At 46.1% G+C, this 1084547-nt stretch overlaps 13 protein-coding genes, 9 long non-coding RNA genes, 14 other non-coding genes and 4 pseudogenes across 214 annotated transcripts, besides 104 other annotated features; 22 read left to right on the plus strand and 18 right to left on the minus strand.

Moving 5' to 3' along the window:
- Positions 1–3635: 3635 nt before the first annotated feature.
- Positions 3636–3707, minus strand: TRC-GCA11-1 (tRNA-Cys (anticodon GCA) 11-1). Its single transcript has one exon. It is a non-coding gene; the product is annotated as a tRNA-Cys (tRNA).
- Positions 3830–4049: an enhancer, noted in NCBI's record as "active region_26814". NCBI's record gives its function as "activates an Ori minimal core promoter by ATAC-STARR-seq in GM12878 lymphoblastoid cells {active_cell/tissue: GM12878}" and the evidence as "EXISTENCE:reporter gene assay evidence [ECO:0000049][PMID:35858748]".
- Positions 10286–10785: an enhancer, noted in NCBI's record as "H3K4me1 hESC enhancer chr7:149118879-149119378 (GRCh37/hg19 assembly coordinates)". NCBI's record gives its function as "activates a minimal SCP1, AML or CMV promoter by ChIP-STARR-seq in naive H9 embryonic stem cells {active_cell/tissue: H9 hESC(naive)}" and the evidence as "EXISTENCE:reporter gene assay evidence [ECO:0000049][PMID:30033119]".
- Positions 10917–11166: a silencer, noted in NCBI's record as "silent region_18755". NCBI's record gives its function as "represses an Ori minimal core promoter by ATAC-STARR-seq in GM12878 lymphoblastoid cells {active_cell/tissue: GM12878}" and the evidence as "EXISTENCE:reporter gene assay evidence [ECO:0000049][PMID:35858748]".
- ZNF777 (zinc finger protein 777) lies at positions 19861–49560 on the minus strand. 2 transcript variants are annotated; one of them, NM_015694.3, is made up of 6 exons: positions 49313–49560; positions 43675–44535; positions 42609–42735; positions 39497–39610; positions 25073–25324; positions 19861–21430 (listed from the first exon to the last, which is right to left on the minus strand). In NM_015694.3, the coding sequence occupies exons 2-6, from the start codon at positions 44518–44520 to the stop codon at positions 20274–20276; spliced, it is 2496 nt and encodes an 831-aa protein (NP_056509.2). In that variant the 5' UTR covers positions 44521–44535; positions 49313–49560; the 3' UTR covers positions 19861–20273. The 2 variants fall into 2 exon arrangements, with proteins under 2 accessions (NP_056509.2, XP_005250037.1); XM_005249980.4 differs by lacking the exon at positions 49313–49560 and adding an exon at positions 48528–49086.
- Positions 48221–48580: a silencer, noted in NCBI's record as "silent region_18756". NCBI's record gives its function as "represses an Ori minimal core promoter by ATAC-STARR-seq in GM12878 lymphoblastoid cells {active_cell/tissue: GM12878}" and the evidence as "EXISTENCE:reporter gene assay evidence [ECO:0000049][PMID:35858748]".
- Positions 48591–48670: a silencer, noted in NCBI's record as "silent region_18757". NCBI's record gives its function as "represses an Ori minimal core promoter by ATAC-STARR-seq in GM12878 lymphoblastoid cells {active_cell/tissue: GM12878}" and the evidence as "EXISTENCE:reporter gene assay evidence [ECO:0000049][PMID:35858748]".
- Positions 48961–49030: a silencer, noted in NCBI's record as "silent region_18758". NCBI's record gives its function as "represses an Ori minimal core promoter by ATAC-STARR-seq in GM12878 lymphoblastoid cells {active_cell/tissue: GM12878}" and the evidence as "EXISTENCE:reporter gene assay evidence [ECO:0000049][PMID:35858748]".
- Positions 49201–49540: a silencer, noted in NCBI's record as "silent region_18759". NCBI's record gives its function as "represses an Ori minimal core promoter by ATAC-STARR-seq in GM12878 lymphoblastoid cells {active_cell/tissue: GM12878}" and the evidence as "EXISTENCE:reporter gene assay evidence [ECO:0000049][PMID:35858748]".
- On the minus strand, positions 61194–86307 carry ZNF746 (zinc finger protein 746). Of its 5 annotated transcripts, none has more exons than NM_152557.5 (7): positions 86011–86307; positions 82702–83001; positions 82487–82568; positions 81357–81470; positions 66062–66253; positions 65420–65545; positions 61194–63978 (listed from the first exon to the last, which is right to left on the minus strand). In NM_152557.5, the coding sequence occupies exons 1-7, from the start codon at positions 86032–86034 to the stop codon at positions 62882–62884; spliced, it is 1935 nt and encodes a 644-aa protein (NP_689770.3). In that variant the 5' UTR covers positions 86035–86307; the 3' UTR covers positions 61194–62881. The 5 variants fall into 5 exon arrangements, with proteins under 5 accessions (NP_689770.3, NP_001350446.1, NP_001156946.1 ...); NM_001363517.2 differs by having other exon boundaries at positions 82487–82613; NM_001163474.2 differs by having other exon boundaries at positions 61292–63981.
- Positions 82631–83830: an enhancer, noted in NCBI's record as "MED14-independent group 3 enhancer chr7:149191224-149192423 (GRCh37/hg19 assembly coordinates)". NCBI's record gives its function as "activates an origin of replication core promoter dependent on BRD2, BRD4, P300/CBP and CDK7 cofactors, and independent of MED14, by STARR-seq in HCT116 cells {active_cell/tissue: HCT116}" and the evidence as "EXISTENCE:reporter gene assay evidence [ECO:0000049][PMID:35650434]".
- Positions 84625–85568: an enhancer, noted in NCBI's record as "H3K27ac-H3K4me1 hESC enhancer chr7:149193218-149194161 (GRCh37/hg19 assembly coordinates)". NCBI's record gives its function as "activates a minimal SCP1, AML or CMV promoter by ChIP-STARR-seq in naive H9 embryonic stem cells {active_cell/tissue: H9 hESC(naive)}" and the evidence as "EXISTENCE:reporter gene assay evidence [ECO:0000049][PMID:30033119]".
- Positions 85702–85761: a silencer, noted in NCBI's record as "silent region_18760". NCBI's record gives its function as "represses an Ori minimal core promoter by ATAC-STARR-seq in GM12878 lymphoblastoid cells {active_cell/tissue: GM12878}" and the evidence as "EXISTENCE:reporter gene assay evidence [ECO:0000049][PMID:35858748]".
- Positions 86002–86671: a silencer, noted in NCBI's record as "silent region_18761". NCBI's record gives its function as "represses an Ori minimal core promoter by ATAC-STARR-seq in GM12878 lymphoblastoid cells {active_cell/tissue: GM12878}" and the evidence as "EXISTENCE:reporter gene assay evidence [ECO:0000049][PMID:35858748]".
- Positions 123491–123680: an enhancer, noted in NCBI's record as "active region_26815". NCBI's record gives its function as "activates an Ori minimal core promoter by ATAC-STARR-seq in GM12878 lymphoblastoid cells {active_cell/tissue: GM12878}" and the evidence as "EXISTENCE:reporter gene assay evidence [ECO:0000049][PMID:35858748]".
- Positions 123841–123900: an enhancer, noted in NCBI's record as "active region_26816". NCBI's record gives its function as "activates an Ori minimal core promoter by ATAC-STARR-seq in GM12878 lymphoblastoid cells {active_cell/tissue: GM12878}" and the evidence as "EXISTENCE:reporter gene assay evidence [ECO:0000049][PMID:35858748]".
- On the plus strand, positions 135038–135109 carry TRC-GCA16-1 (tRNA-Cys (anticodon GCA) 16-1). The gene has a single exon. It is a non-coding gene; the product is annotated as a tRNA-Cys (tRNA).
- A 542-nt stretch (positions 135110–135651) lies between these two features.
- ZNF767P (zinc finger family member 767, pseudogene) lies at positions 135652–213288 on the minus strand (annotated as a pseudogene). 2 transcript variants are annotated; one of them, NR_027789.1, is made up of 9 exons: positions 213040–213288; positions 209758–210057; positions 209544–209670; positions 208422–208535; positions 141299–141514; positions 140072–140324; positions 139366–139444; positions 137691–137872; positions 135652–136274 (listed from the first exon to the last, which is right to left on the minus strand). The product of NR_027789.1 is annotated as a zinc finger family member 767, pseudogene, transcript variant 2 (transcript). The 2 variants fall into 2 exon arrangements; NR_027788.1 differs by lacking the exon at positions 209544–209670 and adding an exon at positions 147106–147337 and having other exon boundaries at positions 135652–137872; positions 140153–140324.
- On the plus strand, positions 145209–145278 carry TRC-GCA22-1 (tRNA-Cys (anticodon GCA) 22-1). The gene has a single exon. It is a non-coding gene; the product is annotated as a tRNA-Cys (tRNA).
- Positions 173223–173294, plus strand: TRC-GCA15-1 (tRNA-Cys (anticodon GCA) 15-1). The gene has a single exon. It is a non-coding gene; the product is annotated as a tRNA-Cys (tRNA).
- Positions 177571–177642, minus strand: TRC-GCA3-1 (tRNA-Cys (anticodon GCA) 3-1). Its single transcript has one exon. It is a non-coding gene; the product is annotated as a tRNA-Cys (tRNA).
- On the minus strand, positions 183712–183783 carry TRC-GCA23-1 (tRNA-Cys (anticodon GCA) 23-1). The gene has a single exon. It is a non-coding gene; the product is annotated as a tRNA-Cys (tRNA).
- On the plus strand, positions 186453–186524 carry TRC-GCA20-1 (tRNA-Cys (anticodon GCA) 20-1). Its single transcript has one exon. It is a non-coding gene; the product is annotated as a tRNA-Cys (tRNA).
- Positions 188463–188663: a silencer, noted in NCBI's record as "peak6839 fragment used in MPRA reporter construct". NCBI's record gives its function as "represses an SCP1 promoter by STARR-seq MPRAs in K562 erythroleukemia cells {active_cell/tissue: K562}" and the evidence as "EXISTENCE:reporter gene assay evidence [ECO:0000049][PMID:32103011]".
- Positions 189103–189303: a silencer, noted in NCBI's record as "peak6840 fragment used in MPRA reporter construct". NCBI's record gives its function as "represses an SCP1 promoter by STARR-seq MPRAs in K562 erythroleukemia cells {active_cell/tissue: K562}" and the evidence as "EXISTENCE:reporter gene assay evidence [ECO:0000049][PMID:32103011]".
- Positions 189412–189571: an enhancer, noted in NCBI's record as "active region_26817". NCBI's record gives its function as "activates an Ori minimal core promoter by ATAC-STARR-seq in GM12878 lymphoblastoid cells {active_cell/tissue: GM12878}" and the evidence as "EXISTENCE:reporter gene assay evidence [ECO:0000049][PMID:35858748]".
- Positions 196874–196945, plus strand: TRS-AGA5-1 (tRNA-Ser (AGA) 5-1). The gene has a single exon. It is a non-coding gene; the product is annotated as a tRNA-Ser (tRNA).
- Positions 201563–201634, minus strand: TRC-GCA19-1 (tRNA-Cys (anticodon GCA) 19-1). The gene has a single exon. It is a non-coding gene; the product is annotated as a tRNA-Cys (tRNA).
- Positions 209264–209403: an enhancer, noted in NCBI's record as "active region_26818". NCBI's record gives its function as "activates an Ori minimal core promoter by ATAC-STARR-seq in GM12878 lymphoblastoid cells {active_cell/tissue: GM12878}" and the evidence as "EXISTENCE:reporter gene assay evidence [ECO:0000049][PMID:35858748]".
- Positions 212776–212875: a silencer, noted in NCBI's record as "silent region_18762". NCBI's record gives its function as "represses an Ori minimal core promoter by ATAC-STARR-seq in GM12878 lymphoblastoid cells {active_cell/tissue: GM12878}" and the evidence as "EXISTENCE:reporter gene assay evidence [ECO:0000049][PMID:35858748]".
- Positions 212896–213645: a silencer, noted in NCBI's record as "silent region_18763". NCBI's record gives its function as "represses an Ori minimal core promoter by ATAC-STARR-seq in GM12878 lymphoblastoid cells {active_cell/tissue: GM12878}" and the evidence as "EXISTENCE:reporter gene assay evidence [ECO:0000049][PMID:35858748]".
- On the plus strand, positions 224185–224256 carry TRC-GCA9-3 (tRNA-Cys (anticodon GCA) 9-3). The gene has a single exon. It is a non-coding gene; the product is annotated as a tRNA-Cys (tRNA).
- An 11196-nt stretch (positions 224257–235452) lies between these two features.
- Positions 235453–235524, minus strand: TRC-GCA12-1 (tRNA-Cys (anticodon GCA) 12-1). Its single transcript has one exon. It is a non-coding gene; the product is annotated as a tRNA-Cys (tRNA).
- Positions 235525–253321: 17797 nt separating this feature from the next.
- On the plus strand, positions 253322–253393 carry TRC-GCA21-1 (tRNA-Cys (anticodon GCA) 21-1). The gene has a single exon. It is a non-coding gene; the product is annotated as a tRNA-Cys (tRNA).
- Positions 253394–279678: 26285 nt separating this feature from the next.
- Positions 279679–279750, minus strand: TRC-GCA17-1 (tRNA-Cys (anticodon GCA) 17-1). Its single transcript has one exon. It is a non-coding gene; the product is annotated as a tRNA-Cys (tRNA).
- A 16416-nt stretch (positions 279751–296166) lies between these two features.
- On the plus strand, positions 296167–296238 carry TRC-GCA9-4 (tRNA-Cys (anticodon GCA) 9-4). The gene has a single exon. It is a non-coding gene; the product is annotated as a tRNA-Cys (tRNA).
- Positions 301976–302270: a silencer, noted in NCBI's record as "tiled region #9729; HepG2 Repressive non-DNase unmatched - State 23:Low". NCBI's record gives its function as "represses a minimal TATA promoter and a strong SV40 promoter by Sharpr-MPRA in HepG2 cells {active_cell/tissue: HepG2}" and the evidence as "EXISTENCE:reporter gene assay evidence [ECO:0000049][PMID:27701403]".
- Positions 302602–303101: an enhancer, noted in NCBI's record as "H3K4me1 hESC enhancer chr7:149411195-149411694 (GRCh37/hg19 assembly coordinates)". NCBI's record gives its function as "activates a minimal SCP1, AML or CMV promoter by ChIP-STARR-seq in primed H9 embryonic stem cells {active_cell/tissue: H9 hESC(primed)}" and the evidence as "EXISTENCE:reporter gene assay evidence [ECO:0000049][PMID:30033119]".
- Positions 303097–303536: a silencer, noted in NCBI's record as "silent region_18764". NCBI's record gives its function as "represses an Ori minimal core promoter by ATAC-STARR-seq in GM12878 lymphoblastoid cells {active_cell/tissue: GM12878}" and the evidence as "EXISTENCE:reporter gene assay evidence [ECO:0000049][PMID:35858748]".
- Positions 303449–323073, plus strand: KRABD3 (KRAB domain containing 3). Of its 36 annotated transcripts, none has more exons than NM_001394483.1 (18): positions 303449–303564; positions 303737–303847; positions 308031–308170; positions 308506–308625; positions 309333–309488; positions 309881–310033; positions 310920–311051; positions 311281–311454; positions 312232–312387; positions 313150–313347; positions 313813–313986; positions 314385–314558; positions 317021–317173; positions 317686–317868; positions 318645–318839; positions 318926–319066; positions 320170–320274; positions 321704–323073. In NM_001394483.1, the coding sequence occupies exons 3-18, from the start codon at positions 308137–308139 to the stop codon at positions 322543–322545; spliced, it is 3090 nt and encodes a 1029-aa protein (NP_001381412.1). In that variant the 5' UTR covers positions 303449–303564; positions 303737–303847; positions 308031–308136; the 3' UTR covers positions 322546–323073. The 36 variants fall into 36 exon arrangements, 30 of the variants coding, with proteins under 30 accessions (NP_001381412.1, NP_001381420.1, NP_115923.2 ...); NM_001394491.1 differs by having other exon boundaries at positions 308044–308170; positions 308551–308625; XR_007060163.1 differs by having other exon boundaries at positions 303449–303847; positions 308044–308170; positions 309878–310033; positions 318926–319043.
- Positions 303739–304371: an enhancer, noted in NCBI's record as "H3K4me1 hESC enhancer chr7:149412332-149412964 (GRCh37/hg19 assembly coordinates)". NCBI's record gives its function as "activates a minimal SCP1, AML or CMV promoter by ChIP-STARR-seq in primed H9 embryonic stem cells {active_cell/tissue: H9 hESC(primed)}" and the evidence as "EXISTENCE:reporter gene assay evidence [ECO:0000049][PMID:30033119]".
- Positions 308757–309651: an enhancer, noted in NCBI's record as "H3K4me1 hESC enhancer chr7:149417350-149418244 (GRCh37/hg19 assembly coordinates)". NCBI's record gives its function as "activates a minimal SCP1, AML or CMV promoter by ChIP-STARR-seq in naive H9 embryonic stem cells {active_cell/tissue: H9 hESC(naive)}" and the evidence as "EXISTENCE:reporter gene assay evidence [ECO:0000049][PMID:30033119]".
- Positions 323559–324475: an enhancer, noted in NCBI's record as "H3K4me1 hESC enhancer chr7:149432150-149433066 (GRCh37/hg19 assembly coordinates)". NCBI's record gives its function as "activates a minimal SCP1, AML or CMV promoter by ChIP-STARR-seq in naive H9 embryonic stem cells {active_cell/tissue: H9 hESC(naive)}" and the evidence as "EXISTENCE:reporter gene assay evidence [ECO:0000049][PMID:30033119]".
- On the minus strand, positions 328372–330798 carry LOC124901771 (uncharacterized). Its single transcript, XR_007060585.1, has 2 exons — positions 330605–330798; positions 328372–328510 (listed from the first exon to the last, which is right to left on the minus strand). It is a non-coding gene; the product is annotated as an uncharacterized LOC124901771 (long non-coding RNA).
- Positions 330404–330933: an enhancer, noted in NCBI's record as "H3K4me1 hESC enhancer chr7:149438995-149439524 (GRCh37/hg19 assembly coordinates)". NCBI's record gives its function as "activates a minimal SCP1, AML or CMV promoter by ChIP-STARR-seq in naive H9 embryonic stem cells {active_cell/tissue: H9 hESC(naive)}" and the evidence as "EXISTENCE:reporter gene assay evidence [ECO:0000049][PMID:30033119]".
- Positions 352680–365028, minus strand: ZNF467 (zinc finger protein 467). 10 transcript variants are annotated; one of them, XM_006715864.5, is made up of 6 exons: positions 361606–362086; positions 359883–359994; positions 359497–359572; positions 358938–359054; positions 357588–357698; positions 352680–354737 (listed from the first exon to the last, which is right to left on the minus strand). In XM_006715864.5, the coding sequence occupies exons 2-6, from the start codon at positions 359961–359963 to the stop codon at positions 353212–353214; spliced, it is 1911 nt and encodes a 636-aa protein (XP_006715927.1). In that variant the 5' UTR covers positions 359964–359994; positions 361606–362086; the 3' UTR covers positions 352680–353211. The 10 variants fall into 10 exon arrangements, with proteins under 10 accessions (XP_006715927.1, XP_047275892.1, NP_001316785.1 ...); XM_047419936.1 differs by lacking the exons at positions 359883–359994; positions 361606–362086 and adding an exon at positions 364734–365028; NM_001329856.2 differs by lacking the exon at positions 359883–359994 and having other exon boundaries at positions 352680–353176.
- Positions 354712–355387: an enhancer, noted in NCBI's record as "H3K27ac-H3K4me1 hESC enhancer chr7:149463303-149463978 (GRCh37/hg19 assembly coordinates)". NCBI's record gives its function as "activates a minimal SCP1, AML or CMV promoter by ChIP-STARR-seq in naive H9 embryonic stem cells {active_cell/tissue: H9 hESC(naive)}" and the evidence as "EXISTENCE:reporter gene assay evidence [ECO:0000049][PMID:30033119]".
- Positions 360013–360102: a silencer, noted in NCBI's record as "silent region_18765". NCBI's record gives its function as "represses an Ori minimal core promoter by ATAC-STARR-seq in GM12878 lymphoblastoid cells {active_cell/tissue: GM12878}" and the evidence as "EXISTENCE:reporter gene assay evidence [ECO:0000049][PMID:35858748]".
- Positions 360113–360432: a silencer, noted in NCBI's record as "silent region_18766". NCBI's record gives its function as "represses an Ori minimal core promoter by ATAC-STARR-seq in GM12878 lymphoblastoid cells {active_cell/tissue: GM12878}" and the evidence as "EXISTENCE:reporter gene assay evidence [ECO:0000049][PMID:35858748]".
- Positions 360443–360592: a silencer, noted in NCBI's record as "silent region_18767". NCBI's record gives its function as "represses an Ori minimal core promoter by ATAC-STARR-seq in GM12878 lymphoblastoid cells {active_cell/tissue: GM12878}" and the evidence as "EXISTENCE:reporter gene assay evidence [ECO:0000049][PMID:35858748]".
- Positions 361529–361708: a silencer, noted in NCBI's record as "silent region_18768". NCBI's record gives its function as "represses an Ori minimal core promoter by ATAC-STARR-seq in GM12878 lymphoblastoid cells {active_cell/tissue: GM12878}" and the evidence as "EXISTENCE:reporter gene assay evidence [ECO:0000049][PMID:35858748]".
- SSPOP (SCO-spondin, pseudogene) lies at positions 364540–422463 on the plus strand (annotated as a pseudogene). The gene is made up of 103 exons (NR_163594.1): positions 364540–364589; positions 364844–365026; positions 365433–365515; positions 365682–365861; positions 366107–366351; positions 366444–366543; positions 367279–367437; positions 367526–367605; positions 368032–368184; positions 368458–368629; positions 368736–368976; positions 369277–369421; positions 370680–370797; positions 371345–371520; positions 371605–371832; positions 372009–372174; positions 372399–372633; positions 373326–373514; positions 373629–373723; positions 373982–374238; positions 374587–374721; positions 375867–376063; positions 376165–376292; positions 376360–376469; positions 376819–376968; positions 377065–377158; positions 377250–377419; positions 377663–377896; positions 378099–378320; positions 378781–379118; positions 379517–379700; positions 379800–379891; positions 379973–380204; positions 380315–380467; positions 380564–380704; positions 380797–380979; positions 381077–381227; positions 381808–381961; positions 382064–382118; positions 383292–383396; positions 383709–383927; positions 384037–384164; positions 384869–385013; positions 385094–385244; positions 385770–385842; positions 386566–386623; positions 388332–388502; positions 388785–388928; positions 390235–390453; positions 390538–390702; positions 391445–391624; positions 391725–391847; positions 391973–392102; positions 392186–392311; positions 392494–392585; positions 393909–394082; positions 394392–394556; positions 395233–395489; positions 396756–396802; positions 396982–397152; positions 397540–397670; positions 397887–398032; positions 399413–399507; positions 400163–400215; positions 400764–400934; positions 401059–401138; positions 402128–402297; positions 402832–402878; positions 402970–403161; positions 403272–403442; positions 403673–403873; positions 404187–404283; positions 404388–404587; positions 404870–405036; positions 406116–406246; positions 406399–406622; positions 406954–406995; positions 407150–407305; positions 407804–408013; positions 408215–408382; positions 409148–409279; positions 409374–409620; positions 409895–410047; positions 410123–410169; positions 410360–410695; positions 411010–411177; positions 411850–411980; positions 412222–412346; positions 412584–412630; positions 412892–413170; positions 413463–413622; positions 413773–413889; positions 414298–414436; positions 414573–414775; positions 414948–415075; positions 415177–415319; positions 415411–415457; positions 416267–416483; positions 417136–417231; positions 417434–417494; positions 419633–419763; positions 421266–421416; positions 422305–422463. The product of NR_163594.1 is annotated as an SCO-spondin, pseudogene (transcript).
- Positions 370538–371114: an enhancer, noted in NCBI's record as "H3K27ac-H3K4me1 hESC enhancer chr7:149479128-149479704 (GRCh37/hg19 assembly coordinates)". NCBI's record gives its function as "activates a minimal SCP1, AML or CMV promoter by ChIP-STARR-seq in naive H9 embryonic stem cells {active_cell/tissue: H9 hESC(naive)}" and the evidence as "EXISTENCE:reporter gene assay evidence [ECO:0000049][PMID:30033119]".
- Positions 371692–372268: an enhancer, noted in NCBI's record as "H3K27ac-H3K4me1 hESC enhancer chr7:149480282-149480858 (GRCh37/hg19 assembly coordinates)". NCBI's record gives its function as "activates a minimal SCP1, AML or CMV promoter by ChIP-STARR-seq in primed H9 embryonic stem cells {active_cell/tissue: H9 hESC(primed)}" and the evidence as "EXISTENCE:reporter gene assay evidence [ECO:0000049][PMID:30033119]".
- Positions 372269–372844: an enhancer, noted in NCBI's record as "H3K4me1 hESC enhancer chr7:149480859-149481434 (GRCh37/hg19 assembly coordinates)". NCBI's record gives its function as "activates a minimal SCP1, AML or CMV promoter by ChIP-STARR-seq in primed H9 embryonic stem cells {active_cell/tissue: H9 hESC(primed)}" and the evidence as "EXISTENCE:reporter gene assay evidence [ECO:0000049][PMID:30033119]".
- Positions 374031–374530: an enhancer, noted in NCBI's record as "H3K4me1 hESC enhancer chr7:149482621-149483120 (GRCh37/hg19 assembly coordinates)". NCBI's record gives its function as "activates a minimal SCP1, AML or CMV promoter by ChIP-STARR-seq in primed H9 embryonic stem cells {active_cell/tissue: H9 hESC(primed)}" and the evidence as "EXISTENCE:reporter gene assay evidence [ECO:0000049][PMID:30033119]".
- Positions 375999–376293: a silencer, noted in NCBI's record as "tiled region #4172; HepG2 Repressive non-DNase unmatched - State 12:CtcfO". NCBI's record gives its function as "represses a minimal TATA promoter and a strong SV40 promoter by Sharpr-MPRA in HepG2 cells {active_cell/tissue: HepG2}" and the evidence as "EXISTENCE:reporter gene assay evidence [ECO:0000049][PMID:27701403]".
- Positions 376267–376856: an enhancer, noted in NCBI's record as "H3K27ac-H3K4me1 hESC enhancer chr7:149484857-149485446 (GRCh37/hg19 assembly coordinates)". NCBI's record gives its function as "activates a minimal SCP1, AML or CMV promoter by ChIP-STARR-seq in primed H9 embryonic stem cells {active_cell/tissue: H9 hESC(primed)}" and the evidence as "EXISTENCE:reporter gene assay evidence [ECO:0000049][PMID:30033119]".
- Positions 379036–379824: an enhancer, noted in NCBI's record as "H3K4me1 hESC enhancer chr7:149487626-149488414 (GRCh37/hg19 assembly coordinates)". NCBI's record gives its function as "activates a minimal SCP1, AML or CMV promoter by ChIP-STARR-seq in naive H9 embryonic stem cells {active_cell/tissue: H9 hESC(naive)}" and the evidence as "EXISTENCE:reporter gene assay evidence [ECO:0000049][PMID:30033119]".
- Positions 388323–388824: an enhancer, noted in NCBI's record as "H3K4me1 hESC enhancer chr7:149496913-149497414 (GRCh37/hg19 assembly coordinates)". NCBI's record gives its function as "activates a minimal SCP1, AML or CMV promoter by ChIP-STARR-seq in naive H9 embryonic stem cells {active_cell/tissue: H9 hESC(naive)}" and the evidence as "EXISTENCE:reporter gene assay evidence [ECO:0000049][PMID:30033119]".
- Positions 388825–389324: an enhancer, noted in NCBI's record as "H3K4me1 hESC enhancer chr7:149497415-149497914 (GRCh37/hg19 assembly coordinates)". NCBI's record gives its function as "activates a minimal SCP1, AML or CMV promoter by ChIP-STARR-seq in naive H9 embryonic stem cells {active_cell/tissue: H9 hESC(naive)}" and the evidence as "EXISTENCE:reporter gene assay evidence [ECO:0000049][PMID:30033119]".
- Positions 426873–455977, plus strand: ZNF862 (zinc finger protein 862). Of its 8 annotated transcripts, XM_006716085.4 has the most exons (9): positions 429066–429105; positions 430014–430209; positions 433123–433234; positions 434649–434753; positions 436233–436930; positions 438659–438836; positions 447920–448024; positions 448881–450992; positions 452607–455977. In XM_006716085.4, the coding sequence occupies exons 2-9, from the start codon at positions 430144–430146 to the stop codon at positions 452780–452782; spliced, it is 3552 nt and encodes a 1183-aa protein (XP_006716148.1). In that variant the 5' UTR covers positions 429066–429105; positions 430014–430143; the 3' UTR covers positions 452783–455977. The 8 variants fall into 8 exon arrangements, with proteins under 8 accessions (XP_011514766.1, XP_016868008.1, NP_001092690.1 ...); XM_011516464.2 differs by having other exon boundaries at positions 426873–432392; XM_017012519.2 differs by lacking the exon at positions 430014–430209 and having other exon boundaries at positions 426873–429105.
- Positions 426949–427408: a silencer, noted in NCBI's record as "silent region_18769". NCBI's record gives its function as "represses an Ori minimal core promoter by ATAC-STARR-seq in GM12878 lymphoblastoid cells {active_cell/tissue: GM12878}" and the evidence as "EXISTENCE:reporter gene assay evidence [ECO:0000049][PMID:35858748]".
- Positions 443814–444367: an enhancer, noted in NCBI's record as "H3K27ac-H3K4me1 hESC enhancer chr7:149552405-149552958 (GRCh37/hg19 assembly coordinates)". NCBI's record gives its function as "activates a minimal SCP1, AML or CMV promoter by ChIP-STARR-seq in primed H9 embryonic stem cells {active_cell/tissue: H9 hESC(primed)}" and the evidence as "EXISTENCE:reporter gene assay evidence [ECO:0000049][PMID:30033119]".
- Positions 444368–444919: an enhancer, noted in NCBI's record as "H3K27ac-H3K4me1 hESC enhancer chr7:149552959-149553510 (GRCh37/hg19 assembly coordinates)". NCBI's record gives its function as "activates a minimal SCP1, AML or CMV promoter by ChIP-STARR-seq in primed H9 embryonic stem cells {active_cell/tissue: H9 hESC(primed)}" and the evidence as "EXISTENCE:reporter gene assay evidence [ECO:0000049][PMID:30033119]".
- On the minus strand, positions 456192–462360 carry ATP6V0E2-AS1 (ATP6V0E2 antisense RNA 1). The gene is made up of 4 exons (NR_027040.1): positions 461722–462360; positions 460140–460294; positions 458740–458849; positions 456192–458356 (listed from the first exon to the last, which is right to left on the minus strand). It is a non-coding gene; the product is annotated as an ATP6V0E2 antisense RNA 1 (long non-coding RNA).
- Positions 461462–469211, plus strand: ATP6V0E2 (ATPase H+ transporting V0 subunit e2). Of its 13 annotated transcripts, none has more exons than NM_001367791.1 (5): positions 461462–462667; positions 463459–463531; positions 464096–464143; positions 467176–467288; positions 467833–469193. In NM_001367791.1, the coding sequence occupies exon 5, from the start codon at positions 467849–467851 to the stop codon at positions 468173–468175; it is 327 nt and encodes a 108-aa protein (NP_001354720.1). In that variant the 5' UTR covers positions 461462–462667; positions 463459–463531; positions 464096–464143; positions 467176–467288; positions 467833–467848; the 3' UTR covers positions 468176–469193. The 13 variants fall into 13 exon arrangements, 12 of the variants coding, with proteins under 12 accessions (NP_001354720.1, NP_001354721.1, NP_001354722.1 ...); NR_110612.1 differs by lacking the exon at positions 463459–463531 and adding an exon at positions 467664–467723 and having other exon boundaries at positions 461466–462667; positions 467833–469211; NM_001367792.1 differs by lacking the exon at positions 463459–463531 and having other exon boundaries at positions 466924–467288.
- Positions 461994–462203: a silencer, noted in NCBI's record as "silent region_18770". NCBI's record gives its function as "represses an Ori minimal core promoter by ATAC-STARR-seq in GM12878 lymphoblastoid cells {active_cell/tissue: GM12878}" and the evidence as "EXISTENCE:reporter gene assay evidence [ECO:0000049][PMID:35858748]".
- Positions 462234–462313: a silencer, noted in NCBI's record as "silent region_18771". NCBI's record gives its function as "represses an Ori minimal core promoter by ATAC-STARR-seq in GM12878 lymphoblastoid cells {active_cell/tissue: GM12878}" and the evidence as "EXISTENCE:reporter gene assay evidence [ECO:0000049][PMID:35858748]".
- Positions 462234–463234: a biological region, named in NCBI's record as "H3K4me1 hESC enhancer GRCh37_chr7:149570857-149571825".
- Positions 462266–463234: an enhancer, noted in NCBI's record as "H3K4me1 hESC enhancer chr7:149570857-149571825 (GRCh37/hg19 assembly coordinates)". NCBI's record gives its function as "activates a minimal SCP1, AML or CMV promoter by ChIP-STARR-seq in primed H9 embryonic stem cells {active_cell/tissue: H9 hESC(primed)}" and the evidence as "EXISTENCE:reporter gene assay evidence [ECO:0000049][PMID:30033119]".
- Positions 462564–462703: an enhancer, noted in NCBI's record as "active region_26819". NCBI's record gives its function as "activates an Ori minimal core promoter by ATAC-STARR-seq in GM12878 lymphoblastoid cells {active_cell/tissue: GM12878}" and the evidence as "EXISTENCE:reporter gene assay evidence [ECO:0000049][PMID:35858748]".
- Positions 462724–462903: a silencer, noted in NCBI's record as "silent region_18772". NCBI's record gives its function as "represses an Ori minimal core promoter by ATAC-STARR-seq in GM12878 lymphoblastoid cells {active_cell/tissue: GM12878}" and the evidence as "EXISTENCE:reporter gene assay evidence [ECO:0000049][PMID:35858748]".
- A 646-nt stretch (positions 469212–469857) lies between the features above and the next one.
- ACTR3C (actin related protein 3C) lies at positions 469858–912043 on the minus strand. 32 transcript variants are annotated; one of them, NR_147012.2, is made up of 11 exons: positions 911967–912043; positions 883750–883845; positions 881810–881917; positions 878043–878087; positions 874865–875038; positions 873251–873343; positions 837446–837552; positions 498148–498203; positions 480772–480896; positions 479689–479799; positions 469858–477503 (listed from the first exon to the last, which is right to left on the minus strand). NR_147012.2 is itself a non-coding variant. In NM_001351028.2 (10 exons), exons 6-10 carry the CDS (start codon positions 873271–873273, stop codon positions 477459–477461), a joined length of 360 nt encoding a protein of 119 aa, NP_001337957.1. In that variant the 5' UTR covers positions 873274–873343; positions 874865–875038; positions 877948–878091; positions 881810–881917; positions 883750–883845; positions 911967–912043; the 3' UTR covers positions 469858–477458. The 32 variants fall into 32 exon arrangements, 16 of the variants coding, with proteins under 16 accessions (NP_001337957.1, NP_001337956.1, NP_001337958.1 ...); XR_007060145.1 differs by lacking the exons at positions 480772–480896; positions 837446–837552 and having other exon boundaries at positions 469858–472788; positions 475869–476105; positions 877948–878091; NM_001351028.2 differs by lacking the exon at positions 837446–837552 and having other exon boundaries at positions 877948–878091.
- Positions 495522–496021: an enhancer, noted in NCBI's record as "H3K27ac hESC enhancer chr7:149604113-149604612 (GRCh37/hg19 assembly coordinates)". NCBI's record gives its function as "activates a minimal SCP1, AML or CMV promoter by ChIP-STARR-seq in naive H9 embryonic stem cells {active_cell/tissue: H9 hESC(naive)}" and the evidence as "EXISTENCE:reporter gene assay evidence [ECO:0000049][PMID:30033119]".
- On the minus strand, positions 519635–539043 carry LOC124901772 (uncharacterized). The gene is made up of 3 exons (XR_007060586.1): positions 539033–539043; positions 533978–533980; positions 519635–520456 (listed from the first exon to the last, which is right to left on the minus strand). It is a non-coding gene; the product is annotated as an uncharacterized LOC124901772 (long non-coding RNA).
- Positions 589318–589505: a silencer, noted in NCBI's record as "fragment chr7:149697909-149698096 (GRCh37/hg19 assembly coordinates)". NCBI's record gives its function as "represses an EF-1alpha promoter that drives an FKBP-Casp9 reporter gene in an ReSE screen in HepG2 liver carcinoma cells, and both phorbol 12-myristate 13-acetate-treated (for megakaryocytic differentiation) and untreated K562 erythroleukemia cells {active_cell/tissue: HepG2 | K562 | K562(+PMA)}" and the evidence as "EXISTENCE:reporter gene assay evidence [ECO:0000049][PMID:32094911]".
- Positions 613100–613624: an enhancer, noted in NCBI's record as "NANOG hESC enhancer chr7:149721691-149722215 (GRCh37/hg19 assembly coordinates)". NCBI's record gives its function as "activates a minimal SCP1, AML or CMV promoter by ChIP-STARR-seq in primed H9 embryonic stem cells {active_cell/tissue: H9 hESC(primed)}" and the evidence as "EXISTENCE:reporter gene assay evidence [ECO:0000049][PMID:30033119]".
- Positions 620183–620684: an enhancer, noted in NCBI's record as "NANOG hESC enhancer chr7:149728774-149729275 (GRCh37/hg19 assembly coordinates)". NCBI's record gives its function as "activates a minimal SCP1, AML or CMV promoter by ChIP-STARR-seq in primed H9 embryonic stem cells {active_cell/tissue: H9 hESC(primed)}" and the evidence as "EXISTENCE:reporter gene assay evidence [ECO:0000049][PMID:30033119]".
- Positions 624064–624579: an enhancer, noted in NCBI's record as "H3K27ac-H3K4me1 hESC enhancer chr7:149732655-149733170 (GRCh37/hg19 assembly coordinates)". NCBI's record gives its function as "activates a minimal SCP1, AML or CMV promoter by ChIP-STARR-seq in primed H9 embryonic stem cells {active_cell/tissue: H9 hESC(primed)}" and the evidence as "EXISTENCE:reporter gene assay evidence [ECO:0000049][PMID:30033119]".
- On the plus strand, positions 629853–633870 carry LOC100134040 (uncharacterized). The gene is made up of 2 exons (NR_148939.1): positions 629853–629959; positions 633248–633870. It is a non-coding gene; the product is annotated as an uncharacterized LOC100134040 (long non-coding RNA).
- Positions 637265–637899: an enhancer, noted in NCBI's record as "H3K4me1 hESC enhancer chr7:149745856-149746490 (GRCh37/hg19 assembly coordinates)". NCBI's record gives its function as "activates a minimal SCP1, AML or CMV promoter by ChIP-STARR-seq in primed H9 embryonic stem cells {active_cell/tissue: H9 hESC(primed)}" and the evidence as "EXISTENCE:reporter gene assay evidence [ECO:0000049][PMID:30033119]".
- Positions 637900–638533: an enhancer, noted in NCBI's record as "H3K4me1 hESC enhancer chr7:149746491-149747124 (GRCh37/hg19 assembly coordinates)". NCBI's record gives its function as "activates a minimal SCP1, AML or CMV promoter by ChIP-STARR-seq in primed H9 embryonic stem cells {active_cell/tissue: H9 hESC(primed)}" and the evidence as "EXISTENCE:reporter gene assay evidence [ECO:0000049][PMID:30033119]".
- Positions 641918–642212: a silencer, noted in NCBI's record as "tiled region #3139; K562 Repressive non-DNase unmatched - State 21:Repr". NCBI's record gives its function as "represses a minimal TATA promoter and a strong SV40 promoter by Sharpr-MPRA in K562 cells {active_cell/tissue: K562}" and the evidence as "EXISTENCE:reporter gene assay evidence [ECO:0000049][PMID:27701403]".
- Positions 808847–809381: an enhancer, noted in NCBI's record as "H3K27ac-H3K4me1 hESC enhancer chr7:149917438-149917972 (GRCh37/hg19 assembly coordinates)". NCBI's record gives its function as "activates a minimal SCP1, AML or CMV promoter by ChIP-STARR-seq in naive H9 embryonic stem cells {active_cell/tissue: H9 hESC(naive)}" and the evidence as "EXISTENCE:reporter gene assay evidence [ECO:0000049][PMID:30033119]".
- Positions 809382–809916: an enhancer, noted in NCBI's record as "H3K27ac-H3K4me1 hESC enhancer chr7:149917973-149918507 (GRCh37/hg19 assembly coordinates)". NCBI's record gives its function as "activates a minimal SCP1, AML or CMV promoter by ChIP-STARR-seq in naive H9 embryonic stem cells {active_cell/tissue: H9 hESC(naive)}" and the evidence as "EXISTENCE:reporter gene assay evidence [ECO:0000049][PMID:30033119]".
- Positions 857412–857912: an enhancer, noted in NCBI's record as "H3K4me1 hESC enhancer chr7:149966003-149966503 (GRCh37/hg19 assembly coordinates)". NCBI's record gives its function as "activates a minimal SCP1, AML or CMV promoter by ChIP-STARR-seq in naive H9 embryonic stem cells {active_cell/tissue: H9 hESC(naive)}" and the evidence as "EXISTENCE:reporter gene assay evidence [ECO:0000049][PMID:30033119]".
- Positions 868158–868742: an enhancer, noted in NCBI's record as "NANOG hESC enhancer chr7:149976749-149977333 (GRCh37/hg19 assembly coordinates)". NCBI's record gives its function as "activates a minimal SCP1, AML or CMV promoter by ChIP-STARR-seq in naive H9 embryonic stem cells {active_cell/tissue: H9 hESC(naive)}" and the evidence as "EXISTENCE:reporter gene assay evidence [ECO:0000049][PMID:30033119]".
- Positions 874998–875499: an enhancer, noted in NCBI's record as "H3K4me1 hESC enhancer chr7:149983589-149984090 (GRCh37/hg19 assembly coordinates)". NCBI's record gives its function as "activates a minimal SCP1, AML or CMV promoter by ChIP-STARR-seq in naive H9 embryonic stem cells {active_cell/tissue: H9 hESC(naive)}" and the evidence as "EXISTENCE:reporter gene assay evidence [ECO:0000049][PMID:30033119]".
- Positions 875500–875999: an enhancer, noted in NCBI's record as "H3K4me1 hESC enhancer chr7:149984091-149984590 (GRCh37/hg19 assembly coordinates)". NCBI's record gives its function as "activates a minimal SCP1, AML or CMV promoter by ChIP-STARR-seq in naive H9 embryonic stem cells {active_cell/tissue: H9 hESC(naive)}" and the evidence as "EXISTENCE:reporter gene assay evidence [ECO:0000049][PMID:30033119]".
- Positions 897997–926654, plus strand: LRRC61 (leucine rich repeat containing 61). 4 transcript variants are annotated; one of them, NM_001363434.1, is made up of 3 exons: positions 897997–898398; positions 914339–914508; positions 925216–926654. In NM_001363434.1, exon 3 carries the CDS (start codon positions 925360–925362, stop codon positions 926137–926139), a length of 780 nt encoding a protein of 259 aa, NP_001350363.1. In that variant the 5' UTR covers positions 897997–898398; positions 914339–914508; positions 925216–925359; the 3' UTR covers positions 926140–926654. The 4 variants fall into 4 exon arrangements, with proteins under 4 accessions (NP_001350363.1, NP_001350362.1, NP_001136400.1 ...); NM_001363433.1 differs by lacking the exon at positions 897997–898398 and adding an exon at positions 911159–911710; NM_001142928.2 differs by lacking the exon at positions 897997–898398 and adding an exon at positions 911853–912058.
- Positions 911073–911182: an enhancer, noted in NCBI's record as "active region_26820". NCBI's record gives its function as "activates an Ori minimal core promoter by ATAC-STARR-seq in GM12878 lymphoblastoid cells {active_cell/tissue: GM12878}" and the evidence as "EXISTENCE:reporter gene assay evidence [ECO:0000049][PMID:35858748]".
- Positions 911233–911292: an enhancer, noted in NCBI's record as "active region_26821". NCBI's record gives its function as "activates an Ori minimal core promoter by ATAC-STARR-seq in GM12878 lymphoblastoid cells {active_cell/tissue: GM12878}" and the evidence as "EXISTENCE:reporter gene assay evidence [ECO:0000049][PMID:35858748]".
- Positions 911903–912222: a silencer, noted in NCBI's record as "silent region_18773". NCBI's record gives its function as "represses an Ori minimal core promoter by ATAC-STARR-seq in GM12878 lymphoblastoid cells {active_cell/tissue: GM12878}" and the evidence as "EXISTENCE:reporter gene assay evidence [ECO:0000049][PMID:35858748]".
- Positions 912613–912682: an enhancer, noted in NCBI's record as "active region_26822". NCBI's record gives its function as "activates an Ori minimal core promoter by ATAC-STARR-seq in GM12878 lymphoblastoid cells {active_cell/tissue: GM12878}" and the evidence as "EXISTENCE:reporter gene assay evidence [ECO:0000049][PMID:35858748]".
- Positions 918681–921219, plus strand: ZBED10P (zinc finger BED-type containing 10, pseudogene; annotated as a pseudogene). The gene has a single exon (NR_173326.1). The product of NR_173326.1 is annotated as a zinc finger BED-type containing 10, pseudogene (transcript).
- Positions 924958–925252: a silencer, noted in NCBI's record as "tiled region #1750; K562 Repressive non-DNase unmatched - State 15:Elon". NCBI's record gives its function as "represses a minimal TATA promoter and a strong SV40 promoter by Sharpr-MPRA in K562 cells {active_cell/tissue: K562}" and the evidence as "EXISTENCE:reporter gene assay evidence [ECO:0000049][PMID:27701403]".
- Positions 926655–926826: 172 nt separating the features above from the next.
- Positions 926827–930127, minus strand: RARRES2 (retinoic acid receptor responder 2). Of its 2 annotated transcripts, none has more exons than XR_007060121.1 (6): positions 930076–930127; positions 928934–929127; positions 928598–928702; positions 927484–927579; positions 927113–927255; positions 926827–926937 (listed from the first exon to the last, which is right to left on the minus strand). XR_007060121.1 is itself a non-coding variant. In NM_002889.4 (6 exons), exons 2-5 carry the CDS (start codon positions 929105–929107, stop codon positions 927123–927125), a joined length of 492 nt encoding a protein of 163 aa, NP_002880.1. In that variant the 5' UTR covers positions 929108–929127; positions 930076–930127; the 3' UTR covers positions 926827–926937; positions 927113–927122. The 2 variants fall into 2 exon arrangements, 1 of the variants encoding a protein (NP_002880.1); NM_002889.4 differs by having other exon boundaries at positions 927113–927239.
- Positions 929166–929235: a silencer, noted in NCBI's record as "silent region_18774". NCBI's record gives its function as "represses an Ori minimal core promoter by ATAC-STARR-seq in GM12878 lymphoblastoid cells {active_cell/tissue: GM12878}" and the evidence as "EXISTENCE:reporter gene assay evidence [ECO:0000049][PMID:35858748]".
- Positions 930128–930342: 215 nt separating the features above from the next.
- Positions 930343–946644, plus strand: LOC107986858 (uncharacterized). The gene is made up of 3 exons (XR_001745420.3): positions 930343–930835; positions 932026–932139; positions 945797–946644. It is a non-coding gene; the product is annotated as an uncharacterized LOC107986858 (long non-coding RNA).
- Positions 936133–936365: a silencer, noted in NCBI's record as "fragment chr7:150044724-150044956 (GRCh37/hg19 assembly coordinates)". NCBI's record gives its function as "represses an EF-1alpha promoter that drives an FKBP-Casp9 reporter gene in an ReSE screen in K562 erythroleukemia cells {active_cell/tissue: K562}" and the evidence as "EXISTENCE:reporter gene assay evidence [ECO:0000049][PMID:32094911]".
- A 4511-nt stretch (positions 946645–951155) lies between the features above and the next one.
- Positions 951156–961441, minus strand: REPIN1-AS1 (REPIN1 antisense RNA 1). 12 transcript variants are annotated; one of them, NR_183429.1, is made up of 4 exons: positions 961339–961441; positions 959576–959653; positions 959203–959354; positions 951156–952675 (listed from the first exon to the last, which is right to left on the minus strand). It is a non-coding gene; the product is annotated as an REPIN1 antisense RNA 1 (long non-coding RNA). The 12 variants fall into 12 exon arrangements; NR_183428.1 differs by having other exon boundaries at positions 951156–952564; positions 959195–959354; NR_183434.1 differs by lacking the exon at positions 961339–961441 and adding an exon at positions 960991–961079 and having other exon boundaries at positions 959203–959389.
- Positions 952629–952678: a silencer, noted in NCBI's record as "silent region_18775". NCBI's record gives its function as "represses an Ori minimal core promoter by ATAC-STARR-seq in GM12878 lymphoblastoid cells {active_cell/tissue: GM12878}" and the evidence as "EXISTENCE:reporter gene assay evidence [ECO:0000049][PMID:35858748]".
- Positions 956594–962537, plus strand: REPIN1 (replication initiator 1). Of its 39 annotated transcripts, none has more exons than NM_001362746.2 (4): positions 956594–956816; positions 958169–958366; positions 959258–959382; positions 959726–962537. In NM_001362746.2, exon 4 carries the CDS (start codon positions 959740–959742, stop codon positions 961441–961443), a length of 1704 nt encoding a protein of 567 aa, NP_001349675.1. In that variant the 5' UTR covers positions 956594–956816; positions 958169–958366; positions 959258–959382; positions 959726–959739; the 3' UTR covers positions 961444–962537. The 39 variants fall into 39 exon arrangements, with proteins under 39 accessions (NP_001349675.1, NP_001374976.1, NP_001374967.1 ...); NM_001388047.1 differs by having other exon boundaries at positions 959729–962537; NM_001388054.1 differs by lacking the exon at positions 956594–956816 and adding an exon at positions 957320–957531.
- Positions 956794–956853: an enhancer, noted in NCBI's record as "active region_26823". NCBI's record gives its function as "activates an Ori minimal core promoter by ATAC-STARR-seq in GM12878 lymphoblastoid cells {active_cell/tissue: GM12878}" and the evidence as "EXISTENCE:reporter gene assay evidence [ECO:0000049][PMID:35858748]".
- Positions 956893–957697: an enhancer, noted in NCBI's record as "H3K27ac-H3K4me1 hESC enhancer chr7:150065484-150066288 (GRCh37/hg19 assembly coordinates)". NCBI's record gives its function as "activates a minimal SCP1, AML or CMV promoter by ChIP-STARR-seq in naive H9 embryonic stem cells {active_cell/tissue: H9 hESC(naive)}" and the evidence as "EXISTENCE:reporter gene assay evidence [ECO:0000049][PMID:30033119]".
- Positions 957104–957573: a silencer, noted in NCBI's record as "silent region_18776". NCBI's record gives its function as "represses an Ori minimal core promoter by ATAC-STARR-seq in GM12878 lymphoblastoid cells {active_cell/tissue: GM12878}" and the evidence as "EXISTENCE:reporter gene assay evidence [ECO:0000049][PMID:35858748]".
- Positions 957698–958503: an enhancer, noted in NCBI's record as "H3K27ac-H3K4me1 hESC enhancer chr7:150066289-150067094 (GRCh37/hg19 assembly coordinates)". NCBI's record gives its function as "activates a minimal SCP1, AML or CMV promoter by ChIP-STARR-seq in naive and primed H9 embryonic stem cells {active_cell/tissue: H9 hESC(naive and primed)}" and the evidence as "EXISTENCE:reporter gene assay evidence [ECO:0000049][PMID:30033119]".
- Positions 958084–958233: a silencer, noted in NCBI's record as "silent region_18777". NCBI's record gives its function as "represses an Ori minimal core promoter by ATAC-STARR-seq in GM12878 lymphoblastoid cells {active_cell/tissue: GM12878}" and the evidence as "EXISTENCE:reporter gene assay evidence [ECO:0000049][PMID:35858748]".
- Positions 958504–959308: an enhancer, noted in NCBI's record as "H3K27ac-H3K4me1 hESC enhancer chr7:150067095-150067899 (GRCh37/hg19 assembly coordinates)". NCBI's record gives its function as "activates a minimal SCP1, AML or CMV promoter by ChIP-STARR-seq in naive H9 embryonic stem cells {active_cell/tissue: H9 hESC(naive)}" and the evidence as "EXISTENCE:reporter gene assay evidence [ECO:0000049][PMID:30033119]".
- Positions 961836–961955: an enhancer, noted in NCBI's record as "active region_26824". NCBI's record gives its function as "activates an Ori minimal core promoter by ATAC-STARR-seq in GM12878 lymphoblastoid cells {active_cell/tissue: GM12878}" and the evidence as "EXISTENCE:reporter gene assay evidence [ECO:0000049][PMID:35858748]".
- Positions 962016–962165: an enhancer, noted in NCBI's record as "active region_26825". NCBI's record gives its function as "activates an Ori minimal core promoter by ATAC-STARR-seq in GM12878 lymphoblastoid cells {active_cell/tissue: GM12878}" and the evidence as "EXISTENCE:reporter gene assay evidence [ECO:0000049][PMID:35858748]".
- Positions 966817–966976: an enhancer, noted in NCBI's record as "active region_26826". NCBI's record gives its function as "activates an Ori minimal core promoter by ATAC-STARR-seq in GM12878 lymphoblastoid cells {active_cell/tissue: GM12878}" and the evidence as "EXISTENCE:reporter gene assay evidence [ECO:0000049][PMID:35858748]".
- Positions 967387–968196: a silencer, noted in NCBI's record as "silent region_18778". NCBI's record gives its function as "represses an Ori minimal core promoter by ATAC-STARR-seq in GM12878 lymphoblastoid cells {active_cell/tissue: GM12878}" and the evidence as "EXISTENCE:reporter gene assay evidence [ECO:0000049][PMID:35858748]".
- ZNF775 (zinc finger protein 775) lies at positions 967828–987128 on the plus strand. Of its 7 annotated transcripts, none has more exons than XM_047420222.1 (5): positions 967828–970843; positions 971205–971321; positions 976920–976999; positions 982964–982996; positions 985011–987128. In XM_047420222.1, the coding sequence occupies exons 3-5, from the start codon at positions 976969–976971 to the stop codon at positions 986591–986593; spliced, it is 1647 nt and encodes a 548-aa protein (XP_047276178.1). In that variant the 5' UTR covers positions 967828–970843; positions 971205–971321; positions 976920–976968; the 3' UTR covers positions 986594–987128. The 7 variants fall into 7 exon arrangements, with proteins under 7 accessions (XP_047276178.1, XP_047276179.1, XP_047276177.1 ...); XM_047420223.1 differs by having other exon boundaries at positions 971236–971321; XM_047420221.1 differs by having other exon boundaries at positions 967828–971321.
- ZNF775-AS1 (ZNF775 antisense RNA 1) lies at positions 968343–972489 on the minus strand. Its single transcript, NR_183445.1, has 2 exons — positions 972299–972489; positions 968343–968686 (listed from the first exon to the last, which is right to left on the minus strand). It is a non-coding gene; the product is annotated as a ZNF775 antisense RNA 1 (long non-coding RNA).
- Positions 968987–969046: an enhancer, noted in NCBI's record as "active region_26827". NCBI's record gives its function as "activates an Ori minimal core promoter by ATAC-STARR-seq in GM12878 lymphoblastoid cells {active_cell/tissue: GM12878}" and the evidence as "EXISTENCE:reporter gene assay evidence [ECO:0000049][PMID:35858748]".
- Positions 970340–971298: an enhancer, noted in NCBI's record as "H3K27ac-H3K4me1 hESC enhancer chr7:150078931-150079888 (GRCh37/hg19 assembly coordinates)". NCBI's record gives its function as "activates a minimal SCP1, AML or CMV promoter by ChIP-STARR-seq in naive H9 embryonic stem cells {active_cell/tissue: H9 hESC(naive)}" and the evidence as "EXISTENCE:reporter gene assay evidence [ECO:0000049][PMID:30033119]".
- Positions 972255–973210: an enhancer, noted in NCBI's record as "OCT4-NANOG-H3K27ac-H3K4me1 hESC enhancer chr7:150080845-150081800 (GRCh37/hg19 assembly coordinates)". NCBI's record gives its function as "activates a minimal SCP1, AML or CMV promoter by ChIP-STARR-seq in naive and primed H9 embryonic stem cells {active_cell/tissue: H9 hESC(naive and primed)}" and the evidence as "EXISTENCE:reporter gene assay evidence [ECO:0000049][PMID:30033119]".
- Positions 974680–975252: an enhancer, noted in NCBI's record as "H3K27ac-H3K4me1 hESC enhancer chr7:150083270-150083842 (GRCh37/hg19 assembly coordinates)". NCBI's record gives its function as "activates a minimal SCP1, AML or CMV promoter by ChIP-STARR-seq in naive H9 embryonic stem cells {active_cell/tissue: H9 hESC(naive)}" and the evidence as "EXISTENCE:reporter gene assay evidence [ECO:0000049][PMID:30033119]".
- Positions 975253–975823: an enhancer, noted in NCBI's record as "H3K27ac-H3K4me1 hESC enhancer chr7:150083843-150084413 (GRCh37/hg19 assembly coordinates)". NCBI's record gives its function as "activates a minimal SCP1, AML or CMV promoter by ChIP-STARR-seq in naive and primed H9 embryonic stem cells {active_cell/tissue: H9 hESC(naive and primed)}" and the evidence as "EXISTENCE:reporter gene assay evidence [ECO:0000049][PMID:30033119]".
- Positions 977058–977656: an enhancer, noted in NCBI's record as "H3K27ac-H3K4me1 hESC enhancer chr7:150085648-150086246 (GRCh37/hg19 assembly coordinates)". NCBI's record gives its function as "activates a minimal SCP1, AML or CMV promoter by ChIP-STARR-seq in naive H9 embryonic stem cells {active_cell/tissue: H9 hESC(naive)}" and the evidence as "EXISTENCE:reporter gene assay evidence [ECO:0000049][PMID:30033119]".
- Positions 987691–988278: an enhancer, noted in NCBI's record as "H3K27ac-H3K4me1 hESC enhancer chr7:150096281-150096868 (GRCh37/hg19 assembly coordinates)". NCBI's record gives its function as "activates a minimal SCP1, AML or CMV promoter by ChIP-STARR-seq in primed H9 embryonic stem cells {active_cell/tissue: H9 hESC(primed)}" and the evidence as "EXISTENCE:reporter gene assay evidence [ECO:0000049][PMID:30033119]".
- Positions 988279–988866: an enhancer, noted in NCBI's record as "H3K27ac-H3K4me1 hESC enhancer chr7:150096869-150097456 (GRCh37/hg19 assembly coordinates)". NCBI's record gives its function as "activates a minimal SCP1, AML or CMV promoter by ChIP-STARR-seq in primed H9 embryonic stem cells {active_cell/tissue: H9 hESC(primed)}" and the evidence as "EXISTENCE:reporter gene assay evidence [ECO:0000049][PMID:30033119]".
- Positions 989197–989721: an enhancer, noted in NCBI's record as "NANOG-H3K27ac-H3K4me1 hESC enhancer chr7:150097787-150098311 (GRCh37/hg19 assembly coordinates)". NCBI's record gives its function as "activates a minimal SCP1, AML or CMV promoter by ChIP-STARR-seq in primed H9 embryonic stem cells {active_cell/tissue: H9 hESC(primed)}" and the evidence as "EXISTENCE:reporter gene assay evidence [ECO:0000049][PMID:30033119]".
- On the plus strand, positions 989200–1000968 carry LOC728743 (zinc finger domain-containing protein LOC728743). 16 transcript variants are annotated; one of them, XM_047420789.1, is made up of 4 exons: positions 994174–994402; positions 996082–996986; positions 997140–997282; positions 997769–998556. In XM_047420789.1, exon 2 carries the CDS (start codon positions 996110–996112, stop codon positions 996719–996721), a length of 612 nt encoding a protein of 203 aa, XP_047276745.1. In that variant the 5' UTR covers positions 994174–994402; positions 996082–996109; the 3' UTR covers positions 996722–996986; positions 997140–997282; positions 997769–998556. The 16 variants fall into 16 exon arrangements, 12 of the variants coding, with proteins under 12 accessions (NP_001382903.1, XP_047276748.1, XP_047276743.1 ...); NM_001395974.1 differs by lacking the exons at positions 994174–994402; positions 997140–997282; positions 997769–998556 and adding exons at positions 993685–993815; positions 998658–1000968; XM_047420792.1 differs by lacking the exons at positions 994174–994402; positions 997140–997282; positions 997769–998556 and adding exons at positions 993685–993815; positions 998658–1000968 and having other exon boundaries at positions 996082–996361.
- Positions 989722–990245: an enhancer, noted in NCBI's record as "NANOG-H3K27ac-H3K4me1 hESC enhancer chr7:150098312-150098835 (GRCh37/hg19 assembly coordinates)". NCBI's record gives its function as "activates a minimal SCP1, AML or CMV promoter by ChIP-STARR-seq in primed H9 embryonic stem cells {active_cell/tissue: H9 hESC(primed)}" and the evidence as "EXISTENCE:reporter gene assay evidence [ECO:0000049][PMID:30033119]".
- Positions 990252–990927: an enhancer, noted in NCBI's record as "OCT4-NANOG-H3K27ac hESC enhancer chr7:150098842-150099517 (GRCh37/hg19 assembly coordinates)". NCBI's record gives its function as "activates a minimal SCP1, AML or CMV promoter by ChIP-STARR-seq in naive and primed H9 embryonic stem cells {active_cell/tissue: H9 hESC(naive and primed)}" and the evidence as "EXISTENCE:reporter gene assay evidence [ECO:0000049][PMID:30033119]".
- Positions 990928–991602: an enhancer, noted in NCBI's record as "OCT4-NANOG-H3K27ac-H3K4me1 hESC enhancer chr7:150099518-150100192 (GRCh37/hg19 assembly coordinates)". NCBI's record gives its function as "activates a minimal SCP1, AML or CMV promoter by ChIP-STARR-seq in naive H9 embryonic stem cells {active_cell/tissue: H9 hESC(naive)}" and the evidence as "EXISTENCE:reporter gene assay evidence [ECO:0000049][PMID:30033119]".
- Positions 991603–992277: an enhancer, noted in NCBI's record as "NANOG-H3K27ac-H3K4me1 hESC enhancer chr7:150100193-150100867 (GRCh37/hg19 assembly coordinates)". NCBI's record gives its function as "activates a minimal SCP1, AML or CMV promoter by ChIP-STARR-seq in naive H9 embryonic stem cells {active_cell/tissue: H9 hESC(naive)}" and the evidence as "EXISTENCE:reporter gene assay evidence [ECO:0000049][PMID:30033119]".
- Positions 993477–993936: a silencer, noted in NCBI's record as "silent region_18779". NCBI's record gives its function as "represses an Ori minimal core promoter by ATAC-STARR-seq in GM12878 lymphoblastoid cells {active_cell/tissue: GM12878}" and the evidence as "EXISTENCE:reporter gene assay evidence [ECO:0000049][PMID:35858748]".
- Positions 994645–995153: an enhancer, noted in NCBI's record as "H3K4me1 hESC enhancer chr7:150103235-150103743 (GRCh37/hg19 assembly coordinates)". NCBI's record gives its function as "activates a minimal SCP1, AML or CMV promoter by ChIP-STARR-seq in naive H9 embryonic stem cells {active_cell/tissue: H9 hESC(naive)}" and the evidence as "EXISTENCE:reporter gene assay evidence [ECO:0000049][PMID:30033119]".
- Positions 995447–995496: an enhancer, noted in NCBI's record as "active region_26828". NCBI's record gives its function as "activates an Ori minimal core promoter by ATAC-STARR-seq in GM12878 lymphoblastoid cells {active_cell/tissue: GM12878}" and the evidence as "EXISTENCE:reporter gene assay evidence [ECO:0000049][PMID:35858748]".
- A 2866-nt stretch (positions 1000969–1003834) lies between the features above and the next one.
- LOC124901773 (uncharacterized) lies at positions 1003835–1009604 on the plus strand. Its single transcript, XR_007060587.1, has 2 exons — positions 1003835–1004143; positions 1006361–1009604. It is a non-coding gene; the product is annotated as an uncharacterized LOC124901773 (long non-coding RNA).
- Positions 1009584–1009643: a silencer, noted in NCBI's record as "silent region_18780". NCBI's record gives its function as "represses an Ori minimal core promoter by ATAC-STARR-seq in GM12878 lymphoblastoid cells {active_cell/tissue: GM12878}" and the evidence as "EXISTENCE:reporter gene assay evidence [ECO:0000049][PMID:35858748]".
- Positions 1017324–1017493: an enhancer, noted in NCBI's record as "active region_26829". NCBI's record gives its function as "activates an Ori minimal core promoter by ATAC-STARR-seq in GM12878 lymphoblastoid cells {active_cell/tissue: GM12878}" and the evidence as "EXISTENCE:reporter gene assay evidence [ECO:0000049][PMID:35858748]".
- Positions 1022152–1036638, plus strand: LINC00996 (long intergenic non-protein coding RNA 996). The gene is made up of 4 exons (NR_034033.1): positions 1022152–1022327; positions 1031047–1031658; positions 1035198–1035387; positions 1035574–1036638. It is a non-coding gene; the product is annotated as a long intergenic non-protein coding RNA 996 (long non-coding RNA).
- Positions 1022293–1022392: an enhancer, noted in NCBI's record as "active region_26830". NCBI's record gives its function as "activates an Ori minimal core promoter by ATAC-STARR-seq in GM12878 lymphoblastoid cells {active_cell/tissue: GM12878}" and the evidence as "EXISTENCE:reporter gene assay evidence [ECO:0000049][PMID:35858748]".
- Positions 1024044–1024263: an enhancer, noted in NCBI's record as "active region_26831". NCBI's record gives its function as "activates an Ori minimal core promoter by ATAC-STARR-seq in GM12878 lymphoblastoid cells {active_cell/tissue: GM12878}" and the evidence as "EXISTENCE:reporter gene assay evidence [ECO:0000049][PMID:35858748]".
- Positions 1024484–1024583: an enhancer, noted in NCBI's record as "active region_26832". NCBI's record gives its function as "activates an Ori minimal core promoter by ATAC-STARR-seq in GM12878 lymphoblastoid cells {active_cell/tissue: GM12878}" and the evidence as "EXISTENCE:reporter gene assay evidence [ECO:0000049][PMID:35858748]".
- Positions 1036639–1039127: 2489 nt separating the features above from the next.
- GIMAP8 (GTPase, IMAP family member 8) lies at positions 1039128–1067891 on the plus strand. Of its 2 annotated transcripts, XM_005249950.5 has the most exons (6): positions 1040126–1040465; positions 1040632–1040707; positions 1055169–1055832; positions 1059327–1059372; positions 1062510–1063136; positions 1065590–1067891. In XM_005249950.5, exons 3-6 carry the CDS (start codon positions 1055197–1055199, stop codon positions 1066276–1066278), a joined length of 1998 nt encoding a protein of 665 aa, XP_005250007.1. In that variant the 5' UTR covers positions 1040126–1040465; positions 1040632–1040707; positions 1055169–1055196; the 3' UTR covers positions 1066279–1067891. The 2 variants fall into 2 exon arrangements, with proteins under 2 accessions (NP_783161.1, XP_005250007.1); NM_175571.4 differs by lacking the exons at positions 1040126–1040465; positions 1040632–1040707 and adding an exon at positions 1039128–1039673.
- Positions 1065393–1066592: an enhancer, noted in NCBI's record as "CDK7 strongly-dependent group 2 enhancer chr7:150173983-150175182 (GRCh37/hg19 assembly coordinates)". NCBI's record gives its function as "activates an origin of replication core promoter dependent on BRD2, BRD4, P300/CBP, MED14 and CDK7 cofactors, with strong dependence on CDK7, by STARR-seq in HCT116 cells {active_cell/tissue: HCT116}" and the evidence as "EXISTENCE:reporter gene assay evidence [ECO:0000049][PMID:35650434]".
- Positions 1068043–1068277: a silencer, noted in NCBI's record as "fragment chr7:150176633-150176867 (GRCh37/hg19 assembly coordinates)". NCBI's record gives its function as "represses an EF-1alpha promoter that drives an FKBP-Casp9 reporter gene in an ReSE screen in phorbol 12-myristate 13-acetate-treated (for megakaryocytic differentiation) K562 erythroleukemia cells {active_cell/tissue: K562(+PMA)}" and the evidence as "EXISTENCE:reporter gene assay evidence [ECO:0000049][PMID:32094911]".
- On the minus strand, positions 1072557–1073642 carry EIF2AP1 (eukaryotic translation initiation factor 2A pseudogene 1; annotated as a pseudogene).

A 1084547-nucleotide genomic window follows, 5' to 3' on the forward strand; every position in this document is an offset into this window, starting at 1 on the left:
TTTTGGAGCTCCTTATTGTTCTGTTCAGGGAATTAATTTCTTCCTGGCTCAGTCTTAGGAGAGTGTAAATGTCTGGGAATTTTTCTATCTCTTATAGCTAACCAGGGAGGTGAAACATCTCTACAATGAGAATTACAAAACACTGATCAAAAGAGATCAGAGAACACAGAAACAAATAGAAAAACATCTCATGCTCATGGATAGGAAGAATCAATATTATTAATATGGCTATACTGCCCAAAGCAATTTATAGATTCAATGCTATTCCTACTAAACTACCAATGACGTTCTTCAGAAAACTAGAAAAAATACTTTAAAATTTATATGGAACCAAAAAAGGGACTGAATTGCCAAGGCAACCCTAAGCAAAAAGAACAAAGCTAGAGGAATCACATTACCCAACTTCAAACTATACTATAAGGCTACAGTGACAAAAACAGCACGGTACTGTTACTAAAACAGGCACATAGATCAGTGGAACAGAACAGAGAGCCCAGAAATAAGGCTGCACATCTATGACCATGTGATCTTTGACAAAGTTGACAAAAACAAACAAGGGGGAAAGGACTCTCTATTAAATAAATGGTGCTGGGATAATTGGCTAGCAATATGCAGAAGATTGAAGCTGGATCCCTTCCTTACACCATATACAAAAATCAACTCAAAATGGATTAAGGACTTAAATGTAAAAAAAAAAAAAAAAAAAAAAAAAGACTTAAATGTAAAACTGAAAATTATAAAAACCCTGAAAGACAACCTAGGAAATACCATCTTGGACATGGGAATGGGCAAAGATTTCATGAGAAAGACACCAAAAGCCATCACAACAAAAGCAAAAATTGGCAAATGGGATCTAATTAAACTTAAGAGCTTCTGCACAGCAAACCATCAACAGGGTAAACAGACAACCTACAGAACGGGATAAAATATTTGCAAACTATGCATCCATCAAAGGTCTATAAGGAACTTAAACAAATTTACAAGAGAAAAACAAACAACCCCATTAAAAAGCGGGCAAAGGTCAGTCGGGCACGGTGGCTCAAGCCTGTAATCCCAGCACTTTGGGAGGCCGAGGCGGGCAGATCACGAGGTCAGGAGATCAAGACCATCCTGGCTAACACGTGAAACCCCGTCTCTACTAAAAATACAAAAAAAATTAGCCAGGTGTGGCGGCGTGCGCCTGTAGTCCCAGCTGCTGGGGAGGCTGAGGCAGCAGAATGGCGTGAACCCAGGAGGCGGAGCTTGCAGTGAGCCGAGATGGCGCCACTGCACTCCAGCCTGGGTGACAGAGCAAGACTCCGTCTCAAAAAAAAAAAAAAAAAAAAAAAAGTGGGCAAAGGGCATGAACAGACATGAACACATGGACAGGTCTCAAAAGAAGACATACATGCGGCCAACAAGTATGGGCAAAAAAGCTGAATATCATCACTGATCATTAGAAGAATGCAAATCAAAACCACAATGAGATACCATCTCACACCAGTCAGAATGGCTATTACTAAAAAGTCAAAAAATAACACATGCTGGTGAGGTTGCGGAGAAAAGGAACCCTTATATACTGTTGGTGGGAGTGTAAATTAGTTCAACCATTGTGGAAAGCAGTATGGCGATTCCTCAAAGAGCTAAAAGCAGAACTACCATTTGATCCCACTACCGAGAATATAGCTAGAGCAATGTATAGCATTCTACCATAAAGACACATGCACACAAATGTTTATTGCAGCACTGCTCACAATAGCAAACACATGGAAACAACCTAAATGCCCATCAATGATAGAGTGGATAAAGAAAATGTGGTACATATGCACCATGGAATATTATGCAGTCAAAAAAAGAATGAGATCATGTCTTTTGCAGGAACATGGATGGAGCTGGAGGCCATCATCCTTAGCAAGGTAATGCAGGAATGGAAAACCAAATCCGCATGTTCTCACTTATAGGTAGGAGCTAAATGATAAGAACTTATGAAGACAAAGAAGGAAACAACAGACACTGCGGTCTACCTGGGGGGGAGGGGGGAGGGGGGAGGAGGGGGAGGGGGGGAGGAGGGGGAGGAGCAGAAAAGATCGCTATTGAATACTGAGCTTAATACCTGGGTGATGTGATAATATGTACAACAAACCCCTGTGAAATGTGTTTATGTATGTAACAAACCTTCACATGTACCCCCAACCCTAAAATAAAAAAAAATTTTAAACCGTCCTTGAAAAAGAAAAAGAAATCGCCTGTAGTTTCAGGTACTCTGGAGACTCAGGTGGGAGGACTGTTTGAACCCAGGTGGTTGAGGCTGCAGCGAGCCATGATTGTGCTGTTGCACTCCTGCCTGGGCAACAGAGCAAGACCCTGTCTCAAAAGAAAAAAAAAAAAAAGACTATGACTCCAAGGTTTTGATTTCTGCTCCAGAATCTCAATCTCACACCTCAGGAGGAGCATGGACCACCCTACTTTGACTTTCTCCTCCTTCCAGTGCACCCTCCCCACCAGCCAATGGAGATAAACCTTTCTGAGGAAAACATTATCCTGGGGAATAATGAGTTGGTAAGCTGGTGATTAATGAAGTTGAGAAACTACAAAGCCATTATTAAAAAGGTGAACATCAGTCTGTTATTGAGGACAATCCCCTTTCAGGTCTGTAGTCCTGGCATCTAATTAATGGAACCAAAGCTTTTGGAAGTTCACTTTATAAAAGATGAAACAGTTGCCATTATTGTGAATACTGGTGTACTCCGTTTAAAAGTGCAATATTGAAGGTAGAACTCTTTGTGCAGCAACGATACAAGGGTGCGATTTGGGGAGCACAGCACTGTGATAAAAACAATGTTCTTGGCAAGGAAGTCTTTAGTAAATCCCAAGAAGATTCAGCAGGATGTCGTTGGAACCGGATGTGGTGTACACACAACTCACAAGTCCATCCAAACAGGCTGGGATAGTCTACCAATTCAGATAAAGTGTGAGGTGTTTTTTTAGGTGGTATATATGCAAATAAACTAAATTATTTTTTTGTAACAGCTGATTTAGTATAATAAAATATTTAGTTATGGTAGTATGTATGCACTTTCTGCAAGTGTTTTTGAAAATAGCTGTTGAGCACTTTCTGCGAGTGTTTTTGAAAATAGCTATTGAATAGAATCGCTATTCAATATTTGGTCTACCAAAATACTAAAACAAATCATACTCAGAATTATACTCCTCTCCAAATCATCCTTACTTGAACAATATATGTGGCTGGGAACCTGACTGTGGCTCCAGGGGCGCAGGTGTGTGAGATGCGAGGTACTGCTGAAGCCCGGAAACCCGCGGGGCTTTTCTACACCTTTCCAGGAGCAGCCGCTGGAGATCCTGCCTCTCCAAGAGAACCTGGCTAACCCCCACACTTAGGTCAGAAGAAATGTGTGATGGGAAACCAGCCCTCTCTGGGAGTGTGAAGGTAAAGACGGTCCTATATTTCAGTTCCAGTGGGGCTGCAGGGTCTTTTGCTATCGGTGTGCTATGTATGCAGGTCTTGCTAGAGACTGAGAACCTCTAAAAGTCATTGCGCAGAGGGAACGCGGATTTACCCGGCATGGTCTTTGGAAATCAGTGTGCTGTGGAAGCAGGTCTTGCTAGAGCCAAGAAACCTCTAAAAGCCACTATTCAGGGGGCACCCGGATTTGAACCGGGGACCTCTTGATCTGCAGTCAAATGCTCTACCGCTAAGCTATACCCCCGTCACACGGGAGGAAAGCGTCACTCACGTCTTCGTAGTCAGCCGCACGCAAGCCGCGTACAGCACTGCAGGGTCCGCGCTTTGGGCGGCGCTTTTCTCCGGCGGCCAGTTCGGACCTTTGCGCTTTTACCGTCACACTCCAACGCACTTTCTTCCCCGAGTTTGGGAAGAAACCCCGGGGTGACAGCCCCGGCTCACGGCGTTTACTCCTTCGGCCGCCGTCACCTCGAACCTTTTCTTTATCCGTCCCTTTTGGGCTCTTTCCCTTTTTGCTCTCATCTTTATTCTCCACCTCTGTCCTCTTCCCAAGATCCTCTGACGTCACTCATGGCCCTTCCCCACACCAATTCTTCTCCCCGCAAACCACGAAGACCTTCTTAGGCCTTTATCTGATGCAAGCATTGTCTTTTTCAACTAACTGCTTATCTGCGATGAAAATGGAGGGCCCGGAGCAGTGAAGAAAAGGTAGGCCATTTATTTCCTAAAGCAAAATAGGAGATGGAGGCCAAGAAAACCAAAAAGTGACAGCAGCGGGAGAGAGCCTGCCCCACTACACATCAGCATCTGCCAGGACACAAGAATGGACTCGGTGCGGGGACAGAACACCTGGAACGCAGACCTGGGAGCACACCATAGTCCACGCACGAACTGAATGAAAGAGCGTCACTCACTTTTACAGAGCAGTTGTGTTCACAGCGACTCCGTAAGGCTGGCGCTATGACTGGTGTCCCAATTTTACAAATGAGAAAGCTGAGACACCAGGCGCTATGACTGGTGTCCCAATTTTACAAATGAGAAAAATGAGAAACGTTGAAAAAGCTGTCCAACGTCAAATGGTTGGTAAGTGGAAATGCAGACTTAAGTGGTCTGGCAACAGAGTCCATACACTCAACCACCGTGTTTTACACATCACAAATTCATAGGGGAAAGGAAGCGTCATTTACATATATTCTACTGGGAGACTTAGTTGGCCATTTGGGAAAATTAAAGTGGCAACTAAACTTCATATTATATACCAAAATAAAGTCCAAGTGGATTAAATTATTACATATAAAATATCAAATAAAAGCATAAGACAGTATAAATTGCATCTAACTGATTTCTGAAGGACTTTCTAATACACAATGGAACAAATCCCAACAGAAAATACCAATAGATTCGGCTATATAAACATTAAAGGTTCAGGTATGTAAACAAAATCAAAAGGTTAATACCAAGTTGGGAAAATATTTCTGTCATGTAGGACAGTCAAAATATTACAAATTAATATCCTTAATAAGTAAAGAGCCCACATGTAATAGCAAAGGCCATCAAAAGACAATTCACAAAAGGAAATAGTATAATAGTAGTTGATAGAAAAGTATAAGTGTTAGTAAGTCAAAATAAATCTTAGTAAAACCAAAGACATGCAAATGAAAACAACACCATTTAACATTTTTCCTGTATTGAAATGGACAAAAATTAAAGTAGCAATCCTCATACTGGCAAGGGTATGGTAAGTCCATACTATTTTAGGCCTGTAAACTGGTACAATTTTTTATTTTTATTTTTATTTTTTGAGATGGAGTCTTGCTCTATCGCCCAGGCTAGAGCGCAGTGTCGCAGTCTTGGCTTATTGCAACCTCCACCACCTGGGTTGCAGTGAGCTGAGATCCTCAGCCTCAGCCTCCCAAAGTAGCTGGGATTACAGGTGCCCGCCACCATGCCCGGCGAATTTTTGTATTTTAGTGGAGAAAGGGTTTCACCATGTTGGCCAGGCTGGTCTCCAACTCTTGACCTCAAGCAATCCACCTGTTTTGGCCTCCCAAAGTTCTGGGATTACAGGCCTGAGCCACCATGCCTGGGCTTGGTATAATCTCTCTCGAGAGGAAAGGCAGTATAAAATAAGAGATAAGTTCAAACAATTCCCTTTGACCTAGTAGTAATTCTGTTTCTATGAACCCAGCCCAGAAAAAGCGTGAAACATGAACAAATGTTGGCTCAAAGATATTTAAGTGCTCTTAAGTGTTATTTAAAATATTTAAGCAAATAGATGGCAGGGCGCAGTGGCTCATGCCTGTAATCCCAGCACTTTGGGAGGCCGAGGCGGCTAGATCACCTGAGGTCGGGAGTTTGACACCAGCCTGACCAATATGGTGAAACCCCCGTCTCTACTAAAAATACAAACATTAGCCGGCCTGTGGTGGTGCGTGCCTGTGATCCCAGCTACTCAGGAGGCTGAGGTGGGAGAATAGCTTGAACCCGGGAGGCAGAGGTTGCAGTGAGCCAAGATTGCACCACTGCACTCTAGCCTGGGCCACAGAGGAAGACCCTGTCTCAAAAAATAATAATAATAATAATAATAATAATAATTAAACAAATAGAAGCAGAAATGCCTAATATTAGAGAGGTGGTTAAGAAACTGGCATATCTACATGATAGAAAACTAGCTATTTAAAATGTTTGATATAATTCACAAGAAAATGTGAATTACATCTTAAGTCAGTGGTTCTCGATTCTGACTACCTTAGAATCACCTAGGGAGGTTTTAAAAGTACTAATGCAGGTACGAGGGGGCAGATCAGTTGAATCAGAATATCTAGAGTGATACCCAGACACTGATAGTTTGTGCTGTCAGGGGATTCCAGTGTGCAGCCACGGTTGGGAATCACGATGTTAAATGAGAGTGGGTATTATCTCAAAGGTAAAAATAAGTAGAATCAACCAAACAAAAAGGTAAAAAGAAATATTTTGAGATCCTAATATCTCCTAGCTCCATGGTGAGATTGTTAGTGACTATTTCTTCTTTATACTTTTTGGTATTTTCAGTAATTGTTTTATTTTCCTAAACCACTAAGAAATTATTTTTTAAGTTTAAGGGCCCCCAGAAGCACCTCAATTCAAATTGGAAGCTCTTAATCTATAGTTAAATGCCCTATTTAGGGCCATAGCCCCTTCTTGTGCCCTCCCTCCCATCCAGCCACTCCCAGGACTCAGTCAAACAAGCATCAGTGCGTGGAACTGGCACAGGTCCTCTCCGTGGCCTTCTAGGAAGCCACCTACCTGTCAGCTTCCTGGATCACCCACCTAAGGGCATCTCAGTTCGGTGAGGATGCCCTTCACGTGCACTGTTTGCTCCAGGGCACACATGTGAAGACTAAAGCATGAATATAGGGGTTATGGGTGATTTCAGAATGTTTTTCTTTATATTCCTCTATATTCTTCACATTTTCTGCAATAAAATGTATCACTTTGAAAATCAGAAAAACCCATAAATATTACAAATTTAAGCATATCTCTTCTAGTAATTACAAGCAATATCATTTCCTTTTGACATAATTAGTACGTAATTGCCTAGATAAGACAAAAAAGACTCCAAGGAATGCTAATTTGGGAAATAAGTGCATTATAATTTACACATAACGTACTCATTCAAGTGCCTTTTTTTTTTTTTTTTTTTTTAAAGAACCAAGGTCTTGCCCCGTTGCTCAGGAATGCAGTGGCGTGATCATGGCTCACTGTAACCTCAAACTCCTAGGCTCAAGCGACCCTCCCATCTCAGCCTCTCAAGTAGCTGGGACTACAGGCCTGCTGCACCACCACATCATCTGGATTTGTTGTTGTTGTTGTTGGAGACAGGGTCTCGCTCTGTTGACCAGGCTGGTCTTGAACTCCTGGGCTCAAGCAGTCCTCCTGCCTCAGTCTCCCAAAGTGCCAGGATTACAGGTGTGAGCCACCATGCCTGGCCTCATTTATGCTTCTATAGGAATAATTAATTCCATTTTGCACATGAGGACACAGCCTCAGAAAATTTCCAAGGAACTCAATTTCAAGACCTCTCTGTCCAAGTCCAGGGCTGTTTCCACAATACTATATTTTTTCCATCTTTTCTAGTAAAGGTTGGATAACTGGAAGAACAGAGAGCTGAACACTGGGATCTGAAAGAGTTACCACCTCATTCCCAGTCCTGCCCTCTCCATGTGAGGACGGGTGAATCTGAGATAGAAATAATGGCTCATGTGTGCTGAGTGTTTATGTTGGAGGCTCATATACACTATCCTACAGAATCCTCATAGCTGTCTGAGGCAGGTACAATTGTTATATCCTAGGAAATAGTTAAGACTGCTCCCATTTTATAGCTGAAGAAACAGATTCAGGGGGACTAAGTGACTCATTCAGTCATTTAACAAATACACTACGTTCCAGGGTCTAGTCTAGGCACTGAGGACTCAGCAGTGAACGAGGCCAAGAAACACAGCCCTGGCCCCATGGAGCTATATTCCCAGAGGTGCAGTGTGACAGACAAGCAAACTAATGCATGAATGAAAACATCACAGATATTGAAAACACTACAGGAAAATAAAGCATGGTATTCTGATGGAAGACAACAGGGATGGTCAGGAAACGATGATTGGAGCTGAAATCCGAATGATAAGAAGCCAGTGAGGAAAAATCTGGATGCATGTCCGGGCTCACACCTGCAATCCCAGCACTGTGGGAGGCTGAGGTGGGCAGATTGCTTGAGCACAGGAGTTCAAGACCATTCCTGGGCAACATAACGAAAACTCATTTGTACAAAAGATTTTTTAAAAAATTAGCCAGGCGTGGTGGCATGCACCTGTAGTCTCAGCTACTTGGGAAGCTGAGGCCAGAGGATCAGTTGAGCCTGGAGAGTCGAGGCTGCAGTGCCACTGCACTCCAGTCTAGGTGACAGAATGAGACCCTGTCTCAAAAAATAAGTAGATAAAAATAACTAAAATTCTGGATGCAGTGGATCCCAGGCCTTGGGTAGAGTGACCCACTTGGAAGTGGCTTGGCAGGATGAAGCAAGAATGAGGCCAGTGTGGGGCAGCAGAGGGGGCAGAGCAGGACAGTGATTTGAGGTGGAGGTGAGGTGGGGTCAGGCCACAGAGGGCCCTGTGAGCTGGGTCAGGAGGTGGCATTTATTTACTGTGCCATCCCAGGGAGAGTGGAGCCTGGATTTGGATCTCCCTCCCATGTGCAGGGGCCACATCTCTGAGCCCTTCCTCAGAGACTCTGTGCTGGGCTTGGCACAGGTCTTCATCACCTCGGGCCTGTCCTGTGGAGACAGGCTTCCCAGGTCAGTCTGTAAGCCTCCTCGGCCATGCAATTAAGGTTCTTGTTCATCCAGCCGACCTGGTTTCTGCCCCTGAGGAGCAGATTTAGGTAGAGGAGGCACACATGAACATCCACTGTCACTCGGTGTCACTTCAATGATAACTGTCTTAAGCTCTGTGAACCTAGAAAGGGGAAGGGGGAGAGTGGGCACCACAGTTACCCTAAGCTGGGGTGTTCCAGAGGCCTTTTCTGAGGGAGTGACATTTCCACAACACCGTGCAGGAGGAAGGAACGTTAGTTGGGAGATGAGCAGCCCAGGAAGTTGGGCGGCATGGGTGAAGCCTGAGGCAGTGGGGTGCCAAGAGCAGAGAGAAGGTCAGGGTGCTGGAGTCTGGGAGGCAGCCTGTGTGGACTGAGTAGGGTCTTCCCAAAGTTCATGTCCTTCCAAGAACCTCAGGAGGTGACCTTCTTTGGAAATAGGGTCATTGCCAATGTAATAGTTAATTAAGACCAGGTCATCCTGGCGCAGGGTGGGCACTCAGTGCAATATGACTGTTATCCTCATCAGAAGAGAGGAGACAAAGGGAGCAGGCCAAGTGCCCGCTGGCGCACTGCATCCAATGCTGAAGCCAGGAGAGAGGCATGGGACGGTGTCCCTCAGAGCCTCCAGTAAGAACCAAGCCAGACCACACATTGATCTTGGACCTCTGGCCTCCAGAACTGCAAGAATCCATTTCTGTTGTTTAAAGCCAACCAGTTTGTGGCACTTTGTTACAGCAACCCCGGACAGGGCCGAGAAGGCAGGCAGGGCCTAGTGGGTCCTGAAAGATTTTGGACCTTACCCTAAGAGCAATGGGGAACCTCCCAAGCAAGAGAGGACTATGATCAAATTTGCCTTTTCAAAAGATTCCCTGGCCGCCCAGTGCTCCCACAGCATTCAAATCCGTTAAGAGTGAGGCCCCACAATAGGACAGAGGCCCTGCCGCCTGCACATCACTCACACGGAGGCACACGTCACTCAAATACACCGGGTGCTTGCCAGCCTTCCCACCGGCCCACAGAGCGGGGCTTCCTTGCCTGCTCCCCACACAGAACTAGGGGAGACGGCCGACCTGCGGGAGGATCGTCTGGCCCTATGCCTCAAACGCCTTAGAAAACGCTCGTACCCTGGACCAGGCAGTTCCACTCCAGGAGGTTAGTCTTTGCATGGCATTTGTTTTATTAGGGGGCCACCGCAGCCTGGGCTAAAGAATTTAGTCTTCGGAAAAAACTAGGCAGACATTTGAAAATATATCAAGGAAAAAAAGTGCAGGCCGGGCGCTGTGGCTCACGCCTGTAATCCCAGCACTTTGGGAGGCCGAGGCGGGCGGATGACGAGGTCAGGAGATCGAGACCAGCCTGGCTAACACGGTGAAACCCCGTCTCTACTAAAAATATAAAAAATTAGCCAGGCGTGGTGGCGGGCGCCTGTAGTCCCAGCTACTCGAGAGGCTGAGGCAGGAGAACGGCGTGAACCCGGGAGGCAGAGTTTGCAGTGAGCCGAGATCCTGCCACCGCACTCCAGCTTGGGCGACAGAGCGAGACTCCGTCTCAAAAAAAAAAAAAAAAAAAAGTGCAGCCTATCATGAGAGAGCGCCTCCAGGTCCACCTCCGCATGGGACAAACACAGCGAGCGGCCAGGAGCTGGGCCTCAGCCTTGGTTTCCTCATCTGCACAACGAGAAAAGTGGGTAGAATGCAGGCTGCCCGGGAAGAAGCTTGAGCAACCCTAAAGCTCGGGGTCAATTCACGGAGTCCCCTCTCCTTCTGGGACCCAAGGCCCTCCGGGTCTTCTGTGCTGTTTTGTGCCGTGGGTTGAGCCTTCGAGGTGGGGTAGGTCTCATATTTCCTGTGCTCTCAGATTCCTGCGGCCGCACCTTTGTTTGCACTAACTGTGTTTGCACCAACTGTGTTTGCACGGGGATTTGCTGGGGCCTTGGCCGGCAGGCCAGTGTGTGCAAGAAAAGCAACCTGACAGCGGCTCCTGCTAACCAGGGCTGGTTCGGGGCTGCGGCCGGGCGGCTCCCGCACTGCGACTAAGGGCCAGCCGGCTGGCAGGCGGGGCTGGGGCTCGGATGTCGGGACTAGCGGGTCTCTGGCGCGAGGCGGCCGCCACCACCGAGAAGGCCGCGCGCATTCCTAGAGCGGCCGCCAGCGGCCAGGTGAGGGCGCCGCGGCCTCCGGGGCCTCCTCGCCTCTGGCCGGCAGGGGGCAGCGCGCGGCCCCGCGCGGCCCGACGTGGCGCTGGCCCGGGAGGCAGCCCGTGGGCCGCCGGCGCGCCCTGCCGGGCACCCAGCAGCGCGCTCCCGTTCTCATCAGACGGGAGAAAAAACGCCCAGGCAGAGGAACGTCTAAAAGTCAAGTCATCAAAATTAATGTAATCGAGAAAATGTGCATATTTAAAATATGGATAGAGACGCATAAATACATCTTTAAAATAAAAATATAATCGTTTGTGTTAAGTCCTTGCTCCATTGGCTCTCAGCTGCACTCACAGCACCAGTGAGACCGACACGGTTGTGCCCCATCCCACAGGCGCCAAATGGAGGGCGCAGGGTTTTAGGAGCTCGCGTAGGGCCTCTCGGGCGGCAGCAATGGAGCCGCGAGGCCGGCGGGGAGACCGAGGACGGGACCCGCTGAGCTCTGGGTGAGCTGGGGGGACTCGAGGGGACCTGGATGGGCCAGAGGCCTGGCTTGGGGAAGGGCCCCTTCCCGGTTCCCCAAGGTCCCGGTGTGCCGCTGCCGTAGGGAAGCAGGAAGGCACGGCCGCGCCAGGCGACCTGAACGAGAGGAAGCCCGGGGTCGCCGCCCGCGGGCGCGGCTGGTGTTCATACCCAGCCAGGAAGGGCGGGCGGGCCTCGGGTGCCACGCGGCGTGCCCGGCGCTTTCCCCGCAGTCCCGCTTGCTGCCCGTCCCTGGACTCCTTATCAGGCAGCTGGGTGACCTTGCTGCAAAGGGCAGGGCCGTGGAGCAGGATTTCTGCCGCACACCAGCCACCTGCAACGGTGGTAAGAGGATTTGGCAGTGATCCGGGTACTCTACCTAATATTGGGGCTGAAATATCAGAAGGAATGATAAAATCCATTTTTAAGTGATAGCGTTTAAAGGTGTTGGATCAGGTTTAATGAAGAAAATCATCTCCATCCCAGCTGGGCAGAGATTTGGGATTGTACCCGTGTTTCTTCCCGCACATTGTCACCTGTGGCTTGTTCATCCGTTCATTTCGCGTGCACTGAGGACCTCTGAGGACCTTGCGCCAGACTCTGGAGCAAGCGCGAAATGAACAAAAGCCGGCCCTGCCCTTGGGAAAAATCAAACACACAATGGCCGCTGAGTGCACGCTCCGAGCACGCGCCAAGCCCTGGAAAGCCCGGTAGAGGGGACCCTCCAACCTCCCGCAGTGATGCGTGTGTGGCCAGGGGTCTTGCTAGGCTGCACCTTGCACCTGAATCTCCCGTTGCCTTCACCGTGGAAGCGTTTGCTGTAAAAATAACATGGGGGTTGGGGCGGGGGAGACGTCTTTGTAGCTTTCTCACAGGGCTTAAGACATCTGTCCTGCTATCTTCCCCGGCCTTCCAGGGATTCTCAGTGGATGTTAGCTCTCTGGATTTCACTGGCAAGGTTATAGAGACTTACCATTTTCTGATATGAACATCTGCCAAGTAACGCATAGAGAATAGGAAAGCATGCATATCCCACAAGGAAAAAAAATAAAACTAAGAAACTGTTCTATCAAAGAATTAAGTAAGCATGGAGTGTGTCACTGGATAAATTAAACATACAGAGTTTGGATTGAGGCTAGGAAAGGTTGAAGCAAGAGAAAAGGAGCCCTGGTGACTTGCCCAGGGCAGAGGTTTTTGAAGTGAGCTTCCTCCTTGGAGACCCCTCAGCGCAGGGGGAGTTTGGGAAGACGGGGGCGCCAGAGCAGGTAGGCTTGGCTCCCTCTCCAGCCTCTTAAGGCACGAGTTATTTTACATATTTAGCTTCTGAAAATTGTTTTATTTAAACAAGGGATTCCGGAGGCTACAAACGAAAGCTTGAAAACACTGACAGATGAAGTGCAAAAAATTTGGCTGACCATTATAAATTTGATAAAGATTTCATGTCCTGAATCTGAAAGAGATTCTAAAATATATTACAGATTTAGTTCTACAGAGAAGGGATGAACTCTTCCAAGTAATTTCACAGGTGGAGATGGTTAGAAGTCCTCATACTGGGTGGTTAAAATTGATTTCTTCCATAGTTATGGAAAAGACTTGATACCTTCTCTTGGAGAAATAAGGGACTCATTCAATTGTAAGTTTTTATTGTTTAGAACATAGAAATTCCTTCTACAACCAGAAAAAAACGCTATTTTCATTTGGGGGCAAAGAATTTTAAATAAGATTCTGGAATTCTGTTATGTGATTACTACATACTAATAAGAGTTCATCTTTTTGGTAAAATGAACACCCAAGCATGTTTGTATGCAATTAACGTTTGTTTCAAGACTCTGAAGAGCTGGCAACAATTTGGGCAAGGAAAATGTGTCTATTTCTCTCAATTTGTCTACTGTATGAATTAAACACACCAGAGACTGGCTTAAATTGGTCTGAATATTGACTTGCTTTTTTAGCAGCACTCTGAAACATTTGAGGTTTTTTTTTTTTCCCAAACTTATTTCAGAATGCATCACTGGATAAATTGGCTTGGTAAGGCATTGATTAATTCAAGACACAGTAAGGAACCACTGGGTTAAAGTGGGAAAGAAATAATACAAATTTTAGTTGGACAGTCATTATTATTAAATTGTTCAGGGGGTAACTATGGGAACCAACTTAGTGTCTTTACTTTTTGACAAAATTAATGTGATTTATAGTGATGACTATCATCCAAATCGAAAAATATATACAGAATTTTTTTTAAGAGACAGATTCTCACTATGTTGCTCAGGGTGGTCTCAAACTCCTGGGCTCAAGCGATCCTCCTCCTTAGACCTCCCGAAGTGCTGGGATTACAGGTGTGAACCACCACACCTAGCAGAAATTTTTTTGTATACGCCAGACGCGGTGGTTCACACCTATAATCCCAGCACTTTGGGAGGCCTATGGAGGATTGCTTGAGTCCAGGAGTTTGGGACCAGCCTAGACAACGTAGTGAGATGAGACCATGTCTCTACTAAAAATAAGAAAATTAGGCTTGGTGGCTCATGCCTGTGGTCCCAGCTACTCAGGAGGCTGAGGCGGGAGGATCACCTGAATGTGGGAGGTCCAGGCTGTAGTGAGCCATGATGTCACCATCGTACTCCAGCCTGAGACAGAGCAAGACCCTGTCTCAAAAATAAATAAATAAATTTTTTTAATCTTAAATTTTAGAATTTGCATAATTTACCTGCAGCAAATTTGATCATGGGACCATGTAGTTCTTGGCTGGTACCTTCTGTGGAAAAATGGCAAGTTTCACCTTTCATACTTGTTTACTTTTCTTAATTGAGTTTAGCTTAAATCCAAGCTATTTCAATCCTTTGAGGGCATAATTTGATTATTTGTGTATCAGGTAAATGAAGAGCTGATTGCATTTAATTTTTAAAAAGATTTTATACTTATTAGACTATACTGATTTTAAGAAGAAACAGTCTGTTGTCCTGATAATCATTCTTTAAATAAAATTACCAGCAGGGATAGACATTTTCACTGATACATTTTGTCATTAAAATTCAACTTTCCATTACCTGAATTAATAGACAGCAGTGATGCTCCTGTCTTATAATACTTGAGTTATTTTGAGATATTATTTTACAAAGAGAAGCAGTGAGTTTCATTCATGCGGTAGTGGCGGGGAGGGAATGGTGAGAACTTAGAGGTAGCACTGAGCCGGCAGGATTAGAGTCAAGGGTGTATTTTGTGTTATTAGGGAGCAGGTATTTCTTCCTTATAATAATCTCCTTCATGCAACTACTCCTCTGACTGATAAACAAATGGCTTCTTAGGTCCCAACGTCAGAAATAAACAGAGAAAGGTGGCCTCTTGCCATAACAGTGCTCTCCCCAAAGTCCCTAAGGTATAGAGGACTCAGTCTAAAACGGGGGCTGGATTGGTGTTCTAACCACCAGTGTGCCCAGGAACACCTATTCTACCCTGGTCAGGTGAACCTCAGGACGTCTCCCAATGTCGCCTGGGCTTGGCTGGCCAGGCAGCCAGGGAACTGTGCTTTCAGGCAGGTCCAGACTCACATGCTGTGCCCATAGACAGTGAGAGCTGCAAATCAAAGAGAAATAGTCATGTTTTGCCCTTTTTATTAAGGATCCATGTTGAAATTGGGAGGCAGTATGTAACAGTGGTTAATAGCACACAGCTGGGGTTCCCACCCACTTAGGTTTAAATTCTGGCCGTGTGACCTTGGCTGCTGATGGCTGAACCTCTCTGAACTTCATCTGTTCAAGGGGACACAGATACCAATTTCACAGGTTGTTGCAAGATAAAATGAAAGGAAAGCGTTTATGATCTGGCACAGTGACTGCAACATGGTAAAACTCAATGAATTGTAGTGATTTTAGTTATTATCCTTAATAAACTTATGGCTAGTTCTGACTTCTGAACAGAACTTTTCATGTAAGGTTGCGATCAATAGTACTATGTTTAATGTTTTCTTTTCTTTCTTTCTATCCTGGTCTTTTCCCCTTTTTTCCTTCCTTTCACCTTCCTTTTCTTTCTTTTTTTTAGAGAAATCATTTAACCTGGAGCTGTCCTTTGTAGAAAACAGAAATAAAAGGGCTAAAGTCTATATTTTAACTAAAATTCCTCATTTCAAGGAAACCAACTAGAAATGGTAGATGCAAAGTTGATTTTTTTTTTTTTTTTTTTTTACAAATTGTCATCTAGAAGTTGCCAGTATGACTGGGAAGCAACAAGAGGCTTCAGCAGCAGTAATGCTTTCCAGAGCGCTGGAGGAGAGGCCCTGGCCTGACTCAATGTTGCCCTGGCAACAGTAGGGCCTGGAGGGCCTCTGTCCCTGATCCCTTAATCTGAGGAGCTGCCACCACAGTGCTTCAGGAAAGGTCTCCCACAGACACCTGGCTGGTTCAGGCTACATCCACTGAAGAGGAATGAAGAAAAGCTGGGGATGCGGTCCTTTATCAGAGACAGCCGCCTAAAGGCCTCTCTGATGGTCCCAGCTTTCCAGATCCCCAGAGGCTTAACCAGGCTGCCAGTCTCCACCAGATGCTAAGTGCTGTCTAGGCAGCCAGGGATTCCTAATCCTCTTGTGTTTCTCCACAGAGCCCAGCACAATTCTTTGCACACAAGTGGTGATTAATAAATACTGGGGGGGGGGTGCAGGGCTGTAAGACAGTGAGCATCCCCTCGGCACCAGCCCTGCCTGTCCCACCTGTGACCTTGGAGGACCCAACTCCTCTCCTCTTCATTTCTCAGCTATAAAATGCTAGGGCTCAGCGCTAAGGGTTTTTTCCTGCCTCAAACATTCTTTTTTATCCTCTTACTGTGTTCATCATTTTGGCAAATGCACAGAGCATGTTCTGTTTAATATATTTTGTTTCCCCCAATTTTATCTTCAGTCAAAAAATCCGGAGGCAAAATGGAATAATTTAAAAGAGGTGCTGGCTTTTCTTTTTTCAACAACGATACTGGCCCCAGGAAAACAACTTTTTGGCCAAGCACATGGGCTTTGGAGTCAAAGAACTGAGTTCAAATCCTGGCTCTACTATTTGGTTGCTGTGTGACTTTGGGCCTACTTAACCTCCCTGAGCCTGGAGCTTTCCACCTATAAAATGGGTGTAATGAAACATACATCAGAGTTATGAAGGGATGTATGTAAAGTCTTCCAAAGTAAGAAGCTCTCAATAAATGGTAGTTATTCCTTCTGCTACACAGCTTTATGGGGCCAACAGCAACAGGCAACTTAGGAGTTCACAAGTCTAATTAAATTAAGGGCACCCAAGAAAAGCACTGTGAAAGAGGACCAGAAAACTCAGCGAGGTGGGGTACTACCTCCTGCAAACTCTGGAGTGTGGCCAAGGGGTGAACTGAAACCCTGTCCACTCCTAGATAAGGACCATGATATAGTTGTGGTTTAATTTGTACTTTCTCACACCAAAATAATCTACATTTGCCTACTGAAATTTCCTTCTCAAAGATTCATTCTTTTAGGATATAACACTAGCCCACTACCAACTTGAACTTCTGTTTGAAATTAGTAATCTCTTATTGAGACCTTAGTATCTGCCAGTGTCTTTGCTATGTATCTATTGTGATTTAAGCCTCAGAACAATGGGAACTTTATTATCCCTATTTGACAGATGAGGAAATTGATGTTCTGTTAATTAACTTGTTCAAGGCCATACAACTATGAAGTTTAAAGCCACGTCTTTTTGACACCAAAGGCTATCTACACTTTAGGAACCAATAGCAGAGATTAGGGCAAATGGAAAGTGAGATTCAAGATGGTGGCAAGAAGTCAGAACAAGGGGAGAGACGATGGGGGGCACAGGGTGCTGGGCACTTAGGAAGAGGCATGAGGAGGGAGTCAGAGCCAAGGAAGGGGAGGTAGAAGTCAGGGAAGTCATGGCAGCCCAGCTACGTGTAAGATGAACCAATCTTGACATACTATGACGTGTTCTGAAAGACTTTAAATGGTATCCCAATAGACAGAGACGTAAGGATGCACGAACCAGGCTGTTCTAGTTGGTGCAATAAATTGTCAGTTAAAAGAAAAAGAAATACCAATCTTTGACTATATTTGGTTTAATCCTTTTAAAAAACAAATTTCAGATGGGAGCTATGGCTCATACCTGTAATCCCAGCACTTTGGGAGGCTGAGGTGGGAAGATGGCTTAAGGCCAGGAGTTTTGAGACCAGCCTGGGCAACACAGAAAGACTCCCCCATCTCCAAAAAAGTTAAAAAAAAAATTAGCTGGGTGTGGTGGTGCACACCTGTAGTCCCCCAGCTACTCGAGAGGCTGAGGCAGGAGGACTGCTTGAGCCTAAGAGGTTGAGGTCAGAGTGAGCCATGATGGTGCCACCACATGCCAGCCTAGGTGACAGTGCAAGACCCTGTCTCAGAAAACAAGCAAAACGAAACAAAAACCACCCAGATTTCCTAGAAAAAGAAAGCCTCTCAAGCACCATTCTCATTTGACCCCATAATGTCCTGCTAACTTCATGTAACAAATGAAGTTCCTCTCTGAGTCTCCCACATGGATTCTACCCCACAGCACCTCCGTCTCCACTCAGGGTGGATATTTCCAGCACTCTTTGGTCCTCCAATTCCAGAGCTAGTAAAAATTTAGGGCAGCAACAGCCCTCTACCAAATACCTCCCCAAATTCCTCCACTAACAACTCTTTGAGACTTCAAATATCCTCACGTTCAAAAGAACCATTTCCCCTGCCATCCCTTCAACCTCCACCCACGGGTTCTGTTATCTGCAACCCGTCCGTGGAACTGAGCTGGTTCTCCCACACCTGACTGTTAGATTTCTTTGCCTTCTACCAGATTCAGTCCCTGGATAGCTATTTGTATCATCTCTCTCTCCTACTCAGCAATCTTCAATGGTTTTTCCTACAAGATCCAATTCAAAGTCTGCAGCCTTGAAGTCTTAGATCCTTTCTGCACCCCTAGTCTACTCCAAACCAACATTTGGCCCTGTTTTTCCTAGACAGGCCCTTTCATCCAGCTGAGGTTTAATCCATCACTGCTTACATCCTGATCTTACATGCAGCCTACTCTCCACACTTTTCCTTTTATGACCACCCCCACCAAGAAAGCTTTCCTCATTTTTCTCATGTATGGAAATCCTCTCCATCCCGCAGGCCCAGCTCAGATTCCACCTCCTGGGGGAAGCTGTCCTCCTGCAGGCCCCCTCTGCCTGGCAACTGGTGAAGCTGGCTGCACACTACGGAACTACCTGCCCACGTATCTGCACCAGCCTCGCAGCTGATGCTTCAGGTCTTGGTGGAAACTGCCCCTCAGTCCTTTACACCAGCCCAGACCTCTGCTCCCTCCTCTGGCCACCATCCCTATATGTCCTATCATCGACTTAGAAATTCAGTCTAAATGGAGAAGCTTCACATGTGAGATCTTGTGCTATCAATCACTTCCCCTTTCTGTGCTTAGCTTACAAACTCTTTATACAAAGCAGAGGGAGTTGATGATCTCTATGGTCTCCTGAAAGTCAAGAGTGTATCACCTTCTTCCTCCAAATCCCCTTTTTTGAACCCCCTTCAAGTATCTTGTCACAACTTGACAGGCCTGGCTTCAGCAGTGCTCTCCTCTCAGGCCAGTCTCTCTGCTTTCAGCCCAGCTTCCCCAGTGTGCGAGGCTGAGCTGTGCACTCTGCTAGCCTCCATGAATTATCCCTTCGAATGGCCTGAATTCTCTCTGGGCCACTGCCAAACCCATCAGCAGAGTAAATCGCTCTGTGGGCAACGTAATAAATATTCCTGCAGTTTCTCTTTCTATAAGAGAGAGCTGGAGGGAGATGGGAAATGAATGAATACCTAGAGAAACCAGGGTTCGTCAGTGCGTTCAGCAAGTCCAGAGTAGCTTTGGTGCAACATTCAAATAAAAAATGTTCTGACTGGTGCCTTTTGTGGCTTCCGCAAAGACTGGCACCAGGGGCCTCTGCACCTCTTCCCTAGGCTTCCCTCCCGCCACCCTACTCCTCAGCCAGCTGCATTTCAAGCTACGCAGGAACGCCTGGGCACTGAAGGCAGCGCCCAGCTTTTGCTACAGGACCTTCTTTCCAGCTCATTCCAAACCTGACCGTCACTCTCCTTGACCACGCTAGTCAACTGGGACCTATTCAGTCCTGAGCTCCCAGCAACCTCATGGACTCCAGGGCAGACGCGATGGTCTGGGGTTCCCGTGGTCCCTTAGACGTCAGTCCTGCCTCTCCTCCTCCATTTCAGAACCGGCGGGATCAGCGTCTCCCTCACCACCCAAATGGAGAAGGAACACAAAAAAGGGTCCCAACAGAACCTGTCAACTGACACTAGCGTATGTCCCTCCGGCCTTCTCAATCCCTCCCCTTCAAACCAAACAAAAACGGCAAACAGGAAACGCTCTTCTTTTAAAAATTACTCTATTATTATCAAATAGAACCACAGTATCCAAAAGGTAATTATAAAGTTCTATCCCCAACTAGATGGGCCCTACACCGCCCCTCTGAGTGGCCGGCGGCCAAATCACGCCCCCCGTGCTGATTGGTTTCATCCATTTTATTGTCAAGGAAATTAACAGCCCGAAAGGGTTCCCCAGGTCCGCGCCCTCCCCCCTGGGGCCCCCGGGGAAACGCGGCAGCAAGGGACCTGGTCTCACTGCCCCCATGTCCTTGGGAGGAGGGACGAGAGGAGAGGGGGAGCTCACGGCAAAGGGGCTGGGGGGCGCCCCGCCCCCGCCCGCTGGGCTCGGGCCTGGCGGTGTCCGAGGGGGGGCACGGCCCGCGCACCTGGCCGGGCGGCGGCGGCGGGGCGCGCGCTCACTCGCCCGTGTGGGTCCGCAGGTGGTACTTGAGCGACTGCTTGTAGCGGAAGCACTTGGCGCAGTGCGTGCAGGGGTAGGGCCGCTCGCCCGTGTGCGCGCGCTGGTGCTCCAGCAGGTGATGCTTCTGCGTGAAGCGCTTGCCGCACTCGGCGCAGTGGTAGGGCCGCTCGCCTGTGTGGATGCGCCGGTGTTCCAGGAGGTGGTGCTTGCGGATGAAGCTCTTGCCGCACTCGGGGCAGGCGTGCGGCCGCTCGCGCGAGTGCACGCGGCAGTGGTTGGTGAGCTTGGACTTCTCGCTGAAGCTCTTCTCGCACTCGGGGCACTTGAAGGGCCGCTCGCCTGTGTGAGTCCGCTGGTGGCGCAGCAGGTGCGAGGGGCGGCTGAAGCTCTTGCCGCACAGGCTGCAGATGAAGGAGACCTCATGCTTGCCCGCGTGCACGCGCTGATGGATCACCAAGCTGATGTGCAGGCGGAAGCTCTTCTTGCACTCGGGGCACGTGTAGGGCCGCTCACCCGTGTGCGTGATCTGGTGTTTGGTCAGGCTGGACTTGTGGCTGAAGCTGCTGTCGCACTCGGGGCACTTGTAGGGCTTAGGGCCACCGCCGCCGCTACCAGAGCTGGGTGACTTGGGACGCGGCTTGAGCGCGTGCTTGGGGTTGAACGTGGGCCCGCGTTCGGGTGAGACGCAGCCTCCGCGCACGCGGTGGATGCGCTGGTGCAGCGTGAGCTGTTGCTTGTGCCGGAAGCTGATCTCGCATTCGGCGCACTCGTAGGGCCCCTCCTTGATGTGGTTGCGCTGGTGGATGATGAGGTTGATCTTCAGGCGGAAGCTCTTGCCGCACTCCATGCATGTGAAGGGCCGCTCGCCGCGCCGGTTCCGCTGCTGCTGGCTCGAGGCCCCGCGGTTCTCGCTCAGGTGCCGCTCACCGTGCACGGAGGGCGCCAGCCTTTTCACTGCGGGGTTTCCTAGCTGCAGGGGCGGGGGGCTCTCCTCGCCCTCGGGGGACATCTCCCCGGGCAGCGGGGTCTGGTACATACTGGCCTCATATCTCCCGGACAGCTGCCCAAGGGATTGCAAGTGCTGCGGCAGCTCATCCTCCTCCTCCTCTTCTTCCTCCTCGTCTTGTTCCTCTGTCTTGATCACGATCCCCTCTGCTCCAGGGACAGAGAGAGAAAGTCGTTAGCTGCTGCCTGGCGCCCCTAACCTACCTGGATGGAGGTACAGCACTGCTTCACCCTCACCAAAACATTGCATTATTGGCCCAAATTCCTTCTTTTGGGAAAAGTCCCCTCATTGCGTCCCCTGGTCCGCTCCCCTCCCCCAACGGGGTAGACGCGTAACCCAGACTGGCCTTGCTGTTTGCTTCAGGAATGAGTCCAGACTTAAAAGGGGCTAAAAAGAGTCCTCTTTGGATTTTATACAGAGGACCGCAGGGGAAATCGCTTCCTGTTGGTTATGATGCGAAACTGCTGGTACAGCCGGACCCAGCAGGAAAGAAGGAAACCAGTACACAGAGCCGATGTGGGAACACCTGGATCCAGCCATGCCTGATGCTGGAATACTCACGATTCTCTAATTATATGAGCGATACACACCCCTTTTTCCATTAGGCTACTTAAAGGTTGGGTTTCTACCAGCTGTACCAAAGGGTCTCCACTCCTAAGGTTCTCAGTCTTTGCCCCTCTGAGGACATCTCTGCCTGAACTCTGCTCAGACCGGCCCACTTCTTTCTTAATCCACTTGGAGATTTCTCCTCTTGGTGCCTTTCCTCACCTTCCTCCAGAAATTTCCCTCTCCTCTCCATGTCTGCCTTGGTGATCAAAACCTACAGCACTCCACCCCTCCTTGGAGCCCACAGTACTCACTGGTGCCCACCCCAGGGATCAGGAACCCAGCCTTTTGCAGCCTCTCATGGGTGGAAGATGCACCGGCACAGTCAGACTCGACCACCCTTGAATCTGGATCAGGTGCAGGCAGTGCATGCCCCACCCGGGGATGCCCCCTCAACTCTCTAGCCTGGTCCTTTATGATAATGTAAGTTTTAGAGAAAAGAAGTGGCTCCCGACTCCTGTTTGAGTTTTCTCAAGTGCCTTGTACTTATTTGGCACTAACTGGTGAGTTCTATTTTTAGTCACCAGCTTTGTGTGACATAAGAAAGTCACTTCTCTGGACCCATCTGTGACAGAAGACACAAAAATTCTGTGTTTGCAGAATAATTAAAAACCAACAAGACCTTTTCAGAGTACTCATACCTGTCCTTTTTTTTTCATGAGCACAGTATCTTATTATAGGACGAGTCAAGCAAGAATTCTCCCCATTTTACAGATGGGTCATCCAAGCCCAGAGATATCAAGTGATGTTTCCAAATAGAAAATGAAGTCCTAGGCCTTTCTAGAGTTTGCAGGTTGGGACCCACCTGGTCTACCTCCTCAAGTAACATGGACTGAAGCTAGCAATGTTTGTGACCCAGCCAACGTCTTGTAAGGTTGCTAGTGACTCCCTGTCCTTAGCACTTCCTTGGCCTCCTCTACAGCCAGTGAACTACAGTGGTAAAATTAGGACACAGGTGTGCTGAGTCAAGGCTGCCTCAGTAGTGTTAGGATTCTCAGCAAGAAGCGACCCAGAACATCCTTGGAGCGTGATGCCTAAAAGATCAAGGAGCAGGCAGCTGCAGAGTGTGGTAACTAGTTGCCCTGGTGTTTATCCTGAAAATACTGAGTATGTCTGAAAGGCAAAGGGGAAAATAGATCCTGAGAAGCACTAAACTCTCCTTGAGCATCAAAGGTGCTTATTTCTTTTTTTCTTTTAATTTATTTTTTGAGACTGAGTCTGGCTCTATCGCTCAGGCTGGAGTGCAGTGGCACGATCTCGGTTGACTGCAACCTCTGCCTCCTGGGTTCAAGCGATTCTCGTGCCTCAGCCTCCCGAGTAGCTGGGATTACAGGTGCCTGCTACCATGCCCAGCTAATTTTTATACTTTTAGTAGAGATGGGGTTTCACCACATTGGACAGGCTGCTCTCGAACTCCTAACCTCAAGTGATCCGATCCGCCTGCCCCAGCTTCCCAAACTGCTGGGATTATAGGCATGAGCCACCGCTCCTGGCCGAAGGTGCTTTTTTCTTCATGGAATGGTAAACGCCAAACATTTGGCCCTAAAACTCAAGACTCAAAACTCCACAAACTACTGTTTAGTAGTTTTCTAAAGTTCTACTACAATTAATGGGGACTGCTCAAAAGGCAATAGAGTTTATACGATGATGGTCCCAATTTAGCATATACTCAGAATTTACCTTATGTCTTTTCACTATTCTGTTATGAAAGACAGCATGGTATGTCAAAAACACTTCTGAAATACCATGGAGTTACTTAAAAATAAGGTGGTAGATCCATATATGTACATATTTTTGAGACAGTGTCTTGCTCTGTCACCCAGGCTGGAGTGCAGTGATACAATCATGGCTCACTGCAGCCTCAGCCTCTCAGCTTCAACCAATCCTCCCACCTCAGCCTCCCAAGGAGCTGAGACTACAGGCATGCGCCACCATTCCCGGCTAATTTTTAATTTTTTTGTAGAGATGGGGTCTTCCTATGTTGCCTGGGCTGGCCATGAACTCCTGGGCTCAAGCAATCCTCCTGCTTTTGCTTCCCAAAGTGCTGGGATTACAGGTGTGAGTCACTGCCCTGGGCCTAGATCCATATCTTTTGACCAACGAGATGGTCATTAATAAAATACCATGGGTATTTTATTAAGTGCAAAAAGGCAAATTATAGAGGAATTATCTACAGATAATTTTTAAACACTTTACATCAATATAATACTTTTAAAAACAGAAATGGATGTGGATCTATTTCTAAATATGAAAATACAATACAAACGTAATGGTGAATGACTCACACATAAACGAAACATCCAGACAAAAACAAAAGTCCATGTGGGTTCTACCAATTTTTCAAGGAACACACTCAATTCCTATTTTTTTTTCAGAATACAGAACAACAGCAAAAGCTGCCCAGTTCATCTGATATGTCCAGTATAATACTGTTTCCAAAATTAGATGAGAATAATTCAAGAAAAGGTTCATTTCATTTATGAATACAGTTGTCTAACTTGAGTAAAATATTTATTACCTAAGTCCAATAGTGAATTCAAAAAATACATCATGATGATCAAGTAGGGCTTTTCCCGGGCCTGCCAGGATGGCTCAGCATCAGAAAATCCATCACGAAAGATGTCCTGGGATCAGGCCACCGTGAGCCCCAGTGCCTTACTGTTCTTGAACTCAGAAGGAGCAAGAGTGAGCAGCATGGTGATAAAGTTTTATAATTAAACAAAAATGAAGACTAGGTTCGACCACAGAATGCCGGTGCTATTGTTATTTGAAAACCATGCTCTCCAGGGCTGAAATCTTCAAGGTAGTTGAGGCTTCTAGGGTGATATGAGATGATCAAGGACACGTTGGGAGAGTTCTAGCTTTGCCACTCTCTGTGTGGCCTTGCCCCATCTATTTAACCTCTGTCTGTAAAATGAGGGGTGGGATAGGTGAGCTCTGAGATCCCTTTGCCTGAACCAGTCTTTAGATGTAACCACTTCTTTCCTAGGTTGGAGACGGATTCTTACAAGTCCCGCGTCACGGAGCCTATACTCGAGGCCGTGCTTGGTAATTCTTTCCCACCTGTTGCCCCATCAGTGTCCAGCTACCTCTCTGAAGGAACCACAGCTTTCCCAGGGGGCAGGGGCCCTCTGGGAGGCCTCATGGCAACCCTTCCCCGGCCGTCCCCGCCCAGCACTCACCCGTGCAGTTCCTCTGCTGCACCAGCATCTGCTTCAGTTCGCTGAACTCGCTGGAGCCTTCCGTGGACTCCTCCAGCGTGTTCTCTGGCTCCTGCATGTCCAGGTCTGGCTGTTCCCCACAGGGGTCACCCAGCTCTGAGTCCTGGAAGCCGTGCTCTTCCACCTGTCCCATCAGGGGCTCAGGTGTCTCCAAACTTTCTGAGCCCTCGTCGTTGGTCTGTACCTCGATCTTAATCACGATCCCATCGTGCGCTGAGAGAGGGTGGGCAGGGGTGAGGAGGAGAAAAGAACCCAGAATGTTCATGCCAACTGCCCAGGTTTCTGCAGCCCTACAATTTACATCTCAATAAGTCTTATCTTAGAGACCCTGAAGAAATGTAATATTGAGTTGGAAATGAGTAGACACAGAATTTTCTGGACACCTTGTAGCTTTGAATACCAATACAAACTGTAGTCAAGTTAAAATAGATGCAAAGTTTGTTTTCCATGAGCTCCATAATTAAAAAAAAATATTCAGCATTGTCAGGGTTTATTTTTACTCTTATTTTTTCAATAGAGAAAGGTCTCACTCTGTCACCCAGGCTCGAGTGCTGTGGTGTGATCATAGCTCACTGCAGCCTTGAACTCCTGGGCTTACATGATCCTCCCATCTCAGCCTCCCAAAGTGCTGGGATGACAGGCATGAATGAGTCACTGCGCCCAGCCAGGGTTTATTTTAAAGAGATGCTCATTCCCTTTCTCAGTCAGACCAGCCAACCGGTACAGTTAACACAGTTTCTCTCTCATCTGCTCACTCACAATCAGGTCGATGAAGAAAAGGCTACCTCCTGACCACTCCCACCCTTCGGCCCCATACCCTGAGGTGTCCAAAAAACACTCACATTCCCAAGCACGTATGCATGTACACCATGGGCATTTGGGTTTGTTTTTAGTTAAATAGCATCCTGTTACGCACTGCCCTGAAATTTGTTTCTAAACTTGCCTATAGGTCTGTAGATTAATTTCAAATGTATCATTACATACATAGGTGTCATTTTACATAAATGGGATTATAACATTTTTGGTTTTTAGTGCAGTATTTTTTTCCATCTAATCTGCCTTCCCCTTCCCTTACTTCCCATTTCACCGCTATGACTTCCCAGGTAACTCCTATAATTTACCAGGACTTTTCTCTGTGCTTATGTTGTTATTCTAAACAACACATACACATTTATATGTTTGTTTCTTTTTCTTTTTTTTTTTTTTTTGTCACTATTGGCCTCTTCTGTGTTCCTCTACTCAAATATCTTGTAGAAATCCCTTCAAACCAATTTCTTTTTTTTTTAGACGGAGTCTCGCTCTGTTGCCCAGGCTGGAGTGCAATGGTGTGGTCTCGGTTCACTGCAAGCTCCGCCTCCCAACTTCAAGCGATTCTCCTGCCTCAGCCTCCCGAGCAGCTGGGATTACAGGCACCCGCCACCACACCCGGCTAATTTTTTGTATTTTTAGTAGAGACGGGGTTTCACCGTGTTAGCCAGGCTGGTCTTGATCTCCTGACCTCGTGATCCGCCCGCCTCAGCCTCCCAAAGTGCTGGGATTACAGGCGTGAATTTTTTGTATTTTTAGTAGCGATGGGGTTTCACTATGTTGGCCAGGCTGGTCTCGAACTCCTGGCCTCAAGTGATCTGCCCACCTCAGCCTCCCAAAGTGCTGGAATTACAGGCATGAGCCACCACACCTGGCTTCAAATCAATTTCTACAGTGCTAATACACTGTTAAAAATGCTGTATATATTCCATGGTCAGGATAATACCGTGGCTTATTCATTCTTTCCCTAACAGAAGAACATTCACGTTTTGTTCCCAGAGTTTTGCTATGGTGAACAAATGTTTACTGCAATGACAATAGAATATGTCATGTACACACATATTCATTCATTCATCGAATGTTTACTAGCAGACACTGAGCACCAACTACATGTCATGTGGTCTAACGGCTTTTGATATATCCAGTGAAAAAAACATAGACCTTACATAAGGTGGTAGACACAATAAATAAATTACTTTGTATGTTAGAAGGTGACAAGTGCTGTGAGAAAAAGAGAAAAGAAGCCAGGAGATAAATGAACCAAGCAGCCTCAGTCCTGCCCTCCTGAGGCTCTTCATGCTCCTCTGCCAAATCCATTCATTCCCTTACTAAGAAATCAGACAAACTCATCAGGCTGAAAATGGGTGCTAGATGACCTAAGCTGGATTCCTTCGGATGCGCGGCACTCCTTTAATGCCTCTCTGATTCACCAACTCAACTGGTTTGGAAGTGGATGGAATATAAAGCAGCTCTAATGTTCTCATTTACCCCCCCGCCACAGCCTTAAATGAAGACCTTTGATTCCCTCAGAACTGTGGAACTCTCCCACTCTCTCCAAAGATGTCTGTGTCCTATTCTCTATTAAAAGGAAAAGAAAAAGTCATCCATACCTCCATCCCCTACTTCCTACACTGGCTCAAAGTCACCATCTTTACCTCCCTTTTCTCTCCAATCTCAGGGAAAGTAATGTCTCTCTTCCCTCCTCCTGTCACTGAACTCCTCTGCTTGTTTCCTTAGCCCTGCCCATTTCTTTCTCCCTGGAGTTTTGCTCCATTAGTTGTGTGCCTTTTCCCATCTGTCTTCAATCCTTGTCTCTGCGCTAAATTGTTATGATCCCTCCACAAACATGACCACGACTCTAGCATCAGGAAAACTTCCCTGACTTCACAAACTACTTAAAATATTTTGCTTGCTTACACCTTAAAATGATTTTTAAAACTATGTACTCCTTTGCACCTTTTTGAATAAACATATAAAATGCATCAGTAACTGCAAAAGATGTAATTTCTGGAGTATTGTAAATATTGATACTTTGAAATAAACTCTTCCATCACCCTTTAATGTCACCAATGGAATCTAAGAACCCCGGCAATTTTAAACCCACCATTATTCACTTAAAAATACATGAACAAATTCTTCTTTGATAGCTGGAATTTTTATATCATTCCTTTTCACCTTGAACTTCTATTTCTATTCCCACTTTGCCCACAGAATTTTATCCTAATAGAACATATTTGTATGTTTAGAAGCCTTTTACTGATCACTTCCTCTGCCACTCTGCCACAAAAATGTGTATGTAAGTTGAAAGTTTAATTTTGCTTTCATTTCTAATAACCACAGGTCTCTAAGTGTTCATTTTTTTTCTGGCTTAAGTTATCCTTAGTGATTATCACTATAGAATGATAAATAATTATCCAAGATAGAAAATAAAGAAACTTTGGGAAATGTATCTCTTATAAGGATGAATAGAAATTTTTTCTAATTAGTTTACTTATCTAGAAATCAATATTCTTATTGTAGAATGTACAGTTCAGAATCAATTTTAGTCTTTTTCATTTTTATATATGAAACCTCATTTACATTGGGAAACCTCATTTACATAAATATGTAGATGGGCTGGAAGAAGCTTTGTTATGGAACTGTCACTCAATTCTGAACTTCTGAATTATATGCCACGAAGATCACATGGTCAACATGATCATCAAAAACTGTTTCTAATGACCTATTAGCTCACAACATGATTAGGTTCTTTCAATTTTGTTAAAGGTAAAATATTGCTAACAACCTAAGCTGCAAGAGAACTTGCCATCCAGGCCCCAGAGTGACACGCTGCAGGACATGTATCTTAAAATTCTGAATGTTTTCTGTTTGGTGACCTGGGGGCTTTATGCCTCTGAGAAATGCTTTATAGTAAGATGGAGATGGGCAGGAAGTGACTGTTTTGTTTTGTTTTTTAAGAGATGAGGCCTTGCTCTGTTGCGTAGGCTGGAGTACAGTGGTGAGATCATGGCTCACTGCAGCCTCAACCTCCTGGCTCAAACCACCTGCCACCTCAGCCTCTAGAGTAGCTGGGTCTACAGGCAAGTGCTACCATGCCCAGCTAATTTTTAAAGTTTTTGTAGAGACGAGGTCTCCCTATGTTGCCCAGGTTGGTCTCAAACACCTGGACTCAAGTGATCTTCCCATCTCGGCCTCCCACAGAGCTACGATTACAGGCATGAGCCACCATGCCCAGCAGCCTGTTGTTTTTTTGTTTTTTTTTTTTTTTTTTTAAATAATGGGAGATGTAGATGAGAAGCCACATTTCAGGGACCACATGCATTGTGTGCTTTTGGCTGATCAGTTGGACAAGAAGAGATGGACTAAGGACTGGAAATTGTGCCCTCAAAGCCACCTGTATTATGTCCCTCTTGGGGAGTACCCTTGTCCCCTCAAGAGCATGGGTACCTCAGCTTGAAGACGAGTGCCTTCAATACCTGGCCCTACTTCAAGACCCAACTCGGGTGTCCACCACTCCATCAAGCCTCTTCAGTGCTCTCAGCTGGACGTAGCTGTGCTCCTCCCTGAGCTCTAGGCATTCGCCTGCTCCTCTTTGTGGCACATACTCTACTCTTCCTCCCTCAAAACAGGCAGTATGTACACACTTTCACCTCCCCTCCACTTGCTAAACAGCAGGGAACGCCAGCGTTTCCCACCAAAAATGTCTCCCCACCCCGAACAACTTTTCAAAGAGTATTGACAACCAAGCTGCATTCATTTATAAGCAGGAATTTGTTCTCCCATTTAAAAAATTAATCGAAGACACATACATTGTGGGAATATAGTTTATGAAAAAGGTAACATTTCAATCCAGTGGGGAAGAGTTTAAAAGGAATGGAGACAACTGGCTTCCTGATTAGAAAGGGAAAAAAGCTACTTCACATATTTCACATCAAACTCCTGATGAACAAAAAAATTTATGTATAAATAAGAAATTCATACCTAAGTTTTACAACTTTAAGCTGAGGAACAGGCTATCTGTAACCCTATGGCACTTCAGATATTCCTTCTGGAGGATGTTCGGTTATTCGTGCCAAACATATTAAATGTGCCCAACTCTTATCAACTATAAATTTTGCTATAAATTGTTTTGAAAGGATTCTTGTAGCTTGCTGTTGCCATCATTTGGCTATAAGAAACTTATTTAATCTGTGATTGGTTTTTAATCTTTGTAATAATTCGTGTTCATAAGAACTCCTGTGGGGTGGGGGAAATCCTATAAGTTGTTTTCAAATGTATTAAACCTTTGTGAAGACTGAATTTATTAGTTACTGAAAGTGATATAATGCTATATTTTTAGACATTTAGTTAAAATAAGCATTTAATTACTTAGACTTAGCAATTTTCTTTTTGTTTTCTAGGGCAAAAAATATTTTATTTTGTGTTTCAAATATTTTTATAGGTTTTTTTTGAGATGCTCACAGACCTAAGATCTGTGATCATAGTGTTTACTAAATAAAATAGCTTGAGTAAATATTTCTACACTTGATACGAAACCCAGATTGGGAGGCTGAGGCGGGTAACGTCAGGACAAACTCCTGACGTCAGGAGTTCGAGACCAGCCTGGCCATCGTGGTGAAACTTCGTCTCTACTAAAAAATACAAAAATTAGCTGGGCCTGGTGGCAGGGGCCTGTGATCCCAGCTACTCGGGAGGCTAAGGCAGGAGAATCGCTTGAACCCGGGAGGCGGAGGTTGCAGTGAGCCGAGATTGCGCCACTGCACTCCAGCTTGGGCGACAGAGTGAGACTCTGTCTCAAAAAAAAAAAAAAAAAAAGTGATAAATTTGAATACATAAAAGTTAAAAACTGCTATTACACACACACACACACACACACACACACAGACACACACACAAAATATAAAAGTAAACCACAGGCCAGGCGTGGTGGCTCACGCCTGTAATCCTAGCACTTTGGGAGGCCAAGGTAGGTGGATCACCAGAGGTCAGGAGTTTGAAACCAGCCTGGCCAAAATGGTGAAACTCCGTCTCTACTAAAAATACAAAAAAATTAGCCATGCATGGTGGTGGGCACCTGTAACCCCAGCTACTCAGGAGGCTGAGGCAGGAGAATAGCCTGAACCCAGGAGGTGGAGGTTGCAGTGAGCTGAGATAGCGCCACTGCACTCCAGCCTGGGCAACAGAGTGAGACTCTGTCTAAAAAAAAAAAAAAAGTAAACCACAAACTAGGAAAAGTATTCACATACATACTGTTAGACAAGAGCTAATATCCTTAATATTTTAAAAGCTTTTTACAAATCAATAATAAAAAGACGAGTAATCCAAAAGAATAACAACAAAGATTATTCACAGAGTAGTAAGACATACTAGTAATCAATAAAGGTATGAAAATATGCTCAACATCACCCTTATGGAAAGTCAAATAAAAACATCCAAATATTGTGTTTTTTCTACTTATTACTTTGGCAAATGATAAAAAGATAAATAATACCTATTACTGGTAAGAGTGTGTAGAAACAAACATTCTCATGCTTAGAAGGGTGAAGGCATGTAAATTGGCACAAGTGATTTGAAGGGATTTGCCAGGATCTATTAAATTTTTAAGTGGGTGTATCCTTTGACCCAGAAAATCCATTTCTAAATAAATTCCAGACAAGTGCATGAAGATCTATTTATAATAATCTTTACTGAGGCGCTGAAACTTGTGAACACCCTAAATGCACATCAATGGCAGAGTATTTAAATAAATTATGAAATCAATACACAGAATACTACTGTCAGCTATGAAAAAGAACACGACAAATTTATATATTCTGACGTAAAAATGTCAATGATATAGTATTGAAAAAAGAAACTTGCCAATACTTCTATATTGTCTGATTTTTTTACAATGATAATGTGTATATGTATTACTTATATAATTAAGGCCATGTGTATGTAATCACATGCACATAAAATTGGAATGAATAAACTGCTGACTCTTGAGAGAAAACTATGGGGGACTTTCACTCTCTCTGTACTTTTTCTTTGTGAAATTAAAAACCAGTATTGCCACATTAACTCTCTCTACCAGCTCAAAGTAAATAAATATTGGTTGACACTGACTTTCCAATCTTCGCATGGCTATACTGTTAGGTTTTTTTAATTAAAAAAAATTTTTTTTAAAGTTATACATGCACATAGGCTAGTGGAACATAGTTGAACAGTTCTTCAAAACTTCTTTTTTTTGAGACGGGGCTGCATCTTCCACCCCTTGGATTCAAGTGATTCTCCTGCCTTAGCCTCCTGAGTAGCCGGGATTACAGGCATGGGCCACCACACCCAGCTATATATACATATTTTGTGTACTTTTAGTAGAGATGGGGTTTTACCATGTTGCCCAGGCTAATCTCAAACTCCTGACCTCAAGTGATCCACCTGCCTCGGCCTCCCAAACTGTTGGGATTAGAGGCGCGAGCCACCACACCCGGCCCAAAACTTATTTTTTAAAAAGTTCTTTTCCACTCCTCTGCCCCCATTTCCTGCTCCCCGAAGCAATCACTTCAATGATTCCAGCTGACTCTTTGGTCATTTACCTCCATAACTCTAAGTAACACACTTATATTGCTACTCCTTGAGTTTTCAATTTTAAGCATCATCCATTGACTTCCAAGGGATGACGGTCAGAACCATCTCCTCCGAACTGATCCTGCCAATACAGTTTTGTTGTAATTTTAGTTGGATCAATACTGGGTGTTTACCTCGCTAGATTATATCAATGTTATTTATAACTAAACTCTGTAGTATTCAGTGAGTGCCTCCTACGCCTGTAAACCTTCTTGCTTTCCCTAGATCTGACACTTATTTCTTTTGCCCAGCTTACGACTAATTATCATGAACTTAGCCCCAAACTCCCCCAACCTTACCTTGCTGTGTAACTCTCCTTTCCAAACATTCAAATATATTGGGTATTTATCCATTTCATCTACTTGAAGACAAATTTCTGGGACCTGCGGAGGTGCCCCACTCGACTGGCTGCCTCTAGGTGCACAGCTGACCTCTCGGAATGCCCCTGGGCCGTGTGCCTGGAGTGCCTCCACCTCTCTCTCAAGTTGGGGTTTGTAATGCCTCCTTCTTGGTTTACTTCCTCATTTTGGCAAAGCGCCTGCCCCAGTTTGATAAAGGATTTGTGGAGACTTGAATATCTCAAAATGACTCAGTTTCACTCATATTTAATCGAAATAGTCTGGCTAGACATTGAATTATAAGTTGGAAAATATTTTCCTTTGGAATTTGAAAGGCACTACTCTACTGTCTTCTAGCTCCCAATGTGGTTACAAATGTCTGAGGCCATTCTAATTCTCATTTCTTCGCATGACTCTGTTTCTCTTCCCTGGAAGCTCGTAGGATTTCCTTTGTTCTCAGTTGCTCTGAAATTCCGTGCTGAAAGTGTAGGTCTATTTTCTTCCAGTGCTCTGGGCAGCTGGCTCTTTCAATCTAGAAAATTACGGCTTTAATTGGCGGGACCTTTTCTTGAATTATTTTGTTGATAATTCCCACCTGTTTCTGCTACTCTTTTTCTGGATATTCCTATTATCTGGATGTTGGACTTCCATCCTTCAGTTTTCTTATTCTTTCCCTATTCCCTTCCATCCTTTATTTTTATTTTTTTCCCTATTTTCTTTTCTTTTAGCTTTATTTTCTGGGATGTGTGCTTATCCTCCAACACTGCTCCTGAGTCTCTAATTTGTACTATTACATTTTTTATTTCCAAGAGTTCCTTTCTATTCCTTTTTTAAAAAACAAGCATTACACTTTTGTGTCATGAATGCATTCACTTATTTGATTTAAGGATTTTACATGTGAGTATTCATATATACATTTTTCCCTCTCTGCATGGTCTCTGTTCCTCTAAATGTATTTTTTCTGATTTCTTTACTTGTCTCTGTACACCACAGAGTTTTCCCAAATGTCTTCTCATTCTTGGTTGTCCCCGGAGACTTAAAAGGGGACACTCAAGAGAACAGGGAGCTCAGTGCATTTGGGTGAGGCCTGCTAACTATGGGACTCTGTTTGGCCCATAGGGTGCTTTGGCCAAGTCATTTTACCCAGAAACCTCTTGGGCTGGTCCCAAAAGTCTCCAGATAAGCCTCTTCAAATATCCTGCCCAGTGGGTTTAATTCTGGGTGTTGGCAACATTTCGGGAGTCGAGTTAGGGAAGAAGGCTGGAGGTCTCAACATCTGCACGTCAAGTCTCCTTCTTCCCGTTTTCAATATGGTGCCCCACCCTCAACTGTGCCTGGTGCCCATGTCCAGAGAGCCTCCTTTGCACCCTCCCCAGAGAATAAGCCTGTCACATATCAGGGCTAGGGAAAGGCAGATGCCTGCAGTAGGGACTGAGGGAGGCAATGGGAGCTGAGGGGAGCTTTAAGCGGTCTCTTTAAAAGATGTTCAGCCAGCTGTCTGTGTTTAGCCTCACTTCATTCCTATTTCCAGGGATCCCTAGAGTCTCTGGTACTATTAACTCTTGAGCCCCAAGCAGGTGTGGGGGTGCAAATTGGGTTTCTTCTCAGTTTTCCCCAGTACCAATTTCAGATTCAGCTCACCACATCTATCCACCTGCTTCAGGGCTGAAAAACTTCGTTGCTGTTTCTCCTTTCTTTTTAAAAGTTTCTTCACTCTTGTTTTAGAAGGATTTGGGAGGCCGGATGTGGTGGCCTGTAATCCAAGCACTTTGGGAGTCCGAGGCGGGCAGATTACCTGAGGTTGGGAGTTCAAGACCAGCCTGACCAACATGGATAAACCCCATCTCTACTAAAATACAAAATTAGCCAGGTGTGGTGGCACATGCCTGAAATCCCAGCTACTGGGGAGGCCGAGGCGGGAAAATCACTTGTATCCTGGAGGCGGAGGTTGCAGTGAGCCAAGATCGCGCCATTGCACTCCGGCCTGGCAACAAGAGCGAAACTCCATCTCAAAAAAAAAAGGAAGGATTTGGGAAGGTGGGAATAAATACATGTTCAATCTGCCCTGCTCAACTCAATCTTTCATTGTGTACTGTTTTAAAAAATATATTTTTACTGAATAAGGAGTAATACATGCTCACATCAGAACATTTTAAAAAACATAGAGAAATATGGCTTTGGTATGTTTCCATCCAGTTTTTTTTTAATCTACTTTTGCTTACATCACTGACCTCACTATAGTTACATTTCCCACTTCTACATCCTTAATCCTCCTATCAACTGGATCATTCCCATCAACATTTCAAACAAGCTTTAGCAATCCCCATCTTAGGCAAACAAGAATCCCCCCAACTGTCCCATATTTCCACTCCCCCACAGCTACACTTCTTGAAATGACTGTCAGCACCTGCCATCTCTACTTCCTCGCCTCCCACCTGCTCCTCACCCACTGACTATCAGGCTGCCACCTCCACTAAGGTACCAACGTTTGTCTTCCTAAGGTCACTGATGACTTTTAGCTTGCAATCCAATGGACCCTTTTTAGTCTTCCTGTTCCTAAACCACACAGCAGAATACGACACGGTTGGGCATACTCTCTCCTTCTGGAAGCATCCTTCTCTAGAAATACCCAACAAGGCAGTATCCTAATTCTCCTGCTACCTTTCTGGCCACTCTTTCTGTTTCCCGTGATTCCTCTGGCTCCTTCTTTTTCCACAACAGTGGTTTTCCACCCTGGCTGCAGATGAAAATCACCTTGGAAGCTAAAAAATACTAACATCCGGGCCCCATCATGAACAACATATTCCAAATCCCCGAATCTGCCCCAAAAGCCAGGGTTCTGCAGGGCATGGCTTGTGTTCTCCTCTCTTCCCCCTCTACAGACTGAGCAACCTAATCTAACTCTGCTGCCGACACCCAAATGTCCAAATGTGCCAAGGCCAGATGTCTCTAGCTCAGACCTCGGTTCTGAACTCCAGACTCCTTTATTCAGCTGCTTTCTCAACACCTGCTCTTTGATGTCTCACAGGGATCTCAAACCTAATGTGTTCAAAACGGAATTCTCAGTGTTTCTCCAAATCTGAACCTTACATTACCCTCCCTCTACTCTTACTTAAGCCAGAGGCCTGGGGGCCACCCTTAGCACCTCCCCAGCCCTCCTATTCAACACCCACCAATCCCTAAGGCCTTCCTAGTCCACTGCCAGAATATATCTTGACAACAGCCACTTCTCTCTCAGGGCGATGCCAAGGTTTCCTACCTGGAAGACGGAAAGAACCTGCAAGTAGTCTCCTAGCTTCCAGACCATCCCCCCTGCAGTGAGTTCTCTACGGAGCAACCAGAGCCCTACTTAGTCTTCAGGTTTCCACTAGAAATTCCACATCCTCCAAGAGGCCTTTCTGACTTCCCAAACTCAAGGGCACCTTCCCTGTCGTGTGTCTCGCAGCCCTGGATGCTCTGCGTCTCAGCTTTGTCACAGCTGGTGCCCGTGCTTTCATCTGTGGGGGGTGTTTTGGTTGTTAATGTCAGTCGCTCCACAGGAGTTAAGTCTGAGGGCAAGGGCCTCAGGGTTAATATAGTTCTTGACACAGTACCTGCTACCAAAGAGATCTGATGAACTAAATAAACATATGAGTGAAACTTATGGTTTCAAAACTCTTCATAAATGTGATTTTAGTGTGTAACAGTCTATCATACTGTGATTTATATTTGTACATCTTAATCTATATTTTGGATTCTTTTTCCTGCTAGACTCTCAGGAAGTAAATTATTAGGTCAAATGTAAGAACATTTAAAATATTTAAAATATACTTAAAAATAAGCCAGGTGCAGTGGTTCATGCCTTTAATCCCAACACTTTGGGAGGCTGAGGCAGGTGGATCACTTAAGATTAGGAGTTCATGAGCAGCCTGACCAACATGGTGAAACGTCATCTCTACTAAAGAAAAGTAAAAAAATTAGCTGGGCGTGGTGGCACACACCTGTAATCCCAGCTACTCAGGAGGCTGAGGCAAGAGAATTGCTTGAACCAGGAGGTGGGAGGTTGCAGTGAGCAGAGATCACGCCACTGCACTCCAGCCTGGGCAACAAAGTGAGGCTCCATCTCAAAAACAAAACAAAACTATATATATATATATATATATATATAACTATATATAGTTATACATATAGTTATATATATAGTTATACATATAGTTATATAGTTATACATATAACTATATATATATATATATATATATATATATATAGTAAAGAATACATATATATTTTAAGACTAGAAAGCATCAAATTGCTTTCTCGAGAGACTGAAATGATGAACCCTCTGAGTGGCAATGTCTGAGCACACAGATTTCAGCCATGCCTTCTGGTTCGCTTTACTCTTTGCCAACTTGCTAGGTGAAGATGGTGCCTGGCTTCTCTGGCCTCCATGGCCACCCTTTCAAGGCCGTGAATGAATGGGAGCCCCTGTTCTGAGTATTTGGAGGGTTGACATCTGAATCATCTTTACATCTCTTTGCCCTTGGGAAGCCAACCATTAAATGATAGTTTATTGAATGAATTTACTTAGCCAATTCATAAAATTGTCATGTTTGGTATATTTGGAATTATGAGAAGTCTCAATTTTCTGGACTTTTACCCCTTTGTCTCATACTTTTGGTCTGGCCCATGGCTGGATTTGCTGCCATTCTGCAAAAGGAGAAGGCGCTTGGATGGACAGGTTACCACTGGAGTGCTACGGCTCTGATACCTGCAGTTTTGCAGAACCAGCCTGCAATGGCGAGGCCGGGGCCTTTGGTTTAGCACAGAGGTGCGAGTGTGCGGCCCACTCTGAGGGGCAGCGGTACCTATGTCCTCCCCTTTCCTCCCACTGCAGACTCCCAGGGCCTGGAGATGGTGACTGGAACAAATGACACATTTCAGCCACACAAGGAGGCCTCTGTGAGGCCGCTTCTTCCAGCAGAAGCTCCTGTGGATGTGCATGTGTCAGAACAAACCCAGCCCAGGACCGAATGGATTTGGGTTATTTGCTTTTCAATTCTGGCCCCATTCTGTGGGAGGCCATCTGTGATGAGGCAGGGAAAAGCAGACAGAGAAAGGGGATCCATGCTCTTGCATCCAGCCCTTCCAAGAAAATTCTATGAGAGCAGCACCTGAACCGCAAGGCCCCGTTGGGACAGCAGATTGTATTTTAGGATTTTAACCACAAATCATCTCTCCTGACTTCTCATTCTCTGCCTCGCAACACTTCTTTCTCATTTCTTCCACCTAGAATCTCTCTATTTCTACTTGACCTTTGCTTTTGGATGTGGCCACTCAAACCTTTAAGGTTCAGACTGATTTTCCTCAACCAAAAGTTCACCCTGCCATGTGCCACACTGTCACCAATCCCTCATCCTCATCAATTTTTAAATTCCTCTTTTCTGTCTGCAGGAAGGAACTCAGGATTAGCCCCTCTCCTCGAGTTAAATTTTAGGCAAATCCATAGAAAGTGACACCACTGGATTTCTCTGGGACATGCCAGCACTTGTATTTTTACAGGGTTCTGTCTCTCCCAGAAGTCACCTTCCCACTCAGTACATGGGGCCAACATTACTCCCATGTTCCTAGAACATCTGCTTGGAGCCAGTTGATAGGTCCCCAAATCAACGACATTAGTTCCTAACAAGACCTGGCTGTTGGCCCCAAACAGAGTTCTCCAGGTGGATCATCCTCTTTCAGCAGACATGATCGCCAGTAACTCTCAGCTATGTTCACACGCCACACCTGCCCACGAAGGACAAGGATCAGCTTCTGCTGATGACCATCAAGATAAGTGATGCAAGTCCAAAGGCAGTTCCAAAGCAGGGGCTTCAGAGAGCAACCATGCACCACAAGAGCGCCTGCAGTGTGAGTGTGTGAGCCACTGACCCAGCTGCTGTGAATGGGGCGACCTCCAGGCACACCAACAGCGGCTGGTGTATACTGAGCCACTGCTATGTGCCAATCACTGTGCCAGGCCCTACGGTTAGATATTAGTGCCAGTTCTATTTTATAGATGAGGAAACTGAGACTCTGAAAAGATCAAGCAACTGAAATCCCACCCCCAGTAAGCAGAAAAACTATACTCAGATACAGTCAGCCTCACACCAGAGTGTGCACATGAGCCACACGGCCTCTGGTCAGTCTCGCTGGGTGCATATCTGCTGACTCCACCTACATGCTGTCCTGCTGAAGCTGTGCATGTAGGATGTTTCTGGTAAACTCCATGCCTGCCCCTTATCCCTCCACTGACCACCTGCAGGACTCAGGGATGTGGCCCTTTTCTCGGAAGTTCCAGGAATTTTAAGCACTAATGACTGCTTGACAAGGGACTGCCTTTCTTTGAGTTTCTTGCTTTATTTCCTACAGAGAGTGAGGTGACACTTGGTCATGTCAAAAAATTCCTGAGACAGTGAACCCAACGGCATTCCCATTAATCAACAAGTTGGGCCACTGGTGATCATGGCACTCCAAAGCAGGTCCTGGCACCTGCGGGCCTCCTTCCTGCTAACATATCCTGGCAGGGCCTACCTTGGATTGTGCTGCCTCATGCTGGCGCTTCCTGAGTACTGAAAGATCTAGAATGCAGAGCTGCAGATCACCCTTAGCCACTCACCAGCACTGGGATCTGTCGGCGTTTCGCCCTCCTCAGAGTCTTCCTGCTCCTGCATGGTGGGCCGCTCCCCGCGCTCCATCTGTGACATGAGGTCTGGTTTGGAAATTGCATAGTCTAGGCAGAAGAAAGGGAAAAAAATATGCTCTGGGATGAGGTTGCACTGGATGTTGTTAAGGTATCATCTGTGGGCACGTGATTCCAGGAGCAGCTCCTCGACTGGAGACCACAATGGAAAACCGCCAAGTCTCCCCTTCTTTTCCCAAGAGCCCACTGTGGGTGTGGGGGTGTGGGTGTGTGTGTGTGGCGGGGGGTAGAGGGATCGTGTTGCTCAGAGGTAGTCAAAACCTGCCCAGGTTTTCATGATAAAGGCAGAAGATATTTGAAATTTTGTAAGGTAAAAAACTAATCCTGGCCGGGTGCAGTGGCTCACACCTGTAATCCCAGCACATTGGGAGGCTGAGGCAGACGCATCACCTGAGGTCAGGAGTTCGGGACCAGCCTGGTCAACATGGTGAAACCCCATCTCTACTAAAAATGCAAAAAATTAGCCAGGCGTGGTGGCGGATGCCTGTAATCCCAGCTACTCGGGAGGCTGAGGCAGGAGAATCACTTGAACCTGGGAGGCAGAGGTTGCAGTGAGCCAAGATCACACACTGCACTCCAGCCTGGGCAACAAGAGTGAAACTCCGTCTCAAAAAAAGAAAAAAACAAAAAACTAATCCTGATAAAAATCTAAAAGCCATAAAATATCGATAGATTTTCTTACATAAAATAAGTCTGCAGTTCTTTGGAAATAAAGTTAAAAGATGAAGAAACTTGGAGGAAATATTATACATATATATACATGTTTGACATATGGCAAAGGGTTAATATCCATAGTTATACATAAAGAACTTCTATAACTAGTAAAATTGCAAAGCTATAAATAGGTAATTCATAGAAGAAATATGAATGGCCAATAAATATATAAAAAGATGCACAAGTTCACTGGGCACAGTGGCTCACGCCTGTAATCCCAGCACTTTGGGAGGCCGAGGCGGGCGGATCACAAGGTCAGGAGATCGAGACCATCCTGGCTAACATGGTGAAACCCCGTCTCTACTAAAAATACAAAAAATTAGCTGGGCACGGTGGTGGGCACCTGTAGTCCCAGCTACTCGGGAGGCTGAGGCAGGAGAATAGTGTGAACCCGGGAGGCGGAGCGTGCAGTGAGCCGAGATCGCGCCACTGCACTCTAGCCTGGGCAACAGAGCGAGACTCCGTCTCAAAAACAAACAAACAAACAAACAAACAAAAAAAGATGCACAAGTTCACTAATCATCAAAGAATACATATTTAAATAAATGAAGTAGGCTGGGCGTGTGGCTCACGCCTGTAATCCCAGCACTTTGGGAGGCCGAGGTGGCTGGATCACAAGGTCAGGAAATCAAGACCATCCTGGCTGACACGGTAAAACCCTGTCTCTACTAAAAATACAAAAAAAAATTAGCCAGGAGCAGTGGAAGGTGCCTGTAGTCCCAGCTACTCGGGAGGCTGAGGTAGGAGAATGGCATGAACCTGGGAGGCGGAGCTTGCAGTGAGCCCAGATCGTGCCACTGCACTCCAGCCTGGGCAACAGAGCGAGACTCTGTCTCAAAAAAAAAAAAAAAAAGTAAATAAATAAATAAATAAGGTATCATTTTTCACCTATAAAAAAGGCTAATATTTAAAATAGAAGAACATCAGCTCAGGCCAGGGTATGAAGTGGCATTTTCACACACCCTTGCAGAAATATCAACTGGCTCAGCCTTCTGGAGGGCACCAGGCAGTAGCCATAAAACTATAAATGTGCATCCTGTTTACTTGGCAATCCCACTTCTTAGTATCTGTCCTACTGTAACACACAGAAGTGCACAAATACACAGAAATGTTTATCATAACACTTTGTAACAGTCAACCTACTCTTCAGCAACAGCAGACAGGTCAAAAGCCCTAATGGTTCACGTGGAACACTGCACTGTCTTTCCAAGGAGTCCTACGTGTGCTGACATGGAACACTCTCTATCCCCCTACATTAGGTAAAATAAGTAAACGGGCCCCTCTGTGCAAACCCCAAACTGCATGTGCCTCAGTGCATGTATCATGCTTATATCTGCACATGCAAAAAAAGATGAGAGAGAACACAGGCCAAAGTGTTCATGGTGGTTACCTCTGGGGAGTGGTACTGGTGAATGGGTGGTGGTTGCTCTTAATTATATAAATCATTTAAATTGTTGAATTTTCACAATTAAAAAACACAATTAAAAAAAGAAAAAAGAATTTTAAAAGGAAGGGAATGTATCCTATGGAAAGGTATGTATAAAATTATCAATTCTAGCTGGAATCAAAGTTTCTATGTGACAACACATTTAAATGTTTAAGATAACGTTTTTTTGTATATACCCAAAAAGTTCTCCATATCAGAGAAACAGATATATATACACACACACATATATATATGTAAGTAAAGTATATTTTTCCAGGTTTTCATCGTTAAATATTCTTAATTAAAATCACAAGAATCTACAGACTTCGGGGTAAGGCAGATCTCCATGAAATAAGCATTTAACCTCCCTGATCACAGCCTCAGTGTTCAGGCACCTGAATCATCGAACAGGAGTGTGAACACCTGTCTTAGCCTCCGCAACATCTTGGCTGTGCAGGTCCAAGGAGATGATACTTGTACAGCACCTCAAATGTGGCTGGTACACAGGAGACACTCAGCACACTTTCCTTTCATTCTTTTTTCCTTCCTTAATAATAGTTTGCTGGACAAACTAATTTATTTAAAAAGGGGTCCCCATGGGGAAAAATATGATGACGGAGAGACCACTGATGTCTAGGTCTTTCTCCTCCTCCTTGCCCCAGCAGCTTCTCTGAGAGTGGGGTCTCAATTTACAAGCCATTCTGGCCTGGGCCGCACTGATGTGTGTGGGTATATGAGGGCGTTTGCTTTAATTTGTTGTGATCTCTACAACTCTGTTCTCCTTGCTTGCAACTATTGGCTCTGCTGGGGTTCAGAACTCCCTAAGTTTATGAATGCACTTTGAGCTGGCGTCCAGGCAGCCCCCAGCGAGCGAAGGCTTCTCCTTACCCATGGAAACCAGGGACTCGTAGTTGCCCCTCATCACGTTCTTGTAGAGCTCCTTCTGCCACTCAGACAGGTTTCCCCACTCCTGCTCCGAGAAGTGCACAGCAACATCATCAAATGTGACAGGGACCTGAAACCACACAATAACTCGGCTCAGACCCGCTGGAAGGCAGTGACAGGCCCACGGCTGGCCAATCCCAAGGCCCAAACTCCTGGCTCTGGGCCTTCACCTAGGACTTTTCTAGAAGTCTGGCCACTGTCCTGGCCCCAAAGAGTGAGGGGCCTGTCTTGTCGGATCCTTTTCCTCCCCTTCAGGATATAATTCTTGCAGCTCTAAAGCATGGTCTGTGGACCAGCAGCAATGGTGCTACCAGGTAACTTGCTCAGACCCCACCTTAGACCTACTAAATAGCTTCTGCATTCAGTAAGATCCCGGGGAGATCCATGTGCACAGTAACATTTGAGACATACCGGGCTAGAGAACAGAGTCTGTTTTCTCCCTACATATGGCTGTGAAAGGGGGCAGCAGCACTGAAGAAGAGAAAGCAAGCCAGTCCACACTCAAGCTCTTTCAGAACCTTCTGGAAAATAATATGGAAACCTAACTTCTCTAGCTTTTGAAAGGAAACATCTTGAAATCAGTTTTCCTGGCACTAACATGGCTTATAAGTGAACTCATAAAAATGTGGAGTGGGACAGATCCTTGTGATGTTTAACCCAAGCTCCTTCCTCTGCTGCAATTGTGAAGCTAATGCACCCTCAGTGACTGATGGTAAAGCCTCTCCACGGCTCTCATCGGCCTTCGCTTTGCCTTCGTAGTCTCTCACACCATGGACAGCTCTGCTGAACACCCTTCCAAACTGACAATCCCCGATCCCAGGGGCATTTCTGTACTAGCCTATACTCTCATCAACAGGAGAAATAATTTGATTTTGGCATGTCCTAGCAACTGGGATCACTGTATTTTTTCCTTTATCAACCACCCCTTTCTTTCATATTACACTACATTCCTAAACCACACTCCAATTCAGATCACTTCCTTGGGAAGCCCCAGTTGGGATGTGCTTACCTTGGGAACTTCTCCATTGCTGCCGGGGGGCAGCCGCAGGATCCAGAAATTTCTGTTTTTCAGCAGGTTCTCCATGTTCTCCAGCCGCCTCTGCAGCAGCCCATACTCCTGCAGCAGGGTCCCCAACACGACCCACTTGCTCTCCAGATGGTTCGCGAACTCCACGGCTGTCTTCTCGCAGTCGGCTATCTTCTTTTCATTTGTCCCCGTCCTGCCTTCCAGGGTCAGTAGCCTCATGGCCTGGGCCTCCAGCTTCCTCTCCACTGCTTGGACGGCAGCCCACACAGCCAAGCGGGTGATCTCTGCCGTGGGGAGCGGCTGTTCCTTCTGGACTGCAGAAGAGATCTGGAAAGGGGTGTCCTTTTGGGAAACCGGGCTCTGGAGCAGCGGGTCCATGTCAGTCTCGGGAACTGTTGGGGAAAGGGTCAGGGGGTCTTTCTCAGGAGCTTCAGGGGAGTGAACGGGGGCTTCCTGGTGGTGGGGGGAGTGGGAGAGAAGGGAGACTTCTTGTTCAGCAGCAGCTGGGGGTGGATACTGGGTCCCTTCCTGGGAAGCCAGGGGGCCCTGGAGAGAAGTCTCTTGCTCAGAAGCGGCAGAACACAGGAGTGAGGGTCCCTTCTGGAGCACATGTGGCATCCGGCCAGAAGTCTCTTGCTTGGGAGCACTGGAAGTTTGGGGCAGGGAGCCTTGACGGGGAATGGTGGGAGACAAAGAAGGAATTTCTTTGGGAGGAAGAACGCGGGATTGGAACAGAGTTTCTCGGGGGAGTCCAGCAGGGGCCTGACGTAAGGTTTCTTCTTGTGGAACACTGGGGAACGACAGAGGTGATGAGCGTTGGTTCTCCATGTCCAGCTGCTGAACCTGTGTTCATGGAAGAAAGGAAAAGAGGATTAAAGGCCACAGTCTCCAGCTAGCAAAATAAAACCCAAAGACAAGTATACACATAAAAAGTGCTTCCGTTTGGTAGCAATAATATGTGCCCCTCATATGTGAATCTCTTCTAGAGACCACAGCACCAATTTAGACATCAATTATACCACTATTATGAACCGCAAATGAAAGATGATTATGCTACCTTTTGTTTCTCACAGAGCCATCTCCTTTTTCACAACATACATTGCACGGGTACCTTACGAACAGCAGTGTGGGAGAGCGGAAGGGTGCTGGACTCCTGTTAGAGCTTTTGGCCCTGTCTACACCTATTGCCACCTGTGTCACTCTGGATCGGTCGTTTGACCTCTCTGTTCTTAGTGTCCTGTGTCCTCATCCATAAAACGAGGATAATAATATCTGACACACACACTACCTGAGTTGTTGAAGCACTGAACATAAAACTTTGAGAAACAAAAGAGCAGAATTTTGTAAAAGCCAAGCACTTACTATCCCACATCTCCCAGCAGGGGTGGGGGGCTCACCAGCAGGGGCCAGAACTGTTAATGTTCTTAACTGGAAGGTGGACTTGGCATCCAGCCACCACCACTTCTACCAGCATTAGGCCTTTGTGGTGCCCTGGGTTCCTTCCTTCGCTTGGTCCAAAAGTGAGGACATGACATTATCTGAAGTTTCCCAGACTCTTACTCTTTGATAACAGTTGCATTGCAGACTCATATCAATGAGTCAGTATGGTATATGTATGTTTGACTTGGAAACATCTTCTATGTGCCCGGCCCCTGCTGTAGAGGCTGAACGGGCTTCTGGGTATTCTGGCCTGGCTTCTGCTATAAGCAGAGCGAGACATCGAGGCAGGTGAAGGCAGGCAATTCAACCACTCCTAGGAGTGGGCAGCAGTCCATTGCAGCAGGTGTGCTCAGGTGGTCTGGGTTCCACCCTGGGGTTTCCGACATGGGGAATGAGGAAGTAGTGAGGCCTGGAAGGATGGGGAAGTAGAGCAGAAGTCAGCTGGACTGGTGACTTGTATCCAGATTTGGGGGGACTAGACCAACATAAAGACTTGGAGTCCTTCTGGGATCTCAATGACCCACGCTCTCCTTGTTCCTCACCCTGCCATACTCACATCGAGAGAATTCCTGAATCACTGGGGAGGCGAAGCCACGATCTTCTGTGAGTAACTAGTTATGTATTTACCTAGATCATCAGTATCTTTATTGGAACCTAACACAATTTCTCCTGTAACAATTTCTGTCCACTCCCTCATCATCTTCCTTCAGTCAATCTGCTCAGTCACTATGCTCTATATCCAAGTGGTCTTTAATTAAAATTTCAATTTTCTTCCGTTGAAAATTGGCATAGCCCCAGTGTTCAGTCTGACATATAGTATGTGTTTGATAAATGCCGGCTGAAGAGTAAATTGTTGAGTTACAAAAAAATTATTAGGATAAACAATGACGTTCCTTTAGTCACCTATCAGAGACTTATCTAAAGCAATTCCATATCTTCTACAGCTTTTTTCTTTTATTGGTTCATTTATAGGTGACTTAACTGTGACAGCATCACACTTTTAAGCCACGGATTGAATATTCAAGATCCTATTCACAAAAGGTTTTTGAGATAGTATCGTCTAATAGCCTCTGCCGCGAACCAGACATGAGCGCTAATCAGCTGAGAATGGCTAACAATTATCCAGCATTTATTATGTGCCATGAGCTGTGTTAAGCATTTTAAAGGATTATCTCATTTAATCCTCACAAAATCTATGAAACAGGTACTACTAGAGTTACTATCCATACTTAGTACAGGAAGACACTGGGGACAGGAGAGACTAAGCAACTTGCCCCAGGTCACCCAGTGGTCTGGTTCCACAGCCTGCAGGCTACCTTGAGGCCTTAACTGTCAACTGAGGCAGCTGGCCAGGCAGGTGTGTGCTCTGAATCCTTTTTACCTCTAAAATCCCGAGGCCTGGATATTATTTATACACAAAGACCTGTGGCAGGTTTGATAGGGTTGGGAGAGGTGGGGAGGAAGGCCTTGCCTTTAGAGATATTATCATTTAAGTTGGGGTCAGGGACCTCTTTGAAAACCTAATGAAAGTTTTGGGTTCTTGTCCTCAAAAAAGACAAAAGGGCACATACACAGAATTTTGCAGACATCTTCAAGGAGCTCACAGACCCCTAAACCTGCAGGCTCATCAACAGCTAAGCCACCTCTGAACTCTTCATTCCCTGTGAAGGAAGCGCTGGGGGCCCTGGAGGCTAGGCGCCTGGCTCTCAGGGAAAGTGACTGCCTAACGCAACACAATAGGCACATTACAGCCCTTGCCTTAGAGGGAGATTAGGGTATCTGCCTAGCACTAGAAAGAAGAAGAGGAAAAAATCCCTGGGGAGCAAGTTAGTCTCTCTGAGTAATGCAGAGGTTTAACTGAAACAATGAAACAAAACAAAACAAAACAAAACAAAACAAAACAAAACAAAACCCTCCAGTATAGTAAACAGAGCCAGCAGACCAAGGCATCTTTACCAGCTAGACAAATCAGAGCTCAAAGGAAAATACTATTTCTTTGCTATTATTAGACTGTCTCTCTCCATTTCCGGATTTGGAGGACTGTAGAGGGGCCACAGGAGGGTGTTCCCTCCCTCGCCTCCCAAATAAAAGCCCTTTGCTATAATTTAATCCATCCCGGTAAACCTGCCGCTTATCTTACCCTAAGCAGAAAGAAATGACCAAAGAGAGGGAGGGAGCTGTAAATATACCTAAAACGAATAAGCTCAAATTCTCAAATTCCTGGTAGGGGGTTGGAGGGAGAATTCTTCTGAACCATATTTGTAGGATTTAACGGTCCCTCCTTCCCCGACGGATCAGGAGTGGATGGATTCTCCAGGATTCATGCCACATTAGCAGAAGCATCCATAACCACAGTATCTGACTTATTAAGAAAGTCATGGCATTTTTTTGAATGACCCAGTATGGTTCACCCAGCATTATATACCATTCAAGGGCCCCGAAGGCCTGAGCCCAGAGTAAGGCATGTAAACATCTTCGTTTGATTTTATTTTCTCATGAGTTTTTTTTTGATTAAAGAATTGGGATGCTTTTTAGAAAGCTATATATCCTGCCTCCTTCCTGTGTACACAATAGGAAACTGAGGCTCAAAGGCACTGACTCCCATGCAGTAATCCTCTCACTAGCACGGCCAGGGCGTCTCAAAGAGCAGGTCTGCGGGAGGATCTGAGGGATGATTTTTTAAGAGTGTCTTCCTGAAGAGGAACATCAGCCCCCAACCCCTGAGAAGCTTACTCCCCAGACACCATCTGTCAGGGCACTCAAAGTTTAGCCTACGACCTTCCAGACGCAGAGGCCGGAGGCAGAGGCTGGAGCTCAGAGGGTCACCTGCTCCCACCGCGGAGATGCCCAGCTGGGCGCTGCCCGGCCTCCCCCGCCGCCCCCGACGGGCCGCGTCCGCTGCCAGGGCGGCCCAGCCCCTCACCCAGGGGCGGCCGCCGCCAGAGCCACCCCCTCCCCGTCCAGGCCCGCAGCCCTCTGGGCAGGCCTTTCTGGGGCTGCCGCACCGTGCCACGGATGCCTTGCTACGTGACCTTGGGGCCGGCAGGGCGGGTCGCCGCCAGGTGTCTGTGCCTCAGTGTCTCCGTTCTGCGAAATGGGAGAGCCGCGTCAGCGCCGCGCCCGGGCCGGGGAAGGCTCCGCGGGGCCGAGCTCTGCGGAAAACGTGCCGGCGGCTACCCCGACGGACGCAGCGCGGGCCCCGCAGGGAGCGAGCGCGCCTCCGGGCGCCCCACCTCGGGGCCGCGTGTGTGCCGGGCCGGGCGTGAGAGCAGCCTCCCTCGCACGGACGGCGGCGAGGCCCGTAGCCCTCCCCCACCGCCCGGGTCAAGACGCGCGGGCCCCCTCCAGGGCGCCCCCACCCCCCGCGCCAACGTCGTAGCGTTTCTGCCCCTTACCGAGATCCCAGGCCGGGCCGCCGAGCCCGGGACACGCAGGCCGTCCCCGGGGCCCCGAGGCCGCGCGTCCGTGCGCGCGCGGGCCGCCCTCACAGGAGCCGGGGCCGCCTCGGCCATGGCCCTGCGCTGTCCGGCCCGGGCCCCCGGAGTCGCCGCCGCTACTGCCGCCGCCGCTACTGCGCGCGGCCCCACGCAGGCCCGGCCGCCCGGCGCTCTCCGCAGGCGGCGCCGGCCCAGCCCTGTCTTCCCCGCCGGGGCTCGCGCGCGGCCGTCGGGCCCCGGCCTGCTCGGGGCGCGCGGGGCGAGCGGGCGCGGGGTCGCGGAGCCCGAGCGGCGGCGTCGGAGCTGGGCGCGCGGCTGTGCGGGCGGCCCGGCCGGCTGCGTCCCGGCGGCGAGCTGGGCCCCGGCCCTCAACGGCGGCCCCCGGCCCGCGCGCCGCCCCTCTGCGGCCGCGGCTGGGACCCCAGCTCCGGCCCCGGCCCCGGCTGCGAGCTGCGCTGCCGTCCCGGCGCCTCTTTAGCAGGGGAGCTGCACAGCAGCTGCCATGTTGCTACAAACTGCATCCTGGGAGGCATGTCCCTCTCAGGCCGTTTAAAGAGAAACACTCCGAGGCTCGTCGGAGGCTGCCGGAACCCAGACAGCTCCATCTACAGCCGGTAGGAGCGAACAGTGTCGAGCGAGCCGCCCGGCGGCGACGGACACGCCCTGAGCCCGGGCCAGCCCGTCGTGGAGCCCGGGCCGAACCGCCGGGGCCTCCCACCCTCCAGGACCCTCCGGCCTCTCACCTGGGGTCCTCGCCTGCCCAGGCACCCTCGGGCGAGGCCGGGAGGCGCGCGGGCGGAGGCGCAGTCGGAGCGCGCAGCCCAGGCGACGTGCTGGGGTCTGGAGGCGGCTTGATTGGCTCCGACAGCCTTCCTCCCGCCGATCCCCTGCGCCTCTCACACCCAGAACCCGGGGTCGTTCCCTTTCAAAACCTGCGCTCACAAAGGGATCTAAGAAACCCGTCACACCAGAGAAAGCCCGGAGTTCATGTGACCAGCTCAGTGCAGCCCGGGTTCCAGGGACGCGGGCTGTGCTTCCAAGGGGAGCCAGGGGGTTGGGTGCTTTTGTGAAATGCCCGAGTGTTGTTTTCGACATGAAAGGACCGAATTCCTAGAATCAGACCCTGCTGGGGCTGGAAGTGGCCAGACGGGTCATTTAGGAGGAAACTGAGGCCGAGTGGGCAGCGACTTGTTTACCCTCAGTCACAGTATGAATGAATGCTCTTTGTAACCATGAGAAGTCCCAAAAGAAATGCAGGAGCTTAGAGTTGAGAACTCCCCTTCCTGGACAGGTCCACTTAAACATGTATTAATTGAATACCTACGAGGTGGCGAGAACTGGGGATGAATTGAAAAGGAAAAAAAAAGAAGAAACTATAGGCAGGCGTCCTGGTTACTAGCGATGAAGCCCAACTGGAACTAACTTAAGTGAGGGAAGACGGCGGGGGGGAGCAGAGGACATTGTGTTTACCTAATGGAACCCCAGGAGTGGAGCTGGTCTTGGAAGGCAACAGGACTCAGTATGCTGGCAGCTCAGATAATGGAAAGTTATGGCCAGACGTGGTGGCTCATGCCTGTAATCCCAGCACTTTGGGAGGCTGAGGTGGGCAGATCACGAGGTCAAGAGATCGAGACCAACCTGGCTAACGTGATGAAACCCTGTCTCTACTAAAAATACCAAAATTAGCTGGACGTGGTGGCGCGGCCCTGTAGTCCCAGCTACTTGGGAGGCTGAGGCAGGAGAATCTCTTGAACCCGGGAGGCAGAGGTTGCAGTGAGCCGAGATCGCCCCACTGCACTCCAGCCTAGGGGACAGATCAAGACTCCGTCTCAAAAAACAAAAAAAAGGAAAGTTACAGATAGAGGTAAGGCCAGAGCTATGCATCCTGTCCCCTCCCTTCCCGGAGGCTAGAGTTCTCACCCAGGTCTTTATGCATTAACTAACATGTGTGCATTCGTAAACAATGCACACTACTGGTTTTGGTATTTTTACATTTTATGTGAATGATATTATCCAGTCCCTATCCTGTTGCAACTTGCTTTTTTCCATGGGTCATTTTGTTTTTGAGATACAGACATGTTTAAACAAGAATATCTGGTTCATTCATTTTACCCACAATATAGTATTTCATTGAATACATAAACTACAGTTTACGTTCCATTCCCCCTAGAGGAATGAGAACAAACCTGCTGCCAGCGACATCTGCATGCATGTCTCATTGTGCACTGCTAAAGTGCGTCTCTAGAGACGCCTAGACATGGGACTCTGGATGGCAAGAGCACCTTCATCTTTCCCCGGCTTCCCGAACTGCTCACTGAAGGGATGGTGCCTACTTACACACCCACTATCGTGTGATTTTCTCTTTCCCCATCCTGGCTCATACTTACTGATAATGGACTCAGAACGTTTGCCGACATGATGACTGTGAAATGGTAGCTCATTATTTTAATTTGTATTTGTATTTCCCTGATTAATGAAGTTGGACATCTTTTCATGTTTACTGACATTTGGTTTCTTCCTCTGTGAATTTCCTCTTCATATCATTTGCCAATGTTTCTGTTGTGAGATCTTTTTCTTATTGGCTTATAGGTATTTCATTAAAAATCTATTCTGGATCTTAATCATATCACCAAACATTTAATGTGATTACTAATACGATTGCATTTAAATCTACCATCTTACTAGTTATTTTCTGTGTGTTCCAGGTGTTCAGTGATACCTCTCTCTCTCTCTCTCTCTCTCCCCAACTGCCTGCTTTGAGGTTGAGGTTTTTTTTTTTAATTCTATTTTTATATTAGTATTCTATTTCTTAGTAATTTCTATTTTTCACCATTCTCTTACTAGTTACATATAATTTTAAATGGTTGTCCTCAGTTTTACAATATACATCTTTAATTTTCTAACAGTCTACATAAATTATGCCACTTCACATATGGTGTGATAACCTTACAACAGGTTATCCCTACCATCTTTTATACTGTTGTTAGCATACATTTTATGTTTATGTATATAATCTCCACAATACCTTGTTAGATGGGCAGATGGCAAATATCTTCTCCCAGCCTGTCTTTTAACATGTTTCATGGTAAGTGTTGCACAAACATTAAAATTATTTAAAGTATTATTTATATGCAGTGTAATGCACAGATTTCAAGTTTATGGCTTTTCTAGCTTTGACAAATGCAAAGACTTAAGTACTCCATACCTGCCATCAAGATATAAAACATTTCAGTCGGGCATGGTGGCTCATGCCTGTAATCCTAGCACTTTGGGAGGCCGAGGCAGGTGGATCACCTGAGGTCAGGAGTTCGAGACCAGCCTGGCCAACATGGTGAAACCCCATCTCTACTAAAAATACAAAAACTAGCTGGGCATGGTGGCGGGCGCCTGTAGTCCCAGCTACTCTGGAGGCTGAGGCAGGAGAATTGCTTGAACCTGGGAGGTGGAGGTTGCAGTGAGCCGAGATCATGCCACTGCTCTCCAGACTGGGCAAGAGAGCAAAAAGTGTCTCAAAAAAAAAAAAAAAAAAAAAAGATATAAAGCATTTCATTACTGAAGAAAGTTCCTTATGTTTTTTTTCAGTCTTTGAGTTCTGATGAATCCATGCATCTGTGTTCTGCCATGGTAGATTACTTTTGCCTTTTCATAGAAATGGAATCATACATATACACTCTTCTGTATGTAGGTTCCTTTAGTCAGCATACTGTTTTTGAGATTCAGTCATGCTGTTGCATTTTCAGTAGTTCAGTCCTTTGTGTTTCTCAGTAGTACATATTTCATTTCATAAAATGACATGCTTAATATGAATTTACTCCTATAATTGTGTATACTCTTGGTTTATTTTCCCCTCACAAGATTACCAACTATATATTTGCACATTAATACTGAATATTGTGTAATCAGCTGCAGATTTTTGTTATGAATTTATCACAATAGGAATTGTTTCAAAAACAGTATTAAATTGTTAGCAAAAAGTGTTTTGTATTTTCTTCAGTAAATGGTTCTTCTTTTTAAAAACATTTTGTATATTATTTTATTATTTCTTTCTGATTACTGCATTGTGGTTTTAAAGAGTAGCCTGAGTAAAATAGGTTATTTGGAATTTGTTGTGATTTGCTTTGCAATCTATTTTTGTAAATATTCCATGTATACTTGAAAAGAACAAAATCTCTAATTATTTGGATAAGACTAGTTGAATATGCTTTTGAAATTTTCTATATCCTAATTTTTGTTTATCAATTACAGAGAGAAGTATGTAGAAATCTCCCATTGCGATTTTTCCTTTTTTTCTTTGTAATTCTGCCGTTTTTTGCATTATGTATTTTGAGTCCACGTTGTTAGAAACATAGAACCTCATTTTTTTCATAACATTGTGATCTTATTTATCCTAGTAATGCTTTTTGCATTAAAGCCTGTTTTGTCCAGTAATATTAATGCTCCAGCTTTCTTTTGGTTAATGTTTGCTGGTATGTCTTTTTCTGTCCAGTGAGTTACTTTGAACTATTTTGTGCCCTCAAGTTTTAGGTCTATCGCTTGCAAACATCATGTGACAGGATGTCAAGCATCATTTTGCCTGTGTCTGGGAATTGAGGCTAAGGCTCAATACTAAGGACAAAAGATGTGAGGAACCCCGCATTTTAACTTCATGTGGCCAAAAGGAGTTGAGACAGTCACTCACAGAGCTGACCAGGAGGTACCACCTCAGGACTGGCCCACCACTGACACCCTCCCCGCTATACACAGAAAAAGAAGACTTCAAGAGAGGGAGATTGTTGGCTATTCCTTCCCTTTCTACCACATGAGAGTCTTGGTCTCCTTTTGTGGGAGCCCAGGACATGGCTCATGAGCCTTTTCAGTCTCCATGTTCCACTGTAGGGAAGAAGAGGAGGCCTTTGATATGTGTCTCCTGAAGTGTGTGGATGTACTGAATCATGGAAACAGACAGTATTTCATGTCGATTTCTGAAGAAGTAACTCATCAGAGTAGGGCTTAAGGCAACATAGGGGGCAGGCGGGGCTATTCCCACTCCATCCCAGTTCCTCTCAACCCGATGGTGCGATGAGACCTCATCAGCTTCCTTGCCTCCCTGGGACAGAGCACACAGATGAACGGGAGGGGCAGGGACTCTGCGGCTGCTGTGGGCCACAGGCCACAGGATGAGATGTCTGCCCCTGAGAAAGAGTTAGGGTCAATACTTTCCAGATCCCTCTCTTAGGAGTGATTCTCAGTGTCAGAGGGGGTGAGGGTGAAGCTGAGCCCTACCCCACTTACCTGGACACCACCATACCAGCAGATGCCTGCAGTCACAGGTGGAACCAAGCTGAATGAAGGTTCTCCATCAACAGATGTAAGCACATTCTCCTCTATCTCCTTTTTGACCTTATAAAGCCAAAAGTGAAGCTTTGTGAAGGCCTAGGCTAGTGTCTGTATGAAGGAAGCATGACAGGGTCTGAAGAGCAGACCACATGTTCTCTTCACCCCAAGCTGTTAGTGCTCTAGGTAGATCTAGCCTGAACCGGAGTTGAGGGGACCTGAGTTCTGTGTTGAGCTTCACTCAAAGTTCAAATGCGCCTCACACTAAGACTGAAATGAGACTTTTCTTAGAAAGTGATGAAATATAGTATTAGAATTTTGACAAGATGTCATATGGTATCAAATAGCTGGAAAGCAAGGAAGGGTTGACGTAGCACAACTACAGGGTAGTCATGAAGAAAAAGGAAAGCTATTTTATGGTTATGCTCCTATGAATTAGTACTCCTCCTAAAACTTAAAAGCATAGAACTGGATTTTTGTTTTCTTTTATAATCTGACAACTTGTTTTTAAACTAGAAAGCTTATTTTGTTTATATTTGTAGTGAATACGATGTATTTAGATTTTTTTCATCATTTTATTTTGTGATCTTTTCATCACTTCTTTCTCCCTTTCCCTACCTTCTATTAGATTAATGAAACTTTCTTCAATCAAATTTTCTCCCTCTGCTAGGCAACATTCTATTTCTATTTATCTAGCAGTTTTAATGAACATTTTAAACATGTGTGTTTGACTCACAAAGTCTATATGTAATTGATATCTCTGCCCTTTTCTTGAAGTCACAAGGACCATAGAATGCTTTCATTTTAATCATACTCCATCCACCTTACATGTGATTGTTTCCTAGTATTTTAGTTCCATTTTTTTGGTATCCCTAAAATTTGTATTGTTTTATAAAGTCAATGCGTGTTAAGATTTACTCACATTTACTGATCTTTTTTCTCACCATTGTTTCTTCTTATATCCTTCTCCTACAGGATTTACCTACTGAGTTCAAGTTTCTTCTTCCCAAAAGATAGTCCTTAGTAGTTTTTTTTCAGTGAGGGTCTATGAATGGAATATCTCAGTTTTTATTTTCTGAAAACATATTTGTTTGGTTTTGCTGTTGTATAATAGTTGATCAGGGTATAAAATCTTCATTGACAGTTATTTTCTCTTACCACTTTGTAGATGTTAGTCCATTGTCTTCTGACTTCCATGTTTACCATAGAAGAGTCTATTGTTAATCTAGTAGTTTTCCTTAGAAGCCAATCTGGTTATTTCCTCTGGTTGTTTTCAGGATGTCCTCTTTGTTTTTGGTGTTTGATAGTTTTATCACAATATTTTTACATGTGACTTTACCTTTTGTTGATGAAAATAGTCAACCTATAAAATATTTGAAGAGATTTTTTTCTGAGCCAAATATGAGTGACCAAGAAGTAAACAAAGAAAAAAAAATGAGTGACCAATGACCCATGACACAGCCCCAGGGGATCCAAAGTGGCTGGGCTACAGCTTGGTTTTTTATATTTTAGGGAGACACAAGACATCAACCAATACATGTAAGATATACATTGGTTTGGTCTGGAAAGGCAGGAAAACTGGAAGCAGGGCCTTCCAGGACATAGGTGGATTCAAAGATTTTCTGATTGGCAATTGGCTGAAAGAGTTATTATCTAAAGACCTGGAATCAATAGGAAGGAATGTCTAGGTTAAGATAAGGGGTTGTGAAGACTGAGGTTTTATCATGCAGATGAAACCTCCAGCTAGCAGGCTTCAGAGCTTTTATGAGACCTAAAAAGATGCCAGACTCTTAGTTAATTGTCTCCTGGATCAGGGAAAAGACCTGGAAAGAAACAGATTTTCTATAGAATGTAGATTTTTCCCCTCAAGAGACAGCTTGGCAGGGCCATTTCAAAATATGTCAAAGCAATATGTTTTGGGATAAAATACTACAATTTTTTCAGGGCCTGCTATTTTTCATGTGATGCCATACTAGAGTCAGGCTAGAATTTGTGTCTTATTGCTACAAAAAGTCTTTTCTGGCAGTCTTAGGATCTCCATTTTAATGTTAATGCTAGTCAGCTGTGCCTGGATTCCAAAAGAAGGAGGGTATAATGAGGCATGTCCAACCTCCACTTCCCATCATGGCCTGAACTAGTTTTTCAGGTTAGCTTTGGAATGCCCTTGGCCGAGGGAAGGGTCCATCAGTTAGTTGGGGAGCTTAGAATTTTATTTTTGGTTTACATTCTATTTACCTTATTCAGGACTTGTGCCTCTTAAATTTGAGGATTTATATCTTTCATCAAATTTTGAAAATTGTTAGCCATTTTTTTTTTTAAAGTTTCTTTTCTCCAGATTTCCTAATCATTGCTTTCTAGATGAGAGCATCTGATTAGATAGAGGCATGGTAAATATTCCTAGCCTATGCTTTTAACATGTCATGTTTCTGTCTATGATTTTCTCTCTGTGCCCTTCATTCTGGGTACTTTTCTTGTCTATCTTTGATTTAACTGATTCTTTTCAGCTGTATCTAGTTCTGCAGTTTCACCAGTCCATTAAAATTTTTCAATGAGTATATATTTTATTTCTAGAAATTCTGTTGGTTTCTTTTTCTTTTTCAAATGTTACTTTCTTTTTTATAATATCTTGATTTTTTAAAAAATTAAAGACTTTTGCACTCCTAGTATCTTGATTCATGTTAGTGTTTGGTGATTTCTATGCTTTTCCCACTCTGCTCTTTCTACTTTGTGCCATCTATTAGTCTTATACATTACAAAAATACGCATGTTATATTATCTTCTGAATTATCTTTACATGAATTCTAGCTCTTGGATTTTAATCCGCTGCTTGTGTTCTCACTGATGGTGGATTGTTTCCTTGTGGATTTTGCAACGTGTGACTTATGAGCTTACACTGAGCAGGGCTTGTGGTCTGGATTGTGGGATGGTTCCTCCTGTTTTTGAATTTGCTTCAGCCGGAAACCTCAAGTGCAATCATTGGGCTAAGGCCAATTTTTACGTCAATTTATTAGCCCAGTGGATAATGTACATTTGAATCACAAACCTGTATGAGGTACTAGCTGTGGTTTTGAATTCTCAAGGAAGATACTGCCCCCTCTGGTGCCATCACCCAGAGTCCGGCCTGAAACAGATAAACTCTCTGTCATCTGTGGCAGCCGTGGAGCTATGCCACTCACATCTCCATTCAAGAACTTACCATTCAGCTGCAAGGAGCCCTGCTAACTGACAGCTCAAGTAGTGAACCCCTTCAGGAAATGCCTTGGTTTTCATGCTTTTCTTGGGCAGCCCCAGCCCATGGCTGAGCAGGTGGGGTCCTAGGGCCTGATTATTTCTGCCCAACACAGGACTTCTCTGAGAGACAATATTTGCTCTAGAGCCCCTCATCGGGTTGGCTGAAACTCAGATCCACATCCTGCTCTGTTCCTGCTTCCTTGCCTCTTTCCTTTCACAGGTATTGGCCCTGCCTTGTGGCCTAAGACTTGCCTGAAAGATCCTGCTTCCTCCTCTGTTTATCTTCTACAGGCAGTATTCCCCAGTAGACCTCCTGAACTCCAAGCCATGTCTCAGTGTCTGCTTCCCAGAGATGCAACTAACACATCATCCTTTGGTGTTGGGATGCATTTTTTTCTGAACCATGTATTTAATGAAGACGAGGCCCTCGAAAATGAGGCCTTCAAGGGGCTTCATGAGGAGGTGCCAGTTTTTACCTGTCGGCCCAAGGCCTACATATCCTTCTCCTCACCCCACTCCAGGTAGGCCCAGCAGCGACCCATGTGCTGACAACTTGGGGGTACAGTTTTGCCTTCATTTGGGGCACACTGGAGTTTCCTTTTATTTCATTCTATCTTAGCTCTATATTTAAAGTTATGTTTATTAGGTCCTATCTGGAACTTCCAGATGTAATTGGGTCATACAATCCATAATATTTGCATTTATGACTCTTTGACCAAATTTTTTATAAAACATAATTATTTAAGTGTATGTATTTCATGTCTAAACTGTATTTTTAATGTTTTTAAATAATCAGGTACAATTGTACAACTCTGGGCTAAAAGAAACTTGACAATTACAACAAAATTAGAAACTTCATTTTATAGCTGTCAGGGAATGAAGGCCTCCTTGTGACTTCTAAGTTTCTTGCCTTATTTTTTAATTTAATTCCTTTTTAAAATTTTTATTTTTTGAGACAGAGTTTCACTCTTGTTGCCCAGACTGGAGTGCAATGGCATGATCTTGGCTCATTGTAACCTCCACCTCCTGGGTTCAAGCGATTCTCCTGCCCAGCCTCCCAAGTAGCTGGGACCACAGGCGCCTGCCACCACACCTGGCTAATTTTTCGTATTTTTAGTAGAGACGGGGTTTCACCATGTTGGCTAGGCTGGTCTCAAACTCCTGTTCTGCCCGTTTCAGCCTCCCAAAGTGCCAGGATTACAGGCATGAGCCACCGCGCCCGGCCTCTTGCCTCATTTTTAAACAGACAACTTTTACACACAAAGGGAGAGATGGTCTCATGAGGTGACGGATGGAGCCTGAGCAGGGGTCTGTGGGAAAAACAGGGGAGGTATCAGTTCCACCTGGAGAGATCAGGGAAGGCTGGGTGTTGCCTTGGGCCAAGACCTTGGGGAAAGTGGGAGTGCACCAAGTGGGCCACGAGGAGGGGAAGGAGGACACGACATGCAGTGGGAACGGCATGGTGCTCAGGGAAAGGCTGGCAGTTCGGTTTGTCTAGAGGGTGAGATGCAAGTGGAGGAGTGGATGAGGAGAACAAGGAAGGAGTACCCTCATGAGAGGCTGGATGTGCTGTGCTGAAGTATGGATTTCAGCCAGCAGATGACGGGGAGCCACTGGAGTACTTTAGATCAGGGAGCCTCAGTAAGCAGACTTCCCAGTTAAAAAGGCCCCCCTGGGTCAGTATGAAGGATGGACTTGTGCAGGGTGGGGGTAGGAGTTATAGACCTAAAGCCCAGAGACCTCTAACATGGCTTCAATGTGGAAAAATGATCGATGAATGTCAGAGGAATGCCAGCGTAATACTTACAAGTGGTCAGGGCAATCTTCAAAGATCTTGATGCTACTGAGATGGTTAAAGTGCAGCTTAACTCATCTTGTCTTCAATCTGCCTGTGAACATGACAATGATGCAGCATTGCAACCTAACAATGGAAAGAGTTGGAGGGAGGGGGCCATCTTCAGAAGCATCAGGAATAAGAGAACAAAACTGTAAAAAGATGAAGGAAAAGATGACAAGAGGAGGTAACAGCAAATGAGCACCTTTTGATGGGCAACAGAGGGTGGCCAAGATGAGGGAATGGCTGGAATGATGAACCTCAAATGTTCTCATTTTGGCACAAGTTATTTCAGTACCAGAACATATATGAATGTCCCAGGGAGTATTTGGCCTGGCCTCAGAGAAGCAATGAGGGTTGCCCTGACTCTTGGGAGGTGTGGTAAGTTGAATAATGCACCCGCCCCCCCCCACCCAGGATGTCCACATCCTAGTCCCCAGAACCGGTGAATGTGTTAACCTTATATAGCAAAAGGGACTTTGCAGACGTCGTTAAATTTGGATCTTGAGAGGGAGAGAGTATCTGAGTGAGCCCAATGTAATTCCAAGGGTCTTTAATGAAAGAAAGGCAGGACAGTGACAGTCAGAAAAGATGTGACAATAAAAACAGAGGTCAGAGTGATTCCTGTAGGAGGAAGGGGCCACAAGCCAAGGAATGGAGGGAGCCTTAAAGGTTGGAAAAGGGAAGGAAATGAATTTTCCTCTGAAGCCTCTGCCTCGGGAAGCAATTCTGCCCTCATGATACCTTGATTTTGGCTCCAGAACTCATTCTGGACTCTGATCACCACAACTGTAAGATAAACGTGTGCTGGTTTCAGCCACTAGGTTCGTTATCATTTGTTACAGCAGCAGCAGCAGCAGCAGCAGCAGCAGCAGGAAACTACTAGAGGAAGGGAACCCTGTGCTTGGCCAAGCATGATGCTTTGGGACAATAGTAGTGCAAGGGTTCCCAAGAAGTCCGTGGGGAGTGGTGGCCCCCTCATTCACTGGTACTTATCTGGTCTCCCTCACAACTGACTGGGCGCCTCCTCTGGGTGTATGAAGCAGAACTCAACTCCCCTGCCCAAACCTGCTCCTCCCTGTGTTCTGTCTTGGTGAGTGGTACCCAAACCAGAGACCAAGGAGTCCTTCATTTAGGAAACCACACGCCAGGATTCTGGCCATGACACTCAAGATTTCTGCATTTGGTGTGTGAATGAGAGGGAGTGTGAGAGCACACAAGATCACTGGGGAGGGTATGGGGTGAAGAGGTGCCCCAAGCTGGACAGACACCAGAGGCTACCCCAGCCAGCTTCCATGTGCTGGAGACCCATCCAGGGGGCAGGTGGACCAGAAGCACAGCAGAGAGGTCAGGGCTGGCGAGGAGGGCAGCGTGTTCCCATCCCCAGCTATCCTCATAGCAGCCAGGGCAGATCTTCTCCCATGCCCGCTGTGGCAAAAATTAAGGTGGATTTGACATTTTCATTTTCTTAAAAAGGCTATCACCAAAACAGAAGACTGAAAACATGAGATAAAAGGGTAATGATTATTAACTCTGGCTGATGGGAATATGGGTGCTAGCCTGGCTCAACTGCTATTGGCTAGACTTTGCTCTAAGACCTGGATTACAACTACAGGCATCACGGTCCTTTCTTCACCTCCTGCCCAGCCAAGAAAAGATGCAAGAAGAGGCCGGGTGTGGTGGCTCACACCTGTAATCTCAGCACTTTGGGAGGCCAAGGTGGGTGGATCACCTGAGATCATGAGTTTGAGACTATCCTGGCCAACATAGTAAAACCCTGTCTCTACTAAAAATACAAAAATTAGCCCGGTGTGGTAGTGGGCACCTGTAATCCCAGCTACTCGGGAGGCTGAGGCAGGAGAATCACTTGAACCCAGGAGGTGGAGGTTGCAGTGAGCCAGGATTGCACCACTAAACTCCAGCCTGGGCAACAGAGTGAGACTCTGTCTCAAAACAAAACAAAACCCCGAAAAGATGCAAGAAGAAAGCATCCAACATCCATTTATCTTGGATACTCTGCAATTTTTCTCCCAGACTTTCCTGTCTTCATGTATGTCATCTCAAATCATATACAACGTAATGACGTAAACCATGTTTATATCCTGTTGGAAAGTGATTTGATGTGTTTTGATTCTCTCTCTAAATGTCAGTTTTTCTTCACAGAGTCAAATTTCTCTGGAATCTTCCATTCTTAGATCTCAAGGTCAGTTACCTGTCTGGGTCCAAGGTGACCAAGCCTAGGAGGAGGGCACTAAGAAAGCTGACCAGACAGCCCCTTGGAGGGCATGTTTGGGGGCATCAGTGACAAAGACACATGCCTAGGAATGGAACCCAACAAACTGCCTTGGTGCTGGTTAGGTTTTATTTTAACAGGATGTTTTCTCTTATTTTTCAAAATATCAGTTATATCAATATTAGAAGTGTAAACAGGTACAAAATATACAGTACATAGAAACAATTTTCTTAACTAGTCTATCGCCTAATAAAAGTATGCATGAGGGGGCTGAATGAATGGGCACTGCCAGGTCCCTCCGTCTGCAGGGGAAACAAGAGGACCAGTGGCTGCTTCAACAAAACAGGAATGGATATTTGTGTGGTAGGAACAGCACTGTGGTCGAATCAAGAAATCTGGGCCCACCTTTATGATGTTAGATGCTGGAATGAACAAGCCACTTGGCCCCCAAACCCAGCCTCGCGAGCTGTGCCCTCTGAGAGTGCACACATTAAGGAGGCTGGGGCACAGGGGAGGCGGCTGCTACAAGCAGAAGTTCCTTTGAGGCCTGGTGACTGGACTCTTGTCGGTGTGGGACAAATATTTTAAGAGGGAAAACCTGGAAATCTCTGTTCACCCACAGTGATGTTCCAGTAGAATGAGGCATCTCGCCTGTTGCTCTTCCCCACTCATGGCACGCCACGTGTACCCACAGTGAGAGGCTGAGGTGTGTCCCCTCTGAGCAGTTTGCACCTCTAAAAAGAAATCCCTGTCCTGCTGCTTCCCAAGGTCACAGTAATGATCAAATGAGATGCATTTTGAAAATAAGAAACTACCACACAAAGTGAACAGGAGACAGAAGCATCTCACGGAGTGGGAGGCAGCCCCAGGTTGGGGTGGGCGGCCAGGCTTTGCTCCCAGCTCTGCTGAGAGCTAGACGTTTGTGGTGCAGCTCCCCAGTTTCAGCTTCTCCATCTCCCCAGACCTAACGCTGGGATTTCAGACAACTCGTCCTTATGAGGCCAGGGAGTCACACACTAGGGGACACCACCAAGTGCCCTTGGGACGGGTACCACAGATGGCCCAAAATAGAGAAAAGTTGGGGCCAGCACTTTTGGGGGGCCTTTTCAGGAGAGGCAAGCTGGGAAATGCAACCGCTACTCCCGGAGGGGTCCTTCCTGCTGCACTGAGGTGTGCTCCAAGGGACCCAATGGCCCTCACTGCCCAGGGGCTTGGTGCGCTAGGCCCACTCAGCCCAACTGGGCAGAGCAGGGGCACACACAGGACCCCATCCCCAGGAGTCAGTGGGCCAGGGGTCCCCAACTGGCCAACCTTCCAACACACTATCAGACTCAGTGAGATAGTGACAGAAATGCACGCCCTGAAAACCAAAAGTACCTACAAAATTTAAATAGCCCTATTACTATTTTCCAGCTTTTTCCTCAAGAATTAAAAAAAAACAAAAAACAAAAAACAAAACAGGTTTGCAATTAAATTACTTAAAATTCTACGGCGCTCCCATTTCACAGAGAATTCTACTTGGTTTAGAGGTGGCAGCTGTCCTGGTGGATAGTTTCTCTTTCTCCAGTGATCATCAGTTCAGCAACTTGGACATTTGGTTCTCCCCGTCCCGCGTCTGCCTGAAGCTTCCACGCCGCCCTGCTGCCTGCACACGGGGCTTTTTACACGTGCGGCCGGCAGGGGCTATGGGGCTGGAGGCGCTCACATGTCCCCGCCATCGGTGGGTCCCAGGACGCTGAGGCCACAAGTCCAGTCGGTCACAAGGTCTGTGGAGGCCAAAGGTCCTTTGGAGGCGGGGCTCTTGAAGGGATCAGGAGGTGCGGGCGGCGTCGGGAGTGGCTGGCCTCGGGCCGGGGTCTTGGCGCCCGCTGCATGGTTGCGCTGGTGCTTGCGGAGGTGGTCCTTGCGGATGAAGCTTTTGCCGCAGACGGTGCAGGTGAAGGGCCGCACGCCCGTGTGCGTTCGGTAGTGGTCGATGAGCTTGGAGCGTTCGGTGAAGCGCTTCTCACACTCGGTGCAGGGGAAGGGCCGCTCGCCGGTGTGCAGCATGCGATGGCGGATGAGGTGCGCGGGGCGCGTGAAGCAACGGCCGCACTCCCCACACCGAAGGGCGCTGCCATCCCGTGCGCTGCCCCCACCGCTGCCGCCACCGCCGCCGCCACTGCCGCTGCCGCCACCGCCTGTGCCCGGGCCCGACCCGTCGGGCGCCCCACAGCTGCGCTGGTGCGCGCTCAGGCTGACTTGCAGCTGGAAGCTCTTCCCACACGTGGCGCAGGTGAAGGGCCGGCCCCCGGGGGGCGCCGCGGGGTGCTTCTTCAGCCCTGGCTTGTGGCCAAAGCCTTTGGTCCGGCCAGGGTATTTACAGGGTTCGTTGAATGGCCTTGGGGCCTGGCTGGGGTCCAAGATGGCCTCTCCGTTGTCCGGGGAGGAGTAAGGAAGCCCCTCGGGCCCCGTCCTCGGGTTCAGGCCCACTGGCGGTTTACACCGGAAATTCCAGCCCCACCGGACCCCTCCGAAGAGCCAGTCCCCAGGAGGGGTCTCCTCCTGGGCCACAGCAGGACTGAGCTCACCCATGTCCCTCTCAGGCCGGGCGGGCTCTCGCAGCCCCAGCACAGGGTCCTGGCTGGGGAAGGAGCTGCCCTGGCTTTCCCAGGCTCCTTCCTGGGCAGGACTAGGGAAGAACCGTGTGGCTTGGCCTGGTCCAAACAGGGTCCCGTGAGCCTCTAGGTCAGTAGGATGTACGGGTGTGGCCACCACCTCCTCTTCCTGGACTTCTGTTTTTATTACAATTTTTACATCTGCTGAGAAAGACAGAAAGACAGATACTGACCTGTCCCTTAACTGCTGAGCGAGCCACGATCTGCCACCATCACCTGCTCAGCAGCTGCCTGGCCAGACAAACTCCACCCAGGCCCTCGTGGCTGAGCCCAGAGGGCAGCTCAGCAGAGCAGCCTGGTGGCTGTGAGGCTGCCTCCCCCTCGAGGACACCAGTGTTCTGGCACCTTCACCACAGGACAAGCCACCATATCTGCTCCCCAGGCTCCATTTTTCAGTTTGGCTGTTAAGGCTAAGCATGAATTGATCCTCAGAAAGGAATTCGAACTGCTGCAGGCACTGTGCCCCACCACAGTGCAGGGAATGGGGGTTCAGACAGCTCGGCCACACACCAGCTGTGGGCTGCAGGCAGTTTCTAACCCACAGCTCATCTGTGAATGCCCACTTCACAGGTGTGAGGATTAAACCAGACAACATGTCTGAAAGCACCTTAGTGAGCTATTTGACATGCAGCAGCATTCAATAAATGGACCCACCAGCTAATGATAAAAATATTAGTGAATAAGAATGTGTTTGGCCAGGCGCGGTGGCTCACGCCTATAATCCCAGCACTTTGGGAGGCCAAGGCGGGGGGATCATGAGGTCAGGAGATTGAGACCATCCTGGCTAACATGGTGAAACGCCGTCTCTACTAAAAATACGAAAAATTAGCTGGGCGTGGTGGCGGGCACCTGTAGTCCCAGCTACTTGGGAGGCTGAGCAGGAGAATGGCGTGAACCCGGAAGGCGGAGCGTGCAGTGAGCAGAGATCGCCCCACTGCACTCCAAGCCTGGGGGACAGAGTGAGACTCCGCCTCAAAAAAAAAAAAAAAAAAAAAAAAAAAAAAGAATGTGTTTGATTTTATATAAGCGTACTTCAACTTCACATTCTGAGGTTTCACATCAGGGATCTTGGCTATTAGCACGTTTTTTGGGTGCTAAAATATGACGTTATTATAGTAACAGGTGACTGGTCTTCAAAACAGAAGTAAACAGAAAGCTAACAGATAAATTTGGTGGTGGTTCTTCTGAAATCGGCCTTCAGACACCTGTCTTTGGTAGTACCAATATCTAAGAAGTGGTTTCAGTTCAATTTTGTTTTCCTCCATGCCAGAGAGAAGCCACAGTTTCCTAAGCTGGGGAGGAGGTATATCCTTCAAGAGATAGGCTTGTTAGAATAGACCACTTAACACCATATGAAAAAGCAACAGACTGAAACATGGATGTCCTCAAGAAGGGCTGCTGACACCTATGATTTGGCAAGGAGATAAATAACAGAATGTGCAAAGGGTCATAAGAGTGCAGACACCCTAATGTCTGTTGGCTGGAAGGTCAGAGCAGTTCACCAGTGAAAATGGGATGCCTGGACCGAGGTACTCCCCACAGGCAAGCATGGCCCTTCCCTTCCTCCTCTCGCCACCTGTACCTTCCGTGGAGGCTGCTGTGTTGAGCTTCAGGGTCCCGTCCGAGCATGCTGAAGAGGGATGGTGGGGAGGGAGATCCGTTTGCCAGGAGGTGGGCGGGATGGTGGTGGAAAAGTTGGAATGGACACCTGCGGTAAGGGGAGAGCAGAGCCGGTGGGTTAGGGGACGGACGGGGAGGACAGAAGACTGTTGGGGAGGAGAGCAGGCTAAACTCTGAGGTCCCCCCACTGGGGGCTTTTCTGAGTGGGCACGAGGACCCAACCTCTCTGAACCCAGTGTCTTTTGTCCCCCTTTCTGAGGCACTGGGAAGCTCAGACATCATCAGTATGTTTCCCACGGGCCCCTCTCGAATAGAGGCAGCCAGTGACTTCAATGCCCAATGCTGGGGCAAGAGAAGCGGCCTCACGGTGATATAGGGGCCACTGGAACAGGGCCAGAGAGACACCCAGGGACAGCATCAGCCACCCGAGAGAGGCTCGAGACAAGTCCTTTAGTACAGTCCTACCTCGAGACGGGAAAATTTCTAAAGTTGTCAGGCCGGAAGTGTTGAGGGCCCACAGCTCCCCCATGCTGCCACGAGCCCTCCCCTGTCCCTCCTGTGATCCCTGCAACTTGTTCCTTATGTCCCCGTCTCAGCCACTTACCAGAGGTGGCATCCGTGGAGATGTCTCCTGCTCCGGAATCCAGCTGGCTGAGGCCCCAGGGCTCCTCCCCAATATCTGGCTGCCCGGCTGCCCACGCCTCCACGCCCAGGGCCTGCTGCTCCTGGAGCTGGAGCTCACCCTCCTGCTTGATCTGCATCAAGAGGTCTGGGGCGGGAACTGGGGGCCCCGAGCCTAGGAAAGGGAGTGAGTGTGAGGATACAGCATCACGGCCCCTCAGCCCTGGGGCATACACGCATCCAGCCGGAGAGATAGACACAGGGGCCTTACAAGGGTCCAACAGCAAAAGAGCCTGGTGGGAAGGGAGGCAGCAGCAAACAGGATGGGAGCCTAGGGCAGAGCCTGAGGTCACATGGTATTGGGAATGCGGGTAGGGTAGGAAAGGCTGAGGCGGGGGAGGGGAAGAATACACAAGCACATTCTCAGGGCTAGGCTGGTGGTCCAGAGGGAGACTAAGTTGCCCTGGGGATGGCCTGCCCTCACTTGAAACACAAGAAATGCTGAACAAAAGTGAACCCCAAGTCCCCCCAAAACCTTCCCCCCTCATATATTTAAGTGAGTGCAAAAGAAAAGATCCCAGAGGCAAGAATGACAGAGAACACACAGAGTCAATCACGAGTTACAGTGGAAGGCAAGTGACCTAGAGAGTTGTTGGAGTAGGATACAGGCCTTAGGGGCTGGGCTTTCATGTCCATGTGAGGTTGGGAGTGTGGCCGAGCCGCCTGCCTGAAGCCAGGAGTCATAGGCTCTGGCCTGTCTGTGAGATGGGGACTAGGAAAACTCTGTCTGCCTGCGGGAGCCACCAGGAAGCAGCCTACTTGTCCAGGGCTATGTGTGGGAAAGAAACCCATAAAAACTTGGAATCCCATGTCCACACAGAATTCACACTACCCACACGGGCAGACACCATAAACTGAGAAATTCACAGAAAAATTGGCTGAGAGCCATGGCAACTCAGGAGGCCCCAGCATGGGCAAATGCAGATCTGCCTCAGAGGGGCACCCACACAATGCAGTCCACAGGGGGCTCCTAAGGGAAAACTAAAACCAGAAGAAAAACTAAAACTTACAAAACAGAAGAGGTGCCAAATGGCCATGAGAGTCATGGCAGAGTTCACTCCCAAGAACTAATGAAAAAAAGGAGAGGCTGAATGATACAGTAACCTAAGTATGTCTAAGATCATCAAAGAGATAAAGAACAGAATCTTTAAGGCAAGAACAGCAAATTATTTTGAAAAAGGCAGATTTGAAAAAGAACTCAACATTCTAGAAACGACAGAGGCAGCTGTGGAAATGAAAAACTCAAATGGATGGCTCTGGCTCAACAACAACAGACTGAACACAGCTAGAGAGAATATTAGTGACTTGGGAGAGAGATCCAGGGAAATAACCCAGAGTACAACACTGAGAGATAAAGAATGAAAAATATGAAAAAGTTAAGAGACCTGGAGGACAGAATGAGAAATTCCAACACATGCTGGTAGAAATCCCAGAAGAAGAGAATGGAGAAATGAGTAATGGCAATAGGTAAAGAAATAATGGTTGAGAATTTTCCAAAACTGAAGGCATTGTTAAGTCCACAGTTTGAAGGAACAGACCAATTCCCAAGTAGGTAATAAAACAAACAAACAAACCTAGACAACATTCATGTGAAATGGAACCACAGCAAAGACAAAGAGAAAAACCTTAAAAGGTACCCAAGAGAAAATAATGACATTCAGACTACAGGAGATTTTCTTCAGCAACTAGGATATCAGAAGACAATGGAATATCTTCAAATGTTGAGAGAAAACATCTGTCAACTCATTTTATGAGGCTAAGACAATTTTTATTGCACAAACTAGAGGGGTAGTATATGAACAAATTTAAAAAATAATCTCATATATGAACAGATATGCAAAGATTCTAAATGAAAGAATTACAAATCAAACTCAGCAATATATTTTCAAAAAAGAAAAAGACATATTATGAACACATTGGGTTTATTCTGAGAGCTCAAGGATAACACTAGAAAATATAACGAACAAAGTTAAGATTAATAGCAAAAACAATATAATCATCTCAACAGATGTAAAAACAGCATTTAGCTCTTCTATTTCTGACATATGGCTGGCTAGATGTGCAGAGAAACAGAAATTCCTCCCAATGTGGAATATCTAAAATTGCTGAGTAGGCTGGGTACAGTGGCTCATGTCTGTAATCTCAGCAGTCTGGGAGGCTGAGGTGGGAGGAGCTCTTGAGCCCAGGAGTTTGAGGCTGCAGTGAGCCATGTTTGTGCCACTACACTTCAGGCTGGGTGACAAGGTGAGACCCTGTTTCAAATAAACAAACAAAAAAAGCCAGCCTAGGCAACATAGAAGACCCTGTCTCCACAGAGGGGAAAAAAAAAAGTTTTTAAAAAAAGTTAGCCAGGCATGGTGGCATCCCCTGTGGTCCCAGCTACTCAGGAGGCCCATTGTGGCCCAAAAACTTCCAGGTCAAGACTGTAGCTTGAAGTGGTCCTAAGTCTGCATTGGCATCAGATGACCAGCTGAGGAACACACACACATTCTCAGGAGGAAAGCATTTTAAACATAGCTTTCAAATAATCAATGAGCTCACAATTACACATCACCATCTCGAGAAAATCAGCACCACAAACTCAGCAGAAATCATGAACTGGAGAATATGACCAATGACTTTGGATATTAAAATTATCATATAAGGAATATAAAGTTCAATTATTTACAGAAATAAAAAGGGGGAATGAAAGTATGGAGAAATAAGACTATCAAAACTGACCAAATTTTGAAAAAGAATCAAATGTAACATTCTTTAGAATGGTGAGAAAAAATAACTGTTGTTTTGTTTGTTTGTTTGTTTGTTTGTTTGAGATGGAGTCTCGCTCTGTTGCCCAGGCTGGAGTGCAGTGGCGCGATCTTGGCTCACTGCAACCTCTGCCTCCCGGGTTCAAGCAATTCTCCTGCCTCAGCCTCCCCAGTAGCACTGGGACTACAGGTGCATGCCTCTAGGCCCAGCTAATTTTTATGTATTTTAGTAGAGATGGAGTTTCACTGTGTTGCCCAGGCTGGTCTTGAACTCCTGAGCTCAGGCAATCTGCCAGCCTCGGCCTCCCCAAGTGCTAGGATTACAGGCGTGAGCTACCGCGCCTGGCTAATAACTGAAATTTTAAAATCCAATGTGTAGGTTAAACAACAGAATGGAAATGATTGAATGGTGAATAGTGAACTAACTAGAAGATAGAAGAAATTATTCCAACCTTAACATAGAGACTGAGCTAAAAATATAAAGAGGGGTTCGAAGTTATAAAGGATAATATGAAAAAGTTCCAGAATAAAAGGTTAGAAAGGGGGCAAGGCAAAATTCAAAGAGGGAAGATAACACATTTTCCCAAATTGGTGAAACATTTCAGTGATTAAAGCAGGATAAAAGAAAATAAATCCACATCTAGACACATTGTATTAAAACTGCAGATCACCCAAGAGACCTAAAAGCAGGGAAAGAAAAAATGCAGATCATCCACAAAGGAATCCTGATTGGACTGATGGCAGATTCTCAATAGCAACAACAAAAGCCAGAAAAAAGGGGCAAATTATCTTCAAAAGCTAAGAGAAAATAACACTCAAGCTAAAATTATGTCTTTCCACTACAGTTGTCCCTTGGTGTCAGTGGGGGATTGGTTCTAGGGCACCCCATGGATACCAAAATCCCACAATACTCAAGTCCCTTGTATAAATTGGTGTAGTATTTGCATATAACCCACACACATCCTCCTGTATACTTTAAATCACCTCTAGATTACTTATAATACCTAATACGACGTAAATGCTATGTAGATAGTTGCTACACTGTATTGTTCAGAGAATAATGACAAGAAAAAAGTCTGTATATGTTTAGTAGACACCTTTTTTCCTGAATATTTCAAATGTGCAGTTACCTGAATCCACAAATGTGGAATACATAAATACAGAGGACTCACTGTATAGGGATGAAATAAAGATATTTTCACACATATAAACACATATAAACTCATATACACACACAAACTGAGGGCTCATTACCATCAGACCCACAAAAAATAACTTCTAAAGGAAGAAAAAATTTCTAAAGATTCCTCTATAACAATAGAAATAGAATACATAACTGTCAAATTAATTTAAAATAACAATAGTTTGAAAAGGAAAATACCTAAATGAATAATTCCCAAAGGAGAGGCAGGAAAAATACAGAAAAGGCAGAACTAAAGATTAACAGCACAATTTAAGATGGTAAAAAGAATCCAAATAAACTAATAACCATAATCAATGTAAATGGTCTAGACCAGAGCTAAGAAGAAAAAAGAATGTGAACCACATATCTAATTTTAAGTACTCTGGTAGTCATGTTAAAAAAGTAAGAACAGGTGAAATAAATGTTAACAGTACATTTTATTTAGCCCAAGATATAAAAAATGTTACTTCAACGTATAATCAATATAAAATGATTTATATTATTTTATACATGCATATTTTGTACTCACGGCTTGTTTTTGTACACGGTTTTTGAAATACGGTATGTATTTTATCCTTACAGCACATTTCAAGTGCTCAGTAGCTACAGGTGGATAGTGGCTACTGTTTGGATATTTAAAAGGTAAAGGTAAAGATTTTCAGACTAAAACCAAACAAATCCCCCAGCTATCTGCTGTTTACAAGAGACATACCTAAACAGAAGGACGCAGAAAGCAATGTAAAAGAATGAAAGATGTACTAAGCCAGAACAATGTAAAGAAATGATGTAGCTATACCATATCACATGAAATAAACTTTGAAAGTAAAAATATTCATAGAAATAAAAAGAATTACTGCATAATAGTAAACTAACCAGGAAGATAAAGTAATTCTAAGGTTTTTTTTTTTTTTTGAGATGGAGCCTTGCTCTGCTGCACTGGCTGGAGTGCAATGGTGCAATCTCGGCTCACTACAACCTCCACTTGCCAGGTTAAAGCAGTTCTCCTGCCTCAGCCTCCCGAGTAGCTGGGATTACAGATGTGTGCCACCACGCCTGGCTATTTTTTATATCTTTAGTAGAGACAGAGTTTTACCATGTTGGCCAGGCTGGCCTCAAACTCCTGACCTCAGGTGATCCACTCGTCTCAGCCTCCCAAAGTGTTAGGATTACAGGCGTGAGCCACTACACCCAGCCAATAACTCTAATTTTTTAAGCTTATCATATAGCTTCAAAATAATAAAGCAAAACTGATAAAACTCTAGGGAGAAATGAACAAATCCATCTTTACAGTAGGGGATTTTGATATATCTCTCTGTAATTGATAAATCTAGCCAACTAAAGGTTATATAAAATTTGAGCAACTCTACTAACAAACCTGATTAAAGGGACCTAAGCAGATTCCAAACACAGAGAAAACACAAGCTTTTTAAGCTACAGAGCGTTAAGGAAAAATGAACACTTTCTAGGTCATAAAACAGACTTCAGCAAAATTTAAACGACTAGTATTTTACACACTGCATTTTCTAGCTACAACACAATTAAGTTTGAAATCAATAACTCCCATACATACTAAAATTTTAAAATATACCGCTTTCTAAATAATCTGAGTCTAAGAAAAAAATCACAATGAAAATTAGAAGGTATCTGGAACCCAATATTAATGAAAATATTATCTATCAAAATGTATGGGCTACAGCTACAATGGTACTTAGAGGAAATTTTATAGCCTTGTATGTTTATATTAAAAAAGATAACACAGGGGCTGGGCGCAGTGGCTCACACCTGTAATCCTAGCACTTTGGGAAGCTGAGGTGGATCACGAGGTCAGGAGATCGAGATGATCCTGGCCAACATGGTGAAACCCCATCCCTACTAAAAATACAAAAATTAGCTGGGTGTGGTGGCATGTGCCTGTAGTCCCAGCTACTCGGGAGGCTGAGGCAGGAGAATGGCTTGAACCCGGCAAGTGGAGATTGCAGTAAGCCAAGATCGCGCCACTGTACTCCAGCCTGGCGACAGAGCGAGACTCCGTGTAAAAAAATAAAAAAAAAAACAAAAACACAGGTCAAAAATTAATGGGTTAAGCGTCAATGCAAGACATTAGAAAATAAATAACATTTAAGAACCTTTTCAAAAGTAGAAGGAAATAATACATATAAGAGTATCATAAATTAATAAAAGAGAAGACAAAGATAGAATATAGTTAGTCAAAGTTGGTTATTTGAAGAGACTGTTAAACCAATTCACCTCTAGCAAGGTTATCAAGAGAATGGGAGAGACAGCACCAATAACCAATTGGAAGAATGAAAAAGGGAACATAATGATAAATGCAGCAGAGATTTAAAAGATATAGAGGATATTATGAATGTTATTCCAAGTAATTTGAAAACTCTGGGGAAATGGACAAATTCCTAGGAAAATTTCAACCTGCCAAAACTAAAGAAGAAATAGAAAACCTGAATAGTCCTGTAACTAAAATAAATTACATCGGTAGTAAAAAATCTTCCCCACAAAGAAAACTTAAGGCTCAGGTGGCCCCACTGGTGTTTTCTACTAAATGTTGAAGGAATAGATAATTCCAACATTACAAAAACTCTCTGAAAATTAAAAACAGAATGAATACATCATAGCTCATATTTTTAATACCGAAACCAGACAAAAACAGTCTGAGAAAAGAAAATTACAAGCCCATCTCATCCATGAACAAAGATTCAAAAATCCTAAACAAAATAATTAGCATACAGCAATGTTCATAAAGGATCATGACAAAGTTAGGTTTATTCCAAGACTGCAAGGTTGGTTCAACATTAGAAAGTAACATAATTTACCTTACTAGCAGGTTAAGGAGAAAAAAATGTATAATCATCTCAATGGATACCAAAAGAAATTATATAAAATTCAAGTCATTACTGTTAGAAACACCTAGCCAAACACAGACATAGGAAACTTCTTTAGCCAGATAAAGGATATTTGTAAACAAAATCTTTAGCAAATATTATACTCAATGTGAAAAGTTAAAAAGTGTCCTCTTTAAAATCATGAACCAATAGGACACCTGTTATCATCATTTCTATTTAAGGATTTTCTGGGAGTTCTCAGTCAACACAATAAAACAAGAAAAAAAACCCATAAATATTTAAAAAGAAAAAAATTATTACTCATAGATATGATTAACTTTTCAGAAAAACTGAGAATGATTAGACAATTAATAGAAAGGTTATTAGCATTAATGAAAATTTTAGTAGGGTTCCTAGATCGTTATCAATAAATGAAAGACAACTACATTTTTATATATTAATACTGTGAGGTTTTTGAGAAAGCCTATCAGTTACAATTTTTCTTCCTTATCAAGGGTCTTAACAAACACAGAAAGAAAACAAAAGAGGAAGACAGGTGAGGCTAATCTATTTTTATTACTGATAATTCAGGGCATAATTCTGCATAAAGGGCAGGGACATTGGAATGCGCTCTTGTGATAGGAGAAAAAGCATTTGAAGAGGGGTATTCTCTGCCCTCAAGTCCCCAACAGCAACAAACAGAAAATGCAAGTTAAAAAAAGATACCACTGACAAAAGTGATTTAAAAAAAAAAAAAAAAGAACCTAGGAATAGATCTAACAAAATATGTGCAAGACCTTAATATAAAACTTCATTGCGACACTATAGACAAACCAAATGGAGTGACTTAGGACATTCACAGATAACATGACTGAATATAGTAAAAGTGTCAATTCTCTCCAAAATGTTAATAGATGGAATGCAATTGCAACCATAACCCCAACTGGAATTTTTCATGGAACTTGATAAGGCAGTTTGAGGGGCTATCTGAAAGAGCAAAGGAAAAGAAGAACCAAAGTGCAGTGAAAAAGAAGCAGGGTCTCCACCTCATAGCACCACAAAAGTCCATTTCTGAAGGATGAAGAACTTGAACATGAAAGACGAACTCTGAAAACCTTTAGTAGGAAATATGAGAAGGTGCACTGGTGTACTACAACATTGAAGAACGTAAACATTTCTTAATTGCTTAAGACACAAAAAGGACAAACCATAAAGGAAAGACTAGTAAATCCAAGTACATTAAAATGAAAAGCATCTGTTCTTTAAAATATACCACAAATGGAGAAGATAACGGCAACACACATAGTTGACAAAAAGGTTAATATTTAGAATACGTAAAGAACACTAACAGGCCAGGCACAGTGGTTCACGCCTGTAATCCCAGCACTTTGGGAGGCCGAGGCAGCAGATCACTTGAGGTCAGGAGTTTGAGACCAGTCTGGCCAACATGGTGAAACACTGTCTCTACTAAAAATACAAAAATTAGCTGGGCGTGGTGGTGCACACCTGTAGTCCCAGCTACTTGGGAGGCTGAGTTAGGAGAATTACTTGAACCCAGGAGGCGGAGGTTGCAGTGAGCCAAGATTGCACCACTGCACTCTAGCCTGAGCAACAGAGCAAGACTCTGTCAACAAAAAACAACTTAAAAAAATGCAAAGAAGACATAAACACGCATTTCACAGAAGAGGAAGGACAAACGGCTCACCAGTAGAGGATGTAATGTTCAATCTTATTAATTAGGAAAATCCAAGTTTTAAACCATAAATTTTAAACCATTTCACTCCCACCAAACGGGCAGAAATAAAAACAGCATTTCCCAGGGTGGTGAGGATGAGGTGTGATTGGAACCCCCAGGCCCTCCTGGGAATACCAGTTGGTATCCCCACTTGACATCACCTGGAAAAATTTGAATACATGTCTTTTCTTTCCTATGACCCAGCAGTTCCGCTCCTGGATCTACACCTACAGAAGCTTTTACATATGCATAAGAATGTTCACACCAGCAAAAAAAAAAAAAAGAAAAGAAAAGAGACAACACAAGCACCCACCAACAGTAGAAGGAATAAATACATTGTATTATGGTCACAAAATACAAAACTGTAAAGTGGTGAAAATCATGAAAATGAATGAGCTACAGCTATACTACATTAACATGGATGGCTCTCAAAAACATAACGGCAAATGAGAAAAGCAGGTTAAGGAAGAACATATGTGGTATGATTCCATTTACAAAAAGTTCCAAAGCAGATAAAACTAAATGTGTTACTTAGGATACATACTGAGGGAATAAAAATGTAAAGAAAGGCAAGGGACTCTATTTCTGAATTTTCAGTTTATGTATACTATAAGAGGAAGGAAGGGGTGTGATCAGGGGAGGACGGGGGTCCAAGAGGTTCAAGCTGTGGTCTCTCTCATGCTGGGTGTTGGGAATATGGGGTTTACTACTAATCTCTAAATGTCACACGAATTTTGTTCTGTATGTATTTTGTTTGTTATGTATAATACACAGTAACAATGTTGTAAAACAGGGGTCCCCATGCCCCGGGGAACCTGGACTGCACAGCAGGGGGTGGGTGGAAGACGAGCAAGTGAAGCTTCATCTGTAATTACAGCCACTCCCTGTCGCTGGCATTACTGACTGAGCTACGCCTCCTGCCAGATCAGTGGTGGCATTAGAGTCTAACAGCAGCGCGAACCCTATTGTGAACTGTGCATGCGAGGGGTCTGGGTCACACTCCCTTCTTATGAGATGGAACAGTTTCATCCCCAAACCATGCTCCCGGTCCCCCATTGGTGGAAAAATTGTCTTCCATGAAACTGGTCCCTGGTGCCAAAAAGGTTCCGGACTGCTATTTTAAAAGAAACAAAACACAATATTTTTAAAAAGGAGAAAAACAGCATTTGATACAATATAACACTTGTTCACAATAAAAACTTTTGGGTAGCATGGTTAGAAGGAAATGTCTTTAACAATATTTTCAAAAGCCAAAGGCAAAAATCATACTTAAGGCTGAAACTCTAGAAATGTATCTTGTCCACAGACAGGATGCTACTATCACTGCTGCTATTCAACGATGTCCTAGTCAAACTGCTAAATAAGAAAAATAAAGTTACAAAAAGTTAAAAAACAGACACAATCTTTGTGTGATTTGTAGAGGATATAATTATCTACATAAAAAATCCAAGAGAATATAAAGAAACAAACCATTAGACATGAGAGCAAGATTTTTTTTAATAAACAAAAGTCAACAGCATACCTGTACACCTGAAATAACTAATACATCTAATAAACTGTAAAAATCCCATTTATAATGAAAAACAACTATCAGAAGAAAACTGTAAAATCTTATTCAAGCACATAGAAGCCTTCAATAAATGAGTGTTCCAATGAGTAGAAAGGCTAATGTTGTCATGAGAGCAATTCTCCAGAAATTAGACTGTAAAGTCAATGCAATTCCAATCAAATTTCCAACAGGATTTTCTTAGGAACTTGACATACAGATCCCAAAATTCATATAAAAGAACAAATATCCAAGAATAGCCAAGACAGTTTTTTGAAGAACAAGCAGAGAAGGATTAGTCTACTAGATATCAAGGCTTATTATGAAGCTAAAAGAGCAAGCTGTTGGTGCAGAGACTGACAAAGAGACCAATGACACAGAAGCAAGCACCCAGAAACAGACTTGTGCACATGCAGAAACCAGCTCAGGACAGAATCGCATCACAAATCAGTGGAGAAAAGCTAACACATTCAGCAAACTTTGTTGGAAAATGAGACCATCGTTGTGGGAGAAAAAACTGAAACCCTCCCTTGCAAGCTACACAAATTTTAATTCTAGATAAATTAAAGACTTAAATTTGAAAAGCAAAACTTTTAAAAATTTATAAAAAAAATAGAGAAGAGTATCTTTCTGACCTTGAGTGAGGTAAGCAAGGATATCTCACTACAGAAAAAGCACAGATCATAAAGGAAAAGACTGACATGTTTGACTCTTTCAACAGTGAAAACTTCCATACAAGAACTACAACGTTAAAGACCTGCCACCGACACGGAGAAAATGTTTGTAACACAAATAATAGACAAAGGATTTGTATCTAGAACACATACAAAGAAGCCCTGAATCAAGAAGAAAATGAAGAATATCTCAATAGAAAAACAGAAGACAACTCACTGGAGAAGCAGCCAAATAATCGTATAAAAAGGGCGTGCAACTTAAGGGGGAAAATACAAGTTGAAACGAGAGGCCATCTCACCCCCATCAGGTCGGCAAAAATGTAATTATGGAAACTGGGCAGACGTTAGGAAGCAAGTTCTAGGAGCACCCGCTGGCACTGGGTACCCCTGGGGAGGGCCATACAGTAACGGAAGAGATGAAATCAAGCCTACGACGTGGTGAGGCCACCGCTGGGTCTACTCCCTGGAGCAGCATCCCCACAGGGCCACAAAAAAACAGGCGCAAGAACGCTCACTACAGTATTGCTTGTGAGAGTGAACAATCAGAAAAAGCTTAAGTGCCAATCAGTGGAGGAATGGAAAATAAGTTACAATATAGTTGCTTCTGGAATATTAAGCATCTGTTAAAAGGAATGAACTTGATCTACATGTATCAACATGGATAAGTCTGAAATACAGAATAATGAGTGATAAATATAATGACATCTATGTAATTTTTCAGAACACAAAAAACCGTATTATATATTGTTTACAGCTACCAAAGTACACAGCAGACGTTTTAAAATGTGGATAGAAAGAATAAACAGAAAATTCCTAGGGAGGCCTGGGAGACCTAAAAAGGAATTTAAATGCTATCAGAAATACATTATTTCACACACACACACACACACACACACACACACACACACACACGTTTTAAATTTTGAAACAGCATACATTCAGCAAATAGTTATTGAATTCCTACTCTGTACTAGGCAATACTCTAGGTTCCTAAAATGATTAAACAGGTAAAAATTTTTATACTTTTGAAATTGACATTCTAATGGAGGAGACCTGACATACGATGAATCTATAAATAGGAAACATATATATTATGTGACACTGTCTAACACGGAAGACCCAAAGCAGGAAAGTAGGCCTGGAGTCCTGGGTGGGGAGGGCCTGCAGTGCCGATGACACGAAAGGCCTGCAGGTGGGACCTGCCTGAGGAGGATTCCCAGTAGAGGGCACTGCGAAGGCCCTGGCACAGGGCGGAGGGAACAGCACCAGGGAACAGCACTCTGCAGCTGGGCAGAGTGAGAGAAAAGTGGAGGTGGTGAGCTGACGGTGCGGGTCAGATGGAAAGCCAGGACTTGGGTCTAAAAGGGATTACTCTGCTGGGCTGAGGCAAGACTGGGGGATCAGGGCAGGAGGAGAGGGGCTGGCAGGAGATGACGGGCCTACGTGGCAGAGTAGAGGGGACAAGGCCAAGTAAGAAGACAGACCATTCAGGACCACGGAGGGCCCTGGTAACCGAGGTTGGAGAGGTTTTGGTGGAAGGGGTAACAGAGTGGGGGGGAAGGTGCAGGAGACAGCAAGCGCAGATGTCCCCAAGGGCTCTGCCACAAAGGGGAACAGACAAGCGGGCAGTGGCTGCCGGGGTAGAGGTCAAGGCAGGATTGCTTGTATTGCCCTTGAGAAGATGGCATGAGGTGGGATCTGGTGCCAGATCGAAGTGGGGCTTTGGCTGGAGGGTTGACAGTTTAGCAGTCACAGAAGTGAAGGCAGAGAAGGGGGCACTGGTGCAGGCAGATGGCGTGGAGAGGGCTGTGTGAGTGGTGCGTTTCTCTTTTAAAAAACGGGTTAAAATATAAAACTGTTCTCAGCTGTGCACCATACAGAAACAGATGAGCTAGGTTTGGCCCTCAGCCACAGTTTGCTGGCCCCTGGGCTAAGGAGACACGGTGTGACTGTGTGGCAGAGCGCCCACTGAAGTCGCTGGTCATGAATGTCACGTGACACCAGCAGCCAGCTTACCTGGTTCTCTGCAGCCACGTGCAGCTGCTTGGCTGCAGGTGCAGAACACCGATGGATTTCACTAAGTGGATACAATGAACAAAACAGGGGCAAGAGTGCTGAGGGTGTGTGTAAGGGGGGACCACAATGGTGGGCATGGAGGGAAATGAGGATGAGTCAGGGCAGTGAAAAGGCAGCAGGGTCGATGGCTTGCAGGTCTTGAAGGACTGGAAAACTGCTGGAATCAGGACACCAGACGGAATTGAAGGGACGGCAGGAGGCGGCCAGGGAGTGGTGTGCTGGAGATGGAGATGGTGGGTATGGTAAAGTCACTGTCGTCACAGTCACGGATGGCTGTGGGATGGGTTGGGGGGGCACAGGACAATCAACAAGGAGGCTGCCATGGCCAAGACTGAGGGCAGGAAGAGTGTTGAGAAGAGAGGGAAGGTCTGCAGAAGTAGCAAAAAGACAAGGCCTGGGACCCAAAGGCAAGGTCTCTAGAGAGGGATTGAGGCTGGCAGAGGCACAATCTGAGGGGTGAGGACCCTGTCCCAGTGGGCCTGGGCTCAAGACAGAGGCAGGGAAGAGGATGACAAGCACTCAGAGGGCTGCAGTCCCCTGGAGCTCAGTCCGAGCAGGGAACACTCAGGACCTGGCGGGTCTGCTGAGCCCTGAGTCCCACAAGGCTCAGTGGAGGGATGTGCAGGAGGTGAGGAGAAGGGGAGGTGAGGTCTCACAAGGGGATGGGTCAGGCCAAATGTGGCAAGGGATGAGCTGGGAGTCCTGGCTTCTCAGACAAAGGGGACAGGGATAAACGCCACACAGATCCCTGCCAACAGGCTCAGGATGGACAGTGGAGTTTGTGTCTACTCATCTTGTCTACTGGTGGGTAGAGGCCACGGATGCTGCTGAACATCATACGGTGCAGCTAGAGAGTGTTACAGGGTCTTACCAGCAACCAGCGTATTTCCAGCCCCTCTTTACTCTCATTGAATGATGCTGTGGAAGTGAGGGAAGCCTCCACACATGGTGTAAATACAACGAAACCCACCCACCCAGAACCTCCCACCCAGGCTAGGAAGCTGGGGACGCGCACGGGTTGTAACCCTCTTTTCCAGCCCAATAGTATCTGTTCTCAGCCATCTTTCTGTCCTCTAGTGTTCAGCACTGTCCTTGACGCCTAGAAGATTCTTAAAAATGCATCTGTAGAGCTAAACTGTCAATGTCCCGATGACGACTGGCAAAGCGGCCAGCCCGGAACATGCTTCTGCCCTTAGGAAAGTGCAAATCTGACTGAGATGAGATGACGAACATGGGGGATGCATTTAATTTCACACAAGTGGCGCACAGGAGGGCCTCTGCGGACCACCACCTTTCTCAGTGTCAGACGAAAGGGAAAACCAAGGCAGGTGGGACGGTCAAGGGCGGGTCTTCTGGAGGAATCAGGGGTCGAGCCTTGCAGAGATGTGGTCTCCCTAGTCAAATGACCCAGCAGGTCTTCACTTTAGGAATTTGGTTTTTCTCCTGTGTCCACCTGTCCTTCCCTTAACTTTCAAAGGTGCTGACTGGCTCCAGGGAAATCTGAGACGCTGATATCTGGTAACAAGATTCACCTTAAATAAATGTGTGCTTCTAATAATACCAAACCATAAGGCTGACCAATGTAGACCAAAGTAGCTCTACAACTGCTACTGGTTTAAATTAAGGTTGGTTCTTGGAGGCAAGGCTGACTCTTTGCAAAGCTTTGGATTAATTTTGTTGTCAATATACAGCTGACCTTGAACAACATGGGTTTGAACTATGCAGGCCCACTTATAAATGGATTTTCTTCTGCTTCTGTCACCCCTGAGACAGCTAGACCAACCACTCCTCTTTCTCCTCAGCCTACTCAATCTGAAGAAGACAATGAGGAGGATGACCTTTATGATGCTCCACTTCCACTTAATGAGTAATAAATATATTTTCTCTTCCTTATGATTTTCCTAGTAACATTTTCTTTTCCCTAGCTTATTGTAAGTATCACTATGTAACACACAGAACATACAAAATATGTGTTATTGACTGTTCATAGTATCAATAAGGCTTCTGGTTAATAGGAGACTACTAGCAGTTAACTTTTTAGAGAGTCAAAAGTTATACATAGATTTTTGGCTGCGTGGGACTGGGGGCTGGTGCCCCTGGCCCCTGCGTTAAGGGTCAACTATGCTCCTGCCTTCCCTCTCAGCGTTCTCCTCTCCCTCCCCTCAACCTGTGCCCTGCCTTTGTCTCTTCCTAAAAGATTAGGTTTGCCACCTGTTTCCCTGACAGAAAGTGTTCATTTCTGGAGCATTAGCTGACTAAGTTAGAGATTAAAACTCAACTATAAAAAACTCAAGACATAAAACCTGTAAGTTTCATGTTTCTCCTCGACTCTCTCTGGAAAGATCACACCCTTTCTGGCCTTTCCGTCTCTGTTTCCTGCACAATACCTGATGCCTCCCTGGCCTTCTCCCAGCCCTTACCTGGACTGGGGTCCACAGGAACATCTGGAATCTTGGGGCCAGGGCGGCGCCAGTTGCAGGGCTCCTTCCCTTGTTCAATCTGGGAGAGGACCTCGGGCTTGGAGATGGCGTAGTCTGAGGAAAGACAGAAGGTTAGTTTTTGCCACGTTCCAGTCAAAGCTGGGGACAGTCATCCCGGAAAACCAACAATGGTCTAGAAATGAAATCTCTTGATTGTCACAAAGCAGTAGCTCTCAACCACAGGCAATTTTGCTCCCTGGGGGCATCTGGCAAAGTCTGGAGACAATTCTGGTTGTCATGCCCAGGGCTGGGGGAGAGGTGACTGGCATCTGGAGATGCCCTGAGAGGCCAGGGCTGCTGCTCAACATCCTACAATGCAGAGGATGCCGCCGACACACAGAATCACCTGGTCCCAAATGTCCACAGTGCCGGGGTGAAGAAACTGCCACAGAGCGTGCACGTTAAACAGCAGTGCACTTGTGCTGACGAAACAACCTCACGTCTGCACCTGCTCCTGCCCTCTCTAACAGGTCTCACTGCCCTCGGCTCCGGGGTCACACAGAAACCATTAGGAAGAGAAAACCAGCCCAGGAAGAAACAGAGTCCAGGCCCTTCCTGGGCAGGATTAAACAAGGAGAAGAGCAGTAGCCCCAGGGGCTGAGGGAAGCAAAGTTTTGAGGCATGAAGAAAATGTCTGCTGCAAGCAGCACCGTCTGCCCATGTTCTCCACTGACCTCGAGGCATGTTGCCGTAAGGGCCACGCATGTTTGTAGGAGAAGGCTGAAGGAAAGAGTCTTTCTCAAATGTGAGTCAATTACATACTGGATCTGAGAGCAGATGGGGCCTTCCCCGCTCCAAGTCAGCAAGAACAGAAAGGTCCACATCCCGGGCCTGCGTAGGAGAGAAGCCACCGCCGTTCCCAGACTGGCATTCTGGGAAACTCAACACAGGGAGAAGGGAGCTTTTAACTCCATCACCCAGGGCTCATCCTTCACAAAAGGTAACAACTTGCAAGGTCAACAATGTTTCTGGTGATTTATATAACACTGACATGAAAACAACTATGTGGAGGGAGAATTCTGAGGACTTGCAAAATCCCATTTAACAGAGAAATGAGTGTCAGGCCTTACCCAGGGAGACCAGCGTCTCGTAGTTGCCCCTCATCACGTGCTTGTAGAGCTCCTTCTGCCAGTCCTCCAGCTTGCCCCACTCCTGCTCGGAGAAATACACGGCCACATCATCAAAGGTCACGGGCACCTGGAACCACAAGTGTCACACTCGCTCACCCACACGCTCACGGGTTTGGCCGCTTGGGCTCCCACACCCCAAGGCGTCCCAGGGCTACCTTAGGGGACTCCCCCTTGCTGCCCGGGGGCAGCCGCAGGATCCAGAAGTTCCTGTTGCGCAGCAGGTTCTCCACGTTCTCCAGCCGCCTCTGCAGCAGCCCGTACTCCTGCAGCAGGGTCCCCAGCACGGCCCACTTGCCCTCCAGCTGGTTCCCGAACTCCACGGCTGTCTTCTCGCAATCAGCCAGCTTCTTCTCGGCCATCCCGGTTCGACCTTCTAGGGAAAGCAGGCGAGCAGCCTGCGATTCAATCTTCCTCTCCATGGCCTGAATCGTGGCTGCCATCGTCCACGGAGAAATCTTTCAGAAACAAAAGAGAAACTGGCATCACTCATTCCATCCACTGTCTTCATTGAGCCCCTCTCTCCCTAGGCACGGGGGAGTTGGGCTGGGAGTCCATATGTGTGGACAAGTGGGGCTATCCTATACCACATGCCAGATCTCAGGTTGGCCATCACCTGCTTGGGTATGTTAGGTCTATGTCTGGGTGGGTGCCTTTACTCCAGGCCTCTGCAGCACAATGCAGACCCTTATCACGGTGCTTATCACCCTACACAATAATTTCCTACCCACACCTACACTGTGGGCTCCCTGAACATGGTATTGCATCTTTTCATACCACTGTCCTTGACACATGGCAGGTACCCAGTGCAATTTTGTTACGTAAACAGTGACTTAGCATTGCTGGGCATTTTAGTGGAGAAATGGTAAACTGCAGATTTACTAGAGCGCAGCCTGCACCTCCCCTCATGATTACACAGGAACTGTCTACTGATGATGACCCAGCAAAAAAAACAGCTGGTTCACTGAAACGGCACAAACAAGAGTATTGCTCAATTTCTTTTTTCTTTTTTTGTTTTTTAAAGCATCTCATGTCCCCTTTTAACAAACATAAAAATCTAATGGCCAGTTCCTCTTCCCCCAGGACAGTCTCATTTTGTCACCTTCCCATCTGCCCCTCCCCCACAAGCTAAAATCCCCATGACTGCAAATCTCCATCAGTCCAGAGTTAGGCTTTTTGACACTGCCTGAGCCCTACAAGATTCTTTCTCTTTCCCAATTCCCACCCCCTCAAGGTAAAAATGACGGCCTCCGACATTTTTGTAGCTGTACCAGGAGCAGTGACATACCCTGCAGTCTGGTGAGGAAAGTACATATATGCCACAGTTAGACTTGTATATGGACAGCAACCATCTTAATTAGAGACGGGGGCCTTCCCTGTCATTGGAAATGTTCACATGGCGTATCAGTGACCGGCAGCTGGGACAAGGAAGAATGGGCACATTTTGCGGTGGGTAGGGAGCTGGACTGTTTGAGCCACCCACATCTGAATGTGGGACCTACAGGGCACAGAGGAGCTCCTGGTATCGGGACCTGAGGATCAACGCCTCCTTACAACATTCTGCAAAATAATTCCTCAACAAAAGGTTGGTGATTATTTCCAAAATGAAGAAGTAGCTACTAGAAACCAGTGTGGATTCACTTAGAGAAAGTCACTGAGAACTAGAATGCGGATGGACAGCTCAAAAAATAGAGACAAAAGGAGAGTTTGAGCAGAGGGAGAAACAAACTTGTCTAGGACAGTGCTTAAGATACTATCTATTTGGAAGGAAGCAGGACCCAAAGAAGGTAGGACTCTAAGGGGTCTTCAAGGCTGGGAGATTCTGGACAAGCTGAACTGTTTCTAGGCGAAAACCCCAATGCGGGTGGGAGTCTTGCTCTCAAGGAGTAGGTGGTCCTACAGCACCTGGGTGGGCCAGCGTGGTTCTGGGCTTGAGTCCACCCTCCACCTAAGGCCACTGTTCCTTCCCTCACCTCTCCTTTCTCAGATCAATCCCTGTCACGTGATCCCAGACGCCAAGAGTTTACTCCAGAAGCTTCCTTTCAACTGGTCACCAGCTCCTTATCCACTGAAATCCTACCCATCCTCCACGTGCATTATTATGGGCTTTGTGTGGCATGAAAGGGACCTCTGCTAAACTACTTTATTAAGAAAATATTAGTCTTTTACTCATGGACAACAAGGTGCATGGTTTTCTTACAGTTCTGATGGGGCCAGGAAACCCTGTGTAAGGTCTTCACACTATGTGGTGGGAGGTGGCGACTGTGCGCTGCTCACTCCAGCCCAGCTTCTTACTGACAAGTGGCTGGAATATGTGGGGCTGTCCTTGGACTCCTGCCAGGGGAGCTGAAACTCTTTGCTTGAGAGGAGCTGATGGTAAGAGGAGCCGGATCCCTCATCCACTGCCCACCCGCAGGATGAAGTCCAGGCATGCAAACCCCTTCTTAGTCTCTCTCTGCAGACTCCTTTCCCACTGCCTCCAAACCAAAACCATCTTCTCCAGGCTCATGGACTCCTTTCTGTGCCTGCACACGCCCTGCACTGTCCCGTCTCTCTGCGCCTTTGCCCAGGCACTCCTCCCTCCCTGAAAGCACCACCGGTCTAGCTGGGCCTGAAATCCTAGCCTTCCCTAAAAGCCCGGCTCAAATCACAGAGGCGCAGAGCATCAGGCCAGGAGGGGTGGACAGCGGTACCAAGAGGCCCCCTGACACTCCTTCCCCCGGAGCCCACCGCAAGCTTCCACCTGGGCGCCAGCACTCACCCCTTTCTGTTTTGCACGATTATTGCCCGCGTACCTGCCTGCCTGGTCCTTGAACACACAGCCACTGTGTGTCTTTTCACACTTTCCAGCTGGGTAAGCCTGGGCAAGTTAAGTTCTCTAGGCCCCGGGTTTTTCTTTTGTATGACAGAGATTAACACCAGTACCCATCCCACAGGCTTGCTGTGAGGACAGACTAACGCCTCAACAGGGCTTGTGGAAGTGCGTGGCTCTATATTCCCTTCCGCGCCGACCCCGGGAAGCTGGGCACGTAGTGGGAGTCGGTGTATGCGGATTCGAAGCCGGACACCTCCCAGGTGCCACCAGGCCGCTGCGGGGGAGATGGAGAGGGACCTACAGGCCGAGCGCCAGGCAGAGAAAGGAGCCGCGGGTGGGGGGGCACCCAGAAGGAGGGGACAGCGGCTGGGGCGGGGGCAGGAAGCCCCGGAGGGCCCAAAGAACTTGGCGTGGGGCGGCCCGGGGCGGGGACAACCGTTCCGCCAGCGCTCGGGTTCGGCTCGGAGTGGGGGCCCGGCCGACGGGCGCAGTAGGCCCCGGCGGACCCCGCGCCCCATTCGCGGGAGCCCCAGGCCCGGTGGTCCGGCCCGGACCCCGGAACCCCTCCCCAGGGCCTGCGGCGCCGTGTGCCGGGGCCGGGCCGCCTGGGGCCCCCAGGCCGCGAGTCCCTGCGCGCGCGGGTCGCCCTTACCGGAGCCGCGACCGCCTCGGCCATGGCCCTGCGCTGTCCCGCCCGGCCCGGAGGAAGTCGTCGTCGCCGCCGCCGCGCGCGGCACCACGCAGGCCCGGCCGCCCGGTGCTCTCCGCAGGCGGCGCCTGCCTGGCCTTTCCTCTGCCGCCGCTCCTCGCTGGCTGCCCCTGCGCCGCGCCGCCCGCAGTCGCGCCGCCTCCGTCAGCGCCCGGCCGGTCCACACTGCATCCTGGGAGCCGGCGCCGCGGCCCGGCAGACGAAGGCCCGTGAGGCTTCCTGGAGGCAGCGCGGCCGCACAGCCCCACCTGCAGCCTGAGAGGCGAACGGCAGGCGCTGCGCCCGCCTGCCCGCGGCCCCGCCCCGCCCCGCCCAGCCCCGCCCGCGGGGCCCGACGGGAGGACCTAGCGACCCCGGGCCGACCCCGCGACCCCGCGACCCCGCGACCCCGGCCGGACTGCCGAGCGCGGGGGGAGTCACTGCGCTGGCCCCGCGGCCCAGCCCGAGGACTCGGTTATTGAAAGGGTCCCCCTCATGGGACCCGCCTGGCCGCGCCCGCGGGCGAGCACGGGCTTCCGGGCAGGGCGTCCCCCGGGTGACCGCGGCCAGGGCGGCCCCCTCGCCCTGGGATGCCCGGCTCCCCTTCCCCCGCCCCACGGGCACTTCTGCTGCCCGAGGTCCTGGGTCTGGAGGTTTAGGCTATTTTGGGGAGGACAGATGTAACTCATGCCCACCTGTGTTTGAAATGGAATAAATACTTCCAACAACAGGAATATAGTTCGGTAAACCCCGGTAGGCAACCACTTAGCATTTTCTGTAATGGGTTTATTACAGTAAATTTTTTTAATGGCATGAGCAATGGGACGCAATACCATCATTTAAAATGATTTCGGTGAAGGTCTTGGTAGGAACAGATGTTCATGATGTTTTAAGAGAAAAAGCCTGTCCAGGACGATCCTGTCTTTGTTTTAAAAATAACATTTTAAAACAATATAGGACATATGTAGCGTCATATACTGCGTACATGTATAATTACAGTTTTGAAAAGTTTGGAAGCATATATATCAACATGGCCTCAGTAGTTCTATTAAAGGTCTATTCCTTTAATAGACCACGGGCCGTTTTTATGCCTTTTCTAATTTTTTCCAATTCATGTTTTTATTTTTCCATGACAAGGATAGTATTTTTAAACAAGGAGAGAAAAATAAAAATTTAAATGTTCTCAAAGAGGCCAACCAGAGCAGGGGAAGGAGGGCGCCTTGGACGGGCCCCCACGTAGTTTCAGAGGCTCATTGCCTTTCAGGAACACGACTTGCTCATCTGTGTATTCCCCAAGACTAACTAGCCAACTGCCTAGCACACACTGATAAGAAAATATGTGAGAGATCTGTAATCTTTTTCAAAGAAGGCAGACCTTACAGAATAGATAAAATTTGAGCTGGATCTTGAAGAATTGGCAAAATATTGATAGGCAGAGAGCATTTCAGACCAGAGGGTGGTAGTAGAGGTGTGAGCTGGATGACAGCCCAAAAAAAAATTGATGTAGGAAGATATAAAGCATTTTAGGGCCGGGCGCAGTGGCTCACGCCCGTAATTCTAACACTTTGGGAGGCCAAGATGGGTGGATTGCCTGAGCTCAGGAGTTTGATACCAGCCTGAGCAACATGACAAAACCCCGTCTCTACTAAAAATAGAAAAAATTAGCGAGGCGTGGTGGCACGCACCTGTAATCCCAACTACTGGGGAGGCTGAGGTACGAGAATCGCTTGAACCCGGGAGGCAGAGGTTGCAGTGAGTGGAGATCACACCACTGGGTGACAGAAATACAGTGCATTAGAAATAAAGAGACATTTTTAGTGTGCAATTTAAAAAGTTCCCTTTTGACAGGCTGAGTCGGATATGCCAGGGTCATCTCTAGGTAGTAATTTCCAAGCCTGGCTCTCAGAGCAGCTGCATCAGTCTCTGGGGAAGCTTGTGAAGGATATGGATTTCTGGATCCCATCTCATATCTACTGAATCAAAATGTCTTTGGGATGGGTCCTGAGTAATGTGGAGAAAACTTATTTTAAAAGAAGGTCTCTTTTTAACAAGTTCCTTGTAGGGGTTGAGGTAAGGGTGAAGCTGGGGCTCTGCAGACAGCCAAGTTAGGGTAATGATGACTTGCTCTGTCCTCCACTGAAGACAGGCATCTATTGCAGAGCATCTCTGGTGCTGGTTTTCCAGCCTCTATTTGTAAAAAGAACGAAGATAAACCTCCTTGGATTGATATATGAGGCTTCCAAAGCCTTTCCCTCCATTTTGGGCACAGGTGTCAAAAGCAGGCATGAGAGTTTCCACTCCTGTGCCTTTCCTCATGCTTTTCCCCTCTCCTCTTGCCCACCCGAAGTTCTCACACCTTTTCCAGACCAGCATATGCCCTAATTCTTCCAGTTAAGTCTCTCCATGCCAATCACGGCTGCAGCAAGCTCTGCATTGTCCCAACTCTAATAATTTTTATTCTCGGTGCCATTCATATGGCACTGAGAAAAAAATTACAATACAAGGTAGTAGTTCCTAACTCACCTCTTGGATTATAAGTTCCCTGAGAGCAGGGACTATATCTTATTTCTCTTGTCTCTCCTGCAGTGCCTAATACTGGGCAGGTTTAGGCAACATAAAGTAATGATTTAGTACAAGTCTTAATTGATTGCTCTGTGTGGTGTGATCAACTGTGGTCCAAAGAATCATCCCCTCCTCTGCTCTAATACTTCTGCAGCCCCTACCATCTCCACCTTCCTGCTGAGTATTCCTAGAAGAAAAATCATAAAGCATTTTCAACACACCCAGAAGGAGCCTGGAAGGGCTAGAGAACATGAGACCACATGTCAACTCAAGGTGTCAGGGAGGCAGGAAGTGTGTGGTTCATACTGCACATAGACTGTGTAGATGTAGGGACTATGGACCCATGCACCCCTATGAGTGCTTCCTATACTCCAGCAGGTACAGCAGAACAGGTGGACCTCTATTTTTCCAGCTGCTCCCTTAGGCCTGAGCTTTTCCCCTGGGACCAGGCACACAGCCTAAAAGTTCAGGCTTGGGGTTTTCAAAAAGACTGTGGTAATCATTGCTGCCCACTAAATATTTCCAGCTGGTTTCTCTTGAAGACCATGGCTGGATGGCACTTCCTGGTTTCTTCTGGCTGGGTTGGACCATGTGACAAGTTCTGGCTGATGTTTTTTCTTTCCCTCTACTATGGTAACCCAGCAATATTTGAGGAGGTGGGTGCTGTATTTGCCTGCATCCTGGAGGTGGGGGACATTGAGTAGACTCCCCAGCCATCCCATGATGAGCTACTTACAGCATGAACATGAAACTTTTTGTTGTAACATGGTTTGGGGGTTGCTTGTTCCACAGTTTAACCTAGCCTATCCTGACAGATACAAAGGCATGGTGAAAGTTGGCCAGGCATTGCAGCAGGCATCCTTGGGCTCCAGGTGGTGTCTGCTCGAGCTTAACTTCCCTTACATTGTCTGAGTGCTCTCACATTGAGCGTTACCCTGCAGCGGTTAGATGTGGTGAAGTGCTGGAGAACTTGCAGCTGGCCCTGGAGTCTCTCCCATGGAGCCAGTGCCAAGTTCCTGCCTCAAATCCCTCAGTGAAATTTGCAGATGCGGATGGTCAGGGCCATGGCTCTGAGAAGCTACCTCCTTTCCTTCTGCTGGGAGCTGGGAGACTCACAGTCCTCTGGGGTTGGCTGGCTGGAGGCCAGTGCCTCAAAAATATTCTATACCAGAGCCCTTGAGTACAGAGAAAAGTGAATGTATGTCCTGTGGGTCTGGACGCTGCCTGAAATGGCCCTTGGTGAGCCAGAAGGTGTGATAAATTGTCATACTTTAACAATCCATTAAATCTTGTCTCCTTTATAAAACTTCTGTGCTTGTTTTAATTTTAAAAGATTATTTTGATTTATTGACCAGAGTAAAAAATTTATTTGATGTTTCAAAACCCCTCTCTTGCTCCTGAAATGGGAACAATTCCCTCATCCGCCTCTCAGGGTGTGAGATGGGGGCTGCAGCTCACTTTGTCAGTGCCCCGCTGCTCAAACCTCTAGCGGGAGCATGTAGGCAGGCAGGCTGTGGGGCTTATCACAAGGACAGAGGGCTTTCTGTATCCTGGGGTTCTTGCCTTAGTGTGCCAGAAAAATTAGATCACGCGTGGGCTTGGGGGATGGGTGCAAGGCTTTTTATTAAGTGGTGGCAGCTCTCAGTGAGGTGGATGGAGAGGCCAGAAGGAGGATGGAGTGGGAAGGTGGCCTTTCCCTGGAGTCAGGCCACCCAGTGGCCGGGCCCTCCTCCGACTGGCCTCTGCTGAACTCCGTGTCGTCCCGTCATAGATGGCCTGCCGGCGTCTGCTGGTGTCTGCCCGTGTGTTCTTCTGCTGTTGAGTTCCTCTCGATGTCCAGCTGCTCGTGTCCGTGCCCACTAGGGTCTCAGGATGTTTAAAGGCACAGGATGGGGTGTGTGGCAGGCCAGGGTGGTCTTGGAAATGCCACATTTAGCCACAGAAACAGAAATACCTGTCCTCACCTAGGTCAGTGGGCACAGGCCTGAGGGTAGAGCCTTTGCCAGGGACCCTGCCTTTCTCTACCCAGCACTTTCCTGCCTCCCTCCTGTATCACTCCCACATCCCTCCTCACCCTGGACCTCCCTTTCAGGGGGTCCGTGCCTCCGTCTGAGAAGCATAGCTCCAGGCATCTCAGGTGTTGCTGAGTTTCCACCATGATGGCATCACCCTCTGCCAACCTGGAGGTAAGATCCTGATGTGGCATTAGAAAGCCAGGGGCAAGGTGGGCAAGTGGCAGATGTGTGGAGGAAGTTTCAGTGCCCTGGCATCCATGATTGCCTTTCAAGTTTTCTAGAAGCGTCCATAGCCTCAGTTATTCTGATATGGTGATGTTAAAACCTGCCTACACCTAGGGTGTTTATGACTGACAACAGCTTAGAGAGTGACCCGTCCCAGGGCCCTGGCATCTTCTCTGGGGTCAGAACTTTGAGCGACAGGAATGAACAACAGGGCATTCCAGACGCCCTCAGCAGAGTGCAAGTCTCTGCACCTGAGCTCTCCAGGGCAGGAGTGAGGTCACCTTGCGCCAGTGGAGGTGAGGTGGATGGTAAAAGAATATAGGAGGCCCTTCCATATTTGGAGCAAACTCCAAATATGGAAATATGGAAAAATCCAGACATAAGAAACAAGCATCAGAGTTTTGTTTTTAGATTCATTAAAAATTTTTAATAACTAAAGTTATTGAATTCTCCCATAACTAAAATCTCCACAGCTTTTGAAAATAGTGTTCTAGGTACAAAAATTAGATTTCTCAAGGAGTACTTACTGTGCAGAACATGGCCCACCCCAGCAATATTATTAATTATAATAGAAACAAGCTTATTACTCAGGTGCTGACTCATATTTACAAGAGATTTTGAAGTTTTATAGGTCTGACCTTTGAGTTGTCAATTTTTGAGGACCTCACAATAGTCTCTCATGGCTTTCAGAGTGGGGGAAGCCTGTCACATCAAAGCCTAGCCAGATGAAATGAAGAATATTTTATAGGGACACTGAGTCCTTTTGAGCTTGGCTAGGGACAAAACCCACTCAGTAGAAATTAGTCAACAAGTCTATACTGAGTACTTACTGGGTCCTCAGCCAGATTATATATGTGAAACGTATATAATCAAGGTGACAGTATTTTCTAAACAGAAAACTCACGGTTTTTAGTATAACAAAAGATCTTTATGTCATTTATTGGTGCTAAGAGATAGTCTGGGAGATGCAATTTGGACCTCAAATATAGAAAAATATGGGCCAATTTATGCATTCATTTGAATAAAAGAGAATATGTGAAATTATGATTGTCCAAGTATGCATGGTCCTTTGTTCAACAAAAACTGCCCAGGGTTCAGCACAAAGATGAAAGCTGCAGTCCTTGCCTCAAAGAGCTCACTGTCTAGTCAGAGATGGATGTGCAAATCAACAACAATCAGGGGATAGATGTGAAAACAAAATTCAGGAGAGTGAATAAGGAGTGCTAAGTCTTGTCTGGGACTCAGGGATCGCTTCTCAAAGCAGGTAACTTGAACTGAACAGAGAAGGATCAGTAGACGTTTGCTAAGCAAACTTGGGTCAAGAAATATTCCAGACAGGAAATAGAATGTCTGAAATATGGGGGAATTGGACCATGCATAGAGAATGACAAGAAAATTCAGTATGGTTAGAATGGTGGGTGGCCATAGGATGGGGTGAGGGATGAGAGGCGAGAAATAAGACTGAGGTGAGATCATAAGTAGTTCTGTATACCATGTTCATAATTTATTGTAATTTTTATGTTTTTTTTGAGACAGGGTCTCACTTTGTCTCCTGGGCTGGAATGCAGTGGCATGATCTCGGCTCACTGTAGCCTCAACCTTCTGGGCTCAAGCAATCCTCTTGCCTCAGCTTCCTGAATAGCTGGGACTACAGGTATACGCCACCACACCTGGCTAATTTTGTTTGTTGGTGGAGATGGGTTTTTGCCATGTTGCTCAGGCTGGTCTTGAACTCCTGAGCTCAAGCAGTCTACCTGTCTTGGCCTTCCAAAGTGTTAGGATTACAGGTGTGAACCACTGTACCCGGCCTCATGTACGTAATTTAGATGCTATTATCTAAGTCAAGTGCTATCAAATCATTTTAGCTCCAAGCCCCGTTCTTCAAATAAAAATCTGAGAAGTGCAATATAGAAATCGGATCAATGAGAAACTGCCCTGTGGGAGTCTCTCTCTCTGTCTCTCTGTGTGTGTGTGTGTGTGTGTGTGTGTATGTGTGTGTGAAGGGGGAGTTCACAAGCCCCCTGGCAGCTTGACCACTTCCACATCCCTACTGGAAGTTCTAGAAGAATTTCCACAGAAAACACTTTGGAAACCACTGATTTAGGAATTGGAGAGTAGCTGATAAATTCTGAGGAGGGAGAATTAGGTATTTTGAAAGATTACTCTTGAGGTTTTATGACTGGTTGCTGTAAAAGGAGTGTGGCTGATACCAAGAGATAAGCACAAAAGTTCAGGTGAGATAGCAAGAGGACAAATTGGAGCTCTCATTGTTGAGAAAAGAGGCCTTGATAAACACACCACCCTTTCAGCTTTGACCCTTGCAGGGCTAGATCAGCTTCATAAACACTCACATCCAATTTGGAATCATATCATTCCCAGACTGATCTATGATAATCTGCTTCTACTCTAACTGCCTGACAGGAGGAAAAGCAAATTTCTCTGAAAGAAGAGAACATCTTGTACAACCTCAAAATATTACATTTTCAAATATAGTATCTGTCACTCAATCAAAGACAACCAAACATGCAAAAAGATAAAATTGAGTGAGAATCAAGAGAAACACAGATGATAGATACAAATTCATGAAAAAGCCACATAGTAAAGTTACCAGACATAGACTTTAGGTTAACTGTTATTTATAAGTTTAAATGTGATTAATAAATGACCTGATGGATAATTTCAATGGAGAATTAGATATGATAAAAAGAATCAAACAGTCATTCTATAATGTAAATAAATAACTTAGTAGATGAGTTTAACAGCACAGTGGGCACAGCTGAAGCAAGAATTAGTAAACCAGAATGCAGGTCAGAAGAAAATATCCAGACTGATGCACAGCGAGACAAATAGTGAAAAATGTATAAAATCTAAAAGAGAATATGGGACATGGAGAAATGGCCTCTAACATATGCATAATCGGAAACCCAGAAAGACAGGAGAAAGAGAAAAGAGGTAGGAGTAATACATAAAGAGATATTGACCAATAATTTTTGGAGACAAATGAAATGAGACAAGCGCAACTTGCATGAGTTACAAATTCCAATTAGAATAAATAAAAAGGGAATGATATGAACTGATAAACATACTATGGTTTATTTATCATGGGAACTCTCTGTACCTTCTGTTTAATTTTGCTGTTAACCTAAAACTGTTCTTAAAAGTAGTCTATTAAAAAAAAAGATCCCTCACTTACGAAAAAGGAAACTAGGCCTACACTCACAGACAAACAACTGAAAACCAAAGGACAAAAGGAAATATTATATGTAGCCAGATAAAAAGGACATATTCATTTCAAAATAACATAAATAAGACCTATCACTAACTTTCAACAGAAAAATGGAAGCCAAAGGACAACAGAATGACACTTTGAAAGGACTGAAAGAAAATAGCTGACAATCTACAATTCTATACCCAACAAAAGTATCCTTCAAACACAAACATAAAATAAAGACACTTCCAAAAAGCAAAAACAGATAATTTGTTAGCAGCATATCCTTACTAAAGAAAATAAAGAGGGGGAGTTTTTAAGGCAAAAGAAAGATGAGTCAGATGAAAGAAGGTGTAAATGCAGAAAGGAATAAAGAGCAACAAAAAAAGTAAATATCCATGTAAGTCTGCATTAATTTTGACTATGTAAAGCAATAATAATAATTAATAATAATAATAATAACGTGTCTCATCTTTAAATTATATGTTGGGTTTTTCAAAATATGATAATAATAATAGAAAAGGCAAGATAGAGAGTAAATGGACTTAAAATGTTGTAACATCCTATATTGTCCAAGAGGCGTTAAGAGTAGTAACTTAAATAAGATTTTAATAAGTCATGGTTGTGTATTGTAACATCTAAAACACTGAAGGAATAGTAAAAGAATATATAACTTAATTAGTTTTGTAGGGACACTATAACAGATTACCACAAACTGGCTGGCTTAAAACAACAGAAATTTACTCTCTTATGGCTCAGGAGGCCAGAAGACCAAAATCAGGGCATTTTGGGAGCAGGGCCACGCTCCCATCAAAGGTTCTGGAGAGGGTGCTTCCTTGCCTTTTCCAGCTTCTGGTGGCTTCTGGCATTCCTTGGCTTGTGGCTGCATCACTCCAATCCCTGCCTTTGCCTTCACATGGCCTTACCTATGTGTCTGTGCAGTCTGTGTGTCCTTTTCTGTCTCTTATAAGGGCATTATCATCATTTGACTTATAGCCCACTCTAAGCTCTAATTTAATTGCATCTATAAAAACTGTATTTCCAAATAAGGTAACATTCTGAGGTTCTGGATGGACATGAATTTTGGGGGAACACTATTTAGCTCACTACAATAACTAGCAAAGAAGATTTTAAAAAGTAGAGAAAAAGGAATATAGAAGAGTTGAGAACATGAAAAAACAAATAATAATAATAATAACGTATAAAAGCAAATATATCAGTAATTAAGTGAAATGAAGTAATTAAAAACAAAAATTTCTAAAATTAGAATTAATATAATCTCCAAACAATGAAATTATAAGAGCCATACTTTGAAGCTGAAGATATGTAACATAAAATGACAGGGAAAATATGTACCATGCAAACCTAACAAAAAGAAACTACGTAAAGTTATAGTCCACAAATTATATTTTAAACAAGAAGCATTCCTACAGATAGAGATATTTCATAATGATACCAAGGTCAACTCATCAGAAACATTAAAACAAATTTAAATTTTAGTGCACAGAATATCACAGTCTCAAAATAGATAAAGCAATAATTAAGAGAACTAACAGAAAAAGTGTTTTGATATATAATCATAGTGGGTGATTTTATTTTATTTGTTTTAAAATTAAACATTCAAAGCCAATTGTTCTGAAGAGTGGGTGACTTCAATAACCTCTTTCCATAACTGATAGAAAAAGTGGGGAAAATTAGAAAAGATGGGGGGCCTGAAAAATCTCAATTAATAATTTTTTTCTAAGCTGGGCACAGCGATGCATGCCTGTAGTCCAGCTACTTCAGAGGCTGAGGTGGGAGGATCACTTGAGCTTAGGAGCCTGAGAACAGCCCGGGCAACATAGCAAGACTCTGTCTCAAATAAAAAATTTTGATTTACTTTACAAGTATAAAACAGTATGCAACGATTGAAGAATAAACTTTCATTTAAGTGCACATGGAAAATTTACCAAAATTCACCATATGTTAGGTCATCAAGCGAGCTTCAACAAATTTTGGAAGACTGAACTAATAAACTATATTCTTGGCCACAGTAGAATAGGCTTGAAATCCATAACAAAAACATGATGAGATAATCCTCAAATGTTTGGAAATCAAACAATACGCTTCTAAATAACTCATAGAAATTAGAAAATACTTTGAAGAGAATGATAAAATGAAAATCGAACATATGTAAAGTTTGCATGTTACAGCTTAAGCCATGCTTAGAGGGAAATTTAAATCCTTAAATTCACATATTAGGAAGAAAGGCTAAAAAACCATATATGTAGCCATACCACAAAATTAGAAAAAGAAACAAATTAAACCTGATCAATGCAGAAGAAATGAAATAATAAAGACAAAAACAGAGCGACATTACCAAGATGGCAGAACAGAAGGTAGTCTGCTCATATACCCGCACAACAAAAACAACAACAATTCTATATGCATCAACAGTCAGAAATCTGTCTGTGGGAGCCTCAGGATTCAGGTAGGTGTTTGTGAAACTTCAGTGGAGTCCAAGACCTTGGAGGGTCATTTTGAGAGTACAGATTAACACCCAGGTGACTGATTCATCAAACTTGCTCTTGGGTTCAAGCTCCGAAATGACAGTCCTCCGAGATCCTGGCTACAGCTCCGTTTGGCTTTGAGCTTGTAACAGAAACCATCTGCCAAGGGGGCCACGAGGAACTGCGTACACTACTGCCTTGGTGGAAAAGCTCATCTGCCCACTGACATTGGTCATGGCAGTGAACCTGAAAGTTGCCCTGTAACTCAGCTACAGCTCTCCTTAGCTAAGATCCCAGCTCAGAGCTGCTCACACAAGGATCTGAAGGGAGACTTGCCCATATCTCACAACTCAGGAGTCTGGGCCTCCTTATTGGGCCTGCCAACTTCCATCTCACCACAGATCCCAAGGGGATCCAGCTTCAGTTCTGGCCCTCCTGCTGCAATCAGAGAATGATCCTCTCTGTGCTTAGATCTGCTGGGAAACCTATACTTGTCTGGGCCAATGAGACAGGCTCTCCAGCTTCTGTCTCACAGCACATCCCAAGGGGGCCCAGTCCTAGCCCCAGCAACTCCTGCTGCAATCAAGGAACCATCTTGTCTGTGCAGGGACTTGCCAGGACACACATACTCCTCTAAGCCAGTGACGGTGGGCTCTCCAGCTTTTGCCATACAACAGATCTTCAGGGGGCCTGGTCTCATCTCTATCCCCTCCTGCTGCAGTTGAGAAACTATCCTGTCTATGCAGGGACCTGCTGGGAGATGCCTGCCTCTATGAGCCAATGTGATAGCCTCTGTTCCACTGTAGATCCTGAGGGGAGCAAGTCTCAGCTCTGGTCCCTCCTGTTGTAGTCAAGGAATAACCCTGGTTGTGCAGGGACCTGCTGGGTGATGCATGCCCACCTGAGCCAATGAGACAGGCCGGTCTGTCCCACAGCAGATCCTGAGCGGGGGGCAGTCTCAACTTCAGCCCATCTCACTATTTTTGGGGACCCATCCTACCCATGCAGAGGCCTGCTGGGAAGCATGCCCATCTGGGCCACCAGGACAGTCTTGTGGACTCAGGTTCCTGGCCAGCATTCCAGGAATGCTGGCTCTTACCCAGGTTTATCGGACCTGGAAAGCCACATCAACCTAGAAGTCCTTGTGAGACTTGTGGTAAGCCTGAGTTTAGAGTATCCTCTGTTGCTGAGATGGCTGCAGTGGTCATAGTCTGAGGAAATTCAACAGTTCATTCTTAGAATCCCTGGAAGAACTTCTGAAGGACAGGCACAAACAAAGCCAGGCTGTAAAGACTAAAATAAATACCTAACCCCTCAATCCAAAGACATTGTCACACATGCACAAGCATCAAGAACATTCAGGGAAATATGACCTTACTAACATACAAAATAAGGTGCCAGAGACTGACCCTAAAGTGATGGAGATGTGTAATCTCTCAGCCAAAGAATTTAAAACAGCTATTTAGGCCAGGTGCAGTGGCTCACGTCAGTAATCCCAGCACTTTGGGAGGCCGAGGCGGGCGGATCACGAGGTCAGGAATTTGAGACCAGCCTGGTCAACATAGTGAAACCCTGTCTCTACTAACAATACAAAAATTAGCTGGGCATGGTGGTGTGTGCCTGTAGTCCCAGCTGCTTGGGAGGCTGAGGCAGGAGAATTGCTTGAACCCGGGAGGCAGAGGTTGCAGTGAGCCGAGATTGCACCACTGCACTCCAGCTTGGGCGACAGAGTGAGACTTCATCTAAAATACAAACAAACAACAACAACAAAAAAACCCCAGCTATTTAAAAGAAGCTCAGTGAACTTTAAGAAAGCACATAGAGCCAATTCAGAAAATTATCAGAGATTGAAATAATTTTAAAAAACAAACAGAAATCCTGGAGCTGAAAAACACAGTGAATAAAATGAAAAATGCAATAGAGATCATCAATAACAGAATTGATGAAACTGAAGAAAGAATCAAGCTCAAAGATCAACTATTTGAAAGTACACATCAGAGGAGCAAAAAGTTTGAAAAAATGAAGAAAGCTGACAGGTCCCATGGGACAATATCAAAAGAGCAAGCATTCAGGTTGTTGAAGCTAAGGAGGAAACTGAGAAAGACAAAGGTGTAGAAAGGTTATTCAAAGAAATAGCAGAAAACTTTCCAAACCTGGAGAATGATATAACTACTCAGGTACAGTAAGGTCAAAGGTCATCAGTGAGATTCAACCCAAATAAGAATATCCTAAGACTTGTTATAATCAAACACTCAAAGGTCAAAGACAAAGAGAAGATCCTGAAAGTAGTGAGAGAAAAGAAGCAAGTAACAGGTAAGGGAGATCCAGTATGCATGGAAGCACACTTCTCAGCAGAAAACTTACAGGCCAGAAAGGGGTGGAATGATATATTCAGAATGCTGAAGAAAAAAGGCTGCAAACTAAGAATATTATACCCAGGAATGCTGTCCTTTAGAAATGAAGAGGAGAGAAATACTTTCCCAAACAAAAGCTGAGGAAATGTATCATTACCAGAACTGTCCTGTAAGAAATGCTAAAGGAAGTTCTTCAAACTGAAAGGAAAGGATGCTAATGTAACTGTTATACTAATATTGTAATTGTGATGTATAAACCATTTATATCTTTACTAAGTAGACTAAAAGACAAAACTATTAAAAGCAATAATTACTAGGCCGGGTATGGTGGCTCATGCCTGTAATCCCAGCACTTTGGGAGGCCAAGGTGGGTAGATCCCCTGAGGTCAGGAGTTCAAGACTAGCCTGGCCAACATGGTGAAACTTGTCTCTACTAAAAATACAAAAATTAGCCAGGCATGGTAGCAGGTGGCTCTAATCTCAGCTACTCAGGAGGGTGAAGCAGGAGAATCACTTGAACCCAGGAGGTGGAGGTTGCAGTGAGCCGAGATCACACCACTGCACTCCAACCTGGGCAACAGAGTGAGACTCTGCCTCAAAAAAAAAAAAAGGTATCTACTACATGTTGTTGAGAAATAGGCAATATGAAAGGGCAAATTGTGACATCACAAATTCAAAATGTGGGGCAAGAAGGAAGAAAGTTAATGTGTATCGTTTTTTTTCTTTATAAAAGGTAAGTTGGTATTTCATGTACTTTGCTTCTTTCTCCCTACCGAAATCTCACCTTGAATTGTAATCCCCATAATACTCACATGTCAAGGGTGGGACCCGGTTGGAGGTAATTGAGTCATGGGGGCAGTTTCTCCCATGCTGTTCTCATGATAATGACTGAGTCTCACAAGATTTGATGGTTTTATAAGTGTCTGGCATTTCCCCTGCTAGCACTCATTCTCTCTCCTGCCACCCTGTGAAGAGGTGTCTTTCTCCATGATTGTGTTTCCTGAGGCCTCCCCAGAGCTGCAGAACTGTGAGTCAATTAAACCTCTTTTCTTTATAAATTACCCAGTCTTGGGTAGAATGAACTAATAGAGTATTAGTTTTTTTTTTCACTTTAAAAAAAAAGTCTTTATTGAGATTAAATTCACATACCCTACAATTCACTCACTTAAAGTATACAATGGTTTTAGTATATTCACAGACTTGTGCATCTGTCACACAATCAAGTTTAGAACATTTTCATTACTCCCAAAAGTAACCCATACCTTGTAGCCATCACCGTATGTTACCCAAATCCCCCAGTCCTACACAATCACTAATCTACTTTCTATCTCTACAGATTTGCCTATTTGGAACATTTTCTGTGAATGAAATTGTGTAATATGTGGTACTTTGTGAATGGCTTCTTTTACTTAGCATAATTTTCAAGGTTCATGTCATTTGTTTTTTCAGATTTCCAAATTCTGTCCTGGATCAAGTTAGACAACCAGATGTCTACATGCTAGGATGATAATAGTTTATCTCAGACGTTTTATTTATTTACTTATTTTATTTTTATTTTTTAAATTTATTTTTAAATTTTTTAAATTTTTATATTTCAATAGGTTTTGGGGGGAATAGGTGGTGTTTGGTTACATGAATAAGATCTTTAGTGGTGATTTCTGAGTTTTTAGTGTACCCATCACCTGAACAGTGTACACTGTACCCAATGTGTAGTTTTTTATCTATCACCACCTGTCACCCTTTCCCCCAAGTCCCCAAAGTCCAATGTTTCATTCTTATGTTTTTGTGTCCTAATACCTTAGCTCCCACATATGAGTGAGAACATACAATGTTTGGTTTTCCATTCCTGAATTGCTTCACTTAGAATAATAGTCTCCAATTCCATCCAGGTTGCTGCAAATGCCATTATTTTTTCCTTTTTATGGCTGAGTAGTATTCTATGGTATATATATGCCACATTTTCTTTATCTACTTGTTGATTGATGGACATTTGGGCTGATTCCATATTTTTGCAATTGCAAATTGTGCTGCTATAAATATCTGTGTGCAAGTATTTTTTTCTTGTGTAATGACTTCTTTTCCTCTGAGTAGATACCTAGCAGTGGGATTGCTGGATCAAACAGTAGATCTACTTTTAGTTCTTTAAGGAATCTCCACAATGTTTTCCAGAGTGGTTGCACTAGTTTACATTCCCACCAACAGTGTAAAAGTGTTCCCTTTTCACTGCATTCATGCCAACATCTTTTATTTTTTTTGATTGTGGCCATTCTTACAGCAGTGAGGTGGTATTGCATTGTGGTTTTGATTTGCATTTCCCTGATAATTAGTGATGTTGAACATTTTTCCATATGCTTGTTGGCCACTTGCATATCTTCTTTTGAGAATTGTGTATTCATGCCTTAGCCCATTTTCTGATGGGAGTATTTGTTTTTTTCTTGCTGATTTGTTTGAGTTCTTTGTAGATTCTGGATATAGCCCTTTGTCAGATGTGTAGATTGTGAAGAGTTTTTTCCCATTCTGTGGGGTGTCTGTTAACTCTGCTGATTATTTCTTTTGCTGTGCAGAAGCTTTTCAGTTTAATTAAGTCCCATCTATTTATTTTTGTTTTTGTTGCATTTGCTTTTGGGTTGTTGGTCATAAAGTCTTTGCCTAAGCCAATGTGTAAAAGGGTTTTTCCAATGTCATCTTCTAGAATCTTTATGGTTTCAGGTCTTAGATTTAAGTCTTTGATCCATCTTGAGTTGATTTTTTTATAAGGTGAGAGATGAGGATCCAGTTTCATTCTTCTACATGTGGCTTGCCAATTATCCCAGCACCATTTGTTGAAAAGGGTGTCCTTGTTCCACTTTATGGTTTTGTTTGCTTTGTCGAAGATCAGTTGGCTGTAAGTATTTGGCTTTATTTCTGGGTTCTCTATTCTGTTCCATTGGTCTATGTGCCTTTATACCAGTACCATGCTGTTTTGGTGAATGTGGCCTTATAGTATAGTTTGGAGTCAGGTAATGTGATGCCTCCAGGTTTGTTCCTTTTGCTTAGTCTTACTTTGGCTATGCGGGCACTTTTTTGGGTCCATATGAATTTTAGGATGGTTTTTTCTAGCTCTGTGAAGTATGGTGGCAGTATTTTGATGGGAATTGTGTTGAATTTTTATGTTGCTTTTGTCAGTGTGGTCATTTTCACAATATTAATTCTACCCATCTATGAGCATGAGATGTGTTTCCATTTGTTTGTGTCGTCTATTATTTCTTTCAGAAGTGTTTTGCAATTTTCCTTGCAGAGGTCTTTCATGTCCTTGGTTAGGCGTATTTCTAAGTACTTTATTTTATTTTATTTTTTTGCAGCTGTGGTGAAAGGAGTTGAGTTCTTGATTTGTTTCTCAGCTTGGTCGCTGTTGGTGTATAGCAGAGCTACTGATTTGTGTACATTAATTTTGTATCCTGAAACTTTGCTGAATTCACTTACCAGTTCTAGGAGCTTTTTGAATGAGTCTTTAGTGTTTTCTAGGTATACAAATATATCATCGGCAAACAGCAACAGTTTGACTTATTCTTTACCAATCTGGATGACCTTTATTTCTTCCTCTTGTCTGATTGCTCTGGCTAGGACTTCCAGTATTATGTTGAAGAAAATTGGTGAAAGTGCTATCCTTGTCTTGTTCCAATTATCAGGGGGAATGCTTTCAGATTTTCCCTGTTTAGTATAATGTTGACTGTGGGTTTGTCATAGATGGCTTTAATTACATTAAGTTATGTCCCATCTATGCCAATTTTGCTGAGCATTTTAATCCTACAGGGATGCTGGATTTTATCAAATGCTTTGTTTTTGCATCTATTGAGATGATCATGTGATTTTTGTTTTTTATTCTGCTTATGTGGTGTATCACATTTATTGACTTATGTATGTTAAACCATCCCTGCATCCCTGGTATGAAACCCACCTGGTCATGGTGGATTATCTTTTTGGTATGCTGTTGGATTTGGTTCGCTAGTATTTTGTTGAGGATTTTTGCATCTATGTTCATCAGGGATATTGGTTGTTTCCTTTCCTTGTTATGTCCTTTCCTTTTTTTAGTATTAGGGTGATACTGACTTCATAGAATGATTTAGGGAGGGGTCCCTCTTTCTCTGTCTTTTGGAATGGTGTCAATAGGATTAGTACCAATTCTTTGAATGTCTGCTAGAATTCTGATGTGAATCCATCTGGTCCTGGACTTTTTTTTGTGTTGGCAAGTTTTAAAATTACCATTTCAATCTTGCTGCTTGTTGTTGGTCTGCTCAGAGATTCTATATCTTCCTGGTTTAATCTAGGAGGGTTGTACATTTCCAGGAATTTATCTGTCTCCTCAAGGTTTTCTAGTTTATGCACGTAAAGGTGTTCATAGTAGCCTTGAATAATCCTTTGTATTTCTGTGCTATCAGTTATAATGTATCCCATTTTGTTTCTACTGAGCTTATTTAGATCTTCTTTCTTCTTTTCTTAGTTAATCTTGCTAATGGACTGTCAATTTTATTTATCTTTCCAAAGAACCAGCTTCTTGTTTCATTTATCTTTTATATTTTTGTTGTTGCTGTTGTTTCAATTTCATTTAGTTCTGCTCTGATCTTTGTTATCTCTTTTCTTCTCCTGGGTTTGGGTTTGAGTTGTTCTTGTTTCTCCATTTCCATGAGGTGTGACCTTAGATGTCTATGTGTGCTCCTTCAGACTTTTTGATGTAGGCATTTAATGCTATGAACTTTCCTCTTAGCATCACTTTTGCGGTATCCCAGAGGTTTTGATAGGTTGTGTTACTATTATTGTTCAGTTCAAAGAATTTTTAAATTTCCATCTTGATTTCATTGTTGACCCAAATTCAGGTGCAGGTTATTTAATTTCCATGTTTTTGCATGGTTTTGAAGGTTTCTTGTGGAGTTGATTTCCAATTTTATTCCACTGTAGTCTCAGAGAGTACTTGAAATAATTTTCATTTTCTTAAATTTAATGAGACTTGTTTTGTGGCCTATAATATGGTCTATCTTGGAGAATGTTCCATGTGGTGATGAAAAGAATGTATATTCTTTAATTGTTGAGTAGAATGGTTTGTAAATATCTGTTAAGTCCACTTGTCGTAGGGTATAGATTAACTCCATTGTTTGTTGATTTTCTGTCTTGATGACGTATCTAGTGCTGTCAGTGGAGTATCAAAGTCCTGCACTATTATTGTGTTGCTGTCTATCTCACTTCTTAAGTCCAGTAGTAATTCTTTTGTAAATTTAGGAGTGCCAGCATTATGTGTATATATATTTAGAGTTGTGATATTTTCCTGTTGAACTAGTCCTTTTATCATTATATAATGTCCCTCTTTGTCTCTTTTAACTGCTGTTGCTTTAAGGTTTGTTTTGTCTAAGAATAGTTGCTCTTGATTGCATTTGGTGCCCATTTGCATGGAATATCTTTTTCCACCCCTTTACCTTATGTGAGTTTTTATGTGTCAGGTGAGTCTCCTAAAGACAGCAGAAACTTGAGTGGTGGATTTTGATCAATTCTGCCATTCTGTATCTTTTAAGTGGAGCATGTTGGCCATTCACATTCAATGTTAGTATTGAGATGTGAGGTACTATTCTATTCATTGTGCTATTAGTTACCTTAATACCTTGTTAGGTTTTTTTAAATTGTGCTATTGTTTTATAAGTCCTGTGAAATTTATGCTTTAAGAGGTTATATTTTGGTGTATTTTGAGGTTTTGTTTTAAGATTTAGAGCTACATTTAGCAGTTCTTCTAGTGCTGGCTTGGTAATGGCAAATTCTCTCAGCATTCTCTCAGCAGTCACAGGCCTCACCCTGCACCCTGCTCCCATGCAGCCTGCAGTCCTAAAGGTCAGTCTCACTCCCATCGTGCCCCCCAATAGCACCAAGTCTATTTCAAGGCAGCCAGTGACCAGGGGCTGAGAACTTTCCCCAGAACACAAGCCTCCCTGTTGAGAAAGCAAGCGTGCTCACAGTTTTTTGGCATCTCAGGGAGTCTGCGGCACTGATTCAGTTCCTTCAATGGGCTTGTGGATTCTCTTGGCTTTCTTGGTATGTTTATGTGGTAGCTCTTGGAGCAAAAGTTCACAAGGTGATTCTCCACGTGCTGCTCTGTCCATCCAAGTGGGAGCTGCAAGCTAGTCTCACTTCCTATCTGCCAACTTCAACCCCCATTCTGGTATTAGTTTTAAATAACTTGTTATAACTATAGAATTTTTTGTAAGCTTCATTGTAATCACAAAACAAAAATGTATACTAGACACATTAAAAATAAAAAGCAGGCCAGGCGCGGTGGCTCACACCTGTAATCCCAGCACTTTGGGAGGCTGAGGCGGGCGGACCATGAGGTCAGGAGATTGAGGCCATCCTGGCTAACATGGTGAAACCCCGTCTCTACTAAAAATACAAAAAAATTAGCCAGGCATGGTGGCAGGCACCCGTAGTCCCAGCTACTCAGGAGGCTGAGGCAGGAGAATGGCATGAACCCGGGAGGTGGAGCTTGCAGTGAGCCGAGATCCTGCCACTGCACTCCAGCCTGGGCAATACAGTGAGACTCCATCTCAATAAATAAATAAATAAATAAATAAAAATAAATAAATAAAAAGCAACAAATTAAAACATAATACTAGAGAAAATCACTTAACCACAAAGGAAGACAGGAGTTACAAAACAACTAGAAAACAAGTAACAAAATAGCAGCAGTAAGTCCTTAATAATAACACTGAAAGTAAAAGCACTAAATTCTCCAATTAAAAGACAGAGAGTGGCTGAATAGATTTAACAACAAGACTTAAGTATATATTGCTTACAAGAAATTTACTTCACCTATAAAAGCCCAGATAGAATGAAAGTGAAGGGTTGGAAAAAGATATTCCATGGAAACAAACAAACAAAAAAGAGCAGCAGTAACTAAAGTGTATATCATATATTTGTATCAGATATAATAGACTTTAAATCAAAAACTGTAAGAAGAAACAAGGATGGTCATTACATAATGATAAAGGTATCAATTCAGCAGGAGGATATACCCATAATAAACACATATGCATTCAACAGTGGATCACCCAGATATATAAAACAAGTATTAAAATATCTAAAGGGAGAGACAGACTGTGATACAACAATAGTAAGGGACTTCAACACCCCTCTTTTGGCAATGGGTATATAATCAAGGCAGAAAATCAACAAAGAAACATTGGAGTTAAATTTTGCTGTAGACCAAGTGGACCTAACAGACATTTATAAAACATTGAAACCAACTGCTGCAGAATACATTTATCTCATCAATCCACAGGACATTCTCCAGAATAGACCATGTGTTAGGCCACACAACAAATCTCAACAAATTCAAAACAGTGAAGATCATATCAAGTATTTCTTCTGACCACAATGGAATAAAACTAGAAATCAATAACAAGAGGCACCTTGTAAACTGTACAGATACATGGAAATTACACAACATACTCCTGAATGACCAGTGGGCCAATGAAGAAACTAAGAAGGAAATTGTTAAGGAATTTGAAATAAATGAAAATGGAAATACAACATACCAAAATCTATGGGATACAGCAAAAGCAGTATTGAGGGTGAAGTTTATAGCCATAAGCACTTACATTAAAAAATGGAAAGACTTCAAATAAACAACCTAACAGTGCACCTCAAGAAACTAGAAAAGAGGAAACCCCAAAGTAGTAGAAGGAAAGAAATAATAACGATCAGAGCAAAAAAAAAATGATATTAAGACTAAAAAGAAATATTTAAAAAAATCAATGAAACAAAAAGTTGTGTTTTTTTTGCAAAGATAAAATTGACAAACCTTTAGCTAGACTACAAAAAGAAGAGTGAAAACCCAGATAAATAAATTAAAATATTACAAGGGATACCACAGAAATAGAAAAGATCATTAGAGACTACTATGGACAAATATATGCCAATAAATTGGAAAACTTAGAAGAAAAGGATAAATTCCTGGGCACATACAACTACCAAAGTTGAACCATGAAGATACAAAAGAACCTGACCATACCAATAATAGGTAATGAGATCAAAACAGTAGTAAAAACTCTTTAATTGAAGAAAATCCCAGGACATGATGAATTCACGGCTGAACTCTACCAACAATTTAATGAAGAACTAATACCAATTATTCTCAAACTATTTCAACAAATTTAAGAGGTGAGAATACTTCCAGACTCATTCTAGGAGGCCAGCATTACCCTGATACCAAAACCAGACAAGGTCACAACAACAACAAAAGAAAACAATAGGCCAATATCACTGATAAATATAGATGCAAGAACACTCAACAAAATACTTGCAAATGGAATTCAACAACACATTAAAAAAATCATTCACCAGGGATGCAAGGATGGTTCAACATATGTAAATGAATAAATGTAACACATTGCATTAACAAAACTGGGGATAAAACCATATGATAATTTCAATAGATGTCAAAAAGCATTCAATAAAATTCAACATCTCTTCATGATAAAATCTATTGGATATAGAGAAACGTACCTCAACATGATAGAGGCCATATGTAACAAACACACAGCTAATGTCATACTTAATAGTGAAAAGTTGAGAGCCTTTCCACTAAGATCTGGGACAAGACAAGGATGCCCACTTTCTCTACTTCTATTCAACATAGTACTGTAAGTCCTAGGCATAGCAAGTTAGGAAGATAAAGAAAGAAAGGGCATCAAAATTGGAAACGAAGAAGTCAAATTATCCTTTCTTGAAGATGATATAATCTTACATTTAGAAACACCTACAGTCTCCACTAAAAACTCTTAGAAATGATGAACAAATTCAGTACAGTTGCAAAATACAAAATCAACATACAAAAGTCAGGAATATTTTTATGCACTGACAGTAATCAATTTGAAAAATAAATCAAGAAAACAGTCCAATTTACAACAGCTTACAAAAATAATAAAATACTTGGAACTCAATTTAACCAAAGAAGTAAAAGACTACAACAAGGAAAACTGTAAAACACTGATGAAATCAATTGAAGAGGACACCAAAAAATGAAAAGAAATCCCATACTCATGAATTAGAAGAATCAATATTGTTAAAATGTCTATGCTACCCAAAGCAATATACAGATTCAATGCAATCCCCATCAAAATACCAATGCCATTTTCACATAAATAACAAAAATATCCTATAATTTGTGTGGAACCAAAAAAGATCCTGAACATGATACTGGCATAAAAACAGACATATAAACCAATGAAAAGAATAGAGAACCCAGAAATAAATCCATGCACTTACAGCCAACTCATTTTAGACAAACGCACCAAAACATACATTGAGGAAAGGATAGTCTCTTTAATACATGGTGCTGGGGAAACTGTATATACGTATGCAGAAGAATGAAAATATATTCCCATCTTTCACCATGTGCAAAAGTCAAATCAAAATGGATTAAATTCTTAAAGGTAAGACCAAAAACTATGAAACTACTGAAAGCAAACATTGGGGAAACATTACAAAGACATTGGTATGGGCAAAGATGTTTTTGGGTTAGACCTCAAAAACATGGGCAACAAAAGGAAAAATAGATAAATGGGTTTACATCAAGCTAAAAAGCTTCTGCGCAGCAAAGGAAACAATCAACAAAGTGAAGAAACAACATACAGAATGGGAAAAAATATTTGCAAACTACCAATCTGACTATATATATATAGATATAGATATATAGATATAGATATATCTCAGAATATATAAGAACCTTAAACAAAATAGCAAAAAAACCAAATGACCTAACTAAAAATCACGCAAAAGACCTGAATAGACATTTCTTACAAGAAGACATAAAAATGGTACAAATGGCCAAAGGTATATGAAAAACTGCTCAACATCACTAATAATTAGGAAAATGCAATTCAAAAGCACAATAAAATATTATCTCACCCCAGTTAAAATGGCTATCATAAAAAAGACAAAAGGGCTGGGCGTGGTGGCTCATGCCTGTAATCCCAACACTTTGGGAGGCCGAGGCAGGCAGATCACGAGGTCAAGAGATTGAGACCATCCTGACCAACATGGTGAAATCCCGTCTCTACTAAAAATACAAAAATTAGTTGGGCATGGTGGCCTGTGCCTGTAGTCCCAGCTACTCGGGAGGCTGAGGCAGGAGAATCACTTGAACCCGGGAGGTGGAGGTTGCAGTGAGCCGAGACCATGCCACTGCACTCCAGCCTGGCGACAGAGCGAGACTCCGTCTCAAAAAACAAACAAAAAACAAAAAAATTCTGGCAAGGCTGTGGAGAAGGGGGAATCCTCATCCGCTATTGGTGGGAGTGTGAAGCCGTATAGCCATTATGGAGAACAGTGTGGAGATTCCTCTAAAACTTACAAATTGAACTATCATATGATCCAGCAATCCCACTTCTGTATATATATCTAAAAGAAGGGATATCAGTATATTGAAGAGATACCCGCATTCTTATCTTTATTGCAGCAAAATTCACAATAGCCAAGATATGGAATCAACCTAAGTGGCCATTAACATATGAATGGATAAAGAAAATGTGGTCTATATACACAACGTAATTATTATTCAGCCATAAAAAAAGAATAAAATCCTATCATTTGCAGCAGGATGGATGGAACTGGAGGTCATTATGTTAAGTAAAATAAGCCAAGCACAGAAAGACAAATATTGCATCTTCTCACTCATATGTGGGAGCTAAAATAGTGAATCTCATGGAGGTAGAGAGTAGGGTGGTGCTGACCAGAGGCCAGGGAGGGATGAAGGAAGGGAAGGCTGAATAGAAGTTTGTTAAGGAGTATAAAAATACACTTAGATCAAAAGAATAAGATCTAGTGTCTGATAGTACAATAGGGAAACTATAATAAACAATAATTATTATAGATTTCAAAATAGCTATGAGAGAAGAATTGTAATGTTCCCAAGATAAGTGTTTGAGGCGATGGATAGTGAAATTACCCAGGTTTGATCATTATACATTATATATAGGTGTCAAAATATCACATGTACCCCAAAATATGTACAACTATTATATATCTGTAAAAAAGATTTAGAAGGTAAATAAATAATGAAGATAAGAACAGAAACAAAACATTTATAGATAGAATCAACAAAGCCAATGTTCATCAGTGAAAAAGACTAACAAAATTGATAAGTCATTAGCAAGACTGATAAAGAGAGAAAAAAACAAGGCATATATAGCCAATATCAGTAATAATAAAATGGAAGAGCACTTCAGATCCTGGAGACAACAAAGAGATAAAAGAGGGATTTTATGAACAAGTTGATGCCAATACATCTGAAAAAATAGATGTAATTTTCAAGGAATTTTCAAATTCCTAACAACATAATTTATTAAAACTGACCAAGAAGAAATAAAAAATTGAATTCACTTATATCTGTTAAATAAGTTCTCTACTAAAAGCCTTCCCAGAAAGAAAACTTGATTCTCAGATGGCTTCACTGGTGAATTCTTCTAAATATGTAAGGAAGAACTAATATTAATCTTATGTACAACCTTTCAGGGAATTAGAAACATACGACATACTTCTTAACATATTATATAAGGCCAAAATACATTGATATTAAAACCTGATAAAGACAAGAGAAGAAAATTGTAGGCAAATCTATCTTGTGAACTAGATGAAAATATCCTAAACAAAATATTAACAGATGAATCCAACAATATTTAAAAGGATAAAGCATTATGACTGATCAGATTTATTCCAGGAATTAAAGGTTAACATTTGAAAATCAATATAATTCATTACATTAACAGAATAAAGGAGAAGAATCACAAAATCATCTTAATCAATGCACAAACAGCATTTGAAAAACTCAACATCTGTTTATGAGTAAAAACTATTAGCATAATATGGATAGAAGTTGTAGTTTCCTATGGCTGCTGTGACAAATAACCAGACTAGGTGGCTTAAAAGTATACATTTATTATTTTACAGGTTCTGTAGGCCAGAAGTCCAAAATGAGTTTCACCAGGCCTAAATCAAGTCAGCAGGCTGCACTCCCACCATAGTCCCTAGGGGAAAGACCACTCTTTGCTTCTTTTAGCTTCTGGTGGCTGTTGGCATTTCTTGGCTTGTGCTCACATCCCTTCAATCTTAGCCTCTGTGGTCATATTGCCTTCTTCTCTGTAAATCTCTCTTTGCCTGTCTTTTATACAGATACTCTTGATTTATTGCATTTAGGGTCTATCCAAATAACCTAGAATAATCTCCCCATCTCAAGATCTTTAACTTAATCACATTTGCAAAGACCCGTTATCTGTGTTAAGGTGACAGTTAGAGGTTCCAGAGATTAGGACCTGATATTTTTTGGGGCCATTACTCAGCCTACCATTGAAGGCAACATTATTAGTCTGATAAAGGGTGTTATAAAACTTCGATAGTAAGTACCACATTCAAGGAGGAAATATTGGAAAGGTTTTCTTTGAGAATGGGAAAAAGGAACTGATACCTGGGGTTACGATTTATATTCAAAAGGGAATGTAAAGCAAGAATGATAAGAATAGAAGAAATAAGATTGTCATTATTCATAGATGATATTGTGCATGCAGAAAATCCAAAATAATATACAGATCAACTATCAGAATTAATAAGTGAACATAGCAGGTCATTAGATACAAGATGAAGCCACAAAAATTAGTCCTATTTCTGTATGACAGAAATATGAAAGTTAGAAAAATTTCAAACAATTCTATTTACAACATAAAAATCCACTACAGAGGAATGAAAGTGAAGTTGTGCAAGATTTCTACACAGAAAACTATAAAATGTCATTGAACATGATATTTTATTTAAAAAAATGATAGGATATACTAAATTAGTGGAATGATGGACTAAGTGTGGTAACAATATCAGTTGCTCCCTCATCTTTATAGACTCAGAGTGATTTCAACCAAAATCACATTCTTTTTGTGGATATTGACATGCTAATTCTAAAATTTTAATGGACATTTCAAAGGCCAAGGACAGTAACACACTCATGAAGAAGGAGAACAAAGTTGGAAGAGTTTATTAGATACACTCTATATAGTAACTAAGACTACAATAATTGGTGTGGCATTGGTGGTTGTGTAAATACATAGGTCAGTGGAACAGACGAAAAGGTCCAGACACAGACCCACACCTATGTGGGCACCTGATTTATAACAAGCTTTGTGCTGCAGTTTGGTGAGAAGGAATGGTTCTTCCAGTCACTGATGCAGAGTTAGCTAGATAACTGTATAGAAAAAAGGTTTAGACTTTCACTCTGTACAATAAAATTGATTCCTAATAGATTGTAGCTTGAATATAAAAAATAAAACAATGTGCTCCTGGAAGAAAGCATAAAATAATATCCTTGTGTCCTGGTGTAAAGGTAAAGATTTACTAAAGAGAACATAAAAAACACTAAACATAAATGAAAAGATTGATTCATGAGACCATTATAATTAAGAATTCTGGTCATTAAAGGACACCACTCAGAAAGCTAAAGGTCAAAGAAGATATTTGGGCTGGGTGCAGTGGCTCATGCCTGTAATCCCAGCACTTTGGGAGGCCGAGGCAGGCGGATCACGAGGTCAGGAGTTCGAGACCAACCTGGCCAACATGGTGAAACCTTGTCTCTACTAAAAATACAAAAAATTAGCCAGGCATGGTGGCACACGCCTGTAGTCCCAGCTACTCAGTAGGCTGATGCAGAAGAATCGCTTGAACCCGGGAGGTGGAGGTTGCAGTGAGCCGAGATTGTGCCACTGTACTCCAGCCTGGGTGACAGAGTGAGACTCCATCTCAGTAAATAAATAAATAAAGATATTTGAAGTGCACATAATTAAGAGAAAACTTACATTCAAATATGAAGGTAATACCTACAAGCCATTAAGAAAAACGACAGAAAACCCAATAGAAAAATGAGACTGGAATAGAAAAATCATATCCAAATGGCCCATAAATTGGTACACACAACCACTTTGGAAAATTGTATTTTATTAACTACCAAAACAGAACAATTGCATATCTATGATCCAGCAATTCTACTACTAGGCATATATTTAATAGAAATGTGTACATGTGTTTCTCAAAGACACATATGAACACATTAATAGCTGCTATGAATAGCCTTAATATTCCTAATAGCCACAAGTTGGCAACAACCCAAACACTCTTCAACAGGATGTTAGGTGAATAAGTCATGATGCATTTGCATAGTAGGATACTATACAGCAAACAAAATGAGTCAACCATTCTTACATACATTAGTATGGCTGGATATCACAAAAATAATATGAGGAAAAAGATACATAAAATTCAAAAATAGTGTTAGAAGTTAGAACAGTGGTTACTTTAGGAGAGAGAGATTATAAATGGGAGGAGGCACAAGAGTGGTTTCTGGGGTGCTGGTAATGGTTTTTCTGTTTTTAGTTTTAAAAATAATTTTTAGACCAGGTGCAATGGCTTATACTTGTAATCCCTACACTTTGGGATGCTGAGATGGGAGGATAGCTAAAGCTCAGGAATTTGAGACCAGCCTGTGCAAGATGGTCAGCCCTCGTCTCTACAAAATTTTTAAAAATTTAGCCAGGCATGGTGATGTGTACCTATAGTCTCAGCTACTCACGAGGCTGAGACAGGAGGATTGTTTGAGCTAGGAGGTCAAGGCTGCAGTGAGATGTGACCACTCCACTGCATTCTAGCCTAGGCAACAGAACAAGACCCTGTCTCGAAAACATAAATAAAAACAAATAAAAATACAATTTTTTATTTTTATTTTGAAAATCTTAAACCTGTAGAAAAGTTATAAAAATAGTATAACGAAAATCCTTACACTTTTTACCAGGATCACCAATTGTTAACATTTTGCTACATTTGCTATTTCTCTTTCTTTCTATATACACACGTGTGTGTGTACATATAGATATACATATGTTTTTTCTGAATCATTTGAAAGTTAGTTGGAGAAATCCTGGAACCCCTAAATATTTCTACATATATCTTCTAAGAACAAAGGCATTCTCCTATATAATCACAATATACTCAGAAAGTTTATGAATTACACAATCAGCTGTTATGCAATGCACATTCTATATTTCTTAATTATCCCAATAATATCATTGACAGTCTTTTATTTCTAATGCAGGACCCAATCAACGCTTTTGTTTGTATATGGTTTCCATGCATTTTAAGATCACTTTAATCTAGACTAGTTCTCTAGACTTCTGTTTTCTTTCACGATGTTGACATTTTTGAGGAGCCTGAGCCAGCTGTTTTGCAGAATGTCCCTGTATTCAATATCTATACAGCAGCATGACTGGATCTCACAAACATAAAAGTATGTAAAGTCAAAAATAGGCCCAAAATATGCTAAAATTAGTATATTGGTTTCTTTGGAGAGGATTTGTCTAATTGTTTTCTCATTATTTAAATAAAGTTCAATATTTTGGTAAAATTACTACAGAGGTGGGGTTGTGCTCTTCTCAGTGTATCACATCAGGAGGCAAGGAAGTCAGTTTGTCCCATGACTGGTGGAGTTGAATTTGATTATTTAACTTAAATGGTGTTTGACATATTTTTAAAAATTCTGTTCTCCAACAATATTCAACTAACAAATTTAGCATCTGATAATGATTGTTACCCAAATCAATTACTACAATGATGTTTATAAAATGATGTTTTATATTTCCATCATTCCATCTATATTTGTTAGTTAATTTTTTTGGTAAGGAAGAGATTTTCTCTCTTTACATTAAATAAAAAAATAAATTTACTAATATGGATTCACAGACTCTTTAATGAGCTATAAAATATTCCTATCTTTATTTGTTGCAATGCTTAAATTGCCCTAAATTTAGCTAGGAGTGAGTCTCTTCAGGCTGGCTCCTGTGTTCTGTTGACATAACTCTATCAGTTTTTAAGCACTTTCTTCTGGCACAAGATGTTCCATTGTTTACCTTTTAGGTTTCCTGTCCAGCCCTGGAATCAGACATTTCTTCAGGAGTTCCTGACTTCCCTTTCTTTCTTTCTCTTTCTTTCTTTTTCTTTCTCTTTTCTTTTTTCTTTCTTTTTTTCTTTTCTTTCTCCTTCCTTCCTTCCTTTCTTTTCTTTTTCTTTCTTTTCTTTCTTTCTCTCTCTTTTCTTTTTTTTTTTTCAGAGTCTCGCTCTGTCACCCAGGCTGAAGTGCAGTGGCGTGATCTCGGCTCACTGCAAGCTCCACCTCCCGGGTTCACGCCTCTGCCTCCCGAGTAGCTGGGACTACAGGTGCCCGCCACCACACCCGGCTAATTTTTATTTATTTATTTATTTTTTTAGTAGAGACAGGTTTTCACCATGTTAGCCAGGATGGTCTTGATCTCCTGACCTCGTGATCCACCTGCCTTGGCCTCCCAAAGTGCTGGGATTACAGGCGTGAGCCACCACGTCTGGTCTCCTGATTCCTCTTAAGGGAATTTAATTCTAAATTATGGGCATTAAGAGTGCTCAATGCAACTAAATGATTGTTTCTGGTCCCTTTCAGAAGGCAGTTATGAAATTCTGTGTGTGTGTGTGTGTGTGTGTGTGTGTGTATTTACACCACTACTTACAATGTCAGTCCAACACTGTGGTACTTCCTTGCCTCCCTCTGAGAGAGGAGAAAGGAAAAAAACCCAGTTGAGCTGACAGTTAAGGCAGGTACTAAGTAGAATTTTTTCAAACAGAGAAACAGCCTGAAAAATAAAGCTGCAGGCCAGGCGTGGTGGATCATGCTTGTAATCCCAGCACTCTGGGAGGCCAAGGCAGGCGGATCACAAGGTCAGGAGATCAAGACCATCCTGGCTAGCATGGTGAAACCCTGTCTCTACTGAAAATACAAAAAAATTAGCCAGGTGTGGCGGGTGCCTGTAGTCCCAGCTATTCAGGAGGCTAAGGCAGGAGAATGGCGTGAACCTGGGAGGCAGAGCTTGCAGTGAGCTGAGATTGCACCACTGCACTCCAGCCTGGGCAGCAGAGTGAGACTCCGTCTCAAAAAAAAAAAAAAAAAAAAAAAATCAAGCTGCAGCTGCACAGATATGGGAGCAAGCCCCAATAAAGAAATGCCTTTGTTCTTTGTATGATCAACAGGCTCCCAAGAAAAGGTTTCCTCCCTTTCTATGAACATGCAAATGGTGGGCTCCGTGGAAACTTGCATGTTGGGGGAGGCTTACCTGAGACATGCTGCAGCTGCACAGATAAGGGCAGTTACACAGACAGCTACACAGATAGGGAAAGTTTCTTAAAAAACCCTTTGTATTCAACTGAAAAAATGGCAATGCTTCTGGGCCCCCTGCTGTGGAGAGCTTTCCTCTTTTGCTTATTAAACTTTTGCTCCAACCTCACCCTTGGTGTCCACACTCCTTAATGTTCTTGGTTGTGAGACAAAGAGCTTGGGTAATACCTCAGACAACAAGACTGCAACACTGTGGCGTGTTGGCCAGGAAACGACATATTGGAATGGTGAGCAGGAGCTGACCTCCAACTCTTTACTTTCATTTCTGAGACTTCTCATTCTCAGTTTTTAAAAATTAAACAAAACACTGGAACCCTGTCAGCCAGTTAAAGATGAATAATGTGGCTGCCAGCCTTACAAGACTAAGGGGACAGACATGCTGGAGAGGACTTTGTCAATCCCCGATCACCCTCAGGTAGTGGGAATGTTGGCTCTGTTCCAATCCAGTTTCCTTTCATGGAGGGCCTAGCAATTGCGTGGGGCTGGAAGGAGGTCCTGGGGCAACTGAAGGTTTCTTGCCAAGGCTACACCTCAGTGTTACCTGAAGGCCCCTGGACTAACTCCAGTCCTCAGCAGGCCATCAGGGTATTGGCACCAGGACTTCCAGATTTTCTTATCACATTTTCTTCCTTTCTTTTTTGTAGCTTTCATGTCTCCTATCCCTTTTTTGTATGCTATATTAAGGGAGTTTTTACAGCCTGGGGAGATAATCTTGTTGGGTAAAGTTAGCAAATGTCTTAGTAACCAGGAATGTAACTCAAAGAATTGCTGCTTCTGTGATTTTCTTGGGATGGGGTGATTTCAAGATTTCAGTCTAAAAGTAAGGGCCTTTTTGTCAACCAGTGGTAGTCATTCATCGCACTGTATAGGGGGATATTTCACCCTGAGTGAATACTCTTTTCTCCATTTGGGTTGTTTTTTTTCCTCCATGTAAGAACTCAGCACTGCCCAATGAATTCAAAAAGTTCCTCCATGAGACAAATCAATTTTTTTCCTGCCAGTAGGCATATTGTGGGGACAGCCTACCAAGCCTCACACCTCTCTAACCTCTGCCTGGAAATAATTTGGAGTCAAAGTTTTAACCAAACATTTCAGTCTCTGCCATGCCACCTAGTGAAATGGAATTTTTCTTCATAGGGGGATTTATCGTCCCTTTGTCCCAAACCTCTAGTTCCCCAAATCCTTTCCCTCCTGCATCCCTCTATCAGTAGTCAGACCCCATGCCCTATTTATAGGCAGGTAAACTCCACTTTCAATAGTTGGGAGGAAACCACCCTAAAGAGACAAATTCTAGCTTAGTACTGTCCCCATAGAAGGCATGACAGCCATTTAATCCTTATGTTCTTTTGAGACACCTGTTCTACATCCAGCTACATTGCCATTTAAACAAAAGGGATTTTATGCTTAGAAATCCATTGGTTCCATTCTCTGTGAATTCAGTAGTCCATCAGAGCCATAGTAAGAGAAGCCAGGTATAGAGTCAGGACACTCCCTCCATTAAAGAGTCTTGCCCAAATCCAGTTACTGCACAATCTCTCCTGGGCTCATGGGGTACCTTGGAAGCCTTTTGGGTCGAGTAGGTTTGGGAAACCCAGAGACAGACAGAGAGCTAAGGCATCAAGTAGGTAAGCATGACTACTCCTGCTGACTAGCTCTTACAGATCGATGGGCGAAGGTCATGCTTGCATCAATGGGCAGCACCTATGATGGTTGCTGGGACCCAGAGGAGACAAAAGGAAAGAGGAGAAGGGAGACACCCTTTCTATCTTCCTCTCTACCCTGGGTCACTCTAATGGGAGGGAGAAGACTAAGGGACACCTTTCCCCCCCTCCCTTTCTAGATCTTCAAGCCTTCACTCCACTTGAGTGTAGCCTGGATCTCCTCTAACCCTCAGACCCTGAAGTTCGCTCTGGGAAAGCCCCAAATTCACTCATGTTATAGAGGTCTTCTAGGATTTAACCCAAGTATTTACACTCTCCTGGAAGGATGTTATATTACTCTAAATCAAACCCTAACTGCTGCTGTGAAACAGGAAGCCCTGCAAGCAACAGAGAAATTTGGAGATAAACTTTCTGTCTCATACAGTGCCAGGGAAGGGGAAGAGCCTTAATCAATTGGGAGAGTAGTAATGCCTTTGGAGGACCCTCAATGGGACCATGATAATAGCATCAGAGATGGAGAGGGAAGTTCTTTCAAATGTGTATTTTGGAAGACTTGCAAAAGACTAGAGCCAAACCTATTAACTACCTCAAGCTTTCCATAATAGATCAAAACTAGATGAAAATCCCTCAGCCTGTCTGGAAAAGCTGAGAGAAACGTTAGTGAAACATACCGCCCTGTCTCCCAATTCAACTGAAGGACACCTAATCTTAAATAACATATTTATTACTCAGGCAGCCCCTGATATCACAAGGAAATTGCAAAAACAGGCCCTGTCCAAAGATCTCTCTGATTTTTCTGACCGTCAAGTTGAAGTGTTGCAGTATGTCAATAACATTCTCCTCTGTGCCCCAACCAAGAAAGTCTCAGGAAGGCACTGAGGCTGTCCTCAATTTCTTAGCTAAAAGGAGATATAGGGTTTCAATATCTAAGACTCAGATTTCAGTAAAGTACCTAGGACTAGTCTTATCAGAAGGGACCAGAGCACTAGGTGAGGAAAAGATTAGGCCCATTTTCTCCTTTCCCCTACCCCAAATTCTTAAACACCTGAGGGGATTCTTAGGCATTACTGGATTTTGCAAACTATGGATACCTGGGTATGGTGAGATAGCTCACCTTTTATACTGTCTTATAAAAGAAACTGAAGCAGCTGAGATTCACTACCTGACTTGGAAACTTGGGGCTAAAGAAGCCTTTAACCAGTTAAAACAAACCTTAGGTAAACCATCAGCCCACAGTCTTCCCATAGGGAAGGCATTCGGTCTCTGTGTATCAAAAAGGAAGGGAATGGCCATGGAAGTTTTGACTCAGGCTCAAGGTCCAGCTTAACAGCCAGTAGGTTACCTAAGCAAGGATCTAGACTTGGTGGCTAAAGGATGGCCAGCCTGCTTCTGAGCAGTTGCTGTGGTGGCTTTGCTGGTGCCAGAAGTCACCAAGTTAACCATTGGGAATAAATGTATATACCCAACATAATGTGGTTAGAATTGCTGTTCTCTAAGGGAAGTCTCTGGCTAACAAATAATTGCCTCCTCAAATATCAGGCTCTGCTATTAGAGGGATCACAGTCCAGTTAAAAACCTGTCCTTGTCTGAACCCAGCCACTTTCCTCCCAAAGGAAACTGGAGAACCTGAACATGACTGTGAACAGGTAGTGGTGCAAACTTATGCAGCCAAGGAGGACCTCAAAGAAACTCCCCTAGAAAATCCAGAAGCCGGACATGCCAGCAAAAGGATAAAAGTTTTTTTTTTTTTTTTAACCAGTCGGACTTTTGTCTTCTTTCTCCCTGTGCAAACTGGTAAAAGGAGAGATAAGGATCACTGTTTATATTCTCTGCAAAGTTTTAATTAATGAAAAAGGATGTTCTTAAAGAGTACTCAGCTTAATTAAAAGTGGATATCCTTGGGAGGCTGAGGTGGGCAGATCATGAGGTGAGGAGAACGAGACCATCCTGGCTAACATGGTAAAACTGTCTCTACTAAAAAAAAAAAACAAAAAAAATTAGCCGGGCATAGTGGCAGGAGCCTGTAGTCCCAGCTACACAGGAAGCTGAGGCAGGAGAATGACATGAGCCTGGGAGGTGGAGCTTGCAGTAAGCCAAGATCACGCCACTGCACTCCAGCCTGGGAGACAGAGCGAGACTCTGCCCCCCACCCCCCCCAAAAAAAGTAGATATCCAAGTTATAGGTATATTTTAAAAAGCCTTGGCTGGGCACGGTGGCTCACACCTGTAATCCCAACACATTGAGATGCCAAGGCGGGTGGATTGCCTGAGGCCAGGAGTTTGAGATTACCCTGGCCAACGTGACAAAACCTTGTCTCTACCAAAAATGCCAAAAAAATTAGCTGGGCATGGTAGCGTGTGCCTGTAGTCCCAGCTACTCAGGATGCTGAGGCAGGAGAATCACTTGAACTTGGGAGCGGGGATTGCACTGAGCCAAGATTGCACCACTGCCCTCCAGCCTAGGTGAGACAGCAAGACTTTCTGTCAAAAAAAAAAAAAAGGGCTTTATGTTTTTTTCTTCTTGGATCTTGTTTTTCTGGAAAGGTTTTCTTTTCTTCTTTTTTTTTCCCTCAGTCAACTAAATTACTTTTCTCCACTGTTTCTTGCCACTCTTAATGCATGCATAAAAAGCCCTAGGACAACTTCTAATGGCCTGGGACTCCTTGGAAAAAAGAAAAGACGCCATGGATTCCATTTTGGGAGAAATCTCTATTTTCCTCATGGAACACCAGGAATTGGAGGTAAATAGATTCCTCTCAAAATCTGTTTTTGTATACCAGGTATGCCTGTTTATTAGGCCCTAGAAACTGCATGATTTCCTAGCCCTTCTCTTTAAGGGCTTCACCCTGAGGCTGGTAATCTAATATGGAGATTGATAAACAAACAAACAAAAAACCCTTATAACTGCTGCATCTTCTGTCTGTCTGTGTAGTCATATGTATTATGTGTATAATGTTTATATTTAAAAAGCTCTAATCAATTGGCTTAAAAAATAAGCACTTAGATCAAATATTTTTTGAAGGAAAAATAAAAGCTATAATGCATTTAGTTATGTCACTTTAATCTTTAAGAAATAAGACCAGTCTTAAAGACTATTAGTAAAATACAAATGTCTTCATATGTAAATATGTGGTTTAAATTATGCAGGTCAGATACTAGGTTTGCTAAATGTTTTAAGGTTGTAAACTGCTTCTTTGGTCTTTGAGAACTATTTGACTTGGCTGCTTCACAATTAATAAGCCCTGGGTACATATCAAATTTACCATGCCCTTAACTATGCTGGAAGGGGTCAGACTTTATCTGTGCCTAGTATATAATTAAAACAACTTACCAGGTTTTACATTAAAGTTAAAAATTGCTAAGAGTTACCATTATAACATGTAATTAAGATTACTGAAAATAGATTTACATGCAATGTATGTAAAAACAGTAAACTGTTTTTTAGTAAAAGATTATAAGAAGGTATGGAAATGTAAATTTCTGTCTAGGGTTAAAGGGTTGTTTTAGATTACAGTCATCATTTTGACTAAAATAAATAGCTTATAGTCATCTGGAATTGTATTTTGTAATGTCAAGTGCTTTGAACCTCTAACATATTTAACAGGCTTCCCAAAATCAAACTTCAGTTTCAAGGTTGTCTTTTCTAACCCCTAAGCTTTTGGATGCTACAGAGGGCCCCTGGAGCACCTAACAGGGAGGTAAACAGGATTATTTGTCATGTCTGGGTACGTAGAATTGTCTTTTTTTTTGAGACACAGTTTCACTCTTGTTGCCCAGGCTGGAGTGCAATGGCACGACTTCGGCTCACTGCAACCTCCACCTCCCAGGTTCAAGCAATTCTCCTGCCTCAGCCTCCCAAGTAGCTGGAATTACAGGCATGCACCACCACTCCTGGCTAGTTTTGTATTTTTAGTACAGACGGGGTTTCTCCATGTTGGTCAGGCTGGTCTTGAACTCCTGACCTCAGGTGATCCATCTGCCTTGACCTCCCAAAGTGCTGGGATTACAGGCGTGAGCCACCGTGCCCAGCTGGGATTGTCAAAATGATGTTTAGTATTCTTCAGGTTATATTTTAGTAAATAATATCAACATATATTCCAACATTGTATGGGATTTTAAAAATTATAATGTCTGAATATATGCTACCAACTATAATTAAGGATATTATGTTAAGTTATTGAAAACCACAGAAATAACCAAATTTGTCAATCATGTTCTTAACTGTAAATAACCAGGACATTTCGTCATTTCACAGACAATTGATGTCTTGTTTTGATCCTCTTCAAAAGATGGTTATAATCAGCTATAGGACTCTGACAGGTGCTCTCAAATGCAAGTATCTGATAACTTTGGAGATTATAAACATTGGAATAAAGTAAAAATGTACAGGACTAATGATGAGCTGAAATGTTCATGAATATTAACAAGAGTTAACAAAATGGACTGAACTAACAGAAAACTGAAGTAACCTTTTTAGCCTTTTTGCTTAAAACGTTACTGATCCTTGTTTTGTTTTTCAGTCAAGAAAACTTACCTTGAGCTATTTACTGCCTTCAATAATTGAGTAAGGTATATTCCTGTAAACAAAATTCGAAGCATGTTTGTTTATCTCTGCCTGGCATCTCCAGAATTTGGAAACTATTTGTGAGTATTCCTAAATTATGGCAATATACTTATTTGCATCAGTGCAATAAGAATCCATTTTCTTTTGCAACAAGACACAACTGGAGATACTGGTCATTTTACCAAGGCTTTGACCAGAATGGTGTGCTTCCCTTTAAGGAATCAAGCTTCACTTGCAGAGTCAATAAAAGCCCCTTGGAAAAACTAACCTCATACCTTGTCTACCTAGTCCCTGTACAGGGTTCCTAACCTGTGGTGAGTAAAGAATGTCACTTTCTAACAGGCCCAGGAGCCCCATATTCTTGGGACCTCAAGAAGAGAGGAATTTACCCAACTCATAGATATTTAAGGGTACAAACCCATGGGTGGGCTCAGGTTTAAAAGGTCTCATCTTAGATTTTTTTGTGGAGCACAGTTCCATCAAGGCCAATTTAAAAGCCTCTGTGAAGGATTGGTATTCTTGCTGCACTTTACACAAATAATCAGGCCAAGTATAAAACTAAAGTTTATTTTGCAAACAACTAAGCCTTATCATGATTTGTTTTAGAAAAAATGAGGACTGAACAGAGAGAAATTATGTTTCAAGACATATACACTTGTCAATTAATTCTAATCTCAGTTGTTTTTAAGTTTTTGTCTACATTATAGATTCACCTTGCTTATTCCTGTAAACCAACCAGTGATCTATGGCTGCAGCTCAGAAGAAACAAAAGGGATAGGGAATATAAATAATCTGGATCAATATTTTAATTCTGAGCAATTATCCTGCAAATCCTACCAGGTGATGGGAATAGATAGGGTGCCCATAACTCAGAGGTTTGTTTGTTTGGGAGAATAAGACCAAGAAACCTAACCAAAGTCAAGTCCCATGCACCCAAATCTTAACAGGCATAACTATAGCCACCAGTTACTTGGGAGTGTTGACAGCCTTGGGATTTTTGAGCTGTCCTTACCCCCACCTTGTTTTGTTTTGATACATGTCCTCTAATAATCCAAACTGTTTCTTCTCACTTAGAGGCCATTGAACTTCAAATGGTAATGTAAATGGAACCACACATGGCCACACCATTCTTCTGGGGACCCTTAAATTAACCTCAAGAGGAGCCTTGACTGTTATAGTCCCCCACACGATGCCACTATTTAGCCAGAATTAGCTAGAAAGATCATCACCCAACCTCCCTAACAGCAGCTGGGGTCTCCAGTCCTGAGTGGGGAAATGAGAGCAGAAAAAGGAAAAAAACACCCAGGTAAGCAGACAGTTAAGGCCAGTCCTCAGTAGAATTCTTTTAAACAGAGAAAAAAACCTGAAAAATCAAGCTGCAGCTGCACAGATAAGGGAGCAAGGCCCAATATAGAAACAACTTTGTTCTCTGTGTAATTGGTGGGCTCCCAGGGAAAAGTTTCCTCCTCTTCTATGAACATGCACACAGTGGGATCCGTGGAAACTTGCATGGTAAGGAGGCTTGCCTGAGACATGCCTGCAGCTGCACCGGTAAGGGCAATTACACAGACAGCTACACAGATAGGGGAAGTGGTTTTTTTTTTTTTTTTTTTTTTTTTTTTTTTTTTTTTTTTTTTTTTAATAAAAGCACCTGTATTCAACTGAAAAAAAGGCAACCCTCTCAGGTCCCCCTTCTACTGCAAAGAGCTTTCCTATTTTGCTTATTAAACCTTTGCCCCAGCTTCACCTTTGGTGTCCATGGTCCTTAATTTTCTTGGTCATTAGACAAAGAGCTCGGGTAATACCTCAGACAACAAGACTGCAACACCTCCATCCCATGTTTATATTTCCTGTCTTCCACAAATGGAACACTAGCACCCCCAAATATCAACATACAGGTTTTGTAAGCTATACCAAATTAACTTAAGTTCAATATCTAATTTTTTCCAATATCTTACTTTTTTCCTTAGAATATACACCACTGAGAGTTTTTTAATTCTTTGTAGGCATTGAATCAATGTAATATATCATTAGATTTATTGGTTTTATTTATATTTATTTTTAGGTTTATCTCCTCATACTTATTTTTTGGAAATGTAAAATATTAAAATGATTCAACTGTCAAGGCTACATAAAAATGTATACTTAGAGAATAGTCATTCCCTGCTCCATTCCTTGCATTTCATTGGCATCTACCCATGAGTAATGTTCTATTTCTTGATCTGGATGTGAGATTACACAGGTATATTTAATTCTTCTTATTCTTAGAGCTGATCACTTATTATTTGTGATTTTTTGTATGCTTCACAGTGAAAAAGTTTAAAAATACCAATGAGATGTGTCAGTCAGTATTCAATTAGGGAAGCAGAATCACTTAAGTATTATTGAATGAGAAATTGTTATAGGACTAAGACCATGCACAATTATAGGATGAGTTAGGGAAGATGGAGGATCAAAGAGCAGTCATTATCCAACCTTCCTAAAGCATGGCAAGGTGGACAAATTGAGATTGCAGGGAGCCCTGAGAATCCAAGCACATTCAGCTGCTGAAGTGGGGCTACAAAGAGTCTAGAGAAAAACTCCAAAGAAATTTAGCTACCATTTCTGTAGGTCCTCAGACAAGTATCTGGTGGTGGCTACTGGGGCTACTGCTAATGGACAGGGCTGGCCACTGGGAAGAGCTGAGCACAGAGCGAGGGAGAGCAGAATGAGCTGGAATCCACTGGTAACTGTCTGTATGTTGCAACAACAGCTGTCAGAGGGTAATGGCTGTGGCTTCTCTTCTACCTCCCAAATATCACTCAAATTCTTTTGTCCAACTCTAACCTGAATTTCGACGAGGAAATAATTCTGGGAAAGTAGTTTTAGCTATACCAAACGGACACGGTACAAACTGCCACTAGAGAGATGATAACAGTCTTAGGGCAGTGATTGTTGACGTGGAGAAAAGGAGAAAGACTAGGGAGATGTATATGAGTTAGAATTGATCAGATTAGTTAATAAATTAGATGCGAATAGTGAGGGAAAGCGAAATCTAAAATGACTCTCAGGCTCTAACTTAGACAGCTGTGTGGGTGATGGTGTCATTGACTGAGGCAAAGACTCCAGATGGAGAACGTGGAGATGATGGCTGCAGGGAGATAGGGCATTTAGTTTTGCCCATGTTGATTCTGAGAAGGTGGTGGGGCTTCCAAGTGAAGATATGCATTAGGACCCAAAGATATTACTATGTTTTTTAAATGGGCTTTTGCTTATGATGACGATTTATCCTCATTGTGACTGGATTTATCCTCCTATCTAAAATAGCCAAAAAACTGAAAAATATAGGAAACAACAGTTTCAAGACATTGGACATCAAGCAGCAAGGGACAGTGATCCCTGAGCAATGGAAAATAAATCCTATGAATGCTGCAATTGACTGCCTTGGGAAAGCTTCTAGGATACAGCACAGAGAAGAGAAACCCAGGCCAAGCCCTATGGACTCCAGGAATTAAATAGATGGAGCTCTGAGCCTTGAGAGATAAAGGCAGTCAGAGTTTGCTAAAGAGAATACTGGAGAGAAGAGAGATGCCCAGAGATAGAGAACTCTGGAGCTCTGCAGAGGATCATACTCAAATGCTCAGCTAGGCACTGATCAGCACATGCACATGAGGAAACTCTCCAGGGCCAAGGAAAGAACCATCTGAAAGGATAAGTGGTAACAATGCATGGTGTTCACACTGGAAATAGTACCTATTTTCACCAGCCAGACTGGAAAACCTCATGATTCATGGGGCACTGGGTAGAGAATACAGAAGTGCCTTGCCCTGTTTTCAAGCAGCTTGACTGAATTCCAGAACAAAGCTCAAGAATATCTATGCAAGTATTAAAATATCCAGCTGCCAACAAGATAAAATTCACAATGTCTGCAGCCAAAAATTACTAGGTATGAAAGAAGTAGGAAAACACCACCTACAATTAGGAGAAAAGTCAACCAATAGAAACTGACCCAAAGTGACACAGATGTTAGAATTAGAGGGAAGAACATTTAAAGTCATTATAAGTGCATTCTATATGTTCAAAAAGTAGTGGTATAGACTGAATATTTGTATCCCCCTCAAATTTGTATGTTGAAATTTTAAATCCAAAGGTGATGGTATTAGGAGGTGGGAATTTTGGGAGGTGATTAGATCATGAGGGCAGAGCCCTCGTGAACAGAATTTATGCCCTTATAGAAGAGGCCTGAGAGAGGACCCTTGTGCCTTCTGTGATGTAAGGTTACAGCAAGAAGATGGCTGTCTATGAACCAGGAAATGGGCCCTCACCAGACATGGAATCTGCTGGGGACTTGATCTTGAACTTCCCAGCCTCCAGAACTGTGAGAAATAAATTTCTTTATAAACTACTCTGTCTCTAGTAGTTTGTTGTAGAAATCAAGCAGTTTCATTGAAGCTTTAAAAAAATAGTATATAATAGGGGAAAAAACCAAACTATTTTCTTCTACTATACTCTCAACACTCCACATAAAACACTTCTGGTTAGGAAAATGCGGGGCTGTTTTTCCCCATAAAGCATTCTCCAATTTTCTACAAACACCAGCTAGGTGTTCTACAATTCAACTAATCTGACTCTATTTAAGTGGAGTTAGAATGAGATGCCACAGGTTAAGGGCTTAGTCACACGTCTGACCTCACTTCAGTTGCCGATTTTAAGTGCAAACTTCCAGTACTTCTGACAGGCTGGCTATAAATTGGGAGTTCCTATGACCTCCTTCTCATATTTGGTCTTTTGCTAGAATGGCTCACAAAACTCAGGGAAGTACTTACTTAAACTTACCACTTTATTTTAAGGGACATTACAAGGGATGTGGATAAACAGCCAGATGAAGAGGTACATGGAGCAAGGTACATGGGAATTGGCATGGGGTTTCCATGCCTTCTCCAGGCATACCACCTTTCCAGCACCTTCACATGTTCAGCAATCTGAAAACTCTTTGAAGGCCATCCTTTTGGGGTTTTATGCAGGTATATTTAAAGAGGCTTCACTGTTAAATCATTGGTCAATAGTAATCTATTCAACCTTCAGTCCCTCTCCCCTCCCTGGAGGTAGGGGGATTGGGCTAAAATTTCCAACCCTTTAATCACAGTTGATTCTCCTGGCAACTATCCCTGATCCTGAGGCTACCCAGGACCCCCCAGCCATCAGTCCTCTTACTACCATATTCACCAGACACTCATCACTTCAGAGATCCCAAGGATTTCAGGAGCTGTGTGCCAGGAAATGGAGGCAGAAACCAAATATGTATTTTTTTTTATTACGTCACAAAGACTAAAAGTGAATGAAAGAGATGAAAACTACAATGGTGAGTAAAAAAGACACTGTTTGATTAACAAAAGATTAGACATTGTAGAAGAATCATTAGCTTGAAACCATAGCAACAGAACTATTCAAAGTGAAATACCTACTTTTAAAAGAGAATTTTAAAAGAAAGAAAAAAGAACACAGCATAGTGAGCAGAAAAGAATTTCTGAAAGTTGGGGTGTAGGGCAGAAAAATATCTGAAAAAATAATGCTCCCCAAATTCCAAATTTTAGACCAACTCTACACCCACATATTCAAGAAGCTTAATGAAACCTGGGCACAAGAGATGTGAAGAAAATAACACCAAATTACATTACAGTCAAATTACTCAAAACCAGTAATAAAGCAAATCTTAAAAGCAGCCAAGGGCCGGGCGCAGTGGCTCACGCCTGTAATCCCAGCACTTTGGGAGGCCGAGGCGGGTGGATCATGAGGTCAGGAGATCGAGACCATCCTGGCTAACAAGGTGAAACCCCGTCTCTACTAAAAATACAAAAAATTAGCCGGGCGCGGTGGCGGGCGCCTGTAGTCCCAGCTACTCGGGAGGCTGAGGCAGGAGAATGGCGTGAACCCGGGAAGCGGAGCTTGCAGTGAGCCGAGATTGCGCCACTGCAGTCCGCAGTCCGGCCTGGGCGACAGAGCGAGACTCCGTCTCAAAAAAAAAAAAAAAAAAGCAGCCAAAGGGGGGAAAATGCTATGTACGGAAGAACCAAAATAATGACAAATATTTTATTGGAAACAATGCAAGCAAGAAAACAGTAGAGCAACATCTTTAGAATAGTGAAAGAAAAAGAAATCTCAACCTCATTCTATACTGAGTGGAAACACTTTTTTTTTTTTTTGGTGGAGCCTCGCTCTGTGGCCCAGGCTGGAGTGCAGTGGCACGATCTCGGCTCACTGCAACCTCCGCCTCCTGGGTTCACGCCATTCTCCTGCCTCAGCCTCCCAAGTAGCTGGGACTACAGGCGCCTGCCATCATGCCCGGCTTATTTTTTGTATTTCTTTTAGTAGAGATGGGGTTTCACCATGTTAGCCAGGATGGTCTCAATCTCCTGACCTCGTGATCTGCCTGCCTCAGCCTCCCAAAGTGACACCCTTTCAAAACAAATGTGAAATAAAAGCATGTTAGACATAATAAAGTTGAAAGAATTCACCACCAGGAGACTCACAGTGAGACAAATGTTAAATAAGTTCTTTAGGCAGAATAAAAATGATACCAGGCCAGGCACGGTGGCTCATGCCTGTAATCGCAGCATTTTGGGAGGCTGAGGCAGGTGGATCACGAGGTCAGGAGATCAAGACCATCCTTGCCAACATGGTGAAACCCCGTCTCTACTAAAAATACAAAAACAAGCTGGGCGTGATGGTGTGTGCCTGTAGTCCCAGCTACTCAGGAGGCTGAGCCAGGAGAATCTCTTGAAAGGAGGTGGAGGTTGCAGTGAGCCGAGATTGCACCACTGCACTACAGCCTGGGTGACAGAGCAAGACTCCCTCTCAAAAAAAAGATACCAGGTGGAAATGTGAATCTATAAAAGAAATACAGAGCATCAGAAATGGTAACTATGTGGGTACATCTATATACTTTTTCTTAAACTTTAGATCTGTTGAAAGATAACCAACTGTTTAAGCAAAAATAATAACAATGTAGTGTAATATTTGTAGCACATATCAAAGTATAATACACAACAACAATAACACAAAGTTTGGGAGGGGAGAAATTGAAGTATAACATTGTGAAGTTCCCAAACGTGCAATGGTATCATATCACTGGAAGATAGTCTGAGATAAGTTAAAGGTGTATAGTATAAACCATAAAACAATACTAAAATAACACAACAAAAAGTTGTAGCTAATAAGATAACAAAGGAGGGAACGTGAAATCATTTAAAAATAATAAATATAAAAGAAGGTAGAAATGAGGAAAAGCGGAATTAAAAAACACATGAAACACACAGAAAGTACAAAGATAATATATTTAAATTTAACTATGTCATAAATCTCATTAAATGTAAATGGTTTAAACTCATATAAATGACAGAGATTGTCAGATTTGATTTTAAAAAATCAAACATCTACATGCTGCTCCAAAGAAATACACTTTTAATATAAAAACATAAACTAAAATATATAGCATGCTAACAGTAATCAAAAGAAAGCTGGATTATCTACATTAGCATTACAAAAATTGGTTTTTAGACGAACAAATATTACCATAGATGAAGATAGTAATTCCATACTGATAAGGGGTCAATTGATCAAGAGAACATAACAATCCTAAAAGTTGATGCCCCTTATTAACAGAGATTCTAAACACATGCAGTAAAAAAGTTTCTGTATTAATTTGATTAGGATAATGGCCTCCAGCTGCATCCATGTTGCTGCAAAGGACTAGATTTTATTCTTTTTATGGCGGTGTAGTATTTCATGCTGTGTATGTAGCACATTTCCTTCATCCAATCCACCATTGATGAGCACCTACATTGATTCCATTTCTTTGTTAAATAGGCTACTTTCAAGAAATGCATTTTATTTATTTGAGACAAGGTCTCGCTCTGTCACTCAAGCTGGAGTGCAGTGGCATGATCATAGCTCACTGCAGCCTCAACCTCCCAGGCTCAAGCAATCCTCCTGCATCAGCCTCCTGAGTAGCTGGGACTACAGGGGCAAGCCACCACATCTGGCTAATTTTTGTTCTGTTTTGTTTTGTTTTGTTTTGTTTTTGAGATGGAGTCTTGCTCTGTCACCCAGGCTGGAGCACAGTGGCGTGATCTCGGCTCACTGCAAGCTCCACCTCCTGGGTTCACACTATTTTCCTGCCTCAGCTTCCCAAGTAGCTGGGACTACAGGCACCTGCCACCACACCCGGCTAATTTTTTTGTATTTTTAGTAGAGATGGGGTTTCACCGTGTTAGCCAGGATGGTCTCGATCTCCTGACCTCGTGATCCGCCCGCCTCGGGCTCCTAAAGTGCTGGGATTACAGGCGTGAGCCACTCTTCCCGGCCTAATTTTTGTATTTTTTAAGAGACAGGGTCTCACTATGTTGTCCAGGCTGAGATGCATTTTAAACATAAAAATACAGATAAGTTAAAAGTAAACAAATACAAAAATAAAGACTATACAAACACTAATTATAAGAAAGCTAGAGAGGCTATATTATCAGACAAAGTAGACTTTATAATAAGAAATATTGGCCGGGCGCGGTGGCTCACGCCTGTAATCCCAGCACTTTGGGAGGCCGAGGCAGGCGGATCACGAGGTCAGGAGATTGAGACCATCCTGGCTAACATGGTGAAACCCAGTCTCTACCAAAAATACAAAAAAAAAATTAGCCGGGCATGGTGGTGGGCGCCTGTAGTCCTAGCTACTCGGGAGGCTGAGGCAGGAGAATGGCATGAACCCGGGAGGCAGAGCTTGCAGTGAGCCGAGATCGCGCCACTGCACTCCAGCCTGGGTGATGCAGCGAGACTCCGTCTCAAAAAAAAAAAAAAAAAAAAAAAAGAAATATTTCCAGTGATAAAGATGGACATTTCATAATGATAAAAGGGTTAATTTATTAAGAAGATGTAAGAATCTTAAGTGTGTACATGCCTAATTACAGAGTTCCAAAACACATAAAGCAAAAACAAAGGGAAGCATAAAGAAAATTGACAAATTCACAATTATAACTGGAGATTTTAGTACTTTCCTTAGTAACAAGTAACACAAACAAGCAAAAAAGTCAGTAAGAATATAGATTTAAACCACACTATTAACCAACTTATTTAAATTGCACTTATGTAACACAACATCCAACAACTACACAATACACATTTTTTTCAAGTGCATATCGAATATTTACCAACATAGACCATATGTTGGGCCATAAAACAAGTCTGAATCAATTTTAAAAGCTTTGGATCATACAGAGTATGAACATCTATGAATGTGTCTCCTGGTGCACATGTAGCAGAGTTTCTATAGGGCATATGCCCGAGAGAGAAATGAGAGTATATGCATGAGTAGCTTTACTAAATAATACTAAACTGTTTTTCAAAGAAGTTATACAGGTGTATGATATGCTCTTACCAGCAGTGTAGAAGAGCTCTCATTGGTTTACATCATTGGAGTAGAAAATGTACTCTGACACCATGGAGTGCCAGGAAATTTAATTTCTTACTAATTTGGTGACGGCTGTAACATGGTATTCCATTTTAAATTGCATTTACCTGATTACCACTGAGGTTAAGCATTTTGTATATGTCTAGTAGTCTTTCCTGTTACTTCTAAGAAATGCTTGTCAAGTTCTTTGCTTATTTTTCTCCTCTCCTTTTGGCTATTTTCTTATCAAGATAGTCTGTATTCTGGATAGAAGTCCTTTGTTGACTACCTGGTTGTGCCAGAAATTAAACTATACTGTCTCTTAGCTCTGAGCCCACCCTTCTTGACCCTGCTTACTGAGGCTGTGGCACTCTGCAAACTACATTTCTCATCTACCTGCTGGCTTCCTGCAGATTCTGCTGATTGAAGCAATAGATGAGGATGGGACGGCAGAAAGAGAAGAATGGGACATGCTTTTGTTCCATTTGTTGTTCCCATCAGCGCAGCCCCAGCAATGACCCTTAATGCTGGAAGCACTGGGTCTTGTGCCAGCTTTCTTATGGCACTCCTGGAACCACCCTCATTGGCAGCGCTCTACCTTGGAAGACCCACCTTCTGAGCTCCTGAGTTACTGGCACCAGCTGGGCAGCACCCCATCCTCACAAGTGTGAGGTCCAATTCCTCAGAGCCCCTGCTCCACAATTCTCTATTCTGATAACTGCAGCCTCTTCACTTTTTCTCTCAAAACTAGCAGGAGAAAGCTGCTTCCAGACGTTATTATCTCTGCATCACCTTGGGGTTCTCTTTGCCTTTCCATTTCATGAATGCCTATTTAACCAATACTTTATAATCAATTCTTTCTGTTGAAATGCCGAGTGTAGTTTCTGATTTCTTACTCTACCTTGGCTGATACAATGATTCACAAACCTCTCTTCCTGCTATGTGACTCACCTTTTCACTATCTGAGGGCTTTCAGAACAGAGACGTTTCTTAACTGCAATGAACCAGAATGGATTAATACATGGATTAATAAATCTTTTTTTATATTGTCTTAATTTGAAAATCCTTCTTCTACTCCAATATCATAAGAATTTTCTCATATTTTCTAAATTTGTTAAAAAGATTTTTTTATATTTAGGTCTTGAATCCTCTTGGAATTTATTTTGTGAATGAATATCTAATTGTCCTAGCACTCTTTTATCAGAGAGTACACCCTTTCTTCACTGGTCTACAATGCTGCCTCTCTCATATATCAGGTTTCTATCTATGGATAGTCAATTTTTAGAATCCCCATTCTCTTCATTAGTTTTGTTTGTGTACCCTTATGTCAATACTACACGGTCTTATAACATTATAAGTCTTCATATCTGGTAGCGCTGGTTTCCTTGCCTAATTATTTTTCTTCAGATAAACTCTACCTATTCCCAACTCTTTATTTTCCCACATAATTTTTAACATTAGTGTGTCAATTACTATAAAAATCACTATTAGGATTTTGATTGCAATTGCATTAAATCTGTAAATTTGGAGAGCAGTATCTTTACAAAATTGTCTTGTCCTATCCAAAAACAAAGCATACTTCTCTACTTATTTAAGTACCCTTTAAATATTTCAATGAAGCTTTAAAATAGTCTAAACAAAGGTCTTGTACAACTTGTATTTATTCCTAGGGAGCCTGTATTTTTGTTACTCTGTTAAGAAATTTCATTTCTGTTACAGGTGTGTGGAAATATATTTGATTTAAAATAAGTTTATTGTATAACTTATTTGAATTTATTAAAATTAATAATTCAGATAATTTGTAGATTACTTTGTGTTTTCTATATAACCACAGTGTCACTGAAATAATGGGTGTTTTGTTTCTTCTATTCCACTGAAAAACCCTACTTTTTTGGTCTTAAATGCACTACCTCTAGCTTTTGGTGGTTTTAAATAGAAACAAAGCTACCACGCATCTTTGTCATTTCCAGTTTTTAAGAGAATGCTTCTAACGTTGCACCATTAAGTATGACGGTTGCTGGTTGTAGACTTTTGGACTTTTTAGAGTCTTATTGTTTAACAAGAAGAATTTTAACATGAGGATTTCTTTTAATTCCTTCCTTGCCTTTTCCCTTTCCAATAAGAGAGGACCATTGTTGGGGGAGCCAGAAGACCGAGAGAGTAGCCAGTGACAGAGCTCCACGTGTCTGTGAATTGGCTCATCTCCTCCAGCAAGAAAGATGGAATCTGAGCTCAGAAGAGTATGCATGCTCAGGTTTGGAGAACTGAACACCAAATAGCAACAGAGTTCATTTGACTGGTGCTACCTCAAGTAATTTATATTAACTCTATTCTTAGTTATTAACCTTGCCAATTTTGCTGTCTTTACTTCCCCCAATAAATATTTATTGCATCCCAACTTTTATGCTCAATATTGTGTTTGGCACTGTAGAAAGACACAAAGAGATTGCATTTTCCTTTGTGAGCCTCTGTGCATTCTGAGCTTTGGTCTCCGTGACAGTTATCACAGGCACTGCCACCATCTCATGTGACCCTTTGGGTGGGTGTCCTTTCTCTACATTTTTGAGATCTGTATGGCCTTTTAATGTCAGAAGTGGCCTTAATGTAGGATGTTGGCCAAGGGCCAGGTTCACTTTGCAGGACCTGTGGTGCTGTGCCTCAGGGCAGGGGTCTGCCCAGCAGAGGAGACATTTCTGGTCCTTGCTGCTTCAGTTGTGCTTCTAGCCTGAGGCCCCTTGGGACAGCTGGGGAAGCTTCCTGAGCTCCATGATGGGATTCAAATAATTCGAATTATTGGTATGGGCTTTCCTGGGTTCAGTCAAGACCATGCAAAAAACCAAGAATAGTTGACATGAGAATAAAAAGAGAGGAGATGAGCAGAAAAGCCCCCAATTCTATCCACTGGGGTAGGGGTGAGGGTGGAAAGAAGGGACGTGGGGACACATTCAAGTTAGTGGACTTTAAGGAGGAGATGAAGGAAGAAAGGAGTGGCCCTGCTCTTGGCAATGATTCTTCAAGCAGGTGTCTTGGAAGTGGTCCTAAGACGAGATGGAAGTGAGCTGAGGAGGCTTCTAGGGGACCAAGTAGGGAGGGATTAATAAGGAAGAAGAGGGCCAAAAGGGCTAATTTGCTGTGAGGCAAAATGTCCAAATCTCTAAAACTTTCTAAGAGTCAACGTAAATTTCAGTGCATAGATGTGAGTGTTGCAACATAGGTGAAAAGGTATTTAGTAGAAACTCCTAGAAGCTGAGGGGGTATAGCTCAGGGGTAGAGCACTTGACTGCAGATCAAGAAGTCCTTGGTTCAAATCCAGGTGCCCCCTGGAAAGAGTCTCTTTTTAGTACCACATACCAATTGGTACCTTTAGGTTGCCCCAGGTCCTATGGCAGGTTGAGGGGAGGTTCCTGGGAAGGAAGTGGAGGGAGAAGAGATGGAAAGGAATCTAGTCATCCTTTGGGCTGCGGCAATGGAAAGTCCCAAAACTAGGAATGTGGTTCTAGCTATGATCTTGTTATTAAGGTGATGTGTGAACTCATGCAGGCCTTTAGTCTTTGTTTTTTCTTTCAGGCATATAACATGCAAGTATAGACTAAAATCAAAGTTGCCAAACATGTCTGAGAACCAGAATGACCTGGGAGGGTGGTCAAGTATACAGATGCCTTGGGTCCCACCTTGAGATTCTGATTTGTTAGGTGTGAGGTTTGATTTTTCTTTCTTTTAATCTTCCCACATCACAGAAACACCAGATGATCTCCTGGGCCGCAAAATTCAGCAAACACTTAGGAAGCAGATTCACCACGTACCAGTTATTAATCTGCAGTTTGTACCACTTGCTCGAGTCCAGTGATGCAGAACACTCACACAGCAAGTTAAGCAAAGCAACTTTATTCCTTACAGGCAGGCAAGGGACAACAGAAGCCTGGGATGTAGGGTGAACTGGTCCCCCAAGGCTCAGGAACCTGCCCAGGGCAGATGGAGTCTCACCTGTGTGTCCCACTTCACACTGCAGCTGAGGGACCCTGAACGCCCTCTGCTGTCAAGTTTTATACCCCAAGGGCAACTTGGATCATTGGGCTAAAGCGTTGCAGGACATCCTGTTCTAGGTGTGATGGGAACAGAGTCCAGGTTTAGGACAGTTCCTCCTTATCTCAGGACAACACTCCCAGTACATTCTCTAGTTATTCTGAGAACTACAACCAAGAAAAGAGGGAAGCACCGGGTTGGCCAAGGCCATCCGGAGACTTGTCCTGCTGGGTCATTTAAAAAGCTTTTCTAGGATAACGTTGGCTTTCCAAGTGGTTTTCCAAGCTGATGTCTTTCCCACTGAGGAGAAGCTGTAGGCCTGTGGACTGCCAGGTAGGAGGAGGTTGAGGTTTAGAGGAAAGAGGAGAGCAGGAATGGGTTGTTTGCAGTGGGGCTGTTCCCATGGACTCACCAAGAAGAAATCGAGGTGCTGATGGGGCTGCACAAGTGCTTATCAGAAACAGCTGTAACAAGTGAGGGGTGCAACTGAAGGTACAGCATTTGCCTGCAGGCCAAGCGGTCTCTGGTTCAAATCCATGTGCCTCCCACCCCCCTTCAGTTTTCTACTTATTGAACAAAAGCCTTTTCACCTCGGGTCTATTATACTGGAATCTTCCTGCAAGGAGAGAAGAGAGGATAGACAGCATAGAGCTTTGCCAGGAAGCCTCTCTAGTTTCTTGTAGGCCCCAGTGAACTTCTCCAGGCGACTCTGTCCCCTCATTAACCCTTATCCTCAGAGCCTTGAAATGGGCCCAATTGTCCCATAGAACTGATGTTTATGGTTTTTCTTGAATAAACCTAGAAATTGACCCTCTCAGTCTTGAAACCCAAGGAGAAATTTACATTTATGTCATCTGAATTCCTTTCTCAGGAAACCAGCCAGCAATCCTCCCAGACGGTATCAAGAAACTGAAATTTACCAGATCCCCACATCTGGAAAGTGAGAAGCCAGACCCCTCACCCATCATGATTCCCCAGGTGACCACCTGCTGCCTGTTGGCCAACTCCTCTTCCTTGCCCCTCGTTAATCCCTGTTTTCCCACATGTAGTTACATTTCTTCCCTGCTATATAAACCCCTAATTTTAGTCAGTTGATGATGATGGATTTGAGACTGATCTCTTGTTCACCCTGTCTGTAGCACCTGGATAAAGCCTTCTTCCCTGACAATACTTGTCTCAGTGACTGGCTTTCTGTGAGATGAGCAGCAAGACCTAGATGGAACCCCTGGTGTTTCCGCAACAGCCTTGCAACTTTCACTTTCCCTGTGGGAACGCTCATCTCGGCCATCCCCTGGAAGGGCGGGTAGGGAATTGACTCCTCTGGAATCCTCACCCCCAGGGACTGTGTAGCATAGGGCCTTGCCTGGAGCAGGTCCCATGGCTGCAGCTGCTCCACCCTGAGCTGCTCTGGCAGGGTCTATACAGAGTGAAGGAACTAAAGGAAGAGCGGTGAGGAGGGCTCCTAAGTGGCACAATGACTGCCAGGAAGTGGCTGTTATAGGCAGGGGTTTGCAAGCTACTTTTAGTCAGGAGGCCCCACACTATGCCCTGGGGCTACTTCCCTGCCCCTTCTGTGTTTATGAAGCCCCAGTATCTGCTTCATAAACACCAGATGTGCATGTGGGGGGCATCTGTCTCCCACCTGAGCAGAGGCTCCCAGTGCCCACTGGGGTGAGTGAGCTGCAACGTCTTCTCAGGGAGGTGAACAAGGTGAAATGCTGTAACACTGACTGTTGGAATCTGGGAGAAAGACTGAAAGAGGCAGTGGTTTCCCCTGTGTCTGAATGAGTGCTCAATTATTCCTTGTGGCAGCATCCCGCGGATGATCAGTTGTTGCTTGCGGGCTTTGTTATTTCAAGTCAATAAAACCACATCCTTACCAATAGGGAGACATCTATTCAATTCCCTTCTGCAAGCGGTATCAGACTTCCACGTGTGGGTTCGCTGCCTCGTTTTATACTAGTTGAAATTCTTATTTGGGACTCGGGGGACCTCTCTTGCCCAGCATGCCCTGCTGGGCTCACTCCATTCGGTCTCTCCATGGAGTTAAAAGCAACAACAGCTAAAAGCAAAGATCCGAAACAAACAAAAAATAATAATTACTTTTTAAACAAAGAAAAAAAAAGCAAAGATGTGAACCCAATTCTGCTTAATCCCTAGCAGATTTTTTCTCCCTGAACAAGAGTATAACAGTCCATAATAACATAATTGTAGCTGCAATCTGCTTACTCCCATAAAATATTAGCCTAAGAGACAAACACTGCCACTTTCTAAGGTGCAAGTCAATTTCTTTTCAAGTTTTGAAGAGTGTAGAAGTTGGAGCCTCATGTAGGAAGCCTGGCCTTGCTCTTGCAGTGCTACAGGCAGGAGCCGTGCAGGCAGAAGGAGCCTCAGCAGAGGCCAGCATCAAGTGCGGGTCCTGGAGTGCCTGAGGACGGGGAGCGTGGGGAGTGGAGCAGGGAAGGTGGTGCAGGGAGTAGCAGGGGAACAGGATGCTAAAGATGGAAGGGCTTTATAGTCACCACACAGAATTTGGTTCCATGCAATGCAGCTCAGAGCTACCCTCCGTCCTTTTTCAGCTCTCCAGACTTCTTTTTCCCCTATGACTTCTACCCACCAACTTGCAGTCAGAAATGCGGATATAACTTTTGACTCCCCTGAAATGTAACTACTAATAGCCTACTGTTGACTGGAAGCCTTTCTGATAACATAAACAGTCAATGAACACATATTTTATATGTTCTATGTGTTATATACTGTATTCTTAAAATAAAGCTAGAGAAAAGAAAATATTAAGAAAATCATAAGGGAAAATTTATTTCCTATGGAATAAGTAGAAGTGAAGTGAATCATCATAGAAGTCCTAATCTTTGTCATCTTCACAGAGTAGGCTGAAGAAGAAAAGAGGGGTTGGTCTTACTGTCTTGGGGGCAGCAAAGATAGAAGACAATCTGTCTGTTAAGTGGACCCACAGTTCAAACCTGTGTTGTTCAAAGTCAACTGTAGTTTTACTTATAGACTTTACAGATTCAGGACCAGGCTTCCTGGGTCAAAGTAATGGGAAGTGCAGAACCACCTTTGCTGACTAATGCAAGCCCAGATGAAGGGCGCTTGAACTGGAAGCAAGGCCTCCTAGTCTGCACTCAGCTACTGCACCCTGGCACTGGCACCTGGGCTGGCTGAGCAGTATCTCTGACTCTGGAAGCTGAGTCCCACGCTCTTGTTGCCTGCGGCTCTTTCTTCACACCCAGAGTGGCTCTGGTTTACTAGCAGGCCTGCTCCCCTACTAAGAGGACACCTTGCTTCCCTTTCAGTCCCCTCTTCTGGCCATTTCAGCCAGCCCTCCTCAGCCTGAAGTCTTCAGCTCCTTGGAGGGCAGGTGGATAGAGAAGCTAGAACCACTTCCTCAGATCTCACTTGGGCTTTTCTGGTAGCTAGGGAGCTACTGTAATTTAAAAATCAGCTCACCCTCTGGGCGTGTCTCTCTGCAGAAGGTACGTGCTCTAAGAGGCGGTTTGTGCATGTGTTGCTGAAGGGGACTTAGGAAGTGCTTACCTTTATTCGAGATGATGGGGAATCTTCCAGACCAGGTATGACCACTGGGAAAAGTGACTGTCTGGAAAGCTGGGGTTGCCTAGAAACATATATGAAGGGGAAAGGTACTGTGACTTGGTGTTTGTTCCTCCCAGCAGGACCTGAATAATCCCTGGGGAGGGGGCTCTGCTGTTGGGCAGGCAGAGGACAGGACGCTCTGGCCCAGTGCAGCAAACACTCCAGGGGCTGCAGGCCACCTCCACCCTAACATCAGCCTTGCTGCAGAGCCCCCTGCCTGTGCTGATGTGGGAAGGGGTCCTGATTAGGGAGTGTGAATAGTCCTGTAATTGGGAAGATCTAGAGTTGTGAAATAATGTTCATTTTTTGAAATTGTGGCTTTGGGTGAAATTCAAACATTGCAGAAAGGTGAGACCTAAACATGGTACTTATGCTGAGACTCTGCTTGGGGGGCCCACCTGAGCAGCCAGCCAGCCCCCACCCTGATGATATTGCCACTGGATTACAAGGCATGGAGTGTCTCAGGCTTATCACAGGTAGGGGTGAGAATAAAACAGGAGTCATGGGCTTTGCATGGAGATACAGAAATAATCAGACAACTGAGGTCTCTGAAGCCTCAAAAGGACTGTGACTTTTGACATCACTAACGAAGTTTTAGGACTCAGGCCTAGACCACCCCTTCTCTAGCAGGAGTTCATTGATAGCTGACCTGATCAATGGCTTTACTGTTCTTCTACAAACACCTGTACCATATCACTCGTAGTTTCCGATCACTAATCACTCAACATACTCATATCTTTTATGGCCATTCTTTGTGCGTCTTTTCAGCTTCCCCCTCTGCTGTCGGCTCCTCTTCCCTTTCTTGGTGTCTGTTATGTTAACCATCTTGAAAAGAGAGAATCTGATTGGTTATTAACCCTGTGTGGGCAGAACTGCAGGTCACTGGTTCACTTGCATATTAGCTGGAAAGAGAGGAAAACGTCAAAGAAACTAATTAATATTCTGAGAGAAATATGAGAAAATATTCCATCTGTTAAACAAGACACATAAAAGGGTCAATTATAGAACAGATAACTTAGAAATTAAGAAAAAAGGATAGAAGATATAAAAAATTAAATAGAAAGTTTGAAAAATAAAGCTGAGGCAGCTTCCCAGAAAGTAAAATAAAACAAAAAGACAAAGGAAAAGATAGTAAGAGAGATAAAAATAAGAAAGTTAGAGGTTAAAACCAAGATGTGTAAAAACCAACTAACAGGCTTGGCACTGTGGCTCACACCTATAATCCCAGCACTTTGGGAGTTCCAGGTAGGAGGATCACTTGAGGCCAAGAGTTGAAGACCAGCCTGGACAACATGGTGAGATCCCTGTTGCTACAAAGAAAAAAAAAATCAGCTGGTCATCGTGGGGTGTGTCAGTAAGCCTAGCCATTCAGGAGGCTAAGGTGGGAGGATTGCTTGAGGTCAGAGGTTCAAGTTTATCGTGAGCAAGACACTGTCTCGAAACAAACAAAAACTAATAAAAGTCCCAGAAAGAGAACATGATGGAAAGGACATTATACAAGAACATTACTCGTAATGAAAGGACTTGGCTATGCATTAGAAAAGATACTTCAAATGCCCAACAAAATGAATAAAAAATTATCTTCATCGAGTACATCATAGTGTGATTACAGAATACCAGGACAAAAGGGAAGATCTTCAAAACTTAAAGAGTGAAAGAAACAGGTGATATACAAAAGATAGAGGATCACAATGGCACTTGACTTTTCTATAGCAATACTAGACACCAGAAGATAACAGAAACAATCCTTCACAATATGAAGGATTATAAGTTGAAACTAGAAATCTATGTCTGTCCAGACTGCTAATCAAGTGTGTAGGTGGAATTATGGACATTTCGAGGCATGCCAGGTCTTAAAAAATTCACCTCTACTCACCATTCCCAGAAAACAACTGGAGGACATCCTCTGCCAAAATGAGGAAGTAAATTAAGAAACATTCAAGACATGGAATCCAGGAGAAAGGGACTTGCACACAGGAGACAAGAGATGGAAAGAATGTCCTGGTGAGGGTGGAGGAAGTCCCGGGGCATGGGCTGAGCAGCAGGCTTTCCAGGGCAACCAGAACAAACAGAGCAGGAAGCCAGAGATCTACTGGAAAACAAGAAGTGAAAATGTTAATTATGTAACAGCTTTTACAGTGTGGTAAACTGACTTGACAGGCATTTCATGGAGCAATGAAAGGTTGTGGAAAACCGTAGATATTCCAAGAAAACCAAGCCGTTGAAAATGTGAGGCTATCAGTAACTTGAGGGGAAAAAAAGTTCCATCAGAACTCTTAGTTCAGCTTAGGATTATGTACATTGGGCATAAACACTATTAACTAATCATAATAATTAAAACATGGAAGATAAAATTGAACAGAAAGTAAATATATAGCATTTTATCTGAGAAGTTGATATATAGTAGGTATATTGGAAAACAGAAAAGAAGGCACATGGGTGATAATCCTCACCTACAAAAATAAGTCAGCTCTCCCTCTCCCTCTCCCTCTCGGTCTCCCTCTCCCTCTCCCTCTCCCTCTGGTCTCCCTCTCCCTCTCCCTCTCCCTCTCGGTCTCCCTCTCCCTCTCGGTCTCCCTCTCCCCACGGTCTCCCTCTCCCTCTCTTTCCACGGTCTCCCTCCCTTTCCACGGTCTCCCTCCCTTTCCACGGTCTCCCTCTGATGCCGAGCCGAAGCTGGACTGTACTGCTGCCACCTTGGCTCACTGCAACCTCCCTGCCTGATTCTCCTGCCTCAGCCTGCCGAGTGCCTGCGATTACAGGCGCGCGCCGCCACGCCTGACTGGTTTTCGTACTTTTTTGGTGGAGACGGGGTTTCGCTGTGTTGGCCCGGCTGGTCTCCAGCTCCTAACCGCGAGTGATCCGCCAGCCTTGGCCTCCCGAGGTGCCGGGATTGCAGACGGAGTCTGGTTCACTCAGTGCTCAATGGTGCCCAGGCTGGAGTGCAGTGGCATGATCGCGGCTCGCTACAACCTCCACCTCCCAGCCGCCTGCCTTGGCCTCCCAAAGTGCCGAGATTGCAGCCTCTGCCCGGCCGCCACCCCGTCTGGGAAGTGAGGAGCGTCTCTGCCCGGCCACCCATCGTCTGGGACGTGAGGAGCCCCTCTGCCTGTCTGCCCAGTCTGGAAAGTGAGGAGCGTCTCTGCCCGGCCGCCATCTCATCTAGGAAGTAAGGAGCGCCTCTTCCTGGCCGCCATCCCATCTAGGAACTGAGGAGCGTCTCTGCCCGGCCGCCCATTGTCTGAGATGTGGGGAGCACCTCTGCCCCGCCGCCCCATCTGGGAGGTGAGGAGCGTCTCTGCCCCGCCGCCCCGTCTGAGAAGTGAGGAGGTCCTCCGCCTGGCAACCGCCCCGTCTGAGAAGTGAGGAGCTCCTCCGCCCGGCAGCCACCCCGTCTGGGAAGTGAGGAGCGTCTCCGCCCGGCAGCCACCCCATCAGGGAGGGAGGTGGGGGTCAGCCCCCGCCAGGCCAGCCACCCCATCCGGGAGGGAGGTGGGGGGGTCAGCCCCCACCGCCCGGCCAGCCGCCCCATCCGGGAGGGAGGTGGGGGGATCAGCCCCCCACCCGGCCAGCCGCCCCGTCCTGGAGGGAGGTGGGGGAGTCAGCCCCCCACCCGGCCAGCCGCCCCGTCCTGGAGGGAGGTGGGGGGGTCAGCCCCCCGCCCGGCCAGCCGCCCCGTCCAGGAGGTGAGGGGCGCCTCTGCCCAGCTGCCCCTACTGGGAAGTGAGGAGCCCCTCTGCCTGGCCAGCCGCCCCGTCCAGGAGGGAGGTGGGGGGGTCAGCCCCCCGCCCGGCCAGCCGCGCCGTCCGGGAGGGAGGTGGGGGGACAGCCCCCTGCCCGGCCAGCCACCCCGTCCGGGAGGGAGGTGGGGGGGGTCAGCGCCCCGCCCGGCCAGCCGCCCCGTCCGGGAGGTGAGGGGCGCCTCTGCCCAGCTGCCCCTACTGGGAAGTGAGGAGCCCCTCTGCCTGGCCAGCCGCCCCGTCCGGGAGGGAGGTGGGGGGGGTCAGCCCCGAGCCCGGCCAGCCGCCCCGTCCAGGAGGGAGGTGGGGGGGTCAGCCCCCCGCCCGGCCGGCCGGCCCGTCCGGGAGGTGAGGGGCGCCTCTGCCTGGCCGCCCCTACTGGGAAATGAGGGGCCCCTCTGCCTGGCCAGCCGCCCCGTCCGGGAGGGAGGTGGGGGGGTTGGCCCCCCTCCCGGCCAGCCGCCCCGTCCGGGAGGTGAGGGGCGCCTCTGCCTGGCTGCCCCTGCTGGGAAGTGAGGAGCCCCTCTGCCCGGCCAGCCGCCCCGTCCGGGAGGGAGGTGGGGGGGTCAGCCCCCTGCCCGCCAGCCGCCCGTCTGGGAGGTGAGGGGCGCCTCTGCCTGGCCGCCCCTACAGGGATGTGAGGAGCCCCTCTGCCCGGCCACCACCCCGTCTGGGAGGTGTACCCAACAGCTCATTGAGAACGGGCCGGGATGACAATGGCGGTTTTGTGGAATAGAAAGGGGGGAAAGGTGGGGAAAAGATTGAGAAATCGGATGGTTGCTGTGTCTGTGTAGAAAGAAGTAGACATGGGAGACTTTTCATTTTGTTCTGTACTAAGAAAAATTCTTCTGCCTTGGGATCCTGTTGATCGGTGACCTTTTACCCCCAACCCTGTGCTCTCTGAAACATGTGCTGTGTCCACTCAGGGTTAAATGGATTAAGGGCGGTGCAAGATGTGCTTTGTTAAACAGATGCTTGAAGGCAGCATGCTCCTTAAGAATCATCACCACTCCCTAATCTCAAGTACCCAGGGACACAAACACTGCGGAAGGCCGCAGGGTCCTCTGCCTAGGAAAACCAGAGACCTTTGTTCACTTGTTTATCTGCTGACCTTCCCTCCACTATTGTCCTATGACCCTGCCGAATCCCCCTCTGCGAGAAACACCCAAGAATGATCAATACAAATAAAAATAAAATAAAATAAAATAAAAAAAGGGGGAAAAAAAATAAGTCAGCTAATGATGTCTAAATTTGATTAAATTAGACATACCATATTATGACATATTTATATTACTTAAAATTATAGAGGCAAATAGACTAGAAGAAACAGCCAAAAGGGTGGAGAGTGGCTGCCTCTGGGTGGCAAGAGGAAAATACAAAAGACTGAGGTTTCTTTTATTATAAGCTTTAAAAGCAATATTTGACTTTCAAAAATAGTTGCACAAGATACTTAGATGAAAACAAAAATATGTATAAGGTTTAAAATAGCCATGCACTGAGAATGGGGGTGTAGTTCAGGGTAGAGCTTTCCACACTAGCAGCGGAGTTTTCTGGCCAAAACCTGGAGGAGCTGTGTGGTCCTCATGCTATGTTGTCTCCATGATGCTTCCCAGGACTACTCTCTGATCCATGTCAGGGCCTGGGAACTTCCCTGTTTCATGAACTGGATTTAATGGACAGATTCCAGATTGAGAGATCTTCAGATGTCGGTATTGCATGTCTCAATTTGTGTCTCCAAACTGCTATTTTGTAGTGTAACAAGAAGAAATCAGACATGTAGACCTAAAGGCTGTTCCAGCAGTAAACGGAAACACTCCTCCCAGCTGCTCCTGTCACCACAAACTGAGGGAGGGCAAGGAGATGTGCCGGCATGTGAGCAGGGTCCAGGGTTTGGGAATTGGGGATGGACTTTTCTGGGGTGAGTTTATGGTAAAATCAGTTGCTGGTCTTACTCTCTAAAAGTAAGCAGGAACTTTCAATGTGCTATAGGACTGCTGGGTGCGATTACCAACATGAAAGGTGCTTATTAGACACTTATGACAAGCAGGGCGTATAGCTCAGGGGTAGAGCATTTGACTGCAGATCAAGAGGTCCCCAGTTCAAATCTGGGTGCCCACTGCACTTTTTCTATTCATACAAGCTGTTATGTTCTTCACAGAAGCTGTTGGTCATATTCCAGTTTCTTTTCATCCATTCCGCCTATGATTTTCCCTGGAACTGGAAGCTACAGCTCAGGCCTACCCAGCTGCAACCTGCCTCCATGCATAACTTCTTTTCATCTCTTCCAGCACCAGTTCCACGGGTATCCCTCATATTATTGGTATTCATGGTATCTAGCTCCCTGCTCCCCCTATAGATGTAATTTCTCAAGCTGTGATGCAGTATGCTTCTGGGTTTTTCCAGGGCAGACCAGAGAGTAGTACTGCAGCAGGCTCCCCCAGAAACAGATGGGGAATGGTACCCCAAGCTATCACTCTCCTGGCTCCTTCCCACAGCAGCAGTTTGGTGCACTGGAGTGGTGGCCAGACCTGGGGAGACACATCACAGCACACAGCATTCCCATGGAGGGCAGATGTTTCCCCTGGAGAATTGCTCCCACGCAGGGCTCACTCACACCCTTGCTTCAACCTTGTAGGCCAAAAGCCTGGCTCAGCTACTCTAACAAGGGAGACAGAGGCTCTGCAGTGCTGCCCCTACGACCAAACTCCTGTAGCTCTGCGGCTGCACGTGAATTACAGCCCACTCTGTGACTGTGGCCCAAGGCTTGGAGGTGGGGGATTAGACTCAAGAGTCTGTTCGTATGAGATGATTGGGAATTCCAACTTTGTTCTGTGGGCCACAGGGAGTCCTGTGTGCTGCAATGAAGAACCAGGTCAGGTCCTTTGTCTAAGGAGGTCATTTAGGAGACATTACAGATACTGGTTTGGAGTTTGCCGAAAGACAAGAACAGGAACTGGTGTTATTTTTTGAACACCTACTATGCCCTACTATGTGCTAATATCATGCTAGGCAGTTTATCATCAGTCATCATATTTGTCCACTCTGTCTTTACTGCAGGAAAAAGGAATTTGGGCTGGGAGGTCAGATTGGAATCTGTGGACTGTTTTGGAGACCAGTGGCCGGCTCTTGGGTTAACCCCAAAAAACAATGGGAAATGGCTGGGGGTTCCACAGGCAGCCTCCATCCTTTTCTCCTGTTCACGGCTCCACCAGAGACAGGACTGGTGAGCTGCAGAGCTGAGGGAAGGTGTCTAGCTGTGAATCAGGTCTGGCAGCTTCCAGAAAGTCAGTCCTAGAGGGAAGCCATTATTTAATTTTACAAAGCTGAGTGCTCCCACACTGATGAAAGGTATTAACTAGGTAACCTCAGTGTGCCATGGGGGTATAGCTCAGGGCTAGAGCTTTTTGACTGTAGAGCAAGAGGTCCCTGGTTCAAATCCAGGTTCTCCCTTCTGTTAAGTTTAATTTTGGTAGCGAACTTTATCCACATACAGCTTAGATTGGCATGGGCCACACTGATGTTCCTTCTATCTGTATAGGGTTTACCTCAATCCATTATAATCATCCAGATGCCCTGAAGGCTGCCTCGTCTTGGAATCCCCCACCTCATTAGTACAGTGCACTCAAAGCAGGTCTCAGGAATTGCTCAGTAGATAGCACTTCCAACCTCCCTAGCCACTCCCTCCATGCTCCTCCCCTCCAGACCCTCTCTCTACCTTCCATCCCATACTCCTGGTCAAGGAGAAATGGTGCTTGTTTTGGTCCAGAGCCAGCCACAGAGTGCAGAGCTGCATTTCTGAATTCTTAGAATTGGCAAGCTAAGGTTTGAGGGGTAGGGACTTCAGTCTCATGAGGCTGTGCTAACAAGGACAAGTACAACCTGGAGGGGAATACTTGAGGAGGCTGAGGCTGTCAGGAGAGTCACAGTAGTCACAGTCACTTACTCATTGAATGTCACCTATTGAAGAGGTGCCAAGCAGTTTGCCCCGCTCTGGAATTACGAAGATCACGTGTTCCTTGCATACATCTGGCAGCAGTGGGAAAACCTCAGAGTTCCTGTGGGATGTCTGATTTCTATTCCAAGAGGCAGGCTCTCCTGGATGCTTGCTGGGGCGTGTGAGGTGAGTGACAACTCGCATAAGTTACTCAATCTCTGCTGGGCCTCAGTTTCTGCATCTGTCAAATGGAAGACAATAATCGTACCACCTCAGAGGTTTTCTTGGTGAGGGTTTAGAGCACACAGAACAATGCCTGGCTGTGTCTGGTGGCTCATGCCTATAATCCCAGCACTTTGGAAGGCCGAGGCAGGCGGATCACCTGAGGCCAGGAGTCTGAGAGCAGCCTGGCCAACATGGCGAAACCCCGTCTCTAATAAAAATACAAAAGTTAGCCAGGCATGGTGGCGGGTGCCTGTAATAACAGCTACTCAGGAGGCTGAGGCATGAGAATCACTCAAACCCAGGAGGCGGAGGTTGCAGTGAGCCAAGACTGTGCCACTGCCCTCCAGCCTGGTTGACAGAGGGAGACTCTGTCTCAAAAACAAAACAAACAAACAAACAAACAAAAAAACCACTAAAAAAACAGTAAGGAGTCGGCATGGAGATTTGAAACAGAGAGATTTTTTAGTCTGTAGTCTCATGCACTAGATCCAAGCCATTGACATGTCACTCAACAGGTGAATGACTGTATTTTTCTGACTAGTCCCTTCCCTCCCTTCCCCTCCTCTCCCTTGTCTTCCCTTTCCTTTTTCCTTACATCTCCTTTTCTTCTTTCAAGAGTCTCACACTCAGCTCAGGTCCAGCTCAGACTGGAGTACAGTGCCATGATCACAGCTCACTGCAGCCTCCAACTCCTGGGCTCCAGCAATCCTGCCACCTCAGCCTCCTGAATAGCTAGGACTACAGGCACGAGCAACCATGCCCAGCGAATTGTTTTTAATTTTTAATTTTTTATAGAGACAGAGGTCTCACTCTGTCACCCAAACTACAGTGCAGTGGTATAGGTCACGGCTTACTGTACCCTCAAACTTTTGGGCTCAAGCAATCCTCCTGCCTCAATCTCCCTAGTAGGTAGGACTACAAGCCCGTGCCACATGTTCAGCTCATTTTTTTATTTTTTAATTAATAGAGATGGGGTCCTGCTGTTTCCCAGGCTAGTCTAGACCTAGCCATCTCAAGCAATCCTCCCGTCTCAGCTTCCCAACAGCTGGGATTACAGGCATGAGAAACCACGCCCAGCCATAACTAGTATTTCTTCAGTGTTGAAACCACAGCTATGACATTGCCATCTTACATCAGCAGGGTTGACCCACCCCATTGAAAATGTGTCTCTCTTCCTGCTGCCTACTCCCCTTCCACCAAGGCCACGGAACCCTCAGCCAGCAGCCTTGCAGCCTCCTCTCCCTCATCTTTCTCCCTCTGGGTGAGAACAAAACTCCAGAGAGCTATTGACCTATACAGAGTCAGCAGTCAATCCCCTCAATTAAATTTCTCAAATATTTAGTAATCAGGAGGCCAGTCTTTGTGGGAGGATACAGAGATGAGTGAAATCTAGCACAAGTCATCCCTGTTCTCTCTTAGAAGCTCTCGATTTAGTGAGAAAAAGTGATGTGCAACAAAAAATGATATTAGCTGTGATAGAAAGCAGTGTGGACTACAGCCGGGATACCTCCGGGTGTGGACTTAGTGACAGCTCTGCAGACAGTGAGCGTCAGTGGGGTCTTGAAGGTGAGTGTGTGGGAAGGGCATGCCAGCCAGAAAACGCAGAGGAACAAAGATGCAACGTTGTTGCAGTGCTTTCTGGGTCTAAAAGAAAGACCCAGGTGTGTGTGCCTGGGTGTGTGTGCACCTGTATGTGTTCATGCTTGCAGGTGTGCCTGCTTGCATATGGAGTAGATTGGAAGTGTTTGTGTGATGAGTGTGCAGAGCAGGGGGTGGGAAGACTGTGACTGCAGCCTAAGGCTTGGAAGCGGGTGACTAGACTCAAGACTCTGCATGTATGAGATGTTTTGGAATTCCAACCGTTCTTTTTTTGAGATGGAGTCTCACTCTGTCACCCAGGCTGGAGTTCACTGGTGCATTCTCAACTCACTGCAACCTCCGCCTCCCGGGTTCAAGTGATTCTCCTGCCTCAGCCTCCCGAGTAGCTGGGATCACAGGCTTGTGCCACCACACACGGCAAATTTTTATATTTTTAGTAGAGACGGGGTTTCACCATGTTGGCCAGGTTGGTCTCGAACTCCTGACCTCAGGTGATCTACCCACCTCGGCCTCCAAAGTGCTGGGATTACAGGCGTGAACCACCGTGACCGGCTGAATTCTGAGTTTGTTCTGTGGGCTACAGGAGTCCTGTGCCCTAAAATGAAGCAACCAGGTCAGGTCATTTGTTTCAGAAGGTCATTTTGGAGACACTACAGAGAATGATTTGGAGTTTCCCAAAAGACAAGGACAGGAAATGGTGTTATTTTCGGAACCCCTGTTATGTGCTAATATCACACTAGGCAGTTTATCGTAAGTTATATTTGTCATAAGAAATGTTATCTGTGTTTAAGAAGAAGAAACTGAAGCTTATAGAGTTAATTACCCTGCCCAGTGACACAGAGTAAGGAAAGGAATGCAGAGGAGAAAAAGGGATTCCAGAGAAACTTTCAAGATAAAATATGTAGGACTTGGTGACTGATCAGATGTAAAGGCTGAGGAAAATGTGAGAAAGAAGAGTCGAGAAATAAAAATTTCTTTTTTCCAGAGAGAAATATAGCAGTAGCTACAAGGGAAAGTGGGCAATCTAACCTAACTTAGGATAGAGACTGAGCATGCTTTGGGTGGGGGAAGCAGAGATTGAGAAAGAACACAATCAATTCAGTTATAGAGACAAGAGTACAGATGGGGTGATTTGCTTTGGAAGGAAAGAGGAGAATGTTTTCTCTGAGACAGAAGGGAAGGGACTGAGAACAGATGAAGAGAGATGTCTCCGTGGTAGGGTGGGAAGCCGAGGAGCTGAGGTGTGGCAGCTTTGATTCTCTCTGTAAAGCAGAGGGAACGCATCGCAAGGACAGAGTGTGGGGAGACAGCAGGTCACTGATGAGCCTGCAGTCCGAGCAGAGGGACTTGGACAGTGCGAAGAGGAGGAGTGTCATTTTGTTGGAGCTGGAATTGGGTGCCGCTCCTCTCTGGAGTCCACCTCTCAATGGGCACTGAGAACACTGATGTCCCCAGATACACTTGTCCCTGCCTAGGTTAACACAAAGAGAGTGCCAATGATTGTACTCTCCAGCTCTTTATGTTTTCATTCTATGCAGATCCTGGCCCAAGGTGTCTAGGTCACTCTCAGGAGTAGACCAGGTTACTGGTTTCCTCGTGTACAGCCCAGTTCTACCTTCTGTCAGTCACACATTAACCATCTTTTGGGTGATCCCCTCAGCAGAGGAATCCATTCGCTCAGGGGACTCTTGCAGATTTTTACTAGTTAATTCCAGGCTTGGCTGTGGTAGGAATCTCACCTCTAAACTGTGAGGATCTCTTTCTACAGTGTCCACAAGAAGACCGTAAAGGAGATAAAAAGAAACTAGAACTTGCCGGACCAAGATAGGAAATTTAATCAAAAGTGTTACCAGTATGAACATGGAATATAATCCATTAAATTCCCTACTTAAAACACAAAAAAATTCACTGGATTAAAAAAAATTGTATCTTGTTCACAAGAGAGGATACAGAAATGTTAAAAATAAAAGAACAGGAAAAGATATCTGTATCTATAACAACTACATATAATGTAGCTATAGTAAGTAATAGAGAAAATAGTTTTTGAGGCCTGAATCATTACCAGGGATAAAGAGAGTCATTTTGCATTGACAGAAAGTTCAATTCACCAAAAAGAGTAATTCTAAATTTGGTATACCTAATAACATAGCCTCAAAATATAATAAGCAAAAATAAACAAAATTGAAAAAGAGAAATGGATAAACCTCTGCTGGATCTTTCAAGTGAGAGATCTTAAAAACCCTCGTGAATTTGTAAACAAGCACACATAGTATCAAAAGGACACAGACGATTTGGACAACATGACTAACAAAACTGACCTGTTTAACATGTAAAGAATCTTGCACTTAAATGCAGAATATGCATTTTTTTCCAAGCACACGTGGAACACTGACAAACATGAGTTGTATACTGAACCACAAAGCGAGTCTTAACAAATTCCAAAGTATTGAAATCATAAACAGCATGTTTTCTGACAAAAATAAAATTAAGCTAGAAATTAATAACATCAAATAACTAACAAATCCAACAAATATTAGAAAATCTTTGTGTTTAGAAACTAAAAATTCTACATATAAATAACCCATGGGTCAAAGAATAAATTGTAATAGGAATTATAAAATATTTTGAACTAAATGATGAAAATACTAGATATTAAAATTTATCAGTTGCAGCTCTAGAGTACTTACATGGCAATTTACAGTCTTAATGCATCTCTAGTATTATAGAAAGAAAAGGTTAAAATGAACAAACTAAGCATCTCTCCCAAAAGGCATGAATAATAGTAAAATGAATCCAAGGAAAAAATAAGGGAGAAAGTAATACATTAATTAATGAAAGCACAAATTAATTAAGTAGAAAACACACAAGAGAGAGGGTCAATGAAGCTAAAGTTGTTTTTTGAAACAAACAATAAAAGTAATAACCCAGACAAGATTGACAAAGTAACACTAATAACCAATATCAGGAGAGAAAAGGATGCATTATTATAGTTCCCCCAAAATTAAAAAGATTGTAAGATATTATTATGAGCAATTTTATGCCAATGAAATGTAATATTTACATGGCATGGAAAAGTTTCTAGAAAAGTAAAACTTACATGAAGAGAGAAATTCTTTGTCTGCTTGATGGTCTTGGCTCTCTCTCCCTTCTCATTAATCTACTTTAGTTTAGCAGTACTAAACTGGTTCAAAGGAAAAAAATACAATTTTTTAGCTGATACAGGTACCATTATGCCAACCTCATAAGCACTTGGTGGCAATGCTCCACATTCTCCTGTCTACCAGCAAGGCTGATTCTTTTGCCAAGAAGCTTCTACTATTAAGTATTCCCTCCAAACTTCCCTGTAAATATCTGATGTGGCACAGAGAAAGAACGTCTCTTCTGGAGTACTTGCTACCGTGTGTCTAACTGTGTCCAGCTCAAGAACATGTTTCCTTGAAATAAAGAGAGTTTGGGAAGTTGCAGACATTCTGATGCATTGTTTGTAACTTTTCCCAAATAAATCTTACTTTATGCTTATACTAGTGGTATTTGTCCTCGACATCTGGCTTAATTTTATCAAAATTGACACAAGAAGAAGTAAAAATCATGACTAATCATGGAACAATTAAGGAACTTGTATTTTCAATGAAACATTCTGCCATTAAAAAAGTAACAAAAAACTTCCAGGCACAGATAGTTTAAACACTTGTTATACCAAACACTTGTTATACCAATCACTTCAGAATGAAACGATGTAAGTCTTACACAGACACTTCTGGAGAATAGAAAACTAAAAGCAGCAGTCCCTTTCCCACCTCATTTTATGAGGTTAAACTTATTATAAAAAATAACAAAGACAATGTAAGAAAACAGGCCAATCTCACATATTAATATAGAATAGACTTTAAAAACCATAAGCAAAACTATTAATAAATCAAAGCCAGCATTACATAAAAAATAACACATAACCAAATTAAGATCATTTCAGAATGTAAGCTTGACTTAACATTAGAAAAATCTATTACTGTAATTCACCACACTATAGGATATAGCAAATGCTGTTGCTGCCCCACTGATATTCCTTCAGAACTTATCAGTTCTGTGCATGCAGGCCCCAATTTCAACTGTCAGCACCTGTAACTTTATGTCTGAGGGCATTCTCAGGCTGCCCAAACATGTAACAGGCTGAAAGTACCAAATAATTAGGACCCAACCTTCGAAAGCAACCCTCTACCGATGACTGATAGCAGTAGATGGAGAAATACACAAGTTGCCTTGTTCTTTTGGAGAGGATAACCCTCAAGCATGTTATACATCTTACAAAGTCCCCAACGGTATTAAGCTCCAGTTGCCTATAATGGTAACTTGTCCAATATCCCACTGTGAAAGTTGTCAGAATGAAAATGGAGTCACTTGTGTTAAAACCCGGCAAATGGAGCCAGGGAAGGCCACAAAGGTAGAGCTTTTATATATGAATTCCTGATAACAAGAACTATCACAAAAGACTGTAAAAACCACAACCTTGCACAAAGGCCATTGTAACCTTACACACTCACAAAAAATACTTCTGCAAGGACATCTGCCCAGCAAAAGCCTGACTAGCCTTGGACTGTTGCCACCCTTGTTACTGATTGCTAGAGCCAAGAATTATTTCTCCAAAACAATTTATATAATCCTTCTCATTTTGCCTTTAAAAACTTTCCCTTACCATGACCTCCTCAAAAACACACATAGTTTACTGTGACACCTGTATTCCCATTGCCAATGCTCATTCCCTAAATAAATATAATTTCCTTTCAGAGAGCTTCCGTCTGTTATTTAGGTTAACACCACCTTTTATTGGCTTCTTTCCTTTCTCTGACTTCCCACTCCTTACTGGTGTTTCCTGAACTTACCTCCCAAATAAACTACTTGCTCTTAAATTCTAGCTTCAGGGTCTGCTTCTAAGGAAATCCAAGCTAAGACAACAGATTAAAGGAAAAAAATCATGTCATTAAAATAGATGAAGAAAAACATCCAATCAAATCCAACACATCTTCATGATGTGTCTACCTAAAACATAAAAAGAAATCTTATTTAATGGTGGGATGGTGAAAGCTTTCAATTGAAAACTGAAAGCAAGACAAAAGTGTTCTTAAAGGAGAAATGGAAACTGAATTGAGGAGCAAAAGGCTATCAAAATTCACCAAATATATTTTTAAAATAAATCAACTAAGACATTCCAGAAATGAAAAGTATCAATGTTTTCCTTTTTATTTACTTTTAATTGAAATACAACTCACAGTAAGGTACAGAAATCTTCAACGTACAGCTCAATTAATTTGTACACATACATACCTATGTACCCACCTCCCAAATCAAGATACAGAAAATTTCTAGCACCTCAGAGGGCCCCCTGGGTCCCCTTCCCAATTACCCTCTCTCCCGAAAAGGTAACACTATTGTATCACCATGGACTAGTCTTGCCTGTTCTTGATTTTATATACTGGAATCATACATAGTTACTCCTTTGAAACTGTTTTCTTTCACTCAATCTTATGTCTATAGGATTTATCTGTGTTTTTCCACTGTAGTGGTACTCTGTCCTTTTAAAAACTCTGTTTGGGATTCCATTGTATGACTAGACCATGACTTATTTACCTATCCTACTGTTCATGGACATTTGTTTCCAGTTTGGGACTATTAAAAGAAATGCTGCCATGAACATTCTTGCATGTACATATACATTCTCTGATGTCTGTATCAAGGAATATAACTGTTGAGGAAGAGGGTGTTTCTATTTTTACTTTTAGCCAATAATGTCAGATGGTTTTCTAAAGTGGATACAGCAAATGACACTACCACTAGCAGGGGATGAGAGTTACTATGGTTCCACATACCATCACTGAGTAACATCAGTCTCTTTCATTTTAACCAACCTAGCAACAATTCTAGCAATAGTTCACTGTGGTTTAACTTGCACCTTTCTAGACTCATGAGGTTTGAGCATCTTTTAATAGGCTTATTGGTCGCTTGGATGTCCAGTTGTATGAAGTAACTGCTCGAGTCTCTTCGTCATTTTTCTACTGAGTTGTGTATTTTTAATTGTCTTGTGCAATTCTTTACATATTTTGGGTATAAACCCTTCATCAGTTATGTGCAATAGATACCCTCTCCTGCTGTATGAGGTTTTATTTTCTTACTTGTGTTTATTGGCTCTCATGAATGTCAGCTGATTTCCCTGCGAACTTTTTAACTGTTCAGCAAACAGTATACAGAAGTTACTACGTGCCAGTCCTGTCTTCAGTGCTTTACACAGATTAACTCATTCAATCTACACAACAATCCATCAAGTAGACACTCTTATTACCCACATTTCACAGTAACAAAGTTGAAGAAAGGGAAGGGCAGTAATCTGCCCAAGGTCTTCTAGTGGGGTAGGCCTTGAAGCCAGGCTGTCTGACTTCAGAATCCACACCATTGGTATCCACGCTGCACTGTTTCTCCCAGGCTTATTGTACTTGTCCAAACTCTATCGATAGGCATTCTTTGAAGCATAGTTCCTGATGCAGTCTGGGGAGGATTTTCATTTGGCCAGGAGCCTATAGCACTACACATCCAACTGCAACATGAAATAAGTTGCCTGTAGTTTTTCAGACCCAATAAAGACTGTGAATTCAGGGCCCATTAAACCCCAGTCACTCAGCCCGTGGCTAGGGATTCTCGGGACTGGTTTTCTTTTTCCTGTCTTCTCTTCACTCCTTCTGGAAGAGCTCAGCCCTTCTTGTATCCTGTCTTTGTGCAAGGCAGTCTCCTTCCTGATTCCTCACCATGTGTGGGGCCTAAGACTTCTTCCTAGAAATGCCCGTTCATCACTGTACTACTGACACCTGGCCTCCAGAATCCAAACAAGTCCCAGCCTTCCTGGACTCAGGCTGCTGCCCAGCCCTGCCAGCAGAGCGTTCTGTGCTCCTGCAGGCTCATCAATTCTTTGCATCTTCCCTGGCAGTCCACCCTACTGCCAAAAAGGAAAAGCAAGAGGATTTTAACATTATCATAGAAATCATGGTGGAAGTCAGTGTTTCCCCAGGCTCTTGGGCCTGCAGCAGAGAGAAGTGGCTGGCTGTTGACTGCCTTCTGAGAAGGCTGCCAGGACTACAAGGCAAAGTCCTGTGGGTAAAGGAGAAAATTCCAGTAGCAGGGAAAGGCCGTTTACAGAAGAAGAGTTTGCCAGCTCCTGTGACAAGAGCAGAAGTAGGGCCTTGGCACAGCTGAGGAGGTGAAAAGGTATAACCCAAGTGTTACTCCAAGTATTCTTTCTAGGTGGGATGGGGCTCTGTCTGTCATCAGAAAAGGTCACATGGGATGCTGGAAGCAGTGGCTCATGCCTGTCACTCCAGCACTTTGGGAGGCCAAGGAAGAAGGGTCACTTGAGGCCAGGAGTTTCAGACCAGCCTAGGCAACATAGTGAGACTTCATCTCTACAAAAAAATAAAAAAGATTAGCTGGGTATGGGGGCACCCACCTGTGGTCCCAGCTACTTAGGAGGTTGAGGTGGGAGTATTGCTTCAGCCCGGGAGTTAGAGGCTGCAGTAAGCTATGATTGTTTCACTGCACTCCAGCCTGGATGACAGAAAAATACCCTGTCACTTAAGAAAAACAATGCAAGCCAAGTGGAGTTGTTCTGTAGCAACAGTTTTTGGTCATGAAACTATGGTAACACTGGCCCTATTAATGCTTTTGGGAAATCTACTCAGCTACACACTTCTCACTATTTCTTGGAGTTGCTCCTTCTCTATCATTCTTCATTTGTATTAACTGAAGAAGTAAAAGTTGAAAGAATCATCTTTTGTCCTAGACTGCAGTTGTGCTGAATCTGCCCTGAATGGAATACTGGGCTAGGAGAGCCAGACCTAACTCTGTCATTAAGTGTGTTAGGATAGACACCTCGGTCACACAGTTTCTCTTGTACATGCCCACCATAACAGGTACTGGAGGTTGACTCTCAAGGCCATTCTAGCAGCCACTGGCAGTGCTTTTCCAGGCTGCTGCCCGCAACCAAGGACTCAAGGCAGCGAAGACACAAGATCCAGGGTATTTGAGAAGGGGACACTGCCTCTTGTTATGCACAAGGTCAATGAGTTTTCACTGAGGTAGGCCTGGCAGCTCCTAGGAGCTTCCATTGCGAAGTGGCAACGCATAGGTCATCTGGGTGTGACTGTACAAGTCAAAGACATTAATTGAACCCCACAATAGCAGGAGGGGGCATAGCTCAGGGGTGGGGTGTTAGACTACAAACCAAGAGGCCACCACTTCGATTCCAGATACCCCCTCCGCATTTTCTATTTTGACATTTGTAGAAAGTAAAAAGTTTTGTTTTCAAAGTTTCTCTTTTTATTAAAAAATAAATCATAAGTGTTAAAAGTAATAGTTTCTTTTAAAAAACTAACTTCTTTCAAGCCTCTTTGCTTTGTGCCGATAACTCTTTATTAAACCTTATCTTATGTAGCTGTTACATATAAAAGAATAAGTACATTCTATGTTTTGTACTTTAACCAAGATATTTGTGCTAAACATGCTTACAAGCACATTCTAGCTCGCATCCTGTGTCCCTTCCTCATTAAAGAATGTTATTACTTTTCTAAGTCTTTTCATAAGCAACTTCCTCTTTTCCTTTCTTCTCCATTACTTTTACCTATTTTAAAAAGTTTTAAATTGGAAGCTAATCAAATTTAGTTTAAATTATAAAGTCTAGCTCCAGCCAATAGAGACAAGACACAGTAGAAAAGACAAGCTACATAAAACATAAATGTGCTCTGGCCATTATTCCATCTGCAAAGAGCCCCCTTTCTACACAAAGTAAAATTGCCTTGCTGAGAAAACTTTTTGTCTAAATGCAAATTTTTCCTTGCAGTACCAAAAAACAAACATTTTATTTCTAAATAAACATTTTACTTATAACAAAATGGTGGCCCGTACGGGGATACATTCTCTTCCTCTCTCATGAAGACACGCCCCACTGCCTCATTGCAGTGGCCTCAGGGGTAAGGAATTGAGTCACACCCGGTGCAACAAATAAACCTAGACTCTCAGCAAGGCAGAAAGAAACCAGCCGGCAACCTAGAGTAAAAGATCTTCACATACCACATGGACCAGGTAACCTCATGCATGAGCCAAGGAAGGAAACACCAGAAAAGCTGGTAAAGAATTTCACTGGTGGTCAAGACTAAAGAAAGAAAAGCTGCAGGACAGTGAAGCATTCCTTGGTTAAGACATACCAAGGAAAGAGAAACCACAGGGGCGATAAAGCATTCCTTAGTCAGGACTAAGGAAAGAAAAGCTGCAGGAGGCGAGTGAAGTATTCTTTAGTCGGGGTGTCTTGGAGGTTAAAAAGAGGTGAAAAATCCCCATTAGGGGGAGATTGAACCTCACACAAACCTCTGGTAGTAGGAAAAAATATTTAGAACTTCCCTTTCCCGTCTTCTCAGGGGAAGAAAGAGGCTAAGCTCCACTCCCGCCAGCCACTCCCTAGCGGGAGGGGAAGGAGAGAGGAGAACAGCAGTGTAGGTGGCTGGCAGAGGCATGGAAAGACCAGCAGAGAGAGAAAGAGAAAGAGAAAGGCAGAGACAGAAAGCAAAAATCTTTTGGCAAAGTTTTAAAGTTTTCTAGAAGAGGTGAAAGAAGAAAGGGAACTCAGGAATGCAAAGAGAAAGAAAGCAAAGTCAGTACTTTAAAGGAGAAGGTCAAAGTAAGTGTGTAACGGCTACGGATGTGAAGGTAAGGAGGAAAGACAAAGGGGCCCTCTAGCCCAGGGTTAATTACTTGTGCAATTTGCGCCGGGCATCTGCTGAGCCTCTGGGCTGGCGTGGCCTGGGCCCAGACTGCGGCCACACAAATCCCACCCAACCCAAAAGACTAAGTAGAAAAGAAAAAGGAAACGGGATGACAGAGAGAGAGAGAGCAGCAAATGAGAGAGAGACAGAGGGAGAGAATAAGTGAAAGAGAGGCTGAAAGAGACAGAGATTACAGAAAGACACAGAAGGTGTGACTGGGGAAAGAAATAGTGTTAAAAGAAGTCAGAAAGTTGAGGCACGTCAAAGATGGCCTATGAAAGTTGTAAAAAATGTTATAATAGGGAATTTATGCAAGGAATATTGTATAAAAGTAATTAGGTGTCCTAAATGTAAAACTATTAAAGAAACAGTTTATGTGCAAAGCATGTAAGGAAAGTGAAATATACTTTTACTAAAAGAATTATAAGGAGGCATAAAAATATGGATTTTTACCTACATTAAAAGGTTAAAAAAATAGGTGCTAATGAAAATTCAAAAAGAAAATAAATATTGCTAAACCAAAGAGAAATATTATCCAAACCCCTTATAAAGGAAATCTTGCTCCAACTGCATCAAAAAACCCATTAAGGGCCCTCAAGCGCAAAGTTATTAACAACAAGTTTCCACCTCCAGTGGCTCCTAGAGAGGCTGCAGCACAAGCTGATGGGGGAACCTAACCTTGAACAGACATTTCCTGTGCAGGGGAGGGGGTCAAGTGGCCATTAGACAGCACAGCCCAGCCCAAGGCCGGGGCCAGACAGCGAGGGCTCGGACAGGAGCAAAGTCTGAAGGCGGCCAGGTGAGGCACAAAGCCCCTCATTCCCAAAGCCGCAACGCACAGGAGCAGTGAAGGCCACGGGGAGGTGGAGACCTTAAGAGTGGGCAGGGCTGTCGCATCCCCTAGGCGACGCTAAGTGGGGATGAAGCAAGGGGTGTCACCATGGGGCCTTAAGCCCCAAGATATGCAGAGTTCTGACAAAATAAGGAGCCCCAGAGAGTCCCTCAGATGTAAGTAAAAATAAAAAAAGAAAATTTCTCAGCAAAAAGGCACTAGAGACTATAAAATCAAAGAGACACCTATAAATTGCCTTACTTACATTCCACTGCTAATGTCCCCACATTTAAAACAAAAAAAGCAGCTTCTCAGAAATTATAGACTTAGTTTATCTTCCACTTTCCCTTCCCTCAGAACTAAAAGTCTTTTAACACAAGTACCACCCCTAAAATTTCTGGTAAACCAGCACCAGCCTGGAGACCATGTCATCATCAAAAGATAAAAAAAAAAACAAAACCAAAAACTCAAGCCAGTCTCGGGATGACCCTGCCTCATGCTGCTAACCACTGAGACTGTCATTCGCACAGCAGAAAAAAGACAGACACATCACACCCAAGTCAAGAAAGCATCATCACCGTCAGAATCATGAGCCATTGTTCCAAGGTTAAGCCCTATCAAATTAAAGCTAAGAAAAACTCAATCTATCTTTTCTTTTTCTTTTCTTCCCTTTACTCCCCATCTTATTATTAATGAACTAGATCTAACTCATCTCAAGTTATTACTTTTGATGCCTGTTTAGTTATACCTTATAGAGATTAACATAACCAAAGACAGCTTACTACTTCAAAAAAAATATCTCTGTCCCTCTTGGACTTCCTCAGATTGGGAAGACATAATGAGTTCCTGTAAGTATTTATAGTATAAGAGCCAACATTTCAAAAAAAAAAAAAATCCTAGAGAAATTTTTGAAATGCGCTTTATTGCTACTTCAACTTCTCCATCAATCACTCCTCCCAAACACAGTGACAAAACCAAAGTCTCTATAGTAAAAGAAAATCTAAATCAAACAATAGCAATTAAAACAGGGTATCAGGATATAAATGCCTGGCTAAAATAGATTAAATATTCTATCTGCACTCTAAAAAAAAGCAATTGTCATGCTTGTGTGCATGGTAGGCCAAAGGCCCAGCTAGTCCCCTTTCCACTCAGATGGTCCTCTACAAGACATCGACTGCATGGTAGCTCCTTTTCAAAATCCTACAGCCTGGGATAGTGAACTGTGCCAAACTCTCTCTCTGCTATTTCCTGAAGTGCAATACCCTGTGGGTCAGCTGCCGAGGGCCATCCAGCCTCCATATTCCAAGACCAATTTTACCTCGTGTCTCCAACAACAAGAGAATAATTTGGTGATCCTTAGAGACTAAACAGGAGGCAGTGAGGTCAAGCACTTCCAAGAGCTGATGCATCAGTATGCCCTTATTCATCCCAAAGCAGATGTATAGTAGTATTATAGAACACCTTTACTAGACACCCTGACAAATAATTAGAGCAGTACTTGTGCTCTAGTTCAATTAGCTATCCTTTTACCCTAGTATTTCATCAACCAAAAAAACTTTTTCTTTTAAAAACTCAAGCAAAACAGCTAACCCAAGACATGTTAAGAAAGTTTAAAGAGAAAAAAACTATAAAATCAAGAGGAGCAAATTGTAGAAAGTAAAAAGTTCCCTCTTCAAAGTTTCCCTCCTTGTTAAAGAATAAATCATGTGTTAAAAAATAATAGTTTCTTTTAAAACCTAACTTCCTTCAAGCCTCCTTGCTTTGTGCTAATAACTCTTCATTAAGCCTAATCCTATGTAGTGGTTAAATAAAAAAGAATAAGTACATTCTATGTCCTTGTACTTTAACCAAGATATTTCTGCTAAACTTGCTTACAAGCATGTTCCAGCTTGCAGCCTATGCCCCTTCCTCATAAAATCATGCTGCTATAAAGACACATGCACACGTATGTTTATTGCGGCACTATTCACAATAGCAAAGACTTGGAACCAACCCAAATGTCCAACGATAGACTGGATTAAGAAAATGTGGCACATATACACCACGGAATACTATGCAGCCATAAAAAATGATGAGTTCGTGTCCTTTGTAGGGACGTGGATAAAACTGGAAACCATCATTCTCAGAAAACTATTGCAAGGACAAAAAACCAAACACCGCATGTTCTCACTCATAGGTGGGAACTGAACAATGAGAACACATGGACACAGGAAGGGGAACATCACACACTGGGGACTGTTGTGGGGTGCGGGGAGTGGGGAGGGATAGCATTAGGAGATATACCTAATGCTAAATGACGAGTTAATGGGTGCAGCACACCAACATGGCACATGTATACGTATGTAACAAACCTGCACGTTGTGCACCTGTACCCTAAAACTTAAAGTATAATAATAATAAAATCAAAAAAAAGAATGTTGTTATTTTCTAATATTTCATAAGCAACTTCCTCTTTTCCTTTCTTCTCCATTACTTTTACCTATTTTAAAAAGTTTTAAATTGGAAGCCAATCAAGTTTAGTTTAAATTATAAAGTCTAGCTCCAGCCAATAGACAAGACACAGTAGCAAAAACAAGCTACGTAAAAGATAAAAATTGCTTCCCTCCATTGTTCAAGTGTGCTCTGGCCATTATTCCATCTGCAAAGAGCACCCTTTCTACACAAAGTAAAATTGCCTTGCTGAGAATACTTCTTGTCTAAATGCAAATTTTTCCTTGCAGTACCAAAAGACAAACATTCTATTTCTAAATAAGCATTTTACTTATAACAACTTTTTTTTATTATACTTTAAGTTCTACAGTACATGTGTACAACGTGGTTTGTTACATACGTACACATGTGGCATGTTGGTGTGCTGCACCCATTAACTCGTCATTTACATTAGGTATATCTCCTAATGCTATCCCTCCCCACTCCCCCCACCCCATGACAGGTCCTGGTGTGTGATGTTTCCCTTCCTGTGTCCATGTGTTCTCATTGTTCAATTCCCACCTATGAGTGAGAACATGTGGTGTTTCGTTTTTTGTCCTTGTGATAGTTTGCTGAAAATTATGGTTTCCAGCTTCATCCATGTCCCTACAAAGGACATGAACTCATCCTTTTTTATGGCTGCATATAGTATTTCATGGTATATATGTGCCACATTTTCTTAATCCAGTGTATCATTGATGGACACGTGGGTTGGTTCCAAGTCTTTGCTATTGTGAATAGTGCCGCAATAAACATACATGTGCATGTGTCTTTATAGCAGCATGATCCATAATCCTTTGGGTATATACCCAGTAATGGGATGGCTGGGTCAAATGGTATTTCTGGTTCTAGATCCTTGAGGAATTGCCACAATGTCTTCCACAATGGTTGAATTAGTTTACAGTGCCACCGACAGTGTAAAAGTGTTCCTATTTCTCCACATCCTCTGCAGCACCTGTTGTTTCCTGACTTTTTAAGGATTGCCATTCTAACTGGTGTGAGATGGTATCTCATTGTGGTTTTGATTTCCATTTCTTTGATGGCCAGTGATGATGAGCATTTTTTCATGTGTCTGTTGGCTGCATAAATGTCTTCTTTTGAGAAGTGTCTGTTCATATCCTTCACCCACTTTGTGATGGGGTTTTTTTTTCTTGTAAATTTGTTTGAGTTCTTTGTAGATTCTGGATATTAGTCCCAGTCAGATGAGTAGACTGCAAAAATTTTCTCCCCTTCTGTAGGTTGCCTGTTCACTCTGACGGTAGTTTCTTTTGCTGTGCAGAAGCTCTTTAGTTTAATTAGATCCCATTTGTCAATGTTGGCTTTCGTTGCCATTGCTTTTGGTGTTTTAGACATGAAGTCCTTGCCCATGCCTATGTCTTGAATGGTATTGCCTAGGTTTTCTTCTAGGGTTTTTATGGTTTTAGGTCTAACATTTAAGTCTTGAATCCATCTCGAATTAATTTTTCTATAAGGTGTAAGGAAGGGATCCAGTTTCAGCTTTCTACATATGGCTAGCCAGTTTTCCCAGCACCATTTATTAAATAGGGAATCCTTTCCCCATTTCTTGTTTTTGTCAGGTTTGTCAAAGATCAGTTGGTTGTAGATGTGTGATATTATTTCTGAGGGCTCTGTTCTGTTCCATTGGTCTATATCTCTGTTTTGGCACCAGTACCATGCTGTTTTGGTTACTGTAGCCTTGTAGTATAGTTTGAAGTCAGGTAGCATGATGCCTCCAGCTTTGTTCTTTTGACTTAGGATTGCCTTGGCAATACGGGCTCTGTTTTGGTTCCATATGAACTTTAAAGTAGATTTTTCCAATTCTGTGAAGAAAGTCATTGGTAGCTTGATGGGGATGGCAATGAATCTATAAATTACTTTGGGCAGTATGGCCATTTTCACGATATTGATTCTTCCTATCCATGAGCATGGAATGTTCTTCCATTTGTTTGTGTCCTCTTTTATTTCATTGAGCAGTGGTTTGCAGTTCTTCTTGAAGAGGTCCTTCACATCCCTTGTAAGTGGGATTGCTAGGTACTTTATTCTCTTTGAAGCAATAGTGAATGGGAGTTCACTCATGATTTGGCTCTCTGTTTGTCTGCTATTGATGTATAAGAATGCTTGTGATTTTTGCACATTGATTTTGTATCTTGAGACTTTGCTGAAGTTGCTTATCAGTGTAAGGAGATTTTTGGCTGAGACGATGGGGTTTTCTAAATATACAATCATGTCATCTGCAAACAGGGACAATTTGACTTCCTCTTTTCCTAATTGAATACCCTTTATTTCTTTCTCCTGCCTGATTGCCCTGGCCAGAACTTCCAACACTATGTTGAATAGGAGTGGTGAGAGAGGGCATCCCTGACTTGTGCCAGTTTTCAAAGGGAATGCTTCCAGTTTTTGCCCATTCAGTATGATATTGGCTGTGGGTTTGTCATAAATAGCTCTTATTGAGATATGTCCCATTAATACCTAATTTATTGAGAGTTTTTAGCATGAAGGGCTGTTGAATTTTGTCAAAGGCCTTTTCTGCATCTATTGAGATAACCATGTGGTTTTTGTCTTTGGTTCTGCTTATGTGCTGGATTACGTTTACTGTTTTGCGTATGTTGAACCAGCCTTGCATCGCAGGGATGAAGCCCACTTGATCATGGTGGATAAGCGTTTTGATGTGCTGCTGGATTCAGTTTGCCAGTATTTTATTGAGGATTTTTGCATCAATATTCATCAGGGATATTGGTCTAAAATTCTCTTTTTTTGTTGTGTCTCTGTCAGGCTTTGGTATCAGGATGATGCTGGCCTCATAAAATGAGTTAGGGAGGACTCTCTTTTTCTATTGATTGGAATAGTTTCAGAAAGAATGGTACCAGCTCCTCCTTGTACATCTGGTAGAATTCGGCTGTGAATCCATCTGGTCCTGGACTTTTTTGGGTTGGCAAGCTATTAATTATTGCCTCAATTTCAGAGGTTGTTATTGGTCAATTCAGAGATTCAACTTCTTCCTGGTTTAGTCTTGGGAGGGTGTATGTGTCCAGGAATTTATCCATTTCTTCTAGATTTTCTAGTTTATTTGCGTAGAGATGTTTACAGTATTCTCTGATGGTAGTTTGTATTTCTGTGGGATTGGTGGTGATATCCCCTTTATCATTTTTTATTCCATCTATTTGATTCTTCTCTCTTTTCTTCTTTATTAGTCTTGCTAGCGGTCTATCCATTTTGTTGATCTTTTCAAAAAACCACCTCCTGGATTCATTGATTTTTTGAAGGGCTTTTTGTGTCTCTATCTCCTTCAATTCTGCTCTGATCTTAGTTATTTCTTGCCTTCTGCTAGCTTTTGAATGTGTTTGCTCTTGCTTCTCTAGTTCTTTTAATTGTGATGTTAGGGTGTCAATTTTTGATCTTTCCTGCTTTCTCCTGTGGGCATTTAGTACTATAAATTTCTCTCTACACACTGCTTTAAATGTGTCCCAGAGATTCTGGTATGTTGTGCTTTTGGTCTCATTGATTTCAAAGAACATCTTTATTTCTGCCTTCATTTTGTTATGTACCCAGTAGTCATTCAGGAGCAGGTTGTTCAGTTTCCATGTAGTTGAGCAGTTTTGAGTGAGTTTCTTAATCCTGCGTTCTAGTTTGATTGCACTGTGGTCTGAGAGACAGTTTGTTATAATTTCTGTTCTTTTACATTTGCTAAGTGCTTTACTTCCAACTATGTGGTCAATTTTGGAATAAGTGTCATGTGGTGCTGAGAAGAATGTATATTCTGTTGATTTCGGGTGGAGAGTTCTGTAGATGTCTATTAGGTCTGCTTGGTGCAGAGCTGAGTTCAATTCCTGGATATCCTTGTTAACTTTCTGTCTCGTTGATCTGTCTAATGTTGACAGTGGGGTGTTAAAGTCTCCCATTATTATTGTGTGGGAGTCTAAGTCTCTTTGTAGGTCTCTAAGGACTTGCTTTATGAATCTGGGTGCTCCTGTATTGGGTGCATATATATTTAGGATAGTTAGCTCTTCTTGTTGAATTGATCCCTTTACCACTATGTAATGGCCTTCTTTGTCTCTTTTGAATTTTGTTGGTTTAAAGTCTGCTTTATCAGAGACTAGGATTGCAAACCCTGCCTTTTTTTTTGTTTTCCATTTACTTGGTAGATCTTCCTCCATCCCTTTATTTTGAGCCTATGTGTGTCTCTGCACGTCAGATGGGTCTCTTGAATACAGCACACTGATGGGTCTTGACTCTTTATCCAATTTGCCAGTCTGTGTCTTTTAATTGGAGCATTTAGCCCATTTACATTTAAGGTTAATACTGTTATGTGTGAATTTGATCCTGTCATTATGATGTCAGTTGGTTATTTTGCTCGTTAGTTGATGCAATTTCTTCCCAGCATCGATGGTCTTTATAATGTGGCATGTTTTTGCAGTGGCTGGTACCAGTTGTTCCTTTCCATGTTTAGTGCTTCCTTCAGGAGCTCTTGTAGGGCAGGCTTGGTGGTGACAAAATCTCTCAGCATTTGCTTGTCTGTAAAGGATTTTATTTCCCCTTCACTTATGAAGCTTAGTTTGGCTGGATATGAAATTCTCGGTTGAAAAGTCTTTTCTTTAAGAATGTTGAATATTGGCCCCCACTCTCTTCTGGCTTGCAGAGTTTCTGCCGAGAGATCTGTTGTTAGTCTGATGGGCTTCCCTTTGTGGGTAACCCGATCTTTCTCTCTGGCTGCCCTTAACATTTTTTCCTTCATTTCAACTTCGGTGAATCTGACAATTATGTGTCTTGGAGTTGTTCTTCTCAAGGAGTATCTTTGTGGCATTCTCTGTATTTCCTGATTTTGAATGTTGGCCTGCCTTGCTAGGCTGGGGAAGTTCTCCTGGATAATATTCTGCACAGTGTTTTCCAACTTGGTTCCATTCTCTCTGTCACTTTCGGGTACACCAATCAGACGTAGATTCGGTCTTTTCACATAGTTCCGTATTTCTTGGGGGCTTTGTTCATTTCTTTTTACTCTTTTTTCTCTAAACTTCTCTTCTTGCTTCATTTCATTCATTGGATCTTCAATCACTGATACCCTTTCTTACAGTTGATTGAATCGGCTACTGAAGCTTGTGCATTCGTCACGTAGTTCTTGTGCCATGGTTTTCAGCTCCATGAGGTCATTGAAGAACTTCTCTACACTGGTTATTCTAGTTAGCCATTCGTCTAATCTTTTTCCAAGGTTTTTAGCTTCTTTGCGATGGGTTTGAACTTCCTCCCTTAGCTCGGAGAAGTCTGATCATCTGAAACCTTCTTCTCTCAACTTGTCAAAGTCATTCTCCATCCAGCTTCGTTCCGTTGCTGGCAAGGAGCTGCGTTCCTTTGGAGGGGGAGTAGTGTTCTGATTTTAAAAATTTTCACCTTTTCTGCTCTGTTTTTTCCCCATCTTTGTTGTTTTATCTACTTTTGGTCTTTGTTGATGGTGACGTACAGATGGGGTTTTGGTGTGGATGTCCTTTCTGTTAGTTTTCCTTCTAACAGTCAAGCCCCTCAGCTGCAGGTCTGTTGGAGTTTGCTGGAGGTCCACTCTAGACCCTGTTTGCCTGGGTAAAACCAGCGGAGGCTGCAGAAGAGCCAATATTGCTGAACAGCAAATGTTGCTCCCTGATCACTCCTCTGGAAGCTTCATCTCAGAGGGGTACCTGGCCGTGTGAGGTGTCAGTCAGCCCCTACTGGAGGGTGCCTCCCAGTTAGGCTACTCAGGGGTCAGGGACCTACATGAGGGGGCAGTCTGTCCATTCTCAGATCTCAAACTCCGTGCTGGGAGAACCACTGCTCACTTCAAAGCTGTCAGACAGGGACATTTAAGTCTGCAGAGGTTTCTGCTACCTTTTATTTGGCTATGCCCTGCCCCCAGAGGTGGAGTCTACAGAGGCAAGCAGGCCTCCTTGAGCTGCGGTGGGCTCCACCCAGTTCGAGCTTCCCAGCTGCTTTGTTTACCTACTCAAGCCTCAGCAATGGTGGGCGCCCCTACCCCAGCCTCGCTGCCGCCTTGCAGATCGATCTCGGACTGCTGTGCTAGCAATGAGCGAGGCTCCGTGGGCGTGGGGCCCTCCGAGCCAGGTGCGGGATATAATCTCCTGGTGTGCCGTTTGCTAAGACCGTTGGAAAAGCGCAGTATTGGGGTGGGAGTGACCCGATTTTCCAGGTGGCGTCTGTCACCGCTTCCCTTGGCTAGGAAAGGGAATTCCCTGACCCCTTGAGCTTCCCAGGTGAGGCGATGCCTCAACCTGCTTTGGCTCATGCTCGGTGGGCTGCACCCACTGTCCTGCCCCCACTGTCCAACAAGCCCCAGTGAGATGAACCCGGTACCTCAGATGGAAATGCAGAAATCACCAGTCTTCTGTGTTGCTCACGCTGGGAGCTGTAGACTGGAGCTGTTCCTATTTGGCCATCTTGGAACCGCCCCCCACTACGACATTTTAAATAGGTGTCTACGTTTTAACTTCTTCCTTATTAGACACTAGGGTAAAGGTTTCATTATTTTCTGAAATCAGCAAATGCTGAGGCTAGAAAGTGGTGGTTCTTAACCCCAGATATAAATTAGAATCACTTGAAGAGTCCATGAAAGTGCCATTTCCCAGGCCTCACACCAGACCAATTAAATCAGAGCATCCAGGGTGGGGCCCAGGCATGATAAAAGCTCCCAGGAGGCTCTAGACTGTAGCAAAGGGCAAGACCCCACTTTAGCAGAGCTTCCAAGAAGCCTCCGTAGCCCAAGTCTCCCTGTTCCCACTCTGCCTCTTCTTATTCATCCTTAGGTGAACCCCAAATATCTAGAGAAAGGTCTCCATTAATTATGAAAGTGTATTTTGCCAAGGACGCAGATGCGTGTCTGTGACACTGACTCAGGGCGTCCTGACAACCTGTTCCAAAGGTGGTAGGGGCACAGCTTGGTTTTATACATTTTAGGGACACATGAGCTATTAATCAATACGTGTAAGATGTACACTCGTTCCATCCAGAAAGGTGGGACAACACCAGGCGAAGGTGGGACAACTGGAAGCTGGGAGGGGGCTTCCAGGTCATAGGTAGAGAAGAGACAAAAGGTTGCACTCTTTTGCATTTCTGATGAGCCTCTCTAAAGGAGGCAATCTGATAGAGATTTATCTCATAATCAGAGGGGTGACTTTGAATAAAATGGGAGGCAGGTTTGCCCTAAGCAGGTCTCAGCTGGACTTTTCCATTTAGCTTAGTGATTTGGGGCCCCCAAGATTGAATTTCATTTCACACTTATGTAGACAGCACTTAAAACTGGACCAGAGGCCGGGCGCAGTGGCTCACACCTGTAATCCCAGCACTTTGGGTGGCCAAGGCGGGCAGATCACGAGGTCAGGACATCGAGATCATCCTGGCTAACACGGTGAAACCTCGTCTGTACTAAAAATACAAAAAATTAGCCAGGCGTGGGGGTGGGTGGCTGTAGTCCCAGCTACTCAGGAGGCTGAGGCAGGAGAATGGCGTGAACCCGGGAGGCGGAGCTTGCAGTGAGCCAAGATCATGCCACTGCACTCCAGCCTGGGCGACAGAGTGAGACTGCGTCTCAAAAAACCAAAACCAAAACCAAAACCAAAACCAAAACCAAAACCAAAACCAAAACCAAAAACAAAACGAAACAAAACAAAAAAACTGGACCAGAACAGCATCTTCCAGGAACAAAGGCTGTTTCAACATTTCCTAGTTGTCTTAATTTTTCCCTTGCCTGATCCAGACATTCTCTCTGGGATGGGGTGGTATTGGTCTTCTATTTCCAAGACAAACCACCAGGATCTATAGCTCAATCAGTAAGCCCTTATAAGGCCAAGACAGTTTGCAGAGGATGAAATGTCAACATGTTAAAGTGTAAGTAAAGTTCTACGTTGTGTTCAGATGTTCCAATTATCAACGGCAATTTTACATCATAGTTAAGCTTTAAAGGTGAACTTCTGCAGAAGGGATCACTGAATTACATCAACCATCTCAAAAACTAGAGGATGTCATGGCGTTCTATGCTTTAGAGAACAAACAGCTTTTTTGACACAAATCTTAAAATTCATAGAGGTTCAACTATACAGCATAGAATTCTGAAGCACAATTCATGATTTTTAGTATCCCTTATACTAATCATGTTTTATGAACCTTTTTAAAAACTACCTTATATTTAATAATTCTTCAGATTTATATAAACAACATAAGTTTATACTTTAGATAGGTTGAAAACATGTTCTGGTAATAAAAGTATTTGAAAGCAGCAAAGTCTTACTATCTTTACATTGAATGGCAGGAAAACACAACAGAGAAGCAGGCACTGAAGACAGAGCCTGGTCAAGTGTAGTGTCACTTGAGGCTCTGTCTAATTTGATCATTTTGCAAATGACACTTTGCTCTACTCCTCTGAGTTGAAAATATTCTGCATCCTGTGACTCTCCTTATTAGTATAAGATGTATGGCCTGAAAAACAGAACTTCTTTTATTTTCAATGATATGTTTCATAATTTCTTACTCATTAAAGCGGATTCTTTTAACAAGAGATGTGAACTTTTTATTTAGTATTTTTTTCCCTCCAAAAAGTGGCACTGGTAACTCAAACGATAAATGCTAGAGGGGATGGATACCCCATTCCCCATGGTGAGCTTATTTCACATTGCATGCCTGTTTCCCAATAGCTCATGTACCCCATCAATATATACCACTATGTACCTACAAAAACTTAAATTTTTAAGAGGTAGCTTTTGCTGTTTCAGTTCCACACTTAGAGCTTTGGCCTAGAACTTGGGTACTTGCCCCTTTCCTGTCCCTGCCCTCCAATACCTTCTGTTAGTAGAAATGGTCTCTTGGGGCAGCCTCCTTCCTGTATCCCCATTACTGTTTCAGCTCCTCTACCCAAGCCCGCCAGCCCTCCAGCTACTCTATAAACAGTCTTCTTCCACCTTAACCTTGCCCTGCAAGTCTGCCTTTTTATGACTCCTTGTACATTTGAAGGCCAGCTTTCCCCTAAAGCCATCCCTCCCCTTCAACTCCCAGAACAGAGGGTGGGGTCACCTTCTCAGTCACATTCTCCATGTTGCCCCCAAGCCCCAGCTCCTCCGCCATCCCTCCCTGCTTCCCTCTCTCAAAGACATCTCCTTCCACCACTCTCTCACCATTCATGTCTTCTCTGATATTTTACACTCCAGAAACATTGGACATTTTTAGAACCAGACTAACAAACCTATTTTCCTCACCGCCCTCTCCTTTTGTCCTCAGGAATGTCAAACACCACGACAGAATAACAATCCTATTTTCCTCACCACCTTCTCCTTTTGTCCCCAGGAATGTCAAACACCATGACAATGTGCTTCCAATGCTAAGGACTTCCAGTGCTAAGAGATTTCCATCTTCACAGCTCTACAAATGTTCACAAACTCTACTCACTGCAGCTCTCAAGGTGTGTGGTGAGACAGAGATTCAGCATTTTCCACCAGTGTCTTCTACCCTGCTTCTTGGTTATCAGCTGGGCACATGGCTTCCCCAAAGGAAAACTGCATTTCCCAGACCCTCTTGGAGCTGTGAGGCCACAGGCATAAGGCTGGTCAATGAGATGCAGGTGAAAGTGATGGATGTCCTTACAGGAAAGACTTGTCTTTTCCATCTTCCTGCTGCCTGGGAGGTTGATGAGATGCTAATGTGGGTGATGTCATGCTGGAATGAAAGCCAAGCCGGCCAGACAGCCAGAAAGAAGAACTTGAGTTCTTGACCCTATGGAAAGCCATGCCTGGACCACCTAACTGTGGACTTTTAAGTGGCAGATAAGGAAGCTTCTGGTTTGTTTGCTGCTTCTGGTTTTACTTTAATCGTTCAGTATTCATAGCCAAATGTGATCATTGCTCAAACTATTCTCTTTCAAGATCTTAGAATCAGAAAGTACTTTAATGACACCACTTCTGATGTTTACCTGTTCTCCTTACTGTGACTCTCTGCTAATAAGCAATAATTCTGTTCCTTTCTAATTCACCTTTTCTCCGTTTCCCACCATGCCTGGTTCACGCTTTGCCCTTCTTCCCAAGTAATGATTCCCACCCTACCTCCTTTATTCTCTTTGGATGACCTGTTTTCTACCTGACTGAGAAGACCAAGATATAGAGTTCCCTGAGCATCCTCTGCTTCTCTGCATCTTCACCTTCTCCTCAACCCCTCCAGGGTAAGAGAGAAAGCCTGGTTTTAACCAATTCCCTGCCAATGGATATTTTGATGGTCTCCAGTGTTTGCTGTGAGGAATTAAAAAACCGCTATCATGAATCTCCACATACATGTGTCTTCATGCAATTATAGGAATATTTTTGAAGGATAAATTACCACAAGTGATACTCTGTAGAGAATCATCTTTTCTATGTTTTCTTTTTTTTTTTGTTTTTATTTTAGGTTCAGGGGTACATATGCAGGTTTGTCATATAGGTAAGCTCATGTCATGTAGGCTTGGTGTACAGATTATTTCATCAGCCACGTACTATGCATATGTATTTTTTCTGATCTTCTCTCCTTCCACCATCCACCCTCAAGTAGGTGCCAGTGTGTGGCATTCCCCTCTCTGTGTCCATGTGTTCTCATCATTTAGTTCCCACTTGTAAGTGAGAACATGCATTATTTGATTTTCTGTTCCTGTGTTAGTGGCTAAGGCTAATGCCCTTACAGGTCCATCCATGTTGCTCCAAAGGAAATGATCTCATTCTTTTTTATGGCTGCGTAGTATTCCACAGTGAATATGTGCCACATTTTTAAAAGACTAAGTATTATTTTTTGAGTATTTTTTTTTAACAAAAGCAATTTGCTTTTCCCTTGACAAATTATCATGAACAGTATTCTACGTCAAATACAAGTCTCCAGACACAGGCTCTGGTTTCCTTTCAGTGCTGGAGAAGGTGGTGTCACCTAGTTAGAGTTCCATCCCCAGCCTAGCACACCTCACATGATGCTCAACAATTGCTACTGTCTAAGAGAATTATCTGGATGACTTGAAGGGTCTCTCCATTTATAAAGCTCAACAAGGCTACCAGGGTGTCCTTAACCAGGTACACACAAAAGTGATGGAGAAAGAAGTATCAGTGACAGGAGGGAGGCCAGAATTCAGAGAAACAACCGGCGTAGACATCCAAGCCGGAAGAGCTCGGTCTTGCTCTTGCTGTGCTGACACATGAAAAGGGTGTTAATTACACTGTCTACCTATGACTGGGGGTATAGCTCAGGGGTAGAGCATTTGACTGCAGATCAAGAGGTCTCTGGTTCAAATCCAGGTGCCCCCTACACTGTTCTACTTTTTAATCACCAAAGTGGGTCCTGGGTCATAAGCTCCACCCAATCCACCCTGCAAAAAAAATGACACAGCCTATCTAATCTCTGACCCACAGCATCTCTGAAGTGCAGACTCAATAGCCCTCAGGTGATTTCATGGGTTTTAAAGTTTGTAAGGCACATCTGTCTCCTGCAGCCCTCTGGATACCACTCCAGGACTTTTGCAGAGTTCTCCAGAATCTCCCCAGGCACATCCATGTGATTCCCAAGAGAGGGCTGGGCCATGTCTCTAAGTCCTGCTGTATTCTCCACAGCACCCAGCTTCCACTGTGGCACAGGAGAACCTGAACCAGCCACAGTTTCATGCCCGCCTCCAACAGGTATGAGAAATCTAATGAGCTTAGATTTCTAAGTGTGCTGCACCCTGGACTTTGGCTCTGGGCCCTCAGGTTCTGGATTTCCCATCTGGGGCTGCTGCAGACTCACACCCTGGCCTACCCAGACCAAGGACTGGGGAAAAGCAGGATTCTGGGAGGCTCTGTGAGACTGTGGGCAAGGAGCGAGATGATAGAGGAAGTCAGCTGGGACTACCCAGAGGACTGACCTGATCCCATCAACCTCTTCTCTCTCCTCCATGCAGACAGATACAGATCATGGGCTCCAGCAAGGGAAAGGAAGCTGGTGTCAGATTCCAAAATCAGTAAATAAAAATAAGAATCCGTAAAGGGCACCCTGATTGGAACCTTTTGGTCTGTCCCCTAAGGCTCATCTCATTATTATGTGATGAAAACCTTGCAGTCTGTAGCCTTTTGGGTGAGAGGAGCACACCATGGGTAGTAACTGTGGTCTCTCGAGCCCCCTCTGATGGTGGTGGTAGCTGAACAAAGCAAGATGCAGGATGTGGTCTTTTCTGGAATATTCTGATGTTCCCAAAAATACCAAACCTCCAGGAGCTTCACAGATGCAGCAGAGCCACCAATAATCCCCAATTATGTGGATATTTCCCACTCCTCAGTGCAGTTTCCAGGCAAATGGCTGAAGGGGCTATTATGGGAAATCTGGCAGGAGGATTCACTGTCCATGACTGGGTATTTTGGCAGAGTACTTTTCTCAAGCTTGGCTTTCTCGTCATCAGGGGAGGCAGGTTCTTTGAGCAGATTCAGACCTGGGGAATGGGTCAGAGGCCAGGAACCTCCATTGTGCCGGCTATGGTGGTAGCTCAGGTCTACACGTCTAGGGGACCATGATGGGCTCCCCATTGTCAGGCCTAGAATCCTCCCACTGATGAGTCACAGCCAAGACCTGTGTGGCAGAGACCATGGAATAACATTCTGTGGTAAAGTGTCCACTGCTTGGCCTCTGACACCCTACGATCCTCCTAGCCCCACTGAAATCAGGAGCTTCCTTTCCGCTATCATCACTCCCACCAGCATTTTTGTCTACAGAGAACAGCTACCAGGATTCTTTTCATGAATGTAGAAGCTCCACACACCTAGGTATTTTTCAAGCCAGGGCAAGTCACGTGTGATAAATCCACTCCAGCTTACCTACCCCCTGAAGCCAATGTATTCTTTCTACATTATAGCAAGAAATTCCTAGTATCTCAAATGCATTTAGAATTGGCCTCCTGTGGCTGGGCGCGGTGGCTCATGCCTGTAATCCCAGCACTTTGGGATGCCGAGGCGGGCAGATCACGAGGTCAGGAGATCGAGACCATGCTGGCTAACATGGTGAAACCCCGTCTCTACTAAAATTACAAAAAATAAGCCGGGCATGGTGGCGGGCCCCTGTAGTCCCAGCTACTCGGGAGGCTGAGGCAGGAGAATGGCGTGAACCCGGGAGGCAGAGCTTGCAGTGAGCCGAGATCGCGCCACTGCACTCCAGCCTGGGAGACAGAGCGTGACTCCGTCTCAAAAAAAAAAAAAAAAAAAGAATTGGCCTTCTGTGAATCCAGGCTTAGGTCCACCAACTGAGCAAACAGGTTTATCCCAGCTGCTCCAGCTATGGTATCTTAAATAGAATTTTAATTGGGAACACTCCTAATAAAAAAATTCAGACTCATTTAAAGTTATACCCTTTCTACTTTATAAAGTATTCCAAGAATCTACATCCACACATGCTCTTTAAGTTTTTGCTGACAGACATTAGCCAGTTGGAAATGATTTTGGTGTGTGAGTCTTTGCCTCCCAGCAACTGGTGCCCAGGCTCAACTGAGATCTTACTCTCACTGTAAGTCAAGGGACAATGAGGATGGGGAAACCAATCTCTTGCAGTGAAAACCCTTCCATCTGGGCTGGTCGGCTTTTGCGGGAAGAAGGGGCAGGCTTGGAGATTAGGGAGAGCTGGTGATTTGGGATAAACTGAGTTTTCCAAATGCTTCCATAAACCTACCTTAAAATTCCTGAAGTTCCACTCTCTTAATCACTGACCTATTTTCAGCTGGGAGACCGGGGGAAGCTGCAGATTCCATGGACATCAAAGTTTGGTAAGCCACAGGGATCAGACTTGGCTTTCATTTTCACCTAGTTCAGTTATTCGGGGGCAGGAGATCAGAGAGTTTTGTTATACAGTCAGAAAAAGCCCTGTGTTTTCAGTCCATGGGAATGGATCATACAGGGTGACAAGTGAGCTACTTGCTTTGTTTAAACTGGTAGGACCAGTCATCCTGCCCAGAGGCCACTTATAAACTGGGAACTACAAATTGGTCCTGATGGGACTGCAGGCAAAGTTACTCAACTTTTCTACAGCCTGATATGGGCTTCTGGATTTCTATCCCCTCAAACTGCGTAGATTTTCATTACCTTCAAGTTTAATGAGGCCAGATTCCCAATCCACATTCCCTTTATGTTTCTGTAATCATTTATTATACATCCCTGGTACCAGCAAGGGCACTTTGATTAAAGAAGACATCATCTAAGGTGAGTGGAGACACAGAGGGCAATTGCTGACAGGATGGCGAGGAGCTCACGCACTTCAGAGAAGCCTGCAGAGCCAGGCTCATCAAACAGGCAGGACCTCAGCCCACCCTGGCTAGGGAGCCACCACTGCCACCACAACAGACACTAGCTGCAGCCTCTGGCCCTACTGCCATTGCCAGAGCTCTGCCATCTCCAGAATGAATTCCAAATTCACCCCGCCTCCATGTATGATTTAATCAACATTCATAGTCTTGTTTAGGGGAATATAATTGGCTAAACTGAAGCCATTACCAATTGTGCTGGTTAATTTTACATGTCAGCAGGGCACAGTGGCTCATGCCTGTAATTCCAGCAGTTTGGTAGGCTGAGGCACGTGGATCGCTTAAGCCCAGAAGTTTGAGACCAGCCTGGGCAACATGGCAGAATCCCATCTCTACAAAAAATACAAAAATTAGCTGGGCGTGGTGGTGCACACCTGTGGTCCCAGCTACTCTGGAGGTTGGGGTAGGAGGATCTCTTGAGCCCAGAAGACGAAGGTTGCAGTGAGTGGAGATAGTGCCACTGCACTCCAGCTTGGGTGACAGAGGGAGCTTCTGTCTGCCTCAACAGTTTTTTTTTTTTTCTTTAAATGTGTCAACTTGGCTAGGCCATGCTGGCCAGATGTTTGTCCATACCAATCTGGATGTTGCTGTGAAAGTATTTTTTAGATGTGATTAACATTCAATCTATAGACTTTGACTAAAGCAGATTACCCTCCAAAATGTGAGTGGGCCTCATGCGATCAGATGAAAACCTTATGAGGAAATATCTGCTGTCCCCCAAGAAAGGAATTTTGCCTCCATGCTGTCTTCAGGCTGGAGCTGCAACCTCAACTCTTCCCTGCTTCTCCAGATTGCTGCCATGCCCTGAAGACATCACACTTGCCAGCCCCCACAATGGCATGATCCAGTTCCTAAAAATCTGTCTATGTACACACACGTGCACACGTGCACACACACACAAGCCCCTATTGGTTCTATTTTCTCTGAGGAACCCTGATTCACACACCAACGTTCAGGGAGACAACATATCTGACCTTGTATTTTCCTTGACCAGAAACAGGATCCTGTCTTCCACCAAGACTTACACAATTGTGAATTCCCCAAATGAAGAGGGTTGAGATGTGCAAGAAAAAAAGAGTTCTCCCCAGACCTGTGGACAATGACAGCCTTCTAGAAACTGGGTTTCTCTACAGCTTCTGGTGTCAGGTGAGGCTTTCTAGTGAAGACCTGACCTGCCTCCTCTCTCTCCTGCTTTGCAGAATGAATCCATGTGTTGAAGAAAGGCTAGGAATAGAACATCATATCATGTTCAGTGAGTGAAAACAGGGAGGGGGCACCTGGATTTGAACCAGGGACCTCTTGATCTGCAGTCAAGTGCTCTACCCCTGAGCTATACCCCCATTTGACTACCTATCTCTAATAACTACTATAAACCTGTATGGCCATATCCTGTCACCGTCATGAGATGTGTACTTGCTTTGCCATGATACACCCCCTTCCCACTCCACACCTGCCTGCTAGCTCTACTTACAACCAGCATCCTTCTTCCTCCAGTGTGTGACTGAAGGCAGGGACATTAAAATCACTGAGGTTTGCAGCCAAAACATCCTTCAGACTCGCCTAGAACAGAGGGACTCAAAAGAATTGGTTGTTCAGCAGACCCGCTGGAGGTGAGGATGGGCTGGGCTGGGCAGGGCAGGGCAGAGCTGGGTAAAATCGAAAGTTCTTGGGCCCCACTTGAGGACTCCTAAGCCAGACTCTCTGGGAAGGGACCTAGGGACATGTGTGCTTCTAAAAAACCTGCAACATTCTAACTCATGGTTTGGAGATACTCGTTTAATCTGTTCCCTTCCATGGTATAGATCTGGAAAAAATGACAGTAATTAAAATCATACCCAAACAAAACACACCTGATTAATGACCAAGTCAAGACTAGAATCCACATTCATGATAAAGGGCCTCTTTGCACTGAACACTCTGAGGCAGGAGTTGAACTGCCTTTTCCTTTCCTCTTTTCCATTTGCTGAATCCCACAATGTGTCAGATAAAAGTAGTGACCAGAAGACAGGATCCAATCCATGGAAAGTGGAGAAGTGGAGAATCAGAGAAATCTGTGGTCACTGGGACATGACACAGGACGGAGTGACTGCAAACACATGGGCAGAGTGAAAGGAAGGGCCAATACGTGACACCATCTTGAAACAGGGACTACTTGATATGCAGCCAGATGCTCTGCCCTCAAAATATGCCCTCTCAACTGTTTAGACTTTCCTGATTGACACTGTTTCACCTATGTTCCCACGCCCAAGGATCTAATAGACATTGTAATTTCTCATCATTTTCAGTGAACCACTGGCAACTGACCTCCTTCAGACAGACCTCTATCTGGCTTTGAACTTACCCTGTCCTTCCCTATGGACCTATCAGAGGACTTCTAGAAATCTTTCCTGCCTAGAATCCTGCAGCCTCCTCCTCAGTCCCTGTGTGGGGCAACAATTTGGAGAACTGCTGTTTAGAGCTGGAAGCTTCCTCTCTCCTTCTCTCCTGCTTTAGTTTTATCTTCTTTAACCTACATCCCATACTCCCTCTCCACTTCACTTTCACCCTCTGCACAGTGGGGTACTTTGGGCCTTGGCCTACATTTTTTCGACTGTCTTCTCTTCTTCCCTCTCCTCACTTACTAGTCCTTCCCTTTAAAAGGGAGACACCACCTTAACAGAGGGGACCCAGCCCCATGCTAGCTCCAAACCATTAGCTCAGCACAACTGGCAGAGCCAGGACCAGGCACAAAGGCTGGCTATTTGAGCCCTGAAGCTCAGGCCTCCAGTGTCCCCTGTATTAGGACCAGGATCTCTCCCCCATTAGGTTGGCAGAAATGTAATTATAGAAACTGGGCAAAGATGTACGGAAACAGGTTCCTCATAGCTGCTGGAGCACCCGGTGGCACTGGGGTACTTCTGGGGACAGCAATATGGCAATGGCAGAGATGAAATCAAGCAAGCCTATGATATGGTGAGGCCACCGCTGGGTCTGTTTTCTGGAGTAGCATCCCAACAGGGGCACAAAGAGACAGGCCCAAGAACGCTCACTACGGTATTGCTTGTGTGAAAAATCAGAAAAAGCTTAAGTGCCAATCAGTGGAGGAATGGAAAATAAGTTACAATATAGTTGCTTCTGGAATATTAAGCATCTGTTAAAAGGAATGAACTTGATCTACATGTATCAACATGGATAAGTCTGAAATACAGAATAATGAGTGATAAATATAATAACATCCATGTAATTTTTCAAAACACAAAAAACCATATAATATACTGTTTACAACTACAAATGCACATGGCAGATGTTTTAAAATGTGGATAGAGGCCAGGCGCAGTGATTCAACGCCTGTAATCCAGCACTTTGGGAGGGTGATGCAGGCGGATCATGAGGTCAGGAGATCGAGACTATCCTGGCTAACACGGTAAAACCCCGTCTGTACTAAAAATACAAATATTTGCCAGTCGTGGTGGTACACGCCTGTAGTCCCAGCTACTCAGGAGGCTGAGCTAGGAGGATCGCTTGAACCTGGGAGGCAGAGGTTGAGGTTGAGCCGAGATCACGCCACTGCACTCCAGCCTGGGTGACAGAGTGAGACTCTGTGTCAAATTAAAAAAAAAAAAAAAAGTGGATAGAAAGGATAAACACAGACAATTCAGGACAAGTGGTTGCTCCAGGGAGGCATGGGAGACCTTAAAAGAAATTTAAATGGTATCAGAAATCCATTATTTCACACACACACATCACACACACTTTTTAAATTATGAAGCATGGCATACATTCAGCAAATAATTATTGAATTCCTACTCTGTGTTAGGCAATATTCTAGGTGCCTAGAATGATTATATGAAGAAAACAGATTAAAAATTTTTGTACTTTTGAAATTGACATTCTAATGGGGAAGACCTGACATACGATGAATCTATAAATAGGAAACATACATATACATGATGCTGTCTGACAGGCAAGACCCAAAGCAGGAAAGCAGGTCCAGTGTCCTGGGTGACGAGAAGATAGGGAAGGTCTGCAGAAGCAGCAAAAAGACGAGGCCTGAGACCCAAAGGCAGGGTCTCTAGAGAAGGAGTGAAGCTGGCAGAAGCGCAATCATGAGGGGCAAGGACCCTGTCCCCGGTGGGCCTGGGCTCAGAGGGAGGCAAGGAAGAGGATGACAAACACTCAGAGGGCTGCAGTCCCCTGGAGCTCAGCCCGAGCAGGGAACGCTCAGGACCTGGCAGGTCTGCTAAGCCCTGAGTCCGATAAGGCTCAGTGGAGGGATGTGCAGGAGGTGAGGAGAAGGGGAGGTGAGGTCTCACAGGGGGATGGGCCAGGCCAGATGTGGCGAGGGATGAGCTGGGAGTCCTGGCTTCTCAGACAGAGGACAGAGATAAAGGCCACACAGGATCCCTGCCAACAGGCTCAGGATGGACAGTGCAGTTTGTGTCTACTCATCTTGTCTACTGGTGGGTAGAAGCCAAGGATGCTGCTGAACATCGTATGATGCAGACAGAGAGTGCTGTGGAGTCTTACCATCTACTACCATATTTCCAGACCCCTCTTTACTCTAATTTAACAATGGTGTGAATGCGAGGGAAGCCTCCATACACAATGTAAATACAATGAAACCCAGTCACCCACAACTTCCCACCCAGCCTAGGAAGCTGGATGCACCTGGATTGTAACCTATTGCAGCCCAAAAGTATCTGTTCTCGACCATCTTTATGTCCTCTAGCACTCAGCACTGTCCTTGACACCTAGAAGATTCTCAAAATGCATCTGTAGAACTAAACTGTCAATGTCCTGATGACGACTGGCAAAGCGGCCAGCCCGGAACATGCTTCTGCCCTTAGGGAAGTGCAAACCTGACTGAGATGAGATGACGGACATGGGGGATGCATTTAATTTCACACAAGTGGCGCACAGGAGGGCCTCTGCGGAACACCACCTTTCTCAGTGTCAGACGAAAGGGAAAACCAAAGTAGGTGGGACGGTCAAGGGCGGGTCTTCTGGAAGAATCAGGGGTCGAGCCTTGCAGAGATGTGGTCTCCCTAGTCAAATGACCCAGCAGGTCTCCACTTCAGAAATTTGGTTTTTCTCGTGTCCACCCGTCCTTCCCTTAACTTTCAAAGGTGCTGACTGGCTCCAGGGAAATCTGAGACACTGATATCTGGTAACCAGATTCACCTTAAATAAATGTGTGCTTTTAATCATACCGAACCATAAGGCTGACCAATGGGTTTATGTTCTACAACTGCTACAGGTTTAAATTAAGGTTAAGGCCAGCCGCGGTGGCTCACACCTGTAATCCCAGCACTTTGGGTGGCCGAGGCGAGCGGATGGCCTGAGGTCAGGAGTTGAAATCCAGCCTGGCCAACATGGTGAAACCTCATCTCTATAAAAACACAAAACTCAGCTGGGCATGATGGCGAGTACCCGTAATTCCAGCTACTGAGGAAGCTGAGGCAGGAGAATAGCTTGAACTCGGGAGGTGAAGGTTACAGTGAGCCGATAACGCGCCACTGTACTCCAGCCTGGATGACAGAGCGAGACTCTGTCTCAAATAAACAAATTAATTAATTCATCAATTAACGTTAGTCATCGGAGGCAAGGTGGACTCTTTGCAAAGCTTTGAATTAACTTTGTCTTCAATCCACAGCTGCCCCTTGAACAACATGGGTTTGAACTACGCAGACCCACTTATAAGTGAATTTCCTTCTCCTCTGCGACCTGAGACAGCAAGAACAACCCCTCATCCTCCTCCTCAGCCTACTCAATCTGAAGCTAATGATGAGGATGATGACCTTTACTATGACTCACTTCCACTTAAAGAGTAATAAACATATTTTCTTTTCCTTATGATTTTCTTAATAAAAAGTTTCTCTAGCTTATTGTAAATATATAATATATAATACATAGAGCATACAATATACATGTTATTGATTATTCATATTGTCAATAAGGCTTCTAGTCAATAGGAGACTATCACTAGTTAACTTTTTGGAGAGTCAAAAGTTAGATGTAGACCTTCCGCTGCATGGGATTGGGGGCTTGCACCCCTGGCCCCTGTGTTGTTCAAGGGTCAACCATGCTCCTGCCTTCCCTCTCAGTGTCCTCCTCTTCCTCCCCTCATCCTGTGCCCTGCCTTTGTCTCTTCCTAAAAGATTAGGTTTGCCACTTGTTTCCCTGATAGAAAGTGTTCGGTTCTGGAGCATTAGCTGAGTAAGTAGCAGTCAGGGCCACTTGAGTGGCCAGAAGTGCCAGGAAGACAAAGAGAGAAAGAGGCTTTTTCCTTCCTTGCAGCTTCGAGGGCTACAAGCAGAGCCATGTCTTCCACTGTGCCTCACACAACTGGGGATCCTCAAAATGTGGACAGAGGGTTCACAGGGTGGGGAAGAATAGGAAGAAAAACAAAAAAGAAAACACAAGAGAAATGCTCACCAAAGCAAAGCAAGACAAGACTGAATCAGGCGTGCAGAGCAGATCTGGGCAGGTCACGTGGGGCAGCAGGAAAGTAGAGAGGAGCATGGGACAAACCAACCTCCTTACCCTCTCGTCCTCTTTGCAGGAAGAGTCAGGTGCAGGGGCCTCAGGAGGTGAAACGAAACTATTTTTGAATACTCTGGTCAGTATGGGAAGAAATTAGTGTAGGTAGGGAACACATGAATTTGAGTCAGGGACCTGTGGATCATCAATCAAATGCTTTACTCAAAAACAACTACTGAAGCCTGAGTACACTTTAATTCTGAACTTCAATGCAGGGAGTCGAGTAATCACTCATGGCCTGCCACCACCCCTAGCTGACTGTGCCATTGCAATTGGTCACCCTCCTACCATGCCCACAGCTTCATTCTGACATCCCCCACCTTCCCACACTCTCCCACCTCTACATACCTGGCCACTTGCCTATGCCTGCAGCTCAGCACCCTACATGCCCTCAGTGATGGACTGAAGGCAGGCACTAGCTTGAACATCACTGATGCTTCCCACTGGGATGTTGTTTAGAATGACAAGTTGTTGTAAGTTCCAAAACAATTTTCCAGCCACTTGGAATTATTGGATGTTAGAACAGGTATTAACAGGGGATTATGCCCCAGACAACCCCCAAAAGTAGAAGTTCTCTGATTCCTCCTCAGTCCTACTAAATTGGAATTTCTAGGAAGTAATCTGTATCTTTGACATGTTCTGTCAGTAATGCTGATGCAAAGTCAGACTACATAACCTCTAATTCAGGCTGTCCTGCCATAATATAAACTTCAAAGAAGAGCAGCTAATTAGAACTTTTGAAGCACATGCAGATTATTACTGACTTGATCATGACTTGTGCCAGAAAAATGAAGTCATGAGAAAACTGACACGAACTATAGGAAGAACAGTGGTGAGGATGACTAGCAAGCTCAACATCAGGAAAAGAGAACCCACAGGTAAGTGGCAGCAGGGAGTAACCGGATTTGAACCGGGGACCTCTTGATCTGCAGTCAAATGCTCTACCTGTGAGCTATACCCCCTTGCCTGGTGGACATTCCTCCTTAGCATATTTCACCTGTGTTGCCACACCCAAGGATTCTACAGTGCACTATAAATTGTATTCATTCCCAGCCAGCTTATGGAAACTGGCAACTCTACCACAACTGACTAGAGACCGCCCTTCTGGTCATGAGTTCACCCCTCCATTTCCCAGAGACCCTTCACTGGTCTAATGGTACTTTCCTACTCTGTAGCCACAACCTGAACTCCTTCAACTATCTCCTCCCATTCCCTTACTCAGTACCTGATGGGAATAGGGGATGAGGGTTGGGGGAGAGGCAGGTGTAAGAATCAAGGCTGTATTAGTCAGCTATTTCCACAACAATGTGTCACAACAAATCATCCCAAAATTAGGCTGTATGAAACCATAAGCATGTCTCGTGCTGATAGGTCAGCAGCATGGATGCCAATCAGCTGATGTAGGCTGGGTCTGCTTCAAGCTGTGGGTCCATCTGTGCTTGGTTTCTGTCTGAGCCGGGCTCAAGTTTGCTCCATGTGTGTTCCTTCCACAATCCCAGCTGGAGGAGTAGCAGCTAGCAAGGGGACACTCTTCTGGTGGTGACAGCAGAAATGCAAAGGGGGAGGCCCAACTATGCAAGCAGCTTTCAAGCCTCTGTTTGCATCACATGTGCTAACATCTCATTGATCAAATCAAGTCAGAGAAGCAAGCCCTAACTCAAGAGCAGGGAAGCATGTTCCACCTCTAGTGGGAAGATCTGCAAAGTCTCATGGTGAAGGTCACAGATGCAAAAATAAGTGAAGATCCAGGGCCACTTCCAAGTGGTTCACTTGTGCCTTGTAACCCCTGAGCCCCCAAGGCCGGTTGTTTCCTGCTTGCCTTCAAATGGAGGGATTAATCTGATCAGGCCCAACTGCCCTGCTTGCTTTTTGTTGTTATTATTTCCCTATTTCCACGAAGCTGAAGGCCACCGTACCTGAAAGCCTCAATGCTCAATGCAGAAACTTAACTTTCATGGGAGGCTTTATAGAACTTACGTAGGTCACATGGTGATGGTCACTTCAGTTGTTTTTCAGGCACTTGGGCCAGCTCCTGTCCAGCTAAAACTGGTTTAGACAACTGACTCTTCAACTGGTCTGAGCAAGTGCCTGAGAGGTGGCCTTTTGATATAAGAGGGCCAAAAATCTCACCCTCAAATCATGCTAATGCCACAATTTTCTGTGGATATGTCCTGTGAAATGTCATGGCATGTACCTGGAGTCCCAGCTATAGAGCAGGCTAAGGTGGGATGGCTTGAGGCTGTAGTGAGCTATGATCATGCCACTGCATTTCAGCCTGCGTGACAGAGCAACACCTTGTCTCAAAAGAAAAAAAAGAGAAGGAAGAAGGGAAGGAGGGAGGGAGTGAAAGAAGGGAAAGAAAGAGAAATAGAGAAATGCCTTTGGTCTTTGATGTTGGTAACCTTCAGATGGGGTTTTTGTGTGGTCGTCCTTTTCGTTTATTTGATGCTATTGCTTTCTGTTTGTTAGTTTTCCTTCTAACAGTCAGGCCCCTCTTCTGCAGGTCTGCTAAGAGTTTGCTGGTGGTCCACTCCAGACACTGTTTTCCTGGGTATCACCAGCAGAGGCTGCAGAACAGCAAAGACTGCTGACTGCTCCTTCCTCTGGAAGCTTCGTCTCAGAGGGGCACACGCCAGATGCCAGCCAGCGCTCTCCTACATGAGGTGTCTGTTGATCCCTGCTGGGAGGTGTCTCCCCATCAGGAGGCACGGGGGTCAGGAACCCACTTGAGGAGGCAGTCTGTCCCTTAGCAGAGCTTGAGCACTGTGCTGGGAGATCCACTGCTCTCTTCAGAGCCGGCAGGCAGAAAAGTTTAAGTCTGATGAAGCTGTGCCCACAGCCACCCCTTTCCCCCAGGTGCTCTGTCCCAGGGATATGGGAGTTTTATCTACAAGGCCCTGAATGAGGCTACTGCCTTTCTTTCAGAGATACCCTGCCCAGAGAGGAGGAATCTAGAAAGGCAGTCTGGCTACGGAGGCTTTGTGGCGCTGTGGTGGGCTCCAACCAGTCCAAACTTCTGATAAATTATAAAAATATATGTAACGTTAAAAACAGCCATGCACTGGGAATGGAGGTGTAGTTCAGGGTAGAGCTTTCCACACTAGCAGCGGAGTTTTCTGGCCAAAACCTGGAGGAGCTGTGTGGTCCTCATGCTATGTTGTCTCCATGATGCTTCCCAGGACTACTCTCTGATCCATGTCAGGGCCTAGGAACTCCCCCAACTTCACCAAGTCTTTCATGAACTGGATTTAATGCAAAGATCCCAGACTGAGAGATATCTATATATGTCAGTACTGCATGTGTCTCAATTTGTGTCTCCAAACTGCTATTTTGTAGTGTAAACAAGAAGACATCAAACATGGAGACCTAAAGGCTGTTCCAGCAGTAAACGGAAACACTCCTCTCAGCTGCTCCTGTCACCACGGACTGAGGGAAAGCGGGGAGATTGTGCAGGCATGTGAGCAGGGGCCAGGGTTTGGCAACTGGGGATGGACTTTTCTGGGGTGAGTTTGTGGTAAAATCAGTTGCTGGTCTTACTCTCTAAAAGTAAGCAGGAACTTTCAATGTGCTGTAGGACTCCTGGGTGCGATTACCAACATGAAAAGTGGTTATTAGACACTTATGACAAGCAGGGCGTATAGCTCAGGGGTAGAGCATTTGACTGCAGATCAAGAGGTCCCCAGTTCAAATCTGGGTGCCCCCTACTGCACTTTTTCTATTCATACAAGCTGTTATATTCTTCACAGAAGCTGTTGGTCACATTCCAGTTTCTTTTCATCCATTCCACCTATGATTTTCCCTGGAACTGGAAGCTACAGCTCAGGCCTACCCAGCTGCAACCTGGCTGGATAACTTCTCCCAGCACCAGTTCCACGGGTATCCCTCATATTCTTGGTATTCTTGGTATCTAGCTCCCTGCTCCCCCTATAGATGTAATTTCTCAAGCTGTGATGCAGTATGCTTCTGGGTTTTTCCAGGGCAGACCAGAGAGTAGTACTGCAGCAGGCTCCCCAGAAACAGATGGGGAATGGTACCCCAAGTTATCACTCTCCTGGCTCCTTCCCACAGCAGCAGTTTGGTGCACTGGAGTGGTGGCCAGACCTGGGGAGACACATCACAGCACACAGCATTCCCATGGAGGGCAGATGTTTCCCCTGGAGAATTGCTCCCACGCAGGGCTCACTCACACCCTTGCTTCAACCTTATAGGCCAAAAGCCTGGCTCAGCTACTCTAACAAGGGAGACAGAGGCTCTGCAGTGCTGCCCCTACGACCAAACTCCTGTAGCTCTGCGGCTGCACGTGAATTACAGCCCACTCTGTGACTGTGGCCCAAGGCTTGGAGGTGGGGGATTAGACTCAAGAGTCTGTTCGTATGAGATGATTGGGAATTCCAACTTTGTTCTGTGGGCCACAGGGAGTCCTGTGTGCTGCAATGAAGAACCAGTGAGGTCCTTTGTCTAAGGAGGTCATTTAGGAGACATTACAGATACTGGTTTGGAGTTTGCCAAAAGACAAGAACAGGAACTGGTGTTATTTTTTTAATGCTTACTATGCCCTACTATGTGCTAATATCATGCTAGGCAGTTTATCATCAGTTATCATATTTGTCCACTCTGTCTTCACTGCAGGAAAAAGGGAGCCGGGCTGGGAGCTTGGGTTAGTCTGTGGACTGTTTTGGACACCAGTGGCCAGCTCTTGGGTTAACCCCAAAAAACAATGGGAAATGGCTCTGAGTTCTGCAGACAGCCTCCATCCTTTTCTCCTGCTCATGGCTCCACCCAGAGACAGACCTGGTGAACTGCAGAGCTGAGGGAAGGTGTCTAGCTGTGAATCAGGTCTGGCAGCTTCCAGAAAGTCAGTCCTGGAGGGAAGCCATCATTTAATTTTACAAAGCTGAGTGTTCCCATACTGATAAAAGGTACTAACTAGGTAACCTCAGTGTGCCATGGGGGTAAAGCTCTGGGCTAGAGCTTTTGACTGTAGAGCAAGAGGTCCCTCGCTCAGATCCAGGTTCTCCATTCTTTATGTTCAATGTTGGTAGATAACTTTATCCACATACAACTTAGACTGGCATAGGCCACACAGAGGGTAGGGTCACCTTCTCAGTCTCATTCTCCACGTTGCCCCCAAACAACAGCTCCTCCACTATCCCTCCACGCTTCTCCTCTCTCAAAACCATCTCCTTCCACCACTCTCTCCTCTCACCATTCATGTCTTCTCTGACATATGGGACTCCACAAACAGTGGACACTTTTAGAACCAGGCTAACAATCTTATTTTCCTCACCGCCCTCTCCTTCTGTCCTCAGGAATGTCAAACACCATGGCAATGTGCGTCCAATGCTAAGGCCTCCAGAGATTTCCATCCTGCTGCCTCTACGAATGTTCACAAACTCCACTCACTGAGGCTCTCAAGGGGTGTGGTGAGGCAGAGTCAGCGTTTTCCACTAGTGTCTTTTACCCTGCTTCTTGAGGCAGGAGAATCGCTTGAACCCAGGAGGCAGAGGTTGCAGTAAGCCGAGATCTTGCCATTGCACTCCAGCCAGGGCAACAAGAGCAAAACTCCGTCCCCCAAGCAAAAAAAAAAAAAAAAAAAAAAAAACCAACCAAACAAAAAAAAACACAAAACTTTCCCTTACCACAACTTCCTCAAACATAGTTTACTCTGACACCTGTATAACCACTGCCAATGCTCGTTCCCTAATTAAGTTACATTACTTTTCAGAGAGATTCTGCCTGTTATTTAGATTGACACCACCTTTTATTGGCTTCTTTGCTTTCTCTGTCTGACTTCCCACTCCCTACTGGTGTTTCCTGAACTTATCTTCCAAATAAACTACCTGCTCTTACATTTTAGTTTCAGAGTCTCTTTCTAAAGAAATCTAAACTAAGACAACAGATTAAAGGAGAAAAATCACGTCATTCAAATAGATGAAGAAAAACATCCAATCAAATCCAACACACCTTCGTGATTCAAAAAAAATTCTTGGAAGCGAGGATAAATATTCTACCTTCTTAATATGTCACTAGCTGTCTACCTGAAATATAAAAAGAAATATTATTTAACGGTGGGGTCGTGAAAGCTTTAAATTGAAAAATGAAAGAAAGACAAATATGCTCTTAAAGGGAAATGGAAACTGAATTGAGGAGCAAAAGACTCTAAAAAAATCACCAAATATATTTTTTAAATGAATCAACTAAGACATTCCAGAAATGAAAAAAAGTATCAACATCTTCCTTTTTATTTACTTTTAACTGAAATATAACTAACAATAAGGTATAGAAATCTTTAACGTACAGCTCAATTAATTTGTACACATACACACAAATGTACCCACCTCCTAAATCAAGATATAGAAGACTGAAAGGAATGCTGCTATGAACAAGAATCTTGCATGTACACAGACACACTCTACTCTCCGTATCTAGGAATACAATTGTTGAGGAAGTGGGTGTTTCTATTTTTGGCTTTAGCCAGTAAGGTCGGACGGTTTTCTAAAGTGGTTCCAGCAAATCACACTACCACTAGCAGGGGATGAGAGTTACTATGGCTCCACGTACCATCACTGAGTAACATCAGTCTCTTTCATTTTAACCAACCTAGCAACAATTCTAGCAATAGTTCACTGCGGTTTAACTTGCACCTTTCTTTTCTTTTCGTTTTGAGATGGAGTTTCGCTCTCGTTGCCCAGGCTGGAGTACAGTGGCACGATCTTGGCTCGCCACAACCTCCGCTTCCCGGGTTCAAGCAATGCTCCTACCTCAGCTTCCTGAGTGGCTGGGATTACAGGCATGCGCCACCAAGCCTGGCTAATTTTGTATTTTTAGTAGAGATGGGGTTTCTCCATGTTGGTCAGGCTGGTCTTGAACTCCCGACCTCAGGTGATCCGGCCGCCTCGGCCTCCCCAAGTGCTGGGATTACAGGTGTGAGCCACCGCGCCCGGCCTAATTTGCACCTTTCTAGACTCATGAGGTTTGAGCATCTTTTCATAGGCTTATTGGTCGCTTGGATGTCCTCTTCTGTGAAGTGACTGCTCAAGTCTCTTCTTCATTTTTCTACTAAGTTGTCCATTTTTTAATTGTCTTGTGCAATACTTTATATATTTTGGGAATAAACCCTTCATCACTTATGTGCAACAGATACCTTCTCCTGCCATGTGGGTTCTTATTCTCTTACTTGTGTTTATTGGCTCTCATGAATGTTAGCTGATTTCTCTGTGAGCTTTTTATCTGTTCAGCAAACGGTATATAGAATTTACTACCTGCCAGTCCTGTTTTATGTGCTTTACGCAGATTAACTCATTCAATCTACACAACAATCCATGAAACATACGCTCTTTTTTTTTTTTTTTTGAGATGGAATCTCGATTTGTTGCCCAGGCTGGAGAGCAGCTGCGCGATCTGGACTCACTGCAACCTCCACGTTCCTATTTTAAGCGATTCTCCTGCCTCAGCCTCCCGAGTAGCTGAGATTATAGGTGCCCGCCACCACACCCGGCTAATTTTTGTATTTTTAGTAGAGACGGGGTTTCACCACATTGGCCAGGCTGGTCTCCAACTCCTGACCTGGTGATCTGCCCACCTCAGCCACCCAAAGTGCTGGGATTACAGGAATGAGCCACTGCGCCCGGCCACTGCTTAGCCCTTCTCGTATCCTGCCTTAGTGCAAGACTGTCTCCTTCCTGATTCCTCACCATGGGTGGGGCCTAAGACTTCTTCTTGGAAATGCCCATTCATCATTGTACTACTGACATCCGGGCCTCCAGAATCCAGCGATGTCCAGGGTCTTCTGCGACTTCCTGGACTTCGCTCTTGTTGCCCAGGCTGGAGTGTGATGGCGCGATCTTGGCTCACCGCAACCTCCGCCTCACGGGTTTAAGCAATTCTCCTGCCTCAGCCTCCCGAGTAGCTGGGATTACAGGCAAGAGTCACCAGGCCCGGCTAATTTTGTATTTTCAGTAGAGATGGGGTTTCTCCATGTTGCTCGGGCCGGTCTCAAACTCCCGACCTCAGGTGATCTGCCTGCCAGGCTGCTGCCCAGGCCCTGCCAGTGGGGAGTTCTGTGCTCTTGCAGGCTCATCAATCCTCCGCATCTTCCTTGGCAGTCCACCCTACTGCCGAAAAGGGAAACCCAGAGGATTTTAACGTTATCATATAAATCACTGCGGAAGTCAGTGTTTCCCGAGGCTGTCAGGCCAGGAGCGGAGAGGAGTGGCTGGCTGCTGGCTGCCTTCTGAGAAGGTGCCCAGGGCTACAAGGCAAAGGCCTGTGGGTAAAGGAGAAAATTCCAGCAGGAAAGAAAGGCAGTTTGAAGAAGAGACAGTTTACCAGCTCCTATGACAAGAGCAGAGGCGGGGCCTTGGCACAGCTGAGGAGGTGAAAAGGAGTTAACCCAAGTGTTCCTCCAAGTCTTCCTTCTAGAAAGGACAGGGTTCTGCCTGCCATCAGGAAGGTCACGTGGGAGGCTGGACACAGTGGCTCATGTCTCTCATCCCAGCACTTTGGGAGGTCAAGGCAGGAGGATCGCTTGAGACCAGGAGTTTAAGACCAGCCTGGGCAACATAGTGAGACTTCACCTCTACAAAAAATAAAATACATTAGCTGGGTATGATGGTACACACCTGTGGTCCCACCTACTTGGGAAGCTGAAGTGAGCTATAATTGTTTCACTGCACTCCACTCTGGATGACAGGAAAACACCCTGTTACTTAAAGACAAAAATGAATCAAGTGGGGTTGTTGTCTAGCAACATATTCTGGTCCTTGAAACTATGTTAACGCTGGCCCTCTTAAGGCTTTCGGGGATTCCAAAATCTACTCAGCTACCGCCTTCTCACTATTTCTTGGAGTCGCTCCTTCTCTATCATTCTCCATTAATATTAATTGAAGAAGTGAAAGCTGGAAGAATCACCTTCTGTCCTAGATTGTAGTTGTGTTGGAACACTGGACCAGGAGAGCCAGGCCCAACTCTGTCATTAAGTGTTTTAGAACAGACACCTCAGTCACACAAAGTTTCTCTTGTATGTGCCCACCATAAACAGTTACTGGAGGATGACTCTCAAGGCCATTCTAGTGGCTGCTGGCAGTGCTTTTCCAGCCTGCTGCCCATAACTAAGGACTCAAGGCAGGGAAGACACAGGCACGGGGGTTATCTGAGGAGCGGGGACTGCCTCTTGCTATGCACAAGGTCAATGAGTTTTCACTGAGGTAGACCTGGCAGCTCCTAGGAGCTTCCATTGTGAAGTGGCAACACACAGGTGACTGGTCATCTGGGTGTGACCGCACAAGTCAAAGGCATTAATTGACCCCCACAGCAGCAGGAAGGGGTATAGCTCAGGGTTAGAGCATAAGACTGCAGACCGAGAGGCCACCAGTTTGATTCCAGATGCCCCCTCCGCATTTTCAATTTTGACATTTTTACATAGGTGCCCACATTTTAAGTTCTTCCTTATTAGACACTTAGACACTAGGGTAAATGTTTCATTTTTCTTTTTTTTTTTTTTCTTCTGAAACCAGCAAATGGTGAGGCTAGAATGTGGTGGTTCTTAACCCCAGGTATAAACTAGAATCACCTGAAGAGTCCGTAAAAGTGCCACTTCCCGGGCCCCACCCCAGACCAATTAAATCGGAACATCTAGAGTGGGGCCCAGGCTGGTGAAAGCTTCCCAGGGGGCTCTAGACTGCAGCTAAGGGCAAGACCCCGCTTTAGCAGAGCTTCCAAGAAGCCTCCTTAGCCCAAGACTGCATTGTTCCCACTCTGCCTCTTCTTATTCATCCTTATTTGAACCCCGAATATCTAGAGAAAGGTCTCAGTTAATTAGGAAAGTGAATTTTGCCAAGGCTGCGGATGCACGTCTGTGACACCGCCTCAGGCGAGTCCTGACCACCTGTGCCCAAGGTGGTAGGGGCACAGCTTGGTTTTATACATTTTAGGGACACACGAGCCATCAATCAATATGTATAAGATGTACACTGGTTCCATCTGGAAAGGTGGGACAATGCCAGGTGAAGGTGGGACAACTGGAAGGTGGGAGGGGGCTTCCAGGTCATAGGTAGAGACGAAAGGTTGCATTCTTTTGCGTTTCTAATGAGCCTCTCTAAAAGAGGCAATCTGATACAGATTTATCTCATAAGCAAGCAGAGCGGTGACTTTGAATAAAATCAGGTTTGCCCTAAGCAGTTCCCAGCTTGACTTTTGCCTTTAGCTTAGTGATTTGGGGGCCCCAAGATTGATTTTCATTTCACACTTATGTGGACAGCACTTAAAACTAGACCAGAACAGCATCTTCCAGGAACAAAGCCTCTTTCTGCATTTCCTAGTTGTACCCCTTCTGGATCCAGTCATTCTGCCTGGGATGGGGTAGTACCGGTCTTCTATTTCCAAGGCAAACCACCAAGATCTATTGCTCAATGAGTAAGCCCTTATAAGGCCAAGACAGTTTGCAGAGGATGAAATGTCAACATGTTAAAGTATAAGTAAAAGTTCTACGTTGTGTTCAGATGTTCCAATTATCAACGGCAATTTTATGTCACAGTTAAGCTTTAAAGGCGAACTTCTGCAGAAGGGATCACTGAATTATATCAACCATCTCAAAAACTAGAGGATGTCATGGCGTTCTATGCTTTAGAGAACAAATAGCTTTTTTGACACAAATCTTAAAATTCATGGAGGTTCAGCTATACAGCATAGAATTCAGAAGCACAATTCATGATTTTTAGTATCCCTTATACTAATCATGTTTTATGAACCTTTTTAAAAAGTATCTAAAATACATTTAATAATTCAGATTTATGTACACAACAGAAGTTTATATTTTAGATAGGTTAAAAACATGTTCCTGTAATAAAACTATCTCAAAGCAAGAAAGTCTTACTATCTTTACATTGAATGGCAGGAAAACACAACAGAGAAGCAGGCATTGAAGACAGAGCCTGGTCAAGTGTAGTGTCACTTGAGGCTCTGTCTAATTTGATCATTTAGCAAATGGCGCTTTGCTCTACTCCTCTGAGTTGAAAATATTCTGCATCCTGTGACTCTCCTTATTAGTATAAGATGTAGTGGCCTGAAAAACAGAGCTTCTTTTATTTTCAATGATGTGCTGCATAATTTCCTATTCATTAAAGTAGATTCCTTTTGTTAACAAGAGATGTGAACTTTTTATTTAGTACTCCCTGCCAACCCCTCCAAAAAAAAGTGGCATTGGTAACTCAAAGGATAAATGCTAGAGGGGATGGGCACCCATTCCCCATGATGAGCTTATTTCACATTGCATGCCTGTTTCACAACAGTTCATATACCCCGTAAATATATACGCTCACTAGATACCCACAAAATCTTAAGGTTTTTAAGAAGTAGCTTTTGCTGTTCCAGTTTCACAAACACTTAGAGCTTTGGCCTAGAACTTGGGTACTTGCCCTTTTCCCGTCCCTGCCCTCCAATGCCTTCTATTAGTGGAAACGGTCTCTCGGGGCAGTCTCCTTCCTGTATCCCCATTACTGTTTCAGCTCCTCCACCCAAGCCCGCCAGCCCTCCAGCTACTCTGTAAACAGTCTCCTTCCTCCTTAGCCTTTCCCTGCAAGTCTGCCTTTTTATCCATCCTTGTACACCTGAAGGCCAGCTTTCCCCTGAAGCCATCCCTCCCCTTCAACCTCTGGAAGGGACAGGGCAGGGTCACCTTCTCAGCCTCGTTCTCCACGTTGCCCCCAAACTCCAGCTCCTCCACCATCTCTCCATGCTTCTCCTCTCTCAAAGCCATCTTCTTTCACCACTCCCTCCTCTCACCATTCATGTCTTCTCTGACATACGGGACTCCACAAACAGTGGACACTTTTAGAACCAGGCTAACAATCTTATTTTCCTCACCGCCCTCTCCTTCTGTCCTCAGGAATGTCAAAACACCATGGCAATATGCTTCCAATGATAAGGCCTCTTGAGATTTCCATCCTGTTGCCTCTAAGAATGTTCACAAACTCCACTCACGGCGGCTCTCAAGGGGTGTAGTGAGGCACAGATTCAGCATTTTCCACTAGTGTCTTCTACCGTGCTTCTTGGTTATCAGCTGGGCACACGGCTTCCCAGAAGGAAATCTGCATTTCCCAGACCCTCTTGGAGCTGTGAGGCTACAGGCAGTAGTCTGGTCAATGAGATGCAGGTGAAAGTGATGGGTGTCCTTACAGGAAAGACTTGTCTTTTCCATCTTTCTGCTGCCTGGGAGGTCGATGAGATGCCAATGTGGGTGATGGCATGCTGGAATGAAAGCCAAGCCGGCCAGACAGCCAGAAAGAAGAACTCGGGTTCTTGACCCTATGGAAAGCCATGCCTGGACCACCTAGCTGTGGACTTTTAAGTGGTAGCTTTTAAGCTTCTAGTTTGTTTGCTTCTTTCCATTTTGCTATAATCCTTTGTTATTTTGGTTGTTCAACGTTCATTGCCAAACTTGATCATCACTTGTTCCCTTTCCAGATCTTAGAAAACTCCTTCAATGACACCTCTTTTGATGTTTACATGTACTTACTGTTACAGAAAACGGTTCATTATCCTCATTTTGACCTTAATCTTGTCTACCTCTCTCTGTTCCCAAGACCCCAGAGCCACCTTGGGGCTCAGCTATCTGCTTGCCTATTATGGACCCCATGTTTGGCCTCTCAGCATGATTCCAGCTCCTTTGAGGGCTTGGCCTGTGGTCTGTATACCCTCATGGGCCCTTCTGCTTCCGCAGATACACTCGCCATTGGCCTTTCCCACCTTTGCTCTGGGGGCGCCAGTCTTTGGTGGAGTAAATTGTACAGCCAGGCAAATGGTCCCACTGCAAGTCTACACCAGTTTCACCTCAACCAGTGCCTCTCTCTAATGAGCAATGATTCTATTCCTTTCTAATTCACCTCTTCTCCATTTCCCACAGTGCCTGGTTCACGCTTTGCCCTTCTTCCCAAGTAATGATTCCCACCCTACCTCCTTTATTCTCTTTGGATGACCTGTTTTCTACCTGACTGAGAAGACCAAGGTACACAGTCCCCTCAGCATCCTCTGCTTCTCTGCATCTTCACCTTCTCCTCAACCCCTCCAGGGTAAGAGACAAAGCCTGGTTTTAACCAATTCCCTGCCAATGGATATTTAGATGGTCTCCAGTGTTTGCTGTTAGGAATTTAAAAACTGCATTCCATGAATCTCCACATATATGTGTCTTCACGCAATTATAGGAATATTTTTGAAGGACAAATTCCTATAAGTGGTACTCTGTAGAGAATCTTTTTGTTTCTAACTTTATTTTAGGTTCAGGGGTACACGTGCAGGTTTGTCATATTGGTAAACTCATGTCATGGAGATTTGGCGTACAGATTATTTCGTCAGCCATGTACTATGCATATGTATTTTTTCTGATCTTCTCTCCTGTCACCCTCAAGTGCAAGTGTGTAGTGTTCCCCTTCTGTGTCCATGTGTTCTCATCATTTAGCTTCCACTTGTGAGAACATGCAGTATTTGGTTTTCTGTTCTTGTGTTAGTTTGCTAAGGATAACGCCCTGCAGCTCCATCCATGTTGCTCCAAAGGACATGATCTCGTTATTTTTTACGGCTGCATAGTATTCCATGGTGTGTATGTGCCACATTTTTAAAAGACTATTATTTTTTGAGTATCTTTTTTTTTAACAAAAGAAATTTGCTTTTCATTTGACAAATTATCACGAACAGTATTCTATGTCAAATACAAGTCTCCAGACATAGCCACTGGGTCTCCTTTCAGTGCAGGGAAAGGTGGTGTCACCTAGTTACAGTTCTGTCCCCAGCCTAGCACACCTCACATGATGTTCAACAATTGCTACTAAGAGAATTATCTGGATGACTTGAAGGGTCTCTCCATTTATAAAGGTCAACAAGCCCACCAGGGTGACCTTAGCCAGAAGTGATGATGGAGAAAGAAGTATTAGTGACAGGAGGGAGGCCAGAGTTCAGAGAAACAGAACTGGCCTGGACATCCAAACCGGCAGAGCTGGGTCTTGGTCTTGGTGTGTCGACACATGAAAATGGTGTTAATTACACTGTCCTCCTATGACTGGGTGTATGGCTCAGGGGTAGAGAATTTGACTAGAGATCAAGAGGTCCCTGGTTCAAATCCAGGTGCCCCCTACCCTGTTTTACTTTTAATCACCAAAGTGGGTCCTGGGTCATAAGCTCCACCCAATCCACCCACTTGGGGAAAAATGACACAGCCTATCTAATCCCTGATGCACAGCATCTCTGAAGTGCAGACTCAATAGTCCTCAAATGATTTTATGGACTTTAAAGTTTGTAAGACACAGACCTCTGCCTACTGCAGCCCTCTGGGTACCACTCCAGCACTTTTGCAGAGTAGTCCAAAATCTCCCTAGGGACATCCACGTGATCCCGAAGAGGGCTGGGCCATGTCTCTAAGTCCTGCTGTATTTTCCACAGCACCCAGCTTCCACTGTGGCACAGGAGAACCTGAAACAGCCACAGTCTCATGCCCGCCTTCAATGGGCATGAGAAATCTAATGAGCTTAGATTTCTGAGCTTAGTGTGCTGCACCCTGGACTTTGGCTCTGGGCCCTCAGGTTCTGGATTTCCCATCTGGGGCTGCTGCAGACTCACACCCTGGCCTACCCAGACCAAGGACTGGGGAAAAGCAGGATTCTGGGAGGCTCTGTGAGACTGTGGGCAAGGAGCGAGATGATAGAGGAAGTCAGCTGGGACTACCCAGAGGACTGACCTGAAACCATCAACCTCTTCTCTCTCCTCCACGCAGACAGATACAGATCATGGGCTCCAGCAAGGGAAAGGAAGCTGGAGTCAGATTCCAAAATCAGTAAATAAAAATAAGAATAGGTAACGGGCAAGCCGATTGGAACCTTTTGGTCTGTCCCCTAAGGCTCATCTCATTATTATGTGATGAAAACCTTGCAGTCTGTAGCCTTTTGGGTGAAAGGAGCACACCGCGCGTAGTAACTGTGGTCTCTCGAGCCCCCTCTGATGGTGGTAGCTAAACAAAGCAAGATGCAGGATGTGTTCTTTTCTGGGATATTCTGATGTTACCCAAATTACTGGATCTCCAGAAGCTTCACAGATGCAGCAGAGCCACCAATAATCCCAAATTATGTGGATATTTCCCACTCCTCCATGTAGTTTCCAGGCAAATAGCTGAAGGGCCTAATATGGGAAATCGGGCAGAAGGATTCACTGTCCGTGACTGGATATTTTGGCAGAGTCCTTTTCTCAAGCTTGGCTTCCCTATCATCAAGGGAGGCAGGTTCTTTGAGCAGATTCAGACCTGGGGAATGGGTCAGAGGTCAGGAACCTCCATTGTGCCAGCTATGGTGGTAGTTCAGGTCTACACGTCTAGGGGACCACGATGGGCTCCCCATTCTCAGGCCGAAAATCCTTACCACTGATGAGTCACAGCCAAGACCTGTGTGGCACAGACCACGGAATAACACCCAAACTTCACTTTGGGTTAAAATATCACAGTGCTTGGCCTCTGACACCCTAGAATCCTCCCAGCCCCACTGAAATCAGGGGCTCCCTTTCCACTATCATCCCTCCCACCAGCATCTCTGTCCACAGACAACAGCTACCAGAACTCTTTTTACGAATGTAGAAGCTCCACACACCTACGTATTTTTCAAGCCAGGTTAAGTCACACGTGATAAATCCACTCTAACTTACCTACCCCCTGAAGCGTATGGATTCTTTCTACATTATAGCAAGAAATTCCTAGTATCTCAAATGCATTTAGAATTGGCCTCCTGTGAATCCAGGGTTAGATCCACCAATGGAGCAAACAGTTTTATCCCAGCTGCTCTAGCTATGGTATCTTAAATAGAATTTTAACTGGGTACACTCCTAATAAAAAATTCAGGCTCATTTAAAATTACAGTCTTTCTACTTTATGAAGTACTCCAACAATCTGTATCCACACATGGTCTTGAAGTTTTTGCTGACATACATTAGCCAGTTGAAAATGATTTTGGTATCTGAGTCTTTGCCTCCCAGCAACTGGTGCCCAGGCTCAACTGAGATCTTACTCTCACTGTAGGTCAAGAGACCATGAGGGTGGGGAACCCAATCTCTTGCAGTGAAAACCCTTCCATCTGGGCTGGTCGGCTTTCAGGCAGGAAGAAGCGGCAGGCTTGGAGATTAGGTAGGGTTGGTGATTTGGGATAAATCAAGTTTTCCAAATGCTCCCATCAATCCATCTTACAATTCCTGAAGTTCTACCCTGAAGTTCTACCCTCTTAATCACTGACCTATTTTCAGCTGGGAGACTGGGGGAAGCTGCCAATTCCATGGACATCAAAGTTTGGCAAGCCACAGGGATCAGCCCTGGCTCTCATTTTCAGCTGTTTCACTTATTCGGTGGCAGGAGATCAGAGAGTTTTGTTATACAGTCAGAAAAAGGCCTGTGTTTTTGTCCATGTAGAACACATCATACAGGGTGACACGTGAGCTATTTGCCTTAAAACTGGTAGGACCAGCCATCCTGCCCAGAGGCCACTTATAATCTGGGAACTACAAATTGGTCCTGATGGAACTGCAGGCAAAAGTTACTCAACTTTTCTACAGTCTGATATAGGCTTCTGGATTTCTATCCCCATAAACTACCTAGATTATCATTACCTTCAAGTTTAATGAGGCCAGATTTCCAATTCACATTCCCTTCACGTTTCTGTAATCACTTGTTACACATCCCTGGTACCAGCAAGGGCACTTTGATTAAAGAAGACGTCATCTAAGGTTACTGTAGACACGGGGGCAATTGCTCACAGGATGGCAAGAAGCTCATGCACCTTAGGGAAGCCTGCAGAGCCAGGCTCGTCAAATAGGCAGGACCGGCTGGGTGCGGTGGCTCACGCCTGTAATCCCAGCACTTTGAGGCAGATGAGGGCGGATCACGAGGTCAGGTGTTTCAGACCAGCCTGGCCAAGGTGGCGAAACCTCGTCTCTACTAAAAATGGAAAAATTAGCTGGGTGTGGTGGTGGGTGTCTGTAGTCCCAACTACTCGGGAGGCTGAGGCAGGAGCATCGCTTGAACCCCAGAAGCAGAGGTTACAGTGAGCCAAGATTGTGCTGCTGCACTCCATCGTGGGCAAGAGAGCGAGACTCTGTCTCAAAACAAACAAACAAACAAACAAACAAACAAACAAAAAAACCAGGCAGGACCTCAGCCCACCCTGGCTTGGGAGCAGCCACTGCCACCACAACAGACGCTGGCTGCAGCCTCTGGCCCTACTGCCATTGCCAGAGCTCTGCCATCTCCAGAATGAATTCCAAATTAACCCTGCCTCTATGCAGGATTTATTCAACATTCACAGTCTTGTTTAGGAGAATATAGTTGGCCAAACTGAAGCCATTACCAATTGTGCTGGTTAGTTTTATGTGTCAGCTACGCACAGTGGCTCACGCCTATAATTCGAGCAGTTTGGTAGGCTGAGGCATGTGGATCACTTGAGGTCAGAAGACTGAGACCAACCTAGACAACATGGCGAAACCCCATCTCTACAAAAAATACAAAAATTAGCTGGGCGTGGTGATGCACACCTGTGGTCCCAGCTACTCGGGAGGCTGTGAGCCCAGGAGATGGAGACTGCAGTGAGTTGCGACCACGCCACGACACTCCAGCTTGGGTGACAGAGGGAGACCCTGTTTGTCTTAAAAAATTTTTTTTTTTCCTTTAATGTGTGAACTTGGCTAGGCCATGGTGGCCAGGCGTTTGTCCATAGCAATCTGGATGCTGCTGTGAAAGTATCTTTTAGATGTGATTAACATTCAATCTATCGACTTTGAGTAAAGCAGATTACCCTCCAAAATGTGGGTGGGCCTCATCCGATCAGATGAAAGCCTTATGAGGAAATGTCTGCTGTCTTCTAAGAAAGAAACTTTACCTCCATGCTGTCTTCAGGCTCGAGCTGCAACCTCAACTCTTCCCTGCGTCTCCAGATTGCTGCCATGCCCTGCAGACATCAGACTTGCAAGCTCCCACAATGGCATGATCCAATTCCTTAAAATCTCTATGTGCACACACACACACACACACATACAGCCCCTATTGGTTCTGTTTTTTCTGAGGAACCCTCATTCACACACCAACATTCAGAGGGAGGACACATCTGACCTCGATTTTTCCTTAACCAGAGACAGGATCCTGTCTTCCACCAAGACTTACACAATTGTGAATTCCCCAAATGAGGCTTGAGATGTGCAAGAAAAAAAGAGTTCTCCCCAGACCTGTGAGCACTGACTTAGCCTTCAAGAAACTGGTCTTCTCTAGAGCTTCCGGTGTCAGGCGAGGTTTTCTAGTGAAGACCTGACCTGCTTCCTCTCTCTCCTGCTTTGCAGAATGAATCCATGTGTGTTGAAGAACAGCTAAGAGTAGAACATCCTATCATGATCAGTGAGTGAAAAGATGTTGGGAGGGAAGCTGAGGCAGGGCTTGCATGTCTGGCTAGACTTGCTGGCTCCTTGCTTCTAGCACTCCCACTATGCTAATGTTTCTCATTCACTTGATACACTGTTTCCTTTCAATCCCCACATCCTCACCACCTGTTTGAGCACCAATAAATAGCGTGTGCTCCCAATGCTTGGGGCCTTTGCAGCCTCCAGACTCGCCATGGCCCTCTGGTCCCACTTTCTCTTTCAAACTGTCTTTTTCTCATTCCTTTGACTCTGCTGGACTTCGTCACCCCCATGACCTGGTGTTGGGTCTGATCACCCCAACAAAAGAAAACAGGAAGGGGGCACCTGGATTTGAATCAGGGACCTCTTGATTTGCAGTCAAATGCTCTACCCCTGAGCTATACCCCCATGTAATTGCCTGTCTCCAATAAGAACTATAAACCTGTATGGCCACACCCTGACTGTCACCATTATGAGATATGTACTTGCTTCGTCACGATATACCCCCTTCCTACTCCACACCTGCCTGCCAGCTCTACTTACAACCAGCATCCTTCCTTCTCCAGTGTGTGACTGAAGGCAGGGACATTAAAATCACTGCGGTTTGCAGCCAGAACATCCTTCAGACTCGCCTAGAACAGAGGGACTCAAAAGAACTGGTTGCTCAACAGACCCTTTAAAGGTGAGGCTGGGCTGGGCAGAGCTGGGTAAAAGCAAAAGTTCTTGAGCCCCACTTGAGGACTCCTAAGCCACACTATCTGGGAAAGGACCTAGGGACATGTGTGCTTCTAACCAACTCCCTGCACCATTCTGACTTACAGTTTGGAAACACTGGTTTAATCTGTTCCCTTCCATGGTATAGATCTAGAAAAAATGACAGTAATTAAAATCATGCCCAAACAAAACACACTTGATTAATGACCAAGTCATGACTAGAATCCACATTCATGATAAAGGGCCTCTTTGCACTGAACACTCTGAGGCAGGAGTTGAACTGCCTTTTCCTTTCCTCTTCTTTCCTCTTCTCCTCCATTCGCTGAATCCCACAATGTGTCAGATAAAAGTAGTGACCAGAAGACAAGATCCAATCCATGGAAAAGTGGAGAAGTGGAGAATCAGAGAAATCTGTGGTCACAGACATGACACAGGACGGAGTGACTGCAAACACGTGGGCAGAGTGAAAGGAAGGGCCAACAAGTGACACCATCTTGAACCAGGGACTAGATATGCAGCCAGATGCTCTGCCCCCAAAAGGTGCCCTCTCAACTGTTTAGACTTTCCTGATTGACACTGTTTCACCTATGTTCCCACGCCCAAGGATCTAATAGACATTGTAATTTCTCATCATTTTCAGTGAACCACTGGCAACTGACCTCCTTCAGACAGACCTCTATCTGGCTTTGAACTTACCCTGTCCTTCCCCATGGACCTATCAGAGGACTTCTAGAAATCTTTCCTGCCTAGAATCCTGCAGCCTCCTCCTCAGTCCCTGTGTGGGGCAACAATTTGGAGAACTCCTGTTTAGAGCTGGAAGCTTCCTCTCTCCTTCTCTCCTACTTTAGTTTTATCTTCTCTTACCTACATCCCATACTCTCTCTCCACTTCACTTTCACCCTCTGCACAGTGGGGTTACTTTGGGCCCTGGCCTACATTTTTTGACTGTCTTCTCTTCTTCCCTCTCCTCACTTACTAGTCCTTCCCTTTAAAAGGGAGACACCACCTTAACAGAGGGGACCCAGCCCCATGCTAGCCCCAAACCATTAGCTCAGCACAACTGGCAGAGCCAGGACCAGGCACGAAGGCTATTTGAGCTCTGAAGCTCAGGCCTCCAGTATCCTGAATTAAGACAAGGATCTCTCCCCATCAGGTTGGCAGAAATGTAATTATAGAAACTGGGCAGACATAAAGAAACAGGTTCTTCATAGCTAGCTGCTGCTAGGCGCACCTGGTGGCACTGGGGTACTTCTGGGGACAGCAATATGGCAATGGCAGAGACAAAATCAAGCAAGCCTATGATATGGTGAGGCCACCGCTGGGTCTGTTTTCTGGAGTAGCATCCCCACAGGGGCACAAAAAGAGACAGGCCCAAGAATGATCACTACGGTATCGCTTGTGAGTGTGAAAAATCAAAAAAAGCTTAAGTGCCAATCAGTGGAGGAATGGAAAATAAGTTACAATATAGTTGCTTCTGGAATATTAAGCATCTGTTAAAAGGAATAAACTTGATCTACATGTATCAACATGGATAGGTCTGAAATACAGAATAATGAGTGATAAATATAATGACATCTATGTAATGTTTCAAAACACAAAAATCCATATATTGTTCACAACTACCAATGCACACAGTAGACATTTTAAAATGTGGATAGAGGGTGAGCACGGTGGCTCACGCCTGTAATCCAGCACTTTGGGGAGGCCGAGGCAGGTGGATCACGAGGTTACGAGATCAAGACCATCCTGGCTAACATGGTGAAACCCTGTCTCTAATAAAAATACAAAAAATTAGCCAGGCTTGGTGGCATGCGCCTGTAGTCTCAGGTACTCCAGAGGCTGAGGCAGGAGGATTGCTTGGACCTGGGAGGCGGAGGTTGCCGTGAGCCAAGATCGTGCCACTGCACTCTAGCCTGGGCGACAAAGAGAGACTCCGGCTCAAAAAAAAAAAAATGTGGATAGAAAGGATAAACAGACAATTCAGGACAAGCGGCTGCCCTACAGAGGTCTGGGAGACCTAAATGATATCAAAAATCCATTATTTCGCACACACACATCACACACATACACACACACACATTTTGAATTACAAAGCATGGCATACATTCAGCAAATAGTTACTGAATTCCTACTCTATGCTCAGCAATATCTCAGGTGCCTAGAATGAATATATGAAGAAAACAGTTAAAAAGTCTTTGTACTTTGAAACTGACATTCTAATGAGGTAGACCTGACATACGATGAAATCTATAAATAGGAAATATATATATTATGTGACGCTGTCTGACACGGAAGACCGAAAGCAGGAAAGTAGGCCCGGAGTCCTGGGTGGGGAGGGGCTGCAGTGCCGATGACAGGAAAGGCCTGCAGGTGGGACCTGCCTGAGGAGCACTCCCAGCAGAGGGCACTGCGAAGGTCCTGGCACAGGGTGGAGGGGACACCACCAGGGATGGTGCAGCTGGGCAGAGTGAGAGAAAAGTGGAGGAGGTGAGCCAATAGTGCGGGTCAGATGGAAAGCCAGGACTTGCGTCTAAAAGGGATTACTCTGCTGGGCTGAGATGAGACTCTGGGGGATCAGGGCAGGGGCTGGCAACAACCTCAGCAAGAGACGATAAGCCTGGGTGTCAGAGTGGAGGGGATGAGGCGTGGACAGACTCTGGGCAAACCTGGCAGGGAGGGCCAGTAGGGTTTCTGGTGGAGTGGATGCGGATGTGGAGGAGGAGGTCAGAGAGGACTCGTGGGGTTTTGCCTGTAAATGGAAGGATGGAGCGGCCATTTACTGGGTTGGGGAGAATGTGGGAGGAGCAGGCTATTCAGAGAAGACAGGAGCTCAGCGCTGGGAATGTTTGGGGGGAGTTTATGAGACACTGAGGTGGAGATACAGGCCAAGCAGCTAGATGTGCGGAATTTGGGGCAAAAACCCAGGTTTGAGGCACACATTCCTAGATGGTATGTGTGGCCCCAAGACCCTGGGAGACGATGGGAATGAGGAAATGCAAGTAGAGAGCGGGTGTGAGAACCAAGGGCGCTCTAGGGCTGAGAGGCTCCACAGGGCAACAGGAACCAGCGAAGAAAGAGCAGTGAAGGTGGGTGGCAGGTGAGAGGAAAGTGAGCAACATGGCAAGTGTTACGAACAGGCCAAGTAAGAAGACAGACCATTTAACACCACGGAGGGCCCTGGTAACCGAGGCTGGAGAGGTTTTGGCGGAAGGGGTAAAAGAGTGGGAGGGAAGAGGCAAGAGACAGCAAGCACAGATGTACCCAAGGGGCTCTGCCACGAAGCGGAGCAGAGAAGCAGGCCGTGGCTGTAGGGGTAGAGGTCAAGGTAGGATTGACTGTGTTGCCCTTGAGAAGCTGGCATGGGGTGGGATGCAGCACCAGGTGGAAGTGGGGCTTTGGCTGGAGAGTCGACAGTTTAGCAGTCACAGGACTGAAGGCAGAGAAGGGGGCACAGGTGCAGGCAGATGGCATGGGGAGAGCTGTGCAAGTGAGTGGTGTATTTCTCTTTAATTAAAAAAAGGGGGTTAAAATATAAAACCAATCGCAGCTGTGGGCCATACAGAAACAGATGAGCTAAATTTGGCCCTCAGCCACAGTTGGCCGGCCCCTAGGCTAGGGAAACACAGTGTGACTGCGTGGCAGAGCGCCCACTGAAGTCGCTGGGCGTGGATGTCACGTGACACCAGCAGCCAGCTTACCTGGTTCTCTGCACCACGTGCAGCTGTTTGGCTGCAGGCACAGAACACTGATGGATTTCACCAGGTGGATACAATGAACAAAACAAGGGCAAGGGCACTGGGGCTGTGTGCAAAGGGAGACCACAATGGTGGGCATGGAGGGAAATGAGAGAGGGCAGTGAAAAGGCGGCAAGATCGATGGCTTGCAGGTCTTGAAAGACTGGAAACTGCTGGAATCAGGACACCAGAGAGGGAATTGAAGGGACAGCAGGAGGCGGTTGGGGAGTGGTGTGCTGGAGATGGAGATGGTGGTTGTGGTGCAGTCACTGTCATCATAGTCATGGATGGCCGTGGGATGGGTGGAGGGGGCACAGGACCATCCACAAGAAGGCTGCCATGGCCAAGACTGAGGGCCGGAAGAGTGACGAGAAGAGAGGGAAGGTCTGCAGAAGCAGCAAAAAAGACGAGGCCTGAGACCCAAAGGCAGGGTCTCTACAGAGGGAGTGAGGCTGGCAGAGACGCAATCATGAGAGGCGAGGACCCTGTCCCTGGTGGGCCTGGGCTCAGATGGAGGCAGGGAAGAGGATGACAAGCACTCAGAGGGCTGCAGTCCCCTGGAGCTCAGTCTGAGCAGGGAACACTCAGGACCTGGCGGGTCTGCTGAGCCCTAAGTCCCACAAGGCTCAGTGGAGGGATGTGCAGGAGGTGAGGAGAAGGGGAGGTGAGGTCTCACAAGGGGATGGGTCAGACCAAATGTGGCAAGGGATGAGCCATGATTCCCGGCTCCTTGGAAAAACAGGACAGGGATAAAGGCTACACAGGATCCCTGCCAACAGGCTCAGGATGGACAGTGGAGTTTGTGTCTACTCATCTTGTCTACTGGTGGGTAGAGGCCACGGATGCTGCTGAACATCATACGATGCAGCTAGAGAGTGTTACAGGGTCTTACCAGCAACCAACATATTTCCAGCCCCTCTTTACTCTCATTGAATGATGCCGTGGAAGTGAGAGAAGCCTCCACATACGGTGTAAATACAACGAAACCCACCCACCCAGAACCTCCCACCCAGGCTAAGAAGCTGGACGCGCATGGGTTGTAACCCTCTTTTCCAGCCCAAAAGTATCTGTCCTCGGCCATCTTTACATCCTCCAGCGCTTAGCACTGTCCTTGATACCTAGAAGATTCTCAAAAATGCATCTGTAGAACTAAACTGTCAATGTCCTGATGACGACTGGCAAAGCGGCCAGCCCGGAACATGCTTCTGCCCTTAGGAAAGTGCAAATCTGACTGAGATAGATGACGAACATGGGGGATGCATTTAATTTCACACAAGTGGCGCACAGGAGGGCCTCTGCGGACCACCACCTTTCTCAGTGTCAGACGAAAGGGAAAACCAAAGCAGGTGGGACGGTCAAGGGCAGGTCTTCTGGAGGAATCAGGGGTCGAGCCTTGCAGAGATGTGGTCTCTGTGGTCAAATGACCAGCAGGTCTCCAATTCAGAAATGTGGTTTTTCTCCTGTGTCCATCTGTCCTTCCCTTAACTTTCAAAGGTGCTGACTGGCTCCAGGGAAATCTGAGACACTGATATCTGGTAACCAGATTCACCTTAAATAAATGTATGCCTCTAATCATACTGAACCATAAGGCTGACCAATGGGTTTATGTTCTACAACTGCTACTGGCTTAAATTAAGGTTGAGTTTGGACGCGGTGGCTCATATCTGCAATCCCAGCACTTTGGGTGGCCGAGGCGGGCAGATGGCCTAAGGTCAGGAGTTCAAGACCTGCCTGGCTAACATCGGGGGTGAAACCCTGTCTCTACAAAAATACAAAAATTAGCTGGGCACGATGGCAGGTACCCGTAATCCCAGCTACTCGGGAAGCTGAGGCAGGAGAAATGCTTGAACCCAGGAGGCGGAGGTTGCCAGTGAGCTGAGATCGTGCCACTGCACTCCAGCCTGGGTGACAGAGCAAGATTCCGTCTCAAAAATAAATAAATGAATAAATAAATAGACACTGGTTCTCGGAAGCAAGACTGACTCTTTGCAAAGCTTTGAATTAATTTTGTTTTCAATACACAGCTGCCCCTTGAACAACATGGGTTTGAACTATGCAGGGCCACTTATAAGTGAATTTCCTTCTGCCTCTGTCACCCCTGAGACAGTAAGACCAACCCCTCCTCTTCCTCCTCAGTCTACTCAATCTGAAGATGACAGTGAGGATGATGACCTTTATGACCCACTTCCACTTAATGAGTAGTAAATATATTTTCTTTTCCTTATGATTTTCCCAATAACATTTTTTCTCTAGCTTACTGTAAATATACTATACATAACATATAGAGCATACAAAATATGTGTTATTCCCTGTTCATAGTATCAAGGCTTCTGGTCAATAGGAGACTATCTGTTAACTTTCTGGAGAGTCAAAAGTTAGACGTAGATCTTCAGCTGCGTGGGACTGGGGGCTGGCGCCCCTGGCCCCTGTGTTGTTCAAGGGTCCACTATGCTCCTGCCTTCCCTCTCAGTGTCCTCCTCTCCCTCCCCTCAACCTGTGCCCTGCCTTTGTCTCTTCCTAAAAGAATAGGTTTGTCACCTGTTTCCCTGATAGAAAGTGTTCGTTTCTGGAGCATTAGCTGACTAAGTTAGAGATTAAAACTCAACTATAAAAAATTCAAGACATAAAACCTGTAAGTTTCATGTTTCTCCTCGACTCTCTCTGGAAAGATCACACCCTTCCTGGCCTTTCCATCTCTGTTTCCCACAAAATACCTGATGCCTCCCTGGCCTTCTCCCAGCCCTTACCTGGACTGGGGTCCACAGGAACATCTGGAATCTTGGGGTCAGGGCGGCGCCAGTTGCAGGGCTCCTTCCCTTGTTCAATCTGGGAGAGGACCTCGGACTTGGAGATGGCGTAGTCTGAGGAAAGACAGAAGGTTAGTTTTTGTCACGTTCCAGTCAGAGCTGAGGACAGTCAGCCCTGAAAACCAACAATGGTCTAGAAACAAAATCTCCTGATTGTCTCCTGAGAGCAGTAGCTCTCAACCACAGGCAATTTTCCTCCCCGGGGACATTTGGCAAAGTCTGGAGACAATTCTGGTTGTCATGCCCAGGGCTGGGGGAGAGGTGACTGGCATCTGGAGATGCCCTGAGAGGCCAGGGCTGCTGCTCAACATCCTACGATGCAGAGGATGCCGCCGACACACAGAATCACCTGGTCCCAAATGTCCACAGTGCCGGGATGAAGAAACTGCCACAGAGCGTGCACGTTAAACAGCAGTGCACTTGTGCTGATGAAACAACCTCACGTCTGCACCTGCTCCTGCCCTCTCTAACAGGTCTCACTGCCCTTGGCTCCAGGATCACACAGAAACCATCAGGAAGAGGAAATCAGCCCGGGAAGAAACAGAGTCCAGGCCCTTCCTGGGCAGGATCAAACAAGGAGAGCAGCAGTAGCCCAAGAAAATGAGGGAAGTAAAGTTTTGAGGCATGAAGAAAATGTCAGCTGCAAGCAGCACCGCTGGCCCATGTTCTCCACTGACCTCAAAGCATGTTGCCGTAAGGGCCACACGTATCTGTAGAAGAAGGCCGAATTAGAAAGAGTCTTTCTCAAATGTGAGTCAATTACTTACTGGATCTGAGAACAGAAGGGGTCCTCCCCGCTCCAAGTAAGCACCAATAGAAAGGTCCATACCCTGGACCTGTGTAGGAGACAAGCCACCACCTTTCCCAGCTTGGTATTCTGGGGCCCTGCACACAGGGCGAAGGGAGCTTTTAACTCCATCACCCAGGGCTCATCTTTCACAGGAGGTAACAACTCTCAAGGTCAACGCTTCTGGTGATTTACATATCACTGTCATGAAAACAACCACGTGCAGAGAGAAGTACACGGACTTCCAAAATCCAATAATGAGTGTCAGGCCTTACCCAAAGAGACCAGCATCTCGCAGTTGCCCCTCATCACGTGCTTGCAGAGCTCCTTCTGCCAGTCCTCCAGCTTGCCCCACACTTGCTCAGAGAACTACACAGCCACATCATCAAATGTCATAGGCACCTGAAACCACAAGCGTCACACTCGCTCACCCACACGCTCACAGGCTTGGCCCGCGGCCTCCCCAACCCCAGGGCGCCCCAGGGCTACCTTAGGGGACTCCCCCTTGCTGCCCGGGGGCAGCCGCAGGATCCAGAAGTTCCTGTTGTGCAGCAGGTTCTCCACGTTCTCCAGCCGCCTCTGCAGCAGCCCGTACTCCTGCAGCAGGGTCCCCAGCACGGCCCACTTGCCCTCCAGCTGGTTCCCGAACTCCACGGCTGTCTTCTCGCAATCAGCCAGCTTCTTCTCGGCCATCCCGGTTTGACCTTCTAGGGAAAGCAGGTGAGCAGCCTGCGATTCAATCTTCCTCTCCATGGCCTGAATCGTGGCTGCCATCGTCCACGGAGAAATCTTTCAGAAACAAAAGAGAAACTGGCATCATTCATTCCATCCACTGTCTTCACTGAGCCCCTCTCTCCCTAGGCACGGGGGAGTTGGGCTGGGAGTCCATATGTGTGGACAAGTGGGGCTATCCTATACCACATGCCAGATCTCAGGTTGGCCATCACCTGCTTGGGTATGTTAGGTCTATGTCTGGGTGGGTGCCTTTACTCCAGGCCTCTGCAGCACAATGCAGACCCTTATCACGGTGCTTATCACCCTACACAGTAATTTCCTACCCACGCCTACACTGTTGGCTCCCTGAACATGGTATTGCACCTTTTCACACCACGGTCCTTGACACATGCCTGGCACTCAGTGCAGTTTTGCTACGTATAGTGTGACTTAGCATTGCTCGGTATTTTAGTGGGGAAATGGTAAACTGCAGATTTACTAGAGCCCAGCCTGCACCTCCCCTCATGATTACACAGGAACTGTCTACTGATGATGACCCAGCCAAAAAAAAAAAAAACCACAGCTCGTTCACTGAAACCGCACAAACAAGAGTACTGCTCATTTTTTTTAAAGCATCTTATGTCCCCTTTTAATAAACATAAAAATCTAATGGCCAGTTCCTCTTCCCCCAGGACAGTCTCATTTTGTCCCCTTCCCATCTGCCCCTCCCCACAAGCTAAAATCCCCATGACTGCAAATCTCCATCAGTCCAGAGTTTTTTGACACTGCATGAGCCCTACAAGATTCTTTCTCTTTCCCAATTCCCATCTCCTCAAGGTAAAAATGATGGCTTCAATCATTTTTGTAGCTGTACTAGGAGTGGTGACATACACTCTGGTGAGGAAAATGGACATATGCCACAAACTTACACTTATATATGGGCAAAAACCATCTTAATTCGAGATGAGGGGCTTCCCTGTCCTTGGAAACATTCACATGGTGTATCAGTGACTGGCAGCTGGGGACAAGGAAGAATGAGCACATTTTGCCTTGGGTGGGGAGCTGGACTATTTGAGCCACCCACATCTGAATGTGGGACCTATAGGGCAGAGAGAAGCTCCTGGTATCCATGCCCAAGGATCGACGCCCCCTTACAACATTCTGCAAAATAATTCCTCAACAAAAGGTTGGTGATTGTTTGCAAAATGAAGAAGTGGCTACTAGAAACCAGTGTGGATGCACTCAGGGAAAGTCACTGAGAACTACAATGTGAATAGATACCTCAAAAAATAGAGACAAAAGGAGAGTTTGAGCAGAAGCAGAAAAAAACTTCTCCAGGACAGTACTCAAGGGCCTGTCTGGCTGTTTGGAGGGAAACAGGACCCAAAGAAGGTAGGACTCTAAAAGGTCTTCAAGGCTGGGAGGTTCTGGACAAGCTGAACTGTTTCTAGGCGAAAACCCCAATGTGGATGGCGAGTCTTGCTCTCAAGGAGTAGGTGGTCCTACAAGTACCTGGGTGGGCCCGCTTGGTTCTGGGTTTGAGTCTGCCCTCCACCTAAGGCCACTGTTCCCTCACCTCTCCTTTCTTAGATCAATCCCTGCCACGTGAAGTCGAACGCCAAGAGTTTACTCCAGAAGCTTCCTTTCAACTGGTCACCAGCTCCCCATCCACTGAAATCCTACCCATCCTCCACGTGCATTATTACAGTCTTTGTGTGGCATGAAAGGGACCTCTGCATAAACTACTTTATTAAGAAAATATTAGTCTTTTACTCATGGATAATAAAGTACATGGTTTTCTCACAATTCTGATGGGGCCAGGAAACCCTGTGTAAGGCCTTCACACTATGTGGTGGGAGGTGTCGACTGTGCGCTGCTCACTCCAGCCCAGCTTCTTACTGACAAGTGGCTGGAATATGTGGGGCTGTCCTTGGACTCCTGCCAGGAAGCCGAAACTCTTTGCTTGAGAGGAGCTGATGGTAAGAGGAGCCCGATCCCTCACTGGCCGCCCACCCGCAGGATGAAGTCCTGGCATGCAAGCCCCTTCCTAGTCTCTCTCTGCAGACTCCTTTCCCACTGCCTCCAAACCAAAACCATCTTCTCCAGGCTCATGGACTCCTTTCTGTGCCTGCACACGCCCTGCACTGTCCCGTCTCTCTGCGCCTTTGCCCAGGCACTCCTCCCTCCCTGAAAGCACCACCGGTCTAGCTGGGCCTGAAATCCTAGCCGTCCCTAAAAGCCCGGCTCAAATCACAGAGGCGCAGAGCATCAGGCCAGGAGGGGTGGACAGCGGTACCAAGAGGCCCCCTGACACTCCTTCCCCCGGAGCCCACCGCAAGCTTCCACCTGGGCGCCAACACTCACCCCTTCCTATTTTGCACAATTATTGCCCGCGTACCTGCCTGCCTGGTCCTTGAACACACAGCCACTGTGTGTCTTTTCACACTTCCAGGTGTGCAAGCCTGGGCAAGTTAACTTCTCTAAGCCCCAGGTTTTTCTTTTGCATGACAGAGATAACACCAGTACCCATCCCACAGGCTTGCTGTGAGGACAGAAGGACAGACTAAGGCCTCAACAGGACTTGGTGCAGTACCTGGCTCTATATTCCCTTCCGCGCCGACCCTGGGGAGCTGGGCACGTAAGGGGTGTCGGTATACGCGGATTCGAAGCCTCACAACTCCCAGGTACCACTAAGCCGCTGGGGGGAGCTGGGGGAGGGACCCACAGGCCGAGCGCCAAGCAGAGAAAAGAGCCTCGGGTGGGGGGACGCAGATGTAGGGTTCAGCGGCTGGGGCGGGGGCAGGAAGCCCCGGAGGGGCCAAGGATCTTGGCGTGGGGCGGCCCGGGGCGGGGACAACCGTTCCGCCAGCGCTCGGGCTCGGCCCGGAGTGGGGGGCCCGGCTGGCAAGCGCAGTAGGCCCCGGCAGACGCCGCGGCCCTGTTCCCCGGAGCCCCAGGCGCGGTAGTACGGCTCGGCTCCCGCAGCCCCCGTGTGCCGGGCCCGGGTCGCCCGGGGAATCCAGGCCGCGAGTTCGTGCGCGCGCTGGTCGCCCTTACCGGAGCTGCGGCCGCCTCCTCCATGGCCCTGCGCTGTCCCCCGCGGCCCAGATAAAGTCGTCGCCGCTGCTGCGCGCGGCCCCACGCAGGGCCCGCCTCCCGGTGCTCTCCGCAGGCGGCGCCCGCCCAGCCCTGTCTCTGCCGCCGCTGCTCCCTGACTGCCCCTGCCCTGCGCCGCCCGCAGTTGCGTCAACGCCTTTAGCGCCCGGCCGGTCCGCACTGTATCCTGGGAGCCGGCGCGGCCGACGAAGGCACATGAGGCTTCCTGGAGGCAGGCAGCCGCACAGCCCCACCTGCAGCTCCGGAGGCGAACTGCAGGCGCGACCCCGCCTGGCCCGCGCCCGGGAGCTGACCCCGCGACCCCTGGCCGACCCCTCGCCCCTTCCCCGACTGCCGCGTGTGCGCGCGCAGTCACTGCGCTGGCCCCGCGACCCAGGCCGAGGGACTCGGTTACCGAAAGAGTCCCCCTCATAAGACCCGCCTGGCCGCGCCCGCGGGCAAGCAGGGGCTTCCAGGCAGGGCCCTCCCCGGTGACCGCGGGCAGTGTGGCCCCCTCGCCCAGCTGGGCCCCGGCGCGGCCGAACAGGCACTTCTGCCGCCCGAGGTCCTGGGCCTGGAGGTTTGGGCTGTTTTCGGGGGGCAGCTGTAACTCATCCCCATCTGTGTTTGAAGTGGAATAAATACTTCGAACAATAGGAATATACCGGTAGATGCTACTTAGCATTTTCTACCATGTGTTTATTACAGTAAATATTTTTTAATGGCATGAGCAATGGAACGCAATACCATCATTGAACATTATTTTGGGGAAGAAATTGGTATGGACAGATGTTCATGATATTTTAAGAGAAAAAGCCTGTCCAGAACGATCCTGTCTTTGTTTTAAAATTAACACTTTAAAACAATATATGACATCATATGTAGTATTATATACCGTGTATATGTGTATCTATAGTTTTGAAAGTTTGGAAGCATACAAATGTCAACATAGACTAAGTAGTTTTCTTTAATAGAGCACAGGCCGTTTTTACGCATTTTATTTTCCCAATTCATGTTTTTATTTTTCAATAACAAGGATAGTATTTTTAAACGAGAGAAAAATAAACATTTAAAAGTCCTTAAGAGGCTGAGGATGGAGGGCGCCTTGGACGGGGGCCCCCACGTGGTTACAGAGGCGCATTGCCTTTCAGATTCCTGGGCTGAGTGGGGCTCTTTCCAGCTGGGGAACCTGCGACATGTGATGTGGGGTCTATGGGGCTTGCCAGGCCTAGGGACCGGGATCTGAACATTCTCCCCTAGTTTCTCTTCATCAGCGTGGGCTGTACGTTCAGTGTATAAAAATGGAATTGCCCCAGGAGTCGTGTGGGCGAAGACCTTACTCATAGTGTTGCCGATGCTCCTGCGTCCGACTTGCTTCTTTGGGTCGCAGGCACAACCTAGCTATTCTCTGATGCCTCTCATCTCTGGGCGATTGTCCCTCAAATGAGGGGGTTTAGAGATTTCCTGCCTGGAGCCTTTGGCATCATTTTGTCTTTTGGAGTAAATCCGACAAAGGGTAAAATCACCCTACTCACCCCGTGAGCTGTAGGAGAATGTCCCTGGACCTGCCCCAGGTTTTTCCTGTTTTTTTTTTTTTTTCCCTTCAGCTCTTCCACGTGATTCCTTCCCCTCTCAAGTAACACATCTCCTCTCCTAGGGGTGGACTCGTGTTTTATGGGTCTGCAGCTTGTGTAATCAGGAAGAACATTATTAAGTAAAAGCCTCATAAAATTACAAATTTAGAAGGAGGCACAGAGCTGGTGCAGGAAAGGCACTCTGAAGCTTCCTTAGCTTCACTGTAATGTCCTGGATTAAAAAAAAAAAAAAGCCAGCCTTGTCTAGGCTGGGACATGTGCACCACGGAGATTGTAGGGGGAACTGGGAATCAGGAGACCTGTCAGTTCTGTCATTAACCAGTCGAGACCCTTGGGCAAGTCAGTCAGCCCTTGCCTCACATGTAAAGTGAGGAGATTGGAGTAGATCATTCTGCAAATGTCCCTGAGTCCAGCCTTCCTTTCACCACTTGATACGGGACCCAGTAGAAGACCACCGCTTCCTCTCTCACTGTGGCCTTTTTGCGGGTCACCCTGCATGATAATTTACCTCTATTATCAAGACAACAATGTGTTGGCAAGTCCCTGCCATGTTGCCTGGAAGAGCTACTCCCGGATTACCTTGGAAAAGGGCCTTATTCCTGTTTGAGGAGACAGAGGTGTCATCTCCATGGCAATATGGCCCCTAGGGGAACTAGTGCTTTCATGGTGTGTCCCATGGTGTGTGCTGGAGGATGTGAGCAGTGGGGCAAAGTGCGGTCTGGACTTAAGTGACCATCTGTGTGTCCCTTGAAGGAATTTAACATCATAGAAATCACTGTGGAATTCAGTGTTTCCCAGGTCCTCGGACCAGAAGTGGAGAGGAGTGGCTGGCTTTGCTGCCTTCTGAGAAGGCTGCCAGGGCTACAAGGCAAAAGGCCTGTGGGTAAAGGAGAAAATTCCAGTAGAAGGAAAAGACAGTTCACAGGAAGGGACAGTTTACCAGCTCCTGTGACAAGAGAAGAGGCGGGGCCTTGGCACAGCTGAGGAGGTGAAAACGAGCTTACCCAAGTGTTACTCCACGTGTTCCTTCTAAGAGGGACAGGGCTCTGCTTGCCATCGGAAAGGTCACGTGGGAGGCTGGACGCAGTGGCTCATCCCAGAGCTTTGGGAGGCCAAGGCAGGAGGATCGCTTGAGGCCCCGAGTTTCAGACCAGCCTGGGCAACATAGTGAGACGTCTGCTCTACAAAAAAATAAAAATAAAAAGTATTAACTGGGTATGGTGGCACACACCTGTGGTCCCAGTTAGTTGAGAGGCTGAGGCGGGAGGCTTGCTTGAGCCCAAGAGTTGGAGGCTGCAGTGAGCTATAATTGTTTCACTGCACTCCAGCCTGGGTAACAGTAGAATACCCTGCCGCTTAAAAAACAATGAAAGAGTCAAGTGGGGTTGTTCTCCTGCAACATTTTTTGGTCCTTGAAACTAGGTTAACATTGGTCCTTTTAAGGCTTTTGGGGATTCCAAAATCTACTCAGCTACCACCTTCTCACTATTTCTTGGAGTTGCTTCTTCTCCATCATTCTCCATGTATATTAACTGAAGAAGTAGAGCTGGAAGAATCATCTTTTGTCGTAGATTGCAGTTGTGTTGAAAGTGCCCTGAATGGAATACTGGGCCAGGAGAGCCAGACGCAACTCTGTCATTAAGTGTGTTAGAAAAGACACCTCAGTCACATGGAGTTTCTTTTGTAGGTGCCCACCGTGACAGGCACTAGAGGTTGACTCTGAAGGTCATTCTAGCAGTGCTTTTCCAGGCTGCTGCCCCAACCCAGGGACTCACGGCAGGGAAGACACAGGATCCGGGGTACCTGAGGAGGAGACACTGCCTCTTGTTATGCACAAGGTCAATGAGTTCTCACTCAGGCGGGTCTGGCAGCTCCTATGAGCTTCTATTTTGAAGTGGCAACTCATAGGTTCCTGGTAATCTGGGTATGGCTATAAAAGTCAAAGATATTAACTAACCCACACAATAGCAGGACACAGTATAGCTCAGGGGTAGAGTATTGGACTGCAGATCCAACAGGACACCAGTTCAAATACAGATAACCCCTCTGGCTTTTCAATTTTGACATTTTAAATAGGTGCCTACATTTTAACTTCTTTTCTATTAGACACTAGGGTAAAGATTTCATTTTTTCTGGAACCAGCAAATGGTGAGGGTAGAATGTGGTGGTTTTATACATTTTAGGGAGACATGAGACATCAGTCAATATGTGTAAGATGTACATTGGTTAGTTCTGGAAATGTGGGACAACTTGAGGTGAAGGCAGGACAACTGAAAGCAAGGAGGGGGCTTCCAGGTCACAGGTATATAAGAGACAAATGGTTGCATTCTTTTGAGTTTCTGATGAGCCTCTCCAAAGGAGGCAATCAGATATGCACTTATCTCAGTGAGCAGAGGGGTGACTTTGAATAAAATGGGAGGCAGCTTTGCCCTAAGCAGTTCCCAGCTTGACTTTTCCCTTCAGGTTAGTGATTTGGGGGCCCCAAGATTTATTTTCCTTTCACATTTAAGTGTACAGTACTTGAAACTGGACCTGGGGCTGGGTGCGTTGGCTCACACCTGTAATCCCAGCACTTTGGGAAGCCAAGGTGGGCGGATCACGAGGTCAAGAGTTCGAGACCAGCCTGGACAACATGGTGAAACCCCATCTCTACTAAGAATACAAAAATTAGCCGGGCGTGGTGGCACGTGCCTGTAATGCCAGGTACCGTGGAGGCTGAGCAGGAGCATCTCTTGAATCTGGGAGGCAGAGGTTGCAGTGAGGTGGAGGTTGCAGTGAACCAAGATTGCGCCATTGCACTCCAGCCTGGGCAACAGAGCGTGACTCCGTCTTGGAGAGAAAAAAAACAAACAAACAAAAACTGGACCAGAACAGCATCTTCCAGGAACAAAGGCTGTTTCAGCATTTCCTAGTTGTCTTAATTTGTCCCCTTTTTCATCCAGGCATTCCCCCTGGGATGGGGTGGTATTGGTCTTCTAATTCCAAACAAACCACGAGGATTTATAGCTCAGTGAGTGAGCCCATATAAGGCCAAGAGAGTCTGCAGAGGATGAAATGTCAACAGGTTAAAATATAAGTAAAGTTCCATGTTGTGTTTAAGTTTTGTAACTATCAAAAGCAATTTTATGTCATATTTAAGCTTTAAAAGCAAACTTCTGCAGAAGGGATTATTGAATTATATCAACCATCTCAAAAGCTAAAGGATGTGATGGCATTCTATGCTTTGGAGAACAAACAGCTTTTTTGGTACAAAATGTCAAAATTCATGGAGGTTCAGCTATACAGCATAGAATTCAGAAGCACAATTCATGATTTTTAGTATCCCTTACACTAATCACCTTTTATGAATCTTTTTCAGAACTACCTAAAATATGTTTATTAATTCTTCTGATTTATATGAACAACAGAAGTTTCTACTTTAGATAGGTTAAAAAGAGGTTCTTGTAATAAAACTATGTGACAGCAAGAAAGTCTTACTATCTTTACACTGAATGGCAGGAAAACACAACAGAGAAGCAGGCATTGAAGACAGAGCCTGGTCAAGTGTAGTGTCACTTGAGGCTCTGCCTAATTTGACCATTTAGCAAATGGTGCTTTGCTCTACTCCCCTGAGTTGAAAATATTCTGTATCCTGTGACCTTTCTTTTTAGTATAAGATGTAGGAGCCTGAATAACAGAACTTCTTTTATCTTTGGTGACGTGCTTTATAATTTTCTTTTCCTTAAAGCAGATTCCTTTTGTTAACAAAATATTCGAATTTTTTATTTAGTACTTTTTTTTTCCTCCAAAAAGTGGCATTGGTAACTCAAACAAGAAATGCTAGAGGGGATGGACACCCCAATCCCCATGATGAGCTTATTTCGCATCGCATGCCTCTTCCAAAACAGCTCATGTGCCCCGTAAATATATATACCACTTTGTACTCACAAAAGCTTACATTTTTTAAGAAGTGGCTTTTGCTGTTCCAGTTTCACACTTAGAGCTTTGGCCTAGAACTTGGGTACTTGCCCCTTTCCCGTCCCTGCCCTCCAATGCCTTCTGATAGTGAAAATGGTCTCTTGGGGCAGCCTCCTTCCTGTATCCCCATTACTGTTTTAGCTCCTCCACCCAAGCCCGCCAGCCCTCCAGCTACTCTATAAACAGTCTCCTTCCTCCTTAACCTTGCCCTGGGAGTCTGCCTTTTTATCCCTCCTTGTACATCTGAAGGCCAGCTTTCCCGTGAAGCCATCCCTCCCCTTCAACCTCCAGAACTGAGAGGGTGGGGTCACCTTCTCAGCCTCATTCTCCATGTTGCCCCCAAACCCCAGCTCCTCCACCATCCCTCCCTGCTTCTCTCTCAAAGCCATCTCCTTTCACCACGCTCTCCTCTCCACATTCATGTCTTCTCCACAAACCTAGTGGAAATTTTTAGAACTAGGCTAACAATCGTATTTTCCTCACCTCCTCCTGCTTTCATTCTCGGGAATGTCAAACTCCAAGGTAATGTGCTTCCAATGCTAAGGCCTCCCAAGATTTCCATCTTCCTGGCTCTAGGAATGTTCACAAACTCCGTTCACTGCGGCCTTCAAGGTGTGTGGTGAGGCAGAGATTCAGAGTTTTCCACCAGTGTCTTCTACCCTGCCTTTTGGTTATCAGCTGAGCACATGGCTTCCCAGAAGAAAAACTGCATTTCCCAGACCCCCTTGGAGCTGTGAGGCCATAGGCATAAGGCTGGTCAATGAGATGCAGGTGAAAGTGATGGGTGTTCTTATATGGAGAGGCTTGTCTTTCCTCCTTCCTACTGGCTGGGAGGTCGATGAGATGCTAATGTGGGTGATGGCATGCTGGAATGAAAGCCAAGCCAGCCAGACAGCCACAAAGAAGAAATCGGGTTCTTGACCCTATGGAAAGCCATGCCTGGACCACCTAGCTGTGGACTTTTATGTGGGAGAAAAGGAAGCTTCTGGTTTGTTTGCTTGTTTTTGTTTTGCTTCCATCCTTTGTTATTTTGGGTGTTCAGCATTCATAGCCAAACCTGATCATCACTTAAACTATTCCCTTTCAAGATCTTAGAATCAGAAAAGTCCTTTTATGACACGTTTTCTGATGTTTACATGTTCTTACTGTTACCAAAAATGTTTCATTATCCTCATTTTGACCTTAATCTTGTCTACCTCTCTCTGTTCCCATGACCGCAGGGCCACCTTGGGGCTCAGCTATCTGCCTGCCCATTATTGATCCCATGTTTGGCCTCTCAGTCATGATTCCAGCTCCTTTGAGAGCTTGGTCTGTGGTCTATCTACCTCTCTCATGAGCCCTTCTGCTTCCGCGGATACACACGCCTTTGGCCTTTCCCACCTTTGCTCTGGGGAAGCCAGTCTTTGATGGAGTAAATTGTAGAGCCAGGCAAATGGTCCCACTGCAAATCTACACCAGTTTGACCTCAACCAGTGCCTCTCTCTAATGAGCAATGATTCTATTCCTTTCTAATTCACTTCTTCTCCATTTCCCACAGTGCCTGATTCACACTTTGCCCTTCTTCCCAAGTAATGATTCCCACCCTACCTCCTTTATTCTCTTTGGAAGACTTTGTTTTCTATCTGACTGAGAAGACCAAGGCCATGGAGGCCCCCCAGCATCCTCTGCTCTGCATCTTCACCTTCTCCTCATCCCCTCCAGGCTAAGAGGAAAAGCCTGCCTGCTCCTCTCTAGAGCACATCCTGTGTTCTTTATCCACCCTTTGGCTTTCCCTGGGATCTCCTTCCATTAATATATCCTCTCTTTTTTATTGACACATTTGAGCATATTCATATATGTACTGGCCATTCATGATATACAGGGAACCCTACAGGCACATCTTTGCAGCAATTATGGTGAACTGTGTGTGCTTTGATAGACATACAGGAGCCATGGAGCATGTGGCAGGGGTCCCACCCATCAGGAGGGTCAGGAGGGCTTCCCAGGAGAACACCCACCCAAGTGCTCCACTTCACTGAGACTGTGCTTGTCACAGTCCTTGGTGACCATGTGTCATGGGTGATTCTCATCTTTAATTCAAGCCCTCAGTAGCATTTTTTTTTCAATCGACATTGGGGCTGTCACTCTTTTTCTGTTGTTTTCTTTGTACTTCTCTGCCACTTTTCCTCAATCTCTTTTGCTGGTTTCTCCTTAACATCCCCATTTTTAAACATTCGAGGGCCCAGGTCTTAGTTCCTAGACCACTTTTCTTTTCACTCCCACTTCCTCAGTGCTCTCATTCCATCCTGCGGCTTTAATGGGATGATGACCCTCAAATTTATATCTTTAGCCAACACCTCCCCTTCGAACTCCAGCTTCATTTTTGACATCTCCATTAGACCATTTAACAGATGGATTCAATTTAATACATCACAGATTGAACTCCTGACTTCCACCACCCCCTCAAATTTCATTTCTGCTGCAATGAAAATGGCCATCTCAGAGAATGGCCCCCCCATCCCGCCGGGTGCTCAGGACAGAAAACCTTGGCATTATCCTTGACTTTTCCCTTTCTCTCACACCCTGCTCTCAAATCATCAGCAAATCCTGTTCACACTGCTTCAAAATATATCCAAAATCTGACCACTTCTCATTGCCTCCACCATCAGACAAAGCTGAAATCATCTCTCATCCAGGTTATGGTGACAACTTCCTGAACTTGTGTCCCGGCTTCCATACATGTCCTCTAGTGCCCTCAGGCCAGCCAGAGGACGAAATCAGCTTATGTTATTCCTCTGCAAGAAATCCTCCAATCACTCCCATCTAATCCAGAGTGGAAGCCCATGTCCGTACACAACCTATCCCAATGGTGACTGAAACAGACATGGGCTCTTGAAACTAGAGGAATAGATCAAGATGTACAAATGTTCACAGAAGTTAAAAATGGAAAATATGAGAAATACTAGATGGTAAGATGCAGGGATATTATAAGACTATTACTGGGATATCAAAGCGATTGCAGGAGGTAAGGACACTTTCCTTGAGGAAGTGATGTTTCATTCATGGCGTACTGGTAAGGTGAAATATTTGTGGTAGTTATTATGCATAAGTAGTGTGTATACCATTGGGGCTGATGTGAAAAATTCTCTCTCTTGGGTAGTGTGGCCATCCTGCTGGCTTTTTCCAGGGCACCTACTGTCCATTTTAGCCATAGAAGCTGGTGCTGGAGTTCACCTCCTTTGCCCAGCTAAGGCTTCTGCACAGTGAGATGAGGCAGGTAGTGACTCCCGCCCCAGGAAACTCTCACTGATCCCTGTGGTCTCCTTGGGCTGCCTCTGTCTGTGCCTTGTGTGTGTTTCACTCTCCCAGCCCCTTTTAGGACCCCCTGAGAGTCCACATTGGGACACCTGGAGCCAGTCTTCACCACATCATGCCCACCAGAGGAGACAAGTTCTCTTTTATGAAGATGGAATTTGCCATCACAAAAGAGGCTTGCCCATCTGCTCTCTTCTTCCTTGCTGAGGGCAATATTGCATAGTTTCCGGAAGGTGGGGCAGGGAAATTTGAGAGGAAAATTTGCCCAACTGACTTCTTTTCATCTATACTTTTACTTCCTTGGGCTCTTAGGTCTCTTACTACCTCTGGTTTTGTGAAGAGCCACCCCCTGGCAAGGTCAGTCATGCCTGGAGTTCCCATGCCATGTAAAATTGTCTGTATGCTGGTACAAGGACTCCAACTATTGCTAACCTTCTAGTCTCCTTACAGTTAGCACATTGGTCTGAGTAATTTATGTAATTTCCCTATTGGAAGCTTAGGGCAGTTTCCGAGGGGAATTCTAATGTAGGAGGAAGAGGGGACTCTGGGGTAGGGTGGCCACAGTGTGCAGTTGATTCCTTGTTGATGTTCGCTCCAGCATGAGCTGCACACCAGCTGGCTACTTCCACAGGCACACTCAATGCAGGAAGCCATCTCCTAAGGACAGTCACTGACTCTTTTTAGGGCCACCACAGTGAGATCCAGACTGAGAAGACAGGAGCTCGCCTGGTACTTGGGGTCGTAGGACCATTTCAGGCAGAGAGGGCTTCAGATTCCTCCTTCTTCATGCAGGGGCCATTGGATTCGTACAAGAGCTGCATTAGTTGCTCTCTTTCTTGCTCTTCAGGAGGGCTTCCTAGCAACTGCCCTGCTGCCCCCACCCCAACTCAGCCATCTCTCTCATACAGGGAAGACGACTTGTCTATTTCTCTTGCTGTATATGTGGTTTTATCACTGAGCAGGGGACTTGTCCCTTCCTTGATCGTCTTCCTCGAGGTATGACTAGAAAGACCTTTCTCTGCCTTTAATAATGCTGACACCATCATTTTGACCTGATTGTAAGCCCCAGCTGACTCGGGAGGGCAGCATTGGCATTTTTATTTTTACTGATTCCTGCACAGTTTATACACCTCCTTGGGCATGGTACTACCTGACTATACTAGGTCCTCACCATCCGAGAGGCCTCTGGGGAGGCAGTAGGTCAGGGTGGAGAAGGCACGTGTGGAAGGGGGTGCTGTGGGACTCAACTCAAGTGTGGCTGAGGGACAGGGGGTCAGGGCCTGGGTGCTGGGCACAGGACACAGGCAGCAGGGATGCCCCGGCCCATTGTGGGTGCCTTTTGCCCTCAGACTCACCACCCCCATGGTGATGTTCCAGCCGGGTGGACAGTGGACAACTGCTGTGTGAAAAAAGAGTGACAGCATCAGAGGGGAGGGGCTGAACACTGGGAGGGATGAGAGCTGCCTGGAAGGAACGGGGCAGAGGAACTGGATGAGAGAAAGCCTGGGAGGATCTGAAGAAGGAGGAGGAATTAGGACAATGCCAGCTGCAGGAGGCAGAGAAGACTTCCTGGGGAATATTTTATCAATTTCTCTCTTTTATTTTTAACCACCCAGAAGGCTCAGTACCTGGAAGGCTGGAAACATGGACATTGAGTTATCACATGTAAATCGGAAAAGAGAAGATTCCCCCACCCGCTCCCTGGTTTCTTCACCTGCTCCCAGGGGGTTACCATTAACTATTGGTCTATTATCATTCTTTTTTTATGGCCACACAGTATTCTATGGTATATATGTGCCATGGTTTTGTAATACTGAGTATTATTATTTAAGTAACTTTCTTTTACAAAAGCAATTTGCTTATCACTTGGAAAATTATCATGAACAGTATTGTATGTCAAATACAAGTCCCAGACACAGGCACTGGGCCTCCTTGCAGTGCATGGGAAGGTGGTGTCACCCAGTTAGAGTTCTGTCCCCAGTCTAGCACACCTCACATGATGCTCAACAACTGCTACTGTCAAAGAGGATTATCTGGATGACTTGAAGGGTCTTTCCAGTCATAAAGGTCAACAAGGCCACCAGGGTGTCCTCAGCCAGGTCCACACAGAAGCGATGGGAAAAGAAGTGTTAGTGACAGGAGGGAGGCCAGAATTCAGAGAGACAGAACTGGCCTGGACATCCCAACCTGCAGAGCTGAGTCGTGTTCTTGGTGTGTCGACACATGAAAAGGGTGTTAATTACACCCTCTCCCTGGGCCTGGGGGTATAGCTCAGGGGTAGAGCATTTGACTGCAGATCAAGAGGTCCCTGGTTCAAATCCAGGTGCCCCCTACCCTGTTTCACTTTTAATCACCAAAGTGGGTCCTGGATCACATGCTCCTCTCGGGCTCTCTCTATTAACTCAACCCTGGGCAAGATATGACCAGGCCTGCTGCCCCCTCTGCTCCTACTCCCCATCTGCTGAGCCCTCAACAGGCCCAACGAGATGCCCGCCTGCACCCCCTCCCCCGCCCACCCCGGTCCCCGGAAATCACCCAACTGACTTCCAGTTGAAAGTCTAGCACTAAGAGGCACTAAATTTGCACCATGGACCTCTTGACCTGCAGGCAAATGCTCTTCCTCTGAGCTAGAAACCCACTTCAGATGAGTTCCCAATGGACACTGCTTAAGGATGTCGCCTGCCCAAGGGAGGGATCCTCCTGAAACCCACAATAGTTTCTGTTTACTCCAGGTCAGGTCCCATGTCCTAGCAGACCTATCTCATACCAACCAACCCTCTCTGGCCATTGGCTCTATCCCTCTCCCACTGACCCCTCATTTGAGTCCCAGAGCCTCCTTTGTACTGTGTGGTCCATTCTCCTCCTTCTGTCTCAAGCTGAGTGCGTAAGCTTTGACATCACTTCTTGCTGGAATGATCATCCACTACATCTCTCCTTCCTTTGCCTCTTCCTCATGGACATTTATTCTAAAATCAACCCCATCCACCCCACCCTCACCCTCACCCTTTAGACAATGGCTGGATTTTGCTTCTTTTCTTTTTTTTTTTTCTTTTTTTTTTTGATGGAGCTCATTCTGTAGCCCAGGATGGAGTGCAATGGCACGATCTCTGTTCACTGCAACCTCCACCTCCTGGGCTCAAGCTATTCTCCTGCCTTAGCCTCCCAGGTAGCTGAGATTACAGGCATGCGCCACCACGCCCGGCTAATTTTTGTATTTTTAGTAGAGACGGGGTTTTGCCATGTTGGCCGGGCTGGTCTCAAACTCCTGACCTCAGGTGATCCGCCCGCCTCGGCCTCCCAAAGTGCTGGGATTACAGACGCGAGCCACCCCCCTGGCCCTTTTTTTCTATTTTCTACCTTTTCCTCCTCTTTTATCCCAAGGCCAAATTCAAGGCCTTGGACTGCAGGGCTGACCCTAGGGGAGGTGGAAGCTGCCCTCCTGGTGAGCAGCCCAGTTGTCTCAGAAGGTGTCACTCAGCAGGTCAGCACATATGAGGGATAGGGATTGGGCGTAAGCCTGTCTGTCTGGGGGTCCAAAGCCCAGGCCCAAAGGGGCTTCTGAACTGGGATGAGGAATCCCTCCCTCCAGTGGCTGAGCCACGGCCCCAGGCACGTGAGAACACAGGCAAACCGGGCACCTTCCCTGGCAAGACACATCCACAGGGACACGTGGTGCTGTCCCTTGCTGTAGTCAAAGGCCACGTAGATTCCAGACTTGTGGCACAGGGGTCCCGATTGGTGGGAAAGCCCCTAGATATTTTCTGTTACTACAGTGAGTGGGCAGCTTTGGCACTTGGTGGGCAGCGGCCAGGGCTACTGGGAGTTCTATGAGACACTTCATCAGCTGGGAGAGGAGGCTGCTTTTGCTGTCATGGAGATTTGGCAGAGTTTAGAGTTTGTTTGGATGTTTGTTGTGAATTCTCCACATCTTCTCGTAAATTCTCTCTACAGTTCTTGGATTGGTGTTCTTTCCTGAAAAATGCCCCAGCCTTCACATGAGAGCCCAGGGAGGCTGTGCATTTAACTGAATGCAGCAACTGCAAGATCCAATTTTGCCTCTGGTTTTCTGCTATGACACACGGGAGCCTTAGAAAAGATTCTCTCAGCATAATGCTGGAAGCTCTAGGAACCCTTCTGCGCGTTGCATGGAGAAGCTGGGCCTTTGCTCTAGCCTAGTAGTTCTCCATGCATTAGAATCGGCTCCCTACCTGTAGCTTCTCCTGTTTTATGGCAGCTGGATCTCTTGCCCTCAATGGGCTCCATTGCAGCCAATCACAGGCACCAGTGTATGTAGCTCTTCCGCTGTTGTGAGCCCTGGTCTGCTGGATTCCCATCCAGGAAGAACCAGCTGGATTTTTATTGACTTCAGTACAACTAGATCTGGCAACTCCAGTGTCCTCCCACATACCCATTTCTCTGAGGATCTCTTGCTTGCAAATCACACCTGGTACCAATTTCTGTTCTAGGCACAGACACAGGCACAAAACTAGAACCTGACTTTGTCTAATGGAAACAGATGAAACCATCGCTGACAGCACCAGGAGCTCACAGCACTGATGGGAAGGTGTGAACCTAGAATCACGGCAAGGTCACAGCAGAGAGTGTGCTGGCCAGGGGTCACTGCAGCCCTGCCGGATGCTGGATGCAGCTGCTAGCCCTGTTGCTAGACCAGAGCTCTGCCATCTTGGGATGCAGCTTATCAGCCTTGCTCTGCACATCGTCCAGTCCACATTCAACATCTGAGCAGGTCCTTACCACCCGAGGTCGAAGCGGGAGTATTTGGCACACCTATTTGATGTAGCATGTTGCAGAGCTATGCTTTCCCCCAAGACTCACATTATTTTGGGTTCCTAAAGTCATATAATAATACAAACATCCACCTCAAGCCACAAGAGAGGGACTGAGTCAGCACCAGAGGGCTGGGTGGCAGCGCCCGTTGCCTTCCTCCTAAGTTTTCAGAACAACAGCTGGCTCAGGGGATAAAAGCATCAGAGCTAGGGGACAGCTGGATTTGAGCCAGGGACCTCTTGATCTGAGTCAAATACTCTACTCCTGAGCTACACTTTCTCTCTGCTGTAACTTAGGTTTAGCATATTGACCACTGTGGCCTCACCCACAGACTCCAGCACACTGTAACTTCCATTTGCTGCTCTTAGTCTACCCCTGGCACCCAGCAGATTGATCTCACTACACACTGCCTCTTTGGGCCATGAGCTCACCCTGTCCTGTGCTTCTTGTGAACTCCAGAAGTCTCCTCCGCCCTGACCTAAGGTTTCCCTCCCTCAGTACCCATCTGGGGTCACCACCACTTCCCTCACCCCAGGACCACTGGATGTGCTTTTGGGTTTCTCTACCATATACTCCTCTGCGGTCTTCTTCCCTCATCCTATGGCCAAGACTTGGCAGGGTCTGCAGAGACTTGCTTGACACTGTGGGAGACATTTGTCCAGAAAGGCTGCCATCTCCATGCTAGGCCAAGATGCAGCCCCATCTCTCACAGGAGGCCCCACACTGGCAGGTCAGCACAGCTGGGGAGGCACCAAGCCTGGATATCTGGAGGACTTAAAGACCAGGCCCTAAGGGCCTCTGAACTAGGACTAAGGACTCTCTCTTTGTCCTGCCCAAGCCCTGGCCTCCCTGGCAGCAGGACAGACTACACTGAAGAGTGTGCACCTTTTCTCTGTCAGGCAAACCTGTAGTGAGGGATGCCACTGCCAGACCATCCGAGCACCTAAGACGCCTCATGGATGCCAGGATCTCAGCCACCCCGGGGGCTACTGATGATGTGGCAAAGATCTGTTAGGAATGGATTCAATAATTCTTATTACACAGACAAGTTCCATGTGAGAAAGAAAGAAGGAGTGAGAGAGAGAGAAAGAAAAAGAAAGAGGAGAGACAGAAAAGATGAAAGAAAGAAGAGAAAAAGAGAAAGAAAGAAGAAAGGGAGAGAGAAAGAAAAAAGAAAAAGAAAAGAAGACAGAAAGAAGAAAAGAAAAAATACTAGTTTTCTTGAAAATCTCATGTCAGTACCTCCTGGCCTCTTCTTGAGTACATTATAGATTCTCAACAAATGCTTGTTGACTTAAAAATACATAGAACATTTAGGAAACACAAATAAAAATCAGGAAGAAAACAAATACTCCTATAATCACACCAGCAAAATAACTCCTGTTCAGAGGTCTGTTTCTATTCTTCCAAACTTAAAATGCACAGCCTTGGGCAGAGGACTGAAGTGCTTGCTGCCACAGGGTTGACCCAGGCCCAGCTCCTTGGTGCTGTCCCGTCAGCTCCCTTTCTGTTGGGAGCTGCCTTTCTCCCTTAGCAGTTGTCCCCTGTCCTGTTCTGTAAGCATAAGAATTTTGAATTTAACAGCAGGCATATCCCTGAATTTATCTTCCTTTTATATCAAAATTATTGTAATTCTTTAAAAGGTGGTAGGTACTTTCATACGGGGCTGCTGGGATGAATTGCAATTGGGGTATCTTTTCTGGAAGGCTGCTTGGCAATAAAAATGTTTAAATATCTGCATTTGCTTTGTCTCATATGAGTGTGCAAAAATGTACATACATGGTTGGTCATTGTAGTGCTCTTTGTAAAAACGAAAAAAGCTGTGCCGGGCGTGGTGGCTCACGCCTGTAATCCCAGCACTTTGGGAGGCTGAGGCGGGCGGATCACGAGGTCAGGAGATCCAGACCATCCTGGCTAACACGATGAAACCCCGTCTTTACTAAAAATACAAAAAATTAGCCGGGCGCTGTGGCGGGCGCCTGTAGTCCCAGCTACTCGGGAGGCTGAGGCAGGAGAATGGCGTGAACCCGAGAGGCAGAGCTTGCGTAAGCGGAGATCGCGCCCCTGCACTCCAGCCTGGGTGACAGAGCAAGACTCCATCTCAAAAAAAAAAAAAGCTGCATAGACACACATTCTGTATAGGTGCTGAGAACTCCATGAGAAGACCATTTGAACGGACACTGTGTGTGGCTCTGCAAGCTATGAAGGCAGCCACTGCCACCCAACATGTGGTGGTCAAGGGCAACTTCTAGCCTCTTCCCCTTCATCCTCAATTTGAAGTAGAGAATTCATTTTAGCTATAGCGTCTGTCACTGGTTGACAAAGACATGCAATTAAAATGGTTCTCAAAGATGCCAGAGCTCCAGTAAATAAAGTGCTTCTAAATAATGTATTGAAGGGGTTTTCTCCTAGCCATTGTGTTGGTGGAAGCTATGGGGCTGGGAGTGATGGCATGTCACATGAATTTAGTACATTTGACCTTTCCAGTCTCTTCAACTCTAGAGTTGGCTAGGCATAGTGGCTCACTGGCTGTAATCCCAACACTTTAGGAGGATGAGGCGGACGAATCACGAGGTCAGGAATTGGAGACCAGCCTGGCCAATAGGGTGAAACCCTGCCTCTACTAAAAAATACAAAAATTAGCCAGGCATGGTGGTATGCACCTGTAGTCCCAGCTACTTGGGAGGCTGAGGCAGGAGAATCGCTTCAACCTTGGAGGCGGAGGTTGTAGTGAGCCGAGATCGCGCCACTGCACTCCAGCCTGGGTGACAGAGTAAGACTCCCTCTCAAAAAAAAAAAAAAAAAAAAAAAGTCTAGAGTTACTGTTCAGGGGTTTGCTGGCATCTCAATTTCATCTGTCTTTGAACAATTTTGATTTCTGATTTTAATCAGCAAGTTGAGCAAATAATAAAATAATCCCCAGCTGCTCCAAGTAAGACATCAAATGCAGAATTCAACAGCACTAAATGCAGTAGAATTTAACTGTTTCCACCCTCCTTAGACAAGTGCTGTCGAGAAATCACTTCTGCACACATTCCCCAGATTTTTGGTGCTATAAATCAGAATAGTCGTGATTATTTTTGTGTTGAAGCCTCTACCTTCAAGGTGTGACTTTGTAATTGACTCTGTTGGTATGCTAAGATTTTCTCAAATTATAGATCAAAAGAAAAACAGAGGGTGTGGTGAGGTAAGAGGCGGAGCAGCGCTGGAACAGGGGCAGCAGGAGAAGCAGGGCTGTCTTTAGCTGGCAGAGGAGGTGCAGAAGACTTCATGTTAGGTATAGTTTGGGTTCTACAAATCTTCCATGGATCCCCGTGACCATTCCTGGGGGTCTCACTCTTTCCAGATCAAAGCCCTAGATGTTCTTTTTAATTAATTAAATAATTAATTTGAGACACAGTCTTGCTCTGTCACCCAGGCTGGAGTGCAATGGCATGATCTCGGCTCACTGCAACCTCTGCCTCCTGGGGTCAAGCAATTCTCCTGCCTCAGCCTCCTGAATAGCTGAGATTACAGGTGTCCATCACCACACTCAGCTAATTTTTGTATTTTTACTAGAAACAGAGTTTCACCATGTTGTTCAGGCTAATCTCAAACTCCTGACCTCAAGGATCCACCTTGGCCTCCTAAAGTGCTGGGATTACACGCATGAGCCACCGCACCCGGCCCAGAGTCCTAGATGTTCACACTAGGAAGGCTGTAATTGAGCAATCTTGCAGAATCAAACACTGCCTTTGGCTCTCTGCTAAGCCTCATGGCTGCTAGAAAGGAGAGATTTTGGTTCTTTTCATTGGACTTTTTGTTGTTTCTTTCTCTAAGCTATCCCAGTACATCAGCTACACTGCCAGCTTCCAGTTCAATAACAAGAAGCAAATGTGTATCTGGAAGCCTGGTCCCTAGTGGGCACTTCATTCCAGATGACCACTAGCAGTAATTTTCTTAGTTATTTTGCCAGTGTGGGCTATAGGTTATACCATATTCCCAGGCCCAAAGATTAACTGGATTGCCTCCAAATTTAGCCTCAGCCAGTCTGGATAATCAATACCATTTTCATAATGGTCTGTTGCCTGAAACCCACTCCTAACACCAACTTATGTAGCAGGTAGAAAATCTGGGTACACAGCCAGGTGCGGTGGCTCACGCCTGTAATCCCAGCACTTTGGGAGGCCAAGGTGGGCGGATCATGAGGTCAGGAGATTGAGACCATCCTGGCTAACATGGTGAAACCCTGTCTCTACTAAAAATACAAAAAATTAGCCGGGCATGGTTGCAGGCACCTGTAGTCCCAGAGTACTCGGGAGGCTGAGGCAGGAGAATGGTGTGAACCCTGGAGGCGGAGATTGCAGTGAGCCGAGATCGTGCCACTGCATTCCAGGCTGGGCGACAGAGCGAGATTCATCTCAAAAAAAAAAAAAAGAAAGAAAGAAAAGAAAATTTGGGTACAAAACCAGAAGCTAGCTTTGACTACCTGAAACAGACAAGGTGACTGTTGTCAGGCAGTTCCTAACACTGAAAGAAAGCCTGGAACAAGAGGCTTAGGAGTTGGGCAGGATCCCAGAGGCACTTGGCAGCCAGGCTTTAGTCAGAATCACACCGGCACAACGGGCTGTGAAGAGAGACTTCACACTGTTCTGAGCATTAAGGTGTAGGGGAAAAAAGAGAGTGACTCCATACTGGATCCATGCCAGAGCTACCGCACCAGCAAAATAAACTCTAAACTCTTTTCATTTCTGTGTCTCACTCACTTGATTACCAAAGTCTGAGTGATGAATTCCCCTACGCAAGCTCGCTGGAGATGTCAGACAGCATCTCCATCTGCCGGAGACCCTCCATGCACCCAAGACCAGCTGTGTCAGAACAGCCAGGTGGCAGGGCTGCTTGCACTGCCCCTGCCACCAGCTGGAGGGGTTTCTCTTGCCCTAGGCCCTATACAAAGCCTTTCGGGTGGGAGCAGCACACCATGGGTAGTAACTGTGGTCTCTCAAGCCACCTCTGATGGTGGTGGCAACCAGGGCAAGGTGCAGGATGTGGTCTTTTCTGGGATATTCTGATGTTACTCAAATTACTGGATCTCCAGGAGCTTCACAGATGCAGCAGAGCCACCAATAATCCCAAATTATGTGGATATTTCCCACTCCTCCATGTAGTTTCCAGGCAAATAGCTGAAGGGCCTAATATGGGAAATCGGGCAGAAGGATTCACTGTCCGTGACTGGATATTTTGGCAGAGTCCTTTTCTCAAGCTTGGCTTCCCTATCATCAAGGGAGGCAGGTTCTTTGAGCAGATTCAGACCTGGGGAATGGGTCAGAGGTCAGGAACCTCCATTGTGCCAGCTATGGTGGTAGTTCAGGTCTACACGTCTAGGGGACCACGATGGGCTCCCCATTCTCCGGCCGAAAATCCTTACCACTGATGAGTCACAGCCAAGACCTGTGTGGCACAGACCACGGAATAACACCCAAACTTCACTTCGGGGTAAAGTATCACAGTGCTTGGCCTCTGACACCCTAGAATCCTCCCAGCCCCACTGAAATCAGGGGCTCCCTTTCCACTATCATCCCTCTCACTAGCATCTCTGTCCACACAGAATGGCTACCAAAATTATTTTCAAGAATGTAGAAGTGCTGCCAGGTGTGGTGGCTCATGCCTGTAATCCCAGCACTTTGGGAGGCCGAGGCGGGCAGATCACGAGGTCAGGAGATCGAGACCATCCTGGCTAACATGGTGAAACCCCGTCTCTACTAAAAATACAAAAAATTAGCCGGGCGTGGTAGCGGGCACCTGTAGTCTTAGCTACTTAGGAGGCTGAGGCAGGAGAATGGCATGAACCCAGGAGGCGGAGCTTGCAGTGAGCCAAGATTGTGCCACTGCACTCCAGCCTGGGCAACAGAGTGAGACTCCGTCCCAAAAAAAAAAGAATGTAGAAGTGCCACACATCTATGTATTTTTCAAGCCAGGGCAAGTTACATGTGATAAATCCACTCCAGCTTACCTACCCCCTGAAGTCTATGGATTCTTTCTACATTATAGCAAGAAATCCCTAGTATCTCAAATGCATTTAGAATTGGCCTCCTGTGAATCCAGGCTTAGGTCCACCAATTGAGCAAACAGGTTTATCCCAGCTGCTCCAGCTATGGTGTTTTAAATAGAATTTTAATTGGGTACCCTCCTAATAAAAAAATTCAGACTCATTTAAAATTATACTCTTTCTACTTTATAAAATACTCCAAGAATCCACATCTACATATGTTCTTGAGGTTTTTGCTGACATACATTAGTCAGTTGGAAATCATTTTGGTGTGTGAATCTTCGTCTCTCAGCAACAGGTGCCCAGGCTCAGCTGAGATCTTACTCTCACCGTAGGTCAAGAGACAATGAGGGGTGGGGAAATTGATCTCCTGCAGTGAAAACCCTTCCCTCTGGGCTGGTCGGCTTTCAGGCAGGAAGAAGGGGCAGCCTTGGACATTAGGTAGAGTTGGTGATTTGGGATAAATCAAGTCTTCCAAATGTTCCCATAAGTCCACCTTACAATTCCTGAAGTTCCACTCTCTTAATCACTGACCTGTTTTCAGCTGGGAGAGTGAGGGAAGCTGCCAATTCCACGGACATCAAAGTTTGGCACCCACAGGGATCAGCCTTGGCTCTCATTTTCAGCTGTTTCGCTTATTCGGTGGCAAGAGATCAGACAGTTTTGTGATACAGACAGAAAAAGGCCTGTGTTTCAGTCTACGTGGAACAGATCATACAGGGTGACAGGTGAGCTGACTATTTGCTTTGTTTAAACTGGTAGGACCAGCCACCCTGCCCAAAGGCCACTTATAATCTGGGAACTACAAATTGGCCCTGAGGGAACTGCAGGCAAAAGTTACTCAACTTTTCTACAATCTGATATGGGCTTCTGGATTTCTATCCCCCCAAACTACCTAGATTTTCATTACCTTCAAGTTTAATGAGGCCAGATTCCCAATCCACATTCCCTTCATTTCCCTGAAATCACTTTTTACACATCCCTGGTACCAGCCAGGGCACTTTGATTAAAGAAGAAGCCATCTAAGGTGAGTGGAGACAGGGACATCGCTGACAGGATGGCAAGAAGCTCATGCACTTCAGAGAAGCCTGCAGAGCCAGGCTCATCAAGTAAGCAGGACCTCAGCCCACCCTGGCTAGGGAGCCGCCACTGTCTCCACGATGGATGCTGGCTGCAGCCTCTGGCCCTATTGCCATTGCCAGAGCTCTGCCATCTCCAGAATGGATTCCAAATTCGCCCTGCCTTTTATGTACAATTTACTCAACATTCATAGTCTAATGTTTAGGGGCATATAGTTGGCCAAACATTAGCCATTACCAATTGTGCTGGTTAATTTTATGTCTTGGCAGGGCACAGTGGCTCATGCCTGTAATTCCAACAGTTTGGAAGGCCGAGGTGTGCAGATTGCTTGAGCCCAGAAGTTTGAGACCAGCCTGGGCAACATGGAGAAACTCCATCTGTACAAAAAATACAAAAATTAGCTGGGCGTGGTGGTGCGCACCTGTGGTCCCAGCTACTCCGGAGGCTGGGGTAGGAGGATTTCTTGAGCCCCAGGAGGCGGAGGTTGCAGTGAGCAGAGATCATGCCACTGCACTCCAGCCTGGGTGACAGAGCAGGACCCTGTCTCAAAAAAAAAAAGTTTTTAAATGTGTCAACTTGGCTAGGCCATGGTTCCCAGATATTTGTCCAAACCAATCTAGATGCTGCTATGAAAGTATTTTTTAGAGGTGATTAACACTAAATCCATAGACTTTGAGTAAAGCAGATTACCCTCCAAATTGTGGGTGGGCCTCATCCAATCAGATAAAGGACTTACGAAGAAATGTCTGCTGTCCCCTGAGAAGGAATTCTGCCTCCATGCTGTCTTTGGACTCGAGCTGCAACCTCAACTCTTTCCTGCAAGTCCAGCCTGCTGCCATGTCCTGTATCAGACTTGCCAGCCCCCACAATTGCATGATCCAACTCCTTAAAATCTCTACGTATACACACACACACACAAACACACACACACACACGCATGCACCCTATTGGTTCTATTTTCTCTGAAGAACCCCGACTCACACACCAACAATCGGGGGGAGGAAATATCTGATCTTATTGTTTTCCTTAACCAGAGACAGGATCTTGTCTTCCACCAAGAGTTACACAATTGTGAATTCCCCAAATGAAATTAAGAGGGTTGAGATATGCAAGAAAAAAAAAAAGTTCACCCCAGACCTATGAGCACTGATTTAGCTCTCAAGAAACTGGGTTTCTCTGGAGCTTCAGGTGTCAGGGGGAGCTTTCTAGTGAAGACCTGACCTGCCTCCTCTCTCTCCTGCTTTGCAGAATGGATCCATGTGTTGAAGAAAAGCTAAGAGTAGAACATCCTATCATGTTCAGTGAGTGAAAAGGAAATAGGGGGCCAGGTGTGGTGGCTCATGCCTGTAATCTCATGATTTTGAGGGGGCGAAGGGGGGCGGATCACCTGAGGTCAGGAGTTCAAGACCAGCCTGGCCAACATGGTGAAACTCCATCTCTACTAAAAATACAAAAATTAGCCGAGCATGGTGGTACGCGCCTGTAATCCCAACTACTCAGGAGGCTGGGGCAGGAGAATCGCTTGAACCCAGGAGAGGAGGTTGCAGTGAGCCGAGATCGCACCACTGCACTCCAGCCTGGGCAACAGAGTGAGACTCTATCTCAAAAAGAAAAAAAAAAAGTGAACTAGAGAAGGGGCACCTGGATTTGAACCAGGGACCTTTTGATCTGCAGTCAAATGCTCTACCCCTAAGCTATACCCCCACCCACTTACTTGTCTCTACTAACCACTATAAACCTGTATGGCCACACCCCTGGCTGTCACCATCATGAGATGCATACTTGCTCTGTCACCATATACCCCTTTCCTATTTTACACCTGCCTGCCAGCTCTACTTGTAACCAGCATTCTTCCTTCTTTAATTCTATTAAAATCACAGGTTTGCAGACAGAACATCCTTCAGACTCACCTAGAGAAGCAGGACTCAAAGAACTGGTTGCTCAACAGACCCTTTGGAGGTGAAGCTGGTCTGGGCAGAGCTGGGTAAAAGCAAAAGTTATTGGGCCCCACTTGAGGACTCCTAAGCCAGACTCTCTGGGAACAGAACTTGGATGACATGATTCTAACAAACCTCCTATACCACTCTGACACATGGTTTGAGGCTCCTGGTTTAAACTGTTCCCTTCCACGGTACAGATCTGGAAAAACTGATAGTAATTCAAATTGTGCCCAAACAAAACGCACCTGATTAATGACCAAGTCATGACTAGAATCCACATTCATGATAAAGGGCCTCTTTGCACTGAACACTCTGAGGCAGGAGTTGAATTGCCTTTTCCTTTCCTCTTCTTTCCTCTTCTCCCCCATTCGCTGAATCCCACGATGTGTCAGATAAAAGTAGTGACCAGAAGACAGGATCCAATCCATGGAAAAGTGGAGAAGTGGAGAATCAGAGAAATCTGTGGTCACTGGGACATGACACAGGACGCAGTGATTGCAAACACGTGGGCAGAGTGAAAGGAAGGGTCAACAAGTGACACCATCTTGAACCAGGGACTACTTGATATGCAGCCAGATGCTCTGCCCCCAAAAGGTGCCCTCTCAACTGTTTAGACTTTCCTGATTGACACTGTTTCACCTATGTTCCCACACCCAAGGATCTAATAGACATTGTAATTTCTCATCATTTTCAGTGAACCACTGGCAAATGACCTCATTCAGACAGACCTCTATCTGGCTTTGAATTTACCCTGTTCTTCCCCATGGACCTATCAGAGGACTTCTAGAAATCTTTCCTGCCTAGAATCCTGCAGCCTCCTCCTCAGTCCCTGTGTGGGGCAACCATTTGCACAATTGTTTAGAGTTGGAAGCTTCCTCTCTGTCTCCTAAATTTCACTTTCTCTAACAAACTTCCCATACTCTCTCTCCACTTCACTTTCATCCTCTGCACAGTGAGGTACTTTGGGCTTAGTCCTACATTTTTTTTAACTTTTGGCTCTTCTTCCAGCTCCTCATTTACTAGTCCTTGTCTTTAAAAGGAAGACACCTTACCAGAGGGGTCCCAGCCTCATGCAGGCCACAAACTAGTAGCTCAACACAACTGGAAGAGTCAGGGCCAGGCACAAAGGCTGGCTGTATGAGCCCCAAAACTCAGGCCTCCAGTATCCTCTGTATTAGGACCAGGATCTCTGTCTCTGTGGACCTTTTCCCTGGAAATTTCTACTATAAGACCCAAAGACCACACAGATCCTGAGGATGCAGGGAAAGGACGATCATCTAAAAGGGTGTAGCAGATGAAGGCAAGGAACTGTGGGAGTGATGACAGCAAGGCTGAAGCCAAACATTCACTGGGACTGCAAAGGATCATCAGGGCACTATGCAGTGTTTTTCTTTTTCTTTCTGCCTTTCTTTCTTTCTTTCTCTTTCTTTTTTGCAGTTGCAAGATTTAATAGAGTGAAAACACAGCTCCCAAAGTGGGTTGCCCCCAAATGGGGTTTTGCCACCCCCAGCTTGAATGCCTGGGTTTTATATCCCAATCATTGTCCCTCCCCCTGTGCTCTCAGGCGATATATGATTTGACTATTTCTTTACCTCCTGCTTTTAGCCTAATTTGTATTTTAGTGAGCCCTCTTTACTACCTGATTGGTCGGGTGTTAGCTGAGTTACAAGCCCTGTGTTTAAAGGTAGGTGCGGTCACCTTCCCCAGCTAGGCTCAAGAATTCTTAGTCAGCCTAGGAAATCCAGCTAGTCTTGTCTCTCACTTTTTCTAATTGTTCATTAACTAAGTCCTCTAAAGCCTCCAGTTTCTCTTTACTTAGCGGCCACTGTTCTATCCAAATTGGCTTATCTGTTAACCATTTTAAAGGTATAGGTTCTGGAGGCTTAACAATAGCCACCACCAAAAATAATATCCTAAACCTTGGTGGGAACTTTGTCTTTCTGCTTGAAGTGGTTCCTTCAAACCTTGCAAATTTTTTTCCTTGTCCCATACCGGGGACATACCCCATTTCATGCATCATATGTTGACTTTGAGGGCTGTATAATTGCTCTGGAATTAGAACTTGTGCTTCCCATTGTTGTAGTAATAAATCTCTTTCCCATAAATTTATAGGTACAGAAGTTAGAATTGGTTCAATAGTCCCAGGTTGTCCATCAGGCCCTTCACAATGCAAAATATAACTACTTTGGTATACTTCAGGGGCTTTACCAACTCCAGCTATGTTAAATTGAGCAGGTTGAATTGACCATGCAGATGGCCAGTGAGAATTGATTGAAATGTCCGCTCCTATATCTACCAAAACTTTAAATTTCTTTCCCTGAATAGTTATTTCACAGGTAGGACGTTTATCAGTAATTTGATTCACCCAATAAGCTGCTTTGCCTTGTTTATTTGTGCTTCCAAATCCTCCTGTTTGTTTAATTTCACTTTTCCCCATTTCCACATATGGCACAATTAGGAGCTGTGCTATACACTTTCCTGGCTCTGCTTTCCAGGGAACAGAAATAGATATAACAGTTTGAATTTCCCCATTGTAATCTGAATCAACGACTCCTGTATGTATTTGTACTCCTTTTAAATTTAAACTAGACCTTCCTAGAAGTAATCCTATCATCCCTGCTGGCAAGGGTCCACCGACTCCTGTTGGGACCTTCTGCAGGGGTTCCCCAGGTAGAAGGCTCACAGCTTTTGTGCAGCATTAATCTACTGTGGCACTACCAGCTGTGGTGGGGGACAGACATTGTACAGGGGTGAGGAAATGGCCTGAGCCGGAAATGCCCCAGTTTGGAATGGGGATCGGGATGGGCCCCTCATGGCGTTTCCCGAAATCAGATTCCCATCTTTATCAAACTTAGAGTGACACTGATTAGCCATTGTTTTCCTTTTTTACATTTTGGACATATTTCAGGCTCAGCAGTTTTCTTTTTTCTCCTATCTGGTGGTCTGACTTGCTGATTTTTTCTACATTCTTTTTTAGTATGACCATGCTTCCCACAGTTAAAACAAGCTCCAGGAAACGGAGTATTTCCTTTACCCATTCTCAGTCCTGCCATTGCCTGGGCTAGCAGAGTAGCCTTATGCAGTTTATCTCTGATACCATCACAGACCTTGGTATAATCAACTAAATGTGCTTTCCCTCTGATAGGTCGCAGAGCAGCCTGGCACTCAGGATTAGCATTGTCAAAAGCTAATAACCACAACACTATATCCTGAGCAGCCAAATCTGCAATCACCTTTTTAAGAGACTCCTGTAACCGAGCTATAAAATCTGCATATGGTTCTTTAGGTCCCTGTTTTATAGCACTAAAGGAAGGGTATTGTTCTCCACCTGAAGTGATTTTTTCCCAAGCTCAAATGCACACTCCTGCATAACCACTTGTGCATCTAAACCAGCCCAGCCACTGACCCCCAAAAGTTGGTCTGCAGTTATATTAATTTGAGGTTGGGCCTGGGCATTGTGAGCAGCCTGAATGGAAGCCTCATCTACCCACCAAATTTTAAACTGTAAGAACTGGGAAGGAGTTAGGCAAGCTCGAGTAAGAGCATCCCAGTCAGTAGGAATCATCCAACTGGAAACAGCAACATTCTTTAACAGTCCCATTATAAAATGAGAACCTGGTCCATATTGATTAATAGCTTGTTTAAATTCTTTGAGTAATTTAAAAGGAAAAAGCTCAATGTAGCTATAATATTTCCTTGTTGATCTGGGGGGTATATTCTAACAGGAAACTGCCAGGCCTCTATATCACCCTCTCTTCTAGCTTGCTGAATTCCTGCCTCAATAGAACTGAGAGCGGTTGCTCGAGGTGCTGCTCGAACAGTCACTGGGGCAACTACTTTTCAACCAGTGTCCTCTGGAAAAGAAAGATCTGGAGGGTCACACCACTCTTTTTCTTCAAAATAAGGAGGGGGTGCAGAAGGGTAGGGATGAACCTCTTCCTCCTTTGCCACTTTACCTTTAGCTGGCAAACAAATCTGCTCTGTTACTTAATTATACTCTTCTTCTTCCTGATCATCAGTGTGGAAAGGTTTCAAGGTAGAATGAACCAGAGCCCACACTTGTCCCATTGTTACCCTGATGCTCCCAAGCTCCCCTTCTTCCTCACCACAGGGATTGCTTAAGAGTACTCAGGTGTCCTCCAGCTTAGTTCCACGCTCTCCAACCATCGCTCTGGTGACTCTTCCACCTGGGTTCGAGCCCCACATATGGGCGCCACTTGCCGAGAACAGCTCAGTTGTGGAGACCCTAACCCAGTGGCTCTAGAGGAATTAAAGATGCACACACAGAAATATAGAGTGTGGGGTGGGAAATCAGGGGTCTCACAGCCTTCAGAGCTGAGAGCCTCGAACAGAGATCTACCCACATATTTATTGACAGCAAGCCAGTGATAAGCATTGTTTCTATAGATTATAGATTAACTAAAAGCATTTCTTATGGGAAATAAAGGGATGGGCCGAAATAAAGGGATGATCTCTGGCTAGTTATCTGCAGCAGGAACATGTCCTTAAGGCACAGATTGCTCATGCTATTGTTTGTGGTTTAAGAATGCCTTAAGTGGTTTTCTGTTCTGGGTGGGCCAGGTGTTCCTTGCCCTCATTCTGGTAAACCAACAACCTTCGGCGTGGGTGTCATGGCCATCACGAACATGTCACAGTGCTGCAGAGATTTTGTTTATGGCCAGTTTATGGCCAGATTTGAGGGCCTGTTGTCAACACTAAGAAAAATAATAGGGAAGATCTAAATAAATAAACTCAGAGATGAAAAAGGAGACATTGCAATTGATACTGTAGAACTCCAAAGGATCATAAAGGCTACTATGAGCCTAACCCTAACCTAACCCTATATGCCAATAAATTGGAAAACCTAGAAGAAATGGATAAATTCCTAGACACATACAACATACCAAGATTGAACCAAGAAGAAATCCAAAACCTGAACAGACCAATAATAAGTAACGAGATTGAAGCTGTAATAAAATCTTCCAGGAAAAAAAATCTCAGGACCTGATGGCTTCATTGCTGAATTTTACCTAACATTTAAAGAAGAATTAATATGAATCATGCTCAAACTATTCAAAAAAAATAGAGGAGGGAATACATCCAAACTAATTCTATGAGGCCAGAATTACCCTGATACCAAAATCAAAGGCACATTAAAAAAAAAGAAAGAAAACTACAGGCCAAGATCTCTGATGAACATTGATTTAAAAAATCTTCAACAAAATACTGCAAATCGAATTCAACAACACATTAGAAAGATCATTCAGGCCAGGCGTAATGACTTGTGCCTGTAATCCCAGCACTTTGGGAGGCCAAGGTCGGTCGATCACTTTGAGCTCAGGAGTTGGAGACCAGCCTGCACAACATGGTGAAACCCTGTCTCTAAAACAACATAAAAATTAGTTGGGCTTTGGTGGCACATGCCTGTAGTCCCAACTACTTGGGATGCTGAGGCTGGAGAATCACTTGAGCCTGGGAAGCCTAGTTTGCAGTGAGCAGAGGTCATGCCACTGCACTACTGCCTGGGTAACAAAGTGACCACCATCTCAAATAAATAAATAAATAAATCATTCATTATGACCAAGTGGGATTCATCTCAGGGATGCAAGGATGGTTCAACATATTGCAAATCAGTCAATGTGATACATCATATCTACAGTGAAGGACAAAAAACATATGATCATTTCAATTGATGCTGAAAAAGCATTTGATAAAATTCAACATCTCTTCATGATAAAATCCCTCAAAAAACTGAGTATAGAAGGAACATACCTCAACACCATAAAAGCCATACGCAACAGACCCACAGCTACTATCATACTGAATGAGGAAATCTGAAAGCCTTTCCTCTAAGATCTGGAACAAGACAAGGATGCCCACCTTCACACTGTTATTCAAATAGTACTGGAAGTCCTAGCTAGAGCAATCACACAAGAGAAAGAAATAAAGGGCATCCAAATTAGAAAGGAAGAAGTCAAATTATCCTTATTTGTAGATGATATGATCTCGCATTTTGAAAATCCTAAAGACTCCACCAAAACCTATTAGAACACATAAATTCAGTAAAGTTGCAGGGTACAAAATCAACATACAAAAATTAGTAGCATTTCTATATGCCAACAGTGAACAATCTGAAAAAGAAATTAAGAAAGTAATCTCATTTACAATAGCTACAAGTAAAATAAAATATCTAGGAATAACATTTACTAAAGAAGTGAAAGATCTCTATGATGAAAACTATTTAAAACATTGATATAAGAAATGGACAAAGACACAAAAGTTGAAAGATATTCTATGTTCATGGATTGAAAGAATCAATACTGTTAAAATGTCAATGCTACCCAAAGCAATCTACAAATTTAATGCAATCCCTACCAAATACCAATGACATTCTTCATGGAAATAGAAAAATTAGTTATAAAATTGATATGGAACCACAGAAGACCCAGAATAGCCAAAGCTGTCCTGAGCAAAAAGAACAAAACTAAAGGAATCATATTATCTGACTTCAAATTATACTATAGAGCTATAGTAACCAAAAAAGCATGGTACTGGCATAAGAACAGACACATAGACCAATGGAACAGAACAGAGAACCCAGAAATAAATCCATACATCTACAGTGAGCTCTTTTTTGACAAAGGTGCCAAGAACATATATCAGGGAAAGGACAGTCTCTTTAGTAAATGATGCTGGGAAAACTGGATGTCCACATGCAGAAGATGTCCCCTATCTTTTGCCATATACAAGAATCAAATCAAAATAGATTAAAGTCCTAACTCTAAGACCTTAAACTATGCAACTACTATAAGAAAACATTGAGGAAACTCTCCAGAACATTGGACTGGGCAAAGACATCTTAAGTAACACTGCACAAGTACAGGCAATCAAAGCAAAAATGGACAAATGGGATCACATCAGGTTAAAAACCTTCTGCCAGCAAAGGAAAAAATCAACAAGTGAAGAGACAACCCACAGAATGGGAGAAAATATCTGCAAACTACCCATCTAACAAGTGATCGATAACCAAAATTTATAAGAAACTAAAACAACTCAATTAAAAAATTTAATCATCCAATTGAAAAATGGGCAAAAGTTCTGAATAGTCATTTCTCTAAAGAAGACATACAAATGGCAAACAGGTATGTGAAAAGATACAGCTCAACATCATTGATCATCAGAAAAATGAAAATCAAAACTACAATGAGGTATTATCTTACCCCAGTTAAAATGTCTATAAGCCATTTTAACTGGGGTAAGATAATACCTCATTGTAGTTTTGAAAGGCAAAAGACAGGCAATAACAAATGCTTCTGAGGATGTGGAGAAAAGGGCACACTTGTACAACCACTATGGAGAACAGTTTGGAGGTTTCTCAGGAACCCAAAAATAGAACTACTATATGACCCAGCAATATACACAATAGACAAGATTTGGAAGCAACCTAGGTGTCCATCATCAGATGAATGGATTAAGAAAATGTGGCATGTATACACAATGGAGTACTATTCAGCCATGAAAAAGAATGAGATCCTGTCATTTGCAACAACTCAGATGGAACTGGAGGTCAATATGTTAAGTGAAATAAGCCAGGCACAGAAAGACAAACTTTGCATGTTCTCAATTATTTGTGAGACCTAAAAAAATTTAAAATCATTAAATTCATGGAGACAGAGAGTAAAGTGATGGATACCGAGGCTAGGAATGATAGTGGGGGCAGGGGGAGTGGGATAGTTAATGGATACAAAAATATAGTTAGATGGAATGAATAAGATCTAGTATTTGATAGTACAACAGACTGCAATCAATAATAATTTGTTGTACACTTTAAAATAACTAGAAGAGTATAATAGGGTTGTTTGAAACACAAAGAAATGATAAATGCTTGAGGTGATGTTTATCCCATTTACCCTGATGTGATTATTGTGCATTGAATGCCTGTATCACAATATCTCATGTATCTCATGAATATATACACCTACTGTGTACCCACAAATTTTTAAACTAAAAAATAATAAAAAGAAAATCAATATAATAAATCATATACATACAACAAAACAAAAATATCACATGATCATCTCAATAGATGCAGAAAAAGCATTTAGCAAAATCAAACAGCCTTTCATGGTAAAAATACTCAAAAACTAGGAATAAGAAAACTTCCTCAACCTGACAAAGGGCATCTTTGGAAAATCCCACAGCTAACATTGTACTTAGTGGTGAAAGACTGGATGCTTTCCTCCTAAGATCAGGAATAAAACAAGGATATCTGCTCTTACCATTTCTATTCAACATTTTACTGCAAATTCTAGCCAGGGCAATAAGCAAGAAAAATAAAAGTCATTCACAGTGGAGAAGAAGGAAAACTATACCTATGCACAGATAATATGATTTTATATATAGCAAATCCTAAGGAATTCACTAAAAACTTTTTAAACTAATAAATCAGTTCAACAATGTTGCAGGATATAAAGTTAATATACAAAAATAAGTCTATTTATATAAACTTACAATGAACAATCCAAAAATGAAATTAACAAGACAATTTCATTTACAATAGCATCAAAAATAATAAAATACTTAAGAATACATTTTACAAAAAACTTACCTGGAGCTAAAACACTGTTCAAAGAGATTAAATAAGATCTAAATAAAAGAAAAACATTCCATGTTTGTGGATTGGAAGACTTTATATTGTTAAGATGATGCAATAGACTGAAGGTTTGTGTCCCCCTCCCCACCCCCCAAAAAAATCATATGTTGAAACCAAATCCTTAGTGTGATGGTATTTGAGGTAGGACATTTGGGAGGTGCTTAGATTACGAGGATGGAACCCTCATGAAGGGGATTAGTGCCCTCATAAGAGACCCCAAAGAACTCCCTGTGCCTCTTTTGCCCCTTCTGTAGCATGAGGACACAGTGAGAAGATAGCCATCTATGAACCAGGAAGTGGGCCCTCACAGACATTAAATCTGCCAGCGCCTTGATCTTGGACTTCCCAGGCTCCAGAACTGCTAGAAATAATTTTTTGTTATTTATAAGCCACCCAGTCTATGTTAGTTTGTTACAGCAGCCACAACAGACTAAGATAATGATACTACTCATCAAAGTGATCTACAGATTCAGTGCAATTACTATCGGAATCTCAGTTGACTTTGTAGAAATTGGCATGCTGATTCTAAAATTTGTATGGAATTACAAGGAACCCAGAATAACCAAAACAATTTTGTAACACTCAAGAGAAATGAAAACAAATATTCACACAAAGACCTGTACATAAAAGTTTATAGCAGGCCGGGTGTGGTGGCTCACGCCTGTAATCCCAGCACTTTGGGAGACCACGGCGGGCAGATCACAAGGTCAGGAGCTCAAGACCAGCCTGGCCAATATGGTGAAACCCTGTCTCTAGTAAAAATACAAAAATCAGCCAACCGTGGTTGGGGGGGCGCCTGTAGTCTCAGCTACTCAGGAGGCTGAGGCAGGAGAATCGCTTGAACCCGGGAGACGGAAGTTGCAGTGAGCCGAGAATGCGCCACTGCACTCCAGCCTGGGCAATAGAGCAAGACTCTGTACCCCACCCCCCAAAAAAAGTTTATGGCAGCAATATTCATAATAGCCAAAAGGTGGAAAAATCCTAAATGTTCATCAACTGATGAATGGATAAACCAAATGTAATATATCCATATATTCACACAATGGAATATTATTTGGCCACAAGGGGAGTGAAGTCCTGCTACATACTACAATATGGATCAATCATGGAAACACTATGTTTAAGTGAAAGAAGGCAGTCACAAAAGACCATGTATTTTATTATCCCATTCATAGGAGATGTACAGAATCAGGAAATATATAGAGACAGAAAGTAGATATGTGATGGCCTAGGCTTGGGGGTGGGGAGTATGGGAGGATAGGATTATAGCTGAAGAGTATGGGTTTTGGTTATTTTTTTATTTTTTTTGAGGTGATAAAAATACTCTGAAATTGTCATGATGGTTGCACATACCTGTGAATATACCAAAAAACCTATTAAATTGTGTACTTTAAATGGGTGAATTGCATAGGATGTGAATTATATCTCCGTAACCCTTTTCAAACCTTTATTTACAAATCCAGGTAGAAGGTGGGATTTGGCTCTCAAGCTATGGTTTTACTTCTTTATATATATATATATATATATATAAATTTTTTTTTTTTTTTTTTGAGACAGGGTCTCACTCTGTCACCCACGCTGAAGTGCAGTGGCACAATCTCGGCTCACTGCAACCTCCGCCTCCTTCCTAACCAAGGAAGTGAGAGATCTTTACAAAACACTGCTGAAACAAATCATAGGTGACACAAACAAATGAAACACATCCCATGCTCATGGATGGGTAGAGTCAATATTGTGAAAATGACCATACCGCCAATAGCAATCTATACATTCAATACAATTCCCATGAAAATACCATCATCATTTTCCACAGAACTAGAAAAAAAATCAGCAGTGTTTTGTGGAGATATTTCGCTTCCTTGGTTAGGTATATTCCTAAGTTATTTATTTATTTATTTATTTATTTATTTTGCAGTTGTTGTTAAAGAGGTTGAGTTCTTGATTTGATTCTCAGTTTGGTCACTGTTGGTGTATAGCAGTGCTACTGATTTGTGTACATTGATTTTGTATCCCAAAACTTGACTGAATTCATTTATCAGATCTAGGAGCTTTTTGGATGAGTCTTTAGAGTTTTCTAGTTATATGATCATATTATCGGTAAAAAGTGATGTTTTGACTTCCTCTTTACTGATTTGGATGCCCTTTATTTCTTTCTCTTCTCTGATTGCGCTGGCTAGGACTTCCAGCACTATGTTGAATAGAAGTGGTGAAAGTGGGCATCCTTGTCTTGTTCAGGTTTGCAAGGGGAATGCTTTCAACTTTTCCCCATTCAGTATAATGTTGGCTGTGGGTTTGTCACAGATTGCTTTTATTACCTTAAAGTCCCTTCTATGCTGATTTTTTTTTTTTTTGAGATGGAGTCTTGCTCTGTTGCCCAGGCTAGAGAGCAGTGGCATGATCTTGGCTCACTGCAAACTCCGCCTCCCGGGTTCCCACCATTCTCCTGCCTCAGCCTCCCGAGTAGCTGGGACTACGGGCGCCTGCCACCACATCTGGCTTATTTTTTGTATTTTTAGTAGAGATGAAGTTTCATCGTGTTAGCCAGGATGGTCTCGATCTCCTGACCTTGTGATCTACCCACCTCGGCCTCCCAAAGTGTCTATGCTGATTTTGCTGAGGATTTTAATCATAAAGATGCTGGATTTTGTCAAATGCTTTTTCTTCATCTATTGAGATGATCATGCAATTTTTGTTTTTAATTCTATTTATGTGGGGTATCATATTTATTGACTTGTGTATGTTAAACCATCCCTGCATCCCTGGTATAAAACCCACTTGTTCATGGTTTATTATCTTTTTGATATGCTGTTGGATTCAGTTAGCTAGTATTTTGTTGAGAATTTTTGCATCTATGTTCATCAGGGATATTGATCTGTAGTTTTCTTTTTCTGTTATGCTCTTTCCTGATTTTGGCATTACAGTAATACTGGTTTCGTAGAATGACTTAGGGAAGATTCTCTCTTTTTATATCTTTTGGAATAGTTTCAGTAGGATTGGTACCAATTCTTCTTTGAATGTCTGAGAGAATTCAGCTGTAAATCCATCTAGTCCTGGACATTTTTTGTTGGAAATTATTTTTATTACTGTTTCAATCTCACTACTCATTATTAGTCTGTTCAGAGTTTCTATTTCCTCCTCGCATAATCTAGGAGGGCTACATATTTTCAGGATTGTCCACATTCCTCTAGGTTTTCTAGTTTGTGCACATAAAGGTGTTCATAGCAGCCTTGGATGGTCTTTTGTATTTCTGTGGTATCAGTTGTAATATCTTCCATTCCATTTCTAATTGGGCTTATTTGGATCTTCTCTCTTCTTTTCTTGTTTAATCTCAACCATGGTCTATCAATTTTGTTTACCTTTTCAAAGATCCAGCTTTTTGTTTCATTTTATTTATTTATTTATTTAGACAGAGTCTCACTGTGTTACCCAGGCTAGAGTGCAGTGGCACAATCTCAGCTCACTCTGACTTCTGCCTCCCAGGTTCAAGTGATTCTCGTGCCTCAGCCTCCTGTGTGGCTGGGATTACAGGCATGTGCCACCATGCCCAGCTAATTTTTGTATTTTTAGTAGAGACGGAGATTCACCATGTTGGCCAGGCTGGTCTTGAACTTGTGACCTCATGTGATCCACCTGCCTTGGCCTTTCAAAGTGTTGGAATTACAGACGTGAGCCACTGCAACCAGCTTCATTTATCTTTTGTATTTTTTTGTTTGTTTGTTTCAATTTCATTTAGTTCTGCTATGATCTTTGTTATTTATTTTCTTCTGCTGGGTTTGTCTTTGGTTTGTTCTTGTTTCTCTAGTTCCTTGAGGCGTGACCTTAGATTGTCTATTTGTGCTGTTTCAGACTTTTTGATGTAGACATTTAATGCTACGAATTTTCTTCTTAGCATCACTTTTTTTTGTATTTCAGAGGATTTCATAAGTCACTATTATCATCCAATTCAAAGAATTTTTAATTTCTATCTTGATTTCATTGTTCATCCAATGATCATTCAGGAGCAGATTGTTTAATTTCCATGTATCTGTACTGTTTTGGGGGTTCCTTTTGGAGTTAATTTCCAATTTTATTCCACTGCGATCTGAGCGAGTACTTGACTGATATAATTTCAATTTTCTTAAATTTATTGAGACTTGTTTTGTGGCCTATCATATGGTCTATCTTGGAGAATGTTCCATGTGCTGATGAGAAGAATGTATATTCTGCAGTTGTTGGGTAGAATGTTCTGTAAATATCTGTTAAGTTCATTTGTTGTAGGGTATAGTTTAAGTCTATTGTTTCTTTGTTGACTTTCTCTCCTGACGACTGGTCTAGTGCTGTCAGTGGAGTATTGAAGTCCCCCACTATTATTGTGTTACCAGCTATCTCATTTCTTAGGTCTAGTAGTAATGTTTTGTACATTTGGGAGCTCTGGTGTAGGTGCATATATAATTAGGATTGTGATATTTTCCTGTTGGGCTAGTCCTTTTATCATTATATAATGTCCTTCTTTGTCTTTTTTAACCATTGTTTCTTTAAGGTCTGTTTTGTCTGATGTAAGAATAGCTACTCCTGCTTGCATTTGGTGTCCATTTGCATGGAATGTCTTTTTCCACCTTTTACCTTAAGCTTATGTGAATCCTTATGTGTCAGGTGAGTCTCTTGAAGACAGCAGATACTTGGTTTGTGGATTTTGATCCATTCTGCCATTCTGTATCTTTTAAGTGGAGCATTTAGGTCATTTATATTAAACATTAGTACTGAGATGTGAGGTACTGTTCTATTCATTGTGTTAGTTGTTGCCTGAATACCTTTTTTTTCTTCATTGTGTTATTGTTTTATAGGACCTATAAGATGTATGCTTTCAGGAGGTTCTATTTTGATGTGTATTTCAAGATTTTGTTTCAAGATTTAGAACTCCTTTTAGCATTTCTTGTAGTGCTGGCTTAGTAGCGGCAAATTCATTCAGCATTTGTTTGTCTGAAAAAGACTTTATCACTCCTTCATGTATGGAGCTTAGTTTTGCTGGATACAAAATTCTTATTTTGTTTAATGAGGCTAAAGATGGGACCCCAATCCCTCTGGTTTGCAAGGTTCCTGCTGAGAAATCTGCTGTTAATCTGATAGGCTTTCCTTTATAGTTTACCTGATGGTTTTGCCTCACAGCTCTTCAGATTCTTCCCTTTGTCTTGATGTAGACAAGTCAAGACTTTAGATATGTGCCTTGGTGATGATTTTTCTGTGATGAATTTCCTGGGTGCTATTTGAGCTTCTTATATTTGGATGTCTAGATCTCTAGCAAGGCCAGGGAAGTTTTCCCTGATTATTCCCTCAAATCGGTTTTCCAAACTTTTAGATTTCTCTTCTTCCTCAGGAACACCAATTATTCTTAAGCTTGGTTGTTTAACATAATCCTAACTTTCTTGGAAGTTTTGTTCTTTTCTTTCCTTTTTTTTTTTTTGAGATGGAGTCTCACTCTGTCACTCAGGCTGGCTGGAGTGCAGTGGCATGATCTTGGCTCACTGCAACCTCTGCCTCCCAGGTTCAAGCGATTCTCCTTCCTCAGCCTCCTGAGTAGCTGGGTCTACAGGTGCACACCACCACACCCAGCTAATTTTTGTATTTTTAGTAGAGGCGGGGTTTCACCATGTTTCACTCCTGACCTCAGGTAATCCACCCGCCTCAGCCTCCCAATGTGCTGGGATTACAGGCATGAACCACCATGCCCAGACTGTTCATATTTTAAAATACTTTTTTCTTTGTCTTTGTCACAGTGGGTTAATTCCAAAGCCTTGTCTTTGACCTCTGAAGTTCTTTCTTCTACTTGTTCTAGTCTACTGTTGAACCTTCCCAGTGTATTTTGTATTTCTCTAAGTGTGTCTTTCATTTTCAGAAGTTGTCATTATTTTTTCTTCATGATACCTATTTCTCTTGGAGACTTTTTCATTCTTATCCTGTAGGGTTTTTTAAAAATTTCTTTAAGTTGGTTTTTACCTTTCTCTGGTACCATCTTAAGTAACTTAATAATTAATCTTCTGAATTCTTTATTTGGCAATTCATAGATTTATTCTTGGTTTAGATCCATTGCTGGAGAGCTAGTGTGATCTTTGCAGGGTGTTATACAACCTTGTTTTGTCATATTCCCAGAATTACTTTTCATTTGGATAGCCAGTTTCAGTGGAAAGATTTGGAACTCAAGGGCTTCTGTCCAGATTTTTTTGTCCCATGGGGTGATCCCTTGATGTGGTGCTCTCCTCCCCTCCCTACGGATGGGGTTTCCTGAGAGCTGGACTGCAGTGATTGTTATTGCCCTTCTGGGTCTAGCCACCCAGTGGGGCTACCAGGCTCTGGGCTGGTGCTGAGGAATGTCTGCAAAGAGTCCTGTGATGTGAGCCATCTTCAGGTCTCCCAGCTGCGGATACCAGCACGCTGCTCTGGTGGAGGTGGCAGGGGAGTGAAATGGACTCTGTGAGAGTCCTCGGTTGTAGTTTCATTTAATGCACTGATTTTCTTAAATGTTGGTTGTGCTAGCAGTAAAGCTGTCATGTGGACAGACTCAGGACCTCTGGTTAGGCAGGATGTTACTGGCAGTGGAATTAACTGTTGTTTTTGCCTTTGGTGAGGGATGCTCTGTTATACATTGCTGTAATGGCTTGAGTTAGTTGGCATTTAGGTAGGAGGTGGTGCTTTCAATAGAGCACCAGCTGTGATAGTAGAATGGGAATATAAGCTTGCCCTAAATTGGCCAGGATAAGTATTCAAGTTTCCCAGGTGATTGGTGGGGCTATAGAGCTCCCAAGAGCTTGTCTTTTGTCTTCGGCTACCAGGGTGGGTAGAGGAAAGCCACCAGGTGGGGGCAGTGTTTAGCGGGTCTAAGCTCTGGTACTTCTTGGGCGGGGCTTGCTGCAGTCACTGTAGGGCATAGGGTGAGTGGTTCTCAGGCCAACAGAGCTATGTTCCAAGGGGGATTATGGCTGTCTCTGCTGCATTATACAGGCTGCCAGGGAAGTGGTAGAAAGCCAGCAGTGACAGGCCTCGCCCAGCTCCCAAGCAGTCAGCAAGGCCAGTCTCACTCCCTCCATGCCCTGCCAACAGCACCGAGTTTATATCCAGGCAGCTGACACACAGGGCTGCAATCCTGCTTCAGGCTACAAGCCTCCCCACTGAGAAAGCAAGCAGGGTTTTCAGGCCTCATCCCTCCCTGTCTGCCCATGATGTCAGCTGCAGCTCCTGTACTCATACCTACACATCTCATTCATCCACTGGATTCTGCTCAGGAAAATTCGTGCTCAGTTGAAATTATTACAAAGCTCAACTAGAAGCTTCTTTTACCCTGTAGCCCCTCCCTAATTCTGCTCTCTGCCTTCCCCAAGGACCCCTGTGAGATAAAGTCAGGAATGGCTTCCCTGGGCTTGAGCTGGAGTCTGGGAGTACCTACGGGGCCCTTCTTACTGCTTCTTCTACTTTTATATTTTGCTCAGCTCCCTAAATCCATTTCAGCTGTACATAAGGTTAAATCCTACTCCTATGATCTGGGTTTTTAGGTTCCACAGTGAAGATGTGTGTTCAGAGGCAAACCTTCCCCACTCATACATTGGGAACTCACAGTTTTTTGTCTATCTCATAGAGTTTGCAGCAGCAAGCTGCTTCTTTAAAAGGGTCTGTGAGTTCTTTTGGTTTTTCTGGTGTGATCCTATGGTGGTTCTTGGAGCAAAAGTTCATGATGTGAATTTCCACATGCTGTTCTGTTTGTCCAGGTGGGAGCTGCACATTGGTCTTCTCTTCCATCCATCATTTTCTACACTCTCAGCATTTTAGTTTCCATGAACCAGTTTCTGTGACTGTGCATGCTTTCCATTTTGTCCAATTTTTGAATGTAAATGTTTATTGCAATAATTCTGTTCTTGTACCATCATTGTACTTGAGGTGTTCAATGGGTACAAATTTTCTCTTTTGAGTTCATAGATCTTTGAATCAAGAGTAGCCTCATCTGATTTAATATGGATCACAAGAGCTTGGACTTTGTCTAATTGAATGAGGCTTTGAGAACCTTGGGATAGAGGTGAGTATATTTTGCACATGGGAGAGATGTAAGTAATTATGACCAAGAGGGCAGTTCATGGTAGATGAAACTGTTGGCCCTGAATTTTGATTTATTTCTGCATCTGTGGCCTTTACCTTCTTTTCAGATCTTCCCACTGGAGGTGAAACATGCTTTCTTGCTCTTGAGTTACAGTTTGGTCTTGTGACTGGCCGCCTTGATCATTGAGGTGTTCTCACATGTAATGCAAATAGGGGCTTGAAAGCTGCTTTCATAGTTGGGCCTACCCCTTTGCATTTCTGCTGTCACCATAAGAAAAGTGCCCCTTGCTAGCTGCTACTCCTCCATCCGGGATCATAGAAGGAACACACATGGAGCAGATCTAAGCCCAGCTCAGACAGAAACCAAGCACAGATGGACCCACAGCTTGAAGCGGATACACGAGGTCGAGCCCAGCCTGCATCAGCTGATTGGCATCCATGCTGCTGACCTATGAGCATGAGAATACATGCTTATTGTTTCAAGCAGCCAATTTTGGGATGATTTATTATGACACATTGTTGTGAAAATAGCCTTGATACTTAGACCTGCCTCTCCCCCAACCCCTACTCCCATCAGGTACTGAGTAAGGGAACGGGAGGAGACCTCAGTTGAAGGAGTTCAGGTTGTGGCTACAAGGTAGAAAGATGCCATTAGACAAGTGACAGGAGGTTATTTGGGGAGTGAAGGAGTGAACTCATGGCCTGAAGAGCAGTCTCTAGTCATTTGTGGTAGGGCTGCCAATTTCCATAAGCTGGCCAGGAATTAATACAATTTACAGTGCACTATAGAATCCTTGGGTGTGGTGACACAGGTGAAATATGCTAAGGAGGAATGTCCACCAGGCAAGGGGGTATAGCTCACAGGTAGAGCATTTGACTGCAGATCAAGAGGTCCCCGGTTCAAATCTGGGTGCCCCCTGATGCCACTTAGCTGTGGGTTCTCTTTTTCTGATGTTAGGCTTGCTTGTCATCCTCACCACTGTCCTTCCTATAGCTTGTGTCAGTTTTCTCAGATGACTTCATTTTTCTGGCACAAGTCATGGTCAAGTCACTAATAATCTGCATGTGTTTCAGAAGTTCTAATGAGCTGCTCTTCTTTGAAGTTTATATTATGGCAGGACAGCCTGAATCAGAGGTCACCCAGTCTGACTTTGCATCAGAATTACTGATAGATCTTATAAAAAATACAGATTACTCCCTAGAAGTTCCAATTTAGTAGGACTGAGGAGGAATCAGAGAACTTCTACTTTTGGGGGTCATTTGGGGCATAATCCCCTGTTAATACCTGTTCTAACATCCAATAATTCTAAGTGGCTGGAAAATTGTTTTGGAACTTACAACAACTTGTCATTCTAAACAACATCCCAGTGGGAAGCATCAGTGATGTTCAAGCTAGTGCCTGCCTTCAGTCCATCACTGAGGGCATGTGGGGTGCTGAGCTGCAGGCATAGGCAGTGGCCAGGTGTGTAGAGGTGGGAGAGTGTGGGAAGGTGGGGGATGTCTGAATGAAGCTGTGGGCATGGTAGGAGGGTGACCAATTGCAATGGCACAGTCAGCTAGGGGTGGTGGCAGGCCATGAGTGATTACTCGACTCCCTGCATTGAAGTTCAGAATTGAAGCATGCTCAAGGCAACACTAGTTGTTTTTGAGTAAAGCATTTGATTGATGATCCACAGGTCCCTGACTCAAATTCATGTGTTCCCTACCTACACTAATTTCTTCCCATACTGACCAGAGTATTAAAAAACAATTTCCTTTCACCTCCTGAGGCCCCTGCACCTGACTCTTCCTGCAAGGTGGACGAGAGGGTAAGGAGGTTGGTTTGTCCCATGCTCCTCTCTACTTTCCTGCTGCCCCACGTGACCTGCCCAGATCTGCTCTGCATGCCTGATTCAGTCTTGTCTTGCTTTGCTTTGGTGAGCATTTCTCTTGTGTTTTCTTTTTTTTCTTCCTATTCTTCCCCATCCTGTGAACCCTCTGTCCACATTTTGAGGTTCCCCAGTTGTGTGAGGCACAGTGGAAGACATGGCTCTGCTTGCAGCACCCGAAGCTGAAGGAAAAAGCCTCTTTCTCTCTGTCTTCCTGGCACTTCTGGCCACCCAGTGCCACCGACTGACACAATGCATGCAGACTGAGTGACTTGTACAGGCAGAGACAGCTTAGCATTCATTCCTGGGCTGGCAGAGCTCAGGCACAGTCTGACACCTTCCTAACCAGTGTGACTTCCTGAAAGCCAGGCTGCCTGGGTCCCCCTGGATCCCCCGTTTCAAAAGCCCAGGCTTCCTGACACATGGACAATGGCCATCTCATCTGTTTCACTGGACAGAACCAGTTTCTGTAACGATGTACCTAGGCAGATATAAAAATTGCAATTGGAGAGGGGTGCAGAAAAAGGATCCTAAAGAAAATGGAGTGTAGGATGGACTTTCTGTCATGATTGGGATTGCAGAAAGTAGAAATCTAGTTGATTGTTCAAAGTTGACAATCTGGGAGCCCAAGGGTCTCAGGGATAAAGTAACTGAGTAACTGGTCACCTGGATTCAAGGCTGCTTACTCACCTGGTAGGTATTCAATGGTTGCTTATGGCTGGCATTCATTCTGATTGGTCAGTGTCTCTGCTGTAGCTGTTGTTAAATATTTCAAGTGTCACTTCTTCTTGGAATAAAGTTCCCACTGGAGGACAAAACTTTTAGAGACCAGCTGTTGTTACATAGCAGTAAAAAGGGCCCAGCCAAGTCTGACAGCATTAGGAAGCTCAAAGACATACAATGGAAAGCTCAGATGTCTACGCCTTCTCCAGACACAGATGGAATGTGCAGATGTCCCCACAACTACACCAAAACACTCAGCTCTTGATGCTGAATAACTGAGATTGCTGAAAAATGAAAAGGCAGAATTGCCAATCTGCAATTCTTGTTGATTTCACATTTCCCCATCTCTTGTGTTATGAATTGCTACTTCAGTGATAGCTGCAGGGAATTTTTGGAAGATGTCAGGAGAACTTCTCAAACTTGGAAGAAATTGCTACACTCTACTCTCACATTAGCCTTTGTTGGGATATTTTTCTGTTCCTGAGATAATGGTGCCAGGGAGGATAAAATGCTGAAGTTCAATGGTTCTCCCTGATTAGTTAACAAGAACACCAGGGAATGGGTTCTACTTACCAAATTCTACCTACGTGTGTGTGTGTGTGTGTGTGTGTGTGTATATATATATATATATATTTCTATATTTCCAATAATCCAGAAAGTTTTTTTCTAACAGTTAACTCATGTGCACACACGCACATTTGATATTGCTCATTTTGAGTGTCTATGGTGGCCTATCCTTTCTGCTTGTTATCTAAAAATAAGTTGAACTTTGTGATAAGAGAAACAGCCTTGGCACTAAGTGTTTCTAGAGTTTATTGGTTTTATTATTTCCAATAAATCAACTTTTGGCTTTGTTGCTTTTCTCTGATTGTATGATTGTTTTTTATTCCATTGATTTCTCCTCTGATGTTTGTTATGTATTTCTTTTTAATTTAGGGTTAAATTGCTGGTTTTTTTCTTGATATTTAGATATAAGCATAGATATAATGCTTGTTAAAACTCATACTCTTAGTTGAAGATATAAGAAAAGAAAAAAGGCTGAATATCAGATATCTGATACTCAGTTATCAGTTATATGAAATAAGAAAAATAAGGCTAAATATCAGATAATCTGATCAGTTAAGTGTATGAGTTTGGGCCAGGTGTGGTGGCTCATGCCTGTAATCCTAGCACTTTGGGAGGCTGAGGCAGGTGAATCATCTGAGGTCAGGAGTTCGAGACCATCCTGGCCAACATGGCGAAACCCCGTCTCTACTAAAAATACAAAAATTAGCCAGGCGTGGTGGCGCATGCCTGTAATCCCAGCTACTCAGGAGGCTGAGGAAGGAAAATCACTTAAACCCGGGAGGTGGAGGTTGCAGTGAGCCAAGATCACACCACTGCACGATGGGAGCGAGACTCCATCTCAAAAAGCAAACAAACAAACAAAAAAGAGCGTGAATTCATGACTTTACCTGTACCACATGAATTTTGATTTGTTATATCTTTGTTAACATTTGGTTCAAGATACTTTCTAATTTCTATTTTGATCTCTTCTTTTGCTTATAGGTTATTTGGAAGTGTATTGTTTGGCTTCCAAGAGGCTGGGGATTTCTAGTTATTTCTGTTTCTCATAACTTAGCCTAATTCAGCTATAATATGGTCCGAAAACATTCTCTATGATTTCAATCCTCAAATTTGTGGCAACTTACTTTATATCACCAAATATTGTTAACTTTGATAAATGTACTGTGCGCATTAAAATATATAAAATGTGCTATTGAATGGTGCACTGTTCATTATATATCAAATAGGTCATATTTTCTGGTTGTGTTATTCAGATTCTTCATATGCTTAGCAACATTTTATTTGCCTTTTCTATTAGCTACAGAAAAAGGTGTGTTAAAATCTGCCACTATGATTAAGGATATGTCTATTTCTATTTTTAGTTCTATCCATTTTTGTTTATTTTCACACTATATTTTTAGGTGCATTCAGATTTGGGATTATAATAGCTTCCTGCTAGATTGACCTCCTTATCATTTTTAAATATCCCCTCTATCTGTAGAAACTCTTATCAAGTTAAAGTCTATTTTGCATCATATTAATATTGCTATACTAGCCTCTTTGGTTATTGTTTGTACGGTGTGTTTTTATTTATACTTTCACCTGCTATATGTGACCCTACGCTTAAGTTTCAACTAAGCAACTTATAGTGTGGTTTTGTTTTCTCATTCAGTCTGAAAATTTTATATTTTAATTGGAGTTTTAAATACTTTTATATTATTTAAAGTAATTGGGTTATTTACTTTCAGCACTGTAAAAATATTGTTTCATGTCACCTGGCTCCCATAATTTCTTTTGGCAAATCATCTGTTAATTGTAAAATTTGATTTTTTTCCCTACTGATTGCTTTTTCAGATTTCTCTTCCTCTCTCTCTCTTTTTTTTTTTTATTTTTTCTTTGAGACGGAGTCTCGTTCTGTCACCCAGGCTGGAGTGCAGTGGCACAATCTTGGCTCACTGCAACCTCCACCTCCTGTGTTCAAGTGATTCTCCTGCCTCAGCCTCTCAAGTAGCTGGGATTATAGGCACATGCCACCAGGCCTGGCTAATTTTTGTATTTTAAGTAGAGATGGGGTTTCACCATGTTGGCCAGTCTGGTCTTGAACTCCTGACGTCAAGTGATCCGCCCACCTCAGCCCTACCAAAATGCTAGGATTACAGACGTGAGCCACCGTGCCTGGCCTCTTCCTCACTCTTTAAAAACATGGTTTCTTTTGGTTTTGTTTGTATGTTTTGTCCTCTGTCTTTTCCTCCATCACCTACAGATGGCGTTAATATTCTCCTTTGTTTTTATTTCCTTTTGACTAACTGAATTTCTTAAATAAGTGGGTTGATGTTTTCCATTAGTTTTGGAAAATGCTTGTCAATTATCCTTTCACATCTTGGTTTTGCTTCATTCACTTTCTTACCTCCTTTTGGAATTTCAATGACATGTAAGAACTTTTAACTGTTTCCCATTTATATCCTATTTTCCTTTTCTTTTCATCCATTCTTTACCTTTCTGTGCTTCAGTTTAGATATTTTTCTATTGATTTGTTTTTCTGTTCACTAATCCAGTGGTCCACTGTGACTAAGTTTCTGTTAAATGCACGTATTACAATTTTAATGTTAAATATTATAATTTTTGTTTTAGAATTTCCTTTGAATTTTTTCTTACAAATTAGAACGTGAAATTCACACTTTTCTCACATTTTTTCTATGTTCCTGTTTTCCTAAATATATTATCAAAGTTATTTTAAATTCTATGATATCTAGATCACTTGCTTCGACTGTCTGTTTTTCTTTTGGTTTTGTTCATATTTCTCTGACTGTTGATATACCTAGTAATCTTTATTGAATGCCAGACATTGTGTATTAAAAGAATAAAGGCTCTCAATAAAATTATTTTCTACTAGACAAAATTCACCCTCCTCCTCCTCTTCCTGCTCTTCCTGCTCCCTCCTCCTCCTCCTTCTTCTGCTTCTTCTTTTTTGAAAGAAGATAGAGTGGAGGGCTGATGATTTTAAACCAATAAGGAAATGAGTGGTCTTTTCTGCTAAGAAAAATGAAAATGTAATTTTGGTAATGCTCCTTCTATCTGTGACTTGTCCCACTTTTTGAGCGTTGCCCTACCAGGTTTGCAATAAAAAACCTGGCAGGTCTTTCTCTTCTCAACCGAAAAATCCACTCTTGTTTTTAGAGTTTGGGCTTATATTTCTGGATTCTTCCTTCATGGAGCTTCACAACTCAGCAATTTTCTTGAGGAGTGAAACCAGCTATGTATTTAAGGACTCTAAAGTCTCCATTTTCATGCTCCAGCATTGTACATCTGTTCAAAAGCTCCCTTGGTGTTCCTATTTCCTGACACATGTATGCTGGTGCCAACATTGGGAGCTCAGCCTCTAGCTGGGCTTAGAATTGGCAAGTGTCCCAGAGAAACAGTGGCTGCAGATCCTCAGTGTCAATTCACTACTTTCTTCAGGGCTTTCACTTTCTCCTGGCGTGTTCTTTCCCCTTTCTCTACCCCAGGAATTTTCATCTTCTTAGTACCATGAAATTGTTATAAATTCTGTTCTTTTTCCCAGAGATTTTCCTTAATTTTATAACCTCTTGCCCCACATAGTTTTAGAATTCTGAAAATGTCTAGAGGTAAAAAACAGCTATATGTTTAATGTCCCCCAAGTCTACAGTCTTGTCACAGCAACCCTGAGTGACCAACAAAAGTTTCATTGGGTTCCCAGTACCTCAGCAGCAGCCCTATGCTTGGACCTAAGGCAGATTATCAGCCTGCACCCAAGACTGGAAAATGCTCTCAGGTAAAATGTGACTGCAGTCCGTCAACTCACTTCCAAAAGGTTCTCTCCTCTCTGGAATTTTAGTTCTTCTAGTCCTTGCTGCTTCTGCAACTCTCTGATGCTTTTAAAATGTGAATTGCCTTTTTAAACTGGCTTTTCTAGCTTTCTTTGGCATGACACAAACTCCTTCATCCTATCTGAAAGAAAATTATACAAATGTGGTTTTAAGAATTATTTTGGGTAGAAACAGGAGAGCAACAAGTGAAAATGTCTGATGATAAAACTGAATTCCTTAGCTCCTATTTCCTTTCTTATTTTTAGGAAAGGAGTAGGATTATTTCTAAGTGAATACAGGAGGGCAAAGAGATGGAAAGCCTGATAGGACACCACCAAGCGGCTAGTGATTAGCTGAACTTTTCCCCCAGGAAGAGATTTGGTTCTTAACTATAAGTTTGGATGAATAGGCATCAAAATATCAACATTTGTTTAGCTTGTGGCATTATAGGTAATTTTACTTTTTTCTTGATGCTTATTTGTGTTTCCTAAGTTTTTAATCTTTGTAATATGTAATTTTACATATTGTTAAATCCTGTGAGGCACATTAGACAGATTCAAATAAGTTATATTATTAGTATTTACATTGAAAATATATTTCCTTGATAATCCAAATAATAAATTATTGCCCCAAGAATAAAACACTCCAGGGCAAAACCCCTTTTCGTATGGGAGCTGTTTTCACCCTATTAAATCTTGCAACTGCACACTCTTCTGGTCCGTGTTTGCTATGGCTTGAGCTGAGCTTTCACTTGCCGTCCACCACTGCTGTTTGCCGCCATCGCAGACCTGCCACTGACTTCCACCCCTCTGGATCTGGCAGGGTATCCATTGTGTTCCTGATCCAGTGAGGCACCCATTGCCACTCCTGACTGGGCTAAAGGCTCGCCATTGTTCCTTCACGCCTAAGTGCCCGGGTTCATCCTAATCGAGCTGAACACTACTCACTGGGTTCCACGTTCTCTTCCGTGACCCATGGCTTCTAATAGAGCTATAACACTCACCACATGGCCCAGGGTTCCATTCCTTGGAATCTGTGAGGCCAAGAACCCCAGGTCAGAGAACAAAAGGCTTGCTGCCATCTTGGGAGCAGCCTGCCCCATCTTGGGAGCTCTAAGAACAAAGACCCACCGGTAACATTTGGTGGCCTGTATGGGGATTCACCAAAGCGGTGAGTAATATCAGACCACTTTTGCTTGCTATTCTATCCTATCCTTCCTTAGAATTGGAGGAAAATGCCGGGCACCTGTCAGCTGGTTAAAAATGATTAGCATGGCCACCAGACTAAAGACTCAGGTGTGAGGCTTCCTGGGAAAAGGCTTTCTAACAACCCCCAACCCTTCTGGATTGGGAGCACTGGTCTGCCTGGAACCAGCTTCTGTTTTCACAATTTTCCTGGGGAAGCCGAGGGTTGACTAGAGGCAGAAAGCTGTCGTCCCGAACTCCCGCATTGGCCGATCGAGATCATGGTGCAGCCAGAAGTCTCTACTCAACAGTTGCCCATGCATGGGCCCCTACCTCTCCTTCTGACCCATACCTCCTGGGTCCTGACCACGACTTTCTTGAAAGTGTAGCCCCAAAATTCTCCTTATCTCTGATTCTACTTCTTCCGATCCCTGCCTCCTAGATACTAATGCTTCAGACTTCACTTCCTCTCCCGAGTATTAGAGCAGGTTGTATCTCCAAAGGGATCTAAGGAAGCTCTACACTGTGTCCTTAGGCACCTAGGCTATGAACCCAGGGAGTCTTGTCCCAATTTAGGCATACAGCTCTTGACATGGGCAGTTATGTGGGACCCATTCCCCACCACCCTTTCCAGGGCCTTAGAACTGACAACCCAGTACTTTAACAACTGGAACTGGATCTACAACAACATAATAGATCAGGATGAAAATGAATTGAGTAAATTAAAGGGAGGCGCATATTCCTATAGTGGCAAATGGGGGCAACGAGCCAATGTCCTTCCACTGTGTTTCCAAAATCCATCTACAAAGACAGAGAGGAGAGACAGAGAGGAGAGAAAGAGAGAGGAAAGAGAAGAGAGAGACAGAGAGGAGAGAGACAAAAAAACAGAGAGGGAGTCAGAGAAAGTCAAAGAGAGAGACAGAAAGTCAAGGAGAGAAAGAAAGAGAAAAATAGAAGTAGTAAAGAAAAAAAACAGTGTACCCTATTCCGTTAAAAGCCAGGGTAAATTTAAAACCTATAGTTAATAATTGAAGGTCTTCTCGGTGACCCTGTAACACTCCAATACCACCTTGTTGTCAGTGTAAACAAGGGCATAGCTCGAAAGCACTGAGGCCACTGACAACCCATAGCCTTCCTATCAAATATCCTTAACCCAGTAACCCATGGATGGGCTAAATGCATTCAGTCCGTAGCGGCAACTGCTTTGTTAAAAGTAGAAAAATAACCTTTAGAGGAAACCTCATTGTGAGCACACCTCACCAGTTTAGAGCTATCCTAAGTCAAAAAAAGCAAAAAGTTATCTTACTAACTCAAAAATCTTAAAGTATGGGGCTACTCTGTTAGAAAAAGGTGATTTAACACTAACCACTGAAAATTCCCTTAACCCAGCAGATTTCCTAACAGGGGATTTAAATCTTAATTACCATACAAAGGTCCAACCGGAACTAGGAGGAACTCCCTTCAGGACAGGACATAGATGGTTTCTCCCAGGTGACTGAGAAAAAAAATCACAATGGGTATTCAGTAATTGATAGGGAGATGCTTGTGGAAGCAGAGTTAGGAGAATTGCCCAATAATTGGTCTGTGCAAGCTGTTTGCACTCAGCCTAGCCTTAAAGTACTTACAGAATCAAAAAAAACCTCTCTCAATCCTGCCTCAAAAGTTTACCTACACCCTCTCTGAAAAGAATTGTTGTTTATGGGAATGCATCTTGATGGGGCAGCTGGGTTGTTACAAAATACTCAGGAACCCATCCCAGCTCTAGGACTCACCCCGAGCACACAGGCAATGCTGGACACGCTGGTAAAGGATCACTAGAATCCAGCAGCCCGGACCCCTTTCTTTGTAGTCAAGAAAGGCAGGAAAAGGGGTGCAGACTGCTACATCCGTGAGCGTAACTAATCTGATAAGCAGAGGCCCATGAGTGGCTACGTACCTTGGAAAGGAATAAGCAATAGGACCATAGAGGACACTGTAGGACTAATGCTCATCAGAAAATGACTAGGGGTGCTGGCATCCCTATGTTCTTTTTTCAGATAGGAAACTTTCCCCCCAAAGGAAAAACGCCCCTAAGATGCATTCTGGAGAACTTGGCCCAGTCAGAGTGCATGTACCTTTTTCCCTCTCAGACTTGAGGAAAATTAAAATAGACCTAGGTAAATTCTCAGATAACCCTGATGGCTATATTGATGTTTTACAAGGGTTAAGACAATCCTTTGATCTGACATGGAGAGATATAATGTTACTGCTAGATCAGTCACTAACCCCAAATGAGAAAAGTGCCGCCAAAACTGCAGCCCGAGAGTTTGGCGATCTCTGGTATCTCAGTCAGGTCGAGGATAAGATGACAACACAGGAAAGAGAACAATTCCCTACAGGCCAGCAGGCAGTTCCCAGTGTAGACCCTCACTGGGATGCAGAATCAGAACACGGAGATTGGTGCCACAGACATTTGCTAACTTGCATGCTAGAAGGACTAAAGAAAACTAGGAAGAAGACTATGAATTACTCAATGATGTCCACTATAACACAAGGAAAGAATGAAAATCCTACTGCCTTTCTGGAGAGACTAAGGGAGTCATTGAGGAAGCATACCTCTCTGTCACCTGACTCTATTGAAGGCCAACTAATCTTAAAGGATAAATTTATCAGTCAGTCAGTTGTAGACATTAGAAAAAAACTTCAAAAGTCTGCCTTAGGCCCAGAGCAAAACTTAGAAACCCTATTGAACTTGGCAACCTCGGTTTTTTATAATAGAGATCAGGAGGAGCAGGTGGAACAGGACAAACGGGATAAAAAGAAGGCCACCGCTTTAGTCATGGCCTTCAGGCAAGCGGACTTTGGAGACTCTGGAACAGGGAAAGGCTGGGCAAATCAAATGCCTAATAGGGCTTGCTTCCAGTGCAGTTTGCAAGGACACTTTAAAAAAGATTGTCAGAATAGAAATAAGCCGCCCCCTCGTCCATGCCCCTTATGTCAAGGGAATCACTGGAAGGTCCACTGCCCCAGGGGACAAAGGTCCTCTGAGTCAGAAGCCACTAACCAGAAGATCCAGCAGCAGGACTGAGGGTGCCCGGGGCAATGGCGCCAGCCCATGCCATCACCCTCACAGAGCCCCGGGTATGCTTGACCATTGAGGGCCAGGAGGTTAACTGTCTCCTGGACACTGGTGTGACCTTCTTAGTCTTACTCTCCTGTCCCGGACAACTGTCTTCCAGATCTGTCACTATCTGAGGGGTCCTAGGACAAGCAGTCACTAGATACTTCTCCCAGCCCCTAAGTTGTGACTGGGGAACTTTACTCTTTTCACATGCCTTTCTGATTATGCCTGAAAGCCCCACTCCTTTGTTAGGGAGAGACATTCTAGCAAAAACAGGGGCCACTATACACCTGAACATAGGAGAAGGAAAAAGGGTAAATATATATACAGACTCTAAGTATGTTTACCTAGTCCTCCATGCCCACGCAGCAATATGGAGAGAAAGGGAATTCCTAACTTCCAAGGGAACACCTATCAAACATCAGGAAGCCATTAAGAGATTATTATTGGCTGTACAGAAACCTAAAGAGGTGGCAGTCTTACACTGCTGGGATCATCAGAAAGGAAAGGAAAGGGAAATAGAAGGGAACCACCAAGCGGATATTGAAACTAAAAGAGCTGCAAGGTGGGACCTTCCATTAGAAATGCTTATAGAAGGACCCCTACTATGGGGTAATCCCCTCCAGGAAACCAAGCCCCAGTACTCAGCAGAAGAAACAGAATGGGGAACCTCACGAGGACAAAGTTTCCTCCCCTCACGATGGCTACCCACCGAAGAAGGAAAAATACTTTTGCCTGCAGCTAACCAATGGAAATTACTTAAAACCCTTCACCAGACCTTTCACTTAGGCATTGATAGCACCCATTGGATGGCCAAATCATGATTTACTGGACCAGGACTTTTCAAAACTGTCAAGCAGATAGTCAGGGCCTGTGAAGTGTGCCAAAGAAATAATCCCCTGCACTTCAGGCCATACATTTCAATCCCTGTATCTTTAACTTCCTTGTTAGGTTTGTCTATTCCAGAATTGAAGCTGTAAAACTACAAATCGTTCTTCAAATGGAGCCCCAGATGCAGTCCATGACTAAGATCTACTGCGGACCCCTGGACCGGCCCACTAGCCCATGCTTTGATGTTGATGACATTGAAGGCACCCCTCACGAGGAAATCTCAACTGCACGACCCCTACTATGCCCCAATTCAGCAGGAAGCAGTTAAGAGCTGTCGTTGGCCAACGTCCCCAACAGCACTTGGGTTTTCCTGTTGAGAGGGGGTACTGAGAGACAGGACTAGCTGGATTTCCGGGGCCAACTAAGAATTCCTAAGCCTAGCTGGGGAGTGTGACTGCATCTACCTTTAAACACGGAGCTTGTAACTCAGCTCACACCCGACCAATCAGGTAGTAAAGAGGGCTCACTAAAATACAAATTAGGCTAAAAGCAGGAGGTAAAGAGTCATATCATATATCACCTGAGAGCACAGGGGGAGGGACAATGATTGGGATATAAACCAAGGCAGTCTAGCAGGGAGCGGCAACCCCCTTTGGGTCACCTCCCTTATATGGGAGATCTGTTTTCACTCTATTAAATCTTGCAACTGCACACTCTTCAGGTCCGTGTTTGTTATGGCTCAAGCTGAGCTTTCGCTCGCCATCCACCACTGCTGTTTGCCGCCGTCCCAGACCCGCCGTTGACTTCCACCCTTCTGGATCCAGCAGGGTGTCCATTGCACTCCTGATCCAGCGAGGTGCCCATTGCCGCTCCTGATTGGGCTAAAGGCTCACCATTGTTCCTGCACAGGTAAGTGCCCGGCTTTGACCTAGTTGAGCTGAACACTAGTCGGTGGCTTCCATGGTTCTCTTCTGTGACCCACAGCTTCTAATAGAGCTATAACACTCACCACATGGCCCAAGCTTCTATTCCTTGGAATCTGTGAGGCCAAGAACCTTAGGTCAGAGAACAAAAGGTTTGCCGCCATCTTGGGAGCCGCTTGCCCCATCTTGGGAGCCGCCCGCCACCATCTTGGGAGCTCTAAGAATAAGGACCCTCCCGTAACACTGGTTCCAATCCAAGATCTACCTGGTCTAATTTCAAGATAAAAACTCTTTCTCTGAAGGAGAATTGCCACTTGCTGAATAAGGCATTGATTTGCACCAAGAATTTGCAATCCTCCCTGGTGATTGTCCTGTCCTGGCTTGTCACAGGCCCCTTTCAGTATCCTGAGTGGCCATAGACACTGAACACTGAGATCTATTGGGTATTAGAGTCAAATGGCAGAAGTGACCCAGCTAGAGTCTTCCCCTGTTCTTGGCCCCACTTAATTCTGGCACGCAAAGGCTCCAATTTCTCCATATCCTCTCCAAAACCTATAAATGGGCTGAGAAAGTACAAACAAATGTAGTGTAGGCAATTTCCCCCCACTCCACCAAAGCAAAGCGGCTTATCAAATACTATGCCTCTCTCTTAGTGTTAATGATGGCTGTGGGAAGGGTTAGGGCAATGTTTACCAATTCATCATTCACATGAGAAGAGTAACCTGACAATCCCCAAACCACTAGATACCCAGAAACCTCACTGAGGTGTCAGGTACTTGTTATTTTATGCAATTTTTCTCCCATTCCCTTGCACTCTTGTGACTTATCAGGGCATCTAGACTACTTTATATTTGGTATTCTCTGGGTCCTAGAAGAATACTATCAACATGTGGGCACACTGTGGTGTCCTATGGGATAATGGCTAAGTTCCCTGTGGACCAAATTGTGGCACTAAGCTAGAGTCAATGTAACTCAGGGCAAGACAGTGAAGATGCACCTAAAAAGCAAAAACAAATTGCTTCTAATGCCTTCTGCTGACTAGTATTCAGACAATATACATTAAATCAATATTTAATTTGGCAGACAGAATTGGGATTACCACACAACTATTCATTATAAACCATCCCCATTCTCTAAGGCCCATCTATTTTCACCACTAAGTGGTAGACACAAATTGACAGGTGTTTGAAATATCCATCCTTGCAACTTTCAACTCTTTAATGGTAGCTCCCATTTCTGAGACTTCTTCAGGAATGTGGCATTGATTTTCTTTTTCAATTTTTTTATTGTGGTAAATTACATTTACCATTTTAACTGTAAGTTCAGTGATATTAAATATGTTCATAATGCTGTGCAACTACAACTATCCATCTTCAAAACTCTTTTCATCTTGTAAAACTGAAACCCTACATCCATTAAATAATAACTTCTCATTTCCTCCTCCTCTGAACCCCTAGCAACCACCATTCTACTTTGTTTCTATGACTTTGACTACTCTAAGCAGCTCACGTATGTGGAATAATAAAGTATTTGTATTTTTGTGACTGTTGTATTTTACTTAGCATAATGTCCTTGAGGTTCATCCATGTTGTAGCATATGTCAGAATTTCCATCTTTTTAAAGGCTGAGTAGTATTCCATTGTATGTATTTACTACATTTTGCTTATTGATTCATCCATCAATGGACAGTTGGGTTGCTTCCACATATTAGCTATTGTAAATAATGATGCTATAAACATGAGTGTACAAACATCTCTTCAAGACCCTGCTTTCAATTCTTTTGGGTATTACTCAGAAATGAATTGCTTGATCATATAGTAATTCAATTTTTAATTATTATAGGAACCATCATACTGTTTTCCACAGTGGCTTTACCATTTTACATTCCCAAAGACGGTACACAAAGGCTCCAATTTCTCCATATCCTCTCCAACACTTGTTATTTTCTGTTTTTGTAATAGTAGCCATCTTAACGGGTGTGAGGTGGTATTTCATGGTGATATTTCATGCATTTCTCTAATGATTACTGATGTTGAGTGTCTTCATGTGATTATTGGCCATCTGTATATCTGTTTTGTAGAAATATCTATTCAAGTCCTGTGTCTATTTTTTAATTGGGTTGTTTTGTTGTTGAGCTTTAGGAGCTATCTACATACTCTAGATATTAATCCCTTACCAGACTTATAATTTGCAAATATTTTATTTTATCCCATTCTGTGAGTTGACTTTTTACTCTATGGATAGGTGTTTTGTTTTGAGATGGAGTCTTGTTCTTGTTGCCCAGGCTGGAGTGCAATGGCACAATCCTGGCTCACTGCAACCTCTGCTTCCCAGATTCAAGTGATTCTCCTGCCTCAGCCTCCCAAGTATCTGGGATTACAGGCACTTGCCACCAAGCCCGGCTAATTTTTGTATTTTTAGTAGAGATGGGGTTTCGCCACATTGACCAGGCTGGTCTCGAACTCCTGACCTCATGATTTGCCTGTCTCAGCCTCCCAAAGTGCTGGGATTACAGGCATGAGCCACCGCGCCCAGCCTGGATAGTGTCTTTTGATGCACACAATTTCAAATTTTTCATGCAGTTCAAATTTGTCTATTTCTTTTGTTGTCTGTGCCTTTGTTATCATATCCAAGAAATCACTGCCAAATCTAATGTTGTAAAGTTTTTGTCCCATATGTGCTTCTAAGAGTTGTATTCTTTTAGTTTTACATTTAGGTCTTTAATCCATTTTGAGCTAATTTTTGTATATGATGTAATAATGAAGTTAATAACTTCTAGGCTATCTATTCTATTCCATTGGTCTACATGTCTATCTTTTTGCCATTACCACAATTTTTGATTATTGTAGATTTGCAGCAAGTTTTGTCATGAAGTATGAATCCTCCAACTTTGTTCTTTTTCAAGATCATTATAGCTATTTGGGGTCCCTTGAGATTTCATAGGAACTTTAGGACACATTTTTCTATTTGTGAAAAACAAAAGCTTTTGGGATTTTGATGGGATTTTTGGTGATTTTAATCTACAGATAATTGCATTGTATCTGTAGATTTTTGGGGGTAGTATTAACATCTTAACAATATTAAGTCTTCCAATCTATAAACATGGGATGAGTGTTTCCATTTACTTACATCATCTTTAACTACTTTCAGCAAAGTTTTTGTAGTTGTTTTTTCTAAAATTCTAAAACTTCCAAGGCCATGTCTTTTGCCACCTTGGTTAATTCCTATTTTATTCTTTTTGAAACTATTATAAATGGAATTGTTTTCATAATTTCCTTTCCAGATTGCTCATTGTTAGTGTATAGAAACGCAAGTGATTATTGTATGCTGGCTTTGTATCCTGCTATTTTGCTGAATTCATTTATTAGTTCTAACAGTTTTTTGTGGAATCTTTAGGATTTTCTACATATAGATCATACCATCTTTAAGCAGAGATAATTTTATTTCTTCTTTTCCAACTTGGATGCCTTTTATTCCTTTTCCATGACTAATTGCTCTGGCTAGGACTTCCAGGACTATGTTGAATAGAAGTGGTGAAAGTGAGCATTCTTTTCTTATTGCTGATCTTAGAGGAAAAGCTTTCAGTCTTTTAACATTGAATATGATGTTTGCTGTGGGTTTTTCACATATGGCTTTTATTGTGCTGAAGTAGTTTCCTTCTATTCCTAGTTTGTTGAGTGTTTTTTAAATCATGAAAGCATGCTGAATTTTGTCAAATGCTTTTTCTGCATTAATCAAGATGATCACATGCGTTTTTTTTCCTTCATTCTGTTAATATGATATAATGATTGATTTTCATATGTTGAACCATCTTTGCATTCCAAAAATAAATCCCCCTTTGTCACTTTGTCACGGTGTGCAATCCTTTTAATAGGCTGCTGAATGTAATTTGCTAGTATTTTGTTGAGGATATTTGCATTAATGTTCATAAGGCATATTGTATGTAGATTTCTTTTCTCATAGTGCTTTGTCTGGCTTTCCTAACAAGGGCCACACTATTCTACCTGGAGATAGTATCAGATTTCACAGGGTAAGGGCTCAGTCTCATGAGACTGACCCCACTTCACATGCTAATGTAAAGTCCCAGATTGTGAACTGTGCTTCCGACTGCCAGCTATAAATCAGGATTCAATAATTTGCTAGGATGGCTAACAGAGATCAGATAAATGCTTTACTTACGTTTTCCCATTTATTATAAAGGATACAACTCAGGAACAGCCAAATAGAAGAGATGCAAAGGGCTAGATATAGGCATGAGCTTCCATGCCCTCTCCAGATGTGCCATCCTCCAGGCACTTACAGGTGTTCAGCAATCCAGAAGCTCTCTGAACTCTGTCCTTTGGGGTTTTTATGTAGGCTTCATTACATAGGCATGATTGATTAAATCATTGGCCATTGGTTACCAACTCAACCTTCAACCCCTCTCCCCTTTCTGGAGGTCAGGGGGTGGGGCTGACAGTTCCCACTCTCAAATGACATAATTGGTCCCCTGGCAATCAACCCCCAGACTGAGGCTATCCGTGAGCCCCAAACAACCAGTCATCTTATTAGCATACAAAAAGACACACATTACTTCAGAGATTCCAAGGGTTTTAGGAGCTTTATGCCAGGAAGGGGAAAAGTGGACCAAGTATGTATTTTTAATTTTGTCACAGTCCTTATAAGAAGAGAAAAAGACTAGAGCTCACTCTCTCTGCCAGGTAAGGATACAGCAACAAAGTGTCCCTCTGTAAGCCAAGAGAGGGCCCACATCAAGAACTGAATTGGGCAGCACCTTTGTTACTAGAAAAAGATCCCAATCCAGACCCCAAGAAATGGTTTTTGGCTCTCACACAAGAAAGAATTCAGGGTAAGTCCACAGAGTAAAGTGAAAGTGAGTTTCTCAGAGAAGGAAGAAACAAAACAAAAGAATGGCTACTCCATAGGCAGAGCAGCCCCAAGGGCTGCTGGTTGGTTATTTTTATGGTTATTTCTTGATTATATGCTAAACAAGGGGTGAATTATTCATGAGTTTTCCAAAAGAGGGGTGGGCAATTCCCAGAACTAAGGGTTTCTCCCATTTTTAAACAATATAGGGTAACTTCCAGACATTGCCATAGCATTTGTAAACTGTGATGGTGCTAGTGGGAGTGTCTTTTAACATGCTCATGCATTATAATAAGCACATAATGAGCAGTGAGGACCACCAGAGGTCACTTTCATTACTATCTTGGTTTTGGCAGGTTTTGGCTGGCTTCTTCACTGCATTCTGTTTTATCAGCAGGGTCTTTGTGACCTGTATCTTGTGTTGACCTCCTCTCTCATCCTGTGATAAGAATTCCCAGGAATGCAGCCCAGCAGTTCTCAGTCTCATTTTACCCAGCCCCTATTCAAGAATCACTCTGGTTTGAACTCCTCTGCCATATTTCCCCCTCTCCCTTTTATAAGGGAACCTTTAATTTTAAGGGTTGCAGAGGGATGAAGCTCCATATTCTATAGCTTCTTCAAGCTGAATCGGGGTGGTGATACTTCTTTCTATTAGGTCTCTTGTATTCAGAGTAGGGAGGAATTCAGTCAGAAAACATCAGTATGGTGAAGGTCATTCATAACTCTGAATCCCAACAAAAGATGGTATCTGGAAGCTTAATATGTGTTCAATTTAAGAAAACATTGACTAAGGTTATCCTGCATTCTTACACGAAGAGTAAAGCAGTAATATAAGTCAATAAGAAGACTTTTCATGAACTGGAAAATTGTTGGAACCACGCTGATATAAGGTTGCTAGCCAATTCTAATACATGCCCAGAATAAGAATACTTATCCAGATTTTTACATTACCCATCCTTCTTGTTTCCTCTGAGCAGCAGCCAGAGATCACTGATTGGTTCACAGGGGATAAGCAGGGTCAGTCTTAATTGCAGAAAAAAACTCAAAAACAATAGATGAGACTAGAATCTAATAAGAGGTGTACCATAGTTTTTGAAACATAGTTTTTCTCTATCTAGTCCCCATTTTTATTTTTAAAAAATCATGGCAAGACTGATTCATTTACAAAATAAGCTTTAGTCTGATTATACTTGGGCTGATTATTTGCATAAAGAACAGCAAGACTAATTATTTGCCATATATGCTCCTTTTAAATTGACTTTGGTGGAACTTTGTTCTATCAAAAAAAGAGAAAAGAAAATCTCTTATTAGACTTTTCAAAGCCATGAGCACAACCATGGGTTTGTGTCTGCAAGTACCTGCATGAGTTGGGTAAATTCTCCTTCTCTTGAGGTACCAAAATAACTTGGGGGCTACTGAGCCTGTCAGAAATTGACATTCTTTACTTACTACAGGTCAGGAAACTTGTACAGGGATTTCATATGCAAAGTATGAGACCAGTTTTCCCAAGGGGCTTTTACTGGCTCTATAAGCCAACTTTGATTCCTTAAAGCAGTATGTTTGTATCTGAAAGCATGCCATTCCAGTCAAAGCCTCGTAAAATAACCAGCGTCTCCAATTGTGTCCTGTTATAAAAGAAAACAGATTCTTATAGCCCTTATGTAAAAAACTACATTGTCATACACTGAAGGTTTTAACATGAAGCTTTACCTATCTAACTTAAAACAACATTTTAACCCTCTAAACTAGGCAAAACAACAATGACAACAACAACCCACATTCCTATGCCTTATTATAATCTTTTACCAAAAACACATTTTACTTTCCTTATACACCTTGCATGTAAAACTATTTCTCCAGTAGTCTTAATTATATATGTTACAATATTTACTCTTAGCAACTTTTATTTTTGGTGAGAAACCTGTTAAGTAAGCAATTTTCATTATGTACCAGGTGTGGAGCCCAGGACACCAGACAGAAGTGCAGGAAAAATCTGACTCTTTCCATCCCATAGTGGGCATAGCCAACTCCACATGTCCCCAGGCCTTAGCTAGAATCTAATGGGTCCAAAGCAGGAATTTGAACAATTATCAAAAGTCAAAGAAGTAGTTTATGTAGCTTAGTAAACACAGTATATGACCTGCCTAATCTAGACCAAATATCTAAATTTTGAAGACATTTTAATTTTACCAATAATTTTTAAAACTCTTTATTTCTTAAAGATTACTAAAGTCACGTGAATTAAAAGGCATTAAATTTTCTATTTTTTCTGACAAGATATTTAAGTGCTTATTATTTTTAAGTCAATTAATCAGAGCTCTTTCATATTTTCAATAGTAAAACATCACACACAACACATAAATACATAGACAGACAGACAGAAGCAGATCTGGTATTGTTTCAAAGCTTTTCTTTCCTATTTTCATGCTGAATTCTGGGTCCCCCGAAAGAGGGAAGTGCTACAGGACCAGAAAGTGCAATGCTTTTACTATGCATTTTACTTCCAGTCCATTCCCCTGAAGCTGGTGGGCAACCCAAAGCCAATCAGCCCATCTCCTGTAGGACTTTTACCTCTCTGGGGGTGGGGGTGGGAATGTTTTCATACTTTCTAGGTGGCCAAAAGTACGCTCCCCTGATCCAAACATGCAAAGAGCCAAGTATCCCCCCATAACTGCCATTATCCATCTCTAAAAGTATATTTTCTACCTAGCTATTACATACTAAAACTAAAAGCTCTCTCATAGTGCTAAGTAATTTCTGATACCCCCAAAAGTAAAAAAATGCTAGGTAGCACAATGCAAAACAGAACGGAGCTTTAGATTTTGAGAGGCATCTATCCACTTTCAATTTCTGGGGTTCCAGGAGGAAACTAGAGGTTTTTCCAAAAACAGGGACTGTGGCACCTCCTCTGTTTTTCCCAAGAGTCCCAGGCTGTTAGAAATTATCTTAGTTCCCTTCATATGAGCATCAAGAGTGGCAAGATGACAAAATGGAGAAAAATAATTCAGTGTACTCAGAAAAAAAAAACCTTTTTTCAGAAAAACAAGATCCAAGAAGAGAACATAAATGCCTCTTAAATATATGTATAGCTTGGATATCTGTTTTTAATTAAGCCGACTTTTAACCAAATCTGTTATTCCCAGACTCCATCTGGGACAAAGAGCCAATATTTCTGGCTTTTCAATTTTACTAAAGGTAACCTCTGAGGTGAAACCAATAAGCCTAAGGTATATAAGTTATACCTTAAGTTATACCGTAAGTTATGACTTAACCATGGTATAAAAGATATTTTGTAAGAAGTGGTAAGCAGTTTTTACAAGATCTAGAATCTCCAAAGGTAGCTCAGAGAAAAGAAAATTCAAGATAGGAAGTTAGAAGTTGTTCACACAGGGGAAAATAATCAATAAATGGCAAAAATCACACACGTAGGCCGGGTGTGGTAGCTCACGCCTGTAATCCTGACACTTTGGGAGGCCGAGGCAGGCAGATCACCTGAGGTCGGGAGTTCGAGACCAGCCTGACCAACATGGAGAAACCCCACCTCTACTAAAAATACAAAATTAGCGAGGCGTGGTGGCACATGCCTGTAATCCCAGCTTCTCGGGAGGCTGAGGCAGGAGAATCACTTGAACCCAGGAGGCGGAGGTTGCAGTGAGTCAAGATCGCCCCATTGCACTCCAGCCTGGGCAACAAGAGCAAAACTCAATCTAAAAAAAAAAAAAAAATCACACATATGTCAAACCAGAAATGACTCATTCCCTAAGCTGGGAGTTGAACCTGGGATACCATTGTAAAAAGACAAAGCCTTAGCTACTGAGCTATAGCATTCGGTTGTTTCTAGTGTACTTCCCAGAAGGAGCCTAGAGCAGCCAATCTTGAGCTTGCAAAGGTTTTTTACTGTTCAAGATAATTTTTAGGGCTATGACATGAACCCCCAAAGTCCCATCCTCCAGTTGGTGGAAGTCAAAAGAAAGTACTTCCACATAGTCACAGGGTCAAGCTCCCAAGGACATAAAACAAAACAAGAGGAAAATCTCATCCAGTTTTTGTTTCAGGGACCTGCAGCAAAGTTTGTAACTGACCAGTTTGCTAGGTTGGCTTGAACAGTGGGCTTGGGTCCTACACCCACATTTTATCCTTTGGTATCCCTTTTTATGATAGAACAACACAGAAAAATTCATAGCACAAAGTACACCAGATTTGCTACAGCCTAAGAATAGCTTCACAAACCCTTTTTCCCATTAGTCAAAATCTTGCAGAGGAGACAGTGACTTTTATCATTCTTTCAGCTGGTTTACATAGAAAGAGAGAGGCCAGAAGTCTGATTCATAAGAAATTCTTGCCCTATTGCCAGCATGCTAGGTTTCTGGGTTCCCTTTCTCTAAGCGGCGCTGATGGCCTTGCTTGTTGCACCATAGCTATGGGGGTTAAGCCACATTACAAAGGAACCATAGGCAAAAAGCCTCTCAATTTTGCAAGACACCGCCCAACTGGCTGCATAGGGAAACCAAATTAACATTTTCCTTTCCAGCTGGAGCAAAATATGTGTGACAAAACAGACACTAGCCACCCTGCTCAGTGCCCAAAATCAACCTAGCAAGGCTCAAACTTGCCCCCATTGGTCCATGTTGTCTTTGATCCACTCAAAGTGGAGTGGAATGATCTCTTACTAGGAGTTTCAACGTGGGTCTCTGGGCAAGATGGAACAGCAGACAGTCGCCCTGAGTGAAAGAAAAGATAGAAAAGGGAAAGGTGAAACAGAGAGAGGGAGGAAAGGGAAAGGAAGAAAGTGCTGCTTGCAGTGAGGCAGGGGAGGTGAGGAGCTCAGGAAGGCTAGAGAAAGACCCACTCATCGCAGCTATACTGAATCAAAAGTTCAGGAAGCTGCTTATCAGTCATGAAGGAATATTTTCCAGTAGTTCCATCAGCTCTCAAGTTTCCCCCTTTCAGGAGAAAAAAGCTCCCCATGTCTCGTGATCCTGCATGTGCTCAGTCCTGTCACCCACAGCTGTCAGCAGAGAGTGCAAGGTGAATTAATCCAAAGAGAATAGCAATTAACATCCTGTAGAGCCAAATCCATTCTTTATTTTTGAGACAGGGTCTCACTCTGTCACCCAGGATGGCGTGCAAGTGGTGCAACTACATCTTACTGCAGCCTCAACTTCTCAAGCTCAGATAATTCTCCCACCTCAGCCTCCCAAGTAGCTGAGACCACAGGCATGCACCACCACACCTGGCTAACATTTTTTTTGGTAGAGATGGGGTTTCACTATATTTCCCGGGCTGGTCTCAAGCTCCTGGTCTCAAGAAATCCGCCTACCTCACCCTCCCAAAGTGCTGGTATTACAGGTATGAGCCACCATGCCCAGACTAAATTCATTCTCAACCAAGAGGGGCCTTACCAAGGGGGACCATATAGGGTATCTTCCAACATTGCCATGGCATTTGTAAACTGTCATGGTGCTGGTGGGAGTGTCTTTTAGCATGCTAATGCATGATTAACATACAGTAAGCAGTGAGGACCACCAAAGGTCACTTTCATCGCCATTTTGGTTTTGGTGGGTTTTGGCCAGCTTCTTGACTACATCCTGTTCTATCAGCAGGGTCTTTATGACCTATATCTTCTGTCGACCTCCTATCTCATCTTGTGACTAAGAATGCCCAGCCTCCTGGGATTGCAGCTCAGCAGGTCTCAGCCTCATTTTACCCAGCCCTTATTCAAGATGGAGTCACTCTGATTTGAATGCCTCCAACACCTTGATCTTGAACTTCCCACCCATCACAACTGTGAGGAATAAATAAAGTCCTATCGTTTAAGCCACTCATTCTATGGGATTTTTGTTACAGCAGTCTGAAGACACAAGGACTCCCTCAAGTTTACCCAAGATCCTCTTTATTCCAGGAAAATTAAGTCTGGGAATGAACTCAGTTTAGGCAATTTGGTCAGAGGCAAAGATGCTCCACCTTGTTGGCTCTTGTCCAACCTCTATTCACCATACCTGGGATTATCTACAAGTAGGATTCTAGTGGCAGGACCAGGATGAGGGGGACTCCAGGTAACCATGCAGGTTGCCCCTTTTTCTTTTTTCATTTCTAAGGACTTGTTGACCTAGAGAAATAAGCTGAGTCACAAAATATAATATTAAGTTTACTTGAGCCAAAGCGAGCACAGCTGTCCGGGAAGTGCTTCCAAGTTGCCTTGGGATATGCTCCATTAGGCCTTTGTAATAAGCAGGTGTTTTGTTTCTTTTTTTTGAGACGGAGTTTCGTTCTTGTTGCCCAGGCTGGAGTGCAATGGTGCAATCTCAGCTCACCACAACCTCCGCCTCCCGGGTTCAAGTGATTCTCCTGCCTCAGTCTCCCGAGTAGCTGGGATGACAGGCATATGCCAACATGCCCGGATAATTTTGTATTTTAGTTGAGATGGGTTTTCTCCATGTTGGTCAGGCTGGTCTCGAACCCCCGCTCTCAGGTGATCTGCCCGCCTCGGCCTCCCAAAGTGCTGGGATTTCAGGCGTGAGCCACCGAACAAGCAGGTTTTTAAAGGTGAAGGAAATAAGGAGTGGGCTGATAAAAAAAAAATTGTTTGACAGGAATTCTCATTGGTTTACAGAAATAACATTGATTAGTGATTGGCTATACATTGTTGAACTACTGGATATGAGTTAGGGTGTCCAGCCTATGGCATTGTTAGGTTAACTCATGGATGGTTCGCATCAGTCAATCTAGAACCCACATAGTAAGTGGCTTCAAATGCTGGCATTACAAGCATGAGCCACTGTACCTAGCCAATGCAAGCTTTTTTAAAATAGCAACATTCATCCATTCATGAGGGCAGAGGCCTCATGACCTAAACACCTCCCATTAGGCCCCACCTCCCACACTGTTGCATTGGGGATTAAGTTTCCAGTACATGAATTTTGGGAGACACATGCAGACCATTGCAAATACCAAGAGATTTAGCCGCCCTACTCCACAGTGCTTCATGCAGTTCTACAGTAACTTAGTACACCAAAACCAAAGTGCCCCCGTGGGCACTTCATTCCAAGTGACTCGTGATATTCAGATCACCTATTTTGTTACTGTGTATCAATGACTGTCAGGTTCTAATTCCTGAATAACTAGCCAGATGCTCACTGCTTTTGGTCCCAATAAAAGCAGGTATCCAGTGTCATATTCCTCTTACTTTCTTCACCCCACTCCTAGTACTAGTTTTCATACTCTCAGCATTCTGTCTCAAAAATAGAAACTGGCAATGGCTACTTGAATCAAATAAGGCAATTATTGGCAGGATGTCGGGAAAAAATCTCATAGCACTAAAAGAAGCCTAGAGATCTACACTCAGAAAATGCCTAGGACTAAAAGGCAGCCAAGGGGTCAGAATAATTTACCCCCACACAACGTCCTGGTTAGGGAGCTGATAGTACCCCCACTGAAAGCTGGCTGCAGCCACCAGCCCCGCTGCCAATGACAGAGCTCCGCATTCCCTGGAGTGCGTTCCAAACTCTTCCTGCTTCCATGTACCTCATTCCACATTCCAAGTCTCACATGTACATGTGACTGGGCAGGCTTAGGGCACTTCTAGGGCCTATGGGAAGAAAAACATCTGGTGCTTTTGGCTTTTGTAGTGTAGTTAGGTCCTGGTTTCTACTCAGAGTCACATATAGATTTGGATTTGCCCCAAACATAGAAAAGAGTTTCAAATGTTGGGGGTGTAAAAAAGACAACTACAAATACCTTCCACAAGCAACGTAAGTGGGACTGAGCCTATGCCAGAATAAAAAATCGTGGAAATTGCTTGAGGCTGCCAGAGCCTGGGGTGGTTTTCTGGCAAAGGCCTCATCTGCTTCTTGTCTCTCTCTTTGCAGGAAGATGCAGTCTAGCTAGAATGCTAACTCCAAGCCTGAGTAAGAATGACAGGAAGTCCACAGAGTGGAATAGTATTTAGCAATAAGAAGAAATGAACTACCAAGCCACAAAAAAGACATAGAAAGACCTTAAATGCTTATTGTTAAGTGAAAGAAGCCAATCCCAAAAGGCCACATAGTGTATAATTCCAACTCTAAATACTCTGGAAAAGGCAGAAGACAGAGATAGTGAAAAGGTCAGTGGTTGCCGGGGGTTTGTAGGGAGGGAGAGATGAACAGGCAGGGCATGGGGTGGGGGGTTTCAGGGCAGGGAAGCACTTCTGTATGATACTGTAATAGTGGATACAAGACGTTATGCATTTGTCAAAACCCATAAAACTGTGCAGTGCAAAGAGTGAACCGTGATGTAAACTATAGATGTCAGGTAATGATAATGTATCAATATTCATTCCTTAATTTTAACAAATACCACACTAATCCAAGATGTTAATGAAGGGGAAATGGGTGGAGGGAACTGTCTGTACTTTATGCTTTCTGTACTTTCTGTACCTTTTTCTGTAAACCTAAAACTGCTCTGAAAAATAAAATCTTAATTAAAAAAATGACAGCACGTTGGGGCTACCTGGATTATGAATCAAAGACCATGTGATCTGTATTCAAATGATTGACCTATGAGCCATTGTTGTTCTCTGACGACCACCTTTTCACCCAGTAGTGATATTCAGAGCTCTCACACAGTAAGTCACCAACGTTTTTGTGGTCTTCCATGAAACCTAGGAGGTCTCCATGGCAGACAGACACACCTTTCCTACCAGTCTCCTTCCCACCCTCTCCGTCCTCTGCCCACCAGGCAGCTGTCTGCGCCTGTGGCTCTCAGTCCCCTGCAGAGGACATCAGCTTTGATAATCAGGCCAGTTTGCGTGAAATGTCCTTTAGAACCATCCAGCATAGTTTTCCCCGAAATGTCCCTGTCAGAATCATCTAGTGTGTGCTGGGTGGGAGGAGGCAGGAGGAAGACTGGAGGTACGCGTTGTTTTTAAAACAAAATATCCAGTGCTCTCCTCAGACCTACACATCGGAGCCTCGCGCTGAGGTCCAGGTACACTGTGCAGGAGCAGCGCCCAGGTGGTTCTGGTGCCGTCAGTGCAGTCTGGTGCAGTCATTCAGCCTGCTCCCCCGACTTCCTGCCTATGCTTCTCCCTTGGAAAGATAAACAGTAAACGAGAGCTCCCAAAGCACAAATGGCCACCCTGGGTCATGATGAAAGCCTCCCACAGCCACTTCCTGAGCCAGATTACCTTGGAGCCTCCTTCGCTCCTTTTCCTTCCTCTTCCCCTACCAGTCCACAAGCCACTTGGGTGAAATTAGCCACCTGAAAAACTCACCTAATACGCGGTCTGATGGTGACTTGAGTGGCCTCAGAATAGTCGAGTTCATAGAGTATTCTGAAGCAGAAAGAAAACCAGCGGGGGGGCACCCGGATTTGAACCGGGGACCTCTTGATCTGCAGTCAAATGCTCTACCCCTGAGCTATATCCCCATGGGCCACAAAGTTTTCCAGCTGGCATTATTTCATGGTGTTGCAATGCTCGGGTGTCCTACAGTGTACAGAGATCCTTGTTCATTCCCACTGAGCCCGCGAGGATCTGCTGGCTGCATCCCTCACACCCACGCCTTCTGCCCTCATTTCCCCTAGGGGCTGTTTCCCCCCGGTAGGATGATTCCTCCGCAGGCTCTTGCAGTCGCCGCCTTTTCTTTCTTCTGTGTGAAATCAGTTATCGCTCGCCCATCTGCTTTTTGTCCTGTGGGTTTATACTTTTTTAAAAATTGCTTTCTTTTTATTAGGAAAATATTCTTATTTTAAAAAGTTGTATAGTTAAGTAAAATCTTCACATAAACAAAATAAAATAGAGTAAAATAAAATGATACAACACTACCGTATTTTAGTAGGAAAAAAAGTTTTAGAAAAAAACTCTAACCATAACTCAAATTCCACGACCTCAAATCTAATACATGCACTGTTATACATAGTTTAAAAAAATTAATATTCTCAGATTCAATCCAGGATGGTCACAATTACTAAGAATTTTTTTGTTTTGTTTTTATTTTTCATTTTTAATTGCATTTTTATTATTTTATTTTTATTTACTTCCTTTACTTGTAACATTTCCCTCCTCAAGAAGGATTGTTCAAAATGTATATTTTCTCGTTTTTAAATTATGTAATTTTGGCTGGACGTGGTGGTTTACGCCTGTAATTCCAGCATTTTGGGAGGCCGAGGCGGGTGGATCATCTGAGGTCAGGAGTTCGAGACCAGCCTGGCCAAAATGGTGAAACCCCGTCTGTACTAAAAATACAAAAAAGTAGCCGGGAGTGGTGGCCGGCGCCTGTAATCCCAACTACTCGGGAGGCTGAGGCAAGAGAATCACTTGCACCCGGAGGGCAGAGGTTGCAGTGAGCTAAGATCACGCCACTGCACTCCAGCCTGGGAGACAGAGGAAGACGCCGTCTCAAAAATAAATAAATAAATAAATAAATAAATTAATTAATTAATTAATTCTTCCTTTACTGTGTGTGTGTTAGTTAAAAAAAAAAAAGTTTAAGGCCTGGTAGACATATCCTTTTGGCTGTCAGGGCCCTCGAACCATGTCATTTCAAAATAAAATAATGTCATGATGCTTTGATGAGATGAGAATTGAATAATAAAGTTGTGTTACTGACACTGTACTGTTAGGAAATGCTTTTTGAGGGCTGAAGAAAAATAACCTCCGACTTAGAATTCTGAACCCAGGTAAACCGACAGCCAAACGTGCGGGAGAAATAAAGCCGTTCGGGATGCACACCACCTAGGCGCGTGTATTAGAGCGGAGCCTCCCTGAAGGAGCAGCCAGGGAGAGCGAAGGGGAAGCCGGGGGCACCCCGCGCCGCCGCAGCCTCCCCTGGCCTCGGCGGAAGGGGCCCTCGGTCACTAAGTCCTTCCTCGCGAAGCCCGCAGGCATCTCCAGCCGCGCGCAGTCCTGGGCGCTCCCGCCGCCGCCCACCGAGGCACAGGCACCTTCTCCGTGAGCCGGGCCCCAGGCACCGCCACTCAGCTCTGCGACGGCCGGCCCCGTGCGGCCCCAGCCCGCCCTCGCCTCCGCACCCTGGGGAGCCACCTGTCCACTTCGGAGCCGCTGTCACAGCCCCCACCAGCTCCGGCGCTGGGATTACAGGCGTGAGCCACCGCGCCCATCCCCCCATCACTTGTTATTCCCTCGCTCAGTTTTCGTAACAGTCCTTATTAGGTCTGCATTAGAGTAATGCCGATTTTTGTTAATGATCCTCACCCTCCCTATGATGGAGGCCCCATGAAGGCAGACACTTCATCTGTCTTGTTCTATGTGCTGGGTGCTTACTCACCAATCAAAAGTATTTGTTGAATAAATGGATGAATAAACAGTAAACAAAGAAAGAGATAAATATGTAGATAAATTTAAACATAAATGTTATGTATAAAAATGATAAATAACTACAGTTTCTTGGGGTTTAAAAACATGTGGTGGTGAAGGGGTGTAGTATTCCAGGTAATAATACAACAAATATGAGAGTTCTGAGAGAAGTTAAAATACTCCAAATTCCCTATCTTAGTTTACAAGTGAGAAAATATATTATTAGAAAAATTGGGCTGGGTGAGGTGGCTCACGCCTGTAATCCCAGCACTTTGGGAGGCCGAGGCGGGTGGATCACCTGAGGTCAGGAGTTCTAAACCAGCCTGACCAACATGGAGAAACCCCATCTCTACTAAAAATACAAAATTAGCTGGGCGTGGTGGTGCATGCCTGTAATCCCAGCTGCTCGGGAGGCTGAGGTAGGAGAATCACTTGAACCTGGGAGGCAGAGGTTGCGATGAGCTGAGATCAGGTCATTGCACTCCAGCCTGGGCAATGGGAGCGAAACTCACTCTAAAAAAAGAAAGAAAGAAAGAAGAAAGAAAGGAAGGAAGGAAGGAAGAAAGAAAAAGGAAAGAAAGAAAGAAGAAAGAAAGGTTAAGTATACACATTAAAAAGTACTGGGCAACCACTAAAAAAATAAAATAAAATAAAATAAAATAAAATAAAAATACATAACTTACAAACCAGTAGGGATGGGAGTAGATTTTTCTTCAAGTAATCCAAAACAAAATAGAAAGAAGGATGAAGAAGAAGGTATAGAAGGTAGAAGAAGGAAAAAAGAAGAAAATGAAAAAGGCAAAATGATAGGAACAAGTTTAAATCTATTAGTAATCACAAAAAAAGATGAATTAAACTCAAATATATCCACGGCTAGACATTCATAAGAGATTTTCTCAAAATATAAAAATAAAGGTTAAAAATAAAGTAACTGAAAATGACTGACCAAGAAAAGGTATCAGAATATTTATATGAGAAATAAAAATTTATAGAAAAAAAATCATTAATGGAAACAGAGATTTTACATTATAATAAAAGAAAAAAAGTCCTTCAAGGTATGACAATCATGCCAAGTCTTGAACTATCTAAAGCAAAAATTGACAAAATTATGCCAAAACATTATAAATCCCTAATCAGAGATTTCTATACAACTCTGTCAGAAACAGATCAAATAGGTGAAAATATAAGTAAGGCTAAAGGATATTTTTAAAAATAATCAAATTACCAAGAATATATATGTATAAATACGTTAAAATCTCTCTTGCCCTCTCTAGAGGACAAGAAAGATGAGAGAGAGAGAACTACAATCAACAAATACAGCAAATATACTGTTAAAGCACTCACAGAATATTTACAAAAACTGAGCAAATACTAAGATAGAAAATAAGTCTTTAAAAAATTCTGCCAGGCACAGTAGTGCAACCCTGTAATCAATCTCAGCACTTTGGGAGGCCACGGCAGGAGGATCACTCGACTCCAGGAGTTTGAGACCAGCCTGGGCAACATGGCAAGACCCACAACAAAAACACAAAAACTAGTTGGGCTTGGTGGCACGTACCTGTAGTCCCAGCTACTTGGGAGGCTGAAGAGGGAGGATCACTTGAGCCTAGGAGTTCCAGGCTGCAGTGAGCCGTGCTTGCACCCTGCCTGGGCAGCAGAGTAATACCCTATCTCAAAAAAAATAAAAAATCTAAGGAATCACAATTGTATGACCACAATGCAGAAACATCAGGAAACTCTAATAATATAAAAATGCCACATATGTTCAGAAACACACTACCAAAAAATGACAATATAAACACAACAAAATACTGTATATGAAAGATTTCTTTAATGCAGCAATCAAATAGATATGTTTGAAGATGAAAGAATATTAATGAGCTGATCATTCAATATAAGATTATAGAAAAATAACAATAAAGCCTAAAAATACTAGGAAGGAAACTTAGAAGATACAAGGAGAAAAAAAGATACAAATCAAGATACAAAACAACAGAGAAGGACAAATCCAAGAGTTAGTTATTGAAACAAATCATAAATCAGACAAAGCTCGGGCAAAACTGCTCAAGAAAAAGAACATACAAATAAAAAACAAGAAGAGGCCGGGCGTGGTGGCTCATGCCTGTAATCCTAGCACTTTAGGAGGCTGAGGCAGGCGGATCACGAGGTCAAGAGATCGAGACCATCCTGGCCAACATGGTGAAACCTCGTCTATACTAAAAATAAAAAAAATTAGCTGGGCATGGTGGTGCGTGCCTGTAATGCCAGCTACTCCAGAGGCTGAGGCAGGAGAATTGCTTGAACCCAGGAGGTGGAGGTTGCAGTGAGCCAAGATTGTGCCATTGCACTCTAGCCTGGTGACAGAGCAAGACTGTCTCAAAAAAAAAAAAAAAAAAAAAGAAGAAGAAGAAGAAAGGCAAAGGGATACAAATACAGATATTGTAGAAATGCAAAAAATCATGAGCTGCTATAAATGAGTTTATAACAACCATTAAATATGTATAACTATAAAATAAATTGTTACATAATTTCATCTTATGTACTCAGATGAAATGTATATCTTTTAAATAAATTTAATAAATGATCAAAAATTTCATTTAAAAATGGACAAAGATTGCTTTATAGATGATTTCTACAAAACTTTTGTGAACAAATGTGAACCTGGGCTGAGTGCAGTGGCTCACACCTGTAATCCCTGCATTTTGGGAGGCTGATGGAGGTGGATGGCTTGAGCCCAGGAGTTGAAGACCAGTCTGGGCAACATAACGGGACCCTGTATCTACTAAAAGTACAAAAACTTAGCTGGGCATAATGGCGCACACTGTGGTCCCAGCTACTCTGGAGGCTGAGGCAGGAGGATAGCTTGAACCCTGAGAGGTGGAGGCTACAGTAAGCCATGATCACACCACTGCACTTCAGCATGGGTGACAGTGAGACCTGTCTCAACAAGAAACAAAACAAAAACATCAAATGTGAACCCGAAACAGCCAAACTTCAAGATAGATACTGAGTGGCTAACTGGAACTAAATTTAACATGGAGCCAAGGCACCATTTGCCGACTAGGGGGTCATGCAAAACCCTTAACTTTTCTCCCAAAGCCCACATCTTTTTATCTTTGTGGCTTTTCTGCCAAAAGCCCACATCGTTTTATCTTTGGGACTTTCAGAGCTCATGTGCCTCAGCCATTCAGGGCTGAGCCATATCAACCAATCAAAGCTCAGCTCTATTGACAAAACAGAATTCCTCTGTATCAACCAATCAGTACTCAGCTGGGCAACATAACAGGACCCTGTATCTACAAAAAATACAAAAAATTAGCTGGGCGTCATGGTGTATTGCCCAATCAAAACTCAGCTGCCTCAATCAGAACTATGCAAGTTTCAAGCCTTCATTTGCATAAACGGACCTTATAGAGAACCTGGGTAGAAACTTTTGCTGTAAAACTCAGCCTTCCTTTTGGTCTCTGGAAGGCATCTTCATTTTACATCAGAGGGTGTGCCTCCCTGGTTTGCAAACTGTTCCTGGAATAAAATCTGTTTCCTCCAAAGTCCTTTTTCAGAGAACTTTTGTTCACACTTTCAAGAAACAGATCATTCCTGTCTCTCCCCGATGGTAGGAAAAGAACTACCCAATTTATTTTATAAGGCTAGTATAATATCATCTCCAAAGTCAGACAAAGACTGTGCAAGAACATACAGATACAGATGCAGATAAACTCCACTTACAAAATTAAATGTAAAAATCCTTAATAAATATTAGCAAATTAAACCTAACAACGTTTTTTAGAAATAATTTATTATCAAGAAGGGTTTATTCTAGGAATACAAGGATGTTTCTTCACTAGGAAATTGGTTAATGTAATCCATCACATTAATATATTACAGGAGAATAATTATATGATATCAATAGATGAGGATTTGATAACAATCAATATGTATTCATGTTTTATTTTTTAAAAAAAGCTCATAGCAAATTAAGAATATCAATAAATTTCCTTCACCTGATAAGCAGAATTCACCATGAACCAATAGCAAACATAATATATGAGAAGCTATCCTGTTAAATTCAAAAACAAGGATGCCCACCATCACTCTTACTATTCAACATCATACTAGACATCCTAACCTCTACAATAAGAAAGATACATTGAAAGAATAAGGATTGAAGAGACCAATTGCCCTTTTTACAGATATTATGATTGCCAACACTTAACATGTAAACAAATTATTAGAACAACATTGTTCAGCAAGATTACCGAGTGCAAAATTGACCTACAATGTTGCGGGAAGTCAGGGATCCCAAACAGAGGGACTGGCTGGAGCCACAGCAGAGGAACATAAATTGTGGAAGATTTCATGGACATTTATCAGTTCCCAAATAATACTTTTATAATTTCTTATGCCTGTCTTTACTTTAATCTCTTAATCCTGTTAGCTTCGTAAGCTGAGGATGTACGTCACCTCAGGACAACTGTGAAAATTGTGTTAACTGTACAAATTGATTGTAAAACATGTGTGTTTGAACAATATGAAATCAGTGCACCTTGAAAAAGAACAGAATAACAGTGATTTTTAGGGAACAAGGAAAGACAACCGTAAGGTCTGACTGCCTGTGGGGTCAGGCAAAAAGAGCCACATTTTTCTTCTTGCAGAGAGCCTATAAATGGACGTGCAAGTAGGAGAGATATCACTAAATTCTTTTCCTAGCAAGGAATATTAATATTAATACCCTGGGAAAAGAATGCATTCCTGGGGGGAGGTCTATAAACGGCCACTCTGGGAATGTCTGTCTTATGTGGTTGAGATAAGGACTGAGATACGCCCCGGTCTCCTGCAGCACCCTCAGGCTTACTAGGGTGGGGAAAAACTCTGCCCTGGTAAATTTGTGGTCAGACTGGTTCTCTGCTGTTGAGCCCTGTTTTCTGTTGTTTAAGATGTTTATCAAGACAATATGTGCACCGCTGAACATAGACCCTTATCAGTAGTTCTGCTTTTTGCCCTTTGAAGCATGTGATCTTTGTACCTACTCCCTGTTCTTACACCCCCTCCCCTTTTGAAACCCTTAATAAAAACTTGCTGGTCTGAGACTCAGGCAGATATCACGGTCCTACTGATATGTGATGTCACCCCCGGTGGCCCAGCTGTAAAATTCCTCTCTTTGTACTGTCTCTCTTTATTTCTCAGCCAGCCAACACTTATGAAAAATAGAAAGAACCTATGTTGAAATATTGGGGATGGGTTCCCCCAATACAACAATGAATATCATTCCTCATAAACCCACAGTAATCAACTAGATAATGAATTACAGTAAAACTCCTAATAACAAAAACAAAAACTATAAGGTAACTAAAAATAAAGTAATATATGTGTAAGCTCTTTACAGACAAAATGATAAAATATTACTGAAGGATATAAAAGAAACCTGAATGAATGGAGATGATACCATATTCACAGATAAGGAACTCAATATTATAAAGATGTCAGTCCTCTTCAATTTTATTATTTTGTTTGATGTAATTAAAGCAAAAGTTAAAAAGGATTTTAGTAGAACTTGAAAAAACAATATAAAATAAAGAACAGCAGCAGTTTAAGACTTGCCATGACAATTTCGGATATGAAAACAAGAAGGTAGGACTTGTTGTACCAGATGATGCGACTTATAAAGGGAATTAAACTGGTGAAGCATAGCAACAGACAGACAAACAAATGGAACAGAAAATGTGCCCTGTGCATAGGTGGGAACTTGGTATTTGAAAAGGGTGAATGTATGTCCTGCTTTACTTGGGACAGTCCCAGTTTATGCTTGTTGTCCCAGCACAAATGTGAAGAGCATTCCCTTTCATTCTTTAAAGTTTCAGGTTGGGGTCGGGTTTGGCGGCTCATGCCTATAATCTCAGCACTTTGGGAGGCTGAGGCAGGTGGGTCACTTGAGGTCAGGAGTTCAAGACCAGCCTGGCCAACATGGTGAAACCCCATCTCTACTAAATATACAAAAATTAGCTGGGTATGATACTGGGTGCCTGTAATCCAAGCTACTCAGGAGGCTGAGTCAGGAGAATCACTTAAACCCAGGAGGCAGAAGTTGCAGTGAGCCGAGATTGCACCATTGCACTCCAGCCTAGGAAACAGAATGAGACTCCATCACAAAAAATAAAATAAAAAATAAAAAAAAAAGTTTCAGGTTGGATGATTAATATACGGTCCTCCTATATATGATTAAAGTGGAATTACAAACTAGTGGGGAAAATACTGAATTGTTCAACAAATGGCATTGAAATAACTAGTTTTCCATACTAAAACAACAACAACACAACAAAAAAAACCTTAGAATCCTCACCATATAGAAAGGTAGATTCTGGGTGAATTACATAACTAAATGTGGGAAAAAACTTTTAAAATTAAACAACACAAAAGGCACAAAATATTTTTAAAAAGATAAATCAATTTGTCTTCATCAAAATAAAAAGTAAAATATGATATTTAAAATGAGTAATGATTGTTTCTCAATCGTTAGAGGCAAGATATCATTTGTAGTGTTTCACCAAATTATCTTTATCTGGCTTAAAGACAGCTAGATTGAACCATAGGTTAAATTTCCAAAACTGTTGATTTCATTTCATATTCTTTATTTCTGCTAAACTTAAGAATCATAACTTTTTAAACTTTTATTTTTTATTTATTTTGGAGACAGGGTCTCACTCTGTTGCCCAAGCTGGAGTGCAGTGGCATGATCTCGGCTCACTGCAACCTCCACCTCCCAGGGTTCAGGTAATTCTCATGCCTCAGCCTCCTGAATAGCTGGGATTACAGGGGTGCACCACCATGCCTGGCTAATTTTTGTATTTTTAGTAGAGACGGGGTTTCACCATGTTGTCCAGGCTGGTCTCAAACTCCTGACCTCAAGTGATCCACCTGTCTTGGCCTCCCAAAGTGCTGGGATTACAAGCGTGAGCCACCACACCCAGCCAAGAATCATAACTTAAAGGTCAGAAGGAATGGCAGCAAATGTTTGGGGACTCTGGCAGATAGTCATGAATATTCCTATTAAATGAACCCAGAAATTAAATATCTCACTAAAGACTGCTTTCAGCATTCACTCGGATAATACAGTGACAAGTCCTTAAGTCCAGAGAGGTGAATATTCCAACATGGGAGACACTAGTGTATGAATTTCTAGTTCACTCTTTGGCTCTGGGAGGTATTTCTTTAGACTCAATTGTAGCATTCAAATGTGGTTTCAAAATATGCCCAGTAATACACCATTGATTCCTTTCTATACCATGGATGAAGAAAATCATCAAGCATAGAGAATAAGCTAGATACTTAACTAACAAATTGTGTGCACCACAGACAGGTCTTCTTAACCAAACAAAGCATGGTACTGAAGCCCTGGTGCGATAAATTCTGGGTATTCAAAATACATGTATGCCTGAGATATTCCTCTTGACCATGCCTCTCCATGTCACAGAAATGGTCCTTATCAGCATTTTGAAGAAATGTTTTCATCTCCTCTCTCATTTCTAACACTCGTGAAAGCACTCTTAGTGACACAGGATTTATTTTTTTGGTGCCAGTTCCCTAACCAGAAACCTCTGTGGCCCGTGGCTCGGGCCACTCGGCCCAGCAGGCTGCACTCAGTCCATACTACTGTCCTAGATCCCATGCCTCCAAGGGCGATCCAGGTGCAGAGTGGCCAGGGGTAGGTGAGCAAGTGAGTGTGGGGTCTGGCCACTGTGCACAGCCAGGCATGCCAGCTGCTGTGGTAGTGGGCAGCTCCAGGCACCAGCACTGGCACCAGCTCTGGTTCCATGCAAGGCTATGGCTGGACCAGACATAAGGCAAGCAGCTTCCACTGTGGGCACTGAGGTCTGGACAGGGGAGACGCCATGGCACCCAAAAGCTTGGAGATGCCATAAGCCACAGAGCCCCAAAAAGGGTGTTACAGCCCTGGCTCTGGGAGCCCCTAGGTCTGAGCTCCCTTAAGGGCCACTGCTCTTCTCTCCTGTTGCCTGCAACCTGGTGAGCTGGAAGGCATGTTTCAGCCCTGTTTATGTCACAGCTCTTTCAGTCCTGCCATTCAGTGGGTCCCCAGTTCTTGTCCCATGTCCAGGAAGATTGAGGTACATGGACAACTGGAGGGTGAGCAAGGTGAAGAGGAGCTTCATTGAGCGAGAGAACAGCTCAATGAAGACCCGAAGGGCATAGCTCCTTCCTGTAGCTGGTAGTCCAGCCATCTGTCTAAGTCTGGCTGAGTCCAGGGTTTTCATGGGCTCAGAAGGGAGGAAGTATGTGCTGACTGGTCCATGGGTGGCCATGGGCGGCCCAGGAAAGCACCGTAAGTTCTCACTCCCTGCCGAGTGCTGCACCCGGAACCGACAGCCTGGCTTCAGGCCATCCCTGGCTTGAAGGTGGGTGAGGACCTGCCCCTTTCTACCCAAAAGCCTGTCTGCCTCCTGCCATTGACATGCCATCCATGGCACCCAGGCTGTTCATGCCAAGGGCACCTGACAGGCCCACAATGAGCCGCCCCCAGTCCCCGTGGTGTGCTCCTCAGTGCCCAAAGTCTGGAGGGGGCCAAGGCGGCAAGGACCTGGCGTGTCAGCACCACCCCAAGTGCATGCATACACACCTGGCCAGGTCATGACAGCACCCAGGCTCAGTCACAACTTTGCTCTGCACTGGAGCAGCAGGCACTGGGAGTCAGGAGAGGCCTGGGAGTTGGGAGAGGCCTGGGAGTGGGGGCAGGCAGCTCTTTCAAGCCTGAGGGTACATGGCATTTCCAGGGCCCCTGAGACTGCAGGGATGCCTAGGTCCAGAGCCGTGGCTGGGTGGCTGCACCTGTACCTGGGAGGGTGGGGCTCCCACCCCGTCAACTCAGTAGGAGGCAGGGCTCCCACCTGTTCCTGGCCCCCCAACAGGCTCTGCAGAGTGTGCGCCTGGGATGCGCCTACCCCACTGCAGCTGGCGTCTTTGTAGCAGCCGCTCCAGACGGGCCACTGCTGCCATCACTAGTGGCCAGCACACATCAAAAAGCAGAATCCTGTACTCTTGCCCTGTTGCTTTGGCCAGGAGGCTAAAACAACATATGTTGTTGTTGAGACCACATATGTTGAGACCACAGGGATGCCTAGGTCCAACAATGGCAGCCTAGGCTGCCATTTTGTCAGTGCTAGTTTTCCCTATTTCCTTCCACAGTGATCAAGAAACATATTTTATCTGCAAATGAAGCAGTGGGTGGATTAATGTTTAGGAGCAGGCTCTTCCGTGTGGCACTGCCCTTGGTGACTGCACCCAGTTGGGCCTAGTGAAACTGATGCCCACACACTTTTTCAACATACCTCATCAGATAAGTATTAATCACATGGAAAGTATCTTCTCCAGAGCAGAGGTTGTCAGTGATGAGCAGAACAAAGATTTGAGAAGCACTTTCCCTGCATCTGGTTCAGACTCTGCTCATCAATAATTTCATCCAGAATTAAGCAAAGTATTTGTTACTGCACACACAGATCATAAGTGCTCTGCTGCACTGTACATCTGAAATGCAACAACCACTGGTTTGCTCTGTCTCTCTCTCAACTTGATCTCTATCATTAACTTCACACCTGATTTATCATCTTCTTGGGGAAAACGCATTTATAATAACTTTTGCTATTCCTGGAATATAGTAGCATCCACTCTTGGCCCCTGCCAACCATGTCTCTGCGCTACAGTCAGAGAAATGGAGGCTGCATTTCTGCCCAAACTTTCCATGAGATATTACTGGTTGTGACAATAAATTCTCCCTTTTGGGTTCCGCTACCCTCAGGTTAATTGTGTTACTTGCAGCACAGTTCATTCCTTGCGTGAGATGAATCTGCCTTAGCACATTTCTATGGAGAGAGAGGCATTGAAGATAGAGGAGAGAGAGCTAGGAGGAGGTTTGCTGAACCAGGAGCTAAAGTCAGGAGCTGGTGTGCATAGAAGCAACAGCATGACAGAGGGGTGACCTTTAAGAAAGAAAGGACAGTAGAGCGGAGGGAAGATGGAGTGTGGATGGGGAAAGACAGGGAGTCTTTTGATGGTGTGAGATGTTGAGGGAGCGGAGGCCAAAACCAGTTTAATCTGGTCATTGCTGTATCCCAGCATCTAGCACAATGTCTGGAGCATGACATACACTGAAATGTTAGTTAAAGAAATGAAGGAGGTCAGGCCAAGTGGCTCCTTATTTTTTCTGACATAGAAGGCGAGGTCAAGCACTGCTTCCTGTGAGAGTAAGTGATGAGGGGGAGGGGGCTGGAGGAGGGTAGAGGGCTGGGGGCGTTGCTAGAGAGTCCCCTGCCCCATAATAATGCTTCCCCTGACGCTGACTGCACATCTGTGTCCCTGCAGTAGAGGATCCCTTTCCAGGGCAGTTCTAGAAAAACATGGATGACTTTGACTTTGGCTTTTTTGTTTTTTTTTTTTTTGAGACAGAGTCTTGATCTGTCGCCCAGGCTGGAGTGGTGCAGCAGCGTGGTCTCAGCTCACTGCAACCTCTGCCACCCAGGTTCCAGTGATTCTCCTGCCTCAGCCCCCTGAGTAGCTGGGATTACAGGCATGCGCCACCATGCTCGGTTAATTTTTGTATTTTTACTACAGACAGGGTTTCACCATGTTGGTCAGGCTGGTGTAGAATTCCTGACCTCAGGTGATCCGCCTGCCTTGGCCTCCCAAAGTGCTGGGATTACAGGCATGAGCCAGCGCACCCAGCCGCTCCTCCTCTTCCTATAAGGATGTTAGTCTTATTAAAGCCCACTTAATCCAGTGTGACTCAACTTGATTACATCTGCAAAGACCCTCATTCTAACTAGGTCACACTCACAGGTACTGGGGGTAGGACTTGAACATCCCTACATGGAAGGCCTGCCCTCTGCTGGGACATGCAGAACCAGCAGCGGAGTCTTGGATGTGGTGCCAAGAGCTAAAAGGTGCCAATTAAGTATGTTAATACGCTTGGGGCAGCATTCAGCTGCAGATCCAGAGATCTCTGGTTCAAAGTCACATCCACCTTGTTTACTTGCTATTTTTATTCACAAAAAGGTGGCTGACAAAGTAAAACTGAGCTAAGAGAGAGAATAAAAATTGCTCAGATAACACCGGGTGGGACTAAAGACAGCTATAAAGTCAACAGGAAAGACCATCTCTCCCGGGCATAGCACAGCTCTAAAACGTCATGACAGTCTCCTTCTTTGAGAGATTACTATTTTCTTATTTGCTGAGAAACCTTGTTCTCTAAAATCATAGACTGTCAGAAACTTTGAAATATTATCAGGAAGAAAGAAACAGCCCACTTAAAAATTGTTTAAATTAATACAGCTCAAATTTATTCTCATACAGTTCTGGAGACCTGGAATCCAAAATCTATTTCAGTGGTCCGAAATCAAGGTGTCAGTGGGGACATACTCCCTCCAAAGGCTCCAGAGGAGAATTGTTTCCTTTCCTTTTCCAACCTCTAGAGCTGAAACAGTATACTTTTGCCTGAAGGACACAAGTTGCTTTGAGGCAGAGAAGCAGCCTCAACTTCTGACTCATGTACAAAACTTCAGATAAGAGGCTTCTGGACACAGCATCTCATGTCTATTTCCCAGGCCCATGGTGCAGCCCACACCCAAGGCCCATCTCCACAGCCAAGGCCACAGCCTTGCTTTGCTTAGAGCCCGCTTCACTGAAATCTCCCCAAGCCTCCAGCCTTGCCCAAAAGCCTACCTGTTCCTTTGTTTGATGAAGCCCCCCAGGGTTCCTTGGTGCACACTCTCCCTCAGTGCAGAGGTGAATAAACTTGACTTAGTCTACTGTGATGCTAAGAGGCTGGGGCTGGCACAGTGATGCGACATCACCACCTCATCTGCTGCTGGGCTGCATGAGTTTGGATGAAGACAGAGCCCCAAGCAATCTTCTGGTCCTGACCACTGCCCACCCCCAGCAAGGGCTCTGGGACTTTGCCCTGCTCAGTCCTCTACTGGGATTTAACTCTTTGTGATTTTTTTCCCCTCTTTTTCTCAAATAGACACGTACCCTTTCTTTAACCTGTGTCCCTTTTTCTCTTTCCTTTCCCAGGCACTCTTTTTATTTATTTATTTTAATTTTTAATTTTGTTTAGAGACAGGGTCTCGCTCTGCCACCCAGGCTGGAGTACAGTGGTGCAATCACGGCTCACTACAGCCTCGAACTCCTGGGCTCAAGCGATCCTCCTGCCTCAGCCTCCCAAGTAGCTAGGACTACAGGTGCATACCACCATGCCAGGCTAAATTTTTCATCTTTATTTTTGTAGAGGTGGGGTCTTGCTACATTGCCTAGGCTGGTCTCAAACTCCTGGCCTCAAGCAATCCTGCCTTGACCCTCCAAAGTGATGGGATGACAGGCTTGAGCCACTGCGCCCAGCCCACGCATTTCTTCATCAAGGTGAGGTCTATTTCAGAGGTCAGGAAAAGATAGCCCACAGCCAAATCCTGTCTGCTTCCTGTTTTTGTAAATAAAGTTTTACTGAAATGCAGCCACACTCATTCATTTACTTATTGTCTATAGCTGTTCTCAAACAACAGCAGAGCTGAGCAGTCATGACAGAGGCCATCTGGGCCAGTGAGCCAAAACGGTTACTATCCAAGCTCCTGGAAGAAAAGTCTCCTCACCCAGCTCTGTCTTCACAACTCTGTCAATTCCATTCATTCCTCAGCTCGAGGCCAGCTGTCTTCCCTGCCCACATGCTACCTCTCTTCTATCAAAACTGCCTTCCAATGATAATACTCAGTTGCCAATAAATATATATAAACACTTAGACCAATGCCTGGCACAGAATATGCATTGCGTAACAGGTATTATTAGTTTTTTCTTTTTTTTTTTTTTTGAGATGGAGTCTTCATCTGTCGCCCAGGCTGGAGTGCAGTAGCATGGTCTCGGCTCACTGCAAACTCTGCCTCCTGGGTTTAAGCAATTCTCCTGCCTCAGCCTCCCAAGTAGCTGGGATTACAGGCATGCACCACCATGCCCAGCTCATTTTTGTATTTTTAGTAGAGACAGGGTTTTGCCATGTTGGCCAGGCTGGTCTTGAATTCCTGATCTCAGGTGACCCACCCACCTTGGCCTCCCAAAGTGCTGGGATTACAGGCATGAGCCACTGTGCCTGGCCTATTATTATTGTTTTTTAAAATTATTATTGTCCCCTTCCTCCCCCTTCATAGAACTCTCTTCTCCTCCCTTTGCTTTCAGGACACTGCTCCTTCCCCCTCATCCTCCCGCCTGGCTGGCCACTCTTTCCTCTGCCTGTGTAAAACAAAACCCTCTTCTTCTCATTCCACAGTTCTTGCAGAAAAGTCACACTCAGGAAGTCCACACTCAAACTCCGCCTCCTCCTCCCTCCTGTCTTCTCCCTTTCCTCTTACTCCTTCCCTCTCCTCTCCTTCCCCCCCTTTCTCTCCCTCCTCTTCCTCTTCCCTATTCTTTCCCTCTCCTCTACTTCTCTCTTCCCCTCCTCCCTCTCCTCCTCTCCTTCCTCCCTTGTCCCCTCCCCCTCCTCTTCTTCCCCCTAAGTGCTGCGTCAGTGATTGGCACTGCTAACTCTCCAAATCCCCAAACCAGACACCTAGGAGTGAACCCAGCCTGCCCTCAGCGGGACTGCCCCTGTATGCCACCTGCAGAGGTAGCATCCGCACTCCTAGTGCCTAGCCAGGTCTGCTCTCCTTCAGCCCAGTTCCTCCTGTACTCACTCGTCCTCTGGAATGCCCCCATCTCCTGCCAGTTCCATTCCCTAAGCCTCAGCTCTCTGTATCCTATGCCCCTCCAAAATAAGGAGCCACTGAACTACAGCATAGTCAGAGGACAAGCAGCTTGCTATGGTCCGTGGTTTAAATTCTGGTGCCCGCCATCTGCTCTGGCTGATCCCTGGGGCTGGGGCATGGAGTGTGAGGACTGGCTCCAGGGGTCCAGTTCATGCACGAGTTCAAATCTTGGAGTTCCCCATTAGCTTTTCCTTGCAGAAAGTGCTTCCCATGTAGCACATTCCTGCTCTTCTAAGTCCATATTCTAGCCCCCTCCATGGTCTTGGATGTATATAAATCTATTCATATGGCTCTGTCTATAAAGTCTTTACCATTTTGAGCCAATAGAAGACAAGGACAAGAGAAGATAAGAGAGTCTCTTTTAGTAACAGGGTCCTGAACCCAAAGTCAGAAAGAGTAGACTGAATCTGTCAATAAGGAGTGTGTGTGCCTGGGAAGAACATTAATGTTGAATCTCTGTTGTCAAACGTGCACTACGAAGGGCACAGATGAGTGACTCTGAAGGCCCTTCCAGCTATAAATGCCGGTGTCAGTCCTCTTCCTGAAAGTACAAGGAAGCTGCTACAGGAAGAGGAACTGTCACTTGTTTTGCATCAGGGAGATAAAATTGCAGTTAGGGAGGTTTGGCAGCTTTGAGGAGGCCCAGCTGGAATGAGCATCTGTGGTAAAATTTTATAGGAATGTTGGGCATGACTGCACAGTTAAAAGGTCTTGCTTAGGCTTACACTTCCATCAGGGGGTATAGCTCAGGGGTAGAGCATTTGACTGCAGATCAAGAGGTCCCTGGTTCAAATCCAGGTGCCCCCTGCTGTGTTCTTATTTTTACCCTCTGGAGCTGGTGTTGAAGATTCAGCACCCTTCTCCAATCCTAAATCTCAGGATACTGAGCCTCCCTAAATCTGTGAAAAAGCCAGTAGCAACTTTAAACCCTGTCACTGTCTCAGACTGATAAATTCCTTCAACTTGGACTTTTTATTTCACTTACCAAAGGCTTTGTTCTACCTTGCCTGGTTTTGTTTCACTTTTTCTACACGTTTTCATGACCCCAAGTCAGTGAAGTGCAGGTAAATGTTTAACGACCAGCTCTGAAGGGGGTGATTTGTAGTGTTTTCCAGTTTCACAGAGTGAAAAATAATCCCACCATGGCAAATTTCAAGCTACAAATATGAGATGATGAACATGGAGTTGGGAAGGTGTGCTAACAAATGGCTGTCTGCTGCAAGCTAGCTCAAGCATAACACTGCCCCAATCCACCTTCCCGACAGAGGCCTGGGCTCTCTGGCCGTGCTCTATCTTCGCGATGCCTACTGACATGAGGGCAGTGGTTCTCACTCACCCATTCATCCATGGAATCATTCATTCATTCGTCATCTGATTCCTTCTCAATGCCAGACACAGGAAAGACAGAGATAAGCAAGAACTGTCTGTGGTAAGCAAAATAGTCCGATGAAGAAATGATCCAAACAACGACAAGGACAGCTGAACAAAAAAAAGAAGGGGCGCTATTTTTAAATGAAATGTTCTATTACCATTAACATTCTCAACTAGATAATCTAAAACGCCTCCTACCTCAAAACACCCAGAAATGAAAGACAAGATATAGTAAATATATATTCTTATATATAGCTGAGCTCTCATAACAGTAAAGGATATCTCCGGGGTGGCAGTTGGGGATGAACTAAGACCCTGAGAGGTAATATGAGCTGATCCTGGGAATGCCTGTGGTGGTTGTGGTGAGCTAGCCAAGGTGCTTCAGTTTTCACAGCCATTTGGGTACAGGAGATTTGGCCTAAGACCTGAGTCTCCCTTCTCTTGTACCAAGTCAAACTCTTAGAGAGCCATAATATTAGTAAAAGCATAGGAAAAAAAAAAAAAGCATCCACTAGCATAAGAACACAAGACATCTTTCTCTTCCTAGGGAGGCAGAGGGCATCACCCCTGAGAATCCATAACCATACATCTATCCTCACACTTGTTATGGCTTTGAATTTACACCACCTACATGGTTCAGAAATTCCTCAACCTGAAAGTTAACATACAAAGTACTCAGGCTAACAATGATTCTAGAGTATCCCCTGGTGGCTCACACCTGTAATCCCAGGACTTCGGGAGGCTGAGGTGGGTGGATCACCTGAGGTCAGAAGTTCAAGACTAGCCTGGTCAACATGGTGAAACCCCGTCTCTACTAAATATAGAAAAATTAGCCAGGTGTGGTGGCGGGCGCCTGTAATCCCAGCTACTCAGGAGGCTGAGGCAGGAGAATCGCTTGAACCCGGGAGGCGGAGGTTGCAGTGAGCCGAGATTGCGCCATTGTGCTCCAGCCCGGGCAACAAGAGTGAAACTTCGTCTCAAAAAAAAAAAAAGTACTCAGGCTGACAATGATTCTAGAGTATCCAAAAGAAGCAAACACAAACCATGAAGGACATACCCTCAAGCCAGGCTGCACAGGATTCCTACTGATAAAGCCTGGCTTAAGACGGCCTCACAATTCAAAGTAATAAAATATACAAGGAACCAGCCTATTATGAGTGAGAGCCACCAAACAAAATAAAGTCATAAAGTCAGGCCATAGAGTTACCAGATAGATACTATAAAGTAAGGATACTTAAAAATCTTTAAGACATGAGGAATTGAAAGCGTGGACACCTATGCTTTTTTTTTTTAAAGATAAAGCAGATACATCTAAAACGAAAAGTGCAGTCACTAAAATTGATCATTTAATTAACAGATTAAACACACATTAGACAAAACTAAAGAGAGATTTAGGAATGAAAGAATGTAAATCTTTTAAAAATCACTAAGAATGAAGCACAAAGGCCTAAAAAAATGAAAAATATCTAGCTAAAAGAGATGGTGCAGAATAAAGGGGTCCAACAAAGGTCAAATACAAATTCCACAAGAAGAAAGTGTAATGGGGAAGAGGCAATATTTATTTTATTATTATTTATTTATTTTTTGAGACAGAGTCTCGCTCTGTTGCCCAGGCTGGAGTGCAGTGGCGTGATCTCAGCTCACTGCAACCTCTGCTTCCTGGGTTCAAGCAACTCTCCTGCCTCAGCCTCCTGAGAAGCTGGGATTACAGGTGTGTGTCACCATGCCTGGCTAATTTTTTGTATTTCAGTAGAAGCAGGGTTTCACCATATTAGCCAGGCTGGTCTCAAACTCCTGACCTCAGATGATCTGCCCACTGTGGCCTCCCAAAGTGCTGGGATTACAGGCGGGAGACACCACACCTGGCCTAAATTTTTTTTTTTTTTAGACGGAGTCTCTGTTGCCCAGGCTGTCGTGCAGTGACACGATCTCAGCTCACTGCAAGCTCCGCCTCCTGGGTTCATGCCATTCTCCTGCCTCAGCCTCCTGAGTAGCTGGGACTACAGGCACCCACCACCACACCCAGCTAATTTTTAAAATTTTGTATTTTTAGTAGAGACGGGGTTTCACCATGTTGGCCAGGCTGGTCTCGAACTCCTCACCTCGTGATCCACTTGCCTCGGCCTCCCAAAGTGCTGGGATTCCAGGTATGAGCCACCATGCCCAGCTTGGGAAGAGGCAATATTAAAAGATATAATAGCTGAGAATTTTCCAGACTTGTACAAAGATGTGACACCTCAGATTTAGGACTCACGAGTTCCAAGAAAGATAAATAAAAGATCCATACCTAGCCACATTGCAGTGAAACTTCATGATACCACAGATAAAGAGATTTTTTTTTTTTTTTAGATGGAGTTTTGCTCTTGTTGCCCAGGCTAGAGTGCAATGGTACGATCTCTGCTCACTGCAACCTCTGCCTCCTGGATTCAAGTGATTCTCCTGCCTTAGCCTCCGAGTAGCTGGTATTACAAGCATGCACCACCATGCCTGGCTAATTTTTTTTGTATTTTTAGTAGAGTCGGGGTTTCTCCAGGTTGGTCAGGCTGGTCTCAAACTCCTGACCTCAGGTGATCCTCCCGCTTCAGCCTCCCAAAATGCTGGGATTACAGGTGTGAGCCACCATGCCCGGCCAAACAGATGATTTTAAATGAAGCCAGAGAAGTTAAATCATATGCAAAGGAATAATTAGACTGACAGCAGACTTTTCAATAGCAACAATGAAAGTCAGGAGACAATGGAATAAAATATTAGAAGTGTGAAACAGTTCTCTCCCTGGCTAAAGTATCATTCAGGAGTGAGAAAAATGTAAGACATTTTATATAACTGAAAGTATCCACTTCTAAAATATCCTTGCTGAAATAAATTTTAAAAGTTCTGCTTCAGGAAGAACATTGAACCCAGAAGGAAGAAGAAAGAGGCAAGAAAAAAGAGTGAACAAAGATAGTGGTAAGCACATTGGTAAATCTAAACAGCATAGATTGTATAAAACAAAAACAATGACTTCAAATATCAGGAGAGAGTCTTAAAAACAAGATGTAACTAAAAAGAACAATAATTACACACAAGACAGAAGGGGAAGAGTGTGATTAAACTCATATTCAAAAAGCTTTCTATCATTTGCGAGAAGATCAGAAGTAGTAATATTAGATTCTATTAAACCAAATATGTGTGTAAAATTACAGAGTAACCCCCAAATGAATAAAAAAGGAAAGCATAACTTTCAAATCAGTAGATTCATGATTATGATAGAGATTGTCAGACTGGATTCAGCAGCAACAACAAAATCTAGCTACATGCTCTTATATGACACACATCTGAAACATAAATATACACAAAGTTTGAAAGTAAAAGGACAGGAAAAGATATATCAAAGAAATACTTGCCAAAATAAAGTTAGTGTAGCTGCAGCAATATCAAACAAAATGGATTATAGACAAAGACTATTATTAGGGATAGTGTTACTTTCTAATAATAGAATGAACAATTCTCCAGGAAAATACTACAATTCTAAATTTGTAAGCACACAGCCTCCAAACACATGAAGCGAAAATTCTCACAAATTCAGGGAGAAATTGACAAATGCACAAACTTGATATGAGATTTTAACACCTCTTTAGTAACTGATAGTTCCAAATGCAAAAAGATGATAAACTATAGAAGGCATAAACCACATGATTGATAAGCTTGATTTTACAGCTCTAACTAGATCCTACACCAATATTAGAATATATGTACTCTTTTAGGCAAACATGGAACATTTTCAAACATCTATTGCACACTTGGCCACAAAGCAGTCTCAGAAAATTCTAAAAAATCAACATCACTTACTACATTCTCTGACTATAAGGCAAAACTCAAAAACAAAATAACTCATAAAAAGATTCGTATTTGGAAATTAAAAAGTACTTTTAAATAATCTCATGGATGGAAAAAGAAATAATAATGAAAATCAGAAAATATTTTAAAGTTGCAGCCATTTTCACATGGAGGACTGGCCAGCACAATTTGCCTTTAGATTCATTTGGGAAAAGTGCCGACTAGTTCACCAAAAGTCAATTCACAGAATGACCAGATAGCCAAAAGCCAAATATGGTAAAAGCTAAACCACTGAATATCAACTTGCTAAACAACCAATCTGAATTATTGAAATTTTTTTTTTTTTTTTTTGAGACAGGGTCTTGCTCTGTCACCCAGGCTGGAGTGCTGTGGTGTGATCTTGGCTCACTGCAACCCCCCTCTGCCTCCTGGGCTCAAGAGATTCTCCCACCTCAGCCTTCCAAGCAGCTGGGACTACAGGGGTACACCACTGCACCTGGCTAATTTTTGCATTTTTTGTAGAGATGGGGTTTCATCATGTTGCCTAGGCTGGTTTGGAACTCCCAGGCCCAAGCAATTCACCAGCCTTGGCCTCCCAAAGTGCTGGGATTACAGGTGTGAGCCACCGTGCCTGGCCCCAGCCAAGGAATTTTTAAAGATGTGTTTCAGCTCCACTCCTGCCTTTGTCTGTGTCCAGAGCCATCCAATAAACCTGGTTCAGGACAGGTCTTCACAACTATTTTTTAACGCACACACACGGGCTGAGGTAAATACAGGTCTACAGGGTCAAAGGCGCAACTAAAATTTGGGGGATAGGGGTGCCAGGAAGTGTCTCCATAATTTAAATAATTGGCCATGCAGCAAATTTCATGTTGGTGAACTGCTTTTAGCGACTGATGGTCCACAAATGGGGCAGGAAGCCTAGCCAGGAAGTGGACGTTTGAGTCAAAGAGGTGCCAAGAATCTGCACAGCTTAAAACAAAGGTGCATCTTACTTGGATAGAGATTTCTTTCTACAGGTGTTTAAGTTTAAGGCAGGGGTCCCCAGTCCCTGGGCTATGGACCAGTACCAGTCCTGGCCTGTTAGGAGCTGGGCAGTGCAGCAGGAGGTGAGCTGCGGGCAAGCCAGGGAAAGCTTTATCTGTAGTTACAGCCACTCCCCCTTGCTCGCATTACCCCTGAGCTCTGCCTCCTGTCAGATCTGCAGGTGCTGGATTCTCATAGGAGCCAGAACCCTGTTGTGAATGCGGGATCCAGGTTGCGGGCTCCTTAGGAGAATCTAATGCCTGGTGATCTGAGTTGGAACAGTTTCATCCCAAAACAACCCCCCTCCCAGTCCATGCAAAAATTCCCTTCCACAAAACCGGGCTCTGGCCCAAAAGGTTGGGGACCCCTGATTTAGGGGGTTTTAACGTTTAGGGATCCCGGGCCGGAGGGTGGGCGGTGGAGAGGAGCTGGGAGCAGGAACACATTACTGTAAGGAGCCCGCCTCACCTCGGCACGGAGGTGGGACCCGGCCTAAAGCCCAGGAGGCGACTTACCCTGAGGGCTGTGGCCTGTAGGGCTCTTGAAAAGTTGGACTTTTAAGTTTTCCCTTTCCGCGAGGTGGGGCCTTGTGATATCTTCAAATCCTTGTTCAGCAGGCTGCGCACACGCCGGTCCTGTGTCTAAGGTGTCTCGGGTATGACCGAGGGGGCTTTGCCCGAGTGGGCGTGCGCCTTTCCTCGGAGGCCGGGACGAGGGGTTGTCGGCATCGTACCCGAGTCCGTGATCATGGCCGGCGCGGCTGCAAGGGCCAGCCCCGGGCGACTGGGCGAGGAATTCCCTTTCCTTCCCTCCGATATTGCCCAGGCAGAGCGCTGTCTGGGCCGCAAGGTCTGGACGGGGCTTCCAAACTCAGAGCAGAGTCTCCTCTGCGTGGGACCACAGCCTCCCCTTCCCCTCCAAGCTTCTGTCTGGCACAGCAGGCTTAGCCCCGCAGGCCCCCTTCCAGCAGCCTTCTATAAAAATGACGGGGTCCTTCTCCAGACAGGAAAACCAGGCTCGCTGCGCCTCGCCCGCACCCCCGGAGCGCTCTCGCAGCGCCCGCCCAGACCAGGCCTTCGAACTCGTGAAGCGCAGGGGGAGGCAGAGGAGAGTGGGCCGCGCTTCCTTCCCGCATCACACGTTTATTTGAGGCCTACTATGTGCCAGGAACAACTGGGGTTACCACCCCAGCAAACAGGCACGCAAAATGTGACACGAAGGTAGGTCATGGCTGCGGCGAGCGGGGGCGCGGGCGAAAGACGTGAGGATGTACGGGGGCCTGGCAGCTGCTCTGTCCCACCCACGCCCGGCCGGACCCTCGACCCCTTTCACTCCAGGTCGGGTTTCCCCGACCGCGGCCTCTGGGAAAGATGGGTCCCTCTTCATCCCCACCATCAGCCCCTGGCACATGGGACGCGCTGAGTGGTGGCTGCGGGAATGAATGAGTGATAAGCGGCGCGTACCCGCGGGCTTGCACGCCCACAGCCGCCCCGGCTGGTCTCGGCGCGCAACCTCTACCCGCAGCTGGGGGCGGGGACGAGGGGAGGGGGCGGGGACGAGGCCCGAGCCAGGTCCGCCCCGCCCTGTCTCCGCCCCCCGCTTCCGAGCCGGCGCCGCGGCGCCTTCTGGGAAGTGTAGTCCGCGTCTGCGCCGGCCGGCCGGGCCGCCGAAGCCGGGGGCTCCGGGCGGAAACGGCACCACCCACCAAGGGATGCGAGGCGCTCGGGGCGGGCTCAACGAGGCCGGGGGCGGGCCCGGGCGCGCCCACCCCCGCCCCTCCCCCTCGGCCCAGGCCCCCGGCCCCGCCTTCTCCTGCGCGGACCTGGGCCGCCGCCGACGAGGGTCGCGTGCGCCCGCGCCAGGGCCCGCGCCGGAAACCGAGGAGTGGCGGGGAGGCTGAGCCCGGGGATGGCGCGCCAGGTAAGGCAGGCGGACGCGCGGACCCCTCGGCGCAGTGCGGCCCCGAAGGCGGTAGGGCGAGAAAGAGCTGGGACCCCCCCGCAACTTCGGGATCGGCTGGGTGAGGCTGGGCAGGCCTGATGCTCAGGGGTTCGTGCCGGGAAGTTCAGGTCCTCGGACAACCTCTCTCCAGCTCTCCGCCGCCGGTACCCACGGCCCAGTCTCCACCTGGGGAAACCCCCTTGGCGTGGCTTGTTTCGTTACAAGTTATCCTGGTAGAGTGGGCATGAAGGCCTCGGAGGCAGTGAGTAAATCTCATACTTCTGTTCTTGGTGGAATCCTGGATCCCGGGGGCTGGGGACGTGGAAATGGGGAGAAACAAAGATAGAACAAACCCCAAGTTTTGTCTTGGGAAGCCTGCAGGTAAGGCGTTTAGATCTGAGAACTGGAGGGAGAGCCCCAGGCCGTGACAGCCTGGGCACCGTTTGGGCTAGGTTGTGTGTGGGCTGTGACGATGCTGGGAAACTCTGGTGCTGATATCAGTGAGGTATCAGGTATCTGGTGCTGATACCAGCAACTGCTCCACGTTCTTCTGGATGGGCACCTGGAGCCAGTTCTGCAACCGTGGTGGCTCCTGAGCTTTGGCCAGTCCGAGGCAGCCATGGATGGGGGGCAGCGTGTGACTAGGCAGAGCAAACACTGTGCCAGGCCCTTGGCGTCATTAGTGCCCCCAAGCATTTGGGGAGAAGGGAGAGGCTAGGCAAATTGGATGTTGTTGGGCAGGGACAGTCAAGTGTCCTTTTCAGGTCTGGCTGCACAGTTAAGTAGCCTAGGGACACCCTGGTTCAGACATGCCCATGGCCCCATCCTAAGGCCTCCTCATACCACAGTTTCCTGTTCTGTAAAGTGAGGAGTTTGGGCCATTGACCTTTCAGATCTGATGAGGGGAATATCCTCACACTACGTAGCTTCATGGAGAAGGTGGCCAGGAGTGACCTTGGGGAGTGGTAGGTCACTGTAAGGTGGAGAGGAGCAGGGAGGGTTCCCAGAAGCCCAGGGCAATGTGAGCACAGCCTCCAGGTTGAGAGGTCCTGTGGCAGGGTCTGATCAGGGAGCCCGAGCCTGAGGCCCACTGGGAGAGCAGGTCTAGGTTGGGAAGGACTGTGAGAGAGGGGCAGGTCCAGCAGGCACTGAAGCTGCAGTTTTTGTGCTGGGCTAGTGACACGGTGGAAGGGTGATGTTAGGAGGACCAGTGTGCAGCTATGAGCTAGGAGGCTGCCCAGTTACAAGAGTCCTGGGTCAGCCCAGAAAGCTTTTCTCCATTGGTTGGGGGAAGGAGGTGAAGTGGGGCCCGAGGAGGAAGGCCGGTGGTGTGTGGGCAGAGCCAGCCAGTGGTGGCCTTCCTCCTCCCGAAGATGAGTTTTGTAGCCCAGGTGTTTGCACACTCACACTTGCTCACTCCCTCACACACAAAACCCTCACTCTTTGCTTTTTCTGGGGAGAGGGAGGCCACTGGCAGAAGCGCCTACCCTGGCCACAGTCAGTTCCCATTCTCATTTTCTAAGAATTTTATCACAAAACAGTTTGTCTTGAGGCTGAGATGGTGAGAGGCCTGGAAAGCATCTCTTACAGATTCCTGGAAGAGCTGGGATATATTTAGTCTGGAGCGAGAGAGACACCGGTGGTCAGGAGCAGTATGTGGAAGAGCTCAGCTGGCAGGCTCAGACCTGCAAGCGGGCATTAGGCAGACAGGTCTGGCTGCAGTATTACTAATCATAGCACTTAATATTCATAGTCCCCGCATTTGTTCTAGGCACTATTCCTGTATTTGTTTTGTCTTCACAATACCTCTATGAGGTAGGTTGTTATGATCCCAGTATTACAGATGAGTTCACTGAGGCCCAAATAGGTTAGGTTTGGCTGAGGTCTCATAACTAGTATGAAACAAGGCAGGGATTGGAATTCTGGCAGCCTGGCTCCTGAGGCTAGGCCCCAGTCACCGTGCTCTGCCCCGGTCTCTGGGTCCGGAACCTCTTAATGGCCACATCAGGTCAGCAGTGGTACCAGTGCAACCAACATAGCTGGTATCATGTTCTTACCTAGAGCTCAGACCTGCCTTGCCAGCTCTGTGTTGAGCCATCAGAATGTCATGTGGGAACCCTCTGCCTGCCATGAACCAAAATTCCAGACTCCCAGAAGGAAAGCAGGGGTGTGGCACACACCACGTCATTTGCTCAGCCTAGGCACCTTGAGCCACTCCCATCATTTAGGGAATGGTGGGAAGCCTCCTGACACCTAAATACCTGGAAGCCAGCCTGAGCCCTCCTGGCAAGCAGGCCTTCCTAAGGACAGCGGTCTAGGGCTGCTCTGCACGCTCTTCTGCATAGACCCTGATGTTGGCTACATTTTCTCTGTTCCAAGATGCTAGGAAGAAATGTAAATAACTCTTTGAGAGAAGTTTTGGAGGGTGTCTGAGACTGTTCCTGAGAGGGAGTGACCATACCTGGGCCAGAGCCACAGAGGTTTGCTCAGGGAGAGTCTGCACATCGAGGCAGGAGGCAAAGGCTGCAGCATCTCACTGCCCATCAGCCTCTGGGCCTCCGGGCCTCAGGCAGGCAGTCACGGGAGGGGCTGCCCCTTGCCAGGGGTGTAGATGCAGCCTGGCCAGAGGGGAGCACTGGTAAGTGTGACTGCATGGGACAAGTTATCAGCTGTTCAGGGAGAACAGGCAGAGAGCCCGGCAGTAAGTGGACAACAAGGCTGCCGGTTAGTGGCAGGGACAGTTTTTTGTTTTTCTTGAAACAGGGGCTGGAGTACAATGTTGTGACCTTGGCACACTGCAAATTCTGCCTTCCAGGTTCTCCTGCCTCAGCCTCCCAAGTAGCTGTGATTACAGACACCCACCACCATGCCTGGCTAATTTTTGTATTTTATTAGAGATGGGGTTTCACCATGTTGGCCAGGCTGGTCTTGAACTCCTGACCTCAGGTGATCCACCCACCTGGGCCTCCCAAAGTGCTGGGATTACAGGCGTGAACCATCACACCCAGCCTGGGACAGTTTTTAGAATCACTGACTTGGGTGGGTGCAGGGGCTCACGCCTGTAATCCTAGCACTTTGGGAGACCAATGTGGGAGAACCACTTGAGCCCAGGAGTTCAAGACTGGCCTGGGCAACATAGTAAGGTCCTGTCTTTTTTAATTAATTAATTAAAATAACTGCCCTGAGCAGATGAAACAAGCGGTGAATTGTCTTTGCTTTATTAGGGGCGTGTTCATTTTCTTTAATAATTTGTTCTCACAAATAAACAGTTTAACATTCATTTCTCAACAGGAAGGACCCTTCCCATAATTTACCTTCTGTTTGCTTAATTTGCACAGTTAATTTTTGCCATAATTTTAAATTCAAGCCTATTGATGCTGGTCATTTTCTAGTGTCTGATGGCCACTTTAAAGTCCACTGAAGGACTTTTTTTTTTTTTTTTTTTTTTTGAGATGGAGTCTCGCCATATTGCCCAGACTGGAGTGCAATGGCGTGATCTCGGCTCACTGCAACCTCTGCCTTCCGAGGTCAAGCAATTCTCCTGCCTCAGCCTCCTGAGTAGCTGAGATTACAGGCGCCCACCACCACACCTAATTTTTGCATTTTTAGTAGAGACAAGGTTTCACCATATTGGCCAGCCTGGTCTCGAACTCCTGATCTCAGGTGATCTGTCTGCCTTGGCCCCCCGAAGTGCTGGGATTACAGGCGTGAGCCACCACACCCAGCCGAAGGATTATTTTGTAAAGAAACATAGACAAAAATGCTCGTGTTATTTTAAAAAGCCACAGGGTAGGAGGAGATGAGTACAGAGAATAGGAGATAGGAGTACAGGGTGTAAAGGAGCCTGGTGACCCAAAGCTTCCAAGGGCAACCCCAGGTTTCTTCTGAGCACTTCTCTAAACCCAGCACACAAACTAGGTGGACAGCAAGAATGTCTTCTCTCACAGCCCTGCAGACCCGAAGCCCTACGTCACAGTGTGGGCAGGCCACACTCCCTCTGAAGGCTCTGGGCCAGGATCCTTCTTGCCTCTTGTGGCTTCTGGTGGCCCTGGGCATTCCTTGGCTTGTGGCTGCATGACTGTAGTCTCTGCCTGTCTTCACACAGCTTTCTTCTTTTGTGTCTGTCTCTGTGTCTCTTCTGATAAGGAATGAGTCATACTGGACTAAGGGTCCCCCCTACTTAGGAGTATGACCTCATCTTAAGTAATTCCATCTGCAGGGACTCTGTTTCTAAATAAGGTCCTACTTACAGGCGTGAGGGTTAGGACTTCAGCGTGTCTCTGCAGAGACACAGCTCACCCCCAGCACTGTCTCTTGAGGGGATTCCTGCATGTCAGACCCTGGCTATTATCCTGGAGTGTGCGCCTGGAGGCCTAGGTGGGGTTACCAAGTGCAGGGACAGCTAGGCTGTCCCCTCTGGGATGGAACAACCAACCCCCCCGGAGACTGTGCCTGCAGGTGTCCATCACCTTCAAGGACTTGGCCGTGCGGTTCTCGGAGGAGGAGTGGCGGCTCCTGGAGGAGGGGCAGAGGGAGTTCTACCGAGACGTGATGCGGGAGAACTACGAGACGCTGGTCTCTGTGGGTAAGGACGGGAGGGAGCAGCACGTGTGGCAGGAGCCTGGTGGGCGGTGGAAGGGAGGCCGGAGTCCCTGGACCCGGCAGCCTTAGTCTTTCCACCTGAGAAATGAACACGGGGATCGTTCACGCTGCTGCTATTCTATGTCCCGGGACCGGGTTCTAGGTACAATTCGGTGGGGGTATGCGGCGGCCTCTGAGGTTCCGACCACTCTGCGGTTCTTTGAGTTTAAGTGGTCACATGAATGTGCACAGACCTGCAGGGGCCTGGGCTGCTATGCAACTGTGTGCGAAGCGGAGACCACTCCATTCCCAGGGCCACAGTTCCCTCTTCTTTCCCAGGGACAGCTGAGCTGCTCCCCCTCTCTGCTTTCCTGTCACCCTCAGAGCCTGGAAGAGCTGTTGGGGGAGGGAGCCACGCTGATGAGGGGCAGGAGCCTGCTGGTTGTGGAGATCCCCAGGGTAAGTTATCTGTCAGACTTTGGGTGTCTCCTCCCACTCATCGGTCCTCAGCCCCAGGCAATGCGTGACCTCAGCCTACTCAGTCCAGCCTCTCACCTCCCTGCCTCCCCTACTGCAACCTCCCAAGCTTTCACCCCTCATCCCTCTGGGCTGGAAGCCTGTTATGCAGAGAAGCACTCAGAGAAAGCCTGGGGTCACCCTGGAGAGTACCTCCTGCCTCAGGCCCCCCACCCACCACCACCCTGAAGCCTTATCACAGCCACCCCTGCAGAACCTGCTCCAGCTCCCAAAAGTCCTGCCACGAGGCTTACATCCCAAGACCTCAGATGGTGGATGTGCTCCACCGGCCCAGACTGGGCAAGGCCAGGCATTTAGGGGGTGCCAGGAAAGGCAGAGGGCCCAGATGGTGGAAGAAGTGTAGCGGCAGCCCGCCTGGGCATTCCCCTGGGAGGCATGGAGATTAATGAGTAACGTAGAACAGAGGAGCCCTGTTACCCAGGCCCCGCCCCCATGCCCTGGCTGTCCCTTGGCCAGAGCGCCTGGCCTGAGCCCAGGTCCTCTATATCTCATGGGACATGGTGTCTCCTCTGGCTGCTCCTCATGTGGCTGGGAGGATTACGTGAGATGCTGGGTGTGAAAACACGCACGTAGGTGTGAGTGCTGAGCAGCCGCAGGGGTGCGGGGGGGTCACTGTGGCCTCTCTGCAGGGGGACAGCCCCGGCACAGCCTGCACCTCACAGCCCTGGTGCAGCTGGTGAAGGAGATCCCAGAGTTCTTGTTTGGAGAAGTCAAGGGCGCTATGGACAGCCCCGAGAGCGAGAGCCGGGGAGCCAGCCTGGATGGAGAGAGAGCGAGCCCCGAGGGTAAGTCAGACAGTGGGGCAGTGCACGCAGCCTCCTCTGCACTCCGCATGATGAAGCACAAGTCCACGGCACTGCACTGCATGTGGGCTTGCAGGCACAGGCCGGGAGGCAGAGTCACCTGCTGTTCCTCGTGGCTAGGCCGTGTGCCGCCCTCTGAGCACATGCCCATAGCTGGCGAGAGGGCAGCTCTGACTTTCGCATGGTGGTTTCTGTGTGGCTTTGTCACCCTCCACCCACCATGGCCCCATTCAGAGCCCAGTGATGACAACACATAGGTGGCTGACATCCTGGTCATTGTTAGTACATGGCAAGGAAAGGACCCAGAATGTGACAGTGTGACAATGTTAGGGGCATCTTACCAGTTGTTGATTCTCCCTCTTTCCCGACAGCAGCTGCGGCAAGAGAGCCCTGCCCTCTCCGAGGCCTGCTCAGCTGCCTTCCAGACGGCCCTACCAGCCAGCCCCACCTGGCCACCACGCCCACCGACAGCTCGTGTTCCAGTGGCCCAACTGGTGACGGGGTCCAGGGAAGTCCTCTCCCCATCAGTGAGTCTGACACAGCAGGGACAGGGAGAACCAGCATTTCAAAAGCCCTGATCGTGGCGTCAGAGGACCTGGACCCTGTGCCCTCTTCATTTTTTTCTAGGACTCAGTTCCCCTGTTGTGCTGTTCTTTTGTTAACAAAGTACGCCAGGGAGCAGGACAACATATTTAGCCTCTGGTGTAACCACCAAAGAGGAGGCATGATGCTCAGCCCCTGGGGAGCCTGTCATCCCGCCCCGATCACTGAGCACTTTGTACACAGAAAGTCTCCGGCAGTTTCTAACATGCAGGCCCACGGCCAGCAGCATTGACCTACCTGTGTGCACTGGTCTGATCCTTAGACCGTCTCATCACAGCAACCCTAACTGCAGAGCAGGGCAAGGGGAGCTCCTAGGATTTCTCTGGGGTCTCATTTTATTTTTAAAACTTCTCACAAATTTTGCATGTCTGTTTTTATAAAAAAGTACTTCAAATTTATATGGAATAAAATTGGCACTCCCAAAGAGCATACCCCATTTAGCTGTGGTTTCATCTGGTGTTCAGGGGTCGTCGGGCACACTTGCTCTGGGGTTCTGTGTGCCCTGTGTGTGCCCTGGTTTGAGAAGCGTGAGTGTGAGATTGTGGCCTACATGTCAAGGCTGCCGGCATCACTTCCTGAGCCAAATTCCGAGGCTGGGCTCAGGGGGAAGGGTCTGGGAGTGTTCACAGTGAACCAACAGTCTTGCTGTTTCCAGTTAAACCAGAAAGAAACGGTAAAGGCCCTCAGCCCACCTCGAACAGGGACTTGGGTGGCTGGAGAGGGCTGTCCTCTATGGGAACCAGATCTGGTGTGATTTTCCAGAGTCTGGAGCTGGGGCTAGAAAGGCCCTCTTGTCTTCTCCTGCAACAGAAACTGCCGACAAACCGTGGCCTACAAGGAAGGAAGGCCCAGGAGCCCTGGGCGGGGAGCCCAGCCCTCCCACCCATAGCCCCAGCAGGAGGAAGAGCCACAGAGGACAGGAGAGAGGGACCTCAGAGGCCGGTGAGAGGCGGGCTTTCCTTAGTGGGGTAGCGATGGGGAAGTGTGTTTAGTTCACACGAGGAGGTCATGCTGCTCCGCCGCCTGGGCCTGGTGGCAGCTCCACCGGGCAGGCCTTGTCTGCATTCTCACGGGTGGGAATCTCAGCCGCCCGGAGACCTGAATGCCTGCCAGCGCTCCCGGTGTCCCGTCAGGACTGCACTGACCCAGGCCCACCTTGCATGTGCCACAGGAATTTCTCCTGGGAACAGCCCCTTGCAAGGCCTCATCAACTGTCTGAAGGAAATCCTTGTGCCTGGGCCCCGGCACCCCGAGACATCCCCAAGCTTCTTGCCACCTCTCCCTAGCCTGGGCACGTCCAGGCTAACCAGAGCAGACCTGGGGCCTGGGAGCCCGCCCTGGGCAGGTGAGTTCTGGGGCCTCAGGCTGAGGTCTCTGAAGCTTGGTTTGCATTTCAACAGCGATTCCTCCTGCTCCAAACTGTCTCCCTTAGGGATCGTTACCAGCTTGGTCGCTGCTGTGTTGCCAGTGTCACCTTTCTGGAGCCAGGTGGCTCTCTTAAGGGCAGCGTTTGGTCAGCTGGGAAAAGGAAACTCGGAAGCAGGCTTTGCCCTGGTTTCTTCATGTCTCTTCCTCCTCCTGACTTGGGACCCGAGGGGAAGAGCTGCAGAGCTCATGTGTTGCTTTGCATTGACGCCAGGCATGATGCATGGGGTGGGCTTGGGCTCTGGACAGCATGGTGGAGGGGCCGGGGCACAGGTCTTGGAGTCAGACCCGGAGAGGCTCCTGATGCCTTGAGCCTAGGCTGTTCCCACTCACAGGGCCGCAGTGAGCTTAGCTGCAGTAATGTACTTACTGTACAACTCCATTTTCCTCAAATGTAAGTTCTGTTCAGGACCCCAGAGCTGTCTCAAACAGTGACCCTGACAGCCCACTTCCTTCAATTTGTCCTCAGAGTGATGCCACTTGTCTGCCTGCAGGGCGAATTCCATGGCTTCCCTCTTTGCCCTGTCCGGTTCTGGCAGGTGTGTGGACCCAGGCACTGGGAAGACTCAGCGAGCCACTGGAAGAGCCTCATCTTCAGAGTTGGCCCCACGCCCTTCTAACTTGTCCCCTGTTTGTTGTTTGTCATGAAGGCTGAGGACACTGAGCTCCAGGTGAAAACATGTTCCTTTTTCCTTAGTGAAGACCGAGGCGGTTTCAGGGGATTGTCCCCTCCAGGGTCTGCTACACTGTCTGAAGGAGCTCCCCGAGGCCCAGGACAGGCATCCCAGTCCCTCAGGAGTGGGGAACCGACGGCTACAGGAGAATCCAGGAGCCTGGAAAAGGGGTTCTGGAGGTAAAGGCTTCTCGCTGGGCTGGGAGGGCCCCCAGACATCCTACATTACCCTGCCCCAGGCAGGGCTGTAGGTGGCCCCCACCACAAACACTCAGGCCCCCATATTGGCCTGTCGGGAAGAGGATCCGGATGCGGGGGATCCCCACTGTGTAAGTGGAGCGAGCTGTGTGGGAGGGGCTCGGTCAGCGCTTGATAATTCTCAGGCTGGCTCTTAGAGGAGGAGCTGGACATTCTGAAAGGAAAGTGGGGAGGGAGCGAGATCAAGAAATAGAGGATGGAGCTCTAGCCCAGCACACACGCAGCTCCTCATTGTGGCTTGGGGTCCTGTGTGTTTGGGTCAGGTTTCTGCCATGTGTGTGAGAGCTGGGAACCCCAAATCCTAATTATACCCACCCAGCCCACACAGGGGTTCGTGTTCCGTGCATGTCACCTCAGCTTGTTAGCTTCTCAGAACAAAGCCCTGAGCAGCTGGGTTGAGTCAGGTGTGCTGGCCATGGAGAAAGACATGATTGGTGCTGTCTGGGGAGGGCTGACTTCATGCCTGGTAGAAACCTTGGAGGCACCCCAAGGGGCCATGGTAGGGGAGGAGGCGTGTGACTCAGGTCTCTGCTGGTGATTGACAAGTGACAGCAGTCTGAGCCGGTGACTGCCGTGGAGGCACAGGGGCTTTGGAAGCCCCTCCTAACCCTATAAAGGCCTCAAGGGATTCTCAGGGTGAGTCCAGGCCTGAACCTTGGGCTTCCCAATGGCCTCCTCCCGCAGGGCCTGGATACCTCCTGACCCCTCCTCCCCATCCTGATCTTGGAGCTGGCGGTCTGCTCTCTGTGAAGATGGAGAACAGCTGGGTCCAGAGCCCCCCAGGACCTGCATCCTGTCAGCCTGGCAGGCAGCCCCTCAGTCCCTCAGCCACTGGAGACACCAGAGGGGTCCCCCAACCCAGCTGGGGCCCTGAGGCTCAAGGTGAGGCCTGAGATTGGCTGCTCTGGTGGTCTTCCCCATGGGCTTGTCAGTCCCTGGCAAGGTTCCACTAACCCCAGGGAAGCAGCTCTCAGCAGGGAGCCGCCCCCTGGCCTTTCTTCCCAAGCAGTGAATCCCTTCATCCACAGCCTCCTCAGCCCAGGCCTTTGTCCAAGCCCCCGCTGCCTCGGGGCCTTCGTTTTGCAGTGATTCCTGGCCCTGAAAGCTACCCCTGCTGACATGTGGCCCTCCTCACTCCCCTCCTGTCTTCATGCCTTCCAGGGAGCAGGGTGGGGGGCGAGAGCCGATCAGTCTCCCACAGAAGGGTTTCCTGCCTGGCAGGTGCCAGAGCCTGGTACAGGACTCGTCACCCCTGTAGAAAGCACGTCGGGTAGAGCCAGCCAGGGGTCTGATGGGCAAGGCTGGAATGTGTGGGAGATGGTAACAGGGTGCTCTCTCCTGTTCCAGCTGCCAGTGCCTCAAGCTCACCGCTGGAAGCCCTGGAAGCCTGTCTGAAGGGCATTCCCCCAAATGGGTCGTCACCTTCCCAGCTGCCACCCACTTCTTGTTCCCAGAACCCCCAGCCAGGAGACTCTAGGTCTCAGAAGCCTGAACTGCAACCCCACAGATCACACAGTGAAGGTAGATTGTGGCCATGGGCGCGGGGTGGCATGTCCCTGAGCGTGGCAGCGGAGGCAGATGCTGAGGACTGTCGGGTCATTGTGTTCCCCGGCCTCCTGAGACACAGGCCCGTTCCCCCAGGCTGCCTTTCATACTCACTCCCAAACAGCCGCCCGCATGTGCTGAAAGCCAGTGCAGATCTTCCTGCCCTACTTCCTTCTCTCAGAACTCTCTCCAGTCACGAGACTCACTGTGGGGTTTCTGTGGGTCACGTGCTATGGGAGTTGAATCAGTGCCACAGGGAAACCCTAGTGGGAGATACTTTGGGGCAGGGTCTTCTGGTGCCCGTGCACCCCATGGCCCAGGAGTCTCTTCTCCAGTGAGCCTCCTGGTGACCACAACTGTGCTGTTCCCTACAGAAGCGACCAGAGAGCCTGTTCTGCCTCTGGGTCTGCAGAGCTGTGTGAGAGATGGCCCCAGCAGGCCCCTGGCCCCCCGAGGAACCCCCACCAGCTTCTCCTCATCCAGCAGCACCGACTGGGACCTGGATTTTGGGAGTCCTGTGGGGAACCAGGGGCAGCATCCTGGAAAAGGTGAGCTGGGCCAGCCCGAGGCTGGGGTTCATCCTGGGAGAGGACTCAAGGCCCCTTGCCCAGTCCCTCTGGCTTGACTGGGTCAGACCCCCATGCCCGTGCTGGGAGCAGAGCCAGGGATACTGAGGCAGGAGCAGATGCGGGACTTATCTTGGGTGGGTTGTGGGAGCCTAGGGTGGAGAGGGGGCTCCGTTTTAGTGACTTGTCTTAGAAGGGACAGGACAATGTCTAAGATTTCTTTTAAAATCTTTTTGGGCTGGGCACAGTGGCTCACGCCTGTACTCCCAGCACTTTGGGAGGCTGAGGCAGGAAGATCAGTTGAGGCCAGGAGTTTGAGACCAGCCTGGGCAACATAGTAAGACTCCGTCTATACAGAATTTTTTTTTTTTTTTTTTGAGACGAGTCTAACTCCTGTTGCCTAGGCTGGAGTGCAGTGGCACAATCTCGGCTCACTGCAACCTCCACCTCCTGGGTTCAAGCGATTCTCCTGCCACAGTCTCCCGAGTAGCTGGGGTTATAGGTGTCCGCCACCGTGCCCAGCTAATCTTTGTGTTTTTAGTAGAGAAGAAGTTTCGCCATGTTGGCCAGGCTGGTCTCGAACTCCTGACCACAGGCAATCTGCCCGCCTCAGCCTCCCAAAGTGCTGGGATTATGGGGATGAGCCACCGCGCCCAGCCTGTACAGAAGATTTAAAAAATTATCTGGGTGGAGTAGCACCTGTAGTCTGTAGTCCAGCTACTCAGGAGGCTGAGGCAGGGGATCACTTGAGCCCCAGCGTTTGAGGCTGCAGTGAGCTATGTTCACACCACTGCACTCCAGCATGGGTGACAGAGTGAGACCCCCATCTCAAAAATAAATACATAAAAATTTCCTTTTTGCATTGAATTCCTTACCCCAGCCACAAAGAATTGCCTGTAATATCAAACTGACCCCCAACTTAGGAAAACATACAGTGAGGTTCATGTCAGAAACATTTCAGCGTGTGCTTGGTGACCTGTGCCTCCCCGGCTCACTCCAGTCGAGTTGCTCCTGCAGACTTGGGGATCTTGCAGGACTCCAGCATCCCCTCTTGGCCTTTTTATTTCCCCCACCTGGTTAATCCGAGTCCTCTTGGTCTGTGTTGTCCTGCCGACACCACTCCCTCCGTGCTCACCTGTGTCCTGACTGCCAATGTATTTACTGAACAGGCCTCTCACAGCAGCCACAGCTCTGGCCAGGCCTGTGGGGCCTGTAGAACAGGCCTGGGGCCTGCCAGTGTCCACAGCAGCCTGAATTCCCAAGCCCCACTATGGGTTAGCCGCTTGGGTGTGGGGCTTTTCCCCTATAGTGCAACTGACTTCATAGGTAATATGATCACATAGCTTTGTTCAAAAGCTATAAAAGGTTATGTAGGGAAAATGAAGCCTTCGGCACTCCAGCCCCTCCTGCCACTGCTGTGAGTTCACTCCCCTCCTCCTCCTCACACAGAGGGCAGCATCTATACATGCCCCCTCCAGGCTGCCTTTGTCGTCAGCATTTGTCTTTGACCCCTTTCTATACTTTTCATGTTCCTTGGCCACTAGCACCAGTTTCTTCTTTTGGACAGCAGCGTGGTATTCGGTAGCATGCTTCATGTGTTCTGCCTGGGCAGACTTTGTTTACTAAGTAACCCAAACTGCAGGATATTTCACACTGCCTGTCAGAAGCTTCCAGCCAACTCCCGGCTCCCTCTGTTGCCCCAGAACTCAGCGAACGTGCTGTGGAGAAAATGCATGTGGGGGTCCTCTGGTTTCCAGCCCTTCCTGGTCTGGAAGGGCTGGTCTCTGCCCTTCCAGCCTGTGGACATTCAGAAGTTCTGAGGTTGCCCTCCCGCCCTGTGCCTGGGCCCAGAGTCGTCAGCAAATGCTGTCGGGAAAGAGAGTGGCAGCACTGTCTGCTTTATTAGGAAGGGCTCTCCTCACTCTAGAGTTTCAGTCCATCTAGTTCCTGTTACTCGCACAGCTGTCACTGGAAATAGGATGTTTGCAGTGTGTTTAGTTCTTTCCTAGTTGAAATTGCATGCATGTTGGCCCGCCATGGCCCAGAGGCCAGGGGGCCTGTGTTGTTGCCCTGCTGTGAGTGGTGAAGGAAGTCTTAGCACATTCCATCTGTGGGACCATCCCCTGTGCTGGGGACACAGGATGTGTCATCCCTCACGGTGGTGGCAGCTGGGTGTGCTGAGGAGGACTAGAGCCCACACCTGTGGCCAACGCCCTCATGACAGCCGCAGGCCAGGCTTCTATGTGGGTGGCCAGGACAGGCCAGGCTTCTTCCACGGCAGCCAAAGCAGGGCCGCGCCAGAGCCAGGACTGACACGTCCAGTGCTCTGTGCCCAGCACCCCTGTGACCCCCCTTCCCTGGACACAGCAGAAGACAGGGGGCTTCTGCAGTTTGCAGAGATTGAGCTACAGTCCCCCTCATCTGTGAATGTTTGATCTTCACAGGAAGCCCACCAGGAAGCTCCCCACTGCAGGGTCTGGAGAATTGTCTCAAGGAGATACCTGTGCCTGTGCTGCGGCCTGCCTGGCCCTGCTCCTCAGCAGCAGACAGGGGACCGAGGAGAGCAGAGCCCAGGAACTGGACAGCAGACAAGGAAGGTAATAGTGGCTGCCGGGGCCCTGGGTGTAGACAGGGCTGCTCTGAGGATGCCCTAGGCGCTGCACCTGTGGGCTCAGATCTGCTCCTGAGCCAACATGGTGCTCTGGAAACAGACCTGGGCAGAGCCTTGTTGGAGGCCAGAAAGCCAGATAGTCTGCAGCACACACGTGTAGACCTGCTGGCACCTTAGTGCCACTGTCTGCGGTTCCACCATCCCAGCTGGAGCTGGCTCCTTGTGGCTGGGTGTCCTTGTCCCGGCCGTGCCAGCCCCACGAGCCTTGGTGTCTGGGCACCAGTCTCCAAGCCCAGGGGTCCACGCAGCTGGGTCTGGGAATAGAGATGTTCTGGAGGGTTCAGGCGCTCCCTGGAACATGACAGATGGGTGTTTCCCACACCTGATGCTGGTGTGCCTGAGAGCCCAGCAATGGCAGAAACTGTTCCCTGTCCCTTCTTCTGTGGCAGCACGAGGCCCCGTGGGGCTGACAGGCCTTCTGATTTCTCATTAAAACAGGACTGAGGGCTGAGGCCTGCGAGTCAGCCCGTCTCGGGCAGGGTAGGGGAGAAGCGCCCACCCGGAGCCTCCATCTGGTCAGCCCACAGGTGTTCACCTCCAGCTGCGTCCCCGCCTGCCACCAGCGGGGGTTCAAAGACCCTGGGGCCACCAGGCCAGGAGTGTGGAGGTGGCTCCCAGAGGGTGAGCTGGCACCTGCCCTCGGTACTGACAGCCCCACTTCAGTTAAAGTGTTTGACAAGGAAATAGACTTCCCTCTCTGTCCCTCTGTTTCTTCCCCATCTCTCATCCTTTCCCCAGAGGACAGAAGCTGGTGCCAAACAGAAACTGAGGTTCGCTAAACAAGAAGATAAAGTGTCACAAAGTGCTGACAAGGAGCGGGGTCGGGAAGATCATTGTTTGTGTCCATCCATTGGGTTTCTCCAGTGGAGAAGCTTCTTGAGGGGGCTCCCGCCGTCCACTGCTGCTGCTTGGTTTAACTTCCAGCAGAATTCCTTCCTAGATCTGCTGCAGGGCCTGCTGGGATGCCTTTGCTGAATAAATGCGGTTTTGCTGACCCTCCCATCAGACGAGGATGGGCCCTAACTGAGCCCCACCCTTGGGCTGCTGGCCCCTGTGAGATACTGGGGTGCAGGGATGGCACCTGCCTGGTGGGAGAAGCCGCCTGGCCTGTGAGACCTAGGCCTGGCTAGAACCTGACTGCTAATGGCTTCCAAGGACTGGAGACTTCCAGAAAGTTCCCCAGCAGACTTTCCAAAGCTGCTGGGGTCCTGGCCAGGCTCTGGCTTCACTTTTGTCCTCTTTCTCTGGCAAGAGAGGCAGCCATTTAGGGTCCACTAGAACGCATGCTGATCGTGGGCTGAGCTGAAAAGGGGACCGGTTCTGTGTGCCCAGACACTAAGGCAGAGACCTGGCTCTCTTCAGGCTGATGACAGAGCACTCTCTGGTCCCCTGCCCAGGGTCTGCCCCCAAGCCCTCCCCGCTGCACTGCCTGGAGAGCGCCCTGAGGGGGATCTTGCCTGTAAGGCCCTTGCGCTTCGCCTGCGTGGGAGGCCCCAGCCCCAGCCCCAGCCCCGGCTCCAGCTCGAGCTTCAGCGGCTCTGAAGGAGAAGACCCGAGGCCAGAGCCTGATCTCTGGAAGCCGCTCCCCCAGGGTGAGCCTGTGCGGAGAGGGAGGATAGCGGGATGTGTGCCAGGGCGCCAGTCACCACTCTGATGCCAGCTTTGTTTGTGACGTTAGAGAGGGACCGCCTTCCCAGCTGTAAGCCTCCTGTCCCTCTGTCCCCATGTCCTGGTGGGACCCCTGCTGGCAGCAGTGGCGGCAGCCCTGGTGAAGACCCCAGGAGAACAGAGCCCAGGTACTGCAGCGGCCTCGGTGCAGGTGAGCCTGGGGTCTCCTGAGGGGGCGCCCATGCGTTCCCCAGAGGACCAGGAGTCCAGACTGGATCCTTTGAGTCCTGCCTGTCGCTTTGCCTGGCTCTTGCCAGGGAGTCCTGCACATTGGCCGTGCTTTAGTTCCCTGTAAGGTGAGCTGTGTCCGAGAAGGAGGGCGGGGCTGCTGGGGGTGCTGGTGAGCAGCTGCAGGGAGGTCTGAGCCACTCACTTGATGCCACGTACACGGTGTTTGCGCTTGCTAATATACACGTGTGCATGTAGACAGATGTGGATGTATTTATACAATAATAGCGTATGCTTTTAAAACTTGGCAATCAATAACAAAAGTCTCAAAAGTGAGATTTCCCCAGCTGGGGGTACTTCTTGGAGAGTGTCCCATTAGGAAAGCTAGAATGCTGCCTATTGCCCCAGGCCACCTTGCTTCTCAATCTCACTGTGACCCACTGTTTGCTCCTAGCAGAAAAAGCAGATGGGACAGGAGACAGGTCCCAGTTGCCTGGGAGAAAAGAGAGTTTAGAGAGTACCTGCTGTCCTGGCCCCCTCAGGAGTGCTGGAGGACGAGGACGAGGAGGGAGAAGCAGTGGTAGAAGGAGGGAGAAGCAGGGGAGAAGGAGGAAGAGGCCAGAAATGGTCAGGGGAGGGAGCTCTCCCCAACTCCTGCAGCTGGCTCCATTTACAGGCATTGGCCCTGGTCTGTGTAGACCCAGGCTGCACCACATTCTTCACTCCGCAGTGGGCCTAGTGGAAAATGGCAGAGTGGGCTGGGTGTGGACCACAGGATGCCCCAGCACGCCCTTGGAAGTCTCACTGGGGCAGGACCCGCAGATGAGAGTCCTTTTTCCCAGCTGCCTCCCCAGCCGCCTCCTCCTGCCGGAGCCCCCTGCATACAGGGCAGGAACACCACACACACACGCACCGCGGCGGGCCCTGCCACCAGAATTAGGCTCCCTCATGGGCCAAGTTTCCGTCTTCTATCTCATTTAATCATTGTTTAAAAGTTGAGAGTTTGATATTGTTTTAGGGTATGTCAGAATGGCTCTGGCCAAACGATCGTCTCCCTGCCCCAAGGTCTCTGTGCTCTTTCTATAGGTACAGCTCAGGATCCCTGCCCGGTTTCTCAGCTGGAGAAAAGGCCCAGGGTTAGTGAAGCATCCAGAGGCCTGGAGCTTGGACATGGAAGACCCAGAGTTGCAGGTGAACTGGTGGCTTCCCCCATTCCCTCTGCACGGGCCAGGACCCAGAGCCCCAGCTTGGGGAAAACAGCCTTCCAGGGTCAGTGTTTGAGTGATGGGTAGGAAGTCTCACCTGTAATGCACTTCAGGTTGCATATTTCCTTTCAGTGTTTTATCACAGAAGCAGTTGGGATTTTCATAAAAGCAGACACACCTTTTAGAGGTGGAAATTGAGAAGTGAAGGATCAAAGTTTGGGGCTTGAGGGGACTTTAGAGAATAGGTGAGGAAACTGAGGCTAGGATGACCTGGCCATGGTCACTGTGAGAGGGTTGGCTCCATGTCACACACGTGCCCCTACGGACTCATGGTGGAGACATGCAGGGGGCCTGGCACCTAGTGCCCTGGGTCACTTGGGGACAGCCCCACACCAGGAACTTTGAGTGTGGCCTGCGGCAGGTTCTCTTACTGGCTCAGGGTGTTGGCTTCTGTCCAGGCGCCACCACTTTGCTGTGAGCTCTGAGCTGCCTGGGGCCACCGAGCCTTGCCTGTCCTCTGTAGAAGTCCTAGCTGGGGTCTCCAGGCCGAGATCCTTATTGATGAACTTGACCAAACAGCGGTTGGGTCCTTTAGCTACTCCAGTCTTCACTTTTTCCTCGGTTTAAAGCCCTGGAGGTGCCGAAAAGAGCAGGGCAGAGCCACAGCTGGGGGCCCAGAGAAACAGGGAAGAAACCATCTCTGCGCCCGGCCTGGGGCTGAACAGGTTAGGAATGGCAGGTGCCTGGCCAAGCCTTTCCTGTGGTTTGCCCAGGGTTGGGACCAATTCCAAGGGAATTTAGGGCGAAGGATTAGGTGATCTTTTTTTAAAAAAAACAAAAAGCTTATGACTCCTATGAATCTGTAACTTCTCAATAGGGAGAGTAAAAGCAGAAGGGGGTGGGAACCCTTGTGGTTTGCCTGTAACGAAGAGCACTGAGTTCTGGAGTGGCCCCAGGGTCACCCCACAAAAAATGCGCAGAAGGCCCTTGGCTTGCCTGGCCCTCCTGGCCCATCTCCTGGTGCTCCCACGGCCTTGGCCTCATGCTGTCTCGGGGGCTCTGGACCCTTCTCACTGACTCCTAGGGCAGGGTGCCATTTGGTCTCATCAACAACACAAAGACCCACCGATTCCTAGAAGGTGGGAAGACCGCAGTTTAGGAAAGCCTGGTTACCACGGAAACCCAACCTGTGGTTGATCCTGCCCATCAGTTTGGGGAACAGCCAGGAGACATAGCCAGTTTTCATGCCATAAGCATTGGCATCTGCGTTCTCAGGCCTCACCCACCTTCCTTCCTTTCTGGAAGCTGGGCCTTGGAGGAGGCAGAGTACTGAGCGCCCTTGGTTCATGGGACCTCTGGGGAGAGAAAGGTCCTTACAAACCAGGAACTCTGACCGGTCCTTGCTCTGGTTTTAGCCAAGACCCATGAGAGGCTGCTCCCCCAGGGCCCGCCTGAGCTGCCCAGTGAGTCTCCCCCTCCGGAGCTGCCCCCTCCGGAAGCTGCGCCTCCTGTGTTGCCAGCCTCCTCCCTGCAGCCGCCATGCCACTGTGGGAAGCCCCTGCAGCAGGAGCTGCACAGCCTCGGTGCTGCCCTTGCGGAGAAGCTGGATCGGCTCGCCACAGCGCTGGCAGGCCTGGCTCAGGAAGTGGCCACCATGAGGACCCAGGTGAATCGGCTGGGGAGGCGCCCCCAAGGCCCTGGGCCAATGGGCCAAGCTTCCTGGATGTGGACCCTCCCACGGGGACCTCGCTGGGCTCATGGCCCTGGTCACAGACATCTGCCCTACTGGAGGCAGAAGGGACCCACGAGGCCTAAACCAAAGATCCTGCGTGGCCAGGGAGAGAGCTGCAGGGCTGGTGACCTGCAAGGACTCTCCAGAGGGACCGCTCGCCGGGCACGTCCGCTGCCTCCAGACGCTCCCCCGGCAGAACCTCCTGGGCTCCACTGCAGCTCTTCCCAGCAGCTGCTGTCCTCTACACCCAGCTGCCATGCTGCGCCGCCTGCACACCCCCTCCTCGCACATACCGGGGGCCACCAGAGCCCCCTTCCCCCTTTAGTGCCTGCTGCCTTACCCCTGCAGGGAGCCTCTCCTCCTGCAGCCAGTGCAGATGCAGACGTGCCGACCTCAGGAGTGGCACCAGACGGGATCCCAGAGCGGCCCAAGGAGCCGAGCAGCCTGCTGGGAGGAGTGCAGAGGGCCCTCCAGGAAGAACTGTGGGGTGGGGAGCACAGGGACCCGAGATGGGGGGCGCATTGATGGCATTCCTCTTCTCCACATCTGCTCGTTCTTGCCGAGGGTGCAGTGGTGGCGTGGAAGCCCTGTCACCCCACCCCAGGCCACCCTCTCCCAGAGGACGCCATCTCCCTTACTGTTGCTGGGAGCCTCGCCCTTTGTCCCAACTGGGTAGAGCCCCCAGGTGCTGTTTGCTCAGGAGGCTGCTGTGGGGGTGCCTTCCTCAGCCTCTGGCCCTCTTGGCTCAGATTCAATCAAATGTTGCTTCCCTCTCCTGTCTTTCCCACTGGAGCCGCCCAAGCTTGTAGGTGGGTGGTGTGCATAGGCCACGTGTGCCCCACATATGCAGGGGGTGCCCCACACAGCTAGAGCGGCCAGGAGAGCGCCTCCTAACCACCAGCCGTTCCTGATCTCAGGAGCCTTGAAGGGCTGGGCTCTTGCCTTCCTGGAGTAAATATTGGCACAGATTTCATTTGAGAGAACTCAGCCCCCTGGTCTAAGCTGGACTTACCTCTGTGGATTCTGAAATTAAAGAAGTGAGTTGCTAAGGAAGGCCCTGACTCCTATAGAAGGGAGGTCCATGTGGGCCCACGCTGGGGCGGGGCTGGTTGTGCCACCAGCACGCTGCCTCGTCTCCCAGACATCCTCGAGAACATTCAGGAGTGTGCCAGGAAGGGTGGGGCAATTCCCACAGGACTCCTGGGGCACACTCTGAGTCCCCTGGGGCTGCCTCACAGAGGAACCCTGCCTGGGCAGCTTCAACAGCAGCACATATTGTCTCTGTCCTGGAGGCCAGAAGTCTACAATCCAGGTGTCAGGTTCAGTTCCTGCTTTGGGCTGGGAGGGAGGATCGGTCCCGGACCTCTCCCCTTGACCTGTAGATGGCTGTCTTCCTGTTCAGATGGTGTTTTCTACACAGCTGTCTCCAGATTTCCCCTTCATATCAGGGCAGCAGTTGTATGGGGTTATGACCCACCCTAATGACTTCATTTTAACCTGATTACCTCTCTAAACACCCCCTCTCCAAGTGAGGTCACATTTGGAGGTACTGGAGGTTAGGCCTTCACCATACACATTTGGGGAGGGGCACAGTTCAGCCTGTAACACACCAAACGGGCTGGGCCAGTCTTCCTGGTTTTGTCTTGGGAAAAGACATGACCAGGTATCACTAGCCCACTTCTGTCCTGGTTACCGGAATGTGCCTGCTCCCAGCCCGCTCAGCTGGCGCTTGGCAATGCGTTGGAACCAGCCTGCCTGTCATTCCCTTGCATCATCTTCCCAAGAGGCAGAATGCAACCTGTGTGCCCCCAAATCCCTTATTTGACCTGAGGTGGTTTCAGGACCTGTATGTGCACCTGTTGACTGGCAGGGCCAGCCTGGTGTGGACTGGCAGGGCCAGCCTGGTGTGGACTGGCACACTTGGCCCTGTCCTCAGGTCCCTGAGGAGCCTGGGACACCAGCACTGTGGCCTGGGGCAATGCTGGCTGCCCACCATGACTACAGGAGCAGTGCCTTGTGGCTGCAGCGCCCAGTGTGTCCCTCAAGTCAGGGTCACTGGGGACACACTCGGGGCCTAAGTGCCCTGCAGCTGAGCTTGGGAGCTGAAGCCCTTGCTCTTTGCCACCCTGTAGAAGCAGCAGGGCAAGGACACCTGTCAGAGGGGAATGCCCGCAACAGACTGAACATCACAAAGGGATGGGAAGATGCTTTCAGGACTAGAGTGAGCCCCGAGGTGACTGTCTGGAAACAGATCCTAAGACCATACAAGTAGGATGTTTGTTGAAATACGGAGGCTGTTCGCTCACAGCCGTGCTTGCACAGAATCAGGAAGGGAAAGTTTCTAGGTTGCTCCTGCCTGAGGAGCTCTCCTTCTAATAAGCAGGGAGCAGTGCCGGGCACGTTTCAGAGCCACGGCAAGGGGTGGGACACAGTTTCAGAGGGGGGTTGAGAAGCGAAACTGCCCCTGCCCTGACTCTGGCTGTGAGGAGAGGACTCTTGCCCACCCCTGCTGCAGCTGGTGCAGTCCCATCGTGCCTGCCTGTCCTCCCATTCTCCTTTCCCTTCTAAGCAGGGGTCACTGGGCTGTCGACTCAATGGGAGGGGGGGTCACCTTACACTTCTGTGTGGCACATTAAGGTGGTTTTGCTTTGCTGGCTTCCGAAACAGCCACCACGCAAACCCTAGTTGACAGGCACGACTGAACAAATGAGCATGGTGGCTGTAAGTGACTGTCACAGTTAGGCAGCCTTCAACCAGCAGAGCTAGGAAGAGAGCTCGAGCCCTCACCAGTGCCGCCAGCACTCGGCGCATCCTCACCCTGGGCACAGATGCCCCCTCCCAGCCTTTGCCTGCTGGGACAGACCAGGGTATTCAGGACTGAGCCTGGTCTAGGTGGTCCAGACCCAGTTGGACCATATAATAAGTTTAAAGTTGTTTTAAGAATGTGGATTCTAAGTAATAAGTGGTAAGAAGTTCCATGGTCTGCAGCTGCGTTCCTCCTGCAGAAGCAGTTCCCTAGGTCTAGGTCTCCAGGACCTGTCCACAGTCACTGAAACGCCTTCTAGAATTGATCTAGTGGAAAATCTAGATGCAGTTTAGGTCTTTGGCACTGTGCCCATCTCCTTTAAGAACTGTGCAGTGTGGCTTGGAAGAGGAAATGTGGTCCCTTTGATGGGAGAAACTGAAGGACCTTTTTGAACTCAAAGGAGCTCCAGGGTTTGGAATTGGGGGCAGAGAAGGCTCCAGGCTGCTCATTCCATCCTGGGTGAGCCGAACGGGTCCTGGCTGATCTGAGTGCGACCTTCCCAGTCTGCCAGCCAGAGTCCCCCAGCAGGCAGGAACATGTGAAGGTTCCGCTTCAAAATATGAATGAATGGGCTCCTCGTGCCCCTATTATTTTCTGGCCACCCCCAGGGGTCCTGATGGAAGGGAGGCTGGCCTGCGGGGTGCAAGAACCACGATTCACTGCTCCCCGCTGAAGGTGCTTGGTCAAGAGCAGCAGGCATGCTGTTAACCTTTGTGCGGGTTTGTGTTTTGGATGTGGCTCCTATGCACAACCTATGGATTTTATCTCATAAACCATCTTGACAGATTTTGCTCGTCAACTGGGAGCCCTTAATCCATTTAAATGTAATTGACTGACTGATTTATTGAGGCTTTAACAGACTTTCTTACTTTGTGCTTTTTGTTTGTCCCACCTCTTCCGAGGGGGCTTCTCTTCCCTGCCTTATTTTGTATTAACACTGTTGTGGGTTAAAAAAAAAATCCATTTTTTCCTCTGCTGGCCTCAAAATGTAAAGAACTAAAAGGAGAAACACCCAAATTCACAATCATATTTGGGAGGTTTTAGCATATCTTTCTCTGAAAATGATGGAACAAATTGGGAGGGATGTAGAAGATTCGAACAAACTCCTTAACAAAATTGGCCTGATTGAGGCCCGTATAGGACAGTACACCATGGGGCCGGGTGCGGTGGCTCACACATGTAATCCCAGCACTTTGGGAGGCCGAGGCGGATGGATCACTTGAGGCCAGGAGTTCCAGACCAGCCTGGCCAACACAGTGAAACTCTGTCTCTACAAAAAATACAAAAATTAGCTGGGCATGGTAGCATGCACCTGTAATCCCAGCTACTTGGGAGGCTGAGACACGAGAATCGCTTGAACCCGGGAGGCAGAGGTTGCAGTGAGCTGAGATCATGCAACTGCACTGCAGCCTGTGTAAAGAGTGAAACTCCATCTCAAACAAGCAAACAAAAACTGTGTGCCATGGGACTGCTTAATATACATTCTCTTCAAGCATACACAGGACATTTACAAAAATTGACCATATATTAAGCCCTACAGTAAGTGTAAATAAATTTAAAATATTGAAATTATATAGGGTATGTTCTCTGACAATACTTTTACCTTTTAAGCTAGAATTAAATAATAACCAGAAATTCTTATATATTCAAAAATGAGAATTATGCTGCTAAAATAACCCATGTGTCAATGAAGAAATCATAATGGAAATTAAAAATGTTTCCCACCATGAAGGAAGTACCACAGGCCAGGTGTGGTGGCTCACGGCTGTTGTCCCAAAACTTTGGGAGGCTGAGGCAGGCAGATCACTTGAGTCCAGGAGTTCGAGACTAGCCCGGGCAACATGGTAAAACCCCATCTCTACTTAAAAAAAAAAAAAAAAAAAATATATATATATATATATATATATATATATATACACATACATACACATACACACAAACACACACACACACACACACACAGACAAAAATTAGCCAGGTGTGGTGGCATGTGCCTTTAGTCACAGCTACACAGGAGGCTGAGGTGGGAGAATCACTTGAGCCTAGGAGGTGGAGGTTGCAGTGAGCCGAGATCGTGCCACTGCACTCCAGCCTGGGTGACAGAGTGAAACCCCGTCTCAAAAAAAAGAAAACAAGGAAGGAAGGAGAGGAGAGGAAAGGAAAGGAACCATATCAAAATGTGTAGCATAAAGCAATATCAGTACTTAGAAATGTATAGACATAAGTGAGTATGTGGAAAAGGAAGGACAGAATTCACAAGGAGAAACAGAACAGCAAAGGAAATCCAAAGAAAAGTTAAAAAGGGCACACAAATATAAGAGCAGAAATTACTGAAATAGCATACATATAAATGATATAATCAACAAAGCCAAAAATCATTTCTTTACAAAGCTAATAACATTGACTACTAGCCTGTGATGAAATCATCAATGAAAAAAGAAAGCACAAATAACCAGTCTCAGAATGAAAAAGGTGACATTACTGCAGATGCCGCAGGCTATAGAAAGACAATAAGATGATATTATAAGCAACTTTTTGCCAAAAGTTTGAAAATTCAATGAAAATAACTCCCATAAGAATGCAACTTAGACTCAAAAACAAAACAAAACAAAACCTGAATAGTCCCATACCATTGAAAAAAAAATGCATTAGTGATCAAACATCTTACAAAAGAAACTGTAGGGCCAGGTACTGTGGCTCAGGCCTGTAATCCCAGCACTTTGGGAGGCCAAGGCAGGCAGATGGCCTGAGGTCAGAAGTTCAAGACCGTCCTGGGCAACATGATGAAACCCTGTCTCTACTAAAAAATACAAAAAATTAGCCAGGTGTGGTGGCGTACGCCTGTAATCCCAGCTACCTGGGAGGCTGAGGCAGGATAACCACTTGAACCCGGGAGGTGGAGGTTGCAGTGAGCCAAGATCACGTCCCTGCACTCCAGCCTGGGCAACAAGAGAAAACTCCATCTAAAAAAGAAAAAAGAAAAGAAACTGTAGGCCCAAAAGGCCTCACTAGTAAGTTCTATCTCACATTTAAAAAGGAAATTATTTCAATAATATACAAACTATTCCAGAGAATGGAAAAATATGGGACACTCTCTGACTCGTTTTACGAGACTGGCATAATCTTGAAATTTCCAAAACTTGAGGACAGTACAAGAGAACAAAATTACAGGCTAATCTCAAAAAATGTACATAGGAAAAATACTCAACAAAATATTAGCCAAAGAGAATCTAGCAATACACAAAATGTTTTACTGAGTAAAACATCATTACCCAGTTGGCTTCATCTTGTCGATCAAGAATGGTTTCAACGTTTGAAAATCACCAGTGGTAACCCACAATAATAGATTAAAGGGGAAAAGTCACATGATCATCTCAATAGCTGCAGAAAGATCACTTGATAAGAGCCAGCACCCATCAATATTCCAAGTGAACTGGGATGAGAAAGGAAATTTCTTAATTTGATGAGGATTATATACCAAAAAAAAGATGATAGCTGTATTAGCCTATTTTCATGGTGCTAATAAAGACAGACCCAAGACTGAGTAATTTATAAAGAAAAGAGGTTTAATGGACTCACAGTTCCACGTGGCTGAGGAGGCCTCACAATCATGGCGGAAGGTGAAGAAGGAACAAAGGCATGTCTTACATGGTGGCAGGCAAGAGACTGTAGGGGAACTGCCCTCTGTAAAACCATCAGATCTCATGAGACTTATTCACTATCATGAGAAAAGCAAGGGAAAAACCCACCCCCATGATTCAGTTACCTCCAACTGAGTCCCTTCCATAATGTGGGGATTATGGGAGCTACAATTCAAGATGAGATTTGGGTGGGGACACAGCCAAACCATATCAATAGCTAATATGCTTAATGGTGACATATTGAAGTGTTAAAAACCAGTATACCAAAACTAAGTTATATTTACATATACCCACAGCCAACAGTTAGAAAGTATTACTTTAAAGATTTTATTTGTAGTAACAAAAAACTCAAGAGCCCAGGAATCAATCTAAAAAAGATTTATGTGGAGAGAACTATTGAGCACTTTTTGTGATTTCCTTGAAGCACAGAAATTAAGAAACTTGCTCAAAGCTACACAGTTGCTAGGTGAGTTTGAGCTGGGATTCTCTGGCTTCAGAGCTAAGGAAGGCCCCAAAACATGCAGGGCGAGAGGCACACTGAACTCTGGACCTTCACATTAGATTCGTCAGTGTCTGAGGCAAATCAGGGAGGAAGAAATAGATTGTTATAAAAATTAGTAATCTGCAGCATCTATTTGTGTGTTACTTTGTTGAATGTCTGCCCCCCACACCCACCAGCCCCCAACTGTAAGCTCTGTGGATGAGGCAAATACATATGGTATATCTGGCATCAACACTGGATCAGCTACATAGTGGGGGTTCAATAAACCTGGATTGAATCTCTGAATAACACTCTTTTTTGGGTTTAAGACAGAGAGTGGGCTGGGCGCGGTGGGTCACACCTGTAATCTCAGCACTTTGGAAGGCTGAGGTGGGTGGATCACTTGAGGCCAGGATCGAGAGCAGCCTGGCCAACATGGTGAAACCCCATCTCTACTAAAAATACAAAAAATTAGCTGGGCATGGTGGTGTGCATCTGTAATCCCAGCTACTTGGGAGATTGAGGCAGGAGAATCGCTTGAACCTAGGAGGTGGAGGTTGCAGCAAGCTGTGATTGTGCCACTGCACTCCAGCCCAGGCGACAGAGTGTGACTCTGTCTCAAAAAAAAAAAAAAGAAAAAAAAGGCAGTGAAGGCGTTGGAATAAATGCATCGAAATTTTCCAAGTGTTTATTATTGGACCCTTGGATTCTAGTAGAAACCATGAGCTGGTACCATCAACACCTCAGGCTCAGCACCATGCTTCAGTTTCCCGTGTTAACAGGCCAGTCACACTTTGTTACAGAAGACAGGGCATTGCCCTAGGGCATCTCTGTTGACCCTGCATGTCCTCAGACACTCCTTCATCCCCTCCATTTAAAATTTTTAAAAATGATTCTGGCTTGGTGGTAATCTGGACATGGATCTTTAAGATGATGGAGAAGTTCATAGAGCAACAGTTCTCTTCCCTGAGTGCAAACTGGGGTCACTTGAGAGAGATTTAAAAAATCAGGTTTAGGCCCCACCTGTACAGATTCTCATTCATGGAGAATGAGATGATTGATAGATGGAGTTGGCATCTATCATCTATCTAGCCATATGTATGCGTGTATAAACTTTTTATTAAAATACAATATACAAAAACGTACACATTCAATTGGTATATTTATAAATTGCTGGAGATTCTGCCATGCAGCCCGTATTGAGAACCATTCTTGTTGGCAAAACTGTAGAACAATCAGAGTTTACCACTGCTGCCTCCCAGCCATTCCCCCTGCTAACCACAGAGAACTTCTGCATCTGTCTGCCTTCCACAGGCAGCATGCGTTTATTGCATGCCAGATTTCAGAGTGCCAGGAGCCCGGGAGCAGCCACTGTACGTCTCAGCAGGCTGGTGGCACTGCATTAGGCGGCCGCAGTTCGCCAGAACAGTGGGCCAGGCAGGGACCACAGGCCCCCAAAGATAAGCGGGCGGAGGTCTCCAGAAGGAGCTGTGAGTGTGTGCAAGCCCCGCCACAGTCCCGGGTCGCAGCTGAGAATAATCGAGCCAGACTTTCCTTTACCTCCCCTCCCCACCAATAATGACACATCTGCTCTGAGTCCCAGTACCTTGGGAAATTCTCAACTAGGAAACTAAGTAAATTAATCCATTCTCTTACCTCCTCCCAGGAAATAATTTGTATTTTGCCAGAAACTTTCAATCGACTTTGAGGCTGCTGTGAGCAGAACAGGAAGCTGTTCTGAATCTGGAATGCCTTTGCTCCTCCATCAAACCACACTGAGACCACCTGCTCTGCCAGACCTCGGGCAGAGAGGCAGGAACCTGCGTTTCTGGAATCCCTATTTCGGAGGGGAGAGCTGGTCAAGGAAAGGGGCTTCCGTTCCAGCGCCTCGGCGCCATCTGCTGGGAAAGAGAGGCAATGACAATTCAGGGCTGCAACTGGTCCCCGTAGGGGGCTGAAGGGAAAACAGAAGTCGTGAAGCCCACCTTCCTACTCCCGAACATTACCTTAAGGGCTTCCTCAGAGATCCCACGCTGCCTTGTATATGAAGCCACCTTGTGTGTATTACTGGACAGAGGGTGAAGAGACGCCTTGCTACCAGCTCTCTTTCTACAGCAGAGCTTGGTTCTGCAGTCACCATGCTGGAAGGTGGGGGAAGGGCAGCCTCCTTCGGAGGTTCCCCACTGCCGAGAGAATCAGGTGTGTGCCTAATCCTGGCACAGGCTTCCAGAGAGGCAGCCACGAGCAGCGGTGCTGGGTTCAGATGAGGACATCACCTGTGGGGCTGTGGAAGGGACTCCTACTTGGAGGGAGTGAATGATGAGAGCCAGATGAACTTTAACATCACGTCCCAATTTAGGATTTCATATACCTGTCAGGTCTGATGTGAGATTTTTTTTTTTTGAGACAGGGTCTCACTCTGTCACCCACGCTGGAGTGCAGTGACATGGTCATACCTCACTGCAGCCTGGAACTCCTGGGTTCAAGCAATCCTCCCACCTCAGCCTCCCAAGTAGGTGGGACTACAGGTGTGCACCACCACGCACAGCCGGGTTTTTTTTTTTTTTTTTTTTTTTTTAAAGAGACAGGGTCTTGCTATGTTGCTCAGGTCTGTCTCAAACTTCTGGGCTCAAGTGATCCTTCCACGCTGGCCTCCCAAAGTGCTGGGATTACAGGTGTGAGCCATCATGCCTGGCCAAGATGAATTTGTACCTTGAAAATATTGTGGCCAGGCGCGGTGGCTCATCCTGTAATCACAGCACTTTGGGAAGACAAAGCGGGCAGATCACTTGAGGTCAGGAGTTCAAGACCAGCCTGGTCAACTTGGTGAAACCCCGTCTCTACTAAAAATACAAAAATTAGGTGGGCGTGGCGGCACATGCCTGTAATCCCAGCTACTTGGGAGGCTGAAGCAGGAGAATCACTTAAACCCGGGAGGTGGAGGTTGCAGTGAGCCGAGATCGCGCCATTGCACTCCAGCCTGGGCAACAAGAGCGAAACTCCGTCACAAAAAAAAAAAAGAAAAGAAAAAAAAGAAAGAAAATATCGTTTGAATGTGTGGCTCAAATAAGACCATTGAAAGCATAATTGTAAAATGTTGAAGTTTTGTGCCAATGTGTGCAAATATTTGGAGAGAGAGACCACATTCTCATTTAGACTCTTAAAGCAAACCATGTATTTTCCAGGAATGTTTCCTTGACATTGGCTTGACTTCGTGCCAGATCCCTTACTTCTCCCTGGCAGTGGCGAGTCCCTAACTTGACCCAACATTGCCTGAGCTGTTCTGTTTACTAACTACAGCAACAGCAACTAACACTTACTGAGAATTTATTATATGCTAATCACAAGAATGACATTTAATAAGGACCTGTGTTGGAAAGATTTGAGAACAGTCCTGCCCTTGACCACTTTTATAAATTAAGGTTTAGTGTTTTTCAACTGACTTTAGCTAATATTTACATCCAGAATGTGCCAGGCACTATGCCATATTATTTCATTATTATGCATTATTTCACTTTATTCTAGCACCAACCAAAGGAAGTATAATTTTATCTTGATTTTGCAGAGGAGGAAATTGAAGCTTAGATCAGTCAGTCAACTACTCAACATGGTGAGGGGGAGGGATGGTAGACAAGTCGCCCCTGAGCATCCTGCTGGTCTCTCTAGCTATAATATGTACTTGTTTTCCTCAGAATCTCTTACAGTCTTACAATGTCTGAGTTGGTGCATGTTGCAACTTTGTATAAGAATAAATGCAGACCCAGAGTCTAGGCAGTAAAAACATATATCATTGACCCAATAACTTTTTCCCATAAAAACTTCTGACACCCCACTCTTTCCCAGCATTGCACCCTGGATTTTATTGGCAGAGATTTACAGTAGCTTCCTAGGCTGGCTTGTGTGCACGTGGTCAGCTGAGAGCCAGATCTGGGCCTTCTCTATTGCTGCTCATCTCCCTGGCATGAGTGAGGGACTCGATGAGAGAAACATCTAATGGGGTGCACCAGAGAACTCACACTCTTGGCCCATCTCCTACTTCCCACCCGAATTCAACTGTCGACCCATTTCTGAGAGACATGTGACCAGAATTTCTTCAGGCAGGAAAGCTGACATGGAAACATGAACGGGTGGGGAGAAAGTAAGAGGGACACGGCCCAACCTGCAGATCTCCCTGTCTGGGCACCTGTAGTGAAGACACCAGGAGCTGGGTCCCTCACCTGGAAGAAACCATGCCTGCAGCCCTTCTCTCCTCCAGGATCTGAAAGCAAGGTGCCAGCTGGGCCTGGTGACTCAAGCCTGTAATCCTAGCACTTTGGGAGGCTGAGGCAGGAGCATTGCTTGAGGACAGAAGTTCGAGACCAACCTGGGCAACATAGCAAGCCCCCATCTCTACAAAAAAAAATTAAAAATAAAAGCAAGGTGCAGAAGTAACCAAAACCCCTTGTCACCCCATCCACCTCGTGGCAGTCCTGAGACAAGGATCTAAGAAAGGAAAGTAAGTTTACATGAAAGGATAATTTGGAGAATGTCCACTATTTACATGGGCCCTGGGTCAGTCAACAAAGTAGAGGAGAGACTGCTGGTCCCTCTGCCCTCTTAGCCTTGTTCTGTGGTTTCTATCCCTTCATTCCTGGCAGGGAGCACAGAGGAATCAGAGCCTCTTGGGGTGCTCAAGGCGGGGCAAAGACCTAGGGCCGGGTCTTGCTGCTTGCCAAGGCCCAGTGGCAATTCAGGGTGACTTCCTGTCTTGGCACAGGCAGGAAAGGTGACACCACAAGGAGTTCGACTGCCACAAGGAGTCGAACAGCCCTGGCTGCTGTTCTCCCAGAGGATGCAGGGGCTGCACTGCTCCTAGGACTGCATAGCCACCCAAGTGCTCCAAATATCGAGCATCGTGAGCAGCAAGGGAAGGGCCGGGCTGGGTGGGGACAGCTGCTGGAGCCATGGTTGGTCCGCCAGGCAGGGGAACAGCCTTCCAGCAGGGTCTTGGTGACACTCTTATTGATCAGATCCAGAGCCAGACCTTCTGTTAGGGGCTAGCTCAAGGCCAGAAACCTGTAGCTCAGGAGAGCTTGGCTTTAGATTTCTAGAAATAATGGGAACAGTTGCCAAGTCACTAACACAGCCCCAGGAAAGAGCATCTCCTTAAATGTTGTGCCCTGGCACCTTGCTTTCCTCACTCTAGTCTCAGCTTTGGCTGAAGGGGTCAGAGGCAAGGTTAAGGGCTCTCTGTTGAGGGGCTGGTGGATCTAGTCAAAGAGAGGCCACTTCGGTGGAGTAGTGCTGAGATCTGTCAGCCTGGGAAGTTTGGCAGGAGGCCATAGGCACTCTGGGGGCTCATACTGGGCTGAAATCCTCATGATTGGGCTGGAGTATGAGCCCCAGGAGTCCAGGATCATGGAGAAGATGGCTTTGCTTGGGATGGAGGAATTGAGCAGCTTCTTGGACACCTCCTCAATGGATGTCTAAAAGGGTTCTTCCTCCTGCTGGGAGAAGCCAAGCTTGGAGGTGGGCTCCAAAACCTTGTCTGGAGGTGCTGAGGCCCTGAGAATTGCAGGTTGGGCTCTTTCAGGCCAGGAGAAAACAAGATCTGTTTCTACCAGACCTGAATTTCCTCCGTCTCTCCCTCTGCTAACCATCAGTATTTCAAAGACTCCTGGGTTGGGGATGTAAACCCAGTATAGGAGGTCTTTGTCCTTGAAATGAGAGGCTGGGACAAGTCCCTCTAGGACTGGACTGACTCCTCTTGGAGATCTGGGATGGGAAGATGCATCTTTGCAAGGTGGGCACTCCAATTTGATGGCCTCTAGGAGAGGCACTGCCTCCCCTGGCTGGATTCCTCTAAGAGAGGTTTCTGCTTTTGTCCAGTCCCGAAGCAGGAAAAGGGGTTTCTCCTTCCTCAGCTAGGATCACCTGGGGGCTTGTGAACTCTCTGGCAGGGATGACTGAATCTGAGCTCATTAGTTTATGGGTGTAGCCCCCAGGGAAAGTTGGATCTTCACTGAGGGCTGCAACACCAAGGCCTGTTCACAGGGAATTAAGTGGGCCAAGGTGTGAGTGGGCATCAGGGAGTCCAGGTTGGATGCACAGATTCCTGACAAGTTCTGCAGTGGGTCATCCCTGCTATTTAAATACCTGGGGCACCCCCCAAGTAGCCACTGGCATTGAAGCAGATGGCCCAGAAGAAGACCTTGCCATTGGTGGATATTTCGCTAAAAACATATTAGGGAGGAGGCTTGGCAGATGGAATACTTCCAGCCTGATGTAGAATGAGCTTCAATTAGGGGAAATGTTTCTCCATCCTTGTATAGATGTCTTCCAGTCACGTGTTCCCATCCATGTTGAAGGCAAATTGAATCATATCCAGTTAGGCTGGGGCACCTCATTATTAGCGGGCTCTGATCCCAGGGTGGTTCTCTGTCTCCATTGCTTGCTGCTGCTGCTGGAGCCCAACCCATCAGAACTCATCTTTCCAAGTCAAGAGTGAAGCACAGCTGCCTTGTGTCTGCCTGGAATGGGCTCCAGTGGTTTGGAGGATGAGTTCTGGAGAGCGAGTTTGGAGAATAAACTTCTAGGACCGCCTGTTGCTACTGTCTTTTCCTTTAGTGGTCAAGAACGAGACATTGTTCAGACTATTGCCATCTTTGGGGACAGCCATTATCTGGGTGTTGGGTGGGGGTGGGGGTGATTAATAACCTTGATTCCAGTTGGAAACTTTCAAGGGTCAGCACTGCTGCCTCTCAGGAGCCCTGCACCCGACCAGGATCAGGTCAAAGCCCTGAGAACAGTCTGAGGTCAAAGCCCTGAGAACAGTAAGGGGAGGGGAGCAACCAACATTAGTGTAAACCCCAGAATCTGAGCCTGAGAACAGAAGCTCTGATGTCCGAGAGCAAACGATGACGTCCCAACTCTAGAACAGAGAGCAAATTCACTTTTCCTCTGCCTTTTTGTTCTAGCAGGGCCCTCAATGGATCGGATGGCACCCACTCACTTTGGTGAGGGCAGATTTTCTTTCAGTTGACTGATTGAAATGCCAGTCTCTCTCAGTAACACCCTCACACACACCCAGAAGTGGTCTTTTACCAACTATCTGGACATCCCTTGGCCCAGTGAAGTTGACACATAAAATTACCCATCACAGAAGCTCAACTCAACTAGCCAAGACAAAAGGAGAAATAGGCCGGGCATGGTAGCTCGCACCTGTAATCCCAGCACTTTGGGAGGCCGAGGCAGGTGGATCACTTCAGGTCAGGAGTTCAAGACCAGCCTGGCCAACATGGTGAAATTCCATCTCTACTGAAAATACAAAAAATAGCCGGGTGTGGTGGTGCTGTAGTGGTGGTGCACCTGTAGTCCCAGCTACTTGGGAGGCTGAGGCACGAGAATCATTTGAACCCAGGAGGCAGAGGTTGCAGTGAGCCAAGATCATGTAACTGCGCTCCAGCCTGGGTAACAGAGAAAGACCTTGTCTCAAAAAAAAAAAAAAAAAAAAAAAAAGAAAGAAAAGAAATATACTGGCTCAATGAAGTCATGGGAATGATTGCTTCAAGAAGCAGGCAGAATTACAGGGATAAGAGATTTATTGGGAAGTATAGCTCCCATCAGAGGTGAAAAAGGGAGAAAGCAGTCTCAGGCATGATGAGCATCCGACCCCTCTGCAAAGAGAGCTGGGGGCGGGGGGAACAGGATTGTGCAGCTGGAGCCTCAGACCCTGATGCACAAAGTCTCAGACACCCTGACAGAGAGCTCTGGCCCAGAGAGCTTATTCACCGGCTTATTAGACGACTTCCACTTTGGGTAGAAATAGCCCGGCATGGTCACTGGCTGGGGACTTCCTGGGAGGAGCATGGCCTTGGCTCACAAGCTGGGGTGGACCCTGGGTACACTGACAGCAGCCAGCTGTCAGCTCACCATCCTCTTCACAGAGGAGCAGCATTGGGTTTGGAAGGGAAATCCAAGGGTGCATCTCCATGGTTGCCACAGAAACAAGGGATACGGTTTGGCCTAAGGAATGCCAAGAATCTGAGGCTCATCTGATACAAAGACCTTCTTCGCACCTCATTCCTACTTTACTCTGCGGTCAGCTCCATTCTCCCTCACTGAAAACCAATCTCATTCACATGATAAGAAATATGGCCTATGGAAGCTTCCATGTGTTACTTCCTACAGCTTTTGTTACCCAGGAGGGTCTGACTCACACGGTCACTGGTCCAAAGTTCAAAATCCTGGGGAAGGCCAACTGGCCCAGCTTGGGCTGGGTTCCCTCTCCTGGACCAATCACCTGGTGCCAGGGCCAGGACCATGCAGAAATACAGCAGCTCCATCTCACCAAGCAGCTCCATCTCACTGTTTTTTAGAAAAACAGCAGCACTGACTACATACAATTAGATATCTGTTCCAAATGGTCTACACATCTTGTCTCCATTTCCTCACTCCAATTCACCCTTCAGACATTTGCAGTCGAACTTTTGCCACCATCATTCTACTGAAGCAGCTTTCTAAGTGACCGCCCATGAGTTTATAGTTAATAAATCTGATGGTCCTCTTGAACTGTCAATATAACAGTTGCTGACATAGGACTGGCTCTAGCTATTGTGCCCACTGCAGTAGATACTTGGGCCTGACTGTCCAGCCTGGGGGCCAGCATTTCCCTGGGAACTCCCATTTCTTCCATAAACGGGTAGGACATGACATCCATAGGACAACGATCATAGCTGAACAACCCTGGGATCAACTTGACCTTAGCTTAGCTAGATTCTTTCTTCCAGGAGTCTGGAATTGAGAAAGTTAGTCAATTGTTTGAATGACTACACCAGTAACTGGTCAATGTGGAAGCTATGGAGAGGCCACCTTTGCTGTGCTCTATGAGTGAAGAAGCAGGAAAGCTGGTCCACAGAGAAGGAAGGAAGGAATGCACAGAGAAGCAGGGGAGAAAATAGCGCATCTGGTGAGTAACCCTGGAAGAAAGCAGTTGTGTGGGGTACACAGCAGAGCAGAAGCTGAAGCGTGGTCATTTAGAGGGTGCATTGCCCTCATTAGGGAGTCCCTAATGAGGAGCCCCATACAGGGAGCAAGTGACCTAGAAGAACTCAGCAAAGGACCTCATGAGAGACAAAGTCACTATTCCAGCAGCATCCTGCCACACAGAGGACACCTGGGTTGGGTGACAACAACACTGGTCAGATGGGAGGCATTCTCCTTCCCCTCCTTCCTGTCATCCCCCTGGGGGAGCCAACTGGGGCCCAGGGTGTGAGGAAGAGCAGTGAAAGAACAAGATGGAGATCACTGAGACCTGGGCCCCTTTTCCCATCACAGCAGTCCCCAGTGAGATTGGAGAGATGCTTCAGAGTGGATGAGATATAGAAGTTGTGGGTTAGATGGTGCTAGACTTTTTAGTAACTGAAAATGAGACTATTCTAACTTCCAAGATATATTAGGATCCACCAAACATATGGTCCAGGAGTGGGTGTGACCAGAACTTCTCCTGCCCCTGTACACTCACTACCGTGCCATGGGTCTTGGCTGCTGTTCCCACCAAAGACGGTTTTCCCACCTCTTAAACCTTGGGGGGCTTTGTAACTTGATTTGATCAAGAGAATATGGCTGAAGTGACACTGTGTGAGTGCTGCAGCCATGGCTTCAGGAAGCCCTTACAGATTCTGCACCAGCCCCCTTGGAATACAGAGCTGGCATGTCGGAGGCCCGGGTCAGCCTCCTGGAGGAGGAGAGAGAGGCCTAGCCAATAGCTAGCACCAACCACTGGATATGAGAATAGGACCATTTTGGACCACCCAGATCCAGTTGGGCCACAAGAGCCACAAGGTAACTGTACCTGCAAGGAGGAACCCAGGTGAGACCAGCCAAAAACCACTCTGCTGAACCCAGTCCAAACTGCTAACCCACAGAACTGTAAGCAAATAAAAGGTTGTTTTAAGTGGCTCAATTTCGGAGTGATTTGTTACACACAATAAAAAAGTGATATAGCGAAGAAGGCAGATACAACAGAATGGGTTTGAATGCGACGATGAAAGAAGAAAATAAAGTTGTTTCTTGCCACTTCCCAAGTCCAGCTCATTTAATTTACAAGCAATATTTGCAAAAGGCAGATCCGGGCAGCGATGTGAGATTTTTCCCCTGGGTATTCTCAAGTGCCTAAATACCTACTTGGTTTAAAATAGATAATTCTCAGCTGGGCACAGTGGCTCAGGCCTGTAATCTGAGCACTTTGGGAGGCCAAGGCAGACAGATCACTTGAGGTCAAGAGGTTGAGACCAGCCTGACCAACATGGTAAAATCCTGTCTCTACTAAAAATACAGAAAAAAAAAATTAGCCAAGCGTGGTGGCAGGTGCCTGTAATCCCAGCTACCCAGGAGGCTGAGGCAGGAGAATCACTTGAATCCAAGAGGCAGAGGCTGCAGTGAGCCAAGATCGTGCCACTGTGCTCCAGCTTGGGCGACAGAGTGAGACTCTGTCTCAAAAAAAAAAAAAACAAAACAACATAGATAATTCTTATCTCTGGACTCTCCCCTTGTCCCACTCTGCAATGTTTCCCTTCGGACATCTCCTCACAGAGCTGTGGAAAGCTCAGAAGGCCCCTCTCTGAAGCCTGACTGCTGGTCACCAGCATTGGCCCTCAGAAGGCTGCTGCCAATCAGGGCTGAGGAGAAGCCGTGACCTTCACTGGGAATAGAAGTGGGGGCGAGGGGTGAGCAAGCTCTGCTTTCTTTCCTGAAACAGCAAAATGAGACAAGTGTGTGCACGCTGTGCTGCTGCAGCTGCGAAATGAAAAGCTTCTCATTAGCATCCTTTGCACAGGGGTAGGGGTGGGGGATAACTCAGGGACAGCTCTCAGAGTGCAGAGCTGGGGCTTCTGTTCCCAACCCAGGCCCCCGGCAGGCCCCCTAGGTGTGTCATCTGCCTCCAGCCCAGCTAGGCAAGTGTGCTTCCATCTGGGTTGGGGAGAGGGATGGGTGGAAGTCTCCTGTGGGGTAATTGTGAGTCCTGATCTGGTCCCAGAATGTGAGCCCACCTTAGTTGTGGGACCCTGGGACCTCCACCCTCCCCAGCCCGCTGAGCAGGGAGGGGCATGCAGAGCTGGGTGGAGGGGAAGCAGGTTCCTCTGGCCACACAGGCTCTTCCTGTGCCAGGGGCAGCCCAGGCACAAGATGACAAGGAGAACCGGAAACTAGCCAGCAGGGCCTGCCCTGCAAAATCATGGATTTCCTCTTTCCCTCCCTCCCACCCTTCAGGCCCCAGCAGAACCTCTCTCCTCCAGGCCTCCGTTCTGTCATGCAGGATGAGAGCAGAGGTTCTTAAACCAGCTCTGCGGACCATGTGGGCCCACAGAGGGGCTTAAAGAGGGTGTCCACATACCCTCTAAAATTACGTGCAAATCATTGTTTCTATGCACATTACTCTGAAGGGAGCTTTAAACAACTAAATGCTTGGTGGTTTGCTAAAGGTTAGGAACCGACAGCCTAGAAAATTCTCAGGCCTCTCCAACACTGACATTCCTGCTTTCCCCTTTCTGTCTGCTTTCCTGAGTGTGGTTCTCAGCTCTCTTCTTAGTTCAGGTAGCTCTCTTCTCATCTAATACATATACTTTGCAGTAACGGCCAACGAAGGTGGTATATTACAGTGAGGCTTTAAATGGGACATGCAGAGTATGTGAAACATACCAGATATCTAACTCACATAATTGCATTTGAGCAGTAAGTTTAGCTTTAACCATCTCAGCAGCCACATGAAAAAATAGATCGCTGAATTTATTAACTTTGGGATTTGTGTTTGCTGTCACCCTGTCTTAGTTCACAGCTATAACTCTGCAGGGGTGGATTTTAGGCACTCAGATTATCCGGTAGGGGAGGGATTTTGAGATGGGTAGGCCTTGTAAAGGCTCCTCTTCCACCTGTACAATTCAACATACGTGTTGTGAGTGTTCAAATGTGCCAGGTCCTGGAAATACCAAGACAAAAAAACACGACTTCCGCCCTCGAGATGTTCCCAGTGGGCCTGGAGAGATGAGGCTCCTACAAGGGTGTAACCTTTCTAAACCCCGGTTTCCTTACCTGAGAAGTGAGGACAGCAACCCCGTACCAAAGGGGGCTTAGGGGAATTAAGTAGGAGCCTCAGTCACAGGAGGCACTCACACATTTTAGGCACACGCGGACACACCCAACAACTGCAGGCGACATCTGGTAAGGTGGGAAGCAGAGGAACCATGACAGCTTAAAGGAGGAGATTGTTGTGTGCTGGGATCATTGGGGAAGGACACCCCCAGGAGGTGGCCCCCATCTGTGCTCGAAAAATAGGTAGGATTTAAAAGGGAAGTCAGGGCAGTAGGCACTTTGTGATGGGGAAGCCCAGGGAGGCCGGGGCAGGAGGCAGGAAGGACCACACGGCCCGGAGACAGGAACAAGACCGCTTGGTGTAAGGGAGGGTGTGTACCCAGGAGGTTTGGAAAATAAGTTTCAAAAGTTTGTTGGGGCCAACTGTAGAGAGCCTTGAGTTAGAACAGACATGTATTGCACACTGGCTAGGTGGGCACTCTGCTCTGTGCCAGGGAAGCTTGCCACCCCCAGAGGGACACACAGAATAATGTGGCACAATGTGTCAACCGCTAAGGCCTCTGGATATTCAGATGAGCAGAAGTTTCTAAGCTGGGGCGTAATAAGTTATAAGGAAGATCAGCCTGACAGTTGGAGGATAGATGGGGAAGCAGGAGTTGGGGAGAAGTCAGAGGGGGACCTGATAGGAGAAGGTTGCCCACTGGCCTGGGCTTGGGGGGACAGTACTGGGAGGGTCAGGGGCAGCAGGGGCAGCAGGGCAGGCATCTGCAAAGGATGAGCGTGCTATGACGCGAGCTCCATCATTCTGGAGAAAGAGGATCCTGAGGCCTTAGGAGTTCTCCTGGAAGCCCCACAGTGAAATCTCAAGAGAGAAAATCCCAGCGAGGACAGGGACACTGGGCCCACGGGAATCCTGTCTTGCTGGGCCGGAGGGGAGCCCTGGGTCTGGCTCCTGTAGAGCCTGAAATAGAATCCGATTTGCGATGCCCCTAATGATGTTATGTAATGACATTGCATAAGCCCGTTACGTAAATCAAAGTCCTGCTATTGACCAAGAATGTCCCCTGCCCCAAGGCTGACCTAATCCCACGCCTGAAGGCTCAGTCCTTTGTGGCAGTTGGATAAATCTGTTTCCTAAAGCCTCTGTGAAACCCTCCCGACCTTAAAGTCTCTGTCTTTAGGGTTCCTGGGGCCTCCTTCTCCGTTGCTGCTTCTCCACTGTGGGAGGCCTCAGTGTGACACTCACTCATCCTTCCCCAGGTGAGGGTTCCCAGGGAAGGACAGGATTCCAGTCCTTCCACCAGCGTGGAATTGTGGCCGTGCGCCCTCTTCTGGGGGTCTTGCATACTCCCTCTGACTGTGAAATACAAGACTTGTCTCTGGTTAAAAGACATTTCAAGGATCAGTAAGTGAGTGAAGAAGTTTTCTTCCCTGTGGGGCATGGGTGGCCTCCCCAGGACCCTGGAGTTAACAACTACGAGCAGGTTCTTGAGTCCCAGGAGCAGAAAGAATCTTTCACTACTGGAAACCAGCATGTCCCGTGAACGCACTCACCAACCTGTCTGCCTTCAGTCGGCCCATCTGTCTCCCTGAACATACTAGCAGAAGCCCTCCCACCCTCAACCCACCTCGCCAACCCCCACCCCGGCTCCCCTTCAAGCCCTCTCCCCAGCATAGGCAACATCTTCCTCGGGAGGCTGTCTCCTTCCTTCATCTATGTCTCTCTACAAGTAAATCCTGGTGTGCACACCACCACCCCCGACACATAAACACAGTTTACAGAAACACCAAACAAAACAGTCATGTTTGATGGAAAAAGGCTGAGTTCCCAGTTGCTCTTAGTGTCTCCTAAAAGTCAACTGTTTACTGTCCTATCAAAGCTATTTTACTGTTATAGGACTAGGAAAAATTTAAATTTAAAAATCACACGAAGAATAAAGTAACACAAAGCAAAACTGTTTATGTTTTATCTTTTTTTTTTTTTTTTTCAGACAAGTTCTTGCTCTGTCACCCGGGCTGGAGTGCAGTGATACAATCTTGGTTTACTGTAACCTCAAACTCCTGGGCTCAAGGCATCCTCCTACCTCAGCCTCTTGAGTCACTAGGACTACAGGCCTGCTACCATGCCTGGGTAATTAAATTTTTTTTTTTTTTTAGAAATGGAGTCTCCCTATGTTGCCCAGGCTGGTCTTGAACTCTTGGCCTCAAGTGATTCTCCCACCTCGGCCTCCCAAAGTGCTGGGATTACAGGTGTCAGCCACAGTGCCCAGCCTCTTTTGGCTTTTTTGAATGATATGACACATCTCCAAAACATAGCACAGGGTGGATCCAAGAGCTCCTGGGGTAAGAGCTGCCTGGACCCACAGGTCCACTCTCATGGGCTCTGATTAGAGCTGCACTGCCCCATTCCCTCCCAATACCAGGAGCCCTCATTTCAGCCTCAGCTCCCCCAACTTTGACACAGTATTTTACTCAAGGTCTCTGTTATGAATTGAATTGCGCCCCCCAAGAAGTCCAAAAAGTTGTGTTGAAGTCCTAGCCCTGGCCCCAACCTATGAATATAGCCTCTTGAAAATAGGATCTTTGCGGATAAAATCAGGATGAGGTCATTAGGGTGGGCCGTTCTCCAATATGACTGTTGTCCTTATAGGAAGAGGAGGGACACAGACATGCCCAGAGTGGAGGAGACCCAGGAAGAAGGTGATGGGAGGATGGAGGTAGAGATTGAAGTGCTGTGTCTATAAGTCAAGAAATGGCCAGGAGAAAGGCCTGGAACAGAGTCTTCCCTTGAGCCTTCAGAGGGAGTGTAACACCTGATTTCACACTCATAGCCTCCAGACCGTGAAGGAATAGATTTCTGCTGTTTTGAAGCTATGCAGTGTGTAGCACTTTGTAAAGGAGGCCTCAGGAAGCGAACACAGCAGCTTCGGTGAACGCAGTGCCACATGGCACAGCTCCCCCCTTGCCTGTGTGCAGGGGGCAGCAATGTCAGCAGGACAATTTTCAGGCAATTCACAGAGACTGTGGCTTGGAGTTGGGCCCAGGCTGGCCAGTGTCTTGGGAGTCTGTGAGGCCTCGACCCTCTTCCCAGGTTGCTATCTGCCTGCCCCATAAACACATCCTGAGACTTTGCTACCTTCCTTTCCCCCTTCCTTCCTGGTGTTCTCTCAGAGCTGTACCTGTCTGCACTGCCTGGTCTCCTTGGTACATCACCTGCTTGGACATCAGCCACCCTTTCTCAGTGCCTCGATTCAGGATGCCATAATATATGTTTTCTATGAAAATGAAGCTTCATTCTGCCTGCCGATTCCTACCTATTTTAAATCACAGCTGACATCCACGCCTCAACAAAGATTCCCATAGCTGTAGCTCCATGATTCATGATCGCGTCTAGAAAGGGAACATTTTGCAACAGATAGCCAGGCCCAACTTCCATGGCTTCATGCTTCTTCCCAGGTCTCTGCCACCCAGCACTGTCCTCTCCCAGGAGACAGATGCATGCTAATGCCACGTGTGTGTGTAACAGGTTTCCCGGCTGGCTGGAAGCCTGGTCCCCAGTTGCTTACAGTCTTGGCAAGTTAATTCACCTCCTCAGAGATGCCCTCCTGATCTCCAGGTGTGAGTCCCTGCTCCTTGCTCCTTGTTCCATGATCCTTTGCACATACTTCTCTTACCAACCCACTAGGTCCAACCGCGAGTCTGTGAGTGCCCTGAAGACCTTGAATGTGTGTCCTGAAGACCCCTCTCTGCAAGGGGACAGTGGAGCTTGGTGTTTAAAAGTACAGGTCCTAGGAAAATGCAAACCAAAATCACTCTGAGATGTCGCCTCAAAGCCATGAGGATGGCCAGTATCAAAAACCAGAAAATAACAATTGTTGGCAAGGATGTGGCGTCATTGGAAGCCTCATGCATGGCTGGTGAGAATGTGAAATGGTGCAGATGCTGTGGAAGACAGTATGTCAGCTCCTCAAGAAATTAAAAATAGAATGACCATATGATCCAGCAATTCCATATCTGGGTATATACCCAAAAGAGCTGAAAACAGGCACTCAAACAGACATATGTACACTCCTGTTCACAGCAGCATGATTCACAATACCATAAGGTGGAGGCAACCAAGTGTTCATTGGTGGATGATTGGATAAACAATGTAGTGTAGACATGCAATGGAATATTCAGCCTTAAGAAGGAAGGAAATTCTAAGACCTGCTACAGCATGGATGAACCTTGAGAACATCATGCTAAGTGAAATAAGCCAGTCACAAAAGACAAACACTATGTTATTCCACTTATAGGAGGTCCCTAGAGTAGTCAGATTCATAGAGATAGAAAGTAGAATGATGGTTGCCAGGGATTTGGAGAGGGGAGAATAGGGTTTAATAGGCACAGAGTTTCAGCTTTGCAAGGTGTATTAGTCAGGATTCTCTAGAGAAAGACAACCTTGGGGTGTGTGTATATACATGTAGAAAGAGATTTGTTTTAAGGAATGGGCTCATGTGATTACAGGGGCTGGCAAGTCCAAAATCTATAGGGTGGCTTTGGCTGGCTGGAGACCTAGGGAAGAGCCGATGCTTCTGCTGGCTGAATTCCCTCTTCCTTGGGGGAGGTCAGTCTTCTGTTCTGTTCAACTGATTGGGTAAGGCCTACCCACATTATGGAGGATAATCTGTTTACTCCAAGTCCACCAATTTAAATGTTAATATCATCCATAAACCCTCATATAAACATATAAAGATAATGTTTGGTCACATATCTGGGCACCATGGTCTAGCCAAGTTGACACAGAAAATTAACCATGACACAAGTTGAAAAGAGTTCTGGAGATGGATGGTGGTGATGGTCACATAACGTGAATGTTCTTTATGCCACTAAACTGCAAACTTAAAAATGGTAAAGATGTTACATTTTATGTTCTGTGTATTTTGCCACAATTTAAAATAATGTAATTTTTTAAAAAGCACAAGCTCTAGAGTCAGACCACCAGGTTGCTTTCTTGCGTCACGTATGGCCTCATGTCTGTGCACAGGTCATGGAGACTGTCTGAGTTTCCTTCACCTCATCAGAATAACCAGACTGGGGCGGGCACAGTGGCTCACGCCTGTAATCCAAGCACTTTGGGAGGCAGGCGGATCCGCTTGAGGCCAGGAGTTCAAGACCAGCCTGGCCAACATGGTGAAACCCCGTCTCTACTAAAATACAGAAAAATTAGCTGGACATGGTGGCACGTGCCTATAGTCCCAGCTACTCCGGAGGCTGAGGCACAACAATTCCTTGAGTGCGGGAGGCAGAGGTTTCAGTGAGCCGAGATCGTGCCACTGCACTCCAGCCTGTGCAACAGAGCAAGACTTGTCTCAAAAAAAAAAAAAAAAAAAAAAAAAAAAAGAATAATTGGACCAGGGACAACGATGCCCCATAATAGGGAGGTGGTCAGAATAAACAAAGCAACACTTGTAAACCCTTAATTTGTATAGTATCTAGCAGAAAGTAGGTGTTGATAAATTTTGGTTTATTATTATTATTTGAGGCAGAGTCTCACTCTGTTGCCCAGGCTGGAGTGCAGTGGCGCAATCTTGGCTCACTGCAACCTTTGCTTCCCAGGTTCAAGCGATTTTCATACCTCAGCCACCTGAGTAGCTGGGATTACAGGCACGTGTCACCACGCTCAGCTAATTTTTTTGTATTTTTAGTAGAGACAGAGTTTCGCCATGTTGGCCAGGCTGGTCTCAAACTCCTGACCTCAACTGATCCGCCCGTCTCAGCCTCCCAAAGTGCTGGGATTACAGCGTGAGCCACCGCGCCCGGCCTAGTTTATTAGTATCATTATTCCCGGGGTCCAACAATGCCAGACACACGGCAGGTACTCAGTGCATGGTTTTTGTTTTGTTTTGTTTGTTTTGTTTTGTTTTTGAGGCCAAGTCTCGCTCTTGTCACCCAGGCTGGAGTGCAATGGCGTGATCTCGGCTCTCTGCAACCTTTATCTCCCAGGTTCAAGCGATTCTCCTGCCTCAGCCTCCCGAGTAGCTGGGATTACAGGCGCCTGCCACCATGCCTCGCTAATTTGTGTATTTTTAGTAGAGATGGGGTTTCATCATGTTGGCCAGGCTAGTCTCGAACTCCTGACCTCAGGTGATCTGCCCGCCTTGGCCTCCCAAAGTGCTGGGATTACGGGCGTGAGCCACCGCGCCCAGCCCCAGTGCATGTTTGTTGAATATGTGACTGAATAAATGACCTTGTTCAAATGACTTAATTGCTCTGTGCCTCAGTTTCCTCATCTAAAAAAACTTGGGGATAATAATGATTACCATGAAGATTGACTGTGGAAATATATATGACATGTGTATATATATATGTGTGTGTGTGTGTGTGTGTGTGTGCGTGAAGAACTCAGGTTGGAGAGCCTGATACAGCAAGTATTAGACAAATATTGGCTACCATTATTATTAGTGGTAATAATGGCAAACACTTTTCCTATTGCCTACCCCTTTCTTTGGAGCACTGACTGGCGGAGATGTCATGCAGCTGTGGCTCTGTGAAGGGCTATGGAAGAAGGAAGAGTTCTATTCATCCAGTGCCTCAATGGCACAGGAACTAGAGTAGGGGACACCGCAGAGGTGGATTTTCCCTGCACTGACATTAAGGAAGATGACCCCTTCTCACCTCTAACTTAGTATTGCAAATAGCTGACTTCCTGCAGCCAGCATAGTTGAGCACTTACTTGCACTTTTGTCTTGCGTTGTCTTGCATTGATCTTTTGTTCCTCCGCCTCCTCTTTGTTCCAGTCCTAGCTCCAGTCAAAACTCAACCAGGATCCTCCTCCCTCAGAAACCCCCTGACTGCTCCAGCCCATGCCCTCTCCTGAAGAATAGGATACCATACCTGGGTTGAGTTTTAGGCGTGCCGTGAAACTCCAGCCTTCTCTCCCAGCTAAGGGTTAGGTTTGTGGGTCAGGAACCACGCATGATATTTATATTTACTTCTCTGGAGTCTCCCAAAGCACCCAGCGCCCAGGGCCATGAGTGATCCTTAATTAAACTTGCCTTACATCTGAACTATCAACTCCATGAGGGCGAGAGCTGTCATTCTATTCCTACCATGTCTGCACAAGGCTGGGTAGATTTTAAAGCTCAGCCAATGTTTATGGAGGATTAAAATGCTGGACTCGCCCTGGATGCCTGAGGCAGTCAAGCCTGGGGAACATAACCAGAGCACTCTACTAGCAGCTCTTGGTGTCCGACCCTGCAGATGGAGAAGGAGAAGATACAGGAGGCCAGGCTGCGCAAAAGATTCTTGTGTCTTACCAGTCCTGTGATAGGCAAGATTCACTAAAGCCCGAATGAAGTATATATGTCTTTAGTCTCCTCCCTTCACTATGCTCTGACTCTACCCTGCCAAACCCAGTCTTGATGATTAATTTCATTTCCCCAGCATGGACAAGAGGAACAGTCCAGGCACCTGAGAATCTTCCAATATAAAGCAATACACTGGCCATGTGGCACTCTGGCTGTTTACTGACCATTTCCCCTGCTCCTCAAATTGAAAAGGCAGCAGCAACTTGGGAACTAAGCGCTTGGATGCACTCGGTACTTGTTAATTGGTGCTCATGCTCTAAGGAGCTGAGTCTTGGGGTTAGGCTTGAAATCCTAAGCAGATGAGAAACCCTGCCCTCTTTAACCACTGCTCTGCTCTCCTCTTGGGTGCCTAACCTCGCCTGTGGGAGGGCAGCCCTGTTCTTTGTCTTTCTCCACCTCCTTCCAGCAAGATCGTCATCAGAATGGCTGTGGACTGGGTTCCATTTAAGATTCCCCAGGTTGGCCAGGCGCGGTGGCTCATGCCTATAATCCCAGCATTTTGGGAGGCCAAGGCGGGTGGATCATGAGGTCAGGAGTTCAAGGCCAGCCTGACCAACATGGTGAAACCTTGTCTCTACTAAAAATACAAAAATTAGCTGGGCATGGTGGTGCGTGCCTGCAATCCCAGCTATTCGGGAGGCTGCGGCAGGAGAATTGCTTGAACCCGGGAGGCAGAAGTGGCAGTGAGCTGAGATCGCGCCACTCTAGTTTGGGTGACAGAGTGAGATTCCGTCTCCAAAAAAAAAAACAAAAAACCAAAAAAAAAAAACAAATTCTTCAGGTCTCAGGTATCTATCAGTTGGAGGTTCTAAGAATGGGATAGATTAGCAGTGGAGGGAGGAGATAGGAACCCACTGAAAGGACTGAGAGGAAGATGAAGGGTTAACTGGACACAAGTGTGTAAAGATTATCTGAGTCAACGGCTGCCGAAAATTCTGGTATGAGATAGCAATGAGATAGTTTGAGCTCAAAAGCTCAAACTTTTGAGATGGGGTGGAGGTAGGGTACAGAGAACTGAGGGCTCTGATAAAGGCTAAGCCATGGGCCCAACTGAGGCATCGCTAGGTTGATGCCTGGTGGGGTTAAGGCCTCCATGGTGTTTCTTCTATTAACCATCACAATCCAGGGAACTTGGATATTGTCATTCTTGTGACAAATGAATATGTCCCATCTCCCTCACAAACAAGAATTCGGGTCTGTGACATGGAACAGAGCTCTCCAACGTGTTGGGAGTTCCAGGGATATGGAGGTCATTCTCTCAGCTATCAGGACCACCAGGTGTGGGGCTGGGGCGGCCCCAGCCATCACCACAGGCCTCCAGTGGACTCCCCAGTGACCCTAATATTATCCTTACCTAAATGTGCCAACCCATTAAAAAGATTGGGAAGAGTTTCTGTTTGGGATGATGAAAAAGTCCTGGATATAGACAGTGGTGATGGTGACGCACCATTGTGAGAGTGCTTAAGCCACTGAATTGTACATGTAAACATGGTTAAAAGGGTAAATTTCATGTTATTTATGTTTTACCACAATCAAAAATTTTTTAAAGATTGGGAAGCACAGGCTCCATGGAGATTAGAGAAGGAGGAGGGGCTGCTGACTAGGGGTAGATAAGAGTTGGGAGGACAGAGAATCGAGGGAGAAATATGCTGCAAGAAGGGGAGGTTGGGGCCTTCTCTCTCCTTCTCCCCGGGCGATCCACAAATCCTGTCTATGCAGCTCCATGTTCAGCCCCACCCCCTCTCCACAGCTTTCTCTGTCCCCTCAGGTCTTTAGAGCCCACAGAATGCCACCTAGCACTTAGATTCTCTGCTTCATGGACATCGATGTCTCATCTCCAGTCAGACTGCAGGTTCCTTACAGACAGGTGGCATATGCTAGACATCTCTGTGCTACTCACAGGGACTGGCACATTCTGGGCACATACTGGGGACATTCTGGGCACATACTGGGTACTCAATACCCGTTATACAGTAAGTCTCTTTTTTTGAACAGGATTGGGGAGAAGTAAATAAATTTTAGCTAACTAATAAAACCTTTCTCTTTTAGATATAGAACTAGGAAATGAGTGCTTTACTTCTCTGAGCATTTTCACACACCAGGATGTGGTTCTAAAGTCAACAATTTGGTGCCTTATCAAGGTAGTTGTACCTGGGGTGGCTCAGACCTGGGGTGACATAGGGGTGGTGATGGTAGGTATTGATTTTAGTGAGGCCACCACTTTCTGAGTCTAGAACTCTTCCTTGGGAAGAGCCTTCAGAAACCTCAGTCTTCCATCACACGGTGCATTTGTTGAGCAGACGTCTTCTGAGTTGGCTATTGCCAGACTGGATGCTAAACAAATTTTGACTATTTGCAAACAAGCTAAAAAATAAGGACAAAGATATGCATGCCTTGTAGAGAATCTTTAAAATAATGTGAAATCCTGAAAACGTCTGGCACATGGTAGGCCTCACCAAATATGCTGTAAGATCTAAAAGCTGTTCTTACACGAGAATTCCAGAATGTTTCAAGAAAGGAAAACATTGGTCTAACCAACACAAACATTGTTTTTATGTGTTTGATTTTAAAAGTCTGTGAAATGACTTTTTTTTTAGCTGGAATCACAAGCTCTGTGCCTAAGAGGCTGGGTAGGGAACCTTGGAGAAGCCCAGTTGGGCTTTAAGACGAGGGGGAGTGCTGAGGACTCCGATCCCTTAGTCCAAAGAGGACAACTTCCACTCAGCTCCAGCCACCAGTTGCCAAACCTTTTGCTTTTTTCACAACAGAAGATGGAAGTCCAGATTTTTATGTGACATTTCAAGATATTTAAAATAACCTGGAGTCACCAACTCATTCTTGGCCACGAAACTTATAAACACGCCTGCATTCATGCATCCTCTGACAGGCCTCCCAGCCAACGCCCCTCCCTCACCTGTGTCCAGGTCTCATTGTCTCCTACCTTCTCTGGGATTTTGCTTTTGTAGTTCACCATTGTGATCTGAATTCTGACCCAGCTGCTCCTGATGCTGCTGTCACCGAGACTGGATTTGCTTGCAGCGACATCCAAAGGGTTTGGAAGCCCTTCGCCTAGGTGACCTCTCTCTAGCCTCCAGCGGCCTCCTCCTCCCTGAAGCGCGTCTTTCCTCGGCTCCTCTATCACCTCTACCTGGGGCTTTCCTGTCCAGTCCTTGCACCTGCACTCTCCAATCTTGTTTACAGGCCTCTCTCGGTGCCATCCCCTAATGTTGGTGTCCCAGAGGCTTCTGTCCCAGGCCCCCAATTTCTCACTCCACACTCAGTTCTTTGGGAAGATCATCCGCTCCCCCATAGCTTCAGAAGCACATGCGGATAGTTCTCAGCTGTATGTCTGCAGCCTGGCCCTCTCCTGAGCTCTCCACCCACACAGCCTCCTTCCTGCTGGGCACACACTGCTCACAACTCAGGAGACCCAGGACTACTCCCCCAGCACAAAGCTGCCCCCAACACCGAGTCTCCCTTCTGGGAGTATGCCACTGTCATCCAGTCAGTGTCAAACAGAAATCGGGCTGAGCTCATTGATTCCCCGACCCACACTAGTCAACAGGTCCTGTATCCTCTGCCTATTAAGTGTCTCTTGAATCCATCACTTCTCTGTCTCCTCTGACACAACTATGGTCCCAGGTCACCACAACCTGTCACCAGGACAACTGATGCGCAGGCCTCCAATTTCGCTCCCGAGTTGTCTAGCCAAACATCTTTCCAAACTTCAGGAATGTGAGCGTGGCCCTGTTCCTGCCCCGCCTAACCTTGCCATGGTTCCCCCTCCCTTGGACACGGTCTAAACTGCTTCACAGGTGTGAAAGACCCCTTCATCTCTCAGGCCACTGCTCTGGCCTCTCATCCCCGCTCACTGGGAAATGAATAATGCTGCGCTCCAAGTCCCACGAGAGGCAGAGGGGGGTCAAACCCAAGACTACTCACTGCAAGCTCCATAGGCTCCCCATCGTCCTACCCTCCCCGTTCACGGCCAGGCAGCCCTAGCTCTCATACCTGCGTGGGCTGGAGAAGGGCAATACAGAGACTTCTGGACCCAGCAGCCTTAAGAAAGGACTTGTTGCAAGTGCGATGTGAAAGCAACCTTCATCTGCAGTGGATGTGCCACCTCCTTCCTCACGCCACCGAGCTCCGAATCCCCCAGGAGAGTTGCGGAGACCACACAGAGCTCCCAAGCCCACGCCAAAGGACGGCCTGCCCCCCTTCAGCTCTAGTCGGTGACACGTGGCGTGAGAGAAATGCACCCCAATCTTCCTTCCTTATACTTCCGAGCTAGAAGCAGGAGCCAGGATGGTGGCTTAGTGAATAAATATATTACATTTTTATTTGGGAGAACCAATTAACAGCAGCTGGCTAAATGTAACTCACCCAGGACAGAAGGGGAAGTGGAGGGGGGTGGTCTGTGTGTGGATGGAGGTGGGACAGTGGCTAAGGAGAGTCAGGTGTTCCCTCCCCCAATTCATTTAGCAGCCCCAGAACTTTCCGATTTTAACTTTAATGAAACTTTAAGTACATAAATAACCACTCTTTCCTGCCCTGGTTGAGGCCGCGCTGGGTCCGGGAAATATCTGCTTTCCAACGGGGCACCTGGGTGGGAGCCTTCCAAGAACTTCAGCTCAGCGGTTCCCAGCAAGGGTTCGCTGAGTCTCTGTCCTAGGAGGTCCGAGCTGGGTATGCTGTGCGGACGCAGACACTGCGGGAAGGAAACAGGTGTCCCGCGGCGGCCAAACCTTCGGGCAGCAGCCCAGGTCGCCTTGCTCACCCCAGGCGGTCTCATGGCACGGGCCTCTCGAAACTGTGGGCAAGAAAGGGTCCTCGTGAGAACTAGGCTCAGAAGAAGAGCGGGGGCGGCGCCACCTCGGGGGGAGCGGACCAGGCTGGGGCCGCAAGGGCGGCGTCCGGGGCCGCGTGGGCGGCTTCGCCGTGAATGAGCTGGTGCCGCACCAGGTGGGTCTTGCGGCTGAAGCTCTTTCCGCACTGCGGGCAGGAGAAGGGGCGGGAGCCTGTGTGGATCGCCTGGTGGCGGACTAGGTTGGTTTTGGAGCTGAAGCTGCGGGCGCAGACGGCGCAGGCGTGGGGGCGGCTGCCAGTGTGCACCGCCTGGTGGCGGCCCAGGTGCGACTTGCGGCTGAAGCGGCGGCCGCACTGAGCGCAGGCGAAAGGCCTGGCGCCGCTGTGGGCCCTGGAGTGGGCGACCAGATTAGGCCGCGAGCCGAAGCGGCGGTCACACTGCGTGCAGGCGAAGGGCCGTTCGCCCGTGTGCACGCGCGGGTGCCGCGCCAGGTGCTGCCCATGGGAGAAGCCGCGCCCGCAGTCCGGGCAGAAGAAGGACCGCTCGCCCGAGGGGGCGCGCTGGGGCACCACGGGATCGGATCCTGGGCCGCAGCCCGGTCCGCCAGGCGCGCTGGCCAGGGGCTTGGCGGCGGGGGCATCCACGGTGGCGCCCAGTGCGCACTCATCGCACCCAAAGGGGCGACCCTCGCTGCGGTGCAGACACTGGTGCGTGGCGAGGTTCTTTTTCCAGCCGAAGCTCAAGCCGCAGTCGGAGCACGCGAAAGGCTTTGGCCCGGGAAAGGATGGGGTCGGGGACGGGGCAGTGGAATGAGGAGAAGCGGACGAGTCGGGAGAGGGCCTGGCCGGGCCGGCCGTCTGGTGCACCCTTTGGTGCCGCACCAAGTGCTGCTTGTGCGTGAAGCTGCGTGCGCACTGTGCGCACTGGTAGGGCCTCTCGCCCGTATGGATGCGCTGGTGCCGAATCAAGTGCGTCTTCTTGCGAAAGCGCTTCTCGCATTCCGTGCAGGGGAAGGGCCGCTCGCCGGTGTGGGTCTTTTGGTGCGAGCCCAGGTGGATCTTCTGGCTGAAGCGCTTGCCGCACTCCGCGCACGGGTAGGGCCGCTCGCCCGTGTGCGTGCGCAGGTGGCGGGTCAGATGGGCCTTCTTGCTGAAGCGCTTGTCGCACTCGGAGCACGGGAAAGGCCGCTCGCCGCGGTGGCTGCGCTGATGCAGTAGCATGTGGGCGCGCTGCGTGAAGCTGCGGCCGCAGTCCGGGCAGGCGCAGGGGCCCTCGCCCCGGTGCAGCCGCTGGTGCAGTCGCAACGTCAGCTGGTCCCGGAAGCGCCGCTCACACTCCCCGCAGCCGTAGGGCTTCTCCGGCATCGGACCCCACCCAGACAGCGCGAGCCCACTCAGTGCCCCCGGGGCCCCTGGCTCCAGTTTGTACGCGGCAGCCAGATGCCCCAGGTCAGGCGCGGGAAAGGGGCTGGGAAGTAACGATAGATGCTGGGGCCATTCGACCTCCTCTTCTGCCTCCTGATCTTCGTCCTCCACCTTCACCTTCCGAATCATCCACTCCTCTCCTGGAAAGTCAAAACAAGAATTGTCTATTGAGCTCCACGTGCGGCAACGTCTATTTAACCACAGGATCTCCACTTCCTGGAGCCCCGCGGTCTGGCTCTGCTCTCCACTCTACCTAACGCTTCCCGGGAGTGACCAAATCCGCAGCTCTTCTCAGGCCCCCTCCTGCATTCTCCTGAACCTGTGATGCGTGTGAACACCACACGGCTCCCGGGGGCTTCTTCCCCGGCCTGGATGTGCCCAGGAGCCCTCCAGCACCCCTGAAGAGGAAGGTTGCCCAAGTTTCAGTCCTCCTGCTTCGCTCCAGGTTCACATCCCTTTGGTGGCTGGCCCAGATCTTCCTGCTCCAGCAGTGCCTTTCTGGGACCTCAGTCTCCATCTCTGGTCCAGCAGCTCTCCTTGGTACTGCAAACTGGCCGCAGCTCAGCAGCTTTCTCACCACACACCTGAGCTTCCCAAACTGAGCCCTGGCTGACTTTAACCTTAGGACTAGAGCCTCCTTCCCTGGTGGCCTTGAAAACTTGATCTTTGACATCTCACCTGGGCTGCTTCTCTTGCTCTCTAACCCCTACCCCCAGCCCACCTTACCTCTAGTGGCCACGGAACCAGGGTACCCACGTATTCCTGCTACTCCCTTCTTTCCTGCTGGACAGCCTGAGGAGAAGTCCCATTTAGGAAGACCACGATGGAGTTTACAGGGTCTGGGGAACTAGTGAACACTGGCTCTGGAGAAACAGGGAAGGCCCTCTAGGGAAGCCTCAGCCTAAGGGCAGGTTGCAGGGGATTCCGCTGGAGTGTTGCCCCTGTCGGGTGCTGCAATGGTCCAGCCTAGAGGAAGGAGCCCGGGGTCCAGACGGGAGGGTCCAACTTAGGTTCTCCTCTGTCACTAACTAGGAGTGTGACTTTGGTTCAGTCACTTAACCTCTTTGAGTTACATTTCTTAGTCCGCTAAGAAAATTTGCCCTTTGTGTAAGAGTTGGACTAGTTTAAAGCTCCCACGCCTGTGCTGCATCATCAGCTCCTGGGAAACGTTGAGAAAATGCACAAATGGGGGCAAGGCCCACGAACGTGTTCTCATCTTTAAAGCTCCCAAAGTGATTCTCATTTGTGAATCATTTAAGCAGATAATTTGGGTTCCTGTCTGGCCTGAGCCTTGATTCCATCACACGTGGACTTCCACAATCAGAGGTACTCCCAGTTTCTTCTATCAGTCCATTGATTCCAGACCCCTGTCTACTTATCACACTGTGATACTGCTTTCACCTTCATTGTGGCACTCTTTACTTTTCTACTCAAGAACCATCAATAGCTCCTATTTATTTATTTTTAATTGAGTCAGGGTCTTGCTCTGTCTCCCAGGCTGGAGTGCAATGGGACGATAATGACTCATTGCAGCCTCAAACACCTGGGCCCAAGTGATCCTCTTACCTCAGCCTCCCAAGCAGCTGTGACTATGGGTGTGCACCAACATGCCCAGCTAATATTTCTTACTTTTTCAGAGATGGGGTCTCGCTGTGTTGCCCAGGCTGGTCTTGAAATCCTGGCCTCAAGCAGTTCTCCCACCCCAGCTTCCTGAGTCGCTGGGATTACAGGCATGAGCCACAGTGCCCAGCCCAGCACCCTATTATTTGAAGATAAAACAGGTTCTAGCTGCATCTGAGGCTCACCCCACCCTAGTCCAACTTTCTTTCTCCCAGGCATGGACCTTCCACTTCAGCCAAGCTGCTCTCCTCCCCTTTCCTGCTTCAAGATCTTCTCAGCCTAGAACGTCTTCCCATCCTCCACCCCACCCCTTTCAGAACTGAAGTCTACACCTTTCTTAAAATGCAGCACAAATTAATGTTTTTTGACAAATTCCCAGTGCATGCGGATCTTTTGGCATAAACTCCTATAGCACTTACTGTTAACACTTTTGTGCTTATTTGTGACTTGCCTTTATACTGTTCTTTTAATTCTTTGTTCTAGCTCATATTAAGGTCATCTCAACCAGATTTTCTCTTCTGAGGTATGGACATTTTGTGTTCCATTTCTTTTGTGTCTAATAAGAAAGGTGTCTTTATGTGTCTGATAAAAATGGGGACTGCTGCCACTTCTCGAGGACCAACTGTAGATGAAGTGTTGTACACACACTGTCACAAACCTTCACAAACCGAAGCTCCTGGAGGCAAGGTGGCCTATCCAAGGGCACTCAGCTAGTAAATGCAGAACAAAGATTCAAACCAGGTCCAGGTAACTCTACAGTTCATCTCTTTCCACTGTACTTAACACAGCCTGTATGTAGTCGGCACTCAATAAATCCTTGCTGAATAAATGATATCCCTCAGGCAAAAGGTAGTAAGGATGGTGGCAGTGGAAGGAAGTCATGGTGGGATTGTTGAGAGAGAGTGAGCAGTTTGATCACCCTGGGTATGAGGAGATGAGTTGAATACAGCAGATGTGGAGCATCTGGGTACCCTCACGATCAGTGGAAGCTGGGGAAGGCGGCATGTCAGGGGAGAGGCAGTGAAAATGTTGATCAAAGCCATGTATCTTCATGGCAACTGTAATTAGACTTAGACTGGGAGAAATAAAGAGGGGGAGGTAGGATTTCTAGAAGGCATTTGAGGGGAGGCTGTGTTTCTCTTTGGTGACCAGCCTCTCTGACTCCTGCCATCTACAGATGTGAAATTCCCTTTCGGCATTGAAGCTCCACAGCAGAAAGGTGCCAGGGCCTGAACTCAACTTGGGTTAGAAGGGCCTGGACTGCCTGTCTTGGGGGATTACCTGCCTCATGAGATAGCAGCTCCGGAGCTTGCTGGGCCCCGTTCCCTTGGCCTGAGCCCGTGGTGGGATGAAGTGATGGGAAGACTCACCTGGGCAGGTACCCACAGGCTGAGCCTTCTGTGCTGAGCACGCCTGGCCTCTGCAGGGAGCCTCGGCTTGTTCTGTGTGGGCACCTTCCTCCGGTGTAGGGGCCTCGTGCCCTGGCAGAGAATAGGATACCTCAAGGACTCTGGAGACATCACAGATGGCCAAAGGGCCCCACTGGTGCTGGGAAGCAGGAGCATTTGAAACCCTGGCTCCAGCAGGGCCCACAGGGTTCCTCCCACATCCTACCTGAATTAAGGGGCTGAGTTCCCAGCTTCCCTGGGGCTGCCTCAGACTCCTTCAAGCAGGGCGGCTGCTAAGGGTATGTAATGAGATGGACTACAAGGTTACAAGAGCCACCACTGTGAAGAGTTCCTGGAATATGTGTATGTAAGACAGTGGAAGCAAGGAAGTCCCCTGACCTGATGCCCCTAGGAGAAGGGCTGGGGACTTCCCAGCCCCCAGATGGACCCTGGTTCCAAGCAAATCACTGGGGAGAATCAGGATGTCAAAAGCCAGGCACATTCCTGCCTTAGTGCTCTGTCCTGGCTGTACTCCTGCCTGAAGCACTTTTCCCAAATCTGCTGAGCTGCCGCCTTCACCTCTTTTATTTTTCTTTTTTTAGAGAAAGGTCCTCTCTGTCACCCAGGCTGGAGTGCAGTGGCACGATCATACCTCACTGCAGCCTGGGCTTCAAGGGATCCTCCTGCCCCAGCCTCCCAAGTAGCTGGGAACACAGGCATGAGCCACCACATCCAGCTAACTTTTAATTTTTTGTGGAGACAGGGTCTTGCCATGTTGCCTAGGCTGGTCTCGAATGGGGCTCAAGCAATCCTTCCACCTTGGCCTCCCAAAGGGCTGAGAATACAGGCATAAGCCACCATGCCCGGCTTCCCCAAGCTCCTTCAAATCCTGCACAAATCTTACCTTCCCAAAGAAACCCAGTCTCCTCACCCTATTTAATCCTATAACATGCCCCACCCACCCCCACCTGCAGCTGTCTCGGCCCCCTTCAACCTGCTTCACTGGACATTATCCTCTCCCCCAGAGCTCTTATCACCTTTGAACATAGTTTAGAAATTTCCTTATTTATTGTTTGCTGACTCTCTGCACTCATTAGGATTAAGCTCTTGAAGGTAGGGATCTTTGACTATTTGGTCACTGAGGTATTCCAAATGTTTAGAATAGCATCCCACACATAATAGGTGCTCAATAAATATTTGATGAATGGAAGGAAGGAAGGAAAGAAGGAAGGGAGGGAGGGAGGGGGGAGGGAAGAAGGGAGAGAGGTAGGGAGGGCAGGAGGAAAGCAGGGGGACTCCTCCCTGAGCCTTTCCAGGGTTCCTGTTACCTACCTGAGCACACCCCCAGTGCTCTCTCTTCCCTAGAAGAGGACATCTGCTCCTGGGCATTATGGGATCCTTCCCTGGGCTCACTTTGGGGGGCCATCTCTGGCTGTCCCACAGAGAATCCTGTTACAGGCAGAAGGATGGGTCCAAGTAAAGCATCCAGTACAGAACAAGTAATCAGAGGCGGGGGCTGTTCCCCTTCCCAGCCTGCCCAAGAGACTTTTCCCAACCTGCTCAGGAAGGACAGGGTCTCTCACCACATGGACAGGGACAGGTATCAACCTCAGTCCCTTTGAGTTGAGTCAAAAAGGACAGAAGGAAGAGATGGCATAGATGTAAATATGACTGTGCTCTGTGAGTGCTCAAGTGCACATATGGTCTAGAGCGCAGCCTCCACCATGTTCCAGGCATTCAGACACCCCGTGCTACAGAAAAGGAGGCTGACCTACAGGCCCCTGGGGCCTCAGGGTTGCAGCCTCCTGAGGGTGGCTCTGCTGTCTGAGTTGTAGATGCCCCTGAATCCTCCTAAGCTTTTCCCCAAGTCCCTTCATTTCTGCCAGCTCACCCAGGGAGCTGAGGGCCTCCAAGGTCTCTCTCATGGTAACCCAGAGTAGCTCCTCCTGGGGATCAGGCCACAGAACCTATGGAGAAAAGACAGCCTTGTTCAGATTTTTCCCACGCCAGCTTCCACCTGGGCCCTGGCTCTGCCCAACCTCTCCCTATGGGCTCTTCCAGGAGCTCCAAAGGTGACATCCCCAGGTACAGCTGGGGGAAATTTGGGAAACTGGGTTTAGAAAGCCAAGCCAAGAGATCTTTGAAGGTGGCCCAAGAAGGCCTTGAAACGATTTCTGTCAGCTCTGGAAACCAGCCGCGCCACCCCCTCACCTGGCAGGTCTGTCACCGCCAACCCCGGCCCATCAGCACCGCAACTCCACGCCCCAGCGTCCTTGCCTGGGAAAGTGCAGGCAAGATTCGATTCTCTGGGGAGAGGCTTGAGGGTGGGAGCCCAGGGTGGGGAGTGGGAAACTTCATCTCCCAGGTCCTCCAGCTGTCACTGCCCGAGCTGGTGAAATAGGAGCCAGCCCAGGGGCGGGAGTGAGTGTCACTTTAGGGGTACTGCTTGGGGAGGTCCTCGAGAGGATCCTCTTGTAGCTAGAAAATGATCGCCTCTTCCTAAACCCCTACCACAAAACCACCTCTCACCCGTGCCGGGCTGCCCAAGGCCCGGACACCGCCCCTGCTGCCCCTTCCCTGCTCCGCCTTCCGCGGCTCCCCCGCCCCTCCCCCAGCAGACTCCCCTCCCCCATCTCCCCGGCAGCCTTCCCTCTGCCCCGCCCCTCCCGCTCCCTCTGCCTTCCGCCCTCTCTCCCCTGCGAATCGGGCCGGCGCCTCGGCTCCGCCCCCGGCCCCGCCCCTCAGGCTCCGCCCGCCCGAGCCCGGCAGGGCCAACCCCTCGAGGCCCCGTCCGGGTCGGCCCTCCGCTGCCACCGCCTCCCCTGACCCTACGCTCCGGGCCGCCTCGGCGGCAGCGCTCCCCTCCCCCTCTCAGACTCCAGGCTGCCTTTCCCTACCCTCCCGGTTCTCCCCCGCTCCATCTCCCTCCCCGGCTGCACACCCTCTCCCTTCCTTTCCCCCTCCTCTTTTCCTTCCTCGCCAACCCCCGCCCTCCTCCTCTCAGCTCTTTTCCCCAACCCAGTTCTCCTCTCCCCTCCCTCCTCTCCTCCCCCACCCCGGTTTCCCTTCCTTCTCCTTTCCTCGCCTCACCTCGGTTCCCTTCCCCTCCCCCTTTCCAGCCCTCCCCCACGTCTCCCCACCGCCCTCCCCCTCCCCCCTCCCTTCTGCAGCTCTCCTTCCCCTCCGAGGCCCCCGCCTCCCTTCCCCCTCTGTCTCCCCAGCAGGCTCCAGCTTCGCTTCCCTCCCCGTCCCCAGTCCCCAGAACCGCTCTTCCCCTCCCCCCTCCCAGGCTGCTTCCCAGCTCCCGGGTCCTCCGGCCCCCAAGCCTGGGGGTCTAGGGCTGACCCGCTCTCTCGGGACCTTCCCGCGGGCCCTGCCCTCCCCACTCCGTCTCCCCTCCGAACACCCCTCCGCGCCTCTCTTCTCCGCCGCGGCGCCCCCTCCCTATTTCTGCTCCCCTCGGACTTCTCACCCCTCCCAAGTTTTCCTCCCGACGGGACCCTCAGCTCCACCTCCCTGCCCCGCCGCCCTCCCAAGCAGCTCCGATCGCCGACTTCATTCCAGGTCCCGGCCCCCTCCCCAGCTCCGGGGCTCACCTGTCAGCGCCCTCCTCTCCCGCCCCTACCGAGTGGCCCGGTCCCCAGCGCCCGCTTCTTCCTCCCCTTCCCCCTCGGCCCCCTCCCACACTCCCTCTCTCCTCCCCTCGGGGCCCGTCGTCCCCCTTCCCACCTGCCTCCCGCCCGACCCCCTCCCAGCCCCCGCCCTTCCCTCCAGCCCCCCCGGTCTCCTCTACCCCCACAGCCCTCACCCTGCCCGCGCCGGCCTTGCCCTCCCTTCCCCCCAGCCCCCGACCTCCCCGGACCCGCGCCCCTCCCCCACGCCCGCCGTCCGCGCCCCTACCCCCGGGGCTGTCACCTGCGCGGAGCCGGCCGTGACCCAACCGCGGCGCTGAGGGAGACGCGGGCGGGGCCGCCTGCAGAGGAGCCTCCCCGGCCCTTACCTGGCTGGCCGGCCGCTCCGCCCGCGCCGCGGGGACCCAGGCGCCCGGGCCTCCTGCCCCGCCGGCTCTGCTCACAATGGCGCTCGCCGCCTGCAGCTCGGGTGCTGACGGCCTGAAAGACTGACAGACTGACAGCCCCGAAACTTCGCGGGGAGGAGAGGGATAGACGCGCGGGGAGTCGAAGCCGGGAAACGGCGCCTGCAAGGGAGGAGGGACCGAGGGAGCGGGCGGAGAGCCCCGGCGCACCGGGCTGGGGGAGGCAGGGGCAGGGGGTTTCAGGAGTGGGGTCCCAGGAGGGAGCACCGTGGGCTTAGGTGGGCAGGTGATGGTCCTAAGGCTCCGAGCCTGGAGTAGGTGTGGAAGTGGGAGCTCAGGACGGGGGAGGGGAGGGGAGGGGAGGGGAGGGTGATGGGAGAGGGGGTGGAGGAGGGCGAGGAGGCTGGGGAGGACAGGCACTCGGGCTGCGGGGAAGGGTGCCAAGGGAGGGTGCTCGCGGCCGCGGAGGGAGGAGCCGGGGAAAGGTGGAGCGCGAACGGGTGGGGGGGTGGCGGGGAGGAGTTGGGGGAACGAGGAGGGGCCGTGTCGGGGGGGAGCCAGCGAGTCGTGCGCTGCCGTCTCTAAGTCGCCGGTGCCAGCCGGGTGTGCAGCGCCGCGCTCCCGCGGGAGGACGGCCCGGGGGGTCGGTCTGGGAAACTCCGGCCCCGCCCCCATTCTCCACCCGGATTCCACCCCGATCCACCCAGACCCGCAGCCCCTCGCCTGGAGTCCCGAGGACCCGATTCGAAACCAGCCGCGGGAGCCGTGGGGGCAGGCGGGAGAGAGGGCTGGGCCCCTGTGCTTGCGAGAACGGGTCCTTCGAAGTAGAAACTGGGGAGAGGACTTTAAGCCAGGTCCCCTGGGAGAAGGCCGGGCCAGGTCGGGAGCTCCAGGGGGCAAGGCTGGGACGGGGCTGGGCGGAGATTCTGAGGGCGGGGTCCGGGGGAGGGTCTGGGAGGGGGCTGCAGAGAGGGGAGGGCTCTATGGGCGGGAGACGATTGCTGGGGGGCCTGCTGGCCCGGACACCACCTGGAGTTAGATGTGGAGGGCAGCCCTCAGCCCTCAGCCCTCAGCCCCAGCTCCTCAGGGGACTCCACTCGCCCTCCCTGCCCAGGTTACGAGGTTTCTCCTTGGCCTTGTTCCCGCTGCGCCCACTCCTGAAAGCTCCGGAGATGCTGAAGTCTGGACTGTTAGTTCCCGGTCTCCTCTCCATGAACTTTCTCCAAACCCCTGGGTTCCAGCTTCCTCCCTTCTGCCCCTTTACGGGAAAGGGTGACTGCAACTCGGGTCTCTTCCCAATCCCAGTGCTGCCTGATCAGCCCCGGTTTGAATCCAGAGCTGAGTGAGGCTGGGAAGGGGAGGGTGTGAATGGCCCTTGAGCTCCTGCTACCACAGCCCACCACAAGGATGAGTGCCTGGAAGAGCGCCCATCACTCGGGCTCAGCTGTGAAGGCTCCTCTGCCTCCAGGATGAAGGGAGCACCTGGAGTAGCATGTGTCACTGTGCGTGCTGGGGTGTGGCCGAGCACCTGTGCCGGTGTTGTGAGACTTACAGTGAGAGTGTGCATGTGTGTAAAACAGGAAAGGGGGGTGTCTGGGTGTGCGTGTGGCTCTTTCTGAGGACTCCAGAGCAGGAGTTGATCCCAGTCATCCGTGACCCCCTGAGAGACTCACTCTGGGCCCTTTTTTGGCCCTGGGACCAATGGTGAACCCAGGAGAAGGAGAGCCCGGCCCAGCTCTGGTTAACAGCAGCCCCCTTCCTCCCCTAGGTGGAATGACTCTACAGGATACTCGGAGGGATATCAGGTTTAGGAGACCGAGGGGTGTGGAGTCGGAGCCAGGCTGCATTCCAGCCCGGGTGTCCGGGTGTGCTCAGAGCTCTGCTGGGACCAGGGTGGACCCCGGATTCCCCTGTGGAGCCTGTCACTGCCCCTCCCAGCCGGATTCTCGGATTATTTCATCCGGCTTAGCTCTGCCCCAGGGCTGGGGGAGCTGGCTCCCCCGCCCACTCCTTCCAGAGGGTCCTCTCATTCCTCAGCATAGGCTCCCCAGTTCTAGACCCCAGAGACTCTAGGAGACCCTCGAAGAAGGAGACAGGGTGGGCCCAACCAGCCACACATAATCATCCCCAGCAAGAAACTGGACCCTGGAGAAAAGGGTACATGTTGCCCACGCATCTCCACACACTCAGGAACCCCAGCTACCCTAGAAGTGCTCCCACTCACTGCCCCCGACTCCTCAGTTTGGGCAAGAGAGGGGCGGGAGGCAGGGGAGCATCATCCAGGCAGAAGTTCAAGGCTGGAAGACCCCATCAGTCGTTTAGCCCAGGAGCTCTTAACCTTTTCATGGGGTCATGGCCCTCTTGAGAATCTAATAAAAGTATAGAACTGTCTTCAGAAAAATGTGCACATACAATTTCAAAGAATTACTGGAGTCTGAGACCTATTTGTGCATCCCTGGGAAGTCCCTGAAATTTTTACTGGGAAGGAAATTGAGGCCCAGAAATGGAGGGTGGCTTGCCCAGAGCCCCATGTTAATTTGTGGTAGTGCCTGAGAGTGTGAAAATACACACACACACACACACACACACACACACACACACACACACACACAAAGGGAAACAGATGCACTGGAAGGGGACAGGAAGGAGACTGTTTCCAGGGAGAGCTGGCCTCTGAGGGGCTGGTGTGGCAGGTCCAATCCGGTTGTGGGCAGCTGGTGCCCTGGGGCATGAGACTGGAATAAAGCCCCCCACAGCCCCCAGAACTGGCCACTGGGCTGCGGGGAGGCTGCGTGGGGCAGGAGAGAGCACCGCTGGCCTCTCTGCCCTCTCTGCAGCATTGCCTCTCTTGAGCCCAAGCCTCACGTTCCCCAAAGGTGCCCTGGGGGTGAGGGCACCATGCTACTCCCTGCCCTCCTCTTTGGGATGGCGTGGGCCCTGGCTGACGGGTAAGCAGCCCACCCTGGACCCCTCTGACAAGGGTCCTCCTTCTGCCGCATGCCCAGGGACCCTCTGGGGCATCAGACTCCGTGCCCCCCACCCCCGGGATCCTCCCTCCACCCCCGCCACTTCCCATGAGTGTCTCTCCCTACCTTAGCATCCTCCTTACTTCAATAACCACCCCTGGGAGTGGTGTCATAGGACAGGGCTTTTGGTGACAGAGGGAATGGTGGCAGCAGCTGTGGTTCCCCATCATGGGCAGGCGGTGGTGTGAGTGGACAGAGACCATCCGTGTGGAGGAGGAAGTGGCACCCCGTCAGGAGGACCTGGTACCCTGTGCCAGCCTCGACCATTACAGCCGCCTGGGCTGGCGGCTGGACCTGCCCTGGAGTGGCCGCTCGGGGCTTACCCGGTCCCCAGCGCCTGGGCTCTGTCCTATCTACAAGTGAGTAAGGGTGAGAGCCTGGGCTGTCTGCCAGGCAGGAAAGGAGTGACAGGCCGGACATCCTGAGAGTGGGGAGGCTCTGGAGGAAGCAGGCATTTGGGAAGTAGGTTTGCAGTGGGCCTGGAGAAGGGTGGAGCGTGTGAGATTAGGGTGGGGGGTGAGTGCGCGCTACGGTGGGCAGGACAGGGAGAGGCCCGAAGCCTGCTCCTTCTACCCAACCCCCGCTCCCAATCCCCGTGGTCTGCCCTCCCAACATTATTCTCACTTTGTATGTGGGGAAATTAAGGCCGGGGAAATGATGTGATTAGAGTAGCTGACAAAACTGAATGTCCCCAGGCCTCCCCAGGGTGGGACTGGGCTGAACGCTAACATCTCCTCCCCGTTTCCACCTGCTTGGTGGGTGCAGACCTCCAGAAACCCGGCCTGCCAAGTGGAACCGGACAGTGAGGACTTGTTGCCCAGGCTGGGGGGGCGCCCACTGCACTGAGGGTAAGCACCTGAGTGCGTTTGGGGACGCGGTACCTTCTGGGAGTCCTGGGCAGGGGATGCTAGCTCAGATCTGTGGTTTCAGGCAGAGAACCAGGGCTGGGCTGAGAGCTCCAGGCTACCCCATATTCACTGCCTGGGTCTGCCCCATCCTCCCCACCTACCGCAGCCCTTGCCAAAGCCAGTCCTGAAGGCCACTGCTTTGCCATGTGGCAGTGCCAGCTACAGGCAGGCTCAGCTAATGCCTCAGCAGGAAGCCTGGAGGAGTGCTGCGCCCGGCCCTGGGGACAAAGCTGGTGGGATGGCAGCTCCCAGGCCTGCCGCAGCTGCTCCAGCCGACACCTGCCAGGTGGGTCCACAGACTCCAGCCTGCCAGACAGGCACAGTCCTGGCCATCACCCCTTCCGCCTCCCCAGGCACTCCCATGTGGAGTTCTTGTGCTCTGGGCCCTTCTACAGGGCCCATACTGGCTCCCTGGCCCACTAGAGTGACCATGTCCTGTCTGCCTGCCTCCCGCTGTGCCGGGAGCCCTGTGTCCTCACCCTTCACCTCTGCCTCACACTCAGAGGCTCACAGTTGGTGTGTCTCTCCCAGGCAGTGCCTCTTCTCCAGCCCTCCTGCAGCCCCTGGCAGGGGCTGTGGGCCAGCTCTGGAGCCAGCACCAGCGTCCCTCGGCCACCTGTGCCTCCTGGTCGGGCTTCCACTACCGCACCTTTGATGGCCGCCACTATCACTTCCTGGGCCGCTGCACCTACCTGCTGGCGGGTGCTGCGGACTCCACCTGGGCTGTCCACCTAACACCCGGGGACCGCTGCCCCCAGCCTGGACACTGTCAGCGGGTGAGGGAGGGAGATGGGGCAGCCACAGGGAGGAGGCTGGACAGGGGAGGAAGAGAGCCCCAGCCCCCTTTTCCACTCTGCATCTCCTCAAGGTCCAGGTGACTATGGGACCCGAGGAGGTGCTGATCCAGGCTGGAAATGTGTCTGTGAAGGGGCAGCTGGTACCTGAAGGGCAGTCTTGGCTGCTCCACGGTGAGAGCACTGGGAGAGCAAGAGGCTGCCCAGGCCCCCACGTGCTCCTCTGACAGTCTCTCCACCCTCCAGGCAGGGTCAGAAAAGGAGCAGGGGGCTGTTTGGGAATGATCCCGCAGTGGGCCCCCAGTCATTGCTGTTGGGAGGCACTGAAGCGCAGATCCAGTGAGGGGCCGGGAGGAACCAGGCCTAGTCCCGACCCTCTGCAACTACCCCCACCAAACTCTCACAGCACCAGCTCAGACAAGTCCCTCTACCTAACTGCCCGAGCCTCAGTTTCCCCGCCAGCCTCAGAGGAGTGCTGTGAGGTAGCACTTTGGTGCTAAGCAATGGGAAGCTCTCCTAACAGAACCTTTGTCTTGGCTGGGCTGCAGGGTGAGGTGGGGGTGAGCTTCCTGCGTGTATGCCTGTGTGTGCATGGGTGCAGTGTGTGCATGTATGTGTGCATGCATGTGTGTGCACGTGCACGTGTGTTTCATAGTTCACTTGAAGTTTACTCTCTCCAGAGAGCGTCTGCAGCTTTCATGAGCTCCTCAAAGGGAGCTGTGATGGAAATCAATCACTCTGCTGTAAAGCATATACTTTTGGTATAAAGTGCAGAGCTCTCTAGAATGTGAGAATTGTGTGAGTTATTTCCCTTCTCCTTTCCATCCCTGGGTAGCTGAGCCCAGCTGTGGTAGTGGGAAGGGTGAGAATTGTGGCTGCAGGGGGCAAGTGACCTCTTTCTGTGCCCAGGGCTGAGCCTGCAATGGCTGGGGGACTGGCTGGTGCTGTCAGGAGGCCTGGGGGTCGTGGTGCGGCTGGACAGGACTGGCTCCATCTCCATCTCTGTGGACCACGAGCTCTGGGGACAGACACAAGGCCTCTGTGGGCTCTACAATGGCTGGCCAGAGGGTAAGTGGGGTGTGGTTTGTTGCTGGTGTAGCAGGGAAGGGAAGACCGGAGACCCTAGACCCAGCACCCCTGCCTCACCCCTTCTCAGATGACTTCATGGAGCCAGGCGGAGGGCTGGCCATGTTAGCAGCCACCTTTGGAAATTCCTGGAGGCTCCCTGGCTCGGAGGTGAGGCTGCCACTGGGGCCCCTCCCTCCCAGCTGCCTGCCCATTCCCAGCTTTTCAGGCTGGCTTCTGACTCCTGCACCTCCAAGCCCTTGTCCCAGTTTCATTGCTGGCCTGTTCCCTAGGACAGGGACTGGCCCTCTCCCAGATCCTCAGGGCAGAGGGCAGGCCTTGGGGTCCCACAGAAAGCCCGGCTGCCTGCTGTGAACTAGCCATCTGAGGCCAGCATTGGTGAACCAGTTAGTCATTTATCCCCACCACTGCAGCCCAGCGTGGGGCTGCCACCTCGCCTCTCTCCCCAGCCCCAGGATGTGGGCGGTGGGCCTGAAGGTGGGGCCCTGGTGCTGTGTGAGAGCAGGAGGCATTTTTCTGGGGTCCTGGTTAACGTCCCTCATCACTGCCACCTGACCTGATGGCCTTTGTCTGCAGTCTGGGTGTCTGGATGCAGTGGAGGTGGCCCAGGGCTGTGACAGCCCCCTGGGGCTCATAGACGCAGATGTAGAACCTGGCCACCTGCGGGCTGAAGCCCAGGACGTGTGCCATCAGCTGCTGGAAGGTCCATTCGGGCAGTGCCATGCCCAGGTATGGGTGGGGTAGGGGTGGTGTCTGGCACCCAAGGGAAGGTGATAGAGAAGTGTCAGCAAGCTGGTCTGGCCCTGCCTGTGGGTTACTTTGGGCCATCTGTCAAACCCCCACCTCTCCATCCTTGGCTTTATCTCTGGGAAATGGCCCGCTCATATATGTGATCTCTGAGGTTCCTTTTGGGGCTGATCCATTTGGTTATAAGTTATGGAGTGATGGAAGCAGGAGGTAGGGGGTGCTGGCTGTTTGCTGAGGGGCCGTCCTTTCCTGCAGGTTTCCCCTGCTGAGTACCACGAGGCCTGTCTCTTTGCCTACTGCGCAGGGGCCATGGCAGGCAGTGGGCAAGAGGGGCGGCAGCAGGCTGTTTGTGCCACCTTTGCCAGCTATGTCCAGGCCTGTGCCAGGCGGCACATCCACATTCGCTGGAGGAAGCCTGGCTTCTGCGGTACTGCTCGGGCCTCCCCCCGCTGCAGGATTGACTGAGGGGCTCCCCACCCTGTGGGATTGACTGGGGTCTGGCGGGGGACTACAGCTCACTCCTGTGCCCACAGAGCGCCTGTGCCCCGGGGGCCAGCTCTACTCCGACTGCGTCTCCCTCTGCCCACCCAGCTGCGAGGCGGTGGGTCAGGGAGAGGAGGAGTCCTGCAGGGAAGAGTGTGTGAGTGGCTGTGAGTGCCCGCGAGGCCTCTTCTGGAATGGCACCCTCTGTGTGCCTGCTGCCCACTGCCCCTGCTACTACTGCCGCCAGCGCTATGTACCCGGTGACACCGTGCGCCAGCTGTGTAACCCCTGGTGGGTCCTTGAGCCATGCTGGGGGTTGGTGGCCAGGTGGTGCCCTTGGATCCCTCCCTTCTCTTCAACCTGCTTCCCCTAAGCCTCCAGCCCATTCTGGGTCTTCCTCTCAGAGACTGGGACTGCTGCTGGCATGGCTGATGGCCTTGCTGGCTGACCTCTACCCCTTCAGCAGGAGGGGCTTCCACGGGAGGGGAGGAACAGGGGTTTTTGGGGGGTCACCTCCAGCTCAGGGGTCATCTCCACCCCCTCAGGGTGGAGCTGATGCCAGAGCTCACTGTCTCACCCATGTGCCCACAGCGTGTGCAGGGATGGCCGCTGGCACTGTGCCCAGGCACTGTGCCCCGCCGAGTGTGCAGTGGGTGGGGACGGGCACTACCTCACCTTCGATGGGCGGAGCTACTCCTTCTGGGGTGGTCAAGGTTGCCGCTACAGCCTGGTGCAGGTGGGCAGAGGACGGTCTGCTGGGGTGGCACTCTGCCACAGTAGGGGCCCTCCTAGAGGGCACAGTGGGGCTGACTGTAAGGAAACCCCTAAATAAATAAGCGAAACCCAGAGTCTTCCCAGGAAAGGCCAAGGGAGAACCAACACTGGGGGCATGGCTGTTACAGGCCTCGAGGCCTCCCGCTGGGTTCTCACCTCCTCCCCAGCTTCCCTGTGAAAGTCCCTCTGTCATCACCACTCAGCCCAGGGCCACTAACCAAAACCCATCTTCAGTCCTGTCTCTCACAGATGGGATGGGCTGAGTTTGTTATAGACTACTTCATGCAAAACAACCTCAGGGGAAATAAGAGGCCCTGCTCCCGCCCTAAACCTCCCCCAATGAAGTGAGCTCACTTCTCAAGTTCAGGTGCAGGCCACGATTTTCGCAATCATCTGGGGTCCCCTGAGTGATCTCTCCATTGAACTATTGGACCATTCCCACTCCTCTCATAAGTAGTGATGGGGTGAGGAGGTCCTGGGAGCACAGTCCTCACAGAGGCTGTGCCTGTCCATGGGGAGGGAAGAGGACAGCCATCTCCCCCAGCAAACACAGTCAAAGATGCATGTGTGTACACACACTCACACACACACAGGCTGCACACCAAAACACAGCAATCTGCATGTGAGCGCGCACATGTGCATGCAAACACACACACACACACACACACACACAGGCTACAAACCAACACAGAGATCTGCATGTGTACACACAGACACATACAGGCTATACACCAACACACAGAGACTTGTATGCATCCACACACATATACATGCACCCATGTACACACTTACAGACAGACACAGACATACACATGACACACACTCATGTATGTGCATGTAGATTTAGCATGTGTGTATACATGCACACAAACATGGGAGAACATACATATCCATAAGGAGGAAAGAGAGGAGTCATCTCACCCCAACATGCAGACACGCACTTACCTACACACACTCGTGAACATACAAACATGCACACACACCTCCACATGACACCTATGTGCACCTCCATGGCCCTGCACACACATACACACAGACATCCACGCATGCGGCCCATGGTGAGGACGAAGCCCCTTACCTGGCAGAGAGTCTGCCTGGCCGGAAGGTGGGCAGCTGCCTCCAGGTGCGTGCTGAAGGTGTTCTGTAGGGAAGGTCTCCAGAAGCCTCTCCGGAGAGGGTTGGCCCGCCGGGCCCCACTGAATTCCCCCTGCCCGCCCCAGGACTATGTGAAGGGACAGCTACTGATCCTACTGGAGCATGGGGCCTGCGACGCTGGGAGCTGCCTGCACGCCATCTCCGTCTCCCTGGAGGACACCCACATCCAGCTCAGGGACTCAGGTAGCCTCTGCTCTGCACTCTTGAGGCAGTCTCAGGCCTCCTGTCACTGCTCCTCCTCCACACTACCCTATGGCTTTGGAGTCCAAACACTCTTCCCCAGCCTCCTACACCTAAGCACACTGCCTCAACTTCCCCGGCCCTCTCATCTCTGAAGCAGACATACAGAGTCCTGAGGAGATGTTCCGAGGCATCTTCTGCCCCGTCCTGGGGTCAGATACAAGTCATGCAGCTATGAGAGCTTGAAAGGCCTTAAGGCATGACCAGACCGGGCAGGCCACTCAGCAGGGTCCCTCCAACCCTCCCCAACCAGCTCCTGGCTTGCCATCTAGCTCCTCCCACACACTGATCATGAGGGTGAGGGACTGGAAAATCTGTGTGCCAAGGGTAGTCCTTGGGCCGCAGGGGTAGGGAGCTCAGGTGGACACTCTAGTTGTCCCCAGCAGCCCATCCTGACATGGGACTTTCTACTTCCCATCCAAGCTCCTTCCCTTATCGCAGCCCTATCCTTCCACGTGCCCCACCCCCACCATCAGACCCCCTGTTCCAGGAGCTGTGCTGGTCAATGGGCAGGATGTGGGCTTGCCCTGGATTGGCGCTGAGGGCCTCAGTGTGCGCCGAGCTTCCTCTGCCTTTCTGCTGCTGCGCTGGCCTGGGGCCCAGGTGCTCTGGGGACTGTCTGACCCTGTAGCCTACATCACCCTGGACCCCCGCCATGCCCACCAGGTGTGCCAGTGAGGCGGCTGTGTGGGGGAGCAAGGGTGCGGTGGGACTGCATTCAGCTGTCTTACATGCGTGCTTGTGGCCCAGGTGCAGGGTCTGTGTGGCACCTTCACCCAGAACCAGCAGGACGACTTCCTGACACCAGCCGGAGATGTGGAAACTAGCATTGCTGCCTTTGCTAGCAAGTTCCAGGTGGCCGGCAAGGGAAGATGCCCCTCTGAGGACAGTGCCCTGCTGTCTCCCTGCACCACCCACTCCCAGCGCCACGCCTTCGCAGAGGCGGCCTGTGCCATCCTGCACAGCTCTGTCTTCCAGGTAGCTGGGTTGGGCTCCTCCCACATCTGTAAGATGGGCCGACACCTGCCCTGCCCTCCACCTGGGCTCTTGGGAGGATCAAGGGAGACCAGACAAGCCCAGAGGTGGTATTGGGGACCAAGGGGACGTAGACTCCGTGGAGGAGAAGTTGACCCATTTCCCCATCTCCTCCCAAGGAATGCCACAGGCTGGTGGACAAAGAGCCATTCTATCTGCGCTGCCTGGCAGCCGTGTGTGGCTGTGATCCCGGCAGTGACTGCCTGTGCCCGGTGCTGTCTGCCTATGCGCGTCGCTGTGCCCAGGAAGGTGCCTCACCTCCCTGGAGGAACCAGACCCTCTGCCGTAAGTTTGCTCAGCCCAGCCAACCCCACCCAGGCTCCTCCCCTCCTCCCTAGCCCATCCCCCTTCCAGGAATGGCTAGGGGCCCAGGGTGCATCTCTACCCTTGGCAGACTGCCGGGCTTTTCTTCCTGCAAAGGCACAGGGGGTGTGGGCTGTGGGGTTCCGAGGGGGTGGAGAGAGCCAGTGGTGGCTATGCCCCTGACCTGTGTGTGTCCCTGTGCCCAGCTGTTATGTGTCCTGGTGGCCAGGAGTACCGAGAGTGTGCCCCAGCATGCGGTCAACACTGCGGGAAACCAGAGGACTGTGGAGAGCTGGGCAGCTGTGTGGCTGGTTGTAACTGTCCTCTGGGGCTGCTGTGGGACCCTGAGGGCCAGTGTGTGCCCCCCAGCTTGTGCCCCTGCCAGCTCGGAGCCCGTCGCTATGCCCCTGGCAGTGCCACCATGAAGGAGTGCAACCGCTGGTGAGGGCAGCGACCTTTGGGGCAAGAGGAAGAATGTGGGGGTGAAGAGGTAGCTTGGGAGATAACGGGTGGGGTGCAGCCTTGTTGGTTGCAGCGTGCATGCTGGGGGTGACAGAGTGCTGATCACTTCCCCTCGGTCGTGGGGCACTTTAGGGTCCATAAAGCACTTTCGTGTGCATCATTTTATCTAGTTTTACTTTCCTATCATAACCTCATAAAGTAAGAAGTGGAAAAATTGTTCCCATTTTGCAGATGAGGAAACTGAGGCTCAGATAGGCTAAACAGCTTGCAGGGTCACACAGCTTGTTCACGAGAAGTGAAGTGAAGGCAGATTATGGATCTGCAGGCTTCAATGCAATCCCTCTCCTACCTGGGCTGGGAGTAGGGTGGTTCAATATCTCTGTCCTGCTCCAGAGCCTGGAGGATGGACCTATTGGAGCCGGGACAGAAAGGGTGACAATGTCTATCCCAGGCATGTCAGGGTGCTGGAAACAGCCCAACTCCCTGTGCTGATGACTGAGTGTTGGGAGCTGAGATGCTCAGGTCTCCAGCATCAGGGCTGGGTTTTCACTCAACGTGATGGGATCTGGACACCTGGGTACCCAGTGTCTGGGTTCCTGAGATTCTCACCAGGTCAGACCAGGTTCCTGGAAGCTCGGACTTGCCTCTTACTCCTTCTCAACCTCCTGCAGCATCTGCCAGGAAAGGGGCCTCTGGAATTGCACGGCTCGCCACTGCCCTTCACAGGGGCATTCTGCCCCAGGGAGCTTGTCTATGCCCCTGGTGCCTGTCTCCTCACCTGTGACAGCCCCAGCGCCAATCACTCCTGCCCTGCAGGCAGTACTGATGGCTGTGTCTGTCCACCAGGCACGGTGCTGCTGGTGAGTCCAAGAAGGAGCTGCGTGGGGGAACAGGATGGCCTTCCTTAAGCCAGGGCACTGCCCTGCTCCCCTCGCACCCCTACATGGTGCCCTTTGTCCCTGCCCTCTGCCCAGGACGAGCGCTGTGTGCCTCCTGACCTCTGTCCCTGCCGTCACAGTGGGCAGTGGTACCTGCCCAACGCCACCATCCAGGAAGACTGCAACGTTTGGTATGCCCAGCTGCCGTGACCTCTAACCCTTTGACCTTGTGGCCCATGGCTCCCCACACATCATCCTTCCCTCCACCAGAAGGGGTCGGGGTGGTGGGGGCTGGGGTATCCAGACTGGCCTGGGCCAAGGGAACCCTGCAGGACCCCACCACGCTGAGGGCTGCTGAGATTGCCTGGAACCTGGACCAGCTGCCTTCCCTGGATCCAGCCCCCAGGGCCCTATCCTCGGTGACTCTGTTTCCCCCACCTTGCCCATAGCGTGTGCCGGGGCCGGCAGTGGCACTGCACAGGCCAGCGGCGCAGTGGGCGGTGCCAGGCATCAGGCGCCCCCCACTATGTGACATTTGACGGACTGGCCTTCACCTATCCTGGGGCCTGCGAGTATCTGCTGGTGCGAGAGGCCAGTGGCCTATTCACAGTCTCTGCCCAGAACCTGCCCTGTGGGGCCAGCGGTCTCACCTGCACCAAAGCGCTGGCCGTGCGTCTGGAGGGCACTGTTGTGCACATGCTCAGAGGTGGCTGCAACATTGAAGGGTGACATTGCCAGGGAGGGGCACACCTGTATGGCTTCCCAGCTGTGCAAGGTGGGAGGGGGCGGGGTTCCCTGTGTCTGCTCACTGCTGGCCAGCTCCTTACTGGGCTTGGCTGCCCTCCATGCCATGGGGTTGGTGCCTCTCCTCTTGGTTGGGACTCAATACCAGAAGCCTCCCAGAAATTAAGTCCCAGAGAAGTCTAATGATGTGCCCAAGGTCACACAGGTAGAGAAGCAAAAGAAGGGCTGGACAGGGGAGCTAGAGAGCCTCATGAGGATCTGGAGGACCCTTTCCTCCAGGCTGGGCCTGAATGCCTTTCTTCCTCTACAGGCCGGGCAGTGACGGTGAATGGGGTGAGCGTGACGCCCCCCAAGGTCTACACAGGCCCTGGGCTGAGCCTGCGTCGTGCTGGCCTCTTCCTGCTGCTCTCGACCCACCTGGGCCTCACCCTGCTCTGGGATGGAGATCAGGCCCCTGCCCTCCCTCAACCATTGGACCTGTGCCCCGCCTTAGCACCATAGGGTTGAACTCACCCCAACTTCTTTCTCCCAACGCCTGACCCTCCCTCCTCCTGGTCTCCCTCCACTGAGCCCCTGACACCTCCACAGGGCAGATTTCCAGGCTGAGAGCTAAGCTGACAGCCAGGCTAGGACCCTGAGCTCTCACCTTACTTCCCTGCCTGGCTGGCACTTGCCCTGCCCCATGCCCAACCCAGTGCCACCCCTACCTCCCAGTCCATGCAAGAGGTCCGAGTTTCCAAATTAGGTTTTTGGCCAGGTGCAGTGGCTCACAACTGTAATCCCAGCACTTTGGGAGGCTGAGGCGAGCAGATCCCTTGAGCCCAGGGCTTTGAGACTAGCCTGGGTTGAACATGGCAAGACTCCCTGTCTACAAAAAATACAAAAATTAGCTGGGCACGGTGGTGCGCATCTGAAATCTCAGCTACCTGGGAGCTAAGATGGGAAGATTGCTTGAGCCTGGGACGTCAAGGCTGCAGTGAGCTGTGATCACCCCACTGCACTCTGCCTGGGCAATAGAGCGAGAAAAAAATTTTTTTTAAATTAGGTTTTCATAATTATCTTTTTCATCATTATGAAAGCAATCCTTCCACACCAAGGGAAACATTGAGAAAATACCAAGTTTTAGAAAGGCGAAATGAAAATAAATCTCCTAACTTCCCATCACCCATATAAGCAGTTGGCTTATATGTTATATCTAACTGCTTCTGTGGAACTGAGGGAAACCCAGATAACCCCCATATGGACTTGGCTCTGAGCCGCTGGGCCACCCTCCCAGCCTGCCGCCACCGAGGCTGGTGCTGCTGGGCCTCACAGTCCATCCTGGAGTCTGGTTTCCCAGAATCTGACCTGATGGAGAATTTCTCTCCCCCTCAGCCCTTGGCTTGGTGTTAGTTAGGAAAATAGGCTCCTAATTCCTACCTTGAGCCCCCTAAATATAGGTCTCTTCATTTATCATCACCAATCATCCCCCCACAAAAGAGGTAACCATACCCCCTGGTGGGGGTGGCACCTGGTGGTGGTAAAACAGACCCTGGGTCTTCTGGCCCAGATAAGGGCTGGTGAGGTCACTTTTAACCATGCTGCCACCAGGGACTCGGGTCCTGGTGCAACTGTCCCCTCAGTTCCGTGGTCGCGTGGCTGGGCTGTGTGGTGACTTTGATGGAGATGCCAGTAATGATCTGCGGAGCCGCCAGGGCGTCCTGGAGCCCACAGCTGAACTGGCTGCCCACTCCTGGCGCCTCAGCCCCCTCTGCCCTGAGCCAGGAGACCTGCCACACCCCTGCACGGTGAGTGCAGGCGGGAAAGCAGGAAGGGAGGTTCCCAGAGGCAGGGCTGGGGAGGGTGTCCGCTGGTCCACTGTGCTGGAGACGCCACCCTGTGCCTGCAGATGAACACACACCGGGCTGGTTGGGCTCGGGCCCGCTGTGGGGCGCTGCTGCAGCCGCTCTTCACATTATGCCACGCGGAGGTCCCCCCGCAGCAGCACTATGAGTGGTGCCTGTATGACGCCTGCGGGTAAGGAGAGGCCAACCTGGAGTGGGGTAGAGGTGGGGGTGCCGGGACTGAATGCTTCCTCCCACAGCTGCGACTCGGGGGGTGACTGTGAGTGCCTCTGCTCGGCCATTGCCACCTATGCAGATGAGTGTGCCCGGCATGGGCACCACGTGCGCTGGCGTAGCCAGGAGCTCTGCTGTGAGTGTGCCCCGCCCTCAGTCCCCAATGCTAAATCCTGCCACTGCCACAGGCTCAGCTTCTTGAAAGAGCTTCTCCTGTCCCACAAGACGGCCGTTCATTCATTCAAGGGCAAGCTGTGCATCGAGTGCTTACTCTGTGCCAGACACTTTTCTAGATAAGCCATATATGCAAGAACGGCTGCCGAGTAGAGCTGACATGGTACACGTCGGCCCGGGGGGTCTTGCCCAAGGTCTACACCAGACACCCTGTGCCCTCCATGGTGGTCACCTTGGCCAGCCAGCCTGGTGTGGTTGCATCCTTTTGCCCTTGTGCCTCAGTGATCCAAGGCTCTCTCCTCTCCACCCAGCCCTGCAGTGTGAAGGGGGACAGGTATATGAGGCCTGTGGCCCCACGTGTCCCCCCACCTGCCATGAGCAGCATCCTGAGCCCGGGTGGCACTGCCAGGTGGTGGCCTGTGTGGAGGGCTGCTTCTGCCCCGAGGGGACTCTGCTGCACGGTGTGTAGAGTGACAAAGGGCAGAGGGGAGGGGCACTGAGACTGGGAAGGGGCCACTGTGCCCTTTTGCTCTGAGCCCTGCACTCTGTGACCTCAGGAGGAGCCTGCTTGGAGCCAGCTTCCTGCCCCTGTGAGTGGGGCCGCAACTCCTTCCCGCCGGGGTCTGTGCTGCAAAAGGACTGCGGGAACTGGTGAGTGGGGAGGTCATCTTGGGGGGGACCTATTGAAGGAGCACTGGGCCAAGCCCAGCCTGTGGCTGATCCCAGGACGCTGTGTGCTCAGCACGTGCCAGGAAGGTCAATGGCATTGTGGGGGTGACGGTGGCCACTGTGAGGAGCTTGTGCCTGCCTGTGCAGAGGGAGAGGCCCTGTGCCAAGAGAATGGGCACTGTGTGCCCCATGGGTGGCTTTGTGACAACCAGGACGACTGTGGCGATGGCTCTGATGAGGAGGGTGAGTGTCTTTGCCCATGCGTGGAAGCGACAGGGTTGGTCAGTCCTTGCACATGTAACTGAATTTCCTGGGGCCAAGGCAGCTGTCCTGGAGTGGCTTCTTTAGCTGCTGCTCCCATTGCCAGGGGCTGCCTGTGGCCTGGAGGGATGAGGGGAAGGGAGGGTGTTCTGGTCCCTCTGGGGTTCAGGGCTTCTCTGGGCCCCTACAGCAGCGTCCTGAGCCTGCCTGTTTGCCCCATGCTAGGTTGTGCCGCCCCAGGCTGTGGGGAGGGGCAGATGACTTGCAGCTCCGGCCACTGCCTGCCCCTGGCCCTGCTCTGTGACCGCCAGGATGACTGTGGAGATGGCACGGATGAGCCGAGCTATCCGTGCCCCCAGGGCTTGCTGGCCTGTGCCGATGGACGCTGCCTGCCGCCGGCCCTGCTCTGCGATGGGCATCCTGACTGTCTGGATGCCGCCGACGAGGAGTCCTGTCTGGGTGAGTTGTCCCTGCCCTGGACGCCAGCCCACCCAGCACTCCCTCCCGCAAGGCCCATCTCCTCAAGAGCCCCGACTTCACCTCCCCGCTCCTTTGCCAGGTTCCTGCTATGAAGTTGGTCCTGAGGGTGTGGGAGTTGGGGCACCCCAAACAGTAAGAGTACAGGGCAGTGCCCCAGAGCCAGTTCTTCTTTTCTGTGCAGGGCAGGTGACCTGCGTCCCCGGGGAGGTGTCCTGTGTTGATGGCACCTGCCTGGGGGCCATCCAGCTGTGTGACGGAGTCTGGGACTGCCCAGATGGAGCCGATGAGGGGCCGGGACACTGCCCCCTACCTTCTCTGCCCACACCTCCTGCCAGCACCTTGCCTGGCCCCTCCCCAGGCTCCCTGGACACTGCGTCAAGTCCCCTGGCCAGCGCCAGCCCTGGTGAGTCTCCTGGAGGGAAGAGGTGGGAAAGCTGGTGGCCAGAAGCCTGGGGGAGAGGGGCATGGAAGCCTCAGAGAGAGGCATTTGTGGCGCTGCTCTGGGATGGGAAGGAGCAGGGCGCAGTGGGAGACACCCGAAGACGCTGGAATGAATGAAGTGGAGGGCGTTTGAAAGAGTCTACACTCTTTCCTGGCGTTCAAGGCCTCCCTCCCAGCTGCAGGGAGTCTCATGGAAATTCTTGGCCCAGGGGAGAGCTTTGGGAAAACCAACCGGGCAGCAAAATGCAGAGGGATTGTTCTCGGGAAGGGGCTGCAGGTGGGTTAGGGCCAGGCCCAGGAAATGGCCAAGGGACTTGGACCAGGGAGGGGAGCAGCGGCGGAGGTGGAAGGACTGACCCGGGCGCGGTTGCGGGTGGGAGGGCGCTCGCCGGCAGAGGATCCAGCGCGGACGCTCCCTGCAGCGCCACCCTGCGGCCCCTTCGAGTTTCGGTGCGGCAGCGGCGAGTGCACCCCGCGGGGCTGGCGCTGCGACCAGGAGGAAGACTGCGCCGACGGCAGCGACGAGCGCGGCTGCGGAGGGCCCTGCGCGCCGCACCACGCGCCCTGCGCCCGCGGCCCTCACTGCGTGTCCCCCGAGCAGCTGTGCGACGGCGTGCGGCAGTGTCCCGACGGCTCGGACGAGGGCCCCGACGCCTGCGTTGAGGCTCCCGCGCCCCCGGCCATGCGCGGCCCCCCTGGCCAAGCCGGCGGGCCCACCTCTTCCCGAGCGCCATCCCCACCTTCGCCTCCTGAGGCACAGGTGGGCGCGGCAGCTAGAGTGATTTAGGTTTGGGGGCATCCGAGGCTGGGCCACGTTTGCGTTCCTTTGATCTTTTTCGTGAAACTTTATTTGAAAAGTTTTTACCCTCCCACCTAGGCCCAGGAGAGCGAAGAAAGGGGCTTTGTCTTTCCCCACACTTGGCCAAGAAGGGATAAGAGGGTGGGCAGAGGCTCTGCGGGGATGAGGAGTGTGTCTGTTTGGAGGGATCCCGCCCTCAGCATTTCCCCACCAGACCTGAGCAGACCCTCTGTGTCACTGCAAGCCAGCCCTTCAGGTCCTGTCTACCTCCCCCTATAGCGAGCTGTCCACAGGCCCCCCAGCTCCTCCCAGGCTGGCCTGTCTGGCCGCCTCCCACCCGCCTTTCTGCCCCTCTGCAGGGAGAGGGCAGGAAGGGACAGGAGCGGAGCAGGACACATCTCACAGTGCCCGCAGGCTCCACCCAGCTGCCTCTGTGCCCTGGCCTCTTTCCCTGTGGTGTGGCTCCGGGGCTGTGCCTGACCCCTGAGCAGCTCTGTGATGGGATCCCAGACTGTCCCCAGGGCGAGGACGAGCTGGACTGCGGTGAGGATGCTTTGTTCCCTGAGGGAGGCCCCGCTGGCTGGGCCCGGGACACAGCTCACACCCCCCGCTCACTGTGTTTTTTCTCCTCTTCTTTCCCAGGGGGGCTGCCAGCCCTGGGAGGCCCCAACAGGACAGGGCTTCCCTGCCCAGAATACACCTGCCCCAATGGCACCTGCATAGGCTTCCAGCTGGTGAGGGTGGGAGTGGGTGGAGGAGGCGGCAGTGCCATGTTGCCTCCCAGCACAAGAGCCCTGACCCCACTCCCTCCCCAGGTGTGTGATGGGCAGCCTGACTGTGGAAGGCCAGGGCAGGTGGGCCCCTCCCCAGAAGAGCAGGGTTGTGGGGCCTGGGGCCCCTGGAGCCCATGGGGGCCCTGCAGCCGGACGTGTGGGCCCTGGGGCCAGGGCCGGAGCCGCCGCTGCTCCCCACTCGGCCTCCTGGTGCTACAGAACTGCCCAGGGCCTGAGCACCAGTCTCAGGCCTGCTTCACGGCAGCCTGCCCAGGTGAGGGGCTGGGGTGGTGGGGCCTGGATAGAGGAAGGGAGAAGAAGGCCACTAGGCCTTCAGCCCTCCCCCATGGTCCTCACTGCCTGCCCTGTCCCCCTGCCTCACAGTGGACGGTGAATGGAGCACCTGGTCCCCCTGGTCTGTGTGCTCTGAGCCGTGCAGGGGCACCATGACGCGGCAACGGCAGTGCCACTCACCCCAGAATGGGGGCCGCACCTGTGCTGCACTGCCCGGAGGCCTGCACAGCACCCGCCAGACCAGTGAGTTGAAGAGAGGATGGTGCTGCTGGTGGGAGGCCATCCTCTCTGCAGAGCTCCCTTCCCTGACCTCTGACCTCTGCTTCCGGCTTCTCTCAGAGCCTTGCCCTCAGGACGGCTGCCCCAATGCCACTTGCTCTGGGGAGCTGATGTTCCAGCCCTGTGCCCCCTGCCCACTGACCTGTGATGACATCTCTGGCCAGGTCACGTGCCCACCTGATTGGCCCTGCGGCAGCCCGGGTAAGGGGGCTCTGGGCCCAGGTGCTGGCTCCAGGGTGTGGGTCTGTGGCAACAGCCCTCTGCATGGAAGCCTCACCCTGGGCCCCCTCTAGGCTGCTGGTGCCCAGAAGGGCAGGTGCTGGGCAGCGAGGGGTGGTGTGTGTGGCCCCGGCAGTGCCCCTGCCTGGTGGACGGTGCCCGCTACTGGCCTGGGCAACGCATCAAGGCCGACTGCCAGCTCTGCATCTGCCAAGACGGACGGCCCCGACGCTGCCGACTCAACCCGGACTGCGCTGGTGAGGCCCTTCCCTCGGGGTCCCTAGTCCTCTCCCTGGACCGCCCAGCTGCACATCCACCACCTCCTTCAGGCTCTGACTGTTGGCCCTCCCTCAGTGGACTGTGGCTGGTCCTCCTGGTCACCCTGGGCCAAGTGCCTGGGCCCCTGTGGAAGCCAGAGCATCCAGTGGTCCTTCCGGAGCTCCAACAACCCCCGCCCCTCCGGCCGAGGTCGCCAGTGCCGTGGCATCCACCGCAAGGCACGCAGGTGCTCTGTTCCCCACCCACCGGGGGACCTGCAGGGACCTTGGCCCGCACCCCACCTCCCACTTAGGAAGCTTCCTGTGTGCCCCTTCCACATCCACCACACATCCCCAATTCGGAACCCCTGCCCTGTGCCCCTACCCGTCTAAATCCCGGGAGTCCCGGAACCTCTTTGGGGACCCCTGGCCTTTCCCTTCTCTAGTTTTATGCCCTCTAGGTCTTGAAGGTGGGTAGACGGAGCCCGCAGATGCAGCTTCACAAACTCAGCTTGAATTCCTGGGCTGAGGCTTGCGGGGGGCTCTTGCCATAGCTGCCTCCCCAGCCCCCTCTGGGACCCACGGCGCTGGCTGCAGTGCTGGTACAAATTGCTTCCCTGGCCTTCTTCTGGGCCAGTTGCAATGTCTCAGGTGTAGGGGCAGAGTGGGCTGATAGGGTGACCAAATGTCTCAGTTTGCCCAGGACTTCCTCAGTTTTATCACAGAAAGTCCCAAGTCCTGGGAAAGTCCTCAGTCCAGGCGAACCAGGAGAGTTGTTTACCCCAAGCAAGCCCCGTCACCAGGCCAGGGACATCCCTCCCTTCTCAGGTGCCAGACGGAGCCCTGTGAGGGGTGTGAGCATCAGGGCCAGGTCCACCGTGTCGGGGAACGCTGGCATGGGGGCCCCTGCAGGGTGTGCCAGTGTCTGCACAACCTCACCGCACACTGCTCACCCTACTGCCCGCTCGGCAGCTGCCCCCAGGTGAGGGCACTGGAGTGTGTGGTGGGCAGAGCTGGAGGGGATGGGGAGGCTGGTGGAATGGGTTGGAGATAGGCAGGCGGCCTGACCTCTGTGCCTCTGCAGGGCTGGGTCTTGGTGGAGGGGACGGGAGAATCATGCTGCCACTGTGCCCTACCTGGTGAGTGTGCCTGGGGCATGACAGGGAAGTCCCAGGGGGAGGACAATCGGCAGGGTCTCTGAGAGGGAACCAGGGGCACTGAGCGGGGGTGGCTGGATACCCCAGCCTCAGGGTGGCAGGAAGCCTGAGTTCTGCATGCCAAGGGAAGGAGGGGACCTCGGGGTGCGAAGGCTTCTCTCTGCCCTCCCTCTCCGTCCGCCCTGCCTTCCTGTGCTTTGGGGGCTTTCTGCCTCCCCCATGGTGCCACCTTTGAGGTGCTCTCTTTCCTCTGTTTCTGCTCAGATCTGGTTGCTCTGGTTGCTTTTCTTTCCCTCTTAGAATAGCCAAGACAAAGTTAAGTTGGACTTTTCAAAAGTATCTTTGCCTGGAAAGGAGTTATAAGTGAAACGGGAAAATACAAAGGCTTGAAATGGATGCATTTATGGGTCCAGGTTTTCCGTCTTGTCTTGTCTTGTCCTGTCCTGTCCTGTCCTGTCCTGTCCTGTCCTGTCCTGTCCTGTCTCCTCTTCTTTTCTTTCTGACAGGGTCTCACTCTGACCCCCAGGCTGGAGTGTAGTGGTGTGATCTCGGCTCACTGCAACCTCTGCTTCCTGGCTTCAAGCGATTCTTATGCTTCATCCTCCCGAGTAGCTGGGGTTAGACATGCACCACCATGCCCAGCTAATTTTTGTATTTTTAGCAGAGACAGAGTTTTGCCATGTTGATCAGGCTGCCCCATTCTTATCCTAAAAGTGCATCCACAGGTTGCTGAGGTTAAAACAGAACCAGCATACTCAGCTGCACAGGTTGTTCACTGTACAAGTTAGCTGGTGATTGGGACCCAGACTCCAGCCCACAGAGCTGCTTTCATCCAGAGGCAGCCCCTTTCTAATGCCCATGAAGGTGCCTTTTTGGTGTCAGCACCCCTGGATTAGGAACTGCAGTTGCTGGGTCCTGGGCTGAAAGTAGTTTCAGGCTGGCAGTTTTACTCTATGTTCTCTAAATATTCAGTAGATGTGAAAGCCCCCAATTCACACCAAGGGAAGGAGGAGGGACCTTTCCCAGCTAGGAGGTTGTTCCTGGGAAGTCAGCAGGGAGAAAATGCTCTAAGAAGTGGGGAGAGGCCTGAGTGCTGGGCTGGGGACTGTGAGCCTCTCGGTCTCTGTCTCCTGACCCTGAAGTCTCCTCCCACAGGAGAGAACCAGACGGTCCAGCCCATGGCCACTCCTGCCGCAGCTCCGGCTCCCAGTCCCCAGATCAGATTCCCTTTGGCCACTTACATTCTGCCTCCGTCAGGAGGTAAGGGCCATGTGCTATGGAGTGCAGTGCTGAGAGGGGCCATGCTGCCCAGGGGTTGTCCAACCTGGGAGGGGAAACAGGCCCTCGGGGACATCCTCCTTGCCCTGCACACTGTGGATGGTTGTCCTAAGGATCTGGGAGTCATCCTATCTTAAGTTGCCTCTCTTGACTCTTCCCTCCCTGGGCTAAAGTCACCCATGTGGACGTTTCACATCCCCTAGCTCCCCATGCGACTTCCTAACCGTGTCCCTGCAGGCTCCTGCCGCCCTCTGTCCTCCCCTACTCCAGCCTGTCTCTCTCTTCTGCACCCAGACCCCTGCTATTCTCCCCTGGGGCTGGCCGGACTGGCTGAGGGGAGTCTGCATGCATCGTCCCAGCAGCTGGAACACCCCACCCAGGCTGCCCTCCTGGGGGCTCCCACCCAGGGGCCCAGCCCTCAGGGATGGCACGCTGGAGGGGATGCTTATGCCAAGTGGCACACTCGGCCCCATTACCTGCAGCTGGACCTGCTTCAGCCTCGGAACCTCACTGGTCAGTGAGGAGGGCAGTGCTTGAGGGGGAGGCAGTGATGATGGGCGGGGGGCCGGTGTAGCTCCTTCAGCTCTGACCTCTGCTCTTGCCCTGGCCCCTCCCTCCCCAGGCATCCTAGTGCCGGAGACTGGCTCCTCCAACGCATATGCCAGCAGCTTCTCACTCCAGTTCAGCAGCAATGGTCTACACTGGCATGACTATCGTGACCTCCTGCCTGGCATCTTGCCCCTGCCCAAGGTATCACCCGCCCAAGGCCGATGGGGCCAGCAGCCCACCATGCCCTTTTGTGGGTTCCATAGTCTTTGTCCCCAAGGGCCTTCCAGTGTCCCCGAGGGGCATGGCCTGCATTCGATGCTTGTTGAATACCTGGTGAGTAGCAGGGACTGTGCTCTGTGGAGCCGAGGCTTGGGTGCCACTGTCACATGGATGCTGGAAACCATCCAAGTGGCTCAGACTCAGGGCAGGTATGTGAAGCCTGCAAGGGAGAGAGGATGGGGAGACACCAAGTTCACTGAGGGCCTCCGGGAGCCCAGACCCACGCACGTCTTCGTGGAGAGCAGCCTGGGCACAGCCCTGCCCTCAGGGGGTTTGCATCCTTCCCGGAGACAAACCGCACGAAGCGGTAGGAATCAGTCCGTGCTGTGTTAAGTCTTAACTGTTTCAGGAGCACCTGCTCTGTGCCAGGTGCCGAGCCAGGCCCTGGGGACACAGCAGTGAACAGGACCTGGCCTTTGCCCTAGGGGCACCTCCAGCTTAGCGAGAGGAGCTCAGTCCAGGACCAGCCCCCTCCAGCCTTGAGAGGCCCAAATGCCTACTGCCAGGGTGGGGGGCATGGCTCTGGGAGGGGCCGTGAAAACTGGGGAAAAAGTGGGGTCACTCAAAGTCATGAGGTCAGCCTGAAAAAGAGGTGAAGCTCAGTCATCCGCATCCTCTGCTGGCAGCTTTTCCCCAGAAACTGGGATGACCTGGACCCTGCCGTATGGACTTTCGGCCGCATGGTGCAGGCGAGGTTTGTCAGGGTGTGGCCCCACGATGTCCACCACAGCGATGTCCCCCTGCAGGTGGAGCTGCTGGGCTGCGAGCCAGGTACAGGTTGCGCAGGGGTGGGCAGGGCAGGAGAGAGAGGGGCCATGGGAGGAGCCCTCAGCCATACGTCCTCCACACAGGGTCCCCACCGGCACCTCTGTGCCCAGGGGTTGGACTCCGCTGTGCCAGTGGTGAGTGTGTCCTGAGAGGGGGCCCTTGTGACGGTGTTCTGGACTGCGAGGATGGCTCGGATGAGGAGGGCTGTGTGTTGCTGCCTGAGGGCACTGGCAGGTATACTGTGGCCGGCCGTGCAGCTCACGCCCTTGGCCTGGCCTTTGAGGGGACAGCCATGTGGGAGGGGCCCGGCACTGCCTTCACCCCCAAGGTGCCCAGACCCTGCATGCTGAGGAGCTGCAGCCGGGTGCCTTCAAGGCCCTTTCCCACCTGGATTCTAGGATTCCCTGCCTTTCTCATAGTTGAGTCAGGGGTTCTCCAGGTGTGGGCCCTGGACCAGCAGCATCGGCAGCACCTGGAGCTTGTTAGAAGGGCAGGTTCTCGGGCCCGCCCAGACCTGCAGGGGTGGGGTGCAGCAATGTGTGTCTTACAAGCCCCTCAGGTGATTCTAACCCATGGTCAAGTTGGGAGCTACTGTTGGGAACATCGCCTTTGTCCAGCCTCAGTGGGCAGAGTCCTTCCTGAATGCTCACTCCCGCAAAGACCCCAGGCCCAGCAAAAGCACACTGACGCCCCTGCCTGGAAGGGGGGCACTGGTGCTGGGAGGGCCCCTGGAGTCCTTTTGGCTATTTTTCTCCCCAGATTCCATTCCACAGCCAAGACCCTGGCCCTCTCCTCTGCCCAGCCGGGGCAGCTGCTGCACTGGCCCAGGGAGGTGAGTGTAGAGCCTTGGGCCCAGAGGGTGGAGTGGGGGGACGGGGACCTCGCCTCACAGCCTCACCAGCCCTGCTCCTGCACCAGCTGGCGGCGTCTCCCCTCTCCGCAGCATTTCCTCCTGTGTGTTCCCTGGTACTGCTCTCAGGAGCCTTGCCGGTGCCTGGCTGCAGAGACGTGCAGGCAGAGCGAGGGCCCAGAGGGGTTTGGGGACAAGAGAAGCCTGCACCCCTGATAGGGAGCTTATGCCCACGGGGCAGGCACCAGGGCATCTGGTGCTCAGAGCCGAAAAGAGCCCTGTGCCCGGGTCCCCAGGGGCTTCCCGGACAAGACTTGAGGGCTGGAGAGGGGTGTCTATAGTGTGGAGAAGGCGCGGAGCACCTTCCCACCTGGAATGGCCTGGTCAGCAACCCAGAGTGTGTGGGTGGGGTAGGGGGTAGGGGGTGGACATGTGCATTGGGTGGGGGAAGGGGAGTTTGAGGGGCAAGAGCTGAAATGGATCACCCTGGTGGGCTGCTGAGAATAAGGTCCCTGAGCTCCTTGAGGGCAGTGGGCTGGTGCCTGGAAGCGCAGTTGCGTGCTCAGCTCTGCCCTGGGCTGCGGGGGAGGAAGATGGACAGGAAGCAGTGCTGGGACTGTGAGCGCCCAGGCTGTATCCTCAGGGGATGGGAGCTGCCCTCAGGGCCGGGGGCTGTGCAGGGTGCTGAGCCCTCTCCCTCTGCAGGGCCTGGCAGAGACTGAGCACTGGCCCCCTGGGCAGGAATCCCCCACGTCCCCGACAGGTGTGTGCACAGACTCCAGGCCTCCTCCCCAAACTCTTGTCCCACCTGTTCTTCCAGAGCCAGGGGCCGTTACATCTCAGGGGTTCAAATCCCATGACCCCTGACTTCCCCACAACCAAGAGAGTCACGGGGTTGGCTCAGGGAGGAGACACTGGTCACTTTGGACATGGCCAGGTCCTGCCCCTGCCCACCCCCTGGGATTCCAAGGTATGTGGCTGTAGGTTGGCGGGGCAGGTAGCTCCAGGCCAGCTCCCAGGACTGAGCCTGTGCCCTGTAATGTGGCTGCCTCTCCAGATGCCTGGTCAGGACAGGTCTCCCCCATGGGGGTGGGAGGCCACTTGGCTCCAGCCTGCACTCTCTCTGCTCACCATCCATGGAGCCAGGCCCCCCTTTCTGAAGCGTTTGCTGGCATCAAATGTCTCTTAAGTGGGCACGGGGGTTGGATGTGGTCACCAAGTTGGCATGCTCCTATATAAGGAAGGAAGAGGCTCTGCCTGGTTGTGAACCGGCCTCCCTGGAGCTACCTGATTATTCACCTGTGTGCTAGCCAGCAGAGAGCTGCCTCCTGGAGGGCCTGCTGTCCTGCGGGGATGAGGGGGTGGTAAGAGGGCTTTTGGTGTGGGTGAATTCTTGCCCTCATTTCTAGCCCCTATGGGAGGGATCTGGGTGAGGCTTGGGGCAGCAGGGGCTGGAGAGGAAGGAGGGTGAGGGCACCAGGTCTGCTCTTTCATTCTGGCTCATCCTCCCCTGGGCCTCAGCTTTTCCCCATCTGTGACACTAGGAGGCCTTATAGACAACTGTGGCCCCTCCCTGTGAGTTCTGATGGAAGTTATTCAGAACCTGGCCGGACTGTTTCTGTGTCTTTTGTGAAAAGCAGACAAAGCAATTGATGCCACCCCTCAGATCCATAACATGCAGACCCATGGGATACATTATAATTTCATTCTCAGTCTGGTTAAAAAAAAAAAAAAAAGGCTGTCTTTGAATGCATCTCTTGCCAGAAAATGAGACTTTTAACCCTTTTCACTGTAGCTGCCAGGAAGCCCAAAATCAGTTTGTTGTTGTTGTTGTTGTTGTTGTTGTTTGTTTACAACAGAAACAATGAACTCACCCTGGGTCTCTGGTAGTGTTTACTCCCTCTGCTGCTGTGTTAAAATGACCTCAGTTCTTTGTCTCCCTAAATATCGTATTTTATGGTGAGTTTGAACTTGAAAGTTGCCATGTGTTTCTTCTTGGGAATAGAATAAAAATCTCAGATCAAAACAAGTCTTCTACTTTCAGCCAAAGCCCTTCCTGTGCTCCTTGGATTTTTTTGATGCAAGGCCTCTCAGAAGGCATCAATTGCTTTGTCTGCTTTTCACAAAAGACACAGAAACAGTCCGGCCAGGTTCTGAATAACCTCCATCAGAACTCACAGGGAGGGGCCACAGTTGTCTATAAGGCCTCCTAGTGTCACAGATGGGGAAAAGCTGAGGCCCAGGCAGGTGGCACGGTGAGGCCCAGGGGAGGATGAGCCAGAATGAAAGAGCAGCCCTGGCACCCTCACCCTCCTTTCTCTCCAGCCCCTGCTGCCCCAAGCCTGGTCCGCAGCACCTGTGATTTACTCTGCACCACCCAGAAGCCTGGGATACCCTCTCGAGGGCCCCCACCTTCCTTTCCTGGGAAGGGGAGCTGGGCAAGCCTCACCTCCCTCTACCTACACCCACAGAGACAAGGCCCGTGAGTCCTGGCCCAGCCTCCGGGGTGCCTCACCATGGGGAATCTGTGCAGATGGTGACCACCACCCCCATACCCCAGATGGAGGCCAGGACCCTGCCACCAGGTATGGCAGCTGTGACGGTGGTGCCCCCACACCCTGTGACTCCAGCGACCCCTGCTGGTAAGATGCCAAGCCCTTCTACCTGTGTGCAAGGCCTCTGTAAGCCCACCTTCCTTGTGAGGGGGACAGAGGCCCTTTGTTCAAGGTCACACAGCTCAAGGTCATTTTGGGGAGGACTGAGTTTCCTAGCCCAGTTTACCCTTTTTCTATTATCCCAAGATAGGCAGAGTGAGGCATAGCAGATGCCAAGAGGAGGGAGCTTGGGGGCTTCAGGGAGGTGACGAAGGAGAAAGGACAGGGCAGGCCAAGTGACTGGTCAGCCGGCTGTGGTGGTGCCCACAGGCCAGAGCGTCGCCCCAGGACCCTTCCCACCTGTGCAGTGTGGCCCCGGCCAGACGCCCTGTGAGGTGCTGGGCTGCGTGGAACAGGCGCAGGTGTGTGATGGCAGGGAGGATTGCCTCGACGGCTCCGACGAGAGGCACTGCGGTGAGCTGCTGGAGGGCCTGCTGTCCTGTGGGTAGGGGGTGGCACTTATCCTTCAGTGTAGGAAAGTGTCTGCCCTCATTTGTAGCTCATATTGGAAAGGATCTGGGGGAGGCTTGGGCAGCAGGGAATGGAGAAAATGGGTAAAAACAGGAGTGTGTGTGTCTTTGGGGGTGGTCAAGACCGGGAATAGGATAGGCCTTGGGTCTCAGCCTATTTTATAAAACCTGTTTGACCTTTGAAGAGACTCATCTACTCACTCACCCATCCAACATTCTACCTATCCCTCTATCTATCCATCCATCAACCACCCATCCATCCGTCTACCCATCCTCCCATCCACTAATCCACCCACTCACCCACCCATCCATCCATCCACCCACCCACCCACACTCCCACCCCCCACCCCCCACCCCCCACCCCTCTATCCATGTATTCATCAGCCACCTATCAACCATCTGTCTACTCACAAATCTATCCATCAATCCATCCACCCATCCAGCCAGCCACCATGCATCTATCTACCCATCCATCCATCTATTCACCCGTCCATCCATCAATCCATCCATCCATCTCAATCCACCTACCTACCCCTCTATCCATGTACTCATCAGCCACCCATCCATCCATCCATCCACCCACCCATCCATCCACCCATCCATCCATTCATCTATCCACCGACCCCTCTATCCATTCATCTATCAGCCACCCATCCATCCACCCATCCATTCATCCATCCATCCGACACCCACCCATGCATCTATCAGCCACCCATCCATCCACCCATGGATTCATCTACCCACCCCTCTATTCATCCATTCATCAGCTACCCATGCATCCACCTACTCACTCATCTACCCATCCATCCATCCACCCATCCATCCATTCACTCACCTACCCATACACCCATCCATGCATGCATTCATCCACCTATCTATCCACCCATCTATCCATCTACCCACCCATATATCCATCCATTCATTTATTCATCCATCCATCCATGCAAAGTAGATCACTATGATCAAAGCTTAGTCTTCCAATCATGACCAAAGAAATCCAATGTTAATCAGTCACAAGAAGAGCCACCCCAGGGAGTATGCATTCAGGAATAAGGTACCTAAGCATCTAGAATCTCTGTGTGAGAGCTTGTGTAGACCCAAGACTCCATGATCTCACCAACACATAGTGGAAGGAAGCCTGCTCTGGGCATGGGATGCAGGAGGCATCAGGAGGAAGGGGAGGCCAGGGGCTCCAGTCAGCAAGCTCACTTTGGCTCTTGGCTTGAGAAGGGGCTGAGTGTATCATTCAGCCAGGAATCTACTTATGTGGCTCCCTTCTCTCCCTGCCTTGTGGGCAGCGAGCACTGTGCCCTTCATGATGCCTACCATGGCCCTGCCTGGGCTTCCAGCCTCAAGGGCCCTCTGTTCCCCGAGCCAGCTGAGCTGTGGCAGCGGGGAGTGTCTGTCTGCTGAGCGGCGCTGTGACCTGCGGCCTGACTGCCAGGATGGCTCGGACGAGGATGGCTGTGGTATGTGCCAGCCAGGGCAGGGGTAGCCCTGAGGGCCCCCTCCTGCATGAGCCCCTCTGAGCCCCGGCCCCCATGCCCCTGCAGTGGACTGCGTGCTGGCCCCCTGGTCTGTCTGGAGCAGCTGCAGCCGCAGCTGTGGCCTGGGCCTCACCTTCCAGCGCCAGGAGCTGCTGCGGCCTCCTCTGCCAGGGGGCAGCTGCCCGCGTGACCGGTTCCGAAGCCAGTCCTGCTTTGTGCAGGCCTGCCCAGGTAATCCTGCACTCCAGCCTTCCCTCGGGAAAGCCCCTGCTCCCAGAGGGAGGTGGGGAACCCCCCACCCAGTCTCCTCAGGAACCTTCAGGTGTGAAACCTGGGGTGGGTTTCCATCTGAGAGCCTCCCGGCTGGCCCTGCCCTCCTTTCCTACCTGAGCCAAGACTCAGGTTCTTGTGTATAGCCTGGAAATAATGGTCATTCCTGCCTCAGAAGGCACTGGAAGGATTAAGGGAGATGGTGTGTGGGGGTGTTTGGAGCCAGGCCTCATGTGTCAGCCAGCTGTGCCACTTGTCCCTGGGTGCCATGCGGAAGGCCTTGTCACTCTTTTATTCCATCGATCCAAGGGAGTGGCCCTCACCTACTTCTGTGCATGGCAGAGAGGGGCTTCCCACACAGGGGCCTCTTTCAGTCCCACCCTGGCTCCTCCCTGGCTGTGGTGGCCCTACAGCTGCCATCAGGGCTGCTCTCCCCAGGATCCCTGCAGTCCCGGCCCCTTCCCAGGGAGCAGAGCTTTTGTCCTGGGAGGCACCTAGAGCCCTTTCTCCAGGCACCTGCCACCTAGGGGAGGTTTCCTGGGACAGAAGAGGAGCTGTGGAACACCCAGGGCAGGGCCCTTGGCTGCCTCACTGGCTGCTGCCCAGGCCGGGGGAGGAGGGGAGCGCTGGCTCTGGCCACTCTCTCATAGCCTGTGTCTCCTGGACCCCTCCTGGTGGACCCACATGCTACCTTCCCCAACAGTGGCTGGGGCATGGGCCATGTGGGAGGCCTGGGGACCCTGCAGCGTCTCCTGCGGGGGTGGCCATCAGAGTCGCCAGAGAAGCTGTGTGGACCCCCCACCCAAGAATGGCGGTGCCCCCTGCCCCGGGGCCTCCCAAGAGAGGGCACCCTGCGGCTTGCAGCCCTGCTCAGGTGGCACAGGTAAGGGGGTGCTGGGCTGGGGACACGGAGGGAGCACTGTGGGCACGGGGCGATTGGGCCTCCCAGCACCTAGGCTCACCTGGTGCCCATCCCCCACCAGACTGCGAGCTGGGCCGTGTGTATGTGAGTGCCGATCTGTGCCAGAAGGGGCTGGTGCCCCCATGCCCACCCTCCTGCCTGGATCCCAAGGCCAACAGAAGCTGCAGTGGGCATTGTGTGGAAGGTGAGGCAGACCTGGCCTGCAGGGGGACTGTGGGATGCCCACACAGGCCCACCAGCCCCCAGTCTCCAGCCTCCCCTCCCTGCTGTGCCCCTTGGGGCTGAGTGCCCTCTTCCACATACTCCCAGGATGCCGCTGTCCCCCGGGGCTCCTTCTGCATGACACTCGCTGCCTGCCCCTCTCTGAGTGCCCCTGCCTGGTGGGCGAAGAGCTGAAGTGGCCAGGGGTGTCCTTCCTCCTGGGCAACTGCAGCCAATGGTGAGGGCGGCTGCACCAGGGAGGGCACTGTACCGGGGTCTCCCCAGCCCTGACCGGTTCCTCAGCCTCTCCCTCCCCTGCAGCGTGTGTGAGAAGGGGGAGTTGCTGTGCCAACCAGGGGGCTGCCCCCTGCCCTGCGGCTGGTCAGCCTGGTCCTCCTGGGCTCCCTGCGACCGCTCCTGTGGCTCTGGAGTGAGGGCCAGGTTCAGGTGTGCGACAGGGGTGGACGGCAGTGTGAGAAGGAGTGGTGGGGCCCAGGGAGGCGAGGAGCCAGGCCAGCCCTGAGGGGGCGATAGTGGAAAGATGGTGGACAGGGGATGAAGGATGAAGAAGGCGGGAGTGAGGGCAGGGAGAGAGCAGAGCGGGTGCTCAGGGCTGCCTCTCTCCCCAGGTCTCCCTCCAACCCTCCGGCAGCCTGGGGGGGTGCCCCGTGTGAAGGTGACCGGCAGGAACTGCAGGGCTGCCACACAGTGTGTGGGACAGGTATAGCCGGGAGCCTGGGTGCAGGAGTCCCCCCTTCCTCCTCCCAATTCTGTACCCTGAGAACACATGGGATGGGACCCACTGACCACTCTACGTGGGGGATTGGTAACACCTCCGCAGTCTGAGAGGCAGCCCTTGAACTGGCCTCGGTGGAGGGGCTTTGATGGGGAGAGGCAGAGACTCCCGCCCAGACTGCCTGGGCGCCAGGAGCAGGCTGGCCTGGGTGGAGCAGGCAACTGCAGAGCCGGGCGAGAGAGGTGAGGCTGGTGGGTTGAGGGAGGCCAGCAGCAACATTTAGAGGCCAGATGAAGGTGCCAGATGGTTTCCCTCTTTCCACCTACCGGGTGCTTCTCAGACAGTGCCTGTGCCAGTGGAGGTCTCTGCAGAGCAGGCGCAGCCTCACTGTTGTGCAGGGCAATGGGACGAGGTGGGCAATGGGACGAGGTGGGCAATGGGACGAGGTGGGCAATGGGATGAGGTGGGCAAGGGAGAGGTGGGCAATGGGGAAGAAAGAGGAGTGGGGGAGGGGAGGGGGAGAGAGGCAGGGTGCATCCAGGGGGTCTGGGCCAGGCTCTTGCAGTAGGAGGGAAAGAGGGGCCAGTGGAGAGTGGCCGGTGGGACACTGACAGTTTCCACAGGGACTCTTAATCAGTTTCTGGCATAGAAGGATCAGGAAGCGTTGATCTGGGGGAAACATGAGGATTGGTGGTGGTCCTGCTGAGGTGCTGTCCGAGTCCAGGAGAGAGATGTGGGAATGTAGTTGAGCCCAGGTTCACAGGAGGCTCTGTGCCTGGCTCCTGAGGGTGAGAAGTGGGGCTGGAGGCCAGGTGCAGTGGCCCACGCCGATAATTCCAGCACCTTGGGAGGCCAAGGTGGGAGGATTGCTTGAGGCCAGGAGTTCAAGACCAGCCTGGGCAACATAGAGAGACCCCATCTCTTAAAAAAAAAAATTAAAAATGTAGCTGGGCATGGTGGCGCATGCCTGTGGTCCCAGCTCCTCGGGAGGCTGCGATAGGAGATCACGTAAGCTTAGGAGGTAGAGGCTGCAGCAAGCTATAAGCATGCCACTGCACTCCAGCTGACAGATCCTGTCCTCAGCCCCCCAGAAAAGCAGAAAAAAGATGGGGCTGGAGAGTGGGGGTCCCAGCAAGTGAGCTGAGAAGGGGCAGAGGCTGCACCCTGAGCCCAGAGCAGCCTCCCTCCTCCTTGTGAGCCCTCTTCTGCCCACCTAGTTTCTCAGACCTAACCCAGGCTCCTCGACCCTCCCCAGCCCTGCCAGTAAAGGCCTTTGCACAAATGGCCTGTCCTGTTCCCCCTCCACAGAGGTGTTCGGCTGGACGCCCTGGACTTCCTGGTCCTCCTGCTCCCAAAGCTGCCTTGCCCCGGGAGGGGGCCCTGGCTGGCGCAGTCGTTCCCGACTCTGCCCCAGCCCTGGGGATTCATCCTGCCCAGGAGATGCCACCCAGGAGGAGCCCTGCAGCCCCCCTGTATGCCCAGGTATTCTCCCTTGGGCCCAGGGGTGGCTCGGATGCTGGGGTGGGATGAGGAGCAAAGAAGAATGCCCCCTTGAGCCGGTTCTAGACATCTGGGAGGGGCCAAGGGTTGGAGCAAACCTGGCTGTTGTCCTTAAGCCTCTCCCACCCCAGCCATCGCGCAGGAAGCCAGCCTGAGTGGTAGACGTAGGTGGGGGCTGGAGGCTGCAGTTAAGACCCTGCAAGCTACACAGCTCCAGCCACACGATGCCCTATCCTGGACTGTTTCTGCCATGCCGGTGTCTGTGACTCTGGATTGGGCTCTTCCTGGCAGTGCCAAGCATCTGGGGTCTGTGGGCTCCCTGGTCCACTTGCTCAGCCCCCTGTGATGGAGGCATCCAGACACGTGGGCGCAGCTGCTCCAGCTTGGCTCCAGGGGACACCACGTGCCCAGGACCCCACAGTCAGACCAGGGACTGCAACACGCAGCCCTGCACAGGTACCAGACTCCCTGCCTATTTTCCAGCAGGCCTCCCTGGCCCAGCTCCTGGGGATTTTGACCTTTTCCCCACCCTCACCTTCGCCCATCACTGCCCTCTGACTCCAGGCCAGGTAATGCCTGGAGCTAAGGGAGCCTGGGATTTCCTGTGTCTCCTCTAGCTCCCTGCCTCTCCCACCTGCCACTGGGGACCAGGTCCCAGCAGCTGTGGCCCCTCAGCCCTTTGCTCTTCTTTGGTGGAGGCAGGCCTCCTTCCCCAGAGAACAGGCTCCCCGAGGGAGGCAGACTGGCCTTCCTCAGGGCAGAACACACTCAGGGCCAGAATCGTGGGGGAGCAGAGCTCGCACTTTGAAGCCCCTGGCCCCTTCCTTACTCTCCCTTGTCCTCTGAGGGCTCCTCCTATCCCAGATGACTGGAGTCCTCATGGTCTGTTCTCAAGAATATTTGTATTAAAGTAGAGCAAAGCCATGGCTGTGTCCTGGTGCCATCCCAGACACTGGAGCAAAGCTGTGAGGGTAGGGGCAGGAGGGGTGGCTTCTCTGGCACAGTCCTGCCCAGTAGCCTGCCGCCCCATGCCCTGCTTGCAGGTTCCCTTCTGCCCCTCTGCCTCCCTTCCCTTCCCATCCCTTCCCGTCCTTCCTGCCCTTGCTGAGACCTGCTTTGTCTTCCTATCCAGCCCAGTGCCCAGAGAACATGTTGTTCCGCTCAGCAGAGCAGTGTCACCAGGAGGGGGGTCCTTGCCCTCGGCTATGCCTGACGCAGGGCCCCGGGATAGATAGAGTGTACGGGCTTCTGCGCCCCCGGCTGCACCTGCCCCCCTGGTCTTTTCCTGCACAATGCTAGCTGCCTGCCCCGCAGCCAGTGCCCCTGCCAGCTGCACGGGCAGCTCTATGCATCAGGAGCAATGGCTCGCCTGGACTCCTGCAACAACTGGTGGGTCACAGCGTGGGGGCAGTGTGGGAGAGGGGCCGGGGATCTAGAGGTGGGCAGGCGTGGGCTCCCTTTCACAAGCACACCCCGTGGTGGGGTGCTCCGTTCCCCAAACACAACACAGCAGCCACGGGTGCCGGGCAGGGTCCTGAGAATATTAGAGCGAGTGGTCATCCCCATTTGACTTATGGGAATATTGGGTCTCAGATCGATGGAGCGATTTATGATAGAACTAGAGATGGCAGAGGGTCTAACCTCTCATCACAGCTTTCTCTGGTTCTCTTTCCTGAATGTAATTTCATACCTGGGATCCACTTGATTTCTGTTCAGAAACATTCAAGTGCCCAGTACCCAAAGCTGACATCAGGATCTGCCAGCAGAGGGTGCTCCAAGCGATTTCCCTCTTTTTTCTTTTTCTTCACTTCATTTCCTTCATTCTTTTTTTGTTTGTTTGTTTGGTTTTTTTGAGATGGAGTCTCACTCTGTCGCCCAGGCTGGAGTGCAGTGGTGCAATCTCAGCTCACTGCAACCTCCGCCTCTCAGCTCACTGCAACCTCCACTTCCCGGGTTCAAGCAATTCTCCTGCCTCAGCCTCCCTAGTAGCTGGGATGACAGGAACCTACCACCATGCCAGGCTAATTTTTGTATTTTTAGTAGAGACGGGGTTTCACCATTTGGCCAGGCTGGTCTCCAACTCCTGACTTCAAGTGATCCACCTGCCTCAGCCTCCCAAATTGCTGGGATTACAGGCGTGAGCCACCGCGCCCGGGCCATTCTTCATTTCCCTCTTACTTTTTACTTTATATACCCTGCCCCTCCTTCGATTTCCTCCTTCTTTATTCTTCCTCCCGCCTGTGCTTTCTTTCTCACTTTTCGTCTCTCCGATCTTTTTCTGGGACCTCCAGTATTTAATAAATAGGCTTTAAAACATGTATTGGAGAGAACAGCAAGTGTGCAGAAGTACCCAGTTCTCCCTCCTAGGAGAACTCCAGCTGTCTCTAAATCCCTCCTACCTGGCCCTGGCCCTCGAGGTCATTTCCCAATAAATACAAATGGATGAGACCTTGGGACAAAGGACAGCGCAGCGCCTGGGCGCTGTGGGGCTCACTGAGGGTGCATCGTGAACTTCGCAGGGGACCTGGGCAGCAAGCTTCACACCCCAGACCCTCGGGTTTGTCTTCTGCAGTGGTCTCAGCTGCTTCCCTGGGGGTAAGGGCTGACTGTGGCCGTGATGGCCAGGTAAAGCCTCACTACCCCCTTTCTCTGCAGCACCTGTGTCTCTGGTAAGATGGCATGCACCTCGGAGCGCTGCCCAGGTACCCCCATGCTTGGGGCACGGGAATTGGGCAGTGGTGGGTCCTCAGGGACCATAGGGGACTTAGGACCCTCCTGAGTTAAACTCCTGGGAGCTCGGTGGTGCCCAGGGAAGTTAGGGTATGAGAAGACTGACCTGGTTTCACACACACTGCCCTCCGCCCCCAACACGCCCTGGCAGTGGCCTGTGGCTGGAGTCCCTGGACCCTGTGGAGTCTCTGTAGCTGCAGCTGCAACGTGGGCATTCGGCGCCGCTTCCGGGCAGGCACTGCACCCCCAGCTGCCTTTGGGGGTGCTGAGTGCCAAGGCCCCACCATGGAGGCTGAATTCTGCAGCCTGCGGCCATGTCCAGGTGAGAGCTGGGACTGAGGTCCTGAGACCTCCTTAACCTTCCAGAGAGAAGCCAAGAAGACTCCCATCACCCCCCACCCTGAACCTCTAGAAAAGTGCAAGAGACTTCATTAAGAGATGCTGCTAAGAGGTTGTCCCCAGAGACTCCTTGAGGGTCCATTCCCTAACAGGGCCCCTCCTCAGAATAGCCCCAGCTTCTCCCTAGAGACCAGCCCAGTTCTAGGCTGAATCCTGGAGCCCCCCACAAGCAGGTGTGAGGCACCTTAAGTGGGATATGACGCTGCAGGTGAAGCGGTGGAGGGGTCCCCAGGGGTGTCTGGGTGGGAGGAGGAGAAGGTGGGGTGGGCATGGGAGGCAGGGCCTGCAGTGACCTGGGCACCACCCCCAGGTCCTGGTGGGGAGTGGGGCCCTTGGTCTCCGTGCTCCGTGCCCTGTGGTGGTGGCTACAGGAACCGCACCCGAGGCAGCAGCTGCGCAGCCTCATGGAGTTTTCCACCTGTGGCCTGCAGCCCTGCGCAGGTGAGGCCTGCCCTGGGGACCCTCCAGTTCTCATTCTTACCAACCCAGGGCACTGTCAACCCCCTGTCTGCCACCCCAGCACAGCCCTGTCCCTCGGCCCTTGTGCAGTCCCCATGACCACCCCACCCATACCCAGAGCTGGTGCCTCTCCCAGGTTGGGAGCTCAGGGGAGAGCTGAGTGCTCTGGGGCTGGGCTGTCAATTTCTATGTCCCCAGGGCCAGTGCCTGGCATGTGTCCCAGGGACAAGCAGTGGCTGGACTGTGCCCAGGGCCCTGCCTCTTGTGCAGAGCTCAGCGCCCCAAGAGGGACTAACCAGACCTGCCACCCTGGCTGCCACTGCCCCTCTGGGATGCTTCTGCTGGTGAGTGTCCCCCTGCCTGGCCCCAGAGAGGCCTCTGTACAGCCTGGGGACCATGGGGTGGCAGGGAAGGGACAGGCAGGATCTGGACAGCGAAGAACATAGGGTATGGGGCTAGAGACAGGGAGACCCTGCAAGGTTGAGGAAAGGGTACTAAACTCATGGGTTACAACTCAGCTCCGGCAGGAACCAGCAGGGGATCCTGGGCAGGTCTCATCCCTCTCCCCCTAATCTCTGTTTCCTCACTGGTAAAAATGGTGATAGGTCTAGAAGATCTTTGTGAATTGTCCCTGCTCAACTGCTCTGTCCACTATGTTATCACCAGTTATTTATCGAGCACCTACAGTATGTTAGTCTCTGGCTGAGCTATTCTGTAGGGAAGGAGTAGTCTCTGCCCTCAAGAAGCATCCAGTCTGGGGAAACCAGACCCAGAGTCCCTAAAATGAAGCTAGAACCATCAGACGGGCAGGAAGTGAGCTTTGCACATTGTGGAGTGGAGTGGAGTGGGCTGGGTCAGCCATGGAGGGCTCCCTGTAGGAGGTGATCCTGACTTGAATATCAGAGATTGGAGGGTGTGGAGAGTAGGGAGGCATGGAGGGCTTCCTGAAGGAGGGGGTCCTGCACTTGAAGATCCAAGATTGGAGAGCAGAGAGGTGGCCACTCTAGTCAGAGGGTGGTAGGAATTGGGGCTAGGAAATGCCGGCTGTGTGGTGGGATTGAACAAAGCCGTGGGGTGTGGTTAAGGGACACGTTGTAATCATATCTGAGTCCAAATCAGGCTCTTTTACTGGTAGCCCTGCGAGCTTGGGGATAGTATTCCCGTGCCTCAGTTCCTTCCTTTGTAAAATTGGGGTAAAATTACAGCCAGTCACAGGAGTCAGTGAGACGGTGCAGGGAAAGGGTTTCCCAGGCCCTGGCCCGTAAACTTCAGTGCGTTCGACTTTGAATCATGCGCCACAAGACAGTTGTTTCTTTTAAATCTGAAGGACTTCTGTCCAGATTCCCTGTGCACAATGTTTTTCTGTTTTTATTTTGTTGATGAAAATGTGTCTTTTCCTACCATTGCTGTACAAATTGCATATTTCATGTTTTCATGGCTGACTTCATGGGGATTCGACAGTTCAGTCTCATGTCCTGCAATTTTTAAGATGGTCTTTTTCTCCTAGAAATTGGAGGGTCCACGTCCCCACGTCCCCACGGCCCCCAAGCCGATGGTCCGCATTTGCCTGGCAGGAGGGCAGAGGGGAGAGCTGCATGTCTGTGGAAGGAGAGTGGCTGGGTTTTAAGGGGGAGCTTGAGGATTGCATGCTGGCTCTGACCAGGGTGGGGAGCCCAGGCCCAGCCCATCTGGAGCCAGAAGATGATAGAGGGTTTCGATTCCAGAACAACGTGTGTGTGCCCACCCAGGACTGCCCCTGTGCCCACGAGGGGCACCTCTACCCCCCGGGCAGCACTGTGGTTCGTCCATGTGAAAACTGGTGAGACACCGCCCCCATCCCATTATGGCCCTGTGACCTCTGACGACCTGCTGTCCCTCCTCAGAGGCAGGGATTTTGGCTCCAGTCGGGGACAGAGACACATGTGCCCCCCACCCCCAGCCCCTCGGCACAGCCGTCCAGCCCTCTGAGGCTGCACCCTCCTGCGCCCCTCCCTCCCCCTGTCCCCCACCTGTTTTCCCTCTCCCCACCTGTGTTAGCCTCCTGGGGCTGCTGCCACCGAGTGCCATGCACTGGGGAGCTAGAGCAGCGGCCCCTGATGGTCTCACAGATCCTGGAAGCCCAGGATCAAGGTGTTGGTGGGTGGGCTCCTTCTGAGGGCTGCAAGGGAGACTGTTCAAGGCCTTACTCCTCTTCTGGGAGTTTGCTGGAAATCGTTGGCACTCCTTGGCCTGTAGGTGGCCTTCTCCCTATCTCTTCATGTCATCTTCCCTCATTTTCTCTTTTATAAAGGACATAAGATGCATTAAAACTAGGGCCACCTCAGTGACCTCCTTTTAACCTGATCACCTCTGTACAGACCTCATCTCCAAATAAGCTCCCATTCCCAGGGACTGGGGGCCAGGACTTGAACTTGAGGGTTTGGGGGGCCACAATGCAGCCCATAGACCAACCAACCCTCTGCTGCTCCCCACAGCTCCTGTGTCTCCGGGCTCATCGCCAACTGCAGCTCCTGGCCTTGTGCGGAGGGTAAGGAAGCGTCCCCACTTCTGACTTGCACCTCGGCTCCCCCATCCCTCAGCTGCAGGAGTGGGCCAGGGCTGAGACTGGGGGAGGAAAGCCATCAGGAGAGATGGGGGGCAGAGGCACCATGCTCCATCTTCAGCCTGTCCAGCCTGTGCCTGTCCCCCTCCTGCCTGCCCGCCTCCTGGATATCCCCTAGGTGAGCCCACGTGGTCACCCTGGACCCCTTGGAGCCAGTGTTCAGCCTCCTGTGGCCCTGCCCGGTGCCATCGGCACCGGTTCTGTGCCAGGTCCCCCAGTGCAGTGCCATCCACCGTGGCTCCGCTGCCCCTGCCAGCCACCCCCACACCTCTCTGCTCAGGCCCCGAGGCTGAAGAGGAGCCATGTCTCCTGCAGGGGTGTGATCTTGAGTGCCTGCCTGCCCTGCCCGCCTGGACCCTCCTGGGGAGCCCAGGGTGGTGCCCACTGTACGCTGTGGATGCTGCTGCCTTGTACCAGCTGTGCCCTGGCCCCAGCCAAGCCCCTCCTCACTCCTTCCTCTGCTGTGTCCCCAGGAGCTGGGGGATGGGGTCCATGGGGGCCCTGGTCCCACTGTAGCCGGAGCTGTGGGGGAGGCCTGCGGAGCCGGACCCGGGCCTGTGACCAGCCCCCACCCCAGGGCCTGGGGGATTACTGCGAGGGGCCACGGGCACAGGGGGAGGTCTGCCAGGCTCTGCCCTGCCCAGGTACCTGCCAGGGATGGGGGTGGGGGTCAGGGACAGAGGAAGGGGAGTTAGAGGAAGCATTCCAGGGAGAGAGGCCAGGGTGGATGGCCCCACACAGTTCTCAGCCCATCCTGTTTGCCCTCAGTGACCAACTGCACTGCCATTGAAGGGGCCGAGTATAGCCCCTGTGGCCCTCCGTGCCCTCGCTCCTGTGATGACCTAGTGGTGAGTCCCAGCTCCCTTGGCACTGCCACCTGACCCAAGGCCCACTTTGCGGGAGGGCAGGGTGTGGATTTGGGCTCACGGCCTCTTTGGCTGGGGCCTGGACAGCCCAGCACAGGAAGGCACGGGTGGGGGCCCTGGTTTCAGTTCACAGAGCATGCCAGGCCACCCCAGAGAGACACCAGCCTCTCTCCGCACAGAGCCAGCCTCACCTGACAGCCTTTGTCTGTAGATCAGACATTTCTCACATTAAAGTGTTATGACAAAAATGGCATAAACACAAAGGAAGGGGGAAATCATCTCCTGAACCCCATGAGCACGTTGGTGTCTAGACCTGCATCTGTGTGTGGGTGGGGGAGTGGCGGGGGGTGGGAGAAGCAAACACAGGGTCACCACGGAGCCCACATTCTGGGCTGAGCAAGACAGACACACGTGAAAGAGTGGTCACAGTAGGGGCCATGAAGAATGAGGTGGGGCTTCGAGGCCTTGGGTGTGGAGGTGCTGAGGGAGGTGGGGAGAGGGAGGAGAAAGAGGAGGATCTCGAAGAGAAGAGAAGGTCGTTGCGGGCAGTGCCTGCTCCCAGCCGCCCCAGGACCTCCCAGCTCCTTCCCAAACTGCCCCCTTGCCCAGCCAGCTCCCCACGTTCTAGAGGTCTGGGGCATGCCCCAGCTTCCAGGCCATGAGTCCAGGTCACCCGCTGGAATTGGGGTTTTACATCTGGGAACACCTAGCTCCAAATCCCTGCCCCAGGGGGCCAAAGGGAACCTCCTCAGCTGCTCCTCCCTCCCCTCCACCCTCAGGGAGGGGCCAACCTCAGTGCAAACTGCAGGGCTAGCTGGGTCCCCTTCCTGCCTTTCTCATCTGCACTACCAGGCGTACTCTGTTGAAAACGTGAGGCCTCTGTCACACCTTCCTCCCCAGCCCCTTGTTCCGTCGTCTTCCCTGCACAGCTTTCCTTTTTCTGCTGATGGCCCCCACTTACTGTCCCCCAGCACTGCGTGTGGCGCTGCCAGCCTGGCTGCTACTGCCCACCAGGCCAGGTACTGAGTTCCAACGGGGCCATCTGCGTGCAGCCGGGTCACTGCAGCTGCCTGGACCTGCTGACCGGGCAGCGGCACCATCCGGGTGCTCGGCTGGCAAGGCCTGACGGCTGCAACCACTGGTAAGGGGCCCTCGCCGTGGTGGGAGGCAGGGATGCCAGCAGGAGTTGCCCCACTTCATCCCATTCTCTCGAGCTCTCTGGAGTCTCCGCGGATGGTCACATTTGCCCCCCACAATCCCTGAGCAGATGTGGGGCAGGCACCAAGACCCGCGTCTGATAGGCGAGGACGCTGAAGCTGACCCTGTGTGTCTGCGGGGGCTGGGCACGTGCTCAGCGGCAGGAGGGGTCTGGGCAGGAGGAGTGACAGATATGGCATTCACAACCCATCTGACCACAGAGTTGGCTCCAGGGTACCTGCAGTCCTTCCCCAAGAGTAGGCATCATCTGGTGACCCCGAGAGGGCCAGCTAAGTGGGACAGGAAACAGGATAGGGAGGCACTGGAGAGCTGGGAGATGGGGCACTATCTGGCAGAAAACTGAGGATCAATCATAAGGATGAGGGGAGGGGAGAGGCAGCTGGGGGGGTGCAGAGTTAGGGTTTGGGGTAGGACTAAGCTGCTGCCTCTTCCTTCTGTGTCTGCACCCCCTGCCCAGCACCTGCCTGGAGGGGAGGCTGAACTGCACAGACCTGCCCTGCCCAGGTATGTGCCTAGCTTGGAGGGAGGTGAGGAGGGGGGCCTGGGACCGGGCAAGGGACGGGCTGCACCCCAGTGCCCACCATTCTCCTTGTAGTGCCCGGAGGCTGGTGCCCGTGGTCGGAGTGGACAATGTGCTCCCAGCCCTGCAGGGGCCAGACCAGGAGCCGCTCCAGGGCCTGTGCCTGCCCCACTCCTCAGCACGGTGGTGCCCCGTGCACTGGAGAGGCTGGGGAGGCAGGGGCCCAGCATCAGAGGGAGGCCTGCCCCAGCTACGCCACGTGCCCAGGTGTAATGCCCCACGAGGCCCATGCCCCTCCCCCAAAAGGCCCTAAAGCCCTGCTCCAGCCCCGCTAACCTGGGGCCTCCTAATGCGGATGATCTGTCTTCCTGCCACAGTGGACGGAGCCTGGGGCCCATGGGGGCCATGGTCTCCCTGCGACATGTGCTTGGGGCAGTCCCACCGGAGCCGGGCGTGCAGCCGGCCCCCCACCCCTGAGGGAGGGAGGCCCTGCCCTGGGAACCACACGCAGAGTCGCCCTTGCCAGGAAAATTCCACCCAGTGCACAGGTCAGGCTTCAGTGAGGTCTGAGAGGGCCCCTCTAAGTCCAGGGAGATGCCGACTCTGGCCTCTGACCTCCACACACATCATGTCACTATCTCAAGGGACAGTTCCCAGGCCATCAGTCATGGACCTGGTCAAGGTGGCGGGTCCGAATGGGCGCCAGGCATGGCAGGAGGGTTGAAAATGCCTCAGGATGCCCTTCGGTGACCACCCTCTCTGCTTTCTTCCTGCGTAGACTGCGGGGGTGGCCAGAGTCTGCATCCCTGTGGGCAGCCCTGCCCCCGCTCCTGCCAGGACCTGTCCCCTGGGAGTGTGTGCCAGCCAGGCTCTGTGGGCTGCCAGCCCACTTGTGGGTGCCCCCTGGGCCAGCTCTCCCAGGACGGGCTGTGCGTGCCCCCAGCCCACTGCCGCTGCCAGTACCAGCCTGGAGCCATGGGTGAGTGCCTCCCCTCTCCCCCAGCCCCCAGCACTGCAGTGCCACCTGTCTGGCCCCTGTGCCGCTGCCCCGGGGACCCAGCCTGGGGCTGCAGAACAAAAATGAGCGATTACCAGCTCTCCAGGCCTTCGTGTCCCTCGACTCCCCTCCCAGGGCTGGTCTGGTTGGAGTGTCCACCTCCCTTGTTCAGGACACAGGGTGCCATGCGGTGGAGGCAAGAGGGTGGGGAGTAGAAGGCCATGGGGTGGGAGGAGGGATGGATGGGGGGAGCTGAGCTGTCTGGAGCCCCCACCCTCCCTCCTGTGCCCCTCAGGGATCCCTGAGAACCAGAGCCGCTCAGCAGGGTCTAGGTTTAGCTCCTGGGAGAGCCTGGAACCCGGAGAGGTGGTCACTGGGCCATGTGACAACTGGTAAGCCAAGAGAAGTGGGGGCGGGGAGGCGCATAGAACCCAGGAGGGGAGCCCTCAGGGGATGGGGCTGGTCCTGTCTCTGAAGCCCCCTCCTTTGTCCCCAGCACCTGTGTGGCAGGCATTCTGCAATGCCAGGAGGTGCCTGACTGCCCGGACCCTGGGGTGTGGAGCTCTTGGGGCCCTTGGGAAGACTGCAGTGTTTCGTGTGGGGGCGGGGAGCAGCTGCGCTCCCGGCGCTGTGCTCGTCCTCCCTGCCCAGGGCCTGCCCGCCAGAGCCGCACATGCAGCACACAGGTCTGCAGAGGTGAGCGCCAGCCCGGGGCTAACCCCACTCTGACCTTTGAGTCCCATCCTGGCCTTTGACCCTGACTCATGGGTGCCTTTTGGCCTCTCCCTCCCCACCCCCACCTGTCCTCCAGTGCCCTCCCACCAGCGATGGACAAGTGAAGGAGGACTCAGCCAGGCTGTGGGAGCCTGTGGGAGGGGGCGCTGCCCAGGGCGGGGGGATGGGCAGGTGAAAGGCACTCCCTGAGGTGGTCAGTGAGGGCCGGGGCCGGAGCAGGTGCTGATGTGGCTGCTGCCTCAGAGGCAGGCTGCCCGGCTGGCCGCCTGTACCGTGAATGCCAGCCCGGCGAGGGATGCCCCTTCTCCTGCGCCCACGTCACGCAGCAGGTGGGCTGCTTCTCTGAGGGCTGCGAGGAGGGCTGCCACTGCCCCGAGGGCACCTTCCAGCACCGCCTGGCCTGTGTGCAGGTCAGAACCTGTCCACCCCACAGCCCTCCCTGCCCTCCCTTCGCCTGTCCCCTCTGTCATGTCTGTCACTTTTGCAGACCCTGTCATCCCTGGGCAGGCCCCTAAGCAGCACACAGGCTGGTGAGGCCAGCCGAGGCCTCTGCTGACAGCGTCAGGGGCAGGCAGAGTTAGACGCAGCCTCCCGGGGTCCCTGGTTCCCCGGGATGGGGAACACCTGCCACCTCTGGACTTGCCTGTCCTCTGTTCCTGACTGGTACATGTCCCAGCCCTGCTGGAGCTCACACCCACCCCTGTATTCCCCGCCCACCCCTCACCCTGGCAGGGAGGGGCAGTTTCCTGCCAGGTTCCCATGTTCCCCAACCTCACTGGCCCAGCCTCACCTCCCTGTCCTCCACTGTGGGTCATGGGTCTTCACTGCCCCTCTCTTGCCTGTCACATGCTTGTGGGGACAGTGCCCCTCACCTTCACTCCCCTTGGCCCCACCTGGTCCCTGCTGGGCATCCCAGCGGCAGCCGGGGCCCAGCTCTGCTCTGGGGAGCCTGACAGGCACACAGGGATCCCTTTCCTAATCCTAAAGCCGGCTGCCCAGTGGCCACTCCTGAGCCAGAGTTCCAGGATGCCATGTTCAGGAGGGACCAGAGCAGCCACCTGGTCTCACCTCCTAGACCTAGAGATGGTGACAGTGAGCCCCAGAGAGGGGAGGGGACACACCGAGGTCACACACAGCAGCAGAGCCAGACCCAAACCTAACGTCCCGATTCCTGGCTGAAGCTCTTTCTGCCCCCCGCATCATGTGTGAGCCTGTGAGGGTCTGTGTTGGTGCCTCCTTGTGTCCTGCTGGGCGCTCTGTGTGGGGAAGCCAGCTCAGGCCAAGCCCCGGCCATGCCCCTCTCATGGTGTGCTCATGCCCCTGATGGGGGTGAACAGCCCCCTGCTCCTGGAAATGCTTTCCTGGAGCCTGGAGCCCTTTTCCGGGTCCTCACACTGTCCCTCCCCAAGTCTCTCCAGGGGATGCGCACAGCCCCGGGTGGGTGGCTGGCCTGTGCTGTGATGCTGCCTCCTCTGCCCCACTCTCCCAGGAGTGCCCTTGTGTGCTGACAGCCTGGCTGCTGCAGGAGCTGGGAGCCACCATAGGTGACCCTGGTCAGCCCCTCGGGCCTGGAGATGAGCTGGACTCAGGCCAGACACTTCGTACAAGCTGTGGCAACTGGTGAGGGGGATGGTGAGGGTGGGGACTGGGCTGGGGAGGGTCAGGGAGATTTTCAGTGGAGGGAGGGGTTAGAGGGTAAGAGGACAGGGACCGGGAACCCCAGTCTACCCTCTGGCCCCACCTGGGCTGGGCTAACCTGGCTCTTCCCCCAGCTCGTGTGCACACGGGAAGCTGTCTTGCTCCCTGGACGACTGCTTCGAGGCCGATGGTGGTTTCGGTCCCTGGAGCCCGTGGGGCCCGTGCTCCCGCTCCTGTGGAGGGCTGGGCACCCGTACCCGCAGCCGCCAGTGTGTGCTCACCATGCCCACCCTCAGTGGTCAGGGCTGCCGTGGGCCCCGCCAGGACCTCGAGTACTGCCCCAGCCCAGACTGCCCTGGTAAGGACAGGCAGAAGGTGGTGGGCAGGGCTGGGGTCAGGATGGCACTGGACAGACGTCTAGGAGGCCTTATTGGAGGAGGCAGTATCTGAGGGGTTTTGAGGGAGGGAGGGAACTTTGACCAGCATTGGAAGGAAAGGAACAGCTTGAGCAAAGGCCTTGAGCCTGCAAGGAAGTGCTGTGCTTGGGGCCTGGGTGTCCGCAGGAGCTCAAGCTGAGGAAGGCTGGACTAGATAGCCATGAGCCCGCAGTGCCAGCTGCCAGCCTTAGGCGTGGTCCCGGTGCGCTGTGGGTACCAAAACATTTCTGAGTGGGGTTTCCTTTGGCACAGGGGCTGAAGGGTCCACGGTGGAGCCAGTAACAGGCCTTCCAGGTAGCTCCAGACTCCCTGTACCTCTGCCTCATGGCCTCCCTGTGGGAAGAGCAAGCCCAGGGACCCCTCCCCGCTTCCCCCTCCCCTGCTTCCTGGAGAGGCTGAAACTCAGGGCCGACTCAGCACAAGGCACCCTCCCCAATCCCTCCCCCAGGTGGCTGGGGCCCATGGTCCTCCTGGTCCCCCTGCTCCAGAAGCTGCACGGACCCCGCTCGCCCTGCATGGCGCAGCCGCACCCGCCTCTGCCTGGCTAACTGCACCATGGGGGACCCATTACAGGAGCGCCCCTGCAACCTGCCCTCATGCACAGGTGTGCCTTCCAGCCTCAACTTCTGATCCCAGCCACCACCCTCAGACAACTCATTGTAACCCCCAATTCCCAATATCTAATACCCCTCAGGTAATCATTGGTTTCTAGTGTTGACATCTCATTTCAAATCAGTGTCTGACTCCGGGCTCTGGATCCTCTTTGCCAACCCCAGCAGATGCTGGGGAGCCCAACTTCCAGCACATTCCTTGTTCTCTGGTGTGTGTGCTGAACTCTCCACCCGCCCCAAGGTCCCGCCCAAATCCCTCCATAGCCCTGTAGTCTGGGATTACTGTCCCTGATGAGAAAAGGGGATAGTGAGGCCCAGTTGTCAAAGCCACACAGCAGTCAGTGTCAGATCCAGAATGAGAGCCCAGAGCTCTGGACGAGGCCACTGCTGGCCTGGGTGGTGGAGGTCCACCGTTGAGCTGGGAGCAGAGAGGAAAGGCTGGGCAGGTGTCATGCAGCCGGGACTGGCTCCAGCTCCGCTTTGTGTCACAGAGCTGCCCGTGTGCCCTGGCCCTGGCTGTGGGGCTGGGAACTGTTCCTGGACCTCCTGGGCCCCGTGGGAACCTTGCTCCCGCAGCTGCGGAGTGGGCCAGCAGCGCCGCCTGCGGGCATACCGTCCCCCTGGGCCCGGCGGGCACTGGTGCCCCAACATCCTTACTGCCTACCAAGAGCGCCGCTTCTGCAACCTGCGAGCCTGCCCAGGTGAGGCGGCTGGGGGAGACCAGGGCATGCCCCAGGCTCTGCCCCTGGAAGGCCCCTGGCATCAGTGCCCCCTCCCAGGCACCCAGCCTACCTGAGTGTGGCACTTTCATCTCTCACACCAGACCCTGACCTGGGCTCGTGGGATAGGTGGGGGCCCCCTGCCTGAGCCGACCCCTCAGGTGGCCGTTCTCTTTCCCACAGTGCCCGGGGGCTGGTCACGCTGGAGTCCCTGGTCCTGGTGTGACCGCAGCTGTGGGGGAGGCCAATCCCTGAGAAGCCGCAGCTGCTCAAGCCCCCCATCCAAGAACGGGGGAGCCCCCTGTGCTGGGGAGCGGCACCAGGCCCGCCTCTGCAATCCCATGCCTTGTGGTATGGCAATGGTGACAGTCCTGTCCTACCCTTATTGGGCTCCACTCTGCATGGGGCCTGGCTGCTACCTCATGGGCCAGTTTGGAAACTGAGCCCTCTGGGGTGGAGGGCTGGGCCTGGCGTTGGGCAAGGATACCCTGAGCATGTCTGTTGTCTGTGCCAAGGCCCAAGGATCCACCCTGGCCACCCCAACCCACAGGAGAGCTCCTCCTTTCAGCTTTCCCACCCCCGAGGTGGGAAAGAGCCACCAGCCCTGTCACAATTTTTGGAGGCTTTGACAGTGGCACTTTTAGGAGCGGCTGTGGCACTCGTGGGTGGTGGATGGAGCCAGCGGCTGTAGCTGAGCCTGTGCCTCCTCCCGTCACCCCCAAGCTTCAGCTCCTTCTTTAATTGGCCCTCAACAGCCCCATGGCATGGGTTCCCCCGGGGCTCCCCTCCTCTATCCCCACCCATCCTCTGGGTGGACACAAAAGAGGCTCCAGGTGACATTATTGGCTTTTGAGACCCACAAATTTAGTCCAGCTCCACAAACATTTACTGGGTACCGGGTAGGTGCTGAGAACTCACAGGAGGTGAGAGGAACTCACTGTCTACCTAGAATGTCCCAATTCCAGAGTCTTCCCGAGTCTCCCGTGTTTCAGTGAGCACCAGTGTGGGGGATGGGATGGGTCCTGTAGCTTTATGGAGGTAGGGAGTCCCCAGTAGGGCAGAGGGAGGGTTTCTGAGCCCTGGGCCCTCCTGACTCTGGGCCCTCCATCTGCTCAGAGGCCGGCTGCCCAGCAGGCATGGAGGTGGTCACCTGTGCCAACCGCTGCCCCCGCCGCTGCTCAGACCTCCAGGAGGGAATTGTGTGTCAGGACGACCAGGTCTGCCAGAAGGGCTGCCGCTGCCCAAAGGGTAGGTGCTGCCCTATCCTTCAGGAGTGTCAGGGTGGCTGAGTGGGAAGGTGTGGGTGGGGCCAGGGGTGCAAGCTCCAGCCCTTGCCCCACAGGGTCCCTGGAGCAGGATGGTGGCTGCGTGCCAATTGGGCACTGTGACTGCACCGATGCCCAGGGCCACAGCTGGGCCCCGGGGAGCCAGCACCAGGATGCCTGCAACAACTGCTCATGCCAAGCTGGGCAGCTCTCCTGCACGGCTCAGCCCTGCCCGCCTCCCACCCACTGTGCCTGGAGCCACTGGTCGGCCTGGAGTCCCTGCAGCCACTCATGCGGGCCCAGAGGGCAGCAGAGCCGCTTCCGGTACGGGGCTGGCAGGGCTAGATGTCCCTTCTGCCACCCAGGGCCTCACTCTGCAAGGCGCAGTCTCCCTTCTGACAGAGTTCCTGGGTCCTGCTCTCACCAGCGACAGCACCACCCCAGGCCCTGGGCCAGCTCTGTCCCTGGTTACCCTGGCTTTTCCTCAGCTACCCCCATGCCCACCCTGAGGTGTCCCGTCAGGGTGTCTCATCAGGAGACAGAGAAGGGATGACGGGCCTGAGCTATCTCTCACCTCCTCTGCCCTGGCCCCACCCAGGTCCTCCACGTCGGGCTCGTGGGCCCCAGAGTGTCGGGAGGAGCAGTCCCAGAGCCAGCCCTGCCCTCAGCCCTCGTGCCCACCCCTGTGCCTGCAGGGCACTCGCTCCCGCACCCTGGGGGACAGCTGGCTGCAGGGGGAGTGCCAGCGGTGGTGAGTGCAGGGCAGGGAGGGGGGCTGGAACCGCCCTGCTGGAGAGCAGAGTCCTGAGTCCCGGCTCTTTCCCAGCTCCTGCACCCCGGAGGGTGTGATCTGCGAAGATACGGAGTGTGCAGGTCTGGGCTGCCTCCGGATCCCCGCCTCAGCCACCCTTCTAGCCTCATGCCTTGCCTGCCATGTGCTCTGTGTCTCATTTTCTCCCACCTTACTTAACTGCCACTCCCTTGGCCACCATGCAGGTCCCCACCCAGTCCTTTGGCCTTTGCTCCCTCCGCCTCCTCTGACCTCACCTGTGCCCTCCCACAGTGCCTGAGGCTTGGACGCTGTGGTCCTCCTGGTCCGACTGCCCTGTCTCCTGTGGAGGTGGAAACCAGGTCCGAACCCGGGCCTGCAGGGCCGCAGCCCCTCACCACAGGAGCCCACCCTGCCTGGGCCCTGACACCCAGACCAGGCAGCAGCCTTGCCCAGGGCTGCTGGAGGCCTGCTCCTGGGGCCCGTGGGGGCCCTGTTCCCGCAGCTGCGGCCCGGGCCTGGCCTCTCGCTCTGGGTCCTGCCCCTGCCTGATGGCCAAGGCCGACCCCACCTGCAACAGCACCTTCCTCCACCTGGACACCCAGGGCTGCTACTCAGGGCCCTGCCCAGGTGAGTGTTCAGGGGAAGTGAAATCACCTCTCTACTTTTCCTACCTTGGGAGATTCAGAAAATAAATGTTCCTAGTTCCCGGATCATCCCTTAAAATAAGCCTGCCCTGTCTGTGCCCCCATGTTTTGCTCAGTTCCTTTCCTCTTCCCACCATCTCTTCCCTCGGGGCCCTCCTTGTAGGGTGAGAGGGCGTCCAGCCAGCTGGGCCTTTCAGGCCCCTCTTGCCTGTTTCCTGTGCAGGGTCTCGGCAGGGCTGGGGTGAGAGGGAGGGCAGGCAGGGGAGAGGTGGGCTGACACACCCCTCCGGTCCCTAGAGGAGTGTGTGTGGAGCAGCTGGAGCAGCTGGACGCGCTGCTCTTGCCGGGTGCTGGTGCAGCAGCGCTACCGACACCAGGGCCCGGCGTCCCGAGGGGCCAGGGCAGGCGCCCCCTGCACGCGGCTGGATGGCCACTTCCGGCCTTGCCTTATCAGCAACTGCTCTGGTGAGGCTCCAGCAGCAAGTTAACCAGGGAGCTGCGCAGGGCAGCAGCCACCAAGGGTCCCTGCTGGAACTCCCTGCTCCCCTCCCCTCACAGCCAATGTAGTGCCCCAAGACCTCAGAGCAGCTGCCTGCGCCCGTGCCTGCCCTCAAACCCAGCTGCTCCCCTGCTCCCCCCAGATACTCCCTCATCACAGCTGCGACCCCAATCCCTCACCACAATTTGTCCACCCTGCAGCTGCCGGCCCGCCTGTGGCTTTGGCCCATGTAGCTGCCCTCTAGGAGGGTGTCTTACCCAGCTCCTGCTGCGGCTGCCCTCCATCTCTGCCCCTCTGTCTCCCATCTCTGCCCCTCTGTCTCCCATCTGCCAATTTCTGGAGCACCTGCCAAGGCCCCTCACTCCTGCAGCCCCCTCCTCAGCTGCCTCCTCCAGGCATCTTCCTGGCTCTCCAAGGCCCAACCCATCCTGATCCTTCCCTGGAGGTGCCCACAGGTGCTGAGTGGATGCCAGATGGGGGATACTGGTCTGTTCCAACTTGCGGAGGGTGGGCATCTTGTACTCTCACCAGGTGACCCCAAGGGCCTCAGTAGAGCCACGCGGCATGTGCTCTGGGCTTTGGGAGTGATGTCTCTGGGCTGTTCCCCCACAAGCCTGCCTCTCCCCCATCTCCCCCAGAGGACAGCTGCACGCCTCCCTTTGAGTTCCATGCCTGCGGCTCCCCCTGTGCTGGGCTCTGTGCCACACACCTGAGCCATCAGCTCTGCCAGGACCTGCCACCCTGCCAGCCGGGCTGCTACTGCCCCAAGGTGAGAGCTGGGAGCTGGAGCAACTTCCAAGGAGAAGGGGGTCTTCTGCCCACACTCCTGCTCCTCCTTCTTTCTGTGATGTCCATGGCGGCCCCACCTCCTTCAAACCCCTTGGAACTCGGTGCCTCCTCCCAGCTTGCCATTCACTCGGCATCATGCATATGCACCTGCTGCAGGCGGGGCACAGTGCTGGGTGCTGGGATGACACGATGATCACTGCCCCATCTCTCCTTCCACCCAGGGGCTGCTGGAGCAGGCTGGGGGCTGCATTCCCCCAGAGGAGTGTAACTGCTGGCATACCTCAGCAGCAGGAGCCGGGATGACCCTGGCCCCTGGGGACCGCCTGCAGCTGGGCTGTAAGGAGTGGTGAGTGATGGTGGAAGGGAGACAGAGGGCTGGGGCCAGGGAATAGGGCAGGGAGGCCTGGGGGGCCCAGTCCAGCCTCAGGACAGAGGACCCTGAGATGCTAGAGTTTGCAGCTCCCTCATCTTGCCCCAAATGTGCCTAGGGGTCAGGTTACCCTTGCATGACCACCCCCACCCCCCGGAGGTCCTGGACTGGGTCCTGCCTCCCTTAGTCTACCCTGACTACCCCCTCCCACAGTGAATGCCGGCGTGGGGAGCTGCACTGCACCAGCCAGGGCTGTCAAGGTAACCCTGACCTATGGAGACAACAGTCCCCATTGCTTGGGACTGGGGGAGTTTCTGGGATGCAGAACTTTCAGTGCTAAGACGGGGACAGTCCCAGGCAAACTGGGATGGTGGGTCACCTTACCCTGCCCCCACACCACCCTCAGCCTTTCTGTTTCCAGCACTTCCTGGTCATGACCCTGAGCCCCTCCTGCCTGTCCACCAGGGTCTCTGGGCCCAGGGGTGGTCACTGGGAAGGGCACCCACACCCTGTCCTTCCAGGTCTTCTGCCTCTGAGTGAGTGGTCCGAGTGGTCGCCCTGTGGGCCCTGCCTGCCGCCCAGCGCCCTGGCCCCTGCCTCCAGGACTGCCCTAGAGGAGCACTGGCTCCGAGACCCAACTGGCCTCTCCCCCACCTTGGCCCCGCTGCTGGCTTCAGAGCAGCACCGCCACCGGCTCTGTCTGGATCCTGCGACAGGGAGGCCCTGGACTGGAGCCCCTCACCTCTGCACCGCACCCCTCAGCCAGCAGCGCCTCTGCCCTGACCCTGGAGCCTGCCCTGGTAATGGGGAGAGGCAGAGGCCAGGGGACAGGACGGGCCTGGAGTGCAGGTTGGGGGGACCTGGCCGGGAGGGGCTAGGCTATAGAGCACATTGACCTGCTACCCCTCCTGCTTGTCTCTAAGGCCTGCAGGATTTGAAGCTGGGGGTGGGGTCCAGGCAGCAGCTAGAAAGAGAAGCGGGAGAGCCTAGAGGGCTTTAAGGCCTGCCGGAGCGTTTGCGACGACAGAGCTCAAGGCTTGAGGGGGAGGCAAGAGGTGGGCCTGGGTACTGACTCCATCATACCTTCCCCAGACTCATGCCAGTGGAGTCTGTGGGGGCCATGGAGCCCCTGCCAGGTGCCCTGCAGTGGGGGGTTCAGGCTACGCTGGAGAGAGGCAGAGGCCCTCTGTGGAGGAGGCTGCCGGGAGCCATGGGCTCAAGACAGAAAGCTGCAACGGAGGGCCCTGCCCAGGTAACTCCCATCCCCGATCCAGAGGAGAGCCTGGGACAGGAACATCTGAGACCAAACCTGAGGGGAGAGTTGGCTCTGCCCCAGAGCCGTGCAGTGGAAGCGGGGGCCCAAGAGCGTCCCCAACACAGACTCCTATCATCTGGTCGTCAGGTTAGAGCTGCGAGGCCCAAGACACTGTATTCACCCTGGACTGTGCCAACCAGTGCCCACACAGCTGTGCCGACCTCTGGGACCGCGTTCAGTGTCTGCAGGGACCCTGCCGCCCAGGTAGCCAGCAGGCCCCACCACCTAGCTGGGAGTTCCAGGAAAGCCTGGGCCTCCCCCAGCTGCCTCCTGCTCCCAGAGAGTGTGTGATCTCGGGCAGGGGTGGGGGAGGTTCAGACTGCTGGGTCATGAGTGACAGGGCAGGAAAGTGGTCACTTTCAGCAGCCAGCTCTGAGTCCTGCAAGGAGTGAGGGTCACTCAGGGCCACTGTTCCATGTGGATGCTCAGGTGGCTGTCAGGGTTACTCGGGTGGTGCCCACACAGGCTAGAGCAGCCCGTTCCTGTGCATGGGCAGTGGGAGATACTGTGGAAACTAGGCTTTGGACTCGATCTGATTGCTGGGGGAGGATCCATTGTGTGAGCCCTGCCCGAGCACCCAATCTTGTTCCGCCTCTTTACCCACACCCCTAGGCTGCCGCTGTCCCCCTGGCCAGCTGGTCCAGGATGGGCGCTGTGTGCCGATCTCCTCTTGCCGCTGTGGCCTCCCCAGTGCCAATGCCTCTTGGGAGCTGGCCCCGGCCCAGGCGGTGCAGCTGGACTGCCAAAACTGGTATGGCTGCAGCCACGCCAGGGCTAAGGGAGCTTTGGGTGGAGGCATGGGGCAGGTCAGCCTTCGTCAGCATTGTTGGGGAGTGAGGGTTCTGTTCACCCTGACTGGAGCCCTTTGTGCTTACCCCTGTCCACAGCACCTGTGTCAACGAGTCCCTGGTGTGCCCACACCAGGAGTGTCCAGTCCTTGGGCCTTGGTCAGCCTGGAGCAGTTGCTCGGCCCCCTGTGGTGGGGGCACTATGGAGCGACATCGGACTTGTGAGGGGGGTCCTGGGGTGGCACCATGCCAGGCCCAGGACACAGAGCAACGGCAGGAGTGTAACCTGCAGCCCTGCCCTGGTAAGTGCCCTGGGCGGCAGGTGACTGACTCCCTCCATTGCTGCTGAGCCCAGGCCCTGCCCCAGCTGTGGGGGGTAGGTGTGGGGAGAGGAGGTCGGACCCAGGGCAGCTCCCTCCCTGGGACTGGAGATGCTGGGTCCCTCCCATCTCCCTACCTGTGTGCTCCCCACAGAGTGCCCCCCTGGCCAGGTGCTTAGTGCCTGTGCCACCTCATGCCCGTGCCTCTGCTGGCATCTGCAGCCTGGTGCCATCTGTGTGCAGGAGCCCTGCCAGCCTGGCTGTGGCTGCCCTGGAGGGCAGGTGGGTACGGGGTGCTGTGTCCTGACTCCCTGTGGGGGAAGCCGGCAGGTGGGGAGGGAAGAGGCGGTGGTCTGAGTGTCACTGAGCCTGCCCTGCTGCAGCTGCTGCACAATGGCACGTGTGTGCCTCCCACTGCCTGCCCCTGCACCCAGCATTCTCTGCCCTGGGGCCTCACCCTGACCCTGGAAGAGCAGGCCCAGGAGCTGCCCCCAGGGACTGTGCTCACCCGGAACTGCACCCGCTGGTGAGGGCCTGGCCCTGGGGTGGGGAGCAGGGATGAGGAAGGGTAGGGAGGAGGACATGGGAGGCATCTGAGTGTGCTTCTGTCTTCTCAGTGTCTGCCACGGTGGAGCCTTCAGCTGCTCCCTCGTTGACTGTCAGGGTGAGATGTGGCTGTCCATGCCCTGCTGCACCTCCAAAGTCAAGGCCCGGGACTGGCACTGAGGAGGAGAGACGGGCCCTGCTCACAGACTAGACAGAGCTTCAGAAAGCCCTCCCCTGTCTGTCCACACTGACCTCTCTCTAACTGGAGACCCAGCACCCCCTGCCGAGGGCTCCCTGGGCACTCAGTGTGGTCTGCCCCACTTGTGGGGGCATTCCCTAGCACACAGTATACACAGAGCCAGGGCTGTGATGCCAGGAAGTGGAAGGTTCTTTCCCTGCCAGTGAGGAAACTGAGGTCTGGAGGGGTGAGCGGAAATGAGGGGCCTGGCCTGGCAGCCCCCGGGCTGATAGCATTTGCCCTGTGGGGTGCAGTGTTACCCCCATCTGATCAAGACCAAGGGCCCACCCACCGTGTTCCCAGCTCTGCCACGCTGGGCTCTGTGAATGCAGACATGCAGCATGGCCAGCCTCCGGGCAGACCACCCACCCCCAGAACAGGCAGAGACAGGGCACAGTCTCTAGGTCTCTGACAGGCAGGTAGAACCCCAGAGGGTGAGACATCAGTGCTGAGAATAGAGGCCGAGTGGACAGGATTGGTCAGGGAGCCTTTTCTGGAGGAGGTGAGACCTGGCCTGGGTCCAGCTAGTGTTTGGGTGGGTGGATAAGAAAGATCAGGAGGTGTGGTTGGAGGCTGCTGTGGCTGAGAAGGCAAGATGGGGACGTGTGGGTGCTCAGCTTGGGAGGGGAGGAATCGAGGCTGGATCCAGGGCTGACCTGAAAGCTGGGTTGGATGGTCTTCCCTGGCAGAGTGCCCCCTGGGGAAACGTGGCAGCAGGTGGCCCCGGGGGAGCTGGGGCTCTGCGAGCAGACGTGCCTGGAGATGAACGCCACAAAGACCCAGAGTAACTGCAGTTCAGCTCGAGCCTCGGGCTGCGTGTGCCAGCCCGGGCACTTCCGCAGCCAGGCAGGCCCCTGCGTCCCCGAAGACCACTGCGAGTGCTGGCACCTTGGGCGTCCCCACCTGGTGAGACACCGAACCCCCTCTGCTACCACTCACCCATTCCTGACCCCAAGCCTCCCCATCTGTCTGTAACTCCACTGGCTCCTCCCCCTACTCCAGGCCCTGCAGCAGCCGGCAGGGCTCCGCTCTCCCCCTGGGACAGTCTCTGGCCCCAACAGTTCATCTCCTTCCTGGGTCTCTTGTTGCCTGACTCCATCCAAGCCCATTGCCCCGGCTAGGCACTCACAGGCTGGGCTTGGGGATCAGGGATACTATTATAGAAAAGTCTGCAAGTTGGAGCCGGGCACGGTGGCTCATGCCTGTAATCCCAGCACTTTGGGAGGCTGAGGTAGGCGGATCATGAGGTCGAGAGATCAAGACCATCCTGGCCAACATGGTGAAACCCCATCTCTACTAAAAATACAAACATTAGCTGAGAGTGCTGGTGCGTGCCTGTAGTCCCAGCTACTCGGGAGGCTGAGGCGGGAGAATCACTTGAACTGGGGAGGTGGAGGTTGCAGTGAGCCGAGATTGTGCCACTGCACTCCAGCCTGGCGACAGAGTGAGACTCCGTCTCAAAAAACAAAACAAAACAATACAAAACAAAACAAAACAAAACAAAACAAATCTGCAAGTTGGGAGAGACCAAGAGGAGGCTCTCCCCTACTCTCCCCAGCCTGGATCTGAATGGCAGGAGGCCTGTGAGAGCTGCCTCTGCCTCAGTGGGAGGCCTGTCTGCACCCAGCACTGCTCCCCACTCACCTGTGCTCAGGTACGCCCTGCATCCCTGCTACTCTCCGGGGTGGTTCCCCCCTTACCTGGGCTCCGGTACCCCCTGCAGCCCTACCACCCTCCCTGGTTCCTCGGGCTCCTTCCTGGGACCCTCCTCCGAGGTTGGTCTTAGGGTCTCTGAGTGGGGAGGGCGGGCCGGGCTCCAGGTGTCAAGACCACCTTGGGACTCTCTCCCTCTGCAGGGCGAGGAGATGGTGCTGGAGCCAGGGAGCTGCTGTCCCTCTTGCCGCAGGGAGGCTCCGGGTATGGAGGGAACCTGGGTGCATTGTGGGGTGCCTCTCCCTGGTCTAGACCCTTCTCCCCTGCCACCCCACACCTGGCCTTTGCAGCCTGGCAGCTGCCTGACTCCCCCAGGCCAACCCACCATGGGGATTTGAGGAGTGAAGACCCCAGCACATATCATAGCGCCTGGTCACCTCGCCCCACACGCTTCCCTCAGACCCAGGCCCTGCCCCTCTTCCCACAGTCCCCTCAGTCCCCTCCTCCTCCTGTGCTCTGTCCCCCCCCCCACAGTCTCCTCAGTCATCCCCTCCTCCTGTGTCCCCTCCACAGTCCCCTCAGTCATCCCCTCCTCCTCCTGTGCTCTGTCCCCCCCACAGTCCCCTCTGCCATCTCCTCCTCCTGTGTCCTCTACAGTCCCCTTAGTCCCCTCCTCCTCCTGTGTCCCCCTCCACAGTCCCTCAGTCACCTCCTCCTGTGCCTTCCCGCACAGTCCCCTCAGTCACCTCCTCCTCTGTCCCCCCCACAGTCCCCTCAGTCCCCTCCTCCTCCTGTGCTGTCCCCCACAGTCCCCTCCATCATCCCCTCCACCTGTGTCCCCTCCACAGTCCCCTCAGTCCCCTCCACCTCCTGTGTCCTCCCACAGTCCCCTCAGTCCCCTCCTCCTGTGTCCTCCCACAGTCTCCTCAGTCATCCCCTCCTCCTGTGTCCCCTCAGTCATCCCCTCCTCCTGTGTCCCCTCCACAGTCCCCGCAGTCATCCCCTCCTCCTGTGTCCTCCTCCACAGTCTCCTCAGTCCCCTCCTCCTGTGTCCCCCCCACAGTCCCCTCAGTCACCTCCTCCTCCTGTGCCCTCCCCCACAGTCCCCTCCATCATCCCCTCCTCCTGTGTCCCCCCCACAGTCCCCTCAGTCACCTCCTCCTCTGTCCCCCCGCACAGTCCCCTCAGTCACCTCCTCCTCCTGTGCCTTCCCGCACAGTCCCCTCAGTCACCTCCTCCTCTGTCCCCCCACAGTCCCCTCAGTCCCCTCCTCCTCCTGTGCTGTCCCCCACAGTCCCCTCCATCATCCCCTCCACCTGTGTCCCCTCCACAGTCCCCTCAGTCCCCTCCACCTCCTATGTCCTCCCACAGTCCCCTCAGTCCCCTCCTCCTGTGTCCTCCCACAGTCTCCTCAGTCATCCCCTCCTCCTGTGTCCCCTCCACAGTCCCCTCAGTCATCCCCTCCTCCTGTGTCCCCTCCACAGTCCCCTCAGTCCCCTCCTCCTCCTGTGTCCTCCCACAGTCCCCTCAGTCCCCTCCTCCTGTGTCCTCCCACAGTCTCCTCAGTCATCCCCTCCTCCTGTGTCCCCTCCACAGTCCCCTTAGTCACCTCCTCCTCCTGTGCCTTCCCGCACAGTCCCCTCAGTCACCTCCTCCTCTGTCCCCCCCCACAGTCCCCTCAGTCACCTCCTCCTCCTGTGCCCTCCACAACAGTCCCCTCAGTCATCCCCTCCTCCTGTGTCCTCCTCCACAGTCCTCTCAGTCATCTCCTCCTCCTGTGTCCTCCCACAACAGTCCCCTCAGTCATCCCCTCCTCCTGTGTCCCCTCCACAGTCCCCTCCTCCTCTGTCCCCCCCACAGTCCCCAGTCCCCTCCTCCTCCTGTGCCTCCCCTCCACAGTCCCCTCAGTCACCTCCTCCTCCTGTGTCCTCCCACAACAGTCCCCTCAGTCATCCCCTCCTCCTGTGTCCTCCCACAGTCCCCTCAGTCACCTCCTCCTCCTGTGCCGTCCCCCACAGTCCCCTCAGTCACCTCCTTCTCCTGTGCCTCCCCTCCACAGTCCCCTCAGTCACCTCCTCCTGTGTCCTTCCACAGTCTCCTCTGTCACCTCCTCCTCCTGTGCCTCCCCTCCACAGTCCCCTCAGTCATCCCCTCCTCCTGTGTCCTCCCACAGTCCCCTCAGTCACCTCCTCCTCCTATGCCTCCCCTCCACAGTCCCCTCTGTCACCTCCTTCTCCTGTGCCCTCCCCACAGTCTCCTCTGTCACCTCCTCCTCCTGTTTCCCCCTGCATTCCCCCTGTCACCTCGTTCTCCTGTGCCTCCCCACCCCCACAGTCCCCTCAGTCACCTCTGCCTCCTGTGCCCCACCCCCACCTCCTGCCACTCAATGCCCCTCCCCACAGAGGAGCAGTCGCCCTCCTGCCAGCTCCTCACGGAGCTTCGAAACTTCACCAAAGGGACCTGTTACCTGGACCAGGTAGAAGTGAGCTACTGCAGTGGGTACTGCCCATCCAGCACCCATGTCATGCCAGAGGTGAGCCAGGGACCTGCTGTCCAGGCCAGGGGAATCACGTTGGCCAGTGGCCACCGAGGGCTGCCCTGAGCCTGGGACCTGGGCAGAACCAGAGTCCATGAGGCACAAGGTGCTTCTGATGGAGATAACAGTGGAGTTGGGGAGGCAGATGGTCAGAGCTTTCCCCAAGGCAGTGGTGTGCACCTGCAGGTTGGCCCAGAGGTTTCACTGGGTGCCTGACCCCCTCCCACAGAGGTCTTCTGTGGCCCCACACCATTCCCAGAGTGTGCCCGCTGTGCCCTTCAAGGCAATGAGCCAGGAGCCCAGCAAAGAAAGGCATGGAGGAGCTAAGCTAGCCTCTGACATCAGAACCCATCACACGGTGCATGAGAGCATGAGAGCTCTGCCGGAATGCACTTTCTACAGAGAGGATCACCGCACACATTTCCTGCAAGCTGTCCGAGCCAGGCTGGCTCTGAGTCTTGGGCAGGTGGCTCCGCTCTGCGTTTGCCCTCTGTGGACCCAGAAGCCCCTGATCCTTCTTAGGATCTTCCAAGGGGCTCTGTGCCCACCCTGACTCCCCTCAGCCTGATGAGCTGTAACCTGAGCTGCCTCCTGCCAGGGTCCTCTCTCCAGCTTCACTCACACTACTCCTGCCTGCCCCTAGGCCCACCTCCCAGCACTCTGCGGCCATCCCTTCTGCTTCAGCCTACCTGGTTTACCTCATCCTGGAAGACAAGGATACTTTCCTACCTGGTCCCCAAAGACACAGCCCCTCAACCCTCGGCCGCTCTACGGCTCCCCCAGGCGCGCCCTGGACCTCCTGGAAATACTTTCCCAAATCACTTTCGGAATTTTTTTTCACACTTTTAGAATTTTTAAAACATAGAGTGAGAAAAGAGAGAAAGTAATTAAGAGATGCTTTTTTTTTTTTCCTGAGGAAAGAAATTGATAGTGGGATACAAATTGGAGGGAAATTTTTTCGCTGAAAAACCTCTTGCAGTTTTTGAACCTGGCATTGTATGAATGTACTACCCATTTAAAAGTAAAATTATAAATAGAATTATACATAAAATTAAATGATATGCTTATAGGACTCTGATATAGGTGCTTTAACCACAGTGCACAGGGATCTGCTTTGGAGTGAAAACTCACTTTGCACTTGGGATCAGAACTATGCAGTTAGAACTGACTTATTTGTAGTTTCATAGATTATAACTCTGTCTGTCCAACTAGACTCTAAGCCCCTTGCGGTAGAAGTATGTCCTTCCCCCTGCAGCCAGGAGGCACTGATGGGAACGTTAAAAGTATTCGTTTAACCTGTAGGTTGTTGGACATTCAGACAGTGGGGGTGAAGGAGGTGGGCTTCTTGCAAAAGGGGCTTGGCAGTGGCCCAGCCACCCTGCTCAGTGAAGAGGGTGGGATCTGGCCCTCCCACCATCCCACCCTGCCTAAGATGGGAAAGGCCAAGGGAGGGGAGGAAACTCCATTTGGCCCTAGTTCACCCGCTCCCTCTCGCCCAGGAGCCATACCTGCAGAGCCAGTGTGACTGCTGCAGCTACCGTCTAGACCCGGAGAGCCCTGTGCGGATCCTGAACCTGCGCTGTCTGGGTGGCCACACAGAGCCCGTGGTGCTGCCGGTCATCCACAGCTGCCAGTGCAGCTCCTGCCAGGGTGGGTCTGGGCAGGGAGGGGACGGGGCAGGAGCCTGGGCAAGGACCCAGTGTTGTGAACCAGACCCAGGAACACACGTGTAGCTCCTCACTCCATCCTTCTTCCTTGAGTCCTTCCAGTCCACGTTTTTCCTTCTTCTCGGTGTTCTTGTTAATTTCATCTCCTATCATGCATACTTGTGGGTGTCTGGGGTAGTTGCACCTAGTTCAAACCCCAGCTCATCTGTTTCCTTTGTTTCCTTGCTCAGCCTCCCTGACATCATCTTTTTTTTTTTTTTTTTTTGTGATGGGGTCTCACTCTGTCACCCAGGCTGGAGTGCAGTGGTGTGATCTCGGCTCACTGCAGCCTGGAACTCCTGGTCTCAGGTGATCCTTCCGCCTCAGCCTCCTGAGTAGCCGGGACCACAGGTCACAGGTGTGAGCCACCATGCCGGGCTAATTTTTCTTTTCCTTTTTTTTTTTTTTTTTTTTTTCTGTAGGGACGGGGTTTCGCCATGTTGCCCAGGCTGTTCTTGAACTCCTGGGCTCGAGTGATCCACCTGCCTCAGCCTCCCAATGCGCTGGGGTTACAGGCAGGAACCACTGCACCCAGCCCCCTGACCTCATCTTTTAAGCAAGGCTGACATTGCTATGCAGGCTTGTTGGGTGGACTTGGTGAGGGCACGCGTGTGAAGTGGCTGGCAGGTGCCTAGTTCTGTTAAGCACCTGCCATATGATAACCTGAGGTCCCACTGTGTGGCAGATGAAGGGGAAACAGAGGTGGAAGGCACCCGTGCCACCTGGGTGGAGCACAGTGGAAGGCCTGGTGTTGGCTCTGGGCGTCCTCCTGGCACCAGCCTGACCACTCTGCCTCTCTTACTAACCCATCTCTCCCTCACGTGTCCCCTAGGAGGTGACTTCTCAAAGCGCTAACAGGCTCCGCTGGGTGAGTCCACAGCTGTCCCTCTTGTGATCATGGGACTCAGCAGCACTGACCACGTCCTTCCACGCTCTCTCACCTGCCCCCAACTGGGGGCCCATGACTTGGCATTAGCATGTTCCAAATAAAGTGATACTGGCAACAAATCCCTGTGCAGCGTCTCCATCCTGGGGCTCGAGGGAAGAGGGAGGGAGGGCCTGAGTCCTGGCCTGGACCCATGTGAGGACTTTGTCTCCTGGAGACCTCTGCGCATCTACTATGGACTCAAGATGGCATTCCCCATGACTGGTGAACCTGGACAAATCATTCCCATATCTGAGCCTCAGTTCCATCTGTAGCTGGACAGGGTTGAATGGAGCCTGAAGACCTCCTGTTATTAGACACCGCTGTGTCCCAGGTCATATTCCTCCACCCAATATGATTTCAGCTGCAGCTGTGGAGGACAGTCCGCTACATGTGGGCTGATGTCTGCTTCTCCCTCTCCTTTTTATAACCTCGTTTTTTACAACACTACTCTGCCCACCTCCCAATTGCTTTCCTTGTTTTATTCACCCCAAAGTCCTATCCTACCCTGTGAAGCCAGAGATAGCTAGCTAGAAGCACACTATTGAGCTAAGTACTGGGGACAAAAATTAAAAGAGGCCCACTGTGCTGCAAAAGACTAGCTCATCCTGTTCCATGTCTCCATGGTCTCCATTCCTCCTCAGGAGACCAAGCCTCCCCGTTTGTCCCTCAACATCACCACCTCTCATGCCATCCTCTTGTAAATCCCACAGTCTCACCTGATCCCCCACACCGCCTCTCCCTCCCAGATACCCACTGGGGCCTCTGAGACTCCACATCTGTCTTCCGTAGACTCTGCTCCATCGTCCCCATCTCCAAAGGCTTCTTCCACCTTCATGTCATGACTGACACTAGCTCGCCCATGCCTTGAAGGCTTCACTTCACCTGGAAGCTGAGACGTCATCCCACCTCCAGGCCAGGAAAAGAGATACTTGTCTTCTGTGACGTTCATGTTTATTGTTTCTGTTGGGCCAGTTCTCCCTGTTCCTCCTGCAAAGAGCCGTCTTCCCGGGTTGTCTGAGCCACTCTGTAGTGACACCACCCTCCCTGACTCCCACCTGCCACCCTGGTCACTCCCTATCATCCACAGAAGAATTTAACTCATGGCCCAGCATTGCTTTCCACCCATTTTCAGTGTCCATGTGGATACTCCACTCAAAATTCTGGCCTCACATTCTTTGCCTGCTCACTTACAATGACCTTCTTCACTCTGTCTTGGGAATCCACTCCCACGACTAGACCATTTTCAAAACCTCGCAAATATTTACTTACCAATCATGACTTCCCATCCCTCCAGCTGACTTGCTCTAATACTCCACTGCTATAATTTATGGCTGCTTTTGTGATTTCAATTTCATTGACCCACCACTTTCTCACTTTTTTATTAGTTTCCTATCTTCCCTCGTGACACAGCTTAGATTCATGGTCTATATAGTGATTCTCAACACCAACTGCACGTGAGAAGCACATGACATGAGGAGCTCTTAAAAAATATCAATGCCAGCTGGGCATGGTGGCTCATGCCTATAATCCCAGCACTTTGGGAGGCGGGTTGATCACTTGAGCCTGGAAGTTTGAGATCAGCCTGGGCAACATAGTGAGAACCCATCTCTACAAAAAGTAAAAAAACAGCTAGCCAGGCGTGATGGCACACTCCTGTAGTCCTAGCTACTCGGAAGGGTGAGGTGGGAGGATACCTTAAGCCCAGGAGGTCAAGACTGCAGTCAGCCAAGATCACGCAACTGCCCTCCAGTCTGGGTGACAGAGTGAGACCCTGTCTCTTAAAAAACAAAAACAAACAAAAAAATTAAACAAATTAAAAAAATCAGTGCCCATGCCCCATCCTAGGCCTATTAAATCAGGATGTTTGAAAGGTCCATGGGTGATTCCAATGTGCAGCTGGAATTGAGAATCACTTTCCTACCATCATAATTACTCCTGCAAGTACTGTTCATTCCCTTGCTTTTCTGTGCCTCCTTCATACCTACCTGGCAATACTCCAAGCCAGGATGAAGCCAAATATCTACCCAACTTTCTGCTTCTAAACAGAATTTCGCAGCCAGGCTTTTTTTAAACTGAAATTTGTGATCATAAACTTCAAATTGGCCTTTAATTCAAGGTTTGAGGTAAGCTCTATTTCCCATTCTCCAAGATGACTTGGTATACCTTCTATTCCCCACTTCATTTTCATGAGATGATCTTGTCTCAAAGAGACATCATCGGATGGAAATTCCCTCAGTAAATCTACAAACAAATGTACATCTACTCCATCTTCTTCTTCCCTCCTGGCATAACCAAAAGTGTTGCTATCCCGGCCAGACGCGGTGGTTCAGGCTTGTAATCCCAGCACTTTGGGAGGCCAATGCAGGTGAATCACTTGAGGTCAGGAGTTCGAGACCAGCCTGGCCAACATGGTGAAATCCTGTCTCTACTAAAAATACAAAAATTAGCAGGGTGTGATGGTGCACGCCTGTAGTCCCAGCTACTCAGGAGGCTGACACAGGGGAATTGTTTGAACCTGGGAGGTGGAGGTTGCAGTGAGCCAAGATTGAGCCACTGCACTCCAGCCTGGGTGACAGAGAGAGACTCCATCTCAAAAAAAAAAAAAAAAAAAAAAGTGTTCCTATCCCTAGGAAGGGCCCTCGATACCCTGTTCCTAGACCCTCCTGATTTCTCAAGGACTTGGTTCCTTGCACTATCCCCCTTTGAATCATCAGTTTCCTTCCCATCAACACAGAAACAAGATCTTGTGACTCATATCTTAGTCCTACTGCTTTGATTCCCCATTTCCCCCTAGATACTGCTCCATTTTTCTTGGAAAGATGGAAAACCTTTTATGGAAAAATGTGTCAAAAGAATGATTTACCCTAGCTGTCCTCCAGTTTTTTAACCCCTAAAAGAGAATCTGTTATAAAGACATGGATAACTCATGGGCAGAAATATAGCTCTTCAAGGTAGTGATATAGTCGAGGTGGTGAGTGGCAGGCCACTTGGAATCCACAGAGTCCTCACTCTCTGCCTTCTCCTCCACATTTCTTGTGTCTCATTCTTTTTTTCAGTAATGCAGACTCCCCTACACTCCTCGAACGGAATTTAGGTCTATTCAACCTTGGCCAGAAGAGCAGAGCTGGATAATGGAAAACGCTTACTTGAAGCCTGTGTAACATGGTGAAACCCTGTCTCTACTAAAAATACAAAAAAATTAGTTGACCATTGTCTTAATCTCTATGTGCTTCTGTAACAAAATCCCTGGAACTAGGTAATTTATAAATTATGGATACTTATTTCTTATGATTCTGGAGGCTGGGAAATCCAAGATCAAAGCACCAGCAGTGTCTGTGTCTGGTGAGAGCCTGGTCTCTGCTTCCAGGAGGGCACCTTTTTGCTCTGTCCTCACATGGCAGAAGGCAGAGGGGCAGAAGGGCAAAGGGCCTAGCTAGTTCCCCCAGCACGCATGTGGTCACTAACACCTTCATGAAGGCACATCCCTGCCCTGGCCCCCTAAAAGTCTTTTTTTTTTTTGAGACATGGTCTTGCTCTGTCACCCAGGCTGGAGTGCAGAAGCGCCATCCCGGCTTACTGCAGCCTCGACCACCCAGGCTCAAGTGATCCTTCCACCTCACAAAATTATTTTATTTTTATAGAGATGGGATCTCTCACTGTGTTGCACAGGCTGGTCTCAAACTACTGGGCTCAAGTGATCCTCCTGTCTCAGCCTCCCAAAGAGTTGGGATTAGAGGTGTGAGCCACCGCACTTGGACAAAACTTCTTATAAGGACACTAATCCCACCATAAGGGCCTGACCCTCACGACTTCATCTAAACCTCCCAAACGCCCCATCTCCTGGGAGGGGAACACCGGTCAGTCCATTGCACCTCCTTTACCTGGCAGACCCTACCTCTTGCTTTAATTCTGCTGAGGCATCACTTCCGCAGGAAATCCTTGACTAAGCACCTCATATCCCCCACCGCTTCACTCTAAGGTGACAACGCGGGCTTTAATTCATGTTTTGTGCTTACCTCTTTCATAGCCCTTGTCTCTGTTTTGTAATTATCTGTTTCTGGTCTGATTCCCTAATAGATCGTGAGTTCCTTGAAGGCAAGGCCTTTGTCTCATTCAACTGTGTTCTCCCAAACCCTAGAACACGGCCTGACCCATGGTAGGCAACCAATGATACTTTTTGAGTGAATAGAACAAAAAGTATTGCCCTCCTTAATAAAAGAAAACCTAGAACTTCAAGGCTGACATTGGCCTTCGCGTAGCCCAATCAGAGCGCTTTGCCCTTGCTGCAGAGGACTAAAGGACGCCACGCCGCCGTTGCCTAGTAACTGTCGCCGGAGGGAGGCGGGGAGGGTCGCAAGCGCGCCGCCGGCGTCCAATCAGGACCTGCGTTCCGGGAGCCAATAGCAGCTTCGAGAGCCGCTCACCTAGAGCGGACTACACTTCCCGTCACGCCCCGCCGCCTGGGGCTGGGCAGTGACCGTAAAGCTGTTCGCTCGGTGCGACGCAAGTCTCAGCTCAGCGCGCTTATCCTGGGTCCACCGGCGCTACCGCCCCCCGACGTGAGAGAGCGAAGTTCTTGGGCCGCGCTCCCTCCCTACCTGGGTGCCCTCCCCCTCCGGGAGCCTGGGTCCCCGGGGCGGTCGCGGCGGCTGCATCCTCAGGCCAGGCCGCGGGGGGAGGGGGCGGCACGGGCCTCCGAAAGCGGGGCCATGGAGCCCAGAGAGTCGGGGAAGGTAGGACTGGAAGGCCCGGGGGCCGCCCGCTCCCTCCCGAGGATCCCCGAGCCGGGCTCGGGCGAGGCGGGGCGGCTCGGGCGGAGGCCCCGCAGATGAGCCAGGCTTGCAGGGAAGGACTCGCCGGCCCGCCCTCTCTTCCCGCACTTCGGCGCCCGACCCCGGGAGGGTGGCGGAGAGGAGCGGACGCTTCCGTTCGGTGTCCGCGCATCCTCCCCGAGCTGCCGAGCGTCCGCTGGGTCGATGCTGGGTTGGGTGACCCCCGAGTGGAGCGATGCGAAGGTGCTTCCTGTTTTCCCCACCACCTTCGGCGTTTTGAAGAGGCCCTGCTAAGGCTTGGAGTCTGGATCGGACGCCAGTGGGAGCTGCAGGGTGGGACGCTTGAGGGCTTGACCCTGCCTAGATCCTCCTTACCAAGAAAGGGCTGAAAAGAGAGGGCATCTGGCATGCTTTTTGCCACTTCTGTTTCTAGGTTATGTACTTCATGGAATATCTGGGCATTGCTTAGAAACCTGTGTCATAAATTGGCTTTGGGCAAGAGGCTTTGAGTTGGAAGAAAAGGTGGAAAGAAAGTGCTTGGGGGCGGAGTTCAGGGATTTGACGGGATTGCCAGCGCTTCCAGGCCGTGTCATCCAAGACCAGTGTGGTTGTGGGCACATTAGCTTGGAGACAGTGGCAGCCTCTTGGGACTAACATCTTTCTGGATGTTGTTTGCTGCCAGTTCTTGAGTATTGTTTCTTATTTGGCACAGAGGAGAATTCTCTCAACAAACGTTTTCGACTGTTTATTGAGTCCCTTAAAAAACTGTCCATTTAATAAACATTTGTGATCTGTGATTTGCATTGAACGAGATGCTGGAAGTATGAGGATAAATAGGAAATGATCACCTTTCTCAAGGAGCTCTCCTGCAGTTTTCACTTCAATAACTTGGACACGCCTGAAAGGGTTGTCCCACACGAAAAGAGAGAAAAGGATAATGAGGTTCTTTTGATGCTGTAGTTTTTCCTGGGAAGACTAGGAAGGACTCTGAATTTCAAAAGAGGTGATTTCTCGCATGAGCATCTCTTCCATCCTCCCTCCCTCCACAAGCTACAGTGATGCATGTAGCAGACACGGCACCTACAGAGTACGTGGTCCAAGCCAATAAAGCTCAACAAAACCCAAGCAAAGATGGAGCTTATGGCCCTTACCCTTTGGAAATATCCCCAGATTGGTTTAGATTGAACCTGAATTTGAATAAAGAGAAGCAAAATGTAGGGGGAAGAAGGATTATAAAATATTGGGATTGATATTGGTATCAGTGATTTGAAGTTGATTTCCAAGCTATTCTGTTCAGTCAGAGGCTTTCTTAGCCTTTAACGGGAGAAGAGAAATACGGTCATGCGCTGTATAACAAGGTTTCCATCAACACCGCTCTCACGTACAATCCCCTGAGACTACAGTGGGGCTGAGAAATTCCTATCACCTGGTGACATCTTCATGATCCTGACCCTGTGTAGGCTTAGGCTAATGTGTGTGTTTGTGTCTTAGGTTTTAAGAAAGCTTAAAAAGTAAAAAAAAAAAAAAAAAAAAAAAAAAAAAAAATTTAAAAATACAAAACCTCATAGAATTAGAATATAAAGAAAAATACTTTTTGTTGATGGAATGGTTTGCTGGAAAATAAAAATACAAAAATATTTAAAGAAAAATATTGTACAGGTGTACAATGTGTGTTAAGCTAAGTGTTATTACAAAAGAGTCAAAAGTTTAAAAAATTAAGTTTATAAAGTAAAACAGTTACAATAAGCTAGGGTTAATTTATTATTGAAGAAAGAAAAATTTTTGATAAATTCGGCGTAGCCTTAGTGTGCAGTGTTTATAAAGTCTACAGAAGTGTTCAGTCATGTCCTAGGCCTTCACATTCTCTCACCACTCACTCACTCACTCACTCACTCACCCAGAGCAACTTCCAGTCCTGCAAGCTCCATTCATGGTAAGTGCCCAATACAGATGGACCTTTTTTTTTTTTTTGTCTTTTCTACCATATTCTTACTGTACCTTTTCTATGTTTAGATACGCAAATACTTACCATGTGTTACAGTGGCCTACAGTTTTCAGTACAGTAACATACTGTGTAGGATTGTAGCCTAGGGGGCAAAAGGCTATATACCATATAGCCTAGATATGTAGTAGGCTGTACCATGTAGTTTTGTATAAGTACACTCTGTGATGTTCCACAATGACAGAACTGCCTAAGGACACATTTCCTAGAACTTATCCCTGTTGTTAAGCAACACATGACTGTACAAACATTTTGGGAGGTAGAGGAGAAACCTGATTCCGTGTCCTGTCCAACCACTAAGTGAAACCTCAGAGACTGGAAATTTCACCCTTGATTATAATCTTGATTTTAGGGTATCTCAGAAAGGTGCTCACCCTTCCCAAAGATAGTTGTTTTCTAATATGGGAAATGAGAACTTCATACAAGAATGAAATAAAGTAATTACAAAACCAACTGTCAGTGTAAGATGTGTTGCAAATGAGTGACAAGGAATAGCGGTGCTGTTCTACAACTCCACTCCGAACAGCATTCTTATGGCTCAGAACTGGGAGACTACCTCGTGAGATAGTGGTTTGGTCTATTACTAGACTCTTCCTTGGGTGCTGTTTTGTGGTCTTTATTAACTGACAGCCATCTTGGGCCATTGGATTGATATCCCACATTGAATGTAGGACATCTTGCCTGTCATTGACAGAATAATGGATAAGGGTCAGACTTTTCCCCATCATGTTCTATCCCATGATCCTGTTTTATTTTCTTCCTAACCCTTATCACTAAATAAAATTCTCATGTTCATTTATTTATTTACGTATTTGTTGACTTGACTCTTACATCCCCAGCTAGAACAGTGGAGCAGTTCCTGGCATTTAATAGGGTCTCAGGAAGGAATGCTCATAAAATAGCATCACTACAGGAGCCCTTTTGCTGCAAGGTGTGGGTGCTCTGAAGAACACTGCAGCCCGCCACCTCATGTGCCTCCTAGGAGACTGTGCTGTTGGTGCCCCGAAAGAGAAGTCTATATGTGTACTTGTTGCTGTATGTATTTGTTGCCTCAACGTTTCTGTTTCTTGGCCCTCTCTATCTTTCCTGTACAAGTGACTGATACTCCTTTCTCATTTTTTTCTGAACATGGTTCTATTATTGCACTTATATCTTAGTTGTCTGCCACCTCCTGATAGATTTTAATCTCATATCTTTGAATTACCATGCATCAAGCACATAGAAACACTTAAGTAATAAATGTGTGTTGAATGAAAAAATGAATTAAATGCCTATAAAATACTTTCCATATAGCATGGTTGTGGGGGGAAGGGTGGTGTTGATGAAGGAAGTTATAAAATCAAGCAGCATAGATTTCCTTAACACTGGACTCCAGGGGGGATATAAAGCCTTCCTTGCTCAGGAGAAGGATAAATGCTTGGGCCAGGTGGTTAGGAAATCCTTCCTGAAAGAGAACGTGAATCGCGACTTTATGGGTGGGTAGATTCTAAGTTGGTGGGAGGAAGTGTGCAGTCAGGATCTAAAGACTGGGAATGTAGAGAGAGGAAAGGTGCGAGATAGGCTGGGTGATTAAAATGATATGAATCTGGCTGGAGGAGACATTCCAAGCGAGGCAATGCACAGAGCTAAAGTTAGAAAGTGGGTTAGATTCAGACTGAGGGGACTTTGGTGCTAGACTGAGAAGTCAGACAGCTTTACCTTGTAGAGAGTGACTGGGAACCGCTAAAATAGAACATCGAGAGAGATTCTTTGCATTACACATAGGTGAGGAGCTCCTCTTATTCACGCAGATTTGTGTTTTCTTTACATTGCAGTCACCTGGAATCAGAAGGCTCTTGCTATAATATTGCTTAAGAGAGATACCAGGTGTTAGTGTTATCACTCTTGTTAGGAAGACACTATTATCCAAATGGACAGTCCTAGCCATGTTCCTCCTCAGGTGGAGCTAACGTGATGGGCTCCTTGGCCCTTATGCTCACCTGTGCATGCCCGGGAAGGATGGGCATGAAGAGGGATCCTGGCTGTCCTGAATCACAAGTGTTTTAACCTGCCCCAATCTGGACAGGCTGCCCTCCCGTCCTGGGATACAGCAGTCATCCTGAATCTGCCTTCAGCCTAATCTTGGGGTTGTCTTCAATGCTTCCCCACGTTGGCTGTCCCTAGGTTGTATCTCATGGTGACTCCTGTTTGACCACTTTCTTTGAGTGGAGCTTGTCTTCCAATCGGTTTTTGGAAATATTTCATTTTGCTTTGGAAGCCACTCGAGCAAACAGTTATTTAAATGTACACATTTGGCAGTACAATTCCATTTTTGTTTTTAAAACTGTTCATACATATTCATAGACTAAAGACTGGGAGGTTATATACCAAATGTTAACAGATTCTCAGGAAAGAAGGGTAATGAAAAGTAATTATTTTTCAATAAAGGGAATGTAGGTGATCTTAATACATTTTTTTCTGCTTATTTCTATTGTCCAAATTTTCTGCAGTCAACATGAGAAAAATCTATTATAATAGTGACCGGTAAGAATGATTGATATCATTTTCCTCAAGAAATGTCTACTGTTGAGGTTAAAATCGATATTCCACCTATTTTAAATGGCATGCTGTTATTTCCCAATGTTATTTTTCTTTGGAGTGAGAAGTTTGTTTTTTGTTGATAATTTGATTTATTTCTTTTTAAAATTTCTTTAACTAGGTAATGTTTTCATGGCACAAAACTTAAAATGATAAACATTTCTACTTCTTTTTCTGTTGATTTCTTTTATAACACTTTGTTGCGTGGCTGTGGTACCTTAAACCTCTTTGATGGTGTAGCTTGATGATAGTTTTTTTTAAGTTTTTTTCTCCATGCCTTCCCTCCATTTTCTTAGCAACCTGCCCCCCAAACCCCAACACCTCCCATCTATTTTGGTCTCTATAGTCCCTGTTAGATCCTTTCCCCGAGTGTCTGGTAGTCCAGTCTGCTGACATTTAGTGGTGGAAGACCGAAAATGTAATAGCTCTGTGCTTGTGCGAGGGAGGACGGGCTTATCAGCTGGAGCCTCATGTAAAGGAACCTGGGGAGGCATTTGTTGGGGCACAGCCCTCCCCTAGTTCTTGTTCCATTGGGCTGCCTGCCCGCCCTCCCATGCTGGAGGTTTCCGGTGCTGGAAGATGCCAAGCCTTTGAGGATGCAGAGTGTACCTTGGGTGGTTCTCCGCTTTGCCCGCTGCCGGGTGAGGGTTTGATTTTCTTGGATCTGCTGAAGTGACTGCTTTTGCATCTGCTTCTTGGTTTTCAAGAGTGTATTGCTGTCATCTCCTTGTTGCGCCCCCTATTATAGTGGGGGTTTTGTTTTGGGGAGGGGGTCTTTTAAATTCACGGGGAATAAACAAAATTAAATGGGCTTGTTTAATCTGCCATCTTAATCTGGAACTCCTCCAAACACTTTCTGAACTCCCTACCCCTCAGAGCCCCTTTACAAGCCACACGGGATGTAGATCTCAGCCCCAAAGCATTGCCTGTTTTCATCATCGACTTCATTCACAGACATAGTTCTAAATGACTTTCAGCTATTTCTAGAAATTAGACACATCTTCCTAAGCGAAGGTTTACCATGTTTAAGGTTCCATGAAAGAATGTGCCCTAAGTTGTTGCCCAGCCCCTGGCTGAGAAGAAACGGGCGTGTGGGAGGCGGGTGAAGAGCACACAGGGAGGGGACGGAGAAGCTCCTGAGCCAGCCTCCTTCATGGCTCAGTTTCATTTCAGTGCGTGGCACTTCCCAGAAGAAACGAGTCTCGTTGTCACTGTGATCTGTACCCAGGTGGGGAGAGATGGGGTGTGGGCCATGCATGTAAATTGACAACACCCCTCCCCGTGTAGGGTGCCCTCAGGTGGTCAGGAACACTTTTGGAAGATAAATCTAAGGAAGAGAGTGGTACTTAGCAGCTGTCATTTTCCTTTCAGGCTCCTGTGACGTTTGATGACATCACTGTGTACTTACTCCAGGAGGAATGGGTGCTGCTGAGCCAGCAACAGAAGGAGCTCTGTGGTTCCAACAAGCTGGTGGCACCACTGGGTATGGGTGCCCATCCACATCCCTGCCACTGTCAATTTAGATCGGCATTCCCAACCTCATCTGCGTCAGGAACACTGGAGAGAGTTTTCTGGAATCCAAGCATTTGTCTAGGCATCTTTACTCCACCTGTCTGCTCGATCCCGTATCTACCTTAATTGCATGCAAATTCACACATCACCCTTTCTCTTCTCCCCTTAAAATGGTCAAGAGAAGTGGGGCAATCTGGCAGGCCTGGGCTAGACTCCTGGGTCTGTCTCCTGGTGCCTCAGAATGCCCCAAGGGGCCGGGAGGGAAACTCGGAAACTAGGCCTGTGGATCTGTGGAGCCCGTAGGACACTGGAGGTAGGAAGCAGTGGTGGCAAGAGCATCACATTTGTGATGTGGAAATCTGGTCTCAATCCCAGCTCTCCACTGGATACTTGAATGCCCTTGGCCTTTTTAAGCCTGAATTTCCATCGTCTTAGAGATGAGTGAGATAAAACAGTTTAAGAGTTTGCACAAGTGTAGGTATTTTCATCTCATCTATTTTTGAATGCTCTTTCCTTTGATTCTTTGGGTAGACTTTCTGTGCGAAGGACAGAGGTGGTTGGTTGTATTTCAACATGTGTGTACACATATGCACTGTTTGCTGATTGCAAGTTGATGACTGTCTACCATGCCTGTCTTTTCTTATTTCATCTTGGCCCCTGTGTAAGGCACGGTAGAAGCAACAATCAGCATTTTATGGGTGGAAGGATTGCAGCTGGGGTGAGTCTTCCTGTGCCGGCTAAAAGAGTTTGAAAACCACTGATTCTTCCAAACAAGAAGTTGCAAAATAGCAGCTCATGGGCCAGATATGGCTCACTGCTTGGAGTTTTGTTTTGCTTTGTTTTTTGGCTTTCATTTCTTTTGTTTGGCTTCTTAAAAATATTAAGTAAATTGCCAATATTTAGTTATTAGGAGTTTTCACATAAGAATATGGATTTCTGGCATCTCTTGACAAACGGGATGGTGTGGCAGGGCTGAGCCTGCATCCTGAGTGGCAGCCCTTCTGCAGCTGAGTAGCTGCTGTTCCCTTACGTCTTGCAGGTTGCCACAGCCCCTGCACTTGGCCTGGTTTCTTCTGTTATATTACCAGGCTGGCCCCTCTCAGTATTTGGGTTTCTGACCCATAGTTTGTATACCTGTTTAGCCTCCTTGTGCCCTCATTCCTTTCTCCTAGTCTCCTATTCTATTAGGGGCCTCACAGATAAGAGTTTCTAAACCACTGAACCACTGTGCTGAACCACCAAGACTCCTACTTTCCTCCTTGGCCCCTTATCTCACCATGCCGAGAGATGTCGCAGACAGATACCTCCTTCGTGTTGTGACCCGGAGCCAGGTCTTCATAGTGCTTTTCTCTCTCTCTCGCTCTCTTTTTTTTTTTTGGACTCAGGACCAACTGTTGCCAATCCTGAGCTGTTCCGCAAGTTCGGACGAGGGCCAGAGCCATGGCTTGGCAGCGTCCAGGGCCAGAGGAGCCTTCTGGAGCATCACCCAGGTGAGTGTGGAACTGCACTCAGGGGCAGATGCTTGGCTGGAGAGGGAGCATGGGCAGCCCCAGGACTCCAGGCTCATCCTCTGCCCTTCCTGTTCTCCACCAACTGACACTGCTGTTCTCCTCCCAGGTGCCATCTGATTAATACCTAAATATACACACTGCCCCTAATGTCCTTCTCCAACCTCTCATCTCCCATTGTCTTATTTCTACCCAGGAGAATATGTTTATTTATAATTATTATAAGTTCCATGAAGGCATGACTTTGTCTTATTTACAACCATATTTCTAGTGCTTAGAACAATACCTGGCACCCAGCTGTTGCACAGTAGATAATCACTGAATGAATGAATGAATGAATGAACAGCTGTCTGCTAAGTTCTAGGGATTTATCTTTTCTTTCCTCTTTTGATAAGACCCTCCTGTTCAGGGGTTGGCTTAGCCAGGCCAGATGACATCTTGGCATTACGTAAAATAACTGCGTTAACCCAGCCCCTACTGTGGGAGAAGAGGGAGGTGGGGAACAAGATCCTGTATGAATCAAATCACAGAAGTTTGTTTTCCCTTGTGATTTCTCTCAGACCACAAAGAGCTCTAGACAGCTTTGTGACTCTGGAAAGTATCATAGAGACAAATTTGTTTCATTTCCCCTTGCTTGGCTCTTATTTTGAGCCTTCTGACTCTTACTAACAGCTTCATGCCCTTACAGTGTTGTAGACCAGTCTGTTGGCCTGGCACAAAAATGTTGCGTCCTCAGCCACTGGGCATTGGAACTTATGTTGGTACATAAGAAGTGGTTCCACAGGAGTTAGAGTCTTTTGAGTTGCATTTCATCTAAGTGAATAAAGAAACTTCTAGTTCAGCTTGAAGAAGAAAGATGTGAGGTCATGAGAGTCCTCATCTGTTCGAAGGTTTATGTTATAAGAGAGGAATTAGACTTGAGTTTCTCTTGAGAACTGGGTCAGCATCCAGTACTTTGAGGTAGAAGTATTCGAAGATAGATTACAGCTTAAGGAAAACTACCTGGGGACCAAAACTGCCTGCCCAGGAGATAGGTAGCTTTCTTCCCCTGGAGTTGCGGTGTGTGGCTTTAGTGATCTTTTTTAAATCCTATATTCTATTATGTCAGTGTTCTTATCCATAAATAAATTTTGACTCCTGAAGATTGTACGTTTCATAGATCAGATTGCAAAGACTTCCTTTTGGCCGGTTGTATCTGTCCTTTAAATTCAAAAAACAAAAAGGAGGGGGAGGGTTCCGTAAAGCCCATCCCTTTGGCTTTATTCTGGATAGGTGAGGGAAGGGCCTGCAGACTTGGCCAGGACTAGAAGAAAATTCAGGTGTGTGTGTGTGTGTGTGTGTGTGTGTGTGTGTGTGTGTGCTTTCCGTCTTTCATATTTGGTGTACCTCAGAGCCCCTGTGAGTTGCAGTGGCTCTAACTATAGGATTTTAAAGCCAATCCCTTCTGTCTCTTCTCTAAAGGAAAAAAACAGATGGGCTACATGGGAGAAATGGAGGTGCAAGGTCCCACCAGGGAGAGTGGACAGTCCCTCCCGCCTCAGAAGAAAGCCTACCTTTCCCACCTCAGTACAGGCAGTGGACACATCGAGGGAGACTGGGCCGGAAGAAACAGGAAACTTCTGAAGCCCCGGTCCATCCAGAAGTCGTGGTTTGTGCAGTTTCCGTGGCTGATCATGAATGAGGAGCAGACGGCTCTGTTCTGCTCTGCTTGCCGAGAATACCCCTCCATCAGGGACAAACGGTCAAGACTAATAGAAGGTTATACAGGACCATTCAAGGTGGAGACTCTCAAATACCACGCGAAGAGCAAGGCCCACATGTTCTGTGTCAATGCCTTGGCAGCGAGGGACCCCATCTGGGCAGCCCGGTTCCGGAGCATCAGAGACCCACCTGGAGATGTTCTGGCCAGCCCGGAGCCGCTCTTCACTGCAGATTGCCCCATATTCTACCCCCCAGGGCCTCTGGGAGGATTTGATAGCATGGCTGAGCTCCTGCCAAGTTCAAGAGCTGAACTAGAGGACCCTGGGGGGGATGGAGCAATTCCTGCAATGTATCTAGACTGCATTTCAGATTTGAGGCAAAAAGAAATCACTGATGGCATCCACAGCTCCTCAGACATTAATATTTTATATAATGATGCAGTAGAATCCTGCATTCAGGTAATACGTTTATAATGATTGCTGTATCTTACAGAGAAGGATTCTATACTGAGAACGATGTATATCCATGCTGATGATGGAAAAAAGAATACTAGTGATAACCCACTGCTAACATCATAATGTTGGCATATACCAACATGCTTATCATGGACTAGGCATTGTTTTAGACGCGTTCCATGTATTATCTCATTTAATTTGGACAACAACCCTATTATCATCTCCTTTTTGCAAATAACGTAATTAGTGAGATAGAACATTTCTACTTCTGGTATAAAGGAAACAATCATCTTTATTCAGAATCCAAAATAAACACAGATCTCAAGAAATAGCCTACAACCACAAAATCACAGAGCTCTTAAGTAGTCAATATTTAAATTTGTTTTGTTTAAGAGACAGGGTATGGCCCTGTCACCCAGGCTGGACTGTGGTGTGATCATAGCTCACTGCAGCCTTTACCTCCAAGGCTCAAGCAATCCTTCCCACTCAGCCTCCCAAGTAGCTGGGACCACAGGTGTGTGCCCCCACACCTGGATAATTTTTTATTTTTCGTAGAGATGGGAATCTCACTATATTGCCCAGGCTGGTCTTGAACTCCTGGACTCAACCAGTCCTCCTACCTCATCCTCCCAAAATGCTAGGATTACAGGTATGATCTACCACTCCTGGCTAGTATTTTTTAAATTTTAAGTTTGGAGTCATGTTGCACTTGTAAACATTGCAGTTTTTTCACACATGTTGTTTGATGTAATGTTTCTGATGTTGCTGTGAGGCCGGTAGAGCAGGTGCTATTAAACTCATCTTGTTGGAAGAACACAGACTTTGGAGGAAGTGACATGTCCAGGGTCCTAGAGCTCTTGTAGTCAGTGCCAGAATCTGCCCAGAGTCCTGAGCTGCCAGCCCATGCTTTCCTTCCACTCCCCGCAGCACTGCTGGGCACTAAAGTACTCTAGCGCCCACCTTAGGTTTCCTTTGTAGTTACCGAATGCTTTGGAAAGTTGTCCTGTAAGGAAACTACGTTCATTGGAAGCTTCCCCATTTCTCACCTATTGCATAGAAGTAGAATTTTACAACAAATCATTTTTAACTCCCCTCCAGGAGTCTGGTGAGAATAGCTCGGAGGTTCCTCCTAGAGCTGACATCATAAGGAATCCAGTTCAACTTCGTAAACTCTCATTTTTCCAAAATCCAGAAAAACAGCATAGCTCATTTCTTTTCCTGTTCCTGATATTTTTTAGTATTAGAAGCTAATGAACCGATGTAACCTTTTATCATCTGAATTCAGCAGTGAGGCGTGTGTAAACCAGTCACTGGTCATAAGCATCTTTAGCTTTTTTGACCACCTCTTTGTTCCCATCCCATTGGGAAATCTTAGGTGCTCCTAGAGGCACACAGTCACCTTTTAGTTGTAGGTGACCAGGAGGCAGCTCTCAGGACTCTGAGGACAGCATGCAGTGAGAGGCTCTGCCCAGCTGCCTGTTCTTTCCACACGCTTTCATTTCCGCCCAGGAGATCCTAGGATCTGACCAAGTCTCACTTGGCTTTTACCTACTAATTCTGGCCTCCTGAATTTGATTCTTTGACTTTCAGTGGATAAATTAATTCCTCTGAGTGCATCTGGGCCTCTTGGTGAGCTTCCCAGGAGAAATAGGGCTTCCAAAGGCCCCAGAAGTGTCACGTGGGAGTCTGGCTCGGCAGGCGGTGCTGAGTGGCCGCTGCTCTTTGTTCCAGGACCCTTCTGCAGAGGGGCTGTCGGAGGAGGTTCCTGTGGTGTTTGAGGAGCTGCCGGTGGTGTTCGAGGATGTGGCAGTGTATTTCACCCGGGAGGAGTGGGGCATGCTAGACAAGCGGCAGAAGGAGCTGTACAGAGACGTGATGCGGATGAACTACGAGCTGTTGGCATCCTTGGGTAAAGACGCACCGAGCCTCTTATTCACCACCCTCCTTTGACTTGGGAAGCCCACAAGGGGAGCTGTGGCTTGTGGTTATCTTCCCATTCCTGCCCCCTCCCTGTGTGTAGGCAGAGACCGATCCTGTCTTTTGCACCTCATAACTCCCCTGCTTGGGGTAACTGTGCTTTATCACCTTCTCATCCACCCACCTGTTCATCCATTCGTCCCCCACCAAACATTTTGGAGTACCTACTATGTGCCAGATGAACACAGCTGATCCATGGTCTCTGCTTTCAAGGGCCTAGCACGTTTGTGGGAGAGACAGACATTTTAATAAGAAACTATAAAATAATACAGTCTCCCATAAAAGAGCTTCCAGAAGAGTACCCGGGGCTACTGAAGAAGAGGGATTTGATTTCCTGGGCATTGGTGGGAGGAATCAGGAAGCCTTTATAGAGTAGGAAATGTTTTAATTGAGTTCAAAACCAGGTGGATCAGAAGGAGGAAGGGCATTGAGCCATGATGGAGGGGACGGCCTGGCAGAGCCACCCCTATCTGTGCAGCCCAGGGCTAAGGCTCCTGCATCCTGGCCAGGCGCCGGCAAGGGTTGGCAGCCTTCAGCACGGGAGTCATGGGGTTTGGACCTTGGCAGATTAGGAAGAGGGCAGTGCTTCTTGCTCCTCAGGATGGTGCTCTCCTCTCCTGCATCTGCTGTTTTATCTTCTCTTTGCCTCTTTCTGGCAGATTAGCAAGGTTCTTATGAAGCATCAAGATGGAAAGACAACTTTTTTTGTTGGAGACAGTCTCACTCTGTCGCCCAAGCTGGAGTGCAGTGGCGTGATCTTGGTTCACTGCAACCTCTGCCTCCCAGGCTAATTTTTGTTTTTTGAGTAGAGACGGGGTTTCACCATGTTGGCCAGGCTGGTGTCGAACTCCTGACCTCAGGTGATCCACCTGCCTTGGCCTCTCAAAGTGCTAGGATTACAGGTATGAGCCAGCACACCTGGCCAACATGTTTTTGTCATTGTTCGTAATTTTTAAATGGCTTCCCAAACATTCAGAAGTGACTAAAATTATTTATTTTGTGGTGACAGAGGTTTTGTTGTCATGCCCTAGGTTAGGTGTATCCCCTCAGAGTATCACTGCCCGTGCTGTGCTGAAGAGCAGTGAGAGTGAGGGCGAAATTCACACCTGTCTTAAAAATGCATACCCTCTGCAAAAAGTTGGGTTTTCCTTTAATGTAATCGGCACTAGCGACTCAGTTTCACTGTGAGGCCCCCGGGCGATTGTGAAGGTACCAGGCGATGGTGTTGCTGGCCCAGGGCAGCTTCTGCAGCAGTGCAGGGAGGGCTGGCCAGGATTGTTTAGCCTGTGCCTGTTTCCTCACGTTTTGTGTGTTGACAGAGCATGATCTAAACATTTTATCAGTTTCTTTTTCATTTACGTAAATTAGGCAGTAGGGAAATCTCAGCTAACTAAGGTCTTTAAATTTTATTTGGATGAACAAAAAATGTAATCAGAGGGAAGGGAACTCATTTTCCTCGAGGGTCAGAGGCAGGAATCAGAAAGGCTTTCTAGGGGGTGGGCCTGGCCTCTCCGGTTGTCTGTGAAATTGAGACAGGTATGGGAGTCTAGAAACGGAGTTGCATGTGTGTGATTCCTTTCAGTTACTTTAATTGGATCTCTGGTTATCCTTGAACTATCCCCGAATTTAAACAGTTCTTCATGTTTGAGATATAGAAGCATCTTAAGGAGCCTGGGGACTATGGGCAGGGCCTGGCATAAGCTATTTGTATGTTTAAAAGTGGTATATAATAGTATTAAATTGGGATATAAAGTAGTGTTAAAACATAGTGGAGATTCTTTAATTGTTATTATTATTTTTACTTTGGCTTGTTTTTTTTTTTATTTCCCACACTTTACCCTCCATAACAAATGCTCTAAGAGTTGAAAACCAAATATTATTTTGCATTATCTTTTAATACACAAAACAACTTCTTGGGGTGAACTCAGTTTTGTGTGTGTGTGTGTGTGTGTGTGTGTGTGTGTGTGAGAGAGAGAGAGAGAGACAGGCTGTCACTCTGTCACCCAGGCTGGAGTGCAGTGGTGCCATCATAGCTCACTGTAACCTTGAACTCCTGGGCTCAAGCAATCCTCCTGCCTTAGCCTCCCAAGTAGCTGGGACTACAGGCGCATGCCACAACACCTGGCTAATGTTTAAATTTTTTTGTAGAGATGGAGTCTCACTTTGCTGCCCAGGCTGGTCTCAAACTGCTGGACTCAAGTGATCCTGCTGACTTAGCCCCCAAAGTGTTGGATTACGGCGTGAGCCACTGCACCTGGCTTGCCATATCTGATGAAGTCTGTTGCTTCTTCCCAAAAAGCAGCCAGAAATCTCAATTACATCCCACTGTTAAGAAACTAATATTTGTCATTAATGGAAATAGACAGGCCAACATAGGGACTATGTGGGTAGCCCTTGCTTTTATTTGTAAAGGTGTCATCGTATGCTGAGTGGCCACTCACTGCAGGCGGGCAGTTTCTTGTCCACAGGAGAAGTCGGTAACTACAGCCAGGCCTTACAGAGCTGGGGGAAGGCGTTGTGTCACTCATGGAAAACAACACTGAGTGGGAGGGCCCTAAAGAAGATGAGCAGGGGAGTTCGAGTCCCCCAGCTTCTCCACGGCAGGACATGTGATGATGGCCTCCAAGTGGGGGCAGCCGGAGCTAGAGAAAGAAGAACCAAGGTGAGGGGCTAGAGTGGCATCTATTTATTTGTTTGTTTGAGATGGGGTCTCTCTATATTGCCCAGTCAGGACTGAAACTCCCGGGCCCAGGCGATCCTCCTGCCTCCATCTCCGGAGTATCTGGGATTACAGGCACACGCACTGCACCTGGCTAGAGTGGCTTTTGCAGAATGGATTCATGGGATAGGGCCTGCTGGCCCTTGGTGAAGTTAGCCTGGAAGGATGAGGAGTCCTTTGTAGGCCAAACCATTGTTATGGACTGTTATGGAATGTGGGTGTTTGTGGGTGTGTGCACGCACTCGCCACAGTTATGTGCCCTCCTTCTTTTTCCATTACTAAGTCATAGAAAACGCTGAAAATTCCCCTCCATTTCATTTGTTTGGAAGGGAACAAAAAGAAGAGGTTTTGATAAGATGTAGGCTGCAGCTTCAGAGAGGTACCATCAGGGTACGGTATTCCTGGGGCCAGGGTAGTGGCGCCAGCGGCAGTCAAAGGTGGACAGTACCCAAAAGGAATATAAATGGAGGCAAACAGATTTGGGAACATTTGGTCCCTGTTTGTTTTCAATTATTCTTTAAAAATATTTCTGCCGGGTGCGGTGGCTCACGCCTGTAATCCCAGCACTTTGGGAGACTGAGGCAGGTGGATCACCTGAGGTCGGGAGTTCGAGACCAGCCTGGCCAACATGGCGAGACCCCATCTCTACTAAAAATACAAAAATTAGCCGAGCGTAGTGGCACACACCCTTAGTTCCAGCTACTCGGGAGGCTGAGGCAGGAGAATCGCTTGAACCTGGGAGGTGGAGGTTGCAGTGAGCCAAGATCGTGCCACTGTACTCCAGCCTGGGCGACAGAGCCAGACTCCATCTCAAAAAAAAAAAAAAAAGAAAAATGACAGTCCCCTGTCCCACCTTTCTCTTTTACAAAGTCCTGTTCCCCAGAATCTTGTAGCTGTTTCTTCCAGTAATTTGCCGCATTATTTCTAAATAACGTATGTGGACATTATCTTAGGAGGGACGGACTCCAGCAGGACGCGCTTATAAAACAATTGCATCCTCCCGTTCACCGCTGAGCGTGTCAGCTCTGGGGGCCTTTTCTTTCTCACCCTCTGGGTTAAATCTAGGCAGGGCCTGGAACTTTTTCTTATCACACTCAAATAACATGAAATCTTCCTGTTCTAATTTCAGTGAGTGCAATGCCTGGTACAAAACTCTTCAAAAGTGTCCCGATCAAAAAAAAGACAGAGAAAGGCTGGCAAACTACCTCAATTAAAGGAGACTGAAGAGGTGTGACAACTTGAGTGCATGATGCTAGGACAGATGCTGGGCTATAGAGACATTTTGGGGACAAGTGAAGAAATTTAGTATGAACTTAGATTAGATAATAGTATGATATCAGGGTTGAGTTTCCTGGTTTTGATCATTATAACTCTGGTTATATTATAACTTTGCTTTCTGCTGCCCCATTTCAAAGGACTGCAGACTCATGTATTATCTCACAACTCTGCAGGTGGGGAGTCCAGGTGGGCCTGATCAGGTTCTCTGCTTAGAGTCTTAGCCCAAACCAAGGGGCCGGCCAGGCAGGCTCCTGTCTGGAGGCTCTGAGCTCACTTATGCTGTTGCCAGAATCTAGCTCCTTGCGGTTCTCCTGCTGCCTGCCAGCGGGGAGCACTTTCAGCCCAGGAGCTGCTCTCAGGTGCTTCCCTGTGGCCCCCTCCGTGCTCAGGCCGGCAGCAGTGTTTGGAATCGTCACGTGCCCTGAAGCTCTGACTTCCTGGGCTGCTGCCAGCTGAGAACAGCACCAGCTTTTAAAGAGCTGTGTAATTAGGTCGGCTCCACTGGCTAATCTCCCTTTGCTGTGCAAGGTAACGTGATGACAGTGTGACCTCTCATCCTGTTCAGAGTCCCCTAACCTCAAGGGGTAAAGGTTAGGCCAGGGTGAGGGCCCTGGAGCCCATGTTCGAATCCCACCTACTACCTATGAAAGGGTCCTTTTTTGTTGGGTAATACACATGAAGTATTTAGGAATAAAGGGACATGCAAACAATTTACTCTCAAATGGTTCAGAAAAATATTGTAGCTATACGTATAGACCCAGCAGGAGAGCGTGCCTGTGAGCTCACAAGCATGCTGGAACACATGGGGCAGAATGTCAATGATTGGAGTTCCTTGTGTTATTCAATCTTTTCTGTAAATTTGAAATTATATCAGAGATTTACCAAAAGGAAAATGTAGGAAACAAAAGCCCCGTCTCTGTGTAGTAGTAGAAAATCTGGACTTCATTTAACACTCAATTCTTGCCTTTCCCTCCTCAACCTGCTGCGGCTGTAGAATCTGGACCCATGCCATAGGAAGAAAGGGGCTCCTCTTCTCCCACCCCCTGCTGGTTTCAGAATTTCTGACTCATCCTCAGTGGGAATGGCGTTGGTGGGTGGGAGAGGTATAAGAAAGGTTTCATTTGACATGTAATCTGACACCAGCTACTTAGAGCTGTAGTCCTTTAAAGCTGGTTCTCTTCTTTGGGTGTTTGTGGGTTCTGCAGTACCCCCAACAGGCACTGAGACCCTCTCGCTTGCAGTTGCCTGGACATGGGTGAATGTCTGCCCTGGCAGCCTGTCTATATAGGCGCCTTCACAGGGGAGTATCACACTGGTAGCCAACCGTCACGGGCAGGCCCCACAGACAACGCCAGGCCTCTTCTCATTCCCCATGTGGCCCACATCTGAACCATAGAAGCACTTCCAGACCCTGTGCTCTCCCAGACCTGGGATTGTAGGCCTTTCTCGACATGGCCACCTCCAAGGCACCCCATGGCTACCTTAGTCTTATCCAAGGCTGGACTCGTGGCCATTCACGGCTCCCAGAGATACAGGTCAGGTTAAGGGAAAGGGCGCACCCACCACTCCCCACAGTCAGAGAGGCTCACAATATCCTTGACAATGCTTTCCAGAAACATCCCTGGTGCCCAACTTCCTGGCTCCTTCAGTCTCAGCTCTGTGACTCCTCTCGATGGGCGCAGGCTGGAGCCACAGCCCCTGGCCCTCAGCCATTCTCTTTCCAGGTCATGTGTCCGTGTCTGGCTTTGGAATGAGGAAGAGCTGGCTCCTGCTCTGGGGGCTTTCAGCCGGAGCAGGCAGCCGGAATCACACTTTCATATCCTGTGGCTTATGTTTATTGTATTCCTGATTTATTGATTTTAGATATTCTCTATTGATTCCTACTGTGGAAGATGGAGATACGGCCCTGTTACATCACCTGGGCCCCCGCTTCTCTTCCCTCCATCCTCTCAGAACAGGTACATCACACTTTGTTGGTTACATTGGTATAAATTATTTGCCCAGTTATGATTATGTGTGATTTACTGCTGAACAAGGTGGTGTATTGTGATGGTGTTGCCTTCATTGTCGGACTCTTCCCCCTCGAATTGGAAAATTTTTTCTTCTTTTTCATTTTTCTCACTTTCTTTACCCTCATCAGTTCTTCCCAGACTGTCCAGTGGAATTATAAAACTCCTCCGAAGAGTCTTTTCCACGTGACGGGACATCCTGTGATCTCTCCATTTCATTCTTTCTCTGGAGACTTCGCTCCGGGGCCTTCTCCTCCCCTGCTCTGTCTGACCCAGGCAGCTGTTAGGCCTGCGGCACACCTGTGGTCTGAGATGTGCCTTTGTCTCTCCCCCATTTCCCGAGTCTGTCTCTTCTTTTGTGGTTGACGTCTTCATCTTCTTAGTGTACATCCTCCAGTGGCTTCCTAAGGAAGGGTGCAGGGGAGGCCTTCTTTCTGTGACGCATCCTGTCTAAAAACATCATATTCTTCCCTCATGATTCAGTGATAACTTGTTTGGGCATATAGGATTCTAGGTTGGAAATACTTTTCCTCAGCATTTTGAAAGCATTGCCCTTTTAGGTTTTACTGGTGCTATTGAGAGGTCTAGTGCCTTCTTATTCCAGAATCTTTGAACATGACATATTTGTTCTACTCTGAAAGCTTTTGAAATTGATTTCAATTTTCTCAAATTTTTAATGATATGCCTTGATGTTTTATATAAAGTGTGTTTTTAATCTTTTTTTTTGGGTATCTGGTGTTTCCCTTCCATGTGGAAACTGGTCTTTCCCTGTTTGGGAAAATTTTCTTGTATGATTTCTTCCTATTTTCTCTTTTCTTTCTTCCAGAAATTCCTTCCTATTAGTTTGATATTGGACTTCCTGGATTGAGTCTCTGGTTTTCTGTTTGTGTCTTTTTCTCCTATTTTCTGCTTTTATCTTTTTTATACTACTTTCTTGGACATTTCCTCCATTTTATTTTCTAACAATGCTATTTTTTTTATTCTATTGGGTTTTTTAGTTGCTAAACACTGTTATTTCCTCTTTCATGAATGGCTATCATGAGTTTTCTTTCTAGGAATATTAATTCTCATTATTTTGAAGTTTTGTTTTGCTTCCTGCTGTATTTCAAGTTTTTCCAAATCTTTTCCTACTTGTTTTGGTTTCTCTCTTTCATGTTAGAGGCTTTTCTTAAATAATTATCTCTCGGTTCATTCCTGTGTACGAGTAAGCCTTAGAAACGGACTGGAAGCCCTGTGCATGGCTGCAGACCTGTGCATGGCTGGGAAGCATCAAGAGTAGGTTTCACTTTTCACTGTAGGATGACCAGTTCTTCTTACTGAAGAACCCACAAAAGTCAGTGTCCATAGATCTTTTGAGGGGAGAGGGAAGGGCAATTCCATTTTTCCAAAGAAAACGCTTCCCGTCTCCTGTTTGGAGGGTATGATAAGCCCAGCCAACATTCTTGGAGTCGAGCAGTGCACCCCTTGGTCCATAGACATGACTCGATCTCCCTGCTTTCAGTACCGCACCACCCCTTCACCTTTCTGTGTACGTGGTATATGGGGTCTGGAGCCTTTCTGGATAAGTTTTTCTGTAGGCCAAACCTCTGTTCTCCTCTGGGGTGTGGTGGTGGTGTTTCCTGGTTTCCCGGAATAGGTGAGAGGACCTGGGATTGATCAGATCTCTGTCAGATTTGAGCCAGTCCACTGCTCCCACCCATTCCCCATCCACCACGTTCTCCCATACCTGTTGCCTGCAGTTTCTGAATCTTTCTGGGATTCTCTGGTACCAACCAGCTTGCTTCTCCTTGTTAACCCCTCTGCAGGCATTTGGTGTTCAGCTCTGTTTGTTTCTCTTTCTTTTGTCTCCTTCCCTTCCAAAAATGGACTTGCATTCCTAATCCAATTTATCTTGGGCTTATACCTCATTTTGTTATTTTTATTCCTTTGCCCTCATTTTAGAGATATTTTAAGAAGGATATATGTTCAATTTAACACACTTTAGTAATTTACTTATTTATATTTTTATTAGTAGTAAATATGTAGATATTGACACACACATATATGTATCATTATATATATAAGTATATTCAAGCGATCCAAAGATGAGTAGTGGAAACCAATCTCCCTTTTCCTTTGTCCTTCACTTCCTCCCCAGGAGCACCCACAGGCCCAGTTGCTTGTGTGGCTCTCCACAGAAAGTTTATGCACACATTCACATAGACACACACAAAAGCATGATGTAGATAGTGATGGATTTTATTTTCAATAGAGGAAATGGTTTATCTGCATACCCCTGAACAATATTCCTATTTTAAGTAAAGGTTAGTGCTTAATCCAAAGACACAAATCTCCTTTAGTCAGATTTCAGGCTCCATTGCAGGTGGTAGGTATTTCAGGGGGCCCTCCAAGTGCCCCTTTCAAAAACCCATGTAGTTGGTCACCTTCACAAAGGCCAGCTGTGGGGGCAGAGGGGCACACGCATGGGCCAGCTGTGGGGGCAGAGGGGCACACGCATGGGCCAGCTGTGGGGGCAGAGGGGCACACGCGTGGGCCAGCTGTGGGGGCAGAGGGGCACACGCGTGGGCCAGCTGTGGGGGCAGAGGGGCACACGCGTGGGCCAGCTGTGGGGGCAGAGGGGCACACGCGTGGGCCAGCTGTGGGGGCAGAGGGGCACACGCGTGGGCCAGCTGTGGGTGGCACCTTCCACTTCTCATATGGCTGCTGTTTCCCCCTGCCTCTCTCTCCTGCTTAGTCCCTATGTTTCTTCCTGTTTCCACCCTTCCCCCTCTGGTGTGTATGGCTGGCCCATGGATCTGAGGAAGCCCTATCCTAGCTGAGGGCTGCCCCTCCCCTTACTGCCTCTTTGGCACTCTGGGTTTGCGCTCAGCCTGCCCCTGGCCGACTAGACTTTATAAGGACAGAACCCAGAGACACCTCTGTGTACTTCAGGGACTGGGTCTAGCTTGAGGGGGCTACTCGATTTGGCCACAGCAGTGACATCAGCATGATTCTTCATCCTTACAACAGGACCTGCCGCTGCCAAGCCAGACTTGATCTCCAAACTGGAGCGGAGGGCTGCACCCTGGATCAAGGACCCAAATGGGCCAAAGTGGGGGAAAGGTCGTCCTCCAGGTGAGTGTAAACCTACAGCATTCTGAAGGACATGTGCCAGGGCCCAGGCGGCTATGATGAGTCAAACAGCATGAGCTCAGCTGTGCTCATCTGATGGGGGCCGATTGGGCACCAAGCCTGGCAGGAGGCCCTGGGTAGACAAGATGAATAAGCAACTAACCCTGCCCACAGAGTGTAGAGTAGTCTGGGAAACAGGGAAAAAACAGGTCCTTTTGTAAGCAGAAGTACTGATGGAGGCTGTGGCAGAGCTGGTGGGAGCAGGTACGTGGGGACACTGGTCTCGAGGAGCCAGGGGACCCAGAGATCTGTGAGCCTCTCATCCCTTCTCCCTCCTTCTCCAGTGCTCGGTGACAGCACTATTGGTTTGTGAGAATTCGTTGTCTTGCCTATCTCAATCAGTAATTTCTTGGCTTGTAGTTGCTACACTTACTTCTGTACCTACTTCCTTCTGAGGCTTGTAAAAGCCTTGGCAGGTGTTTAACCTATTCTATTGTGGAGCCTCACACGAGAGTGAAAGCCACCTGCTTATCCAACAGTCTCTGTGGCCAAGGGGGTTAATTGAACTTATTGGTATCTGGTGTCACATGATCCCAGGGTAGCTGTGTGGATAGGGTGGTTGGGGCGCTGGTGAAAGAACCCACAAGGATTAGCAACAACTCTGGGGGAGCCAGATGAACTTTCACAGATGAGAATGGGTGAGGGTTTAAGTGGACGCCACTTTCTCTAGAAAGAAGGATTGCATTCATCTTCTCTGCCTTGCTTAAGGGATACTTATTAAATTTGGGGGTGTCTTAGCTGATAGAAGATGGCAGAGTTCTGGGTAGCAGAACCAAGCATGATTCAATTTTCTCCAAAGGGAACAAGAAGATGGTGGCAGTGAGAGAGGCAGACACACAGGCCTCGGCTGCAGACTCCGCGTTGCTTCCAGGCTCTCCCGTGGAGGCCCGTGCCTCCTGCTGCAGTTCCAGCATTTGTGAGGAAGGAGATGGACCTAGGAGAATCAAGAGGACATACAGGCCCCGTTCCATTCAGAGGTCATGGTTTGGGCAGTTCCCATGGTTAGTAATTGACCCCAAAGAGACCAAACTCTTCTGCTCAGCCTGCATAGAAAGACCTAATCTCCATGATAAATCATCTCGGTTAGTCAGAGGTTACACGGGGCCTTTTAAAGTGGAGACTTTAAAATACCATGAAGTCAGCAAAGCGCACAGGCTCTGTGTCAACACGGTTGAAATCAAGGAAGACACCCCTCACACTGCCCTCGTTCCAGAGATCTCCAGCGACCTCATGGCCAACATGGAGCACTTTTTCAATGCCGCCTACTCCATTGCATACCACTCAAGGCCCCTGAATGACTTTGAGAAGATCCTGCAGCTCCTCCAAAGCACGGGGACCGTGATATTAGGCAAGTACCGCAATCGCACGGCGTGCACTCAGTTCATCAAGTACATCTCAGAGACCCTGAAGAGGGAGATCCTGGAGGACGTGCGGAACTCGCCCTGTGTGAGCGTGCTGCTGGACAGCTCCACCGACGCCTCCGAGCAGGCCTGCGTGGGGATTTACATCCGCTACTTCAAGCAGATGGAGGTGAAAGAGTCCTACATCACTCTGGCCCCTCTCTACAGTGAGACAGCAGATGGGTACTTCGAGACCATCGTTTCTGCCCTGGATGAGCTGGACATCCCCTTCCGGAAGCCTGGCTGGGTGGTGGGGCTGGGGACGGATGGCTCAGCCATGTTGAGCTGCAGAGGAGGCCTTGTGGAAAAGTTCCAGGAGGTCATCCCGCAGCTGCTGCCTGTCCACTGCGTGGCCCACCGGCTGCACCTGGCTGTGGTGGACGCCTGCGGGAGCATCGATCTGGTGAAGAAGTGTGACCGGCACATCCGCACCGTCTTCAAGTTTTATCAGTCCTCAAACAAGAGGCTGAACGAGCTGCAGGAAGGTGCGGCGCCTCTGGAGCAGGAGATCATCCGCCTGAAGGATCTGAATGCGGTCCGCTGGGTGGCCAGCAGGAGGCGCACGCTGCACGCGCTGCTCGTGAGCTGGCCCGCCCTGGCCAGGCACCTCCAGAGGGTGGCAGAGGCTGGGGGCCAGATTGGGCACCGGGCCAAAGGGATGCTGAAGCTCATGCGCGGCTTCCACTTTGTCAAGTTCTGCCACTTCCTGTTGGACTTCCTGAGCATCTACAGGCCTCTGTCCGAGGTGTGCCAGAAGGAGATCGTGCTGATTACAGAGGTGAACGCCACGCTGGGCCGCGCCTACGTGGCACTGGAGAGCCTCCGTCACCAGGCAGGGCCCAAAGAGGAAGAATTCAACGCCAGCTTCAAGGATGGGCGGCTCCACGGCATCTGCTTGGACAAACTGGAGGTAGCGGAACAGCGGTTCCAGGCGGATAGGGAGAGGACAGTCCTGACGGGGATTGAGTACCTCCAGCAGAGGTTTGACGCAGACCGACCCCCACAGCTGAAGAACATGGAGGTGTTTGACACCATGGCCTGGCCAAGTGGGATTGAACTTGCCAGTTTTGGGAATGATGACATTCTCAACCTGGCCAGGTATTTCGAGTGCTCCCTCCCAACAGGATACAGTGAGGAAGCTCTGCTGGAGGAGTGGCTGGGCCTGAAAACCATTGCCCAGCACCTCCCGTTCTCCATGCTCTGCAAAAACGCCCTGGCCCAGCACTGCCGCTTCCCCCTGCTAAGCAAGCTCATGGCCGTGGTGGTCTGTGTGCCCATCTCCACCTCTTGCTGTGAGCGGGGGTTCAAGGCCATGAACCGAATCAGGACCGATGAGAGGACCAAGCTCTCCAACGAGGTGCTCAACATGCTCATGATGACAGCTGTGAACGGCGTGGCCGTCACGGAGTACGACCCCCAGCCCGCCATCCAGCACTGGTACCTGACCTCCTCAGGCCGGCGTTTCAGCCATGTCTACACCTGTGCCCAGGTGCCAGCCCGCTCCCCTGCAAGTAAGTACACGTGGCAGAGCTCCCCCAAGGCAGCCTCATGCTGAGCCAGAGGCCAATAAGACAGGACTGCAGGTGCCTGTGGAGCTTCTGTCATGCACCCACCCATTTGCTAGGCCAGTGGGTACTCGATGCGTGACATCCACCCTCCAGGAGCTTGCACCCCTGCCAGGGAGATGACGCACATGTGCTCTAGGCAGCAGGGCTTAGTGCAGAGAGCGTGCATTTCTAGAGCCTGTCTGCCCTGGTGACAGTGCTGTGCTGGCTCTGCCCCCAACTGGCTGTGTGGCCTTGGGCAAGTCTGTCCTTTGATGCCTTGGTTTCTCATCTGCCGAATGAGTTGTGTGTGGAAAACACTCAGGACAATGCCTGGCAGGTGGTGCAAATGGTACTAGTTAAAGGTCAAGACCACTGCTGGGAGTAAGGAGAGGGCTGACCAGCCCCAGGCAGCGCCATCACATTCTAAGTGGGGCTGTATAGACTCTGGACCGTGCAGGAATTTTCAAGAGGGAAGAGGTCCATGTGGCTGTGGAGGAGGTGAGATGCGGAGGAGATGGTGGGGCTTTCAGGCAGAAATCTCACGGGGCAGGGGAGAACAGAAACAGCCTCTCTGGACCGGAGGGCTGGGGTCAAGAACTTGCTTGAGGGGGAAGCTGTATTAGAAGGGAGGGCAAGTTACTGAAAGCCACAGACAGGAAATTTTTCTCTTCAAGTAGTCACTGAAAACCAAAGAAAATATGCCCATTGTTGGGGTTCTCCAGACCACTCGCGACCACTTGACAAGGATGGAGCAGTGCTCTCTCTCCTCGCGTCTCTAGCTGGCCTCCTTCCGGCTGTTGCTGCTCCCAGTGCTCTCTCTCCTCGCGTCTCTAGCTGGCCTCCTTCCGGCTGTTGCTGCTCCCAGTTTTCACCTCTGAGTCTGTGGTCACCAGAAATGGGACTGGATCTCATGGCTGACAGAGGCTCTGTAGGAAGCAAGGTGGCCCTGAAGCCACAGTAGGGCAGGTGGGGATAAGAAAAGAGACCCCTCACTGATAAGAGAAAGGGAAAGCCGAGAGAGGGCTGGGTGAGTTGCTCTGTGTCCAGCCCTGTGGGTGCTAAGGAGAAAAAAATGATGTCAGGTGTGCCCTGATGCGAGTTACTCTTTCCACAGGGACAACAGGACCAGCACAGATTGGTCCAAACACTGCCAAACTACGCACCGCTGCCTCCTTCCAGGCAGGGCTCTCAGCCTTGGCATTGTTGATGCTGGGGCTGGGTAATCTCTGTTGGGGGCCCTTCCTGTTCACTGTGGGAACTTGAGCAGCATCCATGGCCTCTACCTATTAGATAACCACTGGATACCAGTAGCACACACCCCATTTGTGACCACAAAAATCATCTCCAGACATTGGCAAATGGCCCCTGGGGGACAAAATCGCCCCCAGTTGAGATCCCCTATCTCAGGATAAAAGAATGAACAGAGTAGCAACAGATGAGGGCTGCAAAGAGCAGTCGTGGTCCTGACTTCAGTCTGTTCTGCCAAGCTTTCCTCACCAAACAGCCCCTGGGCGAAGCTGGATGTGGAAGGCGGTCACTGTCAGTCAGTCTAATTGTATTCTCCTTCCTCCCTCACAGGCGCCAGGCTCAGGAAGGAGGAGATGGGAGCCCTCTATGTGGAGGAGCCCAGGACCCAGAAGCCACCCATCCTGCCCTCCAGGGAAGCAGCGGAGGTTCTGAAGGACTGCATCATGGAGCCTCCCGAGAGACTCCTGTATCCCCACACCAGCCAGGAGGCCCCCGGGATGTCCTGAGGGACAGGGAGTCCTTGGGACTGCCTTGGAGACGCCTCTGTGATCACTGGGACAGGCTCTGCAGATTCTAGGCTGCCCTAGGATCTTCTGCTGGTGGCGATGGTCTCTAAGCACCAGGAAGTGGGCAGTGGCATCCCAGAGCAGCAGGGGTATCAGGAGGTGCATGACCTGTTTCCTGAGGCCCCACTCAGCACAGCCATGCCTCACAGCACACAAATGTGCCAGAAGGTTCTATATCTCAAGTTCATTTTTAAGGTGCTGCAGAAAATAACCCCATCATGAAAGGTTTCAGCCCCTGAGTTTTGGTGGCAAGAGGAGTGTCCTGGTAGGGGAGACTGTTGGACATCCCTGGGGAATGTTCCAGGGAGGCTGCCCACAGTCTAAGTGGGAATGGGAAAGACCACCTTGTTAGAGGGGGAGGTTGCCCCTGCTCTAGGGACAGCTGGCCTGGCTGCAAGAGCCCCCAGAGGCATTGTTCTGGGACTTCCTACCCTGGCTCCCACAGCAGAAGCAGTGAGGCCGTGGTCTCGTGCGGAACTCTACCTCTTCCCAGGGCTTCCTTTAGGGCGAAACAATCACAAGCCCTTTGCACAGAGCACCCAAGAAAGTTCTCTTCCTGCAGCTCCAGATGGTGGAGCTGGGCTCTTCTGGCAGGGGGTCTGGTGCTTCCCGGAGAGCCGAGCCGCGTTTAACCCGTGGCATGCCCGGCCCGGTTTACCCAGGAGAGGATGGGACGAAGTTGGAGTTGGGAGGCTTGGGATGCAGCCCCAGCTCTGCTGCAGGCAGTGGTCTGATTAATCCCTTCCTCTTTGTGCCTCAGTTTCCCTCTCCATGAAGTGGCAGCAGAGATCCAAGTGCCTGCTGACTCCCCATCTGCCCTAGGATTAGTGAATGAGAGCCTCGAGCTCCCTCAAAGACCTCTGGCTGCAGTGTGGACTTAGCTGCCATCTGCCCCATCCTCGTCCTTAGTGGGACAGGTAGGAATTTGTCTCCAAAGTCCTTGTTGTAGGAGTTGCTCTCTGAATGCACCATCTGCACGACAGGCTAGTCCACTCTTCTCTGAGCTGCCCTGGGGACTCTGCACCAGGATCTCCAGGGCCCACTGAGACATCCCCGAATGGGCGCTCAGTGACAAGGGCTTTGAACAACCTCCTCCAGGGACTTTGGGCCTGCTCTAGCTTCAGAACCACAGAACCACCGCCCTAGAGGCACAGAGGGGCTTCTGGCACTGCTAGGTTCACACCCTCCTCGCCCCGATCTTCCTTCCACCTAAAGTGAAGCACTTTTCCTTCCAAGGGCAGCTCCGTCTTGGCAGGCTCAGGAGGCCGCTTATCAGGAGGAGGATGATTTTGTCTAGGTTCTGCCTTCCTTAACCATGGGCAGGAAATGAGGCAAGTCAGCAGGCAGGGTTTCTCTGCCCTGCCTGATACTTGTTTTAAACAGGCAGGAAGTGGGCGCCATCCATCCCAGCTTGCTTGCTGCCTGGCTCAGGCAGGTCCTGTGCTGTGCTGCAGGCCCCTGTGGGTGGGCCCTTTCTCCATAGTCTGCCGCTTCCCATTCCCAGGGTAGATGCTGGCATCTGAGCACCTGAGTACCCTTCCTATTCCCAGGGTAGAAGCTGCTGTCTGAGTACCCTTCCCATTCCCAGGGTAGATGCTGGCATCTGAGCACCTGAGTACCCTTCCTATTCCCAGGGTAGAAGCTGCTGTCTGAGTACCCTTCCCATTCCCAGGGTAGATGCTGGCGTCCGAGCCCCTCCCTGGTACCGCAGGTACCCTGGTACCCCACCTGCCCTTTCATCCCCACCCCAGTACTTAGCCTTAGCACTGTTGCTTTCGTGTCATTTTCAGTTCTAGTCAGGAATTCCTTTCTTGCTTTCTGCCTTTGACCTGTGGAAATGTCTCCCAGCCCTGTGGGTCTGGCGGTCAGAGGGACCCCACAGGCCTGTGGTGCGGGAGCTCTGGGAGGTGTTACTATCTGCGTGGCTAAGGCACACACAGGCCTCCTTCTCCCCATCACCGTCTCCATGGGCGTTCAGGAACTTGCCCAGGTCAGGCACTGTGGATGTGAACTCGTGGAAAGGGAGGGAGAAAGGCTTTTTTAGGTGGGGCTATAGCCTCTGCCCTACCCACAGGGATTCCACATCAAGGTGCTGTTCCAGCACACATGCTTCCTGCGGCCTCTTCATCCTTGAAGAATCCCTCAGAGCAGGAGGCCATCCTGTGAGCAGCCGTGAGTGGGTCTCTGTGGGAGTAGTTCTGGAGCTGAGGTGGAAGCTAGGGGAAGCAACTCGCCCTCTCCACGTCAGCATCAGCGTGCTCCGAGGACACCGGCCAGTGCCTTCCTTAGGTGGTGGGAAAGGGGGGTCCCTGTGCAGCGGGGCCACTGAGAATGCTGTTTGTCATAAAATTTGCACTACCCGATTTCTCAAGGGGCACAGGCCTGCTCCGTTCCCCTTTGTCAGCCAATGGCCAAGAAGGAAGAAGATGACTGCCATCTTATTCCTGAACTTCCTCATTCAGGACCCCCGTGGAAACACAGTGAGCATCCTTATCAGAGGCCCTGGCCCAGGCTGGCCCCTTTGCTTTGTTTGGAGAGGCTGGCTGAGTTTCAGCCCCTAGTGCTGGAGACCCCCTTGTTGGAGAGGCTTCCTGTTTATGCCTCACAAGAAGAAAAACCACAGGGCTCTGGGAGGGGAAGAAGCATGCACTCCCGCTTTGGCTGGAGTCCCAGCGCTTGTCGCCACCCTCCTCCTTGCCTGTAGTCTTGACAGCATCCGTATGTACGTGTCCTGGCATTTCCCCTCCCTCTCCCTGATGACTGATACCCACCGGGTCTGACATTCCAAGTAACCAGTATGTAACTGGTAGTTTGATCCCAATAGCCATAGCGACTCCAGGTGGGAGTGAGGGAGCCCAGCCCCCTGTCCTGGAAGATACCTTAGAGTATGTGACCGCGCTCCAGACCCTTGCTTCTCTCTCCTGCAGAGGATGAGTTTCTAGGGTGCTAAGTACCTATCAGAACAGTGTGGAGGGGCGGGTCCCTCATACAGGTGTGTGCTTAGCCAAATACAGTAACTGTGACTGGCCCAGGGATGTTCTCTCCTCTATTTTCAAAGATGAAAGGAGGTTTTAAAAACCATGTTTGATTCCTAACCTTTTGCTACCTGAATAAAGCAGAGTCTATTTCAACACATCTCTGTCTTGTGTGTCCCTAAGCGAGGACCAGGAGCTCAGAGAAGCTGACAGAACGAGCTCTGCTCTCACTCACGAGGGGACAGGGCCAGGAACAGAGGTGGGCAGGGGAAGTGCCTGTGTATTCACCTGATTTTTGTCTTTCAGTTTCTTTCCTCTCTAGTCCTTCAAAGTGAGCTCAATCATTTTTGCCAGTTAGAAGGTAAAGATGAGAGTTGGCTGTTTGGTGAGTTATAATTAAGGGCTTGGCTGCCTTTTCTGGAGTACTGCATAGTTTACAAAGTGCTTTCACATACATGATCTAATTTGGTTTACTGAACTTAGAAAGGTAGACTTTCAAGGAAAAAACATCGATTTCCACCAATAGTAAAAGCTACTGCATCAGACCTGTCACTCAACAGCGCTCCTTGAGGCCTAGCTCCTGAGATCCCTCTGGCGAGCCCTTGCGGCTCCACATCCTCGGGACGGCACGCTCCCACGGGACTGGAGCAAAGGTTTCAGAGACTCGGGATACAGCCAGATCTCTTCGGTGAGGAGACTCAGTCTTACTCGAGTGTATGTGATTTTTAAAAAAGACATTGAAACAACTATGGAAACAGAGGCAAAGGCAGCAAGGCTTTGGGTTTGCGACTGGGAATCCGTGCGGCCTCCCTTTGGTGAAGACCTGACCCCGTGGTGGGGGTGAACAGGGTTTCCTTGACCCCGTCCCAGGGTTCCCTTCAGGACAGATGGATTTCACTAGGGGAAGCGTGATGCTGGTAGCCTCCACTCTCAGGCTGGGCAGGGTAGGCTCCCAGGGAGGCAGCTCCCAGCGCAGCCTCTTCCATCACTCCGGCTGGAGCTAGAAGGAGAGAAGTGAGCTGAGGCTCTAGAAAGTGCTGCACTCCTGCCTTTCTTTTTCCCAAGGGTGCTCTTGACATCTGGAGTGCAGTCAGCAGGCCTTTCCGAGTGGGCTGGCTGCCTCAGATGCCTCAGTCCCTGTTGCTGGGGATGCTTCGGTGGGGCCTCCTCACTGTGGGCCTTCTCTTGGGTCAGTGTGATCCTCGTGTCCCTTCCCTGTGCCAGCGACACTCGTGGGCTTCACGTGGCTGGCCCCTGCTCCCAGGGCTCTTGAGATGCTGCCTCTGACTGCAGCTCCTGCCACACTGGCACCTGTGTGGCCGCTGCTCCCCTCTGCACCTGGGAATAGCTGCCCAGAGACTTCCTGTTTTGAACCTTTTGCCTTGCTCAGGCAGCCAGCAAGGGCCCTGGCACTCACAACAGAAGGGCCCTGCAGTGCTGCGGCTCTGCTGGCGGGCCAGGACAAGCTGTGGGGCGCAGACACACTGGGCACACTCCAGACAGGCACAGGGCCTCTGGGCAGTGAGTTTGCAAGTGTTTTGTGGTCCTGGATCATGCACAGGCTTCTTGGCAGCCAGGAGAGGCTGTCTCTGCATTTAGTGTGCACACCTGAAAGAGCGGCCCCTCACCCACTAGGCAGTGTCCTCCCACATCCCCAGGAGGGTCTTCCTGTGCCATCTGAGGTCCACTTAGTGGAAAGCCTTTGCCACACCAGGACACTTTCAGGACTACTCCCCCACGTGGCTGTGCTCATGGTGGCCAGGGCTATATGGCTCTTGAAGCTCTCCACACACTTGGCACAGATGGATGGCTTTTCCAGTGGAATCAAAAGGACTCAGGCATTCTGAGGCCAGTCTGGCCTTGGGGTTTTTCAGCTTCCCAGAAGCCTGCAGAATCGTTCTGGGGGGTTCCCAGTTGCCTCCAGAATCATCTTCAGTCTTGTTTCTGACTGTGTTACCAAATACTGTGGAAGAAACTCAGATGTTAGCCTAGTGATGGGGACACACTTCTTTTGTTCAGTGTGACCTGCTCAGCCTCTAGCCCCCAGCCCCAGCGAGATGACGGATAAGGCAGCGTCCTGTGGATGCCAGAGCCGGGGCCAAGTGTGGGTCAGCATCCCAGCTCAGAGGAGCGGCCCAGTTTGTCTGAGAACACTGAAGTCCCAGAGCCCTGGGGAGGGGCTTCTGACCAGCACTCCTCCTGCTCTCATTCCAACACACACAAAGGGAATGTCCTGGTCCAGGGAGCCAGGGCTCTCTTGCTGCCATGTGAATAATTCCCTGTAGCAGCCACTGCTAGACAGCAAGCTTGGGAAGCCTTCTTATGCAGAAATCAAAGTCATTTTTATAAAAAGTGTCACAGAGTCCCTTATGAAGACAGCTGGACAGAGCAGGAGCCGACCCTTCCCTGACTGCCCAGTTCAGTGAGCCCGGTAAAATATCTGCCGTCAGCAGCCTGCCATGAGGTGCAGTGAGGACCTTCTACTTCATCCCTCCAAGCTGAGTCGTATCATAAAATGCATACTTTATGTTCCTTCTGCCTGTAGAGAATCAGAAAGCACATGATGGAGGTTTCAGAAAAGGGCTTGTGAGATCGAGCATGTCAGAGCTGAAGATCTGTGTCTGTGAGACATGTCCTCCTGAAAGAGCACACATGAGCTGACATAGCCACGGCGCCGGATTGCCCTCACCCTGATTGTCCCATCAGTGTAGCTTGTCTCAAGAGGTTTACACTGTGGCTGTGTTTCTCACAGGTTACCCAAACTCCTATCATAAAGGCAGGAAACAGAAGTAAAAAACCTGAATCCAAACCACAGGAAGTGCTGCGGAGATACTGATTCGTGGGTTGATCAGAGCCCAGGAGGCACTAAAGGCTCAATGAACATGGTGATCTTTGTGCAAGAGATGTTCCATCAAGGCTTACCTGGCTGGGTGGTAGCTTTTTGGCCTCTGTTGGGGGCTGGGAATCCTTCACCCAAAGCTCATGTTCCCTTTCAAGTCTACAAGTGATCTCTGGTTTGGCAGCAGCATGCACTGTAGGGAGAAAGACAGCCCAGTGCCCCTCAACCCACACTGAGCGCACATAGACCCGTGTCAGTCCTGAAGCCTGACTTGCACCACCCATTTAATGCCCTGGGCTCACCCTATCAATTTGGGACAGCGGGGGTAGGTTGTAAACCTAAGAGAGCTCCAGAAGTAGGCAGGGCCTGGCATACAGGTAGGGATGTTTATTTCAGGGCAACTTCAGGAGTGCCAAGGGCTGATAAAACAGTGCAATTGTCATAATATGTTTTCCCACTGCCAGGGCCCTTGAAGGAGAAACAGGCTCAACTAGTCACAGAGACAACCATGCTCTGGGTCTAGTTCTCCCTGACCCCACAGGCCAGGAGTGCCCCTATTAGATGGCAAGCAAGCAAGGGGCCAAGGTCCTCACCCAGCAAGACTCCCAGCTCCTAATTCCTTCTTATCACATCCTGGTATAATTCCTTCTACTCATGGCCACCAGAACAATGGGTGGAAGGTAGGTGGTTACATCATTAAATGTCACAGGCCTTATTTGCAAAGACAGAGACATCTGGAGCTGTTGTTCTCACCTCCGACACGTGCCCCGTCTGCAGAGAGCATTAGGATGCATCTGTGGCTCTGAGGTGTGATTTCCTAGGGCCTTCAAGTGTCCTGGGGCTCCTGTTCATTTGCACTGGGGGACACTCAGGGAAGTTTTAAAGAGCCTCTTTCAGTGGCTCCTTCTCCTTCTACCCTTTCTAGGAATTCATCAGCCCCATGAAAAGATGAACGATAGAGATGTCACCAACATCAGGACCCCACTCCCTGGGAGATGTCATGGAAACTTGTCAATCACACCCAAAGCACTCACTGAGGAGCCATGGCAGAGCAGTCGGTGGCGCCAATACCAACCAGAAGCCGCCAGGGCAGAGGGGAACCGTGAAGCCAGTGGAATGCACAGCTCCACCTCAGGGGACCGGGGTAGGCGGGGCTGTGTCTGGTAACATGCCCTTTGCCTCACATTAGTGCCTCTGAAAATAGTGTCCTCAGCCTGGGCACAAACCCTAGGGGTGAGCTGGGAGTGTGGAGGAGACGCTGGATTAGGGAGAAGTCTCGGCCATGTGTTCTGGCTCTTTTACTGATGAGCTGTGTGGGCCTAGGCAAGTTACTTCACTTCTCTGGGCCTCAGTTTTATCACCTGTAAAGTGATAGGATTGCCTTAGCCTCTAAGATCCCTTTCAGCTAAAAACAAAGTTCTAGAAAATAAATATGTGGTACTGTGGAACTCTGGGGAGCTGTTTGATCAGGTGAACAGTTTACCCATGGAAATGGGGCTCCAGCACAAAGCTGCTCACATCTTCCAGTCACGCTCCAGGGAACAGCCAGGGCTTGTGGGCCCAGATGAGGCTTTAGTGGTTGGAGAAGGAGCCAGTTCCTGGTTTTAATCCCTTCATGGACCTCAGACCATCACAAAGCTGCCAAACAAATGACACAGGCAATCACATGCAAATTAGGACAGAAATGAAACATCAAAGACATTAAAGGAAAAGAGTAAGAGCTGCAGGCTGCTAATATGAGTGGCTGCTCAGACTCAGCAATGTTTTTGGTTCTGGCCAAAGCCAAGACAAAGGAGCAGAGGCAAAGAAGGAAATACATTTCACTTTACAGCTGTCATTTTCTACAGAGGATTTTTTTTTTTCCAGAACAAAATTCAAAAAGTCCGTCTTTTTTGAGCTATAGAACTTTCGTGGTGATTTTTTTTTTTTTTTTTTTTTTGAGACGGAGTCTCACTCTGTCCCCCAGGCTGGAGTGCAGGGGCACAATCTCGGCTCACTGCAAGTGCAAGCTCTGCCTCCCGGGTTCACGCCATTCTCCTTTCAGCCTCCAAAGTAGCTAGGACTACAGGTGCCCGCCACCATGCCCAGCTAATTTTTTTATATTTTTAGTAGAGACGGGGTTTCACCGTGTTAGCCAGGATGGTCTCGATCTCCTGACCTCGTGATCCGCCCGCCTCTGCCTCCCATAGTGCTGGGATTACAGGTGTGAGCCACTGCGCTCAGCCCTCGTGGTGATTTTTTGAAGGCCTGTATGGACATACTCTTAACTCTATCTCCTGGATGCCAAGTGCACCCTTATCCTAGGCCAGTGTTCTCAACAATGTACACACTCTGGATGAGAAAAATAACCATTGTTTACAATCCAGCTAAAATCTCACCTCCTCCAGGGAGTCTTCCTGGATTTCTCCACCCTCTGAATTCTCATAATGGGCATTTGGCTACTTTGATCACAGGGCTCTTAGAACTGCGCTGTCCAGCATTATGATTTTACCAGAATATATCACTCCTCAACTACTTTAGAAACCCCTCGAAGGCTAGGATGGTATTTTATACCTAACAGTTTGGTGTCATCCCACGCCCACCTCCAACTTACATGAATGTTGGAAGGATGGATAGGGAGGTTTCAACTAGAGAACGGAGAAGGGCGGATGTAACTGGTTCTTGATTTCAGAAAACAGCCAGGAGCACACATGGCTGACGGGGTCAGTGCAAGGACAGGCACATTTCCCTTCTGCATCACGTGGGGACTGCGCCTCCCTATGTCATGAAGCCAGGGAATATGTGTGGCCGGCCGCTTGGGGTAGCACTTGTTGCTAGAGATACCGCCTGGAGGCCACTGATCTGTAAAAGGGATCTCTACAGAAGATAGGGATTTTTGATCGCCAGAGAAGAAGGGATATGTGAGATCCAAACGCCGAAGGAGGAAAGCAGGCTCCGTGGTCTCTTCCAGCCCTGATGGAAGAAACTACCGAGCCTTATTATACTAGGTGCTTTCCACATGCCTATTCATTTAATCCTCCAGCAACCTTGTAAGAAGGGCCATCCCATTTTATATTTAAACAAACCTTAACTACTGACGCAAGGAGTCAAGGATCTAATCCCAAAGCCTCTGCCTGGTTCGCTGCAGATGGATGTCCGCGAGGACGCCAGCCCTCCGCCTCCCGCCGGGTCCCTGAACGCCGGCCCGGCCGGTCCAACCTCATTCCGCTTCCCGCCATCGAAACGCGAAGCCCCCGCCTTCCCCCAAACGTCTCAGCGCCGCTGGGGCCTTTCTGGCTGCGCCGCCTCCGACCCCAGGCCCCGGTCCGCGCCCGCCGCTCGCTAGTCCTGGGAGTGAGGAGAACGCGTGCTGAGGACCCGGCCAGAGGGACAGCGGGGACCGCCCTCCCGCTGCGTCTCTGAAAGCGAGGCCGTTCCTCCCGCGTCCGACCCCCGCGGGGCCGTCAGGTTCGGGGCGGCCCAGGCTGCGGGTCCGCAGGGCGCTTCGGGCCGAGCCGGCGCGGCGCGTGAAGGGCAGGGGACGCCCCGAAAGACCGCTGGGGTGGGACCCCAAGCTCCAGGGGTCTTTGGAAATAAGAATGCGGCGTGACGTTGGCTGTGCGGGCGCGGGGCTGACGCGGACCCTATAACCCATCGCCGAAACCGGGCGGCCGCGCCCCTATTCCTCGGCATTTCTCTCTGTCCGCGGCCCTGCTCAGCCAATCAGCGAGTGGGCTCCTAGGCAGGTCCTGAGTGACAGCGCGGCGGGCTGGATCAGGAGATGCGCGTGCGCGGCCCGGCCCGGCTGATCGCTTCGGGTGCTCGACTCCTGTTGCGCATGCTCAGCGCGCTGCCCGGCTGGGGACCCGCGCACCTGCAGCGCCCGCTGCTCGGCCCTGCATCCTGCCTGGGCATCCTGCGCCCGGCCATGACGGCGCACTCATTCGCCCTCCCGGTCATCATCTTCACCACGTTCTGGGGCCTCGTCGGCATCGCCGGGCCCTGGTTCGTGCCGAAGGGACCCAACCGCGGGTAAGGAAAGCGCGCAGGCCCTGCAGACCTCTCCACCCCGGCCCCCTGGCCCGGCTCGCCCCTCCGCCCCGGGGCGGCGGCTTCCTGCTCTGCAGCGAGCGTCCGCAGGAGGGACGCCAGGACCCCGGACGCCACCTCTGAGGTCTCTCTGCACCTGGGTCTCTGACAGCCGGGAACAGGCAGGAGGTGGGGCGAGAGGGCATATCCAGAAGGTAAAGAGGAGAGTGACATTGGAGATGTCTGTCACCCCTCCTGCAGCCAGTAAAGGGCACAAGTGGGCACTGACGCAGTTTCTCCACTCCTTGCTAGCTGTGTGACCTAGAGCCAATATCAAGTCTCAGTTTCTTCATGGGTAAAATGGAGATAATGTCGACTCCTGCCTTAAAAGGCTGCTGTGAGGATGACCTGCGGTAACGCATTTAAAACACCTACCAGTGCGTGACACTTTGTAGGTATGGGATAAGTTTAGCTGGCGTTATTTTTCGAAGGTCCTCTAGCAGATTGCTGCGCCATTCACCAGTTTCTGCTTCATATTATCTTCAGTTACAAAGCACCCTTCCCTTGACTGCATGTTCCCAGGGGCTGGAGTTTGTCCAGTTCACCATTGTCTACTCAGTGCCCAGCCAGGACTGGCACAACCTGCTTAGTAATGTTGAAAAAGGGATCGCGTGCTCCTGTGTCCAGCACCAGCTTGCAGTGCTTTAGATCAAAGATCAAGGGCCTCGTTTGGATTAGAGTTAGCTTTGCCCAAAGGCCGTTTGGACATGTGAGTGCTGCCTTTGTTCTTAAAGACAGGCAGGGTTTGGGATCCCACAGCTTCACTTTGTAAACCATTTTCGTGTCTTGCGTCTCCTGCTATTCTTGGTGAGTTCTTGCTTCAGTTTGACTGAAATTTCTTTTGCTGCACTTGAAGCATCTGTCTCTGGTCTTCTCTGAGTACACGCAAAGTGGCTAGTCCCTGTTCTCTTTGTAACAACTCACTGGGCCTCAGAACTGGCTCACAGTCTGCCTGCTTCTTGCCCTGTCTTCTAGCCTATTGTTTTCCTTCCCCTTGCTCCATGAATTTTGAATTCTACAGACCACTCCCTGTTGGGTTGCCACAAATGCAGCTCTGTGCAGTGCCTTTCCACAACACGTCTGCATTAAGATGGAGCAATATTGGGTGGTAGAGAAGGGAAATGAAGGGAAGGATTCTTAAGGCAACTTGGATGTGGTCAAGGTTGGCCTCTCTGTGAGGTGACACTTTCAGTTTTTATTTTCTGCCTTGCTATTCTTACCCTGAGTAGAACTCAGCCTCCTGTGTCCAGGAGGCATCAGGAAGGCCAATGGAAAAGAGCTCACACCAGGAGCTCTTCTTGCTCTGGTCCTGGCCAGGCCTTGTGAGGTGCTGGCTGCATTTGTTCTGACCCGTGTCCTCTTCTGCTGCAGAGTGATCATCACCATGCTGGTCGCCACCGCCGTCTGCTGTTACCTCTTGTAAGTACTACTCTCCCCAGCTCAAAGTCAGCCAGTTCCTTTGTCCTCCCTCCTTTCCTCCTCACCCTAGCCTGCTCTTCCTTCTGTCCTGGTAGTAAATGCCTCTTGAAAGGCTGAACCTATAAAACAACAGGAGTGGAGGTGGTGTGGAATGGGAAAGAGAGCAGTGGGCCAGAAGTCATGAACCCTGGGCTCTGGATCTGGCTCTGCCCCCAGAGTTCTGGCCCCCATGGGCTGTAGTTTTCTCACCTGGGCAAGGAAGGAGGCAGGCCACCTCAGTGCTGTCTGTGCCTGACTGGGTCACCTGGAGTGATTGTTCAAACACAGTTTTCAGGCTGCACCCTACACCCATGAAATTACAACTCTCGAGATCTGCACTTGGGAATTCCTGTTGTTCATGAATGCCCCCAGGTGACTGGAATGCAGCCATCTTAGAACCACTAGGTGAGAGGCCAGACGTGGCGGCTCACGCCTGTAATCCCAGCACTTTGGGAGGCTGAGGTGGGTGGATCACGAGGTCAGGAGTTCGAGACCAGTCTGGCCAACATAGTGAAACTCCGTCTCTACTAAAAATACAAAAATTAGCCAGGCCTGGTGGCGCGTGCCTGTAGTCCCAGCTACTCAGGAGGCTGAGGCAGGAGAATCGCTTGAACCCGGGAGACGGAGGTTGCGGTGAGCCAAGATCTTACCACTGCACTCCAGCCTGGGCAACAGAGTGAGACTCCGACTCTAAAAAAAGAACCACTAGGTGAGAGTAAGTCATCAAACTTGGAATAGGTACCCTGGGGATATAGAAGAACATTCCAAGGGACTTGAATACCTGGAGAGTGTGAGGAAATCAGTTTGCAGATCCTCAGTGTCTATTGTTTAGTCTCTTGCTAAAACTGCCATTCACAATAGCCAATCCCTCTTTATTAAAAAAATTTTTTAAAAGGAAAAAGAAAAAGACCCTGCCCCCGCATCCATCCCAAACCTGCGGTTACATTGCTCCATGTTTAGATGATCCTGGCTGCCAACCAAGAGATAAGTTCAAGTTCTAGTTTGTTGGGAGGCCTGTCTCATGGTTAATCAAGCTGCATTAAGGCTGTTGGGTTTCCCATCTTCCTATGTCTTGTACATTATTTTTATGGGTTAAGCTTGGCATCGTTGGGTGTTCTTAATTCAGAATAATCAAAACAGGACAGGTAAAGTGATGAGATGCTCATTCTTTAAGAGGTAACAGATTCTTTTGAAACAACTGGAATATTTTCCAGGGTTGCCAAATTTTTCAAAATACATAGGACAAAACCCACTTTCAAAAAATTTACTTCATTGATTTAAGATTTGATGTTATCATAGTTAAAATTGTTTTATCTGATTAGGTCATGGATTCTTTATTCCTATTAACCAATTCTCTTAATTTACCTTATGTTTTATTGATTGATTGATTGAAATGGGGTCTTGAGACCAGGCCAGTATGGTCTCAAACTCCTGGGCTCAAATGATCCTTCTGCCTCAGCCTCCCCAAGGAGCTGGGATGACAGGTGCACACCATTGCACCCGGCTGTTAACTAATTAGATAATTGACAGGGTCTTACTCTGTTGCCCAGGCTAGAGTGCAGTGGTGGGATCATAGCTCACTGCAGCCTCAACCTTCTGGGCTCAAGCCATCCTCCCACCTCAGCCTAGCTTTGACCACAGGCATGTGCCACCATGCCTGGCTGATTTTTAAATTTTCTGTAGGACAGGGTCTTGCCATGTTGCTAAGGCTGTGCTTGAACTCCTTGGCTTAAGTGATCCTTCCACCTCAGCCTCCTGAGTAGCTAGGATTACAGGTACACGCCACTGCACCCAGAAATGTATAAGCCCTCCTACTGACAAAAACTAAACTTGTTAGAAATAATGATGACTATTAACACATGGTTTAACTTAAACCCACTTTTTTTTTTTTTTTCAAAATTCTTCCTGGACAGAGCATTCTCTGAGGTCCTTTCTCTAATGCTATTTCTAGGTCCTTCAGGGCTTGAGAAAAGATCCTCATCTGCCCATGGCAGGGCCTCAGAGGGGCTTGTGTTTGGTGGCTGGGAGGGTGGGGGAGACGGGGCCTACACAAGATGCGGGGTAATCCCAAATACCAACTGAATCAACATACGGGAAACAGAAAACACACTGCAAATTGGATGCATACAGGTAGAAAGGTGGGGTCATTCTAAGAAAATGTTACGCCTAGAAATTATATTTACAAAACATAAACTCGGAGAGAATGCTGATGTAAAGGAGGTAACAATTTCTGATGGCTTCCTGGGCGTTAGGTCCTCCTACCTACTGTGAGGGATTCAAAGAGGGAAAATACCGATCCTTCCTGCAGAAACAGACAAAGCAGTGTGGATGTGGTCGTGGGGGGCCCTTCCAGGTCAGGCACTGACAGAGCGTGGGGACCTACTAACTACTGTGGCAAATGAAGTTGGGAGCTTTGTCATGAATGATGGGGCCAGACAGCCACCCACACGCCCAGCAGTGATGACAGGTGGGGCAGGTCCCTGAGGGTTTTCTGGCCTGAAGAACAGAGGTGGCCTGGCAGCAGCCTGAACAGGAGGCCCCTGACCCGTCAGCTCCTCACGTCTTGGGGTAGTTCCTTCTCTCATAAGAGGAGGTGATTCTGACGTGCTGCCCGCCAGGCCTGCCCTGTTCGCTCCCTGGTGCATGGAGCCGGGGGAGCCTGGACAGAGGTGTGTGAGGGCACAGCTGGGAGTCGCTCCCAAAGCGCCCCTGAGGCTGCCTCCCCTCTTCTCTAACCCCAGGTTCAGCCCCAACTCGGGGATCCTGCAGATCTACCGAACATCAAATGAAACCAAAACCAAACCCAGAAGTGCCATACCAACCCCATGTGCCTGCCGGAGTGTGGATGGCTCCCTGGGCCCTTCTTCACCCTGGGAACACAGGCCCTGCCATCTGCTGGGTTGGCCGCATCCAAAATAATATGACCGAGGCCTCCCCTGGGTGTGGGAGGACCCTCCTGTGCCAGGCTCACCATGCTTTGCTGTCCCTGGCAGCTGGCTCATCGCCATCCTGGCGCAGCTGAACCCCCTGTTCGGGCCCCAGCTGAAGAATGAGACCATCTGGTACGTGCGCTTCCTGTGGGAGTGACCCGCCGCCCCCGACCCAGGTACTGTGTGGGCGAGGGGTGTGGGTGGGGAAGAGGGGAAAGACAAGGCTTTCCCACACCCAGGGCAGGCCTCGGTCATATTATTTTGGATGCGGCCAACCCAGCAGATGGCAGGGCCTGTGTTCCCAGGGTGACGAAGGGCCCAGGGAGCCATCCACACTCCGGCAGGCACATGGGGTTGGTATGGCACTTCTGGGTTTGGTTTTGATTTCATTTGGTTAGAGTTCTTGTTGGGATTCAGGCATCTATTTATTTCATGAAAAGAAAAGGTGGGGAGGGGACTGAACATCAACTCCCTTCCTGCCTGGCCTGTGTTGGCCGCCAGGGATGAAATGGGAACCATGCTCCCAGCACCCCCCTCCCCCATCCTCACAGCGCTTCACCCCAAGGCAAGACCCTAACCTGGGCCCTAACCTGGACGGAGGGAGGGAAAGGGTAAGCTGAGGACTATCTGGGCAGGGGTGAGGGGGCTTTCCAGGGAGGGTTGGGGGCAGTGGAGTCTCCACTGCAAGGCCGGGACCCTTCCATGTGATGTGCTTTTCAGGTGCCCAGCTCTCGGAATGACTGTGGCTCCACTGTCCCTGACAACCCCTTCGTCCGGACCCTCCCCCACACAACTATGTCTGGTCACCAGCTCCCTCCTGCTGGCACCCAGAGACCCGGACCCGCAGGGCCTGCCTGGTTCCTGGAAGTCTTCCCAGTCTTCCCAGCCAGCCCGGGCCCTGGGGAGCCCTGGGCACAGCAGCGGCCGAGGGGATGTCCTGCTCCAATACCCGCACTGCTCTGGAGTTTGCCCTCTTTCCCAAGGAGATGCTGCTGGGGAGCTGGTATGGGTGGGGTCTTTCCCTTTACAGACGGGGCAGATGCCAGGACTCAGCCCATCCTGAGGAGGACACGTGTCCTCATGGAGAGGGTGCTCCGGCCCAGGCGGGGGAGTCAGTGCCCAGTCAGCAGCTCTGCCACCATCCTGCTGGGAACTGGGGGGGCCTCTATTGGGTTATAGGCAAGGCCTTTTCTCTGGCATGGAATTGTTAATTTTCTGACACGTCTAGATGTGAAATTTCTGAAAATGTTGAAGCAGAGAAACATTCACACACAAAAAGCAACATAGTCATGTGGGTCCAGATGGCCTCAGTCCTAGATGTTGGCACCCTTTGCTGTGTCTCCTCAGAGTATCCTGTTCCGCCTCCTGCCACCTGGACCTCCCTCAGTGGATGTCTTCCCTCCCCCGACCCCAGCCTGTCAGTCCGAGCACAGTGCAGGTTTGGCTCTGACTTGGGCTTTTGGCTGCAGTGGGGGTGGATTTCAGAGCCTCTCATGGCAGCATCTAAGTGACCAGAGCTGGGATGAGAGAGGGGAAGGGGCAATGTGAGTGGCGCTATGGGACGGGCCAGCCCTGCTCCTGAGCCAGCCCCGCCCTCTGCCCCCTGGCCCTGGGCTCTGTGCTAGGGATGGTGAAGAATGGGGGCGTGCCAGCCTGGCAGGAGTGGGAAGCAACACGCAGGGGTCCCGGACCTCTCCAGCCTTGCCCTCACGCTTACCCGAGCTCCCAGTGTGGTTAGCACAGAGCTCACCCACCTTGCCTGGCTCCCAGCTGGGGCCTGTCCTCACTGGTGCTCCAGGGGAAGAAACGACAGCCTCACTTCTGTATGGACTGCTGATGTGGCCTGCCATCCTGTTCAGCGGGCATTGTCTTTGGAGCAGCAGGAGAATAGGATGCCTCTCACTCACATGCCAGTTCCTGGCTGGCCAGCTGCTCAGGGCTCAGGCTGGGGCCTCCCATTGACATCCTCCCCCTACACTCCCTCTCTGAGCCTCCGTCGCCCCTCCTGTTGGGTAAGGGTGTTGAGTGTGACTTGTGCTGAAAACCTGGTTCATATATAATAAATAATGGTGATGAAAAGATTACTGTTTGGTGACAAAGCCCTGGCCTCTGCCTGTGTGCAGGTCCCCTGCCCCGCCCACCTGATTCTTGTTTCTCCAGTGGGTGGGTCTGGGGAGGGGAGCAGGGAAGGATTCTGGGAGCTGCAGTTATGAACACAGATATCCAGGACTACTTTCCTGAGATCTGGAGGAAAATCCGGCCCCCTGCTGACTGCCCGGATTCGGCGGAGAACCAGGCCTGGCAGGAAGACCGAGGACTTGTTCAAGTGCAGCTTTGAGCACCACTCGTCTGGGCCCCAGAGGACACAGTGCAGGACTCCTGCAGTGAAGCAGGTCGCCAGAGGCTTCAAAGCCTCCTTCATGAAATAGCCTAGGGCTGGGATCTGCCAGCACATCTCGCTGCAGGTCCAGTGGGGAAGTGGGCAGAGGGAGCCCAGCCCTCCAGCCCAGCCTGTAGCCCAGGGCAGAGCTGAAAGAACTTCCCTGGAGGGACAGGAGGGTGGGGCGGGACTGGAAGACGCACAATGGAGGCACCAGAGCACTGAGGGCGGAAAGCCAGCTGAGGAGCTTGGATGGATCCCAAGGGCCATGGGAGCCGTGAAAGGGATTTAAAGCAGGGCCGTGACATGGCCAACTGGATTTCTAGCATTATCTATCTCTACAAGCTGCACAGTGGACGGCAGGCTGGTTTGACATCTTTATTAGGGCCCCTGGTGGAAGTGGTGAGGACAGAGAAGCGAGGGGGGAGCTGCTTGGCTGTGACCCATAGAGACCGAGGCTGCCCGTGGTGGGGAGTGCAGCAGGGGCAGGTCTGAGAGTGGCTGTGGGAGCTGAGGTGTTCCTTTGTTTCCTGGTGAGTCGTGTGTGTCCAGGGCACCCCGTGGAAGTGTAGGTAGTGGCTGGCTGGGCGGTGGGGCGGATGGTCAGGAGGAAGATGAGGCTGCAGGAGGCAGAGTTGGAGCCATCGGCATAAATAACCGGTGATCCCTGAGGGGTGCAGGTTGCTCAGGGGGTTCAGAGTGAGAAAAACCCAGAAGAGAACCCCAAGGAGTGTGAGTTCACGGGGTGGGTGGGTGAAGGTGGCCTGTGGAGGATGCCGGGAGGTTGCAGGTAGCCGGAAGACAACCAGGTGAGTGTCACTCAGGAGGATGAGAGGTTCAACAGGAGAGAGTGGTTGAGGTAACACAGACCCCCATTGTCCTCTACCCCCAAGAAGTCAAGGTCAGCTGGCATCTTTGGTGATGGGCAGTAAAGTCAGACTGCAGTGGGCTGGGAGCGAGTGGGCAGGTGGGGGGTGAGAAACACAGTGACCTCAGGATGGGGACCCCGTGGACCCAGTGAAGCTGGACCTGGAAAGACCAAAGGGAGCTAAACAAGGAGGGACCTACTGGGCCCATTTTCCCATGTCGCTGTGGGTCAGCCCTGGGCCTGGGGGAACCACTCTGCCAGTTCCTGCCGCTGCACCTCTGAAGCCACACCCAGCCCGCCACAGGCCCACCATGGGGGCTTCAGGTTCAGGATGCTGAAGATCCACGTTGGCCCAGGATTGGGGTGGGGGGCATGTATCCAAAATGGCTACTTCCTTGTCTCGGCTTCTGCTCTTTGGGTTCTTGCCTTCTGTGATATTGGATTGGTGGCATCTTTAGACACTCTCCCGGGATGTGTGTGGCTGTGGCTGAATTCTCACTGAGCCCCCTGGGTGGCATCCTCTGGGCCTGGGAGGTGGAGTCCTGGAGAGCTGCTCGCTGCTCTCTGGGCAGCCTCTGGACTGCTGAGGGCTGGTAGCTCCTTCCCAGGCAGGGTGGCCTTTCTCACATCTTCCATCCTTCCTTCCTGTGCAGCCATTCCGGGAGAGAGGAGAGGGTCCCAGAGCTCATGTCCACTCCACTCCCTGGCACGATCTGGTCTCCCACCCTTTGGTGAGGACCGTGTTCCTCCCAGAGGCTTTCCCTCCAGGCCCGAGGTGGGAACCTGCAGGGTAAGTAGGTCTGTCAAAGATAAACTAAGCTGGACCTTAGTTAAAGCTACGAAAACAGACCTTATTCATTAACCACTGACAGGGGAGAAGCTGAGCTCCATTCAGATCTGTGCAGGGGGACTGGACAGTTTAATGGGAGAACGTAGGAGTCGGGAAAGGGCATTCCAGGGCTCAGGAATCATGGGAGTGAAAAATTACAAAGGGCTGTCTGTGTTATTGTGGCCGGGCCAGCTGTGTGTGCCAGCTGGCAGTGATGGAAGTTAGGTTCTGGCCTCCCCCAGAGCCTGGGAGACAGGCCCCATCCTTCCTGATGATGCCATTTCAAAGGACTGGCTCTCAGGCTCTTGAGAAAGACACTCCTGGACACACATGCATGTACATCTCAAAGGGACAAGGGAAGGAGGTACGACTCTAAGTGTTTTTAACGTAAATGCTCTAAGAAAGTGAGGGGGTGGTCAGAGGCCTGTTGTCAGGTGTTGGTAGGAACAAACACTAAATGATTTTGACGGCCTTGAGCTTTTTCAGACAGGAACTCAAAGGGTGGCCAGGTGGTCCCAGGGATGCCGCTTTGGGCTGCCAGAAGCCATGCTAGGGTTGGTCCAGTCTCTTGGTGCAGGGGTTTGGACACAGTCACTATGTACCCAACTTCTGTTAGAGTTATCAGTTTCAAACCCCACCCGTGCCCCCAACACCATCCCCAATGTGGGAGGCACATCAGTAAATATCAGCCTCTGACACAGATGCTCACGGACCTACACGATGCAAAAAAGCTCTAAAAATGGGCCGTGACTGAGAGCAGGGCAGCCCTGAACCATACCAAGTGGCAGAGCAGGAAGTGGCCTTGGAGGCCACGCTGAGACAGAGGACAAAGCCACTGAGAAAAAAAAGTAAAGGTAACCAAGAAAAGTTAAGCTGCACACAAAGAGTATGGCCAACAGAGGGCAGCGCCTGCGTGCAGGATGAAGTCTCTAGCGAGCCCTCGTCCAATCTGCGCATTGCTGGGGGTGGATGGTGCCGAGGTCAGAGATGGTGGCCCTAGAGTCATAGGCTTGAGCAGGGAGCCACGATAATTCTCCAGACAGTACCACAGCCTGGAGGAAACGCCCTTCAGGAATATTTCATAGTGGCAATGAATGACGAGCATTGAGCCATCATGAGGTGCCAGGCACTGCTTCGGAAACCAAAGGACCATGCTGAAGAGCTCTGTCGTTCTCCACTCTGATCCCAGGCTTCCCGAACCGTCTTCTGGTTCTGTCTTCCCGAACTGTTTCGTACCTCAGCATCCCTGAGAGATCTAGCACATTCCATTCTGTAACAGGGACGCCACAGGTTTTTAGTGGAGGGAGGGAGGGAGGGAGGTGCTGCTCCTGCTGGCCATAGGGTCCACGCTCCCTGCAGAAGCCCTCAAAGAGCAGCCCTCAGTTAATTTTGGCTGCTTTGAACAGAAATAGGATAGTTGGTAATTCTGGAACAGTGAGGAGCTGGAGGTGAAGTGAGAGGCGTGGCTAATCTCCTTATCTGTGTGCTGGAAGTGACCTGCTGGTAAAGCTTTGGGCTTCCGGGAATGAAATCAGCTGGCAGGCACCACAGTTTTGCTTGACTTGTAGCACTGGAAGATGAGGGCAGATGACCAGAGTCCTGTGTGGATTTAGGCCACATACTGGGTTAGCAAATCTAAATACGAATCTCTCATTGGGGAAATGTTGGTCAAAAGATAGAGAATTTCAGTTAGACAAGAGGAATAAGTCCAAGAGACCTAGTGTGCAGCCCATGGTGACAAAGTGCTCAACAGTGTGTTGTATGCTGGAAATTGATGAGAGTAGATTTCACAAAATGAAAAGTGAGGTAATGCATTTGTTATTAGCTCAATTTAGCCATTTCACAATGTATACACATTTCCAAACATGGTATATACCTACATGTATGCAATTTTTGTCAACTTAAAAAAAAAAAAGGAATCACTTAAGCCAAACAAAACAACCCATGGAATTCTGGGATGGAAGCCATGTCTATTACAAGAGAACCTCCAGGGATGAAGGAGGCTGGGGCTTTAGCCAGCTCTCCAGCTGCCTCTGCCCCAGGCAGACCCACACAGGGCCAGAGTTTGGGAATCATGCGCCGGGTGCAGCCTGCAGTGCTACTTGTCAATGTGGAGTATGGTCTACCTGTAACAGAATAATCTGGAATGCTTGAAAGTACAGGTTCCTGGGTCTCACACTGCACCCTATGGGTTTAGGGGATTCTAGACTCCACATTTTAAACCAGCTCCCAAGGGTTTTGGTGCTAACTGAAGCCCTCGAAGACAGGATGTCCAAGCCCTGACACTGTTGACAATTTGGGCTAGATAATTCTTTGGGTTTTTTTGTGGGGGAGGGGGAGCACGGGAGGGCACTGTTCTTTGCATCCTATGATGCTTAGCAGTACCGCCTCCCTTTACCCACCAGATGCTAGCAGAACCCCTCTCCCTGCTCCTGGCCATGACAACTATAAATGTCTCCAGCCATTTTGAAATGTTCCCTAGGGAAACACCCCTACCATTGAAACCACTGCCCTAGAACCTCAACCCCTCAAGGGATTTCCAAACTTAGTTATCAACCCAGACCCTCGGGAAAGGAGCCTGGGAGGCCCTGAGGGGAGCCGAGTGCCTTCAGCTGGCTTCCCCAGCAGGACTGGAGCTTCTGACCAGGAGACCACACCCCAGCAAGAAGTAAGCCCCCAAGCCGCCAGGGACTTCCAGGTATCAGAGCAGGCACTGATCCCAGCATGAGCTGGTCCCTCTGCGAGCTGGTGCTTCCCAGGAGGCCGGGGGCAGGGAGCTCCGGCACTGCCCCGAGCCCAGTGGAACTTTGTGTTCTCCCCGCAGGCGGCTTCCTGAGCAGGGTGGGCGGACACAGTTGGGATGGATGTTCTCACCCCTACAGGACCTCCGCCTTGGCTCCCTAACCTCAGGATTAAGGGCCATGATAGCAGCAAGGGTCTTCCTCCCTCCTGAAATGTCAGCATTTTGTCCTCTGACAAAGACCTGGGACACACTGGGGTGGTGACTTCATCTTCCCATTCTGTGTCCCACACAGCAGGAGCCCCAGGCTCTGAATTCCTGCGGATTCTGCAGCTTCAGTCAGCTGTGATGCCAGGTGCAAAGGCCTGGCCCTTGGCCGGCAGCAATTGATTCAGCAAACATATTTCTCTTTTTTCTCTCTACCCAGACTCCCAGAAGCAGTTTAACTTTACTTAGCAGCTCAGCTCAGCTTGGAGGTTGAGAGTGCAGAGTCTACAACTGGATCAAATTCCAGCTCTGATGATGATTAGTTGAGTGAAAGTGACTTAATCTTTCTGAGCTTCATTTTTATTGATGAATCAGGATAATATTAGTAGCACCTGCCTCATAGAAGTTGTGCATATGAACTGAGATAATGGACTAAAGTGCTCAACTGGTCGATAAATGCTATTAATTTCATTATATTTACATATTAACTATTTAATTCCATGCCACATTTTATTCTGCCAGGATCTCAGCTTCCTTCCCCTTTTCTGTTCCTGTCATGGTCACCACACTGATGCACTTTGCGGAAGAGAAGGTGGCAAGTGCCCTGTGTGCTTTTATATGTGAGACAGGACCTGACAAATAAGTACTATGAAAAATACCTGGGGCCTGCTTATGTATCTGCATTTTTGTGTTTCCTGTCGAATGTCTTTAATGTATAAATGTAGCATCTTCTCAGTAAAAACACAAATGCTTTTGGAGGACGGGGGGAGGAAGCAGATACTAGAATTGGCATGCTGTTTCTAAAGCCCTCTGGGAAAAACAAACATGTAAGAAATAACCAAGATATTCCTGGAAAAGCAGAGTATTGAGAGGGACACTGGCACTCCAGATACTAAAAAGTCTAAGATAAAGATACCATTTGCAAGGCTACAGAAATGCAAACAGTGGGGCTGGCACATGAACACACAGACGACTCAAGGGGAGAAAATAAGTCCAGAAATAAATTTACAATCAGGAATTAAGAATATGATAAACAGCCAGACACAGTTTCTCACACCTGTAATCCTAGCATTTTGGGAAGCCAAGGCGGGCGGATCCCTTGAGCCCAGGAGTTCGAGACCAGGCTGGGCGTCATAGTGAAACCCTGTCTCCACTAAAAATACAAAAAGTAGTCGAGTGTGTGTAGAGGTGTGAGCCTGTAGTCCCAGCTACTCAGGAAGGCGAGGTAGGGGAAATACTTGAGCCCAGGAGGTTGAGGCTACAGTGAGCAGAGATTGTGCTCCTGCATTCTGGCCTGGGCGACAGAGCGAGACTGACTCAAAAAAAAAAAAAAAATGAATATGATAAACATAGCAAACCAAATACATAAGGAAGAGATGAGTAGGGCAATGAACAGTGTCCAGAGTCCCAGCAGCAAAACACATACAAAATGGAAAGAAACTATAAATGTACTAGAAAAAAATTGGAGAATTTTTAAAATTATCATGTAATAGGGAAGGTCTATCTCAGGGGAAGAAAGAAAAAAAGAAATCCAGAGGCTATGAAGATAAAACTTTATACATTTAACTAAGTTAAAATTTACATTTTCTTCAAGGCAAAAACCATACAAGTAGATAAATGAGCAAATGACACAAAAGAATTCACAGAAGAAGACATGTAAAAGACTTTTGAGCATGAAGAGATGCTTAGTCAAGGAAAGCAAATTCAAACAGCAATGTAACCTCCTTATTACCTTATTAACCTGCTTATTACAGAGAGCGAGACTGTGATAACAGACTGTAGGTCTGTGCTGCCTGCTGCAGTGCATCTCCCCATGCTCTTGGTGCTCCCATACACGCCAGGCGCCTTCCAGGTGCCAGCACTGGCTTCCTTCCTGGGCAGCAGGCTGGACGTACCATCAGGAGTTGGTATATAAACTGGCTCCCAGAGCTGCCCATAGTGTCGCTGGCTTGCACATGTCCTGGATGGCCTACTGGGCCCAGAAAAGGTGAAATGTGAGGAGCACACTAATCACAAAATGACCCGAGCCAAGTCGAGCCAATCCTGGGCTAGACTGGCCAAACCCCATGATATGATTTGGCTGTGCCCCCACCCAAATCTCAACTTGAATTGTATCTCCCAGAATTCCCCTGTGTTGTGGGAGGGACCAGGGGAGGTAATTGAATCATGGGGGCTGGTCTTTCCCATGCTATTCTTGTGATAGTGAATACGTCTCAAGAGATCTGTTGGATTTATCAGGGATTTCTGCTTTTGCTTCTTCATTTTTCTCTTGCCGCTGCCATGTAAGAAGTGCCTTTTGCCTCCTGCCATGATTCTGAGACCTCCTCAACCTTGTGGAACTGTAAGACCAATTAAATCTTTTTTTTTCCCCCCAGTTTCAGGTGTGTCTTTATCACCAGTGTGAAAACAGACTAATACAGGCCAGCTGATGCAGACATACTAGCCAAAATTAAATGCCTGTTGTTATAAGTCAGTTTTAGGGTGTTTTGTCATGCAGCATTATTGCGGCACACCTGACTGATACAATACTGTTACATACAGATCTAGTTCATTAGTGACATACACTTTCTTTGTCCACCCCCCTATTAATGACCCCTGTGTTACTTCCAGATTAACAAATAGTAAGCATCTTTTATATGTCTTTGTGCACATTTGCTGGAACTTCTCTAGGATATATATCTAGGAGTCAAAGAGCTTTTAATATTACAAGAGATTGCCAAATTTCTCTCCAAAATGATTGTTTCAATTTACACTCAACCAACCTTGTGGCATGAGCCACAGCACCTGGATGGTAGTTGGTTTTAACTTGCATTTCCCTAATAGCTGCTAAGCTTGACTCTTCACCTGTTTATTGGACATTTCGGTTTCCACTTCTCTAATTTGCCTACTCAAATCATTGGCTTGCTTTTCTATGACTTTTTTTGGTCTTTTCCCTATTGATTTATAGAAGTTCTTTATATATTCTTGGCTACAAGTTCCCCTAATCCTAGTGAATCTAGTGCCAGGAACAGGGAAGGAAGGAGGAAGTGGGGAGAGAGGGCAAGATCAGACAGCCTCATTTCTCCTTCTGCTCTTCAAAACCATTGTTGCTGGGCGTGGTGGCTCACACCTGTAATCCCAGCACTTTGGGAGGCCAAGGCGGGTGGATCACCTGAGGTCAGGAGTTCGAGAACAGTCTGGCCAACGTGGTGAAACCCCGTCTCTACTAAAAATACAAAAAGTAGCCGGACGTGGTGGTGAGCGCCTGTAATCCCAGCTACTTGGGAGGCTGAGGCAGGAGAATCGCTTGAACCTGGGAGGCGGAGGTTGCAGTGAGCTGAGATCACGCCACTGCACTCCAGCCTGGGCGACAAGAGTGAAACTCCACCTGAAAAAAAAATAAAAAATAATAAAAAGAAATTAAAAAAAAACCATTGTTAAAAAAATGAAAAGCAAACCACAAACTGGAAGAAACTATTTGTAAAGCATATATCTGTCAAGACTTGTATCTTGAATATATAAAGAACTCATACTTAAACAACATGACAAACCTAAGTTTTAAAAGTGGGCAAATTTGAACTCTTACTTCACAAAAGAAGAACTGCAGCCCTACCTTAGATCATGCACAGAAACAAATTTCAGGAAGGTCAAAGACCTAACCCCAAAGAGCAAAATGTCAAAGTGTTTAAAGTAAATCATAAGAAAATGACTTCCTGACATCAGAAAAGGGAAAAATTTTCTAAATCAGGCTGGGAAAAGATCGCTGTGGTACATATTTATGAAAGATTGGCATCCAGATTATATAAACAACACTGACAAATTAATCTAAAAAATACAGTTGAAAAATTGGCATGTATATTCCCAGCAACTCACAAGGAGGGAAACTTGAGAGGCCAGTCAGTAGGTGAAAAATATACTTAGCCCCATTAGTAATCAGGGAAATGTACATTAAAGTCACAATGAGACATTTCATACTCATCAGATGGGCAAGTTATGTCTGCCAGCACAAAAGGCTGGAGAGGATGGGGGAAATGTAAGTAGGGGTGCAAATGGAGGCAACCCCACCCCATCTCCACAAAAAATTTTTAAAAATTAGCCAGGCTAGTGGCTTCTACCTGTGGTCCGAGCTACTCAGGAGGTTGAAGCGGGAGGATCAACTGAGTCCAGAGTCCGAGGCTGCAGTGAGCTAGGATTGTGCCACAGAACTCTAACCTGGACAACAGAGCAAGATCCCATTTCTAGAAAAATAAAATACAGAGCAAAACAGTAAAATAAAATAAACCACTGTGGATGTACAGAGAAAACAGAGTGGCCTGTGAAACGCAGTGGCCATACTTGGCAATTTCAGCTGTGAAGACACAGCCAGGGAAAAAAAATCAAAGACTGGCTTTAATATACATTAAATACATATATTCGTTATAGAGTTATTCCATATTTAATAGTTATTCCAATAACTATTAGCCTTATAGTTCAAATATTTCTTATACCAGATAATTCTTAAAAACACTTCATATCCTAACATCAGAAAGAATTTTATAATTGGATCTGGGACCATTTGACAATGTACTTGCATGAAAAAAAATCCAAACCTAAATTATGCAGGTTTAATACGCAGCTTACGTCACATGAAACTGCCCTCTATAAAGCAAGCATTCTGTACATATAATTAATTTTAACTTGATGAAAAGAGCATCTCACGGAAGAAAACATGTAATGTTGAGTAGAACCACTAGAGAACGAGGAGATATTTCTTCTCATTTATCTGTGATGTTTCATTTCATTTGAATGAAATCAGTTAAGTATATAATTAGGGCCCATAACTCAGTTCAGTTTTATTTTACAGTAACATTTAAACCCTAGAAAAAAACAACATCTTGACCTGGTTTCCTCTGCTATAAGTGGCAATAATTACAATCATCTTGCTATGTCTCAAGAAAACTAAAGTAGGCAGTTGGTTTATCCAAATCCATTCCTCCTTCTATTGTCCTTGCTTTTGGAGGCCTGTTTAGCTACTTACCCTCCTCCAGGGTCCAGAACATCAGACAAGTTCTCCTGGTCCCCACACCAAGGAGAAAGTCTTCAAGAATCTAAACCAGTCACAGTAAATCCATTCCTATTGCTCTAACCAGGTTAGGCATAGGCAGATGGGGCAAATGTGCTGGGAAGGTTTCTGGGAAAGGGTCTCTAAATTCTTAAAAAGTGCAAGGGAAATCTTCTATCTCTGTATAGAAATGTCCAAAGAGGTGATCTAGGAATTTGGCAGCCACCCTGGACCCAGGGGGAACAAACAGAAGAGCTCCAGCTAGTGCCCTAGGCTGCATGTGCAATTCCATCACTGAGCTGCTAAAACAACAGCCCTAGAGCTGCCTCACTTGGGCTTCCTGTTTGGTGAGCTAACAAGCCCCTTTTTGTTCTGAACGTTTTTATTGAGCTTTATTTTCAAAAAAGCAGCCTGATTCATGCACATATCTTTAGAAGAAATTTAAAACGCCCTAGAAAAGAATATCTTCAGTTTAAAATCTAAGCAATTTGGAATTTACAGGAATATATTCCTCTTAGTTCCAGTTACTCACCATTAAAAAATAATGGTCCTCAGGTTCAGCTCGAAGATATTTAAAAACCACTTGCTCCATGAACCTTTCCATAAGATCCCAGTCTTCAATGATTCCATGTCGTATCGGCCACTGGAGGAAGAGACACCAGAGTTGTCAAGCCTCAGTTCGCAACAATAAGAGCAACAGTTTAACAGTGGCACAGAAGAAACTGTATTATTAAGAATAAAGGTCTCCTTCTCATTGCAGTTGTTGTTAATTCTTGTAAAGAAACAACAGCATTTGGAAAAAAAAGATTAAGTTACATTATTGTTCATATTCTCCTCCACTCATTTCCACAAACAAAGAATCACCTTAACAATGACACGGAGGCAGGCCAGGCACAGTGGCTCACGCCTCTAATCCAACGCTTTGGGAGGCCAAGGCAGGAGGCTCACCCGAGCCCAGGAGTTCGAGACCAGCCTGGGCAACATAGCAAGACACTGTCTCTACAAAAAATTAAAAAATCAGCCAGGCATGGTGGTGCGTGCCTGTAGTCCCACCTACTTGGGAAGTTGAGGTGAGAGGATTGCTTGAGCTCAGGAGGTCGAGGCTGCAGTGAGCCAAGACGGCATCACAGCACTCCAGCCTGGATGACAGAGTAAGACCTATCTCTAAAAAAACAACAAAAAATACAATGAGGAACCGATAGAAAACTGCAGCTAATTATCATACAATTGGATCTGGAGCTTTAAAAAAAAAAAAGTCTGCTTAAATAACGTTAGTGTTTCTTTTTAATTAACCAATCTGCAATTTTCCCTCATCTGACAGGTTAGTCAACCTGTCAACAATTTTCCAGGGGAGGGGATCTTGCTTTCATGTGTGACCTGGTGTTTCCTGAGTCTATTCTGCATTCCAGGGATCTGTTAATTCCCTTAATTCTCCAATCAAAAATACCCCCATTCAAAACCAACCATCACCACCACCTCTATTCAAACATAAGAATTCAAACATAAGAATAGAAACACATTCTACAACTCGCAAATACAACTTCTAGATGACCATTTTGCATTACTCATCCTACTGCTCTACACTTAGAGAAGCAGACACCTGTCGGAAATTTACCTTTGTAGCATATGTAGGTTTATCGATGGCTTCATCTCCTATGAAAAAGTCAAGGTCATCAACTCCCCTCAACACTCTCCTTTGGGCTTGGTCAACTACCTTTGCTGACTCTCTGATGGCAATACCTTAAAAAAACACACACACACACAGATTTCTATCACTATCCATATCTATTTAAATGATCAAAAGGGATAATATCCTAATATACACACAAGTAAATTTTCATTGTTAGGGCTCCATGTGGGGTGAAGGGTGCTCACAGAAAAGACAATGTCAATGAGTACATAAAATAATACAGAAACAGGTTATTCTATTCTGGTATGATTTTCAGAATGGGACAAAGGAAATGAGCTGCTCTACTTTTATACTGACAGAAGGTCCATTGCAAAATTTCTCAGTTTTATCTGGAAAAATCCCTCAAGATAGTAAGTGAAATGCCTATACATCAGTAGGTTCCAAATTTAAAATACAATATGGAAGGGGACAAAATTCTGTACAATACAGAAAAGGAGAGTAAACTGAAAAATAATGTCTATAATAAGACTCTACATCACATAGCCTTAAAATGTACTTTTAGTCTTGTTACAGGAAGAAAAAAAGCCGTTAAAATTTATCCCATTAAAAGGATAAATTAGAATGTTATTGGTTAATATCTGTAGCCAAAAAAAGTACCATAATCAAATAACTATTACATAAAAATTCCAAATATTAATGGCTTTATAATTCATTATTTTAATAAGATCTTAACCTTAAATATTTGGGAATATACTTAGCAGTAAATAATCATATCAAACTTCACTCCAGAATTTAACAGCTAATGAAATGTGGAGGGCATCACAAAGATTCCATTTTCCATTCAAATTTCTAACTCCTGCTCACACTCTCGAGCTCTCCCATGAGCTATTTTCATCCATCAGGTCTCGACATCAACACCATCTCCTCACTTGAGGGCTTCCTTGACAACCTGCAGTTCTGTACACGTGTTTGATGCTTCCACTGGCCCTTTTATTCCTGCATTAAGGCATTTTTCTGGATGAATTACAATTGTTTAAGATCAGTCTACCAAACTGTAGATTCCTTGATGTCAGATAACATCCATCTTTTACTGTCTCTCCAGTGGGAGGCTCAGATGTCAATAACTAATAATAATAATAAAAGTTTACATTTATTGAACACTCTGCTAAGTGTTTCCTTTTGCACACTATTTTATTAAATCCTCACAATAGCTTATGAGACAGGTACTATTATCTGCATTTCACAGAAATGGAAGCTTAACAATCTATCAAGGTCACACAGCTTCTAAGACACAGACAGGATTTGCACCTAAGCAGGCCGCTGGCTATCAGAATAGACATTAGAGAAATATTTGTTAAATTAACATTTTACTCCACTAAAATATTTATTGTGGGTTTGAAAAATGGTCAAACTATACCTAAATAATTCTAACATAAACCTAATTCCATAAATATACTAATGGCTTCTCACTGTCCTTAATGTATTTCTGATGAAAGTACGACTCTGTAGCTATACAAATGTAAGTGCTAGATAAAATTTCTCTGAATCAAAATCTTTGTGACTTACTACACAAAGTGATGTACAGAGTCAGTACAGTCCTTATCAAAATACCAATGGCATCCTTCACAGAAATAGAAAAAATAATCCTAAGTTCACATGGAACCACAAGAGACCCCAAACAGTCAAGGGAATCTTAAGCAAAAAGAAGAAAGCTGGAGGGATCACACTACCTGACTTCAAAGTACACTATAAAGCTACAGTAATCAAAACAGCTTGGTACTGGTATAAAAACAGACATATAAACCAGTGGAACAAAGAGCCCAGAAATGAATCCATGTATTTACACTCAACTGATTTTACACAACGGGCAAAGTGTAAATGTTACTGGGGAAACTGGATATCCACATGCAGAAGAATGAAAATGAATGCTTATCTCTCAACCATATACAAAAATTAACTCAAAATGGATTAAAGACTTCAATGTAAGACCTGAAACTGTGGAACTATTAGAAGAAAACGGTAAAATGCTTTATGACATTGGTCTGGGCAAGGATTTTTTTGGACAAGACCTCAAGAGCACAGGTAACAAAAATAGATAACTGGAATTACATCAAACTAAAAGTCTTCTGCACAGCAAAGAAAACAATCAACAGAGTGAAGAGACAATCTATAGAATGGGAGAAACTATTTGCAAACTATCTACCTGACAAAAGATTAATAATCAAAATATATAAAGAACTCAAACAGCAATAAAAAAAACAAATAACCCAAGTGAAAAATGAGCAAGAGACCTGAATGGACATTTCTCAAAAGAAGACATACAAATGGCCAACAGGTATATGAAAAAATGCTCAATATCACTAATCATCGGGGAAATGCAAATCAAACCCACAATATCAATCACCTCACCCCACTGAGAATGGCAATTATCAAAAAAGCAAAAGATAATAAGTGTTGGTGATGGTGTGACAAAAAGAGAACCTTTATACACTATAGGTGGGAATGCAAATCAGTAGAGCCATTATGGAAAACAGTATAGAGGCTCCTCAAACAATTAAAAATAGAACTACCATACGATCCAACAATCCCACTACTGGGCATATATCCAAAGGAAATGAAATCAGTATGTTAAAGAGCTATCTGCACTCCCATGTTTACTGTAGCACTATTCACAATAACCAAGATCTGGAATCAACCTACGTGTCCATTAACGGATGAACAGATAAAGAAAATGTGGCTTTATAAACAGTGGAATACTATTCAGCCATTTAAAAAAAAAAAGGAAATTCTGCCATCTGCCCACAACATGGATGAACCTCGAGGGCATTATGTTAAGTAAAATAAGCCAGGCACAGAAAGACAAATATCACATGGTCTCATTCATATGCAGGATCTTAAAAAGTTGATCTCATAGAGGTAGGCTATAGAATGGTGGTTACAGGGGGCTGAGGCTGTTCGGGGATGGGAAGGACAAGATGTTGGTCAAAAAATACGTAACTACAGTTAGATAGGAGAAATAAATTACAAGAGATCTAGCATACAACGAGGAGACAACGGTTAATGACGATATATTGCATTCTTAAAAAATGTAGAGTACATGTTATGTGCTCTCACCACAAAAATGATGACTATATGAGGTAATGCATTTGTTAATTAGCTAGATTTAACCATTCACAATGTATATAGACTTCAAAACATCATATTATACACGATAAAAACACACAATGTTATCTGTCAATTTAAAAAAATAAAATCAGAGCCAGCTGTGGTGGCTCATGGCTCATGCATGTAATCCCAGAGACTCACGAGGCTAAGGCAGGAGGATAGCTTGAGCTCAGGAGTTTCAGAACAGCCTGGGAAACATAGCAAGACCCCATCTCTAAAAAAGCTAAAAAATTAGCCAGGCACAATGGCACACATGCCTGTAGTCCTAGCTACTTGGAAGGATCACTTGAGCCCAGGAGGTTGAGGCTGCAATGAGCTATGATAGCCCCACTGCACTCCAGCCTGAGCAACAGAGTGAGACCCTATATCAAAAAAGTTTAAATTTTTAAAAACTGTTTTTAATTAAAAAAATTTTTAAAATCCTTGTGACTGAATTTCAGGAGAGAGTAAATAATGTTTCTAGGCCAGGCACAGTGGCTCACACCTGTAATCCCAGCACTTTGGGTGGTCGAGACAGGCAGATTGCTTAAGTCTGGGAGTTTGAGACCAGTCTGGGCAACATGGTGAAAACCTGTCTCTACAAAAAAAAAAAAAAAAAAAAAACACAAAAACTAGCCGGGAGTCCCAACTACTTGGGAGCCTGAGACAAGGGGATTGGGAAATTGAGGCTGCAGTGAGCCATGATCACGCCACCACACTCCAGCCTGGGTAACAGAACAAGACCCAGTCACAGACAAAACAAACAAAGAAAAAACAGTTTCTGATATGAACTAATTTCTTCAAACAGTCCAGCCAAGTTAATTTTTCTGCACAGCTACTACATGAATGAGCACACAGACTCTGAAGTTATGAAAACCTAGGTTTGAGCACTTACTAGTTAGCTGACTTGAGGAAAGTTATTATTAACCCTCAGTGCTCTCTCCTCCAAAATGCATATACCACTACCTATCAGGGTGGTGAGTATTAAATGGAACAATGTTTACAAAGTGTTTAGCAGAGACTGTGGTAGAGAATAGTACTCAATAAACAATATTATCTATACTAAATTGGAGACCAAATTTGTGACTGGCGGAACTGAACAGGTACCCAGATACAACCATTCCAGAGAAGAACTGAGAAAAATATTATAATATGTTTATCCAGCAATTCCACTTCTAGAATTTCATTCTAAAGAAATAATCATTGAGTAAATAAAAGTATATACATAACAACACTCTTTGTAGAACTAATTATAATAGCAACAAATTGAAGGAGGAAAGTTAACTGACCTGAAATCAGAGATCAGGTAAATAAATTATATCAAATCCTTAGAAAGAGCTGCTAAGGCTGGGCGCGGTGGCTCACGCCTGTAATCCCAGCACTTTAGGAGGTCGAGGCGGGTAGATCACCTGAGGTCAGGAGTTCAAGACCAGCCTGACCAACATGGTGAAACCTCATCTCTCCTTAAAAATACAAAAATTAGCCAGGCATGGGGGCAGGCACCTATAATCCCAGCTACTTGGGAGGCTGAGGCAGGAGAATCACTTGAACTTGGGAGGTGGAGGTTGCAGTGAGCTGAGATCGCGCCACTGCACTCCAGCCTGGGTGACAGAGCAAGACACCGTCTCCAAAAAAAAAAAAAAAAAAAAACAAGAGCTACTAAGTTGCCTTTCAGAATATCCACAGTATGACTCCACTTCAGACAGAGTTTGCACGGGTGTGTTTAATGTAAATTCAGAAAAATAAGATGGCCAGACAAAGGATTAATACTGGTTAACCATGGATGGTAGAGCTACTGGTGACTTTTGCTGCTTCTACTGGGTATATTGGTTTTTCAGCTATTAAAAAGAAGCTAAACAAACATAATAAAAGTAAAAGCTAATCTTTGGTTTGTGAGCGAAAGCATTTAACCTGTTACCTCTCAAAATCATTTACCTTTAATGCCTCATTTCCAAATGAAAAGTTTTCAAGGTAAGTCAGGCTATAGAATTTTCTCAAACAGAGAGCTATTAAGCTAGCTAGAAATTTATATTAAAATTTGTTCCAAGACAAATTAGTAAACATATACAATTATTTCTAAAAGTAGATTATCTGGAACCTCCAATTTACTACAAATGAAGAATAACAACACAGCTATAAGAGTGAATTTGAGGCCAGGAGCAGTGGCTCACGCCTGTAATCCCAGCACTGTGGGAGGCCAAGGTGGGCAGATCACCTGAGGTCAAGAATTCAAGACCACCCTGGCCAACATGGTGAAACCCCATCTGTTCTTAAAATAAAATAAAAAATACAAAAATTAGCTGGGCGTGGTGGCCCATGCCTGTAATCCCAGCTACTCAGGAGGCTGAGGCAGGAGAATTGCTTGAACTCAGGTGGCAGGGGTTGCAGTGAGCTGAGATCATGCCACTGCACTCCAGCCTGGGTGACAAAGTGAGACTCCATCTCAAAAAAAAAATAAAAAAGAGTGAAACTGAAGCCTTTTTCTCAGAAGGGCATCTTGAGGTAACAGGATAAAAAGGTGAAAAGAAAAAGACACAGGGCAGAAATCACTTTCCCCACCTCCTTTTCTCATTGCAACTCACTGCCACATTTAAAGTCTCAAAGATATCAAATTATAAACAGTGGCACACAAGTAAAGGACAGAACTTCAGCAGAACTGAAGAAAGCACGAGTGAAGTGGAAACACGGGCTGAAATGAGAAGTGAAGAGGACATTGGAGATCTTGGGCTGAACATGGGCTAGAAAAGTCTTGTGGGCCACGACGACTGAGGTGATCTGTAGAAATAGATAACATCCATCTCTGACCACACCATTCAATGGCACACTGACTGACACCACACAGAACCATCTGATGTACAAGTCTGGTATTCCAAAGGGCCACTGCCAATGTGCCAACACAAGTGACAGATACTATCCTCTAGGCAAGATCAAACTTAATTGTGTGTGAATCCAGAATTAAACTGTCAAGTCAATATAAAAGATTGTAAAGATAGCCGGGCGCAGTGGCTCACGCCTGTAATCCCAACACTGTGGGAGGCTGAGGTGGGCAGATCACAAGGTCAAGAGATCGAGACCATCCTGGCCAACATGATGAAACCACAACTCTACTAAAAATACAAAAATTAGCTGGGCATGGTGGTGCGCACCTGTAGTCCCAGCTACTCAGGAGGCTGAGTGAGACAGGAGAATTGCTTGAACCCAGGAGGTGGAGGTTGCAGTGAGCCGAGATCACGCCACTGCACTCCAGCCTGGCAACAGAGCAAGACTCTGTGTAAAAAAAAATAATAATCAAAAAGAATAAAAATAAAAATAAATTAAAACACATCACACACACACACAAAGTATACTTCTTTTAACAACTATACAGGAAGCAACTGTATCCATACAAGAGAATAAAAGTATATAGAGCTTATATTCCAAATATTTTGTCTATACCTATGGAACAAGATGTGGCCCAAACAGTTCTTATGAACACAATGGAGAAATCTGTCTAAATAATCTATGTCACCCAAGCTATCTCTAGTACAGCACAACATACCACAGTCCCCACTTCCACCCCGGCCCAGCAGTAACATGGAGCTCCTCCCCAAGTGAGTGTCAACAAAGGCCAAAAGGAGAACCTCAACTTTGACCCCCACACTGGCAATAATGAAGTGGTATCCCCATTCCCCTGCTGGAGTAGTGTCAGAAAAGACTTGCTAAAACACAAAATTAAAATAAGAACCTCATAACATAATACCCAAAGTATCTAGGTTTCCACTTTAAAACTCTCACCGTGGCAAAAACCAGTAACATCTCAACTGAAAAGAGAAAAGACAATGAATAGACAATGCCACCGAGATAACACAGACATTATAATTATCAAACAAGGATTTTAGGAGCCATCACAAAATGCCTCAATGAGCAATCTCAAATACTCTTGACTCTTGAAACAAATGGAAAATAAAAGGAAGTCTCAGCAAGCAAATACAAAGCCACAGCAAAGAAACAAGATATAAAGACAAAACCATATGGAAATTCTAGAATTAAAAATCACAATAACTGAAATAAAAATCTTAAGAGATGGCCTCAACAGAAGAAAAGGACAGAGGAAAGAAACACTGAACTTGAAGACAGAATAACAGACATTACCCAGTCCAAACAAAAGACAGAAAATAGACTGGAAGAAGTAAAAAAAAAAAACAGAGCCCAGAGCCTCAGGGACATCTGGGATATATAAGAAAAGATTTAGCATTTGTGGATTACAATTCCCAGAAGGAAAAGAGAAAGAAGGCAGGACCAGAAGGTATGCAAAGAAACAATGGCTAAAACTGCCAAATTTGGCAAGAAAAAAAAAAGGGAAGAGAAAAAGAAATAAACTAATAGATTCAATACTGAACAAACCCCAAATAAGTTAACCCGAAACAAAACAAAACAAAAAAAATCCATTCCAAAACACATTATACTCAAACTTCTAAAAACTAAAGACCAAAAAAAAAAAAAAATTCAGCTTCCAAGGACATTTCTCATCAGAAATCTTGACACACACACACCAAAAAAAAAGGTACCACAACATTTTTGTGCTGAAAGAACTGTCCATCCAGAATTCTATGTTCAGCAAAAATATCCCCTGAGAATAGAGCAAATCAAGACTTTCCGTTGAAATAAAACTAACACAATTTGTCAACAGCACACCTACTTCAAAAGAATGGCTTGGGATGTTCAGGCAGTCCATTATTTTTGTTGTTGTTGTTTTTGTTTTTGTTTTTTTGGTTTGTTTTTGAGATGGAGTATCGCTCTGTCACCCAGGCTGGAGTGCAGTGGCGCGATCTCAGCTCACTGCAACCTCCACCTCCCGGGTTTAAGCGATTCTCCTGCCTCAGCCTCCCGAAATAGCTGGGACTACAGGTGCACGCCACCACGCCCAGCTAATTTTTGTATTTTTAGTAGAGACAGGGTTTCACCATGTTGGCCAGGATGGTCTCAATCTCTTGACCTCATGACCCGCCTGCCTCTGCCTCCCAAAGTGCTGAGATTACAGGCATAAGCCACCGTGCCCTGCCTATGTTTCTTTAATTAAGAATAAATAAATAAATATTAAAAAGAATGGCTAAAGGAAGTTCTCTAAAGAGAAAAGAAATGATAAAAGAAGGAATTTGGGTACATCAAGAAAAAAGAAAGAACAATGGAAAGATCAAAAATATGGATCATAATTATTTTCCTTTTCCTCTTGCGTTTTCTAAATTATGTCTGGCAGTTGAAGCAAAAATTATAACTGATGTGAATCTCATGAGATTCAATGTATATCAAGGAAAGATTTAAGACAATTATATTAGAAATGGGGGGCCAGGCACAGTGGCTCACACCTGTAATCCCAGCACTTTGGAAGGCCGAGGCAGGTGGATCACTTGAGGAGTTTGAGACCAGCCTGGCCAACATGGTGAAAACCCATCTCTACTAAAAATACAAAAATTAGCCGGGCGTGGTGGTGGGCACCTGTAATCCCAGCTACTCAGGAGGCTGAGGCAGGAGAATCGCTTGAACTCAGAAGGCAGAGGTCACAGTAAGCCGACATCACACCACTGCACTCCAGCCTGGGCAACAAAGCGAGATTCTGTCTCAAAAAAAGGCACACACTGTATGAGTAGTAGCATTACTGCTGAGTAGTATTTAGTGTATGATGTAGCACCGTCAGTTTAAATATTAATCTATTGAAGAACATATATTATGCAGATGATAAAATTATAGAGATGAAAACAGAGTAGTGGTTAAGAACAGTGGAGGGAGAGGAGTAAGTGTAATTATATAGGAATAGCACCAGAGAGATCTTGGTAGTGAGAAAATAATTCTGTAACTTTATTACAGTGGTAGTTCAAGGAATCTACAGGTAGAATTACAATGACATAGAACTATACACACACATTGTACCAACATCCGTTTCCTGGGGCTGGTCTGTTTTTGTTTTTATTTTTTAGAGACAGGGTCTCACTTCTGGTTATAACATTGCACTACAATTTGTAAGATGTAACCTTTGGGGGCAAAATAGGAAAAGTGTACACAGGATCTCTCTAAACTATCTTTGCAACTTCCTATTAATCTATAATTATTTCAAAATAAAATATTTTAAATACAGAGTTTATAAATGACTTAAACTAGAAAATAAAACACTTCAGCTATAATGATGAATCAAAACTAATAAGATTAAACTTAATAATAAAGAACAATGGGCCGGCACAGTGGCTCACGCCTGTAATCACTTTGACAGACTGAGGCAGGTGGATAGCTTGAGGCCAGGAGTTCAAGACTAGACTGGGCAACACAGTGAAACCCTGTCTCTATTAAAATTACAAAAATCAGCCAGGCATGGTGGCACATGTCGGTAATCCCAGCTACTTGGGAGGCTGAGGCAGAATTGCTTGAACCCAGGAGGTGAAGGTTGCAGTGAGCCAAGATCGTGCCACTGTACTCCAGCCTGGGCGACAGAGCAAGACTCTGTCTCAAAAAAAAAAAAAAAAAAAAAAAAAAAAAAGAACAATTCTTTTTTCCAACAAGCTCTGCAGTTGAAAAAAAATGTGTTTGGGTATAGGATTATAGGATGTGGGTAACCAGAAAAGACATGACTACTTTCCTAAATGCCAAAAAAGTCATCTGAGGGCAATCTAAGGAAGGTTATCAAGAAGAGTGTATCTAAGGACTTAAGACACAGATACTTTAGAACATTTGCTACAACAGTTGAGAGACACAACAATAGTAATTTTTTTAATCCAGTATATTTCTCAAAAGACTGTTAGATATTTTTACTAAAGCTTGAAGGAATAAACAATTCCTATCTTATGCAAACTGTTCCAGAGAATAAAAAAAGAAAGCTAACAAACTCATTTTATGAAGCCCATATAATCCTGATACACAACCAGACAAAAACAAGAAATCAAAATTACAGTCCAATCTCACTTTTGAATATTGATGCAAAGTTCTCAAGTAAATATTTGCAATTACAGTTCAGCATGTACTTCATATTTCATAGCCAAGTAGGATTTATCCCAAAAATGAAATAATTGTTCAAGCTGGACAAGGTGGCTCATTCCTGTAATCCCAGTGCTCTGGGAGGCTGAGGCAGGAGGATCACTTGAGGCCAGGAGTTTGAGACCAGCCTGGGCAACAAGAGAGACCCCCATCTCTACAAGAAGAAAAAAAAGAAAAGAAATAACTGTTCAATATTTGAAAATGTATTAAAGTAACTCCTCCTATTAAGAGTAGGTGGGGTGGCTCACACCTATAATTTCAACACTTTGAGAGACCAAGGTGGGAGGATTGCATGAGCCCACAAGTTCGAGACCAGGACAGGCAATATAATGAGACCCCATCTCTATGAAAAATTTAAAAATTAGCCAGACATGATGGCTCCCACGTGTGGTCCCAGCTACTTGGGAGGCTGAGGTGGGAGGATCTCTTGAACCTGGAAAGTCAAGGCTGCAGTGAGTCATGATCAAGCCACTACACTCCAGCCTTAAAGTACAGTGTCTCAAAAAAAAAAAAAAAAAGAAAGAAAGAGTACAAATGTCCAAAACCATATGATCATCTCAATAACAGAAAAGCTTTGACTAAATGTCAATACTCACTGTCATTCATGATTTTTTTAATTAAAAAAAACCCTCAGATTAAACTAGGAATAGAAGAGCACTGTTTTAATCTGAAAAAGCATCTCCACAAAAACCTACAGTTATCACTAGTAGAGTACTATAATAAAATCCCATTCTCTTTAAAGTCAGAAAGTCAAAAAAGCACCTGCTGTCTGCAGTTCTGATCACTATTTTAATAGAAGTTCTAGCCAACACAGCAAGACCAAGAAAAGAAACACGAAGTGTTAGAATTGGAAGAGACAAAATAACCACTATTTGAAGGCAATACAATAGTCTGCATAGAAAACTTTAAAGAATGTGCAGACTGTTAAATAAGAGAGGTCAATAAAGGTTGCCGGATTAAAAAAAAATCTTACAAACCTCAGTAACATTCCCATATGCTGGCAATAATGAATTAGAAAATAGAATTTTTTAAATATTTTGACGACAGCAACGAAAACTTAAAGGTACCTAAAAATAAAGCTAGCAAAAACTATGGAAGAGTTGTCTTGGGGTTTTGCTTGTTTTTGAGACAAAGTCTCACTATGTCACCCAGGCAGGAGTGTAGTGGCGCAATCACAACTCACTCCAGCCTCGATCTCCTGGGCTCAAGCAATCATCCCACCTCAGCCTCCCGAGTAGCTGGGACCACAGGTGAGTGTCACTACACGTAGCTAATTTATTTTTATTTCTGGTAGAGACAGGGTCTCACTATGTTGCCAAGGCTGGTCTCAAACTCCTGGGCTCAAGCAATCCTCCCACCTCGGCCTACCAAAGTGCTGCAATTACAGGTGTGAGCCACTGTGTCCAGCCCTCTGTGTACGAGTGTAAGGGCGTTGTTGTTGTTGTTGTTGTTGTTGTTTGTTGTTGCTGGTTGTTGTTGTTGTTGTTGTTGTTGTTGTTGTTTTGAGACAGCGTCTGGTTCTGCTGCCCAGGCTGGAGTGCGGTGACGCAATCTCAGCTCACTGCAACCTCCACTCCCAGGCTCAAGCAATTCTCATGCCTCAGCCTTCCAAGTAGCTGGGATTACAGGTGTGAGCCACCACATCCGGCTAATTTTTGTATTTTTTAGTAGAGACAAGGTTTCACCATGTTGGTTGGGCTGGTCTCTAACTCGTGGCCTCAAGTGATCCACCCACCTTAGCCCTCCCAAAATGCTGGAATTACAGGTGTGAACCACTGCGCCTGGCCTGTAAGAGCTTTTTAAAGAATACTTTAAGGCCAGGCGCAGTGGCTCACTCCTGTAATCCCAGCACGCTGGGGAGCTGAGGTGGGTGAATCACAAGGTCAGGAGTTCAAGACCAGCCTGGCCAACATAGTGAAATCCCGTCTCTACTAAAAATACAAAAATTAGCTGAGCATGGTGGCGTGCACCTGTAGTCCCAACTACTCGGGAGGCTGAGGGCAGGAGAATCGCTTGAACCCGGGAGGCAGAGGTTGCAGTGAGCTGAGACTGTGCCACTGCACTCCAGCCTGGGCAACAGAGCAAGACTCCATCTCAAAAAACAACAACAACAACAAAAAAAACTTTAGAACATTAGAACACTACTGAAAAACACAAGAGACATGAATAAACAATAAAACACATATACCATCTTCAAGGATAGGAATACTCAATTCGTATCCACGAAAGTCAAATTTGATGTCAAATTTTTTCCCAATTAATCTATAAATAATAATCAAGGGCGGGCACAGTGGCTCACACCTGTAATTCCAGCACTTTGGGAGGCCAAGGCAGGAGGATCATGAGGTCAGGAGTTCCAGACCAGCCTGGCCAACATGGTGAAACCCCATCTCTACTAAAAATACAAAAATTAGCTGGATGTCTCTACTAAAAATACAAAAATTAGCTGGACGTGGTGGTGGGCGCCTGTAATTCCAGCTACTCGGGAGGCTGAGGCAGGAGAATCATTTGAACCTGGGAGGCGGAGGTTGCAATGAGCCGAGATCATGCCATTGCACTCCAGCCTGGGCAACAAGAGCGAAACTCCATCTCAAAAAAATAAAAATAAAAATAAAAATAATAATAATAATCAAAACCCCATTATAATTTTCATGGAACTTAAGCTGATTCTAAAATGAACACTAAAGAGTAAGAGCCAAAGCTATTCTGAGAAAAAAAATGAGTAGGAATCGAACCCACTAGATTAAAACATGATAAAGTAATAGTGTTTAACACTGTGAGTATGGAACGTATGGAACACAGATAAATACATCAAAGAAACAAAAGACACCGAAAACATTCCCAAGCATAAATGGTACCTCCATATGATCAAAGAGGTGTGCCAAATGGGAATGCACTCTTTAATAAATAGTGTTGGGACAACTAGCCTTCCGCATGGAAAACAAAATTACCTATCTCCTTCACACCATACTCACAAATTAACTTAAAATTTTCTTAGAAAAAATATAGAAAGTCTTTATGACTTTGGAGTAGAAATGCATTTTTTAAACAGAAACAAATTATAAAAGAAAAAGACTGAAAAGTATTACTATATCAAAATTTTAAATTTCTAGATGATAAAAGATAATTTTTAAAAATGTCATAGAATAAAAAAGTATCTGCGAAAAATTCATATTTAACCTCTACAAAGAGTTCCTATAATTCCACTTAAAAATGCAATAGAAAAATGGGCAAAGATATGAACAGGTAATGAAAGGTGCTCAACCTTACCAGTAATCTGAGAAATAGAAATTTTTTGAATGAGCCATCATTTTACATTCATTAGACTGACCAAAATGTGAGTCACACAATACCAATTATCAAGGATCTACGAAACAGAAACTCTCACACACTGCTGATGGGATATCCATCAGAACAGCCTCCTGGAGGAGTAACGTGGCAATACCTAATTAGGTGTTGCCTAAGGATGAAGGGGTGTACGCTCTGTGACAAAACAATTTCTGATTATTTCCTCTCAGGAAACTAGCAGATACGCATAAGGAAATTTTTACTGCACCATTTTATATAACAGAGAAGTGAAAAATGCCCAAAAGGAAAAAAATCGTTGTATATTCGCGTTAGAATTCTGATGTGGATCTGTATGTGTCAGCACTGATACATGACAAAAACATAATATTGAGGGTTTTTCTTTTTAAAGACCAGGCAGAAAGTTATTTACGATGTGATACCATATTGGAAATGTTTGAACTCACAAAACGATGTATCTTTGTACATGTAATATACGGATAAAAATGGAGTAGAAACACAACCAGAAACTATCCACCAGAGGAAAGAAAAGAGGAAAAGAAGAGAGGGCTGATACTCAACCTATAATGTGCCATTTATTCATTTACTCTGATACAGAGATGAAATATGCAGTAATGACGTGTTCATTCTTGGTGGTGAGTCCATGGGGTTTTTGTGTGTGGGGTTTGTTTCTTTTTTTTTTTTTTTTTTTTTTTTTTTTTTTTTTTTTTAGATGGAGCCTCACTCTGTCCCCCAGGCTGGAGTGCAGTGGTGCAATTTCGGCTCACTGCAACCTCCACCTCCCGGATTCAAGTGAGTCTCCTGCCTCAGCCTCCCGAGTAGCTGGGATTACAGGCACCCGCCACCATCCCGGGTTAATTTTTGTATTTTTAGTAGAGATGGGGTGTTGCCATTTTGGCCAGGCTGGTCTCAAATCCCTGACCTCAGGTGATTCGCCCACCTTGGCCTCCCAAAGTGTTAGGATTACAGGCGTGAGCCACCGCGCCCAGCCCACTGTTATATTTTCTAGCTGCAGCCTAACTCTCTTCCCTAGGCCTTAAACCTCTTCACACCTGAACTCTTCCAATATTGAATGTCTAAAATGTGTGCCCTTTTTCTCAGCCCCTCGCTGCTCCTCCTCTAGCCTCTTTCTACACCACACATTCTCTGATCACCACACATTCTCCGCCTGAAGCTGCGGCAGGACCACCAATATCCTCCAACGACTTAAGAAAAAAAAGTAGGGAATAACTTTCTTCAAGCAACCAAGCAAATTCTGCACAGAAGCTCCAACAAACCAGACATAAGCAGAGCTGCCCCTGGAGGCAGGGACGGGGCTTGAGGATTCTCTAGTCCAGTGGGCCAGGCCCCAGAGAGAAGCCTCAAAAACAGTCTGAAAATTCCTGGTATGCAAAATAAAAACAGAATTCCTTAAGAGGACACTTGCAAGTCCCTTGCCACCCAGTCCTTCCCCACAGGTCTCCACCTCCTGGCGCTCTCCCCACCATCCCACAGCACCCCTGCTTCTCCACACCCCCACAGCACCTCACCTCCATGCCACGCAGAGAAAGTCTTGCTCCAGCACTCAGCACACACATCCACACACTTGCACAAAATGGTTCCACTCCCAGCCCCAAGACACGCAGCAGGCCAACTGTCCACGGTGACCCAGGGCCTCACTTCCACATCTCAGTATCCTCACTTCTGCCCGAACATCTTCTAACCTTGACTCCTGGGGCCTCTCTTGCCTCTCTTCTCTTCTCTCTCTCTCTCTCTCTCTCTCTCTCTCTCTCTCAACAAACTCAGCCCAACAATGTAACTGTTCTTTTACTCCCACCTCTTTGACATTTGTATTATCCTCCTAGCTTCTGCGACTGCTAAGGTTCTGATAGCTGCAGTCTGAGAGCTCTCCTGCTTTTTGACAGTGAATGAAATCCTGATAATAACTGTCTTCGCTTCCCGTCTCTATTAATGATGACAGGTTAAATGGGGCAGCCAACTGAATGCTACCAACAGCTTTAAATGGCAACACATTAAAGCAAAAGGTGCAAGGTCAGCCTTTTATAGCTGTCACACTTAACAAGGTTAAAATCTAATTTTCTGCTTTGAAAAGTCAGGGAGTTCAATTTATCAACTCAGCATGGAATGATCGGGTTCTGGGGCATTCACATTAATGAAATTCACAAAAGACTGATTCATCCTACAGAACACCAATTGTCATGGACTGAACCATGTCCCCACAGAATTCACTACGCAGAAGCCCTAACCCTCAATGTGACTGTATTTGGAGATGAAACTTTTAGAGAGGTGGTTGGGGTAAATGTGGGGTCCCCATCAATAAGAGTGGTGGCCTTATCAGCAGAGAAAGAGACACCAGCGAGGTCCCCAGCAACCCCACACACTGACACAGAGATGAGACCATGGGAGGACACAGAGAGAAGGCAGCCCTCTGCAGGCCGTGGGGAGAGGCCTCACGGGAAACCAACCCTGACAGCACCTTGATCTTGGACTTCCAACCTCCAGACTATGATAACATTAATTTCCCCAGTCTTTAGTATTTTTTATGGCAGCCCAAGCACACTAAGACACTCGTTTCTGAATTCAAAATGAGGACACAGCAGACCAATCATGCCTGTCATCAGGATAACCCATTCATGGCAGCAGAGCGTTTAGATCTAGAAAATCACATTCATGGCCAGTTTTTCAGCAAGCAAGGAACCGGAATGAGGTTACTTAAATGTTCTCAAAGAATCTGGAGTCCGCTTTCTAGTGATGTGAATACCCACATTCACCAAATACAGCTTTAGCCCTCCCCTGAATAAGCACTAATCAAGCACCTTCTCTCCAGCTGTTTTTTCCCTGTCGACATTCCCCACTGTTCACAAAGCCTGTTATTACAACATCGTGGCCCCCTAAAAACTTACAATTTCTAAAATCACAACTTATCTTATTAGAGCTACATGTAGAGAACAGACTTTCACTTTCTCTTGATTAATACATCCTACTCTTTAGAAAACTGTTTCCAAATAATAACCTGAAATATAGATAGTTCCAGGGAATCCTATCTTTTTTTTTTTTTGAGACGGAGTTTCACTCTTGTCACTCAGGCTGGAGTGCAGTGGCACGATCCCGGCTCACTGCAACCTCCACCCCCCAGCTTCAAGTGATTCTCCTGCCTCAGCCTCCCGAGTAGCTGGGATTACAGGCACGCACCACCACACCCAACTAATTTTTGTATTTTTGATAGAGACGGGGTTCCAACATGTTGGTCAGGCTGGTCTCGAACTCCTGACCTCAGCTGATCCACCCGCCTCAGCCTCCCAAAGTGCTGCGATTACATGCGTGAGCCACCACGCCCAGCCAAGAATCCTATCCTTTAACAACCGACTAACCTCGGGAAGACTCCTACAGGAAATAAAGAGTGAGTAGAACGCCCCATGCCAAACTGCAAGGACACTTCTGTTATTCTCTACCGATTAAAACTTAAACAAAAACAGAATACTACTAAACACAATAAAAACAGTCATCAGGCCTATCATTTCCACCAAAAAAAAAAAAAAGAATCTTTCAATAGAGTGAATAGTGTAGTACAAGAGATATTCAGTCCATTAAGTTACTAAGCTAACAGACTGTATGTACTTAAAATTACAAATTTACCTTAAAGACCAGATATACTTTTTCTAGGCAGTTCAGGCATTTATAATTGAATAAATGGACCCTGCTGACTATCCAAGCTGAGATTCCAACGACAGTGACAAGGGGCTTTATCAGAATGGAACAGAAGGACTAGAAAGTTGTGGGGTAACCAGAACGGTCTTCTAAAAGAAGATGGTAAGTACATTAATATATCTTGAAAAACAGAATCAGAACACTTAGAACAATTCTGAGAAACACAAACCTTTATAAACCCAAGGATAGAGCTTTACTTACATGAAGGAATAATGAACTGGGGCTCAGTGTTGCCTGCGTAGCCAAGCTTGGTATACCTAAAAGCACAAAGTCATCAACACATGTTTAGATAATAATACTCTCGTCTATATTGGATTAATGTCTTTTATTATAAGCTCTCCAAGTCCTAAAATAGCAAGCCTCAGAATACTCCTTGAAATTAAAAAAAAAAAACAAACTTGTGATCACTGAGAATCAAACACTAACTTCAAAGAAAGCAGTTTTGCAAAAACTTAAAATATTATGCTTGTTTCTAGTAGAAAAAAAGAAACACATATATACTAACATATAAATTACATTTATGCATCCCTAATAACTTTAAAAGTGCCTTTACACTCTATCTTTACAAAAACCTTGTGAAGAAAGTAGAAATTATCCCTGTTTTGCAAATGAGAAAAGGGAGGCACTGAGAAGTTGATTAAACTGCCCACATTAGTGAACTGCAGAAAAAGAACTCCCATCTACATATGCAGGCTAATTCCAACACTGGCTCTCTAAGAAGTGTACTTACTTCCTAGAACTTTTATACAAACTTCCTGAACTTTGCGGGGTGGGGGGCGGCGGTTAGAAAATGATTATATAATTTTCTTAAAATGTCATGGCATATGTCTAAGAAACAGCTACTGCCGTCTCCTGAGAATCATCTGACAAGAGCATCTCTTCATCATCTCATTTCAGAAGGAGCCCATTTTCTGTCAAGACACTGCATGATAGATTCCAAAAGTCTTAACTAAAACAAATGCCAAAATACTACTATCTGTTCCAAAAGCATTTGCTAGTCTCCTAAATATAAAAGGGGGGGTGGTGGGAAAAAAACCACCACTCAGAACCATCTGCTGGAAATAAAGTTGAAACGCGGTAAGTAAATCGAGAAGACTCATCAGCGCTTCCTTTCTTATTAGGACTACTCTAATTAACAGTAACGTCTGGACAACCAAGCCGTCATTCTGTAATAATGCTTATTATTATTATTTCAACACTGCTAACACTAGCAGTGTTGAAACTAACTTTATTCATTCAATTTTAAAAATTATTTCAATATGCTTAATATTAAATTTTTGATCCGGTAATATTTCTAAATTCTAATAAATTAATTTTACAATTTTTAAGTATGGTTTACCATATGCTAATTTTACTATTTTTGAACACACGGTGAATGGATAAGGTCTGGGGAAACCAAAAAAAAAACAAGTCAGCTCCCCTCAAATCACACATTGCTGCTCAACTTCCACAGGACCTGAGGTCTTCGTGCCACAGGAGCCAGGGCAATGCCAAGTCCTGAGACTCCTCAGGCCTACAAGGAGCTTCTGGAGGCAAGACCCAGGTGAAGTCCTCTCCAGCTCCACAACTCAAGAGCTGGAAACAGAGTACAAGGCCAAGTGGACCTACCACAACTCCACTCCGGGGTTCCACCTACAAGGTAGAATTCAGAGCCAACCAAGAGCCAACCCAGGATGGAGGCAATAGAGAGCCTGACCTTTAGAATTCCAGATCCTTCCCAATTTTAACATATTTCTGGAATTATATTCCAGAAAATAAATATAAATAAGTGAATTACTAACCCAAGGCTAAAGATGCCTATGGAATCCAACAAGCAGACCAGAAATCACTAAAATCATCAAATCTGTGTCTTTAACAAGCTACCTCAGCTACTTCCCACAAAATGATGCACCTTATGCTTAAATAAATCCACCTTCCCACACTGTTAGACTATGAGTTCCACACGCTGCCCAGAACAGGGTCCTTTCTCATGGTTATATCTACACCCCCGGCACAGTGACTGGCACATGGCAAATACTCCAGAAATAACTGCTGAATGTATTCTCACCAGTTGTAAAAAAGGTAATCATTGTCAAACTGCTAGCGGAAGGACCAATATTTGCAAGAGGGATGCTGAAAGTCAGAAAAAGAATCTGATGGAACCAGAAAAAAAAATCACAGACATCATCTCCTACAATCTCCTATTTAAGAGGAGCAGTGGCCTATGTGTAATGGGTTTCAGAAAAAAAAAAAACACTGAAACGAATATGGTAAAAATTAACATTTATTAAAATTAGGTGCTAAGTTTCATTCAGGCTATTATATCATTTTCGTATTTTGAGTATACTATACTGGTTAAGATCATGCACTTTGGCACCACACTGAGTTCAAATCCCAGCCCCACTATTTGACAAATGTGTATCTTTGGGCAAGTTACTTTACCTATCTGTATGTCAGTTACTGTAAAATGGGGATAATAGACTGAGGCAAGAGGACCCGTTAAGCCCAGGAGTTCGAGGTTGCAGTGAACTATGACTGCACCACTGCCCTGTAGCCCGGGTGACAGAGCGAGACCCTGTCTCGAAAAAAAAAAAAAAAATCTGAAAAGTTTAAAAAAACAAACAAAAAGCAATTTGTTCTGTATCCCAAGTGATAGCATTCATTCTTCCCACTGTGCACCATGGACAGTTTAATTTGTATAGTGGTGAGAATGAAATGTATGAAACAAATGGTAAATCTAGTAGATACCTGATAGGCCTTCAACAACTATGCCTCATTTCCATCCCAAAGTTTTGTACCCTGAAATCATAACTATGGCCCACAGCAGGAAAAGGTCAGACTACAAAAACAGACTTGAGCACTGTTAGGCTCACAGCTCTAAAATTCAACTAAACACTGATGATATGACTCAGCGACAGCTGCTGGAATGTTCAGATTCTTAAGTCACAACATTCTTTTAGACAGTATAGTCTTGGAAGGAGGTCTCTGTCAAAGTCACACGGGTACCTTAAGTATCAATGACATTAAGCCAACAATGATTTTCGTGACCGAGGCAAACTAACATGAAGATATATTAATTTTTTTTTTTTTTGAGACAGAGTTTCGCTCTTTCGAGCAGGCTAGAGAGTGCAGTGGCGCGATCTCGGCTCACTGCAACCTCCGCCTTTCTGTTTCAAGCGATTCTCCTGCCTCAGCCTCCTCAGTAGCTGGAATTACAGGCGCCTGCCACCACACCCGGCTAATTTTTGTATTTTTAGTAGAGATGGGGTTTCACCATGTTGGCCAGGCTGGTCTCGAACTCCTGACCTTGTGATCTGCCTGCCTCGGCCTCCCAAAGTGCTGGGTTACAGGCGTGAGCCACAGTGCCTGGCCCTAATATTCTTATGTGTTAACAACTTACTATGAGATCATTACCCTCCTAGCAGAACTGACGTTATTTTTAAAAACACTGGCAAAAGCACAAATTCTTCAGATCACTTTATTCTAATATAATATCTTTCCATTTTCCTGGGCTATTCCTTATATATTAATAGTATCAAATACACTTGAAGTTTTGTTACTTTGAATAATCATAATGTAACAAACATCAAACCAAATTTGAGACATTCAAATTTAAAATTTTAATAAAATCTGCACCAACATAGGCTCATCCATCACTAACTTCAATGACAATCTATTAAATATAACTCAGTAGATGTCATCTAAAAAGTACGCATCCTCAAATTCTTTCCCAGGAGGAGAACTCAATGCTAGACTGGCCTGCCCCATTAGAGATGTTAACATCACAGCTCAATGCCATGAAGAGCAGGACCAAAAAAACAAAAGCAAAACATAATTCTTAAATATGGCAAGTGCTCAAGACACCATTTACCAAAAAAAGAAACGTTCCCTATTTCAACCAGTTTACTAGCTAGTAACAATGTAGCAGGCACTGTACTAGTCACTGAGCCGTACTCAGACTGAGGATAGGGGAGGCGGGTGGACATGGCCCAGGTCCTCAAAGTGTTCCTCAAAATGTTTACCTATTAGTTACAGGACTTCAGATTGAGCTTTCCAGTTGTAGCATGGCTTACTTTACCTGGAAGGCAAGTTTAAGATCTGGGTAGGCATCAAGGAAGAATAAGCCACATGTGGCTGACCAGATCACCTGGGAAACTCCGGAAACAGATTCCCAGGGGCCGTGCGCGATTCACTAAATGGGAATCTCCAGAGAAGGCTGGGCATCTGTGTTCTTAACACCCCTCGCTCACCCGCATGGTTCTGGCGGTCAACCAGCTTAGAACTCACTGACCTCAACTACGCCACATGAAGTCACCTTTAGCATTTTTATATAATGCAAGCTTCCTCACTGTCACATTATACCACAACCTTCTTCCACCCACCACATTTAGCACGATATATCTATAATACTGAAGTTTAATACTGGTCAGAAGTTCAGAAGAAATAACTCATATGTCCCTTTTTTTTTTTTTTTTTTTGAGACAGTCTCACTCTGTCACCCAAGCTGGAGTACAGTGGTGTGATCACGGCTCACTGCAGCCTCAACCTCCTGGGCTCAAGTGATCCTCCCACTTCAGCCTCCCAAGTAGCTGGGACCACAGGCACATGCCATCACACCCGGCTAAGTTTTTTTTTATTTTTTTGTAGAGAGGGGTCTTCCTATGTTGCCCAGATTGGTCTCAAACTCTTGGGCTCAAGGGATCCTCCCACCTTGGCCTCCCAAAGTGCTAGGATTATAGGTGTGAGCCACCGAGCCCAGCTACCAAATGCAGCAATTTTGTCTTATTATTTAAAACACTGTGTGTTTAGGTACTCTATGAAAAAAAATAATGTAGGAAATGCTTTCCAATTCAAACTATGCAATTAAGAAGTAGTGAAAAAAGGCCAGGCACAGTGGCTCACACCTGTAATCCTAGCACTTTGGGAGTCTGAGGTGTTGGATCACCTGAGCTCAGGAGATCAAGACCACCCTGGGCAACATGGTAAAACCCCATCTTTATACTAAAATACAAAAAATTAGCTGGGCATGGTGGCACGTGCCTGCAGTCCCAGCTACTCAGGAGGCTGAGGCACAAGAATCGCGTGAGCCCTGGCGCCACTGCACTCCAACCTGGGCAACAGAGTGAGACTTTATCTCAAAAATAAATAAATAAATAAATAAACAAACAGAAGTAGTAAAAAAAAAAAAAATCTAGGCTCAATCCAGGAAAGTAAAAAACTTAAGCTAAAAAGGGAAAGATTCCTTAGGAACAGATGATGGGAGAAAAAAAAAATCTCAAACCAAAATAAAATGAAACACTAGAAGAATCCTTATTGAAGCCAGAATTAAGCCAAGGAGATCTACTATCATTATTCTGATTTTACACTGTTTAGGAAGAATTAGATATTACAAATCAAAAAGAACAGAGTAAAGGAAAAGGATTTTGGGAAGAAGGAGGAGATTAAAATTTAATTCTTTTTTTTTTTTTTTTGGACGGAGTCTTGCTCTGTCACCCAGGCTGGAGTGCAGTGGCACAATCTCGGCTCACTGCAACCTCCACCTCCCATGTTTGAGCGATTCTTCTGCCTCAGCCTCCTGAGTAGCTGGGACTACAGGCGTGTACCACCACGCCCTGCTAATTTTTGTATTTTTAGTAAAAACGGGGTTTCACCATGTTGGCCAGGCTAGTCTGGAACTCCTGGCCTCAGGCGATCCACCTCGGCCTCCCAAAGTGCTAGGATTGCAGGCATGAGCCACCGCGCATGGCAAATTTCATTCTTTATAGATGATAACTGTATACCTTGAATAACTAAGGAAATTAAGTGAAAAACTAAAGCAATAAGGGAATTAAAAAAGATGACCAGTTACTAAATGAATAGACAGAAATCAACAACTACCCTGTCTAACAATAAGAACATATAATGGATGAAAACATCCCACTCAGAATGGCAACAGCAATAGAATGTTACCCTTAAGAATACACTACATAACTACATGAATAAGCTATTACTCCTACCCTTAAAAATAATATTGCTCTTTAAATAAACTCTCTATGTACAAGCAGACAAATAGAGACATGCCTTAATCTTACACAGGAAGAGTCCATTTTGTTTTTTTTGTTTTTTGTTTTCTGGTCAATTGGTTCAGGATGAGGAAGAGTCAATATTTTTAAAAGAAATATTGAATATCACTAAATCTACCTACAAATTTAATGCAAAGCCATTCAAAACTGGTGCCAATACTGAAGGTGGTGGTAAATTATACACAGGTGATAGTAAAGGGTTAAAGAGCCATTATAAAGTGTCACATTAGCTATCAAAAATTTTAATGCACATACCCTATTAGCCAAATAGTGCCTTTCTAGGAACCTACCCCACATAAGTATTTGTACATGTATGCAAAGATATACACACACAAAAATGTTCGGTGAAGCACTATAATAGCAAAACCACCACCAGAACCTGGAAACACTCAAAATAGAGGATATATTAAATAAATTATATTACATCCATTCAATAAAATTCTATACAACCATCAAAAATGAAGATGTATACTTACTGCCATAAACGGATATATAATATAGCTTGAAAGTGCTTGAAAACAGTATATATTTATAATGTGAGGCCAGCTTAATAGGGACACAATGCTAGGTTCAAATCCCAGCACCAGCTATGTGATTTCAGGCAAGTAAATTAATCCCTTCATTCCTTGGTTTCTTCATCTCTAAAACGTGGGTAATAATCCCTACCTCAGTGTTAAATGTTGCCATTTTTGGATAATATTTCCTAATTCAAAAGAAGTAGGATTTCATGGTGCAGTGATTTATTTACTTATTACTGAATATTATTTTTTGTATACTAGTGATCTCTATTTCTCTCATGAATTGTCCTTGGATAACTTTTCTACTGGAGTTTTAGTGCTTCTTATCAATTTGTGTGAATGCTTATACACTGAGGATATTTGTGCTTGCTCATTACATTGCTAATTTTTCCCAGCTTGTTGTTTACCTTGTTATACATTTTCTGCAATATAAGTATTTAAACAGTCTAGGTGATCAAATCTACCAATTATTTTCCTGAATAATTTCCTTTATTATGTTTCTACTTTGAAAGTCCCTCTATATGCTAAAATGTCATATCATTTCTCTTCCACTTTTATATATATATATTTTATCCCAAATGGGAAGAACTACACTAATCCAATTTTCCCAAACATATGTATATAAGCATTCAAGACCATCAACTTTGCATTAAAAGCCCTTGGTTTTTTTAACACTACCTTCCCAAAGCTAGCATGATGGAGGTAGGCACTACTCTCAAAAATACATAAACTATACTTACAGATTGCCAGCCATGTTCTCAAACTCACACCACCTTCCATGAGTCCCTTAACTTGTCTGAGACCTTTTCTCATACAGAAATCAGGAAAGACAGAAGAGGAAGCTATGGAAGCAGACCCAATCAATAGCTGCATAAAGCACTACCAATAGTTACATGTCTGCCTTTTAAGCAAAGAATATGTTATAGCTCAAAATTCAAAGCAATATAAAAAGGTATCCTTTAAGAAGTCTTACACTACCCCATTTCTGCCTTCTATCCACCTTCTATTCCTGTGTATCTTTCCGATGCTTCTCTCTGTACATACAATATATTATTATTTGCCCCAAATATTTTTTTTTTTTTTTTGAGATGGAGTTCCGCTCTTGTTGCCCAGGCTGGAGTGCAATGGCGCGATCTTGGCTCACTGAAACCTCCGCCTCCTGGGTTCAAGCGATTCTCCTGCCTCAGCCTCCCGAGTAGCTGGGATTACAGGCATGCGCCACTACGCCCAGCTAATTTTGTATTTCTAGTAGAGACAGGGTTTCTCCATGTTGGTCAGGCTGGTCTCAAACTCCCAACCTTAGGTGATCTGCCCGCCTCGGCCTCCCAAAGTGCTGGGATTACAGGCTGAGCTATCACACCCAGCCTGCCCCAAACATTTTAAACAGTTCTTGCACGAAGACTCTTTCACTTTACTTGTTAAATGCTCCTATCTTTTGACAGCAGTAATATGTAGACTTTTCAGTTCTGCAAAGTCAGGAAAATTAACCTATTGTTGACTCAACATATTTATATATAATTGAAACTCCTCTTCCAACCATGTGTCTTAAGCAGAAGGTAATGAACCTAAGGTCAATTAATTTATGTTTGAAAGTAGAAATGTTACATCTTAAAACAGTGTTTTACATCTTTTTTTTTTTTTTTTTTTGAGACAGGGTCTCACTCTGTCACCCAGGCTGGAGTGCAGTGGTGCAATCATAGCTCATTGCAGCATTGACCTCCTGGCCTCAAGCAATCATCTGCCTCAACTTCCTGAGTGGCCGAGACTATAGGTGCACGACACCATGCCTGGCTAGTGTTCTCAAACTGTGTCCTGTGAGAAGTTCTTTTGATTGAGACCCCTGGTGAGGTCCAGTCTCAAACCCCAAACTTCAATCAGAATAGCTCTACTCCCTCTTAAGATTTTTCACAGTTTAAACATGGTTTTGATAAAAGTAAAATTGTTCCCAGACGCTAACAATAGTTTTAAAGCAACGCACAATCTCCATATTGTGCAATGTAAATTACATGACCAATTTTTTTAATGTTCCTTGGCTTGCTGCATAGAAAAGCATAGTCTCTATAGAACGAAGAATTCAATATATAAAGTTCAAACTTAAATATTTTATCCAGATCCAGTATCTTTGCCCGTCCTTAAATTTTCTATTTCTCCTTCTGAGTACTTTTTTTTTCTCTATGTTACTTCGTATATATAAGATCATAAAGCACACTGCCCTTTTGTGAATTCTGAACATTGTTGTAAGGTAAACTCTGACTTCCAGTTAAAGTGTTTTAAAAGTGTTTTAACTGTTTAAATGATGGACTAAACATATTATCTAATTTCACTCTTTCCCAAAGCCCCACTAAAACCAAAGCAAAAAAAATTTTTAAGCAATTATTTTAAAAATTAAAAAAAAAATTTAGGCCAGGCGCAGTGGCTCACACCTGTAATCCCAACACTTCGGGAGGCCGAGGCAGGCGGATCACCTGAGGTCGGGAGTTCGAGACCAGGCTGGCCAACAGGGAGAAACCCCATCTCTACTAAAAATACAAAACTAGTCAGGTGCGGTGGCGCATGCCTGTAATCCCAGCTACTCGGGAGGCTGAGACAGGAGAATTGCTTGAACCCAGGAGGCGGAGGTTGCAGTGAGTTGAGATCACGCCATTGCACTCCAGCCTGGGCAACAAGAGCAAAACTCCATCTCAAAAAACAACAACAACAAAAAATTTAAAGCAATATTAAACCATGAGGATGTGGAGAAAAGAAAAGGTGACAACAGCAAGATTTTGGCCCTGAAAAGCTGAGGACCCATCGTGCCTGACTTTAGAGATATAAGAAAGACAGCAGGGGCAAGAGCTGAGAACGAGCCCAACACACTCCCTAGATCCTTAAAGGCTCTGGAACTTGTTGGTGCCCATGTACCTGTGGGACTGGAATAGGAGGGCTGAGGAGCAAGTGCGGACAGCCCAAAATACTCAGGCCATGGTGAGACCCTCTGCCGCCCCACACTGCTGGGCACTTGCTCCTCCCTGGCTTCAGCCTTCTCTACAAGTTTTCCGGAATGTGTAAAGCAAAGGTTCTCTGCACCCACAGTTAACTGGCAGGGTCGGAGTACAATGATAAAATCAAACATTTTTAAATAAACCAAAAAAATAATAATTAAACCCTTGTTTCATTTAATTTTTTTTGTTTTGCAATCAAATAATACTCACGCTTTCTTTTACTGTGCATTTGTTTGGCTTATTTTTGAACCATCCTTTTGCTTTTTTTTTTTGAGACAGAGTCACTCTGTTGCCCAGGCTGGAGTGCAGTATCATGATCTCCACTCCCTGCAACTGCCACCTCCCGGGTTCAAGCGATTCTCCTGCCTCAGCCTCCTGAGTAGCTGGTATTACAGGCATCCACCACCATGCCCAGCTAATTTTTGTATTTTTAGTAGAGACGGGGTTTCACCATGTTGGCCAGGCTGGTCTCGAACTCTGACCTCAAGTGATCCACCCACCTCGGCCTCTCAAAGTGCTGGGATTACAGGCGTGAGCCACCGCGTCTGGCCCCTTTTACTTTCTTTTTTGAATTTTTTTCCAACCTTTTACTTTCTGAATGAATGACTTATATGTAACTACCATAGTTTTTGTTTAGTACAGAAAGTGAATTTAGTTGAGTCCATGCCAGGTGAGGTCATCTCAGGTGCAACAGTCTTACTCGTTTTAACTTTTGTACTATTCCTTGTTGTTGCCTGTTTCCTTTTACTCTGTAATCTATTTTATTTGGTTGCTTTTCTTCCTCTCAATTTTACTTTTACTTTTACATTTCAAAGGTATACAAAGTCTGTTTTTAGCATAATAGCCTTCTCAATTTATCAATTTCAAAAAAATGAAACAGTATTCCTTAACCACATATTCTGAAAGATACGACAATTAGCACAGTGGTATCTCCCACTCCCCAGCCCAAACCTAACCTAATCCCCCATGATATTGTTGACTTCCAGGAAATTTTGCTATGGCATGTTATCATTGTGTTGACATTTTTAAGGTTGAGTCGGTATTTATTCAATTGTTTTTGCCTTCTGGCTTATTTCTCCAAGAAAGATTATTCAATTATTGAAGCTGGTATCTTTATACTTCAACCTCTCTATTTCTGGAGCCCTCACTGATTCATCTTTCAGTTGGCTGGGTTATATCTGCAAGTAGATTTTTCAGTGAGGTTTATGAATGCCATTAATTCCTGAGCTTTTGCCCATTTGCAAATGTCTTATTATGCTGCATTTTAATGACATTTCAATCCAATCACATTGTCTTCCTTCTTGCCCTAACTCCCCTACTCTTGTTTTTTCCTTTTGAGCCAGAGTCTCGCTTTGTCACCCAGGCTGGAGTGCAGTGGCGCAGTCACAACTCACGGTAACCTCGAACTCTTAGATTCACACTATCCTCCCACCTCTGCCTCCCAGGTTACTGACACCACAGGCACGCATCACCACACCTGGCTTTTTCTTTTAGGGGGCAGGGGGACAGAGACAGGGTCTTGCTATGTTCCCCAGGCTGGTCTCCAACTCCTGGGCTCAAGCAATCCTCCTGCCTTGGCCTCCCAAAGTGCTGGGATTACAGGCATTAGCCACTGTGCCCAGTCCCCCTACATTCTTAAGCATTGCTTCATCATCTTTTGGCACATTACACTGTTGAAAACCCCAAGACTAAGGTGATTTTATTTTTTCCATTATAGGTGGCCTGTTGGCTTTTTTCCTGCTTAAATATGTGTAGTATTCTTTTATCTTTTAGGGGTTTGTTTTGTTTTGTTTTTGAGATGGAGTTTCACTCTCGTTGCCCAGGCTGAAGTGCAATGTCATGATCTTGGCTCACCTCAACCTCTGCCTCCCAGGTTCAAGCGATTCTCCTGCCTCAGCTTCCCAAGTAGCTGGATTTACAGGCATGCACCACCACACCTGGCTAATTTTGTATTTTTAGTAGAGATGGGGTTTCTCCATGTTGGTCAGCTGGTCTGACCCCAGGTGATCTGCCCACCTCGGCTTCCCAAAGTGCTGGGATTACAGGCGTGAGCCACCGTGCCCGGCCTATCTTTCAGGTTTTATAAATTAACCAGGATACGCTTCCATTTTAATGACTCTGAATTTTTTCCAGTTCACAGTGAGTCCTTATATTAATATTATATGATCTTTCATTATATTCCAGGAAAACTTTGTCTTTTATTTATTAATGTTACATCTGTTCCACACACTCTGTTCTCTTCAGCAGGAACACCAGCTCTGACTACAGTAGATGCCTTCTGGACTCTTCTCCCACAGCTTCCATCTTCTTTCTAATCACCATGACCTCTTTGTTCTTTCCTACCGTGGTCTACGTAATTTCAGGAAGTTGATCCTCACATCAGTGATTTCAGAACCACTGGTACTACCTCATGTAACCTCCAACATGCTTTTAATTCCTGAAATGATTTTAGTTTTCTATTTCTTTCCTTATGGATGTCAGCTGACCTCCATCTCCTCCTTTTAGCTTTCTTTAATCTTTTAAAATTACTTCTTTGTTCTTTTGTTTTATTGAGCTCGTGTTGTCTAAATTTAAGAGCAAAGTGGCTTTATCTAAAATTCCATTCTAGCTGGGCACAGTGGCTCACACTAGTAATCCCAGCACTTTGGGAGGCTGAGGCAGGCAGATCACCTGAAGTCAAGAGTTCAAGACCAGCCTGGCCAACATGGTGAAACCCCATCTCTACTAAAAATACAAAAATTAGCCAGGCATGGTAGCAGGCACCTGTAATCCTAGCTACTCGGGAGGCTGAGGCAGGAGAATGGCTTGAACCCAGGAGGCAGAGGTTGCAGTAAGCCGAGATCAAGCCACTGCACTCCAGCCTGGGTGTCAGAGCGAGACTCTGTCTCAAAAAATGAAAAAAAAAATAAAATTCCATTCTAATTACTGAAGTACTCTTTCCAAAGTATACTTTTTCATCTATTTTTGCTTGTTATGTTTCCTTCCTTATTTTCTGTGCGTAGTCCCATGATGGGTCCTTTCTGCTTCACACTCAGCTTTGAATGGGTGCAGGTCTCCCTGGACTTGCTTGCTCAGTAACAACTCTTCGCCATGCTTACAATGACACTGAATACAATGTCTTGAAATCTCTGTGTAGTCCTCTGGTTGTTTAGAAGAATTGGCTGAACAGTGAGCAATCAGAGCCTGAACTTGGGTATACTTTCCCACTAATTCTACTAAATCCTTTGTTCTGGGTGTATATCTAATTCCAAAGTTCATTGTGGAGGACAGGCGGGTTTAAGGGGAAATGCCTTATCTTAGATATTAGCAATTCCTGATCAGATATAAGCTGGTCATCCTCACAGATTTTCTCCTTTAGTCAAACAAAGTCAAAGAACATAATGACACCATTACTACATGATCCCTCTTTCAGCCCAGCATGCCCTGCTATATTTTAGGATGGAAAGGAGCTGCTGCCAGAATATGCTTCTTTGGCAATGGTCTATTCATCCATCAGCTCCTAGCTCTGCTGTAACGACTGTGAGTAGTACCTTCAGATACGTATGCTTAGACACCTGCAACCAGCCAGAGATGGGCGGGGATGCCACATCTCAGTATCCTCCTGCAAATGGATCCACACTTCACTGGAAATTTCATAAAATGTGATATGAATTTTAGCTGTTTTCTTCTCTATTTTTGGTTAGTTTTGTTCATTTTTAGGAGGTTCCAGGAAGTAGTGTTACATGAATGTATATTTATAGCACCATATGCCCAATAAACTATTAAAGAATCTTTTAGTATGAAAAGGATATAAGACATATGGTAAAATCAATGCTACAGAGAACTTTTCCTAAATGAAGCTTTTATGGCAGTTGTAAGGGGAAGAGTATAGTAATTTATGGCTCTGTCCTCTGTCAATACAGGTCCAATGCAACATGAAAAGAATGCACATAAAATAAATTTGTTGACTACTAATAATTTTTATTAATTAGAAATAAAAGGCTTTTTTTTTTTTTTTTTTTTTTTTTACAAATCAGATGCTGAAAGGGAGAAAGGGGGAGGGGAAGAAGAGATGCAAGCTAATTTCATAATTACTCATAGTTGGGAGCCAACAGAAAACAGCCACAAATAAAAGGACTATATATAATGATAACAATTAGACAAAAATACAGTCTGCCCTAAAGTGCACCAAAAAAGATATTAATAAAATAAAGTGGACTACATGGCAAAAGATTATGTTTAAATACATATATATGTAAATATTGCAAAACTGAGGCCAAATATATCAATCATATCAATACATATAAATATGCTTAAATCACCTATCTATGAGTATAAATGAGCTTAAGTCATCCAATAAAAGGCAACATTTTCATATTGACTAAAAAGCAAAACAATATTTTGGGTACAGACAATTCAGAAAGAATAATAAAAGGATGGACAAATATATATATATCTATATCAGATAAACACAAGGAGAAGCAAGCAGGGATCACACATCTTGATATCTGACAAAGTAGAACTTGGCTGAGAAAACAATTAGAAGGCTACTTGATATGCTAAATCAACAACTCTAGTGAAGAGACAAGTTATTTCTATCTAGATAACCAATATGGCAGCAACAACTTTCATAAAGCAGAACCCACAGAAAATGCAAGGAGACCTTAATAGGTTACTAAAAATAGGAGGCCTTAGTATGCCATTCTCAGTCCATGACAGACTAGGTACACACACACACACAAATGTGAGCCCAGGCATGGTGGCTCACCCCTGTAATCCCAGCACTTTAGGAGGCAGGGGCGGGTGGATCACCTGAGGTCACGAGTTCGAGACCAGCCTAGCCAACATGGAGAAACCCCGTCTCTACTAAAAACACAAAAATTAGCCAGGCATGGTGGTGGGTGCCTATAATCCCAGCTCCTCGGGAGGCTGAGGCAAAGAACTGCCTGAACCCAGGAGGTGGAGGTTGCAGTGAGTCGACATCACGCCACTGCACTCCAGCCTGTACGACAGAGGGAGACTCAGTCTCAATTAAAAAAAAAAAATTGGAAGCCCTAAATAACATAATTAATAAGGTAGTTCATATAGACACATTAAACTCAGAACTTATAAAGATTGTATCTCCTAGCCAGGCACGGTGGCTCATGCCTGTAATCCCAGCACTTTGAGGGGCCAAGGTGGGTGGCTCACCTGAGGTCAGGGGTTTGAGACCAGCCTGGCCAACATGGTGGAAGCCCGTCTCTACTAAATATAAAAAATTAGCTGGGTGTGATGGCGGGCGCCTGTAATTGCAGCTACTTGAGAGGCTGAGGCAGGAGGATTGCTTGAATCCAGGAGGTGGAGGTTGCAGTGAGCCAAGATCGCTCCATTGCACTCCAGCCTGGGCAACAAGAGTGAAACTCTGACTCAAAAAAATGAATACAAAGAACATTCGCAAACCCTCTTAGACCACAATAAGTGAAAACAAACAAACAAACAAACACCAGAACTATCCCACTAAAAATCAGGAATAAAATAATAATGCCCACTAACTCCACTCTGATTTAAATTAACATTGCTTTGGAGGTAATGGCCTCTGCACTGTGTCAATAAAAAAGCGGTTAAGAGTCCCTAAAAATGGAAAGGAAGAGGTAAAACAATCTCTTTTGCCAATAACACGTTTTGGTTTTTATTTTTGAGACAGCGTCTGGCTCTGTTGCCCAGGCTGGAGTACAGTGGCTCAATCTCAGCTCACTGCAACCTCCACCTCCCAGGTTCAAACGAGTCTCCTGCCTCAACCTCCCATGTAGCTGGGATTACAGGCGTGTGCCACCACGCCCAGCTAATTTTTTTGTATTTTTAGAAGAGACAGGGTTTTGCCATGTTGGCCAAGCTGGTCTCAAATTCCTGGCCTCAAGTGATCTGCCTGCTTCGGCCTCCCAAAGTGCTTGCAATTACAGGTGTGAGCCACTGCGCCGGGCCCAGTGACAAGTTTTTATATCTGAAAATCCCTAGGGATCAAGGGAAAAATTTATACAAATAATGTGAGCATTCTGTAAAGCAGCACGTTATAAAATGAGTAACTACCATGAAAAACCACCATGTAATCTAGGAATGAAAAAACTAACAATCTTCATATATTCAAGAAAAACAAGATAAAATCGAAGAGAAGGCACCATTTATGATAGCAAAAAAAAATCAAATACATAAAGTTAACAAGAAATCTACCTGCAGAAACACCACAATATTCCTAAAAGACACAAAATAGAATTGAACTAATGGAGAGATAAACCATGTTCTTTGATGGGAAGACTCAGTATTATAAAGATGATGATGTTCATTAAATTAATTTTTAAGTTTAATAAAATCCCAATAAAAATGCCATCAGGCTTTCTCTCCCGGAACTAGAGAAACTGATTACAAAGATCACTTGGAGGAACAACAATCGAAAACACATGGGAAAGCCCTAAAAAGGAATTAGATGGGCAGGGGAAGCCGGCACCATTAGAAATGAAATCATTCTAAAGAGCCTAATTAAAACTGTGTGGTGCTGCTATTATGAACAGACCAATAGACTAACACAACACAATACAAAATCCAGAAAGAAACACAATTGCATAGACAAATGCAGCATATGATAAAGGCAGCATCTCCAGTCATTGGGTTTTTTCCATAAATTATGTTGAGATAAACAGGACAGCCATAGCCACACACACACAAAAGTGGATCCCACTGGGTCCATTCTTCATACCTTATCTCAGGATAAATTCCAAATGAATTAGAGATTTAAATGAAAAAAATGAAACCATTAAAAAAAAGAAAAAAAACCTACCAGCTGGGCACAGTGGCTCACATCTATAATCCCAGCACTTTGGGAGGCCGAGGCAGGTGGATCACCTGAGGTCAGGAGTTTGAGATCAGCCTGACCAATATGGTGAAACCCCCTTCTCTACTAAAAATACAAAAATTAGCCCGATGTGGTGGCATGCACCTGTAGTCCCAGCTACTCGGGAGGCTGCAGCAGGAGAATCGCTTGAATCCAGGAGGTGGAGGTTGCACTGAGTGGAGACTGTGCCGCCGCACTCTAGCATGGGCAACAGAGTGAGACTCTGTCTCAAAAAAACAGAAAAGAAAAAGAAGAAAAGAAACCACCATGTAATCTGGGAATGAAAAAAACCTTTCTTATGACTCAAAATCTAGAAACAATAAAGAAAAGATGAATAAATCCGATTGCCTAAAGAAAACAAACTTTGCATGGTAAAAGACAAATGATAAATAGGGGAAATATATTTGCAACGTATATCATTAAGGGTTAATATTCCCTATGTGCAGAAGAAAGTTAATGGGCCTGAGACTGCTGTCTCTTAGAAAGTCCTGCTTGGAGGAATGGCCTTTAATTGGTATCTAGGATCTTGGAGTTCAGGTGTTCCCACCATTCCCTAAATGCTAAAAGTAGTTCACTGCTCCTAGAGTGGCAAACAACGTGGTTTATGCCAATGCCTTGCTTTCCTTCTGGGACTCTGGAATTCTGGCATGTGCTATGCACAGGGTGTCTGCATGACAAGTCCCCAGTGAAAACCTTGGGCCCTGAGTCTCTGAGGAGCTTCCCTGGTACGGAGCATTGCACACATGTTGTCACAGCCTGATGCTGGAGGAATTAACTGCATCCTGCACGGCTGCACTGGGTGAGGACTCGGGAAGCTTGCCCCGGTTTCCTGTAGGCTCCACCCCACATCTTTTCCCTTGGCTGTTTTTGCTTTGTACATTTTCACCGTAGTCCTGATTCCTCCCAGCAAGTCACTGGAACTGGGAGTGGTCTGCGGAACCCCTGAACAGACCTTAATACATGAAGAGCTTCTAAAAATGAAGAAGCAAAAGACCAAAACCCCAGAGAAAAGTTAGAGAAATGAAGAGACCGAAAAAAATAAATGCGAAGATTATCATAATCATGAAAGTGGGTTGTTAAAATATGAAGTTCAGCCTTCTCTCGTGCTCACAATCTCACCCACTCTTGCCCTTCCTTCTTCCGCCATGGGATGACACAGCACGCAGGGCCTCATTAGATGCTGGCACCATGCTCTAAGACTCTGCAGCCTCCAGAACTATGAGCCAAATAAACTTTTTTTTTTCTTTTTTTAAGGTGTGCACTTTTACCGAACTGGTCTCAAGTCAGTGTACAGGTATGCCCTGGCTGCCTCCACACTTCCACCCACTCCCAGGGAGACCAAGAGCCTTCTTACATCTCAAGGTAGGAACAAAAATGGGGACCATGATGGCTGATTATTCAAAATAAAACAAAAAGTATTAAGGTGAAGATTTTTTAAAATGCTGCATTACATAATTTACATGAAAGCAATCCTGTAACCTCCCCTTTGTGGACTCAGGAGAGAACTGGGCCGTTCTCCTGAGAGAAGTGGGGTGGCTTTTGGGAGGGCAAGGGACTTCCTGTAACAATGCATCTCACAATATGTGGAATGACTATTTAAAAAAAAAAAAAAAAAGCCAGGCGCAGTGGCTCATGGCTGTAATCTCAGCACTTTGGGACGCCGAGGCAGGCAGATCACCTGAGGTCAGGAGTTCAAGACCGGCCTGACCAACATGGAGAAACCCCGTCTCTATTAAAAATACAAAATTAGCCGGGCATAGTGGCGCATGCCTGTAATCCCAGCTACTTGGGAGGCTGAGGCAGGAGAATCACTTGAACCCGGGAGGCGGAGGTTGTGGTGAGCCAAGATCACGCCATTCTACTCCAGTCTGAACAATGAAAGCAAAACTCTGTCTCCGAAAGAAAAAAAAAAAGGGCCAGGGTAAGACCCAGTCTCAAAACAAAAATAAAAATAAGTAAGCAAAATAAAGAACGATGTACAATCAAGGTCCTCGGCCACACTGTAGAACTTTGGGGGATGCTCACGCCAACTAACTGCTGTCACCTTCACCATTCTATTCTTTTCTTTATAAATTACCCGGTGTGTGGTATTCTGTTACAGCAACACAAAACAAAGACATTAAGATATCATTTATTCTAGGTTGGTAATTTTACAAATTGGCAATAGGCTCTATTGGTGAGTCTGTAAGACAGAGGCATCCTCACACATTACTGGTGAGAATGCACACTAATGAGTGTAATTTGACACTGCCTAGCAAAATTACATATGCATTTTCCCTTTGACCCAGAAATCCCATTTCTAAAAATCTAAGCCACAGATACTCAGGCAAAAAATACAAAAAGATATCCTTGCTTTCTTTTTTTCTTTTCTTTTTTTTTTTTTTGAGATGGAGTCTCACTCTGTTGCCAGGCTGGAGTGCAGTGGCGCGATCTCAGCTCACTGCAACCTCCGCCTCCTGGTTCAAGCGATCCTCCTGCCTCAGCCTCCTGAGTAGCTGGGACTACTAAAATTAGCCCGCCAGTGTGCCCGGCTAATTTTTTTGTATTTCTTTTTTTTTTTTTTTTTTTTAGTAGAGACGGGGTTTCACTGTGTTAGCCAGGATGGTCTCGATCTCCTGACCTCATGATCCACCTCCTCGGCCTCCCAAAGTGCTGGGACTACAGGTGTGAGCCACTGCGCCTGGCCAGAATGCTCAAAAAATGAAGACATATCTAAAGAATATGGAAGGCCAGGTGCAGTGCCTCATGCCTGTAATCCCAACACCTTGGGAGGCAGAGGTGGGCAGATCACCTGAGGTTAGGAGTTCAAGACCAGCCTGGCCAACATGACAAAACCCCATCTCTACTAAAAATACAAAAAAACAGCCATGCGTGGTGGTGTACACCTATAATCCCAGCTACTCAGGAGGCTGGGGCAGGAGAATCGCTTGAACCCGGGAGGCAGAGGTTGTAGTGAGCTGAAGTCACACCACTGCACTTCAGCCTGGGCAACACAGCAAGACTCCGTCTCAAAAAATAAATAAATAAAAAATAAAGAACATGGGAGTCAGCCTGAATGAGCTTCACTTGGCAAAATCTGGGACAATTTAAGCAATAGATAATAACCCACTGACAACAATGAGGACGGCATAATGGATTATCATTCTTTGAACAGAACGACAACTCCTACAGACAATAAACAAATGAGGCCTATGGATAAGTTCTCCCTTAAAATAAAATGTTAACTAATAAATGGAGACAGAATAATAGAGTTCAAAAATCACCATTTTGCAACCATCACCATAATTAGTAATTCAGGCAAGAATCACCAATGGACCAGGCACAGTGGCTCACGCCTGTAATCACAGCACTTTGGGAGGCCAAGGCGGGTGGATTGCTTGAGATCAGGATTCAAGACCAGCTTGGGCAACATGATGAAATCCCGTCTCTACCAAAAATACAAAAAGTTAGCTGGGCATGGTGGCTCATGCCTGTAATCCCAGCTACCCATGAGGCTGAAGCAGGAGAATTCCTTGAACCTGGGAGACAGAGGTTGCACTGAGCAGAGATTGTGCCACTGCACTCCAGCCTAGGAAACAGAACAAGATTCTGTCAAAAAAAAAAAAAAAAAAAAAAAAGAGTCACCAATGGATACTTAAACTAATGGGTGAAAGTTGAAGAATAGAGTACTTACGTAAAATATTTCCCCACAAATGACTTTTTTTTTTTTTTTTTTTTTGAGACGGAGTCTCGCTCTGTCACCAGGCTGGAGTGCAGTGGCCCGATCTCGGCTCACTGCAACCTCCGCCTCTCGGGTTCAAGCGATTCTCCTGAGCAGCCTCCAAAGCAGCTGGGACTACAGGCACGCACCACCACACCCAGCTAATTTTTGTATTTTTAGTAGAGACGGGGTTTCACCATGTTGGCCAGGTTGGTCTCGAACTCCTGCCCTCAGGTGATCCGCCCGCCTCAGCCTCCCAAAGTGCTGGGATTACAGGCATGAGCCACCGCGCCCAGCCAAATGACTTATTAATTACAAAGAAAAATAGTAACTGAACAGTGAAGAAACCTCGTGGACATCACCCTCTCCAAATGATCCAAGTGAACTTCATCAAGAGTGAGGCGCGTCCCTATCTTAAGTCTTTCGATGGGATGCACTAAGAAGGATCAACAGGACTTCTGTGGTAGTCCTGACAAATATGCATATCCTGTATCTATCACAGAGAAACACTAGGTAACAACTGGCTGTCAAAAATGCCAACATCTTGAAAGACAAAAAAAGGTTAAGAAATTATTCCAGATTAAATTAGACTTAAAAGACATGACATCCACCAGATGCAATGTATGCCGCTGATGGGGAGGTCTTTCATGGGTGACATTCCATAAAAGACATGAATCCGTACTGTATGTAGGATACTACTGTATGTATGTTAAATTTTCTGATTTTGATGATTGGAATGTGATTCTAGAAGGGAAAATGTGTCCTCAGAAAGTACGCATTCAAGTATTTTGATATAAAAGGATATGATCTCTGCAACTTACTCTCAAACAGTGCAGGAAAGTAATAATAATATGTATGGACATACAGAGAGTGACAAAGCAAATGTTAACAGTTGGTAAAACTGGAAGAAGAGTATACAGTAGTTTTTTGTTCTCTTCCAGCTTTCAGTAGCAGTTCAGTAGCTTTCAGTAGCTGTTCTCTTCCAGCTTAACTTCTATTTGCCTACCCACCCTCTCCTCAATGCAGCACATACCACGCCTGGTCCCTCTGAGCCACCATATGGTTTCCATTTGTTAATCATCTGACAGGTCAGCAGCCTGAGACCAAGATAAAATGTGGCAACAGGGAAAGATGAATGGTCTGTTCGCTGGTGTTTTCTTGAAGATTGTTTTCATATTGTAGACAGTTGTGGGGGTGCATGGAAAGATTTCCCCCACCAAACTCAGCACATGAGCCCCACACATACTTAAAATTTTTGTATTGTTTTGTTTTGTTTTTTGAGACAGTCACCCAGGCTGGAGTGCAGTGGTGTGATCTCGGTTCACTGCAACCTCTGCCTTTTTATTTTTTTAAGATGGAATCTCACTCTGTCGCTCAGGCTAGAGTGTAGTGATGCAATCTCAGCTCACTGCAACCTCCGCCTCCTGGGTTCAAACAATTCTTCTGCCTCAGCCTCCCAAGTAGCTGGGATTACAGGCACCCGCCACCATGCCTGGCTAATTTTTGTATTTTTAGTAGAGACAGGGTTTCGCCATGTTGGCCAGGCTGGTCTTGAACTCCTGACCTCAGGTGATCCACCTGCCTCAGACTCCCAAATTGCTGGGATTATAGGCATGAGCCACTGAGCCCGGCCATATGAAAACTTTTCTAAACGTACATACTGTGCTCCCACACTGGGGTTTTGGCTTCTGTAGGTCAGGGAGGGTGCCCTGGGTCTGTACAATATTTTCAAAAGTTCTTCGGGGGAGGATTGTTTCTGTATTCCACGCCTCAGTTTACTAGCACTCCCTGCCAGGTGCCCGTCTTTGTCGGTTTCATCCTCCCCTCTTATGATGCACAGTGCTCCCGCAATGCTCCCTTGCAACTCCTGAGCTCTTATCCACTCTCTCATCCTCTGAGAAGGATGGCTCACAGGTGAGATGCAGGGGTGGGCCCTCCAAGATGACCCTTCACAGCCCTCCCTCCCCAAGAATGTCACAGCTCCAGAAGCAGGTTTGCACCCACAGTGACACGCCATGGCTTTGCATTTCCCCCAGCACTAAGGAGCTGCTTCATGGAGCACCTCTGATTGACAAATCTAAAATAGAGAATGAAAGAAAGTGTCAACCTGGAGGAGTTTAATAACGCTGTAATTAAAAGAAGGAAGAAGGGGCCACATCCCAGTGAGGAAGCAGCTCCTTTAAACTATTGAAGAATATATTGTTCTGGGGGTGCCAACAGCAGAAGAAATTTTAATAACAAAAATAAATTGACAAAAAAAAAGGCAGGAGAGGTATTAGTTGGAACAAAACCAAGTATCTTAAAACTGCTCATTTTAAACTGAGTGTTTTATGGTAGGATAAGGAAGCTCCAATATTTTCAAACACAATTTATGTTTAGAAGTTCGAGTCTCCTCTTTCATTCTGAGGAATAAAATACCCAGTTTCCTTTAAAAGTACAAAATGGCTAATTAGAATGATTATAAATCTAACAGTTATATCCACATAAAAACTTGAGCATAACAGTTCATAGCAGCCTCATTCATACCAGCTGAATAGTGAAAACCAGCCAGGAAGTGTCCAGCAACTGATGGATGGATGAACAGTGTGACAGGTGCATACAGTGGAATATTATTGGCCATAAAAAGGAATGGAGTTTAGATATATTCTATAACACGGATGAATCTTGAAAACAGTACCCTCCATGAAAGAAGCCATTCACAAAAGTCCAAATGACTCCATTTATATGACACGGCCAGAGTAGGCAAATCCACAGAGACAGAAAGCAGAGTAGAGGCTGCTGAAGGCTGGGGGAAGGATGAATGGGAAGTGACTGCTAATGGATACGGGATTTCTATTTTGGATGATGAAAATATTCTAAAATTAGACTGGGGTGATGGTTCCACAATTCTCTGAAAATACTAAAAACCATCTAATCATACCCTTTAAAAGGGTAGATTTTATGGTATGTAAATTATACGTCAAGGAAGCAGTAAAACAAACGTCATGGTCAAGATGAAGGACCACATCAAGTCAAACACAACGACAATGTTTTAAACAGGATGGTGGAGATAATCGCACAGTCATTTGCTGGCTCTTTTGGCACTGTTTGAAAAATCATGGAAATGAGACAGAATGTTCAATGTCTTAATTCCTGGAGGAAGGAGGGAGGGAGCGGGGGAGAGAGAGAAAGAGAAGGAGGGGAGTGGAGGGGAGGGGAGGGAAGGGGACAGCAGGGCGAGACAGGGCAGGGCAGGGCAGGGAAGACTCTTAGACCATAGTCAGAACAACCCAGGCACCTATTCTGAGAAGGAAAATACACGATGGCCCAAGACCTGAACCTGAGCAGAGGCCAGACCTTGGGTGCCTGGAAGAGGTTTGGCGGGGCCAGGCAGAACACCACACTTACGGGTGGTAGCCAAACCAGGCATCGAGTGGAGGAAAGGGATGAGGATCTTTGGGGTGTTTCCACTTGGAAGTCCAGGTGGAAGGCTCAGTAGAGAGCGGGCCTGAGCTGAAGCTGAGTGAGACTCTTGTCTCTGAGGACAGCTGGCAGGAAGAAGGCGTGCCCTGTAGTGAGAGGGGCCAAGCACAGGGAGCCATCCTCACTCACACACCTGCACAGTAGTGGCCCAGGTACTTCCCACCCCTATAGCTCCACCCAGCCCCAGAGATCCTGGAACCTTCTCCAGAGGCTAATTAACTTTCCAAACCTGCTCTTATAGGATAAATCACCTCCAAATCCATCTCCCCACCATCCCCATAGGAAAAATAATTTGCTGTATAAGGAAGCATCATTGCACTAGCAAATCTGGCGATCTTATTGATACATCTGCCTCAGTAATCAGGACACTGATGATTTACATTTGAACTACAGTGCGTATACATCTTGCAAATTAGTTTTGAAAAAATTTGAGGGCTAAAAATATTTTTCAGAACAGATATGTCTCTCTAACACATAATTGTGGACTATCTGGTTAAGCCAGCGAATGAAATTGAAGATACTAAAGATAATTAAAGGATGATTTTTAAATAAAAAAGAAACAAAAAACAATTACAACAAAAAGCCATGAGCAAGTAAAATAATTGAAGTACAAACCCCAAACATGAGCAACACACAGATTCTAGGTGTCCAGCTCGACTCAACACTAGCAACACACAGAGTCTGGGTGTTGAGTTCTACTCAACACTAGCAACGCATAAATTCTGGATGTCAAGTTCCATTCAACACTAGCAAGTTCCACTCAACGCTAGTCAGACTCCAGGTGTAGAGTTCCACTCAACACTAGCAACGCATAAATTCTGGGTGTCAAGTTCCATACAACACTAGCAAGTTCCATTCAACACTAGTCAGACTCCAGGTGTAGAGTTCCACTCAACACTAGCAATGATCAGATTCCAGGTGTCAAGTTCGACTCAATGCTAGCAATGCAGATTCCAAGTGTAGAGTTCCACTCGACCCTAGCAATGCACAGATTCCGGTGTTAAGTTCCACTCAATGCCAGCAACGCATAAATTCTGGGTGTCAAGTTCCTTACAGCACTAGCAATGCATGCATTCTGGGTGTCAAGTTCCACACAACACTAGCAAGTTCCACTCAATGCTAGTCAGACTCCAGGTGTAGAGTTCCACTCAACACCAGCAATGATCAGATTCCAGGTGTCAAGTTTGACTCAATGCTAGCAATGCAGATTCCAGGTGTCAAGTTCCACTCGACCCTAGCAATGCACAGATTCCAGGTGTTAAATTCCACTCAATGTTAGCAATGCAGATCCCAGGTGTTGAGCTCCACTCAACACTAGCAACACACAGATTCCAGGTGTCGAGTTTGACTCCGTACCTGCTGGGTGAAGCAAAAGCTCCAGAGTGTGCCAGGCTCTTGGTGCAAGCTGGATTCCAGGGAATACAGAATGGATCCTGGGAAAACTGTAACTGCAGTCTAATTTTATATATTCAAGAGGTTATTCACATTTAATAACTCCTTTTGTAACCCTTAAGTGTATAGAAAAATGAATGTCTATGGAATTGTGGGTTATTCACTTCATAAGAACCAAAGAGTTGAACTTCATCTTTGGATTAGTTTGGTTCCCATTCCCAAGACACTCCTGGTCCACAAGCAGACTGGGGAGCTTATATGGTGAATCTCAGTTCTAGACCAAGGCCTCCCTCCACTCAGATGAGGCCCTGGCCACAGGCTGGTCAGTGCGGGTTCCCGGGCCAACACCAGGCCTCCCACCTCCCATGCTAGCCCTCTGCCCCACACCACGCTGCCTCTGAGTTTCGAGATGAACCCAAGTGCATTTTCCTACTTTATTCTACCCTTTTGGAAGAGGTGAAAAACAAAATATAGATATTTATAATTAAATAAAACCTTCTTTAGAATACATTTTTAACCAGAGTATGTTTGCTAAAATAATTGTTTAGAGATACACCATACTTTTAATTTTCAGATTATTTTGTCACTTGAGTATTTCAACTCAACTGAGACTTAAATGGTTCAACTTGGTTTTCTCTTCCTTCTTCTCATGGAGAAACCAATATTTTCTTATTCTAAGCCTTATCTTATTCTATGGCTTTTCAGGTGACTAAGAAAACAGACTACTTCCCTTTCAGATGACTTCTCTGAGAAGATCTATGATCAACTCAAGCGCTGGTCTTTGACCTGGAAAATTAAATATGATGTCCCACTCTTAGGAAAAAAAGGTAAATCTGAAGCCTAAAGATTTGGCTTCTGTTTCTGTCCTGGTAGCAAAATAAGACTTGAAGCTTCTGAGCCTCCATCTTCTGAAATGTCACACAGCAGAAGAGGGCTGTTCTCTTTGCAAACTCACAGAGGTGTGCTTTCTGCATGTGCTATGAAAAGGTGAACTTGCTCTACACAGGTGTTTTTTTGTTTTGTTTTGTTTTTGAGATGGAGTTTCACTCTTGTCACCCAGGCTGGGGTGCGATGGTATGATCTCGGCTCACTGCAACCTCTGCCTCCTGGGTTCAAGCGATTCTCCCGCCTCAGCCTCCCAAGTAGCTGGGATTACAGGCATGAGCCACCATGCCCAGCTAATTTTTGTATTTTTAGTAGAGACAGGGTTTCACCATGTTGGCCAGGCTGGTCTCAAACTCCTGACCTCACGTGATCCACCTGCCTCAGCCTCCCAAAGTGCTGGGATTACAAAGGTAATGTGTTCTTATCAGCAGCAATCATGTTACCCTAAACATAACACCAAAAGCAAACAAATAAAACCAACAAGGATACAGCTTTATCTGCTGTTGTTTTTATGACCTCTACATTTTTGGATATATCTATTATATAAAACCTTTTCTATTTGAGAAAAGAGAAAGGTGTGGTGCAGTGCTGGACAGCTGCACTTGTGGGAGCCTCCTGACTGCCCCTGAGTAGACCTGCCACTGCTGGTTGTAAAGGAACTGGAATTTTTAATTTGGGAATTGTAGGCACTTAGTTATGCACAGTCACCCCCAAAAGTATGGAAACTTCTTGCTGTCAGCGGTTTTGCATGTTTCTGGCATTCCCTCCCCGCACCTGCCTGGCTGATTATTAAGTCCTCTTCTGACTGTATTAGGATAGTCATTTCATCGCCAAGGTGACAGAACGAGGTAGGTTTAGGATTAACTAACTCTCTGCTAAGCTAGTTTTCAAGTCCCCCATCTCTGTCTTCTGGAAGTGAGTCGAATGTACATATTAGAAACACCAAAGCTTCAATCTAAGCTAAACATTTGGGTATACCGGGTTTGGCTACTGGCTTCTATAACTTTTCCCACCCACTCCTCACCATGCATGAATGAGGGCCAAGCAAGTGATGAAGGGAGCTTCTAAGCGCCACATCCTCTCACGGCCATGTGTCCTCCAGATAACCCAAGTGTCCCATGAGTTGAACTTTCCATGATAGTTGTATACAATGTAGACCACACAAGCACTTCCTGCCCATCCTGCTCATTTTAGCATAGTTTGTTAGGGGAAAATAATTTACTCTACATGATGACTTTAGAAAGCCTGCATTGGGGAAGCACTTCTGGAAACAGGTGACTTTTCAGCACAATAAAACACTGTACTGAATGGCCTGCAGTGGCCTACAAGCAGTTAGTGTTTATCCTTGAGGACTGTGGCTCCATTTATACATGATACTTGACTATTGATTCAGGATGGAGGAACTCAAAGAACACCCAGAAACACCTGGAGGTCCTGGGTTCAAGTCCTATTTTTGCTACTTAGTGTTCTGGATTGGGTAGCCAATTAACCGCTCTATGTCTGATGTATTTTATTTTATTTTTATTTTTATTTTTGAGACAGGATCTTGCTCTGTTGGCCAGGCTGGAGTGCAGTGGTATGATCAGGGCTCACTGCCGCCTTGACCCTGCTGGGATCAAGGGATCCTCCACCTCAGCCTCCCAAGTAGAGGGATACTAAAGGCATGTGCCACCATACCCAGCTAACTTTCTGATTTTTGGTAGAGACGAGATCTCCCTATGTTGCCCAGGCTGGGCTGGAACTCCTGGGCTGAAGAAATCCTCCTGCCTTGGCCTTCCAAAGTGCTGGGATTACAGGTGTGAGACACTGCGACTGGCCATCTGATTTTTTTAATCTGCAATATAGACATATTACCAACTAATAGTGCTGTCGGGAAGATCAGTGTGAATAACCTGTAGAGAAGGACCCTGTATTTGTAGCGCTTTGTGCTACAAATTCTTTATGCCACATGGGCTTTTTAGGCAGTGCCGTGCCTGATGGCTCCCTGACATCTTTGTGCACAAGTTCATGTCTGGGAGGCAGACTGGATGATGTTAGAGGCGGAGGCTTTATTTTTGTTGAGAGGAGAGAGTAATTCTTTGTGTCTCATAAATATTACCTTTTGATTTAAGTCATCTGATCCATTTGATCTGAATAAAAGCAGACAAGATGAAAGACTTCCATTTAAACATTCTGGATTCTTCTGGATTTAATACGTATTTATTTCCTCTTTACTGCTGAAAATCCACCAAAATAACACTAAATGAATAAACAGGTAAAAATCCACAGGAAGAGGAGTGAGAAGAGAGAACAGCAGATCAGACCTAACATTTCAACACCTGTAATCAAAGACAGACCGTGGGTGGGAGAACACTGGCTGGTTTGGTGGAACTGAAGAAACAGGAACCGAAGTACCTGGCGAGGATGAACGCCAAGGAGAGGCCAAGAGAGGTGTCAGGAACCACGGAGCAGGAGCTCGGGGATGGGAGGGTCCGGGTGCGGGGAAGGGCAGAAACCAGGTGAGCAAGTGAATATGCAGGAAGGTTGAAAGTCTGAATAAGGCGCATTCTGATCCCTTCCCTCAGCCCAGGCACCTGGGCAAAAACCCTCCTCCAGTAACACACGAGATGGGAGGTTGACTCTCTGGAGGAACTGAACCTAAGGTATTCAGGTCTCAGAGACTCCAGTCCCAGCGGGGAATGGGAGGAGGCTCTGAGTTGAAGATGGGACAGTGTGCAAGTGCTTGCATGGAAGAGTGAGACACCCTTCCCAGCCTCCTCCTCCCGACCCGTGTTCTAGAGCAGCAGCAGCCCAGCTATCTTCCCTGGGCAAGAGGTTGAGGGATTCCGCCCTGGGAAAATGAGGGGGCTCCAGAGAAAAGTCCATCAAATAGGAGAGTCCTCAGTTTAAAAGCTGACTCGCTGCTTAATCACAGTAACACCTGCTAGTGGACAAGCTCTACTCTCAGCCCCCAAAATTCTATTCAGCTTTTATTATTCTACTGAGACAGACAGATACCACCAGACCTTTGAGGAATGTTGTTTCATAAAGACAGAGACTAAATGAATAAACGTTTAAAATTACAAAATAGAGAAAATGCAGAGAGAAAAAGAATTCAAAAAGAACAAAATCTGTTTCTTAGGAATAGCCTCAAAATATAGTAATGTTTTGCATTCAGAAATTTAGGAGATTTTTTTTAAAAAAGGAAGAAACAGGACAAGAGACCTTAGCAATTAAATGAATGGTAGCCAAATTTACAGCCAATAGACAGGCTGAAAAATAAAGGTGAGGAAACCCCCCAGAATGCAGAATTAAAATAAATGGAAAAAAGAAATTTTAAAAATTAGAATATCCATCCAGATTATTCAATTCCATGAACTCTGAGAAAAGAAAATGGGGGTTGGGTAGTTATTGAGATAGAAGAACCCCTCCAAGATCTGAAAGCTCTAGGTCTCTAAATTAATAGTCTTTGTATACAAAAAGAGAACGTAATATTGTACCTCTTGTTCAGCAACAATGCAATCATCTCATATTGGTTTAACCAAAATTGAAACATAATTATATGGGAGTATGGGGGAAGGTGAAATTGGGTGAAAAGTAATACGGAAGAGTTAATCTTCATCTATTACAGTAGGAAAGCAATGCATAATATCTAAATAAATAAGTATAAATATATATGTATATATAAATATATGTATATATATAAAAATATATTATATACATATATATGTATATAATATATTTTTTGAGATAGAGTTGTGTTCTTGTTGCCCAGGCTGGAGTGCAATGGCGCGATCTCAGCTCACCGCAACCTCCGCCTCCCGGGTTCAAGCCATTCTCCTGCCTCAGACTCCTGAGTAGTTGGGATTACAGGCATGTGCCACCACGCCCAGCTAATTTTGCATTTTTAGTAGAGACGGAATTTCTCCATGTTGGTCAGGCTGGTCTCGAACTCCCGACCTCAGGTGATTCACCTGCCTCGGCCTCCCAAAGTGCTGGGATTACAGGCATGAGCCACCGCACCCGGCCCAAATAAGTACAAATATTTAAGCATGTTATGGAGAAATATTAAAGTAGTTGTTGGTAAGAAATAGCAAAAATCATTGAACATATTAGCAATTGGGGAGCAAGGCCAGAGTTCAGGAGGAGAGAGGCAGGGGACTACTGTTTTTGTCAATATGAGCCAATAAAAGTCAGTGTTACCCACGTTGTGCATACATTACTTTGAAAAAGACAATGAAAAGCAAACACGAAGCACAAGACAACTAGAGAATGACTTCCCGTTCTCAGGGAGTTCTTCCTCTGAAGTCTCTGCCAGGCTAAGAGACAGAAGCTGGGAAGGGACCTGTGCTGGGCTCCTGGCTTTCCATACTTTCGAGTTTCCTCAGCAAAGTTGGAGAGGCAGACTGTGCAGCAGATACCTCACTGGGTTATCACTATCTGATTCCTTCTTTTCTCTTGGCTCTGAAATTTTAGATAAGGATGTGTCACATATGTGAGATACAAAAACCTGTGTGCCCTTCAGTATCGTGACTCCGCAATACAGCAAGTAGAAATGTTCAGAATAACCAAAATGTGAACACCTTAAGCAAATCTTCCATTTGAAAGAACCTCACACATCAGGATTTAATTATCCCAGTGAGGGTATATCTTTTAAATTAAATTGCTCTCCCAAAATTATAAAGCTAACCTGTTCTTCCCCACCAGGGAAACAATGTAATGCTGTACAAAAAATAGCACCAATACACACCTCCCCACCCACCAATGGGGCACATGTTTGCTTAAACTGCTTTTCCCATAGGAACAAATTTATTATATTACTCTGGTCTCCTTTGGCTAAATTTTAATATAGACACAATTCTTCAACATTCATGGGTTATCTATCTACCTACCTACCTACCTATCTATACCTCCATTAAATTCAAGGTCTAAATCTGATCAGGAAGCTAAACTATACCTGGTTTGGTCAACTTGTTAAGAGGTATTGATCAGGAAAGACATTTTATTAAACAAGGAAGCAATTAAGCAATTATATGTGTTTGTCTGTGAATTTTGTATGATGCATTTGAAATTTACTTTCTATGAAGATTATGTAGCCTGCTGCCTGAATTTTTCTTCTGATCACATCTTACCAAAGAGGGCCAGCTATATCCAATAAAGATCAACTCCACTTACTTAATGGTCCCTCTAGTCTCAACCACTAGTATTGATCATTCCTGAGACTGCTGGCAACAGTCTAAAAGAGATTTGTATTTTGGGAGAGGGTATATTAATGTTTCCCTGGTCAGGGCTGCCCCTATAGTACTCTGGGCCTGGCCAAATACTTTTTTCAAAACTCCTGTTTAAAAAGCAATTTGAGTCATCCAAAATGAACAGGCCAGCACTGTTCTGGGACCCAGTCTCACAGCATCCTGCCAAAGAAATACCATGCCGGCCTGCAAAAGAGATGAGCTCACCTCCCCACTCTCCTAGGATTGGTGCCTATCTGGCCACAGGGCCTCGGGATGACCCTGTAGGTGCAAGTCCCAGAGCTCCTCAGGGCATCTGGTTGACTCATGCATGGGGCGGGTGGGTAGAGGGTTGGAGAACATCCAAGAGGGGAAGACAAGCTGGGCTCAGGGGTCCTGCTCAGATGGCTCTGTGAGCCAGGCCACACACAGGCATTGGAGCTTAGAACTCTGAAGGAAGGCACTGCCAGGCCTGGGGCCCCTTAAGTCTAAGGATGACACCATCCTTGGTTTTCTAAGACAACCATTGGGAGTACACAATAAACATACTACCTTGACAATATTTAAGTGAACATTTAAAGCCACGACCTTCTGTCCCCTGGGCTCAGAGGCTGAGAGCTGAGGTTGACTGGACATACAGATTATACACAACCCAGCAACAGTGGGGCAAGGGCCAGCCGTCTGAGAGAAGGGATGTCTTCAGGGATCAGACACATTCTGAAACTTATAGGTTCCTGGCATATAAATGGAAGTTTACACTCACTGCAATCATGATTACGTTTTCAGAAGAAAATGCTGACCAGTTTCTACGTAGGAACTGTTCTCCTGGCACAAGGTTACTAGACCATCAGACCAATTTCTCAGCAGTTCTGTAACTCAAGTGCTTATGGCTTCTATCTCTGGACACACAGCTACTCACTCCCAGAACTGGAGTGTAGTATTGGAAGGCTAACAGTTTAGAGTGGTAGGTATTACCTCTGTGGCCTGGACCCTAATTTAACAGATGCAGCCTCTGACCTGCCTGTCTCTGCAGGGAGGGATGCTTGTTTAACCCCTTAGCTCCTGACTATTTCTCTGAAGAACTCAGCCACATAACCGAGTTCAGGGAAAGGCACCTGCAGGCTCTACCTAGCAACCTCCTGATCCTGTCCCTCCCCATGTCTATCATATGCAGGTGGGGACAAGGTTCTAAACCCTTACCCAATGCCCAGGACATGCTTTGGATCCCCACTGGGATGGGAAACACAGGCACCTAGGGGAAGGGCTAATGAGATGGGAGGACACCCAAGACCTTCCCTGCTCCATGGTGTCTCTCAAGAGGAACCTTCTAATGAGAATGGTATTGCGACCCTAGGAACTTGGACGAAGCCCTGCCTATGGAAAACCAATCAGGCAAGGATCGAGGGATTGTAAATACCCAAGGACACTGTGCCCACAGCCCAGGGCTGCCCAGCCCACCTCCTGAGCATTTTGGTTCAGCTGTTGGCAGTTCAGAGAGAGCAGCTGTGCAGCCTAAATTGTCCCCAAAATGGCATCTGTCTCTCTGCCCTGGCTCTGCAGAGGGCCTGAGCCACACAGGCTCTCACCATTCGTGAGCTCGAATACTCCTTCAAAGGAGATCCTGAGCTTTGGTGTGTGTGCAGGTGTGTGTGCGTGCATGTGTGTGTGTGTACATACATGTATGCAGTATGAGTAAAGTTCTTTTAAAAAGAAATCTCATACATTCTATGGCCATTTCTTAGGAGATATTTGAAAGTGGGGAAATCACATAAATCACATCACCTTAGACTTCAGTCAATCTAGCTCTAAAATGGGCTTCAACTAGAAGAATTCTTGGGTTCCATCTATGGTTTTGTTCTGTAAACTTCAAAAACAATGTGGTAATACTGTGAACAGGCTTCAGGGGTTCAAATGGGAGTAAATTGGTGGGCTGTTTTTTCTGTTTCTTGGATTGCATCAGTAATATTTTACTGAAAGCATCAGTTTGCTTTGTAGAAGATCTGATGTGGGAAAGGTGGGAAGGAGTGGATGGGTTTCATCAAGATCCCAGGCAGCTGAATTATCATTATTATTGTCCAGAGATCCCTTAAGCTCGAACATCACACAAACACACACAAAAGGTTAGCACCCATCAGTAACATGCAGAATTGAATACATTCTACAAAGCTTTACAGTCAGAGGAATGGCCCTGGTTCTCAGTTCAAAATGATTTCAGTGAAAATATCCCAGCGAAGTATGGAATATTTCCACAATATAAGGAATAGTTCCCCTAGACCTTTTCTTCTTGGTCATAGTTACCACCCTTCTCTTGGATCACCAACAAATATAGCAATGGCAGCCGCCAACTCTGGACTTTTCCTGCTGCCTGAAGTCAGCTAATAGGTCATTTCCCTGTCACCTCCTGGCTGATGGGAATTGAAGGAACAATTATGTTTCACATGCTTGGGCTGATCGACGAACAAATCATCAGCTGCTAATTGAACTATGGCTAAAACTCTAAATGCTCTAACCAAAGATACTGTTGGTGTCATTGGGTTTGAGAGTTTGCCACCCACGGCTGGAGCCCCTGCTTCTGAGCTCCACTTCAGGCTACACAATGGCGGGAGTCAGCAAACTATGGCCCCGGGGCCTGCTGTTTTGTAAATAAAGTTTTATTGGTACACAGTCACACCCGTTCATCTATGTGTTGACTATTGCTTCAGGTAAAAGGAGAGTTGAGTAGTTGATACAAAAACTGTAGGTCCTGGAAAGCCTAAAATATTTACTATTTGACCCTTGATGTAGAATTTTGCTGACCCCTGCTCTGGGGATGGCTGCTGAGCACTTACTGTGGTCAGAAAATGACCAGCAGAGGGTGGACCTGCAGGTGTATTGGCTGTCAGCTGTGGCCATTTCAGAAGCACCCATCTTTATCAATGGATGTGAAATGGCTGATTTAACAAGTGCCTTTTATCTAAAAGTAATAAGGCCAGGCTCAGTGACTCACTACTGTAATCCCAGCATATTGGGAGGCCGAGGCGGGCAGATCGCCTGAGATCAGGAGTTTGAGACCAGCCTGACCAACATGGTGAAACCCGGTCTCTACTAAAAATACAAAAAATTAGCTGGGCATGGTGGTGCATACCTGTAATCCCTGCTACTTAGGAGGCTTGAACCTAGGAAGCAGAGGTTGCAGTGAGCCGAGATCCCGCCATTGCACTCCAGCCTGGGCAAGCAAAACTCCATCTTAAAATAAAATAAAGTAAAAGTAACAACTCTCCTCTTGTATAAGCGGCAGGGAGTTGAGATCACTTACTTTGTTTTCTATAATCCCAGAGTAAAAGTTCACTTGATCCAGAAGGCAGACTCGTTCAAAGACTAACATCAGGGCCACAAAAGCTGCAATTGCGGCCATCACATTAATTTTTAGGCAGGCCACTTCATCAGGTTTTATGCTTTTTATGTACACTGAAAACTTAGCTTGGCTTGTCCAGCCATGGGACTGTCAGGTAAAGAATGCTTGTAATTATGTACGTAACAGGGAGTTTATCTGTTGGGTGGACATTTGGGCAGGTACTTGCAGTCTTCCAACTCTGGCAAGTCAAGGGCTTGTTTCTGATTGGAAAGCCGATTCAGCCAGTGTGTGCTGCTTACTGGATTTCTTGTGTGTTCAGGAAAATGCTGTAGCTACAGAGTCCCCCATCCTCTAGCTGTGGATCAGGTCCCATGCTCCTGGGTTTCTGGTCCTGGATTACCTGAGCTATGTGATCACAAATGAATCCCTTATTCTTATAGATGAGGGAACTGAAGTTAAGAGGTTTTGCCGGAACTAAGTGAACCCTAAGGTTACCTCCTGATAATGTTCTAATCCCAGAATGGATTGGCCTGAAATATCAGCCAATGACATAAATTTGCTAAACTCCTAAGAAATATTTTCCATACAAGAGGCATCTCAGTCTAGCATTGCAGCGGGCATAAAACTCAACACAAGAATACCAAGGTTATGGACTGAGGCCTGCTCTGTAGGTGCTCACAGTCTTGGGAAGAGTCAGGCTGGGAGACAGAGGGTCCAGAGAGCACCTGTTCTCTCCATCCTGATGGTAACATGCAATGTGAAGATACACCAGTTAGATTAGCTGCTGGTCGCACCCCATCCCTGTACCCCTGGTTCATGTGCTGGACAGGCAGCAGCTGCCTCCTGTGAAAAAATTATGTCTCCTCCTTCACCTGCTCTCTTCCATGTGGCAAGCCTACCCCACTGCTTTCTCTGTCACTGTCCTGTAGCCAGCACCTCCAGCAACCCCTTTATCTCACTTACACCTAAGAAAAGTCTCTCCAAACTACTGTAATGTGACATCTAGGATGCACCAAGGCATAAAAGAGTCCAACAGTGTGGTTTCTGTGGAGAACCCCAGGCTAAGGTCAAAGAACAGGGTATAGAGAGGTGAAAGATGAAGGCAGGAAAGAAAGGCCGTGCCAGGCCATGCAATGTGTCGTGTGCCAAACTCAAATGTGTGGGGTTGATCTCGTGGGCAGGTGATGCTCAAAGGTGATGGAAAAGCCTCTTTAAAAGCATGCCTGCCTCCTCAGCCCCAGGGAAATGTTGTTGTTGCCTTAGGTCAGGTTCCCCAGAAGCAGAGGCTGAGGCGGGGCTGTGGGGATTATTGGGGAGCATGATGTTAATAGGAGGAGGGAGGGAAGCGGCCTGGGGCAGGGGAGACAGGAGGCACTGATGTGGTCCCAACTGGAGACCAGCTGCAGTCGAATGCCATCTGGAAGTGAAAGCATGCAATGCACTTCACAGCTGGTCCCTGAGGGAGGGCAAGGGGATGGCTATGTGTGTACCTGCCTCCATCAGTGACAACCTCCCAGCAAGGGAGGTCTGGGTGAGCACCAAGAGCCGTCACTGCTACTGTCTGCTTCCCGTCGAACACAACTGGAAGCATTGATGGCGGGGCATTGCCTGTGTGAACCGTGTCGAGACCAAAATGCTTTCTAAGAAGTGACAGTATTGCCAGTCACAGGCTTACAAGCGCAGGAATGCAGTGACAAAATCAGATCAGTGCTGAGGAGGCTCTGGGGACAGGGTGAAGGGCAGTCCAGGAACAGAAAGCCCGCAGCTCAGAGACCAGCCAGGGGCTGCTGAGAAGGTCTAGGGAGGAGGTGACCTGGATGGATGGGGGAGGCCTGGGGCAAGCATCCTGGGGCGGGCAGAAGCAATCAGGTGCCCCAGGTCTAATGCCGGCAGGTGGGACACATGTTGGCAGCTTCCATGGAAGAAGCCTCTACTGAAAACCACATCGGGTTCTGGGGAAGCACTGGGGAGGCCATCGTCTGAGCTTTAGGGACAACCTTGCTATGCACGGACAGTGGTAGTCAGTCCGCTGTAGGAATCTAGGGGTTAGATGACAGTCTACAGATCTGGACCCATTGCAGACAAGATCACGGAGTCCCGGCAGGAAGCAGCTATCTGGGAACAGGTGTGGAGGAGGGAGACAGGCGACCTTGCCAGCCTCTCTCCTGGCCTTTAAGAGGAGAATGGGGAGGAAGAGCCTCCAGAGAGGCCCAAGCGAGTGAATCATGGGGGGGAAAGCACTTTGGTGGATTCTCCCAACTTGAATCACCAGGTTCCTGACACTTTGCTCAGAGTCCGCGTCTGCATGAATAAATGTAGATATGAAAGGGGATGACATGGAGGACCTGGCCTGGGCCAGCGCTCCAGGAATCAGGACTGTGCAGCCGCTCTCAGGCCTGGGAATGGAGAGAACCCAGACATCGCAGGTGCTTACTGGAAGCCATCCTAGGTGAAATTCTCTCTTCTCCCTCGTGCTGAGACCATAAGATGCCCATTCTTTGGAGACTTGGCAAATATGAGCTCAGACTGACCCTCCAGTCCTTCTGCAGATGTGCCCTCGGGCCTTTCTTTCCTAGGGCTGACTTGGCAATCTCACACAGCAAACAATTCCCCTTTTGCTCTGTTTTTCAGTATATCCTCCCAGAAAAAGCCACGTCTCCACGGAGCCCTGGTATTTGGTCCCAGAGGTCAGCAGGTTGGCAGGCGAGTCCCCCTGTTCTCCCAGGATTGGTTTCCCCCATCCTTGGCTGTTTCCAGGGCTTCCTCTGTAAGTCAAGGTGGGTGCCCAAGTGCTGAGGGCAAGTGGGGGGCCTTGCCAAATGAGAGAGGGAGCTCTCAAAAGTTCTGTTTATTTCCTGTTTATGGACTAAATTTTTAAGTTCCAAATTGAAGGTGAAATGTCCAAATGGCACATTCTTTTTTTCTTAGAACAGCAAAACAAAAGCAAACCTCTAAACCTCCCCGTGAAGGTGACATCATAATAAGGCATCAGAATCCCACTGTGATCCCTTCTCTGGACAGTTTGCTGTAGTTTCAAGCGATGCTGGGGAAAGAAACCGCATTGGTTCTGCTTGCTAATCATTACAACACCACGAATCAAATCATATTGTAACAATGAGAAAAAAAGAGCCGCCTTCCCCCAATGAGCTTGTGTGGGAAGCAGTGTATCTGCCTGCTGGAACTTTCCCGGTGGTCTGAGCTGCCCATGCCGGGGGCGGTGGAGGGTACCACTGGAGCGGGGGGTACCACGGTGGGGAGTGTCCACAATCCCGGCTTCCCCATGTCCTACACATCACTGAGTCAGTGGCAGCCACTGCTCCGTCTTCTCTTCATCCCAGAACTTCCCCTATAACATTTGGGATTCCTATCCTAGCAGTTAAATTGTTGTTTTCCAGTTCTCTATAATCTTTTCTGTTTCTTCTTCATCCATCCATTTCCTTCCAAATGCCAGAAGCATGATCAAGTCTTAAATATGACTTTTTTATAATCCTGCTATGCACAGGGCCTAAAATGCTCTCGGTGGGGAGCCCCCCAAGAAGAGCAGTTCAGAATCCCCAGAGCTATTTAAGTTTTGCAATCATGTTGGTAAACAGGTGGGCCCTCCCCAACAGCACACTTCTGAGGTGCCATTCATCATCCCACTCACATCCTCCTATGCTGGGGGACCAGCTCCAGATGTTGCACCAGATGGAGCTTCGGAGGGAAGGAATCTCACTGCAATTCCCCATCCAGCAGCCAGAAGGCAGGGCAGGGCTTGAAACAACAGGCCCAGAGCCAAGCATCCTGGAGGGCTTCGCTAGGTGCTTGGGCAGCCTCTGGGGCGTGGGGCTGGGGCAGCGTGTGCAGGATGAGTGGGGTGGGTAGGTTTTGAGATGGAGCTGACAGCTGGAGCCTGTGTTCCTTCACTGTAAAGGCACTGCAATTGTTCTGCTGATGCGGTGCAGCTATCCTGGGGGTTCACGGACTGCAGGGGAATGGCCATTGGAGGGATGAAGCTCCCTTTGGACAGAGCTGTGAGGTTTCTGCCCAGTATAGGTCTGCTGGAGATACTGCACCATACTCATCGTGCTCTGCCTCCTGCTTTCTAGCTAAATCCCCATCTGCTACAGGCATCTATTTCCTCGTGTCAATGTTATACACACGTAAGCACACAGAGCAGCCAGGATGATGGTGCAAACCCACATCACTTGTATCATCCTGATTTCCTTATATTGACCCACATGGTGGCTGCACTGTCCCCCAGAAGCAGCCCCTGCTTCAGTCACAGGGCATTCTCAGCAGGCGTGAGAACAGCTAATACATGCTTGCAATAAGAGCGATGGGGATGAGGCATTTTGGAAGCATTTTAAATTCCTAGCCTAAAAATAGCACGTGTCTTTTAATGACATTTGAAATTTCAAATAAATTAAATATCACTGCTTCAGAAAATTAAAGCCTTCTAGTAGTGAGCAGGCTGTGAGCATCACAGGTGACAGACGTGGCCATGCCAGGAGAGTGCCCACTGCAGCATGGGCACAGGGCAAGCTCTGGGGGTCTCTGGATCCCTGAATTCTCCTTGTGACCTCTGTGCCTGCTCACCTCATCGCTCCACTTTCCAGAAGAGGCAGGTGGGACTTGGGACAAATCCTGTGCACACGGTCACACGTCAGAAAGCAGCAGAGCCTGCGCGGAACACCTCCCGGTTCCCTCAGGGCAGGCTCTGCCTTCCTGCCCCACCCTCTCCATCCCAGCCCTCCAGTCCAGGCCCGCTGGCTGGAACGTTGGCCAGCAAACATGTGCAGAGAGTCTGAGGCTGACCCCATGGTCCCTCACCGTCCCCGGGCAGTTGCTGGTGTCAGGTGTGAGTCAGACGGGGGACCTCCCATTACTCCCCAGGCCTTGCTCAGTGGATTTGAAGGAGGTGACTCCCTTCAGACTTTGCGGGCCACAGCCTCAGGCAAGCCATGGCTCACTAAAATTTCATGAGTAGCCATAGGACCTCAGCTACCAGGACACCTTCACGGTCCGCTCTGGCTCCTAAAATTCATGGAGTGCTGGTCTCGGACGTGATCCACCTGGGACAAGTGTGATCGGGAGTGGGAGGTAAAGGGAATAACTGTGAGGTTTGGGTTCATTTAGGAAAGATAAGCTTGGGCTATCGAAAGCACTGCTTTTGTTTCCTTCATTTAAACATCAAAACTATTTCATGTGCTGTAAAAAAAATCAAATACAGAAATTAATAGGCCAGGTGCTGCAGCTCACACTTGTAATCCCAGCACTTTGGGAGGCTGAGGCAGGCGGATCACCTGAAATCAGGAGTTCAAGACCAGCCTGGCCAACATGGTGAAACCCTTTCTCTATTAAATATATATATATATAGGTATGTGTTTGTGTGTGTATATACATATATACACACACACACACACACACACAAATTAGCTGGGTATAGTGGTGGATGCCTGTAATCCCAGCTACTCAGGAGGCTGAGGCAGGAGAATCACTTGTACCTGGGAGACGGAGGTTGCAGTGAGCTGAGATTGCACCATTGCACTCCAGTTTGAGCGAGAGTAAGACTCCGACAGAAAAGAAAGGAAGGAAGGAGGGAAGGAAGGAAGGAAGGAAGGAAGGAAGGAAGGAAATGAATAAAGTGAAAGTAAAACCTCCCCCACCCAACCTACAGGAAAGTGGTTAACAATGAACAGTTTGATAGATTCCATTGAGACTTTTGCCTTTAGTCTTATGTTCACGCATGTATTCATCCACAGGAAGACAAAGAAAAGATGGACGAGAGAATGAGAACTGGGCAGGAAGGAAGTGAGCTAGTGAAGGTCACAGAGAGAGGAGTGAGAACCATGGAGACCCTTCTGACCTCTCACTTTTGCCTGGGACCCCAGGACCAATCCTGTGTTATTTTGGATGCTTCCTGCAAAGAAAAGCCAAGATTTCATGAGGATGGAAGCAGAGTACAATGTTCTGGCCTTTAGTGGATTCCCTGTTTTTTCAGACAGGAGAAATGACAAACAAAGGCAAGGAAATGAAATGATCGCACAATCTGTGCAGGAGGGTTTTCTTTTTTCCTACTTGAATCACCCCAGCTAGGTGGAGACAAGAGAAATCTGCCCAAGCACAATCAGACAGATATGGCCCCTGCAAAGCAGACCCAGTCGCACTGGGCAATGAAGCGAGTGCACTCCCTGGACAGGGAGGAAGTGCACCCACGGGAGCAGGGAGGAAGTGCACCCAGGGGAGCAGGGCCCTGCCTGGCAGCCGCGTGGCTTGCTCCCTCCACCCCACTCCCCACTCCCTGTATTTTATAGTGTGTTAGGTCGTTGCCCTTTAAACTGTCTTTCTCCGACACAAGTGCCTTCTGTCCCTTGTCTACCAAGCATATTTATATGAATAATGCAGGCCAAATATAGAGGTGACATAACATTCTTAAACGTGGTCATTTGCTGATGGCAACATGAGTCTGAGCCAGACAATTGCCCTCCAGTGTATTTCACAAGCCTGCAGGGAGCACCTGCTGGAGAAGGGGCAGTTGGCCAGCTGCTGCGAGACGGGGGGAGGGAGGGAAAGAATCAGCGAGGGTTGGTTGCCAGACTCACTGTCCCAGGAGGACACACATATGTAAGAATCTCCAGCTAAAGCAATCTTTAAAACATTTTGTTAGGTATCAGGGTACACAGGAAGTGCTGTGGGATCTATTTTGGTTCCAGGAAATGGGGGATGGCTTCACGAAAAACCAAAGGACATGGTGTTTCAGTTGGCCCCTGAACCACACGTCCTCCTGATACATCATAGAGGCAATCCCACAGAGACACAAAGTCAGGAGAACATGTGGCAGTTTTGGAGAGGGTGCTTGTAGAAGAAGTGGAGAGACAGGTAGCAGAAGGCTGGGAGGAGGGATGGGGTGGGCCCCTGGAAAGGTGAAGGCCCCAGATCGGAGGCAGAGGCTTCTCAGAGCGTGACTTTCAGAAGTTTGCTGCTGGGTGATACCTGGTCGTCACTTTGTGGCTGTAGATACTGGGTCCTCAATATTCACATGTAAGACAGACACCACATTCCTTACGTCCCTCTTATCACCTAGCCTAGCTCCAAATACCTACACACTTGACTTCTCTGAAAGAAAAAATGTTCAAGGAGGATTCTGTAACCTGTTGTTTCCCTAATATTTTGCTTCTGTATGGATGTTCCAACAGATTTCACCCGGTGGCATTTCCACTCATCTGTATGGGAGAGCCCTCTGTATATGCGGGACTCCCCTTCCTCTTCCTTCAATTCTGTATTTTCAATATGCATTGGGTGGACCCTTGCAGTTCAGGCCCATATTGTTCGAGGCGCAACTGTGTTTCATGAGGAGCAGGGTGGGAACTTGCGAAGATCAGCTGCACCGTTAGCCAAACCGCTGTCTGCGATGCCCCAGCTGCAGAGCCAGGCCCCCTACTCCACCTCCGTAGCTGGCACCCTCCTTGCTCCGCAGGGATGTAAACACTGACACATTCACTCTCCATTTCAATGTGACAAAATCCTATAAACCTACCAGTGTAAGACAATGCAAATGCATTATCTTCCAGTTCCAGTGGGTCAGAAGTCCAGGCTCAGCTTAATCGGACTCACAGCTCAGGGACCCAAGAGTTTGGCTGGGCTATATTTCTTTCTTGGGCTTAGAGTCCTCCTCCAAGCTCAGTGGCTGTTAGAACTCAGGGCCCTGTGGTGGTAGGACTCGGGTCTTTCTTTCCTTTTAGCTCTCAGCTAGAGGCACCTGCAGTTCTTTACATGTGGCCCCCAGGCAGTTCATGACAAGGAGGTCTGCTTTCCTAGAGGCCATCCAAAGTCTCTCTAGCCGCCTCCTCTGTGACTAGCTGTAGGGGTCTTTCTAAAAGCAAGGCTCATGTGTTTAAATAGGCCCACCCAGATTATCTCCCCATTTGAATGGCAACTGATCCAGGACCTTAATTATAACCAAATCCCATTGCAGCAGCACTGAAATCAGTGCTTGAGTAAACAACTGGCAGATGGTGTGTAGGCGCCAGGGCCAAGTGAGCATTTTGGGAGGCATCTTAGAATTGTGCCCAGCAGAACTGGTGACTGCATCAGCCTAAGTGGATTAGTCTGCTTGGCTGCCATAACTGGGAGTCTTAACAGAAATTTAACTTCTCACAGTTCTGGGGCCTGGAAATCCAAGGTCAAGGTGCTGGAGGGGTTGTTTTCTGGTGAGGGCTCTCTTCCCGGTTTGCAGACAGCCTTCTCCTCACCATGTCTTCACAGGGCAGAGAGAGCAAGCTCCGCTGTCTCTTCCTCTTCTTATAAGGATGTCAGTTTTGTTGGATTAGGGCCCCATCCTTATGACATCATTTAACCCTAAAAAAAACGCCTTATCTTCAAATACAGTCAGACTGGAGGTGAGGGCTAAAACAAGGATTTTGAGAAGGACACAATTCACTTCATAAAGGTATGATGCTCAACTTTGCCATTCTTCTAAATCTTTCTATTCTGAACATTGAATGACTCTCCCCCCATTTCATTGACTCTTACTGTAAATGGCATTGTCATAGTTTTAGGAAAGATGGTTTCTAAGCCACTGCTCTATTTTAGCTTGAATATGCAGATGAATAACTGAATTTACAGAGATCCCAAATTGTTCAGGTCTAAAATTATAATTGAAAAGATTGGTAAATTTGGCTAAATAAAACGGAAAGATTTTTATATGCCACAAAATACCATAAATCAAATTAAAGCTCAGAGTATGGGGGGGATGAGATTACAACACACAGAAAAGAAAGAGATGTAGATAAGTAAATGAATAAATGAATAAATGAGTGAATTAATGAATAAGTTATTAACTTGCAAAGCATTAGGAGAAATCATACCAAATACCAGGGCTAAATGAACATAAAGAGGCAAGAGAAAAAGGTCAATAAACATGAAAAAAATTCAACCTTACTAAGTAATCAAAAAATGCAAATTAGTAGAGTCTACCATCTATTAGGTTGGCAACAATTAAAAAGAATGATAAAGCCTTGTGTTGAGAATGTCTGATTAGAACAGATTCCCTCATATACTGCTGGTGAGAATATAAACTGATATAAATTTTCTAAAAGATAATTCTCCAACACACCTCATATGTATTAAAAATATATACTTCTGACCTATTAATTTAATTTGTGAAAAATCTTATCCTAAGGAAATTATTTAATGAATGTACAAAGATATATGTACGAAAAACGGCACAAAGGTATATGTGCTATTGCATATAATTGGAGACTATCTAGTAGCTAAATCTGTGAAGCTATAGCCCAAGAAATGAATGCCAAGCAGCCATTAAGACAAGATAAATGTGTAGTTAGAGACATAAAACATGCTCATCATTTATTTCTATGCAAAGCAGCAGGTTACAGAATAAAGTCACACCATTTTGTAAAGAAAAGTATTTGTATGCATAAATGTAGTTAAATAAACATAGAGCTAAGTTGGACTACAGATGCCTAGGAAATCCCAGAAAGAATTTTGCCAACTTGTTAACAGTGATTCTGTTTGGGTGATTAGAGTATAGGTCACTTTTGTATTTCCCTTTTGTTTGTTTACCTGTAATTTACATGATAACCTGAATTTCATATTTTCTTCATTAAACATCCATTGCTCATTTTAAAATGATATGCTGAACTGTTTAGAAACTTATCTGAAAGTTAAGGTTACATCCCCCAGTTATATTCACTCAAAGACTTTCAAATCTACTGCAGATGATAATTCATGATTTGTTTACTGCAATTCACCTCCTTCAAAGACCAAGCAGTCCCCATGTTAGAACTTTCAGGATTGGGAACGGTCAGAAAAGACTTATCTGGCAATCCGCAAAACACTCCGTCTTCGTTGCCTTTTTATTCTGAATATGGCAGACTCTTTTCCTCTCTCTCCTTTCAGGACTCATAATACAACCTCTACACACAGGAAGCAGCCCTTGAATAACCTGTAATCCTAAAAACCTACTGATATTAGACTAGGAGTGATCTCTAAATCCTAGGCAACTTCTCCTCAGATTTCTAACATCCTTTGGTATCTTACTAGTATTTAGCATAGGAAACTAACAAGGAATACATGGCAGGGAGTCATCTGATGTTGGAACAATCCGCTTTGGCATATGGAAGACTGTGAAGGTGTGTCCAATTCTGAACTTCATTTATGGCTGACAATTGAGTAGATGCTCTGATGCTACCATGCCGAGAGCAGATCCTTTTTAGAGACAACTCTGTTTTTCCCCATACGCTGAAGTTTTTATGTAATTTTTGTTTTCCCATCTTGTTCCTTTTTTTTGGTAAAAGTGAGTAGAAAAATGCAAAAATGAAAGTAGTGATTACAATGATAAGGTCATATTAATTTAATTTTCATGGTTTTATTAATAATGTGAATAGGCAGAGCTAAAAGAAGAATCACAATGAAAGTCCATGTGACATTAATCAACTGTATAATCATTTGAGTAGAAAAAGAACAGAACTAAGTAACATGTATAAACATTGAAAATATATTGATGAAAACTGTATCTTAAAGATAGGATGCAATGAATAAATGGTTTGATACTTTGTAGCTTTCAGAATCCCCTGCCCCCAACCTAACAAAAAAGTTGTATATTGCCTTCACATTCCACTTCTGCACATATTTGGGGGGACATATTATAAACAGTAAACATGGAACTGTGTTTATTTATATTTGTGTTCACTGTATATCTGCCCATTGATTTATATATTCAGTTTGGAAACCCAAATCTCAAACCAAATACATTATCCAATGCCAACTATATTCCAGTTTCTTATTCAATATTTGGCACGTTGTGTTAATTTCACTTAAATTCAAATATTTGCCCACTTATATTCTCGCATTTAAATTAAAATCTCTATCACTTATTTAAGCCACTTAACTGAGTATGTGTGGAATGAATTAAGGATAAGGTCATTATCAATGTATCTCGTGGTCCTCTTTGTACTTTTCCTGGGAGTACGATATCTTTCAATTCTAAGCCACTAATAGAAAGTGTATTCTGAATAGGGGATGCCTAATTAATTGCATAAACTTTAGCTAGAATCCTTCAACATCTCCATCCGGGTTTTAAGGTTTAGCTCCTTTTGATTGGTCCTGCTGCAAGCAAGGAACTAGCATTAACTGAAGGGCAGTAAATCATATTCAAATGTATTTTTAACATAAGCAAATTGATCATTAAATCCAGGTATACACTAATTTCTCTGGTTCCTCAGTGATCTTCAGCTACACTTCCTTCCTGACTGTACTGACCAAGATTGCCACAAATGTGGGCCTCTTTGCTGTGGACATAAAGTATAAGTCATTTACTTGAAATGAGCTCCAACAGAAATGCATGCTAGGTAAAACTGTAACTGCTTCTCCAGTTAGTACCACCATCTGCATGAGCTGCGTGGGGGCCTCTGCCCTTCAAGTTTAAAAAGGTCCCTTCTAACAGAAGCAGAAGAAATGGAAATGTTGCAAAGTACCTAATGGGACCAAAGGAATTTAGGAACAGGCATCACCTGCATCGACTGGCTGATTAACTGATTAATTGATTAATTGATTGATTTGTTCATTCAAATGGTATGTACTGAGCAGCTACTACATGCCAAGCACAATGCAAGGTGATCAGATATAGCAGTAAACAAGACAGAACTGAAACCCTGATGTTTTCAGCAGCTCAGAAAGCAAGGCATCCCCTTCACTGCCTCCACCTGTGCAGTGATGGGAGTCGCAGTGAGGAAGGGCGGGGAAAAGAGTCGTAAGGTGCATACGGTGTTTTTGCAACAAGCTGTATTTTCTTAACTGAAAAGTTTAATGAAATTTTAATTTGCCAGAAGGCAACAAGCTGACTTCTTCAATATGGTAAGAAGAGAAACTATTAATTATGGCTTTCTAAAATTGAATATCCTTGTACACAAGCTGAAGCCAACAGTAGCCCACACACCCATGCTCCTCCAAACGTGAGAGCTTATCTCTGGGCAGCTCTTCAATGTCCATACATGATGCCTTCATACCTGCTCACTGAACCCAGCAGGTAAGCAGACTCAGCTTCTCACAAAGACAGTCGACAAGGACAAAAGACAAAATGGTCCCCAACTCACCCTGGGATTAACAGAAAATTTATAGACTTCTACATAGAAAAGACTTTGGAGATTACTTAGTGGGGTCAATCCATAATTTGATATACGGAAACCTGAGAACCAGAAGGTCGCTGAGCTGCAAGCATTTTATTTATGTATTAACTGATTTATTTATATCCTCCCTACTTCCAAAAAGGTTTTGAGGCAATTCGCCAAGCATTGTGGTTAATCACTGTGTTATTATTAGAAATGAGGCTTTTCTTAAAAAAATTTTTGAGTGTTTCTAAAACTCTAAGGATTTAGATCATGTTAGGTATATAATTCAGGTTATTGTGTATAGACTAGCTCTATAATAAGCTGAATCCTCCTTGTACTTTAAAGGATTCCTGGCTGGGTGCAGTGTTTCACGCCTGTAATCCCAGCAGTTTGGGAAGCTGAGGTGGGAGGATCACTTGAGTCCAGGAGTTCGAGACCAACCTGGGCAACATAGTGAGACCTCATCTCTCTTTTTAATATAAAAAAAGTAAATAAACAAACAAACAAACCCCAAAACCAAAATGGATTCCTAAGAGAAGCTCCATGGTTTTCTATCAGGCAAGTGGCATGAACTATACTATAGTGAAGTGTTACCCATGTTTACATGTTTATTTGTGGTAATCCATCAGAGTAAACTTGGTGTGAATAAAATCAATTATTTGGGGACATTTGCTGTGTCTTTCATAATGTATGGATTGGTGTTTGCAAACAGAACCATGGTTGTTTAATCAGATATGGCCCTTTTCTTCACATAAATATGGAGCTCTCTGGTTGCAGTAGGTTAGGCATACATGTAGGCTTGGATTTGGAGTGAGCTCCTTGAGTGCACATTTAAAATCATGAAAGAGCGATGTAGGGGCTGGATAGAAGCAGGAGTCCCAAGATATCACGACCAGTGAGCAGCTACCCCCATCAGACCTAATTCATATATTGGAGGATCTGATGGATATCTTCCCACGGGCTACTCCTTGATGCTTTAAATTTTGTGGGGCACTTTGTCACTGCTTGCCGCTAGAACTCAAGAGAAGGAATCTTTATCTGTTTCTCCTTTCCCAAGGGCAATGCCATTATTTCTGTCTCTCATACAGACTGGCTGTGAGAGCTGCATAAAGGGCCATGTGTTGCTGGAGGGAAGAAAGAAATGCAAAAGAGACTTCTTAGTTGTTGTGGTCCAGCATGAATAGCGCATGGAATCATGGGCATGAAGTGGGAAGATAGCTGGAAGGTGGATGGTACAACTGATGGGGTAAAAAGTAGTCAAGAGATCAAATGCATTTCACCGGACTTCTTAGGCTATGAGGGACCAAGAAGTCATTCAGAAGGTGTGGTGCCCTCCGCACAGGAAGCAGACACTCGGCCACCTTCTCCCTGACCCACTGCGATGGCTAATTTCATTAACCAATGTCAACTTGCCAGGATTAAGGGATTCCCAGATAGCTGGTAAAGCATTATTTTGGGTGTGTCTATGAGGATGTTTCCAGAAGAGACTGGCATTAGAATCACTTTAAGGTCCTGGATAGAATAAAAAGGCAGAGGAAAGGTGAATTTGCCCTCTCCTTCCCATTCTCCTGGAGCTAGGGTACCCTTCTTCTCTTGCTCTTGGACATCAGAACTCCAGGCTCTCTGGCTTTTGGACTCTGAGACTTGCACCAGTGGCACCCCAGGTTCTTAGGACTTTGGCCTTGGACTGAAAGTTACACCTTCAGGTTCCCTGGTTCTGAGGCTTCCAGAGTTGAACTGAGCCACACTGCCAGCTTCCCCCATTCTATAGCTTGCAGATGGCCTGCATGCGACTCAGCCTCCATAAGCGTATGAGACAACTCCTCTGATAAATCCCCTCTTATATATCTGTATCTGTCTATATCTACCTTCTATTGGTTCTGTTCCTCTGGAGAACCCTGACTTGTACACCTCCTGCTTGAGGACCTCCTCTGAGTCTGGCCACACCTGCTTCCTCTGCTCTTAGAGAAGAGAGCCGCATAAATGGATTCACAGTAATTCAGGTTTCCACTGTGTGACAGGAGGTATTTAGGGTTTGGGTGTTTCTCCAGCAACCGACATGTTTCCTTGTCAGGCCTGAGTTGATAAGGCAGATGCTAAGTACCAGGAGGCTTCACTTTGGTCATCTGATGGCCTGAATGTTCTTTGTGTTGAACTAGGTTCACATTGATGGTTGTCTTGTCCAATTAATATTTCTTTAATAAACCAATCAATTTAGAAAAGTAATTGCTCAAGCTCACTGTTGGGCAAGAGAAGTCTTCCCCAAAGCCCATGGGGACACCTCTTTCCAGCCTTTGTTATTTCACCTAGGAGGTCACAGGTCTAGCCTATGACAGTACCAGTTTCATGATGGGTCCAATATGCTCCTGCCTACACAGAATAAATATTGAGTCTCACAACCAAAGAGTTCCAGTGACGATCTTGATCCACCATAGCCAAGTTAAAGAGACTGGGTTTGCTCCTTCCCTGTGGATCTGAGCTTTCCATTTGAGCTGTTCTTGAGCAGAATTAGTCTCTATCCAAGTCTATTACAGAGTTACCTGCCTGATCCCAGCATTCCTCAAGCTTTGAGCATCTGGAGATTTTCCAAATAATGTCTTCATCCCAGAAAGCATCTTCAATGCCATAATCAAGCATTCTCTAATTTGCTATTTCCATTCAGTTGAATTAAGTGCCTACTTTACATAAATAGTACTAGTTCCTTCTGGAGAAGTGTGTTTATTGGCACCATACACGTAAAACATCTTGGCTGTGTCTCATAAAAAGCCTTGATTGGTGTGTATGTAAGCTTTTAATGAACGTCTGAGAGAGTAAATGAAGCAGTCAAGTCCACATATTTTCTGTTCATAAAAACACCTCGTTTGCAAAGAAGAGGTATGATTCAGAGGAAGCAGACTGGGAGCAGAAGCCAAGTTGGCATCTTAGGAACACTGGTCTATGTTTTTCTGGAGAAACACCCTAGGGTTGGATAGACCCAACCCTGACCCCAGGAATTGTGTCAGCTAAGGCCTCTGAGGCAACACCAGAACATCAGTGTATTCTTATGAGTTGAGGCAAGGGTGGCCCCATACTTCTGGAGGAAGAAGCCACATTGATTTTGCATCCCTGCATACCACAGTCATTTCCCATGTAAATCACCAACAGCCATCCACCTGATGCATGTTGGCTCGGTGCCCTGTGAGAGGAGAAGTGGAGGTCATGGCAGCTGATCATGATCATTCCCTGAGCACTTTCTTCAGCAGGGAAGATGTGTGTTAATCCAAGGGGCTTGGGCCCTTTTCAATTTGGATAATTAGCTCGCCCCCCACCCCCACAATCTCCTCCTGCTGCTTCCTCCCCTCAGCATTGTTCTCCTTTGTCAGAGGCACCACAGACCCTTGGCACAGAACCTGACACCAGCCTGCTCTGCAATGTGTGTATTAATATTTCTCACTGTAACCCTGTCTTCACAGATTCCAATTCTTTATAGAAATACCATTTTTCAACCCCATACATGGTGTATGGGGGGAAGACATTTACTGGAAGATTGCACATGTCTGTGATTCTGCTTTTGTGTTATCTCTCTAGAGAAGGTGACTCAAATGGTCTAACTGTATTGTAAAGAGAAAGGCATGTACAGGCAGTGGAGAAACAGATGGATTTTGACTGGGAAGAGGGCTGGTTTCCAGCAGGGACTTCACTCATAAAATAATTACACAGGGGGATGCAGAGAGGTGGCCCCAAACTAGACATGCCAGAGGCAGATGTGGCTGAGTTTAGATGGTTGTCATAAAAGAAGTCCTAAGAAACATCCTCAACGGGGTAGAAAGGTTTTATGGTCATTTATCTACCCTAATAGAAAATTTCTGGGATTATAAGGAACTAACAAAAAGGTACAGGGAAGGGCTTCATAAGAATGTCCCCCTAAAGTTCTCTTCCCAGGTCATGGCAGTGTGTTGAGCGGACATACACTGTGGTAAGACAGGGTGGTTCTCCCAACCCTATCTATAGGTAAAGTGCATTTTCACTGAGCACACAGTCCTACAATTGGACTATACTATAATTTTTAAAGACTGAATTTTTATGGACCACACTCACCAGCTGGAACAATATGGCACTTGCAGCCATTTCTGCAAATATCCTTCTATCAGGCATATGTTTGTAGATTAATGTTTTCCAGAACTCTACCTAAATTATCAATCTGACATAAGTCTTCTTTTCAGAGGGTCTCAAGGTTCTATTATTAACCTTTTAGTGTTCTTTATCTTCCTAAAGAAAACTGTCTTTGAGGTATTATGATCAAGATCTCTAAAAGCAATTCTCTGGGTCTGAAGTGCCTGAGTAATAAGGAAGAAGATATGTGTTTATGTGCTTGTGAGAGCATTTTGAAAAGATTTTAGGAGTTTCGCAAGTGATGTGTGTCTGAAAATGTACTGACAACAGAACACAAAAATACGGCTTACCAGGGTAAATGAAATGCACCGCGCACCTTTTCAAAAATCTGGAATAAAGATTCTGTGGTTCTCCTGTAAAAAAATGCATACTACAAACAACCCAAGCCCACTTTTAAATTTAATTATGTCTCCTAGGGAGAGGAAGCCCAACTGTAATACATCCTTTCAGTTAGGGAACATTTGGGAACACCAGGGAAGGCTGACCCTGGAGATACCACAAAGAACAAGGCTGACTTGGTTCCGTCATTTTGGAAGCCACCATCTACCAATGACAGTCTTGGAGTCGACTGTCATTAAACAACAATCCTTCTATGTAAGTGCCACCAAGAAAAAACACAGGTCCCAGTGAAAGCACTGCACAGGGAGGCCAGTGGTATTTAGGAAGAAATCTATGGATGAACTGGCATTGGAGAAACACGAGAGAGGTAGGTCTCAGAAAGCAACATCTTCCAGAGTTCTGGGGTGGTAAAGAATCATGTGCAAGAATCCCAAGAGCAAGAGTGATTATGCAGGTGAGAATGCACACAGCAAGTGTGGACTTAGAGAAAGTACACAGAGAGGAAGTGTGTGCTCACAGGAAGTGTATAGAGGAAGTGTGGGCTCACAGGAAGTGTATACTCATAGGAAGTGTACACTCACAGAAAGTGTGGGCTCACAGGAAGTGCACTGAGAGAAAGTGGTACTCACAGGAAGTGCACTGAGAGGAAGCATGGGCTCACAGAAAGTGTATACTCACAGGAAGTGTACAGTCACAGGAAGTGTACAGTCACAGGAAGTGCACAGATAGGAAGTGTGTGCTCAGAATAAGTGCACAGAGAGAAAGTGGTGCTACAGGAAGTGCACAGAGAGGAACTGTGTGCTCACAGGAATTGCACAGAGGAAGGGGGGCTCATGGGAAGTGTATACTCACAGGAAGTGTATATCATAGTAAGTGTGGGCTCACAGGAATTGCACAGAGAGGAAGTATGTGTTTAGAGGAAGTGCACAGAAAGTGTATGCTCACAGGAAGTTTACAGATAGGAAGTGTATGCTCACAGGAAGTGCACAGGTAGGAAGTGTATGCTCACAGGAAGTACACAGATAGGAAATGTGGGCTCACGGGAAGCATGCTCTCTTAGGAAGTGCATAGATAGGAAGTGTATGCTCAAAGGAAGTGCACAGATAGGAAGTGTGGCCTCATAGGAAGTGTGAGCTCACAGGAAGTATGGGCTTACAGGAAGTGCATAGATAAGAAGTGTGTGCTCACAGGAAGTATACCATCAGAGGAAATGTGGGCTCACAGGAAGTATACACATAGGATCTATGGGCTCATAGAAGTATAAATTCACAAGAAGTGTAGGCTTACAGGAAGTGCACAGATAGGAAGTGTGTGCTCAGAGGAAGTGTACACTCACAATGTGGGCTCAAAGGAAGTGTACACATAGGAAGTGTGGGCTCACAGGAGGTAAACACATAGGAAATATGGGCTCATAGGAAGTATACACTCACTGGAAGTATACACAGAGGAAGTATGGGCTCACAGGAGGTAAACACATAGGAAATATGGGCTCATAGGAAGTATACACTCACTGGAAGTATACACAGAGGAAGTATGGGCTCACAGGAAGTGTTCACTCACAGGAAGTGTTCACTCACAGGAAGGGTGTGCTCACCGGAAGTGTACACTCACAGGAAGTGTGGGTTCACAGGAAGTGAGAGCTCACAGGAAGTGTAAACTCACAGGAAGTATACACTCACAGGACATGTAAGCTCACAGGAAGTGTATGCTCACAGGAAATGTATGATCACAGGATGTATACACTTATAGGAAGTGTACACTCACAAGAAGTGTGAGCTCACAGGAAATGTGGGCTCATAGGAGGTGTTCACTCACAAGAAGTGTAAGCTCATGGGAAGTGTAAGCTCACAGGAAGTGTACGCTCAAAGGAAGTATACACTTACAGGAAGTGTATGCTCACAGGAAGTGTGGGCTCAGAGGAAGCATGCAGGGCCAGATTGTGCAAGGCTTCTTGAGGAAGAAAATTAGATCCACACACCATTTGGATCTGCACAGATTTGACCTTGTGAAGTTCAAGGTCACATGGACCCAGGATGTGTGCTGGGACGGGAGGGAGCCCAGCCATGTGGAAGACCCTACAGGAAGGAGCACATCGGGAGTCAGGCCATGTCCCCGCCATGTCTTCTTCCTTCCCTGTGGGCAGCGCTGTACCACAGGCTGATGCTCTCCCGACTCCACACCTCCCTGTACAAGGAGCTGTGGAAGCATCAGATAATGTCAGGGCAATGGGATCAGAGGGAATGAGCACTAGATCATAGTTCCGGAGACTTCCAGCACTAAAATTCCAATTCCTCATCCTGGTGTTTGTGCTGGAAAGATGAGTCTCAGCACAAAATGGGAAAAAGTAGACAAACAGCAAAGGAACAGTCAGCCTTGCTTTGTGTGCACATCCTCGGCATTCCCCTGGGTGCTATCCAGAAACTACGTATCTCACTCCTTCACGCCAAACTGCCCATAGTGGGAGGAAGTGTTCTCAATCTGAAGACTGCACTGAGTGGCAGCCCTGTGCACAGTGGAAAACCAAATTAGCCTTTTGAACCTGCAGCCACAAGTTTCCACAAAGTCTGGTTTGGGAGCTCTTCCAGCATGGGGTGTGTCCCATCATGTTGGCAGGCTGCTGAGCAGAGGTGTGGACCTCATTAGCAGAGGCCATGGGGGGCGTGGATGCAGCCTGTGAGAGACTCACTCGGTCCTGTGGGTACCACTGAGTTGGCCTCTCTGCCTCCCTGGGATGACGCCAAGTCTTTGCCGGGAGAATGAGTCACTGAGCTGATGGGAGTAGAAGATCAAGTGGGCCTCACAGATTCAAAAGCCACTACTGAAATTAAACGACTCTGTCCCAGATACAGTGGGGAACTGCTGCCCCAGGTTTAGAACAGCCCCACCCTGACATTTTTCCTGTTGAACACACATTTTTCTCGGTTTATCTACTCTTTAACTCCAAATTGTACAAAAACTATAAAGTGAGGAAGTCGAAGGAGAATGACTTTCCTGTATTCTCCCAGCAGTATTATGCCTCATGCCTAACTAATGTCATCCTGTGTCCACTTTCAAAGCACTTCCTCATTTATCCCCTCTCTCCAGCTCGTGAGCCCTGAGGATGGGCAGCCTATCTTCCACTCCCTCAGAATGTCTTCACATCTCCTAACAAAGGATGAACAAAGAACAGAGCCCTTCAGAACAACAGAAACACAGTATTGGAGCCAACCTCACATTGACTAATCCCCAGGAAGGCACACAGGCTCAGGTGGGTAACAGTGGAGAAGTAACAGGAAGCAATGCAAAGGGTGACACGGAGCAGCTGGGTTGAATCCCAGCTCTGCTGACCAGCTATGTGACCTGGGGCATTCAATTTCTCCTCTGTGAACCTGTTTCTATGAGGTATATAATAACATGACTTATTTTTAAAGACTAAATAAAATACCATTTCTAAGGCCTCTGACACATTCCTGTCCCAGAGCTACTTTTTTTTGGAATGTTTATGTATATCACTGCTAGTGACAAAAGAGACATGCATGAATCCAACGGACAACGATATAAACAATATAGTGCAGAACACAAAGGAAGGAGTGGTCATTTAAGGCAAAGTAGGATAGCATTACAGAGGAGCAACATGAGCCAGGCTTGAATGAATGAGCAATGTTTTGCTAGAAGAAAAGTGTGGGGAAGGCATTCTTGGAAAGAGAATACTATTGACCAAAGGGCAGAGACACAACAACGTGCTGTATATACCGGGAGGGGGAGCTGTGCCATGTGGTTTCACGTGTGGCATCTCCTGGTGGCCCAGTGAGGGATAAAGCCAGATAGTCAGGGCCACCCAATGGAAGATTTTTTGATGAATAAGGAATAGGGATGTTATCCTTTAGGCAGTGGAAACCCACTGAAGACAAGAAAGATCTTTTTATCTGAGGAGGACAAGATGCATTTGAAGAAAGAATGGGAAGAGAGATCTTTCGAGACTACTGAACCGAAATGAGGACCTGAAGCAGAGGTGTCGTCATGGGAAGTGAGGAGGAAGAAGAGAAGGATAAAAAATATAGTGGGAGGGGAGGTGATGGTAATTTCAGATTACAGATAATGGGGTAAATGAGGTGAAGGGGTAAGAAGGGCATGGGCAGCTTGCAGCGTGAGCAGTGGTGGATGGTGTCCTCATTAAGTGGCCCATGGCAGGTGCCCTGTGGGTTAAGCTGAATTGCATATTGGGTCTTAGGCAATAACTCTAGTCAGTTACTTGTTTCCTTTTAAGACTTCGAAAACCTCTCTTGATTTATATATATTTAGTGAGCCAAGGGAAATACATAGTCAGATCAATATTAAGCCAGCAGTAAAACCAGCAAATCAATCAGCTGTCCAGCCAAAGTTTTCTGATAATGAGGGCTGATGAAGATTTGAGTTCACTGGTTTCTGTCTCAATACAAATTGTGACCAGGTAGAACACTAAGACCTAGAATTCAACAAATAGTGACTGAAAATATTCTTAACCTAGGTTAAATTTAGGAGGAAGTGAATAAGGTCTCACCCTCATCTGCAAAACTTGCCAAATTTGTCCCTCAAAAATATTGTTTTATTTATTGGGAGGAAAAAGTTGTGTGTATGTAAGAGTGTAAAAATGAAATATCCAAGTCCTTTTTGTATTTTCAGGCTAATATTTAACTTTTCAGAGAGTACACAATTTATGAATTCAACTCATTCCTATTATAATTAGAATTTATGTTGAGTTTCATGAAATTGTTTATTCTTTTCTCCTTGAGCACCTCTATTTGACATTTACAAATCAGAGTTGAAAGGGTACCTTTTCCAGATATTTTTTCCTTAGGCTATCTTCATTTACATAAGAAACATAGCTTCCTAGTCTATCCCTACAGACGAGGTTAGTTCCTCCAGATGTAATTAGTAAGAGAAAAACCCCTTAGTATTCCACTTACTGATTTAATCAAACATTCTGCTAATCCAATATTCTCCAAACAGGATTTTGATAACTTCCTGGATGCACATTGTAATTACAGAGCAGTGGTTGGGAAGCAGCTGAAGGGGATGACCTAGTTCCACGTGGGCCTTCCCAATCACACTGAGCCTCTACTTCTTTAGCAATGAGGGCCTCTGACATGAAACTCTAATTCTTGGCTTCCTTCAAGCAGTCACAGTCAGAGAATATTTGAAGGGAAAAGGCCTTTGAGATCATCCAGTTCAGTTTTCCCAACACGGGTCCAGGATGTCATCAGTCACAACTGACGTTCCTGGAAAAAAGATATCATGGCAAGGTAAGTTTGGGCTAAAACTGCATATCACACCCCTTCTGGGAGCCGTGGAGAATTTCAGCTTAAAATAGCTTCTAAATCTTATGATAAATAAGCAAATTGCATTGAATCCAGAATTTTCCAAACTTATTAGATCATCTTTCCCCTACTTAATGCCTTTGAACATTTTTTAGAACTTTTGGAAAGCAGAGATCTAACCCACCCTCTCCCCAACTTAAAGCTAAGACCCAGAGAGTAAAGGTGTGTGCCTGAGTTCCCTCAGTCAGGACCCTTGGCTCCGGCTTCTGAACCGGCCACTGACGAACTGCCTGGTTTATGTTCATGTTGACTCTCACTACACCTGCAAAAACTTATTTCTCTATGAGCAATGTGTTTCAGAAGGACCTGGACATGTCTGGCTGAGGCATTTTCCATGGTGATCTGCTCCGTAGTTGTTTTGGCGTCTTGCAGGGGCTACTCTTGCTTTATTTTTTTGTATTGTGGAGCTGCAGGCTGAAGTCTGACTCTCAGGTTGGTATATCCTGCAGGCTCTTGGGACAGGAGCTCATTCTGTGGACCGCACTGGAGAAACAGAGGCTGGAAGGCTTTGTCCTCCCCACCTGCCCCCATCTGATGTGAGATCTGAGGCAGGGCCACTGTCAGGCCTGGGATTAAACATCAGGTAAAACACAATGATGTGCAAAGTCCCCTGAGCCCTATATCAGTGCCATGAGAAACATGAGTGTTTCGGATACACTTTCCCTCATGGCATCCAGCACTCAAGAAGGTCTTTAAAAGAGAATTGAGGAAAGTAACATCATCCTGCTTTGACCTTCTTCCAAGTTAAGTGAGAGCATTCTCACATAGCATTACCCTATGAAATCAGGGTAGATAGTGTGACATAATCCTACAGATGAGGAAACTGGCCTACAGTTTAAAAGAAACACTCCAGATCTTACAGCTGGCAAGTTTTAGCAACTCACTAGATGCCAGGTCTGTTTTTTTACAAAGTCCCATCAAGACCCATTTTTCAGTGGCAACGACTAAGGAACGACCTTGAGGAAGCTGAAAGTTCTGCCTTCTAGGACACATCCCTGCCAACAGCTTTGGCTGATGTCACACACCCCTCACTAGTTCCTCTTTGTCTTCTAGCTTAAGCTTCCATGTCCTCTTTGAATTTGTCTATGTTTTCTTTTCTTTTTTCTTTCCTTTTTTTTTGTGTGTGTGGGGGGACAGAGTCTTACTCTGTCACCCCGACTGGAGTGCAATGGCGTGATCTCGGCTCACTGCAACCTCCACCTCCCAGGCTCAAGCAATTCTCCAGCCTCCACCTCCTGAGTAGCTGGGATTACAGGCGTGTGTCACCATGCACAGCTAATTTTTTTTTTTTTTTTTTTTTTTTGAGACAGAATCTCGCTCTGTCACCCAGGCTGGAGTGCAGTGGCACAATCTCAGCTCACTGCAAGCTCCGCCTCCTGGGTTTGTGCCATTCTCCTGCCTCAGCCTCCCTAGTAGCTGGGACTACAGGTGCCCACCACCACGCCCGGCTAATTTTTTTGTCTTTTTAGTAGAGACAGGGTTTCACTCTGTTAGCCAGGATGGTCTCGATCTCCTGACCTCGTGATCCACCCGCCTCAGCCTCCCAAAGTGCTGGGATTACAGGCATAAGCCACGGTGCCTGGCCGCTAATTTTTTATTTTTAGTAGAGACAGGGTTTCACCATGTTGGCTAAGCTGGTCTCAAACGCCTGGGCTGAAGCAATCCGCCTGTCTCAGCCTGCCAAAGTGCTGGGATTACAGGTGTTTGCCACCGTGTCTGGCCCATGTCTATGTTTTCAAAAGGTTAAGTCAACAGGGAAGGAGCTAGGAGGGTGAGGTTGGGCCCCCTGTTGCTTTCTGCTTAGCAGCTCTGTCCTCTAAAAATGAACTCTGGTCCACAGTTTTGATATGAACCATTCCTGGCTATAAGCAAAATGGTACTAGAAATAGCTTTCACACCGAGGCACAAAACTGACTCAGGCTAGCTAGATAAGCCTCTTGTTAATGTCACTTGTTAAAGTTGGTGACACTAGCCACAATGAGTGTATTGCAGGAAATGTTCATTAAGTTCCTGACCAGCTTCTATAATCTTCCTCTCTGACATTTCCAGGATGGGATGACCTCTACCATAAAGTTGGAGAACTTCTAAAGATGGCATGTGCGTAGAAAGAACTTCCCAGGCTTTTCTTCTTGGGGGTGTGTCGGGGGGTGGCGGGTTTTTAAGAATCTCTGATGGAGATGTTAGGTCCTCAACAAGGTAGAGAAGATGCAAAGCTCAACTGACAGTACTCACCATTCCCTTTTCTGCCCAGGACGGCATATTCTGCAGCTCTGGTTGCTAAGCTAACGCTGGGAACTGTGGAAAGTTACCCTTTGGTAAGTTGCAAATGCTGCATGAATGATTCTGTAGTTACACTCCCCAGGGTCAGGGAGAAGACCCAGCAGTAACAATCAGATTTGAGTCCCTGCTAAGATTGCCTTTGGAGCAGTGTCCCAGGCATGGCTGCTGTCAGATGAGACAACTTACTTTTAAATGTATCTTATTTTGTAAATGTATTTTTTAAAAATAGTCTCGGGCTGGGCACGGTGTCTCACGCCTGTAATCCCAGCATTTTGGGAGGCTGAGGCGGGTGGATCACGAGGTCAGGAGATCCAGACCATGGTGAAACCCCGTCTCTACTAAAAATACAAAAAATTAGCCAGGCGCGGTGGCGGGCGCCTGTAGTCCCAGCTACTCGGGAGGCTGAGGCAGGAGAATGGCGTGAACCCAGGAGGCGGAGTTTGCAGTGAGCTGAGATTGTACCACTGCACTCCAGCCTGGGTGATAGGGCGAGACTCCGTCTCAAAAAAAGAAAAATAGACAGTCTCACTATGTTGCCCAGTCTTGAATTCCTGGGCTCAAGTGACCCTCCCATCTCAGCTGCCCCAAGTGCTGGGATTACAGATGTGAGCCATCATGTCTAGCCTTTTTATTTTCAAAAAATTTTGTTTTAGATTTAATGTCAAACTTAATTTTAATTGTACGGTCCAATAGCCATAGTCCACAGGGCTGCAAATGTGACTGATCACTCTGCAGCTTGTTCCAGCATAAAATTCATGCAATTCGTATTTCAGGGATGTGGCAAGTCATGCATGGGGCAGAGAGGCCCGCTGTGCCTGTTGGGGGTAAGGTAAACCTCAGAGATGCTGGCCATGTGGGCCTGCTCCTGTGTTGCCAGGCATCCCTCTGTGGAGACGTTCTTGGGCTTTCTTCCACCGTCATTGCTACTGTCAGTCCCATTCGCTCAGGCACACTTCCGAGCCCCTTATCTTTGTGTTAATAGGAACAAAGATTTCAGCTTCTCTCTGTGAGGTAGAACCAACCTCATGTCCTTCTGTGGGTCAGGTGTGGCTTAGCCTGCTGCTACAGCAACCACAGACATCAGAGCTGGAAAGCAGCTTGTGAAATGAGGGAACAGCTGAGAACAGCTTCAGAAAGGGAACGCTGTCTTCGTTCTTGGACAGAAACAGATCACAGTCTGGCCAACATTGGGAAACAATGCCATTGGAAATAATGATTCCTTCCCATCCTCAGAAAGAGCTGTGTGTGTGTGTGTGTGTGTGTGTGTGTGTGTGTGTGTGTGTGTGTGTGTGTGTGTGTGTGATGCTGCCCCTGTTTCCCCCAACTCCCCCAGCATGACCAGAAAGCTGGAGGCAACAGCAGATAGCAGTCCTGGGCTGGACTACAGAGGCTCACTTGGGTGCACAGCTCGTGTACAGCAAGCAGCTCAGCTCCAAGTTAGTGAGGGCCGTGCATGAGCGGAAGTCTTCTCCAGCGCAAGTAAAGCCCTTTTCTTGACTACATTTCCTCACCACAGATTTTAATCTATACCTAAAATGCCTCTTATCTGTACCTAAAGCAAATGCAGTGTATTCTTGGCAAAAGAAAAATGGTTATATTTTGATATCCCTTTTCTCTTGGAAAATATTTTCTTAAAATGTCTACAGCAATCATTGGAATTAGCTTTTTGACTTTGAGATATTAATTTAATTGCTTAAAATGACATAACTTAGTATAAAATGCCCAAACCATATCAATTATGGCTAATCTGACTGCAAGGTTAGCGTTATGTTTAATTGTTCAGCAACAGAGAATACTTTTTTAAAGTAGTGAAATCCCAAAGGCAAAGAAGAAGAGGGGATACAGCTGACTGAATGTAATTACGATGGATTTAACTATGCTCCACCATCCCATCTTGAAATCCCCCAAGGAGCTGGAAGGGGTGGGAAGAGCAAAAGAGACTTTGAAAAAAGTGTTATGGTGGCTTGGGGTTTAGAAGTGAAGAAAATCGGTATAACTAGAAAATAGGGATATTTTGACTCAAATTACACAGAAAGTCTTTAACAGCAGCAAAATGAGTATATTCAGAAGGCAAACTGGGGCTGGCCTCATGAGCTAGGGGCCTCCTTCTTGGCATACAAATCCTTTTCAATGTCTGCAAACTGTTTAGACAGGTTTGAAATGCTATCGTTCTGCACCAAATGTATTTCAACCCCATTTCCAGGTGCAAATTCAAGCAGAGACTGAAGCATGCAGCAAAGGAAGGTGACAAGACAGAGAAGCCCCTGAAAATTCAGGTTTCGAATCGTGATGCTCGATGGACACTCCTGAAAGCTACACCCATGTTCATCTTGGAAGCAAAATCCTGTGGACATGTTTAGCTGATCTACCAAGAGGGCAGGCTCCTGGTCTCTCCTTGTTGTGTAAGGAAAAACGACCACCAAATTGTTCCTAGCAAATGACAAGCCCTCATAAGATGAGAGCACGTCCAGGTTTCCCTGTCTCGACGTGAATGTTTTCATCTGTCTCGATGTGAATGTTAATAGCACCACTCTTCTCTCTCTAATGACCCCATTTGGATAAAAAATTATATGGTCACCCTACTTAAAGGTCGATTTCCCCTTATGTCAACTCATCATAGCCCTATTTCACAATCACACATTTAACCAACCAACCAACCAAAATGCTAAATTCTATTCACATATATGATTATAAATGGACCATTTCTAGACAGTTTTCCTACCTCTCCCAGAACCAAAATGAATATTGAAGATGTTTGAAATTTCACCTTCAAGTCCAAAGATCCCTACACCATGAATAGCCGTTTCTCTAATATCTTTCTGATTCAGTATCCCAAGGAGGTACCACTTCTTACAGTGAGCACATAATGGATGGAATCAAGAATTGAAGAGCCTGAATTCTACCCAGTTAAGAACTGCATTTGGTTCTTCCAGATGACAATTTTCACTGAATTCCTGGAGCAATCACAGAACTAAGAGGACCCTAATAATCAGGTACCACAAAGCTGGCAAACACTTGTGTCAAAGTGGAAATGGACTGTGTCAGGAGGCAACCGATGGCTCTGCTAGGGAGGCCAGAAGATGATCTGTTTGTGGCCCATTAACTCTAGGTTCTTCTGAACACAATAGAGTCTCTGCTTTAATCTGTGCAATGTGAACCCATTATCTTCACCCTCGCCTCTAGCCACAGGGGTCATCCGTAAACCCAAGGAGCCATCACACCGAATGTGCACCAGCAGAAGAAAGCCAGTAACAGTGTGAATTCATTTTTGTGCACTGATAAAATAACCAAAGCCTGTGCCCTACCGATGGGGTGTTAGAACAATGACTTCCTTGTAAGAGGCCATGGCACGTGGATTGACTGCCAGGCCTGGAAGCGTTTGATGCATTCACACTCAGGTGCATTGCTCTTTAGTGGTCATGTTAGGATCCTTACACATCATTTCATTAGGTTTCTTAGCTTTGCTCTTCTCTAATGCGACTACTTTTTATTTAATAAAAGTAAAAGGAACATAATTTAATATATACATGTTTGTTTTACACTAGAATTTTCAGAAATGTAGGCGGTATATAAACAGAAGCAGGTAGGATTCTGAAAGGACTTCGAAGAATGAGTTTTCACGTCTTAGTTTGCATCCTGCTGTGTTCCTGGCTTCTCTTTGCAGAAAGGTTTCTGAGTCCACACAGTGGAGTGTCATGTCTCCCTCGTCTCCCATTTACCCTTTCGTGTGCCCTGATCTGGTTTCTACAGGCACTGCTCCTAGTGATATTTTAGTAAACGGTTCCTAGTGATGTCTCCAAAGACCTCCACACTGCACACCAATGGGCTGCGCCCTGACTGCATCTCAGCTGTTGGAACGTCATCTTTTCTTCTGGCTGTCCTCCAACTCACCACACACACACCTCAGCCCCCTCTGTTGGGATCTCTAAGGGCCCTCTCCTCTCTTTTCCTGCTTTTTCTTCCTAGGTATGGTCATTCATTTCCAGGTTCGGAACACAATCTGTGTGCTAACTACTCCCACATTTTATTTCTAGTCCAGGCCATTTCTCTGAGTGTCATTTCCTCAGAGCTGACGTTGCCACTTGGGCATCTCACGGATCTCCCAGCTTCACCGGCCCTGCACACTTACCCCCATCCTCCCGCCCTTCCCTGAGTCTTCTCAGTGACAGAAAATGGCGTCCATATTCAACCAATTGCTCAAAAAGCACAAAGCATAGATGCCATCATACTTCTTTCTTCCACTCTGTTTGCAAGTCAAATCCATCAGGAAATTCTACATATTGTATTGTTTGGGATATTTTTGAAACCATTTACTGCTTTCTATCTGCACTGTTTAAAACACATCAATGTCTTCCATGGCATTTAGAAGAAAACACTAACTCCCTGTCCACGTTCCCATCTGCCTGCTCCCACAGTGCTGGTGCAGGCTGCTTCCTGTCCCTCTCTGCATCAGTCCCTGGCCCTCTTACATGTCCCATGACAAGCTGCACCCCTGCCCCTCTCCAGCCTCTGGAGATGCAGTGTCCCTCTCATGCTCTCACCCTCCTCCCCTGCTCCCGCTCTCCACCCATTTGGCTTCTCATCCCTTACACTCTGCTTCAGCCAAGGGATTCTTCCTTAACTACCAGCTCTGTCAAAGATCATTTTCTCCCAGCTCATCACTGCACAGCCAGCACCCTGCATATTTCTTCATGATGACAGCAAAGACTTGAAATGGTGGGAGAGACAAATAAACAAGAACTAAGCAAGTGGAGGAGTGGAACTTCATTCCCAGGTAAGCCCTGTGAGCAGACAGCACATCTGTCCCCAGGTAATCATAGTGAGTGGGTGGCACATCTATCCCAGGTAAGCCCCGTGCGTGGGCGGCATGTCTGTCCCCATGTAATCATAGTGAGTGGGCAGCATGTCTGTCCCAGGTAATTATAGTGAGTGGGTGGCACGCCTGTCCCAGGTAAGCCCCGTGCATGGGCAGCATGTCTGTCCCATGTAATCATAGTGAGCGGGCGGCACATCTGTCCCAGGTAATCATAGTGAGTGTCCCCAGGTAAGCCCCACGAGCGGGCAGCACAACTGTCCCCAGGTAAGCCCCATGAGCGAGCGGCACATTTGTCCCAGGTAAGCCCTGTGAGCAGGCGGCACATCTGTCTCCTGCACCTGGTGCTAGCCTACTGATAAGCACAGAGGCCCCACCCGGGGGTGAAGGAGCACACGGGTCACTCTCCAGTCTAACCCTGATGTTTGCAGCCCTGGCACTGGCACCAACAGCCCTCAAGGAAGAATAGAATTAGATCTGGGAGAAGCAAGCTATCAGGAAGTAAATGATCATGTATCCTGGTTTATGAAATACCACTTATTATTACTAGAAATGAGCTATACCCCTAACAATTTTAAGAGCAAATACCTTCATGTAAATGTGGATCAAATGCTTCAGAAAGAGCTTTCAGATTGAGCTTTAATTGAATTTAAACTAAATATAACAACTTTACAAGACTGCTTCAAAGAAAGCCCTGAAATTCATTTTGAAAGCAGAAGTCATTCCGGATCTTGGGAGGACAGAAGTACAAGGCTCAGGCAGTTATTTACTGATGTAATTAATTGATATTGGTCAAACACAAAAGTCTTTGAGGATCGTTGAAGGCAATTCGGTCTGCGGGAGTTCATATTCTTTATTACGGTTTGTTTCCCTGGAGACCTCATTTTCCCCTGTTATAAATAACCCCAACGTGTCTTGCCAGTCCAGGTGTCCGACCCTTTGATACGATTCTGATTTTTCGGACAGAAAAACAGTGCCCGAGGATCTGTCCCTGGCTGCTGTTGGCTGCTTGTTGAAGATCCACTCCACGGCTGCTGGTATGAGGAAGTAAGGCGGGCCTGATGGTCAGAGGGAGGAGGAGGATGGGCAGAGGGAGGAGAGTCTGATGCCAGAGGGAAGAGGTTGATGGTCAAAGGGCGCACAGTGATGATCAGAGGGAGGAGGATGATGGCCAGAGGGGGAAGGGTCTGATAATTCGAGGGAGGGGTCTCGAGGCTCCATGTGAAGTAGGTCTGATGACCAGCGCTCAAAGTTCATAAGTCAGTCTAATAACCTAAAGAACTATGGACAGTAGAAAGAATACAGCGACATACAAGAGGGCTATTACATACTGGACATTATAATCTGTGCTTCAAGATATTGTTGCCAATTATTACAGCAAATTGCTAAAGTGAGTATTATTATGACTTCTATTACCCACATGAAGAAACACAAGCTCACAGAGACTAGGAAACAGGCTCAAAGTCACTCAGCTAGTAAGTGATAGGGAATTTAACTCCCATCTCTTTCTAGTAACTTAGGTTTATTTTATATAATAGATGGGAGGTATGCTTGTTAAAATAAGTCATTTCAAGATCATATCACAGGTTTGTAGGCCACTTCTTCTTTCCTTGACTATATTTGGTTCTCTTTCCAGTGTGATTTTTAACTGGATCCTCAGTACCCGAAATTCTTTACATTTCCACGTCACCACTGCTGCCCCTCCACACCACGCCACCACCACCTCTGATCAGTACACAACATGCAAATGCACAGGGGATGATGTGGTGATCCGTCTGTGATGGGAACAATCATTCCTCATCCTTATTTTATACCTTTGGGCTCCCATAAGGTAATTACTGTCAAACCAACTTTCACATAGGTCTGGAGAGAAATGAGTCCATTGTTTCTAAAGCTGTGTCCTTCCTTAGCTTTACATGCAAATTTCTAAATTGTACTAAATGTAAAATAAGATATTTTAGTTGAAGAGAATAGTCTCATGTGTTTATTTTCAGTAATTACTATAATTGTGAGAAATGTAGTCAGTCCGTTGAAAGGTCCCTAGGATGATGTGACACTTTAAATAGACAGCTAAAATAATATATATTATAGTTGAACTGGGAATCTACAATATGGCCTTAGAAAAAGAAAACAATGAATTTTTGTTTGTTATTGTGGACACGACACTGGCATGCTCTGGCGGGAACACCTACATTAGAAGCGAGGTATATTAGGGATTATTAGACTCCGCCAAGCCCAGCAGAATACACATGTCCCCCCAGTGCACCTGAAACATTCTCTAAAATAGACTGTATGTGAGGTCACAAAACAAGTCTTCATAATTTTTAAAAGGTTGAAATCAACTCACACAAAGTGTCTTTTCTGATCACAACAGAATGAATTTAGAAATCAATAACAGATGGAAAACTGGAAAATACACAAGAATATTTGGAAATTAAACACCCTGATAAATTACCAAAGTATTAAGGAGGAAACCACAAGGGAAACACAAAAATACTTTGAGCTGAGTAAAAACAAAAATACCACACAACATAGCAGAACTTAGGGAATGCAATAAAAAGAGTAATTGGAAGGAAAATTATAGCCGTAAACATTTATATTAAGAAAGAAGAAAGATCTTGAATCCACAAACTACACTCTGCCTTACGAAACTAGCAAAAGAAGAGCAAGCTAAACCCAAAGCAAGCAGAAGGAAGGAAACAATAAATAATAGAGCAGAACTAAATAACATAGAGAACAGAAAAACAGTGGAGAATATTACCGGATTAGTCCGTTCTCATGCTGCTATGAAGAAATACCTGATACTGGTTAATTTATAAAGAAAACGGGTTTAACAGACTCACAGTTCCACATGGCTGGGAGGGACTCAGGAAACTTACAGTTATGGAGGAAGGCGCCCCTTCACAGAGCAGCAGGAGAGGGAATGAGAGTCGAGCAAAGGGGAAAGCCCCTTAGAAAACCATCAGCTCTCCTGAGAACTCATTGTCACAAGAACAGCATGGGGGAAACCAGCCCCAGGATTCAATTGTCTCCACCTGGTCCTGCCCTTGACCTGTGGGGATTATTACAATTCAAAGTGAGATCTGGGTGGGGAAACAGCCAAACCATTTCATTCACCAAAACCAAAAGTTGATTATTTGACAAGATGGAAATCAAACAGAGTTGAAAACCCTTTCGTTGGACTAGACTTCATCAACTGTTCTGGGTGCATTTTTAATTTCACAAGAATTTCCTTCAACTTTGCATGAAACCAGAGTTCCTCATGTGTACTGTTTCTAATCAAGTGTATTTTCATGTTTAGAAAGCTATTTTCTAAGGAGCAATTTCCATAGTTCTTATAAATCATGAAACTTGTATAGATGACCATTTTCTACTACTTTAATCAACTCTTTAATTTTTGGTTCAAGGGCACTATCATTAAGGAAGACCCCTTTGAAAATGAACATAGATGGCCGGGCGCGGTGGCTCAAGCCTGTAATCCCAGCACTTTGGGAGGCTGAGGCGGGCGGATCACGAGGTCAGGAGATCAAGACCATCCTGGCTAACATGGTGAAACCCCGTCTCTACTAAAAATACAAAAAATTAGCTGGGCATGGTGGCAGACACCTGTATTCCCAGCTACTCAGGAGGCTGAGGCGGGAGAATGGCGTGAACCCATGAGAGGGAGCTTGCAGTGAGCTGAGATCGCACCACTGCACTCCAGCCTGGGCGACAGAGCGAGACTCTGTCTCAGAAAAAAAAAAAAAAAGAGAGAGAGAAAATGATGCAGGAAGAATGACGAATATAGAAATCATAACACAGTCAAGTATAGTGAATGATAAAAGTAAAAAAAAATTATAAAGTGTAAAAAACACATCACCTCCCACCTGGAGACCACAGGTAATGTGTCAGTCAGAGTTCAAACTTGAGAGTGAAACTCTCAATATTTGGAATATTATAGAGTAACAACCTTTTACAGGAATGGTGTGAGGTGCTATGGAAGTAAAGGTCTGTCGAGTGGGGTACAGCATCGCATGGTGGCCCTGGACTCACTGCAAGTCAGCAGGGCTGGAAATCGGGAAATAAAGACAGGGGTAAGGAAGAGTGAAGACAAACTTGCACCCTGTGTCAGCTCCACTGTGTCTCTCACCACTTCTGACCAATTGTAACTGGGCAGTTTAACTGCAAAATGCATTTTAAACTTTTTACTTATTTCTCGTGCGTTTCAAGATATAACCTTGAAGCAAATTGCAGAAGCCTTTCCCTCTTTGTCTTAAAATGAACTCCACATCCCTCCCTTTCTCACCATCTATACTCCCTTCACATTCATCTACCTGTATGCTAGCATCTAATTATGTCCCTTTTTAGAAGCTCCTGGGGGTAATCTTGAGACAGATGAACCAAGTCTGGAGACCCACCTGCAAAGTTCCAGAGATGACTTCAAGGTGGCGAGTCAACAGCCTCACCATTGTTGAGATGACACCAGCCCGTGATCCAGGTAAACTGGGACCCAAGATAGCCACCAGAACAAGGTACACAGACGTTGTACTCAGCACAATTCTTGCAAGCTTTTCACATCAAGTTTTCCTTTTTTAAACCCCTGTCTTCCTCTCTGCCAAATTGAAGTGGTTGCTTTGGATGGGAACCCGGCCACTTGTTCTTTATTAGTTTGAGTGAATAAAGTCACTTTCTTTCTACCAGAACTCATTCTTGTTAACTGGATTCTGCAGGCGGTGAGCATCCGGACCTCTGTTCAGTTACACGATGAAAACCTCCAGAGCATAATGGCCCCTCCTTCATTCACCTCCCAGGTCTCATGGCTTCACTGTGGCCAGCTCTAGCTCGGAACCATATGTATATAGGGAAAGAGATTCTGAGAAACTCCCACATCACAAGTTGATTATAGCCCAATCCATCACAGCTACATTTCCTAATATTTCTGAGTTTGCATCTCATCTGCTCATCTGGTAAAGAGTATGGTGACATGACTGCATCATAGCCTGGTTGTATCACCTGAGATGATGTAAAACTGTAAAATGCCAGGTGGTATATGTATTATTATTCCAACCAGTCGGTCAGCTTTTATTTTAGAGAAGCAGAATCAGAGGTAATAGGGAAGAAGAAACAGTGTATGTATCAATGGATGTGTTCTAAGATAAGATGACGACCTGACACAGACAGCCAGTTCTAGTTGGCAGGGGTAGGGGGTGGCATGAATACTTCTAGTTTGATGTTGTGAGATTTGTCTGGAAAGCACGGGTTGCCTGTGTGGAAGAGTTTTGCCTTCTTTCCACTTCTGCCATAGCCCTTCAGATGTGCTTCTCCTATATCCCATACGTGATGTACACATGTTTAGTTGGTTTGTATGAGCAGTGGCAGCGGAGGCCAGGTCTTGGCTTCCTGGCTGCCACTGGCCCTGGTTACCATGGACATAAGTATTTCCCTTTCATTCAGGGCAGGGGTTCATGGCCCCTCCTGCAAACAACAGTGTGCGTCCACGTGACTATTAAACTGTCAAATTCACAAGACCCACTCCAAAATAAACCCTTATGGTCTCCACAAGCCTATTTCTCCTCACTACTATCTGGGAAGCACAGACTTTAGGAAGGGCTTCATGTTTTATAAAAATGCCAGTGATTATCTGGAAAAAATGACACCCAATTTTCCACCACATCCTAAGACCTACGGGTGTCTACCTAAAAGCTAATATGTTGTCATGTTCCTGCCATCTCAGATATGAAGCTGAAGATATTTCATATGTATGTCCCAGAAATGAATGAAGAAGAAATATACAGTTGCTTGACTACATGACATGCAGCTCCCTGTTGCTTATTCTGAATGTGCCCTGCCTCTAGGAGGAGCTGTAGATCTGTGGTACTGGTAACACTAGGCCCACTAGCCTTATCATCATGCACAGCTTTTGTGTTTTCTTCCTCCCTCAGCTTCCACACAACAGCCCTGATGTTTACCAGCAGGCGTCTCTTGTTTAGTCTCATTGTCTTTGGCAAGTTCAATCTCAACCAGATTGTTGTTCTTCTCAAGAGGACTGATCCCAGCAGGCTCCAGCCCTAAAGCGGACTGTTCGGGAGATCTGTGTTAACTTTGTGTTTCAGTCCTCAGTCTCACGGTACTGGGTCCTACCGTGAGCGGAAAATCCCTCTCTACATCAGAACAGCCTTCTGGCCATGCTACAGTCCTCGCTCAGAAACACGGTATGTGTCTCTGCTACCCGTCTGCTCACCTGCATCTCCTACATCCTATCCAGCATTCTCCCGTCCACACCACTGGGCACATCAGATTTAGCAAATGATCAGTTAATTTACACTCATTAAGCAGCAGTCTCTACGATGAATCTCTTCTAAGCTCAGGACATTTGACACACACTTTGCAAAAATCATTATGTGTCATTGTGGCGAGCTGGCAGGTTCCCAGTTATGCTGAACAATGAAAAAGGGATAAAGCTCTGCAAAAGATAGAGTGGGGAGAGAAAGAAATCTGCATCGCATTGTCAGGACTAAACATTCTTTAAAGAAACCTACAGTGAGGTAAGAATGGCATCTGTGCTACTCTAGTCCAAAACGTGTATTCCCTTCCCCCTAAAAGACAGACAAAGACACCAAGGTACTGAGCACATCAATATAAAATAGGAGAAGAACAAGACAGGACTGCAGTAACTTGGTCTTTAAAAGAATCTCTAATTAAAAAGATATAAAATCATATTTGCTCAGACTTTGAAGGTAAAGGCAGAGTGTCTTGTACCTTGATCTTTCCACTCAATTATTTTGAGTTACTAATTTGTAACCATCCTTTAAAACTTGTATTTAAAATTTAAATAATAAAATTTAAAAATTTAAATGATACAATAACAGAGTGTCTTAATCAGATCTAGTAAATGAAATGCTTGGGAAATATGTGCACTAGATCAAGTTTCTGATAGTCTAAGCAAGAAATTCTTTTAATTTGTATTTTTAGTTGAGAATGTATTCATTCCCAGGGGTTTCAACCTGTTCCCATAGAAAGTAAAGACTGGAGAAGAGAGGCCTTTTGGATGCTGGAGGATCTTGGGGAGTCCTAGGGTCAGCATTTTGGGGGTGCCCCTCCCGTGACCAGAAATGGAGAAGAATTAAGAATGAGGAGTGAATTTGCCCTGGGACCAAGCTGAGCTTAGAATTTGGTTTTCTTTTAAAAAATTTGTATTACCCTATGTTTTAGAATTGTTCTCTAAATTCACTTTCTGATAAAAGAGACAGGTCTTGACTAATTGAGGTATCTGATTAAACAAACATTTGGCTTGATTAAAAACTAAGCAAAGAAGAATTCAAGAAAGATAGATCAGAAATGACATAAGGAGAAACAACTACTCTATAAAGGTAGATTGGTCAAATATGTAAAAGAGGGTTGAGATGAAGGGATATTTATATCTTGAACACACACTGAGAAAATAATTTTTGAGCATTTATTAAAGACCAAATACTTTAGGCTTTGTTTTATTGGGGAAAGTAAACTGTTTGCTTGTTCAATGACTTTCTGGGAGAATTAGAAAATTTAATCACAAATGAACTGCTGCAAATCAAATGTAGTAAAAGCCATTGTGCAGTAATCAAGGACAGAACATAAATGGTTCCTTTCCTTGAACAAGGGGTGTATTCAAAAGAGGGACCCTGATTTCTAAAGATCAATGAAAAATAAAGAGTTTGAAGCTAGTGTTTCATTCTTTTGCAAAACAAGCTAAATTATATAAAAAGGTTTTATTCAAGACAGTAAATGTCCATTCATTCATTCATTCATTCATTCAACCACTCTTCATGAAATTTTTCCTTGGATGAGAAAATTTAAATAAAGCAGAAAACATAGTCCTAGACTTAATTTTATGATCTATTCAAGTAACTAACCAAAGTGTGTATGTCTTACCTAACAGGCACACCATATATAAATATGATGGATAAGCAGTGAGTGTGTAAAGACCTTGTGACTACTGAATGTTTTGTAAAAGGTAAGAATTTAACCATTTGCCACAGAAACACATATTTGATTTTACATTTGACTTTATAACTAAGCTGTTCATAACAGGAATGAGATCCTTTTCTTCTGTTCAGAACTTGAACTCTCAAATGAGGTTACCTTATGCATTGATCGTTTGTCTATGATTGGCAAGAGTTTTACCAGACAGCAAGCAAGAAAGTAAACTGGTCAGCTCTGCAGGTGTAATTACTTGGATGGTTGTGTATTCACAATAACTTCTGTAAGTTTGTAGTGTCCCCACCTTACAATTGAAAGTGCTGAGACTCAAAGTCAACCAACCAAATGTGAAGAATCCAAACCCTATAGGCTGTATAACACTCTAAGAGCAGAGCTCTTCCCACTACAATGGACACACCGCAACAAGTACAAGTGTCATCGGTAGCAATGGCAGGATTTACAGTCCGTGTGAACTTTTTCAATCCCAAGACCTCAGGAGTAGACCCCACCCATGGACAATCAAGATGCAGCAGCAAGTGAGCCAATCTGCACTGGGCTTTTTGCATCAGGGCCCTATAACACTATCACCTCAGACCAAATCTCTGATAAGAGCCATGAGAATGAAGATCTGGAAACTCACGAAGGTCACTAATGGCTTCCTAGTCTGATGATTCTGTTCAACTAAAGCCAGGAGGAGTCCTTTGACAAAATTCATTGTTGTTTGGCTTTGAGGTTCATAATGGCTATAAGTAGGACCCTATAATTAGGACTCAGACTGGTCAATGCCTTGAGTGGTGCCTAAGTGGCCTCTGTTTACCATGAGCTGATGAGTGGCAGAAGGGGGGGACAGCACCTCCCATATATACTGGTTGCCTTTGAGGGCACAAAGGCATTTGTCTTTCACACCATCTGATGACCGCAGCACTGTTCCAAGGGCAGCCAGGAACCTGCCCTCAGTGGGCCATATTACAGGGGCAGCCCGAGAGAGCTGGTCCTTGAGTTTCTTCTGAGCTCTATGAAGTACCCTCACCTGGAGAAGAAAACAAGATGTGAACCCAGGTTTACACCTCATAACTCTTGCCGTCAGCATGCCCATGAGGCAGCAGCACAGAACATCGGCCGATGAATAGTTTCTTACCTCTCCTTCCTCCACTGCTGCCTCATGCCTGTATTTGAAGGCAAGGATGTTTTAGAATGAGACCCATGGCTACAGCCAGCATGTAGCACAGATATGAATGCTCAGATGTTGCCGAAGTCAGGTGTAAATCAGGGCGGACATTCTGGCAGCAAAAAAGACTGCAGAAGCCTCCTGGGTGCAGGTTGGAACACTTCCAAAAGTGGAACTCTATGATCGGTTGACTGAGGTGGAAGATTAATTATAACATCAGTATGGAGAGTGCAGCTCCCAACGCTCTATACCTGCTGCTGGGTGCCTGGGAGTTGAGCAATGGAGTTGGATGTGCCTTAGCTCTCTCTGACTCTCACTGGTTAAAGGCATGAGACAATGCAGTTAAGGCCCTCCTGCTTGAGATGAGAAAACTCATGAATTGTTTAAGTTCACTGGGAAATAACTTCTGTTCTTTGGTCCTGTTCTTTATCCTCCTTCCTCTACCTCAATAATTAAATAAAGGTTAGTTTTTATTATTGTGTCAAGCTCAGGACTTGGAAAGATTGCTTTACAGGATCTCATTTAGCCTTCATATTATCCCTGTGGTATAGACACTGCTATTCCCCTTTTGCAGATAACAAAACCAAGAGTCAGAAAGCTTAAGCAGCTTCCTCAAGGAAACTCAGCCAGTGCATGACAGGGCCATGATTCTGCCATGGATAACTGAGAATTTTCCATTGAACTGGAAATTGTCTGATGTTTGCTGAGTGCCTGGTGGTGTGTCCAGGGCTGTGCTAAATGAAGCTCAGTGTAGGAGCATCTTGTTACTGGCCAGAGGGGAGAAATGATCTAAGCTCATTTTCTAGGAGCTCAACTCTTGCAAAATATTCTGTGAAGATAAGAAAGTTTGGGTTGTCTACACATAAGATCATGTCATCCGCAAACAGAGATAATTTTATCTTTTTCTCATTTAGATGCCTTTAGTTTCTTTCTCTTGCCTAATTGCCCTGGCAAGGACTTCCACTACTATGCTGAATAGAAGCAGTGAGTGTGGGCGTCCTTGTCTTGTTCCTGATCTTAAAGGAAAAGCGTTTAACTTTTCACCATTATAGTTAGTGCCAATAATACACGATGGGAAAATAACAGTCTCTTCCAAAAATGGTGCTGGGAAAACTGGATATCCATACAAGAGAACTGAACTCTTACCTTATGCTGTACATAAAAAACAACTCAAAATATATTAAAGACTTAAACATAACACCTGACATTGTAAAACTCCCAAAAGAAGGCATGGGGGAAATGCTTCATGACATTGGCCCAGGCAATGACTTCTTGGATATGACACCAAAAGCACAAGAAACAAAAGCAAAAATCTTGAAAAGGCATTTCTTCAAAGAAAACATACAAATGGCCAACAGGCACATAAAAAGATGTTCAACATCATTAACCATCAGGGAAATGAAATCAAAACCACAAAGAGGTATCACCTCACACCTATTAGGATTGCTATTATATATCTATATGTATGTAGGTGTGTGTGTTGTGTGTATGTGTGTGTGTGTATATATATATATATGTAGGAAAACAAATGTTGACAAGGATGTGTAGAAATCAGAATCCTTGTACATTATTGGGGGGGAATGCAAAATGGTGTAGCCACTTTGGAATAGAGTATGAGGCTTCCTGAAAACACTAAAAATAGAACCACCATATAATCCAACAATCTCATTTCCAGGTACGTATCCAAAATAATTAAAATCAGGACCTCAAAGAACTATCTGCACTTCCATGTTCATTGCAGCATTATTCATAATAGCCCAAATGTGGAAACCATCTAAATGCTCATTGACAGATGAATGGATAAAGAAAATGTGGCACATATATACCATCAAATATTATTTAGCCTTAATACAGCAGAAAATCCTGCCATATGCAAAAACATGACTGAACCTACAGGATGTTATGGTAAGTGAAATGAACCAATCACAGAAGGATAAACCCTACATGGTTCCACTTCCTAAAGCAGGCAGACTTGTACAGAGAGTAGAGAGGTGCTTGCCAGGGGCTTGGGATAAGGGGAAATGGGAGGCGTTCCATGGGTACAAAGTTTCAGTTGTGCAAAATGAAATAAGTTCTAGATATTTGCTGTATCCTACTGTGCTTTCAGTTAACAAGACTTAAACATTTATGGAGAGAGTAGATCTCATGTTAAGTGTTCTTATCACAAAAAAAAGAAAGAAAGAAAAGAAAGTTTGTAGCTATGTTTAGTTATGTTTTTTTCCCTGTTTTATTTAGTACCTACTGAGGGATTCCTTTTTTTTTTTTCTTTTTTTGAGATGGAGTTTCACTCTGTTGCCCAGGCAGGAGTGCAGCAGCATAATCTCAGCTCACTGCAACCTCTGCCTCCTGGATTCAAGCAAGTCTCCTGCCTCAGCCTCCTGAGGAGCCGGGGTTACAGGCATGCGCCACCACACCTGGCTAATATTTGTATTTTTAGTAGAGACGGGGTTTCACCATGTTGGCCAGGCTGGTCTCGAACTTCTGGCCTCAAATGATCCACCCGCCTCAGCCTCCCAAAATACTGGGATTAAAGGTGTGAGCCACCATGCCTGGCCACGTTTTATCTATTGTTGATGCATTCCTTGCTACTAAACAGCATCCTAGATTTCCTTATTCCTCCACTGTTGATAATGTAATAGTTGATCTAAATACAGTAGATATCTGATCTCTCTTTCACAGAAAGTCACTGGGGTGTGTGATGGGAATTGTAAAGTAAGTATTGGTGATGGTTTCACCATAACAGGTGATATGATATCCACTGTCCACGTCATCCAAAACCTAAGTTTGTTTGGCTTCAGAGTTGCAGGACATTCCAATTATTCCACCTTTCTCAGCTTCCTACCCTTCGTGATCCACTCCAGCCAACATGTAAGGAGAATCTGGGGGAGTAAAGGAGGGCAAATTGGAAAATGTCGCTTCTGTTACCCAGTCTCTGCCCATTTTGGCCTTAATAAAATTTTGATCAAAATTTAAAAATTAGGAATATGTGTGTTTCACCATTTATCTGTGAAGGAAAGAATCCTGCCTTATGCCTAAAAATATTTTAATAATGTGGTAACATTACCACTAATAATAGAACCTGCCTACGCACCAACACAATTCCAATCTAAGAGTTAGTCATATCCTCCCATCAAGACACTGTGTGCAGATTTTCTTCAGTCATATTCAGATGGGATTTCAGGTTCCAGTCTGAAGACAAAGAGATTATAGATCAGAAGAGACATCTAATTTCAACTAAATCATGCTTGCAAACAAAGCAACACACACACACACACACACACACACACACACACACACACACACACACGAAACCCTGCCTGTTTTCATTTTTATTATCCCATCTGGCACTACCCAGATAAGAAAATAACTAAAATAAATATTTTCCATTAACCATTTGCATAAATCATGATTTACTCTCACAGGTATCTCAACAGTACCCACACCGGTGATAGGACTGATAATGTTGATTGACTGTTTACTATCTGCCATGCACTTCTAGAAGAGCTTGACTTGGGTTTTCTCATTTGTTTCTCAAAACATTCTTATGAGACAGACACCATTATTATCCCCACATTACAGATGAGGATACCAAGGCACCACAGAGCTAAGTGGTCGAGCCGGGAGTGGGCACCACCCAATCCAGCTTGTGCTACTGAACACGTGCTCTCTGATCACTGGAATCCTGGCAGTTTGATGGGAGAGACCTACTTCAAAAAATGCACAGTGCCATCAATGATGGAGCTGACAATAATCACAAATAACAACAACTGAATGTGTCTGTCCTTTCAATCAAGCACAGCCCATGGTACTTGTCAAAGCCCTTCTTTCTGTACCCATTTGAAAGGATGCATTTTTAGGCTTGAGCTCGAAGTCCCCATTCAGAATGAACAGAACCTCCCTATGTCCCACAGACATAGCAGATACATTCAGGTCTTTCTCTTTGGTTTGTCCTGCCTCACATGCACCCTCCTCTCCATCCCCCATCCTTTCCTAACTATCCTTTATCCTAAAACTGCTCATTCTAAGCCTTCAGCCCACATTAACCTCTTGCTTTCTCTTGTATTTTCTCTTCTATCCAGACACTGATCCCCAGACCCTGGAAGGTTTTCTGACTTTGAATAAAATAACAACTTCTAGATCTTGTCCTGGGCCATGGTCTGTCTGCTCTGTGACCTCCAGATGATGGAGAACTCCCGACCCATTTCCTCTTGGTGGGATGAGGTTTGCAAACTTCCTAGGAAATCACTACACATCAGTTGGGGCTGGCTGTTCCTGTGGAAAACCCACTCAACATTGCCAAAGCCTCCATCCCCTTTCTCGCTCATCCCATAAAGAATGGAAGTTTGTGGTCTCCCTTCTGCTCTACTGTTTGTACCTTATGATAAGGGGTCTGATGTGTCTGTGTGTTTCTCTCTGATTTCTGTCCTTCTTGTCTATTTTAAAACTCTGGCTGTTATTGTGTATTCACCGCGAGGTAAGTACCAGATTCCAGGGGAAATCAAGATTCTTCCCTGACTACCCAAGCAGAGTGATGCTTCTTTTTGATTCAGTCATAGTGTTTTCTGTTTCGTGTAACACAACTCCTTAGTAAAGGGTAAGCACCATGTTTCCTACCTAGTACAAGACTGATCAGAGGGTAGGCACTAATAGCACAAACACAATTTTTAGTTGGATGGAATTGAACAAACTCATTGCATTGAATGTTTCTGCATTTAACATCATTTGGAGAACACCAGGATGCAAATCTGGCCCATTTTCTCGCACAAAACTCCCCACCCATTGGTAGCCTGAAAGCCACAGTTGACAAATGTTAGGAAGCACCAGCAAAAACCAGTTTCCACCCCTCTTACCTTGACTTGTGTGACTGCCCACACTTCTATCCAGAGCCAAATGAAAGCTTCCAGTCAATGAAAAAATCTAGCAACCAATATTTAGGTAAGGTACTAAGAGCTATTTTGCATTCTGTTGCTCCCCCACCCTGCACCCCAATTAGGGTTCCCTGCATGGGCCCCGCAGGTATCTGAGGCTACTGCCTTGAAGCCCCCGCCCCACCCACTAAAGACACTGAGTACTGGAGGGTCCCCTCTCCTTGTTCTACAATCATAACACGCCCACACAGGGGCCTGCTTCTTCAGGGGTTTAGTGCCCTCCACTGGGGGACAAAGGGTAATCAATGGACTATTATGCAACTCACAAAATTCTTACTGTCTTTCCCCTTCTCAGGGAGAATTATGTCCTACCAGAGGAAAAAAAAATGCACACATCATCAATAAAATCTTTGTGAGCAGCTTTTTAAAAAACTATTATTATTTTTAAAGATTAGAAAATTAACAGCGGCCAGGCGCTGTGGCTCACGCCTGTAATCCCAGCATTTTGGGAGGCTGAGGCGGGTGGATCACTTGAGGTCAGGAGTTCCAGACCAGCCTGGCCAACATGGTGAAACCCTATCTCTACTAAAAATACAAAAATTAGCTGGGCATGGTGGTGGGTGCCCCATAATCCCAGCTACTCAGGAGGCTGAGACAGGAAAATCACTTGAACCTGGGAGGCAGAGGTTGCAATGAACTGAGATTGTGCCACAGCAGTCCAGCCTGGGCGACAGAGCAAGACTGTCTCAAAAAAGAAAAAATAAAAAATAAAAAAAGAAAAGAAAAGTAACAGCATACTAGAGTATAATTTTCATATGCTCCTCATTAAAATTTTGAAAATTGTTAGTTTTCATATTTTCTCCATATCTATTTTAAAAATTATTTCAATTGCATACAGGTACCAAAACATCATGCCTCGAAATCATTCAGGATGCATCTTTTTAAAAAATCTCAGTGAGCAACGCTAAAGAAGAGAGACCACAAGTTCTAGACGTTTTCCTGTATAATTAAGAAGAATCTGTTCAACAAACCCCCATGACATAAGCTTATCTATATAACAAACCTGCACATGTGCCCCTGAACCTAAAATAAAAGCTTTTTTAAAAAAGAAAAAGAACATTTTCACACTTAAAAACTGAATACAATTTTCTAATCTCATGTAATAACTTCCCCAATTACTCTAAAATGACTGGTATAGCTGGTTTGTATAGGTAAGGATTTAGCCAAGGCCCAGGAATTGCCCTTGGTTGGTGGTAACGTATATTTCAACTTAGAACGTGTCTGCCCCAGTGGCTCCCCAGCCCACCGCACATTGCTGGCTTGCTGGAAGGAATGGGCGAGTTGTTGCCTCCACGTTTCCACCTTCTGGATTTGTCTGGCTGTTTCCTCCTGGTGTGCATTAGCTGGACGCTCTGCAGCCTGTATTAGTTACGCACTGAAAGTTAGACCTAAGAGCTTGATTAAGTTCAGCTCACACATTTCTGGCATTACCTCACAGGTGATGCTAAGCACCGCATGGGGCATGGAAGGATATCTGCTTGTCCCAGTGTTAGGGATGCAGGAATTGATAAGGCGGAGAGCATCGGTGTTCTCCAGGATAAAGTCACATTTCTCCCCTTGCAACCAGCAGATGATCCCTGGAGTGATACTTTAGCACCATGTAAATTCCCTGAGATGACTGTGTATCCATTCATGACATTTGCCTACATCAATTGGTTTACTAAAGATTTCTGCATTTTACAAGCAAGGAAAGAAGGCTCAGAGATGACCGTTGGGCCACTTAGCAAATTGGTGGCTGAGAGGCTGGCCTGCCAGAGGTGGGATACTTGCTCACCTCTTGCCCAGTCCCTAACCCACAGAAGTCTCATGATGAGAGAACCCTCAGCACCCTGAGAGAGTTAATGCATCATCCTTTGGCCCCATGAATCTGCCCAGAAGCCAGCTGAGAAAAGAAGGTAGAGAACAGGGCTGAGGGACAAGGTGCCCCTTTATATATTTGGGTGAACACATTTTTAAATTTTCCTTTCATTGTCCAGTCCCCATGAATTATTTATTTGTTATTAAATTCAACTGAATGAGATTTCAAAGCAACGAAAATTGAAGTTCAAATGAAACCAAATTACCACTCTGAGCTCCAGGTGGCCCTGACAGCCCAGTTTTGTGAAGGGCCCCTGAGGCTGTTCACTGAGTCTGAGATGTCACCAGGCATGGAGGGTCTCTGATCAGCATCCAGAGCTCCAGAGTAGGGAGCAACCCCTCACCACCACTTCTGGGCCCCAGGCAAGGCAGAGACCAAAAGAACCCTGGTAAGGTTCCCCAACCTCCATGTTCATTTAAAAAAAATGTTTAAAACTGACAAATAATAATTGCATATATTCATGGGGTCCATCATGATGTTTTGATATACATATACACATATGGAATGCTTATATCAAGATAGTTAACATATATATCACCTCACAGACTTATGTTTGTGGGTGTGTGGTACAAATATTTAAAATCTACTCTCTTAGCAATTTTTGAAACATACTTTACATTATTAAATATAGTCACCATGTTGTGCAATTGATCTCAAAAACTTATGCCTCCTGTCCAATGAAATTTTATATCCTTGTACCAACATCTCCCCAACCCACCCCCAACCATCCCTGAGCTAGTCTCTGCCTCTGTAATTTTGACTTTTTAAGATTCTACACAAGTGACATAATGTGGTATTTGTCTTTCTGTGCCTGGTTTATTTCATTTAACACAATGTCCTCCAGGTTCATTCATGTTGTCACAATTGACAGACTCTCCTGCTTTTTTAAGGCTGCATAGTATTCCATTGTGTGCATACACCACACGTTTCTTATCCATTCATCTGTGGATGAGCACAGGGAATGTTTCCATATCCTGGCCATCCAGAACAGTGCTGCAGTGAGCATGGGAGTGCAGATGTCTCTTTGACAAGCTGATTTCAGTTCCTTTGGTTCTAAACCCAGAAGTGGGATTGCTGGATCATCCAGTAATTCTATTTTGGATTTTTTTTAAGGAACCTCCACACTATTTTCCATATGGCTGTAAAACTCACATTCCCTCTAACACTGTGTGAGGGTTCCCTTCTCTCCACATCCTCGCCAACACTTGTTATGGTCCACATTCACTTTTCAAGGTGAAATCCATTCTCTGCACTCCCCTGCTTGAAAGCACTCGGCGTCAGTGCGTTGCTCCTTCCCTCACTTCCGGAGGCCCCTGATCTGAACCTTCATCCATCCCTCCCCACACGGGTCTCAATTTTTCCTCCAGCCTTTCAGCCTCTTTTCTCTCCAGGGACTTTGCACCTGCTCTCACCTGTGCCTGGGTTGTCAGTGAGCTCCATTGCACCCTTCATTCCCAGCCCAGCTGCTGCCTTCTCAGGAGAGACACCTTCCCAGACCTCCTTCACCCACGTGCACCCCCACCCATCAGCCCCTTTCCCATTTCCTACAAAGTCAGGAGCATTCACATATCACCTGTTGCTCCTCTACCCACTGCCTCTTACCTCCACAAGAACACAGCAGCAGCATGAGTGGCCACTGAATCTCCAGCACGCAGCCCAGTGCAGGGACAGAGCAGTGGGTCCTGTGTTTGCTCAGCCTTTTCACCAGAATGTCAATCACATCTGCTCTGCTCACCCCACCACACTCCATGTCTACCATCACATTCTATAAACACGCACCAAGGATATAACGCCTGGCCTAGCGGTTGGAGATGCAGAGACCAGACCTAGCCTTTCTGTTCCTCCTCTTAAGAAACTGAGCCCCTCATGGAGAAGTGAGGCAGACACATGAACATAAGTTTTGCAACAGAAGCACTTTTCACCAGGTAATGCTATGGGAGCAAAGAAGGAAGTAACGGAGCCTGGGGGAACTCAAGATGTTTTCTGAATGAACTTTTATCTCTGAGTAAGAAACAAGGGCGCATAGGCAGAGTCTGCCACCCCTTTCTCTCCTCTCCATTGGGCCTGTGGAGATGGAGTGGGCAGGCACATAATCTGTGGGAGCACAGTGTATTCAGGGGAGTTATACAGTTCCATAGGTCACAGCTGGGCCCAGGGTACACATGAGGGACAAGCCAAAAGTGAGACCGGAAAGCGAGTCGGGGCCATGCCCTGAAGAGCCTGCAATGTGGACTTATCCTGATGCATCAGTCTGTTCTCATGCTGCTAATAAAGACATACCCAAGACTGGGTAATTTATAAAGGAAAGAGGTTTAATGGACTCACAGTTCCACATGGCTGGGGAGGCCTCACAATCACGGCAGAAGGCAAAGGAGAAGTAAAGGCACGTCTTACACGGCAGCAGACAAAGACAGCAAGTGCAGGGGAACTCCCCTTTATAAACCATCAGCTCTTGTAAGCCCTATTCATTCTCAAGAGAACAACACAGGAAAGACCCACCCCCATGAATCGATTACCTCCCACTGTGTCCCTCCCAGGACACTTGGGAATTATGGGAGCTACAATTCAGATGAGATTTGGGTGGGCACACAGCTAAACCATATCACCTGACTACTGACCTTTTTTAAAACTGTGAGTTCAAAGGACCTCAAACTGGGCTGTGGTGGGTGCCTGCTGGTGGGTGATGAGGAAAGGCTGGTCGTTATTTGCAGCCAAGGCTCTGGTCACACAGAATCAGACACAGGCTCAGCAGTGAGCAGCCTTGGCAGGCCTGGAATCCCAGGCTAGTTGTGCCTGTGATTGGTTTTGTTATCAGCACACTTTTCATTTTGGATTCTTTTGGCCATCCCTCTCCTCATTAATGATGTCATCAAAGAAGGAACAGAGCATCACCTCAGGCCCGGTCTCTCCCACTTGCCTTCTTTGACACAAATACTTCTGACATCTTAGATTACGTGTCAGAGGGAACAAGGGTGGAGTCAAATTCGATCTTATGTTTTTTTGGTTTTGTTTTTTAGACAGAGTCTCACTCTATCACCCAGGCTGGAGTGCAGTGGTGCAATCATGGCTCAGTGCAGCCTTGACCTCCTGAGCTTAAGCGTTCTCCCACCTCAGCCTCTGGAGTAGCTGGGACCGCAGGCGTGTGCCACCAGTCCCAGCCTCAAACCTAATCTTACATTGAATGTTTGTTATGTAAGCACACACACAGAGGTGTGCCACCACTCCCAGCCTCAAACCTAATCTTACACTGAGTGTTTGTTATGTAAGCACACACACAGAGGTGTGCTACCACTCCCAGCCTCAAACCTAATCTTACATTGAGTGTTTGTTATGTAAGCACACACACAGAGGTGTGCCACCACTCCCAGCCTCAAACCTAATCTTACATTGGCTGTTTGTTATGCAAAGGTTAAGAGCTGCAATGTGTACAGGCAGATGCCTGCACAGCACAGGTCCAGAGCCGAAGGGTCCCTGAGAAAATACCACGTGTCCCATGTCCATGCCACCAAATAAATACACGGTAGCAGACTGTTTTGATATGTCATGGGATCTTTGAAATATGAATGCCATGCCTTGTTAATCATGAAAACACCTTCTCTCATCTTACTAAAGCACGTTCCACCATGGGCACTGGCCCGACTTTGACAGAGTGTTGAAGGAAGAGCCCATTAGTCCTCCCCAGCCATATATCATACATGTCCAATTTTCTAGCCACTGACAAATGATCTTCATAAAATATGACTAAGTTGTCCAGGAAGCAAAATTTCTCCAGGTCTAGCCAAGAACAATATGAGAAATGCACAACCCCTTCCCGTCCGGGGCAGCTGCATTTCCAAGTGATTATCCATCAGCTACAGGTGACGCATCTCCACGTGGAGGAGACTGCGATTCCAGAAAGGCAAGGCCACATGGGTTCCGTGAGGCCCCGTAGAAGTGAACGTGGCAAAGAAGGGACAAAGAAGGGTGGGCAACCGTATTGGTCAGGAATCTCCAGAGGGACAGATCTGTGGGATGTATGTGTATATGAAACGGAGCTTATTAGGGAGAATTGTCTCACATGCTCACGAGGTGAAGTCCCACCATAGGCCATCTGCAAGCTCGGGAAGAGAGAAGCCGGTAGTGGCTCAGTCCAAGTCCAAAAGCCTCAAAACCAGGGAAGCTGACAATGCAGCCTTCAGACTGTGGCCAAAGGCTGGAGAGCCCCCGGCAAACCACTAGCATAAGTGCCAGAGTCCAAAGGCGGAGGAACCGGGAGTCTGATGTCCAAGGGCAGGAGAAGCTGAAAGAAGCATCCAGCACAGGATAAAGCAAGAAGCCAGAAGAACCAGCGAGTAAGCTTATCTTACCTTCTTCTGCCTGCTTTGTTCTGCCTGCACTGGCAGCCGATGGGATGGTGCCCACCCACACTGAGGATGGGTCTTCCTCTCCCAGTCCACTGACTCAAACGTCAGTCTCCTCTGGCAGCACCTTCACCGACACACCCAGAAATCACACATTACCAGCTATCTAGGCATCCTTCAATCCAATCAAGTTGACAACTAACATTCACCATCACGGCAACAGAAGAAAAATTGGAGAGCGGGGAGCTGGCCAGTGGTGCCCTGCGAGGCCAAGCAGGGGTGCACTTGTATAATTTGCACACTTATAATTTGACATTTATAATTTCCCTCCTATACTCAATGAGGCCCTCGCTTAGAGGACCACCAACATCTAAATTCACTGCAGGATTTTCTCCCACAAGGAAAACCCAGATGTTTTAGGAGAACCTAATGCCATCAGTATGGCTGATGGAATGGAGTCGCTTCCTGCAATGAGCAGATGGTTTTAGGAACAGGACAGAAGGAAGAGGCTTGCTGAGTTGACTGCACTTCTGTCGGAATCAGCTTTCTCAGGAGATGCTCCCCTTGAGCTAAGCAGGGCAACCTTCCCCTTTGCAATCCCCACCCACAGACCCCATTGGAGCAATAAGTATTGTGATCAGGGTACTCATTGGGGACAGTAATTAAATGTCTGTTTGGAGAACACAGGCTCCACAAGGCTAACCAGGCCAACCCTCTGACCCCACGGGGCTGGCCTCTGTGATTCAGAATGGGGATATTACCCCAGGCCCTCAGAGGACACCCTGTTCACTGCTCTCAAAATCCGATCGCATGTTGAGTGGAACATGACACTGATTAGTATTCCATAAAATCCTGTGGATGGCTTAAAGTGGCCTGATTTTAGAGAACTATACTGTGCATGATGCACATTAAGAGAGGAACAGCAATGATTAAAGCATCAGGAAAAAGGAGCTGGAAGCAAAGCTAAGGGAGCTAGGGTTGTCTGACATGAAATAGAGAAACAGGAGGTTTTATAGTTGTCCATTCAGTTATCCTCTTGTGATTTTTTTGATCAATATGAAAGTGCACAGATATGAGACTTATCCTAAGGATGATACTAAAAAGTATGAAATGTTTTTCACACTCAAGCCGAGGAGACAACTTGAGAACAAGGAAAAACGCACATGGAAGAATGAAGTGGCCATCGAAGGGGCAAGTCTGTGGCTGAATGAGGGGTCCCCACAGAAACTAAAGAGGGGCTTGGCCGGGCACGGTGGCTCATGCCTGTAATCCCAGCACTTTGGGAGGCTGAGGCGGGCGGATCACCTGAGGTCAGGAGTTTGAGACCAGCATAGCCAACATGGTGAAACCCCATCTCTACAAAAATACAAAAATTAGCTGGGAGTATTGGTGTGTGCCTGTAATCCCAGCTACTCAGGAGGCTGAGGCGGGAGAATCGCTTGAACCCGGGAGGCAGAGGTTGCAGTGAGCCGAGACTGTGCCATTCATTGCACTCCAGCCTGGGCAACAAGAGTGGAACTCCATCTCAAAAGAAAAAAAAATGGAAGCTAAGGAGGGGCTTTATGGAGACAGTACAATGTGTAAAGGCCCATCACCCATAGAGCCTCAAAGTCCTGACAATCTGTGAGTGTGAGAATAGCTTCATCTTTGAGGTCCAAGTGCCTAGAAAATCTTGGAGGAGGCAGGAAATAGAAATCCAATGTTTACTGAATGAATGAGTGACGAAGGAAGAAGTGAGTAAGACAGTAGGAGCAAGAAGTGTTAACATTCTTTTTTTTTTTTTTTTTTTTGAGATGGAGTATGGAGTTTCGCTCTTGTTGCCCAGGCTGGAGTGCAATGGAGTGATCTCGGCTCACTGAAACCTCTGCCTCCCAGGTTCAAGTGATTCTCTCACCTCAGCCTCCCGAGTAGCTGGGATTACATGCACCCGCCACAGTGCCCAGCTAATTTTTGTATTTTTGGTAGAGATGGGGTTTCACCATGTTGACCAGGCTTGTCTACAACTCCTGACCTCAGGTGATCCGCCCGCCTCAGCCTCCCAGAGGGCTGGGATTACAGGCATGAGCCACTGCGCCCAGCCCAACACTCTTTATATAAAGCTCCATGCAATGTCCTAGTTACAGAATGTAAAGGATTTTTTTGCCTGCATATTTCTTGCCTGTGACAATATTAAACATTGCTGATCACCCCTTTTCTGATAAGATTTCCTCACTTTGCTCCTCCACTTTCCCTTCTAAATGTCCTGCTTTGTTTACTCTTCTCTTTCCATTGTGTGGAATTGTACTGATGTGTGCTGAAAGAAAGAAGGAAAGAAAGAAGAAAGGGAGAGGAGGACAGGGGAAGGGATGGAAGGAGAAAGAGAAAGAGTGAAATCACAGATATTTACTGAGCTCCAGGCTCTAGCTGGATACTCGCACAGTAAATAAGGCAGGTCTGTTCTCTTCGAGGTCTTTCCAGACTGCAGAGAAAGCTGCACAGACAATTTTAATACTGCGTTGTTTGTTGTGGTAGAATTAAGCACAGGATGAGGCTGGAGTGCACAGGATGAACAACTGATCTGAACTGGAAATTACAGAGGAAGCTTTCCAGAACACCACATGGCATTCAGGTTGGTGAGTGTCCAACTGGTCAGTTAGATACAAAGACCTGGAGACAAGAGGCGGACCTCTGGAGGGGTGGAAAGGCCGAAGAGGTAAACACAGGACCAACCACAGCTCCGTGAGGGGCACCGTTGGCAGGACCAGCAGCACGCTGCACGGTCACGGGGAGGTGAGCCTCGTTTGGGGTCTTGACGAGGAAGGGAAGGCTTCACAGCAGAGGTGGTTCGAGGCCTGTCTTAAAGGCCCAGCAGGCTTTTTGTTGATCAGCAAGTGCAGACAGAAGGGAAAGTCCATTTTAGAGAAAGCAGATCATCACCAGCAGGTCACACCTGTGCGGTATGTGCAGTCTGTGTGGGAAATCTCCTGGATGGATGCGTGGGTTAACTGCTGGCGTGGGGAGGGAGGAGGCTGGAAAGGCATGTTGGGACCAGACAGAGAAAGATCACAAACCATTCTAGGGGACGTGGGGAGCATCTGCCAGCAGTGCGGAAGCCCTCGGAAGGCCAGAGCAGATGGTCTTGCCCCGAGTGTGGCTCCATGGAAAGGGACGGAGTAAAGGAGGGGAGGGAGGAGAGGAAGGGGTAGGCTTGAGAGGGTCCAGGCAACAATAGGTCTGGGAGACGGCGGAGGCTCCACTCACTGAAAGAGAAATGAAGTGGGGCAGAGGCTTGGCATGACGGGGGATGGGGCGAATCATCCAGAAAAGTCTGTTGCATGAGGCAGAGAGAAACAAAATTGCTATTCAGGAGCTGGAGAGGAGTTAAGAACAGAAGAAAAGGAAACAGGCAAAGACAAACAGGCAGGTGGTCTTCAATTCTATGTAAGGACTCAGAGAATAACTGGGATTTTTTTTTTCAGTGTATGTTCTAAGGGACTTTCAGTTTGTAAAAATAGCAGTTCTGGTAAAAAAATAAATAAATAAATAAAAAATAAAACTCCCACTTCTACTCTGGAAGTTGATTTTGCTCTATTATAATCTAATCGAAACCTTTTCTGTGAACTCCAGATTCATACATTTATTTCAGTATCCAATGGCATCTTAAACTTTACAAACCAAACATAACCCTAAACCTGTTCCTTTCTCAGCATTCCCAATCTAAAAACAATGGCACTCTATACTTGCAGGGGCTGGGCCAGAAACCTGACTGTTATGCTCCCTAATATCCCACATGTGGTCTGTGGGTCAATCTTGGCAAGTCTCCTTGCAGAACACACTCTCAGTGCTTTCACCCACCACTGCCACCCGGGGCCACGCCAGCACCATTTCTTGACTCGATTACTGCAATAGCTTCTCAAACACCAACAACCATTCATCCCAGAGATCCATCTCAGATTAGGAGTCTCTTCCTTCACACCCTCCAGCAGCCACCCAGCTCACTTTGGTTAAAACCAAAATCCTTAAATAACCAACAGGCACACATGGTCAGGTTCTTCTGACCACTCCTCAGCCACGATGGACTTCGTCATGCTCTTGCACAGACCACCCTCCCCGACCACCCCAGGGCCTTTGCACTTATTCTGTATTCTCAAAATGCTCTTCCTCCAGCTGGCTGTGGTGGTTCACTCCCTTGCTTCATTTAGCTATTTGGGCAAATGTGAACTTTGCAACGTGACCTCTTGGCCACACTTTTAATAATTTTAAGCCATTTCCCTGACCCTCTATATTCATTCCCTGATTTTTTTCCTTTATAATTTATCACCATATAACATGTAATAATTTTTACTGATTCATTTGCTTTTGTTCCCTATGCATTGGAATTCAAAGCCAAGGAAGGCAAGGTTTTTTGTTGCTCACTGCTGTATCCAAGTGCTTAAGAGAGTGTCTGGTGCCTGGAATATATCTGGCATTCAATCAATATTTATTTGTGAATGACGGGATTATTAGGAAAGTCTTCAATTTTATTTTTAATATGAATGGACATTATTGCAATTCCACATAAAGGCAGGATAATAGAGTCGATTATCCTCTATTTTCCTCTGAGTCATATGAGCCCCTATCCTTACATGGAGCAAACCTCCATTTTCTATCACTGAATTTACATTTTTACTCTCTGCAAAATATGTGCCTATCTTCCTAAAAATCATAAATCTGTCCACTGCATCAGTATATTAGAACAAATCCTGATGTGATTGTTTGCAAAACAAATTTAAAGGCTCTTTAGTTTCTGCCTGTATGAGCAGATTGGCATGATTTAAAGTGTAGACATTTTATGGGGCAAGAATGAGTTTAGATATTTGTTTTATTTATACAGACATTTAGAAGTGGACATTTACTAGTGCAAGTATCATTATCAATTTCTTTGCAGAGGAAAGGTTAAGGGAGTATATATCACTGCCAAATGCAATAGCGATCATGGAGGCTCCCACAATAGGGCCATTCCTCTCTTTCTTCTCCTTCTTGACTTGGATCCTGAAATGCAGGCAAACTATAGACATCCACCCTTCTTCTGCCCTCAGTAACATAAAGAGATGGGGCACATCACCCTGTGGCAAGCAGAGCCAATCCCTGGAGCTCAATGCTGTAAGCAAAAAGCTGAGCAAGTCCCTAGGAGATCTGTCTCCAGACCATAGTGTGTTAGACAAAATCTTTGTTTCCTTCTTGGAGGCCCCTCTAATTACCTGCCTAGACCTGAGTCTCACTTTATTAATTAAATCTCCTGAAACTTTGTGATTTTAAAAAAGATGACCACAAATTCTTTGATACCTGTATTCGTCCATTCTCACACAGCTAATAAAGACATACCCAGTACTGGGTAATTTATAAAGAAAAGAGGTTTAATTGACTCACAGTTCAGCATGGCTGGGGAGGCCTCAGGAAACTTACAATCATGGCAGAAGGGGAAGGAAACATGTCCTTCACACGGCAGCAGGAAGGAGAAGTGCTGAGCAAAAGGGGAAAAGCCCCTTATAAAACCATCAGATCTCGTGAGAACTCACTATCATGAGAAAGCATGAGGGTAACCATCTCCACGATTAAATTACCTCCCACAGGGTCCCTTCTCCAACATAATCCAACAGGATTATGGGAGCTACAATTCAAGGTGAGATTTGGGTGGGGACACAGCAGAACCATATCAATACCTCTCCCTTCAAGAGGTGGAGCCTTGTGTCTGGGCTGGATTTTATGAATTGCTCCTAATGTATGTGGCAGAAGTGAGTGAGCACAACCCATAAGACTAGATCACAGGAAGGGGCTGCGCTGCTGTCTCCACCAACCTCCCTCCCACCACTCCCTCAGTCACTTGTTCTGGGAGAATCCAAATGCCACATGATGAGGAAGGGCCTACGTGGCTAGCACCCAAGGCCTCCTGCCAGAGGCCACATAAGAGAGCCTGGACGTTGCCCTGCTGCCTCCACAAGCCCCCAGGTGACAGCTGCCTCAGCCAGCACTAGCTGCGTGCTCCTGGAAGGCCTGAGCTAGAGTACCAGCCAGTCTGCTCCCAGATCCCTGCTACCCAGACCCTGTGGGTAACAAATGTGCGTAGTTTTAAGCCACTAAGTGTTGGGGTAATTTATTACATAAGTGTCTAATTTCATCTTCAAATAGTGATAATCCTGTATTTTAAATACATAATAATTCTGTTTAGCAAAATCATCTGGAGTACAGAGGAATTCGATCATCTGTTTTACATTCTCAAGTTTACTGAGCATGTCCAGTGTGAAGCCCTGTCCAGGTATGCTGGAGCAATAGCGTTCAATCAGACGGGTCCTGCCCTCAAAGGGCTCGCAGCACGGCGGGAGAGTGGAGGTGTGCCCTGCACATAGAGGCCTCGGAACAAGCGATCATTGCTGCTGCTCCTGCTGTTGTCAGACTCAGCCTCTTCTTTCATGGGATGGGCCAAAATAAGCCCACTTCTGAGGGTGTTTGTAGGACCCTGGCTTTGTAAACTCTGGTAGGAGACTGAGTGGCCGCCTGACTGTGGATATGTAGTTGGCTGGTTCCAGGTACACCCAGGCTACAGCAAAGGGAGTGACTCACATTGCAGGAAAAACTGACGAGACTGCTAGGAGGCCAGCAAGCGGAGGCTGGGCATCCTCCAAAGCAGGCTGTGCAGTGTGGAGACAGGCAGCTGCAGTGAACGCCAGGTCCATCCCATCATCTCTACCTACAAGGGGAGCACACGGTGAATACCCAACAAAACCGTGGGTCTTTCCTCTCAGAGTCTGATCCATTTCTTGAGCCAGCCTTGCTACACAACCATAACTACTAATACCTGGTTTTCTAAAAATATAAATCACGTTGACCTTTGCTGTTGTTGTTATAAATATAATTGATGTTAATAATGAAACATCTGGAATAATATAGAAAGAATAAACTAGAAATCATTTAATCATAATTTCACACACAGAGACAGCCAATCTAGTATAGTCATTATACTATTTTTACTAGTATTTTTAATCTATTATTTATAAGATTTGGTCTCTATATGTAGTTTTAGATTTTATTCTCCCACTGTTTTCACTTAATGTTGTAATATAGAGATTTTCTTACATAATAAAAAATCTTCCAAAGTATGATTTTAATTATGAAATATTTTATTATGCAGACATAGCACAAATACCAAGATTTAAAATGTTTTACTTTATAAACCAAAAGCATAAAGGTATTGCCTCAATAGCACCTTATGCACACTAGCGATTTCCTTTTACTGACTTGCTTAACTGATCCATAATCATTCTTATATAAATACCCACTGTTGGCATTTACCTCTTGCCATTTTCTAGAACTGGAATTACCAGGTTGATAACTGGAGAACTTTATCAAGTTAACTCAATGTCCCTGAAAAATTTTTCTTATCTGTATAAAGGGGACATGAGATTATTTACGGCATTTCACTATAATACACACTAAGTTGATAGCATGGGTAGATAAATCTTTGTGTGCATAAAAAGGCACAGTGAGGACATAACCCAGATCCCACTCGCTTTCCACGACACCCAGCTGCCTTCTTGTTCTAATTCATGTAAATCATTAAGGGTATTTTAAAAGGTTCTAATGTTGCCTCTGAAGTCAGCCCCACCCAAGCTATAACCTGGGCAACAGGGGAAACCGGGGGCGATGTCACACCTCAGCTCTGTTCCTTCCCCTTCCCAGCCCGCAGCTCCTGGGAGAGAAGCAGAAATCCAGTCCCCTCGACTCCCTGGTCTCGCCTGGAACTTAGCTCTCACCTGGGACTCAGCTCCCAGAGTGAAAGGGATTGTCCTGTAGCGTGAACGATGAGTGACACCCGCACCCTCCCTTGTAAATCTGCTCCAACAAGCTCTCCTCCAGGACGCTGTCTTTTCTGTGCTATCGAGCACAGCCCTGACATTACAGCTGGCCTTGCAGACATCACCAGACGACACCCAAGAAAAATGGCAGCGCCAGAGCCGTGAGCATCACAGGAGGTCTCAGGGACACGCCAAGGCCGCCTCCCAGGAAAAAGCAGAACACCGGAAAAGACCTTGTGAAGACTTCTTATCTTCCCCTCCAAATGGTGTCTCTTGCTTTGGCTCTTGTCGAGTTGGGGCTTGTTGGAAGACCAGGTGAAGGCCCAGCTGCTAAAGCTTCCCCTTTCTACTTCTTGTTACTCTATTACTCAATTAGGACTGGTGCTGATTTAGGGGAAAAACATTATTTGAAAACACAGAGGTTCCCTCTGCTTTGATCCTACACAGGCAGAGATATCTCCAAGCAGAGAGATCCAAAAAAGAGCGCCCCCTGCGGGAAACGTTCTTTTAATTTAGACTTTGCCGTTCCTCCTGTGGAGACGTTGTCACAGTTACAGTAGTGGGTGATACATCCCCAAATTTCTGCCACGTGCTCAGAGAGCTAAGGCATATCCCACACCCACGACAAGCTTACAGGTGTGAACCTGGGTCCAGGCAGGTGCCCTGTTCCTAACTCTGGTCTTGGACGTGTGATTTAAGCCAGGCCTCAGTTTCCTTGCTCACAGATGTGGATCCCAGGAGCTGCCTCAAATACTTGGAGGCATGAATGGTTCTAAATCACGCATGCCATGCCTGACACATTAACCCCCCATTCTCTTCACTGTGCAGGGTGAAACAACAGACAGCAACCCAGCCTGGGCAGCACATGTCCTGCACCTGGGCTGTGCAGATACTGAGAGCTTCCTGCCTGGAGTGGAAATTCCTGCAGCATGCATGCAGAAAGGAGATGGCCAGGAAGTCCCAGGAAGATGTAGAAAGTAGAAAGGGAGGCAAGAGCGAGGAGTTCTCATTTGGGAGAAAGGCTCACCAGTGAGGCAGGAAGTGACCTTTGGAAACATGCGAGAACCAACGTGCATGGGTCCTCACCAACTTACTCTCAGCAGCGAGGCCTGCCAACAAGAAGGCATAGGCTCACCAGCTGCACACGGCTAATGCTCACCCAGCACCACCCTGCCTGTCCGTGCATCTGCTGTGCACGTCAGAGGTCAACTACACGTCCCAGTGGTAGCCATATGAGGACAGTGCTGGTCCCAGAGAACAACACTGATATAAGACCCAGAGACTGGAAATCTGCCACTCCACACTCCTTCCCTCAGAGAAGGTAAGAAATGAGAATTTTATACCCTCTCCAGCTCTGAACATGCCTCCTAGCCATGCCTCTTCTTCACAACTGTGAGATCACCGCAAACATAATTCAGCACACAGAGCCTGAATCCTTATTTCCAGATAACATGAGCAGAAACATGCAGCTCTCTCTGCGCCGAACCAAGTCCCAGTGACTATATCACACCACACCAAATCACACAGACGTGGAAAACTCCACCAGGGCCAGCACTCTTCCCTAAGAACTCAACTGCCTGCATGCAACGGTGCTAACTTTCCCTTGAACAATCCGACAGAGCCGCGTGTTGATGGGAACGTCCCCTGACCTTTCAATCAATGTTTATGAATTTGTATCGCAAAGCATCCCGGGAAACTGTGCATGCTAACTGGCCCGAGGATGATCTTGCATCTATTATGAAGCGAATGGCCCATTCCTCAAGGAGGAGTTCTCCCGGGGATACCGTCTGTCTAGCTAGGATTCAATATACATATTTTGTATACCTGTATTTTATATAGATAATTTCTAATCATTTTAATTGTTCAACATTCTTACCCCAGAGCCTCCCTTTTCAGACTTAGAAATTGCTGCAGAAAACCTCATTCTTCTATGCCAGCAGGAATTAAAGGAAACACCCTTGGCCCAAACATGAAAGGAACTTTAATAGGAAACACACTGTAATGGGCACACACAGGACCCAGGGTGGGAAGGACGCGTGGCGGGATCCCCCTACCCACACCCACACCACACGTGCCACACAGCCATGCCGTGGCTCATCCCAGGGTTCTGCCGATCAGCCAAAGCGCCTCCCTGCCTCACGCCTGCATTTACTAACTTCAGAAGACAGGACTACCAAGTGGAAAGAAGTTGAGGTAGGGAGATGTAGTGGCTCCAAGTGGTGGGGGCACAGCCTCAACAGAAGTTTGTGTGTGTGTGTGTTTGTGTGTGTATGGTGTGTGTGTGTGTGGTGTGTACAGTGTGGTGTATGGTATACAGTGTTTGTGTGTGTGGGTATGTATGGTGTATGTGGTGTTTGCATTTGTGTGTGTGGTTTGTGTGTGGTGTATATGATATGGTATGTGGGATGTGTTGGTATAATATGTGCAGTGTGTGTGGTGTGTATGATGTCGTATGTGGAATGTGTGGTATGTGGTGTGTGCTGTGTGTGTGATGTTTGTGGTATGTATGATGTATGGAAGAAGTGTGGCATGTAGTGTGTTATGTGGTGTATGTGGTACTGTGGGGTGTGTAGTATGTGTTGTGTGTGGTGTGTATGATGTGGTATGTAGGATGTGTGGCATGCGGTGTGGTATGTGATGTGGTATGTGGTATGTGCTGTGTGTGGTATGTAGGATGTGTGTTGTGTGTGGTACATGTGGTATGTAGTGTGTGGTATGTTATCTGGTGTGTGTGTGTGTGGTGTGATGTGTAATGCGTGTGGGGTTTGGAGTGTGTGTGGTATATAGTGCAGTGTGTGTGGTGTGTTTGTGTGTGTGCTGTATGTGTGGTGTCTGGTGTGGTGTGGTGTGTGGTGTGTACAGTGTGGTGTATGGTGTACAGTGTCTGTGGGTGTAGGTGTGCGTGGTGTGTGTGGTGTTTGTGTTTGTGTGTGTGGTTTGTGTGTGGTGTATATGATGTGGTATATGGTGTGTGTGGTATGTGATGTGGTATGTTATGGGGTGTGTGTGGTGTGTGTGTGTGGTGTGTAGGATGTGGTATGTAGGTTGTGTGGCATGTGGTGTGTTATGTGCTATGTGTCATGCGTGTGTATGCTGTGTATGATGTGGTGTGTAGGTTGTGTGGCATGTGGTGTGGTATTTGATGTGTGTGTATGGTGTGTATGATGTATGTAGGATGTATGGCATGTGGTGTGTTATGTGCTGTGTGTCGTGTGTATGGTGTGTATGATGTGGTATGTAAGTTGTGTGGCATGTGGTGTATTTGGTGTGTGTGTGGTGTGTATGATGTATGATGTCATATGTAGCATGTGTGTTATGTGGTGTGTTATGTTGTGTGTGTGGTATGTGGGGTGTGTATTATGTGATATGTGTGTGTGGTGTGTGTGTGTGGTATTCGAAGGTAAGAGTGGTGCTTGCCTCACCTGCCCATGTACTAAAGTTGGAAATATGTGGAGAAGCTCAGCATAGCCATAGCTCTTGCACAAGGTGATGCAAGCTCACGACGGCTCCATATTTTCGTAGAATGCCAACTGATGGGCACAGATGGAGAAATGAAATTAGAAGATTGCCATCTGACAACCATTGTAATAATACTTGACTTGGGTAAGAATCATCAATGCATGCCCAAACTAGGAGGTGAAAATTTGATGAGTCAAAAGATATGAATATAGTCCGAAAAAATCGCCCCACAATTACTTGTTCATTTCAAAGGAAATAGAGCAACCTACGGTGGGAAAACCTTACAGACACCACCTTAAATAAGATATCAAAATGACTATCCCCAGCAGGACACACTGATATCACGTGCCTCTTGATATGATGCATGGCAAGGACACAACATCACTTCTCTAGGATTCTGGCCAAAATTCTAATTATGAGGAAACATCAAACAAATCATAGTGATGGGCACTGTACAGAAAACCTGTTCTGTTCTGAAAAATGTAACGGCCATAACAGGTAAAGAAAGAGGGAAGAAATATTCTAGTTGAAAGGAAATTAAGGAGACAGAGCAACTACACACACTGGAGGCCTGGGTGGATCCCAGACCAAGGTGGCAGTGGTCCACAGTGTGCCAGGGAGCAGGTGAAACTGGAATGTTGATGCCAGGTTAGACGCCGATACTGTGCCAACTGCGAATATCCTGATTCTGGTCACGGTCCTGTGCCTCTGTAAGAAAATGCTCTTTTTATTGGTAAATACAGAAAGAGAGAAAATAATAAAGTAAATGGAGCAAAATGTAAACAATTGGTCATCTGAGTAAAGGATATAAATAGGTCATAGTATTTTTGCAACTGTTCTGTAAATTAAAAATTCCACCTAAATAAACAGATACAATACACAGGTGGGAGAGCAGGTAGGCAGATGGTCCAGTCTGTGAGAACCCCTTTCTGCATAAGCACAGCTCCCACCCCTGATGTCATGTCATGGATAAATAAATGCAACATCCTGGAAATTGTTGAGAACCACCAAGGGTCAGCCAGCCCATCATCCCAATCACTGTGATGTCCACACGTCCTAGATGAAACTGATGTGAGATTTTTGCAAAATCCTGCCTTTTCTGAACCTTGCTTTGGACAGTTTATAAAAGCTGCACGATGAACAAAATGCTGGGTAGTGAATGTCCACATCACCTCCTTGCGTTACTGACCCAGTCTCTTCATCTGGTACATCGGGAGGGTCAGCAGAGGCAGTGACACCGCCCTATCTCCTAAGGCCATGTGGTGAGGGGGGGAAGAGGAGGTGAGGAAGGCAGGGCAGGGGGCCCTTTCTTAGGGACCTTATCCTTTCTCTTAGGGACCCTTGCCTGTCAGATTCACCAGCTTCTGCTCTCTCTCTGTCCCTCAAGCAAAAAACTGCCATTGTTATACTGCGAGAGACTTTCTCAAATGCTTCTGACGGGACATAACTAACACAGCAGGCTCTCTGCTGCCTACAAACTAGGGAACACATTTTCTTCCTACAAGGAGGGCTGATAGAAACTTTTCTTCTGCCAGGGTTACAAGAAATGCATTCAGATAACCCAGGAAATAGAAACATGCCCAGCTATGAGAAGCTATAAGTCTGCTCAACAGAAAGCCATAGACCGCTCAAAATACGTAAGCCCTTGGCTGCTGGACTGAGATTCTACCTGCACCCCTGAGGAATTGCTGGAGGTTTCTAAGCAGGGGAGGTGGAGGATTCCTATTTGCTGTGAGTGCCCACTGATCACAGGCTCTGTTTCTTTCTTGTTCCCTTCAAGGTTGGCTCAGTTCTTCTGGGAACCTAAAGGCTTCCCAATAAATACGACTGAATTGCACAGAATTTATTTATTTATTTATTTATTTATTTTGAGAAGGAGTCTTACTCTGTCGCCCAGGCTGGAGTGCAGTGGCGCAATCTCGGCTCACTGCAAGCTCCACCTCCTGGGTTCACAGCATTCTCCTGCCTCAGCCTCCCGAGTAGCTGGGACTACAGGCACCCGCCACCACGCCTGGCTAATTTTTTTGTATTTTTAGTAGAGACGGGGTTTCACTGTGTTAGCCAGGATGGTCTCGATCTCCTGACTTTGTGATCCGCCCGCCTCGGCCTCCCAAAGTGCTGGGATTACAGGCATGAGCCACCGCAAACGGCCCAGAATTGAATTTTGAAAGTAGCCACACAAACTATTTATGGCTCCAGGCTAATATGGAAAAAGCTTAAGGACAGTAATTTAAACAAGGTGAGTAAAAGCCAAGGATTGGATTCAGCTTTTCTTACCAGTTCCACCTGGGGTCCCTGGTGCCCTCAACAACCCACTGAACCTCTGTGCTTCTCAGCTCAACGGACCAGAAGCAGCAAGTCCAGCCTCTGCAGGCGCCTCTATGGGCAATGGTGGTGGTGGTGGTGGCTTTGTATTCCCAAAAAAATATACTTTTTGATACACAAGGGGTCTGTATTTAAAATGAAACATTTTTCAAGGTTTTATTCTTCCTGTTATGGATGGGAATACAAACCTTAGATTTCAAAACATACTTCTCAATAGGCATATCCACATATTAAACTAAATGCAAGAGGATTTAAATGTTTCAAGCCAATTAGCAACCGGATCCTAAGCTACACAGAACCTGAACCTTTGTTTGTGGACCAACAGCATCTTAGCTCCTTGGAGCATGTGGCCAGTTGGCTCATTGTATGAATTTGCAGGTCGGGGGATAGCATTACCACAGCCTAGAGCAGAAACCCCCTCCCCACCAGCAGTGAGGGTCCTCGAAGTGTGAAGACTGGGAAAGATGAAGGCTACTTTGCTGCTCACGACCCAACGAATGGCTCCAGAGACTGAGATCCACACAGCACCCGCTTTTGCCAAGTTCCATGGCCCCATGCCTGGAAGAGTCTGAGGAACTGAGGCTTCCAAGGCTTGCTCATCACATCTTCACAGGCATAGAAATGGAGGAGAAGAAAGGATGTTTTCTTTCTTATAGTATTTACAACAAAATAGTCTGGTCTCACTTGAATTCCTCATAATAAAACATATGGTCTTGAACCCTATGCCAGCATTGGAACCTCTAAAGGTGGACAGGGCTTAGGATGCTCCAAGAACGGCGATTCTCACCTTTGGGGTTCTGACACTTGATAATTGTGCTAGTGAAATCTGCTACTGATAATGATTAAAGTCTCGCTCTGTAACTAATTTATTTAAAAAAATAAACCAGAGAAGATTAAAGTTGATACCTCAGATAACCACATTCTGATTTCCTTGCATTTCACGTCGATTTCATGAGTGGGGTAGAGTTTTGGTGCCTGCGTGAGGACTGCCGTGGGAATGAGCTGTGGATGTTGTGGGTCACGGATGTTGTCAGTCAGTCGTGTGTGTGGAGCAGCAAGGCAGGGTGAGCCTCTGATTAGTGCAAGTCACCTGCTCTGGGACAGGCACTGCCTTTGATACTTTACTTTGTGGTCTCATTTAACACCCAACACAGTATTGTGAGACAATTAGTATTGTCCTCACTTTACTGGGGAGAACGGAGGGGTGTGGTGAGTTGAGCAAAGCCATTAAGTTAGAAAATGATAGAACCAGGACTTGGGTTAAATCTACCTAGTTCTAAAATCCACATTCTTTGCTGACCCCTCACTACCTCCATCTGAGGCAGAAATCCCCTCCCTAGCATTGGCAATAATTGGACAGCAGTCTCTATTTGAACGTCTTAAACGAAAGAAAAAAATCACAATTCCTGGAGACTCGCATTCCACGTTTTGAACACTTCTGATGGAAATGTTGGACTTGCATTCAGCTAAAACCCTCTCTTTACATCCCTTCAGTTAATCCAAGTTATGCTGTCATGAGTCACTCTTCAGAAATCCAATTCTGCTTCTGTGACATAGATTCTGAATTGTCTGAGGACAATTTTGTAGGGCACACAACTTTAGTGTTTTCAACTACTTCTCACTCCATGAGGTCCTGGCTCTGTGACTTCCGGGCTGGACGTGCTCTGAGCCACATCCTTCCAGAGGACAGGGCATGCTCTCCACTGTGCTGCCTGACACTCCAGCCGGAGCCGCACGTGGCTCCAGTTCATCTGAAATGTGGCCAGTGCCAGAGCAACTGTTTTAAATTTTCATTAATTTTAATTACATAAAATTTAAATATCCACAGGTGGTTAGAGGCTACTGTATCAGAGAGCACAGACCCGGACCTCCTCAGGAAAGCACGAGTTTCTCTTAAAAATGTGTCTCCTAGAACTGAGCACAGTGCTCCAGAGATAACTGGTCATCACTGTGCCTCTATTCTACAGACTCCATAGCACTAGCTGCCCAGGGGCCACATCCCCCAGTGACCCATCTCACACTGAGACTCAACTGTAACCTGTAAGACCTTTGCACATCTGCTGCTATCAAGTCCCATACCTCCCATTTTTACTTGACTTCCCCAGGCAGGAACTTCAGGGCTTCCAAACAGGGTTTAGATGAAGGAAGTAACTAGCATAGCTGGGGAGAGTTGCCTGAATTGCATGGACACTGATGAGCAGGGAACGGGGCTCCCGCAAGTCATGGTGTTTGGAAGCCAATAACCCTTGAAGATGGAGTTCACCATACAGCAGTTCTCAGAAAGCCACCAGTGTCTCAGAAGAGAGGGCACCGAACATCTCAGGGAAGACGGCAGGCATCGTGGCTGGTGTTGCCACGTGATGGGCCAGAATGGAATGCAGCTACTGCAGCCCAAGCCCCACTGGGCCAGAAGTGGGGATGTTAGGCAGGCAGAGAGCACAGCCCCTCCCAGAGCAAAGCCCTAAAAGATAGTCAAGGACTCTGCTAGGCCAAGTGGATGGTTGTTTCCGTTTCAGCCAATGGTGCTGGGGCAGGTGCTGTGCCACGAGGGGCTTCCCATCACTCCACCACTCCAAAAGTGTGGTCACAAGACTGGCTGAGAGGGTAGATTCCAATGAGGGACATAAGAATCTGTCCTCCACCCCAGCACACCCAGGAAGACAAGAGGCACAAGAACCAGGCTCTGCAGCAGGTCTGTGCATTCAGTGAACACCCGATGAAATTTCCAACACTGCGCGAAGTGCATTTTTGGCATTTGTAGAAGGTGGCCCCTGTTCTCAGGATGGGATGTCACTCCAATGACCTTGCATACATGTGTGTCTATATGTCTGTATTTAATAATCCCCAAATGCAGTAGCTTTGGGTAATAAATACCTGTGAGTTTCTTTGAGTACCACCCCATGTTTACTTGACCACTGGGCTCTAAAATTTAACAAATCCTCAGAGAACCATGTCTGGCTAGAAAAGCAAGAACGGGGCAGCAAAGGACCAGAGGACCTTTTAAACTAAGAGCCTTCATTCTCTCTTGGCTTGGATTAGGGACGGACAGAGAGAAACACCAGAGAAGAACGATCACTCACTGTTAAAAAGGCTCTCTAGCTGAGTGTGGCTTTTAGTGAGAAGTGTCCTTCCAAGGTCCCTAGCCTGCGGCTAATTCTCTCCTCTGTTCTTACACTCCATGTTTGCTCCCAGCTACGCTTGCTCTCACTCTCTCCCTCCAACCCATATTCAGTCCTTCTTCAGCTGTAAAGAGCAGACAGAGTAGTCTTTGAAAAGCACAGTTCAGCTCCCATTACTTGCCAATTTAAACTCTTCAGTGCCTTCCTGCTACTCTTATAATGAAGCTAAAATCTGTGCCATACTCTGCAAAGTCCCGAGAGGTTGGTGCTGACACCTGCTCGGCTTCATCTCACACCACTCCTTTCCCTTCCTTGTGTGCCAGCCAAGTGGGCATTCTGTCAGCCCCGTGACACTCCCTCCTGTCCCACAGCCTCATTCGAGCTGTTCCTTTGCATGGACAATGTTCTCTTCTGTTCCAAACTAGTGAGCACCTACTGACACTTTAGCTGTCAGCCTATACATCCCTTTCTTGGGAAAAAAATATGTAACATCACCCTGCACCTCATTCTCAGCAGCCACATCCCACTCACTGGTCTCCCTGAACCACATCATTTCATTTGATAACAGTCCTCAGATGTGTAATGTTATATGTATGGGTGAGATATTTAACAGATCCCTGGCTTCTTCACTGGGCCCTTAGCAATATACAAGTAGGCTCTACTTTAGGAGGCCAAGGCAGGTGGATCATGAGGTCAGGAGTTTGAGACCATCCTGGCCAACATGGTGAAACCCTGTCTCTGCTAAAAATATAAAAATTAGCCGGGCGTGGTGATGGGCCCCTGTAATGCCAGCTACTCAGGAGGCTGAGGCAGGAGAATCGCTTGAACCTGGGAGGCAGAGGTTGCAGTGAGCCGAGATTGCGCCACTGCACTCCAGCCTGGGTGACAGAGCGAGACTCCATCTCAAAAAAAAAAAAAAAAAAATAAGCTCTGTGGTTGTTTCTGCTCACTGTATATCTGCAGAACTGTGCCTAGCAACTGGTCCATGCTCAGAAACGAGCCCTGAAATGGAACATCGTGTAGGGCAGCAGATGGAACAGAATGAGAAAGGGGTTGTGTCTGAGGGGTTGGTCCAAGTGCCATGTGGATTCACCAGGGCTCACCACAGTGCCCTTCCTGCTGCTGCCACTTTCTTTATGGGTAAAGTCAGTCCTGTGTCAGGGCCAGCACAGCATGAAAGCCAAGGAAAAACACACCTGCAGCCTCTATACCCTGCTCGGCATGCTGTGTTTTCCTCCTTCTTTAGTTACAGTGCTATGGCTCCTGTGTCTAGAAAGTTTCTCCAAGTTGCCTAACCCTGCTCACCCAGGGTCTCTGAATTTCTGATGAGCTATGCCCTTCTCATATTTGTATTCATTCATCTTGACCTGTCTCAGGTCCATTGGATTCCAAGGTCTTTGGGAGAAATAATCATAGAGAATTTATGTCTCTATCTCTAAATAACCAGGACAATGCAATGTTTTCTTAACACCTTCATCAAAGGTCTATATTTTGATTTGGCTTAGAAATAAATGCTGGCTGGGTGCGGTGGCTCACGCCTGTAATCTCAGCACTTTGGGAGGCCAAGGCAGGCAGATCACGAGGTCAGGAGTTCAAGACGAGCCTGGCCAACATGGTGAAACCCTGTCTTACTAAATATATAAAAAATTAGCCAGGCATGATGGTGAGCGCCTGTTATCCCAGCTACTTGGGAGGCAGAGGCAGAACAACCGCTTGAACCTGGAAGGCAGAGGTTGCAGTGAGCCAAGATCGCGCCATTGCATTCCAGCCTGGGTGACAGTTTGAGACTCCATCTCAAAAAATAAATAAATAAAAATAAAAAATAAGTACTAAGCATACTAGGAAAGTTAAAGTTGCAATAGAAAGCCATGGCTTCTTTTTTAACTCTCAGTTTTTTATGACATAATTTCAGGGTCAGTTTCTCAATTCCCTTCTGCCTTAACTTCTGGGACTCGACATAAACAACATCACAGTTCCAGAAAACAAGTAGTACAACAAAGAACTTACTGTGTTCGTTCAGCAAACTTTAAAAACTTACTTATTAGGTATCACATATTTTCTGAAAATAATAGACATTAAAAAGAAGTATAAAATGCTTACTGTCTAGTTGGCGAGATGCATTAATGACTAATCACTATTTAAGAGATGTCAGAAGACAGTGAACGGTAAAGGCCAATTGAGTACAAGAGGCGAGAGAGTTTTCAGTTCAGATGAGGTAGATATTACTGCAGAATGTCCGGAAAAGCTTGAGAGCAGCGATGGGGTATTCTTTGGGATGGAAAAGAAGTTGAGAATTGGATAAAATGAAATATAAAAGAACATTCCAGATGGAGAAACTATATCAGCCCAGTGTGTAGGCTAAGTCAGTAACTGCTAAATGCCTGTCCACGGATTGCTGGTCTTTAAAGAAGCTCTTTTTTTTTCTTTATTCTTTCCCTTTCTTACTCTAGGGATAATGAAGCTCTTCTGAATTTGTGGCAAAATTAAAACAAAAGAAAAAGAGATACAACAAGGTTTTATAAATGCATCTTTTTTTTTTTTTTTGAGACGGAGTCTCGCTCTGTCGCCCAGGCTGGAGTGCAGTGGTGCGATCTCAGCTCACTGCAAGCTCTGCCTCCCGGGTTCACGCCATTCTCCTGCCTCAGCCTCCCAAGTAGCTGGGACTACAGGCGCCCACCACCATGCCCGGCTAATTTTTTTGTATTTTTAGTAGAGATGGGGTTTCACCATGTTAGCCAGGATGGTCTCGATCTCCTGACCTCATGATCCTCCCGCCTCGGCCTCCCAAAGTGCTGGGATTACAGGCGTGAGCCAACGCACCCAAGGCATCTTTTTAAAATTAAGGAGCCATGATATTTGTTCTGAAAATGTTTTTCCCACTTTTTGATGTTAAAATGTCCTTCTGCTTTTGAAATTACGGTGATAGAAATGGCAGTTGGTATTTTTTTCAAGCTAGATCATCAATTTGTTGTTAGGTTAGATCGCCTCTCTCCATGTACCATTAAAACAGAAATGCTGGCATCTACACACTACCAGGGGACCTACCTGCAGCCAGGGAGTATGTGTTTGCAGGATGAGGCTGGAAAGGCGGCTTGGTTCCGCTCATGAACATTTAGACCAAGGCTTCCCTTCTCATGCTAGAATTATAGAAATGCTTTTGAGAAAAATGTGACATGATGAAAATGGAGTTTGGGGGACACACGCAGTCTCCTTAGAAAATATCACTTGCAGATAAATCTTGAGAACCCTTGTAAGTCTATTTGTTCTTTTCAATGTTATTTTTACCATTTTCCTCCTGCTAAACTGAAACCAGCATCCCTCTTCATTCTTCTCAATGGGCAGAACCCAAGCTCTGACTCCTTTGGCACCCTCTGGTGCTTCAGAAAGCCCTGAGCTTTGTTCTGAGGCATGAGTTAAAATCTCTCCTCCAGTATGTTTTCTAGCTGAATGACAAATTCAGTTTCTCCAACTTCAAACCAGAGAGACTTAGATGGTAGACTCTGCACAGAAAAGCATATTTAAACTCCCAAGCATCTTATGAGTTATACTAGGCTTCTTGGGACCCCTCAGAACACTGCTCCATCTCAATTCTAGCCCCCAAGGTTTAGGTGAACCTCACGATTCATAAGGCAGCTGTTCTCCCATTTCCCACACTTCCTCTCAATACCTGTGATTCAGGAAGAACATGGAAATATCCATGCCTGTCTTAATGGATGAAGCTAACTGCACCAAGAGATTGGAGCCTGTCCCAGGAACAGGCTGGAGGCACTGCATGGAACCTGGGATTGGCCGTTCCCTCCTCAGGGCTCTCATAGGAAGATGCCTTGGGCATGCATGGCTGGTGAGAAAACATGAGATCCCTGTTCTCTTCTTTCTCCTTTATTTGAAACAGCTGAAGCTAAGTCCCTGGAGCTGTCCCCATAACCATCTATACCTAGACCTCAGTCATGCTGAAGAGAAGTGGTGCTCAGCATTTTGAGCTGTGGCTTAGGGTATTAAAAAATAAAAGGAAGAGAAGGGAAGAGGGCATGATGGAGGCTTGGGTGACCAGGAACCAGAGACTCAGAGGTGGGTAGGGAGGATGGCAACGCTATTCTCCTTCAGAACTTCCATGTCTATAGGCCTCTTTCATTTCCTGGTACCTGAAGAGAGATAAACAAGAGGAGGAAAGACACTGGGTATTCTGCACAGAGTCTGCCAACCTGAGTGGCTGGGATATTTCTTCTGCAAGGAGGGCTTCCATGGGCTTCTGCAAGGAGGGCTTCCTCATCCCTTAGAACAGGTAGTCAAAATGAGGCCCATGTAGCAGCCCAGTGCACTGCAAAGAAGCACAACAACTAACCAACTCCTCGCTAATCCAACTAGTCAATTAAATGATAGGCATAGGCCGGGCACGGTGGCTCACGCCTGTAATCCCAGCACTTTGGGAGGTCGAGGTGGGCGGATCACGAGGTCAGGAGATCGAGACCATCCTGGCTAACACAGTGAAACCCCGTCTCTACTAAAAAATACAAAAAATTAGCTGGGCATGGTGGCGGGCGCCTGCAGTCCCAGCTACTTGGGAGGCTGAGGCAGGAGAATGGTGTGAACCCGGAAGACAGAGCTTGCAGTGAGCTGAGATCGCACCACTGCACTCCAGCCTGGGTGACAGAGTGAGACTCCGTCTCAAAAAAAAAAAAAAAAAAGAAAGAAAAAGAAAAGATAGGCACACACAGCACCATCCTTCACAGTGCTCTGTCCTTTAATACTCCTCAAGGCTTGTGGAGGCTGACTTTCATTAAGGGAGTTCTAGGCGGCAGCAGGACCAGCACTAGCAAACTTGATTCTATCAGCCTTGAAATGCAAACTGAGCCATTATGCTGCCTCTGACAGTGGAGGAAGGGGTGAGGGTCCACAGGCGGTTGTTACCTAAGAAAGGAATGGCAACTAATGCTTAGTGGGCCCCTTCTGTGAGCCAGGACTTTCTGCACTTCATGTCGTTTAATGGAACTGGGGGTGTTCTTTCCATTCCTGAAATGATTGTGTTGTTGAAATTAGGTGACTTCTTGCCACTCCTCACTGCAATAACTGGGATTTGACTCTCAGCGGTATTACTCCAAAAGCCATGCTTTCCTCTCCATCCTCTCCATAAGTTCAGTGTTTGACCCTGGATCAATTTTCCACCTTTCCCTGGATTTTGTTTTCTCCTCTATAAATTAGGATGTATGGAGAATAACAAAACAACCCCTATGATACAATGGCTCTGAAGATGAATGTAGAAGAGATATAAAAGGACTTCTGCAGAGTTCTACAACTCAGGCAGGTGAAAGTATATATTAAATAAGGTTTATTCATTCATTTATTCAGCCATGGTTGAGGGCCAAATGCTATGTGACTCTCTAGGGGGACTGGCTCCAACCCTTGAGCACCATCTCCCGTAGACAATGGAACCCGCTGTCCCTGTGCTGCTGTGTTCACATGCAGAGTAAGGTTCTAAGAGGGTTGAAGTCCTCCAAGCAGACCACACAGTCCAAGGCAGTCTCTGATGTTTTGCAGAGAAAGGTCACTCAAGTTGATTTCTAATATGAATCAGTAGGGAGACGTCCCCAAGAAAGAGGTGGCTCCAGAAAGCCTTCAGTAATGACCTTAAAGTAAACATCCATTTTCCATCACATACACTCAGTTGCCACAGGATCCATAACATACAACCTTATTTGCTAACGTCAAGAGCTGTCCCTTTCTATAACAAACTAGAACTGCAGAAAGACACGTTCCCTTTTACAATTAGCACTTGGCATTGAAACACACTTTCTGGAGGTTTTGACATGTCTCTAAATGGCAACTCTAGCAGATATGTTTCTCCCCAGGTAGTAACAAGCTATTACCACGCTCTTGACGTCCCTTGATTTTCTCTCCTACCCACATGAATCCCACCACGGATCATGAACCAAGGCCCGCCTTTCCTAGGAGCCTTCATTGCCCAGCCTACTCCATGCCACAGTGACCGCTCCCTCCTCCAGCTTCTAATGGCACAGGTGGTGGGGAGGGAGCAGAGGAAAGGGTGACTACATGTCCTCATTTTGCTAGGAGCATTCTGGTAGTGTATGTCTGTTGTTTTAGCATCATTATTAATAGCACATCTACTCTCAAAAGTACGCTAATAGGATGATGTTATGTGGTTTTCCATGGCACAGTGAATCCACCCTGGAGGCCTCAGAGTCTAAGGTGTTGCAAAGGCTTGGCCCTTTCTACATTCCTGTGCACTGATCACAGTGCATAGGAAAGAGAGGCACAATGCTTCAAACTGCTACCAAGCACACTCATCCCCCACAGTGGGCCTCACTACAGGGCCTTTGCTACTCCATCCTGCTCTCTGCCCCAGCATACTGGCTCATTCGGACTAACCACAGCTGATCAGGGTCTAGGTCATGCTAAGTGGCTCAAGCCTCCATCAACACCCTCTTCCCTTGTCTTTCTATTTTTTAATACCCCAAGCCATAGCTCAAAATTCTGACAACTGCTTATTTGCAAAATTTCCAAGATCTAGGTATAGATGGATGTAGAAACATCTTAAGGGATTTAGCTTCAGCTGTTTTACATAAAGAGAGCAGAAGGTAATACACATCTCATGTTTTCTCAGCATCCAGGCACACCCAAGGCATCATCTTCCCATTAGAGCCCTAATGAGGGGATGGCCAATCCCAGGTTCCATGCAGACCTCCTAGCCTGTTCCTCGAACTGGCTTTGACCTACCAGCCAGTTAGCTTCATCCATCAAGACGGGTATGGATATTTCCACTGCATGTTTCAATCATAGGTATTGAGAAGACATGCAGGAAATGGGAAAAGAGCTGCCTTACACTTTGTGAGGTTTACCTTGTGTTCCATGAAAGGTGAACTTACAGACGGAGGTATGACCTTGGGTGGCACCAAGACAGGTAGATCTCTGCACTCTTACTCCCAGACCCAAGGCTTATATACCATAGGGAAAAGCATATGTGCTTCAGCAAGACAATTAAAGGCAATCCTCTAGCACAGGCAGGAATGGTATATGTGTCATAGCCTGTAATTTGTGCAATAACATCAAGGCCGCTTTGGTCTAAGGGCAGGATCCATGGTGAGTTAAACATTCTTACATAAGAGAAGTAAATAAAGTAGAATTCTTGGAGGTATTCCCAGGACTGGGGTTAATCAGAAGTCAACATGGTGGATTGAAGTCTGAGATGTCACTGTCAACTCCACACCTAGATCTTGGATGCTGATTAAGTAGGAACCTGGGAGCAGGATTAGAGTCAACAGCCAATCTTCTGCCAAGCTCCTACTTCACTTAGGCCAAGGGATGCGCTGGCAGTAAATGAGGTAGGGTCAGAGTATTCACAGCCCACTTCCCACTGTGGGTCCTCTTGACTTCCCTTGTACTCCTTCTCCATGCAAAGTGACCTTTTTCATAACATGTTCCACTTCTGGCTTCTGATGACAGCTCCTGCACATCCCCCAGCCTGCGCTATCTCGTGTGGCTTCCCAGCCCGCAAGTTTCAAATTGTATTTGGTGCCTTTCTTAAACTTCCTTGAAGTCTTCTTATTTGGGAGCCCCTTCTGTTTCTCCAGGTCCCTGACTGACACACTATATCACAGACCAGGTCCATTCTCCAGGTCTTATGTTTGCAACACAAATTCTAAGTCCCAGAGACCAACTGTGCCATTGTGCAGTTGTAAAGACTAGAGCAGAGCGGGGCAAGAATAGGTAGCGCAGGTGGGCCAGGAACATCGAAGGGTCCATCTGGGCATCAGGGATCCTGCAGAGGAGCAAGGAAGTCCAGACTCTGATTGTCAGAGCAGTCTTCCACGGTCACCTGTCTCCTAACCCCAGCCCAATTTCATTTTCCAGCCTCTGCCCACAACACTTCCCCAGCACACCCTCCCAACCCTGGCCCACCAGTCTGTTTTCCACCTCAAAGGGGCCATGCTTGTTCCTTTCACCCGTTATCCCCCATCTCTACGTCCCCAGAATCACTCACTCTAGAATCCTTCCAGTGAAAACCGCAGGCTCCACCTTGCCTCTCGTTTGACCATTCTTGGGTTTTCAGGGTGAATCTCTTCCCTTCAATAGCTCCCACCCTTCATTTGCACAGTACGCAGTATTTAACTTTTCTCCACAGGTTCCAAAGGCTGATTTCTTGCAAGCAAAGGCCACCTGATGTGTCTTTTTTTACAAATCTCTGCTGAACAGGTAACAGGTGCCCAATAAAACTTTGTGAGTTGGCAGTCTAAGGGCATCTACCCTCAAAACAGCTAACGTAGCATTTTATGGGAGTGGAAACGGAGTCGTGTGGAAAGACGACCAGGCACTTTCGTTTTTGAGATGGAGTCTAGCTCTGTCCCCCAGGATGGAGTACAGTGCTGCGATCTCAGCTCACTGTGGGCATGCACCACAAAGCCTGGCTAATTTTTGTATTTTTAGTAGAGACAGGGTTTCACCATGTTGGCCAGGATGGTCTCCATCTCCTGACCGTGTGATACACCCACCTCGGCCTCCCAAAGTGCTAGGATTACAGGCGTGAGCCACAACTGGCCCAGGCATTTTTTTTTTTTGGAAAAGAATGTATTTTCACTTCCTTTGAGATACCCTCAATGTTTTGAATTTAAAAAAATTTAAAAAATCTACAATCATTTTGGAAGGAAAATAAAATAGGGTTTGTTTTATAAATCATTTTGGATGAATTTGTTTCTCCAAAATTAAAGTCTAAAACCAGGTGGGTTTCCTTGATTCCAAAGCTTTTCATGTTCTTTCGTGTGTCAAGCGAAAACACAGTTGCTATGGCAACCACTCATTATTTTTCAGGAGTTGGCTAGATATTTTAACAACAAAAAAAATCCCCAAATCTTTCTAGCCTCCAAATATTCTTAATTTATATCCTACAGTGGTTTCTAATTTTCATATTTCCTTCACTAAGTGCTTTGTTGAGCTCTAACAAGCCTAACCAACCCACAACTTTGTCACTAAATGAGCTTGGGAATAACTCAGTTGCTGGCTCTCTCCCCATATTGTTCGTATCTAAGAGACTTTCAAGATTTTCTGACATTTTGGAATCTTGCTTCATCTTCAAGGTGAAAGATATATTTGAGTTTAGCAATGCCTTAAAATGGTGTGTGTGTGTGTGTGTACATATGCACTGAAGTTTGAAAGTCGTAATATAAATTGAGAAAACAAATATTCTTTAAACATTCTATATTAAGCCCCTTTTCTGTGCTTTTTTCAGAATCTCATTGTGGTGCTAAAATTTCTGAAGGATTCAATGAAAGCAGATGACAACACAACTACTTTCAGCACACTTAATGTCTGCTTGGAAAAAGCAAATCAAAACATGAAAGAGATGATATATAAAATACAGTCCTGAATGCATTCACATGTAATTTACAGAGAGTTGAGATCATGAAGGAAGGAAGTAGACACTGTCGGAAATATCTAAGTTTACAGAGGATACTTGTACAGCCAGGGTTTTGTGAAAGAATTAATAACAGAAGAATTATATCTATAATCTATTGGCCGGGAGCAGTAGCTCATGCCTGTAATCCCGACACTTTGGGAGGCCAAGGAGGGCAGATCATGAGGTCAAGAGATCGAGACCATCCTGGCCAACAAGGTGAAACCCCATCTCTACTAAAAATACAAAAATTAGCTGGGCATGGTGATGCGTGCCTGTAGTCTCAGCTACTCGAGAGGCTGAGGCAGGAGAATTGCTTGAACCCGGGAGGCAGAGGTTGCAGTGAGCTGAGATCACACCACTGCACTCCAGCCTGGTGACAGAGCAAGACTCTGTCTCAAAAATAAAAATAATAATAATAATAATAATAATAATAATAATAAAATCTATAATCTATTTAAGGTTCTCAACAGGGCCATTCTACCTCCTAGGAAGCATTTTTGAAATGAGGAGTTTTTCAGTTGTCACAATGAATCCTAGACTTCACTGGCATTTGGGGTAGAGGCCAGGGGGCTGGACACCCTGCAATGGGTAGAGATCCTGCACGGTGAGAAGTGTAGGTGCCCCACATCCCAGTTTTCAACAGACTCATTGGAATAAATCCACAGAACTATAAATAAGGAGTACTTCAGTACATAATGATACTGAAAGTTTTTATGGGATGAAAAATAAAGGGTCCAGGGATTCAGGACAAGCTCGTTGCAGAGGTGGACGCTGGCTTCTTAATTCTACACATTGTGTCTATTATTGAATATGGTGTCTATGGAGTATTGTGTCTAGTGAGTATTTTATAACCCATCCAACTACAAAGTTAATTGGCTTTAGTACAGAGTTACAATCACTACACAAACAGTGCAACAATGCAAAGGCATTTTAAATCACCTTAGTCAAATAGGAACATTCTTAGAAGCAAACATTATTTTTAGTGCAAACACATGAAACATAGAGGTCTTAATAAAGTTTATCAAAAGCATTGTTTTAAAACATTTTATAGTGTTTCCTATATGCTTCACAATTATAGCACCAGAACAAGAAATCTACATGGTAAACTTTAAGTATTGAAATTATTTCCTGGAGGGAGGAATCTGTGTTTTTTCGGTCCTTTTCTGACACTGCCCCCAGGATCTTATCATACAACTTCTCTAGAGACCTATTTCGGTTTCTGTTTCAAAGAGCTGTATTCCTCATTAAGTATCAGAGGTTACAGTTTACAAGGCATTTATTAAGCACTGGAGACTGAGGGTACACCTTGTCAGGTGGTAGGATCCCAGGGACACTTCATTCCCCCCATCCATGTCATAATTTGTTTCACGCCATGCTTAAAAAGAAGAAGCCACACCTGGCTATCAGTGGAGAATCTCACACATTTTCTCCTCTCAATCTGTGATCCACCTTGGTACGCATCCTGTATTTCAAATGGAGTGTGTCCCCATTTTCTTTTCATTTTCAAAATAAAACTAATCTATTATTACTTAATCTCAGGCTTTATTCTAAGGTTCTTCTGTATTATCTGCTCTTCCCTTTTCCTATATTTTTTATATGGAACTATTTCTGGTCTGCTTTTTAAAAATTTATTATTTATTTTTGTGATGGAGTTTTGCCCTCGTCACCCAGGCTGGAGTGCATTGCCACGATCTCGGCTCACTGCAACCTCCGCCTCCCAGGTTCAAGAGATTCTCCTGCCTCAGCCTCCCGAGTAGCTGAGATTACAGGCACCCGCCACCGTGCATGGCTAATTTTTGTATTTTTAGTAGGGACAGGGTTTCACCGTTTTGGCGAGGCTGGTCTTGAACTCCTGACCTCAGGCGATCCACCTGCCTTGGCCTCCCAAAGCGCTGGGATTATAGGTGTGAGGCACTGCACCCAGCCTTTTTTTTTTAAAAAAAATATTTTAAACCCAGTTTTACTCTTTACACATAGGAAGAAGCTTCTGACTTCATCACAGATGTCAGTGCCCTAGCTGCAGACCACCTGGCAAGCAGGACCTGAGCAGTGACATGCTGAAGGACAGATAACTGGATTATAAGTTCATTCCTTTATTTAGCCTATATATTGAAACTTTTAAAGTGGTATATGCATATACGTTTTATCACCTATGAATTTAATTTAAATTAGGAAAGGAGCATTAAAATAATTTGCCAAAATAAGGAGGTGTAGGTTCTGGTACAGTTGAGAGTTATTGTCTATTTCAACACATGTATCTCTTTTTTAAAAATTTATTTTATGTTTATTTCAATAGTTTTTGAGGAACAGGTGGTTTGGGGTTACATGGGTAAGTTCTTTAGTGGTGATTTCTGAGGTGTCGGTTCACCCATCACCTGTGCAGTATACACTGTACCCCATGTGTAATCTTTTATCCTTCATCCCCCTCCCAGCCTTCCCCCCGAGTCCCCAAAGTCCATTATATCATTCTTATGCCTTTGCACCCTCATAGCTGAGCTCCCACTTAAAAGCGAGAACATACGATACTTGGTTTTCCATTCTTGAGTTACTTCACTTAGAATAATGGTCTCCAACTCTGTCCAGGTTGCTGTGAATGCCATTGTTTCATTCATTTCTTATGGCTGAGTAGTATTCCATGGTGTATATATACCACATTTTCTTTCTCTACTCCTTGGTTGATGAACATTTAGGCTGGTTCCATATTTTTGCAATTGTGAGTTGTACTGCTATAGGCGTGCGTGCAAGTGTCTTTTTCATATAATGACTTATCTTCTGCTGGGTAGATACACAGTAGTGGGGTGGCTGGATCAAATGGTAGATCTACTTTTAGTTCTTTAAGGAATCTCCACACTGTTTTCCATAGTGGTTATACTAGTTTACATTCCTACAAGCAGTGTAGAAGTGCTCCCTTTTCACCATATCCATGCCAACATCTATTATTTTTTGATTTTTTAATTATGGCCATTTGTGCAGGAGTAAGGTGGTATTGCATTGTGGTTTTAATTTGCATTTCCCTGATCATTAGTGATGTTGAGCATTTTTTCATATGTTTGTTGGCCATTTGTATACCTTCTTTTTAAAATTTTCTATTCATGTCCTTAGCCCACTTTTTGATGGGATTATTTGTTTTTTTCTTGCTGATTTGTTTGAGTTCCTTGTACATTCTGGATAGTAGTACTGTGTCAGATACATAGTTTGCAAATATTTTCTCCCGCTTTGACAACACATGCATCTCTTGATTTCCATTTCTTTTCAAGAAAATAGTGACTTGCTTATGAAAGGCATATACCAATCATAAACTGAGCTGGAACTCTCAGCGGGGTCTTTATCCTCCCTGCCCTGGTTCTTGACACTCCCCTCCCTGCTGTGGCTATAAAGCTTCAGGCCCAGGGAGTAGCCGGTGTGTCTCTTATGCCAATTCCTCTTATGTGACTCTTTCAGCAATTTAACCTTTCTTTTTCTATTTTCTTAAAGCATTAAATGGAGACCTATAAATGTTACTTCATGGATAGCTGCAAAGATTAAATGAATTTATATTGGAAAGTTGTTTAAAACAGCCCAGCTGGTAACAAGAACTGTGTAAGTATGACCAATTGTTTCTGTTTGGTCCATTGATCTACTTATTCTGTCTCCACATCCATGTGGGGTATAGTCATCAGAATTACTAAGACTTTATAATAAGTGCCATCTAGTTAGACAGAAATGTTCCTCTTCATGATTGTCTTGTTAGTCTTGGTGTTTTAATGCTTTCATAATATTTGCTCCTACCTATTTTACTAATTAATATATGCAGAAACTCACAACTCACACAGTACAGATCACATAAAATATCATCTTCATCCTTCCCACCCTATTTCCCCGAAGGTTATGACATGCACCTGTTGAGTATATATGTTCTCCAGGTCTCTTTCTCTCTCTATATATCTACATATCTATATACATATATATAGATATCTATATAGATATCTATATAGATATATAGATATCTCTCTATATAGATATCTATATATATCTCTATATCTCTATATAGATCTCTATATATCTCTCTATCTCTATATAGATCTCTATATATCTCTATATGTATATATGGAGATACATAGATAGATAGATAGATAGATAGATACATACATACATACATACATACATATATATTTTAGAGACAGAGTTTCACTCTTGTTGCCCAGGCTGGAGTGCAGTGGCACAATCTCAGCTCACTGCAACCTCCTCCTCCCAGGTTCAAGCAATTCTCCTGCCTCAGCCTCCCGAGTAGCTGGGATTACAGGCACCCATCACCAGACCCAGCTAATTTTTTGTATTTTTAGTAGAGATGGGGTTTCATATTTATTTAAAAATAACTTACTTTTAAATAAATTAAGCAACAGCAAGTTTTTCCAGACAGGAATACCAATTTCTCCTTAGGATCTTTAATGCCAAGGATGTAAAACTAATGGATGTGGGGAGATTTTTAGCTAAGAAATGAAAGGTTTTATTCTGGATCTTGGCCTTTACACATTGCAATTATTTTGCTGAAGTTCATTCATGTATTAATCGCGATGAGTACTGAGACCCTATCTTGTGTAAAGGTAAGTATGGAAAAGTACTCATCCTTGAGTCTTCTGGGCTGGTGGGCACGGCCGACACTTAAGTGAATAACTGATGTATAAAACACTAAGTGTGATCACAGATATAGGTCCAGGGGCTGCGGAACAGGAGCCGGAGCCATGGAGAGGAGCAAAGGAGATGACAGGAGGAAGCGCAGGCTTGGAAAATCCTTGGTAGAGAGCACAGATTTAGAGGAGAAGGCAGACCAGGAGTTCCCCCACTAAAGGGCATCCTAAACAGAAGGAAGGAGACAAAGGCAGACAGAGGACCATGGAAGGCCATGACGGTGCCTGAAAGCAGTCACGATCCCAGCGTCACAGACCAGAGTCAGGGCTGTCAGAGAGGCCGCCCAGGGCACGAAGGAACGTGCTCGCTGCACAGAGCGACTTTACATTTAAATTCTTTCTTTTGGGCAATTAAGGGACCACAGAGGACATGAGGCTGAGGTGCAGCTACTCCAGGGTCCCTGAACCTGCAGATATGGGCCCGAGATGGCAGCAAAACGGGGAGCAGGAGGACCCACGGGAGGGTGGATGAACCCTGGATTCTGCAAAGTCACAGTCGTCATGTCTCACAGTTGCTGGCAGGGACTGCGTGAGCGTGTGGGTCCCCCGGCTCTCTCTGTGCCAGACAACCATACACGTGGGAAGAGCCATCACTTACCACTCTGCAAACCACATTAAGTGAGGGCCTGTGGCTTCCGACAGTTGCTTTCCTTCATGTTGCTCTGATGGAACCACCAGGGACATCAAGCCCAAGCCCTTGGGCTCATTAGCATGGTGCTGGGACAAGTCCCCCAAACAAACGGGCACAGGTTCCAGGCTATTTTTATTTCCATCCGACTCAGCACAGCCTAATAACCCTTGGTGTGCAATGAAAAACACCACACTTGCGTGCAAGAGCCTATTGATGTCCTGTAATATCAGGGTAGGCAGCTACCTGCTCTCTTCCAGTGCTTACTGTTGGGCTGGAAGAATGATACTGGAAACAGTGAGCCAACTCTGTGATGTAAGCCTCTCAGCAGGGAGATCTGTGCAATTCATGCATTACAAATGCACAATCAGGGAGCTTTCTCATGACAAAAAGGAATCAAATCCTGTCTATTATTGAGAAGTCCTCCTTTAGGTGAGCAGCAAAGCGCAGGCGGCTTTGCAAAGCAGCAGCATGCTGTTAGCAAGGTCTGGAGGGCCACACCTCTGGAAAGGATGTTTGTCATGATACAAACATATAAACTAACACCATGGATAAGCAATTGATTCTTCAAAGAAGAGCCTTTCTCATGAAAATCCTGAAATAATATATGGAGTTTAGGGGGAATGAACAGAACTGCAAGTGGATATAAGCTCTTCCATCTTGCCAGTTTTCCCTTATGTAATAATTTCCTTCTATTGACATAAGGAATAATGTTTCATAGCCTACTGCTTTTCCTCCCCAAGCCTCATTGCACTTTTGCAATGCCAGGAAACTCTAATCAGTACACTCTACCCTCTGGTGTCCACACTCAAAAAGCACATCACCCTGTTTTTTTCCCTCCAACATTAGCATGTGTACCAGGCACGTGGATGAAAATTATTAGCTACTAGGGGGATTGTATTTGTTTGCTTAAAACTGTTGATTTTTCTGTTTTCAAGGGATCGAGATTTTAGACTAATTTAACTAGCTGCATTTTTCCCTTGTATCACACAGGGAAGTTGAAGAAAGACGAAAGCCCCCTCTCTTTTCCCCAGCAGTAAGACAACGGTGTCCTCTTTTACTCTCATTTGAAGACATCCTAGAACATAACTTATGTGAAGGCTTAGTATAAAATATGGGCACAAACAGGATCCAACGTAATAAAATGTTTTTAGCGGAGGAAAATGATATCTGGCATTTGTTTCAAATCATAGTGGTAGTGAAATGGATGAAACGAGATTGCCGAAGCCTTGATAATTATACAGCTGGGTCATGGGTACAACCGGCTTATTGCCTAATTCCCTCCACTTTTCCGTATGTTTGGAAATTTCCAGGAATCAAGTTTTTCCCCATCTTAGTCTGATGCAGACTGAGCTACTATGTCTGAAGGATAAAGATGTGACATTCTAACATGTGAACCAGGGCAGTGGAAGGAATACAGCTTTAGAAATCAGAAACACGTAAATTCTCACCCTGCTTCGAACTCTCGCTGACTGCGAGGCCTTCGGAGGGTCACTCCATCTCTCTTCATCTAAGCTAGTTTCCATATTTGTAAAATGAGAATAATGAAACCTCCCACACAAGGTTATTCCGGGGATAAAGAAAGGGAAAATGCCTGGCACACAGAAGGCAAATGACGTAGCTTCCCTTTCTCCTTTTTCCAGCAGCCCTCAGATAAATAAATCCCAATGGTCAAAAAAATACAACCAGTATGAATAACTCATTAGGAATAACCCTGGCAAACCCTGATTGAGACATTTTGTTTGCTCTATTTCAGTCTTTCATGGTGAAATTCATCATAACATCATTCCACCTTTATCAGCAAAAAACAAATAAAATAGCATGCATGCACATACATGATAAGCCACTATTTTATACTATATGTTGTCTTGATTGGTTTTATATTCAAGCGTTCCTGCTCAATAGCACTGATGTATCTCAGGCCTCTATTATTTCAAAGAGGATGGATTAAAGGCAATATGAAAGAACAGCTATTAATGCCATACTATCTTTATATAATACAGTTCATCTGGCAATTTCCAGAGTTTGGCCCATGGGTAATTCACTTATTGGGAATGGTTTGAGTGAACACTACAAATACAGTTTCCCATACCTTCAATTAACCAAATGATGTGAAGAATTATCTGTGCTAATTTAAATTTTCTGTTAAACTAAGCATTAAACAGAGGGCTGTCTTTGTTTATAGTGGATTTTAATGAAGGAAACTGACTTAGCTATTTTCCTTAAGAATTTTGCATGACCTCATTAATTAATTATGTCATTCAGGAAAAAAAATCTTAGAGAAGCAAATATAGAAGTTGATGGAAAATTTGACAGCATGTATATTAGAGGCAAGCCTTTTGCCAATTAGCATGTCATCTAACTGATCACATAAAACACTTAAAATTTGTCAGGACCTTTTAAAAATGAACAAAAATGTCATAAAATAATAGATGTATCACAACTATCTTCTGAGAAATAAATGCATTTATTTGTCTCACTTTTTAAAGGAGAAAATCAAACCGAGGCTTAAGGTTTTCTTCCATATAATTAATTTGTGACCGAGCCAGGATTCAGAGCCAGGTGGTCTGACTGCCTAAGAAGCTCTTTCTGCCACTCACACCCTGCCAATCTCTGTACACAGTGAACGACACAGTCCACAATTACCTGATACCTCGGTATGGGGCTCTAGGGAAACTTTCTTCTCTTTTGCTGCCTTACCTAAATTCCTGATAGTACACAGTGAACGGCACAGTCCACAATTACCTGATACCTCGGTGTGGGGATCATTGCATATGAGAAACTGTTTTGTTTTGTTTTGAGACGGAGTCTCGCTCTATTGCCCAGACTGGAGTGCAGTGGCACAATCTCGGCTCACTGCAAACTCCGCCTCCCGGGTTCACGCCATTCTCCTGCCTCAGCCTCCCGAGTAGCTGGGACTACAGGCGCCCACCATCACACCCGGCTAATTTTTCGCATTTTTAGTAGAGACGGGGTTTCACTGTGTTAGCCAAGATGGCCTGAAATCTCCTAACCTCGTGATCCGCCCGCCTCGGCCTCCCAAAGTGCTGGGATTAGGGACGTGAGCCACTGCGCACGGCCCCATAGTTCTTTTTTTAAGTTGTCCAAATAATTGGGCATTTTGCAAAGCTACCTTTAAGAAGATGCCACTTGAAGGAGGAATAAACACTGACTTGATTAATTCATCTAACTCTATCAGACACAGGAACACTGATTTGTTATTAAATGAAGTATCATCAAAAGAAGATAAATAACCAATGGTCCATGGCAACCTAGCTCTCAGTCAGGTTTAAATTTTTGAAAAAACAAAATACTGTGCTTAATTCCAAATAAGAATAAAAAATATAAATAATGGGCCAAAGACTTTTAAAACTATAATTTGAACATTCTCGAAAATTATACTTTATTTTCAGACTCTGGAGTCCACAGTTTAACTCTTGAAAAGTAGTCACTAGAGCATGCTTGTATCAAAACATCTTATGTACCCCATAAATATATACTAGGTGCCCAAAAAATAAAAAAATTAAAAACTTTAATAAAAAGAAAAATAGCCACCAGAAAACACTCTTCATTGAATTAGTCCTCTTAATTGATTTTTTGACTTTTATATTTTATTTCTAAGTCGATATGTTTTAAAAATAATGATTATGCAGGCTTTCCATTCAGAATATGGAAATCATCTGGAATTTGGTTTTAGGGGACTCTCTCTTGACCCAGCCGTGCCCTTCACTATTTTACAGTCCAATTATCTTCCTCCCACGGGGGCTGGAGCCCTGTGCATTACTTATGGGACAGGCTCTTAGATGTGTGGCATTGACATCTTTGTGGCTGGGTTTTTATCTGTCTCATAAAAGAGGTGTGTGCATGCCTGTGTCTGTGTCTGTGTCTGTGTGCATTTGTGTAAGTGCACGGGAGATCAAACCTCAATGTAATTTGACAATTCTCATAGGTTAATTTCCAATCATCAGACTTTAAAGCAGTGAATTAAGCCTCTGGTGGCCCAGTTTACTAAATTTCCAACAGTCAACATCTAGTCTCCAAGTGTCCTTCAGACCTAAGACCCGCCCGGCGCCGAGGCTGATCCCGTGGGCACCTGTTTGTGGGCTTAGCGGCATCTCTGCTTCTGGCCTTTATCCCCCCACCTGACACTCAGCAGCTGCTGTCTGGGAAGAGGAGGGCCTGTGCAGCAGCCCGGAAGAAACCCCCACACTCATCCCCCTGTGCTACGTGCCTCGGGTTCGTGTTAATCCGACTTTGGTCACCTCAGCCTCAACCACACCTGTGCTCCTGCCAAAGCCACCCTCCCTGCAGACACCAGCTGCCCTCCAATGCCGGGGCCACTGGGCCCTTTCCCAATTCAGGTTACTTGTCTGCTATGAGCCTGCCTTTTCTGCTTTCTTAGAGGTAGCTTTCTCCTGGATTCTAACAGCATCTTCTTCCCATCCTTTTTTCCAGGCCTTCCCTGAGGCCAGAAGCCTGTAAACATGGGAGTCACCCAGCTTGTTCTCCAGCCCTCTCCTCTTATTACACTGCCCATTGCTTCTGGGTAATCTCTCAATTCTTATTACTCCAAGAATCAACAATAGAATAATAACCTCAAAATACAAACACCTCCACCACAGGATTGCTGTGTCAAGCCGATGCCTCCTCCCACAGTGGCCTGTGTTCAGCACAAATGTTGACACCCCTAAGGGCATCCTGCAGCTGCCCCTTCCCTGCTAACCTCTCCTTCCCCAACTAAGCCATCGCCAAATTCTGTTCGTTTCATTCAACTTCAAACGAGTCTCTTGCCAGGCACGGTGGCTCATGCCTGTAATCCCAGTACTTTGGGAGACCGAGGTGGGAGGACTGCTTGAGCCCAGGAGTTTGAGACCAGGCTGGGCAACATAGGAAGACTCAATCTTTATCAAAAACAAAAAAAAAAAAAACAAACAAAAAAAAACCATGAGTGGGTGTGGTGGCATGCACTTGACAGGCTGAGGCAGGAAGATCGCTTGAGCCCAGGAGTTCGAGGTTGCAGTGAGCTATGATCATACCACTACACTGCAGCCTGGGTGGCAGAGCCAGACCTCACTGCAACCAATAAAACAAACAAACAAAAACTCTTACACTGCTCTCCTTCTTTCCAGCAACATTACTGCTTTTTGGAAAATACCGAAATGGAAGCAGAAAAACAGAAATCTCATGTGTCTGCTTCCAATTTTCAAATGACTCCCCATGACCTTAAAAAAAGTCATCTGAGGCCTAAGCCCCATGGTGCCCTGCCCATCTCCGAGGGTCATTCTGAATGGCTTTGCCCCACATGCACGAGTCTCCAGGCCCACATACCTCCCTGAATACTCTGAGCTCTCCCTGATGCTGCTGCTTCTCTGATAACCATGGGGTTGTTGCCTCCACCTGAGATAGCTTTCTCCTCCTTCTCAAGGTTATCTCCCATTAACTCTTCAAGAATCATCCTAATCATCGAATCTCCCAGAAAACTCTCCCTGACACCCTTGAAGCTGAATGAAGTGTCCCTCCTCTCGCTCCCATGGGCTCCTTTGCATTTTCTCAGATAACAATAAGATAAGGTGATGTGTTTGACTTGAAGGCAAGGACTGCTTTATTTATGCAGTACCATGTATTGAAGCCCTAGTACTTGTGAAACGATTAATATATAGGTTTAAAAAAACTAATCAATGTGTCTTCCTATTAGTTATTGGATATAAATTTCTTACCATGTGCCTCCAGCCCTGTGCTGCCCAATATGGTAGCCACTAGCCCCATGTGGCTGGCTATTTAAATTTAAAATAGATGAAGGTTAAATAAAATTTAAAATTGAGTTCCTCAATCTCACAGGCCTCATTCCAAGCACTCAACAGCCATATGGGGCAAGTGGCTATTGGATTGGATGGTATAGATAGACAGCCTTTCTGTCACCAGAGAGTGCTAACCAACTGCACTATTCTAGACTCTTCATGGGACAGACACAGCTCATTTATTTGCTCACATGCCTGTCTCTCCCCAGACTGACACTCAAAAGCATTTCTGTATCCCATGGTGTCAGCCTTGCATCAGGCCATGGTTGGTATCGAGTAAAAGTTTGTTATAGATGAATGAATAAAATCTTTATTGTACAATATCCACTATGATTTATCTTCCCTGTTCAGGAAGGTGACCTTGCCCTTCTACATGAGACTCTCACTTTCTTCGCTCCTACTCTTGTCTCTGCCAAACTCTAGCACCCTTGAAGGTCCTGCTCAGGAGCCCCTTCCCACACACCCCTCCCACCACTTAAGCTGCCTCACTCACTCCATTCGCAATGGCAGTTTCCCATGTGAATGCCTGCAGGGCTGACCGCTGCATGCCCCTCAGCTTGGTGGGTGTTCTTCGTGGCATAGAGCACATGCGTGTTAACCTGGCTCCAGGGCACAACAGCAGAGGGCTCTGTTCAGTAGGGACAAGTCCATTTAATTGCAATGTGGCATCATTGTAAAAAAATCTGAGGCTGGGCACAGTGACTCACACCTGTAATCCCAACACTTTGGGAGGCCAAGGCAGGCAGATCACCTGAGGCCAGGAGTTCAACACCAGCCTGGCCAACATAGTGAAACCCCATCTCTACTAAGAATACAAAAATTAGCCAGGCATGCTAGTGTGTGCCTGTAATCCCAGCTACTCAGGAGGCTGAGGCAGGAGAATCACTTGAACCCGAGAGGCAGAGGTTACAGTGAGCTGAGATTGTATCACTGCACTCCAGCCTGGGTAACAGAGAGAGACTCTGTCCCAAATTTAAAAAAAAAAAGTAAAAAAAAAAAAACAAATCTGAACCTAGCCGTGGCTGATATTTCAGTAGTCACAGAAGTGTGAAGGTGAGGCTTAGAAGAATGTGAGGGTCTCCAACAGGAAAAATTACGGGTATTCTGGGCCTGCTTAAGGCCAGTGGGATACCAAGGCGGCTTCTTAGGAGGATAAAACAACTCACCTCCTGAAGCCCTCATGCAGGCCAGTCAGAAGACATCCTTGGCCCCCAGGAACTTGCCCCATTCCCTGAGGAAAACCCAGTCCCTGAGTAAAACCTGAGTCCAACTCAGGGCCTCTATGCCACTGATGTCGGTGGAACACAGGACTCAGGCTTCTCCAAGGAGCTCTAGGGGCTGAGTGACAGGCAGGTGTATTTATACCATTGGCCTGGTCCTAATTTGTGCCTTTTGCCATTATACCTTGATGGACAATTTGCTTACAATTTCTGCTCTCGGGGGTGGGGGTACTAGGACCATGGTGTAACTGCTTACGTAGTGGTATTCAGTAGGGCCTGGCCTGTGCACCCGGCCAGTGAGGACAGCAAAGAGGACAGAGCTCCACTTCACTGCTGGTTGTGTTTTCCTTGGGCCCTTCCTGTTTTGTTCTTACTGGGGGGAATGTTGGAATGGAATGTGGGCACTCAGGCTGTATTGTTTTCACCCTGTATGGCAGCCAGTGATGGGAGGTGTCCCTGCTTGCTCCCAGGGCCCTCTAAGAGTGATGGGAGGTGTCCCTGCTTGCTCCCAGGGCCCTCACAGCCTTGCCCCTTCTTCCGGTCTATTTCATCTCTGCCTTGTTGGAGCTGGTTTAAGTGGCAGTGATGTCTGTCCTTGCAGCTGCTGCTCATCACAAGCAGCTATGATTACAGGTAAGATAGTGACGATGGTGAGGATGGTGTGTCATGATAATGCTATGGAAATTCAGATGCAGGAACAGTCACCCATTTAGGGAGTTGAGACAGGTAGATGAGGTTGCTGCTTTGGAGGTGACAGCATTAGAATGGGACCTGAAAGGAGGGGTGCATTTTGAGAGGAAGCTCTTGTAAGGAAAAGGCATTTGAGGATGAGACGCTGCAAGGTCTGCAGAACCACTTTGTCCTAATGGAGATTCCCTCCCTGGCCAGTCCTGTTCCTGTCTGTGCAACGTGCTTGCGGTGCAGGCCCTGACAACACAACTGACTCCAAGTGGCTGGGCCATGTGACCAGTGCTGGATCAACCAGAAACCCTGAATGAGATTTCACATGTAGACCCTGGGAGAGAGCATGCCTCTGTCTTCCTCTCTCGTTAGGAAGTGTAAAACTTCATGAGCTTAGAGCAGAAACTACCTTTGCTATCTGCTTGAGATTAACACCCACAGAGGAAAGTAAATCTGAGAGTTAGGGAGACAGACAGAAAGAGTTTTGGGAATATCATGTCAGCACCACATCCCAGATAAGAGTGAAGTCCCACAGCCTCTGGTCTTCAGTTCTAAAGAACAATAGGTTACTTTAGTAGAGGTAGTGGTTTGCTATACAATTTGTGCCTTTTTTTTTCTCTGTAGGTCGTCGTGGAATGTGTCTATCACTGAGAGCTGAAAGAAAACTGACCAAGACAAGTTCAATGGCCATGAAATGAACCATGAGCAAATGTCCAGAGGTGGGAAGGCATGGGGTGGATTCCGGGCACTTGACGCTGCCCAGCTTGCTGATGTGCAAAAGGTCTGCTGGAGACTCACAGAAGAGCGTAGCAGGGAAGAGCTCTGGTCAGATGGCAGGACGGGCCAGTGCAATGATTGCGAGGGCCCCAACAATCAAGACCAGGAGGTTCTGCTGTGTGGTGAGCACATTGTCAGCCTGAACGGGGAGTGGGACAGAGGTGTATGGGGGTACAGGGTAGATGAGTGTCCCCTCCCTGCAGCAGGGCTCTGTTTGTCCTACCATTGAACAACTCGGTGGGTTTTCCCCACTCTGATCAGCCCAGGACTCTGCTTGCTAGCTGGGTTGCAAAAGCTCCTGGACCCTTTTCTTCTCAAACCAATTATCTCTTCCTGGGCTTTGCGTTTGCTCTAGGGCTCTTCTCATTCTTGGATGCTCTAGCTGTGCTCTGTCCCTGGAGGCTTCCCGAGACTCATGAGTATCAGCTCCTGACATGATTCTCCTTCACTGTCTTTTTTATTAGGGTTTCATGCAGACTCTCATGCACCTGCCGTCGGAAGATTTGAACTTTCTTCTAGGACACCTAATATCCACAGTACTCCAGGTGGGTCCTAAGGATCTGAGGATCCACAATGGGGGTCCTAAGCCAGGGGTGGAAGAGGGGCTGGCTCTCAGTCCCCGCCTCGCAGGAGGTGCCTCCCCCCGCTGCAATGGGGGTCCTAAGAGCCAGAGGGGGAAAAGGGAGTGGCTCTCAGTCCCTGCCTCGCGGGGGGTGCCTCCCCCACTTGCGATGGGGGTACTAACAACCAGGGGCGGAAGAGGGGATAGCTCTCAGTCCCCACCCTCGTGGGGGGTGCTTCCACCTCCTGCGATGGGGGTCCTCAGAGCCAGGGGGGGAAGAGGGACTGGCTCTCAGTCCCTGCCTCGTGGGGGGTGCCTCCGCCCCCAGCGATGGGGATCCTAAGAGCAAAGGGGGGAAGAGGGGCTCGCTCTCAGTCCCCGCGTCGCGAGGGGTGCCTCCCCCCCTGCGATGGGGGTGCAAAGAGCGAGGGGGGGAAGGGGGACGTTCGCAGTCCCCGCCTCGGGGGGATTGCCTGCCCCCCTGCGATGGTGGTCCCAAGAGCCAGGGGGGGAAGAGGGGTTGGCTCTGAGTCCCCGCCTCGCGGGGGGTGCCTCCCACCCCGCGATGCAGGTCCCAACAACCGGGGGGAAGAGGGGATGGATCTCAGCCATCACAAAATAGGGGGCCTTTATGTTCAGGTTTTGCCCAAGAATCAGCTTATTTGCTTCTTTTACTAGCAGGGCAGTTGCTGCCAAGGCCCTCAAATAGGGGGGCCATCCTTTAGCAACTAAAAACCTAGTTGTTTAGAGACGTAGGCTACCGGCCTCAGCCAGGGCCCCACAGTTTGGGTTAAAAGTCCAGCTGCCATCTTTTCTCTCTCTGACGCATACAATGGAAAAGGCTTTGTCAGATCGGGTAGCCCCAGGGCTGGGGCTGCCAGAAGATTTTCTTGTAACTCATGAAAAACTTGCTGTTGTTGGGATCCCCATTTCAAAACTTCCATGTCCCCGCCCCCTTTGTGACCTCATACAAAGGCTTGGCTAATACTGCAGTTTGGGATCCACAGTCTACAAAATCCCACAGCTCCTAAGAATTCTCTCACCTGCCTTCTGCCCTTAAGCTCCGGTAGATTGCAAATAACCTGCTTTCTTTCTGTTCCCGAGCTGCCTTCGGACCCGTCGGATCGTAAATCCCACGTAAGGTACCTGCCGTCGGAAGATTTGAACTTTCTACTTGGACACCTAATACCCACAGTCCTCCAGGTGGGTCCTAAGGATCCTAGGATCAACGAAGGGGGCCCTAAGCCAGGGGGGGAAGAGGGTCTGGCTCTCAGTCCCCGCCTCGTGGGGGGTGCCTCCCCCCTCTGCGATGGGTGTCCTAAGAGCCAGTGGGGGAACAGGGGCTGGCTCTCAGTCCCTACCTCGCGGGGGGTGCCTCCCCCACCCTGCGATGGGGGTACTAACAGCCAGGGGCGGAAGAGGGGATAACTCTCAGTCCCCACTCTCGTGGGGGGTGCCTCCCCCTCCTGTGATGGGGGTCCTCAGAGCCAGGGGGGGAAGAGGGACTGGCTCTCAGTAATCCCACGTAAGGTACCTGCCGTCGGAAGATTTGAACTTTCTACTTGGACACCTAAAACCCACAGTCCTCCAGGTAGGTCCTAAGGATCTTAGGATCAACGATGGGGGTCCTAAGCCAGGGGGGGAAGAGGGTCTGGCTCTCAGTCCCCGCCTCACGGGGGGTGCCTCCCACCTCTGCCATGGGGGTCCTAAGAGCCAGTGGGGGAACCAGGGGCTGGCTCTCAGTCCCTGCCTCGTGGAGAGTGCCTCCCCCCCCTTGCGATGGGGGTACCAACAGCCAGGGGCGGAAGAGGGGATAGCTCTCAGTCCCCACCCTCGCGGGCGGTGCCTCCCCCTCGTGCGATGGGGGTCCTAAGATCCAGGGGGGGAAGAGGGACTGGCTCTCAGTCCCTGACTCGCGGGGGGTGCCTCCCCCGTTGCGATGGGGGTAGTAACAGCCAGGGGCGGAAGAGGGGATAGCTCTCAGTCCCCACTCTCGTGGGGGGTGCCTCCCCCTCCTGCGATGGGGGTCCGCAGAGCCGGGGGGGAAGAGGGACTGGCTCTCAGTAATCCCACGTAAGGTACCTGCCGTCGGAAGATTTGAACTTTCTACTTGGACAACTAACACTCGCAGTCCTCCAGGTGGGTCCTAAGGATCTTAGGATCAGCGATGGGGGTCCTAAGCCAGGGGGTGAAGATGGTCTGGCTCTCAGTCCCCGCCTCGCGGGGGGTGCGTCCCCCCTCTGCGATGGGGTTCCTAAGAGCCAGTGGGGGAACCAGGGACTGGCTCTCAGTCCCTGCCTTGCGGGGGTTGCCTCTCCCCCCCTGCGATGGGGGTACCAACAGCCAGGGGCGGAAGAGGGGATAGCTCTCAGTCCCCACCCTCGCGGGGGGTGCCTCGCCCTCCTGCGATGGGGGTCCTCAGAGCCAGGGCGGGAAGAGGGACTGGCTCTCAGTCCCTGCCTCGCGGGGGGTGCCTCCGCCCCCAGCGATGGGGTCCTAAGAGCAAAGGTGGGAAGAGGGGCTCGCTCTCAGTCCCCGCGTCGCGAGGGGTGCTCCCCCCCCTGCGATGGGGGTGCAAAGAGCCAGGGGGGGAAGAGGGGTTGGCTCTGAGTCCCCGCCTCGTGGGGGGTGCCTCCCCCCCCGCGATGGGAGTCCCAAGAGCCAGGGGGGAAGAGGGGATGGATCTCAGCCATCACAAAATGGGGGGCCTTTATGTTCAGGTTTTGCCCAAGAATCAGCTTATTTGCTTCTTGTACTAGCAGGGCAGTTGCTGCCAAGGCCCTCAAATAGGGGGGCCATCCTTTAGCAACCCTGTCTAGTTGTTTAGAGACGTAGGCTACGGGCCTCAGCCAGGGCCCCACAGTTTGGGTTAAAAGTCCAGCTGCCATCTTTTCTCTCTCTGACGCATACAATGGAAAAGGCTTTGTCAGATCGGGTAGCCCCAGGGCTGGGGCTGCCAGAAGATTTTCTTGTAACTCATGAAAAACTTGCTGTTGTTGGGATCCCCATTTCAAAAGTTCCGGGTCCCCGACCCCTTTGTGACCTCATACAAAGGCTTGGCTAATACTGCAATGTTTGGGATCCACAGTCTACGAAACCCCACAGCTCCTAAGAATTCTCTCACCTGCCTTCTGCCCTTAAGCTCCGGTAGATTGCAAATAACCTGCTTTCTTTCTGTTCCCGAGCTGGAGCTGCGTTCGGACCCGTCGGATCGTAAATCCCATGTAAGGTATCTGCCGTCGGAAGATTTGAACTTTCTAATTGGACACCTAACACCCACAGTCCTCCAGGTGGGTCCTAAGGATCTTAGGAGCAACGATGGGGGGTCCTAAGCCAGGGGGGGATGAGGGTCTGGCTCTCAGTCCCCGCCTCGCGGGGAGTGCCTCCCCCCTCTGCGATGGGGGTCCTAAGAGCCAGTGGGGGAACCAGGGGCTGGCTCTCAGTCCCTGCCTCGCGGGGGGTGCCTCCGCCCCCCTGCGATGGGGGTACCAACAGCCAGGGGCGGAAGAGGGGATAGCTCTCAGTCCCCACCCTCGCGGGGGGTGCCTCCCCCTCGTGCGATGGGGGTCCTAAGAGCCAGGGGGGGAAGAGGGACTGGCTCTCAGTCCCTGCCTCGTGGGGGGTGCCTCCCCCCCTGTGATGGGGGTAGTAACAGCCAGGGGCGGAAGAGGGGATAGCTCTCAGTAATCCCACGTAAGGTACCTGCCGTTGGAAGATTTGAACTTTCTACTTGGACAACTAACACCCACAGTCCTCCAGGTGGGTCCTAAGGATCTTAGGATCAACGATGCGGGGTCCTAAGCCGGGGGGGGAAGAGGGTCTGGCTCTCAGTCCCCGCCTCGCGGGGGGTGCCTCCCCCCTCTGCGATGGGGGTCCTAAGAGCCAGTGGAGGAACTAGGGGATGGCTCTCAATCCCTGCCTCGCGGGGGGTGCCTCCCCCCCCTGCGATGGGGGTAGCAACAGCCGGGGGTGGAAGAGGGGATAGCTCTCAGTCCCCACCTTCGCGGGGGGTGCCTCCCCCTCGTGCGATGGGGGTCCTAAGAACCCGGGGGGGAAGAGGGACTGGCTCTCAGTAATCCCACGTAAGGTACCTGCCGTCGGAAGATTTGAACTTTCTACTTGGACAACTAACACCCACAGTCCTCCAGGTGGGTCCTAAGGATCTTAGGATCAATGATGGGGGGTCCTAAGCCAGGGGGGAAGAGGGTCTGGCTCTCAGTCCCCACCCTCGCGGGGGGTGCCTCCCCCTCCTGCGATGGGGGTCCCCAGAGCCAGCGGGGGAAGAGGGACTGGCACTCAGTCCCTGCCTCGCGGAGGGTGCCTCCGCCCCCAGCGATGGGGGTCCTAAGAGCAAAGGGGGGAAGAGGGGCTCGCTCTCAGTCCCCGCGTCGCGAGGGGTGCCTCCCCCCCTGCGATGGCGGTGCAAAGAGCCAGGGGAGGAAAGGGGGAGGTTCGCAGTCCCCGCCTCGCGGGAATTGCCTCCCCCCCTGCTATGGTGGTCCCAAGAGCCATGGGGGGAAGAGGGGTTGGCTCTGAGTCCCCACCTCGCGGGGGGTGCCTCCCCCCCTGTGATGGGAGTCCCAAGAGCCAGGGGGGAAGAGGGGATGGATCTCAGCCATCACAAAATGGGGGGCCTTTATGTTCAGGTTTTGCCCAAGAATCAGCTTATTTGCTTCTTGTACTAGCAGGGCAGTTGCTGCCAAGGCCCTCAAATAGGGGGGCCATCCTTTAGCAACCCTGTCTAGTTGTTTAGAGACGTAGGCTACGGGCCTCAGCCAGGGCCCCACAGTTTGGGTTAAAAGTCCAGCTGCCATCTTTTCTCTCTCTGACGCATACAATGGAAAAGGCTTTGTCAGGTCGGGTGGGCTGCCAGAAGATTTTCTTGTAACTCATGAAAAACTTGCTGTTGTTGGGATCCCCATTTCAAAAGTTCCGGGTCCCCGCCCCATTTGTGACCTCATACAAAGGCTTGGCTAATACTGCAGTTTGGGATCCACAGCCTACAAAACCCCACAGCTCCTAAGAATTCTCTCACCTGCCTTCTGCCCTTAAGCTCCGGTAGATTGCAAATAACCTGCTTTCTTTCTGTTCCCGAGCTGCGTTCGGACCCGTCGGATCGTAAATCCCACGTAAGGTCGGAAGATTTGAACTTTCTACTTGGACACCTAACACCCACAGTCCTCCAGGTGGGTCCTAAGGATCTTAGGAGCAACGATGGGGGGGTCCTAAGCCAGGAGGGGAAGAGGGTCTGGCTCTCAGTCCCCGCCTCGCGGGGGGTGCCTCCCCCCTCTGCGATGGGGGTCCTAAGAGCCAGTGGGGGAACCAGGGGCTGGCTCTCAGTCCCTGCCTCGCGGGGGGTGCCTCCCCCCTGCGATGGGGGTACTAACAGCCAGGGGTGGAAGAGGGGATAGCTCTCAGTCCCCACTCTTGTGGTGGGTGCCTCCCCCTCCTGCGATCGGGGTCCTCAGAGCCGGGGGGCGGGGAAGAGGGTCTGGCTCTCAGTAATCCCACGTAAGGTACCTGCTGTCGGAAGATTTGAACTTTCTACTTGGACTACTAACACCCACAGTCCTCCAGGTGGGTCCTAAGGATCTTAGGATCAACGATCGGGGGTCCTAAGCCGGTGGGGGAAGAGGGTCTGGCTCTCAGTCCCCGCCTCGCGGGGGGTGCCTCCCACCTCTGCGATGGGGGTCCTAAGAGCCAGTGGGGGAACCAGGGGCTGGCTCTCAATCTCTGCCTCGGGGGGGTGCCTCCCCCCTCCTGCGATGGGGGTACCAACAGCCAGGGGCGGAAGAGGGGATAGCTCTCAGTCCCCACCCTCGTGGGGTTGCCTCCCCCTCCTGCGATGGGGGTCCTAAGAACCCGGGGGGGAAGAGGGACTGGCTCTCAGTCCCTGCCTCGCGGGGGTGCCTCCCCCCCTGCGATGGGGGTACTCACAGCCAGGGGCGGAAGAGGGGATAGCTCTCAGTCCCCACTCTCGTGGGGGGTGCCTCCCCCTCCTGCGATGGGGGTCCCCAGAGCCAGGGGGGGAAGAGGGACTGGCTCTCAGTAATCCCACGTAAGGTACCTGCCGTCGGAAGATTTGAACTTTCTACTTGGACAACTAACACCCACAGTCCTCCAGGTGGGTCCTAAGGATCTTAGGATCAACGATGGGGGGTCCTAAGCCGGGGGGGAAGAGGGTCTGGCTCTCAGTCCCCACCCTCGCGGGGGGTGCCTCCCCCTCCTGCGATGGGGGTCCCCAGAGCCAGGGGGGGAAGAGGGACTGGCTCTCAGTCCCTGCCTCGCGGGGGGTGCCTCCGCCCCCAGCGATGGGGGTCCTAAGAGCAAAGGGGGGAAGAGGGGCTCGCTCTCAGTCCCCGTGTCGTGAGGGGTGCCTCCTCCCCTGCGATGAGGGTGCAAAGAGCCAGGGGAGGAAAGGGGGAGGTTCGCAGTCCCCGCCTCGCGGGGATTGCCTCCCCCACTGCGATAGTGGTCCCAAGAGCCAGGCGGGGAAGAGGGGTTGGCTCTGAGTCCCCGCCTCGCGGGGGGTGCCTCCCCCCACTGCGATGGGAGTCCCAAGAGCCAGGGGGGAAGAGGGGATGGATCTCAGCCATCACAAAATGGGGGGCCTTTATATTCAGGTTTTACCCAAGAATCAGCTTATTTGCTTCTTGTACTAGCAGGGCAGTTGCTGCCAAGGCCCTCTAATAGGGGGGCCATCCTTTAGAAACCTGTCTAGTTGTTTAGAGACGTAGGCTACCGGCCTCAGCCAGGGCCCCACAGTTTGGGTTAAAAGTCCAGCTGCCATCTTTTCTCTCTCTGACGCATACAATGGAAAAGGCTTTGTCAGATCGGGTAGCCCCAGGGCTGGGGCTGCCAGAAGTTTTTCCTTTAACTAATGAAAGACTTGCTGTTGTCGGGATCCCCATTTCAAAGTTTCCGGGTCCCCGCCCCCTTTGTGACCTCATACAAAGGCTTGGCTAATACTGCAATGTTTGGGATCCACAGTCTACGAAACCCCACAGCTCCTAAGAATTCTCTCACCTGCCTTCTGCCCTTAAGCTCCGGTAGATTGCAAATAACCTGCTTTCTTTCTGTTCCCGAGCTGCGTTCGGACCCATGTCTTATTGTAAATCCCACGCAAGGTACCTGCCGTCGGAAGATTTGAGCTTTCTTCTTGAACACCTCATACCCACAGTCCTCCAGGTGGTTCCTAAGGATCTTAGGATCCCCGATGGGCGTCCTAAGCCAGTGGGGGAAGAGGGGCTGGCTCTCAGTCCCCGCCTTGCGGGGGGTGTCTCCCCACCCTGTGATGGGGGTCACAAGAGCCAGAGGGGGAAGAGGGGCTGGCTCTCAACCACCACGAAATGGGAGGCCTTTATGTTCAGGTTTTGCCCAAGAGTCAGCTTATTTGCTTCTTGTACTAGCAGGGCAGTTGCTGCCAAAGCCCTCAAATAGGGAGGCCGTCCTTTAGCAACCCTGTCTAGTTGTTTAGAGACGTAGGCTACCGGCCTCAGCCAGGGCCCCACAGTTTGGGTTAAAAGTCCAGCTGCCATCTTTTCTCTCTCTGACGCATACAATGGAAAAGGCTTTGTCAGATCGGGTAGCCCCAGGGCTGGGGCTGCCAGAAGATTTTCTTGTAACTCATGAAAAACTTGCTGTTGTTGGGATCCCCATTTCAAAAGTTCCGGGTCCCCGACCCCTTTGTGACCTCATACAAAGGCTTGGCTAATACTGCAAAGTTTGGGATCCACAGTCTACAAAACCCCACAGCTCCTAAGAATTCTCTCACCTGCCTTCTGCCCTTAAGCTCCGGTAGATTGCAAATAACCTGCTTTCTTTCTGTTCCCGAGCTGCGTTCGGACCCGTCTGATCGTAAATCCCATGTAAGGTACCTGCCGTCGGAAGATTTGAACGTTCTACTTGGACACCTAAAACCCACAGTCCTCCAGGTGGGTCCTAAGGATCTTAGGAGCAACGATGGGGGGTCCTAAGCCAGGGGGGGAAGAGGGTCTGGCTCTCAGTCCCCGCCTCGCGGGGGGTGCCTCCCCCCTCTGCGATGGGGGTCCTAAGAGCCAGTGGGGGAACCAGGGGCTGGCTCTCAGTCCCTGCCTCGCGGGGGGTGCCTCCCCCCCCCTGCGATGAGGGTAGCAACAGCCGGGGGTGGAAGAGGGGATAACTCTCAGTCCCCACCCTCGCGGGGGGTGCCTCCCCCTCCTGCGATGGGGGTCCTAAGAGCCAGGGGGGGGAAGAGGGACTGGCTCTCAGTCCCTGCCTCGCGGGGGGTGCCTCCCCCCCTGCGATGGGGGTACTAAGAGCCAGGGGTGGAAGAGGGGATAGCTCTCAGTCCCCACTCTCGTGAGGGTTGCCTCCCCCTCCTGCGATGGGGGTCCTCAGAGCCAGGGGGGGAAGAGGGTCTGGCTCTCAGTAATCCCACGTAAGGTACCTGCTGTCGGAAGATTTGAACTTTCTACTTGGACAACTAACACCCACAGTCCTCCAGGTGGGTCCTAAGGATCTTAGGAGCAACGATGGGGGGTCCTAAGCCAGGGGGGGATGAGGGTCTGGCTCTCAGTCCCTGCCTCGCGGGGGGTGCCTCCCCCCTCTGCGATGGGGGTCCTAAGAGCCAGTGGGGGAACCAGGGGCTGGCTCTCAGTCCCTGCCTCGCGGGGGGTGCCTCCCCCCCCCTGCGATGAGGGTAGCAACAGCCGGGGGTGGAAGAGGGGATAACTCTCAGTCCCCACCCTTGCGGTGGGTGCCTCCCCCTCCTGCGATGGGGGTCCCCAGAGCCAGGGGGGGAAGAGGGACTGGCTCTCAGTCCCTGCCTCGCGGGGGGTGCCTCCGCCCCCAGCGATGGGGGTCCTAAGAGCAAAGGGGGGAAGAGGGGCTCGCTCTCAGTCCCCGCGTCGCGAGGGGTGCCTCCTCCCCTGTGATGAGGGTGCAAAGAGCCAGGGGAGGAAAGGGGGAGGTTCGCAGTCCCCGCCTCGCGGGGATTGCCTCGCCCCCTGCGATAGTGGTCCCAAGAGCCAGGGGGGGAAGAGGGGTTGGCTCTGAGTCCCCGCCTCGCGGGGGGTGCCTCCCCCCACTGCGATGGGAGTCCCAAGAGCCAGGGGGTAAGAGGGGATGGATCTCAGCCATCACAAAATGGGGGGCCTTTATGTTCAGGTTTTGCCCAAGAATCAGCTTATTTGCTTCTTGTACTAGCAGGGCAGTTGCTGCCAAGGCCCTCTAATAGGGGGGCCATCCTTTAGAAACCTGTCTAGTTGTTTAGAGACGTAGGCTACCGGCCTCAGCCAGGGCCCCACAGTTTGGGTTAAAAGTCCAGCTGCCATCTTTTCTCTCTCTGACGCATACAATGGAAAAGGCTTTGTCAGATCGGGTAGCCCCAGGGCTGGGGCTGCCAGAAGTTTTTCCTTTAACTAATGAAAGACTCGCTGTTGTCGGGATCCCCATTTCAAAGTTTCCGGGTCCCCGCCCCCTTTGTGACCTCATACAAAGGCTTGGCTAATACTGCAAAGTTTGGGATCCACAGTCTACAAAACCCCACAGCTCCTAAGAATTCTCTCACCTGCCTTCTGCCCTTAAGCTCCGGTAGATTGCAAATAACCTGCTTTCTTTCTGTTCCCGAGCTGCGTTCGGACCCATGTCTTATTGTAAATCCCACGCAAGGTACCTGCCGTCGGAAGATTTGAGCTTTCTTCTTGAACACCTCATACCCACAGTCCTCCAGGTGGTTCCTAAGGATCTTAGGATCCCCGATGGGCGTCCTAAGCCAGTGGGGGAAGAGGGGCTGGCTCTCAGTCCCCGCCTTGCGGGGGGTGTCTCCCCACCCTGTGATGGGGGTCACAAGAGCCAGAGGGGGAAGAGGGGCTGGCTCTCAACCACCACGAAATGGGAGGCCTTTATGTTCAGGTTTTGCCCAAGAGTCAGCTTTTTTGCTTCTTGTACTAGCTGGGCAGTTGCTGCCAAGGCCCTCAAACAGGGTGGCCATCCTTTAGAAACAGTAATATTAGTAACAGCAGCAGCATGTATTCACTGGGCACTTCTCAGTACCTGGCCTCATGGCTCCCACTTTGTAGGCGCCAGTGGGATCAAGAGAGGGCAACATTGCAACTCTCCATGCTCCTGCAATATCCATGGCTATTCTGTAGGTGGGTACACCAAGCACTGGTCCTATTGGTGATGAGAGTAATGGGATCAAGTAGACAGTTGAAAGATTTAGACTTTTTCTCATTTATTAGGAAAATCATGTGAAACTTAAAAAATTTTAAATTACAGTTGAAACAGAAGAAAAGTAATAGAGTAGAGTATATAAACATATTTGTAGAGAGAAGCTAGTTAAGAAATCGTAAAGTTGATAGATCCCAAGGACACATTAACAGAATGTTGACATTATACCAATGGAAAACCAAGGTGGAGGAAAAAAGATTGGTTGGTTGTCGAAGACATAGCGGATGATGAAATTGGCCCTTCCAAGGCTGGTGGACATCATGGGTGGTGATTTGCTAATGTCTCCCAGTTTTAACCAATTTGCTGCTTTAAAATCCTGTTGTCATCACATTTGTATTGCAAAGAAGCCACATGTCACTGAAAATGAAGGATACAGGAACACACTGTATAACCTTAAAAAAACTACTGCTCTAATGGTACAGAAGGCCTCCAAAGCCCTTTAAAAAACTAAAAAGAAATGTTCAAGCAGGCGGATGACAAAGTTCAGTATTTTAAAATTAGCCACAGTTAATCCAAATGAAAGTTAATAAATTCCACTAAAAGTCACTTCCAGCAACAATTCCTTTAAGAGTCAACTTATTTTTAAACCTACACAATGAATTTTAAATCAGAAGGGCTATTGATTCCTCAGAGGAGTTGCCCAAGTAATTGACTTTATATTTAAATAAATCTAAGATTTACAAGGAAGTGGATAGAGAAGACCCTCTGGTTTTATTTCTATTTTGAAGTCAGACTTTGCATGTTAGTACTGACCCACCCAAAACAGGCTTTCCTGTGGAGCCACACAGTTGGGAAGTCCCTTTGTTGCCTGTGTAGTTTGTGCATTTAGACCCTGCATTATTAATTCTAGCCATTCTATCTCCGCATTTTATTTCTCTGTGTTAGCCTTGTTAGACTACCATAAATTTTATTTGGGGTGTGGCTGGGTAACTGCCCATTCTCAGTCATACTCAGGCATGTAGGTGTACACACATGCACAGAAGCCAAGAACTATATTTCTCAATTTGCAGACAGAAAGACAACAGGTACAAAGCCCTAAGGATTATAAAGGTATGCTGCTTACCATCATCTTAGTGACCAAGGCAGCGAAGCTGTTTCTGTACCTTGGAACAGTCTTCCCTGACAAGCCAGAGAACAGTGATAAAGCCACCAGCCTTGGGATCAGGACTGAAAAGGCAAGAGTGATGGAGATTTCTCCTGCGCTAAGCCAAGAGAAGGTTTCAGCACTTCAGACAGCTCCCACCGAAGTAGCCGCGCTCCCAGCTGCTTGCAGATGTTGAAAAGGAAAGCCTCGGTTTGTCTTGAGGTTGTCAGCAGGTGCAAGACACGTAATAAAATGCAATGTGTTCCTAATTCATTGCATATCCTCAGCTTTAAATTTGGGTAGCAAAATGATTACTCTAGATTCTTCAGTCTTGGCAAGTATCTGTACCTAAAAAGCAGTTTTTCTACCTAATGTCTTTTTTTGTTTTTGTTTTTCAATACACCTTAAGCAAATTGAAGCTTTTGTTCCTGGAGGAAAAGTGGTTTGATATGTTCATCTATCTTTTAGTAAATTTGGGGGCATAACTTTTCCAATTCTGAGGAACTTTTCTAAGAAGAGTGCATAAAAGTTTGTTGTTGTTTTTAAAGGATGCAACATTCAGCCTGTGTCATGAGTTTAATTATACAATTTAAAGGACATATGTGCAATGCATTTTGCAGATGTGTGCCGGATATATATGTGCAGATAATGGGCAAGTATATATGTGTGCATATATATATCGGGAGTATACTATATAAACACACAATACACGCCCACCCACACACATTGTGTATTTTCCAGAAAAAAAAAAAAAAGCATGTCAGGACTTACATCTAAGTTAGAGATGCTGTTTAGAACCCCATTAAAAAATGTACATGTTATATCCCTGATTTGTTTCTCAGGACACCTGTGTTTATGTGAGAATCATTTCTAGACACATGTCACAATAAAAAGAAGGACATGTATACTCCAAGTTAAGATTTTTTAAAAAAAGATGGAGATCATCTGAAATAAAATTCAGAGCTCTTGCCTTTCCTTTCTCCTAGCGACACCTAGAGCCTGTTGAGAAAAAAACTGCACATTGTTCTCACTCCAAACATCCACAATTCAACAATTTTAAGTCAGATTTAAGGTAAAAAGTACATTTTTCCTGTTTGCATTGCAGCTTAACTGTCTTCCCCAAGATTCTCGGTAGTTTAATCCTCCAGAACTCTTCACCCTCCCCCAATTAAACCATTTGCCAAAGACTTGAACCAGATGACTGAAGGATCTGTCTATTTCCCTCAGGGCTTGGCCCACCAAAGTGAGGGACATGCCTTTGAATGACTATTGAACCAGGGGAGTCTGGAAATGATGCAGGAGAAAATCACAAAACCTCGTGCAAAATCTGACGCAGGGCTGTAGGGGGTGTGTACCTGTGTGTGTGCAAACCACATCTCCCACAAAGTTTTGTGATCTCCATTAAAGTTTCCACATCCTTCATTCATAAAACAAAAACTACCAATAACAACAGCAAAACCTCACTGATTTCATAGTATCTGGCAATTAGGAATTGTCCCTGGGAAATCACTCAATGTCTCACCGCCCCCCCCCCCCCGACCCAAACACAACTCTTGCACTAAAGAAATATGAAACAGGGAAACAGCATGGCTGGAGGCTGCAGAGGTAATGACCAAAACCACCTACTCAGTGCCGGGCAATGTACTGCCCTGGGTACGTCAGGGTAGACTAAGTGAGAGGCCGGTGGGACCCCTGCGGTTCCCAGGTTGAGCAGTTGTGAAACTCCTCAAAGGCATACATAGTAATTTCTACAAACCAACACAGCCTAGCTGTTATAAGAGCTGTACCAGCCAAGCCAGACCTGTTTCTCTGAGAGCCTGTCGGGGATTTTTCTCTTTTCCCTGGGAAAAGAAGGCCTCAAAGAAAAAGCACAGTTTCCTCCCTTCTAAGTCCTAGCAGCCCTCTGCATCCTTGAAAGGGATCCACAGGAGGTGGTTAAACGCATCCATCTAAGGTCCGGCTCCTGTCCTGCATGAGTCATTGGTTACTAGGGCGATGTGCAAATCCAACCTTTGAAACCCAGGCTTCCAGCCCCCATGAAGAGTAGGAAATGTGCTCTCGGAGAAGTTTTCACTGAACACGGTCTAAGGCAGAGGTGCTAGTCCAGGGCTGGGAGGGGAGACAGACACGGCCTGAGAGCTCTCAGCAAAATTGCTGGGCCCTGGGACAGAGGGTTGGGGCTCAGATGCCAGTATTTTGGTATTTTTTTTTTTCCGGAAAGGATAATCACCACCACCACCGCTGGGGGGAAAAAGTGTCTAGGAGAAGTAAGAAGAGGAACGAAGGAGAGGCATTTGAGTCAAGGGACAGAGTGAGTAGGAGAGGAGGGGCACGATGGAGAGATTCCAGACACAGGTGGGAGGGAGAGAAGGTGCCTGAGGCTGTGTTCCCGGAGCACGAAATAAATAAAAAATAAACCAACTCGTAAGCACAGGCCGATCGAATTCTCTCCTTAGGAACCATAGCAGCATGCTGTTAAAAACAGACATCCGCACATCCAGGGAACGTAAGGCGAATTCCAGATCCCAGCAGGCGCAGTACCCAAACCCCGCTCTCTCCAGCCACCAACTCCCGGCCGCCGCGGCTGCAGACACAGACCCGCTCCCTCCGGGACGGCGATGACCGCGATCTGGCGCCACGGAGCCTGTCTGGGGGCGCCCGGAGAGTCGTGGGCTGGGGGAGGGCGCCTGATTCCCCCCCCCACAGATGCCCCCGGCCGACGCGTCTCGCTGCGCGCTCAGCCCGGAGCCCCCGCCGCCGTCCCCCGCCCCCGAGAAGCTCTTACGTCCTCCTTGTCACCATCGCTCCGCGCCTGGTACTGGAACCGGGGCCGGCCATCCGCGCCGCCGCCGCCGCCGCCGCCGCGCTCCCGGGGCGCCGCCGCCTGCGCCCGCGGGCCGAGGGGCTTGGCTCCTGCGCCGCCGTCCTCCTCGGGCCCCTGGCCGCCCAGGAGGTGACTCGCCTCCGGGGGCGTGGGGAAGGACCTCGAGGTGTTGATCTTGCCGGTGAACCTCTGGTACAGCGAAGCCATCGGGCACCGCGCTCCTGCTGGCTGTCTTTAGGGCTTTTTAATATTTTGCTTTCTCTCCGGTTCCCACTCCCCACCCCGCTCCAGATTAAAAAAAAGGCGGTGGGGAGGCAGCAGCAGCAGCAAGGCAAGCCCAGCGCCGGCGACCGCTCCTCCCGCGCGCCACTCGCGAGTCTCCGCTGGCGACTCTACCTGGCTCAGCCTCCTCCGCCCCCTCCCCGGCGGCTCGCGAAGCCGGGGCTCTGGCTGTTCTTTCTCTCTTTCCTGTTTTTATAATTTTTTTCCCCAACTCCTTGCCACAGCCACGTACGGCCTAATCAAAGAGATTGAAGGAAGAAAAAAAACCAAAAACATAAAGCGAGGGAAATGCCTAGGCCCCAGAATTTGGCACCACCTAGAAACCCGCACACATTCCGAGCGCTCTCCTCGCTCCCCGCCCCCAGGCCCCTCGCGCAGCTCCTCCTCCACCCCGGCCCCTCCGCCCCCTTCCCCACCGGCCTCCTCCCCGCGCCCGGGACTGGCGCCTGGGTGGCAGGGGTTGGCAGCCCGGAGAGGGCACGGGGTCGCACAAAAAGGGTGCGAGGGTGCGTGAAGAGGGTGGAGGGGCGGGGACCACGCGGGTCGTGGGTGCGGGGGCGGTGGGGGAGTCCCGGGAGCTGAGGGTTCTGCGGCCCCGCCGAAGGTAGTGCTGCGCGTGCCCCGCAGCACGCGAGCGGACGGTGCAAGGGGATGCGGAGGTCGAGGCAGGCAGGCCGGCCAGGGGGCGACTGAAGGTGCAGCCGGCCCCGGGGCGCCCCAGCCACGCACGCGCTGCGGCGCCGGGCTCCCCGCGCCCCCAGCTCTTCTTGCCTAACTTGAAGCAACACCAGAGACACCCCGAGGACCTGGGGTGCAAATGGGGCGTGGGAGAGCCACCAGGAGGGCGCGGGGTGGTCGGACGACGCTGGTGAGGAGGCCGCCCTCCCTCCACAGCCCAGCTCCCTCCGAAACCGCCCCTTCCCTTCGCCTCTCTCCGGAGGAGAGCAGGAAAGGTCGCGGGGCGGCAGAGGACGCCCAGAGGCCCAGGCGCCCCTCGCGGGCGCTGCGCCCCGCAGAGAGCCCGGCTGTGACCGTGACTCCATTCTCATTATCATGAACGCAGGCGGAGGCTCGGCTCTCCGGCTGCCCGCAACTTTTCCAAAGCCTGCGCCTCACTGTGCCCGCCGAGAGCGAGGGAGGGCGACATGGCTCCACTCGCCGCGCGCTCTCGGGCTTGCCTCCTGCCCAGCCGCAGGAAGGCGCGCTCCAGCGCCCCTGTGTGGACACCCGCACCAGCGGGCTCCGCTCCTCCGCTCCAGGCCCGGCCTGGCTTCTCTTCCCCTCCCGGCCCTCCCGCGTCCTCCCCGGCTCCCTCCTGCACTCTTCTCCGTCCTTCTGGAGTTGCTGGGCACGCGTCTCTCTCGTCTCGTCCCCACGTCCTCCTTGCGCGCCCCTTCCAGCCCTTCCCGGCCGGGAAGGACCTATCACATCCAGAGAGCGAACGTGGGCCGGGAAACCCCAACTCCAGAGGGGGGAACCTGTGAGACCCGCCCCTGCCCATTCCGCCGCCTCCTTCCACATGGAGGTAGGTCGTTGGCTTCATCTCCCAGGACTGCTAAGGCTCCCTGCTCCTTCCGGGTTTCCATGCCTGTTTCCACTTAGGGTTTCAAAATAACAGGCTCGGCCGCCACGCACAAGGCTGACTGCAGGCTCGCCCCCAGCCTTGGCATTGCCCCAAGCCCAGAGAGAGGCCTGCCTGGGCCTGAAACTGCATGCTCCCTCTGTTTCCCTAACTGCGGGGGAGAATACTGGATGCCGGTGAACAAGTCTCCTGGGAAGAGACCTCCCTTCAGTCCCTTCCACCTGCCTCCCTTCCCCAAGCTTTCAATCCAGTGTGTAGTTTTTGGTTTAACCAAAATTTGTACCACGCTCATCTTCTGTTTACTCCACAGTAGTTACCCTTTACTATGAAGAAACATGAGTTTAAAAACACTTTAAAAAAATAGCAAATACAAAACCAAGTAAAACCAGGATTGCAACAGCTAAGCAAAACTTGCTGCATGGGAGAGGCCAGGCAGGTGGGTCTGGGGTGGGGAGAGCTTCAGCTGCTCCATTTGACTTTGAAGACAGAGGCAACAGAGCCATAAAACTAAACTTTAAAAGTCACCACAATTAGATAGATAGAAAACCTTGCTCTCAACCCCCTCCTCTGCCCCAGCTGTGCTTTTGATGGGAGGAAGCTGCCTCTCCTAACATGGACATGAAAGAAAGCTCATGCTATTCACCGCAGCATCGCGATCCTGACATTTCACTAAATATAGATGCAGTTAGGGTCCCACTTATGTAATATACATATGCTATCTATGAAATATGCATGCATATTTTTACACAAACTAAATGTCATACTAATATAGTTTATACAAAATACAATACTTATGCAGAATAGTTTATGTATCATACATGATACTTCATAGATGTGTGCATATTAATCATAGAATACTATTGGGATAAAGCATATGTGCCACTTTTAAAAATTATATTCTCAAAGCATTGTAGGTAACTATAATCTAACCAAAGTTTAAAATCTCAAATTATCTAAGAAAATATGATAAGCGATTTCTGCTTAAAATTATAAAATGAAATCACCATAAAACTCATAAGCAACAGGGGAAAGAGTTGAAATAAAAATTTGTGCTGGGAAGCAAATCTCACAATTAAGCAGAAGAAACGGAGGGCAGGGGAGGAGGGCAGGAAAGAGCGAGCGTCTGAAAGATGCAGGTGTGAAAGGAGCCGGAATGCTGGGGAGGACTGGAAACAGCATGGATGAACACGAGGATGTTCCTCAAGGATGATCCAGATGGAGCGCCCTTTACCCAAATTGAAAAGCGCTTGGCTATACTCTTGCAACTTGCACACTGAACGCGGTGCTTCTAGGGACATTTTAAAGAATGTTCTGGCCGGGCGCGGTGGCTCACGCCTGTAATCCCAGCACTTTGGGAGGCAGAAGCGGGTGGATCACGAGGTGAGGAGATTGAGACCATCCTGGCCAACATGGTGAAACCCCATCTCCACTAAAAATACAAAAATTAGCCAGGTGTGATGGTGGCGCCTGTAGTCCCAGCTACTCAGGAGGCTGAGACAGGAGAATTGCTTGAACCCGGGAGGCGGAGGTTGCAATGAGCCGAGATCGCGCCACTGCATTCTAGCCTGGCGACAGAGCACGACTCCATCTCTAAATAAATAAATAAATAAATGTTCTATACCTCGTGTGTATGTGCATGCACGTTTATGCACCCACACATCCAAATTTGTGTTAAGCACGGATACACACATTGCAGTCGAGGGTGTGAGGACACTGTGGTCCCACATATAAAAGAATAAAGTGGTTAGTATGTTAGAATAAGTGAAGTGATACAATTTTAAAGACTGGCAAGCTATGGCATGTTATGTTTATGATGTATAATTAATTCAATTCTTGTCTCTAATCACCTTTCACCTCCCCTTATCCACACACACACACACACACACACAAACAAGGAAAAAGATACCCCGAAGAGGAGCAAAAGTACCCAATGGGCATTTCAAAATAGGTGTAGTGGTTCGGAAGGAAACATGTCAATATTTCCCTCTACTCAATTTCTCCTTGAACGTCTGAAATACACTGTGGCGATGAAGCAGATTTTTATTCCTACTTATTGGGTGTGAGAAAATATTTTTGAAAATATTTTGCAAATTATTTAATGTCGAGTTTAATTCTTCCATGCTGCTCCAAACCAAATGCCCCCAACCCATTTTTCTATCTAGTTTCATATGATTAGTGCTTCCCTATTTATTACAAAGGTGTGGGTGTGTGTTTATTTTCCCTAGAACAAATTTACAAAACAAATATAAGTCATTGGGATTAGGCAGATGCTGCAAAATATGTTGGATAGTCATTTTTAAAATGACAATGAAGGCAAATTTTTGGTCTACCTGCAAGCTAAGCATTGTAGGAATAACAAAAGTACATCCATTGAGTTCAGCAGCCTAAGCATGATTTTTATTAGCTAAAAGGTTTTCTTATTTCTGAGAGAATTATATCCTGTAGTTGACTTCCCTTTTCTCTGGGTGCTGAGGGAGAAGGACAGAACCATATTTAAGACTGTTTTTTCTTTTCCAAATACTAATATTTGAAGAAATGAAATGGCTAAGTTAGCATACTCTGAAGGAAGGTCTTCCCTAAAACAGTGGGCATCACTGTCTTTTACATATTATCAGCTTGAACTCATAAACGGGGAGAAATTTTAAAAAATCTGGGTAGCTTGAGAAAACACAATGCTAAATGCATAAATAGAAGGCATATTCTCCACTCTGAAAATCTGTTTCTCACTCTCTATCTCTCAAAGCATGTTTGGTTTCTTGTTTCCGTTTTTGTTTTTTGCAAGAGAACTCTCCACTAGGGGCTGGGTAGTAAGACCTTTTACACACCTTCAAACAGGAAATATCCAGCACACACACACATACACACACACACAATAATTGCTATTTCAGGCTTTTGAAAAACAGAGTTAAAGTATGAATTGGGTCAATTTGGGCTTTTCAACTTAATACTTAAAAATTATGTTTTATGTAAAATCATTTGTTGTAACCCAATAAATAGCCTTTCTCTAACATCAGTAAAGTTAAGCTTCAATCTCCCAATAGCACATGTCTCTGCATTTTAGCCCTACCATTGTGTCACTGCTTGGATCTTACACAGTTCAAAACATACGTACAACTAACTACACTAGTGTCATGTACACAAACACAGTGGTTGATTAACACGAGTGTTAAGGTTTATCGCCAGGTGAGCTGCACAAGCTTTTGATCCTACGCAAATGGCTGGTGCCAACCTCATCCCATGTTTTCTCTGTGGCCCCTCGGAGGGCTGCTCACAACCTTACCACCTTCCTCTAGGATTCTCCCCTAGTTCTTCATCTTGCCTTTCTACATTTAACCATAATCGACTCTTCTCCTCCCACTTTCTAACTACCTTTCTTCACTTCTGTTGTCTTGCCTTCATGCATGTCCCTTCTCTGCATCAATATCTGTAGGCTATACGTAGAATATATATTATTTTCTCTAAAACTTCCTTGCTGCCCTCTGAATAGTTATCAAATCTTGCCTTGTGCTACCAACATTGCCTCAGAAATTATCCAAATAATCACCTCTCACCCTGGAGGAGGCACGAACTCCTGTCATTTCCTATTTTCTGGTGACACAATGATCGTTTCCACAGTGCTTCCCAAGGCTCTTAGGTTTTTGGAGCATGGGGTATAGAAGACTGTCTTCTCTTTCTGTTTGTCCCTGGTGATCATTTGACCATAACCATGTTGTTCTCCAAAACGTCTTAGTTCATAGATCAAACTGTATTAGATTAAACGAGATATGACTTCTGCTCCAAAGTGCCCCTAGAGCGCCTTGCCCTTTTCAAACCACACACTTCTTAGGGTCAGGTGAATTAAGTTAAATATGATTCCCTTCAATGTTAAAGTGATAGGAATGAGTCTCTGCACTTCAGTGCTTTAATTTTGTAACCAGGAGAGGTGATGGCTGCATTCAGAAAAGAAGAGAAAGCTTGTGTCTGTTCTCTCTGCTGACCACTGGCATGCCTTGTGAAGGACCAAGTCCTGCTTGCGGTATGGTCAGCCTTAGAACTGTCTGTGAGCCGCAGGGAACAAGGGCTTACACTGTCTTCTGGGGACATTGGCATCAGCCCAGAGGCATTCTCAGGCTTTGACTTCAAAGCAACAGCGAAACCAAAATGGATAAAGATAGGGTCAGTCAAATGCAACGTCTTTTCCTGACAGCAAAACAAACAGAGCCAGTGTCAACTCATCAAATCCTGCCACGTAAATTGGTACTCTCCTGCAGGCTAATAGAAACAGTTACAGAAAGTGGAAAACTTGACTTCACTAAAAATTACTGCAGTTACAAATAAAGGAAGGGGGTATAGTGTATTTCTAAAATGTGCATCTGGACTAAGATTTAGGGAGGGTTGAGCGTGAGCACAACTTAATTCACCCCCGAAAGAGAAGGCTTGTCAGCCAGAAATAACAAAATAAGAAAAGCCCAGCAAGTTGGCCCCCAGGTCCAAGTACTGCAGATTCCAGTGTATCTTTCCATCTCTTCTTCCAACAACACAATGACTGTGAAACATAAGGAGGGAAGAGGAAATAGTCTTCCTTTATGTGACAAACCCCCTTTTCAGATGTTCAGTGGGACAGTCTGAGTAGCAGCGTCTTCTTTCAAGAGCATAATATAGCGGAGCATGTGATTGCATTTCCAACCTATAAATATCCAGCTCCTGAACACTCATCTTTGAGTTCTAAATGGAATAAGCCATTATTTCCATATTCAAAACTGTAACAGACTGGAATGTTGTTCAGCAAATACTACTCTCCACCCCAGGCCCCCTGCAGGGAAGCATCTTAACCTGTCCCCTGACACCTACTGCCACCCTGACTTTGAGACTGGTCATGTGACTTACTTGGACTAATGGGATGTGCGTGGACATGATGCAGGCAGAGGCTTTGCAGCTGCTTGCATACCCTGGCTGGCTTCTGCACTCTGATGATCCACCATACAAAAACATGTCCCTATTGACAGCCGATGCTTTAGCCTGGCCCCAGAACAAACACACTTGGAGAAGACCTCAATACAACCCACAGCCTGGGGCTAAGCCAGATAATTGGGGAGCACAAAGCAGTCTCTTAGCCGAGCCCAGTGTAGACCAGCTGAATCACAGTTAACCAGCAGAAATGTGGGTCTTGGAATAAATACTTGTTGGGTAAGTCACTGAGGATAATTGGTTAAACAGCATGCTTGTGTCATTAAAGCCAAATCAATGCATGAAAAAATGGCATGGTCAAGTCCATGCTTCTTGTAGGCATTTCACTTATTCAGTTAACACCTGAGCACTGACTATGTGCCATTCATTGTGCTATGTTCTAAGGATGAAATGATGAACTACAGTGAACTTGCTTTCATGCAGATGATCATCAGTACTCCTCAAAGTGAAGCAAGACTGATACTACACATTATCCGACTGATAATGCTTTTCTTTTGTGAATAGATGCCGTTTTCTCAATTTCTTGCTCCTTTTGGTACATTTGGAGCACTGCTAGTCTTACTACAAAAGGACTGTTAGAAACCACTAGCTTGCAAATGTGTTCACAATAAAGCTGTGATTTATTTATTATAGCAGCACCAAGTAGCATTTTTAATCTACTCATACAGTGGCTTTCAAAGAGTTGTTTCTGGACCAACAGTGAAAGCATCATTCAGGGACTTGTTGGAAATGCAGATTCGTGGGCCCTGTCTCAGACCAACTGAAACAGAAACTCAGGGCTGGGGCCAGGCAAGCTGCATTTAACAAGCTCTCCAGATGATTCTGATGCATGCACAAGTCTGAGAACCACTGCACTAGAGCAATGTACTAGAGCAATTTTCTTCATGGCACCAAGGTGACCTGGAAGATTTCTCAAATGTTTGCTCAGGTTTCAGATAACAGCTTATACATTTAAAGGATTGGACAAGGATTCTCCTAAGGGTAAGGATTTTTCAAGAATAAAAAAAAGAAACCATTTAAATGAGGGAGGGAGTTTTTTTTTTTTTTTTTATCTTTGCTAAGACTTTATTCAGAATCAAAAAAGAATGCAGTCCATTTAGTCTTTGCAGGACATTTTCAGAAGCTGTTTCGCCCTTGAACTGATGTTTAAGTTTCATGTCAGGAAGAAGGTAGAAATCAAAAGGGAATTGTCAAAGCAAAGGCAAAGATATGGTCAAACTATCATACCACAACTGTTGTGGCTTATCTGAGATACTCTGATTTTGTACCTTAGCAGAGAGCCTTTCCCATCTTGCCAGAACATATGCAGTTTGGCAGAAGAACTCTGCAGAACTGCAAAGAAAAAAAAGCCTTACTTTCAAACACTGATTTCATAAAAAAATCTTCCGTGCCTCTAGTTTGGACTCATTGCTTTTTTAATGCAATAAAAAAATCCTGTCCTTAATTAAAAATCAATAAAGTTAATAAACATTTAAAGTTGAAACCTGACTTTTATGAACTTAATTCTCCTGAATCCACTCCTTTCAAGCATGTTAAAGCGTTCATTATAAAATCCATTTAATTTTATTTTTCACCATCACTTAAGATTCCCTCTAAATTTCCATGTACAAATGGAAATATCTACAAATTTAAAAAATGGGTTGATGCTACTTTAGGTAGATCGGTAGCTTTTCTTGAATTTTAACATATTCTCTGAACCACAGGTGCATGTTTAATATTTATAAGCAAATATCAGTATACACACAATAGATCTTAAATATGGAGAATGAAACCTAACCTGGAAAAAGAAATACCCCACACAGGAGGTATCAGTGCAAAACCCTGATTCATGCATATATGTGGGTTCTCATTAATGAAAACAAATTGCATTAGGAGCAATAAAACTGAAATGAAACCATGTATCTGCTTCTTGTGGGTAATTTAATTCACTGTGGACTGTAACTTTATCAGCACCACTATGCCCATTTCCGAACAATTTCCTTCTCATAAAGGGGAAAAATAGGTTTGTCTATACTACTAATTGCATTTCAAATCATAATAATTTGGTAATCAAAAAAGTAATTCTCTCAACAATTACTTATATTTTGCTTGAGAGGTACCACCGAAATTGCCCATTGGCTAAATAAATCCACGAGTCACATGAGCCTGCAATTTGATCAGCCTTTTCCCTCACTCACAGCAGCAACAACAGTGACTCTCAGCTGCAGCGGGATGAGGTGGGTCCTGTTTGTGCCCCGAATTTGTGCTCTGAGTCCCTGATGGGATTCCATTAACTCAGTCCTCTGCAGCGCACCCATAATCATCACCATTGTGCTCCTGTATAACCCAGCAATACCCAAATTACATCATTGATGCAGACCCATTTCAGTCTTTGTGGGAAAAGTTGGATAAATTAATGCTTTCAAAGGACTTTGAAGGCTTTCTTAGCCATCTTGGGGTAAAAGAAGAAGCAGTGTAAGGCGATATTTACATCTGCCTTTCAGGATTCCTTTTTAAATTTCTCTCTCTCAGGGCTCTGATATCATCCACAACTTCAAGTCCAACTCAAAATGAGATGTAAATGGTTGATTGTGGTCTCAATGAATGCTGAGTTTCCCAATTGAGATATTCAAATCCCTAGGATAACTATCTTCCTTGAGTAGGCAATTTTATCAAATAACATAGAATTATCCAATCCAAATATACCAGGAGATGGAATACCGAACTCATGAGTATTCCAAGATAAAACACAAGACTTCCAATAAGATACCTGGTTATAATACTGATCCTCGGGTGGTATACTTATCTGAGCATTTAATGAAAATCTTGGAATAGGTCCTTTTTTTTTTTTTTTTTTTTTGAGATGGAGTTTCATTCTTTTTACCCAGGCTGGAGTGCAACGGCATGATCTCAGCTCACTGCAAACTCCACCTGCTGGGTTCAAGTGATTCTCCTGCCTCAGACTCCCAAGTAGCTAGAATTACAGGCATGCGCCACCAGAGCTGGCTAATTTTGTATTTTTAGCTGGGGTAGAGACAGGGTTTCACCATGTTGGTCAGGTTGGTCTCGAACCCCTGACCTCAGATGATTCGCCCACCTTGGCCTCCCAAAGTGCTGGGATTACAGACATGAGCCACCGTGCCCAGCCAGTACTCACTTTTTATCTACTGATTATATCTACATTTTATTAAGTCCACCAATCAAAAAACTTCAAGCCTAGAACTTCATAGGTAGCTCCTGATTTCCTGGGAAGGCAGCCTGCTTGGATTTGTCCATATGACTAAAAACAGTCTTCATGATGTTTTTAAATGATGGCATTGCCAAGGCATAGAGCATCTCAATGGGTAAACTACACCCAACTCTTGGTTTCTACCCTGATTAAAGTGGAATGTTGGCAATTTCTTGAATCAATTTTCACAGCTATAGGAAGAGAATAAAAGCAAGTGATCCACAGACTCTTCTATCTCCCATTGAAGTCGTTGGTCTTTGAGGAAAAATAATCACTAAATGTAATGCAATTCTAGTTTGCCTTAAACTCTTCACTGAGAAGGGGGCTGGAGAGCTCCACAAGTTGACTAGCCCATACCTTGTCCCAGATTCGGTGACTTTTAGCTCAGGGATAATGTCACCTTATCATTTCCCTTCATTGTATTGGTCATATCTAACTTCTCTTGGCATGACGGAAGAGTTCTACAGTGCTATCTTCTATTGCTCCTCCACTTAGAAATAATCCTACGTTTGTACTGCACCGAACACTGAGAAAAGCTTGACATTTTTCATCCAATTAGTGCTTTGGATAAGACCGGAAGGTTTTTGTTGTTGTTTTCCAAGAGGAAACTATATAAATTTTCCTGTGAGCATGGTTCATGTATTCTTCCGTCTTATTGGAACACCTGCTTGTATGGCCAACCTTTCATTGGTTGCCCCCGTGCTGCACCCATATCCCTTCTCACTTATTTACCTGCCAATATAGAATATCCACAAGTTAAGGGTGTCCACTTGATGAAGCAGAAATAAAAAGTTTTCTGGGAGGCTGTGGCAAAGATTATTTTTCTCTCTGGTAAGAGAGAGTGGTCAGAGGAGGGACCCCTCCCCTGGCCTGCCAACATCACTTCCTCCTGTTTTCTGTCTTTGAACATAGTTGTGTGAGGATTTGATGCTCAAAGTTGCTGTAGCCTTTTTGAAACTATGAGAAGAGGCCAGGCGCCGTGGCTCACGCCTGTAATCTCAGCACTTGGGGAGGCCAAGGTGGGTGGATCACGAGGTCAGGAAATCGAGACCATCCTGGCCAACATGGTGAAACCTCGGCTCTACTAAAAATACAAAAATTAGCTGGACCTGGTGGCGTATGACTGTAATCCTAGCTACTCGCGAGGCTGAGGCAGGAGAATCACTTGAACCAGGGAGTCAGAGGTTGCAGTGAGCCAGGATTACACCACTCACTGCACTCCAGCCTGGCCACAGAGACAGACTCTGCCTCAAAAAAACAAACAAAAAAACAAACAAACATGAGAAGAAGGGGCCAGTGTTTGCAAGGATGCACACCTTGAGCCCTGAGAGCATGCAGGTACTGAACTAAAACCAGAATCCTCTTCCCACCCAGATAAAATCCCCCGGGCTTAGGCCCTTTCAGCCAGGAATTGTTTCACAGCCAAAAGCGTTCCTGTAGGACATACTGCACACCTGGTTCTTCCACTGCCTGGCTCTTGCACCAGGATAGGTCGCTAAGCATCAGACGCTCATCTATGGCATAAGCATGCTAAGAGAGGCCAATCCTATCAGCTTTATTTAAGCACAGAGCTCCCGAGAGGGCCAATCAGTTGTTACAGAGGGGAAACCTCAAAACTTCTTTGATGTACCTAACCTTTAAAACACATATGGCCGCCTGTAGCTCACAATCTAAAAAGAAAATCATCAAGCCTTCCCACCTGATTATTTGTTATTGTCCATAACTCTGAGGAAAAATACCACTGTATTTGGGCTTTTTATTGATTTTTGCACATTTCTTCAACTAGAAAATCTGGAGGCAAATGTGTGTCAATGCTCGAAGGCCTCTTAAATATGTGAAGAGAAGAGAACATGTTTTGTGAGATGTTTTCTATCCAGGATTGGTAAAGCCACAGAGGAGGAGTATGAGTCTGAAAGAGGAGGGTAGAGGAAGGACAGAGGAGGAGGGAGAGGGGAAAAGAGAAATAATGCTTTAGCAAATTTATTTTAAAATAACACTCTTATGTTTATCTGCACTTTATATTTAGGTTGTGTTGAAATGCAAAACCCTGTTGCCCTAAAGAGACTCCCAAGAGGCTGACTTTGAGCTGGCATCATAAGAGCCAGTTTGGAACCCACTCCACCAAGGCTGCTATGAGTTGAAGATGACAGGCTTGAAATCCTCTTCCCGGGGCAGGAGGGAAGAGCTGCACAGGCCATGTAGCACGCAGGCTAAGTGTGCATTCAGAACACTAGTAATCAGAATAGGAATCACAGTTAAAGGAAAAATGTTCCAGCCCCTAAGAACATATATAGAATTTTGTACCCAGAATATGTGGGAAAAAATACTTTCGGCACACATGATATTGCTTTTATTAGTTAACAAAATAAATTATCCTTCTGGAATTGCATATGGGAGAGGCAACATGATTTGATGAGTGTTTAGGGACTTTGAGTCTTAATCCAGCCCATAGAATTGTTGTTTGAATGTGAGTCTCGCTCCATATTTACCAGCCTTGTTTATATAAGGCAGGGGTCAGCCACTAACAGATTCTACATGCAGAGTCTATGTTGCAGGTCATCTTACACAGAACTGGTGTTGAGAACAGAAAGCAAGAGAAACAGCCTCATGAAGCGTGCTGCCTTATCTTGCAACATATTTTGATGATTTAGACCTCGTGTGTTTTTCCTTATTTTGATCCAGGTGAATAAATCAGCATTAAAAAGTGACAAAAAAACACTTCTTACAGCTTCATGGATTTCTCTTTTATTCTCCTTTCTTCTTACTGCTTCTCTTTCCCACCTATGCCACACCAACAGCATCCTCCGTGATAGCACCCCTATCTTTGCAAAACAACTGGTAGATCCTCTCCACTTACAGTTTTTGATTTGTATAACCCTCGGATGAATTCAGCCAACTGCAAAAATAAAAGCAGCCGAACAAACAACAGCAAAGCCAAAGCAAAACAAAACAAAAAGAACCTTATAAAAGCGCTGCTGTTGAGCACACTGAGAACAACTTGGAGCTTGACCTCGCCACTTGGGGGCGCCCTGGGAGCTCAGAAATGCAAGCTCCGTCCAGCCCCGGGAGCCCGGGCTGACTCAGGGCAGCCCCTTCCTTCTGACTACACGGTTTCTGTATTCAACTAACCACACGGGAAATGAGACTGCCTTTTAGAAGACTTTTGTTTCCTATGAAAAGGAAGACTGCTGCGCTATAAATGTTTTAAATGCTCTCCGAAATATTAAAATCAAGTCAGTAAATGAACCATAACTCTGTCTTCTCATTTATTGAAGAGTCAGATATTCCAGGAGGAAGGGGAGGGCAGAAAATGAAACTAATTTCCGTTTATCATGGAGGATGGACAGATCAGATAGATGAGTTTGTGTGCAAATAATTCAGTGATTCAGAAGGGATTCTGGATCACTTTTCACTGGGCCATTGGTGGGTGGGACACAACACTGGCTGAGAGATAGTGATGACACTGAGTTAAAAAACAAGCATTACTGGGCCCAGATTGCCTTATTCCACCTATCATGGAATAAAAAAGAAATCCAGAAAAAAGAAAGAGGCTATGCTGTGATGGCTGACAGACTCTGAGGAAATTGCAAATACACTGAGGACCTTGGAGAGCAGCCTCAGATGATCACTTCTGCACCTGTCTTCTTGGAGAACAGGAATTTTCTGATCTTTGAAAAACTACAGATTCATCGTCCAAGAAAACCCAGCTAATTTGTTTTCAATCAGAGTTTCAAAAAGGCATATTTTCCTGTAAACTGGCAATGTACCTGGGAAGCTAGGACATCAAGAGATCCACCGGGCACCTCCAGATGAACTCTGAATTTATTCGTAAACTCTCATCCCATGAAGGGTTTTACTGAAGAATAATAAAAGATTCTACTTTGGGGTAGCTTTATAACCATACGTTTCACATGCATTGTCTTATAAGGGAAAAGTCCTGGGGTAAAAGTAGGAGAGAGTTTGGGTTCAAACCCAGGTCTGAGTGCTGCATCTTGCAGGAAAATTCCCAGTAATCTTTGTCCACTGACTTCTGTCATTTCATTGACTCATTCACTGGAAACACATTCCAGGATGTTGTGAAATTAAATTTCCAGATGGCACAACCATAGGCTTACTTTAAAGCCCAGCTCACACACCACCTCCTGGCTTTTGAGGTCTTCCATGATTCTTTAAGGAGTTACTACTAGCCTTGCCAAGTCCTCATAACATCTGCATGTGCCTGCCTTATAAAACACACCACTCTTTACCTTGTGCTATTCATCCATCTATTCATATGACACACATCAATGAACATCTGCCATGACTGGCCAAGTCCTATTTTCCCCATTATATGTTCCCTAAGAAGATCTATGTCTGATTACGGTTCATGCAAAAACTGTCATCTACAGGGTAGGAGTTCATTCGAATAAAGTTCACTTAAGACACACTTATCTACAAACAGTCTTCAGAGAGGTGATCGGATGGAAGATATTAACATGATTCTGGAGTCTGCTAGGAGCTGCTCTGACTGGTGGCTACTGAGATACCAGTGACGGGAAGGTGCTACATCGTTAACAACAGTGCCTTTCAAAAATGATGAACTATAATCTACTGGTAGGTCATATTTAAAATCTGTTATAAAATCAGCACGTGATTTTTTTTTAAAATTGAAAAATCTGCCATGCTGTGTTTTTCAACTGCATGTGGGGTGGGCTCCTTCCAGACAGACAGGCTGTACTGCTGGATACCTCCCTGTATCTCCCCAGTAGAGGACAGACTCCTTGAGAGGAGGGACTACTTCCATCTCCTTTGCTGTTCATAACCAGTGTTTGTCACGGTGCCTGGAACACTCGAGATGGGCAACAAGTATTTGTCAAATGAATGAATGAGGCTATGACAACAAAAGTAACAAAATCATGGTAGGCAAGTCTGTGTTTCTATTATATGTAAGAACTGCTGAAATCAGTTTAGAGAATCTTTCTCTGAATGTATCATTATATGTTTTATGTGTGGGGGATTTATTAGCTTCTAACATCTTAGATTCCCAAGGTGAGTATGAAAAGAGAAATCACTGTCATATCAATGAAGCAAGACATCTAGATATATGTGTTATCAAGTTAGGTTGTTGCCATAGGACTCCAACGGTGATTTATTAAGGAAAGGTACTCAGTGCACCAGGGCTGGGTGGCCACAGTGCCCTCCATTACCTCCTAGCAGCTTTCAAGGGTGAAGAGAGCTTCCATCCAGAGGAAGCTTAACAGGGTGAATAGGGAAAGGGCTTTCATTTGGGATTTTTCCTACATTTTAGTGGTATAGCCATTTATATCTAAGAGGCTAATGAAAACACATCCTAGAGAAACTAATACTGCAAAATGACACTTGGGATAGATAGGAAAACCTCTTAGGGTGGTTTATGTATCAAAAATAGATTAATACCACTGATAAGAAGCCCACATAATTTTTCCACACTTTGAAATTAATTCATTTCTTATATATACCAGTGGTATTAAATGTTTTGATTATTCACTCATTTATTCGTCTATTAAGTAATTTGGATTAAGTGTTCTTTTTAATTACAGCATCAGTAATTTTTTAAAAACAACTCTATAAATATTTGCTCAAAGGGCTAACAGTGAACCCCTGAAAAATACATGTGACTGCAGGCTGGAGACTGTGGATAAGGCTGCCATGAGGTCCTGGGAAATGTCTGTTAGAGTGCCAGGAGCAGCTGTGTTTCAGTGAACACTTCAGAATACCAATGGGGAAAGTAAGTTCATAGAATATAAACCAACTGAACTCTTTTCTCCCATGTGCCTCCCAGGGTCAAAGCTGGCTCTCTCCTCTCTGGTTCCTGGGAAGGCCGTCTTCCTACCAAGCTCAAAGCTGCTCTTGTACAGTGTACTTACTGATTTTATAATTAACATGACTTTCACTGAGTCTAGAGATTTTCAAATGTCTGGATCAGAGACTCATGGGCCACAAATCAACCTTGAACTGAAGAAACTAAGAAAGATCCAACAAAACAGTATTGTAGTTGTGAATATTATTCACAAATAGATTTCTTAATTTCCTTTTGCCTTGGGATAGAGTTTCTACTGCGGTTGCAGGTGACCAGGCCCACTCACCCACCGTGTGCCTGCTGGGTCTGTAGATGCCAGGGAATATCACCTTCCCCACTGGAACATGGATTATGGATGAGTGGTGCAGACATCAGAGTTAGAGTTGGCACGCTATGTCCCCCCTCCCTCTTCCTATACGCAGTTGTTTTTCCATGGACACTGAAGTATGGCAAGTGACTACCAAAGCGGCAGTTTTGCTTGGAAATCCCACTTCCTAGAAGAAAAATACCCCTTGCTTGAACGGGTAAAATGCGAAGTGGTCCATCTGCTGCCCATTTCCAATCGTACTTCCAGAAAAAGGGCAAAAATAATGCCCAGGGTATGATGTGCCTGTGCACCATCTAAGCTGGGGCTCCTTCTGTATCTCAGTTGCCCAGGAATGATTAGACCCAGCACCTGGATGGCTTCACAAATGGTACAACAAAAATCTCAACTCAGAGCCCCAAAATAGCTGTAAGCAAGACATTTGAAGCTCAGTTTCTTCCACTTTCTAACTGGAGAAAGTAGAGGCCAGACAAGGTGGCTCATGCCTGTAATCCCAGCACTTTGGGAGGCTGAGGTGGGCGGATCACCTGAAGTCAGGAGTTCGAGACCAGCCTGGCCAACATGGTGAATCCCCCCGCCCCCAACCCCCCGCTAAAAATATAAATATTAGCCAGGCGTGGTGGTGGGCACCTGTAATCCCAGCTACTGGCAAGGCTGAGGCAGGAGAATCATTTGAACCTGTGAGGCGGAGGTTGCAGTACACTGAGATCACACCCACTGTACTCCAGCCTGGGTAACAGAGTGAGACTTGATCTCAAAAAAAAAAAAAAGTAGAGAAAAGCAGGCAATTTGTGGATTGTTAAAAAGAATAAACACTAATCATATTGTTTATTTTCACATACACACACACACACACACACACACACACACACACACGTAATCCTGGCCATTCATCATTCTCTGATTTCATGCCATACTCTCCTTTCACTGGGCTTAGTCAGTGAGTTCACATTCGGAAGGCAGTCTATTCATTTTTTAAGTACTTTACGTTTGCCAAGGTCTCTAATATCAAGGAGAGTTGCTCTCCTATTTTCATCAATAGAGCTAATAAATATATGGTACTACTATGTAAAAAGGGCAAACAGCATTACTATGCCCTTGATCTATGGAAATAATCTTTGTGGATTTCTGTGGATGAGACAAGATTTTAAAGCATTCAGTCTGTGCCTTGGCTGTAACTTTGAGCTTCCTGATGCTTTTACATTTTCCACATAGCTTTTCTAGGGGTGTTTAGATGGATAAATGCCTCTCTAGATAAAAGCATGATGCTGGGCTATCAATAAAGAGAGATGGATTTCCTGCATCAGAAGCTGGATATCTTGATCCCCTGGTTCTACCACTGCCATTACAAGTAATTCCTGCAAGGAAAAAATTGCATTCTGAAGTGAGGCGGGACTGAAATAAAGTAAATCAGTAGCATAAGGGAGACATCGCATCATGTTTGTGTTACTTTTTCATTATCTCTAATGAATAGAATGATTTATATAATTTACCATCGAAAACCAAAGTAATTATTGTATTATTGCATTACTGCTATATATGAAAGATGATGAATTATAGAGTGTAACTTATTCGCTTTACTTATTTTCAAGTCTTAAAGTGAACCCATTACATGACCACATCATAGTTCTTTATGAACGGAGCCTTCACGCCCTCATGAAGAGATGGCATGTAAGGATACCTTGTCCATTGAACCCCAATGATCAGCTAGTGAGCAATTTGTCCACAAAGGAAAGTTAAAGGCTTTACCCTCAGAAAGCAGAGCCTAGGGAAGACCCTTAAGGCTGAAAATGTGAGTGCATAAAGAGGTTGCTGGGTTCAGGTGCCTCAGGGTCGGATGGGGAGAATGCTCTATCAGGATACCATGACCTAGGAATAGGTCAGGTCAAGCCATGGGCTTTGTCCATTTTGCATATGTTTTAGCTTCAGAAAAGGTCAGTTCTTTCCATCTGGGTTGAATAGATGGGGTATTTTGAATCCAACCAATGACTAAAACTGGCCAAACAAATTAATGGACTGACTTTCTCAATTTTCTGTTGGTTGATCCTTTATGAAACAAAAGCAAGCTTTGAGTGAGTCAGTGATAGAAGGGAAGAAGATGGAAACACAAGTGCAATTGAAATGAACCTCACATACTCCCATGCAGTGAAGGAAGTCTTGCACAGTGCCCAGATATCATCAAGAACAACTTGATAATCACAAAAGAATAATCACAAAATAATAATTAAAATTAAAAGGAGTGTTACACTGCTGAGTCATGCTTGTCGAGCTCCAAAACAAATGTTATCTTAAGTCAAAAGTAGGCAAAAGAGAAATCACTGATCTCAAACATACACACACATACACACACACAAAGGAAGGAAAAGACAGGAGAAGGGAGACCCATACATTGCTTCAGGGGACCACAGCTCTAGAACAGGAACTCATGACACTATGTGAGGTGTGCAGAGGGGGGATAAAGGCATGGGAAGGATCCACAGCGATGAGCATCAGAGGCTCCACATCCTCTGTCTGTGTGAACTGGAACAGGCCTCATGCCCTCCCAATGGACTTCCATTCCCTCAGCTATAAATTCAAAGGATTGGAACAACTGAACATTTGAGCTTCTTTCATCTTCTAAGTCAAGATTCATACTAGCAGTAGTATCTTTCTTGCTATGAAGGATTTGACCAGGTATACCTCTATCTTTAGGTGAAAAATTAGGTTGTACTATTTCCTAGAAGGAACAAATTCAGCTTGACAACAGTTGTGTAGAAAAATATGTGTTATTTAGTTGGCCCTACACTTAATAAGCCATAAACTGATACAGCTGTGAACACTATTACTAGAATAGTGGCATTCACATCGTTCACAGTAAAATCATCTCAATGAGCCTTCCACCAATGTCACCAGGGCAGAGATATTCTGTTAATCTCTATAAACACGCGCTGTGTGATGCCTATCAATGAACTGTAGTTTAGTTCCACTCAAATTGCAAAGAAGTCTAGAAACCATGTGATACTAGAATGAACTGAAAAGTGGTTATTTGTAAGAAAAAACACTTGTTCTTGTGTGCAGAGGAGTGGGCACCAAGTAAGAAGAGGCATTTGGTATCAGCACTTTGAATACATGTTAAGGTCCTGTTGGGTTTCCAAATAAGAACTGTGATTGTGAAGGGTCCTCTTCTTTTCTAGAAAACTAATCAACCATGGAATGTGGGCAACTGCTGGTCTAGCTTATGGAATCACTCACAATGAGAAATATAACTGCATCAAAGACAGAGACGAAGGGACTCTAGACACAAGGTCACCTCTTCATGAGGAGGATGTAGAGCCTTGCAGCAAATTCAGTGACACTGCAGTCAATACAAAGAATGAACATTCCTTGACCAGGTTAGGAAGGCAGCGTAGCCAGGAGTTCCTTCTTACATTGAATTTAAATGCTGGATGGGGACTTGGAAATGATTCAGTTTGACTGTCTTCATTTAGAGACAGAGAAACAGCCTCAGAACGCAAGTGTCTTCTCCCCAGAGTTCAATGCCAGTGCAGAGGGGCAAAGAAAGGAAAAGAGAGAGAAAGAAAGAAGGAACACTGTCTTAACCACAGATATGTGTGCATTCTGGGGACAAAGCAGACATAAGCCAAGTATGTTTATATTTATATAGAAGGATATAGTAACCCATCCACAGCACACAACACAGTAAAATCTCAGGCCCTGGAGCCCTGGTGTCCGAACCTCTGGACTCAGATTCTATCACTTGTGGGGTACATAAAAATAAATGCTTTTATGATTTTGTGAAATAATACAGGGAAATCACTTACCACCCAGAACTATGTAGACTTAACTGTTTAGCAGTACTGTTGCTTAGCTTGGAAGGCCCCAGAGCTACAGGTGTATAAAGCCACCTTCAAAGGCAGCCACAGGTGTATAAAGCCACCTTTAAAGGCAGCCACAGGTGTATAAAGCCACCTGAAAAGGCTGAATTGCCCCACACAACAAGGGGGTGGTGGGGGGGGATGGGGGATGGGGTCGGGGGGAGGGTGCGGACACATTTTAAAGAGAGAGGGGATTCAGGCCCTAAAATTTAGAAAAGGTTCTAGATCTTTTTTGTCTCTTTAGACAAAAATGAGACAGAAAAAAAATGAACTCCTAGAACAATCTGGTGATGCCAGCATTTCATTTGTCAGAATCTTCTGTTTAAATATATAAGATAAAATATGTCAGATTGCAAAGAAAATGCATTATTTTGAAACACAGTTATAAATATACAAAAATAAAATGTATTTATATTGCTTTATTAATGATTCACAATGTATTTAAAACACAGGAGTTAGATTTTTTATTTTTAAAGATACATCAGGGAAATGGCTGTCTGGGCTTAGATAAACTAGTAACATTTTACTGTGGGATTGTCTTGGACAAGAAGGCATGCTTTAAATAAAATAAAATCAGTGCTCCCAACGGTATACAAGGATAAATACGCTTTGCTACCTCTCTAAGCTAATTTCCATCCCATTCCTTCATTCAGGCCCCAGCCACACAGGCTTCCTTGCTCTTTCTCAGCAACACTCGGTGCTTCAGGCTGTTTATGCCAGCTGACCTCCACCTGCAACGTCCTTGTCCCAGTTATCTGCCTAGCTCACTCCCTTGACTTGCCTGTCAAATCAGATATCCAATTTTGAGTTTTTAATTCTGATGCTTATAAGAATGGGACTCCTTCTCATGCCTGTAATCCCAGCACTTTGGGAGGCTGACGCGGGAGGATCACAAGGTCAGGAGATCGAGACCATCCATCCTGGCTAACACGGTGAAACCCCGTCTCTACTAAAAATACAAAAAAAAAAAATAGGCGGGTGTGGTGGCGGGCACCTGTAGTCCCAGCTACTCGGGAGGCTGAGGCAGGAGAATGGCATGAACCCAGGAGGCAGAACTTGCAGTGAGCCGAGATTGTGCCACTGCACTCCAGCCTGGGTGACAGAGCGAGACTCCGTCCCAAAAAAAAAAAAAAAAAAAACCAAAAAAAGGAAAAAAGAATGAGACTCCTGTTTAGCAAGGATACCCAATGATAAACAATGCAAATTTGATAATTTACTTTGTAAGGAAAAGACAGCCTGGACTCCAGAAATGCTAGATTCTCCAAAGGCTGTTGAGTTAAACTGCACTCTAAAGCTCGTTCCTTTAGGTCGTGCCCCTGAATGACTCTTGAGAAGGGAATCCCCAGAGACTGACCAGCTCTGTTGCTTGAGTGTCTGCCTAGAGTCCCAAAGCTTATCAAATAGGGGTATGCCTAAAACCTACTATGACTTTGAAATAATGGTGACAGTATGTTGTATTTCAAGATATCTGCAATTGCCACTGTGATATGGGAATATCTGTGATTTTTTTTAGTCACAGGTAATGCCAAAACTACTGTGTATTTTGCCTACAGACATGCTGAAGGGCAGCTGTTTTTTAGTGAGACTTTAATAAAAATAATTATGACCTTTTTGTTTCTTTAAGTTCACAGGCCCCTGGGACCCCACGTTAAGAAACCTTGCTTTAGAGTCTGAGATGAGAGAAGAGGTCTGGGGCTAAGGTGTTAGGGAGGGCCTCTTGGCATGAGGAAGACCCAGAAACCAGAGGAACACAGAAGCCTTGTTTGCAAGATTAGAATTAAAAAAATAGTTTATCTAAAACTTCAGCGGGTGAAACTCATTAAACACACATCATCATTGTGTTAGTGGTGGCTTTCAGTGTGAAGAAGAAGGGATTGTATTCACCCTGGGGGATAATGGTCAGTAAGAGATAAAAGCCAGGGAGAGGTAATAGCCAGGGAGGATAAGACAGCCAGGGAGAGCTTGGGCATGTGAGCTCTTGGTGGGCTGAGCTAGTAACCAACATTTAGAGCTAAAAGTAACCAGATGGATGCTTACTAGGCATTCTCAGACACACTGGGGAGTCCAGAAGAGGGGGCTTATGTTATTTTGTGTATTAATAGCTCAGAGACATGCAGACACTCTGAAATATGTCAGGCTGGCACGCTGGAAACAGTGACAGCTGCTTCCAGAAGGGGTAGATGTTGGCAGCAGATCAGGCTGTGTGAGTAGTCACCAGGGACTTCTGCGGGGAAGGTTTTCCTATGGCTGGGAGTGGGGAAGTCCACATGCTGAATCTCCCAGCAATTCAGGTAAAGGTATCACAAGAGGAGAGCGTCAGATCCAATGGGGAAGCTGGGAAAGGAACATGGACGCCTTCCCAAGAACTGAGGTCCAGGTCTGTCACGTGGAAGGCAAGCAAAGATGCGCTCACCTCAGCCAGGGCTGTTCCCAGACCACACATTCCACAGCTTTGGAGCAGCAGGAAGCACTGTTATGATGCAGGAGCTCGCGAGGCCTCACCCAGGCCCATGCTCCAGATGGTGTAAGCCTGTCTGGAGGCTCTGGGAGGGCCTCCTAATCATCAGCATCACGGCTGTAAGAACAAGGACCAGGTCTCAGGTCCCAACTCACACCTGGTGCCCTCACCACCCGACAGAAGCCTCCTCTGGGGCCTTCCACGGCACTGGACAAAGGAACCATGATGAGTGATTTCTGATATTTAGGTGAAATCAGTTTGGAAGATGTGTATAACATTTCAGAAAAACATCGGTCAGGGGCAGAGAAATAGCCAGGGGCCAAAATTGCTACTTATTTAATTTCTTTTAGACAGGGTCTTGCTCTGTCACTCAGGCTGGAGTGCGGTGGTACTAACATGGCTCACTTCAGCCTTAACCTCTTGAGCTGGAGTGATCCTCCCACTGCAATCTCCTGGGTAGTTGGAACTACAGGTGTGCGCCGCCACGCCTGGCTAATTCTTTTATTTTTAGTAGAGATGGGGTTTTGCCATGTTGCCCAGGCTGGTCTCAAATACCTGGCCTCAAGTGATCTGCCCCCCTCAGCCTCCCAAAGTGCTGGGATTACAGGCGTGAGCCACGGTGCCTGGCCTAAAATTGCTAATTTTTGACATAAGGCAATTTTTTTCTTTTTTCTTTTCTTTTTTTTTTTTTGAGATGGAGTTTCGCTCTGTCACCCAGGTTGGAGTGCAGTGGCGTGATCTCAGCTCACTGCAAGCTCTGCCTCCCGGGTTCATGCCATTCTCCTGCCTCAGCCTCCCGAGTAGCTGGGACTACAGGCGCCCGCCACCATGCCCAACTAATTTTTTGCATTTTTAGTAGAGACAGGGTTTCACCATGTTAGCCAGGATGGTCTCGATCTCCTGACCTCATGATCCACCTACCTCAGCCTCCCAAAGTGCTGGGATTACAGGCGTGAGCCACCATGCCCAGCACAAAATTGCTAATTTTTGACATAAGGCAATTTCTTTCTTTTTTTGTTTGAGACGGAGTCTCGCTCTGTCACCCAGGCTGGAGTACAGTGGTGCGATCTCAGCTCACTGCAAGCTCCGCCTCCCGGGTTCATGCCATTCTCCTGCCTCAGCCTCCCAAGTAGCTGGGACTACAGGCGCCCGCCACCGCGCCCAGCTAATTTTTTTGTATTTTTAGTAGAGACGGGGTTTCACCATGTTAGCCAGGATGGTCTCGATCTCCTGACCTCGTGATCCACCCGCCTCAGCCTCCCAAAGTGCTGGGATTACAGGTGTGAGCCACTGTGCCCAGCTGACATAAGACAATTTCTAATCCACCACTGCACTGTCTCAAGGAAGACATGGACATAGAGCCAGATAGAAATGGTCATGTCTCTCATTTAAATCGGAAACATGGAACATGGGAGAAAACAAGTATGTGGCAGTGTTTCAGAGACAGGCTCCCTAGGTTAGTATGGGTGTGACAGTAGCCCTGTGGACTCCCCACCGTGCCGGACTCTCAGAGGCACCTGCAGGACTGTGGGCCTCGAGGACAGAGGGGAGGTGGCAGTGTGAGGATGGTGTGGTCGGAGCTGCTCAGAGCTTGGAAGAGGAAGAAAAGGGCCTCCCATAAGTAAGGCCAGAGTTGTGGGCGTTTCAGGTCTGCCAAACTCCAGAACGTGGTTTCCTCTGGCTGCGGGCAGCACACAGTGTCAGGGGTCAGAGGCATCAGGAATTGGATGCAGACGAGGGAGTTAACAAGGGAAGAGACAGAGAAGGCCATAGTGTGGAGTGGGCAGAAGTGAAAGATCGGAGCAGGCGGAGAGGGGCCTACCAGAAGCAGTATCTGCTTCTATCAGCTTCTTCAGGGCAGATATCCAAAGGAGAGGGGAAAGGAGGAACGCAGCTTTGTGAAGAAGGGAAGAGGGCTTGCCACAGGGATCCTTTCTATCAAGATGAGAAGATGTGGGCAAGTCCCTGCGTGTCAGCCCCACCGAGGAGGATGCAGGGGGAGCATGTGCATAGGCACCAGCGTGCACATCGATGACAGTCCCAGGAAAGCAGGGACCCACAGGCGTGTCATGAAGGAGGAGAAAATGGGGCTACCTGGGAAAGAAGGCGTTACTTGTAAAAGAGCTGGGAGGTCCAGTAGGGCCGGGCTGGGATCCCACGGAGCAGGCCAAGAGTAAACAGGGCCCCATCTACTCAGGGACACAGTGGCTAACGCAAACGCTGTTGTGGCCTTGGCCAGACAAGGAAAGTGATGCATACAGTCTCCAGAAATGAAACAAGCACATTAGGGTGTATTCGGGGGAATTGTGTTTAAAATTCAATTCTATCAGAGAGGATGAGTTTAACAACAACATATTAGGAGCTTCTCACATTTTTAAGAACCCCACACAAATGTCATAGCTGTCCCGGCTCCACAGCCATGCGAGGGTGGGGACCCAGGACGCCTGGGCACCTGGGCAGCCCATGGGAGCACCGGCCGGTGATGACAAAGCACCATGCAGTGGTCTGTGGACTGCATGGCTCTGTCCTCTTCTCTAAAATTAAAGCTTACAAACCAGTAAGACTGGGAAATAAACTGAGGCAGGCAGGCAGGCAGGCAGCCACCCATGTTTCCGGGATCCAGGATGAACTATGGAAAAACATTTGGGCTCATGCTGTCAGTATGATAGGTGCAGACAGATTTCCTGAGCTCCTAAGAGGAGGAGGTGAAGGAAGATACTGGAAGAGGAAAGGAGAGGAGGGAGAGGAATTTATCATTTGGATAAGGGGAAGAAGGGACAAACCACCTGCCCAGATGAGCGAGAACAAGCAGGGAGAACAAATAAGACAGCAAATCAACTCCAGAAGTCTCTGTTCATCTGAAAACCACAGCGGAGGAAAAGAAAGCATGGGGAGTGGCATCGACTATTTAATGCCGCCCCCTCCCCAAATTCATACTTTGAAATTTTTCCCCTGAAGCGATGGTGTTAGGAGGTGGGGACTTTGGGAGTGATTAGGTGGTGAGAATAAAGCCCACAAGAATGGGACTAGCGTCCTTAGCAGAGACACTTCAGAGAGACCCCTCACCCCTTCCACCACATGAGGACACAGCGAGAAGCCATCTTCTGTGGGTCAGGAAGCCGCATGTTCCCAGAATGCAGAAGACGGACAAGTGCTTTTCAAACTATGTACTATTAGAAAGTGATGGCTATAATAAGCAAATTCTGAAGAATCAAGTCAGTTAACATGACAAAAAAAATGTTTAGAAACAGTGAAGGTGTCAGAGAAATTCAGAAATTATTATTAGTTAAGAGTCCTCAAAAATTCTTTTCTATTTCCTGGTGGGAAGTGAGCTAGCCGTGTGGGATGAATTATTTGATAAGATGCTATATTAAATTCATATTTTTTAAAAGTACTCATGCTATGTTTAATTTCCTTTAGAACTCCCTGATCATAATTAAATTTCAAAGCTTTTACAACAAATCTCTTTTGCATTATTTTCCCAAACAAAACAAGAAAACACAAGGACAAACCCTACTGTGAAGCAGTGGAGACTGGAGTCCTGCATTTGCTGAACTTTCTTTTTATGTGTTGGATTCTGATTTTATATTCATTTCCATTCATGTGGACTCTGAAGAGGTATCTCATTTGTTTATATCATAATTAAAATAATTTTAAAAATAGAATATTACCGAATTCATTAATCAACAGAACAACAAGCTCATATGAAAGATTACAAAAAGGCTAGAACCACTTTTGGAGACAAAGTTTATAATAAGCTTTGTTATTTTATAGCAGTTTTATGCTATTGATGTCCTTGATGGGGGACTGAGAAAGGAATAAAATATTTCATTTCTTTTGCTCTTACCCAGTTAAACTCACCAAGGACACTTGAAGAAGTCACGTCCAGGGATCACTGTCATCACAAATGGAGAAAAGGCCAATGTCTTTCCATGCTGCCTCACCAGAAAAGGACTGAGTTGGTACAGACCTTCACTCCAGCTTACTGTCCATGACCTCGTCACACTCCAGGCCCAGGCTTGAGCTACATGTTCTAGAAAGCCCCTAACTTCTCTAGGTCTCAAGTCTAATCTCTGCATCTGTGCCAGGTTCCCTGAGACTACTCTAAAGCTTGATGATTCACTAGGATTCACAGGACTCAGAAAAGCTTACTTTTCTGAATTAGATGTACTGTTCTGATATATTACAGCAAAAGGATATGAGTTCAAATCAGAATAAAATAAAAGGTACATGGGGCAGAGTCCAGGAGAAACCAGGTGAAAGCTTCCAGGTGTTCTTTGCTAGTGGAGTCTCACGGGCTCTATTAACTTTCCCAGAAACCATGTTACCAACCACGGACGCTCACCCATACCCTGGCGTCCAGGGTTCTTACTGGGGGTTAGTCATGCAGGCATGTGGCACCTGCGTACCTGACCTCAGATCCTCACACCACCCCAAAGCAAAAGCAGGCATTCACCATACATAAATTACATTGTTAGGATAAAGTCATCAAACTGGTTTCATGTGGGCTGAAGCCTAAGGCATCCAAAAAAATTCTTATTGGGCACACTATTCCAAAGGTTGGTGGCTAATTTCCCAGGACCATCCAAGGGCCAGTCCCAAAGCAGGTCTTTCTGAGAATGTGCACGGTTTGAGCAACCCAGGCCTGCTGAGTTAACCATTTCCTGTACAGAATCCCTCTTCCTTTCCATGGTCAAAGGGGGTTCAAAGGCTTTCAAACTTTTGTGACTGCAATCTACTATGAGAAATATATTTTATATAGCAATACAGTAAACACATACTACATACATAGGTAATGGACAAAGTTTCATATTAGTTCATTCTACTAGTTATTATGCACTAGGTATATTTCTATTGCATTTTATTTTCTTAAGCTGATCATGGCCCACTCAATTAATTCCCTAACCTTCTATCGTGTTACAACCTACATTATGAAAAACCAAATATGCAAAAGAGTTGAAATGTTTAAAGTGCTACAGAGCTCGAGGACATTATTTTAAGAAAGGTCAGCCACATTCATAACTGTGCTACACTAGGGATTCTTAATTGTGATAGTTGACAGGAAGAGTATTGCATAAATAAACAAAAACATAGCACTACAGGATGAAGGGAGATTCTGACTAAGCTACATAAACACAGTCTACACTGGTGAAATTTTAACCAAAGGCAGCATTCTCTCTATCACCCTTCAGATCCTTCCTCTCAGTACTCCCCCTACCCTATTTCTCTTCATCTCCCTTCTCCTCTTTCCAATTCAACATACAAACCCACTCATCATGGCCTTTTCCCTCAAGATAGTGTCTTCTGAGCTGAACTGACTCCACCTCTCAAGACTCTCATTGGTTTATATCCCTCTAGAAAGCACAAAGGAGGGAAATAATCAGGTGATGTAATTAGCCCAAAGTGTTAAATACTGATGATGCCAATAGTTACTCCTCCTGGGACATTTAAAAAAGGAGTTCTAGAATCGACACTATTTTAGAGCTGCCTCCTCCCCTAAAAATCAGGCCTTTTGGACACTGGCAAGCCTGTGGGGATGGAGTTTTGGAGAATATAAGACATGCAAGGTCCCTCAAGTTCTCCCATGTGGCTGAATCCATAAAGAGCTCCTGGTTGACTATTTGACCCTGGCAAATTCCAGCTCATGCCACATAAATGAAAGGTGAAGACCTTGATTTTACAAAATATCAGCCTGGTGCATCTTACACAGACTTTGGTACCTGGCGAGAAAAGTAGGAGGAGAAAGGTGGCAGCATGCAGATCTCACACTCATGGGGAGACGAGCCCCTCTGCTCGGACTCCATTTATGACAGTACAGTTACTTAGCAAAGAGTCACACAATAAACCCTAAACAAGAATTACATTATGCAATCATAACATATGCACGTTAAAGGGATTTTACAGATTGTCTCAATCAGGGAGTGCCATGAAAGGAATCCACACATGGACATCTGACTTCCAATTCAACGTGCTCCCTGATACCACACCACCTTTCAAAGGCATCCCTTGAAACCTCTGCTTGTTTTTCTAGATCTAGTTAGCTTGGTTTTCCTACATTTGAAAAGAAGTGTTCCAATGAGTATTGACATAACAGGAAAAAAAAAAACTGATCATCTAATAAATCTGTTGTGTCTCCAACAAGCCTAGTCTTTAAATACACACAGCAATTTATTCAATTACTATCAATCTTTGCAACATGATTTGTGGGTGACAAGAAAAATAATACACATAAAAGTGGCTTTGATGCTTATGATGCTCACATATAAATATATCTACTGATCAGATTATCTGAATCAGGCTGCTAATTTGTGGATTGATACTATTTGTGGATTGATAGCTGAACTATTTGCCAGCTTTAGTCGTTTAATTCAAGTGATAAATACTGTATTTGCTCCCATAATTCCTTCTCGCCCACACCTCTTATAAAGAGATATTTTACAGCTGAGAAGGAAATTATGCAGCCTGTAGGATAAATTCCTCTCCTGGCAGATTGAGTGGATGTAGCACCAGAAGCTCCCAGAATAATCACAACTTCAAAGGTCATAGGTAAGTATTTGAAGGTAGTAGAACTCAACCTAATCTTGCTGCAGGTAAGCTGTTGGGCACCCCTAAATTCTAATAATTGAATTTATTTTTAACAGAGACAGATACATCTTTCCTAACTATTTTCTCAATTTTTGCATAATTAAAACATTCCAAAGTATTTTTGGAGGCGTGTAGGTCTTTGTAATACAATCTGTTATGTAAAATATCTAAAGGCAGACCAGAGGCAGTGGTTCACACCTGTAATCCCAGCACTTCGGGAGGCCAAGGCGAGCGAATCACCTGAGATCAGGAGTTCGAGACCAGCCTGGCCAACATGGTGAAACCCTGTCTGTATTAAAATACAAAAAATTAGCCGAGCATGGTGGTAGGCACCTGTAATTCCAGCTACTTGGGAGGCTGAGGCAGGAGAATCACTTGAACCCAGGAGGCGGAGGTTGCAATGAGCTGAGATCGTACCATTGCACTCCAGCCTGGGCAACAAGAGTGAAACTCTGTCAAAAAAAAATTCCAAAGGCAGTATTTCAAATATACCAATTCCATTAAACCGAATGGCAAAGTCCTGTAGGCTTTCGTGATGCTGATTGTTATAGAGCAACATGCCCCTTATTATTATTTGGGGAATGCAGACTTAAGAAGTGTGTCTGTGTGTGTGTGTGCACACAAGAAACATTTCCAGAGCCTACTGTAGGAGGTATTATTCACCTTCTATTAGGTTACATGAGCTGGGGTCACAACTCCATGTGACCTCTGTGGTTAAAGGTACAAAATATGACAAGGGTAAGTCTGCACCTTTGTCACTTCCCAGGCAGGGTTCGTGCAATCTTCACAAGGTGTCCTGGACTCACTAAAGGTACATTCATGGAATCCTGAGTGTTAGGTGAAACAGAGACTAAATATAGCATGATGGATCCAGAGGTCATCCTAGCTTACACTCAGGACAAGTACTGGGTACCTCAGGCTGTAGAAGGTTCTTCCTCCTGGAGGAGAAGGGGAATTGGCTTTGTACTGATCCTTGGGTTAGAAGTTAAGAAAGAGTCAGCTGTCAAACCACAAGCCACATGCAAACCAGTTGGCAGTTCGGTTCTCCCTGCTCTTTGATGTCTGAGGAAGACAAGCTCCAACCTCTGTCTCATCCTAGTGCAAAGACCACAATCTGCACTAAGATTTCTTTCAATTGCCAGGAAAGATTTCTTCTTCTGGCCACCTCTGCTGGTGAGTTCCTTTGTCTATGCCTGTCCTTTTTCCAGACTATGCAATGAGATACAAAGTCATGATGAACTGGACGTGCAATTCAGCTGCAACCCCAACTTCACGCTCCACACATACACACAAGACAACACTTGCACAGGGCAACTGTTAGTCTATAAAATTTGCCTTAAAATTTCAGGGGGGAGCATCCATGGCAGGAAGGGGGACATGCATCTTTCAATCACATATTAGGCATTGCCTAGAACTCTTTTCTTCTACCTTTATCACTAGGATGTTTTTCCTGGCCTCTACTTTCCCATGATGCTTCACATCTTTCGCATTCTCCAGTTTCTTCCCCTTTTTTTTCTATTTCTTCCTCTCTCCTTCCCTCCCAAAGGCAAATGCAAGTGTCCCCTACTCTCCACTCAGCATGCCATAAACCGTCTATCTGTTGCTTGGGTCCTCAATGTCTCACTTGCCATGGTCAAGCAGCTTTTCAAAATATTTTTCCAAAGAAAGAGAATTCTCTGGTTAAGAAAGAGTCTGGTGACAACTCATAATAATTTATTACTTTTTCCATCACAAAATAATTATAAATGAAATTAGCATCTTTGTAGATCCTCTTGCTCTACCTCTTCCATCACCTTCTGTAGCCGAATGTAAAGTTTATTCTTGTTTTATTTTACTTGGTAAGAATGTTGGTTGGCAGGAAACTCTAGCAGTTCTAGGATTCCTCCCATTGAGAGGGGGAGTTGAATTCTCCTCCCCTTAGATCTGAGTTGGCCTTAACAGCTGAGATAGCGAATTCTGGATATCAACTTGACCAGCCAATGGGATGCCCAGATAGCTGGTAGGACATTATTTCTGGATTGTGTCCATGAGGGTGTTTCTAGAAAAGATGAGCATTTGAATTGGTAGATGAAGAAGATCCATTCTCACCAACATAGGTGGGTGTCATCCAATCTGTTTGATAAATCAAACAGGGAGGCTTAGAGTCCAGGAGCTGGGACAGCAGAGGAGACTGAGGCTGAATGCACACAGCACTTCACATATCCACGTGCCAAGCTCACTTGTCTCTACTGAAGGATGAGTGAGCTGATGGAACTGGAACACCCAGATGTCTTCTTAATACACTGGAAGGAGGGAAATGGTGGTCCTTTACTGCATCGTGAGCCTTCATCCCCACATACACAGGGGATAACTGGCCCTGGTTTGGGATATATGGTTTCCTCTGCCTCCATTTTTCCCATTTTTATGTGAAAATGATTGTAGGCTGGAAAGGATTCTGGGAGTGCCAGGTCACTTACGTGACTTCTGGAGGTGCTGCTGTAAAAAGCATGGCACAAAGGCCTCTTCTCCTGGGCTACAGCACTCTGGGAGGAGCAGACATTGAAGTAGCACAGCACCCCCGAGTACCGGCATCAGGGAAACTTACATATGGCTGCAGGACTTGGCAAACTCTAAGATCTTAGGCCCATTTTATGACTTCCTGTCCTCGTCCACTAAATGGAGAAAGTGGTGACAGCCCAGTCAGTCTCGCACGGCTGTTGTGAGGTGCATGGGTGATCAATGAATAACAGCAGCAAACGTTCACAGAGTGCTGAAGCCTTACTCTGAGTGGTAAGGTGCTGCAATGTGAGCATTGGCACCGCTGATGACGGGATGGGTCCTCATCTTACCCTCTGCATGTGGGTGTTACACCAAGCCCTGTGGTCCTCCGTTGGTGGAATGATGCTATTCCCTGGCAGCTCTCTTCCTCTCTGCCTGGCGTTTCCCACATCTCCCCATCATCATCCATGTGGACCACAGCTTCCTGGGGAGAGGCTCACAGCTCTTTCCACATTGTATCCTCCACAGTGGGGGCAGTGATTTTTCACATGTCTACCCATTTGGTCACCAAGGAGTCTTGCCCTTTTCCCAGCTCTGCCTTCCCCCTTCCACCAAGTGCACCCCTTAATGCCTCATGTTTCTCCTGCCACTTTGCCCCAGACCTTTCTAGATCCCCAAATCCTCCTCCTTTCACTCTTGCACTTGCCCATGTGTTACGTAGCAGGTCTCTGATCTGTTTTGGGGCTGGAGGTCATCTCCACAGTGAGAATTTGAGCTCACTGAGGTCAGAGGCTATTTAAACTCACTTGCAATTTTCAGAGCTTGAACATCATGCTAGAGACAAGTCAGCACGGCAAGAATGCTTGCTGAACTGCTTAAAACATGACATGAATGGCATAGGAATGACAGCTAAGTAGGAGAAAAAGCTCTGGATCAGAACCAGAAGACCTGGTCCCAACTCTGACTCTTGAACTACCTGAGACTCTAGGCTAATCTTTTAATGTTCTCTAACACTTCCTGCACAACAAGAGGTTTGGATCCGCTGATCTACAAAAGCTCAAAGTCATCAGGCAGCTTCTCCAACCGTTTATTCTTCCCCTTCTTTCTACTTCCCTCTCCCTGAGCTTTCTCCTTCCTTCTCTCATCTGCATCTTCACCCTGCACCACATCCCACAGTGGGACTTCTTCACAGCAATTCCCCACAGAGATGCTCTATCACGCTTTTATCTAGAGGAAAATTTAAAACACATGGACACAGAATTCAGAATGTAAACAAATAAAACCCAAAACTACATCTTGACATCTTAGACAGCAAAGCTGCTGTATGAGTGTTTGTGTGTGTATGTGTGTGTGTGTGTGTGTGTGTGTGTGTGTGTGTGTGTGAAATTTGGAAAGTTTTATTTGAAACCTGGGCTGTCAGCTCTGCTGTACACCCAGAGTCTGGTCAGCAAGAGACACCTAGATGGACAGTTCTGTGGGCAGCATGGGGTGAGATTCCACATGATCACTCAGACTCCACAGGAAAAGAGTTTCCTGCAGACACCAAAGTGAATGAAGGTTCCATGGACTCTTATATGAGCTCCAAGAAAAAGACTTTATATGACCCATGGAAAAACTGCACTTAATAGAACATTATCTGTTATGGTTACTGGCCATGGTTGTTCAATAAAGACTTTACAAAAGTTGGGGCATAAGTGCAGAAGAACTAATTTTGGGTCATGATTTGTAAGCTATTACTAAATCAATAATAACACCATCTTTAGAATTTGGAGACAGCCACATTATAAAAGTGTTTCTTCTTGATACAATTCTTTAATGACTATTCACTGAAGAGGGAATTTGAAAAGCAATACAACTGCTTTGTATGTGCTCCTTGCTTCGTAATAAGACAACTCTGGAGAAAGAATGATCAGCTATTGAAGCTAGTTACACTGTGTGTATTAAATATGGAGCCTGGTGTTGAAAACTAAGAAAAGAAAGAAAGGGAGAGGGATAGAGAGATAGGGAGGGAGGAAGGGAGGGAAGGAGGGAAGGAAGAGAGAGAGGAAGAAATAGAGAGATAAAGAAAAAAGGGAAGGAAGGGAGAAAGAAAGAGGGAGAAAGAGAAGAAATAGAAAGAGAAGAGAGAAAAGAGAAAAGAAAAGAAAAAGGAAGAAGGTAGAGGCAGATAAATATTTGACAGAGGTGGAAGGGAGTAAGGAGAGGCTGGCTTTAGACAGGATATTTGTTTTCCTCTTATAAACATTTCATTATTCACAAAATTAAATTTAAAGAAGATAACAGACTCTTAATAAGCAGGGCCCTGTTAGGAATAGCCAGTCATCTAAGGTTTGTAGCCAGAATAGACTAGGCTTGTTAAAAATGGTGACAGTCATTTTTCTTCACAAGTTATTAATATTAAATAGATGCATCACAGATAGCAAACATGATGGAGGTTTAAATTATTCATTTGTGTGTAGAATCATTTTAAACTGTTTTCTCTGTTTATTGTATTTGTTTTGCATTTTTCCATATTTCCCCTACAAACTTGCACTAAGGGCTGTACTTAAAACTTTGAAGATATGGGGGAAGGAGATATTTGAGAAGTTGTACATTGTGGTAGAAATGCCATTACAAACTCACTCTCATCCCAAAAGGATCTCTCTTAATTAAGAACAAACAGGCTCAGGAGGCCCTGGGTCTCTTCTTCTGCAAGAGAGAAGCTCATCTGCAAGAAGCCTCCTGTATTTACATTCTGCTCATGCAAATGTGCTCAGCCTTGCTTTTAATGAGTTTAAGTTCACCTTGATTTCCTCTGAGTATAAAGAGCAACAAATGCTTCTTTTAATATCACAGTCACCCTTTGCCCTTAGCAATGGGAACTGCCTGGAAGGCTCTCCTATGTAATGTCATGGCAACCACTCTATTGAAAAGCCCAGACAAGCTGGGTTGTGAGCTTAGAAAGCTTGTGAACTGTTCCTTCCTTTCCATATACAGGGACACTTGCCTGTTCCTAGACTCCACAAAGAGTTGTCTTCAACTCATACAGGGGAAAAATAAAGGCATGACTTGGAGACTAGTTGTAGAGTGGATGAAATACTACCAAATGGGCAAAAAATGGTCTCCGGTGTCCACTCTCATCCCCTTTCAGTGCCTTTCTCCTGCTTTTTACACCAGCAGCCATTTTTCACCCCCTTATTGATCTCAAGATCATTGAGCAATTAGAATGTGCCAGGCACTGTGTTGGCCTCTGTGGGTTCTGCAATAAACCAAACAGATGTTCATGATCAGTGCCAAAGAAAGCAACCTCTAAGGGGACAGCGTATTTCAGGTCATCTACAGCAGGATAGGGGGCCTCGTGGTGGCCTTGTCTTGATGGATATAGGAGTGGGGGTTGCAAATCACCCTGCTGTGGCTACCACATATAACCCTGAGTGCCCAGCTGGTTCCATGGATATGCATAATAATGACAGGGCCATACAGATCAGGTGTTCCTCATTCATGTGAATTTCATCTGGCCCTGCACTCTGCCAGAGAAAGTTTTTCAGGTGGACATTTCAATATAAAATAAACATAACCTTTATGTGATGCTTTATGACTCTCTTTGTATTTACGAATTCCTTATTTCATCTTATCTCCTCACTTATGAAGAAGAGAAGGAAGATATTAGGAGTATCTATGGATTAGCAAATGGAAGCACAGGATCACCCTAAGTAAGGATAAGGTTTTGGCTAGGTTTCAAGTATTCTAATTCTTTCTTTCTTTTTTTTCTTTTTTTTTTTTCTTTTTTTTTTTTTTTCAGGACAAGGGCTCACTCTGTCATCCAGGCTGGAGTGCAGTGGTGCCATCATAGCTCACTGCAACCTTAAAATTCTGGGCTCAAGCAATCTTCATGCCTCAGCCTCCTGAGTAGCTGGGACTACAGGCACATACCACCATGCCCAACTAAGTTTTTGAATTTTCTTTTTTTGTAGAGACAGGCCCGTACTATGTTGTCCAGGCTGGTCTCAAACTCCTGACCTCAAACAATCCTCAGCCTCCCAAAGTGCTGGGATTATAAGTGTGAGCCACCATGCCCAGCCTCCTCTAGATATTTTGAAATATACAATAAATTATTGTTGACTGGGCACGGTGGCTCACATCTGTAATCCCAGCACTTTGGGAGGTCGAGGAGGGACAATCACTTAGAACCCAGGAGTTCAAGCTCAGCCAGGGCAACACAGTGAAACCCCATCTCTACAAAAACTCAAAAAATTAGCTGGGCTTTGTGGGCACATGCTGTGGTCCCAGTTACTCGGTAGGCTGAGGCAGGAGGAACACTTGCGTTTAGGAGGTTGAGGCTGCAGTGAGACATGATTGCACCACTTCACTCCCACCTAGGTGACAGAGTGAGACCCTGTCTCAAAAAATATATATATTGTTAACTATAGTCACCCTACTGTGCTGTGGAACACTATTACTTATTCCTTCTAACTGCACGTTTGTACCCACTAACCAACCTCTTGATGATTCCTTTTCTCCTCTGATGCTCTTGGCTTCACATCCTCCAGGTATTTGCCTTGGTATTATCTTTCCTTCATTGCTCCTTGCCCACCTACTTCTTGGAAACAATCCACTTTCTCCCTCCATACTGCTGTTTTCTCTCAGTTCACTAATGGCTCAAAATGAAGTGGCCTTTATTGGAGAGGATGTGTAGAAAGGGAAACACTTGTGCACTGTTGGTGGGGATTAAATTAGTACAGCCAGTGTAGAAAACAGTATGAAAGTTCCCCCAAAATCTAAAACTACCAAATGATCAATCTCTCAGCTGGGTATATATCCAAAATAGAGCAAATCAGTATGCTGAAGATATATCTGCACACCCAGCTAATTTTTTTCCAAAAACTTTTGTAGACTTGGGGTCTTGCTATGTTTCCCAAGCTGGTCTTGAATTCCTGGGCTCAAGCAATCCTCCCACCTCAGCCTCACAAAGTGCTGGGATTACATGTGTGAGCCACCATGCCCAGATCCTCAAGTCTTGTAATTCTTTATTGAGATGTTTTATTACTATGTATACCAGTTACTTGGCTTCTCTGAAAAAAAAAAAATAAACCTACTTTAAAAACTGAATGTTTCCATTTTTAAAATTGTTATATAATGACTTCCTAACTACCAAGCACATTGCAGATATAGCAAAAAACAATAGACAATGTCCTTCTCTGAGGGGGAAACTGAAATGATAATCTGTCAGTATTTCCTTGTTCAATGTCTTGATAGTGATACGTGTTGAGAAGAAGATAAAACAAGACAAAGAGATTGTGTGGCGGGGGGAGAGAGATTTTAGGTAGAGTGGTCAAGGAATGCCTCACTGCGGAGGTATCATGGGGCTGACTTGAATGGCAGGAAGATCTATGAGAGAGCCTTCGGGGCAGAGGAGCAAAGGCACTGATGCAGAAGGAATGTGATATATTTGAGGAATAGAACGCGGGCTGATATGGCCAGAGCATGGAGTGTGCAGGAAAAAGGGGTCTTATAAGGGCCGAGGAACAGGGCGTGCACACCATTGGAGGTCAGTAAGGAGCTTTGGTCTCAGATGTGCAAAGGAGGCCAGGTACTCCAGGGGGTGATGGATCTGACTTATGTTTTAACAGGATCCCTGCGGCTGTCTTAGGGAGAATGGGTGTGGGAGGGGGAGTGGAAGCAGGGACCTCTTGGGAGTGACTTCAGAGATTCCAGTGAGAGACAACAGTGGCTGGGGCTGGATTGGTGCAGCCCCAGTGGGGAGGTGGGTGTACTGCATGGATTAGGGGTATATTTTGGAGATGGGATCGATGAGGCTTGCTGAATGGTTAAATGAGGTGAAAGGGAAAGTGAACGAATGACAACCCCAGGGCTTGTGGCTTGACCACCTGGGTTGGTGGTGGTGCCATTTACTGAGATGGAACACTGGTGGAGGAGCAATGGCCGTGGGGATGAGGAGCTCTCTTCTGGCCACATGTTAGCGAGGACATGTTAGACATCAGAGTGGAGTGGTCAGATGGGCACTTTGAAAACTGAGTTTGCAGTTCACTTACGAAGATAAGGCTTGACATGTAAAACCAGGAATCCTCATCATATGGCCAGTATATGAGACTAGGGCATTGAGAAGCTCATCCAGGAATACAATGCATCCAGAAGAGGGCAGGCAGATAAGACTTCAATGCTGAGAGGTCACGCGGGAAGACAGAACCGGTTGAGGAAATGGAAAAAGGAGTGGATAGTGCAATCGAAGGGAAAATCAGAAGAGAGTGTTTCGAGATGGAAGTCAGCTACATCAAACGTGGCTGAAAAGTAAAATTAGATAAAGGCCATAAAAGTGGTGAGGAGAGAGGAGATTCTGGATCTCCACAAACCCCTAGATTTCCTTGGGTTTGAGAACAACAACCAATATTCAGGCACTTCTTACTTTCTCATTTCATTAAAGCAAGTATGTCAATGGGAAAACAGTTTCTCCAGCATTCATTTAATGAACTTCAAGTGCCTGGATGAAAAATTGGATCATTCTAAAGGGTATTCTGAGACCCAGAAGGAATGAGTTTAATAAGTATCCATCATTATCAAGCAGGTGCCGTGAGATTAAGAATTAGATGGTTTGACCTTTAATGGGATCCTTAGTGACTGCTTTATCCCAATTCTTTAGAACCAGGATTGCTGCCTCATTATCCATAGCAGACACACTCAAAATGTGAAGGGAGGCTTTGTTTTTAGAACATGGAGGGGTATCAAGTAAGAGGATGGATGGAAACAAAAAATACAAGCAGAGTAGCTAGCCCATGATTTTTTTTTTCTTTTTTCTTTCTTCTTTTTTTTTTTGACACAGAGTCTCACTCTGTCACCCAGGCTGGAGTACAGTGGCAAAATCTCGGCTCACTACAACCTCCGTCTCCCAGGTTCAAGCAATAAGCGATTCTCGTGCCTCAGCCTCCCAAGTAGCTGGGACTACACGTGTGTGCCACCACACATGGTTAATTTTTGTATTTTTAGTAGAGCTGGGGTTTCACCATGTTGGGCAGGTTGGTCTCGAACTCCTGACCTCAAGTGATCCACCTGCCTCAGCCTCCCAAAGTGCTGGGATTACAGGCATGAGCCCAGCCCCATGCATTATTTTGACCAGAACAATGAGGTAGTGAAATAGCTTATTCATGGTCATAGATAAGGTTGGCCTTATGCTAGTATAAATTTGAAAGCTTCTATAAATGGGGGTGGAGGTGGGGAGGCATTTACTGGAGAGAGAAGTATTCTTGCCTCTAATAACTTTTGGGCTCAGTCAGAAATTCCCACAGTTCTCATCACTTCGGTAGAATTTATCAAGGCCTCTGCTACATTAGGGTCTTTTTATTTTAGCCCTGCTTTCTCAAACACATTAAGTCAGCTTCAGTCAAAAGGACCCTATTGGAATTAGGTATTAGGTAGTGGTTCTAGAACCTAAGGAAAAGCTGCACTAGCCAGGGCAATCCTGGGCTGGGAAGAGCATGATGAGAGAGCCTGGGAGTTGAGGGCACCTCAAGGGCAAAGGGGAGCGAGGAAAGAAGAGCGGGAGGTGGCCCTCGGTGGCTGGTCACTCCTCCCTCACAATGTGACCGGGATCTGATGGAGGCTCAGACTTCCTAAGGCAAAGGATAGTGGGGTTATTTGAAAGGGACTTGGATGACAGCTGACAATCTGTCCCTTGTACACTCCTAGTGAATTTCCTAAACAAATAGAAGCATGAGGAGCAGAGCAAGTTCCATGCCAATCAAGACAGGAAGCTGAGAAGAGAACATAGAAGATAAAGACAAGAAAGTAGGCTCAAAATTATTTCCCTGTGCAATCCTTCTACAGAGAGGCCAGCCTCTAAAGGTTTGTCCACATAAAGTAAGAATTTTACAGTATTTTTCTAAACATTATCATCTGACCCAACAGAAAGATGTGAAGTAAACACAAATAGATTTTCCTGTTTTAACTATATTTGGTTGTATGTTGTTTTTTTTTAACTTCTAGAACAAAGACCTGAATTTGTTTAAAAAAAAAAAAAAAAAAAAAAGAAACTTGAGGTTTCTCTGAGGAATACACACTGGACTAAAAGTTTTGTTAATTTTATTATTTACCTTGGGCTTCTCCCCATAAAAATTTAAACATGGCAACAAAGTGGTTAAATACATCTAACATCGAATGATTAAAATGAAGTAGGAGAGATTTGTGGTTCTTTTCATAATAGAGTCATGAGTAACCAGGCTTCCTCTCTCACTATAAACAATTACACAACTAGGGAAAATATAGAAAGCAAGTGTTTTTGGGAAGGGGATTACATACGCTACAGGACTATGACCCTGGAGGTGAAGGGGGAAGCATGAGGGGGCTCCTCACTTGCAAGGGCTCTCTGCTTAGGGCTGTTTTCCGGCCTGGGAGAGGCAGAGACTATCAGAGAGCAGTGGCCTTAATGTGGGAGAAACAGAAATCAGCGAGTGAGCCCGTGGAAGAGGCTGGAATATGCAGGGTTGATGACCAGATGTCTGATCCAGACCCACCCTGACAAAGCCACAGCCTGTTGTGAAACAGCCTCAACAGGACTGAGCTCACAGCCAGTAAGTAAACTGCCTCCAGAAGAAAACACAAACTCTCAAAGGAATTTTAAATATTCAGATTCTCAAAAATATAAGATCCATAATGTGCTACATTCAATTAAAAGTTATTAGGCACGTAAAAGATAAGGAAACTGCCAATAACTAGGAAAAAATAACTCCATAGAAATAGACCAAGAGATGATGGTTTCAGTAACAAGGCAAAAACTTTACAACAGCCATTGTGAACTGTTCAATGATTTAAATGAAAAGGTATACTTGGTACTTCCCATTTTCAATTGGGTTACTTGTCAGTTTGTTATTGAATTATATAGCATTCTTAATAGATTCCAGATACAAGTCTCTTGTCAGATATTCAATTTGCAAAAGTGTTCTCCCATTCTATGAATTGTCTTTTCATTTCCTTAATGGTGTTTGATGCACAAAAGTTTTTAATTTCAAAAATGCCCAATTTATCTTGTTTTCCCTTTGTTGTTTGTGCATTTGGTGTCACATCTAAGAAACAAATTGCCTAATCCAAGCTAAGTATTGTCTTCCTTTTCAGATATTGTACTTTTCAGAATTTTCTCGAATTTCCATCTGGTCCTATTATGCATTAGATGTAGGGCTATGATTTCCTCTAGAAATTTAATAGTTTTAGTTTTTAATTTAGATCTTTGATCATTAGTGTCTTTAAAGAAAGGTTTCTGCTTAAAAATGAAAGACAGCAAAAAGGAATTCTCATGCAAAGCGAAGGAAATAAACAAAGAAATTGAATATATGGACTAAACCTGGCTCTAATAGTGTCTTCTTTGTGACCCCAGGACAGTTGCTTAATGTTTCTGAGCCTCAGTTGTACCACTTGTGAAACGGAGATAACACCTACTTTGCCTTTTTGTTATAATTAAAAAAAGATATTACATATGAAAGTGCTTAGTGATAGGTGTTTTTGACATTGTTATTGTTCTATCATTTTGTACAGTTTCATCATAAAAACATTCACACGGGAATCACTATTACAGGTCTTAATGTCTGTTCTCCAGCTTACTAGTTCTACGATAGTAGGAATGTTTGCATCTCTGAAACTCATTTCCTCGTCTGTGAAATGAAGAATGGATTCGATAATCACTCAGGCCCTTTCTAGAACTAAGCTTCCTGTTATTCATCTCAAGAATACATTTGGCAATTTTTTAAGATTCACCCTTAGGGAATAACATTTTCTTTAAAAACTCGCTTTTTTTGTTGGACAGCCTTGGCTACCAGCACCAACCACTGCTTCCAAACAAATATTTATTTTAAGTGAGATGGAATACTTCAGGTAGACATAATAATATGCAAAATTGATCTCTCTTGTCTTGGATGTTATGTTCTTAGTGAACAAATAAAATTTTTAACATTTCTGAGTTTTTCAAGTTTATGAACTGAGATTTATTTTTTAGATCTGACAGCCCACTTAAAAATGATGAATTTTTTGTACTCCCTATTGAGAAAAGCATAGATTTCAACTGCCTATTGTGCAATGGAACAGCCCAAAGACAGGGTTCACTCAGAGTGTTAGTGCAAAACATTACAAATCAAGCAGTGGCATCTCCTGATGCAAACGCCAGCTGAAAGGACAGATTCTCATTAGCATCAGGAATGTGAGGCTCCATGCAATCATTTTTCATTGCTAGAAAGTAGGACAGTCATCTGTCCCAACATTACTCTCCATCCCAAGAGGAAGTTCTGTGATGCAATATGCAAGCCTTCAGGAACAGAGTTGGGTCAAGGGAGTAATTTGTCAGGACTTTCTTCCTTGGGAGAGTGGAGAGGGAGAGCTATTTGTGGCCCAGGGCAGATGATCAACCAGCAAGGAAACAGGAGGGGGATAGGGGTATTATGTTAAAGGTTATCCTGCACTCAACAACATTCTCAATGGCATATTGGAGACCTACGCTAGGTGCTGCCACGCCCAGATGAATCCACTCTGGTGCCACTCAAGTTCCCATTTCTACTTCTGACTATTTCTGATCAGGATGGGGGCCAGATGAACCAGTATTTGAAATGCCAAATAAACAAAACCAAATACCATTCTTCAAGGGTTTTCTGCCAGGAACCAAATGGAATTGGGCACAAGTCTGGCATGAAAGCCTGTTCTTAGCACAATTTCAATCCACTTGCACAGTTGGGTTTTATAAAAATTTCCAAACTCTAGGCCACTTCAATGATCTCAGTCTAAATTTCCCCAAGTCAAGCTCTCTTCATTCATCACTAATAAAAGCAAAAGCCCATTTGTATAAATAAATTAAAAAGGGAAGCATTCTGTGATTTAATCCTTAGTTGCTATCTGCATCAATGCCACAGAAAGGTAGACACTGAGAACAAAACCTAATCCTGTGTTTTATTTTATAGTTTAAAACAAAATATTGACATGCACGTAGATGAGCTCATTAATTCATGAGAAAGCATTTGAAGCAGCAGGCAGTAGAGATTATGATAAATAAATAATTCTCGTTTAATTGATGAGTTTGACTCTGACTTCCATTATTTCAGATGAGAACTGAATAGTGGTCTGGGGTGGAGAGTTTTCTGGACTGTTTGATTTTGCAACATGCCAGAGCCCTCTGGGCTTCCATTGTATGTGTCTATAAAATGTCCTCATGATAGCTCAGATGAAAGTCGTATGCACATGTTTGCTGAGGCAGATTTGCTGCATTCTGTTTCTGAAAGGTGTATAAAGCTTTGCCAGACCTTGGAGAAGTTAAGCTGATTTGTATTCTTTATTTAGAGGCTTTTGACTAAAGACAAGAATCCGGGTTGTTCAAGCTAAGTCGGATGGGCCTCCTCAGAGGCAAGTCAGTCTCAGGGCAGGAAAAGTCAAATACTTACAAACCTTCAAAGGAAAATAGATGACACCTCTTCCACCGACTCCCTCCTAGCTGGGCATTATAGCAACTAGTCTCAGCTGTATCTACTTTTAATTACCTATGTGACTTTAGGCAAATAAATTTTGCTAAGATGTCAATTTCCCTATGTAAGATACATAAGTTGGATGAAATGCCTAATTATAAAGTTGTCACTGCCTACAAGTGTCTGAGAACATGGTTTCATACACGTCAGGTGCTTTCATGCTTGGGTTATATAATTTAGCTACATCCTTACATCTTTTCATGGTTGAGGGGCTGACTCTGGGGTGAGAAAGTGGCAGCCGCCTCTGGAGTGAGGCAGAATCTAGCTACTTCATGCTGTGAGGGCTCAGGGCCCAGCAGAGCAGAACAAAGGGCACCATCCTTTCCCTTCTGAAAGGATAGCAGGAATTAATGAGCTGGTATCTAATTACTGAATGTGAGCCATGGCAGGGACACAAGAGTGGAGAACATCATGAATTTCACGGTGTGGCCAGGACCCCTGCTTTCCATCTCATTAGCAGGAGACCAGCCAGGCAGGGCTCTGGGTTCCTTCCCATGGAGCCAGGGTGAAGCATCAGGGATGGCTCACATGGGGTCTGGAAACCCGCTGCATTCTCAATTGCATTCTCCTGCAACCTCAATCTTCAAAGGTCACCAGGTCAAGGTGAGCGCTGGCTAAACCCTGTTTGCCTTACAAGGAGGGTGAGCTCACAGTTGGAAATCCTGGGCTGGCTGGTCAGGCTAGAGCAGCAGAGATGCCTTCAGACCATATGCTGTGGACAGGTGGTGGCTCTCTGGGTGTGCTACAGGCTTTTGACTCCCAGAGAAACTGGCTGAAACTGGGCTCAACTTGAACAGACATTATCATTAGGGAGAGCCAGCTAAAGTGAGAAGAAACACAACCTATTAAGACTAACTCTTGCCAGGCCATCAGCTTCCAAAAAAAAAGGTCCTCATCAACTTATAGTGGAGCAAAACTTGCTTGGAAACATACCTGGGATATGCTGAAGAGAGAACAACAATGGAGACTATTTTCTCTGGGGGGTGGCTAACATGCAGAAGAACTCTTGTGAGTTAGAAATAATATTCCTGGCCGGGCGCGGTGGCTCACGCCTGTAATCCCAGCACTTTGGGAGGCCGAGGCGGGCGGATCACGAGGTCAGGAGATCGAGACCATCCTGGCTAACACGGTGAAACACCGTCTCTACTAAAAATACAAAAAAAAAAAATTAGCCGGGCGTGGTGGCGGGCGCCTGTAGTCCCAGCTACTCGGGAGGCTGAGGCAGGAGAATGGCGTGAACCCGGGAGGCGGAGCTTGCAGTGAGCCGAGATCGCGCCACTGCACTCCAGCCTGGGCGACAGAGCGAGACTCCGTCTCAAAAAAAAAAAAAAAAAAAAAAAAAAAAAAAAAAAGAAATAATATTCCTAATTACTGTACTTATTGCAGCTGCCAAGCGGGAGAGATGGACTCTGCTGTGAGCTTTTCAGAGAGAAGGTTCTCAGGATAGGTAAGTAGAAATGTCTTCTACTTCTACATAGAAATGTGTTTCTATGTGGTAATGAGAAAAGATTTAAGCAATATTTACTACATGTTTTTCTCCTTCAGTCATTGAAGACTTGATTAAACCTATGTTGCTAGTCCCTGTGGTAATACAGCATGCTCAAAACAGTAAGAAATATCTTGTAGTGGAAAAAGTACACTGAAATGGCAGTCAAGAAATCTGAGTTTTGATACCAGCTTTGTTCTGCCTCCAAGGTCAATGGGTATGTTCCAACCACACAGCCCTGGTGCCAGAGCTGAGAGCTGCCCACGGGTTCTCTGGCTCTCTTGTTTCTCAGGGGTGTGGACTTTTGCAAGTCACTTAAATTCTCTGAATCTGTTTTATCATCCTTAAACAATAGGGAGATACATAACTACATCCCTGGATTGTTGCAACAATACAATGTCAGTAAAAGCATAGGTTTCATGCAAAGATTTTCACTATTTAGATTCATTGCCTTACGGTCATTAATAGTGGTGGAAACTACTGCATGTGTTCAGCAGGGTCCTTTTCTTCTGAACATCCGGGAGGACACTGCCCACACTCCGTTGCATCTCGCTGAGCCTCACGGCATGTTATGCCTCAGTTCAGGCCAACGGAATATGGGCTAAAGTGATGAATGTCAATGCCAGGCTATCTGTAGCATGACCACACTCTCTCCTCTGCCCACACACCTGGCTGTGAAGGATCCCGAGGTGTGTGACCACAGGAGAACTACCTCACTATCTGTGGAGAATTGGCTCCAGAACCCCCTGTGGATACCGATTCCTGCAGCAGGCCCTGCAGAACCCAGAGATGCAAAAAGATGGCCCTCTGACACATTCTTTGGTGAAGCTATTGAGATGTAGGGAGCGTTGGCTAAAAAAGAAATCTGTGATTATCTGGAATAATATGTTAACTAATTATGTGACCTCAAACAAATTTTCACTCTAAGTACTTGCGGCCTCATCTAAAATGGGGACAGGAATATCTGTCCAATTTTCTCTTACAGGTTGTTGGGAGAACTAAAACAAGAGAAGCAATTAGAGGTGATTTTGCCTGGCAGCTCATCTGAGAATTTTTTAAAAAATGTAGATACCTGAGTTTTCCTGAATGACCAAGCAGAGCAGCTTCTCAGGGGTGAGACCCCAGTGTGTGCATTTTTAATGCTTGATCGGTGATTTTTCAAGAACAACAAACTTTGAAAACCACTATTGTAAAAATTAATTCACTTTAAAAAGTGAAAGGAACAAATAACAATGTCTATACTCACAGACGTTGAGTGAATGTGGGATTCTTTTATAAGAAGCCCAAAGATACATCGACATTCATGTGAGAGTAAAGTGCTTGCTGAATAGACAAATGTTAATGGTGTTTCCTCTGCAGTCATCTGGTCCCTATCCCAACACTGGGGCACCACTCACAGTCCTCCCCATGGAAGTCACACAGAAGGGTGCTGTCCAGGTGGGTGCAGGCAGTGGCCCTGTGTCTCTGTGACCCATAGCATGACTAGGCTCTGTACACAGCCACCTTCTAAACAACCAGTAGTTTGGGAAGAGCTGAATATCTTCTCAGCGGAGCAGCTGTAGGAGACAAAAACTCAGCCCCCTTTCAAGGGGAGGTAGCTTCTCATCTAAAAAAGTCCAAGCTGCTATATCACTCTTACCTGAGCCAAATACCCAGCAGCACCAACCAGGGCAATTCAAGATTTCCTCACCTATATGTGGGGTGACCATTAATAATTACAGCAAACAATTAGTTATCGAGGGCTTCCTGCGTGCAGATAGTCTTTTAAGTGCTCCCTGTAGATTAGCTTATTGCATTTTCTTGGTAACCTTATGATGCAAATACAACCATAGCCTCGGTTTTCTGGTGAGGAGAGGAAGCAGAGCACAGATAGGTAAAATAACTTAGGCAGAGACCCACCAGCTGTCCGTGCAGAGCTCAGCTTTCAACTCGGGCCACGTGGCCTCAGAGCCTACCCTAGTGATCGAATTACACAATCCTTTGCTTTGCTGGTGGAAGAGACCTCCATTTGTTGAGCCCTTTTTGTGATTTCAAAGGCAGCTGAATTTAGCAGTTGAGCACACCTGTGGACATTCAGAAAGAATCTACAAAGAACCATGGATAACAGAACCCAGAGTGAAATCTATTTCTGCCTCTGGACACTTAATTTCACCTCTTGCTTGAACAAAGGCCATCTCAATGCGAGCAGATAGGACTGATTCTGGCCCTCCCTAGACATAATAAAAACCTTGAACCCCAACATCTTGGGGCCCACCAAGCACCAAGGGAAAACATCTGTGATGTGAGCCCACTGTTGGTTACTGTTTATCTGTTCTCAACAATGCCACGGATTATTATAGGGCCAAGGTCGGGGCAGATGCTGCTACCTCGTATGTGCCAGTTCCCCGTAACTGTACCTGTCAGCACCCCTTGGCACTAACCTATCAGTAAGGTCTTCAATGAACAGGCTCCACTGAGGTTTGGGTTCCTCCAGCCCTGCAGCTGCTCATATTCAATCCAGCAACAGCCTCACCAAGACTCCAGAAGCTTCAGCCCGCCTGACCCCATTGAGATAAGGTGAGCAGGAAAAAAGTCCCTCACGGAGCTCAGCGCCTAGGAAGTGCTGGCTGAGTGGCCATGGGGAATGGCGGCAGTGAGGCCCGCAGGATCTCCATAGCCGCCAACACTCTGGGATGCAAAGCTTAGAAGCTCATGCTTGCAGCTCGTCCAACCGGAAGGTGAAGTGAGAGTCCAAGAAAACCCTACCCACTTCTCTCCTCCCATTCCCTGGGGTGGGTCACACCTCCCTGCTCCAGCACCCCCAGCCCCCACAGCCCCCCAGCCCCCACCAGCAACCATCCTTTCTTGACAGAACCACAATCCCCGAGGTCCAGCCTCCTGGGCGATGTCACCTGCCTCTGGGCCAGCTCCCTGCTGTGGTCCCTCCAGCTCTCCTTCCTGAGCTCCCTTCTTCAGGCCTGCCTACTTTCTTCCAGCCTGAAAGCCTAATTTTTCGATAAGCTATTAATTAATGTTAATGACTTCACATACTTCCTTCCCAGGAAATCCATTTTCATTTTCAGAGTATTCTTAAAAGTCAAATCCCGGGGTCTGACCACAAGGACAAACCACCAAGCGTTCGACCTTTCTCTGTGGAGCTCCCAACAGCACTAGTGGAACCTGCTAAAGTTCAGCCCCCGGCCCCTGAGCAAAGCCAGGCCAACCGGGGAAGCCCTGGATAGGACCGGCCAACTTCTCAGATGGCCCAGGCAGCCATTCCAGGCTATTCCATAAGGCTAGAGCAAATTAGTTATTTTCTTGGGGTAGGAACTGTGATGAAAGGTCTCCAAGATGAAATCTGAAAAATAGGCCTTTTCAGATAGTCTTGGCTTCTTTCAATTGTTTGACAGTGTATATACCCTTGGAGAATAAGAATTTGCATCTTGCTTACCATTACTTTTCGTAGGTCATGAAACAAAGTCCTATGCTTTTTTTTTTTTTTCAGGTCTGATTGTACCCTCATTTTCAAAACCAGGAATGCACAGAAAAAGACAGAAGGCAATGGCATCTTTTGACATAACGGACTATCATGACCCTCTGTAAAACCATTAACAACTATTATAGGCGACAAATGTACAGACAGCATATATTAGGAGTAATGAACCTTATTAGTGCATTGGTTCCATATGCATATCTATGAGAAAGCAAAATTGTAACATTGGGAACAAATGAAAAGTTAAACAAAATTCTCCATATAAACTACAGTCACTGACATATAAACTACAGTCCAAAGCTGACAGACAACATTCCACATAATGTTATAGGGACGTGGAGAAATGACTCCTCCCTCTCGAAGGCAATCTTTGCAGCTTCAAACCGTGCACAGTGACATTCTTTTAAAAAAAATTCAGAGTTAAAAGAACAACGATTTATCATTGTTTACTATATATCAAAAACACAGCCATTACCAAAGCCACAGAAAACCTTCACTTACACATTTTTATTTTCTGCATTCTAGCCCACACCTTGGAAACTGAATCCCTTTCCTTCATCGAGAGTTTCCAAAGACTTTACACTTTGGATATATTATGCCTGATCTAACAATAAAACAATGCATAGATATCTCCCCACCAAAATGTCTATCTCAATTAATTTGGAGTTTACGAGGTTCTTGGCACAGTTCCTGACACGAAGTGATTACTCAGTAAATGTCACCCTCCTCACCCCTATGTCTCCATGAACCCAGGAAATAGCAGGTGCTTCTCCTCCGGTAGCTGTGCAGTAAATGTTGATTGATTTACTAACTGATGACAGAAAACAATTTCAAAAATTATACTTCTTTACCATTCAGCAATCTTAACCTCAACAATGTATGGAAAGAAAAACATTGACGGTGAGGGTAAAAGCAGGTCATGACAATCCACTCATGCTTCTACTACAGCTACCATCCTAAAGGCTTGCTGGACATTTCCAGGGTCCAGAGAGATCACTAATAGCAACAATAAGAGCTTAAGAGTAATCTAAGCATGTTAATTGCACTAACGGCCTCAATTCTTCATGGTTCCCTTTACTTACAGTCTGTGTACACTGCAGTTACTTCTGCAAAAGGGATAGAGCCTATTTCCCCATTCTTTGGCCATGGGGCTTGCTTGGAGCCACAGAAATGAGGGGGAAGTTCCAGGGCCTGTTCTGAGCTTAGGTCTCAGGAGAGCTTGCATGCGCTTGTCATGGCCATGCAAGGACCATGCCTCCAAGTCCCAGGAGGCAGAGAAGGAGAGATGCATGGAGCAGCCCTGCTCAGAAAAGATGCCCCTGGCAAGGCCACTGCCCAGGCAGAAGCAAGCAAGCCAGTGAGCTGACACACAGTGAGGCACACCCCAGATCATCCAATATTCAGGAGGAATAGTCAGTATTCCTTCTTTTATTCCAAACCCTTCTTATTAAAGATGAAAATGCATGATTTTCATAACATGATGCTGTCTTAAGCCCACTAAGTCTTGGGGTGCTTGCATAGCAATAGCTATATGATACACTAGCAAAGACATCCCCAAAGAATCACAGGACTCTGTGTTAGGAGAGTGTCACATGCGCTCAGCTTTTATCAAATGACTATTGATTGTGAGCCTGGCTAAACTGATATAATACTGATTTCTCTCTTAAAGCTTTCCTCACTGTTCCAAACTAACATACTCAGTGTCTACACAGGTTTCATTTTTTTTCCTTCCATCCTGTTATTGGGGACACACACATTAGTGAAGATTCATAAGCTCTAAGCAGTCACTTTGGATGCTATCCTGCAGCCACTAGACTGCTTCGTAAGGAGTTCTGCGGGTCACCTATGTTGATGACAGCCAAGTAGAACTGAGCAAAGCAGTTCTTGTAAAACCAGCATCAACCTCACCTTTCCCTTTACATGTAGCCTAACCTTTTGGAAGTCTCAAAATTAAGCAAGGCCCTTTTCTCCTTTCTTGAAAACCTGTTTAAGAAATCACACTTCATTCTTTTGCCCTCTTTCCTTTTTTCTCATCCCCTCAAAAGGCCCTGTTTTAGCCTGAACTCAAGGCTCCAAAACGCATGAGGGAAGCGACACTGACATTTCCAGGAAAGGAGACAGTGACAGACTCAAGCAGAGCTGGGCCACAGGCAGAGGCAGGGTGTTCCTGTCATCTGTATTTCTCTCTTAGAAAGTGTGTTACCAACTCTCTCAGTCAAATCCACCCTCATATGCTCTGTCCTCTGGGCTTGGGCCTACCTTCTCAAGCAGTCACTCAGGCTCTAAGCAGAGATGGCAAATTGAGACACATATGACATGGCCCCTCCCTCATGTGCCTGTCATAGACGTCATGGACTGACCTCAGCATCCTCAGGATCCTCCCCAACATGGTCCCACCAAGTGATGGTTTTCACTTTGTGATCCAACTCTATCCATCTAGATCCACCCATATTCCATCTCCTATCTGCACTCACTGAAAAATAAGCCACCAAATGACTACAGGTTTCCCAATAGTTTAGAGACACCTACTATAGCCTAGGTATTGGGCCAGCGACTGACCCCGTACAATAATGAATGAGACATAGCCAAATTCTGCAGGAATTCTTGTCGTTGAGAAAGATTTTATCCTTGAGGGGTGTAATGTTGAGCAATGAAGACCTTTCTGGCAATGTAGCAGGTCTATAAAAGAGATATGTGGGATCAGGCCTTGCTTTTAGTCATCTACAAATTATATTATATAGGAAGCTACTTACTACACTTCAGAGGAGGAAGCTGGTAAGAGGCCTAAAAAAGCAGTCAAGGCTCATTGTCCGTAGGATACAAAAATACGCATGACATGAAGAGACTGAAAGCCTGCACTGTGCTAAATGTGATGGTTCACTCAAGCTACATGTGAGCCATCTTCCTGTTTCCTCCTCTTAAACTGCATGCTTTTGTCAGTTTGTTTACTTAAAGTGCTTTTTGAACTCAGGAATATACAAAAAGCGTTGGTAGAGTGGCAACTTGGAAAACACACACCTGTGAAACAATACACAGTTCAAATACGTAAATGGTAAGTACCAAAAAGTGGCACAGACAATGAAACCTGTAGGAGTTCAGAAAAGCCTCCATGCTCCGTGGTAACATCTGCACAGCTTGGATGTTACCAAACCGTCTCAAGATGCCACCAGGAATGAGGAAACAATCGTCAGTATCTGCTTTCACTCCACTAGGGGAACACAAGGAAATCACGTGGATTGCCTTCCCTCATTGCATCTTACAATTTCAAATACAGGGATTTCGCCCATTAATGGTCTACAATAGCCTTTCAAGCAAAGCCAATCTGTAGGAATTTCCAACTGTATCTTCATGACCAGAAGAAAAGAGAATAAAGCATTATTTAGAAGAGGTAAAGGCCTTGGAGGTTACCTTGCTCCATGATGGCCTAATATGCCTTAACATTTTGACAACCCTCAGTGAAAACACTGGAAAGATTTATAAACTGCCAGCAGTGGAGCTGTCAGTTCCAACAAGCATGCCCGAGGGTGGGGAGGCAGAGTGAGGACAGCGCTCCAGATGTCTGACTGACTCCACTCTGCCAGAGCCAACCCGCTGCCATGGTTTTATGTACTGAACTTCCTTTAAGACTTTGAAGAAAGAGCTCAATAGTTGGACATCACCAAGTCCTATCCTCTCCACAGGATGGTAACAGGGTTTACGTACATAAGTACATACATAATTGATGGGCTATTGATTAGGGCATGAAAAGACATTTTCACACCACCATTCAAGTCTTCCTCCCAGGCATGTTAGGAAAACATCCTCTGAGAAAGGTCACAGTGTTCTCCTGTGTTTCCAGAATCTTGACGGAGAGGAGCCTCTAAAATGAAGAACGGATTGCTTCTGAGCTTCCATGATGATCTATGGGACATCCGACCCTAGGCTGTGCCTCACTGCTGGGCTGATCTGCAGGGGATGTGGAAAGAGGTGAGGAGGACAGGGATGGAAGGAGCTGGGCAGCATCCTCAGGCATCCTGGGAAGAAATCAGTGTCCAAGAAGGAAACCCTTCATGAGAACTGCCCCCACCTTGTCATCTGCCTGTCCTCTGTCTCCTTATCCTCGCCCTTAGGGTGGATCTCTGGGTCTGGGTCTGGGCCCGGGCGGCAGATACCCTGAGTACAGTGTAGCAATGTGACTTAAAGCCTGGAGTCCATCAGTGCCCAGCCTGCCAGCTGTGACCCTGGGCCAGGGACTCAGGTTTATGCCTAGAAAAGGGAGGTCGCAGTGGCCTCTAGTCATAGAGTGCTGTTTGGATTGCACAGATGAATACGCGAAGAAGAGCAGCTGGCACCCATAAGTATCCAGGAAACGTCAGCTATTGTCAGTATTCCTTCTTTTATTCCAAACCCTTCTTATTAAAGATGAAAACTTGGAAGCCAAAATAACTTCTCTAGGTCAGGAAACTCGGCTCTTCTGATATAGAGACTGGAACCTCTGTACTCAGCCTGGCTGGTGCCAACTTGCCAGCTGGATCCTTGGCTTCCACATACATACGCAGGGTGCATTCTCTCGCCTACTTGAGCCCTCCATAAGCATCCCTCAGTGTGGGCTGTCACCAGAACCTCTCTGCATCAGCAACCATATATCAGGCACTTAGGAGACATCAGTCAGTCATTGATTTCATCCTGCTCTCAGCAGACAGGGAGCTAAAGCCATCCTCAGTGCAGCTGGCCTCCAATCTGCAAGGAGCTAGCAAGGACACACAACCCCATCTATTGCTGGGCTCTGCGCTGAGTTTTACAGGTTTTGGGGGAATCTTTATTCCAGCATCTTGATTTGAAATGAAAATGTCAAAATATTTTGCATCTGCGAAAGAATATTTAGTTTCTTTAGTAATTTTCCACACTGGTTCTGACAATCATAAAACATATTTGTGCTCAAAGAAAATATTATCATGCCCGGAACCTATTCATTCTTCATCCAGACACTAAACACATATGGTATTGTAAACATTGCAAAGCAAATTTACTTAGTCTTATTTTCCCAGCTATCTTATATATATATTTTCCACCTTTGAGGAGCTTGAGTTTTTCTTTCTTTCTTTCTTTCTTTGAGATGGGGGCCTCACTTTGTCACCCAGGCTGGAGTGCAGTGGTGCGATCTTGGCTCACTGTAACCTCCCCCTCCCCGGGCTCAAGCAATCCTACCACCTCACCCTCCCAATTAGCTGGGACAACAGGCACATACCACCATGCCCAGCTAATTTTTGTATTTCTAGTAGAGACAGCATCTCACCATGTTGCCCAGGCTAATCTCAAACTCTTGAGCTCAGGCGATCCACTTGCCTTGGTCTCCCAAAATGCTGGGATTATAGGCGTGAGCCACCCCCCACTGCCAAGTTTTTTTTAATGTATCTTATTTCTCCAGCCAAACTGAAGTCAAAGATAGATACTAAACTATAAAAATAGCCCCTGCCTTAAGGAGTTATCCTTCATAGGACTCTACCTCCATTCAGAGGAACACAGTGAGCACTCGGCAAGTACTCACTAAAGAAGCCATAGATTTCAACAGTAAACGCCAAATGCATTCAGAAAAGGAAAAAGTTACTCAGTGCCCATAAGGTCAAACAAAGCCTTGCAGATGTGATGGGGCATGCCATTGTGGAGAAATAAGATATGAGAAACAAGTTTCACAGAATAGTCAACAATTCTAGATATCAGGTTTCCAAACTGCTTGCAGGGTAAGTGACCTATCTGCACCATGCTGCAGATGACCTCAGGAAATTAATTCTGCATCTGGAAGTTGTGCAAACTCAGAAAGTTGTAGCCCCAGGGAAATAACTCTCTTCTGACCCTTGTGACTCAGAAGCATTGATACTGCTCGAGAAGATTGTCCCACATCACAAAACAATACAGCTCAGGTCCTGGACAAACTCAACTCACGTGGTGCCCAATGCTCCTCCCAGAGGAGAGCGGGGCTGCCCACGTGGAACCCTGCCACAGCTGGACAGGGGCATGATGGAGCTTAGCGCTTCACCTGGAAGGAATCAGTCATCGGCCAGCCACGTTAAGTCACTTGAGAGTCTCACAGAAGCTCTTTGGCTCTCAGGCTGCCAGCTCACTCTAGTTTCTGAGTTAATGAACAAAAGATGATGTGTGTTAATGCAAAGGCATAATTGACTCTCTATCAATGGGATTCCATTTATTCAAAAGATCACTACTTAGCACTTTAGTCTGGGGTGTAATGAAAATTGGGGTACATTCTTCATAGACTCATGTCTTCACAGTGCTAACAGTCAAAGAGTAGCCAATTCTATAAACACCATCTGTTACAAAAGCTTTAATAGGAGGATAAAGGGCAGTGGGTAGATGTCACTTACAGGGAGCTGTTCCTTAAAACTATAAATACCATGAAGAAAAATAGTGTAATCACTTCCCATCTCATTACAAGTGAGTGTTTAGTTGGTTTCCTCTGATGTGCATTCCATTGCTTTCCTCAGAACCATGACCACGATGTTGCTGTCATTCTCCCTGGATACTAAGGTCTAGCATAAGGTAGTAGAGGCAGATGTCCTGAAGATTCTGAGCCTTGGTACCAGGGGATTAACTACATTTAAGGGTCTGGGATGACAGCTCCCCTAGCATCCTTTTCTACAACCTAAAGATAGGATGTGGATCAACTTTATAAAACAATGTCAGTGGTTGCTGAGAAGAGCAAGGATTTATTCGATTACTGCATTCTTATACCATGAAATTAAATATAGAATATTTGATTGAATATTCAGGAACTTATTTTTCAGCTAGTTCTGGCACATTTTGTTAAATATTTTTGGCAGTTTCTAAGCATAGTCAACTTTTAACATTTTCTTGCTCTCCTTTTTTTCCCTTCTACCTAGAGATACGTCTTTGTGAAGCTGAACTTGGACTGTAACCTCTTTTTGGTCTTATTTTCCTAACTGTTAAATGAAGGATGCTGATGTTCCTTCCAATTCTCACAGTCGGTGACTCGGTGGCAAGGCAGACCTAGACAAGACACTGTCACCTTCGCGGAGACATCCTGATGGTGCTGGACCTTTCTTCAGGTTCTCTTTCACATGTCCCTTCAACAGGGCCACCTTCCATGATCTCACTTCTGAAATCAACACTCCTCATCACTCCTTGTTCCTCCCTTGATTTTTCTCCTTAGCACTCCTCAGCAGCTGCCCAGTGCTTCTCTATTCTTTTCTCCTCTTATTAAAATGTAGGTGGCATGAACGCAGACCTGCCTCCCTTGTAGCCTGCTATAACCCCAGCACCCGAACAGCAGTGCTGCATGTAGTAGACGTCTAGGAGCTTTTTGTTGTTGGATGTTTGATAAATGCATTTGCCTTATCTGATTGTTGGATGCCTTAATTTTTGTGTGCTTAAGAGGAGAGCTGTGTATAAATGAACATTCTCAGTTTGAATACAAAACAGGTGTGTGTGTATGTGTGTGTGTGTGTGTGTGCTGTGCACCCTCATACTCAAAGAGAATAAAAAATCCTCTATTATAGGGAAGCAAGCTGGAAGCAAGGAGATGGGCCTTAAGTGATCACCAGGTGAATGCCTGGCTTACAGCAGGTGCTCAATAAAACATGGGATGAATGAAACTGACATAGAAACTGTGTGTTATTTACTCGTTCACCAGATAAACAAGATGTGGCTGAAGACTCAGACATAATGGGAAGTGAATATTTAAAAATAAAATAGAGTAAAACAAGGTTCCCAGCTTGACCTTGGCTCAGAAAAGTTTGAGCTCTTCTGAGCTTCACCCAGAAGGAAGCTCAATCCCAAAGCCAGAAGCAGCGCTGGTGAGTGGGGAGTGGAGTGAAGATCTAGCATCTAGCCACTGCATTTCATGGTGGGGTTTCCCTCCAATTTAACCTTGGAGGACCACGCCATGATTTCCACTATAGGACCTGTCATGTTTCATTGCCATGGTGGTTGCAATGAACATATATAAGCAAGTACAATATTCAGACATCCTGAAGTAGTCATTAGTGTCATTGAATGGAGAGAGAGAGAGAGAGGCATAAAGATTTTCCATTTTTTAAATTCAGAGACAATATTACCTTCCAAAAAAATTGCCTTGTCATTTATTTTAGTGATATTGCTATGGTTGAGGGCACCTTCATGATGCGGGTAACTCCAAACAGAGCTCAACATTCATATAACATACATACACATGATTGGTTTCCTTTTAGAACAACCATTTCTTTGAAACCCAACCTCATCTCACCATATCAACCACTCTGAATATCTATTTTATTAACTGTTCTTGACATTGAATTACCTTTTGTCGTTTGTAGACTGTAAAAATTACCACTATTGGAGACGATTTAAACATTCGACAACATAAAAGTTATTCAAAAGGCTTGGAAGGACATTATTCAAGAGGGCTGCAAAGGTAAATGAGTTTGAAGGGAAAATACACACCCTACATTCTGGTGTGTACTTTTCCAGTCTTTTTTCTAAACAAATAGTTTATAATAGGCTATAGTTATAAAATATTTACACAGAAGAAGATTGCTTATTCCAGATGAGCCTTAGGTCATGTTTTGGGGGAATTGGACAGACATGGAAGTGCCATGTCTATCTGCTAGGATGGCCAGAGGAGGTTTTCCTGAGGAAGAAACTATGAGATTGAACCTTGAAGGATAGGCCCAGAATTTTTAGAACTTCTCCATCCCTACATCTTTCTAAGACAGGAGGAACTGGTTGCCTAATAAAAACCTCCAAGAAATAATAATTTTTAAAAAAGTTCAAATACAGAACACTTTTATTTCATCCTAAGTAAATTTGTATCTTTTCAAGCCAATACTACGTGAAATAAAAATAGACATTTGTACTTCTCAAAGGGCATTAGTTTCCCTGTCTTCAGGATGTGTCATCACAGTGGAGTGTCTCTTGAAACATCATCTGATGGCTGCAGTCTCCAGTGCCACCAAGAGTCAGTGCCATCTGTTAACTCATCCATGGCAACAAACCTGAGGGCCTACTGGGTGACAGGAAATGAATGAGACATTGGATTTACTACAGTAAATGACACAATCCTAGCCCCTGCAGAATGTTGCCCAGATACCAAAACCTCCACGTTTTTGTCAATGGTTCCTTATAGTATAACATAAATAGCACGGTCAACAAATGCCATAGAGGTTTGGAAGCAGCAATGATCACTGTGGCCTAAGTCTGTCAATGACTCCTTGGAGGAAGTGATGTTTCATCCAGGTCTTGAAGGTAGGTAGGACTTAGGTAAGAGTGAATGCCATATCTCCCATCTGGTGCTTTTATTCCCTCTCAGAATTACCTTTTCTCAATTACACTTAATTACTGTATGCCAATATATACCGATAGCACATTCTAAGAGAAGCTAATTTTTTTTCTAGTTGAAGGGTGTTATTGAGCACATCATCAAGTAAATCTCTGTCACATTGCATCTGCCTTCTTCATTCTTTTTTTCTTTTTTTTTTTTTTTGAGATGGAGTCCCACTCTTTCACCCGGGCCAGACTGCAGTGGCGCTATCTCCGCTCACTGCAAGCTCTGCCTCCTGGATTCACACCATTCTCCTGCCTAAGCCTCTCGAGTAGCTGAGACTACAGGCATCCACCACCACCCCTGGCTAATTTTTTATATTTTTAGTAGAGACGGGGTTTCACCGTGTTAGACAGGATGGTCTCAATCTCCTGACCTTGTGATCCACCCGCCTCGGCCTCCCAAAGTGCTGGGATTACAGGCATAAGCCACCGCCCCCGGCCTCTTCATTCCTTCTTAAAGGAACTCACGGGATAAACTGTCCTTATGTTTCACTAGCAGGAAATGGCTAGTGAATGGCTGCTTTGTTTTTATCAGTGGCTACTGTGAATAGCACCTCAATGGCTTTCCCTCCTTGCCATGGCTATTAGGAAGCTCAGAGCTCAATCTGTGGTTTACTTCTAGCAACTGCACTGAAGCACAGACTCCATGTCACCGGTCACTCTGAGATTTGTTGTTTTCTGATTCCTTTGCTCCAGGCAGGCTGGTCCCTCAATTATTTACTTATAAATGTAAAAGACATTGCACTTTTGAAGTTTCTAAAAATCACATATTGAGAAGACAAACTCAAAGTAAATAAAGCAGTCTAATGCTGGAGCACATTTCACCTAAGGGAGTCCAAATGTCTGCTTAGGGCAAATAAAAAGGCCCAAAAGCATCTTCTAAAACCAGTTAAGTGAAACTTATCTGTAGGGACATTTTATGAACAGCATAATTTTAGTCTTTCATAGGCACTACAAGAGTGAAACTTAATTTATACCTTAAGTCAATATTAATTTTGACTTGTATTATAACTAAAAAAAATTACTTCCCAACTAATCAGAATTTCTCATGAAATTAAAATTTTAGGAGAAGCTTTTAATAGAAAGAAACAAAACAGAAAAATAAGCTTAAATCACTGACTTGCTTGAAATGAGCAACTTCTGGCAGATGTTCAGGAATCATTAAAGATACAGCCAAATCACTCAAGCTGTATGTTTCCTGCAAGTCTAAATCCACTGTTGTTGAGATGGATGGCTCTTTCTAGACCCTGCTAACCAGGGCACAAAGGTTATCACAGACATATAGAAAAGAACTAACAACCAATTTAATATTGGATATGAAAAATGATTTTTTAAAAATTAGCCCTTGGGTAACTTTAAATCTAGTGCATTATCACGTACTCCACTACTCCTTGAATATTACAGGTGAAGTTTTATTGAAAATTGATGGGGTTGGCACCATGGCTAGGCAGAGAAAAGTTGCTGTTACATGGTATGGTTTGAGAGAACTGCCTTCTTAAAATTGTGAATTCTACTTTTTTATTCCCTCATTGTAGCTTTGTTCTTTGGAGACTCTAGAGGAAAGGCAGATGGTATGGTGAAATACACATGAATTGGGAGTTAGTGGCACAGCCTGGACTAGATCTTATATCACTCAACCAGAGAGGTCACTTAATTCACTTATAAAAGGAGTTAGAATATGTACCTATAAGGTTGCTTCCAGATCTAGTACTGGATAGTGTAATTCTATAATATTAGCTTATTGACCCAATAGCTTCTTCATAACTCCCTCATTGTAAGGAAGTATCCCTGATCAGGCAACACACTTAACCAACAGCTTCTAGAATCGTTAGAGTTGGCACCTTAGCCAAGATTGGCCAGAATTGGGGCATACAGGTGCTTCCCTGGCTAAAGACAGGAGATGTACTGGGTGGCTGGGAAAGAGGGAGTATTAACTGTGGTCTACTTTTCAGCTTGGTTTAGAACCCCAAAGAGATCTGGGGAAGATGAGAAAATGATTAGCTTTACTCAAGCAAGGGTAGAGGAATGAAATGAATAAGATCATTGAGGTGATATAACTCTGGAACCAGAACTCACACCCATTATGATTTCTAGCCTTGGTTGACCTGTTATCTACACATGCATGAGGATGAAGCAGGTTGTATGGGGTGGGGTGGGGACAAATGCACACACACTCTTTGAGTTTACAACCTTGGGTTCAAACAGTAACCAGCTGTGGTTTGTTGTCATTTGCTGCCGAGGTTGATACATCACGAAGAATACAAATTTCATCAAGAATATAATTTAAAGTATCTTTGAGGCAGAGCTTTTTAAGGAGAGCTGGGCTCTCAGCAGATCATTCTCACACTGTATTTTTTTATTCAGGTGAAATAAAATTTAAATGAATATCAGTGTCAACTTTGAAGAAGACACAGGGGGACAGCCTAAAGATGTGTTTGTAAGAAGATGGGATCAATCTTGGTGCTAGATCTATTGCTTCACAAGAGTTCATTCATCTGTTCATTGCATCAGCACTCTTGAAACCCCTGCTAGGTTACAGGCCCTGAAATAGACACTGATTCAGATACAACCTTGACAAAAACAAAGCTTACATTTTAGTGAAGTCTAAACTCTGTGGTTATGTAGAAGACTGCTGCCGTGAAGCAGGAGTGTGGCTTCTACTTATGATATTTCATATTTAGTAGAAGGATAAGAAAAATGTTTGGATGCATGTGTGTGAATAATGTGAATATAGAATTACCAAGTATACCGGGGAAGGAGGAGGTAGGGGGAGAGAGCTATGACTTCAAGTTAAGAAAATTGGAAAATCTTGTGAAAAAGAAGGTATGGGACCTGTATTTTAAATAATGGACAGTATTTCAAGAGATAAATATGAGGGATGAGAATTTCAGGGACAGAATGGGCCCCTTATAGGGTGAGGAACTGCCTTACAGAAGCAAGGAGACAAAAACGTTTAGAGCTTTTTTGGAGGAAGAGCAAGTACCCCATTTGGTCGTAGTGTCAATTGTATGTAGGAGAAGAGGGTGAGGATGATGGAATAATTAGAGCATAAAGGACTTCAGCCAATTCTGTGATTAAACTGACAATGAACATCTGATAGCCTGGAATTGACATGATTAGGCCTGGGCTCTCCATAGTGATCTGATAGCAGTGGGTAGGACGGATTAGATGCTGGAGAGGAGAACAGCAGGTGTGGGGCACACCAGGGGACTGTTCCAATCATGGAGGATGCAAGTGATGGCTATAGGAAGAAAAGGGCATTAGTTATAGGACACCACACTTACACTGGAGAAAGAATTGTCAAAATGTGGTCACTTTACTATATGTAGTAAATGAAAGAGATATTATAAGTGTCAAAGATGGATAACTAGAAGAACAGGGATATTAATAAAAATCAGAAGTCAGGAATAGGAACTAGTGTGTGTAAGGAAGCCCAGTGAAGTAAGTTATTGTTGATAAAATGTGATAGGACATTTAAGTGGGATTTAAAAGACAATTGCAAATGAAAAGATAGAGCTGAGAGCAAAGTAGAGGTGGCCTTATAGATTTGGGAGGTACTATGGTCTGAATGTGCCCCCCAAAATTTATGTGCTGGAAACTTAATCCCCAATGCAACAGTGTTTGGGGGGTGGGGCCTTTTGGGAGGTGTTCAAATCATGAGGCTCCACCCTTATAAATGCAATTAATGTATTTTAAAAAATGGGGTTGCAGGAGAAGGTTCGTTCTCTTCCACCTTCTGCCATGGAGGACACAGCAAGATGGCCCTTGCCAGATGCCAGCACTTCGACCTCAGACTTTCCAGACCCCAGGACTGAGAGAAAACAAATTTCTGTGCTTTATAAATTATCCAGACTCAGGTATTTTATTATAGCAACACAAAGGGACTAAGACAGGGAGTGTAATAAGTTAAAGATGGAGAGTAGTTGTGGGGAAGGACTGAGAGTAAGGTGCTGGAGAGGCAGCTGCAAGGTGGGGAAGTTGCAAGAACCTCCTGGAACATCAGTGTGTGGACTCAGCACATCCCCCACAGACCGCTGTCTAATGGACGGTGAATTACTCAGGATGGCTGCGTGCTCCAAACTGGTCCCTTAGGCCCTAAATTAACACCTGCAGGATTGGACAAAGTCATGATGCAAAGTCGGGTGCGACCAGAGGCCACTGGATTTAAGCAAATGCACATGAGTGTAACCAGGGGAAAGAAGACTCTAAATATCCCTGCTGTAGAAAATCAATGCTCCGTTTTTAAAACATGCTTAACACTTCATTTTTTAGCTACAAATACATTTCTGTTAGAATAGTTACTAAAAACCTACAAAGGAATTTGTATAGCTTTGCATGAATATTTATTTTCTTCTATGGATGTAAACTAATTCAGGAAATGTAAGTAGAAACTTGAAGGTTTCTTCCCTATTTTTCTTTTTTATATACTAAAAATTACCAAAGAAGATCACTCTAAAAGATATATAAGTATTTTTTTTTAAATATTTGATTCCCCAATGAGAGAGGCAGGCCAGAGTCATGGCAATGCCCTCTTCAAATGCTGTGAGCTATCTGCTTCCAAAAGCCGGTGTGTGCTCTTTACTTCCTCCTTTCCCATCCATCTACTCAGCCTGACGACCACAGTCTCGTGGCCTTTACGGCATAAGGGAGCATTTCTTCTCGGCATTTGCTTCCAAACACCTTGCCCTTATTACTAAATCATTCTAGGGACCCCTTTATCCTCCAACCACGAGGACTATGGGTACCACTGCACATCCCAAGGGGACTTTGTATCCTCACATTTTTGTGGGGATCCAGAAACAACCTTGACCGTTTAATAACCCAGAAGAGACATAAGATTTGAACAGACTTCCAGCAAATAAGAGAAAATCTCAAAACGAAATCTGGTCGTTCTCTTCCCAAAGCTCAATAAACTTGGACGTCACTCCTTCGTCCTCTTTTCTTCAATGAGCTTTACAATTATGTTAAATGTGGACAGGTCACCTACCCTTCCCTGAGGCCCCCACACTATAACACCATAGGCAATACCTGGGGACAGTCATGGAGGGAGGGGTCCCACTGCCATGAAGGCCACCATTAAAACAAGAGCAATGCACCTGCCTGTGAGGCACGGCGGCCCTTGGACAGGGGGCTCCAGGGCAGGCGAGGGCCAAGACCTGTTCTCGGAAGCTACCTCGTGTTTTCCAAACAATAGGAACTGGTACTAAAAGGCAAAAGCAAGCCTGAGCCCTCTCCCTTGACACCCACATCCACGCTGAATGCCTCTCATTTTATTAACTGTGTATTGAAACTGATTGCAATTCCCTGGGCAAAGCAAAAACAGTAAGAAAGAGTTGTCTTTTTGAGCATTTAAATTGTTCTCTCTGCTCTCCTGGCTGTTCTAGGGCAGAAGGATGTCTCGGAGGCATTGGGGTCACCCTGGTAGTCAGGGGCAAGACCCAGGAACCCATGTGGGTGGCAGGGGCGGGACTGCTCAGCAAGGCTGGAAGCAGGTGGGGCTGCCTGAGGGTGGGGCTGGAAGAGGGTGGGGCTTACTAAGAGATTCACTCTGGCTGGAGGAGGTGGGGCTGCCTGAGGGTGGGGCTGGAAGAGGGTGGGGCTTACTAAGAGATTCACTCTGGCTGGAGCAGGTGGGGCTGCCTGAGGGTGGGGCTGGAAGAGGGTGGGGCTTACTAAGAGATTCACTCTGGCTGGAGGAGGTGGGGCTGGCAAGGGGCAAAACTGTCTGAGGGCGGGGATGATCAGTGGTGGGGCTGGCAGGGGGCGGGACTGCCTGAGGGTGGGGCTTAGAAGGGCCAGAGCCAGCAGGGGGCGGGGCTTGCTGGGGGACTGGCTCTGGCTGGCAGAGGCAAGGCCGGCAGGGGGCAGGACTGAGGGCAAGGCTGGCAGGGGGGTGGGCTGTTGGGGGTGTGGCTCTTAGGGGTGGGGCTTGCTGGGGGCGGGGCTGGCCACTGCGAGGCTGGCAGGTGGCAGGACTGTCAGGTCAGGGGACATTGGAGAGAGGGCCCCCTTGCATCTTGCAGGTGGGCAGAGCCCTGTGTAATTGGACATGCTGTCCCTATCCTGGCCTAAAACAGTGGTCCACGCTCTCTCATCCAGGGATAACACGTGGCAAACCTCGCACCAGTACCTCACAGGTACCCACATCCTCCTACCTCTGCACCACACCAAGCATCCCCAGTGTTCTCCATCCCCAGACTCTCTCAAGCTCATTCTGGGGCAAGTCACTGCCTGTGGGCTCCAGGGACTCGCTCCAGCTGTGAGCACCCCCCTTTTCCTCCCTGGACCGCAGCTGGGGTCCTGCTTCCCGCACACGTTGGCAAGGAAGCTGGAGTCCAGCTTCTGGCATACCTTGGCAAGGTGAAAACTCGCAGGGTGCCCTGGTGCCCTGCTCCCAGGACAGCGGCCAGCCCAGGAGGACCTCCGAGCCCCTCCTCAAATGCCAAGCGCGGCCCGCCCTGTGTGCACACGTGTGTGTACACACAATCACACAACTCTCACTCCTCCCCATACTCACTCCCCCACACTCACACACTTGCACACTCACTCACACAAATCTTACTCCCCACACTCACACACTTGCACAGTCACGCATTCACCCACTTTCTCACTCGCCCACTCACAGTGACACACACTGTGACACGCTCACACTTTCTCCCATTTTCACACCCACCCACCCACTCACAGTCACACCCTCTCCTGCACACGCTCACCCACACTCACACCCGGTGCTGCACACCAGAGAGCCGCCCTCCTCCGCCCACAAGCCCCGCCACCCCAGCAGCACCTCGCGGGCGCTGTCCCTGAAGCTGGGCTCTCTGGGAAAGGGCAGGGGAAGAGCAGGCCAGGGAAAAGCTCATGAAATCCCCACCAGGTGAAAACGCTAATCCCTTTTTCTGCGCGGAGAAATCCCCGTGTAATGACCTGCGAAGCCCCCTTCCCACCACTCCCGGCGCGCTGGCCCGCCTCACTTCCATACATCATCGCTCTCCCAGCTTTCGCTGACTCCTCGTTTTTTAAGTCTTGGGAAAGCAATGCAATCTCCATAGCAATCTGGAGTTCACAGAAACTGCATTTCCGGGATTCATTTATTCCTCCGACTCACTGCTGGAGGCTAGATCATTCCTCATTTTCATGATTTCCTATCCACGCTGAGAAGCTCTTCAACTCCAGCCTGCCCACCCCGACGTGCCATCGACCAGGAAGCACCGCTTGGAGCACCCCTTTCTCCGGGCCCCGCTCTGAGCTTCCTCAGTGGGAACATCCCCCGATGCCCTCCTTGACTCATGGGGCTGGGAACGGCCTCCTTCCTGGCCCCTCTCCCTCAAAAAAGGGTGGATGAGGCCAGAACTTGGAAGACAAACAAATGTGCAAGCCTCCATAATTCTAATTCCAAATGAATAACGGTAACACTGTCCATCTCTTTGCCCTTTGCACACACACAGGCACACACACGTCACCACACCTTACCAGCACAGAAGGCTAACCAGAGGACACAGTGGTATCCACTTTCTGATGGGTCGCAACCAGGAGGGCCATCCTGGCCATTGCCATCCACACACCCCTGGAGCATTCAGACCCCCGGAGCTCCGCGGACTGGTCCACTCCAGCACTGTCAGCCCTCCTGGCTGGGAAGTGGAGCAAAAGGCGCCAGCTTCTTGTCACCCTCAGTTTGATGCATCACCCTTGACGCCCTCCCTCCCTCCTCCATCAAGGGAAAAAAAGGAGGAGGACAGCCACCCATCTAAGATTAAGTTCACTGAGGCAATCCCATCCCCTCTGGAATTCTCCAGGGACAAAGGGTAATTAGAGAGCAGTTGCTGAGCAGCTGGGGATGTTTAGGGACTGGCTTCCAGGGTTCAGGTCCTGGTGCCCCAATTTAGCTCCTCCTGGCATGCTGTCTTCCCCCTGACTCTGTTTCCCCTCCTCCAAGCTGACCAATTCCATACTGGCCGGCGACAAAGCACCCCATGTATTTATGCTGCTGCATCACTCTCATAAATTATATCAGTTTCCCAGACGAAGGCCCCTTGGCTGTGAAGGAGGATGCCATTTTATTTATGCTGCACTTACACACCTGCATACTGAACTCTATATTTAAATCAGACAACAAATCAATGGTACCAAGGGGAAACAGATGGGGAAAATCCTCCCCAGCTGCAGCACCCCACAGCTCTCTGCTGAGTCCTCCGACGGTGGCTGACCCTAGTTATGGTCAGCATGCCACTCTACCTCACGCTGCTCCTACGTCAATTTCCCCGTCCAACGGAAATGGAATGAGACTGACATTTAGTTTTCTGAGGGCAAAAAAAAAAAAAAAATGGTTTGAATTCATTCCTTCCCACTTCTGTAAATTATATGTGTGAATTACCTAGAAGGCACTCATCTGCAGACCAGATTGAGAATCTCCCACTAACTCCTTCCCTGGTGAGGGGGAATAAGCTTCCAAGAGAAGTTTTGTTCTATGACTACACAAACCATGCATTCTTTAGAATGATTTTCTAAGCCTGTTAGTTCACAAGGGGAGTCTGGGAGCCAGTGATTCAACGTAAGTAAATTGCACTGAAGCCCCAGGCATGGTACTAGAAGCTGTCTTAGTGGAGCAGTATATATGCTTAGTGGAGCACATTTACAAACAATGACACCAATTTATACTGCAATCTACTTCTCCTCATTGAGAGTTCTTCGGTTTAATCATGAATAAATTAGCAAGGGTGATGCCATAAAACTCAGGGGTGTAAAATCTTACATCTTGGTGCATTGCAACTTTTACCAAATAATAAATAACATCTCGACAAATTTTTAAATGCTTACTTTCTAAACAGTCTATGCCTGGCTAAAAATGAAACAATTCAAACCAAACCAAACTAACCTTACTCTGGATAATGTGACCGTACTATAAATTTATTTTATAAGTAGCCTCTTTTTTTTCCTTTTATCTCACAGCTTCATTCAAATTAAATGATTCAACTAGAACTTTCTCAGTATCTACTTCTGGGGCCATCTCGGTGCAACGTGCTCTACAGGATAAAGAGATGGAGAAGACATCAACATTTCTTGCTTCAAGAGTTTACAAATCACTTGCCTGGTTTTCCTCATAAGAAGTCAACAGTATTTCTTGCTGAAATTTAAATTTTACATGTAATTTTTAGTATACATTTGTCTATGCCTGTAACAAGAAGCACTTGTGGAATTCCAAAGGAAAAGTTCACCAACGATTCCTGCTAAAACTTTCAGCACTCAATGTTGTGGCATCTCAGTGATCTCAGCAGAAATCACGCTCAATCCCGGCAGGATTTTCATGGTCCTCTGGTCCCTACTTGCATGCATCCTCTAATGAGTCCTTCAAGTTTGGACTGAGGCAAGGAGATTATATTATTTCTATTTGCCTAGTCTTTTCTTAAGGGCATTTTTTCCAGATCTGTAAGATCTAAGCAAATACCTCGCTGGATCACATCTTAATTAAAAATTGTGTATCCAATTTGGGGCCTGAAGATGTGAGATGAACAGGTCTCGGTAGGAGTTCAGAAGAAGCCATTAAAAAAAATAGAAAGATAGCTTCTCTACTTAGACAAATAGAAAAAAAGGCACTGAAAATTTCCGAGGAAGACGTGATTGCATGAAATGTGTTAAAAAGCAATTTTTTTACATGAAGATTTATTTAAAGTGTGACAAACGCGTATCTATTTTCTGTTTCCAATGGGCACTGGGAAAGAAAAGGGTTTGGTTTGAATTTCATCAGAAGGGATGTAGGTCAGACATCAGAATGTGTAACCAGTGGAAACAAAGACATTTTTCTGTCTACAGCCATACAGCCCTGAACGCACCTGATCTTATCAAAGACATTTTTTCTCCCTTTCTCTCTCTGGAGGGTTTTAAAACAATGTGTGGGTGTCTGTGATTACTCAGATGCCTAGAAGTCAGAGAGGGCTACAGAGGACCTGTTAAGGTCTTTTATTCCTCCTGGCCCCAAACTGTTGCCCAAGTATAGATTTGAAATAAAGAGTTTTCTTTTTCATAGTTAGATTTTTGTTCCAGAATGTCAATTTCACCTGTTTCAGAGAGATACAGAAAGTTCATTTCTCCATCCATCCCAAATTGCCAAATCCCACGTCTAGGAAATGTAGCTTATTTCCTAAAATGTTATTTAGTCATTTTCCTTTTTCTCTCTGTTATTCTGCTCAAATTATTCAACGTCTACTAGAGTATGGAGAGTTCATTTTTCCACTGGATTTACTCAATGCCTGTCAATATAATCTACTGAGTACAAAGTAAAGAAATAATATGACAAACCCCAACTCTTTCATTCCTTAGTCCCATCTACCACACCAAGATAAAAAAGTAGATCATTTTCTCTCTGACCTGGAAGAATGGGAGTCTGGCTGGTCACATGATCAGCTGGGGATGCCTTGGGCCACCCGGGGAGCAATGACATTAGTCCTCGACAGAATTTCTTCCTACTGTGACAGAACAGGTCCCACTGTGAGTAAAGCTACAGAGGATGTCATGCTAAAGCTGTGAGCTAGTGCTGTTGCTCTTAGGGGAGTGGTGAGTCTGGGGACCAGAAGATAAAGACACAACTTTGTCCAGTCCCTCTTGATTCCTCTCCCTCCACAGATTATTTCTGTACCCCTTCAAAGTGTCTCACCTCTCTCTCTAGCCCAATCAAAGATCTAATCCCAATCCTCAGTCAGTGGGAGGCAAAGTAGTCTTGAAACATGGACCTCCACTCTCATTGGAAAATAGAAAGACACATCACATGGGCAAATAGGTACAGTACTCAGTCAGCACTGTGAGCAGGGACCTGCCTGGATCTTAATCTCTATCTTTCCCTTGTACAGTGAATGGCAGGACCTGTGTGTTCAGCAAAGGCTGGCCGATAAATGAAGGACCATTCTAGCTTGGGGAATGAAGACACATTGGCCACTTTATCCCTAGTGCACTGAATGTGCATAGTGCAAAGATTCTTTCCTCCTAGACACTGGAACAAATGGCAGAGATGAGACTGGAAGATGCACCACTCAAACTTCCTTGCCACAGATCACAGCTTTGTTTTTAAGGGAAAAGTGTCATAGAAGCCAAAAATGAGATCAGAGCACTCCACATATAAAAAGTTTCAAAAGAGTTTGAATTTTAAAAATTAAATTGAATTAAATGATGACAACCTCATGGGGGAATTCATGAAGAACAAGTGGGGATATTTCAAATGGTATCAGTACACTGTACTGTCTGTATCTCCCTCTCCTAATTCAGCTATGCGAATGCAAAACTCAGCAGAACAGGAGTCTGTATTTGCATAGGATTCATTTTTTATGCAATAAAAATAAGAGAATTCCCCCTGAAGTTGCACCTGCTCCAAGGCAGTTTCACGCACAAATCATTCAGACTGCTTCTTAGGATACCAGAATTTCCAAGGGAAGAAAAAAAGTTTGTCAAGTCTCTTCTTCGTGCCCCCTGATGCCTTCCTTTTGGGGGTTGATTTCTGGTAATATTGTCTTGTGTACATGTTTCTATGAAAAAGTTTTTCTTTAGGCCCTCCTGTGAAATGCAGAAGGAAGTATTTGCAATAAAGGTTTCTTGAACTTTTAAATTACTGCATAATTTCTGAAATTCTTATATTAATATACACATTAGATAGAAATCACAGACATAAGGAGAAATAGCTCTGACCTAAGAATTGAGATAAATTGTTTCTAATCCTGGGATACCCACAAATTTGCTGTGTGAGTGATATTCAAAGACATCTAATGACTTGCCCAAAATTTCACTTGTGACACATGTGTGTGTGTGTGTGTGTTATGGACAGAATGGTTGTTAGAATAAACAGTATCTGTAAGGAGGATTCCTGGCCAAAATGGCCAAATAGGAACAGCTCCGATCTGCAGCTCCCAGCGAGACCAATGCAGAAGGTGGGTGATTTCTGCATTTCCAACTGAGGTACACAGTCCATCTCACTGGGACTGGTTAGACAGTGGGTGCAGCCCATGGAGGGTGAGCAGAAGCAGGGTGGGGCATCACCTCACTCAGGAAGCACAAGGGGTCACGGAACTCCCTCCCCTGGCCAAGGGAAGCCATGAGGGACTGTGCCATGAGGGACAATGCTATCCAGCCCAATACTAGGCTTTTCCCACGGTCTTCACAACCCACAGACCAGGAGATTCCCTTGGGTGCCTATATCACCAGGGCCCTGGCTTTCAAGCACAAAACTGGGTGGCCATTTGGGCAGACACCAAGCTAGCTGGAGGAGTTTTTTATCATACCCCAGTGCTTCCTGGAACACCAGTGAGACAGAACTGTTCACTCACCTGGAAAGGAGGCTGAGGCCAGGGAGCCAAGTGGTCTTGCTCAGCGGAGCCCATCTCCATGGAGCCCAATAAGCTAAGATCTACTGGCTTAAAGTTCTCGCTGCCAGCACAACCATCTGAAGTCGACATGGGATGCTCGAGCTTGGTGGGGGGAGGGGTGATCGCCATTACTGAGGCTTGAGTACATGGTTTTCCCCTCACAGTGTAAACAAAGCCACAGGGAAGTTCAGACTGGGCGGAGCCCATGGCAGCACGGCCAAGCCACTGTAGCCAGATTGCCTCTCTAGATTCCTTCTCTCTGGGCAGGGCATCTCTGAAAGAAAGGCAGCAGCCCCAGTCAGGGGCATATAGATAAAACTCCCATCTCCCTGAGACACAGCACCTTTGGGAAGGGGTGGCTGTGGGCGCAGCTTCAGCAGAATTAAACATTCCTGCCTGCCAGCTCTGAAGAGAGCAGTGGATCTCCCAGCACAGTGCTCAAGCTCTGCTAAGGGACAGACTGCCTCCTCAAGTGGGTCCCTCACCTCCGTACCTCCTGATGGGGAGACACCTCCCAGCAGAGGTCGATAGACACCTCATACAGGAGAGCTCTGACTGGCATCTGGTGGGTGCCCCTCTGGGACCAAGCTTCCAGAAGAAGGAGCAGGCAGCAATCTTTGCTGTTCTGCAGCCTCCACTGGTGATACCCAGGCAAACAGGGCCTGGAGTGGACCTCCAGCAAACTCCAGGAGACCTGCAGAAGAGGTGACTGACTGTTAGAAGAAAAACTAACAAACAGAAAGGAATAGCATCGACATAAACAAAAAGGACAACAACGCAAAAACCCCATCCGAAGGTCACCAACATCAAATACCAAAGGTAGAGAAATCCATGAAGAGGAGGAAAAACCAGCGCGAAAAGGCTGAAAATTCCAAAAACCGGAATTCCTCTTCTCCTCCAAAGGATCACAACTCCTCACCAGCAAGGGAACAAAACCGGATGGAGAATGAGTTTGACAAATTGACAGTAGGCTTCAGAAGGTGGATAATAACAAAATCCTCTGAGCTAAAGTAGTGTGTTCTAACCCAATGCAAGGAAGCTAAGAACTTTGATAAAAAGTTATAGGAACTGCTAACTAGAATAACCAGTTTAGAGAAGAACATAAATGACCTGATGGAGCTGAAAAACACAGCACGAGAACTTTGTGAAGCATATACAAGTATCAATAGCTGAAGCAATCAAGCAGAAGAAGGGGTATCAGAGATTGAAGATCAACTTAATGAAATAAAGAATGAAGACAAGATTAGAGAAAAAAGAATGAAAAGAAACGAACAAAACCTCCAAGAAATATGGGACTATGTGGAAAGACCAAACATACGTTTGATTGGTGTACCTGAAAGTGACAGGAAGAATGGAACCAAGTTGGAAAACACACTTCAGGATATTATCCAGAAGAACTTCCCCAACCTAGCAAGGCAGGCCAACATTCAAATTCAGGAAATACAGAGAACACCACAAAGATTCTCCTCGAGAAGGGCAACCCCAAGATACATAATCTTCAGATTCACCAAGGTTGAAATGAAGGAAAAAATGTTAAGGGCAGCCAGAGAGAAAGGTCAGGTTACCTACAAAGGAAAGCCCATCAGACTAACAGCGGATCTCTCTGCAGAAACCCTACAAGCCAGAAGAGAGTGGGGGCCAATAGTCAACATTCTTAAAAAAAAAAAAAAACTCAACCCAGAATTTCATATCCTGCCAAACTAAGCTTTGTAAGCAAAGGAGAAATAAAATCCTTTACAGACAAGCAAATGCTGAAAGACTTTGTCACCACCAGGCCTGCCCTAAAAGAGCTCCTCAAGGAAGCACTAAATATGGAAAGGGAAAACTAGTAACAGCCACTGCAAAAACATACCAAAATGTAAAGACCATCGACACTATGAAGAAACTGCATCAACTAATGGGCAAAATAACCAGCTACCATCATAATGACAGGATCAAATTCACATATAACAGTATTAACCTTAAATGTAAATGCACTAAATGCCCCAATTAAAAGATACAAACTGGCAAATTGGATAAAGAGTCAAGACCCATTGGTATGCTGTATTCAGGAGACCCATTTCACATGCAAAGACACACATAGGCTTAAAATAAAGGGATGGAGGAAAATTAACCAAGCAAATAGAAAGCAAAAAAAGCAGGGCTTGCAGTAGTCTCTGATAAAACAGACTTTAAACCAATAAAAGTCAAAAATGACAAGGAAGGGCATTACATAATGGTAAAGAGATCAATGCAACAAGAAGAGCTAACTATCCTAAATATATATGCACCCAATACAGGAGCACCCAGATTCATAAAGCAAATTCTTAGAGAACTACAAAGAGACTTAGACTCCCACAAAATAATAGTGGGATACTTCAACATCCCACTGTCAATATTAGACAGATCAAGGAGACATAAAATTAACAAGGATATTCAGGACTTGAACTCAGCTCTGGACCAAGTGGACTTAATAGGCATCTACAGAACTCTCCACCCCAAATCAACAGAATATACATTCTTCTCAGCACTACATAGCACTTATTCTAAAATTGATCACATAATTGGAAGTAAAACACTCCTCAGCAAATGCAAAAGAACGGAAATTAAAGCGAACAGTCTCTCAGACCATGGCACAATCAAATTAGAACTCAGGATTAAGACACTCACTCAAAACTGCACAACTACATGGAAACTGAACAACCTGCTCCTGAATGACTACTGGGTAAATAATGAAATTAAGGCAGAAATAAGTAAGTTCTTTGAAACCAATGAGAACAAAGACACAATGTACCAGAATCCCTGGGACAAAGCTAAAGCAGTGTTTAGACGGACATTTATGGCACTAAACACCCACATGAGAAAGCAAGAAAGGTCTAAGGTTGACACCCTAACTCCACAATCAAAAGAACTAGAAAAGCAAGAGCAAACACATTCAAAAGCTAGCAGAAGAGAGTAAATAATTAAGATCAGAGCAGAACTGAAGGAGATAGACACACAAAAAACCCTTCAAAAATCAATGAATCCAGGAGCTGGTTTTTTCAAAAGATTAACAAAATAGATAGACCACTAACCAGTCTAATAAAGAAGAAAAGAGAAAAGAATCAAATAGACACAATAAAAAATGATAAAGGGGATATCAACACTGATCCCACACAAAATACACACTACCATCAGAGAATATTATAAACACCTCTATGCAAATAAACTAGAAAATCTGGAAGAAATGGATAAATTCCTGGATACATATACCCTCCCAAGACTAAACCACAAAGAAGTCAAATCTCTGAATAGACTAATAACAAGTTCTGAAGTTGATACAGTAATTAATAGCCTACCAACCAAAAAAAAAGCCCAGGACCAGACGGATTCACAGCCAAATTCTACCAGAGGTACAAAGAGGAGCTGGTACCATTCCTTCTAAAACTATTCCAAACAATAGAAAAAGAGGAAATCCTCCCTAACTCATTTTTGAGGCCAGCATCATCCTGATACCAAAACCTGGCAGAGACACAACTAAAAAAGAAAATTTCAGGCCAATATCCCTGATGAACATTGATGCAAAAATCCTCAATAAAATACTGGAAAACTGAATACAGCAGCAGATCAAAAAACTTATCCACCATGATCAACTCGGCTTCAACTCTGGGATGTAAGGGTGGTTCAACATATGCAAATCAATAAACATAATACATCACATAAACAGAATCAGTGACAAAAACCACGATTATCTCAATAGATGCAGAAAAGGCCTTTGATAAAATTCAACACCCCCTCATGCTAAAAACACTCAATAAACTAGGTATTGATGGGACGTATCTCAAAATAATAAGAACTATTTATGACAAACCCACAGCCAATATCACACTGAATGGGCAAAAGCTGGAAACATTCCCTTTGAAAACTGGCACAAGGATGCCCTCTCTCACCACTCCTATTCAACATAGTATTGGGAGTTCTTGCCAGGGCGATCAGGCAAGAGAAAGAAATAAAGCATATTCAATTAGGAAGAGAGGAAGTCAAATTGTCTCTGTTTGCAGATGACATGACTGTATATTTAGAAAACCCCATTGCCTCAGCCCAAAAACTCCTTAAGCTGATAAGCAACTTCAGCAAAGTCTCAGGATACAAAAATCAATGTGCAAAAATGCACAAGCATTCCTATACACCAATAATAGACAAACAGAGAGCCAAATCATGAGTGAACTCCTATTCACAATTGCTTCAAAGAGAATAAAATACCTAGGAATCCAACTGACAAGGGGTGTGAAGGACCTCTTCAAGGAGAACTACAAACCACTTCTCAAGGAAATAAGAGAGGACACAAACAAATGGAAAAACATTCCATAGTCATGGATAAGAAGAATCAATATTGTGAAAATGGCCATACTGCCCAAAGTAATTTATAGATTCAATGCCATCCCCATCAAGCTACCACTGACTTTCTTCACAGAATTAGAAAAAACTACTTTAAATTTCATATGGAACCGAAAAAAGAGCCCATATAGCCAAGACAATCCTAAGCAAAAAGAATAAAGCTGGAGGCATCATGCTACCTGACTTCAAACTATAAGGCTACAGTAACCAAAACAGCACGGTACTGTTAGCAAAACAGATATATCAACCAATGAAGCAGAACAGAGGCCTCAGAAGTAACACTGCACAACTACAACCATCTGATCTTTGACAAACCTAACAAAAACAAGCAATGGGGAAACGATTACCTATTTAATAAATGGTGTTGGGAAAACTGTCTAGCCATATGCAGAAAACTGAAACTGGACCTTTTCCTTACACCTCATACAAAAATTAACTTAAGATGGATTAAAGATTTAAATGTAAGACCTAAAACCATAAAAACCCTAGAAGAAAACCTAGGCAATACCATTCATGACATAGGCATGGGCAAAGTCTTCTTGACTAAAACGCCAAAAGCAATTGCAACAAAAGCCAAAATTGACAAATGGGATCTAATTAAAGAGCTTCTGCACAGCAAAAACAAAACAAAACAAAACAAAACAAAACAAAAAACAACTATCATCAGAGTGAACAGGGAGAAAATTTTTGTAATCTATCCATCTGACAAAGGGCTAATATCCAGAATCTACAAGGAACCTAAACAAATTTACAAGAAAAAAACAACCCCATCAAAAAGTGGGCAAAGGATATGAACAGACACTTTTCAAATGAAGACATTTATGCAGCCAACAAACATATGAAAAAAATCTCACCATCACTGGTCATGAGAGAAATACAAATCAAAACCACAATGAGATACCATCTCACGCCAGTTAGAATGGCGATCATTAAAAAGTCAGGAAACAACAGATGCTGGAGAGGATGTGGAGAAATAAGAACGCTTTTACACTGTTGGTGGGAGTATAAATTAGTTCAACCATTGTGGAAGACAGTGTGGTGGTTCCTTAAGGATCTAGAACTAGAAATATCACTTGACCCAGCAATCCCACTACTGGGTATATACCCAAAGGATTATAAATCATTCCATTATAAAGACACATGCACACGTATATTTATTGTGGCACTATTCACAATAGCAAAGACTTGGAACCAACCCAAATGCCCATCAATGACAGACTGGATAAAGAAAATGTGGCACATATACACCATGGAATACTATGCAGCCATAAAAAGAATGAGTTCGTGTCCTTTTCAGGGACATGGATGAAGCTGGAAACCATCATTCTCAGCAAACAAACAGGAACAGAAAACCAAACACCATGTGTTCTCACTCATAGGTGGGAGTTGAACAATGAGAACAAATGGACACAGTGAGGGGAACATCACACACTGGGGTCTGTCGAGGGTGGGGGACAAGGGGAGGGATAGCATTAGGAGAAATACCTAATGTAGATGACGGGTTGATGGGTGAAGCAAACCACCATGGCACATGTATACCTACATAACAAACTGCACATTCTGCACCATGTATCCCAGAACTTAAAGTATAATAAAAAAAGGTAAAATCAGGACAAAAAAAAAGAATGAGGCTGGGGCCTGGAGAAACAAAGATAAACAGCTCGGGTACCTCTCATAAGGAGCTGGTGACCTAGAGACAGATGCACGTAAAGCTGTTATAATAAATGTGATATAATAGAGGGAGAAAGACCACTGAAGCCCAGTACTGATTGTGGCAAAGGCTGCTGCTGTCAGCCACAACTGTGCACCTCCTCTTCCCTAGTGTAACTTTGCTGCTAGGTAGCAACTTCCCAGCCTGGGACTATACTTCCAGCAGCATCTCTTGCACACAAACGTAGTCATGGTCAAATTTTGTAATAAAAGCTGATCAAAGCAAAGGTCAACACACACACACACACACACACACACACACAAACACACACCCCTATTGGTACCTACTTAATGCAAGTGCCACCTACCATGTTAACCTTTGGGCCAAGAGGAGTCTAGAGACTCCTAGAGAGAAAAAAAAGAAAGAAAACATGGAGATTTCTGTATTTAAGGCTCTTTGGTGACATGAAAAAGAGCCAGAAGCTCCTGCAGCTTAGAAGAAGTATGCAGAATGAAAAGTGGGGCTACCGTGCACAGCAGAGCAGAGGGTGCTATCCCCTGAGCAGGACAATGGCTCACCCCGACCCTGAGGTTCCAGGCCACGGAGCCACGTGGCAAGGCTGAGCTCTCCTGGTGGAGCATGAGGTGTGAGGGAGGGGCCCAGTGGCAGCCCCGATGTCCCTTCCATCTCTTCAGCATGCTTAGGATCATGCCTCCCCTGACTTAGAAATAAAGTCCAGCAATCAAGTCCCCATGGGCATCCTCTTGATGAATTACACTCCCTCCTTTTATGTCAGATGTTCCTTAATGCTTCATTGTGACTTCCAGGCAGGTGAGCTTTTGAAAATATTCATTTTCTTCCTTCTTCATGAAAATCATTTCTTGCCCTCCCATCCTGATTCAACATCAGATCTTTTACTTTCACTATAACACTATTTCTCAGTATGTTTCAATAGAAGTTGCAGTTCTTACTGTTTTTAGCAAAATACATTTTTCCATTATCAGTGTTTAAACGTACGAGTGCAGTTTTAGCGAAATATCTTCATGATGACTTCTGGATCCCTGGAGGGATAATAAGACTGAAACACCATAGGAAGCTTTACTTTAAACCAGGGTTGGCTCTTGATGGAGTGGTATGCAGTTGGTTCTTCGTGTTTCTGTTGTTAGCTGGATCGCATTTCCACACTGTTGTCTGTTAGATAAATGCGCCCAAGAAGATGTATAAAGCTGTCTCAGATGTTTCAGTGTTTAAGACTAGAGAACACTGGGTTTGCTGGTTCCCTCACATTCTACACTCTCCCCTGTATCTCTGGGGATCCTGGCTTCTTTTTCTTTCAATACAGACTTCTTTTATTACAGGTTTGCAGTACACCCTCTCCTTCACCCTTACTCAGGTTTGCAGTTCACCCTCCCCTTCACCCTTCCCAGTCCATGTCCAAGTCCAAGCACAGCCTAAGACCTCACACACTGCAGGTAATAATAACAGTAACAGTAGCAACAAGAATGATAGTAAATGAAATTTACTGAGCATTTTCTACATGCCAGGCACTTGTTAAAGAGCTTTTCAATTAGCCACTCATTTAATTGTAATAATAACCATGTGAAATAAATATTATCGTCCCCATCTTACACATGGAAAGACTGAGGCTAAGAGAGGTTTCATAAGTTGCCTCCGACCTCACATTGAGTGACGGCTAGAGCCATTATTTGATTTCACGCTTTTTGACTTCAAAGTCTCTATTCAATGCCTATGCTATATTGCTTTTGTCATATTTTCCTTTTTCTTGAAGGCTTTGCAATTAAGATGTAAAGAAAACTGTTATCTTGACTTCCAGTTCATGTTTTACCATTTTGATATTAAGCCAAAGTAATAACGTTCTTATTTTGACCAAGGTCTTACAGGGAAATTTTAGGTATGACTTACTCTACCAAGTTAAAAAAAAAAAATAGAACTCTCATTGCAGTATTTTTTTTTTTTTTAGAAAATATACCATAGTTTTCTCTCTTAGTTCAAGTTGCCTTAATTCCCTGTAGACCCATAACAAGGAGACTTGCTATGAAACTTGCAAGGCCGCTGGGTAAAATGATCCCCACTTTCCTGAAACATAACTGTTTTGGTAAAATTTCTCTAATAGAGAGTCTAGAAAATCTTTGTAGGCTTAAGTTCCCAGGTACTCTGTGGGGGTGGGTGGGGGGTCCTGTTTCTAATGATCTATCCCCAGGGCTTACACCTAGGGGTGGTTTCACAGAAGACTCCTTTCATAAGTGAAATAATTTTTTTTTTAAACTAAGGATTCTTGCTTTTTTTGCATTTGATATTTCTTCCACTACATTTTCTTTGTTTGGCTATACACCCGAATTCCCCAGTTCTAGCAAATTTAAGATTCCCACTATGTACCTAGATTTATGTCTTATGGGTACTCCAGTGCCTACTGCTCCGGCTGGTACGTAGTAGGTATTTAGTATTTGCTAAGTAAAGAGGAACATTGAATTAATTGAATTGGATTCCCTGAAACAGGATTCGAACCCTTAGCCAAATGTGAGCCCTTGCTTGGACATGGTCGAAGAAGCCAGCGCATTAGGAAGGATTAGCTTCATTTCCAGCCAGAAAAACACTCCAGAGTGACAACTTAATTGAGTCCTGCTGCAGGCTCGGTTCTGGTTTGCTGCATGCAGGGCTGCTCTCTCTGGCTGAACTGGGCACAGAGATTGTGCAGCAAAATAAACAGCTGACTGCCTTGCACCAGAGTCTCTCTGATGACACAGCGCTTGACTTCAAGTGTCAACAAACGGACCCTGAAATGAGACTAGATGTGAAACAAAGGACAGATTGTTCAAGCACTTTGCAACCGACACTCAGGGCCCCGTGTTGGAGTCAGTGAGCCTTGGAGACAACAGGAGAGAATCCAAAAGAAAGAGGAATTGTGGAAGATTCTCTCGCTTAAGTTAACTGGAATACTCTTGTGTTTGTATTTGACTTTTTCTGTTCCCCTCTTTCTCTTGCACATTGACACATTCCCATACATTTATGATTCGGAATCAGGAAAGGGATTGCAGGCTCTGAAAGCTGAAAGAGATCATCTAACCCAAACACTTCTTTTTTGGGGTCACAAATAAATAAGTACATTTAAAATACTTTATTCATTAGGAACTAAATCTCTGAAAATATGAAGCTCCATGGTCACAATTCCACATGGGAAACGAGAGAGTTGCCACTGCAGAGCAAGATGAAGCATGCTTGCCGGGCATCTGCCACACACTGAATGAGCCCACTGTCTATAAGAAAGTTACTACAAAAGGTGCAAGTGGCTTACCTGAAACACCCCATCAAGGATGCAATCCTGCAGTGCCTTTAATAGGCCCAACAAGTGCTTTGTGCTTTGCCTTGGACAGAAAAAGCCCATGGATTCTCATAAAGAAAGGCTTTTTTAAGACGGTCAGGCTCCAATGTGCCCAATCCTTTGCAGATGATTGGACCTGCATAGGTAAGTCCCCCTTCTGAGCACCTTGTCTGTGGTATGTTCACGGTTGTCTGCAGGACTAACAAGGATGGCTAAGGGTTCATCGGGTAAAACTTTTTAAATTGCCAAAATGAAGCTACACCAGCCTTTCCCTAAGAACTCCTGCCTTCTAAAACCAGATGTAGATTAAGACAAGAGTTACAGCTTCTACACTAAAAATGAACAGTGCAAAATATTACAGGTACTCTTTCCTGAATACATTACACATTAAAGGTTCTGTAGTCCACACTCTGTTCTGAACCACCAGGAAGAATCCTCAGAGGACTTGTGAGACCACAGCGCTCTCTCTGGAGCAATAAGAGAAGAGACTGAAACATCCTACCATTAGACACACACACACACACACACACACACACACACACACACACACACACACACGAGCGATGGTGAACACGTTACTCTAAGTGCCGGATTCCCCACCAGACTCCCACCCCTATTGCCTGACCCAGGACTAGAGATGGATTCATGGATTGACTTAAGCTTTGAGTTAGCTTACCATAATAGGAAAAAGAAAATGGATGAAGACTGCCCAGGAATTCCTCCCCAGTCTTGCCCACAGGACCTCCACATAGTCCATTTTAGATTATGCCTACTTGGCTGCATTTTACTGAATGTTTGAAAAGAATTGCTTGATTCAGGTCGGACAACGGCTTAACCTTTCTAGACTTCCATCAGCTCTGAGCGTCTCATGCCACACCACAAAATTCTGCAGCAGCGTTTAATTCTGCATGTGACTAATGTCTGTTTATTTCCGAGAGGAAGAAAAGCCAAGAAGAGTGAGCCTTATATAGAGAATGAATGCTTAAATAAAATACCAACAACTAGAAAGCAGAAAAACATATCCGTTTTATTGTACTGTTTTTTTTCTTTCCACACTTTTCACTAAAAAATTTTTGCGACTTGTATTAATATGTTTTCAATTATTTATTAAAGTAAACCTACTTTCCTCTATGAACTAATTCAAACCAAAACAATGCCTATTTACACAAGACCTAATTTCTAAAGGCACCGTTACATCTAACCCACTTTTAGACTAAATTAAATTATTAAGACATAAAACATACTAAGTAGATTTATAGTCCTCCCTCTTTTTAAATAAATTCCTAAATGTCTTCACGTGGTCTATTTTATGTGAGTTTCACAAAATCTTGGAAGATAACAGAAGTAGACTATTTTACACATGGCAATACTAATACAATACTGAGGCTCAGAGATAACAAATTACCTGATCAAATTCATTCCAAAAAAAAAAAAAAAAAGTTGCAATTTACTAAGTTGCTACCAAGTGCCTTGATTGGCAGTTCCCAGTATTAGTGCCTGGAGTGACTGTCCACAATTCTGACAATTCTGAACATAGCACATGTCCACGGGCACTTCCCAACTGCCACTGTACTACCAAGTGAGATCAAACCCTCCTGCCCCTCAGCTCCTTAGAAGAATTGCAGCTTGTCTGAAGATATTGGAAGTACTAGAGCATGCTGCCTAAATTGCTTCAGTTTGTAAATACTTCAATATTGGTAGGCATCTCAGAGCCAGCTCAGTGACCTCACATAAGACAGGTCAGAATCAGCTTAGAGGAGCTAGCCCCATGCTTCACACAAATAGGTTCACGTTAGTTTCCCAAGCATAGCTTTCACAGAACACTGGTGCCTGGGATTTTGACTTAGTGTTTGTGAGGCAAAACAGCATCAGTGTTTTCCTAGACACTCCCCAGGTCAACCTAATGTGTGATGGAGAAACATCAACCCCAGAATGGTGGTCCCAGCCTCATGCGCTACCTAGGGCTTGCCATTTCTGTCCTTCACTCCTCCTAGAGCACATCTGCCTCTGGGAGTTTCTCTCATGCACGCTTCCTTCATGAAATCAGAGACACAAGATCAGTGTGATAGTAAACCTATAGATTTCTGCTTCTCAGCATAAAGGAATAACAGGGACTAGATTTACTCTCCTTTCTACAATAAGAACATAGGAAAAATACACGAATGATGTGTTTTAGACTTTGGACAACAGGCAGTACAAGAGAGTCAACTGTAAGAGACAGGAGACAAACATTTGAGCTTACGAGGGCCCCAGCTCACTGCCTAGAGAAAGCTTCCAGACCACAGCCTAAGAAAGGAGATTGAGATAAGACCTGGTGGCCTAATGAACTGAGGACACAAAGCCCAGAGTTCCAGGAGTTCGGTAAAGCTAGACGTTATGGAGCAGGGTGTTGGAGAGGAGGTGCTTCACAGAAGACCTGAGCTCTAGAGACCTGCAGCACAGTCCTATGGGACCTTTAGCTCAATACTTATCTGTGTAAAAATGTGAGTGTGAAATGAACAAACACTAAATAATCACACGTCAAAATTCATAGAACGCATGCAAGGAAGTGCTAAGAGGAAATTTATGGCATTTTCCATAACCCAGGAACTCTCATAACCTGCCAAAAGATATCTGCCAAATGATATCTACGAGAAACCAACAAGTAACATACTGAATGGTTGAATACTGAACACTTTTCCCCTTAGATCTAGAACCCAGGCAGAGATTTAATCCCTCACACTTCTAGTCATCATTTTACTGGCAGTCCTAGCCAGTGTAATAAGGTAGGAAAAGGAAATAAAAGCAGTAAAAATCAGAAATTAGTAAGTAAAACTGGCTTGATTTGCAGATAAAATGAACAGCTATGTAGAAAATCCTAAGAAATGTATGGAAAAACTACAAAATCAATAAAACAGTTGTTCAGCAAATTTGTAGGATAAAAAGTCAATTTACAAAAATAAATAATATTTCTGTATACTAACAATTGGAAATAGTAAGTTAAAAATTCATAACACCTTTTGAATAATCTTAAAAATATAATCTAAGTGATAAACTTTAAAAAATATGTGATATTGGTAAAAATTTAAAATACCTAAATAAAGAGATCTACACTCAAATACACTTAATGTTACTAACATGCCAATTCTCCGAAAATTGATGTATAGAGTTAATGCAATCTTAATATTCCAGGTGGATTTTCTGCAGAAATCATCAAACTTATTCTAAAATTTATATTGAAACATAAGTAATCTAGAATAGCCAAAACAATTTTAAAGAGGAAGAAAATCTGAAGACTTAAACGACCTGATTTTAAGTCTTTTTAAAAGTTACAGTAATCAGACAGTGTAATAATGTTGCAAAGGTAGTCAAATAGATCAATGGAACAGAATAGAGTCCAGAAACAGACCCATTCATCAGTAGCAAATTCATTTTCAATAAAAGTGCAAGTAAAAGCAACTCCATGGAGACAATCACCATTTCAACATAACATGAACAAACTGGACATCCACATACCAGCAAAAATGATCCTTGATCTTTATACCATCTAAAAAATTTAACATGAACTGCATTACAGAGCTAAATGTGCAAATTAAAACTATAAAATTTCTAGAAACAAACAAAATAAAGCTTAATGACCTTGGCTGAGACAAAACTTTCTTAAATAGAGTATGACAGTCAAAATCACAAAAGAAAAAAATTGATAAATTAGACTTGGTGAAAATTAAAAGACTCAGCTCTTCAAAAGGCACTATTAAGGTTGTTAAAGAAATGACAGCAAGCCACGTATTGAAATAAGCTATCTGCAAAACATTTATTTGACAGTATATATTTAGAGATCTTACAATTCAATAATAGGAAGGCAATGTCCAATAATAAACTGGTCAAGGAGCTGCGTGATCCTTTTGTCAGTGAAGTTACAGGTGGCAAATAAATACACAAAAAGATACTCATCATTTGTCACAATCTGCCAGTTTCTAATAACGTTAAACATAAACTTATCATATGACCAGTAATTCTACTAAATATTTTGCTAAAAGAATAAAAATTTTCACAGAATTGCCTATGCATGAGTGTTCATAACTTTATTCAAATTAGCTAAGAACAGGAAACAACCCAAATGTCCATCAACTGTTGAATGGATCAACACACTGAGTTATGTCCATATAACGAAATTCTACATAATAATAACAAAGAATTGAACCACTGATAAGCATGCAACGACACGGATGAATCTTGAAGGTACTATACTGAGAAGGAGGCCAGACCCAAATGATAGGTACTCCATGATTCCATTTATATGAATTCTAGAAAGGGACTTAACCACAGTGTTAGAAAGCAGAGCACTGATTTCCGAGGGCTGGGGTGTAAAGGAATGGACTGACTGTAAAAAGATAGAGGGAAGCTGTTTTTAAGGATGAAATTGTTTTGTATCATAATCGTGCTTACATGACTACACATTTTTTCAAAGCTCACTAAAATGCACTCTTAAATTAGAGAATGTGAATGAATGCATACTGTATCTCAATAAAGATGACACAAAAAAGTATAGAAAAATTGAAGAAAGAGAGGGAGAGCAGTAGAATATGAACTTACTGTGCAATGAAGGAAAACAATCTCAGGGGAAAGTCCAGTCACCAAGGTATCCTGACTTAGGTAACTTTCTGTCAAAGTTTTGGGGAATATGATGTGATTTAATGAGTTTATCTCTGAAATATGATGCATCTGTTAGAAGCAAAGTTCAAGTAACACTATTAAAGCTTAAAAGCAAAGAAAGTAATTTTAAAAATAAGCAATAGGATGAGAAATTTATCCCAAAAAGCCGCTCTTCTGTTAAAGCAGCTCGAACAAAACTGTCAAAATCACCCTCCTCAGAACTCTGCAAAATAACCAAAGGCTTACAAGAATCTGAGGAGTATTTATTCAAGAAAAAAAATGGCTGAATCTTAGCCAGGACAGGAGCTACACCACTTGGGAGCTATACTCACTACCTGGGAGAGATTTGTGTCATTCTAACATGGCAAGGTACCAACCTTCTCCCTCTAGTTCATCAGGTTAAACATGGAGTTACCACATGACTCAGGAATTCCACTCTTAGATATCTACCCAAGAGAAACAAAAACATGTCCACACAAAAGCACGTACACAAATATTCATAGTAGCACTACTCATAATAGCCACAAAGTGGAAAGAACCCCAATGTCCACCATGGATCAACAGATAAAGAAAATGTGGTAAATACACCCAATGGGATGGCTCAGTCATAAAACGCAATGAAGTACTGACATGCTACTACATGAATGAACCTTGAAAACATCACGCTGTGTGAAAGAAGCCAGCCATGAAAGAGGACACCATGTACGATTCCACTTATATGGAATGATAGTTGCGGGGAATGATAGTTGTTTTTGGTTATACTACAGCGATGGCTATTGAGGAATACACAGAGGCATGAGGGTCAGGCATTGAAGTTTTAGGGAGTGTCCTAGTGGGCTTAGCAATGGAAGTGGCATTAGTTTGGTGGGTGGCAGAGTATGATGGAGTGGTGGTAGGAAATTCATAGAAACTAAAACAATAGTGGTTTTCAGGAGCTAGGGGACAGGGTAGACGGGGAATAACTGCTAATAGGTTTGAAGTTTCTCTTTTGAGGTGATAAAAATATTCTAAGCTTAGGTCATGATATAGGTTGCATAGCTCTCTGGATATGCTAAAAACCAAAATATTGTAGCTTTAAAAATGTCCATTTTTCACAAAAGGTCTGATATCCACAATCTACAATGAATTTAAAATAAACAAGCAAAAAGCAAATAACCACATTAAAAAGTGGACAAAGAATATGAACAGACACGTCTCAAAAGAAGACATACAAGCAGCCAACAAACATATGAAAAAATGCTGAACATCACTCATCATCAGGGAAATGCAAATCAAAACCACAATGACATACCGTCTCATGCACAATGAGATACCAACTCGATGGTTTTTTTAAAAAGTCAAATAATAACAAATGCTGTCAAGGCTACAGAGCAAAGCTCACACACTGTCAGTGGGAGTGTATGATAATCCCAGCCACTGTGAAGAGCAGGCTCAAAGAACTAAGAGTTGAAATACCATTTGACCCAGCAATCCCACTACTGGGTATATATCCAAAGGAAAATAAATAATTCTACCAAAAGATACGTGTATGCATATGTTCCTTGCAGCACTACTCACAATAGCAAAAACATGGAATCAACCCAGGTGCCCACCAATGGTGAACTGGATGAAGAAAATGTGGTACATATACACCATGGAATACTACACAGCCATAAAAAAAGAATGAAACCATACCCTTTACAGATAGGACTCACTAACTCAGCTGTTTTTCTCAGAGTCCTCTATCTATATCTTTAAATTCATTATTCCTCATCTGATTCCTGTTCCTAAACTCTAGCAACCCTAGACATGAGCTCATTAATAGTTTGTGAAAGAGAATTAAAACTATCTCGCATGCACACAGGACGAATTCCATGAAGCACCACCAACAGTGTATCACAGGCAGCTCTCATGCTCCCAACAGGAAATCAGAGAGAGACACTGATGTTAGGTTGGACGCGAGCTTTGTAACAGCTGAACAGCCCTGTGTTCGACGAGCCAGAGAAACACTCCCGAGGTCAGCTAATGGACTAGTCACAGCAACGATGTGACAAGGGACCAACTCTCCCTCCCCAATCACTACAAGGAAGGCTTGGTAATTCTACGGGTTGTTGTAACTACTGCACTGCAAGCTGCTGTCCTGTCAGGCTGAAGTTAGATGCTCCTTGTTCATGCTCCGGCCTCTTTTCCACAGTGGCTCCTAGGAGCTCCTGGAGTTCAAACTGCAAGGCCATCTCCTTCAGAGAAACTGAGAGCTAAGTCACATATCATGCTGAGCTTATCAGGGATGGGAAAATGCATTGGACCTGGAATATGACCCCAACTGCAAATCTAAACACAAGCCCAAAGCCACCAGCATCCCCAGCACAGGATGGGCAGTGTCATGCAGGCAGGATGAACCCTGACCACACTCTAACATTTCCCCTCACCTTTGACTACTGGATCTCTTTAGCATCTGCTTCTGAGCTAGAGATTTTTTTTTTATCTTTTGTGTTTGTTTGTTTGTTTGTGAGACAGGGTCTTGCCCTGTCACTCAGACTGGAGTGCTGTGGCACCATCAGGGCACACTGCAGTCTTGACCTCCACGGGCTCAGTGATCTTCCCACCTCAGCCTCCCAAGTAGCTGGGACTACAGGCAGATGACACTAAGCTCAGCTAATTTTTCTATTTTTGGTAGAGATGGGGCTTTTCCATGTTGCTCAGGCTGGACTTGAATTTGCGAGCTCAAGTGATCTGCCTGTCTCAGCCTCCCAAAGTGCTGGGATTACAGGCATGAGCCACCACCAAGCCTGGCCAAGAGATTTCTTATTTTAAGGTAAATGAGGCTTGTCATTTTGTTCCATACTTCTACTCATAGTATTTTGTTTTTATAATTCTCACATCCTTAAAAAGCCAACACAAGTATACATATGTAACAAACCTGCACGTTGTGCACATATACTATAAAAATTAAAGTATAATTTTTTAAAAAAAAGGCTATATGCAGTAAAAAAAAAAAAAAAAGCCAACACAGGACAGACTGTTTAATTACTTCCTTCTCTGGAGCAGGAGGAGAGGAAGATGAACGGGAGAAGGGGCCAAGGTGGGAGGTAAAGGGCTGGGGAGACAGCAGAGGGAAGACGAGGGGAATGAAGACCCTTCTCTCTCTTTCACCACTGACAGCTGGTGCCTCCCCTGCAAGGGTGAGGATGCGTGTTTTCTCTTAGAAAAAGTTACTGAGTCACAAACACCAGGCCCATTTACACACACATGAACACGTGCACAAACATGAACACGTGCCCAAACACACAAAGCAATTGCTGACTTAGTCAGATATAGTTCAGGTCACAGCCCCATATATGTGTGTTTTTCAATCTAATCAGCTCACAATGTGAAAGATTCTCCAACAACTGAGAAGCTTTTCGACGCCACCAGAGGGGTCGCTTTCATGATTCGTCTTTGATTCCACCCTCTCCTTCATCTTCCACATCCCATCTGTCACTACGTCAGGATGATTCCTTTTACAAAGTCTCTCCATATCTACCTCTTCTTTAGAGTTCTGGCCAACCTCAAGGGTCTGAAAACTTATCAGTCTTTCTAGTGTGACTTTCTCTGTAGAGAACTTCATCATCATCAAGTTTGTGTCATCAGAAAAATTAAATGAACACCGGCCCCATCTGAAAGCAGGTAACTTTTTTGTACAAAACAAGCCCGTTTCCAGGTTAACAGAGCAGCTACAGGTTCTGTTACCACTCAGAGTAACAAAAATATGATGGAAATGGTGCATGGGAGATCTCCTGACCTCGTGATCCGCCTGTCTCGGCCTCGCAAAGTGCTGGGATTACAGGTGTGAGCCACCGCATGGGTGAAACCCCGTTTCTACTAAAAATACAAAAAATTAGCCAGGCGTGGTGGTGGGCGCCTGTAGTCCCAGCTACTCGGGAGGCTGAGGCAGGAGAATGGCGTGAACCCAGGAGGTGGAGCTTGCAGTGAGCTGAGATCGCGCCACTGCGCTCCAACCCGGGGGACACAGCGAGACTCCGTCTCAAAAAATAAAAAATAAAAAATAAAATAAAAAGAATTAGTGCATGGAGAATGGTGTCATTTTCAACAGCCTGATGAAACTAAGCTATTTACACCCTTGTCTGTGTAGGATATCACTGCAGGGATCTTGGCTTCATGCTCAGTGGCCATGAGGAGCGCTGCCTAAGGAGGGACCGGAATGGTTAATGAGGGGAGGCTGGAGAAATAACCAAACATTCAAATAGCAGATGCAGCTGACAGGCAGATGCAGAGACACCATAATATTATCTAGACTGCAAACTGGCAACCCATTCTCAAATGTGAACTAATAAAAGCATTAACAAGCACATGCTCTAGATTATTTCAGAAAATAAATATTATGAGATACACTGGATAAGAGCCACGGTTACACACCAAGGAAACTCTGGCTGACAGATAAAGTACTGTATTGTATGAGGAAACTAATAGAGCAGAAATTATTAATAGGCTTGTCACGATTAACCAAAGTCTGAACTCTGAGAGAAAGAAAGAAAGAAAGAAAGGAAACGAAACGAAAGAAAGGAAAGAAAGAAAAGAAAAGAAAAGAAAGGAAAGAAAGGGAAGAAAGAAAAGGAAAAGGAAAAGGAAAAGAAAAGAAAAGAAAAGGAAAGAAAGAAGCCATGGAGAAGAATGTGGAGCATCAGAGCCAAGCCAGCTCTCACGCAACCTGCTACAGATTCTTGCCAGGCATCTCACAGACACGAAACCCTGTCATGATGAAGAAATCACCACAGGATGTTGGCGCCGGTGGCCCAAGCAGCCTACTGTTCCTGGAATATATGTGAGGACACTGAGACCTCTGAGCAGCTGTCATGCCCCTACATCTCCCAGGTAGTGGGTGCAGATTTGGGGTTTGGAGCCAGGCCTCCTGGATCCCAGGGTGGAAACACTGGCATCCCAGGAACACATTTTCACGGAGCCCTGGTGTGCCCAGGTAGATGGCCGGTGCTGCTAGGAGACATGAAGCGGTAGCGTCTCCAGAACCTGTGGTATTTTCAGAAACGCCAACAAGAGATGAATGAGACACACGTTTTCCAGAAAATTCATTACATTTCAACAACTCTGGACCAGGTGAACTTTTGTTTGAAGACCTGAAACTCAGGCTGGGCACAGTGGCTCACGCCTGTAATCCCAGCACTTTGGGAGGCCGAGGCAGGTGGATCACCTGAGTTCAGGAGTTCGAGATCAGCTTGACCAACATGGTGAAACCCCGTCTCTACTAAAAATACAAAAATTGGCCAGGCATGGTGGGGGGTGTCTGCAATCCTAGCTAATCAGGAGGCTGAGGCAGGAGAATCATTTGAGCCCGGGAGATGGAGATTGTAGTGAGCTGAGATCGCACCACTGCAATCCAGGTTGGGCAACAGAGTGAGACTCCATCTCATAAATAAATAAATAAATAAATAAATAAATAAATGGTAAAAAGACCTGAAAGTCAGTACAAGTTCAGGAAGCAGTAGACGACCTGATGCTGTGTCCTCATCAGTCACCTCTGCTGCGAGGGCTCAGCCAAGTCTCAGAGCTCAACCAGGCCTCGTGCACTGTGCATGCTTTACAGCAGCAGTCCCCAAATTTTCTGGCACCAGGGGCTGGTTTTGTGGAAGACAGTTTGTCCATGGATGGGACACGGAGTGGGGATGGCTTCGGGATGAAACTGTTCCACCTCAGATATTAGGCATTAGATTCTCATAAGGAACATGCAACCTAGATCTCTTGCACATGCAGTTCACAATAGGGTTCCCACTCCTATGAGAATCGAATGCCACCCCTGATCTGACAGGAGGTGGGGCTTGGGCAGTCATGCTCACTCACCTGCTGCTCACCTCCTGTGCAGCCCTGTTCCTCACAGGCTGTAGACACATATTGATTCACAGCCCAGGGGTTGGGGACTTCTGCTTTATAGGAAAGAGTACCTGGGTGCCCTGTGTCAGATGGTGGCCTCTTGAAGCGGGATGCTTTTTCCAGCCACCCTAGGAGTACTAAATACCAGCAAGACAACCTGGGCACCTTCTCCAGGTTTTCTCGGGTTTTTTACTTTGGTGCTTCCTTCCTCTTGCTATGAAGGAGCAAGACGAGGGAGAAATCATCTACACTAAAGCCCCCATAGTGCCTGGCACGTGGCAGGTGCTCGGGAAACTGAGGGGTGGCAAAGCTCCTTATGAGCGTGGCCACTCAACTCCCCTACCCTTGGACTTTACTCTGTTCTTTCTTTTCACCTCTTCTGCCTCACCTTCCCTCCTACCCTCACGTTAGCTTCCTTTTTACTCTCATTTTCTACTTTTCCATATGGTATATTCCTTGAAACAATGAGGGTTCTTAGGAGGTTGTCTTCGCTCAGGGGTCTTTAATAAATGTATAGAAAATAGTACAAACCGTTTAGAGAATACAAATGAAGGAACAGTTAATTTAGTCTTCGTAGGAGAGTCAAAAAGTCCCCAAAATAGAAAACACATTGGAATTGGGTCTTGAAGGATGTGTATTAGCGTGTGAAGCATCAAAATGAAGGAAGAGCATTCCAAGAATAAACAACATAAATGAAGGTATGGAAATGAGAAATTTCATGTTACATTCAAGAAACTGCTATAGTCTTATACTGCTAAAATGTAGAGTATTTGTGGGGTGGGAAGGTGGTGTCTGAAGGTGATTCTTAGGCTTCTAGATGGTTCCACATGGGTGGATGATAGTACCAGTAACCAAGACATGAAACACAGAGAAACAAGAACATTTGGAGGAGCAAATACTGTGTTGGCTTCTTGACAGGTTTACTTCCTGAGCATTGGGTCTCTGTGGGCTTCATCTAGAAATGTTTGTTAGGAAGTTCCAAAATAAAAACCCAGCTCACGTAAGGGGCTGGGACCAACTGTACGGCATGATGGTGGGTGGTTGTGACACCAAGTAGACAACATAAATCACACAGTGACCATATGATCTTAGACTGTTAACCAGAAACGTCAATATTGAAAGTTCAGGCAGAGGAAGAGAAGCACAAAAGACGAGAACTTGAAAACTTTGCAGAGAAGGCAAGGAAGGCTATTACCACAGGAACGAAGGAGGAAGTGAGCTTCAGAAAGGAAGAAGGAGCCACTAGCATCAGATTCTGCAGACAGTATCAAATAGGATAAGGATTTAAAATAGGCCATTGGAGCACAAAGAAACACCGTTTCACAGGACTAGTCTTCAAAACTATTATCTCCTGGCACCTCACTTCCCTTCCAGTGCTTTACTTTTGGAGAGCTAGTCATCCATTCAGGCTCTTGTAAGATAAAGTCTTCTGGAGAAGCATTCATACTGCCTTTATCCTGCCTCCAGAACAAGACAGCCTTTCCCAGCAAAGTGATGCCACCACCATTTCTTTCCCCCCAGCTCTGCTCTCCTCTGCAGTGTAGTCTGTGCTCCCACAGTAAACAAATCAGCCACAAGAGGGGACATATAATGGCTGTGTGTGTGCTCTAGCACAGGGGTCCCCAACTTGAGCCATGAATGATGGCTTCATCTGTACTTACAGCCGCTCCCCATCGCTCGCATTACTGCCTGAGCTCTGCCTCCCGTCAGGTCAGCTGCAGCATCAGATCCTCATAGGAGTGCAAACCCTACTGTGAACTGAGCATGTGAGGGATCTAGGTTGTCAGCTCCTTATGAGAATCCAATGCCTGATGATCTGTCACTGTCTCCCATCATCCCCAGATGGGACTGTCTAGTTGCAGGAAAACAAGTTCAGGGCTCCCACTGATTCTATATTATGGGGAGTTGTACAGGTATTTCATTATACGTTACAATGTAATAAGAATAAGAAATAAAGTGCACAATAAATGCAATGTGCTTGAATCATCCTGAAACCATCCCACCCCACCCCACTCCCCGGTCCATGGAAAAATTGTCTTCCATGAAACCAGTCCCTGGTGCCAAAAAGTCTGGGGACTGCTGCTGTAGCAGGTCACAGATAAACTCACAGACAGCAGCGAGGGAAGCTCTTTGAAAAGAGCGTGCTCTCCATAAACCTAGAATCACACGATCTGTGCCTCTGCCCACTCTGCCTACGCAGAAGACTGGCCCTGGTAAAAAAAAATAAAATAAAAAAATGAGGAAAAAGGACATGAACCATCTACCAACTTCTCACAGGAGCTTAGGCAGCTGGCATGAGGCTTGAACTCACAGCTTGTGGATTCCTGCCACAGGTTCCACCTGGCTAGGGAGTTCCTGCCTGAACCATGATGAGAGACCTAGATAAATGCCAAACACCATTGTTCTTAACAGTGGCTGGGCATCGGCTCCTCTCACCTTCCCGGATCATCTCTTTTTATTCTGAGACTTCTTAAAAATAGCTCAGAGCAATTTTCAAAGCCTAATAATCATAAAAGAAGGTGTTAGGGATAATCACATGTATGGAAGCTCAAAGCCGGGCATGGCTTTCCAGCTTCCTCATTAACATACCTGCCATGCCCAATATCAGAAGCACTGCCATCCTCCCCCACACATGGGTCTTTAGGAAGGTTGGAGAACAGTCCTCCCTTTGGATAGCCAACTGTGAAACACTGGGCTTTTTCCTGAGGGGACAGCAAAGGAAAAGGTACTCATGTCCTCAGGCAGTGATATAATCCTAGATCACCCAGTGACACAGCAGGGGAGCAATCAACTCATTGTCCCCACACAGTATGAGGGCACCTGGAGAAATCACACACAAATATGCACACACACACACATACGCATGCACACACATTCACACACACATGCACACACACGTACACACATACACACTCGCACACACATGCACACACACACGTGCACACACAGACAGGCTGCTAAGCTGAGCTGGGCTGGGGTCCAACAGATGACCAGTCAGCTCAGTGAAGGAAATACTGTATTTCCTATGAAAAAATAAAGTTCGGTATCACTCACTCTTTCCAGCTTTCACCTTCCCTCACATATCAACCATCCCTAATCTTTTGCAGGAAGGTGAAGAGCGCATTCCTACAGCTTTTTCCTACAAGCATTTTTCCTGGCTCACTTGGGGTATGGCTATTAACAATGTGACCAATGTGTTTTTGTCCAACTAAAACTAGGCCTTTGAATTATAAAATTATGCGTACACAAGGAAGTCAACTGGAGAGGATTGACTCCAATTTTAAAGAAGTTCTACTGTGGGTAAAATGTTATAAAATAGCATGACGTGCCACAGAGAACCTTTTATGAAAGTAAGAGTCGATCAGTGCGGCAAACCTCACTGTTGTCTTATTTTAAGAAATGGCCACAGGTACCCCAAACTTCATAAAGTTTTACTTTATGATATCAGATATCTAAGTGATACCAGATATCTAAGTGATTAGAGTTTGATCACACACCTCATTTGCTTGATTTGGCTCCAAATGGTTTTTTACTCTTTTCAAAAAGCAACACTGATATTGAACTTGGGCCAGCTAATCAACCAACAATAGCTTCAAAGTGTCAAAGTGAAAGGAAGAGTCACACATCTCTCACTTTAAATAAAAAAAAATTAGAATTGATTATGCTGAGTGAGGAAGGCATGTTGAAAGCTGAGATAGGCTGAAAGCTAGGCCTCTTGCGCTAAACAGTTAGCCAAGTTGTGAGTGCAAAGGCAAAGTTCTTGAAGGAAATTAAAAGTGCTACTCCAGTGAACACATGAATGATAAGAAAGCAAAACAGCCTTATTGCTGACATGAAGAAACTTTGAGTGGTCTGGATAGAAGGTGAAACCAGCCACCACATTCCCTTAAGACAAAGCCTAATCCAGGGCAAGGCCCTACCTCTCTTCAGTTCAATTCTATGGAGGCTGAGAAAAATGAGGAAGCTGCAGAAGAAAAGCTGGAAGCTAGCAAAGATTGGCTCATGAGGTTTAAGGAGCAAAACCATCTCCATAACATAGTGCAAGGTGAAGCAGCAAGTGCTGATGGAGAAGCTGCACCAGAAAAAGTTCACAATTTGGCTTTCCACCTGAAATGTCTGCAGGTAATGTCTCCTTTATCATCTCAAGAAGTCACATCCTTCTCCTAAGAATGCAATTAGGGGACTCCTAGTTTGAGTCCCTCCAAAATAGGTGGACCCTAGGGGATTCTACACTTACTGAGCAAGGGAGATTCAACCCACAGGTGAGCGCCAGGACACCTGGGGTTCATTTAGGACCCATTAGTAACGAGCATGCTATGTGCCAGGGAAAGAGGCACTGCAGAAAAATTCTGTGGTGCTGAAGTCAGAAGCCCCAGCCTTCCCTGCTATTTATACAACAGAAAAAAAAAAAAAGTCCTGACTTATTGTTATTGTCATTCTCTTTCCCTTAGTGACCAGAAGCATCGGATGGGAACGGAGAGGAGGCCAGGTTCTTGGCCTGCCTTTGAAATATGTCATAATTAATTTTTGCCACCAAATGCCTCTCATTAGAAAATCTCTGAACTCATCTCAGCAGGTGAAGTGATGTATCCCCTCAACGGCGTGCTCTGCCTAGCAGGTAAAGATTATTACTACAAGCAGGGGGTGTGGGAAGGTGCATACTGAGCAGACTGTGTTCCAAGCGCTTGCCAAGCAGTTCTTGAGGGTTTTTTTAATGTCTGTGTTCGCAGGTGCTGAGCTGAGGCCCTGAAGGAACAGAAGGCCTCTCTCTACACACCCCAGGAAACAGGCCAGATGTTCAGGGAGAAATAGCAATGGGCTTTCAGGGACTGGAGCCAAGAGAGCTGATTTTGTTGTAGTGTCTGTTCCTGCTGTCCTCCAGCCCCAGCCATGGGGCAATGATAAAGAGGGCTGTACCAAGGATGCAACCCCGCCTCCGATGATTCTAGAGTTTCAAAAGAAATCAGGCTGCAGACTCAACAGGAATCAGTGTACCCAGTATATGCAAAACCCTCGGCTCTTGGCTCGACCTGCAAGTGTAGCTGGGGCTAGGGTGAGGTCTCCTCCTCCTCCCTGGCTCACCCACCTAGTTCGTCTACATTCCCAGCCTGCCTTGCAGCTGGGCATGGTCAAGTGACTGAGCTCTGCCCAAGAGAATAGGATGCGTGTTAGAACCGCAACAACTCCTGCATGGGGTCCTCCCTGTTCTCTACCTGCTCGGGTGGAGGGAATGAGGCAACGCTTCAGGACAACATTGGAAAAATACAGTGAAGATGACAAAGCCCACTTACAAGCGCACTCCCCCAGCCCTGCGCCTGCCTCACTAACCTCTTACACAGGAAAACAGAAGCAGTTATTGTGTTCAAGCCATTGTCTATTTTGTGGTCTATTTGCTTGTTTTTTTGTTTGTTTGTTTTTAAGATGGAGTCTCACTCCGTCGCCCAGGCTGGAGCGCAGTGGTGTGATCTCAGCTCACTGCAACCTCCGCCTCCCGGGTTCAAGCGATTCTCCTGCCTTAGCCTCCTGAGTAGCTGGGATTACAGACGCCCACCACCACACCCAGCTAAGTTTTGTATTTTTAGTAGAGATGGGGTTTTACTATGCTGGCCAGGCTGGTCTTGAACTCCTGACCTCAGGTGATCCACCCACCTCGGCCTCCCAAAGTGCTGGGATTACAGGTGTGAGCCACTACGCCTGGCTTTTTTTTGTTTTTGTTTTTGTTTTGAGACGGACTCTCCCTCTGTTGCCCAGGCTGGAGTGCAGTGGTGTGATCTTGGCTCACAGCAACCTCCACCTCCCGGGTTCAAGTGATTCTTTTGCCTCAGCCTCCCCAGTAGCTAGGATTACAGCTCACATCACCTCACCGGCTAATTTTTGTATATTTAGTAGAGACAGGTTTCACCATGTTGGCCAGGCTGGTCTCGAACTCCTGTCCTCAAGTGATCCACCCGCCTAGGCCTCCCAAAGTGCTGGGATTATGGGCATGAGCCACCGCGCCCAACCCCAATACCTATTTCTGATGTGATAGGGTAGAAAATTGAAAAGGGAGGACCACCCAGAGATTGGCCAATGGTACGGAAAGCTGTGGACACGTGAGTTTCTCCTGAAACGCATTTTGTTTAGCATCTCCTTGCATAATCAAAATCAAGAGGGATGAAGTTAGCTGGCCTATAAATATTAATGACTTATGAAAATGCACAATGCACAACAGAGTTATGATATCAAAGCATCTTCCGAAAATCCCCCTATTGTCGTGGGGGAATTGACTGCAGTGAAAACAGACATAATTATTTCTCACTCTTTAGTTGGCTTTTTGCAAACATAATTTACATGCAATAAAATTCACCCTTTTCAGCTTGCAGATTCAACGACTGTAAATAGTCATGTAACAGCTACGACAATCAAGACATGGAACCTTCCCAGCTCTCCCAGACAACCCCTCACACCCTGAGTCCTCTTCCCTGATCCCCGGTGAGTATATCCGTCATGATTCCACTTTCCTGATATTCTGGAAAAGGCAAAACCGTGAGTGGAAATTAAACGCGAGGCTGCCGGGGACTGGGGAATTGTGTTGTCTTTCAGCCATCTCGTAGCTTCAGGACAGGGCTGTCTGTGGGAACCTGAGGCAGAGGGCAGCGGCCAGACCCACCTGCAACCCCGACTCTTCATCCCCCCGCTTAGAGCTTGCACCCCTGACTCCCATTGGCTGAACTGGGCAGAAGCCGGGAGGCAAGAGGCCCCCTGTGGAAGGTGAGAGTGGGCTGGAACCTGGGAGGCTTCTGGAAGAGAAGGAGATCAGGTGAGCCTGGGCCAGGCTTCTTAGGGCCTCCGGTGTAGCTTCTCCCCTCCGTCAAGACTCACAGAGAGCAAAGCCAAGACTGGAGAGCTTGCAAATTAAATCCATACATTTTCACTGAAATCCAAGTTGTCATTTTTTGCTAAGGTGGTAAGAAGGCTTTTGAGGAAGAAGGTAGTTACGTGATAGAATTAGGAAGGGAAGCTGAGGGCAAAGGGAATGGATTTCAGTGTGATTGCTAAGGACTATTAAATTCAGCAGCAATGCACGAGGCCCTCAGAATATTTCATCTTCAAAGACCTTTGAAAATGCACTTGAGTGAAGCTTTCCTAAAGACTAGAAAAAATACCATGTTAAAGATATATTTTAACTCAGTACTGTTAAGATTGTCTTAAGCACCTCAGAAAGCCTGATGTTATTTAAGTGATACATAGAAGGTAATTTATTTGAAACGTAAAGAGGGAAGAAAGTATGCAATCCATAAAGGAACACTATAATTTATATTTTATTACCTGGAAATATTTCTGGCTGGGATCTTACAAATGTATGTTTTGTTAGATCAGCTAAATGCATGTAAACAATTGAATAATATTATTTTTTGTCCAATATTATTTTTTGTCCACCACAGCCGGTAGTTTAATCATCCCCATCATACTGGGTATTTATATGCTGATTTTATTTCTGGAATGCTTTCTAATTATTAGCTGTTTAATAATCATACCATCTCTACAGTGTACAAGAAATGCCACCTGCTTTTACATGAAAATGGAGAATCGAAGTTTACTCTGTTTGGGGAAGAAGCTCTATATTCTAACTGAAACTTATTTAAAACAAAATGATTAACCGGGCACGGTGGCTCATGCCTGTAATCCCAGCACTGTGGGAGGCCGAGGTGGGCAGATCACTTGAGGTCAGGAGTTCGAGACTAGTCTGGTTAACATAGTGAAACCCCGTCTCTACTAAAAATACAAAAAAATTAGCTGGGCGTGGTGGCGTGCTCCTGTAGTCCCAGCTACTAGGACGGCTGAAGCAGGAGAATTGCGTGAAGTTGGGAGGTGGAGCTTGCAGTGAGCTGAGATGGCACCATTGCACTCCAGCCTGGTGGACAGTGCGAGACTCCATCTCAAAAAAAAAAAAAAAAAGATTCCCCCCCTTTCCTATTTTTCACTGCAAGCAGCTCACCTAGAGAAATAACTGAGTGGAAAAAAATGGAGTTTGGGGATCAAATGATATAGAATATATAAGGGTGCTAACTTGGGCATAAGCCAACCTGATGAGGAAATGGCAAACCTGTGAGACACATGGAGAGGGAGAGTTGGGAATATTTAGCTAGTGAAGACCTGAAGGGCTCCCCTGGAGAGGCTTGCGCTGTAGGTCCCCAGCTGTATAAATATGACCAATGGAGAAAAGCCACCAGCAGCAGAATTTGACTGAATTAGAAGACTTACTTCATCTCACAGAGCTTGTCACTGGAGGTGGAAAAAGAAGCATCTTTCCTGCCATAGGCCTTGTGGTCTTTAATCTGCCTCATTTCAACAGGCAGCACCAGGGTCGTGGCTGCATTAAAATACTCAGGTTGTAGGAAATGAAAATGCGAACATCACTCGGCAAGTGAAAAACCGAGGTGCTGATAAAGTGACCTACATAGGGTCACACATTTAGTTAGCAACATATCTGGGATGGAAACCTAGGGCTCTTGAGTTCTAATCCTAATGATTATCTCACCATTAGACAAAGCCAGCTACGGTTCCAAGCACCCTGAACTCTACTTCACTATTAAGTTATTGTGCTTTCTGTCATGGCTTAGTTTTTGACAATGAAATATTCAATTTCAATTTTTTAGACACAAAAGTATAGACATTAATACAACTCATTATATAGCTGACAACAAAGATAAAATATAAGCAAAAATAAAGACTATAATTCATCATAAATAAATATACTAAAACAACACCTGTGGTTCCCTTCTAGTCTTTTCTATGCATAGTATTTATGTAAAAGAGATTATACTTGTAGTTTTCTACTCTGCACTTCCTCTTAAAAATATGAATATTTGCTAATGTAATAATAAAAGTTATGAAAAAATATTCTTATTCCACGTCTATAGTTGCTTATTAAGTGGATCTCTGTCCTTGGATTTAATTTTCAGCTTGTATTTTACCACTTTTACTGTGATTAATTCTGTAATTATTAGTTATCCATGTATATTAAAATAAAAATTCAAAATATTACTGAAAATTTACAATAAAAATATAAATTATTCCTCATCACCACCGTCACTATCATCACCAAATCCAACATGACCCCTATTCTCTCTCCAAGTTCTCAGAGAAAAGCAATTTTGCCGGTGTCAATGCTAGTTCTGTGGTGGACAGCTCTGTACGCCCAGGAAGCAGGAACACAGATCCACTTCCTTATTTCCCCAGTTCAAACACAATCCATCACCTCTCAGCTGTAAGACAAAGAGTTCCACTAACTTCCACAATCAATTGTTCTTTTCTCCTTTTCTTACCAATTTTTCCTGTATCATCTTTTCAAATTGACATTATCACTTTACTAATGAATTTAAAACACTGTTTTTTAATCCATTTTGGAAGAAACTTGCTCATTATTCACCAAACTGATTTTCTTTTTTCGGCTGCTCTTCAGCTATTCCACATTTCTTGGCCTCCTTTGCTATGTGACTACGTTCTAGCTACTGGAATATGGCAGAAGTATGTGCCAGGTTCAGGCCTGGCCTTCAAAACATCCGGGGATGCCTTCTGAGAACTCTCTGGTTCTCTCCCATTCTAAAGTTGGAATTAAACTATTCTTGAATCTTCAGAGGTGATGGATGTTCAAGGTGGAGGGACCTGGGTTCTTGATTCAGCATTCTGAAGGCCATCTGCTAAATAACTGATGTATTTTATTGTAATAAAATAAATTTTATTTTGAGCAATTGAGAAAGAAACTACTATTTTCTTAAAAGATTGAGATTGCAGGGTTTATTTGCTATAGCAGCTGGAAGAACCTTAAGTCATGTACCCATCAATTTTACACAGCATCTCTTGCTACCCATTTGTAAAATGAAAAATGCGGTGTATCCTGCATCTGTCTCCAGTACCTTCCAACAGAAAACCTACCATGCCTCTTGTAATGTTGAGGCTTGTACTATTGACTTTCTGTTCCAAAATCACAAAGGAACCTCTTTGGAAAGGAGGTTCTCCTTCCTTGGGAAACTGAAAATCAATTAAAAACATTTAAAATATTAGGCATATGAAAATATCATTCCCTGAAGAACTAAGTAACGTGATTATAGCCACAAAGAAGATGTAATTTTATATTACTAAACTTTTGCCATTTGAAGAAAAATGTTCCTAGCTTTAAGATTGGATGAATTATCTTTTTATACCAACAACAGGGGAATAAAAGCAAAATATGAAGAAAAAAAGAGGCCAAAAATTATAAGCAAAAACAAACTAAAAAGCTGCAGAAATATTCCTGAAAGAAATACTGATCAAACTACATTTATTTCAGTGATTTTTTAAATAGAGATAAAATATGCATATATAATTTACCATATTTACCATTTTTACATGTACAGTTCAGCGGTAATAAATGCATTTATATTCTCTCTCTTTCATCCATCCTCCTTATAAATGAAATAATTAATCATTCATTAATTATTACATTTATTAATAAACGACATTTATTTCTGTGACTTTTAAGATGCATTTTCCCCACATTTGGCATCTCTGAAACAAGCCTGTACTGTGTGGTGTCTGTGGGTCAGGCAGCAGTCATGATGTGTGTGCCAGGCAAACTTGGCTGTCACCCTCGTTCAACCACAGCTGCAGGACGTTTCAGTCCAGTCACAGGAAAGCCACTCAGGCAGGAATAGGAGTACTGGTTATTACCAGGAAGTTTTTGGTTGACACCTTCTGGATGATTAAAAAAAAGCAGACTTAGAAAAATATCCCAACAGTAGTGTAACATTCTTTTAAGAAATGCATATCCTCACTTATAAGTGGGAGCTAAAGGATGAGAACACAGGACACATAGAGGGGAACAACACACACTGAAGCCTGCCAGAGGGCGGAGAATGGGAAGGAGACAATGGGGAAAACAGCTAATGGGTACTAGGCTTCATACCTGGGTAATAAAATAATCTGTACAACAAACCCTCATGACATGAGTTTACCCTTTACCTATATAACAAACCTGCACATGCACCTCTGAGCTTAAAAGTTAAAAAAAAAAAGAAAAGAAAAGAAAAGGGGAAAAAAAAAAAAAGGCCAGGCGCGGTGGCTCATGCCTGTAATCCCAGCAATTTGGGAGGCTGATGAGGGCGGATCACGAGGTCAGGAGTTCGAGACCAGCCTTGCCAACGTGGTGAAACCCTGTCTCTACTAAAAATACAAAAATTAGCCAGGCGTGGTGGCATGCACCTGTAATCCCAGCTACTTGGGAGGCTGAGGCAGGAGAATCGCTTGCACCCGGGAGGCAGAGGTTGCAGTGAGCTGGGATCACACCACTGGACTCCAGCCTGGGCGACAGAGCAAGACACTGTCTCGGGCGGAAAAAAAAAGTCACAAATCTTGCCCACTTCAATCTACTTGCTTTTTCTTCCCTCCCTGCCCAGAGCTCACCACCAGCCTAAACTCAGTGTTTATTATGCCCACTTATTTAAAAAATGGCTTTGGCTATCTTAACCTACATCTGGCTAGATAAATGTGTCATTGTTTTACATTTTTACAATTCATAAATGGCACCATACGATATATCTTGCAAACTAATTTTGTGTTGTTAATTCACTGATAGCTGTAGCTTTTCCCTGCCACTGGGTAGTAGTCTATAATATCATCCTACAATTTATTATCCATCCTTCCACTAATGCATTTATAAATGGTACCTAAATGTTTACTTTTACAAACAATGCTGCAGCAAACATTCTTTTATATATGTTTTAATATGTAAATGAATTCTATATCTAGTGCTGGCGTTGCCCCCTCATCAAATTTCCAGGGGTTAATCCAGCTATGTGTGACAGCAGCCACTGCCGCTGTCTCCAGCCCATCAGTGTCACATGCTGCCACTTTTGCCACCGTGATGGGCATAAAACGATGTCTCTCTTCAGTTTTAATATGCACTCTCTTGGTTACGAATAAAGTTTGAGTATATATATATATATATATATATATATATATATATATATATATATATGCATTGGCCATTTGGATTTTCTCTCTTTGAATTGCTGGATTACATCATTTGTCTATTTTTCTACTTGTTTGTTCATCTTTTCCTCACTGATTTGTAGTATATTTTAGGTATTCTGGATGGACAAACTTTTGTTCTATGGGCTGAGAATATCTTCTCCCCATATGTGACTCACCTTCTCCCACCTCCACTTGAAAAGATTTCTTTTGATGCACTAGTGTTTTTTTTATTATTATTATACTTTAAGTTCTAGGGTTCGTGTGCACAACGTGCAGGTTTATTACATAGGTATACGTGTGCCATGTTGGTGTACTGCACTCATTAACTCGTCGTTTACATTAGGTATATCTCCTAATGCTATCCCTCCCCCCTCCCCCCACCCCACAACAGGCCCTGGTGTGTGATGTTCCCCACCCTGTGTCCAAGTGTTCTCATTGTTCAATTCCCACCTATGAGTGAGAACATGTGGTGTTTGGTTTTGTCCTTGTGATATTTTGCTCAGAATAATGGTTTCCAGCTTCATCCATGTTCCTACAAAGGAAATGAACTCATCCTTTTTGATGGCTGCATAGTATTCCATGGCATATGTGGATGAACTAGTGTTTTTAAATGCAATACAGTGACTTTTATCTTTTCTGTGTGCAGTTTGTGATGTTTGTGTCATGTGTGTGAAATCCTTCCCTTCCCAATGAGGTTATAAAGGTATTTGTTTATATATTTGCAAAAAGCTTTAGGTTTGTTTTCTACATTTACATCTTTAATTCATGTGGATTTTATATGTGCACACTGAGAAAAATGACTACTTTTGAAAGTAGCCCGATTTTCTAACAAGCCACATGCCCACAGAACTGAAGCTTGATAAACTTATGATTTGTACAATGAAATGCACCTGCTGCCTGGTGACCAACTCTTCTTTCTTGCCCTCCCAGCCCCATTTTCCTTCCCTGCTATATACACCCCTAAATTTAGTTGGAGGCAGGAAGAAGAAACAGATTTGAGGTTTTGCTCCAATCTCTCTGGCTGGCGTCATCCAAATGAAACCTTCCTCCCTGGCAATACTCATCTCAGGGATTGATTTTCCATGCCCTGGTGAGCAGTGGAAGCTAGACTGAACCCCTGGAATTTGGCAAGAATTTTATATTTCCCCATATGGGTAAGCCATGCATCCTGAATTATTTAGCATCGCTTGTTGACTAGGTCTTTCTCTCCCGCTGGTCTTGATGCCACCTTCTGAGATTGAGGCTATGTTCTCAGCTCTACAGATGGGAGACAGGGAGAGAGGCTTGGTAAGAGTTGCCTTGCATCCGTTCCACAAATCACCCTCTTAGTGTCAAATCTCATTTCTCTGTGTAGCTGCTCCATGCAGAGGGGTGTTAGGGGAGTGAGTGCATTCCTAGTAAATGGGTCTCACCTGTGCTCTGAGCCATGGATTCCTCTACTGGGATATGTTTGTTAATGTGATCCTGTCTTCCTTCTGTCTTGCAGAAATTTGTCAAAATCTTGGTCTGTGGCTTCCTCCTTTGCTTTTCGGTGTCGTATAAACATAGTTCCTTTTGGGTTTCTTTACTCTTATTTCAATCATTTTAAAGGAAGAAAGGGGATTTAATTATATCTGCTTTGTTCTTCCTCTTAAATATTATGTAAATTATCAATTTGCATGCTGTTGTCAATATTTAATCATAAGGGAAACAGTTACTTCCAATTTTTCACTGTTACAAATAGGAGAGCAACAATTAATACTGATTTCAAACTTGCTTTTGGTTTTTAGGACATCTTCACTATGTATTTTGCCTGATTTTTGTAATTTGTTTGATCTCCTAACATACTAAATATATTAACATAGGAAATTTGTTGCAAATATTTTACCAGATTTTGTTTTCCTTTTATTTCTGCTTTATATTTAAGTGTATGTTTATTATACAGTAAAACTATATTTTCCTTCTAATTATTTTTTGGCTTTTATTGCTTTTATTCTAATGATGATATTTTTGTTGAGATAATAATTATTTATCTCCATTTTCTTAGCTTCTATTATACAGTATTATCTTTTTTCTATTTTTCTTAGTTTCTATAACACACAATATTTTCTTTTTTCTATTTTTCTGTTTAGCTACTTAAATACATCTGAGATTGGGGTATGATATGTGGTGAGAATATTAATTTATATAATAAATGACATTGGAAACCTTAGCTAGCTTCTTGAAAAATATTGGCCATTCCTTATTCTACTAATTTGTGGTATTCTCTTAATTTATATTAATTTATTTCTATAACTATCTCATCATAAAATGTGCAGAATAACAAGTAACAATTTAGAATGCCAATTTGTGCAGATGAACTTCGGTTATAATGAAACACAGATAACTCACAATACAGAGATGATGGCTTTGCAAGTTTAAACAGGAGTGTTGATGACCAGATCTCTGTCTGAATTTGTTTTAGGGAAGCTGTACCAGGTTATCTTTTTCTGACAAAGGACTAACTTCTTGGGAGTTTGTGTCACCTCTTCTGTTGAAGTACCACTGGGATGCTTCAGGATTTTCATGTCAGAGAGGCTAACAATGAGAACACATGGACACAGGAAGGGGAACGCCACACTCTGGGGACTGTTGTGGGGTGGGGGGAGGGATAGCTTTAGGAGATATACCTAATGCTAAATGACGAGTTATTGGGTGCAGCACACCAACATGGCACATGTATACATATGTACCTAACCTGCACATTGTGCACATGTACCCTAAAACTTAAAGTATAATAATAATAAAAAAAATTTCCTCACCAGGCACTCTGATGCAGGATTCCAGCGTTTATATGTTTGTCTGTTATTGGTGTATAAGAATGCTTGTGATTTTTGTACATTGATTTTGTATCCTGAGACTTTGCTGAAGTTGCTTATCAGCTTAAGGAGATTTTGGGCTGCGACAATGGGGTTTTCTAGATATACAATCATGTCATTTGCAAACAGGGACAATTTGACTTCCTCTTTTCCTAATTGAATACCCTTTATTTCCTTCTCCTGCCTAACTGCCCTGGCCAGAACTTCCAACGCTATGTTGAATAGGAGTGGTGAAGAAGGCCATCCCTGTCTTGTGCCAGTTTTCAAAGGGAATGCTTCCAGTTTTTGCCCATTCAGTATGATATTGGCTGTGGGTTTGTCATAGATAGCTCTTATTATTTTGAGATACGTCCCATCAATACCTAATTTATTGAGAGTTTTTAGCATGAAGCGTTGTTGAATTTTGTCAAAGGCCTTTTCTGCATCTATTGAGATAATCATGTGGTTTTTGTCTTTGGTTCTGTTTATATCCTGGATTACATTCATTGATTTGCATATATTGAACCAGCCTTGCATCCCAGGGATGAAGCCCACTTGATCATGGTGGATAAGCTTTTTGATGTGCTGCTGGATTTGGTTTGCCAGTATTTTATTGAGGATTTTGCATCAATGTTCATCAAGGATATTGGTCTAAAATTCTCCTTTTTGGTTGTGTCTCTGCCCGGCTTTGGTATCAGGATGATGCTGGCCTCATAAGACGAGTTAGGGAGGATTCCCTCTTTTTCTGTTGATTGGAATTGTTTCAGAAGGAATGGTACCAGTTCCTCCTTGTACCTCTGGTAGAATTCAGCTGTGAATCCATCTGGTCCTGGACTCTTTTTGGTTGGTAAGCTATTGATTATTGCCACAATTTCAGAGCCTGTTATTGGTCTATTCAGAGAGTCAACTTCTTCCTGGTTTAGTCTTGGGAGGGTGTATGTGTCGAGGAATTTATCCATTTCTTCTAGATTTCTAGTTTATTTGCGTAGAGGTGTTTGTAGTATTCTCTGATGGTAGTTTGTATTTCTGTGGGGTCAGTGGTGATATCCCCTTTATCATTTTTTATTGCATCTATTTGATTCTTCTCTCTTTTCTTCTTTATTAGTCTTACTAGCGGTCTATCAATTTTGTTGGTCCTTGGATTAAAGACTTAAACATTAGACCTAAAACCATAAAAACCCTAGAAGAAAACCTAGGCATTACCATTCAGGACATAGGCATGGGCGAGGACTTCATGTGTAAAACACCAAAAGCAATGGCAACAAAAGCCAAAACTGACAAATGGGATCTAATGAAACTAAACAGCTTCTGCACAGCAAAAGAAACTACCATCAGAGTGAACAGGCAACCTACAGAATGGGAGAAAATTTTCGCAACCTACTCATCTGACAAAGGGCTAATATCCAGAATCTACAATGAACTCAAACACATTTACAAGAAAAAAACAAACAACCCCATCAAAAAGTGGGCGAAGGACAGGAAAAGACACTTCTCAAAAGAAGACATTTATGCAGCCAAAAAACACATGAAAAAATGCTCACCATCACTGGCCATCAGAGAAATGCAAATCAAAACCGCAATGAGATACCATCTCACACCAGTTAGAATGGCAATCATTAAAAAGTCAGGAAACAACAGGTGCTGGAGAGGATGTGGAGAAATAGGAACACTTTTACACTGTTGGTGGGACTGTAAACTAGTTCAACCATTGTGGAAGTCAGTGTGGCGATTCCTCAGGGATCTAGAACTAGAAATACCATTTGACCCAGCCATCCCATTACTGGGTATATACCCAAAGGACTATAAATCATGCTGCTATAAAGACACATGCACACGTATGTTTATTGTGGCACTATTCACAATAGCAAAGACTTGGAACCAACCCAAATGTCCAACAATGATAGACTGGATTAAGAAAATGTGGCACATATACACCATGGAATACTATGCAGCCATAAAAAATGATGAGTTCATGTCCTTTGTAGGGACATGGATGAAATTGGAAATCATCATTCTCAGTAAACTATCACAAGAACAGAAAACCAAACACTGCATATTCTCACTTATAGGTGGGAATTGAACAATGAGAACGCATGGACACAGGAAGGGGAACATCACACTCTGGGGACTGTTGTGGGGTGGGGGGAGGGGGGAGGGATAGCTTTAGGACATATACCTAATGCTAAATGACGAGTTAATGGGTGCAGCACACCAGCATGGCACATGTATACATATGTAACTAACCTGCACATTGTGCACATGTACCCTAAAACTTAAAGTATAATAATAATAAAAAAAATTTCCTCACCAGGCACTCTGATGCAGGATTCCAGCGTTTTATACCCTCAATGACCCATCTTCATTACCATTAAAATTTAGTGATGCATGTAAAGACGTCTCTTTTTTTTAAATAAATCTTTGTTTTGGTCTCAGTAGGTTGTATATTTCCATTTATATTGTACTTTCTTGAGATGCACTGTAGGCTGATTACATAGGGCGATTTGTTGGTCTAGATGGAGATCACAGAAACCAAGGCATTTCTGGAACGTATTATTTCTCTGTGAGGCTACTTCAATGCCTGAGTCAAGAGCAAGAATCCCAATCCTAAATTAGTCCTTGCAGCCTTGACCTCAGCCACTTTCTCTGTTGAATCAGGCTTTTTGGTTTTGTGTCCAGCAGACAGGAAGTCATAGAGCTTTGACTCATTCATTCTGAAAAATAAATTTTTGAGGGGGCTTTTCCTATTCCAATCAGAGCTTAGCATTTACATGTTGACTAAATCACCACCCAGAAAATTCTCGTATTTGGAAGCTGCTCCTCTGAGTTTGTAATTTAGCCACATGCAGAACTGGGTTCGGAGAGTCTTCAGATACCAGACACAATACCCAGAAACATGCTGAGTTTCAAGGTTGTAGTGAATTGCCTGGGTGAGGAATTGGTACAAAAATGATATTAACAAAATCTACAACAACCTATTTACATTTCCTCAGATGTGGAAATAGGTATCATGTTTTAAGGATCCTGTCCCTCCCCTGGCCCAAATGTTAAAAGGTGAGCGTAGACAAACACAGGCCTAAGAAGAATCGACCTGGCTGGAAATGCATGAGAGAGGGTCAGGGTAAACCAGTTTCCTTCAAGAAGACAAATAGAAGCAATATCACAGTTGCTCTTTTATGAGCACTTTTCTGAGTAGAGGAAAAGATGAAAGAGGAGAAAAAAGTGCCCACGGAGATCCGGTGGAAAATAAATGGGGAACAGAGATGAAGTCAAGGTGTGTGGATCCGGGCTGTGCATTTGGGCGGTAAAAACACCACCGAAGCAGCATCCTGTTACACTTGACTTTGTTTTCAGTCCCTCTGATCTCAACTGCCACTTGAGTTCATCATTTCCTACAGTCAGCACGCTCATTCAAAATAACAAAAACCAAACCCAACACTGGAAGATGCTATAAAATCTCATCATCTGTGGAATTTGAGAATTCATGTAAAGAATCTTAGCCTGGGGACAGGAGAGAGTCCCACCAAAAACACAGCAGGCACATAAGGCCTCAAAATGGTCTTCATCTAGCTCAGCAAAACACACAACGTTTACATAAGTTTTGTGACCTTAAGAGCAGAGCTGTAATATCTGGGTCTGTAAAATGAGGAATTGAGACTCATGGTCTCAAAAGTTTCTCTGACTTCTAGTGTCCTGTGCCTCTGTGGTCTCATCTCCTGTCATTCCTCACAGGCAGCCTTCCAGAGAGGGTGGACACAATGCCTTCGACTGGCAGAGGGTCCCTGAAGAAGTGACAAGCAAACCTCAAAAAGGAGATCATGAAGTGGACGACTCAAATTTTGGATGTTGATGTGTCCTGCCCTCCCCTCTCTGCTCATTCCTCCTCACTCTGCATCCTCCTAGGCACCAATTCTCATTGGGCTGCCTTGGTTCTCTAATGCAGGGAAAAATGCTCTGCCCCAGTAATTCATTTAATGGGCCATATTCCAGAGCAACTTGTATTTTAAACAGCGCATTTGAGAGAGTAAAAGTTGACCTAGTAAGAGGACATTGATCAGAATGAAATGTCATTCTGGAATGGAGAGGGAATTGTGGAGCATCCTTTAACTCGGGCCTTGCAGGGAGTCAGTGAGGTGGGTGAGCTGGTCTCCACAGCCTTCCCTGTCATGAGAATTACATACTGTTCTGGACAATCTGCTGTCCAGCCTCCCTGACTCATCCGTCATTCTGGGTTATTGCATTCTCACCAGAGGGTCAGCAGCAGGCGCTGAGCAACAGTCCAGGTCAAGTTAAGCAAGATTCCTGTTTGCCGCTGTGTGTTAAATTCCAGTACTGGTTAAAGCATAGGCTGGCCATGTGTTTAAACTATGCACTAATAGAACAGCTCATCAAAAGAAAGTAATCTTGAATATGATAGACACATTTGTATGGTGTGATTTGTTCTGAGGCTATGGGACCAATTTCCTACCATTCTATCATTATCACTAAATTAATGTTTAAACTCTTGATGAAATAAAAATGAAAGTTGATTAGGACTTAAGACTTGAGTATCTTAGCAAGAACTATCGAGCATGTGCCATAGAATAGGTATCCTGGTGCTTATTGAGAGAGAGAGAGAGAGGAGAGAGAGAGAGAGGAGAAAGAGAGGAGAGGGAGAGGAGAGAGAGCGATTTGGATTATTTTGGAGAGAAAACAAGTAGAAGAAAAGAAAAACTGAGAAAAAGATCATTCAATTTAAATTTCCATTGATTCTGGAATAAACACTAGTTAGGCAAATGACTCTTCCCTCCTCTAATTCCTATTTAATGTAGTAACATACATATTTGACTATTTCCTCCCAGTGCCTCTTACACCAATGTCATCCCATTCCTTTCGCTCCAGGTATTTGAGTTTTCTCACTGTGTATCAGTAATACTGTAAAGGATGAAGGTTTATTCCTGTCTAGTATTTTATATGATTTATTAAAAACTTCATGGTTCACTGAGGGGTTGGTTAATCATACATCGTAAGTCTTACCACCTATCAGTTCTTTTCCAACTCTAAAACCCTATGAGTCATGTGTCAACACCAGAAATGAGCTGCTGTGAAATGATGGTGATATTTCAGTTGTTCTCTGAAATACAAAAAACACGTGGACAAGGCTTCACAGCTGTGAGATGAGAAGCATGGTACTTGTCCAGCTTATGTCATGCAAACTTGCTTTTATGGCATCAAGTCGGTGAACTTTGCCTAAAACTGCAGCATGATGTTGTCAAAACAGTGACCTGAAGACTCATCAGGATCCAAAACATGTTCTTCAGGACTCTGCCTGGATTCCTTCTAATGGTAGCTTCTTTAAAGCACTGGAGACTTCTGCTAAGATACAAAGATACTCCTTGGGAGAGAATAGGCTGAAAAATAATGATCCCTAACACATGAATAATTTCTACACTTTATTTGAAAGTTCTCACATCAATTAACTCATGTCCCTTGTAACAACCCTGAGAAGAGAGTGCAGAGGAATAATCACCCAACTGGGAGATGTGAGAAAGTGAGGCTCAGAGATGTTGGGCAACTTCGTGGAGCTCATACATACCCTCAGCAGGAAACAGATCCAAGGTTAGAACACAGGCTTTCTGGTGCTGCTCCATGCTCTCTACCAGCAAGTCATTATATTTAGGTGATCACATTATCTTTAGGAACTACAATTTCCTGAGTTCCACCAACACTGCACCAAGGAAAGGGCTGCAAGTTCCTCCAACTCAAACATTCTAGGTAGGAAGCATAGACGAAGAGTAGAATGGGGAGGAATTACGGAAGTGTTACCACTGAGCATTCACAAGACTATGAACTGCTTGAGGGAAAACATCAAGCCACATTTGTCTATCCATTCAGTCATCAATCCCGCTTTGAGCATCTGTCCATGCTAGGCACAGCGCTGGGTCATAGGGATGAGCAGACATGATGTAGAACTGAGCAAAGGCTAACACGTGGTAGGGGTGGGGACACAGAAACTTTAAGGCACTAGAAAGCAGAGAATTAATATCCAGAGAAGAAGGAACTCCTACAACTCAATAGTAAAGAATCAAATAACCCAAGTAAAACAATAGGCAAAGGGCCTGAATAGACATTTCTTCCAAAGAAGACATACGGAGATGCAACAGGTGTATATTAAGGTGCTCAGCACCACTAATCATCAGGGAAACGCAAATCAAAACCGCAATGTGACATCACTTCACCCGTTAGGATGTTTATTATTAAAAGATCTAAATATAATGAGTGTTGGTGAGGACGTGAAGAAAAGGGAAAAACTGCATGCTGTTGGTGGGACGGCAAATTGTTATAGTCATTATGGAAAGTAGTATGGAGGTTCCACAAAAAAATAAAAATCAAAATAGAACTGCCATATGATCTAGCAATTCCACTTCTGGGTGTACGTTAAAAAATAAAATGAAATCATTATCTCAAAGACATAACTGCACTCCCATGCTCACTGCACTATTATTCACAATAATCAAGATACAGATGCAACTTAAGAATCCATTGATAGATGAAGAAATTGTAGTAACTATCAAATGAAATGTTATTCAGCTTTAAAAAAAGAATGAAATCCTGCTATTTACAAGAATATGAATATTATACCAAGTGAAATAACCCAGGCACAGAATGATAAACACTGCATGATCTTACTTGTGAAATCTAAAAAGGTGGACTTATAGAAATAGAGTAGAACATCAGTTGAGGACGGGTGATCTTGGTCAAAGGGTACAACCTTGCAGATAGAAGCTGAATAAGCTCTGCAGATCTAATGTATATAACACTGTATTGTGTACTTGGAATTTGCTGAGAGCAGATCTTAAATGTTCTCATCACACATACACACACACACGCACACACACAGGCACACACATGCACACACAGGCACACACAGGCACACACACAGGCATGCCCACACACACACGTGCACACAGACGCACAAGGCACACACGTGCGCACACACACGTGCACACACATGTGCGCAGACACACGGGCACACACAGGTACACACGTGCGCACACACAGGCACGCACACACGCACACTCAGGCACGCACATTCAGCACACACACTCAGGCACACACACTCAGGCACACACCGTGGCAACAAGGTTAGGATGGGTATGTCCCTTAGCTTGATCGTGGTGATCATTTCACAATGTGTTTATCAAAACACCATATCGCGCACCCTAAATATACACAATTTTTATTTGTCATACCTTAACAAAGCTGGAAAAAAATATCAAAAAGAAAGGAGCCAGTGGGAAGCCTGTTCAGAAGGAGCTCTGCTTCCTGCAGGCTGCCACCTGGAGAAACACTTCTTCCCAGGATGGGCTTGGTATGTCTTCATTTCAGGCCACGCTGCCTCTGTCCAGATTAACAGATGTTTTCTCTTGCACTTCATCCCTCCCCCACAGCTTCCAGGTAGAGGCTTCTTTCAAGCCACAGGATCGATTCGTCGTGGAAGGAATCAATACTGGTGTTTGGAAATGAAAAGTAGGCAAAGGCGGAAGGTATTTAGCTTTGGCGGACAACGTCTCTGTCTAAATTCTCCCTCCTCCTGCAGCTGAGCTGGAAACATCCAGATTGGAACCCATGCTCAGTCTCAGGGCATTTAAGGAATAATTCATCACAACATTCCACCCGAGCCCCGCCAAAACCTCAGATAACTAACATTTCCTCTGTTGTAAACTTTCAGGAAAGAGTGGCACATCTCCAAGGAAGCAAGCTGATTTGGGGGACTTACCCTGGACACTATTTTTCTACGATGCCTTGCATTTACTGCATGTCCTGTGAAATCTCCAAAACCCTATTCATATTATTCATATGCTTCTATGGTCTTTTTGTTTGTTTGTTTTTTTGTTTTTTGAGATGGAGTCTCGCTCTGTGGCCCAGGCTCACAGATCTCGGCTGTGGCGCGATCTCGGCTCACCGCAACCTCCACCTCCCTGGTTCAAGCGATTCTCCTGCCTCAGCCTACCAAGTAGCTGGGCCTGCCATCATGCCTGGCTAATTTTTGTATTTTTAGTAGAGACGGGGTTTCACCATGTTGGCCAGGCTAGTCTTGAACTCCTGACCTCAGGTGATGTGCCCGCCTCAGCCTCCCAAAGTGCTGGGGTTACAGGTGTGAGCCACTGCACCCAGCCTAAGGCAAGAAATATTAATGCATTCTAATCTCTAACAGAATTTTCAGTTTTCTAAATTTTACCTATAATTTACTGAAGTTTACTTACTGAGACAAATGAAAAAGGATTCTGCAATTCGATAAAGAGTTTTAGTAAAAAAGAAGGGAATAAAAAAGGCCGGAGGGGTCCTTCAGTTAAATCATATTTAATAGTTGCAAATCTAATCCCTAGAACATTTTGGTAAATCAGATTTCCCTGGTAGTTTTTATTTGTACTCAAAAGAAACTCTTTCCTTTATTCTTTTTGCCCCTGCCTTTCCTCACCCCTTCTCTGAAACTAGGTCAACCTTCACCCACACAACAGCACTAGAACAAAGAGAAATGGGCATTCCTAAAGGACCAGGGGCATCAATCTGCAACACTTTCAAAATGACAGAAAGGAGAAAGCATGTTTTATGAGGAAAAGAAGATCTAGAGGCATTTTGATGTTTATATTTGCTACAGTTGTACAGGAATGATGAGACATGTAATTAATAAAGACCATAAGCCATCATCCTTTATAAGCCACCAATTATATGGAAGGCATTATATAAGGATTGAAAAATGTATATATGAAATCTCATCCCTGAATTGCAGGAGCTTAGACTGAAGCTGGAAATTGAGTCTCACACCCACTCTACCTCCTTCACCTGTGTTCCTGGTGCCTTGAACAGGGACTGACCCAGAGAAGGCACCCTACAGATATTTGTCAAAGAAGTAAACCAATGAATTAATGTATGATTTATACATTAATTACAGGAGTATAAAGTGCTTAGAATTCAGAGAAGGCAGAGAAATTACCTCTGGATAGGGGACTTCCATGAGGGTCCCATGGTGGAGGAGCTGGGAACAGAGACTCTGTAAGATTTAAAAGGGGAGATAAGGTGGGCAGTGAGCCAGGTGTCAGGGCAGGACTCTGGCTGAATGGACAGGAGTGACCAGAGGCAGGGAGGGTTCATTTCTCCCTGTCCCCAAAGGCACCTTAATGTTCTGATCATGAAAAATGGTCCTGAGCTGCCAAACACTTCATTCTTCCTGACATCAGATATGTGCTCTTCCCTCAGCCAGATGAAACGAGGGAGGAAAGTATTTATATATATATATATATATATATTTATTATACTTTAAGTTCTAGGGTACATGTGCACAACATGCAGGTTTGTTACATATGTATACATGTGCCATGTTGGTGTGCTGCACCCATTAACTCGTCATTTACATTAGGTATATCTCCTAATGCTATCCCTCCGCCAGTCCCCCACCCCACGACAGGCCCCAGTGTGTGATGTTCCCCTTCCTGTGTCCAAGTGTTCTCATTGTTCAATTACCACATATGAGTGAGAACATGCAGTGTTTGGTTTTTTGTCCTTGCGGTAGTTTGCTGAGAATGATGGTTTCCAGCTTTATCCATGTCCCTACAAAGGACATGAACTCATCATTTTTATGGCTGCATAGTATTCCATGGTGCATGTGTGCCACATTTTCATAATCCAGTCTATCATTGTTGGACATTTGGGCTAGAAATACCATTTGACCCAGCCATCCCATTACTGGGTATATACCCAAAGGAATATAAATCATGCTGCTATAAAGACGCATGCACATGTATGTTTATTGCAGCACTACTCACAATAGTAAAGACTTGGGAGGAAAGTATTTTAAACAAACGTTGCCACTCTTTCAAAACTTAACCCAAGGATTACCTTCCTTGGGACGTGTGACTTGGATGCATTCTAAGAGTGTTCCAACAACAACAACTGCTATTATTTCCTGAGGCTTACTCTCTGCGGGGCCCTTGGACTAACAATAACAAAGTCAACAGGTTATAAACAACAAAATACATCAGTCATATACTATATTTTATCAAGTCTAAAATGTCATTGACTGTAATAAAGACGATTGCTTCCTACACCAACAAGAAAGAAACAACATTTTGGCACTTAAAATTTGAAACATTAATTTTTACTTAAGTCCTTATTTCATTAAAATAACCCTTTGTATCTACTGATGATTTTTGCCACATATCAATTTTGTTAATAAGCTGAAAGGAAAATACAAATGAAATAAACTTGTTTCTGCATTCCTGAAATGTCTTCACATCCAGGGTTGGCTCTTCTGAATCACATTTCAACACCAATAGAGTCAAGATCATTTTTTTCCCAGTACAATGTCAGGATTGATGTCATTAACAGTGCTTAATTAATAGGTTGGTGCAAAAGTAATTTTTTTTTTGAGATGAAGTCTCGCTCTGTTGCCCAGGCTGGAGTGCAATGGTGCAATCTCGGCTCACTGCAACCTCTGCCTCCAGGGTTCAAGCAATTCTCCTGCCTCAGCCTCCTGAGTAGCTGGGATTACAGGCACCCACCACTACGCCCAGCTAATTTTAGTAAAGAGGGGATTTCACCATGTTGGCCAGGCTGGTCTCGAACTCTTGACCTTGTGATTCGCCCACCTCGGTCTCCCAAAGTGCTGGGATTACAGGCATGAGCCAATGGGTCCAGCCGTAAGTTTTTAAATGGCAAAAACCTCAATTACTTTTGCACCATCCTAATATTTTTCTCATAAGCCTCTGACATCCATGCTACAGGTTTTGATGTATATCTACAAGCAATGGCAACAATATCATCACCTTTCCCTGACAATAGGGATTGTAAAGATCCATCCTAGAGATATTAAAATATAGAAAATTATCTCTACACTAAAATTGATGAATGACGGTACCACGAGTAGAGCAAGCTAGACATCAGAAGTACTAGTGGGTGGGGCACTGTGGCTCATGCCTGTAATCTCAGCACTTTGAGAGGCCAAGGCAGGTGGATCACCTGAGGTCAGGAGTTCGAGACCAGTCTGGCCAACATGGTGAAACCTCATCTCTACTAAAAATACAAACAAATTAGCTGGGTGTGGTGGTGCACACCTGTAATTCCAGCTACTCGGGAGGCTGAGGCAGGAGAATTTCTTGAAATAGGGAGGCGGAGGTTGCAGCAGGTCGAGATCACACCACTGCACTCCAGCCTGAGCAACAGAGTGAGACTCAGTCTCAAAAAAAAGAAAAAAAAGTACTAGGGATTATAGTGCAATTTCAGATAGAGGGTGGACAGGGAGGACCTCCTTGAAAAGTTAACATTTGAGCAAAGACTTGAAATTCCTGGGGAGTAAGGAGTACAGATATCTGGATAAAGAGTTTGTGTATTAGGGTCCTTCAAAGAAACAAAACCAATAGGAGAGGTACATATATCCTTGTGTGTGTGTGTATATATATATATGTGTGTATGTGTGTGTGTGTGTGTGTATACACATACACACTTATCTGTTTGTATATATACATATATATACTTATCTGTTTGTGTATATATCCATATATGTAAGTTTATATATAATTTATATAAAAGGAGATTTTACATATTGTATATCTAAGAGATATCTATATCTTTACATATATAATACATATATATATGGAGATTTATTATGAGGAATAATCACATGATTAGGAGGCTGAGAAGTCCCAGAATCTGCCATCTGCAGACTGAAGAGGCAGGAAAGCCAGTGGTATAATTCAGTATGAGTCCCAAGACTTGAGAACCAAGGAGACAGTGGCGTGAATCCGAGTCCAAGGGCCAGAGAAGATGACGTGGAGCATCCCCGTTCAGGCAGGTGGGCAGGGGCAGAAAGGGGTGAATTCTTTCCTCTGCCTTTTGTTCTATTTGAGTCCGCCTCCATGGACTGAAAGATGCCCCAATGGATTGGGGAAGGCTCTCTGCTTTACTGAGTCCACGAATTCAAATGCTAATCCCATCTAGAAATGCCTTCACACACACACCCCAAAATAATGTTGAATCTGGGCATCCTGTATCCCACTCAGGTTGACACATTAAGTTAACCATCACTGTTTGCGTATGCCAGGGACAAGTGGATAAATATCCCAGGCTAGGGTATGCTGGCATCATAGAAGAACATTGGGACGCCCACGTGTCTTGACCAAGCCAGTGTGGAGAAGGGGAGAGATGCGGGCACGCTGGTTACCAGGGCCTTGTGAGCTGTTGTTGGGCCAGGTCTACTCTGCATGAGAGACCATGCTCTCACAGACGTGGAACCCAGCAGCAGTGAATCTGAAGCATGTTTTTCTAGGACCACCCTGCCTGCCTGCCGGGCTGAGCATATCAGAGGGTCGAGGAAGGAAGCAGACCAGTTCCAAGGCTGTGCAGTGATTGGGGTGAGGGTGTTTCAGCCGGACAAGACCACCACAGTGATGAAAAGTGGTCAGATCCTCGGTGTGTCCTCAAAGTAGAGCCAGTGGGAGTCCCTGACACATTAAACATGCTTCTTTCCAAGTTCTTTAGAATAAAAATAGGGGGCTTCTTTTTCAATGAGTGACACAAGTTTCAAACTTCAAAACATAGGTTTTTCTTCAGAAGTAAGAATTATAATTTTATTTCCTTATGCATTTCCCGAATAGGCAAGGGAATTGGAGGCAGCAGCATCACAGAGATAAAATTCGAGTGCATTTTACAACATCAATAATTGAGTAAAGGAGTGTAATAACTTGTGCTGGAAGAGGGGTAATCAGATGTCATACTTCAGGCCAGGAGATGAGCTCATTTCAGAAATCAGCCAATATTTTGTTTGTTTCTTCTTTTTTATCATCTCTCAAATTTCTGGAATACAGACAGAATTCTCATTTGGAAATATTACTGTGTGAAGGTCTTAGTAACATTTCAGTATTTCAACAAGGAAGGCCCCTTAAATAAAGCTCCAGGTGACTCGTTATAGGGAGAATTCCCCACCAGTAGGCACAGGTGAGCGCTGGTTTTGGAATTGAGCTATTATTTCTTTTCACCTCATTTAACCCTCCTGGGGCCCCCTCTGTGGCGGATTGTTATTCCCTTGTCAGAGGTAAGGAAACAAAGTTTCTGGTGGCTTAGGCAACGTGCAGAAATGGCATTTAAATTTAGGTGTGCCGCACTCCGAAAGCCAAGCTAATTTGGCACCATGGTGTGCCTGCTCCTGACCGAAACTTTCTGAGTTCCAGCTCAATGCAATTCAACATCTCGGTATTGCCACCACACAACCATCTGATCTCAAGCAAGTCACTTACACTTTTCATTTTGACTTTCCAAAGTTTGCTTCTGTGAATTTTCCCCTCTGTTTGAGACATGAGGAGATCAATATTTGCCCTGACTTCCTAGCAGAATTATTTTCTGTAAACAAAGTGATGTGCTAGATATGTGAGAAATTTAGAAACAGAGAAATCAGTATTGGAGAAGAAGAGTCCAGTTAACTTTTAATGAACCATGGCCAGTCTGAGAACAAGAGCTGCCTCAAGGGCTCTCTGAATTTTAATGCAGGACTTTTTGTTTATGTACTTTCTTGGGGAGAAGTTCCACAGTTTTCCACGTCCTCCAAAAAAGTTTAGCAATTGCCTTGAGCCATCTTGCAATTTCTTTTTTCTTTCTTCTCCCACCACAAATAGGCTCTGAGGCTCCTCTGTTGCCACTTAATAGCTTAGGGGTCTGTGTGGCTCTCAACAGTGTCTCCCAGCAGAGCAGCTGGAGTGGCCCCCTTTCCTGCCATCATCCACACAATCTACTCTGAGGATTTCCCTCTTGTGCAGTGCACAGCTGGGCAGCTTGACCAGTGACCCAGAGTCCATTCCTGCTCTCCCTCTACCTCTGTACACCTGCTGTCTTTAAGGCACAGGTCGAGGACTGGTGAGGTTTGAAAGAACCCATAGGGTAATGAGGAACGTGGAGCATGTGCAAGGAGACCTGACATAGAATTTATGCCCTGCGTTGTGAGGATGGATGGTCATTTTTGACTTTCCAAAATTGACTTCCTTGATTCCTTCTCATGAGTGCTAGATACATTTCTTTGGTGTTGAAACTGTGAAAACTGAAACACACATGATTTTTATAATTAGAAACTAGAACATTGTCTAAAAAATTGTGTGATGCACCCAAATATTAAGGTGATTAGATAAGCGCACACAGGGCTTTGAAATTCCGAAATGTGCTGCCTGTTCTGTGCCATTGGCCACTGATTGACTTTCTGCATTTGCTGCAGTTTATACATAAGCTCTACAAACAGCTTAAACTAAGCAATAGAAAATAATTTTAAAAATTGATATGTAATTGTATATATTCTTGAAGTACATGTGATGTTTTGATACTTGCATGCAACGTGTAATGATCAAATCAGGGTAATTAGGACATCCATCACCTCAAACATACACCATTTCTTTGTGTTGGGGATACTTCAAATCATTTCTTCCAGCTATTTTGAAATATATAATAAAGTTTCGTTAACTGGGCTGGGTGCTGTGGCTCATGCCTGTAATCCCAGCACTTTGGGAGGCCGAGGAGGGTAGATCACTTGAGGTCAGGAGTTCAAGACCAGCCTGGCCAACATGGCGAAACCCCGTCTCTACTAAAAATACAAAAATTAGCCTGGCACGGTGGTGCATGCCTGTAGTCTCAGCTAGTTGGGAGGCTGAGGCAGGAGAGTGGCTTGAACCTGGGAGGCAGAGGTTGCAGTGAGCCAAGATGGTGCCGCTACACTCCAGCCTGGGCAACAGAGTTAGATTCCATTAAAAAAAAAAAAGTTTTGTTAACTGTAGTCACTGTGCTGTTGAACATTAGAATGTAGTCCCTCATCTCATCGTATTTTTGCACCCATTAAGCAACCTCTCTTCATGTCCCCTCAACACCTTTCCCAGCCTCTGTAACCAATATTCTACTCTTTGCCTTCATGAAATCAACTTTTTTAGCTCCTAAATATGAGTGAGATCATACAATATTTGTCTTTTTGTGCCCGGTTTATTTCAACTAACATGACAACCTATAGTTCCATGCGTGTTGCTGCAAATGACAGGATTTTATTGTATTTTATGGCTGACTAGTATTCCACTGTGTATATATATATATATATGGTATTTCTCTATCCATTCATTTGTTAATGGACACTTAGGTTGATGCCATATCTTGACTATTGAGAAGAGTGCTGCAATAAAATGGGTGTGCAGATATCTCTTTGACATACCAATTTCTTTTGTTTTGGATATATTCCCAGCAGTGGGATTACAGGATCATATGACAGATCTATTTTTAGTTTTTGAGAACCCTCCATACTGTTGTTCACTGTGGCTGTGCTGTACTAATTTACCTTCCCACCAGAAGTGTACTAGCATTCCCCTTTCTGTGCATCTCTGCCAGATATGCTATTTTTTGTCTAAAAAGGAATATTTTAGGGTTCTTATAATATGCCTTGTTACTGTCACTTTTGATCTATTTCCTACAGCCCATGGTAAAATTGTATTAATAATTCTTATCTAAATTACAAATGCATAAATATTGGGATAATAGAATGCGACAGTTAATTCAGTCTCAAGAGTGTAAACACATTTTATTATAATTAATGATCACAGAAGAAAATATCTTTTTTAGAGGAAGTGGCAAATTTCAAACATTTTTGCAGAACTAAGCTTGCTACACACATGGATGAGAAGTTTAAACTTCAATGAATTAATGAGGAAATGTTATGGGCTATACAACTTAGAATCTGATGATCACTTCTTAGGTGATCAGGACAGCTGCAGTAGAGCAGGATGGTGTGTGCATGGAGGCGGTGCAAGCTCTCCGGGAGCAGGGGCAGTGTCTGCTTTGTTCAGTCTGGAATCCACTGCCAGCATACAACAAACACTCAATAAATGCTCCCTCAAGGAAAAATGGGCGATTAGGAGCCACTCAGCTCAAAAATATGTCTTCATCATACAAATTCTTTAGAATTTATTTCTTTGCTTATAAGATTGAAGATGGGTATAGCTGACGAGTTCCATAAAAAATATATATATTTAGATAAATCAGTGAGTCTGAAATATACCATGGAAGAGTCAAACAGAAATTTCTACTACATTCCATCAATTGTGAAGGTGAAGAATTTTTCTGTAGAAGAATTGAACATCTTCATTCATACCGTTGGCAGCTACCAGTAGCTATCAGTCTGTTTCATGCCCTAAAGCAGGGGTCCTTGACCCCCAGTACCAGTCCATGGCCTTGTCTAGGGCTGCACACCTCCTAGAGGAGGTGAGGGGTGGCCAAGCAAGCAAAGCTTCATCTGTATTTATAGCCACTCCCCATTGCTCACATTACTGCTGGAGCTCTGCCTCCTGTCAGATCAGCAGCGGCATTAGATTCTCATAGGAGCTGGAACTCTATTGTGAACTGCCTGTGTAAGGGATCTAGTCTGTGCACTCCTTATGAGAATCTAATACCTGATCCTTATGAGAATCTAATACCTGAAGATCTGTTGTCTTCCATCACCCCCCAGTGGAACTGTCTAATTGCAGGAAAACCAGCTCAGGGCTCCCACTGATTCTACATTATGGTGAGTTGTATAATTCTTTCATTTTATATTACAATGTAATAATAATAGAGATCAAGTGCACAGTAAGTGTAATGCACTTGAATCATCCCAAACCCATCACCTGCCACTCCATACCAGTCTGGTCCATGGAACAATTATCTTCAATAAAACCAGTCCCTGGTGCCAAAAAAGTTGGGGACTGCTGCCTTAAGGAACACAATTTTACTTAGGCGTCCTCCACATCCCCTCGTAGCCAAGGGCCTCAGTGGAAGAGGCCCCATCTCCAGCCCCAAGTAGGTTGAATGAATCTCAGAGCCTTTGCCTGTGATTGCCGCTGGCATGTGCCTGAGGACCGGGCAGTGGGACAAGAAAGAAAATCAGCTGGGGGATGGTAGAAGACATTTCTTCCTTCTAGGGAAAGCCAAAGAACCAACATCTCTTCTTTGTCTAGCTGTTGGATGCTATCGGCTGAATTTCTGCATCCCCGAAACCTGCCTAAAATTTATATATTGAATCCCTAACCTTCAATGCATTGGGAAGTGGGTCCTTTGGGAATTAATTAGGTATAGACGAGGTCATGAAGATGGGGCTCCCATGATGGGATTAGTGCCCTTCTAAGAAGATGGAGGGGGCTGGGCACGGTGGCTCACACCTGTAATCCCAGCACTTTGGGAGGCCGAGGTGGGCACATCAGGAGGTCAGGAGATCAAGACCATCCTGGCTAACATGGTGAAACCCCATCTCTACCAAAAATACAAAAAAAGTTAGCTGGGCATGGTGACAGGCACCTGTAGTTACAGCTACTTGGGAGGCTGAGGCAGGAGAATGGCATGAACCCAGAAGGCAGAGCTTGTAGTGAGCCAAGATCTCGCCACCGTGCTCCAGCCTGGGCAACAGAGTGAGACTCCATTTCAAAAGGAAAAAAAAAAAAAAAAAGAAGAAGAAGATGGAGGGACACCAGAGCTCCCTCTCTCTACCTTATGAGGATACACATGAGGTGGCCGCCTATAAGCCAGGAAGAAAGAATTCAGCAAGAAGCTTATCTGCTGGCACCTTGATCTTGGGTTTTCCAGCTTCCAGAACTGTGGGAAAAAAATGAATGCTGTTGAAGCCACCAGTCTGTGGTAGTTGGTTACAGCAACCCAAGCTAACACACTGGAAATTCAGGCTGAGTCAGCTTGCTAGAAGGCTGAGGATGAAGCCAATATTGAAATAGAAAGACACAATTAAGTCATTGAATCATATGAGCTTATTATTCTTCCTATTTTTGACTTCCTTCTATAGTAAATTATGAACTTTCTTGTTTTAGTCCAGTCTGAGTCAGAACTTTTGCATCATTGAGCTTAAGGCTTAATTAATATAATATCTTATTCCTCCTCCTTCTCCACACTCTCCTTCCTTTTCTCCTTTCCTCCTCCCCTCTTTACTTTCCCCGTTTTCTTCTTCTCTTCTTCCTTCATTTTTTACATCTGGTTGTTAGGTAGTTCTTATTGTATAACAAATTACCCCCAAATTCAGTAGCTTAACACATCCCATAGCTTTTGTGGGCCAAGAATCGAGGTGTGGTTTAGTTTTATCCTGTGGCTCAGAGTCTCTTGAAAGCCTGTGATGAAAGTGTCAGCCAGAGATGCAGTCATCTCAGAGCTAAATGGGAATGATCCACTTTCAAGTTCCCTCATGTGACTGACGGCAGATCCCAGGCCCTTGGCAGTTGGTGTCATACACATTGTTCCTTGTCATGTGGGCCCCTCCACAGGGCAGCTTGCAACATGGCAGCCGGCTTCCCTCAGAATGAGTGAGAAAAAGAAAGAGGCAAAACAAGCCATAGTGTTCTTGTAACCCAGTTTTGAAGGTGGCATCTCTTCAACTCTGCCATGTTCTCTCTGCTAGAAGCAAGTCACTAAACCCAGTCCACACTCAGGTTGAGGAAACACACAGGGCTCCTGGGTATTTTACCCTCCTGGAATCCACATGTGATGATATACACGGAGTACTGCCAACTTAGGAAGCTGACCAGAGATTTTACTGTGGCTGCATTATGTAGGTATGATTGATTGTTTCATTGCTGGCCCATTGAACTCAGTCTCTAGGCCACCCATCCCCAGAGATCAGGTTGGTAACATGTGGCCTTTGTGCCACGTGTTATATTTTTAGCACAAATTATATTTTTAGCATAAAATACTAGGCATAGTCCCAGGGACCCACCGTAAATAACAAAGACACTCCTATCACTCAAGACATTTCAAGGGTTTAAAGGTTCACTTCCAGGAGCTGGAGACAAACACCAGGCTTTGATTTGGGCAAATCAAATCATTCACCAAACATCACATTAATATGGGTCATAAAAGAGCCAGAGGAGCACGTTAATATCAGATAAAGTAGATTTCAGAGCATATACTATTACCAGGGATACAGGGATCATTTCACAATGATATAGGTGTCAATCCCTCAAGAGAATATAATAACCCTAAATGTTTATGCACTTAATAGCAGAGCTTCAAACTACATGAAACAAAAACCGATAGATCTGCAAAGAGAAATGGAAAAATCTATCATTATAGCTATAGACTGTCATACCTCTCTCTCAATAATGGATAGAATAAGTAAACAGGGATGTAGAACACTAGAACAATAGGATCAACAAACCTGACCGACTTTTTATCACAGAGAACTCCAGCCAACAGCAGGAGAGCACACATCCTTCTCAGGTGTGCATGGATCACTCGCCACAGTAGACCCAATTCTGGGCCATGAAACAAGTCTCAATAAATTTAAAAGGGTTAAAGTCATGGGATGTATGTGATATGACTGTAATGAAAATAAATTAAAAATTTATAACAGCAAGATCGCTGGAATATATCCAAATATTTGGAAACCAAATTATACCCCTTTAAATAATCTGTATTTCAAAGAAGAAACAAAAAATGCAATCAAAGAAGAAATTTAAAAACTATAAAGAATTTTCAAGGGAATGAGAATAAAATCATACCACGTTAATTTTGAGGGAGTCTTTTACAGCAATTTTTAGAAGGAAATTTATTAAATGTCTACATTAGAATAGAGCACAGGTTTCAAATCAACATTTTGGTTTCCATCTTAAGAAACTAGAAAAAGAAAAGCAAATTAAGATCAAAGGAAGTAGAAGAAAGGAAATAAAAGTTCAGGGTGGAAATTAATAAACTAGAAATTAGGAAAATAATGGAGAAAATAAATAAAACCAAAAGCTAGTTCTTTGAGAAGATCCATAAAATTAATAAAGTTCTAACCAAACTAAGCAGAGAAAATAGGTAAGACACAGCTTACAAATATTAAAAATAAAAGAGGTGGCATCACTATAGATTCTATTCTTTCTTTCTTTCTTTTGAGATAGTCTCACTCTGTTGCCAGGCTGCAGTGCAGTGGCGCAATCCCGGCTCACTGCAACCTCCACCTCCTGGATTCAAGCAGTTCCCCTGCCTCAGCCTTCTGAGTAGCTGGGACTAAAGTCATGCGCCACCACACCTAGCTAATTTTTTGTATTTTAGTAGAGACGGGGTTGCACCATGTTGGCCAGGATGGTCTCGATCTCCTGACCTCGTGATCCGCCCACCTCGGCCTCCTAAAGTGCTAGGATTACAGGCGTAAGCCACTGCACCGGCCAGATTCTATAACTATTAAAAGGGTAATAAGAGACTATTAAGAAAATTTTAAGGGCACCTGACCTTCATGTGCCTGCTTGAGTCTCTTCCAAATGTACTTGTATTAGTCCATTTTCACACTGCTGATAAAGACATACCCAAGACTAGGAAGAAAAGGAGGTTTAATTGGACTTATAGTTCCACATAGCTGGGGAGGCCTCAGAATCATGGCAGGAGGTGAAAGGCACTTCTTACGTGATGGCGGCGAGAGAAAATGAGGAAGAAGCAAACGTGGAAACCCCTGATAAACACATCAGATCTCACAAGACTTATTCACTATTACGAGAATAGCATGGGAAACACCAGTCCCCATGATTTAATTACCTCCTCCTGGGTCCCTCCTACAACATATGGAAATTCTGAGAGATACAATTCAAGTTGAGATTTGGGTAGGGACAGAGCCGAACCATATCATTCCATCCCTGGCCCTTTCAAATCTCATGTCCTCACATATCAAAACCAATCATGCCTTCCCAACAGTCCCCCAAAGTCTTAATTCATTTCGGTATTAACCCAAAAGTCCACAGTCCAAAGTCTCATCTGAGACAAGGCAAGTCCCTACTGCCTGTAAGCCTATAAAATCAAAAGTAAGCTAGTTACTTCCTAGATACAATGGAGGTACCAGTATTGGGTAAATATAGCTGTTCCAAATGGGAGAAATTGGCCAAAAGAAAGTGGTTACAGGGCCCATGCAAGTCTGAAATCCAGAAGGGCAGTCAAATTTTAGGGCTCCAAAATGATCTCTTTTGACTCCCTGTCTCACATCCAGGTCACGCTGATGCAAGAGGTGGGTTCCCATGGTCTTGGGCAGCTCCACTCCTGTCGCTTGGCAGGGTACAGCCTCCATCCCAGCTGCTTTCACAGGCTGGCACTGAGTGTCTGCAGCTTTTCCAGGTGAACGGTGCAAGCTGTTGGTGGATCTACCATTCTAGGGTCTGGAGGACAGTGGCCCTCTTCTCACAGCTCTACTGGGTGGTGCCCTAGTAGGGACTCTGTGTGGGGGCTCCGATCCCACATTTCCCTCTGCACTGCCCTAGCAGAGGTTCTACATGAGTGCCCTGCTCCTGCAGCAAACTTCTGTCTGGGCATCCAGGCATTTCCATACATGTTCTGAAATCTAGGTGGAGGTTCCCAAACACAAGTTCTTGACTATTGTGCATTTGCCGGCTCAACACCATGTGGAAGCTGCCAAGGCTTGGGGCTTACACCTTCTGAGGCTACAGCCTGAGTTCTACATTGGCCCCTTTCAGCCATGGCTGGAGTAACTGGGACACAGGGTACCAAGTCCCTAGGCTGCACACAGTACAGGGACCCTTTTCTTCTAGGTCTCTGGGCCTGTGATGGGAGGAAGTGGCCCAGGAAACCATTTTCTTCTAGGCCTCTGGACCTGTGATGAGAGGGGCTACCATGAAGACCTCTGATGTGCCCTGGAGACATTTTCCCCATTGTCCTGGGGATTAACATTTGGTTCCTCATTACTTATGCACATTTCTGCAGCCAGCTTGCAGAAAATAGGTGTTTCTTTTCTATCACGTTGTCGGGCTGCAAATTTTCTGAACTTTTATGCTCTGCTTCCCTTATAAAACTGAATGTCTTTAACAGCACCCAAGTTACCTCTTGAATGTTTTGCTGCTTAGAAATTTCTTCTGCCAGATACCCTAAATCATCTCTCTCAAGTTCAAAGTTCCACAAATCCCTAGGGCAGGGGCAAAATGCCACCAGTCTCTTTGCTAAAACACAACAAGAGTCACCTTTGCTCCAGTTCCCAACAAGTTCCTCATCACCATCTGAGACCACCTCAGCTAGAACCTTATTGTCCATATTGCTATCAGGCTTTTGGTCAAAGCCATTCAGCAAGTCTCTAGGAAGCTGCAAACTTTCCCACATTTTCCTGTCTTCTTCTGAGCCCTCCAAACTGTTCCAACCTCTGCCTCTTAACCAGTTCCAATGTCACTTCCACATTTTCAGGTATCTTTTCAGCAATGCCCCAATGTACTGGTATGAATTTACTGCATTAGTTTGTTTTCATGCTGCTGATAAAGACACACCTAAGACTAGGAAGAAAAAGAAGTTTAACTGGACTTATTGTTTCACATGGCTGGCGGGAGGCCTCAGAATCATGGTGGGAGGTGAAAGTCACTTCTTACATGGTGGTGGCAAGAGAAAATGAGGAAGAAGCAAAAGCAGAAACCCCTGATAAACCCATCAGATCTTGTGAGACTTATTCATTATCATAAGAATAGCATGGGAAAGACTGGCCCCCATGATTCAGTTACCTCCCCCTGGGTCCCTCCCACAACACATGGGACTTCTGGGAGATACAATTCAAGTTGAGATTTGGGTGGGGACACAGCCAGACCATATCAGTGCTTTTCTTTTTGTCCTGTTCTAAAGCCTTTTAAAATAAACTTCCAATCCTGCTCTGAAAAAAAAAAAAAAGAACAACTTTAAGAACAAGTCTGTGACAAAATTCAACAGTTTCAACAAAGTGGACAAATTTGTTGAAAGACAAACACTGACAAAATTCACTCAATAAGAAATGTATATTTGAGTAGCCTTACATCTATTAGAGAAATTGAATTTGTTGCTAAAAAAGCCTTTTCACAAAGAAAACTACAGGCCCAAATGGCTTCAATGGTGAATTTCCCTAAGCACTTAAGAAATAAATATTACCAATTCTACACAAAGTCTTCCAGTCAAAATATTGCTGAAACTAAACAACTAAATAATGTTACTGGGTCAGAATACTTATTATTGTTAAGATGTTGATTCTCTCCCAAATTGATCAGTAGATTCAACCTAATTCCCATCTAAGTCCTAGAAGATATTTTTGTAGAAATTGATGAGGTGATTCTAAAATTCATATGGAAATGGAAATGAAGAGGATGTGGAACAACAGTGAACATTAGCATAGGAACATCTCACAAAGTTACTGTAGTGTGAAAGAAACAAATAATGAAAGAATAAATAAAGTATGATTCTAGCAATTTAAAGTTTATAAATAAGAGTAGTATGTGCATGTGTCTGTGTGTACCATAAAAATATTAGGGAAATCATTATCACAAAAGACAAGATAATAGATTTCTCTCTGGGGAAAGACTCCTTGAACAGCACTCTTTGTGGAGAGCACGTGGGCAAACCCAGAATTTTCCTGGTAAACAGATCCTCAGTCTGCCATTCAGACTGGAGATACACATGTTCCCCACCTTAAAATCACTTGGTACAAATAATGTCTACACAGAAATAGCCTTGTCTCCCTCTCATTCGTATTCACAGCTTCTTCATGACCTCTGTCTTAATTTCAGTTATATTATAGGACTAAGTAGGCTTCTGTCTGCTCTTATAAGAACCAAATTATTATATATAGCATTGAAAATCAGTTTTTAGCTGGACAAAGTGGCTCATGCCTGTAATCCCAGCACCTTGGGAGGCCAAGGTGGGTGGATCACCTGAGGTCAGGAGTTTGAGACCAGTCTGACCAACATGGTGAAACCGGGTCTCTACTAAAATGCAAAATTAGCTGGATGTGGTGGTGGGCACCTGTAATCCTAGCTATACAGGAGGCTGAGGCAGGAGAATAGCTTGAACCACCTGGGAAGCGGAGGTTGCAGTGAGCCAAGATCCTGCCATTGCACTCCAGCCTGGGAAACAGTGAGACTCCATCTGAACAAAAAAAAAAAAAAAAAAAAGAAAGAAAGGAAGGAAGGAAGGGAAAGAAAAGAAAATCAGTTTTCAAACTCAGAGCTTCCTGGAGATGTGAATAGGTATGGGTTTGTGCACTGCACTGCAAAATCTACCTATAAGATTAAGTCCCTTTGCCATAAAACAAAGTGACAGTGACATTGCATGGAACGCTCTCAGGTGGAACACGAATAACATAATATAGACGTAGTCAGTCTTTTCTAACTTCTAATTAGTATACTACGTTAAGAGTATCAATGAAACCCCAACAAAAATACATGGCAAAAAAACACATATAATTTCCCAAAGTATTTCTGAGCCTTTTATAACAAATTAACTTGGCACAAAGATGAATAAAATGTTGTCTATAATAATGAACAGAACTGCATTCCACTATATCATGAAAAGTCAAACCACATGATTTCTCTTTTTCAATTTCTTGAGGCCTTTTTTTATTTCCTTGGGTCTTCCAAAATGACTAGTTGCTCCGTAGAAATGAACTCAAGGATTTGTTCACCAGACACCTTTGTTATGAAAGCCCTTTAAGATTCCAAAATACTCTTCCGCCATTTCCTTCTCCATCTTCCTTCAAAAAGCCTTCCTCTAATTAACTGATTACAGCTGAGCTTTATAACACTATCAGGAGAAATAAGTCACTCTTCTGTCTTTTACAAAAATGGACATGACAGATCATGTTTTCAATATTCTTTTGTTCACATACTTTACATTCTTTTGAATACCTCTCCGGTTGTTTCATGTATATCATCAAATCACGATTATGAGGCTCCAGGAAGGACTAATGTCAGTATCAACAGAAACATTTTACAACAGAAAGAGCAAGTTTTAGGCATTCAATATTTGCTAACCTAATGTTTACTGAAGTTTTCAACAAACTTTATGAAGTCTTCTCTTAGGAGACTTAAAGCCAAATACAATTAAACTAATGGAGCCACAGGAAACTCGGGGATCTTATTGAATTCAATAATAAAGATGCTTTTAAAAACATTTCATATAATTGCCGGTTTATACTTTTTAATAATTGTATAGCACAATTACAGAAATTTATTTTATAAAAATTAGTTACTGAAATTATTTGTTCATTTTGTAGTTAATTTATTTTTCCCATCCTACTTGGATAATATCCCTAGAGGTCAACACAAATTCTCTAGATGCTCCTATATTTTAACATAGTTTCAGTTGACCTTTGAAGAAGATTATATATTGTCTCTAAGATCTTTTTAAGTTGTAGAGAACTGAAAGCACACCCGGACTTTTAAGAGTAAACGTATAGTCATAGTTTTTACTACCTCATTTATTTTATAAAAAATAGTTACTGAAATTTATAAAAGTTAGTTACTGAAATTATTCATTTTGTAGTTAACTTATTTTTAGTTCATAAAAATTAGTTACTTAAATTATTTATTCATTTTGTAGTTAACTAATTTTTTCCATCCGACTCGGATAATATCCCTAGAAGTCAACTCAAATTCTCTAGATGCTCCTGTATTTTACCATAGATCCAGTTGACCTTTGAAGAAGATTATATATTGTCTCTAAGATCTTCCCTAAGTTGTAGAGAAATGAATGTACACCAGTCCTTTTAAAAGTAAACATTTTTAATGATAGTTGTCACTACCTCATTCCATGTCATAACAAAGGCAATTATGTTGACAATACAGTGGTAAAAGTCCCAGTTCCAGTATGAAAACACTTCCTCATTATTTCTACTTCAAAACTTTATAATTTTCTAAGATGTGATATCTCTGTTAATTAAGGTGATTTTCTTCTTTCTCTCATCAATACAAAAGCTTCTCACTTATTATTCATTATACCATTACTTTGTAGTCTAGCATCCAGCTGTGCCTGTACATTTTATATTCAAATGCTTCTTGTTTAAGAATAGCTTCTGATTGTCTTATTTCTCATATATCCAGTGTTATTTGCCATAGGTAGATAAAAACATCTGACTACCTCATTAGGTATTCAGGTATGGTTGTGCAAAGTCATTTTCATAATGAATAAATACTGATATATTTTTATTTATCTGTCATATTGTAGATAGACAATTACATTGATTCTTGAAAATTATGTATGTAGGTAGCTTTATTATCCGTAAATTTTATTTAAGGATAATAAAGGGGACATTACAAATTACGTTTCTTATTGGATTGGATCTAAGATAACATTGATTATGAGACACAACAAATTTTATGTTATAACATTTACAAAAACACACTGCAATTAAATTAGGACACAATGCCTTATCACCACTTGAAATTCTGGACACAACATCGTCTTCCAAGCCAGCAAGAGCATTAGTGATACAGCATTTCTGAAAGGCTGCTCCACTACTGACACCTCGATTTTCTTCCAAGAGCCAGCAATAATTTTGGCAGTTTCTTGGTCTTACTGGAGGTGTCCATGGAAGATTTTCAGGTAACAAACAGGAATACTTTTTTTTTTTTTTTTTTTGAGACAGAGTTTCGCTCTTGTTGCCCAGGCTGGAGTACAGAGGCACGATCTCAGCTCACTCCAACCTCTGCCTCCTGGGTTCAAGCAATTCTCCTGCCTCAACCTTCCGACTAGCTGGGATTACAGGCATCTACCACCATGCCCGGCTAATGTTTTGCATTTTTAGTAGAGACAGGGTTTCACCATATTGGTCAGGCTGGTCTCGAACTCCTGACCTCAGGTGATCCATCCACCTTGGCCTCCCAAAATGATGAGATTACAGGTGTGAGCCACTGCACTCTGCCAGGAACACATTTTTAATATGAGTTGAGACCCATACACATGTAGTTACCACAATCTACTGCACTTAAAGTTATGGCAGTATGAACTCCTTTGACTAGGTACAAACATGTACAGTCAATGACAACTGTGTCACACCAGCCAATGTTGACTGTGAGATGTCATCGATTGTGTAATTTTATTTTATGTTAAAATGTCAACCAATGAATTGTGGCATTGCATAAAGTGGGCCATGAAACTGATAAGTTTTTGAGCCACTGAGCTAATCGAATTCTTTTTATCCAACTCTTTCTTCAGTGAAACTTTTGCACGTATGAGTAACTGTTCAGAAAGTCTACAGACTACTTAATTTTGAACAGGTCATTCAGTTGGCAGCAGCAGACTACAGTTTACCAAATGCTACAGAAGGCCAGTGGATCTGTGCCTCCAGATTCAAACAAATTCTTCTGGGGACTTTTCTGACACATGGCTGGATGTGTCCCAAAATGTAGAAAGAAATCTTTTTTTCCCAAACCCGTCTACAAACTTTAATACAGTCATTGACTATATTGAGGTTTTCAGATTTAATGTCTACCAAATAACCTAGAATATTATGAAAATATTCTCCATGTCTTGAAGAACTTAGAAGTTCTCTTTCCTTTTATAAAAGAAAATCTGATGAAGGTAGAGATGATTTATTGCCTTGAGTCTAGCCAGTCTGATGAGGACCAGTCCCGAACCATTAATGTGTGAATAATATATTTCTCCTTCAACTGCTCTACCTTCTAAGGTGTCCACTAGAGGTTCCCGTAAGAAATACCCTTTCAGTTAAGATCCTTCCAGAAAGATAGACACAACAGGAAAAAAAAAAAAAGAAAGAAATTGTAAATCACTATTAAAATCAATGCCTACATAAACCACAGTAAACCAGCTTTTCTTTTTGTCTTATTTTATTTTTATTGTTTTAGAGACAGGTTCTCACCGAGACTGAAGTCATGACTCACTACAGCCTTAACTTCCTGGACTCAATCAATTCTCCCACCTTAGCCTCCCAAGTAGCTAGACTAGAGGGGCGTACCACCACACATGGCTACAATTTTATTTTTTATTTTTGTAGAGGCAGGGGTCTCGCTATGTTGCCCAGACTGGTCTTCAATTCCTGGCCTCAAGAAATCCTCCCTGCTTGGCCTACCAAAGTGCTGGGATTACAGCTAGGCATAAGCCACTGTGCTGGGACTCTGATGGGATTTTTACATGTTAATGTATAATTATTAAAGAAAAATAAAATGCTTTTCTTAACCACATTGCAGGTACAAAGAACAGCATCTCTGGAGAATGACTGTTAGGGTTTAGATATTATATTGCTGCCTTTTTTTCTTATTATGATAAATATCTGTTTACAAGCATTTTAATATTTATCAAATTACTTTTTTCAAGACATATTTCTTAAAATGGAAATCTTCCGTGGCCGGGCGCAGTGGCTCATGCCTGTAATCCCAGCACTTTGGGAGGCCGAGGGGGGTGGATCACGAGGTTAGGAGATCAAGATCATCCTGGCTAACACGGTGAAACCCCATCTCTACTAAAAATACAAAAAATTAGCCGGGCGTGGTCGTGGGCACCTGTAGTCCCAGCTACTCGGGAGGCTGAGGCGGGAGAATGGCGTGAACCCGGGAGGCGGAGCTTGCAGTGAGCCGAGATCGCGCCACTGCACTCCAGCCCGGGCGACAGAGCGAGACTCCATATTAAAAAACAAAAACAAAAACAAAAAAAAGGAAATCTTCCCCTTCCTATGTTTTTTTACATAAAGTGCTAAATTCATTTCTAGAATGTTTGCCATTTTTTTACTTCCCTGACCAGTAGTGAGACTTTGTTTCTTATGCTGACCAGAATATTAGTATAGATATAAAAAGAATGATTTGCCCAAGCTGATGGGCCAAAATAGTAGTATATCTTTTTTTTTTTTTTTTTCTGAGAGGGAGTCTCGCTCTGTCGCCCAGGCTGGAGTGCAGTGGCGCGGTCTCGGCTCACTGCAAGCTCCGCCTCCCGGGTTCACGCCATTCTCCCGCCTCAGCCTCCCGAGTAGCTGGGACTACAGGCGCGCGCCACCACGCCTGGCTAATTTTTGTATTTTTAGTAGAGACGGGGTTTCACGTGTTAGCCAGGATGGTCTCTATCTCCTGACCTCGTGATCCGCCCGCCTCGGCCTCCAAAAGTGCTGGGATTACAGGCGTGAGCCACTGTGCCTGGCCAGTAGTATACCATTTTAATGTATATTATTTTAATTACTAGGGATGTGAACATTTTTATAGTGTTCTTGTCACCTGAAGTATTGTTTTGTGAATTTATGTTATTTGCATGCTTCCACGTGGTCATATTTGATATGCAATCCCTCATTTACTTACATTAATGTTTTAACTAGTATTTCTAGTCAGATGTCATTAAAACCACCAACAGAAGGGTTAATATATAAGCAGATTGAAATATACATATTGTAAAAGAGAAATAAAAATGATGTAAATGACTAGCAAGAACTCTCAAAAGAACCATCTGAAAACCTATTAGTCACGGTCTAAGTCAGCTCAGTACATGGCCAATTATAAAATAAATGCACAAAAGTCAATGCTGTCCTAGCAAATATATCCAGCAGATAAAATATGTTGGTCTTAGCAAACATAAGCAGTAGATAAACTATTACATTTGAAATAACAAATATTTAAACACTTGGCTCCTATACATTTGTTATTTATTTCCATTAGAAGAAAACAATCAGGTTCTACTATTCGACTGAAGATAGGAAAAAAAAAACAGTTTTAAAAATAAAAAGACAGGCCGGGCAACATAGCTAGAGCCCATCTCTAAAAAGGGAAAAAGGAAAACTTAGCTAGGCTTGGTAGCACACACACCAGTAGTCCCAGGTACTCGGGTGGCTGAAGTGGAAGGATTACAATTGGTTGAGACCAGGATTCAAAGGTACAGTGACCTTAGGTGGCACCACTGCACTCCAGCCCAGCCTGGGCAACAGAGCAAGACACTGTCTCAGAAAAAAAAGTTTATATATATATAGCACCCATTTCCCAATGAGGGAACTCAAAATTGATTTGTGGGGCACTACCATCATAAAATTAAAGAGGAAATATTTTACAAATTTTAAAAAACATAGCATAGTAAATTTGGAAAAATGAAAAATGGAGTAGACCTAGAAAATGCTTGAAAAAGATCAACAAATAGAAAAGGTGAGAGCTAGGGGATGAGATTACCCCTACAAAATACTGAAATTGAGTATAATTGATTCAGTCAACAAATGTGTGTTGGATCCCCTTGTGCCAGACCCTGTTCTGGACAATTATGATGTATCAGTGAACAACACAAACAGCCCTGCACTCATGGAGCTTACAGTCTAGCGATAGACAAAATAACATGCTAATTACACTAGAATGGACACAAAAAGGGAGCAGAGCAGAACGTGCAGAAACAGAAGTAGTGAGAGACTGGGGTTTGTGGCAGTCCATGATAACCAGCTCTTTCCTCCTTACTAAGTGTCCCTCCTGCCCTCCTGAGGATCTAAGTTCATTCCAGTTCCCAACCATGCATCACCAACAGATCAAAAACGAACAAGCAGAAAAACAGTAACAACAGGGATGACAAGAAAACACTATAATCTACTATTGATTACTGTGGATTTGTTAGCTGGATTTATGGATTACCTGTAAACTGAATGTAGTTATAACTGCATTCTCGCCCCAGCAACCTGGTTAATTGGGAATTAGCTAAGTGCTACAAAAGAGGTTATTTTGCAATAATTAAGGGTGCTTATTCAGTCTTCAATTTTGGTCTGATATTGTAACAGCTTACTTTAAATTGTGTTATTCAAATATTGCAAATAAGAAAAAATTTGTATCCACTTTATACCATTCCCTACCTGTCTGTTGCCCGTAAAATTCAGCTTTATGAAGAAGAAAACCCACCAGTCTTTTTTTGGGAGGTCTATTAATAATGGACCACTAGATCTTTTCAGACTCCTACAGCATATCATTAAAAATCCAATGTTCCATCAATTACAGATGGCGATTTTTATGAGCTTCACTGCAATTTAACTCTGCAGGTGTTTAAGATTTAAAATGAAAGTCATAAGCCATATCTTCACCTGAAATTAAGCCATTTGATCACAATATGTCATCCAAAACTGATTCTTCTAAAACAAGAAGAACTAAAACATTCAGGACTATCAAATGTCTACCTTTCAAACAATTTAATTCTTTGCAATGATATAAATTATTCTAGGCATAATGCTAACTAAATATTAATGGACAAGGCTGAATAAACTAAAAGTTAAAAAATAACATTCTTTATCTTTTTAACTATCATGTGATTCCAAATTCAAGAACTCCATCTTCTACAATTAAATTTATGCTAAGCATAGCAAATACATATTTTTGTTTTCAGATTGATGAATTAGGGTTTGCAGAACAGGATAGATTACATGAGGGCAATGTTCTTTGCAAAATGCTGCTTGCACATTTATTATGTTTGTTGATGAACTTTAATTTTAAATGCCACGTTAGATGTACAACAAGAAATGGAAAGCTCCATTTAATTTACTTAGCACTAATTGTATTATCTTATATTCTTTTAAATTCCAAGCTAAATGGCAAACCAAGATGTATAGGGTAACTACTGTGTTCCAGGTATAGCATTAGGGGCTAACACACACATTATGGATTCTTTCCCTTTGTAAATATGACCATGTTGCCACATGTAGCTATGCAGTATTCTAATGTATGAAAAATACTACAGTACATTTGTCCTGTCTACTTCGATAAACATCAACATTGTTTCCAACTTGGGGCTCTTATAACAATGTTGCTGTGAATATTCTATCCACTTCTCTTGGTGCTTATGTGTGCAGTTGGCAGTGAAATTACTGGAAGGTAGGGTATGGACATACTCAGTTTTAGTCAATAGTGACAGTTTTCAAAATAACTGTATGAATTACTCTCTGATCATCAGCACATGTAAGTTTTAATTGTCATTTTAAAAGGGTTTGGGTAGTAAAAGGTGACAAACATTTTTCAACTTCCATATCTTTACATCTAATATAGATTTTATGACATGCCCAAAGTTACAGGTGGCTATGGCAAAAAAAAAAAAAAAAAAAAAAAGCTTATCTGTCAGAAACACCTGAATGTACCTTTACACTGTGATATGCTTTGGCTCTGTGTCCCCACCCAAATCTCACCTTGAGTTGTAATCCCCATAATTGTGTCAAGGGTGAGACCAGGTGGAGGTAATTGAATTATGGGTGTGGTTCCCCCCAGGCTGTTCTTGTGATAATGAGTGAGGCTCATGAGATCTGATGTTTGTAAGTGTCTGATATTTCCCCTACTTGCTCTCATTCTGTCTCCTGCTGCCCAAGGAAGAGGTGTCTTCCGCCATAATTGTAAGTTTCCTGGGACCTCCCCAGCCATGTGGAACTGTGAGTCAATTAAACTTCTTTTCTTTATAAATTGCTCAGTTTCGGGTATTTCTTCATAGCAGCGTGAGAACAGACTAATACACACTATTTCTTGCTTTGTGTCTGTGGACATGTCTAATATGCTCTGCATACTACACTTTACACTGGCTTTGTAAAGGTCTCGTCAGTTTCCCTGCTTCTCCTTGTTCAGTGAAGTTTAATTTCACAAAGTAAAGATAAACCATCCCTTAACTCTCAGCACATCACCTGCAGGCCACATTCTGCATTTCAGCAACTACCTCAGAGCCAGGCAGCAGAGTGGTGGTCTATACAAGTATCGCACATGGCGTTAAAGAACCCAGGCTGCAGCGGTCTCAGCTCTCTTGTCCAGTTGGTTTTCCTCTGTTCCATGTCTATGGACCTTGACTGGAACCTGGGTAACCATAGAGTAAGACTAGTAACAACACAGAGCGGAGAGATGCATAGGGCCAGAGGTGAATCTATCTCCATTCTTGAGAAAACACTCACACCGCTAATGGTACACATAAACAGCTCCATTTTTATACCGGCAGGACAGCATCCTAGAGAGATATTAACACTTTTTTTCTTACCCTTCTTTCCTCACTCCTTCTCCAGCACATCTGTACTTGAAAAGCCAGCACTGAATAACTATCATTTAGAACTATTTTGTTGAAAATAATAGAAAACACAACCTACACAGAAAGGGCCCACACGCTAAGGGGGTTTGAGCTCACATAACTGCTTAAGTCTCACCCCACCAGTGCATTCCTTCATGTTTTGTTCAAGGCCACTGCTCTCTTTCTCTGTGATGCTCTTGGTTCTGCCTGCCTCTAGTTGACAGCTTTGTCTTCACAGTGCCACGGTTCGCTTCCTTCATGGGAACTAAATGGATTCTGTTATTCTAGGCTTCCCACCTGCCCACCACAATATACAGAAGGAGAGAGAGCAGAAGGATGAGAGGAAAAGTCCTGTCATCTAAGATCTTTGGGCTATGCCTAAACCATAACATTGGGATTGTCAAGGACTGATTGGCTTAACTAGACCTGATCCCTTTGGTGTGATTAGGATATTATCAACTGAGAGGAATCATGGTCTCCCCAAAAGATGGGGCTGGGGTTAAACCCTCCCAAACAGCATGATGCCCATAAATGAGTGCACAGATGTTGAAGAGAAAACCATGGTGTCTACCACAGTGATCCTGATTGTTCCTTGTAGATTGAATAGTCAATATTAAATGTCAGGCGTGTGTGTGTGTGTGTGTGTGTGTGTGTGTGTGTGTGTGTGTGTGTATTCTCTGGGCGAAAGGGCCAAAACTTTTATCAGATTATGATAGAAGTTTATAAATTTAAAATAGTTAATAATTACTGCTTTATGACTTGATTAAAAACAGTAACAACATCTCATAAATTAAGCTAACATTCAAATATCTTTAAGATGACTGAATTCGTTTATTTTCATCAAGTGTCATCTTTTTCTATATAAAGGAATGATACACTGTGATTCTGAGGCAAGTTCATAGGAGTGGTTAATCTAACCCTGCTATCAATCTTTCACGGTACCCTCAAATTGTTTCCCATCACCAATCACCATCCATCTCATCAATATAAAGGGTGACTCCTATGAGGACAGCAGAATAAGGGGGAGCCAATCTACCCTCCCTCTCTCCTAAGATGAGCAGAAAAGCTTTCACAGGGAAAACTATTCTCCTATGCCTGACATCTCTCACATGGACCGATCTGGAAAGAAGAGAACAGAGTGTAAGTAGTGTGCCTGTTCCTACAGAAGAACCACAACCAGCTGTTCCTTACGGGGCCCAGCCAGATAAAAAGCAAGTTAGTGCAGCTCTCACAAGAATATCTTCTATTGCTAATCACATATTACTGCCCAATGCTGCAACTGCTCTGCATAACAACTTCCCTTGCAGTCCTGGGGAATTTTGATCTCGGATTAGTGAAGAATTGAAGCAAATTTCAGGGCTATTTCTCATCTCCGACTGAAACTTGGTGAAACGAAGGCAATAGGAGGTCAGTCCAGAGCTGGTGGAAGAGCTCAGTCTGCACAGGCAAGGTGAGAAAGGGGCCCAGAAGTCATCTTTATGCTTCATTATGGTGACGTGCATAGATAATTCATTAATCTGCATTAAAAACTCTCTCTTCTAAAACAATTTAGAGAATACACCTAAGTGACTAAAACGGTCCAGTCCTCATCAATGCCTCCCTGACAAATGTTTCAAGAAGTAATTATAATAAATATGTCAGGGAAATTTATCACGGCAAACACATCCATTTTTTAAAAAAATTCATTCTTTAGCAGTTTGAAATGATATTTATTGATTTTTCTCCAAACAGAAAGTTACAAGGAGACACCAGGTTGTGATCCATCCCATGAGAAAACATTCTTATTGAAGGCCCACATGTTTGTGTTATAATCCAAATGGGAACTTGGAGGACCAGAAGGTAGAATTAATCAGGATAAAAAACACGTTCTGGCCACTGTAACATTTCCTTCTGGACTAACTCCCAATCCAGATCCTCTCTCCTTTCTTCTTACCAGCAGCCCACAGTGAAATTACTCCTCATTTTTCAACCCCCATATGCTCAGGGTTATTTACTTCTATTTTCCCCAAGGCCAATCCTCTCGCCAATCACAATACTTATCCCATCATTGTGTGTGTTAGAGCTTTGCCCAAGTACGTTCTTCAGATCCCAAAGTCCAAGGATATTAATAGGTGTACAATAAATACTTGTTTAATAAATAAATGCCAAGTATGTGCTGTGAATTGTGTTTGTGTACCTGGCACCAACTTTACACTGCTTTCATAAAGTTGATATCAAGAGGCTATTTAAAAACAAAAAAAAGGACTCATAGCTAAATAATTCTGGGAACCATTCGATTTGTTTTTTAAAAAAAAGGTCAGTAGAGAAGCCTTTCTCAAACTATTTACAGGCATTGTACTTTATGTACTGCTGATTTCAAGAAGATTGAATAACCATGGAATCATTTCTCTATTTGAAGGAGTTATACCATGAGAATACTCTACAGGAACACAATATGAGCAATGCTGCTTTCTTGGTTTGCAAGACACTGTTCTCTTTTTTTGATTCTCTGCTTACTTCTCTGAACATTCATTGTTTCCATAAACACACCTTCTTTTGCTTGCTATTTCTTTAAATTATAACCAATTTTATGCTTGTCTTCTTATATATACTCTTCTCTGTACTCCTCCAAGCACCTGTGTTTTTTAACTCTTTGAAATAACTTTAGACATTACCCCAACTGGCATTGGGGTAAACAAATTAATTATATTTGTAAAAATGTTACAAATATAGGAGATAATTCATACATATCATTCATGTATCTTCTCTACCATTGACATCTTGTACAATCACAGCAGTTATCAAAGCCAAGAAATTAATGTTGCTCCAACAGTACTAACTAAAGAATTTATTTGGATTTTCCCAGCTGTTTCACTAATGTTCTTTTTCTGTTCTGGAATCCAACCCCCAGGGCCTACATTACATTTAGTAATCACGTCTTCTTCATCTCCTCTGATCTCTGATAGTTCCTCAGTCTTCCATGACCTAGATACTTTTGAAGAGTCCTGGTCAGTTATTTTGCCGAACGTCCCTTAGTTTGGGGTTGTCTGATGTTATCTCCTGACCAGATTTATTTATGTGGTTTTGGCCAGAATAACATAGAATCCATGTGCATTGTATCAGGAGGTATAAGATGTGGATGTATCTTAGTACTGACGAGTTTTACCTTGATCCCTTGGTTAAGGTGCTATCTGCCAGGTTTCTCCACTGGAAAGTTATTATCTTTCCTTAAGTAATTAATAAATAACCTGGGGGAGATCTTTTAGAATATGCAAATCTCTTATTTCTCCTTGAACTTTTGCTCGCCAATTTTAGCATTAAGGGTGGATCCTGCTTGCAACAAATATAATTGAGTGTTCTAATTTTTTGGTTTGTTTCTGTTTTGCCTTTTCTTACTGATTATCTGACACCACAAGATACTTCATGCTTATCTTGAATTTTCTCTGCCCCAGTTCTGAACTCCACCACTTCCCCAAGGTACCCTAGTTCCTTCTATTGGAAAATGATATTTAAAATGTAAGATCTGATCTTTGTCTCTGTAGTTTCGTTCTTTCCAGAACATTATATAAATGAAATAATAGAGTTTATAGCTTTTTGATTGTGGCTTTTTTCACTTAGCATATTTTTTCTGAGATTCATCCATTTTGCTTCATGCATCAGAAATTCATTTCTTTTTGTAGCTGAGTAGTGTTCCACTGCATGAAAGTAACAATTTGTTCATCCGCTCACCTGTAGGTGAAGACTTCAGTTGTTTCATTTGGAATGACTATGAATAAAGTTGCTGTAAACAGTTGCATACAGGCCTGGTGTGTGCACAGTCTGTAGTTCTCTTGAGTAAATACTCAGGAATAGAATTACTGGGTCTATGGTAAAGGAATGTCTAACTTTACAAGAAACTGACAAACTGTTTTCCAAAGTAGCTGCTCCGTTTCACATTTCCACCAGCACTGTATGAGACTTCCAATTGCCCCCATACTGGCCTCACTTAGTTTTGGAAGTGAGGGGAGGGGATTGGTAACAAAAGAGCACAAGGGTATATTTTGAGGTGGTGAAACTATTCTTTCTCTTGATTATCATGGTGCTGATGGAATTGTAGACATGGTTGAGTATCATAAAACTGTACACTAAAATGGGTATATTTTACTCTATACAAATTATACCTAAATAAACCTGAACTCATTCCCCCCAAAATACAAGATCTGAGTAAGAGGTACATTCATTGTTGTGGGGTGTCATTGTTTCTAAGCCCTCTCCAGGGACAGAACTCAAAAATATGTGTATGCATAACAACTATACACACAAATTTAGATTTATTTTTGTACCCATCTCTGCATATATATGTATATATTTGTAATGCCCACATGCTTTTTAAAACATGAGTTCACACGGATACCACCAAGCTCCCTCCAACACCCCAGGGTTTATTCTAGCCTTCCCTCTTTATATGTAGATTCTTTCTCTTACAATGAAAAGCTCAGTTCTCATTATCTACAATGCATTTACTAATGTATTCAACCCTAAATATATACATATAAAGTAGCTTCAGAATTGCTAACATATAACCTTATTAGAAATAAATTTACTAGAGTTTAACATTTTGCTCTATTCTTTTTGCCTTTGGGCTTATAGTATCAAGTCAAAGTAATGCTTTTAAAGTAACTGGTTTGTTCCTGCCCCACATGTTGTGTGGTTGTGATACTCATCTATAATAGAGTTAGTTTCATTTGTTACAATTCGTATTCCATTTGAGTTCCCCAAATATCTTGTGTGTGCACGTTAAGTTACATAGATTAAAACTCACCCTCATGTTGTACAATTTCGTATATTTTGACAAATGGATAAAATCACGTATTAACTACCAAGATTTTAATACAGAATGATTTCATCACCCCAGAAATTCCTTTGTGGTATCCTTTTGCAATCAGCCCCTCCCACCTAATTCTAACCTCTGGCAGCTACTAACTTGATCTGTACCTCTGTAAGTATGCCTGTTACAGAATGTCTTATAAGTGGCATTATTTGGTATTAGTCCCTTGAGTTTTGGCTTCTTTGACGTAGCAAAATGCATTTAAGATTTATTCACATTGTTGCATAGATCAATACTTCCTTTCTTTTTATCAGTGAGTAGTACTCAATTGTACGGATATACCACACTTATTTATCAATTTACCAGTTGAAAGTTACCTAAGTAGTTTCCAGCTTTTGATGCTTACAAATGAACCTGCTATAAATGTTCCTGTACAGGTTTTTATGTGAGCACACCTTTTCATTTCTCTTGAGTAAATACCCAGGGACGAGATGCCTGGACCATGTGGGAGATACATGTTTAACATTATCAGAAAGTTCTCACTTTCCCATGGGAGATGAAACATTTTGCATTACCACAAGTAAAGAAATCCAGTTGCTCTGTGACGTTGCTTGAACTTTGTGTGGTCAGCTTGTTGTTTTGTTGTTGTTCTTTAGCTATTCTAATAATACTCATAGAGTGGTATTTCATTGTGGTTGGAAGTTTTGCATTTCCATAATGACTAATGATATTGAGAATCTTTGCATGTGTTTGTTTTGCATCCACACATCTGTAGTTAAGTTTCTGTTTACATCTGTTTCCTCATTGTTGACTGGGTTGGTCATTTTCTTACTGTTAGGATTTAAGAGCTCATTACATGTCTAGAGTCCTTTGTCAGAAATGTAATTTGCAAATACTCTTTACCAGCCTGTGGCTGTCTTTGTATTCTTTCAACAATTTTAAAATTATAACAAAGTCCAGTTAGTGATTCTTTCCTTTTATGAATATTGCTTTTGATGTTGTATCTAAGTCTCAATGTCACACAAATATTTTCCCAATTTTTTAAAGAAATTTTCATAGATTAAATTTACACGTGAGTCTATAATTTTTAATTAGTATTTCTATGGGTGGGCATTTATTTTTCATACGCATGTCCCGTCTTCCCAGCACCATTTGTTGGAAAGACTGCCTTTCCTCTGTAAAATTACTTTGCATCTTTGCAACAAGTCAGTTGGTTATATTTATGTGAGTCTATTTCTGGACTCTAATCTGTTTAATTGAACTGTATATCTATCTGTATTAGTCTGTTCTCATGCTGCTAACAAAGACATACCCAGGACTGGGTAATTTATAAAGAATAGAGGTTTAATTGACTCCCAGTTCAGCACAGCTGGGGAGGCCTCAGGAAACTTACAATCATGGTGGAAGGGGAAGCAAACACGTCCTTCTTCATGTGACGGCAGCAAGGAAACGTGCCAAGCAAAGGGGGAAAAGCCCCATATAAAACCATCACGCCTCAGGAGGACTCATTCACTATCACGGGGACAGCATGGAAGTGACTGCCCCCATGATTCAATTACCTCCCACCAGGTCCCTCCCACCACACTTGGGGATTACAGGAACTATAATTCAAGATGAGATTTGGGTGTGGACACAGCCAGACCATATCACTATCCTTTGGCAATACCACACCGTGTTGATTGCTGTGGTTATAAAATACATCTTGAAATCAAGTATGAGTATCCCCATTATGTTATTTCCTTTCCAATTTTGTGGGTAGCTATTTTAGTTCCTTGGCCTTGCACATTTTATAATGAACTTGTCAGTATCTGTAAAAATCACTTTGAGATTTCAATTCAGATTGCATTGAACAAACATATAATGTTGGGGATAATTGACATCTTACCGATATTAGATCTCCCAAACAAAGAAAACAGTATATTCCCCCAATGATTTAGCTTTTTGTTAAATTTCTTTAATCAGTTTTATACATTTCAGCATACATACAGATCCTGTAAATATTTTTTAGATTTAGTCCAAAGTGTTTCATTTTTATGCTATTTTGAATGGTAATTTTTAAACTTTGAATTAACATATGCACTGCTAGAACATAGAAAAACAATTAATTTTTGTGTTTTGACCTTGAATCTTGTGACCTTGCTAAACTCACTAATTAGTTCTAGAACATGTTTTGTGGATTTCTCGGGTTTTGCCATGTAGAAAGTTATTTTGTCTGCAGATAGAGGCAGTTTTATTTCTTATGTTCAAATTTTGAGGCCTTTATTTCTTTTCCTGACTTCTCTACCAACCTGTGGTAATAAGTAAATAAAATACTATTAATAAATAATTTTCGTAACTAGGACTTCTAGTATGATGCTAAACAGGAGTGGATCTTTTGGATTAACCACTCAGTTTTCACCATTAAGAATTATGTTAGCTGTAACTTGTTTATAGAAACCCTTCATCAAGTTAAATAAGTTCCACTCTATTCCTACCATACTGAGAATTGTCTATCACGAGTGGATATTATAATTTATTTTCAAATTCAATTTTTGTGTCTATTGCAATAATCATATAGTTTTCTTGTTTGCTCTACTAATGTGAATCACACTGATTGATTTCCAAATACTGAACAAGCCTTGCATGCTTGGAACAAACTTGACTTGGTTGTGATGTGTTACTCTTTTTATATATTGCTGGATTGTATTTGCTAGTATTTTATTGAGAATATGTGTGTGTTTGTTCATGAGGGATATTGGTTTTTAGTTCTCTTTTAATCTTTTGCCTGTTTCTGGTATTACATTAGTGATGGCCTCATTAATTGAGTTGAGAAGTGTTCTATCTTCTCTGCTTTTTAGAATATGTTGAATAACATTTTATTACTTTTTTTTTTCCAAGACAGGGTCTTGCTCTGTTACCCAGAGCACTGCTGGAGTGCAGTGGTGCAATCATAGCTCACTGCAGCCTTGAACTCCTGGGCTCAAGAGATCCTCCTGGGCTCAAGGGATCCTAAGTAGCTACGATTGCAGGTGCATATCACCACGTCCAGTTAACTTAAAAATTTTTCATAGAAACGACGTCTCGCTCTGTTGCCCAGGCTGGTTTTGAACTCCTGGCCTCAAGTGATCCTCCCACCTCAGCCTCCCAAAGAGTCAGGATTATAGGCATGAGCCATCATACCTGGCCCCTATTTATTCCTTAAATACCGACAGAATTCCAAGTAAAACCCTCTGTTCCTGAAGTTTCCTTTTTGGAAGAATATTAACTATTCCTTCAATTTATTTAATTGATAACCTTAGGTCACATTTGGCAAGCTTCCAAATTACCCACGTGGTGATGGTCTTATGATTCATGGTGAACCTTTTGTCCTTGAATAAGGAATCCTCAAATTTTATTGTCAGTTCCTCACACGATTGACATATCGATTAACATGTAAACAACTGACACACAGACACTGCTGATTTGTTCTAGAATCATGAAGTTTTACTGATTGTCTTGCACACAGACATTTTAGCCTGTATGTTGCAATCTCTTGCCAATGATCTTAACCTCTGTATTGTACCTTCCGGTGAAAAGGACAACTCTGATATGAGGAGTCACCTTTCCTTCTCCCAAACTTCCTTATAAAAGCCTTCGGACTTGTAGCAGACTTTGGAACATACCCACTTTGCTGATGTGTCTTCCCCAGTCAATCCTCATATGTGGCTTCCAGTAAGCCTTTACTAAATTTTTTCTGCCTAAACAGCCTTAATTTCAGTCAACATAATTGGTACAAACATATTCTGCTTGCCTATTTCTTGAGTTATATTTGGCAGTTATGGCTTTTATAAGCTTATGGGCATAGAATTGTTCATTTAATTTCTCTTTTATATTTTAAATTTATGTCTTTTATTTTCTCTTGGTGAGTTCAGTTACAGGTTTATCAATTTTATTGGTCTTTAAAAATTACCAGTTTTCGGTTTAATTGATTTTCTCTATTGATTTTTTATTTTCTTTTTTTTTTTTTGTCTTTGTTGCCATCTTTATTATTTCTTTCCTTCTGCTTGCCTTGGGTAAAACTTGCTTTTCCTCTTGTTTCTTAAGAGGGAAGCTTAGATCATTGATTTAAGATCTTTCTTCTTTTCCAGCATAAGAATTTAGTTGTATAAATTTTCCTCTAAGCATGGCTTTGTTCATTACACAAATTCTGATATAGTTTATTTACACTTTGATGTAGTTCAAATTATTTTTAAATTCCTTGAAACTTTCTTTTTGACATGCAGGTTATTTAGAAACATGTTTAATTCCCAAGTATTTAGGAATTTTCTAGATACCTATTGGATATTAACTTCTAATTTAAATCCCTAGCAATTTGAGATCATATTTCATGTGCCTTCTGTTCTTTCAGATTTGGTGAGGTTTATTTTATGGCCCAGAATATAGTCTATCTTGGTGAATAATCCAGATGTTCTTGCATACTAACTTACAAATGTCATTAGGTAAATTGAGTTAACAGTAGTCTTTCCAAATTCTTACCAATATTATGCCTGCTTTAAAAAAATATATATATATATATAAAATACACATACACACACAGACACACACACACACACACACACACACACACACGAAAGAAAAGAGTTTCAGTCTGTAACCACAATTGAGGATTTGTCTTTTTTAAAAAAATTTTTGACTTCCTGTGGGTTTTTAAAATTTTTGGTTTTGTGTGTTCTGTCGTTAGGTGCACGCATACATAGTATTGTTACACCTCCCTGGAGAAATTCCTCCTTTATCATTATGCAATACCCCTATTTGCTTCTGATAATTTTTCTTGTTTCTTTTATATTAATATCATAGAAAAGTATTTTCTTTTATATATTATTATATAATATATAAAAGTCTTTTCTTTTCTATGATATTAATATAAAAGAAACAAGAAAAATTATCAGAGGCAAAAGTCTTTTATATCAGAGGCAAAAGTCTTGTATATGATATTAATATAACTACTCCAGCTTCTTTGTGTTAATGATTTTATTGTTTTTCTTTTAACCTATCTAAATCTTTATATTTAAGTTGGATTTCTCAAAAAGAGCTTATAGTTTTTTCTTTTTTAATCCAATCTGACCATCTTTGCCTTTTAATTTGTATGTATAAACCATTCACACTTAATATTACAGTTGATCTCTTTGGATTAAAATCTACCATCCTCCTAGCTCTTTTCAAGTTGTTCCATTTGTCTTTGTTTCTTTTTTCTTCTTTTTCTGATTTGTGCTTATTGTTTTCATTGTTTCATTTTATCTCTTTTATCAACCTATTACTTATGCCCATGTTTACACATTTTATTGGTGGTTGCCCTAAGGTTTACAATATGCATTATTAATTAATCAACATCTAACTTTAAATAACATTATTCTCCCAGCGGGACGTGGTGCCTCACACCTGTAATCCCAGCACTTTAGAAGGCCAAGGCAGGCAGATGACCTGAGGCCAGGAGTTCAAGACCAGCCTGGCCAACATGGTGAAACACCATCTGTATTAAAAATACAAAAATTAGCCGAGAGTGATGATGCGTGCCTGTAATCCCAGCTACTCAGGAGGCTGAGGCAGGAGAATTGTTTCAGTCCAGGAAGTGGAGGTTGCAGTGAGCCAAGATCGTGCCACTAGACTCCAGCCTGGGCAACAGAGTGAGACTCTGTTTCAAAATACATATATGTATATATATATATATGTATATATATATATATACTTTCTGTGAAGTGTAAGGATCACAACAATGTATGCTGTGAAGGAGGAACTGGGAACATACTGTTATAACATCCCTACACCATAGATACCTTTTAACCATGCTATAAATACACTATAGATCTAAAATTTTTGCTTTAAAAAATCAGTTATCTTTTGGAGCAATTAGGTATAAAAAACTAATTTTATTTTCCTTTATTTCTTTTTAAATATTCTTTGTTTCATTGTGTAGATATAAGTTTCTTTCTGGTACCATATTCCTTCTGCCTCAAGGAATTCTTTTAATATGGTTTTTCTCTTAAAATTTCTTGCTATGTAGGTCTATTGGCAATACATTTTCTCACTTTTTGTCTAACAAAGTCTTTATTTCTCCTTCATTTTTGAAAGATATTTTCCCTCTGTATAAAATTCTGTGTTGACTCTTTTCTTTCCAGCCTTTCAAAAAGATCACTTCAGGGGGGGCCAGGCGTGATAGCTCACGCCTGTAACCCCAGCACTTTGGGAGGCCGAGGCAGGTGGATCACTTCAGCTCAGGAGTTAGAGACCAGCCTGGCCAACATGGTGAAACCTTGTCTCTACTAAAAATACAAAAATTAGTCAGGCATGGTGGCACATGCCTGTAATAGCAGCTACTTGGGAGGCTGAGGCAGGAGAATCACTTGAACCTGGGAGGCAGAGGTTGCAGTGAGGCAAGATCGTGCCATTGCACTCCAGCCTGGGAGGCAGAGTGAGACTCTGTCTCAAAAAAAAATAATAATAATTTCATTTCACTTCATTGTCTTCTGTCTTGCATGATTTCTGACAAAAAGTCTGCTATAATTCTTATCTTTGTTCTCCTCTTGTGTCTTTCTTTTCCCTGTGGGTGCCTTTGGGACCTTCTCCTATTTTGTTCTTCAGCAATTGAACATGGTATGCTTGTGTGTCTGTGTACACAAATGCACTTATATTGGCATTTATTTATAGAGTATTCTTGAACTTCTCAGATCCATGGTCTGGTTTTTCTAATTAATTTTGGACCAATTAATTCTAATTAATTCTTAGCCAATATTTCTTCAAACATTTCTTCTCCTCAAATCTTTGTCATACTTTTGGGGTTTCAATAATGCCTATGTTAAGCCATTTTACATTGTACCATAACTCATGGATGCTCTGTTCCTTTTATTTTTGCTTTAGTTATATCTGGTTCATTTTGTAAAAATTCTATTAATCCATCTTTATATTTATTAATGGTTTTTAATCTACTGATGAACATGTCAAAAGTGTATTTTATCCACATTTATATTCATTTTTATTTTTAGCATTTCCATTGATTCCTGTCTTGAGTTGCTGCAATAGCCCATTTGATCCTACATGCTGTTCACCTTTTCCATTCATGCCTGTAACATAGTCATAGTTATTTTAAATTATCTGTTAGACAGGTCTGTGTCTAAGTGGTTCTTTTGATTGCTTTGTCTCTTGCCTTTCCATATTCCTCATCCTTATTTGTTGATAGCTGAACATCTCCTGCAGAATAGTAGAGAGTTAGGTAAACAGTTTTGCGCTTGGAAATTGGCTTTTTTTTCCTACTCCTTGGCCTTTCTTTGGAAGTTTGTTTTAATCTAGTTAGGTCTTGGGCTGGGTTTGGGATTCGTTGTTGTTTATTTATGTTGAGTGTACCACTGGCCTCAGATTTATCAGTACCTTGGGTTTAGGATATTCTTCTTTGTTCTTAGTTCTTCTTTGTCCTCGGCTTCAGCCAGGGACTATGTTCTTTGGTCTTGGGAGTGTGGCTTTGAGGAGTGCCCCTTCTCTGACTGCTGTGGTTCTGAGCCTAGAATATATTACTGCTGATTCTCTGGGATAGATGAGTTTTCCCATTTTCATACACCAGTTGCAATGAGTATTCATCTCGGCCTGAGGGTGACAGCTTTTGTTGTCTTTCCCACGGCAGATTAAGACTTTTTATTCCTTCATGGACACGGGGCAGTAGAGTCCAGGCTGAGTCCAGCATCTCCTCTGCAGAGGCTGGTTCTCCCCTCCCTCAGGCAGCACCTTTGAGAAAGTTTTCTCTGCACTCTTCCCAGGCTTCCCTGTGAATGCCTGGATTCACAAAGAAAAAGTCTTCAAGAGAATATGAACCCTGCCTTCTCCGCATAGAAGCAGCCCCCAGGGACTCCATTGTCCCTCACCAACCCACACTTGACCTCTACCAATTCACCTGTTATTCCAGCTGAGTCCTTCCTATTGACGTCTGACTTGATCTGAATCAACTAAGCAAGTGTGTTCAAACCCTATTTCAGCCTGTAGTCTTGTATCTCTTCTTAGATTTGGATTACTTGGTTGTCCTGCAATATCTTCTCTCTAGTGGATTTTAAAAAAGTGAGGAGCTCACACTTCTGGCTTTTTTTCTCCTGTTTTAAAGTTGGGTGTAACCCTCCAGCTCTTCCTGAGCAGAAACTGGAAAGTAACCTCACAGTTTAAGTTAATGCTTGTTAGTCGATGATTCCCAAGTTTAAATCTCCTAGAATTACCCCTTTCCAGAGCTAGAGACATTCATAGCCAGCTCCCTACTGAGTGTCTCTACTTGGTCCTATCACACGGATGATTACATTTTCCTCCAAACTATTCCTTTCTCTTTCTTCCCTATGTTAGTAAATCACACCATTATGTGTCCCAATTATGCTAGAATATTGAGTAACTTCCACTGGAAACACTACTGTTTAACATAGTCCCTCTCCCCTCTCCCCTCTCCCCTCTCCCCTCTCCCCACGGTCTCCCTCTCATGCGGAGCCGAAGCTGGACTGTACTGCTGCCATCTCGGCTCACTGCAACCTCCCTGCCTGATTCTCCTGCCTCAGCCTGCCGAGTGCCTGTGATTGCAGGCATGCGCCGCCACGCCTGACTGGTTTTGGTGGAGACGGGGTTTCGCTGTGTTGGCCGGGCCGGTCTCCAGCCCCTAACCGCGAGTGATCCGCCAGCCTTGGCCTCCCGAGGTGCCGGGATTGCAGACGGAGTCTGGTTCACTCAGTGCTCAATGGTGCCCAGGCTGGAGTGCAGTGGCGTGATCTCGGCTCACTACAACCTACACCTCCCAGCCGCCTGCCTTGGCCTCCCAAAGTGCCGAGATTGCAGCCTCTGCCCGGCCGCCACCCCGTCTGGGAAGTGAGGAGTGTCTCTGCCTGGCCGCCCATCGTCTGGGATGTGAGGAGCCTCTCTGCCTGGCTGCCCAGTCTGGAAAGTGAGGAGCGTCTGCGCCCGGCCGCCATCCCATCTAGGAAGTGAGGAGCGCCTCTTCCCAGCCGCCATCACATCTAGGAAGTGAGGAGCGTCTCTGCCCGGCCGCCCATCGTCTGAGATGTGGGGAGCGCCTCTGCCCCGCCGCCCCATCTGGGATGTGAGGAGCGCCTCTGCCCGGCCGAGACCCAGTCTGGGAGGTGAGGAGCGTCTCTGCCCGGCCGCCCCGTCTGAGAAGTGAGGAGATCCTCCGCCCGGCAGCCGCCCCGTCTGAGAAGTGAGGAGATCCTCCGCCCGGCAGCTGCCCCGTCTGAGAAGTGAGGAGCCTCTCCGCCCGGCAGCCACCCCATCTGGGAAGTGAGGAGCGTCTCCGCCCGGCAGCCACCCCGTCCGGGAGGGAGGTGGGGGGGGGTCAGCCCCCCGCCTGGCCAGCCGTGCCGTCCGGGAGGGAGGTGGGGGGGTCAGCCCCCCGCCCGGCCAGCCGCCCCGTCTGGGAGGTGAGGGGCGCCTCTGCCTGGCCGCCCCTGCTGGGAAGTGAGGAGCCCCTCTGCCCAGCCAGCCGCCCCGTCCGGGAGGGAGGTGGGGGGGTCAGCCCCCTGCCCGGCCAGCCGCCCCGTCCGGGAGGGAGGTGGGGGGGGTCAGCCCCCCTGCCCGGCCAGCCGCCCCGTCCGGGAGGTGAGGGGCGCCTCTGCCCGGCCGCCCCTACTGGGAAGTGAGGAGCCCCTCTGCCCGGCCGCCCCCCCGTCTGGGAGGTGTGCCCAACAGCTCATTGAGAACGGGCCAGGATGACAATGGCGGCTTTGTGGAATAGAAAGGCGGGAAAGGTGGGGAAAAGATTGAGAAATCGGATGGTTGCCGTGTCTGTGTAGAAAGAAGTAGACATGGGAGACTTTTCATTTTGTTCTGTACTAAGAAAAATTCCTCTGCCTTGGGATCCTGTTGATCTGTGACCTTACCCCCAACCCTGTGCTCTCTGAAACATGTGCTGTGTCCACTCAGGGTTAAATGGATTAAGGGCGGTGCAAGATGTGCTTTGTTAAACAGATGCTTGAAGGCAGCATGCTCGTTAAGAGTCATCACCAATCCCTAATCTCAAGTAATCAGGGACACAAACACTGCGGAAGGCCGCAGGGTCCTCTGCCTAGGAAAACCAGAGACCTTTGTTCACTTGTTTATCTGCTGACCTTCCCTCCACTATTGTCCCATGACCCTGCCAAATCCCCCTCTGTGAGAAACACCCAAGAATTATCAATAAAAAAATAAATTTAAAAAAAAAAAATAAATAAAAATAAAAAAAAATAAATAAAAAAAAATAAAACATTAATAGTACAAGAAAAGTAAAAAAAAAAAAATAAATGTCATACAATATTTTTATCAAAAAAAAAAAAAAAAAAAAAACATAGTACTGGAGGTCCTGACCAAGATTGTGTGAGGTAACAGATGTATTAATTAGCTTGATTGCTATTATTTCACAATGTATGCATATATCAAAATATCACCTTGTATACCTTAAATATACACAATATAAAGAACATAAGAAAAAATAAACAGGAACAACAAGGTACGGGAAGTAAGCTATAACTGTTATCATTTGTGGACACCATGATCTCATGTACAAAACCAGCAAAAACTCATAATTACAGCTAATGAGAAAGCTTTGAGATCAATGGGTACAAGACCGACCTATGAAAATCAATGATCTTTCAGCAAGTAAATCAGAGCCATAATTTCTAGGAAGACAATTCTACTGTATGGTACCATTCCGATAATGAAGAAGAACCTTATTTACTCAAAGGCCAATTTAACTGGTGACCAAATTGCTAAGTGGACATTTTGATTAATTTACCTCCTTTTCACTATTTACTATTCAGTTTGGTGTTAGAATTAACCTATTAGATTCATAGAATTGGGGTGTTAAGCCCAGGTCTGAATTTGTTGTTGTTAAAATTGTCTTTATTAAAATTAAGAGCTTTTAACCATCAAAAGTGACCATTAAGAGACTGAAAAAGTAGTCATAGGTGGTAAATACACTGCAATGCATATATCTGACAAAGAACTCTTTTCAAAATATATTTAAAAATCATTTTTTTTCAAAAGACAGATAACTGAGCTAAAAATAAAACAAGCAAAAGATTTGAAGACAATATACACGGCCAATAAGCATAAGTGTTTAATGTTCACTAGTCATCAAGAAAACGTAGATCAAAACCACACTGAGATACCTCCATAACCTCACTTGAAGCCCCACATCCAGAAGGGTGATAACATCAAGTGTTGAAGCCCTTATATAAACCAGCACAACTGCCTTGAAAAACTCTTTGGTAGTATAATACTAAAGCTGATCTCATGCCTACATATGAACGAACAGACATACAAAGGAACCTCGTGATCTTAGGCAAGTTACTTAATATCTCTGAGTTCTCCTTACAAATGCACTTCCTGAGATTACTGAGAGGGTTAAGTGAGATAAAATATTATATGTTTCTGGCATATGGTACCCTCTCCTTTAATCCATGGATAAACCTTTTCCTTTTTCTTTCCTAATTACCATCAAGAACTTCTTTTTCTTTTCCCAGGTTGCTGTACTTAACAATAGAAAATTAAAAATTCCCTTTCCACAGTAAATGTACATTATTTATTTTAAACTCTATCTTCATATTGTCTAGATGTTGGTTTATTGATCATGAACTAACTTTCTAGCTTATTCCCTCTGGGGATGAGAATTCTACACCTAGATTCAAATACTTTTTTGTCTGCAACCCTAGTTCCATTATCAATTTTCTAACAGTGAGCCTTCTATTTCAGATATTGAAATACTTTTCAAGTTCTTAAAAGACCTCATGCTTGTCTCAATTTTGACTCACCCCACATTCTTCACCACCCAGGTGCTGCCCCACCTGCCACAGGGCCACATCTGTTCCAGGTGTTCATTTTATAAGACACAACACAATAGATACATACAGAGCTCTCAACACAATACTGCTGCAAAGAAACTCCAATGTGGAATGATGCACATTTAAAAATGTGTGGCATTTGAGCTATTCTTGTCCAGAATGAGACATCAATGTTTCCCACAATATGTAATACACACATTTAAAAGTTTCTTACTTTTTTTAGGCTGGGCACAGTGGCTTATGGCTATAATCCCAGCACTTTGGGAGGCTGAGGAGGGTGGATCACCTGAGGTCAGGAGTTCAAGACCAGCCTGGCTAACACGGTGAAACCTTGTCTCTAGTAAAAATACAAAAAAAAAAAAAAATTAACCAGGTGTTATGGTAGGCACCTGTAATCCCAGCTACTCAGGAGGCTGAGGCAGGAGAATCACTTGAACCTGGGAGACAGAGGTTGCAGTGAGCCGAGATTGTACCACTGTACTCCAGTCTCAGTGACAAGAGTGAATCCAAAAAAAAAAAAAAAGTTTCTCACTTTTTTGAAAGTTGGGTAACACATAAGTTTTAGACTTGAATGTTCTGTCCTTATCATCAAAATTGCATTTATTGTAGCATTTTACACAATTTGTCTCTTAAAATAAGAGCTATAATGTAACTGGTAGAAGGAAAGTGCACATTTTTCTGCTCTTCTTGGTAAGTGGAAGCGTTTGCCTCACAGCATCACTTGGATAATCAAGGAGGAATTTCTGGGCTTCATACACCATTTACTTTTCACCCCCGACCTCCTTCTTTTCTAGCTAGTAAATGTCATAGTGACATTTCCTTGTTTGTAATAACACATCATTTAAAGACTAACTAGGTCATTCTGCCTTTTCCATCAATCTTTTTCTTGACTTTCCTCAACTTAGGGCCCCACAACCCACAACCCCGTAGAATGGTAACTCATAGCTCAGTCACTGATTTTTTCAAATTATTATGTGGCTTGTGACATGGATGGTGTACCTTAAAGAGAACAAGACGTTTCATTGATACAGAATCACTAAAATGTGTGAGCCAGGAAATATATTTCGGTTTTTGCTTGTTTTTTTAAAAAACTTTTATTGTTTTTATAATGATACAGATTGTAGCTTTTTTTACTGTTACTATTTGATTCTGGCGAGTTTGCCTCTATTACCCTAAAGTCAGGGATGAGAAACTCAGCATGTGTGAATATTATTGAATTTATTATTTTGAATTTTAGTAAGTAAATGTCATTCAGCAATATAAATTTGCTAGATTAAAAAAAACTCATGGATTCTTTATAGAGTCACTCTTGTATCTTCACTGTCAAAGCTCTGCAGCATCATCATTAATAAACATTTATTGAGCATGTTTAATGGCAAGGTTCTATTGTTTGTTCCAGAAAGGAAAATACAGGCACACATAAAAACTTAGTTCCCAACTTTTTAATGATATAGCTGAGTAGATAAGATAAACATAAAATATATTTAGAAATAGAACATTGGTATTGGCTAGACCTCTGGAGACTACTTAATACAACAACTCAATGCAAGTGGCTAAAGTTTGGAGATGATAAAGCTTGTTAATGGCCACATAGCAAAAGTAGATAGCACAGCTGACAATGGGAACCTCATTCTCTTTGTTCCTATTTCAAGTCTCCTTTCCAAATGAATGGCACCAAAATGTCTAACCCCAGTTCAAAGAAATGAGAGGCTGTTATGTGCAAACTACCACTAAGACCGTTTTCACGAAATGAAAGGCTTCTACTGATTTGTCAATCATAAATGACAAAATTATTTAGTACGTTACATATGACTCAGCAAAAGAAGTGGAGCCTTACCACTCAAAATGTGGTCATAGGACCAGCAGCATCAGCATCATTTCGGAGCTTTCTAAGAAATGCAGAATCTTGGGCTCCACCCTAGACCTACTCAATCAGAATCCACATTTTAACAAGCACACCAAGATGGTGTGTGTGGACACTGATGTTTGAGAAGAAGCATTGCAACAGGGGGAGGATTTTATTGTGAAAAGGATAAGTCATTCAAGGGTTCCCTCTTTCCATAAGCATGAGCACACAAGCAATTGCAGTACGGTGTGTAAAGAAAATGAGATTTTTCCACTTTGGTGAGGCGACTTGTGTTTTTTAGGTAAAATAAAGTATCAAGTAAGAAGCTGTGTCCTCCACTGCTCTGCTGAAACCTCAACTCTGCCGTGAATCCTTTTAAAATCACATAAACCAAAATACATCCTCCTGATACACCCCCTGAATGTAGATAGCACTGACAATTTACATACATCATCAACTACCTAGGTGTTTTTTTCTGTTTTTTTTGTTTTTTTACATGAAGTTTTGCTCTTCTTGCCCAGGCTGGAGTGCAGTGGCATGATCTCGGCTCACTGCAACCTCCACCTCCCTGGTTCAAGGGATTCTCCTGCCTCAGCCTTCCAAGTAGTGGGGATTACAGGTGCCCGCCACCACGCCTGGCTAATTTTTTGTATTTTTAGTAGAGACGGGGTTTCACCATATTGGCCAGGCTGGTCTCGAACTCTTGACCTCAGGTGATCCACCTGCCTTGGCCTCCCAAAGTGCTGGGATTGCAGGCATGAGCCACCACACCACACCCGGCCCGGGCACCAAAAGTTAAAAGCTGTAAAAATGGTTGCCAAGTGTCCCTGCAGCCCAAGGTGACCTGTTACATTATTTAAAAAATAATAAAGGGTATGAAATTGGTTAGCGCACATTTACAATAATCCACAGGAAACCTCCAAATAGAGAGTGAGTGGAATTATCTGGCACCCTCATCTTTTGGGTGGAGGAAGAAGGGACTAAGGGCTGTGCAACTGGGTCAGGAAAAGGAAAGTACAGGTTTCCTCTCAGCACAAGCCAAAGGAGAAGGTGTCACAGAGCCATTCGGTGTCACAGAGCCTGAAACGGGTGCTTTGGAGAACAGAGAGTCCTTCAAGCATAAGCAATGCTACCTAGATCCCACCTGGAAAAATCTCAGGCAGCCCCATGTGAAGAGAGGGGACTGTATTGGAAGCAAGCTGTGTCGGTTCTGGTGATGGTGGGAAAATGTGGGTGTTTCTCATAAGCCAGAAGTGAACTACATGGGGGAATCCCAAGAGCCATTTTGTAAGGAACTCCACCCAATAGAGCCAAAGGACCAGAAGAGGGTAAAGACAGGAAGTGTGAGGATGTGTGAAGGCATCACAGTGAGAGAAAAGGCTAAAAGCCATCTTCCAACATTCTATGTGAGGGTCTCCAAAGAAGCTCTCCAAAAGCTCCCCATGAGAAAAAGTGCGGCTTTGTGTATTTGTCACATCCAGAGAGACCCATCACCAGATGAGATCCATAACCACCATGTGATGCTGTATCCTTTCTCTCATCTCTCCTCCCCCTGAACCCAACCTTGGAGAAGTGAGAAATTAAGACTGGTGAGTGCAGAGGAGGAGCAAGGAACATGCCAGGGAGGATTGACGAGTGCAGAGGAGGAGCAAGGAACAGGCCAGGGAGGACCAGCGAGTGCAGAGGAGGAGCGAGGAACAGGCCAGGGAGGACCAGCGAGTGCAGAGGAGGAGCGAGGAACAGGCCAGGGAGGACTGGCGAGTGCAGAGGAGGAGCGAGGAACATGCCAAGGAGGACTGGAGAGTGCAGAGGAGGAGCAAGGAACATAGCAGGAAGGGGGCCAAGAGAAGGGCCTCCTGTCTTCCCTTCCCCAGTGCAGGTTTCCAGACCCACAGCCGCTCAAGCTCACAGAGAGGAAAAGTTTCTCTCTGAATGAATCCTGAAGCTAATAATGTTATATTAGACTAGGCCGGGCATTTTAATTTTGTAAATGATACTATTTGTGATGCGAAAGAGCCAGAAAAAAAGCTATGTTATCTTCAAAAATCAGTGTGATTCTGTTTAGAACTAGACAGAGTTTTGTTCTAAAGGGACAGCTGGAGAAAAGAATAAGGCTGTTTTATGATTGTTCCTGGAGTCTAACTTACCCATATAACACAAGTGAATTCATGAAAGGGTGGAGATCATGTCTAATGCTTATTGAAGCTGCTAAGGTACTTTGCACATTACACATCATTTTCGTTAGAGCTTATTTGATTGCAAGAAAATAGATGCCTATACAAAGTAGCTCAAATAAAAACAACAAACAAATGTATTATGGATGTAACCTACATTTTCTGAGACCCGTTGGGCAGTCTGAGCTCTTATCTCTCCCAACTTGCACCTCTGCGCAATGTTACATAAACTACGCAACTCCAATTGCCACAAAACGCCCAAATCCAGCTCTATAACACATTAGTAAACCCAGAAGATTTCTATTCACACTTTTCTAAAAAAAGCAAGATACAATACAGTAACACTTCCATTCTGCTCCCCAAAGTATATCTCCTGGCTGCCAGCAACATCATCTTTTTTTCCTTGTTCCCTTTTGTCTCTTGCCACAAAGCCTCATAGATACCCTCTATTTTTCTAACAAATTCAGTTCTGGCGAGCTCTAACCAATACTAACCTGGGAAATAGCCATCACTCCCACTTCTACTTAGAAAATAATTCAGAAGAATTCAGAAGACCTTTTTTTTTTTTTTCTTACTTGTACCTCCTGGGATGCAAAGTAAGAATGCAAAGAGGCTTATAGAAAAGTTTGCTCAACAAAAACAGTTTTATTTGGTGGTAATGGGGAGTGAGAGTAAAAATGGGAAATCCCACTAGGAATTAATGGTTTTTCTTCATTTTCTGTCACTTTTACGTAATGGTACATTTCAGAACACTGAGAGTTGGAAAGGAAGTAAATGGAAGTAAAGACAAATTTCACATGACTGCATCAGGAAAGTGAGAAAGTGAGGGCGGGATCTTCACTTTTCAGGGCCTCATGATTTCTGTGATCTCTGCTGCTCTCCGCTTTCTCTTCTCCCAGTGGTCATCCCTGGGCTGCTCATGACCATGCACGGCTGTCAGTCTAGTATCTTATACAGCCTCCTTCAAATTCTCATTGTAATCTCTATGTCTTTGTTCAAGTTTCCAAAAGAGAGGATTTGATTGGCATGGCTCAACTAGTGGCTTTATTCCCCTGGGAGTGCTTGTTCAACCTTGGTCTGTATCTAGGAGAAGACAGAGTCCTGTGTTTCAAATAGGAGAGAAGAGACTGTGGGTGGGGTTTTTTTTATTTTATTATTATTTTTTTTGAGATGGAGTTTCGCTCCTGTTGCCCAAGCTGGCATGAAATGGCACGATTTTGGCTCACCGCAACCTCCACCTCCCGGGGTCAAGCGATTCCCTTGCCTCAGCCTCCTGAGTAGCTAGGATTATAGGCATGCACCACCATGCCCAGATAATTTTTTTTTTTTTGTATTTTTAGTAGAGACAGGGTTTCTCCATGTTGGTCAGGCTGGTCTCAAATTCCTGACCTCAGGTGATCCACACGCCTTGGCCTCCCAAAGTGCTGGAATTATAGGCGTGAGCCACCGCACCAGGCGGGTAGAGTCTTAATCCCTTAGAAGATAAGTGGCCTGGGAAGCAATGAATAACACCTGTATTACACAGATGTCCAACTGGCAGTTTATGAATAGGTTAAGTAAGAAATGTTGCACCACTACAAAAGCCTACATAGGATGGAAGAAGATATTAAAAGTTGCTTTATTGTTTTTATTTTTTCATATCATGTTGCTCTTTATGATTTCTCAGGCTTTTGACCATTGTAAAGGGGAAGTAAAGCTTCAGAGTTCCTGTACTGCAGGGAATTAGAATCTATTCTCTGTGGTTACAAATACAAATTAACAGAAGTAAACATAGAAAATGTTATGTAATAACTGTCTATTAAAACCCTATAGGGCCCTTGAGTTGCAAAGGATTACAGTTATCATGTGGGGAAGCGGAAAATGTTTTTTACACTGACTTTAGTCTGCATATTTCTATGACTGCAGGACATGTAACTAGAAGAGTAAGCAATAAGTCCTGTTATCTTTGGCAAGCCTTTCCTACCTAAACCACACTGACCACTCTTTCCCCTGACCAACCAAAATGCTACAATTTGGATTTATTCCTTTTCAGTGTCCCTGGGTATTTTATTCTGTTGTTTTCTGCCTTGTTTGTGCACACACAGACTCACTAATAAAAATAATAGTTTCTTAGTTATTTTTAAAGGAATAATAGCAAGGAGTCCAATGCTTATGAAGTATAGAAATAGTATTCAGCATTGGATAAATTAATAGATATGTGGGTTGAAGGAAGCACGGATCGATGCTTGCTGAATAAAAGATTGAATAGTATTCAATATTTATACATTTTTAGTTTGAAAACATTTCTTGATTTTATTAGCTTTTGACCATAAGTGATACACACGTAACTGTGTAGCACAATTTCCTCAGTCAAAAAAAAGGGGAGATAAATACTTACCTATTTACCTCAGTGGCTGTTGCAAGATGAAATAAGGTGACATTCATGAAAAAGTTTGGAAAAGTGGAAGCATGGAGAAAGAAATGTCAAATTGTTGACACGCTTTTCATTTCATAGTGTCTTCCAGTCTTCAGACCTCAAATAATTCATGTCAGATATGCAGAGTATGGGTTTGTCTTAGTTATATTTAACTTATTCAATATATTTAGCATAAAATTTAGCCTAATTTAAAATTTCTCATACATTTTAGGCCCATTTTATTTTAAAGTCATGATTTCTAAAATCAAAAGGTATGTACTAACAAATTTTCCCAGAGATTTTCACTTCTAGTCAAAATAGAGAAACAGGAAATGGATGAATCCTCCTGCCCGAAACAAATAAATCTTGTACAAACATAGGAAACAACATATTTCGAGACACTGGATATCAAAGAAAGCGAAGGAGGACACTGATTTCTGATAGATGGGGAGTAAATGAGGAGAGTCCCATTTATCCCGAGCTTACTGCCTTAGAGAGTTTTCAGACTAAAGCGGATGACGGACAACCTAGGTGGGGCCCAGGAGACTCTGAGCTAAACAGATGGAGCTGAGAGTCTGGGGAGAACAAGGCAGCTACAGTTTGCGCTAAAGGGTCTGAAAGAGGAGCAAGCAACACGGAAAGAGAGCTTTGGAGATCTGCTGAGGGCCCCCTGAAAATTAGCTGAATACAGAACAGGGCACGCATGAGAGAAACTCTCCAAGGTTGGGGAAAGAATAACCTGGAAGGACTGGAGGCAGTGGTGCCCTGACACTCACACAGGACAGAAAATAGTACCTGCTCAGATAAGCCACTCTCAAACAATCTCATGATTCATGGACATTTCATAGAATACGCAAAAGGGCCCTATTTTTGTAGTGGGGATAATTAGCCCTAAAACTGAGCATAGGGATAATTATAATCATAGTTAATTATAATTAATATTACATTTCCACCCAGTAAATCTTTAAAGCTAGACCTGAAGGAATCAGATTACTTCCAGGGGCCTTAACTGAGTACCAGAAAAATAGCTCTGAAGTAGGTTTAGGAATATTCGAATATCCAGCATGTACAAGATAAAATTCACAATATCTGGCATCCAATCAAAAATTACCAGGCTTGCAGAGAAGCAAAACAATACAAATCTCATTCAAGGATGGCATTTGATCAATTGAAATTGACCCAGAGCTGATGCAACTTTTAACATTAGTGGAGGTGGACATTAAAACAATTATTACAGCTGAATTCCATATGTGCAAAATGTTCAATGAAGACATGGACAACATTAACAAGACCCAAATCAAAATCCTAGAGAGGAAATGGATACTGTGCACAACAAAAAATACACTGGGTGGGATTCACAACAAACTAGTTATTGCAGAAGGAAATATTAATGAACTTGAAGACATAATAATAAAAATAATCCAAAATAAAACCCAGGGAAAAGAAAAATTTAAAAATGAACAAAGCATCATTGGGATATGTTAAAACTTCAAGCAGCCTAATATACATGCACTTGAAACCTGACAGAGAACACACTCACACACATACAGAGAGAGAGAGAGAGAGAGAGATACAGAAACAGAGAGAGACAGAGAGAGAGACAGAAACAGAGAGAGAGAGAGACAGAAACAGAGAGAGAGAGAGACAGAAACAGAGAGAGAGAGAGAGAGAGAGAAGTGGAAGCAGGGAAATATTTGCAGAAATAGTGCCCCCAGATTTCCAAATTTGATGAAAAGGATAAACTCATAGATACTTAAAAAGCACTTGCCTAACTCAAAGGTATTTTATGTTTTCTTCTAGAATTTTCCTAGTTTTAGATTGAACATTTTTATTTATGATCCATTTCGAGTTAATATTTTCATATGGTGTTAGGATATATCAAAGTTCTTTTTTTCACATATGGTTATCCACATTGCAAGCATCTTCAAAAGTCATTGTTGGCTGGGCATGGTGGCTCACAGCTGTAACCCCAGCACTTCGGAGGCCAAGGCAGGCAGTTCACCTGAAGATAGGAGTTTGAGACCAGCCTTGCCAACATGGTGAAACCCCACCTCTACTAAAAATACACACACACACACACACACACACACACACACACACACACAAAATTAGCTGGGTGTGGTGGTGCATGCCTGTAGTCCCAGCTACTAGAGAGGCTGAGGCAGTTTCAGGATCACTTGAGCCCAGGAGGTGGAGGTTGCAGTGGGCCGAGATTGGGCCACTGCACTCCAGCCTGGGTGACAGAGCGAGACTGGGTCTCAAAAAAAAAAAAAAAAAAGATTTATTTATAGACTATATACCCCTATAGACTGGAAGAAACTTTGCAAATATATAGCTGATAAAGACATTTATGAAAAACTCTCAACTCAGTAGAAACCAAGTAACCCAATCAAAAATATGTCAGGGATTTTCAGAAACCCTTTAGCCAAGAGGATATGTGGATGGAAATAAGCATGTGTAAAATGCTTAACATCATCAGCCATTGCAAAATACAAATTTAAACTGCACCAATATGCCACTAAACACTTATTTAAATGGCTCATATTGAAGACTGATTATCTTGAGTGTGGGCAAGGATTTGGGGGAACCGGAAGCCTCAGAAGCTGCAGGTAGAAATATAAAATTCTAAAATGACTCTGGAAAATAATTTAACAGTTTCTTTAAAAGTTGAACATATGCCTACTGTATGATCTAGCTGTTCCACTCTTAGGTATTTACCCTACCTAAGTGAAGTGTAAGCATATGTCCATATAAAAACTTGTACATAAATGTTTATAAAAGCTTTTTTGGTAATAGCCCAAAATTTGAAGTAACACAGATGTCCATCAACATGTGAATAGATACACAAACCATGGTATAGGCATACAATCAAGTATTACTTGGCAACAAATAAATAACTATTGATACATGCTGCAACATGAATAAATCTCAACATAATTATACTTAGTGAAAGTTGTCAGACTATAAAAGACCACCTACTTTAATAATTCCATATCTAAAATGTTAGAAAATGGAAAGTAATATATAGTAACAGAAAAAAAAGATTGGTTTTCCTTACGGATGGAAAAAGGTAGTGGAATTGTTAGGGAGAAACAGATCACAAGGGAGCATGAGGCACCTTCTGGGAATGGCACATATGCTCATTGCCTTGACCGTGGCGTTTTCACGGGTATGCACATGTGCACACGTCAATACTTATTAAACCGTACATTCTAAATATGCACAGTCAACTATACCTCAATGTACTTACTAAACATGGTATCCAGTGTTTGCAATATCTTTTTCAAGAACAAAAGAGGTAATAATCTTCTTTTGTCCTGCTTTTAAGACATCATCTCTTGACTTAGCTGACTTCAATAATTTATAACTTTATGCAATGAGTTTAGTACTTACTCACTAAATATGACAAACACCAATTAAGAGTCCCTGAAAAGACTAGCCTAGCAACTATAAGGCACCCTTTCCCTAAAGGACTTGCTGGAGGTCATAATTTTTACACTGAAGTCTAAAGGACATCTACTGGCGTAGGTTCTCCATTAAGTATGTTTTACTATGGGATAGTTTTTGATATCTATGCCAATGGATGCCTTAATAATAGCAAACACTCTGCCTATGGTTCTTTCTTTCTTCTTTACATTTTTTGAGACAACATCTCACTCTGTCACCCAGGCTGGAGTGCAGTGGCACGATCTTGGTCACTGCAACCTCTACCTCCTGGGTTCAAGCGATTCTCCTGCCTCAGCCTCCAGAGTAGTTGGGACTACAGGCATGCACCACCGTGCCTGGCTAATTTTTGTATTTTAGTAGAGATGGGGTTTCGCCATGTTGGCCAAGCTCATCTTGAACTCGTGGACTCAAATGATCCACCTACCTCGGCCTCCCAAAGTGCTAGGATTACATGTGTGAACCACCATGCCCGGCCCATGGTTCTTTCTAGGCTTGGAATATTGTAAAGTTGGAGCTTGACGTGACCCTGAAGGCTGGTTGAATGTCCTCAGCTTTCACACAGGTGAACAAAGGCCCAGAGAGAGGTGCCCACCCACCTGACACATAACAGGTGCCCCACTCAACCAATGCTAAGATCGAGTCTACTGATTCCCTGTTTCCCTCCTTCCACTCTACCTCAGTAAACCATCCGCCACTGGATGAGCTTTTCTGTATGAAGTCACACAGTTAAGAAGCTTCCACGAGGCCCCAGTGAATTGTCAGCTTTTTTTGGTTTATGAAAAACAAAATGAAAAATATGAACTTGTTCTGCTGTGCGCACATTTTGTCAGATGTAATTTTAAAACGTCTCATAATGCCTAAATGCCTTATGATCTCTTAATATTGCATTTGAAATTTTCCTAAAAAGGAAAATACAGACACTGAAAGAACACACACATTATGTCTCCATAATAGGAAAATAATACAAACTTTCTAAAGCCCTAAAGATGAGGGAGGGCATGCACAAGAAATTACATAACTTCCTCCATCTCTTTTGACTAAATCCATATTGCTGAGACTGTAATAAAAATATTAGATTTGAGGGTCCTATAAAATTCCAATCACTCTATTTCCTTCATGAGGTACAAGGTGTAAGATAATTGAAGTACTGCATTTGAGGTATAGCTTTTGACTTAAAAAAAATCCAACAAATAAAACCAGAAAAAACAATTACTACTCATTTACTGCCCTCTATTCCTGGAAACTTAACTTATGTATGAGCTTAGATTCATTTTATGTATTTTACTGATAAAATGAGGACAATTAAAATTTTAAAAATCAATAAAATGTAAAGCCAAAATAACATAAATAGATTTTCAGTAATATCCTGGAAGTCATAAAAGTAATTTATGTTCTATCCATTATATTAAACTTTCTGAAATACTTGGGGATGATTTAAGTTTTGGGTGATAAAAAGAATTTATTTATTTATATTTACACGGGTACTCTTTCTTATTTCTTCCAGAAATTACCAATTAGACAACTAAGCTTTCTTTTCAGAATGAAGAACAATGGTGGATAAGAAAAGCTATGAACTAGACATGCCCTTGCTAACAGTAAGTGTTAGTGAAGTGTCCTTCAGGCTGACTCACTAACCTTCATGATGCCCAAGTGTCTATCAGACGTGGCCCTTCACTGCGTGCTCAGATGGAGAAGATGAACCACAAAACAGCCTCGTATAATGGAATGTGCCAAAACCTAGAATCAGGCAGTGGGGGTTTGAGCCCTGGCTCTCTCATTAACTGCGTTTTGTTGGATCTCAGTTTTTTGAAATGAGAGGACTAAATGAAATTACCTCTAAAGTTAGATCCTAATTTTAAATATGTTATATTAGGGATGAAAGATTCTCCAGCATAGGAGGAACTAGACACTATGTGGAAAACGACAGATACCAATGGTCAGGATGAGGGAACCTGGGAATTCAGAAAGAACTACAGGCTCAGGAACAGGGAGGTGTAGGGATCAGAGTAGGTGGGAGGGTCTGATTCAAGTCCAAAATCAAGCTGGAGAATAGTACCTGCAACCATGAGTTATTAAAAAAAATTCCCTTCTTAGCAGGACTCTGGTTCTGTGATATACTCATGTCCATAGATGGTGGTTCTGAAGCCAAGTGTGTGAGAAAAGAAAAGGGGCAGGAAAAGGACCTGCTGTTATGGCAGCAACTGGTGAAACGCCGTAAGCCTTGCATGAGTTTGCCATGTCCCGTAGCCTGTGAGTCAGTGGCTGATCTAATCATTTAGAGGGAGGGCTTCCTACAGAAAGAGAAGAGAAAATAAAAAAGAGACTTAGTGAAGGTCAATAACAAAGCTTCATAAAGATATAAAGTCTTGAAGAGGACTCACTTGGAAAGTGGAAAGCACAGAAAGGGAATCAGTGCTAAAATCCAGGAGGGAAATTCTTTAAGCCATGAAGAGGAGGAGGAGGCTGCTCAATTCCTAAGCATGATAGACTGAGGAAAAGTTTGGAAATAGGATGAAATGCCCCAGGAGGGGGAAGTTCTATGGATCTAAACCAAAAGGGGCAGGAAAGAATAGAAAAGGAGACAGGAGGTATTTTGGCAAAGGGAGAGCATTAAAGTAGGTTTTGCTTCTTATGAGAAGACAAAAAAGGGAGGGCATGAAAACCTTCAGATTTTTCAGATTTGACAAGTGATAGTTTATCAAAATGTGAGTTTTGGAAAATGTAACACTGGGAAAATGAAAGAAGAGTAGAGAAAGAACTGACAGAAAATAAAAAAGAGACTGAGTGAAGGTCAACAAGAAAGCTTCACAAAGATTTAAAGTCTTGAAGAGGACTCACTTGGAAAGTGAAAAGGGATTCCAGAATTAAGAAAACTAGGCAGCCTCCAAATCTCTAGTTGTCCCCTGAGTCATGCAGGTGCTGAATGGGCTACAAGAGGATAAAAGAACAAAACTTGTATTTGAGTTGCCATCCAACTTAAGTGTTCATTAAAATGAAAAACAAATCATCAGAGAAACAAAACAGAATGCAGAGTTTCCATAACATGCATGATGCCCAAGATAAAATTCAAAATCACTCAACATACAAGGACATTTTAAACTGTGGTCCAATTTCGAGAAGAAAATACAGTCAACACAGACCAATTCTAAGAAGGCTCAGATGTTAGAATTATCATACAAGAGTTTTAAAGTGAGTATTATAAGAAGACTCCTCATTTATTAAACAGCAAAGATACTCATGATGAATTAAAAAAAAATCCAAGCAGAAAATAGAAATTATGGAGAAAGAACTAAGTGGACATTTTAGAATTTGAAAATGCAATATCCGGAGCTACGCACACAAACCACAGAATGCAGAACACAGAGGAGAGACTCATTAAATGTGAAGATGGAACCACAGAAATTAAACCTGAAAAAGAGAGAGAAAAGTATCTTGGAAAAATGATGAGCCTCAGAGACCTGTAAAGCAATATAAGCTGTATAAAACATACATAATTGTCATCTCAACAAATTAAGAATAGGACCGAAAAAAAGTTTGACAAGATAATGGCCACCAAATTCCGAAAGATGGTGCATTTAAAGATTCAAGGTGATCTTTGCACCCACTACGGTAATAAATATGAAGAAAATCATGCCTAGGCACATAGTATTGAAATATTGAAAACCAAAGAAAAATCTTAAATGCAGACAAAGAAAAATAATACAGTACATACAGGGAACTATGAATCAAATGACTTCACTTCTCAGTAGAAAAAACTCATTCTAGAACTCAGTGGAATGCCATCTTTAAAGTGCTGAAAAAGAAGTAAAAATCCTGTCAACTCAGAATTTTACATCCAGGAAAATACATCCTTTAAGGATGAAATCAAAGTAAAAATGTAGGTGGGATTCATGAGTAGTATTTCAAACACACAAAAAAAATGCATTTCTATTGAATCAAAATTGTTTTAGCTGATTAATCCTTTTTTTTAATGTCCTAAAAGGAAAATGACAGACATACAAGCTTTGCTATCCCTGTCCTTGTGGTAAAATAAACACTAGAAATAGAAGGTAAGAAGGCTATTAAATTTCCACAAAGTATAATACCTAGAGCTGGCAAAAGTCAGCAAACTCCTGTGGGTAGAGGCTGACACTCTTCATGGATCATAAGCAACTTCAAAATGCAAACGCTTCATCAGCTTTTTCACAGCATGAAAACCTTGAGAAGAAACACCAACATTTTACTAATTCATTGGTAGAATACGATGTTCCTCACCAGAAAATGGTGCCAAATGATGAATAAGGATTGACTTCTTGCCACATTCTAGGAGCGCAAATGGGTAAACAGGAGATATTACGATTATTAATCACTGCATTCATCAGAGAGGCACCAAGTGAGTCCTTGATCCTGAAGGGATTTCGCTAGTTGAGTTCAGATTGAAATCCACAGAGCCAAAGTTTTGCATCTACTCTTCATTGCAAAGAATCCGTTGAGGTTCGTGGACTAATAACTCATCCCTTTTGGCTTTGGAGACAAAGGTGGAATGAGAACGAAAACTAGAATGTTAAATATCCACCTTCACAAATAGGAAGCAGAGACTTTTGATCTCTACCCTCAGACAAAACGATTACTCTTTAAGTATGTTTCTGAATTGAGAGTTTTTTCGGACCTGGTGGAGCTAGATTCCTTGTTGGCAAAAATGGCTAGGAAAGGAATCTTACAAGCTGGAAAAAGTGCTCATGGAATCTGTTATATTGATCCTAATTATCAAATGGTGTAAATGCTATATGCATTTGTAGGCCACAATATGTAATCTGTATATTGTGTAATATATACACAGTTGTCATCCCAAGAAAGAATAAAATGTAAAAATATTTTTGAAAATAATGGTACAAAATCCCCAAATATGGTGAAAGAATTAAAGATTCAAGATGCTTAGTGAACTCCTAGCAGGATAAATATAAAAGAACCCATGGCTAGTCACATACAAGTCACCAAACATGGAAAATCAAAGATAAGGAGATACTCTTGAAAGCAGAGAAAAGAGAAAACAGATATGAAATATAAACAATTACAACATCAGATAGAGCGAAGAATTTTAGATAAAATGGGGTCTCAAATTATAAGTAATACAAAGAATTATTTTCAGGACCTATATCCATGCTTGATGTGAAGCTTTGTCATGTAATAAATGCTTACTATATGCAAACTGTTGCATGGGGATTTTCTTAACAATTATATGAGATAATGCATACATTATATTCCCCTTTTCCAGATGTGTAAAAATAAATTAAATTATGTCCTGCATTTGTTACTTTCTACTTGTGTGATTTTTTTCTGGGGTTGTGGGGGTGAGGGTTAGAGATGCCATCTTACTGTGTTGCCGAGACTGGATTCCAACTTCAATGATCTTCTCACACTAGCCTCCTGAGTAGATAGGACCTCAGGCACACACCACCATGCCATGCCCAGCTCTATTTGTGTGATCTTTACCAAGTTACCATTTGTCTCACTGCAAAGCCCATACTCTAACAATTATCCCATCCTACTCATACCCTCTGGGACCTGCTCCTGAGGAGCTGTGTGCCTATGAGAGGCGACCATGTAAAAAGAGGCTGTTGGCCGGGCACGGTGGCTCACGCCTGTAATCCCAGCAATTTGGGAGGCCCAGGTGGGTGGATTGCTTTAGGCCAGGAGTTTGAGACCAGCCTGACCAACATGGCAAACCCCATCTCTACTAAAAATACAAAAATTACCTGGGTGTGGTGGTGCGCACCTGTAATCCTAGCTACTTAGGAGACTGAGGCAGGAGAATCGCTTGAACCTGGGAGGTGGAGGATGCAGTGAGCCAAGATCATGCCACTGCACTCTAGCCTGGCAACAGAGCGAGACTCGGTCTCAAAAAAAAAAAAAAAGAGGCTGTGGTACAAATATTTATAAAGCACATGCCTCCCCTTAATAAAAAGGGTTTTAAAGTGAAGTCGCCTTGTCCTCCCTGATTTGGGGGCTCAAAGGTAAAGTAATGCCTCATCTTGTGTGGCAGGTCCTGCTGCGAGCCCCACACATGGATTAGTTTATTGAATCCTCATGAAACTCTTACCATGAAGGTCCTATAAAACTTAGGCATGGAGGTTAAGCAACTTATCCAAAATGACACTGGTACCTTAGGATCCCAAAGTCCAAGCTTTGGACAGCTATGTCTGCTGCTTCCAGAGACTGAAGCACTGATAATACTTGTCTTGATGTCTAACGTAATACATACTGATACAAGGAAATTTCCCTTTCAGAAAAGCTCTAAGCAAAGAAACTCAATCCAAACCTTTGCTTTCTCTTCAAACCTGAGGCTGAAAGGAGAGGCCCTACTTTGGCTGGAGTTAACTACTCAACTGGGTGTCCTTACTTTCTGCTCAGAAGGTGAGTGCCATCTTCCAAAGCTAAAGTTGAACAGTCTTATGTTGGTAGTTTACATCTTCTGTAAAACTTAAGTTTGTATTCTTTGCTCAAGAATGAATACCACTTACAAGTTTCCAGGAGCCAATTCCAGAGGACTATCACTTCAGGAGGTTTCCTCTCAGGACCAGTGGCTCCTGCCTCTACTGGGGCCAACAGTGTGGTGGATTACCCTGTGATCCTCAGCAGCTGTTAGCAGGTGGTCAGGTGCCCCCATGCTCAGGAGAAAGGAGGCTGCAACAAGGACCTCTTCTTTCCAAATTCTAGGGCTTCAATAGGCAAGAATGAACCTAGCAATAAATAACACATCTAAAAGAAGGCTAACACATCTAAAAGGTGAATAACCATCTAAAAGAGACAACCAATGTTGCTCAAGAAATATCTGCACAAGAACAAATGATAAGAATTTGCCAAATGTAAATTGCTACACCAGTAATCAGTAAATGAATGAGACCAAACAAAAGTGAGTCCAGCTGGAATATTTTCCTAAGAGGCTGATGCCTTTCCTTCCACCAAAGTCGTATATGCTATATATACGATGGAAAAACAACTGTTCCAAAACATCTACTAAACTGACATTGTTGAGTTTTATATTTTATTGGAAAAATACTGTGACCTAAATGTCACATGGTCCATCCAGCACTTCCCAGTGTTGACTGTTGACTCCTGCTACCAGCTCATCCCTCATCCACTACAGAACTTTCACCAACACGTCACCTCCAATCATTTCAGTCTCTCATGTTATCGCACCACAGCAACCTACAAGACAAACTCCAAAGCTGCAAACTTTGCAGGCAAACAACAACTTAAGTGTGTTCTTCTTTGAGAAAAGGAACTGAATATTTTTTTTCCTTCTAGCTAATGGATTTCACCATCATCTCACTTTAGGCCATCAAAGATTTTAAAGAACGAAGGATAGGGTATGACTAGAACTGCATGTTGGACAGTGAAGGCAATGTCTAAGTTCATATTGCGGCTCTCCGTTCTCATATTATTGGAACTTAATAGGGGTTTACCATGTTTATTAAATGGATGATTGATGACTATTGAATTAATATGATTCATTGGAGCAAGTATTTGTTGGACACCTGATAGGTATGTAAGGTGATCCCTAACTCATGATTAACAGGTTTCCTAGTACCTTTTAAATTGTTGGTGTGTGTTCCAACACTTTCCAGAAAGTTTTATTGGTGGCAATACTCTACAGTCCAATTCTTCCAAGAAGCCACTTTAATACTGGAGCCAAAGACATTTCTTAAAGAAAATTCCTGAATGATCTTCTGAACTCCACAGATGTCTCTACTATATTATCACTGATGGGTGAAACTTTATTTTTAATTGAAAAATTTTATATCAACTACTCTGTATTAAAATACATTTCCTGTAGATATTAAGTAATGTAAATGTGAAACATATAACTACTCAAATCATAGTGAGAACAGAGATCAGAGAAATGACTTGCTGATTCAAATATTTCATCATGATCTGATAGAAGAAAATGCTTGATATTACTTACTCAGTTGAATAAAAGCATTCAACCTTAAATCCTCATCTTACATAACTCAAACAAAACAAGAATTCCTTTATCTGCCAAGTGAATCCAATATCATTACTCACTTCAACTCCGAACAAGTAGATAGTGTTTGGAGTTGATATTGTGGGCTAATACATGCCCCAAACCCCAACAAGTAGATTTTAATGGGAATATTTTTCCAATAAGAGCTAATAAATATATATGCCCTTACATAAAGTGTACACACAAAAATAGGTGTCGAAAATAAGATGACAGAGTAAAGCATAAATTCAGTCTGCATATCAAGGACTAAGCTCCACAGTGCTCGCCTTTTTTCGGTTTAAAAAAATATATAAATATTCGAAAATATTTTAAAGTTCATTGTTACATGCATTGCTGTGCGGCTTCCCTATGTAACCCGGGTAAGGAATTTCCTCGCTAATTCATCACAACCTAAGCGGAATGGCAGATAGGTGAGGCGTATTGAGCATGGCCAAGGGTGGCCGGGCCCCACAGGATCCGTGCGAAATCCGGAACCTCGCTGGCGATCTGGGTTTTTTGCGCGTGGGAGTAAACATTTCCCAAGTCCCTCACACTCTGGGCTGCTAGTGAGGTTCTGCCAGAATTCCTTAGGCCGCCGCCCACTCCCCTTTCTCTGAACGTCACTAATTTCCTGGAAATAATTCCAGGCACGCATCGCTCCATTAAAGTTAATGAAGCACGTGTCCGTGACAGCAGCCAGCGCCAGCGCCCGCGGGAGAGCCCCGCGCGCGCTTCCCGGGAAAGAGCTCCTCTGCAAGCTCTGGCCCAGGGGGGTCTGATTGTGAAAGGGGGAGGGGCTCTGCCTCCCAACGCCGACCTCTTCTCTCGAAAGCCTCGCAATCATGGGAAACAGCTGCACCTGCCAGCCCAGCCGCAAAGCAGGGTAGGATCTCCAGCCCCAGGGTGGCCGGCGGGAGCGGATGCACGGGCAGAGCCCTGCTGCTGGCCGCGGGTCTACAAAACAGCATACGTTCTCTCAACCCCTGCGATCCGCCAACCATCCTCAGTCACCGACCCCTGCAAGGGATGCAGACGCACCAGCGGCTGCTCACACTCCCTCCACAAACCTGCCGGAGTCTCCACTCGCCCGCCAACTGTAGCCTCCATCTGCGCCCCACGCCCCCGCACAAGCCCCCTCCGTCGCGGGTCTCTTACCTTGTGGCCTTTCCCCGGGGGATACCTGACGCTATTGGAGACTCCTGCGGTTTGATTCATGTCCAGAGGAAGTTGAGGGGCCCAGATTCTCTACCTTCAAAACTTCCTAGGCGCGTGGAGGGTGGCGACAGAGGTGCGCGCCTCGGGGGAGACGCGAGGTGGGTCCTCCTTCTGCAGCCGAGTCTGGGCGAGCGCGAGGGGAGCCTCCACGCTGCAGGCTTCTGTGCAGGGGCGGTAAAATCCGCAGCCCAGAGCTGGAGAAGGAGAAGCAGCTGCTGGGACCCCGGAGGGAAGCCGGGCCGGCGCCAGCGGCTCCGAGGGCGCTCTGCCCAGTGCTGCCTCCCCGGGAAACAGTTCAGGACGCTCAAGACCAGAAGCGGGAGCAAACCCAAAAGGAGCTCCAAGGAGGTGTGTGTGGGGAGAGCCAGGGGGACGCAGGACTAGGCTCTTTCCTGCGCAAGGGGTGGGGAAACCCGCGAAAGCCAGGGAGTCGCGCGCACTCACGCCCTCCCGCCACCAGGGCAGAGCCACCGCTGCAAGGAGCCCACGGGTGCGCGCTCCGCTCCAGGGCGGATCTTTCCACACCCCCCTCACCCTCAAAAGCTCAGGCTGGAGCGGTCATCAGTGCGGACTCCGGCACCCCACCCACCCAGCAGGGGTTAAGGAGGGACTGGTGCCCACTCTTGCCTACAGCTCCTGCGCAGGGCTCCAGCCGCCAAATCTTCCCGGGATGGTCGGGAGGTGGCATAAGAGGTTTTGCCAGGAACCACTGCACAGGCGAAAGAGAGACAGTGGAGTGGGCGGAGGAGGAGCTGGGACGGCACCCGGGCTCGTTAGCCCAGGCTGCACGAGCTACAGCGGAGGGATGCGAGCGCTCTGTCAGTTGAGCAGGCGCTGCGCGCGGAGGCCCGGTCGGTGCCATTGGTTGGCGGCCCAATTGGCTTGACCAGGGCGGTATTTGGGGAAGGGCAACAGAGTACATCCATTCCTTTCTGCAATAGAAGTCTCTGCAGCTTCCCAAGAGTTTTTTTTTCTTTCTTTCTTTTTCTTCGTTTCCTTCTTTTTCTTTTGGCACCTGTGAAGTCATGATCTAATTAGTCAACATTTAGACACAGGTGAAAAGAAATTGACCCCAGGGAACCAGGAAAAATCAGTCAAAAAAGAGCAGCTGCTTCATGAAGACTGCATTGCAACATTCTAGGATCACAAGTCTGAACAGGGGACCAAGGGCACGTTAGGATACAGCCATATTATTTGACAAAATGTTAAATTTTATCCAGGCAGATATAGTTGAGTTTGAATATTCTGAATGGGAATCAAACCACATAATTTGGTTTCTATTTCACCATCCCAAAATCTTGGTTTTAGCTTGTATAAATTGAAGGAAGAAGTTAGACTAATTTATGAGGACCAGAGCTGCACTTTCTTCCTCAAGTGCATTGGCTTGGTAACAGAAGTACATCCCCTTGGCCGGGCACGGTGGCTCACGCCTGTAATCCCAGCACTTTGGGAGGCCGAGGAGGGCGGATCACGAGGTCAGGAGATTGAGACCATCCTGGCTAACACAGTGAAACCCCGTCTCTACTAAAAATACAAAAACAAAATTAGCCAGGCGTGGTGGCGGGTGCCGGTAGTCCTAGCTACTCGGGAGGCTGAGGCGAGAGAATGGCGTGAACCCGGGAGGCGGATCTTGCAGTGAGCCGAGATGGCACCACTGCACTCCAGCCTGGGCAACAGAGAGAGACTCCGTCTCCAAAAAAAAAAAAAAAAAAAAGTACATCCCCTTACATTGTCCATTTAAAAGTAAAAGGGAGATTTATTTTAGTTCTTCCGTTATTTGCTGATATTCATGGTCATTTCTTTAATGTTCCCAACTCCAAGTTGGAATAATCCCCATTTTGTAAAACAAATTATTGTGTTTGGTTGCTTTTGGCTGCTGAAGACATTCAAAAGCAACTCCTGAGATGAATATGAAGGCTCAGCTTGGAGATCAGCGTAATGCAGAGCTTGGCTGTGGATGCAGATGCTGGTTGGAATCTTGGCTTTGCCGCCTCCTAGTGCACATCCTTGGGCAAATTATTTCTCTCATTTATTCTTACATTTGTAAGGTCGGTGTTATAGCTGCACCTTTCCACGTGAGGAAACTGAGGCTCAGAAATACTAATGTGCAGCAGGTGCTTCGCATAGTAGTAGGTGTTCATCAGCCGTTACTACCAACTGCCTGCAACAATTGCTAGCACTTCACATTAATTTACAGACACTATTGCTCAATTCCAATTTTCTGGCTAACAACTACTCATGCATTTATCTGTGATTACTTGTGTATTTTCCTTCTCCCACTTTGACTGTGAGCTCCATTATAGTGGAAGAGAGGGCCCTTGAGATGGATTGAAGGGAGCAGGCTGAGCAGTGGCCCTGAGAGGAGCTCATCATGATCTCGAGCTTGATGACTCACCCTCGCGTTAGGAAAGACATTTCATTAATCAAGCTTGAACACTTTGCACAGAAAAAGATAAGAAAGATGCTGTTGATGTCTAATTGATTTTATGTCACTTATGTGACAATATGTTTGACTTTGACGTAATCAGTTATGATTTAGTAAAATAACAGCAATTTTTTCTTCCATGGCACGAATAGTTTTCTTCCTGAAATTTCCTGCATTGTGAATTTGGGGTTTCACTATGTTTTCCTTTGCTTTCTTTTATGCCATCTCCTTTTTTAAAAAAATTGTGGTATAATGTATAGTAAAATGAACAGATCAGTTTTGACAGTTATGTATATTTGTATAATCCATACCCCTGTTAAGACAGGTTACATTGCCATCACCCCCCAAAGGATGTTTATTCCCGATAAACTACCCCCATAATCAACAACTGTTTGGATTTTATCACCATAGACTAGCTTTGCTTATTCTAGAATTTCAAATAAATGAAGTCATGCATTATGAACTCCCTCACTGAATGCAATGTTTATGAGGTCCATCATGTTTTTGCATGTCTCAGCAGTTCATTTTTTATTGTTAAATAATATTCTATTGTATGGATGTACCATTATTAATTTATCCATTCTCTTACAAATGATTACATGTGTTAATTCTAGTTTTCAACTATTTATGGATCAAGCTGCTTTAAATGTTCATGTACAGGGTTTTTCTTTGTGAACTCACACTTTCATTTATCATGTATTGATATGTGGAAGTGGAATTATTAGATCCTAAGGTAGATGCAGGGTTTTTTTGTTTGTTTGTTTGTTTGTTTTTAGAAACTGCCAAATCATTTCCCAAGACGTTAGTACAATTTTTAAACTCCTTAGGTATCTATTATTGCATAGCAAATAGAGATGCTACTTGACTTACAATGGAGTTACAACATGATAAACCCATCATAAGTCCAGATGTTCCTGAACTAACGAGTTACAGCATGATAAATCCATTATAAAGTCAAAAAATTGTAAATCAAAGTACAATAAGTTGGGGACCATCCATAATTTGAAAACATGAAGGTTTTAAACAAAGCACATCTATTGTCTCAGAGTTTCTGAGGATCTTGAATCCAGGCATGGCTTAGCTCTGTCCTCTGCTTCAGGGTATCTCACTAGACAGCACTCAATTTTTCATCTGGGGCTGTAGTCTCATCAGAAGGCTCTACTAGGGAAGGATCTGCTTCTAAGTTAACTCGTGTGTCTCTTGGCAGAATTCAGTTCCTCAAAGGCCTCTAGAGAGAGGGCTGCAGTTCTTTGTTGCCACTGGTCAGAGGATACTTTCATTTTCTTGCCATGTGAGTGTCACCAGCCAGTGTCATCAGGGCAAGCACTCAAGAAGAGCCAGAGAGTACAAGCAAGATGGAAATCACAATCATGTATAACCTGATCTTGGAAGTGACAGTTCACCACTTATGCTTTATTCAATTGATTAGATGCAAGTCACTAGGTTCATCCCACACTCAAGTGGAGGAGATTTTGCAAGAATGTGAATGCCAGGTGGATGGGATTGTTGGAAGCCTTGTCAGGAGCAGCCTTCCACAATCAGCCCTCTGGCCTCCAATGATTTGTGTTTCTCCCCATGTGAAATACACTCTCTTTCTTTCAAGATTGCCAAAAGTCATTCCATTACAGCATCAGCTCAAAGTCTAGAATTCTATCATCAGAAACAGTTTCATGTGTGAAGGAGGCTCCTCTGGTGTACTTCCTGTGTATAGCTTTCCTCCATGTTTAGATATGTAAAAGTTAAGAGATAAGATAGTTTCTCACATGTATTCAACATACAATGGTGGGATGGACATTAGATAACAGATGTAGGCACACCTGTTCCATAAAAAGAGAACTGGAGGACAAAGGAGTTGCTGCTCTAAAGCAATTCTGAAATCCAGCCAGGCAAAGGTTGGGATTTCCTGGCCTGAGGGAGTATTTGTCAAGTTTCTCCACAGTAAAATTACTATTATCCTTTCTCATTTGCATACTGAACTCTTTGTAAGGAGGCGTCTACATGCAGCCTACACTGAAGGAGTGAGGAGTTGTGTTCCACCTCCTTGAGGGCAGAGCGTTTGCATACATTTTTAACATTCTGCTCCACGGGAGACCTGTCTCTTCTCACCCATTCATTTATTTATTATTTAACTATAAAGCATGGGTTTATGAATATTTGTATGATATTTTGGGTTATAATTCAATACTACTCTTATTTATTTTTGCTCACATTATGCCAGCTTTGGCCACTGGGTGATCTTCAGTGGCTCTGTGCACCTTTGGCCACACCCCCATTAGTGTGTGTGTGTGTGTGTGTGTGTGTGTGTGTGTGTGTGTGTTTGCCTGCACGAGCATGCGATTGGAATATTTCCTTTATGGCACTACAAGGTGCCTCAGGCTCACCTTGTACATTTCCTGTCACTAGAATCAGCCACTTCTCCAAGGAGCCCTGGTTATTTTTATTAGACAATGGTATTAGAAACTAATATCTGGGCATTACTAGTGCTCATTGCTACTGTGATACTGTTTCTGAGTCCTCTAGCTGACAGAGAATGGTAATGTATTTGTACATACTAATCCAGGTCATACACAAATATCTATAAATATTTCTATATTTAATGGTGTATGTCTATATTCAGCCAAATATTAATTCATACTAATGTCTACAACTCTAATCCATTGCCACATGAATCATTCCAGCCCTTTTCCCTTACTTATCTGTAAATGCCCACTCCAACAGTGGTAAATCTGGCTCCTGCCTTCCACCAACCATCCAATTCGTTGTTCAGTTCTACTCTATATGTACAGTGGTATCAGAACGTTTAACCTGTAGCCAGTGGGAAACAGTGTTATTAACTAGAATGCAGTGGCAGTGCTGTGTACAGTTTCTTTTGACTGTGTCTTACAGACTCAACTCATTTCCAAAGTTGCTTATGTCAGCACCTTTTCCCCTCCCTCTTCAGTGAGGTTGTGTAATGCATTTTTAATAAAGTTGGTTTTGTCACATTCTGCATTCCATTCTAGGATTCCCTGACCTCCTAAATACGATTTTAAATTTACATACATCAAGATTTACTTTTTATCCTCAGTGTAATGTATCCACATTGTGTCATACAAAATAGTTTCACCACCCTAAAAGTTCTGAGCTTCACCTATTCACTCCCCAACCCCTGAAAATGGTGATTTTTATGATCACTGTTTTTGCCATTTTCAGAATGTCATATAATGGAAATCATACAGTATCAGTCTTTTCAGATGGGCTTCCTTCAGTTAACAACATGCATTTAAGATTCATCCATCTCTTTTCTGGCTTAATAGCTCATTTCCTTTTATTACTAAATAGTATTTCATTCTATGGCTACACCACACTTTCCCTATCCATTCACATATTGTAGAACATCTTGGTTACTTCTAGTTTTTAGTGGTTGTGAATCAGCCTTCTGTAAACTTTTGCATGTAGATTTTTTGTGTGGATGTAAGGTTTCAACTCCTTTGGGTAGATATCTAGGAAAGTGATTGCTGGATCATATGGTGAGAGTATGTTTAGCTTTTTAGGAAACCATTAAACTGCCTTCCAAAGTTGACAGTGTCATTTCGCATTCCCATAAACAATGAGTGATTGCTCCTATTGCTCTGCTTCCTCCCCAGTCGTTGGTATCTCCAGTTTGTTTTTGTATTTTTGCCTTTCTAAATAGTGTGTAATAGTACCTCATTGCTTTTTGTTGTTGTTGTTGTTTGTTTGTTTTGAGATGGAGTTTTGCTCTTGTCGCCTAGACTGGAGTGCAGTGGTACAATCTCAGCTCACTGCAACCTCTGCCTCCTGGGTTCAAGTGATTCTCCTGCCTTAGCCTCCTGAGTAGCTGGGGCTACAGGCACGCACCACCACGTCTGGCTAATTTTTTGTATTTTTAGTAGAGACAGGATTTCACCATGTTGGCCAGGCTGTTCTCAAACTCCTGACCTCAAGTGATCCATCTGCCTTGGCCTCTCAAAGTGCTGGGATTACAGGCGTGAACCACCAGGCCCCGCCTCATTGCCGTTTTAATTTGAAAATCCCTAGTCACCAATGATGTTCAGCAAATCTTCTTATGTTTATTTACCATCTGTGTATCTGCTTTGGTGAGATGTCTGTTCAGATATTTTGTTGATTTTATATTGGAGTTGTTTTCTTATTGTTGAGTTTTAAGAGTTGTTTATTAAATATATATTTTGGGTACAAGTAATTAAGCAAATTTGTATTTTGCAAATATTTTCTGGTCTGTGGCTTATCTTTCAATTCTTCCCCTTGCTTTTATTTAAATTAGCACATTGTGTATATTTATGGGTTAAAATGTGATGTTTTGACCTACATATATATACATTGTAGAAAGATTTAATCAAGCTAATTAACACATTCATCATCTCACCAACTTAACATTGTGTGTGTGTGTTGAGAATGTTAAAAATCTATTCTTTTAGTGATTTTGAAATATGCAACATGTTATTATCAGGTGTGGCCATCATGCAGTGCAATAGATCACTTAACTTTATTTCTCCAGTCTAAGGGAGACTTGGTACCCTTTGATCCATATCTTCTCCTTTCCCATTTCTCTCCTTCATTTTTAGCCCCAGTAACTACCTTTTTTCATTCTGTTTCTATGAGATCAATTTCTTTTAGATTCCACATATAAATGAGATTATACAATATTTGTTTTTTGGTACCTGGCTTATTTCACTTAGCATAATGTCCTCCAGCTCCATCCATGATTCTTTTAAAAGTATCTTTCACAGAGTAGATGTTTTTAATTTTAAAATATTGTACAACGTATGAATTTTTTCTTTCATGGATCATGATTTTGCTGTTCTATCAAAAACTTTATCGCAAAACCCTAGATTTTCTCTTATGTTTACTTCTAGAAGTTTTATCATTTTGTATTTTATAATTAGGGCCCTGATACATTTTCAGTTAATTTTCATGAAAGGTATAAGGTTTGTGTCTGGGTTTTTTTTTTTTGTTTTTTTTTTTTGGTATATGTATGTCCAATTATTCCAGCCCCATTTTTGAAAAGACTTTTTTTTTTCATTGACTTGCCTTTGTTCCTTTGTTAAAGATCAGCAGACTCTGCATAGATTAATTTCTGGGCTCTCAATTCTGTTTCATTGACCTATCTACCTATTCTTTTAAATATATGCTGTCTTGATTATTATAGCTTTATAGTGAGTCTTGAAATTTGGTAATAAAAGGGCTCAACTTTGTTCTTCTTCGGTAGTGTATTGACTATTCTAGGCCAATTCTAGGAAGGTCTTTGTCCTTCCCTTATATTTTAGCTTCTGTTTGTTGATATCTACAAAAGGACTTGCAGATATTTGAATTGTAATTCCAGTAAATCTGTAGACAAAGTCTGGGATAATTGACATCTTAATATTATTGAGTGTTCCCATTCATGAACATGGACTATCATTCTCGATATTGAGCTTTACTTTGATTTCTTTCACCTGAGTTTTATAGTTTTCTGCACATAGTTCCTGTTCACATTTGTCCATATGTATGCCTAGTTATTTTATTTTTGGTGATGCCGTAAGTGGTGTTATGTTATTAATTTCACATCCTAATGTCTTATTTCTGGTACATAGAAAAACAATAGACATTTCCATATTGTGGTAGGGTTAATTATAGCCCCTCAAAAGAAACTCACATACTAATCCTTGGAATCCATTGCTATGTTATCTTATATGACAAAAGGGACTTTCCCAATATAATTACATTAAGAATCTTGAGATAGGGAGATTATTTGGGGTTATCTGGGTGTACCCAATGTAATTACAAGGGTCTACATAAGAGGAAGGCAAAAGAGCAAAATCAGAGCTGCCAATGTCATAAAGCTATGCTGATTATTTGATGATGAAGAGAGGGGCCATGAACCAAGGAATACAGGTGGCCTCTAGAAGTTGGCAAAAGCAGTGGAAAGGAACCTTGCTGACCCTGGCTTTGGTTCAGGCAGACTGTATTTGGGCTTCTGACTTCTGTAACTGTAACAATGAATTCATTCTGTTTTAAAACACTAGTCCTATGGTAGTTTACTACAGCAACTATAAAAAAATTTAAAAATACATAGTAACAATCAAATTATGCAAACATATAATAATACAAAATTTATGTATAATACTATATATAGTAACAATACAAATATATATATTTGTATATATATATAGAGAGAGTGTGTATCCTGTAACTTTGCTATACTACTGTATATATAGTAATGGTACAAATTATACATATAGTAACAATACAAACTATGTATTCATATAATACTATATATACATGACTGTGTATCCTGTAAATTTGTTATACTACAAATTATTTTCAGAATGCCCATTTTGTTGACTTTTTCAAAGTAGAATCTTTGGAACTTTCTTGATAGACAGTCGTGTTATCTGCTTAAAAAAAAGACAGTTTTTATTCTTCCTTCCAATCTGTTATATATTTGTTCATTTTCCTGTTTTATTGCACAAGCTAGAAATTCCTGTATGATGTTGAATAGGAGTGGTGAGAAGAAGCAACTTGTCTTGCTCTTTGTCTTAAAGGGAAAGCATCCAGTGTCTGGCCATTAGCTGTCATGTTAGCTGTAGGTTTTTGTAGATGTTCTTTACCAAGTTGTGGAAGTCCCCCTCTATTCCTAATTTTCTGAAAGTTTTTATCATTAATGGGTGCTGGTTTTTATCAAATGCTTTCTCCACATCTATTGGTATGATGATATATTTTGTTTTCTCTAACTTGTTGATGTAGCGTATTAGAGTGAATCTTTTTTTATTTTTGAGATTGAGTTTCACTCTGTCACCCAGGCTGGAGTGCAGTGGTGAGATCTCAGCTCACTGCAACCTCCGCCTCCCACGTTCAAACAATTCTCCTGACTCAGCCTCCTGAGTAGCTGGGACTACAGGCGTGCACCACGACACACAGCTAATTTTTTTTTTTTTTTTTGTATTTTTAGTAGAGACAGGGTTTCACCATGTTGGCCAGGCTGGTCTCAAACTCCAACCTCAGGTAATCCACCTGCCTCAGGCTCCCAAAGTGCTGGGATAACAGGCGTGAGCCACTATGCCCAGCCTTAGAGTGATTACTTTTTAAATGTTAAACCAGTCATACATTCCTAGAATAAATTCCACTTGCTGCTCTTTCTGTTTTTATTATCTGGAAGATATTATAGAGGATTTGGTTCAGTCTTTTTAAAATACTTGGCAGAATTTTCTAATGAGGCCGGGCATGGTGGCTGATGCCTATAATCCCAGCACTTTGGGAGGCTGAGGCGGGTGGATCACTTGAGGTCAGGAGTTCGAGACCAGCCTGACCAACATGGCAAAACCCGGTCTCTACTAAAAATACAAAAATAAGCCAGGAGTGATGATGGGTGCCTATAATCTCAGCTACTCGGGAGGCTGAGGCAGGAGAATCATTTGAACCTGGGAGGCGGAGCTTGCAGTGAGCTGTGATTGCACCATTGCACTCCAGTCTGGGTCACAGGGCAAGACTCCATCTCAAAAAAAAGAAAGAAAAAAAGAAACAAAAACAAAATTTCTAATGAAACCATTTGGGCCTGCTGTTTTCTTTTTGGAAGGTTATTAGTTATGTTCAGTGTCTTTAATACAAATACACCTGTCAAGATAATCCATTTCTTCTTGTACAAGTTGGTCTATTTCACGGAATTGGTGCATTTCATCTAAGCCAGAGGTCCTCAACCCTTGGGCAATGGACAGGTCCCAATCCATGGCCTGTTAGTAAAAGGGCCACACAGCAGGAGGTGAGTAGTGGGTGAGTGAGCATTACCGCCTGAGCTCCCCCTCCCATCAAATTCTCATAGGAGCGCAAGCCCTATTGTGAACTGCCTGCATGCAAGGGATCTAGGTTGCATGCTCCTTATAAGAACCTAACCAATGCATGATGATCTGAGGTGGAAGAGTTTCATCCCAAAACCTTCCCACCGCACCACCCTCCTGTGCAGGGAAAAATTATCTTCCACAAAACCAGTCCCTAGTGTCAAAAATGCTGGGGACCACTGATCTCAGCCATCAAATTTGTGGGCATGCAGAGTTGTTTCTAGTATTTTTGCATATTTCTTTTTATGTCCATAGCATCAGTAGCTATGACCCTGTTTTCATTTCTGATATTGTCAATTTGTAGTACATTTATTTTTTTCTTGGTTACCTTAACTAGAGATTTATCAATCAATTTTATTGATTTTTTTAAAGAACAGCATTTCATTTCTTTGATATTCTCAATTGTTTTCCTGTTTTAGATATTATCAATTTCTGCTCTAATTTTTTTATGCTTTTCTTCTATAACTTCAGATGATCAATTTTGGATCTTCTTCTCTTATATATTCAGTAATACTATTAATTTCTGTCTAAGCACTGCTTTCATTGCATCCTACAAATTTTGATAAATTGCATTTTCATTTTTCTTTAATTCAAAATATTTTATATTTCTCTTGAGCCTACTTATTTAGATCGTGCGATATTTAGAATTGTGTTATTTAATCTCTGCTATAGGTTAAATGATTGTCGCCTCAAAATCTCATGTTCAAATTTGATCCCAGTGTTGGAGATGGGGCTTCATGGGAGGCATTTGGGTCTTGGAGGTGGATCTCTCCTGAATAGAGTAATGCCCTCCCTTGGTGGGTGGATGAGCACATTCTCACTCCATTGGTTCCCACAAAAGCTGGTTGTTAAATAGAGCCTGACCCCTCCCTCTTCTCTCTCTTGCCTTCCCTCTCACCACGTGATCACTGAACATGCTGGCTGCCCTTCACCTTCTGCCATGAGTGGAAGCTTCCTGAAGGGCTCCAGGAAAATGGTGGCATGATGCATCTCGTATAGCCTATAGAACTGTGAGCCAAATAAACCTCTTTTCTTCATAAATTATCCAGCTTCATGTATTCTTTTATAGCTACACTAAACCAGTTAAGACAATCTCCAAATATTTGGGATTGTCTAGCTACTTTTCTGTTCCCGATTTCTAGTTTAATTCCACTGTGACCTGATAATATATTTCCTATAATTTTTATTGTTCTACATTTGTTCCTGTGTGTTTTATGGCCCAGAATGTGACCTATCTTGCTGTATGTTCTATAGAAGCTTGGGAAGAACATATGTTATGCTGTTTGTAGGTAGTATTTTATTATATAAATGTCAATTATATCATATTGATTGATAGTGTTCCTCAAGTCAACTGTATTCACTGATTTTCTACCTGCTGAGCTATGAATTACTAAAAAAGAAGTTTGAAGTCTCCAACTGCAATAGTGAATTTGTATATTTCTCCCTTTAGTTCCATCAGCTTTTGCATCATTTTTAGGTGTTTTTGCTCTGTTGTTAGGTGAATAAATGTTTAAGATTGTTGTCTTTTTTGAGAATTGATCCCTTTATCGTTATGTAATGCACCTCTTTTCCCTTATAATTTTTCTTGCTCTGCTATCTTCTTTGTTCACAACTAATAAAGTTCTATGCAATTTTAAAAATTAGTGTTAACAAGATTTATATTTCTTAAAACCTTTACTTTTGACCTATGTCTCTATATTTCCAATGAGTTTCCTGTAGATTAAATATAGTTGGATTTTTTTTACCACTATGAACACCTTTGTCTTCAAATTGGCTTCTTTACACCGTTTAGATTTAAAATGACTATTGATATTATTAGGTTAATATCCACCATATTTAAACTGTTTTCTATTTGCTATATTTGTTCTTTATTTTTTACTTTTCCTACTTTTCTGCCTTTTCTGATTTTAGTAGGACATTTTGCACAATTTTATCTTCTTTTTTAGCATATTAATTATACATATTTTAAAAATATTTTAAGGCCAGGCACAGTGACTCATGCCTATAATCCCAGCACTTTGGGAGGCTGAGGCAGGCAGATCACCTGAGGTCAGGAGTTCAAGGCCAGCCTAGCCAACATGGTGAAACCCCATCTCTATAAAAATACAAAAATTAGCCAGGCATGATGGCAGATGCCTGTAATCCCAGCTACATGGGAGGCTGAGGCAGGAGAATCACTTGAACCCAGGAGGAGGAGCTTGCAGTGAGCCATGATCATATCACTGCACTCCAGCCTGGGTGACAGAGTGAGACTGCAACTCAAAAAAAATATAAAAATAAAAATATTTTAATGGTAGCCTGAGTTTCCAACATACATTTTAAGTAATCTAACTCCACCTTTAAATGACACTATGCCACCATCATTGCTGTCATTCACTTCACTAATCATATGATACCATCATCGTATTATTACTTTAAATAGTTATTTTTAGATCAATTAAGAATAAGAAAAGAAAAAAAGATTTTCTTTTACCTTTATTTATTCCTTCTTTGGCACTCTTCCTTTGTTACGCAGATTTGAGTTTCTGAACTTTATCACCTTCCTTTTCCGTGAGGAACTTCTTTTAATATTTTCTTACAGGGAAGGTCTGATGGTGATTATTTCCCTCAGCATTTGTCTGAGGAAGTCTTTATTTCTCAAGTTTGTATTTTTTTTCTTTATTTTAGCATTTAAATACTTCACTCCAGTCTTCTTGCTTCTGTGTTTCTGATGGGAAGTCTAATTTAATTCTTGTCCTGTTTTGCTGTAAGTCAGGTTACTTTTTCTCTGACTCCTTTGAAGATTTTCTTTTTGTCTTTGGTTTTCTGAAGTTTGTGTATAATTGTTTTGGTATTTCTCCTGTTTACTGTTCTCTACTTCTTGACTTGTGATTTGCTGTGGTTAATTTGGGAAAATCCTCTGACAGTGTTACTTCAAATATTTCTTTAGTTTCTTGTTCTTGTTCTTCTCCTTCTGGTATTCCAAATAGATGTATATTATACTTTCGAAATTATTTCTGTTGACTTATCTTCAAGCTTACTCATTCTTTCCTCAAACTTGTTCTGTTGATGAACCTATTGAAGACATTCTTTATTTATGTCAGTGATTTTTATTATTTCTAGCATTTCCTTTTGATTGTTTCCTAGAGTTTCCATCACTCTTCTTACATTACACATCTATTTTTGCATGTTGACTGTTTCCTCCATTAGAGTCTTTAAAATCTAAAACAGTTATTTTAAATTCTCTATCTGATAATTTCCAAATTTGTGTCAAATCTGAGTCTGGTTCTGATGCTTGCTTTGTCTTTCTGACTTGTTTTTTCTTGCTTTTTTTCATACCTTAAAATTTTCCATTAAAACCCATACATAATATATTGAAGAGTAATCAGTGAGGCAAACAGGCCTTTAGTGAGCATTTTTTGTTGTTATTATTAATCTGGCTGAGAATCAAGCTATATATAATGTTTGCTGTAGATGTAGGTAGCGGTGGCTTCAAATTCCTCTAGTATCCTTATTTTGTCTCCACTCTTGACTTTGGGCATCCTTATATACTCCTCCACAGAGAGTCTGTGTTTTCTGGCTCTTTTAGGTGTAATCCACAGTTACATTGGAGCCCTGTTAGTGTGGTGAGAAGGTTGGCATAGGGGAAGTATTCTATACTCTTATGATTACATCACAGTCTTTTAGGGGGTCCATGTCCCTTACAAGCATTTCTTAGCTTTGCTTCTCCCCTTACAAGGAACAGGAAGGATATTGGTGCCCAGAGTGTGAAAAGTGACCTTACCTCAAGTGGGATAAGTCTCTGCTAAAGGTTTTATCCCTCACTGGAGGGTAGGTCTTTGTTATGGAGAATATTCTGGGTATATTTCACAATAACTTCTCTTCCATGCGCCCCACATGACCATGATGGCATTTTCTCAACTCTTTACTGTGAGAGCTTGGTGGGGCTTCTGGAGGTAAAATCCACAACTGTGTGGGATTCCAAGAGTGTGACCCCAGGAGTTTATCACTCTCACGCAACTCCACACTAGCGCTCCGGAAAATCATCAGCATTACCACTGAAGTGCTACCAAGAGTTTGTTTCTAGTGGTTTCTGCACCGGGTAAACAGATCTCAGCTGTGACTCCCCTAATTCATCTATCTTTGCAGATTTCTGGGTGGCTGTTTGCTGTAGGAACTTCATTCTCATTTGGATACACGAATTGTCACTGATTTTCAGTTCACTCAGGTTCTTCTTGTGGTAAGAGTGGAAGCAATGACTTTTAAGAACTTTACACATTGGAGTTAAAGCCAGATGTCTCTTAATGTACCTTTTTTTGACCTTATGCTCTCCTGTTTTATTCTTCCCTCACTTTATGGCTCTTCTATCATGCTATAAGCAGCAAGAGAAAAATAGTGTCTTCCCCACTGCCCAGAAATCTCCTTAGCCATGTAGCCAAGTCTATCAGGTATATCTTCTGTTTTCAGCATAACTGCAGACCACATTAGCACTAGGCTTTTGTCATATCATAATAAACATCTCTCTTCCAATGAGATCACAGGGAGCCATCTCAGAATCAGCCTACTATAACTCCCATCACTATTTTATATGATTAATACAAAGGCCAGTAAATTCAGTGCCATGTGGCCAGCTTTACTAATAAATCATATTTTTGATGGTAAAATCTGTAGCTTACAGATATGATTGTATTCATTAGAGATCCATTTTTCGTCCTGGATAAGCAAGACAACACAATAGATTACACAACGTTAGGCTTGAAGAAACAAAGTACAAGGGAGGTGAGGGGTCCTCAACATTTCTCTTTTCCTCCATCGCTGCCCATTCCCAGACTCTCTCCCACAGCTCACTCTCCTTCTGGACACCTGCGAGTTCTGTCCTTGCTTCTCTGCAATGTAGCTGTTGCTTTCAACACCCCGAAGCATCTTTGCTATGGCTCTTAAGCTGAAACAAACGCAGACCACCCCAAGCCTCATGTGATAGAGGAATCCTCAAAGCTGAAATCTGGACAAGTCTAAACTTTCAACTTCCTTTCCTAACAGGAATAAGGAAATCAGTATATAGAACAAGTTGAATATGACTTAGGATTTACAAAATGTAATGCAGCCTCACGTCGTTGGGTTCATTCGGCTACCAATTTAGCTTGCTTGACAACTACATATGTTGCTTTTAAACAATTTCATTAGGAATGTAAAAACACGCAAGTCAATATCTGAGAAAAGAATGGATATCTGAGAATAGCATTTGGGTTTCTACTAACTTGCTCTGATGAATAAGCTGTAAGTCACTGTTATGCCAACAATTCTGTGAGTTTTTAAATAAAATTTCGGTGACAATTTCATGTTTCTGATAGTAAAATTTTAAGTTCGGTGCTTTTACTATCTTTCAGTAGTCCATTCTTTACACCAACTAAGCAGGCTGCAAGACACTAAAAATGAACTTACCTTTTGTGCATTATATTTTTACTGGTTAAACTTTCTACCATCTTTCAGAAGAGTGGGAAAGTTTAAGTTTAGCTACTTGCTATGCAAACTCATATCCAGCCTTTACAGCAGAGGGAGGCCGAAGCAATAACCAGGGACATTTTTAATGCAACTAAAATGTTGCTGTCTCACATTTAACCCTGTATCTGGGAGAAGCACGAATTGAATTTATTGTAGATCATTCTTTCTCATCAATCTAGAGGCAGGACTGAGAGAAAAGTATCCATGGTAATGAAGGTTTTCCTATGATGAACACCTAACACTTCCACAATTAAGTTAGTATTAGCATTCATCAATATTTTCTGAATGCATTTTGAGCTTTCAATAGAGGTGATGTTTCTGCCCAACACTCATACCAAGTACATAATTGACACCTTGGCATCTAGGGCAATTCTGGAATGCCCTGAACCCAATAATATCATGAACCAATTGCCAGTAACTCTAGATACACACTGCAAAAGCTCTACATTCCTAGGACCTATGATTGATCGTAGTATATTTGTAGGCACATCATGTAAAGTAAGTAAATGCAAGTAAATCCAGTTGAACTTGGAATTTTGGTTGCTTTGGCACTTTCTGCCATGATGAAAGACCAGTGATTACATAACCCCAGGCTAGCTGTGAAATAGTTCAAAATTGCCTTTGGCAAACAATTCCCACCAATCAGAAGACTGTTCTACATATCTTCTTCTGTGGAGACCTATACCATCATACCCACTATCTGCCCCTGGAGTGTACCCCGTGAAAGCTCCGTAGGCTTCCTAGGGCTTATTGGAATGCTAGCTCTGCTGTGTTTTAAAAATTTAATCATCCTGTGCTTTGTTTCCTACCTTCCAGTCTATTAGGTCTTTCCTGTTGATATTCTTTCCTAATTATTTAGCTTTTAGATAGTCTTTTCAATGCATCTCATAAAGAAAGAGAAAAGGGCTATTAAAGCCTTGCAGTGGGCAGTGATAGGAATAAATGTAACTCTTTGGCAGGAGGCTGTCCTAAGGTTTCTGCACTACTTTGAAAAAGTCAACAGCCAGGGGTAGGTGAAGCCCATAGTATTTTTACTGTTAAAACATCTACACATAACTAATCCTGACTGTGCTCTGTCTTTGGAAGATTATTCCAAATGGCATTGATGCTGGAGGAAGAACTGCGGAGAGGGACCATATGGACCTCCATTGACATTGCCACCGTCTTTCCCATGCATTGCAGCAGACTCTGTTGGGGCCCTGCCCATATCCTCTTGGCACTGGCTGTATCTGTGCCCACCAGCCTGACTTTCAATTGCAAGCACCTACGTTGGCTGCCTGAGGGCTTTTGCTGCAGCCTGTCTGGGTGTATGGCAGCCTGGGGGTTTCATGGAATTTTTGTCCCCACCCACAGCCCTAGAGAACTCACCAGTGGGACTTGGCAGATAAATACCCCAGCCCTCAACCCTAAGATAGGATAACTTTGAGGCACATGTCCCACCCTGTCTTTCTGATTTCCCAGGGCCCACACTGGTCACTTGACTAACAGCACACCCTGTATTGGCTTCCCTTACCTTCCATATCTCATAGGGTGGTCACGGTAACGCCCTGGAAGAACTCCAAGTACCTAGAGAGGAACAATGAAGGCCTCTGCTGCTGTGCTTTGGAATCCACGGCAGCATTTGCGTGCAATCACACCTTCCTACTCCTAGCCAATAACGGGAGTATGGCAGGGATACTAGCGCAGGCCTCGCCCTGGCAGGTGTGGGACCTTGCTGGTAGCCAGCTCTGGTTCAAGGACTTCCTGAAGAACTTTTTCATACCCTAGAAGTCACCCAAGCATATTTCCTTCCACTGGGAGCAGACTTAAAGTTTTAATCTGCTAACATCCCAGGCACTCTGTTTTTTTTTCCCACGCAGGTTATTTTCCCTAATCAAGTCCTTTCATGTTTATTCCCAACATGGTGTCTGTTTCTTGAAGAACAAGGACTAATACATTTTAATTCCCACTCCCCGCATAGTGTTCTTGGCCTCACCTTCCCACTGAACTTCTTGAATGTGATAATCCTTGATTTAGAGGTTATTTCTAGGAAGAACCCTGAATCAAGGCATATTATGAGACATACGCTAACAACCATAACTTTAGTTTAACTTTTCACTGCATAAAATTATATAATAATTAGAACTAGAAGGGGCCTCAGATGAGATATAGCTCAGCATACTCATGTTTCATATAAAGAATGAAGAGAAATTAGTTTATCTCTCAGTTGAGATCCAGGCAGCAGTAGGAGATAACTTCGGATAATTATTGTGAGCATAAGTATTGTAGATTGATGACCTACCTATCAAAGCAATCATTCCAAACAATTAATACAAAATTGTTTGAATATGCACCTCTCTTACAGCAGGATTTTTACACCAGTAGGTTGTAAATCCCAGGAGTACAAGAGCTATGAATTTGTAGATTCCTTGCAATAGGTTACAAGAGTCTAGATTCTGGATATGTAAAGTAGTTAATTCACCTATACACAACTATTTTCAAAATGTACTTAGAGGCTACTATGAATAACATTGTTAAGGGAATTAGGATTTTATTAATAAAAATATCTATTTTAATCCAGTATCTAATTTTATCAGCCAGTATGTACCACTATTTCAGCTACTCTCTGGTAAAGTCATGGATTGTTATGACATTTGCAGAGTGGATTTCATACTAGGAAATTTTGGAAAATAAAGATCTGTTCCATTTACCTACTCTAAATAAACCATGCAATTAGGATTAGGTGAATCCTTCCCTAATGTTTTTTTCTTTGACTAATAAAATCACAAATCTTAATTAAGTTGTATTTGTCTGATTATATGGCACTCCTGAAGATATGCATGTGCTTTTTGAATTGATTGTGTAAGTTAATTCGATGTACCAAATGTTATTTCTAAAACTCTATAACATTCATATGACAAAGTCCATTCATTGTCTAGGTCTTACTATATTAATTAAATGTTAAAATTATGCTGATTGAATTCAGCAAACTGACATCAATATTCCACTTGTTTTTTCCTTACTGGTTTGTTTTCATCCACCATCGCTGTATGTCCCTTATATATACTAACCATATATTCCTTCTGACTGCCCCACACACTTTTCTTTCCCTGATTCTGTTTCAGGCACGCTGGCTGCTTCCCACATTTGGAGCAACCTCCTTCATCCATTCTGGCAAACACTCTTTTCTTTGAAAACTCAAATGTATTCAAACACCTCTTTCTTTGAAACTCAGATGCGTTCTCAGTTCCTCAGTGAGACCTGCACACTTTAGCACAGACAGCTCTACTGACTCGAATGCACTAATTCCTCAGGAATTTGTGTCAAAGTATGATATTGATGGTCAATATACACACCATCACACCTATACAAAATATAGGTCAAATGTGACTCTTCAAATTTAGAGCCTGTTTCTCTGAAGGCAATTTTCCACTCCACACATTGAAGCACTAAAATATTTCAATGCAGAAACATAAAAGTTGCTCGCTCTCTCTCTCTCTCTCTCTCTCTCTCTCTCTCTATATATATATATATATATATAATTTATTATAGTTTGATATATAAATATATAAAGAAAAATAAATGAGTTATTACAGTTTGAAAAAAGTCATTGAGGCTCTTTTTATTGACATGGGTGGAACTGGCTAGACTCAGTCTCCTTAATGATTCTTCAATTACATTCTACAGCTTCATTAGTAGAACCTTATGAATTTAGCAAAAATCTGGGCTGGTTTACTTTCTGTTTTTTGAAACAGGGTCTCACTCTGTCACCCAGATTGGAGTGCAGTGGTGTGATCCCAGCTCAATGCAACCTCCATTTCCCAGGCTCAAGTGATCCTCCCACCTCAGCCTCCTGAGTAGCTGAGACCACAGGCAGGCACCACCACACCTGGTTAATTTTTTTTGAATTTTTATTAGAGATGGGTTTTTGCCATGTTGGCCAGGCTGGTCTCAAACTCCTAAGCTCAGGTGATCCACCCACCTCAGCCTCCCAAAGTGTTGGGATTATAGGCATGAGCCACCATGCCTGGCCTGGGCAAGATTACTTTTGTATTCTCTATGAGGATGAGTTTGACTAAGCAAATCAATAATGTAAACAAAACTGAACTACTTAAGAGAAAAAATTATTTTCACACATTTAGCATATGAGTTATCTTTCTTGTCATGTTAAACATACATGACATGCAAAATACCATTTTAAAGTGTAGAATTCAGTAGTGTTAAGTGCACTCACAATGTTGTGTAAACATCACTGCTATCTTGTTCCCGAGCTTTTTAATGATACCAAATGGAAACCTCGTCTTTCTAATTGGAAATATCCTCATTTGAAGTCTACAAGAATGCTCATTACAGCATTGCTTGTAATGCTGATGAGAAGTTGGAAGTTGGAAACAACCTAAATATTCTTTACCGGGACAGCATTGGGACAAATACCTAATGCTTGTAGGGCTTAAAACCTAGATGACAGGTTGATGGGTGCAGCAAACCACCACGGCACATGTATACCTATGTAACAAACCTACACATTCTGCACATGTATCCTACAACTTTTTTTAAAAAAAGAAAAAATTATCTATAGAGGTGGGAAAAGAGTGGAAATGTGATATGGGTATAAAAAAATTAACAGATAAACAACAACAAAAAAGCCTTATTGGCTATCACTATTTCTACTTAACGTGATGCTAGATGTCCTAGCCAGGACACTAAAGCAAGCAAAATAATTAAAAGACAAAAAGATATAAACGAAGTAACACTGTTGTTATTTGCAGAAGATATGACATGAAGAAAACACTACGGGGTTTACAAATAAAGGACCAGATCTAATAATTGATGATGAACTGAGCATCATCAATACACAAAAATCAATTTTTATCTATACGCTAGCAATGAAAAGTTGAAAATAAAAAATTTAAAAGTACCACATACAAAAGCATCAAAATAGCATAAAACTATTAGTAATAAATTTAGTAAAAGTTGTGCAAATCTGCTACATGAAAAATAGCAAAATATTACTGAGAGAAATTAAAGAAAGCTAATTAAATGGAGAGATACAGTTTATGAATCAGAAAACTCAATACTGTATGATATTCATTATTTGCCATATAAATTGTCATATAAATTGATACCTGAACATAAAATTTATCTGGAAATGCAAAGAACATATAAAATACAAAATGATTTTGAAAAAGTATAAAGTTTAAGGACTTATACTATCTGATTCCAAGATTTACTATAAAGCCATAGGAATAAAGGCCCTGTGGTATTGGTGTAGGAAGAGAAAAAGAGATTGATGGGGTAAATTTGACTCACACATATATCATCAACTCATTTTCAAGAGATTTGTCGTCATCAATTGATTTTCAACAGAGACACGAGAGCTAGTCCATGAGGAAAGGAAAGCATATAACAAATTTGCTGGGACAACTCGATATCCACATGAAGAAAACACTAAGCCTTCATTCATAAAATAGATCATATACAAAATTTCATTAGAAATAGATCATGGGCTTAAACAAAACCATAAAATTTCTAGAAGAATAACTTTGCAAACATGAGACCGGCAAAAAATTTAAAACAGAAGACAGTGGTATTAACTATAAAAGAAAAAATGCAAAATTGAACTTCATCAAACTTAAAATAGTCTGCTCTTCAAGAAGACAGTATTGAAAAAATGGAAAGGCTAGGTACAGATTGCAACCAGATATTCCCAATACATATGTCTGCCCAAGATTTATAAAGAAGTCTTATAACTAAATAATCAAAAGACAAGCTATCAATAGAAAATGGTCAGAGGACTCAGCAGACACTTTACAAATGAAAATATATGAATGGCAAATGAGCACATAAGACAATGATCAACATTATTAGCCATCAGAACAATGAGAATTAAAACTGTATTAAGATACCACTTTGTGGCCAGGCGCGGTGGCTCACACCTGTAATCCCAGCACTTTGGGAGGCCGAAGCGGGCGGATCACAAGGTCAGGAGTTCAAAACCAGCCTGACCAACATGGTGAAACCCAGTCTCTATTAAAAATACAAAAATTAGCCTGGTGTGGTGGCAAGCACCTGTAATCCCAGCTACTCAGGAGGCTGAGGCAGGAGAATCGCTTGACCCTGGGAGGTGGAGGCTGCAGTGAGACGAGATCGCACCACTGCACTCCAGCCTGGGCGACACAGTGAGAACTTGTCTCAAAAAAAAAAAAATGTGAGGGTGGGGGAAGAATATATTCATAAATGGAAGTACTACTCATTGACTGAAAAACAGAGGGCAACAGAGGACACCACTGTATTGTTCCATTTGCATGAACTGTACAATCTACAGTAGAAAAAGCAGGTCAGTCACTGCTGAGCATGGGGCAGGCCAGACTGTCTGCAAAGGGGCACAGGGAGCTTTTCGGAGTTGGGAAAATCTACATCTTGATCAAGGTAGGCTACTCAGGCCTAAACATGTATAAAATTGCATCAAAACCTATAACTAAAATATGTGCATTCTATTGTATGTAAATTACACTACAATAAAATGAATTAGAAATGAGGTAGAACTCCAGCTACTGGCATCGAATGATACCTATAATAGTTTGAGTGGTTAAGTCCAAGACACAGAAAAAGATGTGTAGTATGATCTGATGTATTTAGAAAAGGAGTATGTATGTGTGTTGTGGATACACATTTGTGAAAATTCCAAGATACTTTTTGCCAGTCTTTTCCTAAGCCTAAAGAGTGATTTCCTTTTGTGGAGGGAAGGAGTATCAGCAGTGGTGGTGGTAGGGAGGGGATTTGGAATTTGAGAAATCTGTGAAGAGGAAATACCTTTTTGTTTTGTTTTCATTCCAAATACTGCTTATTGCCTCCCTCTGCCTTTAGTTTTTTCAGCAAGAATTTATTTGATCTTTTAGAAAATAATAAAAGAAAAGCTGTAAATATGTTCTTATCCTCTTTCTGGGTCCTGTGCAACTTGACAGTGACACTTGCATTACAAATTATTTTTAAAATTCTTAATAATAGTTAACACTTACTGTATGAGAGTTATTACATTTACTGTGTGCTCTGTACCATGCTAAGCCCTTTGTGTGTGTTATCTTGATTACTTCTCACAATAGCTTTATGATCAAGTTTCGTGATTAGTAAACGTGGTATCAGAATTCACTCATATGGCCTATTCTAAAGCCTATTGTGAATTGATTGCACTATACTTTCTAAGTTTACAGGGTTTGTTAGTAGCAAAGCCAGATTTCAAATCTCAAACTTCTGATTTGGTTCAGAATTCTTTTTCATTTCTTGGTGGTAATCTCCAAGGTAAAAAATATTTTAAAAGGCATTTAAAATGATTTTATCAAATTTTAGGATAACGGTAGTACACAGCCACAAAAACTAAGAGTAATCTAGTGTATAGTTTTCTAAATATTATTTTGGGTGGAACTTATGGTTAATTCTCATTTGTTATGGAGCAAAGATTGAAGTTACTTTTAAATATCATACACATACTTTTATAATCAGGTGTAAAACTTTGTGTATATACCATTGTCCCTTGGTATCCATGGGGAATTAGTTCCGGGACCCTCCTGCAGATACCGAAATCCACAAATGCTCAAGTTCCTTCTATAAAGTGGTGTAGTATTCATGTATAACCTACACAATCCTCCCATATACTTTAAATCATCATAGATTACCTATAATATATAATACAATGTAAATGCTATGGAAATAGTTGTTATGCCGGATTGTTTAGGGAAATACAAAAAAAGTCTGTACACATTCAGTATAGATACAACCATACTTGTTTTTTAAAATATTGTTTGATCTGTGGTTGTTTGAATCCACGAATTCAGAACCCATGGATACACAGGCCAGACTATACTTACTATTGCACTGGGACTTTCAAAGACTGTTATCTGATAAAATGTTTATTTAGAGACAGGCATATCATACATTGACACCAGAACCTGGTGCCTACCTCTGAGTGTAGGACAAATGTTTAGTACTGAGTGTTAGTTTAGTACTCTCATTGTATTCTTGTAGGTGATGTAGTCATTCAGTATTCAGTATAGTCTTAGAATATTGAATATTCAATATAGTCTTAGAATATTGAATATTCAATATAGTCTTAGAATATTGAATATTCAATATAGTCTTAGAATATTGAATATTCAATATAGTCTTAGAATATTGAATATTCAATATAGTCTTAGAATATTGAATATTCAATATAGTCTTAGAATATTGAATATTCAATATAGTCTTAGAATATTGAATATTCAATATAGTCTTAGAATATTGAATATTCAATATAGTCTTAGAATATTGAATATTCAATATTCAATATAGTCTTAGAAATATTAGAATGTAATACCCCATTCATTGATAGATCTCTCTAGGTTTGTGGAACTGTAAAATAACTTAGTTGTCATTCAGTCTGTGTGTGTATCCTTTGTTGAACATTTGATTCATTCAATTTTTTAAATTTAAGAATAATTGATTAGTTCCTGTTAGTCAATGTTCTTGCAAAAATACTCAACTTCTTCAAAGGAGGAGAAATAATGAAAATAAAAGGATATGGAAGGTGCATCACTCTGGAGCTAATGCCATTTGGGAGCCTTTTCCACACCTCAGCCTGAATATATGGATGGAAGGAGCAGTTGCCCAAACCTACAGAGAGCCAGAGAGAGAGGACGGCCTGAGAGGAGTTATGCAGTGCCTCTCCTGCCTCTGCTCTTCCCAGCCTCTGCTCTTCCCAGCCTCTGATCTCCCACCAGGACCTCATGGTGGTGGAAACCATGCAGAAAGCGAAGGGAAGAGAACCTGCTGATGCAGTACATACAGGTCTGGCTCCAGATACCCAAACCAGGGTAGAGAAGACTGCAGGCTGGATCAGGAGAGACATTTGGAAAACATCCAGCACAGTCTCCAAGATTTAAGAGGAGAATATTGATGGAGCTATATGAAGGACAGACACACAGATAGTACATGACTTCCCTTGAGAAATGGCAAGATGTGGTTATATTAAAACTGGATTTCTTCATGTAAGCATCAGTAATAACCGAGTAGCAACTGCCCTCTTTCAACAATGAGTGAAGTCTCCACTCACTCTGCATCTTACCCTTCCCACTTCATTCAGATTTCCTCTGTACACATTTGGGTTCCAGCTCATTCTCTTACTTATAAAAGGAATTCATTATCAACCAGAGGTTGCATAGAAGATAATTTGCCCAAGCTACCTAGTTACTGGTGGATACAGGTTGAGAACCTAGGAGCATTAGCCATGATAGGTTATCTTACGCTATGGTTGCAAATCATTGCTGAAATATCTGTGGTTTATTATGACAAAGATTTGTATTTTAATTTACTCAAAATCTCCTGTGGGTCACATGGTGACTCAGAGACATGGCCTGTCTCCACTTTGCTGCTCTGTCATCTCAATGTGTGGCTTCCAGGTTAGCACAGCTGGAGAACAGAAGGCCGGAGGGCCACTCAGGGGATTTTGCTCCACCATGGAGGGGATTTTCATCTCTAGTCAGAGTCCCCAGGCTGGAATTACTCACATGGCTCTATCCAACTGCAGGAAAGTTGGGAATTGTAATTTCTGTGTGCCCAAGAAGGAAACAAGCAGCTATTGGTGAGTGTGAGCAATTGCTCCCACAATAAGAATCTTTCATTTTGGTCCGGGCTTTTTTCAGCTTAATAATGCCACTTTTTGTTCTACCTTAGCCGGTGTGTTGACTGTCATATTTGCAATACAGACCTTCAGAGCTATTCGCACAGGAGATAGCAAGAGGAATGCCTGCTGGGGGGCTCAGTGAAGATCCCACAGAGGAAAAGTGACTTGGATTTTGTTTTGAGGCTTGTGTAGGATTTAAAAATGTAAGAAGAATGGTTCAAGTTATTTCAAACTGTCCACATTGACTCAGTAAAGGTAAGTGGGAAGAATTCTCACAGCCTGTCTTGGTAAACCAGGCAAGTCAGTCTTACTCCTAGTAAAACAGTTATGCAGAGAAAAATCAGGTTGGATCTTTGAATGCTTGACTGTGGATCTTGGACTTCACCTCACAGTTAATAGGCAGGAATTGGTTCAATAGCCAGTAATTCTTAGCAGGAGGAAAGATTGTGTCATTTGGATTCTATAGAACCCATTTCACTCTCCATTTGTACTTGCAGATCCAGCTTAACACAATTTTCTTATGTTCTGAAAGTTCAAGCACAAGCACTTGGGGGATAGTTGGCTGTGTGTTTCTGCCTTGGGTTTTCTAAGACTAACCACCCAGTGAATTCTACAAAACCCTGTTAAATGATGTTCCTAGCCATGGAGGACCAGGGAAAGCCAAAGGCAGAACCGTCTCTGTGAGTAATGATACAGCTGCAGACCCTGATGGGGTGCAGTGCATCATTAATAGAACAGGGCATAAGGATGCATGCTGTCAGAGCTACCCCGTCTATTTTTGTGTGACACGGGGGACTTGTAGCCACTGCATTGATTTGCAATGGTGAACTGTCATTTCCAATAACAACTGTCCATGATAATATTTAAAATAATATTGAAAATTCACTGAATATAATATTTTTAAAGGATGTCATCTTTTAAAAAATATATGTGGATTTTAAAGACAAGTAGATGAGTAGAACACCAACGATTATTGTTAAATTATCCTAAATTTACCTGGGATTGCAATAAAGTTAATGTTCCCTAGAAATTGTGAATGGTTGAATTAAAGCATAATAATTGAATGCAAATACCACAAAATTTTTGCTTTTCCACTTTGGCTTTTTGTTTTGTTTTGTTTTGTATTTTTTGAGACTGAGTTTCACTCTTGCTGCCCAGGCTGGAGTACAATGGCGTGATCTCGGCTCATCGCAACCTCCGCCTCCTGTGTTCAAGCAATTCTCCCGCCTCCACTTCTTGAGTAGCTGGGGTTACAGGTATGCACCACCACACCCGGTTAATTTTTTTTGTATTTTTAGTAAAGACGGGGTTTCTCCATGTTGGTCAGGCTGGTCTCGAACTCCCGACCTCAGATGATCTGCCCGCCTCGGCCTCCCAAAGTGCTGGGATTACAGGCGTGAGCCACCGCACCCTGCAACTTTGGCATTGCTAATAACCTATAGGGTTGTCATTAAGTTTTAAAACAGCAAGTAATTTTGTTTATTGCCACCCTGGTTAATCTCCTTCCACTCCTGAGAAAAACAAACAAACAGTGACCTCAATAACCATTTATTTCTGGCACAGCTTTCCCTCTCTCTCTCCAGGTGAAGTTTGTGCAAGCGTGAGTTAAGAGATTTGATGAAATTATTCACCCAGATGTAAGTGTCGGTATGTTATTAATACTTTCTCCAAGAACATGCACATCTTCACCTGGGCTTGCTGCTGCCCCACGTAGTAAGGATGCAACAGTTTGTGGTTCTCTAGAGAGCTTTGCCACCAGTTTTGCAGGGAGAGGGCTTTTAGTGTCTTAGCCATAGTGACATGTAAACAATTGATATGAGAGTTTTTCTTGAGAATGAATTTTTATACAAAGAAAAGGGAGAGGAAGAGAACATTGCTGGCCTTGGAAATCTGAAAAACAGACACAAAACAGGAAAGGAAAGAAAGCAGATTATTTAGTTTACCGTCTTCATAATTTAAGGTTAATGTAGTTTTGATATGCCCCCACCAAATCTCGTGTTGAACTGTAATCTCCACTCTTGGAGGCGGGGCCTGGTGGGGGTGTTTATATCATGGGAGTGCATTCCTCATGGATGGCGTGGGCCATCTCTTGGGTGATGAGTGAGCTCTGAGTTCACAAGAGATCTGGTCATGTAGAAGTGTGTGGCAACTGCCTCCCACTCTTTTGTTCTTGCTTTTGCCATGTGAAGTGCCTGCTCCCACTTCACCTTCCTCTGTGAGTCAAAGCTCCCTGAGCCCTCCCCAGAAGCTGGGCACCATGCTGGTACAGCCTTCAGGCTTGTGAGCCAATTGAACCTCTTTTCTTTAAAAATTACCCCATCTCAGGATCTGGGGCAAAGGTACTCCAACAATAGACGATGCTGTTGGCAATACCTGCTCGATTCCAGCCAAACTACAATGGAACCTGCCCCTGCCAGGGTTTCAGCAGGGCCAAGCTGGAAGCTGATTTTCCACCCTAGCTCCTGTCCCAGGGAAGCAGGCCATGGGCTCCAGTTTCTCTGCGGTGTCAGCAGGATGCAGAGTAAGCCCACTTCCACCAGGCATCGATGATACAGAATGAGGCAACTCAAGGTAGAGTGGTCCGCGTTCTGCTCTCCCTTCCCTCCCGTACTGGCCCTGGGCCCAAAGGAGACTGAACAGATACACAGCCCTGGTGCTACATCTCAACAGAGAAGCTGGCTATTAAAAAAAAAAAAGAGTAGGCCGGGTGCGGTGGCTCGCACCTGTAATCCCAACACTTTGGGAGGCCGAGGTGGGCAGATCACGAGATCAGGAGATCGAGAACATCCTGGCCAACATGGTGAAACCCCATCTCTACTAAAAATACAAAAATGAGCTGGGTGTGGTGGCGCATGTTTGCAATCCCAGCTACTCAGGAGGCTGTGGCAGGAGAATCGATTGAACCCAGGAGGCAGAGGTTGCAGTGAGCTGAGATCGCACCACTGCACTCCAGCCTGGAGATAGAGCTAGACTCCGTCTCAAAAAAAAAAAAAGTAAATAGGATTCACAATCTTATCAAAATGTCCAGAATACAATAAAAAACCACTTATCATAGCAAGAACCAGAAAAATCACAAATGAATGAAGAGTCGATTGAGACTCCAACATAAAGATGACTCAGGTGCTGGGATTACCTGCAAAGAATTTTAGAATAATTGTCATAAAAATGCTTCAATAAGCAATTATGGGTTCTCTTGAAACAAATGAAAAAAATAGAAAATTTCAGCAAAAGTAGAGCCTAGAATTAAAAATGAAAATCATGAGAATACCTCAAATAAAAGGCTACGCATGGGCTCAATATATCATCTCAATGAAATGGAGGTGACAGAGGATGGAATCCGTGACCTTGAGGATAGCTCAGTGGAATTTGTTCCATCTGAAAAACAGAGAAAACAGTTATAGGGCAGCAGAGTCTCATGGGTCAATAACAAAAGAGCTCACATTTGTATACTTGGAGTCCAAGATAAAACAGAAAAATGTTTAAAGCAGCCAGGGAGAAATGAAATGTTGCTTAAAGGAGAACACCAATTCAAATGGTAGCAGATTTTTCATCTGAAACCATGGAGACCAGAAATGAATGAAGTGCTTTTCCAAGTGCTGAAAGAAAATAATAGTCACCTGCCACTTCTATACCCACAGAAATTATCCTTCCAGAATGAAAGGGAAATAAAGAGGTTTTCTAGACAAAAGAAAACAGGAGAAATTTGTTGCATAACAAACCTACCCTTACAGAAGGGCTGACGGAAGCATTTTTTTATTTTTGTTTTTTATTTATTTTATTATTATTGTTTTTGAGATGGAGTCTCATTCTGTCACCCAGGCTGGAGTGCAGTGGCACGATCTGGGCTCACTGCAACCTGTGGCTCCTGGGTTCAAGCCATTCTCCTGTCTCAGCCTCCCAAGTAGCTGGGATTACAGGCGCCGGACACAACACCCAGCTAATTTTCTGTGTTTTTAGTAGAGATGGGGTTTCGCCATGTTGGCCAGGCTCGTCTCGAACTCCTGACCTCAGGTGATCCGCCTGCCTCGGCCTCCCATTGTGCTGGGATTACAGGTGTGAGCCACTGTGCCTGGCCATACCTCATGAGTTTTTAAAAGCGATATTTGATGTTTGAAGCAAAAGTTACTATGCCATCTGATGGGATGCTCAATGCATGTAGAAGAAATACCTGAGACATGGATATTTAAAAGATGGGAAGTGGAAAGACACCTAAAGGAAGGGTGATCCTCCACTTTACTCCACGTGATAAGGCCTCACTTCCGGGGACTGTGATGGGTTAGGGTACATGGTGGATCCATTGACACCGAACTCGCAGTGCTCTGCATGTCGCATGTGCAATGGGGCCAGGGAGCTGCAGGGCTGCCCTGGAGCGGATGAGGGGTGGCTGGAGCTTCGCAGAGGAAATGGGGTAGATTATGTGGGGCTGTTGGTTACATTGAGGCCACTGTAAAGTGATTGGATGTTTTTCTAAATGTAGGTATTTAGTTATTAGAATAAATGAGCAAGAAATGACAGAATCTGACTTTTTTTTTTTTTTTTTTTGAGACGGAGTCTCGCTCTGTCGCCCAGGCTGGAGTGCAGTGGCGCGATCTCGGCTCACTGCAAGCTCTGCCTCCCGGGTTCACGCCACTCTCCTGCCTCAGCCTCCCGAGTAGCTGGGACCACAGGCGCCCGCCACTACACCCGGCTAATTTTTTGTATTTTTACTAGAGACGGGGTTTCACCGTGTTAGCCAGGATGGTCTTGACCTCCTGACCTCGTGATCCGCCCGCCTCGGCCTCCCAAAGTGCTGGGATTACAGGCTTGAGCCACTGCGCCCGGCCGACTTGAATTTTTAAAATATCACCTTAGCTACTGTGTTGAGATTTCAGTGTGAGGGTTAAGGGCAGGTGCAGTACGACGGATTAGGAGGCTATTTCAGGAATCCAGACAAGGCCATTGCGAGTGGAGGGGAGAAGCCAGTGGGTTCTGGGGGATGGTAGTTTCAATACAGAGCCAAAGGAAATCTTGATGGTGGAAAAGAGGGATCTTTAGGATGGCTCCCGGAAGTTTGGCTTCAGTGGCCACTAATTGAGGTGAAGAAGACTGCGGGAGAGCAAGTGGGGTGGAAGATCAGAAGTCTGGCTAGGGTTGAGATGCCGATTAAGCATCCAAGCAGCTGGATATGTAAACCTAGATTTCGGAAGAGAGCTACAGACTTGGGATAAAAAATTGGATGTAGTTACTATGTGGAGAGTGCTTAAAAGGATGGGATTGGATGCGGTCACCTAGGGAGCAGGTGTCAACTTTATTCATGGAACCATACAAATGTAAATATGGACGGAATATCTATAACATCAGCAAACAAGAATGAGGGGCCTCTCTATTTTTTGCTGGTGTACCCCAATTCTCCCTATAGCACCTGGCATATAGTAGTCACTTGATAATATTTACTGAATGAACAGTGACACGTGTGACCTGTCCACCATGACCAGATCAGCATCAGATCTAGAGCAACAGTGGAAATATTCTCATTTCTAATTCAATGGTCGTTTATTGTCCCTAACTCTCCTGCCAAATTTAATTCTCAATATCTTACTCGTGTTCAACACTAAATTCTGATTACTTTATTGGTTGTTATTTTTCATAAGTTATTCTTAAACTTATGATGTCTTTAAAACTAAAATTAACTGCGTTTTTTTCCTATTTTAGGAAAAAATGAAGACAGGCTAATTTTGAGATAAATCAAATTTGAAAGAGAGTAAGATTTTTTTAATTTAATAAAAATGCTTTTACCCATTTTATAGAATTATAACAATATTCAACCCTTTTAAAACATGGTTGCTATAGATTTTCTCTATATCACAAGGAATTCAATACTATATTAGATATTAAAAGCCTAAAAACCTAAAGATTGATGATGGTTTGTGTCTGACAAGTTTTAAAATAATAAGGAAAATAGGTATAGGGAATGTATTGATAATAGAATGTACATTTTCTTAAGTATAGGCTAAATTAGATTTAGGATTGTATTAATTCCAAATGAATCATTTTATTAGCACTAGCTTAGAGGAATAATTTCTTCCATACACAGAAAATTACTGTGTATACTCAATATTACTAAGATATAAAAGCCATTAGGTTTTTGTTTATTATCCTTTTTCTGACTTTTCTCCATATAAGTGAGAAGCAATTATCACTTGAATCAACAATATATATTAATTTTTAAAAATAGAAATAAATATAAAGCAAGGTTATAATTTCTATGACCATAGGCTCTAAGAAACCTAACCCTGTGTTTTCCATAGAAACCATAGTCCAGCGTTTGCTCTGTTCCCAGCAACTTCATAGAACACAGCTACCATGAATAATGAGAATTGACACCACCTCTTTTTAAGCGCTTTAACTTCGACATTTCAATTTGGTTTAAAATTTTAATCCCTCCGTGTGTGTTTGTGTATGTGTCTGTGTGTGTGTGTGTGTGTGTGCATGTGTGTGTGTGTGTGTGTGCAATGAAAGAAAATACATACACTAATTCTCCAAAATTCCTATGGGTGACTTAATCAACATGTATTTCTGAAGTTCTTACTTTCATCAGCATTTTCTTAAGTTCTTTGGAGAACATGGACATATAAAGTATTCATTGCCCTGGCTCCAAAATGTGCAATTTAATGCAGCATACATTGCAAACAAATTTATAAGGAACATCATATTGTAACTAATAAGGGCTACAGGAGCTTACTGGCCTGTCCATACTCTAAAGACTAAAGTGGTCTAATGAAGGGGCTGCTTGGAGGATGCAGAGGCTGAAAATGGTAAGCATTAGGGCAGGTCAGAGAAAGGGCTGTTTATTTCAGGAAGAATACATGATACTAAGCATACCAGAGACATTACGGAAAGTAAATAAAGAGTAGATTTATACTATATGAAACATTTTAGAGTAATATGATGCAATTTACAGCTAATGGGAAAAGACTGCTAAGTTATTGCTGTGTCATAACTATTTTATTGTGATTTAAAAGCTTTGCATAAAACAATATCCAGTATCTTCAGAACTAATATTTTATTTGAAGTACCTTTCTATTAAAACTTCTCTGACCATCTAATTGTATTAAAAATAACATACTGGGAATAGGATGTATCCTCGAATTAAATTGCTTTTCAATGGCGTTAAGGTAAAATAATGCCTGTGTGTTTATTGTTTTTATTAATATGATATATTGTGTGATATCTGGGCCCAACAGCTATCTCAATTGTGGATGATATTTATATAAGAGCAAACTTTAAGCAGATGACAACTCTGCAGATTCTGCAGCGGTAAGCCCTTCTTGACTCTTTTCTGCAGGTTGTGGATGAGAGAGCTGCCCCATGGCTGGGCTGTTTTTACGTATACTGGCTGCTTACAGGATATCACGCTGCTGAATGACGTGTACTTGAAGACCAGCAGAGGGTGGTGGATGTGCCTCTGCCCACGCCGTGTAAAGATGGTGGCAGAGCGGGCCCAACAGCACCCTTGGAGTCTACACAAGAAGATAAAGTCATGCATGGGTAATGTCCTCTGGCTGGTTCTGAAATATATAAAGGCTGCCATTTTTCAGGGACAGAGCAAATTATCTTACACCTCTTTATCCTCTAGAATTTAATTTCAAGTTGCCTAAGTCTGCATAGCTTTCCAGTCTCAGGTGCAAATGGCCCTCAAGTCTCCTGATGTCCACTGAAGCTGTTTGGGGTTTTTGTTTTTACCCGATTTTAATATTTTTTTCTGTGATCCATGCAGAGCTCTAGCATCCTGACTTCTTTAACTAAATTAATACCTTTAATCTGATTGTAGTAAAGTTTTGCTGTAACCTGAGATCCCTTTTCTCTCCCTGGTGACATTGCATCATGCGTCTTTGGTTTTTTGTGGATTGATTTTATTGTTTAGCTCTCAGAGGATGTTCTTATTTCCAAGTAGCTGGAAATTACCAAATACCAATCATAATATCCAGAAGTACAAATTAATAATGGGATAGTAATAAATAGTACAATTTGTACTTATAGTTTATGCCGTTTTTCTAAATTACATGTTGATCCTTTTTAGTGGCAAGCGGCCCATCGGTATTGGCTATTGATAATAATTGAAACAATATGCCATGCGATCCCCTCTAACTGTGCAGATGTAATGAAGCATACATCTGCCAGATGGAAGAAGTTACAGTATAATGTACCCTGACTTGCTGTTGCAGGGTTGCTAAGTACAGTTTTTTTTCGTGTTTTTTTTTTTCCCCCAGCATTTTCACTGGTATCATTGGGTATAGACTCAGTCAGTAGGGTACCTAGCAGTCTGAGCTTGAAAACTTGAGAATTAATTTCAACACACCTTTGACTATTCCCTAATGTTCTCCACTTAAATGTGTCATAGTGAAGCCAAGGGTAACTAGTGTTTTGTGATGAAGAACTGTCCTTTCCTGTACCCACCTGCAAACTTGAGTATACATGTTGGGTGCTGAGTGCTAGAGAGAGAGAAATGATTTACCCCTCTTTAGAGATACCCCATATTGATGAGAGTGATGTGCTTGGGCATGGCTTGGAGAACCAGTGGGGTGTTTGGAATGATGGCTTTTGTCCATTTCAACATTGGAACCCTGATCCTATATTATAATAAGAAAGGTAGACACATGGCAGAATCAAGTATAAATTGCTTATCATAATGTTTGTAGTTCTTTGAGATATAAAAAAGCCTCCCAATTGTCCTATAGAACTGATGTTTATTGTTTCTTTTAAATAAACATAAAAATTGACCTTCCCAGTCTTAAAACTTAAACATGTTACATTTGTATTATCTGAGTTCCTTTCTCAGAAAATAAAGGATCAGGCCTCCCAGACAGTATCAAAGAGCGAAACTTACCAGATCATGGCATCTGGACCATGAGACACCAGACTCATCACCTGTGTTGATTACCTAAACCTGCTTCCTGTTGACCAGTTCTTCTTCTTTACCCCTCCCTTATTCCTGCTTTCCCACACTTGGTTACATTTCTTCCTCACTACATACACCCATCATTTCAGTTGCTCAGGCAGGTGGATTTAAGACTGATCTGCCATCTGCTCTCCTACAGCACCCAATTAAAGCTGTCTTCCATGGCAGTGCTCGTTATATCAATGACTGGCTTTCGGTGCAGCAAGCAACAGGACCTAGACTGAACCCCTGACATTCAGGTAACAAAACCAATTTCCAGAGGACATAGGCTTACTCTGCTACATTTCCTGTCTTCCTCGAATATGGCATCAAGTTTGAAAGTGGCCCTACAACTTTGATGAGTTGACTTTTATGACATTTAAATAAATATGCATTAAGCCAAATTGTCCCCAGGATTTTCCACAAAAATCTCATAATTATAGAGCCTGTGGTGTCTGAGTTCACTTCATTATTTTCCAGGAAAATTTTGAACTAGAAAAAAGAAAATAAAATGCTCCAAAAGTCACAGCGTAAGAACATGTCCTAATTCCCTGTAGATTGCGTGTTCAATGGAAGGAAATGCTCCTTGCTGGGGCGAAGATGCTTCCTAGGGCAATCAGAAATCTGCCAAAAGTTTTGTAGGGGATTTTTTTTTTTTTTTTTTTTTTTTTGCTTTCGAGTTTTTCTCTTATGGAGCAGGATAAATGGATCAGCCTGTTAACAGACTAGGCAGATGCCCAGCATATCTGAACTACATCATTTCTTTAGATTTAGTAGGGTTTTGACTTGAACGCTAGTAGGCTCCCATATGTCTTCCTGAAATCTAGACCTTAGGTGCCCTCTGTGGGGACTGCTGTGTATACCTGGACTCAATACACTTACCTAGTCAGATGAATATAAACTGTCAGTCTTGGATCACCTACCCACTCCCTTCAGAGTACAGAGTCAAGTTCACTGCAAGGGAGCAGGTTGCCCAGGGAGCCCAGTGCCCTTTAAAAAATGAACAGTGAAGAGATGGCTCTACATATGCAGACTCTTGCTAGTAACTAGCAGGAGAAACCATTTGCAGTGGCATGTCTTTGGAATGATCGTTTGCCAACAGCAAGAGAGAAGTATTTTCACCTTATAGTATAATTTACCCCAAGACACAGCTCCGTCCTTTCTTACCAAGGGTGCATATGTGTACATGAGTGTGTATATCTGAAGTTTACTCATTGATTAAGAAATATTGCAGGTTCTCTAAAGCTTGTATATCTTGGGCTATTACAAATTCTATTTGACTGGGAAAATAATATTTTTAGGAACTCACTCAAAAATGGACACATGCTTTGAAATAGAAATTTAAGTGGTTTCTCCAAGTAACAACAATCATGTGTTCCTTTCTTCCCACCTCTAGAGAAATACAAAACAGGGAAACAATGTAGAGATACATGAGAGTCAATTGGTTATCACTAAGTTGTTTTAAGACCCTACAGAAGCTGCATCCATGTGGCTGCAAAGGACATGATTTCATTTTTTATGACAGTGTAGTATTCCATGGAGTGTACGTACCACATTTTGTTTATCCAGTCCTCCATGGATGGACATCTAGGTTGAGTCCATGTCTTTACTATTGTGAATAGTTCTGCAATGAACATATAGGTACCTGTGTCTTCCTGGTAGAACAATTTATATTCCTTTGGGTATACACCCAGTAATGGGACTGCTGGGCCGAATGGTAGTTCTGTTTTAAGTTCTTTGAGAAATCTCCAAACTGCTTTCCACAGCAGCTGAACTAACTTACATTCCCATCAACAGTGTATAAGCATTCCCTTTCTCTGCAACCTCGCCAATATCTGTTGTTTTTTGACTTTCTTATAATAGCCATTCTAACTGATGTGAGAACTGATGTCAGATGTTAACACAGGAACAGAAAACCAAATACCGTTTATTGTCACTTATAAGTGGGTGTGAAACCCTGAGTACGTGTGGACACAAAGATGGGACCAATAGACACAGAAGCCTACTTGAGGAGGTAGGGTGGGAGTAGGATGAAGGTCCAAAAACTACCTGTTGTCTACTATGCTCACTACCCGCGTGACAAAATCATTTGTACACCAAACCCTAGTGACACATAATTTATACATGAACAAAACTGTGCATGTACCCCCAAACCTAAAATGAAAGTTGTAAAAAAAAAAATAAACACATGTGATGTGGGAGCAGAAAGCAAAAACAAAATTAGTTGGCTTAACTGACATGTAGAGAACATTCCACCCCAAAACAGCAAAATACACAGGCTTCTCAAGTAAACATGGTTCATTTAATAAGAATAATTATATCCTAATATATTAAAAACCTTAATAAACTCAAACCATATGGAGTATATTCTTGAATTGCAATGAAATTAACTACAAATAACTAACAAAAATGATATGATTGTCCCTGAATATTTGGAAATTAAAGTAATTCTAAATACTTATGGAGAAAACTGGGAATACTCAGAAAAATCAAAACATAGTTTGTACTAAAACAAAATGAGTATGTAACATATCAAAATTATGAGGTAGCTAAAGCAGGACTTTGAGGAAAAATTATAGCATTAAAAAAAGACCTTGCAGAAGGATAATGAGACTGAGGGCTGTTGAGTCGTTAATGGGTAAGGCTGGAAGCCAGAGGGCCTCTGTGCTAGTTTACAAGGAGGCTCATATCTCCTACAGTGGAAGGGAATGACATAGCTCAGACAATTAGGAAGACCTAATTTTTAGAACTGCAGAGCTCCAGGGACATATGAATGCATGGCTGAGGTCACTGCTCAGGTGAGAAAAGGACTGAGACCAGAGACCGTGGTACAAGGACATATGTCTGGACAGACATGTCTCCTTTCCTGCCAGGCCAATACCAAGAAGGAAATGCTAATATAGCCCAGTTTGGAACATGCTGGCCCTGATCAGGGAGGAGGGACTCTATACACCCAAAGAGTTGAATGAATTAGCTGTTTTGTATGAGCAGGAACCAGAGGAGCACTCCTGGGATTAGAAATGGTGCAACCATGTTCCTAGAGCAGCCCTTAGAAACTTGAAAACAGCAATGCCCAATACTCAGCAGAATGGAAATGCCCAAATTGCCCTGTCAGAAGCCAGAGGATATGCTGAAGGAAGCAGAGATTGTATATTATGTCAGACCAAAAGACCCAAGAGAAGGTCATAGTCCAAGAGAAGGAGCAGAAAGCTCACTCTTCACTAAGACCATAAAGAATGTGCTGGGAGAGGGGCACCATCATCAATAATAAGTTTGGTGGTGGCTCTTCTGGTGGTTGGAGAGGCAGTCAAAGGAGTCCACTCAACAACATCATGAAGATGATGGAGCTCCATGCCAGGAGAAGCCAGGTTCTGGGGCTTCACCGCTAGATGCCAGGAGGTTAGAGGTGCGACCAAGGGGGTGTGGCCCACAGGGACTTGAGGAGATGGTTAATAGAGTGTCTGTAGTGGGTAAATGAATAGGCAGCCAAGAAGAATGCTGCTTAACATCTATAACTAGGAAAAAAAGTTAGAACGGAGTATCAGAAAGTCAAGCACAGTCACACTGTTAACAAGTCCAAGTTCCTGCTCAGTTGCCAGACCTCAGCCAAATTTTCAAATTCAGAATCCACTGGCATTATTCCTAGGAAGAAAGACCCTACCATACCATGGCATATGCTGTGAAAACGCCCTCAATCTTCCTCAAAGGGACCTGTAGCCATTTACTTAGGCTTCTTTATACTGAGGAAAAAAGAATAACAAGCCATTTCAAAGACTACTTAATAAAGGGCCCGAATTGACATTGATTGACCCGAATAAAAATCCAAAGATCCATCATAGCCCAGCTTTGGAGCACAGAGGGCTATGAGAGTTAGGCCAAATTAGAAATTGTGGCTAAAGTCCACCTTTCAGTGGTCTGCTAGGTCCATGAATCTACTCAAAGGTCATTTCTACAATCTCCAAGTACATAATTGGAACTGACGTCCTTAGTAATTGTAGTAACCCCCTTATTGGGTTTCTGCAATGTGAGAAAAAAACTGTCATCATGGAGAAAGGCCAAGTGGAAACCTCTGAAATTCCCTCTCACCCCTCTGCCAAAATAGTAAGTAAAAAACAATATTGTATCCTGGGAGAGACAGAAAAGACTTGTGCCACCATTAAAGATCCAACATAAGAATACAGCAAGGGTGATCCCTGTTATGTCTCCATTTAACTCATCAATTTGGCTCCTGCAAAAGCTGGACAGATCCTGGAAAAAGACTATTGATGAGCACAGATGAATAAATAATAGCTGTGTTTGCAGACAGATATGGTATAGTTGCTGGAGCAGACAAATATGGCCTCATGTCTATTGCAGGCAACCATTGATTTGATAAATGTGTTTTTCCCATTCTAATTAGCAAAGATGATTAGAAATAATTCATATTCACTTGGAAGGGGCAAAAATATTCACTTACATTTTGCCTCAGGGTCATATTAATTCTCTCACCCTCCTGTATTGTGGTCTCTCCAGCCTTCCCCAGATCCTACTTTAATTTTCCCTAATAAGTCCTTTACTGTCTTCTTTTCAGAATATCTTCACAAACACAATGAGAATCTCAGAAGCTATAGAATGTCTGACACATACAAAAAGAAAGAAAGAAAAGACAGAAAGAAAAGAAAGAGAAAGAAGAAAGAAAAAGAAAGAAAGAAAGAAAAAGAAAGAAAGAAAGAAAAAGAGAGGAAAGAAAGGAAAGAAAGAAAGAAAGACAGAGAAAGAAAGAAAGAAATCTGAATTCAGGACTAGATCTAAAATAATAAAAATCAAAAACGAATATCTGACCCTATGAACTTAATTTTTGCCTATCAAAGTATTTTTCTGTTAGCTTGTTTTCTTTAAAATAAATTGAATAAGTTAAAAGTCAGCATGACCTAGTGAAGACTGTCAACCATGGCTGCATGTTAAAATAACCTAGAGAGCTTTAGAAAGAAAAAACAGCAAGGCCTTTAACCTGCTCCCAGAATTACCGATTTCATGGTCTGGATGAGCTTAGCCATTAGAATTTTGACAAGGAAATGAGTCTCCATTTTCTCCTGTCAGAGAGAAATAATATTTTTTATCCTAGATGGTCATTATAATGATCTAAGCAGCTGGAATACTCTTGCCCATGGCTTGCTTGCTCATTTCTGCCAAAAATTGTATAAAATATTTGCTTCTCAAAGGTGCCCCACCTGTCACCATAGCAAAGGTTGTGAGCTCCCCCATGACCCTCCTGCCTTGTCCCTGCTGGATTCCTCACCAGGGCACCTTAAAATACCCCATAGAATTAGTATGTTCACTTTGCTCATGGTTCATCTTCCTCTCCTGGCATGTAAGCTCCACAAAATAGGGAATTTTTGACCTTTTGTTCCGTACTGCAATATCTAGGTCAGAAGTTGGCAAACTACAGGCCGTGGGCTAAATATGCTCCAGTGCCTGTTTTTGCAAATAAAGTTGTATTGGAATGCAATCACCCATTGTGTATATATTGCCTATAACTGTTTTTGTACTGCCCTCAGTTGCAACAGAGGCTGCCTTGTGGCCTGCAAAATCGAAAATATTTATTATCTGGCCCTGTACAGAAAAAAGTTTGCCAATCTTTGGTATAGGAAAGTATCTGGCATGTAGTATATGCTTAATAATATTCTTTCATTTATTCAACAGGGTGTCTAGCACAAAATTAGCACACAAAAATGGTCAATTTTATGTTCTGTTTGATTACAAGTATGTCCAGATCAGAGAATCAAATCCCTAGAAATTCGTAGAGTAAAATGTTCATCCAAATGAATTAAAGTAATTGGAGTAGATAGTTTCTTTACCTTCATATCTTTTTTTGTTTGTTTTGTAGAGGGAAAGGGAAATGATTAGTAAAAGGGAGGTTTCAGTTCCTAATCCTTTTGTTGCTCACTTAATTTTTGTGCTTGTTTGCAAGTTTCAATTAATATCAATCAAAATAATTCTCCCTACTTTGTAAATGGTGTTCAATTGTTACCATGCAAAAGGTGAATTAACCTAGGACGGGGGTTCAGGCCTCTGGCTGCCCCCTAAGCTTCGGGGTCTGCGTGATCATCTTCTGGCAATCTAGAAGGGATGCTGTTTGGAAGCTGTGCTTACCATCATTACGCTGACATTGATTTTTAAATTGTCCATTAGTGTATTCATAAGGGAGCATATGCTTTTTTTGCTAGAAGCAAAACAGAACTTTATTAACAGAACCCTGACTTTTCCTTTCTTCTTCCACCTTTAAAGCTTGGTCTTTTATGAGATATGGACTTCTTTGCAGTCTGACAAACTTTGTAGACACTTCTCAAAATAAAGTTTATAAATGCTAAAGGAAGAAGAAGGAGAAAGCCATGAGATGACAAAGGCAATAAATTATATTGAAACTGTAGTACTAGAAATTGAAGTTTTTAAGCAAAACTTTAAAAGCAACAAATATTTGATATAATAACTTCTGTGATTCTGTATTTAATGTGGTGGATATAATAACAATTATAATTTCAAAGTCATGCTGAGAGTAAACTTTTCAAGATATTTGGAGCCACTGTGAATGTGATATTAAAATACTGAAAGTCATAATTTCTGCTGGTGAGACCGTCACAGGTATTGCTAATGCAACTGTGGCTGCTGCCTGGATGCATAATGGAAGTAGAGGCTAAATTTCGGTTAGCAGAAAAGGAAATCAGATGTAATTTTTCCCTTGTATTCTTTCTAACTCTTTTTCTACTTGAAGCATTAAATTTACTTGTGCACTCTCTAGCCTGTTTCTTCCTCAGAAAGTATCCTCCACCTTTTGCCCATTTAACATTCTGACAAATTTGAGTCCATACATTTTTATTACTCCAAAAGAGGTACCTTTTAAACTGTACCTTTATCAGGAGTTGGAGATCAGCCTGGCCAACATGGTGAAACCCCGTCTCTACTAAAAACACAAAAAATTAGCAGGGCGTGGTGGCACATGCCTATAATCCCAGCTACTTGGGAGGCTGAGGCAGCAGAATTGCTTGAACCGGGGAGGCAGAGGTTGCGGTGAGCAGAGATCACGCCATTACACTCCAGCCTGGGCAACAGAGCAAGACTCCATCTCATAAATAAATAAATAAATAAATAAACTGTACCTTTAGAGTCCCAGTGAGATCTTATTTTCCTTCTAAAGAAATTGCTGACAGTGGCCCCTAATGTCATATACTGAAGTACTAGCTCCTGAAATCTTAGCACAGGTGTACTAGGAATTCTACTTATGTTTATAATTAGTCTCGATCCACATTAGTCAATTTGGCATAGCTAGTGCACAGTCTGAAAGCTGGTGAGATAGATGTAGAGTTGCAAAATTTTCAATTTATCTATTAGGCAGCAGGAGGCTACAGTGGGCCCTATGCAAAACAATTCATGTAGCATTATGGGAATTTGTCCTTTGCACTTCCTGGCTATCTTGCTTTTATGTGCATTTATTACTAAGAAGTTGTACTCATGGAGTATTGTATTATCATTGTTGATAAAATAATAATGATATTTTGCAGTCACCATGCATCTTTCTTTGTTCCCTGACTTTGTTTGCACAGGAAAATTAAAGAAACAAATTGCCGTTTAGTACTTTTCCACCTCTGCAGTAAAAAATCGTCAGGAAAGCACAAGCTCAGAATTATCAATGAGCAGATGCTAACAGGTTATGAAACTATGCAAATCAAAGTACACTTGAACAAATGAACTGAAGTTGCTGCCTTGTCAACTTAGACATAGCTGGTGGAACTCAGTAATGGATGTTAGGGAAAATGTTGAAAATAGAAATGTCTGTAACTTTTTTTTTCTCTAAACCGAGCCTTTTCTGGGTGGGAAGAAGTACTGATAAATTTACAAACTCTGTTTTGCTTACCCAGTGACATTGTCCTCCCCTTACATTCTTGCTGCAAGATACCCATTTTCCTTTCTCCCATGAAATGAGATTTTAGGCACATAAACTTATGCTGATCCAGGAGATGTGAGATAAGGCAGGGCTAAGAGTTTCCCAACTGATGTCAGTCGTTAAAACAAAGAAAAAATACTGATAGCAATTTTATATCATGTAAAATAGATGTCCCCTAGGTTTCCATCTACATCTAACATTTTATGATTCTAATATAATCTTACAAAATAATAATAAATGGAAAACTGGAGAGCAATGATTATTTGATTAGAGTAGTAGGAAAACACTGAAAATTACTATGTACCAGGATTTCAGATGGGTATTGCGAAATAAGAATAAAAAAGATATCTCGCCCCCAAGGGCTTGAAAGTGAAATAAAAGAGACAAACAATAATCTGTTCATTAAAAAACTGTGTGATGAATGCCTTGAGAGAGATAAGTACAGGTTGCTAAAGCAGCAAAGACGTTCAAAGAAGACTTCCTAGCGGGTGTGGTACTTGAAGTAAGATGAGATGTAACGAACTAGAAGACTCTGTCTAAATGAAGAGAGGTATGGAGGCTTCCTATTTAGAGAAAACAGTAGGAAGTCGGAAGAGATGAGCACATTAAAGAAATGATGATAATTTAATATGGCCACAGGAGTCCACAAATTGTACAGGTGAACATATGTCCCCCATATATTCACCTATACAATTTAAAGCAGAAACATATGTATAGTCCAGTGGCGATCTGGGGCCAAGATGTTCTGTGAGTAATAAAGACTGTTCTCTTATCTGGAGACCTCATATTTCCTGTAAGAATCCATCTGTCTGTCTATCTAATCATCGTTTCTGTCTATCTTTCTATTTTATCTATACTTCTTTCTAGCCATGATGCTATTAAGAGAATTGTTGGCCTGGAAAATAGATCTGGAGAAAGTACAATGTTGCCGCTTAGAGAACTACCAAGTTTAAGACAGGTAAAGAAACAGAGGATTAAGTAAGAAGTCTCAAATTAATCCCTTTGAAGTATCAGAAAGAGACAACACAGGATGTGGAAAAGAGACACTATTTGAAGAGACTATGAAAGGGAATTGTCTATGATTGTTCAAAAGCCAATCTTCAGATTCAGAAATCCCAGTGAATCCTATGCAGGAGAAATAAAAAGAAATCTATACCTAGAAATATGAGACTGAAAACGAAGAACAACGTGGACAAACAGTCTTTGCCTTTCAGAGGGAAAAAGACAGAATATCTGCAAAGAAATGATCATTAGCTTAAGAGCTACTTTCTCAATCATTTGAATGTTTTAAATGCATTCATTTCAGATTTTTCTTCTAAATAGCAATTCTATTTGTTTCCTACACTAAAAATAAATAAATAAAACAAAAATCATTTCATGGCTGAATCTTTATTTTCACTTAAGCAAATACTCAGGAAGACAGCTGCAGGTGGAAGCTATGACTATGCTGAGCTCTCAGCGGGGGCTAAGGCAGGCAGGGCCCTGGCCGATGGCAGATCATCCCTCAGGCGTCCCTGTACTCCACTTTTCCTGAGCGCCGGGAGAGCTGCACACACCACCCCACGAGTAGGCCCCTAAAACAGAGCCAAGTCACTTCAGGAGTGGCATCCATCTCAAGAGATTCTGTGAAGGGAGGTCACAACCCAGCAACAGGCGGGGGCCAAACATCCCTCATTCGCGCTGCTCCTTTGCGATTCAGAATCCCTGCTTCCTCACCGTGAAACGTCATGTGAGCTCCAAGTGTCCAGCTCAGCACGGAATAGAGCTCCTTGCGGTCAGCACTGTGCATGGGCACCATCAGCGTGGCCACAGACAGTGAACTTTAAAACTAGGCAACAAATAAAACCTGAAGACAACACTGCATGAATACTGGCAAGATTTGGGATGGCCTGTGCCATCAAGGTGCTTCTGGAGAAGTTAGAAAACTCAGAAAGGAACATCATGAGCTCAGAAAGTACGCAGCAAATGAGAAGAATGTGGAACAGGAGAGACAGAAAAAGGGCAAAAAATGAAAACACTAACTGAGGGGTGCTCTGAGTCCAGGTTATAATGTATATTACCCAGCATATACTGTATATAAATGTATATTAAAACTTCAAAGCAAAGACAAGTTGAAGAAAACAAAAGTCCCTAAACCGAGTCGATTAAGACACTCACAGTTGCAGGTGGTGGATAAGACAGCAACGGACCCCACTTGGCCATGGCAAGTGGACAAGATGGTCTCACCAACCAGGTCGACCACTGTATGAGAGCTCACCGGTTGTACTAATTTCCTCTAAATCCTCTCAGATTTACTTCTGGCCTAGAAGTAGATAATCTGTATCTGGTAGCATTACAGGCTTTTTCTGTTGACTTTGCTGTGGTAGAAAATAGATCAAATACAAAAGAGGACTTAACAAATACAATCAGACTCACATTAAATCCTTGGAGTGATACCCGAACTGAACAGTAACTCCACCTTCTTAAGACATACATGGGCTCTTGTGCATAAGGCTCTGTAATAATTTTTACCACTGTAATCAAACTAGGTCACCAAAAAGATAGTGAGAGATAAAATTTATCCTCAGAAAACTTCAAAAAGGCCAGTTTACCCAGCCAAACTGAGAGCTGGATTTCAGACAATAAGAAAGAATTTGTAACAGAAGACATCATCATAAAACTTTTTTTCTTGAAATGGTAAGTGACCATTACATCTAGAATGGCCATTTAGTTTTCAGATAAATTTCTATTTCAAATAAACGTAAGCCTAACAACCTAGTTTTTTTAAATCACTATTATGGCTAATTTAATACATTTAAATTCCACTTTTATGTAAAAGGCAAATATTAAGCCAACAAATTAATGTAATAGATTTTTTTAAAAAAACATTTTATTTAAAAAAAAAAAGTTTTTTAGGTCTGGCATGATGGCTTATGCCTGTAATCTCAGCACTTTGGGAGGCCGAGGCAGGCGGATCACCTGAGGTCAGGAGTTAGAGACCAGCCTGGCCAACATGGTGAAACCCCATCTCTACTAAAAATACACAAATTAGCTGGGCATGGTGGCACACACCTGTAATCCCAGCTACTCAGGAGGCTGAGGCAGGAGAATCGCTTGAACCCGGGAGGCGGAGGTTGCAGTGAGCCGAGATGGCACCATTACACTCCACCCTGGGCAACTCCATCTCAAAAACATAAAAATAAATAATTTTTTAATTTAGAAAGAATTTCAAGCTCAGCAAAAGTGATACACTCTTTATTCAGATTTACCTACTGTTAACATTTCTGGTAGAGTGTTTTTATTTATCGTTTGCATGCATTTATTCTGTCCCCTCCCACACGCACACACATCTAGGAGCGGGGAGCATCTGAGAGTAACTTATATACATCATGGCCCTTTACTACTAAATACTTTAGTGTGTATTTACTAAAACTGAGAACGTTCTTTTACGTTACCACAGTACAACTGCCAACTTCATAAACTTAACATTAATACAGAACTTTAATCTGCTGTTCCTATTCCCATTTTGCTACTTGATTTATTAATATTCTTTAAGGCATTTTTTTTCTCTCCAGTCCAGAGTCCAGTGCAGGGTAAGACTGTGCAATTACTTGTCATGTCTCTGTAATAGGTTTTTTAACTAAAAAATTATTCAGTAGGGTATGAAAATAAATGTTTATTATAATACTTGAGAAGTATTACATGATCTTGAATTTCCTTCAAAGGCATTATATAAATTCATTTCTTTTATTCACATAACCATACAAACAGTGCTATGCATATGTGGTCAAATGATTTTAGACAAAGTCATCAGGATACTTCAATAGGGAAATAACAGTCTTCTTCAACAAATGATGTGGGAATAATTGATATCCATGGAGTGAGAGGATGAACATTTATTTACTTTCTCATTTCATATACACAAATTAACTCAAAATTTATCACTGAGTTAAATGTAAGGGCTAAAAGCACAAAATTTCTTTGAAAAACCATTTTTTAAAAACTTCGTAATTTTGTGGTAGGCAAAAATTTCTTAGCTAGCACATAAAAAAGCATGAACCATAAAAGAAAAAAGTTTATAAATGGGGTTCCATACATTTCTGTTCTTCAAAAACCACCACTAAGAAAATGAAAAGACAAGCCACAGACTAGAAAAAAAATCTGCAACACATAAATCTGACAAAGAATTTGTATCTAGGATATCTGAAGAACTCTTACTATTGAGTTGTCACTCAATAAACAAATCAATGAAAAATGGGCAAAAGATTCAAATGGACATTTCACAGAAGAAAATATACAAATGACCGCTAAGTACAGGAAAAGACAGTCAACAATATTTGTCATCAGGATCATACAGCTTAAATCCACCACACACCAAGTCTGGGTTAAGACGAACAACTGCAACTCTTGTACACTGTTGGTGGGAGGGTAGATGCTGTAAGTACTTTGGAAAAACTTAACCATACAACACAGCAACTGCACTCCTGGGTACTTCCCAAGGAGAATAAAACATATTCAGCAGACACTGAGTACATTTCCAATGTTCATAGCAGGGTTTTTTGTAATAGCTAAGACTGGAAACAACTCAAATGTCCACCAGCAGGGGACGGCTGACTTGTGGCACAGTCGCTCGCTGAGGCGCTCCCAGCAGAAAGAAGCGTCAAATGACATGCACACCTCAAAAGCACCGAGTGAAGGAAGCCGGAAACAGAGAACACGCGGAGCACTCCATTTCCAGCAGCCCCCCATTATCTGCGGCTCACGCTCCACGGTGTCAGTTACCCGTGGTCAGCCACAGTCTGAAAAGATTAAATGGAAAATTCCAGAAATAAACACTTTGTAGGTTTTAAACTGCACACCATTCTGAGAAGTATGATGAAATCTCGAGCTGTCCCACTCTGTCCCGCTTAGGGCACGAGTCTCTTCTCTTTGTCCAGCATGTCCACACCGTATACGCCACCTGCCCTGAGTCACTCAGTAGCCACCTTAGTGGTCAGACCGACTACTGCAGCATCACAGTGCTTGAGTTCAGGTGACCTTCCCTTTATTTAATAATAGCCCCACAGCACGAGAGTGGTGATGCTAACACACTGTTATAACTGATCCATATTATTATTAGTTATTGCTGCTAGTCTCTTACTGTGCCTAATTTATAAACTTTATCAAAAGTATGTATGTACAGGAAAAAAAGATCATATACAGAGGGTGTGGTACCATCTACAGTTTCAACCATCCACTGGGGGTCTTGGGACGCATGCCCCACGGATAAGAAGGGACTCCTGTATATGAAACTTCGGGAAATCAAATCCCATCTACAGTGACAGGAAGCAGATGGGTGCCTTCCTGGAGCAGGGGCTGAGGAACTTCTGCCAGCGATGGTTCCCTTCTGTACCTTAACTGTGGTGATTATCACGTTAAGTATGTAAACTTGTCACATCTTTTCAAACCGTACACTTACAATGGTTCATTTGACTCTATATAAATTATATCTCAAAGTTGAACCTTTTAAACAGAGCAACAGAAGACAAAGTGATGGCAAGGGGCCACTCTGAGTTGAGAGGGCAGGAATGGCCTTGCTGAAAAGGTGGCATCGGGGACTTAAATGAGAAGAAAGATGCCCTAAAGAGGGTGTACATTTGGCCAATGTGTACAGTCTCTAACTCTTCATTTCTCAATGTTCTGTAACTGTGTGAGGACATAAGATTGAGCCAAGTCACCCAATTTTATTTTAACATTTTTAACATTGAATCCCCCATAGTTGCTATGGACAACAGGAAAACAATATGCACTATACTTCCAGGCCTTTCCTAAAAGCAAACTCCAGCTCCCACCCTAGTTCCACGTCTTGCTTTGTGTTCAGAAATTCTCATGTGAACCAGTAAACTCAACAAACCCTTTACTATTTAAGAAGGAACAACCCTTGATCTCTACTCACTCCTCCCCAAAGTAACGGTCCACCCTGTTCCTTCCGCCCTCTGAATACACTCCTGTTGTCCCCACCCTCCAGCCCAACTCCTCCCCACTGGCAAATGTCCTCTTTCACACAGACACACTTTACAGAGGACTCTGGGAGAAAGCGAGAGCTTCTGTGCCCCAGGCCAAATAACAGGTTTAAAACTCGTGTTTTGCTCCTGCCTGAGCTTCGGAACACGACAACTACCAGCAGATACATCCCCACGTCCACTGTCTACACGGATGTGGCACACACAGCGGGTTCCGGATCTGTAAGAACGCAGAGTTGGTGAGGTCTCTTGCACACGCGCCACCAGGCAGGCTGCCGTCCTACATGTCTCCCGCCAGCTCTGCCCAGATACTGTTTCTACATTAATGCTGCAAAGTGCTCTCATTTTCATCATGTTGAGCTTCAGCCTAGAATTACTGAACTGAACTTTATCTCTATCCACAGAAGAACTACAGCCTGCGGTTAGAAAGGTCCCTGTGTGGGCACGTCCTGGGGGAGGCCGGCCAGAGCAGAGCTGTCCCGGACGGCGCCTCCCAAGGACAAGGTCGAGGGAGCTGGCTCGTACTTCAGCAGCCCCTGAACCGCCCGGCCCTAAGCCGTCCTGCACCACCCATGGGGCCGACTCCCGGCTGCAACTCTTTCCCCTCACCCCGCCGCCGACAGCAGAAGTTTCAGGGGACAAGGGGGACCTGCCAGAGCGAGAGTGGAGGGTGGAATACAGTCTAAAAGGAACATACAAGTGTTAAGTGACAGGCTCTATGGAACTGCCGGAGCAGAGCCCAGCAGAAGACAAGCGTTTAAGAAGACAAAGCAGTAGAAACCCCGTTTTCCTGACAGGGCGTTCGGAGCCCTTCACAATCTGACCCCAGCCTACTCCCTGGAGCCAGGTGGGGATGCCCAAAGGCCTCACACTCCCCCCGCTGTCTGGTGCTGGGGCCTGAAGCAAGCAGCAAACCCCCCCACCCGTGGGCTCCCACGCCCTCATCTGTGAAGACATCACCAGGCCGCTCGCAGGTCTGAGGGGAAATTAGAGGGTAATGGCGTCAGCACCGGCCCAGGGAAGGCAGGACGGCGACAAGCACAGTGGGTTCTCTTGTTTGGCCCTCTCCGCCCTGGGCCATGCAGAGGCTGGAGCAGGGCCAGGTCTACACCCGGTCCGTCCACTCCTCCCTGAAGCCGCCACTACACACAGCGCTCGGTAAGCAGGGGCCCTCCCCAGGCATCGTGGAATGAACGAGGAGCATTTCACTTGCTCTACCCTCTGGAATAAAAGGGGGTCAGTAAGGGAAAAAAGACTCCAGCAAGTAACTCAAGAACCAGAAACAATAACTGACAATTTCTGATTAAGTCCTTGGACTCTGGTAACCTCCTAATGTTTCTCCCTAGTGCGCGGGTTCTCAATCAGGGACAATTGTGCCTCCAGGGGACATTAAGCAACATCTGGAGATGATTTTGATTGTCAGGACTGGGTGGGGGTGGGAAGGTGCTACTGGCACTTTGTGGGTAGAGGCCAGAGATGCTGCTAAACATCCTACAATGGAAATGTCAACAGCACCAAGGCTAAGAAACCCTGCCCTAGTTAGCGCTGAGCAGTAAAACCAAAGGTGCCTGTACACCAGCAAAGAGGGCCACTGGGGAAGTGGTGTGCCACTCTGCAGCTAACCCGAGATGTGCAGGAGTCCCAAAAGGCAGCGGCTGCTCAGGGCAAAAAAGCAAAGGAAACCAGGCAAAATCCCTGGGAACTTTAAAAATAGAAAAGTCAATCGGCTAGAGGCCGCAGCGGGTGAGGAATCTGCTGCCCTGGCCTGGATGTGGAGCGCGATTCCAGAATATCACTTGAAGTCATTTCATGGAATACAATCACAGTGCTTACGCGCTGCCTGACACAGCTGAAGGCAATTCCACACACCAACTCCTTTCACCTTGCCAATAATGGGATAAAGCAGGTACTATTCCCATCCCCATTCTGCCGAGAAGGACGCTGAGGCACAGTGAGATCAAGTAACCTGCCAAAGTCACACAACTGAACAAGCAGTAGGCAGGGCAGAACACACACCTGGCAGTCTAGAAGCTCTCGGTCACGTGGCATCCACACCTGCAGACCTCATGCTCACCACCATGCAGGATCCACGCACTCAACACACATGGGCGCCACCCCCCCGCCCTGCAGCCCATGTGCTCAGCACAGCACTCTAACCACCAGTCCACACTGCCTCCCTTCCTGTGACACAGAATTCGGACCCCACCTTGTATAGACCAATTTGTAAAGTAGCTCTCCCTGTGCTGAGCTGAAATCTGGTACCCACCTGGCCCTGGTTTCTCTCTTTCCTTGGCACTGCTCACCGTCTAGCTGCCCATCACATGTCCCAAGACAGCCTCATGCTCCCTGCCAGGTCGCAAGTCAAACAATGCTACTTCCCTCAACCATTTCTCACAGGTCATCTTTTCAGGAACTCTTGCTGTTCTGGGGATGCTCCTCTGGATATACTTCAAAATCCAACAACAACCCTCTTATAATGTGGACTCCCCTCCACAGCAGAACACAACACCATCAACACAGCATGTCTCCCCAGGACAAACAGAAAGACTCTGAAGCAGTGAGGTGGAACCCTGCCCTTGAGGGCCAATCAACGTCAAATGACTTGCCATCTCCTAATAGAGCAAAAAGTGGTCAGTGGCTGTAAAAACCTCCACGTCTGACACAGTGGGAAATGGAGGAAGCATTACTACTTTTTAAATTATTATTATACTTTAAGTTCTGGGGTACATGTGCAGAACGTGCAGGTTTGTTACACAGGTATACACGTGCCACGGTGGTTTGCTGCACCCACCAACCCGTCATCTACATTAGGTATCTCTCCTAATGCTCTCCCTCCCCTAACAGGCCCACCAACAGGCCCGGATGTGTGGTGTTCTCCTCCCTGTGTCCATGTCTTCTCATTGTTCAACTCCCACTTACGAGTGAGAACCTGCAGTGTTTGGTTTTCTGTTCCTGTGATAGTTTGCTGAGAATGATGGTTTCCAGCTTCATCCATGTCCCTGCAAAGGACATGAACTCATCCTTTTTTATGGCTTCATAGTATTCCATGGTGTATATGTGCCACATTTTGTTTATCCAGTCTATCAGTGATAGGCATTTGGGTTGGTTCCAAGTCTTTGCTATTATGAACAGTGCTGCAATAAACATACGTGTGCATGTGTCTTTATAGCAGAATGATTTATAGTCCTTTGGGTATATACCCAGTAATGGGATTGCTGGGTCAAATGGTATTTCTGGTTCTAGATCCTTAGTCCCTTTGGAGGAAAAGAAATGAACCCATTCTTACCACCAACCACCATGTTGCACATGACAAACAGAAAATCAAAAATTAAGTGTTACAGTAACTGAAACCAAGGAAAACCTTTCTTGTCTTAACACTCAACTACAAAAGCATACCTCCCCCCTCGCCCAGATGAAATGGAAACACTTTAATGGAAGGGTTATTTCCATTCTAAAAGTTACTTTATACAAGGAAAAGGAAAAAGCCCTAGACCCAACTTCGCAGGCTTCACAGCCCCTCACACTGTCAGCATCCCTTTCCTGGTGCTTGAAAACATAAGAAATAAATTAGAGAGCAAACCACAACAAAGTCGGTTTGAAGCCTCTCAGCCATGCCTACGACAAACCATTTCTCAGTGTGACAGGTACTGTTATTACCAACACACAATCCAATTTTCTCTGAGAAAATGACATGGTTGAGAGTCTGCCTCTCATTCCTAAAATGTATTCAGCAGGAGTCTTGATGGGAGATTAAACACAAGGAGACGTCCCCCGAGCAGCTGAGGGGCGGGATCAGGAGAGAAGAGACTGTCCCCACTTATTTTCTTAGTACCCCTTCTCTAACTTTAGCTAGCTTGCTTGCATCAAAGTAAAACTGGTTTTCTAACTAGTCTTTTATGAGGATTAAAACGTTGTCTGAGCTTATTATTTTTCAACTCAAGTGACTATCCAGAACTACTATGATGGCTTAAATGTGGCTTACAGGCGTCACTTGCTTTGGTTTCTTATCACCTATGCTTGTTTCACCTTCAGAGTGAGGAAAAAGCAGAAAAAAAGAGAAACGTGAAATTACCAATAAATGTATTCTTTCCATCTCATCTCAAAGTAAAGCAACAGTGCTTACTCTAATAATTCTGTACCTCAGAAATATATACATTTAGCCTAATAGTGTCTTTTTTGTGTGTTTTTTTGGTTTTTTTTTTTTTTTTTTGAGACAAGGTCTCACTCTGTCACCCAGGTGGGACTACAGTGGTGCAATCCTAACTCCCTGTAGCCTCCACCTCCCAGGCTCAAGCAATCCTGCTGCCTCAGTCTCCCAAGTAGCTGAGACTACAGGTGCATCCAACACATCCAGCTAATTTTTTAAATTTTTCTTTTGTAGAGATGGGGTCTTGCTATGTCAACCAGGCTGGTTTCCAGCTCCTGGTCTTAAACAATCCTCCTTCCTCAGCCCCCTAAAGTGCTGGGATTACACACATGAGCCATGAAGGCCGGCCTGCATTCTTAATCAATTTCCACAAGGAAGAGTAAGTAAACATTTTTCTAAGAAATAAAGAAAAGATGTCATAAATAATAACATTTTAACATTTTAAAATAAAATCCCTTTACTTACAGAAAAGAAGCAGATTATCCCACACAACAGTCTGAAAGAAAGCTCTCATCAGCGAATCTAGCACAGACAAAACATTTTAAAATGCCCTATTCATCTAATACTGTTTTCAAAGTAATGACAGAAATAGCATACATCACTGCTTTATTTCACTGCTTATAGAGCACAGACCAACCTTTTTTTTTTTTGAAATAGGGTGTCCCTTTGTCGCTAAGGCTGGAGCGCAGTGGTGCAATCACAGCTCACTGCAGCCTCGACCTTCTGGGCTCAAGGGATCCTCCCACCTCAGCCTCCCAAGTAGCTGGGACCACAGGTGCGTTCCACCACAGCTGGCTAATTTTTTTGGTAGATGGGGTCTCCCTGTGTTGCCCAGGCTGGTCTCAAACTCCTGGGCTCAAGCAATTCTGCCTTGGCCTCCCGAAGTGATGGGATTACAGAGGCGTGAGCCCCTGCACCCAGCTTAACATGACTTCCTAAAATCAGATTCTGAACTCAAGGTTTGTTTACTTTCGCAGTTTAACAAATATTTACTGAGCCTATCTTTTGAAATCCTTCCTTCAGTAAGATTATAGAGTTGGTCTTCAAATCTAAAGTCAAACCCCCCAGACAGCAGACAAAGGCCCCTCAGGTCTCACCCCAACCTGTACCCCCGCCCTCCGGCCTCCACATCTCTGTGGTCTTGCAGACTCTGAGCATCTCTGAGGGATGTCTCTAGTGCCTGGAAAGCCCTCACTCACCACCTCACCAGCCTGGCAACCCCTCCTTCCCTGACTCCTCTGTGAGAGCGCAAAGCCCCCAGGCCCCATAGCCTGCCGTGCATCTCGTTCACCAGGTCAGCAGCATTTACTGAGCACCTCGCATGGGCCAGGAGTGTTCTAAGCACCACGGGTCAGCAATGAATCTGACATATCAAAATGGTCGCCCTCTTGAGATGTGTTTCAGGTAGGGAGACAGAACTATTAAGTATAAATAACTAAAATATATAGCAAATTAGGAGATGAATGTTATGGAGAAAAAAATAAAGCAAGGCTGGGCAAAATGACGTGGGAAAAAGCGCCGAGGTGCAGTCTAGAGCAGGGTGGTCAGGACGCCTCACTAGAAGATGGCATTTATTGCACTTCGCCCATAATGTGTTTGTTACCAACTGAAGGTTTGAGGAAACGGCACCAAGCAGGTCTGTCAGCGCCATTTTCCCAAAAGCACACGCTCACTTCGTGTCTCTGTATCAGCATATTTTAGCAATAACATATTTTTTAAATGAAGGTATGTACACTGGTTTTTTAGACATAATGCTATTATACACTTAAACCATAATATAGTGCAAACATAGCCTTCATGTGCACCAGGAAACCAAAAAATGTGTGTGGCTCACTTCATTGCACCATTCACTTCACTGGGATGGTCCGAAACTGAACCCACAAAATCTCCAAGTTATGCCTGTAGTAATATCTATCACATATCAAGTACTACACTTCAGCCTGTGTAAGGGTGACCTAATAATTCCATGAGACGCTTACGCCTGGCCCATCCTGCACCTGAGGACGCAGGGGCTGGGGAATGAGTGCAGTCACGATGCTAGGAAGCGGCTCAGCCCACGTGGAGACCCACGCAGCTTGGCCCTGACGCCTATACTCTTAACCACGACAAACTAAAAATAATACTGCTCAAAACGCTTCCCACAAAAGCCAAAAGCCAATATGATCGATTCTAAAAAAAACACTTAATTCAGAAAACAAAGTGATCCCTTATCACTTTTGATACAGTGTGAGAAATCAGCAGATCTCCTGGATGACGTTCTGGCGGTCAGCAGTCTTCTGGACACTTTCCGGACACCAGCCCACAGTCATTCCCTCCCACAGCCCACTCAGAACTGCAACTGGAAATCCAAACGCATTCAAAAACTGGCTAAGGCAGGTCAGCATTTTAGCCAGAAAGTATCTGCTTCACTCAAGCCAGCAGATTCTCAAATCACAATCATTTGACTCAAAAAGCACCATTAGTTACAGACTCCTGTGTATGCCAGATTATGCCAGAAAAGCATACATGTCCTGGTAATGCAATAAATCTTGACCTAAGCTAGAAGAGTGTCAAAAACCTAAATACAGAAAAAAGAGTGGGTATCGAAACAGACACAGCATGGAGCATCAGGCCTCATTACAAATCATGTTTTTAAAGAATTTCAGTCGCTTAAGAAAGGGCTCACAACATAATGCTGTTAATACATAGCATATGAAACATAAATACAAGAGGACATATCTATCCACCTATTTACAGTTCATGAAAATAAAAGGGAAAGATGAAGTAATAACATAAACAGCGACAACCAGGCGCGGTGGCTCACACTTGTAATCCCAGCACTTCGGGAGGCCGAGGCAGGCAGATCACCTGAGGTCAGGAGTTCGAGACCAGCCTGGCCAACATGGCGAAACCCCGTCTCTACTAAAAATACAAAAATCAGCCAGGCGTGGTGGCGGGCACCTGTAATCCCAGCTACTTCGGAGGCTGAGGCTGGAGAATTGCTTGAATCCAGGAGGCAGAGGTTGCAGTCACTGGAGATTACACCACTGCACTCCAGGCTGGGTGACAAGAGCGAAAACTCTGTCTCAAAAAAAAAACAAAACAAAAACAGCGACTACAAAGGAGTAACTTCTCCTTTGTAAAAGTGTTTTTTACATCTCAAATTTTCTAAATTGAACATGAATTTTAGATTGGAAATCATGCACTCTGCTCATCTGTAGAGTCTAAGTTCTCTTCGGTGCACCTCTGACCACCCTCCTCCCTTCAACCCCGTCTCACGGCACACCTTGCTTCCCACCCGGGGTCAGCCACCGTCTATTTATTCAGTTCACTATATCGACTGAATTTCTCAATAGCCCGCAACCTTACCTTGCCGGATAAATGTATATTTTATGATGCCAAATAAAAATCTCCATTTTAAACCACCTCTGCAGATGGAAAGGCCCTGTCTTTATGCTGGTAAAAGAATGTCACAGCACATACCATTATAAACGCCACACGTAACCCATTCATCTCCTGAAATTTATGTCAGAAAGATTGGAAATAAAATCTATATTAACAGCAAGTGCTTAATATCAAATGCGGTATTAAAAATAACAAAAATTTTCATTCCTGTAATACTAAGAGGCTCTCTTAACTCCATTTAACAGACACACAGTGCCACCTATCAGCCATCCTCTGTAACTGCAGGTGCAAGGTAAAGAACCGCTCATAGACATGCCTTCCCCTCTCCCTGCTATTTACATGCCAAAGACCACCACAGGTTAAGAGGACAGCCCTATTAGAAGCCCCTGCTGTTTCTATATTGTGTTCTTGAAAAGTTTTACTTCCTTAGGAACTGGAGCTTTTTACTGCTGAACTGAACCCAGAGATTGCAATCCCAGCGAAGTCTGAACAAATCTATGTCTAAAATACGGGCTGTTATGATACCCAACAGTGTCCTAGGAGAAATCCAAGCCAATCTCCAGGTCCAGCCCTCAACAGCCGCCTGATGGGAAGAGACATAACAATTAATGGCAAATTTCTTACAAGGATTACCCACACGTCTTCTTTCCTCTAACTACCTCCTCTTCGGCCTGCAACTGCTGTGATTTGGCCTCTGCCCAGCTTCTCTCACAAGGCTGCTCACCCCTGTGTGGTGAACCCAAGGGCTACCTCTTGACCCTCATCCTGTGTGACCTCTCAGTGCCACTTAACAGGGCCCCCTGGCTTCTAGAGTTTTCTTTCTCTTCTCAGGCGACTCCTTCTTGACTTCCGTGACAGTTAATTTTGTGTGTCAACTTGGCCAGGGCACAGCACCCAGTGATTTAACCAGACACTAACCGAGGTGTTGCTGTCAGGGTGTTTTGTGGATGTGGTCAACATTAAGGAAAGATGACCCTCTATAATGTGGTTGGGCCTCATCCAGTCAGCTGAAGATCTCAAGAACAAAAACTGAGATTTCCTCGAGAAGGAATTCATTTCCCCGAGAAGGAATTCTGCCTGAGTTTCCAGCCTGCCAGCCTTCCTACAAATTTTGGACTTGCCAGCCTGAAAGCAAGCCAATTCCTTACATTTTATAGATAATGTAGAGATAGAAATAGTGGCCAGGTGTGGTGGCTCACATCTGTAATTCCAGCACTTTGGGAGGCTCGAGCCCAGGAGTTCGAGACCAGCTTGGTCAACACAGCAAGACCCCATCTCTTAAAAGAAAAAGAGATCGTGAGATACCCGCTATTGGTTCTGTTTCTAAAGAGCCCTGACTAACAATCTCTCTGCCCTTCTTTCTCTGCTCATCCTTAAAAGCCTGACCTTTCTGCTGGTTCAGGCTAAGGCCGTCTTGTCCTCACCTGTTACTCTCCCTTGGTGACATCCATTTGCAGACCTTTCATTTCTGTGAGCACACCTTTGGTCCTCAAATCTCTATGTCTGGCCCAGACCTGCAAAGCCTCCAACCTACAAATGCAACTCAACATCTCCACCAAACTAGATCTAGTCTTCCGCTGCCTCAGAAGGGTGCCCCGCTCCTGTATCTCCTGTCAGTAAATGACCCCCCACCCTCCTAGATAAGCAGCAAGAACCCTGAACCTTTTCCTCCCACTTGTCAAGCTCTCACCTATGCTCTGGAGCCTCTCTCCTCTCCCGGCTTCCTCCATGAGCCACCTACAGCCACTTCCCAATACAGGCACTGTCCTGCCTCTGCGTGGTTCTACAGTGGCCTTCCTAAATCCAGTCTCCATCTCCAATCCACATCCCCTGGTGCAGCCCAAGCACTTTTCTAGAACTTAAGTTGGGTCACATTACACTCCTGCAGAAAATTGTCAACGCCCTCAGGATAAAATCTAACTCCATGCGAGGCCCCTCCAGGTGGATATGCCTGTCTTTCCTCGGAGCCCCAGTTGGCAATGTTGGCCCCTGTGCCTTCCCCATAAGCCCTGTGTAATCTGGCCCCAAGCACATCCCAGGCTTCACACTCCCCATTCCCACATTCAAACATGAGGTCCAGGGAGGCTAAATTCCCTCCAGACCCACAGGATCGCGCTACTCTCCTTCACCCTAGTGCTGCAACACAGATCCTGCTGCTGGAAAACCCTTCCCCTCCCATGCTGCATTCCCTGAACTGACCAGGTCACACCAGCCTTCACTCCGACCTGAGTTGATCTGAGTCGTCCTGTAGGATGGCCGTCAGCCACATATGGCAATTTTAACTCACAAAAGTTAAAGTTTAAAAGGCTGTTCCTCAGCTGCACCAGTCACATTTCAGGGGCTCAGTGGCCACCCTGGGCAGCACAGAGACAGACACTGCCATCACCACTGAGCACCATTGGAGAGCACGGACTCGGATTCTCATACTCCTGTCCACACGGAGGCCCACCCTGGGCTCTTGCGGCTCTCCCAGCACAGCCCTGACATGCCCTGGCTGCTCAGCACCCGCGGTGGGACCTGGCGCTCTGCAGGTGCTCACTGACATTACTCGATGTTGCCACAGTGGCAGAGCTCCGCCATCCACATCTCCACCGGCCTCCCACGGCAACAGGTGTCTTAATGTTCTTGTGAGCTGGGCAAGTCAATGTCCAATTTCCAGTTGTTAACATCAGCCTTCCCTTCCCACTAAGACAAAATCATGCCATTTGGGGATTTATCAACAGGAAGCATCAAATAGAAGTTATGAGGGATATTAGTGTGGAACTGGGGCTAAAAGAGCAGAGCTCTGGAACCTTCTCTGCCCACTAGCCTGACCAAACCAGAGCAGCTACCTTTTTATCTGTTCACATATTATACTTCAACCAGGACTTCATCTGAATAAAATACCTATTTGAAAAGACAAAAAAACCAATGATATGTATTTTTTTCTGATTTTCTCTCTTCAAATACTAAAGGTATTTAAACATACTCTTAAACATTAAAAATTAAAAATAGAGCCGGCGCAGTGGTTCACGCCTATAATCCCAGTGCTTTGGGGCTGAGGCAGGATGATCACTTGAGGCCAGGCGTTTAAGACCAGCCTGGGCAAGAGAGCAAGACCTCAACTCTACAAAAAAAAATTTTTAATTAGCTGCAAGTGGTCGCCCACACCTGTAGTTCCAGCTACTTGAGGGGCTGAGGTGGGAGGACTGCTTGAGCCCAGGAGGTCGAGGCTGCAGTGAGCTGTGATCACACCACTGCACTTCAGCGTGGGCAACAGAGCAAGGCTCTGTCTCTAAATAGTAAGTATTTATTTATTTTATATCTATAACCCATTTACCCTGCAACATGCTTCTCTAGTTTAAAATGCATTCACATAATTATATATATTCAATTCAAGCAATTTGTTACAGAAAAATCAATCCCTTTGCTATAGCAGGATGTATTTACATCTGCTTCACAAACTTCATGAAGAGTTTTTAACAACTCCCAACCCACTGCTGGATCCAGACTGCTGGAGCAGGCTAAAGATATTTTATTGCTGGTCCCACCCTCCCTCCTAGGTTTGTTTCCCACTACCTTCCCCACCACCGTAGGCTCTGGCCAAAACAGGCACCGCAGGCATCTGCCCACTCTCCTTCTATCTGCGCTCATTATCTTCCCTCCACCTGGCCTGTCCACCCACCCCCAGCTCTGCAGGCCAAGCTCTCAGACTCAGCTCAGATGGCAGCTTCTCAAAGCCTTTCTTGATCCCCTCTAATTAAATGCAATCTGCCCCTTCTCTCAATTACCATAATTTGCATGATTCACTTTAATGACATTTAGCTTGTAGTGGTTCCCATTAGAGTTATTTCCGTATTTTTAGCTTTTTTATAAGCTCTTGAAGACAAGAACCGAATCATCTCGTACATACTTAAATCCCCTAATTTAACAACAGTGTCTTGTACCTAGTAGGTACTCAAGTACCTCCTGAATAGAACTGAGAAGTAGAAAGACATCCATTACATTACAAAGCAATTCAAATTGGCTTCCCCCTCAAGTAAAGCGTGCAAGTTACTAAACACTGGCTGATCCAAGAGTGGGCTGGCGCTGATGGCGGTTCTCAGGTTAGAAGCACATTAGAGTCACCTGGGAAGCTTTTACCATCCAGGTGTCCAGGCTCCACCCAGCCCAAGCCCAATTACATCAGAATCTCCCAGGGTGGGACCCAGACTCCGGTCCATTTTACAGCTCCTGGATGAAGCCCACGGTGGGCCCAGGCTGATTTTCACCTGCTCTCACACGGAGGCTTCCCCGCAGGCCCCACCCCTGTCATTCCTGGAGGCGGAACACATAAAGCAGATGTGTAAATACCCTTCTCATCTACACATCAGACGGAAATAAAAATCGGACAGATGATGGCTACTTTCATCTAAAAAAACTGTTTTGCTTGTTTAAAGATTCTGAATTTTTAGTCAAACTCACAGAAGCAGAGAGTGGAATGGCAGTTACCAGGTGCTGCGGAGTGGGGAGATGTTAGTCAAAGGGAACAAACTTGCAGTCAGAAGATGGGCAAGCTCTGAAGGCCTAATTCCAGCATGGTGAGTACAGTTAGGAAGAGGGTACGGTGTAGTGGAAATCTGCTGAGAGAGGAATCTTACATATTCTCACTGCACACATTGAAAAAGGTAGCTGTGTGAGGTGATGGATGTCTTCATTAGCTTGATTGTGGTAAGCATTCCACGATGTACATACCTGTATCAAATCATCACACTGTGCACCTTAAATATGCACAATTTTCCTGCTCTTGATGTGTGTGTGTGTGTGTGTGTATATATATATACACACACACACAATTTTTACTTGTCAATATACCTCAAAAATATACCTATTAAGTACTCATAAAAATTAAAAATTATATTTCAATAAAGCTAGGAGAAAAAAGCCCCACTGGCCCAGACGAGCGCCTCAAGGCGCAGGTGTGGCAGAGGGAGAGAGACGACCTCTTCTGAAGCCAAAAGCACATCTTCAGGGCACCCACTCTGTTGGTCTATGTGGCTAGCACAGCTGACCAAATGAGGCTGTGGAACCAGTGAAAGCACACAGGTAGCCGAGGTCAGGAATCGGCACCATCACTCCTGGAGAGAGGGCGTCTTACCCGGCAAGAGTGACCCAGCAGGTTGGAAGCACTGCATAGTGAACCAAGAGGAAAGGCACACCCCTAAGACACAGGAATGCGCGGCCGTCCAGAGAAAGGTGACTGCGTGCTCTGCAGAAGTATTTGCAGCATGTCTTCTAACCAGAACAGTGTTTTAGAATTATTTTTAAAAACCCACAGACCTACTGATCTGTGCACTTGCTAACACAGACGATTCGGGGCATGCTCTCCACCGCACTAAGGAGCAGGAGTTACAGAAGGGAGCGTAGCAGGGAGTGCACCGAGCAGGAGCGAACCTCGTCAGTGCAGCTTCACTGCTCAGACACTGCTTCTGGAGGGACCCTACTCCATCCCACACAGCGAGAGTCCGTCTGGGAGGGCTGACGGCTTCCAGAAACCAAGTCAGCAGGAGCCCTAGAGTAGTGTGTGACTCTACCCTGGGCTGTGAGCAGAGCTCGGCAGTGACTCTTCCACAGTCTTTCCTAAAGGCAGCACTGACTTGCTGAGGAACTAGCAAAGGCCACGCCTCAACATGCCCCGCCTGAGGAGGGTCCGCAGATAATTATCACAGGCCAACCCGGACAGTATTAGAATGAGGCTTCCATAAGTAACTCCTCACATGTCTACAACAGGCTCTCTCCTGCTTTTGTAAATAAAACTTTATAGGAACCCAGCCACTCCTAGTCGTTCAACACGGTCTTCGGCTGCTCTGGCAGAACTGAATAAATGCAGCACAGACCATACGGCCTGCAGAGCCAAAATGATTCACCATCTGGCCCTTTACAGAAAAAGTTGGCCAACTCCCGGTCTCATATCACCATGGGGAAAAAAAACACTACAGCAGCTGTTACCTGGCAGGCTAACGCACAGAAACGGGCATTCTTAGGCCTCAATATTAAACTTCAACTTAGTCATCAAGACCCATACTTTGGAAAGAAGTCCCTTTCTTCGTGGCTACATGAGAGGCAGTGGTGCCCACCAAACATTCTATCACCCTCCCGCTTCCAGTGCCCGGTGGAGGCTGGCCCACGTGACGGCCCGGGGAGGAGGGGTGGAATGGCGCACCAGCTGTCTCCTCCCCGGCAGCGGGGACCTGAGGCGATGTGTTCCAGAAGGGCAGCCACAACACGGTGGTGGAGCCTACTGCCGACCACACCAGACGTGAACCACGTGCAAAGAAATAAACCTTTGCTGCTAAACACTGAGATTTTGGATTAATTTTTATCGTAACATATTCTGGTCTACTCTAACTTAGGTGGCAAAGGAGGTGACCTCCTTTGTGTCTCTCCTTTCCCACAACGGGGTATAGAGTTCAGCTATGTGACAAACGAGAAAGCATGGCCAGCCCCAGGACATTCAATCCTTCCACCTCTCAATCCTACATGAATTCTCTATCACTTGCAAGGCACTCATAACACTGGAGAGGTCCTGTTCAAAAAAACCAAGACGGCTGAGGGAAGACAGGATTTATTCTGCACAAACTTGACAGCCAGGGCCAAGCTACACCCTTCTGAAAGCCACAGAGAAGAAATGATTATCCTAGTGACAAAGTGGTCAGGGACAGGGTTTCCCTCTTTGAAGAATAATCTTGCCGGCTATGGTGGCATGTTCCTGTAGCTACTTGGGAGACTGAAGCAGGAGGATCGCTTGAGCCCGAGAGGTCGAGGCTGCAGTGAGCTGTGATCACGCCACTGCACTCCAGCACGGGCAACAAAAAGAAGAATCCTCTTCCCTCCGCATTTTACATAATTTTCAGTGTGATGCGGTGGGAAAAGCATGAGTTTTCAAAGATGCGGGAAACGGGCTTAAAAGCCAACCGTGCCACTTGGCAGCCACATGATCTCACCTAGCACATAACCCAGGCGCCTTTCGCCACCTTTTCCCAACTCTGGGGCTCAGTGTCATTATCTACTAAATAAGGGGCTCCATCTACATGGTCTCCAAGACCATCTCTGCTCCAAAACTTCTATAAAGTCCAGGGAGCTAAACTGTCAAACAAGAAAATTCCCACCCCGTGAGGAGCAATCTGTAACTGCTGGCAGTTTCCTCTGCTTTATGATGGGATTAAGATTGAACAGTGTTCCCTGCTGCTGCTTTCACTGATGAGGAGACACAGCTAATGTCAGGCGGGATTGAAGTGGGAAGGACATGACCCGCTAGCTTTCTTCATTTGCATACTCCAGTCTCTTTCTAGTTCCCCTTTCTTTGTATTTTGTATTAGACAAGTGTTTAAGAATATGCAGCAAAAACTGAACTGTAATTTGTTTACACCCTCAAAAGTTATCTAAACAGAAAAAAATTTTAATTATAAAAAAATCTTAACAGTAAAATTTCAAACAACTTTAAAACACAAAATGGAGAAAGTAAAAGTTATCCATCATTCCACCCCAAAGATATTTTATTTACTTTAAGAGTTTAGCATACATAATTCAAAAAATACGCAAACTATATATTTTATATAAAATGAAATATATGTAAATTTTACAAGTTCCTTTTTCACTTCATATATACTATAGCTATCTTTTCATCTGAATTTATATTGATTTACCTCATTCTTTTTAAAAGCTACATAGTATTCCACGGCACAGGTGACACAATGCTGAGTGCTGTCAGTTGAGCCTGATTCTCTTCTCTGTACAATTCAGCGACCTGAGTCTGAGTAAGGCGAGTGAGTCATGCCACTGAGCTGACGGCGCGACTCACTCAAGCAAAGACTGATTAAAGGTGCAGGAAGGCTAATTGCCCATCACCTCCTGCTCACCATCTCAGGCTGTCAGTAGGATTTCTTTTTACTCAATAATCATATAGACTAGATTTTCCTCATTCCAGGTTTCAAAATTCCCTGAAATCTAAGAATTTTGAAAAAAATCATAATAATACATGAGCATATTCTATCTGACTGTCCCATTTTGGGCTCTAACCTCTATGTGATGACACCACATTGGCACCAAACCCAAATATGCATGAAACGAAACCAATGGAATTCACGGAAAGCATGGAGGAGGGCATCACTCTTACTTTCCATCGATATTTGTGGCTAAAACTGTCCACCTTAAAATATATCTTGTCAGATAAAAATAAAATATATTTACAATACTGAAATACTTCCAGTTGGCCGGGCATGGTGGCTCATGTCTGTAATCCCAGCACTTTGGGAGGCCAAGGCGGGTGGATTGCCTGAGCTCAGGAGTTCGAGACCAGCCTGGGCAACATGGTGAAACACCATCTCTACTGAAACACACACAAAAAAATTCGCTGGGCGTGGCGGCGTGCACCTGTAGTCCCAGCTACTCAGGAGGCTGAGGCAGGAGAATTGCTTGAACCCAGGAGGCGGAGGTTATAGTGAGCTGAGATCGCACCACTGCACTCCAGCCCGGGTGACAGAGCAAGACTCCGTCTCCAAAATAAAATAAAATAAAATAAAAATTCTAGTTAACTGAGTCATATTTCCATTTTCTCTTACAATTATATTGTCTTTAACAAATCCTATGAAACAGAAGGTGAAACAGGGATATTTACTAGTAATAGACAGTAATACCGTCTTCTAAGAATTATGGGCCTTTAATTGTGGAATGAAATCAAAGTACCTTACCCATGCAGCTCATACCTTATACAGCGGACGCCGCACATCGATGGGGCAGTTCTGTATTACTTCATCAACAACATCTGAGATGGACTCCATAGAGTCTGGGTTGGCAAACTGAATTGTATATCAATATAAAAGAAACATTACACATTTCTCTCAAATAGAACAACATGAACACTCCTTTAAAGTAACTTTAACAAATATACAATTTATTATAACTTAAAAGAATTCACATTGGAATGAAGGATATGTCAAATGAATCCCATGTGACTACGTGTGCGTGGGGTGGTGATGACACATTTCTCCTCATGAGGTAAAATGTATGGATTTAGTGAAGAAAAAATACCAACAACATCACAGACAGACCACCCCCACCCCATGAATACACAGTGATTCAGTCTACTAAGAGCAGTGGAGAGTATGTGCACGATCTACGTGACACGCAGTGAGAAACATGACTTTGACATATCATTTGACAATATTCGTATTATGAGAAAATTAGGATATAAGGAAAAAGAAACAGGTTCAATGAAAGATTAATTAAACCTGGTCTAGAAGATGCAGGGAAGTGTTTTGTTTAATGAGAAGGGTTTGTTTAACATGAAACAATCCACATGATAATCATGTTATTGAATAAACAGCCATAGATTCAATTCCATAAGTTAAATAAGCTAAAGTATAACGAATTCAACTCAATTACATTTCATTTGAAATATTTTAAAAATCAAAGTAAGCTTGAATGTGCACTCTCAGAGGAAGGAGGAGGATATTCAGTTGCTCACCAGCTGTTCACTGGACATTTGACTGTTCTATGTCCATTTCAAATCAATACTATTAAAAGTGAGCATTCACTAGATTATCATTGTTATTATTTTATTCTTCAGATTACTAGCGAGGAACACATTCTATGCTATTTCTCTGTACAAAATAGTCATATACACATCTAAAAACAAACAGCAGTTTGTAACCCACCTACTGAATATAAACTGAATTAGCCAGGAATATATACCAAAATATAAATAAAATGCATTATATGTAAATCTTAAAATGTGCCTCCTAATTACTGCTTTCTGCAAAAGTACTAATAATTCCTTATGACTACTAGTTAAAATGATGACATTTCTAATTCTTAAGATTATCTAAATAATAGAAATGCTGGCCTTAGACAGAAGCTTTACCTAACTTGCAGCAGGGAACAGAGCAGGACCAACTGTCCAGGGTTAAAATTAGAAGTTAGGAAGGGCAATCACCAAAGATAGAAAGGTTACATATTATCCCACTCTTATGCACAGGCAACCTCCATACAGGCCTTGAGAGTAGCTACTTGTAATGCTAGCATGTGACCACCCACAACCCTTGGAGATTACTTTTAATTCTATTATCATCTATCGCTCCTAAAAGTCTTCCTAACTATTTGTGGTATAACCCATCCTTAACTATTAAAACAGATAACCAGCTCTACGGAGAGGCAAACTGAACAATCTGTCAAGCAGACAAACTGCATGGGGGATGCAGAGAGACCGAATGACGGCCACCCTGCTCACAGGCCCTTCGCTGGGAACTGCTCTTTCTACACTCTGGGTGGCAGTATCGCTCCATCCCACACTTGAGCACACAAAAAAAGAAACACCTTACCTCCGGGTGAAAGAATATTTCAGGTCCCAGGAATCTTTCGTAACCAACGTCTATAACAAACTTCTTCTGGTTGATCGCATTGATACCCGTGTACTGTTTGATCCACTTCTGGGGATCCACATCATACTTGGCAAATTCCTTGACTATATCGGGGCAAATGTAACAGTATTTCTCCTGCATACACACACAAAGATGTTGCCAGGCATTAACAACTGCCCAGTGTCTCTGCCCTCAGACAAATAACCAGGAAGCCCATGCAGTAAACACACCCTGGGATCAGAACCGCCCCCACCGTTACTCTAGTGTGGATATGCATCAAGCCTCACATTCCATCGTCTTTCATGTTAGACATGGTTACACTTGGACTTCGGACAGGTAAGTCTGCTTTCTCTGCAACTCAGCTATTAATCTCAGCCTTGGTCTATCCAATTCTATCGCTATCATATCTGAAATGATGTCTACAGGTGTCTAGAAAGCACCTCGTCTTGCCTTGTTCCTCTCAGATGCCTCCTATGGCCTGCTCTGGCACCTCACTGTGGTCCACACTGGACCAGTGGACCCGTGCTGCGAGCTCAACTACCGAGTGCGGCACTGTCTACACCCTAAACCTGACTGTAGAGGCTTCTTTGGGTCCCATTTGGGTCCCAGCATGCCACAAGCCGGGTGGCCACTGTCAACCTGCTGGTTGTTAATCTGGTGTGGAGCTGGCCACAGCACTGTCATCAGCTCCACTGACACCATCTCTTTGCCTAGAGACAGTGTACCTTGTTGACTGGGTATTCTAAGTCCCTCAATCAACATAGATTTATTGTCTAGGCACTTGGGATACACAAGGTAGCGAAACACACAGATCCCTGCCAAGATTACACTCTAGCTGGGAGTCAGAAAACAATAAGCAACCATAATAAGTAAATGACATGGTAGGTTATAAAGTGATAGGTCCCGGGGAAGAAAGGAAAAGCAGAGTCAGGTGGGAGGACTGAAGCCGCCAGGATGCTGCTGCTGCTGCTGCTGCGAGAGAAGTCGCTAACGATTCCCACCCTGCACCGACAGGCAGCCTGAGGGATGCGAAGTGTTTCATGGGTATCTGGTAAGATGAATGTTCTTGGACACCTTTGTGTTGATATGTGTCCTTAGAGCTGGCCTCAGCATAGCAGCAGGTGACCCCCAGATACTTGCTGCCTACAGGAAGCACGAGGTGGGCCGCCCAGCTGGCGCTGAGCACACTGTGGAAGGAATGGCTCTCTCAAGGACCTCCAAAGACGCTCTCGTGGTATTAAGTTTAAAGTTTCTTAGCATCCCTGAAACATATTCTAATGCCATCTTCTGGGTATCTTGGATATACTCTAGCGGAATTTTAAGAAGACTGACAGGCAAGAAGTGCTACACAACCCTGTGTTCTTTGATGACACAGAGCAACAGGGTCAGCTGATTACAACCTCAAATCTACCAAGACTGGAGACAAAGGCATTCAGTTCTCCTCACAGGCCTGGTCAACATCCTACAGCATCTCAGCTTACTTAACTCAAATGCTTCCTAGGAAATGTTTCCATTGAGTTGGGTGCAGAGTAACAGGCTTAACCTTAAGGTTCAGGATTCATGCTGCAAGGTTGGTGTGCTCACGTTACACACTCCCTCAGGCCTGTTCGCGACCACAGAAGGCCATGGCAGTAAGGGGAAGCGGGGGGAGCTCTAAACCACGCCTTTCAGGATCTGTTCCTTCAAAGAGAGAAGTCAGGTGAGAACTAACAGGGCTACCCCACAGAGCAGGGCCAGGGCAGCTGATTCGGAGGCTACGAACAGTCTCTTTTACTCCCAGCCTTCACTGGGGGGAGACACATAGTCACATCGAGCACATCAGCCCAGATTTCAGGGTCCAAATTGGAACCCCAACAGCCCGTGAGGAGAGTTGAAGGCCCAGCATGAGGGTCAGGAAAGCCCCTCCTTGGCAGTGTTGCTCAGCAATCCTGGCGGAAATAGGGAGGACTCAGACTCACTGGAGTGGACCCTGGGCGTCAATAACAAAAGGCTCAATTCTTTTTTTTTTTTTTCTTCTTTTTTGAAATAGAGACGAGATCTCGCTATATCACCTGGGCTAGTTTCGAACCCTGGCTCAAGCAATGCTCCAGCCTCAGCCTCCCAAAGCCCTAGGATTATAGATGTGAGCCACTATGAAGGGGCTCAATTCTGACTTACATTTCTAACAGATTTGGAGTGGCAAGGGAGCTTGGATCAAATAGTCAAATATTCTTCCATGGAGGAAAGGCAAAGAAAGGAGAAGGTAACCCCTTAGGAAATATTTTAGTCTAAAAAAGAATATCTAATGATACCTCAGGAAACCTTCCCCTGAGATGGAAGGGACCACGTCTTCCCCACATCACCATTTCAGCACTGAGAGCCCCCTTCCCAGGAATCTCTGGTCCCAGGTAAAGCAGGGCAGGTCATACCCAACTGCAGAGCCTGCCTCATGCCAGTGCCTCCTGACCTAAAAACACCTCGGGAATCATCTCTGGTGCTTCCTTTCCTTCAGCCAGCCTCAGTTACGAGGTGCTGAGAAGGGAGGAAGGCAGTGAGGAGAAGTGTGGGTGTCAGGCTCACCCCCATCAAGCTCTGCTACACTCAGTAACTGTGCCATAAAGGAAGAAGATGCTTATGGCCACATGTCACAGCCACACCTGTGTGTGAATTTTGTGCAATAGCTCTGGATCCTAGGTTGGCAGTGTTCTGCTGCTGTGGTCGCCTCCTGATTCTACAGCGAAGCATGGAGGCAGTATGGAAGGAGCGCTCTGGTAGATGAGGCTCCAGCAGTGAGGCTCCAGCTGAACAATGCTGCCTCTGCACGCTGGTACGCTGTACCAGCTACCAAGCTGTTCTCAGTGACAGCTGGAACCTCAGAGCATCTAGTTTGGAAGAGGTTAAGCTTTACATCTTCAGCCCACTTAAGGGGTAAAACAAATCAAGCCCCACACTCATGGGAAGGGGAGAGGATGGAAAGGAGGGGCAGGGATGATGGCACCAAGGGGAAGTGTCCAGAACACCATCTCTCTCACCCCCAAACCAGCCGGTTTCCCATCTGTTTTTACCTTAATGGCTTTTGCGGTCTCCAGTGACTGCTCAGGAGGGATTCCCACCTCCCTCTCCCTTAGCAGCTGTTGAATGAAATACGTAATATCTCTACCTGCAATCGGGATGTGTTTGATGCAGCTTCCAATTACATAACCTTCTGCCTAGGGAAGAAGAGGAGGCAGAACAGCTGTGTTAGTGATTTCGTGGTGGAGAGCAGCCTGGACTCACGAGGTTTCCTGCCTCAGCCTCCCTGTCTGCCCCTCACGGCACTGACAAGCATTGACAGAATCCCCACCCTCTGCAAGCTCAGTACAGAAGGTCTTTCAAAAGGACTGCATATGCAATTCCATTAATATTCAAAATTCCAGATTATTCCAATAACCTGACACTCTCCAAAAGCAACCAAAATGATTTCATTAGGAATATGAAAAGAAAAACCACATAAGATAGTTCATTTCCAAAAAGAAATGCTGTCTGTAAGAACACTAAACCCAATAGGTTCTTTCCCTAACAAAAAGGAAAAAGTTTTATTTATAAATTGTTAAGCCAACTATAAATCTACTTACGTTTAAAAGTCAGCAATTTGGTTAATACACAGGGCTTAGATTCTAACAACCTGGACTCAAATCCCAGCTCCACATTTGCAAGTTTCACATGCTTCAGCCTCAGCGCGTTTGTCCATCGTATGAGGCAAACAATACCCTGCTGGGGCCAATGATACAGTTCAGATGAAACTGCGTGTGTCGAGCACACAGCACTGGTTTTGGGGGCTGGGAGCCTCTCATTCCACTGCCTCCCTAAGCCAGTGAAGGCATGTCTGTGAGGGGCCAGGAAAGGAGGGTGACCACGACCTGGGCCGATCAATGGCAGGGCCAGTGTCAAGTGTCCACATGCCCACAGCAATGATGGGCCCAAAGCTCCCTCATCAGCCTTCCTGTGGGCACAGACCTGCCACAGGAGCCACAGGCTTGGACACACATCCAGCTTGTTCTACAGGGGATGAGCAGGATGCTGACCGTCAGAGTGGACAACGCCCACCGCTGGATCATCCGGTAAAGACACTCAGGTTTCACGTTACAGCACATCACAGCTTCTGTGCCACAGTCCCCAAATGAGACAGAAGGGAACAGAAGTGAAACGCTGACTTCATTTTACAGATGTATTCATTCTAATAGCTGCATCTAGTCACCAGTAAAGTTGCAAGAACAACTTACTGAATTCCTCCTATGGTTTCTTTCTGATATACCTAACTTCCAGAAGCAAAAAAAGATTTAGCCTTTCTGCAGAGTCCAAGTATTTGTAAAGTATTTTAAGATGGAGATAAAAGTATAAATTACTAAAACTCAACTTAAACCCATAAAAATAATATTAGCTTTCTAACACATAAACTATTCACAATTACTATATTCTATGCATTACACATAATATTTTCTAAAATACTGTTAAATAAATATCAGCTCATGACAGTGGTAAAAATATTAAAACAAGATACATGTCCAACAACAGAAAAATAAATTATGTACTTCTTAAATGTATTTTCACAGAATATTTAACCACAAGAGAAAAAAACTAGGGTTAAATTAATACGCAAAATATAACCTTAGGATTGTATTATATGTACAATCCCAAACCAGACATGAGACATTCCAATTGTGTTTAAAGTGTGTGTGTGTGTGCATGCATGCGTGCACACACGTGTCTTAGAAAAAGAGCTTAGGCCGGGCATAGTGGCTCACGCCTGTAATCCCAGCACCTTGGGAGGCCAAGACAGGCGGATCACCTGAAGTCGGCAGTTCGAGACCAGCCTGACCAATATGGAGAAACCCCATCTCTACTAAAAATACAAATTAGTCAGGCATGGTGGCGCATGCCTGTAATCCCAGCTACTCAGGAGGCTGAGGCAGGAGAATCGCTTGAACCTGGGAGGCAGAGGTTGCAGTGTGCCGAGATCGTGCCATTGCACTCCAGCCTGGACAACAAGAGTGAAACTCCATCTCCAAAAAAAAAGAAAAAGAGCTTAAAGACTATACGGCTAAAAGTATAATACAGGTCTTTGGGCGGCTTTAAAGGTAATTTTATTTCTTCAAATTTGTCTATTTTATCCAAATTTTCAATGACTAATGTAATTTTTATAGCTGGAGGAAAAACTGAACTAAGATACGATTAAAAATCTTTTCAAACAACTTTCTTAGTGGGCCTGGACACACTGTGAAATGTATTTTCTTTCCTTTTCCTAAATCAGACATAAGAAATAGGCAAAGAACCAAAGGGGGTGCAGGCCAGGGGCCTACGGGGGCCTCATCTTGGATCTCAGCAGCGCAGTTCTCTGAGGAAATGGCAGCCTGAGTTCTCGGTGAGTGCTCTGCACCCAGGGCACTAACTCTTCTCAAGATCCACCGAAAGGAGTGCTGAGACTGGCTTGAAGGGGGCTCAAGTCTAGAGCACACTTCACAGGGCAGGGCAGCCACCTCTCCTCCCCACAGGAAGGACACATAGCCAGGAGTACAAGGTATGGGGGCGGGAGGCTGGCTTTTTTCTCCCTGACTGTAGGCCCATCGACCATTAAGCCTTTCCTCTGCAGTGATACCTAACCTTCAAGGAATTAAAGGCATTGGTATTAGTACATCACCCCATCACCTTCTCAAAATGAAATGGTGACCATTTTTTCAATTAAATTAAATGATTTTTGAAAATCCTAATTTGCATTTTAAAAGAGCTGTGTGTATGTAAATATATACACAAACACACCCCCCCATATACATATGCAGAAACATTATCTGTAACATAACAGAAGTAACTAGCAATGGTGGTTCCTGAGGAGGAGACCTCAAAGGAGAAAGACCAGGATGAGTCTGACTTCCCTCTGAATACCCTCTTCAGACACTTCTGATACATTTTCCAAAAAAAATGAATTTAAGATAATTCCTTTAAATAGTCCATTGGACCAAAAGAAAAATTCAGAGATCTCTTGAAACCCAAATTAGGAATCACTTCTCTGAAACCAAAAAGTGGTATTGCAGAGCCTTCTGCAAGCCAAAATGTACAATCTCCCCTTCTTGGCTTTTAAATTTTTTTTTTTTTTTTTTGAGACGGAGTTTCGCTCTTGTTGCCCAGCTGGGGTGCAATGGCGCGATCTCGGCTCACTGCAACCTCCATCTCCCGGGTTCAAGCGATTCTCCTGCCTCAGCCTCCCAGGTAGCTGGGACAGGCATGCGCCACCACACCTGGCTAATTTTGTATTTTTAGTAGAGACAGGGTTTCTCCATGTTGGTCAGGCAGGTCTCGAATTCCCGACCTCAGGTGATCCGCCCGCCTTGGCCTCCCAAAGTGCTGGGATTACAGGCGTGAGCCACCGCGCCCAGCCCTTAAATAAATTTTTAAAACAAAAAGCAATTTTTCCAAGCTTGAGCTGGTTGCCATTCACATCTTTTCAGAGAACACAGATGTGCTCCTTCAAATGGCCACGCACTGCACCTACAAATTCAACATCCAAAACGGTGTCTATCTCCCAACATGTCGGAATAACCCCGGAAAATGTTCTTGTTGATGTTACACCCACGGGGATCAAGCAGAGGCTCTGAAGATCCAGAGACATCCTGGACATTCTCTGACATTCTGACTGTAAAAATATGCCACCATGAATTGAAAATTGCCAAAGCCACAATAATTGGCCATCCTTTTCATTCTTTCCCACATACTTGGGGAATTCCTTTATATAAGGTGGCAAAAAATAAAAAACTTTTATTATCTTTCTAAGTACAACTATCATCTAAATTGTATTTTCATTACAGAAGAGGTTTTTTTTTTTTTTAATTTCCATCCTTACCTCGAATCAGGTGTTAAGCCTACAGAGACTTATATATTAACTATTCTGCTTACCACTGGGATAACATGGGTGACTCCATCTCCGCTGTCAATGACTATCCCCGTTAATGTACGTTCACCCACTTGTCGAGATGTCCAAGATGCCGCCAAGGCCAGCACTGCCTGGAGAAAAGACATGAAAACCGCTCGCACATAGGAACTCTTTCTAAAGCCACCTGCCTGCTCCTTCCAGGTCCAATCAACAAACTCTCTTACTTAATATGTCTGAGTAACTCTTTCCTTTTCCTATCCATCCTCTAACCCCTGTCCCTCAAATTCCAATTCAAACTTGGACAACTAACACGAAAATGTTGAGTACTTACAACTATAGGAGTCAAGTTTTCAATAAAGAAACGTGGCTGACTGTGGTGACTCATGCCTGTAATCCCAACACTTTGGGAGGCCAAGGTAGGCAGATCACTTGAACCCAAGAGTTCGAGACCAGCCTGGGCAACATGGTGAAACCCCATCTCTACAAATAATACAAAAATTAGCCAGGCGTGGTGACACGCACCTGTACTCCCAGCTACTCGGGAGACTGAGGTGGGAGGATCCCTTCATCCCAGAAGGTCGCAGCTAGAGTGAGCCATAATCGCACCACTGCACTCCAGCCTGGACAACACAGTGAGACCTTGTCTCAAAAATAAAAAAAAGAAAGAAAGAAAAAAAACTAAGGTTTTACAAAGAAAAGCCAGTGAAAAAGATATTTCATTATAGAATCATAAGATTTTAATTTCTACTTCATTGGTTTCCGGCGTGGGGCCACAGATTGGCAATGAGGTCACTTGTGGCGTTGTTTAAAATACAGATTACTAGGCCTCACACCCAGAAATTCTAATCTGGAAGGTACAGGGTAATTTTTCAACCAAAGAAAATGTTGCCCCAAAGGGAACATCTGACAATATCTGGTACCATTTTCTTCGTCGGGGCGGGGAGGCTTGAGGTGGGGCTGCTGTCTTCTAGTGGGCAGAGGCCAGGGATGCCGCTACGCTCCCCGCAATGCACACGGCGGCGCCCACAACAAAGGACTACCCAGCCCAAAGCACTGAGGGTGGAAAACCCTGGTCGAAGACGAAGCCCAAAATCTGTGCTTCTAAAAACATTCTCCAGGTAAACTTGCTGCACAGACCACTTTGAGAACCACCAGTCTTATGTCTCCTGAAGTGTTTCCCTAGGCCATGGAATATAAGTAACTTAGCCAGGGGGAAGATCTGTAGTTAAATGAATTTGGAAGTGCTAGAATACATAGATTTCGACACAGGAATGCTCAGAGCCTGGACTGTGCTGATAGGCACTGTGAATCAGCCCGAGAAAGCTGCAGGATGCAGCATCGCCCAAATTCATCTTTCTATGGAACTTTTCCTCCTCCTCCTCCTCCTTAGAAGTGACTAGTATTATGCAGAAAACATTTGGGCAACACCCATCTCATTTATTCCCCAAAATTTCAGTCAATTCCCTTACATAAGGTGGCAGGCAAATAATGACCAAATGCAACCAAAAAATATCACACCAAGAACCGCAGCTTCAGAACAAGTTCTGCGAGCTCATGAAAACACAGGGTCCCTCAGAATCAAGTACACTGGGACTCATAAGAGCCCAAAATCGGAAAGGGGAAACCTCTAAAGGTAATTATTTTGTTTTTCTGATCAAAGTCAAAGATGCCAAAAGAAGAAGCACATCTACACCTATATCTTGTCACCCAGATAAAAATGCATGAGACTTTAATGCATGTAAAAAGAGCCAGACGACGTCTATACCAAAAAATGGCATCAATATAAAAAGAAAAGTCATGGGACACCTTCCCTATAGTCCTGAATGGCATGGGGACGGGGGAGGGAGTGGAAAAAGGAAGGGCACACAGCGCAGTCTTCCAGCGGAGAACCTTGGGAAATACCATTTCTTCCGCTACTAGACAGCTCAGGTGCTTTAGGAATCACAAACATAACTGGTTTTACCTGAACTGCAATGTAGAGTCCTGGAACGTTAAATGATTCGAACATAATTTCTGCAAGATACTCTCTGTTTTCTGGTGTATTGAGTGGAGGTTCTGTCTGTAAGAAAACATTCACTATATTTAGTGTTTACCCAAATTTCATGTAAATACATCAGAACCATAAACAGGTTAACCTGAAAGTATGTTAGCGAGGACATTATACAATTCCCTAATTTTACAGACAGAGGATGCCCAAAGTGTATTAAAGAAATCTGGCCGTGGGCCTTAAAAGCTTTAAGACGTCAGAGTAAATACTTCTCTGAAGGCCTCTGTTCTTATTACCCACCCAAATTAGAACAAGTTACAGAAAAAGAAACTCTTATCTTCAATAACATAACACCTAAACACCCTGAAACTGAATATCCCAGAAGCAAGTTGCCAAGGGCTATGAAAACACAACCAAGACGAGTGAGGACATCAAAGGCGAACCGGTGACTTCAGGTCTCAGCAAAGGAGAGCCAGAGGAGCAGCAGCAAGCCCTTGCTCAGGACAGGCCGGTGTGAGGAGCCACAGGGTGGCAGAGCAGGCAGGGTTAGGCCAAGCACCCTTACAGTCCAGCGGCAAGGGAAGAGTCCAGGGCAGATCACAGCTTCCCCCAGACGCTGCCCAGGACCTCCCCAGCCTACCCACACGCCATTAGTCCAGAAGAACTCTGCTCATTCAGAGACGAGTAAGGGGCACAAAGAAGCCAGCCAACAGTGATATAAAAACACTCAAAGAGAAAGAAAAGGGACAGAGAAAAGAGGAAAAACAAATGGCAGACAAAAACACATATCCAGGGGCAGGCGTGGTAGCTCACGCCCATCATCCTAGCACTTTAGGAGGCTGAGGAGGGAGGATCACTTGAGTCCAGGAGTTTGAGACCAGCCTGGGCAATATTGGGAGACCCCACCTCTATGAAAAAATTTAAAAGTCAGCCAAGTGTGGTGGCACATGCCTGTGATCCCAGCTACTCGGGGGCTGAGGTAGGACCACTTGAGCCTCGGAGGTGAAGACTACATGAACCAAGATTGTGCCACTGCACTCCAACCTGGGTGACAGAGCAAGATCCTGTCTCCAAAAGACCGAAAAAAAAAAATATCTGGAAAAATATTGAAACAAAGCAGATAAAAATTCCCAAGAATTTCCAAAGACATTTCCAAGAATCCAAGTATCTATTTTAAAACAATAACCATCATCAAACAGGAGGAAATGACAGACAACAGAAACAGAAAAAGAATAAATAAACTTGATTTTTCTCATTCAACAATATACTATGAACATTTTTCCTTGTCAACAAATATGGGTCTATATCTCGTATTTAAAACTGAAAAAATAAAAAGTCTCTGGACCTTTGGGCAAAACGTATACATTACCCTTTATTATGAATGAACTGTGCTCCCCCTACCTCCAGTTCATACATTAAAGCCCTAACTCCCAGTGTACTATAATTGGAAATAGGGCCTTTCAAGAGGTCATCACGGTTACCTGAGGTCATAGGGGTGGGGCCCTAATTTGACAGGACTGGAGGAAGGTCTTCTAAGAAAAGGAAGAGACACCAGAAATCAGTCTCTCTCTCCTATTCTCTCCCCACTCTACGCTCACACAGGGGAAAGGCATGTGAGGACCCAGCAGGAAAGGTGACCACATACAAGCCAGGAAGAGGGCTGCGCCAGGAGCCAACCCCGACGGCACCTCGACCTTGGACTTCTAACCTCCAGAACTGTGAGAAAACAACGAACTGTCTGCTGTTTAAGCCACCCAACCTGTGGTATAAACAAAATTACAGCAGCCGAGTAGACTAATACACCCCTACGACAGGGAAAGTACAATCAGCCTCAGCCTTCAACACGGCTACATTTAACACTAGGACACATAGGGCCACACTTAAGAGTCTTCAAGGGAAGAAGGTACGACCCAAGAATTCTATATCTGGCCACAGTGTCAATCAAGTATGTTACAAAATCAAAATATCTAATATTTGAGATGATGGATATGCTAATTACCCTGATCTGATAACCACACATTATATGTATCAAAACTTCACTCTGTACCCCATAAATATGCACATTATGTGTCAATTTAAAAAAAAAACAATAAAATAAAATACTAAGGAGAAAAAATATATATCCTTAAACATACAAGAACTTGGAAAATTTCATTCCCATGAGCCAAAATGTATGGGTTCATGAACTATTAGAGGATAAACTTTATCCACTCAAGAAGAATGCAGAAAGTCCAGCAAAAGACTTACAGTGAGCAATGAAGCCATTTAAGACGTAGGAATAAAGACTTTTCTTTGGCCGGGCACGGTGGCTCATGCCTGTAATCCCAGCACTTTGGGAGGCCGAGGCGGGCGGATCACCTGAGGTCAGGAGTTTGAGACCAGCCTGGCCAACATGGGGAAACCCCATCTCTACTAAAAATACAAAAATTAGCCAGGCATGGTGGTGTGCACCTGTAGTCCCAGCTACTTGGGTGGTTGAGGCAGGAGAATTGCTTGAACGTGGGAGGCGGAGGTTGCAGTGAGCTGAGATCACACCACTGCATTCCAGCCTGGGCGATGGAGTGAGACTCCGTCTCAAAAAAAAAAAAAAAAAAAAAGACTTTTATTTTCTGGGAATTAAGAACAGAATGTAAATGTTATAAATTTTAATGGAAAAAAATGATATCAAGTTGAGCAGTGCACAAGGAAAGAAGGAGAGAGTGTAAAGACACTTGCCTCTTACAGTGAAATCAAAAGATATTATTTAAAACTGATAAAGTATCAGAGGCATTAGTAAACATAAAGTTATAAATGTTAACACTGGAATAAGTTTAGTAACATCATTAATCAAAAGCAGGTGGTGGAGAGAAGGAAGGGGAGGCAAGAACATGTGGCAATACCAACCTGGTCACTGATTACAGCAGGAAGGAGCTAGTTACCCCTAAACAAATACAGGGTAAACATATCAAATTATACTAAAATATGCAAACATGAGTCCTTTTAATCATTACCAAGAACACACACCCAATACAAAGCAAAGAGAAAAATAAGTCTTCAGTTAAAAAATACTAATACATAAATAAAGTACATTAAAAACATGAAGCATAACATTTTAAAAAAATAGTTAAATTAAGACCAAACATATCTGTCACACAGTAGCATGCCATACCAGTCCGATTAAGAGATGTGAAGTCAAACTGACTGGGATCAAATCCCAGCCTTCCACTTTACTAGGCTTGGTAAGCTATTTCCTCTCTCCCTGAGTCTCCTCATGGGTAAAGTGCAGGTAATTAGTACCCCACTCAGAGAGTTGGAAAGATTAAAGGCAGTCTAAATAATGTGCTTAGAGCAGTACTGGATACACAGATGTGTTCAATGGAAGTGAGTTGCTATTACTAAAATTATCAGCAAATACAAATGGGAAATTCAACTACTAAAAGTCTCTCAGTTAAAAACAAAAACAAAATCAAATTACATTCTGAGGTTAAGAGACCCAACTAAAACAAAGTAGCTTGGAAAGGTAAAAAGTCAACATTGTCTGTATCAGAAGATCAGAAACAACCTAAATACCCATCACTAAACACTTTGGAACAATTTAAAAAAATGAACTCTATGAAGAAACAATCTCTATGATGAATTGTTAAGTGAAAAAGAGAAAGGTGTCTCCATTCCGTATACATTCTTAAATATCCTTCTGCTTCAACAATTTGTAATGAAAACTTTTTTTTTTTTTTTTTTTTTTTTGAGACAGAGTCTCACTCTGTCAACCAGGCTCAAGTGCAGTAGCCCAATCTCGGATCTCTGGGAGACTCCACCTCCCAGAATTCAAGCAATTCTCCTGCCTCTGCCTCCAGAGTAGCTGGGATTACAGGCACATGCCGTCACGCTCAGTTAAGTTTTGTATTTTTAGTAGAGACAGGGTTTCACGATGTTGGCCAGGCTGGTCTCGAGCTCCTGACCTCAAGTGATCCACCACTTCGGCCTCCCAAAGGCTGGGATTACAAGGCGTGAGCCACCATGCCAGGCCAAAAACTATTTTTAAAAAACAAGGTGTGGTAGCCGGGTGTGTGCCTGTAGTCCCAGCTACTCAGGAGGCTGAGGCAGGAGGATCACTCCAGCCCAGGAGGTCGAGGCTGTCTGTAGTGGCTGTATGACTGCACCTGTGAATAGCCACTGCACTCCAGCTTGGACAACATAGAGACCCCCTCTCAAAAAAAAAAAAAAAAAAAAAAAAAAAAAACAAAAAACAGGCTGGGTGGTGTGGCTCACACCTGTAATCCCAGCACATTGGGAGGCAGGGGCAGGTGGATCACCTGAGGTCAGGAGTTCAAGACCAGCCTGGCCAACATGGGGAAACCCCATCTCTGCTAAAAATACAAAAATTAGCTGGGCGTGGTGGTGCACGCCTGTAATCCCAGCCAGTCGGGTGGCTGAGGCAGCAGAATTGCTTAAACCCGGGAGGCAGAGGTTGCAGTGAGCTGAGGTGGTGCCACTGTACTCCAGCCTGGGCAACAAGAGTTAACTCCATCTCAAAAACAAAAAACAAGGTCGGGGGAGAGGGGAAATAATGGGGACTCGTTCAATGAGTACGGAGTTTCAGTTTTGCAAGATGGAAAAGTTCTAGAATCTCTTACACAACAGTGTGAATATAGTTAACATTACAGAATTGTACAGTTAAAAATGGCTAATAGGGCACAAATAGTATTAGGGTTTTTTTTTACAATTTAAACCAAAAAAAAAAGTTTAATTCAAAAATCCAAGGTGTGCAACAGTATGCATATTGTGTTACCATTTGTGTAAAATAAAACTGTGTGCTAGCCGGGCGCAATGGCTCACACCTATAATGCCAACACTTTAGGAGGCTGAGGTGGGCGGATCATGAGCTCAGGAGTTTGAGACCAGCCTGACCAACATAGTGAAACCCCGTCTCTACTAAAAATACAAAAATTAGCCAGGCTTGGTGGCACATACCTGTAGTCCTAGCTACTCAGGAGGCTTGAGGCAGGGGAATTGCTTGAACCCGGGAGGCGGAGGTTGCGGTGAGCTGAGATCGTGCCACTGCACTCCAGCCTGGGCTACAGAGCAAGACTCCATCTCAAAAAAAACAACAACAAAAAAAGAAAGAACAAAAACAAGTGTGTGCTAACCCATATGCCTACACACAATCACCCCTGGAACATGAACAATCAGCTGGCTAAGAACGGGTAAGGGCGGCTTCCTCTAGGCAGGAAAGAGGCGAGGGGGGCACGCTCTCTAGAAATCTTCCAGCACCTTTTCAGTTCTGCACTGTGTGTGCATCACTTCTTCAAACAACAAGCAAGCAAATCTACCTACCAACTAGCCTGGCACTTTAAACTCTGGCACAGCAGCTGGTGAAAAGTTCAAACACACTGCCCCAAGTAAGTTTTAGTCACTGTAATTAGAATCCATCAATTCCTGGATGGGAGAGAGGAAGCCATCTCAAAATGTGGAAGGGAGAATAATGAAGTCATACTCAAACACAGGCTGCAAATAGGGAACCTAAAAAGCACTCCACAACATGGTATTTATTTCAATGCGCCTACTCGGGCTGAGGAGATTAAATCTGCTAATAGCAGTGAAGTGCCCAGAACACAGTTAGAAGTATAAATGTTAGCGATTACTACTTTAGATTTCCTTCATTTAAAGCACGTGAGTAAGAGATGCAGATTCCAATAGTAGTGTGTACAATCTCTCTCTTAAGCTACCTCCTATCGATCTGAAAAGCGGGCCTAATAACATCACCTATCTCAGAGGGTTGTTGGTGGCATTAAAAATGAGTTAATACTTATAAACACTTAGAATGGGGCTGGGCACATAGAAGTACTCAATAAACAGCCATAATAGCCAATATTGTATCTCATTCCAGAAGAAATAACATATTAACTGAAGAAACCTATGTTTGTCATCTTGAATAGGAACCCAAGCATAATTATAAGTGAAATAAACAAAATATTTAAACTGAGTAGAGGTGGGGAAGTATCAGGAGAGAAAGGTTAAGAAGGTATGAAGATTTCTGAGTACAGCTGGGGAAGGTTTCTTGCCTCCCAGCAAAGAGATGCCTATTTAACCTGAAGCAAAAACAGACCTGTAGGAAGACATCACCAACAAGAATCAGATTAACCCTGGCTCCCTGCATTCTCTCTGGGTCTAAGTTCAGTGTGAAATGATGATCCAAATAAATCCCAGATGGATGAAGATTAAATACAAACATCAAAGGAAAATGGGTTTTACCAACATACAAATTTAAAGTTATGGATGTCCAAATGAAATAACCAAAAGAGAAAGGCAAAAAATTAACTGAGTAAAACTAACCTGCTGCAAATATAACAACAAAAGAAGCTTTCTATCTTAATTATATGAAAGCTTCCAGAGAATAAGCAGAATGTGGTATCTATGTACAATGGAATATTATTCAGCCTTAAAAAGAAAGGAATCCTGGCACATGCTTCAACATGGATGAAGCATGAAGACGCTAAGTGAAGTAAGCTGGTCACAAAAGGACAAATACTATATGATTCCATTTATATGAGGGCCCTAGAGTCATCAAATGTATAGAGACAGAAAGTAAAATGGGCATTCCAGGGGCAGGTAAAGGAGTAAAGAGAATTCGTGTTCAATGGGGACAGAGTTTTAGTTTGGGAAGATGAAAAGGCTTCTGGAGACAGACGGTGGCAATGGTTTGTGAATGTGCCTAATGCCACCAAGCTGTACATTCAAAAATGGTTCAAATGATAAATTCTGTTATGTGTATTTTAGAATAAAAAAAAGTTAAGTAAAAACAAAGTTCATAGAAATCACAGCAACAAGAAAAGCAATAAAACAACGATACGTAAAAGAGCACAGGGCATGAACAGACAGCTCGCAAAAGAGGAAATACAACTAACTAATGTGGAAAAACGTATAAGGTCAAAGTTATCAAAAATGCAAATGTAAAGCATATGGCAAATTTTAATCCATTAAATGATCAAAAATAATATTAATGCTGACAAGAGTACAAAGAAAGCAAGCCTCTTGCGCGGTGCTGACGGCAGTCTGAAATGGCACACTGTGCAGAGACTAATAAAATTACTAACACTGCTGAACTCCATAATCAAACACTGCTAGTTCTTTTTAAGTAAAAAAGACTCGAAATACAGGAAAAACTGTATGCACAAAGATTACATTATTTCTTATAAAACCAAGAAAATGACTAAAAATAGTGGAACTGCTAAGCAGGAAATACCTACTAGACAGATTATCATATAGCTGTTAAAATAAGGGTTATGAAAACTGTAAGGAAATGAGGAGTATAATATTGGGTGTAAAATCATTTTAAAAATGGGTAAAAAGATTAAATGAAAATATACTAAATGTCAACAGTACCTATGTTAATGTGATAAGACTATAAAAATCCCACAGATATCTTCCAAATTTTCTATACCACACTTACAATTCTACTGTAGTGAAGGGGGAAATGATCTCTATGTGAAGTGTTAAACTCCGAGTTATGGCTGTGGGGCAAGATCACACAAACTCCTCATCTAACTTCCCAATTTCCTAATGTATTTTATCCACAGACAGACTTACGGCAGCAAGATGGCAATGCCAAGCAGGAGACGCAGCACATCTTGCCACAGCTTCCTCCTGGCCAGAGGCTCCCTAACATGGGTGACACTCTCCACATAGGTAAAATCCAGCCAGAGTTGTGAAAGCAGCTGAATCTCTCCCTTGCTACTGTCTTCATGCCTTTGAGTGACACCACTATGACAGGCATTGAGTTGCTCTTACCAACACTGCAAGTTTGTGACTGACAGACCACTGATCTATGATGGGAAATGGCAACAGGCCCAGAAAAAAGCATTTCCCAGACTTCCTTGTGGACAGGGATGACTAAGTAAGTTCAGGCCAGTAAGACACAAAAGCTGGAGAATGGTTGCCAGGAAAGCTCCTTACAAAGCTGAGGTAGACTCAAGTCGTAGACTTGCCTCCTGCCCTTAACACCCTCCTCCTTCCTGGAACACAGAGGTGATAGCTGGAGGTGCAGTAATCAACTTGTGATCATGAGGCATCCTTAGAATGAAAGCCATATATTCAAGACACTAGAGTAGAGAGATTGTTAGCCACACCAGAGAGCTGCCATATCAGCACTGGACTCTACTGCAAATTTATTTAAGAAAAATAAAGCCTTAACTTTTTTAAACTACTGCTTTTATACTTCTATTACTTGCTGCCAAAAACATTTCACTGTCTTTGAAGAATTAAAATCTATGTATTTCCATTTAAAGGAACATTTACAATATAATGATGTTCTCCTGGTTCTTGAATCAAAATCGATGTTATTCAGGCCACATCCTTATGGGTTCTGAGGACCACAATCACAAACCCTCCGTCTTCCTCAACCTCCCATTTCATCTCTATCCACCACTATTGATGTTATAATTATTCCTTTAGGAGACAAATGTATTATTCTCAAACTATTATTTATAACAAGATCTAAATTGGAGATGTCCAGTTATTCTGGGGTTTTTTCTCTCTTTAAGACTAGTCAAGTGCAGCAGTGAGAAGAAGAGAAAGAGAATAATCTGGTTTTTTAAATATAGAAGCATATGATCAAAGCATCAATGAATGCAAGCTACACAAACATTTTTATTCATAACAATGGTAAAATTATCACCTGGTATTGATTTAAAAGTGAATAATGACTATCATAAAACCAACCCATATTTCTGGATAAAGATAGAAAATTGAACACATGTATCTAATATTACTCCACCTCCATGCCCCTCTAAAACTACAGTAAAGAAACATTTTTAAAAATACAAATCCTCAAGGAAGCGAGAATAGGAGAGGAGGCGACAATATACTGGAAGCTGGAAAGTACGTGCAGGAGGTGACTTAGCAAATCCAAGAAAGCTGACCTCTACACTGGCTAGGTCTACACTGGCTAGGTCTACACTGGTTAGTGAAGTGCACAAGGCAGGTCTAACCATTCTCAAGAATTCAGGAAGGAAACTAGGACATAACGCAATTGTGATTCAGATGTAGGGCACTGCTATGGCTAGCATTTTTTTATTTCACCAGGTTCATGAGGAAAATGATTTCACAGAGCACTAACTTTACCTAGAGATTTCAAGATAATCATGTATTCGTAGGTTCATCTCTAAAATACCAAGGATGGTACGTTTTATTTTTAGTAATCAGAGTTAATTTTCCATCAACTATCAACACGTGAATGCTACTGACTCCTACATCAACACCTGCTGCTTGGAGCTGGCTGCTCCTCGGCTTCTTTACCTGTGTAGCCCAGTCAGACCCTTCGACCTCAGCATGTACAAAACCAAACTCTCCTTCTTCCTCCTCCCTCCCTCCCTCAAGTGAGTTTCTTCTCATGTTTCCCATCTTAACCAATCACATTATCATCCATGCACTGCCCCATCTCAAAATCTGAGTCATCCTAGATTTCTCTCTTAACTGCTACCAATTCTCATCACTAAGACCCATCAATTCTACCTCCTGTATATCTCTGCTAACTATATGTAACTTACCCCAACCAACTGTACATGCTCCAAAAACACAACAGCATACAAAAGCTAGTGAGGGTACAAGCCAGAACAATGAGGCCAAATATGAGAGCAGGCGAAATAACTCCATGAGTGATACAATGTCTGCCCGGGCTCCTTAACGAGTACTGGCTCTGGAAGCCTGATTGCTCAATACAATGTCTGCCCGGGCTCCTTAATGAGTACTGGCTCTGGGAGTTTGATTGTTCTCAGGCGGTCTCAGCTTCAACATACTGGGACTGGGAGCAAAGTGCTGGACTGAGGGCAACCTAACAAACAATGTGTGCTTCCACACACCATACTGTACTCCTAAATGTAAGTCAACCACCCCAGCTGGTGCAGAAGAAAGTTACTCCACACTGAGGGAAAATCCATTTTCTCCCACTGACTCAGAGCTGCATAAACGGGCCCTTCCTGAAGGATTTTCATGGGTGGTTTTGACTATACATATCTCCTTACATAATTTTAAGAACCTCGCAAATGACAGAACTCCCTTCCACCCACTCCTACCATTCTCACCCTACGCCCTCCTCGGAGGCACCTGTCACCTCACATGGGGTCATCTTCAAGACTCTGTGTGCCATAGGTGTCTGCCCACAAAGTCTCCCTAAAACACAAAACTGGCCACGTGGCTCTCACTGTCTACACTGTGCAAAGGCTGCCTGACCTCCTCTCTCCACACTCCCCCGCTCTCGTCACCCTAACCAAGTCAGGTCCTCAGAGTCACCACGCCCTCTCATTGCTGGTCGTCTGCATGTGCTGCTTGTTTGCTCTTGCAGGATTTATATTCAAAAAGTTTGCAAATCCCTTCCGAAGTTCTAATTCAGTTTCCACTCAAGAGCACTGCATCTCTTTGACATCTCTGAGTGTGTTCTGAGCTCTGGGTAATGCAATATTGGGGAAGAGTGGAGTTCCCAGGTGCTCAGTCCACATAACCGGTGTAAGCTGAGTCTCTGCACCTCCTTGAAAACAGTCAGTGGCAAGGAGCTCATTCTCTCTGCATGTTCAGATGACTGGGCACGGCCATCAGAAAGGATAATTCTGTGAGCTCCTGTGGGGTCCATCATTTGGGCCTCTCAAGACTCTCTTAATGTCTTCAATTCACTTTGATGGCTTGGTCTTAAATCTTTCCACCTGGTTCACTCCCCTTTAACTATTCCATTAACATACGGTTAAGGACAAATACCTGAAGGAAATTTACCATTCTCATCACTTCCTCAACCACAACATGCAACAGAATGACTTGCAGAATTCAAAGCACACCACATGTAATACGATATTTTCTTATCTTTTTAATAATAAACTTGATTGTTTTTGAACATTCATTGCAGGTACCCATTTTTAGCAAATGGCCTTTTCCATGTTCACACCAAACCCCTCCAATTCCATCCTGGCAAGTGGTTACATTTTACTATCTCATGTATGCCAGCTAAATCAGAAGAGTCCCCTTTAATAAAAATTCCTGTGAGCTGTGTGGTGGTCCATATTTGCTCCACATGCCTAAGATTAGATGTCCCTCTAAGTAAAGCAAGAACTCCTGGCGCGGGAAGCTGAAGTAGACAGAAGGAAGCAGCTGGGCTCGGTGCCTGCTCCTAAAATCCTATCCAACAGGTAGTTTATGTGATATGCTACAGAAGGAAAAATGCCAAATCTGACAGGTGGGAATCTGTGATTTGTTTTGGCTGTAAAGACAAAGCCACTCACACACAGCCAGTTTCTTGGCCCCATTTGCTCCACATAAACAACTGTGGGCCGGGTATGGTGGCTCATGCCTGTAATCCCAACACTTTGGGAGGCTAAAGTGGGAGGATCACTTAAGCCCAGGAGTTTGAGGCCAGCTTGGACAACACAGCGAGACCCGGTTTGGAGAAACAATTTAGCAATACCTCGCCAAGGTGAACACCTCAGACCCAAAGACAAGCAGCTTCACTTCTAGGTGTCTATCCTAGAAAACTTCTTGTACATATGTGTGATGAGACATAGACAATGATATTTGTGTAGCAAAAACAAATGAAAACAATTTAATGGTTCCTTCATAGGGAGATGGATAACGAACAGTGGTTTATTCATACAAGGGAGTATTATACTATAAGATAATTAAAATGATGAACTGGAACTACATATGCCAACAGTGAAAACTAAAAAGTATAATGCTTAGCTTTTTAAAAAAGCAGTTATAAAAGGATATATAGATTATGGTTTCATATATGTGTATTTCTAACCCTTATTATTGTCACTGGATAGTCCAACTCTGTAAAACATTTGAAAAGATTTATTCTGAGCCAAGTATGAGTGACCATGGCCCATGACACAGTCGTCAGGAGACCCTGAGATCATGTGGGTGGGGCACAGCCTAGTTTTATACATTTTAGGGAGATAGGAAATATCAATCAAATACATGTAAGATGTACATTGATTTGGTTCATGTCAGGCCTCTGAGCCGAAGCTCACCCATTGTAACCTCTGTGACCTGCACATGTACATCCAGATGGCCTGCAGGAGCCAAGAAGTCTGGTGCAGCCAAAAAACCACAAAAGAAGTAAAACAGCCAGTTCCTGCCTTAACTGATTAACCAACATTACATGCCACCATTGTGACTTGTCCCTGCCCTACCTTAACTGATCAGTCGACCTTGTGAAATTCTTCTTCTGGACAATAAGACTTATGATCTCCCCACCATGTACCTTGTGACCCCCTCCTCTGCTAACAATAAATAACCACCTTTTACTGTAATTTTTCATTACCTACCCAACTCCTATAAAGCAACCCCTTCCCCATCTCCCTTCGACGCCTTTTTCAGACTCAGTCCGCCTGCACCCAGGTGATTAAAAAGCTTTATTGCTCACACAAAGCCTGTTAGGTGGTCTCTTCACACAGAGGCGCTTGACATTTGGTGCCATGACTTGGTTCGGGGGACCTCCCTCCAGAGATCAATCGCCTGTCCTCCTGCTCTTTGCTCCATGAGAAAATCCACTTACAACCTCAGGTCCTCAGACCAGCCCAAACAAAACACCTCACCAATTTTAAATTGGGTAAGTGGCCTCTTTTTATTCTCTTCTCTAACCTCTGTCGCTATCCCTCAACCTCTTTCTCCTTTCAATTTCCACGTCACCCTTCAATCTCTCCCTTCCCTTCATTTCCTTTTGCTTTCTGGTAGAGACAGAGAAGACACGTTTTATCTGTGGACTCCAAACTCTGGAGCTGGTCACAGACTCGGGAAGACAGTCTTTCCTTGGTGTCTAATCACTGCGGGGACGCCTGCCTGATTATTCACCCGCATTCCAGAAGTGTTTAATCACTGCGGGGACACCTGCTTTGATCCTCCACCTTGGTGGCAAGTACAACCTCCCCTGGGTGGCAAGTACCACCCCCCTCTCTTCGAGTCTCTACCCCCTCTTTTCTTGGAACTTACCTTTTTCCTATGGGCAACCTTCCACCCTCCATTCCTCCTTCTTCCGCCTTAGCCTGTGTTCTTAAAAACTTAAAACCTCTTAAACTCTCACCTGACCTAAAACCTAAGAGTCTTATTTTCTTCTGCAACTCCGCTTGGCCCCAATACAAGCTCGACAATGGTTCCAAGTGGCCAGAAAACGGCACTTTCGATTTCTCCATCCCACAAGACCTAGATAAATTTTGTCGAAAAATGGGCAAATGGTCTGAGGTGCCTTACGTCCAGGCATTTTTTATACTTCGTTCCCTCCCTAGCCTCTGCTCCCAATGCAGCTCATCCCAAATCCTTCTTCTTTCTCTCCTGTCCGCTTCTTCAGTCTCTACCCCAACCTCAGAGTCTTCTGAATCCTCCTTTTCTGCAGACCCCTCTGACCTCTCTCCCCCTCCCCAGGCCACTCCTTGACAGGCTGAATCAAGTCCCAATTCCTCCTCAGCCTCTGCTCCCCCACCTTATAATTCTTCTATCACCTCCCCTCCTCACACTCAGTCTGGCTTACAGTTTCATTCCATGACTAGCTCTCCTCCCACCTGCCCAACAGTTTCCTCTTAGAGAGGTGGCTGGAGCTGAGGGCACAGTAAGGGTTCATGTACCTTTTTCTCTATCAGACCTTTTCCAAATCAGTCAGCATCTGGGCTCTTTCTCATCAGACCCCACTAAATATATACAAGAATTCCAATATTTGACTCAGTCCTACAATTTAACCTGGAGTGATTTAAATGTCATCCTGACCTCTCCCGTCTCCCCAGATGAGCGGGAAAGAGTTTATACCCTAGCCCATTCTCACACTGACACCTGCTTGCATCGTGAGCCAGACCTCCAAGAAGGCATCAGGGCAGTTCCCCGAGATGATCCCCAAAGGGAATACCAGACAGGCTTCCCAGGTATAGCTAGGTGAGATTACATGGTCTCTTGCCTAGTTGAAGGGCTAAAAAAGGCAGCATACAAAGCTGTTAGTTATGACAAGCTTAAAGAAGCCACTCAAGGTAAAGATGAAAACCCAGCCCAGTTCTTGGCCCGCTTGGTGGCTACCCTTAGACGCTTTACAGCCCTAGACCCTCGAGGGCCAGAAGGCCATCTTATTCTCAATATGTGTTTTATCACCCAGTCAGCTCCTGACATTAGAAAAAAGCTTCAAAAATTGGAATCTGGCCCTCAAACCCCACAACAGGAATTAATCAACCTCGCCTTCAAGGTGTTCAACAATAAAGAGGCAGCCAAGCGGCAACGCATTTCAGAGCTGCAACTGCTTGCGCCTGCTGTAAGACAAACCCCAGCCATGCCTTCAGCACACAAAAACTTCAGAACAACCAAACCACAGCCTCCAGCTACTCCTTTAAATCCTCCTCATGGACCTTGATTCAAGTGCCGCAAAACTGGCCACTAGACCAAGAAATGCCCACAGCCCAGGATTCTTCCTAAGCCGTGTCCCACCTGTGCGGGACCCCACTGGAAATCGGACTGTCCAACTAATATCACAGCCACTTCTAGGGCCCCTGGAGCTCTGGATCAAAGCTCTCTGGCTGACTGCTTCTCAGATCTCGGCTTTGCGGCTGAAGACTGATGCTGCCCGATCACCTGGGAAAGCCCCCTGGACCATCATGGACGCCGAGCTTCGGGTAACTTTTACAGTGGAGGGTAAGTCCGTCCCCTTTTTAATTGATATGGAGGCTACCCACTCCACATTACCTTCTTTTCAAGGGCCTGTTTCCCTTGCCCCCATAGCTGTTGTGGGTATTGACGGCCAAGCTTCTGAACCTCTTAAAATTCCCCCACTCTGGTGCCAACTTAGACAACATGCTTTTATGCACTTTTTTAGTTATCCCCACCTGCCCAGTTCCCTTATTAGGCTGAGACATTTTAACAAATTATCTGCTTCCCTGGTTATTCCTGGGCTACAGCCACACCTCACTGCTGTCCTTTTGCCCAATTCAAGGCCTCTTTCACATCCTCCCTTTGTGTCTCCCCACCTTAATCCACAAGTATGGGATACCTCTACTTGTTCTCTGGCAACCGACCATGCACCCCTTACCATTCCATTAAAACCTAATCACCCTTACCCTGCTCAATGCCAGTATCCCATCCCACACCAGGATTTAAAGGGATGAAGCCTATTATCACTTGCCTGTTACAGCATGGCCTTTTAAAGCCTACAAATTCTCCTTACAACTCCCCTATCCTACCCATCCAGAAACCGGGCAAGTCCTACAGGCTAGTTCAAGACCTTTGCCTCATAAATCAAATTGTCCTTCCCAACCATCCTGTTGTGTCAAACCCCTATACTCTCCTCTCCTCAGTACCCCCTTCCACAACTCATTATTCTGTTATCGACCTCAAAGATGCCTTCTTTACCATCCCCTTGCATCCCTCCTCCCAACCTCTTTTCACCTTTACCTGAACTGACCCTGACACCCACCAGTCCCAGCAACTCACCTGGACTGTCCTACCCCAAGGTTTCAGGAACAGCCCACACTACTTTGGTCAGGCCCTCTCTCATGACTTTCTTTCTGCCCGTCTGCCTCCCAACTTATTCAATATGTTGATGAACTTCTTCTTTGCAGCCCCTCTTACCAATCTTCCCAGCAGAACACTATCCTACTTCTTCAACACCTCTACTCAAAAGGGTACCGAGTATCCCCTTCAAGGCTCAAATGTCTTCCCCTAGTGTTACATATCTCGGCATAGTCCTCCATCAACATACATGCGCTCTTCCTGCAGACCGTGTTCAGTTAATCTCCCAGGCCCCTATCCCGACCACCAAACAACAACTCCTTTCCTTCTTAGGCATTGTTGGATACTTGCAACTCTGGGTACCAAACTTTGTCATTCTAACCAAACTGCTTTACAAGCTCACTAAAGGTGATTTAACTGATCCCATAGACCCTAAGTCCTTTCCCCATTCTTCCTTTCATTCTCTCAAAAAGGCCCTAGAAACAGCTCCCACACTGGCACTCCTTGACTCATCTCAACCTTTTTCCGTCCACACAGCTGAAATACAAGGCTGTGCTGTTGGAGTGCTCACACAGGAGCCAGGCCCACAATCTATAGCCTTTCTATCCAAACAACTTGACCTCACAGTTCTAGGCTGGCCCTCATGTCTACTTGCAGTGGCAGCTGCTGCTTTAATACGTCTAGAGGCCCTCACAATCACAAGCTATGCTCCACTTACCCTCTACAGTTCTCACAACCTTCAAGCGTTAATGTCCTCCTCACACCTTTCACACTTACTGTCTGCCCCTCGACTCCTCCAGCTCTATTCACTCTTTATTGAAACCCCAACAGTAACTATTGCCCATGGGCCCGATTTCAACCCAGCTTCTCACTTAGCACCCAGCACAAGTCCTGAGCCACATGACTGTATCTCCCTAATACACATAGCATCTTCCCCCTTTCCTCATATTTCTATTTTTCCAATCCCAAACCCAGACCACACTTAGTTTATTGATGGCAGTTCCTCTAAACCCAGCCAAATCTCGCCAGCTAAAGCTGGTGATGCTGTTGTGTCCTGTACCTCTATTATCAAGGCTGCTGCACTTCCTCTCTCCACTACTTCCCAACAAGCGGAACTGATTGCTTTAAACCATGCACTCTCTCTCGCCAAAGGAATGCACATTAACATTTACACTGACTCCAAATATGCTTTCCACAGCCTCCATAACCATGCTGCCATTTGGACTGAAAGAGGTTTTCTCACCACACAGGGCTCTTCCATTATCAATGCCTCTCTAATAAAGGCCCTTCTTAAGGCTGCTCTCTTGCTGGCCAAGGCTGAGGTCATTCACTGTAAAGGACACCAGAAACCAACGGATCTTATTGCTAAAGAAAATGCCTACGCCAACAAAATAGCCAAGGAAATAACCAATGCCTCCACACCTGCTAATATTCCAGCCCCCACTCCAGAAGGCCAGTATTTTTCTTTCTCCTCTATGACTCCCACCTACTCTTCTTCTAAAAACCCACTCTACCAGTCTTTTCCAACTCAGGGCAAGAGGTTCTTAGACCATGGAAAATTCATTCTTCCTTAGCTTAATCCAGGAGACAAAGATTATTTTACTTATTATCTCTCCTGCGTAGGCTCTGCAATCAAAACTATTGAACTTCTCCGTTCAGACCGCCACTCACACCTATGGGAAAAGGGTAATATAATAGATCATTGGCTTAACAACAGGGAATCCCATTCATATGACAGACAATGGGGACAAAAAGCTTTGGTATGTAAAACATTATTCCTTTCCTGGCCTAAAAACTCATCGCCACCTACATTAAAGCTAATATGCCTGATTACTGTTTTTAGAGAACTTATTTTATTAGGGCAATTCCAAACTCAAAAATATGCTAACTGGCACCTTGTTAGCTACATAGAAATGCACCTTAGACCCGAAACTTACTAGACTAACTCATTATAAAATTTTCTTTAAGGTGTCCATGCAGTCCCTGGTCATAGTTGAAGCAGTCCTGAGAAACATCGCCCCTACCCCCATAATCCCCAGAAAAAACCGATATTTTCTTCATCTTTTCTTATAACTTTATATTTTATAAATAAAAAGACAGGAATGTCAGGCCTCTGAGCTGAAGCTCAGCCATTGTAACCCCTGTGACCTGCACATATATGTCCAGATGGCCTGCAGGAGCCAAGAAGTCTGGAGCAGCTGAAAAACCACAAAAGAAGTGAAACAGCCAGCTCCCGCCTTAACTGATTGACCAACCTTATGACATTCCACCATTATGACTTGTCCTGGCCCTGCCCCAACTGATTAATTGACCTTGTGACATTCTTCTTTTGGACAATGAATCTTATGATCTCCCCACCATGCACCCCGTAACCCCCTCCTCTGCTAACAATATATAACCACCTTTAACTGTAACTTTCCACTACCTACCCAAGTCCTATAAAGCTGCCTCTCTCCTACCTCCCTTCGCTGACTCTCTTTTCAGACTCAGCCCACTTGCACCCAAGTGAATAAATAGCCTTACTGCTCACACAAAACCTGTTTAGGTGGTCTTCTCTACGGACACACGTGACAGTTCAGAAAGGTGGGACAACTTGAAATGGGGTGGGTGGGGGTGTTCCAGGTCATAGGTAGATTTTAAAGTTTCTCATTGGCAATCGGTTGAAAGGGACAAGTTATTATCCAAAGACCTGGAATCAATAGAAAGAAATGTCTGGGTTATGATGATAAGGGATTGTGGAGACCAAGGTTTTATCATGCAGATGAAGCCTCCAGGTAGCAGGCTTCACAGAATAGATTGTAAATGTTTCTTATCAGACTTAAGGTCTGTGTGGATGTTAATTCCGGTTAGCTCTTCCTGAAATCAAGAAGGGAGGGGGGTACAGTGAGGCATATCCAACCCTCCCTTCCCATCATGGTCTGAACCAGTTTTTTTCACGTTAACTTTGCAATGCCCTGGCCAAGAGGAGGTGTGCATTCAGATGGTTGGAGGGCCTTAGAATTTTATTTTTGGTTTACATTAGCTAGAAAGAGGGAGAGAGGGGGAGAGAGAGTGTGTTATGGATACACACATACTGGGTACTTTGACAGACACTGGAAGGGCTCACTGAGCCTTCTTGGCAGCTACCTGGAGACCTGCCTGGAGCCTGGAAAGCTAAAAACAACCTTTCCCAGAAATCTTTGGAGCCAGTTTTTGCAAGGGACTTGGGGACTGTGAAGAAGATGCACCTGGGTAAGTGTTAGTGGCAGAAATGAACAACTCGAGGCAGAGGCCATGCACAGGACGGAGCTCTTCTGGCAAGCACAGTACTGGACCCATATGGTCCCTCCAGGGCGAGTGAGCTTCTGCATCTAGTCTAGTCCCCAGGTCACTCATGCTAAGCTGTGGTGGTAGGGGTGATGGCAGCTTGCTCATGTGGCACTGGGGCTGTATACGTGTCTCCTAGGGTCAGTGGCAGCAGTGTTAGCTCCGTCACTGTGGCAGGAGCCGAAGGGATCTGGGATCAGTGACTTTATGTGACCAGTTTTGTAGAACAGTTGTCAGCCTTGTTCCTGGATTTAACCTAGAAGCTCTTCCTTTAGCCCTGCCAAGGATTCTTGAACTATTTAATACACCTTAGAAAATGCATTTTTCCTTAAACTATTAATAGGTAGAGTTAGGTCTATTGTTTGCACCAAAGAACACTGGCTTATAGAAGAGAGTGATCCGCCTCTACCTCAGGGTACTGATTGGCTCAGAAGAAGGAAATAGGGAAAGAAAATAGGGTGGGGGCGATGGAGCTTTGTGTATGTCACTATTTATTTCTCTGAAAAAGACAGGGAGATGTGTGAAGCAAATGTGGCAAACATATAGTTACTCTTTGAGGTGTTTTTTGTGGGTATCTGAAGCAATATTTTTGTGCTTTTCTAGATGTTTAAAATATTTTATTATTTAAAAATAATGTTTAAGGCTGAGCTTGGTGGCTCATGCCTGTAATCCCAGTACTTGGGAAGGCTGAGGTGGGTGGATCCCTTGAGCCCAAGACCAGCCTGAGCAACATGGCAAAATCCCATCTCTCCAAAAAAAAAAAAAAAACAACAACAACAAAAATTAGTCAGGCACAGTGGCACACACCTGTAGTCCCAGCTACTCACAAGGCGGAGGCGAGCGGCTCACTTGAACCCCGGAGGTCGAGGCTGCAGTAAACTGTGATCACACCACTGCACTCCAGCCAGGATGACAAAGCAAGACCCAGTTTCAACATAATAATAAATAATAAATAGTATTATTTTTAATAATATTATTAAATATTATTAAATAATAAAATAATATTTATAAATAATATTAATAATTACTTTTATTATTTTATTATTAAATAAGAAAATATTTATTATTTATTATATTTTATTTATATTATTTATTTTATATATTATGTATAATAAATAATATTTATTATTATTTTAAAAATACATACAAGTGATGAAGTAGGCAAAGATTTCTCTAAAAGGACACAAAAAGCAATGACTATAAAAGACTGACAAACTGAACTACATTAAAATCGAAATTCATTAAAATTGAACGTCATCGTGATAAACTTCTGTCCTGCTAAAACATGATTAAGGTGGAAACAGCAAGCTACAGCTGGGGAGGATCTTCACAATCCATATACCTGGAAGAGGATATGCAGCCGAAGATGCTAGCAACGCCTACAAATCAATCAGGAAAAGACAACCCAATATTGAACAGCACTTCCAAAGTGGATATGCACATAGCCAAAAAATACAGAAAACATGCTCAGGATGGAAGAAGTAAAAAATTATAAGGAAAATACATTGTACGTTTTATATACTAATTCGTTGTTAGCATTCAACATATTTTATTACAGTTTTTGAATAGGAAGGACATTCCTATGAAATAAAATTCAAAAGGTAAAACTGAGCTCACAGTGAAAACACCCTCTTTGCCCCCTCAACAACACAGTTCCCCTCCCTGGGTCATTGTTACAAGTTCTTGTATGTCTTTTCCAGAGAGACTCTAGCATGTAGAAGTAAACATACACATGCTTATGTATATTCATACATGTGTGTATTCTCCCCTTTTTAATAAAAACACAGACACAAACACTCCCAACACTATACTTTTTTTTTTTTCACTTAACGATGTATCCTGAAAAGTCAGTCCATATCAGTACACAGTTTCCTTATATTTAAAAACGAATGCATAGGCCGGCCGCGGTGGCTCACGCCTGTAATCCCAGCACTTCGGGAGGCCGAGGCGGGTGGATCACCTGAGGTCAGGAGTTCGAGACCAGCCTGACCAACATGGAGAAACCCCGTCTCTACTAAAAATACGAAATTAGCTGGGCATCGTGGCACATGCCTGTAATCCCAGCTATTCAGGAGGCTAAGGCAGGATAATTGCCTGAACCCGGGAGGTGGAGGTTGCAGTGAGCCGAGATCACGCCATTGCACTCCAGCCTGGGCAACAAGAGTGAAACTCTGTCTCAAAAAACAAACAAACAACAAAAATGAATGCCTAATATTCCATCATGTGGATGTACCATACTTTCTTTAAGCAATACATTGGGCCTGTTTAAACTTTTTATTCCATTTCATTAATCTGGCTGTCAATACATTGCACACATACATAGTGTTTCGACTGTAGTAGCTTTAAATATATGTTGATATGTGTCAGGGCTTGTTCCTACCAACCCCCAGCCACTACTATTCTTTATCTGAATTTTTCTAGCTATTCTTGTTTATTTTTCCATCTGAACTTTAGAATCTGGTTATTTTTTTTTTTTTTTTTTTTTTTGAGGCGGAGTCTCACTGTTGCCAGGCGGGAGTGCAGTGGCGCGATCTCAGCTCACTGCAACCTCTGCCTCCCAGGTTCAAGCGATTCTCCTGCCTCAGCCTCCTGAGCAGCTGGGACTACAGATGCGTGCCATCACGCTCAGCTAATTTTTGTATTTTTAGTAGAGACGGGGTTTCACCATGTTGGCCAGGATGGTCTCTATCTCTTGACCTCGTGATCTGCCCACTTCGGCCTTCCGAAGTGCTGGGATTACAGGCATGAGCCACCACGCCTGGCCAAGAATCTGGTTCTTAAAAGTTCCTCTTGGAATTTTTCCTGGGATTACGTTAAACTGGTAGCCTATTTTAGGGAGAACCGATATCTTTTAGATATTTAGTCCTCCTGCCCCTGAACATGATAAGCTTTTCCATTTATTTAGGTCTTCTTTTTGTTGTCTTTAGTGATGCTTAAAAGTTTTGGTTTTTTTTCACATAGATTTTGTACATTTTCTGCTAAGCATTTTCCTTGATGTTTAATCTTTTTTATTGTTAGTAAACAGCTGGAGTCCTTCCTTCCTTCTTTCCTTCATTTATTTATTTATTGAGTTTCCTTCTGTTGTGCAATGGCGTGATCTCGGCTCACTGCAACCTCTGCCTTCTGGGCTCAAGTGATTCTCATGTCTCAGCCTCCCAAGTAGCTGGGATTACAGGCGTGCAGCATGCCCGGCTAATTTTTTGTATTTTTAGTAGAGACAGGGTTTCTCCATGTTGGCCAGGCTGGTCTCGAACTTATGGACTCAAGTGACCTGCCTGCCTTGGTGGCCTCCCAAAGTGCTGGGATTACAGGTGTAGGCCACTGCGCCCAGCCTTCCTTTGTATTTTCTAACTGGTGGTTGTTTGCATAGATGGCGGCTTTTGATTCCCATTTATTAATATTAAACCCACACACCTTACTGAATTATTTTATTAGCTGTAGTAAATTTTGTCAGTTAATTATTTTGTGTTTCTCACTTATGCAATCAAGTCACTTGAAATGATGATAATTTTACCTATTTTCCAGTTAATAAGCCTCTAATTTCTCTCTCTTAACTAGTGGTGTTGACTAAACCACCAGAACAACGTTAAATGATGATGGTAATAGTATATGTGATTATCTTATTCTTGAATTCAACAGGAATACATTTCATGTTTTCCATTTAAGCATTATACTATCTTTGAGGTTGAGGTGGATATATCTGATCATGCTAAGAAAATAGGCATCTATTTCTATTTCACTACAATCTAGTTATTATCCAGATGGATATTGAATTTTGTTGAATCCATTCCAGTAGCTGAGGAAATGGATTATGACTTTTCTCTTTAAATCTATGACCACCAAGAACACATCTGCAGTTGAATGGGGTTGGGTTTATCGGCTCCTTGCAAGGAGGAGGAAAGTAAACCAAAAGGAACTATGGGATGTCTCACAAGAGGGTGTTAAAAAGGACTCTTTATAGGACAGGGCTTGTTTTAGTAGATTTGGGGGAGGTTGCAAGAAAATGGGGATTTCCTCTCAATGGGATGATGTCGGGAAGTAGGGGCAATTCTATAATTGTGTATATTTTAGATAATTCTTATGGAGAAGACGAGAAGAATAGAGTGAGGCTAAAGCTATGACGGTGAAAAGCATTAGTCATTTGTATCAGCCAGGATGGGGAGGTTTCCTGCGGTTTGGATAATGTTCTTGTTTTGTCTGTGCTCAGAGATCATTATGGAGTGGTCTGATCTCTGCCAAAAGACACGAGGGATTTCTGGGAGCACCACAAGCTAAGACAAAGACATGGAACAGAGTCTTTCCTAGAGCTTTCAGAGAGAGTACAACACCTTGATTTCAGACTTCTACCCTCCAGAACCGTGAGACAATACATTTCTGTTGTTTTAGGCTACCCTGTTTGTGGTATTTTCTTACTGCAGTCCTGGAAAACTAATAAAGATGCCAACTTTAAAGTATACAGAGTTGCCAGTTGCGGTGGCTCACGCCTGTAATCCCAGCACTTTGGGAGGCCAAGGTGGGCGGATCACGAGATCAGGAGTTCAAGACCAGCCTGGCCAATATGGTGAAATCCCATCTGTACTAAAAATACAAAAATTAGCCAGGCGTGGTGGTGCAGAGCTGTAGTTCCAGTTACTCGGGAGGCTGAGGCAGAAGAATCGCTTGAACCCGAAGAGCCGAGATCGCACCACTGCGCTCCAGCCTGGGTGACAGAGTGAGACTCCATCTCAACAACAATGGCAACAACAACAACAAAACAAAGAACATACAGAGTTTTTCAAGATTCTTCTGGGGGCCCGTGAGCCCAAAAATTTGCTTTAGATCAGTGTTTCTCAAAAGCTTACATAAACCATGTGATTCTCATGCATTTCACTCCCTTAGGGGTTTATTTTAAAAGTCATTTTCTGGGCTTCTTCCAGACCCACATAATGGGTGTGGGCCCTGTATTCTGCATTTTCAAACAAGTTTCCCAGGTTCTTCTACATCCCAAAACACTGCTGAAGTAGGAAGATACCTGGGCTGTAGACAAAAATTTGGATTTAATCTTTACCCAGTCTATTACTGAGCAAGTCTTGTCAATTTAGGCAATTTAAGAGTTAAAGTGTACACTCTACTGGGAAAATCCCCGGTTCCAAGTCGAGTGACTCTGAAATTTATTCACTGCACAGCATTTGTAAAATTGCTTCTTCTTTTTTTTTTTTTTTTGAGACAGAGTCTCACTCTGTTACCTAGGCAGGATGGAGTCCAATGGCGTGAGCTTGGCTCACCACAAGCTCCGCCTCTCAGGTTCAAGCGATTCTCCTGCCTTGGCCTCCCGAATAGCTGGGATTACAGGCATGCACCACCATGCCTAGCTAATTTTGTATTTTTAGTAGAAACGGGGTTTCTCCATGTTTCTCAGGCTGGTCTTGAACTCCTGACCTCAGGTGATTTGCCTGCCTCGGCCTCCCAAAGTGCTGGGATTATAGGCATGAGCCACCTCGCCTGGCCCAGAACAAACTTCTTAAGGGTCTGTCTAGCTCTGACATTCCACAAGGCTATGAAATGGTCCAGGAAGAGTTAGGGCAGGATGGCAAATTCAGGTGCCTTTGACTTTGGGAAGATGGAGGCAAAGCACTTTGTCCATCCAATTACTTTGTATTTATTTATTTATTGTTTGTTTGCCCAGACTCCAGTCTTGACAATTACTCTGCATTTTAAAACACTGTTGGGGCTAACCCTACCAACCTCTCCCCTGACCCGAGACAGAGTTAGCAGCTAATGTAGCTACTTCCCACTTTCTGTCACCCCTGCAAACAGGGCAAACAGGGATGCTGTATCTGGAAGCTCTAGGGGCAGGAGCCAGTCCTATTTATCCTTTGTAAAACACCTAGCAAAACGAGATGATTTTAGGTCAACCCTCCTGAAACTTGGCTTGGCTGCAGTGACAAGTTTTGTACCTACAGGAAGATCAGCATTTCCTTCCGTTCTTCCTCTGCCAATCCATCCCTGACTGGTCTTTTGCCCTCTTTTGAGTAAGAAACTCCTTGTTTTAGAGTGTTTCTGGATTAACGCTGGAAAGGGACCAACTCTGAGCCCATAGTGTGGATCCCATGTAACAGTACTCTTACCAGAAAAGGGGTTTCACCCCAGACCCCAAGGGCAGGTTCTTGGATCTTGCACAGGAAAGAATTTAGGGTGAGTCGCAAAGTACAGTAAAGTTTAAATGGTTTATTAGAAACTAATCTATTAGAGTAGGGTATCCTCAGGAAGCAAGAGGAAGAACGCCCTACCTCAAATGTAATGCTTGTTTGTGTAGGATATTAGAGCTAAGAATAGTGTATTTTATTACAAAGGCTTGTGATCGGCTTGTGACAGACTATCTGTATTGTTATTCTCTTGTGCAATTAATTTCAGAAAGAATTTATGAGTGGACTATTATCTTTAGAGCAAAATATAGTTTAAATTAAGAATGCCTTTTTCCAGGCCAGGCGCCATGGCTCAAGCCTGTAATCCCAGCACTTCGGGAGGCTGAGGTGGGTGGATCACTTGAAGTCAGGAGTTTGAGACCAGGCTGGCCAATATGGCAAAACCCCGTCTCTACTAAAAATATAAAAATTAGCCAGGTAAAGTGGCGCACATCTGTAATTCCAGCTACTTCGAAGGCTGAAGCAGGAGAATCACTTGAACCCGGGAGGCAGAGGTTGCAGTGAGCCGAGATGGTGGCATTGCACTCCAGCCTGGGCAACAGAGTGAGACTCCATCTCCAAAACAAAAACAAAAACAAGAATGCCTTTTTCCATTAACTTGTTTCCTCAACAATAAACATCTTGTGATCAAGAGTGCTGACTTCCTGGGAATGCAACCCAGCAGGTCTTGCCTTCCCCAGCCTTTATTTAGGATAGTGTCACTCTAGTTAGGACACCTCTGACAATACAACTCAAATCATTGGTAGCTCATGAAAAGAACTCACTCTTTGACTAAACTTGAGTCAGGCTCCTCTCAGTCCTCGTTTTGACTAGGCCCTGACCCTGGGCTGGTCCTTAACTCACTTAGTTCAGTTTTAGCAAGAATCCTGCTGAGTCAGTTCAGCAAAAATCCCCTACCCTTGGTATCTGATCACCTCGGCTTGTGTTCAGCAAAAATCTCCCTAACCTTTATGTGTCCTCTTAGTAATTTTCCATCTGCTGACTTCCACCCTGTTGCTTAACTATAAATCTCCACCTGTCCTTGTATTTGATGTTAAGCCTGATTTTTTTGCCCCTATTGCATAATCCCTATTGCAGCTGTTCTTGAATAAAGTCTCTCACCTTAACAATTGTTTGAATAATTTTTCTTTTAGTGCCATTTCCTACTGTAACATGCTGTGTGAGTCTCAATTTTCTGATCCATATAATGGAGAAACTAATACTTCCATCTCCGAGGCATGGAGATCAACTGAAATTAAAAATAACTTGCATATGGCTGGGCAGGGTGGCACACACCTGCAATCCCAGCACTTTGGGAGGCCAAGGCGGGCAGATCACTTGAAGTCAGGAGTTTGAGACCACCCTGGCCAATATGGCGAAACCCCGTCTCTACTAAAAATACAAAAATTAGCCAGGTGTGGTGGTTCACGCCTGTAGTCTTAGCTACTTGGGAGACTGAGGCAGGAGAATCGCTTGAACTCAGGAGGTGGAGGTTGCAGTGAGCTGAGATCACACCACTGCACTCCAGCCTGGGCAAGAGAGTGAGACTCCATCTCAAAAAAATAAAAATAAAAATAAAAAACTTGGATAAAGTGTAAAGATAAAAATCACTATTCTTGGGCAGGGGTCCCAGCTGTAGCCCAAGCTGGAGAACTAGACTGGCTTGGCATTAATTTGCTTGGGGCAGGAGAAGGGTCATCTGAAAGATATGGGAAAAGCTGAGGTTGCCCCTGGGAAGACTAGGGAAGCCTGCCCCCGGGCCAGCCCCTTGAATATGTCCAACTGAGGAGGTGGAAAGAAGTTCAAGGTAGCCAGGGAGACAAAAGTTGTTCACTTTGGTGCACATGTGGAACCAACATGGGACAAACAGGCATTTTGTGCTCGTCCAGGGAACATGACTTCTTCGGCTCCCACACAATTTGTAGCTGCAGGAGTGGCAGAGCACCAGAGTGGATGCAGGCCCAGATGTTCTCTGGGTTAGGTGTTAAGGACTTGTGGGAGTCATCAGGCAGCAGGCATTTGCCCCAGTGTCAGAGGTGTTTAAGCCAGAATTACTCCATCTTGAATAAGGGCTGGGTAAAATGAGGCTGCATTCATAGGAGGTTAGGCATTCTAAGTCACAGGATGAGACAGAAGGTTGGCACAAGATACAGGTCATACAGACCTTGCTGATAAAACAGGTTGCAGTAAAGAAGCTGGCTAAACGCCACCAAAACCAATATGGCAATGGGAGGGACCTCTGGTGGTCCTCACTGCTCATTATGCACTAATTATAATGCATTAGCATGCTAAAAGACACTCCCACCAGCAAGCACCATGACAGTTTACAGACGCCATGACACCATCATGAAATACTCTATATGGTCTAAAAAGGGGAGGAAGCCTCAGTTCCGGGAACTGCCCACCCCTTTCTCTGAAACTCATGAATAATTCAACCCTTGTTTAGCATATAATCAAGAAATAACCAAAAAATGGGTAACCAGTAGCCCTGGAGCTGCTCTGCCTATGGAGTAGCCATCCTTTTACTTCTTTGCTTTCTTAATAAACTTGTTTTCACTTTACTCTATGGGCTTGCCCTGAATTCTTTCTTGCATGAGATCCAAGAACCCTCTCTTAGGGCCTGGATCGGGACCCCTTTCTGATAACACCAGGAGACACCCTGGGTGGATTTCCTGAACCGACCGATAGATGAGCCTTCCACGCGGGAGACCTGGATCCTTATCGTCTTTGTGGCCCCTTCCATCTGCACGTGCGGACGAGGTCCGGGTCGCACTCGGGCGGTCAGCCTGGCACGCACAGCGCCGGCGTGCAGGGGGCCTTGGGTGCCACCGAGTCCGGGAGGAAATCTAGGCCGCCATCCGTCCGGAGACTGGCACCTGTGACCACCACCCAACATGTATTGAACAAGGGCTTGGAGGTCCTTTCTCTAAGGCCGCACCGATAAACGATTACCGACTGTTGACCTCACGGCCCCTTCGCTTCCGGCCGCACCGCCTCGCTGCCCACGCCTGCGCACTCAGGCACCGCAGGTAGGAGGAACGTACCAACTGCGAGGCGGGGGGTGCGCGCGAAGACCCCCGCAGGCTGCGCTTCCGGAAGTAACCCCTGGCGCATCCCGGAATCCAGAGCGCCCACTACGGCCTTTGGCCAGGCCCCCTGGGCGCGTTCCGGGAGCTCAGGCCTGCGGCGCTGGGAGAAGCACGCTGGCCAACAAGTTGGGTGGTGGGCACGCGGCCCAGGGGTCAGGGGCCGCCAGGCGGCGGGCGGCGGGGCTGCGGCTCTTACCTGCCGAGGAGGCGCCGGCTCTGCGGTGCGGAGTTGCGCCGGACTTCCCAGCTTGGCCAGTGGCTCCGCAGGCTGCCGGCTCCACCCCTCAGGTAAGCGGGGACTGGGCCGCCGAGGTTCAGGGAAGGGGGCGGCTGTCGGGGCCCGTGCCGGCCCCGGGGGGCCACCTGCTGGGCCAGCGGTGCCCTCGCGCCGAAACACACTGGGAGAGGCCAGAATCTTCCGGAACAGCCAGCCCTTACCCATCTCTCCCTCTGTGCCGAGAACTGCCCTGAAATACTGTGGTATTAATTAACTCGTTTAACACTAACAATCTCATGAGGCGGGTGCTGTTACTATTCCCGTAATGTAGACGAGGAAACCGAGGCGTGTGCTGGAGCAGGATCACGGCCGTGCTCAGAGACGGGCTCTGGATGCCATGCTCTGACTCCATTGTTAGCCCTAAGCTTCCAGAAAGTAGCAGAGTGCTGCCGTGTCGTTTGTAACAGATCTCACTTTGTGTCATTTTTTTTGCACAGTATGAAACCTAATGATGCATGATTATTATTTAAAACATCTTGCTTAGACTTTATAAGTAGTCAAATTTGCGTGTGGGACAAAACCCCAAAACATGCAATGGCTTGCTCTCCTCTTTTCCTTTCACACGTTCATCTCCTCCTATCCCTTTCTCTCACCACCTTTCAATCTTCTCACAGATGTTGTGGAGGAAGATGAGACTTGAGGGCCCAGCAGGTGCTTAAAATCCCCTGCCTGGTGGGGGTGGAGTAGACACTCTGTCCCCCTGCAGTGCTGGAGTTGAGAGCAGAGGGGCTGGAGAGGGACTGGGCGGAGTGAGAAAGGCCTGGCATAATCATGGAATGCCCAGGGTGGGGTTCTACTTCTCTTGCAGGCACAAGAGAAGTAGAAGAGTGGCCGCTTTCCTTCTGGGCACGCACTTGGGAAAAGGCTTGGTGAGAGCAGCGAGAAGAATAGGTCTAATTTCTTGAGCCAGTGTGCGGAGGTGCTTCCCAGCCCAGGCTAAGCCAGATCACTCAGCCAGCCGCTGGCTGCCTTTACAGATGTACGGCTCCCCGTGAGCAATCAACATGCCTGGCTCTCAGGCATAAGCTGCCTCACTTCCCTTCTGCACAGCACTCCAGGACTTGCCTGCTACCAGACCCATCCTACTTTCTCTGTCAGGAAAAATGAGAGTTCTTCCTGGTCTCTTGAGGCCAATCCCTTCCACCGCCTGTGCCCTGGATCCCTTTCTCCAGGAAGCTTCTCTTCCCTGTGTAGTTAGCCTCCCCGCTCTTCCCAGGTCACCTTCTCTCTGTTTAGGGACAGAGCCAAGCCTTTTCCCTCCCATCCCCACCTCCAGCATTCCCGGTTCCTGCTTCTCCCCCACTTCCTGCTGTACCGCCCACTGAAGGGACCTTTGACCCCGCTGACCACTGCTTTTGGAAAGTCTTTTCTTGGTTTCCCTAACTTCACTTTACTTTGGTTTTTCCTTGTCTCTCCCCTCTGCCTCTCAGTCACCTTTGAGATCTGCTCATCCTCTCACCTCCCTGTATTGTCAGCATTACCTGGGCAGCCCCCTCTGGTGTTTTCCTTCAGTTTCTCTAGAAACTTGCCTGAAGATTTGCCCCAAAATAGCCCACATGGACCTGTATGAGGAAAGAGGCTCACTGTGGAGGCGCTCTCCATCATTCCTCCTCTTCCACTTGAGGCTTAGGCATGGGCCACCTCCTGAACAGCTCTCCCCACAGTCTCCTCCATGCATTGTGCCATCACCCCGCCCTGCCGTCACCCCGGCCTGGCCCGCTTTCCCTTTTGCCTCCCAGGGATGTGCCTGCTTCCCATGTGGCCTGGCTAGGGCGCTTTCCTGACTGCTGCCCACATGATCGACTATGGGCAGGCGTGCAGCCCAAAAGGCCGTGCTTCAGCTTAGAAGCCCTTGGAATCTTGTCTTGTTGTGGTTGTAGGCCTCCAATGTGTTGTCAGCTGTGGTGATGTGTGTCACAAGTAACTTCTTTTTTTTGAGACAGGGTCTGGCTCTGTTGCTCAGGCTGGAATGCAGTGGTGCAATCACGGCTCACTGCAATCTCCACTTCCCTGCTCAAGCCATCTTCCTGCCTCAGACTGCCAAGAAGCTGGGACCACAGGCACAGGCCATCACAGCTGGCTGATTTTTTTGTATTTTTTTTGTAAAGACAAGGTTTCGCCATCTTGCCCAAGCTGGTCTCAACCCCCTGAGTTCAAAGCAGTCCACCCACCTTGGCTTCCCAAAGTGCTAGGATTACAGGCGTGAGCCACCACACCTGGCCACAAGTAACTTCTTAGTTATAAAGTACTGAAATTTATCAATGACTTTCTTTTTAAAATTTACGTTTTAGATTCATTTGGATTCAAGGTTGGCTCTCAACAGTGCCAGCTGCACTGTCATCCTAAAGTACTTCTGTGGAAGAGAACATGGTGGTGTCACTGTTGTACCAGTGATGACACAAAATCCCAGATCTACCTGACGGGCCTGCGAGGGTTGAAGATTGTGAAGCAATAGCCTAAGGTAAACAACACCTTGCAAGACGGGTCTAAGCTCTTCAGTGTAATAGACCCTGTTTCTCAGTAGGTCAGCCCGGGGGCCCCCCAGGGATCCCTCCCCGCCTCATAGCACCATACCCCACTTTCCCCCTGGTCTAATGATGAGCCCATTTCTAGGTTGTCGTCTCATCCTGAGCCCCAAGTGCCAGCCAGGCAGCTACTCTCCTCTGTTCATATCTTGAAGGCAGAGTGCTGGCTCATAGTAGACATTTGATGAATTTCTGTTAAATGATTGAGTGAATCAAGAGTATCTGCAGAGTATAGCATTTATGATGAGACAAAGCTAATTGGGAAACAGAACAAGATTGGTGTCCTGGGGTAACTGGGTAGGTCTTAAGATGAAGATTTTGGGGTGTGCTGGGTGCAGTGGCTCACACCTGTAATCCCAATACTTTGGGAGGCTGAGGCAGGGGGATTGCTTGATCCCAGGAGTTCAAGACCAGCTTGGGCAACATGGTGAAATCCCGTCTCTACAGAAAACACAAAAATTAGCTGGGTGTGGTGGTGCACATCTGAAGTCCCAGCTACTTGGGAGGCTGAGTTTGGGAGGATTACTTGAGCCCAGGAGGCAGAGGTTGCAACAAGGTAGATCATGCCACTGTACTCCAGCCTGGGTGACAGAGCAAGACCCAGTCTGAAAAAAAAAAAAAAAAAATACTTTGGAGGGTGACCCCGTTCTGCAGATGGCCTCTGGAGGCCTGGATGTTCACACTCTGGGGTTGCAGTTTCCTCAATCATGAAGTGAGAGTTAAGTCCCCTCCAGTGTGACATCCAAGAGCAGTTGTGGGCCCAGGACAGCAGCCTGTGTTTCCTTTGCAGCTTTACCTAGCCCCTACACAAGCGCCACCTTGCAGTAGGCCTTCAGTTCTTGGATTTATTGGTGGCTGAAAGTTCTTGCGAGATGGACTTGAAGTTGTTGCCACTTAACCCTTCTGAGGTTCTTCTGGCTGGGAGGAGCTCCTCTTTCTGGCCAGAGTCTTGCTTGAGCCTTCTTAGCCATCTCGTCACCTGTTATAGGCAGCCCTGCCATCTCTGGTGACCCTTTTTAAACATTACCCTGGTGAGTAATGTTTAGCATCACTCATTGTCAGATCTTTTTTATCTTTTTTTTTTTTTGAGTTTCAGTACCAGTAAGTCTTTATGTATTCATTATATCTTTCCAGGGAAAGGAGAAGGGAAGTGAAAAGGGTCAGCATGTGTGTTGCAAAGTGATTAGAAAATGGGAAAGGAAGTACCTGGTACAGAAAAATCAGCCATCCAATAGATGCACCCCAGAGATGGAGTAACCAAAGCCCAAGGGGCCCTGGTCTCCTGCAGTTCAGGACTGAGGGGCAGGGATCAGGGAAGGTACAAGCCTTTCTACCCTCCCTCCCTGCCCCTAAATTCAAGATTTCACATAAAGCTTTGGTTTCTAGCAGTAAACATGGGGTTACATTCATCTGTCTCCTTTTAAACAATCTTGTAGCCACTTTGACATAAGTTCTTGCACCGGGCCGGGCGTGGTGACTCACACCTGTAATCCCAGCACTTTAGGAGGTCAAGGAAGGAAGATTGCTTGAGCCCAGGAGTTGGAGTCCAGCCTGGGCAACATAGTGAGACCTTGTCTCTACAAAAAAATTAAAAGAATTAGTCAGGTGTGTTGGTGTACACCTGTAGTTCCAGCTACTTGGGAGCTGAGGTGGGAGGATCGCTTAAGCCTGGGAGGTTGAGGCTGCAGTGAGCCAAGATTGTACCACTCCACTACAGTCTGGGCGACAGAGCAAGACCTTGTCTCAAAAAAAAAAAAAAAAAGTTTCTTGCACTTGCGTAAAAGTTCCTAAGTGACTTAGATATATACTCATATTCCTTTGCCTGGTCTCCTGACCCCACTTCTACGTGGAAGGCCCCCGGTTGCTTCTCCCTTCTTTGAGATTACAGATTAAGTAGGTTTGATCCATCCCAATAAAGCAGTGTCTTAAGTGTTTGGGGTGAACCACATTGACTCAGGTTTGGAACAAGAGATGGAGGGTTCCTGACTTCTTCAGGCTGTTCTCATACATCATTTAAGAGTTGCAGAGACAGCCTGAGAATTCAATATATGCGTGTGTGGGTATGTAGGTTTTCTTTTGGGGTAGGTGAATGGAGAAGAAGGTACGGTAGAAGTCAAGTTTTTAGGGCAGAAGATCTGGTCCAAAATAGGAAATAGAGGAAGGGGAACACAAAGAAAGGATAGTTCAAAATCCCTACTTCAATATGGGGGTCCCCCAAACTCATGTTTTACATCCTTTTTGCCTGGTTCAGAACTTTCTGTAAAGATGCTTTGGCCATTTTTCTCTCAATACAAAAAAGTTTGTAAACAATAAAACCCCAAAAAAACATGGAGAAAGACCAACACAGTATAGTTACACAAACTAGGCCACCTAGCAGTCACCAACTGCTACAAAGTCCAGACAGATACAGGAACTAGAGGGGGCAGCGTCAGGGGGAAACAAACCCAGGATCAGATGTGCACCCCTGAACACGTTCTATCGTGCTTGTCCCATTCTAGCCCAGCAAGGGAGGTTTGTGGTGATCCTATAGCGTGTAAATGAAGCCCCCTTTTCTCCTTAGTTACCGTGATGCTGAATCAGCGCTGCAGCAGGGCAGGACGCTGGCTGTGCACACCACATGAAGAGGCCCTCTCTTACGGGGCTCCCTTGAACCCAAGAATTTGGAAACGTTAAGAATTTTAGTTCTTGCTTCATATATCCTTCCCTGGACAGCACAGGATGGGTACAGGGGCACTGGTCTTAAAATTTAGCGTTCCCAAGTCACGTCTTTTACGAATACACACGCATACCCTCTGTTGTGGATGGTAGGCCTAGCACAGTCCAGTGAAGGACGGACCTGGTGTGTGAAGCAAGTCCCATGCCCTAGGATTAGGAAACCCTCACCTAACCGTGGTGTCCCTTGGTGTCTCTGCACCTTAGTCTAATTTTCAATCTTCCACTAGCCAGAGATCAAGTCTTGATGCTATCCAGTTGAAACCTAGTCTCCCGTGAAACATTTTCAAGGTCGGGGGGTTTCAGGAGGACACTGTGGCAGAAAAGCCAAGTCTCTGGCAAACATGAGGTAGTTCAATAGGCTGGGTCCTCCATATAGTTGCTCTTCGTGGTTAGAAAAACAACCAGAAGTATTCCTGCTATGCAGGCCTGGAGCTTCTGCCGACTTATCCCTGAGGTTGCTCAGTACCTGAGAAGAGTAAAGAGTGAGGGACCGAGATTAAAGTAGACAACAGCACAAACAACATTAAGGGGAATAAAAGCTAAGATGCACGGACGTATCGGTGACACAGCTAGTGCTGTGGGCACCCGGGAGACGGGGGACCGAGGTACGGTATCCAAGGGAGCGAATCAGTCCCATCGCACTGGCCTGGAGCTGGGTGGGGTGAGTGTGGGAGCCGCAGGTCTGCAGCGGTCCCCCAGCCACACTCTCTGCCTGTCTCCGCCACCCATTGCTTGGGACACTTCCCAGCACCCTGTCCCAAGAGTGGGCTGTGAGGAAACAAGATGTGAGTAAAGCCTGGCCTGCCCATGAGGAATTTCCTCCCTCAGAAGGTAGTGGCTGTGGGTTGGGTCCGTCATCTGGCCTCATGCTTAATCATTTCACTCCAGCATGGGAAATATTATGATTACCTGTCCTTCTTAAAAAGGAAAACAACTTCCCTGTCCAGGCCACTTTTGAAAGCTGGAGATTCTAGGGGTAGTGCCTCAGACAAAGCATGTAGGCTCCTGAGTGATTTCCCCCAGCTGCCCTCGTTTGCATTTGGATAGAGCTTGGTTGGAGTTCCAAGGGCTGATGCTGGGAACCTTGCTCTGGATGCGAGGCCTGCCCCTGGAGGGAGCCGCGGAGGACTGGCAGCTGCAGATGCTGGAGCAGGCCAGCCTGTGGCTGGGCCGTAGCTTCCTGCTGGCAGGCTTCCTGGTATCGAGCAGCTGCCCCAGCCTGGAGCAGGCGGCCAAGGGTGAGGGCTGTTCCCCCATCCCTTGTTTCGCCCACTGCCTCGACTCCCTGGTGAGAAACTTTCTGTGTCACCCTCACAGTGTCCAGATCATCCTGGGCACTGCCAGGGCCACCTGCAGCCATTTCTAAGGCTCTGTGGAGGCCCAGGGACTCCTCACCCAGCTCCAGCGCCAGCGCAGCCTCCTAGCCCACCAGCCCTTTGAGGAGCTCTTGGACCACTGGGTCTCGGCCTACCACCTGCTGGAGTGGCTGGTGGAGCAGCAGCAGCCCCTTCAAGAGTACAAGGGCAGGCACCAGCTGGGGAAGGCTGGTGTTGCCTTGTCGGCCACATTCTGGAGCCCGGCAGACAGCCTCAGCAAGCTCCTGTAGCCCTTCCAGATGGTGGTCCGCGAGGCGAGTGCGGCACAGGCCTCTCTGAGCCAGGTGCTGCCCCAGCTGCGCTACCTGCACATCTTCCTGGAGCAGGTTCACACACACTTTCAGGAGCAGAGTGTCGGGGAGAGGGGCGCAGCCATCCAGCTGGCTGAGGGGTTGGCCCGGCAGCTCTGCACCGACTGTCAGCTCAACAAGCTCTTCTACCGCGAGGAGTTTGTGCTGGCCACCTTGCTGGACCCTTGCTTCAAGGGGAAGATTGAGGCCATCCTGCCATGGGGGCCGACCGACATTGACCACTGGAAGCAAGTCCTCGTGTACAAGGTGAAGGAGATTAGAGTGTCTGAATACTCTTTGAACTCCCCAAGTCCCCTGCAAAGCCCCAGGGGTCTGTGCGTGGACCCCACCAGGGTAGCCAAGAGCTCCGGGGTGGAGGGGAGAAGCCAGGGGGAGCCTCTGCAGAGCAGCAGCCACTCTGGGGCCTTCCTGCTGGCCCAGAGGGAGAAGGGCTTGCTGGAGAGCATGGGGCTGCTGGCCTCTGAGAGAAGCGGGGGCTCGCTGTCCACCAAGAGCCACTGGGCCAGCATCATTGTCAAGAAGTATCTGTGGGAGAATGAGACCGTTGGAGCCCAGGATGACCCCCTGGCTTACTGGGAGAAGAAGCGAGAAGCCTGGCCACCATCTATCTGTCTTACCCCCCACAGGAGCCTTCTCTGAAAGCATCTTTGCCTCCCTGAACAGCCCCACCCTTGTAGAGCAAAACTCTTCTCTCAAGGTGGAAGCCATTGAGCATCTCCTCTTCTTGAAGGCCAACCTGGAGCAGTTCCCCAACTACACCCCGCCTCCCCTCATCTGCTCTAGTGGTGACCTGGCCAAGGGGATACAGACCCTGCAGTCCGCTCAGGGTGGGATGGCAGACATGGCAGGTGCCGGTGCTCACCCTGCCCGTGAACTCCTAGAGAGCCCCTGCCTGTAATAGGTCAAAGCAGAGAGCTGGGTGTTGCATCCTGGGCGCCACATGCTCATGGCCAGAATCTTAAACCTATTTGGTAGGAAAGGGTCAGTTTCTCACTTGACAGATTGCCATATTTTTTTTTCTGGGAGATGTCATTTTCCATCTCCCGATTACTTCCTTTACGTCTAGCAGTATGTGCCGAGAAGAGGCTTACTCTCTTCGTAGGTGACTGTGAATTTTGTACTACGTGGCTTTGTACATGTGATGCTCTGTTAAAACATAAGTGGGTATGAAGGTCCTTGCATACACCTTGTCTGTGTGGATAAGTGGACACATGCCCTTAAGAGGCTTGCTTTCTCAAAAAGTGGCCAAGGATGTGGAGTGGGCATGTGCTGGCAGGTGGGATATGTCCTCAGCCTTTGGGGGCCTGGATAAGCTATTGCAGCACTTTCTGAGGCTTTCACTGTAGGGAGAAGGAAACCCCAAGGGTAGAATAGCCATTTCCAGAGGGAAGTACACACATACCCCCACACACCAGTCTTTTTGGGGGTTTCAGAGTGGCCGGAGAAACCGACTGAAGGGACTGACCAGCTAGCTAGGAGAGCTGAGACGCCAGTCCTCAAATGGCGTTCTTACCAATAGTCTATTTCCAGACTACTGGAAACGTTGGGGTTTCTTCCTCCAGTGACAGCAGCCTCAGTAGCTTTCCTGGGCTCCAGGCGGCTGGCTGCACACCCTGCCTGCCATCACCCTTGCCCCTGCTTGTCCTGGACCACTTTTAAAGGGGAAGTCCCTTATTTGGAAGAGAGAAAGGATGTGTGTAGCACACACTCATCATGGATTGCTCAGAGTTCCTTTAGGGCAGAGCTGAGGGCCTGGGATCCAGGAACCAGTGGGATTGGATGGGAGAAGAAGGAAGGGGGTGGCCCGTCACCCCCGCAAGACTTGCATCCAGGTAGCCTAAGGACTCCTGGTCACTGGGTAGGGTGGCTGCTGAGATGCAGGTCGGAAGAGGCAGGGGAAGGCTCCAGGCCTAACTTGGAGCATGTCACTGGCCATGGGGGTGAGGGGACAGACTCTGCTCTCACTGGCTGGCAGCCCCAGGAGCCTGTTCCCTTGCCTCTCCTGGATGGGTTGTCAGCCCTGTGTTTCACTGTGACCAATTCATTATAACATTTGGATATTACTGAAAATGTAAGGAAGCAGGAAAAATTAACTACTTTCATTCAGAGATAGCCTCTATCAATAGTTTGACATTTTTCCCTCTTTTACATTGAGATCATACCCTAGGTACTGTTTAGTATGCAATATTTTCATTTTCGCAGTATAATAATTGCACCTGTTAAATAAAGTTTTGTAAACATTTAATAACTGGAGTAGTATGATTTGCATTAAAGTCTGGCCTCCAGATTGCTTAGATCACTCCACTACCTGTAGCACTAGGTGTGGGAGTGGGGTGGTGGGGACACATTCGCAGGTGATAGGGGGCCGGATTTGTCTGGGGGAGGGGCCTCACTACTGCCCCTGGCTCCAGAGCAGGGATAGGAGGGGCAGGGCTTGCTGGATCTCTCCCTGCAGTGTCCTGTACCTCACTCGCAGGATCCTGACTCACATGTCGGGGCGGGGAGGATCCGAGAATGTGATGCATCCTCAGGTTGCCTTGGGCAGCGTGCGTGACTGTGCTTCCATCCTTGAGCAGTTGGAACTGTTCTTGGAAGTGGCATTGTGGCTCTGCTGTGTGGCATCACCGAGCGGGCTCATGTTCTGGGAGAGGACTGGGAGGCCTAGAATGGTGAGGCAGCGAGGCTCGGGAGAAGAACGTGAGAAGATTGGGTGAGGATGAAAGGAAGAGGGTGAGAGAGCTTGATGGCACCGAACCAGGGGGCTTGGGCTCTAGAACCTTCACTTTCATCTAGGCGCAGTTTTGTCCCCCAGTGGACATTGACAATGTCTGGAGGTGTCTTTAGTTGTTCCAAGTGGGGTAAGGGGAGTGGTTCTGTTGGTGTCTAGTGGACAAAGGCCAGGGATGCTGCTCAGCACCCTCCAATGTGCAGGACGGCCTCCACAACCAAGGCTCAGCCTGCCCAGATGGCAGTAATGCCAGGGTTGGGAAGCCCTCTTCTAGAGCGTTAGAGCCTCCAGTCCACCCGAGGCTGCTCTGGGTTGAAGCGTTCCTCCCCCTAGACTTAGCTCTGCCCTGTGGGCCTCATTTCCCAGGCAGAAGACACTCACCAACGCCTGGGACCATCTTCCCTGGTTCTCAGTCAGCCTCCCTCAAAGGGCCCAAGTGCCATCCTTGTCACCAGTCCTCTTTCCAGACTCTGTTGCTGGGCCAGGAGGTCTCTGTTCCCTTCATTTCCATAGTTAGGACAAGGACGGCTCCTTCTGGAGGAGTGCTGAAGCAGGTGGACGTGCGGGAAGCCATCCTCCTTGTGTCTGCGGGCAGCCTGATGGTTAGTTGGGTCTGCACAGGTGGGCGCCGGCTGGTTCTCAGTCCTACTGGGCTACCTGTTTGCAGTGTGCAGGTGATGGACCAGAAACACAGCAGAGGTCACTGACCCCCAAGAGAATGAGGGTTATGCACGACCCATCACCAAGACCCAGGCCTGCATCTGGTGAGGGCAGGACGGGGCCACACTGGTGCAGGGCTGTGTGTTGGAGGGCAACAGGGAAGGGCCGATTTCTGTCCCGGTGGGGTCTTTCTGCTCCGTTTCCTCTTCTGTAAACCATGTTCCTGGTGTGAGCATGCACAGTTGCCTGCCTCTGTCTGCCTGCTTCTTTGCTCTCTCCCTTTGCTGAGCCATCATCTCCATCTAAAAAGCCACTGACCCAGTTCCTCAGGGCATTCACTTAACCTCTGCAGTCCCACTGTGGCCTCACCTGTGCCCAGGACTGCTCATCCAGTGGCTGTGTCTCCAGCCTCATCTCGTCTGAGTCCAGTGGGGCGTCCTAGTAGTGTTGGTCTCACTCCTTAAAAGCCTTCCGTGTTCTCCTCCCTCTGGCTGCTTGGCAGAATCCTTCACAGACTCGTTCATTCAGCCTCGTAGGTCAGCCTCCACCTCTGCTGCTCGTGCATAGGACATCTTCCACATTCACTCCTGAAATAGCGGGTGGGTGGGAGGGGTGCCTGCTCCTGGAGAGAGGCCTGCGAGTTCTTAGAGAGCTCTGTATCCCCAGCATGGTTGGCCCCATGCACTGCATGCCCTCCTTGATGCCAGCTGCCATCTCCCTGCTGATGGTGCCTGGATCCCTCCAGCCTGGAGCTCCAGCTGCCTCCTGAGCCCCACGCCACACTCACTCAAGCTGAGTGCTGTGTAGCTGGATGTCTTCTTGTCTCCAACCTGTCCCACCTGCATTTCACATGTCTGAGAAGGGAGCCCCGGGCCGGGTGTGGTGGCTCACGCCTGTAATCCCAACACTTTGGGAGGCCGAGGCAGGGGGCATCACCTGAGGTCAGGAGTTTGAGACCAGCCTGGCCAACATGATGAAACCCCGTCTCTACTAAAAATACAAAAATTAGCCAGGCATGGTGGTGGCGGGTGCCTGTAATCCCAGCTACTTGGGAGGCTGAGGCAGGAGAATCGCTTGAACCCAGGAGGCGGAGGTTGCGGTGAGCCGAGATCGCGCCATTGTGCCATTGCACTCCAGCCAGGGCAACAAGAGTGAAACTCTGTCTCAAAAAAAAAAAAAAAAAAGAAAAAAAGGAGCCCCTGGCATACAGTCACCCAGCAAGATTCCCCAGTCGTCCTAGGCTCTTTTTCCTCCTCCCCATTGCTTCCTGCCCTCCTTAGGGCCTGTATCTTTTGTTTTCACAGCAGACAGGTTTCTAGTGCCTGGTGCTCCTCCTGCACCCCCCACGTTAGGGGCCAGAGCAGCTTTAATCAAATGCAAAGTTGATTGCATCACTCCCTGTTTACAAACCCCAAAAGATTCCATTCCCACTGAGGGAATCCACACTTCTTGGCAGATGCTTCCAGTCTCTTTTGGAAAGTATATATAAATATTTGAGGTATAAATAAAAGAGAATGAGCTGGAATGTTGCAGACTAGAAGGGAGCTAGATAAGGAAATGGGGGCCATAAGCACAAGGACTCCCCTTTCCAGATGGGGTGTAGAGGACATAAGGATGGCAAGACCGTTTACATCCTCGCCAGCTCCCTGGTTGGGAACATAGTAAATATCTTTGTTGATGGTGTGGGAGGAGCTAAGTGGATCAGGCTCTGGGCCTGGTTTCCTTGGAGAGGGGAAAATGAAAAGTGTTGATATGTAAACTCAGTCACCGACACCCTGCATCAGATCTGCAGGGCAGGCATCACCCCGCCGGCCTGGGTGAGACTCCTGGGTCTGGGCCTGGCCAAAGTCTGCCAGGTTGGGAAAGCTGCGCTTGGAAGAGGTCTGTTATTTTCCTCACTGCTTAAATCTTGAGGTCCCTCCACCAGGCCACCCCTGCTTTGTGCCACAGTCATGCGCTGGCACCTGGACTCACCTGGTCCTGCAGCCCCTGGCAATTTGATGTGCCCCTCCCGGCTTTCTGGAGCCACCCTTCCCTCCCTCCAAGACAGCCTGCCCTTTGGGAAATTTATGTTGTCTTTGCAGCTGGCACCGTGCTGTCTGGCACGTATATCAGTGCTGTTCCATTGATCTGTCCAGCTGAGTCCAGAGCAAAAGAGCTAGCTTTGGCGGGCAGTGAAGTGAGAGCAAGGGTGTGCGACCTAGCCAGGCCACTTACCCCAGCCTTCCCTGTCCCTTCACTACCTTGACCTCAGTTTTCTCCTTCAGGACTAAAGGCCAACTTCTTATGCTCTACAGCTCCAACCAGAGGTACCAGCTGACCCATATAATCTGGAAACAAGTTTGAATTCATTGCTGTTAGAAAGAATTGCAGTAATACTGAGTGAATCAAACAAGGCACATGTGCTCTCGTTTGCATTGCATATACATTGATTATCCCAGAAAGAAAACAAAAGAAACTGGTGATGGTGGTTACCTATTGCCTATTCAAAAATAACGGTTTAAAAAACACCCCAAAACTAATAGGGATGGATCGTGAGTGGTTACGGAAAAAGTAAAATAATGTTTTGCCCCTAGTTTGGATTTGACAGGAAGAACTGGTAATATTGGGCCTGAATCCATCCAGCATGGCCCTAACCAGCCAGGGCCAGTCTGGGCTGCTCCCCTTGGGTTGGGCCTGCACCCCATCCCTGTCACTCAGATGGCTTTTGTGGCCTGTGTCCCAGCTTGGTCTTCAGGTCTTGCCTGGCTGAGATTGTTGGTTTTCATGGTAAAAGCAGGGTCAGACTCCCTGCCGTCACCTGCTGCGTAAGACACAGAAAGTGCTGCCTGCTGACTGACTGTCTCTCCTCAGGGACTGGCTGGCTTCGAGCAGGGCATCGGAACCAGGCCTCCTGGCACTGGCCTGGGTAGAGCCAGGGCGAGCACCAGCTGACCCCCAGTGGAACCCTGTGACAGTCCTGCCAGGGCCCAGGCCATCCCAACCGACTTCCATCTCATGGACCCTCCAGCGGAGAAGCCGGGAGAGGCTGGCGGACTGCAGATCACACCCCAGCTGCTGAAGTCACGCACAGGCGAGTTCTCCCTGGAGTCCATCCTGCTACTGAAGCTGCGTGGCTTGGGACTGGCTGACCTGGGCTGCCTGGGAGAGTGCCTGGGCCTGGAGTGGCTGGACCTATCAGGCAACGCGCTCACCCACCTGGGCCCGCTGGCCTCCTTGCGCCAGCTAGCTGTGCTCAATGTCTCCAACAATCGGCTGACGGGCCTGGAGCCACTGGCCACCTGTGAGAACTTGCAGAGTCTCAATGCCGCAGGCAACCTACTGGCCACCCCGGGCCAGCTGCAGTGTCTGGCTGGGCTACCGTGCCTGGAGTACCTGCGGCTCCGAGACCCTTTGGCCCGGCTCAGCAACCCGCTCTGTGCCAACCCCTCCTACTGGGCTGCAGTCCGGGAGCTGCTGCCTGGCCTGAAAGTCATCGACGGTGAGCGTGTGATTGGGCGTGGTAGTGAGTTCTACCAGCTGTGCCGAGACCTGGACAGCTCCTTGCGTCCCAGCTCCAGTCCAGGCCCCAGAGCCACCGAGGCCCAGCCCTGGGTGGAGCCAGGCTACTGGGAGTCCTGGCCCAGCCGGAGCAGCTCCATCCTGGAGGAGGCCTGCCGGCAGTTCCAGGACACACTGCAGGAGTGCTGGGACCTGGACCGCCAGGCCAGCGACAGCCTGGCCCAGGCGGAGCAGGTACTCAGCTCTGCGGGCCCCACCTCTTCCTTCGTCTTCTGAACGTGGCCTATGGCCCAGGACAGCCTGGCAGGTGGCCTCGCTGCCCCCAGTTCCCCTCTCTGCCCCCACACTCGTCTTAGTTGCTTCACACTGGTCACTGGCCCTGCACACTGGGCTATTGCTTTATCCCTATCCTGAGAGCAGCCCCTCCCCACCATCCCTCCACATGCTGCAAGGACAGACTGAAGGGCTGTGAGCAGGTGTAAGGGCTCCCACATCCGTGAGCCTGTGTCCGCAGCTGCTGCCACTCTGGGCTGCTCCAGCCTGCAACTTAGTGGAAGGAATTACTTCCTCCTGAGGCTACAGGCGAGAAAGGTAGGGATGGGCCAGCCTCCCGTCTCAGCTGTTGGGAGACAGTAGGCAGGCTGAGTGGCCCAGAGCACTCCTGGAAGTGGGACTCCCCTGCCTTGCAAATGTGCCTCTCCAGACTGCTCCTGCACTTACCCCCTCCCCGCAGCACCTTCTCTGCCCGTTCTTGTCCACACATCTATTAAATGCTTCTGTTTTCATTTGCATCCCTGCCTGGCATTTCATGGGGGCACCTCTGGCTCTGGAGCACAGGAGGCTCTGCTCACCCTGCCCACAGGAAGGGGTCCCAGAGGAAGGGTCCTGTCCCCCTGCCCTCTCTGGCCGCCTCTGAGCTACGCTAAGGAGGAAGTCGTGCAACACAAGGAGCTGAGAGGCAGCTGGGAGAGCAGCTTTATTATCATGGCTGGGGATAGAACGGGTTCCTCTCCCTGGGGGCTGGGGTCTTCCACTGGTTACCACCCGCAGCGGTCCTGGAGGCACCACGCATCTCTAGACAAAAGGGGAAACAGGTTTGGGGGTGAGGGAGGTTGCTTCAGCCCCAGTCCCAGCTTTCCTCCCAGGCTTCTGACCTGTCCCCTCCCAGGCTCCCAAAGCCCAGCCCAGCCCCTCAGCATTCCCAGGGCTGGCCTCATCCAGACGGTGCTCTCAGCCCCCTGGTGCCTACCAGTGCTGGCTTAGCTGCGGGGCAGGGCCTTGGAGAAGGCGAACTGTCCAGGGAAGTAGAAGCTGTGGGGGTCCTCACCAGCCCGCTGCACCCTGAGGCACTGGGTCTCCTGGTGCTCCTCAGCCTCCTGCCAGTGCCCAAAACTGTTCAGGCAGTGTAGGAGGGGTGGGCAGTGCCAGTGGAGGGCTGCCAGCATCCTCCACATCCCCTCCACATCCCTTGGAGAATGTCCAAACAGGCACAGCGCTTTCTAGCCCCCACTGCCCTCCCTCCTGCTTGGCCAAGCTTTAGCCTCGAGACCAGCCCATAGGCTCAGCTTCCATCCATCTTCCCAGCCCTGTCACCACCTGTGCACCCTTGCCCCTTCTTACCCGCAGAACTTGGGTCTCTATGGGGCAGTGGACCAACCGGCCCAGAACTTTGTCCTCAGAGCCCAGTTTGATGCAGGCCAGGCATTTCCGTTTCCTCTGTGGGGGAGCGGGGAGCATGGGGTGAGCAGAGGAAAAGGGTGAGGGAGGCCTGGGCATCATGAGGGTGGGAGCCAGGGCTGCCCATCATGGGACCAGATCCCCAACTAGGCCCTCGAGCCCAGGAGCAAGAGGTCATGCAGGCCAGCAGGTTTCAGGCACAGCCACCCTAGAATGTCAGAAGTCAGACCCATGCAGTTTTCAAACTATGGAACTTTCATGTGTGTGCAGGCAGGAGTCCTTCCCAGATGGGTTGTGTGGCACATGCATAAACACGCATGTATGTGGTTTGTATGCAGGAGTGTGGGTGGATGGGTGTGTGATGTATGCATGGATGTGTCTGCTTGTGCTCGTGTGAAGGCAAGAATCCTCCTCCGATGGGTTCTTCCCACCCAACGCCTCCAGAGTGGCTCAGCTGTCACCTATTCTATTTATTTTCTTGTAAGATTTGATTTTGAGGTTGATGAATCATTGCTATAGTCCAGTGCCCTCCTTGAGCCGACAGAGGGAACTGGGGCCTTTGCAGAACCTGTAATACAGAGCCCAGGCCGTGCTCACAGAGCGGGAACTAGAACACAGTCACTGCACTCCCAGCCCAGGCATCACCCCCACGGTGGAAGGTTTGCCCCCACCGTGACTGATGACTGGAGTCCTGCTAGGCTAGGGGGGCACCAGACACACCCACACAGCCGGCTCCTTCCACCCAGGCCCTGATGCTTGAGAGAGGAACTCAGACCGAGGTGAGCCCTGCTCTGATGAAGATAAGTCCAGGGGTAACCAAACCATCTTCCTGTCTGCCAGGCCCCAGCTCCCACCAGCCACTCTCACAACCTTGGGCTCAGGCTGAGCCACTCCACCTCTAAGGAGGCTCTTCGCAGTGGGGTCTCTAACCTCAGGGCTTCTTAATGGACCTCCCAATTCATGCATGCACACCCAGGCATGTGCCCCACACCCCAAACCCCAAGTCCATGCACTCACACCCAGCATGCGCCCATTGCTCTCACACCCCTTCACTCACCCCATTGGGCCTGACTTTGCACTCGGGTTTCTTCCAGTCCCTCTTCCGGCAGCTTGTCTGCTGCAGCTTAAATTCCAGCCTCACAAATATTCCAGCTGGGAAGGGCTGCGGACAGACAGGCAGGCAGAGGATGGCCGGTAGCCAGCTGAGGGTGCAGAGCAAGCCCTGGTGTGATCCGCACCTCCCTCACGCAGTCACATTCCAGCAGGCTGGACAGTGGCCTTTTCTCCAAAGGGCTGGGGCTCAGAGCCCAAGCACTTCTGTCCCCCTTCGTGGGAATGCGCTGGTCTCCTGGGGTACGACCCTCCCCGCTCCTGCCCGGGCCATGCTACTCACCGTGTCCACGGCGCTCTCCACACTGGTCTCCTGGAAGGCCCACTGCACGGGCGGGTGCTTGTGAAATTCCTCCAGGGCCACCTGCAGGCCCCGGCGCTGGGCTTCCGTGAGCTCGGCGACGCCCACGCCCACCGCACCCAGCCACAGGGCCAGAGGGATCAGCAGCCGTCGCATGCTTCCGTGTCACCCTGGCCCTGCGAAGCGGGTGTGCGCCCCTCAGCTCTCCGAGCCAGCCCGAGCCGCCTCCTCCCGCGCCCTGCTCTGGGGGGAGGGTGGGGAGCGGGGGCGGGGTCCAGGCCTGTAGAACGCTGGGCACAGGTGAAGGAGCCTGGAAATGGCCCTTTCTCCAAATTGACCTTAGGGTCCGCCTGGCCCTCTCCGTTCCCTCCCACCCTGCCCGCGCTGTTCCCTGGGGCCTGCAGTTTTAGCAAAGTTCCCTGCCCACGCTAGGAATCAGTCAGTTCGCACTCCCACCCTACACCCCTAATCTTGCCCATTGTGTCTCTCCCTGGGTCTCCGGCACGACCCACTCTCCTCCCTGCCGTCCCCGGAGCCCCTCTCTCCTTTCCCCGCTCAGCCTTCTCCCCAACCGCTACTCCCTCCCCGTCCAGAATCCCCCTGCTCCCACGGGGTTCCCCCCACGTCCCCGAGGTCCAGGCCAGCCGGGGGAAGGGGCAGGGGCCGGAGGCCGAATACTTTTGGGAGGACCTAAACACGTGGGAGGGTCCGGACGGGTGGGAGCGGCGGGAGGCCTAATCCTCCCGGCGCGGGGGCTGCCGCGGGCCACCAGCCAGCCCCAGTCGCTAGGAATGGGGGTCTCGCGCCGCCCAGCCCTTGGCTTTCCCGCTTCAGGCAAAATCTTCCCTCCTTCCTCTTTTTTCTGGGGCCTTCCCCACGACCCCTCTTCCTAGCCCTTCTGATCCGTCCCCTGATGCATGACTGGGGCCACCGGAGGGGCTGACCCTCCCGGAGAGCCCCGTCGGTCCTGGTGGTCTTGGGACCGGAGAGCGACAGATGTGGAAACCGAGGCCCCTCAGTGAAGAGCTGCCAGGGTGGTCGCCTTAGAGCAAAGGCGTTCCTCATTCCGCCTGCGCAGCTGCCCCTCCGCCCGGCTGCCGCCCCAGCCCGCTTCCCCTCCTCACGTCCTTCCCTGCGCCTGGAGGTCTCCCCTGACCGTCCCGCAGCTGAAATCTTGGCCTCGCTGTCCGCCTCTTCCCGCTCTTCTTCTCGCGGGGCGGCCCCCACCTCCTCCCACCCCCACCTCCTGGACCCCCTCCAGCAACTCTGGCTCCTCCCCTCCCCAGTGGGACCGGCCTCTGGGGCGGGATGCCCTCCCGCGCCCTCCCTCCCCATCCCACCCCCCTCCTTCCCCTCGATCCAGCCCTCATGACCCTGACCCTGGCCGCGGCTGCAGGCGGCTCGCCCAGGCGCGCAGCCCTCGGTCCCACCTCCCTCTGGCTCGGGCCTGAGCATTCCGCAGCCTCGGCCGGCCCGGGCCTCTTCTCCGCTGCTCTGCTCCCCCAAGGACTTTCTGTGCCCCACTCCTACCCAGGCAGGGCTGCCCTGTCTTGGGTCCTTTACGGGGGACCATTCCCCAGCGTCCCTGAGACACTCATCCTGGGATTTCTTCCCCTAAATACAGACATTCTCAAACCAAATGAGACCTCGAGGTCCCTACACCTGATCCTGCCTCCCACTCCCTGAGCCACACTGAGAAGGAAGGTCTCTCCTTTAGGGAGGACTCTGGCGCCTGCAACCTTGATCGACAGCAAAGATGTCCAGTGTGTATCCTGCATCTGCCTTTCCTGACCATTCCTCGTGCCCCATTCTCCGTGGGATAGATTCTCATGGGGAGTGGGGGAGCCTTCGGGTGTGGCAGAACGGCATGATGGAATTCATAAGGTGAGCAGAAACTCAAGGAAAACTGTCCAAATACCGGCTCGACTCCTGGGTACGCTGGAGCAAGGATGAAGAAGCTCTGAGACTTTGCACGTCAGTAACCACCAACACCATGCCTCTGGTTCCCACACCGCAGGGATCACCTGAAGTAGAGGATCTCATGTAACTTCATGGCTCTCTCTGAACTTCTGTTTCTTTATCTGTAAGATGGGGATCAGAAACTCTGTCTTAAGGAGTTGTTTTGAGGATTAAATGAAGAAACATGAAAAGCAACTGATGTCCAGTGCCGAGCACAAGGCTTTTGTCCCCTACTTACGCACCCCTAACCAGGATTCTCCACTTAGAGCTGAGAATTTCCTTTACAGTGTGCTCTGGGGGCACCAGAAAGAAACTCGGCTTCCATTAACCACTTCCAGGTGTCTGAAATCCCACCACTACTTAGGGTACTTCACTCCCCAGCTGTGAGCTACTCAGCCGCCCTTAAGCAGAAAGAGATGGGATCCGTGTTCCCTGAAAGCTTTAGATGGGGTTAGAGAGAAAAGATGCACCCAAAGATGTTTCCCAGCCCAAGAACTTGAAGGAAACCAAAATATTTCACCCCAAAAAATACTTCTTTGACACATTTCAAGGTGGCTGTTCAGAATGGTTGGAAATAGAATAACCAAAAAGCTGTCTTTTTGTGGAGAGATTTGCATCTGTAGAGGAAATCTGCATTGATGTAGCCAGGCTTTCTCCGAGGCTCTCCCTTGTCTAACTCTAGGAAAGATTAACTGAGAGGCTGACACCTTTACAGATCTGAAAGAAACATTTACCCTCAGTTCTTTCTGAGGGCTGCTACCTGTGAGGTGTCATCTACCTAACAAGACTCCCTTTGCCAACCAGGCCTCCTCTTCCCTCCCTTCCATAACCTGTCTTGCCACTATCTGAGCCCCCATATTTGTATAAACTCAAGATGGTGGATAAGCTTCTGTATCCCACTGAGGGGTTGGGGTAATCACTTTGTGGTTCTCTCTCATGTATGTTAATAAATATTTCCTGTTAAAGCCGAGGCAGGAGGATTGCTTGAGCCCAGGAGTTCAAAGGTGCAGTGAGCTCTGATCATGAAACTGTACTTCAGCCTCTCTGGACAGAGCAAGACCTTGTCTCTAAAATATAAATGAATCAATTTATTCTATTAATCTGCCTTTCATCAGTTGATTTTTCAGCAAACCTTCAGAAGGCAAAGGGGAAGTTTTCCTTTGGCCCCCACAGACCCATGCTGGGGGACGTCCTGAGGATGGGTGAGGAGAGAAATCTTCCAGGACAAGGTAGGACTTGAGCTGAGCAAAGCGGGAAACTCATCCTGACTTTGGTGGGGGCTGGGGGGAAAGTTGCATCAGGTCTGTTGCAGGGGAGGTGAGGCAGTTGAGGTGGGGAGGTAGGTTGGGAGCAGGGTGGTGGGAGTTGGTGAGGAAGGAGCCAGTCTGGCTATACTTAAATGGCCACACAAAATTCACTTTGGGTGTAGGTATGTGAGGTGCACCCCAAAGAGGTGGACAGTCCTACTGCAGAGCACTCATAGGTGTGGATGTGTGAAAGGACTACTTAGGGCATATTCATGAGCTCAGCTCCAGGTAACATGTCCCAGTCCAGGGGAGCAACAACAGGACTTCACTATTTAATGATGGTTAATGATCTTCCTGGTCATGACAGCTAAAAAAGTAGACTCACGTATCCAGTTGTTCCAAGCTTAGTTTTCCAATAACTGAACTGAGTACCAAAAAACATTGTCCTTTAATATTTGCAACCACATTGACAAAAATAGTTTTTTTTAGAAGAAGTGATTTGACTTTGAAGTAAGAGCATATCAGTTGCAAAACTACACCTATTGAAGTTAAGTACATTTTCCAACTTGTGTCAATTCGGTACCATTAGCATAAATTCAAAAATGATATTGCATAAATTCAAAAGCCATTCTAAATTTATCAATATCAACTAAGAATTCTTCACATTTTTCTTGAAATTTTGCCAATTTACACAATGCTGTATATTACAATTAAAACCTCTGTATGTTGATTCTTGTGACAAAAGTATGTAGATTGTAATTATTTGTCAGTATTATGAAAATATTTAATTTGAAATGCTTATATTTATCTGGCTAGGTCACAAATGAGGTTTCATCTCCTTGGATATTCAAATTTAGCCCATTTATATGTAGTGTGGTATTGGTGAGAAAACACTGACTTTTTTATTTTTAATTATTGAATATTTGGGTTGAGAGTAGTGACTCATGCCTGTAATCCTAGCACTTTGGGAGTCCAAGGTGGGTGGATCACTGAACCCAGGAGTTCAAGACCAGCCTGGGCAATATAGAGAGAGGCTATCTTTACAAAAAAAAAAAAGTTTAATTAGCTGAGTGTGGTGGCAAAAGTCTGTAGTCCTGGCTACTCAGGAGGCTGGCGGGGGACGATCACTTGAGCCTGGGAAGTCAAGGTTGCAGTGAGCTATGATCATGCCACTACATGACCCTCCCACCTCAGCCTCCCAAAGTGTTGGGATTATAGGCTCAAGCCACCACTCTCAGACTTGGCCACAGAGCAAAACCTTGTCCCCAAAACAAATAATAATAATACTTATTGTTGTATATTTGGTAATCATGGCTTCTGTCTCAAGAAAATCTTGGAGTTAGTTAAAAGTACAGTAAATCTTAGGAGAACTCTTCTACAACCCTGACAATGAGCTTTGGTAAAGAAAAGATCATTAAATTCATTATCTTTCATTGCTTTCAACAGTTCCATAAAACCAGCAGTGATTCATAGCATTTCCACTTAAATACGGAATTAGTTTTAATGGCTGTAGCCATGAGACTTGCATAGAATAAATTTCAGAAAACTGAGCACAAATATCTTCAATATGTACCCTAAAGTGAAATGAAGCAACATTGGAAGCATCAATCTCTTGTTTTAGCATTCCAATAAATACCTCAGTCACACCAGCCACATGGCAAGTGTTCCTAAACCTGTGGCTGGTGGCTACCATATTGGATATTGCAGGCAGAGCATGTGTTACCAATTATGTGAGTAAAAACTAAAACTAAAAATGAACAAATTTTTGTGTTTGTAAATGCATGGAATATTTCTAGAAGGGAAAAACAAGAAACTTATAACAGTGTTTGCCTGTGAGGAGAGGATCTGTCCAGCTGGGGAAAACAGAGGCAGGAAAACTGTACTCCCTTTGTACTTTTAAATTTTTATAACTTGTGGATAATTTGTCTATTAAAATATAAAAAAACTTTAAAAACTATTTTTTGAGACAGGGTCTTGCTCTGTCGTTCAAGCTGGAGAGCAGTGGCTCAATCATGGCTCACTGCAGCCTCAACCTCCTGTGCTCAAGCGATCCTCCCACCTCAGCCTCCCAAGTAGCTTGGACCACAGGTGCATGCCATCATCCTAGGCTAATTTTTGTATTTTTTTCTAGAGACAGGATTTTGTCACATTGCCCAGGCTGATCTCAAACTTCTAGGTTCAGCAATCCACCCACCTTGGACTCTCAAAGTGCTGAAATTACAGGCTTGAGCCACTGTGCTTGGCCTTAATACTTTTAAAATCAGAAAGCAAAGCAACAGCTTTTCTTTTGTCTTCTTTTCTTTTCTCTTTTTTTGAGACAAAGTCTTATTCTGTTGCCCAGGCTGGAGTGCAATGGCATAATCAGAGCTCACTGCAGCCTCCATGTTCTAGGCTCTATTGATCTTCCTGCCTCAGCCTCCCAGTAGCTAGAACTACAGGACCACCTCACCCAGCTAGTTTTTATTATTATTATTTTTTTTTTCAGGAGAGAGGAGGTTTTGTTTTGTTGCCCAGGCTGGTCTTGAACTTCTGAGCTCAAGTGATCCTCCTACCTTACCTTTCCAAACTGCTGAGATTACAGGTGTGAGCCACCGCGCCTGGTCCCAATAGCATTTCTGAAAGCTTACTCTGGCTGCTGTGTGGAGAGTGGATAAAAGGGAATAAATCTCAGCAGGAGATAATTGTGATTGTCCGGGTGAGAGACGAATGTGGCAGGGACAAAACTGGAGGCAGTGAAGATGGGAAAACAAAGTCCAGAAATACCTCAGGACTAAAGCACCAGGGTTTGGTGATTGATAAGATGTTGGGGTCGAGGTCAACAGAGAGGGGTGAATCCCAGGTTTCTGGCTTGAACAGCTGTAGACATGGTTTTGATCCTCAGGGAGAGAGAGACTCAGGAGGGCAGTGAGGAGAGAAGTGTGAGGTGTCTGTGGAACATGCCAGTGGAGATGTTGACTGAACAGGGCTGGTGGAGCTCTGGCTACAGATGGGAAACTGTGTTATCTGCATGCAGATCGAGATCAGAGCAGAGATGAGACTGGGGATTGGAGAAGGAAGTAGCTTGCCCTGGCGGTAGGAGGGTGAGGAGGGAAGAGGTTAGGACCTCACTGGGAGGGGATCCAACATGGAGTAAGAGGGGTGGGTGGATGAAGATGAGCCGGTAGGAGCTCAGTGGCAGGTCAGGAGCATGTGGTGTCACAGAGGTGGGGAAGGGGATGTTGGGAGGAGGAGGCACGGCTGGCAGTGTGTGCCCAGAGGTTTAGGAAGATGATGCCAGAAAGCACTGGACCTAGCGAGGCCAGCGGTGACTTTAGCAAGAACTGTCTCAGTGTGGAGTGAGTGTAGAAGCACATGGAGGGCAGAGGGAAAGAAGGAATAAGGTAGAGCTGGTGGGTCCGGGGAGAAGCCAGGGCCAGGGAGGGTGCTGTGGTTTCAATGTGCTCCCCAGAAAACTTGTTTTGGAAACTCTTTTTTCCTTCCTTCCTTCCTTCCCTTCCTTTCCCTTTCCTTCCTTCCTTCCTTCCTTCCTTCCTTCCTTCCTTCCTTCCTTCCTTCCTTCCTTCCTTCCTTCCCTCCCTCCTTCCCTCCTCCCTCCCTCCCTCCCTCCTTTTTATTTTCTGGCAGAGTCTCGCTCTGTGGCCCAGGCTGAAGTGCAGTGGCGTGATCGCGGCTCACTGCAAACTCCGTCTCCCAGGTTCAAGTGATTCTCCTGCTTCAGCCTCTCTAGAAGCTGGGATTACAGGCACACGCCACCACACCCAGCTAATTTTGGTATTTTTAGTAGAGGTGGGGTTTCACCATGTTGGCCAGGCTGGTCTCAAACTCCTGGTCTCAAGCGATCTGCCTGCCTTGGCCTCCCAAAGTGCTGGGATTACAGGCATGAGCCGGTGTGCCCAGCCTATGTTTTGGAAACGTAATCCCCAGTGCAACAGTGTTGGGAGGTGGGGCCTAATGAGAGGTATTTAGAGCACGAGGGCTCCTGCTTATAAGAGGATTAATTCCATTATAAAGCTGTGGCTCATGCCTGTAATCCCAGCACTTTGGGAAGCCGAGGCAGGCAGATCTCTTGAGCCGAGGAGTTCAAGGCCAGCCTGGGCAACATGGTAAAACCCCATCTCTACAAAAAAAATACAAAAAAAAAAAAAAAATTAGCTGGGCATAGTGGTAGTCCCAGCTGCTTGGGGGGCTGAGGCAAGAGGATCCCTTGAACCTCAAGGAGGTTGAGGCTGTAGTGAATTGAGATCATGCCACTGCACTCCAGCCTGGGTGACAAAGTGAGACCCTGTCTCAAAAAATAAATAAATAAATAAATAAAATAAATAAAAAATAAAAGTGTTTGAGGCTGCAAGTTCAATCTCTCTCTCTGTCTTGCCCTCCTTTTGCCCTTACACCATGGGGTGATGCAGCAAGAAGGCCCTCACCAGATGTTGGACCTTCAGCCTTGGACTTCCCAACCTCCAGAACCAAGAGAAATAAACTCCTGCTCATTATAAATTACCCAGTCTCAGGTATTCTGTTGTGGCAACACAAATGGACTAAGACAGAGGTGTGTCGTACTGTGTCTTACTTAGAGAAGAGAGGAGTAATCAACAGGAAAGCAGACAGTAAGTGGGGCACTGCAGGGGAAAGCAGCAAACTGTAGGGTTGGATGCAGGCAGGCGTGTGCCACCCAGGGAGGTCTGGGGCAGGAGACTGGCGGTGAGGCCTGGGACTCTCCGCTTCAGAAGACTGACTGCTCATTCCTGTTCTTTGTTTTTCATTTTTCCCCCTTTCTTTTTGCAATCTGGAAAATGCCTTTCCTTTTGCTCATTTACCAAAGGTAAATTTCAGAACATAAAGAGGGATGCACAGCAAATTCTGTCCCATGGATTGTTCTGAAACTGACCATATGCTGCAGCTTCCATGTTTTGATGATGAGACTTAAGTCTGTTACCAGGAGCAAGCCCACAGCTTGTGTGCAGAAACCATGGCTACCATCTACCATCTTTCAGGATGGTCCTCAAAAGACTTTGAAAAGTGACATTTTCTGATGTGAAATCCTGAGGTTCCACTTTTAATCACAGCATGTGATTGTTATATATGTCATTAACTTGATTATTTAAAAAGATATTAATAATAAAACTAAAATTTACCAAAAAATCCTACAACTTGGCAATAAAAGCAGCAAAATACTTTTTTCAAATAATTATTGGATCAATAAGAAGAAATAAACATGATCATAAACAAGAAATAAAACATGTTGCAGAATTGTTAAAAATAACAATAATGTAGCCAGGCATGGTGGTGGGCACCTGTAATCTCAGCTACTTGGGAGGCTGAGGCAGAAGAATCACTTGAACCTGGAAGGCGGAGGTTGCAGTGAGCTGAGATCACACCACTGCACTCCAGCCTGGGGGACAGAGTGAAACTCTGTCTCAAACAAATAAACAAACAAACAAAGAAAATTAATGAAAACACTATATATTAGAACCCATGAGCTGTATTTTGAGAAGTACAATTAAATACCTTTCTTTTTACTAATGAAAGACAAAATGAAAGTAAGCTAATTGTTAACTAGTAAAACCACCAATGAAACTTATGGTAAGGAAAAGGAAAGAACAAATAAAACTAAAAATGTAAATTAGAAAAGAGGAAATTCAGGAAATCCATTAATATATCACATTAATCAGTCAAGGAGAGAAAACCCCATGTAATAATTGCCAAAGATGCTGAAAAAACCTTTGAGAAAATTTAATATCCTCTGCTAATTAAAAAATAAAAGCTCTTGATAAGATAGATTATGAGTACCTTCTTAACATGATTATATGTATGTATAACATACTTAATGATGAAAAATAAACATTCTCATCAAATTCAGGATCAAGAAAAGGATGTCTTCTATTGCTATTATCATTTTACATTTTTTAAGAAACACTAGCCAGTGTAATTGGGCAGACATGAAAAATCAATGATTAAAAATTTCTTTTGAAAAATGGTGAGAAAAAGGCCGGGCGCGGTGTCTCACGCCTGGAATCCCAGCACTTTGGGAGGCCGAGGCGGGTGGATCATGAGGTCAGGAGATCGAGACCATCCTGGCTAACATGGTGAAACCCCGTCTCTACTAAAAATACAAAAAATTAGCTGGGCGTGGTGGCGGGTGCCTGTAGTCCCAGCTACTTGGGAGGATGAGGCAGGAGAATGGCGTGAACCCAGGGGGCGGAGCTTGCAGTGAGCCAAGATCGTGCCGTTGCACTCCAGCCTGGGAGACAGAGCAAGACTCCGTCTCAAAAAAAAAAAAAAAGAAAAATAGTGAGAAAAGTATCCTTATTTGCAAATGGTAGGACTGTGTACCTTCCAAATCCAAGAGAACTAACAGGAATAAATTACTGGAAACAATAAAATAATAAGTGATAGGAAATGGGATTAATATACAAAATCAGTAGGTTTTCTAACATGAATATATTTGGAAAAAAAATATATGTATATATATATATATATATATATATATATATTTGAGACAAGGTCTCACTCTGTTGCCCAGGCAGGAATGCAGTGAGATGTGTTCATGGCTCACTGCAGCCTCAACCTCCCAGGCTCAGGTGATCCTCCCACCTCAGCCTCCCGGATAGCTGGGACTACAGGTGTGCACCACCACGCCCAACTAATTTTTTTTTTTTTTTTGTATTTTGTGCAGTGATGAAGTTTCACCATGTTGCCCAAGCTGGTCTCAAACTCCTGGGCTCAAATGATCTGCCTTCCCTGGCCTCCCAAAGTGTTGGGGTTGCAGGCGTGAGCCACTGTGCCTGGCTGAAAATATAGTTTTTTAAAACCCCATTTACAATAATAAAAAAAGGTTAAGTTCTTAGGAATGAACTTAGTAAAAAAATACAAAGACTATTTAAAAAAACTAACAACAACAAAAAGAATATTTAAAAACTTAACATAATATTAAGGTATATGAAAGAAACCTTGACTAAATAGATAGAATCAAATCATAAAATGTGGCCAGGTGCAGTGGCTCATACCTGTAATCCCAGCACTTTGGGAGGCTGAGACAGGAGAATTGCTTGAACCTGGCAGGCGCAGGTTGCAGTGAGCTGAGATCATGCCATTGCACTCCAGTCTGGGCAACAAGGCTGAAACTCTGTCTCAAAAGGCAAAAAAAAAAAAAAAAAAAAAAAATCATAAAAATGTAAATCATTCCTAAACTAATATATACATTTAACAAGAAAAGTGGATCGCCTGAGATGGGAAGTTGGAGACCAGCCTGACCAACATGGAGAAACCCTGTCTCTACTAAAAGTACAAAATTAGCCGGGTGTGGTGGCCCATACCTGTAATCCCAGCTATTTGGGAGGCTGAGACAGGAGAATTGCTTGAACCTGGAAGGTGGAGATTGCGATCAGCTGAGATCACGCCATTGCACTCCGGTCTGGGCAACAAGAGTGAAACTCTGTCTGAAAAGGAAAAAATAAAATAAATAAAAATGTAAATCATTCCTAAACTAATATTTAAATTTAACAAGGAAAGACAATTGATTCTAACATGTATATGGAAAAATAAACAAGCAAGAATAAACAGAAGTATGAAGATAAAAATAATGTTGACCTCTTAGATGTCCAGATAGCCTATTTGATGTTAAAATGCATTAATAATCTAAAATGAAAACAGTGACATTAGCAAATGAATAGACAAAAAAATGGAACAGAATAGAAACCTCAGACATAAATCCAAATACATATGGGAATTTAATATGTGATAAAGGTGGCATTTCAAATCTTTAGGAAAAAGATGCATTAGCCAATAAACGGTGTTGGAATATACGGCTAGCCTTGTGGAGGAAAATGATGAATGTTGGTTCCTGCCTCACTTTTTACACTATAATAAATTCCAGATGAATGAAATTAAATGTACCAGATGACAACTTGAGGATTTTATTCATTTGTTTGCTTAATAACTTCTTACTGGGGAAGTATAATACAAAACCCAATGCCATAAGAGAAAAGATTGATGAATTTGACTTCATGACTATCAAACGTTTCTCCATGATTAAAAAAAAAAAAATCAGCTTAGGCTGGGCATGGTGGCTCACACCTGTAATTACAGCACTTTTGGAGACAGGCGGGGGGATGGCTTGAAGCCCAGGAGTTAAGGCTGTTGTGTGCTATGACCGCCCCTGTGAATAGCTGCTGCACTCTAGTCTGGGCAACATAGCGAGACTCCATCTCTAAAAAATAAAAAAGAAAGAAAGATATAAAGCCACATATGCAATGTGCTATGTTTCAATTTGTGTAAAAAATAGGAATGTATGCACATGCTTGCACATCGCATTGAGTAATTCTGGAAAGATTTACAAGGAACTTGCAAGAACAGCAGACTCTAGCAAGGCTAACTGGAGGACTACAGGGAGGAGGAAACTTTCGTCCTTTTTTTCTCTTTTTAAAATAGACTTTATTTTTTACTGCTGTTTTAAGTTTACGAATAAACTGCACAAAGTACAGAGGGTTCCTCGTTCCCCCACTGCCCTCCCAGTTTCTCTTATTATTAACATTTTGCATTAGTTTGGTAAATTTGTTAAAATTGATGAACCAATATTGATAGATTATTATTACCTGAAGTACAGTTTACATTAGAGTTTGGTCCCTGTAGCACATTCCACAATGAGGTGTATCCACCATTACAGTATCATAGGAAATGATTTCACCCTCCTAAAAATCCTCTGTGCTCCACCTATTTATTCATCCCTCTCTGTCCCCAAAACCCTGGCAAACACTGGTCTTTTTACTGTTTCTGTAGGTTTTCCTTTACCAGAATGTCTTATCGTTGAAATTATTTTTTACTTCCTTTTGAAATGCTTGAGTTTTTTTGTTTGTTTTGGTTTGGTTTTTGAGACGGAGTCTCGCTCCGTCACCCAGGCTGGAGTGCCGTGGGGCGATCTCACTGCAAGCTCACTGCAAGCTCCGCCTCCCGGGTTCACGCCATTCCCCTTCCTCAGCCTCCTGAGTAGCTGGGACTACAGGCGCCCGCCACCATGCCTGGCTAATTTTTTTGTATCTTTTAGTAGAGACGGGGTTTCACCATGTTAGCCATGTGGTCTCGATCTCCTGACCTTGTGATCCGCCCGCCTCAGCCTCTCAAAGTGCTGGGATTACAGGCGTGAGCCACCGCGCCCGGCCGAGTTTTTTTGTTTTTTGTTTTTAACATGTGTGTATGTTAATTTAATAAAAATTAATTTTTATTTTCATCAAAGGAATACATGCTCACGTTTGCATGTCTGAAAATATCTTTATTCTACCTTATGTTTAAATTATAGCCTTTGTTGGGTGTGGGGGCTCACGCTTATAATCCCAGCATTTTGGGAGGCTGAGGCGAGTGGATCACTTAAGCTCAGCAGTTCAAGACCAGCCTGGCCAACATCATGAAACCCCGTCTCTACTAAAAATACAAAAATTAGCCAGGCATGGTGGCGCACACCTGTAATCCCAGATACTTGGGAGGCTGAGGCAGGAGACTCGCTTGAACCTGGGAGGCAGATGTTGCAGTGAGCTGAGATTGTGCCACACTTCACTCCAGCCTGGGTGACAGGGTGAAACTCCGTCTCGAAAAAAAAATACATACATACATATATATATATGTATCCTTCGTGGGTAAGATTCTAGGTTGAAAAATCATCTTCCCTTGGGATTTTGCCAGCTGTACTGTCTTCCAGCATCTGGGGCTTCTGGAGGGAAGTCAGGTGTTCTGATTCCTGGCCCTTTGATTGGAAGGGGCCTGTCTGTACATTGTCCCATGCTGTTCCTCATCTCAGCAACCGTGGGCTTCCTCAGTTTGCACTCTCCTGCTCCCTAGCTCCAGGATGTATTTCCATGTTATTTCATTGACAGTTTCTCAGTTAGCACTTTCATGTTCTCTAGCTGGAGGATATGTCTTTATGTTATTTCATTGACAATCTCCTTCTCTCCATTTTCTCTTTCTAGAATTCTTTTTTTTTTCTTTTTTGAGAGGGAGTCTTTCTCTGGTGCCCAGGCTGGAGTGCAGTGACGCGATCTTGGCTCACTGAAAGCTCCGCCTCGTGGGTTCAAGTGATTCTTGTGCCTCAGCCTCTCAAGTAGCTGGGATTACAGGCCTGCGCCACCATGCCTGGCTAATTTTTGTATTTTTAGTAGAGATGGGGTTTCACTGTGTTGGCCAGGCTGGTCTCGAACTCCTGACCTCAGGTGATCCACACGTCTCGGCCTCCCAAAGGGCTGGGATTACAGGCGTGAGCCACTGCGCCTGGCCTAGCTCTTTCCGTTTTAGGAGCTTATTCCTAGTTTTAAAATACCATCGTATAAATATAGGATTTCTTTTTTAAAGTTCCATTCATCTCCTTATTTCAGCTGTGGTTTTGGTCTCTCACGTTGGAATCATTCCTAAAAAGCCTGATTGAAAGCTTCATAGGAAGGTGGGGCCCTGTTAATTGGTGGGCTGTGTTGCAGGGTGATCATGCAGCGAGGCTGATTTTTTGTTTATTTAAATGATCCCAAATGTCAGTATTACCTGCATGTCCTTTCTCTGGGCCTGTACAGTCTTTCCAAAAAAGAATCCTCAGAGCTTTTGTCACCACCAGGCTGTTTGTGTTCTGGAGGCCAAGTGGGGTCAGGAGGCTGAGAGCCACCATTTAGCACAGAGACTTTGACTTTACCTCCCCCTATGACCCTTTCGCCCTTACCTGTTCCGTTCCTGCAGAGTACACTCTGGCCTCCTGCAGTGGTGGAGCATTTGAGGGGGCATTCTCCAGTGTCCCCAGCTTCATCCGTCTCTCCTGCACCTTGTGTCTCTTGGTTCAGAGCCTTTTCAGGGTTCAATCAATTCAATTCTCTTACCCCCTGCCGCACCCCACTGCAGGGACTCTGCTCTGCTCAGTCTGTTACCACCATTGCTTCCCCACCATCTTTCTCCTTGTGAATTTATATGTTTTTATTCCTTTGCTATTGTCTTAATGGGGTTTTAGGAGAGTTAAAAGAAAAACTCGGCCAGGCACCATGGCTCGCACTGCAATCCCAACACTGTGGGAGTCCGAGGCCGGAGACCACTCTGGGCGACATAGTGAGACCCCATCTCTACAAATAATTTTTCAGGCTGGGCACGGTGGCTCACACCTGTAATCCCAGCACTTTGGGAGGCCAAGGCGGGCGGATCACGAGGTCAGGAGTTCAAGACCAGCCTGGCCAACATGATGAAACCCTGTCTCTACTAAAAGTAAAAAAAAATTAGCCTGGTGTGGTGGCACGTGCCTCAGGAGGCTGAGGCAGGAGAATCGCTTGAACCCAAGGTGGAGGTTGCAGTGAGCCGAGACCGCACCAGTGCACTCCAGCCTGGGCGACAGAGCGAGACTCTGTCTCAAAACAAATTTTTTTTTTCAAAACTAGCTGAGCGTGGTGGCGCATGCTTGTAGTTGTAGCTACTCAGGAGGCTGAGGTGGGAGGATCACTTAAGGTCGGGAGATTGAGGCTGCAGTGAGCTGTGATTACACCACTGCACTTCAGCCTGGGCAGCAAAGCGAAACCCCATCTCAAAAAAAAAAAAAAAAAGAAAAAAAAAAGAAAAGAAAAGAAGGGAAGCCTTAGATAAATTAAATTTAACAGAGCTAACTGAGCAAAGAACAATTTGTGAATCCAGTGGCCCCTGAACCAGAAGAATAGGTTCAGAGAGACTGGAGCTGCCATGTGGCCAAAGAAGATTTATGGACAGAAAAAGGAAAGTGACAGAAAGAAAACAGAAGTGAGGCACAGAAGCAGCCAGATTGGTTGCAGCTTCGAGTTTGCCTCATGTGAACCTGGTTTGAACAGTTGGTTGCCTTTGATTGGCTGAAACTTGGTGTTTGGCACAAGAGTAGGTTATCGTTTGTTTACACATCCAGTTAGCTCACTGTTCACTAGGGAGGAGAAACCTTTAGGCCGAACTTAAAACACATAAGGAGGCAGCTTTGGGCTAAACTTAATGATTTTCCCTCTTTAGTCAACGTCTCAAAACTTTAGGCATCAATGTCACCCTGTCATCATCATAAATGTACTTATTTGGTCCCAAATCCTACTGGGAAATAGTAGAACAGTGGGTTTTCTAAGGTGGGTAAAGGTGAGAGTATAGGGGACCTCCTTGTGCTGGAATCTCCTGTTTACAATAGAAAAACAAAACCTGGTCTGTCTTAGGAACTATCTGCTTCCTTGAAGTTTCAGTTTGATTATGTCACATTTATCATGAATGACTCCATTTTGATGTGGTCTGTTGAGGCCTAGTGCACAAGCTGAGTCCACCATGGCAAATGCGACAGGAGTGGGTGGGGATAAACATATGTATCTAATCCACCATGTTTAACTAGAATCTATGAGTTACTTAGAAAGACAAATTACTACATTTATGTATATATATACATGCACACACACAATTTTTGGGGAGAGGACATAATTTAGCCCATAACTATATCCTTCCCAAATTCATATGTTCAAACCCAGCTATGGTCTGTGTCCTCTAAAGTTCATGTGTTGGAAATTTAATTTCCAATGCAACTGCGTTGGGAGTTAGGGCCTAATGGGAGGTGTTTAGGTCATAAGGACTCTGCCCTGATGAATGGATGAACACTGCTATAAACAGGGCTTGTGGCTCACACCTATAATCCCAGCACTTTGGGAGGCCAAGGCGGGAGTATTACTTGAAACCAGGAGTTCGAGACCAGTCTCAGCAACATAGTTAAGACCTCCATCTCTGAAAAAAAAAAAGCTTAGCTGGGCATAGTGGTGCATGCTACTTGGGAGGCTGAGGCAGGAGGATCCCAGCCCATGAGTTGGAGGCTACAGTGAGCTATGAGTGCACCACTGCAACCCAGCCTATGATTGCACCACTGTACCCCAGGGCAAGGCAAGTGAGACCCTGTCTCAAAAAAAAAAACAACAAAAACAAAACAACCAACAAAAAAACTACCACTAGATGGAGATGCCGAGCACAACCCATGTCCGTTGCTCTTTAAACTTAGGGGGTTCTATAGTTTTTCAAGTAACAATGCTGTGGAATTATTTTTCTTACCTACTTCCATCATCCCGTGTTGATTTGTGGTTTCATCCTCAGAACTTCTTGGCTGGTACTGAGTTATCAGGATTGATTCGCATTAGTGTCACTAAAGTTGGTATACAATCTTCCACTGCTAAATTTGACTGCCTTTAAAAAATATTAAAAAGTAAAAAGAACTTCTAATTTCATTCTAACCAGAAATCATGCCAATTTGTTGCACTGGTTTTATATGCCATGTGCCTATTTGTTAGAACCGTAAACCAGCTCAGGTCATAGAAAATGAGTGGAATCTTAGCCAGTGGAAGGCACTTAGGGTAGTTTAGATGCTGTGAAATTAAATGTTTTTCAAGTGTTCTTTTTAATATTAATTTCAATGTATTTTGAATATATCAATAATATATTGTATATTATCATATTACACATAATATAGTATATTTAATAATATACTAAGATTTAGTATATTAAAATTTAATTTAGTATATTATTTATAGAATGTAGTAATTTAATAGAACATTATGTAGTAAACATGTGACATTGTTTTAATTGCTAATAATTTCCAAAGATAAACCTTCTTAAATCCCGTTAAGAGGATATTCTCTTCTCCTGTTTTAAGAAAGTGAAGGCAACCCAGTTAGGAGGCATCTGGGACTTTCCTGGCCAACTCTGAAGACATCAAGTTGAACCATGACCCGGATTCGGTCTTGGAAGCAGATGAGAGGGTAAAGAGTTGAAGCCAGGTCTACACTCTGATTCCTCCAAGTCACCGAGTGGTTTCATGTGAAAGGGGTCTGGGCAGGAGTGAGCCGAGGTTAGCGGTGGTATTTCAGTGATTTGGCAAATGTGCACAGATGGCTCATAAACCGCCCCCCCACATGCCACCGACAGGAAACTACCACTTGACAACACGCCTGCTTCTGCCGCATCACAGACTTAGCAGAGTCTGTTCAGAATCTCCTTGCATTTCCAAATGAAGCTTGGATGTTAGCAGATGTTAAACCCAAGAACAGGTACACCTGGGCTCTAAATTCATCTTCTGACTGAAGTTGAAGATAAAACCTGATACCAGTTTGGAGTAGAAAGAGACACAGTATTGTAATCATAAATGACATTTGACCTTAAAACAGTAACACAGCAAATTTCTAATTAAAGTGGAGCATGTCCTGTCTTGACTGAGGCACCAAGACGATTTGTTGCAGATTGTTGCTGGCAGTGTGCAGTCCCCAAGACCAAATCACCAAGAGGCACAGTGGTAAGAGTGGTCAGCAAGGAGCGGAGCGCCTTCCTCCCACCAGCAGGTGACTCACCACATCGTGTCCTCCTTGGCGTAAGAGGCGCCCTAAAGGTTTCTCCGTTCCAGTTATCCTAACTGGAATACTGTTCCTGAAAAAAGCGTATATTTAAGGCCCTGCTAGCTATAAGCAATCCTTCAAGGAAGAGAATTATAAACAACCTTTCTTCCAAGTTTTTGTTCTTTGCCTCACTTATATGCCGATTTAAATCGTTCTCTAAGAAAAGGTGGTATTTCCTCTCACTGCAGGTTCTACCAGACTCTCATCACCTGCTTGCCAAGCAGCAGCCAAGGGAAAACAGTTTGAAATTTACTGCTAACAATTGGTTCACATACATACCGGGTACGGGGGACTCTTGCCTGTAGTCCCAGCTACTCAGGAGGCTGAGGCTGGAGGAATGCTTGAGTCCAGGAGTTCAAGTCCAGCCCAGGTAACATTGTGAGACGCTGTCTCTTAAAAAAAAAAAAAAAAAAAATTGGTTCACCCTGCTGTATAATGCATTGGCAATTCAGTGTGGTCTAATCAAATTAGCTTAACCATGGGATTGCGCTTAGATTTGCTCATTCATTTTAACCATAAACACTTACTGAATGTGTACCATGGGACAGACACCTTTCTAGAGACTGGCTATATTGTGGTGAAAATACACCATGGGACAGACACCTTTCTAGAGACTGGCTATATTGTGGTGAAAATACAGGCCAAATCCCTGCCTTCGTGTGGCTTCTATTGTGGTGGGAACTAGACAAAAACTGTCCAAGTGAATAAATGAATCAGTAATTTCAGGTAGGTGAGAATGCTATGAACAATATAGCTGAGTAGGGGCTAGAAGGTGATGGGGTAGGCGAAGGGGCTTCGTAGGCTCAAAAAAGGGCCCCAAAGAGCCCCAAAGATATCCAGGTCCTAATCTCTGGAACCTGTGAATTATGACCCTGCATGGCAAAAGGCACTTTGCACATGTGATTAAGCTAAGAATTTTGAGGTGTGGATATTACGGTGGGGAAATACAATTAAAAACAAAATGTCCTGTTGACCCAGAAAACCTCTCCACAAGAATAGAAGAGATATAAAGGCTTTATTCTTGAATAACCATTAAACCAGAGTGAGATGCACATTACAGGAAACCCACTAAGAGACGGCAAAGACAAAAAGAAACTTCACTCTTTTATACAGCCACCCACCACACACACACACGCAACCCACCACACACACAATCCACCATACACACATACCACACACACACCCCACCACACACAAACCCACCACACACACAACCCACCACACATACCACACACACAAATCCACCATACACACATACCACACACACACACCCCACCACACACAAACCCACCACACACACAGAATCCACTATACACACACAAAATCCACTACACACACACAGTCCACCACGCACACAACCCACCATACACACACACCACACACACACAAAATCCACCACACACACAACCCACCACACACACAAAATCCACCCCACCACACACACACAATCCGCCAAACACACACACAATCCACCATACACACACAACCCACCACACACACACCACACACACAATCTACCATACACACATACCACACACACACACCCCACCACATACAAACCCACCACACACACAGAATCCACTACACACACACAGTCCACCACGCACACAACCCACCATACACACACACCACACACACACAAAATCCACCACACACACACAACCCACCACACACACACAATCCACCACACACACACAACCCACCACACACACACAAAATCCACCACACACACACAACCCACCACACAATCCACCACACACACACAATCCACCATACACACGCAATCCATCACACACACACAACCCACCACACACACAATCCACCATACACACACACCACACACACACAACCCACCACACACACAACCCACCACACACACACAAAATCCACCACACACACAATCCACCACACACAACCCATCACACACACAACCCACCACACACAAACCCACCACAAACACACAGAATCCACCACACACACACAACCCACCACACACAAACCCATCACACACACACACCACACACAATCCACCACACACACAAACACCACACACAATCCATCACACACACAAACACCACACTCACAACCCACCACACACACACAAACACACACACAACCCACCACACACACTCCACACACACACAACCCACCACACACACAACCCACTACACACAAACACCACACACACACACAGCCCACCACACACACAAACACCACACACACACAAAAATAAGTGACTCATCCTCAGTGAGCAGACTGGACAATGCCATTTGTCACACTTAGTTCATTCTAAATTCACTTGGTAATTGGGATAACCACTTGTGTTTGCTAATTGCCTTTATCCAAAGGAAAAATAAACTCATATCTTATGATAGAGTATAAGATTACAATTTAGAGCCAAAGTTAGGAGACTAACCCTCTCCCTCCCATGGAGACTGGGAGATAGGGACACTGTCTTCCTTGATGTTTACATTTCATATACATACACACACACATACACATATATGTGTATGTATACATTTCAGAGACAGGGTCATATTCTGTTGCTTAGGCTAGAGTGTAGTGACATAGTTATGGCTCTCTGTAACCTCAAACTCCTGGGCTTAAGCGATCCTCCCACCTAAGTCTCCTGAGTAGCTGGGATTATAGGGGTGCACCACCATGCCTAGTTACTTTTTTTATTTTTATTTTTTGTAGAGACGAAGTCTCACTGTGTTGCCCAGGCTGGTCTTGACCTCCTGGCTTTAAGCAATCCTCCCATCTCAGCCTCTCAAAGTACTGGGATTATTGATGTTTGCATTTCAAAGAGCTAGCTCTCAGGTCCTTGGAGAAAAACAGTTCTGAGTTGTAAAGCTGCCAAATGGTTTTTTCTTCGCTTTTAAAAATATTTATGTAATCTCTGCCCAGTGTGGTGGCTCACGCCTATAATCCCAGCACTTTGGGAGGTCAAGGCAGGAGGATCACTTGAAGCCAGGAGTTTGAGACCATCCTAGGCAACATAACGAGACCTTGTGTCTACAAAAATTTTTTAAAAAATTAGGCAGGTGTGGTGGTGCATGCTTGTAGTCCCAGCCACTCGGGAGGCTGAAGCAGAAGAACCACTTGAACCCAGGAGTTTGAGGCTGCAGTGAGCATCACTGTACTCCCGTATGGGTGACAGAGTAAGACTCTGCCTCTAAAAAATAATAAAAATATAAAATAAAATAAAATAAAATAAAAGATTTGCATATATCTCACATGGGCAGAGGAAAATTCACAATCACAAGCTTTCTAATGCAAATGTGCTGAGAAAAGGGGGTGTTGGTGAGGAGCATCTCTGCCTTTTTTCACCAGGGAGAAAGAAAACTTATTTTTATTCTTTTTGATTTGTATTTGCTTTTACAATTCTCCTGGCTATCTGGGTAATTACATGTGTCTTTGTGTTGGCGGGGGTACAGGGGGAGATTCAGCTGCAGCACAGGCCGGCAAAGTGACAAGTGTAGCAAGATGCTGCGCTGAGGGCTTGGGAGACAGAGGGAGGGGCCTCGAGCCCAAGAATGCCTGGGAAGCAGCTCTTCCAGCCAGAAAAGGCAAGGAAGGATTCTCCCCTAGAGACTTTGGAGGGAGTGGGGCCCTGCCGACACCTTGACTTTGGCCCAGTGAAACATTCTGGGCTTCTGACTTCCAGCCGTGTAAGATAATAAATGCCAGTTATTTCAGGCCGAGCTGGTGGTCATTTGTTAGAGCAGTCCTAGGAATCTCATCTAGGTGTGAAGCTATTTTAGAGGGGTTTGTTGGGAAGCGTGTTTTGAGGCGAGGAGACTTCAGCCAAAATCTGAATACAGTGAAGAACGGAAGTCCATGCGGACCTGGAGGAGGATCGTCTAGGCAACTCCAAAGGCCCTAAGGTGGAAATGAGTGGCGGCTGCTGGGGCAGTGTCTGGCAGGCGCATGGAGGTCTGCAGGAACCCTGCAGGCCATGGCCGCGGGTTGGATGTCAGTCCAAATGTTAGCAGGAGGCGTCGGAGTTCCCTAGCAAGGGAGCTGCTTGATCTGATTCATGTTTAAAGGGCCAAGCTGGTTAAGTGGAGACAGGACTTTATGGGGCCAGAGCGGAGGCAGGAGGAGTGGCTGGCCACTGCTGCAGAGTCCTGGTGAGGGAGACTATGGTGCAGGGGTGGGGGATAAGGGTGGGAAGCAGGCCTCACCGTTATGGGGCACACGCATGTACCAGTTTCCTCTGCAGGAAATCTGAGCCATCTACCTGATACTCATTTTACCAGCTGGATTCTTTTTTCTTTTAGCAAGAGACTCTGGGAACTAGATATGCGGCAGGAAAGCATCTTGTGTGGTGGAATTTGGGGACTGACATTTGATCTCAGCCCAGGGCTACTCTTACAGCGTGCGTCCCTGTCGTGCATTATACATGTTTTCATGCACTTAAAGATATTTTTAGAACTGCAGAAGTAGAAGCACTTTGATCTTTTCCTGAATAATTTTCACATGACTTAGCAGGCCTCCTTCCACCTGAGATGGGAAACCTTGGAAAGTGAGGGGGCCTTCTTCAGTGTGTGCCACTGTAGGGGTTTTTCCTCAGCCCCCCTAGATTTGTGGTTGGAACGGACTCCTGTTACAAAAGACAGATTAACAAGAGAAAAACCAGTGGAAGTTTATTAACATGTGTATTTCACATCTGCCTGGGAGACACGCAGGAATTGAGTAGTTCTCAAAGTGGTAGCTTTGAATTCCAGCTTGTATAGCATCTTCAACAAAGAAAAGCCAAGTTTTAGGGAAGCGACAGGACAAAGGAAAAGAACTTTGAGTGTCTAAGGGGAGAACTTGTAGAAAGGTAAGTAACTGGCAGATAAATAGAGTTAGTAAAGCGCCTTCATGTCCATTCCTCTGGTTCCAGCTCCAGGCCCATAAGAGTCTAAAGTTGTCTTCAGTGGTTAACTTTTCCCTGGTCGAGAGAGGGAGCAGACCCCTTTTATCCTTCTAAATCTATATCCTGCATTTAGGCAGTGGAGGGCAGAGAGCTTTCTTCCATTTACTTTTTCACTGCCTTCAAGCTCAACAACCCTTCATCTTTCGGGGCCTCCCCAACTGCGTTCTCTTGGTGCTCTCCAGCTGGGAAGGCTCAAAGGATGGGAAGTGTGTACAGCACGTACCTGTGACTGCTACCAGAGATTTGCCCCTCCTCAGGGTCAGTGAGGGATGTGCTTTCTGCTTCCTCCCCAGACTGCAAACCCCTGGAAATTAGCTGCGTGAGAGTCTTGCATATTTGCCGTAGGGATGCGGCAGGAGGTAACGGAGATGATAGTCAAGGGAAGGTTCATTAGAGCAAATTGATCCTCAGTCTCCTCCAGCTTTCCACAGTCATCCATCCAGAAATTATCAACAAGCGCTTGTTTTTATTTTGTAGTAGGTACCAAACCAAGAGTTATTTCCGTAGTTAAATAAGCGTTAAAAGTCTTCTCAGCACCCTCTCACATTGTGGGAAAACTGCACAGACCACCTCTGCCTGACTCATGATGAGGCCGGGCACCTGGCACAGTGGCAGATGGTGGGCACTGATTAAATATTTGTTGGATGTATGAGCAAGTCCTGTGGGGGGAGCTGGAACTGTATGTCTGCAAGAAGTGGGTGCAGTTTTCCCTCTTCCAGATACAGGGCCACTTCTGAACAATACTTGGGTGTCTTCACAGAGGATTTCTGGAGACACTGTTCCTGTCACCCCCTGGCATGCCAGCCCACTTTGCATCTAATCTGATAATGGGAGCCAGGCACTGTTGGAGGGGAAAATTGATCCTCCCAGGGGCCCTATCAATATTCGCTGTCCAGTGGGCCCCTTCCTGTCCAGCCCTTTCTCCGGCTAGCTTGTCAAAAGCTGAGACCGTCTCCACTGGGCTAGGCCATTGGGCCATTTGGCTGGTTGCTGGGCCATCCTCCAAGACATTTTGAAGGGTGAAGTCTCAAATACCAAGGCCTTAAGCTTCCAGCTGGCATAAAGGCTCAGGAATCCCTTCGCAACTCCTTTGCCACTCATTTTCTTTCTGCAGAGTGAAGGCACAGTCATACTTAGTTTCCTCTGGCGATGCTAAAGAGGAAGTTACAGCAGGTGGTTAACTCCTGACTGGGAGAAGAGACATTTCCTCTAATGGAGGCTGGGGAGAGAGAAAGAAGGTTAGGGCCTTGTTTAATGAAGAACCTTTCTGCTATGAAAGACGGATTACAGACAAGGAGAAGATACTTTGTGAGTCTATGAAGGAATTCTGCTTCGCAGGCTCTTGCAGGAACGTAGGGATCAAGTGGAATTTTAGGAATGGAGAAGCATTAGATGTCCAAACTCACTCGTTAACCCTGGGGGATCCCACGCTTACCCTGTGCCCAGGCCAGCACACATGCAACTTTAGTGGTTAACATTGAGGACACAGGGGCACTGCTTGGGTTCAAATCAGCCACTATCCCGCTGAGTGGCCTTGAGTAAGTTCCTGAACATTTCAGAGTCTCGGTTGTTACATTTGTAAAATAAGGACCAGAAGAGTATTGCATAGGGTTGTTGAGTGGATTAAATGAGATATGTATGTGAGGAGTTTATCACCATGCCTGACACAAAGTAAAGCCTCCCAAAATGTTAACTAATAAATTACTAAGTATTTAGGTAAAAACTGGAGCATCTTCTTATTGTACTGTTGGTAGAAAAATTCATTCTTCCGTAACTACTAAACTTGGCCTATATTCCACAATATGCTATAACCATATTTTCAGAACCCCCAAACTATATGATATGACAAAGACTTTTTTCATATTTGTGAATTTTATTTTATAAAGTATAAAAGTTGGGCTGGGTGCGGTAGCTCACACCTGTAATCCCAGCACTTTGGGAGGCCAAGGTGGGCCGATCACCTGAGGTCAGGAGTTCAGGAGTTCAAGACTAGCCTGGCTAACATGGCAAAACCCCATCTCTACTAAAAATACAAAAATTAGCCAGGTGTAGTGGTGCGTGCCTGTAATCCCAGCTACTAGGGAGGCTGAGGCAGGAGAATCACTTGAACCTGGGAGGCGGAGGTTGCACTGAGCTGATATTGCACCATTGCACTCCAACCTGGGTGACAGAGCTAGACACTGTCTCAAAAAAAAAAAAAAAGTATAAAAGTTAAGTAGTTAATGTACAGATTAGTCAACTTGACTGGGACAGGTAAAATAAGACCTGAATGAATGGAGTGGAGAGAATGAATCTTAAAGACAATCACGTTTTTAAAACATTGACAAGAAATTCTAAAGTTCATTTTGTTACAAAACTGAACTGGGGTCTACTTGCCCGGCGCAGTAAGAGGAAACACCAACACTGAGGTTGTGCATCCGGAGAAAGGAGCACATTTATTTGCAGGGCACCAAGCGAGGAGAAGTGGGTCATACTTAAGATACAACCTCTTCGATGGTTTACAAGCAAGGTTTTTTTTTTCCCCCAGTCGGAGTCTAGCTCTGCCGCCCAGACTTGAGTACAGTGGCATGATCTTGGCTCACTGCAACCTCCGCCTCCTGGGTTCAAGTGATTCTCCTGCCTCAGCCTCCCGAGTAGCTGGGATTACAGGCTCCTGCCACCACGTCCAGCTAATTTTTGTATTTTTAGTAGAGACGAGGTTTCACTGTGTTGGCCAGGCTGGTCTTGAACTCCTGACTTTGTGATCCGCCCACCTCGGCCTCCCAAAGTGCTGGGATTACAAGCATGAGCCACTGGGCCCGGCCACAAGCAAGTGTTTTTAAAAGCAGGGGTAAATTTCAGGAAAGGAGAAGTTATGGGCAAAATCGTGAATTGATACATGGAGGTTATGCACTGGTTTAGCCTCAAAGGGCAGGGTATTTTGAAGGAGGAGCCTTAAAGGTCATACATGAATTCAAAGACTCTGATTTGTGATAAGTTAAGGAAGCAAAGCTTTGCCTAAAACCTTGGGGTTAGCAGAAAGGAATGTTCAGGTCTGGTCCAACTTCCATCAGGATCCTCAGGAAGAAATTTAGAACAAAGAACAGCAGAGCTTAGTCCTCAGTTCCCTCTTGTCTGAGGTCTGCAGGCCAGGGCATCCACTTGGGAGGGGGGCCCAGGTTTCTGAAGAGCAACTCAGGGACATATATTAAGATGTTATCTTTAGTTTCTATAGGGAACCAAACATTTTGTGACTGTAACTTCCTTGTTTTAAGCTACAGTTACCTTCTTGTTTATTAGGTTGCTAGCTGGGTGCCTGGAATTTCCCTTGAAGGAATTCAAGATTTTCCTTTATTTCCATGCTTGCCCCCTCCCCACTTCCTGCAGGCCTGTAAGAGGGGTGCCGGCTCCATGTCAGTTTGGAAGAATAAATGAAGTGATTCTAGCCAAGAAGTTATGAAGAATAAAAAAACCCAGAATCTTTGTGTAGGGGAAGTACTTAAACTACCAGCTACCAAAACTTATTTTCTGTGATAAAACTGCAGACATTCAATGTAGTTTTAGGTTGCGGGTAGCCTCTCTAAACATAACTCTAAAGGCAGAAACCATAAAGGAAGACTGCTAAGTTTTGGCACATTAAAACAAAACTTTCTCGCCGGGCACGGTGGCTCATGCCTGTAATCCCAGCACTTTGGGAGGCCAAGGCGGGCAGATCACGAGGTCAGGGGATCGAGACCATCCTGGCTAACACAGTGAAACCCCGTCTCTACTAAAAATACAAAAAAATAGCTGGGCGTGGTGGCGGGCACTTGTAGTCCCAGCTGCTCGGGAGGCTGAGGCAGGAGAATGGCGAGAACCTATGAGACGGAGCTTGCAGTGAACCGAGATCACACCTCCCTCTACACTCCAGCCTGGGAGACAAGCCAGACTCCATCTCAAAATAAATAAATAAATAAATAAATAAATAAATAAATAAATAATAAAATAAAAATAAAACAAAACTTTCTTATGCTCGCTTCAGCAGCACATAGACTAAAGCAAAACTTTCTCACATCAACAACTGAAAAGGTAGGCCGGATGCAGTGGTTCACATCTGTAATCCCAACACTTTGGGAGGCTGGGGCGGGAGGATCGTTTGAGACCAGCCTGGGCAACACAGTGAGACCCCATCTCTACAGAAGAAAAACATTAAAATAAAATAATTAGCTGGATGTGGTGATGTGATCCTGTAGTCCCAGCTACTCAGAGGCCGAGGTGGGAGGATTGCTTGAGCTCAGGAAGTCCTGGCTTCAGTGAGCCATGATAGTGCTACTGCACTCCAGCTCTGGTGACAGAGTGAAACCCTGTCTCAAAAAAAAAAAAAAAAAAAGTTAACAAGTACGAGGAAACACGTCTGCAACAAACATGACAAGTCTTTAATACCTGTACTTTATGAGTGCCCCCCAAACAATAAACCAACTCCCCAACTTTTAAAATGGGCAAATAGAAAAGTGGGCAAATGGACATAAACAAATTCACAAGAGAAAATAAAACTGGCAAAAAATAACCATGTGAAAAAACAATCCAGCTAACTAGTACTCTAAGAAATGCAAGTACAAAAGATGAGAAATAACCATTTCAAACTAAATTTTTTTTTTAAAAAAGTCTGTGTTGTCAAGTATATGGAAAATGGGCATTTCTCAGGGAAAACTAATACGTTTTCCTGGAAGATAATTTAGAAAACATTTAAAAAATATATTCCTTTTATACAGCCATAAATAATCATGTTTAAAAGAATATCTAATAAAATGGAAGAAAATTCACAAGATCGTGTTAAGTGAAGAAGGCAGAATACATCTTCGCAAGGCATTATTCCAATTATGCCAGACATGCCATGGATATACGTAGAGAAAACACCGGAGGCAACATACCAAAATATTAAATGTAATTGACTCTACGAGGTAAAACTGAGTTTTATGTTCCCCTATTTCCTATTTATGCAATAGATTTAAAAAGTATTTTTACGACTAATTATACAATTCAAAAATTGCCTGTGTTGAAAAGCATGAAAGTACATGAAATTGTACTACCCTGGAAACCCCAGGAAGTGTTTAGTTTGGAAAGCCAGGGCCACCTGCTAGTGGGTGAGTCATGGGCACAGGCTCGCACCTGCCACCGCAGACGCCACACAGGCTGCTGAGCCTTTCCAAGCGAAATGCCCCACGTGCGCCAACGGCCACCTCGGCCGTCGCCCCACGCTTGGCCCGCAGCCAGAGGAAGCCCAGCAACTTCTGCTCTTTCTTAATTTCTAGAAAAGAGTGAAGAGAGGCCTTTTCAAAGTTCGCAGGATCGGGCCTTTTTGTGCTCCACTTTGGAACAAATCGGAAGCTAGGGCCTTCCAGGTGCGCCACCGCCGTCCCGGGACCGCCGCGGCCGCAAGCGTCCGCACTGCGGCCGGGGTGCGCGGCCTGAGAAAGGCCCGGGCAACGACGCTCCGGGGGCTTGCCGGAGCCCTCTTTGAAGTCTCCCGACGGGCTCCCAGCCTCTCATAAGGCAGCTAAGGCCGAACACCCCGGTGACCATAGGCCAGCCACGCGGTCGCCCGGGGACGCGCGTGCTCCGCAGGGACAAAGGGTCGGGAAACTTGAGCTCCGGCCAGTCCCAGAGAAACCCGGGCTGGTGGTCGCCATGGCAACGGAGTCCGACCCTCCGAGGCCTGCCGCCCTGGCGCGGCAGTGGCTTGAGTGACCCGGCCCGCTCTTGGCGGGGGCGCCCGCGCCCCGGCCCCGGCAGTCCCTCCCCGCCCCCAGGCCGCGGCCGCGGGAGCCGGCGACTGACCCTCGGCAGCTCCTGTAGTCACGTGGCGCTGGGAACCCGGCGGGGGGAGGTTGGGGACGGGCCTGGCAGTTGTGAACTCGAACCTGCCGCTGTCGCCGCGGCGGGGCGGGGAGCGAGAGTGGGCCGCGGAGGCCGGCCTTCGGGCTCCATGGACGGGCGCCGCGTCCCTGCACAGCCCGCCGCAGAGGTACGGCCGGGGCAGGGGCGCGGGGCCACCGCGGGCCCGCGGGGGGCCGCTCCACCTGCGGGGCGCGTGACCGTGAGTGTGCGCGACCGTGTGTGAGTGCGCGGGGGGGGACGCTGCTGGATCTGCGGGGGTGGGGGAGCGCACCTGCGCACAGGCTCCGCGAGCTGCGCCGTGCGTGGGACCCGAAATGGCTCACTCGCAAGAACGGGACCCGTGTGCCCGGGAGCGTGGACGGAGGACACGCATCAGTACAAAAGGGCGGTGTGGGGCTTCTGCCACCCGCGGCCAGCCGCGATGCGGAAGGGGATTCTGACGGAGTCGTGGTCACACCAGCTGGCCCTGCGCAGCCCCATGGGAAATAGGCCTGGAATTCCTGTCGGGAGGAGGCTGGGGGAAGGGGAGCCAGCAGGGATTCCAGAGTTCCTGCCATAGGCCGGCCTTTGGCCATCAGGGAAAGCCCAGACTCTGGCCACAGAATGGAGAATTCGTTCCGTGACCTTACCAGGGAAGAAAGTGACCCCGAAAGACAGCAGTGTGCTTCCTTGTTGAAGGGGCACATTCATTTATTAATCCAATGTCCATTAAGGTCACTCTGCCAGGCAGGATGTGGGGCTTATGGCTGGTGCGTGTGGCTTTGTGGGGGGAGGGGTTGTGGCTGGTGAGGACACAAAGCTGACTGCCCTAGAGGAGCTCAGAGCCTCACTTCTGTTTTCTCTTCCCTCCCCACAGGTAAGGCTGGCCTCTCTGCAGTCAGAGGTCTGAGCTCTGCCATGGGGATAGGGGTGTCTTTATTACTGCAGTTTTCTCTAACACCTGGGGGCTACCGGAGTGTGGGCCGAAGCAGGCGCTGCAGCCGCGGAAGTATCCCCAGGAACATCCCCAAGAGGAGCTGGAAAAAGCCTCATCCCCAGCTCTGCAGTCTCCAGGGTAGAGTCTGGCCTTTGCTGTGCTCCCAAACCACGCCACAACAGGGGTGCACGGGCGTCCCCATCCCGGCGGAAGGAAATGGCCCTTTCTCATATCCTGGGGTCTTCCCTGTGCACAGTCTGACACTGGGAATGAGTGACCTTTGTGTTCCCTGAGAAGAGAGAGTGCGCTCTAGGGAATTTAGAAGGATGTGTCTGGAGCTTGTGAGCAGGCACAGAAGGGCCCTTAGGAGCCTAACTGCTTCCTTCCTCCTTCCGCGGAGGAGGCTCCTGTGCAGGAATCTGGGCTCCCCTGAGCTGTGGAAGAGCTGAACATGGGGCAGCCCCTGGCGAGGTTGGGGCAGGACCGGGCAGGGGACTGAGATTGCAGTCTCATCTTCCCTCCCCTTCTATTGCCCCAGTAATCTCCAGCACCCCGAGGGAGGCAGAGCCGGTGATCAGGCCCCGAGGGCAGCAGGCTGTGGGTGTTCCTTGGATTCAGGGAGAGCCTTCCTTCCTGCAATGTCCTAATTTGTGTGGGTGGAAGAGGGCAGGCGGGCAGAATGGGGGCACAGTCTGGGCAGGCGGTGGTCTGGCGTTAGACTGCCGGGAGTAGCACCCAGGGCTCTGCTCCTGTTCCCCGAGAAGGGCTGTTCTCACTTGTCCTCCAGCCTCCTACGGAGACTGCAGTTAGTGATGCTGAAAGTGCCTCCCCTGTGGGGCTAGGAATGAAAAGCTATAGACACCTTTTTCTCTGAGATCTTTGCAAACCCAGGCGCTTTAGAGGAAAGAACACTGGCCTGGGAGTTTAAAGACCTGTTCCCTAGTCTTGATTCTGCTGTTGGCTTACTGTGTCACCTTGGGCAGGTCTCGTCATCTTTGATGTCTCACAGTTGCTTCATCTGTTAAACAGGGAGCTCAGTGTCTGTTTGTCCAGCTTCTCAGAGTTGCTGTGCAGCTCGGATGTGGCATAGGAAACAGCAGACACAGGGAGAGGGCAGCATAAGGCACTGTAGGGAGCAGTGGCCACATTTTCTGGTGAGTCCTGTGGCAGGAATGTTTGTGCATTCAGCACTGGAGCATTTACTCCCTGTCTGACACTGGGGTAGCTGCCATGAGGGGGATTCTAGTATCAGAGTCCCTCCCTTCTGGAAGTTTCCAGGGCAACAAAGACATAAGACAAACATCCTTGAAATGTTATCTAAAAACCCAAGATTGAAATAATACATACCACACAAGGAAACAGGAGAGTAGTCTAGCTCCATGTCCGGGGCTCTAGGGGTTCATAGATGGCAGCTCCTGTCCGGGGCTGAGGTTGGGAGGGGAGAAACAGGGGCAGAGTGAGTTGGTCTCTGGAGTGACTGTGCTTTTCCACCCTCAGCAGAGGAAGAACCGATGCTGGAACGTCGTTGCAGGGGCCCCCTGGCCATGGGCCTGGCCCAGCCCCGACTCCTTTCTGGGCCCTCCCAGGAGTCACCCCAGACCCTGGGGAAGGAGTCCCGCGGGCTGAGGCAACAAGGCACGTCAGTGGCCCAGTCTGGTGCCCAAGCCCCAGGCAGGGCCCATCGCTGTGCCCACTGTCGAAGGCACTTCCCTGGCTGGGTGGCTCTGTGGCTTCACACCCGCCGGTGCCAGGCCCGGCTGCCCTTGCCCTGCCCTGAGTGTGGCCGTCGCTTTCGCCATGCCCCCTTCTTAGCACTGCACCGCCAGGTCCATGCTGCTGCCACCCCAGACCTGGGCTTTGCCTGCCACCTCTGTGGGCAGAGCTTCCGAGGCTGGGTGGCCCTGGTTCTGCATCTGCGGGCCCATTCAGCTGCAAAGCGGCCCATCGCTTGTCCCAAATGCGAGAGACGCTTCTGGCGACGAAAGCAGCTTCGAGCTCATCTGCGGCGGTGCCACCCTCCCGCCCCGGAGGCCCGGCCCTTCATATGCGGCAACTGTGGCCGGAGCTTTGCCCAGTGGGACCAGCTAGTTGCCCACAAGCGGGTGCACGTAGCTGAGGCCCTGGAGGAGGCCGCAGCCAAGGCTCTGGGGCCCCGGCCCAGGGGCCGCCCCGCGGTGACCGCCCCCCGGCCCGGTGGAGATGCCGTCGACCGCCCCTTCCAGTGTGCCTGTTGTGGCAAGCGCTTCCGGCACAAGCCCAACTTGATCGCTCACCGCCGCGTGCACACGGGCGAGCGGCCCCACCAGTGCCCCGAGTGCGGGAAGCGCTTTACCAATAAGCCCTATCTGACTTCGCACCGGCGCATCCACACCGGCGAGAAGCCCTACCCGTGCAAAGAGTGCGGCCGCCGCTTCCGGCACAAACCCAACCTGCTGTCTCACAGCAAGATTCACAAGCGATCCGAGGGGTCGGCCCAGGCCGCCCCCGGCCCGGGGAGCCCCCAGCTGCCAGCCGGCCCCCAGGAGTCCGCGGCCGAGCCCACCCCGGCGGTACCTCTGAAACCGGCCCAGGAGCCGCCGCCAGGGGCCCCGCCAGAGCACCCGCAGGACCCGATCGAAGCCCCCCCCTCCCTCTACAGCTGCGACGACTGCGGCAGGAGCTTCCGGCTGGAGCGCTTCCTGCGGGCCCACCAGCGGCAGCACACCGGGGAGCGGCCCTTCACCTGCGCCGAGTGCGGGAAGAACTTCGGCAAGAAGACGCACCTGGTGGCGCACTCGCGCGTGCACTCCGGCGAGCGGCCCTTCGCCTGCGAGGAGTGCGGCCGCCGCTTCTCCCAGGGCAGCCATCTGGCGGCGCATCGGCGCGACCACGCCCCCGATCGGCCCTTCGTGTGTCCCGACTGCGGCAAGGCCTTCCGCCACAAACCCTACCTGGCGGCGCACCGGCGCATCCACACCGGCGAGAAGCCCTACGTCTGCCCCGACTGCGGCAAAGCCTTCAGCCAGAAGTCCAACCTGGTGTCGCACCGGCGCATCCACACGGGCGAGCGGCCCTACGCCTGTCCCGACTGCGACCGCAGCTTCAGCCAGAAGTCCAACCTCATCACCCACCGCAAGAGCCACATCCGGGACGGCGCCTTCTGCTGTGCCATCTGTGGCCAGACCTTCGACGACGAGGAGAGACTCCTGGCCCACCAGAAGAAGCACGATGTCTGAGACGGTGGGCGGGGCCGTGTTGGCTGAGAGAGGGCTGGGGTCCTTCGTGGTGGGAGTCGCAGTGGGCTGGGGGTGCCTGCCTAGTGCTGGAGTAGGGGACAATGGGAATCCTAGAGGGGATGGAAGACGCGGGGAGTGAGCTGGGTGGGCCCTGCTAGCGAGAGAGGTCAACCCCGGTGGCCAGGGAACCCACTTCCAAGCGCAGGGACGCCGGCCTCCAGCTGGTGTGTGCTAAGGCTCCGTCCTGACTGCCCTGTGCCCTGGAAAAGCAGCAATAGCATCCGCCCCTTAGAGCCCTCTGGCTAGAGGAGCCACCAGTGGAAAGGAAGACCCTCCATCCTCTGGTATTAACGCCTTAATGCCCCTGTCTTTTACTGTAAGTTACTTAAGATCATTTTTGGAAGCAGGCGTGGTAGAGTCCTGTAAATGAATGCTCTGGGCTAGATACAGCTTGGAGAACCTGCTGGCCTTGTTAGACAGCACTTGGGCCTTTGCCAGCAGCAAGAGGTGAAGCGAAGCCACTCTTACCTCTCCCTTCCCCTCCCACCTGCCCCCTGCGTAGGCACCCAGACTTGGAGAGACCCGTCTGCTGTTAATACTTCCATCCTCTTCCTTCCCAAAGAGCAGATCCCAAGGCATTTACTCCTTGGTCTGTCTCGCTTTATCTGTCGCCCCTCCCAGCGCTGAGAGCCTCCCCTGGCTGTCAGCAGCACTGTGTCCAGGCTCTTGTCTGAACACCGCAGCCCCTCCTTCGCTCCTTCCAGAGCTCAGCATGTCACGGCAAGGACTGCCGCATTGGTGATGGAGGGCCAGCTGAGGGGAAGTTGCTGGTGAGTTTCCTTTTCTCCATTTCTAGCATATGGACACCTGGCCTCTGCTTGAGCACTTAGGTGACAGGAACTTCCGCACCTCCTGAGGCCCTGGATGATTCTAATTGTTAGAAATTCTAATTGTTAGAAATCCTTCCTTATAATGAATGAATTCTGCTTTCCTATAATTTCTACCTATTGGGCCTTGTTCTGTTCTCTGGAACTAAACAGAACAACCATTTACCCCTCCTTTTCAAACTAGAGAATAAAGATTTGGTTTTAGAACTGGTGGCTGGGGAGTGTTACTTTTTCTGGGGGAGCTGCGACATGTCAGGAGGAGCAGCATGCTCTCCTCCCTAGAAGGACGGGGGGCTGTGGGTGGGGCTCTGGCCACAGGCCACATGCCCAGCTTGCTGAGCTCTGGCCCCCTGCCTCAGTTCTTCCCTGAGCATACCCAGGCAGTTGGGCTAATTCTCTGGGTGGTGGGCCGAAGCTCCAGAGAACTGTGGTGGGTGGAATGCTCTCAGCTTGGTCCCAAGATTTATGTTCTTGGTCACTTGCCCTCCTAGATGGGCCCAGCAACACCTAATCTTTCTCACCACCTGGGCCTTTATGAAACTACAGCAAGCACTATGAGCTCTTTTGAGGGGTGCTGGGTGTTAAACGGACTTTGGTTATACTTGGACTGTGCCTCCAGTAGTCCTTCAGAGGTTGGACAGATGAAGGAGCCTCTGGGAGGGGAGGCTGTTCCCTGCAGCTAAGACAGCACTCAGCTTCCACACTCCACACACCAGGGTTTCAGCCTTCTTTGAGGTTGTTGTCAAACCCAGCCTGGGTCCACTTGCCCAGTGTTTGCAAAGCCTAACACCGACAGTGAGATTTGCAGCCAGAGAAAGTAAGGCGTTTATTGCAGAGCACCAGGCGAGGAGAATGGGCAGCTAAGGCTCAAACTCCCTGATGGCTTTTAAGCAAGGGTTTTTAAGGCAGGGGTGGGGAGGTTTCAAAGGGAGTTAGGGGCTGAGGAATTTCTGGAACTTCCTTATCCATTTTCTGGTTCCAGTCTGTCTGAGGTCTACGTGCTGGCATTGTCACGTGGTGACATTGGTGGGGGTCCTGGCTCCTGAAAAACAACTCAAGGATATATGTCAAGATGTTATCTTTAGGCCAGGCATGGTGGCTCATGCCTGTAATCCCGGCACTTTGGGAGGCCGAGGTGGGTGGATCACCTGAGGTCAGGAGTTCAAGACCAGCCTGGCCAACATGGTGAAACCCCATCTCTACTAAAAATACAAAATTAGCTGGGTGTGGTGGCGGGCCCCTGTAGTCCCAGCTACTAGGGAGGCTGAAGCAGGAGAATTGCTTGAACCTGGGAGGCGGAGGTTGCAATGAGCTGAGATCGTGCCACTGCATTCCAGCCTGGGCAACAGAGTAAGACTTTGTCTCAAAACAAACAAACAACCCAAAAAACAAAACAAACAAAAAGATGTTATCTTTAGTTTCTATGAGGAAGCTAACATTCTGTGACTACTACTTGAGTGACTATTGTTTAAGCTATTATTACTTTCTTGCTTAGCGGGTTATTCATTCATTTCCCCAATTCATGGTTGTAGAGCTAGCTAGGTGCCTGGAATTTCCCTGGGAGGGACTCACATTTTTGTTTATTCTCATGCTTTTCAAGTGATGGGCAGAACCCAGCAGGCTCCTAAGTGGAGTCTCTGAGGCTGGGCGTGGTGGCTCACGCCTGTAATCCCAGCACTTTGGGAGGCCGAGGCAGGTGGATCACCTGAGGTTAGGAGTTTGAGACCAGCCTGACCAACATGGAGAAACCCTGTCTCTACTAAAAATACAAAATTAGCCGGGCATGGTGGTGCATGCCTGTAATCCCAGCTACTCGGCAGGCTGAGGCAGGAGAATCACTTGAACCCAGGAGGCAGAAGTTGCAGTGAGCCGAGATCGCGCCATGGCACCCCAGCCTGGGCAACAACTCTGTCTCAAAAAATAAAAATAAAAAAAAATTAAAAAAGAGGGTCTCTGCTCCATCTCAAGGTCAGGTCAGACTTTTCAGGTGCTAGTTGCTAGGCAGGAAAGGGGGCTGATTTGATTCTGTCCTACAGTGTCCCTGGCCGGCCTGCTGTAGGACTCCAGATTTCTGTGAGCAGTCACTCTGTATGCGTCCCTGAATTGGTGGTTTCATACAAATTTGAGTACCTCTTTTTACCAGGCATTAATAGTTCTTTTCTTGCCTGTGTTAGCAATTTCTGCATATATCTCCAGCATTTAGCACAGAGCACATAAGAATAACCACAATTTGTTGACGTGAGTGGCACCTGGTGAAGTTTACCTAAATTATCTCATGTGTCCTTGTGTGGGAGGTAGTCTTCTTTTATACATGAAAACATTTGCCCACAGTCATATAACTGGTAATCACCAGAGGCAGATTCAAATTCAAGTCTGTCTGACTCCTGAAACCTGTGCTCTTGACAACCGCTGTGTGCTTAGTGGATGAACGCTGCGTGCTGCTGTTTTTGGTTAAGTATTAAATGCCAACTGTGTGGGTGGGGCTTAAAGTGTGTAGGATGGAAAGAACAGCTTCAAAGCTTCATATTGGTTTATGGGGTTATGGAGCCACTTAAAAACCTGTGTAGTTGATGGCAAATTATCTGTCAAAGCCTGGGAGCAGAGGGCGTGGTCTCAAGAAAGCCCCAGTCACATTTTTTCTCTTTGTGGGAACACAGGGTTTCCAGGGAAGGGGAGATGGCCAGGAAAGAGTAGGTCGATGTCTGGAAATGATGGGCAGGGAGCAGGGGCGGGTCCTTGGGTTGGCACCTAGGTTAGTATTGGAGCCGTTAGGGACAAGGATGAGGGTGAGAGGGGATCTGACCAGGGGTCCTAACCTTTTGAAAAGTCCCGTTTAAAGGAAATAGTCTGGGATATGGGGAAAGCGGGGTGTGGGTGTCGTCAGTGCTTCACTGCCCACTGCTTGTTATGGGGATGGGAAAGAGAGGTCCAAAGGACGGAAAGGTCACACAAGTGGCCTTGAGGGGGCTGGTAAAGCAGGAACAGAGTCAAATTGTGCCTGGTTCCTTCCTGAGTCCCTTGGTGGGTGGCCCAGTGGTTCTCAAGCCCTTGCTCTGCCTGGTTCATCACCACAGCAGTCACTGGGGAGGACTGCCTGGGTTGTAGGGGTCTGCTGGCAGGAGCTGCCCATCTCTTCTGAAGAATCCACAGTTTTTCTTTGTTTTCTTCTACAATTACAAAAGCATTAAATTATCTTTAAAAATAAATAATTCAGATAATAATGTGAACGTTCTCCTTCATTCCCCTATTCCACTCTCAAAATCCTTTTTGTTTACACTGAGAAAAGTTTGAGGAGTATTCTCCTAACACTTTTTTCCTGTGTATTTGCAAACACATATGCAGCCTCTCCCCCTGGTATTTTTTTTCTTAGTGGAAATAGGATCCCAGAGGTTCTCCATTCTTTCCACCTCTGAAATACCCTTGGTCATGGGATGCCAATCTGGAGGAAGTCTGCTCTGTAAGAAGGAAACAGGCCCAGAGAGTGGAAGTGACCCCCACCGGTGGGGGTCCTAATTTCTGAAAAACAACTCAAGGACATATGTCAAGATGTCATCTTCAGTTTCTATAAGGAAGCTAACGTTTTGTGACTCTTATTTGGGTACTATTGTTTAAACTATTACTACTTTCTTGCTTAGCAGGTCATTCATTCACTTCCCTAATTGCTGGTTGCAGGGCTAGCTAGGTGCCTGGAATTTCCCTTGAAGGGACTCAAATGTTTCTTTATTTTCGTGCATTGAATGGGGGGCTGGTGGCAGACCCCTAAGAGAGGTTCCTGCTCTGTCTCAACACTTGTAGCCAGTGGCAAATCTGGAACTAGAATACTGGTCTCAGCAACAGGAATGTATTCCACAAGCCTTCGTAGAACCTCTTCTAGGTACTCTTCTAGAAAATAAGCTAGGTGTGGTGGTGCATGCCAGTAGTCTCAGGTGTAGTTCAGGTGGGAGGATCCCTTGAGGCCAGGAGTTTGAGGCTGAAGTGCGTTATGATTGTGCCTGTGAATAGCCACTGTACTTTAACCTGGGAAACATAGCAAGACCCCGTCTTTAAAAAAATAAACAGGAGAATGAGACTCCAAAGTGTTGATAGCTAGTGATGTGTGGCCTCTTTATAGGGTGTGTATGATTTTGTATTTTACAAATCCTTCTATAGATAATATAACCAAATTAACGGTAAAAACTCAGTAAGGTATGCAGGCAACTAGAAAATTATTAACCCTATTTTATAGACGAATAAGTCAAAGTCCAGAAACAGAAAAGTATCTTTTATAAAAAGTACACATGAAGTTAGTGACAAAATCGAATCTCAGTCCCCAGTTCCTGCTGTGCTACTGAGGCTAAACCGCAGCCGGGCCTGTGGCAAATGTTTAATCAGCTGTTGACTGAAGAAAATAAGGTCCGCCTGCCCAACAGCAACCGTTTGTAGAGTCTCAGAGGCCCAGCTTCTGTCTGTATCTACCTCATGCCCCAGAGGCAGCTTCTAGCAGCTCCGGAGAGCATCCTGCCAGTGGGAGTTGACCCAGCTGCGCCCCCTTTGAGGGAGAAGTGTGAGGAATTTCCTTACAATGGGGTGGGGAGTTGCGAAGATACTCCTTCCTGAAGGTCTGGCAGTCTGGACCGGGGTGGCAACTGGGCGGAGATGATTCCGCTCACGGGAACCCTACCTAGTAACCCGACCTAGTAACGTAACCTCAGAGCCGTTCCTCAGCTAGAAAACAAAGGGATTAGGCCGGGCGCGGGTTTGTAATCCCAGCACTTTGGGAGGCCGAGGCCGCAGGGTCACTTAAGCTCAAGAGTTCGAGACCAGCCTGGGCAACATGGCGAGACCCCCATCTCTACAAAATATTTAAAAAGTTAGCAGGTTGGGAGGTTCGGTTGAGCCACGGGTTCGAGGTTGCACTGAGCCATGATCGCGCCACTGGGGTCTGAGCGAGACCACCTCCCTGAAACAGAAAACGAAGGGGTCGGGTATAATGATTTCTAAGGTCCCTCGTAGTGAACCCTAAAAGTTATCACACCCCACGGTGGGGCTATCGCGGCTTGAGGGCAGCCACAGCCTCAGCCGGGGTTTCTGTCCGGGCCCTGATGGGTCCCCAGCAGGGAGAAACAGCGTCCGGCGCGCTGTGGCGCTCGGCGAACGTGCGCTGAGTTCAGGCGTTACAACGGGGTCGCACGCGGAGTCCAGGCCTGGCAGGGGTGCCAGGACGCCGCCGGCCATCTGGGGCCCGACCTCCCAAGGTCTCCTCCCCGCGGCCGGCGGCTAGCGCGCTCACGGCGCCCGGGCCTTGCGCGCCCGCCGGGGGCGAGGTCAGCCCTCCCCCCTCGGCTATTGGCTCCAGAGAACAAAGGAGCCGCCCCGCGGGCTGCTCCGATAGGGCCGGGCGGGTCATCTGAGCGGCGCAGCCAATGGAGTGGCTGGGCGGCCCCGGGGATGGCCAGGCCCGCCAGCCAATCAGGCACCCGTGCCCGCCCCGCCTGCCCCGGGAATGGCCAGGGCCGGGAGCCCGGTGCCCAAGTCGCCCTCGGGGTGGCAGTTCCCGTTAACCTTAGCCACAAAGTCAAAGGTATTTATTTCCCCGTCGCCTCCCTCCGAGTCCCTCTGCATTTTGGGCGGGGAGGGGCGGTGCGAGGGATGGACCAGCGCCCGGCCCCGCTCCTCCCGTGCTGCCTCCGCCCGGCCCGGGCTGGGGCGGAGGGATGGGGCGGGGGCCTGGGGTGCCCCGAGCCCCGCGCGCCCCCCGAGCCCCGGGTCTCAAGCGTTCCCTCTGCCCCGACACAGCCGAGGGGAAAGGGGCGCGGCCGAGGGTGGGGAGGGCGCCAGGCCAGGGCAGCGAGGTTAGGAGGGAGGCTAGTGAGAATGGAGGGAGGACGCGGTGGCGAGTAGAGGGGTCGCCCGCGGGCGGTCTCTCCTGGGCTGTCCCGTTGTTCCGAGTTCCCCGTCCCTGTTCGCCTCCCTGATAGATCAGTTTCTGGGGGCAGGAACCCCAATGCTCGCTGCAGAGTGACAGACACATAGTAGGTGACCAATAAATGTGTGATTAAACGAGCGGGGATAAGGATTGGGGGTGGAGATAAGTGAGAGGGAAGCACCGCAGAAGTTGGAAGTGTGTGGTGTCGGGTGTGGCGGAGAACTCCTCTCTAGGAAGATGGGCACAGCAGCCGCGAACTCGGTGGGGCGGGGTGCGGGCATCCCCTCTGTGAAGAACGTTGAGGATATCTACATGTGGAAGGTGTGGAGATGGGTCCTCCTTCGGCCCTTTGAGCAAGATGATCTGAGCTGGGGCTGGGTGTGGTCAGAGCCCCAGGGGTTGGAGGCGGACGACAGCCCAAGGCTTCACAGCTAACTGTTCCCATGTTCATCTGTAAAATGAAGAGATTAGATGGCAGTTGTCTCCTTTCAGCTTGAAGGTTCATGCTTCCGTGCTTCAAATCTGTTTTGTACTGAAATTTCTTTTATTTAAGTGTTCCCTTATGACAGTTTTTATTAATGGATTACTGTGTGTGGAGCCTGTACTGGGTGCAGGGGAGAGAGAAGGACCCTGTGTTAAGATGCATGTAGTCTTGTGCAGACTAACAAATTGATGACAATGATGATTCCATGTAGATGGTCCTAGGTGCACAGGTTAAACAGAGAAGGGATTCCTGGCTGTGCCTGGTGTGTCCAAAAAGGCTTCCTGGTCAAAGCGATCCCTAATCTGGGCTGGGAAGGGGAGAACTGAGCAAGGGCCTTCCAAGGTTGGTCACAGGGTGCGAGGACACGGTGAGTTCAAGAGCCACGAGAGGATGGGGCGTGTCGGGGTGCAATGGGGAAAGATGAGCAGAGTTGAGTTCTCAGTTCCCTCTTATCCGAGGTGTGCGTGCCAGCAAGTCCATTTGGTGGGGGTCTGGGTTTCTGAAAAACAACTCAAGGACATATGCTAAGATGTTACCTTTAGTTTCTTTAGGCAACCACACGTTTCGTGTGGTCTGACTTCCTTGCTATTATTTTAGCTACGATTACCTTCTTATCAGGTTGCACATTTACTTCTCAGGACCAGCTAGGTGCCTGGAATTTCCCTGGAAAGAACTCAAGATTTTCCTTTATTTTCATGATTGGAGGGCACAGCAGGTGCCTGAAGGGGTCCCTGCTCCATCTCACTTTGCTTTCCCAAGGTCCTTTGAATGCAGCAAGGGATGCAAACGTGTTTATTAATTAAAATGTGACACCTCTTCAGAGATTGTTAGCAGCTGGGTTTATCCTCGGCCTTCAGCTCAGATGCAGGCCCTGACAGGTTCCTGAATATTAGAATTGGGGCCGAGGAATGTAAGTGCAGCTCTCGCCTCTGAAGGGAGGTGGGTGAGGAGGAGGGGGCCAGGGGTGTGGCGCAGGGGAGGTGTGGGTGGGACAGTTCCAGCAAGCGTGTTTACCTCTGGCCGGTGAAGGAAGTCTTGGAAGGAGGTACCTCAGGATCATGGCTGGGGTTGAATTGGGGACCTCTGGGAGGTGGGCAGGCATAGTGGATAAGGCAAGTGACCTGCTTGCATGCAGATCAGGTCTCCTGGGAATGTCGAGGGGAGCAAACTGAAGCCATGAAACCAGGCTGGCTGTTCATACCCTGAGGTACAGTTCTTATAACCCTGAGTGGGGAGCGGGTGATGGCAACAGCAACGACCTAAATCGAATTTGTCTTGCACCTTGGGAATGTCTCTCAGAGTCCTCTCACACTGTTTGCGTCCCGCCATCCCCACCCCCCACCGCCCCCGCCCCACTTGATATAACAATTCTGTACCACGAGCAAGCGTTATTTCCATTTTCAGGTGGGGAAACTGAGGCCCAGAGAAGGAAAGTGGTTTGCCTGGGATCATGTGGCTAACCAGAAGCAAACCCAATCTCAGTCCCTGTCTGGGGCCTCTCAGCGGCTTTTTCCACTATGGCCTGTTCTTTGGGTTGGACAGTGGCCCGCCCTTTCCCTTGGCTCCCCTCCTCTGTTCCCTCCCCAGATTGAGGACTGGGGTGTTTGGGAGACTGAGGTCTGAAGATGGTGGAGTAGGAAGAGGGGAAGGGTCAGGGCTGGGAGAGTGGTCACAGTGGGGGTGGCCTTGTGCTGAGTGGGATCCGGGAAGTTGGAGAGGAGCAGGGTGGGTCATGGGGGGTGGGACAGGGGAGTTGTGGGAGGCTTCAGGGTGCCTGATGCTGGGTGTGGGGATGGAGGCCTCCAGGTGGGGGAGGGGATGCCCACCTGGTTTGGGCTGGGACCTCTGGGAGGGGCATGCAGAACCACCCTGGTAAGTGGAGGGCTCTGCAGACAGTGCCACAACCAGAGCCGTGGCAAACCCTCTTCCTCCTGCATGGTGGAGCGTGGAGGCTCCTGTGTGGCGCTGGGGGCCTCTGAGATTCCCAACTGGCTGGAAGGAGTGATGGCTTAGGAGGAGTGAGTGGCAGCGGGGACGCTGGCAGAGAGGCTTGTACAGATACTGCCCGATGCATCCGGCTCAGGCTTGCCGCCCTGTGGTGCTCCTCCCAAACTCAGGGAGCAGGTATTTCCGTTCACCTGCGCCTTCAAGAACCTGAGCTCAAAGCGCTGCAATGACTGGCCAGGGACTAGCAGCGGCTCAGTGGTGGGTGGGCTGGGACTTGGGGTTCTTGATTAAGACATGGGGTCCTGAGGGGAGGGACCAGGAAGGGTGGCCTTGAGAAGGACATCCCTGCCAGCCTCAGGCAGTGGGCTTCTAGGGGGAGACTAGGGCTGAGGAGCCAGCCAGGTGGCGGCTGAGGGTCACCCAAAGATGGCTGAAGGGGAGAGGGCCCGCTGCATCCCCTTGGGCCAGAGCCCACAGGCCAGGCCCTGAGGATCTTAGGCTGCACCAGGCTTGCCGGACACAGGCTCATTGTCTCTAGGGCTTTCTGTCTTGCTGTAACGTCTCTCCAGCCAGCTGCAGCTCCTGCTGACTTATCCCACCCCAGCGCAGGTCATCCAACGGTGACTTATGGCCCCGGCCTCCTGGCTCGATGAGGGTATGTTGCTTCTGTTTCTACCTCTCTGAGTTCTTTTCCTCGGAGCAAGTGACCCTGATGGGATGGCCATGGGTGTACAAGGATACTTGTGTCATGGGTGGCTTTGCAGTTCTGTGTTCCTAAGTGTGCTGTGCAGTGATTCGTGCTGCCCTGGTTCACAGTGGCACGTTTGTGTGTCTGTGGATCTGTAGGTGTGTCTGTGAGTTTTAAAAAATATCTCACATTCTCTGTATTTGCATAGACAGTTTTGCAGGTGTTCTCACGTAGTTTTGTGTCTTTGAACTTTTGTTTACTTAGCTGTATTTAGATATGATTGTATCTGGGTGTGTTTGTGTGTGGTTTAGCATTTACATCAGTTTCTTATGTCCCTATGATCATATATTTAAATTAAAAACATCTGCTATTAACTGAAATCAGAGGCAGAGAATACCATTGCCTGGTCCTGAGGGATTTCTTAATAGTGACAGAAGACTGGAGCCTGAGGAGCCACCTCTTGGGTCCTCCATTGTTTCATTCACTCATCCGTTCATTCATTCAATACACATTACACACCTTCTGCATATGAGGGACGCGCAGGTGTGGGAGCAAGCCCCCGCTCCCTGGGGCTAACCTGAGTGAGGGGTCTCACAGGGAGAGAGGACTGGGTGAGGACATAGCAGTCAGGTATGGGCTGCAGGAGGGCAGGGAGGCGCTGGGGACCCGGTGGAGTTGAGAAGGATGAGGCTATAGAAAGGGGCAGCATGGCAGGGAGGCATTGGCTGGGCATGGGCTGGGACTGGAGAGGCCAGTTTCTGTGGGGGTCTCCTATGGAAGACCAGCTGAGCTGTGCCCAGCAAGTGAGGACCTGCTGGGACCTCAGGGCTGAGAAGGGCCTGATACTGGGCCTTTGGCTGGGGTTTGGGGAGCTGCCCCCACCCCCAAAAGCCTTAGCGCCTAGTGGCGGATCCTGCTCCCGCTCCACTAGCAGCAGATGATACCTGTGGCATGGTCTGCTTCTGACTGCCCGACCTGGGGCGCTGAGGCTGTGAGAGCTGTGCTGGGCTGGTGGGAGGTTCCAGGGGCGGCGATGGGGAGGACCTTGCCTCTTTCTGGCCTGTGGCCTTTCTCCTCCCCCAGCTGCTGTCTGGCCGCCCCACCCCCAAGTCTCTGCCACAACCAAAGCTCCTTTGTTGCCTCCCCCTGCCCCGGGCCTCTCCACCTGCTGCTAGCTCAATCCCCTCTTTGTGTGGTTGGTCTTCAGTTGTCATGGCAGCTGGGCCCAGGCTGAGGCCTGCCCACTGTGAGGCTCTTAACTGAACTGCAGCCTGACCCGGTGCGCGGAGGGCCGGGCCAGGGCCAGGCGTGGGAAGGGGGCCCCTGTGTGTCCTGCTCCCCTCAGAGCCCGAGGGGCAGCAGAGAGGAAAGGTGGTCCGGTAGGGGCCCGGGGGCCCTTGTGCGATAGACAAAGCGGCCTTCCAAGACTTGGTGTGGGCACTGGTGGGAGATGGCGCATCTGGCCCTTGATGCCTGTCTTCCAGCCGGGGCGCTTTGCTGGGCAGCCTGCTCACCTGGCTCCTGGGTGTCTCCAGGTGGCTGAGGACATGTCAGGATGGTAGGTTAGGAGGGGCCCGCCATGCACAGAGCAGAGTGAAAGGCAGAATAGGAGAGAAGCTTAGGGTGGGGACGTGTGTGTCTGGCCAGCCTGGAACATGACACATGGAGGGCTTTCCTGGATTTTGTCTGTAGGACACCTGCTGTGCCATTTCCCAGACATAGCCCACCTGAGCACACAGGTAGAGGCGGGTCCCCAAAGACTTGGCCTCCCCTCATTCCTGTCCTCTGTGTTTCCCCCTTTGAATTTCTCACTTCTTCCTCTTGGGTCCTCTTCCTTCTGTCTCCATTTCTGTTCTTACGTAAGCCACAGGCTGCTTCCCCTCGAGCCCTGGTATGGCCCGAGACAGAGGCACCGAGGCTTGAGGGAGGAGCTGCTCTGGGAGGTCCCGGACAGTGGAAGGCCTGCTACTACCTGGAGTGGCTGTTAGGTCCTAATACCTCTTGGGAGGCAGGGTGGGTGAAGTAGGACTGTCTTTGATTTGCCTTGGGGGTCTCGCTCTGTGGAGACCCAGGCCCATCCTTCTGTCCTCCTGAATTTGTGGCCTGGGCTCTGCCCTCCTCGGTCTGAGTTCCCCTTACCAAGGTGGCTTCTCTGTCCACTAGCCCCTCTGCGCCTCTTCAGGTGGATGTTAAGTCCAGTTGGTGAGAGGTTTCCCAAGATGTGGCATGCAGAAGCTCACAGAGTGGCCCCAAGGGAGGAGGGTGGCGAGGGAGGGAGGAGCCCCCAGCACCCATCAGAGCCCCACCAGGGGCTCCTCCCGCCCCCTTCCCCACTGCTCGCCTTTTCTCTGCACCACAAGCAGGTTCTGTAAGAAACCATGGTAGGCATGCGTACAGGCCCCTGTTGGGGAAATAGAATTGAAAACAAAATCTCTTGCCAACCCAGAAAAGCTCTTTGCAAAAGTAGAAGAGAAAAACAGCTTTTAAAAGATTGAATGTGCATGAAACCAGAATGTGGTGCGCACCATGGACAATCCCCCGAGCAACTGCAAAGACGGGAGCTCTGAGCCTGCAATACCCCAAGCGACTGCAAAGACGGGAGCTCTGAGCCTGCAATACCCCGAGTGACTGCAAAGACGGGAGCTCTGAGCCTGCAATACCCCGAATGACTGCAAAGACGGGAGCTCTGAGCCTGCAATCCCTGAGTAACTGCAAAGACGGAAGCTCTCAGCCTGCATGTAGCCGGCAGGTGCAGCCCGTTACAGACATGTTCTCAGGATAAACAGCAACCAGCCCTCCAGCAAGAGGACTGGACATTACCATTTGTCACACGCAGGCAGGTCGTCCTAAATTCACCTCATAATTGGAGTGACCATCTGTGTTAGCTAATTGCCTTTACCCACAGGAAAAATAAAGTTCTTATATTTTTATGACAGGAGATAGTTTTGTGATTTGGAGCCAGGCACCTGCTGAAATTAGGCTCCTACCCTCCCATGGAGACTGGGAGGCAGGGGTGATGTCTTCCTTGATACTTAAATTTCAAAGAAATGGCCCCCAGGACCTTGGGAAAGACAGTCCTGGGTTGTAATGTTGGCAGAAGGCTTATTTAGCTTTTTTTTGAGACAGAGTCTCACTCTGTCACAATCTCGGCTCACTGCAACCTCTGCCTCCTGAGTTCAAACAATTTTCCTGTCTCAGCTTCCCGAGTAGCTGGGATTACAGACATGTGCCACTACACCCAGCTAAGTTTTGTATTTTTAGTAGAGACGGGGTTTCCCCACGTCGGCCAGGCTTGTCTCAAACTCCTGACCTCAGGTGATCTACCCACCTCAGCCTTCCAAAGTGCTGGGAATACAGGCATGAACCACCGTGCCCAGCCTTATTTAACTTTTAAAAAGATTTATTTCTACTTGAGGAGCATTTACTGCAAAAATAAAAAATAAAGATTCACATGCATCTCAAAAAGACAGAGATAGAGCTTATTAATTAGAAGTTTCTAAACAAAATGCTCTTGAAAAAAGTGGGTGTCTCTTCTTCTCTTTGCACCAGGGAAAATGACTTTCTGCATTTTCTAGATTCATATTCACCCCTCCCCCGACGTCTCTTGTCAGGGTCCAGATTCCCAGTCTGTGTGTGTGCCCCCAGTGTCTGGGCTCTGAAGGGGACCTAGGAGAGGGAGTCTGGGTCTCTGCGAGGCTCTCGGGCCCTGGGGTGGGTGTTTCTGTGGGGGTGGCCGAGCCAGGGTGCCTGGGAGGAGGGGCTGACTGAAATCTGGAAGAGCCCCTCCCTGAGGCAGCAGGAAGGACGAGCTGTGCATCTCTGTGGGGCAGCCACATCTTTGCTCTGCTAGGGGGTACAGGTGCACGGGACCACATCCCTGTCCTTAGGAGAGGTGCACCCCCAGCGAGGAGGAGATGAGTCTTCAGGCTGCACAGCTCCTGGCCAGGCAGGGCAGCACATTCCTGCCACCTGCATTTGTTACGGGCCCTCTGTGTGCCCGGCTCTGCTCTGAGCCCTGCGGATCCAGCAGCAAGCATGAAGAGCTCCTGACCTTGCTGTGGTGGGGAACAGAAAAGTTAAGATCATGTCAGGTGGCAAAAATGTTAGAGAGGAAACGGGAGGTGGAGTTAGGCTGGTGACTGTAAATAGGAGCGCCAGGGGCCAGCACGGTGGCTCACGCCTGTAATCCCAGCACTTTGGGAGACCGAGGTGGGTAGATCACAAGGTCAGGAGTTCAAGACCAGCCTGGCCAATATGGTGAAACCCTGTCTCTACTAAAAATACAAAAATTAGCTGGGTGTGGTGGCGCACACCTGTAATCCCAGCTACTTAGGAAGCTGAGGCAGGAGAATCACTTGAACCCAGGAAGTGGTGATTGTAGCGAACTGAGATTGGGCCACTACACTCTCAGCCTGGGCAACAGAGGAAGACTCTGTCTCAAAAAAAAAAAAAAAAAAGAAGCACAAGGGATGCCTGCTCTGAGAAGGGGACATTTAAGCTGGGAGCTGATAGAAGTGTGGGGGGCAAGCCAGGCGGGGATCTGCGGTGAGGGGACAGCCAGGGCAAAGGCGTGGGGCATCCACACAGCAGTGTGACCTGTCCTGTCATGTTCCAGGCACAGAGTGAGCCACTCAGGAAGCGCTCAGAAGACTTGGGCATAAAAACAAAAAAAGAAGGCCGGGCGCAGTGGCTCACGCCTGTAATCCCAGCACTTCAGGAGACTGAGGCGGGCGGATCATGAGGTCAGGAGATGGAGACCATCCTGGCTAACACGGTGAAACCCCGTCTCTACTAAAAATACAAAAAAATAGCCAGGCGTGGTGGCGGGCGCCTGTAGTCCCAGTTACTCAGGAGGCTGAGGCAGAATGGCGTGAACCTGGGAGGCGGAGCTTGCAGTGAACTGAGATCCCGCCACTGCACTCCAGCCTGGGCAACAGAGCGAGACTCCATCTCAAAAAAAAAAGATGAATCCTACATCAGTGAACTGGGCATGGGCTCAGCAATGCCCAATTGACCGTGTGTGTTCTTGTATGGAGATGGCTGGCCCCGAAGCTCCCCAGAGGGATTTGTGCTAGAACATGGATGGGGACTTTGAAAGAGGGGGCGGGTGACGGAGGAAACGTGTAGGGCCATTCTGCCTTCCGGGTGCATTCCTCATGGCCAGTCGCAGACATGTCTCTAACCTTACTCCAGGCTCCTGCTTCTCAGGCGTGGTGTCCATCACATGCCGCCCTGCGAATGTTGAGGGTGTGGGCTCTCGTGTGGGAGTTAGAAGACCTGGGTTTTTGTCCAGCTCTGCCATTCATCACCTCCATGACTCTGGGCACATCAGGGGTCCTTCGTGGTCTCAGTTTCCTCTTTTGTAAAATGGGAATTATGGCTGTTTTACCTTCTCAGCAGGTATGCTTACAATGAAAGAACCCCTGCCCATGTCGAATGTGGCTATGGATAGAAAAGCTCTTTGGAAAAGAGAGTGCTTTATGGGATGGGAGGGGGGCTGGGGACCCTGAGTTTTGTCCTTGTCCCACAGGCCCATTCTCTTTCTTCTGCTTCTCTTTCTGACAGATGGCAGGAAAGGGACACAGCCGGCGCTGATGCTGGGAGGCCTCCAGGGATGGAGAGTGGCCTGGCTGGCAACGGCACAGGTAAGAGAGAAGAAAGAGGAGGCAGGGGAGCGGGGTCTCCTCTGCTGAGGTCACGTGCCCTTATCTTTTCTAAAGCCAGGCGCGAGCCAGTGCCCTCAGCCAGTAGCTAGTACATCCCACTGATGCAGAATTTCAGGGTGGGGACCAGGACTTAGACAGCCATGTCAAAGAATGGAACAATGACAGAGGCTGTGGGAGCTCAAAAAATGGCAAAGCCTGGTCCATTAACTTGCCCAGCAAGGGGACACATGTGCACCCATGCCTTGTAGAAATTGAGGTGTTATTTACGTGCTAGAACAGGGAGTTTGTGGGGTTATACTAATTAGACACGGAAAACTGGCACTCTAGGTAGGACGATTGGAACAAACCTGTGGCTCATCAGTCAGGACATTGTCTTCAGTTCAGTCCATTAACGCTTCCTGGGGGTCACTCAAAGTTCAGGGTCGTTATTGGCTAAGCCGCTTAGAGCTGGTTGTGATGAAATACATGCTGCCAGTGGAAAGTTTGCCCGCACAGTCATGTGCTTTTGGCTGGAGCCCCTGCCCAGCGTCCCTGCGCCTGGAGTGGAGCAGCCCCTGGCGTCTGTGTGTAGCACTTGCAGCCCTTCCTGGAGTGCCCTGTCGCATGTGGCGTGTGGCCCAGCTGCCAGAAGGGCTCTAGGCCCCTTGGCAGGGTTGAGTCCAGAGCACACCGGCTACCCTTGGGAACCCTGCCCTTTGGCACAGTGTGACTCGGGTTTCTTTACCTCCCTCTCCCCTCCCAGGGGAATTGCCCCATAGACCCCAGGGCCCCTTCCTCATTGCCTCTGTGGGAAGAGCCGCCTCCCCTCCCAGGAATATCATGTCAGGAGACCCAAGACTGAGACAAAAATCAGGCAGCGGGGTAAAAGAGAAACGTGGCCGCAAGTGCAAAACATGGCAGCGTGGTGTGTGGACACAGACCCTCAGGGAGCCTAGCCATGCAGCTGCGTGCCTGTCCAAGGAGCCAGGTGGTGGCAGGAGCACCCTAGCTGCATGTGTGTTTTGGAAATTCCAGTGGAACTCAGAGCACATGTGCCCAGCGTGTTATAGAAGGCCCTTTCCCCAGATAGACTCATACCTGGGATCCTGAGTCACTGTGAGGTTGCTCTGGTTGATGTGAGCTGTGGTCTGCTGGGGTCCTCTCTCCTCTCTACGGCAGCTTCTGGGGAACCCTGTGGTTTTAGAGAAGAGTTTGAAAAACACTAGCCTAGACTCCTGGAGACACGGAGGCACGTGGGGACTGGCCTCTGGCCAGACTGAGGGAACCACTCATCTGGAGGACCCCGTTTTTCAGACAATTGACAGCTTACCTCTTTTAAGCAACTTTTAATTTTTATTTGTGTGTGTGTGTGTGTGTGTGTGTGTGTGTGTGTGTGTGTGTGTGTGTGTGTGTGTGTGTTATGGCAAAATATACGCAACACTTACCATTGTAACCATTTTTAAGTGTACGGTTCAGTGGCATCAGTACATTCAGTGTTGTGTAGCCATCACTGCCATCTATTTCCACAACATTTTCATCACCTGGGAAACTGTACTCATGGAGCAATAATCTGTGCTTTGCACCTTCTAATTTTATCTGAACCATTAAAACCTAAAACATGATCCTTTTCATGATGACTGAGGAGCGGTGCCATTATTTCGGGACTCTCCACGGGCAGGCCAGTGGCCTGCGCTCTTCATATGGATACCTGAACCCTCGGGAGTGTGCCTGGGGCTGCTGGAGCCCCAGCACACTCCACCTCAGCTCCAGGGCCTCCAGGGATGCGTGCTGGACTTAGCACCTCGCCCAACCCAGTCATTTGCGTCCGCCAGGGGCCCTTCGGCAGGTGGATGTGACAGCACTGTCCTGGCATCCTGGGGCTCTCTGGCCCACAGTCATCTTTCTGGCTGGAGAGGGCTGAGGGGGAACCAGCCATCAGCCACCTGATGGACACAGCACAGCCACCGGTCTCAGATTGGTGTGACTCATCCTGGATCATGCCTGTGTGTATACATAGAGACATATGGTTTAATTTTTTATGAATTCAATCAGATGATTCATATGGTTTTTCAACTTGTTTTTTGTTTTCTCTTAAAATGTTTTGAGAATCTTTTCATATTGGCATACATAGTTCTTTTCCATTCTTTTTACTTGATGCATAGTATTCCATATTATGAAGGGAACTATTTTTTAGGATAATTAAGTTATTTTCCATTGTTTGCTGATTACAAAGAACACTTCAGTGAATATTCCTGGACATTCCTCTTTACACTCGTATGTCAGTATTTCTTTGGTGAACACGTGGGATGGAATTGCTGGCTGGAAAGGGCCAGAAGGCTCTCCACACTTCTAATTTTAATAAACACTGTCAGATCGTCCTCCACAAATTCTGCCTCAGTTTATGCTCTCAGAATACCCATGTGTATACTTGTTCTCCTGTGTAGTGTCCACGCATATTGTAAAGTAGAGGTATTATTGATTTTTTAAATTTTTGTTGGTATGAGGGGTTGAAAGATGCTACACTTTTAGTTTGCATTTTGTTGATGACTAGTGGGGTTGAACCTCTTTTTATCACGTATAGGAGTCTGTTTTATAGTCTGGATACTAAGCGTTTGTCTATTCTATATCTGCACATATTTTTTCCTGGACTTGCACTGTCCAGCACGTGGCCTAGCCACATAGGACTCTTCTAGTTTAAGTTTAGGTTTAAATTAACTTAAGTACGGCCAGGCGCGGTGGCTCACGCCTGTAATCCCAGCACTTTGGGAGGCCCAGTTCGGTGGATCACCTGAGGTCAGGAGTTTGAGACCCGCCTGGCCAACATGGTGAAACCCCATCTCTACTAAAAATACAAAACTTAGCTGGGTGTGGTGGTGGGCGCATGCAATCACAGCTACTTGGGAGGCTGAGGCAGGAGAATCACTTGAACTCCAGAGGTAGAGGCTGCAGTAAGCCAAGATCGCGCCATTGCATTCCAGCCTGGGTGACTGAGGGAGACTCTGTCTCAAAAATAAATAAATAAATAAAAATTAGTTAATTAATTTAAATACAATTAAAAATGTCATTTCTTAGTTGCACTAGTCACATTTCAAGTGCTCAGTAACCACATGTGTTTCAAGAGCTCAGATGTAAACTGTTTTTGCTATTGCAGAAGGTTCTGTGGGAAAATGCTGCTCTAAATTCCCATTTCTTTTTCCTTTCTTTCTTTTTTTTTTTTTTTTTTTTTGAGATAGAGTTTTTGCTTTTTTTGCCCAGGCTGGAGTGCAGTGGTGTGATATCAGCTCACTGCAACCTCTGCCTCCCTGGTTCGGGTGATTTTCCTGCCTCAGCCTCCTGAGTAGCTGGGATTGCAGGCACATGCTACCACACCCGGCTAATTGTTTTGTATTTTTAGTAGAGACGGGGTTTCACCATGTTGGCCAGGCTGGTCTTGAACTCCTGACCTCAGGTGATCCTCCCGCCTCGGCCTCCCAAATTGTTGGGATTACTGACGTGAACCACTGCACCTGGCGGAAATTCCCATTTCTATTGGACTTATGTTTATAGTATCTTTTGTCATACAGATGTTTTAAATTTAGTTTTTATCTTTTGTATCCTGTTTAAGAAGGCTTTTAATTACCTCTGGATTCTAAGCAAATTCTCCTAATTCTTCTAATACTTCCATTTCCTTTTTTTAAGCTGGCACTTAAGTCCATCTGGAACTGATTTTTATAAACAATCTTCACTATGAATCTAACTTAAATATTTTCCCCAAAGAGAGAGTTGGTTCTAAGTCGATGAATAGCCTTTTTCCATGGACTTGGAATATCTCTTGTATCATGTATCAAACAATACTGTTCCATTGGCCTATTTGTCTATTATGTGTACTGTACATTATTGTAATGATTATATTTAGCATTTTTACTTTTACTTTTATTGTTTTGTGGAAGGGAATCTGACTTGCAGCCTTAAGTCACCAGGCCCACCATGGAAGAGCCATGCCAATAACAATAACAACTGTGTCAGTCAAGAGTTCGGTTTTATTTTCTTTTTTTCCCAAATGGATCTCTCTCTCTCTCTCTCTCTCTCTCTCTCTCTCTCTCTCTGCAGTGGCATGATCAGGGCTCACTGCAGCCTCAGCCTCCTGGGCTCAAGCAGTCCTCCCACCTCAGCCTCCAGAGTAGCTGGGACTACAGGTGTGCACCACCACACCCAGCTAATTTAATAAATTTTTTATACAGACAGGTGTTGCTATGTTGCCTAGGCTGGTCTTCAACTCCTGCACTTAAGCAATCCTCCTGCCTTAGCCTCCCAAAGTGCTGGGATTACAGGCAAGAGCCACTGTGCTTGACCTAGACTTTATCTTTTAGAGCAATTTTAGCTTTACAGAAAAATTGTGAAGAAAGTAGAGTTCCCCTATACCTTAGCTCCAGTTTCTCCTATTATTAACATTTTGCATTCATATGGTACATTTGTTATAACTGATGAACCAATATAGATACATTTTTATTACCTAAAGTCTGTAGTTGACATTAGGGTTCTCTTTTGGTCTTGTACCTTACCTGGGTTTTGACAAAGGCATAATGTCCCGTATCACTATTATAGTATCATACAGAATATTTCACTGCCCCCCAAGTTCCCTGTGCTCCGTCTGTTCATCTCTCCCTACCCCCCAACCCCTGGCTACCACTGGTTTTTAAATTCTCTCTGTAGTTTTGCCCTTTCCAGAATGTCATATAGTTGAAGTCATACAGTGTGTAGCCTTTTATGTTGACGTCTTTCACCTAGAAGTTTGCATGTAGGGTACCTCCATGGCTTTTTTGACTTAATAGCTTACTTCTTTTTATTGTTGACTAATATTCCATCATGCGGAGTTATCCATTCACCCACTGAAGGACACTGTGGTTCCTGCCCAGTTCTGGCAGTTAGGAATAAAGCTATAAAAATTCATGTGTAGTTTTCTGTGTGGACAGAGGTTTTCAGCTCTTTTGGGTAAATACCTAGGAGAGCGACTGCTGGATTGGATGGTAAGCCTGTATTTAGCTTTGTAAGAAACTGCTGAACTGCCTTCCAGAGTGGTGGCAGCACTTTGCATTTCCACCAGGAAGGAAAGAGCCCCTGTTGCTGCTCAGCCTCACTGTGTGCACATGCCAGTGATCTGGATTCTAGCCACTCTCATTTATTTTATTTTATTTTTATTTTTTTGAGACAGAGTTTTGCTCTCGTTGCCCAGGCTGGAGAGCAATGGTGTGATCTCGGCTTGCTGCAACCTCTGCCTCCTGGGTTCAAGTGATTCTCCTGCCTCAACCTTCTGAGTAGCTGGGATAACAGGTGCCTGCCATCACACCCAGCTAATTTTTTGTATTTTTAGTAGAGATGGGGTTTCACCATGTTGGCCAGGCTGGTCTTGAACTCCTAACCTCAGGTGTTCCACCTGCCTTGGCCTCCCAAAGTGCTGGGATTACTGGCATGAGCCACTCTGCCCGGCCAATTCTAGCCATTCATATGTGTACAGTGGTAGCATTTTTGCTTTTAATGTCGTATAAGCCAAATTCTTCTTTGTTCATTTTTAGGATTTTCTGGGCAATTTGTATAGATGATAAATTTTACAGTTCACTTAAATAGGATTACACTGAATTTAAACATTATTTCAGAGTGAAGAACATCTTTGGCTTCTCATCTAAGAATATGATATACATTGCTCCTTTTCTTTAGTTTTCTTTATCTCTTTAGTAAAGTTTAATAGTTTTCTTTGTATATGTTTTGCATGTTTATTGGGTATATTCCTAGTTACTTGTATTGCCATTTTTTAAAAAGTGATTTTTGTATGTTTTTGTACTGGGCAATCTTGCTGAACTCTTATTTCTATTTCTCAGTGGATTCCCTTGCACATTCCAGGTTGTTAATAATCATAAACAAATGGCAGCTTCCTCTCCTTTCCAATGTTGATGCGTTTCTCTTTGTTTTCCCCTCTGCCTTGGCTAGTTCCTCAAGGACAGCCGGCTGATTTCAGGGATGGTGAGCATCGCATTTTGTTTCTACCTGTAATGGGCTTCTAATCTTTTGCCTTTGGTTATAATGTTCGCTGTAATTTCTAGAGTACATTCTTTGTCAACTTAGTTTCCTCTATTCTTAGTTTGCTAGGAGCTTTCTTCTCTCTCTCTCTCTCTCCCTCCCTCCCTCCCTCCCTCCCCTCTTCCTCTTTCCCTACCTTCTCCCTCCTTTGATCCTTCCCTCCAGAAATAATGTTGAATTTTATCATATGACTTTTTCACATCTATTGGGAGTTTTTTCACTTTTAATAAGGTAATGTTATAAATTATATTGGGCCATCTTTGCTTTCCTGGGGAAAATCTCAGCAAGGTTAGGGTATGTTATTATTTTGATACCACTGAAGTTGCTTTGCTAATGTTTGTGTCTATGTTCAAAGAATGATAAACCTTTTGCCCACTTCCATTCTTGGCTTGATACTGGAGTTATGCTAACCTTGTAGACTTTTCTTTCCCTTTGCTCCTATTCACTGTAATAGTTCATATAAGGTGGAAAAAGTCCTCACTTGAGGCTTTAGCAGCACCTGTTTATATAGTTACAGAGCCTGTTACCCATTTTTGAGGTACACTGAGATGTTCTTCTCAGTCTCTTTTAGTTGTTTATGTAGTCAGATTTTCTACCTACTCTTGGGTCAGTTTTAGTTTACATTTTCTTGCAAAATCTTCTATTTCATATAGATTTTCAAATTTATTTATATAAAGTCCATATTTGGGGATTTTCAGAATCCTTTTTGCGGCTACATGTCCCTTATCTATAATCTGTTTTTATCTTTATTAATGCCGTTCTTCTACTTCCTTTGGGTTTATTTTGTTGGGTTTGTAACGTTGACGTCTGTTTAAAGATTTTTCTCTTTGTTCACAGCTGTTTTATTCCACCTACTTTTAATTACATGTAAACCTTTTTGGAAAGGTGCATGGATCACAAGCTCTGTAAATTCTTATAAAGCAAACATTCCCCTGTAACTAGCACCCACATCAATGGAGAACATTGCCAGAACCTCAGAGCCCATGCTGCCTTCCACCCACAGTGCCCTCTGTAATAGGGCATTATCCTGACTTCTAACTCGTGGGTTCATTTTGCCAGTTTCTCCTCTTCACATAAATGGAATCACACAGTATGCATTCTTTAGTGTCTGTGGCAGATGGTTTCTTTATGGCTTCTTATTCTGTGAGCTGGGAAGACAAAGTGCCTCTGTAGACTTGTGCACGGCCCAAGTGTGGGCTGGGAGCAGTGGGTGTGGGACCCCCATGAGTAAAGTGGATTGGATTTAACACAAAGGGAAGGCGACACCTCTTTTGGGTGCTGAGGTCTTTCTGGCCTACTTTCTTGTTCTTGGTTTTGTTGAAGGAAGATGAGTTGCCAGACAGCCAAGGTCCCAGCAGGTGAAGTGCTCCCCCGCCATGGCTTCTGCCTTGGAGCAGGAGCCCCGACAGTATAGACGGTGCTGCAGTGACCCAGGGGTTGGTCTCCCTGACCACTGAGGGACTGAGCATGCCTTTGCTTAGAAAGCTTCCAGCACGTCGATCCTCTTAGAAAAAGAATGGTATGTTTTGCAGCTTGGCCACTTTCTCCTTGCCCCCTGGGTCAGCAGATTTCACTGGATCGGTTTCTTTAAACCTTCTCTGCATCTCCTCGGCCTCAGGGTGGAGAAGGCAGAGCAGCCGGTGCCTCGGGGATCCTGAGGCCTGGGCACCCGAGTGATTCACTTACGGTTCCTTTCTTGTATTTTTCTCCTTCACTCCTTTCTATATCTTAACCTGCCCTTGTTGTCCTTTCTGCCTTCCCGACTCTTTTTTCTTCTTTTGCCCCTGTTTTCTTAGGTTCATTTAAAAATCTTTCCCTTCTGCCTTTTCTCGTGCCCTCTTTTCAGCCCCTCTCTGCCCTCCTGCACCACTTCCCTCTCTCTTGCTCCTTCTCTCCATCCCACCCAGCGGAGCAGCAGTGACCTCTCTCCCTCCTCTCTCCCGCTTGCCTCTGGCAGGAGCTGGGCTGGTGATGAAGGTCAAGCAGGAGAAGCCGGAGCGGCTGCTGCAGACGCTGGCGCCGCAGGCCATGCTTGTGGAGAAGGACAAGGAGAACATATTTCAGCAGCACCGGGGCCTCCCGCCACGCCAGACCATGGGGCGGCCTCGAGCCCTGGGGGGACAGGAGGAGTCTGGGAGTCCAAGGTGGGCCCCTCCCACTGAGCAGGATGCGGGGCTGGCAGGCCGGGCTCCCGGGTCAGCCTCCGGCCCCCTGAGCCCCTCGCTTTCCTCCGGCGAGGGTCACTTTGTATGCCTGGACTGCGGGAAGAGGTTCAGCTGGTGGTCGTCCCTGAAGATCCACCAGCGCACCCACACCGGGGAGAAGCCGTACCTCTGCGGCAAGTGCGGCAAGAGCTTCAGCCAGAAGCCGAACCTGGCGCGCCACCAGCGGCACCACACGGGCGAGCGACCCTTCTGCTGCCCCGAGTGCGCGCGGCGCTTCAGCCAGAAGCAGCACCTGCTCAAGCACCAGAAGACCCACTCCCGGCCCGCCACCCACTCGTGCCCCGAGTGCGAGCGCTGCTTCCGTCACCAGGTGGGCCTCCGCATCCACCAGCGCGCGCACGCCCGGGACCGCCAGGGCTCCCGCGCCGGCCTGCACGAGCTGATTCAGGACGCGGCGGCGCGCCGGGCCTGTCGCCTGCAGCCGGGGCCGCCGCGGGGGCGCCCCGAGTGGGCCTGGCTGGGGCTCTGCCAGGGCTGGTGGGGCCAGCCCGGGGCCCGGGCCGCGGTCTCCGGCCCCGAGGGGCCGGGCGAGCCGCGCCAGTTCATCTGCAACGAGTGTGGCAAGAGCTTCACCTGGTGGTCGTCGCTGAACATCCACCAGCGCATCCACACTGGCGAGCGCCCCTATGCGTGCCCCGAGTGCGGCCGCCGCTTCAGCCAGAAGCCCAACTTGACGCGGCACCTGCGCAACCACACAGGCGAGCGCCCGCACCCCTGCCCGCACTGTGGCCGCGGCTTCCGCCAGAAGCAGCACCTGCTCAAGCACCTGCGCACGCACCTGCCCGGCGCCCAGGCTGCGCCCTGCCCCAGCTGCGGTAAGAGCTGCCGCAGCCGCGCCGCGCTGCGCGCCCACCAGCGCGCCCACGCTGTCGCTGAGCCCGCCGTTCCGGCCGGGGAACCGGGCGACCAGCCGCAGGCCGAGGCCATCCCGGGCTTGGCCGCGAGGCCGCGGAGCTCCCAACGGTCCCCGGGGGCCCGGGACACGCTGTGGGGCCGGGGACAAGCGGGCCTCGCTGGGCCTGGCGAGCCGCGCCAGTTCATCTGCAACGAGTGCGGCAAGAGCTTCTCGTGGTGGTCGGCGCTCACCATCCACCAGCGCATCCACACGGGTGAGCGGCCCTACCCGTGCCCCGAGTGCGGCCGCCGCTTCAGCCAGAAGCCCAACCTGACGCGGCACCGGCGCAACCACACAGGCGAGCGGCCCTACCTGTGTCCCGCCTGCGGCCGCGGCTTCAGCCAGAAGCAGCACCTGCTCAAGCACCAGCGCGTGCACCGCGCGGCCCCTGCGTGCAGCCCCAAGGAGGAGGCGCGCTAGTGGACTGGACCTCAGCGGACCCGTGGTGGTGCGGGGGATGTTTGCGGGGTGTGTGTGGGGAGTGGGGGTGGCCAGGATTGCTGGCTCTTAGAACCCCTTAGAGCGGGACCGGTGGATTCCTTAAGGCTCTGAAGGGCTGAGAACAGTTCTAGAAGCGTCCCAAAGGGTGCTGGGAAAGGTCCCAGCGTGGGTTGAGGGAGGAGGGAAGATCCGAGTTCCTCACCGCGGGCCGGGATGTGACCACCCTCTTCAGAGGTTGGACCCCAGGCTTCAAGCACCGAGTGAGGGGTCTGTTGGGGACGCTGGGAGAGTCTCTGGTGTGAAGTGGCTTAGGTCTGGACTGGTCAGCTGTGGCACCAGCCGGTCCTGCCCACGCTTCAGGATGGCCGGGGGCTGCCCCTGTGGGAGAGTTGCCAAGACTCGGCGATACCAAGGATGGAAGCCAGAGGCTGTGGCGAGGGAGAGCCAAGCATATTCCCAGCACCAGGGCCACTGCTGGCACGTCGTAGACATCCAATAAATATTTTTGGAAGGAGTGAATGGTTTGATGTCCCTCTCCATCCCTGCCAGCCCCCTGCCCAAGGTGTGTGTGTGGTTGGGCCCGACTCTAGAACTGGTATGTGTGTGATGGTCAGGCAGGCATGAGCGGGGTGGGCTCTGCTGAGGCTTGGCTGCCTGAGGAGGTAGCTGTGCAGGAGAGAGCCAAACACGCTGCTTCTATTCCTGTCTGGGGCATGTCTGAAGTGGGCTGGCTGTCTTGACTGGCTTGGATCCTTATCAGTCTGGTGTTGCAGAAGAGAGAATGGATGGAATATTCCACGTGGTCTCACTTTCCTTTCTGAACCACCCTTGCTGAAGCCCGGGTCTGTGTGTGCTCAGAGATCCATTTGCCCCAGGCTAGGAGCACAGCACTCCCCACACCCAGTTCTTGCCAGGGGTGTTTTCTCTCTTCCCTTCTCCAAGTCAGTTTAGTGTCTTCCCACATACCCTCCTCGGCCTCCTGCCCCCAAGAGGTCACCCCTCACGCCCTTCCAAAGCAGGGTTGGCTGAGTCCCTGGTGCTGACAGAAGAGCCCAGGACTCCAGCCCAGGCTGTGACCTCAGATGGTGTCTTCCCAGAGGAGAGGAGGGAACTGGAGATGGTGGTGATGGGTTTGGGGTGCCAGGGTTGGGTAGCTGGGAGGTAGGAAGAAAGGACCCCAACATGGCTCTAGAGAAGGAAGAAGTGCACTTGCCCCCATCTCACAGCCCAGATCCTTCTCTGTATGCAGAGAAGTGTTACCTTCTGGGAGCTGCCACGGTTCAGCCTAGCTTCTGGTCACTGTTCTTTAATCCTCTGTATCTGGAAAATACTCCAGTTGTAGATCTATGGAAGGACATACGAAGGTGATGGGTGGACCCGGAGGGCCGCCCTGACTGTTATGGCTTACTAGGGTAACAGTGCCGATGATGGTTAGCACTCAGCCAGGGCTGCTGCATCTCCGTCCCGTTCTTTGATCACAAAACATGCAGTGTGAAATCACACGGGGTGTTGTACGCCGGGGTTGCTACCACCTACTTGAGCATTCAGCGCTTAGGACCACGGGAAACCAAACCAGGAGGGTTTTCCTGGGCACCCTCCACCCGACACCAGCCCTAGGGGCTGCCCTGACTCTAATGACCTGCCCCTCTCCTGGAACTCCCCTTCCATCCTGCACCGCCCCAGGGAGTGCTTGACTGCCTTGCAGCTCATCAAACCCTGCTTTAACAGGGTGGGGGAGGGGGGCTCAGGAGTCCTTTGCTTTTTTCTCTTTGCCACTTGCCAAATTCTGAAATCAAGTTGAGCAAGCCCACCCACTTCAGGCCTCACTGAGTCCCGTCTTTCATTCCTGGGTTAGAGAAACACTGCCCGCAAGGACAGATCTGTGGAAACACTAGGTCCCTGTGACTCAGGTGCCGGAGGATGCAGTGTCAGCAGATGCTGACGAGATCAGTCCTGCAGGAGCATCTTTACGACAGAACATGTTATTTTCCATAAGTGGCCTGTTTAATGATCAAATCAGTCAAATAGCTGTGCTGGTAGGACTTGGGGTTAAAAATGAGGCCTAATTGCAGCTTTTTTCTCCAGCACCAATTCATGAGAATGCCTGCTCGCTGACCCCAGGTGACTGGGCCTCCCACAAATGGGTGTTTTGGGTCACAAAGGGGGCAGGGTCAAATCCCTCAGGCAAAGAGTGACTGAGGTGTATGACTCACTGACCAGGCCGGGACTGCACGGCATTCGTTCACTAAAGAAGCCTGCTGTGTGCCAGGCATCATGCTCAGATGCTGCCCGAGACACAGCCCCTACCCGAAGAGCTCAAGGACCTTTATGGAAAATCATTTTGATACACACAGGGCTTGGGACCATCTATGTGTTCAACTCTTTAAAAAATGGTTCCCAGCCCCAGTTCTCTTAGCAAGGCTTTCTAATTCATTATCTCATTTAATCTCGCCATGAGTCAGGCAGGGCAGTAACACATGGGAAAGGAGGGTGGGGGTGGGGATAGTGTGACCTGTCCACCAGGTCCTGCTACAAATTGACAGCAGATCCCAGGCCTCGTGTTAGCCCAAGCTGCTTCTACTGTCACATTGCAGCCTTCTGCAAGGATGGGGTGGTACTGTCCTTCTCACTTCTCATTCTCTTCCATTTTAAAATGATAAACCTGGGTCAGAGGATATTTAGGAAGAGGCATTGTCATTAAGTCCAAGACAAGATGGTCAGATTTGTTATCCTAGTGGGTTACAATCCAAAATACTCTGGAGCATGCTGAGATTAAGGTGGTTGCCAAGGGAACAGAAAACAGCCATGAGTAAATAAATCAAGACTTTAAAGGATTTAGATCGGGTCTATGGCCAGGTAAGTGCAGACCTTTGTATTCTTTCCAAGGCCAGGTAAGTGCAGGTCTGCAGTGGGGATCTGTGGCCACGTGGTCACAGATGTGGAAACATCCTGCAAATGCAGCCACGCTGCTTCGTACAGGCGGTGCAGTGGCTGGCATGGGGAGCCAGGTGAGCTTGGTGATGTTGGGGCTTCTGGAACTGCCTGCATCATCCTTGTATTTCTTTGTTAGGAGCAAGTCTGGACCTAAGAAAGATGGTGTAGGTTCTCGGAAAATGGTTGTTTTTTGGCAAGGGACACGAGCTTCAAGTCGTCCGGTAAGGCAGTCGGCCTCATTGAGAGGGTTTGGTGTCCCACTGCCCAGTCCCGGGGAGCTGCCTGACGGAGGGTAGACTGCAGTGACCAGAGGCAGCCGCTCAGCCATGCAATAGCACAGGCCGAGGGAGAGGGCAGGCCCCTCGTGGACTTGGCAGAGAGAAATGGGTGGGAGTGGGGGATGTGAAACCTTTTGTTACTTTTTAGTGGTTTGAATTTAGTAAAGAAATATCTTTGACCTTTAGGCAGCAGGAGGAGTATTGGGGCCAAAAACAGTGTGTTCTCACATATCACTGTTCTTCCTGCATTGTGGCAGGGGCAGTGAGAGAGGGAAATGAATGGACTCCCTTAAGTTATCCCTTAGGCTAAAAAGAGAACAGCCTCTTTTGGGTTGACTGGATTTGGAGGAGGTGTCCTAAACAGGCTGTTCAACAGGGGACTTTTTGTGATGATGACAGCGCTCTATTTCTGTGCTGTCCAGACTATAGCCACTAGCCACATATGGCTATTGAGTATTTAAATGTGGCTTGTACGGCTGAGGAACTGAACTTTATTCAATTTTAATTCATTTAAATAGCCCCACGTAGCTACTGGGCATAACAGCCCCAGGGATGATAGGATGACACTCCTATTGATAAGAAGCTAGAAACATTGTTTCTTTTCCCTTCACCTTCTCCCCTCTGCTCACCACCTCCGGGAGAGCCAGATAGTTCTGGGGTTCAATTCTGGCTTTGTCATTTAAACCATAGGTCCTTGGGCAAGTAACTTATGTAAAGCATGCAGTATAGTGCCTGGCACACAGCAAGCACTCAATAAATGGTAGCTATTGTTGTTTTAATAAACTTGAATGGTTACTTGCAGAGCAATTGTGCCCATGGAAAGGGAAAAAAGGGTTTTTCCCTTGCTTAGCTTAACCCACATAAAGAATTAACCATCTCCAGTGTGAAGCAGGCCTGCTGCAAGTTTAAGGGTTTGAATTGATGTCATAGGTCACATCCTGGGTTTTAATTCCAAGGAAAGAGAACTTTGGAGCAGATGAGGCCTCACGCTGAGCCTCACATCTCCATCCAGGCCTCTGCAGAGCAACTCAGCCCTCACAGGGCAGCAGCTTTGCCTGCACCTCCTCATTCCTTGCATTGCATCAGCTCTCCTCCTCCTCCAAACCCTTGGGGGCCATCTTTTCTCTCTGCGCCGCCTGAGCTATTAGATGTAGCTTGCAGAGGAGCATACCTTCATTCAACAGACATCGACTGAGGACCTATTGTATGCTGGACACGTGGGACAAAGAGACGCTAAAATAGTCCCTGCCCTTTGAAGTTCATAACCTGGTGGGGAAAACAAAAGTGTGCTAAATTCCAAATCTGGGATCAGCATAAGGTGCTTTGGAGAGAGGGATCAGACTGCTGTCCAGTCCTGGGAGATGGGAGATGGGAGAGGCTTGTCAAGGGGGAGGTGGTTGCCCTGCTGAGTGAGGAAGCCCTAGGGACGCAGCCCTACAGGAGGAGCTGGAGGATGCGGGGAGCAGGGTCTGGAGCTGCCCCGAGGAGGCCCATGGGGTGATCTGTTTGTCCACCTGTTGTGCCCCAGGGTGACTACAGTGCAGAGTCTGGGACAGGGTTCACCTGAGCTACACGTTTACCCATGGTCTACAGGAGCCACGAGCAACACATCTACCCACACGGGAGCCATGGTCTGCTGTTCTCCAGGACGCCTTGGTTGTGGGCAGTCCAGGCCTTTGTTAGGGTCCAGAGTCCAGCTGCCATATGGATCTGTCAGAATAGTGGTGATCCCTGTGCCAGCCACTGCGCTGCCTGTATGAGGAAGCATGAAGCAGGGCTGTGTTTGCAGGGTGTTTCCATATTGGCACTCTATCGTGCTTGCCGCAGCACCTAAGAATGGGATGAGGGGGAACCTTGGGGGAGACAGGGGAGGTGGGTGTATGTGCACGAAACTAGAGAAGTGAAGTGCCTGAGCTCAAACCACCGTGGCAGAGCAGAGAATGGAGGCCTCTGGGAGCCCTTGGGCCTTGGCTTCCCCGCTGAGACAGGGCAGGTTTGAGGTGGTACTGCCCGTGTCTGTGTCCACCCCCATCCCCTAGCCGTGTTCTTTTCCTTTCTATTTTGGTTCAGCTTACCTAGAAATGCTGCTAAAAATATGGGAGACATCCTCAGGCATATTATTGATTTTGCTTTTGAAAAACATGGTGTTCACCGAGTGTCCCCATTTCTCTTATGGTCTGCAGAGGAGATGAACACTGGGGGCTCTGGCAGGTGACAGCAGGGGCTGGAAAGCTGGGCAGTGTTGATGTGCTCCGAGTGGAGGCACGGGTGGGGTTGGTCATCAGCACCTGGGGTGCTGGTGTCACTGCATGAGAACTCAACATCTGTCCTATGGACTAGTTTCTTTGTCTTCCTAGTATTCCCTTCCCGTTGTCTCTGTTTAAAATGCCAATTTCCGTGGGACGTGGAACTCCTAAAGTCCCACATCCAGCAGTGAGGTGTCTCCAGGAGCAGTGAAGGGATGGGGTGGGGGTTGGGGTAGGAGTGGATTCTCCAGAGGCCACAAGCCAGACGGGTGGGGCCTGGTGGGGCAGACTGGTCCTCCAAGCGAGCTGTGAAAGCAGGCAGGCCTGACCTCCAGGCCTGGTGTTGGGAGGAAGGGGCTGATTTTACAGCCTGGGGTCTCCCACCTGGAATTCTTCAGTTCCCAGGCTCCAGAAGGCACAGTGGGCACCTGCAGAGCTGCAGAGAGGACCCTCATGGTATCGGGAGGCCCGCATCTCTCAATGCCCTCCATCAGGCACAGCGCCACCCCAACCACCACATCCATTGTCTGCTGCAAGGATCCCTGCCTGGGCCTTGGAGAGAGAGTCGCGTTTCTCCACCTGGCAGCTACAGAGAGGCCACAGAGAAAAAAGCCTATTTAATGTTCTTCTACTACTTGTGACTTTTAAAATAACTTTTCCTCTCAGGCCTCTGTTTTTTTGTCTGTCAAATGTACACCCTCAGGCACGTTCTCACTGGGGCCCAGGTTTTTACTTCCCTGTCGTCACACACTATTTATGTCTGAGGGTCTCAGTCCCAGGGCGGTGCAGTGGAACACAAGCTGGGCCACGGTGCTGGGTCACGGTGCCGTGTTCCCGTCTGTGCTCTGCTACTTAGAGCTGTGAGTGTTGGAGGAAGCCACTCTGTGTTTCAATTTTATTTTCCCGTCTATAAAATGGGATAAAACCCACACAAGGTAGGGTGCACATGGTTATTGGAAGGTTCCCACGAGATCATAACATGGAAAAGGGCTTTGTAAAAGGCAAAGTTATGTCCGAGTAAGGGACATTATCATTAAATGGCAGCTGGAAGCTGTAATTTGGTTCTGCCCTCTCACGCCCGCTGCTACTCCAGACGTCGTAAGTTGCTCTTTTATGGGATATCTCTGGCTTGACTGCGGGTTCCGTTCTGAGGAGGTGGGGTCAGCAGGGGCCTGATGTCTTCTTCCTTTCCCTCTGGTCACTCTAGTGATATAACCCAGGCCATATAGTCAGGCAGACTTTGGCGAAACTGTCAGCGAGGGCAGCTCCTCGATTCGGCCCCTTTGACTATTGTCTCCAGTCCTGAAACCCTCGCCCAGGGCCGCTCCGCCGCCGGGCTCCGGCGCTCAGCCCATGTCACCCGGGGAAAGGCCGGCGCCTCCGTCCGACCCTCTTTCCTGTCGCTGGGGGCGGTTTGTGGGCCTGGCCTTGGGATTAGGAAAATAGGGATGGTGCTATAACGGCCGAATGCAGGCCTCAGGGAATCCCGAAAGGGGGAATGTCTGGGTCGGCGGATCGGGGGGCTTGAGAGGGCCCGCTCCGTGGGACGTTCAGGCCCCGGAACCGGCCCCCGCATGGTCGCCGCTCCGGCCCGGGCGGGCGCAGCGCTGGCAGCCCCGTTTTCCGCCAGCCGGGCTGCCGGAGAGTTAGACCTCCCAGCCTCACGGGGCTGCTGTGCGGCTGCGACGACGCCGGCGACTGCGGCGCTGCAGCGGAGACGGAAGGCTCGGGAGGCGGCGCCATGTGAGTGCGCGCGGGGCCGCGCTGGGGCCGCGGCGGGAGGTTACCGTATTTACCGAGGCCAGAGCCGGACCCTCGGGGGCGGGTCACTGCGGGCGTGCTACCGTATTTGCCGGGTCCCGCGCAGGTCCTTTCCGGGAGTGGGAGCGCCGGGACTTAATTACGTATTTATCCAGGGTTGCGTGGCTCCGCGGGGGGGCGCTGCGGCCGTGGGGGGTGGGCTGCATTCATTCCCTCTGGGAGCTGGGGCTTGCAGTCGGGCGGGGTGGGTTGCGGCAGCAGGGTGGAGGCCTACGTATTTTCGTGGGGGTGGGGTTGCGACGCAGAGTTTACCATATTTCTCCAGGGTTGCTCCGGCCGCAGAAGTTGGCAAGGTTGTGTGTAAGGTCGGGTGGGGTGGGGTCAGCTCTCCCGATTAATGCAGCTATTTGATAAGAGCAACGTCGCGGGACGCTTGCCGTCTTTATGGGGGCGGGGAGAAGGGGCGCGGGTGTCGCTGCGGGAGAGTTACCGTATTTGCGTTGAGCAGCGCAGACTGTAGAGCAAAGAGCTGCGGCCGGAGACCGGAGGAGCAGGGGCTCAGCTGGGCTGTGAGTGTGGCATGGGAGGAAAGAACTTGGGGGAGAGACGGGGGGCCTTTCGGCGTGCAGGCGGGGCCTCAGTCAGGGGTATAGCTGGGGAGAGTGAGGAGGCTGCCCAGTCACAGGGCCGGGCTGAGATTGGCCAAGGGGACTTTGATGATCTGTCTTTGCAGATGTCAGTGCAGCTGCCTGTGGAAAAGACTTGTGGGTGGGGTCTCTTGCAAGTAGGACTTGTCTCCTTCCCCAGGGTCAGTTCCACCCCGGCCTCGAGGGTACGGAAGACAGAGGAGGTGGCCCTGAGACCCCACTCTGCAGATAGGTTGACTGAGGCTGGAAGTGAAGAGAGGCCTTCGGGGAGGTCCAGTGGAATATTCAGCCGGCTTCCCTGATGGGGTTGGGGAGAATGGATGAGGCAGGCCTTAGGGCCCTGCAGGAGCCCAAGTTTTGGTGGGGGTCGTGGGAGTGGTGGCAGTAGACAGTGCATCTACAGGAGAAGTGGCCCTTTGGAATGCATGGCTCTGTGACGGCTGGGATGGTGGCAGTGGGGGGTGTGTGTGTGTTTTGAGGAGTGTTTAGTTGTTGAGCAGCTAGTACATTGAAAAGAGCTTTCAACAGTGAGACAGGAGACTTAAGGCCTAGTCCAGGCTCACCTTGCTCTGTGACCTTGGCAAGTATGTTGACCTCACTGAGCCTCAGTTTCCCCATCTTTAAAGTGGGGCTCAATAACCCTGCTCCGCCCCTTTCTCAGGGCTGTTGTGAGGACAATGGGAAACAATTTAAGAGGAACACAGTGTCCTGGGAAGAGGATCCTTTGGAGAAGCAGCATGAAGGGAGCTGGGTTTGGGGGTGTTGGCTGGGCACTGAGGGTGCTGCTCAGCCTTGGGCCAGGCTTTGCTGTGAGGATACCAAGAGGAATCACGCTGAGACCAGTCCCCCTGGGAGCCCACACCCTGGTTCAGTGACTTGGAAACCTTTTGAACACATGCCTCATTTTGATAAACAAAGAGCTGCCGCCTTTAATGTTTAACCGAGGTCACTTTCAAGTTTACAGGGTTGTGTTTTTTTTCCTGTTTTAAGCTTCACAAAAATATCTTTAAATCACTGATAATGCCACCCTTTTCTCCAAGTTTGGGGTGCACTTCCCTACCTCCCCCTGTCCTTGAGATCTGGTTGGAGGGATAAGACATATCTAGACGAAGGTAACTGAAAATCCTAGCTGAAACTGAAACTGAAAATCCTAACTGAAACTCATCACCATCTGTCTAGTGTCTTGTGTGGCTGGCTGGCATGGTGCTAGGTGCTGGGGTTGAAAGAAGGCAGCTCTGTCCTTAGGGTGCTGGGAGTCGGGGGACAGAGGTGGCATGACTGACCCTCGTGCAGTATGATCAGTGAGAGCCACATGGTTGTGTCACACGGTGTTTAAGCCCGGGGTGGAAAGGTCAGGGAAGGCTTCTAGGAGAAGGTGCCCTTGGGAAGGGACTGGAAGGAGTGTAGGCCGTGCTTAAAAGGCAGTGGAGGAAGAGGAACACCAATTCCCAGCAGGGGAACTTGAGCTTGAACAAAACGGGGCGAAAGGTGGAGGTTGTGGGAGGTGAGTGTCCCTGCCAGGCTGGGGGTTGGCTAACCCTCGTGTTCCCCGACCCCTCTCTCTCCACCCCCCACCCCCGCCCCCGCTTCTGTCTCCCTAGGGACTGGTGATTGCAGCTGGAAGTGCCCATGACCGAGCTGGCGTCCTCCGGGGGCGGGTCCCCTGCGGGGGACGGGGAGGAGGGTCTGGGGGACGAGCGAGGCCTGGTCATCCACCACCCTGCAGAGGAGCAGCCCTACCGCTGCCCGCTGTGCGGCCAGACCTTCTCGCAGCAGCCCAGCCTGGTGCGGCACCAGAAGGCGCACGCCGGAGCGGGCCGCGCGGCTGCCTTCGTGTGTCCCGAGTGCGGCAAGGCCTTCAGCGTCAAGCACAACCTCGAGGTGCACCAGCGCACGCACACCGGGGAGCGGCCCTTCCCCTGCCCCGAGTGCGGCCGCTGCTTCAGCCTCAAGCAGAACCTGCTCACGCACCAGCGCATCCACAGCGGCGAGAAGCCGCACCAGTGCGCGCAGTGCGGCCGCTGCTTCCGCGAGCCGCGCTTCCTGCTCAACCACCAGCGCACCCACGCGCGCATGCCCGCGCCGCACCCGCGCCGCCCCGGCGTCTTCGGGGAGCGGCGGCCCTACTTCTGCCCCCGCTGCGGCAAGAGCTTCGCGCGCGAGGGCTCGCTCAAGACCCATCAGCGCAGCCACGGCCACGGGCCCGAGGGCCAGGCGGCCCACTTAGGACGCGTGCTATGATGCGCCCGGGGCCTGCTGCCGACGGCTGCTTCCCGCCCCGCACGTGCGTCCCCGACCCCTGGAGATGGCCCTGGGCCGCAGCTCCCTCTCTAGATGGGATCCCGGGAGAGGGGCAGCGCTGGCTTGGGCTCTTGAAGGTGTGGGCCGCCGCCAGGCTCCGGCCGCCCGCTCGCGTTCCTCCCTCGGGACCCTCTGGCTGGCTGCGCACAGCTGCTTCCGGCTCCTGCCATGGTTCTCCTTCTCTGGCCCATCCGGCCTAGAGCAGGTGAGACCTGCGGGGCTGGCCAGAGCCCCTCTCAGGGCTGGGAGTGGTGGGGGTGGAGTGCGTGGTGTTGATTCTTGATGGCAGGTGGGGCGGTCTGGGTACCGGGCTGTAGGTTTCTCTGTGATGAGCTGCTTACCGGATCTTCATCCCCAGAATGTCAGAGTTGAAAGAGACTTGGAGAGGCCACTTTCCACAAACCCCACGCCCAACCTCAGCCCCTAGGCCTCCTGGCTCCTGTACACACTCTCTGCTGTCCTTGAGATGTCATTTCACTTCATGTTTCAGTTTACTCATCTGTAAGTTGGGGATATAGATGAGGGACTCTTCCTCGCTGGGATATATTGCAGCTACTGGATGAGAGAGGGTGAGGTCACTGGTGCACAGAGCCTTAGTTGATTCTGCCACACCATGTGCCACTGACTGTGCCGGGCTGGGCTCTCCCAGAGACACACATGAGGACCGCAGGCCCTGACACGGGGTGCTCACACTCGGTGTGTGACGCGGGGCCAACCTACAAAGTGCTCTGGGGTGAGACCGAGGAGGGTGACTGGTTTCTCTTCGTCACCCAGGGGAGTTTGATGGCTTTGAACCAGGTCATGGGGACAAATAAAATTGTTCTAGGAAGAGCAAGTGTGTAGAAGGGTGTTTTCAAGGGAGGGGGGGTCCTGATAGTTCAGTGACTGTCTCCAGGTGTCCCAAGGGGAGGTTTGCCCTACAAAGGACTTCGTGGTCAGGGGGTGGGGACACTGAGATTTTTAATGAGATGAGTGCTATGATCTCAGACTTATGCTTTAGGAGGAGAATCAGAGGCACTGTGAGGACAGACTGATGTGGGAAGAGCTGGAGCCTCGAGGGGCTTGGGTCATCTGGGCAAGAGAACATAAGGCCCCCAGCTAAGAGGCCTGGCCAAGGTCTGGCAGTGAGAAAGGGGGCAGCCAGGACTCTGCTCCAGGACCTCTGGTTCCAAGCTGGCGCTCTGAGGCACGGGCCTCTTCAGCCTTTTGGCAGATGAGGAAACAGGTTTGCCAAGCTTGCCTACACCACAGTTGGTACTTAGGGGTACAACAGGTGGAAGCCAGGGCTTTGTTTTGGATTCTGAATCCCAGAACCTTTTAGCTTCACTGCTTAAAAAGTGGACGATGGAGCAGGGAGGATTTGGGGCCATGTGATAGGAGCTGGGGCAGGGGTGTTAGGGGTGGTACGGGTGTTTGAAGGGGACATGGCATCCCTGGGAGTGGTTTGGGAGGAAGGGAGCTGGGGCTTCGAGGGGACCTGCACATTCAGTCCTGTGCTGGGTGCTGGAGACTCGTCCCTCCCCACTGCCCCCTCTGCCCATCCTCAGTGCTATGTGGCTATGGCTCCTCGGAGACTGTCCTCTGCCTACCACTCCCAGGTGCTGTAGACTAGCATTGGTGGCAAAGATGAAATTAAACAGGGGCTTCGGACACCTGGAGTCAGTCACCAAAATGCCCTGAACCCAAGGTGTCTCATCTGTAAATGGGATTCGTAATCCTTGCAGTGCTTGGTAGGGGACAAAGAGGATTCATTCAAACCCTAGGACAGATTCAGGGTAGGCCAGCTGATCGCTCCCTCCTAGCCCCAGAGGGGTGGCTGGGCAGGGCCATGTCACGGCTCCACACCTGATCCTGATCTCTTTGTTTCTGTCGACAGTTGCAGAGTGGGCAGGATCTTAAGACCCGATAGGTGCAGAACCCATCTGGACACGGAGACCAGGAATGGAGTTCCATGGAGGCCTGGCTGGCACTGCACCCGGGCATGAGGACACATCCAGTAAGAAGACCTGCCTCAAGAGGTGCACTGCGGTGACCAGTGGAGGTGACTGGTTGGAGCCTGGAATTGGAAGCAGATTCCAAGCTCTGGTGGACAAACTCTCCAGGCCTGGTGGGAATCACAGCTGGGGCAGACCTCATCCTGGCTGCCTGGCCACAGGCCCCCACTCTCTGCCACTGGTGGTAGGACGATGCCTGTGTGGAGAGCTGGCTTCTCTGCTCCCGCCTGGTCCACCACTTGGCTAGAGTTCAGAGACAGGAAGTGATTGGTCTAAGCTAACACAGCAAGTTGGTGGCAGACCTGGTTCTAGAGGCAAAACCTTCTTCCAGATGTGAATGAAACCTGCAGGCTTCATTTTCCTTTCTGAGCAGTGCTTCTTAGCTCTTTGGAGACACGAAGCCCTTGGAAAATCTGATGAAGGTTACGGACCTTCCCTAGGAAAACAGATAACTGACGTAGACTCAAAAACCCCAAGCAATTTCAGGAGCCACTGGACTCCCTGAATGAAACCCATCCCTGGACTCCAGGCTAAGAACCTCAGCCCTGGGGACTTCACCTGCTGCCCTTTCCTTACCTGTCACACATTGAGCCCCGAGTCAAGGCCACTGTACAAGTAGTGCCCCTCCCTCCCCCTGGCCAAGCCTCCTTCCCTTGTTCAGGAATAAAGAATTCCGAGGAGCCCTTTTTAGTCATTCCCTTCTCCCAGACCTAACGAATGGTGCGTCAGGTTTCTGGAGCCTCATTTCCCTTCCCCAGACATTGGCAGAGGTCCCTTGGGCTAGATTTTCTCTTCTGGTTTTGTTTCTTGTTCTGCCTGACTGGCCGCTGGCTTCCACAAAGGAGCCCTTTGCTCCTGGCCTGGGCTCTGATTTCACTGTGTGGTCTCAGGGGAAGCTGGACTGCTGTGGACGCTGGTGGGAGCTTGAGTCTGGTCTGAGTCTGCCCCAGGGAGAAAGAATCCTGCTTCCACCAACCAAGCCCAGTCAGCGGTTCCTCCCAGCTGGCCAAGTGTTCAGCCCAGTGGGCTGGGGAGGAAGAGGATGAGGGCCTCGCTCCTGGTGCCTGTGGCTCTGGGCAGGGTGAGAGGTCGGTGGAGGATCTTTCTGTGTGTTCTCTGAGTATGCAGCAGTGCAGTTGAAGGGAACAGGGCCCAGGCAGGCAGCAGGGCAAGGACTCCTCCCATCTTCACACCTGAACCAGTCAGCCTGGAAGCTACAAGTTCTCACCTGCCTCCCCAGAATGAACATCAGAAAAGGCAAAACTGACCAGGGCTGGGATGGGTTTGGGTCAGCGTGGTTGGAGGGCAGCCTGTGGATCCCTGCACTGGAGTCTTGCTGTCTTCGATGCAGGTTGGATCATACATTGTTACCTCCTACTGTATGCCTCACCCTGGAATAGCAGAATGCTCAGGGGGAGATCCGAGAACGAGAAGGTGCTCCCAGCCCCAGGAGCTTCCAGTCTGGCTCTGATCCTTGGCCGACCTAGAGGAAACCTCCACACACGCCCCTTTTGTGCTAATGGTGCAGTTTGTGTCCCCCTCTGCCCATCACTGTGCTGTGCTTGTTCCTGCCTCTGTGCCTTCCCCTATACTGCTCGGACATGTCCCCTTTCCTCTCCTCTACCCAGCTAAGCCCTTCTGATCCACGGGGCCCGGCTTCCCAAACCACCCAGCCCACATTCCTCCTTCCTGCTCCGAACAGGTCCGGTGTGAGCCCCTGCCCCCGAACTGCGTGCTGTCCCATGGACGCTCCAGTCTCTTCCGTGTGTGTCTTGAGTCCCTAACTAGACAGTTAGCTCCCTGAGGGCAAGGGACTGTCATTTCCTCTTGAGTCCTACCAGGGTCTAGCACAGGACTGGGCTCCTAACTCTCAGGAAACACTTGTCGGCTGACTGGTGCCTCAAGCGCTGGAGCTTGTCGGTGGCCGGTAATGGGCAGTGCACGTGGGGAGAGGGTATGTGAGTTAACTCAAGGGTGCCTTTTCTTGGGCTGTGGGCTGGCTCCCCTGGGTCAAAAGTGGATGTCGGAGGCCTCAGGCTCTTACCTCCTTGGGGCAGTGGGAGCATCAGGGACCCCCACCCCCACCCCGGCTCTGCAGGAGTGCACGGAAGTGGTCGTCCAGCCTGGATATTTCTACAGGTTGCTGACTCCTGCGGGAGCTGACTGAGTGGAATAAATGTTCTCTCAACATCAGCTTGTGTAAGGAGTGGTCATTTGGGGCTTAGCGGGGAGCAGGGTGGTGGCCTCTGTCTCTGCCTCCATCATCTCTTGAGGAATTATGTTTCAAGGTTGCCTGGTGACCAAAGACCCTAGAAGACACACATCAGAGCCTCAGTGACGAGCTATTGTAGGCTTCTGGCACCTGCACAGTGACTGCCCTTTGCACCTGACTCACACATATAGGGGCTGCAGCCCTTGCTGCCTGCGCAGCCCACGGTGAGGCCAGACTTGCCGAGAAGCGTCGGACGGTTCCCTCAGTGCTTGAGCAGTGGACGGCTAAGAGTGCTTGAGTCGGGAGACCAGGCCCCTGTGCTGGTCTGTCTCCAATGGGAGGTCTCGGCCAGGCACATGCCTCTCCTGAGGTTAGTCCCCTTCCCTGCTCCTCTTCCTTATGGCGTTGTGAGAAGCAAACAAGTAGATATGGAAAGGACGCGAGTGCACAGCGTGGCACAGAGACTCTACCATTGCTCTTTGGGCCTCCCCACCGAGTAGGACCTGGCTGAAGACCACCTCTCGCAGAGCGCTCTGGACAGCTGACCTTCTGTCCTGCCCGCCGCCGGGTGGCCGTGAGACCTGGGTAAGTAACTTCCTTCCCGTCAATGGAATGCCTGGCTGGAGTGCGGTGGGCTCGCTTTGGCACCGTGACCCTGTGCTGCGTCGTCTGACTCTGACTTCTTCTATGGCCTCTGTCAGCCAGGAGGGTCCTGTGAGTAAGGAACTTAGGGACTGCACCTTTGAAACGTGGGTGGGTGATGTTGGGAGTGAATCAGGCAGGGTTCTGTGTTCAACTCAGATTTCAAAAAAGGAAATGATGAGCTCGTGTAAGTGAAAAGTACAGTGACTCGATGGTCACACGGACCCAGCCAGGAAGAAGCCGGCAGCTCAGCCTTCTGCCTGGCAGCTTCCAGTCCTTCTCTAATGGATCTGAGACAGCGGAGGGTCCTACTCTTGTTGGCCCGAATCGGGTCAGTGCCCGTTACTAGACCCGTCTCAGTGGCCAGGGGAGTGCAGGGTTCTGCAAGGCCTTGTCACACGCGCACCTATGGCCAAGGGGGCTCAGCTGCACCTAGAGTCCATGTGCTGGGAGTGGGAAGGTTTTGTTCAGCAGAGGAAAGCCAGAGATGAGAAGATGGGTGGATGGACTCCAGGCAGCAGACCCACACTCTTGCTATGGGGACTGGGTGGAGGTGGAGCAGGGAGAAGCCGGGCCAGCAGCGTTGGTGTCACCTGGGAGTTGTTAACGCACAATGGCAATTCCCACCCCAGACTCCAGTCAGAAACTGCATGTGCTCAAGATCCCAGGCGGACAGCATCTGCTGTCAGACCCAGCGCCACTTTGCCATTGCCCTCCAAGGAGGGCCTTTGACTCAGACATTCCATTGGCCTTGCTGCTTGCAGGGAGGACAATGACGGAGTTTCCTTTTAGGCGAGCTGGTAGAGACAAGAGGCTGCTGCCTTCCCCAGGGCCCAGATACTAGCCACCGCCACCCCCACCCTCCAGGACTGGCGCACACATCAGCGGGGCTCATCCTGACCTGGCCTGCCCAGCCTGGCTGTATAGGAATTTCCTGGAGTACAGACGCAGTACAGGAGGGAAACACTAAGGGAAGGGCCAGTCCTGGGCACAGAAGCAGGTGGCTCACACAGCATGGCTCCTCCACCCGCTGTCTGGGACCCTCCCCTGGTTCCCATCTCCACCCTCCTTAAGGCCTCCTTAGCTTTTTTTTTTTTTTTTTTTTTTGAGATGGAGTCTCACTTTGTCACCCAGGCTGGAGTGCAGTGGCACTATGTCAGCTCACTGCAACCTCTGCCTTCCGGGTTCAAGTGATTATCCTACCTCAGCCTCCCGAGTAGCTGGGATTACAGGTACATGCTACCACACCTGGCTAATTTTTGTACTTTCAGTAGAGATGGAGTTTTTCCATGTTAGTCAGGCTGGTCTCGAACTCCTGACCTCAGGTGATTCACCTACTTCTGCCTCCCAAAGTGCTGGGATTACAGGCGTGAGCCACAGTGCCCAAACCTCCTTAACATCTGAGCCTGACCTTTCTCATCATGCCCATGGTGGAGACACCTGCTGTGATGCTCTCAGAGCCCCAGCCCAGCCACCTTCCAGCGGTTGTGAGTGTGGGCCGCTGATGGCCTACAGCTGCCCAGCCTGGGGGCTGCCCCCTGGCAAATGACTGCCCACACAAAGGTATCAGACTGAAGCTGCTCTCCTGGGGGAACATTGCTGGCTTCTTTCTCTGCCCTGTGCTGCTTCCGGCCACTCTCCCTCTCTAGAACCCTTCCCTGACAATTCTCACCTTCCCTGCCTGAACAAGAATCCTTGTCTCAGGCTCTGCTTCTAGGATCCCCACCCTAAGGCAAGGTCTTTGAAGAACACAAGCTGAAGCATCTTGCACACAGTAGATCATGACCTGCCCCTTTCTTTGGCCTTTCTGTGTGACACTGGTTACCTCTGGGCCTTCAGTGAGCTGCTGCTGGATGAATGGACTGGAGGTGACCATCTCCTTGGTGAGAGGCCAGGCCAGAGGACCTAAATGCTGGTGACCCTCACCAGCTGTGCTGAAGCCCCTCTCCACTGGAAACAAGGGACAAGAGTCAAATTCACAGGTCAAGGGTTGGGGTCTAGTCTGACCACATGTCTTTGGCCAAGGTCCTTACCATCTCGAGGCTCAGTTTCTGATACATGAAATGAATGGGGTGGACTGGCCGACCTCAGGTTCTTCTTGGGTGCTTCCCCGACTGCTTGTGCAGGCCTCTTTTGGGTGGTGACCCCCCAGCTCGGCTGAGTGGCCAGGCCTCACGGGGCAGGCTGGAGAGGTCCCTGGGACGCTGCTCCTGCTCCTCTAGGCTTGCCACCATTCCTGTGACTCGGGTTTTGCTCTGCGCTAGGCTACCACCATCTCTGCTCTGTACAGACGCTTGGTGAACTGAAACTGGATTTTTTTTCTTTAAGCAGGAGAACTGCAGTTGCTAGCAGTTTCTAGCAGCAGACACAGAAAGTCACCTTGGAGCAGAACTTCTTTGTTTCTGGAAGGTCATCAGGCCCTTGCAGTTAAACCAACACTAAACAAATACACACTGCTACTCTTGCACTGGCCTTGGACTTGGAAAGCATCTCAAACACAGACACTTCAGGCTGGTGTGTTTGCTCTCCCGTTTCATAACAATCACTGTCAAAAGGCTGTTGTAAGGCAGAGCATCAGGGACAGGGGCCTCTGGGGTGTGGGAAGGACCTGAAAATCTCTCAGTGGGGAGGGGCTGAGCTGGTCCTTCCCCTGGCACATGGAAACCTGCTGGGGGATGACAGGGTCCCCTGAGATGGGGTTTAAAGCATGTGGGTTCAAGAGAATCTGAGTTTATAGGAGTAGTGAAAACTGTGTCCATGTGTGGGGCAAGAGAGTCTTCTGGAGAGGGTGACATGATGGTGCACAGGCGTTCTGAGAGGTGGGGGAGGGACTGGCTGATGGACAGAGGTGACAGCTTCCGCTGCACATGAGTGCTCTCAGAAATTACGGAGCAGGAGGAAGCGTATGGGGCTTCCAGAGGGAAAATGGACTACATATAGTCCCAGGGACTGCGGAGGATTCCGTCTTTATGACATCGTGAGAACCGTATTTCAGGCTGCCAAGGCGATGCACTGGCTGCTGCTTTTCCCACCTCTGGCCTGGTGCTCACTCATGGGGTCTGCTGTGCATGGCCAATGCCTGTTCTTCTCCTTTCTGCCACTGCTCTTGGCTTTAACAGGGTTCAGGACATGCCACCCCAAAATATAGCATCTTGGCATCAAGAAAATGGCAGAAGCAGGAAGGCCACGTTGCCCTTCCCCTCGCCTGTCTCCCCCGAAGCAGGCCATAGAAGAATTCTCGGATCTTCCTCTAAAGCAGGTCATAAGACCCTCATTCCAGAAGCATCCTCCCTATCCCTGGAGAAAAGGAGTGCCCTACAGAGACCCCAGGAAGAATCTGAACAAACAGGCTTTGCTAAGTCCCCCAGTTTATTAGCATAAGTCACACCCTCTTGTCCTCCAATCACACATCTGCACGACTGTGCATGAAGACAGTTTCTCCTGTTTCTTTGGGTCTTTATTTCTTTTTTTCTTTTTTTTTTTTTTGAGACGGAGTTTCACTGTTGTTGCCCAGGTTGGAGTGCAATGGCTCGATCTCAACTCACTGCAACCTCCGCCTCCTGGGTTCAAGCGATTCTCCTGCCTCAGCCTCCTGAGTAGCTGGGATTACAGGCGTGCGCCACCACGCCTGGCTACTTTTTTGTGTTTTTAATAGAGACGGGGTTTCACCATGTTGGCCAGGCTGGTCTTGAACTCCTGACCTCAGATGATCTGCCCACCTCGGCCTCCCAAAGTGCTGGGATTACAGGCGTGAGCCACCACGCCCGGCTGGGTCTTTATTTCTGAAGTTCCTGTGTCACATGAAATTTATATTAAATACATTTGTATGCTGTTCCCTTGTTGACCTGGCTTTTGTTACGGGGGTCTCAGCCATGAACCATTTTTTTTCTTTTTTAAGACAGAGTCTCACTCTGTCACCCAGGCTGGAGTGCAGTGGTGTGATCTCGGCTCACTGCAACCTCTGCCTCCTGGGTTCAAGTGATTCTCCTGCCTCAGCCTCCTGAGTAGCTGGGATTACAGGTGCCTGCCACCACGCCTGGCTAATTTTTGTATTCTTAGTAGAGGTGGGGTTTCACCATGTTGGCCAGGCTGGTCTCGAACTCCTGACCTCAAGTGATCCACCGCCTCAGCCTCCCACAGTGCTGGGATTACAGGCGTGGGCCACCGCACCTAGCAGCCGTGAACCTCTCCATAGGAATTGCCTTCTTCTTCCTCTAGCTTCCTCAGCACTCTGCTTTCTGCAGGTGCCTCTCCTTATGCCGCATGCGGACCCCGAGGGAGGTTGTACTGTGGTTGCTCACAGTCTTGTTTAGGGAATCTCTTAGGCAGAATCCTTTCTCCTGGCTCTGCTTGTGTCATCTGTGAGCCTCGAGGTGGCTTCCCTAGGCTGGGGCACATCCCCTGGTCCCATAGCTATGGCCCGAGTGACAGAGGTCCCAAGCATCAATCCCAGGGACTTATTCACAAGGGCATGGTGAGCGTTAGTCTCAGAGGGGGTGTCTATGGACAGGCCTGGGGTGCTCTCCGGCTTGCCTGGCTACTACTCTGTGGTTTCTCCCTGCTCAGAGCCCATACTTTGCCGTGCAAACTTGTCATTTGGTAAATTATCACGCATGCCCTGTGTTCCCTTTTCTCTCATTTTCTTGAGATTAGTTTCTCATGTGTTTTTGGCTTGATCTCCAATCAATGACAAATCATATTTGTGCAACATTTTCTGGTTCACTTTCACAGGTGTAACTTGAGGGCGTGGATGTGATCTTGCAGGCCCGAGGCTCCCAGTGTCTGACATGGGGAGCTCCCGATGAAGAGATGGCTGGCCTGGTTGCATGAAGGTTGTCTTGATGGGATTCTTGTTCTGGACATAGAGCTGGACCCTTGGACAACCAAAATATCACTTCTGGAGCTCCTGGGGTTCCATACTGCCTCCCCCTGGTGGGTAGGTATTTATAGTGAGTTCTCCCTCATGCCTGGAGAGTATTATAAAATGGGACTGTTTTCTTGGCCATTGTCGGAGCATATTCAGGACATTTTACAATAAGAGAAAATCAAGAAACAGGGCCAGTTAATATGGCGGTGCTATTTTAGGCAATAAGGCAAGTCGCAACAGATACTACACATCACTGGTAGGTCACATTCTGTGAACGCAATGCAATAGAAGTCATTCACAAAAGACAGCAAATGAAAACTTGTATACATTCAGGGTTTTTTTCTTTCTTTTTCTTTTCTTTTTTTTTTTTTTTTTTTGAGATAGGGTCTCACTCTGCCGCCCAGGCTGGAGTGGTATAGTGGTGTCATCATGGCTCACTGCAGCCCCAAACTCCTGGGCTCAAGGGATCCTCCTACCTCAGCCTCCCAAGTAGCTAAGACTACAGGCATGTGCCACTATGCCCGGCTAATTAAAACTTTTTTTTTTTTCCTGTAGAGACAGGTTCTCACTTTGTTGCCCAGGCTGGCACATTCAGGGATTTCAAAAACACATTTATTAATAATTCAAATCAAAGAAAAAATTGTGATGGAAATAATGAAATATTTATGAATTAATGACTACTGTGAAATGCTACACTTCAAAACTTGTGGATACAACTGAAATCAACTAGAGGAAATGTTTAGCTTTAAATGTATTCATCAGAAAAGAAGACGTTTTGAAAATCAAAAAGTCAAGAGTTCAATTTAAGGCCAGGCATGGTGGGATGGTTCACACCTGTAATCCCAGCACTTCGGGAGGCCAAGGCAGGAGGATTGCTTGAATCCAGGAGTTTGAGACCAGCCTGAGCAACGTAGCGAGATCCCATCTCTAAAAAAATTTTTTTTAAAATTAGCTGGGCATGGTGGCATGCACCTGTAGTCCTAGCTACTTGGAAGATCCCTTGAGCCCAGGAGTTCGAGGCTATGTTTGCACCACCTCACTCTGGCCTGGATGACAGAGTGAGATGCTGTCTCTTTAAAAAAAAATTCAACTTAAGAAGTTAGAAAAATAATGGAATATATAGCCAAAGAAGGAAAAAAATAAGGATAAAAATTAATGGACTACAAAACAAAAATAATATTAAAGAGACTCAGTAAAACCAAAACCCGTTCTTTGAAAAGACAAATAAAACAGACAAACCTCTGCAAAAAGTAAAAAAAAGAGAGAAGTCAGTCATAAACAATGCTAGGAATGAAAAGAAGATGATTACCATGGATACAATAGAGATTTTGAAAAATCATGATAAAATACTGTGAACAATTTATGACTATTTTACATTTATATGAAATGGATTATTTTCTAGAAAAATATAAATTACTAAAAGAAACTTAAACCAATCTGAATATACCTATAAGCATTAGAGTACCTGAATCAGTGGTCAAAAATATAACCTTCATTCCCTTAAGTTAATTAAGATAGGAGGCCCAGATAGTTTTACTGAGGAGGTTTGTCCACCTTTAATGAAAAGATAAGCTCTCACATACAAACAGTTCCAGCGAGTAGGGGGAAAAACACATCCAAACTCATTTAATGAGGTAGATTAGTAAAAGTTGAAGACGAAACCAGAGCAGAACAGCACCATGTAGAGAAATTTTCAGCCAGTCTCACTTAGGAACAGAATTGTACGAATCCAAAATAAAATATTAGCAGATTAAACCCAGAAATGTATTTAAAAGTATAGCATGGCTGGGCATGGTGGCTCACGCCTGTAATCCCAGCACATTGGGAGGCTGAAGAGGGCGGATCCCTTGAGGTCAGGAGTTGGAGACCAGCCTGGCTATCGTGGCGAAACCCTGTCTCTACTAAAAATACAAAAATTAGCTGGGCATGGTGGTGCGTGCTTGTAGTCCTAGCTACTTGGGAGGCTGAGGCAGGAGAATCGCTTGAACCTGGGAGGCGGAGGTTGCAGTGAGCCAAGATCGCGCCACTGTACTCCAGCCTGGGCAACAGAGCGACACCCTGTCTCAAAAAAAAAAAAAAAAAGAAAAAGTATAACATGACCAGGAAGGTGTTATCCCACAAATAAAAGGTTGATTCAACATCAGACAATCTATTAAAGAAATGTACCACTTCAGCAGATTAGTGGAGGAGAAAACATGATTATCTCAACAGATGAAAAAAAAGCATTTGCTCTCTATAATTTGATTCAATTTAATTAAAAGACAGAATCCAAAACAAAGAAAACAAAACAAAAACCAAACCACCCTCCTTTCCATGATTACCTCTGTTGTCTGCTCCCGTCCATTTCTCCCTTTCCTTGTCATACTGTATCTTTCCTGCTCTTCTTTTTCCTTTAGAAACTCACACACCGTCATGGGTAATGCCTTTGCCTTGTTACCTCTGCATGGAATATTCTGTTCTCAGAGCTTCCCAGGGCTCCCTCTTGTCACTTAGGTATCAACACAGCTGTCATCTTCTGGGGCCTTGCTCAGACCCATCTCTAACTAACCAGCCCTCTACTGCAAGTTGCCCAGTTTTATTTCCCCCTGAACATTGATGATGGACATTGCCTTGCTTATTTACATGTTTGCTTATTCAGGATCTCCCGCTTCAAACGTGAGTTGTCCAGGACAGTGGGACCCTGTCTCTCCACTGCCCAGAACAAAACTGGGCAACTTTCAGGTGCCAAGGAAATGTTTGCTCTATTAACTGGCTCTGTTTCCTTGGCCATTATGGGGTCTTCTCGGGAAATTTTATAATGTGAGCAAATCAAACCGATTAATTTTTCAAATGTACTGTAATATTTGGGACTACATTTAACAGCAAAGTTGATAGGTTGCACTTTGTAGACACGAGTTTCAGATTTATTGATTTTGATTTTGCAGTTTTCTTTTGGTATTTGGGGTTGAAAACAACCTTTAACCTTTTCATAATTTTACCAAACTCGTAAACTAGGCCCTTTGCCTGTCATCTCTAATGGAAAATGGACCTGTTTGGGGCAGTTATGCCATGTTTGTCTCTTTCTCTTTGTTTGTGCTTCCAATAAATGGAATTTATTTCATTTTAAAAGTGCGGGTTGTGTGAGATTCTTCATTTGTTAGACCGCGCGGGTAGGTAGAGAGGACCTAACGGCTTAGTATTCTCGGTGGTGCGCGGCTGCACCACTTTCACCGGTGCCGGGAGGAGAGCGGCGCCCTCTAGTGCACATTTTGAGATCTGACGTTGAGTGAATGGATGGATCCGCAGCCAGGGCTGTTTTCTCCAGTGCCCTTAGGGGCCGCATTGATGTTAGAATACAAGTCAGGGACCATGTAGGCGTCCAGTTAGTATTTGTCGAATGAATTAATGTCTAGAACCATGAACTTTTCGGACTGCCCTAAAGAAGTGAGTCCGAAAAGCAGAGTCATAAAAATAAATGGTCCTGTTAGAGATGAAAGGAAGGTTGACAGCTGAGATAGAGGAGATAAGAAGCTGGAAGGAATGCAGTTAGAAATGTGTTTCTTGGGCCGGGAGCGGTGGCTCTCGCCAGTAATCCCAGAACTTTGGGAGGCCGAGGCGGGTGCATTACCTGAGGTCGGGAGTTCGAGACCAACCTGACCAAAATGGAGAAACCCCCGTCTCTACTAAAAATACAAAAAATGAGCCGGGCTTGGTGGCGGGCGCCTGTAATTCCAGCTACTCAGGAGGCTGAAGCAGGAGAATTGCTTGAACCCAGGAGGAGGAGGTTTTAGTAAACCGAAATCGCGCCACTGCACTCCAGCCTGCACAACGCAGCAAGTCTCCGTCTAAAAAAAAAGAAAGAAAGAAAGAAAGAAATGTGTTTCTTTTCCGGTTTAAAGAGGACATAAGAAGAAAACGTAGGGTAACTTTCCAGCGAGAATTAGCCCAAAAGCCAGCAGTGGAAGCTTGCTCACTAAGACCTACAATATCGAACAGGCCGTGCATCGATCGGGTGAGACACCAACTCCCAGTCGACTGCAGGAGGAGAGAGGCCGCGTGGAGAGGCAGTGGGAAGCCGACGACGCCAGCTGAAAAGCCGCGGCTGCTTTCATCTGTAAGTACGTGTTTCAAATGTAGATGTTTACTGGGGAAATTTGAACGCCAATGGGATGTTTGATATTACAGGATTGTTAATTTTTATTTTATTTATTTATTTTTTTTGAGACAGAGACTCACTCTGTCACCCAGGCTGGAGTGCAATGGCGTGATCTCTGCTCACTACAAGCTCCGCCTCCTGGGTTCAAGCGATTCTCCCGCCTCAGCCTCCGGAGTAGCTGGTATTACAAGTGCCCACCAACATGCCCGGCTAATTTTTGTATTTTTAGTAGAGACGGGGTTGCACCATGTTGGCCAGGCTGTTCTTGAACTCCTGAGGTCAGGTGATCTGCCTGCCTCGGCCTCCCAAAGGGCGGGGATTACAGGTGTGAGCCACTGTGCCTGGCCAGGATTATTAATTTTTCTTAGTTATGATTATGTTGTGCTTATGAAATACGAGGACCCTTATCCTTCAGAGATACGTACTGAATGAAACGCTGTCTGGGATTTGCTTCAGAATCATCTGGGGTGTGGGTGAGGGTGGGGGTAGAGGTGAAACAGCACTGACTCTGTGTTGATAATTTCGAAGCGGGGGGTGATAGGGAAAGTTCATTACACTTTGCTGTACTATCATCATGTGCTAGAATTTTCCCGTGACAAGTTAATATATGTTTGTATATGATCTTTTTGTTCCTTTTGAAAATTTCTCTCCTAAGACTCCTAAAGAAGCAAATGTGTTGGGACGAGGAGAGGAAATGTTTTTGGTTGAATTGAAGTTTTTGTTTCGGGCTATTTCCTTTGGCTCAAGAGACCATGATGGCTGAGAAGGGGGAGGGGCTAACAGGACTGCTTGCTTAATTTATATAGGGGGTGATTTCAAAATAGTCCCTTCAAGACTGAGAAAGGCCTTAGCTGGGTGCGGTGGTGCTTGTAGTCCCAGCTACTTGGGAGGCTGAGATGAGAGGATCGCTTGAGCCCAGAAGTTTGAGGCTGCGGTGAGCTATGATCACATCCCTGCACTCCAGCTTGGGAGACAGAGTGAGACCTTGTCTCTTTTCACAAAAGAAAGATTGGGAAAGGCAAACTAATGAGACAACTGATCCAAATAATTGTTTGTGGTTGAATTGATGGGAGGATGAATCCACTTTTCTTTTATTCTTCTTTTTTCTTTTCTTCTTCACTGCCCCAGTCAAGGGAGAACGTACTTTTCTATATTCACTGGAAAATATGAAAAGTTTTCCAAATAATACTGAACAAATAGAATTGCATCAAACACCTCTTTGCTGTCCATTGGATAGTTGGTATGAAGCAACTTTTGTTAAAAAATAGACTTTATTTTTAGAGCAGTTTTAGGTTCAGAGCAAAATTGAGCAGAAAGTACAGCAATTTCTCATATACTCTCTATCCCCACAAGCATAGCCTCCCCCACTATCAGAGTGGTACACTTCACACAATCGATGAATCTGCACTGACACATCATTATCACCCTAAGTTCGTAGTTTCCATTAGGGCTCACCCTCGGCGTTGTATATTCTATGGGTTTGGACAAATGTATAATGACACGTATCCACTGTACAGTCTTTCCACTGCCCTAAAACTCCTCCGTGCTCCACCTATTTATCCCTCCTTCTACCGAAACCCCTGGGAACCACTGAAGTTTTTACTGTCTCCATGGTTTTGCCTTTTCCAGAATGTTCCAGAGTTGGAGTCATATGGTATGTAGCCTGTTTGGATTGGCTCCTTTCACTTCATAATATGCATTTAAAATTCCCCCATGTCGGCCGGGCGCGGTGGCTCACGCCTGTAATCCCAGCACTTTGGGAGGCCGAGGCGGGCGGATCACGAGGTCAGGAGATCGAGACCATCCCGGCTAAAACGGTGAAACCCCGTCTCTACTAAAAATACAAAAAATTAGCCGGGCGTGGTGGCGGGCGCCTGTAGTCCCAGCTACTTGGGAGGCTGAGGCAGGAGAATGGCGTGAACCCGGGAGGCGGAGCTTGCAGTGAGCCGAGATCCCGCCACTGCACTCCAGCCTGGGCGACAGAGCGAGACTCCGTCTCAAAAAAAAAAAAAAAAAAAAAATCCCCCATGTCTTTTCACAGCTTGACATGTGCAGTGTTTGACTCTCCAGAATGACAGTTCCAAATGGGAATGCTTTGATGGTCTTTGCTGTTGTTTTAAACTAAATGCTTTTAAAAGGAAAAATGATATAAATAATTTTTGAGAATTCCAGCTCTTTAAAATGACTGTTATCTTCACCTGATCTCTCAGCCGCTTGGATACTAAATTGGGGGTGCAGGTGGGGAATGCCCAGCTCATGCCAGCATTTCAGATGCTGATGCCCATCTGTAACAGAATCCTCTGAATTAAGGCTAAGTGACGGCTCTGCTGAATTTTTGGAAGTAATTTCTGTGTTTGCCTGAATTTGGAAAAATTCTGAGGGACACTAGAAATGACTAGAGGTTTTATGAAGACATGCAACATTAACAACAACTTCCAGTCGAGACTGGTCGTGGTTTCCAGGCAGATGTGGAATCCTCTGGGTCTTCTTTCTGGAAAAGGGTGGGTGAGGGGCAGATAAGACAAGATTGACCATGCACTGACAATTTTGAAGCTGGATGAGAGGTAACTAGGGGTTCCTTATGCCTTTCTTTCTTTTCTTTTTAAGGATTGTGGTAAAATACACATAACATAACATTTACCATCTGCTATGGTTTGAATGCTTGTGTGACCTCCCAAAATTCATGTTGAAACTTAATCCCCAATGCAACAGTATTAAGAAGTGGGGACTTTAGGAGGTGATTAAGTCCTGAGGGCAAAGCCCTCATGAATGGGATTAACAACCTTATAAAAGGGCTGGAGGGAACTAGCTAGGCCTCTTTTTGCGCTTCCATGTGGGGACGCATAAAGAAGGCGCCATCTTGGAAGCAGAGGGCAGCCCTCACCAGACACTGAATCTGTTGGCCCCTTGATCTTGGACTTTCCAGCCTTCAGAATGGGGAGAAAATTTCTGTTCTTTATGATTTTATAAGTTTTTGTTCTTTATAAATTACCCAGTCTCAGGTATTTTGTTATAGCAGCGCAAACAGACTCAGACATTACCGTGACCATGTTTGAGGGGATGGTTCAGCAGTGTTAAATATACTCATATTGTGGTGCAACCAATCTCCAGGACATTTTCATTTTGCAAAACTGAAATTCCACTCCCATTAAACAACAACTCCCCATTTTCCCCTCCCCACAGGTCCTTGCAACCACCATTCTACTTTCTATTTCTATGAATTTGACTACTCTAGATACCTCATATAAATAAAATCAGGTGGTATTTTTAATTTTGTGACTGGCTTATTTCACTTAGCATGATGTCCTCAAGGTTTATCCATGTTGTAGCACGTTGAGACTGGATTTCCTTCCCTTTAAGGCCTGCACAATATTCCATTGCGTATATATACCATATTCTGTTTATCCATTCATCTGTCAATGGACATTTGGGTTGCCTCTATGTTTTGGCTATTGTGAATAATGATGTTGTGGATATGAGTGTACAAATGCCTCTCGATATCCTTCTTTCAGTTATTTTAGATGTATACCCTTCATTACACTCCTCATTCTCCAGCTGGAATACAATTAGTTTTGTGATTTGTTTCCTGCCACTGTGGTAGGCTACATGGTCAGTGCTGTGGATGGGTGAAACCAGAGGGTTAAAATTCCTTGAATTTGACAAAGTCATACACATTAACTTGTGTGTGTCTGTGTGTGTGTTTGAGATGGGGTTTGTCCTTGTTGCCCAGGCTGGACTGCAGTGATGCAATCTTGGCTCACTGCGACCTCCAACACCCGGGCTCAAGTGATCCTCCCACCTCAGCCTCCTGAGTAGCTGAGATGACAGGCGTGTGCCACCACGACCAGCTAATTCCTTCCTTCCTTCCTTCTTTCCTTCCTTCCTTCCTTCTTGCCTTCCTTCCTCCCTCCCTCCCTCCCTCCCTCCCCCTCTCTCTCTCTTTCTTTTTTATTGTAGAGACGGGGTTTCAACATGTTGCCCAGGCTGGTCTGGCACTCCTGGACTCAAGTGATCGGCCTGCCTTGGTCTCCCCTCAAAACATTTGTTTTTTTGTATTGAGTAAAGGCTCTTCAGTTGTTAGTTGTATAGCATTTAAGTTTGAGGTATTTGAAAATGGATGAAATAGAAAATCAAGCAGTATTTCTCTCAAATGCAATGAGCCAATATTTTTTTCACATTCTCCAACATATAGATGCAGAGATGAGGCTAAAGAACATGGAGAGCCTTTCCCATCTGGTAGCAATATATATATATATATATATATATATATGTTTTTGAGATGGAGTCTGGCTCTGTCACCCAGGCTGGAGTGCAGTGGCATGATCTCAACTCACTGCAGGCTTCACCTCCCAGGTTCAAGCGATTCTCCTGCCTCAGCCTCTTGAGTAGCTGGGACTACAGGTGCTCGCCATCATGCCCAGCTATTTTTTTTTTTTTTTGTATTTTTAGTAGAGACAGCATTTCACCATGTTGGCCGGCCTGGTCTTGAACTCCTGACCTAGGTGGTCCGCCCACCTCGGCCTCCCCAAGTGCTGGGATTACAGGCATGAGCCACCTCGCCTGGCCTCGTAGCAACATGAATTGAAGGTAAGTGATTAATTTTGGCCACATCCATTCAATGGGAAGGCAGGGAACCTCTTTTTGGGAAAAATAAACCTGCTTAATGTTTTCCAGAAAAATAGTTTATAGTATCTTGCCAAGAGCACAATCATTGCCAGTCGTACCCGGAGGCACAGAGGTTGTGAAAGGTGCCAATGTCATCTGTTTTGTATAACCTTGAATACCTTATGTGTGAAATGACTTTGTGTGTTTAAATGTGTAGGGCTTTTTGATATGGGGTTATTCTTCATGTATTCTGCATATTATGATATGTTTGGTGAATCCCAATCTTATAAAAGAGAAAGGAAAATCAGCACTGCTGGTAGCACTTGAAATTCAATAGGTGTAGAGATTATTATTATTAACAAAGTGACTAAAATAGGAGGACTCAATTTGGAAAATTTGAGACGTGAAGCCTTACTGGTTAAAAAGAAATCAATAGATAAAAGGTCATTAATTTAGTACTTTCATTTTTGTATTTTTTGAAAAAGAGGCCCCCCAAGTTCTATAAGCTTCAAGCTCCATAAATCCTGGATCTACCCCTGGTGACGGCTCGGCCCCTTCACTTGCTGGGAGGGGAAGGTAGTTTTATCAATAGAACATTCCCTTTGCCACATTGAATGCCACTTGATTGTCTCCCCAAGGACAGACCCTTCTCCTCAATTTCAAGGGCTCCGTGTGTGTGTGGGGGGGGCGTGGGGGGGAATTATGCAGTCATTGTCCCCTGTGTCTCATTCTAAAGCAGCAGGGGCTTGAGCACAGGCACGGGTGTCTCTGAAATAGTTGTGCGCTGGGGCCTCCTCCTGCCCCGTCAGGGAGAACGTGGTGGTGGTGGGGGGAGGAGCCATTATGGTGGTAATGTGTGTGTGTGTGTGTGTGTGTGTGTGTGTGTGTGTGTGTGTGTGTGTGTATGGCTCACACCGACCCCTGACTTTGCAGTGTCTGCCTAAAGTACTCGGCATTTTCGGTGACTCCTCATGTTGCTGATTTGTTCCCTGGGGGCTGCACCCTCTGCCTTTCCCAACCACGGTGTCTCTCTGCCCTTGCTGCCAGGTGTGTGGGCCCACTCTGCCCTTCACTGGGTAAATCCTCTTAGTGGGAGGCCACACCTGAGGCAGGAAGGGCTCTCAGCCCTGCAGCATGGGCTACGTCAGTGCCCAGCAGGGCTCCCAGCTCTCACCACCTGGCTGCCTATCAGGTGCCCTGACGCTGCAGCTGCACGCTCTTGATGCTTATGGGGCCAATTTTCCATCCTCCATCCACCACAACTTACGTATCCCGCTGTCCCATGTCCCTGTAGGGCTAATGAGAACTTCTCCAGGCCAAGCAGTGGCAAAGTGGTGCCAACAGCTCCATGCGTATTGGGGCTCCCACGTCACGTGAGGGTGCTGAGGGCCTCAAACGCCTTTCACCAGAGGCCTGACTAGTGCGGCAGGTCAGGAAACAAGAAGAGACTTTAGAAGAGGGAGGCCTTGCCTTGTGTTCCTCAGAACCGGGACACTTGGTCCTCACCGGGGTGAGGCTGGGCAGAGTGCACCCTCCAGCCGCCTGTACCTCCACAGCCCTGCAGGCCGAGAGATGCAAGATAAACTGTGGATGGCACCCACTTTGGAGTCAGGAGGCCTGAGACTCTCCCCCAGCTGGTTCCTTCACGACCTTGGGGAAGTCACTTCCTTTCTGGGGGCTACAGTTTCTTCACTGAAGAATGAGGAGGTTAGATGGGAAGTCACTACTTCCAAAGATTTGTTTTTTTTTTAATGAAAGTAAAATCTTATTTTTTCAAAATATCACTAGGAAGACCCATGGATCACCCCAGGAGTGTTCCAGCTACAGCATGGGATGGGTCTCCCTCTCCCCAGCAACCTTGTCTGCTGGGCCCACCCCTTAGGTGTCCGGGGGCCCCCACTAGAACCTGCAGAAAACATTTGGAACCCACTGGACTTGCTTGCAGGTCCCGTAGAGTCCCACCCTCTAGGATTCTCTAAGGAATTCACAGGTACCCCCTCCGACCCCCAACCACACTCTCCACAGACACATGCACAGAAACGTAAGCACTGCCCACAGCTGTGTGCACACACAGGGACTTTCAGAGGCATGATTCAGAAGCCACACTGGGCAAAGTGCCCTCCTGCTGTTTGTGTTCACTCACGCAGCCCTTGGCCGCCTTCTTCCTGTCTTCTTTATTTGCTGCTGTCACTCCCACCTCCTGTGGAGTAGACCAGATGGCCGCATCTGCCCAAGGAAGTGTCTACAGAGGAAATGGCAAAGTGCATTCCAGCCAAGGTAGAAATCACTGGCAGGCAAGCTCTCAGGGCCAAGGCACTGGGGCTTTGGAGTCCTGGCCTGGGTCCCTACCCAAACCCTTGTCCCCTCAGATACATCCCTAGACCCCTTCCTGAGCAACCTGGAAAGAACCCGCAGACCCATTTTCTGCACATTCCTCAGCCCCACAGGGAGAGGAAAATGCTCCACCTCCTCCAGTTGCTGCCCAGGCTGCCGGCTACGAGGGGCTGTGGCTTCCACATTCCCTTCTCCAGTGCAGCCAGGCTTGACCTTTCAGAAAATCCTTGACGATGGGAAGGACTCCCAAGGATGGCATAGAATAGCCAGGCCCAGCCCCTGGACCTGCATAAAGCAATTGTTTGGAGGCAGAGAGTCGGATGCCTGGTGAATGGGGGGCTGGTACTCAATATAGTCAGAGAAGGCAGTGTCCTTACTCAGCTGCTCTCAGAGCGAAGGCACTTGCCCTCTGCAGGCTGCCCCAGAAGCCAAAGGAAAGCAACTGGAAGCTAAAGGGAAGGTTTGGGGACTTTAATAGCTGATATAGTTTGGATATTTGTCCCTGCCCAAATCTCATGTTGAATGAAATGTAATCTGCAGTGTTAGAAGTGCCTGGTGGGAGGTGTTTGGGCCATGGGGGCAGATCTCTCATGAATGGCTTGGGCCATCCTCCTGGTGATGAGTGAGCTCTTGCTCTGAGTTCACATGAGATCTGGTCATTTAAAAGTGTGTGGCACCTTCTACCTCACCAACCCCCCACCTCTCCCTCTTTCTCTCTCTGTCTCATGCTGAAGGAGACATGGAACAGTGAGATTCTCCCTTGGAGCCTCCAGAAGGAACCTGCCCTGTGGACACCTTGATTTTAGCCCTGTAGGTTCATTTCAGACTCTGGACTTCCAGAACGCTAAGAGAGTAAGTCTGTGTTGTTCAAGCCACTTTTTGTGGTGGTTTATTATGCAGCAATGGAGAACAAATACACCCGGCATGTCCTGGGACAAAGCCTGGGGACGGCGGGGGGACTGAGCTGGACGCCCATACCCCAAAGCACGAAGGGAAGAGACCAGCAGCTAACACTCGAAGAGGCCGACTAGTTCTCAAAAGGGAGAAGAGGTATGGCCTGAAAGCCAAGGAGCAAGGGAGATGCTAACTCTAACCGCATTATTTTTTTGGAGACAGGGTCTCCCTTGGTCACCCAGGCTGGAGTGCAGTGGTGCAATCATGGCTCACTGCAGCCTCGACCTCCTGGGCTCAAGCGATCCTCCTGCTTCAGCCTCCAGAGCAGCTGGGACCACAGGTGTGCACCACCACGCCCTGCCCCCTAACCCCATTTTCTGTCCCTGGGGTACATGGGGTGTGAGATAATAAACAGTCCCCACTGGAGAGAGATTATTTAATCCTCATCCTACTCCACAAGACCATTATCGTTACGATCTTCCTTCTATAGATCAGGAACCTGAAGTACTTGGGGGTGGAGGTCACTTGCTCAAGTTCAGGCAGTTAGGAAGGGCAAAGCAGAGGTTTGAACCGTGCCTGCACCTGTGAAGTTTGGAAACCATCATCGCATTCCCCCAGGGGAATAGTCTAGGATCTGAGTTCCAGCTTCTCCATCTGAGGCAGCGGTCCCCAGGCGCTGGCAGCAACGTGCAGCTGCTGGGGTACGAGGCAGCTGCCTGCAGAGACCGTGCCTTCCCCTTGGTGCAGATGCAGTGGGCAGCCTGCACTTTGCTGCTCCTGTGTCCGACTCCTTGGGGTTCTGTTCTGGAGACAGAGCTCAGTGGACTCACAAGACGGTCACTTTCTTCTGTTGAGTCCCTGAGTTTATTTGATGAAATCCAGAACTGAAGTTCCTGGAATAAGTCATCTTACCACCAGTGTTTTGAATTAACGAACTCAAATGTCATCTCCTCCCACACAAACATTTCTCTTTAGACATACAAGGATGAAGATGAAGAGAAAAAGCCAGGCCATATGCTGGGCTGTGGTGCGGATTACATTCTGTGTCCGGGGTGCTTGTTCGAATGTCCTACTTGGACGAGCTATTTGTGGGGCATAAGCAGAGAACCCAGACACAGATGACTTGGGAGGGGGCTCAGGATGCTTCAGTTTCCCCAGACACTCCTGGCTGTGCCATTGCTCTGCCCACTGGGAACAGTTTATATGATTCTCAGATAAGAACCACATCAGCAGAGAAGCCAAAAAGGAGATACGACCCTTGTTTCATCGTCCCTTGGTTCCAATTTCCTCAGGGGATTGGGCTACTCTAAACTTTTCTTGAAGTGAACAAGTCTTGAGATACATTTTTTTTTTTTTGAGATGGGGGTCTCACTCTGTTACCCAGACTGGAGTGCAGTGGTGCAAACACAGCTCACTGCAACCTCAACCTCCTGGGCTCAAGTGATCCTCCCACCTCAGCCTCCCGAGTAGCTGGGACTACAGGCATGCACCACTACACCGAGCTAAGTTTTTATTTTTTGTAGAGATGGAGTCTTGCTATTATGCCCAGGCTGGTCTGGAACTCTGGAGTTAAGTGATTTTCCTGCCTTGGCCTCTCAAAGAGTTGGAATTACAGGCATGAGCCACTGTGCTGGGTTATGAATATTTTTTTAAATGACGTGCATTCCAAAACAGTTTCACAGGGCTATAAGGAAAAGAAGAAAATTAGGCAACTATTTTGTATACTGCTTATAAAAAATACCGTTGATTTTCTTTCCTAGGTGTAATTAGCTTTTGAGTGGGAAAGCTTGTATTCCCACTTTGAATATTCTATTCAAAGTCGAGGACAGTCAAGTACCTCACATTCTAGAGAGAACATCAACAGTCCTCTTGGCAGTTATTGAAAAGGGACAGACCAACTCTGTCACCCCACTCTCCCTTCATCGGCCCACACTCAATACCAACACCAGTCTGGAGTGCATACTTGGAAGACTTGAAGGGGGAAAAGGAGTGAGAAGGAGGGGCTGTTGGAACCTTGAGCTGTGGGGAAGAGAGGCTTTGCTTAGGTGCTGGGGAGACTCCAGCTCCCACTTCAGCCCTGTGTCTGGGCCTGCTCCATGGTGGTGCTGAGGCCCTTCTGTGCCTGTGAAGCTGGACTATGAGAATTTTGTCTTTCTTGTGACTCCCTTTTCCACAGATCTTGGAGTTCAACAGGACACACAAGTCCTAGAACATTTAAAAACATAAGTAAATCCCCCTCCTTCTCCCACCTGGAGAACTTAGAATCGTCATGCCAACTTCTGGAGGCAATGGTCTTCAGATCCGCTTGGCTGTGGCCAAACTACAGGGTGTCATGGAGAAACACAGTCTGGTGGGAGGGGGCAGATGATGAAAGCAGAAGACAGGAAAGACAAAGACTTCTTGGTGTTATCTTCCATGGTGAGTGTGCAGTTTCCATATTCTCCAGCTATGAACTTGAACTCAATGGGAGAAATCTCCCAGTAAGATGTTATGTGGGTGGTGGCCGAGTAGGGGTGGGTTGGTCGCTGTGAACTGTCTGAGACTCTCCTGTCTTAACATTGGAGAAATGGAGACTTGAAGAGGTGAAGCAAATTTCCCTAGATGACTTGGGAACGTTGGGTTGTGGGGAGTTGGGTTTGAACTTGGACATTCAGTTTTGAATCCACGTGCTTACAGAGGGGTAGAGAAGGCTCTAGGGCATGAGAGTCAATTACTCAGCAGAGAAGGGAAAGGGAGAAGATTTCACACATTCCTGCCCTTCTGAGTTGATTTCAATCCTATCTGAGTAATAGACATCATTATGGTTAATATTTGTCTCTGATTGGTCGTCTTTGTTTTGACTCCCCCTGAATTAAGGATTCAAGGGCAAGTAGTTTATTTGAGAGTGGATCCCGAGAAACCCTGGTGGGGGAGTGGGAAAGTGAGAAAGAGAGGAGGCCACTGGAGGATGACTGGTAAGTTCATTTCCACTTTGGGCCACTGAGCTTGATCCTGCTGGGGAACCCTGGCAGGTACGTCTCAGATGCCAACCATGGAGCAAGAACACAGGGGTGTTCTTTCCATCTGGCCTTGGTGGCAGCATCTCCCAGGGGCACTGTGTCCCTGGTGCTCTGGTCTGTGGAGAGTCATAGGTGCTCTTGTTAAGCATCTGTGTGCACGGAGAGGAGAGTGCTTGGGAGGGATAGGGGGTGGCATCAAGGGCATCTGCAAACCTCAGGCAGCTGGAGGATGGCCAGGTGGCTGCCTCTCTGTAGCTCGTGTCCTGAAGTGTCTTTCTGTGCCCACTTATTTGTGCTCGACCTTGGGCTGCAAGTTTGTTGATAGTTACAGGGGGTGGCTCCAGCCACCGTGTTGGGTGTCTCACCCTGTCCAACCCCTGATCTTTATTGTGGACCAGGCTATAGACAGATCTTTGTCAGCTGCCCCTGTGAGTCTTCTGTGCAGACACCTTCCTGTGGAAGAGTTGGTCTCTGGTCACTGTTTCAAGTCTCTGCTGCGGCCACAGCTTTCTTATCTCTCACTTTGGGGATCTCAGGAAATGAGACACCAGGAGGTGTCTGCTGTACAAAATCCTATTTGCTCAAGGAACCTGCATATCTCAGCTCATGTTTCTTAATCATTTTTCTGATTCTAAAAAGTCGATGACAAAACTTCGATAGAAACACAGTTCTAGCATTTGGGATTGGAGGAAGAAGTGTATTCAGCATTCTACCTTCTTCCTGATTCTGTGAGCTTAGACCTGCTTCCACTTTCAATCTCTCTCATTGCAGGCTGAAGAGGACTGGCCTTTCAGTGGCCCTCGTGGAACGGTAGGAAGCTGAGCTGGACTCTCTGCCACATCGTTCGGTTCCCACAACAGCCTGGTAGGTCGGGGTAGTCACTTCCATTTGGGAGATGAGGAAGTCGAAGGAGAGAGCTAGAGTGAGCCAGAACTTAGGGCTGATCACAAATTGGATGAGTAATTGAGATAACTAGGATGGCCCCTAGCTAAGGCTGCAGGCAATGCCCCAAGGAGACTGTCACCTTTTTGTTACAATTTTCCAGGGTGTGATAGGACTTAGGAGGATGGTGTGTCTGTCCCTAGGACTGTAGGTTGTTCTAGAGAAAAACAAAATTTTAAGGACTTTTTCTTTGTGCATATGCCTCAGGTAGGCATCATGTGGGCCTAGGCAATAGGACCTAGGAAGGAGACTCCCCTGTTCCCAGGCCTGCCGCTCCTACTCAGGAGGCTGAAGGGTCCCCACCCCAACTAACCACAGAGTCAGACACATTCTTCCTAACACACCTTCCTCCCGACCTCCCAGCTTCCCTCTTTGTCACTGAAGTCATAGACTTTTTTTTTTGAAGAATTATCAACCTAAATAACAAACAGAAGCGATTCTCCAAAGATGATGAATTTATTTGGAAATGAGCAGCATGATTGTGATGCGGAGTGCCCGTGCCACAGCAGCCATGGGCGCATCCAGGAGGCTGAGGCAAGGGGAAGCTTTTAAGGGCACAAGGAAGACTGGGTGTGGTGACTCACGCCTATAATCCCAGCACTTTGGGAGGCTGAGTCGGGTGGATCACTTGAGGTCCGGAGTTCAAGACCAGCATGATAAACATGGTGAAACCCCATTTCTACTGAAAATACAAAATTAGCTGGGCATGATGGCACATGCCTGTAATCCCAGCTACCTGGGAGGCTGAGGCAGGAGAATCGCTTGAACTTGGGAGGCAGAGGTTGCAATGAGTCAAGATCGTACCATTGCACTCTAGCCTCGGCAATAAGAGCGAAACTTGGTCTCAAAAAAATAAAGGCAAAAGGAGGAGTGCACAGGAGTTGTTGAGTTGTTTTTGAACAAAGAGAACATTGGTTACTTGGGCACAGGAGTTGAGGTCAGATTCTTAGTGGAGATGGCATGTGAGGTGAGAGTGCTCCAACATGTGGCCGGCCGTCCAGTGACTCCTGTGGCAGGCTGCAGTTGGGAAGGCCCTTGGAAATAGTCCTTATTACAGGCATATGTGTGTCACAGCCTTCAGAGAGTCTTTGTAATAGTCCTTTTTTTTCCTTTTCTTTTTAGAAATGGGGTCTTGCCTTGTTGCCCAGGCTGGAGTGCAGCAACGTGATCATAGTTTACTGTAGCCTGGGCTCAACTCCTGGGCTCCAGTGATCCTCCCGCCTCAGCCTCACAAGTAGCTGGGACCATAGGTGTGAGCCACTGTGTTTGGCTGTAATCGTTGTTATTGTAGGCGCATGTGCATGAGGACCCTCCCTTCTTAGGCTCCTGACTCTACTTTGCTTGGGTTTGAAACAAGTGACTCCATCTTGAAATGGACAACTGGCACAGAATAGAGCATTTCAAGGGCAGATTAGATGGCAACTTAAAAAAAAGGTAAAGAAAAATTAAAGAAAAAATTAAAGGTAAGGAAAAATTTACACTTTCTAGGAACTTCACGAAGGAAGGGAAACATGAGACAAAGAAAGAGAAGTGGTTATCAGAAACTAAACTGCACGAGGCTTGTGAGGTTTCTCATGTTCCTCCTGGAACTTCCTCCTAGACTGTATTCTGCCATCTGCTCTGGGGTCACGAGGGAAAGGGCCCCTCTCCTTTCATGGCCTAGAAAGCGTGGCTCTGAGCCATTCTTTGGGCTGAGGTGGGTGTCTGGGGTGCTGGTGGGGACAGCCAGGCCCTGCCTTCCTGGGTACCTCTTGCTGCTTGTCAACAGACCCTGCCCTCCATACTGTGAGGGATTGAAGGATTAACTCCAATTCTTTCCTGTCCTCCATTCATACCCATGCCATTGCTCATCTTGGGCGGACTGTATTTCCCTGCCCATTGAGTTTCGGTTTGGTCTTGTGACTTGCTTTGGCCACTAGAATGGGGCAAAGTGAGAGGGTTCCCGTTCTCAGCCTGCCCCTTGTAAGACCCTGCAGGCTTCTGCTGGCCTCCTGGGTTTCTGCCCTTGCCTGGGGGCTTTCCCTGGGTGGTTTCGGTTCCTTCTACTTGGTACCTGAAATGAAGACATGTGGGACAAAGCCACTCCAGCTGACCTAGAGATCAACAAGATGAAGCCAGTAGACCCACAGATGACTGAGAAATGTGTTTATTGCTGTATCTGTGCCATGTCGATTTTTGTGGTTGTTTGCTGTATGTCACTATTTTGGCAATAGCTATATATTCCCTTTTCCTTCTTCTCTGTGCTCTGGTCTGAATTAATGCCTCTTTGTTTCATCTCATTTCCCATTGCTTTTCACTTTATTATAAAAGCACTGCAATTTATACATTGAAGCAGAAAAGAAGGGTGGAATCCCCATAATTCCATACCCTTCTGTGAATACACTGGTGTCCAGACTGTTGGAATATATTCATTTATTCTCTCTTCATATGTACATTTAAAAGATGAATCAATTCTTTTTTTTTTAAAAGCAAATTGTTTCATTTAACAATACATGGTAAATATACTTGGTGTTAGTGCTGTCTTCAGGGTTCCGTGGAGCGTTTTACAGTCTTCTTTTTAGCACCCTCCTAAAGATGTTGAAGGAGGTGGGTGATGGGGTTGCCTGACTCCTTCACCAGGAGCATCCTCACATCCATCTCTTTCACACATTGGGGTTTCACATGCGCGTTTATTTGCAAAACAGGGCTCTGCTACAAAAATCACCAGTTGAAAATCACCAATCTAAAAACTGCTTTTTATGTGTTTTAATGATATACCATGCAACATTATTATAACCAATCCCTTATTTGAAAATTTAGGTTGTTTTGGGTTTTATAATTAAAATCACATGCTTATGGCATATATTTGTGTATACTCTTAATTATTTCCTTACAATAAATTATTAGAAGTGGACATATAATTTCTATAAGTGTAGGTATAAAATCCTGGCAGTAGAATTTCTAAAAGTGGAAAGCATATGTTCATGTAAAGGCTGCTAAATTGCCAAAATACCCTCCCAAAACCTTATCAGTTACTCTTCCACTGGCAGTGATGCCAGGTAGAACCTCTGACTGTTTGGCAAATGAATGTTTGTATCTTGTGGCTTTAAATTACTGTTCTTTACTAATTAAATGAGGCTATTTCTTCATATAGTTATTACCATTTGCATATCTTGTCTTGTGAATTTTTTGTTTATGTGCTTTGAGCATTTTTTTTGACTAGGATGTCATCTTTTTCTCATTGATTTATAATACCACTTATATATGCTATGTTAGAAAGAATGCTGGATTATAATTTGATGTATTAAGATGGTCTGGCTGGCATTACAGATTAGTAGAGAGTAGAGGATGAAATATCCAATAAGCAGTGCTAGGACAACTAATTATTTATATGAAAAAATAAAATTTTATATATATAATTTTTTAAATTATAAATTTTATAATTATAAATTATAAAAATAAGAACACTCTGTTGCTCAGGCTGGAGTGCAGTGGTGCGGTCTTGGCTCACTGCAACCTCCACCTCCCAGGTTCAAGTGATTCTCCCGGCTCAGCCTCTCGAGTAGCTGGTAGGTGAGCCCCACCATGCCCCCACTAATTTTTTGTATAGAGATGGGGTTTCACCCTGTTGGCCAGGCTGATCTCGAACTCCTGACCTCAAGTGATTCACCCACCTCGGCCTCCCAAAGTGCTTGGATTACAGGCGTGAGCCTCCGGGCCGGTCATAAAATTACATTTTTATCTCACTCTATTCACAAAAAATTCCACTGTGAAAAAAAATAAAGCTTCCAGAAGAAATATGAGGAAGATTTTCCAGTTTTTAAGGTACACAAAAAAAGCACAAATCATAAGAGAAAATATTGATAATTTTGACCAGATCAAAGTTCTGTATAATAGAAGACATTATAAACTACATCAAAATACAAGCCACAGACTTTGAAAAGACACCTGCAAAGCATAAAATAGTGAATTATTAGTACAGATGCTCCTTGATTTACGAAGGGATTATGTCCTGATAAATTCATTGTAAGTTGAAAATATAAATGGAAAAGGCATTTAATATATCTAACCTATGGAACATCATAGCTTAGCCTAGCCTACCTTAAACATGCTCAGAACAACCACCCGAGCCTATAGTTGGGCAATAGTCATCTAACACAAAGCCTATTTTATAATAAAGTATTGAAAAATCTCATGGAATTTATGAAATACTGTGGAGCGTTATGAGAAAGTATTGTACTGCGTATTGCTAGTCTGGAAAAAGATCAAAATTCAAAATGCAAAGTACAGTTTCTACTAAATGCATATCGCTCTCTACTATTGTAAAGTTGAACAATTGTAAGTCAAACAATCCTAAGTGTAAGTCAGGGACTATTTGTACATAGAACATAGAAAAATGGATGTGGTGTCTCACACCTATAATCCCAGCACTCTGGGAGGCCGAGGTGGGAGGACTGCTTGAGCTCAGGAGTTTGAGATCAGCCTGGGCAACATGGCGAAAGCCCATCTTACAAAAAAATACAAAAATTAGCTGAGCATGGTGGTGCAAGCCTGTAGTCACAGCTACCTGGGAGATTGAGTTGAGAGGATCACCTGAGCCCAAGAGGCCGAGGCTGCAAAGATCCGAGATTGCACTACTGCACACTAGCCTGGGCAACAGAATGAGATCTTGTCTCAAAAATAAAAAAGAAGAACATATAAAAATGTGGAACATAAAATATAGGATATAAGAAACATACAGCATATCAAATGCCTATAACTTAATAAGGAATGTGCAGACAACCCAATAAAAAATTGGGCAAAGGATATGAACAGGCAAGACACAGAAGACATTTAAACATTTAAAGCATGCTCAGCCTCACAGCTAATCAAACAATCTGATACCATCTCACACCCACCAGTCTGGCAATAAAGTCTGATAATACCAGCTATTGGTGAAGATGTAGAGAAATGATAACTATCAACCACTGTCAAACACAAATGTAAGTTTTTATAAACAGGACAGCAATGTGATGATATCCAGTGAATTTAAAAATGTGCATTCCCTAGGACAAAGAAATTTAACTTTACAGTATAGACTCCAGGGGAGCTCTCATCTGTATTTGTGTTAATTGTAACCTTATTTGTAGTAGGAAAAATTGGAAGCAGCCTGTAGGTTCATCACTGGAAGGGTATATAAAGGGCTACAGCTGTATCTGAAATATTTTCACTTAAAAAATCTGGAGCAAAAATGACAAACTGCTTAGACTTAATGAGCTGGGTGTTGAGTACACGGGTTATTTTCCATGCTTGTTCACACACTGTGCAATACCTTGTTTTAAAAAGATGATATTGTATTAGGAACCCAGGAATACCCTGATCCAGCTCCAGACCACAGTCAATCCTCCTTATTTTGTCTAGGCTGACCCTGGGGCTGGAATCTGTGGCACCTTCAAAAAGAGTGATGTGGAGGGTAGAAAGAAGCGTCACCTGTGGCAGGAATTGCAGAGCAGTAAGGAAAATGGGCATAGGGAAATCTCATTTGTTTTATGACAGTTTTGAGATATAATTCACATGCCACAAAATTCAACCATTTAAAGTGTACAAGTCAATAGTTTTTAGTATATTCACAGATATGTGCAACCCAGCACCACAGTCAGCCTCATAACATTTCTATCGCCTTGTATAGAAACTCTGTACTTTAAGGATCACTCTTCATCCTCCCATCTCCTCCCAGCTCTAAGCAACCACTCATCTACTTTCTGTCTCTATAGGTTTGACTAATCTGAACATTTGAAGTAAGTGGAATCATATAATAGGTGGCCTAATGTTTTCAAGGTTCATCCATGTTGGATCATGTATCAGTACTTCATCCCTTTTTAGGGCCAAATAATATCCTCTTGTATGGAAATACTGCATTTTGTTTATCCATTTATCAGTTGACGTTGAGTTGTTTCCACTTTTTGCCTATTATAAATAATGCTGCTACAAACATGCATGTACTACTTTTTGAGTAGACATGTTTTCCTTTTTTGGGTAAATACGTAGGAATGTCATTGCTGGATCATTTGATTATGTTTCACCATATGAGGAACTGCTAGACTGTTTTCCAAAGTGACTGCACAATTTTACATTCCCACCAGTGATGTATGAAGATTCCAATTTCTCCACATTCTCACCTCTTCCACATTCTCCTGATCCTCACTCTCTTGTTATCTGACTTTCTGATTACAGCCATGCTTGTGGGTATGAAGTCGTGTTCTCTTTTGGTTTTGATTTGCATTTCCTTTATGACTAATGATGTTACACATCTTTTCATGTGCTTCTTGGCTATTTGTGGGACTTCTTTGGAGAAATGACTATCCATATCATTTTCCCATTTTAAAAAATTGGGTAATTTGTCTTTTTATTATTGAGTCATAACATTTCTTTATATAGTCTAGAGACAAGTTCCTTATGAGATATGTGATTTTCAAATGTTTCTCTCATTCCGTGGTTTGTATTTTCACTTTTTAAGTAGTGTCTTTTGAAGTACAAAAGTTCTGATTTTGATAAAGCCCAATTTATCTATTTTTTCTTTTGTTGCTCATGCTTTTGATGTCATATCTAAGAACCTATTGTCAAATCCAATCATGAAGATTTGCGACCATGTTTTCTAAAAGTTGTATAGTTTTAGCTCTTATGTTTAGGTCTTTGATCCATCTTGAGTTAATTTTTGTATATGGTGTGAAGCGAGAGTTCAATGTCATTATTTTATATGTGGCTATCCCATTATCTCAGTATGATTTGTTGAAAAGACTACGTTTTTCCCCCATTGAATGGTTTTGGCACTCTTGTTGAAAATTAATTGACCATATATGTGAGGGTTTATTTCTGGACTCTTAGCTCTATTTTATTGATTTATATGTTTATCCCTATCTCAGTATCACACTATCTAGATTACTGCTGCTTTGTAGTAAGTTTGGCAATCAGGAAGTATGAATCCTCCAGTTTGTTCTTTTGTCAGAGTATTTTGGCTAGTCTAGGTCCCTTGAATTTTTATATGAATTTTAGAATTAGCTTGTTAACTTCTACAAAGAAGCCACCTGGGATTCTAATAGGGCTTTCTTGAATGTATAGATCAATTTTGGGAGTATTGCCATATTAACAATCTTAAGTTTTTTGATCCGTGAATATGGTATATTTTTCATTTATGTAGACCTTTAATTCTTTCAACTACGTTTTATAGTCTTTAAAGTATAAATTTTAAACTTTTATTAAATTTATTTCTCTTGTTCTTTTTGGTGCTATTATAAATGGAATTGTTTCAACTTTATTTTCAGATTGTGCATTGTTTTGAGATATAATTGGTTCTGTATATTGACCTTGTATCCTGTAAGCTCGATGAAATTACTTATTAATTCTAATAGTTTTATTTAGTAGATTCCTTAGGATTTTCTGTGTAGAAAATTTCTATGTAATTTGTGAATAGAGATAGTTTTATTTCTTCCTTTCAAATATGGATGCCTTTTTTGTGTGTGTGCTTAATTGCCCTGGCTAGAATGTCTACTTAATGCTGAATAGATGTGGCAAGAACAGCCATCCTTGGCTTGTGTCTAATCTTGAGGGAAAGCATCCAATCTTTGACTATTAAGTATAATTTTATCTGTGTGTTTTTTGGTAGATTCCTTGTATCAAATTGAGGAAGTCTCCTTCCATTCCTAGTTTATGAAGTGTTTCATTACAAAAAAGCATTAGATTTTGTCAAATATTTGTTCTGTATCTGTTGAGATGGTTATGTGTGTGTATGTGTGTGTTCTTAAAAGTCTTTTGATATGGTGTAGTACATTAATTGATTTTCAGATGTTAAACCAACCTTGCATTCCTGGGATAATTCCCACTTTTTCATGGTGTATAATTCTTTTTCTATATTTATGGATTTGGTATGCTAGCATTTTGTTGAGGACTTTTGCATCCACACATCTATATTCATAAGAGATATTTGTTGTTCCCTTCCCTTCCCCTTCTCCTTCTCCTTCTGCTTCCTCTTCCCCTTCCCCTTACCCCTTGCAGGTCTTCAGGAGTGCCTTTCACCAGTCCTTAGTCCTGGCCCACTGGCCTCTTGGGTCTGCCTTTCTTTTCAGCTTCCACAGGGAGCTTGGGGTGTGGGAATCTGCGCTGAGGCCCCTGTGCTGCCTGCCCAGGATCCCTGGGGAGCCACTTCTCTCAGGGGTCTCCCAGCACCTTTGCTGTGCTGCTGGGAAGTGGGATGCGGCCCCTTCTCTCAGGGCTTCCTGGCCTGCCTCTCACTTGCCTTTCTCATTCCATCAAGTATGTGGGTAGCAGGAAGGGGAAACTCTGGGGCCTGAGGGTACCCCCTACCTTCATCTTCCTGGCCATGTGTGTTCTCACATCCCCTCCTCTGGCCATCTCTCTGAGGCTGATGCTGTTGGAAACAAGGTCAAGGCGCCTCTCAGGCCTTTTCTTCTTCTGATTCTATCCCTCTCTTCCGGCAAAGAGCAGGAGCCTGCTAGTGCCTACATGGGAGGGCAGGGCCACCAGGGCGACAGTGTTGTGTGTGCGGGTGGAAGCACAGGGAGCTATCTATTGTGATGAACCCCAGCAAGGAGGGAGGAATGTGGCTACGAGCGATGCCTGGATTGCTGCTTGATTTTTCTAACACTTTCCTACTTCTCGCCTGCAGATGAAGCAGCAGCAGAAAAAATGGAAGCCATTTTGGTTAACGGGTCACATCTTAGCAGTTGGCAGCGTAAGAAGCGGAAGGATCCACTGGTCAGAAATGGAGATTGAGGAGAAGCTGAGAGCACGGAGGGCTTCAGGGGAGAGCCTGTCCTTTGGAAAAGCGGGCAATTTGCACTCGTGGTAGATGAGTGGGGAGGCCGCTCAGTCTCTCTGCCCCTTTGCACATGCTGCACCCGTTTAGTTTGACGTCGTGGAGAGCTCCTCCAGGCACGGGCTGTGTGAAAGGGTTTAAAAGTTTGGGGGCATGGCTGGGGGTCCCCGCATGAGGGGTGCTGTGTAGGCTCCCATCTTTTCTGCCGGTCATGCTGGGAGCCAACAGCACCGGCTCCTGACGTGGGGACTTGCCCTGTGCCATGACGTGGGGACTCGCCCTGTGCCCTGCGCCCCGGTTCCTGCTGGTTCTGTGCCTTCTGGACTCATTTCCTTTCCAGGGTCCGCAACCGCTTCCGACACAATCACTATTTTGGCTGCGGCCACGGCTTCATTCGCTTCAGCTGCGAGCTTTTCTCAGCGCAGAGAGCACAGGGAAGCTGGGAGGAGTCCGCCTAGATGGGTAAGGACGGTATTTTTGGCAGCAGTTCCGGGGACCCTCCCCTGATCAGCCTGCACTTCCGCCCTGGGTTGAGGGGAGCATTTCCAGCGAGGGGGCGAAGAGGTGAGAGCAGCTGGGGAGAGCCAGGGGCTGAGGGCCCTTTGCTTTCTGAAGTGTGGCGTCATCACGGGTGCTGAAGGAGACACAGGGTGGCTGCGTGATCAGTCTCTGCCCTGGAATCTCTGTGTTCAGCCCATGTCATCTTCTCAGGAGTGATGGAAGCTCCCACTGGAGAACACTTTCTGGTCTTGAGCCCCCCGATCTCTTGATCCCTATGGCAGTGAGCCCCGACTCTTGCTCTGGTCGCCACTGGATCATCTGTGGGTGTTGGCAGGAACCTGAAGGTGTTGGAAGGGGTTGAGGGTAACGCATAGCCTGTGCTAGAATATGTGGGGGAATGTCCACAGGAGACGGGATGGAAGAGAGAGAAGAGGACGCCCCTGCTTCCAGGGGCAAGTGGGTACAACCAGAGGACGGGACAATGTTCCCCTGGAGAATGGCCCAGGCTCCATCTAGACCTGGCTGGTCCCAGTCCCAGGCTTGTCCTAGGTCCTTGGCATCCGTGCTGGTAGCAACCCCAGGGCCACCCTCAGCGTCTCATGACGTCTACCCTTCTCTGGCCCCTGTAGAAATTATGTTCAAGAGAAAACACCCGGGGGGTCACAATGATAACAATAACACCACCACCTGTGCCCCGTGGGTGTGAGGCTGTCATGGAGAAAGCAGAGCTCCTGAAGGGGCCTCAGCTGAGAAACGGCTAGAATTTCCTGTGTGGGTTGTGGGGAGTGACTATGGAATTCAGAGGCAGAGCGGAATCTACTTGGGCTGTTGTGGCAGGAACCTAGACTCCAGAGGGACCCTGGTTAGGCTCTCAGAGAAGGGAGCCCCGGAAAGTGAGCCAAGGAACGGGCCTTTGTCCCCAAGGCTGGAGCCACAGGCTCTGTTTCCCTGGCCAGAGGCAAGGGGGGCCCTTTGGGGTCTCATGGTTCAGGTGGCCTCTTCTTTCTTAGGCCTCTTCCTCCAGATCCCCACTCCCCCCACGGGGCACAGCCCCATGTGTGGAGTCGGCCTTGACTCTGCCCTTCAGTCTCCCTGCCCAGAGCCGGCTGCACCGGCTGTCATTCCCCAGTCCCGCTTCCCGCAGGCCCCTACCCAGATACTGATGCTGTGGCACCCACCACCACATGGGGGACCCTGGGCAAAGCGTTAGTGCTTGACAGACATTGGGTCCTCCGGTCCCCCTCCAGTGCCATGAGCTAACAGTTGTATCCCCATCACACAGATGACAAAACTGGGAGGCAGCACGGTTCATGAGCTTGTGCAAGTTCACACAGGGCGTGATTGACGGGGCTGGGATTCAGATGCAGTTAGGACACTGCCTTATCTCAGGCTCTGCTGCTCCCCAGACTTCTTGGCCCTGACGCTCCTTTCGAGGTTATGGAACTCTCTTGAATGTCTCTGTTGGCTGCAGCCAGCCAATTAATTACCCTGCATGAATGGGGACTATGGGTGACAGTTTCCGCTGTCCCAAGTTCTGGCTGAAGTCTCCATTCTATTGGGTTAGGGGCCAGATGCCTGAGGACCTGCAGGAGGCCAGGGCTGCATGCTGAATGAGAACTTTACCTGGGCCACCAAGTCCTTCTGAGCACAGGTGCTGCTCCCTGCAGTCAGGACATGCTGGCCGGGGTCTCTGACCTTCACCTGGAATGCTCCTGGAAGCCCCTGTGTGACAATCTCCACCACAGTCAGCTGCAGCCTCACAGGCCTTGTGTCATTTCCCACTATAGGACCAGGGAACCAGGCTGACCAGAAGACCTACGAGGAGAAATAGAAAGCTTGGGAGGTTGAAGTGGAAAGCCAGGTGTCCATTTCTCTGCCTGCAGAATGAGTCCCCAGGGAGCCCAGCGGCCAGGGCAAGGTGTCAGGGGCCCCGTCACAGCTGCGGGAAGGCCACATGGGGGGCAGCTGTGGGCATGGGGCCAGAGCCCAGGAAGCTGTGGCTCTGGGGGAGGGTTTGTGCCCCTGGGATGTCTGAATGCAGCTCTGGGGTGGGGCCAGCCTGGGCCTGGAGCTCCTGCAGGCTGGTCTAGTGCCAGGCCCGGGGGAAGGCAGAGTCAGAGACTGGGGGACTTTGCTTCTGCTCACTGTGTCTCCAGTGTCAGGAGCTGGCTCAGGACTCGTGAATGTCCACATCAGAAGAGGGGCTTAAGCCATGAGGATTGAGGCTTCCCTCCAGACCTGAGTGGGTGGGGAGGGGAGAGGGTGAGGGCAATGGCCACACCTGCTCCATCCACTCCCTGGAATAAAGGAGTGGTGTTTTTTTCATTCCTCACTCACTCATTCTTCCATCCCTGGTGTGCCAGGCCCCGTTTTGGTGCTGGAATAGAGTCATAAGCAAGACAGACATAGTCCCCACCTTCAGAAAGCTTTTGTTTGGTGCAATGGTGTGGAAATGCATCTTGAATATTACAGAGGAACAATTTGGAGTGGAGCTCAAGTCATTCCAGAAACTCCCACTTTTTAAAAATTTTATTTTATTTTGTATTTTTACATACATTTTTTGAGACAAGGTCTTGCTCTGTTACCCAGTCTGGAGTGCAGTGGTGCAATCATAGCTCACTACAGCCTATACCTCCTGGGTTCAAGTGATCCTCCCATCTCAGCCTCCCAGGTAGCTGGGACCACAGGTGCATATCACCAAGCTCAGCTAATTTTAAAACTTTTTTTGCAAAGATGGAGTCTCTCTATGTTTCCCAGGCTGGTCTTGAAATCCTGGCCTCAGGGGATCTTCCCTTCTTGGCCTCCAAAAGTGTTGGGATTACAGGTGTGAGCCAACACATCCAGCTGTCCCCACTTAAAATTTTTTTTTTTTTTTTTTTTTTGAGACAGAGTCTCACTCTGCTGCCCAGGCTGGAGTACAGTGGTGTGATCTTGGCTCACTGCAACCTCCACCTCCTGGGTTCAGGTGATTCTCCTGCCTCAGCTACCCGAGTACCTGGGACTACAGGAGTGCCCCATTAAGCCAGGCTAATTTTCTATTTTTAGTAGAGACGGGGTTTCACCATGTTGACCAGGCTGGTCTTGAACTACTGACATCAAGTGATCCACCTGCCTTGGCTTCCCAAAGTGCTGGGATTACAGGGGTGAGCCACCGCACCCGACCCTCACTTTTTATAGGTGAAAAAATATGGAGAATTTGGGGAAATCCCAGGAAGAAGAATGAGTAGTGAGGTGCTGGGAAAACCCTGGGATCATATGAAGTTGCTGTGGAATTTTACAGGAATTGCCCCTCCCTCTCTGTTTGGGTGATCCTTCTCTTTTGGTGGATTTTTTCATTTCAAAATCAGGTCTCTTGCCAGCTTTTAACTACCATTGACTCATAGTTTTTACCTTCACAAAGCTGTTTGCTACCACTATCAATCACTCAGAGTTTAAGAACTTTCTATTTCCACTCCTGATTATTGTCTGTGGGCCTCTTATGACTGCCTGTATCTCTCTAGAATCTTCCAGAAGCAACATGACTCTTTTAGGCCTTTGCTGCCAGCTAAGAAGGTGAAGAAAAGTCACCACTGCAATAAAAAGAGGGCACTTTGTCTTACTTGGCAATAAACCACCACCAGCAGCAGCAGCAATAGCAGCACCCCCACCCCCACCAAACCCAAAACAAACAAGAAAAGCAAAAGGAAACCTGTAAGCAAAGCCCAGGGGAGCTGTGTTGAATGTAGGTCCAGAGTGGGGTTGAGGGCTGCAGCTGGGCACAGGGTGCCTGCGCTCCAGCAAGAGTGCAGGCTGGAAGAAAGTCATTCTTTATCATCTCATTGGCCCTTGGATGGTGTCGAGAAGATTTAGAAATATTTTTATCCTCTTTATTTTTAGTCGTTTTCAGTGAGAGGATTGGCATGAAGAATCCTTGGGACACAGGAATCAATCAAGACCTTTGGATGCCCCTGCCTGCTCTGTCTCTAGAAGCCTCAAGCCCAGCATCCCCATGCCGACGTGCTCATCTCTAGCAAAACACCAGCCTCTCAGCCCTCTCTCCATAAAGGCCACTAGAAAGTACTGTGATGCCAGGCTGCTCCACATCCAGGCAGCCTGGGTGACCACTGCCCTTTATGAGAATCAGAAAAAGCTGTCTCCCGAGTAGTTGGAATTACAGGTGCATGCCACCATGCCTGGCTAATTTTTGTATTTTTAGTAGAGATGGAGTTTCACTATGTTGGCCAGGCTGCTCTTGAACTCCTGACCTCAAATGATCCACCCGACTCGGCCTCCCAAAGAGCTGGAATTACAGGAGAAGCTAAACGTTTTAAAATAAGTATATTATTTCTGAATTACTATAACAGACATGGACTCCATTTGAACAAGATACTTAATTCCATCAAAAACTTGTCAAAATATACAAATTTAGTCACAAGACACTTTACTACCATCTACCAAAGCTGTAGTAAACACACACATTTTCCATCTTTGAAATGAAATAACGTATAATAATGTTTTCCAAAATAACAAAGATGTCTGCAGTGAATAGCACTCCCTTTGATGTGGCAACTGGGTCAATCGTGTTAACAACTGTGAATTCATCTTTTTAAGAAATTCTTTTATTGTTTCTTTTCTTTTCCGCGACAGTCTCACTCGTGTTGCCCCGGCTGGAGTGCAGTGGCGCTATCTTGGCTCACTGCAGCCTCCGCCTCCCGGGTTCAAGCAATTCTCATGCCTCAGCCTCCTGAGTAGCTGGGATTATAGGCACGTGCCACCACACCCAGCTAATTTTTTTGTATTTTTAGTAGAGACGGGGTTTGACCATGTTGGTCAGGGTGGTCTCGAATTCCTGACCTCAGTTGAGCCGCCGGCCTCGGCCTCCCAGGAAGTGCTGGGATTACAGGCATGAGCCACCAGGCCCGGCCTTATTGTTTCTATTTGTAATAAATCTGTTCCCCTTGCTGCTGTCTCTGCGTTAGTTCTCCTCATTTCTAGCTTGGGTGCTGCAGCAGCCTCTGACCGGTCCTTCTGTCTCCAGCCTGACTGCGTTTTCTCGCACCTGCTGGGCTGTCTTAGGGCCCCGATGCCGGTGGCGTTTGCCATTCTCCGTCTGCCTGAGGCGTCCTCCCTCCGTCATCTGACAGGCAAATGTTACAGCCCTTCAAGACTTAGGCATTACCTTTCCCGCGCGGCCTTCCCTTCACTGTGCCTTACAATCTTCTCCATGGCAGGACATAGTGAAACTCCGTCTCTACCACTCCGTCAGTACCTGCCACAGGAAATGGCGGGTTTACGGATTTGTTTATAAGTTTATTTCCCCAATTGGTTGTTTTTCCATCTTGCGGGGTTTACATCGTCTCCTCCTCACTTGCGTGGCAGCCTGGACGCATCTCTATCACAGCACATTACCTCGTTTCGTGACCACAGCGTAGTCTCTTCCCCATCCTCAGACTGAGTTAGGGCCCCTTTGAGTCAGGTATTTGCCTTGCTAATCTTTGTGCCCTCTGTGTCTAATACGGTGCTTGGTCCTGGTAGATTTCTCCTTGCTTGCATAACATGTGTCTTCCTGGCTTATTCGATTTCTGGAAGTCTAGAACTTCTCCCCAGTGTTTCACCTGCCTGCTGAGTCAGGGCTCTCGGCCCGCTGGGGAGCATTTTGCTGCACTTGTCATTAGCCACAAAGCCACTAGGGGGCAGGGAGCCCCCATCCTGCCTCAGATCGGTGCCAAACCAGAACCCGGCAGCCTGCCTTCTGCACGGAAATCAATTCTCTAGGAGCTGATTTGCTGAAAGATCATTTTGCAAAATGGTCAACTCAGCAAATAATCGACTTGCTGAATCTTTGAGGAGTTATTTGCAGCTTCAGTTTTACTTAGAGCAATCCCTGGATGCTTAATATTTCATTTAAGAATGAGTGAGCCTTTTCTTCTCTATTTTGGGGAAACAGTTTCTTGCTGAGCCTCTGCCTCTGTTAGTACCCCAGCGGGGATGAACTGCAGTACCTGGCTTCGGGTTTTTGTCTTTTCATTATAATGAGTTGGTTTTATGTGCGTTGACCTACTGTAAAGGAAGGGTGGGGTTCTTCCAAAATAGATCCTCTTTCAATGAGGAGACAGGTAGAGTGGGACATGGGAAGGGCTTTGTCAGCTTTCCCCATCAAGATGTGTCCTGTGTGTCCCCAAAGCTCTTCTTGAGCCATCCCAGCATAACCAGGGTTTCCCTCAGGTTCATAACAAGGTAGAGCAGTCCTCAAGGCTGGCGCATGAAGACCAGTCCAGGGGGAGGGTGGATCCCTCGGGATGTGATAGGCTGACAGCAGCTCCCCAAAGCCTGTGGTTTTGACTACTGTAGAGACTTCATATCTGAAGCATGCCCCTCTACTTCAGCCACCCCCACTGCTCCTCCTTCTGCGGGGTCCCTTTGGAAAGCTTAGCACCACCTCAGACATTTGGAAAACTAACTTGAGCTCCAGTCCCTCGAGGCCCTAGCCTCTGCATCCTGTGAAGAGGGCCCTGCTGTGCAGAGCGCAGAGGGTCCCGCACTCACTTGGATGAACCTCTAGGGCATTCTGCTCAGTCTCAGGAGGGCAGACACTGTGGGACTCCACTCACATGAGTATCTGACGTTGCCAAAAATCATAGAAACAGGCCGGGTGTGGTGGCTCACACCTGTAATCCCAGCGCTTTGGGAGGCTGAGGCAGGTGGATCACTTGAGGTCAGGAGTTCAAGACCAGCCTGGCCAACATGGTGAAACCCCGTTTCTACTAAAAATACAAATATTAGCCGTGTGTGGTGGCGGGAACCTGTAATCCCAGCTACTCGGGAGGCTGGGGCAGGAGAATTGCTTGAACTCGGGAGGTGGAGGTTGCAGTGAGCCGAGATCACACCATTGCACTCCAGCCTGGGCGACAGAGCAAGACTCTGTCTCAAAAAAAAAAAAAAAATCATAGAAACGGAAAGTAGAACGGTGGTTACCCGGGCTGGGGTTCGGGGAGGTGAGTTGGGGTGTAATGGGGAGAGTTTGGGTGCTGCAGGATGAAAAGTCCTGCAGATCTGGCACACAACCATGTGAATGTACTTTCTACTGTGGGCTATACACTTAGAAATGGTTAGGATGGTACTATTAATGTTACATCATTTTTACCCTAGTAAACATTTTTTAAGAAGTCTTCCTCCGTGTTTGACTTCCTTATGAAGTAGAGACCAGGTAGTTTGGACACTATGTTCTTTCACAAAAGGGATTTCATTTTGTGAAATATTTGAAAGCATCGAAGTCTAGCATTTCACGTTTTGCAAGCTGGGGAAAAGCATTCATTCCCTGAGAAGCAGCGTTGGTCTGTCAGGCTTGGAGTTCCCCGGGTTGTGGGTTTTAGGGAAGGGAAGGGAAGCGAGGAAGGACTTGTGAGAGGAAGTCCTAAAGGCCACTTAAGGGCACACAGAGGCCCGGAGCTGGCTTTGCTCAGAGCTTGTAGCGGCGCCACAATCTCTGTCCTCTCAGGAACAGGAACTGGCTTGACGTCCTTTTCCTGCCCTATCCAAGCCCCTGTTCTTGCAGCCCTTCTGAAGCTCAGCCTGGCACCGGCCCCGGCGCCCCAGCCCCTGGCCAAGCCTCTGCTGTCATTTCTCCTCCCTCCTCTCAGTCTGCAGCTGCGGGACGGGCCGGGCTCCTCAGTTTCTGCTGTGTTGTGACCCCACGAGGCGCTCAGCACCCAGGGAAGGCGCGTGTGTCCCCGATGCTGGCTCCTCCCTGAGCCCCGACGGCTCTCGAGGTTCTGAGCCTGTGGCCTGCACAGGGAACTTCCTCTCCGACTGCATTTATGCCTCTGTGGATGTGAAGGCTATTTCTAGAAATCTCTTCCTTTGCAGAAACACCCGAAACCCTCCTGCCAGGAAGACCAGGGCCTGGGAAGAGGGTCGCTCTCCGGCCATTCTCCCCTCACCCTCCTCACCTTCCTCACATCCTGTGCCCTGGGGGACCAGCAGCTGCTTCCACCCAGGTGAGAGATGGAGGGATAGAGCCAGGTGGATTGCGGAGCCTCGGAGACTGTGGGACGCCGTGGGACCCCATGGGACACGACCGCAGTGCATGTGTGACATGTGCACTCGTGTGTAGATGTGTGTGCACTGGTGCATGGCTGTGGGGGAGGATGGGCTTGGCACCGGGAAGGCAGCCTGCTCAGCCATGGGAGAGGAGGCTGGGTTGAATGGCAGGGTTGAATGGCAGAGTTGAATGGCAGGGGCCCTGGGAAGCTTTCCTCCTGGTCCAAAGCGTGTCTCCCCAGCCTGCTGGGGAGTAGATTCGGCAGGATGGGGACAGAGGCATATTCCCAGACATCTATGAGAGTGGCTGTCCTAAAAGAAGGCGTGTCGGGGAGTGGGTGTGAGCCCTGAAGAGGAGGAGGGCTGAGACTGGCAGAAGGGAGGAAGAAGCAGGCGGAAGCAGCCGGTCAGATGCCCCATGAAGCTAGATGGTGCCGCAGAGCAGCCCCCAGGAGGAAGCCAGCGGAGCTCCTCCCGCAAAGCAGGGGGTGGGGGATGCTGATTTTTCCACGTCTGCTTTTCTGATCTTTCCTGCCCCTTGCACAGTTAGGATTCTGTGAACTGGGCATTGGAGGGATTGGAGGGGTCAAGACCTTACCAAAAGCAATATTTCTGATTTCACCTACATTTCAGCCAACCTGGTCCTCAGCAGTTAACCTCTTCCCTTCCTCTTGATGGTTGCCCTGCTGGGCTGGGTCTAAGGTCTTCCCCACGCTGGGCTCTGGAGGCATCTCCAACCACCCTGCTCTGTAAGTGGGAACTGCGATTAGATGTGGGATGAATCCCCGCATGGCTGGATGCTGTGCTCAGATGCCTGAGTCCACGTTTGCCTTGGGCTGTTTCCTGAGAAGGAGGCAGAGGCTGCCTTTACAGTCTTCAGTGAATTATAGGAAGAACGCTCTCTTTTTCTCTCAGTTGCTCTGCTGGGGTCTCCAGAGTGGCCTGGGAAATTGAGCAGAGGGAAATGTGGGCTGGCAGAGCGTGAGTGAGGGTGAGTTTGGGTACCTTTTTGTCCTTAAGTGCACTTTCTACATGTTGGGGTGAAGTGCTACTGGCTGGGAAGCTGTATGTGTGGTAGGAGTGTGCATGTGCGTGTGTGTATGTGGGTGTGTGTGTGTAGGTCCTGACATCATGTGGAGCTGCAGGCAGGAGTCCAGCCAAGACTCATTGGTTTGGTCATACTCTGCTGGGGAACCATGCAAGGCTGTGTCGCTTAATTGGGAAAGAAATTTCTTTCTTCTTCAGACCTGTGGGAGGCCTCTGCTTCCTTCAGCTTGCTGTTTTCTCACTAGTGTCTTTTTTTCTTAAATTAATTTACAGAGACATCTCACTTCACTTGCATATATATGTGTGTGTGTATGTATATATGTATATATATGTATATATGTATGTATATATGTATATATGTGTATATATGTATATATATGTGTGTATATGTGTGTGTGTGTGTGTGTGAGATATATATATATATATATATATATATATATATATACATGCGAGTGGAACTACAGGCACCCACCACCATGCCTGGCTAATTTTTGTACTTTTAATAAAGACGGGGATTTCATCATGTTGACCAGGCTGGTCTCAAACTCCTGATCTCGAGGGATCTACCTGCCTTGGCCTCTGAAAGTGTTGGGGTTACAGGCGTGAGCCACTGCGCCCGGCCTCCCTCTCAGTTCTAAAAACCGTTTTTCTTCTTTTCTTCACATTTCTGTCTCTCCTGTGATCGTTCATTCCTTTACCTCCACGTATTGGGCATATACTACATGCCAGGCACAATGTTAGGGCCTGGGGACACAGAACAAAACAGGCATGTTTGGAGTTTCAGCACATGCTGTTATGGAGCTTTGTACCAAGGGTAGTACAGAGAACATTTAGACATTTAAAAATAAAATTAATAAATAATTATAAAATATAAATAATATCAGATAGAATCAATGTTATGAAGAAAATTGAGGAGAGAGAGGAGATAGGGCATTAGTGTGAGAGCTTCTCTCCATAGGGTGTATCTGGGTGAAAGATGCTCTTAGAAGATCCCCGGTGCTGATTAGGTTTGAACCCACCGGAAATATTTTTCCCCTGGTGGACCGGTTCTGAGGTTCTGAGGTGTCTGAAGCTGCGGTGGGCTCTGCCCCGTGCCGTGCAGCCATCCAGATGATTCCAGAGAGAGGCCTCTGCCAAGGCCCTTGTGGGCTTTGCCTCGCCCTTTTCGAAAGTGGGCCCTGCCACTGCCTTTACTACCTCCCTGGGTCATTCCCTGCAGTGCAGCCTCTCCCCTGAGTGCCACAGACCCCATTTTTTGAAAAGGTATGAACCACCAAATTGCTGCACAGAAAAAGGGCTTTCCCACTCTTCACTTTCTTCGGCGTATCTGCTGCATTTTGCTTGTTCTTCAAGTCAATAACCATCAACTCAGAAACAAGTATTTATCAGATACTTTCTTTATGTTGTAGATACAGTGGTGAGAAAAACAGAGCAAGTCCTTATTCTCATGGAACTCACCTGTAGTGGTGGCAGACTAAAAAGCACTAAGCAACTAAATGCAGATGTGAAGGGTGACAGTAGTGGGTGTTGGGTACGGGGCGGGGGGCACAGAGGAGTCACGACTCTTAGGGTGGCAGTGGTGGGTGCTGGGTATGGGGCGGGGGTGCCCGTGGGGCATAGAGGGGTGGACAGCTCTTAGGGTGGCAGTGGCGGGTGCTAGGTATGGGGTGGGGGTGTCAGTGGGGCACAGAGGCATGGACAGCTCTTTAATAGCGGGTGGAGGCTGGAGAGGGCCTCCTGTACTAAGGGGACAGTGTGATAGAGACCTAAGGGAAGTGCTCAGGCACATGTCTTGCACATGTCTGCAAGGGACAATGCCCCAGTTCAGATGAACAGCAAGCATGTTTGAAGTACAGCGCAGGCTGATGTGACTATGGCACACAATGTGAGGGGAAGGGGGTGGGAGATGAGGTCAGAGAGCAGCTGGGCACAAGGTAGGGTCTCGTGACCACTATAAAGGCTTTGCCTTTTACTTTGAATGGGTGGAGAGTCACTGGGGGTGGGGGGAGGTTTAGAATGAAGCGTGACATTACCTGTCTCTTGTTTTAACAGGAGAGGAGAACTGTGGCTATTGGTGGACAATAGACAGCTGGAGAAGGGTGGAAACCGGGGAGCAGTGTTAATATTACTGCAAAAGTCCAAAGAGGAGCTGATGACCAGTTCAATCTGGAAAAGTTAGGAAAGGCTTGACATGGAGCCTCAGAGTCCTTGGGCTAAGTGATGGAGAATGGGTAGGAACGTTCCAGGCAGACAGGAGGATGGGGTGCAGGCAAGGGTGTGCTGGACCATCTGGGAAGCTGTAGCTAAGGTGTCAGTGGAGAGATGGGGCCTTGATTGTGGAAGGTACCACAGTAACAGGCTGCACATTCTTTTTGAGCCTACAGGAACACTTACAAAAATTTCACTGAGCCAAAAAGCAAATCTCAACCAATGACAAATAGTTTATACAGACATTGTTCTCTGGCCACAATGCAGCATTTGAAATAAAAAGGTAGTAGATGTCTCAATACATTTTTAAATTTAGTAATCACTTACTTTTGGGTCAAAAAGAAATCATACTTGAAATTAGAACATATTTAAAACTGGTCAACAGGCCGGGCGCAGTGGTTCACGCCTGTAATCCCAGCATTTTGGAGGCTGAGGCGGGTGGATCACCTGAGGTTGGGAGTTCGAGACCAGCCTGACCAACATGGAGAAACCCCATCTCCATTAAAAATACAAAATTAGCCAGGTGTGGTGGCGCATGCCTGTAATCCCAGCTACTCGGGAGGCTGAGGCAGGAGAATCGCTTGAACCCGGGAGATAGAGGTTGCAGTGGGCCAAGATCGTGCCATTGCACTTCAGCCTGGGCAACAAGAGCGAAATTCCATCTCAAAAAAAAAAAAAAAAACCAAAAAACAAAAAACTGGTCAACAAAAAAGAATGGAGGAAAAAACAACAAAAAATGGAGGGAAAACAACAACAAAGCTATAAATGCAATGCAATGGCATTCAGCATTTCAACAGGACTTAAAGAAATTGACAGCTGATTTTTAAAAGTCCTATACCAGATTAAAGAGCTGAGAGGAGCCAAGACAGTTTGGAATAATAGCAAGGTGTTGGGAGTTGCTCAGTCAGTTAACTAAGACTTATTTTAAAGTTATACTAAAGTTACAGGAGTTAAGTAATATTGGCATTTAGAAATGAAGATGTTCTGGTTCAGGAATACACTAAAAGTCCAATGGACAAAACAGAGAACCTAGGGATAGAACTGTGGACCTACGGGCACTTGGCGTCTGATAGAATCATTGGAGGAATCATGGACTATTTAGTAAATGGTGCTGGGAAGCTTGACTCTTCATGTGGGATCATTTAGGAATGCTCATTTTTAACTAAAGGTGGCTTAAACCAGAGCTTGTTAAATTTGAATGTGCACGAGGATAACCTGGGTCTTGTTAAATTGTAGATTCTGATTCAGTACATCTGGGGCAGGGTCTGATTCTGCAGTTCTAATGAGATCCCAGTTCTTGGCGATGTTGCTACTCTGTGAATTGCACTTTGATTAACAAGCTCTTAAATCATCAGAATATTAAGTGCTCATTTAACAAAGAGTTGGTCTCTGGGATATTCTGGGAGCTCAGTGACAGCAGCAGAAATCCAGGTGCCTTTTATCTTTCTGCTTGGTGGCACAGGTTGACTTTTTGTTTTAATATTTGTGACCTTATTGCCCCATACTATCTGCCACAATTCCAGATATCACACTTCAATCCCATGCAAGAAGTGGGAGGAGATGACAACAGGAACTGTCTACTTGAGTCTGTCTCTATCACCAAGGAAATAGTACTAATATTCCCAGAAGTTCCAAGCAGACTTTCATGTAACTGTCATCTGGTAGAGCTGGGTCACATAGACAACCCTAGTTAGAAGGGAAGCTGGGAGACAGAGTGTATTAGTTTCCTATTGCTGCTGTAACAAATTGCCACAAACTTAGTGGCTAAAACCCCACCAATTTATTTTACAGTTCTGGAGGTCAAAAGTGCTGAAATCAAGGTTTTCTGGGCAGCAATATGGTCCTTCTGCAGGTTCTATGGAATAATCCATTTCCTCACCTTTTCCAGCTTCTAGAAGCCACCTTCATCCCCTCAACTCCTGGCTCCTGCTCCTTCCTCTGTCTTTAAAGCTAGCAATGTGGCATCTTCAAGTCCCTCTGTCTCTGTGACCTCTGCCTCTGTCCTCCTGTCTCCTTCTCACTCTGACTTTCCTGCATCCCTGTTATAAGGACCCTCCTACAGACCACTGAGCCCACCTGGATGATCCAAGATTATCTGTCTCAAAATTCTTAATAACATTGGCAAGGCCCCTTTTACCATGTAAAGTAACACAGCCACAGATTCTAGGGATTAGCATGTGGACACCTTGGGCGACCATTCTGTCTACAACAGAAAGTACTTAGATTCCCCCTCTCCAGCATTTATAGTGGGCGATGTGTAAAAGAGAAGGGGATTAGTTTGTTTAGCCAATCAACAGTGTCATTTTTTTCAATATGGAAAAATGTTAAAATTAGTTGCCTACCTCATACTATACACAAAAGCAAATTCCAGAGAGATTAAAGTTCTAAATTGTGTAAGAAATATTTAGAAGAAAATAAAGAATATCTCTTTGATGTCATGATAAAAACAGAATTTTTAAATTAAAAAATGCACAGTGTGCTGAGACCAGCTCAGTCGTGGAGACCCCAACCCAGTGGTGCTAGAGGAATGAAGACACAGACACAGAAACAGAGTGCAGAGTGGGATCAGGGGGCTGACAGCCTTCACAGCTGAGAGCCTTGAACAGAGTTTCACCCACCTATTTATTGACAGTAATCCCGTGATAAATATCTTTTCTGCAGTTTATAGATTAACTAAAAGTATTCCTTAAGGAGAACAAAGGGACAGGCTCTGGCTTGTTATCTGCAGCAGGAACATGTCCTTAAGGCACAGATTGCTCATGCCATTGTTTGTGGTTTAGGAACACCTCGAGCGATTTTCCGCCCTGGGTGGGCCAGGTGTTCCTTGCCCTCATTCAGGTAAACCAGCAACCTCCAGCGTGTGTGTCATAACCATCATGAGCATGTCACAGTGCTGCAGAGATCTTGTTTATGGCCAGTTTCTCATGGCCTGTTTATGGACAGGCTTGGGGCCTGTTCCCAGCAACAATGCTTAAATTATGAAAGAAAGGGTTGATAAGAGTGGATTAAAATTTAGTGTTTTTGTGTGTATGACAAAAGACATATTTAGAAACCTAAAAATAGGCCACAGACTGTGAAAAGATCTATGAGATGTGTAGAATCAACAAAGGTTTAGTAACCAGAACATATACATCATTTCTACAAAGCAATAAATTATACTAAATATCCATAGGGACAACTGGGAAAAGAATATTAACTAAAAATTCACAGAAGGGCCAGTCCAAATAACCAACAAGCACATGAAAAAATGTAAAACGTAAACTCTGACAGCTGAAAACATTCGTGAAATACTGTTTTACCCCTGTCAGATTGGCAAGATCTTGAAGGTCTGATGAGATTAAGGTCTGAAGAGATGCAGACATCCTGAGGCCAAAGCCCCAGCAAGCTCCACAGGCTCCACCTTGCTCATGGGCAGTTCTTTGAGCTGCACTCGGCCACTCTCCACTCCAGCTGCACTGCCTTCCCTGCTCCTTCCCCAACAGGCCCTGGCCTTTGAACTTGCTGCTCCCTCTGCCTGCAACACTCTTTCCTCAGAGAGCCATATGCCTGGCTCCTTCACCTCCTCACCACTTCTGTCTTGCTTAGATGTAAGGCACTGAGCACTTTAGCACCTTTCCCATGTGTGTTAGCCAGGGTTCTCTAGAGAAACAGAATGAATGATGTGTGTGGTGTGTGTGTGTGTGTGTATGTGTAAGATACTTATTTGAGGAATTGGCCTTCATGATTGTGGAGGCTTGGTGAGACCAAAATCTGATAGGGGAGGCTAGCAGGCTGGAGACTCAGGAAAGAATTGCAGTTTAGGTCCAAAGGCAACCTGCTGTAGAACCAGGAAGAGCCAATGTGGCAGATGAAGTCCAAAGGCCATCTGCCAAATGATTCCTTCTTGCTTGGGGCAGGTAAGCCTTTTATTCTAATCAGGTCTTCAACTGATTGGATGAGGCCCACCCCCACAAGTGAGGGCAATCTGCTTTACTCAGAGTCCACTGATTTTAATGTAAATCTTATCGCAAAACACCCTCACAGAAACATTTGGAATAATGTTTGCCTAACTATCTAGGCTCCATGACCCAGACAAATTGACTCACAAAATTAACCAGCACATGTCCTCACCTTATCCATCTGGAATCCATACACTTCTCCATAAATGACACTTAATCTCCCAATTAAAGACAATAACAAGGTCATAAATCCATCTAACATGATACAACTGTCCTGCATACAACTGATATGCACTAATTCCTTCTCCAGAAAAAGAAATAAAGTCTTTTTATCCTTCTCTTTGATATCCTGTAACTTAAGTACTATGATGTAAAGTTAACCATACTTAAATATTATAATATAAAATCAATACATCTTTTGTTACATGTTAGAGGGATAAGAGAGGGAAGAAAACAGAGATATTTTACACACATACATTCATTACAAAGTAAGGAGGAAATACTCATAACAATTATAATCCTCATTCCTGTAACTAGTCACGTGGTCATAACTGGTATTGATAACTACCTCCTTTTACCACCCATGCTATTTTCCCTTTACCATCATCAGTGAGCTCAGCTGGTTGTGGTTCTTTATCTGGGGAGGTGGAGGGTGACCCAGACCTTTATTCCTTAAAAATCTGAGTTATTAGTAGCCCTGCCTGGATTGGGTTGTTGTAATTTTCCATTGACTTTAATCACAGGACGTGGCTACACTAAGAGATGCCCTAAGGGATTTCCTGTATTCCATATTCTTTCTTACCTCCATTGTAGAGTAGTAGTCCAATTTCCCCTTGGTAGTAAGGATCAATCACCCCACCCAATACCAAAACTCCCTTCTTGATGTTGATTGAGAGGCATGAGGAGCCCAAAGTGGCCAGGTGGCATTCTTAACTTCTAGTTCAATGGAGTCATTGTTGTATCTCCAAGTGGAAGCATTTCTTTTTTTGGAACTAAGACCTCTAGGCCAGCATAAGACCTTGAGGATGCGAAGTAAAAATGTTGCTAGTGGGTCACTAGGAGTAATAGTGAGTGGTACCACTCCTGTTTCTACCCCTTGATTCCTGGATCCATGAATCTTGGCTATGGGAGAAACAGCATCATATATTGGATGCTGATCCGGAGCATATAGAGCCTCCTAGAGAACCTTGCCCCAGTCCTACAAGGTGGTATTGTCACGTAGCTGGTGCTATAACTGAATCTTCAGAAGGCCATTCCACTTTTCTATCAATTCCGCTCCTTCAGGATGGCAGGGAACATGGTAAGACCAGTGAATTCCATGAACATGGGCCCATTGCCTCACTTTTTTTGCTGTGAAGTGAGTTCCTTGGAGTGAGTTCCCGTGAAGTAAGCCTGTATGGAAAATCATGGCAATAGGTAAGGCATTATGTAAGCCCAAGGATTGTAGTTTTGGCAAAAGCATTGTGTGCAGGGAAGGCAAATCCGTATTCAGAGTAAGTGTCTATTTTGATAAGAACAAAACACTCCCTCTTTCATGACTGAAGTGGTCCAATGAAATCAATCTGCCATAGGTAGCTTGCTGATAACCCTGGGGAATGATGCCATATCAGGGACTTGGTATTGGCCTCTGCTGCTAGTAGACTGGGCACTCAGTGGTGGCCATAGCCAGATTGGCCTTAGTGAATGGAAGACCATGTTGCTGGGCCCATGTATAATCTCCACCTCTGCCATCATGGCCACTTTGTTCATCAGCATATTGGATGATGTCAGGGGTGGCTGGGGGAAGAGGCTGACTGGGATCCACAGAATGGGTCATTTTATCCATTTGATGATTATTTTAATAAAATCTTCCTCTGCTGAAGTCACCCTTTGGTAAGCATTCATATGGGACTAAATGTCTTCATGTTTTCTTCATGTTTTTCACCCATTCTGAGAAGTCTACCCACATACTTCTTCCCAAGACTTCCTTGTTACCAATTTTCTAATCATGTTTCTTCTAGGTCCTTGACCATCCAGCCAAACCATTGGCCACAGCCTATGAATTGGTATATAATTATACTTGCCATATCTCCTTTTAAACAGAATGAACAACCAGGTACACTACTTAAAGTTCTGCCCATTGGGAGGATTTTCCTTGACTACTGTCCTTCAGAAATGTCCCAGATTGGTGCTATAGTGATGAAGCTGTCCACTTTGGGTAGTGCCTGCATATTGTGCAGAACTATCTGTAAACCAGCTCTGAGTTTTCTCTTCCTCTGTCAATTCATTGTAGGAAACTCCCCTATGAGGTCATGAGTGCAGATTGGGAGAGAGAAGGCAGTATAGCAGGAGTAGGTATCATGGGCATTTGGGCTACTTTTTCATGTAACTTGTGCATTTAGGGCCTACTTAGGCCCAATCTCATATATACCACTTCCATTGGATGATGGAGTCCTTCCGTGCACACCTGACTTTACTGTATACTCAGGTTGCATGTCAACTTGGTGGCCCATGGCTAAGTGTTCAGTGTCTACTAAGGCCCAGCGGCAGGCCAAAAGCTGTTTCTCAAAAGGTGACTAGTTATTCATAGACAATAGCAAGGCTTTGCTCCAAAATCTTTAGGGTTTGTACTGTGAGTTATCTATAAGGGCCTGCCAAAGGCTCCACACAATATCCCATATTGGCTACTGATACCTAAGCACCATTGGAGCTAATAAATTATATGCTCAAACCATATCAGGATAATGCTGACATAACAGATGGTCTAGCCTGGAAAATTCTCTATGTGCTTATAAGAAGAAAGTGCATTGTGTAGCTGTTGGAGGAAATGTTCTGTAAACATCTGTTAAGTCCACATGATCTGTGGTGTAGATTAAGTCCTATGTTTCTTCATTAATTTCCTATCTAGATTATGTGTCCAATGTTGAAACTGGGGTATTAAAGTCTCCACCTATTATTGTATTGGGGTCTAGCTCTCTCTTTAGCCCTAATAATATTTGCTTTACCTGTCTGTATTAGGTGCACATACATTTATAGTTATTATACTCTCTTGCTCAGTTGATCTATCATTATATAATAACCTTCTTCGTGTCTTTATGTTTTTTATTTAAAGTCTATTTTGTCTGATGTAAGTATAGCTACTCCTGCATGTTTTTGGTTTCTGTTTGTGTGCGATATGTTTTTTTTAATCCCTTCACTCTCATTCTATGTGCTTTACAGAGGAAGTGAATTTCTTGTAAGCAGCATATAGTTAGGTCTTGTTTTATATTCCATTCAGCCAGTCTATACCTTTAAATTAGTGAATTTAATCCATTTACATTTAAGGTTGTTACTGATAGATGAACTTACTCCTGTCATTGTTTTGCTTTAAATTGGTGAATTTAATCCATTTACATTTAAGGTTGTTACTGATAGATGAACTTACTCCTGTCATTGTGTTGTTTTTGGATTGTTTTGTATATCCATTTTGTCTCACATGTCCATGTGTAGAGAGTCCACCAACAGGCTTTGTGTGAGCAAGAAGGCTGTTTATTTCACCTGGGTGCAGGTGGGCTGAGTCCGAAAAAGGAGTCAGCAAAGGGTGGTGGGATTATCATTAGTTCTTATAGGTTCTGGGATAGGCGGTGGAGTTAGGAGCAGTGTTTTGTGGGCAGGGGGTGGATCTCACAAAGTACATTCTCAAGGGAGGGGAGAATTACAAAGAACCTTCTTAAGGGTAGGGGAGATTATAAAGAACCTTCTTAAGGGTGGGGGAGATAACAAAGTACATTGATTAATTAGGGTGGGGCAGAAACAAATCACAATGGTGGAATGTCATCAGTTAAGGCTATTTTCACTTCTTTTGTGGATCTTCAGTTGCTTCAGGCCATCTGGATGTATATGTGCATGTCACAGGGGATATGATGGCTTAGCTTGAGCTCAGAGGCCTGACACATTGTTCCTTTATTTTACTCTTATTGTTTATCCTTGAAATTTGGTGGTTTTCTATAGTAATAACATTTGATTCCTTTCTCATTCTCATTTGTATATCTGCTCTACCAATGAGTTTTGTACTTTGTGCATTTTCATGGTGGTAGATACTGTCCTTTCACTTTCACATGTAGGACCCCATTAAGCATTTCTTGTAGGGTTGGTCCAGTGGTAATAGATTACCTCAGTTTTTGTTTGTATGGGAAAGGCTTTATTTCTTCCTCATTTCTGAAGGATAGTGTTGCTGTGTATAGTATTCTTGGCCAAAAAATTTTTTTTTCCAGTACTTTGAATATATCATCCCATTCTCTCCTGACCTGCAAGGTTTCTGCTAATAAAACATGGTGTTAGTCTGATGGAGATTCCTTTATATGTGACTTGAGACTTTTATCTTGCTGTTTTTAGAATTCTTTCTTTGTCTTTGACTTTTGACAATTTGACTACAATATGTTTCAGAGAAGATGTTTTTGGATTGAATCTATTTGAGAATCTTGAATTTCCTGTGTCTGAATGTCTACATCTCTCACAATACTTTGGAAGTTTTCAGCTATTATTTATTACATAGATTTTCTGTGACTTTTCCCATCTTGTATCTTTCTGGAACTCTCAAAATTCAAGTATTTGTTTACTTTATGGTGTCCCATATGTCATATAGGCTTTCTTTATTCTTAAAAAAGTTTTTTTTATCCAGACTGAATTATTTTAAAAGACCTGCCTTCAAGTTCAGAAATTCTTTCTTCTGCTTGATCTAGTCTATTTTTGAAGCTCTTGGTTATATTTTTTTATTTTGTTCATGGAATTATTCAGGTCCAGGATTTCCATTTGGTTCCTTTTTTTTATAATATCTATCTCTTTATTGAATTTCTCATTCAGATCATGAATTGTTTTTTCTGATTTCTTTGTATTGTCAATCTGTGTTCTCTTTTATATTGTTGATGTTCCTTAAGATCATTATTTTGAATTCCTCTTCAAGCATTCCAATATTTTCTTTTCTTTGGGATCTGTTACTAGAGAATTATTGAGTTCCTTTGGAGATACTATGTTCCCTTGCTTTTTAATGTTTCTTGTGTTTTTGCACTATGTGCATCTGGTGTAACAGTTGCTTCTTTCAATTTTATGCATTGGCTTTCACAGGGAAAGACTTTTTTCTGTACACATATCTCTAGTGTTGATTGGGTAGGGTGCTTTGGCTTTGATTCTGGGTAGGTGCAGTAGTGTAGTCTTCATATGATTTCTTTGGCTGTAATCAATGTCAGTGATGTCTGCAAGTTCCTCAGTGGTTTAGCCTGTGGTTGTTAGTGAAGGCTGTGGTAAGATTTCCTGGGGATAGAGATACCAAGTGGGCTCACCCTTGGGCCCTGGGTGATGCACATGAGCACCAGTATTGGTGACTATGGGCTATGTGGGTCAGTACTCAGTCCTCTGAGTGGCATATACAAACACTGATAGTGGCAGGTGGAGGACCCGAGTAGGCCAGTATTTGGGCTCCCAGGTGGTGTGTGTTGGCCACAGCAACAGGTTTGGTGGGCCAGTCTTTGGGCCCCTGGATGATATATGTAGCATTGGCAGTGCCAGTAGCAGTGGTGGGCCAGCCCTTAGACCCCCAAGTGGCATGCATGGGCGCTGGTGGTGGCAGTAGTGGGCTGAGCTGGCTGGAACCTAGGCCCCTGGGCAGTGTGTATAGGTGTCAATGGCAGCAGTGATAGGCAGGATAAAGTAAATTATTTTACTACTACTTGTTATTTTCAATATTTGGAGTAGTTTCTAGGGTAAACTTTCCTCATACAGAGTTTACATTAGCTTCAGATGGACACATAAGTATGATAAAAAGGAAAAGAACCTAAAATGCTCATTTACATGTAATAAAAACACTACAAATTGATACGATTCTTTGTAGACGGCAGATCATTTTCCAATCATCATTTTGCATATTTTCCCACTTATTTTAAGGACTATGTTATTCTTACTTAATGAAAATATATTTTACAAGAGAAGTTATTGCCAGATGATGCAAATGTATGTGTGTATGAGGAAATTATGGGCTGAACATGGTGGCTCATGTCTGTAATCCTAACACTTTGTGAGGCCAAAGCCAGAGGATTGCTTGAGGCCAGGAGTTTGAGACCCACCTGGGCAACATAGAGAGACCCCATCTCTACAAAAGATTTTAAAAAATTAGTTGGGCATGGTGGTGTGTGCCTGTAGTTCTAGATAATCTGGAGGTCGAGGCAGGAGATGACTTGAGCCCAGAAGGTTGAGGATGTAGTGAGCTGTGGTCCCACCACTGCACAACAACCTGGGCAACAGAGAGAGACCTTGTCTCTAAAACAGAAAAAAAAGAAAAGAAATTATAGGCATATTTTAACAATTTATGTTAAATGTGCTATTTATGTATGATGGAGCCACAGATGGAGCCAGATTGTTTTCTTTAAAATTTTCTAAATATACCAAATTCTTTAGAATAAACACTAAACTTCATAATCAGAAAAATATAAAGAATGAAGAGGTTATGGCACAGAGTGATCAGATAATGAGTGTAAGCACATTGTGAATTGGCAGCTAAGGGATCTTTGCCCTCTGCTGGAGCAGTTTTGATGGAGTGGTACCAATCTGTCCCAGTGACTGACTCCTCCCTGGACTCCCACAACATTGTCCTCATGTGTGTCACATTCTTATCTGCTTGCTGCATCTATGCCTTTTATTTGTTGTTGTTCAGTCTTTTCATACAAGTGACAAAAAGGATGCTGGAGCAGGCTTGGTGAGAACAGGAAGGGAACCCATCAAGGGGCAGAGACACTAGAAAGGGTGTGAAATAACATGAATAACTTTCTGACTTCACCATGGACCATGGAGGGGTGGCCATCCAAGAGGGTGCTGTACGAAGCTTTCATAGGGAGAGCCACTCTCTTGTAGATCTGCATAGGTAAACCTTCCCAGGTGAGGGCATCATGGCCAGCTTTGCAGTCTTGGAAACTAAGTTTTTAAAGAGAGGAACACAGGATCCCTGGTGTAACCCTGTGTGGGAATCACAGCTACTTGCTGATGTACCCTAAAGGGAAAACCTGTGATTATGGTAGAGGGGAGTTTTTTTCCTCGCAGCGACAGTTTTGCCATGAATTTCCAGGCCTCACTTGATTTCAGGTCAGGGTCTCTTGGGCAATCCAGAAGAAATTGTACAAGGCAGGATGACTGAACAGGTACAGCAAATCAGCTCAAAACATATGTCAAACAAGGTGGGGCCTGAATAAATAAATACAGATGAGTAGTTCACTTGGCTGGAGCATACAGTGTGTTGAGGAGAGTGGCTACAAGTAGAGCTGACTCTGTGGGCTGGAAACAGATTGCAAAGAGCTTGGCACATTAGCTCAAGAGTTTTGGGTTTGACTTGCCTGGCAGGTGGAAGCCTTTGCAGGGAGAATATTAAATCCAAGCAGCACTATCTATATACTGAAATCGTACCACTTTGCATTTAGGTAATATGTGGAAACTTGCAAGGTACTTTCTCATTTGTCATCTCATTTGAGTTTTATAAAAATATCCTTGAAGTAGGTAATACCGCTTCTATCTTATGGATTAGGACACTGAGACTCAGAATGGTTAAGTGGCCTCTACAGATCTCAGCTAATGCGTGCAGAGCAGAAGGTGAACCAGGTCAGAGTCCAAGACCATGGTCATACCCACCACATCATGCTTCTCTGTTAACTTCACCTGGCACTGGGTGCATCACGAGTCCCACAAATGAAGTTTTCTAGTTTGTCTTCTGTGATATTATTTTCAGAGTATCATGTATACCATATATTATATTTGCTTGTATGCTCTAGACATTTCATTGCATTTTATAGGGCAATGCTTCCCAAACTTGGCTACTCATTAGAATTACTGTGACATTTGATGAATACAGATTTCTAGGATCTTTCCTTTGAGATTCTGATTTAATAGGTGTAGGTTGGGTCCCAGAGATCTGTATTTTTTAAACATCTGACCATTACTATTAATTATGAGATTTCCTTCAACTTTGAAACATGCTTATTTAGTATGGTTTCTAACATATCTGACTTCTTGTGGTTCCTAATGGTAAAAAAAAAAAAAATTTAAGGAACTAAAAGAGATCTCTAGGTTTGTCTCAGAGATGAGGGAACAGGAAGATCCTGGGAAAGTGTTTCTTGTTCTAATCTAGTCTGGGTCTAGAACTTCAGTAGCTCAAATTCATTGGCGGCAATTTGAGTCAAAAAGAGAATGTCTTTTCTTGCTGTTTTCCTGTCCACTCTGTGTGGGAGTTGAACATTAATGTGTTGTTTTCTGTCCCAACAGAACAAGCGGGAGCCTGTGTCAGGAAAGCATGTCAGAGCAGAGCTGCCAGATGTCCGAACTGCGGCTCCTCCTCCTGGGAAAATGCCGCTCGGGAAAAAGTGCCACAGGAAATGCCATTCTGGGCAAACATGTGTTCAAGTCCAAGTTCAGTGATCAGACAGTGATCAAAATGTGCCAGAGAGAGAGTTGGGTCCTGAGAGAAAGGAAGGTTGTGGTAATTGACACCCCTGACCTTTTCTCCTCAATAGCTTGTGCTGAAGACAAGCAACGCAACATCCAACACTGCTTGGAGCTCTCTGCTCCCAGCCTCCATGCTCTGCTCTTGGTAATTGCCATCGGCCATTTCACAAGGGAGGATGAGGAAACAGCCAAGGGCATCCAACAAGTGTTTGGAGCTGAAGCCAGGAGGCACATCATTATTGTCTTCACTCGGAAGGATGATTTGGGGGATGACTTGCTGCAAGATTTCATTGAAAAAAACAAACCTCTCAAGCAGTTGGTTCAAGACTATGAGGGCCGATACTGCATTTTCAACAACAAGACCAATAGTAAGGATGAGCAGATCACCCAGGTGTTGGAGCTCCTTCGCAAGGTTGAGTCTTTGGTGAATACGAACGGAGGACCCTATCATGTGAACTTCAAAACTGAAGGCAGCAGGTTTCAAGTAAGAATTTTGTTAATATCTTGAAAGATCTCTATGTTGCTGAACTAGTGGGATGAAAGTGGGTATAAATAAATGAAATATTGCATTGTGTGATGGAACATGGGTTTTGTTTAATAAGATATTTATATATAATTTGCAGGAATAAGAGGTATCAGATTTTAGGGTACTTTAATTATCAGCCTAAGGACTTTAGGCTTTATTAGCAAATTAATGGACAAATTTAAGCCTTTATCTTACTTGGTCCCTCATATTCTTCAACACACAATGATTTGTTTGACTCTCTCTTCCCCTGACTTCAATATAATTGCCCTCTCCTTGTTCATTTGTTTTATTTTTCCCTCTTTTTCTGGCTATTCCAAAGATCGCTGAGTCCTTCTCTAATCTCTGACGTCTAAAAATGAACATCCTCAGGGCTTGGTTCTGGCCTTCCTCAATTCTTTGTACTCTCTTCTCAGATGATCCCACACTTTTATGGCATTGAGCTTCATCTACTACTAACGGTTTTCAAATGAGTAGTAACTCTAGTCCAAATCTGTCCTCTGAGTTCTGCCTCCTTTACACAATTGCTGCTTGGGGTCTCCACTTGTCTCTCTTATACTTTCTCACACTTAATATGTCCAAATTTTTGATTTTCTCTTTTAAATCTATAAGACTTCTCCTTCATGCTTCAGAAAAGGGCTGTGCTGTTCACCATGCTCTTTGTACCCACACCCCAGTGTCAGCTCTGCTACCCTGGTAGCTCCCCTTGGAGAGCCAAGAAATCATCAGGTCTTGCGGGATCAATATACCCAGAATCCACCTGCTTCTCTCCATCCCACTCCCACCACCTGGTCCAAGCCTACATCGTTTCTTGCCTAACCTATTTTAACGTAATGATTTTCTCCTCATGTATTCTTGGGCTGTATCCCACAACCCATCTCACACATTACAGCCAGGGTGAGATTTTATTTAAGCTTTTGATGTGAAAGGAAAATGTATTTGTAACTAAGGAAGATACAAAAATGCAGTCTTTTGCCTTAGAGGTGCTTACACTTTAACTGGAGTGGCTGATGCATAAGAAACAAAGCACTCCTGGCTGAGTGTGAGGGGGATGCTAGCACAGAGGATTTGGCAAGGGGAAGCCCCAGAGGGTGTACAGCAGGCACACACTGAGCCTGATGCGTAACATCAGTTACGCATGTCCGTACTATGGAATAAATTCTATCTACTTAAAGAATGATGTAGTTCTATCTATATTGACTCCTACAGATGTACAGAATGCATTATTAAGCAGATTGTAGAACATATAACTTAATAAGTCTCCATATGTTCATGTATGCTTGTATGTATTTGTATGAACATAGAAAAAGTTAGAAGGATATATACCAGTTAACAACTGTTACTTTCTGGTCAGAGAGAGACTGCTCAGAGGGAAGAGTAATAAGCCCAAGCAGCATGGAAATAAGAGAGAAATCATTTACTGAATGCCCACTAAATTCCAGACAAAGACATAAACTAATTAAGTCCTCGTGACAACCCTATGGACAGATGCTCTACACATGAGGAAACTGAGGCTCAAGAGGGCTGAAGACACTTGCTCTCTTATCTCCTAGCCTGAGTGCTCCCTCCTCTGTGACAATCTGTCTCTTCCTTGAGGGCTGCATGGAACAGGGATGTTAATAAAGAGAAGAATGGGTGTGTAGTAAGTTTCCTACAATGAAACCCTCTGGTTTTACATGCTCCAGTGACTTCCTGCTGATCATAAGGTAAAGTTCAGAACTCTTAATTTGGCTTGACTCCTTGCCCTGTGCTCCGCTGTCTATGCCTTGGTCCTGCTGGCCTTCCTGTTTGCCCCTGAGTTACACTCACATCCACTCCTGAGCCTCAAGCCTGTGATTCTCTCTGCACTGACACTTGCTCTCCCCCATCCCACCCTGTACCAGGTTTGCTTTTATTTCTCCATCTGCATCAGCTAAAAGTCACTTCCTCAGGGAGTCCTCCCTGACCATCCTGGCTCTCAGGCCTTGGAATGAGCCCCACAGCTTCCTTTCCTCATGGCAATGTCACCACCACATCAAGTGATTTCACTGGTTGTCTACCTACCCACTCCATGAGGGCAGAAGAAATCATATCTGTTTTGTTGACTATAGCATCTCAGTTTTGTCTTCTGTAAAGCAGAGATAATAATCACATGTATGTCAGGAATTGCTGTGAGAATTAAATGAAATGCTTACAAAGTCGTTAACAAATGCTTGAAACTTGGTAGGTGTTCAGTAATGCTGTTATTATGATGATGATGAAAATGCCTGAGGATTAAATAAATTAAGGAATCATTAAGAACTTTAACAGCCCAGAGACTGAGTTAGAGCCATACTTTTAGAACTCTATGCCCTGGAAATAAAAAAAAAAAGGTATACCTAAAGATATATGTACAAGAATAGTTAGCACAGCATCATTTGAAACAGTAAAACCAGAAATAAACCGAAGATTGATCAATGAAAAGATGGTTGCATCAGTTACGCATGTCCGTACTATGGAATAAATTCTATCTACTTAAAGAATGATGTAGTTCTGTCTATATTGACTTCTACAGATGTACAGAATGCATTATTAAGCAGATTGTAGAACAAATAATAAGTCTCCATATGTTCATGTATGCTTGTATGTATTTGTATGAACATAGAAAAAGATAGAAGTATATATACCAGTTAACAACTGTTACTTTTCTGGTGGAGTGGGAATGCAAAGATCATTAATTTTTATATTATGGACATTTACCTCATAACAATCTTTTGAATTTAGAGAACACTAAATAATTTGAACTGGGCTATGTAAGGTTAAAGAAATCTGATAATGACAGCTAAATGGAGAGGATGCAGGGAGAGGGATGGTTGAGGGTGTCAATGATATTGGGCAAAGCCAGGCAAGAAAGCAGAGGGAAGATTTCCTTGGCTGGCATGAAGATTTAACAAAGATAAGGTTAAAATGAAGTCTAGGAAGTTTCTAAGACTAGCAGGTTCATCAAGATTGCATACTGTTTTTTCACCTCCTTTCTTGATTCCACAACAATAAATATTTTGGAACTAAGTATCAGGATTCCCCAGGCAGGAGAAGGGGATGTCAGTTAGGTGTTTGGTTCTCTATCCTGTTGTCTCCATTTGCCAGACTTGGGGGGGTGGGGAACGGGATTCCAAATTATATTGGACAATTAACCTCAGGTTAGAATAAGCTTCCTTTCCATACTGGGAGCAGTGAGGGAAGGAGACGTTGGAAACATCACCTTCTCCGAGAACCAGTCCTAGCAGCATCAGGGGATCTAAGGATCCACTGCCATTGTGGACAGGTCCACAAAGACCAACAAAGACCATGACCAGGGCCTTGATTTGACCACATCTGACTCAGCAGATCATTCTGAATTAATACTTCAATTTCCTTTTTTTTTTTTTTTTTTTTTTCAGTTTGTGGAAGATGAGGTTTTAGATCTGTGTGCACTATTTTGTTCCTTTATTTTCTAGGATTGTGTGAATGAAGCTGCATCTCAAGAGGGAGACAAGCCACAGGGTAAGTTGATCTTTAAGAAACATTAAGCTCACACTTGTATTCTTTTGAATGCATTCTGCAGCCAAAGTGAAGCGGAAACATTATCCATATAAACCAGAAAATTCACCCTGGGGACCTAGCTGAGGTTGGTTCCCACAAGCTATCCCCTAGGAAACTCCTAACACTTGTGAGTAGGTATAGCACCAGCAAAGTTCCTGGACCCAGCGAGGGTGTCCTTGGACTTTTCTGAAGTGTTACAGAGCTGGGCTTGCCTCTTGTGTCTTCTTTCCTAACTCAGACTCTTCTTTCTGGCCTTGGATCCGGCCCTGCCCAAGTTTTGACTCCTCTTAGGAAAGCAGAAATCACTCCTTCATGGACAACACCAACTTGGAGAATTCTCTGATGGGGTGCAGTATTCAGGTGATGATTGCCAGTAATGATAGATCCTGCACATCTGCATAAGTCAATATGTATAGATCTACCTCCTTCCGTATAGTAGATGCAGTTTGTTTCACAATGTGGACACACAAAACAAATGCAACCATGCCTTTACTGATGGATTTGCAGGTTATTTCTGGGTCAGCCCTGTGCAAGCTCTGAGTATCCAGTCGTGAATAAGATAGACAAGATCCTTTTCCTCATGGAAATCTTCCAAATAATAAAATCATAATTTTAATAGTATTGCTAATAATTATAGCTGAGGCCGGGTGCAGTGGCTCATGCCTGTAATCCCAGCACTTTGGGAGGCCGAGGTGGGTGGATCACTTGATGCCAGGAGTTCAAGACCAGCTTGGCCAACATGGCAAAACCCTGTCTCTACTAAAAATACAAAAATTAGCCAGGCATGGTAGTGCGTGCCTGTCGTCTCAGCTACTCGGGAGGCTAAGACATGAGAATCACTTGAATCTGGGAGCGCAAGATTGCAGTGAGCTGAGATCATGCCACTTTACCCCAGTCTGGGCAACAGAGCAAGACCCTGTCTCAAAAAAAAAAAAAATTGCAGCTGACATTATGTCCTGGGAAATAACTTTCATAAATATGTAATTCAATCTTCATAGCATATTCATATATAATCCTCTTAAAATACACCAGTTCAATTCTTGTAACAATCTTGTAAAGAAGATGTTGTGAGCCTCATCCTCATTTCACAGCTGAGTGCACTCAGCCAGAAATACGTGTACTCAGGCAGAAGGGTTTCAAAATTCTGGCAATGCCCTTTGGCCGAGACCCCAGGAACACACGTGTGACTGAACAAAAGTGCGTTTATTGACCTGTGGCTGTGAGGGCCCAGCACACCATGGGGAGTCACAGGGCTGTCAGAAACAGGGGGCAGGGAAGGACTTTTTATAGGATGTGGGCTCATGTTAGGTGATTCTGAGGAAGGTTCCAGGAAGTGGGACTTTGCTCCAGGATGGATGCGCTTAGGAAGTGGGGGGTAGTTCCACAATGAAGTGTTTGAATAATTCTTCTGTCCAAGGTGACAAGGGTGGAACGAGGCTAAAGCCATCAGGAGGCAGCTGTCATCTATTTAGCCAGTGCAGGGGATGTTCGGGCAATGCTGTTGTTTTTGTGTGCTCAGATACGATTGCAGAGTGGTTGTGGTTGTGGAAGACTCGTGTCTGATTTTCTGTAATACTGTGGATGAGAGACAGGAGGGTGCCATGGCCTTGCTGTGGAGGCCAGACCAGCTCCTGGCTCTCAAGGGCTATTTATTATCCCTTCTCACTCCTACTTTTAACCACTGCACTGTATGGTCTCTCTAAATTGAAGAGAGTCCATATTCGAAATAAATATAAAATTATTATTTTGGTAAGAATAGAGGAAATACACATGGCAGCTGATTTGTATAGTTTTGCGGTGAGCAATTTAGGTGAAGTTCTCTTGAAGAAGTTATATTTGCATAGGAACCTGAGTAGCCAGCAGGAGATAGGGCAGGAGGCAAAGAAAGTGCTGTCATATGGGCAAAAGTCCTGAAGTCTGTAAAGGAGAGTAGGGGGGAGTGTGAGGGAGGGAGGGGCACTTCCAGGCCTGACTCAAGTTCTTCCTTAACTGTGAAGCCTTCCATGCACACTTCCGTGCTAGTCAGGTCCTAAGGGCTTTACAGGTGCTGTTTCCTTTAGTCTTTTCAACCTCAACGTGGGCATTAGATTCCCATTCTACCAACATGGAAACAGATTCGCAAAGCGGTAAGTTTTCCAAGGCAATACAGCAAGGGCCTTTGATGCTGTGTCCATCCCACCTTCCCAACTTGCTGCTCAGACCCTTCCCACGAAGGCTGTTGATGACTCAGCCTCAGAGAAAGCTCCCTGCAGTTGCAGACTCTCCCTTTTGCTCAGTTCATAGGTCTGGTGTTGATGCTGCCTCAGCCAGGGGATGTGTGGAGAGATAGTTGTAGGGTGCAGGTTTGCAGGTTTTTACAGCAATTTATTGAGGTACGATTTACACAGAGTAAAATGCACAAATCTTAAGCAAACAGCTTGATGCCTTTTTCTATATCTATACATATGGGATCCCCATCTAGATAAAGATATAGAGCATTTCCATCATCTTACAGATTCTTGCTGCCCCTCGCCAAAGAGAAACACTATCCAGATTTCTATCAACATAGATTAATTTGGTCTGTTCTTCAACTTCATATGGTAGAATCATCTAGTATGCAGTTTTTGTGTCCTGCTTCTTTTACTTAGCGTGTTTTTTTGAGATCCATCTATACTGCATATCGCTAGTTCACTTTTTTTTTAATTGCTGAGTGTATTTGATTTTATACCACCAAGGGGCATTTGAAAATCGGATTCTCCCTGCTCCTGCCTTAGCCCCTGGGCTTACCTTTGGTACGTACTTACCTTTGGTAGGCCCCAGTACTTACCTTTGATAACAAAATGAGGGGAACCCTGAGGACCTAGACCAACGAAGGCCAAAGTTGGCATGTTCGTGTTCCTGGGGAATCATAAGCTCCATGAATATCTCTTAGTTCACTCCTGCCCCTGTTTGTGGCTTTCACCTTGATGGAGAGCTTCTGGCTGAGAGTAGAGTTCTACTGGTTTACCGTGTTGTTGCCATTCTCTATACAAGTTTGCAGGGATGAGAAATCATAAAACCTGCCCACATCCATATTCAACTGCAGGAAGAGACTCTGAACCTGTCCATTTGTCCCACAGGCCCAAGGGAAAGGCAGCTGCAGTCCACAGGACCCGAGCAGAATCCGGGGACATCAGAACTGACAGTCCTCCTTGTGGGGAAACGCGGTGCTGGAAAAAGTGCAGCAGGAAACAGCATTCTGGGGAGGCAGGCCTTTCAGACCGGATTTAGTGAGCAGTCAGTAACCCAGAGCTTCTTGTCTGAGAGCAGAAGCTGGAGAAAAAAGAAAGTTTCGATCATTGATGCTCCGGACATCTCATCTTTAAAGAACATTGACTCAGAAGTTAGAAAACACATCTGTACAGGCCCCCATGCCTTCCTGCTGGTGACACCACTGGGCTTTTACACTAAGAATGATGAGGCAGTGCTGAGCACCATCCAAAACAATTTTGGAGAAAAATTCTTTGAGTACATGATCATACTTCTTACCAGGAAAGAAGATTTAGGGGATCAGGATCTAGATACGTTCTTAAGAAACAGCAATAAAGCTCTCTATGGTCTCATCCAGAAGTGTAAAAACAGATATAGTGCCTTCAACTACCGGGCAACAGGAGAAGAAGAGCAAAGGCAGGCGGACGAGCTCCTGGAAAAAATTGAGAGCATGGTGCATCAGAATGGGAACAAGCATTGTGTTTTCAGAGAAAAAGGTAAAACTGTGAATAGGATATATATTTTTACATATATCATTTAAAAATAGGTATAAAATATATAAGAACTTTTTATTTTCTTTTTTTTCTTTTTTTTTATTATACTTTAAGTTTTAGGGTACATGTGCACATTGTGCAGGTTAGTTACATATGTATACATGTGCCATGCTGGTGCGCTGCACCCACTAACTCGTCATCTAGCATTAGGTATATCTCCCAATGCTATCCCTCCCCACTCCCCCCACCCCACAACAGTCCCCAGAGTGTGATATTCCCCTTCCTGTGTCCATGTGATCTTATTGTTCAATTCCCACCTATGAGTGAGAATATGCGGTGTTTGGTTTTTTGTTCTTGCGATAGTTTACTGAGAATGATGATTTCCAATTTCATCCATGTCCCTTCAAAGGACATGAACTCATCATTTTTTATGGCTGCATAGTATTCCATGGTGTATATGTGCCACATTTTCTAAAAGGCATAGAGAAGATAAAAAGGACAGGTCTCCTGTTCCTGTGTTAGTCTGCTTAGGATGGCAGCCTCCAGCTCTATCTATGTTACTGCAAAAGACAGGATTTCATTCTTTTTTATGGCTGCCTATTATTCTATGGTGTATATGTACCTGTACCTAAAATAAAAGTTGAAATGAAACAAAAAAGAAGTTGAAACTGGAAGAAAAATAAAGGAAGGATAGGTCTGTTCTATGGACTAACTCTTTTCTCTTTCTTTGCTTCTCAAATTGTACTGAAGTTATAGCTTTTCCATGCACATTCTCTTGAACCGGTCTTTAATTTTTTCATGATCTTTACTATCTCTTCAACTGGATAGTGTGAGTGTCTTGAAGAAAGGAGCTGATGCTTTCCAACCCTTTGTTTCCCCACAGTGTACTGTTGCCCAGAGCTTGGCACACTGCTCTCTTTACTACTTAAGAAGGGCTCCTCATCCACTTAGTGCTACACGTTCAGTTGACCTATGCTGAGGTCCTTCCCATTCTTACTCATCCCGTTTTTTTTTCTGCTTCAAACATCCTCACCCAGGAAGAAGATAAAACCCAAAGGAGCATATTTTCTTATTGAACCCTCCTTTAGAAGTATAGATACATGGGAAAGTCAGGAGAGGCTTTGTGTAGAAAGCCCAATTTGAAACAGGTTTTAGAGAATGGGTAGGGATTAAATGGCTGAGCAGAAAGCTGGAAGATATTCCAGAGAGTACACCAGCAATTTGAAGCAAAGAGGTAGGACTAAGCATGTCACTTGTTAGGGGACAAAAAAGAATAATCTTGGTGGAGATGGGGGTTCACAGCTCTAAAGGACATCTTCCAAGAACATTGAAGATTAAGGCGTTGAACATTAAGAACACTGAATTAGAGAATATGGGATGGGGAGTGGGGCCGGATTTCAGAGGTACATGAGAAACACACCCTCTGTAGGTACAGAAGTAGGGACTGAAATATATGACAAATATGGGAGTGTTGGAAGATTAAGCTATTGTTCATCTGCTGGGCATAACTATGAAGTTGAAGTTTCAGCATAAACAGGTTAATAATTTCCCCTTGAAGGAAGAGCATGGGATGTGCTTTCTTCCTCCTTTGCATTGAAGTAGATATTAGCTATTTGATATGAAATTCATAATGGAAGAGAACTACGAAGAGACTTGAATGAGCACTGGACTGTCACAGTGCAAGTGCAAAAGCATAAGAACGATCTCCAAAGAACGCATATTGTAAGGTCTCTATGTGTCTGTAAATTCCATTTATAGGGAAATTCATTCTCTTTCTCCATCATGGACACCACACACCCAACAGTGTTAGTGGATATTCATTATTATAACCATGCGGTTTCTTCTGACTCATCAGTGAAAGGCAATTAAGTTCAATGTGGTTTTAATGAGAAATGAATTTTTACATGTCCTAACTAAGGAAACTGGTAATCTATCAGTGATATGTAGAGTTTCTTTTTCATGAAAGTCAATTTTACAGAATAATTCTTTAAATACTGTAAGGAGATGTTGCTATAGTTAGCAGTAGTTGGGAGTGAGAAGATGTAGTTGTAACAGGAACAGAAGACAAAGGGATGAGATGTGTAGACGGAACCCAGCTGAGGGGAGCAGAGAGTAAGAAGGCCAGGGGACACTCACAGGTGCCAGGGAGTCTGTCTGGAAGGTGCTGCAAAAAGGGAGCAGAGCCGATTCAGTGATAGGAACAGTGCCACATTGGTGGATGAACCCTGGACGGAGACTGTATGTAGTCCAAGTCCTGCCATGAGTCCACAGACTGAGTGAACTGGGCCAAGTCATTCCCGTGTTTGGAGATCCCCCTGCTTGGGTGAGAAGGAGGTCTTGATGCTGTTTGAACATGCTGTTTACTTTAGTGATGTAATCTTGCTTCATGGGATAACTTTAAAATCCAATTTCAGATCAGCCCATGGTCACGAATCTTTCCCACTTTCCTTTGACAGAAACCCTGAACATTGTCCTTGTGGGGAGAAGCGGGACTGGGAAGAGTGCGACCGGGAACTCTATCCTGGGGAGCCTCGTCTTCACCTCTCGGCTCCGGGCCCAGCCAGTCACCAAGACCAGCCAGAGTGGCAGGAGGACATGGGACGGACAGGAGGTGGTGGTTGTGGACACTCCTTCCTTCAACCAGATGCTGGATGTCGAAAAGGACCCATCCCGGTTAGAAGAGGAGGTCAAGCGCTGTTTGTCCTGCTGTGAAAAAGGGGACACATTTTTTGTCCTGGTGTTCCAGCTGGGACGATTCACTGAAGAGGACAAAACAGCTGTGGCGAAACTGGAGGCCATCTTTGGAGCAGACTTTACGAAATACGCGATTATGCTGTTCACCCGGAAGGAAGACCTAGGGGCGGGGAATTTGGAAGACTTCATGAAGAACTCAGATAACAAAGCCCTTCGGCGCATTTTTAAAAAGTGTGGGCGGCGAGTTTGTGCTTTTAACAACAAAGAAACAGGCCAGGCCCAGGAAACCCAGGTGAAAGCTCTTTTAACAAAGGTCAATGATCTGAGAAAAGAAAGTGGGTGGTCCGGGTATCCCCATACACAGGAGAACGTCAGCAAACTAATTAAAAATGTCCAGGAAATGTCCCAAGCCGAAAAACTCCTTAAAAATTTAATAGGTATTTTACAATAGGTAGCCGAAGTGCCTGGGGTCTCTTCAATTAGAGACACCCTCAGGTTGGGGGGAGGGGCGGGGCATGGTACAACCTGTGGGAAGGGAAGCGGGTTCATGGCTTTGAGGGCCTGAGAGGCAAATGCATCCCGCCTTGTGATGTATCAGCTATTTGTAGATAAATAAATTGCAGGTGGGGGCGAATAGTAGGGTATTATAAAGGAGAAAGAAGATACAAGGTGGGGAAATCTGGAAAAAGATTTCAGACATTAGGCTGATAATAAGTGGTAGAATCAAGTCACAAGAATCACCTCACTTGTGTAGGTAGGTTGGAATCAGGATAGACACTGTGATCAAGGCTGAGGCCACCTGGGATGAGAATATAGATAGTCGTACAACAACCCAGGGGATCCAGATACATGAGACCAGGGCAGCGTTCAGCACACTCCTGGGCATGGCGGAAGCAGGAAGCAGACTCCAGAGGGCCTCCCTGTTGTCCAGGGCCGTTGGCTCCCTGAGCTCTCCTGTCTCCTTTGGGATGCGACTTAGGGCTAGAGTGTTCTTTTCTTCACACGTTAGCCATTCCTTACGGCTCTTCACGTTCCACGCCTAGATGTGAAGTGGGACATAGTCTTCCATTGCTGGCTGTCCCTGAGGAAACAGACATGAGTCTTGGAGGTTCTGAATGATTTTATTGCTAATTATCACAGTGACATAGACTAGAACAGAAATTAGAAGCATAGTAAGATTGCCAAAATCAGAGAATCTTGCAAAGTTCTGTAATTCTAAGTGTTGTTCTAGATTTCCTCTAGAGAAGGTTATTAGAATCTCCATTGCGTTTCTCTTTCTCCTTCTCTTTCCCTTGAGGTTAGGAAACAGGTTAAAACTCAGAGAACTCCAATAATAATGGTTTAAAAACATCAGGGGCTTCCTGTATCTCCTGTCAGGAAGCCGAGGAATAAGCAGGCTGGGGCTGGTGGGCGTCAACATCCCAGTTTTGTTCTATCTTTCTGTCCCACCTGCACTGGGATGTGGCTTCTACACTCGAATTTGCTTCTTGGTTTCAAGACAGTGGTGTTCTTTCCATAGCTGAGCAGATTATTTTGAGAGGTGGGTGATATGTGAGAGAGAAATCTGGAACCTTCTTCTGGGTAGATACAGGATAAGATAGATACAGGGTAAAATGTTGAGCACTTTGTACATGCTTTGAGAGCATAATCTTTGTCATCTGTTTTTTTCCCCTAGACAATATCAGGTTACCGTCAACATTAATCCATTTAAAAGGACATGGACTGTTGCCATTAATACTTTTGGATTCCATATAACCCTTAACACAATAACTTCTAGAAAATGTGTGTGCCGTAGACACAAAGAAGGGAACAATAGACACCAGGGTATACTTGAGGGTGGAGGGTGGCAGGAGGGTGAAGATTGAAAAGCTGCCTATTGCGTGTTATGCTGGTTTCCTGGGTGACAAAATTACCTGTACACCACACCCCTGTGACACACAACTTACTCATGTAACAAACCTGTGCATGTACCCCTTGAACCTGAAATAAAAATTGGAAAGTAAAAAAAAGTGTGTAAATATATTTAGTTGAATCAAATAATAAAGATGAATCATTATGAATTCACATTCTCTTTCTGATTTCTATTTTTGTGATTTAGGGAAGCAGCATACCTTCATGAAGAGACAATTGAGATGTTTAGATACCTTGACTCAGGCGAGGTTTTTGTATCTTTGGTGCCTGAGGACCTTCATTTAGACTGGGTGACAGCCATTTGTGTGGCAGGTCCCTGACAGCTCAGTTATCTTTCACTCTGGACATCTAAGTATAGCAAGGACAAATAAATGTAACCAGTATTAGAACCAGAAACATGGGAGGAATAAGGTCTGAAAGGCATTTTGTGCTTCTTCCCTGAGCTTCCCTTCTGCCTGAAGGCAGAAACAAATCCCAGTGTGCTACCTATGGCTGAGCAGGTGACACTGGGAGCTGCACAAGGTGGGTGATGTGTGGGCTAAGCAATGTGGCATCCTCTCACAGGTTGGCTCTAACATACCTTGCTGTTTTCCTTCAGGTCCAAGTCTGAACGGGGCAACAATACTGCTGTGTCAGTTTCTCTGAGAAATACATGCCGAGAAAGAGTTAGGAGCACAAGAGGTTTATGGGGAAAGCTCATGAAAGACAAAAGAGGGAAGAAGCCAAATTGGGCAGGGAAAGCCTTCAGACTGTCATTTAGACTGGACACTTGCAAGAGAAAAGTGGGGAGGAGCTGAGTTGGGCAGGAAGAGCCTGGCAAAGCCCAGGCCAACTCAATAGGGAATTCTGGGGCAAAGACAGATTAATAGCCAAGTCCTGCATTGGACAGACACTAGGAGCTCTGCTGTGCTCCGCTTTAGGCTGGGGACTGGCTGGAGAAAGCATGGCTTCAGCTCAGAAGCTCAGATGGGACCTGACAGTGTTGCAGCTGGAGCTGAATGGCAAGTTTCTTCTTGAAGTGAAAGCCTTCAAGAGTGGCATCCCTTCCTCACTGCCATAATTGGCGGACATCCTCCATGTCTCACTGAAGACCCTCCTTGAGCTGGAAGTCCAGAACTGATATTCTACTCTCTCAAACATATGTGTCTTACCAAGGCCACTATCATGCTGGCCACCTATTGCTTGTCCTGCCTCTCCAATGTGACATCATTGAGGTAATGTGCTAGTTCTCAACTGGAAACAATTTTGCCCTGTAGAAGACATTTGGCAATTCCTGGAGAAATTTTCTTTTTCTTTTTTTGGAGACGGAGTCTTCCTCAGTCACCCAGGCTGGAGCGCAGTGGTGTGATCTGGGGTCACAGCAAGCTCCGCCTCCCAGGTTCATGCTATTCTCCTGCCTCGGGCTGCCGAGTAGCTGGGACAACAGGCGCCCACCACCACGCCCGGCTAATTTTTTTTAAAAATTACTTTTAGTAGAGATGGGGTTTCACTGTGTTAGCCAGGATGGTCTTGATCTCCTGACCTCGTGATCTGCCCGCCTTGGCCCCTCAAAGTGCTGGGATTACAGGCGTGAGCCACCACACCCAGCCTCCTGGAGAATTTTTTAGTTGCCACAACAGGGAGTGGGTGCTACTGGTATGTGGTAAATAGAATCCAGGGATGCTACTGAACATCCTAAGATGCACACGACAGTCCCCCACAACAGAGTTATCTGGACCAAAATGTCAATAGTCCCAAGGCTGAGAGACCCTGATACAGTGGACCAATGTGATAGACTGCAGGATGTACAGATGATCCAGACCTCTTTTGGTTAGAGAGTGGGAGAGGTAACTTCTAAGGAAATGTTTTTTGCCTATTTACAGTGCCTCTGTTTTGCTGATGCACTAAGAACATGCTTATTTTTCACAAAGGGTCATCCAGCACCCCCAGCCTCCTCTCCTTCCTCAGAGCAATCCTTTTCACTTCATTTCTCTCTTTTCCTGCACTGAGCAAGATTTACTGAAGAACAAGGCTTTTGTGATGAACTTAGCATAAAGAGTAAAAAAAAAAAAAATAGTTTCGTGATTCCATGACGACAGAAAGTCCCATAAAATTTGGCTAAATTTCTGCAAGGGAGTCAGCTAAGTTGCTGACATGATCTGTGAAGCCTGCCAGCAAGCTCACTTCCCTAGAAGAATCCCCAGGCCACTTGGCTATGAGCCTCTTCTCCTCCTCCCTCAAATGAAGCATCCACCTTTTCAGTAAAAACCCTCTCCTTCCTAGCTCATCCTTACATTAGCTTGTTCCATGGGCCCACTGGTCCAGCCTCTACCACTAGCACACTATCATCCTCCCTAGCAGATGAAGGCATCGGCAGGCCCACCTCCCGTTCTCCCATGAGAGGCAGCTTGATGTTCATGAGAAACCTCCGTGGCCTTCACTCTTGCACCTCTGTATTTCTGTGAATACACACAGGATGTGCTCAACAGACTGGTGTAAAATCTAGTTGTGAACAGCATGATCAGCATGATACATTTTCCTCTTCAGCTACAAACTTCCTGTTTATTGCTCTTCACTTCACATCGTCCTCATGTATGTTGGTGGGTGGTAGTGTGGCGGGCTTGCGTTTCCTGACCCACAGATTATAGGGCAGCGTGTAGGCTAGACTAAAAGGGGTCAAGCCAGGGCCAAGGTGTCATGCCTAAAAGACCCTCTGGGAATATACTTGTAATTTGTCCTTCAAAAATCATCAGTAACCTGAAGTTTAAAATGACATCATGTCGACAATAATTATGAATGTTTTCCTAGCTTGCAACCCACCTGCTCTTGCAGCACTATGGGCTGCCAGCAAGTTCCTGTTTCCCTCAATTTATTTCTGAGGTTTCCCAATGGATGAGTTACATTAGCTACCGAAAATTTCTGTCACTTGTCACGTGGTGTTTATCTTGGTTTTACTTTTGTCCTGATCCAAATCCTTCTCCACTGGGTGCTGCTTACTAGGCACTGTTAACTACAAAGCATGCCTTTCAATCCTGTTGGCCACCACAGCTTCAAGTCAACACTGCAAGGCCTACTGGGTATTGGAGCATGCGCTAAACACCTTTGGTCTTTCTTCTATTTGTGTTTTCACTGGGTAATGAGGTTCTCACGGGCACCACTTTTGGCTCCACTGGCTGTTCATCCCTTCCTTCCTGGGTTTCCTATTTTGCAAATGGTGCCATAATCTGTCTAGTTGTCCATGACAGAAGCCTTGACTCTTTCTTCCAACAAATAACAAAAGAGTTGTGTATTATAAAGGCTTCATGTCTCTCTGGAGCATCCACTTTTTTTTTTCCTTATCTCTACTCGAGTTATGGTCACCATCGTTTCTGGACTGGATTGTTGCAACTGTTTCTTTGGATTGAACCTGTTTCGAGGCTTGCTTCTCTCAAATTACCTTTCACACTGCAACCATAATGCTATATATTTATAAGACAAATATAATTGTGAGATGATGTCAGTGGGAATAGCAGAATAATGTCCTCCAAAAATCTCCACAAAGATAGAGAACACTGTCAAAAAATAGTCAGAATCAACTCTTTTTTTTTTTTTTTTTTTCAGAACTCTGGGTATCAACCCAACGCTTGAAGCAATATTGAGAGTGTTCATTCAAGAAAAATAGTAAGAATAGTGAGTTCTGTCATGTTTCAACTTGCCCCTTTCTCATTACCCCCAACTCTGTGGTAACCTTGAAAACCAAAAAACTAAAATCACTATGAAAACTAGCAGCCTGGAAGCCACTGAAGGGAGCTGAATGGAGTTAGAGCCCCTTAAAAGTCCCATTTCTAGAAAAATGTCATTATTTGACCTGTCCAGTGGTGCCCTGGGAGATCCCACTTGCAATTCAGGAATGGAAAACCAAATAGTGTATTTTCTCATTTCTTAGTGGGAGCTAAGCTATGAGGACGCAAAGGCACGAGAATGATATAATGGACTGAGGAACTGGGAGGGGGGCAGATTGGGAGGGGGATGAGGGATAAAAGACGACACTGGGTCCAGTGTACTCTGCTTGGGTGACGGGTGCACTAAAATCTCAGAGATCACCACTAGATAACTTATCCATGTAACCAAAAACCACCTGTACCCCAAAAACCATTGAAATAAAAATTAAAAAAGGAACAAGGTAATGAAAAAGAATAAATATAGTACTAATTTAAAAGAAAGAAAAATCCTGAGATCCTCCCCACTGTTTCTAAGAGTCCTCTTTTTCCTCAGCCTTTTCTCTACCTCCTCAGTCCTACAGAATTATGCACTGTTTCTTTGTTGGTGCAAGACTCCAAAAGCCTAAAATGTGGTGTTTTTACTGTTACTTTAAAAAAAAAAAAAAAACACCCTGGTATTCACACACACAATTATTCCTATTCGACTTTTTCTTTTTCCTGTTGTTTTAGTTTCAGGAACTTTTACTGGAGGTTCTGCAGAGAACATGCAGAGTCAGCATGCAGCCTTCCTTCCTGATTTTGATCACTCTTCCTTTTGCTCCTTCCTCTTTTAAAAAAGTGTAAGACGCTTTTATTTGTGTCTTGAGAGACTGTTCTTTAGTGGATAATAATATCTCTGTTTTAGTCTGTCAAGCTTTGGTTAAAAAAACTCATTCCTACCCCCTTCTACATTACATTGAAAGGTAGGAAAAGTCCATTTAATAAACATTTAAAAACCCCACATATTCAGAATATTGGATACATTATAAATGATCATCAAGTATGGGCATAAGAATGTTTAGAGTACCCCATCAGGTTTAACAAGAAGATATATTTATACTGATTTCTGGCATTCAATTTATGTTCTTTAAATACCTAAAAGACTCATTTCTAAATCTTCTAGCTCCTGGAGAAGGGCTATCTCTTTTTGAATTTTCTCCAGCTGCTTTTTTTCCTAGCTGTTTGCCGGTTGCTGCTTGTTATTTCAGTTGTTTGATTGTTTTCAGTTTCCTAGGTTCTCATGTTTTCCCCGCTATCTTAAAATCTCTTCATGTTGGCTGAGAGAAGATATTTTGGGGTGTGTTTCCTGTTTTGCAGTGACTGGCTTCATGCTTCCTTTGTTCTTAGGGGATGTTTTGGGAAATGGCTTGTTATTTGCCCTTGTAGTTTCATATTCTCTGCGGCCCCTCCTCATGTAGCTTAAGATCAATGACTTGTTCATTTCTTCTAAGTGGAGTTCTAAAAGTCATTGCAATATTGGCTCCTCACAGGGTACTTAGAACTGCTTAATAAGTTATTGATTTTATTGGAAATACTATGTCCAGAATTTTTCGCTAACGATTTCTGCATTTGATGGCATGATATTTTTGTGCAGGATAGAGCTAGTATAATGGAAAATCTCGCACCCATTATTAACACATAACCTGGGGGCACATGTAGTAGTTGTTGCAAGACAGGTTCAGTATACAAGTATCAGTCATGTATTACACCATATTAATAGAATGAAGGACAAAAATTGCATGATCATTTCACTGGATGCAGAAAAAACATTGTACAGCTCTTTATCTGGGCACCAAGCAAAGTATGTAAAATTTGAAGCCATAGGTTTGGAAATAAGTTTGTGGTTTTTAACATCCCACAATTTTTCCCCTTGATTTCCAAACCCCTACAGTAGTAATATGTATGAATACAGTGGTAATATGTATGAAGACTATAGTAGACTGTATTACAAGAGCCAGTTCCAAAGTCAAGTTTACAATCACACAGCAAGTAGAGAATTGCTGCTTTGACAAGAGTTTTCCTAGAGGGCCCAACTCATTATAAATGGGATCACTCTTCAGTATTTACATTATAGCATTTTATTTGTTGCAATATAGAAACAGGTTTGTTATTGACAGTAGGAAACTATGGTTTTGTCGACATCTGCATTACCTATTACCAACTCACTGATAGCTTTTAGATTGTATTTTAGTTCTCACTACTAATGTTACTTTGCCTCAAACCAGGAAACAGGTTCCTAGATCTCCCTACACCCATGTATACGTAGCCTGCCTGGGGCTTCCTTTTTCCATGTTATAAGCTGTCTGGAGTAGGCCTATTTTGGGCAGATTCCGGCTAATCTTTCCTCTTCAGGTTTACTTTTCTCAGTCTAATGTGGTATGGATGTTAGCTGAGTTGTACTGTGGGCTCATGCTACTCCATTTAGAAAGAAAATTTGGGAAGCCTCATTTTGAACTTTCATTCTTGTTGTGTTCTTCACTCCAACATCTTAGGGGGCTCTGTGTTTTGGATGAAAAGGTGATCATTTGCCCAACCGACTCCATTCTTTATGTATATATGCTATTTTTTTTTTTTTTGAGACGGAGTCTCGCTATGTTGGCCAGGCTGGAGTGCAGTGGCGCGATCTCGGCTCACTGCAAGCTCCGCCTCCCGGGTTCACGCCATTCTCCTGCCTCAGCCTCCCGAGTAGCTGGGACTACAGGCGCCCGCCAACACGCCCAGCTAATTTTTTGTATTTTTAGTAGAGACGGGGGTTTCACCGTGTTAGCCAGGATGGTCTCGATCTCCTGACCTCGTGATCTGCCCGCCTCAGGCTTCCAAAGTGCTGGGATTACAGGCGTGAGCCACCGCGCCTGGGGTATATATGCTATTATTCAGAGCTATGGAGGAAAGAAGGGGCTCATCGGCACGCTGAATCGAAACAGTAACACCTGGAATGTGAACGGTGGTTCGAAAAGTATTAACATGCTTACTTTTTGGAATTTCTAAGCACATGAACATGGCTAAATTCTGTTGGAGGCACCCGTCTGTCCTCAGGTGAAATTAAGATATGTTTGGTTATAAAAGAGATGCCAAGAGAAAAATAAAGGTAATATTCAGATTCAGATATTTTAAGAAAATGGCTTTGCATAAATCCAACAACATTGCAAGCCAAGATTTTGTCTAAGTATATCAACAGTCATGTCTGGTAGGGTAGGCAATCTGTTTTTCTGTTTCACTCCAAGAACATACCAAAATATTTCAATCACATCTATCTTCCCAAAAACTACTCTGATATTAGCTTAACATTACAAACGATTTCCCCTTTTAATGAATGAATGAATCACCTCTAGCTACTACTAACTCTTAGTACACAATTTTTAAAAACAGTCTCTGGGGCTTCTGATATTTGTTTTAAGTTTTAATCATTAATGGATGACTGTTTCTGAAAATCCACTTTTCCCCTTACATTTGTGAGATAAAATAAAAGAGACCGTAAACGTCAGATAAGGTTCAGCCAGAGAATTATATTCTGTACAAATAATGGTACAACAGCAATCTTTGGTTGTTGGGGCAGCTGCAACACAGCACAGATGTTACCTTCAACTTCCTTTGTAAAAAAATAAGTTTAAGTGTAAAAAATATATTATGACTTTATGATAAGGAAGGCTGGGGACTCTTTTCACATCTAATTTTTGAATAAATAATATATTTACATGATTCAAAAAACAAAAGAATATGAAAAGGCAAATTTAAGATGTCTTGATTCCACCTTGCCTGCCTGGTTCTCCCACAGTTTTCTGAAGTAACCATTGTTTCTTGGGTATACTTACATTGTTTCTTTCTAAAAATGTAAACAAATTGCAGTGCACGTTCTTAATTCCTTTCTTTCTTTCTTTTTTCGGATACAGAGTCCCCTCTGTCACCCAGGTTGGAGTGCTGTGGCATGATCGTAGCTCACTGCAGCCTTGAACTTCTGAGCTCATGGTCCTCCTGCCTCAGCCTCCAAGTAGCTAAGACTACCAGCAAGTGTCTTCATGCCCACCTGGTTAATTTTTTTTTTTTCAGAGATGGAGGCAGGGAGGGTCTCACTATACTGCCCAAGCTGGTCTTGAGCTCCTGTCTTCAAGCAATCCTTCCACCTCAGCCTCCCAAAGTGTTGGGATTATAGTTGAGCCCATGTGCCTGGCCATAGATTCTTAATTCCTTCTCTCTCTCTTTTTTTTTTTTTTTTAACATAAAAGGTAGCATACTGTTTATATATATGGCTCTATGTCTTGTTCTTTTCACTTAACAACATATCATGGGGATTGCTCCATCTCAGTATCTAGAGAGTCTCCTTATTTGTTTTATACAACGATATAGTAGTCCTTTGTGTAACAATACCTGCATTTGTGTTAACCCATTTCATTTGGGATATTTCTAAAACTTTGCAGTTTCAGACAGCACTTCATTGTTTGCTATTATTTCCCTCCACATTGGTTATGCCACTCTGTGTTTTCACTAATGAAGTGTGAAGGTGCATGTTTGTTCTCATATCATGGGTTTTGAAAATCTGATGGGGAGAAATCATATCTCAGTGCAGTTTGAAATTGCATTTCTCTCCGTGTGAGTGAGATTAAGCATCTTTTCTATATGTTTAATATCAGTTTTTTTCTGTTAAAATTTTTTCATATATTTTGTCCATTTTTACAATGAATTGTTGGACTTTTGCATCTTTACAATCAGCAAACTTTATTTTTTAGAGCAGTTTTAGATTCACAGCAAAATTGAGTGGAAAGCACAGAGTTCCCAGGCACTCCCTATCCTCACACATGCCCAACATCCCCAACTATTGACATCCAGCACCACAGTGATACGCTGGTAACAAGCAGTAAGCACAGCCTGACACTCTACACAGTAAGAGCTTAGTCACTTGTCTATTCTATGAGTTACAAATATTATTTTTCAGGTTGTCATATTTTAGTTTGTTTTTGTTATGTAGAAGTGTATCACTATTACATAGGCAAATTAATCAAATTATGTGTACGTCTGGTTTTTGAGTCATGCCTTCCACATGTATAGATTTTAATGGAATTGTTTTCTGTTTCTTTCTAGGACTTAAAAAATTTTTTTCTAGCATTTAAATGTTTTATTCATTTGTAATTCATCCCGGTGTTTATCAAGCAATTCTTCTCCCTTGCCTGCATAAACTGTTCTTCCAGCTACTAAACAATTGAAGAGGAAGAGAATATCTTAATAAAAAATATTCTAGCTACTTAAAAGAAAGGACATGTGAGAATACGATATCACCATTTTGCAACATACAATAAGGTAATGGATCTATACAATGCTCATGAATAACTGCTAACATAAAAAGAGAAAAAGCAAGGCATCAAGTGCCCCCGATGGAAATATACAACATCATCTATGAGTAATATTGTAAAAAAATTGAACTTGATTGTGACCTCTCTGATCAAATCAACCACAGCTAAATTCCAGTTTATAAAAATGTATGAGACTGAGGAACATGGCAAGTGATATTAAACAGAAAAATTCAGAATGGAGAAAAATCAATAGTACAAATTATATGGTATTTTTAAATGAATACATTGGAAGAAAAGAAATGGGGAAAAATCTTTTGTTTCATGCCATGATAGAGTAATGGGAATTGTTATTTACCCTCCTTCCATAAACAACCAGAAAAATGGTAAAATATATAAAGGAACTGTTTCCTGACATTGGACAATAGGCTGCTCAGGACTGATTCATGAGATAGGTCAAGCGGGTGGAAAATGAAAATAGATGTCAACTGAGATCTCCACAAAAGAATAAGAGATCAAAAATAGTAAATACTTGGATAAATATAAAATATTCTTTTTATCATTTAAAATTTCTTTAGAAGATAGATGATAGATTCTTGAAACCATTTTCATTGAATGTACCTTTTATGTAAATGTAAAATGTTTGACAGCAATAATGCAGAAGGTAGAAAGAAGGGAGTGAAAGTATAATATTATAAAGGTCTTATAGATGAAGTGACATAATATTTACTGACGGTAGAATGTGATGTTACAGAGAATAAAATAAGGTGCAGATAATAAAGCAATGGTGGGAATAAAATGAAATTTTAAAAAGTTGCCATAAAAGGCCAGGCATGGTGGCTCATACCTGTAATCCCAGCACTTTGGGAGGCCAAGGCAGGTGGATCACCTGAGGTCAGGAGTTTGAGACCAGTCTGGCCAACATGGTGAAACCCTGTCTCTACTACAAAAAACAACAAACAAACAAACAAAACAAAAATTAGCCTGGTGTGGTGGCATGCTCCTGTAGTCCTAGCTACTTGGGAGGCTGAGGCAGGAGAATCGCTTGAACCCAGGAGACGAAGGTTGCAGTGAGCCAAGATCGCACCACTGCACTCCAGCATGGGTGACAGAGCAAGACTCCACCTTAAAATAAACAAAAAAGTTGGCATCAAAAAGAATAGTTGGAACAAATAGCAAAATGATGGATTTAAACACAACCATATTGATAATCATATTAGATGTAAATTTCTAAATGCTCCAATTATAAGACACATTGTCAGATTGGATAAAAAAGCAAGACTTCACTGTATGCTATCTAAAGGAAAGTCACTTTAAATATAAAAACACAAATGGGTTAAATGTAGAAGAACTGAAAAAGATATACATCATGCATACATTACACATACAAAAACGACAATGGCTATATTAGTTATCAGACAAAGTGGGCTTCAGAACAGTGCTATCTCTTCATCAGGCATAAAGAACACTTCATAATAATAAATAGCATAATAATAATGCTAAAAAATTAGTTCATCAACAAGACAATAATACTGGCTGTGCATCCAACTAATTAATAACTAACAGCTTCAAAAAATAACAGAACTTCAAAATTCAAGAAGTGAAAATTGACAGAAATGGAGAAACAGACAAATCCGCAATTATAGTTGGAGATTTCAACATGCCTTTCTTAATAATGTATACTGTTTCCAAACATCTACAAGGACCTTTTTTTCTTAAGATTGAGCACAGATGACCAAAGAGAACTGTGTTTCATAATTCAGATTCCTGCACACCAATCTTTGACATGAGGTTTCACTTCCCAATTTCCCATACTCTTATTAATAAGTAGGTGGGTTGGGATCTGAAGAGATGCATGAAGGGACAGGAGAATGAACCATCTTAGATTAGGGTTCCAGATCTTGCACAATGGGTGGCTTTATTTATGCATCTAAGCTCCCTGGGCCTCAGTTTTCTCCTCTGTTAGAAAATAATAGTACTCTCGCATCATTGATGCAAAAATCCTCCATAAAATACTGGCAAACTGAATCCAGCAGCACATCAAAAAGCTTATCCACTATAATCAAGTGGGCTTCATCCCTGGGATGCAAGGCTGGTTCAACATATGGAAATCAATAAACACAATCCATCACATAAACAGAACCAAAGACAAAAACCACATGATTATCTCAATAGATGCAGAAAAGGCCTTTGACAAAATTCAACAGCCCTTCATGCTAAAAACTCTCAATAAATTAGGTATTGATGGGATGTATCTCAAAATAATAAGAGCTATCTATGACAAACCCACAGCCAACATCATACTGAATGGGCAAAAACTGGAAGCATTCCCTTTGAAAACTGGCACAAGGCAGGGATGCCCTCTCTCACCACTCCTATTCAACATAGTATTGGAAGTTCTGGCCAGGGGAATTAGGCAGGAGAAGGAAATAAAGGGTATTCAATTAGGAAAAGAGGAAGTCAAGTTATGCTTGTTTGCAGATGACACGATTGTATGTTTAGAAAACCCCCTTGTCTCAGCCCAAAATCTCCTCAAGCTGATAAGCAACTTCAGCGAAATCTCAGGATACAAAATCAATGTGCAAAAATCACAAGCATTCCTATACACCAATAACAGACAAACAGAGAGCCAAATCATGAGTGAAATCCCATTCACAATTGCTTCAAAGAGAGTAAAATACCTAGGAATCCAACTTACAAGGGATGTGAAGGAACTCTTCAAGGAGAACTACAAACCACTGCTCAATGAAATAAAAGAAGACACAAACAAATGGAAGAACATTCCATGCTCATGGGTAGGAAGAATCAATATCGTGAAAATGGCCATACACTCCAAGGTAATTTATAGATTCAATGCCATTCCCATCAAGCTACCAACAACTTTCTTCACAGAATTGGAAAAAACTACTTAAGTTCATATGGAACCAAAAAGAGCCCACATTGCCAAGACAATCCTAAGCCAAAAGAACAAAGCTGGAGGCATCACGCTACCTGACTTCAAACTATACTACAAGGCTTCAGTAACCAAAACAGCATGGTACTGGTACCAAAACAGAGATACAGACCAATGGAACAGAACAGAGTCCTCAGAAATAATACCACAGATCTACAACCATCTGATCTTTGACAAACCTGGCAAAAAGAAGAAATGGGGAAAGGATTCCCTATTTAATAAATGGTGCTGGGAAAACTGGCTAGCCATAGGCAGAAAGCTGAAACTGGATCCCTTCCTTACACCTTATACAAAAATTAATTCCAGATGGATTCAAGACTTACATGTTAGACCTAAAACCATAAAAACCCTAGAAGAAAACCTAGGCAGTACCATTCAGGACATAGGCATGGGCAAGAACTTCATGTCTAAAACACCAAAAGCAATGGCAACACAAGCCAAAATTGACAAATGGGATCTAATTAAACTAAAGAGCTTCTGTACAGCAACAGAAACTACCATCAGAGTGAACAGGCAACCTGTAGAATGGGAGAAAATTTTTGCAATCTACTCATCTGACCAAGGGCTAATATCCAGAATCTACAAATAACTCAAACAAATTTACAAGAAAAAAACAAACAGTCCCATCAAAAAGTGGGTGAAGGATATGAACAGACACTTCTCAAGAGAAGACATTTATTCAGCCAACAGGCACATGAAAAAATGCTCATCATCACTGGCCATTGGAGAAATGCAAATCAAAACCACAATGAGATACTATCTCACACCAATTAGAATGGCGATCATTAAAAAGTCAGGAAACAACAGGTGCTGGAGAGGATGTGGTGAAATAGGAACACTTTTACACTGTTGGTGAACTGTAAACTAGTTCAACCATTGTGGAAGACAGTGTGGTGATTCCTCAAGGATCTGGAACAAGAAATACCATTTGACCCAGCCATTCCATTACTGGGTATATACCGAAAGGATTATAAATCATGCTGCTATAAAGACACATGCACACTTATATTTATTGTGGCACTATTCACAATAGCAAAGACTTGGACAACCCAAATGTCCATCAATGATTGATTGGATTAAGAAAATGTGGCACATATACCCCATGGAATACTATGCAGCCATAAAAAATGATGAGTTCATGTCCTTTGTAGGGACATGGATGAAGCTGGAAACCATCATTCTCGGCAGACTATCACAAGGTCAAAAAACCAAGCACCATATGTTCTCACTCATAGGTGGGAATTGAACAATGAGAACACTTGGACACCGGGTGGGGAACATCACACACCGGGGCCTGTTGTAGGGTGGGGGGAAGGGGGAGGGATAGCATTAGGAGATATACCTAATGTAAATGACGAGTTAATGGGTGCAGCACACCAACATGGCACATGTATACGTATGTAACAAACCTGCACATTTTATACACGTACCCCAGAACTTGAAGTATAATAAAAAAAATTAAAAAAGAGAAATACAATTTATTTTTGCATTTTTATCTCATTTCCTGTCACTTTGCTAAACTCACTTATTAGTTTTAGGAGATTTTCTTAATAGGTCCCTTGACATTTTCTACATAGACAATGGTGCCATTTGAAAATAGATGCAGTTTTATTTCTTCCTTGTCTGACTGTTTTCCTTTTATTTCCTTTTCTTATTTTATTGCACTGACTGAAACTTACAGCACTCAGAGTGGTAAAAGCAGATACCTTGCCTGGTTTTCAATCTTGGGAGAAAGAATTCATTCTCTTACTATTAAGTATAATACTAACTGTAAAGGTTTTTTTTTTTGGTAGATGCTCTTTATTTTTTGAGAATTTTTTTTATGCTTAAGTGTTGAATTTTATCAAATGCTTTTTCTGCATTGATTAATATGATCACATAGTTTTCTTTAGCTTGTTAATGTGGTAGATCATATTGATTGATGTTAAAATATTGAATAAGCCTTGAATCCCTAAAATAAACTCCACTTGTTCATGATGTATAATTTTTTAATATACTGCTGAATTTTATTTGCTGATATTTTGTTACAGTTTTTTTTTTTTACCTCTGTATCCTTGAAGAATATTGGTCTGTAGTTTTCTTTCTTTGTACTAGTTTTTTATCTTATTTTATTTTATTATTATTATACTTTAAGTTTCAGGGTACATGTGCACAATGTGCAGGTTAGTTACATATGTATACCTGTGCCATGCTGGTGTGCTGCACCCATTAACTCGTCATTTAGCATTAGGTATATCTCCTAATGCTATCCCTCCCCACTCCCCCCGACCCCACAACAGTCCCCAGAGTGTGATGTTCCCCTTCCTGTGTCCATGTGTTCTCACTGTTCAATTCCCACCTATGAGTGAGAACATGTGGTGTTTGGTTTTTTGTCCTTGTGATAGTTTACTGAGAATGATGATTTCCAATTTCACCCATGTCCCTACAAAGGACATGAACTCATCATTTTTCATGGCTGCATAGTATTCCATGGTGTTATATGTGTATATGTGCCACATTTTCTTAATCCAGTCTATCATTGTTGGACATTTGGGTTGGTTCCAAGTCTTTGCTATTGTGAATAGTGCCGCAATAAACATACGTGTGCATGTGTCTTTATAGCAGCATGATTTATAGTCCTTTGGGTATATACCCAGTAATGGGATGGCTGGGTCAAATGGTATTTCTAGTTCTAGATCCCTGAGGAATCGCCACACTGACTTCCACAATGGTTGAACTAGTTTACAGTCCCACCAACAGTGTAAAAGTGTTCCTATTTCTCCACATCCTCTCCAGCACCTGTTGTTTCCTGACTTTTTAATGATTGCCATTCTAACTGGTGTGAGATGGTATCTCATTGTGGTTTTGATTTGTATTTCTCTGATGGCCACTGATGATGAGCATTTTTTCATGTGTTTTTTGGCTGCATAAAAGTCTTCTTTTGAGAAGTGTCTTTTCCTGTCCTTTGCCCACTTTTTGATGGGGTTGTTTGTTTTTTTCTTGTAAATTTGTTTGAGTTCATTGTAGATTCTGGATATTAGCCCTTTGTCAGATGAGTAGGTTTTGAAAATTTTCTCCCATTTTGTAGGTTGCCTGTTCACTCTGATGGTAGTTTCTTTTGCTATGCAGAAGCTCTTTGGTTTAATTAGATCCCATTTGTCAATTTTGGCTTTTGTTGCCATTGCTTTTGGTGTTTTAGACATGAAGTTCTTGCCCATGCCTATGTCCTGAATGGTAATGCCTAGGTTTTCTTTTAGGATTTTTATGGTTTTAGGTCTAACGTTTAAGTCTTTAAGCCATCTTGAATTAATTTTTGTATAAGGTGTAAGGAAGAGATCCAGTTTCAGCTTTCTACATATGGCTAGCCAGTTTTCCCAGAACCATTTATTAAATAGGGAATCCTTTCCCCATTGCTTGTTTTTCTCAGGTTTGTCAAAGATCAGATAGTTGTAGATATGCGGCGTTATTTCTGAGGGCTCTGTTCTGTTCCATTGGTCTATATCTCTGTTTTGGTACCAGTAGCATGCTGTTTTGGTTACTGTACATGATCAAGTGGGCTTCATCCCTGGGATGCAAGGCTGGCTCAATATATGCAAATCAATAAATGTAATCCAGCATATAAACAGAACCAAAGACAAAAACCACATGATTATCTCAATAGATGCAGAAAAGGACTTTGACAAAATTCAACAACCCTACATGCTATAAACTCTCAATAAATTAGGCATTAATGGGATGTATCTCAAAATAATAAGAGCTATCTATGACAAACCCACAGCCAATATCATACTGAATGGGCAAAAACTGGAAGCATTCCCTTTGAAAACTGGCACAAGACAGGGATGCCCTCTCTCACCACTCCTATTCAACATAGTGTTGGAAGTTCTGGCCAGGGGAAATAGGCAGGAGAAGGAAATAAAGGGTATTCAGTTAGGAAAAGAGGAAGTCAAATTATGCCTGTTTGCAGATGACATGATTGTATGTCTAGAAAACCCCATTGTCTCAGCCCAAATTCTCCTTAAGCTGATAAGCAACTTCAGCGAAATCTCAGGATACAAAATCAATGTACAAAAATCACAAGCATTCTTATACACCAATAACAGACAAACAGAGAGCCAAATCATGAGTGAACTCCCATTCACAATTGCTTCAAATAGAATAAAATACCTAGGAATCCAACTTACAAGGGATGTGAAGGACCTCTTCAAGGAGAAGTACAAACCACTGGTCAATGAAATAAAAGAGGATACAAACAAATGGAAGAACATTCCATGCTCATGGGTAGGAAGAATCAATATCATGAAAATGGCCATACTGCCCAAGGTAATTTATAGATTCAATGCCATTCCCATCAAGCTACCAATGACTTTCTTCACAGAATTGGAAAAAACTACTTTAAAGTTCATATGGAACCAAAAAAGATCCCACATCGCCAAGTCAATTCTAAGCCAAAAGAACAAAGCTGGAGGCATCACGCTACCTAGTATTAATTATTCTTACAAGTTTTGTGGAATCCACTATTGAAGGCATCAGGGCCTGGGTTTTCTTTGTAGGTAATTTTAAAATTACTAATTGAATCTATGTGTTATATGTCTATAATGTACTATGGAAGTAGAAAGCCTGTCAGTGGTTTTAGATCAAACTTTGGTCACATTGCTAACTCCTCTTTTCTTCCTGTTGATTGAATGGATTTAGTAGAGGTTTATTTTTCCCTGTTTATTGTTATTTTTTTGTATTACAATAAGAAATTGCTAAATAGGGACCCAGGTAGCAGTTGACATTGTCTTCCAGGTTACTATATTTATGGAAGACATTGTCTTCCAGGTTATTTATATTATAATATAAATATAATTTATTTATATTATAAATATATATA

The sequence above is a fragment of the Homo sapiens genome, chromosome 7, assembly GCF_000001405.40.
Source record: "Homo sapiens chromosome 7, GRCh38.p14 Primary Assembly".
In the NCBI taxonomy this organism is placed as follows: Eukaryota; Metazoa; Chordata; class Mammalia; order Primates; family Hominidae; genus Homo; species Homo sapiens.

Bases quoted from the DNA above. Each gene is read 5' to 3' on its own strand.
- ZNF777 (XM_005249980.4), bottom strand. From the start codon at position 48,644: ATGGCCGAGGCGGCCCCGGCTCCTGTGAGGGCGGCCCGCGCGCGCACG. The intron at 25,325-39,496 runs GTGAGTGGCTAA...ACCCTCTCTCAG, and splicing joins GCCGACAGATCCCAGTGCTG to CGCACGATGGGATCGTGATT. The intron at 21,431-25,072 runs GTGAGTGCTGGG...TCCCTGGAGCAG, and splicing joins GCAGCAGAGGAACTGCACGG to AGGGGATCGTGATCAAGACA.
- ZNF746 (NM_001394198.1), bottom strand. From the start codon at position 86,034: ATGGCCGAGGCGGTCGCGGCTCCG. The intron at 83,002-86,010 runs GTAAGGGCGACC...TGTTTCTGAAAG, and splicing joins CCGAGGCGGTCGCGGCTCCG to ATTTCTCCGTGGACGATGGC. The intron at 82,614-82,701 runs GTAGCCCTGGGA...TTGTGGTTCCAG, and splicing joins GCAAGGGGGAGTCCCCTAAG to GTGCCCGTGACCTTTGATGA.
- KRABD3 (NM_001394491.1), top strand. The intron at 313,987-314,384 runs GTAGATTGTGGC...TGTTCCCTACAG, and splicing joins CCACAGATCACACAGTGAAG to AAGCGACCAGAGAGCCTGTT. The intron at 318,840-318,925 runs GTGAGCCTGTGC...TTGTGACGTTAG, and splicing joins CTGGAAGCCGCTCCCCCAGG to AGAGGGACCGCCTTCCCAGC.
- ZNF467 (XM_006715864.5), bottom strand. From the start codon at position 359,963: ATGAAGTTTCCCACTCCCCACCCTGGGCTCCCACCCTCAAGCCTCTCC. The intron at 359,055-359,496 runs GTGAGCTGGCAG...TGCCTGTAACAG, and splicing joins GGAGGCCCTCAGCTCCCTGG to GATTCTCTGTGGGACAGCCA. The intron at 354,738-357,587 runs GTGAGTCTTCCC...TTGACTTTCCAG, and splicing joins GCCTGTGGGTACCTGCCCAG to GAGAGGAGTGGATGATTCGG.
- ZNF862 (XM_006716085.4), top strand. From the start codon at position 430,144: ATGTGCCTCCTAGGAGACTGTGCTGTTGGTGCCCCGAAAGAGAAGTCT. The intron at 433,235-434,648 runs GTATGGGTGCCC...TTTTGGACTCAG, and splicing joins CAAGCTGGTGGCACCACTGG to GACCAACTGTTGCCAATCCT. The intron at 448,025-448,880 runs GTGAGTGTAAAC...TTTTCTCCAAAG, and splicing joins GGGGAAAGGTCGTCCTCCAG to GGAACAAGAAGATGGTGGCA.
- ATP6V0E2 (NM_001289990.2), top strand. From the start codon at position 462,564: ATGACGGCGCACTCATTCGCCCTCCCGGTCATCATCTTCACCACGTTC. The intron at 464,144-467,175 runs GTAAGTACTACT...TGTCCCTGGCAG, and splicing joins GCCGTCTGCTGTTACCTCTT to CTGGCTCATCGCCATCCTGG. The intron at 467,245-467,832 runs GTACGTGCGCTT...TGTGCTTTTCAG, and splicing joins CTGAAGAATGAGACCATCTG to GTGCCCAGCTCTCGGAATGA.
- ACTR3C (XM_047420748.1), bottom strand. From the start codon at position 883,794: ATGTTCGAATCATTTAACGTTCCAGGACTCTACATTGCAGTTCAG. The intron at 826,107-873,250 runs GTATGAGCTGCA...GTTCCTCTCTAG, and splicing joins TGCGGCGTCCGCTGTATAAG to GTACTTGGAGTTCTTCCAGG. The intron at 809,512-826,053 runs GTAAGGGAAGCC...TCGCCTGTGCAG, and splicing joins CACCCTATGAGATATGGAAG to TGGTTCCTGGCAAAACCTCT.
- LRRC61 (NM_001363434.1), top strand. From the start codon at position 925,360: ATGGACCCTCCAGCGGAGAAGCCGGGAGAGGCTGGCGGACTGCAGATC.
- RARRES2 (NM_002889.4), bottom strand. From the start codon at position 929,107: ATGCGACGGCTGCTGATCCCTCTGGCCCTGTGGCTGGGTGCGGTGGGC. The intron at 927,580-928,597 runs GTGAGTGAAGGG...GCTCCCCCACAG, and splicing joins GCAAAGTCAGGCCCAATGGG to AGGAAACGGAAATGCCTGGC. The intron at 927,240-927,483 runs GTAAGAAGGGGC...GGGCACTGGCAG, and splicing joins TAGAGACCCAAGTTCTGCGG to GAGGCTGAGGAGCACCAGGA.
- REPIN1 (NM_001388037.1), top strand. From the start codon at position 957,401: ATGGACGGGCGCCGCGTCCCTGCACAGCCCGCCGCAGAG. The intron at 957,440-958,239 runs GTACGGCCGGGG...TTATTACTGCAG, and splicing joins CTGCACAGCCCGCCGCAGAG to TTTTCTCTAACACCTGGGGG. The intron at 958,367-959,728 runs GTAGAGTCTGGC...CACCCTCAGCAG, and splicing joins CCAGCTCTGCAGTCTCCAGG to AGGAAGAACCGATGCTGGAA.
- ZNF775 (XM_047420221.1), top strand. From the start codon at position 976,969: ATGGAGAGTGGCCTGGCTGGCAACGGCACAG. The intron at 977,000-982,963 runs GTAAGAGAGAAG...TGCCTTGGCTAG, and splicing joins CCTGGCTGGCAACGGCACAG to TTCCTCAAGGACAGCCGGCT. The intron at 982,997-985,010 runs GTGAGCATCGCA...TGCCTCTGGCAG, and splicing joins GCCGGCTGATTTCAGGGATG to GAGCTGGGCTGGTGATGAAG.
- LOC728743 (NM_001395974.1), top strand. From the start codon at position 996,110: ATGACCGAGCTGGCGTCCTCCGGGGGCGGGTCCCCTGCGGGGGACGGG.
- GIMAP8 (NM_175571.4), top strand. From the start codon at position 1,055,197: ATGTCAGAGCAGAGCTGCCAGATGTCCGAACTGCGGCTCCTCCTCCTG. The intron at 1,059,373-1,062,509 runs GTAAGTTGATCT...TTTGTCCCACAG, and splicing joins AGAGGGAGACAAGCCACAGG to GCCCAAGGGAAAGGCAGCTG. The intron at 1,063,137-1,065,589 runs GTAAAACTGTGA...TTCCTTTGACAG, and splicing joins TTGTGTTTTCAGAGAAAAAG to AAACCCTGAACATTGTCCTT.